The sequence below is a fragment of the Rhinatrema bivittatum genome, chromosome 18 (genome assembly GCF_901001135.1).
Source record: "Rhinatrema bivittatum chromosome 18, aRhiBiv1.1, whole genome shotgun sequence".
Classification (NCBI taxonomy): Eukaryota; Metazoa; Chordata; class Amphibia; order Gymnophiona; family Rhinatrematidae; genus Rhinatrema; species Rhinatrema bivittatum.
This window is the reverse complement of record NC_042632.1, coordinates 39977823-41044557: the sequence shown is the minus strand read 5'-3', so window position 1 is coordinate 41044557 and position 1066735 is coordinate 39977823. Positions and strand designations below refer to the sequence as shown.

The 1066735-nt window shown below is 42.3% G+C and overlaps 8 protein-coding genes and 1 long non-coding RNA gene across 22 annotated transcripts; 5 read left to right on the top strand and 4 right to left on the bottom strand.

Annotated features, from left to right (window-relative positions):
• Positions 1 to 5647: 5647 nt before the first annotated feature.
• On the bottom strand, positions 5648 to 47810 carry NIPAL4 (NIPA like domain containing 4). Of its 3 annotated transcripts, none has more exons than XM_029583696.1 (6): positions 47705 to 47810; positions 23750 to 23998; positions 21850 to 21906; positions 18957 to 19047; positions 9735 to 9895; positions 5648 to 8509 (listed from the first exon to the last, which is right to left on the bottom strand). In XM_029583696.1, exons 1-6 carry the CDS (start codon positions 47748 to 47750, stop codon positions 7890 to 7892), a joined length of 1224 nt encoding a protein of 407 aa, XP_029439556.1. In that variant the 5' UTR covers positions 47751 to 47810; the 3' UTR covers positions 5648 to 7889. The 3 variants fall into 3 exon arrangements, with proteins under 3 accessions (XP_029439556.1, XP_029439558.1, XP_029439557.1); XM_029583698.1 differs by lacking the exon at positions 47705 to 47810 and adding an exon at positions 47584 to 47606; XM_029583697.1 differs by lacking the exon at positions 47705 to 47810 and adding an exon at positions 47117 to 47398.
• A 31307-nt stretch (positions 47811 to 79117) lies between these two features.
• On the bottom strand, positions 79118 to 156734 carry CYFIP2 (cytoplasmic FMR1 interacting protein 2). 4 transcript variants are annotated; one of them, XM_029583618.1, is made up of 31 exons: positions 156610 to 156733; positions 141097 to 141262; positions 139538 to 139627; positions 138885 to 138962; positions 136443 to 136544; positions 135895 to 136076; positions 133782 to 133878; positions 132210 to 132338; positions 131150 to 131254; positions 125495 to 125586; positions 122952 to 123069; positions 121408 to 121527; positions 120733 to 120858; positions 119472 to 119638; positions 118633 to 118780; positions 117240 to 117393; positions 116484 to 116640; positions 116077 to 116173; positions 114232 to 114308; positions 112412 to 112520; positions 110897 to 111016; positions 109976 to 110175; positions 108046 to 108133; positions 95943 to 96086; positions 95671 to 95761; positions 95303 to 95433; positions 90266 to 90338; positions 89721 to 89815; positions 85718 to 85956; positions 83687 to 83834; positions 79118 to 79572 (listed from the first exon to the last, which is right to left on the bottom strand). In XM_029583618.1, exons 2-31 carry the CDS (start codon positions 141211 to 141213, stop codon positions 79405 to 79407), a joined length of 3762 nt encoding a protein of 1253 aa, XP_029439478.1. In that variant the 5' UTR covers positions 141214 to 141262; positions 156610 to 156733; the 3' UTR covers positions 79118 to 79404. The 4 variants fall into 4 exon arrangements, with proteins under 4 accessions (XP_029439478.1, XP_029439477.1, XP_029439479.1 ...); XM_029583617.1 differs by lacking the exon at positions 156610 to 156733 and adding an exon at positions 156215 to 156357 and having other exon boundaries at positions 79405 to 79572; XM_029583619.1 differs by lacking the exons at positions 121408 to 121527; positions 122952 to 123069; positions 125495 to 125586 and having other exon boundaries at positions 79405 to 79572; positions 156610 to 156734.
• On the top strand, positions 105146 to 105818 carry FNDC9 (fibronectin type III domain containing 9). The gene has a single exon (XM_029583622.1). The coding sequence runs from the start codon at positions 105146 to 105148 to the stop codon at positions 105800 to 105802; it is 657 nt and encodes a 218-aa protein (XP_029439482.1). The 3' UTR covers positions 105803 to 105818.
• A 4097-nt stretch (positions 156735 to 160831) lies between the features above and the next one.
• On the bottom strand, positions 160832 to 212245 carry ITK (IL2 inducible T cell kinase). The gene is made up of 17 exons (XM_029583610.1): positions 212050 to 212245; positions 208947 to 209051; positions 199374 to 199455; positions 195436 to 195564; positions 195047 to 195087; positions 192779 to 192930; positions 189670 to 189735; positions 185662 to 185716; positions 183089 to 183168; positions 180382 to 180515; positions 178996 to 179070; positions 176098 to 176269; positions 172954 to 173170; positions 171188 to 171252; positions 170975 to 171093; positions 167961 to 168118; positions 160832 to 161597 (listed from the first exon to the last, which is right to left on the bottom strand). The coding sequence occupies exons 1-17, from the start codon at positions 212221 to 212223 to the stop codon at positions 161526 to 161528; spliced, it is 1896 nt and encodes a 631-aa protein (XP_029439470.1). The 5' UTR covers positions 212224 to 212245; the 3' UTR covers positions 160832 to 161525.
• A 10721-nt stretch (positions 212246 to 222966) lies between these two features.
• Positions 222967 to 224785, top strand: MED7 (mediator complex subunit 7). The gene is made up of 2 exons (XM_029583615.1): positions 222967 to 223268; positions 223957 to 224785. The coding sequence occupies exon 2, from the start codon at positions 223967 to 223969 to the stop codon at positions 224657 to 224659; it is 693 nt and encodes a 230-aa protein (XP_029439475.1). The 5' UTR covers positions 222967 to 223268; positions 223957 to 223966; the 3' UTR covers positions 224660 to 224785.
• Positions 224786 to 234760: 9975 nt separating this feature from the next.
• LOC115079770 (hepatitis A virus cellular receptor 1 homolog) lies at positions 234761 to 250315 on the top strand. 2 transcript variants are annotated; one of them, XM_029583614.1, is made up of 7 exons: positions 234761 to 234864; positions 235813 to 236154; positions 241608 to 241664; positions 243859 to 243938; positions 244531 to 244651; positions 246818 to 246857; positions 249225 to 250315. In XM_029583614.1, the coding sequence occupies exons 1-7, from the start codon at positions 234813 to 234815 to the stop codon at positions 249313 to 249315; spliced, it is 783 nt and encodes a 260-aa protein (XP_029439474.1). In that variant the 5' UTR covers positions 234761 to 234812; the 3' UTR covers positions 249316 to 250315. The 2 variants fall into 2 exon arrangements, with proteins under 2 accessions (XP_029439474.1, XP_029439472.1); XM_029583612.1 differs by having other exon boundaries at positions 235810 to 236154.
• A 10820-nt stretch (positions 250316 to 261135) lies between these two features.
• On the top strand, positions 261136 to 284289 carry LOC115079769 (T-cell immunoglobulin and mucin domain-containing protein 4-like). Its single transcript, XM_029583611.1, has 8 exons — positions 261136 to 261224; positions 272673 to 273017; positions 274082 to 274300; positions 275322 to 275495; positions 277586 to 277671; positions 278986 to 279085; positions 280602 to 280641; positions 282888 to 284289. The coding sequence occupies exons 1-8, from the start codon at positions 261176 to 261178 to the stop codon at positions 282970 to 282972; spliced, it is 1098 nt and encodes a 365-aa protein (XP_029439471.1). The 5' UTR covers positions 261136 to 261175; the 3' UTR covers positions 282973 to 284289.
• Positions 284290 to 356562: 72273 nt separating this feature from the next.
• On the bottom strand, positions 356563 to 1023875 carry SGCD (sarcoglycan delta). 8 transcript variants are annotated; one of them, XM_029584037.1, is made up of 10 exons: positions 991327 to 991830; positions 848769 to 848827; positions 799901 to 800047; positions 592693 to 592878; positions 510985 to 511086; positions 473217 to 473304; positions 469239 to 469358; positions 435838 to 435910; positions 373711 to 373834; positions 356563 to 367172 (listed from the first exon to the last, which is right to left on the bottom strand). In XM_029584037.1, exons 2-10 carry the CDS (start codon positions 848769 to 848771, stop codon positions 366999 to 367001), a joined length of 1017 nt encoding a protein of 338 aa, XP_029439897.1. In that variant the 5' UTR covers positions 848772 to 848827; positions 991327 to 991830; the 3' UTR covers positions 356563 to 366998. The 8 variants fall into 8 exon arrangements, with proteins under 8 accessions (XP_029439897.1, XP_029439898.1, XP_029439899.1 ...); XM_029584038.1 differs by lacking the exon at positions 799901 to 800047 and adding an exon at positions 601375 to 601562 and having other exon boundaries at positions 991327 to 991829; XM_029584039.1 differs by lacking the exons at positions 799901 to 800047; positions 991327 to 991830 and adding exons at positions 601375 to 601562; positions 940414 to 940433.
• On the top strand, positions 1022926 to 1030781 carry LOC115080029. The gene is made up of 3 exons (XR_003853490.1): positions 1022926 to 1023127; positions 1028585 to 1028613; positions 1030628 to 1030781. It is a non-coding gene; the product is annotated as an uncharacterized LOC115080029 (long non-coding RNA).
• The last annotated feature ends 35954 nt before the right edge of the window (positions 1030782 to 1066735 follow it).

Sequence of the window (1066735 nt, the reverse complement as noted above, 5' to 3'; positions counted from 1 at the left end):
GCGTATGTGTGGATGAGCATGTGTGGATGTGGATGAGCGTATGTGGATGTGTGGATGAGCGTATGTGTGGATGAGCATGTGTGGATGTGGATGAGCGTATGGATGAGCATATGTGGATGTGGATGAGCGTATGTGGATGTGTGGATGAGCGTATGTGGATGTGTGGATGAGCGTATGTGGATGTGTGGATGAGCATATGTGGATGAGCGTATGTGGATGAGCATATGTGGATGTGTGGATGAGCATATGTGGATGAGCGTATGTGTGGATGAGCATGTGTGGATGTGGATGAGCGTATGTGGATGAGCATATGTGGATGTGTGGATGAGCATATGTGGATGTGTGGATGAGCATATGTGGATGTGTGGATGAGCATGTGTGGATGTGGATGAGCGTATGTGGATGAGCATATGTGGATGTGTGGATGAGCGTATGTGGATGTGTGGATGAGCGTATGTGTGGATGAGCATATGTGGATGTGTGGATGAGCGTATGTGGATGTGTGGATGAGCGTATGTGTGGATGAGCGTATGTGGATGTGTGGATGAGCGTATGTGTGGATGAGCATGTGTGGATGTGGATGAGCATATGTGGATGTGTGGATGAGCGTATGTGGATGTGTGGATGAGCGTATGTGTGGATGAGCATGTGGATGTGTGGATGAGCGTATGTGGATGTGTGGATGAGCGTATGTGTGGATGAGCATGTGTGGATGTGGATGAGCGTATGTGGATGAGCATATGTGGATGTGTGGATGAGCATATGTGGATGTGTGGATGAGCGTATGTGGATGTGTGGATGAGCGTATGTGTGGATGAGCGTATGTGGATGTGTGGATGAGCGTATGTGTGGATGAGCGTATGTGGATGTGTGGATGAGCGTATGTGTGGATGAGCATGTGTGGATGTGGATGAGCGTATGTGTGGATGAGCGTATGTGTGGATGAGCGTATGTGGATGTGTGGATGAGCGTATGTGGATGTGTGGATGAGCGTATGTGTGGATGAGCGTATGTGGATGTGTGGATGAGCGTATGTGTGGATGAGCATGTGTGGATGTGGATGAGCATATGTGGATGTGTGGATGAGCATATGTGGATGTGTGGATGAGCGTATGTGGATGTGTGGATGAGCGTATGTGTGGATGAGCGTATGTGGATGTGTGGATGAGCGTATGTGTGGATGAGCATGTGTGGATGTGGATGAGCGTATGTGGATGTGTGGATGAGCGTATGTGTGGATGAGCATGTGTGGATGTGGATGAGCGTATGTGGATGTGTGGATGAGCGTATGTGGATGTGTGGATGAGCGTATGTGTGGATGAGCATATGTGGATGTGTGGATGAGCGTATGTGGATGTGTGGATGAGCGTATGTGTGGATGAGCATGTGTGGATGTGGATGAGCGTATGTGGATGAGCATATGTGGATGTGTGGATGAGCATATGTGGATGTGTGGATGAGCGTATGTGATGTGGATGAGCGTATGTGTGGATGAGCGTATGTGGATGTGTGGATGAGCGTATGTGTGGATGAGCGTATGTGGATGTGTGGATGAGCGTATGTGGATGTGTGGATGAGCATGTGTGGATGTGGATGAGCGTATGTGGATGTGTGGATGAGCGTATGTGTGGATGAGCGTATGTGGATGTGTGGATGAGCGTATGTGGATGTGTGGATGAGCGTATGTGTGGATGAGCGTATGTGGATGTGTGGATGAGCGTATGTGTGGATGAGCATGTGGATGTGGATGAGCATATGTGGATGTGTGGATGAGCATATGTGTGTGTGGATGAGCGTATGTGGATGTGTGGATGAGCGTATGTGTGGATGAGCGTATGTGGATGTGTGGATGAGCGTATGTGTGGATGAGCATGTGTGTGGATGTGGATGAGCGTATGTGGATGTGTGGATGAGCGTATGTGTGGATGAGCATGTGTGGATGTGGATGAGCGTATGTGGATGAGCATATGTGGATGTGTGGATGAGCATATGTGGATAAGCGTATGTGGATGTGTGGATGAGCGTATGAGCGTATGTGGATGTGTGGATGAGGATGTGTGGATGAGGATGTGTGGATGTGGATGTCTGGATGAGCATGTGTGGATAAGCGTATGTGGATGTGTGGATGAGCGTATGTGGATGTGTGGATGAGCGTATGTGTGGATGAGGATGTGTGGATGAGGATGTGTGGATGTGGATGTCTGGATGAGCATGTGTGGATAAGCGTATGTGGATGTGTGGATGAGCGTATGTGTGGATGAGGATGTGTGGATGAGGATGTGTGGATGAGGATGTGTGGATGTGGATGTCTGGATGAGCATGTGTGGATAAGCGTATGTGGATGTGTGGATGAGCGTATGAGCGTATGTGGATGTGTGGATGAGCGTATGTGTGGATGAGCATGTGTGGATGTGGATGAGCGTATGTGGATGAGCATATGTGGATGTGTGGATGAGCATATGTGGATGTGTGGATGAGCGTATGTGGATGTGTGGATGAGCGTATGTGGATGTGTGGATGAGCGTATGTGTGGATGAGGATGTGTGGATGAGGATGTGTGGATGAGGATGTGTGGATGTGGATGTCTGGATGAGCATGTGTGGATAAGCGTATGTGGATGTGTGGATGAGCGTATGAGCGTATGTGGATGAGCGTATGAGCGTATGTGGATGTGTGGATGAGCGTATGTGTGGATGTGGATGTCTGGATGAGCATGTGTGGATGAGCGTATGTGGATGTGTGGATGAGGATGTGTGGATGAGGATGTGTGGATGTGGATGAGCGGATGTGGATGAGCGGATGTGGATGAGCGGATGTGGATGTGTGGATGAGCGTGAGACAGATACACACATACACGCAGATACACAGAAATACAGATACAAATAGAATGTTTATGAACAAGCTTTCTTTATTGACAGAAAAACAGACTTGCAGAGTCTGCCCAATGGATTAAGTGAAACGTCTGAACTCCTGCCTGGGACAAAACTCTATATGAAGCCCACATGAAGTTGAGATGCGTTTACACCCATCTGTGAATTCTATTCCTATGGATTCTGGAGTGCACGTTGGATATTTTGATACTGCAAGGGCTGAAGGAGCCTGTGCTAACGACCTGATTATAACTAGACTAACTTGTCTGAGCCGGTGGCACTTTCCATTTTCTCCACATTTCTGAATTTGTCCCAGGAATGAGAGAAGCTCAGGAGCAGTCACATTTCTTGTTTTTAAAAGCCATTAAAATGTGCAATATATGATGCTGGAGACAATAGGAGCGTGAAAGAGACTGTGCAAAACAGAGACAGCAATGTGATCTGGTGCTTTTTTTTCTAAACAGATAGACTTAAACCTTCTCATGTTATCCCAGTATACAGGACAGCTGGAGATCCCGCAGGGCACTTAAACTTGGGATGCAACGTGCTATGGATAATCTCAATGACCGATTGTGCCCATCCGTCATACTGTAAGGTGGAGCTAACTTAAGACAAAAAGGTTAACCTGAGATGTTCAGGGGAACCTCTCATTAAGTTAAGACATTACCGTGTAACATGCTTGACCGTCAGTAATTGTTTACAAAATACGAACAGAGTTAGCGATACCCGAGCGTACGCATCTTGCATGTGACAACTTGAATAATCGAAAGACATTTGGGGAGTTCCTATTGCTGTACAGGAAGAGTCTTCAGTGATGTTTGGGACTTACCTGTAGCTTTACCGGAGCGTGCCCTGAACGGATCCCCGTGAACGGGACAGAGATGTCGCTGCGGGAAACGATCCGAGAGCGATCCTGACGGTTCCTGTGGTACGATCCAGAAAATCGACCAGGGCTCCTTTAGATTGGAGGTCTCTGAAACAGCTCCCGGTTGCTGGTTTTGCATATACAGAGGAGAATGACCTGCAAACAACCGGTGCGAAATCTTCACGCGTGGCATAGCTACACGGTAGTCGTCACGTTCGGTGCTCTTACGATAGTGTTTCCTTCGGCACCTCGACACGTACTCGAAGAATGCGATTCATTGTGCCTTTTTGCTTAGTTTTGTTTATTTAAGAATATATTGCTTTTGTCACTGAGATACTGAAACCAGATACCTGGCGGTTCCCGGGGCACCACACGCCGTACGCTGGATGTCTGGCACGAGCTGCACCGACCGAGGACAGAGCGGTTTGGTTGCACCGAGGGCATGGGTGCGGGTTGGAGATGTTAGTTTCCACACCCGAGATCTTCATAGCCACTGACTCCTAAGCCGAGTTGGAGAAAAGAACGTTCACCGCCTGGGCTGAAGCTGGAATTGCTATTTTGTGCACAGAAAGCTTTTTTTTGCTTATAAATTATGTTTTGCTGTGTGCTAAGCCTTCTCTTTGTCCACATTTTCAAACACATGATGCATTAGTATAGCATTAGCTTTTGCATTAGGAACTCTGCTGAATTTTAGCACACTCACACACAGCTTTTTGTAGAGGCCCATGATGTATTTTTGCTATTTTGGTTTTCATACACATGACATGTTCTAAAAGTGACTTATTCCAGCAGAGGGCTCCATTACTCCAATCGGTACATAGTCTCCCTCGTTTTTTCAAACACCTCAGTTCCCATCTCACCTGCCCATTGCTGGAAGACAAAGTGGACCGCATGCCCTCCTCTTACCCAGCAGCTTGTTAATAAAATACTCATTATTAGAGAGAGTCATTTATTTTATTAAATTAATCCAAATGCCCCCTTCCAATGGAGGGTGATCAAATGTATAGCCTGAATTGCATCCCTTCAAGAAATACAAACCGTGAAAAACAGAAGCATGGTTTCGTTGGCAGGAACGCAATCATTAATGACCTTGGATTTTACAAACTCTATCGGACCCTGCACCGTGAGGCTCGGTGAAAAGTTTTTCTCTAGCTACACGGTCGCGTCACAGCTAGATGAAGTGAGCGCACGATACTCGTGTACACCCTGCCGTCAGACTGTTTTGTGTAGTAGATGTGTAAATACCAAAATTAAACTGTTTTATAGTAAGCACTCCTGTCCAGGACATGTTAGAACAGCAATTCAGGTTAAGCAAATGTGTGCTTAGTTCCTCATTAACCAGGACAGACAGCTCTGGAAAGAGTTTGGAAGATTCCAGATTCAGGTATTTTGAAATTAGTTCAAGTGAAGAGTTGTGGGGCAAGGAGAAAAAAAAACAAACAAAACACACAGGTTTTAGAACAAATAGGCAAAGAAGTGGCTGGAATGAGAGAGGGGGCTGGCTAATCGTTTTCTTAGAACTCACCATTGATTGGCCGCTGCCCTGGTTGTGCGGGATGCGGTAAGTCAGCCCAGGTTTTAACCGCTCACCTCGGAGGATTCTGGGAATTATAGCGCTAAGATAACATATCCCAAAATGGCCTAGAAAGGAGCATAAACATCAAAGCCGGTTGCGTAGCTTAGCCTTCGGGAGGCAGAAACATGAGAGCTTTCAAATGTAACATTTATGGAGGCCACGGACTGTTAGGCAGGTGACCGAGGATGGTGTGTCCGATAGGAGCAGCAACATCTCTCCACCGATCTTACCCAACCTTACAAATGACTCCAACAACTGAAAGACAATGCTTTCATATTTAACAACAAACATTTTATTTTTATTTATTTATGTATTTAAATTCTTTTAATATACCGATGCTCAAGACCATCTTTATTTTCTAGTTTTTATTTTTTTATGCCATTTACCCCAGTTCACAGTCAAGAGTAACATGGTCACCTTGTAAAATAAACATCAAAATTAGTCACAAGGAACATCACTTCATTTCTTTTTGGTTTTTACATATGGAACTGAAAAATGCACACATTGACAAGGCTCTCGGTTTTTTCCAACACTTGTTACCTCTGGCTTCTTTGACAAACAAGTAAAACAGAGTCACCGTCTTCAGGGAAAGCTGCGCTTCGGAAGCTGACGGCGTGTGTATAGCGGCCAGTGGAAGGTTTCCAGCTCTTGGGCTGTGTCGTTCAGTGGTTTCCAGTAAGCGTCAATAAAGATGCACAAGGAATGCTTGGCAACACGGTCAGTGGTGCAGAAGGAGGAATGTAACCAGGCTGCATGCTTTAAGAGCACAGGGTAAGCATGGGGAAAAACATGAAAAAAAAAAAGGTGTACAATATTCTTCCACATAACAGTGTAAACCACCCCTAGCGCGGCGGCCGAATGCGAGTCGTGTCAATCCCGCATTTCAGACTCCCGGGTCACACGGGATTCCGAGAACGGCGGTCCTGCTTTCTGACTTGGCAAAAACCCAGAAGCCTCCCCTTAACGTGTTTGGAAATGGGATATGAACACCCCCAACCCTAGTATTAGCTGAAATTTGTTTTGCTGGCTTGTGAGTGATCCGGCTGATCTAGCATGGGTCTTTCATGTGATTTCACACATTGGGGGGGGGGGGGGGGGGATTTCCCTTTGACACCAAGAATGAAATTCTAACTGGAAAGCTAGTACAGAAAGCAGGGCACACACCCCAAGTCAATTAACTCCCCCCCCCCCCCAAACACATCAGCAATGAAATGTCCACAGTCAGATTCCCTTTTACAACTTTAAAAAAGAAAAAAGGGGGAAAGGAGGTGGAAGCACGGCACAGTCCCACTCCCGAGTGGTTATCTAGACCAAAATGGGTCTGCCATCTACCAGAGAAAGGGGACACCTCTAGGGACCCAGCGACTTCATCGCGGCGAGGCTTAACGTGAAGCAAATCAACCCAGAAAGCCTGCTCTCTGCAGTCAGACACCAGATCAAAACTAAATTAGATAAATAGAAAAAAAAAAACCAAAACAAAACACGGTCACTAAAAAGCGTGTTTCGTGTGGCATAAAAATACACATTCTGCTACAGCTTACAAAATATATTTTTTAAAATATGTCCCATATTTATATTAGCATAAGCCAAGCTGCCTTAAAAAATAAGGTTGTAAGAGACTGCCTTCACTTTTAATAGATATGAAAACGAATTTTAAATCCAGAGCTTCCAAACCATAGAATCTAAGAAAACATGCAAAGGATACTTGAATAGAAGTAGAAAAACCTGCATCACTCACCAGGAAGAACAGATACAAACAGCCCTTAAAAACGTCTAAAATACTGTTTCCTCGCCCCTTCTTCCACCCCCCCCAGTGATCGTAATCTATGGGCCTCATTTACTAAGTCTTCTCCGCCAGAAACACAAGGAGAGGAAAAAAAAACCCCCATAGAAAATCAGGGCCCGTGTGTCTCGTAGAAGAATTATTGCCACACGCGTTAGTCGGTTACCACGTGGGCTTTTCAGCTTTAAACCGCAGCGTCGGCATTAAGACAATTACATTTTCCAGATATCAAAGTACGAGCAGTCAATTGGCTTATATGTATGGGCACGATCTGGCAAGGAAGGGCCTATCAAATAGCCTTGAAGGATTCCAGCTCCACAGAGTTGATGGCAAGCTGAATAAATCCCCCCCCCAATTTCTACAAAAGTCAAGCAGGCCAACAGCTGTTTGTCATCCAGCAGTGTGGAAAAGCAAAAATGTACATCACTCAAAAGGTTCCTAGTACATGTACTACATAACATCACACAATCTGTGTTCCTATCGAGTATATAATACAGTACTCACACATCCAGGAACATGATAATATAGCAGGCACTCGGCATGCCAGGTAACCTTTTATCGGTTGCGGTTCTCCACCGTGAGACTGAACGGTTCTCGGTGCGCACGGAATGACGACCCACGGAGCCACACGCGCGGTAGGATCAGGCGGCGGTCGTCACGTGTGGAGACTGAGCGGAGCAAAATGATTTGCAGGGCCCTCTGCAAATATTTGAAGAAGCACGGTAACATAGGTTTGTCCAAATTATCTGGAATCACAGTAGTCTTTTCAGAAGGCAGCAAAGTTATCTAAAAGCTCTATGAATAGATCACAAATACTTTAGGTTTTTCATCCATGTAAACTCCAGAGTTTTCCATATTATCTAAGAGAATGCTTTTGTCCTCTAGTTGAATGACTTTAGAGTCCGACGTACGGTCCTTATTTTGAATGGCACGTGGCAGGTTCTCCCAGCTCAAGTCCAAATCCTTGAAGGCGTGGAGTAAGAAGACCCCCAAAATGATGATGAGAAACCCACAAACGGTTCCCACGATATCCAGGGCAGACATGGCAAACCATTCTTTGAAGAGTATGATGGAAGTAGTGATGACGACGGTTGTGAAGAAAACATAGTAGATCGGGAATACCAAGGAGGTGTTGAAGACATCTAATGACTTATTGAGGTAGTTCACTTGAGTAGCAACAGAAATGATCAATGTGATGAGGAGAATCCAGGTAAGTGGGTTTTGCACCACAGGCTGATGAGTGAAAAGGCCCTTTATAGCGATACCCAGGCCTTTGACGGAAGACACGGAGAATGCGCCGATCAGGGAGCAGATGGAAATGTAAATCGAGATGTTGCTGTGGCCGTAACAAGGCGACAGGTAGAATATCAGAACCAAGCATGCGATGAAGATGATGGAAGCAAAAACTATAAAACCTGTGGGGAAAAGAAGGAAAACACATCAGAAGGTGGTAATGCAGCCTTCTATATAATACATAAGTTTATCAATAAACAAAAACGGTACAGACGTAAAGAACCGAAAAGTCATTGTCAATCAAATGAAGAGTAAAGAATGTAACGGCCGGTGGGGAAAATAAGGAAACAAAAAGAATAACATGCTTAGAGAAGCAGACGTGCTTTGTCATTACATGTTTTTAACCCGTCGTGGCAGGCCTCGTTTACCCCATACGTGTGCTCTGCGCTTATAGGTCAATGCTTCAAAGTTTAGAAAACAACAGATACGTACTCTACGGCAATCGTGTTTGCACCGCTTAGCCATGGTTTTCAAAATCTAATTTAGCTGCTAATATCCCCGAGAGCGGTTCTACTAGAACTGTCACAACCGTCCTCATCCAGGGAGATCGGATTGGTTCATACCATATAAGGGATGTCGTTTGTGATAACACGGCCCATACTGACAGTTCTGATCTATTAAGAGGAGTGCTGCCCTTTACTAGAGATTTTGGCAGGTCAAAGTACATCAGGCCAAAATCAGGAACCATTGTCTCTTGCCATCTGACAGCCATTCATTAACAGCAGCACCTGCTGCTGCATTGCACTGGGATCTGGGGAGTGCAAAGTTTATTGGTTTCTGGCCGACAACTGTTCTGGTGATGGCTGGGCTATGGGTGAGGGAGGGAGGAACTCAGAGTTGCACAGGAAGGCACATAGTATTGTATTTCTAGCAGAGATTGGTTGTGACTAACTGGTGCCCAAAAGGGAGCAGGAACCTGCCGGGTTAAAAAAAAATTGCTGTCAAACTGCTCCCAGCATTAATGCACCTAACAAATCAGAACAAAAATCAATAAGAGACCTTAATGTGGCATAATTACAACTGTCTGGAGTCAACCGACAGTAGTGGAATTAAACTAACGTTACCAAATATGCTTACTGCACCACACAAACAGGATAACAAGATTCCCATCGAGGAATCTTTGTTGATGCTAGTAATTGCATGATTTCCATCAACTATGTTAATCCTGCGGTAGTCAAGAGTAACAAAGGGATCGGCTAGTAAAGTATCAAAGGGGACAACAGATGAAGGAAATGCTTACGCAATTCCAAAGCCTCACTTTTCACGGGAAACTTTCTTCAAAAGGATAATCTTCTACAAAGTAAACCACCGCTAGAAGACAATTTTGGACAAGGGGGGACAACTCACCTGGCTCTTTTAATTTTGAACACATTTCATCCAAGGTAGTGACCTCCTCTTCCTCGGGAGCGTGGATCACCATCACCGTGCTTCCCAGAATGCTCAGCATGCATCCCAGCTTCCCCAGCAGATTCAGCCGTTCTCCCAGCAGATAGGACGACAGCACGGCACTGTGGCATTGGGTGACGAGACGGAAAACGGACATGAAAAAGGGAACTCGTGATGTCCAAGAAATGTGCAAAAAAACAAGCCAAACGTTTTTGTTCTTTGCCACATTAACATCTAAAAGGACATTTGAACCACCGAACACAATTACAAATGGACGCAAAGACTGGACCCGCAAGAGTAGAATAAATTAGTGGCATGGTTCGGACGAAGCTGGTCGGCATAGTGCTTGTAGTACAGGGGACGAGAGCCTGCACAGCCGCAAGCCATAACAGCACTTTTAATGCGCTTACTCTAAACAAATTCCCAAAAGGGAAACCACCCGCCTTGTTTGAAAATGAGAACGTGCAAAGCATGTTCCGTCTGGAAAAAGCGAGCGATGGTTCTTTGGCATAGATTACAGACGAATCACCCACTATCGACAACTTATGTTTCAACTGTAAATTAACTACATATTCAGCTAATTGTACTCTGACGTCATGGAACCAGGCAGGTGATATAAGACAAACAAAAAAAAAAAACCCAGGAAGAAACTTTAGCACTAAAGATTCCACAGATGAAAACTCAAATCAAGCACTGTACAAACAGCAATTTCTCATGTCCAAAAAGCATACTATCACCTTGACCATGGGATTGAGGCCACTGTAAATAAGAATACCCCAGAGGACAATGTTGGTACGAGAAATATGATCATGTAGCCAAGATTCAGTTATCACCAATAAATCCAGGCTGGATTGCTAGATAATATCTTAATGATATTATACATCATGTCAGTAAGTAACGTTTTCCAGTTGCTGCAAACTCCCACTCATAGGCCACATTATAGACTTAATATTTGGTCATGAAAAATGGTTCAAAGATATTTCGCCTGCAATTTATAAAATAACTGGTCAGACAATTCCTTGATTTTTTTTTTTTTATTTCAAACCAAAAGATTCCACTGTGCAAAAATTGTCACCACCAGGGGTATAGAAAAAAAATAAAAAAATTCGGACAACTGACGGATATACAAGAATTTAAAGAGTCAAAAGAAGGGATTTAACTTTAACACCGATTGTGTACATAGTGCTGAAGACCTGGCAAAGGAACGGCATGCTTCTTTTATACTAAGCGAGTGCCACAAAAAGAAGTACACGTAGGATGTCCATGTAAACATGTTGCCTGGTACTCTTAGGAATTAGTTATTCAGAGGAGGAGAAGGCTGCGACAGCTTGAGACAAAAAGAGCGAAAAAATCCAGACGCGGTGACTGAAGAGTTTTGTTTAAGTTCCTTGAGAGACTATAGAAGAAGTTGTTTAGATAAGAAACAAATTAAATAACTGTCAAGATTCAACGTTCAATTATCCAACTCTGGGAACTTTTTTTTGGAATCTGATTGTGAAACCTCTTGCTCATATCGACTCCTATCCTAGCTGCGGACTATTTGCTAATTAATTTTTAAGATAAAGTCCTCCAGCTTCAATCTAAAAATGAGTAATAGGACTGATGGGCCTATGGAAAGTGTAGCTGAATTAGGATCTTCCAAGAAGGGGCCTGTTTTGGCTCATGTCTCACTTTCAGTTACCAAACCCCAGGGCTGGTAGTCTTAGATCCAAACCTTCTCAATTAGAGCATCATCCTTTTGGCTATGTTAGGTGTCAGTTGAATGTTAACAAGTCTTTATCTGAGGGTTATGTGCCAATAGAATTGAAGCTGTAGTTGGGACTGTCCAAAAAAAAAAAAAAAGTCCCTGCCTTACTCCTGGCCAAATTAACTCTCATCCTATTTCCAATTTACCTACTTTGGGAAAGATACTTGAGAAGTGTGTGCTCCAGAATTTGGATGATTAGATGTTGGAAAACGGAATATTACACAGTCAATGTGGACTTAAGAAGGCCCACAGCATGGAGATGTTACTAGCAGTAGGTAGCAGTATGTAGGCAGTGAATAAACAAGTTAGACTGTTTGTATTTAGTCAGTCAATAAGGTAGCAGTAGGTAGTGTGTTTATTTTTTAAAAGTCTGCAGAACTAAGTGTTCTCCAGACTTTTAAAGAGCTGAGTGTTTTATTTAATAATAACTGAGTGCATTGTATTGAAAAACAAAAACAAAAAAAAAAAAGCCACCCCACAAAAAAGTAGCCAGAAGCTAGAAATAAGCTAGGAGCAGTATATAACAAAGTAAAAAAGTTCAGTTACTCACCTTGGAAAGGTGTTGAGGTAGTGTGATTAGGTTTGAATAGGGAACAACATTTGTTAATCAAGGGAGCTGTGAGTCACTCAGGCTGACTAACTAAAGTTAGAATGTTTGTATTTCCCAACCCACCCACCCCAAGCTCATCCCTTAATTTATAGGCAGGTGCCACTTGCACAAAAAAAACCAAAAACCATCAACAAAAACTTTATTGAGAATTCGATCAGACCCCAGTAGGCCACTACCAGACATATAGTGAATTCACAAAAACATTTAAAGGAACTTAGACACATTCCTACTCCCATAGCAACCTAAAACTTAACTAGGAACTGATCAAAATTGGGATGAGGGCAGCAGTCCAGCAGCAAGAGGGGGGCTTCCCAGTCTTTTGCATCGAGTGTCACATGTATGATTTTTTACCCACCGGTGAGAAGTTGTACATGTGCATGCGATGCAAAGACCTCCTGGCTCTCAGAGAATGAGTCCGATCTCTGGAGGCTAGAGTGGCAAACCTGGAGGAGCTGAGGGAGACAGAGAGGTATATAGATGAGACCTTCAGGGACATAGTAGTCAAGTCCCAACTTCAGACTGGCAGCCCTGGTGCTGCCTTGGAGGAAGGTGGTCTCATAATGGGAAAGCACCAACCAGGTGTAGCAGGAAAGGATCCTGTAGCAAGGACCTGCTCTCTAGGTGATGCATTGTCCTTTCGCACTGAGGATATCTCCCCGAGGCCTACTGCCCAGGAGGGAAGGGTTACGTCGGCCGTCATAGTTGGTGATTCGATTATTAGGAATGTAGATAGCTGAGTGGCGGGTGGGCGTGAGGATCGCCCGGTAACACGCCTACCTGGTGCGAAGGTGGTGGACCTCACGCGTCACCTAGATAGGATTTTAGACGGTGCTGGAGAGGAGCCGGCTGTCGTGGTACACGTGGGCACCGACGACATAGGAAAATGTGGGAGGGAGGTTCTGGAAGCCAAATTTAGGCTCTTAGGTAGAAAGATTAGATCCAGAACCTCCAAGGTAGCATTCTCTGAAATGCTCCCCGTTCCACGCGCAGGTCACCAGAGGCAGGCAGAGCTCCGGAGTCTCAACGCGTGGATGAGACGATGGTGCGAGGAAGAGGGATTCAGTTTTGTTAGGAACTGGGGAACCTTTTGGGGAAGGGGGAGTCTCTTCCGAAGGGATGGGCTCCACCTTACCCAGGGTGGAACCAGACTGCTGGCGCTAACCTTTAAAAAGGAGATAGAGCAGCTTTTAAACTAGAACAAAGGGGAAAGCCGACAGTTGCCCAGCAGCGCGTGGTTCGGAGAGAGGTATCTTTAAAGGATACTAATGATGCATTAGAATTAGGGCATCCCGACAGTGAGGTTCCAATAATTAGAAAAGTACTCCAAGTGCCTGTAACTAAAAACTCACCTGAGCTAAAAAATTCTAACTTATCCCTATCAATTAAAAAGCAGAATAAAAATACAAACAAAAAACAAACTTTGAAATGTTTGTATGCTAATGCCAGAAGTCTAAGAAGTGAGATGGGAGAATTAGAATGTATAGCAGTAAATGATGACATAGACTTAATTGGCATCTCAGAGACATGGTGGAAAGAGGATAACCAATGGGACAGTGCTATACCGGGGTACAAATTATATCGCAATGACAGAGAGGAGCACTCGGGAGGAGGTGTGGCGCTTTATGTCCGGGATGGCATAGAGTCCAACAGGATAAACATCCTGCATGAGACTAAATACAAAATTGAATCTTTATGGGTAGAAATCCCTTGTGTGTCAGGGAAGACTACAGTGATAGGGGTATACTACCGTCCACCTGGTCAAGATGGTGAGATGGACAGTGAAATGCTAAGAGAAATTAGGGAAGCTAACCAAATTGGTAGAGCAGTAATAATGGGAGACTTCAATTATCCCAATATAGACTGGGTAAATGTATCATCGGGTCACGCTAGAGAGAACATTCCTGGATGGAATAAATGATAGCTTTATGGAGCAATTGGTTCAGGAACCGACGAGAGAGGGAGCAATTTTAGATGTAATTCTCAGTGGAGCACAGGACTTGGTGAGAGAGGTTACGGTGGTGGGGCCGCTTGGCAATAGTGATCATAATATGATCAAATTTGATTTAATGACTGGAAAAGGAACAGTGTGCAAATCCAAGGCTCTCGTGCTAAACTTTCAAAAGGGAAACTTTGATAAAATGAGAAAAAGTTTTGGAAAAAAACTGAAAGGAGCAGCTACAAAAGTAAAAAATGTCCAAGAGGCGTGGTCATTGTTAAAAAATACCATTCTAGAAGCACAGTCCAGATGTATTCCACACATTAAGAAAGGTGGAAAGAAGGCAAAACAATTACCGGCATGGAGGTGAAAGAAGCTATTTTAGCCAAAAGATCTTCATTCAAAAATTGGAAGAAGGATCCAACAGAAGAAAATAGGATAAAGCATAAACATTGGCAAGCTAAATGTAAGACATTGATAAGACAGGCTAAGAGAGAATTTGAAAAGAAGTTGGCTGTAGAGGCAAAAACTCACAGTAAAAACTTTTTTAAATATATCTGAAGCAGAAAGCCTGTGAGGGAGACAGTTGGACCGTTAGATGATCGAGGGGTTAAAGGGGCACTTAGAGAAGATAAGGCCATCGCGGAAAGATTAAATGATTTCTTTGCTTCGGTGTTTACTGAAGAGGATGTTGGGGAAGTACCCGTAATGGAGAAGGTTTTCATGGGTAGTGATTCAGATGGACTGAATCAAATCACGGTGAACCTAGAAGATGCGGTAGGCCTGATTGACAAACTGAAGAGTAGTAAATCACCTGGACCGGATGGTATACACCCCAGAGTTCTGAAGGAACTAAAAAATGAAATTTCAGACCTATTAGTAAAAATTTGCAAGTTATTAAAATCATCCATTGTACCTGAAGACTGGAGGATAGCAAATGTAACCCCAAGATTTAAAAAGGGCTCAAGGGGCGATCCGGGAAACTACAGACCGGTTAGCCTGACTTCGGTGCCAGGAAAAATAATGGAAAGTGTTCTAAACATCAAAATCACAGAACATATAGAAAGACATGGTTTAATGGAACAAAGTCACCATGGCTTTACCCAGGGCAAGTCTTGCCTCACAAATCTGCTTCACTTTTTTGAAGGAGTTAATAAACATGTGGATAAGGGTGAACCGGTAGATATAGTATACTTGGATTTTCAGAAGGCGTTTGACAAAGTTCCTCATGAGAGGCTTCTAGGAAAAGTAAAAAGTCATGGGATAGGTGGTGATGTCCTTTCGTGGATTGCAAACTGGCTAAAAGACAGGAAACAGAGAGTAGGATTAAATGGGCAATTTTCTCAGTGGAATGCCTCAGGGATCTGTATTGGGACCCTTACTGTTCAATATATTTATATATGATTTGGAAAGAAATACGACGAGTGAGATAATCAAATTTGCAGATGACACAAAATTATTCAGAGTAGTTAAATCACAAGCAGATTGTGATAAATTGCAGGAAGACCTCGTGAGACTGGAAAATTGGGCATCCAAATGGCAGATGAAATTTAATGTGGATAAGTGCAAGGTGATGCATATAGGGAAAAATAACCCGTGCTATAATTACACAATGTTGGGTTCCATATTAGGTGCTACAACCCAAGAAAGATCTAGGTGTCATAGTGGATAACACACTGAAATCGTCGGTGCAGTGTGCTGCGGCACTCAAAAAAGCAAACAGAATGTTGGGAATTATTAGAAAAGGAATGGTGAATAAAACAGAAAATGTCATAATGCCTCCGTATCGCTCCATGGTGAGACCGCACCTTGAATACCGTGTACAATTCTGGTCGCCGCATCTCAAAAACGATATAATTGCGATGGAGAAGGTACAGAGAAGGGCTACCAAAATGATAAGGGGAATGGAACAACTCCCCTATGAAGAAAGACTAAAAAGGTTAGGACTTTTCAGCTTGGAGAAGAGTCGACTGAGGGGGGATATGATAGAGGTGTTTAAAATCATGAGAGGTCTAGAACGGGTAGATGTGAATCGGTTATTTACTCTTTCGGATAGTAGAAACACTAGGGGACACTCCATGAAGTTAGCACGGGGCACATTTAAAACTAATCGGAGAAAGTTCTTTTTTACTCAACGCACAATTAAACTCTGGAATTTGTTGCCAGTGAATGTGGTTAGTGCAGTTAGTATAGCTGTGTTTAAAAAAGGATTGGATAAGTTCTTGGAGGAGAAGTCCATTACCTGCTATTAAGTTCACATAGAGAATAGCCACTGCCATTAGCAATGGTTACATGGAATGGACTTAGTTTTTGGGTACTTGCCAGGTTCTTATGGCCTGGATTGGCCACTGTTGGAAACAGGATGCTGGGCTTGATGGACCCTTGATCTGACCCAGTATGGCATTTTCTTATGTTCTTCTTATGTTCTTATGCTCTTATGGCTACTCTTTATAAGAAGTTAGAGCATGGTAAGGGGTAGGATTTTGGTCAAGCTAGATTTATCATTAATACAGTCCCAGTCATTAAAAACCAATAGCTCGCGCCACATGTATTCGGTTAGGTGGGGGTAGTACTTCTCTGGTTAAAATCTATTTTTACAGGACTGATGGCAGCGTATTTCATTGGGCAATAATTGCTTGAGATGCTTCTCATGGATCACTGCTGTCCGCAGCTGTACTTAATATATCTGTATCCATTAGAAGAACTTCTTAGATTATTAAATCTGATTTATTTCATCCAATTTTTTATTCTGCATATTGCAACTGGGAATCTTCCAGTTTTGTATTTTGTTAAGTATATCAAAGTCATTAGTGCTTGGCTTAATGATAACGCCTTGCTAAAAGCATCTTGCTTGCGGGTGGCTCAACAGTCCCCAAAAAATGACTGCTGAGAGCTCTAACCACTCCAGCCAGTCCTGTTGCTTCAATTTGCATATCTTTGCTGCTTCCCCACAGAGAATGAAAATTAATTTATTTTTTTTTTACAAAAATGATCCAAACATGTAATGCCCCTAATTACAATTTAAATATAACTGGACCAGGCTAGTAGCAAGCGCTGGTTCAGTTCCCAGGCCAGGACTCTGTTCCCCGGGCCACCAATGCTGTGACTGCTTTCATAGCCCCGGGGGGGGGGGGGGGGGGGGGGGGGGAGTCCCAGCTACTGCTCAATAGCGACACCTAGTGGCACGTCAGCTGGGATCCAGAGGAAGCCATGACCTGCAGCCCCCTGGACAAAGGACCACAGCTGCAACAGCTGGGTGGGGAGGATATAAAAACAGGAGAAAAGTCCCCAGACAGTTGGGAATGAAGCTGCTTGGTGCCGTAGCCCACGAGAGGTATATTTTATTGGAGCTGGAAGCCCAGGAGGAAGAGGAGGAAACTAGTGGCCCCAAACAAAGTCACTAAATTTTGGTTCAAACTAAAAAAAACAAAAAAAAACAAAAAAAAAAACACCCAACTACCGACAATACTAAGTCTTCCCAAAAGCATCCAAGTGACCCCACAGCCAGTTAGCTTTTCCTGATATCTACAGTGAATCTGCATGTGCTGAGAACCAAGCATACATACATTGATTTTATGCTCAGTTGGCTTTAAGATCCCCAGAACAGGCTTGCAAAACCCTACATAAGAACATTTCTTTTCATAATCCAAGGAAATAAAATAAAATAGAACTTATGCTACATCTTTGCTTTGATCTTTTTACCTTTCATTTTTCTCCCTCTGTGGTGAGGTAGCTAAGATACACAAATTGAAGCTGCAAGACCAATTCAATAGGGCTTTTAATAGGATTTTCTGCTGCTGCTCCATGGTAGCAAACGGGGCCAGCATTAGGAGCTTGCATCCTGTGCAGCTACACAAGGTGCTGCCAATTCAGGGGCACGGTGATGATTTTGAAGGGGTACCACCACTTCAGCCGTGGAAAGCAGTATGGTACCGAGGCACCGCTCCTGGTGTCCGCACAGGGTGAGATGCTGGTGCTAAAGCTTGTCCAGGTATTAAATTATAGTCACTGACATTTTGCTGGCTTGGACTATATCCTTTTCATTTATAAAACATTTGAACATAAGAACATGCCATGCTGGGTCAGACCAAGGGTCCATCCAGCCCAGCATCCTGTTTACAACAGAGGCCAAAACCAGGCCACAAGAACCTGGCAATTACCCAAACACTAAGATGATCCCAAGCTACTGATGCAATTAATAGCAGAGACCATTCCCTAAGTAAAATTGATTAATAGCCATTAATGGACATCTCCTCCAAGAACTTATCCAAACCTTTTTTGAACCCAGCTACACTAACTGCACTAACCACATCCTCTGGCAACAAATTCCAGAGCTTTATTGTGCTATGAATGATAAAGAATTTGCTCTGATGAGCGTAATCAGAATGCTGGGAATGGCACACAATTTGTTCTTTATTTATTTTATTTATTTAAATGATTTTATATACCGACAACCGTTTGCACATCGTGTCGGTTTATAAGTAACTTACAACCAAAGTATATATAGGCATAGCCTTTACAAAGAACAGTATGCAAAAGAACACAGTAACAGAACAATAACTAGATAAATTGAAGAGGGAGGGATTCAGATTAGGAGTGACAAGGGAGGGGGCTGGGGGAGGGTGTAAACTATGACACAAAGGGATAGGTTATGTACAGGGTTTAGAGAAACATTCATTATGTACACTGGAAAATGTAAAACAGTACCCTTGATTATTGGGCAGTATGCTGACAACTTTCCTACCTGTTCCGGCTCCGGTTACCTCACACCCTCCCCCCCCCCCCCCCCCTCATTTCTGGGATGTCATATTCCTCAAGATGTTCTGCTGACCTCAGCATGCAACAGAGCTAAACAACAACAAAAATATACAAGAATGGCAGCTACTGTACCCAATAAGCACGCTGAGGGCTCCGAGCGGGGTGACCACCGTTGCGGGAGCAAACGCGTAGGCAGCAAAGTTGGCAGCTTCACCGCCACCCACTAAAAAAGGAAAATGGAGAGAAAGATGGATTAATGCATTGCAAGCTAAACATAAGCATATCGTCATTCATCGCACGATAAAGCCATGCCGGATCGGTACCCGGCTCATTGAGCCCAGCATCCCGTCTCCCACAGTGCCCAGTAGATCTATTTCTCGTTACCCGCAGGGATAAGCGATGGCTCTCCCCAAGTCTACCTGGCTAGCGATTCATGGACTTCTCCTCCAGAACCCTCTTAAAACCCGGCTATGCTGGATGCTCTGGCCATGCCCTTTGGCTGCCGACTCCATAGCTTGACTGTGCAGAAATAAAATACTTCCTCCACTTTGTTTTAAATCTGCTGGCTGTTAGAAATCGGGCGCCAGCGAGCGGGGAGGCCACCCTCCATCCTGGGCCCCCGCGGGAAGTGAACACCATCTTAAATAATAAAAAAAGAAACGGAACTATCATCAGGAGGTGAGGGGAAATGGGTGACTGCGCTGTGTGACCGTGCCCCTCCCCCGACATCAACTCTTTGTGCTTCATTTACTATTTTTTCTTTTACGTTTTCTGTTAAGTAACCTTTTTTCAAGTTCCTACCTTATGCCTTTGTTAACAATTTTATTATAAATGTTCTCTGTATTTGACTATGGAAATATTTTTTCCTGCTTTTTCTGTTTTATGTAAACCGGTATGATTTGCATTTTAATGTAAGAATGTCGGTATATAAAAATTATAAATAAATAAATAAGTTATTCCATGGACTGTGCAGCAAAGAAGAGAGACTTAAGCAGCCCCGAGTTCTCCCCCCCCCCCCAAGCAATGGACGTGTACTCCGGGGTAACCCGAACCCTCTAGGGTTCGGGTTACCCCGGAGTACACGTCCCGACCCATTGCAGATTGTGATCAAAAGTACCAGCGTGCACTCCAGTATAGAATGCCTCCCTCACGCAGCCAGAAGGTCAGTTCAGATTTAAGTATCTGACAACCAGTGAATAAAAAGTTTGTACTTCTGCCAATCGGTCCGCTTTCATTTGTGGAAATCCATAAAAGTCACTAAACAAGTTACACATGGTACTTTATACAGGGACAATTTTCTTAAAAATAGAACAAGAAGTACTGGGTCAGAGCCAGCAGCAGCCTCCACCTTCTAACCTGGCTGCAGAGGGGAAAAGGGTACAATTTAGTGCTGTTCACAAAAAAAACCCCCACCCCAGCACTGCCTTTTTCCCCTCTGCAGCCAGCTGTGATGAGCTTCTGAGAGTTAAACTTCCTTTGTCAGCTCAGTGCAATCCATAGCACATGTGATGAAGGGAATAACAAAATCTAGTCCTAATTTATTTAGTCCAAGTAAAAAAAAAAAAAAAGTTATCACCTACAACTCATTTCCAGGTAATAAAGTAAACATGTTTTGCGTTTTCAATAGATTTTGTGTGTTTAAATGGCAACATTTTCTCTGTTGGCTGAATCATTCCACCACAAGTAGTAAATTCTTTAGAGTGGAAAGTTTGAGGCCCAAATCGCATATAATCTCAAGTCCCAACGCGCTTCCATCACTGCTACCAGAGCAGCGGGGGTCCCTGGAGCGATCTCCCACCCTAGGGCCATCAGCTGCCACTAATCAAAATGGCACCCATGGCCCTTTGCCCTTACCACGTGACAGGGGCCTGCCACATGGTAAGAGCAATGGACGGCCGGCGCCATCTTTAAAAATGGGTTTTCCTATCGGGTTCGGGGGCCCCCCAAATTTTGACGAGTTTGATATTTTCAATCGTCAGAAAGACTATTCACATCCCTAATGGAGGGTAGGGTCAAAGAGCTGCATTCACTATTTAGAGCAAGGGGTGTCAAACTGCATTTCTGGAAGACTGCAATCCAGTCTGCTCTTCAGGTTATCTGCGACGAATACGCAGACCACATCTGCGTGCGGTGCCTCCATCCTATGCACGTTTCTCTCTTGCGTAATCATTAGGGACATCCTGAAAACCAGACTGGATTGCAGTTTGATACCACCGATTTAGATCTTGCGTCTGCCTCACAGATGATAAATATGCTACACAGATGCTATTCAAACACATCCATTGTATTCCAAGGCACCTGGTGCAGACTATAGTTCTTCTGAAAAGCACCTTAGAAAAGATGTCTTGCTTGGGAAGGATTACTCGTGTCTATAGCTCTACTAGATATACCCAGCACTGTATAGATACACATAAGCGAGGGTGGCCCCTGCTGCATGGAGCTTACAATCTAGTCACAGAGAAGAGTCAAATAAGAGGCTTCAGGAAATTTATTACAGTAAAACACTAATGCCATCGGGAGCTGCCAGCGTTTAAGATTTAACAGCAACCTGAAAAATCAAGGTGGATTCTTGGACATTTGAACGGGGCCATGAGGACTAGCCAAGCAGAACAGCAACCAGATGTTTTCTGGCTGCGGACAGCTCGTTGAAACCTGTTTGACAAGTTGCCGCAGGGAATGGGAGGGCTCTACACGAGTGAACTGCAAACCCATTGTGTGCTAGTCAGTCCCCACCTTAAAATGTTCAACGGCAGTGTCTGCAGAGTCCTGGAGGTCTGCTACCTTTGCTTCAGATAGCAAAAACAGCCATTTAAGCCTTCGGAGACAAATGCCTGCTGTAACTTTAAAGCAGGCTACAAACCACCAACCTGACTTCCAAACCATAAAAACGGCAAGCAGACCTTTGCAAGTTCACTAGAGAATTGCGATGAAGTATCAGTCTGGATGGTTAAAGAGAACTGGAAAAAAAAAAACAATGGTTCACAAATAGGAGCTCTCCATGTAACAGATTCGATTTCTTGCTTACTTGTCAATAAGCCAGCCCACCACAACCAGTCCTTAAGGTACCCGTGCCCTCCATCACCTAGGAAAGAAGGTAAAAAGGAGTTAAATCAAGCAAAAATAAAACCTAAGCGCACATTTTTGTAAGGACACGGAGAGGATGGAAATGGGTTCGGATAAGAACTGTCAGACTAGCTCTGGCTCTGCATCATATACACAGAAAGGCAAGAGAAGGGAATCTAGATGTACAGGTCGGAAAGCGGTAGCAGCTAAAGCAGCGCGGGTATTCAGTCACCACCGTACTTCTCTGCCTAAGTGGCCCTGAATACTTATCAGATTGGAAAAAATGTGAAATCGGTAGCCAACTTTTGAATGCATTATCAGCAATTTCACGTCATCGAGCTGCGCTATAAAAAATAGGGTCCACGGTGAACATGCAGGCTTCCATCGCAGGCGAACTTTTATCCAGATTCGAGGGGGGGGGGGGGCCAGAACACCATCAGCACCACACAGAAATTGGATTTTCAAGTCTACATGAGCTTTCCAGCAAAAATTCTGCCCACAGAGAAAACAGGTGCAAAGTCCACGGGTCCTTTATACCTGCAGGCAGCTTTTGAAAAAAAGAGAAATCATGCGTGTACTTTTCTTTTGAAGATCAGCTACAAAGTCTGCAGATCCCCTATGTCACCATTTCCAAAACAAGAGGATTTGTTACATCTTCCTAACCACTGTGGTTATGCTAAGCTGTAGCAAAAAAAAAAAAAAGTTACCATAATTCTTTACCAGAACTGCTGGTGTGCTGTGTAATAGTTATCTGGGACTGGGAGGGAAGAAAATCCCAGAGAGCACACACATTCCTATTTGGAAAGGATGACCTTCAGCTGGAAGCAAAGGGCCTTTGCTAACCAAACATGCAATAGTAGTGGTTGATTAATCCCATCAGACAACATTTACAGAGGGTCAGGTCACTGGGGTCCTGTAACCAAAACATCCCTCCCTCCCTCCAGCTCTCTACTTAGCAGCAAATGCCCCAGTGTAGTTTATATTCAGTGCATGGTGCCCAACGGAGGGAAACTCAAGGGACCAGGGCGAATGCTTTGGTGCCCTCCCCCTACCCGATCCACACTCCTCTCTTTACCTAGAGAAGTACAAGAGAAGCTTCCTGGCTTTTCATCCACTGCTGGCCCGCACTTGCATTTCAGTCATTTTTCTACTCCCTACCCTCTCTCCCCCACTCCCAGTTAAGTTCTCCGACTGAAGCAGTCACCAAAAGGCGAGGTCCCAAAGCTTTTACAGAAACTATGGGAGCAATTCTGGTGCTGGGGAAGAGAAGAGGGCCAGGGGGGTCATTGCTACTTCTCCTCCCCCCCCCCCACGCACACACACAAACACACACTGCCGCCCATCCCAGAGCGGCCACAGGAAACCAGTCCTGCAGGAGGAGTCACAAAGCCAGGAAAGCAACACCAAAAGCAACCAAGCTCTAAGAGGAAAACCAAAACTCACACAGCTCATTCCCTCAGTCTGTGCAGACAGACAGCACACTAAGGGCCTTCCTGCCGCGGCAGCATCGTTTACTTTTAATCACCCAAACCCGATTCGATGGAACATCACACATCTGGGTGGCCTCCTTCTCCAGAGCACTTGAATAGGTTCTGGCAGCGCGTCACGGACTCGAGAAGCCTGTGCCCATGGCGAGAGAGGGATGGGAAAGTCGGGACTCGTTACGGGAGATGGGTCACAAGCTTTGCATGGAACTGGAAGAGGTCCTTTTCACAGAGCCCACCATGTTTCAGCACTGATTTTTTTTTTTTTTTTTTTATTTGGGGGGGCTGGTCCTGGCATTTCCCACTCTCCATTGCCATACCGATCAACCTTTCCTCTCCATCCCCGTTGGCACCTGGGACACCCTCCCCCCTTCGTACCTGCTCTGGTGCCGCCCTGCTCCGCCAGACGCAGCAGACCCTTCTTTTTCAGGATGACGCTGCTTCCGATGAGGAAACTGGAGAAGACGGCCAGCGCTAGGCCGATGAAGAAGTCATAGCTCCTCGTCTCCTGCTCCTGGCTGGCCCAACCGGTGCCCATGGTGAGGTTCTCGTAGACGGTCAGGCCAAGCTCATGGATGACGCGACACACGACCTGACGGGAAGGGCAGGTGAGGGTGACCAGAGAACCTAGGCAAGACGAGGGATGGTTAGTGAGCTCTTTGCAACAGGGGAGCCTTGAAGTTTTACAATTTTCAAGGACAAAAACACAATAAAGGCAGAGAGCACTTTTATACAGCAACTTCGGCATTTACCACATCAAGCATTTATAGACGACCATCTCTGCGCAGAAGAGAATAGTTTGCATCTAAGGGCGATCGTTTCAATTCACCAGAGAGCTGTTGTGTTGACATGGGAATCAAAAATGTTACAAACATGGGTTCAGACTGGTCCAATGCATATGATGTCTGCTAAAAACGGTCTTTCCATCCCAATAGCTTGCAAGGATTCTCCACATGCTGCAGCAGCTGAGCACACATCCTCTGACTTTAAACAGGGATCTACAATGAGCTGATATATCTTAGCTGGGCTAGGAAGCTGCTGTTATCTGACACCACTTCGATATTTTCTCCCTAGACTGCCCTTATATGCTTTGGGAGATATGGCCTTCAGATGAGGTCTTACCGGCCATTTGTACACACAGACATCACCTCCTTTTCATTCCCGGCCATGCCTCTCCCTACGCAGCCCTAGTATTCCTCCAGCTCTTGCCACCGCCTTATGGCATTGCTTTGTTACCATCACCTTAGAGGTCTCACTGCCATCTGATGCAGACCAGTTCCTCGTGCATCATCATGTACTATTCCCTGGGATTTCGGCAGTCCAAAATGTTGAACTCTACCTTTTTTCTTTTTTGCATTACTTGCAAAAAGAAAATTTCTTCTACCAACCCCTCTATACCATTTTTATAACAGCACCGAACCCAGGATTGATCTAGGAGCCACTCCACTTACAGGCTTTTTCCCCTTGGCGTGAATGCCATTTACTGCTCTCCCCTGTTGCTTAACACTCAACCAATTCCCAACCCACACTGGAGAACTCACTCCTGGGCTACGCTGCTTACTTTAAGAGCATTCTGTGTGCAACAGGTTTTAGAAAATCTGGAAGCAAAACCAGCCAAAGATATTGATCAGATTTGTTTCTCATCACCGTCCTCTGGTGAAAACCATGCTGCCTTCTCCCCTTATAGCCCATTCAGTACTCATCTGCATGCCTGAGAACAGCATAAACAGAGCATGCAGAATTAACACACAATCTCAAAAAAAAAAAAAAAAAAAAATTATGTCCAACACCTTCCTCTTATTCCTATGCACTTCCAGCTCAATCAGAACCAGGGGTAGGATCTTTTTAGTTTATTGGATTTTCATCTTTTTCACAAAATCAAAGCAACCTGGCGCCATAAGTCATCATTCCTAACTACCTGGGAATTCACCCCACCCCCCGTTTTAGCAACAGTCCCCAGCCAATATCCACATACCAAGGCTCCTTCCAGCACCCTGCCATCAAGTCCCGCTAAATCCAGCCACTAGGTGTCACCGTCGTATGATGGCCAACTTTCTACACTCAGAGGGAGTGTAGAATGTTGGCCATCCCTCCCCTCCACCCAGGAACTGTGAAAGCTATCATTGCAGCATTCCCAGCTGGCCGGATCCCTCTCTGCATGGCAAACGTGCAGGACTTCCAGCAAGCCAGCCACTCAAAGTAAAGTTTACAAAAAGGGGTGCCATGAATACTTATCTAACCTAGCAAGGATAACCATGTGCAAAAAGGTCTCACAACCAAGTCAATCCCTCTGGGGAGTCACAAACTCAGATTAAGGATCAGAAGTAAACAAAAGCCTTCCACCTGAGCACGAGCAGTAAAAGGGAGTGCAAGGTGCTTGGTGTGTTCACCAGAATTGATAGGGATTCCTGGAACCTACTCTCTGCTTCCAGTACTTAACGTCTGCATGCCCTGCTCTGCCAGCTAGAACAGAATGATTTGCCATCAGCCCTTGGAAAAATAACCTCTGCAGGTTTTAAGCAGCAGGGGGATTTTTAACTAGTTATCAATCCACAATGGGACACTGCCTCCTTACTCCATTACTTTGTAACTTCCTGAGGAGTCTCATTTGGGGGGGGGGGGGGGGGGGGGAGAAAGGACTTTGTCAAATGTTTTCTGAAAATCCAAGCACTACCAATCAACTGGCTCACCTTTATTTACATCTTCAAAACACATTTGAAAATAAAATCAATAAGACAAGACTTCCCCTTGCCAAAACCATACAGAGACTTCTCCATTTATCTATGGATATCTATATAGCAAATGATTTTGTTTTTAAGAATGGCTTCTACCATTTTGCACAGCACCAACATCAGGCTCAATGATCTAATACTTTCCTAGATCATCCCTAGAGCCCTTTAAAAAAAATCAGCATCATATTGGCCATCATTCAGTCTTCCGGGACCATGGCTGTTTTAAACAATGTTGCAGATTACTACTAATAGGTTAGCGGTTTGTTTTAGTTCTTTTAGAATTCTGGGGTGGAAACCATCAGGTCCCAATGATTTGTTACTCTTTAGTTTTACTTGATGCACTTCCTCCAGCAATTGCCAAATTTGATTGCATTATGACCCTTATTGCTTAGTGGCTCCACCAAAGTAACCCCTCGTACCAGGTCATGCCCTCCACTGAGAACTTGATCTGAAGTAGTTGTCCCTCTTGTTGATTTTAGGACCAGGTGCTCCATGATGCAGTCATTTATGGATTCTACAGACAACCTCTTTAGCACATCCGATGAACCTCTGACCCAATCAATAAAATGGAGAAACTGAAAATCTCCCATTATTATGTTGTTGCCAAGTGTATTTGCTTTTTTGATTTCAGCTAAGATTTCAAAGACTGCTTCTTAATTTTGGCCAGGTGGCTGGTAGTATACTCACTGCTATACTCTCACTCACCACACATGGAATTTCTATCCATAAGGATTTCACAGTGCATTTTGTTTCCTGCTCGACTCTCTACCATCTTTTCCATATAGTGCCACCCCTCTACCACTTCGATCTGCCCTATCACATCATAAGTTTATACCCTGGTATCAGTGTCCCATTGGTTATCCTATCACATCTCTGAAATGTCTACATCTATATCCACCCATGCCGCCATACATTCTAACTCACCAATCTTACTGTTCAGGCTTCTGGCATTCGCATACAGACATTTTAAATTACAATTGTAATTTGTGCTTCAATTTCTCTTTGTATTCACAACCTGCTTGATAACAAATGGTGCAGGCAGATAGTCATTCACTTCTGGGTGCTTTTTGATTATATCCACAAGGGTTACTCTAGCCCTAAACAAACTTCTTTATAGGGATATTTTAACTTCCTTGTTTTAAAATTATCTTTGGAAGATAATTGTTGGCTTTGCTCCATGGTCTATTTATAAAGGACATAAAGCCGCTTTTCAATGTTACCACCAGCAGCCTGGATCCACTCTGGTTAAGGTGGCGCCCATCGCAGTGGAATAGGTTCCTCCTTCCCCAGAATGCCCTCCCCCTTCTTAAATCTAAACCTCTCTTTCCTGCACCATTGTCTCATCCATGCATTAAGACTGACGCTCTGCCTGCCTCCGGGATCCTGCGCACAAAGCTTTTCTGAGAATGTAAACCTGGAGGTTCTGAATTTCAGTTTCCTACTTAAGAGCCTAAATTTATCCCCTAGGATCTACTTCCTGCACCTTCCTATGCCATTGTAATGGTAAAGGTGAGGACCAATCTGCTCCTCCCCAGCCCTCTCAAATATTAACTAAGTGATGTGTAAGGTCCATTGCCTATGCACCAGGCAAGCAAGTTGCTAAGCGATCCTCATGCACACCAGCTACCTACAGTCCTAATGATCAAATCACCCACTATAACAGCCAACCTAACCATTCCCTCCTGGGCACATGGCCCTGGAGACACATCCTCCTTGCAAGAGGATAAAATATCACCTAGAGTGCAGGTCCTAGCTACAGAATCACTTATCATAGCAAGTAATTGACTCCTGACAGATGACCTTGATCCTCCAAAGCAGCACAAGGCCTACTTCACTGGAGATGGGACTGCTCTATAATGCCCATATTTCTCTTTCTGCCTGAGCAAATCCAGGTCTGCCACTCTGATTGCCAGAGATCAGACTTGTTCTCCAACAGCCAGGAGCTCTTATCACCGGGTACATGCATACAACCTACCACTAACAGGTAGATAATCATACGTGTAATACTCTATGCAAAAGGATGGATAGCCCCCAACTCTGATGGATTTCTGTCTGCGATTATATTGAGTTGATGATTAAAGATTAGGTATGTCTCAATGTAAGGGCTTTACAATTATTTTTAGATATCTTAAATCTAAGGTTTTTAAATTTAATAACTAGGAGGTCCATATTCAGACAGTCTGGATAGAAACGTTATCCAGATAAGCTTATCTGGCTAACTTTGGATATATATTGACTAGTGTAGCCACACTATTGAATATAGCCAGCTACATTAAAGTTAACCAGCTAACTTTAGGTCAGCTTTTTGGCCCAAACTGAGTTAGTCAGTTAACTTAGCTGGCTAATAACTTCTTCTATTTACGCCCCTAACTTATTCTGCTAAAAATTCTAACCTAACTTGTTAGCCAGCTAAAATGTAGTCTGATATATGTTCAAATATTCATTTACTGGGTGAAATGAACTATTTTCTCTATTAGATCTCACCTCACACAAAATAAGAGAAAAGAATACAATTTTATTAACATAATTTCAATATGATTTCAGGAATGTGTCCAACACATGTAAAAATATTACACACTCATTCATTCATTAAAAACAACCAGAGAGTACACAATTGAGACCAGCTAGTACAATTGTGAAATATGGTACATTACAATTTTGTGCTCACTTTCCCCGTGGAAACATCCACTTACAATCTTTTCAAAAAACCACCTCGCTCTATACACTGCCTTGCAGTCTGGTCCCTCTTGCGTAGTCCCTGTCTCTGAAAATCTCCGTGTTTGTGCTCGATTACATCCACGTGGTCTGACCCCAAGTGGCCCTTGTTTCACACCCATTTGCTTCCTCAGGGGGACTGCAACCACTAAGGAAACCAAACGAACAATGTAAACCCTAACCCTTAAGACACATTCATTGCAAATATTTAATAATCATACGTTTTTACCTGAAAAAGATTTTACTTGAATAATTCACCAGGCAACACCTTAACCTTAAATTTTTCCATATCGATTATCCAACCACATGCTCACGGGATTCCCAAAGAAGACCAATTTTACTGAAATGGCACAGAGTCTATAAAACATCAAAGTTAATGATTTCACACAATCAATGGCTATGCCTCCACCATGATCCCGAACACATCTTCAGAATTTAAACGTTACCTTTACACACCGAAACACCATTACAACATCTCTTCTCATACCAGCTTCTCACTCCAACTGATTCCAACTTGTCTTCTTACACCGAGTTTGTAACTGCGCCAAAGAACTTCTTTAATCAAACCACCCCGACTCTCCTCTAAATAGAGCAACATGGGACCCCCACCCTTCTACGTCTCCTCACGCTCTGCCACGTCAAAATGTCATGACCTCATCGCAATACAAACGTGATACAAAACACCCTCTCCTCAATACCGCACCTTCTACGTCTCCTCACGCTCTATCACCACGTGGTAAAACGAAACGTCATAACCTCATCACGATACCAACATAGTACTAGACTCCCTCTTCTCAATGCCACAATGAAATACTTCACAACCAACCCATTCACCCAACAATTCAACCAAAGGACCAGCCACTCAGCTACACCCACTCTCGTAACCACACACAAAACCCCAGAATAGCTGAAACAATTTGTGCATTAACTCAAGATCCCGTTCATTTATAAAGCTCTCACGATACCACCACACCGAACTCCACCGCCACTATCTTACCACAACCCTGTCATATGTCCGATACCTCCTTTTACATAACCAACAAATCCGACCGTTTAACAACCCTATTAATACTTATACATCAAATAATTACTGTCTGGACCTAGAAACAAGCATTCCATTCGATTCCCACGTTCAAACCTTGAGGCATAAGGATCTGCCACTCAAAAATACACTGTTGTTCCCATCGCGTCAATAATCGTTGGGTATCCCCCTTCAGCATTACTGCACTGCCTCACCACAAAGAATTTTACATCATTAACAGTATGGGACTGTTGTAACCAATGATTAACCAACAGAGCGGATTCCTTCTTAGTTCTAACACAGCTCTTATGTTCAATTATCATCTGCCTGATTGTTCTATTTGTATGGCCTATGTAAACCAAGGCACATGGGCAAACTATAGCATATACCACTCGCTCAGATGAGCAGGTATAATGACCTAACAACATATATGGCCGCCTGGACCTCCGAAACTGATATTGATTTATAGGTAACACATTGGTACACACGGAGCAGTGCCCACACTGAAATTGTCCCCAAACTAACGCATCTTCATCTGCCTTCTCCCTTCTCTTTAATCTCTGTCTTAAAATTCTACCTCTTTTAGTGGCAAAAATAGGAGGTTCAGAAAAGTTGGGTAAAGATGAAATAATTTTCCACTGTCTCATTATGCTTTGTTTAATAGCTGTGGTTTTAGAGGAAAATGGTAGAGTGCATACAATCCTGGAAATTGTTTCTTTTGATTGTACTCTCAACAAATTCTCCCGATTGGCATAAAGCCCTCGCTTATATGCTTTTTTGATCAAACGTTTATTATACCCCCTCTCCACAAACCTCTCTGATAGCTCTTGAGCCTTAAATTTATATTCCTCAGAGGAACACAGCCTTCTGTATCTGAGGAATTGACCACACGGTATGTTCTCCTTTAATTTTCTAGGGTGAAAACTGGTGGCATGGAGCAATGTGTTCCTGTCCGTGGGTTTCCTAAATACTGTTGTTTCGAAATGATCACTATTTTTGGTTACCAACATGTCCAAAAAAGCAACCGAGGAAAAATCCTTAACAAATGTGAACTGTAAATTGCAGTCACACTGATTCATGTATGACTGGAATCATAATAATGTGTCCTCATCACCCTTCCACACAAAAAACAGGTTGTCAATATATCGCTTCCAAATTGTGATGTCATCAAAAATATTCATTTAGCCAGCTAAATTCTGAGTTAGATGACTAAATACTTTTGAATATGGACCTCTAGGTGACTTATGTTTATTTAATAACCAGCAATACTAAATTAGTCAAATTATTAAAATCAAGATTAATTGTATGTTTTTCTGAATCATTAATTTTGAAGACTTTCCTCATACCTGGGGAGGGGTGGAGTGTTATCTGTTACAAAATAAGTGAGTGGAGTAGATTGGAGATGAGGATGGGACTAAAACTGGTGACTAGTTGCCCAGGAACCAATAACTTGATCTGAAGAAATAAAAGTAAGTGCCCTTTGCAAACTCACAGTTCTAATACTTAGAAAATGAATCCAAAGTCATTAGAACATAACATAAAATATGCCATACTGGGTCAGACCAAGAGTCCATCAAGCCCAGTATCCTGTTTCCAGCAGTGACCAATCCGAGTCACAAGTATCTGGCTAGTACCCAAACATTAAAAAGATCACAAGCTACTAATGCTGGTAACAAGCAGTGGCTATTCCTTATTGATTAATAGTAGTTTATGGACTTCTCCTCCAGGAACTTATCCAAATCTTTTCTAAACCCAGCTATACTAATTGCCTTAGCCACATCCTCTGGCATTGAATTCCAGAGCTTAACTGTGTGTTGAGTGAAAAATAATTTTCTCCAATTTGTTTTAAAATGTGCTGCTTGCTGACTTCATAAAATGCCCCTAATCCTATTATCTGATAAATAAAATCTGAAAGAGTAAACAGATTCACATGTATCTGTTCAAGTCTTTCACGATTTTGTAGACCTCTTATCATATCCCCCCTCAGCCATCTTTTTTCCAAGCTAAACAGCACTAAGCTCCAAGTCTATTTTCCCCACACAATTCTTAACATTTCAAACAAATACAAGAAATAGCTTTAAAAACTAACTCACAATATACATAGCCAGTAATATTTTAACCCTTTCAATCATTTAAAAAAAATGGATTTTAAAAATGTTCTTTCCCAGCAACTCCAACTTATCACCAGCAGATGAAAGTTCTGTAGTCAGCACTCTATTTGCATGTGAGGTGCTAAACAGGAAGTACAGTGACTTTTATGCAAAACATTCTTTGCTGCTATATCAGGAGTAATATTTGCACACAAAATGTGTGCGTACAACAGAGGGTAAAATGGTGCATTCTGAACGCACCTTATTGCATTGGGCCTCTAGTAGTAAGATTCTTTTGATCCATTTCAATGCAAATGGCCTGTTGGGTATTCTCACCAGAGGCACCAAACCACAAGTATGTGAAGCAAAAAAACAAAAAAAAAAAAAACACACCAGACACGAGCAGGTGAAGCAACAGAGAAGACAAATCCTGCCATTTACCAACCAGCAGCAGTAAACAGACCCAGAGAACCAAGGCAGCCAGTTCTTATTTAAGTTTGTGTTAGAAAGATGAGATTTTTGCACATATCAGCCAAACAGCCCATATAACTGAGTCAGTAATTAGTGCAGTCAACCAACCACCATTTAAGATTCCAGGCTCTTTAGGGAAAGGCAAGGCCTTCAGTATTGATTTTGTTCACCTTGTGAGGAAACGCCTCAGCTGGGACTAAGTGCCAGTAACCTTTTGTTCTAAAAGGCAGCGGTTCCAGCAAACACCCTCTTTACATGTTGACCAAACAGGTGGTCTCCTCACTCCTCCTTAGAGAGTGATTGTTAGAAGTATTAACCCAAAATTCAGCTGATATTTGTCTTCTAACTTTATCTGGCCTTCAGATCATGCAGCACAAACTGAAGTGCTGTGTGCAATTATGGAGCTGAGGAGATGAAGGTGGCACACATTGCACGCCATGTCCACCAGCAACCAGGAAGGGTGACCCGGATACAACTTACAATAACTACTCAGAGTTCCAAATTCCTGTCTTCAGCTTGACGCAGCGCAGCATTTCTGCACAGCACTCAAGTCACAGAGTTTCAAGACGTTTCAGAAATGAAGCTCAGACATGAAAGATTTTTGGGCCTGCATTGTGTTCTGGCCAACATGAGCCTGTGTTTGCAATTGCCCAGGGTTTGGCCCTGCTGTTTATATTCTCCCAGCATTCCCCAGCCAGGGGCCACAGACCATACATAGCTCTCCTGGGAACCCTGTAAGCATGCAGCCCAAGTCTGGCCACCAGGTCTCACCATTGAGAAAGCTAAGATCACCCCCCTCACTTCCCTACCGTCCCTACCAGGAGTGGAAAATGCCTCTCCATGGCATCCCTAGTCCCTCTGATCTTCTGCATGATAATACGCAATATAAGTCAGCAGCATTAACTCAGTCCAAAAGCTCTTAATTTTCAAGAGATTCTTCAAATCAACTCTGTACCTCTAGTTTCATTTTTTTTTTTTAAATGTTCAGAATCGCAATGACATTTTCTTTAAAAAAGAAAAAAAAAGAAGTGTCAAGATTACTCAGGCCTCCTGAAAGCAATTCTGGATTTCAACCAGAGCTTTATTCAAGGCAGAAGTTTCAAAAAATATAAAGAGATGTCCTGGCATACGCCAGGTCCTCAGGGGCGGGGATGCAAGTCCAGGCTTCAGTCTGTAAGCAGCTCATGCTTGCTTCTCAGAGCCACCCAGTGGCTCCCGGGCAAAGCTCCAGCCACTTGTCCCAGCCATCGCCAGTTCGAGGTTCGCCTTTTTTGCCCATAGGAAAAGAAGAGTCCCACATCAATTAGGGTTGCTAACTTTCCGGTTTTTAATCACGGCATGGAGGAGCAACATAGTAAATGTCAGCAGAAAAAGACCCAAATGGTCCATCCAGTCTGCCCAGCAAGTTTTACTTATTCCTTTGAATTTGTGTATTCTGTGCAGACTACCCCTTATCTTCAATTCCAGTAGCCTAGTGCCAATGAACCAGGTAAACGAGAGTTCAAATCCCACTGCCACTCTTCACCCTCCATTGCTTTTGGTACAGGCAGACTGTGGGCCCTCTATGGACAGGGAAATATCTACAGTACCTGAATGTAATCCACTTTGAGAGGCAAAAGTGCCTGGTCAGAAGTGCTGACCAGATACTGAAAATCTGTTCAGTGAAGGAGGTAGCTCCTGTCCCCCTCAGCACTTCCTGGTTAGAGGGCGGGCAGATCTGGACAGCGCTCAGCAGAGAGCAGTGCTGTGTCCCCGCCCCCTTTCCCCTGCTGTGATTGGATGCCATGGGGCAAAAGAGGCGGGGCACGGCCCAACCCCAGTCAGCTCCCAGTGGCTCTGCAGGTCTCCGCAGCAACGGCCCTCTGGGACCCGCCCCTTCTCTCAACTGTGCCGGGCCCAGCCCCAGACCTGAGAGAGGGGATGCAGTGAGCCAGGGGCGAGGGATGCAGGAGGAGAGGGCGAAACTGAGGGTACAGGGTGGGGAAAGGAGGTGGGGAGAGACCACACAGAGGGGAACAGAAGGAAGAAATAGATGAGGCATACTGGAGGAAGAAAATAGCAGGAGGGAAGCATAGGAGAGGGGAAAGAAGGACATACTGAGAGAGGTGAGACAGAGGGAATGAGGGAGAAGGGAAAGAGAAGGAGGGATGAGGTGATGGAAGATACAGGGATGAAATACAACAGAATGAGAAAACTGAAGTAAAGAATGGAAGAGGACGAGATGGGGGGGGGGGAATGACATGGAGGGGAAACAATGTCAGCTGAAGGAGGGGGGAGAATCATAGAAGGGAAAGTGAAAAAATGAAAAGGAATCCAGAAGATGAAAGTAGAGAATATTTGGGGGGGGGGGGGGGGGGGGGGGGGGGAGAATAGGTTAAAAAAAAAAAAGTCTCTTATTTTCAAATTATCCAGTTCTGTGACTGGAAAATTGAATGATTTTAGCTGTCTCTCTTCAGATTCTAGCTGCAGTGTCCAACATTCACCATTAGCAGTAGTCTACTCTTTTAGCTTTATGTCCTGCCATTTGGGTGAAGGGTGTTTTACACATTAACTGTTGCTCTTCCCCCCCACCCTAACTCCCTGAAGTCTTATAATCCAACCTTGGGCTGTCTGTCGAGGGGAGATTTGGAAGGGAGAGAGAGAGAGAGAGAGAGAGAGAGAGAGAGTGAGAGAGAGAGAGAACCTGGATGTGCATTTGGGTAGGAGAGTGGAGGCTGCATGTTTGTGAGTGTGCTGGGTGTTTGGGAGCGTGCGTGTATGAGAAAGGTGGTTGTGTGTTTGGGAAGGTGTATGGGTGTGGCTGTGTATCTGTATTACAGGTGGTTTAGTTAGTAGCAAAACTGTGTGTGTGTGTGGGGCTGTGGTTTATGCATTTATGAGAATAATTAACAGCATGAGGGGGGAGTACTTAGAGCCCAAGTGAGGAGATGATCCCCAGTCCTCAGAAGAAACTATGGTCCATGGAAAAGTTTGGCCACCTTAATATCAACTGAAAACCTGGAGAGCACGATAGGGAAAGCCACAGATGAACTGGAATCCATGGCATTGCAGCGGGAAGTAGACTAGAAGGGGCCTAACAGATCTTATCTCTTGTCTTGCTCTGCATTTCTATGCCAGTTTAGATTCCATTAGACTGCATGAGATGCAGTACTGACAGAGGATAGCACAGATAGTACAAAACTTGAGGCCGTCTTCTGTGACTTGAAGACAGAGCTTAATAAACTAACGGACTTTGATTATTCTGTTGTGCACAAAGTTTGTGACAACACCTGGAGGCACGAGCTCTAAGATAAGATAAGCTATTCCATACCCCCCCACTGTTACTCAATTTAGGCTATTGTATGCAATGTGACATTGGTCTCGCTGCTGACAGTTAATTTGCTCCTGCGAATACATGGTTATTTATATTTTGTTTGATATTTAATGATGTATGCATATTATCTTTAAAACCCTTGTTTCTGTAAAGCCTGTTGCTGTCAAATGTTTTACTGTTTTTTTTAAACTGTTACATGTAAAGCCTGTTGCTAATTTATTGTTTCACTGTAAACCGTGGTGATGTATGTCTATACGTACTGCGGTATAAAAGAATCTATAAATAAATAAATAAATAAGTGCAGTCTTTCATATTACATTAAGTCTGCAGCGATACTTAACTTTAAATACAAGTGAAAAATATGCATCTCCTACAAAGAGAGGCCAGAGTGTTTGACCAATGATTATAATTTGAGCACACATTCGGGATTTGGAACTAGAACCATCCCCGTGCTCCATGATGCAGCCAGCAGCTACCTTCAGTGGGTCCACTTCCGCATGCTGATAAGCTCTCTGAACAGTTTCACAGCAGCAGGACATTTCCTGCGACACTTAACAGTTAGCAGCTACATCAGGCTTAAATGGTTCTTGCCATTCACTAGGTTTCCAGCATCAAAGGGCTCAGACTCCAGCAATTTGGGAGCACTGTGTTATCAACCCCACCCCCCAGGTAACACTCCCTCCCCCCTCCCACCCTATTATCAGGGGCTGAGTAGCTGAAGCTCAGCGGCCTTATGCCTGCCATTTTCACTCATTGCCAGGGGTCATTCAAATGGTAATCTTTGAAAAAAAAGTGGGACGCAGCCACGCTGGGAGTATTTGTCAGTCAGGATATAATAGTACCATACCATTTTTTGTTTGATTTAAAAAACTTAAGATTCTTGTCATTTAGCTGTAGGCTAAGGGCAATTGAAACCTTAAAAAACTTTCTTCTTTTTTCAGCTCAGACTCAGACCTTGGACTAAATCAAATCTTCCAATTTGCCGATTCATTAAGGGTGGCATACTTAGCAACAAACTGGCCGATGCAATATCGGCTCGTGTAAACAAAAACGGGCACCAAGCCACCTCTTCTGGGTGTGCGATGCATTATTTAAATGAGGGGGGGGGGGTGTCATGCTAAAAAGGATGGGGTATGGATAAATTGTGCATCCGTGGCATCGGGCGCCCAGGAGAAGTGGGCCTGTGGCCGTTTCCCAAACCTGACCGCAGGCAAGAGTTGTTTTTTTTCATGCTGCTTCCTGTGGCTCCTCCTACATCGTCCCGATACTAAGGAACCACAGAAAAGAAGTATTTTGGGCTATTTTGTAGCTTTGTGGCGTTTGGGGTTTTTTTTTTTTCCCCCTCCCAGACAGCCCTGGCATTTACGTTTTCCATGTTAAAACGTGCGCACCGTGATTTTTTTGCATCGGGGGCACTAGTTAATAGCCTCAACTACATGCATTTACATGTGATGAGCACTATTAGCTACGCACTGGTTTGGACGCGCTGAACCCCTTATTGCATCGGGTGCTAGCCTAGCGCGTCCAAGAGCTGGTTTATAGCCTATGCGCTAGGCTGGGCGCACGATATTGCATCATCCTGAAAATGACAACAGATGTTGGCAGAGGAGGAGTCATTCGAGCCACCCAGTCTGCCTAATAATCTAGCAGAGTCTTGGTACAATTTGGATTCCAAACCCGAGCTGAGTTACAATCCAGGTTACAGTAGGTGTTTTATGCTGGCTCCTCCTCTTGGAATCTGGATGCTGCCAGCTTGTCCCTCTGTACATGGACTTGGCTCCTCTAATGTTGTGTGGGATTGGGCATATAGGATTCTAGAACTATTCCAACAGCGGGCCCCTCCTCCCGAGCGTCTCCCACCACGCGCCGTATATTTCTTAGGTATTTGATAATGTGTTAAGCTCAGTCAACACAGGCCGATATTAAATCAACAGTCCAAGTTTGTTTCTTTAAAATAGCAACCTACCTGCCTTTTTCTTCCTATTACTGCCTCCTTGGTCTAATTATTTGACCACGGTTGTTGGCTCCCTTTTTAACCTACATTACTTTTTATATCACCAGAAAGGGCACAGCTACTGTTCTTAAAATGAACACCCACCCTCCTTTTTGCTTGAAAGGTATGGCCAGCCATGGGCCCCACAGACCCAGCAGCCCAAGACATTTATTTGAACAAGAGCCAGGATAAGTGAAATCTACTGCTTTAGTCACTCCCACCCAAAATATCTTTGTAAAATTATATAGTTGTCTTTACAACAAAGGAACCTCGGCGGAGCAGGGGTGGAGGGTTGGTTAGTTTAGCCAGACAGGTTTAGATCAGGTTTCCTAATACTGCATAACAGGGGTGTAGTGAGGTTTAAGGTATGCAGCCTGTTCCCAGCTGAAGAAATTAGGATCAGAAGAAGGGCAGGTGGAATGTGCAGGCATTTCAGGCACAGAACGGAGCTGTTACGATTCCATTTGGGTTCTGGATCAGCACTTCAACGAAAGGGGAGCTGTATTCCCAGATCCTTTTTGGGGGGTTTGGGGTGTGTGTCTCCCAGTAGTTTTCTCTTCCAGCTTAATCAGATCCAAGGCTAGCAACCAGTAACATGAGCTTTTCATTTGCAACTACCCATGATGCCCTGTTATTTATCCCCCAAAATAATTGGGGGTTGAGGACCATCACGGCAAGGATGGTCCTCAACCCCCAATTATTTTAGGGTACCCAATTGTGGTCCCCAAGTCTAGCATAAGGTGGCATTGATGAGAGAATGTTTCCCTTCCATGCAGCATTCTCAGCCAACTCAGGGGCTGAAGCAATAAGGCATGTTCAGAGCGCGGTTGTGCTCACATTTTTGGTGTGCAAATGTTAAACTCCCGATACAGCAAGGAGTTCTGCACACGGAAACTGTGCATCCTGCTTAGTGCCCTCGCATGGAAATCCCATTCAAACAAAGGCATTAACTATCAACCTCCAATGCAGAGAGGTGTGCTGGCTTTCCTTAGCACTGGAAGTTGTACTTCTGCTCAGAGGTGGAATAAAGTTTCCAGTGCTTTGTCAGTCTACAGCCAGAAACTGAAATTCTGACATCAGAACCCGTAGTCAGGATTTATGTGCAGAAAACACGCTTTGTGCATATAAGGCATGTTTTCTGTGCATAAATTCTCGCAACAACCCCAGTCAATTACACCACAAAGATGCATAGCTACTCTATATCCACAATCTGGAACAAACTCAGATCACACACAAAACCTACATATCAGCACATTGTACGACAACAAAGGCTTATCCCAATAATGATATCACCAATTTCACAAATCCTAGGATTCTCTCTATTTACTCTAACCCTATTCAACGCTCAGTCTCTCTCCAAGAAAACGCACATCCTCAATGATTATCTTATAGAAGTCAACCCAGATATCTGTGCCATCACAGAGACATGGCTAAAACAGACAGATACCGTACTAACAAATCAGCTTCCCACACAATCTTATGACTTCTTCTCAGTCCCCAGACCCAGAAAAAGGGGTGGAGGGCTCCTTCTGGCAGTAAAAAAAGGTCTAAACATATCTTTACAATATACAAACACATCCTCTAAACTGGAATTCTCCCTCTTCAAATCTGAACAAATCCAAGTAGCTCTCGTCTACGCCCCACCAGGGAACTTGGAATCGGATCCCTCTCTCCTTATCGAGCTTGTAGCCAAACACATTAACGCTGACAAACCCGCTATAATACTGGGAGACTTTAATTTGCATGTGGACGCTTCCCCACAATCCATCAACTGCGTAACAGTCCTCTCATCACTCAGTCACTTGGGTTTTACTCAAATCGTCAATAGTCCCACCCACAAGGCAGGCCATACACTGGACCTCATCTTCATTAACAACAGCTTTACCATCCACTCTAACCCCACGTGCTCACCAGTTCCCTGGTCAGACCATAGGGTCATCTACACGATACTTAAGATCAACAATCCACCACCTAAAGACTCTACCAAATCCACCATCCATTTCAGGAAACCATGTTCGCTAGATCTCCTTAGTGAAAAGATATCAGAATCACTAAATCAACTAGATTTCACAGACGCAACCACAGCAACTACCTCATGGATCAATCTCAACAATAAAATTACAGATCAAATCTGCCCAACGTCAACCAAAACCATACATCCCACATCAGACAACAGAAAACCCTGGTTTACCCCGGAACTTAAATCTCTCAAGCAAACACTAAGGAATAAAGAACAATGCTGGAGAAAAAACCCCACCACTTCGACACACGCAATATACAAATCCCTCCTCAACACTTACAGGAACGCTATACTCAGGACAAAGAAAGACTTTTATGCAAAAAAAATTCACAACTTCATTTTTGACTCAAAGGCACTTTTCTCATACGTCTCCTCATTAACTAAACCATCTCCTCCCTCCATCCCAGACCACCAAGCACTCAATAAAGCCAACAAACTCGCCAATTATTTCAAGACAAAAATCACCAACCTCACCTACTCTCTCACAACCAACAATATTCCCCCAACCTACCATCTCATATCCCCACCTCAACAAAACGCTAGTCTTGTTTCTTTTGAACCTACCTCTTCACTGGAGATAGAAATTACCCTCAAGAAAATCAAACCATCATCCCACCCATCGGATCCATTACCAACAAACCTGCTCATCTCCATACCGAACACAATCTCAAAACCAATTTCTGATATAATTAACACATCACTCTCTCAAGGCCAAGTCCCCAACCAGTTAAAATTGGCCATTCTCAAACCACTACTAAAAAAACCAAACGCCTCTCCATCAGACCCAGCGAACTTTCGACCAATCGCAAACCTACCTCTCATAGCCAAATTAATGGAGAAAACTGTTAACAAGCAACTGTCAGATTATCTGGAAGATCATAACATTCTGTCCCCGGCACAATACGGATTCAGAAAACTCTTAAACACCAAATCTCTCTTACTATCACTTACGGACACAATCCTCGTCAACCTAGAGAAAAAACAATCCTACCTCCTTATTCTTCTAGATCTATCCGCTGCCTTTGATACGGTAAAACACACCATACTTATAGACCAACTAGCCAACATAGGTATCAAAGGCTCAGCTCTCAGCTGGTTTCAGTCCTTCCTAAGCAACAGATTCTATAAAGTCAGGATAAACAACAAGGAATCGCTTCCAGTTCTTTCAGATCAAGGAGTCCCTCAAGGATCTTCACTCTCACCCACCCTCTTTAATATCTATCTCCTCCCTCTTTGCCACCTGCTCTCAAACCTCAAGCTTATCCATTACCTCTACGCAGATGACATCCAAATCCTTATCCAGATTTCAGAATCCCTTCAAAAAACGATCAGCTACTGGAATGACTGTCTACAGCCAATTAAAGACTTGCTCTCAAGCCTCAATTTAGTATCGAATGCCAACAAAACCGAAATGCTCATTATCTCCCAAGATCCCCTCACCATCTCTTCAAGCTCCTCTCAACCAAACTCAATTAGCAAGTTCTCACCAGACGTCAGGGATCTTGGAGCCTGGCTAGACAACAATCTAAACCTAAAAAAGTTTGTAAACAATACCGCAAAGGACTGCTTTTACAAACTGCAAGTCCTCAGAAAGCTAAAACCCCTCCTTCACTTCTCTGACTTCCGGCTAGAACTTCAATCCATCATACTATCTAAGCTCGATTATTGCAACTCCCTCCTTCTCGCTCTACCCTCAAATACCATCAAACCCTTACAAATGGTTCAAAACGCCGCTGCCAGAATACTTACAAACTCTAATAAAAGAGATCACATCACTCCAATCCTTCGTAACCTACATTGGCTTCCTATTAACCACAGGATCCTCTATAAAGTGCTCACAATTATTCACAAAGCAACATACAATCTTGCTCCGATCATGTTAAGCACCCAACTCCAACCTCATACTTCATCCAGACCAATTAGAAGCGCATACAAAGGCACATTGCAAGCCCCACAGGTAAAATCATCACTGAGCAAAAGAGCACTATCTTCAGGAGGCTCCCACCAATGGAATGCGCTCCCCCCAGATCTAAGACTAGAACCAAGTCATCAGGAGTTCAAAAAAAAGCTAAAAACATGGCTTTTCCGTCAAGCCTTCCCAGACATCTAATGCTACCTAATCAAGTCTTTTAACCCAAATCATGGGTTATCTCACTGTTTTTCCTATTACGATTTTTTTCAACTGTACCTTAATTTTTGAGCTCTTTCATCTTTTGTATTTATACTGTACTCACACTCCATTTACTCTATCTCTTTTATATTTATTTTCTATATAATATTTATTACTATATTACTATGTTTAATTGGTTATCTATTCTATTTGTTCCATCATGAATGCCGGTATATAAAAATTTTAAATAAATAAATAAAAAATAAATAAATTATTGTTAGTTCTATTGTTACCTGTTTTATTGTTCAACTGTTCTATGTAAAGCCCACTACTCTTTTTGGGCATTTAAAAGTTGTATGTAAACCGGATTGATTTGTAGTTCCTACAAGAACTTCGGTCTATAAAAATTAAAAATAAATAAATAAATTACTTTGTATGCACAAAAAATATTTCTGTGCTGAACACATTTAGTGTGCACATAAACATTTTATGCATGTAAATGTGTTGTGCTCACAAAAGATATTTTGTGCATATAAATCACTTAGGCTCCCCCACCCTTGAGTTTAAAATGTGCGATCAGTCTGTGATCAGTGTGCATTTTAACTCGGGTTTGTGCACACATTTTTCAGTCTGTGCATTTTTTAACTCCCAATGTATTAGCATACTGCACTCGGAGTTAAAAAAAAAAAAGGTTTTAACATCCACGTCAAGAAAGTGCATGCTGAATTTCAGTGCACAGATTTAACCCCCACATTACTGCAGCAGCCTGGTGGATAGCAGAGTCCTAGTCTTGGACTCAAACTCAGGTTCCCTCTGCATGGTAGAAAATGCAGAACTGCTGCCGAGTCACTTGTCCAGGTTCCCAATTCTTTAGCGGAACCAAAATATTATAAGGCCAGCCTCAGACAGCATGCTTTGGGTGCCTGGCATGCCACAAAGTTTTTTTCTGAATACGGCAAGAACGTAAATATGTAAACTAAAAAAATTCATAAAATAGTCAAAATATGAGTGCACAAAAAAAAAAATCTGGATGAGAACATCAGAGTTACGAGAGGCACCAGCTGACAAAGCAAGGCCTGATTTTGCTATAGGTTTGCAGTTCGTTTCCCTTAGGAAAGCTTGACTACAAGGCAAGACCAGCAATGAACCATCACTGTACCCATGACGTGGCATGAGCGATACCCTTGATTGACGATTAAACTGTACTAATATTTACTCATACAGAATGGCATCATCCTAACACTGATGAGTGACAGTTCCATTCATCCCATGCAGAAAAAAGTCAACACAGCAAGTCATTACCAGGCCAATGCAATACTGTACGCTGGCTCAACCCGTGACTGGACGTGCATTTTGGACACGTGCCCATACCCCCCTGATGCAAAACAGGGGTTAACGGGTCCAAAACGCTTGTCCGATTGCACGCTTAGGTAATAGCGTTCATCACATGCAAATTCATGTTGATGAGGCTATTATCTATTCCCCCGACGAAAGGAAAAAAAAAAAAAGTGTGCCTTCCCCGAGCAGGCATTAATTATGGAGGAGCCCCAAATGTGTAGAGAAAAGCAGAAAATACTGCTTTTCTGTACTTCCTCCGACTTAATATCATGGCAATATTATTTATTTATTGGTTTTTTATATACCGCCGCTCATCAAAGATATCACGTCGGTGTACATAGAACAAAAATACGCAGTTGCGTGTACATATAACAGTATAATAGCTGAATTCCACTATACATTAAAACAGTAAAATAGCTGAAAATAGTAAAATAGCTGAATTCCACTATACATTAAAACAGTAAAACAGTAAAATATTAAGTCAGAGGAACTAAAAAATTAGAATCCAAGTGAATCCAAGACAAGAAATCTCACTCAAGGAGTTCCCCAAGGATCATCTCTTTCATCTACATTATTTAATATTTACCTTACACCACTATGCCGGCTACTATCAAAACTGAATCTTCAATACTTCATCTACGCGGATGATATTCAGATACTCATACCAATCACCAGTACTATCACAAATGCCTTGATCGCTTGGAATGCATCCTTATTAGAAACTAAAACAATTCTCATGGACAATCAATTGGCTATTAATACCAATAAAACCGAGCTTATCATTATTTCACCTCCAAAAAACGCATCCCTGAGCTATGATAATCTTTCAAATAACATGCCTACTATTACTCAGCAAGTACGCAGCCTTGGCGTCATCATTGACAGCAATTTCACATTTAAGAAATTCATCGCGGATACAGTTAAAAGTGGTTTCTTTAAGTTACATACACTAAAACGTATTAAACCTCTTTTATACCAATACAACTTTCGCACTGTACTACAGGCGACTATATTATCAAAGATTGATTACTGCAATGCTTTGCTACTTGGGCTTCCTAAAACTACAATTCAACCCTTGCAATTTTTACAAAACGCAGCTGCCCACATCATCACCGACACAAGCCGCCATGAGCACATCACTCCAGCGCTTCAATCATTACACTGGCTACCCGTGGCATCCAGAATATATAAATCCTTGACGCTGATTCATAAAGCCACCCACAACAGAGATATGAACTGGTTCTCTGATCACCTTCAATTCAAAACATCAATCCGCCCAACCAGATTCCAGCATTTAGCTAAACTGAAGATCCCTGCACCCAACCTGACTAATCTGTCCACTACAAAAGAACGTTCTTTCATCATTGCTGGATCCAGTCTATGGAACACCATGCCATCAGAATTACGACAGGAATATTGCTACAAAAAATTTAAACAAAACTTAAAAACCTGGCTATACAAAAAAGCCTACTATTCTTGATCTGAGTCCTTTGCGTTCTAGTTTAATCCTACAGACACTCATATTCTGATATTTATTCTCATTATACAAAGTTTTTACATGGATTTGTATTCCTTCAGTTTTTTTTTTTTTTTTGAAATTTGACTTTTATTGAAATTCAAGTTACAATATTCAACAACAGGCGAAAATTCTTGTGACATACATGGATAAAGAAACAATGCGCATTACAAAAAAGAAAGCAAACAAATGCAGTACAAATATCAGTCCTTGGTGAGCGAGCAAGTAAGCAAATATAGTTAAATGAGTAAGAAATAGCACCATGGACGAGCATACCTCTGAGTGTTGTGTGTGGGAATTTTCGAATCAGGTTGTGAACGAGTCGTAGTCTTTCACCCCCCCCCCCCCACCCCCCCTTCCCTTTAACCCTTCGGATAACTGTGGCAAAATGGGTGAAGTAAACACACTATATAGTAAAAGGAATAGCCGAACAAGGATTCCTGGAAGAGTAGCAGAAAGATGCACAAAAGGAAAAGGAAAATTACCAGTCTGGACCATGGAGGCAAGTGCGAACGCCAACATATGGCATCGGCCAATAAGTATTCAATGTCATCCTAACAGAAAGCGTATGAATCAATAGGGAACCGACATAAGTAAATATCAAAGCAGTAATTGCAGCCTCAGGAGCGCCCCTGCACACCCAGCAAATCCCCAGTCTGGAAGCATTTTCTCATATTGGACAAAGGAGCCTAAAGACTTGGCGGTTTGTATAGTTTCCAGATTTTATTATGTGAGGCCACCCGATTATGTATAATAGCAGTCAAGAAATCAAGCCTTTTATACTTAGTTATTCTACCTGCTACTTCCCCCATGGTGGGAATGTAGTTTGATTTCCAATGCTGAGCAATTGACAGCCTGGCCGCCATCAAAATATACAGGCAAAGCCGTTGCTGTGAGGAATCCAGGCCCTCGATAGGTACATTTAACAGCGCAGTTTTCGGGGTTAATGTGACTGGAGTCTCCAGAATCTTAGTTAGCCAATCATTTATCCCCTGCCAGAAATGTGCTATTGGATCGCAATGCCACCAAATATGCACGTAAGAGCCTGCCTGTCCACAATGTCGCCAACAATCGGGGGGTAGAGTAGGGCATATTTTATGCAACCTTGTGGGGCAAAGGTGCCAACGGTATAGCATCTTATAATTGTGCTCTTGCAACCCAGCGGAGACCAAATTTCTGCTAGCCCTCATAAAGACTATGCTGCGTAGAGAGTCGGGTATAGTTTCCCCAAGCTCAGCTTCCCACTGATCAAAATGAGGCAGTTTTAATGTTATAATGTAAAGCAATATGCTGAATTAATGTTTGAATGTAAACCGAGGTGATGTTTCTTATGTGCCCCGGTATATAAAAAACCCGTAAATAAATAAATAGAATGTCCCAAAAAATGTTTTTAAAAGGGTGTCAGCAGTCAGGTTAGGAAAAGGGACGCTCAATTAACAAGCGTCCATTTTCCTAACCTGTGGCTGTGTACAGGAGCGCCTGTATTGCATCGGCCTGTTCATGTTGTGTTAATAAAATGCATTTAGGGCTATTTCAGGCTCTCTCTTCAGACGAGCGTCTCCACCTAGAAGATGATGCACGTACCGGGAAAAGCAGACTTCCCATTTCCCGCACCTGCAGCCAGCAAGACACCACAGGAGCACACTAGCAAGACAGATTATGAGGCCAGCCAGCTTTTTTTCCAACTGTATTATTTATTTATCTATCTAACATTTTTTTTTATATACCGAGGTTCTAGAGACAAAATCACTAAGTACCATTACTGGTATAACACGGCAGCAAAGAAGAGATGGAGTGTTATCTGAAGACAGGGCAGTTATCTAATCTGCACAGAAAGCATTTCTTTTGTGCGCATACCTTATTTTGGGTAAGGAAAAGTCCACTTTTGTGTACAGAGCAGGTTTTCTACATATAAACTACAGACCAACACCAGAACTCCAGCTTCCACCCCTAGGCTTGCATTAGCCATGTTCAATTTTACGTCACTTTGGACCAGGAGCTAAGTTTCCAGTGCTAAGAAAACATGGGGTAGGCTAGGGCACCTCTAAGCCCTGGGAGTAATGACTAATGCCTCCATTAGCATGGCAGGGCCATGTGAGGGGGCAGACTGAAATGCATATTGCTGTTGTTATTAAAGGCCTTGCTGCCCTGGCAGTAACATTTGCACAGAAAATAAAATGTGCACATAATTGAGGATGGCACTGACCCAAGGTCGCCTTCTTGCATCGGCCTCAGAGTCATCACCATCAGCGCCAAACAAACAAAACACAAAACCCCTCCACGTCTGGATTGCTACAGCCAGGGGGATAAGGGGCCGCTAGCCTTTTCTTCCCGGGGTGAAGCCGATTAAAAGGAAACTCATACTCCTGGATAATAATTCAAGACATTTAAAACAGTGTTTTTATCTAATATATTTCGCTAGTTACCTGTTTGTTTAAAAAGTTCTTCGTAATATGTAATTGCCTTCAAGCAAGCTTCTCAACAGTTCTCTGTAAACCGATTTGATTTGCATATTATGTAAGAAGACCGGTATATATAAAAAAACATAAATACATAAGAACATGGGCTGGGAGAAAGCCAGGTCTCCACGACCGCAGGGCAGCGTTTACCGAGATTGGGTCATGTGCGGTTCACAGGCGCAGCCTCTCTCCTGTCCCCCCTGTAATTACCCTGCCCGGGGAGATTGAGAGGCTCGGCCAAACTTCCCAAACTCACAGCCACCTGCAGGCTCCTCCACCCCTTTCTAGCACAATGGACCCGAGTCTCTCCAATGAGTTCCCCCCCTTTTTGCATTTCAAAAAAGTTAATTACTGCATGAGAATGGGTTGAACTTTACGTAAAACCAAACCCCCCCCCCTTCCAACGCCAGAATCCCACGCGTAAAATGCAGCACCTGAAGCTCCAAGCGGCCCCGGGCGGGAAGGGCGGGAGAGCCGGCTCCCTTAGCAGGCGCCTTGCCTGGAGGAGCACCTGCGACTCAGCAGACGAGAAACAAATTCGTACCCCCCCCTTACCGTTCGCACAGCTGTGACCGGCGAGAAGCAGCGCCGCCGACTCCATCCCTTCCTTCCTTCCGTCTGCCCGTCCCGCTCACCGGCGGCTTTGGACGATGATTCCCCCCTCCCCACCCAGCAGAGCCGGGCTCCTCCCTAAGCAGCGTGCCCCGCCCCCAACTCCGGCTCCTCCCCCTTCCTCCTCTGCAAGCAGCAGGTGAGCGGAGTCCCCGCCCCCACCGAAACTTGCAGGTTACGTCACCAAGGTGGGAAAGGGGCAGGTAGGTTCCGTCTTCAGGGGCTGCGGGAGAACGGGGGGAGGGGGAGAGAAACTGGCATGCCGGCCCCCTGCCACACCTTCCAGTCCGGGGCCTTGGACCGTCACCTTTTCTGCCTTACCCGCACTGCTACTAATTATTAGACCATTGGCTGGTGTAGCACTAGGTGTATGCAGCGCTACACATACAAATGTACACGAGAGAGAGAGTCCCTGTGGCTTACAAGCTGGTCAAGAATGGCAGCCAGACACAGGCAAGACGACGAGAGGCTGCTGGTCAAATGATTATGGAGAACCAGGACCAGGTAGAGTTTTAGAGGAAAGGACTATTTATTTAGCCGAGAAAAGCTGCAGGAAATTAGTTCTCTGCAAACGTCTATACCAGAAAAGCAGGAAATGAGAATCCTAAAACAGGCTTGTTCTTTGGAAGAAAACACCCTTAACTGCTAGCTAAGGCACATAAGCTTCCCTTAAACAGGACTAGAAAAAGTGACCCATCAGTTAAGACAGTAATATTAGGAAGCTGAATCCCTGGTAGCAGAGAGGGTACGTGCCTTGTTCTTAAAGCTCAGAACCAACCCTGCCAAATGAAGGAGTAAAAAGTAACCCAAATTATAGTTACAAAATGCAAGGATCCACATTAAGAATCAACACTCAGGAAAAGGATCTAGGTGTCATTGTTGAAAATACCTTGAAGTCTTCTGCTCAGTGTGCAGTAGCAGAAGCCAAGAAAGCAAATAGAATGCTGGGAATTATTAGGAAAGGAATAGAGAATAAAACAGAGAAAATCATACTGCCTCTGTATCGCTCTATGGTTCAGTTCTGGTCACCACCTCTCAAGAAAGATATAGCAGAATTAGAAAAGGTACAAAGAAGGGTGACCTAGATGATAAAAGGGATGGAACAATTTCCCTATGAAGAAAGGCTAAAGAAGTTAGGACTCCAGCTTGGAAAAGAGACGGCTGAGAGGAGATATAATAGAGGTCTATAAAATCATGAGTGGAACGAAACAAGTAAACGCTAATCAGTTGTTTACACTTTTGAAAATTACAAAGACCAGGGGACACACAATTAAGTTACTGGGTGATACATTTAAAACTAATAAGAGAAAATATTTTTTTACTCAAAGCATAATTAAGTTCTGGAATTCACTGCCAGAGTGTATGGTGAAAGCGATTAGTGTAGCTGCATTTAAAAAAAGGTTTGGACAAGGTCCTTGAGGAAAAGTCCATTAACATTAAGGTAGAGTTGCAAAAATCCACTGTTTATTCTTGGGATAAGCAGCTTGGAATCTATCTACCCCTCGGAATCCTGCCAGGTACTTGTGACCTGGCTTGGCCATTGTTGGAAACAGGATGCTGGTCTTGATGGGCCCTTGGACTGACCCAGTTTGTCAAACCTTATGTTCACTCTCAATCTCTCCCATTCTATCACTTCCTCTCACTCTCTATCTGCCATCTTTATCTTTTTCCAGCTCTCACTCTTCATCTTCCATGAGCCATCACTACTACCCTTGTCCTCCATATCTATTTTCCCACTCCTTTTACATCCTGCCTACAAATTCTTCCATTTCCACCTTTTCCAAAAGGCTGCTATGGACAGAATCCATGCCAATGCCAGCAGCAGGAGAAGAAAACCCTAAAGGTGCAAGAAGAAGCGGAACAGGTCCTCTACCAATACTGGCAAAGAGGGTAGGAAAAGAGGTTCTGTGAGTAGAAATCGACTAAGCTCCCTCTCCTCCTGTCTGATGCAGGAAACACCATAGAGAGAAGGAGAAGGGACAGATGTAGGATCCTAGTGTATGTACTCCCTTGCTTTCTTCCCAATGTCTATATATACCATATTGGAAGCCCAGATGAAAATTGGATGACCATTAAAAAAATGTCAAAGAAAGACCAATCAACTGCAAATATGATTAAATGGGGAGGTGAAAGAGAGAGTTATATGCAGACCCGTTTACAGAAGAGAATGTATGGGAAGAGCTAGGAAAACTGAAAATGGATGCGGTAAATCCCAGGATACTGAGGGAGCCCAGAGATGTGCTGGCAGGTCCGCTGCAAGACCTGTTCAAAGATCCTTGGAAATGGGAGTGGTGAAGCAAGACTGGAGAAGAGCGGTGGAGATCCTGATTCACAAGAGTGGGAGCAGAGAGTAGGCTGGAAACTACAGGCCAGTTAGCCTCACATTAGCGGTGGGAAAATTAATGGAGACTCTGCTGAAGGAAAGGATATTTTATTCATTTATTTATTTATTAGTTTTTATATACCGGCGTTCAATTTGGAATATCACATCGGTTTACATTGTAACTGTGTTCAAGAAGTAGAGACTTCCTGTTTTACATTATAACATCAGTATAGTCTTATTTAACATTGTAAATGATTCTTATTTAACATTGTAATTAACTTTTATTTAACATTGTAACTTTACATTTTCTTAAATTCTTACTAGGAGATTAAACTTGAAACAGTGACGGCAGTATGTCCTATGTAGAGTCTTGTTATTATGACTTTAACATTAATTCTTGGAAAGGATGTTGTATGGATCATTTACGACAATACGTCTTGTTGAGTGTCTTGTCGTATAATAACGTGAATATTGACTTGTAACTTATATGTCCTTACTTAATGTCTTTTCGTATGGTAGCATCAGAAGTGGGTAGTGAACTATTTACAATCCACTGAGTTGCTGGATCCCAGGCAGCATGGATTCACCAGGGGGAAAGTCCTGTCAGACAAATCTGATTTTTGATTGGGTGACTAGAGAATTGGGTCAAAGAAGAGTACTCAATATCATTTACTTGTATTTCACCAGAGCTTTTAATATGGTCCTGCATAGGAGTCTTGTAAATAAAATGAGAAGCTGGGAATGGTGCAATGGATTACAAACTGGTTGACTGACACGAGACAGAGTGTAATAGTAAGTGGAACCTATTCTGAAGAGAAAATGGTGTTAAGTGGAGTTCCATAGAGATCGGTTTTGGGACCAGTTCTGTTCAATATGTTTGTGAGCAATATTGTGGAAGGGATAGAAGGTAAAGTTTGTCTATTTGCGGATGAGACTAAGATCTGCAACAGAATGGGCATACTTGAAGGAGTAGAGAGAATGAAAAGTGATTTAAGAAAGCTTGAAGAGTGGTCAAAGACTTGGTAGCTAGGATTCAGTGCCAAGAAGTGCAGAGTCATGCATCTGGTGTGCAGTAATCCAAAAGAGCAGTATGTGATGGTGGGTGAACGGTTAATATGCACAGACCAGGAGGACGTTCTACCATAAGAAACTTCCTGGGCAGACTGGATGGACTATTTGGTCTTTTTCTGCCATTATTACTATGTAGAGTTAAAGAAAACAGAAAGCAGATCCCGATGAGGAAAATAGGACAAATTGAATTTGCACTTCTAAAATGTCTCAATACATTGTTGTTTTTTGTACTTGATAAGTTTTCTATTCGTAAATATATTAAATATTCGTAAAGTTTTCTATTTGTAACTAGTTTCAATAAAAAACAAATTGACTTTTTTGTACAGTCATAGGTATGATCTTGATGCAAATTTGCCACAGAATTTTGAAAAAGCTGCCCCAAGAAACCGGGGACTCTGCATCTGACGAGCACTTCTACTGCTGAGAGGTTGTTAATGTTCATGCATACAAAAGAAGCTGGAAACTGTGTCTGTATTTAAATGCCCGAGGAATTACTTGGGAAATGAAGAGTACACATTTCCATTACTCACACAGGCGAGTCTCTTTTTATTTTAATTTTTTTTACTTTTTGCTAACGCGAGGGGCATAGCCGGCCTGACTAGGCAGTTTCAGCAATGTTTTCTTTTAGCTGCATTTAAATATTGACATGATAGCATTGGGCGTAGACTCTAAATACCAATATAGCAACATGCTGTCCTGCTCTTCTAAAAATTGCTTCAGATATGAGGAAAAGCAGGATGTTGCATCCCTGTGAGGCCTGGAAACGCTCAAACGAGGTGCTTGCTCCATTAAGCCAGCATTCCAATGCCTGCCGTGTCTCACCACCATTTTATCTCCTACATTAAAGCAGCAGAAGAGATTCCCCCTTAGCTGTTTTGATGGAGGGAAATTACCTTGCACCGGTGTTTTTGCTTTAGAGGACACTAGAATGATTGTGTTAAAGCTTCGTTCAGGGAACCAACAAAACGAATGGTAACAATGCCAAAAAATAAGGAATAATAAAACCACATAATTCTTGGAGACCAAAAGTCACCCAAATAGACTGATATTTTATTATAGCTGCTACAAATACATGCTATAATCTGATTAGTATTGTATTTAATAAATATACAATATTTTCCTGGAAAGCTTTAGAAAAAACAGACCACCAGAATCTTCCTTTTGACGCCGCATGATCGGAAGGGATAAAGGCCTCAATAACTACGAAACACACCAGTAATAATAATTTAATCTAAAAATGGCTTCCACTAACACAGGCTGGGGTGAAAAGGAGTGGGGGGGAGAGGGGGGGTTAGCTGAGAAGATTAGAACAAGAGCCCTGCAGGGGCAGGCGAAAGCAAACTCTGTGGGGGTTTGCAGCCAGCAGTGGGGGGGGTGCGCTGGGAGCACGAGGGTGCTCGTAGCTGGTCCTGGAGTAAGTGGAAAAGTGGGCCGCTGCTGAGTAGCGGAAGGACTGGGTGCACAGCTGCACTAACTGGGCCAATGCCCGCGCATTTTAATCTGTGCCCCCAGCTGTGCTGCCACGCTGGCCTGCCCCTCGGCCTTGCTGTGTTCTTGCTGCTCCTGCTGCCTTGCCTCTTTTCTCGTTCGGTGCCTTGCCCTAGCGTTTACCCTTCCTGTTGCCTCACCTGCTCCCACTACCCTTCCATTCTCTCGATTCCACTGGGATGTTTTGCCCTCCCCAACCCTAAAGAAAGTTCTGAAACTCTGACATTCACTTACTTAAGATAAATTTCTAGTGCGTTTCACTCTAATACATTTATCGGGGACTTTAGACAAACCTTGCTATCAACGTAATCAAAATACCAAAGCAGATTTGCAATACTAAATACAATTTTATTATGTTCAATAAATGCGGACTTAGTGCATGGCAGTTCCACTCTTTCACTGTAATGTTCTCTGGGGATTTGCTCACTGTTTAAATGCAAAGCAAAATACCTATATCTCCCAGGAAGCTTCTCCACTTAATACACATCAACAGAAGTGACATCAAATATAACAATTTATAGCGGGAAATTGCTCTCTCTCTAAAAGTAATACAATGAATTCTTACTGGCTTAAAGCCTGCGGCTTTTATTCAAGATTGAGTGAAGTGTACAGTATTTTTCTGACTGTGTTTCGAGTTCCTTGTGGACCTTAACGCATGGCCGGTCAGTTTCTCAGAAGTGCTAATTTGCCAATCTCTGGGTACATGCTTCTTTTATTTTTCTTGCCTTGGTAGCTATCTGTTTAAGAAAGAGAGAGTTTGGGCCAAAGATGCAGGCTGGTGGGGAATACAAAAAAAAAGCATTGTTGATTTATAATATATTATGTATGTTTTCATTCTGTGCCCTGCCCTGAACCATATACACGTGCGGGTAACGTGTTTTTTAAATAAATATAAATGTCTTGGAGATAAGGGAAGGAGAGAGAGAAGGAAGGAAAACAAATTCTGTAGGCTGAGGAGAAAATCTCTGGAATGTTTTTCAGACTTGCCAGGCACAGAAAGTGACAAATTAGTGTTTAAAGCCTAATTTTTTTGACTATCAACTGGGATATTTTCACTCAGGGGTAGGGGGACGGGACTGTTTGCACAGTTCTCCTTTTGAGGAGTTAAAAATTAGAGCTATTTCTCTTATTTGGTCGGAAAAATCCTTGAATGCCGAGCAGAGGTGAATAACAGGGGTCAGAGGTTTTTTATTTATTTATTACACAAAGAACAAACTGACCGGGCAGGCTTAAACCTCACCCCCCATAATCCTCAACGAAACCTACGATCAAACAACAAAGGCCTACTAGCAGTCCCCTCCATCAAAACTGCACAACTCACCACAACCCGAGAAAGAGCATCCTCCATCGCTAGCCCCAAAATCTGGAACACCCTCCCGACGGAACTAAGACTGCAACCCAACTTAAAAACATTCAAAAAAAGATCTGAAAACTTGGCTTTTCTCCAAAGCCTACCAAGGAAAACTCAGCAACCTACTAACAACAGGCCTTCCAACTGAACCGAAACAGACCCATATCCCTCAATCAACTGACACCCAAGATCACCTAATATTGCCAAACATTAACAAACCTGATATACCTCTGGGACCCAACCATCTATATATACCTGATTATTCTCACCGCCTATTGTACAAATACCATTAACTAATTGCACATGTATCTTACTCTGTTTATGATCCATGCACTTCATATGTAAATTGTCATACACTGATTAATCCATGTAAACTGTTGTGATGGCGAACGACGGTATATAAAACTCGACAAATAAATAAATATATACATTTAAACGGAGACAAACCTGAGGGGGGGAAAGGTGCTGGCAAGGTGACTAATCCATATAGAATCTCTGTCCACTTAATGAAACCTGAACACGGGTACCGGTGGACATTCTTTTTTCTTTAAGAGAGCCTTGCAGTGCTCCAGCCATAACAGGTGTTACAGGTGTGGCAGAATAAATAATGAACAAGTTAAACCTAATACCACTGTAATAACCGCAGCCTGCTATTTGTAGAACGACTGAACTCTGAATGCACTGCCAGCTCTGTTGCACTTTCACAGCAGGGCTATTAAGGAAAACAGGAGCGTTGCACGTTGAAGCTGAACCCTGAAATTATCGCCCATGCAGCTGCATTTACCAGGGCAGGATACGTGAGAACAACAAAGCTTTGCAGTGCCATTCTGCTAACCAGCCGAACATCTCAATCTCAAGTTCTTACAGAACTGAACTGAATTTCTGAATCTGACAATTCAATCTGGATCCCGTAAGAGTACGTGAGAGAAACCCACTTACTGTTCAATGTTCCTAATAATTCCTATGCAATGGAATAAATAGTACTAAAAGACAATTTTTGAATATTCCTTCTGCCATGTTTCCACCATTCTCTTAAAATTTGTTTTAGGAATTAGCAAGAAGAATAGTAAGAATGCCAAAAATAAGGAATAATAAAACCAAATAATTCTTGGAGTCTAATATTAAATTATAATGACTACAAATACAATAACAATCAGATTAAACTGTGCATTTATACAGAGATTTAGATATTTGCATTCATATGGGATCTTGGAGAGCATTTCCAAACAGGAAGTAAGATTCTGCTAAGTGTCTTTGCAATTGGGATACAATAGGACTCACTCTGGCAGTTTGGCCAAAACTGTCTCTTGCAGATTTCAGATGATCAGTCAGTGCCCAAAACTTGCTTCATGAGAACGATGATAACTCTGAAGTTTCTTAATCTTGGAACAGTCTTATACCTTTTCAGTAGCATGTCTCTGTCAGTCACGGGTGATGTCACTCCTGTCAATCATGGGTCACGTTGCGTGCACAGTGAACCTTCTACTTAGGTGTTGTGTCTTCACTAACAACACATCTCCAGTGATTTTTGGAAGACCAGGAGAACAAGAGTGGTCTTGCAAGCCTGCACATACTTGTCAATGCTTCAGTTATTCAGAGATATTGTTGGTTTTTGCTGTCTCACTGGTGCCAGCATTTTTCCGTTCCCATCCCCTGTTCACAGGCGTTAGCATGAGTCTCGTCTTTGGCCTGTACAATTGTACCTGGAACCTTGTGCCATGTGTGTTAGATGCAATCTATGATACAGCAAAACCAAATTGACTGCCACAATTCCTCTCGTGATGCTGTGTAATCAAAAGAGGCTTCACAACAAGTATGAAAAACAGTAATATTTTTAATCAAAATGACTATTAATAATCTAAAAATATATGCTAAATATATCTCCATAAAGTGAAAGCATGTAATATATTGAAAAACAAGCACACTATGGGAAATTTTGTTAAAAAAAATAGAAATGAATGAAAAATGAACCAAATTTTGTTTGTTTCCCTTGATTTCATTTTTTCTGTAGCAACTAAGAGTACACAGCATCCCATGCTACTACCACTGCCATCATTAAAATCGTCTTTCACTACATCTGGCCCCCCACCCCCAGACCCCTCTTAGCCCATTTGTAGTGTAAAAAGGAGGGTAGAAGTGATTTCCAGTCGCTTCTGCCCCACCGGTGCTTAACTCAGAATAGCACCAGCTGGCCTAAGGCGGGTGCCATTGTTAATATTTTCCAATCAAGAAAATGCGGCCCAAGAGGGGCCATTCGGCAATAACCACCATTGGGGCAGGAATGATCGGGGATCGTTCTTGCTCACTTTTTCACACTAGAGGTAGGGTGAGAGGATCTGAAGTGTTGTTCAGAGTGTCCAGGAGAGATTGTTTTGTGGTTTTTTTTTTTTACGGAAGCACATGAACCAGAAATATATTTTTGCTTTGGTTTGCATGTTGTGTAGGGTTGGATGCCAAATTGCCCGCATGTGTATGATTGCACATCCAGTGGATTTGCTATATGCAGGAGACTTTTGGTGCAAAATGTTTCAATTTCTGCTCCTTCATGCCAGACGTTCAGTTAAAATGACTTATTGGCATCTGCTATGAGTCACTCATATGTCAACACTAATTTAATTATGACTGAATGTTCCTTATCCCAGCCCATGCATAATTAAAATATCTAATACATAGTAATTTCAGCTCTAGACAAAGTATAAAAAATAATTAATAGTACAATCTATGCAATAAAGATTCACTGCTTTTGTGTAAAATGCTGAAATACTAGGGGGTTTGTTGACCTGGCAATTAACGTTTGCTCCTTTGGGCATCCAGCTTAATCGTTACCAGGGTTAGGATCTGGCACCATGAGCCTTCATTCACAACTACCCAGGGATTTCTTTTTACCCTATGTTATTATATTCCTTCGAAACTTACTTTAGTCCAGTTACTGATCGGGAGCCATGCATTAGGGCTCCTTGAGGAACTGTAGATACAAGCCAGTCACTCTAAAAAAGTTTGCCACTGAACCAAACTTTGACAGGCCTGAGCTAGACAAGATGGAAGCCCAGTCATGTAATGGACACTGCGGTTTTAACGGGAATACCTGTGAGAACTATCCTGAGGAGAAGCTGCTATTGTTCTTCATATCGAGCTATCAGTCTTCACCTTATAATTTTGCTGGTACTACTGGACACAACTTGCAAGCTGTGGCCTTGACAAACTTTCTATCCAGAAATGAGGCTCAGTATCGTTTGACAGATTGCCTCTGACTCATGCCAGCATCTTTGTGAGGATATGCATAAATGTACCAGCTAAGATGAAGTCATATTGGAAGTACAATGGATTGTGGCAACATCCAATAAATATTAACTTTTGGATCATATGCATAAAGTCCGGAGATGAAAAAAAACAACTTTGGGCTTACATTATTATCATTATTTAATTATGTTGGATTGTAAAGCTTGTTGCTAATTTAATGTTCATTGTAAACCGAGGTGATGTTTGCTAACGAACCGTGGTATATAAAAAGCCTTAAATAAATAATAAATAAATAAATACAGATTTGGGACCGCAATGCACTACAGTGTAGCACTGCACTGCACTACTTGCTGCTGTTCATGCAAACTCCACATCCGTGAACCTAGCATCCAAGACTTTTCATGAAGCTCAAGCTAAGCTTTAAGACTGGGCTCTCAGCTTAGCCAAGCCCTGCTCCATTAAGTTTGGAGTACTTGCCGCCCTCATTCTTACCTAAACCCTGTCAAGCCAAGCCAAGCCATCTTTGCCCCGTCCTTATCTGCATAACTTAGAGAAGGTATCTGTAAGCACTCTGGGTCTACCAACCTGAAACTGTGGTATTAACTTGTCAATGGTCCACCAGAGGTCTAGCTGGCTACTCTGCATGTTGAGACAGGACCCTGATTCTCCAGAAGGATGACCCAACTGCAGCGGAATCAGTGTAAGATAACTAGTTAAATTACTACTTTAAGCTAGCATAGTTTAATTGGCATTGCATTTGATGAGTGCAAGTTAATTTTGAATAAAACTTTGCAGTTTTTATAACAAGAATGATTTATTCTATTGAAGCCGAACACTAAACAATATCTACTGTATATAAAACAAATGTATATTTGATTCTGCTACAATAAAAATCTCATTATCTACCTCTAAAAGGTGTAGATATTCTGCTTCCTTTTACATGAACTTGAGATGCATAGTATCTGATTTTAATGTCAAATAATCCATAGCTATAGAATCCCTTACAGAAGCCTGCAATCATGAGCCCTAAATCCAGGCACTAGGGATCACCATGGCACAATGCTTATGGCTCCCTTCTTCTAAGAGCTGTGAAGCCTTAAGCCAGGATCTGAACTCAGGTCCCTACACATGATGGTAGCTATGCAGCATTTCCACCGGGCTGGCCCAGACTCATGTGTCTAACAGGCACCATAAAGCAAAGATCTAGAGCAGTGTTTCCCTCATGACACTGCCCATACTGAACACAGAATCGTAGCAATAGTTTCACCCACTTTCAGAAGGAAGAAAATTAAATGTTTTCCTGATGTCATTTTTTTTTTAGCCCAGCCTTACACGTGTCTGTGGCATGATGCAGTGGGCTGCTTATTTGAATAGTTATGTCATTAAGGGCCGGATTTACTAAAGCTCTTTTCCTATTTTATGTCTATGGGACAAAAATCATATTACATCGGGCCCTTAAGTTCCACTGCATCTCAACCACAAGTGTGTATGTAAATTAATTTTTAAAGCGCTTCATGTTACTTCCCCAAATCCAAGATCCAGCGCAGCTGTAATTAGTGCAGGCCGGCAGCCGAAGACGCTTTGGCTCGAGATCACATCACCCGGGCTACTTAAGCTTAAGAGGCAGGAGTAGCAATCCAGCGGAAACACGGAGGATGCGTGGTGCGTTACCGCAGGACCCGTGCCTGCCGCCGCCGCTGCAGAGCTTCCGTCTGGTTTCTGAGCAGCAGGTTTTGCTTTGGGAACTGGGCTTTCCCACCTTGGTTTCCAAACGCCCTGGGGCAGTGCGACATTATACGTGAGCTGTGACCACGCCAAGCTGCCCATTAAAAAAATAAATAAATAAAATAAAAGTGAAGATTTTTAAGACTTTTTTTTTTTAATGGGGTTTGTGAGCTGAGAGACGTATGAGCTTATGCTTGAAAACCAGCTATGGGAAAGCTTCCAGGCAGAGATGTCTAACCAGTTAGACTTCCTGCTTTCTAGAAAGCCTCTCCGCCGTGCAACGGCATGGCGGGTCTGTTGGATTGTGAGCGAGGAGGGTGGGCCCAATTACCAGAAACACAGAATGCAAGATCCATGGGCGCCTGACTTTTATAAAAGACACAAAGCTGGATGGGCCAGGCAGTAGCAATTCCTGATAAATCAGGCCCTAACTGTGTCTTGCTGGTTTTATTTTCTGTTAGTAGATGGAAACATTCTTAGGGCAAGGTTACACCTTAAAACTACCTGGGCCCAGTAACTTTCTTTCACAGCTTGGGTCCTGATTCTCTCCTTCATGTGACTAGGCCATTTTCACTCTTCTGGATTACTGTGGCCTCACATCAGTTTCCTTCTAACCTCCCCATGACCGAAAACCCATTGCCCACCCCCATGACTAACACAACACCATAGGGATCCTCTCAAGATTTAAACTCAAATTGTCCTCCATCCCACGACCGTGCCTCCTACGGTTGAGCAAAGAAAATGAAACATCAAATAAACTGAAACCCGAATAAAAATAAAACAAAATTAAAATTTAAAAAAAAACTAATTTTTTTTTTTACTGCACATCCTTATGTCTTACCGGCAAGTTTTTTCATCTAAACAGCTGAAGGCACTGTCCAAACATCCATCGGCCTACGGGCACTGACCTAGTTGTTTTGTGGGGAGCTGTAGCCCATTGGTAACAACCTGGCTACTGCATGGCCTGCAGTATCACTAGGCCAGGCTTCCATTCTCTGTTTCATCCTTAACACTTCTTGCCTTGCCTCTGCTCTTGAGGGAGTGGAGGCAGGCCCTGCGCTAGTGGGTATGTAAACCATGCAATTCATGGGATTGCACGCCCTGGGGAAAGGGAAGGACCCCCTTACAACAGTGGCTGAAGAAAGGAAGGCAAGAGACAGGATCCCTCAGGCCCTGGCTGCAGCCCATACTTTGCATGTTTGTGAATTATTTGCACTCTGCCTGGAGCCTTTCATTGGATGGATGGAATTCTAAATCCAAGTGATAAATAAATTAATCGCCTTGAGGTCTCTCTCCCTGTCAGTGTGCATCCGTTTTTTTCCTGCCATTCAGTACAGCATTCTCAGATTTCTAGACCCCCCCCTCCCCCACACACCCCCGCTGCCAAATGCATGACTGCACTTTTTCTGGTCCTCCACATGACAATGCACAGCACTTCTGCCTGAGACAGTGAGCAGGCCTGACTTATGGCATTTTAATGGGACGCAGTAGGGATTCCAAGAGTAACCCATGTCCAGCAAAACCGCTCTGTTTATGCCGCTTCTGAATTCAATTTCACCTACCTCTTTGGAACACACATCTTACCTTATCAACTCTGACTCCCAATGTAAATGAATACAACCAGCAAAGCACCTAACTGTGCCCCCATTCATCCCTTTTCTTAAAGGAAGAGCCATGCAGCCCTCCTGTGCTTTGTAATGTGGTGAGACCTGAAATACAAGTCTGGTGCCTAGGGAAGAACTGAGTGAGCTCATAGCAGGAATTTCGGCCATGGGACAGGTTTCTGCAGTGATTCATACTCAACAGCATGACACATCCCTCCGTTTAAGTCTATTTTTCTCCTTCTTATCCCATCAGTCAAAGCCTGAAGCAAGAAGGTAGTAATCAAGGCATTTGTTATGCAAAAACAAGAAACCTTTCTTAGAATAAAGGTGGTGATTGAGTTCCTGGTATCTTTTATGAGGAGTTACTGTACTGTGGAATATATATACATATGCTTACGTTTTTCTACTCAGTTTAGTGATCGTGATTTATATATCAGTCTTCCCGGACAGCTTGTGTTCTCTATTCGCAGAGTAGCACAACCATAGGTGGAGATATTGCAAGGTCCTTCTACTTTTCTCTTATTAACACACATCATCTTCATTTTTTTTTTCCTGGCCCGTGGGATGGTTCTCTTTTCGGATTGCTCAGTCCTTGACCTCATTAAGGAAAGTCCCAGGGATGCCAGTGCATTATGTAAGGATACTGGCTCTGCTGATGGACGGGGCAAAGATGACTCATTTCGCCTAATCCATTCCCATCCAAAACATGCTGTGCTAACGCCATAGCTTTTCATTAGCAGTCCATTTTTTTTCTAATTTGTTTGTTTTTATTTTGGTTTCTTTCATCTAGTTGAATAAAAGCAAACAATAACAAAAAAAAAAATAGAAAAAAACCCATAAAAAGAGGAAGGGGCGAGCTTCCCTCTTCCTGCCCCTAAAAATCCAAAGCTCCTCTGGTGGGGGAGGGGGTTCGATTTTTTTAAAATTTAGGCAGCAAATTTTTTTTTTTTTTTTACAAGAAAAACAAAGGTTTTTGTTATTTTCATTTCCTTAGAAAATGAATGCATAGCGCGCTCCTTATCATGTGACCTTCAGCAACGGGCTATGGTGGAAACAGACTGGCATTCTTCTTTTAATGGAGTTCATCTGCATACAAATTAGGTTGTGGTAACTTGGGCGGTGGTCACGGCTTGGGAAACAGCCAGTGGGATAAAGGAGGCAGACCGGATGTTTCCTTGCGTGCAATTTTATTTACAGTGAAAAGCAAAACAGAAAATAATGCAACTCGCCTTGCATCCTGGTAGCACTCAAACATTAAAACCTAGCAGGTCTTCGCCTGCTCCCCAGGGCCTCTCTATACCTTCTGGGCCCTGACTCCCTAGAGCAGCAGTTCTCTACTGGTGTGTCGCAACACAGCGGTGTGTCGCCAAGCACCGGCAGGTGTGTCGCAGCTCCCCGGTGTCCCACTGCCCTGCTTGAGTGTCCCTTCTCCCCAGGGGTGGGGCTGAAGAGTGGAGAGACGCTGCGCCCCCGCTGGAGCCAAGGCCGAAGAATGGAGGGACACTGCGCCACCGCCGGAGCCAAAGGCTGGTGGGATCAAAGAGTGGAGGTGCTGAGCGCCACCACTGGAGGCCAGGCCGGCGGGGCCAAAGAGCGGAGAGACTTGTGCGCCGCCACCGGCGGCCAGGCTGGCGGGGGGTGAAGAGCGGAGAGACCCTGCGCACCGCCGGAGGCCAGGCCGTCGGGGGCTGGAGAGACGTTGCACGCCACCGGAGCTCACGTCAGCGGAGGCCAGGCATATTGGGCCAAACAATAAGAAGAGGTTCCATGTGAGCTTGTATGTGTGTGTGTGTGTGTGTGTGTGGTAGAATGGGTGCCTGGGTACGTGAGTGGCAGCTTTGTGTGTGTGGTAGAATGGGTGCCTGGGTGTGTGAGTGGCAGCTTTGTGTGTATGTGGTAGAATGGGTGCCTGGGTGCGTGAGTGGCAGCTTTGTGTGTGTGTGTGTGTGGTAGAATGGGTGCCTGGGTGCATGAGTGGCAGCTTTGTGTGTGTGTGTGTGTGTGTGTGTGGTAGAATGGGTGCCTGGGTGCATGAGTGGCAGCTTTGTGGGTTGTGGTAGAATGGGAACAAGAGCATTTGTGTGTGATTGAGAGCTTGTATGTAAGTCACAGAGCATGTGTGTGATTGAGAGAGAGGCTGACTAGAGGTGATGTGTTTTTGTGAGAGAGAGAGACAGACTGGTCAGGAAGATGACTGGTGTGTGTGTGTGTGTGTGTGTGGTAGAATGGGTACCTGGGTGTGTGAGTGGCAGCTTTGTGTGTATGTGGTAGAATGGGTGCCTGGGTGCATGAGTGGCAGCTTTGTGTGTGTGTGTGGTAGAATGGGTGCCTGGGTGCATGAGTGGCAGCTTTGTGTGTGTGTGTGTGTGGTAGAATGGGTGCCTGGGTGCATGAGTGGCAGCTTTGTGTGTGTGTGTGTGGTAGAATGGGTGCCTGGGTGCATGAGTGGCAGCTTTGTGGGTTGTGGTAGAATGGGAACAAGAGCATTTGTGTGTGATTGAGAGCTTGTATGTAAGTCACAGAGCATGTGTGTGATTGAGAGAGAGGCTGACTAGAGGTGATGTGTTTTTGTGAGAGAGAGAGACAGACTGGTCAGGAAGATGACTGGTGTGTGTGTGTGTGTGAGACAGAGACTGGTCAGGGAGGTGACTGTGTGTGAGAGAGAGACATAGACTGGTCAGGGAGGTGACTGGTATGGTGAGGAAGAAAGAGTTAGGGAGGTTACTGGTCTGTGTGAGACAGAGACTGGTTGTGGGCCCTAAGGAAGAGGACTGTGAAGACAGAGCTTCAGCAGCCACTGCTGCTTCTGGTAAGGAGGAAAAGGAGTAGGAGGGTTGCTGAAGAGGATAAGTAAAGGCTGCATTTTAAATTTATTTTTCTTGATTGACTTCCATTTTAATTATTGGGTATTATGTGATGCGTCTGCTGTTTTGAAATATTTTATTGATATTTGGACAATTTTTAATAATTGTTATGAGTTTTAAATTGTTGGATGTTATTCTTTTTATCAGCTGTTTTGTAACATTTATTAGTATAGTTTTACAATTATTTCTGAGTGGGGATCTATCTATAGCAGCTTGGCTTGCTCTGTTTTCCTAATAGGAGGTGTATTAGTGTTTAGGGCCTGGTTAAATATTTGTAGTGGTAAATTACTGTCTTTTCATAAGGAGGGGTATTGTGCCTGCCAGTAAAGAGAGTTTGTTTTGCTTTTACTGAGATGTCATCTGAACCAGAATATCTTTTTTTGTATGGTGAGTTCTATGGGTAATGCCCTAGTTCTGCTCTGCACCCATTTTTGAGGGTCGAGGGGGGTTCCTGAGGATGCAGAATGTATATTTACATTTTGCCCCATGATGGTCACATGTTCAATGCTTCACGCATGTGAGAACCATCTGTCAGGTGTGTCCCGGCCGAAAAAAGGTTGAGAACCACTGCCCTAGAGTAAGGTTTTAAGGTTTAAGGTTTATTTATTATTTATATAGCGCTGTCTCAGCATAGCCTTCACAGCGGTTAACATTTCAATAAATACATAAAAGCAATGAAATTACAATCAGTCATAAAAGAATTAACAGCTAAAAGAATTAAAAGAATAGATAATTAAAAATGAAAAGAATAGAATAATTAAAAGCATTAGCTGTTAAAATAAAGATTAAAAGTAAAGTATAGTAAAACAGGTATTAAATCAATAAAAATTCTAAAAGCACAAATTTAGCATTTCTAGCATTTTTAAAGAAGAAAAGAAAAAGAAAACAGCTGTAGATATTAAGCTTGTGTGCATGCCTATTCCTCATTTTCAATGTAAGCAGCGTTAAACAGCCATGTCTTAAGTTCAGCTTTAAACTTGTTTCTATCCTGCTGCAGCCTTAATGGAGTTGGGTAGGGTATTCCACAGTTTTGATCCTGCAATTAAGGGTGAGGCGATCCTCCCTTCTTCTAGAATCCCATGCGGGGCTGATCCTTAAGGAGGACCGGGCCAGATAGCTGTGGCCTGTCCCTTAAGGCAGTTCGAGGGAGTTTCCTGTACACTCCCTAACATAGATAAATAACATGACAAAAATAGTGCTTCTGTGTGGTTGGATTTTACAAATTCTTATTCTTTGGTTCTGTTAAATATAATTTAGGAATTCATAAAACAAAGAAAACTAAAAGGGCATGGACTGTTAGGCTAGGATTGTCTTCCCTTCGCACTTCCCTCTCTGACGCCTGACTCAGACTCTAGGCCAAGGGGTGGCCAACTCCAGTCCTCGAGAGCCAAAAACAGGCCTAGTTTTTAGGATAGCCACACACAATATGCATGAGGTAGATTCGCACGCGCTCTCTCTATTGAATGCAAATTATCTCATTCATATTAATTGTGAGTATCCTGATAACCTGGCCTGCTTGTGGCCCTTGAGGACCGAAGTTGTCCACCCCTGCTCTTGGCAGCTGTACTGGAGCCTCTTTCATGCAATCCTACCGCACGATGTGCCTTTCTGTTACAGATATGCAAACCTACTGCAGCCAGGCTTCTAGCGTGTGGTGCGCTGGTCTTAGATTTTACTGAAACTTGACTGGATTCTCATTTGGAGCTATTTATTTATTTAGTTAAAAGCTTTTCTATACCGTCGTTAAGTTAAATACCATCACAACGATTTACAGGAAGGCACATAAAATAATGATGATAAATGTATAGGAACATACATTCTAGACAGGTGCCATTAAGATTCGGTTACATAGTTTTATGATCAGTACTATTTGGTGAATGTGGTAAATCTTGTCCTTTTATACAGGTATCATTTTATTTACAAGTATAATTTTATAAGTTGTATATTTTATGTTAGCAGTAAGGTAAAATAATAAAATGCGCACAAATTAGGTGTGTGCAGATGTTCTACTGCCTGTCCCCTTCTAGAGTTGCAAATGAATTTTGGATAAATGCATGGCGGTCAGGCCCATTACTTATGGCTTGTAAGCTGTAGGAAGAAGACCAACTACTAAAGTGAAAATGTTTGACACACGTACTAGCACCACCACTATTCCTTTGCTAAAGTCTTCCAGCCTCCCTGTGCCGGGAGGTTGGATAAAGGTTCTCTTTCAGTATAATTTGTTTACTTCTGGGCTGTTTCTGGTCCCATCAGTGTCCTGAACAGTTGTAGCTCATAATTTCTTGCCTGATTGCATTGGAAACAGATAAATAAACAGTGCGCTGGTAAAGCAGGTGCTCTGTGGTTGAGATTCAATAGCTATTTATCACCTCTAATTATGCTTAATGAGACTTACTGTTGTGACAACTGAGGACTAAACTTCTCTGAATACTTTCAGTACAATTCTCAGCACATTGGAAAACCAACGCATGGGCCAGATGTGCTTTTTTTTCCCCCGCCCATTCGTGTCAATATGGGAAAAACCCTTTACTGTATCTGGCCCATAGTTCTTGCGAATAAGTAACATGATATTGATTTGCTGACCGACCAGGCTAAAATCAACAAGAAACAAATTGCAGGAAGACTGCTTTCACTGATGAAATGTCAAAGGAATACTCCCATTTGCAGGAGGGTGGGGAGGCCACAGGTTTTTTTTCTCTTTGCGGTTTATGTAAGGAGGGATGCTCGGCCGAGCGCACACTTTTACCGGCAGAAATGTGCGTTTTTTTTTTTTTTTTTGTGGGCAAACATTACTCCCAATGCAGCATTGCACATAAAAACCGTGTGCACAACAGTGCGTGTGCGGCTTCGCGCCCTCTCATGTACATCTGATGGCAAGGAAGCATTAGCTGTTAACCCCCCCCCGTTGCAGGGAAGTGAGCAGGCTTAACTCGCGTTCTCTTTACCCTGGAAAATTTTCTCATGCTTAAGCCGTGGAGTCAAGTTCCTGGGGCTGGTGTGAGCATGCGAGGCCGGGGATCTGCTCTCATAGCCACGTGGTAAATGACAGAAGACGAAGACCCAAACTGATCCATCCAGTCTGCCCAGCAGGCTTGGGGATCAATTGCCACTCCGTGAAGTTTAAATGCCCACCGCCCCTTTAGTAGTAACTGCTGCTCCATGCAGGTTAACCCCTAGTCAGAAAGGTTACGTCCTTTTCTTCACTTTTTCTCCTCTAGCCACTAGGGATCCTCTGTTTATCCCATGCCCTTTTGAATTCCATTGCCGTTCTTGCCTTCACCACCTCTTCTGATTTAAGTGCACATAAATCTTCCCTTCCTGCCTCTCTTTCCTTAAAATATTTTTAAAAAAATGCCTACACGCGACTCCGTTCTCCTTCTGATTTCTCTTTATCTCGTGGCATCTTTGCTCGGTGCCTGCAGACGTTGCTTGCCCCTCTGCTGGTTCTTTCCAGGGAAACATCCTAACTGCCTGCTTTACCCTCCCTTTGCCCCCAGGAGCGGCCGCAGTGCAGGCCTGGATGCTACTTGCAGAGCACTTCTCTTGCCAGCACCGAGGACATCTGCAGCCAAGAGAGAACTGGAGCCTTTCCACAGGTTCACTTCTTCCCTCCCCCATCTCTTGGCTTCTGCTCGCAAAGCAAGTACAAATGGAATCCTTGTCAAATATTTTGTATTTCATTAACTAAACAAGCAAAAGCAAGCATTCTTTGTTTCAATACCCAATGACGGTAACTTTCAAACCAGCGCACGGGGGGCACCTTGGTGCTCGCCCAGAAATGCAGCCATTTTATAACTTGTGCGCCTTGTGCATGTTATATAAAATAGCTTGATGTGCGCCCAATTTTAAGCGGACGAAGTGCCTATGTGCATAAATCCTGCTTCTACCGCACAGGTCGGGGAATTTTAAAGGGGGCGCATGTCTACACCATTGCCAGTTTCACCAGTTCATCCAGTTAATAGCAAGGTCCTCCAAAAAACCCTCCTTGTTTGATAGTCTGCAGTCGCTCCAGTTACCCCAAACCCTTTAAACCCCTGAGAAATGGCTCTGTTTATTTTTCTATATTTAAATCTTTTTATTGAGAATGAGCAAACAACCAACTCCTGGTGAGCAGTGGCTCTTATGCCCACTAGGGAACAATAAAAGTCATACATAAAGTTTACCGAAGTCTTCCTCCAGAGAGACCCTACACTGCCACCCCCTCCTAACCCATGAACCAGCATAAAGTGTCATGGGTGCTCGTCGTCAATCAGAACAATAAGAGAAAAACAGAGAAAAAGCCTCAAGGGTAGTTAAGCACTAGAGGGATCGTATGTTCTTGTCCCAAACTGCCAGAAAGCGCTGTTTAGATTTAAAAGGCCTAGTACCATCAACATTTTCCATGTGCATCAGCACATGCAGGCTATTCTTCCATGCCCAATATGCCGGAGCAGCATTCTTGCACCACACCCACAATATCTTTTTTTTTTCCCCAAAAGAGAAGATTTCTGGAAGAATAAATTGTCCCCTTTAGCCACTGTCGGGAAAGCGTCCCGATAATCAAAAAGCACTCCCCCCGGAGTAAAAGAAAAGCCACAGTTAAGAGTCCCCTGGAGATACTGTTCCACCTTGGCTCAAAAATCTTGCATTACCGAACAAAACCAACAATAGGTTCCCAACATGCCCCAATCCCTGCCTTAAACAACCGGATCGGGAGCAAATATGTGCGCATCATAAATTTGCATTGTTTCTCCCTCCAAAAGGCATTGCCCACCGGATCTGGGATTCGTGACAAATAAGACTTTACACGTTCCTCCTCAAGAGAATTTTAACTTACTCTCGTCCCTAGCAGGAATAAACTTTGTGGCAGGAGATCATTTACGTGCACATGTCTTGGCCATGCCTCGATATGCCTATGTCCATGCCCTTCCCAGACCACGCTCACCCCCCACCCCCTTTCTGAGAACTTTTGAGACGTGCGCGCAGCAGGAGAGACACGCACATCTGGGCGGCTTTCAAAATTCGATGGGCGTGCACGAGCCCGACTCCTGCGTGTATCTCCTGATTCTGCACGCGCCCACCTCTACAGCTTTATAACCGAAGGGTCATATTCTACAGGAGTTTTCCCTGTAAAGCAGAGAATGGAAGACGCCGTTTGGAAAATTTGCTTATATTTAATTTTCCAAACGTCACAATTATGAGTTATGGGTAAGGAGCTGCACGGTTCCGAAATCTCATTGTTTTATTCCTGGGCAGTCTGTGCTGGTTGGGCAATCCTAGCCCTCGATCAATTTAAACCAAATTAGCAGACATTCTGAATGAGATAATAACCAATACATGAAAACATGCTGTGAAAATAATAGCCTAGGTCAATTGTTCCCCTTCCGATGATCAAGTCTTGGCTTTCCGGCTCTTTACCACCGTTTAAGCTGCTTCATGTTTCTGGGATGCTGGAATTGCCCTAAATTGCAGGCAGGGCTGGTGCTTTCATTAGGAATACGAGTCGGTTGCTTAGAGCACCAAACGTTGGGGGGGGGGGGGGGGGGAGAGGAATAGCCCACCCTAGCCAAAGTCCAAAAGCCAATATAGCTAAAGGAGAAGCCACAGTCACCAATAGATAAGGAAGGGGGGGGGGGGGGGGGGGTGTTTGCATGACCAAAGTTTCACCTACAGGCCCATACAGTAAAAGTTGCAGGCCGATTTTAAGTCGGAGGGCACACAGAAAAGCAGTTTTTACTGCTTTTCTGTGCACTTTCCCGGTGCTGGCAGAAATTAACGCCTACCTTTGGGTAGGCGCTAATTTCTGAAAGTAAAATGTGCGGCTTGGCTGCACATTCTACTTTCTGTATCGCGCAGGAATAACTAATAGGGCCATCAACATACATTTGCATGTTGCGGGCACTATTAGTTTTGGGGGGGTTGGACGCGCATTTTCGACGCGCTATTACCCCTTACTGAATAAGGGGTAAAGCTATTGCATCGAAAACGCGCGTACTGTATCGGCCTGCTAGAGCGTTAAATAGTCTTGCACGGACCCGGATTGCGCATGTGAAACAGATACTGTAAGTTTTGAACTGTTTTCAGGATCGTGGGATAAAGTGTGTGTGTGTGTGTAATCGAAACACACACAGTTCTAGTTCTCCTAACCGGGCATTCTGATAACAAGGCACTGAACGTCCACGCTCCCCATGCCAGCGTCAGCTGTTAGCTCAGTTAGTAAATAATTAACGTGGCTTATCATTTATCATAAGTGCCTGCCTCCCTCGTCCCCTTGTACCAAGTCAGTACAGATTGTCAGCAAGGCACAGCTTCTGATAAAACTCTACAGAAAACCCTTGCCCCCCCCCCCACCCCTTCAGTCCTTGTTTATTTTATATGCCTTTGACCGAAGGAAAATGAATGTCACGCCAAGAGAGCCCTGCTTAAAGCAGAAACTTGTTACAGGAGACAAAATAGTTGTGCTCATTGTTTCTTTTACCAAAGAGAAGTGCCAGAGAGCAGAGAAGCCCCTTTCTTAACAAATAAATGCAGGCTGAAGTTCTCCACCTTTAAAGCATCATCCCTGCACACCTACAGAAATGCTACCTGTGATAAGGACAAGATGGGCCATGGACAAAGCTGCGCCACAACTAGGGGCACATTTCAAAATCTTAGGCTGCGTACACGTAAAATAAGGTTTTGCACGTGTAGACTGGCTGATGAATATATATTTACGCACCTAATTTTAGGTGACCAAAGAGCTAAGTAAGTCTAACATCATCGTTTTATCATGGGTTAGGCAACAGTACCTGATCAACCTCATTATAGATCACCGGAGGTCTGTCTTTTCCTAGGTCTGCCTGCATTTCTTTTTCCTGTTCGTCAATATTGACGAGCTCCTTTCAGGAATCTTCCATGTTCCTTTCCCCTGTCGTGGCCATCGGTCTTTACGTTATTTGAATTTCTCATGCACGGAATACATTTGGGGAGGGCTATTTTTCAAAGCGTTTTGCCCGCCACGTAAACTGGCTGTCTGAAAAAAAAAAGAATCACTCAGCCTCGATGCGGCTAAAAGTCTGCACATTGTTCCAGCCACGTAGGTGCTTTTAGCCAGACTGAAAGGAGGTGGGCCCGCCGGCGTGCATAGATCGGTGGAGGAAAAGTGCACGCGTCGGTGGCATTTTCGGATCTACGCACGCACCTATCGAGCAGAATTCCACCTGCACGAAAAGTTAGGTGCAAGCGAACGCGTTTACTTTGTGCCCCTGGAAGTTTTCAAAGTGAAAGCCCCCGCACAACTTTTCCCTTTGAAAACTGGCCTGCAGCCCCAGGGGTGAGAAGTAGGGACGGACTTTGCACCAATGCAGGCAGTTTTATAAGTTACCCTGTTAGTTCTTTTCTTATATCTTCCCTGCTAATAATCCTTTCCTGTCTGTTACATTCGGTAATCAGTCTTACACATTTCATTCCTGCTGCCTGAATTCTGCTAACTTTTAAAATCATGCTTAATCCATGCTTTGGATGCACTGGAAAAGTGCTAGTGCTGCCATAACTTTCTAATATTTTACTTGTGTTTCTCTGCTAAGTTTTCCATGTCGTTGTTCCGTGGAATCACTGTCATAAATAAGCGTAATGTTACAGCCAAGGTCGTTAAAATCTGAAACCCGTTCAAGAAGTCAATCTTAGTTTTAATAGTCCATTTTCCTTTAAACCCTATTGTCTTTGTTTTTCTTAAGGATATTTTGAGGTTATAATTCTTACAGACATGATGTAATTGATAAATGGATTCTGAAGTCACTTTTCTATTATATTACTTGGTAATTAGCAAAAACAAATATTGTAGTGTATTAATGTATTGCAATGCAATGGAATTCCAGGGTCAGCTAAATTCTTCCATTCTCAGAGATGATCATCAATATAAATATGATGAGGAAGAGCCTTGTCCTGCTCCATGATTTATTTCAGTCTGCTTTGTACTTTTTTTTTTTCTATAATCAATAGATATCATGTTTTTGTGAGGCCTTTGGTTAAGCATTAAGTAAGGGTATCTCCTCTTTTCCAAGATTTACCACAATTTGGTGCAGCCAACCCTGTGAACTACTTTTTCAAAATCCATGAAGACTAAATGCATTTCCAAGTTAAATTTTCTTTTATTTTTCTATTATTTGATAGTAAAAGCACTGGGGTTTATTTTCAAAGACCCGCTGAGCTAGATAAGATATTCGGTAAGTTTAAGCCTGTAGAAATGTTTTTTGTTTTTAAGTTACACCTCCTCTATAGGAGAAGCAAACGTCTGCGGCACTGTGCATAAGTATTTACATTCACTCGCCCATGTCCTATCCGGACCATGCCCCTCTTTGAAACCAAGTGAGATGTACGCACAGCGGGAGATGCACGTGCATGTTGGTGGTATTTACAACACGGCAGGTGATTGTAAGCCCTACATCTGCGCACATCTCCTGATTTTGGTCTGTGGTGGGCTTTTAAAATTTACCTGTAAATACTTATAGTGTTTGATCTATTAATCATCTATTTCTTCATCTCTTTCAGTACTATTTAGATGTGTTATACATGTGTTTTGTCATAAGTCATGGTCTATCTACTACCTTATAAATCCATTCCAAGAGTTATTTATTTGCTTACAAGATTTAGACCCACCTATCCTCACTTCTAAGCAGTTCACATCATACATACATAACTGAACTAGAAATATAAAATATAGACACCATACATAAATACTAACATTAATCCATGCTGTTGTATTATTTTAACATTTAATAAAAACAAAAAAATCAGTGTCTAAAATCATCATAACAAAGTCCACCACCAAAAGTAACATTGAACATTAGGTCCACACTCTGCCCATAAACAGGATAGTTCTACTCTCAAATTACAAAAAAACAAAGTCAGGCTTGCCATATAACACCTTCTGTTACTGGTTCACTGACACAAGTATTATTTACTATAGGCCTGTGTAAATAAGAACGTCTTTAATGACTTCCTGAAGCCCAACAATGATGGAACACTTATCTCCTCAGGTAATAAATTCCAGGATTCTGGCCTAGCCACTTCAAACAGATCCTCACGAGATTCTGCCAGATGCACCATTTTAACAAGAAGGAACATCTAGCAGATTCCGAACAGAAGAGCACAACAACCTGTTAGGACGATACAGCTTCAAAACAGTTTTAAAATATTGTGGTACCAGATTTCCAGTGATGAGGTCAGAAGGCGCAGACGTCCAGGGTCCATGCTCCTTGGGGATCGGCATCGATCCTAGTAATTCTGACAACAATCCCACAAATCCGTACAATCATCTAAACTCTTGCATTTCTCGCTGTCAGAAATGTCTCTAGCGGAGAGAAGACAGAGGGGATGTCTGCTGCTGCGAGAGCTGACTAATGTGGTTTCAGCCGTGGCAAAAGGTCAGCTGCAGAAGCTGAAATCTTCCCTTGATGAGTTAAAAGAAAAGGTGGAAAATCAACACCACACAGTGATTAGGGCGATCGACCATAAACTCGGGAGGCATGATGACATTGAAACGAAATAGGAATATAACTCCCCCGAAACGAGAGAGGCACAGGTGGCTCAACAGGTTGATGGTGTGCAAGAAACAGACTCTCTGTCTTCTTTAAGTTCAGAGAGAATTTATTGGCAGAAAGCCAATTCACGACTAAGGGGGTCATTTTCTAAAGAGATCGCACGTGGAAAGGGACTTTTCGCGTGCGATAGCTAAATCTGGGCGGAGTTGGGGCGGACTCCGCGATGACAAAAAGATAGGACACCTTATCGCGGCCAGTAGCGTGCTCAATAGCACCAGCTTTCAAGGTGACGCTATTGGGTGCGAAAGCCGGCAGCGATAACACCGCAGTGGTGTGATCGCTGCTGGCTTTCGCAGGCCCATACCCCGCTTCGCCCGCCCCCCCGGTACCACAAAATTCACAGAACCACGATAGTTTAGAAAATCCAGCCCTAAGAGGCAAGATGTGCTTTCCTTACTATATTGTTTGCGATGTTCGTTTTCATTGTATATATATATATACATATATATCATTTCATATTTATTTCTATCCATAATTATATGCTATTTGCTCTTCTTTTACAAGTTTTTTTTGTAATTTCAGTCTAGATTTTTAAATCTATAAGCTGTCTTCTTTATTGCTGCCTTTATATTTTTCCATTCTTCATCTAATCATTATTAAAGGTGAGCTGTTCTAAATACTTTATTCTTTTTAAACAAACATACTTTAGAAACTTTTCTTCCATGTTAGCTGTTTTTGGCCCATTTTATCAGTATTCCACAAACAGAGGTCAGAACAGAGGGCCATTGGCTTTGCTCCCCAAGCCACAGGAGGATTCTGCTGGAAACCAGTTCCCTCCATACTAATCTCCCTGCTAGTGGAGCCTCTTGCTAGCAAACTTACCATTGCAGGATTGATGCAATTTCCTCCTGCATATGGATTTTAAGCACCCTGTTCCGTCGAGCTGCCCACTGTTGCAGGGGATGCATTGTCACGAAAGCAGCCCTGCTCTTGAAGAGAGGGGATTGGTCAAAGCCAGGCTGACAGGGATTGCTGAGAAGAGTTAAGTCATTCACAGCCATCGGAAGGTGCACCCCTGCTCTCGTGAGAGTGAACTCGCCCTGCTGCAGTGAAGCTCCTGCCTTGATCCTGGCCTTTCTAGCATTATTCCAGTGCCTTGCCTTGTCTCCTCAAATTCCTACCAGCGAGTACTGGCGTTGCGGGGGAACCTGATAGTCCCTCTCTCTCTATATATATCTAGCCTGGGATGATAGTTTCTTATTGACAATAAATATAGTCAATGAGCAGTCAATCTTCTTGCACCCCAAGTAAATTTATGCATGTATGGATTAATTGACAAAATATTTAAGATAACTAAATGTTGTAAATTCCCTTATTTTATTTTATTCAATTAAAATATTTCATAACCATTCCTACTCACGATTTTCACTAAATGTTCCTATTACACAGAGTACTAACATCTCCAGGTATAATTCAGTAATTGCTTTTTACCATATTTATTCACTTGTTCTTTTAAAGCTTCATAAAATATTTTTTTTTTGTTTGTTTCTTTATCAGTCCTTTCATCAGGGGCATAAACTTTAATTACAGCTAAGTGGCTCCTAGTGATGATCATTCCTAGGATAACAATTGTATGGTTTAGAAAAGCGTAACTTTTTATTCCAGTTTTTCCATTTCTGGTCTATTAAGACATTTTGAATTTCCTCCAGTGCTAGAAAATGGTATAATCCCCTCCCTCTTTTGTACCTTTATGTTTATTCTCAGTCCCCTGTAATCACTGCTAAGTTTTTCTTTCCAAACATCTTTGCAAGCTTAAATTCTTTTAGTTAAGACTTCTGATGGTCCACGATACAATTCTCAATAAATCTTATTATCCCAATTTTTTTTATCCTTTCCTTTCCAAGGTTTACATCCAGAAGGCTCTGCCAGTTTATTTACACTTTGAAATGAGTACTTTTTTTTTAAAATTATGATGAACAGGTTACCAAACTGTAGCACAGCCCGGATTTCAAGACCTCTGGTCCACTATTCAAATAGTCTCTCGAGACCTGCTTGGCAACTCTTTTTGCCAGAGCATGCGTGCCTCCTCGCCCCCATCAAAGATGGTGGTCCCCTGGGGCTGTAAGCGCTGCCCCCGCAGATTTGCCACTCCTGCCCCATCTCAAGATGCTGGATCTGCACTCGGGAAGCGAACCCCGATCACCCACCTAGCAGCAGGCAGCACTACCACAGGCCCGGTTTGTCCCCCTTCTATTTTTTTTTTTTTTAACCATCTGGCCAGCAGTCTAGGCCGGTCATCAGTTTTACAGTTTTCCTTACAGTAGAAGATTCACAATGAGATTACTCTAATGATGTTTCTACTTTATATACTGTGCTTTTAAAAATGCATATAATTCTACTACTTAAGTTATATTCTGCATAAGAAGTTGCCAAAATCTTGGCCCAAAAGCAGATCGATTGATGCAAAATACTTAAGAAAAACATTCAGGCTCAGAGAAACCAGCAAACAAAACACCCAAAGTGTCAATTGACTTTGTCAACAGCTGAAGGTATTAGTGATGCTGCGTGCTCTGACAGCTGGAGCTTGCGACGTTTCCGCGTCTGTGACATCGCAGTCAAGTGCCATGGAAAGCACTGTGGTGACATATTCAGTATTGAGAGTTCACTGGAAAAATGAAACAGGACTGAAAGGGGGAGGGCTGTAAATGAAATAAATAAAGCACTTGCAAAAAAAAAAAAAAAAAAAATCATGGGGGCCTGGTCAAATTTACAATGCCGATATTGGCTAAAAATCCTTAGTGGAAGCACAGGAAGTTTGGCGGCATGCCTTGAAACGTCTTCTGCTCGATTCATTGTTATTGCTGTTTCTGTATATGGATTTACATTTTTTCTTTTTACTGTCATAACAAGTATGTAAGAAGGGTGTGGAGGCAATTCAGATATATCTCTTTTTTTTTCTTTCAATTAACCTTTATTTTATTTTTTCCATTTGAAAGGGACAACTGTCCATTTTCAAAAAAAACTTTACAATCACAGTACGATAAAAAAACCCCCAAAATCCCAATACTGCGAGAGATGGAAGCGCCACCCGACAACGACACAGAAGGTGGATTTCGCAAAATCACAACTGGTCACACTTTACAAGACAGGCAACTTGCCTTTGATATCCGTAGTTGTATTTACAGGTCCTGTAATCAAGAATATAGGACGGGGTGGTACTAAAATGCATGCAGACCTTCTTCCATCACATCACATGTGGCCCATGCCTGGGTAAGTCCTGATAAAATTATAACAGTGCAGTACGTAAGAAATGCATAGGTATACCGGGTCTGCAACACAGTATATCACAACTTTACCAAACGCACATCCTACCTGCACCATGTTTCATCTGATTGCCTTTAAAATATAAATACACTAGGATTGACCTTCAGTACAGCAGGGTTATAACATATATATATATTCCACAACAGATATGCAAGTATATTACAAGGACTTATCAGGATAGCATTAACATATGATAACTGTATCATGGATAAACAGATATAATACCTGCATTGTTGGTAAAAGTTGTCTTTTTTTCTATTTTTTCATATTACATACTGGTTCTGCATTCAGAATTTTCTTCCATCCCTCGTGTTGACATTTGGCGTGAATCTATGCAATTATCCATCTCTGAAGACCAAACGTGCCTCTGAATGTGAATTGGGTAGGAAGAGGATACTAAAGCAGATCCACTGGACAGGCAAGAATCATGGGCAGAACAGAAATACACATCAGTTTTTACAGCATGGGGATTGTTCTGGGACTTTTTAACACCTCAGATGTTCAGCAGAATACATCACCACCAATAAATATAAAACTCATTACAGATAATAAAAAATATACCCTTTGTACAGATAATGAACATTACACAATTTACTTTCCTTCTAACATCCAACAATCTGTGCTGAGTATTGAATATGCATTAAGAAATGCAGACTTCGGGCCCTGTTAACTGATAATTTTGCCTTAGGAACTAAACAGAAGAAACACAGAGTAGAACGAAACCTTAAATAATACTGAGGGAAATAAATAGTGACTCCCAATGCTATTAAGAAATACTGCTTAAAAGGAGGAAGGAAAACATTAAAACCCGTAGAAACGTACTCTTAGGCCTGTTCTCACACACGGCTGGGAAATACATCCTGCAGTTGCAGAGAATTCCAATGGCATTTAATCAGCAAAGCAATGAGCAGGATGGTTTGCCTTCCCGCTGCTTGCAATCCGAGGGAAACCCCTTCAGGGGCACCTAAATCTTCTTGCGGAGCAAGGGAGATCAGTCAGTTGGTGCCGAGGACCTAATGGTTATCTTGGAGATGCCCATAGGGCATGCAGCAGAAATGCATGAAAACCTGTCACGCCCAAGCATACACTACTGACAATAATGCAAACCGAGCAGAGAAGAATGCGTCAGGCTGGTGAACACCTCAACCGGAAATCTTCACAGGTCTCCTGCCAAACATCAATCATCCAAATCATGCACACTTCCAGCATGACAGGAGAGCACTGCAGAGCGGCTTTCACCCAACACCTGAGGTTTCCATGGAAACAGAAGAATAAATAGGCCTCTCTCATATCAATGGTCAATGTGTAAGATAAGAGTTGGCTTTTTGGTACAATAGTTACTGTGAATCTATTTTTTTTAGAAAAAAAATAAATATTAATATTGTTTTTCCTCTTATCCATGTATCTTCTGTCCAGCAGAAAAAAAAAATCTCTATCTTGCTTTTCTCATTGTTTGCTTTGTTTCTTGATGTGGTGCAATCTGGGGGTTTTTTTTTAATGTTTTGAATAAAAGATAAAATTCATGACAAAAAGCTGAACTCATGAGTGGGCTAAGCTCGCTCTGCTTTCCAAGAAGAGACAATGTAATTCTGGTTTATTTTTATATAAAACTTTTGACACCAGCGGAGACAAACAGATCATTCCTTAGAAAGCAAAGAGACCTGAGCCCATTGGCTCAAGAGCTGCTGTCAGCAATGTTGAGTTTCTTTCCAGTCATTTAAGGGCTGCTTTTACCATAAGAAGCCAGAGTCCTCCAGCACGGTATCACTGTCAGTGTTAACTCATTCACTGCACATGGTGGGCACAGCCAGCTTGAGAGAAACACCAGAGAGGTGACTGCAGAGAGGTACTGAGTTCATATTACAGGACAAGCAGCCCAGATTGCTTAGGACTGCGAGGATAAAACATGTGAAATCTCGTAATTCGTTTGCATGCTAAAATATCCAGAAATTTAGCCAACCTGCCATATCAAGCAATCCGGTGTTTTGTTTAATTTTTGTTCTATCAAAAATGCAGTCTACAGCTAAAATGCAGATGCAGTGTCAGCCAAGGTACAATGTGGCTATCTTGCTGCACACATATCAGTCTTGACTCTCCTGCCCCTCTGTTCTCAGTTCTAGTAGAAGAGACAAGGTCACTACCTGACCTTATCCTCAACCTCAAATACAGACTTCTTCAGATGCAGACTTAAGTCATGTTCCCCCCTTAAAAAAATGTCCATGCCCTACTTCCAAGCAATTCTTACCTATGATTAGAGGTCAAAGATTCACACGTACAGTGAAGAACCTAAGAAATATTGTGCTTATGAAGAACTCATTCATTGCATTATAGTCTCAGAAAATGGATGTGGAGATCATATCAAAGTTGTGTTTAGGTCAATTGTACTACAGGATATAAGAGGGTCCCATATTTGCATACCCAGAGAGGGCAGGTGCTATGGTTATTACAGGGATACCTGGAAAAAAAACCACAGAAGCACCACAAAGAGCCACAGGGAACACATACTAGAAGGTGGGCCATGCATTCATCAGAGAAGACTGTTATGTCTTACCTATACAATAGACACAGGGCACCCTTCAGTCTATATGGACAGAAGAGAAACAATTTTGTCTCACTGGAGAGACAGACAGCTAAGACTGGGAAATTCTAATTTTAGGCTGGATTTAACTCACTATTCTATTACTGTACTTAAACCTGTCCTATGCAGAATTAACTCATTTCTTCTAATTCCATCTCCAATGCTGTCACAGTGCCAGGGTTTCTAGGTTGCTGTGGAAAACCACTTTTTGTATTGTGCTCTAATATTTATCCATGTTGCACTATGGGTATGTGGTGCACAACAGGAAATTATAGACCTAGTACCCTCAACTTTGCATGTTTTAATACTAGCTGTCAGTCTGTAAGCTTCACCATGGGCTATGGAAATTATTTTTGACATCACAAAGAAAGTACTACAAACTTTTTTTTTTTCAAAAATTGGATGACACCACCAATAGCTGAACAATGTAGAGGCACATACTCTCAAACGTGACATGCTAGGATATCTCTGCATCTCCATTTCGTTCATTTCATTACTGTTCCAGGATCCACTCTTCCTAAGAGTTGGTCCAAGTTCCACTCCATTACAAGGGGGATTAACGCGCATTCTGCTCATTAGCAGGTAGTAGCCAGAGACTGGTGAATGGGAGGCTGGAAACATCGCACATGTTCCACAGTGGAGCTATCCGTTTCCACCGACTTCATGTATTTATTCAAAATGGCAAAGATCTCATTGTTCAATATCTGATACTTCCTGATACGGTCAGCCATTTTCTTCAAAGGCTGGAAAGAGGTAAAACATAAGACAATTACTATTAGGTGTATTTTGAATAGCCTTGATTGTGGACACTCTACAGGAATTCACAGGTAATACACTAGTCTTCAAAACATAGAAACATGATGGAAGAGAAAGACCATATGGCCCATCTAGTCTGCCTATCTGTCCAATTTATTAGGCCCTTACAATTCCCATCATCCCTCAGAGATTCCCTGCATTTATCCCATGCTTTCTTGAATTCAGATACCATTTTTGCCTCCATCCATGCATCCACTACAATGTCAGTGTGAATCAACCAGCTGAGGATTCTGGGACTGGCTAAATGAGCCAAAGTTCTGAACCAAAGTTCTGAATTATATCACTACCCTCATTGTAAAGAAAGATTTCCTACGATTATTCCCATCCCATGTCATCTTCTGTGCATGGAAACCATTTGAAATATTTAAATGTCTCTATCATATTTCCCCTATTTTGCCTTTCCTCTAGGGTGTACATGTTTAGATTTTTGAGAACAAAGACCACTGATCAATTTAAAAGCCACCCTCCAACTGGTTTATATTCTTTTGAAGGTGTGGTCTCCAGAATTATAAAGAGTATTTCAAATGAGGACTCACCAGGGACCTTTACAGGGGCAATATCTCCTCCCTTTTTCTGCTGATCATACCTCTCCCTATGCAGTCAAGCATCTTTCTGGTTTTTTTTGCCGTCACTTTATCCATCTGTTTGGCCCCCTTAAGTTCATCAGATACAATCACCATCAGATCCTCCTCTTTTGTGTTTAGAAGAATTTTGCCTCCAATTCTGTACCTCTCCCTTGGGTTTTTGCAGCCCAAATGCATTACTTTTCATGTTTTCAGCTTCAACAGATCCCTCCTCATGTTTTCCTGATTGATTAGGGGACCCTCAAAGACCTGAGCACTCCCCACTGGTGTAGTGGGATGGGGCACAATATGCGAGGTCTGATGCAACTTTAATTGTAGTTGTGTTACAACTTTTAAAAAGCTATAGTTACCTTGTTTTTGGTGGGGAGGGTGGAAGAGGGAGTGTGGGGAAGTGGCCTAGAAGTGTTACATGAAGAAAACAGAAGTGTGCCCTCAAATGTTTTGAGAAAGACTGCTGTAAGGGAAGGACAGAGGCCTAGCACTCTGGTGTCCTTTAGATCTTTAAAAAGTCTTCTCTTAGCTTCTGAATTTCCTTTCGTGAGTCATGTGTAGTGCAAGCATCTTGGAGAAAAGTTGTAGCCTCATGCTGTATTTTGCAGTATGTGGATGAGACGCCAGCAGTAAAGCTCTTTCAGTCAGGAAGGGAAGGGCAAAGCCTGGGTGAACTCAGGTTCATGCCTCCCGGCAGGTACTTTGAGAGGCTGCTGATTTCACAAGGAGATTGGACCCAGCCCCTAGCTGCAGGGCTAAAAGGCAGAGCTGGGTTGGTGCGACAAATGATAAGGAAATGGATAAAGGTGCAATCACAAAGACCTTGCCTGGGAAAGGTCTCAAACTCCCTCCATTAATTGTGATTTTAATTTCCTGATCCCTGGCTGAGCTCTTAATCCACATCAAGGCTCCACCTTACAGAAGACCACAAAATAATTTGGCAAGACCAGCCCAGTCCCCTAAGCTTTTATTCTGCTTGTCAAAATATTCCACCGTATGGCCTTTTCTGATCACTGATGAGAATTTAATCATATTAAAATGACAAAGAGGCTGGTGGCACCTTATCGACAAAATGATTTATTGAGACGCAAACCTTTGAGGACAACAATCTATGTCATCATGATTCATAAGTCTCCCAGCTCCCCGGCCCGCCCTGGACAATCACATCCCCCTTCAAACCTACTCCTCCATTGATATTTACATTTCTGAAGGAAATGCTTAAGAGTTTGCAGCCTTAATACCCAATCATTTCTGATCCAAGCATGAGGTAAGTAAATAAACTCTCCACTTTAGATACATTTTGTAAAAAATAACTGAACTACGAATGTATGTCAAAGACATATGAATGGACAATAGTTACGACTGAAGCCTTGCCAACTGGTGCTACTGCTCTCAAGTTACAAATCTGTGCTAATTCAACGTTTTGTAAATTGTTTAGCATAGCACTGGGAGGCAATTCACTAAGCTCCGTCCTGCTTCACTGTGCTCCTGGAAAAGCCATAATCGAATGTCATTTTGGTTTACTCATGCCTTTATATGGGACTAACCCATACCCAACATGCGTTACAACCGGCCTACTATCAGAAATATAGAATGTAAATCATCAATACATCACCATAAAACCATAAATCAATATAAAATCCCTACTACAAGATGGCGAAAGGCTCTGCAACACTAGGGAAGGAAGAGTTCTTAAGAGCAAGGAGAAAGTCTTTGCCCATTATTGTTTGAGAGCGCATGGAGCTGTAAAAAAGCAGCCTGTCCAGTTTGAAGATGATTAACCTTGGATAGGATTTGCTTGGCTAAAGCACAAATACAGGAGGAGCATATGGCAACCCCCAGTTTTAAAAGACCCTTTTTTAAACTAGTCAAATCATACAGAGGAATAAACAGATATTAACCATATACACCTGACTTTGTATCACCTGACTTTGCATTACCCATGTAGTTTTGGTCAAGTTTTTATTTATTTTAAACTCTTAGCTCAGTGCATGATGGGATTTGTAGTCCTATCAAAAATACAAGCCCATGAGACCAAAACACCTTCAAAAAGAGAGTTAAAAAAAGAGAAGTGGACTAAAACTATAAAGGTAAGCTGCTGTCAATCAATGGGCATGTAGCCGATTGCCTCCTTCAAAGTGCCTGCAAATGACAGGCAATATTCCTATAAACATTTCAATAGCACTACAAGGTGTACACAATACTGTGCAAATACAAATAAGACTGTCCCTGCACCAAGAAGCTTACAATCTAGTCAAGACACACAGGTAAGACAAACAGACTGTAACTTTAAAATGAGCTTGCATGCACCCATATACGTGCATCTGCACGTGCGAGCGCACATACGCAGGAATTTTAAATAATTCGTGCAACTGTGCGCACACTATGCCTGGCACGCGTATGTATGCTCCTAATTTTAAGTGATCACACGAGCAAACATTAATCATGTATCTTTCTTAGGAATTTGTCGGCTTTAAGGCGTGCAGCTAAGCAGATTTTAAAACATGCGTGCGTGAAAGAAACAGCCAGTCTGACCAATCAGCACACTAATCGACCCAGTCTATCTCAAGGTCATCCAGACCCTTCTGGTTCTTCAGCCTGCACTCCTGCCATTTTACCCAGACCATTTTACCCAGTCATTTAAGGCCTAAAAAGAGATTTATGCAGATTTATACCTCATCAAGAGCAGAAAAAAATATGCACAGCTGCCAGCCCGCTGTGCGCTGCGGCCGCCGGATTTAAAATACAGATTTATGTGCGCAAATGTCGGCCCCGCCCAAGAATGCCCCTGACATGCCCTAACTCTGCCCCTTCTTTCCAGGCATTTGGTTGCTCGCGCAAGCATACACAGGCAAGTAATTGGGCCGTTTAAAAATACAAGTCGCTCGCCCTCGGCCCAGATGCGTATGTGCGTCTTTTAACGCGAGCAACTCTTTTAAAATTCATCCCAGAATTTTTAGTCATCGTTTAAGCATAAGAATAAAACAACGTGAGGGAGTCAAGATCAGGAACAGTCGGGGTTTTGGATGGTAAGGCAATCTTGGAGAGGCGAGACTTTGACTATGGCTGGAGAGGAAGCAAGATGAACCAACTCAGGGACATGATTGTCTTGCTTAAATGCTACTTCTTTAATCACCCTGTGAACTTTTAACACCCGTGAGCTGCCATGAGGACAGGATGGCCACATGCCTCTTGGTTAAATGGAAGAGAGGAGTCAAGTCCAAGTTTCCGGCTCCTGCATTTTTTAAAAACTCACCTGCTCCTCCTAACCTGGAGCCAGTGGTCATCCTCTGTATTCTCCTATACAATTACAGACATTACTGATTAGCTACATTGGTCTTAAACATTGCATTGCATGGACAGAGAGCACCCTGGCATGCTGCTGGTTTTAGGGCTCCCCAAATCACGGATGCAGATCTCTGGTACGGTCCTCCGGGAAAGTGAGCAGTGTAAAAATAATGCTTACCACGTTCTTTATGATCTCGTCTTTCCCATCCTGCCTCTGCACCTTCAGCAAGTGGTAGCAGAAATCAAACAGGTCGAAGCGACGCTGCTGGCCCAGAAGAACAATAACTGCACAGCCGGCCCAGTTCAGGCCATCTCCAAAGCACTGCCTGCAGAGCAAGGGGATAGAAATGGGAGAAGATGGCAGAGGGATAAGTGTAGAGGAGAAGGGAAAACAGATACAGAGGGAGAGGACAGAACGACAGAGGCAGAAGAGAAGGGAGGAAGAACCGTGTTTTAAGAAGAAGGTTCATATGTTTTCCGTAGCTGCTTGGTCTTTGGCTCTTCAGCGTCACTGGGACAGAGCTGGAAGAGGAGGGGGGGGGCACATGCCAATACGACATCCCAGCAGGTCTCTCCCTGGCGATTTCTCCCCCTTCCTTCTGAGTGTGATACTAGCACCAAGAACCCCCCACACACACTATGGTAAACTGAGCTATGCAGACTGGGAAATAGGGGGCATGAGATAGGCCAAGGGAAGGAAAGAGAGAGCGAGAGAGAAGCAAGCTGAGCCACAGAAGAAGGGGGAGAGAGAGAGATAGAGAGAACGATGTGGGGCTGTGGCGAGAGAGAAAAGGGGAAGACAGAAGATGCTATGGAGGTAACACCCATAAATAAATAATTAACTTGCTGGGCGGACTGGACGGACCACTCGGGTCTTTTTCCGCTGTCATTTACCGTGCGACTATGAAAGGCTGAGAGAAAAGGAGAAGAAAAGACAGATGGTACAGGAGAGAAACGGGCTGTGCTGGAGAAAGACCTGGCTCCCGTGCTTGAGATGGGAATAGAAAAGCTGGGCATGGGGAAAGCATGAGAGGAGGAGGGGAGGGGGGAGGGGAGGGGGGAACTCCCCCCCACAGTCCAGGGTGCAAGACAGGGGCCACCAGGAAGGAGAGCGGTCACCCCCACTTTTTCCCCACACATTGACACTTGCCCCAGGGTCGGTGGAAACATTTGCAATGAAAAGATTTCGAATTGTCAGGGGTCAAGAATCACTGAAGCACGGAGCTATCAAGAACAAGTGGAAAACACAGACTTTTTAAAAAGGAGAAACGGAAAAGGATCTTGGAAAGCACCCATTAGTGGTTGTGCAGTTCTCATAAACTTTTAAACATGAAATCCTCTGCCCGTCCTGAGCTGGGAGTCGGACAGGTTTGGCACATCAGCAGGTTCGGTGAAAACGTTATCCTGATGCGGCCAAAGACATGGCAGGTTCCCACGACAGGAGAATGTGTCAGGCGAAACAGTTTGTTTCGATGTCCTGTGCTGATCTATCCAGCCTCCGTTCAGGAGACAGGTTAGATCTCAGCTGTTGTTGCAGGGCATAAAAAAAAAAAGGATTACATTTCTCCTAAAAAAAAAAGATACGCCGGTGAGACATGCTGACCAAGTTGCTTCTCCCTGATTTGTGATGGCAGCATCTAAACATCGGTCAGAAAAAAAATGGCTCCAAATAAAACATTAGGAGGCGATAACTAAATTATAGTTGAGTAAACTGAAGCACAGAGAGACAAAGTTACTTGCCTGATCTTGGACAAGGGAAAAGCTCAAATTCGCATCCCCTGATTTGGCCAGTGTTCTCCCTGTGGGATACTGTTCGTATTTTTAATATTAGCTTTAACAGCACTGTCTCTCTAGCCCTCTGGAAGCTTACATGCAGCTGAAATTACCTGCGTTATTAGAATGCAGGATACATGCACTTTTTTTTTTTTTTTTTTAAATTAGTGTTGCACATGGCTAGATCCCTATGAATTCTGGGGCAGGCTTTTGGAAGTTACTGATTGGTTTATTTTGCATTACGTTTCACGTGCCTTGTTATTGCCGCTTTATAGATTCCATAGCTTTTTTTTTTTTTTTTGTTCTTAAACGGATCAGTCGGAGCACCCAACTTGCCCCAAATTTTTATTTATTTTGCGTTCCAATGGTTTCTATGCCTAAGCTCATCTGGCCTGAACGGGTTTCGGCATCTGTCCCCGGGCTGGCAAGTACTCACTCTGCAGTAAATTCATTTGTGCCCACGGGGATGCAGTACACAAACTGCATGGCGCTCCAGAGCCGGTGGAACTCCATGCACTCGTCCACGTGCATGACCCCGTTCGTCGGGGGAGGGCCTCGCCAGATGGCATCCTGCAAGTAGCTCCGTATCCGCGTCAGGATCACCTCAAACATGGACAGCCCGCAGCACAGTCGCTCCTTGGTCAATAGGTCTCCCTCCCGGGCAATGGCTATTTGCTGAAATCGAAGGATGTGGAAACGTTGAAGTTAACGCAAAAAAAAACATAGAAGGGTCGGGTTTGATGGGAGTGGAGGAAAAGAACCTCCGTCTACCTGAAGCCCAAATGCAACACTGCCCGGCCCACTATATCACAAACCGGATTTCAAAAGGACCCGTCTTGCTAACTCGGTCCTTGCTATTTCAAAAGGGCAACATTTTAAATCCTGCATTCAAAATCAGAAGTTTCTTTTCCATCTTATTTCATTTCTGGGTGATCTCTCTTTCAAGTGGGAATGCAAGCAGCGTATCTGTCAAGCCTGGATGCAGACGCGGCAATCACCTCGGGCTTGACTCATCCAAAATCAGGACTCAGAAAAAAAAACAAACAAAAAAAAAACAAAACATACAACAAAAGGATATTTGGCACGTTTGACAAATAATCGCTTCCTGTGCGGAAGAAAAAAAAATCTGTCATCGGCCCCGTGTCTCTCAAAGGCTGTGCAAAGCCCGGATGTCCGGAATCTCGTACCAGCCTCATTCCAATATGCACAGATCTCCTTCTGCCTTTTCAGATGGGCAGAGCCCAGGCTCGTGATGCCACCAAAATCTGGAACTGGGTGACGAAAGCTACTGCCATGACTTCAGCTCAGCCTAACTGGCCACTTACCCGGAAATCGTCAGACTTTAAAAAAAAAAAAAATAAAATAAAAACACCAACCTTGCATGCTCTCCCCCCACCAAATGTCTCTATCCCCCCCTCCCCCCACTGATCCAGGAAGCTGGCACAACCTGAAAAATTGCATTTAAAGTAGCAAAAGGATCGCTGCCGACCCAGGCCTGCAGGCCTCTCCGCTAAAAATTATTTACAAGACCCCTTCCCCCCCCCCCCCCAACCAGCCACACAACCCCCCCCCCCCCCCCTCCCAGGCGTACACCCTCCCCACGCGTTACCTTTACAATGATCCCCCTCATCCTGACAGTACGCTTCTGGCACTATTACCTAAGCAGCGCTGGACGTCCGGCGGCCGGGGGTCACAGGGCAGAGTGACTGAGGCAGGATGGGGGGGAGGGTGGGAGGCTGCCAGTCTGTCTGGCGGAGTGGAGGGGGGGTCATGTAAAGAAGTTTTAGCAGGGAGGGAGGGGGGAAGGCCTGCAGGCCCGGACCAGTGGTGATCCTCTTCCTTCTTTAAATGTTAAATTTTTCAGGTTGCGCCAGCCTTCTTGGTCTGCAGGGGGAGGGGGGGAAGAGACATTTGGTGGTGGTGGGGCATCGGGCGGGGAGCCATGCGACTTGGTGTTTTTTTTTTAGTTGCGCCACTTAGCTGGATATCTCTGGAGATATGCGGGTACGTAGAAAGTCACCTGGCCACACGAGGCTGCATAACTTAGCCGGATATACCTGGTATCCGAACACCTCCCCGGAACACCCCTTTTATATCCAGCTAAATTATAGCCGGATAACTATTTATCCTGCTTTAATCTAGCCGGATAACTGGCTGAAATTTGGCAAATTAGCTATTTAGAAGGATAACTTTTCAGTATTCCATCTAAATGGCTTTTGAATATCTATCCCATTATGTCACTATAATAAGTAAAAGATTTTGTATTAAATGAACAAAAGTGTGCTTAGGCCATTTTTATTCTTTCAATTTTAGCTTTGTTTTCTTTAGCAGTTGATGAAGGTATGGCCTTCAAAAACTCAATAGTAATGGGGTTTTTGGTTTTTTTTTTTTTTGCGTACAGTTCTTTAAGATTGATTTAGAAGACTGTCTCAGGGGCCCAAGTGCTTTACATTGCCATAAAGAGGACTCCCCTGGCCGGCCGGGGATGCCGCAGAAGCAGATTCACAGCCCCTTCAGGCAGGAAGTTTTGGCCATGGCTCAACGGCAAAACCTAATAGCCAGAGTTAGGGGTCCATGTTTGCCAGGAGCCACTGTGGTCGCTCACCGAGGCCTGTGGCCGCAATGCTTAAGCTCCAGCCAGACACACCCCGGTCTGACGCAGGAGTGACTTGGTCTTTATGGGTTCATCTGAAGGTGCAGCGGTGCCTCCTCCTGTGCGCCCCAAATATCCTTCTGGGCCACGACAAATATCTTTTATTGTGCTAAATATCTCCTTTTACAATAGTTGCTATTTCGCAACGCTTTAATATATTTTCGGCATTCGGCCTCCAGGGGCCAAAATAATTTTAGAGGAATCAAGCCTCAAGAGCGTGCATGAAATGATCGGCCCTTTGCGTTTGTCGGACTTGAGGGTACAGTGGGAGAGGATATGAAAGTGACAGTCAGGACAGGAGCAGCAAGTTATTCACATAGATAAAGTGAACCCAGGGATGGAGGTGTTTCAATATAGATAGTGAAAAAAGAGGTAAAGAGACCTTCATATGGACACAGCAATTCGGGACATTAAACCAATGTAGCGTTTGCTTAATAGTCACGTTTGCCGCTGTAATGCTGTAATGCTATGATGTATTTTCTAATTATCGACCTCCTGAAGCTTTTTAAATAATTTTTTGTTTTAGAATTGCAAGAAAAATGAGCATGAATAGCCTTGTAGTGCATATGAATGTGGGGAAACTTACCTTCTATAAATCTCGCACAGAAATCCGCAGCGTTCTTTCATGTTGAGCACAGCCCCGTAGCGGTGCACGTTTCCATTTCTGGTTTTCCTGTGCCTGTTTCTGCCTGTCTGACAATCATTTTTCCTGACTCTCTCTTTATTTGCTAGTTTGCCTGTCTATCTGCTTCCCTGGCCATTTCCCTGCCAATCAACTCGTCTATCTGCATGTCTGTCTGTCTGTCTGTCTGTCTCCTTCTCTGTCTATTCATAGGATGAGGTAGAGGAGAGGCACAGCCTAGTTCAGGGGTGTCAAACTCATTTCAATATCAGGCCAGATTTGGGAAAAAAAAAAAGATTTGAAAGGGGCTGACCAGTTTGAGGGGGTGGGCAGTGGTCATCCTCCTACGATGTTGTGACTGTCCCCTCCTCCTCCATTGTCCATTGATCTGGTGTCTCCTTCTCTGCCTCTTCCTCTTTGGTTCCCATTTGGCTGGAGGCATTGGGGGGGAGGGATAAGAAATCTGTGCACGGGAGGATGTAAGCCGGTCCCCCCCCCCCCCCCCATGCAGCCAATCACTCCCCTCAACTCCCCCCACCCCCCAACCATGCCAGCTGGTCCTAGACCCCTTCCTTAGTGTCAACCTCCAACTCAGCTGGTGCCCACTTCCACTGCGGCTCAGATGCATGTGAAGGTGCACTTCCCCTTTAAGAGGGAGGCGTCAGGTCTGCACTAGGTTCAGCCCACATCAAAGAAAAAGTGGCCTTCCCCTTTAATCTGCAGCTGGGGCTGGAAATGAAGGGCTACACCCGTGGGGCTGCCTCTCTCTCTCTCTCTCTCTCACACAGCCCCACGGGCTGGTCTCCACTCCGCTTCTTATACTGGTACCGGACCTCTGACGTCCGTTCCTGTGCAGCCACTGCAGCTTGGTCTCATCCCCGAATGCTGCTGCAGGCTTCTGATGTCATTTTCCAGGCTACAGCATTGGCGGACGGTCTCACCTTCCTTCCGCGACCTCAGATGAAAAGCGGGATGGCGCCAGGCACTGGCCACCCCTCCTGGACGATGGGCACGTGCACAGGGAATCGGAGGCTGAGCCACAGGGGAGACGTAAGCTGCTTGCGGCCGCACACGTTCGCATGTTACAGGCCCACGGGCCTTATGTTTGACATCCCTGGCCTAGCCACTCCTATTACATGAGACTGTATGCAATGTAATTCTTACTTGCGGGGTTCCCAATCTCTCGATTAAGGGTACAAGGTGCAAGGGGGCATACTTTGCTTCCAGACGTTTCATCCGGACCTCGAGGCGTTCTCCTTCTGTGAAGATAAAAGCAAAATAGTGACACTAGAGCCAGGTTTCGGCAAGGCCGGCCCCGGCTGTTGGCCTCCAAGTGGGTGTTTTGGTTTCCGATACATAAAATCTACGCTTGAGCGAATATCCTTGCATGAACATATTCTCATGGAGACAAAACAGATCTTTTACTCAGCAGGTTAAATAGCAGTCTTCCCACCAAAGAAGTGAAAGAACACAGCTGAAGGATCAATGTGAAAGAATTCTAAAACGAATGCACGCGCGTAAGAAATAAAATATCTGAAAAACACAGAAGATGCTCGTACGTTAATACAAAGAGGGAATAAGAAGAGAAATCTGGATTTGTTGGGTACCACTGATATAAGTGGTAAATAATAATGCTACAGATAATTCGCCGGGGCATTCAAGGACCTGCCCGAGACACAGAAGCAGCCTTCGACGTCTGGACATCTTACCTTTGATGTAGACTCTGGGTAAGATATTCTGGAAGGGCGCAGCATGCAGCAAATCGCAGACTTCTTCCTGGGACTGAAGGAGGCAAGGGAGAGAGATGTTATTCGAACGAGCGCCTCCTGGATTATTCCTCCCTCACCCAAGAAAACCTTGCTCCGTGTGCCCTTTCAGACCTACCCGGGGGCAAGCAGTCATCCTCATTCTGCCGGTTAGATATTTTACTTTTAAGCTGTTCATTTTTCCCCTCTATTTCTCTTTGAAAATTTGGAGCCAGAGGGGAAATGTGCATACTTTGTGCCTGTGCACTTGGCACCTACTTTCTCTCCCCTCCCTCTGACCTTATCCTAGCCCTTTTACCTCCCAGATAAAGGTAGGCATTGCTGTTTTAGCTGCTGGGGGTGGGGGGGCGGAGGTGTGGGGAGGGGGGAGAGGGAATTTTCAAACTGCACTTTTACACGGGCAAACGTGTTTGGCCGTGCAAAAACAACTGAAAATTATCCTCTTGAAGAGGACATTGTAAGGAGCTCATGATACCGCTGTACTTCGCTCCATTAAGATCTCAGAACCTACCGAAAATAAAAAGCCCACTATGCTGCCACGGTTTGTGGGCTCCTACAGTCAATATTTTCTCTCTCCTAAACTGAAGTTAAGCACAAAAAGCTTGAGGGGATAAACCAGGACACAGAACTGGAAGAGGCAGGGGTGCAAAGGTCCACAAATTGTGTCTGGGATCTTAGATCCCCCCGCACCCCCCAGCACCATGACGCGCTGATAACGATGAACCCCCTTCTGCAAACGAACCGGGGAGACCAGGGTTCAAATCCCACTCTCACTCCTCGTGACCTTGGGCAAGTCACTTTACCCTCCGTTGCCTCTGGGGACAGAGAAATGACTAAGGTACCTGTCACGTAATCCGCTTTCAGGTGCCGAAAAAAGCAGAATATAAAAAAAAATTAAAAAATTAATTCATTAGATGGAACCTCACGAGAAAAGACGAGCAGCACTGTAGGAGATTTGGGGGTGGGTGGTTAACGAAGACCGCGACTGCCGGCCGCACGCGCGCACAGAATTATAGCTGTGCAGATGTGGCTGCACCGCCTACGCGGCAGAACGACTTAAACGGCCAGCACTCTCCACTGCCTACAGGAATAACCTGCTGATCCTAATGACTGTCTCTTCTTTCAGCAGTTTAAGGCCAAAGTCATTAACCGGTGAATTCAGGCCAGGAGGGCATGCGGGGGAGGTCCTAAGGAAGCATTTTCTAATTATATTGCGAGGTACAGGACAAGCTGAACCCACACCTTGCTCCAGTACAGCACAGAATACTGAATGGTAATGAGAGCTCTTACTCCAAGCGGGATCCTGTGCCCACCGCCCCACGTGCTGAAGAGGCTTGTTAGATTACGCTCCGATCGTTAAGAGCGCCTCGCCGAAGCAGAGCTGCTGAGAGTCCCTTGAGGGAGAATGGACGGCGCACCTCGCCAATGCAAGGCTGCCGAGCAAACGCTGCCGTCTGAGGGGCATTCGCCGACACGCCTGCCGGCGCAGCACAGAATGTCTGGCTTCAACGTGTATTCAAGGGCCGGTCCCCAGGATTCGGCCCCGAGGCTGTGCGCCGGAGCAAAGGGTGTAGGTTTGTCCATAGTGTCTCCCCCTCCCCCCCCCACACACACGGGAGGGGGCTGAAGGCAGACAACTGCTAACCTGAACACTACAAACCTTTAATACCGAGGGGCGGCTTGAGAGAAGCAGGAGAGAAAAGTATTAAGACGTGAAAGCCCTAATGCCCTCTTTCCAGGGGGCAGGGATGACGTCGGTGGAGTGGCAAACCATCATCTCAAAGCTAGGCCGCAATATCAGAAACGTGAGATTTCCTGATCTGAGACTTTGGCTGGCACTTGTGAGCTACATCCATCGTAGCGTAGAGAGGGATGGAGCAGACAAATATTTCATAAAAATCAATGATATACCGTCACTTATAAACTGACGTTTTGGAGAAGTATTGACGAATATTTTGCTCTGGCGAATGAGGACCACCAACAATGGCTGCTTGAGGCTGCCTCTCTCTTTGCTCTGGCGGCTGGCAGTCTGGACAGGTGGTTTCTCAGGATGCACTTCCCGCTGCTCCTGCGATCCCCAGTGGATTTAGCTGGTTCAGTCACATCCTCCCGCACTGAGACCGGGAACACAGGAGGAAGGCTGGTGCTGGCGGTAACCCTGAACCCCTGGGACTGAGAGCCAGAGAGGACGGCAGACCCTCTCAGTGTCTCTCTCTCTCTGTACTGGGACTGGCGTACCCAGAGTTTTGTTTGCAACTCAGAAGGAGGCTCGGAAAATAGCACGTTTGTCCTCTCACTCCCCTTAGCGCTAGCACATGGTCCCACCAAGGTTAGAGCTCTGATCACAGGAGGAAGGCAGGATCAGTCTCTCTTGTGTTCCTATGCCTCAATACGCCGCGTCACTACTCGGCACAACTTGTGTGTCTTTCACTAGTCCATTTTTAACTGGAAATCGCAAAATATGAGAACGATTAAATAAAAATAAATAAGAAATGAGCAATACTGGGGGTAAAGCTAATGATGGCTGGAAAGGAACATGATGTGGATAAGAGGGTGACCGTCTTCTTATAAGAATAGCACCAGCACAGTGAGGGTGAATTGGGAAGCAGAACAGCCCTTTAGGACACTGACTGCTCCTGAATATACTCTTCATTGTGGTTGGGAGCATGGATCACACTTATCAAAGCAAAGGGATAAAGCCCTAATAAATTCTGCAGGGTAAGGCACGACGTGACCCTGCTAGTGCTGCACTCCTTTGTGCTGTTTGTCCGTCACTGCTGAATGGACTGGGGCAGAGAAAATCAGGCGGAGGGGGCTGGGCCGAGCTGCTGGGTTAAAGATGGAAGGTCCTGCTCGCTGCACGCTGGCCTCGCAGGGGTCCCCTCTCCCGGCAGAGGACGACCTGTGCCGCTGCTGCAGTCCTCGTCACTGTGGAAACACAGGACCGCGGGGAAGGCCTAATTACCTCTCATTTCCTGAAGGGACCATTATCTACCACAAGTGTCCATTAGAGGATGCACAGAAATGAAGGTTAACAAAACCAAAAAACAAAAAAGCAGAATAAATAACTTAATACATCTTTTGACTGCTACTTCCTCAGGTCAGAAGAGAATGAGCACAGGATTAAAATGGTGAGGCAGGCCAGGCCAGGCGTTAAATGCAAGAATCAACTCACATGGACACTAAACAAGTCCTCCGTGGGGGAGCACTTTCAAACAACAGACCACTGCATCAATGACCTTACGATCATGAGAACATGCTGGGTCAGACCAAGGTCCATCAAATCCAGTATCCTATCTCCAACAGTGCCAACCTGAGGACACAAATACCCGGTAGATCTACTTCTTGCTGCTCAGTCCCAGGCAGAAGTGATAAGCTCTCCCTTACTTACCCGGCTAATAATTTATATAATGTATATAATCAGTTATATACTTTTCCTCAGAAATTGTCCAGGCCCCTTTTAAATCCAGCCGTGCTAGATGCCTTGACCAAATTCTCTGGAAATAAGTGCCACATCTCGATCGTGCGCCGATTGAAAAAAAAAAAAAACCCAACACTTTCTCCGATTAGATTTAAATCTGCAACCCGCTGAGTTTCATGGCGCGTCCTCTTGTTTTCTTATTATTTGAAAGGGTAAATGGTTGTCAACCATTTACAGGTTCCAGCCCACTCATGTCCCCAACCATCTTTTATCATCTCCCCTCTCAAGTCATCTCTTTTCCAAGCAGAGGAGCCCTCCCTGCTGGTCCCGGGGATAAAGAGAGGAATCGAACAACGCATGCAGTCTTAATTACTGCCTGCAAAAGTTGACTTGCGGAGAAAACATGCGCGAATCTCTGCGGGCAATTTTTTGAGAGGGCAATAAGCAAAAAAATTGCACACAATCTTTTGCATTCTTTATTGCTGGACCTTCCGTTCCCTCCAGGGCAAAAATTCCCCACAGGGTTTGCCTCCCCCATATATTTGCCCCCATCCTGTGCATATAATTTTTAAGATCTTCTGAATTTCACAGACTGGACGCTGTTTGCATATTCGTTCCCGGCACAGATCTCCAATGCAAGTTCCACTCTATGTGCTAAAGGGAGTGGCCCTTGGGTGCTCTCTTAAGATTTTTCTTCACCTCAAAGAGCTTCTGACTGAATGAAGCAAAGCAGCCGGGAGCCCCATGAGGAGAAATTGATGGCGCAGCAGCAGCTGAACCAAAGAGAGCGAAGACCGCGGGAAGTGACGAAGTACACGGAAAAGAAAGAAAGCCAAATCAAAATGGCCCTTCTGATAAAAAAAAAAAAAAAAAGACAGTTACACGTGCGTAACAGGACAGGCGAAACAGTTCATTCCATTACTCCATAAAATGATTAAGAACATAAGAAAATGCCATACTGGGTCAGACCAAGGGTCCATCAAGCCCAGCATCCTGTTTCCAACAGTGGCCAATCCAGGCCATAAGAACCTGGCAAGTACCCAAAAACTAAGTCTATTCCATGTAACCATTGCTAATGGCAGTGGCTATTCCCTAAGTGAACTTAATAGCAGGTAATGGACTTCTCCTCCAAGAACTTATCCAATCCTTTTTTAAACACAGCTATACTAACTGCATGAACCACATCCTCTGGCAACAAATTCCAGAGTTTAATTGTGCGTTGAGTAAAAAAGAACTTTCTCCGATTACTGATACTGATGCTTGTAAAAACAAGAATTTCCAACACAGAGAGAGTAAAATAGCTTCACAAATGTGGTTAGGGCTCTGCGCCGAAAGCGGTGAGGAGACCTGGGACAGATTCTTAGCTCCTGGCAGTAATGAGGCCAAAAGAGATACCAGGGTGAGGAAGGAGAGCCAAGCGGACTACAGGGACGTTTCTCTGCAGCCGCAGGCCTGTAAGCCTGCGGGGGAGTGTACAATGGAAGGCAGACAATGGAGGCTGGGCAGGAAGGAAAGCGTTTTGCTCAGCGGAGAAGCCGGTTGCTTTCTGGTGCTCTTACCAAGGCTTGCTCTATGAGGAGACAGAAGAGAACGGCGTTCCCCACTTCCCTCAGGCTCTGGAATACATCGGTCTTCAGCTCTGCGTATTCTATGATATCTTTCAGCTGGTGATGGAAGAACTCCAAGATACCTAGAGGGAGGAAAAAAGGAACGAATGGTCACCGCTAAACGAAAACTCCTACACAACGTCTTGCAGTCACTACAGGCATGACCAGGGGACAGGGAAAGAACCTACAGTCATGACAATAGAGCCCTGTGTGCGTAATAGTCCCCCCCCCCCCCCCCAACCCCACCGGGGTAAGACCCATGCGTGTCTTTCTCCCATGGCGCCCCCTTCCCCCGAAGAGCCCTTGCCTGCGTCTCTCACCTGGAGACCCGTACTCGTGTCTTGGCAGGCGGCAGATTTTCGGCATCACCTCGATCAGAGTTTTCACGTATTGCAGGATGGTCCCTTGCAGCTGTTAAGGGAACGTGAGAAAATTCAGGATTATCCACATAAGCCTAGAGAGTGGCACAAGTTTTCCCTTCATCCCTAGCCTTTCTTTCCTTCAACTTATTCCGCCAGGTCATTCCGGGACCCAAGCTGACGAAGGAACTCTGCTGGAGCCCAGCGACGTGGAGAGGACCAGCAGTGCTCACCAGGCTTTTGACGATTTTCAGCAGCTCTTCCATCACCACGGCAATGCCTTGGTACCCCAGCAGCCGGCAAATGGTCTTGAAGTGCGGCGGCCCCACGAAGTTCCGGTAGGAGCTGTAGATGTGGCTGTAAGCAATGTTGAGTGGCTGCAGAAGACAGACACAGGAGGTGAAAGTCTGCAAACGAGGGAATGGACCTAGGCTGGGCTGGGCCTGCTGCGGTCGGGAAAAAGGATAGGAAAGTGCATGAGAAAAGCAGAAAGATCAGCAGGTGTGGGGGGGGGGGGGGAGGGGTGTTTCTCTCGGTTAACAGTGACTCAAGAGTGACGTGCCCATGTCTCTGAGTGGCGCGTAAGCGTAGGATTGTCTTTAACCGGAGTAACAGCACTTGACAATCTGCTAAATCCTAGTGATGGCCTTTTTTAAAATTTTAGGTGCTTGACAAGTGGAAGCTGACCCTTGTGTGAAAGTTCCCAGTAACGAGATCTACCATCTTAACACAATATTTTCCTCTCTAAAGCCTCATCCTCAACTATCTTAGCAGGGGGGAGTCTGCTTGGCAGAAAGATATGTAAGCTAGAATACACTGGGTGGGGGTCAAATCTGGTTTGGAACTCACAAAACTCTCATCCCCTTTGTTTCCCGATGTTCGCCCTTTACAGAGAGGACAACTTCTAAAACTAGTAGAGGAGGGAGGACCATGAGGAAGAGGTTGGAGCAGGGCAAACTATGCAAAATTGCTGTTCCATTTCCGACGCACTTAGAGTAAACATTTACGATAATGTGTGCCTGGCTTTAAAATAGCACACATTTTGCATTGCTTCCAAGAATTCAGAGGCATTGTTTGTTTTTTCTCACCACTTTCAATTTGAATGCTCACCGAGGCAAAAAAAAGTGACTAGCAATCTGCTCTCAGTGCCGTATTATCTTTAGTTCTTTCCCAGCAGCACTCTGGAAACATTTGTGCGCACTCGGACGGGGCATCGTCAATTCTGTCGTGCAGGAGAAGAACGGACAGGTCTGGTCAATGGGACCTCAGTGTTGTTCTTTCTCCCCCCCCCCCCCCGACCCCCTAAGGGATGCAGGGAACCTTTTACTGCTCTGCACCCAGGAAATGTTCAGCCGAGCTCCGCACAGTGCGTAGGGTGCTCTGCATGGAAAGGCAGATTTCTGGCTACAGGACGGCAGGATGTCATGTATCGGAGAGCAGGGTGCTCTGTATGGATGGGCAGAGTTCTGGGTTCAGGACAGGGATAGTGGGACTCTGGAAGCAATACTGAATGAAGGGCAAAGAACGTAGGGGAGTAGGGTGCTATATACAGAACAGTAGATGGGTGGGACTTTGCGTGCGGGAGAGCGGCAGTATTTATGGCAGATGGTATGGGGTTTTGGGAGCAAACACCATTTCATCAGTTACTGGTTTTGGATTTACTTTTTTGCATGGGAGAAGTCAATGGAGGTTACAATGTGGGCCACTCAGCCCAGGCCCAGACTGTCCGTTAGAAGCTCATCAATCTCCTCTATGAGAAAGTACACCTGTGAAAACATCGCTGTCACCTTCAGAGCTCCCATCCGTTCAACTTCAAAGAAAATTACTCAGTACCAGCTTTAACGTGAAAAGATACCAGATTCCTGCGGTTCTGTTTCCGACAGGTCTGCAGGCTTTCATCGGTAGCCCAAGCTCAAGTAGCAGAGGTTTCCTTTAACGGCCACCACCACATCTGCCGAAGGTCATGCCCTCCAGCCACCAGACACTGCTCCAGAGCAGCAATCACAAAGCCACAGACCCTGGCACGGCAGCAGCCCTTACACAACCACTGCAGCTCATTGTCAAAATGTGTGCGAGGCAGGAATGCTGGGCAATTTGTGCACCTGGCCCTGGTTGCTATGCCAACCCTTTGTATTCCACCCCCCCCATTCCCGTTTTCTCTCTTTATAATCGTTTGTAATAGAGGCCCTTCTCTGAGACGTGCCGAGCCTCGGTGCCTTTTCAGCTTCCAAAAATCTATCATTTTAAAACAAAACTGCTCGTGGTAAAGTACTCTCCATGATTTCACTCTAAACACCTGCATATTGCCCTTCCCAAAATATCATTTTTCCACCATTTAAACATGTACAGACACGCCAGGGACAACTCACGGCAGGGCATAAGTGGGGTACTTTGTAATGAACAATCACCCCATATTGAATCCGGAACCAGCAACCATACAGAAAGAAATCTGCTGCCAGCTGCAGTGCAAAAGAAATAGAATACCACAGTTTATAATTTGCTGTTATGTACTATAGATATTATACCGTGTCTTGTAAAAGAAAAAAACAAACTTCACATTTTTGCGCATTTTACATATTCTGTGTAAAAAAATATAAATCAATATGCATTAAAGCAGGAGTTTGTTTCACTGATCTACACAAACATACTTTACACTTTCATCATGAAAGAAAAATTACATAAATATTCCAAAAGTAATTAAGAAGAAAAAAACCCCCAAAAGCCTTTTGCATAAATCTTGATATCCCTTGGTGGAAGCCCCTTTTGTACCAACAACCACCATTAGTCATTCACGAGAACTTGGCATGGCAGGATGGTGCAGTATTTGCTCATTCCCCGCAATAAAGCATGGGCATGGCAGAATTGTGTTGTGGGGATGCTCTGAAGCAGTGCAGACAGGGAGGCTTGTGAAGATCGAGGGAAAAATGGGTGGTATAAACACAGGCAGATCCCAGAGGCAAACCTGTTTCCGTCTGCCATAGACCCGGGACTGGGCGGAGGAGTCACCTTTCAGCAGGGCAATGATCCCAAGCACAAAGCAAAAAAGCAACAATGGAGTCGCTCAGCAAGAAGAATGTGAAAGTCCTTGGGTGGGCCCAGACAAAGCCCGGGCCTGAATCCAATATAAAATGTGTGGCCAGACTTGAAGACTGCAGTCCACAGACGATCACCCAGTCACCATGAAAGATCTTGAGGTCCTGCCAAGAAGAACGGGCAAAAACTGTACCAGCCCAGCGTGCAGTTGATAGACACGTCTTCTAAATGACTCACGACTGTTATAGCTGCAAAGGGGCTTTCACCAAGTATTGAGGCAAGAGGTGTGAAGACATGCAATGAAGATTGTGGTTGTTTATTCTTAATTACTTTTGGAATATTTCTATAGTTGTTCTTTCACGATGAATGTGTAGAGCATGTCGCGTAGATCAGTGAAACAAACTCTTCTTTAATGCATTTTGATTTGGATTTTTTAGACATCAGAATGTGAACCATGTACAAGGGTGTGAAGACTTTTACATGACACTGTACTTTATGGGGGCAATTTTCAAATAGTCCATGCAAACTAGATGCAAACTAGGCGGGAGCTTTTTAACGTGCACACTGTTACTCAAACGGTCAAAGAAAAACTACCAGGTCATTTCTCTCTGAAGATCAGAATAAATGTTAAACATGCTAAAAGCAACTTTGAACTTTGTGCCTGCTCTTTTGTGTGCGTGGTCACGATGGGGGGGGGGGGGGGGGGGGGGGGGGTGTTGAAATAGCACTTCTAAAAATGCCACCTAAGCTCGCTATCCCCTGACCTGAACCCACCTCTGAGAATGCCTCCTTGGAGACCAGCTATGGGTACAAGTGCTACAGATGCAGCCATCCAGAGGAGGGAAAATTTTCAGCCAAACCATTTCATCTGGGTAAATGACTCGTAAAATTGTTCTGTCTAGGGTGTACTAAATTACAGAGTACAACAACATACAGTATATGATGTATGCCAACTTCTGGAGTATTCTGACCTAGACTGTATAGGCACATAACTTGCCCAGAAGACATGTGTCTATATGGTGCACTAACACTGAATGTGTTTTATCTCCTGTACACTAGCCTATACTGCTTTAGAACATAAGAAATGCCATACTGGGTCAGACCAAGGGTCTATCAAGCCCAGTATCCTATGTCAACAGTGGCCAATCCAGACTACAAGTACCTGGCAAGCACCCAAACATTAAATGAATAGATCCCAGGCTACTAATCCTTATTGATTAATAGCAGTTTAAGGACTTCTGCTCTTGGAACTTATCCAAACCTTTTTTAAACCCAGTTATACCAACTGCTGTAACCACATCCTCTGGCAATAAATTCCAGAGATTAATAATGCATTGAGTGAAAAAGAATTTTCTCCGTTTTAAATGTTAACTTTATGGAGTGCCCCCTAGTCCTTCTATTATCCGAAAGTGTAAATAACCGATTCACATCTACTTGTTCAAGACCTCTCATGATTTTAAAGACTTCTATCATATCCTCCCTCAGCCATCTCTTCTCCAAGTTGAACAGCCCTAACCTCTTTAGCCTTTCTTCATAGGGGAGCTGTTCCATCCCCTTTATCATTTTGGTCACCCTTCTCTGTACCTTCTCCATCGCAACTATATATTTTTTGAGATGTGGTGACCAAAATTGTACACAGTATTGTGTACATGGTCTCACCATGTACAGAGGCATTGTGACATTTTCCGTTTTATTAACCATTCCCTTTCTAATAATTCCTAACATTCTGTTTACTTTTTGGACTGCCGCAGTACACTGAGTCAATGATTTCAAAGTATTATCCACTATGATGCCTAGATCTTTTTCCTGGGCGGGGGTAGCTCCTAATATGGAACCTAACATCGTGTAATTACAGCAAGGATTATTTTTCCCTATATGCAACACCTTGCACTTGTCCACATTAAATTTCATCTGCCATTTGGATGCCCAATCTTTCAGCCTCGCAAGGTCCTCCTGCAATGTATCACAATACACTTGTGATTTGACTACTCTGAATAATTTTGTATCATCCGCAAATTTGATAACCTCATTCGTCGTATTCCACTGGGTGGTATTTTGTCCAAAAAGGCTCTTTTTCTGAAGGAGAAAACAGACATACAATTCAAACAAATGCTCAAGTCTAACCATTTCGATGTCCTGAATGTGATAACTTTGAGAGATTTCATACAAAACCAGAAAATCAGGAAGTGGAACAGCCTGTGGTCAGCTAAATAATATGGGAAACGGTTTCTAAATAAAGCAGCCCTCACCACTTTCCAGGAAAACCACACTGCAATCACTAGAGAAACCACTGCCATGTACTGAACGTAATATAATTTTTCATTTGGAAAGCCCATTCTACAAGAAAATGTAAATTCCACCCTGTACCTTGAGGGTCTTTATACCACTCAGCCTTGCTTCCGTGCCTATATCTTACAACGTATTCTCTTTGCCACACAGCCTTGCTGTCGGACCCCAAACCTAACACCTTGCCAGATTGGAGGATGTTTTGGGGTCTTCAAGCCACTGTTTGGGCTGCTTGGCCCCTTTATCAGTGCCTGTCTTGCAGGCTTCTCTGAAACGTCTGCTGCTTTGTTCAGTCTTCATGCTGCCTTAGGATATCAATGCCACATTAGGTGCCGGTTTGCCACTTGAGATGCCATTAAGGGTTCATGGCACTGTTGCTGGTGCCTTCTTTTAGAGCTTTGGGGTATTCTTCCTACTTTCTCTGCTTCTTTGCTTATCTCACAGTGACTTGGTGAAATTCTGCCAATGCTGCTACTCCTTTGCCCCTTTACAGAGTTGTAGGATCGTCAGGCCACTTTTTGTGCCACTATCCAGTCTCACCAGTCTTTATTGGTACCTTGGAGTTCTTTTCCCCTTCTTTTGATTTCTTCACACAAGTTTTAAGACAATTGATTGGAAAACCCATATTCCGGAGCCCAATATGGGCTGGAAATTACCTGTAAATACTTCCCCCATTGACTTTAATAGCAAATGAAAACAAATCAAACTAAAAAATGATTTTTTTTTATTTTGAAATTAAAGATACGAATTAGAGTCCCCACGAAATGAATTTTCAAATGAAACAAATTTTTTCCTGCTGCACACCCCTAGGCCCACTATAGAGTCGGATGACATATACAGATCTACACAATACATCAAGGTATGATTTCAGCCCATTCTTCAGGGAAGCAGAAGAGACACAGATAAAATGTAAGGTGCTTCCAGAGGAGAAGATGATAAAGAGCAAGGAGAATACAGTGGTGACCACTTAATTAAACAGAACCAGACACGAAAAGCAATAAATGCACTGTGATTTGTACAAGAAAATGTATACGCCTTTGTCTTTGTCAAGCAGTAAGATCAAGTGACTATACAGTCCTGATTTTGTATAGAATGTAATCCTGTTTTTTTTTTGTTTTCTTTTGGGGTGGGTGGGGGAATGGCTTGGTGGTTATATAGTCCACATCTTGCGCAATCTTGGCCCCTTTGCCTTGCCTTCGTAGTAACGAATCTCTCAGTCTTAACATTAGGGGCAGACTCTTGCAGATCAAAGCTGACAGGATCATGCAGAATTGCCCAATTACAGCTTTCTATTGGTTGCTATAGTGATGATGCAGGCCTAGAAATGTATAAAACAAGTCTGAGGAGTGGGAAGGAGGCGGAGGAGAAGGTGGATCAATTTCAGCAGAAAACAGAGGGTGAGATAAATCCAACATCTTGAGCAGCGAGAAGAGAGGAAAGCACTGCCTGTAGCCCTGGGGAAAAGGAATCATTCAGCCTCTGGCGTTACCCCCCCTCCCTCTCCCCCCCCAAACTGTGACTTCTCGCATATGCTACAGCTTCAGGGAGCAGGTCCCAGGCACCTCGCAGGTAAAGCAGCATTCTCTTTCCATGCATTGACTTGATTGTATTATTGCTACACTTTCATGTACGCATTTTCTATGTTCATTAAGCCTCTGTTCTGCTTAAGGCAGGATCTGTCCTCCTTTCCTCTGAGTATTGGGCTTTCACAGTCCACATGCCATGTAGGGAAACAAAATACACAATCTCTGTCCCTTGCATATTATCTTTGTGTGTGTGTGTTACTTTTATCTGTAATATTTTGTTAATTTTTAATGTTATTTTTTTGTTGTTTTAATGTAGTATGTATTGATTTTATGGTTTTTAAATTGTAATCCGCACTGAATGAATTGGTTTGGCATATTGCGGAATATAAGACTTTGAATAATAAAATAAATAAATACGAGATACGAGGAGACAGACACACGAAAGGACAGAGTGACTCAGTCTCCTCACTTTGCCAGTGTAGAATATTTTTTTTTACTTGCCCCAGGGAGAAGAAAAGCCCAGCACCCCCAGCTTTACCAAGAGGGCAGGAATAAAAGGAAACCTTGCCCTAATTGCTTTCCAGTTTCCCTCTGGGGCTTCAGGGCATACAAATGGCTGAGGGCGAGACAAAGTCTGGTGATGGGAGAGATCACTTCCTGCTGTGCTAAAATATTTTATCAGAAGGCCACAAAGCTGTTTGCAAACCAAACCAAACCAAAATAAGCTCAAAGTGTGATTCTAAAATACAAAGCCCTTCCCTCAACCAACTTGACATTTTGCAATGCTAACAGAATAGCATTTCACAGAGGATGAATAGGCTGGGTTTAAGCTGCATCATCCTCATCCTCATGTGTTCTTTTTAATCACAGCCTGGCAAACGGATATTTCATGTTCTTGATTTTAACCTCTCCTACTGACAGCAATTTCATTTTATGGCGTATACTAATTCATCAAATCCCTGGGTAGCCTCGAATGAAGGCTCGTGGGGCTGGATCCCAGCCCTGGTTCTGACAGAGCTGAAAGAATAAAAGGAGCAGGAGGATACTGCTGGGTCAAAAATAAAATCCTCCTAATGAATTAGTTCCATTATCTCCTTTCACAAGCTGAATGGGCAGTCATGCATTGTCATCAAAGTCACCCACTCTGTTACCCAGAGGGCAGTTCAACACTGATTAGATATTCTATAGACATTTTAATATAGACGGACACTTAAGACAGACATGCACCTTCAAGTCCTTGAAAACGTAGCCAAGAACAGTTTGGGGAGACAAACCCAGCTCTGCAGACCTGATGCCGTTAATGTAAATACGAAACTGAAGAATGCAACGTCAGACAGCACAAACCGCGCTGCACGGAGGGGGGCACAAAGTCTGCCGGCATTTTTTTTAAGCATCTGTGCTGCCAATTGAAATCACCTGTCTTAAAAAAACCAAAAAAACACACCGCAAATGTGCAATTTTAGGCCCCCCAAGTGAAAACCGCAAGCTGCTCCTATGCCTGCCTCCCTGTGCCTGTCTGACTGCCGCCTACCTCTTATACTTGCCCTTGACTTTTTCCCCTCACTGTGTGTGTTTGTCCGACTATTCATGCAAAATTCTAGTAGCCCTACTGGTCCTCGGCAAAACTGGATGCTTTGCACGCTGCAATCCTTTTTTGCAGGACCAACATAAACACGTAACGTGGTGCAGGGACATGAGTTTTCCAGGCCACAGAATTCTGTTCTGCTTTCCCTGCATGCATTTTGGACTGAGTATTTATTTGCATTGATTGACTGCCTAACTGCATGTGACTGCCTCCCTAGGTCTCCATGTCATATACCTGGATCCAATTGCCTATGTTTCTGTATTTAATCTGTTACTACCACAAATGCTGAGATAACCCAATGATCACTTAGGGTCTCTACAACAACTTGCACAGAATACTTTGAGCAGAACAACGGATGAAAGCAGAAATCATTTAAGCGACAAAGCTAGAAATCTCTCACTGATAAACATATTTCCTGGTAAAGTTAAATCAGACTACAGATTGACAATAACAATAACATTCAGTGCCACTGATTTTGTTTTTTTATTGCAAATAAATTCTATATGAAATAACTAAGGGGGGTAATTTTTCAAATCGCGATGGGCCGTTATCGCGATCTGGAAATTCAAATTAGGGAAAGGGGAGGAGTTTGGGCGGGGTTTAGGTGTGGCTATGGAAATTTAGGGGCCTGCAGCGCTGCAGTTGATAATGTGTCGCACATTTTCGCCCGCATTAGCGCCGGCAATAGCAACAACTATTTCACTGGCACTACGGGGGTGATAGTGTGCAGTGTGGCTGCAACTGCAGTGGGCGAAAATGGCACCCCCCACTCCTTTTTTTCCCACGGGCGATCATTTCGCTATAATTATAGCGAAATAATAAATCTAGGCCTAAAAAAGATAGGTTACAGCCATGAAAGGTAACTTACACTATTTCTATTTGAATTTCTGTGTCGTTCCTCACCAAAGATTCCAAAATTGTTATTGTAAGTTCTAGTGTGGTAAGTACATCTAGTACTTACAAAATGAAAATTTAGACTGTCTTTGCTTCTGTCCTTAGGAGTACAATGAACATTCAAGTCAAAAACATTACATATTCGAGTGCCACCATCACCTGGTCCCCCACTGTGCAGTGCCCTGAGAAACATTACCAAGTCATGTATCGGCCCAGCTGGAACGGCATCTTCTCGGGCTATCTACGGCAGAATTTTCACCGGGAGGAGAGGATACCACGCTCTCTCAGCTCCGTCGCCCTGCGCAGACTCACTCCAGCTACCGTTTACATCCTGTGCGTCGCCTGCAAAAGTTCCTACCCCTCCAGCGACTACTGCACAACCTTCCAGACTCTGGACAAGACCCAACAGGCCTTAGGCGGCTCTGGGCTGGATTCTAGCACCTCTCTCTGGGTAGTGGGCTGCCTCCTACTTGTCTGCTTTGTAGCGATTTTGATCTACGGCTGCCTGCAGTTCTGCTGCACAAGGTGCCAACCTGGGCCCCAGCAGTACAGTACCAGCTCTGAAAGGCACGTGTCCAATCACCAAGCATGGCCTGAAAGCCACCTGGCTTCAGGACTCGGGGAGCAGACCATAGAGGTGCCCATCATGACAGTAGTGCTCAGGAACCCCAACTTCCAGACGGGGAGTGCTCAGAGGCCTCCTTATTGCTCCTTCTCCTATAAAAATGTCGATGAGAAGAAAGCCATTTTGCCAACACAATGCACTTGAATGAAATAAAAGTGAAGAAGGCCAAGCTAAGGTAAAGCTGAGAAATGCAATACCTTAGGTGAATTTTTCAGATTTAAATCTGTGTTAAGGTAACAAGTTAACTTGGGGTGGGGGCCGGGGAGTGTGTTTCAGCTTTGTTAAGCTCTGCTGCTGTATTTATTCAGTTACATTAACTTTGTGGGTCAACCTGTCTATATAAACACATTGCTCAGGGCGGAGGTTTGTTTAAATAAGACTACCACATAATCTGCTGAGAAGAGGGAAGTACAGGACCAGTACACCACAGGTTGTCAATTTAATTATAATCATCATGCACATTACTATCATCATATCAGAAGGCAAGCTACAATAAAACCAAAAAATTAAAAAATGAGGATGGCATTAAAAAGGTGCAAAATGAGCTTAACACGTTTTTCTCCCTGACCACCTCCAAGATTCTCTAACAGGTCCTGATATATGTTCCCTTGGGTGGTTACCAGACATGGAAACTGTTTCTCTTAATGTTGGCAGCAGTGGGGTTATGAGACTCACTGTGGCTCAGTGACGTCTGGAAGAGACCATGATTTGGAAGTGGACACAACAAGCAGCCAGTTGTGCACAGACTCAGCCATGCACAGGAGACCCAGGTCCCCCTGGAAACAATGCTAACGAAGTGAACACAGTTAACAATGCTTCTTTGCTCAGCATCCATAAGTCCGCTAGCAGCTTTCTATATTTAAGAAATAAACCCTAAACACCACCTATTTCCTTAGCATCTCACATTCCATTCAGATCTATATCAGCCATCAGGTTATCTTTATCAGAAGTTTGTGTATTATCTAACGCACTAGGCGAGCTGCAATAGCATATTTACAATAAATATCGCAAAATAAAAGAACAATAAAAACACATCATAGCATAATCAACATGATAATCAGATGATGGTGATAAAATAATAAAACAAAACTAAAAATAAGCCATGACATGAACAAATAAAACTGAGATATACATGCAAAACTCCGTACGGCCTTTGCAACTAAATCAAAATGCAGCAGCGCGTATCTTGTTCAATTCTAACTGCCGAGAACATATAACACTCATCCTTTACGCCCTACATTGGTTACCCGTGTCTTTTCAGTGTAAAATTCTTACGATGATCCATAATTTACTCTGTAACTCCTCCTCCCATCTGGTTATGTATTTATAAACCTAGAAGGCATCTCCACTCTGCAAACAAAAACCATTTGGATATTCCCACTGCTAAAATAACCAGACTGGATCTCACCAGAAAGCATGCTTTTTCAATTGCCGGTCCCACTCTCTGAAACGCACTACCTGACTCACTACACTTAATATCCAACACTAAAGAGTTTAAGAAAAGTTTTAAAAGTTTACCTCTTTAAAAAAAACTTTTGGCAACACAGGCTAGTGCATTTTATTCTTATGTTATCAATAGAATGGAACCATCCCTTATACCTAACTACGCACAGCTACTGTTGTTGAACCTGCTTATAAATGTAAAACTCTTACTCATTTTTAAAAAAGAAAAATAAAACAACATAGTTATCAATGCTTTGAATTGATTTTATGCTGTTATACTGTGAATGTGGCGATCTGTAAACCGCAATGATCAATACTTCTTGAAGGGTGCGGTATATAAAACTTTTAAATAGATAAATAAATTTAAATAGCAAACTGCCCAACAAAATATGCGTTGGTTTAAAATTCAAAAGTAAAGCTACCCATAAGCCACCTTAAATAAGGTCTTCATTAGGGACTTGAATGCTTTGGGCATGTCAGCAACCTCAGTTCAAAAGATAAGCTGTGCCAAAATTCAGGGACAGCAACAGAGAATGCTCTTTCCGAGTTATAGCTAGTCGTGCCAGCTTATGATTGGGAATGTCTTAAAGGCCGATCAAAGAGTGCGTGTAGGAACGTAAATTCTTAATAGGGCAATTGCTCAAGGAAACAAATCAAGTTTTACAAGATGATGCACCATAACGGCAATTTTATATAATACACCCTGCTGGATAGGTAGTCAGTGCAGTTTCCTTAAAACGGGAGAAATATGCTCTCGAATATTTGTACCAGTAAGACGACAGGCTGTCAAGATTTGTAGTAATTGTAAGTATCTTGGGCACGGGACGTGTTCCCTTTCAATAAATCAATCATTCCAAACACTGACGTGTCCCTTGTCGTCCCAGGTTTTTCTCAAAATTACCTTCACCTTTCTGACTGTATTGGCAAACACCAGCACTACTGACCTTGGACCCGTAGAGGTAATAGGGCTGCACGTTGGCAGGCTTGTCCCTCTGCGGCTCCTGCGTGAACGGAATAGCAGTGCGGACAAATCTAGACATAAAAAGAAGTATCATTACTTGTGCCTTGACATTGCTGTGAAAGCTCTACATCCTTCCAAATTTTGCTCTTTCCGCTTAGACCCTCTATCCCCGATCCCAAACACCTTGAACCCTTGCCAGTCCCCAGCAGTAGAGGGATGTCGCCTCCTAGACGATCCCCTCAGCACTGGGCCAGCATGGGAGTGGCAGCCATCTTCACTCCCTCTCCAGGACAGATGGCACCTGAGTCTGCTGCACCAAATCCTGATGAACCCTTCGTTAGAGCGCCAAGAGCGTTGAAAGTTACCTGGGATTCTGAGCAATCTACATACTGTTACTGCAAAGAAAGTCGATGGCCCTTACTGCGGAAAAGGACCTAGGAGCCTCTCCAGGGCAATTTCTCAGTGGAGATGTACAGAAAATAAATTTGGATTTTACATTTTAATTATTCATCTTTCCGAATCAAAGCTCAAGGCAAGCTATAAACAGGACTTACGGTCGAAGTTCTGTACCTGAGGCAATGGAGAGGAACGTGACCTGCGCAAGGTCACAAGCAGCATCAATGGGAGAAGCAGGATTTGAACTCTGGTTTTCCTGCTGCTCTAACCACTCAATTACTTCTCTACTCTAAAGAAACCATCCCCTTAATTGCTGAGAACTTGATGTACTTCATTACACATAAAAAAAAATAAAAAATCAGCTGAGAAGCAAATGACTGCTGTAGGTGCCTGTGCATTCTGGCAGCATAACGCTGCAATACTTTCCATCAAGGAGCAGATGATGTGTCCCCTTTAAAGAGCTCCTTGACTGCTCAACACACACTGTGTAGTAATTATACCCCTGGGACGTATGTACTGTATGCCCGGCATCTGTTCCAGGGTTCTCAAGTCAGAGTTGCTTAGTTTGGGATATTTAAACAAGCAAACAACTGGGCAATCACAAAACACAAATATGCAAATTTAAGAGGCAATTTTACAAAGGTATTTCTGTGAGCAAAGTACTGCTTTTATAAAACTGCCCGCTCAACACGCGGATAAAGGTGCACGCGTACAACCTGTCCAGGCGCACTTTTGGGAGACATATTCTGGGGATGGAGCAAAAGATTGCTCATACGTTTCCTTCGAAAATTGGTGCAGAGTCTGCAGGTTAAACCCCCCCACAAAAGGCACACAGTTTGAAAATTGCTGTCCTGGTTCCAGCCGGAGAGCGCGCACACTAAAGTTTCATTAGTTTGGAGCTTACAAATCAGAAAATGAGGGGAACAGAGGACCTACATATATGCAAGTCATCACTTCCCATGCTCAATTTTCAAAGCAACTGAACAGGTAAAAAAAAAAAAAAAGTGTTTCACCCGCGTTAATCAACTCTCTGAAAAACTCCCTGAAAGTATCAAACAGCTTGGTGCATTGTTCCAGAACCTATGCCAGGGGTAGCCCATTCTGGTTTTCGAGAGCCACAAACTGGCCTGGTTTTTAGGATACCTACAATGAATAATGCAAGAGATACATTTGTATACAATGGAGGCAGGGCATGTAAATCTAATCTCATGCATATTCATTGTGGATATCCCTAAAACGTGGCCTGTTTGTTGCCACCCTGACCAAGAGGAGGCGTTTCTGGGGACGTGTCTCGGTCAAGAGAGGAAAAGTACACGCGTAGACGACTTATGCTTTATACCCGTGGCAATTCTCAAAGCCAAAGTAGGTGCGTGCTTTCTCTTTGAGCACCGGTACAAATCATGCAGGCAAAAAAGTAGGCATGGTCTTCGTTCCAGTTGAATAGCTTGAAAATTGCCCAATCTTGAATACAAACCTCCATCTGCAGGTTTGTCTTTCATAGAAAGTTTTGTGCTCACCTGTTGGTGGAGCCATTGTAGCAGTAGTTGGGCAGGAAGTCAAAGTTGAGCTCCCAAAAAACGTGGAGGGTGTTGCGTCCATAGGGTGCGGACACATTATGGTTAGCCTCTCGGAACATGGCATCAAAGCTGTCCAGAGTCAGATGCTTACAGAGCAGACGATGAGTCAGACGGTTGATCTCCAGTAACCATTCCAGTTCCTGCACAGGGGGAGAGAAAGGCATGGGCAGTTCTTCAGAAGCAGTAAAACCCAGGCGTGCGGCCTTGCAAACAGGGACAAAAACGACAGCAAGAGGGAACTCGAATTTGCACTTCGAAATGTGAAGTGGTTTAAATAAAGTTGTTTGAATGGGTGTTCGATATGCAGCAATATGCAAAAAGCACTATTTTTCAATCTTGATGATGCAAAGTGACAACTAGAATGAGTGATACTTTCAAGCCAGTGCTGGTTTGCGATCTCACTTGTCTAGGCATTTGTACTGACAAAACCAAGAGAAATTCCAGAAGACCTAGTGCATGGAGATTTAAAAAAAGATTTAGAAAAAAATAGGACTGGCTGAGTGAGACCTGGACTAAGCTACTACTGCTCCAGTTCTGACTGAAAAAGGTGGGACTTCCTGGGAGTATCAGCATACCTTGAACTCTTTATTGATATAGTATTAGTTAATGAGACAATCAGATGCATCGATTTGTCAACACATCTATCCCTAGAATAGTAACATGTAAATTATGGTAGATAAAGACTAAAATGGTCCATCTAGTCTGCCCAGTAAGGGCTAATCCAATATAGGCCTATGCACACACAAAATCCCTTATGCAACCCACACCAATCCCCTCCTCCTCCCTTGTCCTCGCAACCCCATTTCCACCACTGTCCTGAGCAAGCCCCAAATCTGCTAAAGTGATGGCTGATGCTCTTACCACAATTGATGTCAGGTCCTCACTCTCAAAGCGGCTGATGGCCTGGTCTAGGGATTTGTACATCGCAGCGGAGATGCGCTGGGTGATAAGCCTGTTCAAGTCAATGGACCTGCCCAGTAACTGAGAGAGAGAGAGAGAGAGAGAGAGAGAGACAGGCAAAGAGCTGCTTTAGGTCCTATTACCAAGGAAGGAAGAACGTTCACGTCAGATCTGTGACTCCAGCAGCAGGTCAATCCGGTCATCACCACTCGGGAGGTTTTCCATCACTTCGTTCTTCCACATCACAAGATCCATCTCCCTTTGGTTTGCACTGAAAGGGCAGTTTTAAAAGTGCCCACCTTGGTGCACAAGTCTGCGGGTATTTCCCACTTGTGATCCTTGTACCGATTTTCAAAGAGAAAGCGTAAGTGTACTTTCCCCTTTGAAAAAAAAATGCCCTAGGTACAACCTGCCCTGTGGACGTTTGCACCTTTCGCGCATTATTTTCAGAACCTGCCCAAAACACGCCCCTGGAACACCTCCCCCCAAACTTGTAAAAAGCACGCACATATTGCGAAACCTCGTGCTTGCTTCTAGCCATATTTGAGGGAGAGCAATTTTCAGCGATAAACATCTCTTTCTGTTCTGCAAGACTTATCCCTAACATTGCTACCATTACAGTCAACTACCATTACGGTAACACCTGAAAAACTCAGGTAAAGCCAAGCCAAGAAATAAGTACAGAAGCAAATATTCAGTGCCAAGAGCTCCGCCTGTAGAGCAAAAGAATCACGGCACTCACGGATTCCCACTTTTAATAGTTGAGGGATTGCTCTTGGATGGTTCAAACAAATACTTGCTGCTTTTAGCAGAGGTGACTCACACTTTAAAATGAGAAGACAGGGGCTGAACCCTGGGATTCAGCTCTAATGGAGAACCTGGTGAACGTGTAGATAAGATTATGAATATTAGTTTATTTTACATGGGGATATATGTTTCTTGTATTGGTTGATGGTGAAATAACTGGATCGAGATGGTACATTTCATGCATGTAATATGATATTTTAATTTTGCTTGAACTGTTTACATGTGGAATGAAAATAAACTGATAAATAACCTTGTTCGGGTATCCTGCGCAGTAAGATTTGGGAGCATCACAGAGGAGTAGTGCTCCATCCCCCCCCCCCCTTTTCCCGGTTGGAAATGGGAGATAACACAGACACCACGTTGGGGGGGGGGGCGCGGGGGTGATCAAAAAACTGACCCAAGATCAACAATGAAGCAAGTTCAAAGATTTCCCCTTCCTTCCCTCTACCAGGCTATAATGATCACCCATGCATTTGTCCTGGGAACTCGGAGGGATATGAAGAGAAAAAAATGGCATAAGGGCAAAAAAAGAAAAAAAGTCAGAGGTAGAAATGACAGGAGCATGACAGCTGGCGTTACTCTGCTCGAAACACAGGCCTTTAACAAAAACAAAAAACATCAGTCGGCTTTGCCAAAAGAGTTACAGAGTTCCGCAAAAGTCCTTTATACCTGGACGTGTCTCTGCTTCAGTAAAGTCTCGTAGCGATTGGAGGGTGGATATGGAATGATCACGCCATAGTTCTTACATTCTGCACGGAAGCGTTTGTCCAGCAAGACACTAGAGAAGAAAAGCCGTCAATAAACACCTCATTGCTACCTGGTTCAGCGCCTACGGGTCACGGTAACACACTTCTTTTCACAGGCTATACCTCGTCCTCTCCTCCGTGACCACCTTAAGGATTCTTGACATGAATATTAATCAGCTGGCCCTACCATCTGTTGTTGTCTTTGTTTTGTTTGCATTGATTTTCGTTATGAATGTGGTGTTGTAAGCCGCTTAGAGCTGTACTTATGGGGCAGCATAAAAATACATTAAATAAATAAATAAAAGGCACATCTCACAAAGTCAGCTTAATCCCATGTCGGCAGTCCCCGTGTCTATCCTCAAAGCAGATACCCTACTGCCAACACCAGCAAGACATTTACTCAAATGGTCAGAAATTTGAGTCTCGTTACTACACACATTGACCCCCTAACTCTTAATGTTTGCATACATTTTGCCAGTCCGGTAGCTTCTTTCTGCGCTTTTCACCTTCCAGATAAACAGGAGATAGCTCTTACTGGGCAGACCTTTAGTATTTCTAGCTATGCTATGACCGGTGTTGTATATTTGATTTAACATAAGAAAATGAAGACCTTTAGGGTTTCAAAATGCCTTGCATTCTTTCAGACTCTGGATCACCTCTGACATGCCTAGTCACATTGCTTATTAAAATCAGTTGTTTCATTAGTATTCTCTGTAGGTCAAACCTGACCCTAGCAGCTCCCTCCTGCCAACCACCATCCCACCCGGAAGAGCAGGGCATCTTGGCCATTGCTCAACAATGACACCTAGTGCCCAGAGACTTGGGGGTGTGCCCATACAGAGCTGAGGTCTGTGGCCCTTGGCTGAGATCTGTTGCAGCAATGGTTAGGCCACACCAGGGGTAGGGTGGGGGTGGTTATTTTATGCATTATTTGAGTATGTTATCAAGCTACCTTCATTCTAACTACCTGGGGTTTCCCCTTATTTTATAACCCCGGGTAGTTAGGAAAGGATGGATCCAACTGAACAAGAATTCCAAAAGAGCAGGAGAAAACTGCAGGGCCAGAATAAATACAACAAAAACGTATACAAAAATAACCCCTACGATTTTGAACCTTTATTTTATAATTATATTCTGTAAAAGTGGCCACAGGCTGCACCAAACCCTTTCCCGGGCTCTTTCGCCCAACGTCTGGCCTAGACATTAGCTACGAAGACTATTGGAGGAGCTAGTCTGGCTTACTGCCGGTGACTGCTCTGACAAGATATTTTTATTTTTTTACCAGCACGCCTTTAAACGGAACGCAAGTCTTGAAACCCATGGCAACTGCCTTTGGAAATGTCAGTGAGGTGCACACCTCGGAGGCTTTTGAATCCACATACTTTGCACTTGGCGTTTGCCCCTGCTGAAAGTTCACACCCGATAGCGCACCCAGCGATTTGAAAATGCAAACCACCCGCAGAATCATTCCTTTCCCTTCCCGCACCTTGGTCACAGGGTGGAGAGGAGTGGGGCAAATTTCCAACCGCGTTTTTACACAGGGAACAGCGTTTCCTCAGGCAAAAATATTATGTGCCCCTAATATTGCCCGATGCTCCTCTTAATGCATGTGACTGTATTTACTGTTCTGCATTTTTCTCACTCGCTACTGGTGTGGTCTTTGGGCCACGACAGAGGACTCGAGAGCGTCTGATGAAAGGGACGTGGACCTTCTAGCAATTCTGAGATGTCCGCTTGACTTACCTGCCAGCCATAGCTTTGTAGTAAGCAAAGATCTGATCGGCCAACTTGTACACGAACTGATCAAAACACAGGTTCACCTAGGAGGCAGCCAATCAGTAAATCAATAAACACGGACAACGTTCGGTCTTCAGGTTACTAAACACTGCAGGCACACATTGGCTTCTCTGACCAGAGCGTTCACATTGCAACTGAACGAAAGAGAACTTGAGCGCTGGGGGAAGAAACCGTATCTAGCTAGACAAATCTATCAGACATGGAAAACAGGTGTGAAACAACAGGACAGTCCACCAGAACAGACTAAAGCAAATGGAAAATTATATGGGTTTATATTCAGAGAGCCGGCGAGTGAGTATCCGGGTACCCAAATAACTTTACCCACATGTTTGGAGGAAGGCAGCTGGGTATGCGTTCTGCTAAATATAGCTGGACATAAGTATACGTTTTCTAGATAACCTTAGACTGATGTCCAGTATGACCAGACTTACTCAGGCAATGCTAGATATTGGCGTTATCTGGCTAACGTTATCCAAGTCAGTCAGTCCTGCTCTGGAACATCTCCAACTTATCTAAATAAGTCTGATGCAGTCAGAATAGGAACATTGGTTTTTACCTGCTAATTTTCATTCCAGCTCTCAATATTCTTTTTTTTTTTTTTTAACCCTAGGATTGGTTCAGAACTGCTAGGTTTTGCATCATTTCCATCTGCTGGAGACCGAAATACTGAAGGGATGCAGGTGGCACACTGGATAAGAGGGGGTGTCTTTGAAGTTTTTATCTGTCTCCATTTGCTGGAAGGGAGGCAAAACCCAGCTGTCTGGACTGATCCAGGTACATACAGGGAATGATTTTTACCTGCTAATTTTCATTCCTGGAGTACCACAGATTAGTCTAGACTCCTGAGTTTTGCCTCCCTGCCAGCAGATGGAGACAGAGCTACTTAACTTAGTGAGCCACTTAACCTAATGTGCCACTATAATTATAACTGAGACTCCCAACCACCTTCAACGAGCAGAAGGAAGGAGAAGCCTTAAATCGGAACCCCATTCCAACAACACATATTTGGATAATAACTACCAAGATGCTCTAGAGCAGGGGTATCCTCAGATCTGGTCCTAGAGAGCCACAAACCGGTCTGGCTGAACAGATTTCCACAATTAACATGCATGCCTTGCCTCCACTGTATGTAAAATTCCCCAAATAGCGGTACAGTCTGTGTGTACAACGTGCATAAGGTTCACTTCGAAAATCCTTCCTTAATTCACCAGGTATGCGAGGGATTGTCCTGGCACACGGGTTCACCTGCCTCAAGCATGGCATAATGTATGCACGATAACTTATGTGCACATTTTTTTGAAAATACAAGAAAAAGTCTGTGCATAAGTTGTAAGCACATCCCAGTTCCCTCCTCTGGAATGCCTACTCGCAGTTCGTATGAAAGCACGCAGGAAAACAGGTTGCATGCGCACTCTTACGTGCACCCCGGCTCTGGGGCTATTCTGAAACAGCCATTTAGATGCATAAAAGGCTTTGAAAATCAGGCCCATAAAGCACTGTGTGCACCTCTGTTACCTATGAAATTACACCACAAGAGAAATTACACGTCCAAGAGAAATGCAACAACGCAGAACGTGCGAGGGTGACGGAGGAACGCTGCCATTCCAGCAGTCTTGTGTGGGTTTCAGGCAAAAAAAACCCCATCACAAATAATCTGGAGGCCTTTTACCATTTTACTGTGCTCTCCTGCCCGCTCAATATAAAGAGTGTATTTTTAAGTGAATTGATGCCACTTGGCACAGACACAGGATCTTGGAATGGCCTTCCGATACCATTTGAAGCAAGACTTACCTCTGCTTCAATTTCATCATAGAGGAACTGCTTTTTAAACTTCGTTAAGGCATAATATGCACTGTCGTTGTACAGATCCAAGGGATATAACACATACCTGAGGATAAAAGAAATGACTGTCAAACCACATCAGTGGATAATGCTTTCCTGTTAGCCAGGGATGAGAAAGAGGAAAAAATAATAATTCTTTTTCCAAGAAAGACTGTTACAAAAAGGTTTGAGCTGCACATTTTTCAACAAGACCACGCCGGGCGGTCCCCCAACAAGGCATGAATGCCAAGTGGTATGGATATGTAAATCAATATACGCATATACAATTAAAAGAAACATCTGCCTATCTATCAATTTGATGCCTTTGCTTCTGTAACCCCATTGCTAACTATCTCCCAATGCCACGAGTCTCTTACTCCATCATAGAAGGTTCCTTGGTTTCTAGGATGTGATCTGTTAGGATCCAGGGCATGGACATCTCAATCGGAAACTGGATGCGTCGGCCCATGGTCAGTTCTAGAAAGAATTCTCGGAACCAGAGCTGGGACAAGTCACAGCACTGCTGCAGGGCTTCTGAAACACAGAGCGGAAGACGAACCTCATCCATCTGTAACGAGGGCGGCGCCAGGTGAGGTCACTTATGTCATGGAGGCTGTGTCAGGTGCTACAGGCCTCCCACGAAAAGAGACCCCCCCCCCCGACCACAAAAGAGAGGTCGTGCTGCCACACCACAGTTTCATATTGCTATAATTAGTGCGGTCCGTATTCAAAGGCATTGAGCTGGATAACTACATGAAGATTTGGGCAATTATCAGGCTCAGTTCCGGTCAGTAAATAAGTTAGCCGGGATCCTGAGAGGCGAGAGGGAGTTTCAGCCATTGCAGAAATGGCCACACCTATGTCATCGGACTTGTATGCCTACCGGACTCCACAGGAAGCCACGGGCTCTGGGCCAAGGCTCTCAACACGACATCTCCTAGGCTAGATGGAAAGGGAGGGGAGGGGGGGAAGGAGGTTAGAAATGGCCCTATAGCAATGGCAACTCAAACAGAGGCTGCTTCCGACTAAACTGGAAGCTGAAATAAATAAACCCTCGACTATTACAGGTGAACATTTCAGTCGATCGGACCTGTTTCTCTTCTCTAAAACTCGCGCAGAGCGCGCTCGCTCACCGCTACAGTTCAGAAGGTGCGTGAAGAAGAAGGACTGTTTATGAAACTCCTCGATGGCGAGGACGATCGGCCCATCCAAGCTGCTCCGCAGGGTTTTCTTCGAGCCACTTTTGTCTGCGATGAGGGATTCCAGCATTGTTCTTACCATGTACAGCTTCGGGAAAGAGAACATTGCAATGGGTGGCAGAAAGAAGAAATAGATTTAAATATTTGTTGCGCCCTCCTCCCCCCCCCCCCACACACATTCCTCATTTCTGCCAAATTGTTCTCTGGTCCAATGTATTCTCGATGGCAGCTGCCTTCAATCATCCACGTCCGCATGTGGCCCGGACTCAGCCGGTTCCAGGCGACTTGACAGCCTGACCTGCACCCGGAAGCTCATTGATTGCCTTCTAGCTATGGTTTTACGTGTTTAAAATCCTGTTTGAGAAGCAGAAGAGGATCTCTGGAAGGGGCGGGGAATAGTAGAAGCTACCAGGATGGGTGGGAGATCTGGAGGGCCAGGAGCAGTCCAGGAAGGGCTCCCGGGGGCCAGGGAGCAGCGGCAGGTCAGATCCGCTAGGCCCTGCATTGTGTAGGAGAGAATTTCAAGCAGGGCCGCTGGATGGGGTGAGTGAAACGGGCACCAGACTGGGGGGAGGCCAGAGCACCAAAAGCAAGCTCCTCTGTAACCGCTTCTGGGTGATCTCATTTTCAAAAGGAGGTTGCATGATCAGAGCCCTTCCCTGCCCCTTCCTCTGCCGTTTAGTCCGAATGTCCTAGTTACAAGCATAGAGTCCTCACGGAGCTAGCTTTTTGTTTACATATATTTTACCTTCTTTAAAAAGGATCACTGTCCCTTATGTAAGCCCAGGAAATGCTTGCAAATTACTAAACTCCTAGCTGTGTGAAGTTCCCTGGCCACCTCGAATGCCTCCAGTGACCAGAGAAAGAAGGATTTAGAGTGGCCATGAAGGACCCCATTACATGTATTATGTGCCACATTCCAGTAAAACGAATGGCACTAATCTACCCAGTGCAATAGGCAGCCCATACCTTCTTGCCTCTCTTAATATCTGACAAGCAAAATGCTACCTCTCCATCTTCCTTCACACAGTACTGGTGTCAGGCAAGATTATAGCTTTGGTTTGTGCCACCTTCTCCCAACAGCTGTCAACAGTCGTGTGACCAATAGAACAGAAAGAGATTTATACATGAAACGAAGTGGCAAGTGCAACTGAAATGAACCAGCCCCACCGAACCCTCACAAGGTTTGCAAACCAAAGCCAGTGGAAAATCAGTGTAACTTGAGAATCTTAAAAACTAGAATCGCTTGCTAATAATTAGATATGTCACTCAAGTGAATACCATATGGGGTGGAATATTTACCAAGTGGCTGTGGGGTCAGACATACCTGTGTGCTTGAGGGTCCAACTGCTCGTCGTGGGACTTTAATATCAAATCCCCCTTTGGGATCTTTCTCGCCCCTCAGGCAGGGATCATTTGGAGGCTCCCGTCCCCCATCCCAGTCACAGATTGTCTTTCGGATTGCCTGTAGGACACTGAAATAATGAAAAAAAGAAAACAAAACCCTTTAGAACTATGTTTCAGGAGAGGAAAATAAATGAGGCCCTAAACCCAAAGATACAAAATGAAGAAAAAGTTATGAAAAGCCCCCTTATTCTTCATCAGTAATGTGCCTGGGCAAAATTCACCAGCTGGGTGGGGGAAATTTTTACAAAAAGAAAACAGATCTGTCCGGGTAACTTCTGAAGTTACCCAGAGACATCTTTTGAATATTGATCTTAGCCCTTAATTTCTACATTCCAGCAAGTCCCTACTCTCCCTCCCTGATCTGCCTCTCACCACTACCAAACACTGTAGCTTTTCACTTCTGTATCAGAGGGCAGGACATGTGCACCTCATAGTGGCATGAACTGAAAGGGCATGAACCCTATGTTTTCTCACTCGATTTGCTGTCTCACCTTGATGAGATCAATGCCGTATACTCCCCCTGTCCTTTTCTTTTGGGTTCCAATGATTGATACAAGTATTGGTCCTATGCTTCCCTTTGGCTTGGATTTGAGCATTCCTATGGTATTTGTCCTATATTCCCTTTCTCATTACTCTCTATCACTCAGGCTCCCTGCATTCATACAGCACTGATCCTATGCTCCCCTCCCATCTGATCACTCTCTCTCTCTCTCCTGGGCTCCATGCACTGAAAGCACGTTGATCTCACGGGTCTCTCACCTAATCAGGACATTTTTCTTCTTTCTAACGGCTTGCCGCAGGGGCTCTCTCAGGGTCACCTGGGCGAAGTCTTGCAGGGCAGCATAGATGGTATTCCTGATAGCCTGGTTGAAGACGCTCTCCATTCTGCCCATGAGCACCTGCAGACCTTTAATCATAGCAATCACCTAAGAGCAAAAAGGAGGACGGTCAAAATGAGGGAATACGCGCTAGATGCCACCTCTGCCACCACCAACAGCAAGAATCTCCTACACTGGTCAAGAAAATAAAGACCACCCACAACATCTCACAGGAAATGACGACGACAGATCTGTTATTCCTCGCCCCCTCAGTTATGAAATGCAAGGAACCAACCTGAGGTCATGGACAATCCACTCTCAGGTCACTTTCGTCGCAACCACGTCTTGCTATTACAAAAGAAGAACCACAGAAGCAGGCAGAAATATTCTGTGATTTTTATTCACAAATAAAATATTTTTAGGTGGAAATTTTTTTTCCCCAAAACGTTGTAGGAGTTGAAATTGAAAACCACTGGGATTTGTTGAGAACAGCAGCATGTAAAATTTTATTAAAATTATTAATGTAAAGGCGTTGGTCAAAAGATGCGCCATTTCAAAACTGTGCAACGTAAACGGGCATGCAAGGCCTCTTGCCCGATTTTTTTCCAGTCCCTTAATCTTGCCCTTATTTCTCAGCTGTTGTCCCCCCCTGTCTTCAGGAGTATTCAACCGACTGCTGTCCTCACATCCTGTCCATCTGTTGTTAAATTTCCAGTTAAGGAAGCTATTTTCAAAAGGATTTCTGTGGTAAATGGGTGTTTGCCCATGGGGGAAAAAAAACCCCCCTTTGACAATTGACCACCTCTTGCAGGGAAAAAGGTCAGTGAATTATGTGCAGAGATTTCATTTTGTGTCAGCCAAACACCCAGAGTAAAGACTCCCTCTGGTACCGGCCTGCCACAGTATTTTCAAAAGGAAACTCCACAGGGAGCTTCCTTTTGAAAATTGGCTTGCAGGCTTATGGATACAAAGTAGTCTCAGGCCTGCTGGCACCATGGGGAATCTGTAAATGAATTTTGATCCGAATGGACAGTACTGGATAACATAATCCGAGGAGGTTCGAGGCCTGTTTTCTGTCCAGTGGCTATAGAGCCATGTGCACACTCAGATGCTCAGAAGCAGGGCCCACCTGGTACTTTTCATTTTCTTTCAGGTTACATTAGAACGTTACTTATCTTGCTGACGTAGGCTGCGATACAAACCTCCACGAAGGCAAACTTTTCTTCACTGGTGTAATTGTAACGCGTTGCCCGCTCGTATTCCTCAGCTGTGCCCGGGCAGTCCTTGTTGCAGAACTTATCCGTGGGGTGCACAAGCTTCCAGGAGTACTGCGGAAATGAGTTACAGAGGAAATGAACAGGGAAGAGAGAGACTGAGTTAACAGCATACAATGAAGATTCAAAGCTGATGGACCTAGCATCTGGACTTCAGTTAACCTTAATTCATTACTAAAACATGCAAATATATAAAAAAAATAAATAAAAAGAATCTGTACTCGGGGGGGCCAGAAAGACGTTGAAACACATTCACTTCTGGATTGAAGGACAGAGGAAGAGGGGGAACAATGATGAATGTTTCCAGATGCTTACCGGGGTTCACCTGAAAGCCTCGCCAGAAAAGAATGGACACACCCAGTTTGGAGGGCGGGAGGAGAAAAGTTGGGGAAAGACCTTTCTACTACTGGGTCTCTGTCACCCGCGTAACGTGAGAGCGGCGAGTCCTCAGCGCTTGAAAGGGAAGAGCAGCGAGAGTCCTCACCACCCGCATGACGCGAGCAGCAAAAGGGGGGGGAGGGGGGGACTGGCTGCTTGCGCGAGGGGGAGCTCCGAGCGGGGTTCTCCCACCCGACGGACGCGCGCGGCACACAGGGCACTCACCACCTCCATGACGTGCGCGCTCCACTTGGAAAGGAGCTGAAGCCCCCGCAGAGCCAGGTCGAAGAGCTCCCGGTATTCTTCGTCCGACTTCTGGCTGTCCAGGCCCGAGCCCGTCACTACCTGCACAAAGCCACAGAGCGCGTGAAACTGAGCGGAGGACCAGGGACTCTGAAAATTATTAGCCATTACGTGCGCGCGGGCTGCTACGGTGGGACGCGCGGCAGCACTGGCGATCCCAACGCAAACGCTTCCGATCGCAGCTGCGGAATCCCACGGTCTGGTGGCATCGCAATTAATGCCTTTTTTTTTTCCCCTGCAGTGCAAAGCTCTGGTGGTTACAATGGCCCTTGCAGAAAACTGGAATCTTTACAGGTTGCGATAAAGTTCATTGGGCCAACATAAAAAGTTGTAGAACGTAACATTTTAAAGACCGCGCAGGACCTCTCTTGAGATGACTTTTTTGGGTTTTGTTTTGTTTTTTTAACATGCAATTGCAAAGAAAGATATAAATGCATTGTGCAGCTCGTCTGATTTGACTTTGACCCTGTGGGGGTTACAAGATATCTGCTCCCCCGAACTGCCTGATGTTAAGTTGCCTTGTACCATATATAATGTAACAAGTGCTTGTCAATTATTCGGAGGTCAATATTTAGCAATCTGGCAAAATGTTATTTATTTGTTTGGTTTATATTCCGCTTTCTAGCCAGATAAAGGCATCTGGATGACTTTATCTGGGACATTCAGCAGGGCTCAGCTTGGCAAGTCTTCTGAATACAAATCAGAAGATGTAAATTTATTTAAGTCACCGTTTTCCTTGACCAGACTCACCTGGCTGAGTTTGTCCGGCTGCCGCTCGAAAACGTCAACACCACCTTCGGAGTGCCCCCTCCCACCTTTTTTTTTTTTTTTTATCTGTCTACATTTTAGCCGGGTGATAACGCGTCCAGGTAAAAGTCTGCCGGTGAAAGGGGCAGGAATTTCAAAATCTTGGGATCTGTCTGGAGATCGCCAGGAGAGGTGCCTGGGCGCGCGCTTTTATTGAGTCGGCCTGGTTAGTTGGTGCTACGTAGAACAAGGTTGATCATGAAAACAAACAATGACAAAGCAGGAAAAGGGACCTGACGGTCCGAGCAGCAAGCTAAGAATCGGGGAAATCAAATCCTGCTTCTCCCGCTCCTCGTGACCTTGACCAAGTGACTTCACCCTCTATTGCCTCAACTCAGATTGTAGACCCTCTGTGGCAGGGACCTTACCTAACATACCTGAATTTTAACTCTTCTTGACCATGGGTTTGGAAAGGCAAATAAATGAGTCCAAATCTAATTTCAACAAGTCAGGTAACTGACCAAACCCCACGATCTTGGAGCAGGTGCCGCCAACAGATATTAAAAAAAAAAAGAAGGGAAGGGAAGCATGCTAAACTTTCTCCAGCTGTGCACTGAATATTCTCGGGGACTTCCGGCGATTCTTCCTGGCGTTATGAGCTGCTCTCCGGGACAAGGCATTCTCCCCCCTTTGCCTGCACCCGGCTTCGCCGCACTCACCTCGCTGTTGCTGTAGCGCGCCAGTTCCGAGATGAAACGGATGTGGTCGTCTCGGATCTGGACCATCTGCTCACAGATGTTGTACTGAGGACTGATGCTGCTCTGGGTACAGGTCCACCTGGGCAGAAAACCGATGCCTTTACAATGAGGTACGGGGGAGACTCGCACCGCGTCATCTGTTAAAACCATTTACCTTGAAGACGAGGTGCACAGAGCTCCGTGCCACCCGCCTGAAGCGCTGCATTACAGACCTGACACTGTACAGAAAAAGGTGTAGAGAGCTCGCACTGAGTCATCTGTCAGCAGCAACGTCTTTAGAAAATCCAAAAAAAAAAAAAAAAAGTACAAAGAGCTCACACTGTACCACCTGTCAAAAGCACTGACTTTATAACGTGGTGTGGAGGGCGTGCACTGCACCTTCCCACCTCCAAACTCATCGCATTTGTGAGCACAGATTTGAACCCTGGTCTCCAACGCTGAAAGGGTCCTGACTGAACCTTCTAAGGCATGGGACCCCAGGAAAGAGAGAAACACACTTAAGTTCCCATCTTCATACAAAAACAGAGCTCACGTTAAGAGAGAAGAATTGCACGTTGGGACAGCACTGCAAGGCTTGCGCGGAAGCCCATGGAAAGCTGCGGGCTTAACCTGAGGCAGAACCATCTCCTGTCACAGATAGAGACAAGACTGCCCTTCATGCCCTGAGCTGGTTTTGGACCCTGGAAAAAAGTTGGGTAAAAAAACACCCCAGAGCAGAAACGCAGGAAGATGCATGCACTGTATTCACACACGTGACCCGAAACACAAACGCACGTGTGTGCACACAGCCATGTGCGCTGCAAACAGGCACGCTCGTAGATACACACCCACATCACACATTTATAAATGCACACAGAGTAGCTGCATGCATGCTCAGTCTCTCTTCATGTATGCATATACGTGAACACAAATGTGGGGAAACATACACAGCCACATACAGACCCTGCTTGTAAGCACTTAATTGTTTGCACATTATATATAAATATACACGTAAACACACACACACACAGACTACGAGATCCATATTCAAAAAGATTTATGCAGGTGAAAATTAGCTTTTAAATCTGGCCCCTTAAAATGATACCCCCTTTGTCTGGGTAACTTTTGTTCCGACAAAGGCGAGGCTGGCACGGGCAGGATGCTTCATCCGCTCCCCGGCTTCCTGAACATGGACTTCTCAGGAAGCAGCCGTGAGTAAAGCCACCTAGAGGCAAGGTACACGAGTCCTTTTGCACGCAGGTAGTTTCTCTTTCAGAATGACCTCAGGGTGTGCAGGTACAGAAGCACCCATGCACTTTTGCTCCTGTTAGTTCAGCAGCCGAGGTTCGAACGGGAGGACCTATCCACATATAAATTTGAAAATCAAATTACACATATGTACTTCCCCTCCCAACCACGGCCCCCAGCCCATCAACATTATTTTATTTATTTTAAAATATTTCTAACCCGCATTCCCTATCGTTACGCGGGGTTGACTTACGCGGGGTTGACTTGCGCTCAGCCTTTATACCACCTCCCTGTCCTCCCCCTCTCCTTCCCACCACCCCTCCTGCTCCCTTCCTGCACTCCTAGCCCCCCAATACCCCTCCCTCTCACCCCTTAGCAACCCCTCCCTCAAAGTACCCGTGCCTTAATGTACCCCTTTCACTCTACCCTACCCGCCCCTCTCCCCCTGCTCCCTCCCTCCTTTCTCCCCCCCCACTAGCTTTTAACTATACATATGTGCACTTGCCTCCTCATACTGTAAATAAGCCCTCAGATGCTAATTTCTCAAGTGTACATGCCTCGTTTAATTTGTTTATAAGTTCTTTTGCATATTTAACCCTAACTTGAATGCAAAAAGTTGTAATTCTGCTGTTGACTCTCTTCCTTTGTATTTTGCATATTACCCAGTTAGCCCCTCCCTTGTTCATTGTAATTTCCTTTCTCAGTTACTTGTAAACCGACATGATGTGTCCTACGAATGCCAGTATAAAAAAAGTGTTAAATAAATAAATAAATATTTAAAAACATTACACAAATAGCCAAATACTGTAAAAGTGTAAAAAAAAAAAAAAATTCAAACTATAGTTCAACTAGGCAGCTATCTGTAGATGCCCAAGGATGAGGCAACTTTCAAAAGCAAGGACCTAGCTGGCTTACTCCCTAATCAGTTGGCTAGATCTCTTTCGGGATTGTCCTCTTTATACTCAGAACGGCACACGTATGCGCACTCGCAGTTACACGTAGTCTGGCATGCACACAGTAACACGTTTGTACACCAAGGACTTCAGAGGGATCCTCGCCATGTCCTCAGTCCCCACACATACTCACACAATGGAGAGGAGCCACACTGCAGCAGGCACCGACAGACACAGGAACACAGAGCCCCGGGCGCACAGGGAGAGAGAGAGTGGCCCCCACTCCACAAACAGAGAAGCAGAAGCCGGGAGAGAGGTTTCTGACAGCAGGTGCTCGCACACTCGCACACTCAGGAGCCGAGAGACATTACGGCAGGCACTCACTTGGACTTGTTCTCCTCATAGTGAGCACTGGTCTTAATGTATCTGGCCAGCTCTATCTGCATATCACCGAATAGGGGCACCACCTGCAGCTGCTGCAAAAGAGAACACACAACACTCGTTGAAGGGACGGGCCCACTAGCCGGGTCTCACCAAACTGGAAATCGCCACGGCGCCGTCGAAAAAGACAAGGGGGTGGGGGAGGGGAGGGACCCATACATCCATGGGAAAACCAAAACCTCCAGGGCAAGGTGGCAGAGGGGGACAGACAAACCCAAGGATCTCAGCTGGTTTGAGCACCCAACGACCTTCAGCCCTGCGCGTTCCACTTTAACGCCGCTGCCGAACTGACCGACGAAGCCAGGACTTCCTTCAAAGATATCAGACAGTCTGAGCAGGAGGAGAGGAACGGTGAAAAGGAAATACTACAGCCAGGGTACTAGCAAATCTTTTTTTTTTTTTTTAAATCCACTTCAAATAATCCAAATCATCAAGAGACACCTTTTGTAATTCCCATTTTTAAATTTTATTTCTGAGGAAAATAGAGCATTTATAATTTTTGAACGGTCCACTCTGAATTTAAGTATCAGGACCCCATGCAAGTAAAAAGAGAGAGACATTTACCATGGGTGGTCGGGCCAAAGGGATGGGAAACGTAGCCGTAATCGCAAGCCAATGCAAAAACGTGCAAAATAAAATGAATTAGAGGGCCAGTCCAGTGGTAGCACTGTGGAACCCCATAAAAGGGACCTGGGTTTGACTCCCAACTCAGGACTTCTGTTCCCTGGGATGGGGAGAGGGCTGGTGATATAGAAGTGGCAGTGTTTACAGACCCTGGGAGGGACGGAGTCACAGTCAGTGCACAATGGTGACATCTAGTGGCCAAATTTAGAGCACATGATGTTGTTGCAGTGACTAGAATAAAGTTAGAAGGGGATAAAAAATGGCAGGGCGGATGGGGGTGGGGGAATAGCAGGGGGAGAATCCTTGGGTAGTTGTGAACGAAGGATCATGGCACTGGATATTAGCCCTGGACAAAAATAAAGAAACTTTGCAATATGTACAGAAAAGAAATGCAAGATATCCAACAAATGCTCAAGTTGATGGTTTGAAGATGTTCACTAGCATCACTGCAGTAACAAAGAGCATGAAGCATCCTGAAACAAGAAGAAAGGAAAACTGGCTCTTACCTGTTAATTTTTGTTCCTGTAGTGCCACAGATCAGTCCAGACTCCTGGGTTTTGCCTCCCTGCCAGCAGATGGAGACAGAGAAAGTTCCATTGACACCATACATAACCCGGTGTGCCACCTGCAGTCCCTCAGTATTGACCTGTACCCCAGCCAAGATGACAGCAACAACCATAAATTTCTAAGCAAACTCGCTCCCCTCCAACGAGCTGGAAGAAGGTGAAGTTGTCCAAAAAGACAATGGAAAACTAATTTCCCAAATGTAACATAAGCGATCAGCATTGAAAAACCTCCAACAACTCTGCACTATAACAAAGCAACAGTACGAGCGGCGGACTCCCCCCCTCCCCCCAGTAAATGGGTGGGTTTCTGGGCTGATCTGTGGTACTATAGGAACGAAAATTAGCAGGTAAGAACCAATTTTCCTCTTCAAGTACGTACCCAGATCAGCCCAGAATCCTGGGATGTACCTAAGAGGTGGGATTTAGAGTTCCGCTCGTAGAACACTCTCACTAAAGCACATGGAAGACGGAGCCCCGACATCCAAGCTATAATGCCTAGCAAAAGTGGGCACGATTTCCCAGTAGCCACCCAGCAAATTTCATGCGGAGACGCCTGATGTAACTCAGCGCAGGAAGTCGCCTGAGAACGCATCAAGTGCGCCCCTAACCCTTCTGGCAGCAGGCACCCTTTAGAAATGGAAGTCAACTCGACCACTTCCTTCAGCCACCGCACAATTGTAGCCTCAGATGACTTATTTCCCTTCTCTGGACCACTCCACAGCATAAAGAGGCGATATGGTCTGCAAAGAGGAGATGTGTTCTATGGAAATCATAAGTGACCCTTAGATACCTCAATAATGCATGCCTTCAATCTAAGAGCCTAAGCTCCTCCACATGAGGCGTAGAGGAATCCAAATCCATAAAAGCTGGAAACTCCACTGTCTAACTAAGATGGAACACAGACACTACCTCAGGCAGAAAAGAAGGCACCATGCATAAAAATACCCCCGAATCAGACATCAGTAGGAAGGGATCTGAGCACAACAGCGCCTGCAGCTCCGAAATTCTCCTGGCTAAACAGCCAGCAACCAAGAAAACCACTTTAACTATAGCTCTCTTTAGTGGTTCAAACAGAACCTCACACAATCCTCTAAGGACTAGATTCAGATTCCAAGATGGACAAATGTTCCCACCTGAGGACACAAGTTCTTAGCTCCCTGAAGGAACCATAGAACATCTGGATATGCGGACAGAGGATACCCTTGCACCTTACCCTGGAAACAACTCTATGTCGCTACCTGGACACTCAAGAGAGTTAAATGCCAGTCTCTTGACCAGAACCTTTCTGTAGAAAATCCCTTAAGAACATAAGAAATTGCCATGCTGGGTCAGACCAAGGGTCCATCAAGCCCAGCATCCTGTTTCCAACAGAGGCCAAACCAGGCCACATGAACCTGCCAATTACCCAAACACTAAGAAGATCCCATGCTACTGAAGCAATTAATAGCAGTGGCTATTCCCTAAGTAAACTTGATTAATAGCCATTAATGGACTTATCCTCCAAGAACTTATCCAAACCTTTTTTGAATCCAGCTACACTAACTGCACTAACCACATCCTCTGGCAACAAATTCCAGAGCTTTATTGTGCGTTGAGTGAAAAATAATTTTCTCCGATTAGTCTTAAATGTGCTACTTGCTAACTTCATGGAATGCCCCCTAGTCCTTCTATTATTCGAAAGTGTAAATAACCGAGTCACATCTACTCATTCAAGACCTCTCATGATCTTAAAGACCTCTATCATATCCCCCCTCAGCCGTCTCTTCTCCAAGCTGAACAGCCCTAACCTCTTCAGCCTTTCCTCATTGGGGAGCTGTTCCATTCCCTTTATCATTTTGGTCTGAGCCAACAAACTCAGCAAGACATGTCTGTGAAACAAGAAAAAATCTGAGCAGTCCAAAGTGGCTCTCAATCATATGCAATTTCTCCCTCTTCTAGAAGTGAGAAAGTCAAATCCCCATGAGAATCCTCCAACGTCTCATGATCCACACCCCCTTGAACATTACCAGGGACAGCCTCCCTGTGGCATTTGCCTGCCATGACTGACACATGGGAGGCCCAAGTATGTGATCCCTACTTAGTAGGTTGCTTTGCCTTTGCTGGGCCCCCCCCCCCTGCAGAAAGGTCTGTAGGCCCTGGAAACATTCCAGCCAGGAGGAGGAGGAGGATGGATCTATACCAGAGTCCATAGGCCCAACCTTGCTCTCTCCAACCTCTCGGGGAAGCACCTGCCCTCGGTAACAAGGGAGACCTGTCTATCGCCTCGCCTCCCCCTCCACACCCCCCTCCAGAGACACCATAGGCTGAGGGGATGTCCCAACATGGGCAAAAGTTGTAGTAGTCAAATCGCTTTGAGAGTCTAAACAGCACTTACACAAAACGGAGAAACAGTGAGGACAGAACGGCTATCAGACGACACGCCTCACAGACAGCAAGATGCTTGGACCTGTTTGTCCCCGGCACTTAGCTCTCCTGAACTTCGGCTTTAGGCGGCCTCCCGTGAACCCACCAATGCCACCTGGGCGTTCACGCAGGATGCATGCAAATACGAGCTCGGGACTAGGTCGCGGTCGTTCGCGCACAAGCACATGCGCAAATACACGCTCGTTATAGGCCATGATCGCATGCGCACAAATTAGCTGAGCAAAAAATACGCGCTGAAGGTTAGGTTGCGGTCTTACGCAAACAAGTACCTGCCCACGTACGCTCTCGAGTACCTGCGCAAATATGCGTTCGAGTCTAGGTCGCACACGCACACGCTCAAATCTGGGTCGTGGCCTTACGCGAGCACAGGTCCCAGCACATGCAACCGCCATGCGTTGAGAATGCGTGCGCGCGCGCCTGTGCACGCGAGAAAAGAACCGCTGCAGTGACCTACCACACGGCTAAGTAAGACCTGCCTGCACCTTCAGTGCATTTAGGCCTGGATCCGTTTAACTTCCGGCACTAAAAAAAATCATCGGCTTGAAGAGCTTCTCAACAGCTCAGTCATCTTGACTGGCCAAGAATCCAATGAGACTGGGGCCAAGAGCCAGCATCCCACTACACACGCTTTGCGCATAAGCGAATTAAAACCAGCAGAAGACCTCTACCAGAACCGGAGACTCCTCCTCAGTGCAAGTGCCTCTCTGCGGGACAGGGAACTGCTGGCGATAGCGGAGGAAGGGGGGATTCCCCCGCCTCTCCCGCCGACGCCGCTAGGGAATCGAAAATGGCAGTCGTTTCTGCACCGAGGGGGAAAGCCTCAGCGTTAGACCCCCGTCACCCGTGAGGCTTGTTCTACCGAATGCTTTCGCTGCACACGCACACGCCGTTCCTCTCCGCACCCGCGGCACCACCAGCAGCACCTCAAAGGCAAGCAGGGGAACAGTCCCCTCAGAGCCACGGAGCCAACACCCGGTCTTCCTCTGTGGTCAGAGAAGCTGCTGAAAACCCCCCATCGCTGAGCTCCCCGAGCTGCTGAGGTAGCTTCCCCCCTGGAACCTCGCTGCTGCACAGATTCCTCCCATTCTCTGAGAACAAATAAAGATACATAGTAACCAATACTTTGGTGCAGAGGTTCGGGTTCCAGATCAGAAGAGAGCCAGACTTACAATACCTACTTATTCCCTAGAATAGAACACAGAGCCGCTAACAGAAAAAAAAAAGAAAAATCAGCCAAAGTGAAAAAAAGGGACCGACGAAAAGAAAACAGCCACCCTGAGCCCGTAGCTGCCTCAGCAGCCTCGTGGAGGGGAGGGATCTGGACCACCAGATTTACACCCCACGGAAGAAAGAAGCAATCCTAGAAAAGAGTCCCCAAACCCCAGCTCGTCCGCCTCGAGCAGACAGGGAAGGACCCACTAGGACTCAAAAAACCCCCTGGGAGGAAGGCTCATAAATCCAAAACAGTCTCCTGACTGCAGAACTGCAGATTTTGCACCATCTACCACCTGCTGGAGACAGATAAATACTGAGGGACTGCAGGTGGCATGCTGGGTTATGTACAGAATCAGTGAAACGTTCTCTGTCTCCTTCTGTTGGCAGGGAGGCAAAATCCAGGTGTCTGGAATGACCTGGGTACATACAGGGAAATGCAAAGCGCCAAGTTTTACGCAAGACTGTTCATCTTCTGCTTTCCCCGAGAACGGCTGGACCCGGCTTCCTTAACTGAGGGCCAAAAGGAAGAGAGTGCCTGAGAGGGGCCCTTGAAAAAGTCACCGGGAAGTGAACTTTCACGAACTCTGAGAGTGGCTAGTCCACAGCTCTGTTCAGTTCCAGAAAAATGGCAGAGCTTGCTGTACCAGTCAGAGACAGGGCCGTGGATGTAGAAGTAAAGCGTGAAAGTTAAGAGCTGGAAAGATAACCTGAAGTAAAAAAAAAAAAAAAAAAAGATGGACCAAGTGATTTTGCACATCCGGTCACCAACCTTGAAGAATTTGTCTATCTTACTGAGATTGATTCTCTTCTTGGCATCCAGTTTGTAGATGTTACTGACATTTCCATCCATCAGATAGAGACCGAAACCCATTACCTGGAAAGGAAAAAAAAGGGACACGCCGCTCAGGAACAAGCGTGTGCATGCAGCTGGGGGTGTTAGCTGGCAGCCCACCCCGAACAGAAAGAGGATGACATTCAAACTTCAGGAGTAAGCCAACTAGATCTAGCAAAACTGAAACATTTTCCTATCTGAGTGCCTAAACCTTAGGTGCTATTTCCACTAGGCACCTACATTTATGTCCCTAAAATATTGGCGGGCCAGGGGAGGGGGGGTGTCAAATTGAAGGAGCAATGAAGTTGGGGACTCAGCATGCTATTCACTTCCCTGCCTAAAGTTAGGGAAGTGAATAGCAGACCTCTGCTTAGGTGCCTCAGTTTTAGAATCCTATTTTCAGCCAGCTTAGCCCCCTAAATTCAGCTGAAAATAGGGACCTAACTTTAGGAGTTCGGCATTTGTTTTGCGTGTCAGCCACAAAGTGCTTTGGGGTGGTGTTTACGAGGCTTGTGTCAACAACAAGCTTCTGAAATAATTTTTTCTACAAAATACCCCCCCAAAAAACCTGAGGAGAAGACTGAACTGTAAGCTCAGCATGGTATTTTACTCATTTTTCACACAAACATAAAAATAAAACACATCTCAGCAACCCATAACATAAACAAAAATGACCAGCGCTGGACAGCAGAGATAGAGTTACGATAGCTGCAAGCCAAGAACTGTAGATAAACCAAATGTCAGTAGTGGTTTACCAAATAGTGCAGAGGCGGCACATCCAATGGTTGTCGGAGAATAAGGGAGGGGGGGGGGGGGGGTGCTTCTGATCCCACAGGGATCAGGTGGCAGCATCAGGGCCAGAGGGATAAGCAGTATCGGGTACTGTACAAAGCAGCACCATCCAGCCTCGTCTCGTAATGACAGAAGCGTCACCTGCCAGCTGAAGGACGCAACGCACGCGCTCTTCACAGCCTGAAAGGGAAAGGAATATACTTACTTTCAGTAACATGTGCTTCTCGCTGGGGGTGAGGTACATCTTATTCTCATAGTAATCCACACAGATATTGACGATGTCAGCCAGGAGCTCCTCGTAGCCGGGGATAACCTCTAACTGCTGGTGCAGACACTACAGGACAAGCAGACGCACAAACTGAGCAGGGCACGCGCTGGCCCGCCCACGTTACCCAAACTGTGCCCATCTCGGCAGGAGCTGTTTGGCCATCGCACGTTGTACAAACTGGACTTCACCAATTTTGATGGCAGAGAAATAAGGGGAAAACGGGGAAAATCCCTTGACCAAGATCAGGCCCAGTACAGTGTTGCTCTCGTGGGTCATATTTCCTTCCCAATGTTTCAACAGGCAAACGTTTGCTTTCTGAAATATCTCCGAACAAACCGGAAAATAACGTTCGCTAATGCTACATCTGCCACAAAGCTCCATAACGGCAGACAAACACATTTGAGTGAGTCATGCTTTGTTATGGATTTTCACTTATACGAAGTGGTGTACGACTATAGAATAAGATTACTTGCACGGTACTTCTTTTACATATTTTGAGAGAGAATTTTCACATTTAAGATTTTACTGGGTAAGGTCAAACCGTATGTTGGTTTTGATTCTTTTTATTGGTTGAACTGCTGACCTTGATAAGATGAATTATTTGATTGCTAATATTTTCTGATGTGTTCTTTTATGTAATAATGCATTTTTGTTTTTCACTGCAATTATGTGTCTTGCTCTCAGCAAGTAGTTTTCACAAAGAGGCAAACTAGAAATATCCACAATATTAGAAAGATCACTCAGCTGGCTCAAGCACAACAATCACTATTGGTGACATACACAGATTAAATAAATTCACGTTTCTTCATCAGGGGTGCGAATGATGGCTTCAACCGTTCCAATGTTCACCGTTAACTCATTTAAATAAAATCCAGCTCTTCCTGCAGTATTGACAAAAACCAATGTGCCAGCAAACAGAAATAAGGAGGGGCACTAGAGATAAAAAAAAGTTTATTTTCATCAAAAACCTGTGCCAGTGTCGGGGAAATTCCACGTAACCTGCATCCAGTGACATCGTACCTAGGATAAACCACAACTTCTTTCAGGTAAGTCTTTTTTCTATAACGTCAAGTTTCATTTTGGAAATAAAGTTCAATCTTCCTGCTTTAGAAAAAAAAATCACTTTTACCTGCAAATTTGCAAAACTATTAAAAACATTTTTTTGTTGTTGTCTGCTGAATGTTATTGAAACCGAATGATTATATCTGCCTGCCATGCATTAGACATAAGACACAGAAAAATGAGTGCAGCCCGGGGCAAAATTATGGCGGTCTTTATTTAATACATGTTTTGTGCTTGATCCAGCTGAGTGATTTTTCCTGATTTTGTGGATATTGCTCCCTGCAGCCAGGGCAGTAAAAGTGTGTGATCTGGCTGGATTCTGGAGCAGGGAGCAGACTGAAAAAAAAAAAAAAAAAGAGAGAGAGAGAGAGAGAGAGAGAGAGAGACAGTATCACATGCACACGCGACCCTGGGTTCGGGAAGGAGAGGGGTGAGCGTGCAACACACCTGCGTGATCCTGTTGTGGTTAGCCAGGAACATGGAAAGGTTCTGGGACTCCTGAATGGACTGCGGATCTGCCATCTTCCTCAGAAACTGAGCAGCTCTGGCAGGAGGAGAAAGACAACACATTTCACACTGTGAACAAGCGGTCTCCTAGCGCATCCTCTGCGATGGCCCGCGAGCAGGGTCACAGCCTCCTTTGGGTCACGGGGCGGGTTTCTCGAAAGCACGCGCCGGCTTCTTCAGTCGCTCAATGCGCCTGGCGCTTGGGTGTGGCCGGTAACACATCGAGGTCTTATAAAAAAAAAACTCAGAACCCAGAGGCAGCAAGCGCGATGACCTGTGCTTGAAAACGAAAATCTGAAGGTAACGCTGGGAAGCCTCTTCCCCGAATAATTTCCATCCGGCAAATAACCCAAACCTCAAGCCCACTGACAAATTAGGAATACCATGAAAGATCCCCACTACAACTCAAAAGCTTCTGGTGGGGGGTCCTTAACCCTGTACCACTGCAAAGCATACGGCATCTAGGCAAGCGCTGTGCTTTCTTCTCTAAAGCCAACGGCCTGGACACAGAGCTATCGATGTGTCCTCCAGTGCCTCAGCTTCAGACTGCAGCTAAACAAATCCCAAAGCCTTTCCTCACAGGCTGCTCATCTAGAACCTTCACCAATTAGGTTTACTACAAACGAGCAATGACAAATTAACTCAGCATAATGAGGGTTTTTTTGGTTTGTTTGGCTCGGCAGTTTCTCCCCCCTGCTCCTTTACAACTTTCACATCAATCAGAACCAGCTTCAACCGGGCCAGGGTACTACCATGAACCTTCATCTACATCCACCTAGGGATTCCACACCCCCCCTCCATTTTATAACTCCCCAGTCCCATCTAGCTCAGCCACTGCAGTGATTGTCCTAGGTCAGGGGGCCACAGGGGGCGGATTCTTCTTAGAACCCTTTATCCCCCAAATCTGGCCACTAGAAGTCGCTACAGGGACTCCCTTCCCAGCAGGGGCTGTGAATGCTACCTCCGCAGCATCCCCAGTCCTGGCAAAGCCTGGGGAGCAGAAGCCGGGCAACTCTCCCACCAGGCCCCGAGCAACCGGATCAGCCATCAGCAGATCGATTTAGGCCAGTTCTGGCCAGTGAGCAACAGCATTGACGTGACAGGATCTCGATTAGATGCGCCGCGAGCCCATTCTGTGTCTACAGGGTCTCACAGATGGGTTTTCAAAGGTGATGAGAGAGATACAGAGCCTCGTGGAATTGACACAAGGTTACGTCTTATCAGCATAAGAGGTTCTCACGCACTATCATTAATATATTACAGGTCTATAGGGTAAAACAAATAGTCATAAAAAATAACTTTTGCAGCAATTTACTTCCTACGTCCGTCAGCGACATGGAGGGAAAATATGCAAAGACATTTCTGCAGGTAAAACCACGTTTAACCCACAGAAATGACCTCTTTGATTGCTGCCCGCCCTCAAGGCAGACAGAATCAGGTGCAGTATTCAACCCACATGGTTTGGAGACGTTCCCATGGGCACAGAGTTAAGGTCAGGGGAGGCAACATGTGTGCTTTTTATATTTTCAAAACCAAGCTCATTGCATTGCTCGGAAAAAGTACCTGCAAAACAAACCAAAAAAAAAACCAAAACAAAACCAGGCACTATTCCCAGGGCAATAATCAAAGCAAAACTACCTGCACAATTCTGCTTTATTGCTGCAAACCCCACAGAGCTTTGACCGGTGTGGGGATTTGATTATTGCCCCTGTTATGATGGAGTTGCCAAATATGAGGATCTAAAGCACAAAGTAGTGATTAGAGTCTCTGAAGCATTCCCTAAAATGTCCAGTTACATATATTAATTAATAATAAATAGCGCCATTGGTGCGCTCAGCGTTGCACAAGCATAGTTTAAGGTGCTCGTTGTACGTAACTTAACAATCAACTGCAGCGCAAGAAGGTTACATGGCTTGCTCAAGATCAAACTGGGCAAGCAGACTGGGGCCCTCCAGCCTGTTCTGTCCTCTTCCCGCCATGCTACATTGCTATGCGGTGCTGGTCCGAACAGGAGGAAGGGCCAGGCAGCAGCGACGCCATTCCCGCTCCTCACCTTTTGTAAGCGGAATGGTCGTTTTTGACGCTGCACTTCATGTTCTTCAGCTCATCCAGGACAGCAAACATGTTGATGAACTTCCCCAGGGTCAGGAGGTAAGCCTCGGAGACGAAGTCCTTCCTGCGCTCGGCGTGGCACAGACGCTTCACCTCGTTGCAGAAGCGCTCGATCGCCTTGCGCTGTAGGCCGCCCAACAAACGAACAGGCAAGCAATGAGAACCAGGCTCCCGGGGCATCCGCGGCAAGAGTCAGCAAAAAACACTCCCCAAAAAACCCAGGGTCTGTATCTGTCACCCATTCCCAAGTCTGGCTACTTTCAAACAGCAGCTCTGTGAATCCACTAAAATGAATGGACAGAGCAGCCGACGCTGGCAGACCAAGGCCATTTTTCTTTTTAGTAAAGAAAGAGAAGTATAATCAAATATCAAGCCTAGAGAATGATAACTTATGTATCCTGTCCAATCTGTGCCCTTCCTTCCTGAGGACTTGCTTCCTTAAGAGCTGTCAGCCCTCCCCCGCCTCTTCGCTTGACTTGCCCTCGTTACCTGGAAGTACATAAACTTCATAAGCTTGGTGACCTCTGGCTCCAACACCTCCACTGTCTTCTCGTAAATCTCAACGCGATTTGGTTGTTCGTTGCATTTCACCTGCAATAAAAAGCAAACACACATCTTCCTCAGAAGCTGAAGAGATCCAAGGTCTCTGCAAACGGCGGTGTTCAGAAGCACCGTATAAGGGTTCTCGTCTCACTCCAGATCAACAGAATAGGAGGATCCACACCTGGATTTGCCCCATTGCATGCATGGAGTTCTACTCCTTATTTTCTTAGGGAAATCAATGGGAAAAGCAGAATGACAAATCTATGTATGGAATAGCACAAAACTAAGACTTTTTCCGGCTGACCTGAGGACTTGTGAACCAGCAGCCGAGTTATACCCAAATTCAAGACAAATTACAGCGCTACCAAATGACTCCATGGAAGGAGGGATGATATTTTACGTCAATTTCAAATGGTAGACACGGGGAACTACAAATACCACAATGCATTGGGATGCAAGTTAAAAAACCAGGGCTGGACTAAAGTCTCCCTCCTTGAACTGGGTGACTTGGCAGTTCATCAACCCCTTTCAGACATATCCTACATCGGAGCTGGAGAAAACAAAATGCAACCAATCCTCTTCTACTGCCTATGGCAGGTTTTCTGCTTGAAAAGTGCCACACGCCTATGCTGCTTGTGATTCCCGTTTCAGCCTAAAGTTTGCAAGAAAAGGCTTGGTGATTTAATTAAAGCTGCCACCTCACTCAAGTCAATCCAAAAAAGGCAGAGCCAGGCCTGGTTTTATAGTTCCGATTTCATGAGGAAAAGTAGGACTACAACTCTATATATCAATGGATCGGACTATATGGGCTGAACTGGGTAAAGTGGCAACCTAGATTTGATGCACGAAATAATGCCCTCTGATATTCTGGATACTACATTCTTATGTCTGTCGGGTGACCACAGCAAGAATTCAAAGCGTGTAAGTAGCTGAATGGCATTTTAACGCGTGAAGCATTTGCTAGTGTTTTGCTGACTTTTTTTTTAAAACTTCCTGGGCGGCAAACAGAGATGGCCTTTATTTTCAGAAGAAAGCCCCAGTTTATTTGGATAGAACATTTTAAGAATTTAGATCTTGAATCAAATCAAAGAAATGACTTCCTTTTATAATCAAATTCTGTTAAACTTTGCATGTGTGCTATCAGAAGGCAAGTTAGTGCTGTGCTGGAAGTCATTTTGTTAATTTATAGGAAGCTGCTAAAAGCTTATTAAGATGTTTTTTTCTTCTTACATAGTATTTTTTTTACATTTATAATATACTTCTACTTTCTCTAATTTTGATTGTATGGTGTTATATAGTTATTTTAGGTTGTATAAACTGTGTCGTATTTACTATTTTTAAATGTTCTTATATTTTGATACTTTTATAATAATGGGCTGTATTATGTTTTTACTTATTTTTTTGACATTGTTATTGATATTTTGCCAACCTTTAAGTACCCGATGTACCAATGCCCTCAGGAACTTGTTTAAAGATTTCACGAGGCATCTGCGTTTCACTAGTGCTATGGTTTTTGGGATAAGGTGGAATGAGAAAAAGGGATTTTTACATTTCAAAATGTAACACTGAAGGGTAACTTTCAAAAACACTTACGTGCATAAATGATCATTTTGAAAATTACCTCAGGGGTTGTACATGTAGAAGTACACACGGAAGAGATTTCGTGTTGACTTTTACGCATACTTGAAGGAGGAGTTCCTGTGGGCAGGGGAATCCTTTAGGTGCACACTTCCGAGGTTCAGAAGTATGCACATAAATTGCACGTGGGCACTTTTGTGCTTGCTCCCAAGCGGACATAAATGCGTGCGTATATGTCGTGCAAGGGCATGTGCTAATTTTCAAAGCAGACTTACACGTGTAACTAAGCATTGAAAATAAGGACTGAAGTCTGCATGTATCTGCAAGCCGTGAGCTGTTATACAAATTACCCTCATTGTCTACTATAATAACATTAGAATTTTTGGGAGTCACATAAGGCAGCGCATTTTCCCTCCGTTAATACTACTGTGGTGAAAGACAAACTTCACCTTGAGAAACAAGGATGCTTCTTTAGAAATAATATTTCATTGTCACAATTATCACAGAAGGGTTCTCTAGTTTACTAACTGACTGAAGTCATGGATTGTAACAGGGGCTGGGTTCCTGCACTACTTTTTCTGACATACCTGATGCCCCTGACATTTGTCATTTTGACTTTCCTTGCTTCGGAGTCTAATTTACAGAAAACAAAAAAAACAACTGCTACTGATAGGCTGAATAGAGGAACATAGATTCTCCTTTGTGGATCTTGAGGACAAGTCTGCTACTGGCACTCTAGGAGGATATAGCGTACATCAGTTAAGAGCGACATGGGGCCCATGGACATGATGCCAGGCTCCTCCCTCTCACCTGTGGAATGGCTCGGGAGCAGCTTCTCCAGGTGTACAGCATGACGGCATACTCATGGCCTTCCTCCAACATTTCATTCTGAAACAGATATCACACGCACAGTGACGAGGCGAATTACGCGACACGATGCATTCGTGAGCTAGAACATGGACCTGCATGTTACCAGGCAGAAAATGTGGAAATGAAAAAGCTCAGGAAAAAAAAAACGAAAAAAGATAAGATAAGGGGATCCTGCAGTTATAACGCATCCAGATTCTCCTCTAAATTCTCCCTACTTAATGGTTTATGGAGCTGGGGACTTCTTAACAAACTTACAATGGGGCAAGTTGAGAATGAGAGGGCAATGTAGTCTGAAAAATATGTCTGGTTTTCTTTTTTGATGTTTAATCTAAGGCAAGATCCAGCATTCATATTATTTAAGGTGTATTAGTTTCATTCTTCCTATGGGGCGGCGGTGGAGGGAGATGAGGCAGTGGGGGATACATTAAATCTTTTTCGTTATAGTCTGGTTCTCAGGGGTTTGAGTTACTATTGGAAAAGTGAGACAAAAATCAAATGAATAAAAAAAAACCCTAACAAAACAACAAAATAATAACTCCCGGGAAGCTGGGAACGCAGAAGATTAATTACTGGAGGAGCTGGGAAGTGCTTACCATGCTGGAGTGTACTGTTGCCTGTTCTATGTATCTGGCAATTCCCGTCACAAAGGCATTCCTGTCTTCAAAGTTAGTGTCAAAATTAGCCTGAAAAGAAACAATTGTTCAAATGTTGGAATCTCATCTTTATAAATAAGGATAAGTACTGAATGCCGATTCCAACCCCCAGACTAAGAGAGACTTGCGCTGCCCCTCCATGAAAGAGTAATTCTTAAGCACTGACAGACATCGTTCTGATGTCTGAGACACTCTCGAGTCTCGCTTTGATAAATTGAGAATAGTCCGACTTGCTAGAACTGGCCCTCTGTACATAAGAGCACTGCAAAGTCCGCCACGCTGAAGCAATACAACAGAACCGAACTCTTGGACAGCCTGTGACGAAAGGCTGCGTTCCAACTACCTATTATTGTGAGTTGTGAGAATTAAAGAGACTCATTGCCAAGCCTAAAGTCTGGATCCCTGATCAAATCGGAGAATCCTAAAAGGAAAAAGTGGGACACAGGAACACAGACGGCAGAGCCAGAGAGTGTAACCACCAAATGCATTCATCAAGCCAACGCAGATGGCTTACAGAGCCACATAAACGCAAACTTGTCAGTGAGCTTGGACTAAGTGATCTTATGCAAATGTAACAAAATTAGACCCCGGTATTGCACTAGTACAGTCTCTCCGCTCACTCATTTGATATTGAGAAATTGTACTTCTATTAGTCTCAAGACATGTATTTGTATATCAGTGCCACCTTCAATTTACCAGAATCAGAATTTAACTTTTTCCTCTGCCTGACTGCGTAGGAACGAAAAAATAAAGTGGCTTTTTTTTTTTTTTGGTCAGTTAGGTTCACTCTGCAGTAACTGAGGCTTACAAAAACATACTTGCAAAAATAATTTCCCACTGGATCTGCGATAAGGTACCAGTCTGTGATGCACTAAAATTCCATAGGCCCAAGAAGCAACAAAGCAGACTCTGCTCCCAAACCATCAGGCCAAGAACCATCTATATTTAAAAGTATTTAATGATCCATTCCTTTGGCAGTTTTTATTCTTTCTTTGTGATACACAGCATGTGAGTAAAGGAACCAGCACTTCACATTTGGACACAAAAATCTCCTAATATTGCAAACCTTTCTAACACAAAGTCTGCTTAATTAACACGTCAATCAGCTGTCTCTGGTTAGCAGTACTTTAGAGATGTAACTTAGAAACAGGGAAAAGAAGGCCAAAGAGACATTATCCAGGTGGCATGTGTCAGTACTATGGAATTAACCTGCAAACAATACAGTTCAGGATCTGCAAATAAAACTATGTTGAATCAATAGTAAATACCATTTTAAGGTCAATAATCTTCTCATTTGTGTATCATGATACATTCTACAAGTAGAATGCACTCAGCTGACAACACACACATCAAAAACGTTTTTGTATCACTCTCCCAAGACAAGGTTTGTGACTGATGGTTTGAGCTTCAAGGTATACTGAGGAACTAACATATGATATTCAAGAGGAAGGAGATTATAAGTGGAAGAATCTTCATGGCTCCTTTAAGTTCTATCATACCTGATACATGATGGAGGATGGCGGAGGCTCAATGCATGGCTGCTGGTCAGGTAGTGGCAACTCCTCCAACAAGTCCACATTGGACAGGGCATCTTCAAGCGTCACGTGAGTCGTCATGGCTTCTGATCTTCCTTACTGCCCGTCACACTTATCTAGAAAAAAGAAACTGAAATGCAAGAGAAAGCATTTAATGGCTTTCATGTAGAATCTAGACAACTAAATTAAATTTAAAATTGGAATGAACATTTTAAAATTAATTAACAATCAGTCCTGCCCATGGGCTATCGCCATCTTGAAATTTTACCAACCCTCAACATCTCTGCGCTCATCTCAGCGGGCCCTACTAGACGTTCCATCCCCTCGAGTTGCACGTTTACATCTTACTCAAGAGTGCTCATGCTCAATTGCTGGCCCGGTATCCTGGAATACCCTTCCTTTTGAGATTCGTCAATGTGACTCAGTTAAGAGCTTTAGAGGGCTCCTTAAGACATTTTTTGTTTAAGCTTTGTTATTAATGACTCACATTTTATTGTAAATTGTTTTATATTATTTTACTGTTTTATTTGGAATTTTATTATGCTCTTATGTATTGATTTCTATTTATTCTATTTTTAGTCAAGATTTGTTTTATCTTTATTATGTCTATTATGTTCATCGCCTAGACCAATTTTTGAGTTAGGAGATTCATAAATTTAATAAATGTAACTAGAAATTACTGGGAGCCCTACAGACTAACTGGTCCACATGTGGTACTTATTGGAGAAGTCCTTCAGGAGAGGAGGGAAAAGGGAATTACAACACAAATATTCAGACATCTCAAAAGGTATAAAGAACACAAATTACTACCAGCACTTTTGAGTGGAAAGCATGTTCTGTAATGCAGTTTCTTTCAACCACTGAGCATGGCAGACTGGTGGGCAATCAGACCCAATCAAGTGTGTCACAGATAGGCCACCACTGTCTGATATTCGGGTTGAGACCAGCGGCTGGACTCTGCTCCCAGCACCATACAGCAAAAAAAAAAAAAAAAAGACTCCTGCAGTCGTTTTTAAACGTGCAGGAGCTACCTACGGAGCACACGTGTAAACCGGCATCCCTCTTCCATCTAGCAACACGAGCCCCAATGTGGGAATGAACAGTCAGCATGCAGGGCACAGATAGCCAGGCCCTGCTTGGTCCAGCACACGCACACTGCAAATAGCACCTTTTCGTCTTCCCCCCTCCCACTCTCTGTCTTATTCCTCAGACTGAGTGAGACGGGGAGTGGGTGAAGTGAGCATTGGATGTGACTCACTAAGTGCTGGGCGCAGCAGTTACAGAGGAGCTCCAACGGTCCAGGTCTGGCACATTATAATGCAGCTTTTGTCCTGATGACTTTTATGTATTGTTTCTTGGGGTTTTTTTGTACGTAATCATGTTCCCCGCCCCAAACCTTGGAGGGTTACAAATAATTTTAAATAAATAAGTAAATAAATAAATAACTGAACCAGCTGCATTCACCGAATGGTTTCTGCTTTTTCCTGCACATAGAGGGAGAAAGGATGAGTTCACATGTGTGGCGAGGAGGAAGAGGAGTCCACAGGCAGCGAGGAGCAGAAGAAGCAAAAAGCAAAAATGATTGAGGAGGGGGGCTCCAGGGCGAGACTCCTCCATGTGCAACAAGAGAGTCAAATTGTGGCTGCAGCCCAAGGAAACTGTTACTGAAAAACTCAGACTTAGAGATGGTGAAAGAAATTCATTGGTGATGACAGAAGGAAGAGAACCAGCAGCAGTTCTCTGCACACTGTGTGCATGCATCTCTGTCTCTCTCTGCATGGATATAAATAAATGAGAGCGCATCCGCTTAAAGCTGGTCACGTAGGGGGGTCCACCAGAGTCTTCTGCCGGGACACGGATGTGTCAGTTAACTTCGAACGCCACCGGAAAGCTGCTTCACTGTGATGGATCCATGTATGTCTCTGTTCTCCCCTCTCCCATTGCTTTCCAAAATCTGGAAGACAGACTGATGGGGCTTTCAGTGCTCCCATAGCTTTTCTTCTGGCAATATAAGTCCTCTCCACGTTCACCCTGCATGCTGGTGGGCCACACAACATTTTTGACAACGGAGGCATGTCTTAGGCTTGAAAAGGTTGGGAAACGCTGCTATAAATCGCAAAAAAAGTGCAATCACATTTCACTGGAAAGGAAGTTCCAGCACAAGCAGACTCAGGAGTCACATAAGGAAACATTTTCTTCACAGAAAGGGTGGTAGATGCACAAAAACCTCCCAGTGGAGGTGGTTTTTGCATTCAGAAAAGCTTGGAATGAGCACAGGGCATTCTCATTTGTTGGGAAGGTAAGGACAGCGCTCAAACAGGGTCTGCGGTATCGCAATAGGGAGGAAAAATGCAGACTAGATGAGTATTTCCTGTCATCGTCTACTCTTCCATACAGTCTCCTGGTTCTGAGCCTTCCAAGAAAGCGAGGGACCGAGATATAACATCCTGCGAACCTCTGTAACCCACGGTTGTTTGCCAGGCAGTATCCAAGCCTCCTCTACAGACTGAGACATATTAAGCCATATCTAAGGAATTAACGGATGCAGTAACTATGGAAGAGATGGGAAAAGCAAAGCAAGCCAAGAGGAATACAGGGAAGGAAAATAATTTCCAGCGCACCAGCTCAAATGGGAAGGTGAAACGCATACAATAAGCAAGGAAGCAAAAACCATGCTCTTCAATCCTACCAAAACTCTTCTCTCCTCCTTATCTGATCAAGGTCGTTTTCAATAGGGTAGGCACCAGGCCCTTGCTCCATCTTTCCTCAAAGTATTGACCCGATTGGTAAATTTTGATGGAAGCTATCATGCCTCTGGACCGGCAGCGAATTGAACGAGCCTCTAGGTAATATTTTGCACGAGTTGAAGAGCGCTAAAAAAAACCCCCCAAACCCAAAACAATAATATGGCTGAGCAAAGATGAAACGTTTATTAGGCTAACAAATATTTTAGGAGGCAAACTTTCCAGACTTCTGAAGCCCTTTTGCTAAGATACTAAGTTTTAGGACATTTCCTTTTGAAGGTGCCTTAGAAGTCAGGAAAGACTACAGCTTAAAATATTTGTTGGCCTATATACTCTATTTTTTTTAACATTTTATTTTTGGTGGGCTTTCTACAGGAGGTCTAATGTCTGGCCTCTAGGTTTTACATTTCTGTATCCCGGCTTTGGACACACTCCACGAGCCATAAACCACAGAAAAGCCACGTACAACTCCAGCATCCCTCGACTCTTGAACCCTAGACTTCCACACAGCCCAACTGCTTACGTCTCTCTGACTTTAGGAACAAAACGGCAACACAAGAAAGCGTCTTACCTGCCTACAACTTCTGCAGCCGTTAGTCCATTAAAGCTCACTGGCTCGTTAGTTAACAAAACCCCCTTCCTGTTACACTGCAGTCACAAACCACCACTCCGTAAACCAGACAGACGGCTGCAAGGAGAGCAGACTTTTTTCTGTCGCAAGATGATCAACAGGTGACATCTGGTACAAGCACAGCAGGGGGCCCCGGCTACGATGTCCTTCTCCACTCCTTTCCTCTTTTGACGCATACAACAGCAGGCCCACCCTCCTCGGCATCTCTTCTGACTTTTGCAAACTCTTTCCCACGAGCACCAACAGCTTTTGTCACAAGCAACAACTTACTACTAAGTCCCCTCCCTCTCAATCTAACTTCACGCGGGGAAATATGGGAACAGCCCACGACATCTAAAACGGGGTTCTGCAAAAAGACTGTGTCCTGAAGCCTCTTCTCTCTAAGTGTGCAGAATTTCAGGTTATCACATCCGAGCAGGGGCGAGTACCTGCAAAACCGCGGGGATGTGAAATATACTCTAAACCCTGATCTCAGACGTGCTGCTGGCAAATCTGTGAAGTTTTCTAGTGTAAACCTAACTTGGGCAACTTTCAAAGGCATTTAGCAGAGTGTTTTCCATTTAGGGTCCTATTTACTAAGCATTTTTCCCATAGAAACAAAATGAAAGAAAACCTTTGGCCGATAGGCTCCTTAAACAGGTATTTACCCCGGTATAATGGCCTGGCTGAAAAGTGTTCCCCTCCGAGTGGGTCTCTATACCTGTCTAGTTTGACCAGATAGGTATATTTACTCTTCACAAAAAAGGGGCCAACCAAGGGGTGAGAATTGGTTGGGGGAGGAACGCAAATCATGTAGATTTAATTAAATAATCTATGTTCAGCTGTCCGCAGCACAAGGAAGTGCAAAACATATGGAGAGTTTTGTACCCTGCATATTTTTAAGAAATGTTCAAGGAGAATTTGGCTACTTTCCCTTTAAAAAATTAACTACCAGGTCTGCAGGTGCAAAGGGACCTATAAACCTTGCACCCCCCATGGGCTGTCGATATGAACAAGTTTCCACAGAGCTGGCCGCATTTTTCTCTCCTAAGCACGAATTCCCCCACTGCTCACATTACTCCAGCTGACCTGAGAGCGGAGCGCAGTTAATGTTTACAACATTCCACCAGCGCCAAACAGAACCGACCCCCCCCCCCCCCCCCTCTGGGAAGTGCAGATGGCGGCCACTGTTGAACATTAACCTATGGCCCTGTGCCCGCTAGCCGGTGAACCGAACCCGCTGCCCTGAGACCAGAGTCGGAAGGCTACATGGAAACTCCACTCATACCGCCTTTTGATCTGAGCTTGAGGGAAAACCTGACGAGTCAGGGTTTCCTGTCAGACAACGCTACTGTTGAAGAATTGGTTAACAATGCAATAAGTTTTCACCGTCATCCCTGACTGGCCATATAAAGGCAGCGCAACATAAGAACATAAGAAATTGCCATACTGCGTCAGACCAAGGGTCCATCAAGCCCAGCATCCTGTTTCCAACAGTGCCCAATCCAGGCCACAAGTACCTGGCAAGTACCCAAACATTAAATAGACCTCAAGCCACTACTGCTTATTAATTAATAGCAGTTTATGGATTTTTCCTCTAGGAACTTATCCAAACTTTTTTTAATCCCAGTTACACTAACTGCTGAAACCACATTCCCTTGGCAATGAATTCCAGAGTTTAACTGTGCTCTGAGTGAAAAGAATATTCTTTGATTTGTTTTAAATGAGCTACTTGCTAACTTCATGAAGTGCTCCCTTGTCCTTCTATTATCTGAGAGAGTAAATAACCGACTAACATTAACCCGTTCAAGTCCTTTCATGATTTTGTAGACCTCTTTTATATCCCCCCTCAGCTGTCTCTTCTCCAAACTGAACAGCCTTAATATGTTTAGCCTTTCCTCATAGGGGAGCCGTTCCATCCCCTTTAGCATTTTGGTCACCCTTCTCTGCATTTTCTGCAGTACAACTCTATCTTTTTTGAGATGCGGCGACCAGAATTGCACACAGTATTCAAGGTGCGGTCTCTCTCTGGAGCAATACAGAGGCATTATGACATCCATCATTCATTCATTTTCTCCTACCTGTTCTCTTTGATGATGTCATAACTAGGAGACTGTATCACCATGGAAACAAGTGATGTCAGGCACTGAACTATGACCACATTAAATTTTCATCTTTTTTGAATTATAGGCTCAGATGTTCTCATCATTTTTCCCCAGAGACACAAAATAGGGAAAAACCCCTTAAGTACATCTGACCCTGTGTTGTAGAACAACTGTGGGCCTTAAAAATAATTTTACCTTTGCAAATGGATAAAAGCACTATACATACAACAATGCTCAATCTATTTTCCAGAACACCTTAATATGCACTTGAATAATTACCATTTTTAGACATTTGAATTGTTAAGGGAAGGTTGTGTTCTATCATTTATCGCAAGCCGATTGATCAACAATAATTTGCTGAGATTTGATTTCATTCACGTAAACTTGAGATGGGGTTCCCGATTAGTCTATTTTTGAGACTTGGACAATTAGTTTCAGATCCTAAGGAATTCAAAGTCCAGGCGAAAACATTGGTACAAAAGGTTTTTGGACAGAGGAGATCCCACAACACCTGTAACAGGAGCTTTTAAGTGGGCCCTTTTCCTGCAAAAAGCAAGTCACTATTAGCATGCAAATAACCCCAAGAGATGCAACGTGTCAACAGCAGCAACAGCGGCTGTCATCCATAAACGTTTGGCCCATCCTGCCTCTCCTGGCAACATTTAAAAAAGATGCCATGCTTTGCATATACAAGGGGACACAAAATTAAGGACTACATTACCAGTTTGGGTTCCCCCTGTTGCATGGTTACAAGCAAGACAAAACACAAAGGCCATAATATATGTGGCCATTGTTCCCACTGCATCCTTGCAGTGTGTAGTGCAGGGTTCAAATTAAAGGGACACACAGACTGTGTGTCTATACTCCCACCCCCTCCCCAACCTGAGCTATATATCATGACCCCTAGTTCTACAGCTTCCTTACTATTGAAAAAAGGCTCATTTCTCATGTTTTTTAAATACCTATCAAGTATGTAAAAGTCTAAATCATCTCCTTGGTCTCTCCTCTCCTCTGGGGTATACATATTTAGGTCCTGAAGTCTCATCTGCTGTGTATTTTGGTGTAGACCCGGTACCATTTCAGTTGCCTGTCTCAGGACTGCTTCTATCCCTCTTTTTGTTTTTTTTTTGAGACGCAGCCTCCAGAATCGAACCGAGAAGTCCAAGTGAAGCCTCACTAGTGACCTGTACAGGGGGCATCATCACTTCCTCTTTCCCGCTGGTTATGCCTTTCTCCGCGCGGCCCGGCATCTCTCCGCCCCCCCCCCCCGGTGAGCGCCTTCGGATCAGACGCAAAACAATCTGCGGCTCATCCTTCAGCCCTGCACTTTAAAACGAGTTGAAATGCAGCTCGAATTGCTACCGGGGGGGGGGTCAAAAGAACCGGCAGTTCCCTTTCCGAAACGTAAATAAGCCCACACAGGGAGCCATCTCCAGGGCCAGATTCACACAACAGCACAAGCAGGGAGAAAACCCTAAAGCCTCTATTAGTCCACATCAGCAAGCAATTCTCAGGTCTCCTCGAGGCTGAAGGCACGGAAGGTGAACCGCACCGTGCTTCTTAACCGTGAAGGGGAAACATTGCACATCGAGACAGGAAATGCATCCGGTAGGTACCTCACATGAACACAATCTAATGCACGAAGCATTTTTTTTCTTTAACTCCTTGTCCTCCCTCTGAGCTTATCATTCGTAACTTTTATTAATGCCTTTTTGTTCTTTTCCGAGGCCCAGTCAGAGACTTGCCCAGCAAAGTTGTGCATTCCCTCAACAGTAATGCCCCCTCTTCTCTTCTGTATTTGCCATCCGCCGAGACCTAAAAAAAATATCTCTCCAAATGTTTGAAACTTATTTCTAGACGTCTGCCATGAAAATAACTGTGGGGCCTGCTGGAGAATTTTCTCAGCTGATTCCGTATTTCTAGACGGCCCAGAAAACGATTCCTTCCGCGTGCGCCGGGGGTGTGCACCAAGCAGACGGCCAACTCCAACGCACGCCTACATTGTATAATGTGTACGCAGCCAAGCCTGTTCATCATTACTGCTTATATCCAATGAAGATCACAGTTGGTGCAAATGCCTCAAATGATAGAGAGTGGTGCGTGTTAGGGCCGAAATCTGGTTATGGAAAGATGATTCTCAATCCAGTTTAATCCTCAAAGGAAATAACAATATTGTTTTAAAGGTCTTATGCACCCTGCCGCTACTGAAAGAATTGGTAATGGACTGTTTAGCATCCTGATCCATAAGGCCTCTGTTTTGGAAGGGCTGAGTTATGGTTTTGTTAACCATAAGAACATAAGAATTGCTGGGCTGGGCCAGAGCAAGGTCCAACAAGCCCAGCATCCACAGTGGCCTATCCAGGTCGCAAGTACCTGGCAGATCCCACAAAGCACATCCGATGCCTGATACTCCCAGGGATAGCAATCAGAAGCTGCTGAAATTAAACCAATGGCTAGCATTGTAAGGTCTCATGTAAGCTGCTAGCAGAATATTATCTGCATTCACCCCAGCCACGTATCTATGGCTGTTCTATGCATGGTTTCATTTCATCCAGTGCTCTCTATTTCTATATCTGTTCTTGGTCTGGATTTAGTTTTATTCTGCAATTAACTCACAGAATCTTCTCACTTCTGCATTTTTGCCAGACAGATGAATATCCATTCTAAAAAAAAAAAAAGTGTGAATGAACTGAAACATGGAGGTATACTTCCTGCTTTTTTAAAAAATTATTATTATTTCCTAGTTCATTTTGGGCTGAACACTGTTTTCCATCATCTACTACCTACTCCAAAAGAGAGTAAAACTAGGCTAAAATTAAATGACACTTATTGCTTTCCAATATCCCGACAAAGTCATCGGAATATTTCTACATATTTGGGGGGGGGGGGTTCCCCTTGTATCACAAAATTAAAAGCCTGCTAAATTCCCCATGAGTTGGGCGATGCTGCCTGAACTTTTATGTAATTCTCTTTACCTAGGCAGTTCTATTTCATTGGCAAAAAGAATAGAGTTAATCCCATGAAAAAAATATCGCAAGTAGAATATTCTTCTCAAGCAAATCAAAATAACTTTTTTGTGTTTAGTGTCCTATCCACACAAAATATTCAGAGCATCCTGACAGGAATATATATTTTTCTGGATCAATATATATATACCCAGGATTAACAATGTTGGGTGCCATTGTGGAATCCATGGAGGAGTAGCCTAGTGGTTAAAGAAGTGGGATGGGAATCAGGGTTCAAATCCCAGAAATGCCTCTTGTGACCTTGGACAAGTCCTTTCACCTTCTATTGCCTCTGGCACTAACTTAGATTGTGAGCCCTCTGTATATAGGGAAATAGCTACAGTTCCTGGATTTAATCTACTCTGAAGTGTCCTGAAAAATGAATATAAAAAAATAAATATACATTACATGATTCCTCCACCTGTACCTCTCTAAATATACATTACATGATTCCTCCACCTGTACCTCTCTAAATATACATTACATGATTCCTCCACCTGTACCTCTCTAAATATACATTACATGATTCCTCCACCTGTACCTCTATAAATATACATTACATGATTCCTCCACCTGTACCTCTATATACAAAAAATGACATCGCCTTGTACCCGTACAAATGGAGTCTGGAAAAGCTCAGTGACACACAGCGTTGGGGGCAGACACTCTGTTAGGAACTGGTCCTTTCTGCAACTGTTGTATCTTATTTTATTGAAAAGAATCATAGTCGAAGACATTTGGGGGTTTTTTGTTTTTTTTTTGTTATTGACCATGCTCAATACGACTCCAGGGGCAGAAACAGAGACTGTGTGGATTCCTGACTTAATATAGTAGGAGGATCAATGTACTGCATGTAAGAATCACTATTCAGAAAAAGACAAGACCCATTATGATAGTAACATCATTGTTCATTTATAATACTTGTTTTCTGGACTTAGCATTTGATATTCACTTTGTAATTCTAAATCACATATTTACACATAATTTGCCAGTGTATTGTTCTCTTTTTTCTTCACTTGTAGATAAGTCACTTTTTTGAAATGGTTACATATCATTTGGCTATATTTATTCTTTTTAATACACTTTTATAGCTTTCATATAGTTTCTGTACTATTGATTGGGCAATGTAACTCCAAAAAATTGAAAGGGAGTTGGTGATTTGCTTTGACATGTACCTGATCTGACTTTATGTGGATCTTCCATACACATGCACGTTTTTTGAAGAAACTCCCCTGTAAAAAATATTTTTGCTTTTTGAAATATGGCTGCATTGACGCTTCACTGAAATGTCTGTCATTCTTTTTGTCTATTTTTATTGTTTCTATGGTTGCGAGGTAGTGAGTGCTGCCAGTTTAATACTGGCCAGTTAATTTATGATGTTCTCTCGTAAATGTAAAAGGTGGTTGCCCGATTTAATAGTTTTCTTCCTTCAGCCTCTTATAGGCATTGTCATCTGATTCAAAAACAGAACAGGAGACTTCTTAATATAACGACTGAGTCTCCTGCAGTAATTTCACACTGACAGGAAATTCAGTCTGCCTGACAGCTTATTATTATTATTATTTTTATTTTTTTTACTGAACAGACAGAGGAAATGTGCATTAGCCATGGGTTCATGAGAGCAGGGTCCTGTTATATGAAGGTGATCAGATACCTCCATATCAGAAGGGACAGGCAGAGTCAGTCCTTAGGACTATCCCAGAAGATCTTATGGACTTGTTAATCCAATTTCTGTAAGAAAATCTAAGGCATGACTAGTCTGCAGATGTAATGCGGCAGAACCCAAGCTGTGTTAGCTTGTCACCATGACAGAAAGCTACTTCTTCAACTTATGTTACCTTAGTAGAGTTGTTTAAGATGTAAAATAAATCAGGTTTTGTGGATATAGATCCTGCTCTTTGGTTTCTGGTTTCGTGTATGCTTCCTAATGCAGCTTTGTAAACAAATACTATCACCACCCCCCTCCCTTTGACACTATTCAAAAAAATATATTTGAACCAATATAAGAAAAATAACATAACAATTAACCGAAACATGTATAATCTATCCTACAAACTAACAGGCCGAAACAGTAAAATCACGGGAGAGCGCACAGGCCACTCTCCTGTGTGCGCGATACAGTATTTTAATTTATTAAAATTAGGGCCGGCGGTAAAAAAAAGTGCTAGGGACACTAGTGTGTCCCTAGCGCCTCTTTTTGGACAGGAGCGGCGGCTGTCAGCGGGTTTGACAGCCGATGCTCAATTTTGCTGGTGTCGGTTCTCAAGCCCGCTGACAGCCACGGGTTCAGAAACCGGACGCCGACAAAATTGAGCGTCTGGTTTTCAACCCACAAGCTGAGGGCTGCTTTAAAATTTATTTTTTTTTACCTTTTTTTTAACTTTCGGGACCTCCGACTTAATATCGCCATGATATTAAGTCGGAGGGTGCACTTCCCCGGCACCGGCAGAAATTAGCGCCTACCTTTGTGTAGGCGCTAATTTCTTAAAGTAAAATGTGTGGCTTGGCTGCACATTTTACTTACTGTATCGCACGGGAATACTTAATAGGGCCATCAACATGTTGCGGGCGCTATTAGGTTCGGGGGGTTGGACGCGCTATTACCCCTTACTGAATAAGGGGTAAAGCTAGCGCGTCCAAAACGCGCATCCAATCGCGGGTTAACAGTGCACTCCAACGGAGCGCACTGTACTGTATCGGCCTGTGAGTTCTTAAAACATTAATAACTCTGAAAAAACTATAATTCTATGTTAACCATTTAAATGAACCTTTTTTGAAAAACTCTGTTAAACTTCGAAACTTTGTAAACCGTTGTGATGGCGAAACCAAACGACGGTATATAAAACTTGACAAATAAATAAATAAATAAATAAAGATGTGTCAGGAATCAGCAAATTCATCAGCTAGGCCAGGCATCTGCTGTTCATAGTTAAGGTTTCTCCCTTACTCATAGTGGGAAGCTGCCCATGCGACTTCTGCAGGTCCCTTTCTCAAGAAAAGCAAAAATAAGCTGTTTGCTGTTTCTTCCTTAAAAACAGTAACATAGCAATGACGACAGAAAAAGACCAAATGGACCATCCAGTCTGCCCAGCAAGCTTCTTATGGCAGTATCCGCCGCGCCATGCAGTTAAACCTATTTCTCCAGCAAACAGCACAAGCACTCACTATTTTGTTTCCATTTAATAAGAGATCAATATGGCTACACATCATTTATCTGACATTAAAGACCAAGGAAACAGACCTTCCTGAATTGGTGAAGGATCTAGATCTGTTTTCCTACACCAAGAGTGAATCCCAGCAGCCCCCACCATCACTTTCCATTTGCCTAGAAGGTAGACGTTAGTAACCTCAAACCAAAGCTGAACAGAAAAATATCTACATCACTAAAAGCAGCACTATATCCAGACTACTATGGTACAAAACCAAGGAAATAATAGCTTGAGAGAAAAATAGAGCATCCTAATCAGTGGCAAAAGCACAAGTAAAGAGCCTAGTCTTAAAGATAGATTACCAGAGGTGCTTAGACTTTAGTGAATTGGTCTGAAGGTCAGTAAAATGCATTAACATTGTCCATTAACACATGCTGATTAGCTCACATTAATGACATGCAAATGAGGTTTGTGTTAATTTACTAATATTACATTTATTGTATTAATAAGCGCATTATTGCAATTTCGCTGCAGCTGCCCAGAGATGAACCGGGTTGGTGCTGTCCAGCAGGGCCACGGGGATTCAGGGGGCCAGATGTTTGGGGATTATCTGGCTTGTTGGTTCGACAGGGGAGCCACCTGGGTGTTAGAATAGGCATGGGATCTTGTAGGGTCATCTATCCAGATTGGCAGGGATCCAATAAGGAAGCAAACAAAAAACTAACTTGGAGAAGTGATATCCTGCAAGTGCTCAAGCTTCTGCGGTAGGCAGCTGGATATATCTTTAAAAATATGGTCAGGAAAAACTGGGCAGACTTGATAAGTCAACTATTTTTTTTCTGCTGTCTGTCATCGACTACGTATGGAACAGTAAAAGGCTCTATGTCAAAGATGGCTTACATCTGTCTGTGGCAGGATAAAAGATCCTAAGTGATAAATTCAAATCCTATGCCATAAGGCATTTAAACTAGAGGATGACGGGTGGCAGAAGGAAATTGGAATGTCACCTCCCCAAATCTCAAAGAAATGGGTGAAGAGGATAACAAAGGTCGGCTGAATAAGGTACAAAAGAAGTCCAAGAAGAGCAGTAACCTGAAGGAGAGAAGCCGGAAAGCTATGAGCACAAATGCTCGTAGACTGGGCAATAAAACCCCAGTCCTGCAGGCTCAAATGGTGGAAGCAGGTCTGGAAATCGTTGCTGTTATAGAGTCATGGTTCACAGAGTCACATGGGATACGGCCATCCCTGGCTATAACTTACTAAGGAAGGACAGAGAGGACAGGAAAGGGGGAGGAGTAGCGCTTTACGTCAGAAGCGGTACGCAAGCAATTGAAATGCAAAGGGACATGGGGTAAGGAAGAAGCATTATGGGCCAGCCTAAAAAAAAAAAATAAAAAAGGTGATGATGATGCTGCTGCTGCTTCCATTTACATCGGTGTGGTCATTCGAAGAACCGAGTTTTGAATTTCAAATTAAAAGGAGCTATTACGAAGGCAACAAATCTATATATTAGAAAAGTAAACAAAAGTACAAGGAAAAGAAACCAATTTGGTTCTCAAAGGAGGTGGCTTCAAAAATAAAGGCAGAAAGAACAGCGTTCAGGAAGTGTAAAGGATCCCAAAAAGAGCAACACGGGGAACAGCATCTGGTGAAAACGAGGGAGACGAAGAAAGAAGTCAGAGAAGCAAAAGGTCAAGCAGAAGAAAGGATTGCCCAGGAGATAAAGAGAGGTAACAACCCATTTTCCAGATATATCAGAGAAAGAAGGAAGGTCCGAAGTGGTATAATGAAACTGAAAAGTGACAAGGAGGCAAGGTATAGAGACCGAGAAAGAACTGGCAGAAATATTAAACAAATTCTTCAATGCTAGAGGATGGAACTGAAGAAAAGAGTGCATGGGGGAAACTTGCTGGTGCAACTGTTACTAACCTTAACCAACAAGTCTTCATACTCTTGATGCAACTCCATCACTGCTTTCTGCTTTAACGGCAGGGGGGAAAGGGGAATTGGATTCAAAACAGCAACCAACCAGGGCCCTGACGTTTATGGTGTGGGAAACTGATAAGCATGGGGGTAACCTGCACGGCACAGCAGACCCTGGCATAAGCTTAGTGGGCAGAGTGGATGGAACCATTTGGCCCTTTTCTGCCGTCATTTCCTTGTTTCTAAGTTATGTCGACAATAAAGATCAGATGATACGCAAAGCCTGAAAACAAAGTGGCTAATGCAACTTCCTCTGCAGTTACTATAAAAGTACTAATGACCAATCGTGCCATGTCAAGCTTTGGATGGTATTGATCAGTTTCACTGATTCCCAAAAATACACTCTACTGTGTTCAATATTGGGCCTGAACCAGCATCTACAGGCCTGGCAGTAACATAACATAACATACAATTCAATGTAAAGGCTTTGCCTAAAAATTATTAAGTTACTTCTAAACCGATGCGATGTGCAAACGGATGTCGGTATATAAAAGATTTTAAATAAATAAATAAGACCAATACCAGGGTCTGCTGTCCCTTGTTTTTTTTTTTCACTGAAACTAATGCAAGCAAGTAACTGCTACAGCTTTAAAAACTAAAAGAAAAACAGAAATTCAAAACATTTACTGAAACCCTCCAAATGTTTACTCGTAACAAACAAGATTCATTGTGGGTTCTGAGGGATTCAGCAGTGCTCAGCGTCCGTCCGGTCTCTCTGGCTGCCGCCTGCCCCCTGGATTCTGCAGCACTGCACAGAAACAGGCCTCAGACCCCACAGACAGCAATGTACCAGGAAGAGGAGGGGAAGCCACTGGCACTCTGCAGAGCGGCACCGGGCACCTGCCCTCTCCTAAGGGCCACTGCCTAAAACTTCCGGACGCAGGGAGCGCCTAAGTGGCAAACGGGCAGCGCCGGTAAACGCCGCGTCCATTTCCCGCGGGACTCCTGGGGGGAGCATCCCGCCAGGCGGACGGAAAACAGCAGCGCCCGCTCACATCGCGCAGGGCCCAACACACGGGGCACTGAGCTTATTTTGCCCGCCGGGTGCAGAATAAAATCGCCGCCCTTTCCCCAGGATGTGCTCCTCCTGAAGCCTCCATCAGGCTGCCTTGTCACTTAGCATCCCCAGAGGTCCCACATCCGCTTGGGATGGGAAAAGCAGATTCTGGGTCGGTTGCATCCTGTGCCACTGCAGGAGGGGCTCCCCAAAAGCCCTGCTCTTTGCAAGCTCCTGATCCCGCGGCAGGTGCCCGGGCGAGGTGAGGCCTCTGCCTGGAGCCCTCCCTCCCAAGAAGAACCCTTCCATTATAAGGCAAACAAAATAATAATAATAATAATAATAATATCCAGGCGTCCCCAGCCCAGCCGGGGAATGCGTCTGATGCTGCTGCTGCAGCAGCCCTCCCCGCCCCCACCCCCATCTCCTCCTCCTCCCCCGGCCCCCTTCCTTTCGGGATCGGTCGGGCAGAGCCCACTCCCCCGTTACCTGAGGCTGGGGGAAGGGGGGGGGGGACCGTGTCTCTCCAGCAGTGCTGCCTGCAGCCGGTTTGCAGCAGAGATGCTCTCTCCTCTCCTCCTCCTCCTCCAGTCTCTCCTCCCCCTGCCGGCTCTCGCACACACAAAGAGCAGAAAATGGCTGCAAGTGCACCCCCCCCCCCCCCCTCCCTCAATCCCCGGCTGCACACCCGGTCTCTGCGGCTTCTGACAGCGCCTGAGCCTCTCCCCACCCTCCACCAGCTGAGATACGGACAGGGCGAGGGGAAGGGGGGGGGCAGGGGTCGTCTCCCCGCTCCTCAGCAGCACGGTCCCCTCCCCCACCCCTCAGCATTCCCGGAGCGACCTTAAAAGAGGGAGGGGGAGCCCGGTCCAGCCGCTTCTTACCTGCTGCTGCCGCCTCCCGCGACGTCTGAACCTCGCAGGGCCCCGTAGTAGGACCGGGACCCTCTCTCCCCCCCCGGCCCGCGCAGTTCAAACGTCCCCCAGGGCAGACAGCGCCACCTCCCACCCATAAGCCCAGGCTGCAGCGCTGCTCAGATTCCAGAGGACGCTCAGGGCTTTCCCGCTCCGCTGTCTTAATTGATAACAATGGATGTGGAATGTTTACACGACGGCTCTTCGAATGCTAACGTAATTGTTAATCTTAAACCACAGGACAGGCAATGCACGATGCTCAGGAAACCGAAGTCTTTCAGGTGTGCAGGAGACTGGAAACACAAACTAGAACCCAGTAACACAAATTCGGCAGCTGTTGGATACGATTTGCTGCACAATTTTTTTTTTTTTAACCGATTGACATTTAAATCTATGTAACAACATTTCTGAGATACCTTCATGCCATTTCAATGATGTGAAACTGATCAAGATCGACCCAGTTCTGACCTGGAATGTTATTTGAAGGGTAACCAATTAGATGAGGTCTTTCAAGTTAGCATTTGACTGTAATTTTAAGTTTCAAAAGTGTGAGTGTGCACCAGTAATGGTCAATAGACAAGCTGTAGGTGAGACCTTTCTATTGGACCCAACTAAATACATTTGTTACTAACTTTGGAGAGCCTTCCAGTCGGGTCGGCACAGAAAGCGGTCGCTTACCTGTAACAAAGTGTTCTCCGTGGACAGCAGAACAAACAGCCACACACATGGGTGACGTCACCCGACGACGCCAAATCAGCTCTTACTCTCTCCTATCCCAGAAATAATCTTTTTGTCTCATGGAAGGTCCAGTGCTTGTGTCGCCATGTGTCCTTTCGGTTTATTCACTAGCAATATTCAGCTTCCTGGAAATGAGGGAGGGAATGTGTGGCTGTTGGTTCCGATGTCCATGGAGAACACCTGTTATAGGTAAGCAACAGAGCTGTAGCCAGGCAGTTTGATGCCTATTGCCAAGTGAAAAGTTGCGCCCTCACCCATTCAACAAAACATGACCGTACGAATTAGGAGACTCTGTCAAATGCTTGTATAGTAAGTCCATGTTATGGTGGTGAGACGGTGGACCCTTGGGCCGGCCTGGCGAAGGAGGATTCCTTAGGGCAGACCGGTAGGCGGAGTCTAGTGCGGCCTGGGGATGGCTTCACCCCGAAGCTCCTGGATCCCCCCAGGAGGAGCCCGTAGGGATCCGGGCCCTTGGGACTTACGAGCTGGAGGCAGCCGGTGGAAGAGGCAAGCAGGAAGCATCAGAGGCAGGTCCGGGGTCGAGGCAGGCAGCAAGCAGGAAGCTTCAGAGGCAGGTCCGGGGTCGAGGCAGGCAGCAAGCAGGGAGAGTCAAAGGCAGGCCGAGATCAGGAACCAGGGAGACAACAGAAGAAGGATAGCTGAAGCAGGAACTGGAACAGGCACCGGAGAACCAGGAACCAGCGGCAAGCAGAAACAGGACGGCAACTAGAACACAGGGAACCTCGTTGCAAGGCACTCTCTCCAGGTCTGGACGCCGGTTATATGCAGAGCTAGCGTCTGACATCAGCCAGGGGGCTATCCAGCACTTCCGGGTGCTGGATCTTCAAAAGGACTGCCCTCGCGCGCGCGAGGCAGAGATGAGGGGTGGAGCTTCTGCCGGCCTGGACGGCGTTCTCCACGTGGAGATGCCGCGGCCATGCGGCCCACCGAGTCGGGACCTCAGCGCGTCTCTCCACGATCCGGAGCGGAGGTAAGTGGCCCTGACCCCGATCGTGGGTGAGGCGGTCAGGGCCGCAACAGTCCAAGGCCAGTACAGCCTTTCACTCCCATCCCACCTTGACACATCCTCCCTATAAACAATTAAAAATTATATATTTATAAGGAGAAATTATTACTTACCTGATAATTTCCTTTCCTCTAATGATGGCAGGTCAATCCCCACCAGTGGGTTATGCCCAGAGCCGGTGCATCCCAATAGGCGAACTAGGCGGTCACCTATGACACCAGCCATTAGGGGGCAGCAAAGAGCAGAGGTGCATAAGCCATTTCTTGTGTCGATTTTTCTATCTTTCCCTTATGCTCCGTTTCAGATGTCCGCACTCAAGAACTAGAGTGGTCAGAATCGTCTTCGTCAATTATTATTAGTGCCAGTGTGTATTTGCACTGATGGTGTTCGGCTTCACTGATTCTGTCAGCGCTGGCTTTTTTGTGCTGTTTGTCACCTTTTTTCTGGTGCGCCAACAAGTCATTTCTAGATTTTTTTCCTGAGGATTCTGTCAACTGAGATCGGTGCTGCTTCTTCTGATGGGTGTTTAGAAGGACCTCGATTTGATGAACTTTTCAGCTCATACTGTAAACTTTAGGACATTATAAATATGCCCTATGGGCCAGTCTGCCTTAAGGGCATCAAGTGGAGCTGTTGTGCTCTGGTCCAAGATATCAGAGGCACAGTGTGTGATGTCCTCTGTTGATATCTGATTTTTCACATTTTTGAAAGGGGATTTTCTTTTTCCATGCCAATGATGATGAAGCCATTTCTCTATTTCAGTTTTGCCAAATTTGTTATTTGTTTTTTGTTTGTTTTTGCTTTTTAATCATGGTGATGTGGAGAGAGATTTTGTGGCCATTCGCGATGCAAATATGGGAAGTTCCGCCCATGCCCAATAAAGGCAAAAAGAGAGAGCATAAGAACCGATTTGGTGGCGTGCCGTCACCCATCTGTCTGGCAGTCATGCTATGCTTGTCCACAGAGAATGAATGAATGATTGAAATCTGGAGCCAAGGCATTGCAGGAGACAAAGCAGACCTGTGTGAGAGAGGCCCCTGGCAAATATAAAAAGAAGCTTGTAAATAAGTTTTGTTAAATATCACATTTGGATTTTAGCGCGCATGGAGAAAATGAAAAAAAATCCAAACCCCAAAACAAAACATTAAAAACAGAATTTATTAAATTCTTTGAGCCACTGATGTATTTGGTGCCAGTTGTTGCTTTTGGGGCTCCGAGAATCTTTGCTCGATAGCCATTCACCCAATATTTTGACTTAAGATATATTTCCAGCACAAACATTTTCAGTATCTTTGGCTAAACCCCCCCCCCCCCCCCCCAAAAAAAAAAACAGCTCAGAGATCCTGCAAATCTTTGCAAAAATAACACCTTCACATGCCTTTGTAAATTGATATCTACTCTGAACATTGTAATAGAGGGGATCTGCATTCTGTTTTGGATGAATACCAAAAAAAGCTGCAGTGCAGCTATTAGCAAAGTTGCCATGTTCTGAGAGGCGGGAGACCCACCTCTGACCTCTCTTTGATGAGGTGAGGCCAAAGTGCAGGCTCCACAATGCGGGTGGAAGGCATTATAGCAGGCTCTTTAGTGGTACCACATCAGGGATTTATCTTTTCGGGGCCATTTCAAATATATATAATCTCTGTACATAGTTCTGCTGTATATATTCTCCCCAGTTGCCATTTATGATATCTATTTACTCATGCCTGTTCTTTGTCAAACGCTTTACACGCGTATGTTTTTTGTTATTCTGTAAACCGATGTGATATCATTGATGAATATTGGTATATAAAAACCAATAAATAAAATAAAATAAATAAATACATATACATATATATTTATTTATTTATTTATTTATTTATGGTTTTTTTATATACCGGAGCTCCTGTATACAATACATATCGCTCCGGTTCACAGAGAACAGTAATAATTACTGCCGGGTGGCAGTTTATATATATGTGTATATATATATGTGTATATATATATATATATATATATATATATACACATATATACATATACACACACACAAACAGTCATATCTTTTTCCCAAATATCTAATTTCATGACGATTACTTTCTGGTTCTTTTCGATTATTTACCCAAGAAAGACCACATTTTGAAGCTCAGAAGAGAAGCCTGTTTCCACTTGTCTTTGAGACATGCAACTGATGCCGCTTCAAAGGGGCACCACTGTGACATTTTGGCTCCCTCCCGCCTGGGCACCAAGATCTTGAGCCCAGCCCTGCCACAGCTGCAAACAAATATCTGAACTTTTCAAATTTCCATTTTACGAAATCCTAAAGTGTGCTTTTAACGTTGCCGAAAACTTACCCGTAAAACCTGACTGTGACTCTCCGCTCTAAAGCAAATTTAAACGGAAGACCTCTACCTATTATACAACAAAGTCCACTTTGTTTTTCAGCAGTATTTTTTATAATAGAAATTGCAGAAAATACATAAATAGTTTGAAATCTGGCTTTCGTAGTCTGTCCATTTGCAGACACAGAGTTTTTGTTCAGAAGGCTGCCAGCAGCTATCTAACACCTTAGGTTTTAAGCAAAACAAGTCATTCCCATAACATGTTTTGAGTTCTGTCACACGAGTTTATATAGCGGGAATTATGATTTAAAAAGCATAATTCACATAAAAGTGTATTGATATCATTTTGCACGGTGTTTGAAATAATCTTCCAAATACAAAGGATTTGCAGGTGAGTTGTAGATGCATACTGAGGAATTGTCTCTATCCTGAGCTTGGAAGATTTGAGAGTCAAAGCCTACAATAGTAAAAAGCTTATAGATGACACAGGTAAATGCACAGATATCCAGCCCTGAGATTGGTGTGCAAGCCACTGAGTTGGCTATTGAGTAGAGGCAGTTATAAGCATCGAGCAGCCAGGAATGTCCATTAAGCTTGTAGCCAAGTTCCTGAAGCCTCTCTCCTGGCTAATCAATACCGGCGAATACATTTTCAAAATAGTTTGTTCCTTTGTGGTGTTAATCTTTCTCTTCCCAGTACATCCACCAGTTCAGCCCTATGCTTTGTGTAAGGAAAGCTCTGCGACAATCCCATCTGTGCTCTGCCACCTGCAGCGATGGTGGGTCATCCATGGAGCTCTTTTAACCTTCATATTCTGCAATTTCACTCAGGTGGCCTAGCAGATCAGCGAAGGGAGGCCTGTCTTCAGGTTTCTGAGATCAAAGTTGAAAACAGTGTTACATTTATGAAGAGAATGTTTGGTCATAAACAGGAGTCTGACACAGACAAGATGTGAATTCCTACACCCTTCTCTTGTGCCAAAGGAATAAAAATCCAGGACTGGATTTAGGATTTGGATACCCATAGGCAGGACTGGCATGTTGGGGGTGGGAGACCCTGTGGATCAGAGAGTAGATGAAGTTCCTCTATCCCCACCTGCCTCTAGAGTGTCCTTTGAAATAGATGACTGGAGCAGGTTCCTCTTTAGACTGGGTATCTGGTGCCTTTAAAATCTGGCACCTTAGACAACTGCCTATTTTGCCTATGCCTAGATCTAGGCCTGAGTAAAACTGTTGGGAACAAAGTGAGACTTGGTGAGTTTGAGGTGAAACAGCAAATATTTAATAAACTAGCATGGGAATAAGAGAGACTCAGTGATGGGATACAATTTTTATTAAGGTGTGACACACTCTGCTTTCTTTTATTCTCATCTTAATTATTTGTTATCTTATATGGTTTTGTTGATTATTTATTGTCTGTGAAAATGATGTACTTTTTTTTCTTAATTATGTATTTTCTTTTTATTTGTACATTTTGATGATTTTTAATGGAACTGTGATATATCAAACATATAAATAAGTAATAATAAACAATAACCCAAGGATCCCCAAGGATCCTCCCTTTCTTCCACCCTATTTAACATCTACATGCTCCCCCTCACAAACCTCCTCTCCAACCTGGGTATTACACACTTCATCTACGCTGATGATGTGCAAATCCTCATACCCTTCACAAATTCTGTACTCACTGCTCTCCAAAAATGGAACACTATCCTCACCTCCATAAACCAACTCCTCACTGACATGCACCTAGCCCTTAATCAGCAAAAAACAGAACTCCTCCTTATCTCCTCAAAACATGCATCCATACTCTCTCCCTCCACCCCCCCCAATTTTCTCTCAGACACAAGAAACCTGGGGGTTATTCTCGATAACCAACTAACCTTCAAACCATACATCAAAACTATCCTTAGCAGCTGTTACTTCAAACTACAAACCCTCAAAAAACTCAAACCCCTTCTCTACTTCTCTGATTTCCACACAGTACTTCAATCCATAATCTTCTCAAAAATTGATTACTGTAATGCGCTCCTACTTGGTCTCCCTGCTACCCACATAAAACCTCTACAACTCCTCCAAAACGCTACTGCACGCATCCTAACCAATGCCAATAAAAAAGACCATATTACTCCCACCCTCGTTAATCTTCATTGGCTTCCCATTCACTCACGAATTATTTACAAGACCCTTACCCTCATCCACAAAAGTATTGCTAACGAACATTTCAATTGGCTAAACCCACCTTTCCTCCCTCGTATCTCCACGAGACCCACCCGCTCCTCTCTCCGTGGAACCCTTATTCCCCCTTCCATAAAATCCACAAGACTCATCTCCACCACCAATAGGGCCCTCTCTCTCGCAGGCCCTTCCCTCTGGAACTCCATGCCTCCTGACCTACGCACCGAAACCTCCACACCCACTTTCAAAAAGAAACTCAAAACCTGGCTCTTCCTCCAAGCATACCCGCAATCATCTTCATCCCTTACCAACACCCTAACCCGACCACCACCCCTCACCAACACTCCCCCTCAGGACCTACACCTGACACCCACCCCCTCCAAGAAGCTTCAAACCTAAACAAAAACAAAAACTTTGTATATAACCTATGTACATATTAATTGTTCCTCGAACCCCTGTACATATCTTTTCCCTATGTTCTTCCATTTTCACCCTTCCCCCTCCCCCCTCCCTTTGTCTCGTATATCCCTACCCTTCCCTCCCTACTTATTTATCTAGTTAATTGCCATGTTACTGCATTTATGTTACAAACCGTTCCTTGTAAAGGCTTTGCCTATATATTATTTGTTATAAGTTATCTGTAAACCGGCACGATGTGCAAACGGTTGTCGGTATATAAAATCAAATAAATAAATAAAATAAATAAATAACAGAATTTAACAAAAGGCTCCTAGCATATCACAGATAAGAATGCCTTAAAAATGTAAGACTTCTGCTCAGATTAGTGAAAACTAAAAGAAGTGAAAGTGAAGGGGAGGCCAGGTGACCATTTGAGATCCCAGCTGAGAAAGGTACATTTTAAAGTGGTGAAGAGGCAGTAATACAACTTTATTAGGCATGCCATATATGCCATTATCTTTAAGTTTTTAATTATTCACTTTTGATTACTCAGAAATATATTGCATTTTTGCTTAGTGTTATACACAGTATGTGCAAGACACGAGCTGCATGAAAAGAATGTGCTGGAAAACTGCTAGTGCACTGGAAAATGACTATGATATGTTTAAATATACCAAGGGTCAATTCCAACATTCCAGCCTAGCTGTAAGCGTATCTTACACATTGATAACATTTGCATAATGAAAGACAAATTTACATATAGCCACTTAGAGTAAATATTTTCTTGTTATATTCAGTTAAAGAAATATTTTGCCAACTATGGAACTTAGTCATTGGTGAAGAGGTTAGAGGTGTTACCCTATGTAGATTCTGGTATCAGTGAACAATCTTTGAGAGAGCTGAACTTGGTCCACTGCATTGTAACTGGTTGCTCTCTCCATAAGATATATTTTATTAGATGATATGCTATTTGAATAAAAAGGACTATTCTCCTCAAGCTGCTGGTTCTAAGCATTTATTCAGTCCACAACAAAAGAAATGCTGATGTTCTATGATGGAGGGATGTGATAGTCATTAAAAAGACTTGCTGACCTTTTTTTTTTTTTTTGCCCATCTTGTAGAATGAGCTCAGAGTGCTTTGGTCTAACTTTCCTCTAAACTTCACTACCTTTTTGCTACTTTTAGTCTTGAAAAAATTATTCTTTTGAGTTTATAATCTAAAAATTTGCTCTTTCTGCTTCAGAGGTGTCATCAGGTGGAAAATGTTACAAATCTTTTGCTTATTTAACTGTCAATTGGCACATTTTTTGAAACATGCAATAAAAACATGCACAAAAACATGTTTGCCGAGCTGCATGCATCAGGATTAAATCTCATTAAAAATATATTTTCTTTGGATTTAAAGTTAATGAAGACAAACTAATTTGACAGATCTTCTGAGAGGTCAACTTTCCTTCAAATGGGCCAAGGATTGGGTAAAGTATTTGGGCATTCGCATAAGGATTCACCTTGGGCATATAATTCACCTGGTTGAATTATATGCCCAAGGTCATTTATCAGGATCTGGAGTGGTGGAACAGACTTAGTCTATCATGGCAGGGAAGGGTGGCACTTGTTAAAATGAACCTCCTGCTCCACTTCTGTTATTTTTTTCCAGACTTTGCCAGTGGCTATTTCAGAACAGCTCCTTAAGGCATGGCAGAGAAGGATTCACAGCTTCATCTGGAAGCGGAAACCTCCCAGGTTTGCAAAGGGAGTACTATACTAGCCCAAATCCCGGGAAGGTCTGGCAATAGCAGACCTGGTGTGTATTATGCAGCTTTACAACTGCGTGCAGTGATAGACTGGCACAGGATTAATGAGATGAAGCCTTGGGTGAGGCTGGAACAGGATGTGGTGGGGGAAGTACCTTTAGAAATGTGGGACTGGATGTCACAGTAACTGATTAGTTTTCTGGGTGTGGTTTCTCCATTTATTAGACTGACATTAGATACCTGGAGTAGATGGAGGCAGGCATTGGTGGGAGACAGGGTATGTAATTATCGGTCCACCTTCTTATTTCATAAGGCATTCCCGCCAGAAAATATACTGGCTGCAGGCAGACAATGGCAAGCCCTAGGGCTGACCAGATTGGAACAGGTGTGGGATGGACAGGGAGGGATGCAGTTTGACACTTTGCAGCAGCCATATTCTTTGATTGATAGGGACAGATTCCTGTATATACAACTGGCGCATTTTGTTTGGCAGAAAGCGATTGTAGATGATTCAAAAAGAGGTAAGACGCTATTTGAGGGTTATTGCGAACAAGCCGAAAAGATCATACAATCCATCTCTAAGATATATGTTTTGCTTAATGCAGATCTGAAGGCTAAACCTTCCCTGGCTGTAACCTGGGAGAAAGATTTGGGGGAGGTATTGGATGAGACTGCCTGGGACCATTGTTTTCTGGTCACAGGCAAAACCTTTTTTTTTTTTTTCTGATAGTGGAAAACAGCTACAAGGTTTTATTTGTTCTTCCTTGACCATGGAAAGAGAACCCCCCCTGCAATGGATGATAAATCCTGGAGGGGACGTAGAAATGTGGAATCATCTGGTGGGAATGTCCAGGAGTCAATAAATATTGGAATACAATTACTACCTCATTTCTGGACATGACTGGGTTCGCTATTTCGAAGGATCCGAAAGTTTTCTTTCTAAATTTACCAGCAGCAAAGTTGCCAGACGTAAGCCATCGGCAGATCGCATCAGCGGCCCAATGTGAGCTGGCGCTCTGGTCGTACAGGTCAGCTCTTCCATCATTTTCTCAGATATGCACTCGCATTGAGGGAGTTTATTGTATGGGGAGAAGCTTACGGCCTATAAACAGGATGATCTGCACAAGTTTAGGAAAATTAGAAATTGTTTTGTCATGCTTCAAATTTTCTCTTTTAATATTGTTACTTTGGATTAATGACCGGGAAATACATTTTTTTTGGGCACTCTCTATTTCTGGGGAATTTATTTTTATAAAGGTCTACGTGTCACCTTGTCAAAATGTTTGCGTGTACGAGTTTATGGAGGCGGGGGGAGGCTGTTGGGTGGGGAAGAAAAATTGAAAGGTCTGATTTGATCAGCGCCAGCCCACAGTTTACTTCAGTTTTCTTATGTTTAGTGTAATGTTCAGATAAGGAGATGCTTTAAGTCTCTGTGCTACCATGATGTTGTCGATGTGGTTGCATCGGGTCACGGACCTGAGAGTCATGGTTGCTGTGCTGATTTGTTTCTTCAATAAAATTAGAATTATAAATAAATATATATATTTATTTTCTTCAGAGGCCTCAGTTTGATTCCCAAGCAACTAGGGCTAGGGATGCCGTGGAGGAAGTGTTTGCAATGAAGGCAATCCCAGCTGCTGTATAATGATAACACCTAGTGGGACGATTCAGGCTACGCACAAAAGGGGCTTCCAGAGGGCTCAGCCAGGATCTCTAGCACATGGTTCCCGATCAATGACTGTCACTGTAATGGCTGGGCTAGATGGAGGAGGGTAAACAAAAAAAAAAAATGGAGGAACTCCTGAGTGATTGTGAATGAAGGCTTGTGGAGCTATAGCTTTGATTGAGACAGGGGCTCAAAGAAGAAAGAGGAACTGGTCAGACTTGAAAACCCCCATTTTCTAAAGCAAAACTGAGAGAGGATATGTTTTATTGTACCCATGCTCTGAACATATAGGGGCAGATTTTAATACCTACACGCCGGCGTAGATTTGTGCGTGCACAAATCTACGCCTGCACAAATCTATGTCTGATTTTATAACATTTGTGTGCAGCCGCGCACATGTTATAAAATCCGGGGTCGGCACGTGCAAGGGGGTGCACACTTGTGCACCTTGCACGCGCCAAGCCCTAGGGGAGCCCCGATGGCTTTCCCCTGTTCCTTCCGAGGCCGCTCCAAAATCGAAGCGGCCTCGGAGGGAACTTTCCTTCTGCCCCCCACCTTCCCCTCCCTAACCTGCCCCCCAGCCCTACCTAAACCACCCCCATACCTTTCTTTTGCAAGTTGCGCCCGCCTCTTGGCAGGCGTAGGTTGTGCGCGCAGGCCAAGTGCCGGAGCGCGATCCCCCAGCCTAGAGGCCGTACGGAGGCCTCTGGCCCCGCCCCTTTTTTCAAGCCCCGAGGCTTACACGTGTCTGGGGGCTTGCGCGCGTCGTCAGGCCTATGCAAAATAGGCTCGTGCACGTAGGGCTTTTAAAATCTGCCCCATAATCGCAGGGAACCGCAAACTCTGTCCTCGAAGCCTGCAACCCAACTGGGTTTCCAGGATATTCCACAATGAATATGCATGAGATCTATTTGCATGCTACGGTGGAGGCAGTGTAACCTCCAGGACCTAATTTGGGACACCCCCTCCCCCCCCTGAAATAATGGAAAAGCATGCATTCAAAGCATTATTTACCTACTGCTTAACTATTTCACCTTAAAATAATTATGCAAATTGTCAAACAACTTAAACTGCCCTGCCCCCAAAGTCCCCCCCACCCCCCGAAAATCGGTTTGCACAATTTTTAAGATCACACTTTTATCCTAAGCCAGAAGCACAAGCTGCACAAGGGAAAATGTGCACAAACAGCTAGGTGAGTCTTCTGGCCCTGGATATCTGAGGCCTCGGTAACTCGCTCACCTCCATCCAGCAGTAGTTCATGAGCTGGTAAATGCTGTTAGAGGCCAGTCTGGGTTTAAACAAGCGCAGCCCGGCTGAGATTTCCTCCACCACCTCTGCATTGCTTCGGTTCTCATAAGGGATTTTTCCCTCGCTGAACACTTCCCACATCAGCACTCCTAAAAAAAATAAAAAAATAGGAAGAAAAGTAACCATGACAACCGCCATGCAGAGAAAACCCCCGTACCGCACAGACAGCAGGCGCTCTCCTAACACGGACTACTGCTGCCATAAATCCGCGCGCTCGCATGTTAGATGCACGCTAACAACATCACGGGCTGAGCTACTGAGCGCCTGGCGCTGCGCCAGCCGCCACAGTTACCAGAACAGGACGGCCTGCAGAATCAGTGGATGTAATCCTGAGTCTGAAATCCACTAGTAATATTACAGTCGGCAAGCATTTTAAAACCAATACATATTGAACCACCATACTGCATCCAGGTTAATGCCAGCAGAGGCAGAATGTCCCGGCCTGAGACATCACACGTCACATTCCAGGTAATACCCAGCAACCATACAAACGGCTACAAAAGTATCGCTGTAAATGGGGTTTTAAGAAGCCTGATGGGTCAATAGTCAATAAGCCAGTGAGGAGAACCTATCTGGATAAAGATACCTGGATAACTTTAGCTGAATTTCCAGAAGAACTTATCCGGATAAGTGTTCTGGTGAATATACTCGCCTAATATTACCCAAATAAAGTTATCCAACGTTGTTGCTCACCAGCTTGTTTATTTATTTAAAGACTTTTCTATACCGATATTAGTGGGGACATCATATCGGTTTACAGCAGAACTAAAGAATGGAAAAGCTTACTGAATAATAAAAAAAAATAAAATTAAAAAGTACTATTATTTGGGTAGTGGATGGCATCCCCAATTCCTAATACTGACCATAATAGGGTCCTCTGCAGAATTAGTAGTCTCAGCTTTCTTACCCTCAGAAATATTTAGTGTATGCAAGGACCGAGAAACCAAAGCTGCAAGTTCTTCCTTAGGGGACTGGCCCAGCATAAAAGCACCATCCTCGCCTTCAGGAGGAAATTCCCCCTTCTTTCAGGGCTACCTCACTGTCTCCCTGCTGCCTGCTTTCAACATCCAAAAAGAGTCTCTTCTGAACTAGAAACGTCCTCTCTCCTCATCATCATCTCTGGGCATTTGTCTTCCCCAGGCGGGAGGAAGCACGGAAGCAGCTCCAGAGACGACACCCTGAGCCGCCCACTTCCGGGAGGAAGGGGGTAGGGTGGTGGTGGGGGGGGTGGGGGGGGGGGGAGCAGCGCCTGCACTAGTAGAGGTTGTGGACAGAAGGTTTCCCGCGGAAGCTGAGAATGGACGGCCTCGGCTCAGCCACGACCGCCGGTCCCGATTCAGAACCTGTGTAAGTGGGCTTTTGAAAATTGCTACAATTCATGCCATTGAATTGTGCATAGGATTTACCCGCATGGAGTAGTATTGTTTTTTTTTTTGTGGGACTGCAAGCGGTATATGAAATAAATAATAATAGCTCATGGCGATCCTCCTCCTTGCATGAAATAGCAGATCCGGAATTTTCACCATTCTAAATTATATCTGTGCGTGGCCCTTTTTGATGAGTAGGTTGGCTTTTCTATGTGAACTATTTCAGACACTTCTGTCTTTCTAGTCTATCTGAAGATGCTACTACCTAACAGGCCGATACAGAACCGTGCCGGTGGAGCGTACTGTTAACCTGCATTTGGACGCGCTAGCTTTACCCCTTATTCAGTAAGGGGTAATAGCACGTCGAAAACGGGCATCCAACCCCCCCCTCCCCGAGACTAATAGCGCCCGCAACATACAAATGCATGTTGATGGCCCTATTAGTCATTCCCGCGCGATACAGAAAGTAGAATGTGCAGCCAAGCTGAACATTTTACTTTCAGAAATTAGCGCCTACCCAAAGGTAGGCGTTAATTTCTGCCAGCGCCGGGAAAGTGCACAGAAAAGCAGTAAAAACTGCTTTTCTGTGCACCCTCCAACTTAATATCATGGCGATATTAAGTCGGAGGTCCCGAAAGTTAAAAAAAAAAAATTTGAAATCGGCCCGCAGCTTGAAAACCGGACGCTCAATTTTGCCGGCGTCCTGTTTCCGAACCCGTGGCTGTCAGCGAGCTCGAGAACTGACGCTGGCAAAATTGAGAGTTGGCTGTCAAACCCGCTGACAGCCGCCGCTCCTGTCCAAAAAGGAGGCGCTAGGGACGCGCCGGCCCTAATTTACTGAATCGCACGACCAGGACACTGGCCTGTGCGCTCGCCCGCTCTCCCACGAACTTTACTGTATCAGCCTGTAAGGCAGCACTGTTGGGGGTAAACATAATAACTCAAGCTACTTTCCTCTGTAATTCATGGACTATGGAGCTGCTGGTTTCCTTCCAAGCTTTCGCTGAATCCTCTCAATGTGTCAGCACCCCATTAGCTGCTTCCAAATATAGGAGGTAGGCAGCTCTGGTCCTATCAAGTGCCACAGACAGGGATATCCACAATGAATATGTATGAGGTGTATTTGCATGCACTGCCTCCATTGTATGCAAATGGGAAGGGACAGTGTTGGGGGAAGATACAGCTGATGTGCTGGGAGGGAATTCTGCTTTTTTTTGGGGGGGAGGGAGTGACACAGCTGTGGGGTTTCATCTGCGACAGGGGTGGGGGGAGGGGCAGGCCAAGTCACGTGGGGCTTGCTGCTCCATTAAGGATCTGGGGAGAGGGTCCCCTGAGAACTGCAGGTGTTGTCACCGTTCAGGGGGTTCATTGTGCATTACAAAGTTTTTCATGATCCCTGTGAAGTCCTTGTAATATTAATGAGCTGCTTTGTATGCATTTGCATGAGTGTGGCTGATATCACTTGTTAACACAGTTTTAATGTGCATTCAGTGCCAAATTCATTGTTTAACATGCATTGTCCTATTATTGTGGCTTAATAAATAGGCCCAACTAAGTTATTAAAACAAAGATTCTTACCAAAAGCCCAGATATCGGATTTGCTACTGTACCGAGAGTACCGGAAAACCTCTGGGGATGACCATTTGACAGGGAACTTAGTGCCCGTGGAGCTGGTGTACTGATCATCGAGGACAAACCTATGAAAGCAGACACCAAACATGGTCACCAAGGTCTCAGGCTATGTTTACGACCATGCCTATTACATTACACACACACATGCATAAAACATACCTCGTCATCCCAAAGTCCGACACTTTCACCACTTGTGATTCTCCCACCAAACAGTTACGGGCTGCCTGCAGGGGAAAGATGGCGCTATGTAAACAGAAGGTGATTTTAATCAAGGGGACATGCTGTGGGCAAGGGGCGCCAGTGTTAGTCTGTGCCTTGCTCATTCCATCTTCCCCCCCCCCAGATTCTAGCTCCAGAAATTTATAACACCGTCCAAGCTCCTTCAGCAGCTGCCATATTTCTCTGCTCAGCCTCCAAGCTCTAGAGGATTCTTCCTGCCTTGAACCAAGCCAAGAGTGTGAGATAAGGGAAGAGGAAGAGACGGCCGAAATGGACGGAGCAGGAATTCTGGCAGCAGGACCAGTAACGGAGCAGAAAATCAGAGACTCCTGGGGGAGGTGGCATATCAGGAGATGAAACAAGAACTTCAAAGGAAAGAAAAATATTTGCCAGCAAAGCTGAAACCTGAAGTTGCACTCACCATGCATGTAAATTTTCACCCCTTCCCCTTATCAACATCATAATTAAGTCCTGCTACCAGCCATTACAGGCTAGAGATTTGAGGGCAAAAAAGGTAATATTTTGTTTCAAATTGTTTTCTTTTTTTTGTATTGTTTTACATTTTTGTTTTGTTTTGTTTCGTGTGTTTTTGCTTTGTTTTTTTAGTGCATGCTATTTCCTAATAGCACACTAAGGCAAAACAAACAAAAAATTGGCCTTACCTTTTAATAGTTTTTCTTTCATTTTAGAAAATGGCTGATGTAACATCAGAGCATTAAAAACGTGAGTTCAAACTGGGCACGTGTTTTTTTGCACGCACGCACGCACGCACATCCACCTCTCCTGGGCACTCGATGCAATAGGCAAATAAGCTGCTGGGCTAAAAGGGACGCACAGTGGGTAATTTGTGCGTCTCTACCGCTCTACATTGGATGCCCAGAAATGGCTGTGCATCCAGAGCATCCTGGTCAGAGCTCCCTCCACACCACCCACAGGGCTATTCCTGAATGGTCTTTTTCACTGACACTGTCAATGGACAAATTAGCAGGAAGTGAAGCAGTGAATAAATTAAATCAAATGCCCGACAATAAATGTTAATGTATTCACTCCCTCACTCGCTGCTTTCTGGGGTTCGCCCGATGAGGAAGCACAAAAGACAGGATTTTTTTTTTTTTTTGGTTCTTCCTATTTATTTAGTATCGCTAGGATACTAATAGGAGGAATCACAGAAAGCAAGATTTATGTTTTTTTTTGTCAGCCCTCGAGCACGCATGCTTTAACGCCAGCTTCCGGGCAGGCGTTAAATTTGCAGCGTTAAAATGGGCGCCGTGGCCGCGTGACAATTTTTTACAGCGGGGGGGGGGGGGGGGGGTTGGTAATAGCTAATAGCTTCATCAACATTAATTTACATGTGATGAGTGCTATTAGCTAAGTGCTCGTTTGAACGTGCGTTTTGGACGCGCTCATCCCCTTATTGCATGAGGGTTTTGGACGCGCGTCCGAAGCCGTGCGCTCGGCCGAGTGTACCATATTGCATCGGCCTGATTGTTGGTATTCCCGTTTGAAGTGACCGCACACCCCCATAACAGGTACAGGCCAAAGTGCCCCACCCAGCCTCTTCCTCTTTCTCGCCTTATGGCGGCTGAACTCTACATCTTCTTGAAGTCAACATTTACTACGTCTGCAGTGACCCACAGGATTCGGGATGACAAAACCCCCCCACAGGGAAACACTCATTTAATCAAAAAAAAGACTGAGAAACGTACCAGGTCTCTGTGAATAAAATTGGCGTGCTCCAGGTAGGCCATTCCCTCGCAGACATCTTGGCACATGCCCAGGAGGGCCTCCCTAGAGAAGCTGCCTCTCTGGCTTCGGAGGTAGTCGTACAAACAGCCGTGCTCCAGGAACTCGAAAACCAGGCAGATTGGAGCTTGCTGCGTACACACCCCAAGCAACTGGACCAGTTTAGGATGGGACAGCTTCCTGCGTGCAGCCAGGAGGGGAGAGAGAAAAACAAAAAAAAAACCAAATCAGAACTCTGTAGTAATTTGTGGCAATCCCAAGGCAACCTTAGAAAGGCCTGCGTACGAGGGTCACGAGATTACCGATAGGAAAGTGGCAGCGATTCTAGCATGTGGCGGCAGGTTACGCGGCCGCATTTCCCATACTTTCGGCTCTTTTAAACATTTTGTTGAAGTTTTATGGGGAGCAGAAGGAGCAACTCTTCCCTCCCCTTTGGCGGCTCTGACGGATATTTCGTGCTGCAAGGTCTGGGGGGGGGTGAAAGAGGCGGCGTCCCCCGCATCAGCTTCTGAGCTGGGTGAGGTGTCACTTAGTATCATTTACCCACTGCAAAAAAACAAACAAACAAACCACACCCCATTCATCACAGAAAAGTGTGAATCCAAGGGTCTCCATTTGTGCAGGGCCCTTGGACTCCATGCAAATCCCTCAGTCGGGGTGCAGAGGAGCTGAGGGGAGCTGAGGGGAGCTGCTTAAGTCCCGCAGCTGAAGTGAAACGCCACCGAAAGCAGAAACAAGGGCTTCCAGACCTATGGAGGAGAAATCTCCTGCAAGGGAAGGGAATTCAGCAGCTTGTTACCTTCCAGGTGGCAAACTGCAAGCATCCCTTCCGTCCCTGACTGTCTTCTCTACCTCTATAGACCTTAACGCTACTGCAGGAAGTCACCCTGCAGGGTGTGGGCTGCTGTTTCTTAAGTGCAAACTTTTTTCTGGATGATATGAACACATCTCACTCACAAACTCACGGTTTTAGATCATGACTGGCAGTACAGGAGGCTCTTTGCCAAGACTCGGAGAGCAATTTTCAAAAGGACTCTCTATGGGTAAACGGGGTTTGACCAGCAAAATTTAAAAAAAAACCTCTTTTGAAAATTGCCTCCATCCCTTCGGTGGGTAACAGTGCAGACACTCTTCATAGCAAAACGGTGCAGAGGGAAGGAAGGGGCTAGGGGAGGTATGTGCTGGGCTTTCATTTTGAAAGCCCCGTGCAAACTTTAACCACATCGATTTGCAGCTGCTTCAGAACAAATGTTCGTGTCTCAAAGTGGGAGCTCCTTTCCCACAGCCGGTTGCATATTCAAAGGGAAACTCTGTGCAGGCTTTCACTTTCAATATGGGCCTGCCGGCCCAGTGGCCTGCCTGAACATTGCCCCGTAAGTGGCCCAGGGTTTCTGGAGCTGAACAAGCTTTGGTGAAGGCTTGCAAGCTTTATGAGTCTAGGAGAAAAGACAATGCATTTTCATCATCAGCTTGAATTTTTTGGAAGACAAAATTAGGGGTGAAAATGTAAGACTGAAGCCTTCTCAAGTTGGCATCGTCCTCTGCATGAGGATTTGTTTCGTCGATTTTCAGTGGAAGCTTTAACATTTTTCTGAGAGCTCTTTATTCCACTTTTCCCAGAGTGTTTTACATGCTTGGGGATAAAAAGAAAAATAAAATCCTGTTTCTCAGGAGAAGGGGGAATAATAAAAATTCCCCAAAAGAATGAACTAGTGGAGAATGATTTTGAATTAACTACATCCAGCTTGCCTAGAAGGTTTCTGTCAAGATCTCCAGACAGGGAGATCTTTTCCTTAGAAAACAATTTGGTATTCAGACCCTTCCTGTCTCTTAACAGAGGTACATTTCCTGATGTTTCAAAGCCCCTCACAAGCACATAAGATCAAATTCCTGCAACCACAAGCTGAGCTGCAGGCTCTGGAGTTCCCGGCCTAACAGAAGGTGACTCTCAGGGTACGGCGCACGAGTTTTCAGGAGCCTGATCAGTAAAGTTACATTAGCTCACAAAAAGTGGAAGCAGTTAACGAAGCCGGGTCTGATTTTAATTCCCCCCTCTGAGAACCTTTTTTGAAGTCTCACAGGTTTCTACTCTGCTGGTCATGATGACATTTTTATTTATTTACTCTCAGTGGCTTATCCATGTTTAAATATTCTGAATTTAGATTTTTTTTGGCTTTTGTATTTTTGATTCATCATCTTTGATCTGCTAACGTTTTTTGTGGGGAGGACTGAAAATGCCTGACACAGCCAGGGTCATTTTAAAAGCTATGTCCACAGCAGGAAAACGAGTGCTTTACCTGCAAAGACGGGCCTTTTAAAGATTGCCTGCCCGATAGGGCTGATGTGCGTGCTCTTTTACCCACACTGGCCTTCCAAGGTTTGGGGTGAGGGAGACGTTCGGAGCTGTGGGCTTACTTTTTGCATTTTCAAAAGTATGCGCTGGGTGCATTGTTTTCCTTCAGAAATTTACCCATGCAGATCAGTGGATAATTTTCAAAATGAAAGCACCTGCGAAGAAGACTGGTGCAAAATCTGGGGGTAAAAATTACCTGCTACCTTTCCACCAGTGTGGGTAGTCTTAAAAATTATCCCCTGAATGCATCTGTTTAGCAATTCTTTTGAATACTGTTTGCATCTTGCAAAACTTATATCTTTTCTTGATATGTATTTTTGAATGTAATTAAAAAAGAGATTACTGATGCAAATTACCATTACTACATTGGCTTTGCATTACCAGGATTCCTAAATACCCTCTCTTATGGGAGTGTGTGTGCCAGCCTACCCCTCCCTGCTATATGACTAATAGCTACCTGCTCGCAAAACCTTCATGCTCCAATCACTTACTGTGGGGTAGAATGAAATTTGGAATACCATGGCTTTGGAAGCCATGAGCAGCAATAGAAACAACAGAGATGGATCACAAAATAGCCCACATGACTACAACACACACGGCCTCCGCAATATCCCCAGCCACAAGAACCGGGCTAAGAATAGACCCAGAGATCCTCTGCATGAGCCACGGGGCCTGCCGGGGTTGGGCTTTTCTAGTGTGGATACCCCCAATGCATCCCACCCTCATAAAGGCCCACAAATGAACTGCCACTCACATTACAACCTGGGCCTCCTCTATAAAGTCTTCTTCTGACATCGCCCCTTCTCGGATCATCTTCACAGCCACTTTGGTCAGCTCAAGCCAGTATCCGAGCTGAACGACGCCAAACTGCCCACTGCCAATCTCCTGTACCAAGGTGAGCTCAGCAGGATTGATCTCCCATTTACCTGTGTATGGGTGCACATAGTCTCTCAGAACATTAGCAAGTAGAACACTGGGAGAGCCCAACAAAAATAAAATGCGCTAGAAGAAAACTAATAACGTAGCTGGTGAAGATGATTACTTCATTAAGCTAGCAAATGCTTAAGATCAACACGTCCCTTTTTCAGGCCTGTAAAGATATGACGGGGATCAGTCGAAGGCAATCTAGAAGCTCATCCCAATGCCAGGAAACTTCCAACTCGGTACCCCAGTTCAGCATGACTGGATTTAGGCAACGGCCTAGGGCATCAGATTTTGAAGGTGGCAAAGATCCAAGCCAAGGAGCCGCCTTCTTCTGCTTGCTTTAGGGCAGCTTCAAAGAGGCACTGCCGCGTCACTCTGCTTATGGGGACGCCCTAATCTTAAATCCGGCCCTGCAGTTCAGTTCTAGTTTCACTGAGCTCAGGACACAGGCCTCCCCCAGTACTTCCTACAATAGGGGTAGACAACATGCAGGCCAAGTTGAATGTGGATGCATTTCTGATGCAAATGGATTTTGCAAACGGCGATCATTCTGGTTAGCATGAGGATATCCTCTCATCACAAAGATGAGGCCACTGACTTGGGCATGGCAAAATGTGCCAGGAACTACTGAAAGCTTTTCCTTCTCCGTCCAATTTGTAAAATCAGTAAGTTCTTCCATAGATTGTGTTAAAATAATTAACTACTTGCTCTTTAAATATTGATACATGTTTAAGAAATAAAACATCTGGTTCATTTCCCTTTTTTTTTTGTGCCATTTTTCAGAGGTGTTTAAGAAAGTCTCTCTTAAAAAGATACAACTATTTTCTTGCATTTTCAGCAGGGCTTTAAGTCTGAGGCTCAATCCCTGTAGAATCTGCGTGAAGACGCTGCTGGCAGGAAAGAAACTTGCAGTGGAGGAAGATTCATTTGCTTCCATATTGTCCTTTTCTACCTGACGATCCACATGATGAATACTATAAACCAGTTTGAGCTAGGAAATTGCATGCACTTTAATTCAATACATGGCATCTGGGCATGAGGAAAATTAAAGTTCCCCGTACGTACCAGGATCAGTCCAGACTGCTGGGTTATGCCTCCTCTCCAGCAGATGGAGTCAGAGACTGATCCTAGGTACTACAGGAACGAAAATTATCAGGTAAGAAACTAAATTTTCTAATTTTTTTTTTCAAAAGTAATTCGCACGAAGGGTTCAAAGTACTAAAGTGCGTTAACGCTATTGCAAATGGTTAGCGAGCGTTAACAGCATTGGAAACGTGTATAAACCAGATTGTGACAGTGTTAACATGAAATCTATGCTAATGATATGCAAATTATATAAAATAGCTCATTACCTATTAACTCAGAGTGAAAGTATGCGTGCAATATGCTTGGCAAACTTTACATCTTCAGGAGGTGCAGTTAGTTTTTTTGAAATACCGTCTGCATGTATGCGCAGACATTAGTGTCTGTGGTATTGCGTGCCTCATTTGCATCTCATTAACCTCAGCAGTTAATTCACGCGATAAAACACCACACTCACGTGCATTAATGAGCACTTTAGTCCACTGGCCCCATAGCCTCAAGGGCGGCACGTTTTATGCCTTATGATGTCCTTTTATCAACCTCTAAAGGTTTTGGTAACAAATCAGTGAACATGGTCAAGTTGTGTCACCAAGTGATTCTTCACCCTAAGAGGAAAAGGTAGTTACTTGTTTGTCTGATGGGGGGGTTTTTGTAGCCTTTTTCGAGATATTTCATAAGCGGTTCAATCCAGCTGTCTGTCCAGAGAACCAATAAGTTCTGCTAAATTACCCCAATTGGGTTAAACCTGGTGGGCAACGTTCAGCAGGATCCTGTTTCCCTGTTTTTATTTACCGACATTTGATCTGAGATAGCACATCAGTTTACATTCAGGTACTGTAGGTACCCAGAGGGCTTATGTTTGTACCTGAGGCAACGGAGGATAAAGTGACTTGCCTAAGGTCACAAGGAGCAACAGCAGGACTTGAACACTGGTCACCTGGTTCATAGCCACTGCTCTAACCACTAGGCTACTCCTCCTCCCTCTAATGCAATTGAAAATGACCGGAAGCTGATGAAATGGAATAGGACAATGGAGTAAAAGGACTAGAAAATCCTGGTTTTATCTCCCTTCCTTGTCTTTCATATCATTCAGCTTGTGACTGAGAAATCTGGCTAATAATAATTAGGGTGATCCTTAGCTATGCGGTAATAATATATTGAACGGCTGTCCGGGGCACCTTCGTACTCCCGGGCGCTACAAACAAAAAACAGAGGGCACCCTTTCAGGTTAAGAGGAAAGAGATTTCATGACTTTAAGAGGAAGGTGATTCTTTGCACAAGGAGAGATGAAATTAAAGAATGTTTTGCCAACACAGGCAGTCATGGCTTCAGCGCTAAATCAATTTAAAATTGAATTGAACAGGGTTTTAAACAAACAAAAAAAATTATTAGTGGATGATTCTGGGTGGGATCTTTTCACTCCTGCAGAATTCGCTACAGATGCTCGGTGCACTTTTCACTTTCCCTTGGATGGCCCATGTAGAGGTAACTGTAAGGTAATCACTAAGCCTAACCAGCCTAAAAAAATGAATTTATAGGTGCTGGAAACAAAATACATTAATGCAAACATTCAGTTTTGTCGCTGCAGAAGTTTTGCCTTTCTGATTTAACGCTGTGGCCCAAGGCTGAGCTCCTCGACACTCACCATAGCTCAGCCCAGCTGTTGTTGGTGCCTTTTCCCTCCACGAACACACAGGATAACGTAAACGAGTCACAAGGCCTGGAAGAACAAGGACAAGACTTTCAATTGTTGTTATTAAATTATCACTCTGACCCAGGCCTAGGGACCCCTTGATTCCCAACTAACTAAAAAGGTGTCCCCCCATTACAAAGGATATATTTTTTGGCTGGAAGGTGGTGGCATGGTCCATTTGTAACAGCCCCCCCTTTCAGAAGCTGACCAAATGGATTGTCTCTGTGAGGGAATAGGGAGGACCCGCAGAGTTTCTAGAGAGCTCAGTGAGTGAATACTGCTCTCTCCTTTTAGTGACAGAGAGCATGGGAGCTGCTGTGTGCATGGAGCTGCAGGCTCCGAGGAAGCAGCCGAGTTTCGCTCATACAGTGTGGGCTGCTTCAGGGGCTACGTGCATACAAGAACAGCGTGAAATAGAAGACGATCATTCAAATAATGCTAAAAACAGAAAAGCCTCCACAGTAACTAGTGGTGCAGCTATAGACATCAGCTTGAGCACGAAGGCTCAGCTCCCAGCTTGTGAACCGATTGGCGTCTCAGCAGACCGGGAATCTACTGTGCTTATCCCCCGCTGAAGTCTTATTCAAACTTTACAGTGCTGAAGAGCACGAATGCACAGGTCGGGGTCTCGGCATACTGGAAGGGTGAGGTGAAACTCGGCCCGAGTCGGGCATCGGCTTTTACTATTTATAATGAAAGCATTTCTTGACACCGATCCCATTTCGTTTTGGTCGCATTGCTGCTGCTGCGTTGGATCGGCTTCCGTGTTGTTTTCTGAGGAAATGCCATGGGTCTGAATGTTTATGGTGCCACCGTTTCAAAAGAAATTCTAAAATCTCGTCTGAAACTGGAACCTGTCTCAGAGCAAGCACCGCCACCCCTCTCCCCTCCCACTCTATCGGATCTGAAACAGAAACAATTCCTTCCGGATTTTTGAAGCAGCTCAGGACTTCCGATTTAGTTTTTAAAATTCTTGCTCCCTGTAAATTGTAAGGCACTCCTGCCCCTTTGGCACATCTGAGTCACAGAGGGCTCAGTTTTCCAAGGGTTTTAGGGTCCAACTGACTAGGGCTGCGCGCCTACATTTTGGAACCAAAAAAACAGTGGATGTCTACAGGGGCGGAGTCTGTGTGGGGAAAAGGTGCACAGCACTGATTTCCAGCAAGACTCTGAACTTCGCTTCCCAAATTTGGCGTCTTGATGCAGGCACGGAGAATTTTTTTTTTGGAATTGGAGTCCTTAAGCCTCCACTCCTGCTCTTGTTACTCTCATTCATTCTCAGTTGCCCCATCCTGCTTGCTAGCTGGCGGGAGGCGGGGGGGGGGGGGGGGAGCTCACCTGCTGCATTGTGCTGATGGTACTTGATGAGCTCTGGAATGCAGCCGAAGACGTGCTTCTCTGCCAGGTAAAACCTCTTAGGGTTCTCGTTCGTTTCCTTGATGTGGTAATGTTTAATGGACGGATTGTTTTCGCTGTGGAGAAAAGAAGAAAAAAAAAAGAAGAGTTTTCAGGCTTAATAGCCGGCGGTTCAGAGCACTAGCGATAAAGAGGAGCGCCGATATTCCGGACAAATCCTTACGGCGAAGGAGGCGGCAGCGCAGAACCGAAGCCGCGTGCAGCGAGGGAGGCGCGCAAGAACTGGAAACTCCACTGGCGCTCTGCTTTTCGAGGATTGCCTAAGGGAAAAGGGGACCCAAGCTATGCCGGACGTTTCCGAGATCCGAGAAAACATCCGTCGGGAAGCCGCAACCTCTTTCAATCCAGGGCCGGCTGCAGCGCCAGCTGCACCCCATGGGGGCCGATGCGATAAAAGCGTGTACAAAACGGGCGCGGGTACTGAGCGCCTGGTTTCCTAATGCCACCTTTCCTGGCCGCGCGATTCAATATGTTAATGAGGCGCCACCCTAAAAAGGCCACGTTAGGGATCAATTGTGCGTCCCAAGCATCGGGTGCCCAGGAGATGTGGCTGTGCGCGGGTTAGGAAAACGTTCGCTCGTAAATAAAAGTGTCTTGAAATAGTTTGCACCGACTGTTAATTTTTTAATAAAACTCATGTGACCACCTGGGAGCCAATCTGAGTGGCTGATCACATCTGTCAATTGCACACTCGCTGCTAGACAAAACCTAGAATTTTGATCAAGAGCAGCAACCTATAAAAGTTACGGAGGAGAAAGTTTCTCGTGGCATATAAACCTACCCTAGCTAAGTTTTTATACCACAACAAACTTTCTGCTTCTGCCTTTCCTCCCAATCTCCATAGGCCATGTGTGTGTTTCCATATAAAAATTACAACACAACAGGAAGCTGGGTTTGTGGACAGGTAGGCCCCTCCGTAACAGCCCTGTTAGGTCACTGCAAAAATTGGTGGCTCGTAGGGGTGTGCATGGAAAAGAAAATTGTGTTTTGTGTCCTTACATCATTTTCCTTTTCCACGTCTAATCCATTGACAAGTAAATAAAATGTAAGAGATGTCTGATGCCTGCTACGGAGCCAAGCACACGTCTCTCGGTGGATTCACTTAAAAAATGATCAAACAGATGGTGGTGTAGTGGACCTGGTACAGAGGAAAAGGCCATGTCTTCCAAGCTGGAGAGAGAAAACTGACCACAACTGTTTCCCCTCTGTCACCTTATACCAGCCTCTAAATGGACCCACACCTTGGGGAAAAAGTAGGGTCTCACACACCAAGGTATCATCAAACAGAAATGTTATTTTTGGGGATGCCAGCAGCCAGGACATACAAAATATCGAGAGATATTAAAAGTTGCTGATTTGATCAGGGGCTGAAGGGTATCCACAGCAAGACTGAGGCATTAGGAATATCACAATAAACATTAATAAACTGTTTTTTCTATCAACTGGGTTCTTCTTATCTTTTTATGGAGAAATACTCAAAAGTACTCGCCAACTCTTCTCTCCAGTAGAATATGCTACTCTCGTTCCTTTCAGTGTTCACATCAAGCTCAGTCACTCACTCACTGGACACAGTGCAATTCTTCTCCTTACATCAGGTAATGCTGTATCCTCCCCATACTGTCTCCAGACCTCTCCTTCAGGCATTTGCATGGGACTTGCCGACTACCCATACTCACACCTCTCCAAACCTCTTCAACTCCCATCCACTCTTCCCCCAGGTCTTCCAAGGACTGAGGGACCTAAGATAGTCTTCCATCTTTGGGACCAAAGTCTGATGCTTTAAGTCATTTCCCCATATGGGGGAAAGCCCCTGCAGAGCTCTTTTCTTGAGAAGAGGCACACTGGGCACTCCAGTCTTCTGATGGGTCCCTCCAATCTCCAAGCCTACCAAATCCCCTGAGCATAGGTTTATATACTCGTAAGAATACTCCCTCTCTAGTGTTCTCTTCCCCAGAGCTCTTAAAGGAGACGCATCATAAGAACACCCAACAGAAACTCCATCCTTAACCTTCCCATTAGTTAATACACCTTGTTCTTTTACCATACACTCTGTCACCTAGTGGTGGGTTCAGTGTAATTTCTTATCAGTTCTTTTTCCCTAAGGTTTAACTTTCGTCCTCAACGTTCAGTAACGTCAACAATCAATTGCAACAACCCCCAGGGAAAAGATCATAGGTATCCCCCCACCCAGACTCTCTCCAAGGCCATACTCAGGTGACATAGGGCCCAGTTTGGAGGCCCACCACACACCTATATCGTTTATGTCATCTCAGCGCATGCTATATTTTTACAATGTACATAAATTTACCGAACGTTATGAATCACCCATGCTAAAATGACAGACAACAAAATATTTCATTAACATTTTGAATCAATATGAATGTGAAATGACACAAAATGATATAACAAATATTACTGATGTTTTCACTTCACTTATAAAAATGGCAGCACATGCCTCGTTAACCACTCAGATGCTGAACAGCAGAAAAACTTGATATGGCTACTGTGGATGAAGAGCTGCAGGTGTGTGACTTATGAACCCTCAGTGAGGGGGGAAGTGGTTTGTAAAAAGGCTTAAACATTTCCCATCGACTGAAGGGGGAAATGAAGTGCAGCAGGCGCTTGGTACCTTAAAGCTTTGGTGAAGACAGAGACCGTGTAGGTGCCAGGCTGCCTGGAATCCCGCACCATGAAGGCTCCTTCCTTACCCTGCAACGGAAGGTGAGAGCACATGGATGAAGTGAGGCGAATCCTAAGCCTGCTGCAGAATAGTCACCAGATTCAAACAAAAGGCCATTTAAGGTTAGTTTTTTTTTTTTATTGATTTTTAACTTGTTTTAAAAATTCAGGTTCTTTACACTTTTTTTCCTGCTTTGCTGTGTCTTCTTACAGGACTGAGCGCAAACCAACATCCGAGAGAGTCGGTTCTTAAAAATCAGGGCAGCAAGGTTAAATCCTTTTTAAATCCTCCCCCCCCCCCCACACACAGAAAGTTCTACAGGCAAATGTCTCCTAGCAAACAGTGCATCTAATGGGGAGAGGATGGATAATCAGGACTGACCCTGTGGGATGCAGGGCCTGGGGCAATTCGGCTCCATAAGATGGAAGAGCAGGGGGGTGGGGAGGCCATGTACCTCCTGGCTCACCGGTGCTCCAGAGTCAGGTCAGACATCAGGAGTGGGGGCTACCACGGCAGCCCGGAGCCCCTGGAAGGCAGTTACCCCAATTCCTTCCCACTCCCAGGCAGAGCCCTGGTCTAGAGTCTTTGTGGTGTAGTCAGGGTACGGCCACAGTAGCATGAGGCAGCTATGGCTAAGCTTCTTCCCATCAACAGATAGTAACATAGTAAACGTCAACAGAAAAAGACCCAAGAGGTCTGCCAGTCTGCCCAACCATCTTTTTATTATTATTATTATTATTTATTTTATTCGTCGGGTAATTCCTGCTCTCGGCGATTTACTCCCGTCAACACGGGTTCTCCTTTTCTTCGTCTCCATCATTTATCCCCTAGGAGTCCTCTGTATTTATCCCATGTCCTTTTGAATTTCATTACTGCCCTTGCCCTCATGCATCCACCGCCCTTTCCATGAATACTTCCTGACATTGGTCCAGGCTTGATCCCCCTTGGAGCTTCGTTTTATGACCCCCCCTTGCTCTCTACAGTTTTCTTTCCATCAAAAAAAAAAAGGTTTGATACCTGTGGATTATTAATACCTTTCAGGTGTTTCCTGTCAGCCCTGTCTCTCCTCTCCTCCAGTGCTTACATATTTAAGTCCTTCAAACTCATCTCATGACTCTTTTGACCCCTCACCATTTTGGACCGCTTCCATCCGGTCTCTATCCCTTCTGAGATGCGGTCTCCAGAACTGGACGGGCAGGCGCAGGTCTGCAAGCTCATTCTCAAAGAGAAACTCCCCATGGATTTTCCCTTCCAAAACTGGGGCTGGTGGGGAAATGTGGGGCAGCTTAGCTCTGAAGCACGCACAAAGTGCGCACATGACGGAGCAGGAAGGGTTTTCCCTCCCCTCCTTACGTTCTTTTTCCCCTGCATTGTTCACGGCGCGCCTGCTTTTGCCTGCTCGAGGGGAGGGGATGCAATTTTCAAGCACGTTTTTTTTTTTTTTTTACGCGGCAAGCAGCAGTTTGCCTGTGCAAAAAGTTCTAAAAATGACCTCCTTTATTGGAAAAGAGAACGTTAACGATATTCAGCTAGACTGCAAATTCGTTAGGAAATTTTAAGAAAGAACATTAAATAAAATCCAGTGCTTCGTGCGGCAGATTTTCACAATACTGACTTTGAAGATAAGTGCGCACACTAACGGTAAATGAACCAGCAACAGCTTTCAGACGCTGGAGCTGATGAGTGCCTTTTTTTTTTTTTTTTTTTTTTTAAATAAGGTCCCAATACTTTCTTTCTACAGCTTTGCCCGAGCACCCTGCTATAATAGCCTCATCTTTGGCAGTTCTGCCAGTCTGGGTGGTGTGTGCATGTGTGCACCTGCAAGAGGCTGGGAGGAGAGGTTTTTTTGCTTTGCTCCCTTGCACAGCGGTTTAGCAGAAATCAGCAGTTAACCCTGGTGCTTCTCTTTGGTTTGTAAAGTGACAGGATAATTCCATCTCTGCTAGGCTCACTCTGCAACCCTGAGCAAGTCAAAAACCTCACTTGCCGCACCTCTTCCTCTCTGATCTCTCTCGAGTCCTCCAGAAGCTAAAATATATAGTAGCATAAATAAAAAAAAAAGTTTAGCTCCCTGCGATAAAAGGGATGCATCCCCCTTTCCCTGCCTGCAGGGTCGGATTGAGACATACACAGGCTCCAAGCTATGTTAAGTATAAAAGACACTGCAGATTTACCAAAAAATAAAACCTGATCCTTCATAATCCAAGGCCCCTAAACTGTAGTTTGTGCCTAAATCCAGCATGGCCTGCACCTCACGACAGCAAACTGCTGTTTTCTTGCCGACCCCCCCCCCCCCCCCCCCCCCCCGAACGTAGCTGCAAATCTCACTGGTCAGGTACAGCTTTCCTATTCTGCATAATCTGCCGTCTCACTCCGGACAACACCGGCCACACAATGTCCTGACGCTGCTGTCCAGGGACGAGCCGGACCAACGGAGTGCTGACCGGAGCATCTGCCTATTTCATACCGGGAGACGGCATCCAGTCGCAGCAGGTCTTTCAGAATTAAACACTTCCTCTTACCTCATCCAGGAGGAATCTTTCGGCCTTGTTTCTGTTCATATTCATGTTGTACCATCTAAAATCAAAGCAGGACTTTTCCATCAGCAAACAAAGCATTTGCAGTAAGCTCGTATTAATTAATCTTTTAATGTATATTCTGCCTTTGGTGACACTTCAAAGCAGACTACATTCAGGTACTGTAAATATTTCCCTGTTCCCAATCTAAGGGCCTCATCTGCTAAACATTTTTCCCCATAGACACAGAATGGGAGTAAAGCCTTAGCAAATCAGTCCCTAAGTTTGTACCTGAGGCAATGGACGATGAAGTGACTTCCTCAAGGTCACAAGAGGCATCCGTGGCTTCCGCCTGCAGTTCTAACTTCTAGGCTAGAGAGCTAAGGTCAGGGGCGGATTGGCCCACGGGCATCCCCCGGTGGGCCGGTCGCTCTAGTCACGTGGTCTGCCGAGCTCGGCCGTGACAGAGCCACGCTCGGCAGACCACGTGGTATCTCCTGGGCCGGCCAGGGCGGCGAATCCCCGGGCCGGTCCGTCATCGGGAATCCGCTGCTGGCTAAGGTGACTATTTGTCTTTTTTGCTTCTATCCAAAATGCATTCTGGTATTTTCAGTCCCACTGGAAAAACAGGGCCGGTGCCACGGTATTTTGTGATGGAGATAAAGCGGAATATTGGCTCAAGCCTTAGTGAAAATATCAAATTATTTAACATTACACAGAAGATCACCTCGAACTCTGGCTTTTGTTTTTTCTTCTTTCTATAAGAGCCTGGGCAAGGGGGCGCTACTGCCTGAGGCCCCACCATAATAAGGTGCGCCGGGCTGTACACACATTTATGTGTGTGCAGACTTTACGCTCTATGCCACTCAAAAAATGTGCGCACAAACCAGCGTCAAACTGTCAGAAATTAGCATTTCTCCATTTAAAACCCATGTCAACGAGGCATTCCCTGTTACTCCCCAAGACACAGAGGCGCGTAGGCTTAACTCATGGTTTCTTAATGCCGCAAACGTTAACTCCAGGTCAGAAGCAGAGTAAAATAATTTCCAGCTGATGTTAGCCTGTGAGGCTGAACCTAGAGTTCGTAGCGTGGGGGTTCTGCACTTAGGGCCCTGATTTTAAAAAGCACTTACAGGCTTAAAATTGGGCAAATGCACTTTACTCACGTAAGTGAGCTTTTGAAAATTGCTACAAGATATGCCGTTGAATTGTCCATAGGATGTACCTGCATAAGTGCACTTTACTCACGTAAATGACTTTTGAAAATTTCTTTGATAGCTGGGGACATTTACGAGCGTAACTCCTTTTAAAACTACCTCCTTAGAGTTTTATGTGCATAAATTCTATCGCTACAATATATGCCGCTGAATTGTCAATAGGTTATTCACGTGTAAGTGCACTTAACAGGTAAATGGGCTTTTGAAAATTGCTTCGATAGTATGTCACATGGACATTTTCCTTTGAAAATTACCCTGAATTTGCGCACAAATCCAGTTTTCTGAAGATAAAATATATTTTTGTACACAAATGATGTTTTATGTGCAGAGGAGACTATTTGTGTGCACAAAATGTGCATGAGTCATATTTTATCGCACAAATTATATTTTATGCATGCCAAATATGTCTTCTGCGACCATTTTCAGGTTAGCGTGCTTTTATTTATTTTATTCTGCGATTCTAAAACAATTAATCAGAGCGGTTTACATAGTTGCAGTCATTAAAGTAACATAAAATCAAAGACACTGCATACACACCAACATAAAACAGAGAATCAAAACCAGGGTACAAATATGCTAATTCAGCGGCAACCCTGAACTGCTGTACTTAACGTTAGTTAAAAGCTTGTCTAAAAAGACCACTTTCGAGTGCCTCCTAAAACTCTAATACTCCCCCCATTCTCTCCAAGTTAACCCAAATTTGAGAGTACAGAAAACATTATTGCACACTTTAGTACATCGGGCCCTCAGTGCTGGTCTTACGCTGTACCGTTAAAGTCCGACGCTGTCTCTGAAATAAATTGCCCCTCCCCCTTTCCCAGCTTATTTCAACTCTTTCTGGTATCAGCAGGCAAGAACCAGCAGCACTGGGGTAAGTGAGTGGGGGTGGGGGGGGGGGGGAGGGAGGGAGCCGAGGGTGTAAGTGAGCCTGGGGCCTGGGACTCCTGCATAGGATGACAGGTGCTCCACCCCCATTACAAATAAGACAGACAAAAGGGGGTTGAATTAGCACAGGTTTGAAACTTGAGAGCACTAGCGCCAAGCGTTAGGAACTTGCCGGATGGGACCGCACCTGCACTCTCACACACACACCCCTGCTGCTGCTGCTGCCACTAAGAAGATGGGCGTGGGAGGAGGTATAGCAGAATCAGAGGTGAGTCAGTGCCCTCAGCCTTTCAGGAAGGCGAGTGGATTGTCAACCTGGCAACCTTACTTCCACCGTCACACGGAACAGTACAAGCCACGCCTCCTCACCAGACTAACCAAACGCTGAGGGCGACCCACTCCACCCACCTGCACATGGTTCAACAACCCTCACCCTATCCCCATCCTTATTGCATCATGCCTCCCCCCACCCCCCAGCTAGCCACTCCCCCCTTCACCCTTCCAAGCCTTCTCCCGCTCATCACCTCTCCTCCCCAACATTCACCCGCTCCTTGCCCTAGCTTTCACCACCCCCTCCCCAACAGTGACAAAGCTAAACTGCTTAATTTAGGAGACAAGCTCTGCACCAGGCCAGAGATCGAGTTAGCAGGGGGTAGGGAGCAAAAACTTTCTCCCTCCCCCCCCCCAAATCAAATCACTCTGACACATTCATTCTCCCCTCTTACCCAGGCCCGATCCCAGCGTCCTCTTCCTCCACCCAACACCAAGGCTCTCTCCCTTCCCTCCCCACCCAAGATGGATCCCACCAGCTTCTAACCCACCCACTTGTTAAACTCATTGGTTTTTCTCCTCTGTGCTGGCCGACATGAGCACAGCTTCCTCCTCCTCCTCCTCCATCTTCTGGCCCATATGATGCTGATGCAAACAGGCCTTTCCTCTGCCTTCCAGCCAGCACAAACACCCTATTCCTCCTCCTGGTCTGCGCAAGCTAGTTTTGCTGGTTTTGGGAAGGTGGGGGCGTCCAATACTTCTTACCCGTTTTTACTACTGAAATCCTGCCCCTCCCTGCTTCATTAATTTTGCCTGCTAATGTGCCTCCTCCAGCAGAGAAGAAGTGTGGCTACGCCTGCAGCCCCCTTCTCTTTCTGTTCTCAAGGCAACAACACGCAGCAGGTGCACGGGCAGGAAGGGAAAGGGAACCACAGAGGCTTAGCCTCTCGCTAGACCACCGGCAGCTTCCTCTGCCTCCAGTCTGAGCCGCTGCTGCAGCCCTGCCGCGCGCCGGCCCTGTGTCGATTAACAGTCAGCAAACAGTGAGAGAGGCTGTTCGAACCCAGCATTTAACTTGCTGATTTTGAACTTGTGCCGGCCGCCGGCTCGGCCAGATAAAAAAAAAATCCTGCCAGGCCGGCTGAGAACTGGACAGTCGACAAAATCTGTGCCTGCTTATTGTGGGCTCTGAGATCTTCGGAAGTCATAAGAGGCTAACGTTGTATGGGGCAATGCAGTGGCTTGATGGCAATGCTGGGCTGTGCCAGGTGGGAGACCTGGGTTTAATTCTCAAGCATGGCTTCCATTTCTTGGGCCCAGGATAGATACTGTGAAGTCATGTCCGCAGAGGCAGAGAGAGGCCCAGCCATTGAAGAGCCAAGTCACCCAGTGGCCAGATACAAAGAGTGCGTATGTATCGGGTTCTGCGGCCATGGACCCTGGCGGAGGACCATCACTGCAATAACTGTGCTAGATGGGAGAGAGTTAAAAACTAGGGAGAAACCCACCTGGCTAGTTCTGCATAAAAGGCGCATTATGCACAGACTCCAGTGGAGGCCGGTTCCGATTGGGCTAGAATTGCAAAGTTTGCACACGCCAACAAACATAAGCCAAGACACGGCAGGAAGAAGCAATCACTTACTCGTATGTCTGGAGATTATTGGGTGTTTTCACCACGAGGTAGCTGCTTGGTACATATCCCTCATGCCTGTGAATATGAGAGTGCATGTCCTTTAATTGATAATACTTAAAAGTGTTTAATTGCAAGTCCGAAAGCAAGGCTCTTGTGTGTGTAAAACTGGACTAATGCAAACCAAACTAAGACCGAATTAAATGTTATAAAGTTTCCCTCAAAGAATTATGGATAAAGTAATTATATATTATTAGTATATATATTATTCAATGCATAAAATATGAACATGCATGCTACACTGGCGAGACAGTCCAGACAGCAAAGGCAAGAGTCAATTCACGCAGGCACAAGATCAAATGTCACAGGGAAGACCAGGCTGAGTACTTTTTGGAACCAGATCACTGCATTAATGACCTTATGATCAGGATAATCGAAGGAACATTTAAAACAATCTAGGATGGCAAGACTTTTGAAGTTAAAATGATCAGACACTTTGGAACTGACCAAAAAAGGTCTCAAAGACCCGGATTTCCCTTCACATTGTCGGCCATGTCACTTTCTGATCAACCATCAAACCCCTCTCATCCCTTCACCCTGACACTGGAAAGGCTTTCATGGTTCATTTATGGCAGCCACACTATTTTATATTTTCTGGTAATATCATCTTTTCTTCATTTGAATTCTGACCTAAAGAGAGTTTTAGCTCTCAAAAGCTAATCAAGCAATGTGTTAAGTCCAATAAAAAGGTATCACCTGATGTATATTTTTGTTAAACTTTATTTCTGTGCAGAAAATTATGGGGTCACCGACCAACTGGTGCTACTGCTAATAGCCAAGATCTTTGCTTAAAGCCATCTAAAAAGGAGAAATACATCTCTTAAATGGACATGATAAATTCACTACCTAAATGTAAAGAAATGCAACCCAAGATCCCTGAAAATTACTGGGGCCCAGGAACTGCAGCAACCAGGATCTCTCCTACGAATGGGAAGTGGTGCAATCTGTGACTTTTCAGACCAAGTCTGCCTTTCTTTTTGAGTACTAACATTGACTAGCATGCTCCCTTGTGCATCAGCAAGCTGCTTAAAAATCTATCATGCCCCTCGAACCTTGGCTGGGCTGTGATCTGTAAGATGTCCCTCCCCCATAAAATCTCTCTTTTTTTTATCTAGATGAAACACATGAAAGGACTCTTATCGATCGCTAGTCCAAAAATGTGGAATTCACTCCCAGATGAGTTATGGAGCAATTCTGTTTTGCGTTCCTTCAAAAAGAAGCTGAAAACTTTATTGTTTAAAGAGGCCTTTGATGGAATGTTAATAGGCCTTTGTGTTTGATATAATTATACGTTATTTTGGTCCTCAGTTAGGGGCTCAAGATCTGATGCAGCTGGTGCATCGTTGTGGTATCACTTTGTCTATTATGTTTTTATTATGTTTTATTGTTGTCTTATTTGATTTGCTTTTGTACCTTGCCTAGTATCTCAGGATAACGTGAGTAATAAATTGTTTTAAATAAATACATACAGAACTGGTAGAGAATGGGACAGTTACAGGCCTCTGCTAATTGGAGGGAAATGCTCTAACTTTGGAGACGTAGAACGGGGGGGGGGGGGGGGGGGGAAGTATCTTGCTTTAGTACAAGATAAGGACATCTGAGAAATCAGAATAAGTCCCAGCATGCAATGGGTTAAAACCAGTACGGGATTAACCTGCCCTGAAAATCAGAAGCCAGTTGGCAACCCTAATGCAAATCCATCTCATGATGTTACTTGCTTCTCTTTATCTGCACGGAATTTATTGCAATTTATCCCGTTTCCTATGATCTCGGTCTCCTGGTAAATGAAACATTATTAACGTACAGAAGGCAGGAAGGGATTGGGTGTTCAAGTCTCAGACTTGGCATTTCGTTTGCTTGGCATGGTGATATGCTCTAATCCAAGGGTCAGCAACATTTGATTTTTGGTCACGTGCCAGAAAACCTGCAACATTTTTCCTGGTGCCCACTACTCCATGAAATCTGCCGGCTGGTGGTGGTGGGGGGAGACCAATCCGAAACCCAGCTTCAGTCTGCTCAGCATGCCTCTCGCTCTCCAATCCTAACGCTGTAAGCACTTCCGACTGGTGACAAAAAAACTAAGTAATGGATTAGCCAAAAGCGAGCTCAACACGGGGGATTCTTGGACGTCAGGAAAGAGCTTGTCCCAGAGGTGAGCTGCAAGGACACAGATGGTCTGAAACCCAAGATTAAATCTGCTTTTAGCATGAGGTACGCGGAGAAGAGCTCAGAGAGATATCGCGTGGGGCAACAGAGAGAGAGACAAGTTTAGAAGGCAGAGAAGAGCTGAACCCTGGATAACTCTATAAGCAAAAACAAGCCCCTTGAACTGACAAAAAAATTTAATTGGAATCCAATGCAAGTCTAATATGATGCCTACAAACCTTATAGAGAGGCAGGAAGTAATATGCTCATGAGCAGGGAGATAGTCTGCACAACAAAATAAACCGGGCATTATGCTTTTATAAGGAGATTGAAAACAATAATGAATAATTTGCTGGGAATGCACATTTATTCTGATTGACATCACAGTCTTCAAGCAAAGCTCCCCCAGGTACCTTGAACAATACAATAAATGATAATTTTTTAGCTAAAGGACTCCATGTCTAGGTTCATTCTCTACAGGAAGACGAGTTCTGCAGGCTTCTGGCAGTGTCTACATAATATTAATCCTAAAAAAACTGGTGGACAAGCTGTTTTCTTGTCAGTTTGAGTTATTTCACTCCCCAACCTGAACCACTGATGCATTTAGGCCTTAATTTTAAAAGTTGCAGAATAAAAGGAACCTCAGATAAGGGCCATTCTGTAGGCTGAACATGCGCTAAGCTTTAAAATTCTGTGATCTGCAGTGTGAAAAAAAAAAAAAGTACTGATTGTAACAACAGCTTGGAAATAACGTTATTTATTGTAATCCTTTAAAAATGTCACCTTTGAGAGTACAAAACCGGGGACAGTTAACAGATTGTTCTGGGTTTCATCTACTTTTAGAAAAATAAGTTGAAAAATCATGAAAAACACAGCTACAAGGCTCAAGTGAGTGCATTTTAGGACGCTCCCTTACCCGTTCCCGTCTTGTACTTTCCACCAGTGTGGTTCGGATCTGTCCACCAGGAGGTACTCGTCATTCCGTCGTAACATCAGCTCCTGAGGATCCTGGGCAAGGTAATCATACGCGGCTATGACCCACGTTTGGTCAGCTTCCAGAAGAGACCTCTGCAAGAAAGAGAGACAGCCCTTGCTCGTCTTTCTCCACCGAATTAAACAAATTAAAAAAATGAAAAAAAAAAAAAATCCAAGATTGAAGGAACTGAAGTCTAAAAGCCCTGTTTGGAAAAGTTTACTTTTTGCTGTAGACACAGATCCGAAGAAAAAAAGGGCCATATGTCTACACCAAGCCTTGGGATAAAAGGAGCTTTCAAGCCACCTTCCCACAACTGGATTTCATTAGAAATCCGTTCCTGCTCAGCTGATCAATCCCCACGGGGCTGGAGAGGTGGTCCAAGGCAGCTGCTGAGCTTCCCTCACTGCCTGTAAAATAGCTCTTCAAAATGATTGATCTGAAAGAGGCTAATACAATCTAAAGTTCTGATTTGGTGGTTCAGTATGGCAGACGGAAAGCTGAAGGTGGCTCCCCCATCAACAGTACCCATCAGCTCAAATGTTACCCTCAGGAGTTACAATAATAGCAAAGCAAAGGACAATTCATTATCCTGTGAGAGGTGAACGTGCCCGCTTGTTTAAAGAGTTATGTTTTGAACTCTGTCAGTGCTCCAGCAGAAAGCTGAAAAGGCCACTGGCAGAATCCATTCTGTCCTAGAAGGGACAGCGAAGTTGACATCACCGCTCCTCTCGCGCTAGCACAGAATGGACGTCTGCAACAGCAGAAAGAGCCTCCGATTCACAGTTGTTGGAGGACCGTAAAGGTTCTAAGGTCATTAACTAGTTATGGAGGCCTTTTCGGATAGCCGGACAAGAAGCTGGCCTCCATTTTTTTTACCATAAAAGTTCTCCTTTTAAGCCAAACATCTTACAGCAGCACATGATGTGAAGAAGACTGTATAAATATTTCTCAGGAGCATGAATTTCCAATTGGAAGGTCCTAATGCAATAAAGAGTCAAAATATTGCTAAAAGGATGTTTTCAATCAGGCCAATACAGTAAAATCCGCGGAAGAGCGGGCAAACGCCCGCTCTCCCGGCGCGCGCACAGGCCACTCTCCTGTGCGCGCGATTCAGCATGCAAATTAGGTCCGGCTGTAGAAACAGGTTAAAAGAGGCGCTAGGGACACTAGCGCATCCCTAGCACCTCTTTAGGGACAGGAGCGGCGGCTGTCAGCAGGTTTGACAGCTGACGCTCAATTTTGCCGGCGTTGGTTCTTGAACCCACTGACAGCCATGGGTTCGGAAACCGGACGCTGGCAAATTTGAGCATCCAGTTTTCAACCCACAAGCTGCAGGCCTACTTCAAAATTTTTTTTCTTTATTTTTTACTTTTTTTACCCTTCAGGTCCTCCGACTTAATATCGCCATGATATTAGGTTGGAGGGTGCACAGAAAAGCAGTTTTTACTGGTTTCTGTGCACTTCCCCGGCAGAAATTAGCGCCTACCTTTGTGTAGGCGCTAATTTCTTAAAGTAAAATGTGCGGCTTGGCTGCACATTTTACTTACTGAATCGCGCGGGAATACCTAATAGGGCCATCAACATGCATTTGTATGTTGCGGGCGTTATTAGGTTCGGGGGGGGGGGGTTGGATGCGCATCAAGGGTTAACAGTGCGCTTCCGTTGGAGCGCACTGTACTGTATCGGCCCCTATGATAGCTCCTTATCTCTGGAACAAATTGCCAGTCACTGTCAGAGCTGAGACTAATTATCTTAACTTTCGTAAATTGATAAAAACCTTTCTGTTCCCAGAAGATTCTGTAGGCGTTAGTTGAGGGACGTTTTTATAAAGAGGTTTGTAGTGACAGGATTATGATGACTACCAAATTGTGTTGAACTTGGCTGCCTTTTATGCGTTTATTTTTCGTTTATTTTTAATGTCATGTAGGTACCTCCTGTAACTTTTAATGTTATGTATGTAGTTCCCGTAATTTTGATATTATGGACGTATTTGCTGTAAACTGCCTTGGCTGAGTTGCATGGTCTATAAAATTTTAAAGGAATAAATTTCAAATAGTGACGTTCTGAAGTGTACAAAGAAGTGTGAGGAAGGAGCTGCTTTTCTTTTCATAGTGTGACAAATTACAGTCATCCAGGGAGCACTGAACACTAAGACTACCACAGTTAGGGCATGCAAAGCCGCTGCTGAGGCCTGAATGTTGCACTCACCCTGTTATCTTCAGGAGTGGGAGGAAGAGGCTTTTTTGAGGCTGCAACATGAGATAAAGAACAGAAAGAGTAAGTGAGAGATGGCAGTGACAGCAAACAGCACACAATCCGAGAGACAACATCTGAACAGGGCATGCTTGGGTCTTCCAGAGATGTAACATTTACGAAAGTGCAATATCCAGGTGCACGCTGGAGGCCTGCATAAAAATACATTTTTTTCAGCAGCGTTTTGATTGCGAATGGGGATGGTAAAACTCGGGGCTCAATTAAAAAAAATAAACTTAATGTTCCTTTAAATACTGTGCTTAGAAATTTCGCTCTGTTTTGTGGCAATGTTTTGCATCTAGGGGGGGGGGGGTCTCTTCACACGTTTGGAAGATAATTCTTACCATCCTTGGTTGGATCATACACTGCACAGCCAGCTGCCAGCTTCTCCGTCTGGGCACAGCAGCGCCATCTCCCATCCAGCCAGAAGTTGGGGTGATACTTGAGCATTAAGCTATTGTTGGTTCTGGTTTCTGCGGAGAAATGGCACATTTGCAAGCAAAAGGCACGGTAACTCTTTAATACTAGTAGCTGCTGAGCAGAGCATTTTATGGGCATATAGTGTTGGATCTGCAGGCCTTTACTACAGGCCACCTATTATGAAGGCTTTCAAAAAAAAAACCAAGGGAACCATTTTCCACAACCTCCCCCCTCCCCCCACCACTGAAAAAAAAAAATTAGCACTGACCATGGTTTTGAAACTGCATATAAAAGATTTATGGCGTATTGCATTTGAAGGCTGAAATCCTTCTTTGTGTTGACTTGTTTTGTCTCTGGGAATTCAATCCATTCCAGCAAGGGCGCTGGAGCCGAGATAAAGCTTAAGCTACAGAAATGCCTGGAGTGCAAGCGAGAATCAGGGCCCTACTGCACAGCACCTCCGTACCTGGGAGCTGGTGCGGCTCAGCTCGAAGGTGGTGGTGGTGGTGGGGGGAGGGGAGGGCGGGCTGCGGCCTACCCACATGCCGTCCACCCTGGAGCGTATACCAGAGCAGCCTGTACGGTGAAGGTTAGCAGACAGCTCGGGTCGGAGGGATGGCACTGTGGGCTTTACTGTTTCCCTTGCTTTTTTCTTAATTGTTGTTGAGATGCTCCACCGTGCCATCGCTCGGGTCGCTGGTTACGGGCCCAACGACAGTAAGGCCGAGCATACTTTCACCCGCAGGACCCCTCCGAGCTTTTGAACCGGACCAGGCAGAGCCCAGCTGGAGGCTGAAATCAGCCGCAGGTCTCGGGAAGCGGATCCGCAGCAGACCCGCGGGAATCTGATGGGGGTCTGCGGCAGATTTCTGAGTGGATCCGATGTGGATGCCACCAGAACGGTCCCATTTCTTAACAAAAGAAATAGGTAAAGGCTTGTGAAGCAGTTGATTTCCTGTGGGTTTGAGGACTCGGCTGGCGAACCTATTTTTTTTTTTTAAAGAATTTCATGTGGCCCTAATGGTAGCTCCTTTCTCGCTTTCAGCCTGCCTGTGTTAAACAAAATCCCTCTCCCCCGCCTTCAGTATTAATTTAGAGTGGCACAGTATTACCAGTAAATGGAAGATGGTTCAGGCCATGCTGGACTCTGAGGATTTTTAATTTTATGGCAGCAGGCACTGAAAATGGTAAATTCAGATTCTCACGCATGCCTTCTCCCTCTCCCTTCTCTCTGAACTTTCAGCTTTACCGGGGAGGCAACTATCAGCGAAGCTGGCTGGCTGAACGCTTCTGTACGTTGCCCTTTGAAATTTGCTTAACGCGGGTAACAAAAGAGCCTGCGCATTCCGCACCTGCTGTCGGCGTGGCCGAAGCAAGGGAGGGAAAAATTACAGGCGCACATTTGAGAATGCAGTTTTACGTGGACTTGTTTACTCTTCTGGCCTAACCACCACCCCCTCTCTCTTTAATGAGGCTAAAAATACACCTGCTAGGAAAGGTACAAGGCTTACTCCAGAGGATCTAGCCATCCTCCAGGGGAATAAAAACAAACGGATTATATAGAACATTAGCAAAATAAAAAAAATAAAAAAAAAACCAAGCACAGCTGATAAAACATTAGGACAGTGGTATTCACTCCCAGCCCTCAAGTGGCAGGTCAGTTCACAGAAGAACATAAGGTCCATCCAGCCCAGCATCCTGTCTCCAGCAGTTGATCTGTTTCTTGTATCTCACTCCCAGCAATAAGCGCTGGCTTTCCCGGGTCTAGCTGCCTAATGACTGATCACGGACTTTTCCTTCAGGAGCTGGTCTAGTCCTATTTTGAGCCTTCCAGCAACAGATTCCGTAGCTTGATTGTGCGCCGAGTGAAAATTGCTTCCTGTGATTTCTTTTAAATCTGCCAGTTGCCAGTTTCATTGAGTGCCCTCTAGATTAGTTGAAAGGGTAAATAATTGTTCCTAATTTACCCGTTCCACCCCACTCATGATTTTATACATCTCAATGCTATCCCCTCTCAGTCGTCTCTTTTCCAAACTAAAGAGCCCTAATCTGTTTAGCCTTTCTCTGTGAGGGAGCTTTTCCATCCCTTTATCATTTATGTCACTTTTCTCTGTCTTTTTTGACTTGGGTGACCAGACCTGCATACAAGGTGCAGGGGTACCATGGATCTATACCAAGGCATTATGATTGTCAGGGTTACGCCTCCTGTGCAGCCTCCCTGCCAACAGAGGTGATCAGCGAGCCTCGCTACTGCTGCCTTAGACACCTCCTCGCTGATCACCTGATGTGGCAGTTCCACCCAGTCTGTCTGTTCCCTCGGTGCCTCTTCACTGAGACGCCTTGGTTCCTTGACCTGGCCTGCCTTGCCTTGTTATCCTGCCTTGGCCTTCTGCCTTGCTTTGTTGCCCTGCCTTGCCTTGTGGCCTACCCAGGCCTTCTGCCTTGCAGCCTCTCTCAGCCTCCTGCCTTGCTCTTTGCCTTTTCAAGGCTGCTGGCCTCACTTTGCGGCCTTTCCTGCCTACCTGCAATGCTCAGTGCCCACTTCGGCTTTCCTGTCCTACCCTGCGGCCTTCTAAGTTCACCTAACCAGCCTTGTGCCTTGTTGGACCTTCCTGTCTATTGTTGCCTGTTCTGTCTAGTCCTTGCCTAGTTCGGTCCTTGCCTAGTTCTGTCCTTTCCCCTGCCCAGTCTCTTATTGGAAATCCCAAGCCCTGCCCTTATCTTTTGGTCCTAGCCTTGATCCCAGTCCTTGTCCCAGCTCTCAGCCTGTACTGTGTTCCAGCCCTGCCTATATCCAGCTCCTGCCTGCCATTAGTACCAGCCTTGCCTCCAGCCCAGCCTGTGCCTGAATCCAGCACCAGCCATGATGTTCCCGAGAAGGCAAGTCCTACTGGACCCCAGAATCCAAGGGCTCAACATAGGAGAGGGACTGGCTAGGCAGAAGACCATTTCTAGTCCTGCCCTGCAGCCCTGTGCCACTTCTGTGGGGATGATCTCTGACTCCAGCCGGCCAGACCTGACAATGATATCCTCAGGTTTGTTCTCTATTCCTTTTCAAATAATTACTAACATTTTATTTGCTTTTTGACTGCTGCCCCCGCACCCTGTGCCGAAGATTTCAAGGTTTTGTCCACAAGGACTCCGAGGTCCTTTCCCTGGGTAGAGACTCCTATCACGGAAGCCAGCATCGCCATTTAGATGCCCAATCTCCTAGTCTCACAAAGTTCTGCAGTTCCTTCACAAGCCACTACTGTTTTAATGATGCAAAACAATTTTGTGTCATCTGCAAACTTGATCACCTCACTAGGAGCTATTCCTCTCCAGATCATTTATGAATATGCTAAATAGTACAGGTCCCAGTACATACCCCTGGGGCACTCCACTAATGAACATTCTCCATTTGGAAAACTGCTCTGCATGGACTGTCACACACCCCCACCCAGAGAGATGGTTGCATTTATATTTCAAATGTATTACTATATGGGGCAGCTTGCCAAAAAAAAAAAAAAGAGAATATCCAATAAACCAGCAAAGCAGCTGTAATGTGGGTTTACCACCCAACGGAGGCAGTGCAGCACATAAACGATTAGATCTGGTTTTGCTGTTTACTGATGGCAGAAAAAAGATGAATCAGCCGATCCAGTCGGCCCAGTTATCTCTGTCCACACTATTAAGAATAAGTCTCATCTGACTGCCACAGAGTGTAAGATATTGCTCACTATCCACAACCCTTTCTGCTGTCTTCCCCCTTAGCCCCTCCCATCATCTCAGGTAGGTGGGCGCACAAGATCCCCTTGTTAATTCACACTCAGCATTCCCACGTCAAACCGTGTCCTTAGATAAGTAAACTTTGATTTGTTACCTTCCTTCAGTGTCAGTACCCATCTCTGCCGACTGTGTCCGTCCGGGGCGAAAACATACAGCAGATAGTTATCATGAAGGACCTAAAAGAACAGCAAGAGTAATACATATCTTTCATTCTGGGTCAATCCACCCCTCATCTTAAAATGGCAGTCACCGCCCTTCCCACCAGCATCAGCCTATCTGCCCCTCTGAGCAAAATATAGTAACACGGTAAATGTTGGTTAGAAAAAGACCCAAATGGTCCATCCAGTCTGCCCAGCAATCTTTTGCTTTGGGGGGGAGGGGATGGTGGTTTTATTTTTAGGGTAATCTTTGCTCTCTGCAGGTTACCCCGATCAACGTGGGTTACTGATTCTTTGTCTCCATCGTTTAGCCCTAGGAATCCTTTGTGTTTATCCCGTGCCCTTTTGAATTCCATTACCGTCCTTGACCTCGCTACCTCTTCTGCGAGGTCATTCCATGCATCCACCACCCTTTCCCTGAAGAAATACCTCCTCACATTGGTCCTAACTCGACCCCCTTGGAGATTCATATTATGACCCCTTTGTTCTACAGTTTTCTTTTCATCGAAAAGGTTTGATTCCTGTGTATTATTAATACCTTTCAGGAATTTAAAAATCTGTATCACATCCACCCCTGTCTCTCCTCTCCTCCAGTATACACATATTCGAGTCTTTCAGCCTCATCTCATCACTCTTTTAGTGCTGACCCCACATCATGTTGGTAATTTTTTCTCTAGACTGCTCCCATTCTGTCTCTGTCCTTTCTCAGATACGGTCTCCAGAACTGAACACAATACTTCAGATGAGCCCTCACCAATGACCTCTACAGGGGCATTACCACCTCCGTTTTCCTGCTGGTTATTCCTCTCTCTGTGCAGCCCAGCATCCCTCTGACCTTACCGCCTGGTCACACTGCTCCATTGCCTTCAGATCATCAGACGCTATCATCCCAAGGTCCCTCTCAGTCCATTCACATCAGACCTCCGATAATAGATCACAGTCACTTCCAATACAGCCTGTTTGTATGTCCTCCATCCAAATATAAACCCTCACTTTATTTATTTATTTGGTTTTTATAGATCGCCAATAAGAAAGTCATAGGCTTTGAACAATACATCATTCAAACAAAAATACAACCCACAAAACAAACTCAGCGGCGCAACAGTTATACATCAGTCAAAGCTCACATGAATGCTTTCATTTAATATCTTATAGACCATTAAATCGAATCAAAGATTCCCCAGAGCGGTGTACAGTAAGCACTACTGAAGCAGTGTAAAACGCTTAAATACAAAATCAGTGCTATCTGATAAAAACCATACTAGCTAGCTGTGGACATAACACACTTAACATGCCAGACAGACAAAACATAGAACCACATCCTCTGTTCAGTAAAGCCCTTGCGAATGCTGAACACAGCCACCCAAGCTAAATTTAAGCTTTAAAATACTCCGTACCCCAGTAATAAGAATCTGCAGCCTCACGCCAGCATTCTTACAATCATGGTCCCTCCTATCAATGTCTGTTTCCTACCTAAAAGGGCAAATATACACCTGGCTACCCGCTGAGGTCAGGGACAGCGTGACAGGATGTTATTTTACTTATAGTGAGTGTAAACCCTCCATGGAAAGCCATGTGATCTGCCCGTGGCTTGGCAAAAAGGCTGCCAGAGGTCAAAGGAGTCCGGACTCCGGCTGTCCTGTGGGCTGTTCTGTGGGCCACACACAAGCGAGAAGGATTTTATAAAAGCAGCGAAGTACACTTGCATATACCCGTGCACGCGTCAAAAATAAAAGGTGGAAAGGGGCGGGGGAATGGGTGGACCATGGTTACGCGTGTAACTCCGTAATTTAAAACCGGAGACCGCAGTCCATGTCAGCTTGCTACCCAGGTAATTTTCCTGCTGCTCCAGATGAGGAGCAGCTCTGTAGACCTTGTGGCTTGCAGGACAGGGTGAAGGGTCTGGGTCGACTGGGGGGGGGGGGGGAGCGTCCAGGATGAAGATCCAGAGGGGTCTTGAAGACTTCGAAATGAACCAGGCAAACTGGTGGACTAACTGGAAAAACTGGATTGTTCTTCGAGCATGTTTTAAAATCCGCACGCAAACGCGCGTAAATGCCGGCAAAGTCCGAGGAAAGCTATACGAAGAACGTTCTCTCGAGCGATCTCCTAAGATTAGGATACGCTGCTACATGCGTGTATGGGTGCTCACGCATTCGGTTTAAAATCAGCCTGATAGATTTTACTCAAGTAACTTAAGACACATTTACCTGCCCTCCCCCCGTTAAGTCGGCTTGTCAGAGGATTTTATAATGTGCATGCAGCAATGCAAAAACCAGTTTAACCATTTAGTCTACCAGTTTGCCCAGTCCATCTGCAGCTTATGAAGACCCTCCTGGCTCTTCAGCCTGAAGTCACCCCCCCATGTTCTCCAGACCCTCCCCCACCAGTCATTTTTTCACTTTTTAGATGCTCACCAATCACTTACACCAGATATTGAGCAGGAGTAAATATACGCAGGTAACAGACCTACGCGCGTCACTTCGGTAAGATAGCAATTTCTGCACGTAATTATTGTCTCCTCCCCGGGCTACCCCAGGCCAGCCCCTCTTCTACACGTGCAAGTTTACTCGCGGCCCCTGACATGCACGCATACGTCGCGGTTTTCAAAATAGCCTATTCTTGCACGCACGCTGGGTGCACACGTGCTATTTCTTACGCGTGCATCGTCTGAAAATTCACCTCTGAGTGCCTTGCTTTTAATTATTACCAGGAACGTACTGCAAATGTTAGTTTTCATTCACGTACAGTAGGGATCTTGCTGTCTTTCCTTCTTAAAGAGGAAGAGGACTCTTACCCTGTATTATTAGCATAAATGATCTACACCGAGATTACGGTCGGTGTCAGATTCCGGAGGGGGAAATACTATACTGCAAATGTACTGAAGAAAAAAACCCCCCAGATACTACTGCAGCACGCACTGCTTCAGCGGCTGCAGGGAGATCTGTCCAGTGTTTGAAGCTGGTGCAAGCCCACGTTTCTCCGATAGTTAAAGAAATTCCTATCAGGCTCACAGCTTGCATTTTCCTGCTGCGCTGTTCAATAAATGTACAGTTCAGGAAAATACTTTCCCAGCAGTTCTGCGCTTATTGCATTTTCTGAACTGTTAAGTTTTCCTGCCGGGCTGCTCTTCCGACAGTTATTCTCTGAACGTGGATTATGACTCAAAACTATTTTCAAAAGATTTTTTGCAAAGCGTATGGGGGAAATTTTTCTGTTCTTTTTTTTTACTCACCAGATTTCTTAAAGGTTTCCTGTCATTTTGTGGTTATGAGAGTGGGGGGAGGGGGGAGGAACTTTAAAAAAATTAAAAAAAAAATGCATTCCCCACTACTAGATATTGAAAGCTTCCTTCTTGCAAGTCCTGCAGTCACATGTGAAGCAGAGCCCCATGGGGGTCTGAGAAGCTTTAAAAGGTCTTACAACCTACAAAAATCGAACCTTTCTCAGGCACGTTGAAATATAGCTGATAATATAGGGGGGGTGGGGGGGGGGGCATTTTAAGACCTTGGGCAATTTCTACCTACAGGCCGCGCGTACTTTTAATTTGAAATCTGTTGCTGGTACAAAGTACACGCAGTCGCTTGGGCCTGCCTTCTTTTATGGATTTATCGAGTATGCTTTTCCCACGATTATTAGGCTACGTAGTACGTTGTGCTCTGTCCAGATCTTGCCAATGGATCGGCAGAATACAAAAGTTAAAAAAAATAAAAAAAATAATGAAAACGGATTTTTGCTGGAAAATTTCTCGACGCAGATCTGAAAATGCCGTCGACATGCGCATTTTTTTTTCTTTCTGGACCTAAACATGCGTTCCCCAAAGGAACGCAACTGCACAGACTTTCAGCCACATTGAGGGAAAATCACGTTTAGACAGCGGCTTTGAAAACAGCCCCCCCCCCCGCCCCCCCATGCTTTCCGGGAACCTATAGATGTAGTGTATTTGAATTTTCAGAAAGTGTTTGACAAAGTCCCTCATGAGAGGCTTCTAAGAAAACTAAAATGTCATGGGATAGGAGGCGATGTCCTTTCGTGGATTACAAACTGGTTAAAAGACAGGAAACAGAGAGTAGGATTAAATGGTCAATTTTCTCAGTGGAAAAGGGTAAACAGTGGAATGCCTCAGGGATCTGTACTTGGATCAGTGCTTTTCAATATATTTATAAATGATCTGGAAAGGAATACCACGAGTGAGGTTATCAAATTTGCGGATGATACAAAATTATTCAGAGTAGTTAAATCACAAGCAGACTGTGATACATTACAGGAGGACCTTGCAAGACTGGAAGATTGGGCATCCAAATGGCAGATGAAATTTAATGTGGACAAGTGCAAGGTGATGCATATAGGGAAAAATAACCCATGCTATAGTTACACAATGTTAGGTTCCATATTAGGAGTGACCACCCAGGAAAGAGATCTAGGCATCACAGTGGACAATACATTGAAATCGTCGGGTCAGTGTGCTGTGGCAGTCAAAAAAACAAACAATGTTAGGAATTATTAGGAAGGGAATGGTGAACAAAAAATGTCTTAATGCCTATGTATCGCTCCATGGACACCTTGAGTACTGTCTACAATTCTGGTTGCCGCATCTCAAAAAAAGATATAGTTGCACTAGAGAAGGTACAGAGAAGGGCGACCAAAATGATAGAGGATTTAATGGCTCCCCTATGAGGAAAGGCTAAAGAGATTAGGGCTATTCAGTTTGGAGAAGAAACAGTTGAGGGGAGATATGATAGAAGTCTTTAAAATTAAGAGAGGTCTAGAACAGTGAATGTGAATCGGTTATTTACTCTTTCAGATAATAGAAGGACTAGGGGGCACTCCATGAAGTTAGCAAGTAGCACATTTAAAACTAATTGGAGAAAATTCTTTTTCACTCACTGCACAATTAAGCTCTGGAATTTGTTGCCAGAGGGTTAGTGCTATTAGTGTAGATGGGTTTAAAAAAAGTTTAGATAGTTTCTTGGAGGAGAAGTCCATTAACTGCCATTAATCAAGTTGACTTAGGGAATAGCCACTGCTATTATTGGCATTAGAGGATAGGATCTACTTAATATTTTGGGTACTTGCCAGGTACATGTAACCTTGACTGACCACTGTTGGAAACAGGATGTTGGGCTTGATGCACTCTTGGTCTGACCCAGAATGGCAACTTCTTATGAGCAGTGAGTGCAGACACTGGACATATGAGCCTAGGATGTGTAGCATCATCCTTGGATAAATCTGACATAGCTCCAATAAACGTCAGCACGACCTGCCAAGGATGCACCAACAGGAGGACTGGGTATCATCCAAGGCAGGGTACAACAAATCAGAGTGGTAACATTCAGTCAAAGACTCGTAGGTGGAGCATCTTAATAATTCTAATCTGAAGGAGCGGTTGATGGAAGGACTAAACTCGCCTGGCTCTTTCCTCTGGTGTAGTCTTAGAAGAAGAGCTCATGGTCTCCTTGCACAACGGCGTTCCAGATGTTTTGCCATTGTCTGATAACCTGAGCCTTGCCCCATTAAATGTCCAAGAAAAGAATCACAAAACTGCAGGTAATTCAGCTTAGATATCCTTGTGATAGCAGCATAATGCAGTACATAAGCCATCCAGTTTATGTAATGATTACTCCTCCAAAACTGTCCGGAAATTCAATCATTTCCAATCATTCGCCTTCGGTTCATGCTTCATCCCCTCTTTTTGGCTGTGCATTGAATCTCATTCCTTTTCATGCTAAATGCAGACTCCTTATGCTCTCTTTTACTGCTTGTTATGTGTAATAAAACTACCGGTGTAAGTACCTTGGTACAATTGGTCATGAACTACTTCGCTAAATGACTATGTCTAATGATATATTGTAACCGAACCTTTGACAGCACCTGTTAGAATGTACTATTGTACACTTTTACCTACATTAAATATGTGCCTACATGTATACCGTTGCGACGGTATTTAACTTAGTAACGATATAGAAAAGTTTTTAAATAAATTAAATAGATAAATTAAACTGCCCTTTCTATCTTCAGGTCCCAATTACTCAGGGATGATCTATTTTTCGGTGCGGGGGATGCTAAGTGGCCTCTCCCTCCAAAGGTAGAAATACAGGGGAGAGGCAGTCTTCATGCCCAGAGGTTAAGGAACCTGGGGTGTGGGCAACCCTCTAGACACTGCCCCTTTAAAAAGCATGGATATTTTGGCAGTGACCATGGCTGCAACACTAGCCAGCCCATTTTATTTTTTCCTGTTTCATTGTAGGAGGCGCGACTTTAAGAGCTAGCAGTCATAGAGAGCAAGGCCCTCCTGGCTCCAAAGCTTATTTCTAGCTAGCAGCTAGAGGGGATCGACAAGGAGGAGAAGGAACGGTAGCTGCTGATCGTTAGTGGCTGCGAACCCAGAGGCTTTGACTGGCCTGCGGCACTGCAAAGAATAGCCTTGGGAGAAGAGGGAGAGAGGTAGTGGCATAAGGCCGTGGAGCTATCTAGTGCACAAGGAAGTAGGGATCGTCCCTAACTCCACTACTTTTAATTATGTTTTTGATGCCCATTGGGAATCTTATTAGATCATTCGGGTTCATCCCATTAATTTATGCAGATGATATCCAACTTTTATCCCCCCACCCTGGGAAAAACGGAAGGTGAAGTAGTGGTACAACTGAATGAATGTTTATCATCTGTTGTGAGATGGTTAAAAAGAAATGGGTTGGTGTTAAATCCATGAAAAACAGATTAGGATTAGGTGGTGGGATCTTATCCCCTAAATTGGAAGGTATGGTGTTCTCTCCCTTAGAAGTAGTAACATCTTTAGGAGTAAATTTGGATCCATTTTTGTCTCCGGAAAAGCATATTGCTTCTGTGGCAAGAATGGCATTTCAAAGAGTGAAATGGGTTCAACTACTGCAACCAGTTTTGGAATCCAGGGCACTGAAAAAGGCTACATATGCACTGGTTCTGTCACATTTGGAATACTGTAATGCTCCATTCAGGTTATCGAAAATGCGGCAGCTCAGGTGATTTGGAGCTGCTGATATCCTTGGAGGATATCAGCAGCTCCAATGTTTCTAAAATTCCATTGATTGCCAGTAGCCCAAGGGTGTAAATTTAAATGCTTGCTGCTGGCTAAGACTTTGCATGGAGTTGGCCCTTCACATTTAAGAGGTCAGAACCAATAGTATAGAAGGGAGCGGGAGTTAAGATCCAGTTTACAATCACAGCTTCAATTGCCTTCTCTGAAAGCATTCAGGCTTGTTCATCTGCAAAATAGGGCTCTCTCTACAACAATCCCTTAACTTTAGAATTAACTTCCTAACTTGTTGAGAAAAGAGAAAGATATTCTGAAATTTTGTAAAGGCCTAAAAACTTGGCTCATGAGTAATGGGGCTAGTTGTATTTGAAGAAGGGCTATGGTAATAGCAGGTACAGCTGGTTTTATTGTCTGTTTTATTTTATTAGTTAAGTTATTATTATGTTTTAAATGTTTTTTTGATTGTTTTAAAGATATGCTTGTTTGATTTATTTGTATTATTTTTGTTTGATTTATATTTTGTATTATTGTTGAAATTTGTACATCGCTTTGAGTGAGTTTTAATCTGGAAGAGAATTGCAGAAATATTTTTTAAAGAAATAAGTAGCAACGGGAGCATGGTAGTCAGCTCCTGTTGCTGTGATCAGCCCCACCCTGCTGGCTCTCTGGAAGCGAGGTCAGGGATGGAAACACTTTGGCGGCGTGGGATCCTGTAAAGTAGGGAGCTCTGGACAATCACAGCAATTCGCCCACTGTAAGGACAGACCTGTTCTTTCCTCGTGTTCATTTTCTTGCTCTTTTTAGAGGATAATTCTTAATAGTATTTACCTGGGTGAAGAAGCCTGATTAAAAATTGCTCTCCTGAAATGCAGTTAATAGGGCATGCAGGTATCACAGTGCTTTGTACTTTCAACTGAACTTAAAAGAAGCATTCCTGCGGGAGTTTAGCAGAGCTGCCAAATTACCCAGGGAGATTTCAGGCCAGTCCTGGATTTCTGTTAACCCCCATCCTGAAGCATTCTGGTACCTGCAGTGCTGAGGTGAATGGGAAGAATCAGGGACTACAAAGACCAGGATGTAAGTTCAAAACCAGGGGTGGCCAGAAAAACTCCCTCCTGGGAGACTGGGTGGCTTGGCAGCTCTGCTTTAGGCTGGAGGAGGAGGAAAACAGCATGTATACATTTGATTTTCAACTCTGCCTGTGCTAGCTCTCCTCTCCTCCACCACCCACACACAGAGCAGGTAAAATGTATGCGGGCGCTTTTAACTCGCCTTCTGTGCACTTGCTAATTTTCAAAGAGAAATAACGCCAGTGGTTTCTTTTTGAAAACTTGCATAAAGTGCACATGTTAAAACTGCCTGCAGAGTTTGCGATGAAGTGGGCTGTTTGACATTTTCTCCCTACAATCTCATTTCCTCCATGTGTTCCCCTCCTCCCCTCTGATTTGTTCTCCACCTCATGTTCCTGTCTCTGGGTCTATCTCTTCACTGTGCTGCTCCTCAGGCTCGATTCAAACCCATTGCATGCTCCACACTTACTCCATTCTGTGAGGAAACAGTGGGAAGGGAGTTCCACCCCAAATTTACTGATCTCATCTAAAGCTTAAAGTGAGCCTTCGGTAATAAATGTAACGCCCCATACCTCTAATCTGAAGCACCTCTAGTGTCATGCGGCATCTCAGGAACATGGCTGAACTTCCTGCCATTCCTGAGCCCTTCATGTAAGCCCTGCTGTTTGGACTTCCTGTAACATGCCCTGATGACATCACATCCTGTCTAGTATAAAGGATGCTCAGACCTAACACTCAGTGTCTTTGTAATAGGTCTCCTGCTTTAGCAATACTAGTTGCTCAGTGTCTTCAGTGTTTCTGTGGGTCTGATTCCTGCTTATTTTGTGGTTCTCTTCTGTTCCTGGTTCCTGTCTCCTGAATTGGTCCTGACCATCCATGTCTATTGGTGTCTGTTCCCCTATGTCTTGATCTTCCTGGCCTGACGCCTCATGCTTGACCTCAGAACGGACATGGACTTTGCCTTTGACTTCTGCCGGCCTTGACCTTGGAAGGGACCCGGACTTTGCCTTGCCTTCAGCCTGCCTAGACCTCAGACCGGACCCCGACGTCACTCTGCTCAACTACCAATTCTACCTTTTGCATCTACCTTCAGATCAAATCAGGGAAGTCCTGCTGGCCACCAGAACCCTCAGTCTCAACCCAAGGGGGGGGGGGGCAGGGTTGGCTAGGAGGAAGACCTATGGTACATCAACTACTGCCTATTAAGGCCTATCTTGCACTTGTGCAAAATAGACTGCGCAAACTTAACAGAGGCCCAAGGGCTCACTACCTCACACTGTGACAATAAAATGCACTTTGCATAAAGGAACAATCTGGGATGCATCCACTCTACAAGTCTGTTAGCTACAAGAAATGACTTCTTTATCTCCTAGTCTACTGTACAGTGAATAAAAGGTACGAAGTGTTATTTTATGCATGCTGCTCACCTGGAATGGGTACTTGTAGCTGCACGGAATGCTCAGCTCGCTTTTCACAATTTCAACACACTTTATTCGGGACAGTTCGATGGACCCTTTAAGATTTTTTTTTTTCTGAGGACAAAAACAACCTTGTTAATATCAGGCACATTTGCATCTTTATCCCCAATTCCAACCCTGCTCAAAAAAAACAGAAAAGCCTATTTCTTGAAGGGTCTGAAAGGCGGAATATAAATAATAAACAAATAAATAAATACATAGATGGAACTAAAGTTTACTAAAGGGGTTCTTCATAGCTGATGAAGCAATAATAGTCTACAATCAGGTGTGAAAATGGCGCAGGTACGTCAGTCGGTAGAACAATATTAATCAGCATAAAGCAAACAGCTTGCTGCTGTCTCGAGGTCCCCACAATGCAGTGAGAGGTCATGGGGGTAAATAATTTAGTTCACAAAATGGCTCGTGCCCTGGCAGTGGGACTGTTTAGTACAGTACATCATACAGTCTTCGAAAAAAACAGAAATTGTGTTTAATTGGACTGCATAATTGTTCTGCCAGTGCTCTCCACAATCCGGACAATTACAAACTGAAGTAGATGATACATGCGCCCTGCAAAATGGTCAAGCCGTCAGCTTTTCAAAGGGTGAAAGTCTATGAAATCTTGGGCAGTGAGAGAAATATTTTCCAGTTAAGAATGCGTTAACGTGGAAGCATGGGTCAATAATCATCTGCACAGTGGGGCTGAATGGAAACGTTGACTAGAAACACTGGTTATCACTCATTCATTAGGCATACACCTATCCTAGCCTGAGTATTCTTTGTGCTGAATGTGGCAGTCGGTGCGTTTTGGTTGATTATTTTGGTGTGTAGATTTAAGGCGCACCAATTTATGTTTGTGTGGTTTTGTGATGTTCAATGTTTTTGCTCTTGGGATTTTTATGTATTGTTACGTTATTTTATGTCGCCTTAGTAATCCGAGAGCAAGGCATTCAGATTAGCGGAATATAAATGATCTTAAATAAATGTTAGTGTTCAGTCTATTAGTCCATTTCCTACTCCTCTCCCCACCCCCATATTTTCTATAAGGATCATGGCTACGATTTGTGCCTGTGACTGACCGAAAAATGATGTGCTGTCTGAGAACGGCTTGGCAGGACCCTGCTGAAAAGGATTACGTGCTGCTGAATGGTTTTGTCCTACATGAGAAATTGTGACCTGCACCAGGTCTTTTGTTTTTTTTGTTTGTTTGTTCACTCTGGTGATGACATCTTTGTCCAGTCAGAAGTCAGCACTTTAAATAACATAAACTGCTAGGGCCCGGTGGGTTGGTGGCAGTGACTGCCATTCAGAAGACACTGGTTTTATTTCAGGCCGCATTGTGCTCCCCAGGGCTGGCTGGAGCTGGGGGACGTTGCACAATCATCATTCACAACCCCTGTGGTGAGAGGTGTGTGTGTGTGTGTGTGTGTGTGGGGTGGGGGGGGGGGGGTTCACAGTAATTGCTCAATAGCCAGGTTTCGGGTATGCGCATAGCAGCAGTGGTGATTTTCTACCAGGTCTCGGCAGGTCGCCAAACTGCAACATTACATTTTGCCTTTGACCCGAATCCTTTTTGAACTTGCTTCATTGGAGGCCACTGCTGGACCTAACCAGGCACATTTTTCTTTTCCTTTTTTTTTTTTTTTTTTTAAGAAAATTACCCTGCATACGAGGTTCTTGAGTGAGCTGCAGTCCGAGGTCCCTGGGCCATGAACTGTCTCTGTAATGGCTTGGCCTAATGGGGGAGAGGTTATAAAACAGGGGATAAAAATTCAGACAGTTTTTTTTTTTGGGGGGGGGGGGGGGGGAGAAATGCTCAGGGCGCCGTAGCCCATAGTGAGCTGGAAGCCCAATGCAGGAGGAGGAAATGGCTGTGCTGAACGCAAATAAAACAAGCATGAACTGGAAGGGTTTTTAATCAACCTTGTTGGACGAAATACCGGCCCAACTGGCCGGCGATCAAGTCTGTGGATTCTGTATTCTGCCCAGGAATGAATGAATGAATGATTTGAGGTGGACCCCTCTGACAAGAGGGCCCTCAGTGCTTCCATGTGTACTATCCAGACTCGGAAAGAAAGGCAAAGTGGTGCGCGCTGCTGTTATGGTGCGTTCTACGGAAGTTTAGCATTAATTCACGAACCACAGGACCTTCACACATGCATTAACATTCTACAAAAATAAAGATTAAGTTATCTGATTTTCAGTCAGGAAGCTATGCGTAATCATGACACATTTCATAAAATGACCTGGCAGTATGTGATAACGTCACAAAAATGAAAATCACAACCCCTCCCCCCCAAAAAAAAACAAACCCTAGGACCACAAACTTTTCTTCAACGTTATCCACTGTTACAGCACCAGGGGTAAAAGAGAGGGAGGAAGGAGGACAATTCCGGCATTGCGGGATGGGAATATTTATTATAATCACTTTAAATTGTTTCTGAACCCATCATTTTAGTTGCAAAAGAATATGAGAAATCCCCTAGAAATATCCCATCAATTGCCTTATTCAACCTAGACAGCTTCTGACAACAAGTTAAGTGAAGTGTTCTTTTCCTGTGTTCTAGGTGTCCAGAAGAGCAGGAAATGCTGGGAAAAATATATCGAAAGTATCTGCACCACAGAGGACTGAGATAACACCAAACAGTTAGGCCGAGAAGAGTACACGTCATGTCAATGGACTAACCAATGCGCCATGCTTAATTACGTGCACCTACATAGTTGATCTGTTAACTTGCATGAAAGATGTGCTCCCTTTAAGTGATGCTTCTTGGCACCTTGCTTAAGATCTGAAGTGAGGAAGATCTTTTCTTGGCATTTAGGCTGAGACTGGGGTGGGGTGGGGTGGGGTAGGGGGGATTAATCCTTATGCAACCCAACCCCACTGGCGACATGAAAATGTTATGGACATCGACAATGCAGGCTTAAACTCCCTATTTAAAAAAAAAAAAAAAAAGAATTTTACGATTTGGGGATGGAACAAGTGAATAATCATTTCCATTTCGCTGCCGGTTTTCCCAATCTGACACCTGTTTAAAACATAAAAGACTAGCACGGAAAGTGTCCCACATACCCCATGGCGATGCTCAAAGTAACTCAGCTTGGTTTTAGTTAAGACGAACAGGCGCACTTTGAAGTTTGAGGGAGAGGTCCGTCGCTTTTGCTGGGACTTCTTGATCATCTGCTGCTCCAGGAGGATGCAGTTGTTCATCTTGGAGCGCGATGTCCGGCCGCTCCGGGGCAGCATACGCGACACATGAGTCCGCAGGCAGGCGTCTGGAGTGGAGAGAGAGCTGGCTTTCTGAGGGTGTCAGGGGGGGGGGGGGGGGGGGGGGGGGGGGACAGAGGGGCTGTGGGGGATTGAGAGGCAGCGTAGGTGCTGCTGCTTAAACCAGCCTTATCACTCCATCAGAAAGGCAGGCAGTGACATACAAGCCTTCTACAGATGACAAACCCATAACCACATCCTTTAAAAAGAGTCACTGCATTAACTGTGCGCTTACACACACACACACTCAAAAAAAAAAACAAAAAAAAAAACCCCAGGTACTTGTTTTGGAAAAAGAAATCTTCAAGGGTTCGAGTTTAATAAGTGCAACAGAGAAATACAGGTATCGGTGCTGGGGAAAAGGAGGATAATTTGATCCACCAGATAAGCCATGGAGATCAGTATGGAGGCTGTTAGACCCAATAGGAGAGAAGCAAAAGGGACACTGCGTACAGTCTGCCCCCCAAATTAAAAATATAAGAAAATTTAGAAAAGCATATGCTAAATAGGGAAGCAGGAAGATAAGCTGAGCACAGCACTACCATGCCTCAGTTATTAAACCTAGACTTTTAAAACACATTATACAATATATAATTTCAGCTTTCAGAAGTCACATAATATGATTTTTAATTTAAAAATAAATGTTTCCACCTTTGCTGGCTTTCTTCTTCACACTATCTTCCCCTTTCATCTGTTTGTCTTCCCCATTAATTTTTTTCTTGCTTCTCCTCTTCATTGCCCCCACCCTCCACATGTCTATCTTCCCTGTCACTTCTCTCCACTTCACTCTTTTCTCTATCACCGCCTGTTCCCTTTTGTTTCTCCTCTGTCTCTCTCAACAGCTTTCACATTTCACAGGTTCCTATTCCTCCATGTCCTTCCTGTGACTGTATCCCACCACTCCCCCAGCCCTCCATCTCTCCTTCTGTCTCTGCTCCACAGCCCTCACATGCTCCTTCTTTCTCCTTCCTATTCACCCCCAGAACTCCCTCTTCCCCTTCTCTAGTCTACCTCAACCAAGCTATCTCCAGTTCCAGCACTGGGCCATTGAGAACATGGGCCTAATTGAGGGGGCTGCTGCCAGGTTACAGGAGAAGCCATTGCCATAGGACGGAACCAAGAGGAGCTGCTGTGTCCCCCTTGGCCTCACCCACTGTCTCCTGGAATGAGCGCAGCAGTGCTCTCTCTCTCTCCCCTTCATTCCCTCCCAATCCCAGGTCCGAAAAATAAAATAAAAAAGCTAGCTCCCAGGAAGTCTGCACGAAACATTGCTGGGTTCCACTGAGGAGGGATCATGGCAGTGGCAAGAGCAGCTTGTTGTGGAGCACTGGGCGGAGACTGTAGCCTGCCGACACCGCCAGACCTCATGGAGGCCAAATCCTGTCCCCTTCCCCCTACTGTGCAATTTCCTGCTAAAGGAGGTAAACTCAGGCTACCATAAGGGATTATGAAGGGGGTGCAGGTTACAGTCCCCATCCCATGACAGGAGTTTGTTTAAGGAGCGAGTTCAGGTATGCAGGGAGGGGGCAGGGGAAGGGAGTAAAGGGAGCAAAGACAGTACCAGGACCCTACACCCTATAGGATCCATAGTTTTGAATGAGAGATGGGTTGCTGAAACCCAGGTCAGGTCAAATCAGGGTGAGGTGACAATCCTACATGTGAATGGACCTGGTGTTGGTATCATTTTTTTGTTACTTTTGCTGAGAATGTATATAGAGGGTAGGCTGTATGAATTCAGAGTTTTCACCCAGATAATGACTAGTTTGAAGGCCACAGGCCAACCTCTGAGTGAGCTCCTATTTACAGTCTTGCACTGTGATATGTTTATGAACAGGCAAGAGTCTGTTTATTTAGTTATTCCACTAGGTCTATGATGAGAAGCAGTTGTTATTAACTTATACTAAAGCCTGCGAGAGTAAGTGAAGGCCACACAGCTGTGCCTGAAATTTGATAAGAAATCAGAGGGAGGGAACATCACTGCTTTCACAAACAATTTTAGTGTATAAGGAGAAACAGCAGAGATAGAGGGGGGAAAGAGCTCTGGATGTGATGGTACAAGCTGATCTTTTGGAAATGTAAACTTTTTATATCTATGTAGCAATTGTTATTATCTACCATTATTTCTTCTGTGTAATCTGATTTTATTTGTTCTATCCTCCTATTGCTCAAATAAACTCACTTTCCTAAATGCCTGGAACCGTGATGTACTGAATCAAAGTTTGTGTATGGCTTTTTGTGTTGGGAATTAGCTCCTGGGTTCAAGCCCCAGGTATGATCCCAATAATTGTGTGTGTTTATATGGGATAAGCCCCTCAGGTGTCCCCCAGTATAGGCCTCAGTGAGATTAGCCCCCCCCAGGTCACAGCCCCTGGGCAGAATACCAATGTGCACGTACGGTCTGAACCTGTAACACCTGGAAACTCAACTTTTGTTCTGCTGCAATTTGCATCCTTCAACTTTATGTAGCATCCACCTATTAACTAATTAAACAGTATTTTTGAGGATAAAAAAGTAAATCATGCAAACATGACATCAGAAGCCCACAGCATCCTTAGTTCTAAGGTGGAACCTGGACTTAAGAAGTTTATTTACTTTACATAACAGCATAACTTTCTTCCAGTATTTGGGAAAATCTTGGATAAATCAGGCCCTAAGTGTCCTAGATTCGGTTTTGCTCATAATTTGTTACAAAAGTTTAAATTGTGATTTATGGTTTTATTTGTTTATATTTAAACTTGTTTATTAGAAGGACAGACTGATATAATATAAAGCAAATCACATTTGGATTCCGAAATGCATTTTACTTAATAGAACAAGTTAAAGAATATAGCATTCCCCCGCCCCTAATTTTGTCAATAAGAATTGCTTGACATATTTAGGAATAATTTTCTCACCCCACCTGGAAACCCTCTGCCCCCACACCTCTGCCCATTTTAAAAATTCACTTTCTTTCTTAAAGTCAGTACAAATCCCATGCCTTGCCATGATGTTTAAGTTGAAATACAGAAATGTGACAGCAGAAAAAGACCATAAGGGCCTATCTAATCTGCCCATTCACAACTACTCAGCTCTACAATCTCTAGCAATCACTTGGAGATCTCCTGTGCTTATTCCATGCTTTCTTGAATTCAGGTTCTGTCCTTGTCTCCTCCACTTCTACAACCCTTTCTGTAAAGAAATGTTTCCTTAGATTACTCCTGAGTCTATCCCCTTTCAGCCTAATCTCATGGCTCTTTGTTCCAGAGCATCCTTTCCATTGAAAGAGGCCAGCCTCCTGAGTATTCCTATCGTGGAGGTATCATATCTCAAGTCCTCCGTTCAGACTGTAAGACAGTTGAGACGCCGGTCCAGATGAGAATGATGCGTTAAAAATTTCGTTTAAATGCCCCTGAGGAAGCACTATGTGTGTGAAACACGGCCATGTTGGGCGCTTAAAAATTCCTGGACTGTGACAATTTTACAAAAAACCTATAGAGAAAATTTTTTTAAAAAGCATTTAGAATAAATTTGATTGAAGGTGAATGATCGAGAAGACCGGTTGGTTTCGATAGAAATACAACGACAGGCTTGCTGACAACTTCATTGAGGCTCTTTGAAAAAACTGATTTTTGTGTTCCCCATTTTTTGGATTGTTATATTATTGCTTGGGTAACCTTGATGACTCTATTGACTATTGTTGTAGGTATCATATCTCCCCATCCCACCTTTCCTCTAGGGTATACATGTTTAGATCATAAGTTTGTCCTCATAAGCTTTAGAATGAAGATCACCTACCATTTTAGTAACAATCTGGTTTATTTCCTTTTGAAGGCATGAGCTCCAAAATTATATACAGTATTCCAAATGAGGTCTCACCAAGGATTTATACAGGGGCACTACTATCACCTCCTTTTTTCTGCTGATCATTCCTCTCCCGATGCATTAAAGCATATTTCTAACTTTTGCCATTGCCTTCTCAACTTGCTTGGCCACCTTAATATCATCAGATACAATTACTTACAGATCCCACTCTTGTTTTGTGCATAAAAGAATTTCAACCCCTATACTGTACTGCTCCTGTAGGTTTTTGCAGCCCAAATGCATTAACTCTGCATTTTTTTACATTAAATCTTAGCTGCTAGACTATACATTATTCCTCAAGCCTTGCTAGATCCCTCCTACTTCTTCACCTTCCTGGGTATCTACTCTGTTGCAGATTTTGGTATCATCAGCATAAAGATAGGTTCCTGATAGCCCCAGTGGTTAAGATTTGTTCCTCATGGATAACTAAGGATATCACTAGGCAGGAGCTTTTGAAGGTAAGGTTCCCAAATTTATAGGAATGCTCTGTTTCACTGGAAGGTATGTCCAGTTGCTATATTCTCCAACTGCATCATACTGTGGAGGAAGTTTCACCATTGCTAGTAAAATAGAGGTTTGGTATCTCGCCATCCATGCTACAAAGATCAACTGTTTTGCAATTAGGGTGGCCTTCCATTAAAAAAAAGTTATATCTTTACCTTTGATTTTCAATAATGATTCGGCATCTGCAATAAACTGCACATTCTGCCTATTATCAAACCCAGATATCCTGTTACATTCAACCAAAATGTCTTCAGTAATGAGCACAAACAAAAATAGTGCAATAGTGTTCCTAACGCCATTTAACATGTTATGCCTCTATCAGATTGTGCTATCTTGGCTCTGTAGGCCCTTACTCAGAGATATAAATGCCCAATGCAAAATAGTGATTTTGCATTGCCCTTAAAAGTAGATACCTCTCATCTAGTGCAGGGGTGGCCAACTCTGATCCTCATGAGCCACAAAAACAGGTTAGGTTTTCAGGATAGCTACAATGAAAATGCATGGGATAGATTTGCATTCAATGGAGGGAGTGCATGCAAATCTATCTCATGCATATTCATTGTGGACCTGGCCTGTTTATGGCTCTGAAGGACTGGAGTTGGCCACCCCTGATTTACTGTTTTCACCTTGGGTTCTTTGAATCCAGCCCACTGATCACTAAATACCCAGCAGACGCCTGGTTTTATGGGGTAATATTCCTTAAATATGTCCTTGTATCTGGACATAGAGCAAGATCACCAGTCAGCTTTGCATATAATCTTTCTCATCTGTTTGTGGGTTTTATACTCAACCCTTTCTCTACCTGTAAAATTGACTTTCCCTTTCCTGCTTCCTTTCTTTCTCCAGACAGAGATGTAGTTTCCTCTTTGAAAACAGGGCATTTTGGGATATGGTTATTCTCAGGGGATTTACCAGTAAACCGATTGTGAAAATCTCCCCACCCTCGCATCCTGCCTCGTAGACAACACTGTCTGAAATGTGTTAAGAATAATATACTAAATTTAGTTACCAGCTTCAAAGATGAAAAAAAAAGAGACAGGAAAGAGAAAACAAGCATTTGCTGGAACATGACCACTGCTTGTTTCAAAAATCGCAGGTAGGGAATGAGTTGCTTTTAGGTATCACTTACGGTCAGGCAGAGGAGACAGAGGCAGGACACTCCCTTGCTAGGACTTTTAACAGTACTGGAAAATTATCTTTACTTATGTATTATTAATGCAAAGCTATGTTAGTCTTATCACAGCGTGATGGGTCCATGCCATCATCTGACCTCTGAGGTTCGTGGACTGTTCCTTAGGTGGTTGGCCCATAGACACACAACATGAGGAATACCACTCGGCAATTTAAGAAACTTGAGGAACTTGCAAAGTTTGCTCCCATTATAACCATTCAGTCTAAAATGACAAATTCACCTTCACACTAACCGAAATCCGTCTTTGTACTTCTGGAGTCCCTGCGTTATGCTCCCTCTCTGGCCATATTCAAATCCAGTTTTAAACTAAACCCTTTGAAAATTCTTTTAAATCCTAAGTACTTCTCTACAATAAATATACTTCTCATAGACTCTTGCGTGTCATGTATGCTTGTCTTGACTAGATTGTAATTTCCATGGAGCATGGAAATGTCCAAGGCAAGTTCTGTTTGGAATCCTAGAGTGTGGAGTTATTAAAAAATGAGTTTCTTTTTGCTTCTACTTCATGACCATAATCCACTTCTAAAGCTATACAGGCCTGTAATACCAAAGTGGGGTCTGTCCTCAAAAGCTGATAGCTAGATTGATATTTTAATTGGGAGCATACCTCGTTAATATATTGTGTACTTGATTGTACCACTATAGCTCCCCTTTTATCTGCTGGCTTGATGACCAAAACAAAACATTGAGACAGGGTCATCAACGCTGTGTAATTCAGCACGTGGAATGTTATAATGACGTGTATTTTGCTCACATTCCAAGACTGCTAAATCATATAAAACTAAATCCATAAATATCTTTATATGGGGGTTCACTGCCCCCGGCACTATCCAATTAGATTTGGGGCTCACTACTGATGTAGCCACAGCTGAGGGATATCTTGAAAAAAATAGCCTTAGTTGCAATTTCCTGAAAAAATGAAAAAGATCAATTCTGCACTGGAACGGGTCGTGTTTCTATGCTAAAACTAAAGATAATCCTTTGTTCAATATTCCAGGTATATGATATGATCAAAGGAGGAAGAAGACGCTGGTATGATTTGGGGTGAGGATTAGGCGTGGCTATACCCATTCACTTCTATCGGAGTGGAAGGAGTGTGGGTACAGTTTGGGTGGGGGGTGGGTGGGGCTTAGACTGGAAGTGAACGCTGATTGACTGATATTAATTTTGATTGACAGTGTACCCATTATACTATTGATACCAATACAAAATGTGAGGGGTTCCCGAGGATTTGGCAAATGTATATATAAAACTTTTTGATACGCTTTTTAAGATATTTACTTCTAGTCACAAGCATACAATGGTGACTGAATCCTGATGAAGGACGAGTGTGCCTGAAACATATTCGTGTTGGATTGGATTGCAGGCAATTATCACCGACGGTTCTAAAAATATTGGTGATAAATTCACTATGGTGACTTACCAATAAGATAAGTTATATAAATATATTGAGACATGGGATTGAATTGATTTTATTTGCTTAAAAATGTTTTAAAAAATTGCGATAGTTACAAGAGCCCAATGATTATATATAAGGCAAAAAACAGATAGTAATGAAAGCACATTTTTGATGACGCCTATTATTATGATGGTCATACAGTGAACTGTGCTTGGTGGAGATAGGGAGGATTACATAGTTGGTAATATTTATTTAGTTCCATTTCTCACAGATAATTATGCAAAAAACTGACTGGTTCAGCACTGAAAATATTTGAAAATGTTTGTTTTTTTTTTTAAATTCTGTTTCACAATGAAAATACAAAGAGCAGACTTAGCAGTGAACAGCTTTGTGGATCAACTTCGGCTGCCGTATCATAGATAAATATTTGCCCAAAATGATCTGTGGTGGCTTCCAATCTGGCTGCCAAATGCCAAACTTGAATCATAAAGTCATTTATGTTCAGCATGCAGTTGCAGTGGAGCCTGACAAAAGTGCATTTTTGTACAAACTGCAAGGGCTGAGATGAAATATACAAAAGGGAGTCATAACAACTCTTTGCCTCATTTCTGAGGGATGCTCTCATTTGTAAGGCAGTTCTTCCCTTTTCCTATCACTGGCTATTTCATTGGGATCCAAGCCAAGAATTTCTGATTCTGAAACTTTAAATCCCCTTCATTTTGGGTAATGGACTTTGGGAAACTGAGATACTCATTTGACAAAAACTGGAAGATAAATATTTTGGAACGCTGACTTAGCCTCTAAGTTTGGGGATCTAACTATAGTCCTTTAAGCATGTTTACATTCATGTAATACCTATCAGGCTAATATCAAATGCTGTATATTTTTAAAATACTTTAATATTTAACATTTTACAATGTTTACAGTTACAGCACAATTTTTATTTGTTCTTTTTCCTGATGTTAGAACAAGATCAGGAGAATAAGTTGAGCCTGTACACCTGGTCTCGTGTCCCCGGCCCTGCTTCTTGTGGAAGTAATACTGCAATATGAAAAGCTGCAGTTCATCCGCAATTGAAGAAATATTAGTTATTTAGTGTACTTTACAGGCTTTTTCAAGATAGTGCATGTAGAATAATTTTCAGATTTCTCAATATTTTACATGCATGACGATCATGTGCAGGGAAAAAATGAAAGGGTCCCTCTCCTGATCAAAAATAAAAAGCTGCAAACCCATTTTGGTGAAGGAAATGCCGGGTTACCTAATTTTCTTGGAAACTCTCCCCATTCATCAGAGCTAAGTGAAGAATATTATCAAATTAAAGTATTTTATAGTGCATTATATTTACATTATGTTCACAGTGGTATTTTCTCAATGGTGGCAAAGTTGCCAGCCTTTGAAAGCTCTCAGTGGACATTTAAAGGAGGAAATAAGGAACACCCCTTAACTTTCCAGTGAGATGCTCTGGAATAAACATAGTTTTTGATGGACAGAGCAGAAAAATGGCCGGCCTTTCTTATGTAAAATGATCGTCCATGTCTATTGAGGGTCAGCTGGCTGCTCAAAGGACCAGAGTTTTATGTTTTGCCTACAACGCAGGCTTCTTCAATTACATGTCACTGGTACAATTCATGGGCTAAAAAACCCTTTCTATTGGTGGAGAGATCTAAAACAGTGGGGCAAGCCTTAACTTGGGGGTGGAAAAATGACTGAAATACAAGCATAAGCATTGGACAAAGTCAGGCAGAATGCTACACTCATCTCATCTGAATTGGTGGGGAAGAGGAAAAAAGGACAGTAGAGGGAGAGAGATGTAGGGATAACCGTGGGGGGGGGGGGGGGGGGGGATGCGGAAGTGCAAATATATCTTCTTGACCTGGGCGCTAAAATGCCTTTTTATGGTTCTACACTGCTATTCCAGTATCCCGATCCAATATATTTCCTAGCCCACAAGTGCTGCAGCCAGTTAAATTCTTGTGCCTGGTCTTGGTTCCCTCTTGCTCTGCGGTGGAGAACCTGGTGACTGGCAGCTCAGTAGATTCTACACAGCACTGGAAGGACTTTCCATCGTGGCTACTGATGCGTTAGCAAGAATTGCCTTGGACCAAGTGGCAGGAGGTGGAGGACTATAAAAGGTGATCTCACTTCCAGTGGTGAGAACTCCAGGCCCTTTTACCCCACCAAAGGTGGGGAGAGAGGAAGAGAAGGCTGCAGCTAAGATGAAAGTGTTCCAGGCACCCTCTTCACTGAGAGCATTTTAAACTTCTTCAGGTTTGGGCAAATGCTTTCATACTTAGTTTTGTGCCATTTCAAGAATTTTCTAAGGGCATGAAGGCCTGAGTGCAAACTCTACCACTTAACGAGATTATGCTGGAGATTTTATGGCTTGTGATTTCATATTTGGAAGCTGCAATAAGCTAATGATATGCTAATGCATTGGGAATTTAAAAAAAACACATAAAATCTGTGTGTTGGGCACAGGTCGAATGCACATTTAACTAGGGAAGGTGGTGAAGGCTTCCACCATAGGCTGATTTATCCATCTGGCAGCGGGAAGCACAGCTCCAATGCACCTTTTACAGATTTTATGCTTTTTTAAAATTCCTGATGCATTAGCATATCATTAGCTTATTGAACCGGGAGTTAAAACAAATAATCTTGGCATTAAAAATGTGTGATGAGGGACTGGAGGGGAAGGGGGGGGGGGGGGGTTTGTTGCCTGTATCAAGGTTTTCCTTTACTTGTTTATTCATGGATATATTCATGTTTATGATAAGTTTTGTATAAAATATTTAAAAGTAAATGCTTGCTGAAAAGCAGCACACATTTTATTAGTGCCAAGATTATGGCATCAACTTGAAAGAGTGCTGCTTTCTATTATATCCAGGGTTTAAGGCTCACCCCCACTCCCAAAACATAGAACAAGTTCCACTCAGAACTACTATTGGATCAAAAAAGTCCCCTCACACACATCCCATAAACCCTGCTCCCTTCCGACAGCAGGCTAAAAGGATCCTTAAAAAGAATATTGAGGTCGAATATGTGGACCTTTTTCTTTTGTTAATTTTAAGTTGATTTTGGAATAAATTTTCTAAATTTATTAAGCCTTCACTTAAATTCCTATGCTACCAATAAAGCACCACACTACCTATACTGCACCATACATATTGTTTTTACTTGCATAATACGCCATATTCAATGTACAACTTATTAATTGTTTACCGTTCAAATTTAACGTTTTTTAATGCGTAATACTCCATGTTTAATGTATTCCTTATTTATTAATTGTGCACTGTTGATTGTTCATTGTTCTATGTACACCATGTATATGGTAATTCTAATGCTGGTTATCTGTAAACCGAAGCGATATGTACGAGAACATGATCTTCGGTATTTAAAAGTCAATCAATCAATCAATCAATCAATAAATAAATAAATAAATAAAAAAATAAAAAAGAGAAAACATTCAATAGCGCCCTTGTCAAGAGGTGTGTGAAATCTCAGGTCACTCTCTCTGTAATGAAAACCTTTTCACAGGCTTCACTGTGAGAGAAAAAAAAAAAGGTTTATCACCAAGTCTCACTTTTTTCTCTTAAATAGCCCGCCACCCTCCCACCACCCCTAAACCGCAATCGCCTCTCGCGCTGACGCAACACGCAGGCGCCGGGGAGCTTTTAAAGCCTCGCCCCCTGGCGTCATAACCGACGATAGAATTGTCCAATCAAGTCTCAAACCTCCACCAAGCTAAGGCGGGAGAGGGGGGGGGGGGGGGTGTCAGGTTGCTTTCAGTAGCCAATGAGTGTTTCCGAGGGTGGCGCGCGCACTACGGCTCCGGATTGATCGCGAGGGGCTGGTTGGCGGAGCGCGCGAGACGTCGCCAGGCGGCGGTCGGGGCCGGCCCTTCTCTTCCTCCTGGGCCTTTGTTTTCCGGGGAATAGTACAGGAAGCGAGGCGCCAGGCGGCGGGATTTAAAGCCCTGGACGTGTTCGCTCGGGAAAGAGGGACCGTTCTTTTCTTTTCTTTTTTTTTTTTTGAGCAGTTGTGTGGCAGATTCGTTCAGGGCCGAAGTAGGAAGACTGCTGACAACCGGTAAGGAAGGGGAGGGGGTCGCCTCGCCGCTGCTAATGAGCTGCCTCCACCCTGTCCTCCTGCTTCAGGATGCAGGTTTTCTGCCTGTGTTTCCTTTATGGGTGCTGTGGCGAGGAAGAAGAGCCGGGCAGAAAATATGCGTTGGCGAAAGTTCTTTTAAACTCGCTTTCTGGCCGAGGACTTGGCAGGGCACTGATGGAGATTTTCAAAAGTTTTGCTAGTCATGTGCATCACTTGAACTGGTAGTTAAGCGCTTGTGCCGCCTATAAAAATGCATTGCTGTGTAGATTTTTATTTCTGTAAACTGCCCTGATGGTCCCAGGAAGAATAGGATATAAACAAATGTCAAATAAACCATAGGGGCTGGAAATGCTGGTAGCTTGGCATGAACGTACACTGTCAATAGAATATTTTCCTGTGTAGTTCATAATACTGTATATTACTCATCCTACATCCAAAAAGGAAACACTCAAAAGACACCTCTGTCTCTTGTCAACACACACAATATAGGCTGTGGTTCATAATACTGTAACATGTCACCAGCTGGGTAGGTAATGTATGCTAGAATTTCATTTTGGGGGTAGCAATTCATATTTTTTTGTGGTAAACTCTTATCTTTGTATTCTATGCTGTCTTATTTTGTTTGCAGTTAAAGACTAACTTATATTATTACTCGATTTGGTCACAGGTCTGTTACCATGGCTGAACCTCAGCAAGTGAGTGCCCTGCCTCTGCCTCCAATGCAGTACATCAAGGAGTACACAGATGAGAACATTCGGAAGGGCTTAGCTCCCAAACCCCCACTACCTGTAAAGGACAGTTACATGATGTTTGGCAACCAGTTCCAGTGTGATGATCTCATCATCCGCCCCTTGGAAAGTCAGGGCATTGAGCGACTATATCCTTTACAGTTTGACCACAAGAAAGAATTACGAAAACTTAATATGTCTATCCTAGTGAACTTCTTGGATCTTTTAGACATCTTGATAAGGAGTCCAGGAAGCATAAGAAGAGAAGAGAAGTTGGAGGACCTCAAATTACTCTTTGTCCACATGCATCACCTTATCAATGAGTATCGACCTCACCAAGCTCGGGAGACACTGAGGGTTATGATGGAGGTGCAGAAGCGTCAGCGGCTTGAGACTGCTGAGAGGTTCCAGAAGCATTTGGAACGTGTGGTGGAGATGATCCAGAGCTCCCTGGGTGCTCTGCCGGATGATCTGCCTCTCCCAGAGGGAGTAGCACGTGTAAAAACTGAACCAGTGGATGCTGAAGAAAGCAACAGCTGTGTTGGACAGAATGAACAGCACAGGGAAAGCACTGTTTGTAAGAGAGAACCCACAGTGGACAAAGATGCTGCTATGTGTGTCATAATTGATGAGATGACCTAGTTATTTTATGTATATATTTTTTTAAACTGCAGTATGTTTTTGTGTTAAAGAGAGAATTGAATCTGAAGATCCTATGTATTTTTTTCTTCCAAAGTTTGTACAAATAAATTGAATCATAGAATTTACTATACATTGGACCTAGAAATCTTTCTTTAAGTTCCATGGGGTGGCATTTGCCAGTTCAAATTTATGGTAGACTTAATTTACTTTTTCAATTACGGTAAGTTCTTTCTGGCAGTGAAAAGTGTATTTGGCTATGGAAGACTGATCAGAAAGTTGATTTGTTTCTCCTTTGTATGGTGGATTCTTCAAAAATATAAGGAAAAACTGAATCTCAAGAGTGCTATCAATCACTAGAAATGGAGGTGAAGATAAGTAATTGACAAACACATTTCAATATCTTGTAAATGACTGGCCTGAAATAGTTTCTGCTTTCCTCTGCCAAGATCAAACGAAGCTGAAGTCTTGCCAGTTTTCAGAAGTATAGTGAGTCTACGTATATCAAATACATGCTTTTTATTTATAATTTAACCTGGTCTGTTGCACATGTATTAATTATTTGTAAGAAACATTGCTGAAAAAGGTTAACCAGAAATAGTTCCCATAAGTTATGGCCTAAAGCCCCAAACTCAAAAGCTGACAAGGTAGAAAGGTTGCTCACTAGTTACAGTGCTAAATGTTTTTTGTATCCCCACTTGAACACAGCTAATGTAGAAGACAGAGGAACTCATCAACATAAGTCTCTTAATCTTGGTACATTATATTCTGGGAATTTTTTTCAATTGTTTTAAAATGATTGGATGAAGCAGCAATACATAAAATCTAACTGCAGCAGTGTAGACCACCTTTGACCTCTGGCTTTATTCTTGTTTTCCATGAACTAAGACTCCTTGGTGATTGAACTGTGAATTTTTTTTTTTTTTTTTGCATCCACTGAAAGATTGTATTGACTACCCTTTCTGTAAAGAAATAACATCCTAAAATTACTACAGAGTCCTATTCTCTCCTCATGCATTGACCCCTTGTTCTAGAATTTCCTTTTCACTACACTATTTCTTCAATGACCTGATGGAGGATAAATCTTAAAAGGTCATCACAGATATATTAAGTTAGTCCAATAAAAAGGTGTCATCTAAACTCTGTTTTCTTTCAATGCCACCTTTTCATCAGAAAATATTCCTTGTGCATTAATTACACTTTTTAGGTATTTGCCTCTGTTTTTTGTTTTTTTAAGTATATGTACTGCATTTCTTTGTTACATGAGACTTCAAGACAGTGCTTCAAAGTAGCTTGAAACTTGAGAAAAATCAAACAGAAAACATGGAATTTGCTGGATTTTTTTTTTTTTTTTACTCTGATCTCAGCTCTTCAGGGATGGGAGAGTACCAATCAACCAGCAACTGCCTACTTTGGTATCAGCTTTCTGATTGGTAAGTGCAACTGTTTTTCACTTGGTTTAAAACTTTAGAAATGAGTTTGAAGCAAGAGAAATTGAGATCTAACATACAAATTCTTTATTTCTCAGATTGAACTATACAGAACTACTCTGGAGTATTATACAGCCTTTTGAAGGGGATAATGTGACTGGAAGAAAAGCCAGCTCATATGCAGTGAGGCTTACTCCTACTACTTAACATTTCTATAGCACTACACGACATACGCAGCGCTGTACAAATATACAAAAAGACAGTCCTTTCCCACTAGAGCTTACACTCTCTAATAAGACAACACATACAGGACAAGAGACTTGGGGTTTTTCATAAGTAAGACAATGGTTGAAAAGAAAGTTAAGACTAAAAGTTAAAGATTCCATTGAATGAGGCTCATTTACAGAGAGGGCTTTCTCATACATGACCATTGTTTTGTGAACTCCCTCTGACCATTTGAGGACTCTAGAATCAATTTTATCTTTTGTTCTGTGGCGCCTTTGAGTGATGGCTATTGTTTTTGTTGTATGCATTTGGTTTTTTTTATAATGTTATCTTTTAGGGTTGTTTAAGTGTTACGATCCACACTGAGAGAAGGGCGTGGAATAAGAGCCTTTGCCTTTTTTTTTAAATTTTATTTATTTATACAATCTGGCCTAAGACTTAAAAGGTGGGTTGAGATGGGATTTAAACATGGCAAGAGGAGGGAGTGTAACCCACCAGTTCATGAAGCCTTTTCCAAGCACATGGTGCAGCCAGGGGGAAAGTAAAGAGTCTGAACTGGCAGTAGAGAAGAGGCACATGAGCAACTTATCCCATGAGTGGAGTGCATGAGGAGGGGGATAGAGGGAGTGGAAGGAATTTGTAAGTGTGAGAGAATGGATATAGATTCAATGCAGTGACTACAGGAATGGACTTGTGTGCACAATTTTTGCGAAAGATAAGTTGTGCACCTGCAGTTAAGACAAATTGCAGTGGAGAGAGATGGCTCGCACACACAATGACAGGAACTGACTTGCCTCACACTAGAAGACAGGTTTCTAGTGTGAGGCAAGTCAGTTCCTGTCATTGTGTGTGCGCTTTCTCTTACAAAGACAAAACTCATAGTATTTGCCCTCCTTATGATTGCCAGTGTTTCTTTAATGGTACAAGGCCAATGAATTTAGACATGGCTGCTGGATTGGTGGATTTCTCATTCAAGGAATTGCAAATGTCAGTACTTTTTTATATCTAACAAAAAGATGTGTGTATATTGGGGCAGCATCCCACCCTCTGTCTTTTCCTCTCATCCTTAAACCACTTTCTAAATAGAGAACATGTTGTATTCTCTAGATTTGTAATCTCTATCTTAGATGTGACGTGCCCCCCTATCAGTAGCACCAGTATGCAAGATTGTCTGTCTGTCCCCCTCACTTTCCTTTCTATGGAAACAGACCACCTCCACTAATTCTTTCAGCTAATGCTTTCCCTACTCATTACTGTCCATCTGTCACTGCTTGAGCTACTCAAAGAAAAAGGACACAATCCAAACAGCTATAATCTGTCCTGAGAGGGATTACATCTCCCCATGTCCTCCTGAAATATTTTGCCTTCCACTCCTGCTTAATGGTGTGGAATGATTTTCAGGGGCAGGTTGGTGGGGCAGGTACTCACACTTGGGCTTCTGTGAAAAGTCCTAACAATGTTCCTCTCTCCTATTTTAAGCTGACAGCTCTAGCAAGTGATGCCGAAAGAACTATCATTTTATTTTTCTATTTCTTTTTAAGCTACAGTTCAGATGAAGAAAACTGATAAGTAGGCTCAGGTCATACAGGCTGTTTTAAATTGTGATTTTTTTTTTTTATGGTGTGTGTACACACACACACACACACACACCCCCACCCGCTGGCTGAAGGTGGTCTGGTGCAAAACAAAATACAAGGGCTTGCGCCCCGTGTGTGAGCCCACTGCTAATGGCGGCACCGGGAGCGCACCCTGCTCCCCTAGCGCAGCAAGGAGGTTTCTGGGGGCATGTTGGCCGGGGCCTATCGCGAGAGAACGGGAACTGGCAGACGTGCCCCAGCGATGTCATCGGACTGTGACCTGTGCATGGGGGGGGGGGGCTGCCGCCATCGCTCTCTTTGGTGGCGGCAACAAGCAAACCCGCCCACCCCCCCTTCCAATGGAACAGTTGCGATTTAGCCGTAAGACAGCGAGAACAGCATTTACGACTAGAATGTGGAGTTAACGGGTTATAAGAATAATGTGCAGTAATCTGTTTTTTGTGTATTTTGTTATGTGAATATTTTGTTCATTACTTACTATCTTTGTTAATCATTGCATTATTCGGGTGCACAAGTTGGGGCCGGAGTTGGTAGGCCTGGATGGGGGGTCCCCTTGCTAGGAGAAGCACGGCAGGGGGCCGGAGGGAGGGACCACCCTGCTAGGAGACACGGCAGCTGGTACCCTGGGCTGGTGATTATACGCAGATAAGAAGGGCGACTCGTGCATCTCAATGTTATTGTCAAATAATAAAGCTGTGGCCTTCCCACCACAAGAAGACGCAGTCTCGTATGTTTTGAATAACTTGTAAGCAAGATGCAGGTGGTGTAGGCGAGCGGAGGTGCGCGTAGTGCGCCTGCGGTCATGAGGTTAATGGAATAAATGTTTTGGCATTTATTGTAAAGCTGCTCTCATGGAGATGTGCTTTAGGAGTCGCACCCCTGCTATTATTGTAAAATCTGTTACAAGGGAAATATCTTTATCTCTCACCATGAATAGTTAGTTATAGTAGTTTTAGAGGGTTGGCAACTGCTTTTTCTCCAAGGAACTGACCTTTCCTTACTAAAGAGCTGTGCTAGAGGAATGTAATGGAAGAGAGATTTCTGCAGTGAGGACTCCTGCCAACCAGCGCTAAACCTAGTCTTCTACAGGTAAAGTTTAGCAGAATTCGGCTTTGTGTGAGGTAAGGTCCCATTCCATTCCAAATTACTTTGCTTCCCTTGCAGTTTATTTGTTGATTTTGACTTATCAGATGTGCCTAGCTTTAGGTATCATTCTGTGCAATATAAAACTCAGAAAAAAAAAACTCTTCAACGCTAGAGGGCAGCAAATCCTAACTTCATCCGAAACAGGAATATATTGCATCCAGAATCTTTTAAGTGTCACAAGTTTTGCTGCCTTCTAACCAGTGCTGTCCCCTTGGAGGCTGAGGATATTATATACTCATCTCAGCCTTTTTTTTCAAGAAAAAGGGATAATAGGAGAAGGATTCACATCTGGGCAGGGTGCCCCTACTGGATTTCAAGTCCAATGTCTTAACCACTCCGTCATCCCACCAATAAAATTGATTGGTAATGAAGGCTTAAAATTAAACATTGGTGCAGAGTAGGGTGCTCTGAACTGACAGACACCCAGCAGCAGCATGTGCCACCCTTACTCCAAGAGTCGTGTGGCAAGGCAGCAAAGCCCGTGGGGAGAGCAGATTGCCTGCTCATACTCTGCATGGAACCAATCAACTCGCATTGGTGCTGGCGGTGGCATCATTCACCATTGCTTGAAAGGGAAAATGCACTCCGAGTCGTGCCAGTTCATTTGGTGCAAAAGGAGTCATGGTTGGGTCTGAGAGCGGAGCACGCGTCCTTCCTCTGTCCCCTTTCCTGGCGGAGAGTGTGCGGCCTTTCACGGGGCTTCGTGGGTCCCGAAAGAGGAGCAGAAAAGGAGCCTGCTCTGGTTCCTTTGGGAGGTGCCCCTTCCACACTCATACCACTACCCACCCCAATCTTTCTGAGCCACTGATCTCTCTAGGCTTTTAAGTTGATAAAGCTTTCTACCTTAGTCTAGTTTTTAACTTTCTACATGCAAGAGGAGAGAATGTTTACATCTGGTTAAAATGGTCATGGCTGGTGTGCTTATTAGAGGTAATGTTGAACATAGAAATGACTGCAGCAAAGGACGAGATGGTCCATCCCATCTATCAAGCAAGCTTATGGCAGTATCTGCTGCGCAGTGCAGGTTACCCCCAAGCTTATCAATTTCCCAGACTGTAAAAGGGTCCTCATTGGTTACTGTTTGAATCCAATTCCCTGTTTACCCCTTGCCGTTGAAGCAGAGAACAATGTTGCGGTTGCATTAACAATATGAAGGCTTATTGGGTAAGGGTAGTATCTGCCGCACGAGCACGTTATCCCCCATGTATTCTTTTCTTCATTTCCATCCTCTAGCCCACAGGTGCTCAAAGCAGTCCGATGGAGCCCTCATTCCCCCCCCCCCCCCCAGCCAGTTTTTTTCAGGATATCCCTAATTAATATGCATGAGATTTATTTGCATGCACTAACCTGTGTATGCAAATATTTATCTTGCATACTCAGGAGTGATATCCTAAAAACCCGACTGGCTGGGGGGTGGGGGACGGACGGACTGATTTGAGCACCCCTGCTCTAGCCTTTAGGAATCCATGATGTTCATCCCATGCCCCTTTGAAAAGTTTAATGTTTTCAGCTTCACCACCTCCTCTGGAAGGACATTCCAGGCATCCACCCACCCTCTCTATGAAGAAATATTTCCTGTCTTTGGTTCTGAGTCATCCTGCCTAGAGCTTCATTGTGTGACCCTAACAGAAAAGGTTTTTCGAATGTGCATCATTAAACCTTTCAAGTATCTGAAGGTCTCTATCATATCTCCCCTGCACCTCCTTTCCTCCAGGGTATACATATTCAGGTCCTTCAGCCTCTCCGCATAGATCTTCTCATACACACCTCACACCATTTTGGTTGCTCGTCTCTGGACCACCTCCAGCCTGTCTTTGTCCCTTTTGAGATATGAACTCCAGAACTGAACCCAGTACTCCAGGTGAGGTCTCACAAAGGACCTATGCAAGGGCATTATCACCTTTTACTTACTGGTTATTCCTCTCTCGATGCAGCCCAGAATTCTTCTGGCTTTAGCTATTGCCTTGTCACATGGCTATGCAGTCTTCAGATCTCCAGCCACTATTACCCTAAGATCCCTCTCTTGGTTCATGGACATCAGTCTTTCACCCCCCATCTCGTACAGCTCTTTTGGATTACTGGACCCCAGATGCACCTCTTGGCATTGAATCCCAGCTGCCAAATCTTCAACCACTCTTCAGGCTTTCATAAATCTCTTTTTATTCTCTACTTCGGGCGTGACCACTCTATTGCAGATCTTAGTATCATCTACAAACAGATACATTTTAGCTTATATCTCTTCTACAGTGTTGCTCACAGAGATATTAAACAGAACCAAATCCTGTGGCACTCCACTTAACATGGTTTTCTCTTCAGAGAGGATTTAATGGTAAATGGAATCTAGTCTGCTATAAGTCAACCATGTCACCACCTTTGTGCTCGCTCCCAAGCTTCTCAATTTATTCAGAAGCTTCTTATGTGGAACCGTAGCAAAAGCTTTGCTGAAATCCAAGTAGTTCACATTGAGCGCTCTTCCTAGATCTATTTCTCTAGTTACCTAACCAAATCATATTTGTTGGACAGGACCTTCCCCTGTTGAATCTATGCTGCCTCAGGTCCAGGAACTGAGCGGATTGTAGATCGTTCACGATCCTTTCCTTCAGCAGAGTTTCCATTAAATTTCCTGAAAGTAGTCTCTAAAATGGATGAAATCATTTTGCCAGAAATCAAACTTTTTGATTTTGAACTATTTCCATCCTTTTCTAAGTTAGAAATATAAGATGCTGAAGGGCATTATCAATAGGAAAAAGCTTTACTGAATAAGGCCCTTAAGAGTTAGCTTAAAATTTTGTGCAAAAGTAGGGCTTAAAAAGTGCAAAAAGCTGCAAATCAGTTGGATAGCCCATCTTTTGTTATAGGATATCATTCTCAATCTTAGCCATGCTCCCCCTTCTAATGCAGTATATATTATTCAATGCAGAAAATGTGACAAAGGATGCTACACGGGCGAAACCCAGACCCAAAAGTACTCATGAAGGGGAAGAGCCACACAAATCTCTGGCAGGAACATTTTTCAGAACCAAGCCACTGCATCAACGACCTTGTGATGGTAAATTCAGAACAATCCAGGAGCCTCCGGTGTTTGAAACGGGACGTGAACTTGCACCAGCTTTCGGGGCCCCTTGTTGAATTTCCCCTCCTAGTGTAGCTGCCTCCGGCCAGGACCAGCCCAGGAAGGTAAGTTTGGGGAGACGAAAAGGACTGAAGATGAGGGGGGAAGGACCCGGGAAGAAGCCATGGGGAAGGAGAAGGACCTGGGAAGGATTGATGAAGCAGGGGAGAGGGAGGTGGGAACGTGCTACGGGAGTGATAAGACGACTCTGCATCCAGATTTGTTTTATAGGAATCTTTCATTAAAACAGGGGCGTCCGATACAAAGCTGACACAGGTCAGAGTATTGGGCAAGGCTGACCCTATGCCTGAAAACACCACACTTAAGAATCTAGCAAATCCTCTTCACAAGCTTTGGCAGATTTTTCCTCTGGAATTGGGGTCCTTTCCTGGAGTTGCCCTGGACCCCAAAAGTCACTGACTTCAAAAATGGACACATTCAAAAACACTTCCCCCTCTGAAATCTCTGCTATACTTAAGAAAATGCGCCCCTCTACCCATCCCTATGATTTGATCCCCTCCAAAATGCTCTTGACCATCCCTGACAGCATTTCCCTACCTCTAGCTGATATCATCAACACTTCCATTTCCTCTGGGGATGTTCCTACACAGCTTAAATTAGCCGTTGTCAAACCCATTCTTAAGAAACCTAAACTTGACCCTTCCGACCTGTCCAACTACCGCCCTATCTCCAACCTTCCATTCGTCGCCAAAATCCTTGAAAAAACTGTTAATACCCAACTCTCAAACTACTTAGACCAACACCAAATACTCTATCCATCACAACACGGCTTTAGAAAGCGTTTCAGCACTGAAACTCTTCTTCTCTCCCTCACTGACTTCATCATCAGAGGCTTTGACAAAGGTCACACATTCATCCTAGTTCTATTAGACATCTTAGCAGCTTTCGATACCATCAACTATTCTATTCTATTCAACAGGCTAGCTGACATTGGCATCTCTGGGACTCCACTACGCTGGTTCAAATCATACATAAGTGACAGACAATTCAAGGTAAAAATAGAAAACCATGAATCCGAACCAATCGACATCACAAGGGGCGTACCTCAAGGCTCCTCATTATCATCCACCCTCTTTAACATATACCTCCTCCCCCTTTGCCAGCTGATCTCAAATCTCAGTCTTCCACACTTTGTCTATGCAGATGACGTACAGGATCTTATACCTATTTCCGATTCCATCTCCAATGCTCTAAAAAGATGGGATAGTGCCCTCACATCCATCAACTGTCTCCTCACTCAGCTCTACCTAGCCCTAAACCCCAATAAAACCGAACTCATGATCATCTCTCCTCAATCCATCAATTCTTTACCTACACTTGCAGCCAATTCACCCCCTCTCTCCCTACATTCTCCCAAACTGTAAGAGACCTAGGTGTCACCCTTGACCCCCAATTCAGCCTTCAGAAATTTATCTCCTCCACCATCAAAGACTGTTACTACAAACTACACACTCTCAAAAAACTTAAACCCCTTCTGCATTTTAACGACTTTAGAACTGCCCTACAAGCCCTTATATTATCCAAAATAGACTACTCAAACACTTTGCTCCTAGGTCTCCCGAAGAACAGCCTTGCCCCTCTTCAACTACTTCAAAATGCAGCTGCACGTGTATTAACCGGCTCCCGTAGAAAAGAACACATCACACCTGTTCTCAAACAACTTCATTGGCTTCCCATCACTGCCAGAATCCAGTTTAAAACTCTCACCCTCATACATAAAGCAATCCACAATCCTGACATGCTCTGGTTCTCACACAGTTTACACATCTGTTTCTCCTCCAGACCTACTAGAACACCCTACACAGCAAATATTCACACTCCATCTCCCAAACTTTACCACCTAACAACCACCAAACAACGTGCGCTATCCCTAGCTGGACCCTCCCTATGGAACTCTATTCCCACCCACCTACGCCATGAGACCTGCGCCAAAAAATTTAGACAAGATCTCAAGACTTGGCTTTTCACACGAGCCTACACATGAACCCCCCTGCTTGTTACTCCTTCTCCCACACCCCTCCCCCCGCCCCTCAAGCACACTACCTATCTCCCCCCGCCCCCAAGCATACCACCTATTCCCCCTTTCCCCCTCCAAACTCCCCCCCCAGAACTTTTTATTGTAAATAATTTACTTGTATATAATTTTTCATTGCTTATATTTAACCATTTTATTACGCTTATATATTTGTACAGTATTTTCCATCCGTTTTCCCCCTTCTTCCCACTACCCAATTCTCTTATCTGTTTCATTGTAAAGCCCTGTTGGCCAGTTTATGTTACATGGAAACCGATGTGATGTTTGCTTAACAAATGTCGGTATACAAAAATTTTAAATAAATAAAAAAATAAATAACTCATTTGTACTGTTTTGGTTTTTTTTTTGTTTTCCTTTTGCCCCATTTTTGCCCCAAACTTACATCTGGCCCTAAATCTAACAAAGCTAGAAAGGTTTAATACTTGAAAAGTTTAGTGGCCCTAAGTTGCTATTTAGATAGTTTCGTTTCTGCTGTGGTGAATAAAAGTGCTGATGAGAAGGAAGTGATAAAGAAATTGCTCTGACTCACACTTCTTGACCCTCAGTTCATCACAGAAAAAGTCCAGGTTGATACTGCAGTCAAGAAACCATGTCCGCCTCCTGTTTCTTCCAGATGTGCGTTCCAGTGCTGCTTCTAACAGGTGAATAGCAAGATATGATCAGCGTAAAAGGTTGGGAGAGTTAGAGGGAGGGGGTCGAATGGGGACAATGCAATAATTTGACCCTGAATCTGTTCACAATACCTTCTTTTACCAACACGTTAGATGTCAGATCATAAATATTAGTATTTGACTTTTACAATGTTTTTATACTCATGTCCTTTAAAAAAAAATGCACTATTTTACTAGACAAAGAGAATTCAACTACGATTTAAGAAACAATTGATAGAAGTTTTGTTAATGAAGCAGAGATAAACCCGTGGTGTCTTCCCTTTATGCAGCATTAAGACAAAGAGACAAATTGCAGCGTCAAAATTTTATTAAACAAGTGGAAACACTGTAGTTTGCCTCTTTGTTATCTTTATTGCTGCTTTATAGCTGAATAAAGAAATTTACAGTAATACACTTGTATTCAGAAATTGTAACAGGAAGCAAGTTATAACTTCTGTGCCATACATAACACGTGTATGCCCAAGGCAAGGGAGAGGAGGAGCAGTTTAACTCTGTGTAGAGTTTTAGGAGAGAAAACTTAAGTTATTAAAATGTTTCTATGCCAGGCCTACAGCTATGATAACTGTAGTATGAAAAAGGAACAATTAGGGAGAGATTGTAGCTTAACAATAGATCCTGTCTTCAGAGCTGGCATGAGCTTCCTCTTTCATGGTGCTCTGCAGACCCGGAGGGCTGATGGGGGCCTGATGTTCTAGGGGTGTCTCTAATGGAGCTGGTGAGATCGGTAATTCCGCTTGCTTGCACCATACTATGGAATGCTTCAATATGCAAACATTTCGACAGGCGCAACACCGTGGATTTCTGCTCTGCTTCGCACAAACTGGGATAATGCCTGCATTGTTTTTTGTTTTTTTTTTGTTTTGTTTTTTTTTTACTCTGTGACCCCCTATGTGCTCCTGTTTTTAATTTATTCAGCAGGTTCCCCAGTATCTGGGCTGGAAGTGAGAGGGCTGGCGGGCCAGTCCCTAACTTTACCCTGCAATTACACTGTTGCTAATAAAGAAATGAGCACCGTGTGTTGGGGACGGAAAGTCTGCCCTATTAGCGGATGCAATGATGAAATTCTCAGGATGGATGGACGGAGGATAACAAGCTTAAAAGGAAGCCGGTACCAGTTCCACGGGAATCTCTCTGAAGGGAATGTATCCCTCACCATAGAAGACATAAGCGAGGCAGACAGCGGAGAGTACTGCTGCCGTGTGGAGATCCCTGGCTGGTTTAATGATCTGAAACAAAGTTATGTCTTGATAATAGACAGAGGTGAGCAGAGCTACCGCTTTATCTTCCTTGCAAGTTCAGTGTGAAATGCCCCTGTTTAAGAGGGGCAGGATCTGTAAAGATAAATGTCAAATGTTGATGTAGAAAAACTGAAAATGCCAACACCAGGCCTGGATTTCGCAGCAGCCACACTAGGGCTCTTCCTAAGTGGGCAAAACTCTGAGGGCAGCAGCAGGAGGTGCAAAGGATTTACCAGTGGCTGCCTCCTTTTAATGAGGCCCTTGGGATCAAAGTGAGGGCAGCTCACCAGGGCCGATGGGGAAGGCTGCCACCGTCGCCTCCTTTCTGATGCAGCCCTCAGTCTCCCTCCAATAGAAGAGTGGCGCCAGCACCCATCTAACCTATTCCTCCTAGCACTGGGGCTTCTCTCATGGGTGGTTCAAACAGCTGAGCTGTGAACCGTGCAGGAAGAACAGGTTAGAAATGCCAGAACATCAGTGCTGCTCTCCTGCTGGGGCCATAGAGATAGAAGGACGGGAGATGAGGGAGGGAGGGAGGGATGGAAGCTGCAGAAGACAGGAGGAGAAACTTTGAAGCTCTGGTGGGAAGGGGTGGGGAACTATGCGAGTGGGTAGGGGATATGAGCAAGAGAAGGGGGGCAGGGTGCGATAAAGAGGAGGCTGAAGGGTGGGTAGGGGTTAAGAGATGGTGTGAAGAACCTGGAGGTCTGGGGAGGGAGTGAGAAGATAGAAATGGGAGGTAGGTGGTGGTGGGGGAGATGACAGGGAAGGAGCTGGCACTGGTGAGGGGATGGGTGGCAGATGAAAGTAGATGAGGGCTGGGGAGGAGTGAAATGGGGGGGGGGGAATGGGAGGATAGTGAAGAGGGTGAGATGGAAAGTTGTTAGGCAAGAAGTGAAAAGGAGAGGAGATTGAGGACTGGGAAAAACAATGGGGATAAGAGACTGAGGTGGGATGGGGTGGTGGAGGAGTAAAACCAAAGCTGAGGGAGGGGGTGGGGGTGAAAGTCCTATAGATGACACAATAGAGAAAACATTAAATCTAGCTAACATGTACCTAAGCATTATAAAACAACTACAGACACAAATGGAACTTGTTATTAATATTGATAAAACAGAATTTCTTCACCTAGAATGGAAAAAATACTGAGATCAGCCAAACCTCAATAATCCTCAAAGACAACCAGAAAATTGAACTAGCTGGAAAAGTCCGTAACCTTGGAATAATAATGGACCCTGAAATCAATCTAAAACAGCACATATCACTAAAAGTAAAGGAAGGAAATGCAAAACTCATGGTACTCAGAAAACTAAAACCACTACTAACTCAAAATGATTTCCGAACAATTCTACAGGCACTAATTTTCTCCAGCACGGATTACTATAATGCCCTGCTGCTAGGACTACCAAATACTACGTTAAGACCACTTCAAATACTTCAGAACACAGCAGCTAGAATACCAACCGGAAAAAGGAGGAGGGACCACATAACCGAAACCCTAGCAGAACTACATTGGTTACCGATTGAACACAGAATTAAATACAAAACCCTATGTACCATCCATAAACTAATTCATGATGAGAAATCAGACTGGCTAAACACAGCATTACGGGTACACGTCCCACACAGAAATCTTCGATCAGCAAATAAAGCACTCTTAACCATTCCATCAGTTAAAACAGCAAGACTAACCCAAGTGAGGGAAAGGGCCTTATCATTAACAGGACCCACAATTTAGAACACAATGCCTCCAGAGATCAGATTACAAAGTGATCTCAAGGCATTTAAGAAAAGTTTAAAAACATGGCTTTTTAAACAGGCATTTTACAAGGAGACGGGAGAATATAAATTACTCAGGAATAAGCAGATAAGCACCAACACACAGTAATTAGGACAATACAGTAGAGTAGTCTATGAACCCCACATCACAACTAGCATATTGATAACACTAGTATGATAAATTTACCTGTAAAAGTACTTTCAGTACACTCTGTCATGACCCACTTCTCTAAAAATTATTTTGTCTAATGATATATTGTAACCGGATCTTTGACGGCACCTGTTAGAATGTACTATAGTACACTTTCACCTACATTAATTTATGTGCCTACATGTAAACCGTTGCGATGGTATTTAACTTAGCGACGGTATAGAAAAGATTTTAAATAAATAAATAAATAAATAAATAAATGCAAGAGAAAACATTTGGAAAGATGGCAAGGAGAGAAGCGGGGTAAAGGGATGGGAGCATATGAAAGGCAGGGGTAACTAGAGGGGATGAGAGGGTGGAAGGGAGTGAGAGATAAAAGGTATGATCAGGAGAAGAGAAAGAAGACTGAGCAGGAGGGACAAAGCAAGAAAGACTGCAGTTGGGAGGGAGAATAAGGGAGCCAGATAGCTAGAAATTGGTGAGGGGAGCTTAAAATCTAGCTATGAGTGGATAAAGAGGCAAAGAAAAGAGAAATGGAGAAAAACAAGGGAAAGATTAAATCACAGACAGAAATATGGGAGGAGAGTGAAGAAATGGAAAGGAGACCCTGGAAAAAGAATTAGGTGAAAAGACCAACAAGAGAAAAGCAGAAATAAGGACTGAGAAAAATAAAACACAATTCGAAAATAACAAAGGTAGCAAAAAGCATTATATTTTCAGTTTAGTGACTGTGCATCTCTTGTACTTTGCACAGTACAGGAGGAAATGTGTTTTTGTTTCTGAGTCTCCAGCGCTGCACTGCATGCAGAGTGTGGTTTATTGGCGTTTCCTTTTCAGAATTTGTCTGCATATTTTTACATTTCTAATGTGTAGTCACTTATTCCGTATTTGGTATCTGCTTGTGTCCTGTGTGTGTGACCAAGACGAGGGATTCTGCTGGTGTGTAGGTTCTATAAAGGGAGCTATAGCAGTCCAACTTGTTGTCTTTTTCCAGTAGGAGGTGTCAAGACCAACCCAACAGGGGGTGCATGGCCCAGAGCAAAGCAGTCCAGCAGAGGGTGGGGGGTGGGTCTCTCTGAACCATCTGACACTAGCCCACTATTAATCCCCAGCCAGCACGCTCCCCCCTCCCCTCCAAGACCTCAGGAAGCATACCTACTACTCCCCCTCCAGCCTCTAACCCCTAATCCTCCCAGAGACCTGGGTGACCTTGATTGCTTAGTGCTTCCTGTGTCTTCTGGACTTCAAAGGCTAGTGACACTGCCTCCCCCCCCTCCATGTTATCAGGCGCTGCTTCCGTGGCTGACTCCTCCTCTTTCCACCGGTACAGCACTTCCTATGTGTGAGCCAATGCATAGTTGATGATGCCACACCTTCCCCTTCCGCGGACTAACGGGGGGGGGGGGGGGGGGGGGGAGGGCTGCCAGCGCAGCATGGCCTGCTTCTTCCTGCACCGGCTGAAATGCATAAGACAGCCCTGGGAGCTGTTATTTATTTATTTATTTATTTATTTCAAATTTTTATATACCGGCATTCGAGACAGCAGTCACATCATGCTGTCTCGTTATGTTATGTTATGTCTCGTTATGTTATGTTATGTTATGTTATGTTATGGCCTGCTGTAATATTTGCTGTGTTGCCTTTTGTAGAAGGAGGGTTCCTGCTTAAGTGTCCTGGCAGTCTGTGCTCTCGTGGTGTGACAGGACTGCTATATAGGTTCCGAGTGTCTTGTCTTTTTTTGCTGGGTTTTATATTACCTCACAATCAGGCCGATACAGTAAAAGTTGCAGGAGAGCGGGTGAGTCGCTCAGGCGACTCGCCTGTGCACGCGCGATTTAGTATTCAAATGAGGGCCTGCGGTAAAAAGAGGCGCTAGGGACACTAGTGCGTCCCTAGTGCCTCTTTTTTGACAGGAGCAGCGGCTGTCAGCGGGTTTGACAGCTGATGCTCAATTTTGCCGGCATTGATTCTCAAACCCGCTAACAGCCATGGGTTCGGAAACCGGCAAAATTGAGTGTCTGGTTTTCAACCCTCGAGCTGATTTTAAATTTTTATTTTTTTTTAATTATTTTTTACTTTTGGGACCTCCAACTTAATATCGCCATGTTATTAAGTCGGAGGGTGTACAGAAAAGCAGTTTTTACTGCTTTTCTGTACACTTTCCTGGTGCCGGCAGAAATTAACGCCTACCTTTGGGCAGGCGTTAATTTCTGAAAATAAAATGTGCGGCTTGGCTGGAGTCGCACGGGAATAACTAATAGGGGCATCAACATGCATTTGCATGTTGTGGGCACTATTAGTTTCGGGGGGTTGGCCGCGCGTTTGACGCGCTATTACCCCCTTATTGAATAAAGAGTAAAGCTAGCGCGTCCAAACGCGGGTTAACAGTGCGCTCCACCGGAGCGCCCTGTACTGTATCAGCCTGAATGTGCCTGGTAATGGAGGAAGTCTGTGTTGCTATTACTTAGGTGGCACAAGAATTTGAATATACCTTTATTTTATTTGGTGAGGTGTAAGGGGAAACCTTTAAATTGTGCTCTGCACCCATTATAGGGGGAGAGTTTCTGTGGATGCACAGTATCTGTTTACAGAGCAGGAGCTGCAGCGTTTATATGGACCCCATACTTCATTTGTGTTGTCTGACATTCCAGGAAGGAGATGGTACCAATAGAGCCTAGGGGTGTCTAAAACCTCAATCCGCCCCTGGTTAACACCATCAGAAAAAGGAGCTGCCGACACAGCACGACAAATGCTGTAATTCATTTGAAATCTTCAGCCACAAATCATTATCCAGCGTAGGAGGAGGGGGGTGAACTGAGCCAGAGCAGATCTGAAATTCAGGGGTCTGACTTATTTTGTACTTTGTGACTTGCTTCAGCCTTTGATCTGGCTAAAGGAGGTGCAACAGATTCCTGTTATTTGATCCTGCATAGGGCATTAGAAATTCATGAGGCAGGTTCCTACTTTCTGGGTGTATGCTGAAAAATCTGGGCAGCAGCTGTACAGCAGGAGATACATAAAAAATTCACCATCAGCCATGAATTTCATGACAGCAGAGACTCAAGACGGATGCTGTGACAAATAGTGATTCAAAATACTTGTGTATTACGAAGTCAATGGCTAATTTTGCAGGACTTTCCCAACTCGCTGCCAGTATGCACGGCGCGGTGCTAGAGCAGGGGTTCTCTCCCTCCACTCTGGTTTTCAGGATAGTCCCAATGAATATGCATGAGAGGTCTGTATGCAAATCTCTCTCATGCATCTTCATTCTGGGTATCCTGACAACCCCCAGTGCCAAGGACGGGGTTGAGGACCTCTGCGCCAGAGGATTCCAAGGACCTGCACTGCCCAGCACGGGGGCTTGAAGACGACCCAGGGGTTACCCAGAAAAGGTGGAGTCTGATGAGCAGAGAATAACTTTTCGCTTTCAATTAATATTTCTCATAGAATGCGAGCTAGAGAACAGGAACATTTAAAAGCGCATGATTTGATTTTCCACAGACGCAGGCTTATTTCTCTTTTTTTTTTGGCGTTTCCGATTCTAGCCCCAAACAAGAATTCGACCCCAGATCCTGGAAAGAAGACATGCGAACACTGTACAGGTAAAGATGCTGGAGAGTGGTACGCTGGAGCCATCAATCAACAGTTAAAAGATAATCAGTTTAAGGCTCCACCCCCGCAATTAGCAGAATTCCTTTTCTAGTCCATGCCACAAATCTACTGCGTGCAAAAATGACCATGACTGTAGGAAAGATCAAACCTTGTACTTTGGACCAGTCCAGTAGCAGTGCTGCTCACCGCCATGCAAGGGGGGGGGGGACGGGGGACGACCTGGGTTCAATTCCCCAGCCCGGCTCGATCTGGGGATGCTGAGGAGGCGGCGGCGTGCATGGCCCCGGCGGAGGTGGTGGAGGGGATCCCAGCCATTGTTGCAATGACAAACACGCGAGGGGCTGGATTCAGGTTCCGCAGTCACCGGGTTACTCGGGGAGCCTCGGCTCCTGGCCCCAGGACCATCGCCACCGTGACCCGTGCTAGGTAAGTTGGGAAGGGATCGAGGGACAAATTCGATGGGTAGCTGCAATTGAAGGTTCAGCTCTGGTTCCCATCTCAGCCAAAACCCCACCAAAAAAAAAAAAAAAAAAGACTTTTGAGGAAAGTAGGGGTTTCTCCCCCGCCCCCTTTTCCGTCAGCCTTGGTTTCCAACTTCCATGCATGCAAAACACAACCCATGCAAGCTTAGCTTGGAAGGTGACCCGAGCTGAATAAGGTCTAATCCTGCAGCCATCTTCAGTGCCTGCTCATTAATTCATACCGAGAACTCGGCTTTTAAGGTCAGGATATTCTGTGCCAGTTTTTGAATGGGGGGAAAAGGGAGGACAAGGTTCCAGCAAAAGGAAATTATAATGCGGCAAAAAACTGACCAGCAAAAGAAAATAAAGAGGTGGTAGTGGATGGTGGGACATGCAGATAGACTTTCAAAGCCGTTTGATACTGCCCTTCTGACATATATATATGCAGTATTTTTTTTTTAATGTGTGACTGTGGTCAGCAGTGATAAATATATGGATAAGCATTCTTTGTAGAGATGTGAATCGTGTCCTCGATCGTCTTAACGATCGATTTCGGCTGGGAGGGGGAGGGAATCGTATTGTTGCCGTTTGGGTTTTAAAAATATCGTGAAAAATCATTAAAATCGTGAGCCAACCCCCTAAAACCCACCCCCGACCCTTTAAATTAAATCCCCCACCCTCCCGAAACCCCCCCCCCCCCCAATGCTTTAAATGACCTGGGGATCCAGCGGTGGTCCAGAACGGCGGCGGTCCGGAACGGCCCCCTCAATTGAATCCTTTTGTCTTCAGCCGGCGCCATTTTGCAAAATGGCCACCGCAAAATGGCGGCGGCCATAGACAAAAACGATTCGACGCAGGAGGTCGTTCCGGACCCCCGCTGGACTTTTGGCAAGTCTTGTGGGGGTCAGGAGGCCCCCCCAAGCTGGCCAAAAGTTTCTGGGAGTCCAGCGGGGTTCAGGAAGCGATTTCTTGCCGCGAATCGTTTTCCGTACGGAAAATGGCGCCGGCAGGAGATCGACTGCAGGAGGTCGTTCAGCAGGGGTTCCGGACCGCCGCTGAACGACCTCCTGCAGTCGATCTCCTGCCGGCGCCATTTTCCGTACGGAAAACGATTCACGGCAAGAAATCGCTTCCTGAACCCCGCTGGACTCCCAGAAACTTTTGGCCAGCTTGGGGGGGCCTCCTGACCCCCACAAGACTTGCCAAAAGTCCAGCGGGGGACCGGAACGACCTCCTGCGTCGAATCGTTTTTGTCTATGGCCGCCGCATTTTGCGGCGGCCATTTTGCAAAATGGCGCCAGCTGAAGACAAAAGGATTCAATTGAGGGGGCCGATCCGGACCGCCGCCGTTCTGGACCACCGCTGGATCCCCAGGTAATTTAAAGCATTTGGGGGGGGGGTTCGGGAGGGTGGGGGATTTAATTTAAAGGGTCGGGGTGGGTTTTAGGGGGTTTTAGTGTGCCGGTTTTCCTGCCCTCCCCCTTCCCCCGATTTACGATTTTTTAACGATAAATCGGGGGAATTGGTATTGTATCGTGGCCCCTAACGATTTTTGACGATTTAAAATATATCGGACGATATTTTAAATCGTCAAAAAACGATTCACATCCCTAATGATCACTATACAGACACAAATCCCACTGTAAATAGGATAACGTTCATGCCTTTGTGTTTTTTTTTTGCTGTTTTAAATATCTTATTCTTCACTATTCCCTTTAAACAGGTGCTGGGGATTTCATCTCAACCTCTCCCACAGTCTCTCCATGGAGGATTTCAGATCCTGGCCAAAACTCCCTCAATCCTGTAAGCATCCTTCTCTCTGCATTTTCCCTGCAGTATTCCATGAGCCATGAGTGTCGCTGCTACTTCAGAGTTTAGGCCCTTGCTCTAATGTTAATATTAAAGAAAGGTGAGAAAGCCATCGTTACCCTGCTGTTAGATAATGCTAATACCTACGCGTATGATGGTTAGATGCCTGACATGTTTCTGTAAATATAAAAAAAAACCCCACTCTTTTTCCTCTTTTCTGCATCTTCAAATTATTATCTTAACTATACATGCCTGGCTTCTCTTGGGTTAATGAGTTTAACAATTAATGATCAGCCAGTAAAAATGAAGAGGATAAAGTATGATCCATACTAGGTATAATATAGAGAATTTATTGCCCTTGCCTGCATCAGGAATAGATATATAACATGTTATTACCCTGCTACTAACATTAGGAATCTACGGCACAAGGCAAGCTCTCTTTCATGTCCCGTATACTACTTTGAAAGGAAACCTATAAACAGCTCTTCAGATCCGTTCTATGTAGAGGAAGCATTGCGTGAGGGCTGAGCAATTATTTTCTTATTTCTGTCTCTTCCTAATCCCATTCCTCATTATGCTGCCACAGCACGTGATCCTCGAAAGCTCCCATCCTCCACCGGCCCAGTCCCAGAGGTTGAATGTGGCTCTATTTCTCTGTGTGGCAGGACTGCTTGTTCTGCTCCCGCTGAACCTGCTCTTCCTCAGAAGTAAGTACTGTGTAGAAGCAGTGTTGCACCGAGAGACAGCTGCTCTACCATTGCTTTGGATTGTGCTTGGTGCAGAACCTTTCCAGGGATTGTACGAAGTTCATTAATCTCTCTCTCCCCCCCCCCCCCCCCACTCACACACATAATAGGAAATCCTTTAACCCCCTCCATACTTGTCTGTCGTGTCTTTTTATTTTGTGGGTTGGTTTGGTTGGCAGTGGTTCCCTCCTGCTCAGTCGCACATAGTATTGGAATCTGGTGCTGTGAGCCTTCAAATTCAACTACTCGGGGATACGTCCCCGATTTTAAATCCCCTCCCAACTTAGTCGCGTCATTGCAGTGACGGGCCTTGTCTGGGGCACCGTGCACCAGGGTCTGCAAGCTAGAAGGACATCGCCTACAAGACAAGCCCCTCTTTGCTGCGTTATGGACGGCAGGTGCCCCCGCAGTAGTGGCAGCCATCTTTCCTTCTTCCCTGGGCTTGAATGCTCTTGATTCCAGCCAGCCCCACCCTAATGAGGGGATTCAAATCCAAGTCTTCCATGCCGCACCGCATAACGTGATTTTCTAGGCATTGATGGCCCAAAATTGATCTTCAAGTTTGTGCTTCAAAAAAAAAAAAAAAAAAAAATTAGGCAATGGCTAGACTTGTGCCAGAGCAGTGACGAGAGTCAGCTGCCTCCCCAGAATCCCAACACCAGCATCCATCTCTGGTGCCACTTCCCAGACCTCTAACGCAAGCTCCACCCGAACCGCCACTGCCTTTTCCCGTTTGGACCTCATGGCTGCCGGCAGCTCTAAACGCGACGGTGACTCATGACCGTGGGTCCCAGCAATGACTTGCAGTGGTCCCCGACAACAGTGGTAGCAGCTTGTTACCCCCACAGAATTTTGCTGCCAAAGGCACAGGCCTAGCAGCCTTGTGCAGAAATCCAGGCCTGCTGTTGCTTAAAAACTCCTCTCACTAAAGGGTAGTTCATGAACTGGATACCAAGCGACAAGGTGTACAGCATAAGTCACAGATTCGCAGGAATCTGACAGGAGCCACATTGCGAACACTTCTGTTGCACTTCTGGAGCTGGTCTGCAGCCGCCAACTTATTTAGCATAGGCCATCTATGCTGGGATTTGAACCAGTGGCCTAGTGATGAGCCTGCAAATAGTCTTCCTGACCTCCTTCCTCCCTCCCACCGTGGGACCTAGGCAACTCTGAGCCAACTTGGCAGTGAAAGGGCATGCCAAGGTGCTCTAGTCAAACACCAGCCAGCCCCTACAATTTGGGCTTCAATGGGATGGAGCGCCAGAGAGAAATCATTGCATTATCCCTACTTGGCAGAATCCCTTTAAAACCAAGACCAAGGAAACACTACGTTTTGGCTCTCAGTATGACATATGGACAGCTACTGTGCAGGATTTACTATGTAGGAGTATTCAAGGCCCTAATTAACTGCCAGGGTAATTATAATAATTCTAGTAACAATTTTTTATCTTACTAGTACTAAGTGCAATCATCAGAAATGAAGAGTGATCACTTATTTATCCTGAGGACTGGCCATGTAGCAGGAAAATGAAAGCAGCACAGCATTAAAGCAGGATAATAAAAACATTATTTAAAGCAGTCACTGATGGTTTAACACTATTTTAATCTTAATTTGTAATTGTCTGATGATATTGAAGCGGCTGGTTTCAGCCGCCTCTGAGAATTTCCGTCTGCTGCCAGGCTGAGCGCTGAAGGGGGAGGGGAGGAGGCCCTGCTATTGAATCGGCCGGGACAGTGCCTGACCCCGATTACCTGTCCCAGATATGGCCCTTTGAAGCCCGGCAATGAATGACAGAGGGAACAGGCTGGGAGGCCGAGTTGGCCCAAAGAATGCGCAGTTAAAAATTAAATTTAGAGCAGGCAGGATTACACCTCGAATCCCTTGAATCTCCCAAGGAAGATGGTTTATAGATTGAATTTCTGAGCGAGAGAGAGGAGAAGATCAGACACTGAATAACTAAAAGGGGACGGGATTAAAGATTGGGTAATCAAACAAGGGTGAGGTTTAACACTAATCCCCTTCTGGAACAATCTGTCATTTCCCATTGTCAAGGGTTTTTATAACAGTTTCTGCTTTCCCCCTCCCCATGATTTAAGAAATGTACTTTCTGTTTGAATAATCCTTAGGATGTAACAAGAAGAAAGAGAAGACAGAAGAGAAGGCAAGGTACAGAGGGACTGGGGGGGGGGGGGGGGGCTGCTTTCTGCACTGAAATAGGTCCCACCGTGGGGAACTAATTTTGGGGACACTTCCCACATGCTCGTCAACATTTCTTTAGATTTTGATTCAGCAGGGCCTTTTCCCAGCCACACACAGAACTGGAGAGCATGCTTAGGGAATCAGGCTCTACGTGTTGTTCTTTCCTTTATAAGGCTGGCCGAGTGGGTGATCCCTTGGTGTCTGCCTTAATGCATGGGGCGATCTGTCTACTTCTCTGCTGTCTCAGACCATTGCCATTAATCTGATTGGTTTAAATATTGTTTCAGCTTTGGAGTGCACAGAATTGTGCAGGCAGCTGTTCTTGCACACCTTGCGTTACATGCTTATGGTTTTTTGTTTTTTAGAAAGGAAAATTATATTTTTGGCACAAAATTAATCTGTGTGTGCTACTAGAAAAATAATGAAAAAGCCTGTTTATTGTTCAATGGTGCGAAACCACACAAAGAGAAGAAATATTCCCTATCAATTAAAAACAAATATTACCAAATTATTTTTGATCAGTGACTCCATTCTATTTTGCTGAGCCTCTAGGGGCGATCATGTTTGAAGCAATGTCACAAATGAGCTGAGCAGCTGAAACCCAATTGGTTTAGGGGTGGGCACTTCCGGTCCTCGAGGGCCACAAACCAGACTGGTTTTCAGGATATCCCTAATGAATATGCATGACATAGATTTGCATACAACTGAGGCAGAGTGCATGCAAATCTCTCTCATGCATATTCATTAGGGATATCCTGAAAACCAGTCTGGTTTGTGGCCCTCGAGGACCGGAAGTGCCCACCCCTGGTTTAGGCGGTGAGTAACTGATGTCCTTTGTGACATCACAGCTACAATAAACCAATCAGAGATGGCAGGTAAATTGTTAGTCCCTTGCTGTCATGGCTGCCCTTCTGTCTCTGCCCGAGGAGAACTACAGGGGAGCAACAAAACTTACAACATTATTTAAATGCTAAAGGGTTGGTATTATGGTTTGCTGCATGCACTTTTGAAATATTCCGCAGTACACAGAAGGTACGAACTTCTTTTAAGTGACGTCAGCTCAGTGGAGGTAGCAAACTGAGATTCAAGGTCAGGTGAGCAAGGGTCATAATGGTCAGGTTTTAATTTCTGGAAATAATTTCAGACTGTATTGAAACTTCAAAGCTGTGGAGAGAGAGGGATGAAATTGGTGGAAATAATAAATTTTCTTTTCTGCACAAAATCACAGACAGTAATGACCAAAGCAAACAACTGGTTGCATAAAAGAGCCATGTTGGCCTGCTCTGTTTTGCTAACTTTCCTGGTCATGCACGTCTTACCCTTTGCTTTCCTTTTTGAAGGGCATTTCCAAGCACTCAAGTTAATTTTGCATCCATATGCACATTTACATGACGGATGTACTTTGTTGCAACTTGCTGAGTTCAACACTGGTTACTTAACTTTTGCATAAGCAACTCGTGAGGAAGCAGCTTTGTTCTTCCAACAGGATGGCCTTGGCAGCCTGTTAATCTATTCTGGTCTAAATTTAAAAGAAAAAAAAAAAAAAAGACCCCTTTTGCTCTGGTTGCTGAGTTTCTTTCCCTGCTAGGCCTGGTCCATCTCCGTCCCCTGGCGTGCCAGCTGCATGCCTAGTCCCGTAATTGGGGGATCTGCAGCGCCTGCCTTCCCCTTCTCCCCAACGCCCATTACCGCATAAAACATGAATTTACCCCTTCCTAAACGGTTCCAAGGATGGGATCGTCCCCACCCTCTCGGAGCCGCAACGAAGCTAAAGTGGGAGTGTTAGATTCAGGCTTTGCCTGCCAAGGACCGTATGGCGGCTCGCACACAAGTTAATGGAAATGCTCCGATGGTAGCACCGGGCTTTGGAATGTGCTCAGGAGCCGGGCGATAAAAACACCAGGGGAACTATCGGGGCGCCTGGGTAAAAACAGAAAGTGAAGGCGCTCACCTGCGAGGTGCATGCCAAGCATCAGCGTTGGAAGTGTGCACGTGCACGCGGGAGCAGTCATTGCTTGCTCTTTCCTTCTGTGCAGAAAGTAAAGGCGTTTTGCACTTTTTTTTTTTTTTGGCCAGTCCTTAGATCTGGACCTTAATATCCCTATGTCTCTTTAGATCAGGCTTCATTCCTCCTCTAACCCATCTCTGACCTTCTTGCTCATGTCATGCGCTTGAAATTGTGACTTAAGTTGCAGATGTGCACCTTTGTTACAGTGCTACAGGAATGTTGGATTTTGCTTTCTGAATATGTTTAAGACGATTCTCTTCGGAGTTTTACTCAATGCCTTGGTGCTTAAACTTTTCATACTAACCATTAAATCAATCTCTCCACAGTCCCCTGTTTGCATTAAACAGGGAATCTGAGCATATATCAGCACTGCAAGCTGGAAACCAAACAGAAGATAACATCTATATAATGGAATAATCAAATGATTTGATCAGCTGGTTAAAAAAACCCCCAAACATTTCTGTAATGTCCGTGCAGAGGTTATGGATGGATCTTCTATACAGAGGTTTCTACATCTCTTCCTTTGCACCTTTCGGTTTCCTGCCCTATCTTTTTTGAACTATCTCAGAGTAAATTGGTTTCTTGGACGCTAAAGGCACCAACTCATGCATCAACTTCCCTGGATACGGAACATACAAAATCAGTGATCAAGTCAACCTCTGCAGCTATGAATTAACAACAATGCCAGTCTCTCCTTATGTTGCTCTGCACCCTGAACCCCAAGTTCTCAAAATGCAGGAACAATACCTTATACTGAAGTGCGAGAGGGAAATGCTTTGCTTTGAGAGTTTTAAATTGGAAAGGACTGGAGTGAAGGTTTTGTTCTAATGCATTCCCCCCCCCCCCCCTCAAAATGATAAATCTGGATAAAGCAGGCTAAAATATTGGGCTACAGCAGTTCTTCTCAATGCTTCAGTAGGAGTCAAGACTATTTCAACTAGACAACATTAAGAGGATACCTGAATCGTGGGGTTTTTTTTTTGTTTTTTTTTGGGGGGGGGGGGGTTGGATCTTTCTTGAAATAAAACAAGACTGGCAACTGAGCTTGGGCAAATATTGGATGTAGCACATAGGGGATCCTCTGTTTCTCATTTCCAGAGGTCTCTGTATCTTCTTGTGGTTTCTCTCTGTCTCTAGAACCGGCTGTTCTGACCTGGGAATGCAGGGCCAGGAGGCGTTGGGCAGAAGTGCCATCCTGGGCCCCTCACAACCCACTCTTGTAGGGGAGAGGGTGGAGCTGTAAAAGGGTTTGATGTTCGGGAGCCCTCTCTCTCCTTCCCTTCTGCGTTTTACTAACATCACCTTTATTATTAGGTGCTCTGATCACTGCATAGACCCAAGAAAATCGTGCATTTGCCTGTATGATTTGTTCTTAATTTCTAATTGTTTTGTATGGAAACTAATAAAAATAAGTATAAAAAAATAAGACTCTGAAATCTCCTTTTAATTATTAGATCTGGCTGGCTGCTGCTGGGTGCCTTATCTGGTTGTTGTAGGTCACTAAAATAACAGAGATAACAAAGGTGCAATGGACATGCTGAACATTTACCCAGAGACCACAAACTGCAGAAACCACACTTAGGGCCTGACTCACTAAGCTGTCTTTTCACAGAATCGTGAACTCAGGCCTGCCGTGCATCTGCTCTCTGAACTATCTCACTTGTCCCTTGAAACTGAAAGTCACTTGACAGCTGTAGTCCACGGGGATTTGCCACCTCTTTCCACATATTGTGGTAGGAGTAAACTCATTTGGGGGGGGGGGGGGGGGGGTGTGCTGGATGGTAATGAAGTGTGGGGCATTTATGGGGTACTTTCTGAAAAACATCCTCTGGAAATCTCAGCAACAGCCAATCAGAATTGCTGGTTAGTGATGTTACTTTCATACATAGAATAACCGGATCACCCTTGTATCACTTTTGCCACATACAGGATTACCAAGATACAGTTGACGAACCATGTTGCAACTGCTATTGTACACAAAAACATAACACACTACAACTTGTTCAAAAAAGTATATCTTGTAAACAATTAAAAAATGTATTTTGAAATGGAATCTTAGCATCTCACTTCTGGAAGGGTTGACCATGTGCAGAAAGTAGTTCCTTGTCTTCGTGTTTTACATGGAAGAGTGTAGTAACCCAAGATATCCTAGTGGCCTAGTGTGTCTGCTTAGTTTGGAAGTGGTGGTGAGGGTAAGGAGTAGGGAGGTTACATTGGTTGGGAAGGGGTAGAAGGGGCCCAATACAGCACTAACATGTGGAGGGGCACTGCACCTACATCTCCCCCCCCTAAAAAAAAACCAAAAACTATGCCTATGCTTACCAACTCACCTTTTCTTTTTATAACTGAAAGCAAACCAAAGCCTCTTGGTGGTCCAGCCCTTGTGTCACACCTGCTGCACAGTGAAAGCTGTAAAGGCAGCAGTCTAGCAATACTTTCAAAAAATGTAGAAGGGCCGATAATCACTAAAAACACAAAACTCTGCTTTCCTCAATGGGATGTAAAACAATTTACTGTCTAATGGAGTAGGCAATTGGGTGCTGAGGCCTTGATCTACTGTAGCAGTTTCTAAACCTCAGAACTTTGCCGCCTCTAGAGTTTTGTCACTCTGGGCACAGGTCAAGTAGGCTTCTATTGAAGTCCCTACCCATTGTCTCTTAACCCCCTATTCCTGCTGGCAGCCTTATATAATGGGAGAGCTTTGGCTACTCTTCTAGGAAGAGAAATGTGGAAGAAGGTTGAGACCATTGAGGACAAGTCTCCCAGGGCTACTGCCCAGGAGAGAAGGGTTACGGTGGCCATCACAGTTGGTGATTTGATTATTAGAAATGTAGATAACTGGGTGGCTGGTGGACATGAGGACCACCTCATAACTTGCCTGCCTGGTAAGAAAGTGGTGGACTTCATGTATCACCTAGATAGGATTATAGACAGTGCTGGGGAGGAGCTAGCTGTCGTGGTACATGTGGGCACCAACGACATAGGAAAATGTGGGAGGGAGGTTCTGGAAGCCAAATTTAGGATCATAGGTAGAAAGCTTAAATCCAGAACCTTCAGGGTGGCATTCTCTGAAATGCTCCTTGTTCCATGTGCAAGTCCCCAGAGGCAGGCAGAGCTCCAGAGTCTCAATGCATGGATAAAACAATGGTATAGGGAAGAGGGATTCTGTTTTGTAAGGAACTGAACAACCTTTTGGAGAAGGGGGAGACTTTTCCAAAAGGATGGGCTCCACCTTAACCAGAATGGAACCAAGCTGCTGGCACTAACTTTTAAAAAGGAGATAGAGCAGCTTTTAAACTAGAACAAGGGGGAAAGCAGACAGTTACTCAGCAGTGCATGGTACAGAGGAATGTATCTTTGAAGGATACTAAATTAATGAAACAGGAGAGTTAGAGCATCCCAACAGAGATTCCAATAAAAGCAAACGTAATCCATGTGCCTACAAGTAAAGAATAATCAGAGCTAAATAATTCTAAATTATCCCTATCAACTGAAAAGCAGGGTGTTAATATAAACAAAAAACACACTTTGAAATGTCTCTATGTCAATGTCAGAAATCGAAGAAGTAAGATGGGAGAGTTAGAGTGTATGGCAGTGAATGATGAGATGGACATAATTGGATCTCAGAGGCTTGGTGGAAGGAGGATAACCAATGAGACAATGCTATAAAAGGGTACAAATTACATCGCAATAATAGGGAGGATCAACTTGGTGGGGGTGTGGCACTTTATGTCCAGGAGGGTATCTGGGTAGAAATCCCATGTGTGTTGGGTAGATTATAGTGATAGGTCTATACTACCGTCCACCTGGCCAAAATGATCAGACAGATGATGAAATGCTAAGAGAAATCAGGGAAGCTAACGAATTTGGCAGTGCAGTAATAATGGGTGATTTTAATTACCCCAGTATTGACTGGGTAAATGTAACATCAGGACATGCTAGAGACAAAGTTCAAAGGATGGAATAAACAACTGCTTCATGGAGCAATTGGTTCAGGAACCAAATGAGAGAGGGAGCTATTTTAGATTTCATTCTTAGTGGAATGCAGGATTTGGTGTGAGAGATAATGGTGGTGGGGCCACTTAGCAATAGTGATCATAACATGATCAAATCTGAACTAATGACTGGAAGGGGGACAATATGTAAATCTACAGCTCTAACACTAAATTTTTAAAAGAGTAACTTTGATAAAATGAGGAAAATATTTATTTATTTAACAGGTTATCTAGACTTGTTTAGTTAAAACTTTCACAATGGTTTACAATTTTAAGAAAAATAAATACAGAAATACTGAAATAAAAAAGGAAAGATGCAGCTGCACATGTTAAAAATGTACAACAGGCATAGACATTGTTTAAAAATACAGTCTTAGAAGTGCAGTCCAGATATATTCCACACATTAAGGAAGGCAATACTATTACTGGCATGGTTAAAAGGTGAGGTGAAAGAAGCTATTTTAGCCAAAAAAAAATAATTCAAAAATTAGAATAATCCATCTGAAGAAAATAGGAAAAAGTATAAGCATTGTCAAGTTAAGTGTAAAACATTGATAAGGTAGGCTAGAGAAAATTTGAAATGAACTTGGCCATAGCAAGAAACCTGTGAGGAAGTTGGATGGACTGTTACATGACCAAGGGGTTAAAGGGGATCATAATGAAGATAAGGCCATTACAAAAAGACTAAATTAATTCTTTGCTTCTATGTTTACTAATATGGATGTGAGGAGATACTGGTTAAGGAGATGGTTTTCAAGGGTGATGAGTCAGATGAACTGAACCAAATCACTGTGAACCTAGAAGATGTAGTAGGCCAGATTAACAAACTAAAGAGTAGCAAATCACCTGGACCAGATGGGTATGCACCCCAGGGTTCTGAAAGAACTAAAAAATGAAATTTCAGATCTATTAGTTAAAATTTGTAATCTATCATTAAAATCATCCATTGTACCTGAAGACTGGAGGGTGGCCAATGTAGCCCCAATATTTAAAAAGGGCTCCAGGGGCGATCCGGGAAATTATAGACAAGTGAGCCTGACTTCAGTGCCAGGAAAAATAGTGGAAACTATTCTAAAGATCAAAATCACAAAGCATATAGAAAGACATGGTTTAATGGAACACAGCATGGATCTACCCAAGGGAAGTCCATCCTCACAAATCTGCTTCAATTTTTTTGAAGGGGGTTAATAAACATGTGGATAAAGGTGAACCTGTAGATGTAGTGTATTTGTATTTTCAGAAAGCATTGACAGAGTCTCTCATGAGAGGTTTTTAAGAAAACTAAAAAGTCATGGGGATAGGAGGCGATGTCCTTTCGTGGATTACAAGCTGGTTAAAAGACAGGAAACAGAGAATAGGATTAAATGGTCAATTTTCTCAGTGGAAAAGGGTAAACAGCGGTGTGCCTCAGATCTGTCCGTGGATCAGTGCTTTTCAATATATTTATAAATGATCTGGAAAGGAATACGACGAGTGAGGTAATCAAATTTGCAGATGATACAAAATTAAATCTTAAGTAGTTAAATCTTAAGTGGATTGTGATACATTACAGGAGCACCTTGCAAGACTGGAAAATTGGGCATTCAAATGGCAGATGAAATTTAATGTGGACAAGTGCAAGGTTTTGCATATAGGAAAAAATAACCCATGCTATAATTACACAATGTTAGGTTCTATATTAGGAGCTACCACCCAGGAAACATTTCTAAGCATCATAGTAGATAATACATTGAAATTGTCGGCTCAGTGTGCTGCGGCAATCAAAAAAGCAAACAGAATGTTGGGAATTATTAGGAAGGGAATGGTTAATAGAATGGAAAATGTCATAATGCCTCTGTTTCGCTCCATGGTGAGACAGCACCTCGAGTACTATGTACAATTCTGGTCACCACATCTCAAAAAAAGATATAGTTGCACTAGAGAAGATACAGAGAAGGGTGACTAAAATGATAAAGAGATGGAACAGCTCCCTTGTGAGGAAAGGCTAAAGAAGTTAGGGCTGTTCAGTTTGGAGAAGAGACAACTGAGGTGGGGGGGGGGGCATGATAGAGTTCTATAAAATCATGAAAGGATTAGAACGAGTCAATGTGAATCGGTTATTTACTCTTTTGGATAATAGAATGACTAGGGGGGGACTCTATGAAGTTAGCAAGTAGCACATTTAAAACTAATCTGAGAAAATTATTTTTCGCTCAATGCACAATTAAGCTCTGGAATTTGTTGCCAGAGGATGTGGTTAGTGGAGTTAGTGTAGCTGGGTTTAAAAAAAGGTTTGGATAAGTTCTTGAAGGAGAAGTCTATTAGCTCCTATTAGTCAAGCTGACTTAGGGAATAGTCACTGCTATTACTGGCATCAGTAGCATGGGATCTTCTTAGTGTTTGGGTACTTGCCAGGTACTTGTAGCCTGGATTGGCCACTGTTGGAAACAGGATGCTGGGCTGGATGAACCCTTGGTCTGACCTTAGTATGGTATGTTCTTATGTAATATCATAGAGCAGGGGTCAGCAAACCGTGGCACTGAATCACTCCTGTGGGAACTCTGCACAATATATAATTTGCATGGAATTCCCCTCCCATGCAGAATTTGGCTTGGAGACCTGGAAGCAGCAGCAAAAGCAGTGGTGGCCTGCACAGATTGGAAGAGAAAATGATACAATGTCGATGTCAGCCCACGCAGGCCACTGAAGAGGAAGGAATAGCAGCGAGTTAGCCTATGCAGGCCGGGAGAGAATGAGCTCTGGCCCAAGCAAGCTAGAAAGGAGGATTCTGCAATATTGACCTGAGTCTGTGTGGCCCAAAGAGAAGAGGGAACAGTAGGGAAGGGTCCGGTAGAGCCTGAAAAGAGACAGATAGATAATGAGCTGCGGGGAGGGAAGAGATGAAGAGAACAATAGGGATTAAATCTGGTGGGGCAGAAAGAGAAAGCTGGGGAGAGGGAGGGAAAGGGGCAGAGATGGGAATGGTACTGACCCTGTGGGAAGGTGGAGATCAGTCCTGGGAGTTCAAGTCAAAAGTGGGGAGGAGAGCCAGAGGAGAGCGAGCTGGAGAAGGTGAGAGCAGTGGGGTAGGGGTGGGAGGGGGCAGGCCTTATTATGGGGAAACTCCGCATACATAATTAAAAATTATGCATCTGGGTAATAATTAATTTAGAATGCCATACAGGAAAAAAAAAAGTTATTACTGAGACAGTGATTATATTGTGTTACTTGAACAAATAAAGTCTGCAGAATTGTTAATGCTTTTGTGTAGAATTTTAATGTGTGTGTGTGTGTGTGTGTCTGTGCGCCCAGAATTCTGCCACAAGTTCCCTGGCATGCATGCCACGGTGTGGCACACAGACATCCCGGCCAGCGTGCCAGCTGATGGCCCTGCAGATTACACTACAGTGCCGGCATGTTCAGTGAACGACTCCCCAAGGGTTGAAAGGGCTCACGATACGGGTGGTGCAATATGCAGTCAGTAGAGAGCAAGCAGCATCCGGGCAGCAGGAGAAGCACTTCATTGAGCAGGAACCCCTCTCTCACAAAAGTTTGCAAACCCCTGCAGTAGATTATGAGCAAGCCATGGCCCCTACGGAGAGTCAGTTTGGGATGGGGGAGCTGGGAGCAGCCAGGAACAATCTTGATCATTTTAGGTAAGCAGAATTATAGCTCCCTGGCCTTTTTTTTTTTTTTTAAGTAACTTACTATCCTGTGGGGAGGGGTGAGTGGAATGCTGTAACCTTCACAGTGCCCTCTGTGTTACACCATAAATAAACCCAAATGAATGTTCTATTTCCTCTGCTACACTGTGATCTTTACTTGCTGACCACATGCTAAGAGCAAGATAGCAGAACTGCGCTCATTCAGAGGAAGCATGAGAAGATGGAGCCCAGCAGCAAGGAATGTAGAAGTTCTCCAGAAAATGTTTCCCAATCACGTGCTGTAACAGAGATTTGTGGTAAGTCAGTGGTGAAACATTTTGAAAGAGTATAAGAGGCCTTTGCATTTTGTTTTGATGGATAAAGAGCAAAACACACAGGCTTTTGCAATAGATCTGAAGAATGTGCTCGGTGGCTTCTGCTTTGTGGAATTTCTGACCCCTTTTCTCATTTCGTTTCAGACTTCTGCCATTGGTGGTTGCATGGGAACGAAATAGCCCTCGCAAACGATGACTCAAGGAGATCATATTCTAAAAATTGGACCAACTCTGAACTGAATCTGCTCTAAAAATCTCGACTGAAGTTTAATGCAAAAAACCCAAAAAAACAAACTGTAGGGTTATTTTCAAAAGCTATTTAGCCAGGAAAAAGGGATATTTGAAAATTGCCAACCCTGTATCTAGCTAAGATGTGTTGTGGAACAACTTTGCAATTTCATGAAGGCTTTCCTGGGGCAAGGATTAGGCTGTGGGAGGCAACAATGTATATGCTTTTGGCCAGAAAAAAGTACCTGAAGAAAAGCAGGTGCAAATCTCTGTGGGTACTTTTTCCTTGGGCAGTTTTGCAAGGGAAGGTATGCTCGTAATTTCCCTCTGAGAACTGACACAAGATCCAGAGGTAAAAGTACCCTCAGACGTTGCACCTAACTGTACAGTTTTGAAAATTGCTCCTAATATTTTTCTATCTAAAGAAAAACAAAAGGAATATGTCTATCTATCTTGATTTCAGCAAAATTAACATTTTATTTCATTTGATCCTTTTTTTTGCCTATAATGTGTTTTTTTTCTTGTTTCCTTTTTATTTACTTTACTGATTTTGCCAGAGGTTAATAATAATCATTAATTTTTTTATGGGGGGATGTCCTACACAAAAGGATCTTCTGTTATGCCACCTTGAAAAAAAGAGGCATTCCCAATACAGAAATGGGCCAACCAAAACAGCTTGTCAATGGGAAGAGAGAGATGAGAAGGGGGGAGTCTTTCTTGAATCCTTTCATATAAATCCTGTTTTCTCCATTTAGAGAGTCATAATGAAACAATGGAGGAGGAGGAGGAGTTTTGACATTTGGGGAGGAGGGATGGATGGAATGTTCCCACCCTCACAGTCCTTACTGGATTAACACCATGAGCAATAAGGAATATTCTACGGCTGCCACATGGTGATTCTCGCTTGCTAAAACCTTGCAGAGCCAGAACAGAGCTTTGTCCATCTGACCATGGGCTGAGACCAAATGGCGGAACTACCCATAACTAGCAAGTACAGTATCTTTATAAGTGACATCGTGGAAGGGCCAGACTGGAAAGTTTGTAGATGATATGAACATCTGTAGCAGAGTAAAACATGCCAGAGGTTCAGAGAAGATGAAAAATAACAGATGACTTAACAAAAACCTGCAGGAAGATTGGTATAGGGTTTGGCAACTACACTCTAATTAAAAATAAAAAAAGTAAAATCATGCATTTGTGAGGTAGAAATCCAAGTGCCAAATGTCATTTTAGAGGGAAAGAATTAGCCATCACCAAACAGGAAAGAGATCGACCCCAATGTACCCTGGCTCACGAGCGAGGTTCATGCTTGTCATGGTGTGTGCACAACAAACCCACCTGGAGATATTACCCAAAGAAAGACACCTTGGGGTTAAACATTTCTGATGACCTCAAGGCACCGTGACAAAGCAGTTGGAAAATAATCTGTTTCTATCAGGGACGGGGAACACTTGGAAAAGTTTAAAAAGCGGTATCCCTAGTAGAAAGTAACATAACCTCTGGAGAGGTCTCTGGTAGGATCTCAGATCTCGTGTACCGTGTGCAATTCTGGAGACCACATCTACAAAAGGAAATTGTTCAAAGCATGGCCACCAAAATGGTGCATGGTCGGCACTATAAGCAGAGAGACTTAAAGAACTAAAGATTTACTTGTTAGAAAGAAGAGGGGAAAGGGGAGAGACTGTGTGATACAAGCACCCAAATGTCCAGAAAGCTTCAATAAGGTATCAGAAAGTTACATTTCCATAAAACGAAAAAGTCAAAGACAAGGCAGCTTCAGATGAAGCTGAAAGTGGGGAGGGAGGGGCTCAAAAGAAATGTGAGAAAATGCTTTTTCACTGAGATAGTGGAGAACACCTGGAACAGACTTTCAGCGGTCAAAAAAAAGTGGCGGAATTTGAGCATGCATAGGATTGACAAGTCCTTAGTGGTAGGGGGAGGGAGAAGATCACAGATCACGTAAGATCTGTGATGGTAGTAGAGTAGGCAGGCACAAATGGGCAGACTGGGTGGGGCCAATTGGTCCTTATCTGCCAGCATCCTCCTTGTTTCGGTGCATTAGCATTTCACTAAGCTTTATCCCTTTCTCAGGAATGCAAAAGTTACCTTGGGTGACATTGGTCCCCTACAGAAAATGGTGGAGAAAATATATCAAGCATGCTTGGTTCATGACATGAGCAAATTATGAGCAAGAAGCCAAAAATGCCTGCTCACATGTTTTTCTCCACACTACCTCATTTGTATACTTTGAAACACTTATTTGCCCCAGCTCCATAGGAATCAATGGGGAAAAAAGCAGCACTCACACACACACTAAACCACTTGATATATTTTTTTTTTTAAATGTAAAGTATGAAGCACTGTTGATATTCAAGGCCAGCATATGCCCAAGTCTTTCCCATCTACACAATCTTTGTTCTGTATCATTCACTCCATGAAGAGACAAGTCACAAGGTATTAGCTGCACACCATGTAATCCTCAACTCTTACATTTCTGTCATGCCTTACACCCCCCTTTTACACGTGATTTCTAAAATAAATATGTAATATAAAACTCTTTAAGTCCATATACAGACAATGCTTTGCAGATGTTTGAAAAGTTCTGCATATGCATTATCTATATATGGACTTAATCTAATATAAAACTATTTTGTTAATCGTGAAATAAACTGAAAAACCATTATATATCATCTGATCATTGAATCCTTAAATGGGTATTAATTACAATATATCAAACATACCATCTTAGTGAAGTGGAGAAAATACCAAAAGCAGATCCACTAGGATTATCTTATCTGGATTTGACGTGCAAGTTAAGACGAAGATCTTGGGGTGTGAAGAGCAGAGTCCATATTGCATTCCTGTTTATTTTCATTTTGATTTATATTCTGCCTTTCAGCCGCTTCGAAGCGGATTACATTCAGATATCACGGATTTCAGGATCATTCATTGGCTGTTCAGTGTTGGTGCTGAAGGGTTTGGCACTCAGGGGCGGTGTATCGGATTCTGGTGCCCATGCCCGGTGCTTGCATTCATGTCCAGCCCTGAAAAGGTCCTGGAGAGAATGAGGGGTTCTTTGACCCTTGACACTGATGGACCAGAGGATGAACTTTGGGTGTATGATGGTTACCAAATCTCTTTCTTAAAATCCGTGGCTAGCTGCGGCTGCTGAGGAGCACTTAAGGTTTAACAAAATGTCGGCTGCGACATAGTCTCTCCGTGTCAGAGATCCTGACGCCCATTGCCAGTGTGTGAACCAGTGCTACCCGGATTGCTGAACGCTGGGCCCTACATGTCTTATTGACCATGCCTTATAAATATTAGCTTAGCCTCAGCTGCCCCACCCAGTTTTATCACTATCATCGATGTAATTTCCAGAAATATTTGCAGGGGAGAACCACGGTGCCCATTTAATACGACAACTGAATTGCTGCAGGTTTGAAACTGGTAAGGGCGAAGATCAGGCCCAAGGCTTCAACAGGAGGCAGACAGAAAGCCCTAAAGTAGGTGGATTGCCTTTTACTGCCCCACTGCACCGAGATAAAGGTACGGTGAGGTGTCCGATAGGGGCGGTCCTCTCTCTTTTGGGGAAAGGTGTATCTGTAGTACTTCTTTGATGCATGAGAACAGATCACTAAAGTTGAGCAAGACTGTTCTTTGGGAGAGAAATCGTACCTACTGAAAACTAAACCGGAGGATGCTCTTTATTAGGCAAATTTTAAAAGAAAAAAAAAAAGTTTCTTTTGCAGCCTCTCTCACTGCAAAATTCTAGATCCACAATTGAGCATGAGAGGATTAATTCGGGGCTTTGAGAGGTCCTTTCCTAAACATTTTTAGCAGGCATTGCGATGATGCAACAGACAGACAGACAGACAGGATTTGTGATGGCATTAATAGGCAGTGATAATGGATCAGTTAAGGATATCTGTTTCAGTTCCACCAGGCATTGTATGCTGCAGTGGAAGGGTGGAGGGACCAGGAGGAGTGTCTTGCAGCTTTGCACACACCAAGGCTAGGTCAGCACAATGTTGCCCAGTATAAAATGTGTCAGTGACTTGCCAGTGTGGATCATTCCTGACTTTCCCTACCAGCAAACATGTCTCACTCTGCGTTGCTGCTCTGGATTTGGATCCAGCTCTGCGCAGGTAAGGGTTCAGGTCTATGGGGGCACCTTCATATTAAGGAATTCATGAACAGGGTTGGGTAGGTAGTGAATATCTTGACCTTAGTTTGCTTCTGAAACTGTTACCAGCTGGGACCACCTTATGCTCGCAGTCCAGCTGGCATCCCCAGTGGCAGCTCTGTCTCGACACTGGTGGTATTTATTAGGGGGAGCAAGACAGAAAGAGAAATGTCAGGTTGACGACAAAATTCTTTTCTAAACATTGTCACGTTATTGCAGCAGTGGGTCTCTCTTTCTAGCAAATTATCCCAAAACGACATTAAAAAAAAATGTTACACAGAGAATTTGGTAAAGCAGAACGGGACAGCAATAACAAACCATGTATGGAAGAATTAGTTTTAGGATCAAAGGTTCCATTCTTACACTCAAGACCAGGTGTATTGCTTTCCATCTGTTTTGATTTGGAGAGTCACAAATAATGACAAATCAAGAGTGCTGACTGCTGAAAATGTTTTTTCTTACGCCAAAGTTGTGTTTGTATTTATTTCCCTCTCTGCAAATTATTTGTATTCCACTTTTTGGGCACTTCAAAGTGGACTCCAGGCAGGTGCTTCCCTCTTCCCACAGGGCTCACTATCTAAGTTCATACTTGAGGCAATGGAGGGTGAAGTCACCGGGATTTGAACGCTGATTTCCCTGGTTTGTAGGGGGCTGCTCTAACCCCCATGCTACTCCTCCACTCATAATCCTGTAGGCAGATGGACCCTAGCGGACTTGCAATGGTGACGTGCTCCACCTGTCTTCTCAAAAATGTCACACAGCGACAACTTCAGAGCTGTACTCAGTTTGTGGGGCACATACAGTAGCAGAGGGGCTCCACTGCTTATGGAGCCCCTCCATAAGCAGTGGAGCATGGCTTCTCCTGAAATGGGCCTCGAGTTACATCTTAACTGGGCAGACCAATTAAAATGATTCCTCATTCCTCGTGGGGGACTGGTATTCTGACTACAAGCTCACTTCATTTTGGAAGAGATCAATTTGTTTGCTATTTTAAATTCTGTTTTCATTACTAGGATTTTCTCTGCTGTGCTGGTCTCTGCTTTCCCTCCCCCCTCACCAATTAAGTTTTTCTTCCATACTTGGACCCTCGTTTCTTGCTCCATGTGGTCATTATTTTCACCCCTTCTGGTTCACTGACAGGCATTTTGCATTATTACAGTGGAATTCCAATATCTACAAGGGGAATGGATTTAGGTTCTGACCCGTCTTCCAAGATGAGTGTCAGCCCCAATGGTGAGGATAAGTTCAGTGTTGGCTATGACTTTTATTCTTCTTCTGCTACCGCTTGTGGGTTTAATTCTGCTTTCCAGTAAACTCTGGTTTTCCCCTGGTTATGCGCTGCCCAAAACAACACAAACTGCAGACAAAGCTCTGGGTTGTGGAATGCGAAACTGACCAGCACAGTTCTATGTAAGATAAGATAAACAGGTCATAGAAAGGTGAATTAAAACAGGCCGGCATCATACAGAACACTCTGTGTTATTCTTTTTTTAAGTGCTCGACTCCCGTGGCAGAAAATGCACAGGCAGTATTTCCTGTTTTGTATAAGGGCAGAGTATTCACGAGGAGCCACGTGCATCAGCTTTATTGAGGGAAGCCTGGTGGGATAACTGTGTGATCTCTTACCGGATACAGTAATTTGCTACATTAGTGTGTTGATCGCCCTGGATTTGGATTCAGTTACTTCCCTTTCCAAATCTGTGTTCAAGGAGCGACACTAGGCAGGCCCCTGTCCCAAAGAGCTTACACTCTAATTTGGCACCCGAGGCAGTAGAGGGAAAAGTGACTTGCCCAAGGGTCAAGGAGCATCAGTGGAAGAAGCTGGATTTGCACATTGGTTTCCTTGGTGCTCAGCCTGCTGTTCTCAAGCCGCTCCTCTGCTCTGCAGCAGTCATAATAAAAAAAAAATATATGTGCCAACTTTTCAGGACATTTACTGATTGATTTCCTTGCTTTAGGGTCTACTTTCAGTATCCCATGAAAAGCTGGCCTGAAACAACCTTAACTGAGCAAAAAATGCAATAAGAATTATATTTCTCTGGCTGCTGGGCAGGCGCTAATTTCTGAACGTAAAATGTGCGGATTGGCTGCACATTTTTTTTCCAGTATCCCGGGCGAATGAGTAAATAGCCTCATCAACATGCATTTGCATGTGATGGATGCTATTAGTTTCGGCAGGGGTTGGACGCGCGTTTGACGCGCTAAACCCCTTACAGTATAAGGGGTAGTGGACACTCATCAAAAATGCGCGTCAAACAGTGGGTTAAACAGTGTGCTCAGCTGAGCACACTTTACAGTATGGGCCTGACAGTATGCTTACCTTGAACTACTGAGAAGAGGCATTCCTGGCGAGAGGGGGAGATTGGGGAACTGATTGTTCTCCTGAAAATGCCTTTTTTTCCTGTAATTTTTGTCTCCGTCTTAAACTAGCTGGAATATAACTTGCCTTGTGGTAGTTTTTTTTTTTGAGTACAAAACAAATAAAACTGGTGAGCACCCATCCAGACGTCTAGAATACAGTTGGGGGTCACACATTTTGAGTGTCAAGCCAGTCACAGTTAGTCCAATAAAACAGATTCCACCTACAACTTGGTTCGACGACACTTGTTAAGGCATGTATAAAAGGCTGGCTAGTGCGTTGGATGTTTACAAATTAATGCACCCATCCACTGCATGGAAAAGCTGGCACTGCTGTGAGCCCTCCTGAAGACGTACTGACAGAAGTGGTTTGTGGCTAGCAGCGGAATAGAATGATTTGTTGTAGCTGCAGTTAGAGACGTAATGGTAGATACTGTGGGGCTATGAACTGCAAAGGGAAGGGTAACTCTAGGGACAGGCTGGAGTACACGAGAGCAGTGCTGCAACAGCCAGGGGAGCTGTACATGAGGATTGCGGTGCACAGTGGGGATACATTACAGGTTCTGAATGGGGTTATGAAAGCTTGCACAGCACTGTGTGTGGTATACGCCACTCACTACTGTGTCTCCTTCTTTAGTACAACCATTCTGTAAATCAAGAGAGAAAGAGATGGCTTTCCTTCCAGGAATCCTCCTTGTTTACGGTCATGTAGATAAGAGAGATAGGTTTTAATTTATCAAAAAGAGCTCTCTCATAGGCACAGAATGCATTGGGAATTTCCGGGCCGGCAGGACTCAGGACCCCGTTTCCCTGCCTCACCTTGCTGCCACACCGCCCCCCGGGCTTTAAAACGGCGGATCGTTTCCATACCCCTGGCCCTGCATTGCTCTCACGTGAGGTGCACGGCGCCTCTACATGCACACAAGCACATTTCCCCTATGCTGGCCTCATGACGCTGATCACCTGTTAAGTGGCAAATCCAATTTCTAAACGGTGAATCTAATCCACAAATTAAATTTTTGAGGAAGGCAAGTGTTGGATGAACAACATGCATACGCTTGCGCACACAAAGATCAGCTGGGAAATATCAGCTGGAGATTCCATCAATAATTGTAATCATGATTGGACATAGCCAGGGAAAAATGATTTTCTGCAGCAGGTCCCCCGAGTTTGGAACTCCCTACCAGATGACCTAAGATCTAGTGCCTGCAATAAATCATTCCTAAGAGTGCTAAAACCACAGCTGTACAGGAAAACATTTGTATATATCTGTTTTGTATTTTATTTTATTCTGTACCTTTGATGCTGTAATTTTGAGATTGTTTTTATGGCATCTGCCTTGAAATCGCTTGCCGAGATATGTGCAGAATATGAGTTTTAATAAATTCAAATTCTGAACTCCCATGTCGTGTTAGCTCAAAAACGTGCACATGAAAACAGGAGCCGTGTGCATAAAACCAAAAAGCGTGCCAGGCAATTAAGAGAAAAAAAAAAAAGCTTCCCTTTGGGGTCAGGTGCAAATGTCAGCATGGTATAATGCATTGCAAGGCTAACTTTCAGATCTATTCGCGGTAGAGCATTTGCGCGCCTAAGTGATCGTGTGGAGATTGACCCGTATATTTTATGATGGGTGGGAGCTGCATTTACAAAATGTTTATCACCGTCGCATCACGCTTCTCCGAATTCCTCACATTTCAGCTTGTGTCAGGCCCAGCTTCCTCCCCTCACCCTGCAAGTCTTGCAGCTCCTCCCTGGCCAGCAGTTCTGCTGCCTGCTGTTCCTCCAAGTCTTTTGAAAGGAGAAATGAAACAAATCCAGAGAAGCATGAGGCAACAGCTGCACGCTGGTGACAAATCTGCTACTGTATGTGCCTACCTTAAAAAGCATAGGTAACGGTAGTTAGATATAACACAATTCTGTGACTAACCCAGGGGTTCCCAGACAGAGTCTCTGGGTTGGTGGTCTCAAACTGGGGTACCCCGATGCCTAGAATGAGTTTTTTAGGCTTGGAAATTTAATTCCTGGGTCAGAGGGGGAGTTAAGTTAACTCACAGTTCTGGGGCTAGAGTTGTGCCCCAATGTAATCTGGGCCTAGAACCTCCACACCCAGGAACTCCAGGGCCCTCCCCCCGCAGCCCTTTCCCCCGTAAGCTTGGACAATAGGGAGCAGAAGTTCTGAGGCACAGCCCCACAGTTTCCTGCAGAAGGCTCAGGGGTAGATTATGTGGCAAGAATTAGAAATTTGCGCGTTGGCAAACATTTAAATCTTTTATTTTATAAAAATGAAGTAGTTTTCATCCTTGCTGGTGTCTGTATGGAGAGGAGATCTTGTGGAGGGGGAGAAGAGAAGGAGAGAGAGTGAGGACCAGGGATGAGGAGAGGAGGAGGACGATGTCTACCAGGAACAGGAATAGGGTGAGGAAAAGATGAGAGGACCAGGAATGGGGAGGATCTGGAATCTGGGATGGGGAAAGAGGAGTGAGAGAGAGCAGGAGGGGGATCAGAGCAGGGATTGGGAGGAGTAGGGGTTGAGAGTGCAAGTGGGGGGTCTAAGATCTGGGGAGAGGAAGTGAGAGGTAGGAATCTCTATGGTGCGTTCATATTTTATGATTGTGTATTTTATGTATATTTAATTCTGTATGTTAGGATATGCCTTGCGAGGAGCAAGCATTTCTGCACCTGTGGGTTAAAAATATTCCCATGTAAATAAATAAATAAAATGAAGTAAAGGTTCCAGGATCTGGTGGATAGAATCCAAGAACAAGTGAGGGAGCAGTAGCCATATCCATTGCACCCAACTTGTTTGGATTGTGATGTGTTTCTCTCTCCATCTTGTCCCCAGCTCCGAAATGTTGACCATGTTTTTGGTATCTTCCTTTATTTTTTTTACTGCCACATTGATGAGGCTATTAGTTAGTACCCTCAATATAAGAAAAAATATGCACTCAACATGCACATTTTAACTCTCAAAAATTAACATCAGCCCAGAGTTGGTGTTAAGTTTTGAGGCACCCCAAGCCATGCTCAGAAAAGCAAAAAAAAAATACAGCTTTTCTGTGGGTCCTCCTACTTAATATTGTTGCAACACTAAGCAGAAGGAACCACAGAAAGCTGCAACATGGAAAAAAAAATTCTTGATAGCGGTCAGGTAGGGAAAGGAAAGCTCAAATTTACGAGCGTCCATTTTCCTAACCCGTGGTTGTGCGTGGGTTAGGAAAATGGACGCATGGAAAACCGAGCGTCCATTTCCCTTACCTGCGCACAGCGTCCATTTCCCTTACCTCCTGGGCGCTCGATGCCATGGACGCGTAATTTATCCATTGCACGTCCCTTTTAGCACATCAGCTCATTTGAGTATGACATTGAACGTCCAAGAGAGGGGATGTGCGCGAGTTAAAAAAAAATGTGTTTCCAGGTTGGATGCTCGTATTTTACGCACAATGTTATTGCATCGGCCCCAATGAGGTTTTTTTCCTACTTTTCATTCGTGTCTGTTTCCTCTCCCTGCCCATTCTTCTTCTGGTGATCGCCTTAGTAAGGCGCTGTGAATTGGTGATCAGCGGGTTACGAATCAATAAATAAACCCAGCTCACTCCCTGAGCACCAGAGTTGGGTCGTACAACCATTCTAATTCCTCTTAATATACTGTCATTCCGTTATAAACACTGTTTATAGGAACTCCCCACAAACTGTCCGAGAGGCATTCTGGTAGACATACAGTGAATTCTTGGGGGTTCCTGACTACTTTTTCCTGGCATTGGCTGGCCGGTAACCCGTCTTACCCTTGCTCTGGTCATGTTCTGACCAGGAATAGCACAAGCCTGCCAGAAAGCCCCCGTTTCATGGAAAGTGAAAGTGGAGGAGCAGGAGCTCAGAGAAGCAAAGGGGAAATAAAAACTGCAAGCAGTGCAGGTCCTGAGGGAGGACAGACTTTTAGGTGCCCGAACATTGTGTCAGGAAACCGGGACCTGGGAAAGGTCATGATGGACAGAGCCATCCTTTGCCCTCATGTGGCAAAGAAAGGGCACAGTGCTAATTCAAGAACGGGTGAAATAGCTCATATTTAGAAAAAAAAACCAACATTCATTTTTAGATTGAAACTTTCTTTTTTAAAGTAGAACTTTGACACCCCCCTAGCTATGCTGCAAATTACTTTGTCAGGTTTTCCTGCCCAGGTATCCATCTCTCTGCATATATAGTATTATTAAACATCCTTGTCAAGAAAGCGATAAATCTAGCAATGAAAATGAGTTGCAATTGGATGATGGCCTTTAAGCCACTGCAAGTTAAGCTTTATATCTTCATTTTCTCTTTGCTTTTGGCACCACCTGTTCGGTATACAGGGCTGTGTTCACAAGTCTTGCACGGCTATTAATCCTGTCACCTGGCTGACCAGTTTGGGTCATGCTCATGGTGACCATTAGGCATATGCACAATTTTTTTTCATTTCGTTTTGTTTGACACAAAATAAACAACCGAATGAATAAAAAGAAAACAAAGGAAAAAACACAAAACAAAAAAATTAAATGTCAAGTCCAGGCCCCTCTGTGTGTCTCAGCCTTCCTCCCTGAATATTGTGCCTTCTGCGGGGTCCACAGTTCAAAGGGGGCAGGAGGTTCCCAAGTCTGCTGGCACCGTTTTAGAATACAGCACCAGTGGAGCAGGAGGAACGACTGGGGATCCCCTCCTGCCCATCGTGGACCCAGGATGGGGTAAGATTGTGGAGGACAGGTCCATGGAAATTTATTAGCTGGGCAGGCACGGGACCACTGCCTCCCTACATCTGGTAATGAGCCACAGGAACCTGAAGCGTCCACTATCAGAGAAAGGGATGCTGGGTTTGACGGACCACTGGTCTGACCCAGCACAGCACTTCTTATGTTCTTAAGATGTGGCCGGAGTGGGAGGAGGACGGGGGCTGGGGACACTTTTTTTTTTTTTTTAATTTATCGGTGCAGGAGGTTGGTTTTGTGTTTTTTTTTTGTCAGGGGAGAAGGGAGCTAGCTACTTGCAATTATTGAAAACAAAATGAGAAATAAACAAAATTTCTTCATTTGTTTTACTTTTGATTTAAGCAAAATGAAACAAAAAATAGGAAATCTAAAAAAAAAGCTTCCTTTTTGTTTAAAACGAGAGCAGATCCCCACTGAGCAGAGGCCTTAGCCTTCCTTTGGGATCCCTGAGCATAGGCTAAGTGATTGCAGGTTCATTGCTGTCTTTTTCAGTCTGGGCCTCTGCTTTGCTATTTGGGTGCAGAATTGTGACGCTCGTCGAGAAATTGACTTATTTGGTCCTATAGAAGGGCAAAGCCTACCTTCAACAGATAAGGACAAGCAAACCAAGCCCACCAGATTTAAAAGAAGAAGAATACATAATTGGAGACCCTGGTAAACCAGGGATGGAAAAATATTTAGAAAATGTGGGTGCCAGTTAAAAATTTTTTAGGAGGAGCCATGTCAGCCATTTTGTTTTTCCTGGTAGCCTTTGTTTTAAATGTTTTTTTCTATTTCATTTGCCTTTCCCTCTTCTCCAGCCTATCATTCCCCTCCCTCCAATCCCTCTTTCCACTTTTACTCTCTTTAGCCTCTTTTGGTCCTCTCCATCCCTTCCAGCCTCATCTTTTGTGTGCAGGCAGGGAGTGGGGCAGCCTGAGCCGTAGGTGGTCTTTTCGGGCCCAGGCCGATTTCAGTGACAGCAGCTCCTCTTGGACCCAGATCCAGGCCGGCATCAGGCGCTAATCATTAGGCACCTGGGGGATTTTCCACCCCTGCCTCTCATCCTCTGTAGAAGCCAAAACGTGAATGGCTGATACTGAAGTCTCTTCAGTATTGGGGTGTGCTCCCCCTCTCCCCCCCCCAATTTAATTCCTGAACACGATAGGCCTTATTCATCAATGGATTCCTTTCCTCCTATCTATGTTAAAAGCGTTCATAAATCAGAGACTTGCCTCAGAAAGATGGCCATAGAAGACAGAAAGTGGTAATAAGAACATGCCATACTGGGTCAGACCAAGGGTCCATCAAGCCCAGCATCCTGTTTCCAACAGTGGCCAATCCAGGCTACAAGTACCTGGCAAGTACCCAAAAACTAAGTCTATTCCATCTTACCATTGCTAGTAATAGCGGTGGTTATTATCTAAGTCAACTTAATTAATAGCAGGTAATGGACTTCTCCTCCAAGAACTTATCCAATCCTTTTTTAAACACAGCTATACAAACTGCACTAACCACATCCTCTGGCAACAAATTCCAGAGTTTAATTGTGCATTCAGTGAAAAAGAACTTTCTCCGATTAGTTTTAAATATGCCACATGCTAATTTCATGGAGTGCCCCATAGTCTTTCTATTATCCGAAAGAGTAAATATCCGATTCACATTAACCCGTGATCAAAATGTACACAAGCTATTTATTTACTAGGGGGACAGGAGGAATGGCCTGGGTAATCTGTCAGAAATATGCCGTATTCTCCTGCACCATCAGGTTGATGCTATATCGTGTGCTGAGCCTAGCGCACAGGCTAATGAGCTCTTGGATGCGCTGGCTAACACCCCTTGCAATAAGGGGATTAGCGCATCCAAAACATGTGTCCAAACCAGTGTGTAGCTAATAGTGCTCATCACATGTAAATGCATGTAATGATGCTATTAGCTATTGCCCCCGATGCAGAAAATCACCACGCGCCCAATACACACGTTTTAACACGGAAAACAATGCCACCCCAGGGCTGGTGTTGTCTTTACACGCTCCGAGTCATCTGACCCCCCCCCCAAAAAGCCCCAAAAACCCAAAATACTGCTTTTCTGTGGTTCCTTAGTATCGGGATGATACAAAGTAGGAAGAACCACAGGAAGCAGCATGAAAAAAAAATCTTGCTGGCAGTCAGGTTAGGAAAACAGACGCCCATTAATTGAACATCCATTTTCCTAACTGGTGCACGCCTCTTCTGGGCACCGAATGCCATGGACGCGCTAGAGATGCACAATTTATCCCTAGCGCAACCTTTTTAGCTTGACCCCTCATTTAAATAATGGATTGCATGCCTAGGAGAGGTGGCTGGGCACACGTTAGGAGAGCGGGCGCTGGTTATGCTGAGTGGACACACTGGAAGGAGTAGCGAGAATGAGACATGATTTAAGGAAGCTTTAATGATGGTCGAAGATATAGCAGCTAGGATTCAATGCCAAGAAATGCAGAGTCATGCATCTGGGGTGTGGTGATCCAAAAGAGATGTATGTGATGGGTGGTGAAGGGCTGCTGTGCATGGAGCAAGAGAGGGATCTTGGGGTGATAGTGGTTAGCAATCTGCAGACGGCGAAGTAATGTGACAAGGTGATAGCAAAAAGCCAGAATAATGCTGGGCTGCATAGAGAGACAAATAACCAGTAAGAAAGAGGTGATAATGCTCTTGTACAGGTCCTTGGTGAGGCCTCACCTGGAGTACTGTGTTCAGTTCTGGAGACCGTATCTCAACAGGGAGAGACACAGGATGGAGGCGGTCCAGAGAAGGGCGACCAAAATGGTGGGAGGTCTCCATTAAATGACTTATGAGGAGAGGTTGAAGGACCTTAATATGTATCCCCTGGAGGAGAGGAGGTGCATGGAAGATATGATACAGACCTTCAGATACCTGAAAGGATTAATGATATATCAGGCAATCTTTTTCCGTTGGAAAGAAATTAGTAGAACTAGGGGTCACGAAATGAAACTCCAGGGAGGAAGACTCAGAACCAACGTCAGGAAATATTTCTTCATGGAGAAAGAGGGTGGTGAATGCCTGGAATGCCCTTCCAGAGGAGGTGGTGAAGACAAAATCGATGAAAGATTTCAAAGAGGCATGGGATAAACACTGTGGATTCCTAAAGGCTAGAGTATGGAAATGAAGAAAAAAAGAGTGCATGGGGGTAACTTGCTGGTGTGGTGGTTACTACCCTTAACCAATAAGCTTCATGCTGTTGATACCACTCCAATATTGCTCTCTGCTTTAAACGGTAGGAAGAAAAGAAAAAAAAAAGGGGGGGAATCAGATTCAGATGGCAACCAACAAGAACACTGAATTGTACAGTCTGGGAAAATAAGATTGGGGGAAACTTGCTGATGCGGCTGTTACTACCTTTGATGCTACCATAAGCTTGCCGCGCAGACTGGATGGACCGTTTGGTCCTTTTCTGCCGTCATTTCTATGTATGTTTCTATGTTTTAGGCGAGCTGATATTGCATGGGCCTGCATGAGCATAAGCAATATTATTAGACTCATCAGTGGTGTGATTGTCTTCATGATCACGGCTTGTAATTGTTGTCCCAGTTTAAATCACCATCCATCCCTAGTTGAATCAAAATAAGCTCTCTGAATGCTCCCACTTTTGGGACATCATAATTCCTCTGGGGATTGAAGGACTGCAGCCTTTTTGCCTTGTGCCTGGGGAGAGGATCATGGGAGAGAGTACACATAGCTCTCACCTTTTCCCCCAACCAATCTGCACACATCTCAGATGAGCAGAACTCACAAGATCCCAGGTATGGCCATGCTTTATTTTTTAAAGTAAAAGAGTGTCACCCTTTTTAACAAGGCAGTAGTAATACCAAATTACCTCAATGCCTTTTTTCTAATTTGTTGGATATAATGTGGAGAACGTTCTGAAAGCCTGCACAATTATTTTTCCCCACAGGAAGGTCATGTCCTAAGATCCAAGAGGGCATTAGATATTGTTGGTGACATTTAACTGTTGCACAGTCATTATTGTAGTTGCCAATTGATGAAGTGACCTTCCCTTTGATATTTAATGAACTCCATTTCTGTGATTAGAAAACGAAGAACTCAATGAAAACTAAGATTCTGAGAGGCTCCAATTGCTCTATACCAGTTAAAGTTTACCTTTAAGGGACAAAATGCATCCCACAAGTGGTCCTTATTTAAGACTGAGAAATCTTAAAATGCAGCGTAGTTTTGCACATCACAACTCAGAGTAAATACAAAATATCCTTTCAAGCGTTGTAGCTATTTGTTTTGTCTTAATGTGTCTCTTTTTTTTTTTTAATTTTTTTAATTTGACAGTGCAGACCGTGTTTACATTGACTGTGAGAGGAGGGGTGGGTCACTCCGTCACGCTACCATGCAGATACACAGTTAGCAGCGAAAGCGACATCACCACAATGTGCTGGGGGCGAGGCAACTGCCCCAACTCTAAATGCAATGACGAAATTCTTCAGACAGATGGCAGGAAGGTGATCTCGAAAACATCCAGCAGGTACCAGCTAAGGGGAGCTATCCCCCAGGGAGACGTGTCATTGACAATACAGAATGCAAATGAGAAAGATGGAGGGACATACTGCTGCCGAGTGGAGATCCACGGTTGGTTTAACGATCTGAAACTTCAGATTCGGCTGCAGATGTACAGAGGTAAGCAGTCCTTTGCCCCTGGTCAGGGTGCTATGCATGCCTATGGGAGGCAATTTTCAAAACTGTATGTGCAAGTGCAAAGTCCGTAGGTATCATACCTATGGATTTCATCCTAACTCTAGAGAAAGTATGTATGTACTTTTCCTTCAGTGAGACATCCATTGGACAAGAAAGATGCGCCAGTTAGGGCTATAGTTAATTTAGAGGGGTGGAGAGATGTCAGTTTAGATTATAGAATAGCTGGTGGAAGATGGGATGTCACTTCAGGAGATAGCCCAGGGTGGGTATCATATTAAGATACATGGCCCAACAGATGGCAAATGAAGATGTCATTTAAGGGTGTTCCTTGTTCTCTAGAGCACTGATTCCCAACCCGGTCCTCAAAGATCACCCTACCAGTCTGGTTTTCAGGATATAATTTAATTTGTTTGTGTAAATAAATAAAAAATATAAGAACATAAGAAATGCCAGACCAGATCAGACCATTAGTTCATTAAGCCCAGCAGCTTATATCTGACAGTGGGCGGCTTGAAAGAAGTACTCGACAGATCCTAATGGGAAAATCCATTCTCTTGTATTCACTCCAGCACCAAAAGGCAGCGTTCCTCAGAACTCCCTAGCTTATACTCATTAATAGGCCCATCCTCTAGAAATCTGTCCAAACCTCTTTTAACCAGAGCTACACTTTTGGCCTTCACCACAGTCCCTGGGAGCAAATTTCGCAGCTTAATTGTGCGATGACTGAAAAAATACTTTCTTAAATTTATTTTACATCTGCGACCAGTTAGTTTCATGGTATGTCTCTTAATCCTAGTATTATTTAAAAGGGTAAATAAATATTCCCTATTTGTCTCACACCAGCCATGGTTCATAAACTTTTATCATATCTCTTCTCAGTCATCTCTTCTCCAAGCTGAAGAGTTTTTAGCCTGTTTAGTCCTACTCTTTATCATTTTGCTCTCCTTCTCTGTACCTTTTCTGGTTCTGCTATATATTTGCTGACATGGGGCAATCATGCTGCTTTGAGATTTTTAAATCTTTTTTTTTTTATGTTCCTCTGTTAGTACCTACAACCCCACCAACCACGACTAGAGCTACCACTCCAACAACTACAACTGCCATTCCAATAACTACAACTATGACTGAAGCTACATTTACTACCTTGCCTGTTCAGACATGCACGGAAGAAGTAATAACAGATTTGTTTTCTACTGCAAAAGAAACAGTTACTGCAATTATGGAAAATAACTTTATGTCCACTGCCACAGATACCCTAACTGAAGGTATGGGAATGTTCAGAGCAACTTTCAGGTTAGATATGTGATATAAAGTTAAGGTGGCACTGGATCTAAGAAGACACTACAGTGTGCAATGCTTCAGACCTGTCTACCTTCAGGAGGTACCCGAGTGGTACCCTTCTTATATTCACCCTATAATCATTAAAGCATGAGAGTGTCAGAAGTGGCTCTTGATATAATAGGACGAGCACCCAACTTCTGTCAGGAAATGCCCCTCTGGATCCCTGGAGATCTTCATAATTCTCTCTCAGGGCTCTCTTGTTAAGTCCATTTCAAGAGGCAGTGGGAATAGTTGAATAGAATCTAAAAATTAGCTTTGTATAGACATAGACATTGCAGATGTCTGAGTGTCTGTCTTACAGAAGCTGTATATATGGAATGATCCTAGCAGAGAGTGTGTGCCTATGTGGATGTATCTTGTCCCCTTCTCTCATTGTTTCTTTTACAAAACAGTTAGCTAATTTTTAAAAAAGTGTCATTTAGGTTTATTACTCAATAATATAAACGTACTCTTAGCAAGGCACAACAGCAAAAAGAATATATACATCTGCCTGTTTACTAAGGCCTGTCCCTTTTGATGTGTAGATAGCTCATTGAATACCTAGGTGCTACTACCTTCCTAAAAGGAGCCAAATTATCATTCTTTTCCAAGTTCAGGATATCCCAGCAAACCGTAGACATTTATTCTACACACTGACCACTCAGGTTTAGCTCTGCTCTTCTGCAGTGTGCAATATTACCCGGAGAGCCATAGTTCAGGCCTGGGACAACTTCAGGCCAAGCACTCTTGTTGAGTTGCATTGTGGGATGCTGACCACATGCCCTTCCTCCATGCTATGAAAGTATTATATGGCATCTGTTTTCACTGTAGATAGGCGTCTTGACAACCAGACTGGCCGGGGGGGGGGGGGGGGGGGGGGGCTGTTCTCGAGGACCACGGTTTAGAACCAACTATTGCAGAGTGCAGCTTTTTAGAATTTTTAATCTTTTTATGTTGCTCTTGTAGCACCTTCTACCCCTCCAACCACCAGAGCTGTGACTGAAGCTACACTTACGACCTTGCCTGTTCAGATGTCCACGGAAACAGGAACAGCAAATCTATTTTCTGCTGCAACCGAAACAGTTACTACAGTTATGGAGAATAACTTTACATCCCCTGCAACAGATGCCCTCACTACAGGTATGAAAGTATTCAGAGCTACTTTCAGATTAATTTGTGATAATGATGGGAATTACACTTTATACCAGCTGTCAGATTTTTCATCCATTACTGAAAGTTCACCATTAGGATATGACTTAGATCCATCTACTTTAAAATGACTTTAGGAAAATCATTTTTTAATTAATGCACACCAAGGCCTTCCAGAATGTGTGTTGCCTGTCAGCTGTCAGCTCTTCTCAGGTGGGTAAAGATAACACACCCCAGGTGTGCTGATAACCAGCAGCAACATATGCTCTGTGAGGCCCTATTTGCTCAAATAACATACAAAAAAGGAAACCAATCAGATTGCAGGGCATCTTTGGCTGCGTGATTATAATTCAGAAACGTAAAAGCGTCTGCATGAACTTCAGCTTTGTGTCGTTCATTATGTCCCCCTTTCATCATTCTTTTTAACTCTTTCAACACCACAAGCCCAAATGATGGGACTTGATTGATCAAAATTTCAGTGGCCCGGTGAGGGGGAGGCAGACTTTTGAAAAATGAAGACCTGCCTGTATAATTTATGAATGCCTTCTCAGCATATCCCTCTCTGGGCATTGAGAATATACCTGACCCAGAAGCTGCTGCTTTCTACCGAACAGAAAAGGTTTTCAGGGATTAGAGGATGTGCTAGCTTGGTACAGTTATTTTTGGCTCTTGCTATTAATAGTTGAGGCTAAACTCTATTGTGTTGCAGAGAAGGTAAAAGCTGCTTATGAATGCCAATTTTTGGACCTGCCTTATTCCCTCCCTATCTTCCCCTTGTCCATTCTCTCTTTAGTTTTTCAACTCTAGATTAGTTTGGGGGGAGGAGCAAATATTTAATTTCTTGCTCTTTTACTTACTAATTTAAATGAATTTCCTCCTATTAACCTCTGATATACCCTTTGGCTGTTCTTAAACAGAATCTTAAGATGCCTAATTCCTCACAGCTTTACTCAACTTACCCTTTCCTCACTTAATCTCATCCATAATACCTACTTTAATTCTTCTTTGCCATGGTCTTGCTATCTTAACTCTAAGCCATTTCTTTCTTTGATGTTATGCATCTTGTCTAATTGCGTTCACTAGATTGTAAGCTCCAAGTAGCAGGGACTGTCCATGAGAGTCTGAAAAGCACCGTGTGCATCTGGTATGTGCTATACAAATCATGACGACAATAACAATAGCCCACCTGGAGCCTCTAGCTGGCATAGAAATTAAAGAGATAAATGACTAGACGATATTTTACAGCCTTGATCACAACTTTACTCATCTCAGCCATCATGTTCTTCTTCTTAAACGTCTTTATTCTTTCATTTCCGCACAATCTTTTAAAAAACATTTTTTAGCATCCTCATAAAAGGAAAATAAAGCTCTCAACATCTTCTTCTTGCATGGGAAATAGCTCATGAGACGAGAGTAGATTTCCCCCCCCCCCCCCCAAGAATGGAGAATGGAGCTGCCTGACTGTGATGCCCGGTGGTGCTAAGGTAGCCTCTCATAAGAACATAAGAAAATGCCATACTGGGTCAGACCAAGGGTCCATCAAGCCCAGCATCCTGTTTCCAACAGTGGCCAATCCAGGCCATAAGAACCTGGCAAGTACCCAAAAACTAAGTCTATTCCATGTAACCATTGCTAATGGCAGTGGCTATTCTCTAAGTGAACTTAATAGCAGGTAATGGACTTCTCCTCCAAGAACTTATCCAATCCTTTTTTAAACACAGCTATACTAACTGCACGAACCACATTCTCTGGCAACAAATTCCAGAGTTTAATTGTGCGTTGAGTAAAAAAGAACTTTCTCCGATTAGTTTTAAATGTGCCCCATGCTAACTTCATGGAGTGTCCCCTAGTCTTTCTACTATCCGAAAGAGTAAATAACCGATTCACATCTACCCGTTCTAGACCTCTCATGATTTTAAACACCTCTATCATATCCCCCCTCAGTTGTCTCTTCTCCAAGCTGAAAAGTCCTAACCTCTTTAGTCTTTCCTCATAGGGGAGTTGTTCCATTCCCCTTATCATTTTGGTAGCCCTTCTCTGTACCTTCTCCATCGCAATTATATTTTTTGTTCTTGTGATAGGTTTTCCATCAGAAATCCCGACTGTGATAACACAAAATCCAAAATCATCCATCGAGAAAACAGAAAATCTATCAATGCATGAACAGGTGAGAAATACGATGTTTCAGGATTACCTGAACCAGAAGCCACGAGATTGCTGGAAGACATTGTTGGGTGACATTTTACACGTAGGTCTGTCCTCGTGACGGCAGGATTCTTCTGCTTACTGGTTAAACTCCTCATGGTTTGCTCTTTTGTACTACTTAGTGAAGATGGATTATAGAAGTTTAAGTTTTCCTTTCTCTGCAATGTCAACAGACAAGTCTCAATGGTGGTCATTGAGGTCATGAGCAAGATGACAGCTTGGACTTTACAAACCCCTGTACTGCAATTAAGTGATATTGTACTTGCTATATGTGGTTTACATGAGAAAACAGAATATCAAATCTAAGGAAATAAATACTTAAATACTAACAAAAGATAACACAGTGTTTTTTTTAGGGGGGGGGAGAGAGAGAGAGAGAGGAAGGGGCTTTGGACTTAGTTTCCTCCTTTCTTGGGCTTCTGGCCCATGAATGGCCCAGCAACCTTCATTTGCATCTACCTGATAATTTATTTCTTCTATTTTATATACTCCCTTCCTTTCCCTCACCCCAGTCATCACCAACAATTCTTGGACAGGGACCATGCAACAGGGCTCCTTCCAGCACTCTGCAATTATGGGCTCTAAATCCGGCCACTTGGTGTCCCGGTGCAGGATAAATGGGACTCCCTTCTCCCCTGAGTCAGGTCTTCTGCATCTCCAGTCAAAGACCTGACCGAGGAATCAAATGCAGGTTCTGCTCATGTCGGTATGCAGCATTGCCACTTAGTTACTGGGTTGCTCCAAGTCAGAACTGTGGTTCTTTCTACAGCTATGGCTTGTAGCCAGATCACATTTGAGAACTGAGCCATAATCCTGCACTAATGCATCAAGTCACCAGTGGCCTCATCACTGGTGATGAAGTGGAACAGTGCGTTCTAAGTGAGCAGAGAAAGGGGCAAGAGACTAGAGGGGGGAAAGATGAACTAACCAGGATAAAAGCCTTAGAAAATTATAAAACAAAGGGATAATAATAGGAAAATATATAAGGAGGAGACAAGAAGATATTATATATTTCCTTCTAAGCATTTGCCATTCTGCCTTTCCCTAAAAAGGTAGCCCAAGGAGGATTACCTAATGTTCAGTTTTGGAAAGATGCTAAAAAGTGTTATTTATTTGTGGGTCCTGTTTAGAATGCACCTTGGCCAAAGCTCAATGTGCAGCATATAAAGGATTTTTAAAAAAATTCAGGAGTGCAGGGGAAATTCAGAACTGAGATAATGAAGATTTCATATCGCTGTAGCTTACCACAAACAAGCGGTTTCTCAATTTCCTGTAGAACGCAGCACCTGCCGTTTCAGACCCTATGCTGATAACCATCGTCTGCACCACTCTCCTGTTTTGCTTTCTCGGTCTGCTGCTGGCATTCATAGTAAAAGGTAAGAGTTCCTCTGCTAACATATCGGGGGAGAGGGGGGGGAACTGGCAGGGAGAAGAGATGAATTCTATAGCACCGTTCCCAGTGAGGACAACAGAGAACAACAACAGATTTCTAAACCCCTGCCTGTCAAATACAGTGAAATTTGACAATGCAGACAAACATTGGGCCACATTCTCCCGGCGTTCATGGATAGTTGATATTATACCAATCAGGGGAAATCATTTGACACAATCGAGCCAGCTACCCTTTACGGATAAGCAATTCAGAGGGTCATTTTCAGTAGCCCTTCTTTTCAAAGCAGATCTACATCAATTAACCCACTCTGAAAACTCGTGGGCGCGGGCGGAAACCGGCGCAGCGCAGGTGCACCAAAGGCGCAGGACAGCTGCTGTGACTTCGTGCCTGTGGGTCCGCATGCGTGCTTTTGAAAATCTAAAGCGTGCGCAGAAATCCTTTTCCTGCCCTCCCCCTCCCCACGCCTGCTTGCTGTGCACACCAAAGCCAGCGCGAAATCGTGTTCTGCATCTGCTTCCACGCGCAGAGACCGTGAATCGATTTTCAAATGAGGATTTCCACACAGGAAATTTCCCTGGTCTAGTTTTCTCTAGCTATCAGTCAGAAACTTTACCTGTGCTAGATTAGTTCTCTCTCTGTGTACTTCTAGTACCGCAAAGGAGAATGAGGGAGGCGGAAAGCCTCGATAGAATTATTTTGTACGAACCCTTTAGTCCTTTACTGTTAAATCGATTACTGTAAAATGACAAAATGATCTGTATGCATAGAAAGAAGCAGCAGGCGATAATTTTGTTAGTGCACACTGCCCGAGTGTTTGTCATAAATACTTCTGGATTTCCCTATCATGCTCTGCCTGCTCGGCTCCTAAAAGTAAGTGCCAGCCACCGAGTTGCTTGACCAAATTGTGTGAGTCGATAATAGCCCGGGGATCTTTCTTTGTTAGACTGCAGATACACGTCACTAACACTGTTACATTGATCACACACGTTCACTAGCCAGCATTTCACTTTTCACATTTCTAATCACTGACTGTTATAGGGGGCATTTTTTATGCAGGTACACGGGTTTTTACCCACATAAAAACTGGGTTTAAAAATTGTTGTTCCCCCCTCCCCCCTCAATTCTGTGAGCACAGCTAAAAGTGCAAATGCTGGCGGTGCTAGGGGTGGGGTTGAAGGCTGGAGCAGGAAAGCACAAGGGGGATTTCATCTTGGAAATCCCTGTACGTACTTTCAGGCTCGTAGCTTGCACCTGCTTCATTGTGTGCACACTTAGCCCCTGTGGTGTGAGAGCCGGCCTGAATTTACACAAGAAAAAAAAAACTCTATAGGGGAGTTTAGCCTTTACAAATTAGCTTGCAGGCCTGCAAGTTTTCCCATGGGGGATTCATTATTGCTCTCTTAAAATTGCATATTCCTGCTCAGCGTTGTTTAGTAGAATTTCACTGTTTTTGCCTCTTTATCTCTCAGTCATTAATCACCACCTATACTTACTTATAGGCAAAATTCTAAAGAAATATCACTTGGACAAAGTTAGAAGGTAAATGCATTTTGTACTTTTCTGATTGGTTGTTCAGGTTCTAATCCATGGGTCAGGTGCACTATGCATTTTCCCCATAGACATAACATTGGAGAAACCCATTAATATATCTGACCCTATTATAACAGAAATGTGTACTGTTCCCACAGTGTAAGTACTAGGACTAGGTTAAGTCATGTCAAGAAATCTTAATTAAAGAAAGGAACTACTACTGCTAGTGTAAAGGTCTGTCAACAATGATGGGAATGATGGAGGGGGGGAAGGCATTTCTGTGCATACTTTCACTCCCCAACCTCCCTCGCCACCAAAAACGGGGTGTTTTTTCTCAGTGGTGAAAAGTGCAACGTATATTTGTACCAGTAAGGAGTCTTGCAGCCGTAATTTGTGTTATCTGGAGAGCACGAATTGAGTTTTGAGGAAGGCCGGTGTACAGAGAGAGTTACAATGGTCAGGGGAAGAGAAAATAAAGAACTGGAGCACAGTTCTGAAGCGATTGTGGTTTAAAAAAAGGCTTCAGATGTCACAGAAGCTTCAGTTTAGCAAATGAACTCTGGACAGTAGAAGAGATGTGAGGTTTCATTGATAGTTGGGAATGGAGTGTTACACCTGAGTTATGGACATTCTTTGAAATGGAGAGCGTCTGATTATCAAACACAAAGGAGTCAGCAATATCATATTTAATGTAGTGGCCCAAGAAGATAATCTCAGTCTTGTTTAGATTTAAAGGCGAGGCGGTTGTGAGACAACCAGCTTATAATAATTGAAAGACAGAGGGAAGCATATTGAGTAGTAGTGGTCCATGAAGATCATAGAGGTAAGAAAAACTAAATGTCATCAGCATTTTACATGTGCTAACACAGTTTTACCCACGTCCCATGTTAAGATTGTTAACTTGTGATTTCTTTGGTGATTTACTGAGAGTAGACGCTAAGGAAACAAAGTCAGTAAATGTCAAGAAAAATCAACAAAAATATGGGGTTTTGGAGCATTACAGTTACCAACCCACAAATGCAGCAAATTATATCTACAGAGAGAGAAGACAGCAATTTTCAAAGCCCTTCATCAGAGTAAATTGACCTGTGTCATGAATAGGGGAGAGTGAGCCCAAGGTCGCTGCTGAGTTGTAACAGCCTGAGACTTGGAGCCATGTCAGACATCGGCCAGGAAGACCAGAGTTTTCACCTGTACAAACCACCTTCCCTACAGGTTGACCCCCTTGGGTTCTGGGGGCCAGCAGAACTTCGAGAGCAGGCCGAGGTAGAAGCAGACAATCGTAGCAGCGACAAAGTCCAGGCAATGGTCAGGACAGCCATTAGGTAGCAGAGGCAAGGCCCCAAGCAATGGTCTAGAACAGAAGAGACAGTCTGCAGGAGGAAGGAGAAGAAGGCTGGGCAAGGTGAAGAGCAATGGAGCAGGAGGCAGGAATTGGAGAGAGAGGGCAGGGAACAGACACAGCTAGGACAGGCAGGGAACACAGAGATACAGCAAGGCAGGACAGGGACCACAGAACATGGCAAGGCAGAGAGGCAGGAACACAGCAACTAGAACCAACGAAGAATCACAGGAAGACCTGTTGCCTAGGCATTGGCTTGGAGCGAAGCTGACCTTTAAATATGGTGGGGCTGCGATGTCCTCCAGATGCGCCTGTGGTGATTTCCCACTGGTGACCCTTTAAATCGGGGGGGGGGGGGGGGGGGGGAAGTGTGCACGCACCTAAGAAGGGGCACACTCACATTGGATGCTAGCGCCGGCAGTGCAGCTTATCAGGCCTGGAGCCTGCATGGAGGTGAGGGGGCACCAGCCATGGGATGGGTACTGCAGCCAGTGAAAAATTATAAATTATCTCCGAATTGCCTTCCCTTAATCTACCTAAAAGCATGGGTGGGTTTCCATGGTGCTGGTCCTCCACTGAGGTCGGGGAAGGAAAGTAATGCTCATAGATTGTACTTTCAATTGCATGCCTGGTTATTTTCCATTTGAAAATTCATCCACACAAAAGGCAGGTTCAAAGTCTGTGGGTACCCATGGACAATTTTCAAAGGGAAAGGTGTGTGTTTCCTCTCTCTTTGAAAATGAGGAAGTAAGGGACAAAGCACGTAGGGAGAACATACACACAAACTTTGCCTTTGGGTGAGAAGTTTTGAAAATGAATCCCTAACAATAGCATGAAAACTGTGCACACAGACTTCTCTCCGTGGCTGGAAAATTTTCATGTGACGCCGATGTTGTTTCACATCCTTTCGCAGTTTGGACTCACTTGAACTCCCCGAGAACCTCCTCAATGAGATGCCGACAGGAAGAGGAGTAGAGGAAAACCTTTATACGCTGTAAGAGCCAAATCCCGACTTCAGGCCGAAAACCTGCCACTGTCTGATGATGTGTAAAAACACAAGGCACTCAAAGTGGTTCAGTGTCGATTCAAATACAGCAGCGCCTCCTGCCCAAAGAGCGGTATACCATGAAATGATTAGGGAATCTTGGGCAGATCTTAAGCCAAACTCCCGTGCCCCATAAATATTTTGGATCCCGCAACACATCTCACCAAAGTGCCAGAGCGGAATGGATTCCATCTCTACCCGTCTTCTTCTACCCTACAGCTGACTGCTTTTTCTGCTTATGGGATGGAAAATTAACATAATTTAAAACTGGACATGAGGAGATTTAGTATTGGTGATTTTGACTGGATTAAAGTGATCTAGTAAAATGAGGGTATAAATAAGTAAAGCCCTTGAAAGTGAAGAAGGAAGAGTTAGAAAGCAGGTAAGAAGGGAAGAAAGTGGGAGCGAGAAAAACTCTGATCACACTCCAATAAACCCATTCTAAGGGAAAGTGGGATTTTGTAACTGAAGATTTTTTTTTGGCCCATTTCTAAGTTCCAGAATATAAAATACAAAAGCTCTGATTATTGTTCGATTTATGCAATCCTAACCATGAGGCAATACAAAAAACACAAAACACCACTCACTAGCAGGGCTGGTTTTAGGGAAAGGCAACACAGGCATGTGCCTAGGGTGGCAAATGTTGCAGGTGCCTAAAAAAAACTAGAACCCCTCTCCTCGGCTCCCCAGTCTTTGATGGGGGACCACCCCCCCGGGCCTCCCTCCCGAGTGCCTGCAATCTTAAATCCGGCCCTGCTCCCTCCTAGAAGGTCTAGGAAAGCGAGACCCAGCTAGGGCCGGCTCAGGGACTCCGTTCCGGTCTCCTGTGTGGCCCCGGTGGTCAAACGCACGAGCCCAAAGAGGGAGGGGAGGTGGCTTCTGCGGTTGACCGAAAAAGGGAGAAATGGAGTACAAAGAATTAGGATTTATTCTAAGTCTGCTCCCAAGTCGTTCACTGTACACTTTATAACCTATTGCGAACGACACCACTGCTGTCTTACCAAAGGCAGCCTGCTGTAATGTGCCTATGGAGTTAGATATTCTGTGATTTTCCTGTTAATACTAAAAATAAGAATTTTTTTTATGTTAATACTAAAAATAAGAATTGTTTGGGGGTTTTTTTTTTTTACATGCTATGTCTTGGGAAATTAAAGAATGGGATCAACAAGTATTTTGTATGATAACTGGTGATTCTTAAACAGAAGCACTGCACTGTGGGAATAAAATGTTTTGCAGGGAATGAAACCTCTATTAAACAGAAGTTGTGATTTGCTGTTGTAAATATCCCATTGTGCTCTAACACTGATAGGGCTCTATCAGAAAGCAACTCCAACCTAACAGGTGCTCTGTTGGAAACCTGCTGGATAATAGGAAGGAAGCAGAGCGTGCCAAAAAAATATTTACTTTGCTTTGCAGACTAAGACAGATTTGTTAAGTGGCCGTAACAGAAGCTGTGCTCCAGGAGCATGGCACTGAGTGAAACAGGTTATAGAACGAGCGCCATTTTGCCAGCCAAGCTTAGCTCAAGCATTAATGACAAGAGTGTTATAATCTGCTGGACTTTGTGGCAATTTAGGATGTGACCCCCCCCCCCCCAGTGCCACCGGGGTGCATGTCATCAGCCGTGGAGAACACAATGCTTGAGCCGGTGATGAGAGCTCACGTCGAGACCGCTTTCCAATTATTCCTAAAATCCAATTGAGATGGCGCAGAGGGAAGCTGTAGTGGGAGACGGGACTGGATCTTCAGTGAGGCCGGCTGGAGCGCATTTACATGGAAACAAGGGGGCCTCATTAAGATGGGAGCCGATACATCAAAAGAGGTCAGAGAACTGAATGTTGGGTTGAATGAAGCTGCCTTAGAGGTTGCTGCTGTGTTCGCCCTCTTTATGCCTTGCCCTGCAGAGAAGGGCAGTACCTAGGACATTCAGGATGCACACAGTGAAGCGGAAAAATCATCTTTCAAAAAATGAGAGGGTAGGGTATTAACTTATTAAGGTCTGCTCAGTGGTAGTTGAGGTTTTTTGCATTTGCAGCACAGCACTGCTATAACTTTTAGGGGACAATATCCAGAAGCTATTTACTCAGGTAAATTCCAATTACCCTGGGTAAAATTAGTATCTGAAAAGCATTTGCTGGCTAAAAGTACATGCAGTGATCAACAATGCATTCACTTCTGATGGGGTAAGAAGCAGGCAGGCTCGGGGTGGGGAATAAGGTGCATAGATTACCTCTTCAAATCTGCATGCATGGTTTTTTTTTTTTTTTAAGGGAAAAAGATCCCGCAGAAGAAAAAAAACAGGTGCAAATCTCTACAGCCTCTTAGTACCAGGGCAAAAATAGGCGCTTACTTTCCCTTTTGAGAACGGATGTAAAGTCCAGGGGTATAAGTGCTTGCAGGCTTTCCAACAACATGGGTGCTTTTGAAACTTGTCCCTTTTGCTGTATCAAAGTTTATCAGATGAATTGGTTTCCTTGAGAAAACTACATCCAGATCGCTCCTATACTGCATAGCTAAGTAACTTTCTCAGCGGATATGCAGCAAGTAATTCATTGTAAATCAAATAATTCTTGTAATGCACCCTGTCATATTTCGGTTAATATACTATGTTAAACTTCCTTTCATTTTCCTCTTGCTCCCAGTTTTACTCATCCCTGTTTTATTGTAACTGTAACTATTTTATGTTTAGCACCTATTATTTATCCCGTTCATTGTTCCTTTTTTCACTCCACTGTTTATTGTAAACCGGCATGATGTGATACCCTCACGAATGCCGGTATAGAAAAAACTAAAATAAATAAATAAATAAGTATTACTGCATGCCCTGTGGACTTGTGGAGGTCCATTACAAAAATGCATGAGTGCTTCGTGGATGTGTACGCACGATCATAATGTTATTTATAAATTTATGTATCACTAACATTTCTAAGGGATTTACAAGGTACATTCATAAATTAGTAAACAAACATAATAAATCAAATTCAATCAAATCACAACAATAAACTTAAAGACCTACTAAAACAGTCATAAAATAATGAAGCATAATAAAAACATAATAAAACAATGAAATGCAATAAAACATAATAAAAACATAGTAACATATAATAAAACAATTCATCTAGCGCTTCATTGAGGCTAAGAAAATAAAATGTTCAAATAGGAATGCCTTCACCATTTTCCTACAAGTTATTACTTCACTCTTTACTTGTAACAGAAAAGTGTTCCAAAGGATTGGCCCCCGTATGTAAAACAGACTTAAATGAAGACTTAAAACTTGCTTAAATGAAGGAATGTCTAGTAGCATTTGAGAGGCTGAGCATAGGGTTTATACTGGGCAATATAGTTTCAAAGCCACATTACCATTATGAGAGGTAAGACCTTTGATTCCTTTAAACACTAGTGTCAGTATCTTATTTATTTATTTAAAGGTTTTTTATATACCGCGGAACGTTTCAAACATCACCTCGGTTTACAATGAACAATAATTTAGCAACAGGCTTTACAATCAATTCAGAGAGAACAAGCAAATATCAATAAACAAGGCAATGAATCAGCATATGGTACAATTAAATCCCATCTAATCTTATGGGAGAAACTATGTATATTTACCAACGGTATATACTTTGGTAAATTATGTACAAATAAAATATACAATCTATGTATAATTAGATACATTCAGGCAGAAGAAGGCAGAAAGTAGTAAGAGGGAAGGGGGGAGGGAGAGAGGCTGGCTGATAGAGTGGAGATAGAATGGTAGGAGAGGGAGGCTGTTAAAGATAGGAAGGCTGTTTGAGGAGTCTAAGGGCATTATGTATAAGCTTCTCTGAAGAGCCAAGTTTTTAAGTTTTGTTTGAATTTCTTGATACAAGGCTCCAGGCGCAAGTCTGTAGGCATTTTATTCCAGATGTTTGTTCTTAAATTTTATTCTTGAGGAAATCGGTAGCCAGTGATGTTTAGCTAGATAGGGGGTGATGTGGTGAAAGGTTGGAATTTGCTCGATTATTTTCATTGCTCAGTTCTGAATATTTGCAGTGCTCTCATGGTATTTTGTGGTAAAGTGTATTACAGTAGTCTCCTGCTGATATAACAAGAGACTGAATGACATTTTAAGGCTACATTATTAAGATAAGGTCATATTTTTCTTAACATTTGTAACTTAAAATAAGAATGTCGGACTACTTTTTTAATGTGTGGTCTTGTATCCATAATTATACCTAGGTTTCTTACTTCAGAAATGTTACTAGAAATTCCTTCCTCATATAAGGTCCTTGGGATAGCATTCGTAGGTTATCTAGCTAAGTAAAGAATTTTAGTTTTTGACAAGTTTAAGACTAGTTTGTTGTTATTTAGCCATTGGCAAAGCCATTTGACTAAACAACAAGCTCATCTTAAACTTGTCAAAAAACCGAAATTCTTTACTTAGCTAGTATGCAACAGTTTGTTTTTGGTTAGGGGGGCAGAAATAGAGATTCTGGTGGCATAGTTTTTGAATTCTTGTCAAATTAAAATTGTTTTTAGTACTATCCAAAGATATACTGTAAGTAATCTTTGCCATGCATACTAGACATTTGTCATGCACATTGCCAAAAATTTAGTGCTTGAGCTGAAGTAGCTCATGCATGCTGAGCTAGTTATGACCTGTGAGCTATTCCAGGCAGGTGCAGTATGTCTCCTAGCTCCTTCTCCTTTTTGCATATAAAAGGGAGGCTAGTGTAACCCCTGATCGCTGCATGGTATTCCAGTTTCCCTAGCCCTCGTATTTTTCCTATTATATAAATATGAGCATGCTCCTGCATTGGTGACCTCACTCTATGCAGGCTTTGGAACCAGCATCTGTTTTCCTTAAAGTGCAGCTGTAGAGGAACTCAGCTCCCTGTAGAGCAATTTGGAGGCTCCAGGGAGGATAATGTGAGCAACTTTTCTGGGAAACCTCTGTCTGAGTCATTGGCCATGTACCTGTGCGTGAGTACCATGGGGTTATAGCGGTTCCACAGTTATTATAAGTGAATTCTCAGTTATGAGTAGCATTGCCTGATGTGGGACTGGGCAGACTGCATCAGCTAATAAAGTCATCTACTGATGTGCTGACATTTAGAGATTTTATTGAATGTATTACGGGAGCTCCTGGTGGAACCTGCATCTTCTGTGTCTTGAGTGTCAGAATATAAATGAGATGGCTGGACTCAGAGTGGATTCTACAGTTTTATTTGGATTCACAAGAGTGCATGGAGGGTAGAGGGACTGGACAGAGTGTGCCCCTTGGATAAAATCTTGCTGAATTGGCAGGACAGTGAGAGGCAGATTGCACTAGCATCTGCTTTGCTTGGCATTGCTGCAGGGTGGACCGAGGGGGACAGCAACTAGACCCAGGCATAGAGGCAGAGAATCAGGTGACAGAGGAGGATGCTTTGGAAGAATGCCGCATGCAGTGTCTTGTGTTCATGTTTCTTTTCCTGCCACCGATTCCCTTCCTAGTGTTTGGCCAGTCTCTGCGCTGGCGAGAGTCGCATGAAAGTGGAGGGAACGGCACATGACAGAGGGGCATGTGGCTTTCTGGGTGTAAGGGCATGAAGGAGTAAAAGTGCTGAGCTGAGGGGAAAAGGCAGGAGGAGCACGAGGTGACTGCGAGGAAGGAGGAGTGAAATGCAGGTCATGTAAACATTTAAAAAAGAAAAAAATAACCCATGATCTCTACTGAATGATTCTGCTGGAAGTTTTCTTTTTTAATGTGGGGGGGGGGGGGGGGGGGGGGGGGGTGGGGGATTTTCTTAAGTGCAGCGCAGAACTCACTTGAAATCTGCCATGTTCTATGGGGCGAGAGGTGTGCACAGACATTTTATGCATTTTCTTTTGCTATTTCTCTGGAAAGGAATATATGTTGGAAGGGGGTGTGACAAGTGTCAGCCAAAAATATGTAATGCATGCGATACAACACTTACCAGTTAGGTGTTACTGGTGTCAAGAGCACACACACAACTCCAGGCAGAAGCAAGATGCAAGTACAGAAGATCAAAAACAGCCACCCTGGGGAACAAGAAGAGAGAGAGTCTTATATTTCTAAAATGGTGCCACCAAGGCCAATATTTTCCATGTCAGGCCTACGCCAGTAGATAACTTTGAGCGAGAGTTGACAGCAAAGCTTCTGCTATCAGAGGTGCCCTAAACAGGTCCCTATGGCTAACTCCATTGATATCTGGTGCAGGATCGTCCAGCATTGGTCATGGGAGGCCAAACCAGCACATCTTCTCTACTTTTTGACCACTAGCACATGGGCAAACATAAGGCCTCAAGAGGAACTGCTTTTGCAGACCCATCGGATGGGGGCATTGTAGAAAAACAACACAATTAGCTATCACCTACTTGCTGCAGGAGCCTACGTATCACAGGGTGGAAGGCCTGGAGCTGGACAGCTATTAAAGGGAGGCACGCTGTGGCTGAAGAGTCACTGGGGCATGAGGGTGTTCGTGATGCTTAAGAACATGCCATACTGGGTCAGACCAAGGGTCCATCAAGCCCAGCATCCTGTTTCCAACAGTGGCCAAACCAGGCCATAAGAACCTGGCAAGTACCCAAAAACTAAGTCTATTCCATGTTACTGTTGCTAGTAATAGCGATGGTTATTATCTAAGTCAACTTAATTAATAGCAGGTAATGGACTTCTCCTCCAAGAACTTATCAAATCCTTTTTTAAACACAGCTACATTAACTGCACTAACCACATCCTCTGGCAACAAATTCACTTCACTGCAGAAGGACTGTGTCTTTTGCACCTACTGCCAGGTCCCACCAAAGGCCTGCTTGTTTTGTAACTCTCTTCCAAAAGGATAGTAATGTTATGCTGTTTTATACTTACTGTTGCTTTTTGGGGTGTCTAGAATATTTATTATTATATGGTTTGTCTTGGATGAAATTTTGTGTTGGTTTCTATTGAGTGATTTTGGTTGTTTAAGTAAGGGACCTTTCTTACACATTGCCCGTTCTCTCAGAGGTGTCTGAGGGTAGATAATAGATGAGGTGAAACTTAAGCGAGATACAGGGAGGAGGGGGGGGGGGGGGGGGGAAGAGGTTCCTTCCCTTCTCTTGTACCTTGCCATATCTCTTTTCAATCTCCTCAGTATTCGGTATCCTTCCACCATCTGCTATCCACTTCCTCCATCCTCCCAACCCAGTACTGGCCTCCTCTCCTTCCACTCAGAGTTTGACCCTTGACTCCGTCTTGCCACCCCACAAAGACCTGATGAGTTAGCAAGGGCCAATGCAAAGTGTGCAGCTAGGGCTAGCATTCAAAAGTGGCATTGTTGCCAGTAGCAGCTTGCCATGGGATGCAGCCTTCTTGTCACCCTCCCCGTTGTCCGTCTCTATCCGCTTTCCCATACTGAGCTATGGTTGAGAGACCCTACCCCAGGGGGGTGTGAACATTGCCTCCACAGTAACTCCCAACAAACTTGGGGAACGGAAGACTGGAACTGGGAATTGAATACACTTTAGCTTTGCAGTTAGGGCGCACCTCTGAAAATCTATCCCATACTGCAAGCTTATAATGCAAAATAATAGCAGGGCTCATGGTCCAGGGAGAGAAAGCATCAGATAGAGATAGCACCCATTAGCATTCTCTTAGTAAACTATGAATAAACTCATAACCATATGATTAGAGAGTGTAGGATAGCAGATGAGGAATGAAAGGTAAAAAGAGGATAGTCTACAGTGGTCTTTTCAGACTAAAGTTGGAATGATGTATTATTTCAGATACGGAATGCTTTTTGTACTTATTCCATTAGTATATAATTAAATTACAAATTAACGTGAGCACAAAAAAAGCTCATTATGTCCAATTTGACCAATAAAAGAAAGATCAAGAGAAGGGTTTTTCCATTTTTAGTACTGATAATGCTCTGGGGTTGCCTGCATTCTAGTTTCATCAAGGCAACTTCAAGAATCGTCTTCTAGAACATTCAGGACATGTACCTAACTGTACCCAGGACCAAAAGCATGTTTGAACATGAAATTCAATGCCAGGTGAGTGGAACCTGATGAGATGGGGATGAAGACAATTGAGAAATATCTTTTATTAGTTCAAAATAGTTTCACAAACACATTCACAATTGGTGAATTTCTCATCTACAGAGAAGATTTATGTGCCATTCATAAAGAACAATGTGATTGGCTGATCCTGGCTTTTCAGGCATCTCTGCTGGGAATACATGCCAGCCTTTAGTGACTGATGTAAGGCCCATACTACTATATACTATGGCAGTGGTTCTTAACCTATGCTAGGGACACACTTAACTGGTCTGGTTTTCAGGACACCATAATGAATAGGCACGAGATAGATTTCCATACACTGGGTCTTCAGTGTAGGTGAACGATTCATTTTTTCCCCCCACTTATTTTCTTCTGTGTTTTGCTGGTTACAATAAACACTGATAGATTCCTGGGAAAAATAAAATAAAAACTGAAAAACAAAGGTCCTTACTTTTATTCCATGAACTTGTAACCTTGATTTTTATACAAACTTCTTTAATCGCTTATGATCGATTAGGGCTCCTCACTTTAGGTGTTTTATAAAAATGTTAAAATTTTGGAGGATAAATTTTCAAGCCATTCCTGCGCATAAAAAGGTGTTTGACGTGGATTTTATGGGGTCTTTGAGAGGTGTTCCCGGGGCGAAGTTGGGGGAAAGAGTTCAGATGTGTGGAATTTTGAGATTTCAAAAGTTATGCGTGCACATTGTGCAGGAAAAAGTACCCTAAGAGGTCTGTGTGCATACTTTCTCCAACATGGTTCGAAAACTGGTATTAAAGTCAGTGGGTGAGCAAAACGTACCTGCAGACTTTACACTTGTATGCACAGTTTGAAAAGTTGCCCCCTTGATGTTTATTTTCCAGCTAATTACGAGATTTTTGTGGGCGCCTAAATTCAGTGGGTTTTCTTTTTGGTGCTTTTGCGTTTCAGACACGATAGCGAGATTGCTTTTTTTTTTTTCTGCTCAGTAAGCAACATTTGGAAAGCAGTGAGAGAGACAATTGGTTCTGTATGGTTTTTGATACATTCTACATTGCATGTGTTCTCTGTTCTGTAATTCCAGTTGAAGAAGTTTCTCCTGGCACAACGTATACAGGAACTAGCAGTACTGGTACACACAGGCAGTGTTTTTTCTTGTAATGTCTTCCACAATGAAACCTTTGTGAACATAAGCACACTCTCTTCTGGGGATTTTAGGAGACCCTAGGTAAATTGTGTCTCCCCAATATAAAATAATTTGGCACACAATATTTTGGAATTCTGCAGTTCAGCAGCTCTTCTTGACCATACCCCCGCAGACCTTGGCTCAGCACTCTGCCCACCCACAACCTGTTCTCAGCGTGCTTTCTTTCCCACATCTGACTCCCAGCACTCTCATCACCCCCCCAACCAACAGTTTTATTGCCAGCCGCCATCATAAATGCTTTTCACGCCACCCACAGGCATGCTGTGCTAATAATGACCTGCTTACCCATATGTACTTTTTATTCCATTAACATATCTTATATATATATATACATACCGTATATATATATATATATATATATACACACACACACACATACATATATATATACACACACACACACATACATATATATATATATACACACACACACATACATATATATATATATACACACACACACACATACATATATATACACACACACACATATACATATATATATATACACACACACACATATACATATATATATATACACACACACACATACATATATATATATATACACACACACACACATACACACACACACCTAATGAATAACTATCGCCTACCTTCTCTATTTCTCTATGTATTGGATATAGGAATTGTAATAGAAACATATTTCTCCAAGAGAGTGTATACTTGTACCAAGATTGGATTTTTTTTTAACTTTGGAGAGTGTTGCTTCTGCAGGTCATTATTATTGCTATTTCAAGGAAGCCAAACAATTTGTAAAAGAGAACAAGCATAAGCTTTTATTTGTGCTTTGTGCAACACTCCTGAATGTTTCCCTTAAGCATCTGTTTGCTACACAGAAAGCAGTAACTGGAGGGCACTCTTGTTGTTCCATTGCCCACTTTCAGCCATGTGACCACTTCTTTTTTAACCATTCGCAAGCCCTGCTACAAATCTATGACTTTATAATAAAGTATATGTACTGTATGATGCCATTCCGTGCTCAGTAACCCTCACACTGGAATGCAGTTATCGCTTGCATCCAGAGAGGGCATTTAGAATTATATACCCAGGAACCTATTACATACTGTAAGTTCACGTAAAAGATATACAACACCTTGTAAATTGTTCCAGTGTTTGTTTGACAGCACACATCAAACTAAATCCATTAGGAACCATTCATTTTCTCAGCTGTCCAGAATTATAATGCACTACATGACACAATAATGTATTTACATGACAGATCTAGTGTCTGATTGAGTGCAGGAGGCACCACTGAGCCTAAGAAGATAAGAGGAGGAGAAAAAAAAAAAAAAAGAGAATACGGTACTTCCAGTGTCTATTGGTTCTTCACTAATAATACATTTCGGCAAAACGTTGATGGAAATAGAAGGAAGATGCACATCAACAGGGAGTGAATTCATGGCCATCAGTGACACTGTAATGAATACTAAACACAGGTTTTATTACCATGCAAATGGGGCTTTATGAATTCTGTTCTGAAAGATCATTAGTCACTAAAGGTATCCTCACTGCTGTCTGATTGAAAAGGAGAAAAACAACAATATTCTAAAACACCCCTTGGTATTACCTCTGAGACAAGCGGACAGCACACAAAGTTGTTGTCATTGCCTGAATTGCATCTAACTAGGGGTAAGCCAGGATCTATGGGATGGCACGGAGCCTGTCATCATAAGGTTGCCAGCTCAAAAGGGCATCCATTTCCTGCTCATTGGCTTGTGTAAAATAAATCTTTTGCCTCAGTAGATAAATGTCCATAACACAATAGGCTACATGGAAGTTAGAGAACTGGTGCTGGATCCAATAAGGTCCAAGAAGCGAGCTAGCCTGAGCTCCTTTCCCAGTGCCAGGAGGTACAAGTAGGCCCTCCAGAATGGCCATTAGACCCAACGACTGAGCAATGTGGAGGAGCAGCCTTGTGATTGGAGCAGCAGGCAGGAAACCAGGGTTCAAATCCCGCTGCCGCTCCTCGTGATCTCGGGCAAGTCCCTTCACCCTCCATTGCCTCAGGTGGAAACCCAGGGCCTGATTTGCTAAGGCTTTTCTCCCATTCTGGGTCAATGGGAAAAATGCTTAGGAAACGAGGCCCTTAAGAGATTGCACGCAAGCCGTCTGGAGACAGATAAATACCTACAGTAACTGAATGCAATCCACTTTTAAGTGCCCGAAAAAAGCAGACCATAAATCAAATAAATAATAATAATAAATGCTCACACCGCTTCTGTGCCTGCATATTATCTATGTACCAATACATCCGTAGTAGAATAATTAAGTGTAAAGACGTGAATGCCTGTGGTGAGATTCCATATAATCCACCCTCAGAAGGATTTGCTTGCTGTCTATAAAGCCTCGCTTTGTGAATTATTTAACATTATTATGCCGCAGTACAAAAGGATTAGAATTGCCGAGCACTGTGAATCAACACAACTGATCGGACCGACGTACAGTACAGATGTTATACACCAGTGAGGGGGTGGGGGGGGTGAAGAAAGCTTTCCTTATGGGACAGGCAAGTTCCACTGGAAACCTTTCAAATTACATTTAGCAGGAGTCCAAAAGATGTAAGCGCTGCCCCTGGCTTGTTCCTCACCCTCCCTCTTTTCACCTGGCTAAATATTTCCTGGGAAATAAAGTTACGGGGTGGACGTTTGACGGTTGCAAGACCGGAAATTGAAGTCTTGGGGGGTTCGTCCAGCTAACTTAAAAGTCACATAGACAAAACCTAATATTTATCTCAAAGTCTTTGCAGCTTTATAAAAACAAAAAAAAAAAAAAAGATTACAGTATATAAGCCTGGCCTGTTTCGATTATTATCCTTCCTGACGCTGTCCATTAGTCTTGTTCTGTTAATAAATTTCCATCTTAATCCAGTCATAAGCAATGCTATTTTTGCAGGGACTTAATTTCTTCTGCAAATATCCTGCAATCCTCAATAGGCAGTCAGAAACTGAAAAGTTCCAGAGGCTTCTGGAGGAGTAACCAAGTTGGGATCAGAGAGAAAAGAGGAAAAAAAAAAAAGGGGGGAGAGAATCTCTCTCTCTCCTGCAGAGACACCGTGAGCTACAAAAGTTGAGCAGGACTCCAGTGGAGCACATTGTTAACCGGCATTTGGACGCATGTTTTCAACCCACTAGCTTTACCCCTTATTCAGTAAGGGGTAATAGCGCGTTGAAAATGCACGTCCAACCCCCCCCCCCCCCCCGAACCTAATAGCACCCGCAACATGCAAATGCATGTTGATGGCCCTATTAGGTATTCCCACGCGACACAGTAAGTAAAATGTGCAGCCAAGCCGCACATTTTACTTTAAGAAATTAGCGCCTACCCAAAGGTAGGCGCTAATTTCTGCCGGCGCCGGGGAAGTGCACAGAAAAGCAGTAAAAACTGCTTTTCTGTGCACCCTCTGACTTAATATCATGGCGATATTAAGTCGGAGGTCCCAAAAGTTAAAAAAAGTTAAAAATTAAAAAAAAATTAAAATGTAAAATGGGCCTGCGGCTCGCAGGTTGAAAACCGGACGCTCAATTTTGCCAGCGTCCGGTTTCTGAACCCGTGGCTGTCAGCGGGTTTGAGAACCGATGCCGGCAAAATTGAGCGTCGACTGTCAAACTCGCTGACAGCCACCGCTCCTGTCCAAAAAGAGGCGCTAGGGACGCACTAGTGTCCCTAGTGCCTCTTTTTACTGCGGGCCCTAATTTAAATAAATTAACTTACTGAATCACGCGCACAGGAGAGTGGCCTGTGTGTGCGCCGGGAGAGTGGGCGCTAGCCCGCTCTCCCGCGAATTTTACTGTATCGGCCTGTTTGTAAGCTGACTAAAAGTGCACGCGTTAAGAAGGCCCTGGGGAAATCTAGCCAAAGGATGTGTAAAATTGTCCTCATAATGCACATCTGGCCACTCGAGGGCAGTCTTGTCTTGCCATCTACCTTTCTAAGCCTTTGTACAACAACTAATTTCTCTTTCTAAGTTTATGCTAAATGTCACTGCCACCTCTAATGAATTTTCAATTGGAAGATCTTGCAGCTGCTATGTTTGTCCACTTGAAGGGAATGCAGCTCTCCAAATCTAGTCACAGATACAGTATGTTAAGTTAGTCCAATAAAAAGGTATTATCAGCACCTTATTAGTCCTTATTTCTACCGTCTAGGAAGATAATATTCACCAATATTAGGTTTATCAAACTTGCATATCTTGCCCTCATACGACAACACAATTGCACAATTTCTCCTCTGCAGGTGCATCATTATAGTTATTAATCTAATTCTAACATATTGTATGATAATAAATGTATGGCTCATTGTAGGGGTTTTTAAATTTCATTCTATGCTCTCCAGACATCTTGTTTTTTGCTTAAAAATTGGTCTAAGAGGGCAATGACAACTTCATGGACTCACATCAGGTTATAGGATCTTTCACTGGTTCAAACACATCAACAGTCGGCAGTAATCTAAACATTGCTACAATTTAATGCTTGCGATAAGATGGTGGTTTCAGTCCAGTGCGGGAAGAACAGGCATCCGCATCGTTAAGAATCAGAAGACTGGTATAAGAATTAGACAGAAAGGCAAAAGACTGAATAAATTGCACTGTCCTCGCATTCCTAGAGCAGCACCTCCCTGAATCAGGTTTTTGGCACACAGGTTGTAGCCTTGACAAATTGGTACACTGCCATACTCACAAGTTTCCAGCATGTGCTAACTAAGCCTTTTTTTTTTTTTAATGTATTTTATGTGTGCATGATAGGCAGATAGGTAGAACACGTGAAGCAGGCTGCATGACTACCCACTCTTTACCCTGTTATCTGCTTTGTGTCCGAATATCGAATGTCTTTCCCACTGAGAAGAAACTGACTTTCACACCCGTAAGATTTCATAGAGTACTCCCACAAAAGTATTCATAAGGCCACACATCTTATCAGCAGAGTAAGTTGCCTCAGTGGATTTACGACTATACAGGTTTTCATGTAAAACATGTAGCATATAGATTTATCACATGGCTTGACAACTTTTTGTATCTCAGGTTTTCCATATCACTATTCTGAAAGCCATTTTAGGCTATTTTTAATTCCTCCAGTAACAGTCCAATGCATTCCAAAATAAAAGGCTCTCCACAGGAACCAGAAGATGTGAAGTCGCTTCATAGTTCAATCCCAGGAACAGAATAGATTAGTACTAATTAGAGAACGGGGCTCAGGTTTGCAAACACGGAGTCATTTCGGCATCTTTTCTTATTCCAGGAGGCTTTTTTATTCTGAGTCAACAAATGGAAAATCTCAGCTTCTGTCCCATACCTTGCTGGGAAGAAAATTGTCAGTGTGCACAGAAGAGTGGCCTTCCGCAGGTGAAGGTAAAATGCAGTGCGCCAAGCAGCATACGATAGAGCTGCAGACCCATGCTGTCTAAGGGCCTTGACTGAAACCCATTCACTTATTTATGTTATTAGTTTATTCGGGAACCCACCTTCCCTTGAATAATATTTTAAAAAAAAAACCGCGTCCTGGGACTCATGAGCCCTTTTTAATTAGCCGCAAAGCCTGAGTGGGCTCAGATAGAACCATCAGTTCCAGGCTGCTGATCTGTGGAGCAGAGGGTGTGCACGTCTGCCATATGACTGGGCAGTTGGGCATGTTCAATTTAATAACGCGATTCTACTCCCAGCAGTCTAAACTCATCATTCCCGCCATCTATCTGATGACTAAGCTAGGAAATGAAAGCAACTTGGCTTATATGGAGCTTGGACCCCTTTCAAAGCCTAGGAATGGAGGCACCTATTGAGAGACCTAATGTACACATAGGAAGATAATGAGGTTCATATTCAAATGTTACTTAGCCGGATAGTCAGTGGATGGGTAGTGGGCATAACAGGGCAGTGCAACCTCTCTGGCTAATGTAGCCGGATAAGTAGCAATATTCAGCCCTGTCTGGTTAAGTTAACTGGATAAGTTAGATGTGGCCCATAGCAGGTCTAAAGTTAGCTGTGTAAGCTTATTTGACTAACTTTAATATTTATCCAGGTATATTTAATGACAACATCCCAAGTAAGTTACCTGGATAACACTTACCTGGCTAACTTACATAGCCAGATATATTTTAATATTGGCCCCTCCATTGAGATATAGTGCAGGATTGGTTGACTGGACATCTTTGTCCATGGTAGATCCCCTCCCCCCACCAAAAAATATAGGACTTTTATGGAAATATTTTTGAAAGTATGGCCCATAGATTCCAGTCTGAGGGATGCAATAGTAGGAGTACAGGGACAGAATGACAGAATTTAAAAACAGTTGCCTTTGAACCAATAAAGAAAAAAGAAAAATCACAATCTATTTTGCTCTGGGGTTTTTGGATATTTGCAAACTGTTTATCATTCACTTGTCCCAAACTGCATCGTAAAAGGGCATGAAAGAGGGAGGGAGAGAGAAGTGCTTCCAGCATGTCGGGTGTGTAAGTGTCTCTCTACATGCTAGTCCCCAGCCATTACTCAAATGGTAACATCTACTGACTGGAAGGATGGTGCACGCATTTTGGGGTTCCAGGAGAGAATCGTGATCTGTGGCTCCTGGCTGAGGACCATTACTGAAATGGCTTAACTAGGGAAGGTCATAAAAAAAAAAAAAATAGGGATCCTAACTCCAGGTAGTTGCAAATCAAGAGGCCATGGTGGGCTTATAACAAGGCTGGCACTTCTTCATGAAGTCCCCAGCTCTTGTAACCATGTCAGTCTGTACGCGTAGCTCTAGGATTAGGCTATTCTCTAATTCATGCTCCTGGGAGCATTATGGGATGAATATATGTTACTGTGTATCATGCTTAGAGATTATTATGATTGAAATAGTCTGACCCACCTAATAATGGGGGGTAATATCTGTCTCTCTCTTAAAAACTTCTCTTTTTCTGACTCCACATACTCAAATAATATGCCTCGCAATCTTCAGCTTTATAAAAATGCTTTTGTCTTGCTAGCAAACTATTAGATGGCATTATTTTTAGTCACATGCCATCCCTATAGACTTTTTCTGCAAAGTTTGCTGCCAAGGCAGAAGTTTACATTTTTGAGTGCACAAAACACAGACTGAGAAACAAATCATTGAGCTAAGGCAGAGTAAAAAATGAAAATGACTTTGCACAGGAGCTTTAGCTTTGAGGAGGATGGAATACGTTGCTAGTAAAGAGACTGGCTCACTGCACAGAGGACTTGGGATTATTTGCGACAAAAATGGATTTGTTATAATGGGCTGGGATGTCCACAGATCTGTAGGATGAGACTGTAGGTCCTTCTCAGCGTCAGGAATTTACCCGCTTAGCGGGGGTAACCCGTCCTTCTCAGATAGATCCCAAGGTAAGCAAACTCAGCGGCTTGTAATCCTCTGGTGAAGGCCACGAGGTATCCGAGTCCCTTCCCCTTCGGGCTGTAGTGGCTCCAAGAGGTTCAGCAGACGCACAAAACAGAAACTGATTATTGGATTTGCAGACTAGAGACTTTAGTAATCTTTCATCTGCAATACTCCTGCATCTAAGCCTTTACCCCAGGTAGTGCAACGGATGGGGGAGGGATTTGGATTCAGACGACCGCCAGTGCTGGGCCCTGACTTTTACGGGTCGACATTAGGGGAAAAAAAAACTGCTTCTGCGGCCAAGGCCAAAAGCAAAGCAGATTCAAGCGGCACTGTCTGAGTTATCAAGAAGGCTGCTCACCCCCCTAAAAGTGTCGCTAGTAGTAATTTTGCTATGGGCTGGAGAGCTGTTTGATTTTGATTGTAAATATTTACCATCCTCGATGCAAGACTCGGGGAAACCTGCACGGGGCGGCGGTTACTGCCGTAAGAAACGTGGTCTTTTTCTGCCGTCATTACTATGCCGCTATGTCTGTGTAAATAAGTCCAGTAAAGATGCCGCACCGTACACGTAAGTGGAGAAGAAAAGAAAAGGAGAAAAGAAAAAAAAAACCAGTTTTTTTTTTTTTTCCTTTTTCAAGCAACTGCAGGCTTTCCCAGCACAAACACACAAGGCCAGTCCAGGTAAAAAAAAATAAAAAAAAAATAATAATAATAATACAAAGCAGTTTTCTTCCCTCACATAAACTTCAGGCCTTCCCAGCACAATCAAGCACTGCACATTCCAGGGTTTTCAAAAGAAATAAAGCGGTTTATTATTAATAAATGAATAAATAAATAGAATACCATGACTTCCCAGCAAAAACAAGTGAATCACAGTACAGGGTTTCCCCCCCTCTCTTTTGGGTAGAGCTGAGGGGGTTTGTCACCTCCCACCTGTGGCAGAGCCCTGACTTAAAGACAGGCTTTTCCTTACGTTTTCTTTTAAATTCAGCTCTGTTACAACCTCCCACACAAACAACCTCCCCCTTCTTGTAGGTTGTGCTGTACCTGCATGTTGGCTTTCTCTTTCCCTTCCTCTCTCTCTCCTTTGGACTCTTCTGGAAAGCTTCCTTCCCAGGTCTGCATCCTCCTCTGGGCTTTTGCTCCTGCTGGGATGAATTCCATATCCTCTCTACTTCCTCTTCCTGTTCCTCTTTGACTGCCTCCTGCCCTGTGTCCACTCCCTGTGTCCTCCTCTCCAGTGTGGATCCACCCCTGCCTTGCCATTGGCCCTTCCAGCCTGTCTTTCTTGTCTGAGGCGGCCCTAGCCACCTGACCAGCCCCTCCCTCTTAGGGCTAGTTACTCCGCTCCTGCTGAGAGCTCCAGATGAGTTCTCTTTCAGGCTATGCTCGTCTGCCTTGTGACACCAGGGTTTGACAGTCCTTTCCGTTCCCTTTTAGCTGACATTTGAGACTGGGGGTGGGGAGAACCTCTCACTCCTTCACACGGGCAAATAAAAATAATCATATCCTGATTTTGAAAGATGTTGCCGATAGGCCCCATACATTTCAGCAAGCTTGAATAAGAAACAGAGAAACATGACAGCAGAAAAAGACCATATGGCCTGTCTAGTGTTCCAATCCACACCAACTACTCAGCTCTACAATTCTTACTACGTCCTCAGAGATCTCCCTTATGTTTATCCTATGCTTTCTTGAATTTAGATACTGACTTTGTCTCCACCACTTCCATTATGAGGCTGTTCCATGCATCCACCATCCTCTTTGTAAAGAAATATTTGTTAGATTACTCTTTTCACTCTCATCCCATGAACCCTTCATTCCAGAACTTCCTTTTTATTGAAAGAGGTCCAGCTCCTGTGCATTGATACCTTGGAGGTATTTCAATATCTCTATCACAGCGATTCTCAACCAGTGTGTCGCCAAGCACCGGCAGGTGTGTCATGGCTCCTGGTGTCCCACTGCCCCGGTTGTGCTTCCCTTCTCTCTTCTTCCTGCCCCCATTGGCCAATGGGAAGCCTCCTCCTTTCTTCCTGCCAGTGGAAGTAGGAAGAAGGGAGGAAGCCTCCAATTGGCCAATGGGGGCAGAAAGAAGGGGCATCCCATAGCGAAGAAGCCTGACTCCATCGAAGCAAGACCACCACGGGAGCTCATCCCCGAGGCAGTGAAGAGGAAGCCCAACCCTGCAAAGCAAGGCCGCCACGGGAGCTCATCCTCATGGTGGCGAAGAGGAAGCCCGACCCTGCGAAATAAGGCCACAACAAGAGCCCATCCCTGTGGCAGCGAAAATGAAGGCCTGCTGAAGTAAAGGCATGGCACAACTGGATCCCATCCTTGTCTTTTCATAAGAAGGGCTATTGTGCCTGGTAGTAAAGGGAGTTTGTTTTTCTTTTACTGAGATGTCATCTGAACCAGAATATCTTTTTTTGTATGGTGAGTTGTACAGGGTAATGCCCTAGATCTGCTCTGCACCCATTGCTGGGGGTCGAGGGGGTTCCTGTGGATGCAGAGCGCATGTTTACTTTTAGCCCCACGCTGGTCACATGTTCAGCGTGTCACGCAGCATGTGAGAACCATCTGTCAGGTGTGCCCCGGCCTGTAAAAAGGTTGAGAACCACTTTGCTAAACCATATAACGTATTCCCACAGCAGTGGTACTCAAACTAGTTCACGTGCCCCCCCCACCCCCAACCTCATCCAGTCAGGTTTTCAGAATATCCCTAATGATGAACAGCATGAGATATATATCTGCAAACATTGCAGAAAGCACATACAAAGATATCTGCTGCATTTTGATTAGGGATATACTAAAAACCCAAAGGCTGGAGGGAGAGGTGCTCCGAATATGGATTAGAGTACTACTGCCCTACAGCTGATATTATAAAGTAATTATGCATTTAATAGATGTATAATGTATGATCAGATAAACGTGGGAACACAGTAGCTGTTTATAATTTATTTATTTGTTTGTTTTTATATACCAACGTTCGTAGGAAACCACATCGGTTTACAATTTAAGTCAAATACACAATTAAAATACAAATAGAATACAATATTATAATCATTAATCATAAAATACCTAAAATTAATAGTAAAACATCTAAATCACAATAAAAGTACAATAAAAGTACAGATATATACAGAATATACAGACAAACACAGAGATCAGTGAATAATATACAGACATACACATGAGCACACTATAATACGGAGACTATAACAGAAATCTCTTTTAAATGTTTAAAGTCATCAAAATAATTTTTATAGTGAAGAACTCTACTCCATGACATCATATGCCAGTCTTTTTTCCTTTTTAACAAAACGTGATAAAGAAAGAGCTTCCAACAGAATTTTTAAAAATATTAAAAAAAAATAAATAATAATAATTTGATGCCCCCAATGTCAGTCACAGCAATGTATGTCACAGCAATATTTAAACTTCTCCCAGAGGTTGTGTCACTTGACATAGGTGAAGCTTTCACGAGGCTGCAAATGCCGACATTGACGTTTCGAAGGAATCCTTCATCAGGAGACCTGCACCAAAAGACTGACAGTTGAACTATCACGGCATCCTAGTCAATCAAAACGTTACAGAGCTGATGACATGTTATTGTAGTTTGGCTTTTCAAAGTATTTGGTTACACATTCAGATTGTGATGCTATCGGAAATGCAGCTGGTGGTTCCTGTTTTCAGCACTGAGGTTCGATGATGCAGTTGCAGAAATACAGTTAGAGAAAGCAACAAATGTTCTCCTTTTAAAGCTTTTTCTTTCCTTCAGCATTCTTTCTCTCACCAACTACTGTGAATATTAACATATGAGCTATTCATATATTGGCAATCATTTTCAACCAGTTTTAAGTTATCTCTACATAGCTATTAAATGCTAATATATATTTTAAACAAAAGCACCTTGAGCAGCAGAAGATCTTTCAAAAGATGAAAAGCCAGCCTGAGGCACCCTGATTAACAAAACTATTACATTTTATTAAAAGTATATAAACAAGATGAGTCACATTAGCATGAATTCATAGTGTCGATGATGGTTCTTTTCAGGGGGAATTAAGGGAAAAATCCCCAGGTGGTGGCTAATGAAGGATCATAGCTATGGAATAGAATCTTAACCCTGATGGCAACAGAGCTAGAAGAGAAAAAAAAAAACCAAAATGAGAAAGGAGGAAATTACTGGGGGCCACACTCTCTCCCTCCCCCTCAAAAATATACAAGCAAGCACACCCCGCAGGACTTCCTCAAACCGCACTGCATGGGAAGCCCTGAATCTAAAGAATGATTTTACCGTTAAGTCCAGGTCAACTAGAAACCCAAGTCCACGATTCAATACCGATCTTCAGTATTATCCAGCTAACATACCGAAGAGCAGCCCTAAAGTCAGATGGATAAACGTATCCAGCTGATTTTGACATAGTTGGCTTCATTTGGCAGTGCGGGTGCCACCGAGTACCCCTGCAAAGTTTGCCGGATAAATTTATCCGGCTAACTTTTCTAGGTGGCCACCATCTGAATATGGACCTCTTAGTTCTTTCTAGCTGATTCCGATCTAGGAGCACTGAAGTAATTTTCCTTGGTACGTTTCAACTTACTCTTCCAAACGAGGTTTCAAAAGGTATTGAATACATTCCGGAGAGTCTGCATCTCTTGACACGTCTTCCCATCCTGCGGCTGGCATCTTGACACAGATGTGCTCCGTTGTTTGTCTTTCTCTGAGCAGGACTCTTTCTGCAAGTTGCCACCCTACTAGGAAGATGTGATGAACACTCACTCCCTCCCCCCCCCCTCAACACAAGTCCTAAAGGGCAGCAAAGCAGGTCAGAAGTTGAGCTAACTCCCCAAAACTCCCCAAATCTCACTTAAAACACTTTGGCCAGACTAATACCTGCTATAAACACTGTGATTTGGGTGTGCGATTGCTCTCACGGAAGTGCTCAAATAAAGTTTTGTTGAAGATTTCCTGTTAACCTTTGGAACTGGGGGCTGTGCTGTAGATAGTTTTTATTATACAGTTGTTTGCCTTATGATGGTCTGCATTTCTGCGAGTTCTTGATTAGGCCAGACTAAGCATGACAGTAAAAACAGTGACTCGATTAAAAAAAAAAAAAAAAAAAAAGGACAAAACTAATTTTAGTGAAAAAGTAACACGCATGCATAAATATCTCAGCACTGAAGTTCCCTCAGAGCTGCACGGAGAACCACTGACACCTTTCTCCCTGCCAGGCGTGCCCCCAGCTGTTTTGAGGTCTGAAATGCACAGGGGACCCACAACCTGCTGGCCCCATCCATTTCAAACTGCGAAAATGGCAGAAGCACACCTGGCAGGGAGAAAGCTGTCAGCAAGTTCCCCCGTACTTAGTGCTATTATAATAGAAGATAAACCTCCGAAAAAGTGCATGCCAGCTTAACAGGGGTTTAAGCACAGCTTATTTTTTTTTTTTCTGTTTGTCTGAAGATGGTAGGAGGTCCTTTAACGCAAAAAGGTTTAGTGCAAGGGATTGTTTAACATTTTTTTTTTCAAGTGTGCATTTGTCTAAGGCTGCCGAGCTTGTCATATTTATGCAGCCTGCACTGGAGAAGGCCATGGCTTCTGGTGCCTTCCCGACCCGACAGAAATGGAAACAAGGCCCCCCACTTAAATATAATTAAGAATTCCGTTCCAGTGGGTTATGCTTGTACTGCTCAATCGCTCCTTGTACCATGGCAACAAGGGAAGCAATCCATGCCAGGCCATGCAAGCAGCATGCCAAGCTGCCAGGTCCCCGGTATCGCTCGCACTATAGACACCGTGCATTATAAAATGAGCAACATCCTTCCTATCTTAGCATATCCACATGGAGATTCTCCAGTCCGTAGGACCATGCTGCGGCGTGACTGGCAAACTTCGAACCCTGGCTGCTCACTCCTTAAAGTATTTATTGACATCATAATTGGGGACCAGAAGTTTGGGGCAAATACAGGTTAAAAAAAAAAAAAAAAAAGTGCCACAAGCTTGGATGTCAGCTTGCATATCTGAGAAATTGTTTATCCTTTGCCCCAGGATTTCACTTCATGCAACATCTGGAAAAGAAAAATTAAATTCACAGAAAATATCATGCAATTAAAATTTGCTGCAAAAAGCGCGGAGGATTTTTTTGGGATCATAGTCTTGAACTTTCTTTATTATTTTAGAGACGTTTATATACTGCTTGACCGCTCTATAAAAGAGTTTGCCCAAAGTGGTATACACCATAAAATAATCTTTTTTGTAGAAGTCCCACAGTACTTTTTCTTTTAAACTACTTTCTGTGCCCCTTGATTTCTGGGTAGAACTTCTCAGGGACGCTACAAGAGTATTTGACACCTTAGGCAAACGTTGGTCATGCACCTCCTGCAGCTTAACTTTTGGCAGTAGTTCCAGCACAGCACTTCCTCCTGCCAGCGGCAGAGACCCCCAGCACGGCGCTCCCTTCCTTGGCGGTTTTCGCTCTGGCATTGCATCCTTCTGGGCCTTATGCTGTGGGATTTTGGCTACCCCCAAAATGTTGGCGCTCTAGGCAACCACCTATTTTGCCTGCTGGAAACATCAGCCTCGGAACTTCTTGTTTGCAGATTCTTTTGCGAGCACAGTTTTATTTTTTCTGTACATTATATTCCCATCTAGAAGTAGCAGGCAATTAAATTCATGAACAAAAGATAACCTGTTTCAAAATTGTGTAAAACAAAGTAATTGACCGGGGGGGGGGGGGGGGGGGAATTTATAGGGATTTTTTTTTCTTTGCCTGAAATTTAAAATCTCTCTCTAAATGCTAAAAAAGTATTTTAAGGATAACTTTACTTAGGGCAGTGGGGATTTTCTGTTAGGTCAACACAGGTCACTGGCCTGGGGGAACCTTTGTGAAGATTTTATTTTCTCCATTGTAGCTGGAGTGGAAGGTGGAGCCACTGTTGGCCCTGACCTGGTACCTTTAAAAAATATATATTTTTTAAAAACTGCTATTAACTTAGGGCTTCCTCCCTTTGTTTACCTATGGAAAAATGCTTAGTAAATTAAGCTTCTAGTGCTTTATAATTGGAGGCTGATTTTAGGAAAAAAAAATAAAGCTGAGCACCTAAATGTAGACACCTAGATTTGTCTAAAGATAGGTGCTTAACTTTAGCCATCTAAAACTGAGGTTTGCTATTCACATGCCTAACTTTGGATGCCTATGTTAAGTTCCTAGTGATGGAAATCAGCCCTCAGCATCTAACTTCATTTCCCCAATTTGGCCTCCTCACCCCCTCCCATACCTGCATACTTTTTAGGATCCTAGTTAAAATTAGGCCCCTGAATTTTGGCGCTCAGGGTAAAATGTCTCCCTTTGCCAGATCTACCTGCCTGACTTCTTAAATCAGGAGCCTAAATCTTTGGAATATTTGCCTCACAATCAAGATCACCCACTCGTTAGCTTCACCATGGCTCAGGTGGTAGAAAAGCTCCGGTTAAGGCCAACTTCATCCCGGGGGCTTCTTGATGCTTCAGCCCCCAGCATTCCAAAACAATAAGAACATAAGAACATGCCATACTGGGTCAGACCAAGGGTCCATCAAGCCCAGCATCCTGTTTCCAACAGTGGCCAATCCAGGCCATAAGAACCTGGCAAGTACCCAAAAACTAAGTCTATTCCATGTAACCATTGCTAATGGCAGTGGCTATTCTCTAAGGGGCGGATTTTAAAAGGAGCGCAAATAGCCTACTTTTGTTTGCGCTCCAGGCGCAAACAAAAGTACGCTGGATTTTAGTAGATACGCGCGGAGCCGCGCGTATCTGCTAAAAACCTGGATCGGCGCGCGCAAGGCTATAGATTTGTATAGCCGGCGCGCGCCGAGCCGCGCAGCCTACCCCCGTTCCCTCCAAGGCCGCTCCGAAATCGGAGCGGCCTCGGAGGGAACTTTCCTTTGCCCTCCCCTCACCTTCCCCTCCCTTACCCACCCGCCCGGCCCTGTCTAAACCCCCCCTTACCTTTGTCGGGGGATTTACGCCTCCCGGAGAGAGGCGTAAATCCCCGCGCGTCAGCGGGCCTCCTGCGCGCCGGGACGCGACCTGGGGGCGGGTCCGGAGGGCGCGGCCACGCCCCCGGGCCGCCCCGGGCCGTAGCCACGCCCCCGGGCCCGCCCCCGGAACGCTCCCGACATGCCCCGAAAACGCCGCGCGGTTCGGGCCCGCCCCCGACACGCCCCCTCCGAAAACCCCGGGACTTACGCGAGTCCCGGGGCTCTGCGCGCGCCGGTAGGCCTATGTAAAATAGGCTTACCGGCGCGCAGGGCCCTGCTCGCGTAAATCCGCCCGGTTTTGGGCGGATTTATGCGAGCAGGGCTCTGAAAATCCGCCCCTAAGTGAACTTAATAGCAGGTAATGGACTTCTCCTCCAAGAACTTATCCAATCCTTTTTTAAACACAGCTATACTAACTGCACTAACCACATCCTCTGGCAACAAATTCCAGAGTTTAATTGTGCGCTGAGTAAAAAAGAACTTTCTCTGATTAGTTTTAAATGTGCCCCATGTTAACTTCATGGAGTGCCCCCTAGTGTTTCTACTATCCGAAAGAGTAAATAAAGTCTCCAAACCAAAGCGACTAACTTGCTCGAGCAGTAACTGTTCTAGTCCCGGGCTTTTGCTGTAGTCTTGGGAGCAGCGAGGTAACACCATGATCTCAGCAAACAGTGGAAAAGTTATCTTGCCATGGGATTAAATATTAGCTGATACCCCAACAGAAGACTGATAACCTCACAGATTTTCCTGTTGAGTAAGCAAGTAAGAATCAGAAAAATTCCCATGAATTATTTTGTTATAGGGAACTTGATTACAGTTCACTTATAGACTGGTTCTTCATCAGGAAAGCACCTATTATTAGCACCGCCTTATCTGTCTGCACATAGATAAAAGGGGTGATTTCTGTGGATAGATGTGGGTACATTTTAGTAGGAGACGCTTATAAGAAAACCAAAAAGTCATAGGATAGGTGGTGATGTCCTTTCGTGGATTACAAACTGGTTAAAGGACAGGAAACAGAGAGTAGGATTAAATGGTCAATTTTATCAATGGAAAAGGGTAAACAGTGGAGTGCCTCAGGGATCTGTACTTGGACCGGTGCTTTTCAATATATTTATATAAATGATCTGGAAAGGAATACAAAGAGTGAGGTAATCACATTTGCAGATGATACAAAATTATTCAGAGTAGTTAAATCACAAGCAGTCTGTGATACATTACAGGAGCACCTTGCAAGTCTTGAAGATTGGGCATCCAAATGGCAGATGAAATTTAATGTGGACAAGTACGAGGTGATGCATATAGAGAAAAATAACCCTTGCTGTAGTTACACAATGTTGGGTTCCATATTAGAAGCTACAAACACAGGAAAAAGATCTAGGCATCATAGTGGATAATACATTGAAATCGTCGGCTCAGTGTGCTGCAGCAGTCAAAAAAGCAAACAGAATGTTAGGAATTATTAGAAAGGGAATGGCGAATAAAACAGAAAATGTCATAATGCCTCTGTATCGCTCCATGGTGAGATTGCACATTGAGTACTGTGTATTCTGATTCTGGTAGTCACTTCTCAAAAAGATATAGTTGGCACTGTGGAAGGGCAACCAAAATGATAAAGTTTAGGTCTGTTCAGCTTGAAGAAGAAACGGCTGAGGGGGGATATGATAGAGGTCTAAACTGAAAACCTGGCTGTTCGCTCAAGCTTACCGCTGAAGGAACATTCGACCAACCAGTACCAACCCTTTCACCTCCCCCCTTTTACCTTGCCACCCATTCCCTTCTTCCCCGTCCCTCCGCACTGGTCTCTGCTCTTCCCCTGCCCCCCCCCCCCCCCTCCCCGGTTTACCTCCTCTGATACGTCACCCACAGAATTTTTTATGCTAGAAACGGCTTAGGACAATTCTACCCGTCAAAAATTCAGATACTCTACATGCAATCAATTGCTCGCTGACTATTTTGTTACATGGCTCTCCAATTGTACTCGTCTGATCTTCTCCTTCTCTTCTAACGCCCATGTTTATGCTCCCTGTTTTTTGTAACTTTGCCTTCTATATCATTGTTAATTGTTTTTTCCCCCCTAGTTATACTGTAAACCGGTACGATAAGACTTGGTCTTGAGCATCGGTATATTAAAAGAATTTAAATAAATAAATAAATAAATAAATAAATAAGGAAGGTCTATAAAATCATGAGAGGTCTAGAACAGGTAAAAGTGAATTGGTTATTTACTCTTTCGGATAATAGAAGGACTAGGGGGCACTCCATGAAGTTAGCAAGTATTGCATTTAAAACACATCAGAGAAAAATCTTTTGTCACTCAACGCACAATAAAGCTCTGGAATTTGTTGCCAGAGGATGTGGTTAGGGCAGTTAGTGTAGCTGGATTTAAAAAAGGATTGGATAAGTTCCTGGAAAATAAGTCCATTAACTGCTATGAATCAAGTTGACTTAGGGAATAGACACAGTTATTACTGGCATCAGTAGCATGGGATCTACTTAATGTTTGGGTACTTGCCAGGTAATTGTAACCTGGATTGGTCACTGTTGGAAACAGGATGCTGGGCTTGATGGACCCTCGGTCTGACCCAGTTTGGCAATTTCATATGTTCTTACTGAGATTCCAATTCTCCTACCAAATTTGATCCAAATCCATTTACTGCAAGCAGCCCCATTATGTGCGATGGGAGAGCAGAGCTGACTAGAGGATGTGACTCAGACATGGAGACTTTGATAGCATTCTTAAGCTGCAGCCAGACCCTGCTGTGGCTGCATTCCCCACTCCTGAGCAGGGAGTGGGGAATGACAAGGAGAGCACTGTCCACAGCCGAAGACATCCTGTCAACCTTCCGTCTTCTTCCTACTCTGTGTTCAAATATGCAGTCCCTGAGCTTGATCTGCTCAATGGTGCCCCTGAGATGCTCGCAAACTGAACTACCCAAATTGAAGGTGAAACAGAGAGCAGGGCGGGGTTGGGCCAACTAGGAGGTACTGACTCAGGCACGGAGAGCTGTGCCTGTAGCACTATGCTGGTACCAGACCCCATGAATCCTTATCTGCCCCAAAATAGACATCATGGAGCAATTCGTCTTCTGGTGGAGTGATCAGGGACAAAATTAAGTGGTGCTTGTGAGGCTGGAGATGCAAGCAGAAGTAGCAGGAGCTCTGAGCCTCAGGTGCCCATACAAGAAATCTAAGCAGACTTGTGACTTGCACCCAATCTGTATGACACAAGAGTGTGCATTTCTCCAACTTGTTAAAATAAAATGAAGCCCTAATTCCTACAAAGCTTCTTTGTTTGGGCTAACATGGCTTGATAAGAATGTAGACGGCCCTTTTTTAATCCACTCTTTTCGCTCTCTTTCCCCTGCACCACTTATTAGAACATCAGAACACCATAAAGAGGCAGAATCAGCTCACCGGCAATCCAATGGATCCCACAAATGGCCCGGAGCTCTTAATTACTCCTACGAAAGTTTTCATAGTAAGCCTCCAGAATCCAATCTGCTTTGGAAGCCATGACTCATCCTCTGCAGGGAGGCCGAGAGCTCGGGCTGGTTGCTGGTTTATTTATGGAGCACTTGCTCTAAGCTGCGTAAAACACACCAAACTTCATGACGGCCGGACTTGCACAAAGCCTGTTTTATGACGAGCAGGATTTTATTCTCCCTGAGCTGCCATGAGAAGTTCTTTAATGAGTTTCCTTGAAGGCAGCTCCTTTTCTCCCAAGTGACTGTTTTTCAGGGCTTTACTTCATTTCCCTATGTTTTAGAGCAGGAAAATTAACAAATACTTTGCAGATAGCATCTCACGGAGGCCAGCTGTCACATTTGCTCTGTATTCTGCAAGACGACTATTTGCTTCACTGCCTTTCTGACCCCAATGAATTGCGTTATCAGCGGCTGCACATTTTGCAGTAACTGATTGTCATATTCCAGTGATCCTAATGTGCTTTGCACCTCCACACAGGCTTCTCAGCCGCAGATGTCACAGCGCTGAAGCACACAGATAGACAGCAAAGGACAACTCATACTCAAAGAGAGGGAGAAAGCGAATACATAAAACTGCAGTGCACCAAAGGTAACTTACACATGCTTTGGCATTTTATATTCATCTTGCGGACTGCTAATTTTTCCTATTCAAGGGGTTCTGTCATCTCCTGTTCCTCTAGTTTCACCCATATTCCATAAGTCGCTATTCTAGATGCTAAAGAATAATGTCCTGCTGGGGCTCAGTTGACTGAAATTTAGGATTCTGTGTAATGACGTGGTGGCTAGGCGCCGATCGTGGAGTAGCAACACATTTCTTTCGGGTCAGGGTTTTTTGGGCCCTGGAGTCCGGGAAACCCACCTGAGGAGTGGCCATGGGACTGTAAGGCAGGACCCAGGACAAGACAAGGACTGGTCTTCTGCCTAGCCAGCCCCCTACCCTGCAGGTTGAGCCCTGGTTCTGGGGGCCAGTAGGTCTCTGTGGCGGCAGTACATCATAGTGGTGAGTCCATACAGGCAGGAACACGAGCAGGCACTGGAAGGCTGGACAGGCAAGGAAGGCTGGAGACAAGGCTTGGACAAGGCAGGCAGAATGCTAAGCAGGACCTGGTACTAGACAAAACACAGGTAAGGCAAAGCAAGATCAAGATTCTGGTAGAGGGAGGACAAGACCAACAAGGCAGACAAGGGAAACACCGAACACAGAAGCCCAAAGGCAATAAGGCTTAGAACAGGTAAAATAAGCTCAAAGGTCTCAAGGCAAGATATACAAGAAAGAATAGGCCAAATGGCTTTAAGACAGGAAACGAGGCAGGATAGGCCCGAGGGCCTCAAGGCAAGTCAGAAGGCCCATAGACCACAAGGCAAGAACATGGGTCAGGTCACGGAGCCAGACATAACACCATGAGAAGACAAGGAGCTTCTGGCAAGGCAGGGTTACATAAGGCTGGGACTTGGGCATGGCAAGGGTAGTGAGGAGGAGCTCGGCAAGACTAGTGATGAGGCATAATGAGAACCTATACTGGTGGGGAGGCATCATGAAGGTAGGATAAGGATGTGTAGCATGTGAAATCATGACAGTACCCCCCCCTTTTAAGACTCCCTCCTCCAGGGCCCCAATTTTCATGGAGGCTATGGTCAGGCACACAAGGCGAGACTTGGCTGGATAAACAAGGCAAGGCTTGAACACGGCTGGAAGGCTGGACCTCTGAAATAGCATCAGGAGAGTCGCCATCTTTTGGGCGCATCATGACTGGAATTCTGCCCCCCTTCTTCACAATGCAGGCTGTGAAAGCGTGCCCTCTGCTGAGCGATCAGGCTGTGAAAGAGCGCCTCCTTCTGGGCAGTCCGGGTACTTGGATAAGAGCACTGATAATCTGTAGTGTCCGAAAAGCAGAACCTCTTGCACAGGGTGACTGGAATGTAAGACCACTGGCTCAGGATCATTGGAAAACTGGTTCACTGGAGAGTGGAACCACTAGCACATTAAGTCCTCTCTGAAAATTGCTGTTGTTGATGCGTGTTTTTGCTGGCATTCTTGTGCAGACTGTTTAGGAAAAACTTCCCTTGTAGGGGGTAATTTTCAAAGATTTTTTTTTACCAGGTAACTGATTAGTTATCCAGCTAAAAACAGGGGCTGGGAAGTACCCTCCCCACTCTGCAAGCAAAGGTATCCTACACTGTTTCTCAGTGGTACTGCCGTGATCTGGTGGGGCTCAAGAGTTCAGTGGAAAGCACTGCATGCAAGCTGGTGAGCAGAATATGCATGGCTGAAATTCAAACTGATGCTGCCCTACTAGAAAGAGCAGGAAATGAATGTATTTGGAAGCTGATATGCAATGTAAACAGACCGGTTTCAGCTTATTTGATGAAATATGGAACAGCTGCACAGAGCAACAGACTAGGTGCTTTTGTCCTTTCTATAAAAGGTTATAGACAAGGATGATATAATGCATACAAAATATATAAGAACAAGAATTATTAGCATTTATATGGCGCTTTTAATCCAAACATGATCCCACTAAGCTTTAGAATTTAATGTTTCAGAAGCATGCGAAGAGCAATTTTTGAAATGGAAAATACGACTGCTAATTTTAATGCCTAATCTGCATGGCAGCTTCCAAAGGGTCGTGCCCAGAGAGAATAATGTTATTATTATATTTTTACCCAAATCCCATTGACTAAACCGAAGCACAGGGAGATAAACAGAAATACTTAAGGCCACAGAGAGGTCCAAATGTACGAAACATTTACTCTAGAGACAGCAAATGGGAGAAAATCCTTCGTACATTTGGCCCAGAGAATCAAAGGGAGAGTGGGGGTGAAATCCACATGCCCCAGGAGCACTGCTCAAATGGCCCAGGGATAATGCAGAAGGGTTTCTAAGCGCAGACGATCTGGCTCAGATAATCCACTGCTCAGTACCTGCTAATGCGGCAAAAAAAAAATCAAGTTCACCTAAAATTTGGGGTTTGAAAACCGTCTCCTAGCTGGTTAGTCTGAAGGAAGACCACGAGTCACTAGTCACCGAGTCTTCTGGTGGTCTAATAGCTCACTCTGAAGCAATAACCTGTGCATTAAAACTGTGCGCTGAAATCCAGTGCACAGTTTCCTAACGCACAGGATTCTTTAAAACAAAATCCCAGTGCAGTAAGCTAATGCTATGCTAATGCATCAAGAGTTAAAAAGTGCGCTCACCAAGTTAAAATGTGCACTCAGAGCAGGCCGACCAAGGGGGGGGGGGGGGGGTGTGTGTGGAGCTGCCGGTCACAGTCTTGCTTTCCCATGTTCCAAGGGTGCGAGGGGGAAAGGGAGGAGTGCAGCTCTGTTTCTTTTATGCACTGAAGAAAACAACTTTTGCAACTGTAGGGGTGGGGGCGCGGGAGAAGGATGGGTTCATTTGGTTTGTATTTAAAAAAACAAGCAAACAAACAAACAGAAAAGCTTCTTCCAGTTTGGACTGAACTTCTGCGAGGTGACTGCATCGCTGGAAACTCGGCTCCATCTCTAACCCCGGAATTAAGTTTCCTGCACTTAAGGCACCGCAGCTCTCTGCATTGGGAGGGAATGCCTAATGCTCGCGTTTGCACAGAATTTCCATGCAAGGGTGCTAAGCTGGCCGCACATCTTCCAACACACATTTTCTGCACCCAAGTCTCCTTGCTGCACGGGCAGTAAGTCTTGCGCACAGCAAACGTGCATTCAAGAGCATTCAAGTGCATTCGGCTGAATGCACCTTTCTGCATCGGCCTGTCTACGCGGTAATCTAAGAGAAGGTAAACTCCTCTCCTCTCCCCCCCCCCCCCCCCCCACACTTGTTATCAATCTCGTGCTTTGTAAGACATGAGAAACAGAGGGGCTAAAGAAATGCATGATGGGATGCTGTCACTAAGGCAATGGGAATTACTATACCCTATTTATCCAAAACTAATTTCCTTTAAGCAATGTTATCAGTCCTTGGCAAAAGGGAGCTTAGTGTTAATAATACTAACAGTCCAGTTTGGGAGGGAGGGAGGGAGGGGGGAATTATGGGACAGCAGCAGCCAGACCCATACATAACCAAGCTACTGCTATTACAATGCTACCTGGCATGTTAAAAGTCAATAATACTTAGAAAATTTGCTTGTGTAGTCCAGGAAATGAAAGCGAATGTCATGCCTAAACTTCCTGGAAAGAGACAGGCGGGTTTATCACAAGACTGCCAGCATGAAAAATGCAAAGTCATCTATGCAGGAGGTGAAAGCAGCAGGAAGGGCATTTATTTTATTTATTTATTTAAAACATTTTATATACCGATTTTCACGGAGAGTATCCGACCAAAACGGTTCACAACTTCAAATTATAAAGATAAAAATAATAATACTAAAGAAAGAGGCATGTCTTAGGTCAGATCAAAGAGCAGTGGCAGATCGCACTTCAGCTAAATCTTCCGATTACCTTCTTGTATTTGTCCTAGATTTAGTGGACTGACTCCTGGTCTTCCTTGGCACTAGGCATCCAATGATTTAGGGGGATCATTTTCTATCCCTATCGCACGTGAAAAGGGACTTTTCGCACTCAAAAAGTCCCTTTTTGCGTGCGATAGCTAGATAGGGGCGGAGTCGGGGTGGCGTCGGGACCGGAAGGAGGAGGAGTCAGGATGGCGTCGGGGCGAACGCAGCAGAAACTTTGCTGGCGGCGATAAGGTAAGACCCGTTATCGCCGTCAGTAGCGCGCCCAATAGCACCACCTTTCACGGTGGCGCTATTGGGTGTGAAAGCCGGCAGCGATAACACCGCGGTGGTGCGATCACTGCAGGCTTTCGCAGGCCCGGCCCCGTTTCTCCCCCCCCCCCGCTCCCTGTTACCACGGGATTCAATAAGAGGTGCAATCTTAGAAATTCCAGCCCTTAGCAAGATTAGGTTTACATTTTTTTTCCCCTTTTCTATTTGATGATGGGTTTTTAAATGATATCTACAATGTTAGGTGTTATTTATTTTGGATTATCAATTTTTAATCTATATTGTTCTTTATTTGATATTTATTTAAAAAATAAAAAGGTAATTTTCCAAAGGTTTTACATGTATAAATGTCCTTTATCCATGTAAGTGGGCTTTTTAAAATTGCTACAATATTTGCCAGTGCATTGGCCATAGGATATTCACGTGTAAGTACACTTTACATGCATTAATAGGTTTTGAAAATTGCTAAGATAGTACGTTACATTTACAAGCACAACTCCTTTGAAAGTTATGCTTTGTATGTTTAAATATGCTGTTTTTTTTAATTGCAACTGTCGTTTTTTTAAAATGCTGTGCCCCACTTTGAGTTACTTGAGAAAGTGAAATATAAAGACGTTATGAAGTTTACTATACTACCATGGTTACTCTGAAAGAAAAAAAAAGCATTAAAGCTGAACGGTAAACCTCATAGCAATTGAATGGTACAAATATCTGCACCAAATGAATTGCAGAGTGAAATTAGGAGTGAAGGATATGGAAGGCAACGAACTACAGACTGAGGAGGAAATTAAAGAAAGACAATGATAATACTGGGTTGTTTTGAGGAATATCCAAAATCTTGTATGCCCACTGTTAATGAAAGCATAAGTAAGATCATGGAAGAGTAAGTAAAATATGTGATAAAGAATGTACAAAAAAAAAAAAGGTGTGCAGAGATGAACAGTCTAGCTGTGGACTTTCAGCAGAATACAGGTGAAGGAAGAGTTAAATCTCTCACAACACAGGAGAATTCCCAGAAGTCATCCTTGTCAGTACCATTATTCCAGTTCCCAAAATGGAAGCACTGGAGGGCAGAGATCATAGGACAATAAGTGTGATATCATGCATGCATCAAAGATTCTTTTATGGATCATTAAAAACAGAATCACAACTAATTGTTGAGCTGCAACTAGATAAGACAGCCAGCATTTAGAAGAGGGAAAAGAAACAAGAGATAATATTTATATCTTACAAACAAATGATATCTGAGGAAATGAGTCAAAAGAAGAACGATCTGTTTCTTTGCTTTGTTGATTATGCCAGAGCTTTTGATAGATTGAATCATAGTAAAGTGGTAGAAATAATGGTTAAAGCTAATATATCAAAACATTAGGTTAGGCTAATCACTAATCTATAATTGGAGTCAAACTAATTTTTAACTGAGTCAGAATAACAGCAGGTAACTCAAAGGATGTGGGAACAAAGAGAGGAGTAAGACAAGGATGCACTCTTCCTATTTTTATTCAGTGTATATAGGGAATCCAATCTCAGGGGAAATAGAAGCTGTAAATATCAATAGTATAAATCTGGCCAGTGGAAGGTCTCCTGTGTGTGTTTCCCCCTTGGCTCCTGATTGGGAGAACCTTAAAGAAGATAGAAAACACCCAATGCTAACAATCCTAATTCACCAGACTGGCCAAGGAGACCATGATACGGAGATCTTCAAAGATTACTGGTAGATATACCACTACATCTCCCATTGAATCAAGGCCTGTTACATCAAGACCCAGTAGTAATAGATGAGCTCTTTCAAAGGCCATGCTGTAAGACAGAATAGAGATGGATTTTCTAAGCCATAAAGGTTACTCACCGGTAGTAATATCCACTGTACTAAGGGCCCGAAAAACCTCATCACTGGCATATATTGAATATGGCATCTATTTGAAAGCTTCTTTTGCCAAGAGGGGTTTTCACCCTAGAAAATGGACATAGCTCAATTTCTGGACTTCCTTCAATGAGGTCTAGATAAGGGTCAGGGTAGGTACGTAGCAAATGTAGGATGCTTCTTGAAAGGGGTAAAGCACATCAAGCCACTCTTTCACCCTCTGGTCCCCTCATAGGACCTTAATTTGGTCCTTAGAGCACTAACAAGGCCACCTTTTGAACTGCTAAAGCAAGCCTCTGTCAAATATCTTTCCCTCGTGACGGCATTCCTGGTGGCCATGTGTTCAGCTAGGTGAATCTCTGAGCTACAGGCACTCTCCTGTAGAGATCCTTTCTTGATCATCTCCGAAAAGGCTTGTTCCCTCCTCTGTACCAAAGATGGTGTTCGGGTTTCATTTGAACCAGACCATTACCTTACCAGCCTTTGAGAAAGACGGGACAGGAAAGGAAGCAGGAAGCTACACTACCTGGATGTCAGATGAACTTTACTAAGATACTTGAAAGACACAAATGCGTTCAGAAAGTCAGACAGGCTCTTCATACTGTTCGCCGGTCCATAGAGAGGAGAAGCAGCTTCCAAAGCAAGTTTAGACAGACGGATCAAAGAAGCCATCGATTCAGCATACATGCTGAGAGGTAAACCAATTCCACCAGGGATACAGGCACACTCAACGAGAGCCCAAGCAGCCTCTTCGGCAGATGTGTCAAAGGTGTCCCCGGAAGAAATTTGCAAGGCAGCCACTTGGTCATCCTTGCACTCATTTACAAAATACTATAGACTATGGGGCAGATTTAAAAAAAATACACGTGCGCGAACAAAAGTACGTCGGATTTTAAAAGATACGCGTGGCTAAGCACGTATCTTTTAAAATCCGGGGTCGGCACGTGCAAGGCTGTGCAAAATCGGCAGCCTGCGCGTGCCGAGCCACGCAGCCTGCCTCCTTTCCTCTCCGAGGGCCGCTCCGTAATCGGAGCGGCCTCGGAGGGAACTTTTTTTTTTGTCCCCCCCCCCCACCTTTCCCTCCCTTCCCCTATCTAACCCACCCCCTGGCCCTACCTAAATCCCCCCCCCCCTACCTTGTTCAATGGAGTTACGCCTGCCGCTGGCCAGGCCTCGACACAGGCCACTGTGTCGGGGCACTCGGCCACGCCCCGGACCGCCCCGGATGGCAGACACGCCCCAGGATACACCCCCAGACCGCAGACCACGCCCCCTGGACCCGCCCATTTTAGCAAGCCCGGGACTTGCGCGCGCCGGCAGCCTATGCAAAATAGGTGCGCTGGCGCAGGGCTTTTAAAATCTACCTCCATGTGTACTGGCAAACACGGACACAACATTTGGTGCTGGGATATTTAAGGCTGCGCTCGTAATCTCCCACCCAACAGATTAATGGCTTTGTTACATCCTAAGAATGGTGACTGGTCTAGCAGTAGGATAAGGAATGTTAAATTATATCTTACCTGATAATTTTCTTTCCTTGATTACTGCTAGACCAGTCTAGTTCCACTCGACCAGCCGATCAAGTGTTCACTAGTATAGAAATTCCTTGTTGTCCGCCCACCCTAAGGGGGAAGGTGGGATCCTGAGCTCCTTCAGGAGGTTGCATTTAAAAAAAAAAAAAAAAAAAAGGGGGAAATGGTAATACATGTAAATTATTGGTTTGTTCATTTTAAGTATTTGACGGGCTCATCCAAGAGGAAACTTGAGAGAATCTGGAGAGTTGAATTAAGTCCTCTCACTGCGATGTTTCATTCACTTATTTATGTTTCACTTATTTACTGGTCTGCGAGCTCCAAGATGGCCGGGCATGGATCAGCTCTGGCAATAGACTACTGGAGGCCATCCCCAACCACACCCCCCTCTTATGGTGGACCTTTCGTCACATGCAAGTCTGAGGGTGTGTGGTCTCTGTCTCCACTGGAAGCGGAAGGAAATATACCCAAGAGTGGTGACTGGTCTAGTAGTAGTCAAGGAAAGAAAATGATCAGGTATAAGATATAATTTAACATTGCCAGTTCAAATTCAAGAGGGTTTGCTGTTTTGTTGTTTGTTTATTTGTTAGCTTTGATGTGAAAAACTAGGATGTATCTGGGGGTCAGAAACATTGGTTAAATTATGTGAACTATGGATGCATGGTTTATCCTAAAAAGAGTTGCTTTTTCCAGCAAACTAAATCACTGCAGAGAATAAATTTGGCAATTAGACCTGTTAATATTATGCAAACAATGTCACAGCCAGGATACTATGCTGTTGCCATCCTATTTAGCAAAAAGCAGAGTGAAAATATTATTAAAAACAAAGCAAAGCAAACCATTTGGAAAAACTAGAACTGATGCCACAGGCAATATGAATTTAATAGCAATAATGTTTAAAATAGTTAAAGTTTATTGATGTGAAACATTGTGCAAAGTTACCGACCAGCAAAAGAAACTTTTAACTGCATGTTTGCTGTTTCAACGGTAAACACTTCTGTTTCTGGATTGATTCTAAATGCAGAAAACATTTAGTACAGAGGCCCCCAGATACCCTGAGATATACAGATGAGCCACTCCAATGTTCTGGATTTGCGATCAAGGATTTGTCATTTGATTGCCTCGTGATTTGAGAATTCATTTTCATTTTTTTTTATTATTATACCCCTAAGATGCAATTTGGGACTGTTAAACACGAACTGTGATTTACATTTGCGGAGAAGGAAAAATAATATATTTTTTTTTTTGGCTTTAGAGAAGGATATCCCTTTTGCCACTCTGTTGGACTTTAAAATAATACAAGTATGTAGAATAAAAATAAAGAGTGATTGGAATCCCCTCTACCAACCCTTGACAAGAATCGTAGCTTGCACGAAGGAGCAACTTTTACAGTTTCTCCTCCCCATAATGTGACATAATGTGTCAAGGACTCTCTAGTAAAAGCAGTGAAAAATCAGACTGCCTCTAATAAAAACAGTCACGAAATAGGACTGTAATTTGCAACCAAGGCATAATATGGACTAAGAAGAAGGAGTGAACTTAGCCTAATAATTAAGACAGGGTGGGGGGAAGAGTGCCATTTCCTCATCATCAGCCACAGCACAAGGAGCGCAGGAAGACATGAATAATACAAAGCACTGAGAATGATAATCCATAGTTGTATGGTCCTCTGCCTTCATTATTGTTATTATAGTGTTACTGTCCTGTTTGTCATCGTAAAACAACTATAAGCACAGGAAGACTCTGAATAAACTTTCCAAACAAATGTTCGACCTTCACTCAGATGATAATCCGATGAGCATAGAAAAGCTGACCGGTCAATTTTTTTGGTTGACGATATCCTTCATAGAGTATGAATACTATTAAGTTCTTAAGACAGTTCGCTGGTAGTGCCAAGACTCGCTCTATTTTGAGCCTTTGCTGCAGACCTCACCACACAACCGCATGCAAGCTGGCAGGCATCTGTGGTGCACGTTTAGAAAAGGTTGCAGCAATCAGAGATGTGCTTTTTCAGTTTGTTCATTCTTCCCTCTAACTCTCCACCCTCCTGCCTCATTTCTGGACCTGGTATCCCATTCCCCACCAGGAAACCTAGCTTTGTTCCCATAATCAGCAGTAGTAACACCAGCTTTAGCATCACCCATGTTATTCTCATTAGCTAAGGAGAGCCTGAAACATATAGAAACATAGAAATGTCAGCAGAAAAGGACCACATGGTCCATCCAGTCTGCCCAGCAAGCTCGTGGTAGCATCAAAAGTATCAGGCTTATTGGTTAAGGATAGTAATAGCTGCATCAGCAAGATACCCCGATTCTTATCTGTTTTCCCAGACCTTACAATTTAGTGTCCTTGTTGGATGCTGTCTGAGTGTTATTCCCCCTCCCCCCTCCACCGTTAAGCAAAGAGTAATATTGGAGCAGAAAGCAATATTGGAGTTATATCAACAGTATGAAGGCTTATTGGTTAAGGGTAGTAACCGCCACACAGCAAGTTACCCCCATGCACTTGCTGTGTGGCTGAAGAGGTTAGGGCTGTTCAGCTTGAAGTAAGGTCGGCTGAGGGGGGATATGATAGAGGTCTTTAAAATCATGAGAGGTCTTGAACGAGTAGATGTGAATCGGTTATTTACACTTTCGGATAATAGAAGGACTAGGGGACACTCCATGAAGTTAGCAAGTAGCAAATTTAAGACTAATCAGAGAAAATTCCTTTTCACTCAACGCACAATAAAGCTCTGCAATTTGTTGCCAGAGGATGTGGTTAGTGCAGTTAGTGTAGCTGGGTTCAAAAAAGGTTTGGATAAGTTCTTGGAGGAAAAGTCCATTAACTGATATTAATCAAGTTGACTTAGGGATTGGCCTCTGCTATTACTGGCATCAGTAGCATTGGATCTTCTTGGTGTTTGGGTACGTTCCAGGTACTTGTGGCCTGGTTTGGCCTCTGTTGGAAACAGGATGCTGGGCTTGATGGACCCTTGGTCTGACCCAGCATGGCATGTTCTTATGTTCTTAGGGATCCACAGTGTTTGAAATCTTTCATTGTTTTTGTCTTCACCACCTCTTCCGGAAGGGCATTCCAGGCATCCACCACCCTCTCCGTGAAGAAATATTTCCTGACCTTGGTTCTGAATCTTCCTCCCTGGAGTTTTATTTCGTGACCCCTAGTTCTACTGATTTCTTTCCAATGGAGAAGGTTTGCCAATTGTGCACCACTAAAACCTTTTGGGTATCTGAAGGTCTGTATCTTATCTCCTGGACCCCACAAACAGGCCGATCTAATAAAGCAGTGCGGAAAATGGGTGCTCAATAGAATATTTAAACGTGGGGTCTCGCGAAAAAGGAGGCGCCAGGGACAAATTCGTGCCCTTAGCGCCTCCCTGGCAGCGGGTGCCCAGGAGAGGTCGGCTGTCAGCAGGTTAGGAGAATGGACGCTCAATTTTATGAGCATAACCTCTGCACAGCCACGGGATAGGAAATTGGATACTCGTTAATTGAGCGTCCCTTTTCCTAATCTGACCGCCGGCACACTTTTTTTTTTTTTACTTTCTGTCCTTTTTGTTCCTCGGACTTAATATCGCCACGATATTAAGCTGGAGGAAGTACGGAAAAACAGTATTTTCTGCTTTTCTGTACACTTTTTTTGGGGCAGGCTTTAATTTCTGAGGATAAAAATGTGCGGATCGGGCGCACATTTTTTTTTTTGATTGAAGGAGAATAGCTAATAGCCTGAACAACGTGCATTTGCATGCGATGTGCGCTGTTAGTTTCGCGGGTTTTGGACGCGCGTTTTGGACGTGCTAATCCCCTTAAGGAATGAGGTTTCGTGGACGTGCGTCCAAAACCACGAGCAAAGCGTGGGTTAAAATGTGCGCTCGGCTGAGCGCGCTGCATTGGATCGGCCTGAAAAGAGATTTCCTTCCTTTCTTCTCTTCCCCACCCCCCTTCTCCCCCTGTGTGGCTGGGCAGAGAGTCACTGACATTAATTTTCCTAGGTATCTCACCAATGGCACTATTTAAGCAATACTTATTGGAGATTTCATTAATCCCTAAGGAGGCTTTGCCTCCAGGAAGCTTATTTTTTATCTCCTGGGCAAGGGAATGTAAGAGGTAGAAACGCATGTGTTGATGAAAATTTGAATGTTATGCAATTAATTGAGGCTTTCCAAGTAGCTGGTAAAGCTGCTTTAATGGTGCTATTTGTTTGGTAACAGACTGTGACTGGATATTAAAAATATTCTTACAGAAGCGGGATTTGTCTTTTTTTGAGATTTGCAATTGGTATTTTTTTTCCAGATATTACCTTTGCAAAACAGGCTTGCAGAAAAGAATTCTTGAGCTAAGGAGATGCTGTCATAAGAATTTTTTTTTTTTTTAAATAGCCATCAAAGTGTATTATTAAATATCTGGGGAGTACATACTGTTTATGTTCATTGTTCCTGATCATCTATCTGTTTTTCTTCAGGGGCAGAAGATTCAGTCTATTACAGATTCCTGATCTGATGTGTCTAATAGCGACATTGCTTTAATCATTTCATATTTTGTGAGTTTGTGTTTCGTTCTCCTGTGGCATTGTTTGCCCTGTCACGAGAAATTAATGAATGATATTGTTGTTCCATGATATTGGTTTTTAGAGCCTCCCCGTCCACTGAAATTTTTACGTTTTCTTTCTGTTTTTCTAAGAGACTTCTAGGTCTGTAAATTGTAATAAAAATAAAATGTTTTGTCTATATCTGTCAGCGCCGGCGAGTGGGCTGTACAGAGCAAGAAGACTCACTATCACAAAGTAAAACCCAGAGCTGAGGATCAATTTGCCTTGATGCAGACGGGTGTTTTATCACGGCGCACAGAGCTGCTCATTCATATCACACACTGACAGGGGAAATATTTTGCGATATTACAGGATTTCTCAGCTTCGCACGCTCCTTGTTTTCTCTGCAGACGCTCACAGTTATCGGTTTCCAAGTTTTCAAGCTGTATTCCCTCAATTACTGCACTCAAACAATGGGTATCTCCAGTTTTCTCACTCCTAAATGTTCATTTGTGCTTCCTCCATCCCTGTCCTGCATCGCCTCCCCACATGTACAGCCTCATGGGTATTTCAGGTTCTCCGAGAATGAGATGTCCCACCCTCATTCTATCTCCATTTTTACTCTTCCTTTGCACTGAGATATTCTAAAAAGAAGTTGGGAATGTTGTCCTTTACAGCCATTAATTAACACCCAAGTTGCTCTGCCCCCCAGGTGCTTCATAGTGGCATAAGAGCTACATCCACAAGCACCTACAACACACACCTTACCCCAACATAGAGCCACATCCTCCCACACATCCCACATATTCCTACATCCTCCACACAACCCACCCCGCTCAAACAAGCACTCCACTACACTTCCATCACAAATACACACACCTGCTCCCAGCACACCCACTCCTACACTCCCAACAGAAACAGGGATAATAAATGACGCAGCTTCTCGATTCACCCCCACATACCCTCAAAGACACATATTTGCCCCAACCACATCCACATTTATGCATACAGTCCTTCCCCCAAAATATCCATATCCCACAAATGCCCTTACACACACATAACCCTGCCATACCCCCCCCAAACAAATATACCCAAACATACATCTATCTCCCAAAACCTGCCAACACCCTCACATATACACTCATTCCTCATTCCTCCAAACACCCAGTGCATACAATCCCTCCTCACACATCCAACTTGCACACAACCTCCAAACATTCACACCCATAAAAGGCCCACTCACACACCCAACTAACCTTCAGTCACACAGCCATACTAAAACACACAGCCACATCAAAACACAACCCAAATATACATACACAAACTCTTCACAATCTCTCTGACTCACTAAACCCCTTCCCAATCATATCCCAAACACACACACTATCCCCACACACAACCCCAAGCATCCGTCCACATGCTACCTATACCCCATTAATACACCCACACCCTCCATTCCTCACAAATGAAGCTCCACATCCATTCTACAAATCAGTGTTGGAAATCCTTCCTGAAGCCATGACTCTGCATTCTTTCCCTACTAGTTTAAATAAAGATATGTACTGCAACTTGGGCCTGTCTCAAATAATCCAGTTGAAAAACTAAACCCAGAAAATAAATGCCATGCTTTTTTTTTATTCCCAGCCCAAGATGGAACTTTGAGCCAGTAGATAGACGGTGTTAGTCCTCTCAATGATAGTCATGTTTTGCCAAAACTGTCCTGGTGACCTCACAGCCAGTTGGGTTTTAAGGATATTCACAATGAATATGCATGAGATCAGTTTCCATATGTTGGGTCTCCAGTGCCTGCAGATTTCTCTCATGCATATTCATTATGGATATGCTGAAAAGCCATGGGGTCCTCAGGACAGGTTTAGCTAGCCCTGGTCCTGTGGCAGACCTAATGCCATATGAGTTCCAAGTGTCTTTTGTGTTTTGGGGAGAGGGGGGTTGAGGGAGTGAGACCTGGAGGAGGGGGAGGGAGGTATTGAAGGCAAGATGGGACTGAGGGAATGAGACTGAATCCCCTGCTATAAATGTCACTGCATGCCACTGGTCAGCAGAAAACTGGCACTTACATTGACTGGTTTAATGGTCTGCTGACTGCCGGCCTGCCTTTACAAAAACCGGCCATGTTGGCCAAAAACCAACCTTCGAGTGGATTCTCCAAAAGCATATATTGGAGGGGGGTGGGGGGCGGGGGGGGAGGAAGAGATTATTTACCCTCCAGTACTCAAAGCATATTGATACAATAAATCCAAAGAGATACAGGGAACAAGCTATGGTGCTCCAAATGAAAAGTCTTTACCAAGAATATATCAAAAGTAGAAAATAGCAATTTGTACAGTCTTGGCATGGAAAGTCTAATGACAAGTATTGAAATGAATCAAGAGGGCTTACTTAGTCTGGCTTTTACATGCTGCTGGGATCCCCTCACTCTTGTGCTTGATCTCTGAGGCTCCCAGGAGTGGATAATGGGCTCCTGGCCACAAGGATCCTCGTTGGAACATGCTTTTTCTAATGCTTGAATCTCTCATGTCCATAACTTCTCCTTCACCCCTCCTGGAATCCTTTGGACTCCTGGAATACGAGACCCAAGACACTGGATGGGCAGCTTTCTTCTCCCTGCTGGATTTTTCCCACACATCTGGTCACGTCTGGACAGGCACCTGACTCTTCCTTCTTGCTGATCCTGTGAAGATCTTTGCTTGCCTTAACTTGGATTAGGGTCCTCTTTCCCCCTTGGAAGAGTGAACCCAGGGTGAGAGGTTTACTGCCTCAGAACAGGGCTACCTTTCACCCCACTGCTATATAATACAGTATCAGCACCACCACCACCCCAGTGAATTATCTGTGTGGTGCTCTTTACTATGGAGCAGCAGGGACAAAAGTGGGTGCAACCTCTTCCCAAAACTCCACAGCTCTTACAAAAGACCAGAATCTTGCTTCCTCTCAGTCTCCTGACTCCTAACCCTTCTGACCAAAATGTTCTTGGCCTGCTCTGTCCCAACCTAAGACTGCACCACTATAGCCAGCCCTAGAGGGAAGCACCATAGCAAACAATTTAATCCAAAGTGCTACTCTGACTTGCACAATATGTTCTCCCCCGGGAGGAGCATAGTCCTAGTGAAAGGACTATACGCCCCTCCCCTTTACATGCGCATGATGTTTTCCTCCCCCAATCTAAATGCCCTCGTGGGAAGCGTCTTTTTTAAATATGGCTAAAAGTGCTCATGCATACTTTTAGCCATTCTGAGTGAGGTAATTTCCATGCCAGGCAATCTACCCGGGTAAACCTCTCTGAAAATTGTCCTCAACATATACTCAGAGTCTGCATGATATGCAAGTTTATCTCATGCATATTCATTGTGGATATCCTGAAAACCCAATTGACTGTGGGGTCCCCAGGACAGATTTGGGAAGCCCTGATGTAAACATTAGCTCCAGTCAGTAGGTGGCGGCCAAGTGCAGTATATTTCAGTTGTTGTCTACGCATCCTCTCCCTGCTCAGCTCTTGAAGAAGTGCTTTAATCATTCCTGCATCTCTCCTCACTCACTCTAGCAGTGACAACAGGGATCCAAATCCCCCCCCCGAACGTACAGGACAAAAGATTAAAGGGAGGGCTCTCTTACTTACCTGGCTGAATTGGCAGACTGTGCGCCACAGCTTTGGTGCCTTTTATTCTGTAGTGTAGTGTTCTTCTGACCATATTGGCCCCGAGATAATTCTTACATGAGCAGTCAGGAGTACACAGGCCTCTTCTTCAAGCATCTTCTTACGATGACCCCTGAAGGTGGGACCTGTGGGGTGACAGAAACTCATGTATCACAACCTGCCAAGAACCCAGATTTCTGTTGGACAAATATGGTTTCTGGAAGGCTGCGCCACATCTAAAAAGCAAACACTGTGGGCTTTTTTTGAACAAAGGACACTCGACACAGCAATAACAAATGCCAGAGTGTGCATTAAAGCATTTTGATGCAGTTCCTGAATGCTGAAGGCACTTTTTTTTTTTTTTTGTCCCTGTGCCAACATTGGACCTGAGAGTGCATCAAGATCCCTCAGCGCGTGGCTGGGAGTGCGTTCCTGCCCACTTCACCACTATAGGGAAACTGTTTTCCACATTTTCCACTCCCTCGGCAGCTGCCAGAATGTGTTTTCTGGTGACAGCTGATCCAAGCCTTAAATGTCCCTGGATACAAAAATGACTGAAACGGCACTTTCCCCCTCATTTGGGTCAGCACAATAGGAAAAAGCAAATTCATTTGTGCGACGGCTTAATGGGCATGACTGCTGCATGATTACATTAAAGCGACACAAATGGCCTGCTGCCTGTGCCGGGAAAATGCCAGGCTTTGCTCTCGCATTCCAGCACAGAGCGAAAGGAGGGAAACGGGGAAAGAGCACCAAGGAGAGCCAAAAAAACAAAACAAAAAACCCATGAGTGCTGACATCCCTGCTCACACTCAACCTGCCCTTTGACCTCCCAGTAAACACAGTGAGCAAGTAGCTATTCAAAATGACATTATAAAAACAGCATATCAAAATATCACCCGTAGGATTACATGATCACAGTCTTTGGATAAAAAATCTTTTATGTGGGATCAGCCTTGTACCTTTATACCCTTAGATTGCAGATTCACATGAATGATTGATATGTGTTTATATTTGTTACAGGGAACAATGTATGCCATTCCCTGGCGTCAGATATGCATCAAAGACATTCCCATTATTGCAGCATCCTTCACGGAGTAACCATAAGGTAATCGATGAGTGGTCTGGTTCTGAGGTGTCCTGTTGGTCTTCTCCATGGTGATTGACCATGTACCTGTGTGAGTTGACTCTTGCCCTTAGTGTCAGGCCTGTCTCACCAGGGTAGACTACTTCTTCTCATTTTATGCATTGAATAACATATGCTATGTTTCAGGAGAAGCATGAGGAGGATCCCATTATGTTGAATATCTTCCTCATATGGGTGATTGTAGGGGTCCTGTGATATGTGCTGACATTGCCTGCGATGTGGTACACTGCAGGAATATATGCCATTTTTTCTTTCTGAGTTTCTGCCTAGGGGCAGGCAGCGGGTTAAATTTACTGCTGCTCTACTTGATGATATTGGATCATTTATTTATCTAGCAATGAGCGGCTAAGTGTTTTCCTTCTTTGAACCTTGCTATTGTATAATCCAGGATTAGCCTTGTATGTATAGAGAACACATCTGGCATGGTCTTCACTCCAGAACTCTTCATTTCTTTGACTAGAATAAAACAAACCCACATGCATGACCACCTTTTTGATTCTACATTTGGGAGGTCAGGGGAGCCAGCTTCCTAGCAATGAGCAGCTAAGTGTTTTCCTTCTTTGAACCTTGCTATTGTATAATGTGTCAACAATGTGGGGGTTTTTTTTCTTTTTCTTTTTCCCATTGTGACCGTTCAGCCATGAAAATGAAAAGTGCAAAGCAGGACACTTGCAAATAATTCCAAGCCTACAGCATGGTGCTTAGAGCATCACATCTTTTGAGAAACACCATAGTTTGTTGTAGGCTAGAAGCTCCTAGCTCCATCAATGCTTCATGGTCATCAAAGCGAGAGATAATTCAAGGTATACCCATCCCACTGTCTGCAGACTGAATAATGGATGTGCTTCCTTTGTCCCATGTCTTATCTCTTAGTTTTCCTTTACAGATGATTGGCTGGTGCTGCCTCCTATCCAGATAATTCCTTTGAATGTAATTTATTCCTCACCGCAGATATGACCAATTTGAAATTTAAAATTGAATCAGATGGATTACAGCTTTGGTCCAGTTTGATGGAATTTTTGGATTTCTCCCCCAGATTTGCTGGGGACTGGTAGATTTAGAGAAATAATAATATAAAAAAAAACCACCCCACAAAATCAGAATGCGTTAAGAAAACTGCTTCGGTATTAAAAAAAAAAAAAAATCCAAAGCAGGCCCAGAATCTGATGAAATCTACTTAAGGTTTTTTGCTACCTTTTCATCAATAGTTTGATTGCCCAGATACAATTACTGACAGGTTGTCAGTCAACAAACAAAATCAAAGCCAGGATACCAGAAGTAAGCAACAAACCTGGAAGACCATTAGTCAATGTTTTTCTTGACGTCTTTTCTACCTTGCTCCTTTTGAAGGAAGCTTGCATATTACTTCTCCAAACTGGCTAATTCAAAGCAGGCTTTAAGAGACTGATGCCTCAGACAATAGAGCTTATTTACATTCTCCCCAAAGATCTGATTGACCTGTTGTTACATTAACATATCACTGGCATTTAAGCTGGAAATTACTGTATGTTTTAAAACCTAATGCTGTTAAACTGCCTGGCTGCTCATCTAGAAACCCCAGGAGAAAGACTGATTTTGTTTAGAGATTCTGCAGAGTTCTTTCTGCTTACAAGGAGACAAGAATGCACTAAGAAAACAGAACTGTGGAGGACCACTGAATTAAATCCCTTTGGAAGAGTTTCTTTCCTGGTGACATAAAAGCTGTAGGTTTATAAGACAATGATCACCCTGACAGTCCACTGAAGGCTAAGACCACTGGTAGGGGGGAGGCCAAGTGTAACAGCTGCATGCTACTCCTCCCAGCGCTTGTCTTAATGCGTGTTTCCATCCTTCCTTGCTCTCCCCCACAGCTAATTATTCCACAAGATAAACTGCAAATTGCTTTCATTTTAAAACTGCAATTAGCAAACTGAAGAATGAAAGAGGCCAAGGTTTTCTGGCTGGCACTGCATTAAAAATCCAAGCTGGTGAAGCACATTCCTCCTTGCTGGCTCATAGGATTGCATCGCCATCTGTTTCCTTTAAGAAAGGGTCCTATGAGGATATTTCCATCCGTAGGTGAAGATGCTATGATATCATTTAGTCTCTTTCTCGCTTTTTCATTTTAGGCTGCCTTGCCCTCTCCATCCCTTTCGCTCATTTTCTCTCATTTACTTATTATATTTGACCTAGTGCGTTGGAATCAACCACATGGTCCATGGCATCAAATAACAAAAATACATCGCCTTTCGGTGATCACAGAGGAACTGAACAGATTCAACTGATATCACATCTGGCAGAAAGCCCTGGAGTCTATTCTAATGTAAGACCATGGAGAGTATTTCCATCTAGAAATCAGACAAAAGGTAACCTGTTTAAAGTTTAAGCTTAAATACTTAAAAATAAAGACCCACCACAAGTCATTCCTTATTGTGGGATATTGTATGTGACTGGGAGTAGAGCTGGAATATTTAACATCAAGTACAAGAAATCATGCTCCCCCCCACCCACAAAAAAAAAAATTAAAGTCATGGTAAAATAAGAATCCCTTTCCATTATCCACTGATAAGTGCTCACATTACTAATCAGACAAACACAAAGCCTTGTATTAGTCATTCTGCAAGTTTAGAATTCTAGCGGGAGCAGATCTGAGGATGTTCTAGTATTCATTACTCACATCCAAACAATGGGTTAACATTTTATGATTGTAGCTACAGGCATCTCTAGGGTGGGAAGTCTGGCAGCATATTCCATGGGACCTGAATTGCACAGAAGTTTCCAATGAAAAAAAAAAAGAAAGAGCAGATGAAAAATATTAATGTCGCTCAGCCGCAGTTGGGTAAAAACCAACTGCTCTTCCCAGGGCCTCCGAGTCAGGGCAGTAGATCGAGATTCATGTCCCAGGAAATTCTCTTGACTGCTCTATGCTTTAATCGGTAGATCACGGCTCCACCCGAAAACTGGAATATGGCATAAGCCAAAGACATCAACGGGGAAGGAATACATTGAATTTGTGTTTTTCAAAGTTACACACATTTTCCCTTTTTAGCCAACGAGGCTGTTCATTTAGAAATCATATAATTCATATGTGTAAACCCCTGTCACTGTTTCTTATAGTGTTATTGCTATGTTTAATAGGGATGTGCATTGGGTGCCCGATCGTTTGCGCTTTCGGGTTCGTGTGGCCGCAGGAAAATCTCGTTTTCCCACGGGTCGGCATTTTTTTTTTTTTAGTGAAAAATTGTTAGCACGCACTAACAAAAACTAACAAAAATAAACATTTTTTTTGTTAGTGCGCACTTACTCCCGTACGACATTTTAATTCATTATAAAAACGATTCACATCCCTAATGTTTAATGAAGAGAACTTTCCAGCAATGGGAGGTTCAGCGGGTGTTCATGGGATTGTGATTGATATGATAGTTCTTCCCCCGAAGGGGATGGCACGTTGAGGTGGTCTGTATGGTGCTAAGAGGAATTCTGGAGTAAAACTTCTTGTTAGGAGCTCAGGGAGGGTAGAAGCCCCAGTAGGGTGCTCAGTCTTCAGCTCCAGAAATCTGCTGGAGAGAGCAGATTCCGCCTGGCATGGAGTAGATGTATGAGGAGGGGATACCATTTCAACTGGGAAAGTCTGAAGCCAGTGGTTTGGATAAAGGAGAAAAAGGCTTCCTGACTGTTTTTGAGTCCTGAGAAACAAAGAGGTGTGGTGGAAAAATCTTCTATTTGGTGACTCAAGCTGCATGCGAGAAGAGCGAGCAACCACTTTGAGGATTGTGAACCCTCTAAGAAGTTGTTTTTCCTTGCTCTTCTGTGTTAGAGACTATTTGCTGAAAATTTTTTTTATTTTAAATAAATGCTTTTTCTTGTTTTGGAACACAATTTTGTTGGGGACTACATTTGTTTGGGGCACCCGTAAGTCCGACAGGCGAATCCTGCTCCCCACTGCACAAATCCGTGCATTTTTCCAGAGGCTGCAATAGGGTTGCCAACTTTTCCATAGACCAGGACTGGACACTTGAGGACCAGGGGGTAGGGGAATTTTCATAAATTTTATATCTTGGCCAGTGAACTGCCTAAACAGTGTATCTATGTATCTGCAGAACCACTGGGAGCTGAGGGCTGTGCTATGCACCACCTCCTCTTCCTATGCTGTCCAATCACAGCATGGGAAAGGAGGCAGGGATACAGCACAGCTCTCCTCCGATAGGCTCTGACCTGCCTTTCTCTTCCTCTAATTAAGAGGCTGTGAGGAAAAAGGAGGATCCACCTGCAAAACTGGACATTTAGCATCCAGTTGGTACTTCTGACTGGACACTGTACAGAATGCCTGAAAACCTGGCTGTCCAGTCCAAAACTGGACAGTTGGCAACCCTAGGCTCCAATGAGCTGGCTAGTGCTCAGCATTCTCTGAAGGTGACCCCCCAATGAAAGGGGGGATATACATGCATTCACTTGCTGGCAGTGATTACCCCTGTCGTCATCAGGGACCTATCCATTTCTCCCCATCCTGATCTGCTGCATTTATAATATTGTGATTCAATAAACACCTGGCTCAAGCAGTTGCCCCAACCAAAGGCCTGACAATTTTCCCAAACCCACATTACGGCAATCTATATAAATCCCTTAAGAGTAGAATGGTTAATTTTATATATCTGTAATTGCCTTCTGACAAACCCATTGTCCTCATGATTTGTCTTCCTCTGTTACAGAATTTTGGCCATAACATTTAGTCCTGCAGATTCCCGCTAAACAATTCATCCAGATGTAGATGCCATTACCATATTGGGACTGATGCTTCTTTCTGTGTGTACTGTCACATGCAAAACGTTCAACTCAACAACATTCACTGGAGACAGCCTAAGCTGCTTTGTAGCCTCATGGGAGGTGCGGTCAGTACTTTCAAAGATAAATCAAAACTAGTCAATCAGATTTACTGCTTAGACCATAACTGATCAACAAATTATATAAACACAGACTTCATAGCTTTTAAGTGTTCCCACTTTACACCCTCAAAAAAACCCAAGCAAATCCAAAACATACCATTTATTCCAAATAACAATTTCACCCTTTGCAGTCTAGATGGTGTAATGCAGAAATCGTAAACAAAATACTTGAAAATTGAGTTAGATTTAAGGTACTAGACATTGTGAGATATTCTAGGGGGTCAAATAATGACTTCATTTTCACTATATTTAGTATTCTACTATTTCCATACTAAACTGATGGGGAAACTTCTCTATCTGGAGAAGATTTCAATTGCTTTTTTGGGTTTTTTTTTTTGCAAAATTTCTAAATTAAACATAAGAACTTCACAATGATTTGCAGATGCAGTACTACTGCAGGTGTTCCCACTTCCCCTCTGCTAAATAATAAGATACGTGCTGACCTAGCAGTTCCATCCAGAGCACTTCACATACAAATTATGCAATTTGGTTTGTTTTTTTTTTTTTTGACAGCTTCAGTCGGTGCTGGTGATCATTTTATGTGATGGGCGCAGGAAGGATGAAAAGCTGACTCAGCAGTGCTAAGACCTGAAGTTCTGCACAACTTTCAGGTTTACACAGATGCTACACAGCTGACGCACAGCATCCCTCCAGCTAAACAGCCCATGCACTATATGGCCCCGTGGAGGGTATTTAATGCTGCTGTGCTTAATGAGGAGACATTGCTTTAGCCAATGTTTGTGCATTTAGTCTTGAGATCCTGCTACGCTCAAGATGGATGGGGAGAATTTACAGCATCTTCAAATGGCATGCTGATATACCTCGCTGAATCCTTTTACCTTCAATAAAGTCTGACTGCCTTTAAGTGTCTGTGCCCGGGGATTTAGAAATAGCCTGCTGCTTTCTTTACCGTGCAAGCCATGAAGCAGCTCGCTGCAAAGGTGGTGCTTCAAGTTCTAAGTCACCGCTCTGGCTTTGCTGCAAGGTTAAAATTCGTACACTTTTTTTTTTTTTTTTGTAGGCCAGCAAGATTTTACCTGTGAGCTGACCCAAGCCCCCTAAAGGTCTCAAAGAGCACTGCAGTTACAGCACAGACTGTGCAATAATCAGGCCGATACAGAAAAACGCGTGGGGGAGCCGGTGAGCGCCCGCTCTCCCGGCGCATGCACAGGCCACTCTCCCGGGTGCGCGATTCAGGAGGGTGGCCTATGCAAATTAGGGCCCGCGGTAAAAAGAGGCACTAGGGACACTAGCGCGTCCCTAGCGCCTCCTTTTTGACAGGAGCGGCAGCTGTCAACGGGTTTGACAGCCCACACTCAATTTTGCCGGCGTCGGTTCTCAAACCTGCTGACAGCCACGGGTTCGGAAAATGGACCCCAGCATAATTGAGCGCCCGTCCTCCAACCCGCGAGCCGATTAAAAAAAATTTTTTTTTAATTTAAAATTTTTATTTTTGAGGCCTCCGACTTAATATCGCTATGATATTAAGTCGGAGGTTGTACAGAAAAGCAGTTTTTTCTGCTTTTCTGTACACTTCCCCGGTGCCAGCAGAAATTAACGCCAGCCTTTGGGCAGGCGTTAATTTTTGAAAGTAAAATGTGCGGCTTCGCTGCACATTTTGCTTTCTGGATCGCACGGGACGCGCTATTACCCCTTATTGAATAAGGGGTAAAGCTAGAGTGTCGAAAACGCGCGGCCAAACCCGGCCTAACAGTGCGCTCCACTGGAGAAATAGCTTAAACAGAAAATAAAAACCCACTGCCACAGCATGGTTACATAAAAGCCAAGGCGAAGAATATTTTGCACAAAATTCTCTTGGGAGGAACGGTAAGATCGGTATCATGACTCAGGAACCTGTTTCACTCTGCATCCGCCTGCAGACTCAGTACTGTACCGTACGTCAGCCTGATATATGGAAAGTGAGTTACTACAGCACAGGGCAGGCTTTACTCCTAAGTTTCCCAAACAGAGGGCTTGAAGAGCACCGGTCCTTGAGAGACAAAAGGACACGCAAACACCTGCAAGGTATTAATGATGCACGGGAGGGACAACTTTTTCAATGGAAGTGACGTCTAGAACAAGAGCTCCACGAGGACAGGATCAGGAGCAACGCTGGGAAATAATATTTTCATGGAAAGGGGGTGGCAGATGTGTGGAATGTCCTTCAGGTTAAAACAGTAACAGACTTTCTCAAAAGAAAATATGAATAGTCTTGTTGAACTGTATTTGAAAATCAAAGTGACATTTCACAGTTAAAAGTTTGTAACATATGTCCTGATAAATAGTTGATTTTTTGTACATGGTAAAGGTTGTATTTGTATGTAGATTAAATATTATTAAAAAAAAACCCAATGTGAATTGTTTTCAATTTTAAAAAAATGACTTTTTTTTTTTGGACAGAGGTGTGAATCTTTATGCAAAATTATGCAAATTTGCCAGATAATTGGTGCCGAATTTTGAAAAATCTGCCACAGAATTTGCTAACTCTTGCCACAGAATCTTGAAAAATCTGCTGCAGGAAACTGAGCGCTCTGTCATACCCACTTGAAGCAGACTATAAGTCATACCCGTCTCCAGACTATAAATCCAGTCAAATAATGGGTTTCAGCCTGATCCAGTGGTCATGACTTTCTGCAGAGGACTGCTTTCAGCTTGCTGGGTCTGGTGTAGTCACTTGGATCAGTGTTGGATTTTCCCCTCCATTCCAATTAGTTGTTCGAGGAATTCCATCTGACCTGGCATTTTTCTTTATTTAATTTCAATCCTGAGGCCACTCTTATCTCAAGTACCTTTTCCAATCGGTTAGTCACATGTGGTCCCATGGACTAACACATCATCCATTATAGGCCACAACGGCCTTCAAGAAGTTTGGCTATCATGGGCTGGAATATTTTTGTGGGCTGACGAAGCCAAATGGAAGAACATTCCCATGGCGTTATGAATATAGCCAGTTTGGCCCTTTTCCCCCACTAATGGGATCTGCTAAAATTCACTAGCTGTGGCAAGTTCGGAGAATAAGTCTCCTCCTGCCAGGACCTTATCTCTCTTAGAAGGGTAGGATGAATTTCTCCCATCTGACATTTTTATTGAGTTTCGTCAGATCACACACAGCTGGATGCTCCCATTTCATTTGGTCACTGGAACCACAAGTGCACCCTACTCAGCGGGTTCAGTTACTTTTTCAATCAGACCAGCCCTTCCCTATGTTTCAGCTCCATCTTGACCTTCAGAGATAATAGTATCAGAATATGACAGAGGGTGCTATCCTGTAAGGTTCTCCTCCTTTTTTTTTTTTTTTTTTAAAGAGAATTTTGACTGGCTTTCCCTTTAAGGGTTCCATCTCACCAAAGATATTTATGATCTCAACTCAAGTGAATAATCCCCATTGCCACCCCTGCTCGTCTAATCAGTAGATTTTCTCCTGTGGAATCCGCCACATCTGATTGGAAGAAATATTCTCTGGCTCCATTACAGAGTACGTTCTATGAACTGACCTCTTGGGCTCATCAGAGTCAAGTTAACTGGCTTCAAGAGAGGTTTCTTAAACAGTCGCTCATAAGCAATTGCAGTTATAACTCCCCGCCTCTGATTACCTGGACGGCATGGATACCGACTCTAACATGTGGACTAACTCTAGTCTGGACTAACTCTAGTCTGGAATGTGTTATGTCTTCCTCTAACTTAACTTAATCTTTTTCTTCCAGCTACCTAAGCTTCCAAGTTCACGGTCCTCGTTTAATGTAACTTTGTTTTCCTTTACCTTAATTATTTACCCCTGTTCGATGTAAACCGACCTGATATGGTATTTAACCATGAAGGTCGGTATAGAAAAATGTTAAATAAAATAAATAAATAAATAAATAACGGAGGTCTCTGCTTCAGTATTCAACCTGACCTGCAGCGGAGTGGCTGAAGTTTGCAGCGTTTTGTTCCATGCTGATTCCTGATCCAATGCTAAATTCTTCACAGAGCTGCACCCAAGAAAGCAGGAGCCAGGGGAAGTACCCAGAAGGAGAGGGTTCCTGACCAAGAGAGCGTACTTGCCCAGGATATGCAGTATTGCCTAATCTGAAAGACCGAGTTTATTTTTATGTTTCTGGATTTACTTTTTTCTATATTGAATGTGTATTAAGTTGTGGACTTTTCTTTTCCTGAAACCAGTGTTATGCAAAGGATTTTAATTTTGAACAATAGTAACTATATGAAGTCTCTCTTTTGTTTTTTTAATCCTGATTGGACTGGTTACAGAAGAGATCCAGGTGAGAAAATATCCCTAAGGGCCTTCTGGGATCACCTCTTTTCCCCCCATTGGTCCAGTTCTGAGCCCCTGCAGGCCAGAAAGAGCCAGGGGTAGGGTCTACATTTAAGCAGAAGTAACCAATACCATATTTGAGGCTGAGTGCGCCTTTGCTAATTGCTGTCTTCTCCTTTTCAGTTCACCGCATGGAACCCAAATTATAGTCCAGCTCCATTCACACTCTGTTCAGCTAATTAGTTTTATGCATTGGAAGGTTAAAAAAAAAAAGGTGTTTCATCTTGCATATGCAATTAGGGGTCACTTTTTATGGCTTTGCAACCTTAACTACATTTAACAGGTCATAAATGTTTTTTAATTGCAAATAATTTATTGTGCTTTTTATATTTTTTAGGGAAAAAAAAATCCTTACAGAAGCAAGTCCATCACAGTCCCCATTATTCCTGGCTCTCTCTGAAATATTTCTCAGCGCAGTTCCAGTGCAGCGGTGATTGGTGAAAGCTGTCTTTATTCCAGTCTGGCCTGACCTGGTGAGCAGGGTACCTTGTCCTTAGGGGCACACTATTTTCCAGTCCGGGCTCTCTCTTGGATAGTCTTCTCCTGATTGGCAGTGGCATCCCTCTTTTTTTTTGGTTTTTTTTTAAGTGCTAGAAACCAATTGTGCTTTCTTTTATAGAGAGGCTGCAGACAAATCTGGATGACATCTTTTAAGCTACAAGAAAATATGATTCCCCCATCGTAAAAATGCCAGAAACCAGTAAAACAAATGTATAATTCACACAAGCACAGAACACAAAGCATAGTGACAGTGAATGAGTGTATGCTCGAAAGGCAAGCAACCACTGGCTGCCCCCACCCCCGATGTTCCTTAAAGGCCCCAGTTATCTGAAAGCAAGAGCAGAAACAATTCTCCCCCCACTCCACCCCACCCCCCCAAGACCTTCAGCAGGGGAGCAAAGGATAAGCAGTAGTAGCTATAGGTCAATTGGGACAATCTATTCCATGGCATATCTGTACTTTTAGTACCGATCTTCCAAAATAAATAAATAAATAAATAAAAATGCAGGACTTTCCTTGCATGCTGTGGGGGCAAAAGCAGGAGTGGAGCAGCCTGTTCCAGTTCACAGCCTGTCCCAGGAGTGGAGCAGCCTGTTCCAGTTCACAGCCTGTCCCAGGAGTGGAGCAGCCTGTCCCAGTTCACAGCCTGTCCCAGGAGTGGAACAGCCTGTCCCAGTTCACAGCCTGTCCCAGGAGTGGAGCAGCCTGTCCCAGTTCACAGCCTGTCCCAGGAGTGGAGCAGCCTGTCCCAGTTCACAGCCTGTCCCAGGAGTGGAGCAGCCTGTCCCAGTTCACAGCCTGTCCCAGGAGTGGAACAGCCTGTCCCAGTTCACAGCCTGTCCCAGGAGTGGAGCAGCCTGTCCCAGTTCACAGCCTGTCCCAGGAGTGGAACAGCCTGTCCCAGGAGTGGAGCAGCCTGTCCCAGTTCACAGCCTGTCCCAGGAGTGGAACAGCCTGTCCCAGTTCACAGCCTGTCCCAGGAGTGGAGCAGCCTGTCCCAGTTCACAGCCTGTCCCAGGAGTGGAGCAGCCTGTCCCAGTTCACAGCCTGTCCCAGGAGTGGAGCAGCCTGTCCCAGTTCACAGCCTGTCCCAGGAGTGGAGCAGCCTGTCCCAGTTCACAGCCTGTCCCAGGAGTGGAGCAGCCTGTCCCAGGAGTGGAACAGCCTGTCCCAGTTCACATCTGTCCCAGGAGTGGAGCAGCCTGTCCCAGGAGTGGAGCAGCCTGTCCCAGTTCACATCTGTCCCAGGAGTGGAGCAGCCTGTCCCAGTTCACAGCCTGTCCCAGGAGTGGAGCAGCCTGTCCCAGTTCACAGCCTGTCCCAGTTCACAGCCTGTCCCAGGAGTGGAGCAGCCTGTTCCAGGAGTGGAACAGCCTGTCCCAGTTCACAGCCTGTCCCAGGAGTGGAGCAGCCTGTCCCAGTTCACAGCCTGTCCCAGGAGTGGAACAGCCTGTCCCAGTTCACAGCCTGTCCCAGGAGTGGAGCAGCCTGTCCCAGTTCACAGCCTGTCCCAGGAGTGGAGCAGCCTGTCCCAGGAGTGGAACAGCCTGTCCCAGGAGTGGAGCAGCCTGTTCCAGTTCACAGCCTGTCCCAGGAGTGGAGCAGCCTGTCCCAGTTCACAGCCTGTCCCAGGAGTGGAGCAGCCTGTCCCAGTTCACAGCCTGTCCCAGTTCACAGCCTGTCCCAGGAGTGGAGCAGCCTGTTCCAGGAGTGGAACAGCCTGTCCCAGTTCACAGCCTGTCCCAGGAGTGGAGCAGCCTGTCCCAGTTCACAGCCTGTCCCAGGAGTGGAGCAGCCTGTCCCAGTTCACAGCCTGTCCCAGGAGTGGAGCAGCCTGTTCCAGTTCACAGCCTGTCCCAGGAGTGGAGCAGCCTGTCCCAGTGGCAACCCTGAGCAGCTATGTCATTACCCTGACTTGGAACGCCACATGTGGCCCAGTGGCAATAGTAACATCAGGAAAGCAAAGAGAGGGACCAGCTGGCAGGGCAAGGAGGGCAGCAGTAGCAACTCTGGTCCTTCCTTAGTGCCACCAAGCCAGGCAGGTTTTCAGGACATCCACAATGAATATATAGGTGATGCATGTGCATGCAGTGGAGGCAGTGCAAACGTATCTTGAGACTCTCGCCTGGCTTGCATCGTTCGAGGACTGGAGTTGCCTGCCTCCGAGATGTCTCCAGAACATTAAGATCATCAAAATGATCAGAGGTACATATACGTTAAAATAACATTTATTTCCACAGTATGTTATTTTAACATATATGTACCTCTGATCATTTTGATGATGTTTATGTGAGGGTCTGCACTCATTTTGTATTGTCCAGAACATTAAGGACATATTGAGTCAGTCCTGGTTTTATCCTCCATGCAATGCAGTTGGGGTAAAACCAAGACTGGGTGAACCTGTCCCTGGCGACCTGGAGCTATCTGGTGTCCCTGATCTCGAGGACTGGCATTTTAGGCTTTTAATGCCCAAGATCACCTTGTGAGACCCCAGGAGCTAAGGAAGAATGACACGGGGCTGGGGGGAATTCATGGGGATATCAAGACCCTTGAAACCCAATGGTTTTCATTCTGGAACCCAGATTCATTCTTCCGGTTCTAGAATGATCCAGAGGAAGCCTCCTTACACAGACCATCAGCCGGGTCCTGCAGGCTCTGCTAACAGTTTTCTGGAACACATTCTCAGAGCTAACTACTTGCAGCCAAAACAGCTTTATTCTATGGATCAGTGTTCACTTGACGCAAACTTGCTGAGACACTAGGATCCCTCCTTATCCGGCACATTTATAGTTAGGTGTAGGCTAGCCCAAATTCCTAGGATCATACAGCGCTTACTGTATATCCCAACTGAACCTTTTGCGGTTTTAAAAGCTCTAACCACAGACCGCTGGCACCTCTGCTTCTGGGTCCAAGTAAGCCCTCTCTCTCCAGCCTTCCCCTCTGGTTCTGTTAGTTCCTCTCTCCTCCCAGTCTGTCTTCAACTGCAAGGGACAGGGCTCTCCCGATGAGTCAACAGGTTTCTGAAATTGTTTGTAAGGTGGTCTGTTCTAATTCCGCTTGAGAGTTTTAAGATAAGAGAATCTTCCCCTACCCTTTGTCCCTTACAGCTCCACTAACATTTCCAGGAAGGGTTACCAACTCATTCAAATTTATTTTTCCATTGCCTAAATGGATTTCTAATCCCATTTTCCATTTTGTTCATTTTTAGAAGTGATAGCCGTTATACAGTAATGAAGTAATAAGTGAAACAGACAAAACAAACACTTCACTCAGCGACTGGTCAATTGGCGGAGGAGGATCCCTAATGCAAGGTGAGAACAGTGACACCTTCTGAGGTACTTTAAAAAAAAACCAAACCCAAAACAAAGGGGCACAAAAGAAAATATTCAGGCTGTTCATCAAGTTGTACTCACAAGAGGTCATTTTTAAAAGGTTTGACGCGCATAAATAGATTTTACATATGTAAATGGTTTTGAAAATTGCTAATTTTACACACATATAAGTACATTTTCAAAGGGCTACCCGCGTAAATTTTGGGGTTTACGTGCGTGGCTGTGGACATTTTACAATAGGCCTGGCCGTGCATGTAAACCCCGGTACGCGCAGAAGTGCCAGCCAAGGGAAAAGGGGTGGGCCGGGGGCGTGGTCTAGGTGGGGCGTGGCTGAGCAGGGAGAGGAGGGGCAGGGGGGCGGGCCAGACCAGCACCATTAGCTGCTGTTCCGGGGAAGTGCGCGCTAGCAGCCGGCTGGCACGTGCAGATTACTTCTACTCCAGAGGAGCGGTAAGTATTAAAATAAAAAAAGTTAGGGATAGTTAGGGGAGGTAAGATAGAGTTAGGTGTAGGAAAGATCCCTCCCAGTCCGCTCCTTAATTGGAGCAGACTGGGAGGGAACTGGGGGAGGCTGATTGTGTCGCCGCATGTTGTACGCGAGTCGCAGGCCACCCGCATAGATTTTAAAATCGACCCCATAAATCCTTTGAAAATTCACTCCATAGGGATGAATTTTCAAAACATTTCACACGCTTAAATGGGCCTTTGAAAATTGATGCGATAGTATGCTACTTTCACCGATGCAACTCCTTTGAAAATTCTTTCCTTAGCTATTTGGACACATATTGTTGCTAAGTACACAATGAAAGTAGGGTGTACCGCTGTCTCAATTATGAAACTGCACATTCAGCAAAAAAAAAATAGGCACACCAAGTTCTCTGGAAATGGTGCCACTCAGCACTTTTGTTCAAAAGATTTTGCACGTTTTTGAAAAAGAAAATGGGTCCCCCTAACAGTATCTCACTTTTATTAGCTTTATAGAGCCATGAAAAACAATTTCTGTACACTGTACACACAGGTGAGGCTCAAGTCCTGCATGCATTCCTCTGGGCCATGGATGCTGTTGGCGTTAATGGAAACAGACACTGACTGCCGCACTGGAGGGAAAAAAAACCCAAAACGACTGCAGCTAAATGAAGACACTTGTTTGATGGAATAGAGGTCTTCATTTGTAAGAGATCTGAGATTTATTTTATTTATTTATTTATAGATTTTTTATATACCGGGGCACGTAGATAACATCACCTCGGTTTACATACAAACATTAATTCAGCATAGCGCTTTACAATATAACATAATAACTGAAAAAATACAGTACCATGAATAACTATGTATTAAGAGAATAAAAATCAATGTATGAGTGTCTGTGTAGATAAACTAGGAAGAATAGAATATTTATTTATTTATTTAGGGTTTTTATATACCGACTTTCTTGATATATATATATCAAATCAAGTCGGTTTCCATTTAACACAACTGTCGCCGGGGGGCGTTACATTAAACAATAAACATAGTATTGAACGGAGAACGTGTAGCGTTACATTTAACAAACAATAAGAATAGGACTTAGTTCATTAATAGTAGGCTTTTTTGAATAACCAGGTTTTTAAGTTTAGTTTAAATTTTTTGTGGCAAAGTTCCTGGCGTAATTCAGAGGGCATGGTGTTCCATATTGTGGATCCAGCAATGATGAATGAACGTTCTTTTGTAGAAGAAAGATTGGTCGGATTAGGCGCGGGGGATCTTCAGTTTAGCTAAATGCTGGAATCTAGTTGGGCGGATTGATGTTTTGAATTGTAGATGATCGGGGAACCAGAGCATATCTCTGTTGTGAATGGCTTTATGTATAAGCGTCATGGATTTATATATTATCCTGGAAGCCACAGGTAGCCAGTGCAAAGACTGAAGTGCTGGAGTAATATGCTCATGGCGGCTTGTGTCGGTGATGATGCGGGCAGCTGCATTTTGCAACATTTGCAAAGGTTGAATTGTAGTTTTAGGTAAACCTAGAAGCAGTGCACTGCAGTAATCAATCTTAGATAAAATTGTTGCTTGTAGGACTGTGCGGAAGTCATATGGGTATAAAAGAGGTTTAATACGTTTTAGGGTGTGTAGCTTAAAGAATCCATTTTTAACCGTTTCCGCGATTAATTTTTTAAACGTGAGATTGCTGTCAATGATGATGCCAAGGCTGCGTACTTGCTGATTCATAGTGGAGATGTCTTGTGTAAGATCATTGTTGCTCAGTGATGCATTTTTTGGAGGTGAAATAGATAAGCTCCGTTTTATTGGATGTCACATTAATGTCACATTGTCACATTAATCAGAGCAGAAAGAAGTCAGCCATGTTCTGTAGCCACACATCTCTGAAACGCGCTTTTCCACTCACTCTCACCCCGTTAACATTATTTTACATCTTCCCCATGGCGCAAGAAGTCCATGCATTGAAATGCTTTGCACTAATGAATCTGCTGAGGAGAGAAAACATGAAATCCTCTTGACCCAGAATGTGAAAGGAACACATTAGCCATAAGAGTCAAAATAAAAATACGTTGGTGCTGTGGCTCGTGTTCAGATTTTGTCAGGCTTCTGGTTGGTAGGTAAGGTGAGAGTGTTAAAAAAAAAATAAAAAAAAGAAGACGACGACAACAGTGGAAATTCCCCCTCCCATTCCCACCTCCGCTCTCTTCCTCCTTTATATGGGATCTTGGTGGTGGTTCCTCCACCTGATCTACCACCCCCGCCATCCTTCACAGGTCTGTATCAATGAGGTGATACTGTACCATCAATTCTGTCCTTTCTACAGAGTCACTGCAGCAATGTACAAAATCTACCAAAAAAAATCTGCCATCAGCCCAGTACCCTACCCTCTGCCAGAGGATGCAGTTAGGAGGTGGTGCAGCACCGGTAGCGAATCAATGAGGGACAACCCATGCTGGAGAGGCTTTTACTATAAATATTAATCGCTTTCTGCACACAATTCTATTTGGGTTTTTTTTTGTTTACAAGTAAATCTAGACCGATTAATTTCTGCAGTGGAGCTTAATGCAACATCTAAGCAATGTTTCAAAGAAATCTTTGGATGCAACATATATGCAGTGGTTGCAAAGGAATTTAAAGAGCCAAGATGCAGACATCGTTATACTGAAATGCATAGAATCTATAAGGGTGCAAACTTTCCTCAGGAAAGATGGTCAATTGGCTGACTAACCCAGGGGCCAGCAGGCAAGTACCTGACTAGAAGTTTCACACAAAATTAATGGAGCCTACTTTCCAGAATGCACCCACACATTTACCTGGAAGTGTCCAATTGCTCTTGGGCCACGGACAAAGCCTGAAAATGTGGTTTGGAACAGAAGCAAAACTGAAAAGTTATTAAGTGGCCTAATTGCATGTGTGTATTCATGGAAAACATGGATTCTTTCTTAAAAAAAAAATTCTCTTTCATGATCTTTGTCAACCCCTCACATCTACTGAAAATTTGCTGTACATTGTTTGCAAAACCCAAAAGATATTAGTGGTGACATTAGCATGCACATATTCATGGAATATGTGGATCTAAAAAAAAAAAAGAACCCAACAAAATCCTCATTTTCCCCTGACATGTCTCAATAATTTGATGTTATTGATCAGATGGAAAAGAAAAAGATTATTAGCCATGTGTTCCATGTAACTGCACATGCATCTTTATGGAATACATAGATCCCCCACAAATAATCCTTCACGATTTTCATGCACCCTCTGACATGTAAACATTTGGTGTGAATCAGATGCAAAATACAGATAAGACACAAAAATTTATTAGGGGTTGACAATTTAAGGGATGGAGTTACTCGGTGGCATTATTTGTGAAGATTGGACTACGATTTATCTTGTGTTTTATTTTGCTTTCTATGATATTTTGTATTATGGATGTATTATTGTACCCCACCTAGGACTGTGAATGGCACGGGCTGGAAATTTTTAAAAATAAAATAAATAAATTGGAATAAGTGAATTAAAAAAATAATTCCCTTGTCAGACTCTTCAAGTGTGACACACACACAATTTTCAGACATGGTCTGAAAATTGTGTGTGGAGAGGCCAACAAGGACTGAGGCAAGATGGAAACGGTCCAGAAGGCGATTAAAATGGTGTGAGGTCTGTTTCAGAAGACCTATGCAGAGAGGCTAAAAGATCTAAATATGTATACCATGGAGGAAAGGAGGTGCAGGGGAGAGATAATACAGAGTTACAGACCTTCAGATACCTGAAAGGTTTTAATGATGCATGATCTTCAAACCTTTTCCATTGAAAGGAAAGAGTAGAACTAGGAGGTCATGATACCAAACTCCAGTGGGGATGATTCAGAACCAATGTCAGGAAATATTTCTTCATGAATAGGGTGGTGGATGCCTGGCATGTTCTCCCAGAAGAGGAGGGAGAAAAGTTAATCAGTTCAAAAGGGCATAGGACAAACAGTGCAGATCCCTAAGGGCTTATAGAAAGAGATGGTGTAACATTTATGCATGGGGTAACCTGCACGTAGTGGCAGTTACTACCCTTAATAGAATGAATGGAGGTAATCTGCACGGAACGGTAGTTACTGACCTTAACCAAACCCTCCAAGGAATGCATGGGGATAACCTGCATGGAGCGGCAGTTACTACCCTCACAAAATGCATGGGGGTAACTCGCACGGAACAGCAGTTACTACCCTTGACAGAATGTTAGTTAACCTGCACGTAGTGGGAGTTACTACCCTTAATAGAATGAATGGAGGTATGGAACGGTAGTTTCTGACCTTAACCAAACCCTCCAAGCAATGCATGGGGATAACTTGTTAACCATCCTTAACAGAACTCTTGGGGGGGGGGGGGGGGGGGGGGGTTAACCTGCATGGCGCTGCAGTTACTACCATAAGCAAATTGTTGGGCAGACTAGATAGACCATTTGGTTTTTATCTACTGTCATTGCTATGTTATTATTAGTGGGAAACAGAGATGGCGATTCTCTAAGCCTCCTCTTTGGAAAGTAGGCTGAACATGCAGGTTTGAGTGGAGTGTGTGTGTGTGTGTGTGTGGGGGGGGGGGGTTATTTTCATTATTTGAATCAAATCTAATAATTTCACCATAACAACTGCCTTTCAATTTCAGGCGCACTTCACCATCCTCTCCCGTTTTGTGTGGAAGTAAAGGCCATACATAGGGCTGAAACAGCCCAACAGCTAGGCAATGCTAGATGGGGAAGGAGAAGGGATTGAATAAAGAAGGGGAGATGAACTGAAAAGGAGCGATAAAGGCAAGGGGCTGAGAGGCAGCGATTGGAGGTTAAAGGGAAACCACGAGGCTGGAGAGGACAGCCGGAGAGCGAGATGAAGATGGAGGAGGGAGTCAAAGTAGGATAGAGAGTGGAAATGGGGAAGAGAGCAAGAAGGAGAGAGGGAGAGGTAATAGAGATGTGCTACTTGACTTTGAAGCCTGTAATTCTAATTTTTGTACCTTGGTACTGCACATAATATTAATGGCACCATGGTTTCAGTGAAGAGTGAAGAGTTTTTTTTTTTTTTTTATTAAAGAGCCTTGGGAAAGCAATAATTATAGTCATAACCATTTATTCCTACTCGGTCCAATAAGTGTTTACATTTGCATAACTGGGGACTTTGCTTAACTCCAATTTAGTTAAAATAACTAAAGTGATATTGAAATAATTACATACCAGACTAGAAATTACAACAGACCAATTAGAGAAAGAACACTGATTTCTTCATAAGGAGCCACTCATTGTACTTGCAAATGAGTTGGTGAGAAAAGAGGGGTAGGCACCTCAGCGTTTACATTTGAACGGAAATGAGAACATCTTTGGCTGTTACAGTAAGTAGGGATTACACATACTCTGGGACCATTATGTTATTCTTGTGCTATTATTTCCTTTATCTCTTTCATTTCTCTGTGTGTTGAGGAGTGCACCTCATCAAGAACATGAGATGTGACATGTTTGGGTCAGAACAAAGGTCCACCAAGCCCAGTACCCTGTCTCTCGTAGTGGCCAATCCAGGTCTCTAGGTCATACCTGGCAGATCTCAAAGCAATGATTCATTCCTCGTTGCTCACTCCAAGGGATAAGTGATGGCTTTCCCAAGTCTACCTTCCTATTAAGGATTTATGGACTTTTCCAATGCACAAAATATACAAATGATAAAATGCTCAGTATACACCCCTACCAAAAATGTTTTTAGAAACTTTTAAGGAAAGTTTTTTGAGAAAGAGAGGGGTAGAATGATGGAATACTCATACCAAATGCTGCACTAAGCAGAAAGCGATCACCTCAACTATCCTGATGACCTTTAGCCGATCATCGTATTCCTATCCACCTACCCTCCACCTATTTTATTACTAATTCAAATTAAAATAAATCTAGTCTCAGATGAATTCACTTCCCTTCCATATGGAATATATTTGCCACTATTCAATATAAACCCATATTCACTACCTATTGGACTATATATCCTTATTCGATATAGTCCCAACAAGGGGCCCTCTGTTTCACCTTGTTGGCTTTTTCAGGGACTTTTCCTCCAGGAACTTGTCCAAAATCCTTTTAGTTGCAGCTATGCTAGATGCCTTGACCACATCCTCTGGCAACAAATGTATTTATTTATTTATTCATTGTGTATTTAACTCATGCTTTTTCATTGGAGACTCAAGGCGAGTTACATTCAGGTACTGTATTTTCTCCATCTCCAGAGGCCTTACATTCTACATTTGTGCCTGAGGCAATGGCGTGTGAAGAAACTTCCCCAAGGTGACAAGGATCGGCAGTGGGATTTGAACCATAACTTCCTTGATTTTCAGTCCACTGCTGTAGCTACTAGGCATGATTGCGAGTTGAATGAAAAAAAAATAACTTTCTCCAATTTGACTTAAATCTGATACTTGTTAGTTTCATGGCATGTTCCCTAGTCTTGATACTGTTTGAAAAGGTAAATAACCATTCCCTATTTATCTATTCCATTCCATTCATGATTTTATATACTTATATCATATTCCCTCTGTCACCTCTTCTCCAAGCTGAGGAACCCTAACTAATTTAAACTTTCTTCAATTTGGAAATCGTATAAACCTATAAAATCATGAGTGGGGTCAAACAGCTAAATAGGGAATGGTTTTCACTCAAAGTGCAGTTGCAACAGGGATTAATATAGAGGTATTATGATGTTCTCAATTTTATTTTCCATTTTGTTTCCAAATAATAATTAACATTCACTTAGGTTTTTTGATCACCTCCACACACCGAGCTGAATAAGTTAATGTTTTGGCCACAATGACCCCAGATGTGACTCTTAATATGGAATTCAAGATTGTGTACATCTACATAGGGAAAAATAATCCTATGTGCATTAATTTGCACTTGCCTGCATTAAATTTCATGTCCAGTCCCCAAGACTGGCAAAGTCCTTCTGCAGTTCCTCACAATATGCTCATGTTTTAACAACTCTGAATAATTTTGTGTCATCTACAAAGTTGATCCCCTTTACAGATCATGTTTGTATATGTTAAACAGCATCAGTCCCAGTTAGAGTTGCCAACTGTCCAGATTTTTTCTGGATTGCCCAAATTTATGCTTTTATGTCTGGAAGCCGGAGACAGCCCTGAAACACCGGAAATTGCCTGAAGTTTTGTCCACCATGTCCTACTCTGCCTGCAGAGTGCAGCGTGCATCTTACCCAATCCCCGTGAGCAGGGGCTCGCCAACCGGGCAATCGCCCGGGGCGACAGCCAATAGGGCACTGGCGGCCTCCCTAGCAAATCAGATGGCGAAAGACGGAGCAGGCTGCAGGGGTCGCTTGCTGGTGGAGCCCAAACCGCCAGCGGCTGGAGGCGGCACGGTGGCCATCGGTGGAACCCAAACCGCCAACGGCTGAAGATGCAAGATGCCGCATCTTTACCCCTCGTACCAGGTCCTGTCGTCCATGAGCGCTAGCGCTAAAGTATTACAAGAGTAGTTCCACTCTCGTCGGTTCCAAGAGCAGCTGTTCCATGAAGCAGTCATTTATGGCATCTGGATGCTTCACATCCCTAACCTGTCCAGATGATACATTTAGTCAGTAAATACTGGAATCATTTAAATCTCCCATTATTATTATTGTGTTTGCCAGTTTTATTAGCCTGTGTTAGCATTTCGCAGTCTGTCTCTTCATCCCGGCCAACAGATCCTTAACTACTCATTTTTAATATGCGTGGAGTGCTTTGCTTACACCCATTTCTGCCAAGGAGAAGGATTGTCATCACTTGCACAGTGCTACCGGCTCCCAAACCCCTTTCAGATTTCAGTCAACCCTGGTATCAGGAATTTCCTTTTAAACGCTCCTGTCTACAGTTCTATCCTGCTTTCTACAGTAAACAATCCAGGTGGTTACCCTCTGTCACACTCTTCTGGTTTTATTTGAAGTCAGCCTTTTCTCCCATCTTTTTCAGTGCTAATATTAATTTGTCTTAACAGAACTGTACTGAAATTTGCAATGTCTTTATTAATTATTGCACTATAGTTTGGATATATTTTTTTAATGAAATTTGCTTTATAAAACTAGGGTATTGCAGATAACAGATATTTAAACACATTATATATATTTTTAGTTACTTATAATATCTGTGAGTAGAGATAAATATGAAGAGAAAGTCATACAGCGAGAGTGTTTGGAGGAAGTGTAAGCATGATTGCACAGCCTAAACATTATATAAGTGAGTTTAAGTACATTTAAAAGTTCACTGCAGAAGTCAAAGGAATTTCCATTGGGAGATTTGGAAAATATTTGACTCAGTATCAAAGGCTAACATCCTTATTGCTATAATGGAGTGGGAGATCTAGATTTCACATTTAGTCCAATTTTACTTCTGCTGATCAGACAAGTTAGGTCTGTCTGAGGCATTTACAGACAGGGTTGAACTCAGGTGTAAGTTTCGGGGGAGGGGCAGGGCTTCATCCTGCACCCCTGAAGATGCAATGTTTCCATTTTATTTGGAAAATAGGGATTTAATTTGTAAGATATGAATATTACGTTTTTTTTTTTTAAAGTGGCCCCCATCATTTTGATTTGCCTCCCACCAGGACCAGATTTCTGAATGCCACACTGTTGGGGGAGGGGGGGGGGGGGGTAAGGCAGTGCATTAGCTTTGAAGTGGCACCCAGAAGCAATAGGAGGCAGTTGCATTAAGCCCTCTTGGCCACTAGAGGTCACTACAGTTCTCAGAGTTCATGTGAGATGGCAGGAAAGAAAACGTTTAAAAGTGTTTCTGTATACGAACAAGACATTGTACAACAATGTTGGAGATCGTGAAATATAGAATTTTAAATTAAAAAAAAATAAAAGGAACCACTTGGGTCATATATTTTTAGATCAAAACAGCTTAGTTTTCTAGCCGAGCTGGAATTTTTTTTTTTAACCTTCGCAGTTACTCCTCAGTGAAACCATTGCTCTGTTGCTGTTATGTCCAGGAAAACGATCAGCCCCATCTGCTGATGAGTGGAGAGATCACAGCTGGATCTTCAGTTTAACGGTGCTGAAGGGTAAAGATGCAATTCTAAATGAAAAGCTCATCAGTTAATTATTTAAGAGACCAGGGCTTTCCAAACCTGCCCAGGGCACCCCCTCCCCCACAGTCAGTCAGGATTTCTGAATATCCATAAGGAATACGCATGAGATAAATCTGCAGACACTGAGTCTCCATGATATGCAAATTTATCTCATGTTTATTCATTGTGGAGCTCCTAAAAACCTGACAGGCTGTGGGGACCCCAAGACAGGTGTGGGAAGCCCTGACCTAGATGTACACCAGGTTCATACGCGCCATCTAAGCAGCAGTTCTATTTCAGACATTCAATTTTAACAGTGTAAAAACTGTCAAGGCACAGGGGCCTCTGCCTCGTAACTATACTTCTGCTATGGATGACGTGTAATAAAAAAAAAATTCTAGGCAGATCAGTGGGGTTTTAAGTGTTGGGGCTAATAGGTGGGATAGACTAGTATTAAACGAAGGGGGTTTGGAAGATGTTTTATTTAACTTGGTGAACGGGAAATGAACTTGGAAAACTGGCAATGGTGTTGGCACATGTCCCTATTAAAATATCCCCACTTATGCGGTAGAAGTGGGATTTGTGCACACAAGACTGCACCCACTTAAAATTGAGCACACATGTGCGTGCGACCAGGCTATAACATGTGCGCATATACGCACTTAAGTTATAAAATAGCCACATCCCTGGGCATGGGCCGATGACTGCATGCACCAGTATGAACCTTGTCATCCCAATGTGTTAGAATTCAGCCATCTTCCCAGATGCCTCAGCTTCAGACACTCATTGCGCAGCAGGGAGCCGCCCTTGCACTCTGTGACATGCGTATTACTAGGACCCGGCGAAGAGATGCATAGGGTGTGCATGCGCATCTCTGTGCACGATTCTGTGCACTCTGGCAGGAACCTTGGGTAGTCACCCCATTGGTTATGGTACACACTCAAGACTACTTAGTCTGCCTGGACGTGGACTCATTGCCTTGACAGTAGGTTCCTCTGGCTGTTCCTGCCTTGCTTGCTGCCCATCTTGATCTTGGACCATTCTGGATGCTGCCTGCTTGCGGCCCATCTTGATGATGGACCCGTTCTGGATTCTGCTTGCCCACTGCCTGCCTCAGCCCCAGACTGGTTACTGGATTCTGCTTGCCTGCCTTGACCCTGGCCCAGTTACTGGAGTCTGCTGCCTGCCTCGACCCTGGACTGGTTACTGGATTCTGCTTGCCCGCTGCCTGCCTGGACCTCGGACCAGTTACTGAATTCTGCTTGCCTGCTGCCTGCCTCCTGCCTGCGCCTGATTGTGTCTTGGGATCTGCCTAAGTCCTGCTGGCCATCCACACTAAGGGTTCATCCTGAGGGAACGACGGTTAGTATAGGTGTAGCCTTCTCAGGTCTCTCTTTGGCACTTCTGCCTGTGGTCAGGCTCATTGGTGGTGCTTCTTGCTGCCTCACCGCACAGGGATCCACCTCATCGCCTGCAGTCTGAAAGGGCTTATGGAGTGTCTGGCGGGCTACTTCCCTGGCACCAGCAAGGGCTGCCGCCCTAACACAATGTTTACAAAGTAGCATCTATGCTATTTTCATGTGTGGAACTCCCTTGAAAAACTCACCTTTGCTTGCACTGAAGCAATGGAGCATGAAGTGACTTGCACAAAGTCATAAGAAGCATCAGCAGGATTTGAACCCTAAGCTTTCCTGGTTCACAGCTGCCGCTCTAACCTTAGGTTATGCCTCCATATTTATGGTACTAGAAAACAATCCAGCTGGCTGTTAAATATAATCAAAAAGATCTCCCTTTTTAAATTTGGATTTTCATTTCCTTTGTAGGGTGAATATAGGCTTACAGATTTTGGAAATTCTTCTTTCTTCACTGCTTTCCCCATTATGAATTCAGGTAAAAATCAAAGCAGCGCGCTGTGTTGATCCTCACCAAAACGCATTTCTAAGAGTGAATAAAAGACAAGCAACTGAAGAATAAACTCAACTGAAGATATTTTTAGTCTGTGTCAAAAATGTGAAAAGTGAATACCCCCAGGGCTTCTCTGCTGGTGATTTTTGCTCTTCAGCCAGATAAAATTTGGACCCTAAAGATGTTTATTCGTGCTAAACAGAATACGTTTTTGGGCCACAGGCTAGCTATGTTTTCTGATGTACCTGCGTCCACTCAGCCAAGGAACAAGTTATTCTTGAGCAGGAAACGGATGGTGTCAGTGGGTGCAACTTTTATGTTAAGATTTCCTTGCAAGTGTGAAATAAAGTTTGCAAGTAAGAAATACAATTTTTCTTTTTTAATGAACCTGACCAGGTAAATTTGTTTTGACAGGCCAGGGCTAAGTCCGACAAAGGTGGAAGATGCATAGAATTAATTTGAGTTAGTTGGGGATAATCTTGAGGGTTATTGTTTTTGATTTATTGTGTGTTATTTGGAGTTGTACTGGTCTATGCATTTTGTGGTCTAATTAAGAGGTTACGGAGAGAGGTGTTTATTATATTTCCTGGATGAGGACTTTCTTCTTGATTTGTAAACACCCCCCCCCCCACACCCACACCCCCTGTAATTTTCCTTCAGAAACCATTTTTTTTTTAATTTATGGAAATTAAATAAAAGGAAAAGATGCAAAAAGTGGCATCAGGTTTTGATGTGGGCATCATCTAGCGGTCAGAGGAGCTGTCCAGGCTGAGGTGCTGAACAGCAGGGAAATGCATTTTAAATGAAACCCTCAAGGTCTGTGGATCATCCTTGTTAATAGAAAGGGGCATGGCCTTAGTTAAAAAGTCTGCACCTTCTATTCTCTCCCCAAATTGCAGAAATATAAGAATTAGCATTTATAGGAAAAGAAATGAGACCAAATAACAGAATGCTAAAATAATGCAAATGAGTCAACACATGCAAAAGTTATTTTAAGAATCTAGCTAGTTCCCCCCCCCCCCCCCCCCTTAATAACTCACCTTTGTTTTCACTTAGCCTAGGTTTGGTTATTTGTTTCTTTTGAAAATTTGAGTCACATCACAATCATTTTCATCTGTGTTGAGAAAGCCTATTCTATGGGCACAGAACCAGACTTCTCTGATTTTATCTCTGTACTTAGGCCTAGCCAACACTAGTTGGTTTTGTTTTTTTTTTCTTGGTGCGGTCAATTAATTTGTCATCAGTGCTCTTGGAGGGAAACGATGCCCTCCCCCCCCCCTCCCCCCCCAAAGACAGCCTGCTAGAAAGCAGCTTGATCCCAACAGATTCCCCACAGTGACTCTGCAGTCATCACAGCAGGACTTGGCACAAGGAGAAGACAGGGCACCAGCGGGGAGCAAGCTGTATGCCTTAGCTGCGACTGCTGCTTGGGCTTATTATATATTGCTGTATGGGTTACCATCTGGGTCCTACAGCTGCCTGAAATCCACCCCGTTTGTAGCCACAATTGTTAGCACTGTAGGGAAGCAGAAAGAAAACAAAAAAAAAAGGGGAGGGGGAAGGGGAGAAATCGCTTCAGAAGTAAACCGCAACCAATACCCACCTCAAATTATACTTCATAGGAGTCCATCAGCTCTCAAATGGTAGGTTCCTTTTGCACACTTCAGGTCTTACATGTGTTCTTGGCACTAAGTGCCTACAGGAAGTTTGTAGCGCAGTTCGTTTAGTGCATCTAGCTCATATGATTAGCAGACAAGAAAACATGGTGTAATATGTTAAGAGGTTTTAGGTCAGGAGGGAAAGGTGGAAAATAATTCTGCCCTGCCTGCCACCAATGTCTAGAATTGTTAAATATGTTATCATTATTTTGAATGCATTGTGCAAGTTGCTATTACTCCTTCATCCTTTCTTGATTTGCAGTTTAGCATGGCGCATAAAAACAGGTCGCTGAAAACAAGATGTCAAGCTGGACCATCATCCAGACCTAATTTATAGGAAAGTTAAGGACGGCATTCATTTCGGAGACCTTGCTATGCGTTGCCGTGTCAATTAGAATATTTGGAGGAACAATTTTGGTAAACAATGGCAGCCATTCCATCAGAGCCAATTTCAATGTACCAGCAATTATTCATAGTATGAAACTTAATTGTACATCTAGAGCTTTGATAAGGCAACTTGTAGACCCTTATAGAGGTGCAGTAGAGTAGTCTAAAAAAATATTGCTAAATATGAGAACAGAGAAATGACAGCAAGTACTTAGGCACCACAGGCTTATTATGCAATTTCCTTATAGTAAGTTTCTATTGGACAAGGGCAAGCCATCCACAGTGTCTAATTTAATTACTTGCCTTTTTCCAAATCTACGCCCAGGGTAAATTACAATCATGTACAGCATTTCCAAGCCCTAGAAAGCTTAAACTCTAACCACTAGGCTACTCCTCAATCTGGTTATTACTGATTTATTGCTGACCCCCTTGGGGAAACACACAAACATCTCTTTCCCTTCTTAACAATTATTTTATTAATATTTTACAAGATTGCAATTGAAATCATTTAAATACAAATTTTTTTTTTATACAGAAAGTGTAATAAAGTTAAAATAGGTCCTTGTGTAATTCATAGCATTATTGCAATGCTTACAAAATTTTGCATAGAGTGTGCAAGGACTGATGTTATTCAGTACAAAAAAAGCTATATATTCCTCACACAAACACACACGCGCACACAGATATGTAAAATTAAAACCAATCTAATCAAGTCGCATTATAAAAAAAAACTTTGCAGTTTTCTTGTTTTGTCTTGTTTGCACTATTAAACTCATTGGCAAAGAATTGAATTAAAAAAAAAAACCACAACCAAACTGCGGAACTTACATGGAAAAATAATCGATGGCTGACCGTGTAGGAAATGGGAGAACCAAGTGACATGACTGGTTGTGGAAGTTCTAATATCAAAGAATTACCACCCAGAATGGTAAAGATATTAAATGTTGATCTGCTTCAGTCTTGAAACTCATCATTACAATCAAACCAGTATTAAAATATTTTAAATCCCACATCCTATATCTATCTACCTTTTATGTTAATCATTTCAGAAATCCATTTGATAATTAAGCAATAAGGCACTCCAGTACAGTAGTTTGTTAATGATTATTGTTACTTCTCAGGTGGATGAAGACACTTGGTCGTTGGCCAAATGCTACTCAGCCTACCAAAAACAGAAGGGCTGCTCCACTTATGGCCATAATTAAGACACTAGCCAATAAGATACTTTCATTGCTTGGAATCCTTTTTTTTTCTTTTCTGTATAAAAGGGACCTGATGTACAATTGCCAACACAAAAGCCACGGAACTTAAGTACACCTCAGGGAGGTGCAGTTTGACCTTTTTTTGTGGAAAAAGTCTGCAAATTTGCATAGACCTTTTCACAAAAGTTACAGTATATTTGAAAGCAATTGGCAAAATATTAAAATGAGCCAGCACTGCAAGGAAAAACTTCCCACGGTGCTGGCATGCAAACAGCTTTTTTTTTTTTTTTAACTTTTTTCCTTCCTAAAGCATATTATTAATATTGCATGCAACCTGTCCTACGTATATCAAAAACATTGTCAATAGTTTCTTTTGGCATCAGAACTGCGCATGTCCATGCCTTATTGCTTAAGCCAAATATGTTACGCTTTGAAATGAATGACATTGTGATGTGTGGCAACACTAAAGGTGGATGGAGTGAAGAGGCTGTCCTATTTTTTTGAAACCTACGCTACCTTTTGGACTGGGACGCTCGGGATACTTCTGCAAGGATATCTGTCAACCCTCCAGCCTCAGTGGCAGTGCCATGCAATATTGCTAAGTTCCAGTTAATTGTTGGACATGGCTTACAATTGGCAACTAACTACTTTTCTAGCAGTAGAAAACCTTGTACTGTGTTGCTTTTCACACTGCCTGCAGGTTCATCAACAATGCTATTAGGATTTAATGTGAAATGCAATAGCCCAACATTGAAATTTGACAAACAACTACTTTCACATGGACGCTGAGCACAGCCGTAGACAAAACAATTAGCATGTTTCATGTGGTCGGGAATACCTGAAATATCAAACCTAAGTTATGATGGTTTATTGAAATCTAAACACGAAAACCTATCCATCTGTAATTCATAGAAATGTAAACACTGGGATAGTTGTAGGTTGCGATTCCTTTAAAAGGACCAAGAAGATGGTGTAGTAGATTAGCTTTTGATGTGAGCTCCTGCAGAGAATTTTTTTTTTTTATCAGGGAGAGGAAGCATAAAAAAAAGAAATAGGGATGCACAAAGACAAAATCTTACAAATAGTCAAAAAGACAGCCATTAAAATTCAGAGGTTGGGGAAAGAGGGGCAAATGACCCCCTCTCCTTCACCTCTCCCTCCCCAGGCACCCATGGCTTTTGAGGCCCCTTCTTCCTTTAAAAAAAAAAAAAAAGCTTGCATCCTCTGAGACCAAAAAGGGATATTAGAACTTTGCACTACCCTAAGTGAAATATGCAAATTCTTTTCCTAGGGAGTGATGTGTTCCATCACTTTCCATACTTTGCCCAGTCCAGTACAAGATTCATATAAAGGCAATCTTGATACTCCTCACCTAGCTGGGTATGTTTTACCTGTGGTCTTTGCACCAATTTATAAAACTAAAATTACATTTGTATTTTTATTTTTTAAAATTCTCCAAGGAACGTGCACCTACCTGCTTTTTCTGTGGATACCTTTTCTGGGACCAAAGCTACATGCATAGTTTTGAAAATCTAAAACTATGCACTTAGTTTTCTCCTCCCACCCTTCCTCGAGCTAACCCCACCCCGGGCATGCCTCCACTACAGTGCAGGTAAAAATGCATGAGTCGTGGACCTACATGTATACTGTTACCCGCCTACAGGGTGCGTGATTTTCAGACAGTTGATTTACCTGGGGTAAAAAAACCACGTTTACCTGCCCTCATAAATAGCACATATCAAATGAGTGGTAACGGCAGCTTCTGTTCTCCGTCTTCAAGCCTAGCTGCCACAGTTTGATGCCTGTAAGTTCAGTAGATATAAGACTCTAATGCTGCTATTTATCCTGGCACACCTACGGGTACAAGTCATCTGTACATATTAAGGTACGACAGCAATACTGCCTAAGCATTAAGGGCTTGACTTTCAAAGCAACTTGCTGACATAAAACCCTTTTTATGCATAACTGACAATTTCAAAATCAATCAGGGGGTTATACATGCAAATCCGTATTTCACCAGTCCTTTTACTTGCACTAGCGAGAAACGCTCCAGGGGAGGGGAAAAGGGATGAAGTGAGAGCAGAGGAAGCATTTTTTGCGCACATTTTCCATTTTCAATGGCAGGTATGTAAGGTATACGCACATTACACAGAAAGTTACCACCCTGCTGTGCACACATGTACGTGCATGGGGGGACAGCCTGCAAATTTTCAAAGTGGATTTAGGCGCAGAAATCCTACTTTGAAAATTACGGCTTCAGTCTGCAGGCATAAAGGTCCCGCAATCTTTAGCCCTGTGCAGGCTCCTATCAAATTAACCTCTAAATGATTGGCTGGGTCAAACCCCCGTCATATCATCGATGCCAGCCAACTGTAATATCAGGCTTTGTACAGATGATGTTACTTGGCAAAGTCACAAGGACTAGATAGAGTAAAACACTATAGGAAAAAAAAAATCACATGTAAATATAGCAAAGAACCAGGGTAAAAATCTATCCATACATGTTTAGAGGGCATTCAAAAGAAAATAATATTTAGATTAGGATATTTTAATGCTGTATCTTCAGGGAATTTCCTACTGTGGGACTTCCTCTCTCTGAGTACAAGAAAATTTGTTAAAGGAAAACCTCTAAGAGCTAGGAGCAAATAATGAAGCTGTAGACAGAAGCACAGTAACTTTTAACATAAGTGTAAAAGTGGTTATTAGTGGGTTTTTCTATTTCACAAGTTTTGCACTTGGATATTTATCATAAGAAAGGGAAAATTCAAAGTAGAATAAACAGTCATTTTTGTCAAATGTATAAAAACCCAATACGCAGCATGAAACAACCAAATGAGTGATTTGCATGGTGATCAAAATCTGCTAACTGGTAAATACTCTGGAATTAACAGGGTTCATGCTAGTAATGACATGGGAACAACACTGCTTTGAAACATATCATGCATATTAATGCGGTTGCACTGTGGTTTGAAATACAAGTCAACAACATGGACACAATGGTGACAGCATGTCATTTTTTGTGGTTATTGTCAAGGAGTTGGATTTCTATACACTGGTACAGTATTTCTAAGACATAAATATAGTAGATCTGCATACATTTTGGTTAGGATAGACTGTTCTGTAGGAAGCCCTTGAGCTGGAACACACAGACATTCAATGAGAGAATAAGCATTTTACTTAACAATCCAGGGTTGGCCTGGCTAAGTGTTCAGATGTATTATTTTTAAGCAGATGATATTTTCATTGACAGCAAACAGTCATACTGTGGTTAGCTTTATGAAACATGGGCAGCAATCCAACATAAATAGGTCAAACTTCTAGCTACAGTGTACAGTCATGGATTAAAAAAAAAAAATTAATAGCAAATTGCAATATAAGTGAAGCAAATAGCATTTTTTCCCAAACTGCTGAAAGATGTATTTTTAGGCACCAGTACAAATCTTGTAGTTTGCCTCCCCTTCGATGGATCAGAATTTGATAGATATGTGCACACAAGTGTGCTGAAAAAATGCAACCTTGGTGGAACTGTTTATCTGCTGGGAAGCATGGATAACAGGATAGAAGAGCCGATTAAAATGGCCATGGGTCTAACCCATTTGCAACACTGAAGGGCCTCGATCTGCCAAGGCCGCAAGCAGGCCACATCTGCGACACTCTTAACCAATTCTCTTTACCTTGCTAACTGTGCTCACCAGTTCATGAGACATCTCCACGGTTTTTTCTGGCACGCTCATGTGCTCTAGGACACACTAATTGGGACACCCTCCTGGGAGGCAGGAGGATTCACTTAATTAACTTATTTAACATGTTTTGTAACTTAATTTTAGAAAAATATCCTGCTCGATGATATATATTTCTTCCCCATTTGAAATTACAACACATTGCCATTCTTGGCAATGCCAGGGATTACAAACATTTGTTTTGCCATACTAAAATGCTCACAAGAAAGTTTTATGCAATAATTTCAAGAGAGGAGGCCCTATCTACCTCTCACTATTCCTCAGGTTGGTGAGTGGGAAAATTCCCAGGGGAATTTTATCCGGATTCCTGAAGGCAGTTACTAAGGTTGCTGGTTAAATATACCCAGCCAACTTTAGAACACTTATTTTTCCAACCAGACCTACCTGGGTAGTGCTGAATATCAGTGCTCACTGGCTAAATCTTAGCCCTCCCGAATGCCTTCATCATATCTGATTATATCTTTGTATGGGTAATGAGTTATCTAGATAAATGCAGCTGGAAAAAGATGGCTTGGGGGGGGGGGGGGGGGAGAGGAGTGGATTTTGAAATTGTGATTTTTGATTTCATAGCATTTAAATATTGACCTGTATATGTATACAAACTTCCATTTTCCCCAATGGTTTGAGTTACAGATGGGTATTGTTATGCAAATACCGATACACCTTTAATAATAATAGCACTAGAATTCTCCATTTCTAATACGAATGACCTTCCAACCCATCTTTGGTCTCAAACTCTTTCTTTTATGATGTGAAACTTAAAAGTCGCTAAAGGATAAAATTTAATTTAAAAAAAAAACCCAAAAACAACCCAACCCCAAAAACCCAAAGTTCTAACAAAACTCAAAAGGTCACTTTCAAACCAATGCTGCTGGGCACTAACACAGGATTGCCAAAGAGGCCTGATGTACAACTATCGTTCTGCGTAACCTGTTTCTGAATTATAAGCCAGTCTCCATAATTCTGAGAGAGATTCTAAGACCAATTCAACGGTTTTCATGATAAATGAAAACCGAAATTATTCAAGCAACTATACCAACAAGTTCATGCATCACTCATTGTGGATCTACTATCATCAGTTCCTTCGGCTCTCACAATATGGATGTGTTTACAGTAATTAAACAAAGCTTTGCACAGGGGATGCCCTCTCCTCCACGTTCTCCATGCTCGCCAGTGCACGTGTCTAACAAAAATGCTGGAAAACTGAGAAAGCCAAACAGGAATTTTATCAGCTTGTTCAGGGAGGAACTGAAGAGTGTAACATAAAATTGGCTGATGCAGGCAATTCCTGAGGAAACAACGGATGAAAAAATATTCTAGTGTCCACCTTATGGTGTTGGTGTTTTAAAGAAACGGCCATGGTCAGCATACTAGCAACATTTTAACATGATGAAAGTTAATAATGCAAATCATTTTCGGTATTGTTAAAAGAAATCAGTATTCACTGTATCATGTACAATACTGCAAAATACACATGGCAACTGCTATTACTTTTATATCTGTGGGCTGCAAATGCGGGCTAGCTGGGGAATGAGGGTACTTTTGTAGCAGGTGCAAAGTGACGGAGTTAAAGTACATTCAGAGATTTAAAAATGAAACTCTCAGGCATATTTACCTACCCCTCCCACCCACCAACCTAACTCAGTGCACTTTTTAGCAGAGGTAAAACTGCATGTGCGATTTCACAGACTGTATATGTTTACCAGCACTAGGGATGAAGGATTATTTTCAGACATTGATTTTATGCAGGTAAACACTTGTTATCCCCATGAGAAAATCTTTTGAATATTGCCCCCATATTATACATATAAGGATTTGATTGGGTCATGCATAACAATGCATCAATCAGATTATTGCATCCAGGAGATCATTTGTGACTCTTGCAATTATGGTAGCTCTCAGGAATGCAGGGGAATTTCAGAGAAGCAACTTAATGAATTTTGAAAATACTGACAGTGTTGCCATAAGTACTTGAAATATTGTACAATGCACAGTCAAGTTTTCTTTAAAAGAACCCCCCAAATAAACCACAAACCAAAATAAACCCTTTTGACAATGAATCGGATCTATCCATGGATCCCTACATCTTGCATGCTTTGTGCTCAGTTTTAATCTTACTTCTGCCCACAACAACAATTTTGCACTCTGTGGTTTTTTTCATGGAGAGTCACTCAAAACTTTTAGAATTTATATAAGGTTTTACCTTTCAGTCCAGAATGTCCAAATCAAATTAGCTTTGGGCCTTGGCTCTCTTTAATATTATATACCCTGGAAAAACTTTATTCTGGAGATAGCTGGATCTTTCAAAAGTCCTCTGAAACAAGTGCAAAATCGGTGCCTTCCTAAGGAGGTAAAGTTCGGGATCATCAAAATCAATTTCTAGCAAATTCCGTCAGCTGACTTTCAGGTAGATTTATGAAAAATTAATATGAAACCCAATTTCCTCTCCTTTTGCCAGCTCTATTCCCCAGAGTTTAATGGCGCCATTTACTTCCTCTGGCACTAGGCATACTGCTAGCAAGTCAGCAGGAGATGCATTGACATTTATAGGATACAGAATTCCTCAACACACTGGCTGAGGCGGACCCAATTTATTTCATATAGGAAGTTCACGTTGTCTCTTTAGGACGAGACGGCTGTGGATTGTTGTCTATTAGGAGGCAAATTTGGGTAAACAGAGATCTAAGAGGTTTTACATGACTTGTGAAAACTCAGGTAAGTTACAATAATTTGGTTTCACGTAAGACACTTTATCCAAATGGTGGCTAGGCCTAAGTGTACCTTGCTCTGAGGAAGTTGAAAATTGTTCTTTTAAACATTTGGACATTGCACGACCAACTCGGATGTAGAAGTAGGAAAAGGGAAATTTCCATGTAATGATTATTGCTTGGCTAACACCCTAGATTTATAAGTTTTAGTTTTACAATTTAATCCTCTTATATAGAGGAGTATTCTAAGTGTGTGTGTGTGCGCATGTGTGCATGCACATAGCCACACACAATGTTATGATCTCATTCCAAGCTAAATACATTTTGAGGTATTAACTTACTGCCAAAGAGGTACAGAGTAACTAAAAAAAAAAAGGCAATAAACTATGGTAATTATATTATTTAACTATTTAATTGCAACTATTCTCCTTAAGTGTTGGTTTTAGCACTGCAAATAGATAAGATTATGTCTTGTTTTGATGATCCCTTTGTATATCGAGATGCATAAGAGTTTTCTGACACCATACCAACTCTTTAGGAAGCTTGATGGATAAGGTACATTTAGAGGATCTATGACATTCTGTAAACCCAAGAGTTACAAGACCTACTGTAAGTTACGCAATGATCTTTAATGCTTTTAAAGAAAATATCTGTATTTATAAATACTGAAGAACTCTATTGGATCAGAGTTGAGTCTTTCCTCTTTTCAATGGGCCATTTCAAATTTAGGGCCTGGTTCATGAGAGCCTTTTTTTCCTCCAGAGACAAATAATGGGAGAAAAACCCTAGTGACATCAGGCTCTTGGGTAGGTAGGGATACTCTGCACTGCTAGTGTGCTCAGCCTTGGCCTACCAAGGGCACCATGTCCATCGGAGAGAGGTAATTTCACTCCGTGCTACATAACAATCGCTTCCCTTTGGCAAATACCACTGACACTAAACCCTAGGGGACTGACTCATGGCTGGTAGAAGGAAGTGTTAAGCACAAAGAACGGCCATATTTAATTAAATCCTACATTCCTATTAAGACAAAAATAATCCCAAAGAAATTCTCAGAGGAGATTTGAATAAAAAAACTAAAATAGTGGCCCACAGGCTTTATGGCTAAAATAACAAAGAAGAAATGTAATCTTGTTCTTAGATTTGTAGAGTTTTAAGAATCAAGTGTAAATTGCTGCCAAATATTTTTTTAACTAGACTCTTAGAAGGTAATTTTCAAAGGAGTTGTGCACGTAATAGTAGCATATAGAATAGCAATTTTCAGAAGTACATTTACATGCGTAAAACCTTTAGACAATTCAGCCCTATGGAGTGACTTTTCAAAGGAGTTATGCACGTAAACGTAGCAATTTTCAGAAGTGCATGTATGCTCGTAAAACCCAGTTTTGTGTGCAGAAATCCTTTTGAAAATTACCTCAACATGATCATTTTATGATAAAGAAAGGCCATGCATTGCAGAGTAAAATGACAAGCTTATAAACGCTGAGACCACTCAGACCAGGTCACGCACAACTCAATCTCTCAGTCAGGTAAGGGAAAGCACAATTGTCTCACTTCCAGGTGCATGAAACACAACTCTGCCGGTCACACCTGAGCACGGAGTATGCACAGCTTTCTCAATCTTCTCCACGGTTTCTCAATCTGGGCAGAGCACACAGAACTCAACCCACTTCTAGGTCTAGGGCACATCCCAGTGCTGTTACAGTTGAAAGGTAAGTTCTGCATATTTATCTCGCTTCCAGCTGTAGGGCATACAGTTTCCTCTCAGTCCAACTTGTACGGCACATGCTGTTCCTTGTTCTCAGGTGCAGGGTACATAAGCTCTGCCACATTCCCAGGGATAAGGGATCGCCATCTGATTCCCGGGCGCAGAGCAGTCACCCTCTCTAGGTGCAGTGCATGCAAACCTCTAGCTCAGCTTTACGCAATTCGTTAACATTTACGTTTTGATTCACTACCCGCTTTCTTGGCTGACGTCCAATAATCACCGCAAAACACACCTCCACCCGCCTCTCCTTTTCCCCTTACCACTCCTAAAACAAAAAGAATAAGCACAAACAAATCAGTTTTAACGACAAAATAAATATCATGTGCTTCTCCTTGCAGAGTGCATTGAATTAAGGCATAGGCACATTCTCCCTCTTTGAACAGAGATGGTATATTCCGGTGTCCCAATACAAAGATTATCCTGGGTGATCCCATTTCCATTAAAGTGTAAACTAAAGAAAAAGGTATTGTTTGGAATTGTTAATTAGCAAATAACTAGGAGATAGCTGTTCAATGTCCCTAAAAGATAGACAAGTATAACCATTTCTAATCTCATTAGCATTAACAGTTTATCGGTATCTTCGCAGTTGTCTCGTTAGGAAAACGGAGCATGTCTGGCTTTCTTTAGCTAATGCAAGTACCAAGAAAGATGCCATATGCTGTCTAGAACACCAGAATTGGTAAAAGTGGTTATAATTTGGTTTTTTTTGCAGCATTTTTCCTTCAAACAGAATCCGCACATGCAATCAACTTTATAGTGCGCGTTTCTGCAAGTGATTACTCTGCGTGCTTGCTACGCCGCATTTTCTGAAATGGGGAGAGAAAGAATATTGTCATCACCCAATTAGTGGGATAAAACTAAGAAACAGCTATAAGCTACTGTTTGCGCTAAGCTTCTGTAAGTCCATGCTGGTGCTGTGGAGTCAATGTGGGTTGCTGCGGCCTACTAAGGTGGCCACTGATTTCAATGAAGCTCATGGGTTGCCATGGTAGCCCACAATAAAATGATAAAATGCCACAGACCGCAAGAAACTCGCAACGGATTGTATTGGTAAACTGACATGGTCCGGTCACACAGAGTATCAGCGACAGGACTGTAACTGGAATTCAGTCCTGAATCCAAAATGCTCTGCTCTATTCACCAGGCCAGAAGCTTGAACACATTTTTAACAAAAGTAGGAAGGTAAACAAGCATATTCTCTCTCTTGTTTACTCCAATGATGCACGTTGACCTTTAGCAACATAAGCCAAAAATTAAAAAATAAAGGTTCGCACATAGCTTAGCCACGGACTGCCTCAAAGGTCAACATCCCACCAAACTGTAGAATTCATGGACCTTAAGTTTTTTGTGGAAAGAGGGATTAGAATGGACAGAATCCAATAGAAAATTTATAAACCCGGAATTAGTTAACATATATCCTTGGTGACCTGGCCATTGCTCAGTATGCAGAGAAACTCTTGTTTAATTTAATAGCCAATTGCCTACAGGAGTTTTTGATGCCACCTAGTATTTGGACAGTAAAGGGTGGTGGTGGTGGGAGGGTTTGAAATATTCAAAGAACATGGGTATTTGAAAAACACGTTTTTGGTTTTTTTTTTTTTTTTTTTTTTTACCACACATACCTTGTAGATAATTTTCCTAAAATAAACTACCCCCATGGTTTCTTTTTGGAAATTAGCTCAAAGTGCATGCACCATTAGTGCTTGGGCACTTTGCATGTGGGCAGCAGAGGGCAGAGGCGTGGTGCAAAATATCGCATGTATTGAAAATTCCATGTATACCACCTTTCTTCCTATCACCTACGTCACCTCCCACCCCGGGCAAAAGTACACTTGCTTTGGAAGCCCAGGCATACTCCTAGCTGCTCCAGGAAGAAAATTATCCTGCTAAATGGCATTGAACATTGTCCTTCATATTAACAGGTACTAGCCATTGTGTTAATGGGCATTAGAATTTTTTTTTCCCCTTTTACCAGTATGAAAATTTCAGTGGCTATCCAATTAGTTTAGGGTACAAAATACTATTTTGCCCTTTTTTTTTTTTTGTTAACACGTTCTTATGTACCCTGATTTATCTTCCATAACCATATCATTTTGTTTCCATTAGGAGACAGAAAACAGCTTTTGACTATCAATCCATACTCATTTAGAGTAGATTTGGAAATGCTAAAATGTAATTTTCTTCTTTGTCAGTTTTAGTTTGAGAGGAAAAAAATGGAATCATACACAAATGTAATAGGGTCACCCTAGGATTCCTTGTACTGAAACATCAATTTACACAGAGGATATATATATATATCTATATATATATTTATGTATATATATATACGTATACTGTATATATATTCACACACGCACACAAAAACGTCTTTGATAGGCTTTCTGTGTTCTAGTAAAAATAGTTGGCAGCCACAATCCATGAAACCAGAGAAGGTCTTCATGCTGCCTTTTTTTTTTTTTTGCTCTGTTGCAGTTTCTCAGTTGCAGACACTTGTGTTTATCTGGCAGGTGGAGCCGGCTCCCGCCTGGGACAGGAAAAGTCTCCCATTGGGACAGACGCAGATCTCGTAGACTTTCTGCCGGGATCCTGTAGAGGAGTATGAACCACGGGGAAGTCTAGGCAGCTTGATTTTTGCAGCGTCCAACTTAATCTAAAAAAAAGAGGGAAGGAAACAAAGAATACATTCTGTTGGCATACACCGGTGGTGTTTATTTCCCGCTGGCGGATATGGAAGGCAAACGAGTACCCCCCCCCTCACCCTCCACCTATCTCACTCACCCCACTGCCTTCTCCTCTCAGACGTTTTCCTTCCTATAGCAAGTCTAAGTGATATTTTTTTTCCTTGTTCACATTCTTGGGAGGTGAATTTCAAAGGCATTTAACATACTATTATAGCAAGTTTTAAAAGCCCATTTGCCCAAATTAGAAGTACTTAATGTAGGTAACAGCTGACAATTCAATGGCATATATTGTCGCATTTTTCAAATGCAACGAATTTCATAGTTCATTTGTGCGCTGAGTGATTTCTTTTAAATCTGCTGGTTGTTAATTTCATGCAGTATCCACTTGTTTTTATTATTTGACAAGCTGAAGAGCCCTAAATCAGCACCTCCCAACCCTGTCCTGGGGACCCCCACAGCCAGTCGGGTTTTCAGGATATCCATAAGGAATATGCATGAGATACATTTGCATATAAGGAGTCTCTATATCATATGCAAACTTATCTCATGCATATTCCTTGTGAATATCCTGAAAACCTGACTGGCTGTGGGGTTCCCAGGACAGGGTTGGGAAGCCCTAACCTTCTTGTAAGAAAGCTTTTCCATCCCTTTTCTCATTTTTGCTTCCCTTTCTACACTTTTTCCAGTTCTGCTATGCGTTTTTGGGAAGGGGGCAACCAGAACTGCACACAGTATTCAAGTTGTGATGCGCCAAGGATCAGTATAGAGGCAATATATTTATTTATTTTTCATTTAAAAATGTGTACCTGTTCAGTCCACTACTCTTGGCGGTTTACAATAAAACATGCATAATAATAAACCATAAATAATTATCTAAAAACAAATTTAAAATATAACCACACATCATACTGTAATACATTAACAGAATTAACACTATAAAACAATAACACAAAAACAAGACATGGGTGACATCATCCTATATTTTCAGCTTTCCTGAATTAGAATTCCCAAACACATTTTGATGGTTCGATGGGGTAGGATTTCTTAAACATCATTAATCATTATGCACTGTGTCAAAGATTAAAAGTTTGATTAAATAGATACACGTTTAGTTGCTTCCTAAACTTCACCAATGATGTCCTATTCTTGATCTCATCTGGTAAAAAGTTCCATAGCACAGACCCAGCCATCCCAAACATTCGCTCTTGTAATTCTAATAAGCAGACTAACTTAATAGAAGATACATCCAAAAGTTTACAAAACCATGACTCTGGAAGGAGTGCCAATCCAATCAGTGCTTTACAGATTACAGTCAAAATCTTAAATTTAATCCTTCACTCAACTGGTAACCAATGTAAATTTGTGAGAACTGGAACAAAATGTTCTCTAAGTGAAGCTTCGATAATTAAGCAAGCTACTGCATTCAAATGGAGGGCTTTTAAGGTGGAATATTGCGAAACTAAGAAAAGGGCATTACAGTAAACCATCAGCGTAATCACTAATAACAGTTCTGAGATCTGTGTCAGCAAGGAAAGGCTTCAAATTTCAGAGTAGACAAAGCTTCCAGAAAGAGTTTCTTACAATGTCCCAAATGTATGGTCTTAAGGAGAGTAAGGAATCAAAGATGTCCCCCATATTACAACCCTTATATTTTAAAAGACAGGCCAGTAGGCATTTCTATAATAGGAAAATGAGAGAGTAGCATTATATTGTTAATCGTCTTACTGCAATATATTTTAAAAATAATTTTTCAAAAATTGTTTAGTGTTCGCTTACGCGGACACAAGGGAAAAAACACAGATTGCTTTTATGGCCAAGTCCTAAAGGAAATGAAGAAAGCAAACATGGGGTTAACTTGCTGGTGTAGCGGTTACTATCATTAATCAAAAAGCCTTGATACTTTTGATGCAACTCCAGCATCTACAGTAAGGGGAAAAGGGGAACTGGATTTAGACAGCAACCAACAAGGCTCTGACTTTTAAGGTCTGCAGAACTGTTGAGCATGGGGGTAACCTGCACAGAAGAGCAGTTACTACTTTTAACAGAAGCATGGGATTACTACCCTTAACCAATAAGCCTTGATGCTTTTGATGCAACTGCAACATCAATCTCTACTTCAAAGAAGGGGTGTGGGGGATGAAAGGAAAGAGAAATTTAGATTCAGAGGCAACCAACACGAGCCAAGACTTTTATACAGTCGGGGGTACTGATGTGCAGATATTAAGGAAATAACAAAGGACTGCTTCTACATCCAAGTCCATAAGCAAAGCACGTCAAGCAGCACTGACTGATATATGGGGGTAACCTACCCGGTGTGGCAGATACTACCATGGGAAGCTTGCTGAGCAGACTGAATGGACTATTAGTCCTTTTATACTATCATTTCTATGTTTCAAAATAAAGTTTTGTGCCATGAGAGTTATCACCCTAAATAGGGGCTGCCTATCAGTCAGATCCTATGAATTCGTAGAGTTTGCTCTTCACTGGAGGAATTTAAGACACAATTGATTGAACTCGACAGGTTCTTGGCTCAGCGTTGCCTGTTTAGCTTAAAGAGTTTTGTATTCCAAACAGGATCTGTTAGTTCATCAAACCTCGTGTGTGTTTTGCAGTATTCTGATAGGTCATCTGTTCTGGCTTCTATCATTCTTAAACATTGGGACATCCTCTCTCTTTATAAGACACCAACTGAATAGCGTATACCGGGGCAGAAATATATGTGATTACATTGTGAGAACTGAATTGCCATCTAGCTCCCTTAAGGTAATCAGTAGTGGTCATCAAGCATGCAGTTCTAGAGATTTTTGTGCCACCACCACCATTTGTGGTACTTCATAGACTCATCCTAAAGCTTCCCAATGTTCTAAATTGAAATCCAGTATGGATTGTTTTTTCTAATTTTATGGTTTATGTTATACAATGTACTTCTAACCTCATCTATGTTGGCTGTACTAAATGTAATATATGTACTAGGCTCATCAAGCATTGTAATTGCTTATGCTCTGTGAAGCTTACAGCATCTATGGCTGAGCACTATACACAAAAAACCCATGCTTTTGACTACCTGCAATGGAGCAAGTCTCTGAGCATACAGCATTTCTTGAGAGGACTCGTACTCTGTGAGCAAGTTTGAATTTTCATGTTAGAAGCCGCGCACCTGTGAGACATGAATAACATGGCTGCACAGTATTCTTTATTATGACACACTGATTTTTTAAAAAATCTTCATGGTTATACTTTGTCAAATTTTATAACTGAATATTTTTCCTGGATGCCACTGGCTGCAGCATTTTAAAATAGTATGATGTAATTTCCTGTGTGACATCATAGTTGGTAGATAATGCTATTTATTGTTTTTTTGCATTTCAGTGCACGTCAGCACTGTGTGCACCCATAAATGCGCGAGTATCTTTATCAAGCTATGTTTCATTTTCTCAATGTAGACCAAGATTCCTGGTAGAAATTTTTCCTCATTAGGTGATCAATTGTTGGCGATCCATTGCTTCTTGAAGCAGAGCACGTCTCAAAACCTGGGCCATGTTGGAGGTTAATTCAGTATTCAGCTAGCCTGCACTGAGAATTTTTTGGGGGATATAGTCTGTCTACAGCTTCCCTTCCCATGGTGAATCCAGCTGCAAATTCAGCTCGCAGTCCTGTTTATCTGGACGCTTTTCAGATAAGCTCCAATTCCTTTTTGAGAAAATGTGTATTATCTAGAAAACATTTTTTTTTCTCTTTGAAAAGAAAAACGAACAAATGTGTTTATTGAAAATGTTAAAAAAAAATATATATGGATGCATAGATGGTAACCATCAAACCGTCACACATACACCATCCTGCATCTTGGGACATAGCCATTTTATAGCATACGCATGCATAGGCGCTGAATTTTAAGTGGGCATGCATGTGAATGCAAATCCCATTTGTACTGCTTAAATTGGGGGATTTTAAAAAGGGCACATGCTGATGCCACTCAGTTTTACCAGTTGATTCCCAGTTCACCCAGTTAAAAAATAGGTCCTCCACCCCCCCCCCCCCCTAGTTTAATAGCCTTCACTCCCCCCGGTCAGCCCTGACCCTGAAAACCCCGCAGATCTGCCTAGTATTCTTTAATTATTAACTTACACGTCACCCATAGTAGAAGTAAAGTTACGCAGCAGGACACCCTGGCACGCACCTGAGCGTGTAAGTATTTGCACACGCATCTCTGGTTCACGCTGTCCTAAAGTTAGCTGGCTATAGCTAGCCAGCTAACTAAGGGGGTTATTTTCCAAGCCACGTTATGGGCTTTTTGCATGCAAAAAAACACCTTAACGCATGGTGCGATGCTAATTTGGAAAAGGGGGAGTACAGTACACTCTTGTGAAGATTTGAGGTCCTTCAGAGTGAGGAAGCACACAAAGATGAGATTTGTACAATGTTCTCATCAAGCTAGGTTGAAAGAACATTGTACAAATCTCATCTTTCTGCGAGTTTCCTCACTCCAAAGGACCTCAAATCTTCACAAGTGTACTGTTCTGTTCGTACGCCTCACTCTGAATGTCAAAGTGGCCCCTAATCCCTACACTACTTAAACCTCACCTCGAGTAACTAGGTGGGCCTCATATTTATTTATTTATTTATTTGAGTTTTTTCTATACCGGCATTCACGGAGATTCGTATCATGTCGGTTTACGTAAAACAGGGGGTGATCAATACATTATAAACGTGCATAAATATAACATGAGTATACATTTTATACAATTACAAATTATAACAAGTTATAAAAGTGCGCAGAAAAATCAGTTACAATAAAACAAGGATGGTTCTAACTGGGAGAGGAAGAAGAAGATGATAGAAATTTAACAAGAATAAGAACGTGCAGTTTTTGGTATGTCAGTATAGAGGTATAAATACCTAACTACTATAAGGGCCTTATACCTAAGTCTCTCTTTCTCTCTCTCTCTCCCCCCAGTGGTTGTAGATAGGAATTGCATTTTATTTTTCCAAGCAGGCCCTGTTTGAGCTTCTTTGACAGATTTTTACTGGTGTAGATATAGACTTCCAAAAGAGAAAGAATCATAAATGACAGCAGAAAAGCTGAAATGGTCCATCCAGTCTTCCCAGCAAGGTGTTTAGGGTTGTACATGCTACTCTGTGCAGATTACCCCCACGCCTTTCTTGGAAGCACAATACAATAATTTTAGTGTGGTTTCGGGTTGAACCGCTGCTCCATGCATTTTACCCCGGTATTTGGTTTCCATCCTCTTGCCAATAAGTCTGTCCTGGAAAGTATCCATGGCGATTTCAAAATGAAATACCTTTGCATTCTATGCTAGCCCTGCTTTAACTTCAGACCCTGCTCCTTTCCAGTGCCTGCATCTGATCCCTGGACCTTACCCTTAGTCACATGGCTGGGACTGGGGCAAGGTGAGGTTGGTGCCATTTTGAAAAATGGTGCCGATCGGGGACGGGTGCACCTGTCCCTGACATGGGATCCAGGTTAAAGTAAGGTGGGCTTTTGGAAGGGGTGGGGAGGTTGGGGGTTTGGACATTTTGGGGAGGCCAGTGGGGCTGGACTAGGTTTTGGACACTTCAGGGGCTGAGGAGCTTAGACTTAGGGGGCTGTGTGCATTATTGAAACTTTATTTACACTTTTGGGGGAGTCGGGTGAGCACTGACCTCTGCTCAACCTCCCCTTTTAACCACTTTTTTTTTTTTTTTTGGAGGGGGCCAGCGCTCCTTTAAGATGATGACGGTCCCGTGAGGTAGGGGCCACCATTGTGTTTAAGGTCAGCTCGTTGCGTTCTTTTATGTCACGGTATTTGGCTGCAATACAAAAGAACACGCCATACAGCTGTGATGTTTTCTTGGGGGAGGGGCCCCTGTATTGCAGCAGTAGTGAGTCCCCCTCCTATGAAAACTCATCGCAACTTGATGAATCTAGGTGTAAGTCTGGCATCTCCTCCATCAGGGCTAATCAAACCTTTAAACCTACTGGACCGTATCATTGGAATCTTCTTCCCCCAGAACTTCGGCAGGAACAATGTCCTTTTTCCTTCAGAAGAAACTAAAAACTTGGCTGTTCATTCAAGCCCTCCCTTGATGGGTCACTCACCGCATTTTCACAGTTCCCCCCCCTCCCCTTCCCCTGGATCGCTCCTACAGTTTGATTTACAGAGCAGGACATTGTATAAGCCTGTACCTTACCTCGATTGTTACGTTCGTCTCTCTTTTAAAACCTTGTTGTGTTAAACTAATATCTTTCGCTCTTAACTCTCCCGTACTGTAAATCCCCGTTCATTGTAACTTTATCTTCCAGTTAATTGGTTACCCCTAGTTACACTGTAAACCGGTACGATAAGACTTTCGTCTTGAGCATCGGTATATCAAAAGAATTTAAATAAATAAATAAAATCCCAATAAGAACTGTCTGCAAGCAACTACAGTAATTAACTTAAAAAAAATGCAATCCATCAATAAGCAATCTACTACTTTTTAAAAAAAAAACATTTTGCCAAGCTCTACCTCTCCATCTTTGGATTCCAGTCTAAGGTCTGTCCGACACATGGCTTCAAGGCTGCCGGCCTCTGCATTGATTTCCACTCCTTTCGGCGCTTCCATCACCAAAGATCGGGTGGGTGACTCCAGCCTGTCATAAAGAGAGAGGGAGACATGATAATGCAGCCTGCTGGGGACGATCTGTCTGCTTGCAATGAAGCCGAAGTCTGGGGCATTCCAACTAAATATCCTGCTGAATTAGTGGATGGCAGGACGCTGACAATAAGATGTTACAAATACTTATCCAAGGAAGTTAAACCATCATGACTTTATGTTGCAAGTATCAGCTGGCCCAGAGATATATAAGAATACAAATCAGACATCTATATTGTAAGCATTTTTCACAGTTTCCTCTCCAAAACAGTGAATTTTTGTCTTATTAGAAATGGACTGGCTGCTGGCTCAGTGGAAGAAGACCTGGCTTTGATTCCAGGCTCAGGGCTAGCTGGGGACAGGAAGGCTGAGGAAGCAGCATTCACAGCTCCAGAACTGGGTGGAGGGGATCCAGAGTCAATGCACAATGGTGACACCTAGTGGCTGGATTCAGGGCAAATGGTCACAGGGGTGCTGAAAGGACCTCCTGGTGCACGGCCCTGCCATGGCCCAAGACTGTCACTGCAATGACTGGAGAAGGTGCGATGGGGAAGGTGAGATAAAAGAGGGGGAAAAAAAAAATCCTGCTGGTAGTTGTGAATGAAGACTCGTTCCCAAGATAGCCGCGCACACAGGCTCGCAGCGCCAGGTTCCGGTGCTGGTTCCGAGTGAGCTGATAGCCCAAAGGAGCAAAAGGAAACTATTGGGTCAAAAAGAAAAGGAAAAAATAGCAGCAGAGTAAAAAGAATAATATGTTAAATGCATGCAGATGTGAGAGATATGCCATACTGTGGGACCTCAGCTATGGACAAAGAATCCTAATGTTGACTGGACTCCTGTTACCAGTAGGCTTGCATGTGTAACACACACTAGATTAAGCCCTAGTAAAACCTTATTTCAGCTAGTGCAGTTAGTGAGGGATAATTAGGGGAGGATGCATTCATTGCAGCTCCTCCCTTTGCATAATAGAGCATCATAAAAGAGTGAGCCGGCCCATTTTAAATTTTTTTTTCTTTTTTTTTCTTTTTTAAACTTTTTTTTACTCTTCGGGACCTCTGACTTAATATCGCCATGATATGAAGTTGGAGGGTGCACAGAAAAGCTTTGGCTGTACATTTTACTTACTGTATCGCGCGGGCATACCTAATAGCGTCCTCAACATGCATTTGCATGTTGAGGGCGCTATTAGGTGCTGTGGGTTGGACGCGTGTTTTCCTCCCCTTACTGAATAAGGGGTAAGGGAAAACGCGCGTCCAAGGGCAGGTTACCTGTACTGTATCGGCCTGATAGTTTGGGAATTGAAAATTGAATTGAATATTGAAATATAGATTTATCTACACATATTTACCATCAATAAATTACATTATATACATTATCTCAGAGTCTTGGAATCTGTGCCAGAGCGAGTGTCAGAATGGACGTATGTGGCATGGTTGCTGATGTACATCACCCATTATCACATTCTCCAACTGGGCTCATATCACATGAACTATACAATAAGCACACAAACATTCCATCATTAAAACTTCCTTAACATAGTTTGCTGGTTTGGAGGAAGGTTGGAGATTTTTTTTTTCCTGATTTGGATTTTGTGGCCTGCCTTCTGTATCCCATGTCATAGGTGCAGAGCGGTTGTCCTGGGTTAAGTTCTGGGACTTTGAAACATTTTTTTTCCAAAGTGGTAGGAGCCTTGTGAGACACCTGGGCCTCACCTGGACATGGGGAATCCTGTGTTTGGGATGCCCAGGGATAGAGAGAAGACCTGCCCCTTAGAGGTGGTGACCCGAAGAAAGGAGAACGCCAGGGTTGATATCATTTTTTTGGGGGAAATAAGATTTTTGATGAAGATACCTCGGCAGAAGTTCTAACTTCTTTGTGCCCCTCTTCCTAGCCATCAGAGGCACACAGCAGGAACTCCTGTTTCCAGGAGGATCTCACCCATCTGTGATCCCCCAAGGGACAAAGATTATGAGAGAAGGAAAAAGATCAAGGAAGAGAGAGAGAGAGAGAACGGTTGTGAGTAAGAACAAGTTAAAACCATTGAGGACACCCAAACGGAGTCTTCAGTCCTGGAGAGAGAGAAGGGGACTCTATAGAGATCCTGTGTTTAACCTTTTTATTTTTATCTATTTATTAATTTTTTTACCACTGCTGGAGGGGTGTTTCCTGCCCACACCCCTGTCCACCTGGGAACTTCACTTTCCCGTGCCCTGGAGGGTGGATGTTTCCCTGACCCTGCTATAAGAGACCCATGTACAGAGAGAGGGAAAGAGACCGTAATGCAAAAGAAATTCTCTGGTGCTGAAGACAGGGACGGTGACTTTGAAACAGTCGTGCGGGTGCACCTGTACGTGCACAGCCACGGGTTGGGAAAACGGACGCTCGCTAATTGAGCACCCCTTTTCCTAACCTGACTGCCGGCACCCCCTTTTTTTTTTTTTTTTCCAGGACATTACAATTTTTGTGGTTTCCTCAGACTTAATATCACCACAAAATTGAGAGAAGTACAGAAAAACAGTTTTACATCGGGTGTGTGTGTGTGTGTGTGTGTGTGTGTCATGGACGCGCATCCAATGGCAGGTTGAGCCGTGCGCTGCAGTCAGCCAACGGTAAAGCATCAGCCTGCGTGCGTCTGAATTCCCTTCTCCAAAATAAACCAATCTGATGCACCTTTTCAACTCTACAAGTGCTAGGCCAGAAAACATCTGTTCAGACAGTGACTTTAGATATGGAACATGCTGGGATGTTAATTAGAATCTGGAAATCCAATATAAGCAAAGGGATCATTTTTAGATACAATAAACCAATATCTCAAAATCTCCTAACCCTACAGGAGCACATTCTTGGTAGCACCTGTACAGTTGTTTTCTATTCTTACATGGTCTCACTCCTTTGCTCCTATCCATGTTAATGCTGTGAGAAGCGTCATGCTTTGCAAGCGTATAGATTATCCAACAGCTTCATTATTTGTCTTCTTACATCTTTTTAAAGTTATGGAAATTGCAAACCACTTGCACAAGACTGATTCACCTTTGAATTTACAAGGTTGGTAAATGAACACACAAAGGAGGTAATTTTCAAAAGAGCTACGCCTGTAAATGTAAAATATTATCGTAGCAATTTTCAAAAGACCACTTACACACGTACAGTGAATTTACACACGTAAATAAAAAATCAATTTTTTAAACATGTAAATACTTTTGAAAATCAGGCCCAAAGGGTGTGAAACACCAGAAAAAAAGCCTGAATCGTTCAATCTCGTGTGTTAATGTCGTCTTTTCCTGTGAACAAAAAGACCAACATGTCAATCAGTGGTGATTATCTGCCAGGTCATCGACCTGGAACTTTTTTTTATTTTTTTTAAACTTTCTTTCTTTACCCTATTTCCATTGGAATGAAAGCTAGAAGGCCCTCGTTGGCCCTGACCCATAATTTTCTTTTTGTATGAAAATCACCACCGATATTGATGAATACGATTGTAAATAGTCACACATTCTTACATAGGGCTATTTGGAAGTGCTGATCATCTTTCAAATCCTATAATCTACAGGTTGGAGACTGAAGAGCCACTGGTCTCACAAATTAAGTCATAGGACGCTGCTGAAAACGTGCTCGATTAGTAAGGCCCCTAAACAACAGGATAATTGTTCTACAAATGACACATTAGTAATTAAACAGATTCCATCTGCACTTTCATTCATTTTCTACCTGTACATTTATTTTATTAAGATTTGGCAATTCATCTCACATATGTCTCACGGATTTTCATTAGCTCTGGTGGTATGACCTGCATCATTATCCCTAGGTGGAGCACAAAGCTATTGCGATTAACTGGAATGAATAAGCAACTTGGCTGCCTGACTAGACAACCGCCTACAGAGAAGATCTGATCTCATTCACTACCGAACATAAAATAGCTGCCAACTCACATGGTTTTGCTATGTGATCACATGGTCACAATATGAGGCAGCAGTTTCATGTAACATGGACCTCACTAAAATTAGTAAAAAAAAAAAAAAATAAAAATAAAAAAAATCAGCCAGCTTGTAGTGTAGGCTGTAGAGACTCTGGAGTTTATTTCCGGGCATTGGAGGTGAAATATCATCAAACTGCATTGGACATGATGACACTTCTCACTGTCATCAGCTGGGCTAGCTCTGGAGAGAGAGCTGGGAACTGTGAGCTTATGTAGGAGAAAGAAGAAAAACTAGCAACTTTGAACTCTGCAGGGCTGGTGGAATGACCCCATGGCAGCACACCGTGCCAACGTGTGGGATACCTAGGGTCTAATCTCAGCACTGTGTCTGGCCTCTTTGGGTTGGCAGAGACAGGGAATGCTGTGGATGGACACAGCATTTGCTGAGGTAGAGACCCCCCCAGCTATTGCTTACATCAAATGCTGGTTAACCAGAGAGTGCTCTTCTCCTGAGCAGTCCATGACAGAAACAGCTAGATTTGAGGTGGGGGGGGCAGGGAAAGGAATAAAAGTAGAGGGTAAAAAACCCAAGTTGCTAACGAAGGCACAGCAGCCATTGAAAATATATTACGGTGTTAGAGAGCAAATATTTGATTTAAGCCGAATCTCAAAAAAGATATAATTGCGATGGAGAAGGTACAGAGAAGTGTGACCAAAATGATAAGGGGAATGGAACAGCTCCCCTATGAGGAAAGACTAAAGAGGTTAGGACTTTTCAGCTTGGAGAAGAGACGGCTGAGGGGGGATATGATAGAGGTGTTTAAAATCATGAGAGGTCTAGACCGGGTAGATGTGAATCAGTTATTTACTCTTTCGGATAATAGAAAGACTAGGGGGCACTCCATGAAGTTAGCATGTGGCACATTTAAAACTAATCGGAGAAAGTTCTTTTTCACTCAACGCACAATTAAACTCTGGAATTTGTTGCCAGAGGATGGGGTCAGTGCAGTTAGTATAGCTGTGTTTAAAAAAGGATTGGATAAGTTCTTGGAGGAGAAGTCCATTACCTGCTATTAATTAAGTTGACTTAGAAAATAGCCACTGCTATTACTAGCAATGGTAACATGAAATACTTAGTTTTTGGGTACTTGCCAGGTTCTTATGGCCTGGATTGGCCACGGTTGGAAACAGGATGCTGGGCTTGATGGACTCTTGGTCTGACCCAGTATGGCATGTTCTTATGTAAGCTAAATTAGAGCTACACAAGTGCATTTTTTGTTTTTGATGTAACTCAAATGTGCTTATGTTCTCCCAGTGAGGGGGAAAAGCCTGTTTTAGTGTGCTGAATGTGTTGCTGCTCAAAATGTGTGGGAGAAGAGCGATAAATTAAAAAGAAAATTCATGCATATGAGATAGCAGAGAAAATGAAATGTACAATTTGCAGTCAGGGGAAAGGTTTGCTTTAGAGACAGCGTGCATTCTGATCTCAGTCAAACAGAATTACCTAGAAATTTAAGCAACTCAGGACTGCAGAGCTGATTTTATTTTTGCCTTCCTGAATCCCTCAGATACCTGTCAAACAGGCCGATACTTGAAAGTGTGCTCAGCTGAGCGTACTGCTTAACCAGCTGTTGGATGCACGTTTTCGACGTGCGTCCACTACCCTTACACAGTAAGGGGTTTAGCGCATCGAAAAAGTGCGTCCAACCCTCCCTCCCCAAAACGAATAGTACTCATCACATGCAAATGCATGTGGGTATTAGTCATTCGCCTGGGATACTGAAATAAAAATGTGCGAACGATCCGCACATTTTACCCTCAGAAATTAGTGCCTGCCCAAGGGCAGCCATTAATTTCTGAGCGGCCCGAAAAAGTGTACAGAAAAGCAGAAAATATTGCTTTTGTGTACATGCTCCGACTTAATATCGTAGCGATATTAAGTCAGAGGAACCAAAAGGTAAAAAAAAAAGTGCCGGCGGGTCAGGTTAGGAAAATGGACGCTCAATTCACGGGTTAGGAAAACGGACGCTCCTCATTTGCATTGTGTATCGCATGCCCAGGAGAGGGGCTCGTGTGCGCGTTCTGAGAGTGGGTGCCAAAACAGACAATTTTTTTTAGCGTGTCCGTGCTGTATCAGCCTGTAAGTCATGAGCTGAAAACTCTACGTGCAAGACAGGAAGGGAGCAGTGAGAAGGCCTTTTGCTCCAGGGGTTTTCAACCTATTTTCATTTGAAGAGATCATTTAAGCCGCACTGCTTTTCCTCCTGCTTGCAGTCTCCCAGAGCAGAGCTCATTTGAATTCTACAAATAAACGATGTTAAAATGAGCCTATCATTTCTTGAAAATCATTTTAGCATTCCAGAGTGGCTTTGTGTGCTGCTTTGAGCAGAGCTCACAACTCTGGGCCTCAACATCCTCATAGTGTGCCTGGATCTAGCTGAGGGTTTCAGCAGGGTGAAGGAGATGGCTTTACGTTAATGGTATCTCATCACTGCAGAAGCTGAAACTCATGCCCCTCTACCCCCCCTCTGACCTTAGTGAGATCCATGCAAAAGCTGAATTAGCATGCACATTGTAAATTGTATTAAACAACTGTACATAGGAGCCTGGAACTCCAAGTCCAAAGAGACAGTGTGAGTAAAGCCAGACCTAGGTCATCCTTTCTTTTTCACGTTGGGCAGAAAGAAGGTCTGAGGTCTGTCGAGCTGAGCCTTCTTCTACCAGTTTACATGGTAATCCAGTAGAAGGTGGGAAAAAAAAAATCTGCATGCAGTGAATCTGTAGCCAGGGTCATTAGGCGAACTAGGCGGGTGCCTCAGGTGCCAACCATTGGGGGGGTGAGGTGCCGAAAAGCAGCCATGTGTGGCCAAGAGTGGAGCCTATCCTGCTCGCGGAAAAGAGGAGTAAAGCACGGGGCTGGCTTGGACATACAGAGAGGAGCCGGGAGAGGTGGACGGGCGGTCCCCAGGAATAAGATTCCGGATACAGTGGCGCGATGGGGGAGGGGGGGGGGAGAAGGTTCACCTAGGGTGCCTAATACCCTTGCACCGGCCCTGTCTGTAGCCAGTTCTGCAGCTGTGAAACAATGCCTTCCTGATCCCGGAATCAGTCAGAGCTATATGGTCACTCTAGCATAGCGAATCATGATAGAAAAGGATGTGTGTCTATCCCAGGGGCATAGCTGCTGGGGTGTCTGTGCCCTCTCAAATTTGGCTCAGGCTCCCCCAGCAGCAGGATCATATCACCTCTGAGTCAGTCCTGGTGAGGTTGGAAAACCTTTTTACATAATTGCACTGCAGCAGCCAGAGAGATTAACACTTGCATAAAGTAGTTGCTATAACGGCAGAGGAAGAGTGAGACGCAGCCAGAGCAAGGAGAGGTAAAAGGACAGACAATGCAGAGTGTAGCCAGAAATTAAAGGGCTTTGTAGCCACTGCCATGAAGACACATGGAATGGGACAAGGGATGGGGGTGGGAGGCTAGCACAGTGCACCCTCCTATTAACCTTAGCCCCCCCCCCCAAAAAAAAATAAATTCAGTTCTGGCCATACCTCCGGCCTATCCAAAAGGTTAATCGCATTCTGAATACTACAGTATATTAATTATTCTGCTATGCTCCCCTGTCACCATCCATACATTAATTTATGCAGTTCCACCACACTGCACAAGCTCTGATTCCAAGCTACTTCCTAAGAAACCACGTGTCACTGTTTGAAACCAGTTAATGCACACAGCTGGGAAGTTTTGATGTCCAGCAAATTGAGATGACCTGGATTAGCTGGGAATGGTGAGGCTGCATGCACACAGACTTTTCACTTCATTCATATGCACCCAGCTATATGCTCCTCCTCACTCACACATGCACTCATACTCTCATTCTCCCATACTCTCACACACATGCCCACTCACACTCACTTTTCTCCCTGTAACATCCATGCTCATTCGCCCACTCCCCCCTTCACACTCTTGCACATGCTCACTCATTCTTCCTGCCCCAAACCCATCATTGGCAGCAACCTCCTCCTCCTTTTTCTGGCCATGTGGGCTGACTGGACTCTTCTTCTTTCATTCTGCCTGCATGGGTCCAGGTAATTTCCAGGGCACCTGGAGTTTTCCAATGTTTGCCTGAGGACCTGGCAATTCCTTTAGAATTCCTGAGTCTCCAGGCCAAATCCAGAGAGTTCCCAGGTGTGCTAATGCAGTAAGGTATCCTTGAATTTAAGTACTTACAATATTTCAAGTGGTCATAAAAAAAAGAAGAGGACCTTTGATATGGTCTTCTCTACTTCTCTACCTAATTCTACGGAGGGAATGCCTACATTCCTCGAATGAAAAAAGTATAGCGTGGAAGATCAGCCCCTGATTGTAGATGACCTCCAGGAATGTATTTCTTAAATTTTCCTGCCAAATAGTTGGAACCGATTCCATGAAAACAGGGCAGATAATCTTAAATTGGGTTCTATATGATACTGGGAGCCAATAGATAAAATAGGCACGATACGGTACTTGATGCGGTAGCCAGAAATTATTCTTGCAGCTGCCTTTTGTATTATCTGCAAACTGTAAAATCCTTAAAGAAAGGCCATCAAGGAGGGAACTTCAACAGTCTACTGAAACATTATAATGCATGCTCTCCTTTCCCCCTGAGCATAATCATTCTGTATGGACCATGAGGTTAAGGAGAGGAGAAGACAGTCCAGCTGTGGTAGAAACCTATGGAGAGATGGGAAGTGGGGGTTTCAGGAGGAGGCTGGGGGTGAGGAAGGCTAACTAAGCTGCAGAAGTGGGTGAGGGAGAGGTGGGCTAGCACAGAAAGCCAGCTGCATCCAGCAGTGAGATAGTGGGGAAAAAACCAAACCAAAACAAATCAGGCAGTTAGAGGAAATTGGCTACTTGCGGTGTTTGGGAAGCCAAGGAGAAGTAAGCCGGTGGCGACAGGGAAAGGTGAACTGGTTGCTAGAGGTGGGGCTGGCGGCAGCAGTGGGAAGGTGGGAACATTGGCTAGTGCTGGCGGCAACAGTGGGAAGGTGGGAACGTTGGCTAGTGCTGGCAGCAGCAGTGGGAAGGTGGGAAGGTTGGCTAGTGCTGGAGGCACGGGTGTAGAATGGACCAGCCAATAGGCAGAGTCCCAGAATTCCACAGTGAGGGGTAAATTTTGCAGTGATTGCAAAACACTGCCAGTCTCTGTTGGTTTTGCGAAAGACTGATTGGTTTTCCAGCTGTATCTTACATCCTCCACTTCATCCTTACTCACTATCAAATCGATGCTTAGCTATTTTGCTTTAAAATTGTTTTCTGGATAGTAAAGGCAAAGTGCAATCTAATTTCCCACATTTCCAATTCAAAGCCCTGATAGTGGGACGCCAATGAATTTGTATTGTGATACACATTAGGATATTAACTATGGAAGCAGGATGGGCAGTGCTGGAGGAGCAGCCTCATTGTCATCAATAGCACTTCTCCGTTTCTCATCAAATGGCTGGCAAATTTATTCCAGTGAAATAATTAGCAAGTTGCATTCATTTGTTAGCACGGAGTCTACTAGAAATTTCATCTCTCTTCGATTTCATTTGTTCCCTATTGAATCAGCCTATGCGTAGCACAATCATTACTTTAAGAGGATTGCCCATTTAGAATGACCTGCCTCTGGGATACATTGCTACCGTTACGAGACATAATGGCTGTAGACGAGCCCCCCTGCTCTTAGAATAAATGGGAAGCCTGTTGGTGATTCTACACCAAGCCCAATTAATTAGTGCTTCTTGGGTCTGCAAGTGTCCGTGTGTTAATTTCGCTTGCAAGAAGCCTTGCTAATTTTTCCTTACAATTTCATGCGTGTGTGTTATTCAGCCTTACGACAGCGCAGAAAAGCCACTAGCATCACTTGGAAGCCAAAGTGCTTCCACTGCTCCTGAAAGTGCTATCTAAATAAGCATCATCTTGAGGTAGACATGGAAGATTAAATTGAAAATAGATGCTTGCCAGCAGTTGCAGGCATGTTATTCTTAAAATAGCCTATTTCTGAAAATAAGTCATATTTTCTAACTGTATAATTGGATGAGTGTTATTTTTCCCCTGGCAATATACTCCTCCTTTTGGGCTTCCAGCTTATTTTTAACCGGCTTCTACTAAGATAAGGAACCATTTGCAAATATCCAGAGATTTTTTTTCCCTATTTAATACTCCTATCCCAACTCAGCTCAGCTGAGGGCCATGTACTGGAGCTGCCTCCAGAATCTTCCAACTATGGGGATTTAAGTCTGGTCACTAGGTGTCACCATTGCACAATGACTGGGATTCTCAGGGCCTATGGACTCTCCCTCTGGCTGGCCTGGGAAGTAGAAGCTAGGACCTGGAATCAAATTGATGTTTTCTGTATGGCAGCATGGAAGCACCATGGTAAAAACCAAAACTTCAGTGAGCACAGGAAGGTTGGATATTTTTGGACACCAGCATCACTAATTTTGGTAACTGTGGGAGATTACAAAACTTAGTAATAAGACACAGAAGGGGGCCTGGGTGTTGGATTAACTATTAATCTTGTAAAAATAAAAGCTGAAGACAAGGCATGAAATGGCCAGCCGCTATTTATCCCTGGGTGTTAGCATCATTTATCTTATATACCTTTGTTCCAAGTGAAGATTACAACGGTTTACTTATATTTATTTATTTATTTAAATTCTTTTAATATACCGATGCTCAAGACGAAGTCTTATCGTACCGGTTTACAATAGAACTAGGGGAAACCAATTAACAACTATATAGAAGATAAAGTTACATTAAACAGGGAGCATAAACATGGGCTTTGGAAGAAAGGAAAGATTTCAAACTAATACAACTAGAGAGTACTGAAAATAGTCAGCGAAAAACAATTAAGTAGCGAGACATATAAAGGTTAACATAAGGTTGCTGAATTCGGCTGGAGATTTATCATAGGCAGGTATTAGCATAACATTTCCTGAGGAAGGAGGAACAGGGGAGGTAAACGGGGGGGGGGGGGGGGGGTGGCAGGAGATAGGGAATGGGTAGGAAGGTGAGAGAGTCAATATTGGTTGATAGAGGATCCTTCAACGGTAAGCTTGGGCGAACAGCTAGGTTTTCAGTTTCTTTCTGAAGGTATATAAGTCATTCCATAAGACTTATATACCTTTCTGAAGGTATATAAGTTATAAGACTTATATATAAGTCTTATATATAAGGTATATAAGTTATATATATATATATATATATATATATATATACTTATATACCTTTCTGAAGGTATATAAGTCATAAGGTATATAAGTATATAAGGTATATAAGTCATTGGAATGACGGTATATAAGTCATTCTTTCTGAATGACTTATCATTCCAAGTGAAGATCACAACGGGTTCTCTATCTACTGTTTGGGATCTTGCCAGGTTCTTGTGAGCTAAATTAACTATTGCTGGAAATGGGATATTAGCTTAGATGGACACTCAGTGTGACCCAGTATAGGAATTATGTTCCTATATACATATATAACTCCTTTGAAATTTCACTCTTTAGATTATAGGATTTTTGGAAATACGGAAATACCTATAGTACCTGAGTGTAATCTGGTTTGAAGTGTACCAAAAGGCAGAATATAAATCAAATAAAAAAAAAACCCAAACCTGATAAACACTGGAGCCAGTGATTTTTCATGCATAGCATTTACGTTCTGAAATTTACTTCAGAAGGATGACTGTATAGAAAAGGTGTATTTGAATTTTAGACACCTTAGAAAAACATGGCTTATTAAAATGGCATTTGATATTTAATTCATTTTACTGGAATTTATTTTAGACAGCTTGTGATAACTTAAGATTTTTTAGAAGTGATTTTTTTAAACTGAATTTTATGTTTATTATGGAGGTTTTACAAGTTTTTTTTATGCTATTACAGAAGTTAAGGTTTGTGTGTTTTTATAGACAGTGCTGGTGAGGAGCCAGCTGTTGTGGTACATGTGGGCACCAACGACATAGGAAAATGTGGGAGAGAGGTTCTGGAAGCCAAATTTAGGATTTTAGGTAGGAAGCTGAAATCCAGAACCTCCAGGGTGGCATTCTCTGAAATGCTTCCTGTTCCACGTGCAGGTCCCCAGAGACAGGCAAAGCTCCAGAGTTTCAATGTGTGGATGAGACGATGGTGCAGGGAAGAGGGATTCAGCTTTGTAAGGAACTGGGGAAACTTTGGGGGAAAGGGGAGACTTTTCCAAAAGGATGGGCTCCACCTTAACCAGAGTGGAACCAAGCTACTGGCACTAACTTTCAAAAAGGAGATAGAGCATCTTTTAAACTAGAACAAGGGGGAAAGCTGACAGTCACTCAGCAGTGCATGGTTCGGAGAAATGTATCCTTGAAGGATACTAATGAAACAGGAGAGTTAGGGCATCCCAACAGAGAGGTTCCATTAAAAGCAAACATAGTCCATATGGTATATGTAAAAAATCACTGAAGCTAATGACTTCCGAATTATCCCTAACAACTGAAAAGCAGGTTGTTAATACAAACAAAAAACACACTTTGAAATGTCTGTATGCCAATGCCAGATGTCTAAGAAGTAAGATGGGAGAGTTAGAATGTATAGCAGCAAATGATGAGATTGACATAATTGGCATCACAGAGACTTGGTGGAAGGAGGATAACCAATGGGACAGTACTATATCAGGGTACAAATTATATCGCAATGATAGGGAGGATCTACTTGGTGGGGGTGTAGCACTTTATGTCCGGGAGGGTATAGAGTCCAACAGGATAAAGATCATACAAGAGACTAAATGCTCAGTAGAATCTATATGGGTAGAAATCCCATTTGTGTTGGGTAAGAGTATAGTGATAGGAGTATACTACCGTCCACCTGGACAAAATGGTCAGACAGATGATGAAATGCTAAGAGAAATCGGGGAAGCTAACGAAATTGGCAGTGCAATAATAATGGGAGATTTCAATTACCTCAATATTGACTGGGTAAATGTAACATCAGGACTTGCTAGAGACAAAGTTCCTGGATGTAATAAATGACTGCTTCATGGAGCAATTGGTTCAGGAACCAACAAGAGAGGGAGCTATTTTAGATTTAATTCTTAGTGGAACGCAGGATTTGGTGAGAGAGGTAACGGTGGTGGGGCCACTTGGCAACAGTGATCAAATTTAAACTAATAACTGGCAGAGGGACAATAAGTAAATCTGCAGCTCTAACACTAAACTTTCAAAAGAGAAACTTTGATAAAATGAGGAAAATTGAAAAAAACTGAAAGGTGCAGCTGCAAAGGTTAAAAGTGTTCAACAGGCATGAACACTGTTTAAAAATACAATCCTAGAGGCATAGTCCATATGTATTCCACACATTAAGAAAGGTGGAAGGAAGGCAAAACGATTACCGTTCATGGTTAAAAGGTGAGGTGAAAGAGGCTATTTTAACCAAAAAAAATCCTTCAAAAATTGGAAGAAGGATCCATCTGAAGAAAATAGGATAAAACATAAGCATTGTCAAGTTAAGTGTAAAACATTGATAAGACAGGCTAAGAGAGAATTTGAAATGAAGTTGGCTGTAGAGGCAAAATCTCATAATAAAAACTTTAAAAAATATATCCAAAGCAAGAAACCTATGAGGGAGTCAGTTGGACCATTAGATAACCGAGGGGTTAAAGGGGCTCTTAGGGAAGATAAGGCCATTGCAGAAAGACTAAATGAATTCTTTGCTTCCATGTTTACTAATGAGGATGTTGGGGAATACCAGTTCTGGAGATGGTTTTCAGGGGTGATGAGTCAGACGAACTGAATGAAATCACTGTGAACCTGGAAGATGTAGTAGGCCAGATTGACAAACTAAAGAGTATTAAATCACCTGGACCGGATGGTATGCATCCTAGGGTACTGAAGGAACTAAAAAATGAAATTTCTGATCTATTAGTTAAAATTTGTAACCCATCATTAAAATCATCCATTGTACCTGAAAACTGGAGGGTGGCCAATGTAACCCCAATATTTAAAAAAGGCTCCAGGGGCATTTTGGGAACTATAGACTAGTGAGCCTGACTTCAGTGCTGGGAAAAATAGTGGAAACTATTCTCAAGATAAAAATCGTAGAGCATATTGAAAGACATGGTTTAATGGAACACAGTCAACATGGATTTACCCAAGGGAAGTCTTGCCTAACAAATCTGCTTCTTTTTTTTGAAGGGGTTAATAAACATGTGGATAAAGGTGAACTGGTAGATGTAGTATATTTGGATTTTCAGAAGGCGTTTGACAAAGTCCCTCATGAGAGGCTTCTAAGAAAACTAAAAATTCATGGGATAGGAGGCAATGTCCTTTCGTGAATTACAAACTGGTTAAAAGACAGGAAACAGAGAGTAGGATTAAATGGTCAATTTTCTCAGTGGAAAAGGGTAAACAGTGGAGTGCCTCAGGGATCTGTACTTGGACCAGTGCTTTTCAATATATATATATATAAATGATCTGGAAAGGAATATGATAAGTGAGATATCAAATTTGCGAATGATACAAAATTATTCAGAGTAGTTAAATCACATTATAGGAGGACCTTGCAAGACTGGAAGACTGGGCATCCAAATGGCAGATGGTGTTGCATATAGGGAAAAATAACCCTTGCTGTAGTTACACGATGTTAGGTTACATATTAGGAGCTACCACCCAGGAAAAAGATCTATGCATCATAGTGCATAATACTTTAGCATGTGGCACATTTAAAACTAATCAGAGAAAGTTCTTTTTTACTCAATGCACAATTAAACTCTGGAATTTGTTGCCAGAAGATGTGGTTAGTGCAGTTAGTATAGCTGTGTTTAAAAAAGGATTGGATAAGTTCTTGGAGGAGAAGTCCATTACCTGCTATTAAGTTGACTTAGAAAATAGCCACTGCTATTACTAGCAACGGTAACATGGAATAGATGTAGTTTTTGGGTACTTGCCAGGTACTTGTAGCCTGGATTAGCCACTGTTGGAAACAGGATGCGGGCTTGATAGTCCCTTGGTCTGACCCAGTATGGCATGTTCTTATGTTAAAATTGTCGATTCAGTGTGCTGCAGCAGTCAAAAAAGCAAACAGAATGTTAGGAATTATTAGGAAGGGAATGGTGAATAAAACGGAAAATGTCATAATGCCTCTATATTGCTCCATGGTGAGACCGCACCTTGAATACTGTGTAAAATTCTGGTAGCCGCATCTCAAAAAAGATTATAGTTGTGATGGAGAAGGTACAGAGAAGGGCAACCAAAATGCCCTTCTTCAGCCTTTCCTATGAGGGGGGATATGAAAGAGGTCTTTAAGATCATGAGAGGTCTTGAAAGAGTAGATGTGAATCGGTTATTTACACTTCCGAATAATAGAAGGACTAGGGGCATTCCATGAAGTTAGCAAGTAGCACATTTAAGACTAATCGGAGAAAATTCTTTTTCACTCAACGCACAATAAAGCTCTGGAATTTGTTGCCAGATAATGTGGTTAGTGCAGTTAGTGTAGCTGAGTTCAAAAAAGGTTTGGATAAGTTCTTGGAGGAGAAGTTCATTAACGGCTATTAATCAAGTTTACTTAGGGAATAGCCACTGCTATTATTTGCATCAGTAGCACGGGATCTTCTTAGTGTTTGGGTAATTGCCAGGTTCTTGTGGCCTGGTTTGGCCTCTGTTGGAAACAGGATGCTGGGCTTGATGGACCCTTGGTCTGACCCAGCATGGCAATTTCTTATGTTCTTATATCGAGAGTGTTTTATACACTTGCATCAGTGCTGACTGCCAACGCCAAACACCAAAATCCCATTGCTTCAACAGATGCCAGTTTTTTGTTGGAAGAAGAGGTGAGGTAAGCTTGTCTGGAGCACACTGGTAAATTACATTGGCAGTTTGTGTTGTGGGTCTAGAAATCATTAACTTGATTAGTGAGCTATTTTTCAATTCTCGTTTTAAAGTGAACATTTGCTGGAAGCAATAGGTGTTTGGTGTTGGCAGTCAGCGCCAATACAATAAAACAGTCTAGATATAAAAAGTGTTGAAGCAGCCTTGTGTAGGAGGCAAAACCTGGGCCCTTGTTGGGATTTGAATGGGCATTTCTGCCTAAATTTGAAGTTGAATCAAGATGAATGAGAATTTAGTGAAGTCTCATCTATAACATTGGATTAATGTCTTAGATCGTAAAATTGGCTCAGACCCATTGTTCAAAATATTTAACCTCTTTTTCTGTCGCATTGTAATACATTTCAAATACATTGTATGTGTGATCTGGAATGGTATATATGATGTGTATAGTTTTGGTGAGATGATCAAATTGATGAACATAGGAGTACTTTATGTATGTGTGTGTGTGTGTTTATGTGTGTGAGTGTTGATTTTGTTATGGGGAGGGTTTATATGTATATGAACAAATTTTTGTATTGCTGTATTTAAGATGACCGATGAAAAGTATTTAAGAACTAATTTATAAGTTATTCTATGTAATATGAGTACATTGTGTTAGACTGGAAAATTATATTTACAGCTATTTGAATTAAATATCTCTCTGGCGAATTTTTAAAAAAAAGTAGTATTGTGTAGAAAATTAAAAATAAAAAGTAGTATTGTATACAGACTCCTATTTTTCGCATTACTTTTTTTTGTGTATACCACTTTTAGTTTCATTGGAAAGGCATTTTGAAATAATAATAAAGACATACATAGACAGACCTACAGCAGGAATGTATGAACAAAGTCTTATTTGAACTAGGCAATTCTGAGTTTGATGGGAAACTTGTTTCCCTCCAATTTAATGGGGGAAATCCATTGACTCCCCCCTGCCTGGGGGAAAAGTCTGAAGTTAAAAAAAAAAAAAAATCCAAACCCCACACCCACTTCCGCCAAGCTGTGGAAATCTGTTTTGGATTTGCTGAAGACTTGAAGTAAAATCCTCTGAATCCCTCACCGTATTTTTCTTTACAGAGTTTTGCCGAGCCGAATTGCAATTACTGTTTTACAATGTCTCTCCTGGCTTCTCCCTAATCATAGGTTACAGTAAATATTCCTTCACAGTCCCCGAGAGTCAGGCTTCAGAGACCAATGGTACCCTGTGATGGTATTTCCATATTTTTTATGATTACTGTCAGCCCACTCGTGCTAGGGCAGCTTTGTTACTAATGCCTGGAGTGACTATGCACTTTCCTTTTCATTGTAAACCCTGCTGCATTTATAAGTCAAAGACGGATTTAGCAGTGTGCTTGCTGCGAATGCCTCCACTGACAGCACATTCAATAATTTTACTCTTATTCATGTGAAATAATCCCCTCTCATATGGTGAAACCATCTGTTCAGTTTTCTATTATGGTCTCTAGTGCTAGTTGCTTTGCTTAAATTATTGACTACATCCCTATAAGTGCTCTTCTTGCTCTTATACAGAGCAAGTTAAGCCTAACCCAATTCTCGTCAACACAGAGTAACTTCAGTTTTGACATGCCTTGCTCGTAATTTTTTTATCCCATTGGAAGAGAGCATTGTTCTTGGATTTTTTTTTTTTTTGAGACATTTCATTCAGATGAAGGCTCTTTGTAATGTTTCCAGAGACGCCGCTGAACTAAAATTTATTCCCCCTCTCCACACACACACACACATGGTTTATGCTCTGCTTTGCATATTAGCCCGCAATGCATATCAGAAAGGGACATTTCAATATCAGCCCAGAATCAAAGACTCTTATTAGGGTTTCTGCTACGAAACTGCTTAACCACAAGTCCACTTTCAGAAACAAACAGAAGCTGTGGATGTTTCTAATTAAATGTTAAAAGATTTTAGTTTAAAAAAAACCCCCAAAAAAATCATAAATCATGGAAGGCCATTTAAATCATGAGAAATGGAGACTTTGCCAGTAGGACTTAGGAGTCGCAACAGGAAAGGGATTATCCTCATTAGGATCTGCTGAGTACTTCCAAGTGGCCACCATCACAGACAGGAGGCCGGGGTTGATGGGCCAGTGGTCTGATCCAGCAGAGCACTTCTTATGAGAAGTAACTGAACTGCTGCAGTTCCTAAAGCAATGGTCTGAAGACAGAGTGACAAAGGCAGCTGCGGAGAGACAGCATCTTTAGCAGTGAGAGTGGCAGGCTAAAGAAACATAGAAACATAGAAATGACGGCAGAAGAAGACCAAACGGCCCATCCAGTCTGCCCAGCAAGCCACGCAGTTCATCCATTTATTTATTTTTTTTTCCCACCCTTTTTCTCCCTCCCATCCATCACTATTGGCTTCCAGCACCCTCCGGCCCCAACTCCCTTCCACCCCTCCACCATGCAGAGAGCAGCGCCGTATCCGCATCCCAGTGAACATCCAGCTCAATCAGGGGTAGCAACTGCTGCAACAAGCAGGACACACCCCTGCCCCATACTCTTACCCACCCCTGCTTTGTTTGTTTGTTTCTTGTTTTTGTTTTTTTGGAGATGGCAGCCCTCCGTGAAGGCGGAACACCAACCACTGGCCACTGGCATCCCGCTCTGTGAATGCCTCTGTGGGAGATACAGATTTCCCATTAGTTGGGAGATAGATTTCCCATTAGTTGGGTGAAGAGAAGGTGCTTTTACTCTTACCTCATTCCTATGGCAGCCCCACTCATTAAGATCCCACAAGATATCAATCCTTAGCAAGTCATGAATCGGCATGAGTGAGATTTGCAAACAATGGAGGCAGCACATGCACATCCATCTCATGGTGGATATCCTGAAAACCAGGCTGGTGTTAAGGGCTAAGGCTCTGCTGGGCCTACAACCAAGGGCCTGGCTGGTAGAAGGGCTGGAGCTCTGTCTGCTGAGCCACTGAAGGTGGGTGGCAGTAGGTAGTTAATGTAGGAGAGGAGATGCTGAATTAGGGACTAAGGCAAAGTGAAGGTCCCACCCCCAAGGAATGCAATTGGCTCCAGGGATTAGAAAAAGGGTTGCTTGGGAACAGAAAAGTTGTTTATAGCAACTTTGCTATTGAGTTGTGCTGGCGGGACCGGAGGCAGAACTCTTAATGCCTGGTGAGAAAGAAAGGCCTGGGAATGCGAATCGAGAGTTAGTACTGTGTACCATTAAGAGAACTGTGAGTTATCATGGTGTGGGTTCTAAAGGAGTTATATCCAACTGCAGTGCAGTGCCTTGCTTGTGGGGAAATAGAACCTGTATTTTTCTATTTATACTTCCTGTGCAGATAAAGCTAAGTCTGGAACCTGAGGTGACTTGAGCTATGGTACTTTTATGCTCTCTAACCTGACAACTGGTAAGGGGGGGGGGGGGGGTGGTGTTGGAGGACTGCTTTGAGAATCATCCATCTAAAACTTGCAGTAGTGACACAACTCGCCCAGATCAGAGTACTGATCCTAAGTGGAAAAGAGCACTCGTCTGCCGTTGCAGAGATGGCTTGGTTACATCTATTAACAGCAACAAAAAGCACAAGTCGAAATGGACCTTTGGCTCATCCAGCCGAGATGCAGTTTATGTGGAAACTATGTCTCTGGGAGCTGCGTGAAATGTCTGTGGCTACCGTGTGCTGCACGGAAGGGGGACAGCTGTAATTTCAATACGCCGACGCTCTTGATGAAATGAAGACAATGCCTAATCGTTGTCTTTTCAGTGTTGTCAATGCAATGTCTGCTGCTTAGTATGCCAACTGCCGGCTTATGCGATGTGTGCCAACGTAGCATGTATTCACTGCCAATTTACTGTTATTTTGGTCCATCCTAAACAGGATAAATTTGCAATTAGGAGTAAATAAGCTTTCATTGAATTAGCACAAAATTATATCTTCTAGTGAGGTGTGGAGTCTGAGAGATACACACTGAACATACAGCAGTACAGAAAAAAATTGAATCATTCATCATTTTTCATTTTGGCTTGATATTAACTCTGTCACTATATATTATGTTGTCTTTGTACTAACCATAGTAATTTTTCCATTGACATTTTGGACAAAGTGCTACAAACAAATTGAAAAAAACCTCCCAAAAAACAGAGTAATGTAGGAAAGAAGAAAAGCCCTTAGTCTCCTCAGAACTTGTGCTGCTGAATTGTGGCGATGTTAACAGTGTAAATGCCATAGGAAGTGTTCAGAATAACTTGTGTATGTAAGGCCGAATTTAAGGATTAAGTAGTCCCGGTAACATGGAAAAAGTCAACAATTCAGTTGCTTGCTATAGTTCTGAATTAACATCTTTTGTGCAAGGAATTAGTTTCCTGCACTGGAAGACCATACAACGTACCATGCTGGGTCAGAACAAAATCAATCAAGCCTCATGCCGCCTCGGAGAGTGGCCGATCCAGGTCACAAGTATTCAAGAGATCCCATAAAGTAGATAAAACTTCTTCTTAGATACTCCCAGGGATAGCGATGGCTTTCCCTAATCTACCTGGCTATTAATGCTCTATAGATTTTTCCTCCAGGAACTTGTCCACACCTCTTTTAAACCCTGCTATGTTAGTCACCTTGACCATGTCTTCTGGCAACATATTCTATAGCTTGATTGTGAATCGCGTGAAAAAGTATTTTCTACGATTTGTTTTAAATCTGCTGGCTGTTAGTTTGAGGGTCCCCTTGTTTCATTATTATTTGAAAGGGTAAATAACGATCCTTTATTTACCTGTTCAGCCCACTCATGATTTTATAAACTTCTGCCATATCGCCTCTAAGTCATCTCTTTCACAAGCTGAAGAGCCCTAACCTGTGTAGCCTCTCATCATAGGGGACCATTCCATCTCCTGATTCATTTTTGTCACCCGTCTCTGTACCTTTTCTAGTTTTGCTATGAATTTTTTGAGATGGAGCGACCAGGACTGGTTACAATATTCTGTGATCACACTATGGGCTATACACAGAAGCAATATATATTCTCTATTTTATTCTCCATTCCTTTCTTTGCCACACACTGAGCTGAGGATTTCAATGAGGATTTCCATGAGGACTCCAAAGTCCTTTTCCAGGGTGATGATTCCTAATTTGGAACCCAGCACTGTAAACCTGTAGTTGGGATTATTTTTCTCTTAGGTGCATCACTTTTGCACTTACCCACATTAAATTTCACCTGTCACTCAGGTGAACAGTTTCCTAATCAGTAGGCACACAGAATAAATTGGGAATTAAAGCTTTGATGTCCAACATACAGGGAAGAAAGCACAATAAACCAGCATGGCCGACCTTAGCATCCTTTTTAGTACCTAGACCCCCCTAAATCTTTGTTAACTATCTTAATGGATTTCTAGTTTGCAATATTTTCCTGTTTAATTAACTTTTGAAATGAGACAAGTAGCTTCCAATACCCCAGACAACCAGACAATTTGTCTGTGAAGCCTACAAATAATGTCATTATGTCGTGAAGTTACACTAAAATGAAGAAATAAAGTTACAACTGCCATGAACCAAATGTCAATTTTCACAGCTCAGTGAGCCACTTCCAAAGTTTGTCAACAGCAAATATGTACGAAATAAAATGAACATTTTCTTCCAATTAGAAATAGGGTCATAAAAGCGTTTCCATTACCTCTAGGTTTCATAAGCCAAGAAGTGAATATTAACACAAAATAACGTGCATTACAGGTAGAAAAGGGATCATATTTTTACTTGACCGGTGACAGATGCCCAAGGCTTTTGGCACCACTGTTACATCAAACGACTCCCAATCTTAAATCACTCATTGTAGGTGTGATTGCTGTAAAAGATGTTAAAAAAAAATAAATCTAAAAGGGGTAATTTTTTTTAGAATTATTTTACAAGCAGAGCTGACCATTTCCCTCCCTGTGGTCAATTTCTTTTTTGGTTGTTCTGCTCGAGTGTACCCTATTGTTTTTTTCTTCTTGTAACACAGCTGCAAGCCTTCCAGGATGTGCAGTTTTTGAGAATATTGGAGTTAAAACACCAAGGCCCAGTTTAAGATTTTCACCGTATTCTTGCAGTCCAACCTGTTTGCTATGAAACTTTCAATTGCAGGTGCAATTTTTTTTTCCTTCATGGAAAATTAAAGGGTTCTGAAAGAAAACAAAACTTCACAGGAGCACTAAATATTGCACTATAACATTATGGGTGAAGAAGTGCGAGACTGCGATATGAAGAGCAAGACTTCAGTAAATGCCTCCTCCCCTGCTGGTAGCTTGCAAGGAATTTGCTGATATTTAAAAGCCCTAGTTTAGGGTATTTAAAACAAACCTCTTTTACAGAAAGGTATGTAACCTTGGTGTTCCCAAGTCCCTAAAATGGATATGACGGTTCATGGTATATTCAGTCAAGCACCTGGTGTAGTGGACCAAAGATGGCATAGAAAAAGAAATTATACAATACTCAGGACAAAACTTTACTCTGTGCTGTTATTCTCAGGACCACACAGCTGTTGCATTCCCAGCTTGGCTGACTTATTAACAAAGCTCATTAAACATGATTTAAATGGGGTTTGTTATTTTACTATTCTTCAAACAGGAATTCCATTTGAACAATGCACACTGTTCACACAATAGGTCTTCCTTCCTCGCCTGCAAGTGGTGTTGGACTTCATAACATCAGGGATGGTTATGTATCTACCCTGTCTGACCAGCGAGTGTCACCGCTGAACAATGGCCACGATTATATCCCTCTTAGTGGCCATGACTGCTGCCTCCAGAGCATCCCTAGCTGAGTCAGGGAGCAGAAGCTAGGCCTTGGTAGTGCCACGGGATCAACTAATTTTCATTTTTACTGTACACTGCTTTGGGACGGCAGTACAGAAATATTTAATCTCAAATAAATACATTTTTCTAACCTCCCAGAAGGGATATTTTGAATTTTTTTTTATACATTCCTCCTTTATAGATATCCTCATCACAATTAGTGCGCTATGCTCTGGATACTAGTGTGATTAGAAATCTGAGTGAATAATATGTATCAAGACAGAACACTGCTCACCAGACTGCATGGCTCTATGTAGAAACAGAGGGTATGTTTGTAATTAAGATTACACATCTTTCATTCTCAGAAAGCATTAAAGCTTACATGAGAGCAGTAATGAAATTACACTTGGCAGTAAAAGCAATGGAAAAACATGGATAAGGTAAGTCATTTTGAAGGACTGAGCTTCTGGTCCTTGAGGGCTGCAAACAGGCTGGGTTTCCAGGGAACTCCACCTATGAAACGTAAGCTAGCTTTCAGATCAATTGCATGCAGATGTGGCTGCTGAATATTCACCGTGGCTGTCCCACAAACCAGAAATGTTTGCAGCCATTAAGGAGCAAGGCTGTGCATTTCTGTTTTAAAACTTATGCTTAACTATCAACATTTTTAAGTTCACTACAGCCATTGTTTTGTAGGCATCGCCCTCCCTGAAGTCGTATTAAAATTGAATAAAGTGTCTGTTTCCTTGTTACAAGGCCAACTGATTTGTTTCACATGGAAAATCCCTTATTTTTATTTGGTAGCCATCTAGTTTCACCATGCTTTCAAAAGTGAAAGAAAAAAAAATGCAACCTGCAGATCACTGAGGACACTGCTCCAGGCTTAAATCTCATTTAAATATGCTCCGACAAAATGTAAAAAAATATCCAAAACCAAAACAATTCCAAGACAGACAAAGTTAAAATCTTAATTAAAAAATGGGTGTAGGAAAATTACCATACTATTTAATGCAAATTGCATCAAAAGGATGTGTGTGCATAAATCTTGGGGGAAAAGTAATTCTCCCTGCACTGGTGGTTGGCACGAGGAAAGCATTTTCGCATCTACTTTCAAAAGCATGCGTGTAAATCTATGCACAGAAAGCTGTGCATGCGCGGGAGCAGTGGTAACTTCCTGCGTGCAGGTGTCTGCGTGTACTGGGAGCGCCTGCGTATTTTCAAGGCACAACTTATGCGCCCAGGTCTGCTTTAGAAAATTCCGGATGAAAGCCAACTTCAGCCTCATGTGGGTTTTGCTGAAAATTGCTCTCCTGGAAACCATTTAACCAAGGCAGTTTTGGGGGGCTCTGTTTTAGGTGACACCTTTTTGCTGGACAGGCATAAAATATTCTCGCTAGCTTCCAAGAACTACACTGTCTTCCATCAGGCCAGAAAAATAAAATAAAATAAAATAAACAAACAGGTTTATGCAAAGGATGAGGCTGCCAAACTAAACAAGCAATTCCTGGGCTGCATTATCACCGCGGTGCAAATGAAAAAGGAGAGGATGAATTAAGGGGGTGATGTGTTTAGCAGAGAGATGAGAAGACAGAGAGAGAGAGAACAAGATTGTGTTAGCGCAATAAAAAGGTATTGCCTACAACTTACTGTGAATTCCCTCTCTGTGTGACAGTAGGAAAAGTGAGGTCCCTTTAAGGCTTCGACCAATCCTGCAGGGATGTCCTGCCAACGTGCCAGCTGAGAACAGCAGGAAAAGGAAGAGGCTCTGGAGGCACCCACATCACTTTATAAAGTACATTATCTTCACTGTAAGGAGGCCCATCGTTGAAAGGATCTGGAGTAGGTGATTTGAAAACGAAGCTTCTGCTTTCAACGTGAGAAATTTTAGAATATGTTTAATTCAAAACCTATTAGGCATCTTTTATGACTCAATTGCCTGCACATGTTCAGCACCGGAACAGCAGCTCTCTTTTGTTGTATTACATTGATCCTTGGCTTGAGGAGGAAGAGAACGATTGAAAACATTCAAGTCCATTCAGTGGTTCTGGCTAAGTGAAGGCATGAAAGCATTACTCTGAACTAAGCCACTTTAATAAAAGGCCTAGTGAACTAGTTATTACTACATGGTCCAAACAAAGCAATGGAAGGGCAGAGGAGAAGCCAAGACAAGCCTTTTCCTTCAGTGTTTTCTTGGCCGATGATTAAGATTGTGTTGCTTCTGGTAATTCACTCCTGTCAAACCAATGCTCAGGCATCCCGCAAAGCTGCCATTTCTACTTCCGCCGAAGTGAGCAAACAGAGCTGAAATCCAACAGCCCTTTATATGTTGGATCCAAGAATTGCGGGCATATTTAAGCAGGGCATCTACAATGATTCTGGAGTTTTGAGATGTCTCATTTTGAAGCTCAGTAATTAATCAATGCAACACAATGCAACAACTGGATAAAAGATCGGAAACGCACTATGTTTGAGAAACTTTATAGGAAAAAGAACTAACATAGTAGCCGTTGTGATGTAATAAGAAATTCCATTCTTATTGCGAAACAGAAGGACTAAGTAGATTTTAGTCGTTGGCTAAACTATGTGCTGTTGCATACTAAGTAGAAAAGTGCCCATCACATCTAGAAGAACAGCTTTAGCAGCACTCAGACATGAAAAATGATCTGAACTCTAACTCAAACTCAGAATATATGTAGACTAAGCATGCGCAAACCAGCCAGTCAGGTTTTCAGGATCTTGCTAGTGAATATGCATATTTGTTTGCATGGATTACTTCCTATGTATGCAAATCTTTCTCATGCATATTCATTAGGGATGTCCTGAAAGCCCAACTGGCTGGGGGCAGCCAGGCCTAGGACCAGTTTGATATAGACAAGTACATGGTAACAACTGTCTAAATATTTTAGAAATCTTGGTTTTCAACCAATTTCACCTCTCTGCTCCCAGCAGTATACATTGAACAATATGTATAAGATGATCAGAGATGTAGTGAAACAATGTAATGCCGGCATTTATTTTCTTCTTGCCTAGATACACCTTGATGTGGAGTTGTACTGTTAAGTCTCACTGTTATTCACTGCACTTATTAAAAAAAAAACCCCAACACTTTAAGGTAACTATTGCCATGAGCTACATCTTCTAAGAAATTCATGGAAATATTAGAGTGAGATTACCTGTGCACTCAGGGTCCTAAGGGTTTATTATCTACTAAGCATGTATTGTAAATGCCAGGCAGTGATTACTATCACTTGAAATAGTCCATTCCATGCAATTAGCCTTAAGGGTCTATCCTGATAAGAACTAAACAATTTCCTTTCCAGATAAAATAAAAATTGCTAAAACACCTACTCCATAACCTGCAGTGAAAGTTACAACATGAGAGGTTTTTCCATGTTTTATAAAACATCGGTCAATACTGCATTCAAAAATGTATTATAGCTTAGGGAATAAATGGAATATAAAGACATTCACTAGGAATACATCTACAGTTGTGCTCATCAAGTTTTCATACCCCTGGCAGAATTTATAAGGCGTAGAATTTTAAGAAAACATGAGTGATCAGACAAAACACTTGTCTGTTATTTTTAATGTTTCAAATTAAACTAGTATGCATCATAGAACAGCACAATCATTAAACAAACCACAGCAATAAGGAGAATGATAAAATGCTCCAAGTGTTTGCATACCCTCAGTTCTTAATATCGTGTCTTGCCTCCTTTTGCATCTGTGAGAATTTGCAGTCTTGTGATACTTGTGAATGAGGCCCTCTATTTTCCCATGGGGTAAAGCTACCTATTCCTCTTTGCAAAAACCCTTCAGATCCTGTAAATCCTTTGGCTGTCTAGCATGAACTGCTTGATGAATTCTCCCCAAAGTGGCTCAATGATGCTGAGGTCAGGAGTCTGTGAGGGCGCTGTCTTATCACACCACATTTGTAATACGGTTTCACTGGGCAATAATGAAAGTGTTACTGACCTAAAAAGGTCCTACTCTGTAGTATCTTGATGTGCTGAACACGAATATGACCATGAAAAGTTTTTATTGGCTCTCGTTTTGAAGATATTTAATATAGTTCACTTTCTATGTTTAGTCATGTAAATTTATCCAGTAGGACTGTAAATAAAGCCTAGAATGATGTAATATTGCATCATATTGCATAATACCATCATGCACACATCATCCAGAGTTTATTACATCATTTTCTGATGCAATGCAGTTCTACTGCCATGCTGCTGCTGAGTAAGCTGACGTCAGCAATGTACTATATGAAGCCCAGTCAGAAAGGGTGAGCACTTGAAATATTCATGCTGGCTGACTACTGCTGGACACTCCTCAGAGATGCTCCCGAACAGGTGTACAAGGGACAAGCAAAGAAATCTAAGACGTAGTCTATGACTTCATTTTTCAAACGGTATTAACCGTAGGTCTCCTACTATTGGCATACAATTCAATATGTAAATATATTATTGCATATTACAAAAAAACTAGAGCCAATTTTGCATTTTCACAGTCACATTCGTGTTTAGCACATGGAAATTTATAAGAATTGACTAATTTCATTTCCGTAACATGACTTTTGTGAAAATTTGTTGCCCAGTGTTTTCTTCCCAATTTAAACATGCCTTGCTAATGAAAGAGAGTAATTCCCTTCTCTTCACATCTAATTACATCAAATAATATTCCCTCCACTATGAACTCCACACAACTACCCAACTAAGGAAACCAAGTACCTGAAAATTCTATCCCAAAAATGTTGGATAGCTGGGCATTGCCAAAAGAAATGGGCCAATGTACATCTTTCATTGGTCTGACATTTGCCACACATTTCTGACTCTACGAATCCTGTTTTTAAAAAGCCAGGAAGGGGTAAATGACCAATCCGAATTTCATTTCTCTAAGGCCTACCTCTCCTGTCACCCCAGACATCCTGGTGAAGCACTTAGACATTAATAATGGAGTCAGAGTGCAACTGTATTTCATTTTACATTTAGTTCCACAAAATATTTTAAAAAAATTAATGCATAGGTCCCATCAAAGACAAGTGCAAGGTGTTGCATATAGGGAAAAATAGCCCATGCACTAGTTACATTATGTTAGGTTCCATACTTTAGGAGCTACCACCCAGGAAAAAGATCTAGGCATCATAGTGGATAATACATTGAAATTGTCAGCTCAGTGTGCTATGGCAGTAAAAGATCAAACAGAATATTATGAATTATTAGAAAAGGAATGGTTAATAAAACGGAAAATGTCATAATGCCTCTGTATCGCTCCATGGTGAGACCGCACCTTGAATACTGTGTACAATTCTGGTCGCCACATCTCAAAAAAGATATAGTTGCGATGGAGAAGGTACAGAGAAGGGCTACCAAAATGATAAAGGGGTTAGAACAGCTCTCCTATGAGGAAAGGCTGAAGAGGTTAGGGCTGTTCAGCTTGGAGAAGAGAAGGCTGAGGGCGGATATGATAGAGATCTTTAAGATCATGAGAGGTCTAGAATGGGTAAATGTGAATCAGTTATTTACTCTTTCGGATAATAGAAGGACTAGGGGGCACTCCATTAAGTTAGCAAGTAGCACACTTAAGACTAATCAGAGAAAAATCTTTTTCACTCAACACAATTCAGTTCTGGAATTTGTTGGCAGATGATGTGGTTAGTGCAGTAAGTGTAGCTGGGTTTAAAAAAGGTTTGGATAAGGTCTTGGAGGAGAAGTCCATTATCTGCTACTAATCAAGTTGACTTAGGGAATGGTCTCTGCTATTACTGGCATCAGTAGCAAGGGATCTTCTTAGGGGCGGATTTTCAGAGCCCTGCTCGCGTAAATCCGCCCAAAACCGGGCGGATTTACGCGAGCAGGGCCCTGCGCGCCGGGAAGCCTATTTTACATAGGCCTCCCGGCGCGCGCAGAGCCCCGGGACTCGCGTAAGTCCCGGGGTTCTCGGAGGGGGGCGTGTCGGGGGGCGGGCCCGGTCGTCGCGGCGTTCCGGGGGCGTGTCGGCAGCGTTTTGGGGGCGGGTACGGGGCGTGGCTACGGCCCGGGGGCGTGGCCGCGCCCTCCGTACCCGCCCCCAGGTCGCGGCCCGGCGCGCAGCAGGCCCGCTGGCGCGCGGGGATTTACGTCTCCCTCCGGGAGGCGTAAATCCCCCGACAAAGGTAAGGGGGGGGTGTAGACAGGGCCGGGTGGGTGGGTTAGGTAGGGGAAGGGAGGGTAAGGTGAGGGGAGGGCAAAGGAAAGTTCCCTCCGAGGCCGCTCCGATTTCGGAGCGGCCTTGGAGGGAACGGGGGGAGGCAGCGCGGCTCGGCGCGCGCAGGCTATACAAAATCGATAGCCTTGCGCGCGCCGATCCAGGATTTTAGTGGATACGCGCGGCTCCGCGCGTATCTACTAAAATCCAGCGTACTTTTGCTTGAGTCTGATGCGCAAGCAAAAGTAGGCTGATCGCGCTTCTTTTAAAATCTACCCCTTAGTGTTTGGGTACTTGCCAGGTACTTGTTGTAGCCTGGATTGGCCACTGTTGGAAACAGGATGCTGGGCTTGATGGATCCTTGGTCTGACCCAGCATGTCAATTTCTTATATTCTTACAGTTTACTTATAAAAGCCAACAGCATTTAAAAAACAAACCTAACCGAAAAGCAAACAAAAACAGAACAGACTACTCTTTAGTCTTAACTACAAAAAACCCCCAAAGATACGATGAGAGCAGGCTGCTACTCGTCTCACTCATTCCCCTTCCTGCCCATAAGATTTTCAATATTCAGATTTACTCAATCCAATTAACTTTGTTTTTTTTTTTTTTTTTACAGCTATGGCTTATATTATTCGCTTGGTCAGTTTCCTCATTCCTGTATGCTGACACTTGGTTTGCCCACAGACGTTTGGCACAATTCACACTTACTTACTCTAGCCTGTCATTCTCAGCCTATCAGGCAAAACACTATTTTCCTGTTTGTCTCTCTGAAAGCATGTTTAATGCTCAGACTGAGAGCAAGTAATGGGGACATTACAAGATTCTGTTCAGGAACAGAGTGGCGGCTGCATCCGGGCTGTACCGTGGATATGGTTTATTGGTTCTTAATTATTCGTTTCTTCATGGGTCTTAGAATTTGCTAATAAAAATGCAGATTCAGGGGCTGGCCTGGTGGCTCATTGACAGTACTGCACACTGGCTGCAATTCTCAGGTCAAGTCTTCTGCTTCCCGAGACGGCTGGGGGTGGGGGGCCAGGAATGCTGCGGTGGTAGCACTCGTGGCCCACGGGGAGAGGTTGCTCCTCCCCTTCGTCGCGTAATGGCGATACCTGGTGGCTGGATTTAGGAGCCACAATTGCAGGGCCCTGGAAGGAGCTCTGGTGCCTGCCCGCATGCGTTTCTCTCTCTGAACTTTGAAAGGGGCAGTCCCTGATGCTTCTGAATTTGTGATTGCTGTGCAGCTGGATGACAATTTACAAACAGGTTAAATTTTACAGATAGCACGGTGCCATGGTGGCTTGTAATTCTCACGCCCCCTTCCCTTCAGGATCCAAACACATCACGTTTTCTTAACACAGGAAGGGCTGGCAACTTCCTGAAGCTACTAAATGTCATTTAAGAGAAATGAACAGGTTTAAAATACTCCATGATTGAAGAGATTTGGCTACAGAATGATGCTTATCCCACTAGGAGTCTTTGAGTGGTTGAGCGAAGCTTTCTGACTGCCTATCTGACTTATGCTTAAACCTACCCCAGGAGACCACGTCAGATTGAGCTTCCCCTGATTATGCACCCTCAGTAATATACTATATATATATATATATATATATATATATATATATATATAGGTTGTTGTTTTCTTGGAAATTAATTCAGTCTTTTTTGCTCTGCTTTGCAACATTCAAAGGGCCTTTCCAATAAAGTTTTTCCCCCATTGGTATAGAACAGTGACGCTTCCTACATGAACTGGACCCCAGATATGTAAGGGATTGAAAAATATGGTGACAGAAAAACTCCTTCCCGTTTTTCCCCACCTCACTGTTGATCTGATGTCTTACTTGTATAAATCCATTATTCTAAAAAAAAAAAAAAAAAAAAAAAAAAAGGGCCTGAAATCTAAGCTTCTGCGTTTCAGGAAGACAACCAGAGCTAGCTTTGGCTGCTGGTTGCTAGAGCAGGAGACTCTGATGGATTGCCGGTGAGCTGGGGGCTGCTGGAGGAAAATTTATCTCTGGGAAGCAGGGGGAGGCGGCAGGAGCAGATTTGATACATTAATAAATCACTGTCACGGCTCTTAATTCACGGGAGTTCCTTGAAGTCCAAGGGAGGGGAAGGGTCAAGTTTTAAGGACAGGGCTCTCAGTGCAGCTCTCATAATCAAACTCTTCCCAGCATCATGAAGCTGTTAATAGTCAAATTCTTTCAAGCAAAGCTTGGTAATAAAAAAAAAAAATCCTCAGAGCTCCAGTGATTGTGTCAAACCCATGATTGATTGATAAAAATTAAAATGTTAAAAGAAAGACAAAAAAAAAAGACAAAGGAAGACTGCCTCTTGGTGATGATGGCCTAAGTTCAATTGTCAGGGGGCAGTTATTATTTTGCTCACTAAAATGTCACGTAGCTCAAGCTGCCAGTCCCGCATGGGCAGCCTGTGGCGGACTTGAACAGGCCTGGGGGACGGAGCTGATTTCTAACTGGTAGACAGGGCCTTTTAGTAACGGGCTGCTCATTGACAGACGAGAGACAAATTTTTTCTAGCTCTCTGCTTTACTGATACTCATAACTCCTAATTTTAAACAAGGTGTAGGCGGTGCATGCAAGTAGGCTAACAGGTGAAGGGCTTCTCGTTTCACACACCCCCCCCCCCCCCCCCGCTCATGCAGAAATGACAGCTAGGCTCGCTCTCCAGACATGTTGGTGACCCCCTCCTTCCACTGGATGGATGTGGCTGAGGTTTGACTCTGCTACCAAGTTTCAGCAAACTCCATGCATGGAGAAAACCCTTGAAACAAGCGTAAGGATGGACGGACAGATGCTTGTGCCCTTGACGACAGTCGCTCTCAGTCTAGCGAAACGTGTCAAAAACGATCTTGAAATATTAGAAGCAATTTTCAAATGCACTGTCAAGCGTTTTACTTGCAGAAATGGGTTTTTATTATATAATAGCCCATTCTCAGGCACAAGTTTTCCCAGACAGTGCAGAGGTGCTCCTGGGAGTGGAACTGGATGGAGTTTTCACTTCCGCACATACTTTTCAATTGAAAAACGTGGGAAAGTTTCACTGGGAAAATTGTACACTCTGGATAGAAGGTATAACTTATTAGGGGACTTTCGAAGGGATATTTCCAAAAGGAACGTATAGGTGTAAGCTCCCTTTGAAAACTGGTGTAACTTAGGCATGTATTTGCTGCATAAGTTACCCACAATGTTGCAAAATTATTCTCCCCATAACTAAATAAATAAATAATTTAATATATCAGTTTATTTATTAAACTTGTTCTGTGGCTTATCGCGTGAATGCTCCAGGAGCAGTACAATATAAAAATGTCTTTCCAGGAATTTATTAACATAAAACGGTATATTGGGAATCTAAGAAACATGATTCAAAGAATAAAAAATAAAAATGATCAGTACATTGTAGAAGTACTTTATATGGGGGGAATTACAAAAAGAAAGACAGTACTAAAGAAACAGCCACTTTAATCAGTTTTGGTGACGTTCAACTTTTTTTTTTTAAATGTTATTTGAAATCATATAAATACAGATTAAAAAACAAAACAAAACAGTATATTCAAATTCCTTTCCATTGGAACTTCAGTGGGAGAAGGATATTAAAGCTTTTAGAAAGTAGGTAAAGGTGCAGCTATTTTCTGAAGCATTATTTTAAATTAATGTTGTTGTAATGTGTTCTTATGTGTTTTATTGTTATTGGTATTTTTTTTGCTTGTTTGTTGAGTTACGAAAATTGTGTATGTTATTTTTTACAACCCGCAGTGGACATTAGTTGGAAGTGGTGGGCAATGGGACTTATTTTAATATTCTTTATTGGGATTTTACATAATGAATACATATGTAAATAGCAGAAAAACAGAACTTTCATGTAAAAGAGAATATACTAATAGATCAAAATAGATCTAACACTGCAGACTTTTAAATAAAAATAAAATATAAATGAAACATATTACACTCTGCAATACAGACAACCTATCTCCTAAATTGTTTCTAGCATCACAGACAGGAAGAAAGACCATGGAGATGCTGGAGATCTCAGAGACTAAGTAGAGATGATCCAAAAACTTTATATTCGCATAAAATAATTAAATACTGCCAAATTCGGCAAATGAATGTACAAAAGACCAAAGCCTGCCTTGGCTTTCTGAGTCAATAGCAAGGCAGTTAATCCCTTTCAGAAAGAAAGGGTATGAATCTAGATTCCTCAGCTCCATCTTCTAAAATCATGGAGCAGCTACATTAAAGCCTCTGCCACATGTCTCACTTCCTTAATTTGATGGTTCCAATAAAAGATTTCCTTGTGAGGATCACAAGGGTCGCGCACAGGAATGTATGCTTGTAACCGGTATTTTAAATACAATGATCCCTGGCCTTGAAAAATGTTACACACAAGGTTCATAAGTAAACTGAATGCTATTTTCTATAGGAAACCAATATAAACTGTAAGGGACTGAAGTTATACCATCCTTTAAGGAACAATCTAAGCTGGAAAAAATACAGGTGTTTTCTTTGGAATTGCTATTAACTGGGCAGAACCTAATGGGGTGTGAGACCCAGGACAAATTGATTTGAGCAAGATGTTCTCCTATGAGAAAAGACTTTATTTATTTATTTAAAATCTTTTCTATACTGTCGTTAAGTTATATACCATCACAACGGTTTACAGAAAGGCACATATAAAATTATAGAGGCTGTGTATATTAATACTATCTATAAAAGTGCCATTAAAGTTCAGTAACAGTTTCATAATAAAGACTAGTTGATGAAAGTTATATTTTCCTTTTTCTTGTCTATGCATAATTCTATTGAACTGTTTATTTTTACTTATGTTAAAAGTGCAATAAAATAACAAAGATGCACATATTGAGTTAAGTGCTGTGTGCTGGTGTTCTGCTGCCTGTATTCATTACTCTCCTAAACTTCATTTTCTCTAACAAATGCTTCTTTAAAAAGCCAGGTTTTTAAACTTTTTAAAAAGTTTAAAATCTCTCTGTAGTCTAATCTCCAGAGGCATGGTGTTCCATAATATGGGTCCGGCCAAAGATAGTGCCGCTCTCTGACCTGGGTCAGTCTTGCCGATTTAACTAAAGGGATGGTTAGGAGGGCTTTCTATGTGGGACATGTATACATAGTGCTGTGTTCAGCCATTCTGCTTTTTTGTCGTGAATTAATTTATGTATAGTGCATAGTGTTTTGTATTGTACTCTGTGTTCAATGGGCAGCCAGTGTAATTCAGCTAGAGTTTCAGTGATGTGATCTCTTTTTCTTTTACCGGTAAGTATTCTTGCGCAGAGTTTTGCAGTATTTGGAGTAGTCTTAATGTGGTGTATGGTAATCCTAAGAGAAGGGCGTTATAGTAGTCAGTGCTCGCAAATATTAATGTTAGGTCTCTTCAGCTTGGTGAAGCGACAGCAAAGGGAAGATATGATAGAGGTCTATAAAATCATGAGTGGAGTGGAATGAGTAAATTCAAATTGATTGTTGACTCTTTCAAAAAATAAAAAGACTAAGGGAAACTCCATGAAGTTTCTAAGTAGCACTTTTAAAACAAATCAGTGAAAATATTTTATCACTCAACACACAGTTGAACTTTGGAATTCATTGCCAGAGGATGTGGTAAAGGCAGTTAGCGTAGCTAGGTTTAAAAAAGTTTGGACAGGCTCCTGGAGGAAAGGTTCATAAACTATTAGCCAGGAAGATTTGGGGAAGTCACTGCTTATCCCTGGGCGTAAGCAGCATGGAGCTATCTATATTTGGGATCCTATGTGTACTGATGACCTGGATTGGCCACATTTGGAAAGATGATACTGGGACGGACCCTTGTTCTGACCCAGCATGGCAGGTTTTGTTAAAGTCTAAAACAGATTGACAATCATTCACAACAATTTTTGTTATCTCAGAGTTTTCATGCAGGAAAAATAACAAGACATTCACTCAAGCAAAGAATTTAACTGTTGAAAGGTTAGCAGAGTATTTTAATTAAAAAAAATGGATTATTCAGGCTGAGTTTACCTCAGTTCCTGCTTCTAAATAATTTACCTTTGAATATCTGTACTCATTAGAGCCCAATTCCTTATCCTTAGGGAGTGAGTTTTCCCAATTAAACAAAATATCAGAAGTGGGCATTCAAAAGATCTTAAAAACTATTTGTTCTTCAACATCTGAATTACATCCTAACTCCTCTAGATTAAACAGATTTAACTTAACCATGTTCCTTATTCTATAGTTAATTCTAGTTAGAGCAAGGTCAAGAGTCATCTGTGTGGTCCATATTAAAGGGAAGCAAGCTTGATCCTGCTATACCCAATAATTACAGATTGATTTCTAACTTTTCTTTTTGCTCAAAACTCCTGGAGAAAGTTTTTCATAATTAGAAGATTTTGTTACCAAACCTTACACTCTTCATCCAAGACAATTGGGATTTAGATCCAGTTGTAATATGGAATTTGCTTTAATGGCACTAAAGGAATGAAAACAAGATTGAACACTGACTTAGGAAAGGATGCGATTGTTATATCTTTAGACATGAGCGCAGCATTTCATTCAATTAATCAAAATTTTAAGATATAGCATGTGTGAGACTTGTGTTGTGGTGGAATGGTTTTAAAGATGGTTTTATTCCTATCGGACTGGTCTGGAAGGATTCTAAATCCTCCCCATGACCACTGCTTTCTGGAATACCTCAAGGCTCCATTTTGGCACCCATTTTATTTAATTTATACTTGATACCCATAGCCACTTTAAGACAGAGCCACGGTTTTAGTTGCTATCTCTATTGCAGATGATATCCAGTTGATCACTTTTGCCAATTCCTCGAATGCAGAGGACTAGACTCAGTTAAATTTATGTTTGTTTGCCATTGCAAACCGAAAGAACAAAAATTAATGCTTAATCTTACCCAGACCAAGGCTCTGTGCATCAGTAAATGTATTCATCCTTTAAACGGTTTTCCTGTTTTATCTGGTGTAATGATTCGATTCAATATTTGGCATTAAATTTGATTGTAAACTTACAATGAATGAACAATTGCAACTTCAACTGACATTAAACCCTAAAAAGACTGAAATCATTTGGCTGAGTAGAAAGTCAGTGATAGTTAAACCACCAACCTTAGACCTGGGTAATTTTCAAATTATTCCCTCAAATCAAGTATGGGATTTAGGTGTACAGACAGATGAGAACCTCACAATGGAAATGCACATCAGTAAATTAATTAAGATAGGTTACGCCAAGTTGCGTATACTACATTGGTTGAAACCATTAACTCTTGTGGACTTCCATACTGTACTGCAAACTCTAATCTTCTCAAACCTTGACTACTGTAACTCCTTACTACTAGGTCTTCCAGCAAGTCACTTAAAACCACTATAACTATTACAAAATGCTGCAGAAAGACTATTATTAGGATCTAGAAAATATGATCACATCACACCCTCGCTGATGTTACTGCATTGGTTACTAGTACAATCCAGAATCTACTATAAAGTATTAATGATAATATACATCATTCATTCCAATAATATCAGCTTGTTAGGAATAACACTACACCCTTACAATACTCAGCGAACACTAAGATCTCAAAATAAAGGACTATTGATCATTCCCACAATACGGAGCACACAGCTGATGCAAATAAGAGATCACGTGTTTTCCATAGCAGGTCCAAAGCTCTTGAACTCTCTGCCCGAGATGTTACATATTTTACAAGATAGAAAGAGATTTAAATGTGAATTAAAAGCATGGCTATTCAAAAACGTATATCATTTAACTTAAAAAATCAGAATATACAGAGCCACAAAGACAAGAAGGACAAAAGATAAGAATCATGAAGAATAAGTCAAACAAGAGAATTCAAGATTTTCAAAACATCTCCCTAAGATGTGAAAACTATCATTTCGTTTTAATCATACATACTCTTTGCCATATGTACAAGATGATAACTATCAATATGTATGAGAAATTTAATTGATAGATACTAATGTCTGCCTATGAATACTACCTCTATAACCAATATTTGTTGTTTGTTGAATGTCACTTTGTAAACTGTTGTGATCTATACATGAAACAATGGTATATAACAATTTTCTAGTATCGCTTGCTCTTGATTTTAGTTTTTGCATTTCATAGATGAACACTGAAATTCTGGTACTGAGTTGAATGCTCTCTTGCACTGCTTTACATCAAGGATGTTTTGCAGGCAACTCAGATGTCTAACTAGTTCAAAATACTGCTGCTAAGCTACTTTTTTGGAATAAAAAAAAAATATGATTCAGTTCACCATTCCTGATTAAACTCCACTGGTTGCCCATAGTCCAGAGAATTAAATTTAAAATCCTCTCTCTAGTAGGCATAGGGGTGTCCCTCAATAACTAGCTAATTACTTGGAACCTCATGAACCAACTCGTCTTTTATGATCCTCCCAGCAAGACCTTCTTACGATACCTCCTCCCACACTTCTGAGATTGTGAACAGACCTGCAGACTGGCCTTTAGCTACATAGCTCCTTTTATGTGGAACAATGTTCCATTAAGCATTAGGAAAGAAACTCATTTAAAGTTCAGGGAAAGTCTTAAAGCAAGGCTTTAAATCTCTATGGCAGTTTTTCTAGGGATTTTACTTGCTTTTATTGTTTTCTTGTTATTACTGTATGATATGAATTGACATTCATAAATGCAAATTTTATTTTTTGGTGATGTTAGTTCACATTAGGAATTAAGGATTATTTTTTTAATGCAATTTTATTGTATTGTTTCTTTTATTTGTTCTTTGCTATTATTCTAGGTATACTTTTAATCCTGTGAACATTATATTTTGTCCTTTCTCTATGGACGAGCAGTATAAAGTCAGCTATATATGTAGGATGACATCATCCAAAAGCAGAGTGATGGAAAAATCTCTTAGAGCTCAGAAAGACTGAGGTCTTCTAAGCATGTTTGGACCTTCACATGCAGTTGCCCATTGTGTGAGTCTCCTCAGTCTTTTTCCTTCTGCTCATGCATCATCACTCACCAAAACCTTTTCCTGTTTTTTGTGTGTGTAGTGTTCTATTTTCCTTAGGTTTTTTTTTCTCTTATTCAGTCATGAGTCTCAAAAAAAAAAAAAAAAAAAGAATAGCATAGTTAAAATTTTTATTGTTCAAAATTGAGTTTGAGTTTGACATGGCTTTGGTTCTCTTCAAAATGTCAGAAAAACCGAGCTTCATGAAATGTCTTCACTGCACCTGGAAAATGTCCTTAACTGGTGTTGGTAACTGGTATGCCTGCACTCTGCTCACCATGTGTCAAACTGCATTGCATGTATTTGCGTGTCTCCCAGGGCCAAGGAGCCATATGCTTTCACAATTTTTGGAGTCCCTTCAGGGCTCTACCGCAAGAATGAAGAGAGAACCTTCATCACAAGGTCCGGGTCCCACATCAATCAGTAGTAGGAGAGTTGGCCTTGAAGAAAGCAAAGCATATTCGGAATGAACAAAATCCCACAGGAAGTGCTAACAACTGTTCACTTCTTTTAACTCAGTTAAACAGGGTTTTCCAGTTACAAAAGCGGGTTCTCAGCTTGGATCTCTGATTGCATCTCTTGCTGCTACAGTCAGGTCAGCATCTTCAAAGTAAGGTGAAATCCCATCAAGTTAGGGCTACAACAGCTTCCTTAATATCTCTTCACTGTGCTTCCATAGAAAATATCTGAAAGGCTGCTACTTAATCATCCATCCATACTTTCACTGCTATTACCGCCCAGAAAAAAACCTTCCCATCAGGACAGCAGTTTTGAACAAGCAGTTTCATGAAATGTATTTTACTAATTCCATAAACTCTACATCGTCTGGCTTAAAAATGGGTTGATTTGATCTGAAATGTGAACAAATTAATCATATGCAACCTTCAGTTTGGGAGTCCCGCTTATGTAGCTGACATTATCCTGTTTGTCCGCAGAGAAAGCCAAATTGCTCACCTGTAACTGGTGTTCTCCATAGAGAGCAAAATATCAGCCACATAAAATCTTTCCCACCTCCCCTTAGAACTGAAGCTTGCTAGTAAGACTGAGGAGGCTTGTGGGAAGGTCCATGCATGGTTGGAAAGATCTTTTTGATCCTTCTGAGCTCCGAGATGTTTTATGCCTGCTTGGGAGGTGTAAATGTGTACATGTACATTTACGCTCATAGTCGTAAATCCGAAAGTAAAGCAAATAAATGGTTTTCCCCATCTCAACCCCACCCCTGGGAATGCCTTTTTCAGCAATACGCAAAAGCAACCATGAACACTTCTGCACGCACTTTTTCACGCGCAACCCCCCCTCCCCCCCCCCCCGGAGTGATTTTGAAAAAGTCCATTTACGTGCAGAAAATCGCGTTTTAGTCACACAAATGCTTTTTGAAAATTACCCCCCCTGGAGATCACCTCTCAGAGATGTTAAAGCCGTTTGTGTTCTATGTCCTTCTCTGACCAGTAACTGTTCCAAAGTCCCTTCTCTAAGAGAGAATCCCGGAGCTGGAGAAACACACACCCTTCTCTAACACCTTGCTTGAAAAAGGCAAATTTTATTTACCAGGGAACAGCTGTTACAGTTATCAGGATCGGAGCGCATTTTTTTTATTTGTGCTAGAATCATCTTCAACACCTCTGAAATTCCACCTGCTCTCCGAGAGTCGCTGATGATAATTCTTGTTGAGATCCACGGCTTCCACCTCTAAATTATGTGCCTATCACGCTACATAAAAATAAGAACGCCGGAGAAGAAAAAAAAAAGCACAAGTTGTTCCTCCTCCAAACTCCAAGTAAAGATCCCGAGCCAGTGAGTGAAGAGGGCAACGCTTGAAGCCATTTACCCGGGTAAACACTGAGCTACCCTCTTGCTGCCTGGATAAAGTATGCGCGGGCTCACATAGCAGCATATAAAGAGAGACATCCCTGGGGGGGGGGGGAGGGGGATGTTTTCAGGATAGGGAAAGTAGAGGATCGCGTGTACATGAGATAAAAAAATTTCTATTTTACCCCTCCTCAGCGACCCAAGCAAAGAGCAGGCACAGCGAACATGGGCACTTTTAGCGAGCGTTCATTGTTCTGGCTAATTTTCAAAAGACCCAGGAACTTTTGAGAATTGTGCCCCCAGTCCCTACAATTGGATAGAGAAATGATCAGACATTCTTTACTTCTACACCCTCCTGGAATTGCACGTCTAATTCATTTTGGATTTTCTCCCATTCCATCTTTAGGTAATGAGGCCTGAGATCTATAAACTTATGCACAAATCGCAGCATTTTTACAGTACTTAATAAATCAGACCTCATTGCTTTCTTCTACATTTTTCAGGAGCCTGAGGATGTAGTGCCAGGTATAATAGAAAAGGCAATGGGGCAAATGATCTATCTCTATTCCACCTGAATTCTGTTTTACGGTGCTGTTTTACAGTGCTAGATTAAACGCAAAGTAAAATGAATGCTTTCCTTTCGTAAAAAAAAAAAAAAAAGATGCGAGAAATGAACAGCATTCTCTCTCTCTTTTTTTTTTTTGAAACAACAGGACTTACTGCTCAGAGTAGACAGAGCAGATCCAGCTTGCATCGTGTACATGGTCAAATCAATTCAGTGTGCCCAAAGCAATATTACCGAATAAAATGTTTCTATTAAAAGGCTGGCAGGTATGATGTATGCCCTTCTCCATATCAAACCCCAGCTGAGCTAAGCCTACGCTAACAAATGTGTCCCCTTGTCACACATACTGCCTTTATTAATTTAAGTATCTTTTATGACTTGGAGGTTTTCTTTAGCTGCAGCTAGTGTCCAAGAGGGTTTGCTCCATATGGCCTCTCACTCATTAAGCAGGGGGTCCGAGATATACCTGCGTACAATACAAAATTTACAGAATTATACAACAGCCTGGTGCAACCTGGTGAGATCAAATAGGATCTCACCAGGTTGCGCCATTATATCATACCATTACCTGACTATATTTGAGCAACCTGAAGTGCAGGGAGATGTCAAGCTGATTCCGAAGCTAATTTAACTAGCAGTCGCTGGCTTCATGTTCTAATTAGGGTTAACAATAGGCTCCATTTTGTCTTCAGGATAGCCTGATCCACTTCTGATCAGTGAATACCCAGATTGGTACTTCTGATCTGAACAATAAAGGTCCATGTAAGTAATGAGCTACAGCAGCCTCTCCTGAAATAAATGAAGCCAGTTAAGAGCCTTAGTTATAACTACTGGGAGATTCTTATGTATACTTATGTAGCATTTCTCCCTCTCCCCCCCAGAAATTACCAATAATGCATAAATTGTGAGAAAATTCTATAGTAATCATTTTGGTCCATAATTTAAACAGCTCTCTTTCTCTTCGTCTCATTTTGTGCCTATGGAAAAACTGTTCTGAAATGGAGCTCTCCATATTTGGCTTTAAGGAACATTATAAACTCTAATTCAGGTATGGGGAATTCCAGTCCTTGAGTGCCACACTAACCAATCAGGTTTTGTCAGGTAGCTGGCCTGGATGCCTTGTCCTGAATGTGGGCTCTAGAGATAGTTCTAGGCCTTTCACAGTTCAAATTCAGCTGAGGGCTGGTCTAGAAATATTACGTTCCTGAATTTACCATCAGCAATCCAGTCCAAATCATGGGATCTGTAGTTAAATATTTTGCTCCAATTTCAAAATAAGCCACCTCTGTGCAGAGGAAAGGTCTGGGTTCCAAACATAGGGCCAAGTAGCCTTCACCAAGAATGGTTTCTGGATTCTCAGTCACCCCTTTTCAAGAGCAAAAACCAAATCAGATTCCTTGAGGGGTGTGGTTTTGGCCACAGTGTCAGACTCATTCCCTTCAGCATCTCAGCTTTCTCTGTTCTGAATGTTTAGCATGAATGTGATTCCCCAAATAGTCCTTGATTCAAAACCTACTCAGCATCCAAATCTAACAAGTGTTTAAGATATCCTTAATGAATATATATGAGGGAGATTTGCATGCACACTGTATTCAAATATGTCTCTTGCATATTCAGTAGGAATATCCTGAAAACCTGACTGGTTGATGGCCCTTGAGAACCAGAATTGCCCACCCAATAAAGGATCAATTTTCAAAGAAGGCTGGCACCTAGATGGGCACCTCTGAAAACCAACTAAGGCTGAATGGTAAATTTAGCTTCTTATTTTCACTAGGTGCCTAAAAGGTGGGTGAGCCCAGGTCAAAAGAGTAAGTTAGGTGCCTAGCACCGATTTACTTCAGTGGACACTTACATTAGGTCCTTAAATGTAGGTGAATGAATAGCAAGCCTCAATTTAGGAACCTCTGTTTTAAGTTCCTAAAGTTAGATGAATTTCTCGACCAAAAATATAGGCAACCTAAGTATGACTGAAAAATTTCCTAACCAGGTGCTCATCTTTCTATAAACAACATTGGCCTCAAAGGCATTATCCAGTTTGCAACAGTCAAGCAACAAACACTTATGAATATGATACAAAGTTGACAGAATTAGTTGGCCACTGCATTGGATTTACTTAATTCCTTTTCTTTTATATTGTCGGTATAGAACTGGTACAACCATTAAGTGAACTAGGCAGTTACCAAGAGCACCAAAATTGGGGTGTGTGTGTGTGTGTGTGGGGGGGGGGGGGGGGATGGTGGAGAATACTCTACTGAAACCTGGCCAGCCATGAAATGATGGCGGAGCAGGACCACAGAAATGTGGCTTTTAGAGCATGCCACCAGCAGAAGTGGGAGAAGAGGACCGGGTCCCACCAGTCAAAGATAATGAGGAGTCACCAGCAAGAGGAGCAGCGGAAGCCTCTGTTGCCACTCCTCATTGCTTTGCCTCTTCTTTCCTGCCACCTTAAGCACGTTCACAGTTTGTGGGTCAGCACATTCTGCTGCATACCGTGCATCGAGAGATTGGCAGCTGGCCCACGAGCTCTGAATGTGTTGGTGGTGCAAGCACAAAGGAGGCAGAATGGTGAGGAGCAGCAGCAGCAGAAGCTCCCACCTCTCAGCCCAAGGGAGGAACGGACAGATGCTGGGGTGAGGAGGCAAGAGGGACGGATGCTGGGAACAGGGGGAGAGGCAAGGGAAGGGGGGGGGGATGAGGGGGGGGATGATGTACCAGATCCACAGCCATTGAAGGAGGGAGCACTGAGTCAGATCCACTGAGGGATGGGGGAGAGAAAGAGAGGGATGCTAGAAATGGGGGGGGGGGGAGGCAAAGACAGGGAGGGATGTTGTAACTAAAGGAGAAAATGCTGATCTAGAACGGCTGTTGCTGCTAGTAGAAGGAAGCACTGCGCTGGAGCTCTCACCAGCAGATAAGTCAGGGGTGGGTAGCGCGTGGCTGAGGATTCGCCGGCAAACTGGAATACCAGAAGAATGTTTTTACAGCAAGGTATTTCACCTCCCATCAACCGGGAGTTCACAGCATTCACTGTTCAAAGACCACCTACATTTCGTATTGCCAAAGAATGAAATAGCTAAACAGCTTTAGTTGATTTACAAAGAAATCCCCAGCACACCGGGATCCTGGAAACCGCTCAAGCACGGCGCTCAGGCAAGTGCAGAACAGCGTACAAGAAACACAAACACGGCTATACAAAAGGAAGAAGAAAAGGTCCTCCCTCATCCTACGCACAAGTTTCTACGTGTAGGCTCCTGCAAAGGTTGTATGTTTGATCTTATTCACAAGCAGATAAATATGAATACATTTTTCATTATCTGTGCGAAAGGAACGAGAAATGTCATCCAAGGAAAATGTGCAGCCTGGTGAGCAGAATCTATTAGCAGCATCCAGTGAAGCAGGGGCAAAGGGCAGCCTTAGTTGACAAATAGCTTCTTTGATGTAAGGAACAAGACAAGATAGGTTAGTGGTTGTACTCTTAATAACCACATGCCCTGCGTCTGTACCTCATATCGCTTCAATTACCTAAAAAGTAAACAAGTCACACATACTCTGCAACTTCCGATAAAGCACTGCAATACCAAAACACAAAACAATGGGGCGCTGTTCCCTGTAAGGTGCACACATGGCAAAAACAGAGGATAACTTTAAAACATGCTCCAAAGTGCCCATTTACGCAGGTATATGGATGCACATGCATTTTACATCATACGCGCAAACTATTTAAAATACACATAAATCTACTCAACGACATGTTCAACGCGGCATCTATTTTCAACATTGCTGGATAAGTTTTGACATATGACTAAGTGGCCGCAAAACACAGAAAAGTCTCAAAAAACGCTACTTATTCAGCTAAGAAGTGCCTTTTAAGACTTATCTGGCTAAGTAAGCTAGCCGGATAACTAGCGTTTGAAGACTTATCTGTCTAAGAAGTGCTTATTAAGACTTATCGGGATCCGTGGTAGCAAAGTTACCACTTAGTTGGATAAGTCACAATATCTCTGGATAAGTGGCACACAATCTGCTATGCGTGCATATTTATTTATTTTATTTATTTATTTTTAATTTTTATATACCGAAGTTCTTGTAGGGACTACAAATCACTCCGGTTTACATAAAACGAAGAACTGCTCAACAGAGAGCGGAGCTTTACATGGAACCGTAGAACATATGGAACAGTATAACTGGTTGACAATTTAACATAATACTAAATAAAGTGATAATAGTTTAACTGGAAATAAATAAAGAAATATAATATTTTATATATAAGAAGTATAACTATTTAACGTAGCAATAAATATAAAAATAAGCAATGCCAAATAAATATATGAAATAAAGTGAATTTTTGAGCTCCAAGATAATTGTCCAGTTGCAGATTCTTAATAGTAGTATTTGATACAGTGTCCATAATAAGGGATACCTAGTAATTAGGAAGTCTGTCAGTCACAGTAAGATTTATGCTCCTAATTTTAATAATCTACATGAGGACATTTGGGGATAGATTTTTTAAAACGGCGCGTTTGCGTACTTTTGTTGGCGCACCAGTCGCAAACAAAAGTACGCTGGATTTTAGTAGATACGCGCGTAGCCGCGCGTATCTGCTAAAATCCAGGATCGGCGTGCGCAAGGCTGCCGATTTTGTGCAGCCGGCACACGCCGAGCCGCGCAGCCTGCCTTCATTTCCTCCAAGGCCGCTCCAAAATCGGAGCGGCCTCGGAGGGAACTCGCTTTCGCCCTCCCCTCACCTTCCCCTCCCTTCCTCTATCTAACCCACCCCCCCGGCCCTATCTAAACCCCCCTCCTACCTTTCTCCGGGGATTTACGCCTCCCGGAGGGGAGAAGTAAATCCCCACGCGCCAGCGGGCCGCTAGCGCGCCGAGACGCGACCTGGGGGCGGTTCCGGAGGGTGCGGCCACGCCCCCGGACCGAAACCAAGCCCCCGGCCCGCCCCCGAAACGCCACGCTGATCGGCCCCGCCCCCAACACGCCCCCTCGAAAACCCCGGGACTTACGCGAGTCCCGGGGCTCTGCGCGCGCCGGCAGGCCTATGGAAAATAGGCGCGCTGGCGCACAAGGCCCTGCTCACGTAAATCCGGGCGGATTTACGCGAGCAGGGCTCTTAAAATCCGCCCCTTAACTCGCACATTTCCCTTATTACTTGGCAGCCTTTATGCATGTAAATCATCCAATCTTATAACATACACATGAAGGAAATTACCAGTTTTACCAATTAGTCCACCAGTTTGCTCATTCTGACTCTTTAGATCATTAAAACCTTCCTGGTTCTTCAGCCTGAACTCCCCCCAGTTTACACTGACCCCTCACGCAGTCAGTATTAGGCTATATAAAATCTGATTCTGACTTACTCCAAATAATTATCAGGTGCAAATAAGCACAGGTAATCTCTGTACGTGCGTTGTGTTCTCAAGTTTTAAAATAGAACCTTATACGTGTAAATGTTGGCCTCACTCCTGATTGCCCCTGGCTTTCCCCCGGCCTACTTCTAATATGAGTAAAGTTATTCACACAGCATTACTTGAGCGTGTATGTTTGAGGTTTATAAAACTAGTACTTACATGAATATGTACTATTTCTGCATGCAACTCTTAAAATTCGCTTTTTAATGTGCACAAGAAATCCTGATATTTGCATTTTACTGGCTCGTAGTGCACAAATTTGAACTCAGCTTTATAAAGAATTGCACAAAAATTTCTGGCATGCAGCCTTTCAAAAATTAGAGGTAGCATTGCTATGGGGCCCATGTACTAATCGTGTTATGATTAGCTTGTGTCATTTGTTTCAGATCTGTGCTATTTTTCATTTGAATAGTGCAGACTGGTTTAATATTGTTGTGGTTTTATTTGTTTCATTATAAACTGCTCTGAGCTGCTGCTGGAAATACAATAGTAAAATGTAAATTAGTAAATATGTTAAGAGCGGGTTTAAGATGTGTGCAAAGCAGTGTCCAGTTTAGCAAGGCTTGACCATGGACCCAAAACAGCTGCTGGTAAGGCATGTGGAAGTATATTAAAAGCATAGTAATTACTTAATTCATCATTATCATTAAATGCAAATACAATACTCAATCCCCCCTGGCTGGCAGGAGGTGTGCCATCTTACAGTCTCCTGGTTTAGCTTCCAACATCAATCTGATGACACCCAGCAGCACTTTGCATTCTGAATATCACAAATTCCCTTTGAGTGCAAAGGTGCTCTGCATGACATCATTTTCATATATTGAGAACTAAAGACAGATGTACCAGATTTTAGCATCTTTTCACTACATAGACCCTTATATTTTCTTCTTTAGACCTGAATGTGGTGACCCCTAGGGATCACCACTAAACGTCCCTAGTTCCCATCCTTTGAGCTACGAGTAGGATTTAGGACGTAGAGGGAGGTGTGCACCATTTTCAGAGCAGCACCTCCATTGAGATTGCTGGAGTGGTCAGCACCCCAGCCTGTAGAAAAGCAGGTCGCATCATAGATAAGTGTGGCAGTGTTGATTTGGTTTAGAGTTGGGTGGAAGTAAGAGCTTTTTATCATTTGAAGCATTTCTCATGGTCTGTGATCCAGGAAAGGAAAGAGAGACTTACATCTTCCAGTACACAACCTGCCTGGTTGGGTTGTCTCCAGTTTTGTGTTTCTGAGATTCTGCAGAGTTTTGTTTTTTTTTGAGCTTCTTGTGAGACCACTAGTTAGTGCCCTCTTCTTGGGGTGGCCAGGGTAGGGAATACTCTAAAGTTGGTGACTGATGATGATCTGCTGCAAGAGGATTCCAGTTTTGGACTTTTGTATAAGGACTTGGTTTTGTGGATCTGGGAGGAAGATTTTTGCTTCCACCCTTCCTGCTCTAGCGTGGGGAAGCTAGAAGAGCTGATCATTCCCTGCTGCCTTGACCTCCGTGTCATCTGAAGAACAAGAACTGTGAATAAGATCATTTTATACTCCATTTGGAGTCTTCACCCTGGGGAGAATCATGAAGTGTTGAGGTTCTTTTTGTTTGCCAGTATTTTGGAAGGGGATTCTGCTCATAACTAGATTACCCCTGTCCACCTGGGAAGTCATGCTTTTCCATGCCCTGGAGGGCAAATTCTCTCCTGGCTCTCCTGCAGAGGGAAACTTACACAGATAAAGGAAAGTGGGAGAACCGCGATAACAACTGGCTGTGTCCAGAACGAGTCTTTATAGTGCCACAATTTGCTTTTGAAGAATTGCTACAGTTAGGTTTGGTCACCCATCCTGAGAGTCCAGGGTATTTTGTTGGAACTCACATCCTTTGAACATTCATTGAAGAGAGATCTCCCCAGGAAAGAAATAGTCACCCTTTACCATGGGCCTTGAAGAAGTATTTCTCCTTCTCTGATGCGGAAGTGGACCATAAGGCCAAGGTGGAGTTGGCGCAACCTGCAGGGCAGAGCCCTGCAGGTCCCCATCATCAGCAGTGTTGGCCGGAGCAGAGGCTCAACTGGAGCTTCACCAATACCAGCCCTTGTTCCCCCTTAGGTTGATCCCTCGGGTGCCGGAGCCAGCTGGACTTAGGCACAAGGCCTCTGTGGAGGTGAAGATCCAAAGCTTGGTAGATGATACAGGCAAGCCCAGTGGGAAGCAGAGTTGAGTCAGGCCACAATCTGGACAGGTGACATGCAGTAGAGTCTGGATGAGGCAGAGGTTGGAGGCAGGCAGATTTCAATCAAAGACGACGAACAGGCTGAGGTCAGTGGCAGGCAGAGGTCAAGCAGCGTCGATATCCAGTCCAAAGTCAAAGCCAGAAGATAAATCCAAGGAAGATGACAAAGAGGAGGAAGACAAGGGGCCACAGGAACATGAGGAGATATTGAAGACAAAACGGGAGGAAGACTGGATCTCCTCATCTGTGATCAGAGACAAACCAGATGGCAGGAACCAAGGTCAGAAGACATGACCTCAGGAACACCACAGCAGACAGGAAGCAGGATGTGGGAATCAGGAATGCTGGCAAAGCACTACTCCAGTAGGAGTCAACCTATTGCTGAAGCATTGGAGGGGTGTCTGCAGAAGCTTTATATATGAGCCAGCCAGTGATGTCAGAGGACGCCACATAGCCGTTCCCGCCACTGGCCCTTTAAATGTGGGGGAATTGGCTGCACGCGCCTAGGAGGGACTAGGGAGGAAGAGTCCCTGCAGGTAGGCTTCAACAGTGTGCTGCCACATAGGAGAACAGACAGCTGGAGCAGCACGGCATCCTGTGGGGAACGCCCGTCAGGGCCTGGAGAGAGTCCGGGGACTAGCACAGGGGGTGGCTGTGTCTTGAGGAATGGGCCGAGTCTGAAAGTAAGGGCAGTGGGCCTTGGGATGGATCCGCGGTCCACTGAATGCATCATCCTCCCCCCCCCCCCCCAGCAGAAGAATCTTGACCCTGGGGCTGATGGACTGAGTGTGGTATTAGCTCTAGGACCCTGTGTGATCCCTGCCTTCTAGGATAACCACTGGAAGAGGGGCTACATGCACTTCCCCTTTTTCTCAACTAGATGCTTAACTGTTTCCCTAGAATTTTAATGCTATCATCAAGCATTATTAAACAGCTCTGACACTGAGTTGGGGCCACCAGAGTCATGCAAAACACATTACCAATGTTTGTACCATGCTCATACATTCATATGGATATGTCAACGCAATTCTTTTATGGATCAAACAGTTCCAACTCCCCAGTTCTTCAAACTCTGCTATATCCTTCAGCACTAGCCAATTATTGAACCTGTGCAAATACCAACAAAAGAAACAGGTTTGATGAAAAAATATTACCCAGCTCTTCTGAATTCATGGTGCTTTCATTTGGTTTTGTTTTGGGTGGGTGGGGGATTTTCAAAGCCACATAAACCCTGGTTTTAGGTGCATAAACGGCGGTTACAAAATTGGCTGGGACTTTGGTCACGTAAAAAGTATGCGCATGTAGCCCGGCTTCACTGGACTTTTATGCATACTAATCAGAGCGGGGCCGGGGCTGGCGCTAGTGTGCATGCATTTTTATTTTGAAGAGAGCATGCAGGGAAGCGGCAGGTGTTTCACCCTGTGAAGAAGAGCTGCAACTTTAGGTGAGTGAATCTCCGCACGCGCCTGGCCACTTTGTGACAAATTTCCAAAGCAAACAAATGTGTGTAATCCTGGCCAAAGGTGTAAATAAAATGTCTGTGGGGAGTAAATAAAAAATTACCCTCCCCGTGACTAAATACACTAAGAGCTGAGTTAATGCAAACTGGAAATCCAAGATCGGACATAGCCAATTGCCGTCCTTTGCATGATTTGACATCCCCGACAGGGAAGGTGGCGTTATTAATTGCAGAAGTCTTATGGAGCAGGAATAATCCTTGTGATGAAATGCTATTTTATTTAAAGTAATGTATTCTAACAACCCCCCTATGAATAATCAATTACATTAAGTTACTCCTCCGCTAAGCTCGGACATGAGATTCTGAGAAAAATAAATGGGCATGGACTTCTTACGGGCCCTTCTCTTTCTGCCTCCGAAAAAGGTTAATCCAAAAGGAACCAAACAGGACTTGCAACGTTTTCTCCTGCCAGCGCAAAGTCCTACACTCCAGGTATAAAACTGTTCTTTCGTATGTCTGCCCCCATTATATAAAATGTAAGCAGATTTTCATTAAGTTTATTGGCAGGGAACATTTCCTTTCGGCGAACCCTTCATTACCTGAGCCCCTCAGTGCTACTAAAACCTGCTGGGATTCCATTTTTCAACTTTATGAACTCATCCGATTCTCGGCTTGACAACATAAGACTTTCTTTATTTTGGCTTACTTTTGTGACCTCATCCAAAACATAGCTGCTGTAGCAAATACAATGCATGCCAAAAGGCAGACTATAGCAGAGAGAGAGAGAGAGAGAGCGAGAGAGAGAGACACAGGGGGAGAGGGAAAGAGAGAGAAGACCCTTCAGAGGTCCTCAGTTCTGATCCTCAAGCTCTTCTGACAGATTTGGTTTTCAAGAAAACCCACAAGGTGCACATTCAGAATCAAGTGTATGCAAAAAGATATATTTATGCTAAAATGCACATTGCAATATTCAAATAACCTCAACATACATTTCACCCTCTTCAATTAAGTTTAAAATGTGGAGAAATAAAAAAAAAAAACAACCCCCTGCCATTATCAGTTTCAGCAAAACATAGCTATTTTAAGCAACATGAGTGAGGGATGTTCCGTTAATATTCAATCTATTCAGTAAAGTGCAAACATCAAGCTTACACCATCCATTTTATCTGTAAGGCTGTTACAATCATTCAGAACCTAAAATGGCAAAAACGTAACATCATAATTCTAGAACAGTTATATAAAGATCTTTTCTTTCATATTCATCCAGAGAGTGAAAAATGAGGACTGCATGACATGTATTGTTGCCAATTTTTTCACTGGAGCTACGTCCCATAATTTTGGCTAGCCACTTGGATTTGCCTTTTACATTCCAATCGCTAGCCAAGGCAGAGTACATAATGCATCCCAGCCTAGACAAAATTTGATACAACGGGATGGAAGGCATGACTTAGTGATCAGAGTTCAAGACTGAAATTGGCTTTTCAAGGATCTAATCCCGCATTTTAACTCTTCCAAGGTCCTGAATCCTCTTTTTAAATGTCATGAAAATAAGGAAGAGACGGATCATGTTATGCAGGAGCAGTCAGGAGGGAAAGTGCTCCCTCAAAGGAAGGAAGGGCAGAAACAAGTCCAGGTTTAGCTTTAAGTATATATGTAGTCGACTGCCTCTGGTGCCAAACTGACCAACACTGAGCCATGAGGCCACCTCTGTGCCTGTACTGTCCTTCTTCAGAGGGGTCGCCGAAACAAGCAGAGCAAAAATCAGCCCGGGGTCTGTGAGCCAGTGCACATACTCACAAAGGCCCTGCAGCCGTCCCCACCCTCCTCCCGCGAGGTTTTCTGTTACTAGAGAGGCCTGCACGAGGGTCGGCATTGCCGCAGGCCTGCGAGCACACCGGCTCCCAGGCCCTGCACGGATTTGTTTCTTGAAGTCGTTACAGTGCCCTTCCGAAGATGACAAAAGCAGGGCCCGGATGATCGCAGACGGGGGGCCTCCGGAAGCACGAAAGAGAGGAAGATCAAGGTGGGGGGGGCTCCACAACACCGATGATTTCTGAGTGCAGTGGTAATGGGGGGGGAGGGAGAGTGAAGGGGACTCATCCCCTCCCTCCCTTGCATCATCTGATGATTTTGAAGGCAAGGGGGGAAGAACTCCCCACCCCTCTTTTGAGTGCCTATAGCACCCAAACTTTAAATCCAGTCCCAGATGCAAAGCCAGGAAACTTAATTCCAATGACAGTTCTCTGTGGGAAGAGTTGTGCTCCTGACGTCCCTTAAAGAGGTAACTACTTTATCTTAAAGTTTTATATTTCCCCTCTAGAACCTCTTTTGAGCCAGTCTGTGGCTTTCAGCAGATTGCTTGAGTAAAATCATATTTCCATTTTCTAAACTCTCTCTGTTATGTGGCGTCACATGGCATAAAACGCACTGCTATAATAATCACTTGGGCTTACTTCATCCAAGGGCACATCCTCCTCACGTGCTGCGACTGAAAATAAAATGCATTAAATTATTTTTACTTGCCAACTAGGCATCCAATATTTCTAATGCCCAGTTTGCAGCAATCCACACAAGGGCAAGGTTAAACATTTGCTTTCAAAGGCTTGTTTAGAAGATGAACCGCATTGTTCTTTACAGGCAGAGTCCAACGCCTCAAGTGGAGCTGGTTACTGATTTTAAAGAGGCTTGGCGTTACATGCCTTCTTACAACGAACAAAGCCTTGTGAAAAGACTACCTGTAAATACATATTGTGTGTAAACAGGGGATGAACATTTGCTTTTAATCCGTGCCTAGTCAAAATTCAGGATTATAGAAACCAGAAATTAATTTCTTGACTTCTTTCTAAGATGTCATTGTGGAAGCTGCCAAAGGAATCTCATCTGCACTTGAGAAAAGTGCAAGCATTCTAATGAAGTATTATGTTATCTCACCGGCACGAAGCTGCTATATAGTGTGGCATGGTTATAATTCACATTTTAAGACTTTGCGTTTATTAGCACGTGTTTCCTATTCAAGGTTATTTGTATATAACCTAGATAATAAAAAGCATGTCTATTTATTTTTACCATAAACAGGTATCCATACTTAGACTGGATAAGTGTGTATATATATATATATGATGTTGTATACGTTACAGTAGTCTTTTGCAACTGACAGGCTGGGAATCAACATATTTTGTTTGGTTCAAAGTAATATTGTTTTTGTAACCTTGACTTGGGCGACCCTAAATGAGCCACAGGGCACACTCAAACCAGGACTTAGGCTTTCATATCACTATATTTTCCCCTTTTTTTCCCTGGCTGAAGGGTCCTCCAAAGGTGTGTGTGTGGGGGGAGGGGGCTGATAGGTAGAAGGGAACATCTCCAAGGCCCCAGGCATTGGTTGTATGGGCCATTAGCGAGTGCCGATAATGAAGCTGGACATGGTAATGGAGTTTCAACATAGACTTTACTGCGGCAGATGTTCAATACTGATAATTTGACACATAACATAGGTTTACACTTTCTCCTTGGTAAATCCATAGTCCAAAAACAAATAATTCAATTATCAACTATGTAGTCCCTCTTTTTTTTTTTTAACTGAAGTCCTAGCTAGTTCCCTTTTAAAAATAGGGCCCCCCTGAACCATGAACCATGTAGCTATAAGACTTCCTGTACTGTATTTTGAAAAACCCTGAGAGTGAAAAAGTGTCTAAAATGATCCCAACATCAAAATATTTCACTCTATATCTTACTGAAATAAAATCCTATACATTTCTGTGGCCTCCATATCATTATCTGACCTTCATATCTCCAAGGACGCTGACAACACACTTTGAAGTGAGACTAATGTCTGTTATAATCATAGGTCATGCATTATATATATTTTTATAATGCCAATAAAATCATTAGCACTTTTCTATGTCTTCTCAGCAGTTTAAAATAAGGAGCCCGGACTTCCTCCAATTTAGGGCTCCCATGCATGGTATCAGATTATTATGGACATTTTTCACTGATCATTTCCGATGCTTTCACTCCCCTCTTGGTATCTTTGTTGTACCAGATCTGTAGCTCCTGCTGTAGACCGAGCACCTACAAAGTGCCACTTCTCTTCTCAAACAATGGATCCCGGATGGATGTCCTTTCCTCAGCCGTTTCCCTTTCTCAAGAAGGGGACTGAAGTGGAAAGAGTTCGCGTCCCTTAAGAAAAATGGGAAAGGAAGGTGGGAAAAAAATCTCTCTTTCAAATAAAGTTCTAAAACGAAGAAGAATCTTCTCCTTCTCAGAAAGATAATTTAAAAGTCTCTCAAATCTCTAAAAATCCTTACCCACTGAGTTGGACCTAAAGTTTCTCCAGAAAGATCCAGAAGTGAAAAAAACCCCCCAAAAAACCCCCCCCACTCCAGTCCTTTAGACTTTCAATATAGATAAGCACAGCTCCTGCAAGAGGTCCTCTGCATAATGCAGACACAGGAAACAACCATTTCAGAGCCTGACACGAAGGTGTTGGAGCACACGTGCCAAGTTCCTTTCTCCTGATCTACCTGCACAGCCCAGGGACGGCCAGCTCCAGTCCTCAAGAGCCCAAAACAGGTCTGGTTTTCAGAATATCCTCGGTGATTACGGACGAGATAGATTACGCATACACCGCCTCCCATTATATGCAGATATACCTCATGCATATTCATTATGAATATCCTGAAAACGGGGAGCTTCATTTTCAGTTTGTATTTTATTTTGCCTAGGAATTTCAATTTTATAATAAATAAAATCAGTGGGAAATGACTAATAACACATAGGAGAAAAATCAGTGGAAAAGTCATTTTTCCCCACTAATTTTACTTTTGGTTATAACATTGAGATTCCCAGGAAAAATAAAATAAAAATTGAAAACAAAAGTCATTGCCTGAAAACCAGCTCTGTTTACGGCTCTTGATGACCAGAGTTGGCAAACACCAACACATAGCCCTTCTACAAGCCCATGCCTTTGTAGAGATATTATGGCAGAATTTTACTGGTATACCAATATTTGTATGCATATTTGAAATCTAGGCAGTACTTACTGAATATTTAATTGTGTTTCTGTTTACAGAGAGTTTAGATAATGTGTATGGAGATTGGGGAGATGGAAAAGATGCCATTGACAACAGTGGTGAATATAAATAAAAACTCTGGAATCCCAATGGGTTGAAACTCACATCACTTTGTGAGTGATACTGTACTGCGAGATTAGAAGCATGGCTTGACTAAGAAGCAGCTGTAGCATCCTACTTTCAAGGGCCAGGAAAACAAGTATACAATGAGACAGCGCCCCAGTGCACAAAATCCAAGAGGTTGTTGCACCAGTAACCTTTGGGCCCAACTGGAGAGAGTTCATCATTTTCAACCAAATCAAGAAAAGTATTATAGACTATCTAACGCTTACTTCTCCCGCTCAAGGGATGAAAAGGTTTTCTCATAGATTAAGGAAATTAGACAAATGCATATGCATTAGGCAATGTTTATGCCTTCAAACAGAAAAGAAAATTAGTGATCCATATTGCTACTAGTATTGTTGTCAGAGCAACGCTGGATGCCAAACCAGTAGGAGAGAATAGTGAGCCCTCCTGCTGCCTTAGCTGGGAAGCAAAATGGGTCAAGCTTCTGGGGCTTCTAAGAGAGGCACATGGCGATTGTGGAGGTGCAATGGGAGAGTGAGGTGAACCTCCAAACATTTATATAAGGGCTGCACGGAGGAAGGATTGCAGGAGGGAGATGTTGGGGCCTCAACAACAAACCATTTCTATTGGGCAGGATGGAGGATGGTGGGGAACTAGTAGTACTCCTGCCAGATTTTTCCTATTGGATGAGAAGGAGGAGGGGGGGGGGGGGGGGGAAGAGTCATTTTGCCCACCCTTGCCTGCTTAACTTTGGGCCCCAATGAAGGGGGGTGGGAATCTGCAATAGCCAGATTCAAGCCTGCTATTGCAGCACCTAGACTTGGTCGCCTAACTTTCTCCTCTCAAATTCACTCTGCCTCCTGGACTGCCCAGAATTTGAATGATTAATGTTAGCCAATCACCATTCAAAGGTTTTGATCTAGCCACTAAGGACTAGCTAGCTGAATTCCTTTGAAAACTGACCCCTGTCTTTTGTTTTTCACTCAGAACCAGAGTTTACCAACATTCTGGGGCGGATTTTCAGAGCCCTGCTCGCGTAAATCCGCCCAAAACCGGGCGGATTTACGCGAGCAGGGCCCTGCGCGCCGGGAAGCCTATTTTACATAGGCCTCCCGGCGCGCGCAGAGCCCCGGGACTCGCGTAAGTCCCGGGGTTTTCGGAGGGGGCGTGTCGGGGGGGCGTGCCCGAACCGCGCGGCGTTTTCGGGGCGTGTCGGGAGCGTTCCGGGGGCGTGGCTACGGCCCGGGGGCATGGCCGCGCCCTCCGGACCCGCCCCCAGGTCGCGTCCCGGCGCGCAGGAGGCCCGCTGACACGCGGGGATTTACGCCTCCCAGAGGGAGGCGTAAATCCCCCGACAAAGGTAAGGGGGGGGGTTTTAGACAGGGCCGGGCGGGGGGGTTAGGTAGGGGAAGGGAGGGGAAGGTGAGGGGAGGGCAAAGGAAAGTTCCCTCCGAGGCCGCTCCGATTTCGGAGCGGCCTTGGAGGGAACGGGGGTAGGCTGCGCGGCTCGGCGCGCGCCGGCTATACGAAATCGATAGCCTTGCGCGCGCCGATCCAGGATTTTAGCGGATACGCGCGGCTCCGCGCGTATCTACTAAAATCCAGCGTACTTTTGTTTGCGCCTGGAGCGCAAACAAAAGTAGGCTATTCGCGCTCCGTTTAAAATCCGCCCCTCTATGTCTCATAAGATTGGGCAAATAGCAGGCTTTAGTTTAATTCCAAGAACTTGAGGGGCACGGGAAAAATGAATTTTCATCTTTCCTCTATATCGCTGAGATACACGGGTGGAGAAAAAGTGTGGAAGCTGGTATTGCCAGTATACTTCTTTTACTATTACTTATTCTTTGGATAACTGAAGACCTTCAGTGATGCTAAAGTAACCCCTTTGGCTAACAGTAAATTCACTAGAAATACTGAATTTAAATAAACCCCACACTCCTCCTCCTATACCCAAACAGCTGTCTACTGCTTTCAACCATTGCTCGGGTGCTAAACTGTCCCATCACTTTGATAAGCAGGTCAATGTGCTATGAATAGAATGGTGATAAGCAAGAAGTACTCAAGGTTTATAATTGTTAACCAAATTGTAAGAAGGGTATAACAAATTTGATGGACCTCCTGCAGTCAAGGTCTTCAGACTGATGAAACATGTTAGAACTGTAAGAGGTAAGAGCATAGAGCCTGCAGACTCCAAACAGCAAGCAGAGTTTTCACAGAACCATTGTAACAAGGTCCATAACTTCAGAATAAACAAGATAGGCAAAAGTATGCATATGCATGGACTCTATAGCGCTTTTCAATTTTATTTCATGGTGTCTCAGCCATTGATCAGTTTCCAATACTGTAAATTCCAGGCCCCTGGTTGGCCCTCGCATGAAGTTTGAGGCTGATGATTCCATATTAAGAAAAGCTACCAGTGTCTCTGGAGAGAGAGAGAGACTGCGCACCACTGCATAAGTACTTTTCAAGACATGTTGAAAAAAACCCCCAAAAAACAAACCGCCAATATCATAACTGCTATTACAAACAAGTGTTACTACTACAAACAATCTCTTAATAAATATATGTAAAAAGAGCAATGGATCAGTGCAACAATGTCTTTTCAATACATGACTGTAACATAGCCTATTACATACTGTCCTTTTCTGACAAAGGACTCTGCTCCTAGTCATTATCTTTCTTGTCTAGTTTAATTTATTTTTGCCCATTTCCTCTCATCTTTCTCTTTCTTGTAAATACTGTATGTAAATGGCTTTGTAGAAAACTATTATCCATTTCCCATTTATGGAACTCATCTGCCTACATCCCACAGCACACACAGAAATATTCATTTGCAAAAAAAACCAAAAAAAAACCATAATAATAATAATAAAACTAAAGTTGTATGTTTTACGATACATTATCTGAACATGGATCTGTGATGCTAGCACCACGAGGATAACAGGGACCCATCTTCCTTTCGTTAATAAAGTAATAGTTATGGGTTAGCAGTTCCATCTCATTGCTATTCATGCAAGATGGTCTACTGCTCTGGGAAATAGGATTGGACTCAGTGTGTGTGGTATGTGGAAAATATATTTGCTATATTCCTCTTTTAGGAGCTCAGTTATCTGTTATATCCCGATTGTGTTGAGCCCCCATGTCGGCCTAATCTTAAAATAGGGTTACTGCATGGTTTTAAGCAGCTATGCTCTTTCAGGGGATCAATTTTTATTTGTGGCAATTTTAACAAATACAGAGTGAAATGAACTATCACATCATGTATAGTTACAACGTGATGAGAACAAACAAAATCAATTGATTACACAACCTCAAGTCACAATTGGGAGGAGAACATGACGAGGAAAACGTTGATCAGTATATTATATTAGGTCTTGGAAACGTTTATCAGGCTCATGAGGAGGAGCCTGGTTTCAACGTTTAGTTTAGATATCACTGTGCTACTGAATTACCACAGGAGGACAAAAAATAGCTAGGGGACTCGGATAGTCTCTTCTGCATTAGAATTTTGGTCTTGAAACATTTCTTTAAGTATAGATCTTCCTTGTTTTTGGATGAGAGGGTTAGTGTGTTTCCTGATTTTAATAAATCAAACCAAGGAAGACCTTTTTGGAGCTTGAAACGCAAGTGTTGGGAGGGCTGGGAGCGTCTTTTTTTCTAAATCTCCTTGGAAATGTGTTATAGTATAATCAAGGGAATAAGCTTGTTTTCTATGATATATCTTTAGTTAAAACAATTTCTTAGTGATAAAATACATGTGTAGGATAGTTTCCAGAAGAAAAAAAAAAAAAAGAGTATTTGTTAGTGCCATAGAATATATTTTTTTCTATTTTGTGCTTTTTTTTTTTTATTTTTATTGTTATTGCATAGGGGATCGTTTTTCAAAGAGCTATGCAGGGGCTGGGAATATAGAACCTGGATATGCACACATAGGTAGCCCTTGTGCGTGGTAAGCAAACTTTTAGAAGGTCGGAAGTAAATGTGTAATTACCATTTTGTGTGTAATTCTATGTAAGCAAAAAAATAAAATAAAAATAAAATGGCGTTTCAAAGACACACTTCGGCAGTTCTTGTAAGCACGTAAACAGGTGTATGCGCAATTTCCAGGCAGGCTTTTACACCTGCTATTCGAGTACAGAAATGAAACTTGACTTGTCTTTGCAATCTTTGGATAGGAAGTTTAGGTTAAGTGGTGGTGATGGTGGCGAGGCTTTGGTCAGGATGAAGTGGTGGAGGGTCTAGATGAACCGGCGACTAAAGGTATGTGCACAAGCATTTTCACAAGCAGCGTATGCGTATACATTATAAAATACTTGCATTTGCACACAGACTGAGGGCTGTTCCATGCACTGGTAATTGTTTCCTCGTGTACAATATATACGCCTGCTTGTATAAAATGGGTGCACAAACTAGGTGGACCCCTGAAGTAAAATAAATGTGTACACACTGACACACATGTGCATACTACACAATTAAAAAGAACTGTGAAAGGTTTACAGATGATAATTATGGTGTACTTTCATGCAGCTTAATTTAATCATGTTTCCTTCCATTCTGTGCCTGCAGGGAAATAGTTTGTCAGGCCCAGGCTGATTCATCTATGCTGTGCCATATAAATGCCACTCTCTTTTTCTGAACTGAGGAAAGATATTGAAATCTTCCCTGTAAGTTCTCTAGACTCTAGAGAATAGCCAGGCCTGTAGGTTAAATGTAAAAAGTGGTAAGGCCAATTGATGAACTGCTGAATGGTTTTGCATTAGTAAAATTAGCTTTTTGCTTTCATTAGAATTTTAAAATGTAATTATGATTGAAATAGTCAACAAAGAAAATATAGGCAGCGATTTTCAAATGGATTTTCACACATAGAGGTAGCATACAGTGCAGTGCAGTAGTTTTTTGAAGACTTTCAGATACTTGAAAGGTTTTAATGATCCAAAGACAACGACAAACCTTTTCCATAGGAAAAAAATCAGCAGAACCAGGGGTCACGATTTGAAGCTCCAGGGAGGAAGATTCAGAACCAATGTCAGGAAGTATTTCTTCATGGAGAGGGTGGTGGATGCCTGGAATGCCCTTCCGAAGGAAGTGGTGAAGACCAGAACTGTGAAGGACTTCAAAGGGGCGTGGGATAAACACTGTGGATCCATAAAATCAAGAGGCCGTCAATAAAGAGTGGGTGGCTCGCCAGAATGACGGCTACTGCCTGGAGATAATACCCTTATTCAATAAACATACACATGGTTACTGTGACTCCAACATCGCTCTAAGCTACAACAGCAAGAGGAAATGTGGAAAAAAGGATTCACACTCACAAAGTGGGGAGTAGCTGGCTTGTTATGGCGGTTACTACCCCAAACCAAAAAGCCTGATACTTCACTTTCAATGCATATCCTGCTTCAACGGCAGGGGAGAAGAAAAACTGATACTTCACGCATATCCAGCATAGCTCTCTGCTTCAACGGCAGGGGAGAAGAAAAACTGATACTACACGCATATCCAGCATAGCTCCCTGCTTCAACGGCAGGGGAGAAGAAAAACAACCAATAAGGGCTGAATAACACAGTCTGGGTAAAACAAATAAGCATGGGTGTAGCTTGCTTATTGCGGCGGTTACTTCCCCTACTACCCATAACTAATCAAGCTTGATATTTCACTTGGTTGCAGCCTCATCACTGCTCTCTACATTAATGGTGGGGGTGGAAGGGAAATAGAACCAAAGAGCTAAGAGAAACAGATAAGTATGAGAAAAAAATGTGAAGCTTGCTGGGCAGACTGGATGGGCCGTTTGGTCTTCTTCTGCCGTCATTTCTATGTTTCTATGAAGCCCCATTTACATGCGTAAATGGGGCTTTGAAAAAATTATCTCCATTTGGTTTTAGGTGCAAGCACCCCTGTGAATCTGAGTGTCAGGTCTCAAGTGAGGACCCCTGTGTAGGAAGACAGGCAGATTTAATTGCTTCTGTTTGGTCGGCTTATTGTGCAGACTAAGGCACACTAGCTTGAGTGTGCCAGAGAGAATGAGGCCTACATGGGACCCTCTCCAACTCAAGTTAAAGGAACACTGGAAACTGCATGATCACCAAGCTTGTATATTGCTCGATTCAACCTTTTGTAGTAGTTACTTGTCTGTTGATGGCATGAGGGCTGGGGGATATAATTGTTGGGAAAGGCTTGGCCTTTTTCAAGTTCATATATTCCCACTACACCAGAAGTGGGTAAACTATGGCCCAAAGGCCAAATCTGCCTTTTGTGTGGCTGGCAGTGGCAACTACATATTTTCACCTGGGGGCCCTACACTCACCAGAGAGCGGCTGCAATGTTCACTGGAGCCCATCTTCCAGAAAGGTAGGAGGGAACGGGGCAGCTTGCTCTCTCTTGTGGGAGGTGGGGCAGAGAATGGTTGGGGGAACAACCCCCCCCCCAATTTTCTCAATTGCTTTCTCTGTAGGATTCACCCCCAGCCCATTGCCCAGGCAAGAGCCACTAATGCAGACCTGGGACAAAAATGTTTGCCCACTCCTGTTTTATGCACACAGATTGCCAATAATGCGTCATTTGGGTAAACATGTTCACTGTTATATACATTACCATTTTCTCCATTTTAATTTATTAAATTTATATCACGAAATCCAAAATAATCATCAAATTAGGCAAATTCGAACACATTCCCAATAAGGTAAAAAAAAAAAAGTATTTATTCATTGGAATAAAATGTCCTACTTGTTTACAAATAGAGGGGGAGAGCAAGAACAAACGAAAAAGAAAATAAAGCACAAAGGCACGGCAAAAGGGACCTATTGTATTGGATCTATATAAATCCAAAGTAATCTCCTGAAACATGTAATCATGTAAAATTTAGTATATTTGTAAATTATGTTCCATCTCTTTCTTTTCACTCCTTATTAGTTTCAATTTGCTAGGCCCACTGTTTCTGAGCCTCCTACTTCTTATTTATCGGTTGTCCGCTTCCCCCCCTCCCCTGTTCATTGTACTTTCCACCTTTTTGTTAAAATGTAAACCGATATGATGTGTATTTTAATGTCGGTATAAAAAAAAGCTGTTAAATAAAATAAATAAATAAGTATTGCACTCTTCTTTAGCCATCAGTACTAGATGTCGCACTTCCTTCACTGAAGCTGTAGCATTAGCAGCATTATCATAGCAGACTTCGCTTGCAAAAATAGCTATCACTGATCTAGGTCAACAAAACTACCGTATATGCGCTATCTGCATACTGAGCAATAAAATTACAGGGAAATGTTACAGACATAGGAGCTCCCAAGCAAAGCACCTGCGGGTGCAAGTCTCAGGAAATTTTCAGCTAAAATTAGGCATTTATGTTTTCAGCTGAAAATTCACCGACATTTAGATGCCTCAAAGTTAAGTGCTAAATCTAGTCCAGCAATTCATGTCCCTAGGTTTAAGTGCCAAAAATCAATGCTAAACACCTAATCTTTTATCTCCACCCGCTGTGGCCGTCCACGGTTTAAGGCATCTACATTAGAGTACCTAATGAAATCGGGTGCTCAGCCCTAGTCACATTTCAAAGGGGCCAATTTAAGCTCCTTACTCCCTAAAATTAGGCACCCAAGGCCTCTGAAATTTTAAGTACGAGAATTGTCACTAATCGGAGTCAGGAATCCAGGAAAAATGCCGCCGTGTGGTTTGCGTTTCTGAAACGAGGGTTGCTCCATTTACCTTAGTTCCTTGAAGGGGTCTGCCCTGACGTGGGGAGTTTCTATAGATTTGGGGAACACTGTGCCTTCCGCACCTGGAACAACAAACAGACAGAACAGAAGTGTTAGGGGCGTCTCATGACAACAGCAAAAGCAGCGAACACTTCAGGAGAAGCTGGTAATAAAATAAAACCTCACACAGTACCTGGTTCATGATTTATTTATTTATTTTTTTTTTGGAAGAAGAAATGGGCAAAAAATGAAATGTTTTAAAGCAAACAAAATATCAAACAGTCATCCAGCCCTACTGAAACAATCAATAGCTGATTGATAAAACGTCATATCTGTCAAGCAGGACAATGATTTACACACAGTTTTCAGGCTGCCAGTCTGTAAACTAACAAAAGGACGGAAGGCAAAGTGTTCTTTTAAGAACTATGTTTAAAATGGGTTTGAAACGAGAGGCAGAGCCATTTACACAACATGAGAGCAGGGATCTGTGAAATACAAAAACCCTGGTGCACAGACAATGTATCGCTGTGTTAATATGCTTATCCTTTCAGCAGCTCTACGGCTCCTTGGTGATATAAACCTTGATTTAGTTTGATATACTAAAAGCTTTTCATTTAACACTTCTATTCAGCAATCAATATTCTGTTATAATTTACCTTTTGGTGGTGAGGTTTAATTTTTTTCTAGTATTTTTTTTTTTTTTTTTTAAACTCAGCATTCATTTAAAATGGATTCCACCCATACTTTTGCCTGTTTTATTTTATCCTGTTATTTCTTCCAACTCAAATGGAATCAGCCCCGGGATTCTGGCACTATGGGCCTTTTATTCCTACCAACCAGGGATTTTTTTTTTTCTTCTGTTTTGATTGAGCCTTTCAGTATTCGCAGGCTGATCACCGTAGAAGTGTTCCTGAGCACGGGAGAGCTGTGCACCAAGGCTCCTTCCGGGATTCTGGATCCTGGGCTCCAAATCCGTCCGCGAGGTGTCGCCCTCACAATGACTACAACCCCCCTTCTCCCCCAGGAGTTAAGAACAATACCCTCTACCAATTTTAACTTCGTGCACAGATAGCACACATTCTGGTCACAGCTTTCGTTTGCGCGCTTCTTCTTAGGGATGGCGGTGAGCAAATTGTTGAAGATTTCTGCAGGCAATCTGCAGTTCCTCCATGATGGGTTATAAGAAACTTGCAGCTTCTGACTCCTTCCTCGATGTGTGGTTTTCCCGGGGCCAGCCTTGACAGATTTCCGTGGCCACACAAGAAAATGATGCCAGCAGGCCACGAGACCAGCGCCATTTTGACGTCGGTGCAACAGATGTAGCAGGACAGGAGCAAATTGGGATTATGTCTGCCCTTTTCTTCTGCCAAGACCCCCATGAAAGGGGTAGGTGAGAGGATCGAAGGGGGCCCGGAGAGGTCCTGGCTGGGCTTGGTTCAACCCAATCTGTTAGACCTGGGCCTTTGCATCTTGGCAGGGGTGAGGGCGTCAGAAGAGATCCTGTTTCAATTAGGGCTTTTATTTTTTTTTTTAAATGCATATTTCAGTTTGGCAACTGAAGCAAAATAAACATTAAAACAACCAAAAAAAATTAATCCTCCCCAAAACAAAAATAACTCCCAAAATTTGGTTTGCACATCCCTAATGGATACTGTGATTTAGCTTTGTGTCTGTATACTTTCCCTGTTTAGTCCTACGGGGGGAAATTTTTATAGGAGCCTTTTATGCAGGTAAAAATAGGGTTAACCCACCTAAATTGGCTATATCTAGTTAAGTGGGCTTTTATAGTTGCCAGACTGAATGTGCATACTTTCAGCCACCTAGAAAGGAGGCATTCCGAAGATATGGATGGAATCTGTGCGCTTGTATTTCAATTTAAAAAATGTACGTATGCTGTAGACTTGCCACTAATGCACCTACTCTATGCCATCATTTAGCACCATGTAGGTGGTGTACATGCATGATTTTAACAGCATATGATGTTGATGTTCAAACAATGTACGAAGGCACCTTTTGTTTGAAAATCTATTGCAGACTGAAAACTGTTGAATACGGTACATTTTCAAAAAGGTTTTGCGCATAAAAGTAGCATGTACTTGTGTATATGCTATTTTTTAAACATTTGAGAATTCCCACATATTTTCTATTTTGCGCATACATTTTACTGGCAGATAAAAGGACGGGCTAGGGGTTCAGAAGTATGCATGATGGTTGTTATTTTGCAAGAGATATACATGCATATATTACCAAATTATTTGTACATTTTTCTACCTGCTAATTGACTTGCACAAGTGAAACTGGACTTGTCTGAAGTGCCGGCTGACTTAATATTAGTCCTAGGCTGCTGATCAGTTCACAAGGTGCCTATAAGGCCCAAAGGGAACCTTATAAGGCAGACGCAGCAGAATAATGGAGATAAGTTCTGTCTTCCTGATGGTGGCCTTCTGACCCTTCCTCCTTCCCCACTCTGTCCAGATTTTCTCTCTCTCTCAAGTTGCTCACCACAGATGGCACTCAGTCTTTTTGTTTTTGGGGTGAGAGGTTTGGGTGAACTGGGGGAGGGAGTTCAGGGTGATGTGCTAGAGAATCTAAGTGAACTGGAGAAGGACTGGGTGAACTGGCGAATCCAAGTGCGTGTACAAGTATTTTAAAAATGGTGTACGCACATACTTTAAAAATTATCTGCCGCCGCATATAAATCAGCTATTATCCATAGGTTATATTCTTTATGTACCCAAAGTACACGTGTATGTTTATAAAATAGCTGAAGTATGCATTTTCTTTCACTGGAGATTTTCGCATGGACTGAAACATATGGGCATATTTTTGGAGCAGAAATGTACATTATTTATGAACTGTGTAGCTCCCGACACACACTTTATAAAATGATAGTGTTAATCAGCGCTTCCACTTAGGCTCCCTGTGCGTAGACCACCAGTGAGGTGCCCTATTAAATATCTCTCTCATAATTCTTCCCTTGCTCTTCATTTCAGATATCCTGTTTCCCCCAAAAGTACATAAGGATGTCAATGTCCTTTATGAGGCATTTAGATCAGATGCTGCTTCTCCAGTATCACCTCTCCTTCCCCAATTAAAAAGGTTTTCATAACAGAAATAAGCTAGTATGGGGCTTTCATGAAACAACACTTAATGACATTTATACATATTTACAAAAGCTAAGCTTCCTATTAACCTAGAAAACAAACAGTATTCCCAGGCTGAAAAAAATGAAGTTTCAGGGCTTCTATTTTTCAGTATTGGGATGGATTCTCAGCCCAACCATGACACTTAGTTCTTGGATTTTCCAGAAATATTTGTCATTTACAAGTTGTCAGAAGCTGCCAAAACTTACCATCCTTCAAGGTCTCCAATATCTGACTATACTTCCCTGTATGCATTTCCAAACAATTTGGGACTAAGTTTATTCCAGGTAATTAGACTGGTTATTTGCTTTCCAATGAAATTAGCCAAAGGAGCTTGATGCACAAACAAGAGTGCACCCACCTGACTAATCCAATGGAAATTATTGTGATAACTTGGAGGAGAGGTGGAGTGCTTGAGGTAGCAGAACCGAATGGTGCAGGTGTGGAAATAATGCCTCTAATTACAGCTAACAGAGTGGGACTGCATCAGTTTAATAACATCTGCAGCTGGGTTGCAGTACATGCCCAAGCCAGTGACGAGGACATGCGATGTAATGCAAAGTCAGACCACTGCCTCCTCGGTAAGCGTTCCCTTCCAGAGTTTCATTGCAAATGCCTCCCTCTTCATTTAAACAGGGAGGTGATTCGGAGTCCCAAAAATTGCACCATCACGTTAACCCTCATGGAGCCCCAATTCAGATCGTTTGGCAGCAGTCAAAGTCCAAGCAAGTTCTGGTCCATTGGAGACCTATAAACAAGCAGCAGCCCCAAGACTAAAGCAAATCCAGCTGACTCCAGCTACCAAGGGTTTCCACACAGTGCCAGAAAAGCTGGGATGGTTTATCTCATCTCTGGTTGGTGCTTTAAAAAGAACCAAAAACAAAACCTAAATTATGTTAATGGTTAGGGGAAGGTGGGTGGCCTGATGAGTATAATGCACATTTCTTTTATCTCAGGAAAGCAGCCTCTCTGCGTGTAAAACAAGGGCCAGCTCTTGCATTGCTTTCTGAACTGTGCTAGTATATGGATAGTGAGTTAGCTCTGACTTTCTCATCCTTTCAATTCTTAGGGGGTTGTGGGTGGGTGGGTGGGGGGAGGGGAGGGCAGATGGTTTAATTTTTCAGGGTCACGGTTGATGCAGCTGGCAGAGGCACCTTCTGGTTTTCCAGTGCCTGCTCTGTAAAGCAAATGAGACCAGAGATGTAACACAGCGCGCCCTCACAAACTGGAAAGCACTGGCTGGCAGGGGTGCTCCAGCGACATAGAAAAATTGCTTTGTCTTTTCAGCACATAACTTTAATTGGTTACATGTGCATGACAGGAGCTAGTAAATATAGTTAATTACTTCTCTGAGAACGCTGCTGCTGCTGTATATATATAGCCATTGTTATTAGTATTATTGATAACAGAGAGACTGTAAAAATGGGATGAGAAATCAAAGGGGGCAATTTCTCTACAGTACTGCCAGGCCGGTTCAGGTTCTCCTATTTCATTGGCAGGGCCCCATATTTATGATTGTGGTGTCTATAGGAAAGACTGGGAGGGGAGGAAGGAAGTCCCTTTTGGAGATTGTAGGGCGGGGTCAGGAGGAAGGAAGTCCCTTTTGGAGATTACAGAGCGGGGTCGGGGGGGGGGGGTGTCCCAGTGTTCTAATTTTTGGCCTCCTTCAGAATTTGTCATCTTAGGCACAAGTGCTGTTACAGTCCCCCTCCCCTCCCACACATAAGTCAACATTTTGGGGGACAAATAGTTCTCTTTTTCAAGGAAAACAGGCGCCCAGAAAGTAGGAACACACTTGAGTGCTCAGGTATTTATACAACCACCCGACTCCATTCATCACCACTGATGTAATTATATATATATATATATATTATACACACAGACACAGCAGCATCCACCAGGTAATAAATAAATACTTTTCATTTTTATTCCAAGACAGACTCCTATTAAAACTATACTGCTGATTCCCCCTTTGACACTTTGTAATTTACTGACGATAAATGTTCATAAACAGTTTGAGTGAAAAATCCATAAAGCCATTCCGGCCTTATTTTAAGTTCCATTTAATGTCCCTCAAAAATGATTTCATCAATGTGTTTCCATTAGATGGTCCTCTGCCCAATAACTTAATTCCTTGCAATCCATCAGGAAGTTATAAAGCATGAGACGGAGTTGTGAAGTGCAGTAAAGATCCGCTGGGTAAGCTCTCCTCTCCCCTACCCTACTGGAACAAGGTCTGGTGAGGATGGGGGGTTAGGGTAACCGAACCGGCAAGGAAAACCCCGGGCCGTGCACTGTCCTCGTGTCATTCAGTCCAGTAGCTTGAGCAATGAGTTGCATCATGTGGCCCAGGACTGAAGCTCTTCTCGCCCAGGGTTCTGTTTCGGTTCATTAAATTCCCTCCCTTAGGTTTACTGCTATTTGTTGTTAAACGCTTCTACTGCACATGCACCTCTGCTGGAAGGAATCGCTTTTCCCGGCATCGCGGTGGGAAGACAGCTCCTATTAAACTTAAGAGAGCGAAAGTGGGGGGAAAAATACTGTAAAAGGCAAGAGGCAAAGTCAGCCGCCCGGAGTCTTGTCACTAGGGATGCGTGTTCGTTTCGTTACGCGCATACATTTTTTTTTAATGCGCGTAAAATCATATTTACGTGCGTAACATCAACCACGGTTTGTGCATGTAATGAAAGAAAATTAATGCACTGAAATTAACAACTGCCATTGGGGATGGGGAGTTGTAAAAAAAAAAAGAAAAATGAAACAAATTCCTTTTTTCCCCATGCACACGCCTATCTATTACATTATTTATGAGGGCGACGGGTCCCAGGGCTCATATCGGAAAAGCGATGTTAGTTACAGAACCTTACTGGACAGAGAAATATCAGAACGGCAACAAACAAGTCAATTAACTACTCAGCTGTTTCCTGGATGCAGGGTTAACTTGTTTCCCTCTGTCTCTATTTCCTAACTCACGAGAGAGCACCTCAGAAATGTGACTGTCACTAGGTCCTTTTGCGACGCTTTCGTCCCCAGCTTCCCTCTGTGGATGACATGCTGATTGATCCTCCTTTGCCAGGATGCACCACCGCTTTCACCTACCTGGGCTGAGGTGCCAACTGGTTTAACATAACAAAACAAACAAACAAACCCCCCCCCCCCCCCAGTCCTAGGCTACTGATCACAGGTTTAAGACCCAAAGGGAACCTCAACAGGCAGAAGCAGGAATATAATGGAGAGAAGACCCTTCAGTTCTGCCTTCCTGATGGTGGTCTCTGCCTCTAACCCTTCCTGCTTCCCCAGCCTGTCCAGATTCTCTCTCTCGTGGCTCGCCACGGTTGGCATTCAGTCCAGCAGCTTTTTCCCACCTGTTCTGGCTCCCTTCCTTTAATCGGAGTGATCAGCTATGCCAGCTTCCCAGACTGTTATTGCTCTTCTGCCCTCAGCTACCCCAGCTGACCAGCCACCCAACCAGACTCAACAGCCAGACACTAACTGCTACGCTGTCACTAAGCCCCACAGCCTACACTCGAGTCCTCGCCTCATTAGTCGGCGTCAGACTCCCGGGCGGTAGGAGAGAAAGGCACCAGTGGATTGGCCCATGCCCATGCACACCGGATTCCGTGGTTAGCTGTCTGTTTTAAAAAAATCAAACCCTGAAGGGGAGGGAGACCTGACCTGGCAAGTGCATGGGGTTAGTGACCTTCAGACCTCTTTGTTGGTTTAACAAGAAGTTTGCTGTGTGCACATTCCTCCGTATTTATTTTTTTTGATCAATAAGAAATGTAAACTAAAAGAAAAGATAAATATTAATCATCGTTCTGTTATAGAAGAATGAGTTGCCAGTTTAACTTGCGTTACACTACCATGAAACGTATATGGATCCCTTTGCCTTAGGATGAGAGAAAGCCACGCTGACTCAATTACTTTAAAGGTAGATAATCATGGCTGGCTATGAGGGAGTCACAGAATTCTGGGGTAAGGGTGGAATAGGGTACACAAACTATAAATTTAATACTGAGCACTATATGCTGCACCATCTTGTCTTAAAATTTCATGGCGATCTAAACTTAGAAAGGACAGGAATTCAAAACGATGTTCTTTCTTCCCTTCCTCTCCCAAATCTACAATTTCATGAACTGGATAAAAGCAGAAAAGTCAATTTTTCAAAACAATTGGGGATGCTAAACTCATCACAAATTACCTCTCCCTGGACATAATTAGTTTACTTAACTTTATACCCACAGAGTTGGCACCTACTGTAAAGTACCGCTGACTGCGCCTCACTGCGGTGCGTGTGCCTCTTCATATCTTCCCTTTGTTCAGCAGCATCCTGTGGCCACGAGGTTCTCAGACATACTCCCAGCGTCCTCCTGCATTCGAGTGTCTCTTACTGGTGCAAATCCCACCCCTGAGATTTTATTGGTCCTGCATTCAGAACTTCCTGTGGACGCCCACTGAGGACATCAGCGCTGTCCCTGGATTTAAGGGAGTTCAATGCACTTAGACATTGTCTTAGCAACAGGTCCTTTTGGGGATTTCCTCTGCCTAGGTGTTGTCACTTGTGATCCTGATTCCTGTTCGCTGTATTCCTGCCTCCCTTCCAGGCCTTGTCTGCTTCCCACTTTGCTCTGCTTTTGTTTCCTTGCCTGCCCTGGTTTCTGCCTGCCCTGCTTTTCCTCCACCTTGGACTGAACCGGCCTGATGTTGTTTCGCTTGCTGCCTGCCCTGACCTCAGCTCATCTCTACTTGAATTATGCCAGTCCTGACCTTAACCTGCCTCAGCTCTGCTTGAACTCTACCAGCCATGACCCATTGCCTGCCTTTCGTCTCTGCTAACCCTGACGTTTTGCCTGCCATCTCGACTTGGATGCTGGCAGTCCTGACTATAGCCTGTGCTCAAAAACTAGGATGCATCAATCCAACAGTGGTCCAAGGGCTCACCATCCTGAAATGCAACATCTATGGATGGAAATGTTTAAATACTTTGGTGCCTCAGTGACTTGGATTTACTGGTGTACGTAAAGCTGACATTCTTCAGTTTCCCAATGTTGGTGTGGCTTTGAGCTAACGACAAGCAGGCTAGAAGACATACTGCCGATAATGATGATGGCAGCTCACCTCAAATTCTGCAAGTGCTATAAATGTCTTGTTCTATTTATTTCTAGACCTAACAGACTGAGGTGCAAATTTATGCTCATGTCAATGTCTTGAACTTAACTGTTGAGAAAAGGTGCCACCCAGTCAAATCTGCTAAACGTTTTAAGGGACATTGGTGCAAGTTTGCTTGGTATTATGAAGAAAATCTACAACAAAAGTATAAAAATTAAAAAAAAAAAAAGAGCTGCCCAGGTGGTGGTTTAAAAAAACAAAAATAAAAAAAACAGGTTTTACTTCCAGAATTCTCTTGATTATGACTGTTTTTGTGACCTGCTTAATATCATGGATATGCAGCATATAAATCTTTTAAATAAATATATACATCATCAGGTTGCCACTCTGTGACGGTAAGTACACCCTATAACCCAGACCCTCTACAATGCCTTATCAAGCATTCATAGCCATCTCCATTACCAGAAGGATTACTGCTATAGCGATAGATATTCGATTTTAGCGATGAGTCTAACCATGCAGAATAGCAAATATAAGCATGCACGCAATTACACTCGCACTTCTTGAGCAAATTTCAGGCCCATTCATTTTCACTATTATTGAGAAAATACGGACCAGCTTTGCATCGAGCTATGACCATATCAATTGTGGAACGCAATATTAAGAGCCACTGTCAAAGGGAAGCAGGTACTAGTGCAGGGTCAATACAGTAAGTAGCTGCTCTTCATAGAAAATTATTCACCCTAGCTTCCATGTGTTAATCACCGTCATCTGACAGGCCATGCAAGTTTCTTCACATCATACAGTGGTCTTCACTGACACATATCTTTTATAAATAACAAATTTGACAAGTTTAGGAGCACAGTTACAGAGGTTACAATTGATTTACATTCCATTGAAAGATTTTTTCCAGGGGCTATAGGAGCACCACAATAGGAGTGTGAGAGGGTATATGTCTGTATGAGTGTATATATCTGTCATTTATATTATACTGGCAAGCACAAATGTGTAACTGTGTATTTTTCTTATATTAATACTCTTAGGACCTTGAAAGAATATGAATGCTCCTGAAGTTGCACACAATTGAAATATACAGTAAAAACACAGAATATGATGGCAGCTAGACCCATCCCACCGGCCTAGCCTCATCTCCTGTTTAGCTTTATAAGTCCCTACCTCTCCCATAGAAATTCCCCCTGTGGTTATCCTATGCTTTCTTAAATTCTGCAACACTGCCCTCATTTCTACTACCTCCACAGGGAGACTCTTCCGTGAGTCCACCAACAACTCATGAATACAGGACAGCAAGGGGGTAGTGGGAAATGGCCACCTCATCTGCCCCACATAAGGACTCCATCCGTGAACAAGGATTTTGTGCAAGGCATAACTGCACACACAGACAGGAGGCTTTTCCTTCATCTATACCACATCCATTACCCACATTAGGAAAGCGAATTACATGATGGAACGCTTCTCTCATTTCCCATTTTCTCATCTCTGCAGGGAAGACACTGCATGTTGTTTGACAATTAAAGCATTACAGCTAATGCAGAATGCTGCGGTCCTAGACTCGAGCGCCAATATTCTTGAGCCAATACCCCCAACGCTTTCAGATTTGCACTGGCTTCCAATTTCATGGAGGGTTACGTTTAAAACTGCACTATTGATATAGGCCATTAATAACTCAGCCCCGCCTTGTTTTAGCTCCCTTTTATTTACTGTCCAATTAGCACCCTACGATCCTTATCTCAAAATTTGCTTTCAATTCCTTCAGTCTGCCAGGTCCGTCTTGAGGGGAGTAGGGAAGCAGGGCCATATTTATGGAACTCACTACTACAGCCAGCCAAAAATGCACACACTCACAGCAGACATCCCTGCAAAGTGGTAAAGACTCACTTTTTCCGACAGGCATTTTAATGAGTTTTATCATTTTATTATTGTAAACATATGCACGAGATTTTTAAGTCATGTTCTTATGCTATAAACAAATGACCAAGTTTTTTTTTTGTTTTTTTTTAAACTGTTATGCGATTGGCTTTAAGTTCTGCTTTAAGATTACAAACGAGCTCTCCACAGGCACTTGTAATGAAATATTTTATATTTTATTTTGTATTTTAATCTTTCTATATTACCATATCCAGGTTTATGTTTGTATTTTTTTCATTTAGTGCCTAATTTACAGAGTCTACTCTTATTATTTGACGTATTTAATGTGGACGTATACATGTAATCTGCCTAGTATTGAAGATAGAATGGCTAAAACTTTCTAATTAAATAGAGGTAACTCTGCCATGCATAAATAAGTGGCACACATTGGGAGCTGGAAAAGTGAGTACTGACATTCAGTCTTCCTGTCCTTTCATGAGAAAAAAAAAGTGCAAGATGCATTTTCAGCCATACTTGGCGAGGACAAATAGATGCGGTGCCTTTAAATCACTGATGTGCCACCCAAGCATGAAAATAGGGTTGAGGGATGCAGTTACGTATTCCGACTTCCCTAGACATGAAATGTCTGATTGAGGAACATCCCTCACCCACCCACCAAAACTGTAACCCAACTTTGCCTCTTTATTTTATTTCAACACAAACTTCAGTATTTCTCATTAAGGAGGTAATTTTCAAAAAGGTACGTGGGGGTTGACTACAAAAGGTTAGCTACAGTAGGGTTCCTTACATTCATTCATGCTCCTGTTTGACAGCAACATTGCTCCAGCTCTAGGCTCTATCATTTCATGAATTATTTTACACGCTCTTGTTCCAAAATGAAACTTCCCATAGAACACTACCAGTGAAGTCACGGAATAACCTGGGCCATCATGAACAGTTTGCGTTGACTTGGAGACAAGGGACGCAAAGACGGCTTCGTCTCATTCCTCTCTGAATGTAGCAAGGGATTACAAATCGATCGGGACTCGCACAGCGGTCGCTCCTCACAATGTCGTCATAAAAAAGCTTCTTTTCTTGCTATTTATGATGTTCTTGAAGCAAGGGCCAAAGTTGCATGAAAATGAAGGAGTGTTACTTCAAAGTCTGAATATTCCGTTCAAAAATTAAACAAAGGGAAAAATTCTGCCTTCCTATATGGGGGAGGGAGGGGGAGTGGCAGTTGGACGAAATTAAGTGCAGGCTAAGCATAGGTCTGAAATGTTTTTAAACTTGAACTGTTCCGGATCATAATACAACTGTGCTTCACTGGTAATCCCTGTGGCATTTAATCAATACTAATCAGAATGACGAATTGACTGACCTTTTCCTAAACAGGATTAAGATACATATACAATATCAACTCAAACTGCAAAAATGTACTGTAAATCTATGTCTCTTTCTTGTGCAACTTTTGCATTCTTCTTCCTTCCTCCCTCCAATCTACTAGATAAACTCAGAACCTGGTGTGACCTTTCATACTGTGAAAATAAAATGGCTCACCTGTCTATGCAGAAGACATTTTTGAATTATTTTTATGATTTTTATATAATTATCAAAAGTTAATTATATGATTTACATCTACTATCTTATCTTATTGATACATACAAACCGGAAGTCCAATTTATAGTCCATTATTATAGACAAAGAGGTGTGAGGGAAATGATGTTAAACTAATATAATAAGGGTGAAAAAACCGCAGACAACACACCCTATTGAATGTCACACAAAGACCATTTCTAGCGGTGCATAAAGCCACTTGACTTCCATCACTGAAAACAAAATAAAGGGGTTTTTTTCCCCCCAAACACCACCTTAATTTTCACCTTCCCAGTCCCAAACACTTTTTTGTTTTGAATATAGTCTTGAGTGTCAAGTTCATTTAAACTCAGTACTTATCTTTATATGCGGGTTTGTATAGACTTCTAGAAACAAACCAATAACGCCAATGAAGTAACATCCAATGTCACAAAAACATCTGTGTTAGAGGTGCCCTGAATGGAATTCAAAACTGACAAAAAATGTGAAGAATCCTTTAAATAAGACAGCAACCAGTGGGCTCCAAAACATGTCTACATATTGAGATAATGGTTCCAATAATGAATCGTTAGAGGAGTTAATGGGTCGACCAGGGGGATTCACCTCTCAGGAGTTGTGTAGAATACAGGTATTCGAGGATGTGCTTAATTGACATATAAATACTACTTTTTATAAACGTATCCTTGTTCTAATGCCTCAACTGTTAATAGTTTTATCTGTCATTGCAACTCTACAGTAGGATACAATGTTAATCAATGGTAACAAGTTTCATCTTCAAGCTGATGTCTATATTCTCATTCATAATCTTCCCACTTCTGAATAACAATCCCGCCACCTTTATCAGCTGGCTTTACAATGATAGAGGTATCCATTTCTAAAGATCTCAATGCGGCTCACTGATTTGTAATTAGATTATCTTGAAAATGTTGCGAAGTTCACTCTAATGCCACTACCTTTATAAAAAGGAGTATTTATATCAATAATGCACATCCTTGAATACCTGTATTCTACATACTTCCTAAGATACATCGGATGTTACTTCATTGACGTTGCACGCACACACACATATTTCTAGCAATACTATAAATTTTATTTTAAGGTGTTGGATAAATAATTCTAACTTCCTCCTGGGCCCTTCCTAAGGCAAGGGGGCTCGTGCTCAATATGGGGATGAGTCAAGCCTTACAAACCTTGGTGTGAATTCTCCTATTCGGGGAGTGGGGGGGGGGGGGGGGTGGCAATGGGGGATTTACCTCCAGGGCCCAAGGTGTTGACAGGCTCCTTAATTCTTTTATTTCATAATTAAGCTGCACACAAATGTGGTGTTCTAACATAGCAAACTTTTCCTTGAAGCTGTACCTCAGTAAACAAAACTTCACATCTGCTCCATTTCTTTGGAGTGGCAACCATATTACATAACTGAAACATTCAATTGGTGAATCCGTGCTTCCTGGGGTCCCCTCTGTTGCCTGCTGTATATTAGGGCTTCTCTGGGGCAAATGGTAAGGTTTTTATTAAACTATGAAAACATTCTTTCATTTTCACATTTCTACCTTCATGACTGCTTTGCAGGCTCCAACTAGAGACCATTTTTTTCTGAAAGCTTCCAAGACCATCGCATGGCAGCAGAGAAAGAGAGTAATGTCCATTTGACATACAATAATTTCTCCAATATTTTAAAATAAATCTAAGCTCTGCAATGGGAAAGGGAAATTTAACACAGCTAGAGCACGGAATAATACATACAAATGAAATAAACTTAACTGCAAGAAGGTCAGTTGTGCATTCTTGAATTCTGTGGCTTGAGGATGATATCTTCAGTCAACAGTACAAAGGTGACCAATTTAGGTTCTGAAGAGCCACAAACAGGTCTGGGTTTCATGATATTCATAATGAATATGCATGAGATAAACAGTATTTCCCTATAATGGAGGCAATGCATGCAAATCTAACTCATGCATATTCATTGTGGATATCCTGAAAACCAGATCTGTTTGTGGCTCTTGAGGAATGGAGTTGGCCACCCCTGCAATCGTGTAACAACTTTCTGTTGGGTAAGCTTCTGTATTCCATAGTCTAGATCATTAACCATTTTTACCCTCTTGAGTTGCATCATAGCCTAAGCTATTTCTTTCCCTTGCATGGTTTCATAAGGCCATTATCAGCAGATTGTCTTATGATTAGGGGGGATGGGGGGGGGGGGGGGAAGCACATCTGGTGCCACAGCTTCACTGGCTACATAGCATGGCAGTGCAGCGAGGGCCGCAGCAAAATCCTAACTGCGTTAAAGTGCACCCGGAATTGTGAACTGCCCCCCTGCCGCACTCCCTGCAGAGTCCACAATCTCTACAATTAAAAGTCCTGCCTGAACTAGGAACTTCACTCTGCCTTACTTCTCTCTTGCCTGCTGAAGCTGTGCAAATAAAAAGTTGTTTTTTTTAAGGGAGGATTGTGCAAGTAGGATTCCTGTAGAACAGACACATTCATTCACCAAAAATGGTTCATTTTTCTAAAGGGATTTTGATCACGAGAAAGACACTGAGAATGCAGTCTCATCCAGTCTCTCTCTCTCTCTCTTCCTGTGGCCAAAGATAAGACAGTAAATCAAAATGCAGACTGGGATGACTTTTGATGTATTACTTCAAGGATGGCGTTCATTGCACTTCATGCAAGGCTAAAAGAATTACAAATCTTTTACAGTTTGTGATGAAGGAGAAAAATGTTCTTGGCATAAAAAATGAGACTGATGTATATTGCATAAAGCATTTTTTTTTTTTAAACTTAGGAAAAGCAGGCAAGCCGTCAGAGAAGGCATGCAGTTCACAGACTGGATAAAGCATCATCGGTCAAACTGGCCCTCAAAGAAATCCATTCCCTTATAAACTTGCGACAACAGTCAAACTCCTGTTTTCATGGTCCTTAAGATACCGCTAACCTGAGGAGAGGGCTATCTTAATTGTGTGCATCATCAGTGAAGGCAGAAATAGGGACAAAAGGACAACACAGAAGCTGCATGAACTGCTAATGGAAGAGAAACTGGAGAGGTCGAAGTAATGGGGGAGGAAGTTGCTAATGAGGAAACGCTGGAAGGATGGCATGGGGGAAAAGTTGCCATTAATGAAAACCTGGAATAGAGTGGCAGATGAGAACCTTAAAGCCCATCTAGCATCTGCCCAAGTTGATTCCTGTTGAAATTCCACAGACCCCAGTTGATATCTGTCTTTTGCTTCACTTTTTCCCTGCTAGAGATCTTCTGTGCCTATCCCAGACTTTCTTGAATTCCTTCCCTGTTTTTGTCTCCACCAAAGGGCGGTTGCATGCATTCGCCTTTCTTTCTGTGAAGAAATAGTTTCTGAGGTTACTTCCAAGTCTACCTTCTCTGGAGGCTTATAATGTGAGCTCTTGCTTTATAGTTTCCTTTCCATTGAAAAAGGGTTGCTTTTGATGCACTTTTTATACTTTTCAGATGTCGGACTGTTTGATGCATATAACACAGGATAATAAGTGAACCTTAAGACTCATCTCATAGAGCTTTAGGTGTATACCCTGCACCATTTTGGTAGCCCTTCTCTGGCCAGCCTCTAATTTGTTTATTTCCTTTCAGAGGTAGGGCCTCCAGAAGTTGAATTTTGGATTTAAATGCATGCTTTTCCAAACTCAAGGTGAGTTACGATACAGAAAGTAGGGCCCTGCCCCAGAGGGCTTACAATCTGTTGGTACATGAGGCAATGGGGCTGGGTATGGGGAGGGGGAAGGTCAGTGGGAGAAGCATAATTTGAACCCTGCCTTGGCCCTGGCTCTCTGACCACTAGGCCACTCCTCCACTCCAAATGGACACACTACTGCAGGTAAGGTCTCCATCCCAGCAACAACCTACATAAAAGCATTATCTTCTTTTTTTTTTTCTATTGGCTATGTCTCTCCCTATGCACCCTAGCATTTCTCTGGCTCTGATCATTGTCTTGTGTGATCAAAGGTTTGGCAGTTGGGATTCAATGCCAAGAAGTGCAGAGTGATGCATTTGGGGGTGTAGAAATCCAAAGGCGCTGAAGGTGATAGGGCACAAAAGTCTAATGTGAACGGACTGAGGGCGAGAGATCTCAGGGTGATAGCGTCTGATCCACTGGTGCTGGTGAATCAATGTGAACAGGCAGTGGCTAAAGCCTGAGGGCTGCACAGAGAGAGGAATAACCAGCAGGAAAATGGAGGTGATAACGTCCCAGTACAGGTCATTGGTGAGGCCTCACCTGCAGTACTGTGTTCAGTTCTGGAGATCGTATCGCAAAAAGAATAGAGAAAGGCAACCAAAATGGCGTGGGGGCCTGCAGCAAAAGAGTTATGAGGTTAAAGAAGCAAAATATATATACATTGCAGGAAAGGAAAGACAGGGAACACAAGAACACAAAAAATTGCCATGCTGGGTCAGACCAAGGGTCCATCAAGTCCAGCATCCTGTTTCCAACAGAGGCCAAACCAGGCCACAAGAACCTGGCAACTACCCAAACACTAAGAGTATTCTCTTGTTCCAGGGTATTCAGCACCACTCATGACTGGTCCCACACTTCCCACCCCTAGATCCTATGATAAGGGCAGTCACTTCACTCAGCAACAAGAGTAAATCTTCACCCTGCCCGCTACTTAAGGAAACAGGAGCTCAATTGTACATCTAGGCCTCACTTGCTGTGGATTGGAAGAAAGGATCCTGTGCAATGTTGCTTGCCCTCACAGTTCATCCACTCTTCCTTCTCCCATTGGTGTCCTTCCACCCAAATCCCCTCGCTCATCTGAAAGGTATTAATAATGTACAGCAATTGACTCTTTTTCTATGGAAAGAAAACTGTAGAACAAGAGGTCATGATATGAAGTTCCAAAGGGGTCGAGTCAGGGCCAACAATGGGAAGTATTTCTTAATAGAAAGGGTGGTGGATGCAAGGAATGAACTCTCAGAAGAGGTAGTGAGGACAAGGATGGTAATGGAATTCAAAAGGGCATGGGAAAAACACAGAGGATTCCTAGTGGCTGAATAATGGAAACAAAGAAAAGGGTGCCACATGTTGACTCAGATAATCTGCACAGAGCAATAGCTACCCTAAGAATAAAATAAAATTTAGAAAAAGCTTGGACAGACTGGATGGATCACTTGGGTTTTTTTTTCTTCCGATATTTAGTATGTTACTATGGCCTGGATTTATCATTTCTCGCAGAATGATGAATCCTGTGAAAACGGGGGGCAGGCCTGCAAAAGCCCACAGCCTTCGCACCACGGTGGTGCGCCGGCTGCCGGCTTTTGTACCGAATAGCGCCACCGTGAAAGGTGGTGCTATTTGGCGCACTACTGCCTACAATAATGTTAGTAACATTATCGCCGGCAGCGAAGACACTGACGACTCTGCCCCTCCCCAACTCCTCCCCTCCCCCTAATTTGCGTTCTATCACATGCGAAAGGCCCTTTTCGCATGCAATAAGCCTTCGATAAATAACCCCCTATGTTTGTTAAACTTTTCACTACCTTAAAATCATTGGATATGATCACCAAGAGGTATCTTTGATTGGCTACATCAGCATCTCCCCCTCCCCATCTTTCTTCCTATCACATGCTGCTTCCTCAGATTTCTACACCCCAAAAACATGACACTGTATTTTTGTTTTGCATTGAAACTTAATATGATGGTGTAGTCTGCTGGGAGTGTGACTGAGGCCAGATAGCCGGTATACTGGCAAGACGAGTCAAACAGCTTCCAATTGATATAAAGACTGGGCATCTTCTGCCTGTGATGATCACCTTCTTTTCGGATTGAGCCCTAATATACTGGTGGCCAGCAGAATTTTATGCAGTAGGCTCCCAAACCAGGTCTCAGCAGGAATAGTATGAAGCACACGTGAACTAGAAACAGGAGGACCAGATGAGATAGGGCAGCAGAAGAATATGCTGGAGTCACTACGGTGAGATGAACTCTGGAAGCAGGACTCCAATAAGGGGGGCCGGCAAATGGGAACCAAGTTCTGGCAACCTGCTGACTGGAAAACAAGATGGCTACCAGCAGGAAGTGCAGGCCAAGGAGTTGGGAGAAGAGATCAAAGTGTCCCCAAAGCTCACAAGGGCTCCTGCTGGCATGTGGAGAGAACTGCCTATTGGGGCCTCACACTTAGCTGCCAAGCACTTAGCCAATTCTCATGTCTGCTCCCCCAGAAGTATCCACCCTATAGCAGATCTTGGTGTCACCATCAAAAAGGCAAACCTTTCCTCTTAAACCCTCAGCAAGATCACTGATGAAAATACCAAACAGACCAATCTGTGAGGCATTCCACCCAATCGCCATTCTTTCTTTACAATTAATTCCATTGACCACCAAGCTCTACCTCCCATCACGCATCCATTTCTAACCATCCACCACATTGATGCCCAGTCTAGTTGTGAGCCTCCTGTGCTAGACAGTGTCAAAACCTTTGCTGAAATCCAAGTATCTTGGCATGCTTTTCTTGACGTGAATTCCCTTGGTAGGCTAGGCAGCATCTTAAAGCACTGCTAGAAGAAAGATTCCTTACATGCTGTAGAATCATGTGCTACAGAACCAAAAAAAGTACCTTAAGTGTTTTCCCTCCTGCGATACATAACATCACTCTGCATAACATGACTTTAGAGCAGGGGTGGGCAATTCCGGTCCTCGAGGGCTGCAAACCAGTCGGGTTTTCAGGATATCCTTAATGAATATGCATGAGAGAGACCTGCATACACACTGCCTCAGTTGTATGCAAATCTATTTCATGCATATTCATTAGGGGTATCCTGAAAACCCAACTGGTTTGCAGCCCTCAAGGACCGGACTTGCCCACCCCTGCTTTAGAGTGCCCCTTCAGTTATGTTAAAATGCTGCTTTATTATAACCAAGAAACATTTTGATTACATGGCACGGCTGCAGTTTAATCTGTTTGCACACGGCCCCTTAATATGAGAAAGGACGATCTGAACATGTACATTCCAATCACTGACTCCGCTACAGTTCCGAGAGAGTTTGGTGTCTCTGCTCCTCTGAGATGGAAAACATCAGTTTGACAAGCTATAGTATGTATCGGGCAGAATATCTGCTCTTCATTAAACTTGCTGTATCTCATATGCCCACAGCGAGATAAAAAAAAATTAGCTTTGGAACATTTTTAGGCAGAAGCTCGAGCTTTGCTTCTTAATCACTGTCACATGCTATTCTCTGCCAGCCTTCGGAGCTTCCAATTTGCTCACGTTTGCCTCTGCCTTCACTTCCAGAGGTGCGAGAGATGCTCAGACTATTTTATCAACAAGACAAAGTGTAATTATATTTTCATTCTTGCTTACATGCAGTCCCTTTTTGTCTCCTCGGAATTTTACACCCACCAATTTTAAATGATTCATGGAGTCAAATTGTGATGCGTAAGAAAAGCTGGAAGCAAGATTTCCACATAGCAAGTTGTCAAGTGCCCTAAAATGCCACAGCAAGGCAGAAAATAACTTTCAATAGGAAATTTATCTTCCCTGTAGTTTTTAAGACTGTATTTCTGGCTGGTCTTATTGTCACTGAGCATCTCACAAAATCCAATACCCAGCAAGAGTCGAGCAGGGGCAAGAAACCCATTGCTCAGAGTGGAGACTGCTATAAGCACGTGCCAGGTCTACAGTTATAGCTGAAATGGCTTTTCAATCAAAAGTTATTTTTTTTCATTCCAAACGTGCAAGTCAAATGGCATATGAGGTAAGAGATATAAAGATGCAGAAGAGCATTTTAACACTGTCAACCTATAGCCAAAATGGCACCAGCCTCAGGAATGGCTAGGGCGATTTACAAACCAGGAGCTGGCGGGGCAGCATTGGCTGGGGATGCCGAGGCTTGGCAGGGTTGGGGCATGGGGGATGGGGAGAGGGAAGGGCATCGGTGAGGAGTGACACTGCACCTTCTTCCTCGTTCCCTCTTCAGCAGGAACATTTGCAAAAAGACAAAAAAGAAAAAAAGCTGCCATTATCTGAAAATAGTCCCATGAAAAAGAAAACAAGTTAGTTATTCTGAGCATGGACAGATGTCAGAAGAACATAAGAAGTTGCCATATTTGGGTCAGACCAATGGTCCATCAAGCCCAGCATCCTGTTTCCAACAGGGGCCAATCCAGGTTACAAGTACCTGGCAAGTACTCAAATCAGATCCCATGCTACTGAGGCCACTAATAGCAGTGGCTTCCCTAAGTCAACTTGATTAAAAGCAGTTAATGGACTTCTCCAAACCTTTTTTTAAACCCAGCTACACTAACTGCCTTAACCACATCCTCTGGCAACAAATTCCAGCACTCAAATTGTGCATTCACAGCACTGTTACAAATGTGCATAAGGGACCATCCCTGCTCCTCCTGAAACTTTCAAATGCAAACATGAGGTACCAAATTGATCCCTAGGAACATTGCCAGGAAAAAAGACGATGCCTTCACTGTCCTACAGTAGACTTAGGACCTGATTTGCTGACTTCCTCCAAATCTGTGTCTACAGGATAAAAGCTTAGTGAATCACTCTTGGCTTTGCTTCCCCTGAAGAAAGCCTGTGGGACTATTGAGATGTCTCTGGGTGCAGTCCTCAAAGACAGAGATATAATCATTTGATTGCACTTGGAGATCCCTGGAAGCACGTGCTAATTTCAGCGGCTCTAGATTTAATTATAAATGCTATTGTCGAAAGATAATACTGTAACTCTGGTAATTGCCATCGAGTGGCACCTAGAGGGCATATTTAAAAAGTAATCTAAAAAATAATTAAGAGTTATAAGAAACACTTTATGATTATCTTTTGTTTATCAATGCCAGATTGTTTAATTTTAATTAAATCAAACTGATGATTAAACTACATAGCCGTTATGTTTCCCTTTGGTGCATTTTCCATTGATTTGTTTTTTGCTTGCGGTAAATACTTTCTCATTTCAGCTGACTCTGATCTTTCGTGTTTGCAGTGGACAAGGAGGAGAGAAAGGGAGCTAAAGCCAGAGGAGATGAGGTGAGATCACTGGAGATAGAAAGAGGGAGAAAAGAGAGAGAGAGAGAGAAGAGAGGGAGGAAGCTGCATGTACGAAAGGGATTGAATAAAGCTTCCCTGGCTGGTGAGGATGCCCTGCACAGAGAGAGGTAGAAAAGTCCAACCGGCTAATCTGATTGGTCAGTTCAGCTACTTTACGGCACACATCTTCCCACAATGCAAGAGGCGGGGAGCTGCAGGAGTCTGAAGCAACTCACGTGTTACTAGCTGGCAGCCGGGTAACAATCTTTTCTTAAGAGGGGGAAAAAAATGGAAGGGGGAAGGCGAGCCAGAACACCACGATTATGAGTTCCCCTCTGCTTCGGGATGCTTAGTAATACAGGAGACTTTTTATTGAAGTGTGTGAAGACATAAGGTGAGAGCTATGCGCGCACACAGGATCGCCTCACCAAATTCCTATAATGAAGTGTACTTATTTACTAAAAGGTGATGAACACACAAGATCTGTGTACAATAAAAAAAAAAAAGTCCCTCTTCATACGCATAAGTTGAATTAAGAAGCAAATACAATGCAACCTTCTGCTGCCTCCTACCCTTTTTACCCTTCAGTTTCTAAAGAAAAATTTAGAACATAAAAACAAAAATGTATCTGTTTTAGGGGGCAATTGTCTAATAGCCCTTGCAGACTATGCAGGCCCATTTAGGAGGTCATTTTCAAAAGGTTTTACAGGTGTAAATGGGTTTTTGAAATTTGCTATTTTCATGCACCTCGTTCCTTTGAAAATTAATGCCTTAGAGCTGAATTGTCAAAAAAACGCTATGTGCATAAATGGGCTTTTGAACTCATTTAACTCCTTTGAAAAGTATCTCCTAGAAGCATGGACTTTTTTTTTTTTGCAGATTTTCAGTGAAGAACTACCTGTGTTTTTCTCTTTAAAAATTAGCAACCGAAAAGTATGCACATTACAAGCACCCATGGACCTTGCTCCTGCTATCTTTGCATGCAGTGGGGGTTGGGAAAGGGGGGGGGGTGGTGCAAAGTAGCCCACGATTTGACAATCAAATGTATATGTGCCGTTTTTCCTTCTGTGACTTCAACACCTTCACAGGAATGCCTTTTTTTCCTGCTGCCGAAGTTAGGTGGAAGGATACCACTCACAGAGACGCACAGCGATGAGGTCGGAGGAGGAAGTAGTACTGTCCAGACGCACCCCAGCGGATGGTGCCCGACGTAGGTGATACAACATTAAGAGCGTAGACGTTTCTGGGTTCTTCCTCTCTTCTCTTCTATAATGGTGCCAGGCTCGAGGCAGGTGCCCCTGGCTCTAGAGAGGGAGGGAGTATTTGAAAGAGCCACAAGAATCTAGATAGGATTCCTATTGAGAGGGAGGAAGTATTAGTAGAAATTCAGTGGTCATGCTGAGCAACAGGGAAGGTTCCAGTCTGCTCACAGCAGGAGAATCAGAAGTGTCAACAGGCGAAGAGAAAGGAGAAAAAGCACAAAGAATACATGGGTATTAACAAAAGAGATCTTAAATCCTGGCTGAGGAAATCATGGGATTCAAGGAGCAGCCTTGCTTGCATCTAGATCTTGTATTTGATGGTGGAGATTTCTTTTATGGATGCTAGCTGGAGAAAGTGTACTTTTTGCCAACTGACTACCATTCATCAAGTTCTCCAATAAGCGTGTGTGAGTGTGTCAGGGGGTGGAGGGGGAATCTTGAATGGTGTGCAAGTCTTTCTGTTCTGAGCTATAAAGGAGAGTCCCGACTCCTAACAGCCTTGGAAAGCAAGCATTAACCCCGGTTGGAAGAAGCCCAGGGAGCTCTGTAGGTTGCATGGTAGCCCAGCAGCTACCTGATGTGCCCCTATCCAGTTCATGTGGCAGGGCAGTTGCATATGTGCATTATGGATGCAGGCAAATGTCTGTGAGACTTGCCCTCCCCGATGGTAGATGTTTCTATAAAAGTCTGACTAATCTGTGCTGATTCGGGCTGTGCTTTTTCTGGGCTGAGTCATTGCTGCCTTTCACCGGCATCAGACTCTTGCTTTGGACCATGGAGATACCAGGAATCATTCAGTGGGGGGGGGGGGGGGGGGGGGGGGAAGGAGCAGGCCCAGATGCTGTCAAGCCAGGCTTACCCTGTTTAGCGTATCAGAATAATTTCCACCAGGCGCTGCCATGGCATCAGCACATGCAAAGCTGCTTTCTGCATAAGCATGCATTCTTGCCTCAGGATCCTTCAAAGACAAGGCAGCAACATCTGGGCCACTTCACAAGTCACCCTCTCCAGGTGTTTGTACTAGATACTACAGCAGGTAACCTTCTTCAGAGACTGAGAAACTTATTTTTTCCATAATCATCTGTAATATTTAATGACTTCTAAGTAAACAAGATTTTTTTCTTTTTTTTAAACATGTATCACACGGGCTTCCTGGGTTGCTTGATCATTATGGTGACATGCTGAGCTAGACAAGTCTCCAAGGCAAACATTTTAACTGGCTCTCCCGAGTACGTTCTTTGGGATTTTGCCTGATCCTGACTAACCACAGGCTTAATTTTGTTTGCTCCCCCCCACCACTGGTGTTTGTGGAGTTGCTTTTTTTTTTTTTTTGGTAGCCCAAGTGACTTGTATTTTTAGCAAGGCACGTTACATTTTCAGACATCTTGTCCCTATGACACGACCATCTGCTATCCAGTAGTCAGACTCTCACGTGGCACTATTCTCGTTAGTCCAATAAAAGTCACTTAGCAAGGCTAATAAGTGCCTATCGTGCAGCTGCTGCTGTGCCGGGAGATCATGGGCTAATCCTGTAAAAAAAAAAAAAAAAAAAGGCTTTTGGGGTTTCACTGGGTGCTTAGGCCATTCATTCCCACTGTACAGGAATGGGCTCCAAATTTAAGGCAGCAATCCCTAAAGGGCGAACTTTCAGCAAGGCACTCGGCCGTGACACAGCCAGCTAATTTTGTGACTTTGCATCCTCAACCTAGCTGGCTAGGCTGCGGCCAGAAAAGTTTTCCTAAATCTGGCCAGATGGAAGCCTGTATCCATGCCCCATGGACAGAGTCAGCTAATCTTAGCTGGCTAGCGCTGAAATTTCGTTCTGGCCAGCTTTCCCTCCCCTCCCCTCCTGGTTCACTTACATTTTGAGCAGTTGGGTCTAGCTGCTTAACATCGATAGTCAGGAGGTTAGAACCTTTCACAAATTTACTCTAAAAATGTTCCACCGCGGCCTGACCCCTGTCTGCAATTTTTTTTCAATATTTTTAACATTTAGGAAATTTTAAAAATTAAGGAGCAATTTTCAAACCGTCCAATCCGGGGGACAAAGCCTGCACATACTTTTTAACTGCGGGCACTGCAACCGATTTTCAAAGGGAATGCGCTCTTGTGCATGCTTTCCCTTCCAGCATTACAGCAGGGGCAAACTAAGCCCAGCCACTTGCACCTCTGGTCTCCGCAGGACGGATCTTTGCTGGCAAAGGAGGTGTGCAAATTTGAAAATGCAAATCTGCCTGTCCTCCCCCCGACCCAAGCACACGCCCGGGAAACAGCTCATCCAAACGTGGCTCAAAGTCCGCGCGAGGTGGAACGACGTCACGCGGTTCTAGAGACGAGAAACTCTTAGGTAGCCGATTAACGTGGGCAGGACAGTTTTATAGTCTCCTTAAATCACTTTCAAAATTGCCCTTCCCCCTAACCACATTCAAGAACTTGAATGCGGAAAAAGGAGTGCAATGGGAAGAAAATATATACAAACACCCCCCCCCCCCCACCGAAAGTGCATGATAATATCCTCCTGCTATTCCATATCCAGCCCACCAATTTAGGGGCGACTTGCTGCAGAGAAATCAGAAAGGAGCAGTATCAGACAAGAAATGATGATAGAAAGAGTGAGAAATGATTCCATTTGCAAGGAAATGCAAGTGTCAAATAAACCACCGCTATCAAATCCAAGCATCCTGATCTCCAGGCCAATACAAAAGACTAGACATTACTCACGACCAATGAAGCGCACATTCTATTATTCAGGAAAACTCTCAATTGCGTTGGGTCTAAAAGAGACATAGATATATCTATATCTATATATTATATACTGTATATAATGACAATGTTTTATCAAACATTTGCAAGGATATCTAGGGAAAAATTCAGCGCTAAGAGAGAAAGCTTCTTGGTGCACTGAGAAAAATTACTTCCTCCTAGCTTGTGTTGTTTTACTTACATCAGGAAATATCCAGATTTTTTGACCCATAAATCCCTTAGCTTTATTTATTTATTTATTTATTTACGTTTTAGAGGTCAATTTTTAAACATGTGTGTGTGTGTGTGTATGTATGGAGGGGAGAGTTATGCACGTTAAATCAGGATATATACACACAGGTAGCCCTTGCATGTATGTAGTAAGCAAAATTTTCAGACGGCCAGCAGTAAGCACCTCTTGCCATTTCAGGCACAGTTCTATGCAATTTAAAAAAACAGATGGGGACTTCTGGGATGCGGTCTGAAAGTACATGCACAAATGACTGTTTAGCAAGGGGTGTATGCACAACTAACATGTAGGCTTTTGCGCCTGCTATCCGAGTAGCGGAAATGAAATCACACTTGCCTTTTGTCTGCATTTTTTTTTTTTTGGATAGGAAGCATGGGTCAGGGTGAACTGGTGCTTAAAAGTACATGCCCGAGCACGTTCATAAGCGGAGCACGTGTATACAGCCTGTGTGCATGAACTGAGGGTCAGTACACTGGCAGGTTACAATCATTTCCTGTATAATGCATGTACACATACCTTTATAAAATGGGTGCACACACCATGTGGATCTCTGCATTACAAAAAAATGTGCGCCTACTGACACATGCATTTCTGCTTTTGGGGGTGGAGATACTGTTGCCACACAGTTCATAAAATACAGCCTTAACTTTTAAACAAACTGACGTTTGCACTATTTTATTTGCACTACTGAAAATTACCCTCCGGTTTGCCCTTGCCAGGACTCTTCGTCCTGTAAATACTACTCCAAAAATTTGCATTCGGTTAGCTTGGACAATTCACATTCTGGTAGGATCTCCCCCCTGTGATGCAGTACACTTTGCTGCTGCTCTGCCCAAAATTTCAAGAAGATACTTTTCAACAGCAGACAGCGTGGGTGATCCTAGAAAGTATAGAAATCTTAAACTAAGACATCTAAACTGCTTCTTTTTAATGACAGCCACGCTAGTAGTTTGGAAAGCACAGGCGGTTCTCGGCGTGGTCCTTCAGCCCTTCTTCCCTGACCCTGGGCTTTAGAATGCCTGACCGAGGGCAAAAACTTCCAGATCCTGCATAAAACTGGTGACGGACCTCTCCCAAAGCAGTGACGGCCATTTATGTAGCCTCGAGCGCGATGGCCTCTGGTTTCTGAAGGATGCCGCCCCATGCGGATGTGGGAGGGAGGGCGCTACATCTCCTCCCAGGCAAAGTCTGAACTCAACTACAGCCAGTTCACTTCCCGCCATGGGCCCTGGAACTCGCCTCACTCACCCCAGGGTCCATGGGCGAGTCCACAAGGACTGATCCTAATGTCGCTTCCTCGGCAGCTCCTCCATGAGCGTGGGGCAAAGCCACTAAACGTTTCCTCTCTATAAGGTGTGCCAGCCAATACTGCTTCTGAGGCAGCCACAATCTGGCCCTATAAGAGGTCCATATTCAGTAAGCCGGTGAGTGAACAAGTTATCCGGCTAAAAGGTTAACTGGATAGCTTGCCCTGTAAATTCAGCAGGATAAAGTTTCCGATGAATACATTCGCTCAAAGGTATCCGCCTTTTTTGCCCCCTATATTGCCGGATAACTTTAAAACCCAACCGGCTATATTTGAATATATCAGGATAGGGTTTTTTTGGATTTTTTTAGCGCTGGAGGGCCAGGAGCAGGTGAATTTATACCTTCCTCCTCATGGCAGGTTTTTGTTTTTTTTTGTGTATGGGAGAGAAGGAATGGATGGATCGGGGTGGGGGGGAGGCCATTGGGTGGGTGGGTGGTATCTGGATTTAAATAAGAACACAGAAATGAGGAAAGGGTGGGGGGTGACTTGTAGATCGTAACACTTATGGCAATATTTGGAGGGTTTTGGGGATGGGGGGGGGGTTACACAGCCTGATGGGGAGATACATTTGGTGGGGGAAGGGAGAAAATTGGGCAGCAGGCTTCTTTAATTCCTTTCTTTTTTTCACATAAGGCTGGATAAACTTTAGTCTTGCTCTGAAGTAGGTCTGGTTATCTGGATAACTTAAGCCAGACAGAAGTGAAACTCTGCTAAGTTAAGCCGGATAACTAAACTCCCACTCCAAAAAGCTCCCAGAACACCTTGGGTTTTTGTTTTTTTTATCTGGCTAAAATGTAGCCAGATAAGTGGCTCAATTGCCATTTGGTTGGCTAACTTGTGGCTTTGAACACTGACCTCATAGAGCACTGGTAACCAGTGCAGAGGTTGCAGAACAGGGGTGATTGGATCCTAACATCTGTGCATCTCCCCCTCTCCCCCCTCCAAGGAACATGAGCAGCTTTGCATGAACGACTTCCAAAACGTAAAAGAATAGAACTGCACTGGTCTGGACATGCATCTAAGGTGGTAGTGGATGCATGGGAGCTCATCTTTGAAAAAAAAATAATGGTATACGTGGAGAACACTGTCTGAAGATTAATGTGAAACAGAGTCAAAGATCTGAGCTCGTGCGAAAACTGGCATGCTCTGATGGGAATATTTATTAAAATATGCTGCAAATTGTCAGGGCAACTAGAGCATGAACATACAACTAGGACCTGTGGCTGAGATACACACCACACACACACACACACACAGTGGGGGGAGGAGAGTGCGCTTTTATAGCTGGAATTTTCTTGCCTGTAGCAGAGCAGTGAGACACAGGAACAGGCAGGGGCATTCATCCAGATACTGAAAGCATAAAGAAAGATACTTAAAGCAAAAGAAGTGCATTATTTTACAGACCTTGGTAGTTTTCAGGGTAAGACTGAATCACGCATTTGTCCCACAACACTGGTGGGGACAAATAGGTAGAAATGCACCCTGACTGAGGACGAGGGAGGCCGACTTGATCCAGGGTTTCAAAGACTAAATGCAAAGAAAGCTAATCACTCGTACAAACATCTGATGTCCTCACAACCTTTTGATGCCGGAATCATGAAATGGAAATGTCCAGTTGTGAGAGACATTGCATGCTGGGCACTTTAGAAAGTAACCTTCCTTGTGTGGCGGGAGCCCTAAATCAGGTCCTGGTTGTTAAAGGACCTGATTTAGGGCACCTGCCACATAAACAACTTAAAAGTTAAAATTTAAAGGAGGTCACTTAACCTCTACTTTTGGGGTATGGTGACGTGCGTTATGGCACAGGTTTATTAAGGGAATACGCGCCGTGCCTCTAATGGTGTCAGGGGTTTCTACTTGGGGGAGGTAGGGCTCAGAGTGGGTTCTTTTTGCAGGTTTCCCTCCCCCCCTCCAGGAGAGGGAATGAGAGTGGGGAACTTTCCTTGGAGGTCCGCTGGTCTACTCCATGGAGAGAGGCCAAAAGCATGGGAAGGCAGTGAACTATTACTGGGTGGCCTAGGCACTTGTGGAAATCCTTTGGGAGAAGTGGTTACTGATGGGACATGGTTAAGAAGAATTCTGTGAAGGAACGGGAGTAACCCCAGGAGGAGAAGGATGCATTTTTGATACCAGGCGATCCTGCTAAAGATTTGGAGGTTGAGTGTTTTGTTGTTGCTGCTGCTGCTACACCAATGCTGTGAATCTCTAAACTCCGGATCTACTCTGCGCATTTTAATATTTTTAATCTCTGTCTGCCGGCAACCTCAGGAAATGAAAGCTGTTCTAGTGGAAGATACCTTTCGAGAGAGACCTTCCTAATTTATCGTAAGGTGTGGGCTGCAGAGAGGCACCCCCTCAGTCCTCGGGAGAAGCAGAGTGCAGGCAGAAGGGGGTCACACAGAGAGGGAGGAGAGTTCTATGGAGTTTTCCCCCCTATCTGCCTTGAGAAATACAGCCCGCGCTTCTGTGACGGTCCACGATACCATCTACACTGACCACGGATTTTGGTTCTGAACCCACACGGAGGCTGGTACTTAACTCCCAAACAGGATGTGCCCCAAAATAGGGTTACACCTGTTATCATGCCAGGATAGAGTGGTCATGGGAATCTGAGCTGTAGGCTGGAGAATCTGCTTATGGCCCTGTACCTATTTTTAGCTCCATTCTTGAATCCTTCCTATTCTTTCGTCTGAGGAGAGGTATGAGCGGGCCTGGATTTACACACAAGTCTACCAGGCCTGTGCGGCAAAGATTTGGGGGCAGCAAATTTCCTGCCCTCACAGACCATCAAGTCCTGCCCCAGACCTCCGAAACCACCCCGGCTCCTATTACTGTCACAAGTCCCTCTGCTCCAGAACCACAATCCTCAGGTCACGGTGAGGATGGAGAGACTAAATGTGCACTGACGGGCCTCGCACCTTCTGGATTTCCCTGATGGGGAGGGACTCCATGAGCAGCATAGGCTTAATAGTTGCCCCAATCACTGCGATCTGAGGATTGTGCAGCTGGTGTGAATATATCTGGCTGCAGGGCAAGGGCTTGGAGATTCAAAAGAGTTTGGGGCAGGGGGAGAATCTGTGTAGCACCAGCTCTGGCGGTCTCTTAGAGCAGCATCTGCCCAAATCTGTCACTATATCAGAGTTTGCAATGTTACAGTCCCGTGCACCCCTGTAAGTGTGCAGGATTCTGCCAGAGAGGAACTGCAGAGACCTTTGGTGTATATTCTGAGGCTTTTCATTCCCACCCCCCGAGATGGCGGTGAGGGGGAGTTGGTGTGCATGTCTAAGAGATATGGGAATGTAGCCGGTGGAGGCCGTTATGTTAGCGCTGATGCTTCTGGGGTTGAAAGTGATAAAGACTTTGAACCAGCCTTGCCTGGCGCTCATGAACAGACGTCACGTTGAAAGGTCTATGCTTAGCTATTCGAGGAATGGTGCTGGTATATGAAAGAGTTGGTGGGCCGAAGAAATAAGTTTATCTGAGGTGACTCTGAGGAAATTTGTATTTATGTTTTTATTTATTCATCTCATATTCCCGCCAATCCTTAACACGGGAACCTTTCACAAGAGAAAGCAATTGTATCAGTTTGACTAATTTACCACTGATTACATCCAAACAAGTAGGATTCTATTGAAATATAGTGTCATGAACAGGCAGCAGTACAGTTCTCTGCTGCAACTGTGTAACCTTGCTCCAGGGTGCATAAAATAATGAGAGGATCTGACTTATTTTACTAGCTGCCAGACTCTCTGATTTATGGGGTAGGTTCACACAAAGGGTCATGTGGCTTGAGAAGTGGACCCGGCTAGAGGCAGTGGGGGGTAGGTGGCTTTGGTTCAGGGAGCTCTACAATACCCTCCCCTCCATGAACTTGGCTCTCTTTGACCATTAGGTGCTTGACCATCAGGCCCTGATCCCTCCTCACACAGGGGGTCTCCTGTTACCGCAGCAGCTCATGGGGACTACAGCAGGGCCTGTGAGCGCATGCTAACTCACTAGCCCCCCCATGCCGACTTCTGCTATTAATGCTGCTGCCTGAAGAGCTCTGCCGTTTGAGGCAACGGTGACCTCAGTTGAACTTTATGCGACCCCCCCCATTTAGGGTCCTGACTCACAGTTTAGGAAGACCCGGCCTTAGACAGACCTAACATCTTGCCCTTATACTGAGGAAGATGCCATACTTTTGAAGAAATATTCATGATTTTTTTTTTAGTAATGTAAAATTAGATAAATCCCCGTGAAACAATGATAATTATACTTTCCTTGCAGTGATTTAAAAAAAAAAAAAAAAAAAAGCTACTAGGTTAAGGTCAGTAGTGTCTTTCATCTTCTACGCCAGGAAAAAACTTGCCACAGTTCATAAAAAGGTTCCAGGTTTGTGACCTGGCAGAAAACCAGCACAGTTTCCATGCTAAATCGTGCCTCTCATCCAAGCAGGATCCTGATGTGCTGTGCAGTTACAATGCTTTATAGACACGTGCACAGCCGTCTCTGGGGCTGGAAAGCCTAGCTAACAAATATATTGCCTCTTCTGCATGACAGTTTCAATGGAGGGAGAGAGAAGTAACAATATTACTCCAATATTACTTGATAAAACCATCAACATTTTCCCACTTGCATTGATAGATTTCAATGGCATCAGAGATTCATATCATAAAGTGTCCATTATAACTATATTATTTGATCTCTGTGCCTGTTAAAAGGCTCACTAAATCACCTTGTGCAGTGAACTTAGCAAGTGGAACCAATCCACTGTGTACAGAAGGTGAAAAGAGTTAATTACCATGAATTAACCACAAAACTGTCCACGTGAAGAATAACTGCTTGCCTGGACTCTACACCAAGACGCTCAGGGTGATTTCCAGGCCGCGTGCACCTTTCCTCTGAAACAGGGGTGCCGCCGGGTCAGAATCACTAATACTGATAAATTTCAGCTGACACCAGCACCTGTGACACCAATAAAAGGACCTTAAAGGACATAATTATTGGTGGAACCTATTACTCGTTTGACCAGCCTGAGGCCCAAGAGTGATCGCCAAGAAAAATATGAACACATAAAAGCTCCTAGTGCACCGGGAAACCACTCTGACAAAGGCTTTTTCTGAACCCATGCCATAAGTCATAATAATGAGAAAAGAGACAGAGAAAGGAAAGAAAAAAACCCCAAACAAACAACTTTTTATAAACGCTACAAGGTTACTGAAATATAACATCCGAGAGCATCTTTCTCTTGATGTCGCTGCTCAAGCCCGAGCATGCCTTGAGAAACTCATTCGGGGGAAACCAGTGAAATCTATCATCTTCCTCTAGCTTTCTTTCGCATGCACCCCCGATCGCTCTCAGACTAGCTCGGCAGCATCTCGCTCCGCTAAAAAGAGGAAACTGGGTTAGGGGTTTACTGGTGGCTGGGAGAGGATGTCCTGGCTCCCAAACGTGGGTATGAAATTTGGGAGCTGCAAGACAAAATAGGACATCACGGTAGAAGAATACCCTGGAGATCCCCAAATGAGACAAAACTGATATCCCTAAATCATGAGTACTCATTTGCAAATTACTCCTCCTCGTTCCTCAGATGAAGATATTAATCCAGTTCTGCCGTGAATCAGCAGATCCACAACTGAAGCAGCTGAAACGTCTGAACTGCCCAGCATAACAGAAACCATTTCAGTGAAAAGAGAATGAGGAATATTTACCCCAACACAGGACCACGAGGTCAATATTTAGCTCGTTGGTCCGGCTAAGTTTGGGACTCAGCTAGGCAAATGGTGGTATGTAATAACTGCCGCTTGCTGAATGCCTCCGGGTGGCAAAATAATTAGCCAGGTAACCCAGGGTATTCCAGGGGGCAGAGTTGAGTTATCCGGCTAATTTCCTGATAGGTGGGTGTATTCATAGCGTGCCTGTGCCGCTGAATAACTGGTATAAGTTAGCTGCATAAGTTTATCCTGCTAACAGTGTCCACTCCCTGTCTAGCTGACCTCCATATTTCAGAGACATCTCAGATTAAGGATGCATATTTTTGTTTTTTAAATTTAAACATGGAACAAGCAACTATTGTACAGCACCCTGAGTGACCAGGAAAGACACTAAAAAATTAAATCTAAATATAAAATTAAATCTAAATCAAATCTAAAAAATAAATACATAAAATAAACAAACCCTCAAATTTAATTAAAAATAAAGATAACTGCAGTGTCTGTTAGACAGAGTAGATCACAAATTTGAGTCCAAATTGTCTTCTGACTGCCTTACAGCTTTCTTTTATGCAGCAATCCAGGCAACGTTAAGCAGCACACACTCTCTACCCCTCTAGTCAAGGAAAAAAACCCCTCCAAAACCACTGCATGGCTTCTGCCAGTTCACTTTTACTGTGAAAAAAACAAACCCCTTCCTGGTGAGAAGTTGAAGTCTGTGTCATTGTACTGACCACTCTCTAAGTCAACAAAAATACTTGTCCAATTGTGCTTTTCCATCTATTTTGCCTTTCTCCATCAAATCATAGGGCTGATGGGTCAGTTCTCCAGCAGAATCACTTCACTTCACATCTGTTTATCTAATTTTTCCTTAAAGTGAGCTCAGGTGAAACAATCATGTAACCATAAAATATTTCATAAATTTCAAGTACAACTGTAGAGTAACAGAAAAATAACAAAAAAAAACTCCATGACTACTTTTACCTGTGGGATTTGCACCAATAATCAAAAGCAGAACGTGCCAGTAGTTTTGTTTCAGTTATTTCCTACAGAAAAACTTTGCACTTGCTCTCTCTGTGTCTAATTTTTTCGGAACAAAATGCAAATAGTCTTGTATAATCAAAATGATGTGCATTCCCATTCTCTGCCCTTCCCCGCAACTCCAGGAACATCTCCGCAGCAGGTGGATAAAAGTATGCGCACTGTTGAAAAATGCGAACACTTTTACATGCATATGGGCTGGGCAATAATCAATGAGGCAATATCCATAGGTAAGTCGCTTTTTTATCTGCAGAAATGTCTTGTATTAATATCTTCTCTATCCAGTCTAAATATCAGACTAGCCATTGAACTTCTCATTTGATCTTGTTGTGGACCTTGAAATAATTTTCCGAAAAACAGCTCAGTGTAACAAGGACAAACATCAGACTTTATTACCTAAAACTCTCAGTCTTTCTGCTCCAACGACCACCTCGTTGTCATCTGCAGAAAAGAGCAATTTTCCGGAAGTTGATTTCACCTCAAATTTTTTCCCGTATGCTTCTATCGCCTGTGGTCCTGTGAGAAGAGAAATGTTGAGGACAGACCGTGTCACAAATCTGTTTTAATACATTTCCAGCATACCTCTTAATGCTTAAGCATTTACGGGGTGATGATCTATTCCTGGTGATTGGGAAGGTTTTTGACCTTTTAGGCTTTCGGCTCAATTGGAACTGGCCTCTGTTGGACAATGGCATCATAAACCTTCATTCACAACTACCTGGGGTTTTCTCCTTTTCAAAAAAAAAAAAAAAAAATCCTATGGCCATTTGGTTCCTCTTAGCCCAGTCACTGCAGCAACAGTTCTCAGCCAGGGGCCATGCAACTGGGCTCCTTCTGGAAGCCTGCAACCCCAGGCCCTAGATCTTGCCACTAGGTGTTGCTATTGCATGACGACCAGGGGATTCCCTCCCTCCCTGGATCTGTGAATGCTGCCTCTCCATCATTCTCCAGCCCTAACTGCCTCTGGAAAAGGAAGACCCTACCCAGGTACTGAACCTAGGTCCTTCTCCTGACAGTGAGCAGTAATACCACTGAGCTGGCCCTTGCTCCTATGTATAATCTACTCCACACAGTACCTTCTGGCAGCTCATGAGCTACACTGCCTGCTCAGCAATGTTTCTTAGGATTTACTGTAGCTTCAGTGATAACCGGGCTCTCTCTGCTTCCCTAGTGCTTGAAACAGATTTCAAATCCTTCCTAAATATATTTCAAGATAGTTGGTCTGAAACCTGTTTCCATGCTTATGAGATAAGAAAGGTAAGATGAGTGTACAGTATAGTTCTGCAGGTGAAAAATGTGGCCAAGGTAATTGATGGTAGCATGGTGAGCCAAAATACATTGTGAGCCAGCCCCTGTGAAGCAGATGCTGTTAGAAGTGAGAGGGTGTGCCTCAGGCCCTGCTACAATATACGCTTAAAGCAGAATTACCATGAAGTGAGCAAGAAAGGACAGTGCCCTGTGATAATGTAATCCCAAACCATATAACACAGTCTGCATTCCTTTTCAGTATATGCCTTGCAGGGTATCTGTCACTGTATAAAAGTTGTCTGAGGTCTCCAGTTCTGTCAAGAGAGAATCATTCAAGCTAGCCGAGCATTCTACCACAAATAAATAGTCAATGATCAACAAAGCTCAATAAGTTCCTTTTGAATGTGAAAGTATGGAAGCTTATAGTTGAATTTATTTCCCACCTCAAGGCAATTTTCCCACTTGCAGCGTAAATCATTACTTACTGAGGCCATTTATTTAATTATTTAGTGCTGTGACTGCAGGCCAGATGTTCCATAAGCAAGTCAGACAATCCAATCTAATGCAGAAACAAGATGTTTATGGATTATAGTACCCACACTCTGCCGCTCAGCAATTCTTCCCTTCATCTCTAGACTACACTCTTTATAGAAGAAAAAAAATGTTAAAGAATGTCCTATCTAATCACACATTTCCAAACTGGGATATCCAGCCTGCATTCCAGGAGAAAGATTCTGGGTTCATTTAGGACTGTGTGAATCCTTAACACTGGACCAGGTATCTGGCCCAGTCCACCTTAACAGTCAGGCAAGCAGGTAGCTCTGTGGGCAGGTCCCCTGAGAGCAGGAATAAGGGCATAGGCCCAGAGATGAGCAGACAGACCCTGGACTCCAGGAGAAGGCAGCTCCTGAAACATTGCTGCCCTGAATGAGAATGTTGTATTGTTGTGCTGCTGAAGTTAAGCAGACTAAACACTGTTTTTATGTTATAAATAAACCACTGCTTAAGGATAAAGTTGAGTAAGTGTATGATGTCTCCAGCCTAAGACTGCTCGGTTATGTCACAGACTGCTCGGGTCAAATGAACTATGGTTCCCCCCCCCCCCCCCCCCCAATAGACAAAAACACGGGGGAAAAAAAACCCCAAACAAAACTTTTAGCACATCTGGCCATGATTATGTTGAGAGGCATGAAGGATGTAATTATCAGTACCCAAAATCCACAACAATACAGTGAAGATAAAAAAAAAAAATGCAATAGTGGAGTATGGCCAATGACTTTGTCTCAAGCTGAGTTGAGCATGATCCTGGCTCAGAATCCAGTTACAAGGGCAGGAAGAAGCCGATTGTGCTGCTGATGAATTGTTCACAGCTTGTGCTGATGTAGGGAGGTCCAACTGCAGTTTTATGGTAACATCTGCTCTTCTGAAAAATGACTGCACTGGAAGAGAATCTAAAGAGAGTGCCATCCTGCCCCCTTAGCTGCCACTGTTTGCCACACTATTTGGAGCGTATATGAAACACATGGAAGTAAAATGATGCTGGCTGGTTTCTAGAGCTCTGCTTTTTCCACCCCCTCATTGGCCTGAGTCAAAGAGGGGTCTATTTAAGAAGGCAGGATGAGCGGTAATGCGCTTGATTGGTAAATTAGCCTCGGCTGCAAATCATAGGAGTTGCAGTAAATATAATGCACGCCAATATGCCCCGAGAAATAGACCCTAAAATTTGGTAGCATCATGCATGTGGACTGCTGCTAAAATTTAACTATTTCTTTTCTATATACTGAAAGTCTTTTCTTGCCATTCTGAAGACCTTTTTTTTCCTCCAGAACTAGTCAAGTAGTATTTGAAGCCCCTTGAGTATAATAGTTTTTGCCGCCTTCTGAATGGTACATTGGTTATTCGTCAACACTAATGTTTCATTCTGGCATGAGTCAATAGTTATTTGTGATTCTTAAATTAGAATTTTATAACCAACACTATTAAGAGCTAATTTATATGAACAGACTGACCATTTACATCTGCAGAAAACAACCCAGCTGCTCCACTATCCAATGCTCAGGATGACAGATCTATTAGTGTATTTTTCAGTTGTGTGTCCTACACATTTCACTCTCATGCCAACCCTGTGACATGGCCCTTTGATAAATAACAGTTTTATTAGCTTTTATTATTCAAAGAGAACTAATGTCTTACCATGTCAATGTCAAACCATACCAAGCTACTTTTTTTTTTTTTGCACCTTGAAAGTCCGAGGCAGAGTTTGAGCTCAGCATAAAATATAACCACAACATTATAGCCTGGGGGGGGGGGCGGGGGGGCATAATTTTGGATCAATAGACTTTGTAGAGAATGTACCCCTGTTATTTATTTATTTTTAAAATTCCCAGCTACCTTGCACCTCTTTTTCTGAGGGTGGAGGAACAGGAAAAAAAAAAAAGGTAAGGATGTGGATTTGGACAATTCAATCCTGAGCACCTGCTTTGCTCCACCAATTATATACCACATACATTTAAAACAAATCATTAAACTACATTAAAATGATTATTACTGAAAAATATACCAGTCCACCTCCTTTTATTCCATTTAGCCACTGCTAAAAAATTTCCCTGTGTAAACAAGACCCTCTCCTGCCCACTCCACCCCCTTCCAGGAATCCCCCTAACACAGTAAGCCTGTGCATCGAGAAACCCCTATGCATACTTTTCAGGTGCTATGGGGGTAGGGTGGGAAGGAGATGGGGCAACTTTCACACAAGTCAGTTCACTAAAGTAAATAGCTATTTACCCAGGTAGATAAGTGGGTTTGAAAACTGCCGTGTTTCAGAAGAATTTTCATTCCATACACTTCTCTGTAAAATCCGCTCTGCTGCTATTTGCATTCTGCTGCGTCGCCGTCTGATGGTGCCTGACTCTGAAAAGTCAACATCAGCACAGGCTGATACCATCACAAGGCCCGATGATTTCCACTCCTAGAAAAATTAATTTTCCTTGGGCCTTGCATTTCACGACAGTGAATTTTCAGCCCTGAAGGGCTACTTTGAAAACAGAACTCTAAATGACTCCCTCACCTCCCTTTACAACTGGGTCCGTGCCATCGTTTCCTTCTGCTTTTTTCTTATTCTCTTACCTGTTATAAGTTGGGTCAGAACTTTCGTCTCATCATTAAGAATATTCACCGTCACGTTTCTGGCAGATTGGAGGTATAGTGGATTCCTCTGCAAAAAAGGGTAGGAGAGAAAGCTAATGAGATTCAGGTCATACTCCAACACAAGAAATGAAATGCCCTTACAACGTGCAGTATGGGTCAACCAAAGGAGGAGATTGGATTACAGCAAGGGCCATCGCCTGTTCAGGTTTGATAATCTCTCTTGACGACTCATCCAGGTGTCATGGGGTTAAGATATTATGAAGTTTTAACAGATGAAGGTGCTAGCCTAATTTCATAGAACCAAAAGGGGTACCAGATGGCTCTAAATCTTCAGACGCACTCCAAGCCAGTCCTGGTTTTGCCCAGGTGCATCTATGAACTTGTAGCTCTGTTTTCATTTTTTTTTTTTATATATATATATAGAAAAATTGAAACTATAAATCCATAGATGCAAGAAGCCATTGCCTCAGCCTATCCCTGATGACCTGGAGCCATTTGGTAAATCTTAACTGTAGAACGTCTCAAATCTATCCTCAACTCCCTTCTCCCCCACTAGTGGAGTGTTTAGGCTATCTGCAATGAATGTATGCAAAATAAAAGTGTACATACCGGGGGGTCCATCGTATGGCACATTTGTCCCGCACACATTCACGGGGGTTAACTTGAAAACCCAACCAGTTGGGGGTAGGGTGGGATGGGGGTGAGGCAAAAGTCCCAGATCCAGGTTTGAGAGTCCCTGATATTAAAAAGGGTGCTGCATGCAAACCATCTCATCTCAAAGTAACTCATCTGAAGCCCAAACGGCAGCAGCGTAACATCACCAAGAGATGCCAACGCTGCCTGACAATTTGTTAGAGCCTCTGCATCAGTGATTCTCAACTCTGTCATGGGGGGGGGGGGGGGGACGACGACACCTAAACCAGTCTGGTTTTCACGATATCCAAAATGAATATGCCCAGGATGGATTTGCATCTCCGATGTATGCAAATCGGTCTCATGCATATTCATTGCGGGTATTCTGAAAAACCAGACTGGTTAGGTGTGACTGTAAGACAGGGTTGAGAATCATCACTCTTACATGTGGAATTAGACTGCGAAAGAGCTCAGGGCGCTGGTGGTGCTGCTGCAGAGGCAGTGCACAGAGGTGTCTAGCAAGGGTCTCCAGCACCCGGGGGCCAATGCAATCGGGTTGCCTCCCCTGCACACACACTCCCTCCCCCCATTATCCCCCTCGTAGAAATGCCTGCTGTCAGAGAAAGTCAGACTAATACAAACCCCCAGAACAGAAAAGAACTGACAGACTACTGTCAGCCGCCTATGGGGAAAACGCTTCCCTGCCCGCAGACAGGTCCCGTCAATAGGGTTTCCCCTCACCCTTTCCCTCTGTGCGACTGCTAGCAAACAAGAACAGTCTCTCATAAAAAGAATGAGACAGAGGCAAGGTCCGTGATGTAACATTTCTAAATTCTTCCACAAAATTTCCACTTCTGACCATCGGGAGGGGGGGGGGGGGGGTAAGGGAAGGAAAAACCATTCCAAATGTGTCCTTCATTCCAGACCCGCACACGTGACTGCAGCCTCATTACAGCCCTCACCAAACCCAGAATAACTGACCACAAATTAGAGAGAAAAGCATGGCGAGAAAAGCTGAACTGGAACCCCCCCAAAAACCAAATTCTGCCTGCAGTAAAACCCCAGAGAAATAAATTTAAAAAAAATGGCTTTTTCCCAGCACTTAAAAAAAAGAAACATTCAGATGCACATTTCCCAAAAATGACAGAGAAAATCAAATTCTTCCCATTTCCCATTATCAGAGAAACAGAAGCAATAGCAGTCATATTCTCCCAGTGCTCAGCAGTCTTACTCCCTCTCCCCTCCCAGTCACCAGCAGTCTTGCTTTCTCTCCCCTCCCATTCCCCAGCAGTCTTGCTCCCCAACTCCCTCTCCCCTCACAGTCTCCAGCAAGCGTGCTCCCCAACCTCCTTTCTCCTCCCCCTCCCAGGCATCCTAGACTCATATGCAGTGCAATAATGCAAAGACAAAAACATCACCATTGCTCATAAAACAAAATCAAGAAATATAAATCAATTATAATAGTAAATCATACTAATAAAAACAGAATTTCAAAGCAAGTAACAAACAGAGCATCTGAAAACAATAAGGAAAAAAAAACCATTTCCCAAAAAAATCAATAAAATATTTCAATATAATAAAACTACTAAGGATAAAAATTTTTCCCCCTCTCCATACCTGGGAACTTTCGATTTTGTCACTCTGAGATTGTTGTGGCTTGGGGGAACACACACACACACACACACACACACACACACCACCCTAGCTTTTCTGCTGCCCTGTGAAAACAATTATTGTGCTGACTTCTCCTCATTTATTTTTAAACATTTAATTTGTTTTCTTTTTCTAATCAGGCCCAGTGCAAGGCTATTAGGAACCCTAAGTAAATCTTACAGCTTTGTATCTGGCCCTCTCCACACACCACTTAAAATTATGCAATTACAATTCAAGATTTTACATAAAAAAGGACACCCAAAAGTATAGTCTTTTGAAGTAAAAGCATCACAACAGCATGTTTATTATAAAGCATTGCTGGGGTGTCAACCAAAAATCCCAGCATAAAGGCTAAAAAGACACTTGGAACAAATATGGTATTAGGAATATTGTAACGCATGCTAGATGTGGGATTGGTCATCAGAAAGCCATGAGCAAATTAAATTTCAATTACAATATAATAAACCTCCCATTCCTAAATAACGCTAACTGTAAACATTACACCAGGCTCTAAAACACCAATACACCTCCTATTAGGAAAACAGAACATGCCAAGCTGCTATAGATCCCTATATAGAAACGACACATTAGCAGAATACTTAACCTTAGTCACACATGCAGAACAAAGACAGGCTCTCACTAAATACAAAATAAAGTGACTATAAAGTAAAAATGGAAAAATGCAGACAAAAACTTAACTAGAAACTATAACAAGCCAGACTCTGTATGCAGTGCAACAATGGAAAAAGAGAAACATCACCATTCCTCTGAAAACATCAAACAAGAAAATCAAGAAATATAAAGTATAAATCATTATTGCTCTCATTAAGTTATTTTATTTATTTCCAAGTTAAATCTTCCCTGTTCTCTGTAAGACATTATTCTACATTCTGTCAATTTATTGTTACAATGTAAACCGAATTGATTAGCAACTTTGTTGATAGAACTTCGGTATATAAAACTGTTAAATAAAATAAATAAATAATAGTAAAACCATACTAATAATAATTAATATTTCAAAACAGCTGATGAATAGAACATCCAATAATTAAAAACTCATTTTTGTAATTTCCCAAACACCAATATTTTAAAACATCATACAGATCAAACACCCAATTAATTAAAATCAATAATAATAATAAAAAAATAAAATTACTCACTCTCCATGCCTGGGAACTTGATTTCTGGTCTCTGAGATTATCGTGGATTAATGGGAGGGGAAGGGAGGTGCACAAACTTTGTCCTCTGTCATGTACACACCTTTCATCCTCTTGCTCACACAGATATACACAAACGCTCTTTCAAAACTCAAATGTTCAAATACACACTGGGCCGGATTTTAAAAGGGTTACGCGCATAAGGTACGCGCGTAACCCTTTTAAAAAACCCCTGCGTGCACCGAGCCTATTTTGCATAGGCTCGGCGGCACGCGCAAGCCCCGGACACGTGTAAGCCCCGGGGCTTGCAAAAAGGGGCAGTTGGGGGTGTGGTTTCAGATCGGGGGCGTGTGCGCGGTCCGGGGGCGTGGCCGAGTGCCCCGCCGGTGCGCGTAAGTTACTACTGCCTGATTTCGGAGCGGCCTCGGAGGGAATGGGCAACGTGCGCAGGGCTCGGCGCGTGCAAGTTGCACAAATGTGTACCCCCCTTGCGCGCACCGACCCCGGATTTTATAAGATCTTATAAAATCCAGTGTACTTTTGTATGCGCGCGCTCTCTTTTAAAATGTACCCCACTGGTTCCCTCCCTCTCTCTCAGGCATACGCATACACACACACACACACACACACACACACACTCTGACTCCCTCTCTGGCAGGCATATAGATACGCTGGCTTCCTCTCTCTCATGCACACAGGCTCCTTCCCTCTTTCTCAGGCACACACATAACATGCTGGTTCCCTCTCAGTGACACACACACACATATACATGTGCACCCTCTCTCTCAAGCAAACACACACACACACGGGCTCTCTTTCTCTCAGACAGAATTGCTTACACACAAACACACAGATATTCATACACACGCTTCCTCTGAGCACACATGCTTGATAACAAAAATATGATTCTTTTTTGCTATTTCCTTTCACAGGTGTTTCAGCCGACCTCCTACTACACAACAATGGCAAGTATGCTCTGTATATATGTTACCATCTTTTATTTGTGCTTCCTCCAGTTGGTCAAAGTGTTGTAATGCTGTCACTGTGTATTTTTCCTTTCCTTTTCCTCTTGCTGTGTGTGTGTGTGTCTTGCTCTTTCAATCTGTCGCTATGGTCTAGCTACCCAATTAAGTGTTTTTTTTTAGATTGGTGTATGCACTTAGTGGATCCGTGGCAATTTCAGTGTCGTCTCTCCTTTTCAGACCGCAAGCCCTGGTGACGTCTTCTCCGGCTCTGGATTCTGGGGGTGCGCAATCTGCCTCTCTCTTCTCTCCGTTGTCCAGTATTTATATTACCTTAATACTCTATTGCATCCCCCTCTCCCGATGATGTATTAAATATGTTGCTACAACATATAAAAAAAAAAAAAAAAAAAGCAATCTACCCTATTCTAACTCAGGGGAATATGAGATGTCCCTTTCCTCTCTGAAGTTTTTCACACTCACCCACAAACATTCTCTTCTCCTCTCACACTTGATCACTATCTAGTTCCTCTCCTTGTGTTTGCACTTGCACTCCCTTTCACCGATTCAGGATTTTACTTATTCGGAGATATCTGGTGCCAACTATTTTATTAAAAATAGAAGGATTCTTAAATCACGTCCACAGACTTATTAACAATACACATCCTGTAAATTGAAAGAGTGTCTCACAGACTGTACAGCTTTTACAGAAATTATGTGGGACACTTTCTCTTCCCCTATACCAACTCCTGTTTTAATTTAAACAGTGACTGCTCGGTTTCTCAGATAAGGTCAATAATGGTATCAGTAACCTGCTTAAAACGTCCTCTCTCACACTCTTTTGGTGAATTCTCTCTTTGTACCCCCCTTCAGTATTCAAGCAGACTTAAACAGTAGCACTGAGCACTGCAGGTGCACAGAGAGTTTGTATGCACTGTCCCAAAAAGAGTGACAAATTGTACCAAAGAATGAAACTTTACTTATTTCTACTGCATTCAACAACTCCTTCCAACAATTCTAATTCAATTAAGCCAAAAAAAAATCCCGTGATTTGTCTATGTTTAAACAAGTGTCTAACTCTTAGCTGAGAAAACTAGAAGTAAAACAATTTAAATCTTTCATCACTGCTACACTTCATACATCCTCTTCATTCAAACATGAATGTGTTTTAGACGCGTTCCCTCTGGGTTGGACACCAAAAAACAGGCCCCGTGACAGAGCTATGCAATAACAGGCCTGCTTGCTTGCCTGGGTGTCCACCGGCTCTTCCGAGGTGCTAAACTCTCACAAAATGGTGTGGGACGGCCAAATTGCATAACATTCAGTATGGAGTCCCCATCAGCACCTTAACTGTGCTGCCTTTGCAAATGCCAAGTAAAATCTGCAGCCCTGCTCCTCCCCTCTCACAGCTCACTCTCTTCAGTCTTGCCCCCCCCCCTTAACTGCATGGGGGGGGGGGGAGAAGAGCTCTGGCAGCTGCCCGCACACCTCCCCTGAGTTCTTTGTCTCTCCCAGCACTGATAACACCAAGCTGTTATTTTATTTTATGCAGCTTGTAACTGTCTGCACTTAAAAGAAGCTCGTCATACAGATTCAGGGTCTCCTCCAAGTTGGGCCACAAGAGCCTCCACCTCCTCGCCACCTCAGGCAGTAACATACTCATTGAGAGAAATGGAAAAGCATGCCACATCCCAGCAATGCTTTCTTACACAGCCCCCAGGACTCAGGTCAGTAAAAAAAAAAAAAAAAAAATAAATCTTAACCCCCCCCCCCTTATTTTCACATTTTAACCCCTGGGGTTACACGGGAGACAGGCATTTTATACAGTACCCACATGTACCGTTTTGAAAATACTTGCATGGGCACTTGAAGTCACCAGTTTGCTGATAATTCCGCCAGTTCACCCAGTTGTCGTCCGTTCACTTAGACCCTCGGGCAGTTCACCCAGATCTCCCACCCAAAAATAGCAGACAACAGACAACTTGTGCAACTCAATTAGCAGTTGTAAAAGGCCAGGAATAAGTTTGGTAATGTATTCGCGTAAATCTCTTATAAAATAGCAACTACCGGACCCCACCCAGGGACGCTCCTAAACCACCCCTTTTTTTGCGCCAGTAAAATGTACACGTGAAACTGAACACACACACATCCGTTTGAAGTTTATAAAAGAGCACAGACATGAATAAATGCAAATTACGCACTTAGACGCTATTTTTTTCTGCACGAAACCCCTTTGAAAATATACTCATTGAGAAGAATTTTGGTCTGCCTTAGTAATTAGTATGTACACATAGATGCATATATATTGAATCAGTATTCCATGCACCAGCCTATGGAGAATAAAACTTCATTTCACCCCAAAATATGCACCAATCAATTGATTGTTTTTTTTTAGAATATTTAATAAACTACCGTAAATCACTCATAAAAGAAGAGGTATAGCGTTTCATTCCAAACCCCCAGAACAGGAAGACAAAGACTTCATTGCAACGTGAAAGGGGAAAGGAAAACAGAGTGCTTGAACAGAAAAGTAAGCAGGCGCAGGAATATTTATAGCACTTTGTGGAATATCTATTCAGGATTTCCCAGCAGCCTCTCCATCAAGAAATCAATATTAGAGGCTCATAAAACCGTTCTTAGAGTTGACTTTTTTTTTTCCGCGAGGTGTTTGAAATGTGCTCAAGCAAAACACAAACTAATGAGAACACATTGTAAAAGCTATTTGTCCCCCATAAGGATTCATATAAGACAAAGGCAAGACGAACAGAAAAGGCATTGCTTCAGCCAGAGGTGAATACAATGTCAGTGTATTAATCTTGCAAAATAAATTGATTCAGAAGCAGAGGTTTTTTGTTGTTTTTTTAAAATTCAATCTCGAGTGTTAACTAAAAGTGGACAAGTTGTTACTTTTTATTGAATATTAGCAGTGGACTTGGTCAAATACTGTCTGAAGTACTTAATTCATGAAGTGTTTGACTGGACAAAACTGAAGCGTGTTTTTTTTTTCTTTTAATCAACCAGATCCATGGAGCATACTTCAGTCTTTGTTTTCCCAAAAGCCTCTGTTTACTGAAATAACAACAACGTTTCTGGTGCTGCTGTCTTGCTTTAGATTACACCTGTCCTTTATGGAATTTCCAGACAAATTCGTACATCACGGCAACGACGGGTCCTGGGATGGGATCTGGAGAGGAAGTTGCGCTGGTGAGGCAAAGGGACGCTGACAGCTTATTCTAAGGCAGAATGTGCAAAAATAGTAAATAGTCCTTTAACTGTGACCAGGTTACGCATTGGGACATGGGAACAAACGAGTATGGAGTAGGAGAAGAAGCAGGGATGGTCCCAAGCAGAGAAGACAGGAGCAGGTCCCACCACCTTTAACAGAATGCATGGGGGGGGGGGGGGGGGGAGAGGAGGGGTGTTTAACCTGCACAGAGCTGCAGTTACTACCAAAAGCAATTTGTCAGGCAGGCTGGATGAACCATTTGGTCTTTCTTTGCCATCATTTACTGTTAACCCATGTTTCTTTGCCATCAAACACTGTTAACCCGTGTTTGGATGCGCGTTTTCGACGTGCTAGCTTTACCCCTTATTCAGTAAGGGATAATAGTGCGTCGAAAATGCGCGGCCAACCCCTGAAACTAATAGCGCCCACAACATGCAAATGCATGTTGATGGCCCTATTAGTTATTCCCACGCGATTCAGTAAGTAAAATGTGCAGCCAAGTCACACATTTTTCTTTCAGAAATTAGCGCCTACCCAAAGGTAGGCGTTAGTTTCTGCCGGCACCGGCTTTTCTGTACACCCTCCGACTTAATATCATGGCGATATTAAGTCGGAGGTCCCAAAAGTAAAAAATAATTAAAAATAAAAAAATAAAACATTTAAAATCAGCCCAAGGCTTGAAAACCGGACTCTCAATTTTGCCGGCATCCGGTTTCCGAACTCATGGTTGTCAGCAGGTTTGAGAACCGTCGCCGGCAAAATTTAGCGTTGGCTGTCAAACCCGCTGAGAGCCGCCACTCCTGTCAAAAAAGAGGCTTCCCTAGCCCTCTTTTTACCGTGGGCCCTCATTTGAATACTGAATCGCGCGCACAGGAGAGTGGCCTGTGCGCGCGCCGGGAGAGTGGGCACTCGCCTGCTCTCCCGCGACTTTTACTGTATTGGCCTGTATGTTACCAAGCCTGTGAAAAAGGAAGTTCATTGTTAAACTGAACTCAAAGATGGAGAGTGTCAAACTAATGGAGTTCTTTGAGGCCTGGAGCAATTTGGCCCAGATCGCAGAATGGCTAAGAAACTCTGCCGCAGTTTGCTGGGTTTAGAAAAAGGGTTAGAAAATAGCAAATATAATTGAGGTATGAAGGAATGAAAGCATACATTAAATTAAATTTCCAATTTGCATTTTGATTTCCATAGTCATTGACCCCTGTCAAAGTGGATTGCAAACAACATTTTTCAGCATGTTAAAATACATTAATAAAAAAAAAAAAAGCTGGACTGGATGGAAGACATGGAATATAAGCCTATTTAAAATAAATATATAAATGAAAATCCCTTGCGATAAAAATAAACATAAAAATATAAAATCATCAGCATACAAATGACAATATATAAAACATTCTTAAACAAAATAACATATCTTATAATTCCCTAAAATTCTCTAAGCAGAAGTTAAGAAAGTGACTAGCATGAGAAACACTGAAGAGCTGATAAAAAGCAGATTTACAGATGTTAGTGAGACATAAAAGAAAATTCTGGCTCAAGGATAAACGCCAGAGGGGGCAAATCTGACAGAGCCAGAAGGGAGATAGAATTGAAATCAATGAGAAATGTCTTGCCCAGGAGGAGGTCTTTGACCTTAGATTCATTCAGTTTCAGAAAGCTGAGGTGTCATGGGTTCACTTGCTCAAGGCTATGAAATGCAGGATTACCACACGAATCAAGAGAGATAGCGGGCTGAGTATAGTCAGCATGAAAACGGGGCCCCGGAGTTAAAGAATGCCATTGAATTTTGCAAGGGGAAAAAATTATCCATAGGCAATCACTATGACCCATAGCACGAGGCCCTGTTTTTGGTCCGGTGCTCTTCTTCCCGGGCCAGGAACAGAGACTCTTATGCTGTTGCCAGAGTGAGTTGTGCGTGGATAGGCGAGAGCTCGCTACAAGAAAGAAAATAAGGAATGGTAAAACAGGTAAGGGGAATCAAATACAGGAGGAGATGGGACCTCAGCATAATGTTAATGGTAACCTAGATTGAGTTAGATGGCCTGTGTCTGAAGAACTAGCAGAGTTAGAACTACATCCAGGTACAAAGCAAAAGAAAATTAACTCATCAAAAAGCTTTTTCAGTGCTGTGTGTTGTGTGGATGCCTGACTGAAACATTCAAAATTCTTTTCATTCATGGGAAGGGATAAGATCACCTTATCCAGTCTTTACTGAAAAAGTAAAAAGTTAGGCATGGGGTACTAATTATTCTGAGTGGAGAAGTTTTGGTTTTTTTTTTTAAAGAAAGAGTGATAGCTCCAGTTGTCTAGGAATCAGGGAGAGAGTCAAATCCTTAACAAGAGCATCGAGGTAGCAGGGAAATAAATGCAGGAAGACAGGAGGAAACACTGATGCGGAGAATGGGCACAGGGAAGAGAATGCTTTTTTCGGGAATGGCATAATCTTTGCAAGTGTTAATGGCAACGATGAGGAAAAAAGTTAAGAAGAAAGGAGATAATGTCCGAGACGCGTGCTACTGTATTTTTTTAAATAAGATGCAAACTCCTTCTGTTTAATAACAGAAGAATGCAAAGAAACAGAATATGGGTCTCACATCCTCTTGCAATTATGGAAACAAAATTTAGTTTTGGCCTTGAACTCTTTGCTCTTGGGGTTCTGATGGGATTTCCGTGTCTCACAATATAGTATGCCACGAATGCCACGCTGTTTCTCCCTCTTTCCAACTACCCCCACCATATCTACTCCAAGCTTTTGAGATCTCAGAACTCATTAGTGCACCAGGCAGACTAGGAGGATGGAGAAACACAACTCAAAAGAAATTGACAAAACCAGAAAGTATCAAAAGAAGAGACCACCGAGCGTTACCTGAGAAAGTGAGGTCTAGAGTGCATATTATAATGCATAACTGAGAACAGTCCCGATATTTAAGAGCAATTTAAGAGATTAGTAGGGTAGATTGTAAATCAACTAATAGGATATCTTGTGCAATTTCCCACAGTGAAAGGGGAAAATAATACGTTTCAGCTGTAAAATATTAATTCAAATGATATTAAACAATTTAATTTCAATTATCCTTGATTATAGTTGGAATTATAGTAACTAATTAATAACCTAGAAAATGCAAGACCCAGTTATAATTTAGATGCTTCCCCACAATGATTGTGCCGCATAGTTAAGGACATTTTAGGCAAATGACAACTGGAAAAAAATTATTAGATTGAATTTTAAATATCCAATGATGACCTACTTCAGCAATGATAAAATTACAGCTGCTGTTGGACAAATTCAGAACTGAAAAGCAAATTCAGGAGCTCTGCTCATTTTCAAAATTAACATGGCAAAGATCAGCTTTTATGGAAGCTACTGAACCTCATTTATCTTGGATTCATTTGGAAATACACTGGCGTCAATTCAAATCTTTGTTGCAAAGCTGCATTATCCTAGCCTGATATTAAGTTACCTGTAATAGGACACTGAATCAAGGATGGCTACTAATAGGTCTGATTTCTGGATATATATATTTGTTTATGAGATATTTGTATGTATTTAGGCTAAGGACCAGTCTAGTTTGTACATTTGGTTATTCTTACAACTCTCAAAGACCAGTGCGCTGCCCATCACCCCAAATAACATAGGTTTGGATTTGTGGATTGTAAGTTGTTTTGAGTTGCATCTGTAGCATTGGAGGTCTGGTAGAGTTTGCATTATCTGAGTGGCACTTACCTCTGATTCAATTCGATAAGAACTACATCTGAATAATCTCTACTGAACCCATTTAATTTTTGATACTACACCATGTTTTATGTTCTGATAATATGGACTTAACTGAAAAGGAAAAGCTTAATGTAACATTTTCCAGTCATGGGGTCATCCCGTGACCGGTAGCAATCACCTCAGGACACCGATGGCCTCTGAAGAGGCAGGAACACCGCCATGATGCCATCTGCGTCACTGCTCCCCAGGCTCCCCTAGGCGACCATGCGTAGCACCTTATGAAGTCTCTGCAGCAGGAAACCTGGCTGCCAGCGGGGGCCTAGTAGGTTTGTCTACTGAGCAGAGTCACCATCATCGCCACTGCAGCACAAGGGCCCATTGTTCTTACACTTAAAGAGACTTCTGTAGTAATTAATGGATCCCTAAACTTGAATGGCACACACTTTGGACTCAAATGATAGAACCTTGAGGGTGAATATCCTTAAACTCATCTGAAAAGGAGAGATCTTACCATTCCATTCAGCAGACATTTTTAAAAATGAAACGCATCATTCTGTAAATATGATTCTAGATGAATAGCCCATATTTATAGCAGTACTCAAACAGAAGCAAGTTTACCATTTAGTAATTCTCCAGTTACAGCACTGTCCTATAATCTCACCTGGCCAATTCAATTTCCTCTGTGATAACTACATTTTTATTTTATATGTTTTTTTGTTGTTTTGGGGAGAATTTTAGAGCTGCTTTCTTTGATGTATGGTATTTTATTTAATGCGGCTGATTTTATTTATACTGATTACTAGGCCTTTAGGTCATTTTTATTTATTTCTTCTACCCCTTATGTGATAGTGGGATTCTTAATATTGCACTAGGCTGATGTTGCAGTTATGCTTTTTGGAGATTTAAGATTATGTTATTTATTGAATACTGTAAAGACTTTTTTTTTTTTTACATTTTATTGCTGTACAACACTCTGAGGGAGAATTTTCTAGGGAAAAGTGGTTTACATCAACTTGTAAAATAAGTAAATAAATGTCTGCCTGCACTCTATCATGATTTGGTGTTATTTCCATAGCACCTTGTTTCCATGTCAAATATTTGATATGCACGATAGAACTCTTCAGAAGGAGAAAAAAACCCCCACACTCTCTGATCTCGTCATTGGTTCTGGAGTACCAGAATAAACTTTTCTAATATAATATTAGGTGACACTGATAGAAGTGGAAGGGCAGCAGTGAAATGGCAGAGACAGGTTACATTACAAGTCCTGTTCAGGTCAGAGAAGGAAATATTTAAAGACACAAGTCCCTAACATTATATCGGTTGTATCACTGCAGTTCCTAGAAGACAGGTACAGATCCATCCGAATCCCGGTTCAAGCAGCATTTAGAGGGTAATTTCCAATCTGCGCACGCCCCCCTTCCACTCATACTTTTCAAAAATCCAAAAATACACGCAGAAGTGCTGACTCTGAAATGCTTACGCTCAAATCCTCGGACAAGTGCGCACGTGACAGAGTTGTGCCTAGACCTCTCCATGCCCAGAGCCTTGGACCATTGTCTAACAGGTTTTTACAAGCGTGAATGGCTTTGAAAATTCATCCCTTTAATGTCATCTGCATTCATCTCAGGGAAACATCTGAGGACTTAAATGGGCTCGGTTTGGACTTTATTTTCTTGACTAAGACTGAAAGACATTTGCAGAGAAATGCATGGAAACATGCACCGATGATATCTGAGAACTGCACCCTCTCTGTCTGCAGACAAATGTGAAAAGTCCCTTTTCAGGGTGGACTATGACACCTTTCATGGGCACCAACTTAACTACTCAAAGGGGACTATTACTTTTAAACATAACTGACGATACAAACTAATATTTACAGCTTATGACCATCTCTATTTTTTTTTTGCTGAATATCTCACAAATATCTCCTTTTTCTGCACCACAGAGGCCAAAGAGATTGCGGGGGAATTGAGCCCCTCACACATACCCATCCAGAGAGGCAGTGAGGCACTAGCAGGGGAAACCAGTTAGATTTCGAAATCTGGCTACTTTAACCTGAGGTACATCAGTTAATGGGAAACTTTTACCTCTTACCAATTTGAAGATGGTGCACAGGAAGTTTAGCGCAATCTCTATAAGATGAAATTGAAATTCATAACATATGTATCGTACAGCATTGTTACATATAGTATCAAAGGACAACGTGTCGGACAGTATGCTACAGCCTAAGTGAACATATCAAAGGGGACAGGCTACGCTAGGCCCGATTTTGCCCCATTGCATGCAGAAACTTGTGGTTCAGATCTCCCAAATATTTCTGTGTGTGTGGAAAAAAACCCAAACAAACCCCCACAGATCTACCTCCCCTTGCATGCAATGGAGGTAAAACCAGCTCAGCTTGTCCCCACTTGACATGGAGTTACATGGTCCCCTTAACTAAAAACCTTCCCGAGAACAAGCAATGGCTTTGGATAAATGAGGGCTACTGTATTCCTTTTCTCCTGACAGCATAACTTTGCAGACTTTGAATTTGATTTCCCAGTAGCGATGGAGATGAGAGACCTGCCACTTTCCTGAGGTCACTTGCTATTTTCATTGGTAGTACTTAGAGAGCTGGAAGGCATTTCTTCCCTGCAAAGTAATAATGGAACCACTTAAAAGACCAGAAAAAAAAAAAAGGGAAAGGAAGATTAAGATTATAGAGGCATGTGGAGATGGGGGGGGAAGGGGATGACTGTCGTTCATTAACTTGGTTCTCAACAGCAATCAGGACTGAATTGCTGAATCTATTTACCGTGTTGCAAAAAATAGACGTTCCAAGATTTATGAACTGTGATGATGATGCGCCGTCACCCTACCCATCATTCGATCTACTGTACCTCTTGCTATGCTTGGCTCGCAGTAGTGCTTTTTTTTCCCATTATCTGAAAAGGGCTCTTGGTCATGTCACTCGCCCTCTGCATCGAGGGAGGATTACCATGTGTTCTTTTTCAGTCTGCCGAGGTTATCACATTAATATAATCTTGAGCAGGTATTGAGCAGTATAACATTCCAAGTAGTAATAAGATGATGGTTTAATCAGACTCGCTCTGTCAAGAGGCAAATATTATACATGATCATCTGCACTGCTTCCCAATCTCTCAGGAAAAAAAAAATGTTAGTGTCTGCCAACATGAATGCATCTTCCTTTTCTTTCTGTAATTAATTAAAAAAAAAGTTTTGAATGTGGATTCACGTTAAGTAGTCCTCCCTACATGTTAACATCTTAAACTACCTTCAGTCTGAAACTCCCATTTTTAGTGTCATAGGTAAGGGTGAGTGACTGTATAGCCCCCATGCCAAGGTGGAGAAGCTGAGCCAGGCTTGATTTTACCCCACTGCATACAGGGAGATGTAGTTATTTATTTATTTACTTAATTTTCTATACAGATGTTGGTATTTACCTTCACACCGGTTTCAATGTTTCGTAACTAAAAGTCATAAAATACTATTAAAATTTTAAACCAATCAAACAAGTAACTATACATCAGAATCATTCTTAACTTAATATAAAAGAAATAAGTCATGAAGTAAAATGATAAACTTAAAATTAAATAATCACATTAAAACATGCCCATTAACATAAAATAATTTTAAAAAAGCATCAAAATATATAAAACAGAGAATTACTGGCTGACTTCTACTTGAAATGCTTGTACAAAAAGCCGCTTTTTATAGTGCTTTCTTAAATTCTTTTAAATCTTTCTGGAGCCTTAATTCTACGGGTAACATATTCCATAGACCTGGACTGGCTAATGAAACAGCTCTTTCCCTTACAGAGGTAAGTTTAGCAGTGGCAATAGAAGGAATTGTAAGAAGACCTTTACCCGGTGAACGCAGATTTCGTTGAGGTGTGTGAATGCGTATAACTGCATTCATCCAGTCTACTTGTTCTGCATAGATTGCTTTATGTATCAAAGTTTTAAATTTAATTCTATACTCAATTGGTAGCCAGTGTAATGCAGAAAGAACAGGGGCAATGCTGAAAGAACAGGGGTAATATGGAGCCTAGCAGCGGAATTCTGTAAAACTTGCCATGGTCTAAGTGATGAAACAAGTAGATGGATCGGTGTAAACAGGATTTTATTGAAGCTTGCCCGACTCTGGCCAAGTTTCGCTCAAAGAGCTGCCTCAGGGGCTTACTAGCCACATGAATTGGCTCAAAACATCGCAAGGTGAACAGGAAGAATCAGCACAGGAGGTTTTTGTTGAAATAAAATGCAAAACAATTTCCTTTAAAACAGAGCTTTGAAAGTATCGGTATTGTATACCAAATAAGTTGAAAAATCTAGACGAGAAAGATCACCAAATCAGCGCTCTACAGCAGATTCTTCCTGATTTCACCTTGCGATGTTTTGAGCCAATTCATGTGGCTAGTAAGCCCCTGAGGCAGCTCTTTGAGAGAAACTCGGCCAGAATCAGGCAAGCTTCAATAAAATCCTGTTTACACCGATCCATCTACTTGTTTCATTGCTGACAGCCATCTTGGATCGGCTATCGGTTTGCTTTCTTGGACCATGGTCTAAGTGATGACTGTGGTACACCAAGGAATAAGGAATTGCAATAATCTATATTGGTAAATAGCAAAGCTTGAAGAACAGTTCTAAATTCGTCATGATTCAATAAGGGTTTTAAGCGCCTAAGAATTAACAATTTATGGTATCCTTCCTGTATCTTTGTAGAAGTGTGTTTTTTTTTAGTGTAAATTCAGGGTCAAGCCACACGCCTAAGTCTCTAATTTTATTCCCTAAGGAAATGGTAACATTTTCCATGTTGAAAACTTCACATTGATCTGATGGAGTTAGTTTACGTTCTAACAACATAATTTCTGTTTTTTCACAATTGAGACTCAGTTTCATTTGTTTTAGTAATTGTCTAACAATATTTAGATAAATATTAGCAATTTTGAAGGTTTTTTCAATATAGTCATTTATTGGTATAATGATTTGTATATCATCTGCATAGATAAAATAGTTGAGCTGCAGACCCGAAAGTAGTTGACAAAGAGGCAACATGTATACATTGAATAAAGTAGCCGATAGGGCGGAGTCCTGGGGTACTCCAGTTTCGAGTGGATAAATTTTAGAGTATGAATTGTTGATAAAAACCTGGTATGATCTATTAGTTAGATATGAGGAGAACCATTCTAATATTTTATCCTTACTCCCAATTTCTGACAGTCTATTTAGCAAGATGTTATGGTTTACTGTATCATATACTGCTGACAGGTCGAGAAGAATTAATAAATAACGTTGTCTTTGAGCAAAACCTTTTAATATTGTATCAGATAAAGGTAAAAGAAAAGTTTCGGTGATAAAATTTTTTCGAAATCCAAACTGAGTCGGGTATAATATGTCATTTGTTTCTATATGTTCATTAAATTGTTTTAATACCACTTTTTCTATTACTTTAGCTATAAATGAAAAATTGGAAATTGGCCAATAGTTATTCAAAACCTCTGGATCTAGGTTATTCTTTTTAGGAATAGGTTTAATGATCGCCTGTTTGAGTTGATCAGGTAAGATACCTTCATGCAGGGATTTATTAGTTATATCAGCTATATACGGAGCTATTAATGCAGATATTTGTTTCAGAGACAGAATGGGAAAGGAATCATTTGGATGATTGGCAGGATTAAGTTTGTTGATTAATGTTTCAATTTCAAGTGAAGATACGTCCTCGAAGCAAGACCAGACCGTATCTTTTGGTATTAATTTGATTTCTTGAGTAGTTCTGATCTCACCGATTTTTCTAGGAAAAGCTGAACTACAAGTCTGTGCATCCAACAGAGCAAAACCAGGGTGGGCTCAGCATGTCCTGTTTGATATGGAGCTATATTGTCACCCTAGTCATAAGTAATCTTATAGACCTTCTTACAGCCCCAGTGCTGGCCTCCCTAACAGAAATATTTGGACCTAAATAAGAAATATAATTCATGGTAAGAATGAATAAAAGTCACTACATGTGAAATAAATGACATGTTCTCAGAAGACAGAAATTACTTCACACTCACTGGAGCAAACAAGTCCTTATGGGCCATGATGTCACAGATCTCACACTCACACACACACAGCAATAAAAGTTGCCACAGTGAAAGGGGGTAGGAGAAATCTAAGGAAATGTTTCTTTACAGAGAGTGTGGTGAATGCATGGAACGGCCTTCCCTGTGGAAGTGGTGGAGACAAAAACAGTATCTGAATTCAAGAAAATATGGGGACAAGCACAGAGGACAAGCAGTGGATTTCCCCCAAGTCCACCTTAATAATGGTTTATGGATTTTTCTTCCAGCAACTTGTCCAAACATTTTTAAACCCAGCAACACTAATACCTTTCACCACATCCTCCAGCAACAAATTCCAGAGTTTATGTGGTTGAGTAAAAATATATTTTCTCCTATTTGTCTTAAATGCATCACCTAGCAACTTCATTGTGTGTCCCCTAGGTTTTGTACATTTTGAAAGACTAAATACCCAATTTGCGTTTACCCGTTCCACTCCACTCATTTTATAGACCTGTACCATATTTATTTATTTATTTATTTATTTAAGTGATTTTATATACCGACAACCGTTTGCACATCGTGCCGGTTTACAAGTAACTTACAACCAATAGATATATAGGCAATGCCTTCACAAAAAACAGTATGCAGCATAAACGCAGTAACAGAGAAAGTAACTAAATAACTTGGGGAGGGAGGGATAGTGGGTAGTCGAGACAAGGGAGGGGGCAGGGGGAGTGTGAAACAGAGACACATAAGGATAAGATATGTACAGGGAATGGAGGAACAATTGGTATGTACACTGGTTATATACAAAATTGTATAAGCGCGAAAATAACAGTCGTTGAAGTGAGGTTATATGTGAGGTTGTAGAAAGTAACATTCTTTATATGCAAAAGGTTAAGTGAGACATTTGTAATTCCTTAGAGGGGTTAGAGGGGGTAGGTGTTGGGTGTAGATCCACTCAGCCGTCTTTTCTCCAAGCTTAAAAGTCCTACCCTCTTTAGCTTTTCCTCATAGCAGAATCGTTCTTTCCCCTTTATTATTTTGGTCAGCCTACCCTGTATCTTTTCTAACTCTGCTAAATTATTGAGATTTGGTGCCTAGAATTCCACACAGTACCCAAGGTGCAGTTGCACCATGGAGTGATACAGAGCCATTATGATATTCTCTGCTTTATTCTCCATTCCTTTCCTAATAATTCCTAGCATTCTGTTAGCTTTGGCCGCTGCTGCTCACTGAGCAGAGAATTTCAACAAATTATCCACAATGATGCCTAGAACCATTTCCTGGGTGGAGACTCCCAATAAGGAACCTTACATTGTGTAGCTATAATTTGGGTTGCTCTTCCCTATGCGCGTCACTTTGCCCTTGTCCACATTAAATTTAATTTGCCATTTGGAAGCTTAGTCTCCCAGTCTGCAATTTATCACAATCCTCTTGTGATTTAACAATTTTGAATAATTTTCTGTCCTTAGCCAATATGATCACCTCACCAGTTCTCATCTCTAGGTCATTGATAAACACGTTAAAAAGCAGTGGTGGTTTCGAAGGTTACTATGTATCTGCTGTAAAGGAGGTGGATTTGGGAAGTGTTGATGTTTCTCTCACTTGTATGTTATGATTATAACTGTGGTGGTTGTTGAAAAATTAAAATAAACAGAAAAAAAAAAAACAACAACAGGGCACTCTACTATTCTGTGTGTCAAGTTTCCATTCAAACTAAAATGAAGATACAGGTTCTTCAAGGCTTTTTCTCTCATTCAGCAGCAAAGAAAAAAATTCAGTCAATGAATCTGGCATGTAGTATTTTAATACCATCAAAAGCAGACATAAGGAAAAAACACAGGACTGCTTCTAAGGCCAAGTCCATAAGCAAAGCACATCAAGCAGCACTAACTGATACATGGGGGTAACCTGCACAGCACGGCAGATACTACCATGGGAAGCTTGCTGGGCAGACTGGATGGACCACTGATCTTTTCTGCCATCATGTCTATGTTTCTGTGTATTCCTGGTTTAAGATCTCCACCCATCATGGATCTGGGTAAATCTGGGAACGGCCATGCTGTTTGTTAGAGTCCCTGCTGGCTTCATTCCCTCTTCCCCCACAAAACATAATTATCTCTGCATTACAGTTCACTATGAGAACCTAAAGTGTGACCTTCAGGAAGGATGGGAAAAAAAAGCCTAAATACAAAGCTATAGCAAAAAGGTATGCCTTTCATATGAAAAGTTAATGAAATAGACACAAATGAAGAGAAACTGGGTACTCAGAACCAGAACTAAAATGATAACTTTCAAACGGGAGCACATGTGATGAGCAAATTGCGGTAGACTGAGCAGAAGGTGATGGAGTCCATGAATGTTTTGGAGGCATGCTCCATAAGGAAAGGGCAGATTTTAGCAATGTTATAGAGGAAGCAGTGCTTTAGACATGCAGAGAAGGAGAGAGAGGCATGAAAGATAACGCCAAGGTTAGAGGATGAGGGGATTGAGAGGATGAGTGTCAGCCACAGAGACAGAAAAAAGAGGGAAGAGGGGACGTGGTCTTGGGGGAAAAGACAAGAAATTCTGTCTTGGCCACGTTGGGGCAGATAAAAAAAAAAGAAAAAAGCTGAGCCCCTAAATTTCGGCCTCTGAGTGCCTAAGGGAGCCATTCTATATAAAGCATTGGGCCGTTATGTGCACGCGATAACTACCCGCATCGCGATAGTAAGATTTAAATTAGGGAAAGGGACAGGGTGAGGGTGGGGGTTAGAAATATTTTGATTCCGGTAGCGCTCCGTGCGATAATGTTTTAGACATTATCACCAGCAGTAGCGCCAGAAATAACACCACCTTTCCCACTGGCGGTACGGAGGCGATTGTGTGTGCCGCGGCCGCAACTGCGATGGGCGAAAACGCACTGTTGCGATGCGGCCGGGTGTACACTATCACCCCCCACCTCATTTTTTTCCGCGACTATAATTAGAGAGGAATGATGAATCTCGGGGTCAGTTAGGCACCTATTTTCAGCCGAACGTAGGTATCTAAATTTTCAGCTGAAACATCACAAATTTAGGATCCGATAAGTTAGGTTCTTAAATTTAGGCCTGCTATTTATTTTCCTAGATTTTGGCATCTAAATTAGGTGCCAAGTTCTGAAAATCAGTGCTAAGCTCCTAACTTTGTTTCCCCACCCTAATTCCACTTCTGTAACCACTCACTTTTTAAGCTCCTAAATTTGAAGCCTAATGAAACTAGAAACCTAACTTTAGGCATGCAAATTTTTGAAAGGGCTAATTTAAGAGCCTATCTCCAAAAGTAAGGAGCCCAAACTCTTTGAAAATTGGCCCCGTTAAATTTAAAGTGGGAGTGGGATATCCAGGTGATGATGTCAGACAAGCAGGCTAAAATTTGCGCCATTCTATTTGTCAGAAGCATAAAAAGGTATCATCCAAAACTTGTTTGTTACCCTTTATTCCTACACATCCAAGTAGACGAACATGGCAACCACATTACTTTAATTAAATATAATATGTAAGTTTCATGTATAATTGATACAGAGTTAGTATTACTGTTTCTCATGCATTCTTTTGAAATACTCGCCAGCTTAGAGGCGTAATGCTTTTTTATTCTTTTAATGAGCTCCCAGATGAGCAGGGGATGGATGGGATGGCAGAAGAGCACTTTAACAAATTTCAAACCTAATAAGCTAAACATTTCAGTTTTAAGAAGACTAAAATATGTGATTAGATGCCATATAATGTTTTGAAATTCTGCCCAATGCAAGGTAAGTCGGATTTCCTTCTAAAAAGAAAGCATTAGACTAAATGCCAACAAAATGTAATTTAAATTATTTCACAGATATAGATATCCTCATGGTCAGAATAGTGATCTCTGTGTCCTGGCCATATGCCATCCTGCTTATATCCACAGTGATGCTGTGTACAGGTACAGTAAAAAAAAAAAAAAAGATCTTCATATGTCACAGAAATAGCTATTGAACATTAGTAATTGTGCTTGTAGAGCATTCTGTCATTGATATTTTAGTGGGAGGAATGAAAACATATACATGCTAATCCATTACCGTGCACTAGCCACTGTGCATGGCTTAACACAGTGGTCCCCAACCCTGTCCTGAGGGCCCACCAGCCAGTTGGGTTTTCAGCATATCCACAATGAATATGCATGAGAGAAAATTTGAATGGCATGGGGGGGCAGTGCGTGCAAATTTTCTCTCATGCATATTCATTGTGCATGCAAATTTTCTCATGCATATTCATTGTGGATATCATGAAAACCCGACTGGGCTGGTGGCCCCCAGGACAGGGTTGGGGACCACTGGCTTAACACACGATTGGACATGCGTTTTGAACTCGCGTCCATAACTCCCAATCCAATATGGGGATTAGTGCCTCCAAAACGCATGTCCAAATCACCGTGTAGCTAATTGCACTCATTCACATGGAAATTCATATAGATGAGGTTATTAGCTAATCCCTGCAATCCAATAAATTTTCCGTGCGGCCACTGGGCTCTTGCAACATGGCAAATTTTAGGCCAGCCCAGGGCTGGCGTAAAGGTATGCCACACTCAAGGGGCATAAAAAACCCCCCCAAAAAAACCATTTCCCTGATTTCTCCTAATAGTATCATTGCGATACTAATTAGGAGGCACCAAATAAAGCAGTATTTATTTAAAAAAAAAAAAAATTCTGGATGTCCAATACACATCCATGACACACGGTCCAGGCCGTGCATCTTGGGCATGTCTATGCCGGGAGCGGGAGAAAACAGATGTTCTTAGACTGAGCATCTGTTTTCCCAACCCATCGGACAGCCACCTCTCCTGTGCGCCCGATGCAGAGGCGGCACCGGGGACACACATTTTTCTCGAGCGCCTCCTTTTTTTTAGTGCGACCCCTCATTTAAATATTCGATCGCGTGCCCAGGAGAGGTGGCTGGGTGTGCGTTAGGAAAGCAGGCGCTCAACACTGAGCACCCGTTTTCTGTGCACATCTATTGAGTTGGCCTGATAGTCAAGTATATTATCATCGAGGAGAGGCATAACAACAACGGCGACAGCTGGCGTGAAAAAAAAAAAAAAGCGAGATTACAGGATTTCTTGAGATTCGTCGCTAAAGCGACTACAATGGCTTTTTGTTAATTTTTTAAAAATTCTTTTTGCTTCTTGCCTGCACATTTTGTTCCTGGCTCCTGCTTCCAAACTCGTCCTCTAATCCTGGGCAGGTTTCCCCCCCCCCAATCTCAGCTCCGCAGAGTGGAACCCAAGCAGAGCACGGCAGTCTGCTCACGTATAATGAGACAGCTAACTCAAAACTTGGCACAACCCTTGTCAGCGCCTCGTGCTGGGAACCATTTACTCGGGATCCCTCCAAGGCCCTGTACTTCAAGCGTGACATCATTTGAGGAGGTGAAACCTCGCTGGAACAGACAGGCCAGGAGTGCACTTCCTGAACAAGTCTTTTAAGTTTGCATTTCAAGAGGAAAACTGCACTGAGGCGGCCTATGGCATTCAGAATTTCATTAAATGTTGCTAACATGTCATAAGCTCCTTTTAATGGAAGGGTAATGGCTCATAACATTTGTAAGCTTTTTAATTTCATGCGATATGAGCAGCATAATCAGAACCTATTAAAGTCAATCAACTGTACCAAGTTGGGCTACCTGCCTTTGTTTTTTGTCTCCGTTTTCATGGTGGGTGCACCTTTTCAAGTTGCTCAGTGAACAAGTCCCTGCACCTTTCCATACTAACATCAGTCTGAAACACACTAGGAGATCTCCTATGGTGCTCAGCTTTTGAAATATCTGCATTTATTACAATAAATATAATAGTTATTCCCCCTATCCCACCCCCACCCAAGGGCATCCAAGGACAGCATTCCCTGGGCCTTGTAGCTGGTTTTGTGAATAGTTTACAGATTAATAATTTGAAATATCAGAAACAACTTTTAAAAAGTACATATGTACACAGAAGAATCCCGTGACTACAGACTTTTATAATGTATCATTCTCTATACTGTTATTAATGAATCCTTAGCTACTGTAGACCCCATTATAATGCATCCTCTACCAAAACAATATTTCCCAAAGTCCCTTTCCTTTAAAATGTATTCAGTGCTACAAAAGAACTAAACTCCCTTTGCCTGGAGTTATTAATGAATAGCGTAGGTGAATTTTATAGAGATGTAACCTTTGCTGGATGGGTGAGCCTGGAAGATGTAGTAGGCCAGCTTGACAAACTGAAGAGTAGTAAATCACCTGGACCAGATGGTATACACCCCAGGGTTCTGAAAGAACTAAAACATGACATTTCAGACCTATTACAATTTGTAACTTATTATTAAAATCATCCATTGTACCTGAAGATGGGAAGGTGGCCAATGTAACCCTGATATTTTAAAAGGGCTCCGGGGCAATCCAGGAAACTATAGACCAGTGAGCCTAACTTCAGTGCTGGGAAAAATTGTGGAAACTGTTATAAAGAATAAAATCACAGAACATTTAGATAGAAACGGTTCAATGGGACACAGCCAGCATGCATTTTCCCAAAGAAAGTCTTGCCTGACAAATCTCTGGGTTTTTTTTTTTTTTGAAAGATTGAATAAACATGTGGACAATGGTGAACTGGTAGATGTGGTATATTTGGATTTTCAGAAGGCGTTTGACAAAGTCTCTCATGAGAAGCTTCCAAGAAAATGTGGAAGTCATGGGATAGGAGGCAATGTCCTTTTGTGGATTACAAACTGGTTAAAAGACAGGAAATAGAGTAGGATTAAATAGTCAGTTTTCACAATGGAAAAAGGTGAACAGTGGAGTGCCTCAGGGATCTGTACTTGGACCGGTGCTTTTTAATATGTTTATAAATTATCTGGAAAGGGGAACAGTAAGTGAGGTGATCAAATTTGTGGATGACACAAAATTATGCAGAGTAGTTAAATCTCTAGCGGATTGGGATAACCTGCAGGAAGGACCTTTTGAGGCTGGAAGATTGAGCTTCCAAATGGCAGATGAAGTTTAATGTGGACAAGTGCAAGGTGTTGCATATAGGGAAAAATAATCCTTGCTGTAGTTACATAATGTTAAGTTCCATATTAGGATTTACCACCTAGAAAAGAGATTGGCATCATAGTGGATAATACTTTGAAATTGTCAGCTCAGTGTGCTATGGTGGTCAAAAAAGCAAACAGAATATTAGGAATTATTAGGAAGGAAATGGCGAATAAAACGGTGGATGTCATAATGCCTCTGTATCGCTCCATGGTGAGACTGCACCTTGAATACTGTGTGCATTTCTGGTCGCTGCATATAGTTACACTGAAGAAAGCACAGAGAAGGATGACCAAAATGATAAAGGGGATGGAACGGTTCCCCTATGAGGAAAGGCTAAAGAGTTTATGGCTTTCAGCTTGGAGAAGAAATGGATGAGGGAGGATATGATTGAGATCTACAAAATCATGAAAGGACTTGAACAGGTAAATGTAAATCTGTAATTTACTCTCTCAGACAATAAAAGGACTAGGGGGCACTCCATGAAGTTAGCAAGTAGTTTTTTTTTAATTATTATTATTTTTTTGGGGGGGGGGGGGTTTAAACAAATCAGAGAAAATTCTTTTTCACTCAATGCATAATTAAACTCTGGAATTCATTGCCAGAGGATGAGGTTATGGCTGTTAGTGTAACTGTGTTTAAAAAACGATTGGATAAGTTCCTAGAGGAGAAGTCCATAAACTACTATTACTCAATAAAGAATACTAGCTTAGGATCTATTTAATGTTTGGGTACTTGCGACTTGGATTGGCCACTGATGGAAACAGGATACTGGGCTTGATGGACCTTTGGTATGACCTAGTATGGCAAGTGTTATGTTCAGGTTCTGGTTCCAGCAGTTCTTGTAGTGGAGTAGGCCCAAGGTGGACAGAGATATTTCTCTCTGTGGCTGAACAGCTTCTCCCCATAATCATCAAGTGGTTAGCACATTTCACCTCTCTGGAAATGAATTCAGTTCAAACCTGGAATGCTGCTTCTAATTTGCCAGGTTTTATTCAACAAAGAAATTGGGGTTTCTTGACCAAGTCAAATCAACAGGCTCTACAGTAAAAAAGCTCACAGCAAGCAGCGGCACCTTACAGCACCAATAAGATCTCCTTACGGACAGAATTCATGCTCTGTCTATCCAGTGCAATTCACCCTCAACCCAGATAATCCACTTACTCATTTCTAAAGGTTGAAATAAAAGCTGAGATTTCCAGCATCACAACTTCCTTTTGCACCCATGATCCTCCCAAGGGCTCTTCAGGATAGAGACTTTGGCCTAGGAGTAGTTTATTTCCTCCCGTCCATGAGAAAAACTGCTTTGGCATGCTTCCGCATATGCAGTTATTGCAGACCTCTTTCTCACCTCTGCAAGGATGTGTTAGCAATCTCAGAACTCTAGAAATAGCTGCAGGTCTCAATCTTTTATATCCACAAGGTATCTCTGGTGACATCATCACTTCTTAAAGGCTCAATCTCTTTCCAATCCCTTCTGCACACTAAGGTATGAGATCAAGGTTTGATAGCGGTTAACGATCACGTTTGTTTTTGGACCAAGGTCGTAGATAAACTCCAAACCACGATTAAAAGCACAAACGATCAGAGCAATTCACAAGCACCTCATTCGGCAATAACAAGTGCATCATACAACAGGAGCTGTATCATTGTTGCTTCTACATCTCTCCGAATAATTAAGCCGTGGCGCTTTTTGCCCCTCCTGACACAGCCTACAACTGAAATATGGAAACGTGTCGGCAGATGCACAAATCTTTTACCTGTTTAAAAAGTTTGAGAAAAGGGGCCTTCTGATTGTTACTGTGATAAAACTTTACTTTATTCGAGTGAACCACCCAGTCTATCACCATGCCTCCTTACATCCAAAGGAAAAAGAAATGAAACAGTCTGTGCTTAAGCATTCTAAGGCACAATGCAATAGAACAAAACTGGCCACTGTGCTTTCTCAACAGTTATAATTAATGCCATAACATTAGTTAAACATACAGGCCTCAATATTCAAAGGTAAGACTTATCCAGCTAACTTACATGGGATATTCAGCAACATGGCAATGCTGCTCAATATTCTCGCATTTGGCGCCACTTAGCTGGATATTGCTACTTATCGAGCTAACTTAGACGGATAAGTAGCTCCACCCTGGTCCGCCCACTGCCCGCCCACAACCTATCCAGCTATCTACTTACCCGGAGAAGTGACTTATCTGGCTAAGTGGCAGCTGCTGAAAATAACCAGATATCCAGCAGCCAACACTTAGTCAGCTAAGTAGCGTTTGAATAGTCGGGCTCCCAATCTTTTGTGACAAATGAAAAGAAATCAAAGTATGTATATTTGAAACATCAAAACTATTAACACTCTGAAATTAGTTTTTCTATGTCAAAATCTCTTTCTATTTCTATTTCTTCAAAGCCATTTTCCATGAAGTTATTCAATCCAAGTTATCTGAAGCCTGCATCATTACTATTAAAGCAGCCCTGTCTGAATTCCTCCTAGGTGCAAGCTCTGGTATGAAAGAAGAAGTAAACAGAGCGCATGCCAAGCTTCCTGTCTTTTTTCTTCTCTAAGCTGTCCGCAGACTTGGATTTGCTAAGAAAAGCAGGCTGTCTTAGGAAGCGCTGCACATTTAATCCACATGCATCCCGGAGAGTCTGCATATTCACCCAACCCTCTCGAAACAAGCGTGGAATCTTATTTTAGAAACTCTGCAATATTCTGGTCCCCATTGAGTTCGGCAGATTAGAAATGGCAAAGCTGTTATCACCGTCTGCCAGCAGGTCCAAAGAACAAAATATACTGCTTGGCGCTACTTTCAGGCAAAGTTTGCCCTATAGTGAAAAAAAAAAAACCCCAAACAAAACAGCAAGTAGCAGACTGTGGTGCATAATAAAAAGCCACATTTATAAAGACAAGTTCTGTTTTGAGAATGGCGACACGCTTGTGTTACAGGTGGATTGCTAGATGACCCGTTGGTTTTTTTTTTTTAAATAATCTCCATAATTTATGTGCAAGTGAAGAAAATGGAAAGATACCCAACGCATCTTTCCAACTCAATACAAATCACTTTGCATTTACTCAGGCAATATGTCATGGTCCAGTTAACTTCTTAATTAAAGACAGCACGATGCTCATGTTCCCATGCAAGTGGCAGGGAGAATAATGTTTTGTGTACAATATGTTCAACTGGGAGGCGCAATATGCTCCCTTCCCCTTCCTCGAAAACTTCACGCTTCTCTCGGTTTTCTTGTGAAATAGTCTTGGACACTTTGGCACAACCGGCCTTATTAAAAGGAAGGACATTTTCCTAGCTTGTGCATATGGGAAAACAATTATTATTGAATTATTACTCAATGCTGAATGACTGGAATATGGTCCTGATCACAACGGCTTAGACACCGTCATTTTTGTAGCGTTAGCAGCTCAATGCCACTCTCATACAAGTGAAAAAATTACATAAATGTTCCATTAGCCCAGATATGAGAGAAAAATCACATCACTAGTGCCTCATGCTGAGTTTCCATTAGTCTAGTGATGGTAAAGTTTTTCCATTAGCGAGTGGCAAAAACTGAGCTTACCAAAATAAAGGCAAAATTGAACATCAAAAAAAGCAAAGTGGTCAATAATACAGAATTTTTAAATTTGAACTTACATACATTTTAAACACCTTTTACCAAGAAATCAATAAATCAATTACAATGAGGAAAAGAACATGATACACACTTAAAAATATTCAAAAATAAACCAAACACAAAAAAGCAACAAACCAGAGATAATACAAAAGGGCCCAAAAAACCAACTACACATACACCAAACTCACAACACTATAAGAAGTCTCAAATTTCCTTCTTGCCAAACAGATCGATAAAGATGAAAACGCAGAACACAAAATGTCCACCTCAGAATCAGTAGCGACTAAGAGATCCAACATAAGAACAAAAGAACATAAGGCTTGCCATACTGGGTCAGTACTGGCCCAGTATCCTGTTTCCAACAGTGGCTAAGCCAGGTCACAAGTACTTGGCAGGATCCCAAGGGGTAGACAGATTCCAAGCTGTTTGTCCCAAGAATAAGCAGTGGATTTCTGCAACTCTCCCTTAATAATTGTTAATTAACTTCTCCTCCAGGAACTTATCCAAACCTTTTTTAAACGTAACTACACTAATAGCTTTCACCACATCCTCTGGGAGTTCACTACTACTGTTAATCAGGACTATTATTCACAAAAGTCCACGGAAAAACTGTGTAAATGAGCTTACCTTGAAGTGGCATGCTGTATGAGTTTGTTAATTTTGCTTTCTAGTCTTCTTTTCTCTGTTTTCCTAAATCAACCTTCCTCCATTTTATCTTCCTTCTTCTTAACCCTGCTCTTCCTCACAGAGTCTGTTTCTCTTCATTCCCTCCCTCCCTGCAAAAACATTTTGTTCATGCTTTCTCTGTATTATAGTCCCCCATGCACTCTCTCCAACCTTTTTGTCCACTACCCTTTCCTCCGGCAGTTGGCATCTCCCACTCTTTAATAAACATTTTCTCTGTACTGCTCACTCCATAATCTTCTCTGCCTCTTCACCCGTCCCTATACAAACGCCTTAACTTCTCCCAAGTCTTTTTATTTTCACCCTTCCCCTTCACAACTTTCTCTTTTCTTCACCCTGTCTTCCTTCCCTATCTCTCCCATTTCCCATAGCTTCTCCCTTCTCCCCATCTCTTTCTAGCGTGCAGTCTCTCTCCTTTTCTATCAGAGATCACCTGGTGCTCTCTCACCTGTTTCCTCCCTCAAACCTATTTCTCTTCCCCCTCCCATGCAGCCACTCACCCACCTTCCTACTCTCAACCCCCCTTCTCTCCCTGCAAGCTCAAATTCCTCTCTCTTCCCTCATGACCTCTTCATCCTGCCATCTCCACCAGCTCTAACTGGGGGAAGATCTCTGGCTTTTTATTTTTACGTTTTTCTGTAACTCTCACACTGGCACGGACCTCTAAGCTGCACTTCTTATGGCGGGTATCTGATGGTCAGCTTGGATGAATCTTGACTTGGCAGATTCAGAGGTGCTGGTGCTCCTGCTGCTGTGTTTTTATACAGCCTCGACGACAGTGAAATGCAAGAGGGCATAATGTGGACAGTGGATGAATTCATCTATTGCACGTGTTACCTCATGTTAGGGACTCTGGGAAGTCTCCTGGGACAAGTAAGGAGGTAAAGTGCTTATCCTAGTATTTTGTCCATGGTTTATTGAGCACCTTTTGGTTAAGTGAGGAGGATGTTTTTTTTTTTCTTTCCATCTTTCCCTCCCCTTTTGAGTGAACTTTTGCATTTTGTGTTTCTGAAGACCCAAGGGCCTGGGGACAGAGTTGGGGGATCTGGAGGTGCCCTTCTGCCTAGAAAGGACATGAAAAGAGGCGTCAGCGATGAAGGTTCTCATCCATTGTCAGAGAGGAGGATTTGGGGGGAGAGTATGGTGCGAGATGTTGTTCCCCGAATGCAGGTGAGAGTCATCCAGGGAGTTAAGATTCCAGTGCCCCACTGGTACCACTGGAACAGAGGTATGAGAACTGGGACTTTCATGGCAGAAGTAAATTGGGATGCATTTTCTTCCTATTTCCATGGGAAGAACTGGGAGATTAAATTGCAAAGTGAGAAGTGAGGGGCCAGATTGCCTGAGGAACTGGCTGAGATAATTGGAGGATTTTTGTTTGAAAAGAAAAAAAAACGTTCACCAATTTATTAAATCTCATTTTCTCGTTGTTTTTATCAATTTGAACTGTAAAGGATCATCAAATCATTTTTACCACCTTACATTTTCCAGTGTGATTACTGCTGCTATTGCTGTTGAGAGATAATCTGTGCTGTTTACAGAGGACTGGCAGGGTTGTTTTGGGGTGAACAGCATAAAAGGGCCTTGGAGCTGAGCTACTGCCCCCAGGGGATCCTGGACTCTCAGAGCAGGATAGCGGCATGATTAGAACTGGTCAAATGGGGTCCAAAACTGAGATGTTAAGCCTTGGGTCTGTGATCAGGGGTTTTCCCCATCCAGGAGTCACACTACAGCCTATACAGTTAATTATTTGATGCAACTCAATGTCATTTAAAACCTTTTGCAAGAATAGTGTAATAATTATTCTATAAAATATTTTCACACTCACGATACCCGAGAGGAAATCAAAAGCTGGTTAGTAGTTTTAGGTGCTTCGGATGCATTCCTGAAAAGCTGCAAGTGTCAGCACCAATGTGCCTCACACATCAGCACAGTGTTGTTCACAGCAATGCTCAGCAAAAACAAAGGGGATGAGGCCTGTCCCCGGCTAATAGCAGTGCGGCACGAAACTTGGGCTATTCCCATTCCAGTCATTAAAAATCCTTTGACAGGATGACATGCTGCAGATCAATACTGCTCGACTCAGGCACCCACTGCCCGACACTGCAATGAGTATCAAACAGAGGGGAGGGCGGCCGAGGAATAGAGTCTTCATTCAGCACACGGGAAATCATTTATTTCACTGCCAGTTAAATCAAGCCGAGCAGGGAACATTCTTAGCCAGTCTCCTGGTCTCCGACAACTCCGACTTCAGCAAGGCCCATTAGGATTAAATGCGGCAAAAAATTTTCACATCAAAAGCAGCAAAACCTAGCATTGTCGCCCTGGCAAATTGAAAATGTTCCTTCCCCCCCCCCCCCCCCCAACATCCACAGACATATGTAGGCATTATGTTTCAATATAATTCACCATCAGTTATGTGAGAATTCCAGTGGTGTGACTGCGCTACAGGAAAAAAAAAATACTTTAAGTGACCAGAGATGCTGAAAAGTAATGGAGAAAAGATGGGGTTGTCTTTGCTGCGAAGTGTCTGGGAAATGAACGTTGGTTGGTGTAATACTGAGCAACTGGTGTTTTCTGTTTCTTCAGTTGTGTTAACCCGTCTGTGTGTTAAGGGGTATGGTGGGGTATCCCCCCTTAAGGGAGACGAGGATGTGGTTGGTTGGGGAATAGTCTGGGAAGGAATACATTCTGGGTCAGTTCAGCCGGAATGATCCTTTTATGAGTGTGGGGTGGAGGAAAAGAGAGAGCAGCAAGGCTGGCTTGCTTGGGGGGGGGGGGGGGGTCTGACGCATGAAACTGACTTGGTGGGGAGTGGGGTTGACTGGATGAGATGGAGTCAGGGGAAAGAGAGGGAATCAGGGATATTTGGTGCTGGGCTGGTGGAAGCAAAGTACCACAAAGTGGAGGGAGGGCCACGGAAATTGTTATGTTGGGGGTCACAAAGCCATTGTTGTTGCTGTGCGGGGTGGGGGTGAGTGTTATGTAAGACCCACCATTCTCCCTAAGAACAAGGGCGGGACCTCGGCAGCTCCAACATAATGCCACCCATTCCCCACAAGAATGCCAGTGAGGGTTGGCATAAGTGTAGGAGGAAACATTTTTGTTTCTAGCTTTCCAGATTTGTACTGAATGCTTCTTGGGAAGTTTTTGCCTGCACATTTGTACTTTGTGGTCAGATGTTCTGTATTTGGTGAAGGTCTTTTGGTGCTCTGTAAGTCTGACCAAGCTGAGCTGTTTTACTAGAATGTAGGGGCTTGTAGCAGTCTTGTTCATTGTATTTTCCCAACAGGAGGTGCACTGGTGTTGTAAGGCCTGGTGCAATATTTGCGGAGCTGCCTTTTCCTAGGTAGGGCTGTTGCTGTAGTAGTCCTATGAGTTTGTGTTGCTATGGTATGGCAGTTTTGATACATCTGTCCTGAGCATTTTTTGCAGGATTTTCTTTTTTACAATGTGCTTAGTTGTGGAGGAAGTTTGTGTAATTGTTACCTAGATATCACTAGAACTTATTTTTTTTGTAAGGTGAGAGGTGCACAGGGGAAATATTTTGCTTTGCCCCCTTGTTGGAGGTATGTAATACATACAGCCAATATATCGAGGTGAGCATGGAAGTTTTTTATTCAGGCAAGCAGTGCCGAAACAGTTAGAACTGTATCTATCTTTATACTTTCTTGGTACCTGATAATCTTTTCTCTTCATACATAGTACAAATTAGTTATTTAGTAGTGACATTTCTATTAATAATGCTGTTTTTGTCATTTTCTCCTTCACCACTATGTATGGTTTTCTAGCATCAAGCTTTTTATTGGCTGGTCTGGGATGTATGGAAGGAAAAAAAAATACATTAACTGTAAATTTAAAGTAAGAAACTAGCAGTGGGAGTTGGAGGCGGAAAAGGCATTAAGCTGTCCCTATGCACATTATTATCTCTAGGGAGAAACCATCAATGAAAACCAGAGCGAGTCGGAAATTAAACCCTAGCAACTGGCTCATTTTTCCTGCAAAAAAGGCAGGCAATTAATTGAAAGAGCTAAACCCATCTTTTTCTGGCTGTAGGAAACAGGCCCAGTAGCAATATGGGGGGTTAGGACAAAGCAGCACGGGAGACTCAGCCATAAAAGTGGTGCTGCAAAAGAAGGCTGAATGATGATATCATTAACCTTGACAGATCCGTGCCTTCTTTACCAAGCACCAAGACTGAGAACCATAAGCCGCTCATTATCCTCGGACAACAGTTCGAGTTTTGCCGTCAAGATGAACTCCTGAAGTATTTCCTAATTGTGATAAACTATGTTGTAAAGCGATGTAGGAACCAATTGGCAGGACATGGCTGTCACCTCAGGAGCCTGAAGTGGGATAAACTGTACCTTTGGTATCGAGGTTTAGATCCTAGCTGGAGTTTGCTAGGCAACTGTAATGTGAATTATTTGCTCTTGATTTGTGTGTCAGCTTTAAGATTCCCAGAGGACGGAAGACAGACCTGAAGTTGCCAAAAGTCCGGCACTTATACTCCTATATTCGGTTTACCCAGTAAACATCCAGCTATTGTTACTGAAAATTTTAGGAGGGGTTAGATAGTTAACTTCTTCGTTGCTTGGTTTACATTCACTGGAATTGAGTTCAGAAAATTGTAACCCACTTGTACTGAAGTGGAAAAGAAGCTTGTGTTATAAGCCTCTTAACAATGCATGTTACTCTTGGGTTGTGTGACCGATTGATTTTATAGCTTTTTCCGAACAACAGATTAAAATGTAAACAAGGAACTAAGCTTTATTTAATAATTTCCAGGTGATTTTTCTCAAACAGGCCTTCTAAAGCTGGTAATAAATAATGCCCCTCTAAAGGGTTGGATATAACTTATATCATGGCACATTGTTCTCCTTTATGCTGGAAACACAGACTGGGTACTAGTCTATGAATCAGGCCCAGATTGTAAATCAGAAAGCATCCATAAATCATATACCTAGAAAAACCTGTGAGCTTCAGAATTATATTTAAGGAACCTAAATACTAGATTTTTTTTTTTAATAGCTCCAGGGATAATTCTCTGTTACTTAATTATTCTGGTGATGCACAGTTCTAGACGTGTGAAGGTCAATAATGCTTTCAAGATTCTAGTTTGTTTGTAAAATGAAAAACAAAAAAAAAGGTTTTAATTTTAAAAGGAGAGCTGATTTTTAAAGAAGAGAAACTCTAGCGTCAAGGAATCAACTTGACTGAAAAAAAAAAATTTAAAAAAAGAGGAGCCGCCATATCAGGAACCCTGTAACAAGTTGATTCGCACATTGGGAGGATAACTGTCAAGCAACTCCACGCGGCTCCATACATGTGCGAATGTGACTGTGTGGCAATATACTGCAGGTTTTCTATAACCTGTGCGTATGCACAGATTATTAACATGGCTTCTGTTTACTTATCCCGACATAACCACGAATGCATGCAATGCTTTGAAAATGCGTATTTCAATGCACTGAAAGTGCACACTTTTCCTACCTATTTCATAAAAATATGGGAGTATGTTTTACATGCGAGAAATGCAACTTGCTTATGTAATTTATGTGCGCAAGTCGGTATATTTTAAAATATGCATGCGTGATTGAAATTACCAGTTTGCCAATTCCTCTACCAGTTCACCCAGTCTAAGCCATCGAGGTCTTCCCGGTTCTTCAGCCCGAACTCCCCTCATTTCATCCAGAACTCCCCCCAATCAATACTTGACCAGTCTGATATCAATTGCGCGAGATAATTAGTAGGTGTAAAACTGTACAAATAAATCTCTTACAAGACAATGGACATGCTACCCCTTAGCACCACCTGAGAACGCTCCTAGACCACCCCTTTTTTGCTCAGGTAAATGTGCACGTGAAAGCAAAAATATGCACATATGTTTCATGTTTATAAAATAGCTTATACATGAGAACAAGCTATTTACGTGCGTATAGGCTAATTTTATGCACATAACTCCTTTGAACATTCGTCCCCTAATTTTTCACTATGGGGTTAGTGGAAAGTGGAGGGAAGATGCACTGGCACAAATCTTTGACACACTGGAGAATAACTTGACTACTAAAAGAACTTGCACATTAATATTACAATCAACCATGAGTTATGTCACTAGAATCGCTAGCACCACCCTATGCAGAGACTCCTACATTGTTACGATGTTTGTTTTGGGTTTTTTTTTCTTAATTTTCACTTTTCAGCGAATTAAAAAAATGTGCCACCATCCCCTCTTCAGATTCAGATGAAGCAAACACAGAGCTTTATAATTTCTCCAACATTTACAGTATCACTGGTTGCTTTTCTATACTTCCATTAAGTTCCCAGAGGGGAAAATATATATATATATAGATAATTTTTTCCCATTCAGTTTCCAAACAACTGTCATCATACAAAAGCAACTGTCATCATACAAAGCAGAGGCTTTTGACTTCACTAGTGCAAAAAGCTTCAATAGGATAATCACAGGTGGTATTGAGCATGGTATTGATTACTCTACAAATTCCAATGCCCACAATACAATGGACATGTGGAGCTGATGCGCTGGTAATGCAGAATAATTATTTGTTTCCTATCATCTTCAAAGCAACCAGTTTACCTCCAACCCTAATGATGTCCAAGGGGAGAGCAATTTGGGTGAAAAAATAATCTTAACTACTTTACTTCTCATTGCTGCAAGACTATAACGCAAAGATGTTACCCTGAACACTATTTTGAACAGCAAAGGAAAAGCTCTTAGTGTTTGCAGCAAGGACGTGGGGATTAACATATAATCTGTGAATGACATATGGCAAGTCACTTAATTTTCTTGTGCTTTACAGAACCAAATGATTAGATATAGTAATAACTAATATTCTCTCCTACATATGGAGCAAGTTTATGCTTGTACAGAGCAATCTTCATTGAACTTTCTCCAAAATGCATCTGAAACGGATTTCAATGTTTGAAAATATTTTTCAGTTTTAAATCAACTTCTATGCTAATGAAGAAAGATAAATGAAGCCTGTACTGTAAATCGTGTTGGGATCCAGTTCTGTATGGTTTCCATAACAAAAAAAAAAAAAGTACCCATGCAGGACAGATCCAGAGGCTCAGCCAAGCGCATACCCAAAAGATACATGCAAAATATAAAATGAAGTATCTACAGAACAGCAGCCAAGGGCTACATAGTATAGAAAGTCTTGACATAAGCTACAGGAAGAGAAAAGGTTTAGGGAGCAGCCTGTCATTTTAAACCCTCAACATATCTAATATATATATATTAAAAAAAACAAAAAAACAACCCCCAACTATCTGTCTTGACTGAATTCCAGGGGGTTTAAACAGAGAAACATAGAACATGACAGCGTTAAAGATCACATGGTTCATCCAGTATGAGCACATTCTTTTAACATCCAGCCTGTATTTATAAAGTTTGAGTGCATACTCAGTCAGTACAGATTTTGGGGAAGCACTGATGTTTGTGTGTGTGGTTTTTATATTTTTACATTTGTTTTGCCTTGAAACAACCTGTTCACGAGCTGAAACACAATCATTTTGGGACTTTTTTGATAGGGTTTTGTTTTTTTTTTTTACTATTTTTCCCCCACTAAAATTGCTGGTCAGAGGTTAAATTGTTGAGTTACAAGCTTGCATCTAAACTTAACAAAGGAACATGCTAGCAGTCAGACGAGAACCTCTCGGCAGACCACTGTGCCCAGCAGGCTTCTGGTTACAAATATTCAGCTCCTACCTTGTCCTTATCATCTTTGGTTTCCACTCTTAGCATGCTTGCACTCTGTCACGGTTTTCTCTACTAACATCTCTTATGGTAGGCTATTTCAGATAACTACATGCTTAGTAAAACAGTATTTTGTCACATTTTCTCCAAGCCTCCTTTCCTTTCAACTTCACATCATGACTTTGCCCTGGAGGTTCTTTCTGATGGAAAATACTAACTTCTACTTTATTGAGGCCTGATAAATGTTTCTATCATTTCCCCGTTTCCCTTTCTATTTCTGTTGAGATATATGAAGGCTCCATCACTGTGGGGTGCATTTTATAATACTATAAAAGGATGACTACATCCAGGTAGTCATCCTTGGAAGCCAAATTAGCAATATGAAGGTAGATATTAAAAAAAAATAAAAATCCATCTAAGTGATTTAGTCAGAATAGTCTTATCCAGCTAACTCACAAGAGATATTCAGTGGCATGGCTATGCCACGGACTATACCCGATCAAGTTGCTAGTTAGCTGGATAATTCTTATGCAGCTAACGTTAGACTTGCTATTGAGCGGGTCTAACTTACCCGGTTAACTTAAAGCTTCTCTCTAACATCTCTTAACTTAACCAGATAAGTTTGAATATTGGCACTTATCTGGCTATCTGAATAAGTAACTCCTCCCTGTTCCATCCACATCCCGCCCACTACCTATCTGGCTTAAGTACTTATCCGGCTAAGTGGCGGCCATTGAACGGGAGTGGATATTCTGCTGCCGCCACTTCGCTGAATAAGTCCCTACTTATCTGGTTAAGTAATGCTGAACATCGGCCTCATGATTTCTAGGTATATGCACGCTTTCATCCTTTACCCATCACAGAAGGATTTCATCACAGACAAAGTTTGGATGTTAGATTTGTTCAGCAGCAGACTGTTTGTGACCCAGCACCCACAACATTTAAACCTGGATCATTTTTGGACACGACTCATTTATTGACTCCATCCGTGAATCTCAAGGGTTTTGTATTACACCTCTTTCACGTCTAAGAGTTGTTTTCGGAACAGACAGATGGAAAGATACAGCTTTTATGATATAAGGCTCAGTAGACTGGACGGGGCAATTGGTTTTTATTTGCTGTCATCTACTATGTTACTATGTTGATGGCAGCTTGGCAGATAAACTGTGGCCACTGCAAAGCGATTAACATTTGCAATAGGTTTTGATGAAACATCTTCAAGTCTGCGTCACAAGTTGCAGAAATACATCATCATTCCCTCCCTTTTCAAGAACTTACCGGTCTGGACCGGATTTCTTTGGCATAGAGAGGTTTCAAAAATTCAGAATCTCCTTCTAACCTTAGCCCCTTCTCGGTGATTCTTAGGTTTCCCATTCCATCCTGAAAAGAGAGAGAGAGAGAGACAATAAAAAAAAACTATTGGTCATGATGTCCAAATAACCCAGGGCTGACAAAAATTGGAACATATTTTTGCCGTATGCCTTGGCTTTGTTTTTGCAGAAAAGAAGAAATAAAATCACCGGCAGGCAATATACAACACAATTACTTGTTCTTTTATCCTTTTAGTTGAGTTTCTCTGAGAGAATTCCATTGCAAGCAATCTGTAGTGCCCTCCAGTAACCCATTCACACAGGTGACAGATTTTTTTTTTTTTTTAAAGTCATCAAAGTCTGCTCAGAAAGGAAGAGAAAAGGTGCAGAGAAAGGGAAAAAAATCAGAGGCAGAAAGATAAAGACGAAAGGAAGAGAAAAGGAGAATATGAGTAAGAGAGAGTAGAACTAACCAAGAGAGATAGAAAGGAGGAGGAAGAAATAAGAAGATCTAGGGGGGAAAAAACCTAAGGAAAAAGAATGAACTGAGGAGAGAGTACATTGGAGCTTTCCTTCAGTGTTTGGTATCATCTGTGCGACCATAACCAGGATACATAAATAGAAAGCTTGCATTTTAGACTAATTGTCATCTGCAGATAAAGCGGTATACACAGAAAGGTAAAACACAAAACAATTTGTAATTACCAAACCAAAATGTTCACTAGATTACTGCAAGCCAGCTTCCAGGCCCAACCAGTCAGAATAAAGGATCACTGTTCCAGTGCTATGTTGCCCACTTGCTATTCTCATAACTCCCAAATTTTAATCTTGCTTTTGATCTAAATGGTAGCTCTGAGACTTATATCTCCCTGATCAAATAACATTCCAAAACTAAATACAATCCTACTATATTAAAATACTGGTCAAGCAAATGTGCCCTCTCTTCTCTTCCATTCATTTCATATGTGTTCACTGCAGATATCACTCCTCCTCTTCTTTCCTGTCCTGGCAAGGTAATGCTCTCCCATTTTTCTTCTACAGCTTAGATGCAAAATAAAAATCTCTTTTGATAGATGCTGCAAAACACTGGCCACACAGGCCTCCAAGCACACAAAAAAAATCGAAATAGCCTGTTTCCTTTAGACCTCACTTAGCGGCATGCATTTATGGGACATAATGAAATGTCTGACAAACCATAGCAGTTAATCAAATATGCCAACATTGCGTACCCGTTTCCCCATATAGATTTTTATGCAGGAGGACAGGCGGGTGCAATCATTTGTACATTCCGCATGGAGGATGCCCTGGCTTAAAATATGTTTCACCTCTAGCTGTGCAGCAAAAAAGTAGGATCCTTTATGAATTCAGCGCGCTTCAGGTTTGTTTAAGCATTAGGAGAGTAATTACCTGCAAAGTGATGGAATAAATTGAAAGGACAATTTGAAAGCAAATTTATGGTAAGAGGGCAGAAGAGCAAAATGCTATTTCAAACGTTCAGAATTGACTCAGTCATTAGTCATTACAGGTAGCTTTCCCCAAACAGGCGTACTTCTCAGACTTTCACCCTTTTTCCTTCTGTATCAAGAAAACTGCCTGAAGCCACTCTGCAACATCCTCATGACAACAGAGGTAATCACCACCACTTCTGAGATTGCCCGTTGGGACATGAGGCAGGTGCGACATGGAGATCCTGCCACTAGGGTAATAGATTGCTCAGTTGCTCTGATAACAGGAGGAGGAGGTGTGGATTACTTAGAAGGCCTAACTCAACTCCATACACAAGTTAGGAAGTCAAGAGCTGATACGGTGAAACTGGGTCACTCTACCAGACTTGAGACTTTCAATTGTGGTGACAAGCAGACCTTGCAACCAGTCGTAAGGGATGGGCGGGGCAGGCGACCTATTGGAGTAAGCCAATGCTTCATGCTTCAGCAGCAGGCACACTCCTTAACTTAGGAGATTCCTGCAAGCTAGACATGTATTTGGTGGGTGAGCCATTTCCCATGGCTAGCCATATTCTCCCCTGCCTGCCCAGGGCATTGGTTGGCCCAGGGATGGGCCTGCCTTTTGATCTGCCTATTACTTCAAAATAGGCTCAGCATGGTGCAGGATCTTGGTGAGGCCATCTTAAATTGTTCATCAGTGGAAAGAAGCATGATTTTGGTGGATAGACACAAGAGAAGCTACTTGTCTTTAGCCCTAGAAATCAGTAGATCTAAGAACTTCAGGATAAGCCAGATTGGCATGGGACAATTTCAAAGTTACTGAAGTCATATTTTGTGGCACATCACCATATTGTACATGGTAGTGCAAAAGGTTGCTTTGAAAATTGGTGTAATTTTTGCATGCAGCTGCTTCTTAAGTTGACTCACTGTTAACAAAATTACCCTCCCTAATTCACTATTGCCCTCATTCTATATTGAAAAGAAATGCATTGTCACATTTTAAGCTGAAACATTAATACCTGATCGAGGGGGGCGAAACTAGTTTCCGCAGAAGAAGACTTGTGATTTTGCACTGTTCTAAACCATTTTCTGTTTTGCTCCATTTTTATTGTAAAGTTTTTTTTTAAATGTAAACATTTGAAAGAAGAGATTCTGTGACAGAAAGCAGATTCCACAAGAGTTTCAGCAAATGAAAATAACAAAAAAATCAATGCAAGTGATTGTGGCATTTGACAAAGGAGCACATCACTTTACAACTGTCAACAGTCTTAGGAGGGGTTTACAGGAACACCACTTCTGAACTAAAACACAATTAACTCAAAGTGGTAGTAAGAAAACAAAACTCAGTTTAAGGTTATTTCTTAGCCCTCTTTGATTCATCTGCGAGTACTGTGAGATCGCCTTTTTTTTTTTTTTTAATAATCATCATAATCCTATTTTTTTTTTCAGACAAATTTTGTAGGGGCAGACATAAAGCACACAGATGTAATGTTAGCTATTAACAACTGACATACATTTATTTAGTTTTATTTTTAAATGTTCATATTCCGCCTATATTGCGATTTTCTTGCTAAACGGATTACAACTTTAACATAAAATGCATTAACAACAAGTAAATACAAGTGCAATGAACAAAAATAAAAATTACAATAAAACAAGCAGTTGTAAATTTAAACATACTTCACAGTAATAACAAAACACCACAAGGACCGTCTTGCACATTACTTGCTTTGTAAATGTTTAAATGCTTGGGTAGCCATGACTTTAAACCTTCAAATGGCAAAAAAGTAATTTTACAACTGCTGACCGACAAGAGGTCTTAACTTAAAGGGGAAAAGTTTAACAACCAATTACAAAATGAGTGTTCCTGTAAATAGCCATTTAATGGCTCCTTAGAGTAAGTACTTGATTTACTTATTTTTAAACAAAGCTTTGTGTCCACTCACTAAAAATTATTGAGAAGAAAGATAAAGCATTCATTTAGACTTGAAGAAATTTCCCTTAAGAAAAGGCGCTCCCGGTGATGAAACATGCCATTTTATTAATGCAGCCATGTACCAGGTTCTGAGGTTTGTTATTTGGATTTGTTATGCGTCTTTTTGAGTAAGAAATTCATCAGAGGCTTATTAGAATGGCAGCGCAAAAAAATCATAAATCGGTAGCAGCTTAACAATTCCAGTCTGAGGGAGATGCACAATAAGGATTAAAACTGAACTAAATCAACAGTAAATGGCTAAACACGGCGAACCCTCAGCAAAAACAACAGGCTGTAGCGGCTGTTCATGGCACCCAAAATGGTGTCAGCAGCTTATTGATGTTAATTTTATCGTATTCATTTTCACTTCTCGATCCCAGCTCTATTTCAGATAAAAGCAATGTTTATTTTTTTAAATTAAAAAAACTGGTGCTTGCATTAAAAAACAAACAAACCCCATACTTTGCAATGATCAATTCAGGATACATCTCTATATATTTATATAAGAGATTTTTCTCCCTCTATATATATTTTCCCTGTCTATATTGCTGCGTAGAGTTACACTGAAGAACAGAGCTGATCCAGCAGCTTTAAGATGATAGCCATATACGAAGTAGAAAAATGTTTTTTTGATTGCACAGAATTGGTTCCAGATGCTGTGTGGTTTTTCACCTTCCCCTGATTACCACAGAGAGCGATCTGTTAGGCAATTAGAAGGCGGCTGGATTCAATGGGCATCTGATCTTCTTTTCAACCTCATCAGCTGTGTAACTATGCAACACAGAGGCCTTATTCAATAAAGCTTTTTTTTTTCTTTTTTTACACTCCTGTCTCCTTCATAGGCACAGAATGTGGAAAAGTCTTTTTCGAAAAAGGCCCAGTGAGTCTAAGACCTGACCGTTTCAAGCTACAGTTATTACTGGGACTCTGAATGGTCTTCCCCTTTGAGAATGGCTGTGATGAGCTACACTAGAGATGGGGTGAGATTTGGGAAAAGATAAGGTATTACATCTCATAATTCACTGATTACCAAAACCCAAAAACTTATAGCAAGCACCTTGCTTAAACATGTATTTTTCAAAATGTGCTGACGCACTGATGAAACTGAGGCAGTACATTCTGTATCTCGTAAATCAGAATAGGAGTAGCTACTTTGAAAACTGAAATTTTTGCTATATTTACAATAATTTATACTCTACTTATCACGAGATCCTGTTCTAAGCGGATTCCAAAAAGAAAGAATATCTGAAAACACACATTGACAAAAACCATCAATAAAACAAAAAATAAATCAAATCCTTAATACACCCATACAATACTAAAAAAGTAAAAATCATAACACTCTAGCAAATGCCTCTCTGAATAAATGCAATTTTAGCAACCTTCTAAATGCCTTATAGTCACCTTTCTGATCTAAAAGCAAGGGCAGACTATTCCAAAGACTAGGAGCAGCACTGGAAAAGGCACAATCACATGTCTCCTTTAAATGAACCTCTCTTTTATCAGAGACTTCCAGTAAAGATAAATTTTGAGAATGCAACAACCTAGGTGGTCAGTACCATACCAGAAAATCTTTCAAATAAGAGGGATAGCCTTCATGCAAAACTTTCAAAGTTAAAATCATAACATAAGAACATAAGATATGTCATACTGGGTTAGTCCAAGGGTCCATCAAGCCCAGCATCCTGTTTCCAACAGTGGTCAATCCAAGTTACAAGTACCTGGCAAGTACCCAAACATTAAATAAATCTCAACTACTATTGCTTATTAATTTATAGCAGTTTATGGATTTTTCCTCTAGGAACTTATTCAAACCTTTTTTAAACCCAGTTACACTAACTGCCGTAACCACATCCTCTGGCAATGAATTCCAGAGCTCAACTATGCGCTGAGTGAAAAATAATTTTCTTTGATTTGTTTTAAATAAGCTACTTGCTAACTTCATGGAGTGCCCCCTGGTCCTTCTATTATCTGAGAGAGTAAATAACCGATTTACATTAAATTGCTCAAGTCCTTTCATGATTTTGTAGACCTCTATCATATCCCCCTCAGTCGTCTCTTCTCCAACTTGAACAGCCCTAACTTCTTTAGCCTTTCCTCATATGGGAGCCATTTCATGCCCCTTATCATTTTGGTCGCCCTTCTATTCTTTGAGCAATGGGAAGCCAGTGTAAGGATTTCAACACTGGAGTAATATGGTCTCAAAGGACCATCATTAACCAGTTGTGCGGTAGCATTCAGAAGGAGCTGTAAAGCTGTCAGATGGCAACTGGAAGACCCATATATATATAAAGCATTATGATAATCAATGTTTGATAAAACAAGAGATTGAACCGCTGCTCTAAAATCACTGGTATCCAAAATACACTTTAAACATCTTATTTTTCTTAATTAAAAATTTTTAAAATAAATTCCATATTCAGCTTAGATCTAAATAAGGGATCAAACAAAACTCTTAAATTACAAACTGTACTCGAAAGTCTTGGGGAAAGAGTGAAAGAGGAAAGAAACCGGAAATTATTTGGGTCAAAATGAAGCTTTTATTAGGCTTACACATGTTCAAAGATGCAAGGTTTTTGGGATTCCATCTTTAAACAAGGGGGGATATGTAAAATTGGTGTTTTTTGTTTTTTTTTAATATTAGATGCAGTTTGTACGCTGGTTGAATACTAGGGGTGGTAAAATGCGGCAGCAGATTGACATTGTTAAATTCTCTCTTTCAGGGCTTATGAGGGATGTTATCTTTGGATTTTATTTATTTGTGATTGCCTATGTTGGGATTGTTAATGTTGCTTGGCGTTTATGTTGGGATTGTGTTGTTTTTTTTAATTTTGTCTCCATATTTATAGGTCTAATTATTTTATTGTTATTTGCTCAGAAGGGCTTTCATTATTAGGTGAATAATAAATTTAATAATAATAATTCCTATGATTTCTAAGATATCCTAAGGAATGGACATCTTGTGGGAAATTTTCAAAGCTATGAGGATAGGCATGAAATCCATGGAACTTTTCCCTGTGGATTTTGCCCCAATTTTCAAAGAAAAAATAAGCATGCACTTTCCCTTTGAAAATTGCCTAGGGCAATTTGCACCTGCTTTCTCTGTAGATACTTTTTCTCTGAAATACAGTACGTATAGTTTTGAAAATACAAAAGTATGGAGCTCGTTGCTTCACCAGATATAGCTCTGCCTCTGATATCACCTACTTTTCCCCATGGGTAAAAGTCAGCGTGAGGTTAATCCTTGGACTTGTTTCTACCTATATACAGAGTGGAAAATCTTTAGACAGCCTTTTACCCTCTAATAGTCATGAAAACTTGAATTGCCAACATTTGTTAACATAATAAAGCTGATAACTACTTTGTTGGACCATTTTGGGTTGTGCACACCAAGCAATTATTCAGGAGGATGGCTTTGCTGTATTCCTGCTCTTTATCAAAAATCACTGCCAGAAAATATTACCTCTCAGGGTTCACACCGGCTGCCAGCTCCAGTGTCTGGCATTGCTTCAAATATTTTCTCTAAGGGCCAGCATATGCGTCATTAAAGGTTAGTACCGCCAGATCTTTCTCTTTGCCAGCTAGGATTTCCTCTCCCAGCTTCTGTCATGAACTACAGCATGGCGAAACACTAATTAATGTTGACATGCAGTGACTGGCGCAGCCCTGCGAGTGCTTTTATAATGGCATCCTGGTCATGAGGATAAGCCCAGGTCTTTCCAGCTGGAAACACAGATTTAAAAAGATTAAGGATTAATAGTAGGGAGACCAATTTTATGCATACAATATTTCTATATTCAGTTTTTACTCTTTTTATTTACAAATATTTGTATGCCACATTCATTACCAAATACTATTCAAAGCGGATTTGAGTCACTAATTATTTAAATTATCGTATTACTAAAAGCATTCCGTTATCAGTAAAGAACCCTCTCTCTACAGTGTATAGGCAGGTTGCATGAACATTCTTGTATAAAGATGAGCATAAACCTATCTAGAGATGTGAATCGGAACCGGAATCACTTCGGATTCCGGTTCCGATTCACATGTGGGTTTTTTTTGCATCGGGCTCGATCGCGGTTTTGTTTATCGGCTGAGCCTGAGCCGATAAACAAAAAACCCAGCCTGACCCTTTAAAACTAACCCCTTAGCTTCACCCACCCTCCTGACCCCCCCCCAAAAAACATTTTACAGGTACCTGGTGGTCCAGTGGGGGTCCCGGGAGCGATCTCCCGCTCCGGGCCATCCTCCCGCTTCGTCGGTTGCCACTAATCAAAATGGCGCCGATGGCCCTTTGCCCTTACCATGTGACAGGGTATCCGTGCCATTGGCCGGACCCTGTCACATGGTAGGAGCACTGGATGGCCGGCACCATCTTGTGCTCCTACCATGTAACAGGGGCTGACCAATAGGGGTCCCCGGAGCGGGAGATCGCTCCCGGGACCCCCACTGGACCACCAGGTACCTGTAAAAAGCTTTTGGGGGCGTCAGGAGGGTGGGAGAAGCAAAGGGGTTAGTTTTAAAGGGTCGGGGTGGGTTTAGGGGTTATTTTTGTATGCCGTTTTTCCCACCCTCCCCCAAAACGATGAGGGAACCCCCACAATCAATATCATGGGGTTTTCCTATCGTTTTGGGGGAGCCCCCGATTTCTGACGATTTTGAAAATATCAACGATATTTTCAATCGTCCGAAGCCCGATTCACATCCCTAAACCTATCACCAAATTTTCTCCTATGTGGAGGAAAATTGTGAAGTGGGCCGCAATACAAAACGTAGGGGTAGATTTTCAAAACATATGCGCGTCCATGTGCCTGTGCTACCCGGCGCGCACACATGGACGCGCAATTTTATAACATGCGCGTGCATGTTATAAAATTTCGGGTTGGCGCAAGCAACGGGGGCTATAAATTTGCAAATACGCGCGACGACGCATCGGGGCCTTCCCCGGTTCCCTCCCAGTCCATTCCTTGGAGCAGGGACTGGGAGGGAACTCCCCTACCCTAACCTCCCTTCCCCTTCTCCCTATCCTAACTACCCCTAATTTTTTAAACTAATCTTTTGCTCCTGCAAAGGAGCAGGAGCAAGTTTCATGCGCTGGCACCCTGTCGGCACGCGATTCCTCGGCACAGCGGCAAATGGCCCCGCCCCTATACTCCACCGCCCTGAAAACGCGCCCCGGCCTGCCCCTTTCAGAAAGGCCTGCGCTTATGCATGTACCGGCCTTTACGCACAAGGCTGGGCCTTTTTGAAAAGAGGCTCGGCGCGTAAAGGCCAGATTTTACGCGCGTAGCCTTCTGAAAATCCACCCTTTATTTTGTTTCAATTGTTCATGTTTTTATGATGATCTATAGTTAACTGTGGGCTTTCGATCAGAGTTCTATCACAAATAGAATTTCAGACAATGGGCTGCTGCTTTCTGGAAAAAAAAAAGAATTCTATTTAGATTATGTCAACAATTACATAACAAGCAATAAAAAATCGAAACAAACTCAATTGCTGTTGCATTTGAGAAACCTCATTCACAATCGTAAAAGGTGGAAAATATAATGTTCATTTTAAAATTATTTTAAATGAAAATTGAATATATAGGGGCAGATTTTTAAAGTTATGTGCACGGGGTACATTTGTGCGCACTATCCGACGCACACAAATGTACACCTGATTTTATAACATGCGTGCGCTACCGCATGCATGTTACAAAATCCGGGGTCGGTGCGCAAGGGGATCCACACATGTGCACCTTGCGTGCGCCGAGCCCGAGGGGAGCCCCGATGGCTTTCCCCGTTCCCTCCAAGGCAGCTCTGAAATCAAGAGTGGCCTTGGAGGGAACTTTTTCTCGGCCCCCCCCACCTTCCCCCTCCCTTCTCCTATCTAACGCACCCCCCAGCCTTAACTAAATCCCCCCCTACCTTTGTTCCAAAAGTTATGCCTGCCTGAGGCAGGTGTAACTTGCATGCACTGGCCAGCTGCCGGAGCACTCGGCCCCCACCCCCGGACCGCCACCACACCCCCTGCCCCACCCCCGGACCGTCCATTTTGAAAAGCCCCCAGACATATGCACATCCCGGGGCTTGTGCGCACCACTGAGCCTATGCAAAATAGGCTTGGGGTGCGCAGGGGTAGGTTTTCAGGGGTTATGCGTGTAACCCTTTGAAAATCTATCCCATAATATTTATTTTTTTTCTGAGAAGTTCAGCACTCCTTCAGAGCTCAGGAAAAAGGAACTATGTAAAACTTGCAGGAATTATTTTTATCTATATGCACGCTATTTTTCCGCCCTCTCAGTTGGCCAAACCAATAGCAGATGCCAAGTATGTGGGGCTACTCAAAATTTCCCCCATTGGATGTTGAATAGATGTTCATGAATTCCTATAAGATGTCCTCCACTGGAAAGATGCAGGCATGATATGTAGACATACTGCATTGATGCAAATTGGCATAGCAAAATGTCCAAATCCAGCATGGCCCTCCGAAATGTTCTTGCTACAGCTATAACCTAAGATGACTTTGGAATGGATGGCAGAGGAAATACGACTGAGGCTACAAGGCAGCTCTCTTTATCATCCTGCCACTGTATACAGGGAAATATCTTCTGTAGATTTCCCTTGGAAGACAAGAATAAATAGCACAATAATATTTATATAGTATGTCTGTAAAGTACATTGGACAAATACACATTATAACAGCCTTATAGTCCCTGTTGATCTCAATCTTGGCCAAACCAAAGAATGAAATCTCCAGAGTAATTTCCAAATCCTGGGTCATCCTGAGATACCATGGAATGCTAACTTCTAGACTACAGAATGGGCTCTTTTGCCACAATTTGTCTATGCCATGCTTCCTTCCATATGTTGAATAAGTTATTAGAAAAGTTAATAAAAATATAACTGTTAAAAGGAAAAGGACAGATGGAAACCCTGGAAGAGGTTTTGATCAAGCTCTTGTTTCTCTAAAATCAGAACATCTGGTCTGGGCAGATTTCTTTACATGAATAAGAAGAAAAACAAAAAAAATAGACAGAAGACCACATAATACATAACACGATGCTCTCGTAAACAGATTTTTTTCAATAAATTTACTATTCACAAATGTAAACTTTTTATATTTCTTGGCTAACACTCATGATTATCTCCTTTGTTTTGAAAAATAAGCAGCCTTGAAATGTGAGTACATTGTTCTGTAAGTTTGTTTTTCTACAGTTTAATAGGTTTGTATTCTCTACTGCAAAACATTCCTGTAGAGATTTTAGAAATGAGGTAAAATTACCCTGCGATAAAAGATATTGCCTGGTGTTTAAAAAATAGGACTGAGAATCAAGAAACTTGTTTTTATGCTAGATATTGAACTGTCTCTTCCCATCATGTTGGCCAGAACACTTTTATGGTTGCTGGGAACTAAACACATGGATGCGCTGTACAAAATAATTAAATCATAGTCCAGAGAAGGCAAAATTCAACTCCATAAACTATAATGAAAACAACATAGTGGTATATAATCTGAGAAAAATTACAACCCCCCCCCCCCAAAAAAAATGCAATTCAACCAAGGAAAATCTTCAAAGGAATGTCAAAGATGGATAAATATGGAGGAGTGGGTAAGCTATCTGAACTCATATCAAAATGTATATTTTTTCACTTTTAATGTTTTTAGTCTTGCAAGTAAAACCAAGTCTGATGTGTAAAAACTTACTAAAATATATTACTAACATAAAAATCCAAATACTTTTTGACAAATATAGAGCAAAGTTCCAATAATCCAAACACAATGAAGCTGCTTGTTTTAACAAAGTACTTCTTTTTTGAGCAGACAAAATTATCCCAGGTGAGACAGTGCAGTATCTCCAGAGAACTTCTTTCACTGAGCTTCACCTCCAACACTCCCAGCAGGAAGACGAAGAGCCCTACACAAGTTACAAAATAAATCTTCATCAGAGGCAAAGAGCAGCTCTATGCTGGAACTCCTTATAAATCTCTCTTTATCCATACGTGGCCATGAACAGGCTATAAGTAATGGCAGTCTTCGCAACAAACAGCAAATACCCCAACAAATTTTAAAATGTATTCAGCCAACAATGAAATTCACAAGGAAGCAAAACTGTAAAATTTTTTGATTGAGAATCAAAGGCAAATCAGTAAATTACTCCTCTTGCCCGCCATAAAACATTAGGAGGGAAGAGTTATAACAGTCAGTATCAATGGAAACAAAGATACAATCTCTGTCATGCAAGATGTCAAACCAATATCTGACCACCACCAAACTGTGAAAGAATCCTCTACCATGCCAGTTTTGTAGACCATCATAGCAGCACTTTATGGATAAAGAAAGACTCATGTTACAAGGAATTCCATGCATAAAACTTCTTTGGCCTTGAAGCAGATTTTCTTCGAAACACAGGTCTGTGACAGGTATTTATTTGACTGCTCATCTTTTTGCGAGGTGAAGCTTGGTGGAAGAAATTCTCTGGAGGTACTGTACTGTCTTACCTGGGATGATCAACTCATGTCTGCTCAAAGAGAAGTATTTGATTAAAATGAGCATCTTTATGGTTTTTATTTGGATTGAGACTTTGCTCTAGATTTTTCAAAAACTTGGATATTGATGCTACCAATAAATTATTATTATTATTATTTTTGTCTTTGCACATTGGACTTGGTTTTACTTACAATAGCAAAAATGCTGAAAAATGAAAAAGTGCTAGTTTAAGTGGAGTTCGATGATGGTGCGACCTCTTCTTGAGTACTGTGTGCAGTTCTGGTCACCACATCTCAAAAAAAGGATAGCAGAATTAGAAAAGGCACAGATAAAGGCAACCAAAATGATAAAGGGGTTGAAACAATGAGTAAAGACTAAAGTTAGGACTCTTCAGCTTGAAGAAGAGATGGCTGAGGGGAGATATGATAGAGATCTCTAAAATAATGAGTGGAATTGAACGAGTAAACGTTAATCAGTTGTTTACTCTTTTGAAAAGTACAAAGACCAGGGGATACACAATGAAGTTACTGGGTGACACATTTAAAACTAATAAGAGAACTTTTTTTTTTTTTTTTACTCAACGCATAATTAAGCTCTGGAATTCATTGCCAGAGGATGGGGTGAAAGCTATTAATGTAGGTGCATTTTAAAAAGTTTAGACAAGTTCCTGGGAAAAAAGTCCATAAACCTATTAAGGTGGAGTTGTAGAAATTAGGGATGTGCAGCAGGGATGGATTCGTCCCATTTGGTATTCGTATTTGTTGGGACCCAAATCCGTTGCATCCGTTCTCAAGGGACCCTGATCCGTTCATTAGTTATATATGTATTCGTTTCCCAAAAAAACTCCCATCCCAACCCTATAAATTTAATTAACTACAAACCCCCACCCTCCTGACCCCCCCCTCCAAGACTTGCCAAAAGTCCCTGGTGGTCCAGTGGGGGTCCTGGAGCGATCTCCTGAATACCGTCGGCTGCCGGTATTCAAAATGGCGCCGATAGCCTTTGCCCTTACTATGTCACAGGGGCTACTGGTGCCATTGGTCGGCCCCTGACACATGGTAGGACCATGTACAAGAAGTGGATTTCTACTAGGGGTGTGCATTCGTTTGCAATCCGCAACGTATATGCCATATTCGTTGTATTCGTGGGGGTCACGAAACGTATGGCGAACCCCCACGAATACAACATATCACTAACGAATAAACCACCACCCTCCTGACCCCCCCCCAAGACTTGCCAAAAGTTCCTGGTGGTCCAGCGGGGGTCCTGGAGCGATCTCCTGCACTCAGGCTGTAAGCTGCCGGTATGCAAAATGGTGCAGATAGCCTTTGCCCTTACTATGTCACGGGGCTATTGGTGCCATTGGTCGGCCCCTGTCACATTTATTTATTTATTTATTTATTTAAGTTTTTTATATACCAACATTCAAGACAATAGTCCCATCATGCTGGTTCACATGAAACAGGAGTGCAAAATAAACTTAAACTTGAACAATAGTGCGGAAATAGCAGTTACATGTAACAAGGAAAATTGAACTTGGAATGAGAAGGAAAAAGGAAAAAGGAAAACCAGCTAATTACATATAATTACATTGTAAGAGGTAGCTAATAGTGATGTTGATGGTGATGTGATGATTGTTAGGAGTTAAATGATATTGGAGTTAGGAAAAGCCTGCCTGAACAGCCAGGTCTTGAGTCTTTTCTTGAAGGTTGAGAGGCTGGGTTCCATTCTAAGATCTGGGGGGATCTGGGGGGATACATGGTAGCAAAGGCTATCGGCGCCATTTTGAATACCAGCAGCTGACAGCCCGAGTGCAGGAGATCACTCCAGGACCCCCGCTGGACCACCAGGAACTTTTGGCAAGTCTTGGGGGAGGGGGGGGGTTAGGAGGATGGGGGTTTATTTGTTAGTGATACGTTGTATTCATGGGGGTTCGCCATGCGTTTCGTGACTCCCACACATACAGCATATATGTTGTGGATTGCCAATATGTTGCAAACAAATGCACACCCCTAGTAGAAATCCACTTCTTATACCTTGGAATAAGCAGCATGGAATCTCTCTACCCTTTGGGATCTTGCCAGGTACTTGTGACCTGGATTAGCCACTGTTGGAAACAGGAGACAGGGCTTGATGGACCTGTGATCTGACCCAGTATGGTGAATCTTATGTACTTATGATTAAAGCATTGATATATTTTTTTGTTTTTGCAGTTTTTCTTAAATTATACATAACTGTTTTGTGTACCGTATAAAATGTCGTGCAGATTTTTTGCCAGCCTTTCCTCTGTGTAAGTTGTTATAAGAATAATGCATCAAAACTGGAAACCTTTCATTACGACCCAGAAAAGTTTGTAGGCAGAATAATAATTGCAGAAGATGAGGTCCTGTTTTTATGGTGTGCACTATATAAGTACAAACTATTGTCAAGACTATTGCCTTTATTAATCGTCTTCTGAAACAAGTAAGGTACAGTCAAGGCTGTAGGTTATGGGCCTCTGGTGCTGTCATATTCATTGTACTTTTGCCATATATTATACATTAGTGTAACAAAAAATGCATTACTCCTATGTTCCGTTGATGAAATATTAATACATTAGTACATTCAAATTCTCCACAGGTACACATACTGCACAAAAACCAAACATTTTTCATGAAAAGAAAGTTCTAGAACAATAAGTCATGATATGAGGCTCAAAGGGAACATCATCAGAAAATACTGCTTCACAGAAAGGATGGTAGATGCATGGAGCCACCTCCCAGCGATAGAGACGAAAACAGTAACAGAATTCAAGAACGCGCAGGACAGGCACAGAGGATCCCTGGTGGTGAAGAAGTGACAGGACAGCCAGAGATAAATGGGGGTCTATGGCATTGTAACAGAAAGCAAATCTGGCAGACTAGATAGGCCTTACAGTCCTTATCTGCTGTCAATCTATATTTCTATTTGTTTCTACATACTCAGGTGGCTAAGATAATACATACACTAAATCAAAAAGAGAACCAACAGCTTCATTCACTGTAAGGATCTATTTTTCTATTATATTAAATGTTATTATACTCTCCTTTTTTCGTATTTCACATACTAATTTTGATAACCTACACATCAAATGGGGTTCAATTATCTCAACACTCAAAAAATTTTTTTTAGGGTGATAGGTTGGGGTTTCATATAATCGTGTAGGCAACCCTGCCTCTTTCGAGCATGTTATAATCATAAACCTGCCAACCTCCTCCCGAAGTTTTATGTATGTGTGTTCATGCAAACAAAAATTTTTTTGTGTATTTTTTGTGTGTTAAACACTTTCTTAATTCATTCTTAATTCAATACATTCATTCTTAATTAATACATAGGCATAACATTGAATTTTGATGGTTTGCTACTGTACTTTATTGTAATACTATGCTTCTTACGGTTTCTCTTCCATGTTATCGGGTCAAATATATCCTTCAAGCTGGCATAGGATAACTGACAGTGTCCTGTGAAAATTTACTTCAGATCATAATTTTTATTTTGTATCATCTCTGGACAGTTAGTGGAATTTGTTAACATTGTGCTAACAGGTTTGAGAAAGGAACCCCTCCCAACCAAGCATCTTCAAGAATGACCAGGTGAACGCATGAGCAAAACTGAACGCGTGACCCTTCTCACCTCATTTTTCTGAAATGACACGCCTCAATCTGCCAGATTCAACTGCCTCCACTAATTTGCTCTTGCACTACAGACTTGTGTTGAAATGCTACAGTGCAGTCATGTGCTACCTCCTGCCTCCCCTCCCTTGCATGCCCCTTGGGTCCATAAGTGATAAAAGCCAATGCCTATCTGATCAACGTTTGCATCCATAAGTAGCGAGTAATGTAAGCTATGCTGCACAATCTGTAAGGCAGATCTCCACCAGAATACAATTGACTTCTACCAGTTAATTAAATTGAACGGCATCCTCTACTTACAGATGCGTTCCATAAACATATTAAAAACCTAAGGCCTGTTAAAGCTATTTAATGTTTAGGTTATTTCTAAAAAAAATTCTGCTGTGATAGGCATTTTGAATTGTAATTTTCCCATACAATAAATCAGCCATTGTACTCATTATGATCCTGTAGCTCACAGAGCACCTGCCGTGCACTATCACAGTCTTCTTTGAGACTCATTTTATTCAACAAATTGGCTAACGCAGCAAAATTTTTGACCCGTGTGCATGCGCCTTAAGTTTGGAGAACACAGATGTACGCATTTGCCGGGCCGTGCTCCTGCTTCCTTGCCTTATTATGGATAATATTTCATGTTGTCGGAGGTTTATCCTCAGCCACTCTAGTCGAGGGATCAAATAAGCTCTTTCTTGTTTCTCAGTAGCTTTGATTATATGGTTCCCAATTGACTGAAAAGAAAAAGGCAATCCGATGAAAGGCTGCTCTTTCTCCTAAGCACTGCAATTTTGATAAACAGCTACCAGGAGAAACAGTCGTAAATCTGAGATGGTCCTCAGGAGGAGGAGGAGGAAAAGTGTTTGTTAATAGAAAAGCCTCCCCTGAGGTTGCATTCTGTAATTTACTGCCTCCCTAAGGAATTTTTAGATCATCCCTAACCCTTCTGATCTGTGAATCAAAGGGCATTGATGTGTTAATTAGATTTTTTTTTTTTTTAAACTCCACATCCACAACACAGAATCAGTGCCCACTATGTGGAATACTCTCTGTGCATTGGAAAAGAATAAATAATGACTTTTCTAATTGAGGGAAGTCTGCTGTACCCTTCAGTCTACCAACAGATCTAATGAGCAATCACAGGGAAAGCTTAAAATGTAATTACAGGAAGTCCTCACATTTCTGTCACAATTGGTTCCTGAAAACTGTGTCTTAATTCAAAATGACTTAAGTCAAAACTGATTTTCCCATAGGAAACAATAGAGAATTGGTTCCAACACCAAGGCAGTGACCCCCATTTTTTTTTTCCGAAATCCCCTCCCCTCAGAATTTATTACTGAACATAAAAGCATGAAATTTTATGGCCGAGACAGAAAGACTGGTTTAGAGGATTGCTGGTATTTTCACAGAAGAGATTTAGCTTTGAGAAGTACACTGGAAATTTCGCAGGAGACGGTGACACAGGGCCCGGACATTCGCTGACGCTTTCAAAGGAGAAACAGGCTTTGAGAACTGCTGGTTAACTCACAGGAGGCAGACACAGGCATTTTCACAGAAAAGAGAGAGAGAGAGAGAAAAGAAAGCAGCCAGGTAAATTTATCTTTTCAAAAGACCTGCGTTTTCCAGCTAGCTTGTACTGAATTTTGCTCTCCGAGAAATGGCTCTTTATGTACAGGCTTGGAGAGCTGATGTCAGTGCTCGGCCTTCTCCAGGGCAAGGATATTAGGCATCCTAGGTGAATCTTCAGCCTTCTACTCCCCTCCTTCCCCTGTTACCTTTCAGACTCTTAGGCCATTTCCTCCTCTGCAATTTTGATAATTAATCTCAACAATCGTAACGACCACACAAGAACATAAGAAACTGCCACCACCATCCCTCCCAGAGCAATCCTGTAAAAACACATAATTGGAACATAAAGAGAGGACAATTTTTAAAAGCCATTTACATGGGTAAATACCAATTTACTCAGCTAAAAGGAGTTTTTGAAAAATGCCTACCCTAAAAGCAACTACAAGTATGCACAGCTCAAAGGGAACGTATGCTGATATTGGATTAGGGAGCAGAATGTCACTTCCTTGATCTGCTCTGTTAGGTCTTCTCCTCCTCCTATCCCCTGCAGCTGCTTCTCTGCTGCCCCAGATTCAGGCACTGACCAATACAGCCATACAGCAGAGCCTCTTTGCGCCAACGCATAGAAACCCCTGGTTCCACCCCCAAAACTGCTGTGCTCTAGGTGACTGCCTTGTATGTCTGATGGATAAAAAAAAAAAAAAAAATTTCTGTTTTGGGCGCCTTGTGCACACTTAGCAGCAGGTGCTGGGTTTGGACACACTGATGCCAGCACCTGGCATCAGTGTGAAGCATCGGCCGCAGGTCTGGAGCAGGGCCTGCAGTCTTCAAATGACAAGCACGGAACGTCACAGGCCTGGCGACATGAGAGCGAGGACTTGCTTTATATACTGCACAGCTGTCAGCTGCATCTCGGGCGCCTTCGTCATCCTCTTTTTCATTGGGGATGAAAATCAGAGGAGGAGAAAACAAACAAAAAAAAAAGCAATAATTCATATTTTCCCAAGTAAAGCTTGAGCAAAATTATTCAGACATCCATCCGCAGCAGCAGCAGCAGCTTTCTCCTTTGCAAGTTGGTTGGCTTCTGAAAATGCTGCACTGTCCTGTGTTTGAATGTGCAGTGAGCAGTTTTCCGTCTCCAGAAAAGCAAATTACATGACCCCAATCTTCTTAGATACGGCCCTTGTCAATCAGCCCTTCTATTAATGGACTAAGCCTGTCTTGCAGGGAGTGAAATGTTGGGTAATTTTTGATTCAAACAGGCATCACTATAATTGTAGCTACTTGTCAAGAAGCAAGTAGTGAATATATATAAAAAAGCATGTAGGCCTCAGTGACAGGGCTTTCCAGTGATGCACTGAGATGGAGTTTATGTCTAAACCTTGTCTCCAATTGCTATCTATCACGCTCCGTTAAGAAGTCACCTGGGAACAAAAAAAAAAGTAAATCCTTCTTTCTGATCTGCTTTTGCCTAATATTTTCAAGGTAAAAAAGTAAAATTGCCCACTCGCACAGATCGCTACTGAAATGTACGGTGGAGGAGCAGCTCTTATGTTCTGCTCCCACCTTGGGACATTTTTTTACTTCCAAAGTAAAGGGAGAAATGAAAAAGGTGAATTTTCAAAATGTAAATTAGCATGTACGTGCGTAAGTAGCTGCTACTCACTTATTCGATATTTTACAAACATCCTTAATATGCACGCATTTTAACTTTTGTGCAGTCTGGGGCTGCACTGGGCAGAGCCAACACTTTTGAGCACAAGTTGCCATTTTAAGAAGACATTCACCGGTATACATTTTTCAGCTTACTTGCATATTTTTACACTTGCTAATTATCTGGCATAAGTGATAATAAGAACATAAGAACATGCCATACTGGGTCAGACCAAGGGTCCATCAAGCCCAGCATCCAACAGTGGTCAATCCAGGCCATAAGAACCTCACAAGTACCCAAAAACTAAGTCTATTCCATGTTACCGTTGCTAGTAATAGCAGTGGCTATTTTCTAAGTCAACTCAATTAATAGCAGGTAATGGACTTCTCCAACAAGAACTTATCCAATCCTTTTTTAAACACAGCTACACTAACTGCACTAACCACATCCTCTGGCAACAAATTCCAGAGTTTAATTGTGCGTTGGCTGAAAAAGAACTTTCTCCGATTAGTTTTAAATGTGCCACATGCTAACTTCATGGAGTGCCCCCTAGTCTTTCTATTATCTGAAAGAGTAAATAACCAATTCAAATCTACCCGTTCTAGCCCTCTCATGATTTTAAACACCTCTATCATATCCCCCCCAAAGCCGTCTCTTCTCCAAGCTGAAAAGTCCTAACCTCTTTAGTCTTTCCTCATAGGGGAGCTGTTCCATTCCCCTTATCATTTTGGTTGCCCTTCTCTGTACCTTCTCCATTGCAATTATATCTTTTTTGAGATGCGGCGACCAGAATTGTACACAGTATTCGAGGTGCGGTCTCACCATGGAGCGATACAGAGGCATTATGACATTTTCCGTTTTATTCACCATTCCCTTTCTAATAATTCCCAACATTCTGTTTGCTTTTTTGACTGCCGCAGCACCCTGAACAGACAATTAATGTGTTATCCACTATAGTGCCTAGATCTCTTTCTTGGGTGGTAGCACCTAATATGGAACCTAACATTGTGTAACTATAGCATGGGTTATTTTTCCCTATATGCATCACCTTGCACTTATCCACATTAAATTTCATCTGCCATTTCGATGCCCAATTTTCCAGTCTCACAAGGTCTTCCTGCAATTTATCACAATCTGCTTATGATTTAACTACTCTGAACAATTTTGTGTCATCTGCAAATTTGATTACCTCACTTGTCGTATTTCTTTCCAGATCATTTATAAATATATTGAAAAGTAAGGGTCCCAATGCAGAACCCTGAGACACTCCACTGTCCACTCCCTTCCACTGAGAAAATTGTCCATTTAATCCTGCTCTCTGTTTCCTGTCTTTTAGCCAGTTTGCAATCCACGAAAGGACATCACCACCTATCCCATGACTTTTTACTTTTTCTAGAAGCCTCACAGTACTGACTGGATTAGAGGTCTGAATGAACTGGGGGAGGGGGGAGATCAGGCTGAAGAACCAGGAGGGTCTCAATGCCCTAGGGAAGGACTGGGCAAACCGATGGACTAATTATTTAAAGTGGTAACTTCACTCACACGCGTATGTTTTCAAATACACTGATTTACGTGCATAAATCTAGACTCGAGCGAGTAAGTCGTGCTTTATTTTCACACATAAAATATATGCGTGTATATTTAAAAACATAGGTGGGTGAAGTATGTGCATTCAATGCATTGAAATACATGGTTTCAGTGCATTGCAAGCAATCGTGCGTTTTATTTTATTTTTTTTATTTAAAAATTTTTCTATACCGTCGTTAAGTTAAATACCATCACAACGGTTTACAGAAGGGCACGATAAAGAGAAATACGGGTGGTATAGATTACAAATTACTCGTGTGCCATCATAATATGGTAACAATGTAAAATAATAAACTAGGTGTGTAAATTAAACCTGATTGTTAGGAACAAATTAGGCAGTTTGATTTTAACCTTAATATGCGCTTATGTAGGTTACTAAAAACTTCTAGCTTGGTGCATCCTTATCGCTCAACTATTTTTCTCCTTTTCTTTGGAAGGCTTGTGTTAGGCAAGGAGAAAGTAGTTATACCTGACAAGTCTCTTGATAGTTTTACAACCTGGCCAGCTATATAATTATCAAGCTCCTTCTCTTCTAAACATAATACTTCACATCTGTTTCTTAAAAATAACCCCCCCCCCCCAAAAAAACAAAACAAAAAACCCAACAGTTTTTTAGGATAAAGAAAGCAGGAGTTGCTATCCTGTGACTCTTCCTTGTGCATTTCTCTCCTAATAATTACATTATCTTATTAACTGGAGAAAGGCAGTACAAAATGTGTACATTTCTAAGCTTTGGTAGCATCAAACATCCATAGATGTTTTAACTTGTCCCACATACAGCACATTTGACATGTCACTGGGATCCCCAGTGCATAACTACTGAAAATATCCTTTTTAGACTACCAAAAAACTCCATAGGGCAGCAAGGTTCTGGCTTTGCCATCTGACTTCAGCTTTAAGGTCTGTAATGCATTAGGAGTGTGCAGGGAATTTCTTGTTTTCATTTTGTCCTTTGTTTCGGGTTTTTGTGCTAGCACTAAAATCATTTAAAGTGCACTAAAATGAAAAAATTAAACAAATGTTTTTGTGTTCATCCCTATAACATGTGACACTCGTTTCTCTGAATGCCCTTTCCATTCCTTCCTCACCTGTTGGAAATAAGAGTCTATTATACACGTGTAGATGCCCGGTAGGTGGGAGAAGCCTGCATTCCCTAATAGGATAAATTCCACTTGAAACATGAATTACACCATGGGACATTTTCTAGCTCAATTCATAAATACCAGGACATTTTTGTGAATTTGCCCATTGGAAAAACATATATCGGGTATTCCTCATGATGTCTGTTGGGTACTGAGCAGCCTTCTATTTGTAAAGTGATAGCTCAAACACATATTAAATGACCCAAAGTCATTACCATACTATTTCTACCCAGAAGCATTTGCGAAATCAATTGGTGGCTTTAGTTCAATTTCTCAATTTTATTCCATTAAAACAAAAACAAAACACCTCCATACCATTGGCACCACTTCACAGTCACCCCAAATGGGCAGTTGGCAGAGAGGCCGGAAATGGAATGAGTGCAAAGATGGAACTGCCTCGTGTGTCCCGTTTGGCATATTTGGCGGGGTGAAGAAATTGGCAGGGTTAGTAGCCTTGCTATCAATATGCACTGAATAAACGGGAACACTTCTCCCAAAGGTGCCATCCAATACAGGCTCTCCAACAAATATTACACATCAAAAGCAAGTCCCACATAATGGATCTAGTGTATTGCCTCATGGGGGTACCCTCATTACTCAGGCTACAGCTCTGCTTTTGCCTCTTCAATAACCAAGCTCATTTTCTACTTCAGCTCTTGCACACCTTCTTTAATGAATGCATGTTCCTTTGATTAAATTAACATTTTTTTTGTCTACCTAATTAGCCTGAAAAGCCTAGGCTGAACTGATCGGGTAGTGCCTTCATTACTGCTCATTGGTGTATGTTTGCTACCAATCACTGTCAGCTCGATAGGCTAATGACTAGTAGAACATTAGGTTTTGGCTAATTTGGCTTACCATGGCAGTGGTACCAAACAAGCAATCCAGGGTCTGAACCGACCCCTCTTGGACAACGACTGAAGTTTTAAATCTGACAGTTTCAGTTATCATCATTCATCGGCGGCTGGTTAGCCCAGTTTGGGGAGATGAAATTATTTTAAGCAAAACAAAAACTAATTAAACCTTGCACTCATTATTACTTTCTGCATTCATTTGTCTATAAATACTGATGAGTAATGGAAAATGAAAAACAGAAACACAGCACATTTTTTTTTTCCATAAGAATGAATTAATAAGTGTGACAAGTCATGGCAGATTGCAATAATGCTTGTTTGAAGTTATCAGCAAAAGTTGCATAATCTCCAATTAATTTGTACTACAATTAAACGCATATTGCTCGGTAATGAATCCATCCGCGGCAGAGCAGACAGCCACTGTTTCTGTATATAGCCACCTGGAGTCAGGTATATAAGTGATGGAAACCACGGTGCATGCATGCAGTGAGGTGTGCGGCTGGGTGTGTGTCCCAGCCGCACACCTCACTGCAATAGACAATGCACATTGACATACTGCCGATTTTTATTTTGTCAAACAAACATGCATGGGGCGTACATTCAGTTCATGTGTGTGCCAGGTCTAAAACGGGACAATGAGCATCTGCTCTGGACTGAATAATGCACTTAGGTGATGACCTGCACACACGGCAAGTACTTAAAAGCGTCTAGCTGAATCAAAGGCAAGCTTTGCGTGTATCAGCTCTAAATCTTACAAGTTAGAATTGTACATTGGGAACTCCAACAGCATGGAGAGAATGATGTTCAAAGGAATCTAGCGAGACCGGATGTATGGGGCTACTGAGGCAAGGGGCTAAATATAATTGCCTAACAAAATATTCGGCTTGGGACGTGGGAGGCCACAACCATGCAAATATGTTTGATTTTCAACACATATGCACACAGAGGTCAATATTCAAAGGGTTTGTCTGGGAAAGTTTTGGAGTTAGCAGGAAAAACCTCAAAATTTTAAAATTTGCCACCCCCGTGACCTAATTTGGTCTGGATGAACTTTATACAAAAGAACCCAAATACCCACAGTGCACAGGAAGTCAACATATAAATTCCAAAGGGAACTAGTGGGAAAGCTTGATCATTAAACTGGTATCAAAACCAACTTTGTAATGACACTATGGCAAGCTTATCGCTTCAAACTAGTGCACCAATAGGAGTGGGTATCATCATTTACCAGTAATTGTCCAATACATGCAGCCGAGTTTTTCAATTGCACATAATATTTTGAGTAGCTTCAAAGTTAGTTTAAATTATATCAATCTTCAACATGCAAAACTTAAACAGGCTTCACCTCGTGGTACTTATTTTAAACTTCAGATGTTAAGACCATTACACCCATTTCTAAATATTGTAAATCTAAAAACTGTAATCCATTCCCTAGTAAAATCATCAATTGACTATTGCAACGTTCTCTAGCTAAGACTGCCACAAAACGCAATGAGAACTTTGCAGTATATCCAAAACTCTGCAGTCAGAATTATTGAAGGAGTACCAATTCAACAGCATCTCACTTGATAAAACATCATTGGCTATCAATCCAATGGCAGGTAAAGTTCAAAATGCTCATGCTAGTTTTTAAGGGGAAGCAAGGCAATTGCCCCACAAAGTGTCAATGCGGCCTTGAAATTATACTGTCCTGAAAGACCTTTAGGATCAGCCTCACAGTTGCTATTAGATATTCCTTCTTTTAAAATTGTTCGTTTAGATGACTCTTGAAAGCATATTTTTTATGTACAGGGCCCAACCCTGTAGAATATACTGCCATAACAGTTAAAAGGAGAAAATGTCCTAACAAAATTCAGAAAGATATTAAAAGCTTGTTGAAGCAGAAAAGGTTTTCATGTTCAATAGTTCAGTAGGGTTTTCCAGACAGAGTAAACTTTAGCTTAACAGCAGGAGTTTTAGGAATTTTATTTTCCTATAATATATGTTTTAATATTTTAATTTTTATTATGTTCTCACATTTATATGTTTATTATGTTTTGTCCATTTTGTCTATATTTTAACATTGTTTTTATTGCATTATGGATATTTCATTGTAAACTGCCTAGGAATGTTGACGGGTGGTCTCTAAATTTTACATAAATAAATAAATAAAACACGCCACTTAATACTGTTTTAACATAGAACTTAGCTTAAGCATAGCAGACCTGCACCAACTGGAAACGCTGATCTAGGCCATTCAGAGGGAACAAAAGACTGCCTGATCCAAGGGAGTTGCTGACACTGGCAGTGGCTTGCCTTCATCAGGAGTTGTGTAAGAAGCTTTGGCCTGTATCTGCCTGTATCCACTTATAGCAGGATAAACTTTTCACCTGCATAAAATTTACCTGGACACAAAGCAGCGGAACCGGGCATGTTCCAAAGACGATGTTTCACTATAAGGCTGATGCAATAAAGTGCCCAGGTGCGCGTCCAAAACTCCTGATGCAATAAGGGGGGATCAGCGCCTCCAAAGGCGTAGCTAATAGCGCTCGTCACATGTAAATGCCATGTAGATGATGTTATTAGCTATTACCTGGTGATGCAAAACATCATCGTGTGCCCAAGGAGCTCTTTTTTAACCCATCAAATTTTACATCTGCCCCTGAGCAGGCGTAAAGTCTTGCCATGCGTCGAGGGGTCTACTTAAAAACAAAAAATACTGCTTTTTCATGGTTCCTCCTACCTAGGATTGTCATGATACAAGTAGGAGGAACTACAGAAAGCAGCAACCTGGAGAAAAAAAAAAAAAGGCTTGAGGGAAAAAAATTTCTGGGCACACAATACACAAAAGCACAATTTATTTTCTCTAGGCCGTATATATTGTTCGTGAATACTGTGCCGGTAAATTCACTGCTGCGGGATAAAACAGACGCTCGTAAATTGAGCTTCAGTTTTGGTAACCCACACACAGCCACGTCTCCTGAGCGCCCGATGCCAAGGGCACGCTACAGACGCAAAATTTATTCCCAGCACGTCCATTTTAATGCGGCAGCTCATTTACATATTGCATCGGGCGCCCAAGAGAGATGAATCTGCGCGCGTTAAAAAAAAAACCGGGCACCTAGTTTGGACGCATGTTCTTTAGGCGCACTTTATTGCATCGGTCTCAAAGTTAAGCTAGATAAGTCTGGTTGGAAAAACACCTGCTACCAGGATAACTTTTTCTGGGTATATTTGACGGAAGGCTTATCCGAGTGTATTCTACTGAATATCCAGGAAAGGTTATCTAGATATGTTTACCAGGATAACTTTCCAGGTTGGATTATTCAACGGTCACCTCAAGGTTTACATGCATAGATCAGCACCATCCTTTAAGGTGGAGCAAACCTATCCTCTGGTTTTCGGAGCCCACCACCCACCTCCCCAAATCTGAAGTATAGTCAGACCTCCCTCCCTCCCCTACCCGCTGGCCATTCCCACCCCTCTCAACACTAGAGGTATCATTGGAAACCCCCCCCCCCCCGGTCTTCTCCCCATCTCTCTGACCCTTGATGCGCCACTGGGAAACAAAAGGGATCTCTCTCCCTTCACTCCTTTGCTCCACTTTCCTCCCTAGAGGCAGGAGGAGATAAGCTTGCCTCCTCCCTCCTCCAGCACAGACGCGTGCCTCCTACTGACGGCGCTCAGAACCTGGTGCTGGAGCAGGGGAGGAAGAAAGCTTTCTCCATCCTGCTACCTGGGGGGGAGGGGGAGCATCGGACTAGACTGGACTGGAGGGAGACAGAGGGACATTACCAGTCGGGGGGGGGGGGGGGGGGAGCTCGTGACCATGACATTTCAGGATTCAGGGAGGTGGAGGAAGGATGCTGAGGGTGGGGAGGGGAAGTGATGACACTTTGGGTAATAAGGGATGTAGGGAGGGATGTAGGGAGGGATGCACCAGTAATAAGGGATGTAGGGAGGGATGCACCAGTGACACCAGAGTCTGGGACAGGGGATGGAAGAAGAGTCACGGCAAACTTTGCAGGCTAGGCTGCAGCCGAAAATTAATTTAAACCCAGCAGGCTACAAAAGCCTTTGCAAGGATATTAGGCACCCGAGAAGGCCCATCAAATCTTGCCCCCTCCCCCTTACACACCTGCCCATCGGCAGCAGCTCTGACTCAGCATCCCCCCCGCCCCCATCTCTCCACCCTCTCTGTAAATTTCTCACCCTCTGCCAAGACCTACGGCCTGCTTGCTTTGCCCCCGTCCACTGTGCCCAGCAAACCTTCTCTCTATCCCCCGGGTCCAGCACCTCTCTTCTGGTTTTGTTCCCCCCAGCATCCTCTGCTTTCTCCACTTTACTCCCTGCTCAGTTCGCCGGCTTCATCCCAATCTCTCTAGCCCCTTTCTGCAGTGCTCAGTATCCTCTCCCTCTCTCTCCACGACTCCCCCACTCAGCCAGCTTCCTCTCCTTCTCCACCCTTCACATCTACCCAGCATCCATCTCTTCCTCCCCCCCTTGTGATAAAATGCCTTAAAACTGCACAGTTGGCAAAGGACGTTTCTGAGGGTTTTGCCTCCCCTCCTCTCCAAAAAAAATAAATAATTTTGCCACTCTAGGCAGCTGCCAAGTTTGCCTAATGAAAGAACCGGCCCTTGCTGGCTATAGCACTGCCAGGTACATCAGGGGCTACCCTGGGGTACTGAAAATTGCTTCCAAGTTATGATTAGCAGCTCAGTTTGGTGGTGGTAAATTTAATTAGGACAATGACAATCGGCGCTTGAGCCTGCTCTTCCAAGCTGTTCCCCCATCCCGCGTGTGCTTCCGCATAAGCAAATACACTTTACTCTTCTTCACTCGTGCCAATCTCTGGATAAATAAATTTCATCCTTTACACAACGCTTTCCTGCTTTCCCCTCCCCACACACACACACAGCTTTCTTGCCAAGATGCCCCACCGGGACCATTCAGCGGTTGCTTTTTTTTTTTTTTCATTTGTTTTTTAGGCTCTGCTGGACCCCACTCATTCTATTCCAGAGAAACGAGTCCAAAAAGCAAGGCAAGGCAAAGTCAGAATAGTACAGACATTCTCTCCCTGTAGAAACCACTGAGCTGAAAATTCTGGCCTGGATAAATCTTGACAGCTGTGAAGAGTCATCCAAAACAGAAACATTAAATCTAGACACCGTGAAGTCCATATTCAAAGGGATTTCTCCGGGTAGATTTTGAGTTTCCCGGACAAACCATGAAGTTTTAAATTTGCAGCCCCTGCAACCGAATACGTTTTATCCAGATGTCATTACCCGGGTAATATTTATCCCCATAGGTTGGAGGCGTTCCAGGGTGGAGTTGTCTTAGCTGGATAACTTACCTGGCTGATACTCACAGTTAGCTGGATAAGTTACTTGGCTGAGTCTGGACGTGTACCCGGATAACTTTTACCTTAACCAGCTTTGTTCAAACTGTAGCCAGTTAAGTGATGGGAAAACCAAAGATTTAAAAAAATATATATATATATATTCTCGCGGAGCTGCAGGCCAAATTATTCAAGCTGATGTCTCGCATGGTGCCTGAACCTCCCCCCCCCTCCCTAAAAAATATTGTTTAAAAAATTAGCAGGCTTATCAGCCTAGACAGCTACCCCCTGAATTCTGAAAATATAAGAACATAAGATTTGCCGTACTGGGTCAGACCAAAGGTCCATCAAGTCCAGCATCCTGTTTACAGGCTCTGAGTCCCATCAATCTTCACGTTCTCTCCCCCTTCCACCTGCATCCCCCAACCCGTCACGGTGCCCACGTTTATTGCAAATAGCACGGGTTATTGAGCATTGCACCTCATTGGCAAAAAGCCTAGGGTCGACATTACGGAAAGATTTTCACAGTTAAAAGTCGGATTTTAACTACATAAATTGTACTGGTTAAAAGTCCCTTCCCCCTCCTCCCTGCAAAAATTTCCTGTGCAAAAATTGCCAGGTGCACAGACAAAACTGTATAGAAATAAAGGGACCGGGAGTGAAGTTTCACATTTTTCCAGTGAGCGCCATATTCAGTTAAGCTGCCTTAAGTTTAATCACACAAGTTTTGTGCAGCGAGTTTGAGCAGTCCATTCAGTCGCAACCTTAGCCATTAATCAGTTAATTCTGTCATTCAACAGCTCCTTGAATACTGACCACACAAAGTGGAGCTCTATGGATTAACATCTGACCTCTTAGTTGCCCCTGGTGTTTCCCGGACAGAACCCCACCAACCTGCCATACTGACTCAGTTGACATGAGGATTACATGACCTGCCAGACAGTAAGGGATGTGCTTTCATTTGCAAACGACGTAAAAATATCAATGAAACATTTTATGTTTGCATCCAAAATGGCAGATTTACTTGCTTACTTATATATTTAGCTCACAGCTTTTCACTGGTGGCTCAAGGTGAATTGCATTCAGGAACAGTGGGAAGATCCCTGTCCCCAGAGGGTTCACGATCAGGGAGGATAACTTACAAACAACTGCGCGCGGCAGCATATACGCATATACCGTAGTTACAACAGTATTTCATGCTCCATCCAAGGAATGACTAGAGGTATGCAAACTTTTTTTTGTGTGTGAGCAACAATTTTTTTAAACCAGCAATTTTTGAGCACCAGTATTAGCACCATATTAATTCTGTATATGGCACCAAGAAAAATTTATGTGAGCGACCTTGTAAAACCTGCGAGTGATGCTCCGAAATGTACGAAGAATTGCTCACGTGCTCAGCTTAGAGGGAACTATGTTCATAACCCGTGCGTATCAGATAGACATGTATTACAAAATGCATTAAACATGAGTAACTTTTCCTATTTTAAAAATATTCATGCATATATTTTACATGTGAAAGTAAAATAGGACTCACATATATATCGGGATTTACATGGGTAAATCTACTATGTTCTCTCACCCTAGCTTGATGGACTCTATAACAGGGTACAATCATGCTAGGGCAAGATAACATCGTACAAAATTTCATCTTTGTGAGACTTTCCTCACTCCAAATGACGTTAAATCTTCACCAAGGTGTACTGTGCTGTTCGTACGTCTCACTCTACATGAGAAACTGGCCCCTAAACCATAAACCAACAGCTCACCTCAACCTATTAGAAGGCCCTCCTGTTGAGATATAAATAGTTGCACACTGTGAGGGCCTCCTCAGAGGCGCTCTCTCTCCACCCCCCTCCCCCACCCCCAAAGCCCAGAAATTACCGAAATGCAATTCTAAAAATGTATCGCAAATTGTGTTACAGCCATTTCGGGCATATTGCACAGCTTAACGCCAGGAAAAAAGGTGTAGTTATTTCCAGCATTAAATCTGTGCAACAGCATGTGTTATACTATCGCATGGTGCAATACTGCCTCTCATTTTCATAAATCCCGCCCAAGCTCCTCCCTGATCCCACCCCTTCCAAAATTTGCATTTGTGCCATGCGCTAGCATTATTATCACATGAATTATGTTAACGCATGTGACAACGCACACAATAATGCCATAACGCATTTTGATGAATGGCCCTACAAGTTTGCACCTGAGGCAAACTTGACTTGCCCAAGGTCACAAGGAGCTTCAGTAGGATTTGAACCATGGCTTCTCTGTTTCTCAGACTGGCCAGTGCTTCCCAACCTTTTCAAGCCCAAGGCACAACTTTGTTAACAAAAATATTGCGTGGCACACCAACCTCCATGGAGCAGGCAGCACAGACATGGAGAAGACTCATATGGTCAAAATAGGAACTAGGGAAGCACTGAAAGTCCCACCAGTCTCTCTTCCAAATTTTAAAACATGGAAGAGTTGGAATTTATCACAATGGACGAGCTCCTTCTAGTCATAGGTGCAGGAGACGGGAGAAGTTGGTGTGGTGTGGGAGGCTGGCTAGTGCATGGGGCTGCCAGAATGTCTTCACTGCTGGTAATCCCAACACCCAGAGTGAATCACATCCAGTGCTCGGAGCCTGCTCTCCCCATTTCACTGAGCCTCGAGATACGACAGAGGGGGAAGATGTGTGCGCCGAACCAAGCGGTGCCCTGCCACACATCATGGCTCATGCCATACCTAGGAAGAAGCAGCAGGCATAATTACACACGTTTTCAGAAAGGAGCTCTTGTGAAGTTTAAGCGCCACTGCAAGTGTCTCTTGTGGCAGTGAAGTGCTAAGAATAGAGCAAAGGTGCTGGCACAGATCTGAGTATCAGGCAGTGGTGATTTTTCTGTGGCACACCCGATCAGATCTGAAGGTACACTGGCTTGGAAACACTGCACTCCTCCACTCCCAATGCCCTGCTTCAAAAACACTACTGTATGGATTGGGTCCCCACTTCTCACCCGCAAATCCCCTCCCCCAGCTAGCATTGTTGCCAAAGCTTGTGGGAGGGAAGAGCAAATCCTCTTGTCAGCTCGGCTGGAGAGCCTGGTGGCAATTTGTGTGCGTGGCAGGGGGTGGGCGAGGGTTGTAAGGGATACAGGTGGGGATTGCTGAGGGTATGGTGTTGGCTTCCCCAGAAGACTATTTCTATCGGGTGAGACAGAGGAGGTATCTATCCAGCCAGATTTAGGATGGCTAAAGCAGTGCCTAGATTTGTCCAGTGAAATTAGGTGGCTAGCACTAAATTCAGTAATAGTTACCTTTCTCCCCCAACTCTAGGCTGGCCCAGAATTTGGCCAGTTGAAGGTAACCTCCTGGTGAAATGTAGCCAATTTTCAGACTCTGATCTAGCTGTCTAGGTCGTTACTTAGCTAGCTAGATCTTGTTGAAAATTGACCTGCTAGACTTTAATTAGCACTTACTTTACAGTCGTCATTTTACCATGTCTGCTGTTTTCATGACCACGAGATGGCTCGGGCTCATGAAGACAGGATAACAGGTGGTGCACGAGTGTGCGTGAAAAAGAAACGGATTGCCATGTTTGCAGAGAAGCAGCCAAAAAAAGTTCCCTAAATCACTGTGGTAATGAGAGAGAAAGGAAACAATATCTGGAAAAAGGCAAGGGAGCTCACAAATACATCTGCAGCCCTGTTTTCTCCATAATACTGTTGCAACAATTCTTAGCGTCGCACCTTTCTCAAATAATGCAGCATCCTGTCTAATTACATGATCACAAATCAGAAACACTGGCATTTATGAAATATAGAAATCAATTCCAGAAACTCATTTTAAAAGGACTGTCTCTTCTCACTTGCTACAGTAATTAATCCTTGGAAGAAGCACCCAACAAAGTAGAAGTGACCGAGATATAATTGACATTAGCTAGGAAGAGACAAAACTAGATGATTAAAGAGGAGCAGGAAGACGGAGGATAATTGTGATTTGCTAGGATTAGATGCTGAGGTTTCTTTGATGAGATGCGAGGCAAATTAAATTGACATAATATCTCTCTTATCCCTGAATCAAGGGTTTTGCGGCTCCTGCTACTGTCTGAAATGCATTTATTTTGTTAAATGTTCTTCCTTCAAAGGATGCACAGAGCCAGGAGTTATGCAGGCAAAAATGTTTCATTTTCCTTTGCTTTTGTGTGGTTTTCAGACTCCCCCCCCCCCCTTTTTAACGTGATTATCATCTGTCAATAGCGCACAAGGAAAAGTTGTTCGTGCACACTATTGCCCCCACCACCCAAACTTTTAACAAGAACCCCTCTGGGTTTCCCCCTTCATGCCTCCACCTCCTTGGCCTACCCCCTTCATCTCACCTGAGCTCCAACTTCCCGCTCACTCCAACTTCAAAATGGACCCATTTCTCTTTTAAATAAAAATCTAAAAATGAAAGAAAACATGTACAATAGCTCCCACCAGAAGAGTTTATTTCAGTAGAGAAACTGCACCAGTGCAATTATGGAGGCACATTTCAAAGTCTCCAGAGAAGGAAAAAAATTGTACCAAGGTACAACGGGGCAGATCAAGTCCGAGGTCTTCAAGTCTCGGGAGACCCCAACAGCTCAGGACCCTTTGCCTTTGGCGTAAACATGATGCTCCACTTTAGGAAAGCAGACTCTCCCAGTCACAGGTAGTTCCAAACAGGGGATGTGCATTTGCTTTGAAACGACGTGAAAAACGCAATGAAAAACACTTTATTTTGCTTTGCGTCATTTCCAAAATGAAAAGAAAACTCCAATAAAATGTATTTTTTTTCCTTTCGTTTCAGAACGTACCCACCACTCCCAAACCACAAAAGCAACCTTCCCCTGGCCCTGTCCTATCCTCCCACACTCCCTGGATGGGTGATTTCCCCACATCGGTGGAGGTCAAATAAGTCGAAACGGAACGGAAATGATTTTCAGTTCCTCCTGCTCCCTTTCAACTTATTTGACCCCCATGAATGCGGAAAGGTCCATGCATCCAGGGAAGGCAGGAAGACAGAGGAACGACCGGGGTTGGGGGGGAGGGGAGTCAACTTTTTTCGGTGGCACTGTGGGGATGACAGAAACCAGGGCCTGCCCCTGCTTTTTATTTTATTTTTTTTAAATTCAAAATGCTAAATTAATACAAAATACAAATGAAACAAAGCAAGACAATTTTTTCCATACATCTTGTTCCAAACTGGTCTGGTTTATTTTCTGGGAAATGTTCAACATGGGATGCACACCGTATGAACAATGAGTTTCACAGCCCTGATCATCACTCTAACCAGTTTCTTACTATCGCCAATACCAACAGATTTCTCAGAGGAAAGTTAGCTCAGTTTCCTTAGAGCACAGCTTCACAAACCTGTCCTGGGACCCCGCCGAGAGTCAGGTTTTCAGGATATCCACAAGGAATGTGCATTAGATAGATCTGCATGCACTGGAGATTCAGCATACGCAAATTTGTCTCATGAATATTCATTGTGTGTATTCTGAAAACTAGACTGGCTGGGTGGTCTCCAGAAGTATGGGAAGCCCTGCTATAGAAGGAAAGCACCCAAAAAGGTACATCAGTAGAGGCTATTTTAGATGTCAGGAATAGCTAGCCTTCTGGCTATCACAGTTCCAGATTCAGGCATGGGTTTCAGAAACAAAATTTCTAGGACCATGGGGTTTCATAACCCTCCAAGCTATCAGACAGCCTAGGGAGCTAGTGGGCTTCCGCCTGGCACATGATACTTTCTGGTTCTGGTGGTCACTATTCACTCCTGGGGCTCTCGCTCTCTCCAGCATGTCCATCTCTGGGGAAAAAAATATTCTTCTGAAAGACCCATGCTTATTACATACATACCCATGTATCTTTTGAGCACCACAGGTGTCCCTTAGACTACACGAATACCACAGGGGCTTCATTACAAAAACAAAAAAAAAAACTTTTAGACATCCAAGTAGATGCCTATAATGTGATGATAATGCCTGAACTTCTTTTTTTTTTTACCCTTTCATTTTCCAGAAAGGAAATATATGTATGTATGTCATGCTTTTCTATTTACATCTCACATACCTTCTTCTGTGTTCTGACCACCTGCTGATGAAGGTACTGGATGCTGTCAGATAGGCACCAGGTAGCAGGCAATGGCAGACAGATATGCCCACAGAAACAATTGCTTGTCAGCTTTTCCAACTTAGTGGTCCTGAAGGGCTTCGTGTATGTGTCTATCCTTTCCTGAACAGTACAATGCAGTGCACATAATAGCTGTTCCAGCACTTAAGTTCTTTGGCATCCATGATGTGTACAAAAGCCACTGCTGTGCATTTAAACCAAATTCTTTCCTTTCAAACTGTCTAAAGAATAATATATCACGCGGAGAAAAAAAAATAACCCCAATGCAAAGGTCTTGCTTTCCGACTCTTGGAAAGGAAAAACTGCAGCGAGAGATACTCTGCATGACCTTGTCAACTGTGGTGGTGACTATAAAGTCCCATTTCTAGCAAGCGAGTGGACAGATTTGCACATGTTTTAGGCCAGGGATCACCATCACGTCGACTTCCAGCCAGATCTGCTGAACTCTGTACATGTGTCATGCTATCCTTAGTCGCGTCATTACATAAACAGCAAACCTGTCTTGGAAAGCTGCTCCGATATTATAACAGTAACCTGGGACTTGGTGTGTCTAAAGACATCAAACAAAATGCCAATTGAACTTTTTAGAAATCGGAGGTCACTGCCTAATGCATCTGTCACAGAGAAGAGGAGATATCTGCAGTTGTGGAAGGAACTTAAAAAAAAAACCAAAAAAAAAAAACCCACCCCAAAACCTCAACAGTTCAAGGCAGACTGCATTCTGAAATGTACCTTATTTATGATTACAGAATAACTGCCATTACCATAATGATTTTTAGCTATACAGCAGTTCAGTCTTTGGGGTATTTTTTTAGGGGGTTTTTTTGGGGTTTTTTTTTAGAGAGTCAAACTTGCCTCTGGAATGACTACCAATTTTGGTGCCTGAACTGTCGTGAGACGTTCCAAAAGATCAGAGAAAATAAAGTTGTCATCGTTACTCATCTACAATTTGATAGATGAGGCAGAATTTACCGGAGGTCACACTATTTGAGCTCCTGTGCTGTCAACTACTAGATCGCCCCTCCTCACCTATAGAAACATGATACCCTACCATTTCTCTCCAAAAACCCTGCCACCTTGATCTCTTGCATGGTGGACTGGTTGGAAGCTTTAATAAATCAATGTTCTTAGCAGCTATGGGGCTGGAACAAAATGGCTGCATTGTTCCACAGCCTGCTTCAGGTTACTAGGAGAGGAAGTTGGGGGAGGGGGGGGGAAGAGAAGCGAGTATAATCAGCCATGTTCCTTGTGCTCTGTTGACCCTCTAAAATATTGCCCCGGCTGGTATGCGTGACAAAGTGCACGCAGTGCAAGATTTTGCACATGCTTTTATGTACGTACTAAATAGGCGATCCAGTAGGGGTGAATTGGGGGTTGGGATTAGGATTTACATGCATGCTTTTGATTCTAGAAAGTCTGTGTGCAAATCCATGCATGGGAATTTACACTTGCTCTCGACCAAGTGAAACTATGTGCATATATAGGGTCCGTGGGATTGGCCACATTATGTTGTTGATCTGCTTTGAAGATTCCAGCTACAGTCTGTGGGTAAAATGCTACCCACAGACTGTAGTCTGTCTGAAAATTACCCTCTTCATGCATTAAAATGACATAATATGCATTTAATATACGTTAACAGGAATGGCATAAGCCAATATCCTCAACAAGTTTTATAAAATATTATTTTCTTGGTCAAGGGAAATTCTCCTTCCCACCATCAAACAACTTGGAAACAGTAAATGATTTAGTGTTCTTATCTGCTTTTTCCTTAGCTACCCTCTATTTTGGTAGAGGCAAAAATACATTTATCAATATGTTTCAAAATCTATACATAGATGGGCTGATTTTCCGACAGCCTGCATTGTTCCAAAACCCAGGAATTCTTGTTACGTGTGGCCTTGACACCAGTTTGCTCCTGCTTTTCCTGCAGGTACTTTTTATCCATGAAAAATAATGTGCACAGATTTGAAACTGCAATCAATGCATATTATCCTCCCCTGAGCACACCCCTTGTGAATGCCTCCTCATAAAATTGAAAGTATTTGCGCTTTGGGACCCCTCCCATGCATCCTTTTAGTCGGGTAAAGGATAGGCAATTTTCAGAGAGCCCTTTTACTGGGGTAAATAGTTTTTGAAAATCACACAGTACTATTTGCAGTTTATAACAAAAACAAAAAAAAAACCCCTATTATAACCAAACTTTCTGGTTATCCTTTTCTCCCCATATAGAGAGTTTTGGATCATCAAAAATAACTCATTCCTTGGATCTAGATGTAGCTCTAGTATTCATCACTGCTGAGAGTAGAGGAAGGTTGAAAAATTCAGCATAAAGTATTGAGAGAAAAGATTACCAAACATTAATGCAGGAGACTGAAACCAATATTGAAAAGTACTTTATTAGCACGGAATAAGATACAAGCTATTAATCAGTTTGCAATCCCTACACTCTCATTCAGCTTTGGAATAGCAGACTGGCCCCATGAAGGTCTTGAGATGTGAACAGGAAAACTCCTTCTTGGCCATGATATAATCTATAAGAATCAGTGTATGCCAAGACTGTATATCCCTGGAGCTGAAGGTGGTATGGGTCTTAGAAAAAGAGATTACACCTACAGAGCTACCAAAGGCCTTCGTTCTGGCAAACAAAAGGAATGACTGAGAATCCACCAGTGCACAAGGGGAAAGAGGCAACAGAATGTGCAAAAGAAGAGAACAAACTCTTAAAGAATCAGACCTGCAAATAAGGAGAAATAAATGGTAGAAGCATAAATCCAGTGTAATTTGCAAACAGTTGTTACTTCAACAACCCCACACAGATTAAAATTTGATGTAGAGAGGTGAATTTAAACCTAGGGATGAGAGACTGATAACTGCAGCACAGGATAGTGAACTACCAACAAGATGGCTCCCTGCCAGCGTAGAAAAGAAAATGATAAAACAGAACTGGAAACTGTTGCACATCTCCTCACTGGATGCGACGTGCTGATGTCGGAAGGCCTGCATACAGAAAGGCACAATAAGCCGGTGCCACGGCTTATTCATTGGAAACTGTGTAAACACTATCGATGTGCCAAAAAAAACCATTGGGAGCACAACCTCAATAGAATAGAAGGGAATGAAGAAGCTGTGATCACCTGGGACATTCCCATTTCAACCGACAAGAAGATCGATGCTAGAAAATGAGATACTGTGGTAAAGGAGAAAAACACCTTTGCTGATAAAGGTGTCTGTCAGCATCCAATGACTATTCTGTGGGTTGTATGGAGAAAGCAAAGAACCTTAAGAGATGCAATCAGAGACCAAGAAAATGTGTCAGAAAGATACAGAAATAGTCCCCCCTTGTATTAGGTGCCATTGACCTGATTAAGAATAATGCAGATTTTACCCTATGAACTCCAGGAGGCAGAACTCTTTGGTACAATGCAAGTATTCAGAATGGTGTTAGCAGTAAACACAAGAGATCTAGATCACTCTCAACATACCCTGCTATCAAATGAGGTTCATTCCCGTTAAGGTATGTGCATAGCAAACCCATTTGGAGACACTGCCCCAGAGAGATACGTTAACCCTCTTTTACTGTGTTGTACTGCTGCTTCATTGAACTGTGAGAGATACAGAAGACAGAGAATGGAAGGAAAGAGAACATGCAACAGAGTGAGAGAATCAATGATTGGATCTGAATGAGAATGCACTGCAACACTAACGTGTTCATAGTCCCCAAAGCTTTCAGCATAAATTAAAAGATGAAGACTAATTAACTGATACATGCTCTTGTCTGTATTTTAACGTTGTAAGCTCATCGATTTTGGCAGATCTTTTTCTCAAAGCTGCCAAAATCTGAAATCAATTTGTAGAACAAACTATCATCAGTCATTAATTGCTTATTCCGATTTCTCTACTGAATACAATATCCTTCAGATATGCTGATCACTGCTGCCATATAGTTTACAGTTTTATAGCCGTTAGGCAACATAAGAATCCTTTGAGGAACTGGCCAAAGCAACCGCAATGCGGTTGGGTGCAACCATGATAGCCTCAAACAAAACCGCTTAGGAAGACCTTGGCTCCATTGTGCAGTTCATAAGATAACAGCACACTTCGGGGAAAGAGGCAACAAAATTTGCGTAACAAGGGGGAAAAAATACTCTTTAAAGAACTGGACTAGCAATCAAAGAAAAACAATTGATTAAAACAAAAATACTTGTGGGAAACACAGCCAGTTATTCCTGCAACCACAAGTAGATCAAGACCTGACAGAAAAATGGTTGAGGAGCAGTAAACTGAAACCTAAAGATAAGAGACTGATAACTGTGACACAGGATAGAGGACTATGGACAACGTGGATTACAGTCAGCACTGAATCTCCCCCCCCCCCCCCCCAGGTAAAACAGATAGACAGATTCTATAAAACGGAACTGGAAACAGTTATGCCCTCTCAGAAAGGCACTGGGATCACAACCTGAAAAAAATGTAGAGAATGAAGAAGATGTGATCATCTGCGACATTCCTATTCCAACTGACAAAAAGCTTGATGCAAGAAAATCGGACATCGTGACAGAGGAGAAAAATGAAAGAGCAGCATTGCTACTAGGAGTATCAGTACTGACTTTTCTGTCTAATGTATAGAAAGAGAGAAGATCCTCAAGTATCAAAAGATGCACTCAATGAGAGACAGAGAAATGTGACAGAAATGGTCCCTATTGTATTAGACTCCTCTAGACTGATTAAAAGGAACTTTCAGATGCATCTTGATATGCTGTTATATATATATATATATATATATATATATTTCACATCTCAATAAATACAGAAGGAAGCACTTTCTGGCACAATCCAAGTATTGAGGTGAACACTAGCAGTAAATCTGAGAAAGTGAGGTGATATTCAACATAGCCTGATTTATGAGTTCTTGGAGAAGAAGTCCATTAACTGCTATTAATCAAGTTGACTTAGGGAACAGCCACTTCTATTACTGGTATTAATAGCATGGGATCTACTTAATGTTTTGGGTACTTGCCAAGTACTTATAACCTGGACTGGCTACTGTTGGAAACGGGATGCTGGGCTTGATGGACCCTTGGTCTGACCCAGTATGGCAACTTCTTATGTTCATTCTTGTCATCCTGTGTGCAAAACACCAACCCATTTAAAGACACTGCCCCCGAGGGAAAAATAAATATAGATTCTGCAGACACTAAGAAACATCTGATCTGCTTAAAAACAAGGACAGTTTAGTTATTACCTCCGCTTGATGTACAGCTTTCTGATCCACTGAAGTTGGCCTTAAATCCTGCATTATTCTCAACTACTGCATTTCCCCAAAGTTGGTCTCAAGGCAGATTACAATAGATTTAAATGAACCAAGGCGTTAGAACAACTTACAATCAAATCAGAATTTGCAATTAACGTAGCACTGAGATCCAGCATAGGAAATCCCATTTGTGAAGAGATAGCCCTGGGCCATCACAACAGGCACTACATGGGCTAAGTGCATAATTTACATAAGATCTATGAGTCATGCAGTCTGAGCTTTTCAGTATGAATGTATCCCACTATGTATATGTCTTCTTTATACACATTTAAAAGTAATTTTCTTTCAGTAAGTAATAAAAAATCAGCAGGTATGTAGTTGCACCTTTTAGCTTATTAAATAGAATAGTTTGAGGCAGTAGAAAATTACATTTCCTCACTCTGTTAAATAAAGGGAAAATAAATCCACGCATAAGGAAATATTTGTCACAAACCCATATATTGCCTTCAGGGTTTACATTTGCATATTTCTCTCTCAACAAACATGTTCTATTTAAAAGAAAAAAATCCTATCAATCAGGAAATCAAACAATTAGCCAATTAAAATCAATTACTTAACGATGCAACTAATAAGTTCCACAAAATTATTTTTAATCAGCTATACAATACCATCTGTGTATGTAGCACTCTCTCACCTAAATCACATTCTGCTCAATTCATCCACTTTTTTTTTTTTTGCCTCTGGAGGATGAATAACTCTTAAATCTCTGATTTTGCAAGACATTTTTGGCAACAAATTATTTGAAAGAATCAGAAAAAATTCAAAGTATGCAGGAGGAGCCGCCTCCACAGATGCTTCTGCCACCCTCATTATCCAGATGCTCCCTGGAGGCCTCCCTTCCCACGGACATCCACACCTGCTTGAGGTGCCCGGGGAGTTTTTCTTCATTTGTTTCCACGAGAGAAAAAGAGATGGGCCCAGCTTCTGTTCCCTTATCTGGATTTTACACCCACCACACCTACTGATGTTACTGCAAGCCATCCTGAAGTGGCGGCAGTAGGGGGTGGGACATCTCAGAAGGGCGCATCCCAAAAGGCACCACTTGGAAGCTCCTTAGGGAACATTTAGGGGGCCATCTGTGCCATCCCTTTCAAGGATATAGCGGAGTGCTCTGGAGGCTGAGGATTTATTTAGCTGTGTTTATTGGCTCAAGATATTTAAGCTTATCTTTTTGGCTTTGTTAAATTTTATGTTATGTTCATAAATTGCGTCCTAGCTGCCCCATTACCTAGTGAGAGCAAGAAGTGTAATTCAATTGTTTGGAATTTTTTGTTGAATATTATTTTAAGTTGTGTGTTATATACTTAAATTATTTTTTAAATATTGTATTAATTGTTATGATTATATTTATTGAAACTGTATTTATGAAATGTATATTCAAATGTTTTAAGCTGCCTTGGGATGAATGAAATGACCTCTGATATATCCCAAATGGCCCTCATTGCTTTATCTTTTAGTTTTGCAAGCTTCTCACAAACACAGTCTTCGAGAAAATTGATCGAGGTCTATCTTACTTGCATTTCCTTTGGTGGCAGTCTTCTGTGGTCCTCTTCCAAGCCTTTCCTCAATAGGACACTGAACAGAAATATTTCTTAAGCAACTCCGCTTTCTCCTTGTCAGTCTCTACTGAGTCATCACCTTGGTGCTCACAAACAGCAAACAAACCCCCTCATTTATCAAAATGCGTTAAGGGGTTTTCACATGTGTTAAGGGCTTATCGCATGCGAAAAGCCCTGTTAATGCATGCGATAGCACCATATCATATGGTGCGATGCAAATCCGAAAAAGAGGAGGAGTTAGGGGCAGGAGTGGGCTGGGTTTACTGTTCTGCGAAGCCCTATCACACAGCTTTAATGCCGATTTTAGCTACAATGTTTTCAGGAGCGTTAAGCTGTGCGATAACTTGTGTTATGGCTGTATCATCCATTGTGGGTGATGTTTTTTACAGATGCTGGTTTTGGTAGTTTGAAGCTCCCAGAGCGTCCATGTAGCAGAGAGAGAGAGAGAAAGAAAGAGAGAGTGCGCCTAGCCATAGTGCCATCACCCTAGATACATATTTATATCTCTATGGGAGGCCCACCTAGTAACTCGAGGTGAGGTTTAGGTATTAGTGTAGGGGGTTAGGGGCTACTTTGACATTCAAAGTGAGACATTCGAACAGAACAGTGCTCTCTTGTGAAGATTTGATGACCCTTGGAGTGAGGAAACTCACCAAAAGATGAGACATGCAATGTTCTCTCAACCTAGCTTGATGTTACCCAGGTAGAGAGTCCATCAAGCTAGGTTGAGAGGATATTGCACAAATCTCATCTTTGGGTGCATTTCCTCACTCCGAGGGTCATCAAATGTTCACAAGAGAGCATTGTTCTGTTCGTACGTCTCACATTGAATGTCAAAGTGGCCCCTAACCCCCTACACTAATACCTAAACCTCACCTCGAGTTACTAGGTGGGCCTCCCATAGAGATATAAATACATATCTAAGGTCATTGCACTATGGCTAGTCTCTCTCTCTCCCTCCCTCCCCCCCAAGTGATGATCACAATTTGCAGTATCTTAGCTCTTTGCATAGGTATTAGCACAAATTGCGATAAACTCCCTATTACCATAAAACACACCCCTTTTCCCATCGCATGCGATATTTACCACATTTTGATAAACCCAGGCCAAGGTGCCCACACGGTACAGGAAGGAAGGAGAAAAAAAATTGGATAGTTCATGAGGAAGCAATGTATGCTAGGTATTTGAAAAGAAGACCTTGGGAGAGAGGCAAACCCATTCCACTGTACCCAGTGAGGCCTCATGCTCTATTCAAGGACAAAAAAGGGATTCTAAGGTATAGATCAAGGATCATAGAGTCACAGATTTACTATTTTGAATTGCAATATGGAAATGATGTGCAAGAGGCTTGTATCGAGTGCCATATTTTCCTGTTCAATTACTTTTGCAATAAAGTTTAGAATACTATCACAGTGTCCAGTTTGTTTATTGGTACTCAAAGGAATGGAATACAGTTAATGTCTGGGCTCTAGGATGTCTAACCTTTCTCCCTGATGAGAACCCACCAAGTGGAGAGGAAAAAAGAGAATGAGTGTTATCAAAGACTTAGCCCCGATACTGAGTGGGAGCTCTGTCTCTCTTGGAAGCTTATCTGAATCAGGGTTATCGCCTGAAAGAGTACACAATGGAAGAAAAATAAAGATGCTGCTGCTGGCCAGGGTTTAGCCAACCTGTTGTTTTGGGAACTGGCCACAGGCAGCATCCTGTGACGAGCTTTTTTAAAACATAGAATGTGATTACTTTCATTTGCTCAACTCAACAAATAAATGCAGCCCCTGTCCCGATCCATTCTAGGCACAGGGGCTCACGAGGAAGCTCATGGCCTAGTGCAGGTCCCATGACTTCCTGAGGTTCCCACAAAAGTGGGGGAGGGGAAGAAGATTTAACTCGTCAAGGCCCTTAGAGTTTTTCCTCACAGGGGCTCTTCCGCCCATCAGCTCAGTCAAAAGCACAACATATACCACATGGACTCCAAAACTCTGTTCAAAATATAAGTTGTTTTCTGACACTGAGAGCAGGTAAAACAATGTCCAAAACGTAATGACACAACAGTGGCTAGTGCACAGCAACGCAACATCTAAAAAATGGTACAAGAATAAATCTCAGTCACTTTCAGCAGCAGCAACAACCGCCCTATCAGCAGGTCAGCTCTTTGGATAGGAACCCAACTGCCTTGGTCCTTTCCAGGTATCTGCTTTGAATGAAGCTCTCTTTCTTCTCTCAGCAGCTTCTCAAACTCTGGGGAGCTTCTGGGTGACTTCTTTAACCAGCAACTCCTTAGGCCTCCTTCCTCGAGTGGCTAGCTTCTTTTCTCAAAAAGTCCCACCGAAGACACAATCCTCACTTCACCAAAAGTCTCACAAGACAGATGAGGACTTTCAAACATCTCTGCTTTCTTGCCAGTCCCTTCTCTTCAGATCCCGAAGGATTCTCCCTGTTGAACCCCAGGAGCCTTTTAACTTCCTGGAAGTACTGGGTACCCCATATCCCTTGAGTCTCAGTCCCCATCGCTGAACAGCAATTCTCATATCTGGGACCTCTCCAGCCTTAAGGAATTGCCAGATCTCCAGGCAAACACTGGATGACTCCGGGTGTGGCAGTGAAGTGCCCATGCGGGCACTGGAAGAAAGAATCGTCGTCCCTGGGCCTGCCTGGGCCGGCTGATGCTGCTACAGGTCCTTGGACCATAACCTGGGGATGACGACTCCTGCTCCATCTGCCACCATGCTAGAAAGACGCAGTGACCGCACGGACCCATGCAACATAACTTCTTTTTCTAGAGCCCACGCAGGCTCTTCAGGTCAGTCCAGAGTTTTCCTGTGTTTGCCCAGAGATGCAGCAATTAGTTTAGGTTTCTGGAGTTTCCGGGTCAAGCCTGGAGAACTCTCAGGTATGCAGCTGAGAGATACAGCAGTGTAAGCAGGAACAATCAGGCAGACTGGATGAACCAAACAAGCTTTATATGCAGACTTCTGCAATGCCAGGGGTGGCCAACTCCAGACCTAAAGAGCCACAAACAGGATTGTGCTTTTCAGGATATCCTGAATGTATATGGCATGAGAAAGATGTGCATGCACTGCATCCATTACACATAAATATATCTCATGTGCATTTATTATGATTATTCTGAAAACCTGGCCTGTTTGTGGCTCTTCAGGATAGGGTTGGCTAATCCATGCTAGGCTACTCTTATTTCTGATGCACACAAATTCATAATTGATGTTCATTAGACACAGGAATAGACCATATAAAGTGTGTTTTCTAAGCTAAGTTGTGAGTTTTAGAAATGTAAAGTATCGTGATCAGTTTTTATAAAATATTTATTTAGGGCCTTATGCTGAAAAGCACTTACATACTTAAAACTCTGTTTTACATGCGTAAATGCACTTTATGCATGTATATGAGCTTTTGAAAATTGCTACAATATATGTTATTGAATTGTCCATAGGATTTACTCTCATTAAGTGCATTTAATGCGGGTAAATGTGTTTTGAATATTGCTATGATAGTATGTTACATTTTCATGCGTAACTCCTTTAAAATTTACCTCTTAATCAGCAAACATTCTGTATTCCAGGGATTCTAAATCCAGCCCTCTGGGCATACCTAGCCAGTCAGATTTTCAGGATAACTGCAATGAATATGCATGAGCTAGATTTAGATTTTCATGTACTGAAATCTAGCTCATGCATATCATCCATTGCAATTATCCTGAAAATCTGACTAGCTAGGTGTGCCCAGAGGGCTGATCTAAGAACCACGGCTGTTTTCTTTCACCTCTCATGCACAACTTCTTATATGTCTGTTCTATTCATGCCTCTTGATATGAAGACTTTCGTAGTTTCCAAAAAAACCCGAACTTAATCGAAATCCTGTGTTCATATCAATTTTTGGACTTCTGTCCTTTCCTCTGGTATGCAGCAGTATTAATTTGTAACGTTCAGCCTAGACCAAGAAAGGGTTCTGCTTTGATAAGACAGTATCATGGTCTGGCAGCTAATTCTTCTCCTGCTAATATAGATCTAGCAGAAAGAATATTTTATCACACGAGAGGCTCCGTTCATGCTTCACATCCACTTACAGGTGCCATACATCAGGGCTGCGAGCCTGCCAGCGTCACGCAACCTCCCGAGCAGAGCCTGAACTGGAGAGGAACTGACATCTTTACACTGCAATTAAAAATATGTTTACCGTGGCCTCAGGAGCCACCCTCCGTGGTTCTTTTAGGCAGGGAAATATTAATCTTTCACTGGGGCAGAAGCGCAGCCCGAGACAATAGTTGTTCCTTGTGCTAAAGTTCAGTTCCACTTGCAGGAGCAGGATCCGGATTTCTGCAGCCTTGAAATACCAGCACGCCTTGATGCAGACGCTCTGAAATACGGCATGCTCTGCCAAACAAAACCTTTAGAAGTCTTCCCCGTCTGAGAAAACAAAACACAGCTCCGTGCACCTTAGTCTCAACATAATACTTTTCATAATAAAGTGGAAGAAATCATTTACTGAGCTAGACAAGAAGTGATGGGTGTGCAACAGTACGGCCTGCAAGCAATTTAGCATGCGGCTACCGAGCTTCTCCCATCGCAGCGTACAACACGCTTGGCATGCTTAACTTTTAAAATTACCCTTTCAGAGGAAATTGTGCTGTTTCAAGATAGGCTAACACCTTGTGCTAGGATGGTTTGTGCCGGCACATCCCCGGCTCTCTCTCTCTTTCTCTCTCAGGGTCAGTGTAGGTGAGTATATCTCCCCGTAAAGACAACAGAATCAGTAACTAGGGGGTTATTTTCACTGCTACTGCGATGGGGGTTGGGAGGAGGCGGCTGGTGGGAGGCACAGGAGAAGAGAGGGAGGCTCAGTCCTCAGTCGCCATGAAACAGCAGCACCTAGTGGCCAGACTTGGGGTTCACATTAGTCAGGATCTGGGAGGCGCTGTGGTTTCTGGCCCCCTGGCCAAGGAATGTTATTGCCATAGTTGGACTAAGTGTAGAAGTGGGGTGGGGTGGGGTGGGGTGGGGGAGTGTGGTAATGAGAGAATTAAAAAAAAAACCAGGTAGTTGTGAATAAAGGTTCTTGGTGCCAAAAGCCCTACAGAAGCCAATTCTGATTCAGTTAGAAGCTTAAAAGGAGGAGGAGGAAATTGCCAGAATAATAAAAAAGAAACGTGAATGTAGGGGAGCCCCTGACTGCACCCCATTCTCATTTAACAGTACAAGATATTTTAGGTGGGGGAGAACCCGGGATTTGTCATTACTTGAAATGCTATGGAAAATGTTGAATTCTTGAACCTAAGTGTCCTCTGGAAGGCATTTGGTGTCATATGTCATATGTCATATGTCATCCCAATACCCACCCTCTTGACAGTCCAACGCCATTGTTTAGTGCCTCTACCCACCTTTAGGCTTTGTATATATTTGTATATAGTACTATTTGTATATAGTACTTTTTATGTAATCAACCCACATATTTATTTCCAAGTTATTTTCTTCCTGTTCCTTGTAAGACATTTACTTGTCACTGTTGTTATTGTTCAAATTGTAAACCGAATTGATCAGTAATTCTGTTACTGGAAAGTCGGTATAGAAAAGTTCTAAATAAATAAATAAATATGGCATCCAGGTGCTGTGGTTTCTGAGACATTTCAAGGCAACATCAGTTAAGGCAGGGTTTCCCAAACTTTTAGCCAATGTGACCCCGTTTTAGCACTTGAAAATTCACATGACCAGAGAGAATGATGAAAAATTAGCAAGGCTACAGTCCCCCTCCAACAACCACTCCACTCGCCTCTCTCCCGTTTCTCACAACTTCTATCCCCTCCAGAAGACCTCTCCTCTCTCAGCCTCTGCCATCTAGCTGAGCAGCTCTTACATTCCCCCCAGAGCCTCTCACCTTCTCAGCGCATCCTCTCTCTCACCCCATCCAACCCTTTTCATATTGTCCCAGCTGATCCTCTCTCACCTCCCAGCCATTTTTTTTTATAACTCCCGGCTGATCTTCAGTCATCCATTTCCTCTCACCACTATAGCCCCCAACTGATGCTGTCACCCGTTCCTTCTCACTCCATCACTCATCCCTTCTCTCACCTTGAGCCTTACTACCTTTCCTCCAATCCTTCCCTCACATCCCTCCCAATTGATTCTCTCTCGAACCCCGGCTCCTAACTTACATTTATTTATTTATTTAAAGAATTTATATACCGGGGTTCCTGTATAGTGTACATATCACCCCGGTTTACAAGGAACCAAAACTATCGCTAAGGAACCGTAACTATCGCTTCATTTAGCGGTTTACATTGAACATTTAGCGGTTTACATTGAACATTTAGCGGTTTACATTGAACATAGTTAATTTGAGAAAACATAATAAAACATAAATAAACATAAATAAACATAAAATAGTTAATTTGAGAAAAGGTATATAATATGGTTAACCAGTTAATAACTAAAAGGCAGGTTAATAAGTACATAAGTAAGTAAATAACATTGAACCTCAGTTGATCTTCTGTTATTTCCACACCACCTCCATCTTCCAGTGTCAACCTCTCTCCAGATGATCTCTTGAATCCCTCCTATATTTGATCTCCCCCTTTAAACAACCCCACTTCTAAACACCCCACCCCCACCAAATCAGGGTCAGCAGCAACATTTTCCTTGTGACCCTGGGCCAAACGAGGATGACAACTGGTGGCAAGGCTCTTGGGTAGATTCAGTGGCAGGTGAAGATGGAGGAACAGCAGCAATCTCCCTGAGCACATTCAGCCCACTTCCCCTCATGGCTGGTCTCAAACCTGGCGCGAACAAATCTATGCCCGATTTTATAACATGCGCATGCTGCCGCGCACATGTAATAAAATCCAGGGTCGGCGCGCGCAAAGGGGTGCACAATTGTGCAACTTGCGTGCACCGAGCCGCACAGCCTTCCTCCGTTCCCTCTGAGGCCGTCTGAAATCGGAGTGGCCTTGGAGGAAACTTTCCTTCTGCCCCCCCACACCTTCCCCTCCCTTCCCCTATCTAACCCGCCCCCCAGCCCTATCTAAAATCCCCTCCTAACCTTTATTGTAGAAGTTACGCCTGCCTCTGGGCAGGCGTAACTTGCGTGTGCCGGCTCTCCATCCCCTAGTCTGGCCCCCAGCACACCCCCGGGCCGGTGCCCCGCCCCTGGAATGCCCCTTTTTGCAAGCCCAAGGACATATGTGCCATTTTGAATACTGGCAGCCGATAGTCTTTGCCCTCACTATGTCACAGGGGCCGACGGTTGGCCCCTGTGATATAGTGAGGGCAAAGGCTATCGGTGCCATTTTGAATACTGGCAGCTGATGGCCGGAGTGCAGGGGATGGCTCCCAGACCCCCCGCTGGACCACCAGGGAGTTTTGGTAAGTCTTGGGGGGGTCAGGAGGGTAGGGGGTTGTAGTTAATTTAATTTTAGAGGGGAAACGAATAGGAATTAACGTATAAATGTATCGGGGGGGCCCCCCTTGCAGAATGCAATGTATCTGCCCCCCGACGAATACGAATCCCGAATGCAACGTATGGTGTCCCTCTGCACATCCCAAGTTATTATCTAGGTGTTCAGCTAGCTGTTTCTGTACTGTTTTTTCTATTAGTTTAGCAATTAAGGGAAGATTTGAGATTGGTCGGTAGTTGTTCAGGATCATGGGGTCACTGTTTTTTTTCTTTATGATTGGTTTTATAATTGCCCCTTTTAGCATATCTGGCATAGTTCCTTCTTCAAGGGATAGATTTATGATCTTAGCTAATGTAGGGGAGACCGTGTTAGCTGTTTTCTTAAGGTCCCTCCTCTGAGATCTCTTCTCTTCCCATTCCCAGCTCCATTCCGCTCCTTCCATCCCAGCCCCAACCACTAAAATCCCTTTCCCTCTAATAAAGAACTAAATAAATTAACCGGACACAGAAATGTCAGAAAGCCACTTTTTTATAATGCACCCCCCCCCCCCCCAAAAATAAAACCACAAAACATGATTTAAATTGTAGATATATGCAAAATTATGCAAATTTTCCGAATAATTGCCAAATAATTTTGAAAAACCTGCCATGGAATTTGACAACTCTTGCCACCGAACCTTGAAAAATCTGCCACAGGAAACCGGGAGCTCAGACTGTCACCTCCTTTTGTTTGCTTGTTATGCCTCTCTCCCTTTGGAGCCTAGCACCCCCCTCTGGCCCTAGTCACTGCCTTATTATGCGCTGCTTTGCTAGCTTCACATCATCAGATACTAACGCCCTGAGGTCTCTCTCCTGATCCGTGCTACTCATCAGTCTCTCGCCCCCACTGAATACAGTTCCGGGTGAGCTTGATTATTAGAAAAAAAAAATAAAAAGAGAGATAAGAATGGTAGGTCTCTCTCTCTCTCTCTCTATATATATATATATATATAAAGTAATATCCGTTGCTCTTAGTTAAACAATTACAAATGAAACTAAAATTTGATTCTGATTCACTCTGGGTATCCAAGGACCTGGTCTCCGGTTATGTCATTAATCTCAGGTTTCCTTTTATCTGTGTGATCCCTCTGCAGAGATTATATAACGGCAAATGCACTATTCGGTTCAGTTGGTGTTCTCTGTGAGAAAGGTAGATTGCTGGTAACCACGGTTTACTCTGCAAACACCCCTCATCACTTTTATCTCAAGCTTGCAGTTTTGAATGCTGGGGGGACAACAGGATTTGATGAAATCATCACTGTCTCCCACCACCCCCCCCCCCCCCTTTCAGATTGTGCTAGCGAGGATACCTGCTCAACTGGGTGCTCCACATGTGCTGCAAAATGCTCAGTTTCTTCTTGCAACTGAAATGGGCTTATAAATAAAGATAAGACAAAGAATTGTTTTAAGACGGCAGCATCAACACTACTACAAAGGCCAGAAGCTGAGAAAAAGCCAAGGTTGTACTTGAGTTGCATTTCATATGTAAAGCCATACATTCATTAAGTCATTTTTAAATTGGCTCACATTGATGAAAAGGCTGTGGGTAGTTTTTAACCCACAAACGTTCCACTAATTTTCAAATAGAAAAGTCTATAAACAAGCATTAGTCAGGTAGACTTGGGGAAGCCATCTCTTATCTGTGGGAGTGAGCAACATGAAACAGGGTAATTGTGACCCAAACTGGTCAATGGCAGAGATAGGATGCCAGGCTCAGCATGGCATGTCTTATCTTTTTTTTTTTTTTTTTTTTTAATTTTCCCAGAAAAATGACCCGCTTGCATTTATACTTCCTAATTTGTGCGAGAAGTTTTTCAGGGAAAAGCTATGTGCATAATTTGGAAGATTCAAAAGTCCGTGCGTTTAGTGCAAGCCCCTCCCCAGCTCCATCCCTGGGAATGCCTCCCCCCTGACGCAGGCACAAGGAAGCCCTAGTTTTATGTGCATATAAGGATAGTTTTCTAAAAAAAAAAAATCCTTTTTTTTTTTTTGCAGCTAAAGGAAATTGAGCAGATTAGATGGGATTTGTGGTTCTTATCTGCAGTCGGGGTACTGTTTTGTCCAGTGACTGGCTCCCAATTCTGTGTAACCCAGCGCAACTGGATATCCTGAAAATATCTGTGTTTATAAAGCAGATAAACACAAGGTCTTGAAGGGGGGGGGGAATAAAAATAGAAGCAATATCCTAAAGATTGTTAATGTGAAAAATCAGAAAAATAATCAACTATTATTTCATTCTCCTCACGCCAACGGGTATTTTTAGTTGAATAAGGTCCAACGTGATGAAAAATTGCCTTGCTCAAAGTTGTAACAACGTGCCGACGTTATCGGTGCAACTCGCTACTTAAAGACGGCTTCTGGAAAGCCGCTGAGAGGCTCATGCAATTTTATTTTTCCAGAACAAAAATGCAATCTGCTTCACAAAGTCAATTTAAAAACAAGGACTAAATGAAAGTGCCAGCGCCAGGCGTATACACAATTTTATACACTAAGGTACGCAGCCTCCCGGTAGACGCTGGTAACCGCCTGTTTATTTTTAGCATCATGCCATAACATCTTTATTTTGCTCCCCGCCAGCAAGAGGGTGGACTAAGATCATGAACAAGTTTGCCCGGGCGTCTGCCGCTCTCTCTCTCGGAGGATGATTGAGAATGCTGTATAGACCAATCAGGCAGCCCATTAATATTTCACAGACAGGCTAGAGCCGACTGCCAGTAATTACGGAACAGATTACTTTTTTTCGTTGGTGGTACAGCTGGTCATCCATTACCTTCTCCACGGCTTTGAAGGTCCAATAATTCCAATTAACGTTATCAACAGGGGACAGGGTAAGCTGGCTCTGTAGAAATGTTCACTGACATGGGCTTTGAGGTTTGGGATCTAACAGCCCCCATCCCCCCCCTCCCCTTCATTCCGTTGCTCTGCAAAGCTAAAGATTTGTTTTTCTTCTGTATCTACTTTCCCCCTTCCCCAAGGGCCTTTAATTTCTTCTATACTGCATTACAAATACGCAGTGTTCACTTGGTTGGGGCTGCTGTATTCTGATGGTTCCCTTTCTCACACTTCCTTGCAGCAGGTACCACCTTATGACTTGGCATTCAATCATAAGCTTTCATGGTTATTAAGTGCACCCAATTATTATCCTACTGGATAGTATTTTAATTGAAGGTAATTGTGCTATTTTAACAAATGCTTTCATTGCTCCAAAGAATTTAGTCCTTCCTCGTGCTCCCTCTTTTTCCTGATCCTGTGGTAGTGTCGAGTTAAATGCTGGCAAGGAATAAAATGCAGCCTAATGCCAGTAATGTGTGCAGTCCACTGGGATGCTTTGCACTTCGTGTACTTGAATGTTTGGCTTTGATTGCCTCATGATGGAAACTCAAACAAGTCCTGAGATGTTTGTTGGGTGCACGGGCATAGGATCCATTGTACACAGTGGTACACAGGCACCACCAGCTTAAAAATGGGGTGTACCATGCACCACCAATTTGGGAAGCTATCACGTCTTCTCTGGTTGTGGGCAGCAGCACAGAACCTGGCCAGCATCCATCTCTCACAATATTAGCAATATAACTGGGTTTTGCTTAGATTAAAGTCCTGTTGAACCCTACTTTTAAAGGTGTTTGTTGCAGAGAGAAGCAGAATGGGAACAACCTTTGGTATCTACATTTCAGAAACAGATGTCAATTTACAGCTGATTCACCCCATGCATTGGTTAAAAGCAGAGGTTCAATTGCTTGCAATGCATGGACTGAAAGGTTGGCTTCCTAGGTGCTGTTCCCTCTAAGCTGCACGAATGCGCAGAAAAGCTCTGTGCTCACGCACGTATGCAGCTCTAAGCTGCACATGTTCACTTGTGCACAATTTTTCCTGTGGGCGTGCAGAGATCGCACCCCTCCCAGTGCAGGAAGTCTGGGGGGCCCGTGGCGGAGCCCATCCCGCCATGGCTCGAAGAGAAGAGGCCGGCGGCGGGGCCATGCCACCACAGCCCAAAGTGAAGAAGAGGCCATATGTGTGTGTGTGTGTGTGTGTCTGTCTGTCTGTACGAGAGCCTCTCTGTGTGAGAGCCTGTGTGAGATCTTGTGTGCCTGCGTGTGTATGACTGTGTGAGAGCCTATGGGAGTGTGTATATGTCTGTTCAAGAGCCTGTCTGTGTGAGAGCCTAGTGCATGCGTGTCTGTGTTTAGAGACTGCGTATGTATATTGTATGTCTCAGAGCCTGTGTGCATGTGTGAGTGAGGTCACACACACAATGTGTATGCGAGGAAGAGGGAAGCCTGTGTGTGAGAGAGAGGGAGTGTGTGTGAAAGTATTAGCATGTATATGAGAGAGGGAGTATCTAAAACAATGAATGTGAGTATGTGTTTGAGTGAGGGAGAGAGAGTTTGTGTGGCTTTACCTTCTCTAATGCTGCACGGAAATCAAAACATCCCAGGTATGGAGAGCAAGAGATTTTAAATCCTTATTACTTTTAATTATTGTTTGTAATTTGATGTTTCTATTGTTTTTAAATAGATATATGTTTAATATTAGAACATTAATTATTGGATGTTTTATACATCAGATGTTTTGAAATATTTTCTTTGTGTTTTGGGAAATTTATAACATTTTTTAATTATTGATTCATCAGAGGTTTTAACATTTTTTATTTGTGTTTGGGAAATATCAGAACAAATTTATGCAAGTTTTTATTTTAACTATTGGATGTTCATCAGCTGTTTTGACATTTAATTTTATTAGCATGGTTTTAATATTATGAATGATATTTTATATCTCCAATTTTATTGCTTGATGTTTTGTGAGGAATGATGATGTTTCTGTTTTTCTGTTGTTGCACCGCATAACCCAGTTGGGTGTGTGGTTTCCAGTTTTTGTTGGCACATTTCTATTTTGCATTTGATGAGGGTCTGTTTTAAAGGTCCAGTTCTTGTGTAACAATTCTTGTTGTGAAAATGAAGGCACTTATCACTGGCTTTTACGGCATTATGGTTATCTCTTCCTCATTTCTATTTTAAACAGAAGTTTGCTCTTCATTAATTTCACTTGCATACAGAAAGCAGTTTTGAATGATCTTGCAGAAAATATTTTTTCATTCACGTATTTTATTGTAACTGCTGTTAGTAGATTAGGTGATTATTTTAAGGGATTAGCTCATTTTCCCTCTAAGGACTGGGTTGCTGTGAGCATAAATTTGATAGGCTTTCTGTATCAAAGACAGTAGTGTTCACAGGGTAATGTAGGTGGGTGGACTGTATTCTAGGGCACCCGGCAGCAGCACATTTTCTGCTGTACTACCAATTTCAGCACTCACCCTATGCCCCTGGTTGGGCAGATGGGGGTTTGATTATGCTTTAATACATGTTATGTAATTATGCCATGTATTAGGATTTGATTATGTATTATTTATAATTTAGATTGCATTTCATTATGTATGATGTATTTGATTATGTATTATATATTTTTTTTAAATTATTGTAAGCTACTTTTGGTGGTCCTTTGATGGACAGCAATGCAGTATATATGCTCAAATTAGAAATTAGACTATTGTTAATACTGAGCTACCAGAGGACAGAAACTTCCTGTGCTGCTCCGATAGTGACCATGATATTGACCTTGAGTGTCATCATCTTTCAGTAAGATGTGCATTTGCATGTCAGCCTCTCCACAGAACCAGCACAAATAAGTCATTGAGATTGCCAGTTACTGTGTTGTCTGTCTTCTCGGATGCTCTACCCACTTCTTAATGGATCATTGACTCCATCACTGTCCTCTTCCAGCTAGTGAAACTGTATGTTTAAAAAGCCCTGCCATATTCATTTACAGACATCCCTGACGACATACACAAAGTCTATAAATCATTTCTAAACAACAGTTTATTACAAACTTATATTGTGCAGCCATGAGAGTTCAAAACTATCTATGCTACTCTAAGTATGTGTGCTGTAAATTGTTCATTTGAAATAATTTGAAGACTGCATGCTTCATTTGGAATCACTACAGATATGTAGAAGCATTTTCTGAAGATAGATTACTATGGTGCAGTATATGGCTAAGCACTTCCATTCAGAGCAACACCTATCATTCTTAGTACAGAAATAAATACAATCTTAAACCAAACATGAACAAAGATACTGCAGATGATACTTATTAATGCCAGAAGTTTTATGGAGGTCCTTTGTAAGGTTTTAAGCGGGTAGGGGATGGGAGTTATGCCCCCCTTGAAATGTGCTTTGTCTCTAAAATGATTGCTTCTGGCATTCGTTGGCTTCAACTGAAGTTACTGGCGTCAATGTTTCTTCTTCTTCTTTCACCTTGCATTATACCTGATCACCCAGTCAATAACTAATGAATACAGTGCTGGAAGAGTTTCAGTATTATCATTTACCAATGCTGCACAGTATGGTAAAATATTAATATCTAATTTGCTTATGCTGTGAATAACAGACTTTATTTTGATCCTGTAAGATCTAGAAAGCAATTTTCAAAGCCATTTATGCAGGGCCCAATATTCAGCACCACTCAGCCAGATAAGTTCAGAGGCATTTTGAATATTCGGCCGCAGTCAGTGGCCGCTATTTAGCTATTTATCTGGCTAAATAGTTAATCTAAATGGTGGGCTATAGCCCACCTGTGACTATTCCTCTGCAGACACAGAGTGCAGTCCAGCTTTTCTCTTTCTCTCCTGCCCCCTTCCTCTGCTGGCATAAGGAGCGGGCAGCATTTAAAAGAACAGACTTAACTATCTGTGGAAGCTAGTCTCACACTATGAGCCAGATCTCATGGATCATACTGCGAAGACTGGACCAGCAGGCAGGAAGCTGACAGCCTGTTCTATTAAGCACTGCCTGCTCCTCTTCCTGAGGGAGGCAGTGGGATAGAAGGGGAGAAGCTGGGCTCTGCTTTGTATTAGCTCCTTCTGCTGAGTTGGTGAAAAGAGGAACAGGAGTGAAGAAAAGCCAGGTTCCATAGCTGTTCACCCACCACAGGGTAGCTCACTGTGCAATGCCACCTCATGCAAATGCACGGTTTGCACAGTGAATCACACTGGCCCTGGGAATCTGGTTGTGACCCAACTTAGATGCTAAGATTAAGGCCATCCTGCCAAGTTAAAAGCCAGTTAACCTGACTTTTCTACATTTTCTGGGCCATCTGGCTTGCCTACGCTCTCATTTTCAATCCTATTTAATTTTTAATGATCAGATTGATTAGCTAGGTCTTCTCCAGTGGATACAATCCTAATGCGAGATCATCAGCTGGACACATGAGCTGTTCGAACTGGATCCAAACCATTATGGACAGTGTCTTAATTTTACCAGCTCAGCAATCCTAGGTCATTGGACACAATAAGTTCCCTTGCTTACGTGCTTATTTTAAAGCCTGAATGTATAATTTTCCTTTAAGAAAATCTATCTTATAAGCAACCATCAATTTAACTGTAGAATACTTAATCATTAAAGATTTAAAGCAGAGGAGAATTTAACTGAGTTGGACAATTTGTAATAGCTTATTTGACTAGGGCCATTAGGAACATTTTGGTTCAGTTCAGAAGTAATTAATCATTGAGTGCAATTCATCTGAAAATCAACCACTCACATTCTGCGTCGTTTCCTGTTTTATTCTTTAGCATTTATTTTTAATTCATCATGTTTAAAAAACGGGGTTTTGCCTTAGGTGCAGAATAGGCCATATACAGTTTCTCTAGGGCGTATGCCGCCACAGTCTTGCCACTGTTGCAGTGAGTTGGTCAAGGATACTATTTGAATTTTATTGTTACTGTGTTTTACACTTCAAGTTTTAGCACCGTTGACAAACACTAAATTTACAGGACTGGAAACTGAAAGCCTTGCACTGACTGATGGTCATGAGGAGGTATATATATATATATATATATATATATATATATATATTTAATGCCTTCTATTAAAACAAAGCCTCAATGAGCTTTACAACCTCAGCTCTTCAGGGAATCATCCGCTCTGGAAACCATTTTGGTGATTGGCAAGATTGACTTCTCTCACCTTCAACAAACCGTTGGCAGTATTAGAATGTGAGGTCGGGTAGGCTTCATGCCTGCCCAGCCGTGGTAATATGGTGCCAGATTTGCTTATGCAAGCCTGGCATGCCGGATCGGGGGGGGGGGGGGGGGGGTGGGGGGGGGGAGGCTTCTGGCAGCCGGCCTGCCACACGGGCTTTGTGAGCTCAGTAGGGCAGGGATTGGGTGGTTTGAATCAAATCACCCCCTGGGAGGGAGCCGATTGGTTCCCGTGTTGGATTGGCTGAGGGAGGGAGGAGTCAGGGTGGGGGATTATCCATTGTGTCGTGGGGCAGTTTCCTGTTCTCGGCTGGGTCAGAACTCCCTGAGCAAAGAATCTAAATCTGAAGCTGGACTTGGATGTGTTAACAAAAAAAACCCCAAACAAACCTTTTTTTTTTTTTTTTTTGTCTGTCCTTTCCTCAAGAAGTTAGAGACTCTCACCATATACGGAGATCCTGGTCCCTGGTTTAAAGAGTTCCTTTCATTCAGTGATCGGCACCTATGAGAACAGCCTTTTAAAAACAGGTCCACTTTCTTTAATTTGAAGCAACACTGCAGAGATTACACTGGAGTGCTCCATTTTCATTAAACACCATTGTAGGCAAGAGGAGTGAAGAGATCCATTGCCCAGTAATGAATAGATTCATCTGAAATCTGGTATTTTTGATTGTGAGCTCTATCTAGTAGGGAACCCAGTAAGGCAATACGCAGGTCAGTCTCAGATAGTACTATACAAATTCAAGTGATAATAATGTTTGACTTTATATTGCCTTTAGCACTCTTCTAAACAGGCTACAAAGTAGGCTTTACCATTCAACTATGCACAATCATGATAAATAGATCTGAAAGAGACTTTGTAGAAGAAGCAATGTGCTATTATTACTACCAGTTAATTATACCTGGCTAAAATGAGGCAATTGTCAATGAGATGACTTGTCCAAGGTTATGCAAAAAGTTAGAACTGTAATCACCTATCTCCTAGTATCATGTATTGATCACAGGGAAGGCAATTTTCAAAATGTTTTCATTGCATAAAACAGTGTTTTACATGCAGAAATGGGATCTCACTTTGCTCCCCCCTACAGGGGTCTGGGCACTGCTTTCAACTCTCCTATGTTTCTCTGTCTCCAGCAGGTGGTGCAGGGGTGTAGACTGATGCTGCAGCTAGGTATAGGCCATGCCCAGGTTCCTGATGGAGTGTAGGCTGTGTCTTAGGGACACTTTGGGTGATGGTCCTGGTGGGATTCATTCTTCCTTGGAACTCAGTTGGGGTCTGTTCCCACACTGATGGGTGAATGTTGAATAGTGAATAGTAGAATACTCCAGAGATCTGTTCTGGGACCACTGCTTTTTAACATATTTCTAAATGACCTGGAAATGGGAACAGTGAGGTGATCAAATTTGCAGATGATACAAAATTATTCTAAGTTGTTAATTCACAAGAGGATTGTGAGAAATTGCAAGAGGTCCGAGGAAGATAGGGAAATCGGGTGTGCAAATAGCAGCTGACACTTAATGCGGCAAGAGCAAAGTGATGCAAATAGGGAAGAGCAGTCTAAAATATAGCATACAATGCAAGGTTCCACATTAGGAGTTACCACTCAGGAAAAGGATCTAGGCATTATCATGGATAATATGTTGAAATCTTCTGCTCAGTGTGTGGCAACAGCCAAGGAAGCAAATAGAATGCTAGGAATTATTAGGAAAGGAATGGATAATAAAACAGTATCATAATGCCTCTGTTTCACTCCATGGTGCGACTGCATCTTGTGCGCAATTTTGGTCACTCTATTTCAAAACATATATAGCAGAACTAGAAAAGGTACAGAGAAGGGTGAACAAAATAAGAGATGGAATGATTCCCCTATGAAGAAAGGCTAAAAAGGTTAGGACTCTTCAGCCTGGAGATAAAATAATGAGCGGAATGGAACGGGTGAACGCCAATTGGTTGTTTATGCTTTCAAAAAGTACAAAAACTAGGGGATACACAATGAGGTTACTAAGTAGTGCATTTAAAACAAATAGGAGAAATTTTTTTTTAACTTAAATGTATAATTAAGCTCTGGAATTGAGTGCCAGAGGATGTGGTGAAAGCTGTTAGTGTAGCTGGGTTTAAAAAGGGTTTGGACAAGTTCCTGTAGGAAAAGTCCATTAACCATTATTAAAGTAGACTTGGGGAAGTCCACTACTTATCTCTGAGATAAGCAGAATGGAATGAAATTTAACGTGGACAAGTGCAAAGTGATGCATATAGGGAAAAATAACCTTTGCTGTAGTTACACAATGTTAGGTTCTATCTTAGGAGTTTCCACCCAGGAAAGAGATCTAGGCATCATAATGGAGAATACATTGAAATAGTCGGCTCAGTGTGCTGTGAAGATAAAAAAAAAAGTGAACAGAATGTTAGGAATTATTAGGATGGGAATGTCAAATAAAACGGAGGATGTCATAATGCCTCTGTATTGCTCCATGGTGAGACCACACCTTGAATACTGTGTGCAGTTCTGGTCACCGCATCTCAAAAAGGATATAGCTGCACTGGAGAAAGTGCAGAGAAGAGTGACCAAAATGATAAGGGGCACGTAACGGCTACCCTATGAGGAAATGCTAAAGAAGTTAGGGCTATTCAATTTGGAGAAGAGACAACCGAGGAGGGATATGATCGAAGTCTACAAAATCATGAAAGGACTTGAACAAGTTAATGTAAATCGGTTATTTACTCTCTCAGATAATAGAAGGACTGGGGGCACTCCATGAAATTAGCAAGTAGCTCATTTAAAACAAATCGAAGAAAATTATTTCACTCAGTGCATAGTTAAGCTCTGGAATTCATTGCTAGAGGATATGGTTACAGCAGTTAGTGTAACTGGGTTTAAAAAAGGTTTGGATAAGTTCCTAGAGGAAAATTCCATAAACTGCTATTATGGTAATTAGTAAGCAATAGTAGCTTGTGATTTATCTAATGTTTGAGTACTTGCCAAGCACTTATGACTTGGATTGGCCATTGTTGGAAACAGGATACTGGGCTTGATGGACTTTTGGTCTGACCCAGTATGACAAATCTTATGTTTTTATATGTTCTTATGCCTAACCTATCTGCACCTAACTTTATGCACAGATAGAATAGGTGTTTCCAGTGGAGACACTGGGAGAAGAGCTGGCACTATGTGCATATTTTTGAAGTTTCAAAATTGTGTACATATATTTTCCTGGAGAAAGTACCCACACTAAGAGCAGGTGCAGGTCTGTGCATTGAATTTTTCTGAGTCAAATTTCCAGGTGGAGCTTCATCCCTTGGTGAACTGACATTAGATCTGTGGGAAAAAATGTAGCTGTAGACTTTTACACTTCTGAGCACAGTTGGAAAGTTTCCCCATAAGACCACCACTATTATCTACACCTACAGAAAAATAATCACTAGCCATTGTCTTGGAAATGACTAGCGTGGACTGAAAGCATTCCCTTGGACTCTTTATGTACCAGGAGCAGCTGCCCAAGCTTAAAATGTACCAGTTCCTATTCTCTTATACACAACCAACCGAGCTGCAGAAAATACTCAAGAAATCTTCACTCATGAGGAAGCATCCGCTCTGGTTGCCTGCCAGCAATAGGATTACGGAACATTCTAGATGGGATTATAAATTTGTGTACTTTTTTTTTTTTTTAAAGTATTATATATTTAGCTAATCTGCTTTGTGCTGACGTTGGTAAAGTGGAATTTGAAATCAAATTAAATAAATGAATAAAGCTGTTCATAATGTTTTATTGTCTTTATGACGACTGCCTTTTATACTCTCCCCATAACAGTACTGCGGGGGCTAGCAGCAGTCATGCCAGTACTGAAAAGATCAGTTTGCAGCATTTTCCTTTCCTTAATTTCATGGATTTTGCTTTGCTCCATCACTTTCTGAAAGGAAAAGATGGCCGAATTAAACAGAAATCTGAAACTTGTGAGTTGCGCTATCTTCTCAAATGCTTCGGCTTTCACGAATATATATATGATATAATATATTAAGATATATATTAAATTTACAGACCTCCTTCCTTGGAAAAAAAGTTCAATCCAAAGGGGTTTATAGAACAAAGTAATGCTATAAATACAGTTGGCACATATACAATAATATAATAAATATGTCATAATGTAATACATATTTAAGAATACAATCGATAAAAAAACAAAATACATTACCATTCTAGAAATATAACTCTGTTCACTCCACTCTCATTAGGGAAGCCAAGCTATTAAATGATTAATAATAAAGCAACCCACCTATAGTGTCATACTATCCAAGACACGCCCCCATCCCCAGGTCCACAGTATCCTTCTGAACAATCTTCTTAGGTTTGCCTCTTTGGGAGTGACCCGCCCTCACTGTAAGTGGCCCTTCAGGACAGCCTGCAATGACATCAGCGGGAGGGGTGGTGCCTCATCACCATCAGTATCCTACCAGCCTATCACAGGGATCTCTCTCTTTTCTGGGTGGGGGAAAGAGATGGAAAAGTCCTCCTCTAGGCAGATCAGGCAGGTTTCAGTGAGGCAGGAACGTATCACGCATCCTTCATCCTTCCCATTTGATTCACAAATTTAAAGGTTGTGCCAAATTTTTTTTTTTTTTAAATCTTCCTGTGTGCCACCAGGTGTCCAATTTATGTTCTGTGCTTTTTGTGCACTTCTGAGAGAGGACAGATTTTAACAAAGAATAAAACAACAGACTAAGGATTTATGTATCAGGTTAGTCTGAACTGCAACAATGCTGAAAGGCTAGAAGCGGTCCAAAGAAAGGCTACCAAATACTGCAGGGTATAAACCAAAAGGTATATGAGATGAAGAAGGACCTTAAATATCAGGGGTGGCCAACACTGGTCCTCAAGAGCCAAAATGAATATGCATGAGGCAGATTTCTATGCACAGTCTCCACTGCATGCAAATCTATCAGATGCATATTCACTGTGGATATCCTGAAAACCAGACAGCTTGGAGTTGGCCATCCCTGATCTAGATCCTAGAGGAGAGGACAGACTGGAGATGAGGAGATGAAAGACATTCAAATACCTTAAAAAGCAAAAACTTAAAAAAAAAAAAATATGGACAAAACTTTTAGGAGACAGTAATGCAGAAATTACCCATGCGGGTGGTGGGGGATGATGTTCTAAAAGTGTTTTGCAGTTCTGCGTTCAGTCATTATTGCTGAATGGGACTGGACCAGCAGAGAGATTAGGAAAGGAACTTATCAAAGAAAACAGAGATGAGATAAATGTTGTGATTAGAGAGAGAGTGTGAGAGTGTGTGTGCGCAGTATACTTGGGATGTCTAAATTGAAAATGGAAAACAATCCTTGAACGGTACACGACGAGTGACACGGACGCCTTTGAATATATTTTTATTTCAAAACGAAAAGGAATGTAAGCCTTTAAGTGAGGACCCCACCACCACCACCACCTTTCCCCTCTCCCTCAGTTTAATGTATTTCTTGCCACCCAGCGGGAAAAAGTAATTTTTCTAAGAGGGCACATCTGGCTCGCAACTCACTGTGGAGTTATTTCATGGTAATACATCCTAGTTATCATGAGCTGACAATCAGGAATCCTTTCCAGCCTCCCTCCTCACCCCTTCCCACCCACAAATAACTTGAAAGTGAACACCAAGGCTCTCTAATGCACCCAACTCCTGCACATGCTCAATGAATACAGCAGAAATCATTTGCTCTTTTATACTCCCTGATTATATTTTTCTGTCTGAAAATAGATGGAGGGATCCTCTATCTACTATAATATAATATAAAAGTACAAACAAAACATGGTTTGGTTTTTTTTTAAACATAATTTAGTTTCCAGTGTAACCAGTGGTTACTAAAGATTTCTAATATTGAGGTGGAGGCAGCTCCAGCTGCTAATGAAATAGTGTTGGCTGTTTTTGTTGCATGTTAAACACAATTAATGCCCAGCAGGGGGAGTTTTCTATGAGGATTTGCTCCAGAAATTGTGGTGGTATGATTGCTATGACTCAAAAGAACTGCCTGAAGGGATGCTGGAGTTGACAGGGTCCTACAGAGGGAGAAAGGACGTTCTTGGAGTTGTGTGAGGTCTTCTGAGAGATAGAGAGGAAAAGAGATCAGGTGGAACTGTGTGACAAGCAGCGCTCGGGCTCAAGAACATAGTGCCATTCAGTGCAGGGTTGCCACAAGGGGTGTGCAAGCAGGGTGAACGCCCCTGGGCTCCACCTGGAGGGGGTGGGGGGGGGGGGGTTGTCCCATGACACCCTCGAGTTAGATTGAGCCTGAGCATGCAATCCTGAAAAGAAATATCCACTGACCATTGTGCTTGTTTGAGCTGGTCACACTTTAAACTGCATGTTGCCTCTATAATACAAATATAAACATTGTTTCACCCATACAACTAACTTCATATTTTATTATATATCTCTACTCCTTATAAATGTTTTTAAACCATGTGAAAATAGCATGCGTAGCATTTCAGGCTCAGACTTCTCACAATAATACTAATGGCATTCCTGTAGCTTTTCATATACATACATTAATGCTCCCAACGCAATCTCAATGCATCCCATTCAATGCTTTTGTTTTTATCCCCCAACCAGACTACATAAGATCTTACCTTGCAAATAAGGGACACTCATTTCACTAACACACCCCTCTCTAACACAGTGCAGCTTGCCGGAACAACTGGTGGCAGGGACATCCGGGTCGCTAAACCAGCATTTTGAACTGAGGAACTTTATGGTAATATTCCCCTTATAAAGCCATAATGAGGTGAAACTTAGGCCTACGTTGGGTTGGACCTTAGAATACCTAAAAATATTAAGTGTACACAAGAAAATTTTTGTAGTAACTTGATTAAGGCAATATCAAAGTGCTAAGTGTAATATATTGGAACGATATCATTGTAATTATAAAGTGTGGACATGTTGATTTTTATTGTTGGATGTAGTATGAGTGGGAAGTGTGAGCTGTGAATGTTGCTAGTCTAACGGCATGTGCAATATATTTGAATACGATTTAATACATTAATGTTGAAGTGTTACCTATTGAGCTGTGGATATGCAATTTAGATAATGTTTCTACTTTGTATTCTTTTGAGCATATTCCTTAAAGGTAGGAAGGTGCCAGTTTGCTGTGTCTGCTATATTAGTGTTCTAATTTAAGACATCAAACATGAGCCATCTCTGTTTAGCTATACAGAGCAGGAAGCAGACCGTATTGTCAGGCATGTTTGATAGCAATTCAGAGGATGTACAAATGATGTTGATTGGTTGTCAATTGGGAGGTTTCATAAGCAACTAATAAGAGCAGAGCTTCATTCGGCCACTCAATGAATATTGCAGAATCAAGAGGGTGCCCAGAGAATTACGCATGTACAAAGAAACATTTTTACACTTATCAAATGTACTACTTGTAACTAAGTGGAATGCTATTCTTCTTAATAAGTGCTCGTACAATCTGATGATACTGATTATAGCTACCACTAATGAACAAATTGGAAAGATGCGGTCCAATTTAGAAGCACAAGTTGAACACTTGAAAGCTAAATCCCCAGTTGACAACTATACACAAAAATTAAGCCAAATCCAGGTAGAAATGGATTCATTTCGTAAAGAGGTAAAAGCGTTGAAAATTAGAAAATTCAAAAGAGATTAGGCTGATTAAATTCATGGTCAGGTATACTTGTGGATGCATCATAATAAGAGAGCAGTAAAATAGAGATCTTTTGATACATCATCTAGCGAGTCTTCAGAGGAGGAAGGGCCAACGAAACACAAAGATAAGATAAAAACAGTTAGTTTTGGAACACCATCTGAGTTTAGTTGTACTAATGATGGCGATCGGTCTTTTTTAGGCAGACGTCTTCAATCCAGGACCATCCACAGTCAGGGTACATGACTAGGTGGGTGGGGTCCCAGTCTGCAATATCAGGATCTGATAGGATGGATTACCTGGTCACAACGGTAAAACATTTGTAAGCAGTTGTCCTTAGAAGAGATTTCTGTTTTAAAGAAAGGACTATCCTTTGTGCCTACCAACCATTATAATGCTTTCAATACATGCACTTTTGTTTATAAATTTTTGTGTAAACTTAAAGTAACATTACATTTTGCTGATAGCCCCTCTGTTTTGAATAAGTATAGTTTGAATGTGAAGCGGGATGGGTTCCTCCGGGCCCCCCATTTGAAACATTTGTCATGGATGATTTGCAGCATATGGAGCATTTCCAATTTCATGGCCATAATAATCTCACCAGAAAAGAAAAGGAAGATTGTCATTAAGATCTGATCAGTCTATAATAAATCGGCCTGCAGACAAAGGAGGAGGGGGGTGGTGGTTATGGATGTTGATAAGTACAATGTAGAGGCACTGCATCAACTTCAGGATGCTGAATTTTTACAAGTGGTTAGAATTAGATCCAACTTAACCAGCTCCAGAAGGAAATCAGTCTTATTTTAGATATTGTGAAGACAGCACGGTTAATTTCCCCAAAATATCTGGTGATCCCAAATTTTTATTTGGTACCAAAGATCCATAAATCTTTACAAAACCCGCAGGCCACCTGATTGTCTCTGGTATGGGATCTCTTTCAGAACCACTGTCAAAATACATTGATTCTTTTTTTTTGAGACCTCTTGTCCCACTGAGCAGATTGTATATACGTGATATGACTCATTTGCTTCAGATCTTTAGTTCAGTCACTGAAGTACAAGATTCTTGGGTATTGGTAACAGAGGATATTACCACTTTGTACACCAATATACCTCAACTAGCACCAGTGTATCACAGAACAAGCCCTGAGCACCACACTTTTACCCACTAAATGCCAAAAGTTCATTATAGATCTAGCATTTGAAGCCATAACATTTTTTTTGTTTGTTTTTCAAGAAAATATTTACCATCAGATAAAAGGCACAGCTATCAGGGCCACTATGGCCCCCCTCAATAGCCTGTCTATATGTATCTTCATTTGAAGGACAGGCTATTTATCCTTCTGAATTTTGGCAGTACATTAAAGTATAGGTAAGATTTATTGATGATATCTTTTTCATTTGATGTCTTCTGAGGCCAATTTAAGTTTCAGGATTGGTTGAACACACAGGATCAAAATCTCCATTTTTCTTTTTTTAGTGATATGATGAAGGTACTGTTTCTGGATACTATAGTTTATAAGGAAGCACAAAGTTTGAATACTTCCATTTTTCATAAACAACTAACACCTTGCTTGCATTCACTAGCCATCATCCATGGAAACTTAAATATTCCAATTGGGCCATTTCTTAGACTAAGGAGGATATGCATTACAGTGGAACATAAGAACATAAGAAATTGCCATGCTGGGTCAGACCAAGGGTCCATCAAGCCCAGCATCCTGTTTCCAACAGAGGCCAAACCAAGTAACAAGAACCTGGCAAGTACCCAAACACCAAGAAGATCCCATGCTACTGATGCAATTAATAGCAGTGGCTATTAGCTAAGTAAACTTGATTAATAGCAGTTAATGGACGTCTCCTGCAAGAACTTATCCAAACCTTTTTTGAACTCAGCTACACTAACTGCACTAACCATGTCCTCTGGCAACAAATTCCAGAGCTTAATTGTGCATTGAGTGAAAAATTATTTTCACCGATTAGTTTTAAATGTGCTACTTGCTAATTTCATGGAATGCCCCCCTGGTCCTTCTATTATCTGAAAGTGTAAATAACCGATTCACAGCTACTCATTCAAGACCTCTCATGATCTTAAAGACCTTTATCATATCCCCCCTCAGCCGTCTCTTCTCCAAGCTGAACAGCCCCAACGTCTTCATCAACAATATACGCAAACACGTTTTAGTCAGCGAGGATATTTAGATCTGTAATTAAAAGAGCGTATAAACGTGTGCTATATGCAAATAGAGAGTTGCTTCACCAACCAGCTACCAAAGATATTCCAGACGTACAAAAGAGGCCCAAGGAATTATTTCGAAATATTGGCATCTGCTATCCTTATATGACATTTTTAAGGAGAAACCTATTTTTGCAAACACCCGAAGTCACAATCTAAGGGACTCCTTGGTTAAAACTACTCCACATGCCCTAAGTGAGGATTCATCAACATGGGGCCAGTACCCTTGTGGCAAAAGTGTGGTTTGTGCCAACAATCTTCTAATAAAGGTTTTTCAGCACCCTGATTTGCCTATCAACCATCAACTGAGATCACTTTAGATGTAACTCAGCACAGGTTATATATAATATTCTGTGTCCATGTTGCAAGGTGTATATTGGTCATACTAAAAGGACAGTAAAGACGAGAATCATACAGCATTAAAGTTGCATCTGCACTAAGAAGGTGGATGCACCATTAGTACAACATTGGGTGGATTTGGGACACACAGCACATGAACTATGGTTCTTTATTATTTATATTTAACAGTTGTAGTTCAATAGAGGTGGTAATGTGTTGCTTGCCTTGCACAGTCAAGACCAAAGACACAAATATAATTGGCAAACGATAACCCCCAAAGGTTTAAACATGGCTATTGAGTGGGAAGTCTTATTAGTCCTTTGGATATGCTGTTTATAAAACATGGTGTTCCTGTAAGGTAGAACAATAAAGTTGTAGTAATCCACACTTACAATTGCTCATTCATAATCCTTTCAATGCAGGGAGGTTGTATCAATAAGAGAAGGAATGAGGATTCTTAACAGAAATGTTTAAGAATTTAATAAGGTTGGTGATTTTGATAAATCAAAGGATGGGGTTGCTTCTTGTACACACATTTTGTACAATTAACAGCGGGAAGCATGACCAGACCGATTACAATAAAGCTTGACCAGACCGATTACAATAAAGTTCCACAGTTCAAAATGCTGGTTTAGAGACCCAGATGTCCAAATAGGTAAAGTCACTGGTTGTTCCTTTGAGCCGTGCCGTGTTAGAGAGGGGTGCGTTTGTAAAACGAGTGTCCCTTATTTGTAAGATAAGATCTCATGTAGTCTGATTGGGGGATAAAAACATAGACATTGCGTTGTGATTGGTTTTATAACTAATTATGAAAAGCTACAGGAATGCCATTTCACCCTCCCCACGCGACAAAATACTCCCCAGATTTCAACCACAGCCCTCTCTCAGCCCCAGTCTGTAAGAGACCTAGGCGTCTTCATAGATCAGCACCTAAGTTTTAAACCCCACATCAAAGTTCTCCTAAAGGGAGGTTTCTATAAGCAAAACATCCTAAAAAAACTCAAACCCTTCTCCACACACACGATTTCCGCACAGTCATACAGACCACTATGCTCACAAAACTAGATTATTGTAACTCCCTGCTACTAGGACTCCCTGCCACCACCATCAAACCCCTGCAGATTCTACAAAATTCCATGGCGAGAATCATAACCGGTACACGTAAAAGGGACCACATTACCCCCATACTAAAGGACCTACATTGGCTGCCCATTTCCTTCCGCTCACAATACAAAACCCTCACCATCCTTCACAACTCCCTACATAAATACAATCACACCTGGCTCGATGAAATGCCTCGTTTCCGCGTTTCTGACCGCCCTACAAGAACAACCCAGACAGGCACTCTCCACAACCCGTCCCTCAAATCAGCACATTCAACTTATACCAGAGGAAGAGCTTTCTCCATCGCTGGCCCCACCCTCTGGAACTCCCTCCCCACCTTCCTACGCCAAGAGACATCCCTCCACATGTTCAAGAAAGGAGTCAAGACATGGCTTTTCCGACAGGCCTACCCCGACACTAACCAAACTTAATTTCTCCCCCCAGCTCCACCCGCCCGACCTTTCTCCCCCTGCTCCCACTCCTCTCAGCCCCCCCCTGCCCAGTCATCCATCCTTACTCCCCTTCCGCCCGACCCATCCCCATCCCCTCTCCCCCCCCAGCCATCCCTAGATCCCTGGGCCTCCCAGCCGCCACCTTCTCCCCTAGTACTCCTCTCTCCATTTACACCTCCAGTTTCCCATTAAATAAACTATATCCTAGTGAATACCGTCGCCCAATTGATACGGCCGGTTCTCCAACACTTCCGTAGGACTACTTAAGTTAATAGTACCTGTACATACTTCAACTGTACATAGTCTCCCTCTTTTCTATTTTCTATTTGCTTTATACTTCATCTAGCTATGCCTTTCCCCCTCCCGCTCCCGCTCCCCATCCCCTTTTCCCACACCCCCCTACCCCTACCCTCCCTCCCCCCCATGCCCTGCCCCCCTGCCTATCCTCCCCCACCTCTCCCTCCCCCTTCCTCCCCCCTTTTTTGTTATCGCTCCTTTGGTTCATTTTGTATTCTGAATTTTTGTTTCTGTTATTAATGTTATATTGTTATATTGTTTTATTGTATTTCCCGCCTGAGTTCTTTGTAAACCGGCATGATGTGTTTCACGAATGTCGGTAAATAAAAAGTTAATAAGTAAATAAATAAATAAATAAATTACTAGTATCGTGAGTAAGTCTGAGCCTCAAATGCTATGCTCACATTGTCCGGTGGTTTAAAAACTTTTATAAGGGGTGGAGGTATATAATGAAATATAAAGTTAGTTTTATAACTGGGTGAAATAATGTTTATATTTGCATTATAAAGGCAGCATGCAGTTTAACATGTGACCATCTCAAACAAGCACAATTGTCAGTGGATATTTCCTGTGGAAAATGCTATGCTGTGAATTGACAGCGTCAATAATGGTCGTATAACATCTCAGAAGATAGGAGCATTGAGCAAGAGCAGCAGGAATGTTGGCAGGAACACTTTTGTACAAGCAAGATCAGCTAAATTTTTTTTTTTTTAAATAAAGAATATAAGCACACCCAACAAATAGCAAGAACCTTTTACGATATTCCCCTGATGAAGTCGTAATGAGGTGAAACTTAGGCCTACGTTGGGATGGACCTTAGAATACCTAGAAATATTAAGTGTACACAAGAAAATCTTTGCATTAACTTTATTGAGGATAATATCATAAAGAGCTAAGTGTAATATATTGAAACAATATCATTGTAACTATGAGGTGTGGACATGCTGATTTTTAATGCTGGATGCAGTATGAGTGAGAAGTGTGTGCTGTCAATGTTTTTTTAAGAGATGCTGGTCTAATGGCATGTGCAATATATTTGTATAAGATTTAATAAATTAATGTTGAAGTGTTATCTATTGTACTGTGGATAGGCAATTTACAATACTTTGTATTTTTTGAGCATATTCCTTAAAGGTAAGAAGCTGCCCGTTTGTTATGTTTGCTATGTATATATGTATGTATGTACGTATGTATATGACCCTCCTCCCCAGCTGCTTTATAAAGAGAAAAATCTAGCAACCCTCCCCCCCCCATAAAAAAAACAAACCACATGCACTTCAACACAAAAGGTTTCTATGGTGAGGACCATGAGCTTGGTCCACCACTTTCTTTAGACACTCTTTCAATGGGATCTAACTTGATGATACCTTAATGATTTCTCATCTAAACAAAGGACGAATTATTTATATTTGCATACAGAAAGAATAGACAATTGACTTCTGTGGTTTTTGGGTCTTATCAATATTGAATGACTTGAGCGGTTTAGTTAATTAACCCAAATCTCTTAAGTCACTGAATCTTAATGCCATCTTACACAGAAGATAAAGTTAGCTTTAATATTTGCTGTTTCACTAAGTAACTAATAGTGTTTCATTTCCATAAGCGTTATATGTAATGTACATTATGCCCCTATGCAATAAATAACCCTATAGTACATATAATTCTTTTTGCCACAGGAGTAAACCTGTGAAAATTCATGGGCAGAGGCTAGTTTTTCTCTGCCTTTTTGGGGATCTATGGGTCATCTCTTTCCTATCAGTGCTGACATCACATGCACAGCAATCATTTTTATTGGCACCATCCGTAAAATCTCCCCTGGAGACAATGTCTATCTTTTTTTAAAACTCTGTGTATATATATATATATATATATATATATATATATATATATATATATATATATTTTTTTTTTTTTTTTTTTTTTTTTTTTTTTTTTTTAAAGATGGCAATTGTTTGACAAACTACACTGTTTTGTCTTTTAAGAGAGTCCTCAATTTTGGCAGGTAACAGGAAGCATCTGAAGATCACTTCTGCATAAAAGGTGTGAGTGCTTTATTGGTATATTCAATTCCTTCCTTATTTATTTACATTTATTTGAAAACTGCATCCCTGCTTACCCATGCATTTTGCTTTAGTAGAGAAACCCTGTTTGATGTATTGCATGAACATGTTTGGGAGCAATTTTCCAACAGATTTCTGCCGGTAAAGGGGTAATAGTGGATGCATACTGTGCAGGCGCCTACAGAATTTTTGGGGCAGCAGGAAGGGGGTGACTATTTTCTTAGGCAGTAGAAAGCAGATCTTCTGCTTTTTGGGTCAGTCCCTCTCCTCCCAGGCTATAAGCAGGAAAAAAAAAAAAAGGAGGTAAGGAAATGAGGCTGGAGAACACAGAGCACAGCAAAGAAGAGACAATCTGCTCTTTAATCCAGCTTCTCCTTTCCTGTTGTTCCCCACCTGACCTCCTCATCTTGAGCAGGCAGGGCTGGTGCTGCCCTGTGCGGACAATTACAGCGCTGCCCCTTCTCATTCTGTTTCTCTAAACATTCAATTTGTATTGCGTTTCCCATATCCAACACACAACAGATACAGCCTCTGTCTCAGTCTCTCTGTCAGCTCCCTCTGGCAATCCAAACTTGAACCCAGGGCAGGCACACGGGTATCACGCAATCTAGGTAAACCTTATAGTCTTGTGCCATTGCCCCTCTCTCCTCAGGGCCCTCTAAGTTCATGTGAATCATCTTTGTGGCAAACTATGCAAGTACTGAAGAGATCCTTTTTGGGATATTTGATAAGGACTATCGGTCAGTTTACATTTTCTGGAACTCATATTTTGTATAACCTTATGTTATTTTATATATATTTGTAAAACCTTCATTTAAAGATATTGACAATGTATTTAATAAAACAGTTTGATTTTAGTGATTATAAAGTATTGCATTAGTGTTTGTTTTTGGTTTCATGGAATTTATATATATGCATCTATCTATCTATGCAGAGGCCCTCAGCGAGCCACAGTCTGAGCTATTCCGACTTCTGCCTTAAAGACTTCTTGACTCAGCACTACCACCCCTTTAAGCCTGCTCACCTGTTACTCCCTGCCTCATCTTGAAGTCTCCTTGCTCTGTCCTGGATTTTGGCCTTCTCTGTTAGGAGTCCTTCTTGCTCTCTGTATTGTTATTAGCTCCTGCCTTTTATTTATTCATCTATTTATTTTTTTATTTTTTTTATTTAGGCATTTTTATATACCGAACTTATTGTGTACACCTCATGTCAGTTTACATAGTTTAATGGACAGTCTTTAACGACATGTCCTAAAATCACTCAATAGAGTAAAATAACAATAAATAAAATAGAGATAAAATAATAAACTAAAAATACAATCACCTTATGAGAGCATATAAAATTATATCCTAATCATTCTAAAATAACACAATACATAAAATTCAATCAAAATCAGACTAAAATAGGGTCTGTCTGTTTCTGTTTGTGGCCTTAGTTGTGTCCTTCCAGTTTTTGTTTGTTTGCCTTGTGTCTCCCTGACTTGGCTTGTTTGTATTGTATTATCTGTCTGATTCTTGTGGGCACTTGCTCTGTGTGTATAAATTCCTGCAGTTAGCCCTGCCCTTGTGGGTGCCCTTAAGTCCATGTCCTTGGACCATCGGGCTCGAGCCTGTCCTATCCCTGAAGCCAGCTGCTCCCATCCTGCTTTGCATCTGGACATACAGTTGCCCAATAGGCCTGCAAACATTGCAAGGGGCGGGGCTTAAAATTGGCCTCCCAACCAGGCCGTTACAGTACAGTGCGCTCTGGTGGAGCGCACTGTTAACCCGCATTTGGATGCGCGTTTTCGACGCGCTAGCTTTACCCCTTATTCAGTAAGGGGTAATAGCACGTCGAAAACGCACATCCAACCCCCCCGAAACTAATAGCGCCCGCAACATGCAAATGCATGTTGATGGCCCTATTATTCCCGCGCGATACAGAAAGTAAAATGTGCAGCCAAGCTGCACATTTTAATTTCTGCCGGCACCGGGGAAGGGCACAGAAAAGCTTTTCTGTGCATCCTCCGACTTAATATCATGGCGATATTAAGTCGGAGGCCCCAAAAGTAAAAAACAAAAAGTAAAAATAAATAAATAAAAAATCGGCCCGCGGGTCGGAAGACGGACGCTCAATTATGCTGGCGTCCGTTTTCCGAACCCGTGGCCGTCAGCGGGTTTGAGAACAGATGCCGGCAAAATTGAGCGAAGGCTGTCAAACCCGCTGACAGCTGCCGCTCCTGTCAAAAAGGAGGCACTAGGGACGTGCTAGTGTCCCTAGCGCCTCCTTTTACCGTGGGCCCTAATTTGCATAGGCCACCCTCCTGAATCGCATGCCCAGGAGAGTGGCCTGTGCGCTCGCCAGCTCTCCCATGCATTTTTCTGAATCGGCCTGAATGTGATATACCTATTATGTATATACATCATTTTTATACTGGATTGTATTTTATGTTTTGGTGCAGTGCAAGTTTCTAATTCTTAACCAATTGTTGATTTGAAATGACTATTGTATACTAAGATAGTTTAAATGTTTTTTTTATATTCCTGTAAATAAATCGCATATTATAATTGATTTATTATTTATGTCATTACTTATTGCATGTGATATTTTCACAAGTGCTTTGTAAGGCAAAAAAGACAAAAGAGGTAAATTGTTGATGTGTTGCATAAAGACAGGATGTAAGTGTTATGTACACATGAGATAGAGAACTGATTGTATGTGGCGGTGCTACGTACATAGTGCTATCTAATCAGTTGTGAGTGACTGCCAATGTGGCAGTGCTTTATAAAAGTATCTACATCTTCCTACTTTGCTTGGTATCCCTTGTGCCACAGACATGTTCCATATGCTAGAGAAGATAACATTTATTTTAAAACATTTATTACCCGCACCTCCTACGTTCAGGGCGGAGTACAAGGTACATGCATAATTAAAAACATCAATAATACAATAAGACCTACATACAGTCATGTCACTAAAAACGCAAAAGGACAACCAGATATTTCTTTTCTTTTTCAATTAACCCATGAGTAAATAGTATCAAGGACTTTATCATATCCTGTAGCCAAACATGCAACAATCTAAATCTTATGACCTTGTTACAATACAAACCCGTTGAAGAACAATCACGCCTTGTTTGCATACCGAAGCAAACCACAGTCACAACTAGGATAGCTGCAGCTAAAATAAAACATCGGCACGTTTTAACTTTACACAATGTGTTTCAGGACCCTCAATTGATTGCCACATCTTAAGATGGAATACTTATCAAGAGTAGGATTTTAGGCATAGGAATGTTTTAAAAGAATTTGGGCTCTTTTAATAACCTGACTTCCAGGCCATAGCAAATATTTTCCGTTTTTTTGCATGCATGAGATATCTTTTGAATGTCTTTTTTTTTTTTTTTTTAATGAGGGTTGCTGTTTGGCAAAACCTGCATATTTCCTGCTATTCAGGCTCCAGAGAACTAATCATCCGAGGGACTTGAGCGCAGAATGAGCGCGCATCTTTTTTTTGGCAACAGAGCCAAATATAAAATTATACAGCCGTGTTCTGTTTGTGTTGGAGCTAATTTTATGAAGGATGAACATAACATTTGGCAGATTTTGCACATCTATTTGTGCTACATAGGAGCTCCAACTCGAATCCTAAAATGCTGCAGAGAGAGGTTGACATCCCTTAAATATTATATATCTAATTAAATATGTTTCTGCTAAGTCCTTCAAGCTTTCTACAGGCACATTTTATAAAAGGATGAAAAGTGAAGACCTGTTGCCAAACTTCTTAAGCCTTGTCCATCCAAAGGATGACAGCAAATCATATGGATATCTTTTCATGTGTTTTATGGCAACAGCAAAATTTTCCAGTGTTTTCATAGCAAGCAATTTACAAGCATGCAGACTTTCAAATACAATCCCCCCTGTAGCCCTCAATAAGCTCAACATGAGTGGAAACAAAATCCGTACTAAATACTTTTGGATTCAGTGAAAACCAATCTAAAGACAGGAAAAAAAAAAAGGCTTTTCTCTTATTCATTGTGGGCTATCAGTTCTCAAGGATACCTGGAGGAATCCAACATTTAAGCCTCATTATCCGGTAGGCCAATGTGAGCAGGTTAAGTGTTGAGTGGAAAGAAAGTGAGGTCTCTACCATTGGTCAAAGTCAATCATTTCTATTCTGGAATGTCTCCACTGAAGATACTACCACAATACTGTACAAGAGCAATCAATAGAAACCATTTTAAAACCAGTTGGGTTTTATTGTTTAAGTATCATCAGGCTTCAGGAGTGCATTTGCATTCCATTCATTTGAAAATAAATAGGTATGATTTTTTCCACATGACTTAGCACTGGAAACGATACGATGGCTCTTTGATTTTTCCACTTCTGTAAACTCTGTTTAATCATTCAAACAATTTTGCTTGTTTGCTCTAAGCTTCATTAAAGCATAATGGCTAAACTGTCAGGAATAACTGTGAACATATTAAAAAATCTATTTGTAAAGAAATAACTATTAGAAGAGATTTAGCTCCTAAAAGTACCCAGTTATAACCCAGATAAATCCCAAAGTCTCTGTAGTTCTGTCAAGGTTACCTTTTACGTGCAATGGCCTTTTATGCAATTAAAAAAGATTAACTCTGCTCACATAAATTTGGTAAATACCTAGTGGATCTGGCCCATAATTAATTAATCTTTAATTTGACTGCTAGCCTGATAAGACATCTTTTATCAGTTACTATAGCTGCACACTTAAGACAGAGGGAAAAAGTGTTTATTTATTGAGCTCTCTACCCAGATAGGTAAAGTCTCCAAGGTTTAAACTGAAAGCAATTATTGCAGATTGAAAAGCATGCACAAAGGTTAAGTCATCTTTTCTTTTTTTTGGGAGTAATTTTAAGATGCAAATAGCAGCACATTTCATAAGCATTAACAGACTGTCATAATTTTTTTTTGATCAGACACTGTATCACATTTAAAAAGGAAAGACATGGGTAAGTAGCTTGGGGCACTGCGTCCATTACCATATAAGAAGCAGAGCTTGACAGGCCTGGCATTTTCAGCATTCCCTATTTTGATGTTTATGTTGCATCTTCTTGAGGTCAGCACGTCAGTGAAAGTAAAATATGAACACGTAAACTAAAATACAGGAACTAGGTACAGAAGGCAGGGGATGGTTTATTGTTATGACTGTGCAGGAAACGGCCATGAGCGACATGTGGCCTGGGGTGTATGTGTGTGGGAGGGGGGAGGGGGAGGGTGTATGTGGTACTAATCACCACAAAATACAAATAATAAAAAAGGCAAAGACGAAGAATTCTCTCTAACTCAACCCAACTTCCTCAGCAACCAACTGAGTTGATGCAAAAGGTAGGTGGTGGTAGGGAGCTGCCCGAGAGCAGAAGGCTGAGCCCAAGCAGGACACAGCAGCCAATGGAAGATAGTTTGCATCTACGGCCACTCCACGTTTTAGGCCAAGAAGCGAACTGTCGAGAGGAGACGGTGACAATAAGCACCAAAAGGGGTACATGCACACTGGATGGGATCATGTGGAATGAAATGGGATCAATTTCTAACAGCTTTAATGTACAAGACAAGAACTGCAACCCCTGTACAAGAATATCAGTAAGATGAAAAGTCATCTGATGTGTGCATCCATAACCCATGACAAGGCTATTCTGCCAAATATTTCATGACATCATAACCTACTATAGTATACGCAGTGGGGTACATTCAAGATGAAGTGGCTGCATATAGCTTGAGGGGGACAATCCAAGCAGAAAAGATGTCGTCACAATCAAAACACTGGGGGGCAAACTGTCATGGATTTGTGTGTCAACTTGACCATAAACCTAGAGGGATAGACATGTACATTTGACTCCATCTCAGCAACTATCTTGAAACATGTAAGCAAGGGAGGGGTTTTGATACGTACCATGAAATTCATGTTTTCTGACTAGATGGCTGATTATAGGCCAATTGTTTGGTTAATCCAAATTTAACAGGCCAAATGGTGCTGAATAATGGCCGAAAATTAACTCAACTGAAACTAAATGGACATGAGAATTTTTTTTTTAAAAGAATGTTTTGCTTTAATTTTTATTACTACTACCTTCAGGAGGCACAAAATCTTTTTTTTTTAAAGAATGTTTTGCTTTAATTTTTTTTTTTAATTACTACTACTTCAGGAGGCACAAAATCTTCCATCAAGGTAAAAATGAGAAGTAGTATATTACAATGCTACAGTTCAAGATAATATATGCACCAGGCAATGTCTTATTTTATAAGCATCACCACAGGCAGGCTTAGTGCAAAGTCAGTGAGCTAAATAGTCCCTGCAGCAGAATAGTGCTGGTAAGTACGTCCCCGCGAGCCGATGCACTCACCCTGGGAACCCGCTAATGCTGCGCTCCTCTTTGCGAGAGGCAAAAATGCTGCCACCATTTATTTATTTATTTAAAAGTATTTCTATACCGTCTTTACAAACAATGTTTAGTCAGCTATGTTTAGTCACCATGCTATCTCCAGAATTCCTCACAGAGGCCCGCAGTGGGAACCCTCTTCAATTGGCGCTCACAGATGAAGTCCCCAAGGAACAGACGCCTCCAGCCAGGGATCACCTACATCATGTGTGTGGTGTGAGTTGCTGCTTCTTCCTTCATTCCTGATCCTGTCCCTGGCCTTGTCTCTCCAGCCCAGCCTGCCTCGTCTTATCCAGCCTTGCCTTCTTTTCCTGCCCTTCCGTGTTGGCCCTTCTTCTTGTCTCCTGAATCTGACCCTAGCCTGTTCTTCGACCATTATTACCTGCAGTCTGCCTCTGACCTTGCTCAGATCCTGACCATTCTTCCTCCTGCCACTGACTGCTGCCTGGATATTGACTCTGCTAGTGTGCCACCTGCCTCTCACCTTAGCCTGATACTGGACCTATGCCTACACCATCTCCTTAGAGACTCCCATCTAAGACCTGCCGGCCCCCGGAACCCAAGGGGAAAGGGATTGGTATAGGTGAAGCTTCTGATCAGTCTCTTCCCAGTGTAGCTCCACCAGCTGTCTGTGAGGACCTAAGGGACCTTCCCTGTTGATTGAGTCAACGTTACCACAAGGGTCTACAAATGTTACAAGTGATGTATCAATAATGGCTGCTAGGCAGCCTCCCTGTCTGCAGGGGTTCTCAGTGGGCTGCACTCACTCCTGCTCTAGCCTTCACCATGAAGGCTGCAAGACACAGCAAAGACAGCTCTGTAAAACCCTCCCTCACTCTTAAGCTTCAGGCCACATCATCAAGTCACCCTGGCTCCTTGCTTTGGCCATCCTTGCTCCGTTTTTATCTCCCGGTGGCCCCTTCTTGCCTGTGTGTTCTGTGCCTTGTTCTCGTCTGTCTGGGCCTCTCGGTGGCCCTCCTTGTCTGTCTATTCCTTGTCCTTTCTTCTGGTGGCCTATCCAGCCTGTCTGTTGCCTGTCTTGCCCTTGCCCTGTTTAGATCTTCTGGTGACCCACCCTGTCTGCTTCCTACTTTGCCTTTGTCCTATTTAGGCCTCCCAATGGCCTATTCTGTCTGTTTGTGCCTTGCACCCAGTTTCACCCTTGATTTACCTTGTTCCTGCCTATTCCTTGTTTTACCTAGGTCCCCCAGTAGCCACCCTGCCAGTGCTGCGCATCTCGTTCCTCCCTGCCTTGCTCTTTCCTCTATGTTTGGTTGAAATTCTTGCCACAGACCCTTGCCTGTTCTACAGTTCTGCCAGCCCTGATCCTTGTCTGTTCTACGACTCTGCCTGAATGCTGCCTGCCCTGACTATGGCCTGCCTTGTCCCTGCCAGAGAAGTCCTGCCAGCCATTAGAATTTATGGACCCAACCCAAGGGGGAGATGACTGGTCATGCAGAAGACCCTTGAGTCCTGTGCCACTCCTGTTCGAGGATTACCTGCAACCGGCCTGACCAGCCCTGACAAGTGGAATGCTGACTTGGATTTAGAAGTAGGGAGTATGTCAGTCAATTGAGAAATCTGATGGTAAGAATACCGCCTGGTGCAAGACTGAAACCAGTCTTCTTTTAGCTTAATCTTCCCCTACCTCCCATCATCTTGTTCACAGCCAAGGTGGAAACTTTGAAGACTGTCTGGGCCCTATTGCTCGTGTTTCAAACTTATTTTTCCATTTTGAATCCTTAAATCCATACATTTTCAGGGAAATACAGATGCAGCCCTAATGTAATGAGGTCCCCTGGTTTCCTGGGCTGTAAAATACCACTCAGAGTAGCTGAAGGCAATGTGCATGTACCAGAGTGAACATTTACAGCACATCTTAGTAAGATATCCTTCCTTACGAGTTTTGCTCTAGAGTAGACTTCTTACTGAAACGAATCCTTACTGCCGGGAATGGCCGATTTCTTAGGGACTGCTACGCAACTCCTTCATATTATATTGCTCCCCGCAGACACAGAGGGAAGTATTGCAATTCACTGTGCAATTACATCCCAATATTTAAAGCTGTCAGAAGAGCATATTCTCCGAGTTCTGCTGATATAATGGAGTCAAGATGTTGCTGATATATTTTATTATCTGCATGCATTCTGCATAAAATTTAAACCTTTTCAGGGAATACTTTGGACGTTACCATACAGTTCTATTAAAAGTGTATCATACACTCTCAGAATTTATAGCATGCCTTAGCTCTTTATTTTTAAGCACAATTATAGGCAAAGATTTTATATCTCTTAAAAGTTCATCTATCCATACCCCAAATCTCTTTTGCTTGTTATGGCACAATAATTTTCACAGCAAGAAATTGTGAAGACAGAGCTATCATACGCAGCCAAGCAGCAGAAGCAAGCAGTAACTCAAGAGCTTTAGGTTCTCAACTCAGATGTAGCAGGTAACACCTTTCTTTGTTTTTTACTGCTTTTAAGTAAATCCAAGGCTTTTTTCCCCTCCCAAGAAAAATAAAATCATATTTTCAATTATGGACCATTCAGTGTGTGTACAGTTTATCCCACTGAAAAATGACTGGGTACCTCGAAGCAACAGCTTTTGCGAACAGAATTTTGAGGAGTGTGTGTGTGCGGGGGGGGGGGGGGGGGGGGGGTTTGGCTTCACTTTCCTTCATACTTAGCCCAAACAAAAAACTTTCTCCAAACTCACTCAACAGCATTTATGAGGAGGGGAGGGCTCCAAAGTGGAAGAACCAAGAGCCTTCATTTACCACCACCACCAGTATTTTCTTCTAAGATTAGGCCCTCCTATAACCCTGTTATCACTGCAGCAGCTGCTGGTAAGGAGTTGCAGGCCCGGTCTCCCTTCATCCCCTGGTGCACTTCAAATTTCACCCATTGGTGGCGCTGTTGTGCAATGCCAGGGATTCCCTCGCTTTCAGGGGTTGCCTCTGCAGCATTCTCAGCCCTTGCTGACCCAAGAAGCAGAAGTTCACCCCAGAGTTGCTGCTGCTGGACTTAAGTCAGGTAAGGAAATATATTTCTAACTCTTCATCATTGTGTATAAAGGAAGCTGGAAGGTCCATACAATATCCTAAAAATTAAGTGCACTCTCTTCTGAAGACAGAGGAGATAATACATTTTTAAGGGGGGGAATATTTAGATAACGTAGACCAAATAGGATTCACTTTTCATGCATTTCCATAATTAATCTAAACTGCTAAAGTTTTACATTGTTAGAAGATTAAGTACAATAACATTTATGAGAGAAAGAGAGAGAGACTCTTTATAAGGCTTTCATAATAGTCAATTATTTATATCACTATAGGAGGGTCATCTAGTAACTCAAGACGAGGTTTTGGTGGTAGTCTAGAGTTTTGGCGCCAGTTTTACATGCACAGAGGTACGAACAGCACAGTACACATCAGTGAAGATTTGATGTGATTTGGAATGAGGAAAGGTACAGAAAGATGAGATTTCTACAATGTACTCTCGACCTAGCTTGATGCACTCTCTACCTGGGTGCTATCAAGCTGGGGTGAGAGTACGTTGTAGAAATCTCATCTTTCTGTACCTTTCCTCATTCCAAATCACATCAAATCTTCACTGATGGTGTACTGTGCTGGTAAAACTGGCCCCAAAACTCTAGGCTACCACCAAAACCTCACCTCAGATTACTAGACGACCCATATGTGTGCCATCCCAGAGTCTCTCTCTCTCTCTCCCCCCCCCCCCACACCCAAAAATGCCCAAAACGTAATTTGCATACATATTGCAAATTCCATTTCAGGCATATCACCCAGCTTAACGACAGGAAAAAAGGTGCAATAAGTTTTACACTTGTTGCATTAAAATACCTATGCAAAGCAGTACCAGGAAAATTACCCTAAGCACGCCCCCCCCCTTTTTTTTTTTTTTTTTTTTTTTAAATCATGGGGTATTTTTGCTATATTTATCAGAAAATGATGAAGCTAGGCCTAAGTTAGGTACCTAGTTCTGAAAATCAGTGCTGTTCCTAACTTTGCTTCCCCTGCACCCACGTTTTAGGATTCAAGCTTTAGGTCCCTAATGAAACTAGGAGCCTAAATGTAAGCACTCAACCCTCACACATTTTCAAAAAGGCCCATTTAGGAGATTAACTACAAAAGTTTGGTACCTAAACCCTTTGAAAATCAGTTCCTGAATTATTAAATTCAGATTCAGGCTTACTCATTACAAAATACCTCTATATAAAGGACAAAATTCATAGTATCCTCAGGGTATACAATACACAAGTTGCTATTCTGTGCTCTATATTCATGTTTACATGAATCCTAATCATGTTTACCTTCTGTCATGGTTAGTCCCACAATATCTCAGATGACGAAACTTATTTTCCCCTGGGAAGTAGTAAAGGATGCGGTAATTAACTGGGATGGACAATGTAGTTGGCTGGAGATGAAGGAATCCTCAGAACAATGGGTTAATCTAGATTGGCAACTGCCTTTAGAATCTTCCCTTGTTATCCTATGTCAGTCACAAAAATGTTCTAATTTCCTCATCTCCAGTGCTTAAAATGGGTATAAAATTGTTGAGTAAACCTTTTGACTTGAATGTACAAGTATGACACAGATAAGGGATCCTAAAGGATCGTAAAGTGCATTATTTTCATGTGCTCCTTCACTATTTTTGGTTTTCCCCCCTCCCTGTACCTAATTCCATATACTTTATATATGTTTTAACAAAAAAACCCAAATATATTTAAACACACTAATGCTAAAACATACAACTCAGATTCTGCTGTATAATAAGCGTAGGTATGTTCACGTAGGAATATATTAGATAACCCGTGCAGCGATTCAGTTTGTAAACATCTCCATAACAAATGCAAAAAGCCGCCGCCTCTTTGGCGAATCCACTCAATATGAACATGTCGCGCCTCCTCCTCCTCCCAAAACATTAACCATTTTGAAAAAAATAATTATTAGATTTAATCCCCAGCTCTTTGCCACTTTACTTACAATTGTGAAGTTCATAACCTTCAGGATCCAGATGGTCATAGCTAGGTTCACCAAGATTAAAATCATAAGGAGAAGCACAAAGAAATACAGGCATCTCTTCCGCCAGCCATAAATCCCAACTTTATAGATATGGGGTCCTTCCGAGCTGTGCATGTTGCTCCTGTTTGTGTACTGTTCCTGAGGCATCTGAAAGCAAATGCACAAAAAGAAAAAAAAAAACAACTAAATCATGGACACAGAGGACCCGCCGTGATAAGGCCAGAAAGGCCAGATGAAGTCCTCCATATCCCGAGCGAGGGAATGATGCTGAAATTCGCATGCAAGAAAATAACGCAAGGGTCAGTCTCTTTCTACACTTTTATTGTACCATAGCTGTGCTATTGCACTTTATTTTGCAAAGCAACGACCCACTAGAGCACTGTTACACATAACCTTTTTTCTTTTCTTTTCTTTTTTTTTTTAATCAGCATCCCAGGGAGCCCTCTTGGAAATGACTCTCTTGTCAGCTTGGAAGATTTTTTTTGCAAGGCAGGCACTACAGGGTCCCTAAAATAAATTGTGCATAAGTTTCAGTAAAAGAAGTTAAGATCAGCAGTTTGTTTTGAGGATGTCGCATTATGTCTCAGGATATTTTAAATGAGAAAAAAAACCAACAAAAACACAAAACTATAATCTGACATTAAAAAAAAAAATTAAATTCTGCCTTGTTGCCAGGAAGAAGAAAGGGGGAAATTACTTGTGCTGTTTTTCCTCCTCTCTTCCTCTGTATTTTTCTCTCTTTTTTCCTGACTACATCTCAATGTCAAATGAGAGAAAGAAGATCAATGTAGCTTGTTACTGTTTCTTTGTCACCTTTTTTTATAAAATGGAAAGAGAAGGTGCATTAGCTCCACAGATCACTGACAGGAAGAACTAGGAACAACCTGAGACATAGGCAAAGCATCCAAGACAGATTCACAGCTGACATTACTCCTCGGATTTACTTGTGAAGACCCAGACTGGAAGAGACCAGCAGAGCACGCTGCACATTTCCATCGGCTAAATCTTGTGCCTTTTGAGGAAGGGGATTGGGGAGAGGAAGCTACAGGGGACTGGATTGATGCTGTCTAGGCTCCACTGCTCCCGTTGCAACCCGGCTGGCCTTCCCGAATCTTCAATGCACTTTTTTTTTTTTTTCACATTAATCAAAACTCGGTGGCTCGCTTTCCTCGTTTTGCACCAGGCCCTTCTCCAACCCCCCCCCCCCCCCCCCCGTTCCTCAGGTAAATTGCGCTGGCTTCCCGTCAAACATGAAACCATTTTCAGATACCTCGCTTTCATAGCCCAACACGACCTTGCCGCTCCCCCCCCCCCCCCCCCGCCAGACACACACAGACACATTTTTATCTGGCTAGTGTTACTATGTGTGCTTACTCACAAGCAAGTTCCATCATTCCCTCCGAAAAAAAAAAACCAAAACCAAAACAACCCACCTCACTCACGTTCCCCCAAATCCTCCTCAGGTTTACCATGCATAATCCTGGTACGGCACTGTCTCTCGGTTCTTTTCCCTTGAGTAAACTTCCCTAAGCCCATTCACAATCTGCACCCCACACTTCCCAAGCTAGTCCTTGGGAAGTGTGGGGGAGCAGGGCCGGGCCTTCCTCTAGCATTTAATTCTTATGTTTCTACTATTTTGTTCGTGGCTTAGCACACATCTTTTTAATGAGACCTTTTAAAAAGCTTAATTTATCTTGAAACTAATTTATGGTAATTATTTCACTCTCCTTCATCGTCTTTGTATTTTTATACCATCATTACCTTGTCTTTGTGCCAGTTGTGAATACAATTTAGAAGAGTACTCTGGCTAAGGGAGCCTTAGCAATGTCAACTTGAATTCAAACAGGGGAAATATGACAGATGACAAATTCATATGGGTCCTTGCTTTTTTTTTTTTTTTTTTTTGCAGGGTTATGTATCTTGGGGGCAGTGCTGGAAGGGGGTGGGTATGCGGAGACACGCCATACTCATTTTTCCTCTTCTGAGCTTTACCACAATTATCCCCCCCCCTCCCCTTTTATTTATTTATTTTTTTGGTTTTTCTTATTTGTTGCATTCAGGATGGTCACTCTTCTTTCTCTATTTGTGGGTTTGGTGGATTCAAAAGAATCTAGAGGTTGCTGGGTGGGAGAGGAGACACTGAATCATGGGTAATCTTCGCATTGTGTACGCTGCTACAGGTGCCAGCGGGGCAAAGCTGATAAGCCGGGAGAGGGCGAGGTCTGCCCTCCCCCTGGACTTTCAGGTCATACCTTGGGTACGTACGAGAAACCCTTAACCCTCCTTTGCAAGAGTCAGGCCTGGATTTCTCAATAGGCACACTAGGCCTGTGCCTAGGGCAGCAGGCTAGCTGAAGATTTGCTGCCTTCCAATAAAAATAATATAAATTATACTAATAAATATAGTGTAAAAACTACTTTAGTTTCATAATATAATATAAAAGATGGAAATGTTTGCCAGTTTGCTTCAGAATTTTTAAATTTTTGCTACAGGCTCTACTCCTGAGCTGCTACAGGAAACTAAGGGACGGACGGGGACGGACAACCTTCTGCCCCCTGTTGTTCAACCTTGAGGGGGGGGGGGAGGGAAGAGAGGGATGACAGGGGGGGCAATAGCACCAACAGTGACTAGGAGCGCCAAAATCCTCAATCTGTCACCGGCAAGAGTTATGGAAAAACCTTCATATTGCATTTGGTTTCTGTCTTATTTAATATGAATCCAGGTTCATTTTTCATTGATGTACACATCTATCTAACAGCTAGCTGAAAAGGTGGCCATGGCGTTTAAAATGTACTCAATTCCTTCCAGCGGGTTATTATTATGAATGCATTCTTCATTAGTATATGGGAACTAGGTGCTGTGAAAGGCTTTTGAAAATTGCTACAATATACAATATACTATTGAATTGTCCATAGGTTTTACTCACATTAAGTGCACTTAACATGGGTAAATGGGCTTTTGAAAATTGTTACAATAATTGTGTTACGTTTATGTTGGGTTATTCTTTATTTCTATGCCGCTTATATCAAGGACCCTAAGCGGCTCACAAAAGAACATACATAAATGAACACAAACACTTAAAATCAAGCATTTAAGCAGTCTGTTTTTTGGGGGTTTTTTTAGCAAAGGAAATAAATAATGCTAATACAATTAAAACAATAACTATAGTAAAAACATAAACATTAAAATTCTCATTAATTCAGATAAAACAAACAGCCAGCTATAAATAAATGTTGAGAAAGACTATTGGTGTTTTAGAAAAAGCCTGGGTAAAAAGAAAGGTTTTTAATTGTTTTCTAAATCACATGGAACATTGAGTTATGTGTAGTTTTTTGTGTAAATGATTCCAATAATGTGTCGCTACAACAGAAAAAGCATATTTACTGAATTCACTAAGTCGTGCTTGATTGCAATGACAGAACATCCAATAGGATGTTTAGACATTTATTTATTTATTGAGTTTTATATACCATCGTAACGGTTTACAAGGTTTTGATGTTTAACAGAGTTTCCAAAAGGTTCTTGTGATTGTTAACATAGATATTGTTGGTTTTATAAACATATTTTGGATGTCAAGCTATACAGGTTTCAGTTATGTGTTATATTACTTTCTTGCATTGGTTCCACATGTTTGCATAGGATCCATAGGAGGGAAGTGGTGTTTTAGAGTCATTGGGTAAATTGGTAGGCTTTGGTAAACATCCAGGTTTTTAGATCTTTTTTGAAAGTAAAAACTTTCATGTTTTGTTGTGTTCTGAGTTCGATTGGGAGGGCTTCCTAGTGAAATGGTTCTCTTGAGTTGAGGTGAGTTGTTTGGACATCATCTTAAAGCTCTTGCAGAGCAATAAGGCTTCAAATGGCAGCGATCCAAGGAACAGTAAGGCATTTGAGGAATCCTTGGACTAGGCTAGTGATTTTATAATTGATCTTTGACTGAACGGGGAGCTACTGGAGATCTTGTTAATGGTATTTGTTTCCAGTGATCCTGAGGCTCAAATTTTTATGTTGTTTTCTGGATCATCTGACGTCTTCCAAGAGCGTGCCAAGGAAGCCCCAAGCAGCAGACTACACACGCTCAGGGCTGCCATGATCAGCCACAGACCCTGCTGCTACTACTTTGAAAATTGCCCTGATAGACTGCATTTTTTCTGTTTGCATTTTCCAAAATTAACAGAAGCAAAAAGCTCAAGAAAATATTGCAAAATACAAGAAACTGATAAGAAATAGACATCAAAATAAGAATTAGTGGACATTAGTCCACAAATATAGAAGGAGATCCACTTTGGAGACAAAGGGATAATATATCAGCTTATTATATCAATTGTGGACATGAAGCACGATAAAGGCTAGTTTACTTTTTACTGGTTTTTTCTCACATCATCCAGAATGATATATGGGGAGGCTATATTTTTTTAATTAAATCAATATACTAAGGACATAAGAGACCTGACTCACAGGAGTAGACATCGTCTTGTTTTCCAAAAAAAGCAGCCAAACTGTGGGGGTTCGAAAAAATATATAGCGTATACCCTAAACCTAACACACTTACACAGAAAACATAAAATAAAGGAGGCTCTTAGCTGCAGTAATTGGGGTTGCATTAATAAAAAAGTGTTTGTTTGTTTTTTTTTGGGGGGGGGGGAGGTGCGTCGAGCTACATCCAGATACATTTGAATCATAAAACTCAAAAAGAAATGTTTTGTGGTCACTCTCTATCTGAATCAAGTGCCAACTTAAATTAACAAAGTTGCTGGGACTGGTGCATCCAAATCTATCCTCTCAAACAGGCCGAGCACACCATTAGCCGCCATTTGGACGTTTTTGACGCGCTATTATTACCCCTTATACAGTAAGGGGTAATAGTTAATGGAAAATGCTGTGGGTTTAGAAGGGAAGACACAGTGTTTGCCCTTGTACTTCACCATATCTAGTGGAGCCATTGACCTTGATCAGATGCCGAACTAGGCACAGCTCCTCTTACAGCACCATCTTAACTTTAAGAGATTGCATTTTCAACTCTAGCTATATTATTTTCTATGGAAAAAGTACCCACATGAAAGTACCCACATGAAAAGCAAGCGCAAATGTGACTCACGTGTCAAGTTTTAAAGTGAAAATAAGTGTGCACTCTCTCTTTGAAAGTTTAGGCAAAGTCTGTGGATGAAAAGCTCCCACGGATTTTGTCCCAGTTTGGTCAGTTTGTAAAATGGTCCCTTAAACAGAGTAGTTCAAACTAATGAGCCATATTTTCTGAGACTCCGGCATGTGATATTCAGTTCCTAGTTCACTTTGAAAGTTTTTAGTAAATTACAAAGCAGTATGCCCTGGACGTGAGAAGAGACAAGATGCAGGATAAAAACACCCCAAGGGTATAAATAATGCACAAGTAAATACCACCCAACCCCAGAGAAAAGCAGGAATTGTCCCAAAACATGAGGGAAGGCAATAGTACTCGAGAGAGAGACCAGGATGCAACCCAGAAAATCTCTTCATGTGTGTGTATATATATATATATATATATATATATATATATATATATATATATACACACACACACACTTATTAACTTGAGGGATCAATGTCTAAGAGGTGAATGCAGGGCTCCACTGTGATCCCTACGAAGGTGTGTCTTTGTAGAATAGTCATTCACTTAGAGAAGGAGAGAGGAATGCGCTGTCGGATTAATTTTAAAAGCCCTATGTGCGCCACAGCCGGGAGATACGCGCGTGTATCGGCCCAGCACGCGCCACGTGGATTTCAAGAGGCGCCCGGGTATGCGCGAATCTTCTGATACACGAGTAGATTTTTTTTTTTCCATAAAAGGTGTGGTATGGCATGGGCCTTCCAGGAATTATGAATGAAGCTAGCGTGTAAGTATTTACGCACACCAGCACGCATCAGGGTCCCTTATCCTCGTAACTTTACTTCTGCTATGGATGGTGTGCAAGTCATGAAACAAAAAAAAAATCTAGGCTAGTCGGTGGAGTTTTAAGGGTCGGGGCTAAAAAGGTAAAAGGGAGGCAAGTTAGCTAGGGGGTTTAGGAAGTATTTTCCTTTACTGGGGTGAACTGGGAAAACAGGTATCGAGGAGGCATGTGTGTGCAGATGCACGCGTCAGTGTAACATTGTGCGCACATGTACGTGTGTATAGCCAGTTTTATAGTAGCCATGCATACATGCACGTATGTTATAAAATCGCCGCATATAGGTACGTGAACCTGCAAACGTGCACACAGGTCTTAAAATTCACCTTTATATGTCTGTTACAGCACATCCAGGAGAGGCTGCTGCTGCCATGGGCTGATCCCTCCTGGTATAAAAGCAGGTGTCGCCCCGCCCGCCCGCAGTGATCTGTACAGATTTTGAGTTTGCTTTTGAGAAGGAAGGAGCTTTGCTGTTCAGCTCTTGTTAATTTATAAGAGTAAGGCTCTTAGCCTTAGGCTAAAGAGTCCTAGGAAAAGTAAGGTTTTTAATTTTAAACTCACACCCGGTGGGTAACAGATTTAATCCTACGTGAATTCCGAGTATCTTTTCTGACTTTGTTTTGGAGAAAGTTGCCAGCCATCCTTCCTCCCCGGTTGGAATAAGAGAGGAGGCTATTGTTTAACTGTGATTGCCCTAATCCACAGGATCAAAGTGCTCAATCAGCCAGTAAAAGAAAAGGGGGATACATAAGTGGTACCCAAGTCTGGGAGGAAAAGAGGAAAAGCAGGTCACCCACCAGGTTTCTTGTCATCAGCTACTTTTGGTGACGGTGCCCAGCCAGTACCAGAGGAAAAAGAAGAGTAGGGTTGCCAACCAGCTCCAGATTCTCAGGACAGGTTGATCCAGTCCTGGTTTTACCCCATTGCATGCTGGGACTTGGTCTGATTTCCCTATTGCCTTCCCTCATAAAATCAAGACTATAAGTACCTGCATGCAGGAGAGTAAAACCAGGACTGGATCAGCCTGTCCTGAGAATCTGGATGTGGTTGACAAACCTGGAGGAGAATTCCAGGAGTGGCTGTGGATCCCACATACTTCAAGAGGAGCTTGTAAGGGGAAGGAATTAACCCTCATCCAAGTTACCTAAGGGATCTTCCTGTCCGGTACCAGGATTTGGAAGGGACCCGATGAGATGCACCAAAAGATCACAGGCACAGATCCACAGACTTCATAGACCTGGATATATAATTCTAAGAGAGACTAGTGGAAAACGCCATTTTTCATGTTTGAAAGATTTCCCCAGTAAAGTCATGTCGGGACACCAGCTCCGTGGCCTAGCTTCATCGCTGGTATCCACTAAGGAACAGTTAACTAATGCCTCTAGGGTCCAGGAGCTGATCCTTCCCCTCCGCTCCCTACTGGAGGACCCTGCATGGGGGGTGGACAGCAATGAAGGATGTTGTAGAAACAGATTAACCCCTCTATGTCTTGTTGAAGAGTCCCCTTGCACAGGACCTACACGAATATACAAAGCAAGTAAATAAAAACTGCACCCCCCCCCCCCCCCCACACACTCCCGATTTCTAGATACCTTTTTCTACTGCACTCCCTTTTCTAAGTTGTGTTTACTGATTGCATCTTTAAGCAGAACAAGATTGTGCTGCTGCTTTCGGAAGCTCACAGTATTATTTTTAGTAGCTCATGTACAAAAATAACAATATGAACGAAGACTCAGAATGGAGCATGTGCAGAACTGCTATGACATACACACCAGGAATTTAATATCCCACACTTCTCCTTTCATAAAGCTTAGGCATTCTACTGCAGAAAAGGTGCAGGATAATTAATTCCACACTGCAAACAGATTTTTTTTTTTTTAACAATAGGAAATACTTTTTCTGGTCATTTTCTCCTCTTTCAAATTTCAGGTTAGGCTCTCTTTCCTTCTTAATAGTTTCTTTTTTAATTTGCTTTTTGAAATGTGGGCTGCTGATGGCAAAAAAAAAACATTCAGGATGCATCTGATTGAGCCCCAGATGAACCAGCATTAGGGCTCAGACTGAGCCAGCATTAGCGCCCAGGCTGAGCTAGTTAATCGAGCTGGAGGCCTCAGCAGTTTCAGACACTATAAAAATTGAAGAGAACCAAGAAACAGAAGGGGCTCAGATTTCAAGTCATTTTGACGAACGGACAAACATGGAAGTCATTATTGGCATTCCAACAGCATAACCAAATTGTAATTTTAATTTTTAGAAACCAGAATTTCTATGCATCTTCAGAGAACAAGCAGTAGTTTTCCTGTACATTCCCAACCTCTGTAGCTCTTCACTGCAACAGACAGCTTGCCTTGCATAAAAGTGCAATCAAAAGGCATTTAATGCGGAAATTACCTAAGGGTCCCTTACCTTTCTTCTCAGCAGCTGCCGCTAAACATTATACTCCCAAGATGGGGAGAGGACTTAAGGTATGAAGAGAGACAAGAGCTGTTCCTGCTTCCCCATGCAGTACTGCACAGGCCTATCCTGGTCTGCTGAATCTGCTTCCTATCACATTTCCCCAATAACAGACTTGCAGAGCCCAAAGAATTTCCTGGACAGCGTTCCCGCTGCCTTGTTTTGCAGGGCTCTGAAGCCTCGCAGAATTTCTTGGAAGCAGCTACTGGTCTGGCTCCAGCTATCAAATGAAAACACATGTTGTGCATTAAAAGCTTTTACCCACCCTGCTCATTCCACAAAGTCTGTGCCTGCCTTGCTTTCACAGAGCGAGCGTTTCTGTAAGAGGTCCTCCCAACTCGACAGCCTTCCTCCGCGTGCACACGGTTTTCTGTACGGCGCTACTGCAGCACACGACGAACGCCAACTTTGTCATATTTTCCTAATGCAGGCACCACAAACAGGGTCCCCTCCCTGGAGGGAAAAAAAAAAAAAAAGTAGTTCTAAACCACCATAAGAAGCATCCGATATTAGAGAGGGCAGAGTGGAAGCAAACTTAAACTCCTTACATTTACACCGCTACCCATCTAGCTCTCTCTGCTGTTGTCTCTACTTTTCAGCTCTTTGGAGGACATAGAAAATGGTGTTTCCGTCAAGTAGAGCTCTCCATTCTAGACATGGCTGCTTATTCCAGAAAATGAATAAGTCAATCAATTTTATCACTTTTTAAAAAAACTTTTTGGCATGCTTCAGCTGTAGTATCACATGTTCCCAGAGTCTTTCACATTACAGCATGACTGTGAACATGATGCTCTTTTGCTTTGTTCTGCCTGGGACTAGACTGTGCCCAGCCCTGGAGTAGCAGATTCCACTTCATCTTGAAATGCAGCTCCAAGGCCCATTACTGCAGTCCCTTCAGCTGCTCGGATATTAGTCAAGGCGCCTATGAATATTAGGGATGTGCATTAATTTGAAATGAAATAGGAAATGTCAACATTTCCTATTTCAGTTCATGACGTTTTCAATACAAAATGGAAGAAAAACCAATACAATTTTGTTTAAAAGCAAAAAGATGGGATTTTAGATGAGATTTATACAAGGTGAGAGAGAGAGAGAGAGAGCATGATACACCAACTCAGGAAGTCTACTCCAAGTACATGTTGCAGCCAGGTGAAAAGCACAGAGTCGGGAATTGGCAGTAGAGGAGAAGGGCATAGATATAGGCGTGACTTGTCTGAAGAGCAGAGTACATGAGGAAGGGCATAAAGAGAGATAAAAGAGGAGAGCTGGTGAGGAGCTGCAGAACGAAGACACTTAAGTGAGTAAGAAGAGTTTGAACTATACAGGAATGGATACATAGGGAGCCAATGCAGTGATAGGTAATATGGGTGTAGCGACACTGGTGAAAGGTAAGTCACATAACTGAATTTAGGACAGAATGTAATGGAGAGAGATGGCTTGCTGGGAGACCTGTGAGGAGCAGGAAGGAGATGAGAGATTGGATAAGAGCTCTAGTAGTGTGTTCAGAAAGGGGATAGATTTTGGTGATGTTATAGAGAAAAACAACATGTTTTAGCAGAGTTTTGGATATGCAGAGAAGGAAAGAGGAGTTGAAGATGACTCCTAGGTTATGAGCTGAGGGGACTGGCAGGATGACTCTTATCCACAGAAATAGAGAAAGGAGGAAGAGGGGAAGTGGGCTCATGGGGGAAAGATAAGGAGCTCTGTCTTGGTCATGTTGAGTTTAAGGTGGTGGTGGGACATCCAGGCAGCATGGTCAGACAAGCAGGCTGAGATCCGGGACTGGATTTCTGGTATGGAGGTAAATCTGGGTGTCATCAGCATAAAATTGGTATTGAAGGCTCTGAGAAGAAATCAGTAATAAGGAGAAAAGAAGAGGGCCCAGGACAGAACCCTGAGGCACACCAATTGATAACAGGATGGCAGAAGAGGTGGATCCTGCCAGAGGAAACATTAAAAGTGCAATGGGAGAGGTAAAAAGAGAACCAGGATAAGAAGGAGAGAGAGAGAGAGTCCTGACATCCAAGTGAGGACAAAGCATCAAGAAGTAGGTGGTGTTCAACTGTCAAAACCAGCCAATAAGTCAAGGAGGATAAGGACCAAATAAAGGCCTTTGGCTAGGGACTAGGGAGATCTCGTCTTGGGATTCAAGAGGGATTCCTGAGATTTGCCGAGGATCCAAGAGGAAGGAAGCGAAGCTTAATCTGCCTTATTCTAAGAGGGATTTCTTCAGAGGCTGGAGAAAGAGGATTTTCCTTTGTGGGAGTTACTGTCTGAAAAAAGGAAATGGCTAGAAACTCATCTGCTTTTGTCTACTGGAAGAGAGAGAGAGAGAGAGAGAAAGCCGCATCCAGATGAGCAGGATACCAGGGGAAATGGAGGGAGGGTATTTCTGACCCAGAGTACCTAATTGCCAGGCTGTGCTACCTTGCTATTGACTAAGACTGTGATTCTTAATGGTCTTTATTTTTCTGTACTGACTGTTTTTGGTTTTTTGTTTCCTGCAAATCAAGTTCACCAGTAAAACATTTTGAGGTCTAACAACAGCTACAGTGCAGGGCGTGTTTCCCCCCCCCCCGTGCAGGAAGAACTCAGCAGCAGCCCTGGCCCATGACCTCTCAGGTGCGTTCCTGTGCACCAGAAGAACGTGGGGGGCAGGGGTTACATATTTTTAAACTCTCTTCTTAAATTAGATGGATTTTGCACACCTTCCTTACAGAGCTGCTCCCAGGCCTTTCAGAATATAAAACTATGAGCTTTACTGTGCTGCAGACAATTTAACATGAACTGCACACGAGCCAGTAACTAAAATAGTGTTTTCTGGTACGCCTGCTCCCTGCACTATCAAGGAAGGAGATTTCAGCCACCTCCTTGCTAGAGTAGGGAGTGGAAAAAAATACCAGAACACATTTTTTGGGCTTTTTTTTTTAGTTTCTGGCTTGTGTGAAAATTCTTGATACAGCATCTATTTGCCTGCTCCTGATTATAGGCACAATGGGATATTCAGCAGGTTAAGCAGCTGGTTGGAGAACACAGTGCTCTACAACCACCCTGTTTTACTGGAGGGTTTTTTTTTAAATCAGGCAATTTTCTCCTGCCCTCTTTGAGCTCCCAGCTTAATCTGAACCACAGCAGGGAACCGGTAACCACATTCACAAGTTCCCGAAGAAATTTCCCCCTCTATTTTATAGCCCGGTCACTGTGGCGGCGATGGGTCCTCAGCCGGGGGGGTCATGCGGCAGGGGCTGCTTCCGGAACCCTGCGGACCCCGGGGCCTAATTTCAGCTACAGGCTGTTGCTATTGCATGCTGACCGGCACGCCCTCCCCCCACAGCCACACACACTGCTGACTGGAGGAGTGAAACACCTGAGCCAGGAATTGGTCCTTCATATTACAGAACATAGAACAAAACCTTAAAATGTTAGCTTGCAATAGCCATAACCTTCTCTGGACAGGGAATTAACAGTTAATGCCCTTTCTGAAAGAAAAGCCCTCAGTTTCTCCTTGAACCTTCAATCCGTCTGGAAGGGGCACAAGCCACCAGTAGATGCCTTTTGCATGGAGCTGGCATACCCCAAGCTATGGCGGCATATTATTTTGTCTGCTGTTTTAAGACTTTGGTAGTTTTGACTTCTAGGAGTCAATATTCAGAACAGTTTGTCTGGCTACGTTTGGACCTTAGCTGGAAAAAACTAGGATTTTGAATTTCCTGCCCCACTTAATGGCTATGTCTTAGCAAGGTATATCATTACCAGGCTAAAACTTAGCCAGATAAAAATGAGTCAGGGCAGAGGAGCTCTGGGAGCATGGGTTAAATTCACTCAGATAGCTCTGATATTCAGCACTAGCCGGGTAAAAATATCTGGCTGACTCTGGTCGAACAATTACAAGACTAAGGTTAGCTGGATAATACATTTAAAAATAAATTAAAAAAAAAAAAAAAGAATAGCAGTCTAGCCTGGTCAATTCCCCTCCTCTCCACTCCCACCTGAGTTAGAAAAAAATAGCTGGGATTGAGCTGGGAATCTCCCCACATCGCCAGAGTGAAAAATAGTGGGCACCAAATTTCCACATTCCCATCCCTCTAACCTCCCTTCCAACCCTCCGATCCCCAACTCTCCAACCTCCCTCCCCTACAGGAGGAGAAGTTTTAACTCCTCCCACTGGGCTGCCATGTAAATGAAGGTACAACTCTCAGCTGTACTGACATTTAACATTTATTTTAAAATTCTTATATTCCGCTACTTCCAAACAATTTGCCCAGAGTGGATAACAAAGAAAACATAACATAAGAACATAAGAAATTACCATGCTGGGTCAGACCAAGGGTCCATCAAGCCCAGCATCCTGTTTCCAACAGTGGCCAAACCAGGCCACAAGAACCTGGCAATTACCCAAACACTAAGAAGATTCCATGCTACTGATGCAATTAATAGCAGTGGCTATTCCCTAAGTAAACTTGATTAATAGCCATTAATGGACTTCTCCTCCAAGAACTTATCCAAACCTTTTTTGAACCCAGCCACACTAACTGCACTAACCACGTCCTCAGGCAACAAATTCCAGAGTTTAATTGTGCGTTGAGTGAAAAAGAATTTTCTCCGATTAGTCTTAAATGTGCTACTTGCTAATTATAATATATGAAGTACATACACCATAAATTAAAAAAATAAATAAAATCTATGTATTTTGTTCCCAACAGCTCTCATTATTTGAACAGTCAGCTTCTTGTGTGTGCACAAGGCAGGACATTTGTGCACTATTCTGAAAATGAAGGGCCCTTAACATTGTAACTTTTGTAAAAGCTGAGCTGGTCATCGAAGGTGAAGACGTTATTAGAGCCAATCACATTGCTTCGCTCCATGAAGGGGATAAAACGATTCCTCTGCAAAGCAGGTGTGTTGAAAATTTGTGCGAAACTCCACTGAAACAGGTCGGCATTTTATGCACCGAAGGCAGTCTGCTTTCAAAGGTCTGATTAGTAGTCTGGAGAAGTGGGGTTAGTGTCTCTATCTGTAGCCATCACACCAGGATCCAGATTTATTGAATTTGGCAGGTAAGTCATGACTCAATCAGTAGCAGCTGCTGGATAAGTGCGAAGTAATGCACGTAGGGAAAAATAATCCCAATTACAGGTAGTGTACAATGCTGGGTTCCTTGTTAGAAGTCACCACCCAGGAAAAGGACCTCCGAGTCCTTGCGAGCAAGCCTTGAAATCTTCAGCTCAGTATGCGGCGGTGTTCAGAAAGGCAAATAGAATGTTGAGGAATTCTTTGGAAAAGAACCGAGAACACCACTGGGAATATCATAACGCCTTTAACAAAGAGCCATGGTCCTACCGCAACTTGAGTATTATGTGCAGTTCTGGTCGCTCCATCTCAAGAGAGACATAGTGGACATGGAAAAGGTACGGGGAAAAGTTTCAACAATGATAAAAGGGATGGAAAAGGTCCTTAATGGACACAGGCTAAACAGATCAGCTTGGAAAAGAGATGACTGAGGGGGGGGATGGATACGATGGAGAGTTATAAAATCACGAGTGGGGTGGAACAGGTACACGGGGAACAGTTATTTACCCTTTCAGGTGACACTGTATGAAACTGGCAACCAGCAGATTTATAACAAATCGCAGGAAGTATTTTATTCAATTCAGCCCACAATAAAGCTACGGAATCTGTTGCCAGAGGACGCGGCCAAGGCAAGAAACAGAAGTGGAGTTCAAAAGAATATTTGGACAAGTGCTTGAAGGAAAAGTCCATGAGCAGTTACGGGCCAGGTAGATGTGGGAAAGCCAGCGCTTATCCCTGGGGAGTGAGATACAAGAAACGGATCAGCTCCTGGGGATCTAATGGGTATTGTGACCCAGAACGACCACTGTTGGAGACAGGATGATGCTGGGCTCGATGGACCCAGCATGGCACTTTTTGTGTTATGTAATCAGAAGTTTTGGGGTTTTTTTTTTTTAATCTTGTTCACCTCTGACTGCTGGAAACTTCAGAAAATAAAAGTATTGTTTGGTTAAAGATATCTTTTCTCGTGAGACCCCCAAGCCACCTCCCTTTACCTCCAGGAGTGGGTTTGAAAGAGGCATTGGTCAGTCTGTGGAAGAAGCAGGGGTACAGTCAGAGGGGTCACAGAGGGGCAAGATGTGTGATGTGATGCTTTCCCTATGGTCCCTGCCTCTGGGCCAGGGTCACTACACCATTTGTTTGACCATTTTTACATTTTGTGAATCCACAGACAGAGACTGGTGCTCAGCTCTCAAACAGGCATCGGGCACCTCTCATTCTATGAGTGAAAGAGGGAAGCATGCAGGCCCATTCCCACTTTCCTCAACTAACATACAACCCCACACTTCCACCTTTCTACCCCCCCCCCCCCCCCCCCCAATGCCTCTGCTCCCTTGTAATTAGATTAATGGTTTCTACCATTTGTGGCCTACTCTGCTGTGAAACGTGTTCTTTTCCATTTTTTTTTTTTGGTAACAGTAATACAATCACCCAGAATCATTTTCAGATGTCGTGGACAGTAATTCTCAGGCACTGCTATTATCCGGGCCTGTCATTCAGCTACCTCGGCTCCTTTTCCCCTCTGGAGTCAACATTTACCAATATTATAAACCATCTCATTACCTTGAAAGGAAGAATCTCGCTGATCCCTGTCCCATGCATTATATAAAATAAACTTGTTTGCATAAATAAATATTCAGCAATTCCATGCTTCAGTAAAGGTGGCAGAAGAAATACAGAAGAAATCTTTTAAACGATAGGAAATGGAAAAATATCTTAGTAGGAGTAAAGTGCAACAGACTTGTCATCTGGTTAGCCCTGCATCTTCACTCAGATAATTAATATAAAACAAAGAAAGCATCAGTCAGATCCTCAACTAATATCCCTCTGATCCATGAGGGATCTTTCCGTTGATTTAGCAGTAAGCCTCTTCACAGTACTTTTGTGTCAAATCACCTGGATTTAGCATAGGTAACCACATTGACAGAAAACGAAGCCTAGCAATGCACCTCCAGTGATCTGTTCCTCTGGGTCAAGCTTAGCTATCTGAGATGGAATGACCAGAACTGTATACAAAGCAGTTGCACCTTGAATTGACACAGAAATATTATGATATTCTCTATTTTATTTTCTATTCCTCACATTCCATTTGCTTTCTTGACTGCTGCCACACACTGAGCTAAGAATTTAAACATATTGTCCACAATGATTCCAAAATCCTTTTTCTGGGTGGTGACTCCTAATATAGAATGCTGCATTGCTTACCTATAGTTACGATTAGTTTTTGCCATATATTACTTTGCATTAGTCCACATCAAATTTCATCTGCCATTTAGATATCTAGTTCCCCAGTCTTGCCAGGTCCTTCTGCAGTTCCTCACAGTCCACTTGTATTTTAAAAATTTAGAATAATTTTGTATTATTTGCAAATCTGATCACCTCACCCATAGCTCCCTTTTCCAGATATTTATGCAAATGTTAAACACCACCAATTCCAGTACAGATCCTTGGGGCACTCTACTATTCAACTTTCTCCCTTGGGAAAACTGACCATTTAAACCAAATCTATTGCATACACAACAATTATCTGCCTGGGAGAGTTATTAGAAGGAAACCTTTTCTATAACCTCATCAAAAATGTAATTATCTAAAGAATGCAAAACAAAATCTTAAGCCTGAAACTTTTTGGAATAAAATGCTTTGGTTGATAAAATGAAAATGTAACTGTTTGGCCATAGCTATAAAAGATACTGTAACACTATTTAAATGCCAAAAAGTAGAATATAAATAAAATAAATAAATACAATGGACCTGTGGACACCTATGCCAGTGTCAGCTAAACTTTTCAGCAGGTGGTTTGCAGTGATCTGTGGGTTCTGTTTTTGATATCTGACAAGTTCTATTGAGATTTTTTTCTTGGCCTCCATATTTTGCATTGACTTCAAATTTAACTACCATTTTTTCTTAACAATGTTTCTAACAGTTGAAATTGCTAGCTGAAAGCATTTAATGATTTTTTTTTTTATAGCCTTCCCCTGCTTTGTAAGAGTGAATTATTTTCATTTTCAAATGCTTACACAGATGCTGCTTAAAGGAACCCATAGCTGTTGAAAGTAGACAGGACAACATTCACAACCTAATATGTTAGAAGGGTTAGAATATTTGGCCTTATTAATTTTTTTTTTTTTTAAAGTAGTAATGATTTAACTGGAACAGTGTCCAAACTTTAGCATAGGCCATATTCACTATTTTATTATTTTCAATCCATTAAAATCAGCAAATAGTAATTTGTATTGGCTTTGGTTCATTTAGTGATTCATTGCAACATACAGTTTGACCAGGGGTACCTAGAATTTTGCATACAACTGTACATATTTATTTAAACCTTCAAAAATTCTAATAAATTCTTCTCCATTAAGCCATATGACTAATAATTTTGTTTCTTAAGAATAGTTTCTACTATTTTGTCCAGTACCAATTTCAGACTCACTGGGTCTATGGTTTCCAAGATCATCTCTGGAGCCCTTTTTAAAAATAGGTGTTACAAGGTCACCCCCTCCAGTCTTCAGGCCCAGTGTCTGATTTTAATCTAGCAAGTAACAGGTCTGAAATTTGAGTTCCTTTACAACTCTGGTGTGAATACCATCCAGCCTTGGTGATTTGTTAAACTTTAGTTTGTCAAGTAGCTCTATTACATATACTAGTTTCAGAATTATTTTTTCAGTTCTTCTGGATCATCAACTTCAAAGGTAGTTGTTACCAGTGTGGGTATCTCCACAACATCTTCCTTAATAAAGATCAAAGCAAAGAACAAATGTAGTTTTTCTGCTATGGATCTGACCTCCCTGAACACCCTTTTCTCCTGGTCATCTAGTAGTTCAACTGACTCCCTCACAGGCTTCTTGCTTTTGATGTACTTGTTATTCATTTTTCCTTTATGGTAAGTATCTTTATAAATTCTCTTTCTTGGCATCTCTTAATAATGTTTTACAACTAACTTGTCAGAGCTTATCTTCTTTCCTATCCTCATTTAGATCTGTGTTCTATATTTGAAAGATAGATTTTTTTAATAGCCTTTCATCTCATAATTTAACCATATTGACAGTTGTTTGGTCTCTCTTTTACCTTTTTTAATGCATGGAGTACATTTTATCTGTGCTCTTAAGGACTGTTGCGACATCACCCAATAGGCCTGCATATTGGTGCGACAGCTCACTTCACATATGTCAGCTGTCCAAATGCAAATCAGAAAGTGTTTCCACTTAACAATGAACTGATAGGAGAAGGAGAAACCATGGCGGGGGTGGGTGGGAGACATTAACATACCGTAGTAGATGCTGGCAGACAAAGGCCAACAGGTCTATTCAGTCTGCTCAATTATTCATGTCCATGCTGCTAAAGATATATCCCAGTTGCCAGCTATGGAGGATGACTACTTGTAAGATATAACTTCTTATCCAAGTCAGTTTTTGTCACCTTCCTCCCTTGTACTCCATTTTGAATGAATTAATTAATATACAAAATACCATCTTTAATTCATATCAAGTACCCCTTTCTCATGCCTAACCACAACACTGTGAAATACACTAATCAGCTACCACTAACAGTGTGGCTGTAGGCTTCCCATGGCTTTACTGGATGGTGCCCCACCACCACAATCTGCTGCTCTAACCTGGCCAGTTTGTGTAGTTGTACTTTGCTGGCTACTTCCATGTCACTCGGTCATCCACCATGCTTTCCACGAAAAAATATTTCTTGACATTGCTTCCAAATCAATCCTCCACCCCCAGTTCTTGGATCCTCATATTCATGACCCTTCCCATTGAAAAAGGTTTATGTCTTGTATGTTGTTGATGCATTTCATGAATCTGAAATTCACTATTGCAAGATTGGGAAGACCTATGAGATAAGAGAAAAGGGGTAGACATATAAGACATATAGGTAGAATAGTGAGGTGAGCCCAGTGAAAGACATAGGGAGAGATAGCAAAGAGGGATAGAGAAGTGTCAGGGAACAAATAAGATGTCAGAAAGACATTAAGGAGAAGGCTTGCTGGAGAAAGAAAGACAGATGACAGCAGGCAATGAATGCAAAGAGTAGCATGAGAACAGTATGTCTACAATAGAAGGTTGAAGAGACGGATTTCTCAGAAGACGGAACATTAACTGAGCAACTAATATCATGGCCCCATGAAGAAGGTGGAGAACCGAAACACGGACCGTGTTACTATTATGAAAAAGTAATAATATAAGAAGTTTTATGATGATGAAATGAGCACAAACAATGGTGAAACTAGCACAGAAAAAAATCAAAAAATTGACGTTAGATGACCTATGATTATATATTGAGTGGTAGTGCGAAATATACTACTTGCTATGCAGCACACTCATTCAAATTGGCTCCAAAAAATGCCTATATGAGGTCATATCAGTGGATAAATTCAAAAAGAATTTTTTGTATAACCAAAAAAAAGAGAGGTGCTTTTGGTCCTTTTTAGTCTGTAATTGTGTATTGGCTGAACCCTCCAAAGAAAAAATTAGAGAACCTTTTGTTATCTATACAATAGAAGAAAAACATTTTTCAATTTGAATACTGGATCATGCAAGTAATTATTTTAAATTATATATTGTACTAGCGGAAATATCCATTCTTTGCCAGGGTTAAAGGACATTCCAAAAGTCCCAAAGATTAAATCATTCCATGTGTACATAATGTGAACAGCAGTAGCCTGCAATTAGTTTTATATACCTGTTCATTATATACAGGAATATAACATTTCTGTTTAAATGATTAAAGCTTCGTAGTATATAAAACTGGAAAAGGCCCACTTTTCTCCCCACCACCCTAAGGATCTGCAGAAAAGCCTGCTTTCTTCTCTGATGCACTCCAGCTGGGAACCCATCCAACAGAACAGTTCTAGTTTGTTATTTGAACAATGGAGTTCCATGTGCACATGTATATGCTATTTTATAAACCTCGTGAGCATGCACATATATGCAGTACGGCATGCACATTTTGCCATTGGGGGGGGGGGGGGGGGGGAAGGGGCGATTTAGAGGTGTTTCAGAGCAGGGTTAACAAGTACACTAGCAAGTTGCTAATTTGTTAAGAGGTGTACGCGCATACATTACAAAACTTGACCAAACATTTTTACGTCTTTTAACGGACTTGCGCCATGGAAATCAGACTTGTCTTTTGTCTGCAGGTTTTGGGATGGAAGTCTGGGTGAACCTGGTTGGGGGTTCAAGATGAAGTCCTAGAGGGTCTAGATGAAATGGAGGAGGACTGGGTAAACCGGTGGAGGTGTCGGCAAACTGGTGAGTCCAAGAACATGCACAAGTATCTTCAGAAGGGTATGCGCATGCGCTTTATAAAATACCTGCCTCCGTGTTTATTTCATTGTTAATAGGCAGACATGTTATATATTTTTATACTCCTAAAATATACATGCATACTTTTATAAAACAGGCAGAAAAAAAAAGTATTTTCTGGCATTGGAAAGATATACGCTTACTGTAACGTATGCGCATACATTCAGGGCAGAAATATGAAGCATTTTATAAGCTGTGTGTCAACTGTCACACAGTTTATAAAATACTTATATAAATCTCTGTGCATCCATGTGATTGCACAAATTGTGTACCATGGACGCGTGTGTACGTGTGTGTGTAAAGGTAGATAGAAACATTTTTCTAGGTATAATTACTAGCAAGTGCTACTGCCTCATGAACTATTTAGCAAATACTATTTCTATTTTTGGCATTTTTATTTTTTTTAGGAGTGATGTAGGGCTGTGCTGTGTATAACCTTAGCTTCCTCCTCCCTGGTTCTCCTTGAAGCTCACAATCTAAACCTCAGCCTTCTGAGCAGCTTCTGCTACCCACTGATGCCCATCCATTTGCTTTTCTCAATTCCACCATCTTGAATAAATGAACATACAAAATCCCCAAATTAATTCTTAGCCAGCACGCCTCCCTCCCCATGCCTAACCACAATATTTTGTAATAATCTAAACAGCCACCAATACAAGTGTAGCTAGATATTTATATTTTATAAGTGAAAAAAATCATGATTGAGCACTAATGATAATTCTTGCTTATTAATTAATTGATCACAAGAAAAAATCTACATTTCCCAGAGTGTTAAAAACATGATAAACTCATTTGCATATCTGTTGAACTACTAAACAATGGCAAAGATATTTGCTTTCGGGCCATTCTGAAAGCACAAATGCCCTCCAGAATTTCTAATTTGAGCACCTCCAAGGTCCTGAAAACACAAAGCAGACTCAGGACCTGCAGCAAATTAACATTTTTATTTTAACCTGCTCCTGTCTGGCTCTAGAGGTTCACTTAATGAACTCTGGGCCGGAGGAATGGTTCCCCCTTGGTGCCCTCCCCCCCCCCCCCCCCCACATTCTTTGTCACCCCCTTCTCCGCCCGGATAATTTCAGTCCTGCAGTCACCATCCCTTCCAACCACGCCTGCACATGCCAGCTACAGAGCAGGCCCAGGCCATACCAGCTTCAAACACGATATCAGAGTTTATTTATTTATTTATTTATTTAATAGTTTTTTATATACCGGGGCACGTTAAAAACATCACCCCGGTTCACAATGTAACATAACGTAGCAACAGGCTTTACAATGATTTAGGATAGAAAACATATACATTATTTAGCTTTACAAACAATTAGAATATATAAACATTATGACAATTAATTCAACTTGAGACAGGTGGTTATATGATAAACTCTTAAGGAGAGTAAAACAGAATAGGTTCATTAACTATTCACAAGGCAACTATTCACAAGGCAACAGAGTATATGGGCGGTAATGGAAAGGTAGAAGGATGTTGGGGAAGGTTGGGACGAGAGGGGAGGAGGAAGAGGGGAGGTGGAAGGAAGGGCAAGGGTGGAGGGTGGAAGGAAGGGGAGCAGGGAAGTAGGGGGGGGCGGGGATGAGGGGGGTCGCTAAGCTTAGTAGAGGCGTGTCAGTCAGGAGGGGTGTGAGGGTCGGGTATGTATCTTTGGGCGTGGTTGGTTAGTCGGGGTATGCTAATTTGAAGAGCCAGGTTGCCTTAACGAATACCCCACCGTATCGAAACACAGAAGATCCATTACTTATTCAGCAGTCGTTTTATTCAGGGACCTGACCTGGCTAACTGGATGCATAACCAGAGCTCGTTGTCTACTATTTAATTAATTGATCTATTCAAATTTCATTTGGATTTCTAGAGCGTCTTTCCAAATAATGCTTAAGGCAGCTTACAGCATTATCAGAATTATGTATGCACAAGGTGTGATTATAGTAATGGACCAAGAACCAGGGAACCAGGATTCAAATCTCACCTTGCCCCACTCATGCTCCTTGTGACCTTGGGCAAGTCACTTTATTTCTTCTTGCCTCAGGTACCGACTGATTGTAAGCTCTTATTCTCCCTATGCCATCATGTTTCTGGTTTGGTCTGTCAGATGACCCACATGCTGAAACACTAGCCGCTAATTATTATTTTCTCATAAGCTATCAAAAAGGCCATCCACAATTTTCTTAGTGCAAATTCAAAGACTTCATTTGTTTTCTACTGGAAGTAAACAGACAATTCAGAATATAGCCCTAGAGAACTGAGACCTATAATTTTATCAATATCTTTTTACCTTAAATAGCCTGCCACTGCCCTGCCAGCATATACATATCTATTAAGATTACTAACAGAATACAGAACCATGTTCCTTGTGTAACCTCCCAACTTATCAGTGACACAAAAATAATTTATAGTTTAATTTAATTTTCAGTATAAAATGTATATTCCGTTCTCTCTCTCCAAAGCTACTTCAAGATGGATTACAAGAATTATAAGTACATATAACAAGTTAAAAGTGAACAATTATTACCAATATCCCAAACTGTATAGCCATAGCCCTCCTCCAGATAGATCAAATCAGTCCTTTTTCAAATTATATAACATACTACCAAGCAAAAAAAAATAAGGGTAATAAACCAATTAGCATTCCTATAGGCTACACATCCTCAGCCAACGCAATTGTTAAGGCTGGTATAACTTAAATGGTATATCTACACCACCCACTCCAGAATATCATCAATCAACAAAACAACAAAAGCATCACAACACAGTAATGATACAAAAATTAATATCCCACACCTACCCACTCCAACTGTAGTCAGGTCTGTAATCAGCACCATGTGTATATGATCCCATTCTAAAAATCAAAAGTTTAGGAACTGACATCTGCGGGCAGCTAAGAAATATTCTATATTGTGGAATGGTGTGTTCTCGTGATGATGGGGCAAGTTTAGTCTGCTTTTGTTATGGAGTATGTGGTTGTCACCTGCAGTGACTAGCAGTTGATAGCACCAGAAGCTGTGGATTTATTTTACTTGTCTAGGATTCTTGATGAGCATAGAACTCTTCAGGGCTCCCTAAGAACATGTCAGACCAAGCCCAGCATCCTGTTTCCAACAGTGGCCAATCCAGGTTACAGGTACCTGGTGAAACACAAGACTTTAGTTTAATTAAATTTATTAAGACTCTTTATAAACCACAATCTCCAAATTAATTTCAAAGTGGTTTACAATAAAAGAAACATTATTACATCATTTTAGTTGTATGCATTAAATGTAACAATAAAATTATGCAATCCCTTAATGTAAAATAACTCCTTATACACAATACTAAAAGATCAATATCATCACATAATACCTAGTTATCATAAAAGGCTTTGCCAAAACATGACACAAAACACAGTGTATGGGGTGCCCCAAATTAGTCTCCCTACTTGTGGAAAAATAAGAAAACGGTTGTTACCTGTCTGCATTTTCTTGGGCTCAGAGATGACAATTTAACATGCAGGAAAATTTATGTTAGAAAACAAGTTATTCCTTTTCTCCTTTGTTAGACAGAGCAAGAGCTAAGCTTGCTTGGCTAGGACTAGTTCCAGCTTCTTCCTTTACTTTACCTAGCCTTGGTTCCTGTTTTGCCTACCAAGGGAAAGCTTAAAACTAAAATTTCCTTGGTAAGGGTTTGTGCTACCACTGGTAGAAAAACTCTATACCTGTAGTGTAATATTCCCCACACCAGGGAATGTAACTGCCCTTTACCAAGGAACACCACTGTATGTAATCCCGTCACTTTCAATTCTAGTTCCACGAAAACTGGCACCAACTGCCCTGGACCTATCTCTGGTTCCAGAAAAGACTTCCTAGAAATTTTCTACAGGTCTTTTGCACTTAGCGTTTGAGCTGTGTGCGCTTCCGACCTTTAAGCTGCAAAAGCATAAGGGAATAGTGCAGTATAGGGATGAACTTCTTCTGTGCATGCAACAGAAGCAGGTTCTGGGGATGATCATTTCTGTTGATCTTGAGGTGGCCAAACAGGCAGTTAAGGCAAAAAAACCCAGCTTGGATGCACAAGGAGAGGGAATAGCCAGCTGGAAAGGGGAGGTGACACTGCCTCTCTGTGTAAGTCCTTGGTGAGACCTCATTTGGATTACTGTGCACATCTCTGGAAGCCATACCTTCAAAAGGATATAAACCAAATAGAGCTGGTCCAGAGGACAGCTATTAAAATGGTCAAAGAGCTTCATAATAAAGGTGTCTGATTTTAGATTTTAACCAAGAGTACTATTAAAACACCACTGATACAAGAAACATTTAACACATGTTTATCCAATAAACACTGGAAAAATACCACTTCCTCTAATGCTCTCACCCTCCCCTTGCTTGTTTTGGATCCTCCACTCTGTTTTTGTAACTTTTCTGCATTAACAATTCCTCAGTTGCACAAATATATATATTTAATTCAATCAGAATTGACACTCAGCAATAGTACCTGTGAAAACACCTATAAACACTGATTTTTTTTGTGTGCTCTCAAAGAACTCTTAATTAGCTGGAAAATAAACACCTAAATTTATAATTTGTAAACACCTAAGATTAGAAGCCTTATTTCTATATCTATAAAAGGATTTTGTTGGTCGGTCATGTCAGTCACACTGTCATGTCTATGTCCACCAGGTGCCATCCAGAACAGTGGAAGGTGCAATGTACAAAGATAATATGCTTTGTTTGCAGTGCCCTATTACACATACACGCACACAGGCAAGCACACACATACCTACACAAATGCACAGGCACCCCCACATACACTGTACATCTGCAGAGTGAGAGACAGCTCTAGCAGACAGTGTACATACACAGAACTGCAGCTGTGGTGCTCATTATCCATATCAGAAAAAGAAACATTACCAGTGGGGAGATCTAACAACCAGACAAAAGGGATGCATGAAAAAAAGACTCATGATGCCAAAACCACTATCACCTGGTAAGGCTTAACTCAGATAGAAGGGAGATAGCTTGTGGGAACAGGAACGATATAATGTTGGAGCAATAATAGTGGGCTAAGATGAAATGAAACAGATCAAACTGTCATGATGCTTAGATATGAGGAAACTGGTAAAGAAAGAAACAAATTTTATATATAAAAACAAATACATCAAATAAAAAAGTAAATAAATAAATAAACAATCCAATAATCCAAGTTATTGTTTTCCTGTTACATGTAACTGCTTTTCTGCACTATTGTTCAAATTGTAAAGTTTATTATATTGTGCACCCCTGTTCCTTGTGAACCAGCATGATGGGACTTCTGTCTTGAATGTTGGTATATAAAAAAAAAACTTAAAAAAAAACAAATAATATAAGCAGTAAGGGCCAGATTTTCTAACCTACGCACGGGCATAGATTTGTGCGCGCAACCTGGCGTGCACAACTTTACACACATTTTTAAAACATGTGTGCGCAGCCATGCACATGTTATAAAATATGGGGTCGGCGCATACAAGGGGGTGCACACTTGTGCACCTTGCACGCGCTGAGCTCTAGGGGAGCCCCTATGGCTTTCCCCGTTCCCTCTGCGGGAACGGCCTCGGAGGGAACTTTCCTTTCGCCCCCCCACACCTTCCCCTCCCTTCCCCTATCTAACCCATCCCCCAGCCCTACCTAAATCCCCCCTACCTTTATTATTTAAGTTGTGTCTGCCTCTGGGCAGGCGTAGGTTGCGCGTGCCGGCTGAGTGCCAGCGTGTGATTCCCCGGCCTAGCAGGCCTTCAGAGGCCTCTGGCCATGCCCCCACCCCACCCTGCCCCTTTTTTCAAGCCCCGGGACATACGCGCATCCCGGGGCTTGCGCGTGTCGCCGAGCTTATGCAAAATAGGCTGGGCGCGCGCAGGAGCAGGTTTTTGGGGTTATGCGCGTAACCCTTTGAAAATCCGCCCCTTAGTGTGCAAGCAGAAAACTGAAGGAGCTCAGACAGTGACTGTTAGGTCATTTGTCTCTCCTTCCCAATACTCTGTCTTATTTTGCATACGAATAAGTGCCTCTAAGCTGACTTACAGAGTTTGTTTATCTGTAAACACAGGGATAAGCACTGTAAGAAGCCTTCATTCTGGTATTCCTGACATGATTTCCAGGTGTGGCCTAGAAGACAGCAATTGTTTTCCTCCACAGGATGGAGAGATATAACCTTGGCAGAGACGGCCAAGAGAAATCCGTGAACAGAGTAGCCTCAGCAGACAGACATCCGAGAAGAGAATATAACAATAAGTAAAGTCGTACAATGACAAACACCATAAGGATGTTGTAAGTATAAAATCTATTTCCATTGTATAGTTTAGTTTTTTCTGTTATGGGGATGCCCATTGAGTTTAAGAAAAATTTTGTTATTGCAATATAAGCTTTAGTATGTCTGATTCTGCTTTAATATTGCCAGTATATGAAGTATGTACAGCATTTCCTTTAAACAAAAAACTTGTACTGAAGCACAACAACAAAAGGCAGCAATTTAAAGAATTTGTTAATGCTATGACAAAATTGTTACTTGCCTTTTCCAGTGAAGGTTGGCAAGTGTCAGTAAATGTTTGGAATCTGGTCTTAAGATTACGTCAGATTACAGCTTCAGTGTAACAAAGTTACCGCAGCTGTCTGTCCAAATCCCAGAGTGGGGATCCACTCCAGGAATCACAGCCCAGCCTCAATTTACACTTGCCGTGGACACAATTGTGTAGGGATTCAGAATTGGTTCATGGGAATACACAGGGGCTCCTCTAATGAGATTGACAATTCAGTTGATGTAAAAGAAATTGCTAATACTAAAATTTTAGAACTTGAAAGGCCACAGGGAGCTGAAGATGACTTTGCAGATAAGAGGAACATAACTAGAGAGAAGGAGGGGAAATGGGATATGTAAAACAAAGTGTTTCGCAAATACAAATGGATGAGAAAACATTTAAATTAATTGATTTTTCAGTTCAAAAGTTAAACAGACTGAAGGGGAAATAAAGATGTGGAGAAATAATTTGATTTTTCAGAAAAATTAATTTTAGTAAGAAGGTTTAGTTTTGTTTGCACTGAAGTGTGATCTGTAATTTCTCAAAGTGACAGCAGAGAATGTATACCTCTCTTAATGGCTAGCATTGAATTTCTACAGAAACTAATAATGCTGGGTAAATAAATACTTATATGTGAGATAGATAAGGAATGGCTCTGATCAGGAAATAGAGAGAGCAGCTGTCTATTTTCTCTGAATATAATATATGTTTAGTTTACACTTTGTTTTTATTTCTGTTTTAAGAAGAATTGTTTATTAGTTTGTATGTCTGGCAATGAATCGCCTTTACTGTTGGCATCCTGCTACAAAAGAAAAAAGTGCATCCTTCTGGTCTTGAATCAACAGACCAGAATGCTTGTTGGGTCTGATTGCCTGCCTGTTTGTCATCAGGAATGAATTCACAAGCCCTCATGCAAGCAGAGATGCAAAAGATCATCTATGCTGCATATTCTTGTTTCATCTCTATTTCTTGAACCACCTTTATGAACATTCTATACAAAAGACTTTGCTTTGATTGTTTTAATTTTGGATTGTTTTATATTAGATTTTTCATGCTTAGAATCATTTACAAATACCACATAAATTATGGTAACATACGTAAACATAGTAAGCACACCACCCTAGCAGAAGCAATTTCATGGGATCCTTTAACCCTGACAGAAAGAGATAGCCTTATTGCAGCTACATTATTTATATTTGGTGCTAGCCATGGTACAGCCAGATTGCCAATGAGCATTTTGCATCTACAAGCTATTGTTGAAATCTTTAAAAATTTTACTGAAATTCAAGAGCACACTGTTACCCAAATTAGAGAAATTACTGAAACCCTATGGGACCACTGCTTAGTATTAGATTTGTTATTGGCACAAGGAGGCTTGTGTCATACTTTAAAAACAAAATTTGGCTGTCAATGTTGTGTTGAAGTTACTGTTAGAACCCATATTTTTAATCTTACTAAGCATTTACGTGAAAATTATAATTTACCATCTGATTGGTTAGCTGAACATGAGTGGTGTAGCCCTTCCTATCACTTTGGGAATAAATATGAGAATATTTGTACCCCAACTTGTATCTTGCCAATGGGCTCAGTGGCTGTATAATTAGTTTTGATCATAGTATGTATTAAATATGCTTTAAACCAGATGATTACTCAATGTTTGCCAGTAGCTTTGCTAGTTGCACCCCCTAATTTGAGTACCTGGTTTAGAGATGAAAGATTGCCTATAATGCTTTTTTAAATCTGATACCATATTCTTCTTCTCTCAGCTAAACAGGCAGCTTGATAACTCCTTCCGTTGAGGTTTTCGGAAGATACAAACCTAAAACTTGGATTCTAGTTTAAATTGGGGTAGTGATAGCATTATGTATCTTTCCTACTGTTCTTCAGATGCCCATAAGGTTCTCTCTCAGCACCTCAATGAGATGATCTCTCACACAAAAGCACCCACATAGACAGGCAGAGGCCCTCACACCCACAGACTGTTATAGACCAGACTACCCGATCAACACTGGGCACTTTTTTTCAGTCTACTATAAAGCATATGGGAACAAAGATCTAAACATGTATAGCCTAGAGGAAAGAAAGGAAAAAGGAGATATGATAGGGACATTTAAATACTTTCAAGGAATAAATGCATAGAAAGAAGCCTCTCGAACATCAGGTCATGAGATGAGGGTGAAAGGGGGTAGACTGAGGAGTAATCTATGGAAGCATTTCTTTATAGAAAGGATGGTGGATGCATGGAACTGCCTCCCAATGCAGGTGGATGAGGCAAGGAAGGCATCAGAATTCAAGAGAGTACAGGACAAGCACAGTAGATCTTTGAGAGAGTGGAAAATACTACAAAGTTGAGCAGAACAGGTGGATGGGCAGACTGGAGGTGCTGTGTGGTCTTTATATGCTGTCATGTTCTATAGTATGTTTCTATCTTCTAGCTCAACAGACCACAGTCCATGAACACTGATCCTCTCAGGAGCAAGGAATATGATGGTTGGTACCTAAACAGAGGAGCTATTGCCCATTTTCATTCTTCTCCAATACAGCAATCCCTACTTAGTCTCTGGCTTCCCAACCACAAAGGATGATGACCATCATAATGAAGAGGAAATGTCACCAGTTTGAACCAATAGTATTGATTTGGGAATGGGTGTAAAAAAGTGAGAGACTGTTTGGTATTATGCTCATTGGCCTCATCCCAACAGCAAACATCTCCTGCAGCAACCAATGAGATCCTGCTAATTGCAGCCATTCAGAACTATGATTACGATTATGCAATGTAGTGGAAACTGTTTATTCTTGTCCCCTGAGCAATTAAGGCAGGACAGTGTAGCCATACAGCAAGTGTTTTATAAACAAATTCCAGCCATTTCTTTCTGTATGTTGACATTCACTTTTTTTTTTTTTTTTTAGTAACAGTATATTTTTTCTGTGTTTTTTTGCCAATAACCTTTCTTAATTTTCAGCAACACTTCTTTAGGGAATATAGGAACATAGCCAGCTGAAAATTCATCGGGCTTGAATGGCTAAAGGTAACCAGTCAAATTCTGGGATGGGGCAGGGTTAGCTTTGGTGGTGGGAAGGGACAAGCTAGACGGCTAGTGCTGATTTTAGATCACATCCACCTGCAAACTTGTTCCTCTATTGATATGTAAATTTCCCAAGAAAACTCCTTAAGCATTTGCAGCCTGAATGCTCAGGTAAATCCTAATCCAAATATGAGGCAAGTAAATGTGAGATATACTCTCCACATTTTTGGTTTAAGATAAATGAATTATGAACGTACATAAAAGATGCCCATAAGGACAGTAGCTTGGTTTGAAGCCTTAACAACAGGCACTACTGCTCACAAGTTTCAACAACAGCATTTTGTCACTATTACAACATGTGCAAATAGCAAAATCTTCAGTGATTCTTGTAGAGAAATATCATACAGCATAACCAGAGCCCCAAACCAGGTATATTTATAACACTGCAATTCCAAAAATAAACCCACATACATTTTAATCACCTTTTTGTAATTAAAAAGTGTTGAGAAAACCATCCAAAAACCAATGAAACAGCCTTCACATACTCTGTGAACTGCACGATTGTGCTACTTTTATACTGCTTGCAGGCTGTAATTAACAATATCCTTGAATTGGTATAAAATATGACAGAGGCAAAGGAAAGGGGGAAATCCAGTGCAGTCTACCATTAATAACAGCAGAATTCAGCAACAACAAACGGGGAAAAGAGCAAAGAAACTGTTCCATTAGAAGCTGAAAACAAGGACATCTTTATCCAATATCAGCCACATCCCTGAAGCTGAAGGCCTGCTTAGGGGAAGTGAGCTAAAAGACAAAACGTCTTTTGAAAATCTGGATGTTCACAATTTTTCTTTTTTATTAATTTAAGGAAATCATAAAATAGTTGCATTATTACATGGTTTACGTCTAAGAGAGTGACAATGTGATTTTTGTGTTTTATACAGAACGTAGAAAAACAATGTTTTAAAAAATGCTATCAAAATTAGAAAAATATAAAAAATTTGTTGCAGATTTTTTTTTTGTCTTTTCTATATTTTATCAGTGATAGTCCGTTATTTGGCTGTGTATAACACTGTACTTTTCCCCCTAGGAAGGCATTTTCCAGCTAGATGCAAGATCAGATGCTCAAGTCAGGACCAACTGGAAACAGCCCTGCCAGGGGTGAGGAGGGAGGTCTGGCCAGGCTGTGGTGGATGAACAGCCATTCTCCTGGGCACCTGAATCAGAGTGCCAGGGATGCACTAATTTTCCATTGCATGTCCCTTTTAGTGCAGCAGCTCATTTCTCAATGTCATTGAGCGCCCAGAGAGGTGGACGTGTTAAAAAAAACATGCGCCCGGTTTGGGCGCACATTTTTTTATGTGATATTGCATTGGCCTGTCAAAGTTTTCTTTTCAATTGACATAAATCTGACAACCCCCCAACTATCAAATATATATAGAAGGGAAGGCGGAGGTTTCATATATCAGCTCAAACATGACCCAACGGCCTTGGTAGCTTGTTATTTTTCAAAATTTATAATCATTAACACACCACCTACCCAACCTTTATTTTTTTCAATTTAATTTGTATGTGCTATGTAATCAGTCATTCAAACTGAATTTTCTTCCCTCTCTGTTCATTCTTTTTGTCTCTTTATAAATTATTTTAAAATCTTCAAACCAATGCCATTATCACTAACTCTCAACTTAGAACTTTAGACGGAAAAGTCTCCTTCTTGATAACTTTCATCGACTTCTTAGCTGTATCCTGCTCCCTTTTTTTTTTTTTTTTTACAGTTATCTGTCTAAATGGCTTTTGAATATCGACCTCCATGAGTTCAGGCTTTCTTAACAGCTCTTCAGTTTTATTTCCATAAGTGAAATGTTGTCTAATTTCCCTTATAAACCTGTGTGCATGCGCCTGTGTGAGATTTACAAAGAATCTGAAATCATAAAGCAATCCTGTGGTGTGCAGGTCCTGTGTATGATTACAGGATGTAGACTAAGATTATTTCATGCACCAATAGGATAAATCCTAGCTGGGGTGTAAAATAACCCTTAGGGTTGAACTGTTGGAGAGTCTGCTCTCCTCCCTGATATCTCTACAGTTTCTCAACATTCTGCTCCCAAACGCATTTAGATGCATTCTTATTGGTTAAATTTAGTCATTTAAATTTCTTATTCACGTTGTGAAACCAGTCATTGAAGCAAAGAACAAAAAACCATTTACTATAGCACATTTAACAATAATAAATTTAACACATAGCTTGAACAAACAAAACAAATAGTAACCACACATCTGGTAAACAAAAGATAGAAATATCAAACTCAGTACATTAATTTAACACTGTTCACAGGTAAGGACACCAGCAAATCTGAACAATCAGCTGTGAGCTATCACCTAAATCTATAAGTATTAACTATTTTCTGTTCTTATGCAGTCAACAGTGCACATTTTTGACACTGTGCATGCAAATGTCAGAACTGGGATTGCTAACATGGGAAACGAAGACAAAAATATAAAAACAGTGGCTGTGTGATGGCTGGGTGGACAGCTTAATTTCTGGTTCAGGCTCCAGAAGCTCACTGCCCTCAAGGGTGTCACTGAGCTAGTACATACCTAGGGACCTTCATTTTCAGTTTTTATTTTATGTTCTTCCTGGGAATTTCAATGTTATAACAAAAAAAAAAAAAAAACTGGAAAAATATTTCCACTGCTTTTTCTTCTATTTGCTATAACATTTTTCACAGCTTTTTTTTTTAAATATTGACATTCCCAGGATAAATAAAATTAAAACTTAAAATGAAGATCCCTACACATATCTTACTAGAGAGGAGCCAAGACCATGCTGCCATGCCCTCCCACTCTCCCCCAAGTCCAGCCCTGTCTTGTAGCAACATCTAGGGGACAGTCAAGCAGCATCCAAAGCAACCAAAGGAACTTACATCCTGCAGCCTCCACTAAAGAAAATCAATCTGGTAGATGTATATTCCAAAAATCGCCACATGCATATGTGTATCTGGAAGGCCTATCTTCAAAGGACAAGGGAGAGTAAGACATGAAAACAGACTTTGTGTGTTGATTCGTGTGTTGATTTGTGGGTTGATATATTGCAACCATCCCTTCCCGACAGCTTCACTCCACCTACCTTTCTTTGCTCCTCCTCTTGCTGCGGATGGACACCTGGCTAATGTGGCGTCTGTCTGCCACCCTCTCCGGCGTTCCCGGACCGGCTTGGGCGCTGCCTCCCGCCATGCTCCATTAGTACCTTAGGGCGCGCGCGCCGCGTGGCCCTCTCTCTTATTTCCTACTCGGCGCGATCCTTAGGGGCGTCCCCCTGTGATGACATCACGCTGCCTGGATATTTAAAGCCTACATTGTTTGCTAGCCTTTGAGTTAGCAAGGGGAATTCTTACGGATGGGATTCGTTCTCCGTACCCAGCTACTCTGCCTCCAATTCCATTGGACTCTTAACACTAACGGGGTACCCGCTCTTCGGGGGCCTCACTTGCTTTTCAGGTCGCTATCAGGAAACCAGTACTCACTCCTCGAAGGCCCATGTTCCCTGACTTGCTGCCTGCTCCTACCTTCTCTTCTGCCTGGAAGGATTCGCTACCTTCAACACCAGTGAATACTACCATCTTCACCTCAGAGATGTTCCCTGGAACCAGGTGCTCGCTCCTCGAGGGCTTGCCTCCGTTCCAGCCCTGGTGCCATCTCCTACGTGGAACCGCTGTGTGAGTACATTACCTTCAAGCCTCTCAGCTCTCAGGGATCAGGTACTCGCTTCTCGAAGGCCTGTTCTCCCTATCCTGGGGTTCTCCATACTGGAGCTTGTGCATATTCCACTGTACTCATTCTCAGTTCCTTCCACTACAGCACTGCTACCGGAGGAGTTGCTGTTCCAGTGCCTGAGGGATACTAGCTCAGCAGGGCTACTTCCACTGTTCACCACTGCCATCTCTGGTGGCTTCATCACATTGTGTGTCCTAAGCTGAGCCTGACCTGTGGCCCCTCACAGGACTTCCTCCCGTGGACGTGGTCAGCTGCCAGTGTCCAAGGGTCCACCCAAACCTCACTAATTATAACAGGATAAAAGTCACTTGAGAGACGATAAGGGTACAAATGAATAGGCAAGAACAGAACAAAGATGACTTTTGAGGAGGTACTGTCCAGTCTACTCACAAGGAGTAAAGCAAGCCTGCTGTGCTTTTGCTAATGTTACAATCTGGTTTTGTCATCTGGAAAACTTTACTTAGTTTTGAGACAGTTCCCCGTCATTAAATTGTTCTCAGAGACGGGGGAATTACTCCATCCCCTATGCCCTGTATATAATCATTAATTCTACCCATATACTGACATATGCATCATACTGCACATCATACCCGGTTAGGATTACCTCATAAAAATGAAGATGGGGCCTTAGGGATCCTGTGTAACTTGAATTAGACAGCTTGGTGATTTGCACTCAGAAAGCCTTTTCACTCACTCCCAGGGGGTGGGGGTGCCTGGTTTTCTATTAGGGAAAGAAATAACCTTTACAAGCTAAAGTGCCGAGACAGCATAAGGAAAGAGTATTTTCTTATGACTGTTGCTGTTCAGGAGATCAATTAAAGCACGGTGGCAGTGCACTCCTGTCTGAAAACTTTTATGACCGCCGGTCAGTGAGCTCCAATCCTAACCTGGACTGATTAGGTTGTAATCAGAGCGAAGGCCAACACGCTGACACATAACGCACTTCCAAATTACTGGCAGGACATAGGGATTTCTCTCCTCTGTTAATGAAATCCTGTACGTAATGGCTTATGTCTGGAGGGAGATAGGAGACAAACCGCAGCTAGCTGATGTCAGACCATTTAAGATTGCTCTTCATTACTAGTTTAAGATTGGTAGTCATGGAGCTCGTATCTATTTATGTCCTAACACTGCCTGCTGAAGCCACGGGGGTGGTGAAGAGAGCGAGCTTTTAATGGGCATTCAAAGGCGTACAGGGCAGAACAGCAAATGGCAAGCCAGCAGCTATTTAAAAAAAAAAAACCAAAAAACAATGAGAAAGCATTTCACTGTATATTTGGAAAGAGGACATGGTTCAGAGAAATTTTTAATTATGCCCTCGTCGTCTCCCTCGCTTCTAGCAGCAGGAGAACTTTTAACAAAAACCCATCAGAGCTTTGCTAAGAACGGGCAGTCACAATGCAGGGTGGGGGCGGCTCTGGGTGGATTACAGGCTCTCCTGTAATCCACCCAGAGCCGCCCCCACCATTGCATGCTTCCCCATCTGCAGATCGGGGAAGCATGCAATGGGTGCCCTCCCAAGGGATTTTACTTCGACGGAAGGGGAGAAAGTGTGCATGAGAGAAATGCTACTCTTTATCCAAAAGACTTGTTAGCTCTTTCCTACTCCCCTCCTTACGGTGGTGGGCTCCCATGATTGGTTTCCTGAGGGCTGAACCTTCAATATAGCTATGAATTTAACTTCCCCTCCCCCCCCCCCCCACCTCACCCTCAAACCGCCTATCCTGTTTCTTGCAAGCCTTCAGTATGGAAGTCACGCATCTGATTTTCTTTCACCTACTGTATGTCCTCTTCTCACACATGGAATTATTCGGAACTGGAAAATATTCACACTGTAGGACAAACAATCAGTGAGAAAGCTGACTCCTGCTGGGTAAAGAGCCACTCTGCACAGTTTGAGTGACCTTTAAAAACAGAGTTGTTCCTGCTGCCCGATGTTGTTATATGAGGTAAATGTGCTATCAGTGATGCTGCTCCTCTCCTTCCATCCCAGATAGGCAGCGCCAGCAGCAACCCTAAAGGGAGAGTGTTACTGCACAGAGAAAGCAAAAGTTTTTTTTTCCAGAATTTCCCTAATAGAGGAATAATGCTGTGTAGCATCAAGACAAGACTCTTATGAAAATCAGTCTAGTGTACCAGTAGGCAGGTGGTGTCCCAAGGCATGAAGGCCCGAAACCTTGGCTTTAATCTGCACATCAGGGTACAGCAAGAGCCTTAGCAAATAGTTACCTTGGCACGCTGAGAAGCTCACCCATCTCAATCCTGTTACCTCTTTCCTTAAAGCAAATCATGCAGCTCATTCAAAATTTATGACTGGGAAAATGTGAGGAGAAATAACACAAAGCACTAGATTTCGGGATTGCAAATAATGGAACAAACTCTGAAAATTAATTGTCCCATCTTTAATCCCAATTGCAAATGACCGAAGGAAGGAGGAGCTCCAGCCAGGAATCTAATGTGGCTCTTCTGTAAGGCAGCAGACAGCACTACACGATTACAGCCCAAATTTCAACCCATATGAAGTACAGCATTCACATGTAAGCGAACGTTCAAAGATTAATGCTAATATTTTTATAAACTGTGTGTTGGGAGCTACCCAGTTTATAAAAAGTGTGTATATCTGCCTCAAAAGTACACATGTATGTTTCAGTACGTGCAAATATTTCCAATGCAAAACACATTCACTATGCATTTTATAAACGTGTATTTTATGCATAAAATAATCATGACATTGCATGAATATACAGAGGTGAATTTCAAAAACCCTACATGCACCAAAGTCAGGAGATACATGTGTGTATTGGCCAGCACGCACTGTAGGGAGATATCCCATGTTTTACAACTGAAAGCACCAAATATGAATCATAATAGCCAAAGAAGTATGCAGACAAATACAGACAGGCTCCCAAAACACTGTCACAGCTGAAAAAGAAGAAACTTTGGCCAAATGAAGACTGTAAACCAGAACTGAAGGATGCTATCAAGATCTGCTTGTTTGTATGCTCCTATGTAAATAAAACCAAGGCAGAGACACAATGCAGCCACTTAAGCTCATAAGCAGGAGTCATGGACTGGCCAAGGAAGTCCAGAGGTCAGAAGGACCCTAACCTTAGAAGAAGGGGGGAGCAGTCTGAGACAGAGAAAATGCTGTCACTGGCATAACAGCTGGCTATCCAGCCTTAGTCCAAGATGTGGCAGGATCCCACCTTCCTGAAGAAATGGGGTGGGGGGAAAGACCTGTAATGTGCAAAGACACTCCACCAACCACGTGATTATGCATGAGATTATGTATATTTATCAGATGGAAAGTACAAGGAGAAGGGAGCAAAACCAGAGGAGCGACTCTGAAAGCAAACCAGTAGGGCGAACCTGAAGTAGCCCAGCACACCCTGCTATTGAGGAGGGAGAATACTAAGGTGTGGCCAGGGGACCAGAGAGAGGAGAGGCCCTGTCCAGGGACTGACTGTGTATGGATCCTGAGGCAATGGGAAGCTGAGAGCAGCCAGACAGCTCTGCTAGTACGGGACCCAGAAGCAAGCCCCCAGACAGCTGGTAGCTCTGCTAGTACCAGACCAGAAGCAAGTCTCCTCACCTGCCCACATTCTCCAGCTCTTCAGCCAGAGCCTGCTTCAGAGGTAAACAGAGGGAAATCACCTGAAGTTGGGACCAGGGGTAAGTAAGTTAGCCATACGTATTAATATATTAAGCAGGCTAAGGTTTATGGCATGTTTGAAACCACCCATGGTACAGAACTTTCTTTAGGGTAAATTGGTGCTTAGTAGCCAGGATGTTAGAGACAAGTATTGTTATCTTCTAAATGCTAAATCCTGCCAAATCTAATAAATAAAAATCTATTTCTGAGGAGAACACATTGTCTTTTTCCTGAACTTAGGATCATGAACGGAAGTGAGAGGGTAGCTAGAAGTGTCCTGTAGCAGACAGGTCCCTGCACCCCTAATCTTGCTTACAGTGCCTTGTGGATTTTAAGAGGTGCCCGTGTATGCGCATATCTCCTGGTACGCGAGTAAAAATTTGTTTTCATAAAAGGAGTGGGGACTGGGTGAGGCATGGGTGCTCCAGGAAATATGAATGAAAGCAGCACGTAAGCATTTACGTACACCGGCACACCAGGGACCCTACCCATATAAAACTTTACTTCTGCTATGGATGGCATGTAAGTGTCAAAACAAAAATATTAGGCTAGTCAACAAGGTTTTAAAGGTCGGGGCTAATAGGGTAAAAGGAAGGCAAGATAGCTAGGGGTTTATGAAGTTCGCTCCTTTACTGAGATGAACTGGGAATTAACGGGGAAACAGGTAATTGTATCAGCATATCTACTAAAATTCTCCCCCACTTATGCGATTGAGACGGCATTTGCGTGATTCAATGTAAAATCGTGTGCACATGTATACGCATATAGCTGATTTTATAACAGGTGTGCATATACATGCATGCTATAAAATTGCTGCGACCATGTGCATGAGCTGGCAAATGCATGCACATGTGCTCCTGTGTGCAGGTCTTAAATTCACCTTACAGAATTAAACACGGATGCAGGTATTTTATAAATTATGCACGTGTACGGTTTTAAAAATACTTGCATATGTACTTGGTGTGACCTGTTCGCCGAACCCTCTACCTGTTCACCCAGACCCTCTAGCACTTCACCCTGAACCTCCACCAGTTCAGTCAAATCTCCCACCTAAAAACGGCAGACAACAGACAAGTCCAATTTCACTTGCCCAAGTTAATTAGCAGGTGTAAAAGCATACAAATAAGTTTTGTAACATATCTCTTACAAAATAGCAACTACCCTGCGTACTTGTGAACTCCACTCCAGAATATTCCTAGACCACCCTCTAACACCAATAAAATATATATGCAAAAATGAAAATACGTGCATACTCTCAACATTTCTAAAATAGCATATATGCATGTCATGCTGCTTATGTTCATATTTGCTATTTTAATGATCAGAACCCCATTGAAATTTCACCTTTAAGAAACGGACTCATCATGGACTGATTTATCACTGCTATTAGTATGTCAAGTGACAGGGTATTATTAATTGGTGATTTCAACGTTCATGGTGCTTGCAAAACTATAGGCACGGTACAGGCCATATTAACTTTGTCTGCACTTCATATGGCACAAACAATTGATGTTTCCACCCATTGTGCAGTGCACTCAATTGATCTTGTGTCTATGTGTGGACCTTCTCCTTTTGGTTTGATTACCATCTGAATACATTTAAGTTTTGTTCTGTAATGAATGAGCCTGGAAATAGATTTGGTATGATTAAGACGTTACCGTCATGAGATGGTCACTATTTTAATTTAGTGAGACATGGTGTAGAGCACAAACTGAATTAAACATCACATCTGTCACTGCCCTTTATCACTTCTTTTTCGACAGCATTGGCTGGTGTACTGCATAAAATTGTTCCAATAATAGAAAAAGTTATACGCGCATGTGCCCTCCTGTGCCTTGGTTTAATACTGATCTATTGGGGGGGAAAAATACAGCTAATGAACCAAGCTGAAAGGCGATGGCATAACTTCTTATGCATTCACCATAAAGCTCCTTTATTACAGGCAAGGACTGATTATAGATTAGCATTTATGACCAGAGGCAGAACTATTTCCAGACTTAGGTTCAGTCCTCTCTTAATCGTCTGCTTGATTTATTCTCAATTATCAATGGTCTTCTTAGACCCTCAAGAGTTCTCAATCATAATGAGGCCATTGATTGTTAAGTTTTGCTGATTATTGTGCACATAAGGTGCAAAACCTTACTGGTTCTGGCAACTGCAGGGCTCAATACGATTTACTTTCACAGTCAGCAGATGCCACAGCAACTTGGGGGGGAGTTTCAATATGTCTCAAAGGTCGAGCTTGTTAATAATATGAAGAGGGTTAAATTATCTGATCTTCACTAGAGATTGTTCGTTTTGGAATGGACACAGTCTTAAAGATATTTTTGGGGAGATTTTGTGTAGGATTGTTAATTTTTCACTGCATGAAGTGCTGTTACCAGACATCTTAAAAAGTGCTGAAGTGCATCTTGTTCTTAACAGAGATAACCTTCCAGTAGATTGTCTGGCCACAGGACCATTTCTAACTTATGTTCCATAGGAAAACATAGAAAAGGCTGTTTTGGTTCAGTTAGATGACTTTCTGGAAGATCATAAGATCAATGTTTCTGAAGGACAGACTATGGAAACTCCTCTGTTGTCCTTAGGTGATTCTTTACTCAGAGAAATGGATTGGGAGGCTCGGTTATTCTGATCCTCCTCAATATTTTGACTGTGTTTGATACTGTATGTCATTCAATTCCACTTAGCAGGTTGTCAGGTCTTCACACTGGCAGTACTGTTCTGTGTTGGTTTCACTCTTTTCTCTCTGGAAACCACAGAGTTAGTGAAAATCAATTGACCTTACAATCCAACAATATTGGTGTTCTCCAGGGGTCAGCCTTATCTTCATCATTATTTAACATCTACTTGCAGCCCTGTCAGGACATGGGGAATCTTGGGGTGGCTTTTAAAATATATGCAAACCAAATAATGTATAATTTTCCAGTCCAAGAGAATTTGAAGATGGTGTTAGATCATGTAACCCAGTCTCTGCAAGCAGTTAGCTCTTGGATGGGGAAGAAGCAATATGAGCCAGTGGCTGCACTCTTCTTGATGTTTAAGGAATGATCATGGAAGGGGTGCCAATGACCTTTTTAGACAGTGTTAGGGATTTGGGAATTTTTATTGATGCTTATTTATCCCTTAGGCCACAGAGTTGAGCTGTTTTAGGGTCTGGTTTTGAGAAACAGACGTCTGGGCCAAGTCAGATATAATTTCACCAGGGATGATTTTTGGTCTGTGGTTCAGGTGTTTGTCTTAAAGGGAATTGCTATAGTCAACAGAAGTTATGTGGGATTGTTGTCATGTTGGATTAGAGCTTTTGCAGAATTGCAGAATGCAGCTGTGTGCCTGGTTTTGGGTAGACCAACAAGAAAACATGTGACTCCTATGTTAAAAGATCTTCAATGACTTCCTATTGGACAAATTCAAGGTACTTTGACTTTTAAAGCCATCAATTGGGAAGGGCTAGATTATCTTACTGGAATATTGGCCTGTTAATGCCATACAGTCCCCCTTTGGGCCTGCGTTCTGCAGACATTCATGCACCATTCCATCTGTGAAATAGACTCATCTACAGGCTACTTGACACTGTGACTTTTCTGTAGCTGCTTCTGTCATGTGAAACTATCTTCCAATTGAGCTTCAATCTATAACTAATTATGTTCAACTTTTGGAAAATGCTGAAGACTTTGTTGTTTCTCAAAAGTTTTCCATAAGGTCAGTCCACTTATGGTGCTTATGGCAGAGGTTGAATTTGTGATATCAAACACCAATCACGTTTTTATGAGCTGTTAAGTTTTGTTGTTGTTCATCATTATATTTACATTTTTATGTTATCCACCTAGCATAGCTGGTCTGCTATAGGACGACTATAAGTGTTTTAAATAAAGTATTACCCCATAGTCACAGAATGGGAGAAAAGCCTTAGTGAGTTAGGCCTTATGTCAAGTCCTCCCAAACCTATCCTGGTGAACCCTGTAGCCAGTAAAATTTTTAGGATATTCACAATGAATATGCATGTGATTATCCTGCATATGCTGGGTCTCCAATGTATGCAAATTCATACCATGGATACTCTGAGAACTCAACTGGCTTTTGGGTTACCAGGGCAAGTTTGAGAAGCCTAACCTTAGGTTACCATACTCAATACTCATGCATTATGGAAAATGTTTTAATGCATAGGCAGTCAACATATTGACAGGTGTTTTCAGGTGTAGATTTTAGAGTGTGTGTGATAGAAAGGCAATTATCCCTGGAATAAGTTTAACACTATACTCTTTAAGCACTTATAATGATATCAGGTGGACAAGCCACAAAGTATTTCATTTTGCAGCGATTGAGTTCTCAGGCTCAATGTAATTTCCATTTTCTGAAGTTTATAAATAAATGTATTTATGGGATGCTACCAAATGACCTTAAAGCTTTTTTTCAGCATTGACCCTAATGACTTACAGTTTACAATCTGCCCATGCCATCAATTCTGCAGTCCCTAAGGCAAAAATAAACCTTGGTAAAGAAGCACTTGAAGCAATTCAGCTTATGGCACATAAAAGTATTTTGTGCTTTGCAAAACTACTCTAGGTACAATAAAGGTATTAGACAACTGTATTCATCCCTATACAGTAGCTTTATAAACATATACAATATATATTAAAAAAAAACCCAACTCTGAATTTACTCTTCAGTTGTCTGGGTGAAATTCATGCTTTAAACTTGTCAGCATGATGCCAGTGTGAGGGTCTGCATATCAATGCCCCACTTTACACACATTATCATCAGCATTTGTTCAGTGCACACCAGATGTACACAATAGTACAGAGACCCACAAAGCACAGTCATTCATTAAGGTGGCCATGCCTGAGCAGCAGGTGTTTTCAAGAACTTTATATGCGTGTGGTTTTGCTTAGACCATATGTTTGCAATGGCTTCCTGAGTTTTTCGGTCATGTCACCTCTTTGGCCATATTCAAATCCCATCTAAATCTCTACTTTGCTGTGGTTCCTTTTAAATCTTAAACCCTGGCTCTTCCAGATTATAGCTGTCCCGATTTTAAACAGTGTGCAGCGGCAATAAGAAAAAAAAAGCAAACATAATGTTAGAAATTAGGAAAGGAATGGAGAATGAAATAGAGAATGTGATAAGACCTCTGTATCTTTCCATGGTGAGTCCGAACCTAGAGTAGTGTGTGGTCACTGCATCTCTAAAAAGATACAGCTGAAGTGGAAAAGGTACAGAGAAGGGTGACCAAGGGGATGTAATGATTCCCCTATGAGGAAAGGCTAAAGAGGTTAGGGCTGATCAGCTTGGAGAAGGGATGGCTGAGGGGGACTATGATAGAGATCTATATAATTATAAGTGGAATAGAATGGGTAAATGTATATCAGTTATTTACTCTTTAAAAAAAATATAAAAACTAGTTGATACCCCATGAAATTAGCAAGTAACACATTTAAAACAATTTAGGGAAAATTCTCTCACACTCAATTCACATTAAGGTCTGGAATTAATTGCCGGAGAATACGGTAAAGGCAGCTAGCATAGCTAGGTTGAAAAAGGGTTTGGACAAGTTCCTGGAGGAGAAGCCCATAAACTGTTATTAACCGGATAGACTTAGAGAAAGCCACTACTTATTCTTGGGTGATAGCAGCATGGGATCTATCTATTGTTTGGGATCTTGCCAGGTACTGGTGACCTGGATCGGCCGCTGTCGGAAACAGGATACTAGGATTAGAGGACTCTTGGTCTGACCCAATATGGCAATTCTTATGTTCATAAACATGTTTACTATAATAGGAAGTTTCAGGAAATTTAGCTATTTGTATTGTCTGTGTGTCTGACTAGTGTAAGCTCCATGTAGCAGGGATTGTCTTTTGTGTGTAACAGCACTGCGCTGTGTATGCTATAGAAATAATGAGCACTGTTATTAATGTGTGTCTCCTATTCAGCCAGTACTGCTGCTATAGGAATCTCTCCGGCATGGGCCATAGGCATGACTTCCTTGTATGGCCTTCTGCATCCCCCTGGGTCTAGCTGCATTTTATTTTATTTACTTATATTTAGCTCTATGCCTTTTCCTTGGTAGCTCGAGAGTTACATTCAGGTATGGTAGGTATTTCCCTGTCCCCAAACTAAGGGATCGATGTAATAAGCCACTCTGAGCCTAGCAAGGCTTTCTATTCCTGTTGTAGTGCTGGTTTGTCAGTGCTCACCTAATCCCGGTATGTAATAGGGACTTTAGCGCTGAAAAAAAACACAACCACACGGCAAAGCAAGAATTAAAACCCATGCTAGCATTAGCACAAGAATGTGCAAACGGCAGGGTAATGAGCAAATTGTCTATTACCCTGCAATGCAAGGAGGCATGCTAGTGAGGAGGCTTCCTCTCATGCCTTCTTTTACTGCAGGAAATTTAACTCCTGATCTGAAGCAAGAGTTAGACTTCCGCCAAGAGAAAGCTGGAACAAAACGGGGCAGGTCTAGGCCCGGCCAAATTCCCTCCTACTTACCCACATTCAAACGTTAGCCAAGTGGGCTGAACCCCCCCCCCCTTTCAAAATTAGCTATTGGGCCTGGCCGAGAACCCACCTGCCTTGAAAAATTAAAGTAGTGACCAGCCCTCTAAATCCTCCACACCCCCAGGGAACCCCAGCCTAAAGAGACCTTACCTCCTCAGATGAGGCTGCTCATTCAATATCTGCTGATTGGTCCCTCCACGGTCAGCTGTCAATAAAAGGACCAATCCCCTTTCAGAATTCTAAAAGGACAGCCTTCTGCGAGGGGATTGGCCCTTTCACCGACAGCTGACATTGGAGTGATCAATTAGCAGACAGTGAAGGAGCAGCTCTGTGCGCAGAGGTAAAGTCATCTTGGGCTGGTTTTTCCTGGGAATGGGGGAGAATTTGGAGGACTGGTGGCTACTTTAATTTTTGAAGGCAGGTGGGTGGTAGGGAGGGGGGCTCGGTCTGCCTGGCCCACCTAGTTTCCTAAGTGGGCTGGGGGGGGGGGGGGGGATCTGGCCCATTTAGCCCATCTCGTTTCGCAGGTAGGTGGGGTGGGAGGGAGGGAGGTGGTTCGCCTACTCGGCCCAACTAATTTGAAGGTGGGAGAGGGAGGGAGGTCGACTTCTCTAGCCTGGCTAATTTTGAAAATGGCAGGGAGAGTGCTCGGCCACCCAGTAATTTTTTTTTTTTTTAGTTTGGGTGGGGGGGGGGGGGGGGGGGGGTAGCATGGATTTTCTCTAAATGGCTGATAAGTTAAAAAGAACCATTTAAGTGTGCTTTTTTTTTTTTAATCCTGGTCATTAGTTCCCCTGAGGGGGGGGGGGGGCCTGCTTTTACTGCACACATTAAATAAAACCCATGCTAACATTTTAGGTTCTACCAGAGGCAATAAGAGGGGTGAAGTGACTCGCCTACGGTCACAAGCCTCATCAGCAGGATTTGAACACTGCCCTCTGAGGTTTCAGCCTGCAGCTCTGACCACTAGGCTACTCCCCCTCCACTCCGCTTGTACTCTGTGGGCAGCCTCATCAGATGATGTACAGTGCAGGTGACGGAAGGGGTGGGAGTAGTCGGCAGGTAATAAGTATGACAGAGAAATATAGATTTAGTCAGTTTTGCAGAGATTCTTACAAAGCTATGTAGTGCCCCCCGCAGGTTCTACAGTGTAACTGGCACTAAGGGAGGGGGGAAACTGGCACACAAGAAATCAGAGTCCCAGCAGTTTGTGGATTTGTGATTGACTTGGATAAACAGTGGCCCCTGTGCCCACGCTCTTCCAGCCTAGGGTATTCCCATTTTATCCCTGGACCACACCCACATGGTTATCCAGGACGCACAGGAGTCGGGAAAACACACAATAAATACCATAAGAACAGAGTGCGTTAGTCCTACCACATGAGATAACTGAGAACCAACATGTAACCTGTAGCTTTCCTCTTAATAATCTCTCTAAATTAATGTAATCTACTTGTTTTTGCTGCTGGTTTAGTCCAACGCTCATGCTATAATTTTTCCTTGTTAATGTGTCCTGAGGTCATATATTAACTCCTACAGGGATGCGATGGAGCAGAAACTTCCCAAGGAACTATAATGAGGAATGTTACTTTTTTTGCTAAGTGATCATATCCCGTGCAAATGATGCAAAGTTAACTTTTAGATCTCTTAGAGTTCATCTAAACTGACCTACTTTCTGGTGCGTCTGCATCCCAGAAAACTCCCATTTAACTCAGAGCAGGGCGTGATTGCTATAAATTAACATGAACAGCACCTGGATCCAACAGGACTGGAGGCAGGTTTCCTCTCTCATTAGTAGACAATGTTACACACAACATGGTACAGTTAGCAGTCAAAAACATTAACACACTTCTGATACATAATTCTAGGTTGTTGCGACCGGTCTGCGATGGCTTCGCCCCGCCTACCTTACTATTCTTGTGGCTCCTATCGCTCACCTCGGACTACTGGCTGCCGTGGCGTCTGTCTGCCGACCTCTCCGGTGTCCCCGGACCGGCTTTGGTGCTGCTTCCCGCCATGCTCCTCCAAGGTACAATAGGGTGTGTGCGTGCACGCCACCCTCATCTTTATTTCCTCATTGGCGCGAACCTCAGGGGCATCCCCCTGAGATGACGTCACACTGCCCAGATATTTAAGCCTAACTCCTTTGCTAGCTCATCGAATTAGCAACTACTCTGATTACTACGGATGGGATTCGCTCTCCGTACCGAAGCTACTCTGCCACTCCAGCGTTCTCTGGAACTCTTACTGGTAACGGGATACCCGCTCCTCGGGGGGGGGTCTCTTCTGCTTCTTTCAGGTGCTATCAGGAACCGGTACTCGCTCCTCGAGGGCCCATGTTCCCTGAGTCGCTGCCTGCATCTACAGTCTTCTTTACTTGGAAGACTTCACTAACAATTTCCATCTGTGAGTACAACTACCATCTATTCCACAGTACTGCTTCACTGGAACCAGGTACTCGCTCCTCGAGGGCCTGCCCTCTGTTTCAGTGCCAGACCTCTCATCTAGTGGAACCGCTGTGTGAGTACAATACCACTGAGTCTCCCTGCTCTAAGGGATCAGGTACTCGCTCCTCGAGGGCCTGCCCTCTGTTCCAGTGCCAGACCTCTAGTCTAGTGGAACCGCTGTGTGAGTACCATACCACTGAGTCTCCCTGCTCTAAGGGATCGGGTACTCGCTCCTCGAGGGCCTGCCCTCTGTTCCAGTGCCAGACCTCTCATCTAGTGGAACCGCTGTGTGAGTACAATACCACTGAGTCTCCCTGCTCTAAGGGATCAGGTACTCGTTCCTCGAGGGCCTGCCCACTGTTCCAGTGCCAGACCTCTCGTCTAGTGGAACCGCTGTGTGAGTACAATACCACTGAGTCTCCCTGCTCTAAGGGATCAGGTACTCGCTCCTCGAGGGCCTGCTCTCCCTGTCTCAGAGCTTTACCAATTCTACCTGGGACTCTGTTTATTTCTCACTGTGTACTCATTACTCTCAGTCTCTTTCCACTACAGCACAGCCAAGCAGAGGATTCACTGTTCTAGCGTCCTGTGGGAGACCTGACCAGCCGGGCTCAACATCTACTACTCACTACTGCCACCTCTGGTGGTTTCCAATATTTTAAAATAAAGATTCAATCTGTGTTTGTGTGTGCAGAGTCTAGCCTGACACCGTGGTCCCTCACGGGACTGCCCCCATAGGCGTGGTCTGTTGCCACAGTGTCCATGGATCCATTCCAAACACCAATAACCATAACATAGGTGGAGCAATTTTTCATATTTTAAACAGCCAGTTAAATTATATCTTATGTAGATTACAAATACTCTAGCAATATGCAACATTTCCAAGCTTCCTCCATGTCATCATGAGGCACAAATCCAGTCCTTAGTTTAATGACACTCATCCCAGTGCCTTTTGCAAAGCCATAGGGACTGGACTTTACTGGGATGTCAAATAGAAGACCAGGACTAAGCTCACAGAGTTATTTTAACTCTATGTCTTAGATGATGTAAGACTAGTCTTGGGGGGGCATTTTAAAATTAATATTTTATATTTACTGACATTTTAAAGTTTATACCAAGTAATTAAAACTTGTATAGATAACAGAACAAATTCAGAAAATATTCAACTTAAAATAGCAACTACTAGCTGAAAAATACTGCAAACAATATTAGAATTCAAGATGACCAGTCTAGAATTATAAGGAAGGTCCAAGTCAAACAATTTAATAAAGGGGAAAGCAAAAGGCATTCAACCTTAACCTTAATATTAAGGAAAAAACCTAGAGAGCAGGGGACAGAGTAAATCATATTATTAATATTGAAGTTCAATACCATGAACCAGATTAGGAAGGATCTAAAGACTTCATCTCCGGGGGCCTGTTTGTTCCTCAAAAATAATGCTACTGTGAGAGTTCATAAAATATACAACTAATTTCATGATATCTTGCACAGCATTTACAAGGGAATTTTGATAAGCATGAGGCTCACAGCTATAATTATTCTCAACCGAAAGAAAAAAAACCTTTTCCTCTGTGTGGTTTTAGCCCCATCTGGGAAACCCCTTCTCGGCAAATGAAAGAAAAGAATCTCCTGCTTTCTAAAGAGCTGTTTCAAAAATTCAGTGCCCTGCTGCTACAGGCTAGTTTATGCAGGGACGCATAAGAGATTTTGTCTGCAAAATAAGCAGTTGTCCATGTGGGATTAGTAGAAAGCCATAACTTGGATGCTGAGAGATGTAATGGCGTGAATGTGGGTATATGGATGATGATAGAGGTGCCAAGAGAAGAAAAACAAGATCCCTAATATCTGGTCTTCGGAAAAAAAAAAAATTATCTACAAGATGTTGCATACCCAGATCGGGGTGTAACGCAGTAAGGACGACACATTTACCTAATTCACCTACAGCTGACTGTCGTGTGCTTATTAAAAGAGCATCAAAGCAACATAAACAACATAAAATATTTATATCATAAGAAAATGCCAAACAGAATTTGTATAGCTTGCATAAATATCCTGTGTGCGATTTATGCTTCACAGTTTCTCTCCTGGAACTTCAAGCAGCTGTTCATATTTAACAGAAATACATTTTCACCAGGGCTTAAAATGCTGCATTAGTAATACAAATCTCTTTCTTCTAAAAGAGGTATCACAATGTACAATACTGCCCCTTTAAAACATGAACAGAAATTTATATATTATATATATATATATAATTTTTTTTTCCAGTAAGTTCAGGCATGCCACAAACTTTTCCATTGAAATCCATGGCAAACATCTGGAAGATTTGTGGCTTACCGCAAAACATCATGTGGCATGATCACAGATAGTCATCCAGCTTCAAGGACTGGCCAGCTTCCAAAGGCATTTAGCTGGGGAACTAAGCAGATACCCGGCTGGATTTCTCTGGTAGAAAACCATCTCTCTCACGCAGCGCCTAAATGTAAGTGCAGGCTTTCACGCCATGAGTGCTTTTAGCCAGATTTAAAAAAAATACGGAAAAGAGGCATACTCGGATGTATGTTTAAATTAGGGGATTATACGAGGTATGCACATTTACATTTTCAAATGCAAGCATGCTGTCTTATTCTGTTCCTCTACTGCAGAAGCAGCAGGTGCAAAGCACACAGGGTGCTCTGTACACATACAGCTTGTCGATGATAAGTCAAATCCCCAGCGAGCTTTCCTTTGAAAATTCCCTACAAGGTATGCATGTATTCCTTTGCCCCCTAGGCAGGCTACATAAAAATTGCCCCTGTATGTTTACAATGAAAACCTAAAGTTATAGACGTCACACATAGACCTACCTGTAGGTTCTCTTTTTATCTCAGTCAAAATTGGATGATAGCAGGAACTGGAAAATATGCAATTGGGTGGTCAACTGACTTTTGCAGGACCCTCCCAAACTCCTCATTCCATATCCCCAATGAGGACTTGGATTCTAGCACCACCCATCACCAGTATAATTACAACAATGAAGCTGAGGCCACGTGAAGCTACATAGTAAATGACAGCAGAAAAAGACCATCTGATCCATCCAGTCTGCCCAGCAAGTTTAAGATAGTAACTGTTGTACCATGCAGGTTAGCCCCAAGCCATATGTTAAGGGGGTAATGTTTATTTAAAAAGCATTTATTGCCCGCCCTTCCTACGTTCAGGGTGGGGTACATTATGAACACACATAGATGAGAAGAACCAGATCATATAACACATTACAAATTCTTGAATTAGGGAACATAGCCTATCATATGACAACATATTAAAAGCATGGGTGTTAATTTCAACAACAGAAGAGCTAATTGGGGGCCTATCGAGGATTCGCTGAGATATTGAGATGCCGGGGGCTATCCACTGCACAAAGTGCTCATGCGCCATCCATGCTCTGTTGTTGCAGACACGGAATAAGTCAGAGCCTCGGTGAGAAATGTACGCAAATTGCGACAAGCATCTTGTCAGGCCAGTGGCCCTAAAGGCGTAGCAAGGCATGAGAAAAGGGGGACAGAGAGACCAAGGACAGACCGGTCACTAGGAGAGAGAAAACCCAGAGCAGGAGACCAAGTCATGGTGCAGGTGGAGATGGGGATGGGGAAGAGGAAGGAGGCCGAGGAGACTGCAAGGAAAACGAAGATGGGCAGGGAGAGGCAGGCAGGTTTGGAGACCGGGGAAACCAATGAATGGAGATTGGTGGAGGAGACAATTTTGGTGAAAGGAAAAACAGGTAGGGGGCAGAGAATCTGAAGGAAGATGCTAGAAAATGAGTTTATTTTCTAAATTGTTTATTTTACTGTTTATATTAAAATATTTTGTGAAATTTTATGCTATGCAGTTTTAAAGTAAATGTTCTTTTTGTGTAGCCCCTTTTTTGGTTCTTGCCTAAATAGAGGGCACTGCTGAACCCAGGCAAACTCGCTGCAGTCCTGGTATTTCTTCCAGGTGTGGGTGGAGGTCAGGGGGGGAGGCAATTGCTTCTAGTCCCAAAAGGATCAGCATCACAGTTATTCACACTTTAAAGAGTTGTTCCAATAAATACAAGGGTTTGGGTTTTTTTGTAACAAAATCTTCTTCCACAATTACAGTCAACTCAAGAATACAATCCATCAAAATCAGACAAAAATCCATCAGTAGTGAATATTTCAAGTATCCCCTCTGGCCTGAATTGCCTCCAAGACCTTCCCAGAAAAAAACCAGACTCCTCTGTTACTGATCCCAACTGTCCTTTGATACCTGTGACCTCCGCTATCTCTCAGAGTAGCTCTGAGTTTATTGGAATGGATACCCTTCATCTATTGTAGACTCCTCCGAAAATGCAGATAGAAAAATACTCCTTCTCCTGAAAAACTGGGAGGCAGTCAACAGCTATGGGCTTCCAGTACCCGACTGGATACCCTTAACCACAAAAGTAATGTCCAGGGAGCTCAGCTTTTGTCCTTCTGGGAAGAACTTTAGTAGAACCAAAATCCCAACAAAAGAATAGGCCCATGAGGTTTGTGTAGAGAGACAAGCGGCCTTCCCATGAGAGAAGCAGGAGAACCCTCCAAAATGCAAGCTAGCATGCTTGCTACCCCCCCCCCCTCTACATCTTCTCTCCCAAAATCCGCCTACTGCTGTTACTCCCCCAGGGTGTTGCTCATCTTAAAAAGGCTGATGAAAACCTTTCCCACGTGGGGTGGAACAGGTAAATGAAACCCTTTTTCATAAGGACTTGGAGGCCCTTATGTAAGAGCAGAATCAGGAAAGCCAGTGATGCAGGAAAAGGAGCTCAGCATCCCCGATGCTGGGCTAATGGATTAAGAGATACGTGTGGAAAACAAGTTCTGTTTTTTAAATACATAAAAAGAATATATATATATATATATATATATATATATATATATATATATATATATAAAACGATTATGAACTTTCCAGATTTGCAGCAGCTGTTGCCTTATCTGTGAAGGTCCCTTTCAGCAGCAAAGAGACATTAAGCCACTCTGATAGTTAGGTTGAGACATTTTGGAATTGAGGCAATTGCTGGCTGGGGACAAAAAAAAAATCTTTTATGAAATGAATCAAGACTATATCTTTGTGATTGATGGCCTTTACATAAGAAACATGATACTTTGAGGCTACATTAAAAGAAAAAAAAAAGTTTCCAGGGACAGCCTCCAGATCCCAGAAAGACATTTGCGTGCTTTGCTCACTTGCCTAACACTGGTTTCTTGCATAGCTGCACTAATTGGGAGATGAAAGAAAATGTAAAGTTACATTCAATCTGTCTCCTCCTAATTTATCAAGGTTCACCATGTCCCCTTCCTACACATGTACTTCCAGGTACCCAGTGTTATTATACAGCATATACATACTAAGATGGAAAAACACGTTTTTTAAAATGAGGTGGTTTGCATCATACTCTTTGACAATCTTCCAGATTGCCGTAGCCCTTGGTCAGCCTCTGGTCTCCTCTGTGAGCTTTTATCTCAAAGGACATTTAGAGGTGAATTGTTAAAGCCACTGGATAAGATAATGCAAATTTATACACATAACATAACTGTTATGAACCGGAGAGTGGACCCTTGTTCTGAGGTAGAGTCTGCGCTGCCGAGAAGGAAGTAAACCCTCGTCGGTCTCTACCGTCAGATGGCAAGGCCTGTTGAAGATGTTGATAAGACGACTTCACCCTGGAAGCTTGTGATCTCCCCAGGAGGAGCCCGTAGGGACACGGCCGCTGGGACTTAGGAGACTCCCTGAAGAATGAAGATGGTCTGGATGCAGGCGCCTCCTGCAGGTCGTGGGTTCCAGGCGGCTGGTGCCTCCAGCAGGTCGTGAGAAGTCCGGGAGTATAGTAGAAGAATAGTCCCAATCCAGTCCAAGGGTCGAAGTCCAGAGGAGGGTCGAAAGCTGGTCCAGGAGCAGACGGGAGAATGGTCCGAAGCCGATCCAGGAGCAGAGAAGGAGAAGGGTCCAGAGCCAGTCCAAGTCAATACCAGAATACACCACCACCAGTCCCGAAGGTCAGGAGCCAGAGAATCAGTCCAACAAGGAGAAGAGCAGGAACGGAGCAAGGAGAGGATCCGGAACACCAAAACAGGAACCAAGCACAGAGCCTCAATACCAAGGCAAGGTCTGGGTGTCAGACCTTGCCTTAAATACAGGAGCCAGGAGGCGGAGTCTCAGGAGGAGCCATGACAATATCCGGTCATGGCTCCTTTAAATCTTTACTGCAGCTGCGCGCGCGGCCTCTAGGGGCTGAGGGGGAGGAGCCGGACTGCCGAGAACCAAGCAGCCGGGCGAGACAGCAGCAGCCGCCGCGAAGAAAATAAAGTAGGTCGGCCTTCCACCGCGGGAGCCTCCAGTGCTCCCGGTGAGTCGACTACTTTTGAGAACGCCGACCCGACTCTGGCCGCGGCCCGCCATGACCGGCGGCCATAACACCCGGTCGCAGGGCACTGCGGCCGGCGTCCCTAACAATAACCTGGGGCTCAGTAGCCGTAACAGAATGAGTGTAACCTGACTTTGCACACACTGAGAATAGACATTGGGGAAGCAAAGCTGGGGCTTATGCGGAGACTTCTGGATTTTTTTTTTTTTAAAGTACGCATTTAAGATTATCTGCACAAGTTACGCCCTTGATAGCACAGGTGTAACTTGCTGCGGGAGAGTCTGTGCTCATTTCAGGCCACTTGCATGCAAATTTTCACAGCAAATTTATGTGAGTATGTTCACTTTGCAACTCTGGATGCATCTGTGCTTAAAAGGTACCTACATACTTTACTGCAAAGAGCACAGATATTGAATTATCCTCACTGAGGACAGGGCTGGTTGGCAGACTAGGAATCACTTAGAGCAAAGCTTCATAAACTGTGGGTCAGCATCCCAAATAAGCTCACAAAACCTTCAGCTGGGGACACAAGTACCACAAACTTGGTCACGGGCCCTTTGCTTTCTTCCATTATTTCTTCTGCTACCTGCTAAGCTCCATTGGTCTTGGGATCAGCCATCAAGGGAGGGCAGGGATGAGCGTGCACTGGCAATTGCCATTGCTTTCCTCTCCTCTCCTCACCCATCATTGAACCTACTCAAGAGGACGATGTTGCCCCTGTCATCAGTCTGCTCTCTTCCCACCAGCTTTCATGTACTTTTAGCTCAGGTCCAATGAGAAATGTAGCCACTGATCCTAGTTAGATGAGTATTTGGAGGACGGGGTGTTTGAAGGGAGGGATCAGATGCAGGAGAGGTTTGAGGGATTAGCTGGCAGAGAGTTTCAGAAGGGGGACAGACTGGAGCTGAAAGGGGTTGGGATAGGATTGGCTATAGAGCGTGAATGGAGGGATGACAGAGGATGTAAGAGGAGCTGGAGATTAGAGATGATCAGATGTGGGGGGGAAGGGGGAGGCAAAGGAGAAGGGGTTATGAGTAGGAGATGAGGCTAGAAAGTGAAAGAGGAGATGGGGTGAAGAAGTGTGTGTGATGAGTAGCGTTGAGTGTGAGCCCTTAGTGCTGTGGCATAGGTTATGCAGCCTCGTAATTGAAACTACGAGGTCTATGCCAACAGATGGTAAACGTGCCCTGGAGCAGGAGAGGCTGGAGCTTCACCTATACCAGTTGCCTCCCCCTCAGGTTGAGCCCTTGGGTTCTGGCAGGACTTAGGTGGGTCACAAGGGTGGTTGAACAATCAAGAGTCCAAGAACAAGCTAAAGTCTGGGCAGGCAGTTTGCAGGAGATCCCAGAACAAGCTGAGAGTTGGGGGCAGGTGGCAAGCAAGCATGGTCAGGTCAAAGGCTGAGGTCAGGTCTAGGTGGCAAGCAAGGGAGGTCAATAAGTGAGGTAAGATGTCAGAATATCAGGTTGAAGGAAGAACAAGGATAGACAAAGACGATGGATGAGGCAGGCTGGAAGGCAAGGCAAGGATGTAGGTACAAGATCGCTAGAGGCAGAGAAGGGGATTCCAAGGAGTCCTTAAATAAGCCAGGCCAGGCGATGTCATCAAAGGGTGCTGTAGGGCTTTTCTTGCCGTGGGTCCTTTAAGAAGTGCTGCGTACCTAGAGAAGCCCCGAAAAGATGCAGGAACATGGTGGTGTCAGAGCGGCATTGGAGCCACGTGGAGAGTTGGACCCTGTCACTGTGTGCAGCCAGTTGTGGGCCTAACCTGTGACTAGCCAAATGCAACAAAGTGAATGAGAGAGGATTAATTGGGGGTTTTAAGAATGGCTTGGTGGGATGTGAAAGGTAGAAGCTGAGCAAGAGAAGTGAGGAAGTTGGAAAGAAGAAAGTTAGCAAGGAAGGCGAGGAAGTTAGGAAACGAGGTCATCTAGAGAGGGTGGTGGTTAAGATCAGCTGGATTGTGATAATTGTGAAAGTGAAGTGACTTTTGGATGGAGCCACAAACCTATTAATATGTTTTGGTTGTCCTCTGGAGGTCACGTGAATGTTCAAGTGCTAAATTGAGGTCACATTGGATAAAGGTTTCGGAAGCCCTGGCCTAGAGTGCAATTACCTTGAAGAAAGTTCCTGGGGCTTTGCTATGCATGAGCACACAAGGCTCTGCCGTAAAGACTCTATTGGCCAGTGCCTCAAATCTCAGCCAGCAGAATCAGCCTTCTGCTTCATGCTCCAGCGCCTTCCTTCACACGCAATTTCTGTAGTTGGTGAATGTTTTTCTTTGTTCTGAGTGTGTGGCCAGTGGGCGATAGTCTGCTAACATGTAGTTTACGTGTCTTCCTGCCTGTACTGTTTTCCCAGTTGGAGGCGGATTGCTAATAATAAACTTGAATTTTTAGTCTGCCTTTCCAAATAATGCTCAAGGTGACTTACAGCACTTTTAGAATTCTGGAACAATAAGTCCCTGTCCTTAACAGCTTACAGTCTAAGTGGGTATCTGAGAAACCAAGAGATAAAGCAACTTGCCCAAGGTCACAAGGAATGTTATTGGGGAAAGTGGGATTTTAATTCTGGTTTCCCTGGATGTCAGCCTATTCCTGTTTACCACACTAACTTCTAGTCCATCCAATTTCCCTGCTGGAAAGAACAGTATTACGGTTCTAGACCTTGGTGCACTAGTGCTACCTTTTCCTAGGGAGGGTTGTTGCTGATTGAGTTTTGGGAGTTAGTGCTGTTTGTGTTTGGCAGGTTTTGAGTGACTTCACAATATGCCTAGTAATGGATGGAGTTTGTGTTATTGTTACTGAGGTGACAAAAGAATTTTAAATTGCTTGTAGTAGTAGTAGTAGTAGTAGTAGTAGTAGTAGTAGTAGTAAGTGGAAACATCCTAATTCAGCACAGTGGGCCATTTCAGAGACTTACCTTTATTTTATTTCATATATTTTAAAAATTCTTTTGCATTCTACCACCAAAATCACAGATACTGACAATTTTTTTAAACATCTGTGTGTGTGTCTGTGCACGTAAATTATGCCGACCCGCCATGTGACCTTGAGGAAGTCACTTCACTTACCATTGCCTCAGGTACAAACTTGGAGCTGGATTTTCTAATGTCACAGACCTTAGAGAATCCGGCGGTAATGGAGGGCGGGGGGGCAAGCCTGTGAAAGCCAGCAGCCATCGCACCACTAGGGTGCACTGGCTGCCGGCTTTCGCACCGAATAACTACACCATAAAAGGTGTATTTATTCAGCACGATACTGGCGGTGATAAGGGTCCTTACCTTTCTCCACCAGCGATGTCTCCGCAGCGTCGGCCCCGGTGCCACTCCGACTCCTCCTCTTCCGGGGCCCCCTTAGGTCACTATTTACTAAGCTTTTTTTTCTTTTTTTTTTTTACACCATAGATGGGAGAAACCTTTTCTAAAATAGGCTATTTAGGTTGTAAGCCCCCCTGAAGATAAATAAATATTTCTCCATTTATAGACATTCGATATTCTGCCTTTTACCAAGAATGGCTTCAAGGCAGATTACAATCAAATTTTGAAACAGACAAATTGCAATCAAGATGCAATGGTCAATTCAGCAGGTGATTACTACATGGATTACAGTGGCAAGACTATTTCTCAGGATTGTAGCACAGTTAGTGGATCCTCAACATAATCCACTTTGAATTTGCTGACCAGTCACACAAGACTGAATATAAATTAAAAAAAAAAAAGTGTTTATATATAGAAAGAAATTTTAATGTTTAAAAACATGAGGGTAAATTTTCAAAACTATATTTTGGCGCAAAATCCGTGGGCATTTTACCATGGATTTTGCACCTATTCTCAAAGGGAACGTGTGTGTATATTTTTTCCTTTTGAACCGTGTGCAATTTGATGCGCTTTTAGGGCAGGCAATTTTCATAAAGCCATTTTGCCCGGGTAAAGTGATAGTTACCGACCTAAATGGATTTTGAAAACGGTCCTCCCTATATCCAGTTATGTGGGGTTTTCCTTTTACAGGATTGTTCTGAGAATGGTGGTGGTGAAGTGATTACGATTGTTGAGTTTAATTATCAAAATCGGGGGGAGGGGGGGGAGGTGGTCTATGTGCCTGAAAGTTAATGGTGGGTGGAGGAAGATGCAAGGCTGAAAGTTCACCTGGCACCTGCCCTGACTATTAGCTTGAGAACCATCAAGTCTCTGACAAGCAGTGGTTATAGCACAGAATTAACAACAGTAGTTTGGGCATTTATCGGCAGTGCAGCAACTAGGCCCTATTGTGCCAAACAAATTCAGCTCTGACAGACAGGAGAAATGGGTAGGGCACAAGGGGCGTGTATATCATGACCCCCTTAAAAGACCAGGACCAGGCATTTAACCTGGCCCTCCTTAAGGCACACCCGGAAGGGAATTCTGGTCCCAGGATGTTTCTATAATCAGGGGAATAAGAGGGCAGGGCCATGAGGAAACAGTGAGACCCTGGAGATGAGGAGAAGGAAGCTCCTGTGACAAGACTACCTATTGATTTAGAACTGCTGAGGTAAGCAGACCTTTTTACCTGTTTTCTGTTAAGCTGTAGATAATAAAGCTGATTCTGTGCAGAAAAGGCCGGCGTCCAGGCTATTTTGCTCTCCAGCACCCTTATAAAGCCAAACACCGCTAGAAAGTCATCACATATGCACTAAAGGTAAAATATGGAAACATTACATTTAATAAAAACCATTTACACCTCTAAAGAGAGTTCACTTACTTTTCTAGTTTACTATTTACCAATTTACCAAAGGCATTCTTAGTGAGGCACATCAAGTTAAAACAGCCAAAGCACTCTCTAGCCTGCAAAGGAGCATTTAATTCCCTTTTTCACAATCACTGCCTCCGTTCTACCTGGTAAGGCGGGATACGGGAATCATAGTGCTCTCTATAATAACCTGCACGTGCTCTGCCTTCCTCGAAGGCAACTCTCCTTCTCCCCCCCCCCTCCCCCCACGCCAACAAAACAAAAACAGAGTATGACAACAGACTATCAGTGACAGCCTTAGGCATACAGCGTTTACAGTAAACCAACAGGTGGCGCTGCAATCAGTTCCCAACCCAAATTTGAATCTTTTCATTTAAATGGTGGCACTTTCATGTGTACGCGTCTGTGATTCTATATGGTGATTTGTTCCCCAATATTCGTGTTCCTACAGGAACAAGCCACTGCGTGCACCTGCTGTAAGGGGATAACACTGTGCTGTCACATATCTGCTTGGCACGGTTGATCGCTTGAAATACAATTAATCTGTGATTATCTTATTTAAGAGACAGCTTGTCAGCCAAACATCATTTAATGTGTAACATCGTCTCTGTCATTACTGAAATAGCTCGGTACAAAATGTATCTACAGCATGAAGTGGGCGGCACATGCATTAGTCTTTGATCTAATGTTCAAGAACTATTTGTAAGGCAAAACAAACATTCTTTTACCATGTTTTTTCAGATGAATTATTATTTAAATTCCAACAGAACTGTATGTCTTGGTAGTGGCTTCATATTGCAGACACCATGATGTTTATAGTCTCAATATTTATATATCTTTGTAGTGCAGTAAATTCATATTTAGACCATCTGTCACAATTCTGCCTGTTACGCAGCCCCCCCCATCAGCAGAGATCATCGAATGAGCCTCACAGCTGCTCTAGCTGCCTTCATGCTGATCTCATGAGGTATTGACTCCAGCCGTAGTTAACCCAACTGTCCATTCTCTCCTTGCATCTTTATCAAGTCACCTTGGCCCCTTGACCTGGCCATCCTTGCCATATGGTCTACCTCGGCTTCCTGCTTCCCTTACTCTGAGGCCTTCCAGACCTCCCTGCCTTGCCTTGTATCCTTCAAGGCCTATCTGCCTTGTTCAGTGGCATCTTGGGCCTTCCTGTTCCACCTTGAGGCCTTTGGACTTTCTAGGTTTGCCTAGCCATGCCTTGTGCCCTGTTTAGTCCTTCTTGTTTATTATTTGCTTGTTTTTGTCCTGTCCCTTTCCTGTCCTGCCTTTGTTTTCTCCCCCGTCTCCAGACCAGACCCTCACCTTTGATTCCAGCCCATGTCTCCAGCCTGTGCCTTGTTCCAGCTCCAGCCCTGCTTCTAGACTCAGCTTGTCCAGTTCCAGCTGATAGCTACCAGAACCCAAGGGCTCAACCTGTGGGGGAGATGGCTGGTACAGGCAGAAGATCCAGTCTGGCCTTGCCCCAGAGCTAGCCCTGCTCCTGTAGGGATAATCCCGGATCCCGGCCTGCCTGCTTGTGACACTTTCCCATTCGTCTGGCTTATTCAATGAAGCCTAACAAGCGGATGCTGTGGGTCTGATCCCATCTGGGATGAGTTGGGGTCAAACGGAGGGAGGGCAAAGGAAAGAGGAAGAATCTGGTATTAAAGCAAAACTGCATCAGCTTACACAGGAAGACTCAGAACCAATGTCAGGAAGTATTTCTTCATGGAGAGGGTGGTGGATGCCTGGAATGCCCTTCCGGAGGAAGTGGTGAAGACCAAAACTGTGAAGGATTTCAAAGAGGCGTGGGATAAACACTGTGGATCCATAAAGTCTAGAGGATGTGAATGAAGTGAAGAGGCATGGGGGTGGCTTGCGGGAATGACGGCTACTACCTGGAGATTAATATCCTTATTCAATAAACATACACATGGTTAATGCGACTCCAACATTGCTCTATGCTTCAACGACAAGAGGAAATGCGAAAAAAAGGATTTGCATCCACAAAAAAGCAGGGGTTGCTTGATATGGCGGTTACTACCTCAAACCAAATAAGCCTGATACTTCACTTTCAATGATATCCAGCATAGTTCTCTGCTTCAAAGGCAGGGGGAATGTTGAAAAGATGATTTATATTCAGACAACTACCAACAAGGACTGAGTTGCACAGGCTGGATAAACATGCGTGGGAATAGCTTGCTATGACGGCGGTTACTACTCCTAAACAATTAGCTAGATACTTCACTTAGATGCAGCTCCAGCACTGATACCCCTAACTAATTAGCTAGATACTTCACTTAGATGCAGCTCCAGCACTGCTAACTACATCGATGGCAGGGGTGGAAGGGAAATAGAACAAAAAAAATCACTTACAAGGGACAAGAGTAACAAATAAGTATGGGGGGGGGGGGAGAAAGTTAAAGCTTGCTGGACAGAATGGATGGACCGTTTGGTCTTCTTCTGCCGTCATTTCTATATTTCTATGTTAAGGAAAATGCACCATAACCTCTTTAATGAAGGAATGGACTCAATTTATGATTAATAAAAGAAAAAAAAAATCTCAGTCTCCGTCAGTGGCTTAGAATTATCCTGCTGTCCCATCATGATATATGCCTTTCTGGCATCGTTGGGACTTCTGTCAGGGTTCACATGTTTCTTTTCAGTCATCATAGATTTTTGTCTCACACATTCAATTACTGTGTTGAGTGACAGGTTAAGAATACAAGAATGAAAGAATGTAAATCATTAATGCCTTTTGGAGAATGTGTACATCTCCATGCCCATTTTGTCTCTGTACAGGCTATAAAAGAAAATGTTTGACCCAAATGGATGAATCTGCAGCCCGAACAAAACGTGTCAACCTTGGGAGATTGTGCATGTCTGCAGCAATCCAGACTGAGAGCAAAATTATTCTCATCTTAAATACTAGTTTCCTTTCTTGTATCAATTACAGTGCACTGTTATAATGAGCATTCATACCACCTGTACAGACACATTGATGGAAATGATCAGCCCTTATCTGCCATCTACTAGTTTTTGGGGTTGCGTTTCTCCTGTTCATAATGTGGTTTTTACAATTTATTTTTCAAAACAGATTATATCTGGTGTTTACTTCTGTTGAAATTAAAAAAAAAAAAAATACATTAATGTCAGCCCTCTCTTTTTCAGCTCCAGAAAAATGATTTTTTTTTTTTTTTTTTTTTAGAATGAATCGTGTCGGGTTTATAAAGTCATAAAAGGGGAGATTATCCAGAGACAGACTGCGTTTAACCTGAAAAAAACCCCCCAATAAAACCTATGAGGCATTAATTTATACAGACTGTAAGCATGAGCCCCCAAAATAAATGTTAGGAACTGTTCTGTAAAATAATGCACTCCCCACTCCCCTCCCCATCCTGCAACTCTTATGTCCTCTGCACAAATCTTCTCTCCTCCCCTAGATTCACTCCTTGCACTTTTACCCAGCTTTTTAGTTCTTTCCTCCCTGCAGTCATCATCTGTCACATCCTCAACCTATGGACTTTCCCGCTGCAACTTTTCATGCTGCCTTCAAACAAGCTGTGATCACACCACTTCTCGAAAAACACTCTAGTAGACCCACTCTCCCTGTTATCTATCGTCCCATCTCCCTCCTCCCCTTTGCATCCAAACATCCAATATGAACATGGCATGCACCTTTGCTGCCTTGAGTTTTTTGTATATCAAACCATTTTTGATCCAATATATTTGGCTTCTGCACTATAAATTTCAGGGAGACATAAGAGCATAAGAGGTGCCATGCTGGGTCAAAGGGTCCATCAAGCTCAGCTTTGACAGTGGCCAAACTAGATCTCTAGGAAGTACCTAGCAGGTCCCAAAGAATAAATCAATTTCTTGTTGCCCACTTCCAGAGATAAGCAGTGGATTTCTCCAAGTCTACCTGGCTGATAATTGTTTATGGACTTTTCTTCCAGGAACTTGTCTGAACCTTTTTTAAACCCAGCTATGCTACATGCCTTGACCTCAGGTTTTAGCAACAAATTCAATAGCTTAATTGTGTGTTGAGTGAAAAAATACTCTAACATGTTTTAAATCTGCATCCCGTTAGTTTAGGGGTAGGCAATTCCAATCCTGGAGTACCACAAATAAGACTCATGAATGTATGAGATATTTGCATGCATTGCCTCCATTGTATGCAAATCTATCTCATGCATATTCATTGTGGATGTCCTGAAAACCAGGCCTGTTTGGGGCTCTTCATGGCCAAGAGTTCCTTATCCCTACTCTATCATATTCCTGTTCAGTTGTCTCGTTTCAAAACTCTAGCTTTTCTTCTTAAGGAAGCCATTTCATCCTCTTGATCATTATTGTCACTCTTCTCCATACTTTATTTATACTTATAATCTTCCACTTCCAAAATAAAGTTCTGCTATGTCTTTTTTGAGATGGGGCAACCAGAACTATACTCTAGGTGCCATTGTATCATAGATCTATACAGAGGAATTGCATTCTCAGCTTTGCTCTCTTTTCCTTTCCAAAGGATTCCTAACATATTTGCTATTTTGACACTGCTGCATACTAAGCTGACCTTTTCAAATGTATTGTCCATGTCGTCACCAAGATCCTTTTCCTGGGTGATGACTCCTAATGCAGAATGCAGCATAGTGCACCTATAGCTAGGATCATTTTTTCCCATAGGACCCTACCCTATCTTAATTCTACTCTTACATCTCCCATTTCACTTTCAGTATAACCTCTGGAGACAACTCTTCCACTGCTAGCCCATTATCAGAGTGTGTCTGGGCTCTGTCTTGGGCCCTTTTCTCTCTATATATTCATTTGCTTGGTGCTCTGACTTCCTACCATGTCTTTCAGTGCCATCTTTTATACTGATAACGCACAAATTTAACTCTTCCTCAACTGTCACTAAGAATCCCATTCCAAATCTCAGCCTGCTTGTCTGACATCGCTGCATGGACATCCCACCACTACCTTAAAGTGAGCAGGAAATACAGAACACTCCTTTTCTTTTCTCCCAAACTTACCTCCCACTTTCCTCCTCTTTTTATCTTTATGAATGTTGTCATCATTCATACACACCCCCCAGCACACAAGCTTCAAGTCACCCTTGATCCCTCTCTCTGCATACAGCATACACACTGCCAAAACATGTTGCTCCTTTTACTGTAATCAAAAGAAAAGAAGCAGACAAAATCAACCACCCTACCAAAGCCAGAAATAGTAATTATGATGATACCTCTCTGATATACAGAAAATGGAACTTCATAGACTATCAATTTCTGATTCAGTTCTTCCCTATTGTTGGTTAAAAAAAACAAAACAAAAAAAAAACCCAAAATAAAAAGGAACTAAAACACCAGATTTCAGTAATGGATCTCATCTCCAAAGCTTCAACTAGTGGCCTTGTTCTTTCATTCCTTGTTTAACTAAGTAATGTTTAATAAGCCAGCAAACTCGGAGGGGACTAAAGCTTTTTCAGTTTCAAACATACATTAATTACCTCACCAAACCTTTTTTCCCCAACAACACTTGCAATTGATCAAACCTTTGCCAATGTCATACAGGCATTCTCATTTATCAACTGACCTAGATACAGTAAAAGAAGCCAAACCACCTTTCATATGTTCATACATTATCACTTTGGCTTCCTAGGATACATTATGCCCTTGTTCCCATATTTTAAGATGAAGGTTTTACTGATGCTTTGCCAGACTAAATGCCAACATTATTTTGTACACTGTATAAAAATTGATATTGAGGGTGCAAAGTCTTACGAGTAGGTATGGAAGCTTAGGAGATCACTTTTTTTCCCATCTGGTGAAGGATACCTTGATTGTTCAGAAATATCTTGAATGAGGCTGAACATAAAGGTGTATCATAACAAGCTTTGGAGTCTGAACACCCTTGAAGGTTTGTGTATTGAGTAGAAGCCAGTTGGCTGGACTCCAAGAATGGCAATTTTTTTTTTTTAACTCAGAAGGTGCTGTATGGTAAAAAGGAAGCTTGCAAACATTTCAAGTAAGTCATTTAAGTACATATAATACCAAATAAACACAGTCCAGTCTATATTCCTCCCTAAATATCCTCAGGATCTATGCAGGCCACCCCGCAGAGTTGGCAAAAAAATGTCTTCGCCAATCAAATTGCTTCTCTGGCATCCTACAATGGATATTAAAGAACTTGAGTAGCATCTTGCATCCTGTAGCTTCTCTCTACTTCCTTTGCGAGGATGCATGGCACCATATTTCTCATGTACTGATCTACCTCACAAGCTACTCTTTCTTTGCCTGACAATCAGCACATGGCCATGGTGAAATACTTTTCCTGTTGCATTAGTGGCATATCTAATAAGCACATTTTAATTACAGTACTTTCTTCACGTCACTGGTTCATATATTTGGATGTTCCAAATGATAGTAATAAGTCATTTGTCTGAAAGATAAGGTGCCATCTTTACAGATCAACCCCCTCAGGTGCAGGATATCCTATTGGGGTTTAAACCACATCTGTCACACTTACGGCATTAATGTTATGTGAGGCAGATGCTGCCTGTTCAACATTATGCAAACTGCAAGACGCCCTGAGGGGGTTTACCATCTGACATCTTGTTTCTGAATCTACCTATACACCATGTTTTCTTATGGACAACTGTACCCATAGTAGGTTCACACCTTCTCTGTTGTAGTTTTAAATCATGTTGCTCTGGAAACCAAGACTATGGTATGGCATATGTATTTTACCAACAATAGAAAAGGAAATATCAATCTACATGCCGTTTCCCAGTTAAGCTGGTTGTCAATTTTTGATTTTCAGTTTTTCTGTTTTTTATTTTTTATTTTTTATCTTTTATCTTTAGCCGCATCAGCAAGCCTGTCGGCGTGCTTTCTTATGGTATTTCAAACGAAAGCCGCCCGGACTTCTAATCATTTGCGGCAGTCTTTGATAGTCTTGTTGTTATATTCTTATATTGTTATAACTGTTCATTAAATCTTCACTAGTTTTACAAGAGTAAAATGTGCTAATGCAACAGAGCTCGATCCTCGTCGGGCGTATTTTGACAAAGTCAGATGTTACTTCAATGTTAGCTCAACAACCGGCCGAAGTTTCGCAGCTTATGCTGCTTCATCAGGAGCTTGGAATATAACGTTCTTTGTCAAAAGGCAAATGTCTCTATTGAAAAATAATACATACATAGTGATTTAAATGTTTAAAAATAAGATAAATCAACCACTTATCTGGTATCGGCAACAGCTCAGACCTTCAAACAGGACGACTTCGTCTCATGACATCTTAGAATGAACAGAGACCATTTTGGCCTCAGACGCAGATATTTAAGTCAACACTAACCAATCAGGACTACATACGTCAGCACCATGAGTGACATCACTATCAAGTTTGTTCTAAACGAGAACTGAGGTAATGTGACGTCAGTATCAAGGTAGCGTTCACAAAAAAACATTGAGTTCTGTTTCAGAATTCAGACCATTCGGATGTAGGGTGTCCAAATAATGGATCCAACGTTGTTCGGCTCGCAAAAGCTGTTTGTTGAGATCACCGCCGCGCCAGTGGGGGAATATCTGCTCTAAGACACAGACCTGTAAATCTTCAAAGCTATGTTTTTTGTTAAGACAATGTGATACAATTGGTGCCGTTTCACGTTGTGTAACCAAACTTGAGCGATGCTCAATAATGCGGGTCCGGAGTTGTCTAATCGTTTTGCCAATGTATGTCATCTTGCAGGGGCATTGTATTGTATAAATAACACCTGCAGATCTACATGTGGTATTGTATTTTAATGGAACTGACAATGGTGGATTCTGAAATTCAATAGCAGTAGTCACCAGCATGTTTGCACAGACAGAGCAAGTTCCACAAGTGGTATGTGAACCAGTAGTAGATCGTTGTAAAGGGATAGTCGAATCTGAGTGTACAAGTTGATCCTTAAGATTGGAACCACGTGTGTATGTAAATCTTGGTCGAGACTGGAGTTCACCATGATGTTGCAAAATTTGCCAGTTTTGATGAATCAGGTTCTTGAAAATCGGTGCCATTGGTGAAAAAGGTACCACACATGTGAGTACATCATCTTCAATTTGTCTGTCTTTGGGAAGAAACAACCAGTCTCTGTTGGTATATTTAGCTCTGAGAAAGGCCCGCCGCACACACCTCTTAGGGTAACCCCTCTGTATAAACCGATCACTCAAGATTTTGGCTTGTTTAATAAAATCTTCTTGAGAAGAGCATAGACGACGAATTCTGAAAAATTGTCCAACTGGTAAATTTTCTTTAAGCCGTCTCGGATGGGCACTACTAAAGTGTAGGAACGTGTTGCTACTAACTGGTTTCCTATATACTGAAGTGTTAAAACCACTCGATGTCTTCACAATAGTGATATCCAAAAATGTAATGCTCTCTTCTTGAAAACAAGCTGTAAAATGTAAACAGTGATTACATGAATTTAACCAAATCAAAAAATCTGCAAATAATTCTCTTGTCCCCCGCCATAGAATAAAGATGTCGTCTATATATCGACGCCACGTGAAAATATTTTGAAAGAATGGTTGATTTTCAGAGATCCATTTCTGTTCAAAGACACCCATGTATAGGTTAGCTAAATCCGGGGCCATGGTGGCACCCATCGCGGTTCCACACACCTGTTGAAAAAAATTTTTTTCATAGGCAAAGTAGTTTTTAGTTAAAGCAATTGTTAGCAGAGATTTCAAAAAATGAGACGGTATACGCTGAGGGCGACTTCTAGATTCAAAATGCAACATTGCAATCTCAATCATCTCATCCTGTGGTATAGATGTGTAAAGGGACTCGACGTCTAAAGTGACCAAATAAAGGTCACTAGTGTCACACTGAAGATTTTCCAAGAAAGTAATCATGTATTGGGAGTCTCGAACGAAGGAAGGTAGATTTGGTACATGGGGGGCTAAAAATGCATCTATAAACTGGGATAGAGGTTCCAGGAGCGAATTCCTACTGGACACAATTGGTCTCCCTGGAGGGTTGTCCACATTTTTGTGGATCTTGGGTAAAAGATAGAACAATGGAACCATCGAGTGTTTTTTTATCAGAAAGTTTTTTTCTTTCGCAGTAAGGAAACCAGCATTTTCACCTTCTAATACTAGCTCCTCAATTTCTTGTAAAAGAGCCTGAGTCGGATCCTCTTGCAAGGGATGATAAAATGTTCTGTTAGAACAATACCACATGTAGATCTGCAGGTGTTATTTATACAATACAATGCCCCTGCAAGATGACATACATTGGCAAAACGATTAGACAACTCCGGACCCGCATTATTGAGCATCGCTCAAGTTTGGTTACACAACGTGAAACGGCACCAATTGTATCACATTGTCTTAACAAAAAACATAGCTTTGAAGATTTACAGGTCTGTGTCTTAGAGCAGATATTCCCCCACTGGCGCGGCGGTGATCTCAACAAACAGCTTTTGCGAGCCGAACAACGTTGGATCCATTATTTGGACACCCTACATCCGAATGGTCTGAATTCTGAAACAGAACTCAATGTTTTTTTGTGAACGCTACCTTGATACTGACGTCACATTACCTCAGTTCTCATTTAGAACAAACTTGATAGTGATGTCACTCATGGTGCTGACGTATGTAGTCCTGATTGGTTAGTGTTGACTTAAATATCTGCGTCTGAGGCCAAAATGGTCTCTGTTCATTCTAAGATGTCATGAGACGAAGTCGTCCTGTTTGAAGGTCTGAGCTGTTGCCGATACCAGATAAGTGGTTGATTTATCTTATTTTTAAACATTTAAATCACTATGTATGTATTATTTTTCAATAGAGACATTTGCCTTTTGACAAAGAACGTTATATTCCAAGCTCCTGATGAAGCAGCATAAGCTGCGAAACTTCGGCCGGTTGTTGAGCTAACATTGAAGTAACATCTGACTTTGTCAAAATACGCCCGACGAGGATCGAGCTCTGTTGCATTAGCACATTTTACTCTTGTAAAACTAGTGAAGATTTAATGAACAGTTATAATAATATAAGAATATAACAACAAGACTATCAAAGACTGCCGCAAATGATTAGAAGTCCGGGCGGCTTTCGTTTGAAATACCATAAGAAAGCACGCCGACAGGCTTGCTGATGCGGCTAAAGATAAAAGATAAAAAATAAAAAATAAAAAACAGAAAAACTGAAAATCAAAAATTGACAACCAGCTTAACTGGGAAACGGCATGTAGATTGATATTTCCTTTTCTATTGTTGATTTGGTTGTGGTGGAAATTATTTTTGTTCTTTTTTTGAGATATGTGTTTTACCACCATGGCTTTCAGTTTCACGTTTGTTTGTCCTGTAACTCACTCAATGTATATGCCTGGCAGTGTGATACTATTCAGCCAATCTAGGACAGACATGCTCTGCTCTTCTCCCTTCACACAGCATCAAATAGAGGGGAAAACACTTTCTGGTTGTGGAACGCTAACCGTGCCATCTGTGATGTTGTATTAAAGGGGAAAAGCACAGTCTCCCTCAGTATTCCCTCAGCTAGATTGATTTGTGGTATTGGAGACAAATAAAATACGCACTTTGTAAAGAGAGCAAACATGACATGAACATTATGGAGAGAGCATATTGATGAAGTACCATGTGGTATTGTGTTTTTACAGCATGACATAATTTCCCAGATGGGCGCTTTAATATGCCATCTGAGTCTGCTTCTTTACACAGTAGGATTCATAGAATAAAACTTAAATCTCCTTAATTTGCTTTTTCATTAAAATCACAATTTTTTTTACATACATAATTAAACCATCAACAACTATGAAACTTCTGCCAAGATTGATTTTTTTTTTTTTTCCACAAATTTCTTATCTCCTTGGAATTAAAAACAGACTTTTTCCCTCTCCATTCCTAAACACAATTTATTTTAATTTGACCATTAGTATTCTCTTTCTTCAGATCTAGCCACAGAATTAATATTTGCATAGCGTTTTGCTCCCTGTGATCATCCACAATTTTCGCTTCTAATAATGGAAGAACAAAGTGCTTTCTTTTTTTTTTTTTTTTGTTTGATCCACCCACTTCTCAGATCCTGATCATAGTTACTCCTTGCTGCTAGCCATAATTAAAAATCTTACTGTTATTCCTTTGGATCAGGGTCAGAAGTACATATCCCTTCTGTAATGTAGGCTTTCAACTCTATGGACTTGCTCAGTGAGATAACTAAGCAAATCTGCCTAATGAAAAGTACGTCAGCGCATCAGAAGCTAGAAATAGTGGTCCTTGAGTCTACAGATGATGAAGTACATTAAAGAACGGGAGGGGGGGGGGGGGGAGTTGCAAATACTTTAAAACCACAAACGTATTTTGAATCTCTTCCAAATTTAATGTTCATGCAAAAAAACAATCACCCACTCACCACCACTATACAGTATAAGGAGATGTGCAAAACATTGAAAGAAATGCTGCAAATTGCCAGTACAATATGCAAATGATATGTCTTACCAGAGGCAAAGATCTGAAAGTAGGCAAAAAAACAGAGAAAAGGCACAGAAAATTATGCATGCTTACCAGATGGTAAAATAGCACCATGGGACTGTTACCCATTGTGAGGGAGTGTATTAAAGCCTCCTTCAAACTACCTTTGAATGCAGGCTAAAGCCATCTACCCTGGTCTTCCTTAAGATGCAGACCTGCAAAGGATTCTGGATCCCGTGAGGATCCCTAACAGTATAAAGGATCAGAGCCCAGAAGGGAGCTGTTTCGAGCCTATGATATGCATCTATGGTGTAAGTATAACTGCTCTGGATGTTTAAAGTGAGATGAGCTACTGTTTTGTTTTGCTGTTTCTCTGACTCTTGTAAATAAACCTTTGTTCCTGAACAGAACAGTCAAGTCTTGCTATCTTCCTTGGCTGTTCCAGATGCCATGGCCAGCCCAAAATGTTACACCCAGTTCTTAAATATTCTCTATCAATGAAACAGACTATTACTTATTTAATTATTTTATTTACTTATTTATAAACATTTAATACTCTGCTTTTTTCCAAGAATTGCCTCAAGGCAGATTACAATAAATTTTAAATCAGATACAGTACATTGGTTGAGGATCACTTACAATCATGGTTGTAATCAAGATTACAGAATAGCACTGAGATCCCAGGGTGCATAATTTGAAGTTCTTACTTGAAAGTTCAGATAAAGTCAGAAAAATTGAGCATCAAGAGAACTGTAGAGTTTCAAATCATCAACAAATACTAACAGGCCGATACAGTACAGTGCGCTCCGGAAACACGCGTCCAACCCCCCCGAAACTAATAGCGCCTGCAACATGCAAATGCATATTGATGGCCTTATTAGTTATTCCCACGCGATTCAGTAAGTAAAATGTGCAGCCAAGCCGCATATTTTACTTTCAGAAATTATCGGCCCTCAGTCATCAATATACATGTACACAGTGTGCACCCCCTTGCATGCACCGACCCTGGATTTTATAACATGCGCACAGCAGCGCATGCATGTTATAAAATCGGGTGTACATTTGTGCGCACCGGGTAGCACGCACAAATGTACCCCGCGCACGTAACATTTAAAATTGGCCCCATTGTGAACATTTAGATGGTTTGCCTAATTGGGAAGAGAAAAGATTTATATTCAGACTTTGTCATTTCAAAATGGATTACACTCAGTTACTGTAAGTATTTCCCTGTCCCCAGAGAGCTCACAATCTGAGGGTAAAGTCAGTCGCCCAAGGTCACAAGTAGCAGCAATGGGATTTGAATCCTGACTTCTCTGGTTCACAACCCACTGCTCTAATCACTAAGCTACTCCTATTAATATAATAAATGCAGTTTACTCTGATGCAGGTAATGATGCATGTTTTATGTAATTTAACACATTAAATTATATATATTTATATTATTTTTTTGGAGTGTTTATTTCTACTGATTTTGTTAATATTGATATTTTATATTGTACCTCAATAAATGATTAAGATATTTAGTCTTGCTCTCATCTGTCCTGGTTGTTTCTTCTCTATTAAATATGTATTCATTATATTATTTGTATTCATTATATTAATTATTTTTATACATTTATTTATCCATCTTTCCCCTCTGCTCCTTTCTGTTTGTCGTCATCTGGGAAATAACATTAAACATTTCATTTAGTGAAGAACAAAATGTTTTTCCAAAATTACTTTGTACTATTTATTGAGTATTTGGGTCAGGGTCCACAAGGACCCCAGAATTATTTATGGGGTCCTAATGTCCCCCAGTGTTAATATTTTTTATTTTTCTACCAAACAGTGGGTTAAGAAAATGGCCTTTTAGAAATGGAGAATATTTTGAGTCTTAATTGTAGAGACGTTTGCACCTCATGTACATAATACGCCAGAGAATATGACAAAGGCGCTGCTCTACACATCTTTGAAACTCCCTCTAGCAACAGTTCTAAAGAATATTCAAGACTTGCCATCATCAAAACCATTTTTATCATCGGCTATTTTCCCCAAGAATAAACCAGCCGAGATTAATTTTACGCTGCTTTTAAACATAACAGATAAAAACCAGGCATACTGAATATAATTTGTCTCTGAAAACCCTTCTGTCATTTGCAGGCACACACCAGTAATTTAATGGCAAATAATACTTAACTGCTGCTTAATCTTAATGTCTTTCCCAGCTGACAAATATATGGAGCTGATTTCCAGGGACAGAAAAATCCTGATCACTGAAAACTTTACACCTAGTGCTTTGAAATATTTGGTAAGAAACAGCAACGGCCTACACAGGGCCAGTGAGAGGCAGCAACGACAGCAACAGTGGCCTGTGGAGGGTCACAGAGGAGAGCCTGCGTCTGAGGCGGGGAGGGCTAAGAAGAGGTGACTGTGGTCGGCATGGGGCAGAGGAGAAAGGGCTGCCTCACCTGGGTCCTGAGAAGCAGCAGCAACAGTGGTGATAGCAATTGCGCCATGACAGAAAGAGAGGAACGCCTACAGTAGCCCACAGAAAACAAACAAACAAAAAAAAAAACCAAAGGAGAAGTCAAAGGAAGGATAGAGAAGATGGGACTAGGCAGAGGAACCAAAGGAAGAGGAGCAGCAAGAAGGGAAGAGGAGGGAGAGTGAAATATGGAAAAAAATATTAATAAAAACTGTATTTATAATTTCACAAAAGCACCACTGCAGTTATTAATTGACTGCATACAAATACGCTTGTCAAGATCAGCATAACAAGGAAGACCCTGCTCTATGGAATAATATCCAGGCTCTCTCATTAAATACTTCAAAAATCATACTCTGCTGGTTTCTCATTTTAAATCCATAAATCAGCTGTTCACTGGGTGATCATTGTATTAAAAACCATTTTGTTTACCTCCGCCACCCTCCGAAGTTAATTCTCGTAACAATGCTTCTGAGAGATATGCTTTACGCCGTGTTTCCAATGATTCCATTTCCTGACAGGCAGCCCAAATTATATCACCAGACCCGGGCCCTTATGTGCACCTTCATGGTGACCCAGCATGTCCCGACTGACATGCCCTTCCTATGCTTTATATCCCAGTGCTACAAATCGTCCTTTACTTCTATTTTCGGGTGATCTTGTAGAAACCTCTTCTGGGGCTCTACCCCATTAGTACTGCACCACGGTCTAATGCAGACCAGATTCAATGAATCCCCAGATTAAGGGATTTAAATAGGCCTGGGATATTTATATCCTTTCCAGTGTTGAATGTGATCCATGTGGGGTAAAGTAGAAGGTGTAGTCTGCCCTTTTGTGGTATAGATGCCGTAAAACAACATCTCTCAATTCATTATTTTAATGGTAGCTTTCCATTTAACCACTTATCTAAGCACACAAATAAAATCACCTTGCACTATAATGCACAACCTTTGTGCTGCACACATCTGAAAAGAAACAGTGAAGAAGGCAGGACAATTGCTGGAGGCAGTATAGACAATCGATCGCTCGTTTGGCATAGCACATCTTCCTTTGGTCTCCACCTCCCGCTGTAATAACTAACCAAAATATTCACACACAAACCTCCGCCTACCTTTTCCTACTGTAAGAGTATTGATACACTTGTAGGTTTCAAACAGTGAGAGCAACCCCCCCCCCCCCCAAAAAAAAAAGGAGCACCAATCCCCACAACCATTTTTCCTTACTCAGAAAAGTACTACTCAATCCCCTTCCTCACACTCAGGCCCCTTCACCTTTTATGCCACTTCCAAATCCCTCCTATTCCAACAACGTCATATAGAAATCAAGCCATGGGAAGATATTATAGAAACAGAGAGATATTTTAGAATTTTAGCTCAATATCCCCTCTCTTCCTTTCATGGAACCTTTTGTTCCAACATTTCATGAAGGTGACTGCCAATCACCTGGATCCCTAGGTGGGTAATGCTCTGATCCCCTGTATAAGTTACGGGAAGGTTATAATTTTGCACACTGTTAGTTCTTCTCTTGACTGCTGTTCCCCTTCCTGGATTCTCACAGGTGGAGGCAGGGTCCCATGGTCATGACTCTCACTCCATCTCTAAACCTTTCCTCCTCTAGCACTTTTTTTTTTTTTTTTAACTTTAGTTGGACATCCTAGATGCCTCTTTTTCCCTGCTTTCAAATCTAAGCTTAACCCCTTCCCGAACTTCTTCACCTTACATTTTCCTAATCCAATACAATGCATACTATTTTGTCTCAGAGTCATATACCTTTCTTTCTGTTTAAAAAAAAAAAATAAAATAAGGGTACCATGTAAAAATGCTGAAAATAAATAAATACACAAGAAATTAATATTTACCTAGGCTGCCAACACATCTGATTGCAGAAGAGCAGTAATCTTGCTATCAGATATCCCCAGAATGTCATCTGTATTAGAAGAAAAAGATCTACACTAAAACTCTTTGTTACACATTAGGACATTAGGACCTGGGGCTGTGCTTAAACCGAGGTTGCCTGAGAAATATTCTGTTTATCATTCAGGCTTGCACTGAGTGTTTTTCTTCCCTCTTTCATAAAAGCTAGATTTGCTGTTCTGTGAACAGCTGATGGACCAGCTTCAGCTTCTGATGGATTTAATCGACAGTAACAGCTTTTGTTTTGTTGCATTTCAGCAATTAGAACAGAAATAAAAGACAGGATTTTTTTTTTTTAAGGTTAAGATACAATCCCTAGGGCAAGCCATATAATACATTAAAATTTGCAGTCTAGTTGAAGGATATCTGTTAGGTAAACTGTAGAAAATGAGGAGAAAGCCATAGATGCTACATATGCTATGCCTCGATTTGTCCAGCACGTCTCCTGTTTTATGCCCCTGGATAAAGCAGTGATAGATGTGCTCTCTCAAGACCATAAAGAAAAGAGATACGATAGAAAAGGGTAACTGAACTCAAAGAAATATGTTCATGTTGATGTCATCAATACACAATATATATCTCTACCAAGTTGTGACATTTTGTTTTCCAGAAGGTATACCATTTCTACTTGTTAATTTTAATTTAAAATTTTCTTCTTCTTTGTGTGAAAAAAATGTGTAAGGCCCTATTGGCCTACCAAATGTCTAAGACCTCATTCTTTAGAACAAAGAATGGTACGGCCCTGCATGCAACAGGCATTTTGGAATCTGCCAGGAGAAGGCATGCAGAAAGCCCTGTAAGAAATGAGGCAGGAAGAGTTTGGAGCCTGTCCTAAAAGAGGAGGGCTCCGTTCTGACTCTTTCTGCCATAAGGAGGGTTTCCAAGGAGGCATTGCATTCTTCTCTTGAAGCAGTTTATTGTGACTACTTGCCAACACTGAATAAAAGAGCGAGCAGCGTCTCTACCAGAGAACATATTTGACGGGTTTAGATGTGGCAACCAGAAGTTGCGGGCAGAGTTAATAGAACATCCGGAGTCATCTTCAGTCATCAATATACATACATTACATTTAGGGTGGCATGATGCTGGGCAGCCAATCATCACTGTAGTTTGGAGGCACAGTTACCAGCCCAGAGCATTCCAGCCATGGGTTGAAATAACTTGATGGGCAGGAAATAGTTGAAAACTGTGTAGGAAGCAAGGAAGGATCTCCCTACTCATGTGGTTTCTGCTATAGGGACTACAAATAGGGGCTATAACAGTCTTAAAGTGCAGTCTTCTGGCATCTTGAGCTGAAAGGCAAATTGAAGAGGACAAGGGCCTCGATGGACCTAGATGTCAACCACACCTTAAGGATCTCATTATTTCCAAAAGGCTACAAAGCGATGTACAATAAAACACAAATTATTAAAATCTTAAATTCAAACACAGCACAATACAAAGAAACATGCAACATAACATTGCAGATCACAGCATTCATTAGGGATATTCTGAAACTTGTGGTGGTGTGGTGGTCCATGGGAATGGAAGAGATTCAGCCCCTGGATCCTTTGGCAGTCAGGAGGCAGTTAGCTATGGGAAAGCTGAAGTGCGAGGCACAAGCTGAAGTGCAGAAGCCGAGCTCTGCAGTATGAAGAGTCAGACTGACTTTAATTTTCTGTTAAAAGGATCCTGATGCGTTAAGTCACAGACAGGGTAGGTAGGCAAAGACCCTGACAGGAAGCAAGCTGTCCACCAGAGCTAAATAGAAAAATAACTGGAATTATAAATGGAATAGCCAGGACAAATTATGTGGAGAAGCCAAACATTAAAGTACAGGGGGCTGACTCAAGGTCGTACCTCCAACCGCATTTGGAGCAGCACTCTCTCCTTTGGCTGCAGTGGTGCCTCTAGTACAGTATATCTATCTCTGCCCCCCACTCCCCAACCCTCTCTGCCTTGCTCTCTCTTTTCCCCCTGCATCCTTTTCTCTCTCCTCCCTCTCCTATCCAGAAGCGTTCCTTTCCTCCTTGCAGATTATAAACGAATTTGCTTCAGTTTCAGGGTGACTCGGGTCACTCTGACGGGAGTCTAAAACTTTATGTCCATAAATACAATTGCTAAAGAAGTTGCAAGTTTGCAATGTAAGACAGTTGGCTAGTTTGCAGCAGACGTGTGTACTAGCTATCAGTCTTCTAATTGGGCTATGTGGTCACCATCTTAGAAGACTGTACAAGATAAACCCAAGCACGATAGAGACGTGGACAGGGGTGTATTGTAGGAAAATATTGGCCTGGGGGATTTTTTTCAAAACAGGTCCACGGATAATGTGTCTGACACCTTTATGAGTTTTCTGTGCAGCACATGTTTCAACAACTCCCAAAAGCACACCAAGCCAACCCTTGAGAGGTCCATCGTATGACCTGGAACCAAAATATCTTTATTGTAAATTTCACATTTTTACCTAAATAGCTGAGAAGACCAGCATACTGTAGACCAAACTGATCTTCAGTCTCCCTTCAATCCATCAATTGGTGGCCCCATACCCAATTGGTTAAATCTTTGTGTGTATATATATATCCTTTCTGACCTGGTATCAACCAACCTGCTCTTAAATTAGTTGCCAAGTAATAAGGCAATTACACTGCCAACCAATGGCTCAGACACACACACACACAAACATATACACATATTCTGCTGTTGTGCTGCTGCGTATGTGCTCACTTAGTGAATGCCTCCTGCATCGCTATACGGGAGACAATTTTGCTTACTGCCAGTCTTTCCCCAGCCTGCAGCACCCCTTCCTTTTCCCTTTCCCACCCCTTCTCTGCACCCTGTCTCTCCAGGAGACTCACTGGTTCCCTCAGCCATCTCAGAGCTCAACCAAGCCACCTCAGATAGAATCCTCACTAACAGTGCAAGGCATTTCCTCCTGGCTCACCCCTTCCCTTTCTGTGACTGTAGCTTGCCTCTGGCCCCCTCAACAGTGCATTCTCATTGACCGTGTGCTACAGAGTCTGCTGCTTTTATAGTTATGGTTCTCCAGACTCTGCTCTGCCTACCTGCTTTAGGGGAGGGAGGACCAGAAGTAATTCATTCTGCTGGCTTCTTCTGGGGTTAAAAAAAGAGAAAATTTGGTCATGGCTGAGACTGCTGCAGCTAAGACAGGGGACATCCACTGGCCCCAAAACAGCACAGTTTGAGATGGAATCCTGCTTTCCCACACGAAGCCAGCGCAGTCAGGGCTGCTGCATGAGTATAAGGCACCCTAGGTAAGCCTTCCAGCCTTGCACCCTCCCCACACACAATTATACATTATGGGGCGGATTTTCAGACTCCGCGAATAGGCCTACTTTTGTTTGCGCTCCAGGCACAAACAAAAGTACGCTGGATTTTAGTAGATACGCGCAGAGCCGCGCGTATCTGCTAAAAACCTGGATCGGCGCGCGCAAGGCTATTGATTTTGTATAGCCGGCGTGCGCCGAGCCGCGCAGCCTACCCCCGTTCCCTCCAAGGCCGCTCCGAAATCGGAGCGGCCTCGGAGGGAACTTCCTTTTGCCCTCCCCTCCCCTCACCTTCCCTCCCTAACCCACCCACCCGGCCCTGTCTAAGCCCCCCCCTTACCTTTGTCGGGGGATTTACGCCTCCCAGAGGGAGGCGTAAATCCCCGCGCGTCAGCGGGCCTCCTGCGCGCCGGGACGCGACCTGGGGGCGGGTCCGGAGGGTGCAGCCATGCCCCCGGGCCGCCCCGGGCCATAGCCATGCCCCCGGGCCCGCCCCCGGAACGCTCCCGACACGCCCCGAAAACGCTGTGCGGTTCGGACACGCCCCCCGATACGCCCTCTCCGAAAACCCCGGGACTTACGCGAGTCCCGGGGCTCTGCGCGCGCCGGTAGGCCTATGTAAAATAGGCTTACCGGCGCGCAGGGCCCTGCTCGCCTAAATCCGCCCGGTTTTGGGCGGATTTATGCAAGCAGGGCTCTGAAAATCCGCCCCTATGTTTAGTAGATTCTACATGAAAGATATATTCAAAGTAGAGTCTTCTGAGGTAAAAATATCATTTACAGCAACATGTATATTATATTTACAAGCACTGCAGTGGTGCCAACCAGAAAACCCTGAAAAAAAAAAAGACACTAATACCATATGAGATCCATCGTTATGCATGTTGGGTATGTGTTTGGCCCTCAGAAAGCCTTGAGTCAACTGAATTACAATTACAATATAGCAAACTTCCCATATCAAAATAGCACTAACTGCTAGCACTCAAACAGTAACAATCCTACCTATGAAAAGGCAACACTGCAATAATTACACCAGACCCTAAAATACCAATACATCTCCTATTAGGAAAACAAAAGGGATCTATGGCAGTCTACACAAACTACAAGCTAGAAGACTACCTCATATCGGTCAATGTGCAGAACACAGAAAGCCTCTCACTAAACACAGAATAAAGAGACTATAAATGTACAGTCCAAAACTGAACTGGAAACCTCAACAAGCCATACTCTGTATGCTGTGCATCAGTGGAAAAAGACTAGCCACCATTTGTCATACATCAAAATAAAATCAAGAAATATAAATCAATCATAACAGTAAAATCAAATTAATAAAAATAATATATATTTCAATACAAATGAATAAAATATCCAATAATTTAAAAACTTTTAAAAACTTTTTCCAAACCATAATAAAATATTTCAAAACAGCAGACACAAACACCCAATAATTAAAACCAATAAGGATAAAAAATCCCCTGCTCTCCCTAGGAACTTTTGATTCCAAACACCTTGAAATTGTTGGGGGTGTGCAAAGGCTTTTTGCTTTCATATATATGCATTATCTAATCTACATATGCACAGACTCCCTGACACTCAGTCACACATACACTCACATGCTGATACAATAAGGATTACATGCACACATTTGCACATACTTGCTGACACACAGTCACACGTACTTCACATGCTGACAGACAATAAATCACATAAGGATTCCCTCGCACAGACACACACTCAGATGCTGACACATTCATTCACACATACACTCACACACTGATACATACACAATCACACACACACATACTGAAACATGATCAGTAACACACACTCCTGTTTATTTATAGGCTTTTCTATACCGATATTAGTGGCGACATCATATCTGTTTACAGCAAAACTATAGCGAGGAAATTACAGAGAACAGGTATGAGGGAAGGATTACATAGGAACAAAGATAGCAATGAAGTAATTGAGAACAAATGCTTGGGGCTTCTTGGGATAACAATCACTTACATGAACACACATATACTCTCAGATGCTGACACATATAATCGGTCACACACACACTATCACATCTACATGATGACACACATGACCAGTCACACACACTCCTACACATGAAGTCACTCATACACTTACATGATCACACATATACTCTCAGATGCTGACACATATAATCGGTCACACACACACTATCACATCTACATGATGACACACATGACCAGTCACACACACTCCTACACATGAAATCACTCATACACTTACATGATCACACATATACTCTCAGATGCTGACACATATGATCGGTCACACATACACTATCACATCTACATGCTGACACACATGATCAGTCACACACACTCCTACACATGAAATCACTCATACACTTACATGATCACACATATACTCTCAGATGCTGACACATATGATCGGTCACACATACACTATCACATCTACATGCTGACACACATGATCAGTCACACAACACTCCTACACATGAAGTCACTCATACACTTACATGATCACACATATACTCTCAGATGCTGACACATATGATCGGTCACACATACACTATCACATCTACATGCTGACACACATGAACAGTCACACAACACTCATATGCTCACTGGCACACACAAATGATCAGTCCCACATACACGCTTACACATTCTGACTGCTGACTCTCTTCTCTTCTCCAGAGTTTAAAAGCTGCAGCAGCTGCTGTAATTAATCAAAATAACTTTATACTCACTTATTGGTGGTTAGGGGCTCCAGGCAAAGCCCTGGGATAACGGTATCTCTGTGGGCCTCCTGTTGCTATGGGAAATTGTGCCTCTTGCTGTGGGAATCGCAGGTTGCAAGCCTCAGTATTCTACTTAGTGTTTTTTGTTTTGCCAGGGCCCACAGCAGAGATTGAGTCAGAGGAGACATGAGGCGCAGTTTCCTAAACTCTCGTGGCTCTCTTGGATCCTCTCCCCCACTTTCAGCCGCGTCTTGACTGCTTCCCGCTAAGGTAGAGCAGCAGAGGAGGGCTGAAGGAGGGGGGGGAGAGGATCCAAGAGAGCCGCGAGAGGATAGGGAACTGTGTGAAAAACGCGCAGACAGCGGAAGGGGACTTAAGTGCCACTCACCCCGCTATAATCACGTTTCTTGCCACCTACAAGAGGGCCATGGCATCCACCGTGAACGTAGCAGAACAGGCCAAATATGGGGGCTCCTACTGCACAAGGAGTGATGGGGACCTGGTGCTGGTTGCTGTGGCTCTGCAGGCATGAAGCCGCCGTGACCCCAACAGCAACCACGTGATTGGGTGGACCAACCCCACCGGGGCACGCCCGAGGTCCCGATAGGCCAATCTGCCCCTGGACATGGAAACAAAAAGTAGAAAAGAAGACAGAAATCCCTGATGGTGAGACGAGCAGCAAGAGACACCAGTATAGTCATGCAATTATTGAGCAGACTCTCCATCTGTGCTGGTCTCCAGTGCAAAGATGCTGGATCCCATCTAGACTAGCCTATAGCAATCAATATATTCTAAACACAGTAGAGGAAGCAGTGACACTGCTTGCCTGATGGGAATAGTTCAGGAGAAAAATCTGTTGCCATCCTACATACGCAACACGGAGGTAAAGGGAAAAGAAGTGGTATTACAACTAAGATTAGAACGTGTGGTGCAAGAGATAGGGAAAGCCATACAGAAGCAAAGGAAACCGCCACAATTAATACTGCCTGTACTTCCGACTGGTGCCTAAGCATCCTGCCTCATCTCTGGAAAGATGGAGGCTCTTCCTCTTACATGCGGATGAAAAACCCGTCTTTGTTCACCTCAAACATTCATTATTATTTTACTTACTTTACTACCTTACTTGTTCAGTACAATTAAAACCGATATGGCTTGTTTTCATCAGTAGGTAGGACCAAGTTCCAGAGGATTTTCTGCCATGCAGCTGTTGCTGCTTCTGCCTTTAGTACAATATAGCAGGAAATGGTACAGAAATAAGCGAGGCGGCAACGGGCATGGCTAGTCATACCCAGAAATCATCCCCCCCCCCCCCACACTTCTTTTCTCTACTAATTCTGTAATAGATACAAGAAGAGGGGTGGTAGCAATAGTCATAAAGCAGACAACAGTGCTCAAGCAATAGAATTTATCAGAAGACGCGAACAGGCAACTTATGCTGTGTGGATTCCAACGCCAAGATAGCATCAGAGCCCATAAGGTGACTTCGAGGAGAATATATCCAGTCCCATTTCTGAGTCAGAATCCCGTAAAAGTGAAGGCAGCTCAGCTCAGAATGGCATAGTCAAACACAGGCCACAAAGAGGATGACTATCTACCCCCTTGTGACAGGTTTGTGTCCTATTCAGCGATGGGTCATTTCTGTATCCCACTTCTAAATGGTTCTTTTTTTCCCCACACAATTTACGATTACACACAACTCAAGTAAACTCATAACCCTACTGTAGTTGGTCTTGATTCGTTTCACCCTCATGAATTGTTTTTAGAACTTTTCCCTGAGAATCTGTGCCTTCTTTGACTTCCAAGGCCAGGTTGGTTCTGCTTTTTATTTATTTATTTTTTTCAGTAAACAATCTTACTGAGGAAAACTAAGCTGCACTCTTTCTCAATCATAAATCATTTGCTTCAGAAACTTAATCCAATCAGACCCTTGTTTCCCATTGTTTGATGACGATGCCCAGAGAGAAATGAAGACGGATTGATTTTGCCCCATCAGATTCTCCCTGCACTACCTCCGACTTGAAAAGCTCCAACTAGTAAGCTGACAAGATAATATGTTCAGTTCACAATGGTCAGGTTATGTATGCAATAACAAATTTTCCCATTTTACTTATTTTGTTGCAGTGCCGCTTTTATTTTGGACAAAGAAAGACAAGTCAGGAGAATGGCCTATTTTCACTAAAATCTACGAGATGATCCAGATGGCAGAGATAAGCTACAGACTGTATTACTGAACAGCACGCTTTCACGACAAGGCAGTTTGTTTGCATTTTTATTTCTTAAAAGCATAAATTCATCATTTCTGTGAGGAGCACAGACGTATGGTGCGCTCCCAGCTGGGGTCACCGCGCTAGGGCTGTGCGGCAGGCTGCTCTCCCGTGGCCTCATTAGCCGATCTCTCAAGCTCGGCAGCAGAAGCCGTGTCCCAGATTTCTGCACACTAATTCTGACATTTATAAAGCACTTTCAGCCCTGACAAGATCAAAAAAAAAAAAAAGCAGCATTCTTTCAAATCTCACAAGGACATGAAATACCCCAGTTTGGGCTGAGAAAAATGCAAAAACGATAATGCTTTTATTAGATTAAAAAACAGGGGAATTATGGAATTTCTTTTATGATTTTTTTCAGTGCATTTTGAGGCCAGAAAATAGCTCTATTTTACCTCCAGAACTCTCAGCGAGAATCACTTTTTTTTTTTTTTTGCATCAGATGATCTAGTGAGAACTCTCTCAGCAGCTTGGGCCTATCTTGTGTCAACGGAGAAACCCCCTCGGCTTGAGCAAGCCTGATGTAGAGTATAGTTACTGTGATCAAGGACCTAAAAGGTGGCAATGTGCTGGAGGTAAAGGCAAAGATCATTAACGGTTTCAAATCCTTACTCAACTGGCCATCACATGATGCATTGGTCAGCAACCAGAAATCCTCACTTAATTGCAAGGACACAAATGAAATAATCCTTCTAACATGCATATGTCCATGTAGTCCAGCAACTACTCAACTAGATTTACAAACCTGTCTTTCCAATTGTAGCTGTTTTCTCACAGCAATAAAATACTCCAGGATCCTGGATACAGGAATATTGTAAAATAGGCAGGATGGAGGTGATCCAGAGAAAGGCGATAAAAATGGTGTGGGGTCTGTATCGAAGACCTATGAGGAGAGGCTGAAGGTTCTGAAAATGTATACCCTGGAAGAGAGGAGATACGATACAGACTTTCAGATACCTAAAAGGTTTCAATGATGAATGGACTTCGAACCTTTTCCATTGGAAAGAAAACAATAGAACTAGGGGTCTTTTCTGTAAATGGAACTTCATCTACTCTATCCCCATCTATGGTCTTTATCTACCTAGTCCTTCTTCAGGGTTTTCTTCTGTGAACATAGAACTGAAGTATTTGTTTAATATTTCTGCATTTTCCATCTCTCTCCACATATTTTTCTTCATCACTTTTCATTTTCACTATACCACTTTGGACCTTTCTTCTTTCTCTGACATATCTGAAAAATGTTTTGTCACCTCATTTTAACCTCTTTGGCAACCAACGTCAGGAAATATTTCTTCATGGAGAGGGTGGTGGAGGCCTGGAATGCCCTTCTGAAGGAGGTGGTGAAGAAGAGAACAGTCAAAGAATTCAAAGGGGCATGGGATAAACACTATGGATCTCTAAAGGTTAGAGATAAGCGTGCAGGGGGGTAACTTGCTGGTATGGCAATTACTACCCTTACAGAAGGCATGAGGACTACTACCCTTAACCAATATGCTTTGATGCTTTTAATGCAACTGCAACATTGCTCCCCACTTAGACGGTGGGCGAAAGGAGGAATTGGATTCAGAAGACAACCAAGGGCCCCAACTTCCATGGTCTAGGATATTGATATGCAGGCATAAGGGAAAAAGCACAGGACTGCTTCTATGGCCAAGTCCATAAGCAAAGCACGTCAAGCAAAACTGATGTATGGAGGTAGCCTGCACGGCGTGGCAGATACTACCATGGGATGCTTGCTGGGCAGACTGGATGGACCATTTTTCCTTTTCTACCATCATTTCTATGTTTCTGTGTTTCTAGATAGAGCAGGAGTAACTTTGTGAGAATAACTCTATGCATGTACCAGAACACTAAGTAAGTAAATTTACATATACAAGTTTGGTTTGAAAACAGATTTTACCCCACTCACATAGTTATAACAATACGCTCATTATGTTTAACTAATGAGCCTTGTCCAACATCAAAATTTACCAGCCCTAACAAACAGGTGTGTAAACTCGTCAAGAAACAAGTTATTCTAGTACTAAACAGAAGAAATATCCTTATTAAAGCAGATAGATGTTATTGAAGGAACTGCCTGACACTTTGCTGTGGGGAGCCTCAGGTGTGTTTGTATGACTTATTAAAATGAAATCATTCTCTCACCACAACCTAAGCATTATATAAAGAATCTGATGTGGTTTCTTGTTGTTTACTCAGTTTAATAGTGATTAATGTGCAGCATATGGAACTCTGCAATAGCAGTAATGAATAACCTAAGTCTTGTAGAGCAACTGGAAATAAATTTAGAGAAGAGACAACCTTGAACTAAGCTTGGGGAGAGGCTCAAATATAAGAGCAACAACTGGGGAGTGCAGTGGTGACCTGACCATAACAAAAAGGCAAATGAAAAGTCATTATATGCTAATTTAGCACTACTTTTATGTGGATGGACTTACAAAAATGTGATTGCTGAGAGAGAGGGGGGGGGGGAAAGAGAGAGACAGGGGGGGGGAGAGAGAGAACCTCTGTATATAGTCAGTCTGATACTATATATATGTATCAAAGTAGAGGGGCACTTAGAATCGGGGCTGGTGTTACAGAATCATTGAGATATTCATAGTAAAACAACGCAAATCATCTCCTCTAGTTAGACTTCTTATCCATTATGACGACTACAAATCTGTAGTGATGTCAATTTTACTATGAATATCTCAGAATGTTTCTGTAAACACCAACCCCTTCTCCCGTAACCCACCCCGATTGAACATGGTTGCGGAAAATACCTGACTATAATCTGCTTTGAAGTGCTCGAAATTTGATCAAACTTAATTTATTTATTTATATTATTGTTTACATTATTCCAGTGATCTTTGATAGGTCTGGAAGGGAAAATCCTCTCATTAGTCACAAAACAGGTATAGCATGTGCAACAGCAGTGCATGGCGCCCTATACTCCTACACTTTCACGACTTCAGAACAGTCCTGCAATCAGTAATATTCTCCAAAATAGATTATTGCAACTCTATCTTACTAGGCCTCCCGTCCTCATCCATCAAACCACTTCAGATGCTCCAGAATGCGGCAGCCAGAATCTTGACCAATTCCAGAAGAAGAGACCACATCTCTCCCATTCTTATAAATCTACACTGGCTGCCAATACACTACAGAATCCTACACAAGTCCTTCACCATTATCCATAAATCCATCCACTCCCTAGCCCCCCTCAACCTCCAAATCCCCCTCAGACTTCATTCATCATCAAGACCCATCAGAGAAGCATACAAAGGATGAAAACCTTCCACTCATCCTCTGGACCAAATACCGACCAAACTACTTCTCACCATCCCTAACACCATTGCTAAACCGCTGGCAGACATCATAAATTGCTCCCTCAATCAAGGATCGGTTCCGGACTCCTTAAAAATTGCTTCACTTAAACCCTTACTTAAAAAACCCAACCTGGACCCAGCCGACCCTGCAAACTTCCGCCCCATTGCAAACCTACCTTTTATAGCCAAGCTAATGGAAAAGCTTGTCAACATCCGACTCACAGACTACCTGGACTCCCACAATATTCTCTACCCCTCTCAATTCGGATTCAGGAAACGCCTAAACACAGAATCCCTCCTTCTTTCTCTAACGGACAACATCCTGATGGGCCTTGACAAGGGACAATCTTACCTGCTAGCCCTTCTCGACATCTCTGCCGCGTTCGACACGGTAAACCACAATATCCTCCTTAACCGCTTAATGGAAATAGGCATATCCGGCTCTGCACTGCTCTGGTTCACATCCTTTCTGAACAACAGACACTACAAAGTCAAAATAAATGACAAAGAATCTCACTCCATTCCATCAAACCAAGGTGTACCTCAGGGTTCGTCTCTTTCCCCTACCCTGTTCAATATATATCTACTCCCTTTATGCCAGCTACTCAATAGTCTCAATCTCACCCACTTTATATACGCGGACGATGTACAAATCATAATCCCCATCTCAGACCCAATCTCTACTCTAAATTTCTGGAACAACTGCTTACACGCCATCAACCTTCTGCTCTCGAGTCTCAATTTGGTCCTAAATACTTCCAAAACGGAACTACTGGTTATCTCCCCTTGTGACAACAACCCCCTTGCAAATAATGCTAGCATCCCATTAGCAAACCAGGTCAGAGATCTTGGGGCCACCCTTGACTCTAGAATGAATTTCAAAAAATTCATTAACGCCACAACCAAAGAATGCTTCTTCAAGCTACAGGTCCTGAAGCAACTTAGACCGCTCTTACACTTCAAGGATTTCCGTTCGGTGCTTCAAACCATACTGTTTTCAAAGATCGACTATTGTAATGCTCTATTACTTGGTCTGCCCGCTTCGTCCACCAAACCTCTTCAGATGCTGCAAAACGCAGCGGCCAGGATCCTTACAAACACTCGTCGCAAGGACCATATCACACCAATACTAAAAATTCTACACTGGCTGCCCATCCAATATAGAATACTTTTCAAGGCTCTCACCATCATCCACAAATCAGTCTACCAGCAATCCACTCTCCAACTCACCTTCCCACTTGAATTACATACTTCCGCAAGACCGATCAGAACCGCCTACAAAGGTTCGCTCAAGGCCCCCCCCAACAAATCATCGGTCCACAACACTATTCACAAGCGAGCTCTTTCAACAGCAGGTCCACTACATTGGAATTCACTTCCACAAGACTTACGCCAAGAACAATGCCATTCAACTTTCAGAAAGAAATTGAAAACCTGGCTTTTCGCAGAAGCCTACCGCTGAAGGATCTCCTCAACCATCACTGACTCTCACTCCCCCACCCCTCCCCAATCCCTTCCCCCCACCCAACCTCACCCTTTCCTTCTCCCTCTGGACATACCAGGCTAATAACTGCCTAGGATAAACCTATGTTTTTGTATCTTACAGTTTTTGTTGATTTATATATTTTTCTCTCTCTAATTGTTTCTTAGTTTAAACTCTGTACTGTCTTCCATTGCCCAGGTTTTATGCTCCCTGTTTAATGTAACTTTACTTTCTACCTTGATGTTAATTGGTTTCCCCTCAGTTACATTGTAAACCGGTACGATAAGACCTAGTCTTGAGCATCGGTATAGGAAAAGAAATTAAATAAAATAAATAAATAAATCACTGACTGTTCTCCCTATTAAATCTACTCACCATATTACACTCAGAGACCGGGCCTTCTCTTCAGCGGGACCCGCTCTTTGGAACTCCTTACCTCCTGATCTCAGACTTGAACCTTGCCTGCTAACTTTCAGAAAAAGGCTTAAGACTTGGCTATTTAAACAAGCCTTTCCCGAATCTAATATCAAAGGAGAAACTCCACGGCAAGCGAGCCCTACAGAATCCACCATCCATTGAAAGACCTTCGGTACTGTGTAAATAATTTGTGGTAAATAATTACCACAAAGAGACATTACTACAAAATGTAAATAATCTACCTCTGTAAAGTTTATATTTATTCCTTGCTATTCTTGTCTCCTTCATCTCCCAGTTTCAATGACCTTGTTATATTGTAACTTTTTGCCTCTTCTGCACTGGTTAAAGGAACAAAGTTATTACACATCCCTGTTATTTGTAAACCGGCATGATATGATTGTATCATGAATGCCGGTATAGAAAAGCCTTAAATAAATAAATATACTGCCCATGCCAACATGATCCAACTTTGGTCTGTGGAGAAAACTTCCAGAGATCCAGTAGGTAATCAATTTCTGAGTCATTCAAGTGCACTGTATAACAGTAATGTCCATGTGTGTGCGCGTGCGAATAAAAAATAAAAAAGAGCTCTAAGGAAGGTGAATGGAGAGAGATAGCAAATGCAGATTGTTAGTGACTGTTAATAGTGTTCTCTGAAATACAGGATGATTAAATACTACCTAGGTACAATCCCCGCTGACGAGCAGAGCTGCAGGAGAGATATCGGTTGATTAATTAGAAAGAAAAAAGGCAATGACATCTGCACATGCCACAGGGGCTCCAAAAGGTGTGGAAAAGGAGGAGGAGATTCAGCACTACAGCAAAACTCCTTATAATGAAATCTTAACAAGAAACTCCATGCAAGAGGGGGAGAGCATCTTCCCTCAACCCTAAGTTTGAAGCATAAGAAAAACTTAACAGATGGTCACTGCGTGAAATAAAACACGTGTTTGAAGGACCTATTCCTTTATCATGCTGCAATTTTGTATTTCCAAGGTTTTTACATCAGAAAACAAACACATTCATGACAACAAGATTTCTTAAGGGCTAATGCAAATTTTTTGTGGTCTGGCCATATATTACTACGTAGATCTGAGCTTAACCTGGTTCATAGTACCAAGATAAGCTGATAAGGACTGTGATTGTTGTGAATGAATGCTGAATGCCTTGAGGAGGGTACAATACCTAGCCAGTTCAAGAGCAATACTGAGGGGGCCTATGTACTAACCTACACTAAATGCAGCTGTAAATGCAGCCTTTAATGCATTAGCAGCTCATTTAACTGCCCATGTACATCAAAAAATAAAAGTGGATTTGTAATGGTAGTTAATGCTGCTGTTAACACAAGGACTCAACTACTGCCACTACATTTATACCAAACATAGGCGACAACTTCATGTTCCTTCTGAGAATAGCCATGTCTTAACTATCTTCTAGATTTTAAGAGGAATACAGGCTGTCCACACTGATATTAATAATCTAAGTTTCTATAATATGTTAATAGATCATCACTCTTAAGAGGAAAGGAGGAGTTTGGGACCAGCACCCATAGTAAAATGTGCCCAGGGATCTTTACTGAGCAGCTTCTATACAGGACCAGTGTTTCACATCAAAAGATGTCACTGCTTTGTTCCTATCAACTTCTCTGAAAATCCATTTGTGGTGGCAAAATATACTCTTTTGTGTCATCTGAGTTTCCCTCCAGGTTCATGTGATGACCCCCCCTCATTAAGCTTCTCATTTCATGGAAAATGTACATTTCTGGCACTAAGTCTGCCAGAAATCAGAAAGTTGTATTGTATATTCACCTTCCTCCTTTCTTCTAGGAGAGTGCATCTTTAGATCCTTAAATCTCTATACGCAAGCCATTCAACATTTTGGTGGCCCTTCTTTGAACCATCTCCACCTTTATCAATGTCCTTTTTTAGATGTGGTCTCCAGAACCGGATAAAACAGTCAAGGTGAGGTCTCGCCAGAGATCTGTACAGAGGTAATGTGACATTTTTCTTCCATCTGGTGATACTTCTCTTCATACGGTAGATGCGTCATTGTTAGAGCAGCAGGCTGCAAACCAGGGAAGGCAGAGTTCAAATCCCACTGCTGCTGCTCCTTGTGATTCTGGGCAAGTCACTTCATCCTCTATTGCCTCAGGTACAAACTCAGGGCCCGATTCACTTAAGCATTTTTCCCATAGATACAGAATGGGAGACAGGTAGCGAGTCAGGGAACATGGGCCCTCGAGGAGCGAGTACCGGTTCCTGATAGTGACCTGAAAGAAGCAGAGAGGCCCCCGAGGAGCAGGTATCCCGTTAGCAGAAAAGAGTCCAATAGAAGTTGGAGCCAGAGTAGCTGGGTACGGAGAGCGAATCCCATCCGTAGGAAATCCCTTGCTAACTCAATGGCTAGCAATATAAACTGTAGGCTTAAATATCCAGGCAGCGTGACGTCATCACAGGGGGACGCCCCTGATGTTCGCGCCACAGAGGATATGAGGGCTGCGCAGCGCGTGCGCCCTAAGATACCTGAGGAGCATGGCGGGAGGCAGCGCCCAAGCCGGAATGGGGACACCAGAGAGGACGGCGGGCAGACGCCACGGCAGCCAGACGTCCACAGGGAGCAGGAGTCACCGCAGAAAAAGAAAGGTAGGCGGAGTGAAGCCATCGGGCAGCGACAGTTGCAACACTACCCCTCTCTTCTTACTCCCTTCCCTCTGTCACTCACCCTTTTCCTAAGCTTCACTCTCTTCCTCCCATTTCCTACCTTCCTTCCTTCACTCACCCCCATTTATTCCCTTCTCTGTTCTGTCACTCACCCTCCCACTCAGTCCCCTTCCCTGTCAGTCACTCACCCCTCACTCCCACTCATCCTCTGTTTCTCTCTCTCACCCCTTCCCACTCAGTCACCTACTCATCCCTCCCACTCATTCCCTTCCCTCTGTCACTCACAGCCTTCCCCCACCCTGTCACTCATCCTTTCCCTCCTACTCATTCACATCCCTTCCCTTTCAGTCACTCACCACCCTCGCCCCTTTCCCTTCCTTCCCATGCCTCACTCTCATGACATTTCATTCCCAGACCCTTTCTTTTTTAGTTAGAACCCATTATTACTCACCCTTCCTGCCCAGAATGTTGCACTCAGCCTGCCATCAAGTTACCTATGGACCTACAGCAGCATGGGGCCTCTCCTGGCTGGCGGGGAATTGGAACCCTCACAGTACACTGTCGCACTGGTTCTCTCCTCACTGATGGGGGATGGGAACCCCCACCAGCGCGCCATCACATGTGGTCTCTCCTCCTCACTGACATGAGATGAGAACCCTGCCAGCACACCATCGCATGATAAGGCAGTGACCACAGTCAGAGGGATGTTAGGGTGCACAGGGAGAAGCATAACTAGTAGAAAAGACAGGCCTCTGTACAGGTCATTGGTGACACCTCACCTAGAATAGTGTGTCCAGTTTTGGAGGTCATATCTCCAAAACATGAGATGAGGCTGAAGGAGTTAAATGCATACACCCTAGAAGAGACAGGACAAGGGGAAGCTATAAGACATGTAAATGCCTCAACAATATAAATGCATAAGAAGCAAACATTTTTCACAAGAAAAAAAAAATTTCTAGAGCAAGAGGTCATGATATGAGAGGGCAGACTCAGGAACAATATTAGAGAATATTTCTTCACAGAAAGAGTGAAGAAATACCTGGAGTGGAGGAATATCCTAGTGGTTACAGCAGCAGGCTGTGAACCAAGGAAATCAGGATTCAAAATCCACTGCTGCTCCTTGTGACCTTGGACAAGTCACTTTACCCTCCATTGCCTCAGGTACAAACAGATTACCTTCAGTACACAAATGTAATCCAAATAGCAGAATATCAATCAAATAAATTAAAAATAAAATGGATATATGGAACGGCTTTCCAGTTGAGGTAGAGCAGATACAATCAGTAATGAAATTCAAGGAAGCATATGGTTTGCTTGTGGAGAAGTCAACTGTATGGCACTGCACCAGGCGTGAAATCAGGCAGAATATTTATCATATTCTATATTTAAGTCCTTTGGGACCTGTAATTTTCTTGTATATTGGGGCAACGCCATCCTTTGCATTAACCTGCTCATTTTGCTTTGACGGATTAAGGCGGTATAGCTTTCAAAAGCTGGTCAGAAACATATTAGGTTACCAGTACCGGGGGGGACAATTTTCCATCTGTCCATATTAGAACGAAGATCGCGCCTACTTTTTATCTGCAGGTTTTGCACCATTTCTGAATGTGATGGCAACTTTTCAAAAACTGCTGTGGATAGAAAATACGCAAAGTCACGTATTTTCCTGGGAGTTTTTTTTTTTTTTTTATTGTTTTTTGTTTTCCCCGAGAGCAGATTTTAGCTGGAAAAGTACATGCAAAGATTTGAAAATGCAACTCCTGCAAGTACTTTTCCTACTCCGACCTAAACAGGCCACCAGGAATGCCCTCTCTCAGTGCATCTAGAAAGTACTCGTCCTGTGGAACAACTTTAACCATATTAAAGTTGCACAATTTTTGATAAGTCGACTTACAGGGGTAAAATACTGTTTACCTATGGAAATCCCTATGAAAATTGCCCCCCACACTACCATTTTTTTTATATAATGATACATGATGTATGTAGCACTATAGAAACTCATATATGAGACAATCCCTAATCTGTGAAGCTACACAGACAGCACATAAGAGAAACCTGATTTAACCGTTCTGTAATAAACAAAGGCAGCCATGATCAGGCAGAACAGAGGTTTAAGTTCTAAAAGCAGCCTCAAAAAGGCAAGATGTGAACAGGGTAAGAGAGAGAGAAGCTTTATGTACCCACTCAGGAAGGCAATTTCAGACCCATGGGTGCAGCAAGGTGGAAAGCACAGAGTGCAGATTTGGTGAATGAGATGAAGGGTACACGCTAATAAAAAGATATCACTTGCATTTTTGTTGACATCTATTGCTTTATTTCCATGTGGACTAACACAGCAGCCACTAGGGATGTGCATTCCATTTTTCCAAAAGAAAAAAAAAACCATAATGAATGAATTGATTCTCAGTTTGGTTGATTGCAACCAAACTGAAACATCAAGTCATTCAAACAATCAAAAAAATAATAAAATTTTCGGATCAATCAAGGGGTTTGAAAACTTTGTGCAATCCCAGACACAGGAAGGCTTGATAGTGCTCCCCCCACCTCAGGCGCTGCCATCTTTTATTGGGTTCCCAAGTCCCCAGAAATGCACACCCTACCCTTGTGTGCTAAAAGTCCCTGGAGGTGTAGTAGAATGCTTCTTCCCAACCTCCCTCCCATACTTTGACCCAATAAAAAAATAAAGTCACCTCCAGCCCACCCCCATTTATAAGCCATGCCCCCATACCCTGGTCCCCTCCTCCAAAGCTTGTTTGGCATCCTGGTGGTCTAGTGAGGCATGAGTGTCTCTTACTGGCTCCTGCCCCGTTAGCTCCATTTTACAAAATGGCACCAGCTGACCCCAGGCATTCCTTTGCCCCTCTCAGGTGGCGGCTGGGGTCTTGGTTGGAATAGAGGTGATGCCGATTCTGAATACGCTGCAATAGTTCCCAGTGGTTTGGAGGATAACGTTTAAGATCTATAAAGGCACAACTCCGATAGAGCGGTTGTACCTTCAGGAGTTTTTGCTCCCTTATATACTGTCTTGTACGTCAATGTCACTGCAACAAATGCAATCATCTTCGCAGATTAGACTTGAGATTACTCACTCAATAGCATTTGGTAATGTTGCCCCAGTACTGTGTAGAATTAAGGGTCAACAAATGAGCTGTAAATGATACTTTTTCTTAGACTAACTTAATGTATCTGACTAGTGCAGTTATACTAGGTTTAAATAGTACAGAATAATAGAGGTCTACAGCATATGCCATTACAGCTCCGTAAAGAGAAGTGGATAGAGAGGGAGTAGCAGATGTGCTGTGGCATTTGGAAGTTCAGTGTACGGGTTACAGGAAGAGAGTAAAAGCTTGGTTAAATAAACAAGCATTCTCTGAATGGTAGGTTCAGGATTGGCGGCTGTGTAATTGAGGATGACAGGAAACAGTGATTGGTAGATGCAGATAGCGGAGGTAAGGGGAAATTTTAGGGACGAGGCTTTTGAACAGGATTGGGTCGATTTAGGCTATGAAGTTATATTGGGAGGCAGGGTGTTTTCACTTTGTAAATACAAATGTAAATTTTGGTATAAAGATTTTCCACAAAATCAAAACGGGCGTAGAATAAAATATTTTGGACTTTTGGATTATTGCAAAGCGCACGGAAATGCCGATGGAGCCGTTTGCATTATTTGCAAATAAATAAATATGGGGTGAAATGCTGTAGAGTGGTGCCGTTAAGCGGGATAACCAATCACAATAAGTTAACGAAAAGCAAGAGATTACCTGGATCTAGGCTTAATTCATGCCGTTCTCAGCGTGGCGGCAATGCTGCCCGGCCAGTGTGTTTCACCCCTTTCCGCACAGTCTTTAAATGAGCACACACAAGAATCAAAGGCAGAATCTTTTAGTGGCACGGCTTCCTGTTCTTTGAGGCAAGAATCAACATTTGGCTAGTGGAACTTCAGTACCCAGATCTCCGAAAGCCGTACTCTCATATGGCATTCCCTTTATTGGAGGGCTGATTAATTAAAAGAGCTCATGAAAGTTTTTGTAATTCCCTAAGCAGCAGCCCTTTAAAAAGTGATGACATGTGAAGCGTAATAAAGCCATTGCGACAGTTATCTCTTCCATTACCGTTCAAATGGATGCATGAAACTAGGACATCTCCTAGATTTTAATGAACTGGCATTTTTATTTTAGTCAATTAAATATTTTCTTCAAACAAGCTTCTAGTGATTTTTTTTTTTTTTTTAAGAAATGTTTTGATCCAGTCTCCTGAATTTTGCTAATAGTCAGACTGCATGCTAGACCTTGCAGTCCTGAAGAGTTTTCCTGGCTCTAAAATGTCAGTACAGTGCGGACATGACACCAAGCCTGTCACCTCCATGAACCTCACATGATACCAACCCCAGATTACTAGTTAGTGGTCTCACGTGCTAAACTGTGGAAAATCAAGCCGTTTCCTTTTCATAAAATAAATATTTATAGAGTTCTGTCTGTGCACACAGTAACATAGTACATGATGGCAAAAAAAAAAACCCCAAACTGGTCCATCCAGTCTGCCCAGTTATTCCTGTCCATACTGCCTAGGACGTATCCCAACTGCCAACCACAGAGCCTGACCCCCCTGTAGGATATCACTCCTTATCCATATCTGTTATGTCATCTTCTTCCATTGGGTCACTGAGCATGCAAGGTAGACAACTGTACATAAAATAATTGGTTCTGATTACGATTAGCACCTATATCCATTTTTTTTTTCAAGGCAAAGTCTTCCAGCCTCAGTTTGATCCCACCACATGCACGGACGTGTAACTCTGCTTCTCTTCAGGAAGACTAGGCACACGATATCCGGTCCGTCCACAAAAAAATGAAAAAAACTATCTGCAACATTCCTTTCCCCAAAACCTCACACACTAAATATCTTAGTTATGTTAAGGAGGTTAGGACTGGTTTTCTATTTTCTTTCCAAAGTACAGTTACCATCTTGAACATGAGAGAGGGCTTTCGAGAAGGTTTGGCACTCGCTGAACTCGGCAAACGATCGCTCGGCAGCCTTATCTCCTGCTCACACAGGCCCGGTTCTCCTCGCGTTTATAGCCGGCTGCGTATTTCAGGTGCACAAGGGGGGGGGGGGGGGGGGCAAATGTGTTATCTAATCCATTCCCTTCCCCCGGTTTGAGTACCTCGGGGATCGGGTTCTCAGTCCTCTTTTCACTACCTTCCTCTACGAAGTGTCCACTCATGTTTATGCTACTCACACCCAACCTCCTTTCTCTCCTTTCCGATTTATCTGCTCAGTCGCTTCCCGGGGTATCTGTCAAACATCTGTTGATGCATGGACAGCAAGTTGCTGGCTCAGTCTTGAAAAGGTCAGGAATATCATTTTTCTATGCTTTTCTCCTTTCCCCTGTTTCCTTTCCTCCGACTCTCAATTATCTTTTCCCGTTTCTCTACAGAAAGAAAATGTTTCAATTTATCCTTCTCTTTAGAGCTCACACAGCTCCACTAAAAAAAAAAAAAAAAAGCCTTGCCCTTTGCACTCATTTTACATAAATCCTTTACTTTCCATTTCATCTACTAAGTCATCCATCCACAGTCTCTCACTTTGCTTTTTGAAGTGCCTTAATCTCTGGTCGCCTGCCCTTTCCAGGTCACTCAGAATTTAGCAGTTCATTTGGTTAACCATTCCCCAAATTATACTCACATTTCACAAATGCCTGTCCTACTATGCTGGCTTTCCCTCTGCTTAATCAGTTCAGATTGCTGGCCTTATGTAACCTCCCCGCCTCCCTTCCATATTTGATAGGAAATGGGGTAACAGTGAGTAGCTGCTGCTGGCCCCTAGGGGTCTCCCTAGGATTCATTCAGCAGAAGAGAAGACATGCTTCAGGGTCATTGGGTCTTGGGGCTCTCTTGAGATCCAGAAGGAAAGGCACAGCCACAACAGTTTGAGCGGGTGCGAAAATAAACAGCTTTAATGGGGCACCTGTGAAATGGCAATAAGTTGACAGAAAATACATTTCCTATGAGTTGCATATGCGAAAACAAAAATCCGGTCACTCTGCAGACCAGGGGAATCTTCTGCCTCTAACCCCCCTTCAGGCTGCTTCCTGGGAATTCCCTATTCCTTATGGGTATCCGAGGATGGGTGATGAAGACCCTTCTCTTCCGAAATCCTTTGAATAAACAGAGTAGATTCCCTGAAAACTCTAGTGACTTTACACTGAAACGCCTATGGTTTGGCACAGTGTAAGACATTCTCGCCGACAGTCTTCCTGGGGGTACAACCTCTTCAGCTGCTGATCACCTAAAGGCACATCCACTTCTTAATCTTCACCAAGCTCAGATCTGAGTGGCTCCAAAAGAGTGAGCAACCTGGGGAAGGTTTTCCTCTCGCTATGGATCTTAACTAAGGGGGTCATTTATCAAAATGCGCTAAGGCGCATGCAAAAATGTCTTTAACGCATGTGATAGCACCATATCGCTTGGTGCGATGCAAATTTGGAAAAGAGGAGGAGGTAGGGGAGTGGGCTGGATATGCCAGTGTGCAAAATGCTATCACACAGACGTAATGCTGATTTTAACTACACCTTGCTGAATAGCATTAAGAGCTAAGTTAGTGCACATTGCACTAACCTTTTCAGACTTTGCGATAAGTGCCAGACCTGATGTATTTCCTGCATTCAACCACTGGGTGGGTGGGTAGGGGGGGAGGGGGAGAGAGAGAGAGAGACTTGCCATAGTATCCTCTCCCTAGATAGGAATTTGTATCCTTATGGTAGGCCCACCTAATAACTCGAGGTGAGGGTTAGGTATTGGTGTAGGGGGTTAGGGGCCACTTTGACATTCAATGTGAGACGTACGAACAGAACAGTGGTCTCTTGTGAAGATCTGGGGACCGATGGAGAGAGGAAACTCACTCCAAGATGAGATGTGGGCAATGTTCTCTCAACCTAGCTTGATGGACTCTCTACCTGGGTAACATCTCTTTCTCTCCAGTGGTTGAATGCAGGAAATACATCAGGTCTGGCACTTATCGCAAAGTCTGAAAAGGTTAGTGCTATGTGCACTAACTTAGCTCTTCGCATAGGTAAATAGCACAAATTGTGATAAACTGTAAATTAGCATGAACCATGCCCCTTTTGCTATCGCATGCGATACTTATCGCATTTTGATAAATCCAGGCCTAAGATTCCTGCTTAGAGTCCCTCATGGCTGCTCCAAGTACCAAACCCTCACTGGGGATCCAAGGACTCCGACCTTGAGCCCTAGATGCCATTGCCAGAGACAGCGGCAGAAATGTTTAACCTAATCTTCAGACACTTTCCCGATTTGGGGGGGGGGGGGGGGGGGGGGGGCGAAATATCAGAAAAACACTAAATCTCCTCTGACCTCACTGCCGTGCAAAGCTGCAGAAACCCATACCTCACTAATAAAGGATATTTGGACCCTCGTACTCTTACCTTTATAAACTCATACTTGGTGATCTACGTAAGGGGGGCGGGCAGAGTGGAAGAGATATTAAAATGGCAACATGCTTGGCCCCTGTGTGAGGCTGCTCCTCTATATATGGTTGGGGGGGGGCACTAGTCCTAAGAATTCCCCCTTTCCCCAACATTTAACTATCAGGCAAATTGAAATATTTATGAGATCAACTGCTAGGGTTCTGGATCATAGGCATTGTGCAAGGCTGGGCAATGGGCGGGGCCAGGGCAACTTTATGCAACCTGTGACATTCACACTTATTTCCAGCTTACGGGAGATGAAAATTATATCAATGAGCCATTTTATAATTTAAGATTTTTTTCAACTTTCTTCATTTGCTGTCACTTCACTTGGTTAATTTTATCTCTAAAATCATTTTCTCCAAGTAAAAATAGCAAATTTGTAAGCTTTCCGATCGCTAAGGGGTCATTTACTAAGCTGCGATATGAGCATAACATGTGATATAGCCCTATGGCAGTGATCTCAAGCATTATTTTGGGCCAAAACATGCCTCTATTGCAATGAGCTGCTTCGCGTGCAATTTGCATACATACATTTTGCAAAATCACGCAAAAGCAGCTAATGCAATAAATAAATAAATAACGCAGCTGGCCAAAGCCTTGTTATTTTCCAAACAGTTAGCTACCAATCAAAAGCTGTAGTTAACTATTCTCTAGAGTATTGGGGCATAAAGGCATATCTCGATGCTTTGGGGCTACTATTTAAAGGTCCACCCTGAAGTGAAACACCACCCACCCCCCCCCCACGCCGAAATCATGGAAGATAACTGCCCACCTCACCACTTGCTAAGGCAGCTTAGAAGTAAAAAAATAAATAAATAAATAAAAAATGATCGTTGTGTTGCGTGGTGATGCCCCATCCTACCCCACCCCAAACCTCTCTCCTTTGCAAAAAAGCATAACCTCCTGGTTAAGCCCCCATTCCACACACACCCCCACCACAGATTAAATCCCTGGTGTCTGGTGGGCCCCCTGGACCCTCCCAGACCTCCCCGTACCTTTGAAAGACTCCCTGGTGGTCCAATAGAAGACCAGAGTGGCCCCTAGCTCTGGGTCAGTCATTGCTGTCTTTCACAATGCAGCTTACTGCTTTCTATAGGTAGAGGTTAAACACAGGCTATTGGGACTAAAGTCATAGGAACAAGTGGTATTGCTTGAATGTAAAAATCTGACAAATTTTATTTTTAAATGTTCTCATTAGCAACTAAGTATGTAACTGTAAAACAGAAAAGCAGCATTTAAACTTCTGAAGTGCTATAAATGCAAACTTTATCAGCAATCCATTTGGATGAAAGTCATATGAAATGCAAATAGCTGCAATAATTATAATAAAATTCCATAGGGATAGCTGTGCATCTGATGAAGTGTACGCTACACCTCAAAATTGTTAGTCTATAAGGTATCCATACTCTGTGTGATAACTGTGCCTTGATTGTGAGCGTTATGAAATGTGTGTGTATCGTTCTTTTAAGAAAGCCTTAGCAGCTACCCTGAAATTCCTGGGCAAAAAAAAAAAAAAAGGAAAGATTATATCAATCACCAATTGCATGAATATTCATAATAATTTCGCCATTGCTGTGGTTTCATTGTTAAGGTGCAGTGATTCATGGTTTATTTGCGTAGGGTGAGTAATTGAAATGAGGAAAGGAAACTTACACTTGCTAAGTATTTAAAAAAGAAAAACAATAAGACCTTGAATAAATCAGAATTTGAATCATTCTGTTTTGTAGGACATTTCTATTACATTAATGTTGGAGAAAAGGACTAAGTCTAGAGAGCAACCAGGACTCATGGGTCCAAATTACTGCTCTTTCACCAATTTTCTCCATGAATGAAAAGTCACTTTAGAGGACATAAGTCACTTTATAGATATACCCAGTTAGATAATAATAGTCAAAAAGTAATAGCAAATCATTTTTAGAACATGCTAATAAACCCTTTAAAAGCTATCAGAAGACATTTATTTCTGCAGAATCCCAAAACAAGAGCTGCATCGGAGGACAAATGCAAAATATATTGTCCAAATAGTGACAAGGAGATGATGGGGGTGACTTAAGCAGGCATGGGGACTGTCACCAGATGCACTGTCCAGAGCCTCCCTGGGCTGGATGCCAGATGGGAGGTGTAAAAGGCACCATCCCAAGGAGACATAGTCAACAACAGTAGAGAGCGAGATGGTATAGTGAAGGCTCGTGGCTTGACTTTGGACACCATCAGCAAGGAGACTGCAAATTGGCAGCAGGGGCACTTGTCCGTGGAAGTCTTATATTCTGAGGCATGAAGAGGTCAGACTGACTGAATGAACATAGTACTGAATACAATGCCTAAACATTGCCTGTGTTACTATTACACCCGTGAGTTTGAATATATTAGCACAGCTAAAAACCTGCCTTGTCTGACTTCTTCCATCCACAAATGTTTGCATAAATGTAATGTTCCAGAGAGTGTGCGTGGCCATCCTTGCAAAAAAAAAAAAAAAAAAGAAGTTACACTGTATAATATTTGTTTACTGCCTTCCTTAAATATAGTCCAACTCAAAATGGTTCACAAAAATGATCTCTATGTATACCCATGAAGTGACAGATTGGCTTTCCTGGTGGATGAAGAGAGCTACATAATGTAAAAACCTTTATTGCCACCTCAGTCATTGTATAGTAGTGATATCAAAGGGAAATATTAGCTTTTCATGCATAATCTGTTATCCATGAAAGGCAGTGGCTACATTATTTAACAGGAGTCTCCAGCCCTCCAACTGAGTTTTCGGTATAATAAGAAACCTATTGATTGTAAGGTGCTTTTCCCCATATTTTACTACATATATTTCTGGCTGCATGATGCAGATTATTTTCATTTTGTAGATAATATTGCATTTGAATATATTGTATTGTGTAGGTACGCACACAGATTTATTTTGTTTAGTTCAAGAACAACACTCCAAAACATAATATATAGCTCACACAAATGATTAACAATGCCATGATAAAATCACCCCTGTAGAGATGCAACTATTATGCTGATTGGAAGAGATAATATATGGTTTATTTAGCTGTAAAAATTTGTCATTACTGTTGTATTGTTACAGGAATGTCTTTGTTTTCTGAAATTGTCTGCTCTTATTTTGTAGCAAGGACTAAAATTCACCACACTGAGGTATTCTTGTAAAGAGTAAGACACTTGAATGCTCATGTTTACTGAAGCGATCAAAAATCCATTAAAATGTTATCACACTACCAAAAAGAATGAGTCAAGAATAAGTAGCACTATTTTATGATTATTCCCACACTCTTCCATTAGCATAAACGCTACACCCAAAATGTGCTTGTAAAAGGTAAGCATAAAACGCGACTGCAGCTATAAAAGAGAGAATATCAATGTGTATTCTGAGGTTATATGTGGGAAGGAGTGTGTATGGCAAAGAGTGTGGACTGCTCTGTGAGAATCTGTCTCTGCTGTACAATCTCTGCAACGAAAGGCTATCATTTCTGAGTGTGTGCTGCATCTCTCCCAGCCTGCTGAGCCACCAATGACCTTGTTTTGTGGCTTTCAGTTATTACAACCGAGTTAATTCCAACATTAGAAAGATGATACCAGTGAAGTCTAAGGAGGTGAATGATGTGATTAAGCAGATGGCTGTCTTTTTTTTTTTTTTTTGGTGAGCATGTCAACCTCCCAGTAAGGGTGACTTGAAAGGCATGATGGCGTCTCAGGCAATAGAGATAATCAAAAACCTTGAGAAGTTATGCTTCAGTGTTTCTACACAATAAAGTAGATCTAGTATTTTCATTGACAATTAGCATGGTGCCCTACTTTAAGTGAAGAGTGGGAGGAGGCAACGCTTAGAAGGATAATCCTCAAAAGGAATAATGAGCTGTGTGTGTTCTAGTGAGAGGTAAATCAAACTAATGTGGGTGGAATTGTTTTTAGTGAAGACAATCATTTCCATACATTGGGAAGACGAGGAAGATCGTGCTCTTGTGACGTCATTGGGAGGAGAAAGGGGAGATTTTTAATTTTTATTTAAGTTGCTTTGATGTTTTTGGAATACGATTTGTAAGATATGCTATAAACATTTGGAAAATTACCTAAGAGATGTCATAGAAGCGAGGAAGAATTAAATATATGCCTTTGCATAGGCATTTAGAATATCATTTTGAAGATATATGTTACAGTACTGATGTGTGTGAATAAATGTTTGGAACATCATCTGTAAGACATCATAAAAGTGAGGAGGAATTAAATATATTCCTTTTATATAGGTATTTAAAATATTTTTTGAAGACATGTTATGGTTTTTGATGTATGTTATCTATAAATACACTGGTATTTTTATATTATATATAATAAAAATGTTGTGTATTTTAGTTTAAGGTATGAATGTGGTATGACTGGGAAGTTTTAGATACAGGGTATATACATTGTATTGATCCATGAAGCTTTTACAATAATAAAAAAATTTTGTATATGTATTGTATTAGTTTTTTTGACTCATCAATTGTTCTACTGAGAGCACATTTAGGTATTGTGGGGTGAGGTACAAGGGACCAAAGAAGGTGCAGAATGAGGAAGTGAGGCATGCAAGTGGGTGCTTTTAAAGGAGTTGTATCTTCCTAAAATGAGATAGGTAGTTTGTAGCTGGAGCAGAATTTGACAGTTTTTTGTTTTTTTTTAAATCTATTGTGCAGATTTCTTGCTTAGATTTTTGGAGAGAAGTTGAGTGAATGTGTAGTGTTTCAGGGGCACATTCCATGTAAAGGGGTTGTTATGTGGGTGTATGTGTGCAAAAAAATGGGGAATCTTTTTCTATGCTCTATACCATGCATGGATTAGGGATCTCTTTGTAGTGCCCAACACTGTTGACCATGAAATCGTAATCACTCGCCTAAAAGATCCTGGCCTCTCAGGCCCAATGCTAGTCTGAATCAAATCCTTCCTCCATGTAGCCTTTGTCCTATCTCAGCTCCCATGTCAGCCTTTGCCCTATCTCAGCTCCATTTCAGCTCCCACACTCCTGGGTTATTCCCACACAGTGGGGAAAAGATAAGTCTTTCAAGGCCCTTAAGGAACGTTTTGGAGGTGTTCTCCAACAAATCAGTGAAAATAAACACACACCCTACTATTGTACATGAACCTCTCTACTGGTAAACTTGACTGCAGCTGAAAAATGACACTGAGTTCACTTTTGCTTAGTGCACATTCAATACAGAAAAATAAAGTTCCCAGAAATCACAGTCTCAATCAATAGATGATCTGCACATCCTGGCAGTAGCTACTTTTCTTCCAAGGAATCCTCCCTGGGCATTTCCATTAGTGGAACCTACACATTTGGATGCAGCTCTTTGGAATCTAGTAGATTCTAACTGGATGCCTCTCTTTGGACAGAAACAGATGCATCTGACTGATGATTTCCTCAGATAGCAACTCTAGAATGAATCTCCCCTAACGTGAGTTTTCCTCCTGACTCCAGCTATGGAATGCCACTCTCTTTACATCCTTGAAGCAATCTTCCTGAACAGCTGAGAAGTAGGGAAATATCCCTCTCTTCTTTGAAACCATCTCTAGTTCTTCAATAAGTCTCAGTGGTCTCCTTGGACCCAAAGACAGCAAAATCTCCAAAATCCTGAAAGATTGGGCATCCCAACCTTGGATCTGAGTCATCTTCCCAGAACGGCAGACAGGACAAAAGAGACCTGAAAAAGAAGGAACCACTAGGGCTCAGTATTATTGTTAAACTCAAGACACCTCCTACTGGGGAGTGTCAAACACCTTCACCACACCTACTCTCTCTGCTGAGACTGAGACCTACTAGTAAGGGTGAGTTTTGTGACCCCCTTAACATTCAGAATTGCTCCCAAACTATATCTTTGGGATCAGCATCATCATATCCCCACACCCTCTCTTGCAGAGAGCCACTGGGATCTTTCCTACCCTATTGAATATCAGATCATGTACTACTCCCTATGCTGATATACAACTACTGGTCCCTTTTGGCTTGAATCTTGATAAAAAAAAAAAGGTTACCACTTTGAATGAATACTTGGGGAAGATCTCCAGCTACCTGTCCAAAAATAAATTGATGCTAAATCCACAAAAAAAAACCCCAGATGTTTTGTGAATATATAAAATGACCCTGGTTACCTAAACTCCAACATGACCCTCAAAGGGACAACTCTACCCTTCAGCTATCAAGTTCACAGCTTGGGATTTGCTCTGGACTCCAAGCTTACTATGGAAGCTGAAGTCCACGCCATATCTCAATCCACTTTCTTTCAGTTACATCAACGTTCTCATATTTGTCCCTTCTTTGATAGTCTTGCCTATGCTGTAGTCATCCAGGCTTGTGTGATATCCTACCTGGATTACCGCAACTCACATTACATTGGGATTCAAAAAAATGTCAATCATTGCCTGTCTCCTATCCTATTGTTTTGTTTTTTTTATTGGTTTGAGTCCAGGATTATTGTGATTTTGGTTTCTTGGTTGTGGTCTTCTAACTATCGTAGAAACTGCCAAGACAGCTCTATTGTGCGATTTTTAGAGCATTATGTTATGTCCTGTTTGATGGTTACTGATATTCTGTTTTATGTGCATTTTGTAATCCACCAAGTATAAAATGCGCATATATATGGGATATAAATTATTTTAAAATAAATAAATAAAGCTGTAATGCCATGATTTTTTTCCTCTTATGCCTAGAATTTACTAGACTTTACTAATCTACCTCACACCTTACCTAATCAAAAAGACAACTCTTGATATACTCCAAAACTGTCTCGGTCCTTAAAGCCCATATTCCATAAGAACATAAGAAATTGCCATGCTGGGTCAGACCAAGGGTCCATCAAGCCCAGCATCCTGTTTCCAACAGAGGCCAAACCAGGCTACAAGTACCTGGCAAGTAATCAAACACTAAGAAGATCCCATGCTACTGAAGCAATTAATAGCAGTGGCTATTCCCTAAGTAAACTTGATTAATGCTTTATTTTGATACCTCCATCATTATGTCTCTCCAGCTGTTTCTCTGAATTATCTTTTTATCTTGACCTATTGTGCTTTATCTCAATTATCTGAGGGATTATCTCATCCAGGGGTAGGCAACTCTGGTCCTCCAGTGCCACAAACAAGTCTGGTTTTCAGGATCTCTCCAATGTATGCAAATATACCTCATGCACATTCAGTGGGGATAGCCTGAAAACCAGAACTGTTTGTGGCACTCCAGGACCAGAGTTGCCTACCTTTGGTCTAGTCTATCCACATCAATGAAAATTTTAAACTGTCGATGTAGATTCTAATATGTTGTAAACTGTTTAGTTAGAAAAGTGTACAAGAAATAAACAAAACACTCGAGGCAATAAAAATGATCCTTGTTTGAGCAAGCATTTTTTTTGTTTCCCGCCTTTGCTCCACACTGAAATTTTAGTTTCTGGCAAGCTCAGCAGTGGGTCTGCACCCTTGTTCCAAATGTGCATGATACCGTAAACCAGGTGCATATCCCAAAATCAAATGATGAAAGGAGGCGAGAGTAAGACCAGGTGAGCAATGAGTTTCCATGGCCGAGAGCAAGGACCGACCTTGCATACTAAACAAATCCCAGTTACACGAGACGGTTAAGCTGTGCGGCACCTTTCCACTTCCATTTTTTAACTCATAAATGCTTTTTTTTTTTAACACTGTATATTCAGTGGTCACGCCAAGTATCTTTGCTTTGTTTTTCCATACACTGCCAAATTTGGCAGACTTGATTATACTGCTTTTTTGCCTGGTTGCCTCAGGCTTTACGGCATTATGTCAGAGATCCTTGCAGAGAACTCAGAATTGTACTAAACCGGCAGTTTTCAAGGACACTGTGAAGCTGACCGAGCCCTTTATTTTTAAAATTAATCTTCTCCACATACTGACAATTTTACAGACTGTAGAGAGCAAGACCTCACAAACAAGCTAGAAAGAGGTCTGGCCACGCATTTTCTTGAAATTTACAATTGTGCTTTCTTTTTTATTTCATTTTATTCAGCATGATGGACCTACCTATGGCAAAGCACCTACTGTGAGAGGAGCCACAACCATAAGAATCAAACACAGGCAAACCCTTGAATTTCTATTCTTTGCCAACTGAGCTCGTGACAAAAAGTCTAGGATTCTAGCAGCACTGTTAATCTAGGATCGCTTAATAGGGACAAGTCCACCTGAGTTCCCTATTTCCTGCTGCAGGGGTCAGGGTGCGGCCAAGCCCAAGCACTAGAAGAAATAGAGAGATACTTAGAGCAGCACAATTTCGGGGGCAGTGCTGCAGCACTGCAAACGGGCCAATGGTGGCAGACTTGCTGCCCGTGACTGGTCCGCCCATCCAGGGCCAACTCTGCTGACTGCACCCGGGAAGGCAAGACAAGGTATGGGGTGAGAATGGAAGGTGTGCCTGCCAGGTGGCACCCTCACTCCAGCGTCACCTGTCATGCTCACACTATCACCACTGCCGGGCACCTGAACTGGAAGTTCCTGTCCTGGGAAGGGGCAGAGATGTAGGTCAGGAAGTGACATGCATGCAGCACGGGCAGCAGGGGAGCGCGGGAGTCTCGTGCATGCTGCATGTTTGCAAGAGACTGAGCCATGGCCGGAGGGAGGGGGTGAGATGAGTCTGCAGAGCCGGGTGTTGCTGATTTTGTGCCGAATCAGGGCTTGGAACCCCTAATGCAGCTAATAGGTAGGAAGTAAGGAGAGAGAAAGGGCGGGAGGGGGGGAGATGGGGAAGATCCTTGGATAGGCTGGAAGGTGGGAAGGAGGGGCAGCTGAGGCTGAAGGTGGAGAGAGAGAGAGAGAGAGGACTGCTGGGAGGGGAAGAGAGATGGGGAGTGGGAAAGAGGAATTGCTGGGGCTGAGGTGAATGGGAGGGGGTGCAAGGGATGGGGGCTGGGTGCAGTTGCTGTGAAGGTGGCTGGGGAGGGGTAGAAGGGGGAGAGGTCATGATGGGATGGGAATGTGCCGCTGGGGCTGGTAGGAGAAGGTGGCAGTTTTTGAGTGGAGGGGGATGCTGTGCCAGACCCGCTGTTGGTAGGTGGGTGCGTAATGGAGGTGGGAAAGAGACTGAAGGTTCGCCTAATATGGCATCTGGTGTGCTTGCCCTGGCCCCCTGCTGCTAGTGATTCAGGCACCGCGGTGAAGAAAGGTCTAGTTAAGTACACAAAGATAGATCTAGAGGAAACTCGAGTCAAGGACGACGACATGAAAACCAGCCACTCTTAAGAAAGGAAGGAACGTGGGGAGATAAAGCCCAGCAACCATTCAGCAGAGGATGCAGACAGAGGGACACAGCGCATCGGAACGTCTGGACAGAGCTCCCCAAGGAGACAGACGATAAGATCTAGAATACCGACCAGACACAAGAGAAAGGCCGAGGGCAGAAGGGCAGATCTGAAATGCACGCTTCTTAGGATAAAGGGAGGCAATACGCATCCTCCCCTGCAATTACACAAAGACACAAAAATCACTTTGGTATTTCCATTACGCTTCTCTCACAACTCTACACACAGGGACTCGCTCTCTTCAACAGAGGAGGAGGTTCACCATATATGCATTCATGCAGGGGGACTCAGGAAATAACTACCAGCTTAGTCACCAGGTGTTGTGTGCATGGCTTGAAGAAAGGCCATACACAAGTTTATGCATGTGTACTACAGTAGTTTGTGAGACTAAGACATGACTACATGGTTGTAGCAGCACTCAAGGGCAAGATTACTGGCTTCTGAGAGGTGCGGGAGACCAAAAACACATATGTATTTGGGTAAATTGGGGTCCGTAGGCATGTCTTTGGGTGGCATGCATGGTGTTAATGGAAAACATCTCTCTTCCTCCTGTGTTCTCTGAATACCTTTATTCACACCCTGACATTTTAATTTCTTTACCAAACCTCTTTTAATACTTTATTTGAAGACAGCTGGAGGAAACACTTCAATGTGCATAGAGAGAGAGGTCACAATTTTCTTTTTTTCCTCTAATTAGTATAACCTTGACTTTGAAACTTCATTTGTACAATGCCCAGAGCGATTACGTGAATCACCGAGATGATGATCCCAAAATGAGGTTATGTAAAGCCTGCAGAGTGAAAGAACTTGCCAGTGATGATCTGTAGAAAGGGAAGTAATGTTTGTACATATTTAAGGTACAACTCAAGAGTATATTAAAGCTTCAACCAAGCAAATGATCATGGGCAAGCAATGGTGATTAAGATTTATCTTTATCTTGCATCCTTTAAAAAAGTCCAGTGGATGGGTATCAGGAAATGGGACTTTTTCTTGTATTGCTCCTCATGTCTAGGCCAATTTGCCTCTTGAAGCTCATTTGGCCCACAAATATTTGCAGTTTAGGAAAGTGATTAAAAGACATTCTGAGGCCTCCCTAGAATTGTGTGTCTTTTTCTGCTTCTTCTGTGTTTTATGATTATTATTTTTGTTTGTTTGTTTTTATTTATTCATTTGTTTTATTTAATTTGCTGATGTTACTTTATACTTTGACCAGAGTGTCTTCGGATCATTTACCCTCAATATAGTGCAAAACAAATGGAATTACCAGTGTGATTAATACTAACAGAGACCAAGTGGCTATTACAATTCAGAAATATGGTGCCAAATTTCTAGCCTTTCAAAAATCTATAAGGTGAATGTTAAAACCGGCGCATGGGCATGCATGTTATAAAATAGCCTGGTTGTGCACAGGGGCCCTCACAGTGCGCGTTGGATCATGTAAGCATTTATGCGCTAATTTCTGGTTCAAGTCTCCAAATGCCCATGCACTACCCATGCTCTGCCCTGGCATTGAGAAGTTCTGAGATATGCTCGCAGTGGCATTTACATGCGGCTTTTAAAATCTGCTCGGCGTGTGTGAGCCTGACATTCGCGCATCCCCTAATTTCGGCATGCGTCAGGCTTTTGAAATTCACCTTTATATATTCTAGTTTGAACTTGATGGTTCTTATTCTTACATGAAGATATTTCTGCCTTATTCTGACTATTGTTCAGTTTAAATGATTGGCCTGGGGGGGGGGGGGGGGCTTGTGTTTGTTTTATGTAAAATTGAAATAAAGAGAAAGTTATAAAAACTAAAGATATATGTTAGTATGAAAAAAAAGGGGGGTTAGGTAGGGATAGGGGAAGAGGGAGGAAAGATAGGGTTAGGGAACTGGGAAAGGCCTACTTGTGTCGCTGCGTGTATATATATATTTTTTAAGATCCCCTCCCGTTGAATGCATGACAGACATCCGCTCGCACAGGCGCGTGCCGATTATAAAATTGGGCGCGCACATGCGTGCGGATATTGCATTTTATAACACACACGCACTGATGTGTGTGTTACAAAATAGCGGCGTCCATAGTAACATAGTAATGACGGCAGAAAAAGACCAAAATGGTCCATCTAGTCTGCCCAGCAAGCTTCCAGAGGTAGTAACTGCTGCTCTGTGCAGGTTACCCCATGTTTCTGTAAAGGGTAGTAACTGCCGCTCCGTGCAGGTTACCCCCATGTTTCCCTTAAGGGTAGTAACTGCCACTCCGTGCAGGTTACCCCATGTTTCTGTAAAGGGTAGTAACTGCCGCTCCATGCAGCTTACCCCCATGTTTCCCTTAAGGGTAGTAACTGCCACTCTGTGCAGGTTACCCCCATGTTTCCCTTAAGGGTAGTAACTGCAGCTCTGTGCCGGTTAAGCTTTTCTATTTATTCCCATCCTCCAGTCTTTTAGGGATCCACACTGTTTATCCCATGCCCCTTTGAAATCCTTCACAGTTTTAGTCTTTACCACTTCCTTCAGAAGGGCATTCCAAGCATCCACCACCCTTCTCAGTGAAGAAATATTTGCCCGCAAGTTTTTTTGTTTGTTTTTTGTTTTTGGTTTTTTTTTAATAAAGTTGACTCCATAGCAGACATCCACACAGTGGAGGGTTTTAAATACACATCAATCTCATGAGGACCATTTTAAAAAAATGATTTGCAAACTGCACAATCAGTGCTAAGAAAAGCACATGACGGCATTATGCACAAAATATTACCAGCTCCAAAAGCGTGCAAAAACTGCCCTCAATTCAACTGAAAGCTTCTGAAATTGCCTGTTGCTATAGGTGCCAGTTCTGTGTGTGTAGTGGTTGCCTGAGCACCCTCATTATTGAACAATAATGAGACAAGGGGTCATTTTCATTACCACCCCCAATCATTTTGAAAAATGTGCGCCTGTTGCACATTTTTTGGCTCAGATGTTGAAGTTTTCCAGAAAAGGGTAGGAAGCAGACCTCAAATAAACACAACGCATATAGCAAAATAAAACAGAATAAAAGTCTAACATTTGTCTGCATTTGCGAAACTAGATATTTCTACTGAAACCTTTTCCCCTTTTGTTAAAACATTTTTTGAATTGGTGTGTTTATGTACCCAAATTTTGTTTTACTGTTTTTAAAACATTTCACTTATGGTGACGATGACTATGTGCTTTACATATTTTATGGTAATTTTATTGCTGTAGGCCTCTGCTGAAGGGGTAAGTTACCAGCTGGTTATATCACAGGACTATTTTATATGTATGCTACGTTTTGTAGTACCTTATAGAGTTGATTATCAGAGTAAATATCACTGTTCTATAAGGACATAGAGGTTTGAATGGAACAACGTAACCCAGAGGTTACCAGATTTGTATCTTCTGGACCTTTGGTCATCCTGATCTCAGTTTTTTGTTTTATTTGATAAGAGTCTGGGTGATCAGAGCAAGCTCCTGTGTTGAGTCACTAGGTGGTGTGTGTGAGCTGCTAGCAGTGGAAATTGAGGCAGCTGATCAGAAATTGGGATTTGGCTGTCTTCTTGCCAGGCCCCCACAGTTAATCAAGGAAATATTTGTGTTTCATTTCATCAAGACTTTCCTGATGCTGCTGCCTGTTATCAGCTACTGGGGTGAGCACCGCAATGCTCCTAAGGAGGATCATGACAGAAGCTGTCACTGAAACTCCATTCCTAAGGATGCCACCACCATATTAACGAATGTGTGACTTTACCATGATGTGAACCAATGCTGGGAAAACTAGCCAGAGTGCCCATGAGTAGGGATTAAGCACCAGGGCAAAAGACATTTTCAGAATTAAGTAAAGATTGGGTCAACCTGCAGTTGTCCTGTTAATGCAAGTAGTGTGGCTGCCGGGTCACTCTACTTGAAAGCAAGAAAGAAAAAAAAGAGTTTTGGACCTTAATCCAGCATCATATCTTTATTTGAGATTTTCACATACATTGGACATGGAAGAGACAGCATAGTATAGCTGAGAAGCTGCACCTCAAGATTCATTTAATAAATATTTTTATAACAGGTCAAAATAACCCATTCCAGCCTCCAGCAAGCTAGAGGACAGAGCAGGCCTGGATTTGCCAATAGGGGTCTGTGCCTAGAGCGGCAAAAACGTGGGGGGTGGCAGGCCGGCTGAACATTTGCCGCCATCCAGCTGTGCTGAATCTCAACTTAGCAGAAAACAGCCTTCTGCTTCCAGCTCCTCCCCCTTCCCAGTGCAGAGAAATGGGAGTGGAGACAGGTGATGCTGGAAGGGACAGAGCAAAGAAACTGCTCTGCTCTCTATTCCAACCCCTCCTCTTCTGTTCAGTGCAGGTAGCAGGAGGAGAGAAGTAAGGCCAGAGCTGCACAGGAGGGAGCAAAGAAAAGCCACTCTGCTCCCCCCTAATCCAGCCTCCCTCCTCATTTCATTCAGGGACAGGAAAGGAGGATGTGAGCTTGGAGCAAACAGAGCAAAGACCTTCTGCTCTATTGTCCCTTATATTATTATTATTTATTTATAATTTTTATATACCGACATTCTTACATTAAAATGCAAATCATACCGGTTTACATAAAACAGAAAAAGCAGGAAAAAATATTTCCATAGTCAAATACAGAGAACATTTATAATAAAATTGTTAAAAAAGGCATAAGGTAGGAACTTGAAAAAAAGGTTACTTAACAGAAAACGTAAAAGAAAAAATATTAAATGAAGCACAAAGAGTTGCACAAAGGGGTGCACAAAGGGGAGAATTATCTGGGAATTTGGGGGGGGTGGGGGGGGACACAGTATCAACAGTGCTTAGAGGTGGCAAAATCCTAAATCTGTCACTGAGACCGGGTACTCGGGTGACAGGCTGACCATAAATCTTTAGGTCACCAGAGACTTGAAAGTGTCCAGCCTTGCTTTTTAGGTCAAATTCAAAACACACCCGAAATGTGTAACACTTACCCTATCCATGAGAATACTGGTGTGTAAAACCTGGAATGCTTTATGGCTTATCGTTGCCATGGCAAATCCCAGGACCTAGCTGTGATAAGGTAGTATGGCTGCCACGCTCGCAATGTCCGACTCTAATGAATAAAGCTATGACAAGATTCTCGTAACAAGAAACAGGAGTTAATTCTGAATGCTAGTTTTTGTACTGGATTGAAATGCTTGTGGATTCAGCTAATACATAAACTTCCCCTGCTTCTGTCTGTCAACAAATGTATTTATTTATTTATTCATATGTTTGTTAGCCTTCCTTACCCAGCATTCAATTGGCCTAGGCACGGTGACCAGACTAATTTCTGGTACGTGAGCTGAACAGATGGGGGGACAAGAGGCTGGGTGAGGTCTCAGAAGTCCAATGGTTTTATGTAGCAACAAATATCTATTTGGGAGTATGAAAGCTTCTCTGCCTTTGGGTGGTTGGATGATTCTACCCTTTCTTTTGGACGATGCTTGATTTTAATTTTTGTACCTTTACTTTGAGTATCTGGATCTCCTTTACGCCCGGGGATGTGAGCCCATCTCCCATCTATTTGGTTTCGGTGTGAAAACCAGGGAGTGGTGTGTGTGTGTGGGGGGGATTTAACAGGTTTACCTGTGCTTATGTGAGATAAAGGATATGCAGATGAGGAGGGTCTGGCAGATGGGCTGCAGTTCCCTAAGCATGGTCACCATGGGAAAACTTGTAAGGATTTCTAACTGGTCATGTGCGGAAAATTCAATGTCCTTAAGGTGGGACACACTTAAGGAGAAAATGGTGATGGCTGTTTCATGGTAGAAGAAACATGCAAAGGGTCCATATGGTACATTTAGGTGAGCCAGAGTGCTGGAAGGAGATGGGAATCTTCAGTTCTGCACCCTCTATGCCTCTGAGCGATTCTTCTGTTCCAGACCGGAAGAAGAGTTCAAAAGTACATAGCCAGGGAGCTGGCATATTACTCTGATAACGCACCAGGCTAGAGTTTTTGCTTTTTGTTTACAATCAAGCTTTCATTCACTTGCTTTTGACCTATTATAGATTTTTCATGTAATTTCTGGATAAGCTTCTGCTGCTGTGCTTTAGTTAAGATTAAATATTTATAAATCAATCAGCCTGTTCTCTGGTTTATCTCATGAGAAGATAAGAATTGCCATATGGGTAAGACTGAGGGTGCATTAAAGCCCAATATCCTCTTTCCAATAGTGCTCATTGCAGGTCACAAATACCTGGCAAGATCCCAAACAGTAGATACAGTCCATGCTGCTAATGCCTAGGGATACACAGTGGCTTTTCCCAAGTCTGTCTGGATACTAACAGTTTATGGATTTCTCCAAGAACTGGTCCAAATCTTTATTAAACACAGCTAAGATAGTTGCCTTTACCACATCATCTGATAATAGAAACATAGAAACATAGAAATGACGGCAGAAGAAGACCAAACGGCCCATCCAGTCTGCCCAGCAAGCTTCACATTTTTTTCTCATACTTATCTGTTTCTCTTAGCTCTTTGGTTCTATTTCTCTTCCACCCCCACCATTAATGTAGAGAGCAGTGATGGAGCTGCAACCAAGTGAAATATCAAGCTTGATTAGTTAGGGGTAGTAGGGGTAGTAACCGCCGCAATAAGCAAGCTACACCCATGTTTATTTGTTTTACCCAGACTGTGTTATTCAGCCCTTATTGGTTGTTTTTCTTCTCCCCTGCCGTTGAAGCAGGGAGCTATGCTGGATATGCGTGTAGTATCAGTTTTTCTTCTCCCCTGCCGTTGAAGCAGAGAGCTATGCTGGATATGCGTGAAGTATCAGTTTTTCTTCTCCCCTGCGGTTGAAGCAGGATATGCATTGAAAGTGAAGTATCAGGCTTATTTGGTTTGGGGTAGTAACCGCCGTAACAAGCCAGCTACTCCCCGCTTTGTGAGTGCGAATCCTTTTTTCTTCTCCCCTGCCGTTGAAGCAGAGAGCTATGCTGGATATGCGTGAAAATGAACTCCAGAGCTTAATTGTTTTTTGAGCAAAAAGAATGTTCTTGGATTTGTTTTAAATGTGCTAATTACTGACTTTATAGGTGTGCCTAGTTTTTGTATTATTTGAAAAAGTAAATAACCAAATCACATTTACCCATTCTATTCCACTCATTTTATAGTCCTCTATTGTACCCCTCCTCAGCTGTCCCATCTCCAAGCTGAACACCCCTAGCCTCTTTGGCTTTTTCTCTTAGGGGAGCCATTCTATCCCCTTTATCAATTTTGTGTCACTTCTAATATAAGGACTTATATGTATACAATCACTATATCTTGATTTAGTGATTGCATACATACCAGAAGCTTGTGAACATTAACTGTACTAAAATTAACTGGTGGGTGTCAGATCCTTCTAGAAGGGCTGACAAGGAGTGTTCTTTGGGTTTGTTCTGATTTAATCAGTCCTACAACGACAAAACCAAGTGCTGTGTCTGGATTATGGTTTGGAGCAAATATTGAATTTTTCTCATCCTTGGAAGCTGCTAGAAGAAAAAAAAAAAACAAGGAGCTGGCTTTTTACTGTGTGTAGGTAACTTGGAAAAAGGTAAAAATAAAAACCCCTTTGTGGCCACCAAAATGGTGTGGGATCAGTACTGAAAGACTTATGAGGAGAGGCTGAAGGATCTGAACACGTATACCCTGGAAGAGAGGAGCTGCAGGGGAGATATGATACAGACCTTCAGATACCTGAAAGGTTTTAGTGATGCAGCAACTCCAAACCTTTTCTATTGGAAAGCATAAAGTAGAAGTAGGGGTAACGAAATGAAACTCCAGGAGGGATGACTCAGAACCAACATCAGGAAATATTTCTTCACAGAGAGAGTGGTGGATGCCTGGAATGCCCTTCTGGAGGAGGTGCCGAGGACTGAAAACTGTAAAAGAATTCAAAAGGGGCATGGGATAAACACTGGATCCCTAAAGGTTAGAGATTGGAAATGAAGAAAAAGGTGCATGGGAATAACCTGCACAGAGCAACAGTTACTACCCTTAACAGAAACACAGGGGTAACCTGCACGGAGCGGCAGTTACTCCCATAAGAAACGTACTGGTCAGACTGGATGGACCATTTGGTCTTTTTCTGCTGTCGGTACTATGTTACTAAGTGGACAAAGAGCAACAGGATTTTGTGTGCAGAATAGTTAGTGTTCCCCTGGCTGCGGGCTGTTGGGGGAATTTACTAATGGTCACAACCTCACAAACTGATAACTGCATGTGAGATTCTGAATCAATTGATTTTTAAAACGAATATGTAAAGAAGAGCAATCACAGAACCTGAGTCAAATTTTTGTATCTGTTTTCAGTCAGATTTTAAGTCAGTTGTGGGGGCAGCAAAATTAAAATAAAAGTCCAGTTAGAGACAAAATCATATTAAAGAGATACATCATGACTTCCCAGGTCTCCTCTTATTAGAGGGGTTCAGTGTCCAGACTGGATTCAGTGTCTGAATTCTTGCAAGCAAAGACTAGGAAGGGGAATGTTGACGTGCGATGCGTGTAAGAAAGTGAACTTATTTGATATAGCTATATGCTATGTGATTTTTTGCTTTAGAATAAGTTTCATTTATTGCGGTGAGGGAGATATCTGAAACACTGTTTTTTTCCGATTCACCATTGCAGGGAAAAAAACTAGTTCCCCCTTAGTTCTGTGCCAAAGTACACTGCTCTTCAGACCTTGTGCATTGCTATGCATCCTGTGCTCTAGAGCTGGGTTATATTAATCCCATGGCAAATTTTTGAAAAATGGGGTAAGGAAACCATGCTGACAGGAGAAAATGAGTAGAAAAATACCAAGGCAAAACCATGTCTCTGTTTATTAGAATAAAATGGGAAAATGCTATTTGGCTTATATTGAACATTCACAGAGCAGTTTTTGCCTCTGCGTGAATGTACAATAGGTGAATGCATACCCATAAAGACTACATATGAACAGGCACAGCACACAAATACATCAGTGTACTAGGTATAAAGAAAGAAGAGCAAAGATGCACATATATACTGCAATATAGGAGCAAGTATGGATACATATTTGAATCATATTTTGCACACAAAAAACCTGCAGGACTGTAGACTCATTTTTTCCTATGCTATCAAAATTTATTGAGTTTTCCCTTCTACAGGATTCCTTGGAGGCAGGAGGCATACAGACGTGCAGGTAATGTAAAACATCCCTTTTGGATGTGCCAACAGCATCCAAGGAACGGGCTCCCAGGAAAAACTGGCTCCAGATTATTTTCAAGAGGCCGGCATGAAGCTCTCTGTTTTGGCTTTACGTCAGGAAGGGTGCAACATGCTTCCACTAGCTAGTTTTTGGGAAAGCGAGTCCCAGGGCTAGGAGGAGAGAACTCACTGAATGATCAACCTAGCTCCCACACCAAACACGTATGTAACAGAAGAACTTACCCAAGGCCGATTTAAAAAAAAAAAAAGAGAGAGAGAAACAAGTGTAAGAATTTTCTGTTTTTATAGTCCAAGCAATGCGAGGCTAATGCAGTGACTTGTGGAAGTTTCTGAAATGTGTTGAACCCGTTAGAATAGAGCTATGTATGACGTTTTATATCTGGCAGGGACTGCGGGTACTCACAGCCTCCCCCCATCCCCCAAAGAGAGGAACAGCAAGACTTGTGGTGGGATTCAGGCTGCGCACATACTGGGGGGGGGTCCATGCCTCTTTACTGGGATACAGAGGGAGAAAGACGAGGGAATAAAAATCAGGGGAAATACGAATAAAGCTTCTTGGAACCAGAGCCCCAGCCGAGGCAGGTTCCAGTTCAGCCGGAGGCCCAGAGGAGCAGGAAAAAGCTGCTCCCCTCCCCCCGCGCTCAATATTTGCATGGATACAGAGATTCTTTCAAGGCATTTTAAGTGAAAGTCAAAGTTTTCAGGAAGTTCACTGAATATTAAACAATTCCTGAATAAACCCCTTTTATGATAATTCCTGGGGTAATGGATCCGTGCTCTTGGGGCTCTGTATTCCTGCGGTAATGGATCCGTGCTCTTGTGGCTCTGTATTCCTGCGGTAATGGATCCGTGCTCTTTTGGCTCTGTATTCCTGCTGTAATGGATCAATGCTCTTGTGGCTTTGTATTCCTGCGGTAATGGATCCGTGCTCTTGTGGCTCTGTATTCCTGCGGTAATGGATCCGTGTTCTTGTGGCTCTGTACTCCTGCGGTAATGGATCCGTGCTCTTGTGGCTCTGTATTCCTGCGGTAATGGATCCGTGCTCTTGTGGCTCTGTATTCCTGCTGTAATGGATCCATGTTCTTGTGGCTCTGTATTCCTGCGGTAATGGATCCGTGCTCTTGTGGCTCTGTATTCCTGCGGTAATGGATCCGTGCTCTTGTGGCTCTGTATTCCTGCTGTAATGGATCCGTGCTCTTGTGGCTCTGTATTCCTGCGGTAATGGATCCGTGTTCTTGTGGCTCTGTATTCCTGCGGTAATGGATCCGTGCTCTTTTGGCTCTGTATTCCTGCTGTAATGGATCAGTGTTCTTGTGGCTTTGTATTCCTGCGGTAATGGATCCGTGCTCTTGTGGCTCTGTATTCCTGCGGTAATGGATCCGTGCTCTTGTGGCTCTGTATTCCTGCTGTAATGGATCCATGTTCTTGTGGCTCTGAATTCCTGCAGGTGTTCAGTTCCAATTAGAACCAATTATAAAGAACCCTATTAAATATCCCAAAAATAACCAAATTTCATTTTCTTTTTACTCAGATGCCCTTTCCCATAGTACAGGCTCCTGTGGGTCACTAGAGTAAAGTAAAATGTATAATGGAAAGTTAGGAAGTATGTTTTTTTGGTAGCTATTTTATTTTTTATTATGTCTATGTCTTAAATTTAAAAAATATTTTAATTTGGGCTTTGTTGTCTACTGCTTTGAATATTCTACCTAAACTAGCAATATTTAAACTTTTACACCAAAAATATGCATGACAGCCCATGTGCTAAAATGTCTGAACATGAACTGGGGAAAGAGGGCAGGGGGAGTCCATTCAGAAAAAAACTTGGAAAAATTTACAACAAAAATGATTGCATCCAGAGGGCCTGAATTAAGGATTTTCTCCCATTCAGCCTGAATTTGAAAAATGTTCCAAGAGGCCCATGCATACGGCAAAACCAAATGAACTCTCTACATGCAGGGTTTAGGAGTTCCCTCTCTTTCTAGTACATACCTCCTTATTGGCATTCTCACAATGTGAATATTTATTTAAAATCATGTTATCCACCTATAGCAGAACCACTGTGCTAACAGGGGTACTGCAATGAGCTATAACTAAATCACATCATAATACAAAAACTTTATCATACATAAAAGCACTTAAAACGTATACAAATTCTGCATAAAATCTGATCCAAGTGTCTCTTGAAAGAGATGAGCTTTCAAGTGTTTTTGAAGCATACAGGATCATCCACGGGGCGCAATGATTCTGGCAGCTGGTTCCGCAGACTTGGCCCTATCATGGAAAATATTCTTTACCTGGTAACTTGCAAGCGACCATTTTTAAATGGGCAGAATAGCGCGTAGGCCTTTTCTCTAGGAAAGAAGAGGCCTCGAAGGTGAATATAACATCTAATTTGTCAGATAATATGGACCATTTATTTGAACTGATTTATAGACTAAAGATAAGGTCTTTAACGTAATACGTTGGCTCCAGTGAGAGCCAATGCACATCCCAATGCACATTTTTCATCACCAAGCAAGCAGCAGAACTTTGTAAAATCTGTAATGCATAGACATGTGAGCCCTAAGAGACTCATATACAATACATCACAGTAATCTACAACAGATATCAATGACTGTGCTCCAAAATGGCGTATTATCCACTACTTAAAATGACCAGATTTTAAGACAGAATGAATCTGTGGTTTGAAACTAAGGTGTGTGTCAGAAAGAAACCAGAGGTTGCTTACAACTCCTTTGAACTGAATAGCAGTTCCATTTACAATCAGTGGGGAAATTATTCACATCAGGAGGAATAATGTCAGTGTGATCTAAAAGCATGAAGCCAAAAATGCTTGCCCACACTTCATTCATTCCTTGGATTCATTTAACTATGCTCTCAAAGCAATACTACAACCTTGCTTCATAGGAAATATGGGCGAAAATGCTAGATTCAAATATACATAGAAAATATACTATTGTAAACCTCCCCACCCTTGTCCACAAGCAATACCTTAAGAAGTCTTGAAAGGCATGGTCATCCCAATGTAATAAATATTAAAAAACAAATATTATATTTTTAATCTATTAGAAATAAAAGATATATTTTTAATTGCACAGAGTCTAGTACAAATCTGAACTGTTTCAGCCAAAGCAAAGGATTCACAAGGAAGTTGTGTTTCTCAGCCTAAAACACGCTGCTGGCAGGAGCTCGTTATTTTACATTCATTAGCCAGTTGGTTTTTCTTGATCTTGTATAGTATTCCTCTGCATTATGAGCCTTCTAATCCCAATTTACCAAAGAAACACAGAAATAGAATTCCAGGAATTTATTACTATGGGGCTATTTCATTTAATGAGTGCTTCTGGTCAGAGCACAAACTTAAATGGTAACAATTTGTAAGAATGCCAGTGCATATTTTTGGGATGATTATAGCAGTTTTACACTATGATACTGGAAAGCGTGCTCTAGCTGTACAGTCACTCAAGGGCAGCTTTGATGAAGTATCTGTATTGCAAAGGCTTTGCCCACACACTCTGGTGGCTTGGTGGGACCACCAACTGACAATATCAGAGCAAAAGTACTGTTTTAGATGATACATTATTACTGGACTTAACATGCTTGTGACAAGCTTTAAAAGAACTATGCTCCCTTCATTAGGGCACTGAAGGGGCCAAAAAACTAATTGCTAATGTATTAATTCAATAAAATGCTATCTCCTACTACTTGTTTGTTGACCCTTATTTCTATGTATCCAAGTAGACTAACATGGCAACTGAATTATTTAATTGAAGAGCAAAACTAAAATATTACAAGCTGTCATATATATGCTAGCGAAAACTGCCCAGGGTTGCATGGGTTGTCTGGTCCATGAGAGCTATAAATTTTAAAACTAAACAAAAATAGTATTTATCATTTTCAGTTTATTTTGTTAAATAATTAACAGCAAGAATATAGAAAGTTATGGAACCTCTCCATAAACTACATTGACAGTATACAAGACATCTTTCATTGCCCAACACTAGACAGCGCTAAACAGCGATTGTTATAGAAGATTAAAAAGCACCTATTCCAGAATGGATCCTTGGGTCATTGCATTATTTACCATCCTCCATTGAGACAAGTGACCAGTCTTACTCTGTTTCCTGTCTTTTAACCAGTTCAGAATCCACAACAGTGGCAAAGTCATGGTTCACTTACTTAGGACTCAAGCTTATGCAATCAGGACTGCCTGACACCAGAAGAGGCGGCCTGCAGGATGGCTGCTGCAGTTGCCATCCCACGGTGGCCAAAGAAGGAGAGGTCCACCATGGACCTCATTCTGCCGTAGCTAAATAAGGGGTCTGAAGAAGATGCCCTGCATGTTTGTGAGTTGGAGCCTGTGTGTGTGTATGGTAGCCTGTTTGTGAATGCATAAGTGGGAGCCTGTGTATGTGTATGTGTGTGGGAGACGTTTTGTGGGGGAGTCCATGTGCATGTATGTGTGTGAGCCTATGTGCATGTATGTGAGTATGCGTGTGCTTATGTGTATATGTCTACATGGGTGTGTGTACCTGCCTGTGTCTGTTTGTGGGAGCCTGAGACACAAGGATTTGCAGAGTATATTAGTGAAAAGGTCAGGTTCTCTGGTTCAAAACTGAAGTAAATTTTCAAAATGAAACAAAAGTGGAAAAGATAAATATTTTTTTTTAATGTATTACATTAAGAGAAGAGTTATGTGTGCATGTGTATGCGTGAGAAAGCCTGTGTGTCTGAATGGATGCCTGAGAGCCAGGACTTTGCAGACAAAGCATATTGTCTTTGCACAGTGCAGTCTCTACTGTTTAGGTCACCACAGATGCACAACAGTGTGACCGACCAGTATAGGCCTTTTACATATAGATATATCCTGTTGCTTACACACATGCACATGAACAGAATTTCCAGTAGCTAGAGAAGGGGTAGGCAACTCTGGTCCTCGAATGTAACAGGTCTAGTTTTCAGAATAGCCACAATGAATATGCATGAGACAGATTGTCATACAAAGATTTGCATGCACTGCCTCCAATCTCATGCTTATTAATTGTGGATATCCTAAAGAACTAGACCAGTTTGTGGTACTCGAGGACTGGAGTTGCCTGCTTTTGAGCTAGTCTGCAATGGATGAAGGTAATCATTTTTCGAGAATTTGGTGCAAAACTGACATGTAAACTGAGCACTGTGAAGAAAAGGAAACAGAATTGCAGCAGAAGAAGAAAGTAATAATCCTTGCCATCCAGGGCTACAACTGCAATGAAGATTCATCAAGAGCCAGTCAAGGGTTTTTCCTGCTATCAATGAATGTCCAGCTTGCATGGTGCTACAAGCACTTACAACAGCAATCACAAGATTTGTATTCTCTCTCTTCATTAAGAAAGCAATCAAAGCCATATTTATCAAAATGATAGGGCCTACATGCTTGAAAATATTTGTTTACTTGCTAAAGCAAAATCAATAGGTTTGGATTCAGAATCTACAATTTTAGTCGAGAGTAATTCATTTAATGATCAACACTAATAACTGGAAGAAACACTTTGAACCAAGGATGGTTAATTTTGACTGAGTGCTGCAAACAAGTCCTTCTTTCAGGTTAAGCAGAGCAGGCAAATTAAGCCAAGTCCTAGTTAAATTAAAAACATTGCAAGCAGTCTTGTCACATGGATGGATATTTCTTTTGAAACCCCTGAAAATCAGATCCATTTGTAGCCTTTGAGGACCAGAATTTAAACCATCTTTGCTTTATACTAATCTAGTACCCAAATCAGACCTGCTCACCCCATTGCACAGTAAAACATGCACCCCTGCATATAAGCAGACATAATTGTGCAATAACATAGTTCACTTGTTAGAAAGATGGTGCTTGGGCCAGCCTGGTGACTCAGTGGCAGCACTGTGAGCTGCCTTGAGGAGAGAACCTGGATTTGATTCTCACCTCAGTAATGCAATTTAGAAAAACATGCTCCATGGATGCTCTCAGCAACACGCTCACCAAGGAACTAACTAACCTGGACCTCACAAATGCGGACACCGCCATGAACTCCTGGTTAACTATCACCCACGCAGCAGCTGATAAATTATGCCCCTTGACATCCAAACATATTAATCCTGCCCGTACTAACAAAAAACCCTGGTTCTCATCAGAATTAAGAACACTTAAGCAAAGCCTTCAACACAAAGAACAACAATGGCGGAAGAATCCCACCACCACTGCACGGGCCTCCTACAAAACCACAATGAGCTACTATAGGGCCACTATTCTTCGTACCAAAAGGGACTTCTACGCCAAAAAAATACACGGCTTCCTGTATGACCCAAAAACTCTCTTCTCATATGTTGCCACACTCACCACCCCTATTCCTCCAGCCATCCCGGAAGAAGAAGCACAAAACAAATCCTCCGAGCTGGCAGTCTTCTTCGACAACAAAATAAAAAATTTACTTATCCCGCTACTATCTTCCAACCCCATTCCCAACTCCCAGCCTCCTCCTGACCAAAACCATGCCCCACTGACACACAAACGGTCTCTAGAATCTTTTGATACTACATCATCCCTGGAAATAGAATCTATCATCAAGAAAATGAAGCCCTCTTCGCACCCTATAGACCAAATCCCGACCAAACTCCTTCTCACAATCCCTAACATCATCGCCAAACCTTTGGCCGACATCATAAACTGTTCACTCTCAAACGGTACTGTCCCGGATGCTTTAAAAACAGCCTCGCTGAAACCATTACTAAAAAACCCCAACTTGGACCCATCTAACCCCACAAATTTTCGCCCTATCGCTAACCTACCTTTCATAGCCAAGCTAATGGAGAAGCTGGTCAATACCAGACTCACTGACTACCTCGAATCACACAACATACTATATCCATCGCAATTCGGTTTCAGGAAATGCAGAAATACAGAATCTCTCCTTCTCTCATTAACGGACAACATCCTGTTGGGTCTCGACAAAGGTCAATCATACTTACTAGCCCTGCTAGACATCTCGGCAGCGTTCGACACAGTTAACCACACAATCCTCATCAACCGTCTGATGGAAATAGGCATTTCAGGGGCTGCACTCCTCTGGTTAAAATCCTTTCTAAGCGACAGATACTATAAAGTTAAAATAATCAACAAAGAGTCTCACCCTGTAGCTGCCAAACAAGGAGTTCCCCAGGGTTCCTCTCTCTCGCCGACCCTATTCAACATATATCTTCTCCCCCTATGCCAACTCCTCAATAATCTCAACCTCACATACTTCATCTATGCAGACGATGTGCAGATCCTAATCCCCATCAAGGATCCAGTTTCAGACACCCTAAACTACTGGAATAGCTGCCTCCACACCATCAACCTCCTTCTCACAAGTCTCTGCCTCGTACTCAATACGTCCAAGACCGAACTGCTAATCATTTCCCCCAATGATAATAACCCGCTAGCCTTCAATACCAACACACCACTAACAAGTCAAGTGAGAAACCTGGGGGCATTCCTAGACTCCAGAATGAACCTCAAAAAATTCATCAACAACACCACCAAAGAAGGTTTTTATAAACTACAGGTACTAAAACAGTTAAGACCTCTTCTACACTTCCACGACTACCGTTCGGTCCTTCAAGCCATACTATTCTCAAAGATTGACTATTGTAATGCTTTGTTGCTAGGTCTCCCGGCCTCTTCTACCAAACCTCTTCAAATGCTGCAAAACGCTGCAGCCAGGATCCTCACAAACTCTCGCCGCATGGACCACATCACCCCGATTCTAAAAATACTCCACTGGCTACCCATTCGCTACAGAATTCTCTTCAAGACACTTACTATTATCCACAAAACCTTATTTCAGGAATCCTCGCTCCAGCTTACCATACCCCTCAAACCACACGCCTCTGCAAGACCCACCAGATCTGCATACAGAGATTCCCTCCAGGTTCCCCCAAAAAAGTCCGTTCTCCACAACACCATTGAAAAACGTGCTCTATCAACTGCCGGTCCGCATCACTGGAACTCTCTTCCGCCAGATCTCCGCCAGGAACATTGCCATATCACTTTCAGAAAAAAATTAAAAACTTGGCTGTTCGCCCAAGCATACCCCTGAAGAAACCGCAGGATCACCCCCACAGTTACATACCCCGCGGTTGCGTCCTCCTTCAGCAACTCAAAAAAGGAACTATTTCTCGGCTAACTGCACTTTAATATAACTTGCCTTATATTACACACGACGTAATTTTGTATATAATGCTTACCATGTAAGCACTCACGTTTCTGCTTATTTGCTTTGTTCTCCAGTTAGAAATTGTTTAACCTATCCTTTTTCTCTAACAACCAAGTTCCACATTCCCTGTTATAATGTAATTTCTTGCTTCCATTGTTAACTGGTTTTTTTCCCCTAGTTCATTGTAAACCGGTACGATAAGACCTGGTCTTGAGCATCGGTATATTAAAAGAATTTAAATAAAATAAATAAATAAATAATGGCAAGTGTGCCCCTAAGAATAAAGTAAATACTGTTCCACTGACAGAAAAAAAAGTATTTTTGGGAGGAACTAGCAAAACGAAGTGGACAAAGTCATGGGGCTAGATAGCATACATCCTAGTATATTAAGGGAGTCAGAGAGGTTCTGGCGGATTCATTAAAGGACATGTTCAATAGATCTTGGGGGAGAGGAAGTGGAGAACTGTGAATGCTCTCTCTCTTTATAAAAGTGGCAACAGAGAAGAGGATGAAAACCACAGGCTGGTTAGTATTACGTCAGTGGATGGAAGATTAATGGAGATTGTACTGAAGGAAAAGTTTTAGAATCCAGTAGGTTTAACCGAAAACAGATTGCGTCAGACAAATCTGACCGAGTTCTTTAATTATAAAAAAAAATATATGGAGGGCATGGGCTGAATATGGTTTACATGGATTTAAAGAAAAGCTTTTGACACTGTCCCTTACTGGAGGCAAAGGTGGGGGAACTGGACTAGTTAACTGGTTGAGTGATAGAGGTAACGCATTACATGAACTGGCATGTGGATTTTAAGGGACCATGCAACCTGTCGCCCCTTTTCCCACCCCTCCAATAACAAGAACGCCGTGGTGGTGCTACCATCCCCAACCCTGAACCTGCAGCTTGGCGGCAAGATAAGAAAGTTAAAAGCTATGAGGCTGGGGGTGAAGGGTGTCTTCTCTGGGAAGCAGTGATGCCCATTCGGTCCTCCCCGGTTGGTACCATTTTCAAAAACAACTGACCGGCTAACCCCATGCAGTCCTTTGACAGGTGAAAAAAAAAACAAAACAGCAAGAGAAATGTTTTGCGAAATTCCTGGCTGTGGCAATGCGTGGAACATTTTGGGAAAAGTTGAATTGCTGATGCAAACGAGTTCATTTGCATCTGCAGTAAATGCTTGGAAAATGGTTGGTAAATTGTGGAAAACACCATGGCTTAGTACATAGGGTCTCTGTGTTACCGTGATACTACTTAGCTAGATGAGTGTTAGAAATATTTAATCTCTCCCCAAGTGCATGCTACCATAGGTGTAGCAGAGAATGATGCTTTACTTTTGTGGAATGCAGAGATGTGGTGTTTGTGAAGGAAATGCGCTTGTCTTTGATGTCCATAGCTGTTCATAGGAGTTATTTATTTATTTATTTATTTATTTTTGGTTTTTATATACTGGAAGTTCCTGTATACAATACATATCACTCCGGTTCACAGGTAACAAGATAACTATCGCCGGGATGGCGGTTTACATGGAACAAGTCAAACGATTAATCAATTATAGAGTAAAATACAACTAGGATCAACTTAAAAACATATAAATAAGGCAAATGAACTTTTCAAAGGCTAAGGCAAAGTGTGCCAGAAGAACAGAGACAAAAAAAAATTGAAAAATGTCCTCGTTAACTCCTGGCATGCTCTCTAACTTCTAATTATGGTCTTTTTTTTGCACAAGGAACAAAAATGGTTTCCATTTTTCTTTTTTTCCTTTTGTTTCCTAAGGAGTACAGCTATGTAAGAGATTCTGAGCACACTGAAATGAAGCTACATAGGGGCACATAGTGTGGGGGCAAGCATTTTTGGCTTCTTGTCCTTAATTTGAGCTGACATTACAGTGCAATCCTGCTTAAATGGCTTCCTCCACCCTAAAAAGAGACAATGAATCTCTAAATAGCATGCAAGAAACAAAGGAAAAAGACATTATGGTTTTTCACAAAGGCAGACTTATGAAGAGTGTCCAAACTTATATCAAGGTGTCAACAAGCCAGTGGTATGTCTGTAAAAATTTATCATTGGCCACCTGGTCAACTCATTCATCTACCTTGTGACTTGTGGGATGTCTGTTCGTTCAGATTAAATTTTAGACAAAAGTCATATCGATTCTTGGCATACACGGATTATGAATTGGTCCCCTGAAGCAGCACTGCTGTGTGGAACATTGGCCGTGTTGGGCTCCTGTCTTATAAAATAAGACTAGTTGTCTAAGGACACAATTTTTAGATGCAAGTTTAAAAATTAACAAAAATTGTTACTTTCGCAAGGTGGATGAATGATTTGACCGCGTGGCCTTTGATATATTTCTGCAGACACACCACCGGCTTGTTGACACCTTGATATAAGTTTGGACACTCTTCGTCAGTCTGTCTTTGTGAAAAGACATGGTGGGTTGTTGGTTTTTTTTGTTTCTTCCTCTAGCCTCAAACAGATGTTGGTGATGTCAGGAAAATGACCCTGCAAAATGAAGGTCAGGTATATCATAAGGAAGCTAAAAATGTATTATGTGATTCTATGTGGGAGCAATCAGAAAAAGCCATGAAAAGCAAGAGGGGGGAGTTATTTTCTTTTCTGAAGATGGCACCAGACTTCTGGGACACATCTTGGTGTAGTGAGATGAAATAAATCACATCTGCCAAAGCCATCAAATATCTTTCCATTGGCAATTTTTGTAAGACTCAAATTCTGATTCGGTTTGTTTTATTTATCCTGTTTTATATTTTGATTTTATTATGTATGAGGATTTTATATGTCACCCAGATCCTGGCACCAGGCGACTTATAAAAAAATAAATAAAGAAAGAAAGAAAGAAAGTACCATATTCCTAGCGAGTAACCCTTCAAAAGTAGGCTCCAAAGAAAGTTATCAGTAGCTTGCCTTAAATACCCTTTCCACATCTTCTGTAGTTTACTTTCAGAAGACAAAAATTCCCAAGGATGAGTTTCAAAGGTTATTTGCCCCCTTTTATTTTTAGTGGTAAATATATTTTCTTCGCCTGTGTCAGTCTAGATCAGTAAAGGGCACACTGATGGATCTGCTAACACCAAGTTTAGAGCAGTAATTTGCAGGTAGACCTATGAGGTTTGTTTGTTTTTTAATCTCTCTCATTTCCCTTCAGTAAGCAGTTTTACTGACAAAACATGAAAAATCTCAGAATGCTTACCAAAGAGCTTAAAAATACAACAGGCATGACATGGAGTTAATTGCAAACCCCAACATTGTTATCCTGAGTAATAAAATAGTTTCCCAACCAGACAAGACTGTGACTGCTAAAATATGGAAACAAAGAAATGACAGCAGAAAAAGACCAATCGGCCCATCCAGTCTGCCCAGCAAGCTCCCACACTTATCTGTTTCACCAACCACCAAGTTCAGGGCCCCTGTTGGTAACTGTTTGATTCAAATTTCCTGCCACCCCCTGCCATTGATGCAGAGAGTAATGTTGGAGTTGCATCAAAGGTGAGCATAAGGCTTAATGGTTAAGAGTAGTAACCGCCGCATCAAGCAAGTTACCCTGATGCTTGTTTACCCAGACTGCACAGATCAATGTCTTGTTGGATGTTGTCTGAATGTACATCCTCTTTTCCACATTTTTCACATTTTCCACAGAAGAGAAGAAAATAATATCACCTGAAACTGAAAAAGGAAAAAAAAACACAGAACTGCAATGTGAGGGAGAGACCCTATTGGAAGCCCCGCCCTCCCCCCCGACATCACCAGGGGTAGCTCCGACTGTTGAAAGGCACCCTGCCACCAGGCGTTGCACGCCGAAGGGGCGCAACAAAGGGGCCCTCCCCTTTGTGCACCCCTTAGTGCAACTTGTAGTGCAAATGCCAGTTAATATCTTTGCAATTGAATATCTCTCCTTTGTTTAGTATAGTTCCTGTTATCCCTTTTTGCTCAATTGTTAAAAATCCTGCATTTTGAGCTTTTGTAAACCGTTGTGATGGCTTTACCGAATGACTGTATATAAAACTCATTAAATAAATAAATACATTTCTCCCTGCCGTTGAAGCAGAGAGCAACACTATATATGCATTCAAGGTGATGTATCAGGCTTAATTGGTTTAGGGTAGTAACCGCCGTAATAAGCAAGCTACCCCCATGCTTATTTGTTTACCCAGATTGTGAATTTCAGTCCTTGTTGGTTGTTGTCTGAATGGAAATCCTCTGTTCAACATTTCCCCTTGCCATTGAAGCTGCATTAACCATGTGAAGGCTTATAAAGTAAGGGTAATAATCACCAGGAAGTAGCCTCCATTCCAGCAAGCCACCCCCCATGGCTCTTCTCTTCATTCCCATCCTCTAGCCTTTATGGATCCACAGTGTTTATCCCATGCCCAATAAGCAGAACATTTCTCTCACTCAATTTTAAAGTCACATTTTCTTACTTTTTTTTTTTTTTTTTTTTTTTTAAAGCCCATGTCCCTTCCATTCAATGTATGTTTGTAACCGATATTCCTACTTAGATGTATACAAGCAAAAAAACCCGCTCACTTTGTTGCTACATGATGAAAGTAAAATATTTGAAATTATCTCTCCATGAGCACTGCCTGTGTTATTCAGTGAATATAATTAGTAAGTATTACTTTTAGGGAGTCTACCCTATGCCCCTGTGCTACATAGTGCATGAGCAATACTGTAGGCTCAGCCACACAAATAGATCACAGCATCCTACACTTGAGTGGCTAAATTTTGAAAGGATAAAAAAAAAAAAAAGACAATTGCCTTACCCTGCACTAAAGCTACTATAAAGAATAAGCTTCATTTTGGAATATTAAGGGGACAATTTTCCAACTGTCCAGATAGCCACCAAGTTTGCAGGTGTGTTTTACTCACAGTCTTTGTACCAGGTTTTGAAGGAAAAGTATGCAGGCACATTAACTTTGAAAACGGCTTAAGGGAAAAAGTACCTGAAGAGATTTGCACCTTTTTTTTTCCACCCTGTGGATGCTTTTTCCGACCAAAACTACACACACAGTTTTCTCCCCCCCCCCCCCCTCCCAACCTAACCCCACTCGTGGAACACCCCCACTACAGTGCACTTAAAAGTACAGGTCTCGTGGAACTCTGCTCCCACTTATCGGCACATAGGGTGGGCAGTTTTCAGAAAGTCGATTCACGTGACTAAAAACGCTTTCTACCCGTGGACATTCCTTTGAAACCTGCCCTCACAGAAACCCTCTAAATCTCCTCCTTCTCTGGTATCTACTAGAATCTGCAACTCTAAACAGGAAATTCTGAGAGTGACAGAAATAAAACATAGAATGTAACAGCGGATAACGATCATAAGGCCCCTCTGATCTGCCCAAGTGCCTTCCTGGTGCAGTATCATAGACCACCATTCGATCTCTGGCTTTCCCCCTAACTTCTAAATACCTAGAGATCTTGGGTGCTTATCCCATGCTTTCTTGAATTCCATTACTGGTTTGGTCTGAAAGGTGGTTCCCATGCCTCCAACACCCCTGACAAAATATATTTTTTTCTGTTGTTGCGCTCTTCTCTTTAAAACGTGCAGTACATAAACAAGGAGTGTAATGTTTGATTTAACTTATAAACAGACTTGACAAGCCTACAGTCTGACCTACCGTTCCTCTCGGTCCCTCGCATTCGCACGTAACTGTTAAATCTCATCAAATACCGTGCCATGTCGGGGGGGGGGGGGGGAGAGAAATAATGTTTCTAAGTTGTGCTGCCAGTGGGGGTAGAGGGACGGGGGAATGGAGGAGGAACTTTCCAGCGGTTGCTGTAGAAAAAGTTCCTCAAAAGAACAGTTTTGAAATACGCACACTTGTCTAGGATTTGCTACCGTACAAGTTTAAACAGCACTGAACATAAAAGTAAATCCTGTCATAAATCTAAGGCTGAAGTGGAAATAACACCTTTGCACATTCATATTATTTTTTTTATTTCTTTAAAAGATCTATAACTCAGACGAGCCCACAATTCATGGAGGGATACAAAATAATCATAAAAACACATCCACAGACTAACGATTCACAGGCAAAGCACAAACCTATGGTAGCCTGCTGCATCCAATCTAAAGAAAAATCAACAGGTAGCCAAAGACGTTACATAAATAAAAATGTCAAAACCTGCCTGCATGCCAGATTCTGACACTTCTCAACAGAATGGTTTTAAATTATAACCTGTAATACTGACCATAAATCAATATGAAGGAAAAATGTCACCAAAACATTGGCTGTCAACTGATGGCTAGCCATTACACTCAAATGCTTGTTTGAACGGAAAAATTTGTTTTAAGTGCTTCCGAAAAGTCTGAATGCAGGACATCATACACAGTTGCTGAAGCAGTGTATTCCAAAGAATAGGTCCTGTGCCAGTAAAGGCTCAGTCACAAGTTTTGGACAGGTGTTCCAGACAGAAAGATGGTACATCAAGAAGACCACAATGGGCAAAGTTTAGAGACCAGGGAGGGTTCTGGATGTTTAACAGTGCACATCCAAGGTGAAACGTTATGGTTTAATTTGTGAATTCATATCAAGGCCTTGTAATGAAGCCTAGATTGAATAGGAAGGTAATGAAGAACGCGGAGAACAAATGCAATATGATCTCTGCACTCAAACCAGTAAGGATATGCGTGCCTGCGTTTTCCACGTTTGCAATGCTCTGGGTAGCCATTGCTGGCAACCCTACATATTTTGAGTTACAATAGTTCAGACTAGGGAGTACTACAGCCTGACGTACTGGGCAGAAATTTCGAGGACCTAACACTGGCTTTACTCTGCTTAGTATCTGAAGTTTGAAAAAGGAAGTCTTTACCACTGATTTGGATTGGGTGCGTAGGGATAAATCAGATTTCAGGAGGATGCCCAAACTTTTGACCTGCATTTCAAGGGCTATTAATTAGCCCTCAAAGCCGAAAACAGGGGGGGGGGGAACATAATATGATGGAAATCTCTAGGATGATAACCAGTATTGTGTTCCACATTGATGGCTAAGTAAACCTTTGAATTTTACTTACAAGAACTTGCTACATTTTTAATTCTAAATAGGAATAATATGACTTGTATAAATTATTCAGTACAGTGACTGGCTTTTTGTTTTTGGTGTGTTGAGATTAGATAATTTCCGTTCCAATCCTGCTTCCATCTTGGGATTTGAGATCTCTAGCGGTAACTATCGAATAGGCACGTGGGTGCACATGTGTGCGTGTTCATTGGAAACCCCACCCCAGCCCACGGTCGTGGCCATTTTCTAGCACGCATATATGTGCGCGTTACAAAATATAGTCTGGACACGCGTACATGTACAGGAGGTCATCTAGCGTGTAAGTGGGGAGTTTTACAAGGGACGTGTGCCAGTGCAGTTAGCCATTTTCCCAGTTTGCCCAGTTAAGGGATAGGACTTCCAAAGCCCCCTATTTTAATAGCCTCCCCTCCCCCCTGTTAGCCCCCTTCCTTAAAACTCCAATGAATTGCCTAAAGTTGTGTGTTTTAAAACTTATGTCATCCAAAGCAGAAGTGAAGTTACGCGGTGGGGGATCCAAGGTGTGTGCCAGAGCACGTACATATGTACCTGCAAATTTGAATCCCAGAACTCCCATGGCCTGCCCAGGTTACACTCACACCCCGCCTCTTTCTCTAAACTATTTAAAATTCACCTATGAACATACTTTTAAAATCTGTTAAAGACCGTATTAGCTCTTTTTTTCAAACCTTTGAGCCCTGTTAAGAATTTTTTGATATCTCATGTGGATTTGGAATTTAACTGGAGGATCCCCTTTTTCCTCTTCATGTCATGGGTATTTTTTTTTTTACTGCCCTTTTTTTTTATATGCAGATGTTTCACATAGCCTGGAGAGATCTTCTAAAAAGATCCTTGCTAAGTTTAAATCAAAATATTTTCGATGCTTTGCATGGTTGCACCATCTTTATCCTGTGAATTTCAACATTTTCTGCGATTCTCCCCAATGCTGAACGAGGATCTTGAAAGCTTATGCATATCGCTCATCACCTCTGGATAATTCTTGCGTTAGAGTCCAGGCATCCACCACCCTTTCCCTGAAGAAATATTTCCTGAAACTGTAGAGCAGCCCAGTAGTTGAATATACCCAGATAGCCAGAAATAAAAAAAAAAGAATAATAAAGTTAAGTTTACATGTATAACTGCATGGCTAGCATCTAGTTATTATCTAAATATTTTTTTCCTTACTGCATAATTAAGCTCTGGAATTCGTTGCCAGAGGATGTGGTGGAAGCTATTAATGTAGCTGCATTTAAAAAAGATTTGAACAGATTCCTGGAGGAAAACTCCATTAACCATTATTAAGGTAGAGTGGCAGAGATCCACTGTTTATTCTTGGTATAAGCAGCTTGGAATCTCTCTACCCCTTGGGATCCTGCCAGGTACTTGTGACCTGGCTTGGCCACTGTTGGAAACAGGATACTGGGCTTGATGGACCTGTGGTCTGATCCAGTATGGCAAGTCTTATATTCTTAAGTTTTAAGGAGGTATCACAACCTGCGAAAGAATCCTGTGCTTCTCCATTAATGCTGGTTTTATTCAGCGATTTTATCTTCGGAAATAAGTTTTCAAAATGGGGACAAATGGGTAAGATTTGTTTCTGTATATAAAGGAAAGCACCCAAGTAAGCAATAAGTACAGGACCGTAACCTATGTCTCTCGGTCTCACTGTGCTTAGTCCATTAGACTATGTTGCTAGTATTCAATAATAATCCTTTAGCTTTCCGCAGACCCTAAAAATTCATAGAGAAGCTTGATGTAGCACTTAAAATAATTGAATGTTTTAAATTAATTTTTCTTGTTAAATAAAATATTTGTTTATGACCTCACCTTAACCTTTGCTTTCCCAGCCCTCTCTTAACACTCCCTCCATTCTACCACAATATTAGTATAGTATAAATGCCACTGAAGAAAGCAGTTTCTGGATTCAGTAGCCCACCTGAATAAAAGACTAATCAAATAGACCAGACACCAGCATATTTCATCACGTGAAAGAGTAAAGTTCATGATGTTAAACTCATACAGCTACTGTACAACAGCTTCATGGACCTACCCATGGGCTCACATTTTCTAAATTCTGTTGCATCACTTCCATTTAGACATGAGCTACCATCCTCGTTATGGGTCAACTGTGAGCAGAGGACCAACAGTTGATGTTCTCCGAAAGCAAAAGCTATGCCTTGCTTAAGCATCTTCAAAAGGAAACCAAAACAGTCACGGTGCTGGAAGGGTGAAGGCAGCCCAGAAATTCATTTCAGGAGATGGATATTTGCTTCGTAAATATACCAGGGAAGTACAATAAGTTAAGAGCCTCCCAATCCCATTAGAGACAGCTGCCGTGTCCTTTCCTCTGAGGCTCCTTGCCGTCAGATTCAAGCTATTCCTAGAACATCAAGATTTGATCTGGCATCTAGATATAAGAGAAAAACTTAAATATAACAGTGCTGTCAGGGAATGAAAAGAAAACTGCTGCAATTACTGCTTCCATTTTTGTTCATTTTTACTCAGCTGAACTTTTTGAATCATGGAATTCTGAAGGCTATTTCAGTCACCTTCATGTGCTGAAGTCCATCACATAGATTTTCTTACCTTTTTACTCTTGATCAGATGTATTTGGTTATCTACTATCATGGTGCTTTTTCAAAATTCGATGCAGAACAAGAGTTTTAGTCCACTATCCCTGACAGATCAGGCAGGTTTTAATTAGGAATGGGGTATTCTGAAACTAAACCAGACTTTAATATTTAATTGAAATTGAAGTGGAATAAAAATGCCATCGAGCAGGCACACTGTGCCAGGATGCTGCTATCTTCCTGCTTCCTCCTCAGGCCTTCTTGCGCACACAGAGACTTAAAGGGCCCATGGTGGGAAAGTCTACCGCAGTGCCCCAGGATGACATCACCGGCTCTCCCTATAAAAGGATGCCCAGAATGATCCCATGATGCCTCTGCAATGGGCTCCGGCCTTGTGCAGTGCTTGTTGCTTCTGCGTTCAGCTATTCCTGTATTCTGCTTCCTCTGTTCTTGTGTTCCAGTGTGTCCACCTTGTCCAGCCTTGCCTTGATCAGCCTGTCTCATCCAGCCTTATCTTCTCATCCCAGTCTTGTCCAGTGTCTCTTCGTTCACCCCTGGCCTGATCTCCTACACTGACCTCTTGCATTGGATTGACCATGCTTGCCACCCACCTAGACCTGACCTCTTGCATTGGACTGACCATGCCTGCCTGCTGCCTGGACCTGACCTCTTGCATTGGATTGACCATGCTTTCCTGCTGCCTGGACCTGACCTCTTGCATTGGACCTGACCATGCTTGCCTGCAGCCTGGACCTGACCTCTTGCATGGGATTGACCATGCTTGCCTGCCGCCTGGACCTGACCTCTTGCATGGGATTGACCATGCTTGCCTGCCGCCTGGACCTGATCTCTTGCGCGTTGGATTGACCATGCTTGCCTGTCACTTGGACCTGACGTCTTGCATTGGACCTGTCTGCTCATCTGCCACCTGCCCTGATACTTGGTCTGTCTCCAGTATCTCCAAGTCTGCTGCCTGTCCTGACCCCCAGCTCTCTCTACTGCCCTAGGGACCCACCTAAGCCCTGCCGACCACCAGAACCCAAGGGTTCAACCTGCAGGGCAGGCAGTTGGTATAGGTGAAGCTCAAACCCGTCCCATTTTAGGGTGTATTTGCCAGCTGGCGGCGTCAACTATGCTATAGCACCAAGGGCTCACTCCCACGCCACTCATCACATGGGATTGATCATCTTGCATATAGCTCTGTCTTACAATTAAAAATTTTATTTCTTTCAGAAGTCATGCTTGGCTTGTGTGGGCAAACTTGTTTTAAATATTAAGATATGGTTAACTATAGACTTATATTCCAGCAGCACACTGTAGCATAGATTGAGTAAAAACTTTCTGGAAAGGAAGAAAAGGAAGGGGGCTGCAAAACTAATATTATAAGAATTGGCATGTTAGCATTCATTCCACTGATCTTGCAATCAAGCACACAAAAATATAAAAGATTACAATTTAACATCAGTTACATAAACTAGAGAAGGAAGGGAGTTATATGAACATCATTTCAACCGACACAGAAAATGAGAGAGTATGAAATCTCCTCTCTTGTAAAAACCTGCTTTATATGCTATAACTGTCAAGGGGAAGGACAAAAATGGACCATCAAAATAAATCTTAACATGTGAATGTATTTATTGCATTCGTTACCGTAAAAATAAAAAAGGGGTGAATATTCAAATATGGGTGAATATTCATGTGCATGCATGCGTGCAGGTAGCACCCACTCGCCTGCCTTCTATTTTTATAAATGTCAAACACGAGCACATATACGCACATAAAAAAAGGAGGCAGTTCCAAGGCAGGGGTTTGAAAGTTATCCTTAAAAAGCACTGCATCATCAAGTAGCATCCCAGTTATTTAATACCCAAGGTGAATACGCAATGCTTTACAGAAAATATATGGTCATTCTATGTCAGTCACCTAAATAGGTGCGCACACAGGTTACTGAACTTTGATCCATGTGAACTCAAGGAGTCTAACTTTCAAACCTACTCACTGTAGAACATTTGCACATGTAAGTGAATGTGTGGAGATTTATTATATTGTTTTATAAACTGTTTCTCTGATTTCTAAGATTTGATTTCATGTCATGATGACTTTATTGTGAGCATATGTTAGTTTTTATTTTTATTATTATAATCTTAATTTTTGTTTGACTAGTTTTTATGGTTTTTACAAGCACTGTTTGAAGGATCTTTATTTATAGTCAGCAGAGTATTTCTATCCCTGAAGCAGGCAATTAGCTGAAAACATGGCCATGCCAGGTAAATGCATATATGCAGAGCTTATTATTAAATTGATTTACCTCTGTATAATAAGATGTTCTAGTTTTTTAAATAAAATTTGCATGCTTATTTTTGCTATTTTATTTTTGCTATTATTTTTATTACTTATAATTTTATCATTTCTATTTTTTACATTTGTTTATGAAATAATTGTTCAATTATTATTCTTATATTTATATGTATATAGACTTTTCACTGCCATAGGTGTATTGTTCTGTATTCTAATTTTGCACCACTTATTTTTGGTTTCTACATGCAAAAGTTACAACATGCCTATAGCAGGTATAACTTTGTGCACGTACTTTCCAGGAATTTTCAAAGCAAAAGTATGCATATACTTTGAAACATTTGTGGAAAGTCTGCAGATAAATACCCACAGGCTTTTCTGTCTTTGAAAATTGCCCTTCCGGTGTCTAGAAGAAAAATGTTTGGTATACATGGCCTTTTATAAAACCAATTACGATCTTGCATAATTACAACTTAAAAAAAAAAAGTTAACATATAGCAATCCCTTGATTCACCATTCCAAAGACAATTAACCCCCATAAGACCAATAAAATATACCCCTGGAACACAGATTCCCCTAATTAGACTAGGGAGATAAAATTTAATAACTGTATTTAATGGGTCTCTCTAAAAACTTATTTCATGTGTATTTTAATGCATTATGCCTCATTAGTAATCAGTATTAAAAAAACAAGATTCAAGACTAACAACCAAGTTAAGAATACAACAACATTTTATGTGAAATGTTTTAAATTCAAGCTTTGTACATTTACACAAATAGTTTGCCCTCTGTTGCAGGGAAGCAAGGACTATTAAAAATCCCTTCTCATCTCAGCCTACTAATCTTTTCAGTATACCCTCTTGTACTGAAGAGATATTGGAATCTCAACTTAGGCCAGGCAAGTATAAATTTAAGTTTCCAATATAAGGATTTTTTACCACTTTTATTTCTAAAATAAACAATTGCTTGTGTCTTTGCTTTGCCTGTCTGTGTACAGATTATCTTCCAAAGCATTCAACTAACAGCAACCACATTTTCAAGACTGGAATATCTTTGTAAAACAGTCATTTTGATTATAAACAAAGAAATACAGTAGACAGAGAAACAATGAGGAACCGAGAGATATTAGGGATTTAATGCTTGGTAGTTAAATTTTTGTTCCAAAGAGCGCTCACCCTTAAAGGTGAATTTTCAAAACATTACATGAGTAAAAATGAGCATGTACACATGTAAGTAGCCATTATGTGCTTATTTCGTATTTTATTGGTCCTAAATACAAAATTAGTATTTTCACTTTTGTGCACATATATATGTATGCAAAACAATGAGCAGTCGAAGAGCATTCTTCGGCAGGGCCAACAGTTACGCGTGAAGTTGCTATTTTAAAAGACACTTACCCATATACATTTTCCAACCTACCTATTTTTGCACCTACTAATTATCTGGTATGATTGACTGGATGGAAGATGGTGAACTGCAGGAGTTCAGACAGAAGAACCAGGTCGGTCTCAATGATCTGGAAGACTGAGTGAACTGATGGACTAAACTAGTAATTTCACTCATGTGTATATATTTTAAAATACACTGATTCGTGCATATAAATCCCGACCGCGAGTAAGTCTTGTTTTATTTTCACATGTAAAATATACGTGTGTATATTTTAAAGGTAGGTGGGTAAAATACATGCATTCAATACATTGAAATACATGGTTTCAATGCATTGCATGTATTCACTCATTGGCCTACACAGAGAGATATGTTTTGGGGTAAATATATGCGTATTTTATTATATGCGCGTATGTGACATGCGCATGTTCTAAAAATACTATAAAAATTACATGCTGCCACACACTTGTTTCGAAAGCTATCCTCAGGGACGATAACTTTTAAACAGGCGCACAAGCATGCAAGTTCATCTGCCCATGTCCAGGGATGCAGCCATTTTTATGAAAAACACACATATAGTATATTTGCACGTTATAGCAGACCTGCCGCGAGCTCACGAGTGCACAATTTTAAGTGGGCGTGTGCCTATGCCCGCAAATGTGGCTTCTACTGTGTAAGTGGGGGGGGGAGATTTTAGAAGACATGGGTGCTGATGCCATTCCCAGTTTTCCCAGTTCATTCCCAGTTCGCCCAGGTAAAGGAATAGGACTTCCAAACCCCCCTACTTTAATAGCCTCCTGTTTCCCCTGTAAGCCCCAACTCTTAAGACCCTGCCAATCTACTTTTCTTTATTACTTACACATCCTTCATAGCAGAAATAAAAAGTTATGCAGCAGGGGACCCCCGACGCCCGCCCGCGCGCACAAATTTGAAGTTGAAATCCAGGCACGCTCGTGCCCCGCCCCTTTTTCAGAACTTTTCATTTGTGTGCGTAGTGGAAGACACACGCGTAGGTGGATGCCTTTTAAAATCCGCTTGGCGTGTGCCGGCCCAACCTACTCTCATATCTCCTGGTTCTGGCGTGTGCTAGGCTTTAAAAATTCACCTTTTCTTGTTTATTTAAACCTGATAAGTGACTTATCTGGCTATCGAGCGCTGAACACGCTTTCAATATCGGGAGCTGTGCAGGGAGGAAGGTATGCAGGATGGTCGCTGGAGCTCAGATGCATTGTCCATGCTATTTTTATTTTGTTCTTTTCATCTTTTTGTTCCCTTACCTGCATTCAGTAGGGCTCAGAGGAAGAAGATTAGGATCTTTCCTCAGGAGATCTCTCAGACAAGAGCGAGACTTCCATTGCTCATTCCAGCTGACAGTCAAATCTGGCTCACTATCCATTGGGTTTTTCCCCACCGTCTGTGGCTCCAAGGCTGACATGGACAATTGGCTTACCCTGAATGACATTCACCTGTCCGAGGAAACCAGGGGGACATGATAGGAAGCGCCAAGGAGGCAGGACTCAGAAACAAGGTCAGAAAGTATTTTTTCATGAAGAGGGTGGTGGATGCTTGGAATGCCCTTCTGGAGGAGGTGGTGGGGAAAAACATGGTAACAGAATTCAAGAAAGAATGGTCTAAACACAGATGATCCCTAGAGACAGAGGATTTATTTATTTTAAATAATTTGTATGCCATCCACTGACAGACAACTGTGCTGGTAGGATCACAAAAAATCATAAAAAAAAGATAACCCAAAACATTTAAAACAAGTAGCATAAAAATAGATATAATTAAACAATACTCTCATCCTGCTGAAATGCAACTGCAACTTCCATCGTCCAAATACTTCCTGGAACAAATATGCTTTAAGTTCTTTACGGAATGCTGCTAAATCGGAAACAGAATGCAAGTCTGATGGCAAAGCACTCCATAACGCTGGCCCAGCAATTGACAAACCTCTTCATCGAGTTTCTTTTTAATAAGCCTGCTGTAATGAAGGAATCTTAATAAAACTCTGGTTTTCAGAACAAAGAAAAATCTGAGGACCATAAGAGGTAAACAGTTTAGCTGAAAGGCTGTGGGGAAGGAAGGCGTTGGTGCTGGATTGCATAGCAGATCTTCTGTGTGCATAAACCCAAACTGGATGAATCTCTACTGAGCAGAGTGGATTGACCATTTTGGTCGATATCTGCCATCATTTATTATACCACCATGATATCCAAAACCACTCTGAAGACTAGAAGAGCCAGTTCCTCAGACATTTCCTTCTGGCCTAGAGTCTGCTGTGAAGATCAATGCCCCCAGGTCCATTGAAGGGGGTGCCTTCCTATGTTATTGATTTGGCTGCAAGAGCAGAGTGTTCAAAAAAAGACTGCTGTGGAGGCTCAGTCAGGTATGGCAGCAGCAGGTCCCTTGCAGGGCCATTGGACAGGCCGGAAGCAGCATCGTTTTCCTCTGACCTGGAAAATACGGGGACTGGAGTGGCACTGGCAAGATTTGCTGGTCTCTGGCAGCTGCTTAACTACAGACCAGGGGCATGGAGTATTATAGTCTCCCATTCTGCTGTTAATGCCAGACTTTAGGATCTAAATCACTTTTGAAGGCCACCTTTGACTATGTTATGGTCTGTAATAAACTGCTTAGAAGTGACTAATAAAATGGATTCTTTCCAGCTTTCTGTTTCTAAAGTGCAGTCTGAGGGACTTGTACAAAATGACCAGGAGGAACTGTGAAGAAAACAGGATTTCGAGGGCAAAAATTGTGAAGTTGCAAGCACTGTCCTCTACAATTATGAATGACTGTGTGTTTCTAAGATGTAAAGTGGAACATTTGGTGAAACTTAACATTTCTGATCCTCTTCCCAGGTCGGTGATTTGACAGCACTGGGCTTGGTGAACAGATGAGGGACTGAGGTTGTGCACATCCCTAACTAATCTATTCTTACGGGACCTGGTGACAATAGCGTGAATACTGCATCTACCCCTGTGAGTCTGCCAGGAACTGAAAGCTAAAAATGTAAATATTTCCAGCCAGGAGAATAAGAATGTCAGTTAAATCTGTTCTAGAACCTGATTGTAACTGGGTTCTTAAACGCGCTATCCAAAATATTTGACTTATACTCTGCTTTTTTCAGGCACTTCAAAGCAGATTATGCTCAAGTCCGTAGATATTTCCCAATCCCCCCAGAGGGTTTGCAATCTAATTAAATGTCAATAAATAAATAAATAAATAACTGCGTACAAAGTAAACATATTTAACACAACAACAAATTAATTAAAAGAACAAACATTCAAAATTACAGAGATACTTTTCCCAAACCCACCAGGGGACCACGGAGGGGCAAACCCCCATTGGTTCACCCTTCGGTAGTGACCTGCTAGCTGATTTCCATCACCTTAAGATGATGTTATGTTCAAGAGGTTTTGTATGGAACTTATGCAGTTTCTGTGTTTATGCCATGGGCTCCTGTGCTGTGCTACTGGACTAATTGTCTTAAGTAATTTGTTTTCCTGCCATTTTGCTTCCCCTTTCCAACTCTTAGGCTTTATTCATATTTGGAGTCTATATTAGGAGAAATCATTAGTTTAAGATCTATGTTTGCATTCCACTTTTCATGATTATTACAAGGGAATGTATTTCCAATATGTATAATATATATTTATTTATTTATTTAAAGGAATTTATATACCACTTTATAAAATTAGATTTTGTCAAAGTGGTTTACATTAGAGAAAAATAATAAAATAAAAGAATAAAAAGAAAAAGGTAGTAATTAAATAAAATTAAAAATACATAAAATTGCTTAATAGCCGGAACGAATTCCGGCTAAAAATAAACACGTGTTTAATAAAGTAAATAAAAATATAAAAACTGTTGCCAAGGGACTTTTCTAATAATATAGGGAGGGGGGGAGGGGGGAAGGGAAGGGGGTAGAGAAATGACAGAGTGTGTCCGAAACGTAGGGAACAGATGGGAAACAAAGGAAGGGAGGGGAAACGAAATGAAGACGAGTTGAGAAGTATGATGGTGACTGTAAATGAAGGAGTGAATGCGACTTTATGTTTATTCTGGAGTGGGTGTTTTAAATGCTAATTGAAAAAGATAAGTTTTGAGTGATTTCTTGAAATGGGAAGGATTTGAGATTGAACGAAGAGGGTTGGGAAGGGAATTCCATAAAATGGGTCCCGCAACTGAGAAGGCTCGTTTTCGGGTGACTTCTAGCCTTGCTAATTTAGGAGAGGGGATATCTAGAAGATTTTGGGTAAGAGAACGTAGATGACGGGTAGGTTTGTAGATCCGTAACGATGAGCAAAGCCAGATGGAGGTTGGGTTATGGATCAGACCATGTATAATAGACATAATTTTGAATTGTATCCTACATTTTACTGGGAGCCAATGTAACGAATGGAGGATTGGGGTGATATGACTATGTAGAGGGGTACCGCCTTCCTAAAATATCTTGCAATTTCAATCAAATAAGGATGACCATGTGATGGGGGTATGTGCACAGATTAGTGAGGAATAAAAAAAAAATTAAAAATCACAGAGGCCACAGGAAAAGCTCAAAGCATTAAAATCAGCAGGATGGTGCCCCCAAGTGCCTCAGGCTGCATTCTGTGAAGGCTGCAAACGGAGAGGGTCCCCTTTGGGGAGTTGTGGCGAGAGGCTGGGCCAGAACTGCAACCTGGACTGGAAGACTCAAGGTAGAGACTAAGAAAAAAACCATCTGGGCTTACGAGGTGGCTGCCAATGAAAAGCAGGAGGCACTAAACCAAGTGGTCTCCTGATGGAGCAAGAAAAGGTTCAGAGCCCAAAAAGGTGAAAACAGCTTCCCTTTCTCCTGAGGCACCACATAGCGCTGGTGTTATTTATTTTGTACAATTCATTTTCTCATGGGGTATTTTCTTTTTGGGGGGTGGGCCGTGAGCTTCAAGATTTGTGGTTTGCCCTGCCCTACCCACACGTTCATTGTATCCGCCCCACAGCAACAGTTCAGTTTCTATGTAAACCGGTGCGATATGTATCCTATACGTGAACATCGGTATATAAAAGTTAAAAATAAATAAATAAATACGCAGATTATAAAATACAGCAGTAGATCTTTGCACGGCCAAATACATGTGTATATGAGGCTGTGAGGAGCTTTTTAAAATTACCCTCACAGCATTTTCAAAAATCAAGCCCTGAAAGTGTAAGTTCTAAGCTATTTCAATTATTTATTTATTTTAAATTTGCTCCTGGTAAACATGCTTCACCTCTGCAGAAAATATTTTGAGCAGTGCTTCCAACTGCACACACAGTCTGGTTGGCCCTGCATTGCACAGATGTCATCTCACACAGCATAAACCAATCAGATGCCCTTCTATCTGATGAGGTCATTTGAATCTTGAATACCTCAGGGGAACATCAAGGCAGCTGTATAGAGGCAATTAAAAAAAAATAGTAAAGTTGTCACTACAGTGCTTATTTTAAAATGACTGATTATACCGATGTCTACAGAACAATTTACGTTGTACACTGTCTTATTTATTCTCCATTAGCTGCTGTTTTCCCTCATCTAAATTAGTTGTTATAATTTAATGAGGCCGTCTCAGCTGCCTTTATTCTAATAAGTCAATACATTAAACCCCCCCCCCCCCAAATATCTGATCTGTTTACATGAGCAAGCAACAATTTGCTTGTGATGTTTGCACTATGAAGTGCCTAGCTGTGTGTCACACCAACTTCCGTCGCACACACTCCCCCCTTTTCTGAGCTTCTGCTGCAAGCAGGAGCAAAAGATCAATCTTCCATTAAAGTCAAATAAGCTAAGACTCGCCTCCCAACAGGCCGAGCAAAAGATTTAAAGACTGCGCATGGTGGCTGGCACGGTGCTGAAATAGTGCATCCATAGCCCTAGGATTTAAATTACTTGCAACTTCCGCGAAGGGCTAGAGGGACTTTCACCAGGCAGCGGGGTCCACAGTGCTTTTCGCACAAGTTTTCACTTAAGCCCTTTTAATTTGAGTTTGTCACCCTTCCAGAAGTTGCAGGAAAGCCGCAAAGCCTTGGGTGAACTAAACAGCATCATAAGATGATGCCAGCAAACTAACTTCCTTAACTTTCATGGATCCTAAAAACATGGCCCTTACTCTCCAGGGGTGAAGGACCGGCATTTCATCCAGCCCCGGGGAGTGGCAGCAGAGCTCTAGAAGTCATATTAGGACACGTTTTATCGTACTTTCTTCTTCCAGTGTTAAAAGGAGCATTTTTCATATTTTTACGCTTATTTTTTATTTATTTTTTTTTACACTTCCAACACACGACAACTCCTCCCCAGCCTCTACTGCTGCAGCCTCCGCCTCCTCCCTCGCTCCCAGGGTCTGATTTGCTGCTGCACCCACCACTGCCTCCTCCTTCCCGGGGCCCTGCTCTGCTGATTCTCTCTCCCCTTCTTCCCTCTCCTACCATGCTGCTAGGGCCACCTCCTCCACCCTTACCTTAAAAAATGATCTGCCACTGCTGCCTCCTCCTCTGCCCTCCTTCCTGGTCCCCGTCACCAACCTCCTCCTTCCTCCATGATGGACACAACTTACCACAGCTGACTCCTCCTCCTCCTCCTTTTCCTCCCTCCCAGCCCATCACTACCTCTTCCACCCTACTTTGCTCCCTCCTGGCCCCTGTCACCACTAGGGATGTGCAGGCAGATAACTATCATTTCAATTTGCAAATTTTTATTATGTTTTAGTGCGCGCACAATTTTGTGTCTGAGTGTACAAGCACACATTGTGCACACTAAAACATTTTATGTGCACTACAATGAAATGAAAGTACGCATCCCTAGTTACCACCTCCCGCTATGTCCCAATCTGAGGCTGCAGCCTCCTCCTCCTCCATCCCAGATCTGATTTGACACTGTCACCACATCCTCCTCCCTCTCAACCCCCGTCACTCCCTCCCCTCCTGGCCTCAATCTACTGCTGGAGCTGCCATCATATCCTCCCCTCCTGGATCTCATCTGATACTCTCACCTTCTCCTTTCTCCTTCCCTCAATCTGCTGCTGCTGCGACTTTATCCTCCCCTCCCAGGGCCCAATCTGCCAAGAATTCTGTATTTTAGCAGCCGAGGTTGGCAATTTTGCAACTGTGTTGCAAATTGTCACCCTCACAATGAAATTGGGTCCCTGGCATATTGGTCCTTAAGAAAACCGGAATCTCTGAAGGCTGCAATACTTTTAATTGGGCCAACAAAAAGATGCTATACGTGAACTTTCAAACCAACACACAGATCCCTTCTTCAGATAAAAGGGGGCGTGAGGACAGTTTTATTATTTGCGATGCCATAGATGAAAAAAGAAAAAAAAAAAGATTTGTAGAAAGCTGCATAAATATATTTGATCTAAATCTGAATATATTACAGACGCAGTGTGAGCACAATTGAGCTTAAAAAAAGTGAAATGTCACAAAAAGCCCCAATAAGACTTTCATCTCCATGGTTTTCCAGACAAATAAATACTTTAATTTCTGTTTAGGCTCATACAAAGGCATGTGCATTAAGTTAGATGTACCGCTGCACTGGCTTTGTACGATGTGCAGAACAACAGTACAACTTGTTCAAAACATTAAAGATAATGGAACACCTGCTTTGCTATTTTTTGTTTTATCAGTTTAACATTTGATAAAATACCACAGAAACCTGGGAACAGCAGTTTTCATATTAACGCTTAGAAGAAAAAAAAAAAAAGGCATTTGAAAAAAAACCCTCCTTTAAGTTGATCAGTGCTGAAATAAAAATGCTATTTTCTGCATGGAAATAACTTTGCCCGAACTGCTGTCAAGATAAACATTCCACATTATTATTTTAATAATATGAATTTAGCACTTGTGAAAGGCAGAAAAAAAAAAAAAAAGTAAATTTCTCCATTTATCCTCATAGCTGTCACAGCATGAGAAGCCAAGAGATCTTCCCCCATGCAGCTTCTATCCAGTGATTCAGTTAAAATTAAATTAAGAAGAGCAGAAATGTTATACATATAAATAGGGAGGTCAAATTAATCACACTATCCCGTTTTAAGATAGGAAGCAATTTTTTTTTAAATAAAGAAAACCATCAGCACACCACTTATGCTCAATGTCTTCCCAATCAACGTGTCAACGGTTAGTGCTCCAGGTGTGGCCTGTGTCCAGTTATGGAATCCATATCTCCAAAAGCAGAGGCAGTGCTGAGAAAGGCTGCAAAAATATTGCAACCTGTACCAGATTTCCTAGCGGGATGTGCATTTGTTTCACATGAATGTGCATTTCATACCAAGGAGGTCAATTTTTGGTTCATTATGAATGGAACAAACTGGAAACTGACCTAACTGCAAACATCTGAAAATGTTCAGATATTATTGGCTAAAACCAAAGGGAACCTCTGCAGTCATCCTGACTCCCCTGGAGCTGATACAGGGCCTCCCCAGCTCCCCACTTACTGTGGAAAGGGGCAGGAGCAATTCCTACTCATTCTTGCCCTGCCAGCTCCTGATGCACACTAGCATCGGCTGATCCTGAGGCATAAGACTCAGGGCTGGCTGGGTACCATTCAGGGATAGGGAGCTGGTGAGGAAGGAGCAACTGGAGAATGCTCCTGCCCCTTTCTACACTGAAGCCCCCCTGGGAAGGGGAAGTAGGTCTGGGGAGGCCCCAGCTCCAGCTCATTTGTGGGTGGGGGGGGCCCCAGTTTGGCTCTGCCCCACTTAGATTGTTGGAGAGGGAATAGAGGGGGCACCAAGTATGCAGCAGTAGGCCCAGGGAGGGCCCCATTTCAGGGCCTTTGTTTTTGGCTGTTTTTACATTTAAAGTTTTTTTTGATTTGGCAAGCAAATAATAATAATTAAAAAAAAAAGACACAAAACAAAAAATGAACCAAAATGAAAATGTTCACTCTATCCATCCCGAATGCCCTATGAGTCGAGACTTAAGGAGATAAATAAGCATATTCTAGAGGAGCGCTGGGGAAAATGATGGAGGCATTCAAATATTTCCAGCAAAGAAATTTGTTTTACGTGGAAAGGAAGTCTTAGAACAGGAGGTCACGGGATGCGGCTACAAGGGGGGAGGCTCAGCAGTAGCATTGGAAAACAATTTATCCATAGATGGGGGGATAAAGGTATGGAACCACCATCCCGTTGAGGGGGTAAAACAGTAACAATTCAAAAAAGCATGAGATGAGCACAAAGGATCCTTAGTTACAAAAAAAAAAAAGGGATGGGAAAGGCAGAGCAATTGTGGTTTAAGACCTTCTAACAGTAAGTTAAAGGGGAGGAACTAGATAGGCCTTGCAGCATCCGGGGAGTGCCAAAGAGCAGCTGCAAATCACAGCAAAACAATAGTGCAGTTTTGGTATGGCAAGTTTGCTATATAGGTCCTGAGTAATTTTTTTTTTTTTTTTTGCAGAGCTTTAAGTTATTTCTGGTAATAGAGGGAGCTTGTGTCACTATTACTGAGGCAACACCAGAATTTGACTTTTGTTTTTGATATAGTGAATAGTAAGGGGAAGTCTAGTTCAGCCCAGTCAGCCATTTCAGAGATTGTCTTTAGCCAAGTGGTATGGATTTCTTTTAATGTATATATTTATGAATTTCTTGATTTTATTTGCAGTCTAAAGATCAAAATCATAGAACATATAGATAGACATGGTTTAATGGAACAAAGTCAACATGGCTTTACCCAAGGCAAGTCTTGCCTCACAAATCTGCTTCACTTTTTTGAAGGGGTTAATAAACATGTAGATATAGGTGAACCGGTAGATGTAGTGTATTTGGATTTTCAGAAGACATTTGACAAAGTTCCTCATGAGAGGCTTCTAGGAAAAGTAAAAAGTCATGGGATAGGTGGCGATGTCCTTTCGTGGATTACAAACTGGCTAAAAGACAGAAAACAGAGAGAGTAGGATTAAATGGACAATTTTCTCAGTGGAAGTGAGTGGGCAGTGGAATGCCTCAGGGATCTGTATTGGCACCCTTACTTTTCAATATATTTATAAATGATCTGGAAAGAAATACGAGTGAGGTAATCAAATTTGTAGATGATACAAAATTATTCGGAGTAGTTAAATCACAAGCGGATTGTGATAAATTGCAAGAGGACCTTGTGAAACTGGAAAATTGGGCATCGAAATGGCAGATAAAATTTAATGTGGATAAGTGCAAAGTGATGCATATAGGGAAAAATAACCCATGCTGTAGTTACACGATGTTAGGTTCCGTATTAGGTGCTACCACCCAGGAAAGAGATCTAGGCGTCATAGTGGATCATACTTTGAAATAGTCGGCTCAGTGTGCTGCGGCAGTCAATAAAGCAAACAGAATGTTAGGAATTATTAGGAAGGAAAAAGTGAATAAAATGGAGGATGTCATCATGCCTCTGTATCGCTCCATGGTGAGACTACACCTTGAATACTGTGTACAATTCTGGTCGCCACATCTCAAGAAAGATATAGGTGTGATGGAGAAGGTACAGAGAAGGGCAACCAAGAACATAAGAAAATGCCATACTGGGTCAGACCAAGGGTCCATCAAGCCCAGCATCCTGTTTCCAACAGTGGCCAATCCAGGCCATAAGAACCTGGCAAGTACCCAAAAACTAAGTCTATTCCATGTAACCATAACTAATGGCAGTGGCTATTCTCTAAGTGAACTTAATAGCAGTTAATTGACTTCTCCTCCAAGAACTTATCCAATCCTTTTTTAAACACAGCTATACTAACTGCACTAATCACATTCTCTGGCAACAAATTCCAGAGTTTAATGATAAAAGGGATGGAACTGCTCCCCTATGAGGAAAGACTAAAGAGATTAAGGCTGTTCAGTTTGGAGAAGAGACGGCTGAGGTGGGATATGATAGAGGTTTTTAAAATCATGAGAGATCTAGAACGAGTAAATGTGAATCAGTTATTTACTCTTTCGGATAATAGAAGGACTAGGGGGCATTTCATGAAGTTAGCATGGAACACATTTAAAACTAATCGGAGAACATTCTTTTTCACTTAACACACAATTAAACTGGCATTTGTTGCCAGGGGATGTGGTAAGTGCAGTTAGTGTAGCTGGGTTTAAAAAAGGTTTGGATAAGTTCTTGGAGGAGAAGTCCATTACCTATTAATCAAGTTGACTTAGAAAATGGCCACTGCTATTACTAGCATCAGTATTCACTATTCACCAACCAACCTCTTTCCTTATACAAAATATACTCCAACACCCACTGTTCAAGGGAAACCCTTGCTAGGTGGATTTGTGCGGTGGCTATGCTAAAAGACAACCACTTTGTAATTGTCCCCGTTTATAGCCCCATATTTTACTCTTATTATTCACTCTTTATGTCCATTTTTTCTTTTTTTCTTTTTTATTTCTTTTTATGGTTGCACTTCTCCCTGGCTGCTTATCCAACCCAATTATCAGTTTTTCCTTTTATCATGTACTTATCAAGGCTGCTGCCCTTGTTGCTTCTCACGGGTTTGGATCCGTCTGCCCAACATTGGCCATGTTTGGCAAGACGTTGCCTGCTTCAGGGACTGCGGGAGAAAATTCTGCTGCGTCCGTACCGGGTTCACAGATTTTAGTTGTCTTTTAGCATAGCCACCGTACAAAACCACCGAGCAAGGGTTTCCCTTGAACAGTGGGTGTTGGAGTATATTACTAGCATCAGTAACATGGAATAGACTTAGGGGTAGATTTTACAAATCTACGTGCGCGCGAACAAAAGTACGCGGGATTTTATAAGATACGCGCGTAGCTGTGCTTATCTTATAAAATCCGGGGTCGGCGCGCGCAAGGGGGTGCACATTTGTGCGCCTTGCACACGCTGAGCCCTGCGCGCGCTGCCCGTTCCCTCCGAGGCCGCTCCGAAATCGCAGCGACCTCGGAGGGAACTTTCCATTCACCCCCCCCCCCCAACACCTTCCCCTCCCTTCACCTACCTAACCCCCCCCCCCCCGGCCTTATCTAAACCCCCTCCCTACCTTTATCTTAAAAATTACTACTGCATCCGGGCAGTAGTAACTTACGTGCGCCTGTGTGGCAGGCCCCAACACAGGCCGCTGTGTCGGGGCACTCGGCCATGCCCTCGAAATGCCCCTGAGCCGGAAACATGCCCCGGACACACCCCAAAAATGCCACGTCACTCCCAACACGCCCCCCCCAGGCAAGCCCCGGGACTTACGCGTGTCCCGGGGCTTGCGTGTGCTGCCGAGCCTATGCAAAATAGGCTCGGCAGCGCACGCAGGGGGGTTTTTAAAAGGGTTACGCGCGTACCTTATGCGTGTAACCCTTTTAAAATCCGGCCCTTACTTTTTGGGTACTTGCCAGGTTCTTATGGCCTGGATTGGCCACTGTTGGAAACAGGATGCTGGGCTTCATGGACCCTTGGTCTGACCCAATATGGCAATTTCTTATGTTCTTATGTCTACAACCAAATATCACAGATGAATCATTCAACAGACACTGACATGGTTTCTGAAATATATTTCTTTAGTAAAACTACATTGGTTACCAATTCAATAAAAAATAAAATTTAAAGTTTCAGTATTGGTATTTAAAGCTATTTTTGTAAAGGTCCTTCTTATCTGAGTTATTCACATGGTGCATTCCAGCTAGAAGTTTAAGATCCAAAGATGTTTTTTTTTAATTGAATATAACAGCTTTAAAAGTGCCCAGATTAGTAAGGATACACTCGTGATCCTTGTCCATTATTGGCCCTAGCCTTTGGAATTCTCTGCCGAAAGATGTGATCTAGAACTGAATTTTCACAAGCAGCTTAAAGCTTTTTGATTCATTGAAGCCTTTGGTAACATCTGATGTATTAATTAATTTTATTGAGCTGATAACGATATTTATAATATATTTTAGTCAATTTTATTTTTTTGTTTTATATTATTTTAATTTGATTTGAATTATTAAATTATGATATTTTGTAATTTGATGATATATGTGTTTATGTAAAAAGCATAGAACTATGTATTTGGATCATGCGGTCTAAAATTCTTTTTTAAATAAAATATATACCCACACAAATTTAATATTTTAAGTCTGATGTCTAATTGTGTTTTTACAGGTGCATTCTGGGAGAAGTGGTAGCAGGGTGATTATGATTGTTAAGTTTAATTATGAAAATCTCAGGGGGAAGGAGGGTGCCTAAGGTCCTGAAAGTTAATTGGGTGAGGGGGGAGCATGGAAGGCCACCTTGGGCACCTAATATATTTGCACCGGTCCTGCTTGTAGTTCTTATTTGTCATCATATTTGATGTTTATATGATCGATACTGATTTCTATCAAACAAGAGCGATCTCAGGATGACCAAATTTACAAAGCACTGTGACAAGGCATTGAGCAGAGCCAGAGGAATGCCAAGGACCGCAGACAGAGGAATAAACAGTATAAATTATTAGGTAATAATGCCTCCATGCAAATCTTTCGGAAGACTTCATCTGCAGTAGGATGTCCAGTTCTAGAGGCCATGCCTCCAAAAGGATAGAGAAGGCAGAGGCAGTCCAGAGTCAGGCTATGAAAATGGAGCAGAGCCTGCAGCTAAATCTGTATGAAGTGAGATTAAAGAGATGGGCAAGGAGGCGGATATGGCAGAAACAAGGTATAAATAATGCAAAAGAAGAAAATATTTTTCTGTGGAAAGGAAGTTCTCAAACAAACAAGAGGTCATGCTATGAGGTTCAAAGGAAGTCAATATCAGAAAATATTCCTTCACAGATAGGGTGGTTGATTTGTGGGACAGTCTCCCACAGTATAAAGTAGTATCCAAAACTAAACAGCTTCTAGTTTACTTCCTAAGGGTGAGGTCTGTTACTTTTGGTCCCTGCTGAGAATATACGAAGCGAAGAATGCATGAAGGTTCAAAAGATGGTCGCTGCAGAATCTGCCCATAACAATAGAAAAATCTCATACCTACTAAGACTAACAATTGCTGGATCTCAACAGATATGGCACTTTTGTATTATGGGCAGGTTCTACAGCACTGTGCTATTATGCTAGGGAGGGAGGGCAGTTTCAGCCTGGGATGGAGTGCCATCAGCGTCACCATTATTTAAAATAAAGCATGCATCTATTAGCTGCTGATAGAACCGGGGCCCTGCCAAAGCATGTGCCGTGTAAACATGGAAGGAAATTAATTTAGAGGATGCCTAGGCCAGCACATATTTTAACACAATTTAGTAAAAAAAAAAAAACAAAAAAAAAAACGAACACTTTCCAATGCGAAGGCTGAGCCAAAGGAGACTTTAGGCTGGACTATTGTTTTTCTTCAAGCTTCAGTGCAATTGTGGACACTTGCAACTAACAGATGTGAATAGTAATGGACGCTCCAAACAATTCTCTGAGTAATCAGCAGTCTCCAATAATTTTCTGCCTAATCCTGGTGCTACTAATTTCACTGGAATCACTCAGGTAATAAACATGTCTCATTTAGCAAGAAATCAAATTACTCCCTAATCCATATGAATGAAGTTTATTCATTTTATGAGAATATCCTCGGGAGCCAAAAATCCTCAGCGCTGATACTATAACAGGAATGAAGAAAACATCTGAAGGAAAGCACGTAGGTGGACCTCCACAGCAACCACACTTGCTCATTTAGAATGAAAGCGTGCATCATAAGTATTTCCTGATGGTACATATTAATTGCTTCCTATGAACTTAAAAAAAACCAGGGATGATAACTTTGAAACAGGTACGCAGGCATACGCACACTCGCGTGTGTGCTCGCGCACACAGACACACAGCAGTTTTATAACAAACAGGCCCCTACACGTGCATGTTATAAAATAGCCAAGGCACGCATGTACGTGCGCCTAGTTCTAAGCTTCCGTGTGCCCAGCAGCACAAGTCGGCTTACGGATGCACAACTGAAGGTGTTTTAGAACAGACACGCGTCCAGCCGATGACCAGTTTCAGCCGTTCATCCACCACTTTGCCCGGCTAGCTCCTCCCAACCCCACCTGGTTCCTTAGCCTGTACTTCCCCAGACCCTTAAAACACTTCAAGACGCCTATAACCCTCTTTTGAGACTTACACCTCCCCCTCCATAGCAGCAGTAAAGTAACTTGGCACTGGACCTGGACACGTAGGTAACCTGCACACGCACATATTTTGGCCCTGCCCTGGAATGCTCACGCCCACTCACACCAGGCCCACATTCTGCCCCTTTTTTTTTTCTCTGATGCGAGATATTTGTACATCAGGACTTGTGCGCGCACGTGGTTGGCTCTCGGTTGGACATGAGCATGTCCTACATGCATGCCATCTTCAGATTTTGGCACGCGCCTAGCTTTTTAAAATTCACCTTTTAAGTGTAGGCTCGTTGGAGTCCAGGATTGCTATGCCAAAAATCAGGTTTAATTCCCTTGCCTGACTACTTCTCTTTGGGCAAGATGGTCTTAACAGTGTTCTCCAAGATATTTAAATGTGGTTCAGCTATGAAAATTAGCCACTGAATTAATGGAACATTGTGCCATCCTCTAGAAGGCAGCCATGGTGCAGCTCTCTTGCCAGTGGATTGCTGTTGAGATACATGGCCATCAAAAAGTTTTTCTTTCAGGTGGGAAGGCATGGCAAGCCACAAATGAACTGTTCATGGTGCCTCTGCTTCCATGGCCTTTCCATCCACTCTACTGGAAGAAGTTTGCAACTGGGCTTGGAGCCCTGGAGTCAGAGAAGTTTAACCAGTTCAAAACACATCCAAAGCTAAATGTTCCTGTTCTGCAAGTAGAATTTTTTGTCATACATCAGTGTATAAAGTGAAAGTGCTCAATCGCTGCAAACCACTAACCAATTCCAAGTGAGCCTTTGTCTATAGTCCAGTCTAAAAGGTCTTGTACAAAGCCGTTATAGCCTCACCTTATTTTAACCTTGCTCTGCTCCTATGAAAATAGACTTCAGAACCACAGGGTTTACAGTGTATATATCCTCCTTCACTTTTGGTGAGGAGCATTAATCTAAGTCACAATTTGCAGAATATACATTTGCAATCCCCTCTCTCTCTCTCTCTCTCTGAAAAATCTCCATGGCCTAACAGTGTGCATGCAAATGTTCAGAGTCATTCCCTATTCTGCAGTGAAGTTTTACTTCAAAAGAATAGCTAGGCGCATTGCAAATGCATTGCCTTGTTAATTAAGGAGATATAATAGCAATCAGTGTAAGGGGCAGGTAGCTTCTCATCTGCGGCTTTATTTGGTTTTCTCTGACCCCAGAAGATTTCCTCTGCCTCTTTGTACTTCAGTCGGAAACAGGGCTGGGATTCTGCTGCCAGGAGCTTTCATTCACAACTGCCCAGGGATTTCTTTTCTCTCCTGTTTTATATCCCAACAATTTATGTTTACTCCCAGTCATTGCAGCGATGATCTTGAGCCAGGGACCCATGCACCAGGGCTCTCTCCGGAACTGTGCAATCATAGGCCCCGAATCTGGCCACTAGATGTCACCCTTGAGCAATGATCGTAACTCCCCTCTCTCCCACCAACCCTGTGGGCTGTGAATGCTGCCTCCGCAGCACCCCCCCCCCCCCCCCCCACCTGACCCAAAAAGCAGAAAACCTGACCCAAGGATCGATCCAGGGACTTTCCACATGACAGTACACAACATTATTGCTGAGCTGCCAGGCTGGCCGAGCTGTGGCTTTATAATGAAACTTTGCAAAGGTGCAAGCAGTTCATTAATAACTTAGTCGACATGCTCCTCACGTGCAAGAAACAAACCGGAAACGCGTTAACCCTTCAAAGGCCAGACTTGCTTTTGATCAGGAGTAGGGCACATCCATTTGCTTGCTCAGTTTGAAAGGACGCATCTTATGCTCACAGCTTTAACTTCCTGGAGGGTTCATCGGGAGTGATAAAGTCAACAGAAAAATTTGTGCCCGCAACATCTACAGAACGCTTGCCTAATTCTTAAATTCTGCATTTTTGGCAAAAGTTCCAGAATTCATTTTGCACAAATGTTTGCTTGCACAGATTTTATTGGGGGTTTCCCTCCCCGATTTTTATATTGCAGGAAGTTAAATCATTGGTCAAAAGATGTGGTATTTCAATACCGTACATACAAACTGACCCACAGACTTGTTTTAAGTTTTTTAATTTTTGCCCTCCATTTTGCTTGAAACTTAAATCTGGTTCACTATTCCTGAAATTCATTTTGGAGAAATTAGTGCAGATGATATTATACAGTCTGTATATTGCCCTTCTCCTTGTAAATATAATTTCCTAAGGCAGAACTATGTGGTTTCATAGCGGAGAAGCACCTCCATCCTCTCACCAGGCCCCACTCCAGCAAGAGCATCTAAAGGTTCGGGGACCACTGCTCTAGAGGATAAATCCCAGGAGTGCAGAAGACTTCTAATGGTTTTACCTGTGATTGTATGGATGACTGTGCATTTCTGGCTTTTTACTTTCTGTACTGATGCTACCAGATCAAAGTGTATTGCAAGACGATTTGCCTGCACCAAATATGCCAGTCAAGGATTAATTTTCCTTTTAACAACAGTTGTGTTCAGAATGTGTTGGGGTTTTTTTTAAGAACATAAGAACATGCCATACTGAGTCAGACCAAGGGTCCATCAAGCCCAGCATCCTGTTTCCAACAGTGGCCAATCCAAGCCATAAGAACCTGGCAAGTACCCAAAAACTAAAGTCTATTCCATGTTACCATTGCTAATGGCAGTGGCTATTCTCTAAGTGAACTTAATAGCAGGTAATGGACTTCTGGAAGGTGCGAGGAAACCTCTTAATGCCCAGATCCTTGAGAATGACTCCTTCCCCCTGCTCATGAAAGAGCCTCAGAAACCCTGTGAGCCCCTAGTAGAAAGTGAATCCAAGAAAGTGTGTATATAGAGGCTGAAGGATATGTTTTAACTCAGTGCCTCATTTGTTTTTTGCCTACATCTTGGTCTTGATTGTTAGCTCCAAGGAGCAGATGCTGTCCCTTCTGTGCGACCACTGCATACGTCTGGTAGAGCCGTACAAATAACCAATACTCTGTCAATGACACCATCATCCCCTCCCCCATGGATTTTCCTAATGCCTCCTACTGGTCGTATACATAACACCATCTTAAGGTGCACAGGGCTATAACTCTTTTGCTATTAAATGAAAAATTCCTGTTGATAACGAGAACTGGATTCCAACTTCTGGAGCTAGTGGATGGAACATCCCCAGGAGATAAACACTTTGTTCTTCGAGATTAACTACCTTAGACTGGTTCCCTACCCTTCAGCATTTTAAATATCTTCAAGGCAAACCTTAAAATAATTGGGGTAGATTTTTATTTTTTTTATTGACACTTCATGCAGATCATTTTCGAAGATTATGGATGAAGATGTGCTCTCATGTTTTACCAGTTCTCTTACGAATGCAATTAGCATAATAGTGTCCTATCCCCTCCAGGGAAACGTCAAAATTATTTTCCATCGCAGGTTTAAAACAAAAAAAAACCTGGTGTCCCGGCTATGTTGCTTAAATGGCTTAGATGGTTTAACCAAATACTGTGAAGCAACTACCTCTCCTGAATTAATCACAAACCAAGGAGAGAGGAGATTCAACTCACTCACCAAATCTAAAAAACGAATCTTAATATTTATTTATTTATTTTTAGATTTTTATATACCGGTGTTCCTATATGAAATAAAGATCACATCGGTTTACATTGAAACAGAACATGAAAATTGCCAAAAGGCATTACATAGAACAAGGTTATGAAACTTGGAACAGTGTACTAAACTTGTTGTCAAACAACTAATTACCCAGCAAATGACAATATCATAAAGCTTGTTGCTCTAGTGTTGTAATCTGCAGCCTCTCACCACACAATGGGTCGCAGGCTGTTATCAGCTTACAGAGCTTAGTTTGATGTAATCATTACTGTCATTTGTCCACCCACCAAATACCTTTATTCAATAACCCATCCTATAGACCTATTACTATTTTCTCAAAATGTAAACTTTGAATGAACGAAAACGTTCTTTGAAAGTCAAGTTCATCACAAAATTGAATACTTAGCCATAAATTTTCCATCGAGCAGCAAAGTATTGTAGCTGCTCGATGGAAAATGGAAAATGGAAAATGATTACATCAAACTAAGCTCTGTAAGCTGATAACAGCCTGCGACCCATTGTGTGGTGAGAGGCTGCAGATTACAACACTAGAGCAACAAGCTTTATGATATTGTCATTTGCCGGGTAATTAGTTGTTTGACAACAAGTTTATTAAGATTGGTTTTTTAGATTTGGTGAGTGAGTTGAATCTCCTCTCTCCTTGGTTTGTGATTAGATGGTTTAACAGCATATTCTTTACTGGGATTTATAAACTAGATACATTCCCTCAGTCTTAGTGCAGGTTTTCCATGTTAAAAAGAAAATTACAGCAATGACTCATCCAGATAATTTATTATCATAGCTTAAAAGAAGAGTTTTCAAAGTCTTGACGTACTTTTCAGAGACAAAATGCAAGCCAAAAAGAAATCAGTGCCACCACAACTTGAACATTTCTGCTGGAGTCATTGAGTCCTTGTGTAAAAAAAGATTTTCAGGATGCCCGAGTGCGTCATCTGGATTACTTCTGAGGTCTGTGGGCTGGACATGGGCAGTATATCTTGATAACTCTTCCCAGCAACTTCAGTAACGGCCAAATTCTTCACGTCTGTTAACAAAAGCAGTTACTCGGTGGTCTTAGAAGCATTCCCCAGCTGAGTAATGGGTTATCTTACACTTATTTCGGAAAGTAACAACATTAAGGTTATCATGAAAGCTTGTTTTCTCATTCCTATGCTCAGATGGTCATTTGGAGCTGCTGTTCTTGCTAAAGTCGGATCTGGTGAGGGGATGGCGGAACTTCACCACTATATAACCACGTATTTCTGCCTTAGGATACGCTACTAACAGTCTATATAATGTCTGCACTAATTTCTCCAAAATTAATTTCAAGATAGTGACAGGATAGAGACAAGTCAGAGGCGGTCCAGAGAAGGCCGCCCAAAATGGTGTGGGGTCTATACCTGAAGACTTATGAGGAGAGGCTGAAGGATATGAATATGTATACCCTGCAAGAGAAGAGGTGCAGGAGAGATATGATACATAGAACCAACACCGGGGAAATATTTCTTCACAGAAAGGGTGGTGGGATGCCCTTCCAGAAGAGGTGGGGAAGGCAAAAGCAGTAAAGGAATTAAAAAAGGTATGGGATAAACACTGGTGGATCCCTAACCTCCCACACAGGCTACTCCTGATCACTGTCCCCTCCGGGCTCCCCATGTAGCAGTACCTGTCTCCATGCAGACTCTTGCACTCCAGCAGTAGTACACTGGAAATTTCTCTTTCAAAAGCAAGGATTAACACCTACTGAAGACATCCCCACCTCCCACCAAAAAAATGTTACTTGTCTTCAGCTCAGTATTGCATATATTATAAAGCCCCAATGTGCATCACCAGGGGGATTTTATGAACCATACAGAAAGGCTGAACTTACCTTTATACTCTCCACGAATGCAAATCCCATGGGGACATTGAAAAACCCACTAAGAGTGGAAAATACTCATATCAAACCATACTAGCTTACATACGTATAACAACACAAGTAACAAAACCTGCTGCAGCAAAACGCTCTAAATGCAGTGATCAAGCTTGTATAAAAGGCTTTTTTTAGAATAAAAAATATCACTTTTTCACACACAGTATAATTTGAAAGGGGGTGTTTTTCCTTCCAGAAATGATCGATGCTGTGTGGTCATACAATGGCTGACACCAGTAGGCAGTTAATACTGATCTGGCTTTTTCATCCCGTATTACATATTTATATACACTCCTTTTTTGACTTTTTTTGAAATATTCTAGGAGTTAATTGTTTTCAGACACAATTAGACAGTAACTTTTGAACAGGTGCGCAGGCACGCAGGTGAGCGCGTTTGTCAACTCGCGCCCAGGGACGCAGGCATTTTATAACATACATGTGTACACACGGGAATGTTATACAATAGCCTGACCGTGTGCACGCGCCTATGCACGCAAATGCCACTTCTACCACGTATGTGGGGGGGGGGGGATTTTAAAAGGGACGCACGCCAATGCCATTGCCACTAAAACCAGTTCATTCCCAGTTCGCCCAGGTAAGGAATAGGATTTCCGAATCCCACGAGTTTAATTGCCTCCCTTTTCCCCCGATAGCCCTGACCCTTAAAACCCTGCGGATCTGCCCATTTGTCTTTTATTTTATAACTTGCACGTCATACACGGCAGAAGTAAAGTTACGAGGCGGAGGATCCTGGCGCGCGCCTGTGCACGTAAGTATTTAAATGCACATTTCTATTTTAAATTCAGGAATGCCCATGCCCCGCCCGTTCATTTGTGCGCGTGGCTACAGCTGCATGCTGCGTGGGCGGCTTTTAAAATCTGCTCAACAGGCACACAAGTCCGGCTGGTACGCTCATCTCCCTCATTTTGGCACACGGCAGACTTTTAAAATTCACCTTTAAGTGTTCTGTTTTTCATACGTATGTTTCTTTTTTGAGAGCGCTGCTTAGTTCTATTAAGCCATTTGCGGGATATAGACAGACACGCATGTTCATTTCCCAGTTCTTGGCCCAAATACATTTTCTCCTTTCTGGCATTTTTGTCTATTCCCGTCAAGAGAGGTTAAGTCAAGTCTGAAGTAGCTATGCAGAGGTACATAGGCTCCAGCAAAAATCTAACCCAAATGAAAAGCAGCGGTAGGAAGAGGTGCAAACTGCATTAGGAGCACGTTACTCCTGATAACTCACAAAGACTCCAATGTGAAAATTCACATGGTCTTCAACGCACTGTATGTGAATGCTTGGTGCCTGCATTCACTCACGTTCTGTAGCTGGGCATAATTGGCAAGGTAAAAGCTGTAAGGAGAATGTGTAAGGCATTGAACTGTAACCAAACAGTGCTGTAAGTGCTCTGTGAACTACAGATGCATGAAAACCTAAGCAGGTCTCTCTTCACCTCAGATAATGATCTCATCAGAAAACTGAAAAAGAAGAAAACCACAAGACACAGAAGCAAATGCAGAAAATTTGTGACCGGTATTTCAAAGTCAAAACTATTAAGAAAAAAAAAAAAAGACTTCCTGGAATGCACATCAGCAAACTGCTGGAATCCCTGGCAGTCGCTAGAGGGAAAGACGAAAGAACTAAATCTAGAAAGCTAAAGTGAAAATAAAAGCATGTGCTATTAACATCTACAATGGAATGGGCATCTCTCCAGGAACAAACTAAAGGATGCTCCAGCCCAAGGTCAACTCATCAAAGAGCAAGTCTACAAAATTCAAAACACAAAGCAATACTTACTAAAATACATGGCAACTTAGCAAATGATGGCAGAAAAATAATACTAAACAGTCCATCCAGTCTGCCAAGAGAGACTCAGCCACATTAGGCAGATGCGCACACGCAATCTCTCATACATCCCAACACCAACTCCCGATTCCTGCGAATCATTTACTAGTCCTCTACATCTGTCCCAAGAATGCCCAAAATCCTCTAAAGTGATAGCCTCTACGTTATTATTATTATTATTTATTGTATTTGATATATTACTATCCTCAACTTTGCTTCTCACAAAATTAATACCAAGCCAACACCACCCAGATCCCTATTCCCATTATCAAATTATCCCCATAGGTACAAACGTCAGTGAGGCTGTGATAAATACAATCTCAGGTACCACTGGTAAAAAATAAATAAATAAATAAATAAATAAAAGGGTAGATGTGGTGGGGGGATGATTCAAAACTGTAAGATCCTAGTACAAAAGAACATCGAGGCTACAGCATCTCATTCAGTGCCGACCTATTCAATCCATCCTGCAAATGATGTACTAAGGCATTTCCAGTGACCAACAGGATTCAGAGACTTTTTTTTTTTTTTTTTTTAAGGACCTGGCTACTAAGCAGAGGCCCATAATTGCAGCACGAGAGTCATTTTGTAACATTGCACACAAGTTAAGCCAGCAAACGTGCATATATTACACTAATTCTCACAACAAAGATGCACATAAGTCTGCTTTGAAGTTTATCCTGGCAAAAATACGCTCACACAGTTACGCCTGCTTTTTGCTGTGTATAATTCTGGCAAGAGAAGTTATATGCATTTTTTTTTTTAAATCAGAAAGTAGACATGCAATTCCCTACCCTGACCAATTTCACCCCCTGGAACACCTATTTGCATGTGAATAATTTTATGGGCGTTAAAGTTGCGACGTTTCCTTAAGGCCCATTTCTGTGGGTAAAGCACTCGCCTTGAGCTATCAGTAAAGAGGCAAGAGCTAAATATGAGCAAGTAAATAAACACTTTACCCGCAAAATCCATTTGAAAATGATCCTCTTTCTCCAACTACAATTTAACAGCATAAATTACATTTTTGATTAAAATTTGTCATTTTGGTTGTGCCTTCGTAATTCAGTTTGTTCTGCTTAATCTATATATTTTTGTTTTTACATATATAATAGGGATAAGCATTTGGGAGAAAAGAAATAGAAAATTAGATGTATTTTCAATCATTTTGCTTTGAGAACAAAATGAAAGGAAATGTTAGTGGTTTTCAAGTTTGTTTGAAAATCTAAAAAAAAAAAAAGCCACCTGTCAGGGCTAGGCCTAGGTCTGAAGCCAGGGTCTTGCCTAGGAAGTAGGCTGAAACCCACAACAATGGCCCTAGCTTTCGCCCAAGTGTGAATCAGGGCCCTCGACCTAGGACTAAGACAGAGGCTGGAAAATCGCCTAGGTATAGCCCACAACCAGATGAAGGGGCCTTGGCTTGCGCCCAAGCATGATGCCAGGGCCTCAGCCGAGACCCAAGCAAAGGCTGAGGCCAAAAAATATTAAAGGACCTATTTGATCCAACATCCCATATGTCTGGGTCTCGGCCAATGGCAGTGTACATCAAAATGGCAGCCTCTGCTAGGGAGGATGAGCCAGAATCAACTCCGCAGTGATCTCAATGGATGGCGTCAGTTCCACAAGAAAGAAGAAAGTAAAAGACGCATCCACTGAAGCTCTGAGGCCTGGGCTCCAGGCCTGCGCCTGAGGCCGGAGCTGGGCCCCAGCATCGGGACCTAGCTTCCAGGCCCTGGCTTAGATTGAGGCCCAGATGTCAATACTCAGTCTCCAGGCCGGGCCCAGCCCCAGTATTGTGTCTCGATCCAGGCTGAGGCCCAGACGTCAGGACCAGGTCTCCAGACCGGGCCCTGGCTCCTAGTCTGAGGCCAAGGCCTATTCCTCATGACCTGGTCTCTGGATCAGGCCCTTGCGTAAGCTGAGGTCCAGGCATCAGGACCTGGCCTCCAGGGAAAGCTGGGCCCCAGTGTTTGGACCTGGCTTTCAGGCCAGGTTGCAGTGTCGGACCTGGGCCCAGGCCAAGACCAAGGCCCAAGCATCTGGACCCAGTCTCTGGGTCAGGCCCTGGTCTCCAGACCAGACCCCCCAGAGTCAGAGGGACCTGGCCTAAGCTGTTTCAGGCCTTCATGCCTGGGCCTTACGTAGGGCTTAAGCTGATGTCACGGTGATTTACTGTGATCTAGGCCTATGCAAGGCCAAGGCTTTGGCCTGGGCCTAGGCTTCGGAACAGGCTTCAAGGTCTAGTCCCAATACTTAGGCTTAGGCCAAAGCCTTGACCTTGCATAGGCCTAGGCTGTGGAAGAGGTCTCTGTGACCTCTGCTATCCCCCCAGACTGAGTAAGTGGAGGGACAGGAAGGATTTTGGCCCCAGCGTTTTTGCAGGTTGGGGGGGGGACGGGGGGGACACGGAAGGCCTCAGAAGACCCCATTTCTTTTTTGTAGGGGGTGTTTCAATTATTTCATTTTTTTGAAAAGTAAAGAAACGAAATAAACATTTCACGAAATGAAATTCGTGGGAAAACAACCCCCCTAAACAAATCTATTTAAGATAAATCTTAATGGTTTCCTACTTTTCATATTGTTACTGAACATCTAATTGTTTCTGGAACAAACCATTATAGTAATTCAGCCACCTCATAAACCATTTTAAATCGTTTCTATGTTGTAAATATATTTATGGTATTGAATGGCCTAGAACTGAACTTTATGGAGCTGAGTTACTAAGGGCCATTATCACAGTGTGGATGCCAAATAGCAACCCAATTACTAATGATTAAGCATGAGTGCTAAAATTAGCATGGATGCAAAATATGCAAATAGGGTAGTAATAAGTTAATTAACTCTTACCACCTTAATCATAAACTTCCACTACATTGATTAGGGCGTTGGTAAATTTAGCACCTCCTCATGTATTGGTGTAAATATTAGCATTTTCCAAAATTGGTTCCCCTCAAACAGCATGGGTTCTACCCCCACCTGACACTGAACCAAGTGGGTTTCAACCCCCACTACTTCTTCACCTCCAATATCACCAACTGTCCTCTGGGGCCTTTCCAAACCCTCCTCTCCCCCCTTTTCATTCCACTCCTGAAGTCAACTGGTCTCTTCGTAGCAGGTAGGAATACCGGCATTGCCACTGCTGTCCAAATGGCACACCTAGTGGTGCTTCATGGTTCTTCAAGCTACATGATGATTTATGGTGACAAACCCACCACCAGAATACTTCATTTAAATGTTTAGCTGCAGGTGCTAGTGAGGAATCCTTTGAGGGAAAGGAAGTATTTGATTGTAAAATGATCCTCTAATAGAAAATGCAGTCTATAACAAAAAAAAAAAAAAAAGCCATTTTATCTGGCCATTAATGTGTACCAGAAGTCTCTTTACATTCTGCTTGGTTAAGTCTGCACATGCATACCTCATCCATTGAAAGGGAGCGGAAGTCATAAGAACATAAGAAATTGCCATGCTGGGTCAGACCAAGGGTCCATCAAGCCCAGCATCTTGTTTCCAACAGAGGCCAAACCAGGCCACAAGAACCTGGCAATTACCCAAACACTAAGAAGATCCCATGCTACTGATGCAATTAATAGCAGTGGCTATTCCCTAAGTAAACTTGATTAATAGCCATTAATGGACTTCTCCTCCAAGAACTTATCCAAACGTTTTTTGAACCCAGCGACACTAATTGCACTAACCGCATCCTCTGGCAACAAATTCCAGAGCTTTATTGTGCATTGAGTGAAAAAGAATTTTCTCTGATTAGTCTTAAATGTGCTACTTGCTAACTTCATGGAATGCCCCCTAGTCCTTCTATTCGAAAGTGTAAATAACTGATTCACATCTACTCGGTCAAGACCTCTCATGATCTTAAAGACCTCTATCATTATCCTCCTTCAGCCATCTCTTCTCCAAGCTGAACAGCCCTAACCTCTTCCGCCTTTCCTCATAGGGGAGCTGTTCCATCCCCTTTATCATTTTGGTTGCCCTTCTCTGTACCTTCTCCATCGCAACTATATCTTTTTTGAGATGCGGCGACCAGAAATGTATACAGTATTCAAGGTGCGGTCTCACCATGGAGCGATATAGAGGCATTATGACATTTTCCGTTCTATTAACCATTGCCTTCCTAATAATTCCTAACATTCTATTTGCTTTTTTGTCTGCTGCAGCACACTGAGCCGACAATTTTAAAGTATTATCCACTATGATGCCTAGATCTTTTTCCTGGGTGGTAGCTCCTAATATGGAACCTAAAATCGTGTAACTACAGCAAAGGTTATTTTTCCCTATATGCAACACCTTGCACTAGTCCACATTTAATTTAATCTGCCATTTGGATGCCCAATCTTCCAGTCTTGCAAGGTCCTCCTGTAATGTATCACAGTCTGCTTGTGATTTAACTACTCTGAATAATTTTGTATCATCCGCAAATTTGATAACCTCACTCGTCGTATTCCTTTCCAGATCATATATATATATATATTTAAAAGCACCAGTCCAAGTACAGCTCCCTGAAGCACTCCACTGTTTACCCTTTTCCACTGAGAAAATTGTCCATTTAATCCTACTCTCTGTTTCCTGTCTTTAATCAGTTTGTAATCCACGAAAGGACATCGCCTCCTATCCCATGACATTTTAGTTTTCTTAGAAGCCTCATGAGGGACTTTGTCAAACGCCTTCTGAAAATCCAAATACACTACATCTACCGGTTCACCTTTATCCACATGTTTATTAACCCCTTCAAAAAAATGAAGCAGATTTGTTAGTCAAGACTTCCCTTGGGTAAATCCATGTTGACTGTGTTCCATTAAATCATGTCTTTCTATATGCTCTACTATTTTGATCTTGAGAATAGTTTCCACTATTTTTCCCGGCACTGAAGTCAGGCTCACTGGTCTATAGTTACCTGGATCGCCCCTGGAGCCTTTTTTTAAATATTGGGGTTACATTGGCCACCCTCCAGTCTTCAGGTACAATGGATGATTTTAATGATAGGTTACAAATTTTAACTAATAGATCAGAAATTTCATTTTTTAGTTCCTTCAGTACCCTAGGATGCATACCATCCGGTCCAGGTGATTTGCTACTCTTTAGTTTGTCAATAGGAGGTCCATAGGAAGGAATGGGAGGGATGGAGAAGAGAGCAATTCAGACTTTTATGAAATCTCAGACTTTTCTCTGTTTGCGTGATGTGATGCAGTGGTGGGGGTGGAGGGGGTGTTGATTTACCTGCAAGTCCTTTTACATTATCTGACAACCTGTTGATTTGCTAACGGGAGTACAAATGAATTAGAAATATATTCCATTCAAGCTGCAGCTGCATTTCAAACTCATTGGAAGTGTACTGTAGTTCTGTGCTTTTGGTAGACAGGGAAGATTAAATTAATTGTACCAGTTAATTGTTTTTCCATGAAGGCAGTGGCTCTGAAATAATCTGTCATTGGAAGCTATCAAGGGAGCCTTAATAAAAATATGCATACAAAAAAAAAAAAATAGATAGGCACAAATAGTGATGGAGACATAAATGGAAGTAAATCAGAAGAGTATCTGAAACATAAAAGGATGAATAGCTTCTCTGTCATCAGCCTCCCATTATGGTAAGGCAGAATAAATGTTAGACATGGGTCACACTTAACTGTATATTTGGTGCAATACTGACTAAGCTGTCACTGTACCAAGCCTCCCACCCACCACACTATTGCTGTTACTACAAGCAACATGAGAGCATACTAGTGATGTTGCTCAATCAAAAACGGTTTATTGTAAAACAATACAAAAATATGCCTGCTTTGGTTTATCCTGCCGTTTAGACAAACAAAAAAAAATGCTTGTGGCGACTATACCTCTAAATTTAACAAGCACAAAAGGTGCACATCCAGAGGTTGCCCACAGGTATGGGAGCGGCATTCTTCTGTGGATGTGATTTCATTTTCTTTTGAGTGCCTGTACTCCCGGAGGTCAGTGCTTCTGAATAAAGCCACGCTACCCGTTTCCTCTCCGCGCACGTCTGTCCCCCACCCAGTATTCTCTCGGATGCAGTTCCACCTAAGGCCCACTTCAATCTCATTCCATTAGACAAACAGCCCACCTGACTTACAGCAGAGCAGAACAGGCGAGAACACTAGGCACAGACAGACGGACCAAAGCATAAGGCATTCTTTGTTACTTTGTAGAAGAATGCTAGATAATAAAAATCAAGTTTATACCTATCTAGATCAGAATGCAACGGTAAAAGTTATGTTTAATTCAAGCTCGGGCAGTTAATCAATACTAAAGTTATTTGGTAAGAAAGAGTCAGCGTGCTGTTCCCATCCTGTGGCTTCTTGATGCGTACTCTGGGCTTTGCTGGTGCATAAACCATCTGCGAGGCTGAACAGATCATAAATCGCAGCACAGGGAGCGGCGTATTGTGCCTTTCAGTTCTTGGCAAAAGGGCTGTGGGGTTTCCCCCACCACGAATGCAAAGGGCAGAGAAGCGGAGCTGGCCGTGAACTCCAGCACACTGCAGGACAACAGGCAACCCCCTGCCGCTGCATTCGTGGAAAACTGAGCCACCGAAACCTCTGAAACAGGGCTGAGAAAATAATGCCAGCTGACATAGCCAGGAAGAGGCATCTCGGGGGTTCCTTAACATCTGGACACTTAAGCTGAACTCAGTAGCAATAAAACTGATCTTCAGTCCTCCACTTCTATTAAAATATGGACTACTATTTTATGTTTTTTTATTTTATTTTTCGTGCAGCACATCAGATGGCCCATCTGCATAGGATATACGATGTCCTGCAGTTAGGATGTCCAAAGCATTCATTTTTCTACTTTGTGCCTTTCCCTCAATGATAAGAAATTTTCACTGCTCTGCTCTTTCCTTCAAAAAAGGAATAGGGAACTTTGTTATTGTGTGTTGACCTCTAAGGATCTCTACATGATGACCCTAGTCAGGAACTTGGGTAGAGCGTGTAGGAAGGGAGCATTCCACTTTGCTGCTCCATCGGTAGGCAGCATAGCCGTGCTGCTAAATATCTCATCTAAGTTAACTGGATATCTCTATCTGGCTAACTTAGCTGAATGGCTAGTTTTTTTTCAATTTTGGCCTCTAGGTATACTTTGGGATTGGATTTTCACTTACATTTTGGATATCCCTGCCCACTAGGGATGAGCAATCATTAGAAATGAATGGGCAAAATGGGACAAATGAGTCTATTTCTGTTTCATTTCAAATAAAGCAAAACGGAGGGGAAAACCAAAACCTTTTGTGTTTTTTAGATTTCGACAAATAGCACACACTATTTACTGAAAATGAAAAAATGAAAAATAAAATAAAAAACCACTACCACTACAAAAATAGAAAAAAAAAAACTAACCTGTGTTATACCAGTGCCTGCTGGGGTTTTGGTGGAATAAGTTGAAACAGCCAGTAAGGGGGAAGGAAGTTAGGGACACGTAATTTCCATGGAGGGAACTCCCACTGTGTGGCTCACGTTTTAGTGCCACAGCAAAGGAGGATTGGGTAGGTCTGCTGATTCTTTTTGGTGGGCATGTAAAATGAAAGACCAGAACCTGAAAAAATGAATTAAATGAAAAAAAAAAAAATTCAAGTATCCACATCCCTACTGTGATTTTCTCTTTTCCATGCCCTTGAGAGTGAGACTTTCAGGACACCAAATACTGAGGGATGTCTGCATACAGAGAAGTTTAAGAAACAGAGTTGAGAAATGGATGTATCAAAGAACAAGCATGTATGCTGTCAAATTACTACTGAAGAGCTGCAGCAGTAGAAGTACATTGGAACACCTCACCAGAGCATGCCATCTGGTTCTTAGGCTTTTACCTGCATTCCTGCTACACCTACAGAGAATGATACCCACAGAAGAGGTTTACCCCTTGCATCTTGGCCTCTGGAGATTTAGCCACTCCCTCCATCAGAGAATCCATGTCCCGCAGCTGTTGGCAATGTGTGAAGACTTAGCCACAGGACCTGGAGTGATCCCCACCTTCACACACCAGAAGTAGAGATACATTCTATTTGTGGAAGGCACTCAGAACTTGGAGGTTATGCACAATATTTTGCAGATTGCAATCCCCCCCTTCTTAAATTCTAAAAAAGTAAGAGTGGCTGTGGGTAAGACTGTCAGGGCCAATCAGGAAGAAAAGTTGCTTCCCCAGGGCAACATGGATGAAGAGAGCAGAGATTATTTTCCAGCTCTCCCAGCTTTTGGTGACATGTTTTATGGTTCGGGCTTGGTTTGAGCTCACTAAAGCACTGTATGCAGAATTTGAGACTGTGTGGTCCTTCCTCCAGTACAGACTGCAGCACCAAGCTATAAGCACGGCTTACCTCTACAGTAGGTATCTCAACATTCCTGGCTCAGGTCACAGTGTAAATGTTTGCATTAGTAATGGGATTCCCTTCTTAAAATATTAAGTCTCTCTCATCAAACCGCAATAGGGAGAAATTACGCATCGATTTGAAAAGGTTAAATACTTGTGGGATCTAGGACGTGTGCATAACTGGAAGAAGCTACTTATCCTCTGGTTAAATATTCAAATACTTTCTCTTTCTTTATTCCCAACCTGGATGTTAAGCAATTCATGCACGTTTATGTGCTGGGGGACAGGGTGCAGGAAGGGGTCTGCGAGAGCATTTTCATCACTGTCCACTCCCTAATGCTTCTCTAAATGGTTTGCTACAGCAACAGTACTAATGCAGTCTCAACTCCTGAGGAAGCTAATTTATATCCTAACAGTCTTGACTAGCACAGTCCTTTTAGTTAAAATGTGTGAGTTAACAACCTAAGCTGGCAACTTGTTCCTGCTATAAGCAAAAAATCTCTCACCAGAAAACATCAAGAGCTGAGTAGCTTGGTCATAAAATTAAGGTAGCCCAGGCTTGACCACTTTCTTCACCTCAGCCAAACAGTATCAACATTAGGTTTGTCAGAAAGTGCTGCACATGTTCTAACGAAATTATCAGGGTTTTAACCAATTTTACAAAACACCTACAGCATTCCATGTTACCGCTACTAACGTAGCACAGTAAAATCTGCACTTACTGCACACCTGGAACATAAATGCATTATACTCCATGGGCCTGTGATCGCATTTACTAGTGCTTGGGTTTCATGTGTTCTGAATACATTTGAAGAATTCTCAGAGTATTACAAGCACATTACATGACATCAGGATAGTGTCAAGCAAAAGGAAAACTACAGTGAACTGAAGCAGAAAGAGAAGGAGGAGGAAAATACAATGAGGTCAGCTCAAACCTGCTCCCACATCAACATCCACTTAAATACGCTGCTCTTATTTAAAAATTAATTTACTCTTATATTGGAAAGCTCATCCAGAAGGCTTCTTCTAGAGAATTATGGCCTGGCTTTTTGCAATATATTTTCAACCAACTACAAAGGAATTTTAGCTAAAAAAAAAAATACTTTGTTCAAACTGCTGCTGCAATAGAAATTCTGAGCATTTGCCTAAAAAAAAAAATAAAAAATGTCAATCTGTACAAAATACATGAGAACAATGGCACATTTGGGCGTAAGTGGAGGAATGCTGTGATATGCAAGGGATCTGGTCTTTCATTTTACATGCCCACCAAAAAGAATCAGCAGACCTACCCGATCCTCCTTTGCTGTGGCACTAAAACGTGAGCCACACAGTGGGAGTTCCCTCCACGGAAATTACGTGTCCCTAACTTCCTTCCCCCTTACTGGCTGTTTCAACTTATTCCACCAAAACCCCAGCAGGCACTGGTATAACACGTAGCGGCCGTTCCAGTGAAAATATTTATCCTTGCCTGGGACAAAGATATTAAAATGAAACCAATAATGCATTCCATAGTCTAGAGCAAGAGTTGGTCATAGAAGTCACGAGAAACCCCACATCCCACGAACCCTATTCTAGACGTTAGGCTACAAATCTATTTTGATGCCCCCAACCCCCAAATATCCCTGTAAAAGATTTGTCACACTCTTCCAGCATTAGCAAAAACAAGCTCATGATTCTTACTCTGAAGAGCAACAGGTAACGAGAATACTTTAATACTATAAATTTACAAGCTATTTAATAGCACCATGATGGAAATCAACTGATCAAAAAATCTAATAAGAAGTTAAATTACAATGCAAGAAGTAAAACTGAACCATAGACTATTTCTGCAGCTTGGAATAAATACATACATCTTCTGAAGCAAGTTGCATCACCATGGTCTCCTTTTGTAGTTTTAAGTGAGAACCCAAAAGAAGAACATGAATTCAGCAGTTACGATATTGTTTGGATATGAGACAATAGCAGTAATCCCCCAGGCCTGGAGACACAAATGCTGTCTGACTCCAGCCTTTCTTAAAACATGTATCTAATACAGCTTCACAATAACACAACAGTAGATTGTCTTCCCTTCAGAACAGTGTACTCAATTACTCACAGTTCAGCTTTGCCACCGCTCATTGTTTGGACAGCATTTTTCTACAGGAGCTGCCTTCCTCCTGGAGACCTGGCTCTGGTCCGACTATCCCCACCTGGGTCCCAACTCTTATTCCTTCCCTACTGAGCCCTGCCCACAGAGCTCTCTCTCACAAGGGAAATTAAAGGGGACCAGTTACCTAGCCTGGTCCTGCAACGGTTTAAGGGGGAACATAGGGGCACTGCCTCACAGGTAGACACACAGCTTCGGAAGAGTCCAGCAGGAAAAAGTACAAATGGAGTATTCATATAAAAAATACTGCATCAGAACTGCTCAAGAAAGCAAGCAAATCATAAAAACAAGAGAGGTACATTCTGTAATTTATTTAGCCCACTATAACACATTGTATGCTGGTCCTAATGACATAACTAATACACAGGTGATAAGTCATTCAGAATAGAGTGGCTAGACATTTTTTTGAATATGAAGGTTTATGATCACATTTCTTCTGCATTGAAATTTTTGCATTGGCTCCCTATAACTTTTAGGATCCAATTCAAGATTCTTTCACTGATTATTTTAATCTTTACCTGGTTTAGAACCAGGATATTTAACAAAGCAGTTATCTATTTGCCATAAAGAAACTGGCAATCATCACAGGATGCACGCTTACAAATTCCATCTCTAAAAGGAAGTGAATGGTGACGTGTAAAAAGTCATTTTCATATGCAGGCTCCTCTCTTTGGAACTCTGTTTACAGGGAGATTTGATTACTGACTGGATTATTTAACTTTTTGCAAACAAAGTAAAGCTTTTTTTGTTTTTACTTTTGATTTTAAGTGATTTGTCTTGCAAATTATTTGTTGCTGTCTGGTTTAGTTTTTGGTCAATTTTAGAAGCCTTACGTGCGCCAAAACTGGGAGATATGTGCATTTTGGACCGGCACGCACTGTGCAGATTTTTAAAAGCCCATACCACACGCATATCTCCCATTCCACACAACTTTTTTTTTCTGAAAAAAGGGGTGGGATGTTGGCAGGATCTTGGCGGGCCAGATCTGAAGCATGAATTCATCAGGTATTTACGCACACAAGTGCATGCCGGGTTCCCCTACTGTGTAACTTTACTTCTTCTATGGATGGCATGTAAGTTGTGAAATACAAAAAAATAGGGTAGTCAGCAGGGCTTTAAGGGTCAGGGCTAATAGAATAAAAGGGAGTTCGCTGGGGGGGGGGGGGGGGGTGTTAGGAAGTCCTCTCCTTTACTGTGGCAAACTGAGAACTAACTAGGAAAAGAGGTAATAGTGTCGGCTTGCATCTAGTAAAATCTCCGACTTGCGCGAGCGAGGCAGCATTTGTGCGCACATGTGCATGTCAATATGAAATCGTGTGCACAAGTACGTGTGAATAGCCAATTTTAAAACTCGTGCACATATAGGTGCATATGTTTTAAAATCGCTGCGTTCATGTGCACGAGCCGGAAAACATGCGCACATGTGCACCACATGCAGGATTTAATATTTAACTCTTAGGGTGATGATTTTATTTTTTATTGTGTTTTGAATACTGCTATAGTTTTATTTTCTGTGTTTGTATTATCTGTTTACATATTGAACTACATATTTGGATCTAATTACTGGAAATGAGATATATCCATCTAAATAAATGAGGATTGGAAGAGTCTTGAATATGTAACTTTAATAAATGCATGTCACGGAGTTTTTCTGTTTGCAGGGAAATGAATATTTCACACTATTTCTATGTATAGTAAATGCCTCATTTATCATAATAATCAAATCTCCGCCCTGGGGGAGGTTATTGCTTTGCAATAACCAATTTGTAGAATAATGCACACATCAAAGGATACCAAGTCAGATCTACCCAGGAATTTCTTCCTTTGCTATTCTTACTGCCGGTGCCTTTAAAAAAAAACAAAACGGAAGGCTAGGTTACGAAAGTAGTCCAATGGCAACACCTTATATAATGGCAGGGATCCCTTTCTGAGGAGAAAGTGATTCCTCAGACAATAGCCAAGGGTATCCATCTTTCAAGCAACAATAAAAACTGAACCCAAATTATCTCTTGCATTAAAATCATGGATTTCAGGGGGTTTCAGTAGCACAATGAACGTATCCAAGCGCTGCTTGTCTGAACCCATAAATGATGCAGTCAAGATGGATTGCTGGTGTAAGAGGGCATTAACCAATACCTCTGGGGTTTTGTTTTTTTTTTCACATCATACACATATGAACGACAAATAATCTGCAAAACAGAGGTGGGGTTCTAGTGTATGGCTGTGTATGGCTGTATTTAAAGTGGTATTTAAAATGCTTTAGTTTAAATTTTATGTGTTGTAAAATGTGTAAGGATTGTTTTAAATGTATTTGAGTGTTGCTACTGCAACTTAATTTATTGTAAACCGCCTTGAAATGAATTTGAAAGTCGGTATATAAAGTGAAATAAATAAATAAATAAATAGTAAAACCACTCTGCAATTCTGTCTAAGTTAAAAATAGCCCATTCTGTAATTAATTACATGCTAAAAGATGGATACAGAAAATGCCTACACTTCTATTGTTCCAGTGAAAGCACACCACTTCCTTTCAGCTACACATCAATTTAATACATGAAACTTTGGAATTAAATAGTCTTCTCCAAAGCATGCATACATATACTATGAATATTAGTTATTGCAGATATAATTTCCATTTTTCATTCCATTGTAAATGTGACAAACATCACTTTCTGCTGTTTTTTTTTCCCCCTATCTGGGCAATCTGGTTCTAAAAATAATAATCACCTTCACATATGTCTCTCATGAAAGCGGGATGCTAATGCATATCTACAGCTTCATATAAGAAATTCCATGGTGAGTCAAAGGGTCCATCAAACCCAACATCCTGACTCCAACAGTGGTCAGCCCAAGTCACAGTTATCCTAATGATTGATCTATTTCTTGTACCTCATTCACAGGGATAAGCGCTGGCTTTCCCGTCTACCTGGCTATGCCTATGGACTTTTCCTTCAGGAGCTTGTCCAATCCTCTTGCACCCCACTATCAGGCCGATACAGTAAAGCGCGTGAGAGAGCCAGCGCTCCGAGGCGAGAGCTCGCTCTCCCGACGCGCGCCCAGGCACTTCTCATGGGCACGTGATTTTGTATTCAAATTAGGGCCCGCTCTAGTAATGAGGCGCTAGGGTCACTAGCGCTTCCCTAGCGCCTCCTTATTGGTAGAAGCGGCGGCTGTCAGCAGGTTTGACAGCCGATGCTTAATTTTACCGATGTCTGTTGTCGAACCCGCTGACAGGCACAGGTTCGGAAAACGGACGCCGGCAAAATTGAGTGTCCATTTTCCAACCCGCGAGCAGATTTTTTTTTTTTTTTTTTAAGAAGTTTTTTTTTTATTTTCTATTTTTGTGGCCTCCGACTTAATATCACTATGATATTAAGTCGGAGGGTATACAAAAAACCATTTTTTTCTGCTTTTCTGTACACTTGCCCGGTACCATTAAAAATTAACTCCTGCCTTTGGCAGGAGTTCATTTCTGAAAGTAAAATGTGCAGCTTGGCTGCACATTTTGCTTTCTGTATTGCGGGTGAATAGTTGGTAGGCTCATCAACATGCATTTGCATGTGATGAGCGCTATTAGTTTTTTTTTGGGGGGGGGGTGGGGGGGGTTTGGACGCGTGTTGTCCACGTGCTATTACTCCTTACTGTATAAGCGGTAAAAATAGCACATCTAAAAACGTGTGGCCAAACGGGGGCTAAAGGTGCGCTCGGCCGAGCGCACCATACTGTATTGGCCTGTATGTTACTTGCCTTGACCACATCCTCTGGCAACAGATTCCATAGTCTGATTGTGCGCGGAGTAGAAAAAAATATTTCCTACAATTTGTTTTAAATCTGCCCATGGCTAGTTTCATGAGGTGGAAGGCCTGGCAGCACATCCTTGGTATCTGAACTGCGGGTAAGCTTCCGAAGGGAATTAAGGAGAAAGAACAATGTTGATTTAACAGTCAAGTTAACTGAGGCCCAGAGATGAAGTGCCTTGCCCAGGATCAGAGTACCATAGAAAAATCCAGGTGGATGGTCTGGTAGGACATCAATCACAAAAGGAATTTTCTTCCATCAAAAGGTGCATATAAATATCAGTAGTTCACAGTTACATTCAAGGACCTGGCTATTTTTTTTTTTTTTTTTTATAAGACCAAAATTCACTGCTTGTTTGACAAAGATAACCATAAAAATAGTGCTGGCAGACTTCCATATTGCTCCTCCTGATATGTGAGCTTGAATACCTGCCAATAATTTGTATTTCAATTCCAACGAAACAAAATTGTTATTGGTAGGCTCGCAAGACTCACTCCCCGAACTATTAACAGCTATTATTCTGGACTCTGTGGATATGGAATTAAAATCTGTCTTCTGTAACCTTGGAACATTATCAACTAATGTTAACTTTTCAATGACATACCTAATACCATCCAGTGTCTGAGATCCTGCCAATGCAATGATCCCCTCTCTGATGAAAACAGAGATCTCATCATGAAAATAAGTATTTATTACTACTGCTTATCATTTCTATTGCACCACTAGACATATACAGCGCTGTACAGACACACATAACAGACACCCTCTGCTCCCTGAAGTTTAAATCTAGTCAAGACACACAGACAAGGCAGATAAGAGACTTAGGGGAATGTATTTATTAGATAAACTATGATTGAAATATTAAAAAGGGCTACGGTCAGGGGGAGCTAGGCTTTAATATTTAAAAGCAACCTCAACAAGGTGGGTTTTGTAGCAGGATCTGGAGATAGGTAGCAAGACGTAGCAGCTCAGGAAGGCTATTCCAGACCCCTGGTGCAGCAAGGTGGACGTCACAGAGGCGGGAGCTGGCTACGGAGAAAGACGACACAGAAACGAATAGAGGGCGATGAGAGGTCATTTAGAGTTGACCATGGAGTAGGAGGAGGAGAAGGGGAGCCCAATGGAGTAACGACAAGAGGGTTTACATGGTTGCAATGACATTGGCAGGAGGGAAGTCATGTAGGTACATTTTGAGCAGACTGTAGTGGAGGGAGTTGGTTCGCTGGGAAACCTGTGAAAAGCAGGTTGCAACAATCTGAACAGAAGGTGATGAGAGGGTGTATAAACATTTTGGTAGTATATTTCAGAAAGGGGATGGATTTTGACGATGTTCCACAGAAAGAAATGGCAATTTAGGAGGACAGAGAGAGAGAGGGATAGCGGAGTCAAAGATTGAAGGCTGAAGGACTGGGAGATAATGGGGACAGAAAAAGGGGAAATTGGGTTTGAGAAGAAAGACTGAAAACTTCTTTGGCTATGGTAAGGTGGTGGTGGGACATCCGGGTGGCAGAGCTTCCAAAGGGGGGGGGCAATTTTTAAGAGTGAGGTTTTCAGCACACTCTCACCGCACCCCCATCCCCATCTTATTTACACCAGTGACAACACGGCTGGCTGGGAAAGTCAGATCACCAGCATCTCCCCTACCTCTGGGGACCACTTGCCTTACACTGGCTAACTAGCACAGGAAGGAAAAAGCAGGGAATCCTCGTCAAAATTAAGATAAACAATTTTCCAACCTGCGTGCCTGCAGTTTGAGTTCTGTCCTCGTTTCCCATCATCTCTTGGTTTCCAGCTCAGCCTCTCTATTCTCTTTGTCATAACTTTTTTTTTCCCTTTTCCCTCTCCATTCAGGCTTTTCCAGCCCTCTGCTTCCCGCTCCTATCCTCCCCCTCCCGGACAGTGTACAGGGACCAGAAGAGGTTAAGCTGAGGCTGGAGCAGACAGAGAAGGGGAGGATCACTCTGTGCCCTACTCCAGCCTCTCCTCTCTTGCAAGGAACAAAGCACAGGAGGGGACTGGAACCCAGAAATTAAAATTCCTTAATCTCTGGCGAGTTCCCAAGTATGCAGACACCCCCAACCCCCCCTCCCCTGAGCAACCGATACACATGCACACACTGGTGAAACAAAATGAGTCAGTGGTAACATCTTCTCCACCGGCAATTCACATACACACACCCCCCAGGACTAAATGACACAGCTTCTTCCTCCACCCCAACAGCATATACCCCCCCCCCCCCCCAGAGCAACTTACACCCTACCAAGAAACACACACAGACATATCTCCCTGGATCATCTGACACCCACTTCCCCCACACACAACACACACACATATGCACCCTTGAACTAACCAGCACACCCCCCAAGAGCAATTCACAAACATACACCCCCCTCCTCCATCCCTGGAGCAACCGACATCCCCCAGCAACTCACACCATACCTGGCAACTCCTCTTTCTACCTGGAGCAACTGACTCACACCCCCACCCCAGGGATCCATCCATTCACAGCTTCCAAAACCAGTTCTGGGGACCCCACAGCCAGTCAAGTTTTCAGGATATCCACAATGAATTATGCATGAGATGCATTTGCATACACTATGCAAATATTCTGAAAACCCGACTGGCTGTGGGGTCCCTAAGACAAATTTAGAAAGCCCTGGACTAATTCAACCCTCCCATCTTCTCCCCCAGCAACTCCTCCCTCTCCCTTGTCCCCTCAATCCCTTGCAGCAACTGACACTGCATACCTGTCCCTAGAGCAACATTTACCCTACCCCCCCTCTTCCCCGGAAGTTAATTTAAGTTTAAGCATCCCTGTTTTTTGTAACTGCTGTTTGTATTTTTTATGCACCACTGTTTTACTGTAAACCAGCATGATGTGATTTTATCATGAATGCCGGTATATAAAAACCTTAAATAAATAAAATAAATAAATAATTCTTTCTCCTCTTCCTCCTCCTCCAAAGCAAATCATTCCACACCCCTGGCCTCCTCAGCAATTCATCCTCCATGGCTTATCATGCCCCATTCCCCTTCCAGAGTCTCTCTCACAGTCAGCAGCACCATCTCTCTCTCTCTCCAACATCCGGACAGTAGCATGACCACGCCCTTACACAGAGGGATGGGAAGCAGTAAAACACAGTGGCTTTGCTAGGCCTGAAGATGGAAGAGTCCTCCTCTGGCTTTCCTGGGAAACAAAATTTATTTACTTCCACACTTCTGCCTCAGCGCTGGTTTTAGTTTCTCTAGCTTTGCCAGATCTTCCAGGAGCCCTGCAACTCTGAGGGAGCTGTTTGGAGGGTGACGCTGTCTCCGCTGGTTCTTACACTTCCTTGTCCCCGCATCCCACGGCTTGCAGACACAGCTGCACAGTACAGCAGAGCAGCAAACCAGACAGTGCTGTAAAAAAAAAAGCAATGCTTGGGAAGAAAAGAGGGACAAGAAATGTGAGTAGGTGTCTGCCACTGAGTGGGCTGCCGCAGCGGGATTGCGAGGGATGACCTGCCTAGGCAGGAGTCTCCGAAAGAATATGGGAGACTTGGCGGCTTCAGACAAGCAGGCTGACATTTAGAACTGGATTCCGGGTGAAAATTCTGATGAAGACAGATAGATCTGAGAGTCATCAGCATAAAGACTGTACTGAAAGCCTTGGGAGGAGATCAGAGCAACAAGTGAATGAGTGTAGAGAAAGAAGAGGACCCAAAACAGAGCTCTGAGGCGAATTAGAAAGATAGGTTTTTTTGGGGGGGTGGGGGGAATTTTATTTTATATTAAGGGAAGGTGGATAAAGGGGTTAATATTTTATTATATGATATCTATTTGATGTACAACTTCATGAACAATGGCTCTATGTACTACCTTTAAGGACTTAATTAACTACTTCTGATTCATCTATTGTTTATACTCTTTATTTATTGCCTCCCTAGGCCTTTTTTTCCAGCGGTCTACGCTTCCAAGTTTACTATCCTTGTTGAATGTAACTTTGCTCTTCCTGTTCAAACGATTTTTTGTTACAGTTCCCCAATTCGATGTAAACCGATCTGATATGGTCATCAACCATGAAGGTCGGTATAGAAAAGTGTTAAATAAATAAAATAAAAATGTTTGTATTTGATAACCATATTGTAGTATTTTATCTTTGCTGTAAATTGCTTTGAGTGGTAGTTAGAAGCGATAAATGTAAACTGTAAACTAAGTACAGATAGTGGTAGAGGAAGCTTCCTTAAAGAATGCCCTTAAAGTGCAATGGGAGAGAGAAAAGGAAGTTAGAACAGTGCCCTAAAATCCAAGTGAGCACAGACCGTGGAGGGGTAGATGGTGAACAACTGATTTATGCCCCCAATTTGCAGGATACAGCTTAAGCCACACCACGTGCCAATACTTCCAGTTTCAGTTCTTAAGAAATGTAGTCACTGGTTAGCATTGAAACAGTTTTATAAGTCCTAATTGTCATGCACCAACAGCGCTGGTCTATGCATTCATCTTTAGAATATAGTTTAAAGGGTTATGATCGATTCTAAGAACTCTCGGTGCTGCAAATGCAGCAGGAAGTCTTCCATCAAACACTTGAAAGGGGAACTATGGCTACCACTAATACTATCAATAATAATTTCTAGAGCACTACTGGTTCTATGCAGCGCTGTGCAGCTACACATAAGAGACATTGAATTACAACTAACACATTCTGCATTGAATACATTTTAATGTAATTTCCTGACTCATTTTGTTTCGTTCTATTTCAAGGGAAATAATTGATGATTATAGCCCCAGTCATTCCACTCGCTTCAAAGTCTCTCTTGGCAACCACCTCAACTTTGCTGAGCCAAATATTGCTCTGCCTTATTGCCCCCAAGATATCGAACATCCCTTCCCCATTAGCTTTAAAAAGTCAATGTCATCAATGATAGAAATGAAACCAAAACTGATTTCTTGCAAGTCAAATGACTATTAAGAGCAATGAAGCTATATATGAAATAACCATTAATTTAAGAGTGAAAATGTTTTCCATATGCAATGTCAACATAAAAAAACAAAACAAACCCCCCCCCCCCAACACATACTATATGTGGTATACTCATTCAGCACTGCAACCAATAAGGTAGAAAGAGAGGAGGTATATAAATGGCATTCCATATTCTGCATATAAAATCATTTCATTATAGGGAGGATGACTTTAAAACATGCCTTTACACGGGTATTTATGGGCAGGAATGCTTATGCACATGTTTTATATTGTGCATGCAAATTCGCATGCACAATGTAAAACACATGTAAATCTACCCTACAACATGCTTGCGTATCTAAAAGATATGCAGCGTGAGCCACCACTTAGCCAGAGAAGTAGAAGCTTATCCGGATAAGTGAAGCGCATCTCCTTTGCACGTGTATTTGTGATCCTAATTTTAAACGTTTACAAGCAGATTTCACAGACTTATTTTCCTTAGCATTTGTCGGCTTTTACATGCACAAGTCAATGGATTTTTCAAAACATGCGCGCGTGAAGGAAATTAATAATTTTACCAATTTGCCCACCAGTTTGCCCAGTTCACCTCTAGGTCATCGATACCCTCCTGGTTCTTCAGCCTGAACTCCCCCCTCCAGTTTGCCCACACCTCCTACCCAACCAGTATTTAGCAACAAACACGGTTATTCTCATACCAGATAATTAGCAGGTGCAAACATATGCAAGTAACAGACTTACGCACATTGCTTTGGCATGGTTTTAATATGCCTGGACTGCCCCTTTTTACATGTGCTTTTTTGCTCATGCATGCACATATGGATGCGTATGCAAACCCTTTATAAAACGCATGGTATTTGTGCATGGACCACACACACATACGTGGCCCTTTCTGCACAAATGTCTCTTAAAATGCACCTTAATGAGAACATAGAAGGTATGCTGTACATAAAGTATAATGCTAAAAATAAATAAATACATAAATTAAATAAATCAAAGATTTCTGCAATGACAATATGCTTAATGGTAACAGAGGTAGCAAAGCCTGGCATAAGTGGCAAGGTTGTAATCTGGTTCAGTTCCTTTCTGTCATACAGGCAATATTTCACTGACACTACACCAGCACCTTGAATTTGTGGGGGTCCCCCAAGGTTCCATACTGTCACCTCATTTAACATATACCTCAGGCCACGAGCACAGCTGATCAAAACCTTTAATATAAAAGCATACATCTATGCGGATGATGTCTAATTCGTGCTACCAACGAACCCAAACACACCAACAGTTATAAATAAACTAAGCACATTGGTCAGTTCGGAGTTAACAGTCTGCTTAGGAGTTAGCAATCTGTTGTTATTTAGGAGAGTTGTGGGTGGATCCTTGGACCTGTGGCAGATGACCACGCCCCCAGGGGAAGATCCAGAGAGGGACCACCAGTCAGGCTCAGAGTATGGAGACAGACACACACTAGTTCTTTTATTAGACAGTATCCTGAACCACCAGAGGTGGCAGTAGTGAGCTGGAATGCCCGGCTGGGCTGTAGTCCCTCAGATACTGGAACAGCGATCCCTGGAGGCTGAGCTGTAGAGAAACTGAAATATAGTGAGTAGGCAGGGTATGCAGTGTTTGTTACTAGATGGTAACACTCACACAATGTCTCATAGAAGCCCAGGAGCTGGAATATATAGGCCCTCGAGGAGCGAGTATCTGGTTCCAGGGAAAGCTCTGAGAGAGCGATGGTAACGCACTGATGTAGTTGGCAGTGATGACTTCCAGGCAGAAGAGAGTACCGAGTAAGTCTGGGAACGAGGGCCCTCGAGGAGCAAGTACCAGTTCCAGACTGTCACCTGAAAAACACTCACACAATGTCTCATAGAAGCCCAGGAGCTGGAATATATAGGCCCTCGAGGAGCGAGTATCTGGTTCCAGGGAAAGCTCTGAGAGAGCGATGGTAACGCACTGATGTAGTTGGCAGTGATGACTTCCAGGCAGAAGAGAGTACCGAGTAAGTCTGGGAACGAGGGCCCTCGAGGAGCAAGTACCAGTTCCAGACTGCCACCTGAAAAACAAAGGATAGCGCGAGGCCCCCCGAGGAGCGGGTACCCCTAGTAAGTCCGAGGAGGCAGAGTAGCTTAGGTAGAGTAACCCTTGCTAACTCGATGTGTTAGCAATTTCTAAGACCTTATATATCCGTCGCGGGTGATGTCATCTTCGGGGGACGCCCCCGAGGTTCGCGCCATCGCTGGTACTTCAGTCGGGGCCACGCTGTGCGCGCGCCCCAGGCCTCCAGGAAGCATGGCAGTTTGCAGCGTCTAGCCGGTCTGGGGATGCCGGAGGACTTCGGCAGAAGAATGCCGTGGCAGCCAATCTTCCCATGGACGAAGAGGGAGGCGCCAAAGAGATAAGGAGGGCGGAGAGAGGGAGTCGGGAACCGACGGACACAACACACATATCTTACAGCCATCCAATAATGGACAAACCCCCCCCCCCCCAAACAAACCAATAAAACTCCATCCGAATCCCCAAAAGAGATTCTATGGACACAAAACATGCACAGATAAGCCCAGATCAGAAAATCTCATTCAGAAGCTATGAGCTCCCACTAAAAGCACAGGTAAAAAGCCTTGGAGTCCTACTAAACTCGAAGCTCACCGTGTTCCCACAAAGTCAGGCAACAGTAATGAGCTGCCACTTTCAATTACATAATCTACGAAGACTGTGTCCACTCATCGAGAAGTCAAATCTACTCACAATTGCTCTTGCCACGGAAACCATGTGGCTGGAATATTGCCATGCTCTGTGCACAAGTCTAACAGACAAAGCCCTCCACAAATTCCAGATAATACAAAAAAAACTCTATTGCACGACTGCTAGATGGATGGAAGCCACTCAACTTATCACAACCTTCCTACACAAAACTACAGTGGTTATGGAACCAAACTGAAAACCCTGGACACTGATGTTTAGGGCTATGAGGAGACAATCCTATCTACTTAAGTGAAAGACTGCCCTTGCACATGCTCTCTAAAGCACTAAGATCCTTACTTGGATCCTCCCTAAGAATTCCATCGACAAAAGAAATCAAAAGAATTAATACCCAGTATCTGCTCTGTGGAACTCCCTCCTAGAAGAAAACTCTAACAAATACACAGCTTTTCTGTCAGGCCTTTAACGCCAAACCTAGGAAAGCTGCTGAACCAACCAGTGCCTGACATCACCTCAAGTGCTTTCAGCGTGTTGCTACAACCTACTGTTTTCAAAAAGTGCTATTTACCTTTTGAGTTAGTTACTAGTATTCTACTGTGCCACTGTTAAGAGCTTAGGCATTGCTATTGATTTATTTAAAGTTTAGTCCTGAGGTGCACTTTTACATTGTAAAGCTGCTTATGACATCTGATTGTCTGCTGCTGCTCTAATGTATTATAAGCTGCAAATGACCTTTGATTGTATGCTCCTACTCTAATATGTTGTACCCAGCCTTTGGGGGAATTTTGTATTGAAAAACAAGAAGTTTCACATAGAAATAAGGACTCTACTTTCCGGAGCACATGTATGTGGATGAAAAATAAAAATTCCCCCCCCCCCCCCCGGGAACCCCTGAAATGTACTGAAAATTCAGTGTGGAATGGATAGTAAAGATAAAAGTTATTGCAGAGGGAAGGGTACAGGGGTTGGTGGAATAAGACTCATAAGCTTTCTTACCTTTGGAAAAGATAATTTTTAACAATATTTTATTGTTCTTACAGCGAGTTAGGTTTATATACATTCATGGTTTATGTAAATTTATGGCGTTTTTTTTTTTTTTTAACTGATGGAACACAAGGCAATGGGCACTGGGCAGGTTTAAAATTCACTCATCTCATTAGTAGATATCGCATGGTGTGGTAAATTTATGGTAATGAGGTTTGGGTTTGACAAATTGAAGCATGACGTTACGTTGTTTGTGTGTAGAAAAATACACCATCGCCGCCAAGGTCTGCTGGCCAACATGAGTGAGATTAATAGGCTTCCCGACCAGCGAGCGAAAGTACAGTATGATGAACTAATATCTTTAGAGCAGATGAGGTTCCACTGAAGTCTACGGAAAATGAGGTGGGAATAATGGGAAAAGCTGACTTGAAAGGAAATCAAACATGGTAGCGTTAAATCATTTAGCAGTTCTTCTAAAATTTGAGGAAACATTGTTTCACTGAGTTAATTGATGAATGATTACAGTAAAACGTTTATTAAAAAAAAAAAAAAAAAAGGCTTGTGGAATAATTGACTTGACTTGTACTCTGGAGATTATCATCCTTCTCACAATCGGCTTGACCATGATGAGCAAATTTATACCTCCAGTTCATTTTATTACAAGCCCAGCTCATCTGAAGCAGAAAAACCTGCAATGGGTTGTTTGTTTTTTTGGGTTTTTTTTATTTTTGCAACCACAGAAAACATTTGTCATAATTAGAAAAAATAGGGTACTTTCACCATATTTGAGTCTGTATTCTATTTGTGCTATTGCAGAATTTGATCCCCTTTTATATCCCCCCAAAAAAACAAATTAAAAAAGAAATCCTTCCATCCCACCTCTCCCGCCTTTAGTCCTCCTCCACACACACATACATTCAACCCTCTTACAGTTTCCTTACATCCAACTCGCCGTTCCAGTCTATCAGATTGTTTTCCTTTCCTCTTTCACCGTATCCTAGAAGCCTTTCCATGCTGTCACATATTCTTCCTCTATTTCGCGGTTGGACAATTTTGCTTCCAATCTCTCCAGCTGCAATAATTCTACCATTTTGCCTTGCCAAATGGTCAGTACTGGTGGTGCCTCTTCTATCCATTCTAACAGCACACATGTATGTGCAATTTGTAGCACCAAATTGATAATTTTTTTCTGTCCCTTTTTCAAAACCCACATTGATGGCAGATCTCCTATCAGTAATATTTCTTCTTTGATTAGTATGCGGACTCTTGCACACTTATGAATTTCCCATATTGCTCATCCCTAAAAATCTGTTACACTATTACGAAGTAAAAATTTGTGTGCTAGGCTTCTTTGCTCAGCCTTACATTTATTACAGTTTGCTGTTTTATCTACTCCCATTTGATGTCTTTTAACACTGTCAATATAGACGTTAGTTACATTGCTTCATTTCAACTTCGCTCCTAAAAGGTAGAGTGACATACTACTCTTAATTATGTGAATTATATACTTTTCCATTAAAACTGAATATACATAACTATTAATTAGCTTCAAAAACAGACAATATTTCTCTTTAAATAAGCTAATATGCTGATTCCTATTAGGACATTCTGGCTTACCTCTCTCTCAATAGGCTACTGAGGTTTAATGGGTTACACAAAATATTTAATCAGAAGTTTCTATCTAGCCAAATATTCAGTCTTTGCGGCCAATGTACTGAGCTGCAAAATGTTTTCAGAGAAGCGTTCACGCAAAAAAAGCACGCAAAACGCATGGACATGCACAAATGTCAATTTCAGCATTTTACACAATTTTTTTCTTGTTAAGACTCCATCTGCAAAAAATTCCCAATTTTAGGCCAGTTTCTGTAGTAGTGGACTATGTGTGAAAGTGTATTTAAATTCATAAATAATGAGCTGCTACAATGTAAAAACATAAATGGCTTATTTATGAATTTTTTGAAACATCTTCACACACCAGTTTTCATTAAAAAAAAAAAAAAATGATAACTACACCTCAATGTGGTGTAGTCAGGGCTTTCTTCTCTGCCAGGTCATGACTGATGGCACTGCCAGGACCTTTTTCCTCCACTGTATCAGTTCCTGGGAAAGGACAGGAGGGGAGGGGAGGGGCTGGATTATGGAGCAGAGTAGCTGTTCTTTACTGCATTCTGCCTACTCCAGTCTCACCCCTCCCCTCCTGATCTCTGCAGGCTCTTGCCTGGGAGGGGAGGGGCTGGATTATGGAGCAGAGTAGCTCTTCTTTACTGCATTCTGCCTACTCCAGTCTCACCCCTCCCCTCCTGATCTCTGCAGGCTCTTGCCTGGGAGGGGAGGGGCTGGATTATGGAGCAGAGTAGCTCTTCTTTACTGCATTCTGCCTACTCCAGTCTCACCCCTCCCCTCCTGATCTCTGCAGGCTGTTGCCTGGGAGGGGAGGGGCTGCACAGAGCTGGAAGCAGAGGGTTGGGGCAGCAGCCCTGTATGCTATGGACATGGATAATACAGGACAGCACCAGAACCTGCCAATTGTCTAATCTATTAACCATTGCATACCCCTGTAATTTTAATTACTGCTATTAGCACTCTTAAATATTTTTCTCCTTTTAACCGCTTTATATATTAAATTTGGAAACATATGTTCAGATTTTGCTAGAACAAAGTTTCCTGACTCTGATCGAAGCACCAGCAGGGGAGGAAAGGTGGTGAGAGGGAGAAAGATAGGAAAGCCCCGGGTAGTCTCTCTGTCTCTTAACTTCCTTTCTCTATTGGTGCTTTTTCCTAAGCCACAGAAGTGCCAGCAGGAAGGAGGGTGAGAAGGGGAGAGGATCATGCTGAGACCGAACCCTTCAGCCAGTTGCAGGGAGCAGGGGCAGTTGCCCCAATTTACCCTGCCCATGCCCCCATCAAGGATGGCCATGCAACATAGAACCTGCACCTTTCTTTCTAGAGAAAAAACACTAGGTGCAGTTATCTTAATTCTGCCATCCTGGGAGCTCGGGTTTGCCTGCAAGTTTTCTATCCAGTTCATTTGCATGGGTAGAAAACTCGCGTGCAAACGAGGCTACCAATCCCCAGAAAATTCCATGAGTTAATACATCACCCTCCTTGCCAGAGACTCAGAATAAGGGCTTCTAAAGTCAGAAAGAGGAAGATTAATTCTGTGACTGCCTAATACAGTGAACTGACGGATATAAAGGAAAAGGAAGTTGCCTAATATCACATCATGAGAATGGAAGACTGTGAATAATGGTAAATAATAATAATATAATAAATCTTTATGTACCTTTGCCAGTGCACACAATGACATACAGGATAAATGACATGGGCTACAAGGTCACCTCTCTAAAGGGATTTCAATTCAAGCCTGACACACAGAGAGCGAATAACTTATGTTCTAACTTGATGTTTCATAGTAAGACTGGAAAAGACCTTAGCTTGGTATCCTGAAGCACCATGGGGGTCATGATAAGATATGTCTGATGAACAGAAAGGAAATGGAGTAAACTAAGATCAGAGGAGAACCCAAAATCTTGTAAGGAATCCATTAGAAAATACAGGTGCGCAGTGAAGCAGGCCATGAAATCTTGTGTTTTGAAAAGCTGTCATTAGCACATCCTCATCCTAAGATGCTACTCTCTATTGTCAATTCTTTTGTTGGAATTACACACACACACGGAAGCTTTTTTGGAATGATTTGTCTGGTGAATATTTTGCTAGCAGTTTTACACAAAAAACTGGGAAAATTCAGGCAGCGTTGCTGTCTTGCTCCACGGGTTCTATGCAGTCTATCAGGAAGCTGTTTTGATCTGGCACATGGCAGTTCCTAATACATAGGATTATAGAGAGCTGGAACTAGAGTCTCTACTATTGGTATGGAGATTGATGGACGTAAGGAAAAGGGTATTTCGGGTGGCGTACCTACAGGTCTTTGGAATAGACTTTAGGAGAGTCGGGAGCATGGAAGTGGGGATGATTGTACAATCCTTGAATGTACATCCAAGATTCAATACCCTTCAGATCTCTGATACTGGTAAAGGGAAAGACTGAGTCATGGCTTGAATCTATTATAAATTCCAATCTCCAGGAAGAAAATTTTCAACTAGTCCTTAAGCAAGTGGTTATGCAGCCAACTTTTAAAAAGCAAAGACTAGATGCAAGGACACTGGATAGTTATAGACCTATCTCTAACTTCTTATTTTTTAGTAAAATCATAGAAAATGCCATGTTTTGGTAGCTTACAGAATTTTTGACAAGTTGGTAATTCATCTTTATTGATCTGAGCATGAGAGAAAGATTGAAATAAAACATTCAGAATCGCTTCCTTCCTCCAGAAAAATCTCTGATCTCAAAAGTTTAGGGAATACAAAGTTCAAACCTTTCAATTGAAACAGTAATACTAGGTATAAATCAGCAAAATATCAGCTTAGTGTTTTCACTTTATTTTCAGGTCTTACTTCTCTTATCCAAATGTTGTATTTGTTAGCATTTGAATACATTTTTATAACAGGTGTGCACTTTGGGGTAGATTTTCAGACGAGCGCGAACAGCCTACTTTTGTTTGCGCTCCAGGCGCAAACAAAAGTACGCTGGATTTTAGTAGATACGCGCGTAGTCGCGCGTATCGGCTAAAATCCTGGATCGGCGCGCGCAAGGCTATCGATTTCGTATAGCCTGCGCGCGCCGAGCCGCGCAGCCTACCCCCGTTCCCTCCTAGGCCGCTCCGAAATCGGAGCGGCCTAGAAGGGAACTTTCCTTTGCCCTCCCCTCACCTTCCCCTCCCCTTCCCCTACCTAACCCACCCGCCCGGCCCTGTCTAAACCCCCATCCTACCTTTGTCGGGGGATTTACGCCTCCCGGAGGGTGGCGTAAATCCCCGCGCGCCAGCGGGCCTCCTGCGCGCCGGGCCGCGACCTGGGGGCGGGTACGGAGGGCGCGGCCACGCCCCCGGGCCGTAGCCACGCCCCCGTACCCACCCCCAAAACGCTGCCGACACTCCTCCGCAACGCCGCGCGCTCCGGCCCCGCCCCCCGACACGCCTCCCGACACGCCCACTCCGAAAACCCCGGGACTTACGCGAGTCCCGGGGTTCTGCGCGCGCCGGTGAGCCTATGTAAAATAGGCTCACCGGCGCGCAGGGCCCTGCTCGCGTAAATCCGCCCGGTTTTGGGCGGATTTACGCGAGCAGGGCTCTGAAAATCCGCCCCTTTATGTAGTAGTCCTGCCCCATTTCTAGGTTGGTGGCAAGTTACACCAAAGTCTGCTCTGTCCTCCTGGATACTACACCTTAGGTCTCTTTACCCCATTTGGTGAACGTACAAAAAATATAAGCAAGTGATCCCATCCTTGAATGTTGGTATGAACTTTGAAGCTCCACTGAATTTCCTAATAAATACCTCACATGGAGCATCCTACAAGAGCTCAGTATGATTTTGACCACCCAAGAAAGATTTGGTACTCCATAAATTGCTTTACTGCCTCAGCTGGACATTCCACGCATCTTCACCACAAACAGAAAATCAAGGACAATCCAAAAGGTCCAAATAAGACAACTGACCACATCACAAACAACTATAGTTTACATCTACTTGTAGGCAGACTAGACTCTATAAATCATGCTACTACTGAAGCTAACCAATGGCTTACGGATTTCACCTTGCATGTGATTTGGCATATTTATTTTATTTATTTAAAAACGTATATATCAGTTGACACAATGGAGGTAGACCGAAGCCATTTACAATGTTACACATGCATAATAAAAATACAATATAACAATAAAAACATTACACAAGTTGAAAAGCAAAGTAATCATAAGAGTGTGAGAAACAGAATGTTAAAATAAAGAGATTAAGTAAAAGCAAGTTTAAATAAATAAGTTTTTAAAAGTTTCTTAAGGTCTTTGCTGGAGGGAGTTAATCTGAGATTGTCTGGAAGGGAGCTCCATAGAGATGGGCCTGCAACTGAAAAGGCTCAGCGTCAAGTAAGATCTAGTCTGGCAAGACCAATGGTGGGAATATTATCTAGTAAACATTTGTCAGAACGACGTAATTTTCTTGATGGCTGGTAAATCCTAAGTATCAAGCACTGCCATAGAGTAGATGGATTGGGAATCAGATTATGGATGATACATAGAATTTTGTATTGAATGCAAAATGAAACAGGGAACCAATGAAGTGCAGATAATACTGGTGACTCCATAAGAGTCATGCAGCAGCATTTCGAACAAGCTGTAAAGGGCGGAAAGTATACTCCAGAAGGCCTAAGAATAGACCATTACAGTAATCAAGACTAGAGAATATAAAGGTTTGAAAAACTAAATGGAACTCATTATGAAATAGTAGAGGTTTTAAGTTTCTTTTAAAATGCAGAGTTTGTAAAAGGAATTTTTGACAACATTAGACACTGGAAGCTCAAAGTCAAGTATAACACCAAGGTATAGTGCTTTGGAAGAAATTAGAACAGCGCAGTTGTCAATGTTAAGGTGTATTAGGGAACAACAGAGAGAAAGAGGGATTGAGGACAGGTGGACTATTTCTGTTTTTGAGGTAATTGAGTCTGTTTTGTCATAGCCAAGTTTTGATCGACAATGCACAGAGATACAAGAGTGAGTTGTGGACCAAAAATTGTTATATGGGACAAAAAACTGAATATCATCTGCAGAAATTTTGAAAGATAACCCTAGTCATCCAAAAGACAGCAAAGAGGTAACAAGTAACTATTGAAAAGGATGGCATATAGGGCAGAACCTTGAGGGACACCCGCGTTGACAGTGAACCATTTGGAATGATGTTGGGAGATATCAATTCTTTGGGAACAATTGGAGATGAATTAGATAAACCAGTTAAGGACTGTATCAGATATGCAAATTGATTTTAGCCCATTAATAAGAATCTAGTGGTCTATGGTGTCAAAAGCTGCAGAGATGTCAAGAACCACCAAAATGTAATCTATGTTTGTGTCAAATCCTTAAATTACAGTATCAAAGGTAGAAAGGAGAAGGGTTTTGGTGCTGTGTCCCTTTCAGAAGCCATATTGATTAGAGTGAAAAATAGAATTATCAGAGATATAGTCTGATAGTTGATGAAGGACCACGGCTTCAATGATTTTTGCCAAAGATGTTAGGGAGGCAATATTGCGGAGATTATTTAAATCAGAAGCATCTATGCTGGGTTTCTTAGGAATTGGAAAAATTGAAGTACATTTTAGGAGTCTGGAAAAGAATTAGAGGAGAGAGAAAGATTAACCAACACAGTTAGGTGAGCAGATACTCATGAGAAGCTTGTAGGAGATATCCAGAGCAGGGGTTAAATGGGCTGTGAGAAATTTTGAGTTTGGATAGAATTCATACAGTAGAAGAGTCAACATTGTCAAAGCTGGACCATGTACTCAAAACTGGGGGTAAATTGGAGTTTAGTATAGATGTGATGAATTGATAGCAATATTAGTTACTTTAGAGCTAAAGCAGGGGTGGCGAACTCCAGTCCTCGAGGGCCACAAACAGGCCAGGTTTTCAGGATAGCCACAATAAATATGCATAAGATAGTTTTGCATACATTGGAGGCAGAGCATGCAGATCTATCGCATGTATATTCATTGTGGATATCCTGAAAACCTGGCCTGTTTGTGGCTCTCGAGGACTGGAGTTTGCCACCTGTGAGCTAAAGTGACAAGCAATTTTGTTGCATAAGGCAAAGTCAATGAAGTCGAAAGGTTTTTTTTTTGGGGGGGGGGGGGCGGATTTGGTAATAGATTTTACAATGTTAAAAAATGTAGTGGAATTACCATTAGCCTGTTGGGTTTTTTTTGGCACAGTAATATTTTTTAGCTGAGAAAATGTGCTTCTTATAAAAACGCATGCATGCATAGAACACACCTCTGTTGCCTTGACTAGGGGCTTTGTACTATGTCTAGTTGTCGTAGTTTAGATTTAAGAGCTCTTAATTCAGGAGAAAACCATGACACAGATGGTGAAGGTGAGCGTGGTGGCATTTAAGTGGAGCTGTAGAGTCTAAAGCCATAGAAATAGCAGTGTTCCAGTTGGGAGACCGCATGCTGAATATCTATGAGAGGAGTAGTAGGAAGATTAGAGAGAAGTGAATTATAGATCATTTCAGGGGATACAGGTTTTTGAGGTTGTTGGAAAGATGTACTTTTCAGAGTTCCAAAAAAAGACAGAATGATGTGGTCTAACCAAGGAACAGGTTGGCAAGTTATTTTGATAGAAGAGTTGAGGATAAGAGATGGGTTATAGAATAGCAAATCTAAAGCGTGCTGCATGTTTGAAAAGGTTGATCAATTAATTGCTCCCAACTCAGTCCAGACGTAGCATCAAGAAAGTGGAAAGCAGAAAGAGGGAGAGGAGTAGTGTCAACATGAATATTAAAGCCTCCAGCTATCAAGGTTCGGGTAAGAGAGAAACTTTATCCTCTTTACCCGTCTTAATGGAGATATGTCTGAACTTAACAGTTTAGGTGGACAATACATCACACAGAAGTTAGCCACTGTAGTGGAAATAAGTAAGATTTCGTAAGGAATAGGGGTTTTTTGGTTTTTTTTTTTTACGAGGGAAGAGGGAGGATTTAATAATGGTAAGAAGTCCCCCTCCTCTATGGTTAAGCCTGGGTTCAGAAACAGCAGTGTAGTCAGGTGGGCATAGATTATTAATAGTATTAGTATCATAGTCGGCCAAGATTCAGAGATTAGCACCACATCAGGTTTTTGATAAGAGATTAAGTCATGTATGGTTGGAACTTTTTTTTTTCTAATTGATTGTGCATTGAAAGTTAGTAAAGAAATGGTTAAGGAAAACAGTCAGGAAGAAGCTGGTGGCATGCTGGAATCCCTCTGTATTATAGATATTTATCAATATAATTAGGAAATGAATGCTGTTGAAATAAAAAGATTCTAGTGTTTATTTGTAAAAATATAGGCTGGATTCCACCACTGACATAAGGATGTGGGATGGGATGTTTCCAGGGACTGTCTTCTACTTTGATAGCCTTCTGTTACAGTAACCTCAAAATATAAAACAATTATACAATAAAATGAGCTCAACATGTACATTCTTTCAACAAAACTGCATTCATATTGGACTATGAAAAGGAGGTAAGAGGCAAAACCTGTATATTTGCCATTTATATATGCTGTAGACACAATGCTTAAATTTTTAAATATGCTTGGATGAGTATCTCCATGAATATTTTAGCTGGTTGTCACATATTTACCCAGAAAATATTCAACATTTGTTTATGCAGGCATACCCCAAATAATACAATCAAATAGATATACTAGCTCCAGAGTAATTAGCATGAGTATTTCATTAATGCATAATGAAAACCTGAGTCCTGTATTGCTTGCAAAAGATAGTTAAAATCCCATTTGCTGATGTCAGCAAATGTGTCATAATATAGAACAGGCTTACCCCCACATTCATTTATTTTTCATAAAATGAATCCAAAATGTTAAGAGGCAAATTAGAAAGATGAAGCCACTTTGCAACTAGAAAAATGTAATGAAAACACGATCATTTCCACTGGGTACAATATTTCCATCTGTTCCTGTAGTTACAATGGTATTTGCTCTTTAGGCACGTGCTAATAATGTATCTGACTGAGCTCTCAGGACAAATTTAATAGGCACAAGGAAGTTACACTGAAGGTACATATGAGAGAAAGGAACAAGTTAACCTTTAGAACAGGCTGCTATGGAGAATGTGATTGAGACAACGGAGTTAAACACAGATCCGAGCTATGCTGGTAAATTTTATGGAAGAGGTGAAGAAAGACTAGCTGGTGCTAAAGTCGTTCAGTTGGATTATTCCCACTGGCCCGTGCAATCTTTTGAAAGGACATGAATAAAAACAAAAATTAAAACACAACTCCCCCAAATTGTGTTTTCATGTGTGTTGTTTTAACATATAGTGTTTGCAAGTAGCGCACACAAACATTTTAACACACACTATGTGCAAATAATTTGCACTAAAAAGCTCTCTTGGAGTCAGGAAGAAATTTAACCCTTTAATTCTGAGAAATGAGGAAGATGGGGGAAAATAAAGTGAGAGCACTTTTTCCCTGCTTTCTGCCTCTCCAATCGCTTTGGCCTGTCCCTCCTTCTCTGTCACCCTTCCAAAGCCATAGCAATACCTCGAACCAGCTTTTTACTTTCTTCTCTTCCACCCATCACCTATTTAATTCTCTTTCCCATCTCCATCACCTTTGTTTTCCCCCCCAAATATCACCCTCAACTTTTGCCACATGTCCATCTCCAAGTTTTTCTTTCCCAGATTTTCTTTCATTCCCCCCTCCTCCTCCAGTATTTTTTTTTAACCTTCCCCTGCCCACTTCATAATCTTTCTTCCCATCTGCTATAGGGGTTACAGAAGTGAAAGAAATGGTAGCAGAAGATTGGATGTGCAGTAGGGAAGTGCAAAGGAAACATTTTTATTTGGTTCATTCATTCGTTTCCTAGGGCACTTACAAATGTATCATTAGTTTCACTCGTTTTTTGTTTCCCATTAAAGTCAATAGGGGAAGCAACACAACCTATTTTGGATTCCCAAATTAGAATTTTCCAATCATTTTTTTTTTATTATTTTTATTTTTTTCTAATCATTTTTAATTAAACTTATGGGTGGACATTATCAGAAGGGTGAAGGCATGCCAACGCATCAAGGCTATGTCAATGTGGCATAATTAGCCTAAGGACCTGCAATAGGGCAGGAGTTCTCTAAGGCATTGTCAGAGCAGCAAACAAGTGGCAAGAGGAGGAAGAATAACCCAAGGCTTCAAAAGAAGGCATCAACAACAGTGGCATATACTCTCGAAGGCAGCATGAGAGGCAAAATGGTAGTGAGTGGAATTAACGTCCTAAGGCACCATGAAAGGCGAATAAAGCAGGAAAGGTGTCAGAAAAATCCAATGATAAAGGGACAAAGCAGAACAAGAGGTAGCATCAACTCACCAAGGTACCACGAGAGGTGAAAAGCAGCCCCCCATAGTGGCAAGAATACCTCAAAGTGTACAGGTTGGGGTAAGACAGTAAAAAAAAAGAGTGACTGCAAGACTCTCAAGGTACAGTCTGGATATGGCAGCAATGCTAAATGGAAGAAAAACTCCTAAGATGTAGGATAAGAGGTATAACAGCAAGGCAGAATGACATGGGAGATGTCTGCCTCCTGTTGAAGCACTTGCCACTTATCAGATATAGTACAACCGAATGATCTGTCATTATTTTGACATATGCTTTTATTACGTTCCCTACTTGAACCTGATCCTGCTAATGGGTAGAATTCTGGGCTTCTTGTAAAATTTGCTTTCCAATGGAAACTTTGGTCACAGTCAGAACATAACAATGGTCTCTCTTCTTTGTTGTTTCCCTGGTAATTTGTAAGGTTTGTTTTAAGAAAAAATTTCTCATATTCGGTACCTGAACACAATTTCTTACCTTTGTTGATTTTCTAGTGTTGCATTAGTTCTCGCTTCCTACTGAAACCTCCACTACATTCAGAACATGTAAAAGATGTAGTGCCTGCATGTCTTCCTTCTGACTGAGGGTTTTTGAGGACAAAACATTGCACTATAACCAAGAAAGAAGGGTGGGAGAACTAGGCTGGGAACCTAGAGATGTACAACAAAATAGTGAGCGCAAAAACAAAAAAAGAGAGATGGTGTGGGAGGATTAATTTTTTTTTCAAATTTCTGGGGACAAAACATCTCCATATAGCCAACAAATAGGGTAGGAGAACTAGGCTGGGATTGTAGCGTTGAAGAATCAAATCCAAGGCTGGTATTAGCCATTGCAGGGGTAGCAGGAGTGCAACACCAAAAACCAGCAGCATATTCCTTTTTGGTTCCTGCTTCTGAGGCAGGGAAGGCAGTAATTGAACCAACTAATTCAGTCCTAAGGCCAGAATCCATGCATCAAGGCTCCTTCCATAACACTATCATGGGCTCTGTATCCAGTCACCAGGTGTTCTAAACGCTGCCTCTACGGCATCCGCAGTCCCAAGGACCTGGGAGATGATAGATACAACCTTGGAATCAAACGAGGGGACCTTCCTCACAGCTGTGCACATCCCTGCCACTGGATGTGCTCATATGTTTCTTTTCAAAACAGGGCCTCAGGGAGATGTTCACTGTGTCCCATGATGCCTTCTATCTCATTGTCAGGGAGAGTGGGGGTAGGGGGAGTAGCCACCACTTGAGGTATGCTGTCTTTGATCTTTGGTTGGATTGGGGAGTGTAAAAGTGTGGATACAACGTACGAGCACATACTGTAAGATCAACCGGGAAAGTTTCCAGCTCATTCCCCTACCTCTCAAGACAATCCGAGGGATAAAAATTTAAACATATGGAGATCACATTGAATTTTGTAATATCTTTTACACAACAGAGTTGTGTCACAGAAGGGCCTGTATAATGGGAAGGAAATAACACGTATCATACCTTTATACTGGCAGGTTAGCTATACATTAGGGAGGTGTATTCATTTTCAAATAATAAAAATGCAACAAAAAAACCTATTTCATAAAGTGTTCTTTCACAACAACACACAAACCCTAATGAATCTTATTGGGTTTTTCCATTGTGTTTGAAAAATAGCAAGCAACTGCCTGAGTCCAATCTCCCACCACCACCGAAATTAAAAAGCATTGAATCCCCTGGATGCCTCTTACTCCTGTAGGGTCTGCAACGTCCAAATGAGACAGGAGTAATCGCCAGTCATTTCTGCCCTGCTGAGTCCCAGTTTGAACATTGCATCACTCCTTCCTGTGCTCCACCCTCTTGGACAACTTAAGCATCCAAGGTCCCCCCTATTCAGTTTACAACCAGTAACCCTCCCCTCCCATTTCCAACCACAAGGGTCCCACAATGTTCCCAACGGCTGCCAACACCAGCACGACTACTGCACGGACATCCAGCCTCCTAGGTCCCTGTGGGTCATTCTGAATAGCTGCAAGCCACCACCAGCCTGCTGCATCAATACAGTCAATACAAGCATCTATTCGAAAAATTTAAGACCGATATATACTGGGAAAGTGTTTTCCATCAGTAAATGAACCTTGCCAGCAGATTGAGCTTCACTGCCAAATGCAAGGACTTTGTGTGCTTGGCTGGCCTTTGGGCTTCTCTCCAAATAGCTGCTAAATATTTGCTAATATTGTGTCTTTATGAATTAGTCAATTTTTATGTCCTATATGTTGCTTTCTTTTTACTAATTACTGTATGTATTGCTAGATTACCTTCCAGTACATATCTTCCTATGGCAGAGACTATAGCTGGAGGAGACAGAGCTCAAGAAGAATTTACTGAGGAGACCAAGGGGAGATGATGAGCAGGATCAAACAATTTATTACAAGAAGTTACTAGCTGCCCGGGCAAGATTATCCTGGCAGGAGCAGGGGAGGCAGAGACAGCTGTTACACCTAGTAATGTGCATGTACTTTTAGCTGGAGAAAGGGGAGACCTTCTCTGAGGACGGTGTTGAGAGGGGGGGGCATGCTTTGGATGGTATTGGAAAATAACACACAGAAGAGGTAATTTTCCAAAAGGTTTTATGCACCTAAGTGGGCTTTTGAAAATGTTTATTTTTACGCATGTACATAAGATAAGCCATACTGGATCAGACCAAGGCTCCAAACCCAGCATCTTGTGTCCAACGGTGGCCAACCAAGACACAAGTACCTGACGAGTACCCAAACATTAAGGGGTAGATTTTAAAAAGCCTATGCGTGTAAATCCATCGGATTTACGTGCCTAGGTGGGGTTACGCGTGCAGGGTCTATTTTAGAAAGGCCCGGCAACGCGCGTAAAACCCCAGGACGTGCGTATGTCCCAGGGCTTCGAAAAAGGTGTGGGAAGGGGAAGGGAGGTTTAGTTAAGGGGTTGGGAAGGCCGCGGGTGTCAGCGCATGCAAGTTGCACAATTGTGCACCCCGTTGCGCGTGCTGACCCCTGATTTTATAACATGCGCACACATGTTATAAAATCAGGCGTCCATGTGCGCGTGCAAGGTAGCGAGCGCATATGGACGCGCATGCGCAACCTTTTAAAATCTACCCCTAAATGAATAGATCCCAAGCTACTAATACTTATTGATTAATAGCAGTTTATGGACTTCTGCTTTAGGAACTTATCCAAACCTTTTTTAAACCCAGTTACACTAACTGTCATAACCACATCCTCTGGCAATGAATTCCAGAGCTTAATTATGCGTTGCGTGAAAAAGAATTTTCTCCGATTATTTTTAAATGAGCTACTTGCTAACTTCATGGAATGCCCCCTAGTTCTTGCATTATCCAAAAGAGTAAAATAACCGATTCACATATACCTGTTCAAGTGCTTTGAAAATTCACTCCATAGGTCTGAATTGTTTTGTGCAAGTAAATGGGCTTTTGAAAATTGCTATGATACATATGCACTACTTTTACACACGCAACTCCTTTGAAAATTACATCCATAGAATAATTTTCAAATCTACATGCTTTATTTCCCAACCAAAGAAATTGGGCCTGTACAAAAAGCAGGTGCAAACATCCTTATAGGTACTCTTCTCTCTGAAAATTAGGTGCAAGATCCATGAATACTTTATACCCATGGACCTTGCACCTATTTTAAAGTTCAAGTAAAGTGAGATTTAACAATGTAACTTTGCTTGCCTCACACTCTGGGCCAGATCTCATGTGGCATTTGTGAAGCTGCAATTCAAAGTAATGTTATTTGCAACACACTTCATTTTTTTAATTTATTTTTTCTAGAGAATATTTTCGGCATTTATTACAACAGCAACAAAAACTGGACACAAATCAGTGCAAAAAAAAAAAAAAGACATTTTCAGGATAAATTCCAGGGTTTATTTTGGCGAGCAGAAGTATGAAGCGCCGCTCAGCCTTTGCTCATGTGCTGGTGTGAAACTAGGACTGGGAGAGGGTCACATTAGGGTGTGCAGACAAATGACTTCGTATGGGGTGGCGCCTATCACACATGTCACAGGACCAACACAGAATTCCACACCTTAACAGGCCCATGCAATATCAGCGCATAAAAAAACCATGCATCCAAACTGGGAACACATCCACCTCTCCTGGGCGCTCGATGCAATAGTCAAATGAGCTGCTGTGCTAACAGGGACGCACAATGGGTAATTTGTGCGTCCCTAGCGCTCAACGTTGGGCACCCAGATGTGGCTGTGCGCCCACAACAGCCTGGCCAGAGCTCCCTCCCCCACCCCCGGCAGGGTTGTTCCCAATTGGTCCTTTTCACTGACATTTGACAGTGAAAAGGACCAATCGGCAGTAAGTGAAGGAGTGAATAAATTAATATTAAGCACTTGACACTTAATATTAATTTATTCACTCCTTCACTTACTGCTGGCAGGGGTTCCTGGCTGGAGGGGGCAGGGATTTCGAGTCTGGAGGGGGCAGGGATTTCGCGTGTGGACATTGGGGATGCTTTCTGTGGTTCTCCCATATGAGGAGCCACAGAATGCAGGTTTTGTTGTGGTTGAGCCCTTGAGCTCAACCACAACTACTTAGGATCGTGATGATACTAATAGGAGTAATCACAAAAAGTAGGGTTTTTTGATTTTTTTTCTGTGAGCTCCTGGGCAGGCCTTAAATTTGCCACGTTAAAATGTGTGCCTTTAGTCACGTGGCAATTGGCATCACAGGGCAAAAGCTAATAGCCTCATCTACGTGAATTTGTATGTGTTGAGCCCTATCAGCTATACGTGCATTTTGGATGCGCCGCTAATTCCCGTATTGTATCGGGGGTTATTTTAGCGCCTCCAAAACGCACATCCAATAGAGTGTTACCCAGTGCGCTAGCCTGAGCGCAATGTATTGCATCAGCCTGCAAGTGTTTTGAAATTGGGTTGAAAAATCTGTGAGATGGAGCTAATGGAACCTACTTTCCCCGGACACTTGCATAAGCACATATAAGTGGATCGAGAAAAAAACAAATAAAAAAATTTTAAAAATCCACCAGTCAGAATCCTCATGCATGCACCCTTCTGACATGTCCTGAAAAGCTATTAAGCAGATACCCACACAGACATTGCGATCTTATAAGACTTCTTTTGGAAGGAAGGCTAAAACACTAACAGGTTTTGTAAAAAGGAGTAAAAATTTATCTCCAGTAAAAATCGGATTCTACCTATTTGTAAAGACAAACAGATAGAAAAATGTCTCAAGAAACAAATCTTTTCCCTAGCATCCATTTTACAAAAGGGTTCAACTGCAATTTTGGAATTATCCGTGTGTCATCAGATCTGTAGGCAAACAGGCTTTTTTTTTTTTAAACACAAAATCTGAAAACCCTCAGCCTTTAAACTTGAAGTTAAAAGATTAGATTTAAAGGAGGTCATATGAACATAAGACTTGCTATACTGGGTCTGATCAAGGTTCCAACAATCCCAGTATCCTGTTTCCAACAGTGCCCAATCCAGGTCACCAGTACTTGGCAGGATCTCAAGAGGTAGATAGCTTCCAGGCTGCTTACACTCAGGGATAAGCAGTGGTTTTCCTCAAATCTACCTGATTAATAATGGTTTATGGACTCGTCCAAACCATTTTTTAACCCAACTACACTAACTGCCTTTATCACATTCTCAGGCAATGAATTCCATAGCTTAAGTTCACTGAGTTAAAAATATTTCCCCTGATTTGTTTTAAATGTGCTACTTAACTTCATGGAGTGTCCTCTAGTCTTTGTATTTTTTGAAAGAATTAACAGGTCAATTAAAACTTGTAAAATAGATTGCTAAAAAAAAACAACCAGTAGTATATGGGATTATGAGAAAGAAAATCCATATACGAGAACAATCAAATGAAACAAGCAATAAAGCATCTATTATATTTAATGCAAATCTGCACAGGATTGAAGCCTTCAGTCTCCTTGCAAGGCTTCAAAAGCCAAGGGCAGGAATGACTTGCCATATGCTGCCTGAAAGATTAAAATCTATAGCACAGTAATGGGGGAAGATGCTGCAGGATGGTGGTGGCTGGGGAAGACGTGATATGCTGGGCCTACCGCTTTCTCCTTGTACTCTCCCATCTGTTACCTGCAACTGATTTTTATTAACAGATCAAAATTGCAAAGGGGGGAAAAGTAAACATGTAAGGCACCAGGGGCCGTAACCAGCTTCTGTTTTTGTTTTACAGGAAACAATTCATTTTTTCATTAATTGAAAAAGGACAACCCCTTCCCAAAAAAAAAAAAAAGGGTTTTCCTCCATTAAAAATCAACAAATCCAACATAAAAGACGATTAAAAGCAGCCATGCTGTCACCGTACTAGCAAAAGTTACATTAAACAGAAAGATCTCAGAGCACTGCAAAATCCGGGCCAGTGGTTCTCAACCCGTTCCTTGGAACGCACCACAATTAATATACACGAGATAAATTTACTCCCAGATACCCATCCACTAATTTTTCTTCTTAAATAAAATCAGGGATGGGTTTAGCTTTCAGTCTCCTCACGCACTATTGGCGTCATCTGTGTCCCCCATCACTACCTCCGATTTCTCCCTACCCTCCCAGCTTTAAGTGTTCTTCCTACAGTGCTGCCAGCCCCCCTTCTCAGATCTCTGGTGCGGTCTCCTCCCGACCCCTTCCCCAGATCTCAAAGCCTTCCTGGTGGTACAGCTTCTCAGTAACAACACAGGGGACTCCTGGCAACTGCCAGCAAGAGTGGCACTGGCCTAGTAGGGCTGCATAGAAGCCACACTTCAAATGCAAATTCAGAAACTGCACAAAGACGACAGTGACCTGATTGTAAACATGCTAATATATTTTGGAAAATATATGCCATTGTTACTGTAAAAAATTGTATTTTGGGATCGGATACAAATTTTAGCAAAACTATTCTCCTTTTGTATGTAATCGATGGCATTAAAGCTAACATCCACTGATGAAAGAAATCCTAACCTGCATTTACCTATAAGCACTGCTTCCCAAATAATACATTTGTATAATAAAAAGCTCAGGTACAAGGTGCTCAGATAGGGAAATTCTGGAGTAGCAATTAGCATACCAAGCTCAAAGCAAAGGCAACCTCAGAGCAAGTAGTCGGGGAGTATAAAGCACAAAAGTTTAAATATTAAGGGATGAGTTATATGGAATACAAAAGCTAACTTCCTAAGGTAATAGATTGAGGGCTGCCTAAGCACATTCCATGTGTCAGTCATATTTTATCATCAATTACATTATGACATCTACATCAAGGCAAACTTACTTATGAATGTAAAATCGTAGCTAGGTATATTCTTATAGAAAAATGCTCTCACGTCTGTCAGCATCTTCTGTTGAATAGCTCTATCTTTTGACTAGCAGCCGAATGGTTAGAGCACGGGCTACGAATCAGGGAAGCCAGGGGTAAAAATCTTGCTGCTATTCCTTAGGACCTTGGGTAAATCACTTCACCCTCCATAGCCTCAGGTATAAACTTTGGTGTGAATATTCAAAGGGGTTCTGGGCATAGATGCCATTAAAATGTTGAGAGGATGCATGCAGTGTTGGTTTCACTTGTGCACTTTACCAGGAGAAGGAAGGAAGGGGCTAGGAGCATTCCAGGGCAGGGGTCAGAAGTACACGAGGTAGTTGCTATTTTGCAAGAAATATAATGTGTGTACATTACCAAAGTGATTCTTGCACTTTTCCACCTGCTGATTCACACAAGTGAACTTGGACTTTTCTGTTTACAGCGTCGGGTGGGAGGCCAGTGTGAATTTCTGGGGGGGCTCAGGATGGCGAACTCCAGTCCTCGAGGGCCGCAAACAGGCCAGGTTTTCAGGATATCCCGCAATGAGCGTGCATGAGAAAGATTTGCATCCAAAGGAGGCAGCGCATGCAGATCTTTCTCATGCAGATTCATTGTGGATATCCTGAAAACCTGGCCTGTTGGCGGCCCTCGAGTACTGGAGTACGCCATCCCTGGTCTAGGTGAATTGACGGAGGTATCGGCAAACTGGTGATTTCAAGTGTGCTCACAGCCAAGTACTTTCAAAATGGTACATGCATATAGTTTATAAAATGCCTGCCTCCGTCTTTAATTCTGGGTCTTTATTCATGGAGTGTCATGATTTTTTTCCCCCGAGCATAAAATATGCCTATGCATGTTTATAAAATACAGAGCTGGCAAGTAATGAGACAATGGCCAATCAGTTGGCATCAAGACAAAAAGTATTTCTTTAGTCGGTGGGTAGTTAAACTATGGAATCAGCTGCAGCCAAATGTAGTCAACACTAAGCAGCATATCAGGTTCAAGAGGGTTGTGGATGCATTCCTGGAAGACAATGACAAATGGATATTAGGGACTGGGTGGAGGCCAAGTGGCTTCACGCCTTTATAGATTTTACAGGGAGCATTTAGATGAACTCTGGACAGAATGCTGGGCTAGGTGAACCACTAGCTGATCCAGCTTCACCATTCTTATGTTCTTACGCCCTCCAACCTACTGCACACTGTGCAAACAAAATACAGATTTTACAATGAAAATCAAACATTTCCCACAAAAGAATGAGCAGGAAAAACTCTCTATAATCCTAGGAGAAGCAGCAGCAATAGCAGCAAAGTATGTTGCATCATGCCTCCAGGCCAGAAAGGTAATCTGACCAGGGACTATACAGACCAGCATCTGAAACTGGGAATTATCCTCACTATTGTTCCTTCTGTATCCTCTGTTTTTATCTTATCACTATTTTGTAAATTTCTACCCTTTTATTTGAAACCAGTTTATTATTTTGGCAACTTTATTGTACTCACTGTACAATAAAGTTATCTGAATCTGCTCTGCCCACTCTAGCCTCATTCCCATCCCTCCTCCTCTTGTTTCCTACAACACAGGAAATGGGGGGGGGGGGGGATGAGGAGGGAAAGGACTAAATTAGGGAGCAGAGTGGCTCATTTATTCTGTTCTGTCATCCTCCTGTTCCTCGCATGATGCCTGGGAGAGGAAGAACTGTTTCAGGATGCAGAGAGCTATTCTCTGCTGCCTGAGCTTCAGAGCACCAGCCGCAGCCGTGTGTGTTCACGCATAACTAAGGCCCTGGTGCCGCTCTCAAAACTGTTCTGCTCTAGGTGATGGCCCAGTTTGCCTAAAGGCCCTGATTTGATACCCTACAGATGTGAAATCTACAGTGATCCATACAAACACAGAAGCATGACGGCAGAAAAAGACAATAGGGCTTAACTAGTCTGCCCATTCACACTTTACACCACTCCCTCAGAGATCCCCCTGTGCTTCGGCCCCATGCTATCGAATTCAGGTACAGTCCTGATCTCCCACCTCCACTAGGAGGCCTTTCCACCCTCTCTGTAAAGAAATACTTCCTTAGATTACTCATCAGTCTAGCCCCTTTCATCCTCAAACCCATGATCCCTCGTTCTAGAATCTCCTGTCCATTGAAAGCGACTAACCTCCTGTAAAACTGATATCTCTTGAGGTATTTAAATGTCTCTAGCAAATTAAGTTTTTGCTACTCTTCAACATAACCTGCTGGTGAAAAAAAACAAAACATCCTTCATGCTCAAAGTGAGTAATGTCAGCAGTAGCATAATCAAGGCGGTCAATCCAGAGTGTGCAACAATGCACAAGGCCTGGGCCTAAGGTTCAAGCAGCCAAGAAGGAAGTCAGGCGCATATCCAGTGAGCAGAAACACCAAGGGGTGAATCGAGCAGTGGCATGACAGTTTGGGAAGGCCCTGAACCAGCTTGGTGCTGTTTCACCCAGTTGCTGGATAGGAGGCCAAAAAGGAAGGAGTAAATATATCCAGTTTCATAACAGCAGAAAATTTCTTGCAGCAGGATGACCTACCAACTCTGCAAATGGGTCTGATTCTCTATTGAAGCTGGCATTAACATTGAGGAGATTCAAGTGCCATGGATGCCACTAGGTGCATTATCTTAGGACAGTGGCCAGCCAGTTTGCTTACTGCCTGGAGTCACTGTATGAGCCAGAGAGATATGTTCTGCGTTGCTCCTACCATCCACCTTTGGAACGGTTCATGAGTTGCAGGCTAGATTAATGCAGCTACCAGGTACTGTACCGGAGGGTCTGCCCAGTACTCCGTCCAGAGTTGAAGGAGGCCATAAATCACCCTTGCTATCTGGAGGAGGCAGTGGAGCAAGTGGAAGGTTGCAATGCAACGGTGATAACAACCAAGGCAGCAGGGCGAGCACTAACAAAGTCAGCCCACATCCTCCCCAAAATATCCCATTGTGTCCCAAAGAGGCATTTGTAGCAGAGCACCAGCCTAGAGAAGGTAGTGCTAAGGGAGGAGTATCTATCCCAGCATAGCATAGTGAACTTCCGTGACCATGAGACTAGAGAGGCATGAGTCACACTACTCACTGGTTAGTGAAGTACATGAAATGCTGGGGGTCCCAGTTCTGAAGAAGGGGGCTATGGGCCGGTTATTAGATGACTTCATGAAGACGCTCTGTCTTCTTCCATTCGGGAACTATCCAATCCTAACTGGGCTGAGCAAGTTGGTGCTTGGGAGACCCAAAGCACTACAGGGACCAAAATAGTGTCCATCACAAGTACCTGTTTGCAGATCAGCCGGTGCTATTTTGAAACACAGCATCAGTGGAGCAGGAGCGAATGGGGATTGCTCCTGCCCCATTCTGACCCCGAGGATGAGGTAAAATATTGAAAGGAGGAAGGTATCCAAGAAGGGATCTGAGGGAGGGAGGTGAACCCTGGAGTGTTTTCCTGTATAAACGTTTTAGGGCACATTTACTCTGTCTTGGTAAAGGGATGGGGCAAGCTGGGAGGGGGAGGGCCTTTTTGGTAAGTTTTGCAGTGCACAGAGTCAGCCGGAGGTGGGGGGGGGGTCTGTATTTAAATGAAATTTGGCTAATTTTTCTCTCATTTCGTTTATAAAACAAAATGAAATGAAAGCACATCCCACTGTTTCTCATATTCCTTGTGAGGTGATAAGATCAAGTGCAACTGGGGGGAAAAAAAAGCAGTACAATTAAACACACAAAAACAGAAGCATGTCAATTATTTTTTAACATATCATCACAGTTATAATTACTAAAAGCCAAAGAAAATAATATCCCCTATGAATCAGATTTTCAAGCCATTTTCATGACAAGGCAAGACTCATGGCATTATTTAAATATTTGAAAGTGAATTAAAAAGTGGAAAAGTTTGAGAATCTCTCTTGTATGATGGGAAAAGCACTGTGGACTGGGAGGAATATATTTTGGCAAGCACAATAAAGGGGCTAGAGAGAGCCTTAAAGCATGATAATGGCATAAACGTATGAAGCAGCACTGTAACTGTCTTCATAAAATCAATTGCTTTCTCCCCTGAAACTGACACATTCTCTTCATTAATTTTTTTTTTTTTTAATGAAAAAATGAAGTTATTAATGAGTGAAGAAATCACAGCTTCGTGCAAGTTCAGAGAGCTAAGAAATAAATCTTGGTGGAACGAGGTAGAGAGTCTATTTTGATTGCTTATAAAGCAGAAGTACAAGTAAATTGCCTGAAAGCTCAGCTGGCTGTTAAAATCATTTTGATTCAATTTTTTTTTTTTATTACAATCTTTTATTTCATTCTGAAGCAGCCAATGCATAAAGTTTCAAAACTTCCTACACCTAAGCATGTCTACATTGTGAATTCTAGCAAGTCAGGGTGCTGACATGCTGCTCCTTATCATAACCCAGTTATTGCAACGGGAGATATATATCATATATCCGTCCAAATCCGGGCGGATTTAGGCGAGCAGGGCCCTGCGCGCTGGTGCGCCTATGTTCAATAGGCCTACCGGCGCGCGCAGACCCCGGGACTCGCGTAAGTCCCGGGGTTTGGCGAGGGGGGCGTGTCGGGGGCGGGCCCGAGCTGCGCGGCGTTTAGGGGGGCGTGTCGGCAGCGTTTTGGGGACGGGCCCGGGGGCGTGGTTACGGCCCGGGGCAGTCCGGGGGCATGGGCGCGCCCTCCGGACCCGCCCCCAGGTCGCGTCCTGGCACGCTAGCGGCCCGCTGGCGTGCGGGGATTTACGCCTCCCAAAGGGAGGCGTAAATCCCCCGACAAAGGTAAGGAGGGGGTTTAGACAGGGCCGGGCGGGTGGGTTAGGTAGAGGAAGGGAGGGGAAGGTGAGGGGAGGGCGTTAGAGGATTCCCTCCGAGGCCGCTCCGATTTCGGAGCGGCCTCGGAGGGAATGGGGGTAGGCTGCGCGGCTCGGCGCACGCCAGCTATACAGAATCGATAGCCTTGCGCGCGCCGATCCAGGATTTTAGCGGCTACGCGCGTATCTACTAAAATCCCGCATACTTTTGCTTGCGCCTGATGCGCCAGCAAAAGTACGCCTATTCGCGCGGTCTGAAAATCTACCCCAATATGAGTAACTTAAAAGTAGACTCTGAAGGGGATATATATATAAATTCTATACAGCTAAGTTTCGTGAAAAACTATTTGTATTATATCTAATATTGTAAAGAATATAAACCACATCCTAAGTATTTACATCACTAATAGGCATCTGAAAACTTATCAATACAGTAATATTAAAAAAAAATATCCATACATCCCACTCAAAATCCATGACCACATTTAAAATCTAAATTATGAAAAAAATAATGGAAAAAAACACTCATTAAAGAAATGCTCTCAAAATGCTTGTAGGGCTTACACAATTTGTAGGGCTTACACAATTTGTCACAATCCTATCATATCCAATAGATTAAAATGGAGATCATGAAAAGATGCAAAGTCCACAACTAAATGACAAACTATTGGCTTCAGTCTATCAATACTTAGAGAATATTTAAATCTGCTGTGGATTTAAACCATTTCGTGGGGAGTGCACGAAATGGTTTCCGCTCATGCTAACACACAAACAAAAAAAAAAACCCCCAAAAACGAAATAAAATTAGAATTTTTTTCCCATACACACTCTGTCCTGAAGGCACAGCAAATTGGTCTGGTTTTCAGGAGACCTGCAGTTAATATGCATATACTGGAAACCCAGTGTAGAGAAATATATCCCATGCATATTTATTACAGGCATCCCGGAAACTAATCTGGTTAGGTGTGCTTCCAGGACAGGGTTAAGAGTCACTGCCAAATCCTACAGTTCTATGAATTTAATGTACATCGCAATTACCGGTATCAGCTAGGGGGTAGGCATTACAGCTATTTATTATTTCTGCATTAGCAACCATATTTTTAGTTTCTAAATTTGCTTATTCAATCAATCATATTTAACACACGCCCATTTGTCTGAAGACATGCTGGGTGAGGTACAAAGCAGTATCGGCAATTAAAAAAAAAAAACCCAAAATGAAAAGAATTGATACATCATAGAACGCTGAAAACCAACAGGAACAAAAGCAACAAAAAACAAATGAGCCAGACTTCCAGAAAGGCCTCAGGGAAACAGGTCTTCACCACTTTCCTAAAGGGGAAAAGACTGATGGACAGATGAGCCTCGAGATGCAAGTTGCAATACAAGGAAAAGCACATTTCTTAGTACACACCAGCTGAATCTTTTTACAGGAGGGATTTGCTAAAAGAGCACCCTGTGATGAAGGAAGTAAAAGTGTAGGAGTGCAAAATGCAAGCTAGCTTTGTATAAAAAAAAAAATGGCACCACCTGCCCATGTCTAATTATATTAAAACAGCAGGAACATTATCTTGGACCTACCAGGCAGTTCTTTGACTGTCACACTGCAGTCATTTTCATAGCTTTCTGTGTGTTTTATTTACCATGCCTTGCAGTTGAATTGTCAGATAGAGCGATCAAATTTAATATGATTGTGACAAACAACGTAGGCATTGCCGCCTCTACAACACTAAATGATTAATTCCCAATATGTGGGCAATGAAGATGAAAAAAAAAGTATGCCACTTAGTCAGCAAGTTATATACTTTTATGTTCTATTGGGGGTTTTTGTTTTTTTTTTAATTGCTCTGAATTAGTTCTTAAAAGGTAAGTTTAATATAATGAATTGTTGTATATGGGCACTACTCAGCAAAGTGAATAGGGTCATTGTATATATAAACAAAAATAAGCCTAACATATATCTGTTGGCTAAACGAGTCTCTGGTTGAGTAGTTCACCATGGTCTATATAAAAATGGTAATACAATACAAAGAATGGTAGAAAAATAAACCTGAATTATGGATTCTGTATGCCTGTATAAATATAAAACTATATTTGGGACTGTGGAAAAAATAAGGCAGCCCTTGATTTGTGGTCCATACAGTACCTATTTAATGGACAGTTAGGCCCAGATTTAGGCATAGGCAATGTAGACAACTACTTCCAGCACCAAAATATTCAGAGGCGCTGGAACAGTTCCTGTTCCCATGCCTTCATCTGGGCCTCCTAGAGGCATCAACCCAACAGCAGCAAAAATCAATGAAGTGGTCAAATGGTTGGTAGCTAGGATTCAGTGCCAAGAAGTGCAAAGTCCTGCATCTGGAATGCGGTAATCCAAAAGAGCAGTATGTGATGGTGGGTGAACGGTTAATGTGCACAGACTAGGAGAAGGACCTTGGGGTGATGGTTTCTGGCGATCTGAAGGCGGGGAAGCAATGTGACAAGGCAATAGCTAAAGCAAGAAGAATGCTGGGCTGCATAGAGAGGAATAAACAGTAAGGGAAAAAAAAAAAAAAAGATAATGTCCTTTTACAGGTCCTTGGTGAGGCCTCACCTGGAATACTGTGTTCAGTTCTGGAGACTGTATATCAAAAAGGATAAAAACAGGACGGAGTCTGTTCAGAGAAGAGTGATGAAAATGGCGTGAGGTCTGTATCGGAAGACTTATGAGGAGAGGCTGAAGGATCTGAATATGTAAACCCTGGAAGAGAGGAGATGCAGGAGAGATATGATACAGACCTTCAGATACCTGAAAATTTTTAAATAATGCATGTTCCTCGAACCTTTTCCATAGGAAAACACACACTAGAACTAGGGGTCACAATATGAAACTTCAGGGAGGATGACTCAGAACCCAAGACCAGGAAATATTTATTCATGGAGAGGGTGGTGGATGCCTGGAATCCCCTTCCAGAAGAGGTGAAGATGAAAACAGTAAATGAATTAAAGAAGGCATGGGCTAAACACTGTGGATCCCTAAAGACTAGAGTTGTAAATTAAGAAAAGGTTGCATGGGGGTAACCAGCATGGAGCAGCAGCTGCTACCTTCGACAGAAAGCATGGGTGATTACCTTCCTTAACCAATTAGCCTCCATGATTCTGACAACTGCAGTATCGCTCTCTGCTTCGAAGGCAGGGGTGAATAAAGGGAACTGGATTCAGATGACAGCCAACACCGGGCCTTAACTTTTACGGTCTAGGGTACAGATACACAGACAGAGAAAAAGCACAGGACTGCTTCTACGGCCAAGTTCAAAAGCAAAGCACGTTCAAGCAGCAGAATTATATGAATTACCAAGGCGACGGCTCACCCTGTAATTGTTATGGGTTTGAAACTTACTTGGTTCTAATTGTTAATATTACTATCCTTAACATAAGGCTTGAGGGTAACCTACAACGGAGTGGCAGTTACAACCAACAGATTGAGTTTCTACTTGCTGGGCAGACTGGATGGACTATTTGGTCTTTTTCTGCCGTCATTACTATGCTACTATGTAAGTAACTTTTACTGCAGGGCCTGCACGAGCCCTGACAGGCCCTGCGTGTGACTCCGTCTCCTCCTCCAGCGTGAGGTTTCCTGTTCCATTGGAAACCAGTGTGAGGGGGGGGCGGGGCACCACAGGACTTGCCAGAGCACGAGGCCTTGCGCAGGCTCCACTCTGCGAACCCTTGATGGAGCTGTTATGGGGACGGGCCTCTCTACGAGACCAGAGGCAGAGGTGAAAGGGAGGAGGAACTGGATAGGGACGATGACGCAGGAGCTATTCTCTCACCTCTGATGACTTCTTGGAGGAGTCACCCCCCCACCCCCTAACCATTGCCTGTGGGCACTCCAGTTTTAAATCCGGCTCTGGGTAACATGCGAGTGATTTTCCCTCTCTGTGGAAGAGCAAGAAGTAGAGGGAAAAGGAATGTGATGGCTGTCCTTCAAATTTAAACCACAAGGTGACAATCAAATTACCAGCTTATGACAAACACAATTCATAATTTAGTTTTTACAATGTATGGAGCTATCCTTTAACAATTTTCTACTGAGAAATTATGGGCAAAAGATAGTTTACTTTTATTTATAATTCTAAGTGGCATCTTGGTTTAATTGGCTTAATGAGCACACCATTCCTCACTGCATAATTAAATATAGCAGCTGCTGAAAAATATATTTGCAGCTCTGGCCTCAGATGTCAGGCAGAAAAAACACTCGGAAGTCCAGAGAAATACCAGGTGATTATAAATTAAAGGATTGGCAGTATATCTATATTTAACAGCAAAACCATCAAATTGTTTTTTTCGTGTTTACCAAGGAATGTGGTATTTACTAGCATGCTTGGGCCTGATTACACAGCAATTTCTAGCAAGTTCAAACTACTTGATGTTAAAAGGACTCACATGGACTGTATATTTCATTTTTTTATGTGACAGCAGACTGATTGGAAAATTCACTCCTTTTTTTTTTTTTTTTTTTTGCTGCCGTATCACATTATTTACCATTTTGACTTTCTCCACTCATTTGTCATAATTTTAATCTCCTCTCTCTCTCTCATCTACCTACCCTGCTGCACTTAGTAGCTTGGAAATTTAGGTTTCAGTGCGGCAGAGTGCAACACTAGTCACCAAACTGTGGGGCCAGTTCCTTTAAATACTGCAGCTGGCCAAGGGGATCTTAGGACAGGATTATGAGAAACCATATCATTTTGAAGAACGGCAGCATGCTAAGCTATATTAGTATTCCTAATCTACTCATCTAACCCAACCAATGTACTGACCTACTACAGCACTTCTAGAACATTTTGGTTTTAGATGATACCGTTTTATAATCTCATTGAGAAATCATAATATTAAGAACTAGAAACTATATTTGTTTTTGATTTTTGGATTGTTTTCTTTCTGGTCTAAGTCTATCCCAGAGTCCAGATGGATTTACTGTATTCAGGTGTCAAGGCCAAGGACTTCTTGTATGGACTAGGATAATACCTTGGTAGTAAGGCCATAAGCAGACGGAAGTTGTAATATAGTAATAAATGAGGGTAACTCTAGGCAATATTGTAAAATGCCATTTGGGGACAGTGTGTTTTCCTTTTGTGATAGACAAGATTTCCTAGAGGAAGAAATGTACATATTGTAATAGTAATGGGCAATAGGCATTGGGTATGTTATACTCTCTTGGGGTGGGGGGAAAGGGGGTGTAGTAACTTGGCAATAACTTGGGAAACAGTCAAAAGGAATAAGGAGGCAGACTCTGGATGTTGCCTTTGTGTGCAATTTATTTACCGTGAAAGAAAAGTCAAGCAAACAAATGCAGCTCACCTTAAGTTCAGGTAGTACACAGACATCACATATAGCAGGTCTTTGCATAGAACGGATTCCTGTCTGCGCCGCAGGACCTCCTTAACCCGTCTAAACCCTGAGTTCTTATACATTGGTGCACGGCTCCTCCCTTCACTCAGGATTCCTTGCAGGTCTGATCTTAAGGAAGACTGGGTGAGACAGCTATGCCCAGTCCCTTAAGATGGTCTGAGGGAGTTTCCTATAGACTTCCTCACAGAGGGATTTCTGAGGAGTTCACATTAGAGAGGGCAGTAGTGCCTGATAAACTGCACCCACATAGAAGACTTGGAATTTGCCTACCCTTAGAGGGAGCACTGACAGAACTCAGCATGCCTGATGCATTCTCTGAACTTGATTTGGTAGAAGACCAGAAGAATGAGATTTCCATTTACACAAACATATTAAATGGTGGCAGATAAAGAACAAAATGGCCTAATCCAGTCCACCCATTGAGTTTCATCCAGTTTTGGTAAATGCATCAATAAATTCCCATATACAGTCCAAAACAAACTCCTCCCCCTTTCCCCATGTTTTTAACCTGACCTCTCAACTTTTTTTTTTAACCACTGCCTTACATATCTGTCCCAAGCATGCCCACAATCTGTTACAGTGATGTTCTCCATCACCACTGCTAGTAGGCCATTTCCGTCCTTGCTATCTTCAGCTTTGCTTCATACAAGACCAATATTCATGACATCACCCAGGCCTCCTCTTATATCTTATCAACAAGTTTTGTCCTAATCCCCACAGCCACCAAGATTAGTGACACTTGAGATTTGCTGGAGTGAGAAACCAAAGAGGAAAATGAATATATTTCCCATAGACTTGTTTGTCTTGACTGGATTGTAAGCTCTGTGGAACAAGGACTGTCTACTATGTGTATCTGTACAGCACAACATATGTCTAATAGCTGTCTACTAAACACTACATATATTAGACACCTGGGATGAAATCACAACATTCCTAAAAGATTGCCTAAAGGAGATAAAACCCTAGTTATAGACGAAACTGCAAAATTAGCTTGTTGCTGCATAATTGACAACCTGCTGCATATTCAACGTTCCTGAAAACTTTCACCTCTCAATTCAAAGAAAGTTAAAGGGTGCCTGCCTTTCTTCATTCTCCATTCTCTCTGCTCCTGCTCCTCCCTCTTACAAAACAGTATGCAGGGAACCTGTTTCTCCTACCCCTCCTGAATGCTGATTGGGGGGGGGGGGGGTGATGGTAGAGTGGACAGAGAAAGCAGTCAGAATGCTTGATCACTCAAAGATCTCTTAAATCCTTACCAAAATTAAAGATGACTGATATACTTCCTGGATGGCATGATGTTCCTTTAGAAGAATTTCATCTTTATAGAAAAAGATTCTTGCACTTGCATATGTGGTCAACCAAAGATTAGGATGTGCTTTTAATTTTTTTTTTTTTTTTAAATAAGTCTGCAACTGATGGTGTCCCACATTAAGTAGAAAGGGCATTAAATTTCAATTCATAGAAGCCTTGACGACTGGCACTGCTGCTGACAAGTTTCAAACTTTTGCTAATTCAAACTCCTTTTTGTGTCAATTATGTGCCAAATACATGTGCACAGAGCTGCCCTGCCTGCTGCTGGAACCGGCCCCGAGGAGGAGCACAATAGGGGTGTGCATTCGTTTTGAACGCATATGTAAAACGCAACTTTTTTTTTTTTTTAAACTTAAAAAAGTGATGAGGCGCAACGATCGCGATTTCCAACTTATTCAACATAGCTATGTTGAATACATCGAACCTAAATAAACACTTAAACCTCCTGACCCCCCAAGCTGGCCAAAAGTTCCGGTTGGGTCCAACGGGGGTCCCGGAGCGGAGGCACGGTGAATCACGTGACGTCCGCGTCACTCCGACGTGACGCCGACGTCACGTGCTCCTCGCAAAGGAATACAGGAATGGCTTCCTGACTCCCCGCTGGACCACCAGGGAGTTTTGGTAAGTCTTGGGGGGGGGGGGATTAAGGAGGGTGAGGGGTTTAAATTTTTATTTAGGGAACCGGTGAACGTATGGACATAGCCTCAACTTATGGAATTCTCCATATGTCCATATTGACCAAAATTGACCCTCACCTTCAACTTATGGACTTATCAACATAAACTTTTTGTCTGCACATCCCTAGAGCACAACATCGAGGCCACCCGATGGAGACGTCATCGGAGCCTATTAGAGGCGGCACGCCAAAGCCAAAGAGGCGTGCCCCTTTTGACGTAGTTTTTATTCCCCCCCCCCCCCCCCCAAGGTCCTTTCTGTTTGAGAAAAGGAAAGAAAAAGGGGAAGCCCTCCAGCTCAAATCCCATTAGTGGTCCCATGGATCGTCACACTGTTTCCAGCTCAACACTGCACGATAATGCGAGTACTCCAAAACTGGAAAGTCTCTCCTTAAAGAGATCTCCTCCTATTCCATCTGGTTCAATCTTGCAACAAGAGGCTATTACAGATCAACTTCGTAGTTTTTCTTCTCAGTTACCAGACACTGATGGGCTATTAGATTTAAAATATGGGACAGGCAGACAAAGGGAAGTCAATCCTTCCAATCCTGACCCCAGTCCAACTTTTATCTGGAGCTGGAATGAAAGAGTCAAATTCCCTGTCTGTTTCAGGGAAAATATCTGTTAAAGATATCTGGAAGGACGTTGTGGGAACAGACTCTAAACTTTCAAATTCTGTTACTCAGTTGTGTCAATTTTCTAAAGATATCATTAGTAAATTAAAGGAAGCTGATACTAGGCTTTCAACTTTAGAATTAGCAATGTCTGCCCAATCTTCCTCTATTTCTAATTTGCAGTCAGTGTCCACAGTCTGAATTAAAGATAGAATTCTTCTTTACTCTAAATGTGAATTATTGGAATACAAGCTTAGGTCTAATAATGTTTGCTTGTTGACCTTTCCTACTTCCAGTTTGATTTCAGGTGAAGAGTACTTTAAGAAATATGTGGTCGAAGTATTGCAATTCCTCCCTGAGAAGAGATTTTTGATGAATGATTCCTATTATATACTTCATAAAAAGGTAGTTTCAAGGCAGTGGGACAGAGGAGGTAGATGTTCTGCTCTCTGGACCCAGTCTGAATCGCTCTTCATTTTTTCAGACTTCTGACGACACTGTCCCCACTAAAGCTACTTTTGTAGTTCTTTTGCTTAGTGTTTGGGTACTTGCAGCCTGGATTGGCCACTATTAGACACAGGACGCTGGGCTTCATGGACCCTTGGTCTGACCCAGTATGGCAATTTCTTATGTTCTTAACCAGTGATAGAGAAATGTTTTTCAAGCAATATTTCAAATATAAGGTGTCTATTTTGTGGTCATAAGGTATCTGTTTTTCCCCAATGTCTCTAGGGAGACATAGATCAGAAGAAAGCAAATTCTCCAATTAAAACAGAGTTCTCTCTATTGGAGCCTTGTTTTAAGATTTTCATGCAAATGTATCATTAAGTATCAGAGGAATATGTTTGTATTTGTAGATCCATTACATTTGGAAACTTTTTTTTATTCGATAAATCTGTTGGATAATAATGTTTGTTGGATATTGGTAGAGAGTTTGTATTTGCAGCTCCAATAATGTGGACTATATTGGTTTAATGTGATTTCAGTTTATATCCTTGATGTTTATACAAAGAGTTTATGTTATGTCCTTGATGTTTATACAAAGAGTATATATATATATATAGATAGATAGATAGATATAGATATAGTATTTATTTTTCTATTTCTGATTATTTCTTATAAATATGAATTAAATTAATAAAGATTTATAAAAAAAATTAATATGCATATTTTTCTGTGTAACTAAGCATGACAAACTGCTGACAATGAAGGCATTTTCACGATTCATAAGCTCATATACTCAAAGACATGGACTTAAGAAAATATAAAAAGGATGGTTACATTGTATTTCAATTCAAAGCAAGTGATATTTCACAGTTAAAAGTTTGTAATATGTCTTTACTTGATAAATAGTCTATTTATACTTGGTACACTTTGTATTTGTATATAGTTTAAATACTATTTTAAAAAACAATGAATAGTTTGTTTTTTATGAATAGTGAGAGATCTGAATCTTTATGGAAAATTATTCAAATTTGCCACAAAAATTGCTGCAGAATTTTGAAAAATCTGCCGCTGAATTTGTTAACTCTTGCCACAGAATCTTTAAAATATACCACAAGAAACAGGGGGCTCTGCTTAAAAACCTTCTGATAAAACAGGGACAAAACAGAGATCCTAAGGGTGAGCAATTCACCAATTCACAGCAATGCTGCTGCCACTTCCATCTCCCTTTCATAATCACCCTATACCTACAACAGAAGATAAAAAGTCTAGGAGTCATCCTAGACTTTCAACTGACCATGGACAGCCAAATAACAGTGGTGACAAAAAAAAGCATTCTGTCACCTCTGAATGGTGAAGCAACTGCTACAGACTGTCTTCAAAACAGTAATTCAAGCACACTTACCATTGCAACCCTATCTACAGAGGATTACCAAAAAAGAAATCCAAAAAAACCATGAGGTACTCCAAAATGCTGCCACCAGAACAACTACAGGCAGAAAAATATAGCAACATGCCTCCCCCTCTTAATCTCCCTACACGGACTGCCCACTGCTATATGTCAAATTTAAGATCCTATCACTCACATTGAAGGCATTGAAAAATATCGGGTCCATCATTTCAATCCAAATGGTAAAAGGATGTCGCTCAAGAAGCCTTGACTCATACCAACAAAAACATTTGCCTCGCCCATTAAAACAATCTGACTGAAGAAAGCCAAGACCACAGCCTTCAAAGGTGCAGCACCAGATCTATGGGATGCACTCCCCCCTACTTGCAAGGAATCAATGACTACAATTTCCAGTGCCCAACTAAAAACTCATAGGAGCATAAGAAACAAATGTCATAGTGGGTCAGATAAAAAGTCCATTGAGACCACTGACAGTGGCCAATCTAAGTCACAAAAACCCGGAAGGATCCCAAAGAATAGGTCCAAATCCTTCTTGCTCATATCCAGGATAAGCAGTGACTTCCCCATTAATAGTGGTTTATATGGACTTTTACTCCAGGAAGACCAACTATGCTAACTGCTTTCACCACATCATCTGGCAATAGATTCCACAATTTAATTGTATGCTGATTGAAAAATACTTTCTTCAATTTGTTTTAAAAGTGCTATCCATTAGCTTCATGGGGTTCCCCCTAGTCCTATTGACAAGGATAAATAACCATTCCCTATTTTCTCATTTAATACCACTTGTGATTTTATAGACCTCTATCTTTTCTCCTTTGCAGCCATCTCTTCTCCAGATCAAACAGCCCTAACCTGTTTAGTCTTTCCTCATGGAGGAGCCATTCCATCCCCTTTATCATTTTGGTCACCCTTCTCTGAACCTTTTCAACTTCTGTTAAATCTTTTCAAAGACAGGTGACCAGTATAGCACACAATATGCAAGGTACAGTCGCACCATGGATTGATGCAGAGGCATTATGATATCTTCCATTTTATTTTTCATTCCTTTGCTTATAGTACTTAACATTCTATTTGTTTTTTTTGATCACCACTGCACAATGAGCCAGGGATTTCAAAATATTGTCTACCGTGACTCCAAGATCCTTTTCCTGGGCAGTAACACCTAATATGAAACCCAGCGTCATGTAACAATAGTTTGGATTATTATTCGTTGTATACATCTCTTTGTATTTGTCCACATTAAATTTCAACTGCCATTTAGATACCCAATCCCCCAGTCTTGCAAGGTCCTCTGGCAATTCCTCACAATCAGTTTGCGATGTAAATACTTTGAACAATTTTGTGTCATCTGTAAATTTGATAACCTCACTCATCAATTCCATTTTCAGATTGTTTACTAATATACTAAGAGGCACCAGTCCCCACTACAGATCTCTGAAGCACTCCACTATTTACCTTTCTCCAGTGAAAAAAAAAAAAGAGGACCATTCAGTCCTATTCTCCATTTCCATTTTTTAACCAGTTCACAAAAGGACATTAACTCCTATCCAATGACTCTTTAATTTCCTGATGAGCAACTCATGAGAGACTTTGTCAAATACTTGATACACTATGTCAACCAGTTCACCCTTGTCCTCATGTTTAGTAAAGGCTTTTAAAAAAAAATCCATCAGATTTGTAAGACACGGCTTCCCTTTACTAAAGCCATGTTGGCTTTGCCCCATTAATCTATATGTATGCAGATAGCCAGTAATTTTGTTCTTCAGAATAGTTTCTACAATTTGGCCTGATACTGATGTCAAGTTCACCAGTCTCTAGTTTCCTTGATCACCCCTGTACCCTTTATAAAAATGGGCATTACATTGGCCACCCTCCAATCCTCTGGTACCATTGCTGATTTGAATGAGAAGTTAGAGATTACTTTTTAATTTGTCAGATTGCTTTATTTTATCTTCCCGGTTCATCTTGATTTGCTTTATTTCAGGGGTGGTGAATTCTTGTCCTCAAAAGCCACAAACAGGCCTGGTTTTCAGGATATTCATAATGAATTCACATGAGATTTATCTGCAAACAATCAAACAGTTCATTCAAATAAATCTCTCTTGTGCATATTCATAGTGGATATCCTGAACACCAGGCCTCTTTGTGGCTCTTAAGGACTGGAGTTGGCCACCCATGCGTTAGTTCCTCTGAATCATTGCCCTCAAAGAATGTATCTGGCGTACATTTCTTCCCTACATCTAACTTGCCAATGATTATGCTCTATCCTGTTTTCTTCATTTGGATCAACTTTCCAGATTTTGAAAGTAGTTTTTTGGCTTTAATAGCATCTTTCACCTCACCGTTTAACCATACTGGAGGTTGCTTGATTTTCATCCTATCTTTTCAAATGCATGGAATACATCTTGTCTGGGCTTCCAAGATGGTGTTTTTAAACAGCATCCACACCTTATGCAAACTTAACTTTTGTAACTGCTCCTTTTTTGTTTTTTTTCTAAATTTCCTCATTTCCGCAGTCTATTTTTTTGTTAATTAAATGCTACTGCAGTTTTCCTTAATAGCTTCTCTTCAGTGGGAATCAGTCAACAGACTGATGCCCGCTATTTCCTACTCCTCTATTTAATATCTGACTAATCAGAAAGAAACTGTTACTCTTAAAACTAATAGGCAGAGAGATTTGAGAAACTGACCTATATTAAAAAAAAAAACAACACTTTGATATAAACTATACACTGCATGCAAATTTTCCAGGAATGTTATGCATCACTATTTGATTTATAATGTAATGCCCCCAACTCTAGACCTTTTCTACCACACTGTAATGTATCTCTGAATATACTACCTCACTATAATGTAACCCCCTAACTTGGATCTAACCTACTACTACAATATGATTCCTAAGTTTGATCTAACCTACTGCACTGTAATCCACCTTGAAGCATCCTTGTGATGTAACCCTAACCATTGACCTAATATACTATACTGTAATTCAGTTTAAAGCAGCGGCCAGCTGTGAAAGGCAGAATAGAAATATTAAATTAAATGATAGAAATGATAAGTAGCAGCACCGTGATAGGAAAAAGGAATATCTACATGAATCCCTAGATAGAAATAAAATTGAAAGGCATGACAGAGGATTTTGAGAAATCGCCTAGATTTCCTAGCGGATTAATGACTTAATTTATTTGCCCTTTAATGGTGTTCACTCTAGAGGATTACTAAGTACAGAATAAAGCAATGATTACCCAAAACTGCTTGCCCAAGGACTGAATATTTGGAGGATTACAAATCTAAAGTTTTGACAGACTCACACTTCACAGGCCCTGCTCTCTGGACCAGCCTTCCTGTAGCTATTAGAGCAGAGAGTGATCTTTCTCAGTTTAGGAAAAACGTAGACATCTCTCTTTTCTCTAGCCTTCCCAGACTGAATATTTTTCGATCTTGTTAAGCTGTGGTTTTTGGTTTTCTTTTTTTTTTTTCTAAGAGATGTATAGAATTGTTGCTTTGGCATGATTATGTTTTGTGTTACATAAGGTTTTGTTATGCTTTACTGTGTATGTTAGCTGAGTCCCCTGAGCCTGGTGGATCAGGGGAATAGAAATTGCAAAAATAAATTAAAAAGTCTGTTATCACTGGCTGTGTTAACTTTGGCTCACTTGCTTTAACCAGTGTGCATTTGTAAATCCGGCCCGTAAAAAAATGTTTTTATAGTTAAAAAATGAATTCCAGACTCTTGTAATTTTTATTTGATTTATCGACCCATTTAAAGAGAAGCTTTCGCTACCCCAGAACCAAACTTCCATCCATTCATACATAGGGAGAGATGAAGCTATTGAGGCCCTAAGCTATATCTAGTTTAAGAGGGCCCATACTATTCCACCTCAAAAATTGTAAAACTTTAAATTCAGTAACTTTTTTTTGTTTAGAAGCCCCCTTAAGCTAAAACCCTAAACTGAAGTTTATGTAGCTTATGACTATTCCACCAAGCCTTTGATGAGCCTCCAGACAACCCTTAGTCTTCTTTTTCCTCACTTGGATTTAGAAGATGAAAGCCCTACAACCTTTCAGACGAAGAACTCTGGCACTCACCGATTAAAGCATCTTTTTGCTCTATTCCAAATTCCTTTGGATAATGCTTCTTCAATTATTTTTGACCTTTAACTTCCTTCCAGCTCTTAAGCTTCCCAAGTTTTTACTCCTTGTTAAATGTAACTTTTATCTTATTCTCTTCTCTTGTTAATTACTTTTATTTATTGCTTCTGTTATACCCCTGTTTTATGTAAACCGATCCGATATGGTTTAATTTACTATGAAGGTCGGTATAAAAAACTGTTAAATAAATAAATAAATCTGGCATGGCTTCAACATATCCACAATGAATATGTAATTTGCATATGTTGAAAATTTGGCTACTCACAGGATTAATCGGACTGGTCTAGAAACCACTGCTGTAGGGAACTATGTGCCACGCCACACTGGACAGTTATGGGGTAAATCCCTGGAATGATGCAGTGCTGGACTCAGGGAAACTGGCTAAAGCAGGAACAGAGGGTGCCGGGTCTTCTGCCTGGTACCGGCCACCTCCCCCTTGGGATGAGCCCCACAGGTTCTGGTGGCCAGTAGGACTTAAGGTGGCGGTGCACTAGAAGCAGCGGTATGGAAGGTCACCCACTGAGGCAGAGCTGGCTACAGGGTACAAAAAAGGTGCCTACAAATCAAAGAAGAGGGAGTGTACCGGACAGATAAACAGGCAAGACAAGACCAAGACTAAACAAACCACAGAGTGAGACAAGAACAGGACAAACAAGACTCCAAAGGCTAGGAACTAAGGTCAAAGCAGCAAACACAGAAAGGTCATATTTATTTAGCACAGACAAGGATACAAACAAGGACCAGGAAGGCCACTACAATGGAGCCAGCACTAAAAGCTAAGGAGAATCTGAGGCCATAACTAGGAAACAAGGCTCCAAGATGACACACAGAGCAGCAAGTGAGGCAGGATTATATGAGTGTGGCTGCCAGCAGAACCTCCAAGCCATAGGAGGTTCTGCTGGCAGCCCTGCTGGCAGTGCTGTCCTCCTGCCAGCAGGGGCTTGGGGGCCCCTGCTGGCAGGAGGACAGCACCGCAGTCAGTCCTTACACTATGAAAGGCTGGAGGAATTAGGAGCCAGCATATTAAAAAAAAAAAAAAAAAGCCAACAATTGGTCTAAAGAAACTCAGCTCATTTACGTGCGAAAATGGGCTTTTTGAAAATCACTCTAGGAGTTGTATACATAAAACAATTTGCGGAAGTAATTTTGTGTACACTTTTATCGCAAAGAGGCATTCCTGGGGATGGGGTTGGGGGACGGGAAATCATTTATACGAGTACTTTCGATTTGCTAAAATACGCGCATAAATATTTGCATGGACATTTACATTTGTTCTCTAGCAGATGCAAACATGCATGTTTATGTTACACTAAGATGCTTGCAGTCCCATTCATTCTGAAAGCAGACTTATGCCAAACAGGCGGACTTTTGCCCTACATAGGCTGTTATAAAATTACCCCTCCCTATGTTCTCAGAGTGTTTTTTCACATTAAGTTCATGATTTACAGCAGTAGATCAACAAAGAAAAAAGAAAAAAAGTAAAGAATGTAAAAATGTAAAAATGAAAAAATGATTAATGGACTTTTTTGAAATGATTATTTTAGCTAGTCCCCCCAAAAATGAATTAATTTTGGTGGAGTGCTATTCATATGTTGATATATGACTGCTCCCATTTTGTCTCTTTTTTTACATTTAAATTAAATCTTGAAAGTATCTTAATAAGATTTAATGCCTTTTTCTGGGAGGCATATTTTTTCATCTTACTTGGCTGGTTTGTATTTAGTGATGATTTATCTAGGTTAGTTTAATTTTTAGTTAAAAAAAAAAAACATACATTTTCTTCAAACATCCTTACTGGATGCATCTCTGGTCTTGTCTGTGCCTTTCCTCTTAGGTGCAAGGTAGAGGAGGAGGAGAAGGAGGAAGAAGAGAAGAGGTTGTTGGGAGAGAAGGAAGAAGCTTTAATCATCTTCATTTCTATTAATTATCCTCCCCTAAATACAAATGAAAAATCAATTACAAGTAAATATAAAACCTGTATGCAGAAAAGCATTAACAAATATTGCTCAGAAGAAGGGATTCTCTTCTGAAAGTTCAGCAATTAGCAATCATCTCAAAACCACAATGACATTGGGATTACCTTGCAGCCTATAACTTATTATTAATAGCCCAGGCAGTAAGTAATTTAATTTTATGGGTATTTTACGTCTCAAAAAAATGCAAAAATAGATAAATTAAAATAGCTAAAATATGACGTCTAAATATTTTGTTTTTTGCTATGTTGACTTCATTATTATGAGGACAAATAATGAACGTGGATGACTGGAATTCGTCAACTTCCCAAATTAACCGAAATTCTGTTTCTACTTACTTTTGTTGCCCTGAAGTCATTAGGGGAACTTTAATCTTTACTCAGAATCCACAGTTCTTACTTGGTTAAATATTTAGAGACAGACTATAGTCCTGTTTAGGGCCACTGAGGGTCTTACATCTATAAGGTGTACTGAAAGAGTTGCACACTGCAGAATAATATAAAGTTAGTTTAGTGTCCTATTTTCTGCATGTCCTTAAGTCTTCTGATTTGATATTGCAATCAGCTTGCTGGAATAGGAGTAAAATTAGACTAGCACCTGGGCCACAGTCATGAAGAAACTGCAAGGCTTGCTATTTGTGGGGATGAAGAAATGTCACAAGTTTGAGATTAAAAAAAAAACATCCCAAGCTGCCTTTCCAAAATGGAGGCTTAAGGGATATGTGGACTTAGGTCTAAGATGGTGGACAAAGGGCCATGCTATGGCATTATAATTTATTGTTGATGAATTAGTAAATGATTGGTTGGGTGTTGTAGACCTGACCCTTGATTGGCTCTGGGGTATAGCAACAGACATGAGGATGAAAGTCAGGGAAGTGTGTATGCAAAATATAACTTTTTTGAGTGGTTTTGCATGCTTTCAGTGATAAACGAGAATTATATTATTGCCTGTCTGGGTTTACAGCAGACAGAGCAGCTTTGATATTCCTAACTTGTCCTGTGATTCTTTCAATAAAAACCACAGAAGTCAGACAGTAAAAAGGTGTTATAACTCAGAACTATATAACACAACAGGACTACAACCCACGACCTGTACTTCAGAAGACCTCCTTCATCCCATCTGGTATCCCCAACCCCTCCACCTGTTTAAGAGGTACCTCTTATAAAATCCAATAAAAATGTATATTTAAAAAAAACAAACCACAAAAAGGAAGCTTTGGTATGATGTAAAATATCTCTGTTAAAGCCACTTTTAATTCCTTAAGAGCTGCTACTGGGGGTTAAAATGTTGGGGGGTTCATCCTGTGACCTAACACAGGTGGCCCCTTTTGATAACCAGAGACCAGAGGAACCTGTGCCCAGGCTCTCCCCTCCACATCTATTAGGCATGTGTGTCCTTTAAAAGCAAAATAAAAACACATTGGGATTTCCTGCTCATTTCTTTTGCTTTTAATACAAAATGCAAAACACAACAAAAACGCATTTTTATCTCCTTTTTCGTTTTAGCTGGTGCAAACTATTTGCTGCATAAATCAAGGGTTTTCTCCTCCTCACCCTTCCCTCCTTAGTCCTCTCCATCATCTCACCTCCTAGTCCCACTCTCTCTCCCCCCCCCCCCCCCCTCTTCTGGTCCTTTCTTTTTCTCCCTCCACACAGCACTCAGCCCTTCTACACTCGTCACTCCATCAGGGGTAGATTAGCATGCCCCCCCCCCCCCACTCCAAGGGCCTGCCTGGAAGTCTGGCCTCTATGTGTGTAGGCTGTCTGGGAGAAACAGGAGGGGAGGGGTTGGATTAGGGAGTGAAAAAGCTATTTATTGGTCTGCTCTGTCCCCTTAAAAAATTCATCCCTCCACTCCTATTCCCTACAAGAGAGGGGCAGGGGCTGAATTAAGGAGTAGAGTGACTGTTTTCTTCTTTGCTCCATCCTCTGCAAGCTGCCTGGGAAGAGAGAGAGAGAGAGAGACTGCAGCAGGAAGCGGAGGGCTATTCGCTGCAGGCACAGCCGTGTGTGCCTGCAAACAGTGTGCGCCTGTGTTTAGGAAGGGGGAGAATAGTAAATAAGAATAGTAAATGACAATTAAATACTGAGAATGAACCGCATGTACTCACCCAAGCGACATGTATAAAAGGACAATTTATGTCAGAAATCAAATAGTCTATAATGAATTATTTACCACCGTTATTAATGGCACCTTTTGTAAAATTTAAGCTATTTATTACTATATGTGCCTTTTTGTAAACCGTTATGATGGTAAACAACTTAATGACGTTATGGAAAAACTTTAAATAAATAGTGATGTTAGTCCTGTGAATGGCCAGGGAAGACAGGGAGAGTGCTGGGGTTATTTCCAGTGATGGAGGAGAAAGATTGTAAGGGAAGCGAGAATATTGGTGCATGCACAATCCCTCCACAAACCACATTATATCGCAGGATGAACGCAACTGAAAAGTTTCCAGGTCATGGCGTTTGCAGAGACGTGCCCAATCCAGCCTGTGCCCCTTCACTCTGGGTGGCAGGAAGATCCTTGTTCAATACCTCATCAGTTTTCCTCTACTATGTGGGACAAATCTTGTGCATGTACTATGAGGATCCCTATAGATCTTTTGGCTTATGCTGCAGAAATGGCCCCAAATCACAGAGGAAGTGGATGCAATATTAGGCGCTACTCGTCCTGCCAGCTAGGGATGGGAGAGACTCCACTGGGGAATGGAAGAGGGAGGCTTGGAAAGGTGAGGCTGTACCTGGGAGGGCAGTGTGAGTTGAATAATCAGGAAGCCTGTACCAGGGATAGGGAGAGGGCATGAAGACTGGAGATTTTCACCTCACTGGAATCAAGGACAGGATGTTGGTACCTGGATTTGGAGCACTGTTGGTGGGAATCAGGACATAGAGCCTATGTGCCCATGCCTCCTCACAGCCCAGATTTGCATTGGTGAGTTCAGCAAGAAGACCATTTATTAAACGTATATTAAAAGCTTAAAATAAATTGTGCATACAATATAGAATTTAAAGATTAGAAAGTCAATAAAACTGTTTTCTTTCCTTTGTTGGAATGTTTGCAATCTGTCTTCTCCATTCATTTTATGTCTTTTCCCAATTCTCCTTTCCATATTACATTTCTATTTATCTCTTTCCATCTTTCTCCATCTCTCCAAATCACACTCTCTCTCTCCACTCTAACATCAACCATTAATCACTTCTCTCCAGCTCTCTCTCAACATCTTTAGTCCATACTTTCCTACGTCTCCACCTCCCTAGTCCCACTATCTGCCCTTCTTCTCTCCCTCAGTATTCAATTGTCTCCCTTTTGCAACCCGCCATCTCTGGTGCTTACTCCACTTCCTAGCCCATCACCCTCTCTCCAGCTTGTCCTTCCCCCTCCTCTATCCTGATGTTCTCTCAACCTATATCCACCTTCTCTGTCTTCCATCCAGCCCATGTCTGCCTCATCCAAGGGCAGCATCCTGCCAAGGAAAGTGAGATGAACATGAGGAGGGGAGCCTAGCAGCACGCCAGCTGGCACACACATTCACAGTTTCCATGGTCCTGTAGGGAGATATCCCATGTTTTACCATGAAAGCACCAAATATCAATCATAATAGCCAAGAAGTATGCAGAGTAGTATACTGACAGGCCAAAAACACTGTCACAGCTAAAGAAAATAAACTTTGCCCAGAGAAGAAATGTAATCACAACTGAAGGATTTATCAAGATCTGCCTGTTTGCAAGAGCCTGAGTAAATAAAACCAAGGCAGAGGGACAATGCAGTCACTTAAGCTCATAAGCAAGAGTCACAGACAGGCCAAAGGATGTTCAGAAGTCAGAAGGACCCCACCCTTGGATGAAGGCGGAGCATTCTGAAATGAAGAAAAACACTGATTCTGGTATACTGACGTGGCAGGACCCCCCTCCCAAAGAAAAGGGCACGAGCTTATGCATATTCATAACTGGAAAGTATAAGATAAGGGCAAGAAGAAGAAAGCAAACCCGAAGCAGCCCAACACCCCCTATTGAGAAGGGAGAAGACTGGGTATGGCTAGAGAGAGAAGACCAGAGAAAGGAGATGCCATGCTTAGGGTTGGACAGGGATATGCAGTCTGAGGTGGTTAGGAGCAGAGAGCAGCCCGGTAGCTCTGCCAGTACCATGCTCGGAAGCCCCCAGACATCCCACCAGCTCTGCCAGTACCAGACCCAGAAGCTAGCCTTCTCCCTTGCCCACATTCTCCAGCCAGCATCTGCTTCAGAGGTGAACAGAGGGATATCGCCTGACTTTGGGAGCAGGGGTAAGTTAGCTATATGTATTAATACATTAAGCAGGATAAGGTTTCTGGCATGTTAGAAATCACCCATGGCACACAAGTTTCTTTAGGGTAAATAGATGCTTAGTGGCCAGGATGTTAGAGGCAGGAATTGTTGTCTTCTAAATGAGACTTTATCAGATTTGGCAGAATTTCTAACTCTGAGGAGAACACATTGTCTTTTTCTGGACTTAGGATCACAAAGTAAAGTGGGAGGGGAACTGGAAGTGTCCTATAGCAGACAGGTCCCTGCACCCCGAAACTTCCTTACCATCCCTCCTCTCCCATATATTTCCTCTGATAGCAGAAAGGATAGGGAAGGAGTAATGGGAGCATTTATAGGACCCAGAAGCCTCATTGCATGCCTGTGCTAAACCTATTGTGGCCCAACAGAAGAATAGAAGTGCAAGTCACAAGTCAGCCAGGACATCTATGTGACCACTCTTCCTCCCATTCTCTTTTGAGTGGAAGTAGGGTGGAGAGAAGGGCTTACCCCCACGTATACCGTCCTCACTGCAAGCTCTGTATGCAACTACCAGAGCTCATGTATGTAGAAAATGATTACCTAAAACACAACTAAAATACCAATACCATAAATTCCTAGTAATTCAGTGAAAGTGAATTAAGTGTCTCACAGTACAGTGGAGACACAATACCTACATCTCTGGTATTGTGAATGCTCTCTCCAACACATGTGCAGAGGGGCTCTCTGCAGAGGTGCCTGGACCCAGCGACATTGCACCAGGATCGGGTGCCATAACCTGGCAAAACTGAAAGTTATAAAAATGGTAGGAGGTTGCTGGAAGATTTAGGGGGAGCCTTACAGCTGCTGCAGCAAAGATTCAGTTTGTAGGGAGGTGGAGAGAGAGCTTTAAAGATTTTACACATTCCCTCCCCTCAGATATGCTTTACTTTATAAGTGGATGGGGAACTTTAAAGAACACAATGTTGATGAAATCTGCTAGGCTCACAGAAAAACACTTACTGGTCACCCAGCCTCCTTCTTCCTTCTTAATCTGTCTGTGTGGGCTCACCAAGCAAGCAGCCACCCAAGTCTAGTTGCAAAAAAGATCCAACCAAGGGCAGACTAGAACACCACTGAATTTTTAAAAGTTTAGTGAATGTAACGAATTATTTATTTATTTGTTTATAAATTTTTCTATGCCGATATTCGTAGCAACATCATATCTGTTTACAATATAACAGCAGTTGGAAAATACATTGAACAGGAGTGGGTAAAAAGGGATACAAGGAACAGTAAACTTAGCAAGCGAAAGACAGGAAAAATCAATCAAGGCTAACAGTTACTTTGATATCTAATGATGTTCTGACGAATGTCGGTATATAAAAATCAACAAATCAATAAATAAATAAAGCTGCATTTTTGTAACTAAATCCATTTCTATACCATTTTTCTCTATGTAGTTTCATTCTCTGCATACATTCCCTACAGACCTTCTATGATACTCTACATTTCAGGTATAAAATTCTACTAAAATTCTCTCCATATTTGAGGTTTATATTGCTGGCCCCTACAAAACTGTAAATATTAACAAATAAAAGCAAGGCTAGCAATAAAGTAGAAGAAAACAACTACTGTAGGAAATAAATGTCTATCTTTTTTTTTAAAGAAGGAACTAGCCTATTTGAATAGCACTTCAAAGATGCCCATCTGAATAGCCTTTCAAAGCATGCTATTTTTAAAACTTCATTTTCACAAGCTGATTAAATCTAATTATAGCTGGCTCTTTATTACCATTGTACAGCAGAGATTAAAGGCTGAGGTTCTTCTTCTGATGTGGGTAGGTAATCATATGCCAGGGTGTTTCCAGGAAATTCTCTCATTTTCCTATTTTTTTTGTCTTGTTTTCAGCAATTCTGCAGACCAGATGGAGCTAGCATGGCACACTTCAGCAAGGGGGGGGGAGCGAGAGAGGGGTCTAATAGAGCCGGTTAGTCTCAACAGACTTACGGTCATATTGCTAATACTGCCAAACAGGTTAACGCTCAGAGTCAAGGTAAATAAGCAATGGGGGTCTCCAGGGAGTACAATACCCCATTAGCAACTTGCTGCTGCAGAACAAGTAACAGTAATGATCCTATGCAGAGATAATGGGTTAGCTACATTACAGAAGGTGCATAAGGTAACTTTGGGCTCATTAGCGAGACATGGTATGCCTGCTAAGAATTATACAAACACCTGCGATCATGCAGAGGTGCAAAGTTGGTAGGATTCCATGTGCTGGGATTTCTGTGATATTCCAGGAAAGGGGCTCATGGTCTATTGTGCCTTTTTTTTTTTTTGCGTGTCCACTATACCAAAGGTATACAATATGTGGTATGTTTATGTGTTTAATATACCACAATATGTGATATATTAAACAAGCATACCCTGACTAGTCCGCCTCCTCCATCTCCCTTTTCTTCCTCCCATATCAACTGAGCCTGTATAAAGTCGTACTGTTTACTGTGTAAAATTTTACTGTTTTTATCCTGTTTATCTTGTTCCATTTTTGTTACATAATTTATCATCATGTAGTATATATTCCATATGCCTTGTTGCTCATTTTCCGGCCCCTTCGGCCTCTTTGTCTGTTCTCTCCCCCTCCCCCGTTTTTTGTAATTTCCACCTGCTCTCAGTTTTTATGTAAACTGGCATGATGTTCCCCCCCTAATGTCGGTATATAAAATCTTTAAATAAATAAATAAATAGATGTTAAATTACAGTGTATTGTTGTACTACGTGCCCAAAACATTTCCTAGTTAGCACAGAATAGTAACAATTGGTGATGGCAGAAAAAGACTAAATTGACTTATCTAGTCTGCCCAGTATCTTTGGGAAGCTTGACTGGATGGACCATTTTGGCCGTTTTCTGCCATCATTACTATGATGCAAGGCAAGACAGGTGCCATTCGCTGCCATGCAAGAGACCTGGTCTCAGTTCGCAAGTTCAATTTCTGTTCCTCAAACCAGAAGGAGATGCCGCTGGGGTGGCAGCATCCCCCGTGGCTGGGGAAGGGAAGGAGGTGGGGGGAGGGATTCCCAGCCATCGTGCATTTGAATAAAATTACCAGACCTCGTTCCCCTGCCACCCAGTATCTATTTTTACAAGTGAAATTATCCTTCTCTGGGGGTTTTGCTTCTTGCTGGTAGCTGGAGATGAACTTGGGAAAAAAAAAAAAAAGCAGCCAGACTTCCTCAGTGCAACCTCTTTCTGTGGATGACTGCAACAGAGTGGCCACCAAAGAAGAAGCAAAGAGAATGAGAAGTGATCTAAGAAAACTCAAGGAGTCGTCGAAAGGTTTGGCAGCTGGGATTCCATGCCAAGAAATATAGTAACACAAGACTTTCAAAGTCAAAATGATCAGACACTGTGGAACTGTCAGAAAAGGACTCAGATCTAGGTTCCCCATACCATTATGTACTATAAAGTTATATTACTTATCACCTTCTGATCACCTATCAAACCTTCCTCGTCCTTTTGCCTTTACCCTGTCACTGGAATGACTTTTATGATTCACTTATGGCAGCCACACTACTCTGTATTTCCTGGTAAATGTCATCTTTTGCTCATCCGAATTCTGACCTGAAGAAAAGGTCATTAGCTCATGAAAGCTAGCCAAGAAATATAAATAAGCAAATAAAAAAGGTATCATCTTATTTTTATTTTAGTGTTTGCTTTGTTAATCTTGAATTTTTGATCAAGTGCAGTCATGCATTTGGGGGTACAGAAATCCAAAAAAGCTGTACGTGATGAAGGGCAAAATCCTGACTTGCAGGGACCAGGAGACCTTAGGGGGGTGGGGGGGGGATCGTGTCTGATGATATGAAGATGGTGAAGCTACGTGACAAGGCACTGACTAAGGCCAGAGGGATGCTGGGCTGCACAGACAGCGGCATAACCAGCAGGAAAAAAAAAAAAAGAGCTAATACAGGGCCATGATGAGACCTCAAATTGACATACCGTGTTCAGTTCTGGAGACCACATGTCAAAAAGGATTGAGACAGGATGGAAACAGTCCAGAGAAAGGCAACCAAAATGGTGTGAGGTCTACATCTAAGTCATACGAAATGAGACTGAAGGATCTGAATTTGTGTACCCTGGAAGAGAGGAGAGATGTGATACAGACCTTCAGTACCTGAAACGAATTTAATGATGCACAAGAATCAGACCTCTTCGATGGAAAGAAAACCGTAGAACTAGGAGTCATGATAAACTCCAGGAGGGTAGAATCAGGAACAATGTCAGGAAATATTTCTTCACAAGAAGGGTGGTGGATGCATTCTGTGCTCTTCCAGAAAACATGGTGAAAACAGAATAATACAACTCAAAAGGGAGTGGGATAAGCATGGAGGATCCCTAGTGAATAAAGGATGGCAATGGCCAGACTCGGGGTGCATTTCTATCTGATTCCAAAGGGAACAGCAATCTGAGCCCCCAGATAAGGACCATCACTGTAGTAGCCAGGGTAGAGAGTGAGGGGGGGGGGGGGAAGGAAGGGTTACACAAAGGAACAGGAGGGAAAATTGCCAAACCACAAAGGAACAGGAGGGAAAATTGCCAAACCAAGAAAAAACAAACACACACACCACCCTAAGGTACAGACCCATTTTACCCTAATGAAATATAAGTAGGTTCTCATCTATCAGTATAATTGCACTGAAACTTCTGCTCTCATACTGCAAGTCTTTTTAATTAATTGCATTTAATTAGCTCTAAGGAGGTCAATAATGCCTGCTTTGAAACTTAAGAGTTTCAAATGTCATTAACCTCAGTAATATTCCAATTATAGATCAAAATAACTAAACTCCAAATTAATTTTCCTCTAGAAAAATGTGCACCTATTTAGCAAGTATTTTGAAAGTTGTCTGACTGAGATGGGAACTGTTATAATTACATCAGTTCAGAGAGTTAAATGTGTATCAAAACCTTTTCTCCACTCCTGTCCCGTGGCTCGGAGGCGGTGCAGTGCAGGGCCATACACAGATTCCTGGTTCCATTCCCAGATTGGAGGAGTCAGCCAAGGCTAGGGATGTTGTGGAGGAAGATGTTGCAGCTCCCAGAGGTTGGGAAAGTAATCATGATCATTGCCTGGAGGGCTGGATTTGAAACCCATGATACAGGGTGGCAGAAGGAGCTCTCTGGTACATGGCTCCCAGCTTTAGAAAAGCTGTTGCAGTAACCAGAATAGAAACAGTGGGAGGGATGGATCTATTAAAACAGGGTAAGAATCCCATGAGAATGAAGGCCCGTGAAGCCAGGATCCCAGCCCTGGTTCCTTAAAGGAGAAATTAGGAACTACAGGGCCAAACACACCACCAGAAACTCCTTCCGTATCTGCGTATCTCACTGTTCATCACAGCAGCCAAATATTTGATTTTTTTTTAGATACTGAGATTGCTATGGAACAGATTTAAATTTCTTGTGAAAACATGGCCGTGCCCCTCCCCTCGAAAGACTGAGTAACTGTGTTTGCAGAGTTTTGAAACAGCAGGGCTGGATTTACATCCAACAGGTCTCTGGATCCTCCTCCTCCCCCACCACGCCTGTTGCGATTCTCACCCTCTTCCCCCAGCATGATCCACATGACTACTGTGGCCAATGGAAAATTCTGGCGCTGTCTATAGCCAAATTAGGTAGTTGCCTAGTGCACCAATATTTGGGGGGTGGCAAATTCCTACCAGTGTGAGGCATAGAGGGGGTGGTGTGCCAGATCTAAAACTGTTGGGAAAGGCGTGCATGACTGAAGGTTCGCCTATGGCATCAAAAGACTCTTGCACCAGCCCTGGTCTTCAGCAGAAAAACATGATTTCACAGCAGAATCAGTATAAGCAAAAACTTGTCTTAAAAAAAAAAAAAATACTGCAGAACACATGCCCCAAAATACCAAAACAGAAGAACTGGGCAAAAATGTTAATGTTCTTCCTTTTACATTTTGTCCTGTCTTTTGCCAACCTCCTTTTCTCACAGATAAAATGTTCAGGCATTCTCCAGCGACCTCCGTGCTGCCCCTTTGGTCGCCCTGATAGAGGCCACTCAACTCTCTTCCTTCCTCAAGGTGAAGCGTATCATTTCTGTAGTGTGCCGGCACCCATTGGACAGGCTCCCGAGCTGCAGGCCAGGCATGATTACACCTGTTCTCAAGCAGGAGCTCCTAACATGTTTAAGAGCCACCGCTGGTGTGGTTGCTGCGAAGCAAATCTAGGTGCATCAGCCAGTGTGGACTTTTCTGTGGCACACCTAATCAAGTCTGAAGGCACATCAGTGTGTGCCATGGTGCACTGGTTGGGACGCATGGCTCTACTGGAAAATAGCACCAAGTGCCCTCATTTACAGCTGCCTCAGTTTTGGGGGGTTTTTTCACCCCTTGTTTTATAACCCTTGCTTAGCACTTGGCCAGATGTCACAAACCATGGCTTCCTCTGGAATTCACTACATGTGCACACTAAGTCTGGCATGGTAGGTGTCACCATTGATCCTTCTCCCCCCTCCGGAGCCAGTGCATGCAAATTTACTTCATGCATATTCATTGTGGATATCCTGAAAACCTGACTGGCTGGGATTCCTCCAGGATAGGTTTGGGAACCACTTCTCCAAGTCCACACTGAAACCCTCATCTGGGAATCCACACATGGTAATGTTCTGCATTGCAAGTGAGACACTGGGTTTTTTCCTAAGACAAATCAGAAAGTCCAAGCTTCCAACCAACCTGTCCCACTTGTATGTGCTACCAGAAGGATACAGCTGCCAGTACTAAGGTTCCTCATGTATAACCATTTGCAATATTAATTTTAAGAAATGTCTCTACTCCCAATCTGCAGGTCTGCTGCTTCAATGATTGCCTGGAATAAATTAGGGAGTTACTTGAGTTTTTCTTAATAGGATTGTCTGCTGGTGCCCATACTACAGTTTTACAGAGGGCACCTGTTAATTTCTGGCTGATGGCACTGTGAGCATTCAGAATTCATTCAAAGAGTGAAAGGAGACGACAACAGGAGGAAAAACACAAAAGAGAATAATTGGAGAATGAGAAATGGAATAGGAAGCTGCATTTTAAAGCCTTTTTGAGTTCTTTATGCTCTGTCAAAAAGAACTCAATGAGGGAACGCTGTAAATGCATTTTTAGGAAAAAGGTGCTGCAATATTCTTTTCGTCCTTGGTGGAATTTGATTTTTATCATTTCATGTTGTGCCTGATCGCTCTTAGTGAAACATGACATCACATGTTAGCCAGTCTCCCTTAGAAAAGTTGGTGAATGGAGTGACTTCCTCTTCCATTAGCTGAAAGAGCTCACAACTCTGGAGGAATCATCAGAATGATGGGAATGGGATAAAAACCAGAGGTCATACAGTTTCCATGATGAATCCAGTTACTGGTTCACAGTACATTGCCGACCTAACTTGATGCACTCTCTACCTAGCTGCTATCAAGCTAGGTCAAGAGTACAATGTACAAATCTCATCTTTGTCTATCTTTCATTATTCTAAATTAAATCTTCACCGTTGACTAGTGTGCTGTTTGTCCCTGACTGTGCATGTAAAACTGTACCCCAAACCCTCGGCCACCACCAAAACCTCACCCCAAGTTCAGAATGGCTCCTTTTACAGTGGTAAGAAGAGTTGACTACTATGTGTGCCTCCCCAGAGGCCCTCTTCTCTCCCCTCCCTTCTCCCTGCCCGAAATGGGATTTACGATTTTTATTGCAAATCCCATTTTGGGCATAATGCACAGTACAACGCCAGGAAAAAAGGTGTAGTTATTTCTGGTGTTAAATTGTCAGATGGTGTGCGTTACAGTATCGAACGCAACATTAAACACCCCTCATTTTCATAAACTCTGCCCAAACTCCTCCCTTTAGACTAAATTTTGAAGGCTTACATATGCATCTTGTGATGCGTTATTTATCGAATGCATTATAGTGGTATCACGGGCATGAGGGCTCGCGATAAGGCCCTAATGCGATTTGATGAATGATCCGGAGAGAAAGATTGTAAAATAAAACCACCAAAATAAAAATCACTCTCTGTGAGTGGCTAAATAATTCATGCAAGGACTACTGTCATGCTAGACCAGGGCTTTCCAAACCTGTCCCAGTGACCACACAGTCAGTTGGATTTTCACAATATTCACATTGAACTTGCATAAGAGAAAATGTTCTCATAGTCTCTCCAATGCATGCAAATTTCTCCCATGCATATTCATTGTGGACATCCTGAAAACTGACTGGCTGGGGTCACCAAGGCACGTTTGGGAAGCCCCAAGGTAGACAATTTAATAAAGAGTTCTAATAGGCATACTGGTTCTGGAGAAAATGGAATTCCTTGTGTTGGATCAACATAAAAAATAATCAAAAGATGAAGTACATTAGGGTTTTTCTTCAGATGGATCCCATCTTTAAAAACAAAAAAAACCCCCCAAAACTCATGTGCTACAACATATTTTGATGATTCTTACATTGATCTAATAAAAAGGCATCACAACCCTACCAAGCTAGCCCAGCGCCAAAGATATCAAGACTCATCCAATAGCAACAGTGTTTGAGGTTATTAAAACACAGTTGTAAATGTAAACCACCACCAATTTTATACACTAGGGTTGTGTTTAAGGTGTTTGCAAGTATTCTTTCGTACACTAAAATGCCAAACTGAACAGTAAAAACCTTGGAGCTGTACTTGTTTTTACGGTGGTATTGCTATCACCACATCATCTAGAGCTGATTAGATATATCCACAACTTTGGTTTTCTCCCCTAATCTGCTTCAAATAACTGTTTTCATGCAGTGGGCCCCCCCCATCCACACTGAATTCAAGCTTCTTCTCTCTTTCCAAAGTTGTATAATTCTCTATTCCCCTCTGCATTTATCAACCATCTTTTCCTCATCACAAACCCTGCCCTTTCTTTATGGTGCATTCTGAAAATAAATCAATAAAAATCACTCTCTTTCTTATAGTGCAACAGCCAATGTCTAATATTATACAGCACTTAAGCAGGTCAATTTTTTTTTATTGCAGGGTCTTCTTCCAGTTCTGGCCATAAAAATGGTGATTTTTTTTTTTGGGGGGGGGGGGGGAGGGGAGGAAGAAAAGGATCACAGAATTATCATCCACAATTCTTGTGATGTTTCCCTCTTCAGAGTCCAAATCTTAATATTTTCCAGTCGGGGGTCAGGAACCTGGAGCTCAGGAGGATTCTTTATTTACAGAATGTCCTCCTCAAGCCTGCAGGATTCCATCAGAAACTTTTTTTTTTACTCAAACTGCAGCGTGTCAGCTAGTAGGGCCTCCCTAGAGAGGGACAACCTGAGCCTCCCTCACGCTCTGCGGAGTTTGGCTCTGTAAGTGCAGCTTCCGCAGTATTCCCTTGTACATGTGAGTCAGAGACTAAATACGGCTTACTATTTTGAACCCAGACCTCTCACTTAGTAGTGCACACCACCAGCCTTGAGCAACCAGCCTGGCACTCTTACTCATTTTTCACCAATAAAAAATAATCCTATGTGGAATTTTAATGTTCTTTGTATATTGTTTCTTTTGGTTTTCCTCCCCCAGTCATGTGGATTTGTTAAAAAGAGATGTATATGTATTATTTTTTTTTATTATTTTTTATTTTTATTGTTATTTTGCTGTCTAGATTGTGTTTCCTACAGCTTACTTTACAAAATCTTTACAATTTTGAGAAATAAAAAATTTGCATAAAACTTTTCCAACGAGAATATTTATAGTATTCTTTTTTATCCCGTTTTGTCCACCAAATCCAAAGACTGGGTGGCTTAAATTACCTCATCTTCCAAAAAACATTAACATCCCATTTTTATGGATTTGCCTCTATACTTTATTTATTATTCCTAGTCCATCTGAACTTTGCTAGCATTTGTGCCAAGATCTTGTCTCAGCTAGTTCTACAGCTCTCTTTTAAGGCTTGCACTTATTTCATCATTAAAAACCTCAATGAAGTCTCAAAAGCTTGACCTCTTAAGAATTCCATAGGAGGCTAAATTGTGCTACATGTAGCCTTGCAAATAAGCAATATTCACATTACTTAATCTTGCTATAAGATTGGCTGATTTGGTTGTTTCTGCCAAATATCACAGGATGAACATTCACTATGTGGCCACTTAATATGATTCGGTCCTTGGACATCTAAATTATGTTGAATTTATATTTATTGAAATATATTATTCATAATACTCAACTGTTCCATCATTCATACATGAGTGCAAATCATTTCATTAAGAAAATAAGATTTACACGGATGATAATGAACAGAATAATTTATTTAGCAAATGCAAATTCATGGAGTCAAGCAATAGTCTCCTTATTAGCCGATTTCAAAGTTAATAACCCCACCTTTTAGGGATACTTATCTTACAATAGGTGACATTTTCTCTTTCTACAAGTGCACAATTGGTTGATTCTCAGGCCACATCAGTGAAGACTGGCTGTGCAGTAACCTTTGCTTCTCCTGAAACTATTTAGCAGGTACCATTCTTGTGTTAATTCAAAGTCAGAAAGATGATGAGTGTGATTGGACACAAGGTACTTTATGATTTCCTGGGATTTCTATTCATTGATTCAAAGGGTAAATGTACAGGAACAACTTCACTGATAGATGTCAATGCCTATTTATGAATACTACTTCCTTAATCCTTCATTATTTGCCAATTTACAGCTGTGAATGTTACTTTTGTAAATTGTCGTGATCTTACATGGAATGACAGTATAAAATGTCTAAATAAAAATAAATATCTGAAGACAAGTCCTGTTCAGGAAGGTGTCATGAGGAAAGGCAGGTCTTAGGTAGACTAACCAATCGGTAGGTAAGGTGCAGCATGATTGATTTAGATCAGCTTATAGGGCACTAGCCAACAGATATGCAGGGGAGTGATATTTGTACAAACAAAGCCCGGGAAGAGAAATTGCATGCAGAGTGCCATGTATAATACACATACAGTTGAATTCAGCTGGGTGCCAACAAGATGTGTATACTATGTGATGATCTTTGCCAGATAGGTACACATTCTGCTGCTGAGTGCAATAATGTATGAGCTGAGATTAATAATAGAAAATAGGACCAGCTGGTGAAAAGACAGTATTAGATCTTTTCACTGGAAAACACTTCAGCCTTGAAATACTTCTGTAATGACAAATTTTCTTTAAACCAGCATATCTCCAAAGGATCTATAAGATACCATCCCCACTATAGTTTGTGAGGCATAATCTTTTGCAGAATGCTGTAGATGCTGCCTACTCCCCATGGTTCATACTTTAAGCCCGTAAACCTCTTGATCTCATTTCCTGTCCGGTAGAATGACTGGTGCAACACCTCTGGGATCACATTCCCACATAGAACATCCACCCTTCTGTTGCCTGCAGTTTAGATGCATCAAGGATATTTAGGTTGAATTTTCATCTCATTCTGTGCTCTATATAGAAAAGCAATATAAATCTGCAAAAGATTAAACTGTCAATCAGATATATACTCCTTATTTCCTTGGAAAGCACCATGCAGAGAAATCTCTTTTCTGAAAACCCTGAAGAACCTCTAACATGTTGTTGATCCGTTTCCCTTTACACCTAATCTGACTGCCTGCTAAACCTCTGTCCTCTTCTATAAAAGCAGAGTTACCAGACTTACAAGGTAGTAGTGCAGTCTCCTACCCTGACAAAAAATAATTTGTTCCTCCAACATATACCAATATCTATTGGTATACATGGATGACTGGATTGACAATTTATCTTTCACCCGTATATGTGTTGCAATACGAGGAAAAGTCCATGTTCATTTTTTTTCTCAAATCTAAAACTTTACAACTTTACATGGTTGACAGTGAATGGGCCAAAATCTCTCCTGAGAAAGACCATCAATGCTCATCGGGAAGGGAAGGGTGAAACATGCTTTATTGACACAGAGGTTTGAATTTATCATGCTGGGTAGCAGATACCAAAAATCTATTTTTCTAAACTGTTCCTTCTTGTGTTTTAAAAACTCGAGTGAAAGGATTTCCCAGGTCATTCCTGGCAATTAGATGAAGACCCTTGAACCCTTGAATCTTGGGAATCTATACTAAACCGCACATCTCTGCATTTCAATACTAGTATTTTTCATGATTTTAATACAATATAATAATATAAAGATGCTTATGAATATTCTTCCATTACAGTTGCAGTGGTTTTAATGACAAATTACTTTGATTTTCCTCAGATATTTCAGTTTTATCTCATTGTCTTTTTTGGCAACATTTTAAAATTGTATTCCATGCTATCAGCCTCTTGTTTACGTTTGCTACTGTGTTACCAAAAATTCTCCAAATTGTAAAGAGTTTGTGTCCTTTTGCTTTGATCCAATGAATGAAATGTTTCCCTGTGACCATGCCTGCCTAGGAACGCACTGAAAATCTAGGGCCACAGTATGCCATACTCACTGGGACCTCATCCCCTTCAAGTAATTCAGTTGATCATTGCCCCAACAGATACAAAGATGCTATCAATGGCTCCCACCTTAGCATTCAAATACCTCTCAATGTATACATAATCCTTACAAGCAAACATTTTTCAGTGGAGAGAAATTACTAGGTCTTGATGTAAGGTTTAAAATGGGATAGGCACAGAAGTAACAATAGAGAATATTTCTTCACCAAAGAAGTGGTGCATATCTAGAATAGCTTCTCTGGGTAGGGGGGAAAAGGTAAAAAATTCAGGAAGGCACGGGATAAACACAAACTGGTGGATTTTAAAAGTGCTTTGGACATCCTGAATCTCACTGATTTGGAAGGTTTTGTTTCAGAAGGTATAGCTCCTTCAACATCAGTTGCAACTTTTGTTGTGGACTAAGAGAGATTTGATCATGAAATGATTGACCATTTTTAGAGTGTCTGATTAATATTATTCCAGATGTTGCAGAGATAACGCAGCAGAGAAGGAAGAGATTCCTTCTCCCGAGACCTGCAGTATTGCAACTTGGAGCACTTTTTTGGTTCAATTTTTCTTGCAAATGTGTGGTCTAACTATAAGGGGTCAAATATATATTTTTTGACCCTCAACATTTGACTACCTTTATATCCCAGAGGCAATTGCTTAATGCTCCACTGAGTTTTTCTTCCCCGGATCCAGCAGTTTCTCCTAGAGACTGACCCTTTAAGTGTGATTGTAACTATGCATAGATACCAAGGTAGGCTGTTATTTCCTTAAATTTGTTTCCTTTATCTATGTAGCTCCCAGATGTAATAGGATAATAATATGTGGATTTTCCTCAGAATTATTACTTTAAAGTTTTCTGATGTATTTCATTACAAAAAATCTTGAAAAATCTTGAAAATCTATAAGTAAATAGACAGATAAATTTCAGATGTTGGAAAGCATAAAAATGAGAGAGACAAAACTCAGGATAATAATGTCCCCTAAACAGAGTCAACAAAAGAAAAAGTGGTTCATATTTCTGCCCTCTCTACATTCTTAGTGGGTAATTTTGTTTATTGTTTATTTCACCTCATAGTAGCATAGTTAACATAGTACTGATGGCTGAAAAGAACCAGATGGCCCATTCAGTCTGCCCAGCAAGCTTCTTATGGTAGCATCTGCCACTCCGTGCAGTTACCCCCAAGCTTTATGATAAAGAGTAGTAATATTTACAATGAATCAAAACCAAGCAACTCTCAAACCCATAAATTACTGCTGGCAATATTTTTACTGGGTGAGGAGCCTTCTTGATAATTCAGGCAATGCTGCTTGATATTCTTTACTTTGGGGCTTGGCCGTAGAAGCCGTCCTGTGCTTGTCCCTTTATGTCTGTGTGTCAGTAGCCCAGACCGTAAACGTCAGGGCCCAGGCTGTTATCTGTATCCAATTCCCCTCCCTCCTGCCCCCTCAGGTACTAATTACCGGGACCCTCAGTGTATTTGAATACTGATCTACAGCAACCTTTACTACTTTATACTGCTTTGCTTTGTTTTCTCATCTAGGTTTTCTACACCCCCTCCGTACTCATTGATACTGAATTCTGTGCAACGTTATGGTGCTATAAATAAATGAGTCTAACAATAAATGTCTCAGTATGTAGGCTGCTGATTAAAACTTTTGGAAATAAAGGTCAACAAATAAACAAAACAGAAAATAAAACAAAAAATAAAGGTTATACCATTTTATTTGACAAATTATATATATATATATATTTTTTTTTTTTTTTTATTTTATTTTATTAGCTTTCAGAAGCTATTACTCACTTCCTCAGGTCAAAAGTTATCACATTACAATAAGGCCCAATTCCTTGACCAAGCCTAGAGTACAGCATTCTACTAAACTAGCTTTAGAGCCAAAAAAAAAAAAATTACATACATTTCTAGTGGGTGCCTAAATGGTGCTGCACATGCATTTCCATGCCCAGGAGGCAAGCATCTTTCAACGGAATGGAGGATCTAGAACAAGGGGTTGTGGGATGCGGGTGAAAGAGGGTAGACTCAGGCGTAATCTTAGGAAATGTTTCTTTACAGAGAATTCAAGAAAGCATGGGATAAGTACAGGGGATCTCAGAGGGAGTAACGGAAATTGTTAAAGCTAAATTAGTTGGGTGAATGCGCAGATTACGTAGGCCATATGGTCTTTTTGTGCGGTTGAACCCAATTGATTACCCAACAAGGTACCCATGAAAAAGAAAACTACCCATGTATATAGTATTCAGCAATGACATAGTGCAGCGTTTCCTAACCAGTGGGCCACACTGCTATGCGTTCAGACTAGATCAGATGTGCCACAGAAAAGTCACTATTGTCTAGTGCTCAGATCCAGGCTAGCCCCTGTGCTCTGCTCTTAGCACCTCCTAGCAACGAGAGACACCAGCGTTAGCCTAAACATGTAGGAGTTCTTTTTCTGAGCACATGTTTCATCATGCATGCCTCCTCTTCCTGGCTACAGCATGAGCCTTGGAGTATGCACACGTTTCAAACAGCACCGCCTTATCTTGCCCCTTCTGAGCAGACTCCTTAGAGTCCTTCCAGCCTATGTTTTATCCCCAGTTTGAGGTCGGGTCAGCATGCAACTCAGCACTAGATGTGACTTTCTCTGAGTTGTAGGCATCAGTTCAGGAGCTCTGGCAGCCACATGCAGCAACCAAGGCAACGAACCAAGCCAGTTACCTGCATCATACCAACTTCTCCCTTTTCCTGCACTTGTACATCAAGGGAGCTGGTCCACTCTGATGAGCTCATGTGTGTCTTTGCCACCTCTCACCCTTTGTTTTAAAATTTGGATGAGAGACTGATGGGACTTTCAGTGCTTTTGGGTCTTAATGTCTGCACTGCATGAACAGTGGAGTTTGCTGTTGCCACGCAAATGTTTTGTTAATGTAGATGTGCCTTGTGCTTGAAAAGGTTGGGAAACACTGATGTAAGGTTTGTATGTACTTTTCTCAAAATGAAAAATTTACATATGTAGGTTTACAAACATGCATCCAAAATGTCCCACAAAATACCCCTTTTCTTATGCACTCACCAAAAGTACTCGGGTACTTTCTGCTGGCTAAAAATCTATTTAACCCAGATGTGGCTGATTAAAGATGGGGTTAATTCTAATTTTACCCATTATCTATACTCACAAACTTATCAAATAAATCCATTACAATTCACCTGTGCCTGCTTCCATCAGTTCAGTGATGCCACTCAGCTCAACTCACTCTGACCGCATCTACACGGTTCGAAAAAAAAATATAAAGACATTAAAAAAAAAAAAAGTGGACAGCTGTGTCAGACTTGCTGGCTGCTAGCACAAAACAGATTTTCCTACCCAGTGTACTTGGTGAATAAGATTGAAACTGAACTTCCTGCTCCTCTGGGAACTGGTAAGATAGCGTGAACCGCTACCACTCAAAAGTAATGCTATGAAATTGCTCATGCCCTCACACTAAATGGTTAGAGGCTACAAAGTTCCCAGTTTCAAAGTCCCATTTATATGAAACCACTAACAATTCAGGACTTCCACACTGTATTACAAACACTAATAGTTTCAAACCTTAGATTACTGCAACTCACTTTTACTAGAACTTCCTGCAGGGTTACTAAAACCACTACAATTAATGGCTTCCAGTATAATCCAGAATTCATTACAAAGTATTAACTCTAATCTTTAATATCAACGACATTAACCCATGTTTAATAGGAGTGACACTTCAACCGCACATGCCAAAGAGAGCACTAAGATCGCAAAACAAAGGACACAACACGGAACACACACCTAACACAAATAAGAGACCAAATGTTTTCCATAGCAGATCCTAAGCTGTGGAATTCCCTTCCAGAGTCATTACGTCTGATAACAGAAAGAAAGAGTTTCAAACGAGAAGTGAAAATGTGGCTCTTTAGAAATTAAGACTTAACATAAAACACCAATAAGCCAATAAATTCACTGTCAGGACCAGTGATATTATTAGTATAACTAGCAATAGTATAGTACAAAGCTATATAAAGTATAACATAAGGAGAATTAGAAGTTGTACACAAGGTTAGGTTGACCTAGGAAACAAATGAATGAATATGACCTAGAATCCAATTACTGATAAATTGCTGGCTCAAAATATGAATGTTAACCCAGATTGTGAAAATTGAACAAGGATATGATTATTGATGTTTAAACCGTTTTAATCTCCTTTTGGAATGATGGTGTAAAAAAAAAAAAAAACCAAAACACCTAAATAAATAAATAAATAAGGCCCTTTACAAATTGATGCTGCAGAATCTAAGGGGTGTGCAGATAGTTTAAGTGCTATATGCCATCCCAATAATTAAAGAGCTAATAATTTTCCAGCCCTTGTACTTAAAAGAAATCAAAAGTTAAAGAGATGAGGCTTCTAATCATCAAAGTATTGTTTTTGAAAACAACAAGACCTGCTTTCCTCAGAGTGTCTATAGAACAGAAAGCTAAAAAAGTATGTCTATTTGTCATTTCCTCCCCTCCTGTTGTATATAAGTAAGCGATGTCACAGTCTGGTAGGGATGTGCAGCCGGAAAGCATTCGTTGGGGCCCAGATACGTTGCATTCGTTCAATGGCACCCCCGATACGTTGATACGTGTATTCGTTTTCCGGTTCCCATTAAAGTCAATGGGGGAAGTATTTGCAGCCTATTTTTGGCTGCAGAATTGGGGTTATCATCATCAATTTTGATGAAACTTCTGGGGAGCAATCATCAGAACAACAAAACAGCTCCAAGGTACTTAGACTGTGGCAAAGTGGCACCAAAGTGGCATGAATAGCCTAAGGCACTTTAAAGGGGCAAAGGGGTACCAGGAGTGGCAAGAAGAGTGTTTTAATAGAGGTGCAAAGCAGCAGCGAGAGTGTCAAAAACACACCACAGCTTCAAAAGGGAGCACCGATAACAGATGCATGAACCCTCGAAGGCAGCACGACAGGCAAAGTGGTAAGACAAGGGGCATAAACATCCTACAGCACAATGAAAGGGGAACATAGCAAGCAGAAAGACTAGCACCAACACATTGAGCAACCATGATAGTGGCCAGAACATCACAAGGAGTTGAGTGAGTCATCTGGTGTATGGCAGCAAGGCACAGAGGCAGAGGGTAGATACAGGCTGGCTAAACCCGGGGAGAGTTCCCTTTCCTTTGTGCAGGAAAGGGCTCCCTAGAATGGGTTCGCCCCTGGAGTGGGGTGTTTCCACTGGCATCTAGTGAGCTCTCGCTGGTCTTTTAAAATCTGGTAGAGTTAGCAGATATACAAACGAGAATTTTCAAGACCGCGGCAGAGGAGGTTACCATGTAAACAGCGGTTCAACATGGGTCAGAGGCTTCACCCGGGGAGAGTTCCCTTTCCTTTGATTCTAGGCAAAAGCCTTAAGTATAAAAAAAAAAAAAAAAAAAAAAAAAGAATCTCCATCTAGGGGACAACAACTATTGGAGGTCGATCCTTCCGTGAGATCAGTTCCTGAGACTGCAATGGAAGACTGAAATAAAAGGAACAGAACCATAAGAGAGCAAAAACTGAGAATAAAGGGGAGGGGCCCTGTGATAGGCAGCAATGCCAGGGATCCTCAAACCAGTCCCCGGGCACCCCATCTGGCTTTCAAAATATCCATAATGAATATGCATGAGATAAATGCATATACTTGGCTGCAATATATACACAATTGTACCTCATGCATATTTATTAGGGATACCCTGAAAAACCAGAATGCCCAGAGAGAGGGAGGGCCCCCAAGGACCAGTTTGAGCACTAAGCAATAGAATAAGAAAAATGGCACATTAACTCCAGCAAGAAAAAAAAAAAAGAATGCAGAGGTAAAGTGCTTGAGACAATAAATATGATGTATTACCATGAGAAAAAAAATACTGAAGCACATAAAAAGCCATGGTGCAGCTACTGTTAAAGAAATAAAAACACAGGGAATGATTTAAAAGCATTACAATGGTTCCCTTTTATTACTCTTACGAACCTTCTTCCAAATCGGCAAATGCTTCATTATTAAAGAGTTTCACGTTAACTTTTAACATCTGCTACACATCGCTTTCAACATGTTAACTTCAAAATGTCCTCAGGTACATACAAGAATTCTAAGCATCCCGCTTCCAGACAAATCCAAGAAAAACATGACAGAGCAGGGTCTTAGCAGATAATTTTGGACAGGACTAGATTTCGGTCAGAAACAGAAAACCCAGTTTCATTAACAGGCTGCCTACTGCTGGATCATGGGGCCGAATTTCCAGCTGTTGCCTGTTGTGACTGTGCAAATCAGTGTCAGGTCCTAAGCCTATACAGATGTGCACAGAGGGTCTTATGAAGATAAATTACTCCTGTTCACACCACCCCTTGAGAAGCATCTTTATTGCTCTCACTAGAGTTCAAAAGATCAGAGGTGCAGAAACATTGCAGAACATCAGATATTGACAGAAGGGCTATTTAGCAGATTTGCATCTTGTCCTCAAATGTTTATGCCTCAATAAGCCTGTTAGTCTATAAAGTGCTGCCAGACTGTGATTTTATATTTGAATAAAAACACTCTACAAGAACTCAAGATGCATTTGCTGTTGTACAGCCTCCTGCATGATCATATATAGACATGGAAAATTAACATCAGAACAGTGCAAAAATGATCCAGTAGACAGATCTAAATTGTTAATGGAAATATTATAGGTTTTGGAACAACTTGGTTTTATTCTAAACACAAATCTATCATTTCTTTTCACAAATTCACTCACTAGATTTCAAATAGGGATTAATCACCCAATCAAAAAAATCATGAAGATTGATCTGACAGGACCTTCCCCTTGGCGAGTCCATGTGGCCTCGGATCCTTTCCTTCAGCAGAGTCTCCATTAAATTTTCCCACATCCAAGGTGAGGCTAACCAGCAGGTGGTTTCCAGCCTTCTCTCTTGCCTACCACCCTTGTGAAAAAGGGAGACCTCAACCACACTTCTCCAATCTCACAGCACCACTTCGGTTTCCAGGGATCTATTGAACAGGTCCTTTCAGTGGATCTACCAGCACATCTGTGAGTTCCTTCAGTATCTATCTTGGGATATACCTCACCCAGCCCCATGGCCTTGTACACTTTCATATTTTACTTACGGTAGTTCATGCTATACATTCTCTTCTGTAAACGGAGTTTCATCTATCACACCCACATCTATGGTCTTGTCAACCAGCAATGATCCTTCTCCAGGGTCTTCTTTAGCGAACACTGAACTGAAGTATTTGTTTAATATTTCTGCCATTTCTTCATCTCTCTCTCTCTCTCCACACAGTGCTCCTCGTCATCTTTTAATTTCTCTATACCACTTCGGGCCTCCCTTCTTTCTCTGATATACCTGAAAAATGTTTTATCACTTTGCTTTACCTCTTTGGCAATTCTTTCTTCCGCTTGAATTTTCGCTTTCCTGATTTATTTCTTCATCTCCCTCAGCTTCACAAGATATTCTTCCCTATGCTCCTCTTCTTGGGATCATTTATACTTCCTGAATGCTGGGAGGGAGGGGGGTTGCCTGCTATTAATTGCTTCAGTAGCATGGGATCTTCTTAGTGTTTGGGTAATTGCCAGGTTCTTGTGGCCTGGTTTGGCCTCTGCTGGAAACAGGATGCTGGGCTTGATGGACCCTTGGTCTGACCCAGCATGGCAATTTCTTATGTTCTTATTTTGTCAGCCACCTCCTTAAGAGAACCAGATCAGTTTCTTTTTCCTCTTACTTTTGTTTGCTTTTCTAACATAAAAGATTTGTTGTCTTTGTAATAGCTCCTTTTAATTTGGCCCACTATTTTCACCTCACCCATTTTCTCCCAGTCTTCCAGGTACATCCCCCATTTTGATAAAGTCTGTATTTGTGAAATTCAAAACTCAGGTCTTTGTGTGACTTCTCTGTATCTTGTTTGCGATATCAAACCATACCATCTGAGGATCACCATTAATGAGCACAAGGTTGAGTATACTAACTTCCCTCATGGGTTCCATTACCATTTATTTGAGCAGAGCTCCTTGAAGGACATCCACTCTCTCTCTAAAGCGGAGGGATTAGTTATACCGTCATGTATAGTCTCCAAAAATACAGTTTTTCTTCCCCCTAGCAAAGACTCCTAAATACTGTGTTATTAGTTCCCCTCCTCCACCCTTAGCTTATCCTTCCCTGTCCCTCCCCTCCCTCTATCCCTTTCACTGATATCAATGGTCTGGTACCCACCAGCCCACCTGTACATATATTGTCTATTGTTAATTTATATTTCGAATGTTCCTATAAAATCTCTCTCTATCCTTCCTACTGCTGTCCTCTCTCCTCCTTCATTGCTGCTCCCCCTTCCCTGTTTATTGTATTTCACTCTCTTGTTAATTTATTACAATGTAAACCGGCACGAAGTTCCGACGAATGTCGGTATATAAAAACCAACAAATAAATAAATAAATGTAAAACTTTCTTTTGCACTGCTAACTTATAAACTATTACAGCAGACAAACCAGAAACATAAGTTAATGCAATTTTTTTTTTAACTCTGTACTCAAAACATATGAAATTGGCATTGCAATACAGAAAGATGCAACAACTGAACAAGCAAGAGTAAATTGCTATAGAAAAACATAAGGCATGAGAGCAGATAAGAACCCTAAGGCCTATCCAGCCTACCCTGTTCACTTCTACGTGCATATCCTAGAACCTACTTGAATTCTGACTTTCCTCTTCACTTATTTTGCCACTAGGGATCCACTATGCTTACCTCCTTGACTTCTTGAATTCTGTAACTTTTTTCCTCCACTATCTCCCTTGGAAGGCCACTCCATACATCCATCACTCTCCCTATGAAAAAATTATTTTCTGATGTTACTCCTGAATTTGCTCCCTCACATCATGTCTTCTTATTCTAGAACCCGGATGTCTCAAAGGGATTAAGAATCAAACCATTTTCGGTGGAAAAGCAGTTCTAGAACAACAGGACATGGTACGTAAATCAGGTAATACAAATAAAAGAAATTAGACAGCCAGCCTGACTTTTAAAGAAAATGCAAATCTTCCAATGGTTGAAATATCAGAGACCAGATATCTCCAGGCCCTCAGCTTAGTCTGCAACTTCCACAATAAAGATATGGTGCATTTTCTTGCATGAACCAGCCAGATGTGATCAAGTATAGTCCTCCTATCTGCCCAGAAGACAAACTGCTGCATCCATGGAGATTGGTAAATCACTGCAGTCTTTGGTGGCTGGTTCTTTCTACAAACCTGACTAGTCAGCAATTTGAGTTTCTCTCTTGTATCATGATTTAAACAATATTTTGGTCTAGACCAGGGAATAGACCATATGCGCATATCCTTGGATATTTTAAAAGTACACTTTTTCCCTGTTTAAAAGTTCAAAAGCAGAATATTTAGAGGGGCTAATCAGGATGCTGTTCCATTCATATCATCACAAGAACCTCTGTTAATTTGATATCTGAGGTTTTATTTGTAGCATAAAGCTATATAAATAGCTGGATCTGCTCTGAAGAAAACCAAGTTCTTTACAGATTATACTAGCTTTTATTGGGCCAACGTAAGAATTATTGTATTCTCTTAATTACTACATTTTCCCAGTACACTGCATGTGTTTGCAGTGGGTGACGCTAACAGAAACCAAATCTTAACATGGAGTCCCTTGTGGACAATTAAATCAGGAAGGTTTCTGTCTGGATTTGACCCCCATGGGGAGCAAACAGAATGGGATTTTAGGAGCTATTAATTTCACATTACTGAGAACTGTACCTAGAGTGAAGACTAAAATAATTATTTTAAACATATTACTCAAGTGGTTTTCCAAACCCCTCCAGGTCTCATCTTATTCATGATATGCAGGGGAAAAAAAATTATTCCAGGTATTTATAAAAAATAGTCTACTTGCAGCAAATCTTACAAATAATCTGCACACACATTTTATGCATCTGTCAAATGACAATTCCGATATCTTTTCTGTAGATATTCTCTGTCCATTTTTATTCTGTAGTGGTGGTGGGGGAGGGGTTCTTTTCCTAGCAGGCCTAAACTCTGATGAAACTCAATCCCACTCAAATGGTCTTCGCAACATTTTTTTATAACGAAACTGAACCCCCCCCCTCCCAATGAGGACTGATACTTTTCAGAGAAACCGAGACCAAATTATCATTGTGTGAAAGCAATGAACAGTTGTAACATTAAAAATCATACAGAGAGGAGGTGCTCCTGGGGGAGGGGGCGGCATTGTGAACGCAAATTGCAGTTTCAAATCTTTGCATGCGGGCATTCCAGGGCAATTCTATCCATAGAGGAAAAAAAAAAAAAGCAGGTGGAAAAGGCCATGCACATTGCCCACCGTGGCGAGTCCGCAAAGCGAAAATCTGCACACGCTTTTCACTTCGAAAGCCTCTGCGCAGAGCCCATGGGTAGAAAGCGCTCGTGGTCTTTTTGTCTTGATGCAGACAGATAGAAAGTTATCCCTCAGTGCTCTTTCATGCTCCAACCTGAATCCTCCAGCTTCACTCTCAATTCTTCACCCTTTCAGGAGGGGGGAGGGGGAGGGCAGAAGTGAGGGGAAGGTCATTTTAAGATCGGCCGCACAAGCGCAAAGCCCGCAGTCACTTTTTACTCCCGGGTTTAGTGCTCATTTTCAAACTGAAAGTGTACGTATTTGTGCGCTTTGAAAATGATGCCAAGACAACTGCTTGCATGCATTCACCTCCGCTGTTCTGCAGGTAGTGTTTCCGAGAAAACTTCTGCGCGCGCTTTTGAAACTGCAAACGCGTGCACAAAAAGGGCCCCTCCCCAGGCCTAATCCACTCCGGGGATTGCCTCTTCACAGCGTGGAGAGAACCGCAAGTGTACTGGCACGACGAAGTGCCTAACTTCACCCACCCACAAGAAGGGTAACTTTCTAATGGCAGATAGAGCACTTTTTCACCCATGCAAATGGCTTTGAACGTTTACCCTCTAAAACAATCTCTCAGTCAGATGGCGAAGGCGCAGCAATGCCGCAGAGAAAGCTGGCCAGGAACATTCAGCACTCGCTGGCCCAATGCTAGCTTTATGTTTGGGTTGAGAATCAACTGTATTCACTTCTTTGCCAATTCTCCCCTGTAGGAATGACGGGTCTGCCCTGCATTCCTGCTCCATTCTGCAGTGCAGAGTCATGGTTCACTTATCTATGCATTTTGTACTAAAAGCCATCCTAAGGACCAACAGAGACGCTTCTGTGCAGAAGTTTTACATCGAAATGGGCTGCCCAAGCAGATCAGTGTCACAGCTGTCTCATTACAACCAGCCAAACCAAGCAACAGTCGCTGACAAGTGCAGCTAGATGCTTGGTTTTCTTCTGCTTGAGAGACCGTGAAGAGAGCTGCATGCGCGCGAAACACATAAGTCAGTCTTGTTCAGGCTCTAGTGAATATGGTGGTGAGTGTTGATCTAAAGTTGTGCTTAAAATAAAGCCTTTGCTGGACTCTTTAAAATAAAATCATTTAAACATTGCTGCTTGCTAAGTAATTGACATCCCTTTGAATGCTACTTCAACAAGCTCCAAATCTTCTTCAACAAATTAAAGACCGATGACAAGGAGCGGGAGAATCAATGAGAGGAAACCAAATTGATCCTTCATTAGTAACCACAAGAGGAGTGATTGCTGTGTTTCCTGCAACCTGACAGATAACACACTGTGGGTATGCACTATTCTGAAAGAATTCAAAAAAAGATGGAAAGCTGTCTTAAAGAAGCCTTTTAAGTTGCCAATGCAATAACCTGCGCGTTAAAACTGTGCACTGCAAATCAGCATAGTTTCTTAATGCACAGGTTACTTTTTTTGTTTTTTTTTATTCTCAAGGCAGTAAGTTAATGGTATGCTAACTTATCAGGAGTTTACGAAGGGCACAGACTTGAAAATGTACATTCATCACAGGTTGAACGTACATTTTAGTTGGGGGGGGGGGGGGAGGGAAGGGGGGGAGCCACCGCCAAGCGCGGAGTCTTCTCACTTGCCCAGAATAGCTGCATCAAGGAAAATTGGAGGTGCCAGAGAAAGGAAAAAACACTTGGCATGCACCGAGGAAATCTCAGGATCACATGGCAGAAAAACTATCCCACTGGGGTCTCTACCTAGCCCCAAACCGAAGACAAGTGTCCTTTTAAAAGCAAAATATTTAGAAATACCAAAACTGAAAGCAAAGATGGTTCCTGCTACAGTGTGGTTGATTTGAGGAACAGCACCACTATACAAACTAGTAATTAAAAGAAAATTTAAAAAAAGCTTTTACATTGCATCTCTTTGAAATTATAGAAATAGTTACTCCAGTGCCTTATAGCTCTGTTGCTGTCACATCATGCAAACCAGTGGAAAACTCAAGAGTATGGGCCAAGACCAGGTGTGCTGGAAACTTTAGTCCATCTCTGACCAGGAGTACAATTTCCAGTGCTATAAATCCCTGAGCTAAGGCTGCTGCACATCTCTCTGCATCGGGGAGGGGGAGGGAGGAAACACATGCGAGGGTGCTGACAAGTGCACAGTTTCACCCCCACCGTTTAGGAGACGAAACCTCTTTGCTGCATTGGCAGTAAGGTTTACGCTCACAAATGCGCGCTCAAGTGTGGGCAAGACTCGACTGAACACACGTTACTGCACAGGCAGATGAAAATAAATTTAATGAAACAGCGATGCTACCCACCGGCGCTCTGAAGTAGTCCTATAGACTACCAACATTCAGGGGGTCTTCTGTGCATGTATGAATGCTAGTATGTGTGTGTGATGTTATTCCGATCATACACTGTGTGTAATTTGGGAATGTAACACTTTGAAGCAGTGACATGTAAGCACAAATAATTATGTACATTTGTTAATTTACTATACTGTAACCATGTGTACTATATAATACAGTTTACTACTTATTTGTGTAATTTCAGATGAGAGAGAGGTTTAATGTTATGTTAGAATCTAGTAATGTTGTAGACTGAATTTATGTAGAGCTTGATACAACAAGCATTGCGCATTTATTTCTTTTAATAAAGTTTTTTTGGGGTTTGGTTTTTTTTTTATATTTTCACATTAGTGCATCTTTTCCTTTTTGGGCATTTTTTTTTTTTTGTTATTGCACATATATACATAAATATATATACACGCACACACACCATATTAAAATGTTATTGCCTTCTTCTGCATGACTACAGTTTCATATTTTGGGGACTACCCACCCCCCAGGGAGCATTCCCAGTCAGTCAACTTTGGGTAAGCTGATGCAAATTGAAATCTTTTAAACATGAGAAAGAAAAGAATAATACGTGCCACCTGCACCAGTCCTTCCAAGCTGAAGTGGGCATCACGGAGAAGAAAACCTGACTTCAGCAGGAAAGGGGGTAATTTTCTGTTAGGAAAACATTGAAAATGTCCCTAAGTGCCTCAGCTCTCATCTCCTGGGATTCAAGCAAATTGCAGTTATTTGCTGGAAACAATCTTCAAGGCCCATCCTGTAATAGCTCCGTTTAAACACTGAAGAATACAACACCTGTAATTCAATTTGATGGGAGTTGGTTTTGCACTCTGATCCTATTTTGCCCAGGTAACTTCTCTCACACTTTAAATAGATGTCTCTGTTACTGATCTGATCTCGCTCTGCAGGGGTGTTTGGGTTGTTTTTTGTTTTGTTTTGTTTTTTTGAGGCAAGTAGACTTTAAAGTTGACAAATCCTGTCAAACCAAATTGTATCTCAGGGCACCTTCTTTCCAGAGCTATAGCTCAAGACATCAGGCCAACTTGATGACAAAATATTTCCATTTCTGTTTCCTACTTAAGGGTTTATTAAACATGGTGTTAAAGTTGTTGGAGTAGGCCTCAAGTTCTGCCCTCACAAATTCTTCTAAAAAGCACCTCGCATAACGAGTATTTGATAAGTTACATTTCTTGTCATTAGGTAAGTGGCAGTGAAGATTCCTACTCTTGGGAGTCCACGGCTGGGAAATAGATTTATTGATTATTTTGAAATGGTGCCATTGTGGTTTAGTGGTTTCTACTACCTATTTAAGATTATGACAAATATGAGCTATATGAATTGCTAATTTAAAAAAAAAAAAAAAAGCTTGCCATGGTTTGGAAAAAAAATTATGTTGGGGGGTAAAAGAGGCCACCATAAACACTAATCAACACCACCCACATGAGCCCTTTTCCCAGGACCAATCACTAAATACATAATATCATCTCCACTACTAAACACATAATACTATCTCCACCACTCCCAGAGCACAGAGAGCCAGATTTACTAAATCCAGATCAGATGACTGCACAGTCATGCATCCCATTCACTTTAATTCATCCTTTGACTGAAGTTGCTGTATAAAAGTAATGGAACTGTTATTAAAGTGTCATGATACACAATGACCAAACAATATCCTACTCACTCACACTTTATACTGACATACCAATGCAGTGTTGAAGGCACTTTCACACCAACCATTACTCCCATGACTTTCACAATAACAAGAATCTATTTGCTCAATTAATTACATAACTTCTCTATGACAGACGAGATAAAATAATTAGTAATATCTTAAGGATTGCATATGAATGGGGTTTTCTAGACATTTTTTCTTAATAGTGCCCATGGCATGTTACAGTTTAACAATACTATACCATCATCGAACAAATTAAAAAAAAAAAAAGTTTACATAAGTCCCAACCAATACATAATCAACCAACCTCACAACATAACCCTAGCTGTAGTTACACGATGTTAGGTTCCATATTAGGAGCTACCACCCAAGAAAGAGATCTAGGCGTCATAGTAGATAATACATTGAAATCGTCAGCTCAGTGTGCTGCAGCAGTCAAAAAAGCAAATAAAATGTTAGGAATTATTAGGAAGGGAATGGTTAATAAAACGGAAAATGTCATAATGCCTCTATATCGCTCCATGGTGAGACCACACCTTGAATACTGTGTACAATTCTGGTCGCCGTATCTCAAAAAAGATATAGTTGCAATGGAGAAGGTACAGAGAAGGGCAACCAAAATGATAAAGGGGATGGAACAGCTCCCCTATGAGGAAAGGCTGAAGAGGTTAGGGCTGTTCAGCTTGGAGAAGAGACGGCTGAGGGGGGATATCATAGAGGTCTTTAAGATCATGAGAGGTCTTGAACGAGTAGATGTGACTCGGTTATTTACACTTTCGAATAATAGAAGGACTAGGGGGCATTCCATGAAGTTAGCAAGTAGCACATTTAAGACTAATCGGAGAAAATTCTTTTTCACTCAACGCACAATAAATCTCTGGAATTTGTTGCCAGAGGATGTGGTTAGTGCAGTTAGTGTAGCTGGGTTCAAAAAAGGTTTGGATAAGTTCTTGGAAGAGAAGTCCATTAACTGCTATTAATCAAGTTTACTTAGGGAATAGTCACTGCTATTAATTGCATCAGTAGCATGGGATCTTCTAGGTGTTTGGGTAATTGCCAGGTTCTTGTGGCCTGGTTTGGCCTCTGTTGGAAACAGGATGCTGGGCTTGATGGACCCTTGGTCTGACCCAGCATGGCAATTTCTTATGTTCTTATGTTCTTATATAATGTAAACCAAAATGTAAAGAAATGCAATCAAGACACGAAATGAAACAGGAAATATTGCTGGTGTTCCCTTGCCATTTAACAGCAACAAATCTCTAGTCTAAAGATGACAGTACATCGTACCACTGGTGAGCAGGAATAGAGAACACAGCTTCAGATTTGTGTGGTGTGTGTGATGGAAATGATCATATTCAGCTTGCTTTCCTTTTCACAAAACAGGCAAACCAAAGTGTCCTTCGAGGGCAATGTAATAAGTTGAATCCAACGTAATAAATAACTTTAAATTTCATGCCTTAAGGCATTAACCTACCAACAAACCTAGACCTTGCATTATAATGTAGGATTTGTGATAGGCAAGTCATCAGTTGTCAAGAGCTCCAATTTCCCAATAATTTCTATAGCACTTCCTGTCTGAAAAAAGATTTTATTTGTTTTCTTAAGGGCATGCTTAGGGCTGGAGAATGGGTACAGTTCCTGGCTTCATGCCCTTCCTTCACGCTGACAGAGTGCAAGTGTGTACAGACCCTTATCTAAAAAACAAAATCAGATGTGTATAAGTGATGGACAGTAGCTTTCAGACAGGCACACGGGAGCACATATACGCTTGTGTATTAGCACGCGCCCAGAGACTCAGTACACACACACACGCATGTTATTAAACAGCCTAGGTGCGCATATACGTGCCACAAATTTTAAGCTTGTGTGCACCCAGCAGCGTAAGTCAGGTCTGAGCCACATAAATGAGGGAATTTTATAACAGGTGCCACGACCAGTTTCACCAGTTTGTCCACCCAGTTCGCCCATTCTAGAGCTAGGTCATCCAGAACCCCCAGGTTCTTTAGCCTGCACGTCGACCCAGTTACCCCAGATTCCTTAAACCCCCCCACAAAAGCCCGGAAAATAGTTTTATTGAGACTTCTAGAAGTAAAAGTTGTGTGGCACTAGATTTGGGCGCGCAAACGGGCACGAAGGCACTTGCGTGCACATCTCCTGCCCCAGCCCCAGAATGCCCATGCCCTGCTCACACTACACTCACATTGCACCCCTTTTTTTGGTCTGATGCAAAACATTCGCACATCAGGACTTGTGCACTCATGTGGGTGGCTTTTAAAAATCAGGTGGGCGCTTGTCCTACATGCAGGTACAACTCCCGATTTCGGCGCACACCCGGCTTTTAAAATTCACCTTTAAGCATGTTCATCTTGGGGGCGCTTCTCTTGTTCCAGACAGGCAAGAGGATATCAGGTGATGATGCAAATTGGAAAAAGATAAAGGAAGTTCATGTGCATCCAAATGAGGTTGGTAATGCATTTTTGTAAATCAGAGTGGTGCTATCTTACAATGTTGTAACACTGCAGAGATGAACTCCCTGCCAAAACAGTAAATTATTTTTTTAAATGTAGGATTTTTATTTGTTTAGCTTGGCAAGTAATCTTTCAGCCTGAAATGTTTCTAAATCCTGAATAAGGGGTAAATCAATTCCTAAATGAAAAGAAGGAGAGGAAAAATTAGGAGTACGACATAGCTCAATTCTTGAAAGTGGTCAGTTGGGAGGACCAGGGCATGGAATCAGTTAGGGGATCTGTTTGAATCTGGTTTAGATCACCAATGCTTAAAATGGCCTTTAGGAAGCTTAAGGGAATTAGAATGGGAGGTTTCAATCCAGTTTCCAGGACAGATATCTGCATCATCAATTCCACAGTCTTAAATGGCATCCAGTAGACACTCATCACAAGCAGAATGGATTGGAAAACTGAACAGGCTTCCTTGCAAGGTTTATGGTCATCCCTGTGGCAGCTGGAACTAACTGGAGAACGTCAGCTTTTCATTGGTGTTTACTTGACTCATTTGATAAGCAGTAAATACACAAGGAAAAAAAAACCCAGTGACGCGTGTCTTCCTTATAACCTTGAATTGCTAAGAATTACCTAGCGCTCTTCAGCTTAAGTTGAACATTTGATAAATTATACCAAGTGCCAATGTAACAGTGTTGAAAGAAAAAAATATATAGAAAACCATAAATTTCTTCTGCACATTTCCAACTTTTAAAACATACAAAATGTTCTCTTACTCTGAAAGGGAAAAAAATAAATCTCTTCAAATTTATGGACAAAGTGTGATATTTTTACTACCAGTTATAGTACTGTCTAGGATTACTGTATCCCAAAAATTCAGAGTAACCAATCAAAATGAATCTCAGGAAAATAAATGCATGTAACCATTCAGAAGCAGTCTCAAGGCATCCTATAAATAAATACAAATTTACCAGTATCTATATCCAATATTTCCTTATTTTTGGATGATTTTTTTCTTTACAGAATAATGAGACCATTCGTTTGGAAAATGCAATATCATTTTGTGCATCATCCTTCACAGATAGGTACCCAAAAATGCTTTAAAAGTAACAAAACAGGAAATAAGTAAAATACTGATAAAATGGATGTATGAGGCCGAGTACAAAAGATGGGTTTTCAGGACTGGCAATGCTGCCCACTGCCATGCAGGAGACCTCCTGATTCCTGGGCTTGGCATTTACTCCTTGGGCCAGTCAGAGCTGGGGATGCTGTGAAAGCAGCATTCATAGCTTCAGGATCTGCCCCAGGTCAAATAGAACCCTGTGCCTGAGCCCCCACCCCGGAATTTCATCTTCGGGATGGTGTGGGAGGATCTTACCCTCGGAACTTGCAAACTGGCACCCCCCTTGAGCGCGCCACCACCCTGTGCAGAAGCATGCTACAACAGTGACACCTAGTGGCCAGATTTAGGATGCCTGCATGCTGTGTTCCAGAAGAGGCTGCAGTCTGCGGCCCCTGGCCAAGGACTTTCAGCACAATGGCTAGGGGGTGTCACAGACGCGTTGGGTAGCTGTAAAGGAAGGCTCATGACACCTTATCTCAGAAAATGCTGGTTCTACACAAATTGCAAGTTCAAAAGGCAGCAAGAGAAAACAGATTTTTTTTTTTTTTTTAAAGAAGGGAAAAAACACTTTATCGCTAGCAGCGATAATTTCTGGATGAAATAAAAAGCAGGACATGCTTAGTGAGCAAACAGTAGGAGAGGAATAGGAAGAGAGAAAGATGGAGTGATGCTTATGGGCCAGACCACAGAAGATTTATGATCAGCAGCCAATTGTTCAAAAAGAAATATTTAGAAGACAAAATCTACTTACCATGTACTGGGCTGCATTTCAGAAGTTTGTATAATCAGCAGAGATACCCAGTCTGCGCTCTACGGAAACAACGACAAAAGGGTTAGTTTTGCCTTAGTATTTCAGAAAGCCTTTCCATAGAAAAAACACTGAGAAGGATGCAATCTGTCCAATTTCCTTCCTGCTGCAATACCATAGACCTACTTGATCTCCAGCTCTCTCTCTTCGCTGCTAGCTTATGGATCTTTGATGCTTATCCCAGGCTTTTTGTTTTTTGTTTTTTTTTTAATTCGGTTACTGTTTTGTCTCTGCCACCTCCACTCAAAAGCTGTTCCATGCATCCGCTGACCTTTCTGTGAACAAATATTTCCCTATGTTATTCCTGAATCTACTCATACCTTAGAACACTCTCTCATAAAAAAAAAAAAAAAAAAGAAAGAAAAAAACCCGCTTCTTCCTTGCGAATACTTTTTTGGTATTTGAATACCTTTACCATACCCACTCTCTCTCTCCTCCCATACACAGGCCCTTAAACATCTCATATCATAGTGCTTTCGGTACAGCCTAAGCATCATTTTGCTAGCCCTCCTCTGCACCGTCCCTGCTCTGCATGGATCCTTTTGGAAGTACGGCCTCCAGAAAAAACATTGAGAATAAAAAGGAGCCGATTTACTAAAGCTGCTTTAAAACATGCCCAGCGACAAGCTGATTCTAATGCCGCTTTCATTTAACTGCACTAGGGCCCTATTTACTAACAATGTGCCAGGGTGTTTCGGTAAATAGGCCCCCATCTTCAGGATTTCCAGTTTGTACTCTGATGCACAAGAAGAGGGACTGAGAAGCACTACAACAGGCATAGATGCAAGATTGCTGGCAATCGAAGCACACACACACACACACACACACACAAACTACATGGGGCAAATCAGAAAACTCTATGACTTGATCAAGACGTACCAGAGGGAAATTCGGAAGTTTTCTTCAGAAGCTATGCCACCGTTGAATAGGATTTATTATCTCCCTCAGAAAAAAAACATGCTACTAGTTCCGGAGTTCAAGATTGCACTGTACAAGATCAATTAAATAGAGACACTGCTGTTTTTTGTTTGTTTTGGTTTTAAGAGAATTCAAGATGAAATATCTTCGAAAGCCATCCTATTAGTGTCCTTTGTCTTTGAACCAGATAAAGATTGTTATGCATTTTTCTTTAGAAATAAGGAGCGTTTGTTTGTGGGACACAAAAATGTGGGTTTTTTTTCCTGATCTACCTTATAAAACACAGATCGGGCATAAGCAATTCCTCCAAATGAGGCAGGAAGTACTTTGAGGGGGTTTCCCCCCCTGTTTTCTGGGTAAATGTCTAATCAAATTTGAAAACATTCACTATATATTCTTTGATCCAGCACAACTTAAAAATTTTTCTTGAGGCAAAAAATTGCTGTACCTACTATTAATGCTATCAATTGGTATTCATTAGTTCTGCTTTGACACCGAGGAAGACCTCTAGTTTTGCCTTTTCTTTCTTATTTGATTTCTTTAATACCTGTTGTCTTTCTTGCTTGCTATTCTCTCTCATCATTCTCCCTTCATTTACAGTGGGATATTTAGAGGTTCATCTGAGAAATTACTGTTTTCTTTTAAAGTTTGATTTTTTTTTTTTTGTTTTCTGTAACCTAATTTCTGTGCAAAGTATACTTTGTTGTTATTTTCTGGAATATATATAAAGTTTTAAAAAAAAACAAAAAAAAAAAAGCAACTTTATGATGGTATAAATAAGTATCATAAAAACCAAAACAAGCAGGTCATTTTTCAGACGAAAATACCATAAATCTGGTCTTCATGACAGAAAGAAATGCTCGAACCAATATATGTCCATAGTGGGATAAACTTCTAGAGAGCAAACAAGTGCTTCAGGGTCGTAGGATAACACTGTCAGACTTAACGGCCTGAATCTCATGATACCGTAAGTTCAGCCTTTTCAGACAGAAGTCCATGTGTATAAAATGCATGTTGCAATCCTTCAAAGTGCACAGCATGTATGCTGCATATTAGGTAGGTGCTTTCTTTTGAAATAGACAATGTCAACATTGTCTGTGTTTAGTGATGCTTTCAAACAAAACAATAGAAAAAAACATGAGATTTCGTGTTTTATTTTCTGTTGTTTTTAGTGCGCACTATTTGCAAATAGGGTGCGCTAGTTCTCCCAGCAAACATTCAAACCCAGGGCTCTCTATCCCATCCCTCAACCACCCCTGGAATTAGCCAAAGTTCCTTCAGAAAAGTTTATTGCTGTGAAAGCCTGGTCACAGGTCTTGTCCCCAACTCCTCGCCTTTGTTAAAAAAAAAAAAAAAAAAAAGGCCCCCCCTTCCAAACTTTCCAAATCTGCCCTAATGGTCTAATGGGGGCCGGAGTGATCCCTAAGCTCTGGACTCAGCCCACCACCATTTTCCAAAATGGCGCTAGCCGGCTCTTTGCCACTATCAAGTGACAAGGGCTGTCAGCACCATTAGAGTTTGGGACACTTGGTGTGGGATATTTATCTAGGCGATCAGGTTTTTTCCATTTTTTGTTTTTAACAACTCTTTAGGTATTGGGAAAAAGCACGCACTATTTTCCAAAACAAAAAATAAACAAACACCCTGAGTGACAAACAAATTGGCCCCTAAATTAAACAAAACGACAGATTTTTTTTTGGCTTGCACTCTATAATGTCTTTACAGCCTACTGACATGCGAGACTGGAAGAGTTTTTCAAGGAAGCATGTCTTAGTTCTTGCCCCTCACTGTACAAAGTGCTATGTACAAGTGGCCTATGCCTCACAGAAATGGAATGAAGGTTCTCTTTTAATAAGCAAACATCAAAAGGGGTTAGACAGCCCTAAAAGCATCAGCTAGTGTCATATAGTGCAAGTTGAGTTTTCACTTAAGGCTTGAGTGACAGTAGTAAAGCCGCTTTCTCAGCTCAGTGCCCTTTGAGAACTGGAATGGCCGACACTTATCAGCGGTTCCATCACCTATTACTTGGTTTTGTAAGTACTGTAGCCCATTAGATACATGACAGTCTATTAATGCTAGTTACAAGACTTTCAGTTACTCCAGAATCTATACACAGTAAAACATCCATCGTGTGTTCCATTTCTGTAAATAAAAGAGAACATTTTCTAAAAAGTTGATGAGCAATGAAGCAACAGCTAAAAATTATTGTGCTGTTTAGAATAAAGCATTACCAACAAAAAAACCCATATCTAGACCTTCACGCTACAATAATCCAATAAATTATTGGAATACTATAGCCCTAGCAGGTCTCAATAAGGAGATAGAATGGAGCTCTTTGTTATAAGGGTTCTGTTCTGCAAGTTTCTTCCTGTGATAAAAGACCCGATGTTTGTTCTTTTATATGTATGTATATATTGATAAAGTTTTCAGTTCAAAATTGTAAGTCTGTGAAACCAGAAGGTGAGGTGTGGGGTTAAGGGGGGTTTTTTTGTTTTGTTTTATTAAACAGCATGAGCATGCTCACACTCACCCAGTTTCAAACATTATTACAGATGAGAGGATTGGAATTGTGACTGTGGGCGAGTTCTTTTGATTGATGCAGTAGTTTAAGGTATTGTAGGATATTTTGTTGTGGGTCTGATTTTTTCTGGGTTTGTTTGTTTTTTGTTTTTAGAATAATTGTCATGGTCCCCTGATTCAGGCAGTTGGGTGCTGCCGAAATGCTGCAGAGTCTAGCATTTTTTGGAGAAACATTATACCATCGGGGTCTGAAATGAGTCCAATACTCTGATACCTTGGAGCCATTTTTTAAATAAATCTGGTGTAATGTGGTGATTCCGTAAGAATTGGATGTGTTTGGGATATAGCACACCATCATTGCTACCTTTGCTTTGAAACATCAGGCATTATTTAAAGAAACTGATTGTTGGGTGGGACTAGTAACCTTTGAGCTATTTGCAGCACAGAAAGCTTCGGAAATAAAGCACATATTTTGAGTGCTATAGAAACATCATCTGCATTATATATCGAATGAGGATCATTCCCCAGGAGAGCTTTATAATTTTTTGAACTGTTAGGGATGAACCTTGAATTTCCAGACTGTTTGTAAACTGAACTTTGAATTTTCAGACTGCTTGAAAATTGAGAATTTTGGAACATAATAAGCAGTCTTCAAGATGAATCATGCTTGTTTTGAGCAGCGGGTGTAGCCAATATTGGTAATTCTGGGATGTAAAATTTTGGGGAAGGAGGTCTGTAGTTTGGGAAGAGTTGTGCGGGATATGATATTGTGTGAATTTTGAGAGGGGCTGTATGACTTTTTATTAATGTATTGAAAGAAAAAAATTAAATGTTTCTTATAGAATTTAGATAATTGTCAAAGAACAGTAGGCTGTGAATTTGGATTTCTAATGTTTGGATAAATAATAAAAAAAACTTTGTTAAATGGACACTTGTGAGCTACTGTCAGGGACTGTTACTTTGGGATTTTTTGATTAGAATAAAGCACTGACAGGACTCAAGGAAACTAACAGGTAAGATTCTAATTTCACCTTCCTCATCGTTCTGTCAGACCAGTCCAGACTTGTGGAATGTACCTAAGCAAAGACCATCCCGGATGAGAGTACACCAGAGCTGTTCCAAAGGCCATGTCTCCCTTTATCTGGTTTAGCCTGAAGTGTTTAATAAATGACTGTAACGAGGCACATTCTGCCTTGCAAATATCTACCGGAGAAACTCATTTGCACTTTATGCTCTAGCACAGTATGTTTCCAATCTCTCTGGAACTGGCTTTCCTTTTCCTTTATAGGTTGAAGCTATTACCTCCTGAATCTATCTGGCAATGGACACTTGATGATGCTTCTCCCTTCTGGACCCCACCACATCACAATAAAAAAAAAAAAAAAAAGCATCTGACTTCCGAAATAAATTTGCAGTTTTTAGGTAACACCACAATGCTCTTCATACATCCAGGAAATGTAAGCCTTTCTTTCTACCAATGCATTCTGACTTCATAAAGCAGGGAGGAAGACCTCCTGGCTTAGATGTAATTCCAACACCACTTTAGGCAAAAAGGATGGTATCAGCCTAATACTGACATTTTCTTTTGCAAACGTCAAGAAGGGATCCCCAGCAGGACAGTGCCTAGAACTTGGAGATTCTTCTTGCTGAATAGATGGCTACCAAAATCACCTCTTCAGGGTAAGATCTTCAGTGGCTCAAATGGGGCTCCCATCAAGGTTTTCACTACAAGGTTCGGGTCCCATGGCGGGATTAATGGCCATACTGATGGGTATTCAAGCTTCACTCCCCTAAATAAGAGCATATCATCTGTATGCGCCACCAGTGAGCCAGGTCTAACCTGCCCCCATAACATGCTATGGCTGCAACTTGCACGCCAGACAAGTTTAGAGCTAGCCCTCTTGTAAACACTGCAGAATCAAGGCCAATTGTTATTTACACAAAGCCTCAAAAATTCTCCATATCCTGACATAAGCCAGGGACGTTGACTTCTTCCTTGCTTTCATTGGTGTCAATATCATCTCGCTTGAATATCCTCACTTGTTCAATCACGTCCTCTCAAGAGGAAGGGAGAAAAAAAAAACAGGAGTGGAGGGGCTGAATTAGGAAGCAGAATGTATATTCCTTCATCTGCTCCATATCCTGTTTGTTCCAGGCTCTCCTCCTCCCCTCATGTTCCCAATATTGCTGAGCTCTCGCTGATCACCTAATATGCCCGATGGAAGAACCGGCTCTGTAAACAACCTAATGCCGGCTTCCACCCTCTTGCACATCTCTTATCTGATCTTGCAACCCTTTTCCTACTCTTGTCCTCCATGTGTGTCCCAAGCATGCTGAAAATCTGTTAACAGGGCTGGTCTTCACCACCTCTGCTGGTAGGTCATATAAAGCCTTGTCATTTATCTATAAAATTTATAGCCACAGATCTCAGCAGCTTACAATAAACTGCACAGTATTAAAAAAAATAAAAACCCCACAACAATAGAATATTGAGATGTAACATTTAAACAGACAGGATAAAAACATACATATAAGGTGCGGTAGCTTATTCTCAACCAGGTGTATCACAGAGGCCATGGAAGGGATTTCTGCAGACTTTTAGCATTCTACTATCAACCCAGCTATCTCATGGCCTGCAGCATCACTAGGTTGGGCTTCCATTCTCTGCCCTTCTGTTTTGTGCTTATCTCTTCTTCCCTTGCCTCTGCACTTGAGAGAATGAAGGATTTGTTTGCAACACTGCAGCCTTCTAACCATAATCCTACCAATAGCGCAGAGTGTGTCGGCAGATAAGGATCATTTAGGCCAGTACCATCCCTGGCACAATACCATAGACCCTGGCCACCTTCAACTTTCTCTCACTTCTATCACTAGGGATTCTCTATGCTTATCCTACACATTTTTTTTTAAATTCCATTACCATTTGACTGTTCCACCCTTTCCATGAAGAAATATTTTTGGATATTGCTCCCAATTCTACCCCAAGAGCAATTATATGAGCACGATACTGTGACCTCTTATTCTAAACTCCTCTAGTTCAGACTTTATTCAGATTTTTGTTTTGACTATTTTAGTAGATTATTTGACTCAAAGACCTGAGGCAGTTTTGTCAATCATTCTAATTTAGGATAGTAGTTAGACTAAATTACAGTTTGCCAGCATGGCCTTCAATGCTCTCTCTCTCATTTTTTCTCAAGAAGAACAGATGGCGACTCGTTTTGTAGAGGTTAGGGTGTAATTAAAACAAATTTAAAGACTTCATCCCACAAAGTGAGTTACTTGAGCCTTATTCCGTCTGGCTGCATAATCCCAACAGCCACAGTGTGCTGGAAGACAGTGGTATAAGTTCACAGAAAGAGAGAGTAATTTTTTTTCATTTGGCAAGTTCTATCAAGAAAAACTGAAATACTGGCAAAAGCAAATCAATCGTCATGAAATGTCTTAGTTTGACTTACCTGCATTTTTTTTTTTTAACTCAAAAAGTAAGGATTCTTTTCCCTACCAAAAAACGTTACATGACTAAGTGTGTCTGAATTGCTTTGGCATGCATGAAAGACAAGCATAGCATCAAGAAGGCTTCCTTCACCGGAAGGGCCATGCATCACCTCATGCAGTGTAACGTCTGCTGCCTTTTGTCCTGGTTATTAAACATTTCATCAAAGGGCAACGGTATTTGCTGACATAAGACATCATGCTGGCAATTGTCTGATTATGTCCTAGAGAGGAAAATCACAGCTTGATTTTCCTTTGTAATGTTTAACTCTAAAGAGAGAGTTACAATAATTTGAAGGTAAACGCATAGGAGTGAAAAGTTACAAAGCAGGCACATTTGCAATGCAATAGGTTCTTCTTTTTTACAATCTTTGTGATGAAGCAATGTTTTTTTTACTAAATAATTAAAAAAATACCAAGAGTTTCAGAATATTTATCACTGAAGACAAAAAAAAGAGTAGATGTGTGAAAAAGAACAAAAAGCTCCATAATGAATTCTGTATCAATATTTTGAGTTAGCTAATCTGTCCTAGGTTTCCCACACCTACAAATTAAACAACTACAGAAAGCTTATTTTGTCATTGTCTACAGCATCCAAATATAAATGCTCCTGGATGCGTATGTTCTTAGAATAAAAAAAGGAATAAATCCCTTATAAATAAGAGCTTTAAGTGCATCCATTACTGGTTTGCTTGACTGTGTAAGAAGGGAGTGAGGTGTCATTTGTCTATAATTCCTGTTCAATAATTTGTGTCACTTTTCTACATAAATGATGTATCTTTGTGGAGCTGCATACCAGATATTTGTATTTGGTGCTTCTTGTACATATAATAAAAGCACCATCCTCTGATATAATCCTAAACCATCACCTTCATCTTTCAGGACTAGGATGTGTTGCCCCAAAGGTAATTTACATTTTATCAGAGGTATTTTTTTTTTTTATTCATTCATTGGTTCACTGGCTGCAAATGTCTCGAGTGTTGACAGTAATCTAAGCTTCAAGCCAGCTTCAGCATACAAAATCATCTTTAGCAAGCTACTAATCGAATAGCTTTACCATGAGGAATAAGAATGATATGAGCCAGATACATTAATACTTTGATATTCTGGAAGACCAACAATTGATGAACCATGAACTAAAGATGCTGGAAATGGGTAAGCAGCAAAAAAAAAAACCACAATTGGACATTGGTTGAACCCCATTACAATTTGACTGATGTGTCCAGAAGACTCTTGTACAATAAACCAGAGGTTGGGGGTTCTCCAGGACAGGTTTGGGAACCACTGCAGTAAACCATTAAAAAATAAATACTAAACAAACAAGAATATATGCATTCAGGGCCAACATGATGGCTCAGGTGGCAAATGTTATGTACTGTCATACAGAAGGTCCCCCAGTTTGATCTCTGAGTCTGGTCTTCGCAGCTGGGGATGCTGCAATCAGCATTTACAACCCGCCGGTGCAAGTCAGAGTTATCATCATTGCTTATAGTTAACATCAAAAGGTTAGATTCAAGGTCCATGATTGAACGGTTCTGAAAGGAGACCTGAAGCACAGCCTCTGGCCCAGGACTGTCACTGCAACGATCAGACTATGAATGTTGGTTGAAGAGTATGGATAATCAAACTATTCATAAAATGTAAGCACCCTCATCAAGTTGAAGAGGAGCTATCTGTGAATGCAAATTAATAAAAGATGTATCAATGGCATTCAAGTGGAGTTCATGTTGATGTAGTTTAGACCTAGTGTCCACAGTGATCTTACTCAATTGTTGTACAGTAGAAAATAGTGTCTTATCAACTTTTGATTCTAAACACCAAATATCAATCATGGTAATATTAGAGGAGTCCTCAATATCACCTGGATCAACATTGAGGGCCAACGTAGATGGGTAAAGGTACCCTCAAAACTCAACTCTCAGTTTCCATAGTGGTATTGCCAGGCAGCTGGTGTATGTACTGATCCATTGGATCTCTGATAGAAGCAGAAGAAAAACAGGGGTCTTGCCCTTTCTTTTCTTGCCATTAAGATTCACTGTGAAATGTAAAATTGGACAAAGGGTCATGCCCCTTTGGCGTGCAGCTTCGGCAGTGCGCAGACAGCTGTGCGCCGTAGCCATATAGATCTTAAAGGCCCAGAATCGCAAGAAATGATGCAGTCACCTGCACTCCTCTGATGAGGAAGGGGGGGGAAGGGCAGTCACACCTCCAAGATCTCACCAGCTTTCCCCCCTCCTCGCAAACCCCATAGCTGCAGAGATTTTATAGGACCAAAGTCACAGAAAACTGATGCGGTCACTCGTACTCCTCTGATGAGGAGAGGGAAGGGAAGTCGCACTTCCAAGATCTCACAGCTCGCCTCCTCACAACCAACGACCCCCCCACTTTTCAATTTTCAAAAGTGCATGTATAATTATTCTTGGAAAATCTACCTGCACAAATTAGCAGGTGTAAACGTGATGCGTGTGGATGGTTCTTCTGGGAAATTTTTCAGAGGGGAAGCACACACACACACACATGCCTTCACTCGGAATGTTAGTGTGAAGTCCATGGGCAAAAGATACCTGCAAACTTTCCGCCAAAGCCAGCGGCTACAAGATTTACCCCTCTATGACTACACCATGACAACTGTTTGTGAAGACAGAGCTGCATTCCAAACACTTGCAGTACCAATTAAATCCTCAAAAAGACTATCCCATGAAATCACCAGAAGGTAGGGCATGAGTTAATACTCCTAATTAATTTTATTCTGTACATAAAAAAAAAATAATAAAGGTTTAAAAAAGTGCCCAAAAAATTCTTGATATTTTCATTTGAAAAAAGTAAAAAAGTATCCTTAGTAAAGCTCACTTTTTAGATTTTTCTTGTTCTAGCATAAATGTTAAATAACTTAATCCTCTTTCCTATACCAATTTGCAGTCAGTCTTAAATGTCATAGCCTGATGGATAAACCTATCGCTAGCATACTGATGCTGACTGCGCATACACAGTTAGAAGCCCAGCTTAATACGTCTAGGAAAGAATGATACTTAGCAAAGTCAACGTGACAGGATAAAACGTAAATACTAAATTACAGAGAAAACTATTTCGACTGAAACCCCTCTGCTGACTTGAAAAATAATAATCTCAAATCCAAATCACTTATTTACAGTTACTCATACGGCATCCAACCCAAAGTGTTTTACAACAGCACAAAAAAATCTCAGAGTACCAAGCATGATGCTTAACGAAGGCAAAATACGTCGTGGAAGTAGGCAATAAGCGAGTGGGATTTCCTTCGGAATGAGGGGGCCCTCTTGGACATCATGCAGGAAGTCGCTCCCTAGAAGCGGTGCGAGGTGATGTAGCAGCGGACGTAAGCTGCGGTGCGGATCGTGCCTTTTTTGGCGCCCCAGCAGCGCACAGCGGATGTAGAGGAGGTGGCATTCGTAGCTTCCGGAAGGGAAGGAGAGCTGTGGTTAAGAAAGGAGGCTGCTGGGGTCTGGATTTTAGGGCCTATGAAAGGGGGGGGTTCCAGAAGGGGCTCTTCTGGTGCATGGCTCCAGCACTGCTGCTGCTGCAATGACAGACTAGGAGCTCAATGTGTGTGGGGAAAGGGGTGGGCGGTGCTGTGAATTATAAAAAAAAAATAATTTTAAATTTAAAAAAAAAAAAATCTCAAGGAAGGTTCATGGTGCCAGAACCCCAGCACTGGTTCTAACAGAATCAAAAAATAAAAGAGAAAGGAGGTACTACCAGCTCAAAAAATAAAAATACAGCATGAGAGAGAGAAAGGCTGCCTGCTTAATACAGGCTACACAGAAAAGTTAGTAGGCATACAAGTATGTCCTAGTGGAAGTACTTTCCATTGTGGGAAAGCTTTTACAGATTAATTTTGGAAGGTGATAATATGTATGCATTAGAATCTCTTCTTTACTGTACAGTTCTTATTCCTCGTTTAGAGGTCCTGGCAATGGAAGTAGTATTGTAATTTGATTTTATTTTTATCTTCTGTACTTCTCTCTAGCTTCTAAACTGAGAGTCAAATTTTAAAATCTTCATTGGTAAACTGATGGTTTCTTTTTTTAACTTCTGTCCTTTGAAGGTGTGTGTTTGTCTTCAGAATCTTTTAAAAAAATAAAAGAAAATATAAGTGATTTAGATTTGAGATTATTATATTGTCTTTTACTGTTTTTTTTTTAAAGATTCTGAAGACAAACACACACCTTCAAAGGACAGAAATTCAAAAGAGAAAAAAAAAAACATGAGAAACAATCAGTTTTGTATACAGCACTGATTTCCTTAGGGAAATCAGGATATCTTCATCATCCTCAAATTATATAAATGCCTTTATTTATTTATTTTTTTCCAGCCAGGGATCTCAAGGCACTTACAGACAGTACTAATACAAAGTAGGTATGATTACATGTTATAATACTGCAGTGTTAGAGGGAGCACATTGTTTTAAAAGAGGAACTGTAGTACATGAGAAAATGTATATGGGTTACAATATGCTAGAGGCACAAGGGGTTACTATGGTTATAGGAAGGATTGCTACGGGTATATGATTTGCGTATACAGTTGTCATGACTCAGAGGCAAATGGGTATAATACTGTTCATGTTATCGCAGGCAATGGGGTAGAATCAGACCTGGCTAAACTTGTCCGTCCCCCCTCCCCCACCTTGACATGGAGCTATATGAATACACTTGCAAGTAATAAGCAGTTTGAAAATTGCCTGATACTTATTTGGAAACCAGCACAAAGAACAGAACAGCGGTGTAACATGAGACTGGCAAGGCAGCAAGCATTTTCACGAATGCAAAATATAAGGCTGTAGAGATTTCACATCTCAGAAGTGGCATACATTATCTTTCGGGGGAGGGAGAACCTCAACCAATTTTATGTTGAAACCCTTTCGTGCTTTAGAGTCAATAGCATGAATTTCTTACTACCTTACTCTAATTAAAAAAAAAAAAAAAAAGCTTTCTGCCATTATGTAAAATTGTACCTCTGTTATGGTTTGCAACTATTGCCCCTAGTTTTTCTTTCAACGGTTCTGCTTTTCAACAGGTAATCAGGCTCATGAATTAGTACTTTAAAGAATGCAGTCAGAATTGTGGGGGATAATGTTTTGAACCTGAAAGTAGCAATATGGCCAAGAAATAAGGCTCATCTGTAGAATACGATTATAAAGAACATATTTTAGAGAACAGTCTAAAATATGATGTAATTTTAATTGAAGAGACATACAATCATGCAATAAGATGATACGGGAGAAGATCTCATACCAAGTCATGTCTGTCTACCTTCAACTGCAACCCCCCTGGATGTGGTAACTTTTTTTCCATCCCTTTTCTCACTTGCCTATTTCAGTTTCTCCGCATCTTCCTAACCTATACATCTGCCACTACAGATAATACTCATGCAGAAACTTTCCACTTCGGGAAAGACCATGTCATCCTAGAAAAAAAGCACATTTTCTTACTGTAAACTGTGTTTTCTCTGGATAGCATGAATTAGCCATTACATTTGGGTAACATCCAGCAGCACAGAACAGACTTGTCTGTCCAAGATAGTAGAACTTAGAGCTCTACTGAGCAGGTGCAGGAGTTCCTGTGTGGACATTGCCCATGAGCCTCCTCAGTCTGTTTCAGAACTACACTAGTTATGAAGTTGATTCTCCAGGAAGGAGGGCTGGCATTCCATTGCCATATCAATTTATCTACCAAAAAAACACTGTTTACTGTAAGCAAACTTTTTTTTTCTCATTGATAAGAAGGCTGAATTAGCCATTACATGTGGGGAGTCCCAATCTGAGGGTTTCAGCAGAATGCTACTTAGTAAGCAATCCAGAATCCACTGTGGAGAGTAGACTACTGTGAGATTAGGTTATCAATACTGCCTGCCCAAAATTACTGTCTACTTGTGAAAAATTGTCCAGACAGTAATGAGAAGTAAATATGTGTACAGACAACCACATGGTAGCTTTGCAGATTTCTTCCAAAGGAACCTCTCGCAAGTGGGCATTGGAAGAAGCCATTGTGAATTCAAGGTCAGCTGAAGTGAAACAATATTGAATGCATGCTGCTATCCAATTAGACAAAGTGCATTTGGAGACTGCTCTACCCAGCCTGTTCAGGTCATACAAGACAAAAAGCTGAGAGACTTGTCAATGCAGCCAAGTCCTTTTTTTGTAATAGGCTAGAGCCCTTTTGCAGTTCGAAGTGTAAAAATGCTTTTCACCATCATGAGCATATGGTCAAGGAAAGAAGGTGGGCAATACAATGGACTGACCTTTGTGCAAGGCCGAAACCACCTTCAGAAGGAACTCTGGGTTACCCTGAAGTACCACTTTGTTATAAAAGAATTGTATGTAAGGCTTGCTAACTTCTGAAAATAACTGCAACCAGGAAGACCACTTACCATATTAGGTACTTTAGTAACACCTTTCCCAATGATTCAAAAGGAGGTTTCATAAGATGTGTAAAAACCACTTTCAAATGCCTAGGTAGAAGAGGTTTATACAGTAGAGGCCTTAAGTGCCACAGGCCTTTTATAAATTTTGGGATGTTAATGTTGAGCGTACCACCCATCTTTTTGATACACCTTGAATAGGAAAGGTCTTCCAGAGGGGAAGTATGATCCAAGAGCTCTGGAAGTAAATCAGAGGGGGATCCCTGTCAAATCCTCATCAGAATCCCTTTGTGTTAGGCCAAGGCTTGTAAAGATAACTCCAGGGACAGAGTCGGCACCTCTGAGAATCTTCAGGGAGAAAGATTCTAACCAGCAAGTTCTGACTGAGAGAACATAACATCATGCCATACAAGGGTCCATCAAGCCCAGTATCCTGTTTCCAACAGTGGCCAATCCACGCCATAAGAACCTGGCTGCAATCAATGAAAAAGACCTGTGACATGGATCCTAAGAGCCTGCGATAACGGAAGGCAAGGATACAGAAGCTGCAACTTGGGAAAGCACTGTATTGAATGTGGAGGGCAAAGTTCTTCCTGGCTCCCCGGGCAGTGAAACAAAGAGTCCACGCACTCTCTCAGTTACTTGTTTGATAGACTGTTGAGCTCTTTGTGCTGGCATGAGAGAGGGAGCTCCCTCCTCTAACACCAGGATAGGTTCCTGCAGCCTATTGGATGAAATAGGCATTCCTTGGGCCAACATGTGTGCTACAGAAAGAGGCTTCGTTATTGGAGGAAGCAGGGGAAGAAAATGTCCAGTTGATCCTAATTGGGCAGTACAGGATAGCATTGAATGGGCAAGGTTGCCTGCAGAGTTTGAGGCTCAAGGTACCCAGACAGCATAGAGTGCTTGATCAAGAAGATTGCTTGTGGGACTGTGTACAGGGATCCTTGGAAGTGGAAGATTTGGAATGTCCTGAAGCTGTGATGAGAGGATATCCCTAAGTATGTAGACATAGCCCATGGAACCTTGGATAAAGGTTGGAATTCAAGTTGCACAGAGTGCATCAGAATGGAATGCATCATTGGAGAGTGTTGCAGCATCAAAACACGGTGCACCAAATGCACAGAGACCGTGTATCATGTGTATCGGTGCAATGGAGTGCGTCAAGTGTGTCAATGTACTGTGAATCAGGTTTCTGATGCATCAGAACTGCATGCATTGATGCACCATGTGTCAAGGAGGCTGCCAATGCTCCCTACATCAATGGTGCCAATGTATTATGCCTCTTATGCTTCCCTTGATGCATGTAGCAACTCTTCTGAATGGCACTGCTTCATCTTCGATGCATACCAGTCAGTTTCACTAGACCCAGAGTTACAGTATGCATGGATTGGGGAGTTTTCAAAGAGTTTTATTCCACTCTATCCAGGGAGGTTATGGATCTGTGCTCCAGGAGGAAGACCTGCTGAGGCTCTAGACAGACTAACAATCCTATCTCATCTGCTCTGCAGCACTGTGACTGCGGGGACATATGACCACAGGCTTGGCAGTTCACCTGATCGTGGTTGGGCCCCAAACACTACTAGTAGCACAGTTGGTGCCCATCAGTGATGGACATAATCTGGCTGCAAATGCAGCTTTTAAAGCCACTGATTGTTTTTTTTTGTTTCTCACCTGAAATTTTTTTGTTGTTGTGGTAGCACTGAAAAGTGCTGTTTGTTGGCATTGCTGAAGCAGCAAGGCAATAAAAATGAGACGGAAAAAAATGAATTTAAAGAAGGTATAAAGAAAAATTTTAAGGAGAGAGAGTACATGTCCCTGCTTTAACTCATACAAAACTGACTGAAAAGTCTCATGAGGCAACATGCATGCATGAACTCCCGCACATGCTCAGTAGAGCTCAAAGCTCTACTAGCTAGGAGAGACAAGTCTGTTCGGTAGCACTGGGTAACATAACCCACAAGTAATGACTAATTCAGCCTGCTTATTGATGGGAAAAAAAAAAGAAGAAGAATATACCACTGCAGTGCTTGGCAGAGGATATATTCATTTCCATAATGATCTTGATGCCATTAGTCTTGTATTTCCATTGCAATACTTATAGCATCAAGATCATTATGACCCTCTCCAGACATCAACTAGAAGATCGCTATTTTATCACTATCCCTAGAGAGATCCTAGCTAGCTTTCATTATGTAAAAGATGAGAATCTTTACAGTTTATTTATGTGCTAATGGCTATGTTTCTAATATATTTCTCTTAAAATAAAATAAACTTTCCACTGAATAAGTCTCCAAGATCAATTTTCATAACCTTGCAAGTTGCATTAAGGGAATATAAGATTCAATCAGTCCTTTTTAGAGTTGTACTCAGTGGCTTTGATAATGTATTCATTGTCTAGTTAGTTTAGTAGAAGCTCATAGATGTGTTTTCCCAGCTTGAACTGAGCTCAGATACACTAAATATACACAGTTCAGGTAAAAGGAAATATGATTCTGATTACAATAGTGCTCTGCTTTTGTTCTTCCCATAATATCCTCAACTTCTGATATGCCTTATGTAATTATACTAGGTCTCCTGAATGCTTCTCAACAGTTACTGCTCTCCCTTTCTGCTTAGCTACTTTCTATCATCACCACAGACTCTGAATGCTGAAGATCAAACAGCATAGATTGTTGTTACAAGATCCATATAAAGTCAAGTTGTATGCCTTTGCTAGTTTGTCCTCAGAGCCTTTTTATTTCATGTAAAAGCCATTTTCAGGCAAGACTATGAAACCATAGAAGGCTGTTGTGATACAAAATCCCACATAATGCCATTAAGATGAAAAACAAGTATCGAAGACCTTTCAGTACTGGAGAGTAGTCCCATTCATGTACAATATATTTTTATATGCGCTTACTCTTTCAGCTTTCACGCTCTACAGTCCAAAGAAGAAATGTGTGAATAATTTGCAATCAAGCTCAAACCAAAAGAATTTCATACTAGCTCAAGTCTGTCAGATTTCTGGAATTTCCCCAGGTTTGCATCAGATTTTCACACAAACTTAATAAAATCAGATGGTATTCTGACACCTCAAGACAGAAGCTCAACATTGAAGAAAATAATTTTTCACTCACTGTAAATCATTCTTTGCCAATGGCAAATCTTCTAAATCAGTTGTTGGCCACTCCTGAGAGTATAAATAAAGTGTGATTTAGCTTACTTGGTGTCAATGTACTGGAAAGGAGAGGGAGAAGGAACACATTTTTCAGCCATGATTAAGCACAGGCCTTGGGGGTTAGACTAGGTCAGTAGACCCAGCTCTACCATGCCCTGTATGGTGATCTGATCACTAGTCAGTAAGACAGAAACTTGCATTTTTTAGTGTGTCACACAGTCAACACACACACTGAGTGATTAAGTTAAATTACCATCACTGTGTCCTAGTGTAGTAAGTCCTAATCAGCAGTTATATAATTTACCTTCATGTTCTGTAAATTACATAAATATCAAGTGGTCTTGTAGCACCTTGCTTGTCTTGTATGAACTATTGGATTTCTCAGAACTTCCAAAGCTTTTCCATTGAACAGATTTTTGGAAGATTCTAACATCTCTAGTGTAAAGATCTAGTTGCCATACTGGTCTTGGATACATTTTGCAGAATGACAATTAAAAAAAAAAAAAAAAGCTATTCAAAAACAATGTTTTGCCTGAGCTTAGCAGACTACAAAGCTTCCTTTTCTGCACCTAAAGAAGGGAACTTTGTGATTTTGAAAGGAAGAAACAATGTACTCTGGATTATTCTTATATTGGATTAGTGAAAAGAAATCACAACTTTCAAAAGAACCCCAGTATTCATATTCAAAGAATAAAAGGGAGAACACTTACCAGGAAAAGGATTTTGCACAAAGCCTTTATTTAATCAAAACAAGCTCAAATGCAAGATTTAGCATTTATCCAAAAATTAGTATAAACACCTGTCAGTACTGATTTGGTAAAATGACATGTAACATGTACCCTCATTCACTCAACCGCTCCCTTACCTTCCTCCATCAACACCCTTCTCTCTCCAACCCTATTAAACCTACCCTACAGAACCCCCAACACCTAATATTTTTGCACTGTAGGCTTAGTGGGTGGATAGATCGCATTGTAGGGGAATTGTGTTGGGTGGGGTTTATAAGGTAGTGAGAGAGTGGGTGGGGTATCTATATGAGGCCTAGGGTGTGAGTGAGTAGCATGTCTGTGGGTGTGTGTGTAGGGGGGTGAAGGTGGTATGAATATGGGTGATGGAAGGGTGTTGGGTTGGCGTGTTTGTATTTGTGTGTGTATACAGGAGGAGGACTGTGTGAGGGAGGGAGGGAGGGGAGGGGAACTCCCATCTGCACTCGCCATACCGCCATGATCTTGTTGCTCCACCTTTCGCCTCTTTACATAAGAACAGAGGAAGTGCCTTGCTGTATCAGACACAGGTTCATCGAGCCCAGCATCCTGTCTCTGACAGTGGACAATCCAGGTCACAAGTACCCATTAGATACCCAAACAGTTGAATTATTACTTACATCTCGCTCGTGGGGATAAGAGCTGGTTTTCCCAAGTCTACCTAGCTAATAACTGGTTAAAGATAGACTTTTCCTTCAGGAACTTGTCCAACCCTCTTTCAAAAGCCAGTTGCCTCGACCACATGCTCTGGCCACAGATTTCATAGATTGATTGCACGCTGAATGAAAAAAAAAAAATACTTCCTTTAATTTGATTTAGATCTGCTGGTTGGAGTGTCCCTTAATCCTAATGTTATTTGAAACGGTAAATAACCATTCCCTATTTAACCATTCACCCCACTTAAAGATTTTATAAATTTCAATCAAATCCCCTCTCAGCCATCTATTTTTTAAGATGAAGAGCCATAATCTGTTTAGCCTTTCTTCAGAAGGGAAATTCTTCATCCTTTTAATCATTTTTGTCACCCTTTTCAGGACATTTTCTGTGTCTGCTGTCTTTTTTGAGATGGGACTAACAGAACTGCATACAATTCTCAAGGTGCAGTTGCACCAGGGATCCATATAGCCTCACAGTTCCCCATTTCGGCCACTGGCAGCTACTCTGTTTCTTCAGCTGGCAAGGCCTAGCTTCCCATCAGCCATACACTGCTCACTGCCTCTGATGCTGCTGTGTTTGATTTGCAGACTGCCCTTAGCTCTGTATGCAACATGTAGTCTTGTGCTTGTTCAGACTGTGACCGGTGCAAAAAAACAACAACATCTACCCCCCCCCCCCCCCCCAGGTAAGAAAGGATCACTAAAGGGAAAAATCAATATATTAGTCCTGCTTCACTAGGACCAGTGCAGGTACTTTTGGAATTGGAAAAACAAGATACAAATTTCAGCCGCCTAGCTCTTACACTGTTTGCATAGGCGGTATATAAAAACTTTTAAATAAATAAAAATAAATAAATAAAATGCTGTCCCAATACTTTGTGCTCACTTTACACACAAACAAATCTTTCAGCACCTAACAAGGGTACAAGTTAAATGCTTAAACCCTGTATTTCCTGTAGATGGATTCTGAAACACCCCTCTCCCCCCTCAGATGATAAGAAACAAACACAGGGACGGTAACCTTAACACAAGCGTGCAGGCACCCACGCACGTGTATGAGGCGCGAGCGGACATACGCTGGAATTTTACATCGTGGGCGCAGTTGCAGCCATATGATTTTTAAATGCGTCTAACCGCGCATGTGTGCGCTCCTAATTTTAAGCAGTTACTCGAGGAAAAGGACTCCGCTTATCTTCCTTAAGGACTCTGTCGGCTTTGACGCGCACAGGGTAGGCCGATTTTAGAACGCGTGCTCGCGCGAAAGACATTCCCAGTTTTACCGCGTGGTGCACCAGTTTGCCAGGTTTATCTCTAGATCATCCAGACCCTTCTGGTTCTTCAGCCTGCACCTCCCCCCTCAGTTGACCTGGACACCCTCGCCCTTGTTGCATTAGGCCTAAAAAGCGATTGCTGCAGACTCATACCTCATCAGGAGCAGCAGTAAATATTCGCAGCGAACAAGCCGTGGCGTAGGCTGCGGCTTCCGATTTTAAAATACAGATTTACACCTGTAACTGTTGGCCCTATTCCTTTACTGCCCTTCATTTTTGCTCACGTACAGGCATATATGCTCGTAATTAAAAAGAAACAAAACACATTAAAGTCTGCATCGCTCACCATACTCGCGGATTCGGGCCTTTCTGCGCAAGCAACACTTAAAATTCGGCCCAAAAGAATATAGTTAAGAACATAAGAAATTGCCATGCTGGGTCAGACCAAGGGTCCATCAAGCCCAGCATCCTGTTTCCAACAGAGGCCAAAACCAGGCCACAAGAACCTGGCAATTACTGAACAACTTTACTGAAAAAATTTAACGAACTTAGAGAAAGTAAAAATATACTTTGCATATGTGGAGGCAAATAAGTATGGAACCAACAGGGTTATGAACTCTGTTTGCATCGCAAAGGTTTTGGTGGAAAAATACATAAAATATATTAAATAAACTCCCAAAAATGAGCATAACTGAAGATCAAGATAAACAAAACGAGATCTCCAGGTGGCACACTTTGTTTTGGCAACTGTCTTTTCTAATTTAAGTTCTCTCATGGGGAAATTGGTACCTTTATTCTTTAAAAACAACTACTCTCCCCCCACACACACACAGGCTTCTGGAGGAAACCCACAACTCATGATTTTCCAGTCGTTTGGAGGCTTGCATGCTGGAAACTCTCCATTCAACAACAGACTATTCAGAGGCAGGCAGCTCGGCCCGGTCTTCCTTGCTAGGGACCATGGCCCTTCAATCCACTTCTGAACACTGCGGCTCCCACTTCACACTGGCATCGGTCTGACAGACAAGGGAATTCCACAGGTGGTCTGATTTCAGCGGCCTAACTCAGGCTTTTAGGTCTTTTTGTGTCCTTTCTCCAACTCCTCCGCTGCTTGGACGGCAGCTGTGTACACCTCTGTCTCTCTGCAGCTCTCTCTGCCTTCCCATGGTGGCACTGCCACATAGTCACACTCCTCAGATATGAACTCATTCTTTACAGGATGAGAATACTTGCAAGTTTTGACTGCTATGGATTTTAACTGGATTGTATGGTTTTGTCTAATACTAAGGTGTGGTTTTTATGTATGTCTTGTTTTTTTTTAACCCACTTAGAATTTTAGATATAAACATTAAGCATTGTGGATCCTCATTCAATCCCAGAAACAGGACAATCTCAGAGACTGCCGACTGGATGCCAACCAGCAAACAGCTCAACAGAGGATTAACCCTAGATGTGCTGGATAAAGACAGTCAAACTCTTTCCTGCCTTTGGATCCAAAGGAAGCCAAAAAGGGCCACAACACACTATAATCACATGAGAACTGGGTTGAGGGGCCTACACACAAAATTTAAGCTGGAAATCCCAAATTGCCTTTCATATAAATTGAGTCCTGTGACATTCATTGCAACGTACCACTATAAAACAAAGCAGCCTCCTTCTGGGTATTTTCCATTGGGTGGGGTTATTAGATCACAATCCCACAAAGCAAGAACCTTTTCAATTGGGAACTTTGCTGATTTTTGCCAGCGTAAGAATCATCATATGCAACTTCCTCTCACAGGGAATTCCATGTAGAAGGCAAGGGACCATCTTCAAGTGCTACAGAGTCTCGGCAAACTCACTACAGTCCTGAGACGACACACCACAGTCTCAACAGAAGTTCCCAAACACTGAGATGTTTCAAAACATTGCTGAAGACAAAAAATTATAGCATTCAACAATTTAAGAAAAAAAAAATGAACCAGAAAAAACAGCTTGTAAAGTTTTAAAAATCCACAAACACAAAAAAAATGCTGCCTCTCCCTTGCTCCTGTCCATCAATCCCCCAATTCTCTTAGGTGCTCTTTGAACACTTATAACATTTGGAAAATGGACATATTCTGTGGGGGATGGACCATTGGTTGCACACGCTCCCACTGCTGCTGCTGCAAATTTTCACATTATCCCCTGCGTGAAGGCCCAGCAAGCCTTACACATACTGCTGTCTTTTTAGTTTTTTTCCTATCTGTCCATTTCAATTCGCCTCAGCAACCATATTTGGACCCACAGACAGAACAATCCCAGAAAAAGCAATCATCCTCAACTACAAAGGATTGCCGAAGAATTTGGTATATTTTATTTTTTGCTTCCAGAGTGGCACGTAAGAGATTCTTGGACAAGTAACTCAATCTTTAAGTGGTTCCCGTAGATACAACTGTCTCCCGGGACAAGCCCGGTGCTTATTTCTGTCTGATAGCTGGCACCTGTGGCCTTCACTGAAAGACTCTCTGACACAGATGAAGTAGGACAGGTGGCTGGCTTTGCAGAATGTGCCATGTTTGATTGATAAAGTGATCTAAGTGTCACAGGCTTGTAGGCTATCATTAACATTCAACACTGGAGAAAAGCATTTGAGCCTGCCTTACACCTCAGGTAACTCTGAATGGATGGACAGTCCCAAAGCCATCAAAATCTTCAAATATTGTTTACAGTTTTCCAAGACCATGAATTCCTTTTCAAAAGTTGTCCAAAATCAGAAAAAAAAATAAATCACTCTTTATGAGACTCCAGTACATTAATGTCCCCTAAAAACTGCTATTTTTACATTTTAACTCTTTTTATTGGGTTCCAGACATTGAAACTGATAAATGACATTTCAGACAAATCCCGGGAACCAGGTCACCATGGCACCCTGGATTACTGTGACCTGCTCCAGCTACCACTACGAGGGAACATCTGCCAGCTGGCACTGAGTGACTCTCAAAGTAAGTCCGAACTCCTGTTCTGGTTTCACACTTGCAAGACATAAGACCATGAGCTCAGTGCTGGCGTTCCAGCCGTGTTGTGTCGACCAGCAGTCAGAGGCAGTAAATGTTTTTTTCATCTGCTTTTAACTTTTTTTTTTTTTTGTATCTCTTCTTAATAGAAAAATGTGAATTTTAAAAATAAAGCTTAAAATGGTGGCCAATGGAGAAAAGCAGCAGAAATGATAGCCCTACTCAAGGCACATAAAATAAGCAGAATCAGATGCTGTGTTTTTGAGGTCCTGGCATCAGCCTCTGTGGATACAAAAGTAAATGGCCAGATACAGGATGGACTGAGCATGACCCGGAGGCTAAGGGCAATATTCCATCATGCTGGACAGGGTAAAATATAAAAAAAAAAACCTCCTCTCCCCTCTGTGACCTTCCGACTCCACCAGATCTTCACTTCCTTAATTAAGCAGACTCACACATCGAACTCACAACCCTGGATTTAAACAGTCCCACTCCATAGGTACTTTGCAATGTTATAACTTTTATTCTTCTGGGGAAGCCAGCAGTCCATTCCCAAATTTAAAAAAAAAAAAAAAAAAAAAAAACAAACGCACCAAAAAATAGATGAGACATAGGATTTACAGCAGAGCTATGATGCAGCAACAAAATAAAATATTTTACATTTCCATAGCAAACTGATCTTAATCTGGTTCTTAAACATCCCTGTTGTCTTAGCCGTTCTTCCTGCATAATCTCCTTAGTACTCACATTCCATCAAAGAACTCTTCTCAGCTGGAATGCTCTAGATACAATTCTCTAATTCAGCCACAGGATTTTCTATCAGTAACCCCCCCCCCCCCCCCCAACACACACACACACACACACAAAAGTGTCTCATGGCAATGCTTAGGGGCTTCCCATAGGCACTCCCAGCTTCCATACTGGCAGGGTGCTGCTGGGTGAACCAGCAGGACCCTGGGCTCAGACTGAATATCTCAGATTCTCAATCAGAAAAAGAAAAACAGAAAGTTACCCATTCGTTTTCACATGGTCAAGAACTATGACACACTCACTATATGCCACACTCATTTGTAACAGCAAAAATCACAAACTAACCAAAAAGGTTAAGTGTCAAAATTGGACTCAGCTGAAAGGACAGATGTAATTAGTGGCACAAAAGCAGAATTTGCCATGTTGGGGTCAGACCAAAAGTCCATTAAGCCCGTCACCCTGCCTCCAACTGTGGCCAATCTGGGCTACTAGGAAGCACCCAACAGCTCTCACAGTAGATCCATTCCTTGTTGCTCACGCCCAGGGTTTTACGCACGTAGGTGGCCTTACGCGCGCCGGGCCTATTTTCAAAGGCCCGGCCATGCGGATAAACCCCCAGGATGCATGTAAATCCCAGGGTTGCTTAAAGGTGCGGTATGGGGGGGCGGGGCTAGAGGCGCCCAGCACAGTGGCCATTTATCGCTGTGCCGGGGGATCGCGTGCCAGCAGGGTGCCTGTTCGAAGCAGGTAAGACAAGGATTTTGGGGGGGTTTAGGATAGGGCTAGGGGGCTTAGTATAGGGGGTAGGGAAGTTCCATCCCAGGCCACTCCTAAATTGGAGCAGTCTGGGAGGGAACCGCGGAAGGCCGCGAGCGTCTGCGAGTGCAGGTTGCACAAATGTGCACCCCCTTGCGCGCGCCGACCCCCGATTTTATAACGTGTGCACTGGCGCGCGCATGTTATAAAATCGCGCGCACACATGGATGCGCGATTATAAGTATCAGGAAAGGCAAAATAGAGCCTTTTCTATTAAAGGACCAAAGATATGCAATAAAATTACAAACGACTTAAGGAAAATGGAGGAGTTAAAAATTGTTTAGAAAATGTTTTTAAAACTGATCTTTTTAAACAAGCATATGCAGTATGATTTTAAATTTGTATAAAAATTGCACAACTGTCTGTGATATGATAAAGATTGTGTATGTTTATGCTTGTAAGCCGCACAGATCAATGCCATTGGATGTTGCCGATTATAAGTGTATCAAATACTCAATAAGGCAATTGCAGCAACATAAAACAGGGACATCTCATATCAAATGAGGGAGCATTCAGAATATTTACCATCTACAGCCATATAGCAAAATGGCACTGGCTGCACCAGTGGAAGGCACAGGAAAGGGGTAAGTGAGGGTCAGGGTGAGAGCTCCCTGGCCCCAGCAACTTTACAGGGCCCATCCCTGGCCCCAGCCCAGGGCAAACAGAGGCCACTATTTTTTGTTCTTTTCTATTGGTTAGTGGGGTTTTTTGGTTTAATATTTTTCTTTTATTTGGCAAATGAACAGAACCAAAAACAGTAAACCAATTGAATTACACCACCTCCTCCCCCCCCCCCCGAAATGAAAAAATTAATTGAATAAAATCTTTGGGCTGCACATCCCTAATAAGCAGAGAGGATCCCCTGTTGTAAAGAGTAGAAGGAAAAGAGATAAACTAAGGTCTATATCTTTTTACCAAAACTGGGCCTTATGACCCATATCTGCCATCATCCATGTTACAGTATTTAAGGTTTAAGCAATGACAACTCGTGCTAATTTAACCTTTTTTCTATGATAACTATGCCATATGGAAATTACTGATGTCTTGCTAATTATTGATCCTTATATTGCTTATTGATCCTTAGATTTTTAACTTGGACAAAATTGCCTACTTCAGAAAGATGTCTGGAAACCTCCCTCAGTAAATACCAAAAATATTTAGCATGTTAAATCTGCACCGTGTTTCAGGGATTCTCAGCCCAGCCCTCGAGACACACTTAGCCTGTCAGGTTTTCAGGTTGTCCACAATGAAGATGCATATTTGCATGTACTGCCTCACTGTATGCAAATCTCTCTCATGCATATTCATTGTGGATATGCTGAAAACCTGACTGGCTAGATATGTCCCAAGGATTGGGGTGAGAACCCCTGCTCTAGCTAAAAGACAGATAATTTGCAAAAATTAAAAAAAATGTCTGTGGGGCTTCAAAAAAAAAATTTTTTTTTAAGTCTTCTACGGTCTTTCAATGAGTGCATCATTCTGAAAGATTACTACAAGCCAAAGAATAATTTAAGAAACAAATTCTTCCAGGCAGCATAATAAAAATAGGGAAAAATCAGGAGTCCTGCCTCCTCCTCCGGTAGATGATCACATTTTCCAGACAATTATTCCATCACCGCGTGAAATTTATCATGGAATTATTCTACCACAAATTTAATCAACTCTAACAGTTTGAGCAGTGGAAGATGAAAACAGATGAAATATTTATCTGCATCAAAGCTCAAAGAAATCAAAAGAATAGATACAGTGCAAAGCAGAAGGTACAGTACAGGCCTAGCGCTTCTCAGCATTATCTAAGCACTAACCTTGATTATATTGGTTCTAATTAAAATTCGTGCGTGCCCTTCGAAAAAAAAAAAAGAAGATCTTAAGCTCTTACTATAGCTTACTCCTTGTATTGGCACAGGCAATTTTAAAAATAAATAAGTGCCGTAGACTACTAGCTACTCAAGCCAAACCGCTGCCTAATAAACAACAAGCAGAAGAAAATTTGGCTGAATAATTTAAAGGGACACCATCAGGACTGGAATAAAGAGCAAGAAGTAGGGTGGTTACTGGGCTAGTCCTGCCTGGGAATGAGATTTAGTATAGTACATCGTATTCCTGCTCCACTAATGAGGGTTTTACATTGTCTAATGCTGGAAATGTGAAAAGCGGTGCTGCAGAAGTCAAAGACAACAAGAATGAAATCTCCATAGATATAGGAGACCATGACCCAAGGTGCAACACACACCCCTGTGAGGGAACGCTTATCTAGGCCAGAGCTTTTCCTCTAGTAACGTTCTGATCAGGAGACTAAAAATAAGTTTCAAAACATGCACCCAGGAATTTAAAATTAAACAGAAAGAAACATAGAGGGACTTACTGCAGGCGTGGCTGCCTTCTCTCATAAGCCGGGATGCCAGTGTATTAAAGTATACCAATGCTTTCATTCACACGTCTTAATTGGTGCTGTTGGCACAAAATCTAGTTTACCAGCGCTAAACAGTGCTTTCATGCATGTTAATTAGCTCATGACAGTTAAAACAAAATGTTATGCTAATGAGGTAAAAATGTAAAACTATGCAAAACAGCTCATTACCAATAAGCAAACAGAAAAACAGCCTGTGTTAAAATGCACAGGAGTGAACACAAGCCCATCAATACAATAAAATTAAGTAAACCTCAGGGAGGCATGGTTGTCATTAGCACACTAACCTTGGTGCTAGTAAATTTGCGTGTGTCATTAATATGGTCCATTAGCATGAATACTGGGGGGACAGGGACGGGGGGGGGGGGGTGTGTCAGTAGTTCGTGTTTGGTTATCAATGTAACTAACAGAGCTTAGATAAAACTTAAGATCGTGAACCCTCTGGGGAAGGAGATACATCTACAGTACCTTGAAGTAACACAAATGGCAGAATATAAATTAGAAAATAAATAGCTTGCAGCCATGTATATTCCACTCTATCTTCAATGCTGGCACGTTTGTTGTATAATTGAAGTGGAAGGCCACTTCACCTCTTTGCCAGGTTGGTCACAGTTACGCTGGTTAGGCAGTTTAGTATACAGGCCCAGGAGCCGATTCCCGATGACGACCGGCCCAGGGATTCGCCTCCCAGGCCAGCCCAGGAGATACCACGTGGTCTGCCGAGCGTGGCTCTGTCACGGCCGCGTGACTAGAGCGACCGGCCCACCGGGGGATGCCCGATCCCAAAGTAGGCCAATCCGCCCCTGTACAGGCCTCAGTCTTCCTGTAATTGCAAACTCAGCTGTCTGCACCCTTCCCTCACCTTTCTTATCCCCTCTCTAAATGTATTACACATCTAAGCACAGACAGACAAACTAATATATCAGCTAGAAACATACCCAGACACGTCCACTCCAGCACCTTCAAAATCTCCCCCTACTCCCCCATCACGCCTTTTATTTACAGCTTTCAAAACCCTATCATCCTAAACCCATTTGGCACTGACCAGATGAAAACAGTGTAACCCAAAAAACTAGAAGAAATGCATCATTAATCCAATGCAAAAATGTCACAAACATCTGTTGACTTTTATTTCTAAGTATAAAGGGAAAGAGAAAAATGTAAAAAGGAAACAACCATGGGTACTGTTCTGTTCTTTATTTTGCACTATTTTCATGATGCTTTGCATGCTCTCGCTTTTTGCTCATTAATAAAATGCATGAGAAGAGTCGGGGGTATCGCTGTCTCACACAGGCATGTCCGTGATTTGTTTAGACACGTGCTGCATGGGATTGGCCAATCCTGCTGCTTCAGTACAGATATCTATTGATCTCTCTGTACGTATCTTTGCTACATCATGGGTGAGGAGGATGAAGTAAAAATAAAAAGCTGTTACTAACCAAGGCTGCAAACAACATTACAGGCTGATACAGTAAAGCGCGGCCGCGGTTACCCTGTTTCTAACATGCTTTCTACCCACAATTTGGCCGCGTAAGTCTAACCCGCGATTCACTATCCATTTTTACCAATCTTTAAATCGACGCTTCTTTAAATAGACGCCTATCCCTTTCCACCCGCGGCATGTATATGAGATGTAAACGATCGGATTAGCTATTCCCTCCCATATAGTAACGTGCGGCCCGATTATCGCCTTTTTAACCAACTGTTTTGCCACGTCTTTAACCCGCTAATTTACCGCCTACCCTGACCCTGGCGTTAGAGGGATGTGACAGCAATAGGCAGGGTTGGAGCAAGCGAGTAACATGGTATGGTCTGGTTCTCCTACGCTCGGGCATCGGGGATTGCCAGTCCTCTCTCTCCCCCCCCCCCCTCCCGAAGCAAGGCGCAGGGCAAAAATCGACTCGACACGTTATGAAAGCAAATAGAAATTGTAACAAAAGTAAACTTACTATATGCTTCCAGCAGCCCCAGTCCTCTCTCCCCTCCTCCCGAGGCGCCCACCACGGCTCCCCTGCCTCCCGGGGGCGGCCGGCGGCAAAAGCGGCATCTAGCAGCCCTGCTGGCGAAGGTGCATGAACGCACGTCCAATTTGGGTGCTCAAGCATCAAAGGCGCATGAGCGCCCGGATGGAAGGAAGTCCCTCCCGACCCTGGTCAGGACCAACAGCTTGGCTTAGCCTGCCTTCACTGACTGGGCCTGAAAAACAACAAAAGATAATCTCCTAACACCTTTACGCTAACAGAAAGGGACTGCCTCTCATGCTCACTGTGGAGAGCTCCTAAATAGACTTCCAGGAGGACGGCCATTCCAGACTCCACAGGAGGAGGAGGAGGAGCCTGTTTGAATGGTACCTCCCTCCACTCTAACCTTCTCTCTCTAGCTAAGACAGGAACTCAACCAGGTCTTAATGGTGACGTGACAGAAGGGTCCATCACATGCCAATACCTTGCACCGCAGATCTTCTCAGTACTCACAGCTCTGCTCTTAGAGATTTCTCCCAGCTGAGAATTTCACTAGGCCCTATGCAGTGTTCTCTCCAGGAGCTCTGCTAGAGAGCTGGCTACTTGTTTACTTTTGCCACACTCTGCACTTGCCGACTACAAGGGCTACAAGGCAATGCACATTTTAAAACAAACTTGTTATGACTGTTCCTCTCAACAACATGCAGCCTGGAGCATGCTCAGTGCACTCTAATACTATGTAAGATTACACAAAAGCTGAATTCAGCTTTCTATTAATAAATTTCAAACTAGTTTTGCATTAAATTTGATACTCATTCTACAAATACCTATGACAATACTTGCAGTGTGCAACTGCTTTGAAGTCTTATTTTTAACTCATTGGATAAAAAGTTAAACAAAGACTGTGTATTGCAGAATAGCAATCCACAAGGTATTTCCAATGACCCATCTTCTCTCCCAAGAAATACTTATATTAAATTGAGAAGTTGTCCAGATCATTTCCTTGAGGGGAAAAAAAAAAATACTTGCACGCAATTCCTTTTTCCGGGAAACATCAAAGCTGGATATAAACAGCCGATAGACAAATCTGCCCAGTTCTATCTACTGCAATGCTGCTGAACCTACTTGATCATTAGCGTTACCTTCACAATTTCACCAGCCACCAAGGATGTGTTCTTAAATTTGTTTGATTTATATTCTGCCTTTCAGTCTCTTCAAAGAATCTACTGTTGCTTTGCTTCCTCCCCCATTCACCACTGCCCTTTCCACTGAGAAATTGTTACAAGCATTCAACACCCTTCCCTACTTTAAGAGAAAATGCAAACAGGGCACGGAACTGCATGTCAAACCTTTTTTTTTTTTTTTTTTTTTTTTTAAAGCTACTTATGTTGCACATCACTTTCATGACCAAAGTCTTGCATAATCAGCTAACGGAAGGACTGAGAATTAACTAGTTTTAATGGGATAAAATGACTCCAGGGATAAAGTTAGCCAAGTGAAAGTAATAGAAAATGAAGAAAAAGCTGAATGTCGCACAGAAAAATTTTTTTTTTTATCTTTGCTCATTGATATTTTTTCTGCCGTTCCTTGGAAATATTTTGCTTGATACAGGATGAAATGTTGCAGAAAGCCGCTAGCGTAATGTATAATGTCGCCCTGACCCATGTATTGCCTAGTCGTTGTTCAATTGATGCAGTACTCTAGCAGCTGACCTCATCTATATTTCAATTTCCCTGATTGGTAAATGGTGGGGGGGATCTGGTGAACAAATGTTGACTATTCAATCAGATAGATATCCCATGATTTGGTACAGGTTTTTGCAGCTGATAGAGATTAGTATTGCATCAAAGGCTTTGAGAATACTTTGATGCTCCCTTCACTTAAACAACTGTAGTTTCAACAGAACCCCACAGAAAAATGAGGCTGCAGTCTTGCAAATTTTTAGGAGTTTTTGAAGGGGATTTGCATGATCATAACTGATACACTTTTGTAAGTACACTCTACCCTGATTACAGGGGCAGAGGGGGCCTGAGTCTTGGTTTAGGCATCATGAAGGTGTTGAATTACACCAACACCAGGACAATTTGTAGGGGGGGGGGGGGGGGGGGAGGAAGTGAACTGTGGAGCAAGGTGAGGCCAGGGCCAGGTGTGACCCATGGGGGGTGTGGTCATGGGTGAATTATCTTTCCCCTAAACATACATGCAAACACTCAATAGCAGCAGCAATAGCAGGGCCATTCCCCCTCATGGCCTCACTTCTTTATGTAATTTGCTGGCACATCAAGGCCATGTGGCTGCTGCTGCCTCAGGGTAAGCAGCTAAAACACACTTTACTTTGCTTCCACTGGGGCCAGAAATGGTCTGTGCCACTATTGACTCTTCAAGGAGCTGGAACTTGGATTTGCACCATCAGCTCTGCTCTGTGTCTGTGGGGTGGAGCAAGAACCGGATTTCCACTGGCAGCTCTACTCTGCCTCCCTGGATCCCCCCCCCTCCCCCTCCCAAAACAAAAGGTAGAAGACAGCTTATTCTGTCAGAAATCAGTCCATGGATAATAGACAAAAAGGGGTTGAATTAGTACAAAAGATTGGAACTCGTGAGCAGGATGTACTAAGCAAGGCCAGAATTGAAGCCATGACGACTGGCCAGGGCCAGTGGAAGCAACAGGCAAACTATGCGGCCACCTAGAGTGCCACAGGTTTTGGGGGATGACAACCTATTGCTTCCATCGACCCACAACGAATGGGCCTCCTTCTTCCCTGGCCCCAGCACATAAAATACAGATTCTCGAGCCTCTTGGGTCAGTTAGTGGCACAACTGGGGCCTCTTCCTTTTCCCAGTAGGACCCTTTCTCCCTTCAATTCCCACAGGATCCTGAGAATTCTCCTCTCCTGCTTGCAAAGCAGAAGCACCTGGCTGAATCAGCAGATTCCTGGATAAGTCTCCTGTAGTGGATGACTGGCCGAGCCCCTCCTGGATCCATTGGTAGGAAGAGCAGCCCACTCTCCCCATCGAGAAGTAAGACAAGCTGCCCTCCTCGCTCCCAGGAACCTGGAGAGGTAGAGCCCTTGCTGATTCTCCCTTGCTCCTGTGAATGAGGTCATCACTAGTGACTTGTGGGGCCCATTTTATAAATTTGAACAAAATCGCCCACTCTATAGGGGACAAGCTATCATTCAAAGCCAAACTATATCTCATGGAACCTCAGCCTTACGCTATATTGATAGGATACACATTATACTCTGTTTTGAATGTAACAAAAATTAGACTTGTACTAGCAATGCAGTCACTAGGTCACATTTGATGAGTGTGCTTGGTTACTGTTAATATTAAAATTACAATGCATTATCACTGCTGCCAACCCCATCATTACTACTGTTATGATGATAGTCTCCACAGTCAAATGCAACTATGCTAAATATTGGTTGCATGGTTTTCCAAACTTAAAAATATTAAAAAAGCAGTTTTAAGGAAATCAGTAGTAGCTGAGGGGAATACCACGAATAGTTGCCGATACAGCCTTTATGCATTTATATAATGCACCCTCTAATGCAAGCAAACTCTTTCTTCACGCTGATTTCATCTCATTAACACTGACCAAGTGCCACCTTAGAAAGGAAAGAGTCTATACCATATCCTGCATTAGGCCTAACATGCATGTTTTAGTAGGTTCAACAAAACTTAAGCACCACAATGCAACAGAAGGTGCGATACAGACCTTCGCTCTTATGAGCTTGGGGTATGGCATCTGTTTTGTGCTCGTTAGTGAGTTAATTTACCTCTATATATCGGGGACTATTCTCTTTTTGCATAATAGATTTGATTGATCTTTGTTTTGCTTCTACATTTAGTTAGATGATTATTCTTCATATCCAAAAAGAAACTGTATTGCTTATCTTTTACATCCAAATTGCTATAAATAGGGGGAAAAAAAAAAGGTGCAGGACAACCACTTTGGTTCTCTCAGCGATCAATCTGACTACACACATTTACAAATACTTCAGTTCACAGATTGTGTTATTCATAACCTAGTACAGAGGTTCCCACCCAGTGTGCCATGCAAGAACCCCAATTTTTGCCAGACAGAAGACAATGGTGGATCACAGTCACTGCTGCTAGATGGATTTCAATGCAGCACCACACTTTTCCTGTTCCCACTACTTCCAGGTTCACAATGGGAGTAACTACCCCCGTCCCCCCCCCCCCCCACCTCATAGCAATGGCAAAGGCTGGCCAAAATGCTCCCCTTCATTTTCTGCTCTCTCCCCCTTATCAAGCCTCCCCCCTCTTGTGGTGACAGCGTACAGGAAGTGCCACAACCGGGTTCACGGTGAAGCCTCTGTAGCCGCAGCAGTCCTCATTCTCCAGGTCCCCTGGGTCATGGCCGGCAGCGGAAAGCTGAATGAAATTGCTCCCACTGCTTTTCCTGCTCTTCCTCGTGTTGCTCAAACAGCAGCCCCCACCGACTCCTGCTGCTTCTGCCTCTCTCCACATGGCACCAGCACACAAAAAAACAAAACATTGGGACAGCTCCTCCAGCTCCCTACACAGAGGGTAAATTTAATTCTTTTTCTACTTTCATTTCTAAAGTCTGAACTGTGCTGGGCCAGTTGGTCTTGCCAGACTCCAGGGCCCAATGTATTTCCAGAGAAAATGACAGACAAATAGGCAGCGGTAGCAGGAAAGAAATACTGCTCACTTGACCCTTCTTATTGGCTGGAGGTGATCCTGAGGGGGAGGAAGGTACAGTGATGTCAGGAGGATAGGGGAGGGGGAAGGAAAGACGGTGATGCCAGGGGGAGGAGGGAGGACAGGGAAGGCGAATGTGAGCCGCGACACAATGAACCCAGTACTGTGACATATAAAAAAAAGGTAGGGAACCACTGACATAGTGCACACTACTTTGCGACACTATGGGCAAGGTGTTTCTTGCTCATTTTAAAGTACTTTTAAACTTTCACTTTAAAAAAAACAAAACAAAAAAACTTTAACAAGGCAATTACGAATGCATTCACAATCTGAATGTACATACCCTTCTTGAGGCCAATGCAATAAAATGCGCCCAGCCTAGCACACAGGTTTACACGTTGCAGCGGGTACTAGTCTAGCATGTCCAATGAGGAGATTGGGCATGCGTTTTGGATGCACTAAACAAATGTGTAGCCAATCACATGTAAATTCCAAGTCGATGAGGCTATTTGCTATTATCTCAGATGCAGAAAAATCGCTGGGCACCAACACACACTTTTTAACAGGACATCTTGCTTTATTTTGTTATTTTGTATTATGTTGGTCATACATTATTTTATGCTTTTATTGTATTATGATTCTGCTTTTTTATGCTTTTATTGTATTATTTTTACACTTTTATTGTTCCAGATTGACGGTATATAAAACAAATAAATAAATATTTAACTCTAGCCCCGGAGCGGGCATTAAGTCATTCTGAGAGCCAAGGGCTCAGGAGAAATGTACTCTGTGCATCCTCCTAACAGTATCATTGCGATACTTAAATCTACTGCTTGCGGTGTTTAAGAATAACGATATAATGTAATGGCTTCATGAAAAAAAATTTAAAAACATTTGGATGCACAATATACATGCTCCAGGCCAATTTTGCCCCTTGCTATTGTGCATGTATATTGGATGAAATAGACCTGAAGCGAGATAAAACACTCATATTGAGCGCCCATTTCAACTGTGGGCGCCCGATGCATTTGAGCGCTAGGGATACACAATTCTTCCCTAGTGCGTCCTATTCAACTGTTATAATTAGTGAGGTTTAGGTGGACTCTTGGACACTGTGGCAGCTGACCACGCCCACGGGGGAAGTCCCGTGAGGGGCCACAGGTCAGGCTCAGCTCAGGACACACAAACACAGAGATTGATCTTTTATTAGACAATGTGGTGGAGCCCCCAGAGGTGGCAGTAGTGAGCAGCAGAAGTAGCCCAGCTGGGCTAGTATCCCTCAGGCGCTGGAACAGCGACTCCTCCGGTAGCAGTGCTGTAGTGGAAAGAACCGAGAATAATGAGTACAGTGGAATATGCACAAAGCCCCAGTATGGAGAACCCCAGGATAGGGAGAGCAGGCCCTCGAGGAGCGAGTACCTGATCCCTGAGAGCTGAGAGGCTTGAAGGAGATGTACTCACACAGCGGTTCCACGTAGGAGATGGCACTAGGGCTGGAACTGAGGCAGGACCTCGAGGAGCGAGTACCTAGTTCCAGGGAACAGCTCTGAGGTGAAGATGGTAGTACTCACTGGTGTTTGAAGATAGCAAGTCCTTCCAGGCAGAAGAGAAGGTAGGAGCAGGCAGTGAGTCAGGGAACATGGGCCCTCAAGGAGCGAGTACCAGTCTCCTGATAGCGACCTGAAAGGCAAGTGAGGCCCCCAAGGAGCGTGTACCCCGTTAAGAGTCCAATGGAAAATTGGAGAGGCAGAGTAGCTGGGTACGGAGAGCGAATCCCATCCATAAGATTCCCCTTGCTAACTCAAAGGCTAGCGAACATCGTAGCTTTAAATATCCAGGCAGCATGACGTCATCACAGGGGGACGCCCCTGAGGTTCGCGCCAAGTAGGAAATGAGCGAGGGCCGCGCGGTGTGCAAGCCCTAAGGTAACAGCGCTCAAGCCAGTCTGGGGACGCCGGAGAGGATGGCAGGCAGATGCCATGGCAGCCAGGCGTCCATCCAAAGCGAAAGGAGGCGCAAAGAAAGAAAGGTAGGCGGAGTGAAGCCGTCGGGAAGGGACGGTTGCAACATTAACGCAGCAGCTCATTTAAATATTGCATTGGGTACCCAGGAGACGTGGCTGTGCGTGCGATATAAAAACGGGCACTCAATACGAGCACCTGCTTTAACACACGTCTTATTGCATCAGCCTGTCAAGTCAGGGGAAGGTGCTGTGGAAATGACGACTCTTTTGTGCTTTTAAGTTGGTGACGTACGGCAAACTGGACCTGAGTTTTACAACGTTGCAAGCCCACCTAAACAAAAAGCAGTTGATAACGCTATTCTGCTGGACAAACAAAAAAACAAAACAAGGCAGCATCCACAAATCTTGGCAATAATCTGGGTTTCCATATCCAATACACATTCTTATTTTGTTCAGCCATATGCAGAAGTTAGACTTACTCAAGATTCATTTCTTTCATCCCATAAATGGTGGGATAGTAATTACCCAGAAAGCAAAAAAGGAGCGTTCTGCACGTATTAAATCCCAGTAAACCACAGGAAAAATGTGCAGAAAAATTTGAATGTCCACACTTCTTAATGCAAAAATGAATTTTTAAGGTTTATTTCGGCAACTCCACAGTGTAATGCAAAGGTTTGTATAACAGGTCCCCCGACACGGACCCGTGTTTCGCCACCAGGCTGCGTCGGGAGGGACGGGAAAAACAAAGGCTTTTTTATTCTGGCTCTCTCAGTGACATTTTTGTTGAAAAAAATTTCAGAATAAAAAAGCCTTTGTTTTTCCCGTCCCTCCCGACGCAGCCTGGTGGCGAAACACGGGTCCGTGTCGGGGGACCTGTTATACAAACCTTTGCATTACACTGTGGAGTTGCCGAAATAAACCTTAAAAATTCATTTTTGCATTAAGAAGTGTGGACATTCAAATTTTTCTGCACATTTTTCCTGTGGTTTACTGGGATAGTAATTACCCCACAGATTGAAATTAAGCCTTGATTTGTAGCAAAGGGTTTTGAAAGGGGTTCATGAGCTTAAGCAAAGTCTAAGCAACACCACATACTTCTCATCGTGGAATTGGACCAATTTCAGTACCTAACTCCGCCTAAGCTTTCTCCATAGGACTTTTCTTTTCAGCTCCATTGATTTCAGTCCCCTACACTGGAAAATCAAACTAGCCATGGCATCCTGCTTCAACACAAAGTCCAAGAAATTCCCTACAACTAAAGATACGCTTTCCCTATTCTAGGGGAAGGAGGAGGAGAAGAAGTGAGAGAGGAAGGGAATAGGGAAGCTTTTCAGATAAACTTCAAAGAGCTGTCCCTGTACCACAGAGACAAAAATACAGAAAAAAAAAAAGTTAATCCTTCAAGCTAAAAAAAAGATTGGCTCACCGTACATCCATTCGCTCACATATTTCCTTTACAGTGTAATCCTGACAAAAAGATTCTGGGATTTGACTTTGTCAAATCTTGAATGTCTATGTTCCTAGTGGGTAGAGCTTTTAGCATTCCTTTTCTTTTTTTTTTTTATTCATGGTTAGTGTAGTTTTTATTGATTATTTTATGTTCATGATTGTCTAAAGTGTACGGACTACAATGTTTATATTTTATTATGTATTTTATATACATTATGATGTACCTCACAGGGAGCAAGCCCACGTGGACCTGCAGATTAAAAATGTTCCTAAAATAAAATCAATAAAAAACAAACAAACAAACAAACATGATAAATGGTAGACATTGCACTTCAGCATTGAAACAGTACAATATACACATTCTAGGGGTTAAGATCCACAGGACCTGAAAATTAACCCAGGGTTTATGTAATAAAGTCACCAGGCAGAGAAAACTACAAAATAATGTTTGTTACTGCTGAGTACAAATGGATATACAGTGCCAGTTTTAAAATCCTTGAAACGATCTTCATGTCCTGAAATCCCATCTACTTCCTATGTAACTGATCAAAGCAAGGACTGAACTGATAAAAGACGTTTTAGCAGTAATTACAAAGTTACTATGTCTGAAGTCTATCGTTTTTGAGAGAGAGAGAGAGAAAAAAAAAAGAAAAATAGTTCTCTGCCAAACAAACCATTGCATTAGGTATTGATCTGTTAGCAACCAGGACCTTTAATGTAGAGACTTAAACGGAATACATTTGCTGAAGCATATGTGGGGGGGGGGGGGGGGGGGGGGGGGGGAGGTTGCCTTTTCATTATTCGTAAGCCCTTTCTGAAATCTTCCACTGTGCACTGACTTTAAAGTAACCCTTAACCAGGGACCCCAGCCTTCTGCAATTCTGCAGCAACTGCCTTTCCATGCCCTGTGAGGCCTTCATCCGCCAGCCCTTCTAGCCATTTCCCCCACTCCGGCCACTGCTGCTCTCCCTCGCCAATGCTGAGCTCCATGAGAAAAGGAAATACTGCCAGCCCCATTCAGCCCAGTGGAAACGAACGGGGCAGTGTAGTTTTGGCACGAGGATGAGTTGGCACACTGGCAGCAAGTACGCGAAGGAAATAGTACAAAAGAAAGGAGAGTATGGGGCAGTGTGGCAAGGAGTAGATGGAGGAATGAGAAAAGATGCATGATGAGAGAGAAACAGATGGAGGGAGGGAGAATGAGGAGGAGAAAGGCCAAGGAAAGCGGCAAGGGCAGACTTTCCAATAGGCAGTGTAGGCAACTACCTGGGGGAGGGGAAGGGGGCAGCTGCCCAGCCATCGAAACTATGCTTCAGCAGCCATCGTTGCACGGCCTCGTCACTACATACAGCCAGTCAGCATATCATCATGCGTGGTCTTCCCTGGACTTGTGTCTTCGAAGGGGTACACACCCCTCCCAGCCATGACTTCAGAAGGAGATGGCCAGCTGCCTAAACGCAAAAAGGCATGGGGGGGGGGGGGGGGGGGTAAATCTGCAGCTTGAAAGAGGAAGATGTGCAGAGGAAAGGACATGGTATGGAGAGAGTGGGAGTCACCATGGTGATAGAGAGTAGTGATGATTGTAAGAAAGGTGTGGAGAGTCAAATGGAAATAGCCCACTGGGGAACTTAAACAGAGATGGCTTTTGACTAAATAATTTACTATTAAAGTTTCTTTAAAACGTCCAGTATATTCTTCACATCACTAACACTAAGATATCCATATTCCTTGGCAAACTTTCAGAAGACATGACAATAGCCTTGAATCTTAATCTAACTACATATTTGAAAGGTGTAACCTAAGTCGTTTGGAGAGGAATCCTGCATGCTTTTTGCTGAGATCAAATCAATATCAGTGAGTATTAACAGTTATGAAATACACATTGATTCTTGCATGTCAGCTTGAATTTATGCTTTGGTAGTTAAAAATCATAATAATGACCTCTCTGTCAGCTGTTTACCATCTTTTTATGCTAGAGTGGGCTAAAAGTATGCACTTGGCTTCTTCCAGCAAAGCATCAACTGCCAGGAAATACACTCTCTGTTGGCAACACTGCTTAAGTATGGATTAAGCATTATGATAGAATTAAAAATTCTATTAACTACAATTACATGTCGCACAGACTGCTAAAAAGCTGCAGATCTCTATGGCCAATCTCTGACCGCGCTACAAGACCCATGGGAATCCAAAGGCAGCTCCACTGCTTTACACGGAACCACCTGTGGGCTACTTACCAATTCCCATCAAAACATTTAAGTCCAAGTTGTTAGCAGTCTGAAAGGTATCATTTTAAGTCATCCAGCTAATCTAACATTGGCATGCATGAAAGGTTTTTCTATTTCTGCCAAATTTGCTCTTTTTCTGCATTAGATACCAATGTTATGTAGAGATAGACAATTAAGACATGACTTAAAATTTTGACCTAATATTAAGAGCTTGGACTATATTAAAGTAATAATGATGGATAAAAAGGATCCCGTGTATTGGCTGAATAAAAGATTTAGAAAGGATAAACACAATGGGGAGAAAGGGTGTAAAAGATATTTTCCATGAAATTAAAAGCTAAAAAGAAACATGACACAAATATGGTTGCAAACTACTATTAAAGCTCCTATATCGTCCGCTTATGGCAGTCAACATATTAAAGATAATATCTATCTACCAAGTATGAATTAAAACTGTGTAGACAGTAGCTGAAACTGTATCACAAAGAATGACATGGTTTCTATAGAGAAGAAAACAGACTGATGCAGTAATGTCTTATGATTAATTTAGGTAAGGGTTTGTTTCATCCAAATTATGGACTCAAAACTTTCCATTGTAAAGTTACCATCAAATTTCAATTAATAATTACTTTCTAGGTGAAAAAAATTGCAATTCAGAAATCTACAGATCTTGGAAAAGCTACATAAAACCCTCTTCTCACACCCCCGCTTTTAGGTTGGTCTCAGGACTGCATAACGAATTATCAGTTTTATTACAATATGTAAGGCACTCGTCAAACCTTTCCCTGAACAAAAGGAAGCCCGCTTGCCAACTCCTACTGTGATGTCACCGTGAGGTAGGGGTAAAAAGCAAAAAATGCGTGACCAAAATAGTCACCAAATTACATCATTTAAACGTTGGAAACAGGGCTTAATTTGTGTGTGTGTTGGGGGGGGGGGGAATGGCCTGGAATGCAGTTCCACCACTTCTTGTCAGGGGTGCGAGTGTCCTGCTCCAGCCCCTGCCCTCCAGGCAGCCTGCAGGCAAGAGAGGGAGGGATAAGCATCAGTGGGCAGAAGGCTGGGAATGGAGGATCACTGGGAAAAGGAGGTTTAAGTGTGTGAAGACAATGTTTGGGTAGTTGTGTGGGACAGCGTTCACAACCAGAGACTTAGCCCTACCCCCCCACCCCCTGACTGCTCCATAGTTCCACTTTCTTTTTTGTCTACAAATTAAGCCCAGGCTCCCAGACTCTGGCAGGCAGAGGCAGGGCAGGGCTGAAATTTCTTTTCTGCCTATGCAACCCCCTTCCCCCGCAGGTTGAGCCCTTGAGTTCTGTGGGCCAATAGGCCTTCTCTCCGGCTGCATATCATGGTGCAGGCTGTGGAGCTGGAGACAGACACAGACTGAATGCAGGGCCTGGCTGGGGCTGGGTAAAGACACAGCTGAACCAGGGACAAAGGCAAGTACTGGGAAACAGACGAGGAACTGGACAGGGCAGTGCAAGACAGAACAAGGGCCGGCCTAGACAAGGACAGGCAGCAACAAACAGGGAAGCCCCAGTAGGGCACAAGGCTGGCTAGGAGAACCTAGTAGGCCCAGAAGCCATAAGATAAGGCAGAGAGGCCCAGAGGGCCACAGAGGAAGGCAAGAAGGCCTTGGAGGCCAAAAGGCAAGGCTAGAGGCAAAGAGGCCACAAGGCCTACCTGGAGGGCTTTTAAAGACCTTTTTATATAGGCACGATGTTCTGCACCTTCAGCTTACAACTGCTCATCTATAAGGACTAACTGCTGGGCTCAGGACTCCTTTTCACAGGTATCTTCCCAGGGCTGATTAAGGATCAGAAACTCAATTTTCCAGCATTTGTTTTTTGCAATGTCTTTGTTTCAATTTGAATGTTTTTATTGTACATCACTTAGGCCATCTTGTGTTAAGTGATTACATTTTACATTTATTAAAATCTGTTAAACGTAAAGCAAGGCACGAGGTCCGGATAGGCCACAAGGCAAAATAGGATAGCAAGGAAAGGGTGGGGTCAGGTCGGGGAGCCAAGGAAACTCGATGGAGATGCACTGAGGCATCGAGCAGGCTGGGTTAAGTAGGGCTGAGGCTTGGGCATAGTAGGATCAGTGAGAAGGTAACTGGCAAGGTAATGAGCAAGGCTCGCTGAGGACATCTGGTGTAAGGAAGACTGCACAGCAGGCAAAACTGTGACAGAACGCACATATTCATTCTTACTCCACAGCATTTAATGGAGAGAAAGGAAAAGGAACATTTTTTTAAAAATTCATGGTATAAAGTACTTTGATATTTACATTGAACTTACAGAGGATAGTAAACAATCTGTGATAGCTTACATATACATACAAGTCTATAAAAAAAACCAAAAATAGTTTCATTTCCACTGCACACTTTGCTTTTCCTTCACTGCCTTGTGACTGCACTGCATATGAAAGAAGATTTTGAAAAAAAACCCACACACTGCATTAGATCTTTCCACATCTATGACATGTCATTATCCACTCAACTCCTCCTAAGATAAGATGGCCTGACATCTGTAAGCTATACAATAAAGCATGGGACTTGTTTGGGGACTAATGCAGGAATGGCTATATCTGGCTAGGATATTAATTCATCCTTAAGATGACATCAACACGGATGATGTGTGATCTCATAAAAGCTCATCTCTAGTCTCATGTATAGCACTGGTATATGGCTATACTGGGCAAAGGTAGGCAGCTATGTCATTCAATAAGGAATGGATAGATTTGCATGCAGAGGACTTCTCTTGATGCAAAGCAAGTCAAGACATAATAGGAGGAGAGGGACAGCTGGAGGGAGGGAGAGGAGAAGAAAGGGTGAAGAAACAGGAAGACTTCCAGAGGAAAGGACAGTGAGGAGAGGCAAATGTATGGAGGAAAGAATGGTGGAAGGGAGTGGTGAGGACAGTGTGAGGAGCCAGATGAAACGGTTCCATTGGGAAACAGACACAGATGAGTTTTTGGTAATGAATGAGAGGAATAACAAGGTTTCATCTTTTAAATATATTTGGTTTTGTTTACCTTTTATTTCCCTGCATCCCTCTCTCAACATTCTGCTTCCTAATTAACCAGGCAACCATACAAGAAAAAAGTAACTTTGAAGCCTTGGTAGCCTTTCAGGGCTGAAAAACCTGACCCTGCTGTAAAGCTGAAAAAAAGAATTAAGTTAAATAAAAGGGCTTGATGACATTGCTGTCTGGTTAATAAAAAAAGTCACTCAAATATTAGGATGGCAAAAGTGGATAATAGTGATAACAGAAGCCTTCCAGTTACCGGCAGCAATTTCATCTGCCAGATGCTTGTCTCCCAAAAAGAGGAGTAAAGCAGAGTAAAAAACTGCACACCTAATGAATGGCTGGGCCTCCCGACACCGTTTCTTCCTAGGACTTTCAGGCTGTATCATATTTTCAGAGTTTAGTATCGTTCCAGGACACCATTAACAGCACAGCTCACCTAAGCCTTTGCTGCAGGAAATTCAAAGCCTTTAAAAGAATGGGGGGGGGGGAGAAAAACGCTTGATCTCAAACCTTAATCACAATAGCAGCCTCGGCTGACAGACTGGATGGCTGAACTGTAACTTGTTTTTTTTTTTGTTTTTAATGCGGCCATGAATTACTAAAGGTAGTTAAAATCCACATCCTGGAAATAACACTTAATACCATCTTCTGATTTAGCCTCCAGCGTTCAAAATGTCAAAAAGTCACATCTCTCTCTCCTTAAATACTGCAATTTCTCAGGCTCAAACTTTTTTTTTTTTTTAAGAGGGCTTTTTATTTTCTAAAAGTAATAACTACAGAACAGAGTGCACAGCAAAGTTTGGTGAGGTGCCAATGCCACAATCTGTGAGAAATAAATTTCTAAGATATAATGTCCTGACCCACAGAGTCAGGCCTGTCCACAAAATTCTCCATTTGGATCTGAACTCACTGCAACCCTTCCAATTACCACCCGAGGAAGAAATAACTTAATTACAATTCCCTGGGGGGATTTTTTTTTTTTTTTTTTAACTGGAGGATGCTCTATTTTCATAAGTTAATATGGTTTATAAGTTATTTTATTAATGCATATTTCTTCAGCCTTGACAGATTCAAGGCTAGTGAATTTCAAGCATCAACTTTCTATTCCTTTATAGCTAATTAGGTTGTGTTTGTTGGGGGGGGAGGGGTGGGATATCTGTGCATCACAAATTGGTTATTTGTTTATTTTTAGATAGATTTGTTAGCTATCAAGTTATATGGGTCTAGGCTATCTTGCCTGACACCACTCTGCCTACTTACTACAATCCAATTTGGTCTTTTTGCTTTCTAATGATTTCCCCTTTCACAGATCGCTGGGAGATTGTTTTGGCCTGGGTGTTCATTTCTTCCAGATCAGATCACAACTGCTCAGGGATTATTCCTCTACTGTAATAAACCCACCTCCCCCCACCACTGGGCATTACCGTAATGGCCATGCTTAACCTTTATCCAGAGGAAACAATAGGTTGTATTGGTTTCAACAGTAGAGGGTGTATACGGCATTTGTGCCTTTAAGCCTGGATGCTGTTAGTGGTGACATCTAGTGGTATAATGGGTGAGACTTCCAGTGAGTGTGTGTGTTTTGATTTTTGCTCTCCCTTTTGCTTCCAATTTTTGCCTGCTTGTGTTAACGGCTTCAAACAAAAACTGGAAAAAGGGCCATTTGTCACATATGGAAAAGAAAGAGAGAAGGGAGAGGAAAGTAAGAGGAGGGAGAAAATTGATCATGTGACAGAAGGACAGAGGTATAGAGATAGGAAAGAATGAAAGATAAATGTATATACGAGTGTGGGATAAAAGAATTGTAAAGAGAGAGACAAGAAAGGTTAGAAGACTTGATTGAAGGGAGAATACCCCCCCCCACACACACACACAATTCCTCCCCCCACCATCCATCTTCAAACCCTGAGTAAAAGTGATGAGAATGAACTTCAGCATCAAATTTCTGAATGATTGTTTAACAACTCTGTGGCACTCTCATATTGCTTATTATGCCATTAAAATAGGAAAACTGCATGAGAGTTGGAGACAGATGGGAGAAAGCCCGTACAGATTCTTAACTAAATTTTTGTGACATTTTTGGTTCATATACAAACAGATCAAAAAATGTTCTGCTACAACTGAGAACAAAGGAACACAAAGGAAAAGATAGGAATAAAAATCAAAGAGCATGACAGAAATGGACACGCCAATAATATTTATTAAAAAAACAAAACAAAACAAAAACGGTCAGTAATTGTGTTTTTCTAATACAAAAAAAATTATAAAAATGGGAGGTAGCTATTGCCAATTAGCTGGATAAGTTCAGACTAATCTGGTTAAGGGGGTGCCATTTCAATATTTGGCCATGTTCAGCCACTGCCAGTTAGCTGGATAACTATTCCACTGGATAAGTCGTGGGCAGGACGGGGGTGTTCTGGAGAGAAGCTAGTAAGCCAGGTAAATGTGGCTACTCAGACCTGCCACTGAGCGGATCTAAAGTCGGCCAGATAAACTTATCCAGCTAACTACTGTTGACGGGTATACTCAGCGGCATGTCCATGCCATTGAGCATCCCAGCCAAGATAGCCAGATATGTTTATCTAGCTAACTAGCTCAGCTGGATAGAGGCTATATATCTACCCCAAATGCCATTTACCATGTCATTTTAAATGTCTTTGCTGGTACAGCCTTTATTTTTGGAGACTGGGAGCTAAGAGATATAAGCAAGAATGTGTGGGATGGGTAGGGTATGCAATATCAGGATCGGGAGTGAACGTGTGAAATGGACTGGAGGATTTTAGCTGGGGATGTGAGATGGGCTAAAAAGAGTGGTGACGGGTGAGAGAGGATGTGAAGGACATGGAGAACTGGGTAGTAGATGAAAGGCAGTGGAAAGGAAGGTGTAATGGAAGGTATATAAAAAAAGGAAAAAAAAAAAAAAAGAAAGGGACTGGAGCCAGGAGAGAGGGCGAGCAACAGGGAAGGTGCTAGGATAGTAAGGGGATGAGAGTAAATGAGAAGAAGGGGTACAGATTTAGATCATTTGGGGATAGGGAAATACCCACTTGAATGTTATCTACTTTGAAGGGGTTGAAAGGCAGAATATAAATCCTAAATCAAGTAGACAGGAAATTGGGAACATCAGATGATCAAGAGCTGCTTTTCTATTATGAAAATACTATGAGTTTTGCAAGAAGATTTTATGGTGTTTTATTTATGTTTGTACTGGTTAACACTTTAGACAAACATGAATCCTGAACACACAGACACCCTTCTTGCAGGCAAAAAACAACACATGTAATAGCTGTGATGGATGATGTTTTCCTTCCTTTCCTATAAACATTGAATTGAAAATAAATAAACCCCTGCATTATAAAAAGGGGATACTGCACATTAGGGTTGTGTATTTGCTTTAAAACAAATGGCACATATGAACTGAAAAAAAAAAAAAGCAGCCATTTTCAATTTGTTCTGAATGGAATGAACCAAATAATAGCCTTGCCCAAAAATACCCAAAAAATTCTGGATAGTTTCAGTTCAAAAAAGAAAAATTTTAAATATTTAGGTATTTGGATCCCAGCAGATCCTTCCTCACTCTCCGATATCAATATTACAAGTTTACAAAACGCCACTAAAGCTAGTTTGCGGAAGTGGACACCACTGGCTCTGTCACTTGGGGGATGGATTCAATTGTAGAAAATGACCATTTTCCCTAAATGGCTGTACACTTTACGTATCCTACCTTTAATCCTTACTGGAAAAGATATTTGTAAATTACATAGGGAACTCAGATATTATTTATGGAGGGGGAAGAAATCTAGGATACCCCTGACTCAATTGATGGCTACTAGCAAACAGGAAGGGATAGGCCTCCCCAATATTAGACTATATAACCTATGGAGCTTACCACCATCATATAAGCAATTGGCTTATGGCAACGTCTTTTTACTGTGATTATGCTTATGAAGTGGCCATTATTTTCCCTTTTTAGCTGCACTTTGTATTACAAGCTAAGGATCACAGATTTCTACATATTTGAAGACTCATACTTTTGGCGCCTGCTAGAACACAGCATTGGATTACTTCCGAGATGGGTCTAACATGTACGGTCTCTCCATTCTTACCCATTCTTGGCAATTTGGCCTTTCAAACAGGATTAGAGTTTTTTTTCCACATGGGGGTTTTTCTATTGTCTCATATTTTTGATGAACAAGGATGAATGCTTGCTTTGGACTCTGTGTGTCAAACGTTTCCTAATATTAATATCCCGACATTCAATTACTTTCAATTGAGACATTATGTGAGGTCTTTAGATATGAATGTCCTTGCAACCAAAGGATGGGAGGTATTCCAAGACTGGTGATCCGACCAGACATTCGATATCCTTTTTTCATGGATCTTTGAAATTCTCTTTTGGTAACATCTCCTTAGAATCTTTATGGACTAAATGGAATCATGAATTACATACCTCTTTTCCTTTGTCTGATTTTAAGGCTTGCTTTCGATGCATTTCTAATATTATGCAAAATGCGCAATTGCGTGAAATGCAATTTAAATTATCATCTAGAGCACACATATCACAAAGGCAAACCTTTCCAATGGGTTTAATGGATTCTGATTTATTTTTATTAGATTTCCAATAATTAGACAACTATCCAGCTTGACACTGAAATAAGGGTCATGAAAACAAAACCAAATTACATGATACAACAAGAATAAGAAAAACAAACAATTTACCTACAACCCAAGTACATTGTAACAGGAGAGATCAAAGGGTCTATGAGCATAAATATAACAAGCAGAAATGATCAAAAGAAATTAAAAAAAAAAAAAGAGTAAAAAAAGACTTTCATCAAATTCAGTAACATCAGCAAGCAGCATCTCCAACAGTATTATGAGAATCCAAACATACCCTCAATTCTGATGGTTCAAAAAACACATCTTGCATTACTAAATTTCATAATATATTTACAAGGATAACTGATTACTATCTGTGCCCACAGCTGTCTAACTTCTTGACTCAACGGATTCTGATTTATGTATTAAATGTACAGTTGAAGTGGGAACCTTGGAACACTTTTTGGTATTGTACTATTGTTCAAGTATTTGGTTGTTTGGATACTAGTCTGTCAATACATTTACCTTTTTCTATACAACTTGCTATATTTGGGTTCATCCCTTTGGCAAGAACTTACACTGATTAGCAAAGGATGTGGGATTCTAAGGTTTTGATGGTTGCCCATACCTACTGTTTTGCATTTCTGGGGACAAGAAGTAGATCCTTCTTATGATTTTTGGAGAAATGCTACCCATCGTCTGTTAATTATGGAACCGATTGTGGGCCGAGGGAGTCATCCTACTACATTCAATATCTTGTTTGAATATATCTATACCAGTTCTGGAAGAGGACTAGAAATAGAGAGGGAAACTGTCAAATAACTCCGTGCAGACCCATATATGTGCATATAAAGCCATGCAGAATTCTGTGATAGTATTTCAAAACCGAAGTGTAGCAAATACACATGTATTAAGAAATACATGGATTTCTACTCCGCAACATAAGCACATATGAATGTTTATGCAGGAATACATGCAATATATTGAGAGCAGATCTTTCAATGCATTGAATGCATGCACTTTTCCTACAGATTAAAAAAAAAAAAAATATATATATATATGCATTTATATATTTTACAGACAAAAATAAAAGTATGACTTGCTCACATAAAAAAATTATTTTCACACAGAAGTCAGTATTTTTTTTTTTTAAATATGCTCATAATTGAAGTTACCAGTTTTCCCAATTCCTCTCCCAGTTCTCCCTGGCCTTCTCCAGGTCACAGACTCTCCTGGTTCTTCAGCCTGAACTCCCCCCAAGCAAATAGTAGATAAGCGTATAATATCAATTATGCAAGATAATTAGCAGATGTAAAATTACATGACTATGGATGCCAAAGGTATGCACATCTCTTGCAAAATAGCAACTTCTGTGCCTGTCTCAGAATGCCCCCCTAAACTGACCCATGTTTTTGCCCCTATACGTGCCCGTGAAACCAAAAAAGTGTGGACTCCAAAAACATCTAGAAGTAGCACTTACACAAGTGCAGGCTACTTAAACACGTATACACTAATTTTTACGTTCATAACTCTTTGAAAATTCACCCTTTAATACCTTTCTGGAAATTAGATACTTTGAAAGAATAACCTTTAAATCTGGCCTTCTCTCTCAAAATGTTTCATCAGTAAAATATCAAAGATGCCAGCTCTCCATTTACTTTCTCAAGAAGGAGTTAGTTTGCATCGATACGGAAAAACAAAATGATCGTCACTCTACATGTCAATATTTCTTTCAAAATAAATTTTGCATGCTTTGTCACTATATTACAGTGTTTAAGGATTTGTATCTTTTAAAATGAACAGGAAAGGCACAAATTTTTAAGATGTTTAAATGTCAGTGTTTGTACTGTACGTCCATTAGTTTCACTCTGAGCTGAAGCTGCGGTTTTATTTTGTGACATGTGAAAATGCTAAGGCTTTCTTGAGACTGAATATTGGTAGTAGTAAAGAACACGCTTTAAAATAATACATTAAAACAAATAAATAAATTCAATGATGTTACTGGGTCAGCCACAGAGGGTGGCCACCTGCACAGCCTGATCTGAAAAGCTGCCATTACTAAGACAGCCTCCCAGCTCCTTACACATTCATCCCATAATGCTTAGAGTGCTCATTATAAAGGTAAAGAATTGCCCAATCCTAGAGGAATATTTTACAAATTATGACTGTCTCCTGACCTTGAATGATATGATACTAAACAATATTGTGGCTTTTTCATGGCTAATTATTATTTTAAATGTAATATCTAAACAGCAAAATTACATTACCCATATATTATTGCTATACAGTTGCCAGAGCACTACACGCAGCTGATTTGGGAAAGGAGCTAGGATATAAATACATTAGTGTAACTCTGCAGCATAGGTGACAGTATCTTACTTGAAGCAACTTTAGCCATTTTAACATATTGGAAAAATAATTAGTCATATAATTTAAATTAAAAATCTCAAAAGATAACAACTCAAGGAAATGTTAATTTGCCCTACAAGAAAATATTAATCATAGTACAACAGGCAAACACAGTGCTTGTTTCCTTCGTAATCTTTCAACCCTTTATTCAATTACTTTATTACACTAATTGGTATTAATTCTCAAAGCTGCAGAAATGGGGCTAGGCAGGCACTAGCAAGGCTTCAGAGAGAAGACGCGTTTCCTTACTGACTCTATGGAAATGTGACTGTGTACGTTCCAGCATGCTGAGATCATTATCTACAAATTTACCATAACATATTGCTAATGCATCTGTGAAGAAAACCCAGGGCCCGTGCAAGAGGATTAGGCACTTCAGGTCAGCTGTTAATCCTCTGCCCCCTCCCTCCCTGTTCTAGGACAGCGCTCCAGCTTGCTGTCAGCAGCTCTGGTATAACACTCAATTCTTGGGCGGAAGTTGCACCCGCACAGAATCCCACCCCTCTTTTTCCACCCACCCTCTTCTCCTCATGAGCAGTATCTGCCCTCTTGTCTCCTTTCCCAGCATTCACTCATCTTCCTCCACCTACTTTCCCAGTATCCACCCTCCCTTTTCTCTCTCTCTCCCCCCCCCCCCATCATCTGATCCCAGAGCCTCTCCTTCCTCTATCAAATAAGCAATGGGAGCTTTGCCCCTGCTCTGGACCAGCACCACAAGAATCCTCACAGTTGCAGGTCTGTACGTCCTGTTGATATCATAAACGCACAAGACTGGGAGCAGGCAGGGCAGGCCTATGAGTTCTGAACAGTCTTCTGGTGCTGGTACAGACAGGCAAGGACCAACGGCAAGGCTCCTGATGCTCCAGCTGCTGGAAGCTTCTCCAACTCCTCTAACCCAACACTTGACAAATTCCTTCACGGAGAGAAAGTAAAACTGACAGAATCCAGAAACAGGAGGTTCAAAATAGCAGGGCTACACCTTGGAACAACCTGCCCGAGGATATCAGGGGAGAGAAGGTGACATTGGTGGCCACTGTTCAACTTCTGGCATTTTATTTGTGTGCGTGCCTGTTGATCTATGATTGCGTATGCAGAATTGTAATCCACCAAGATCCATGAATTGGTGAAATACAGACTGCTTAAATAAATAAAAAACAAACTCACTCACTCTTCGGCTGCCAGGGCCTAGAGATCCCACCAGCTATACTGTTCGGCCTGGCAGCTCCTCCATTTCTTTCAGCTGGTAAGGCCTGAAGATCCCTGCCAGCTGTGCAGCTTGGCTCCTGGCTGTTTCCGCAACGCTTCTGCTGGCAGCCCCCATGCAGCAATTTTGCCCACCCCCTCCAATGGTCCTGTTTGCCAAATGGTAGACTAGGCCCTATAAAAATCTGACCTGATCTGGGATAAATGCTACGATATGGCGGTTCACTTTTAATTTAACATGTCTGTTCTGGGTTTTGGACTTGTCTTGCTTCTTGCGTTTCAGATCTGTCTGTTTATTCAAGGTTAATATATGGCATGTTAACTGGTATTTATTCCTACTTATGTGCTATGGTTGACATGTGGGGAGTTTCTGTTTTCTTTTAAATTAATTTCCTGTTTGTCGAGAGGTGTTTTAAATGGTTTTTATTCTTCTGTTTTATATTGCCTTGTGTTAGTATTTTAAATAATAAAAATTAAATATCTTGTGTTTTACCTTTATTGTGCTTCACCATAAGCCTTAGGGAAAAGGAGCAAATTCATTTTTAGCAAATAAAATCAACAGAAGTTATGAACAGTTTGATACGACTATAGGGCAACTTTGCTTTACAACAAAGCTAAATCAGTATCACAAAATGTTAAGTCTAACTAAAGACAAAAAGATGCAAATAAAATCAGATGATGAAGATGAGATGGTAGTGGTGAAGGAGTACAAAAATCATGGAACCAAACATCACAAAACCAGATCCCTTATATTGCATAAAATCTCAGCAGACCAGCAGAATATAAATTGTTTAAATAAATAAATTATAGCATGTTTTCAATGAGCTGAAAGCAAATTCTAGGCCATGTATGACAAAGCTGACGAAACAAACGCTTTCAAAAGCATGTGGATAGCTATTATGAAACAGCAACTTAGAAAGGCTAAAAAATATTTGACAAGTTTAACCAGTTTGTAGAAATAAGCCATGTGAGTTGTCCGAATGCATTTCTGATCTAGAATTTCCAGGGTATACAGTGCTTCCTTTGGAGTCAATATAACCAACATACAGCATACTCTCATTTAGGACCCACCAAAAATAGCTCATGAAATTCCAGTTGTGTTTTCAGTTTGAAGTCATCAGTCAAGTCAATCTCAAGTACTATTTTTCTCATTAAACATATACCCAAGGCATTTGGTAATCAAAGCATGAAAACCTAATACAGATGCACAGATCAAACAAGGATTCTCATTTTTCTGATCAATTTTTTTTTTTTAATCACCAGAGGTGATAGTTTACAGGATAACCTTAAACATTTTTAATCACCACCTCCCCATCTAGTCAGGGTTCACACTGACCAAAAGTCAATAGATCTGATGATCATTCATCGTTCAATTTGAAATTAATGTTTTTGACCTTAGTCTGCTTCTAAGTGAACAGGTATTCCGGTCAATGAATTGCACCATCACTGCTGGCATTACCTGACAGTTTCAAAAGATGTCTATGGATTGAATGGACAGAGAGATTGAACTAATCTATCACCTCTACAACTGGTTGTTACATAAAAAGGCTGAAGTACATTTTGAACTCAATCTGCAATACTGCTGAGATTCATGCTATAATCACTTCAGTTGACAAACGAAGACCCTTAAGCTTCTATTGCTATCAATCCAGTATCATACAAATTAAAATTCACTTACGAAAACAGAGAAATATCCTTACAGCAGAAAACCATAATAAGGGATAATAGAATCAAAGGATTTAAAGACAGCAATCAAGCTATCAAGTTTTTTTCTAGGAAAGTTTCTCTTAATTTCCTTGAAGAAAAAAAGGAGTCATCAATTAAAGTATGAGTATACTAAATGCACAACTTCCGTACGTGAGCTTTGACTTGGTTAGGACAAGGAGAATGCGGACAACACTAGCATAATCAATGCATGCTTCATATTTCCTTCTTAACCGCCAAAACCACATCTATGGAAACAGGAAAGCTACACTGTAGTAGCCGCACGTCTCCAGCATGCAGTTGTGAGAAAAACACCGTGAAATGATGACTATTGGACCAATCAAGGGTGAAAAGTCGCATCCATGAAATATTGGCCCATTAAAAATATAAACTGCAACATCACCAGAAGTAGTTATGAATAACTATAATCGGGCATCATTTTTATTGGTGCTATAATAGAAAAGTGCAGTGTTTGATGTACGGAGCTGTCTGCTTCAGCAGTGTACTTATCGCTAATGAAGCTGGGCACTAAGGTTTGAAGTCAGATATGGAAGAGTGCACACTAAGCTGAATCTCTGTATAATATGCAGTATATGGGATAGGTGGGATGAATCAGTTCCAGAAGACTGAGGTAAATGTTGTAGGGTCTAACCTGTTTTATTTATATGTAATTATAACAGTACTAAATATTTTGTTGATGTTGTACATTATATTGTAATGCTTGTGATTTTAAATTATGTTGTGATCCATCTTGTATGGGTTTGTACCTGAAACAGTGAAATACAAGAAAATTAAAGATATACTGTATCATTGATTTGCATTGAATCTCTACATAGAAACATAGAAATGACAGCAGAAGAAGACCAAACGGCCCATCCAGTCTGCCCAGCAAGCTTCACATTTTTTTCTCATACTTATCTGTTTCTCTTAGCTCTTTGGTTCTATTTCCCTTCCACCCCCACCATTAATGTAGAGAGCAGTGATGGAGCTGCAACCAAGTGAAATATCAAGCTTGATTAGTTAGGGGTAGTAGGGGTAGTAACCGCCGCAATAAGCAAGCTACACCCATGTTTATTTGTTTTACCCAGACTGTGTTATTCAGCCCTTATTGGTTGTTTTTCTTCTCCCCTGCCGTTGAAGCAGGGAGCTATGCTGGATATGCGTGTAGTATCAGTTTTTCTTCTCCCCTGCCGTTGAAGTAGAGAGCTATGCTGGATATGCGTGAAGTATCAGTTTTTCTTCTCCCCTGCGGTTGAAGCAGGATATGCATTGAAAGTGAAGTATCAGGCTTATTTGGTTTGGGGTAGTAACCGCCGTAACAAGCCAGCTACTCCCCGCTTTGTGAGTGCAAATCCTTTTTTCTTCTCCCCTGCCGTTGAAGCAGAGAGCTATGCTGGATATGCGTGAAGTATCAGTTTTTCTTCTCCCCTGCCGTTGAAGCAGAGAGCTATGCGTGAAGTATCAGGTTTTCTTCTCCCCTGCCGTTGAAGCAGAGAGCTATGCTGGATATGTATTGAAAGTGAAGTATCAGGCTTATTTGGTTTGGGGTAGTAACCGCCGTAACAAGCCAGCTACTCCCCACTTTGTGAGTGCGAATCCTTTTTTCCACATTTCCTCTTGCTGTTGTAGCTTAGAGTGATGTTGGAGTCACAGTAACCATGTGTATGTTTATTGAATAAGGGTATTATCTCCAGGCAGTAGCCGTCATTCTGGCGAGCCACCCACTCTTTATTGACGGCCTCTTGATTTTATGGATCCACAGTGTTTATCCCACGCCCCTTTGAAGTCCTTCACAGTTCTGGTCTTCACCACTTCCTTCGGAAGGGCATTCCAGGCATCCACCACCCTCTCCGTGAAGAAATACTTCCTGACATTGGTTCTGAATCTTCCTCCCTGGAGCTTCAAATCGTGACCCCTGGTTCTGCTGATTTTTTTCCTATGGAAAAGGTTTGTCGTTGTCATTGGATCATTAAAACCTTTCAAGTATCTGAAAGTCTGTATCATATCACCTCTGCTCCTCCTTTCCTCCAGGGTGTACATATTTAGATTCTTCAATCTCTCCTCATAAGTCATTTGATGAAGACCTTCCACCTTTTTGGTCACCCTTCTCTGGACCGCCTCCATCTTGTCTCTGTACCTTTTTGTATTTGTACTTGCACTAATTAGTTTATACCGTTTATATCATAAAATTACTCCATTGTACACTAATGCATTTTTATTTCCTTAAAACCAATTTAATTTTTGTACTTTATACCTATTGTAAATTTAAATTTTCTGTTGTAAAATTCTGAATCTACATTGTAAAACACTTTGAGCTCTATTGCTGGAAAGCATGGAAGAGATTAATGATGATGAATTTAGATTCAAATACAAAGTCTGCTTGCTAAATCCATATTGGAGAGAAGGGACACCAAGCTTTCGTACAGCACAAGTCAACCAAAGAACGCCAACCCTACTGTGAAGCATAGTGGTGGCAACAACATGTTATGGGGATGCTTTGCTTTGGCAGGGACTGCGATACTTGTCAGGCTAGAAGGGGCAATAAATGGAGCAAAGTACAGAAAAGTCCTTAAGGAAAATCCGCTGCCCTCCGCAAGAAATCTGATACTAGGATGGAAGTTTACCTTTCAGCAGGATGATGATCCAAAGCCTGCAGCCAAAGACTCACTGGATTAGCCAAGGAACAAAAAAGATAAACATTCTGTTATGGACTGGCCAGAGCCCCAAACCTCAATCCAACTGGAATCTTTGGCACGACTTGAAGATTGCTAGCCATTAGTGCTCCCCAAGGAACTTTACAGAGCTTCAACAGTCTTATAAAGAAGAATGGTCAAATATTAATAAATCTAGGTATGCAACATAGGTGGAAATTGACTCCAACAGACTTACAGATGGGCTAGTCTGATGTAGGAGAAAATAAATGCAACAAAACAAATAACTGCTGCCAAAGGTACCAAGTATTAGGGGGTGAAGACATCAACTGTTAGATTTCAGTTTTGTGTTTTTTTGGAGACATGTATACTTTATCTCCCAATGCAAGATTTTTGGTCCTGAAAGATGCATGGTGTGCCGATAAGTGAAAAAAAATGTGCAAAATATTCAAGAGGGTATAGACTTCTGATAGCCACTGTATGTTAATAGATCACATATGCTGGAATCACAAACAGCCATAACAGGTTGTGATGCTGAAAACTGTGTTAAAGAGTATTTGTAGAAACCCTCTATAAAGTGATTGCACATATACAGTACATTGTGATAGAGTACTTGAGAACTGCCGTGTGAACAAGAGCAGCAACATCTGAGGAACATAAATGAGAGCATCGATAATAAACACAAAATAAGCTGGAAGGGCCCAGAAACCATGAGAAGCATTTGTAGCTTTATTCTTGCAATAACAGCTGTTTGCGAACTACATTGCTCAAGCTATCCCCTGGCGTTAGAACCGGTGACATGCCAGTCTTGAGCCAGGAGCCTGACCTGGTGCTTTGCCCTCTGAGCCACTTAAGAACGTTGATGAAATGAAGAAGCCTTTGTGCTGGGCCTGCTGGCAGTCAAAGACCCCCACCCTCTGAGACTCTAGGAGTTGCTTGGCGTTAAAGTGAATGACTTCATTCAGGAGCCGTTTGCGAGTACTTGGATATTTCTAGCCTGTTTGTAAGTACCGAGAATTAAATCCTCTTATGCCAGGCGGGAACACCTGACCTGCTGTGAGTCCTCTGAGGTAAGTGGGTTTAGATCCTGAACTGTTCCTGCTCCATGTCCTGTTGGAGCTTTCATTTGATTTTTCAGAACCTGTGATTCTGTTGCAGTTAACCCTCTTGTTTAAAATTAATCCTACTTGGAGCCTGAAAAAACAAAAACAAAAAAATTCAAAAAAACATGGTTTAAATATACTTGGCCTCAGAACCTAAAAACTGGATGGCCAATGCCCTTGTCTTGAAAAACAACAAAAATTAAACATCCATGCACGGTCGCTGTGACCTGCATGTCTGAAATTGTCACCTTCCAGTACCGAAATGTTAAGGCATGGCGCCAGAGTGATGACAGATCACTTTTTTCTCAACACGAAAGAGAAAGTGCGTGTGTGACAGAGTACGAGGCAGAGATAAGATTTGGTGTTTCTCCGCATGGCTAATACTGCAACGTTTGATTTGTTTCAATTCCCACCAGCCGTCCTCCTAGAATCCCATTTCAATTTCTAAACTTGAGATCTCAAGTATGATTCCCACTAAGACATTTCAAGAAAGCTGATTTTTCGCTCAGTATTAAAATTTAGAAGAAATAAAACAACAATATGCCTTGATACCTGATCAATCAGCTCAGACAGAATGAGCAAATAAGTGTAAAAGAATCTACTGGATGCTGTTTTCTGTCCCAGTGGGACATCTGGGCAAAATATATAAATAAATAAATAAAGTATATATATATATATATATATATATATATATATATATATATATATATATATATATATATATATGTGTGTGTGTGTGTGTGTGTACTGTATGTTCTTAGTGCATCGGGATTTGGCTAGCCCTACCTAATTTTAATTTTGGATTTCTATTCTGCCTTTCATGCTAGACTGCCTCTTCAAAGTGGCTCTTAAAGTAGAATGCCAGCCAAACTAAAGTAAAACAATGCAACTAGAAAAGCTAGTCTACCTCCCACAGCCATCAACCGAAGACTGAGGGCAAGGTCCATTGCACTGACTGCTTCTGAACATAGTCATAGTGGTCATTTTTCAAAAGTGCACTACTTGCAACTGAAAAAAAAACAAGCCTCAAAAATTCTACATATGGAATATAAATAATTACCAACAAGGAATCAGAGTATAACAAAAACAGGGTGATTTATTTTCGCCTTTATGCACGTAGCTCCATGCCAGCATAATATCCGTTGGGAGGGATGGGGGGGGGGGGGGGGGGGGGGGATAATACTGAAATCTGATTTGTGAGTAACTAGTAAAAGGGCAGTGCAAATGGAGGGAAGGAATGTTCCCTGTGCTAACTCATATTTTAATTTTGCACATAAAAACAAATGTGTAGCCCCTGTCCTGCCAGCTAGTGGGTATCGTAGGGGTTCACTTGGGAGTACTCGGACCCAGCTGTGACCCATGTTCCCTGATTCTTTCCTGACATGGGGGAAAGGCTAAGTCTCTCAAGGCCCTGAGGCTTTACAATGTGGTCTTCTGGAACTCACGGGAAGAATACAATTACACTACACACACCAGACAGCTGCTGACCAAAAATGAATCCTTCGGCTGTGCGGATCTCTATGGTCCAAGTAAATGAATTAGACACTCTCGAGATAATCTGTTGAGCAGCAACTCAGAAGTAAATACTCCAACCAGAAATCTACTTTCTAAGAGTCAAGGCAAATCTTCAGACATGCAAGGAATATGGGACTACTCCCCCCCCCACCCTTTTTTTTATTTTTAAACTTTATTTATATAACCAGCCTTCAGTACCCAAAGAAAAAATGCAAGTAACAAAGCATCACTACAGAAAAGAGAACGCTCTTCACCTCTTCTTGTTCTTTCAATGTCAGGATCCTATTCGAACCCCAGGAAGGTACCCTCTTGCTGGAAGACCCAAGACTTGGCAAAAGAACATGAACCAATGTGGGCTCATAAGCTGTGATAAACTTTCTACTTTACAAGGCACCTTCCAGTGGGGAGTGTCAGGGAACACACTCACTCTGACCTTATACATCCAAAATCTGTGAAGACACCGATACATGTAGTGAGGGTCTCTGGTGACATCCTTATACTTACAATACTTTTAAACCTACAGAATCCACCACCACCACCACCACCAAGCAGCGATGTGCATACTAATGGTTTTGGTCTTCATTTCACAATTTTTGTTTTTTTTAGATTTTTTTCGTGTTCTTTCATTTTCAGGAAATAATGCACACTATTAGCAAATAAGGCAGCCTATTTGCTAGTTGGTCACACTATATCCTGAAAATGTCAATTTTTTTTTTTCAGTTCATTTAAAATGAAACAAAACCAGGCTCATTTGTCACATTTTACAAACAAACAATGTAAAACAAATGCACATCACTACAACATAGTAATAAAGTCACTTCAAGAAAGCAAGGCTTAAGTCTCAAAATTATTTTTTCTCCATTTCAATTCCCCTTTACCCCCAAGCAAATAAAAAATGCTCCAAGATACAGAGACAAAATAAGTCAATCCTACACAAATATCAAATTTGCAATGTACAAAAAGGCTTCATATGAAAAATATGATTTTATTCATATAAACCTAGTCTTGAAAAGTTCCCCCCTATACAAATGATGGAAAAAAAAATCATCTGTACAACAATTATTGGCCATTTCTTGATCATTACCAACTATATAAATGAGTACCCTTTGTATGGGAAATAGAAAATTTGCAGATGGCCACAATTACACACAGAAAAGTATGCATGGAGAAAGAGTGTGTTCTAAGGACATGATGGGGCATTTTATAAGCAGAGTTCATGCATATATTGTCAAACATGCATGCAATCAGGTCAGGGAAATTAAATCTAACTGCTTTTCTTCTCTGCAGATTTTGGGTGAGAGATCTAGGGCAAATGGTGGAGGGTGTGGATGGTGATCCTGGGTCAACTGATGGAAGTCTTGGTGAACTGGTGCTTGGAAGAAGACACAGAAGTATTTTCAAAGGCGATGTATGTGCATACATCAGCCAACTTTATAAAATACCCAAGTGTGTGCATGAACTGAAGGTAATTACACCCACACTGCAATTATTTTATGTATAATATATATGTGCATACTTTATAAAGCAGGTATACAGACTATGTAGATCCTTGCATAAAAAATACGGGCCTGTTTTAAAAACATTTATACACTTAAAATTGGGTTTTACACATGCAAATGCACTTTACTCATGTCAGTGGGCTTTTGAAAATTGCTACACTATATGCCATTGTCCATAAGACATTCATGTGCAAGTGCACTTTACGCACGTAAATGGCTTTTTAAAAATGCTACGATTGTATGTTACGCAACTCCTTTTAAAATTACCTCCTATCGGCATGTACTGACACACATGCATGCACAATATTTTATTAACTATGTGGCTCCCAGTGCAGTACAAAGACGCATGAATATGACACAGGTAGTACAGAAGGAAATCAGAGTCCTGGTTTTGAACTTACAACTCAAAAGAAATTTACTTGATTCTACTCATTGAAATAAGTGCTGCAGGTCCCATCATACATTTTGATAGGGTTATCAGAAATCTATTACTGCCCTAAAATCTCCCTCCTGGGACTGGGTAATTTGGCACCTCTGCAACTGTGCACCCCTTGCACAGTGAGTGCTTTTTCCTACTAAATATATGAGCTGCTGGGCTCAAAACGTTGCCGCACTGAACCAAATAAACTTTTTTGGATCAAATAGGAGGTGGCTGCTTTGCTCTTCCATTCCTCTTAATTTACCTATTTCACTCCATCACAAAATCAGAGTTCAACACTTGCTTTAAGACATGCTAAACAGATTAAAATAATACATGCAGCTTTTTATTTTACAATATAAAAGACTTGCTTAAAACTGTTAGATTTATTTCCAGTGGTCCTGATCTCAGAGCCCACAGTGACATGGGTTTCCTATACATACATAGGGGAGACCTAACTCTCCCTGCAAGTGCAGAAGGCACCCACATTACAGTTGCCTTTTCTTTCAACAGTCCTGCCAGCACAGTGCTTTGAGACTATGCAGCCGTGTGAACTATAAAGGATTCAAAATGTCTGAAATGCACAAACTTGACATTGGTTAAGAAAGGAAGAGTTATTGCATGTTATAGTCCAAAACGCCAGGATGCAGTCAAACAGGGAGAGCCACGGAGTATTAACTTGTGACAATATTCCACTTCCTGAAAGTAACAAATTCAGAACTGGATTGCACAGATACACCCCATAAACCTTTCCGAATCTCCAGGAAATACTATAATGAGTGCATGCTTTTCAGACCTATGATGAAATTAGAAAAAAAAATTTAAAAAAAGCTATATTGGCTTTTCATACCCACAAATGAGTGCAATTGAGTCAACTGCACGTTTTATGAATGTCACCCAAACCAAAAAAAAAATAAACTTTTCCTTATGGTGCATCTCAAAAGATAAAATGGCATTTATAATAGTGTTGAAATCCTATGGATATAATACACAGTCTGAATTAGGGACTTGGGTCTCTGCACTGGCATTTGATTTTGCAGAATAACTATGTCCTATCTATAATTTATTGTACTGTATATGCCCCCTTACATCATATAATAACACAAGCTACTGCCATTGAATTTTTCCAGTAAAAAAAAAAAAACTGCTTTATAGTATCCTCACATTCCATGTGATGTAAGAAATACGTGAAATATACGTATCACTCAAGAAGAAAAACAAAAACAAAAAACACAGCTTTGCCCTGAATAGTCTTTTTAATAAAGCATAATGCATTCCAGTTGCTTCCTTTTCAAGCATAGCATAGAAACACTCAGCTTTAATTAACAATCCTTGGTTTCACCTGATTACTCAGACAATAGCAGCCTAATATTCAAAGATTGCTCGGTCTCTTTCATCATCATTAATTCTACCTGTATGCATTAGTGTGAAAAAAGAGATCATCAATATTCGAGTCAGGCAAAGCACACTTATAGAGAATACATCTGCGGGATGATGCAGAGTGAGCCATCCAGGGACACTCTACCTCTGTCTAAAGTGAGGATCTGCAATTTGCATTTCTACAGCCGTACAACAGTTGACACTTAAAGCAGATAGTTGGATCCCATATGGCATAAACTGCATTTGCAGGAGGTCAAAGGAGTTTAAAAGCCCTGAGGCAACGCTAGCAAAACACTTGATGGGTCCTTAAGAAACGTATGTTTCATGCCTATTCACTGCAAAACAAAACAATTGGTGCAGGATAGGGACAGCGAGGAGGAACTCAGATAATGGGCTCTTGGAGGACCCCTTCTACGGAATACCTAGCTTAGAAAGGTAAATACTGAAGACACAAGAGTGAATAGTATAATACAGCTAAAATACAATTTTCTATTAGCCTCTTTCCCACTGTATGGGATGAAAATGAAAGGGCAGATGAAGCCATACCACCACAGACTTGGTCCCCCAGAAAGCTGCCAATAGCTAAGCTTTTCCTTCCTGCACTCTGGGCTCTGGGCTCTGAAGTGCTGCAAATTGGCCAAGTTTTTTGGATCTCCACAATGGATATGGGCAAGATGTACTTGCATGCACTGGAGATATTGCAAGCATCTGCATCTCCTGTGTGGAGATCTTGAAAACCCAACTGGCATGAGGTATGTGAGAGCAGGAGTTGCCAACATCTGTGCTAGGATACAGTTTCAGCTCTAGAATTCAGGTCAGCCTGAGAAAGCAATCGCTTAGTGCAATCATCTGTTAGATAAGGACTTCGTAGAGTTTAACCAAGGCAAAAAAGTACAGTCTGATGTTGGACTTACTTTGAAATCCTGTACACCAGTGTTTCCCAAATCTGTCCTGGAGGTACACCTAGCTGGTCAGGTTTGCAGAACTGATAATGAAAATGCATGAGAGAGATTTGCATGCACTGAGTCTTCAATGTATACAAGTCTCTCACATGGCAGAAGCTATTCTTAAAAATAAAGTTACTGGCTATAGAGACAGACATAGCTTAATGGAGGAAGAATCAACATGGTTCTAGCAAATGGAAGTCGTGCCTATTAGATTTTGTTTTGAAGATGCAAGTAAACATGTAGATAAAGGTGAGTCGGCTGGATTTTCAGAAGGTATTGACAAAGTCCTTCATGAGGGACTCCTCAGGAAGTAATAAATAAAAGTCATGGACAGAAGGCAGCGTCCTCTTGTGGATTGGGAACTGGTTAAAAGACAGTAAATGGAGGGTAGGGCTAAATAATCAGTTTTCCAAATGAAGAAAGGCCATTAGTAGAGTACCACAGGGACTGGTGCTGGGGCCTGTGTTTATCATATTCATTAATGATCTGGAAAAGGGAGCAACTGAGGGGATCCTATTTAGACATGACAAGAAATTATTCGAAGTTGTTAAAACAGCAGCAGATTGTGAAGAACTGCATTTCCTGGAGTCCTTGTGAATACACGAAAATCTTCAGTTCAGTGTGCAGTAGCAGTCAAAGCAAATAGAATGTTAGGAATGATCCGAAAAGGAACGGAGAATAAAACGGAAATACATTGCCTCTGTATTGATCCATTTTGTGACCCCCATCCTGAGAATTGTACGTGGTTCTTGTCGCCCCATCTCAATAAAGACCTAGCAGCACTAGAAAAGGTGCAGAAGAGGGCAAACAAATGATAAGAGGATGGAACACCTCTCCAATGACAACAGCTATGTAGGTTAGGTCTTTTCAGTTTAGAAAAGAGATGGCCAAAAGGGGAATGATAAATTCATAAAATGATGAGCGGGTTGCAACAGGTAAATAAAGGATGGTTATTTACCCTTTCAAATATTAAAACAAATCATACCAAGTACTTGTTTATTCAGCACACAATCAAGCTGTAGAATCTGTTGCCAGTGGATGTGTCAAAGCAACTAACAGTGGGGTTTTAAAGATTTTGTAGGAAAAGTCTACAGACTAGACTAGAGAAAACTTTTAGCCAGGTAGACTAGAGAAAACTATTGCTATGCCCGAGAGTGAGTAATAAGAAAAAGATCTACTTTTTGGGATCTGAGGGAGAGAGAGAAAGGGAGACAGAGAATATATGCTGGGCTCAATGGAGCTAGGTCAGACCCAGCATGACATTTCAGTCTCCTTATGTTTCTTCATAAATTCACTTTTCAAGAAGACTGCAACATGGATGCTTTGGTAAGGAGATTGAAAGAAATTTGATTATCAGCTGCCAGCTGGAAATATGAGATGATATATTGAGTTCATAGATTTATTTGCGTTGTCTATATTTATTTATTTATTTATTTCGGGTTTTTATATACCGGCATTCGAGAACGCAGTCCCATCATGCTGGTTCACATAAAACAAGGGTGTATCGTAAACATAAACTAAAACAATGGTGCAGAAAAAGGCAGTTACATATAACAGGGTGATTAGAACTTGGCAGAGGAAGAAGAGAAAGGACAGGTCATTAATTCAAACATATAAACGATAGCGGAGATGGTTAATCATGGTGTAGGTGAAGGTAGGGATTGGTATGGATGAAATAGATCAGTTTGAGTCCGGGAATGCTTGTGTGAATATCCATGTCTTTAGTCTTTTTTTGAAGGTTGAGATGCATGTTTCCAGTCTGAGGTTTGAGGGGATGGAGTTCCTTAACGGTGGAATGGCTGTCGAGAATGCCCGATCTCTTAGTGTGATGTGTCTGGTAGATTTGGGCGGTGGTACCTGTAGCGTTCCTTTGTATGCATCTCTTGTTGGTCTTGATGAATTATGTAGTTGGAGAGGGATCTGTAGGTCGATGGGAGCCAATAGGTGGATATTTTTGTATGTGGTAAGGATGGCCTTGTATATTATTCTAAAGTGTATAGGTAACCATGGAGGCTCTTTAGGATGGGGGTTATGTGATCCCTTCTCCTGGAATTGGTCAGTATTCGTGCAGCTGCATTTTGTACCATCTGAAGTGGTTTGGTATAAGAAGCGGGAAGACCAAGTAGGATGGTGTTACAATAGTCTAATTTTGAAAAAATGATTGCTTGCAGGATGGTTCTGAAATCTTGGGCATGGAAAAGCGGTCTAATTCTTTTCAGCACTTGTAGTTGGTAGAAACAGTCTTTAGTTGTTTTGTTGATAGTGGCTTTGAAATTCAGGCGATTGTCAATTAGGACTCCTAGGTCTCTCACTTGTGTGATTGTTGGTGTGTCTTGTTGTGTCGAGGTGATGGTGCTGTTCTCAGAGGTGATGAGCAGGAGTTCAGTTTTGCCGGAATTTAGTACCAGGTTGAGGCTGGTGAGGAGGAGTTGAATTTTTTGAAGGCATGTGTTCCAGTAAGTCAGCGTTTTTGCAAGGGAATCCTTAATGGGGATCAGGACCTGGATATCATCAGTGTACAGGAAATGTTTGAGGTTGAGGTCGGTGAGAAGTTGGCATAACGGTATGAGGTAAATATTAAATAAAGTAGGAGACAGGGAAGAGCCCTGTGGGACTCCTACTGATGAAGGGTGTTGTGCGGATTCTTTGTTCTGTAGCTTGACCTTAAATCTTCTGTTGCTGAGAAATGATATGAACCAGGAGAGTGCTGTGCCTGAGATACCTAAGGAGGCTAGTTGGTTAATGAGTAGGGAATGGTTAACGGTGTCAAAGGCTGATGAAAGGTCCAGTAGGATCAGTAAGAAGGCTTGTCCTTTATCAAGGCCCAGGATGAGGTGATCTGTCAAGGAGATGAGGAGGGACTCCGTGCTAAGTGTTTTGCGGAATCCGTATTGTGATGGGAATAGGAGGTTGTTTTCTTCTAAGTAGTTTGAGAGTTGGGTGTTTACCAATTTCTCCATGATCTTGGCTATGAAGGGGAGGTTGGCGATTGGTCGGTAGTTGTTTGGGTCATTAGGATCTAGGTTTGGTTTCTTGAGTAGTGGTTTGAGCGAGGCCAATTTGAGGTCATCTGGGTAAGATCCTTGTGTTATTGAGCAGTTTATGATGTCTGACAGGGATTTGGAGATAGTGTCCGGAATTGATAGAAGCAGTTTCAAGGGGATGTGATCTGATGGGTGTGAGGATGGTTTCATTTTCCGTAGAATATCTTGGATCTCGATGGAGGAAGTGAGTTCCAGTTCAACTAAGCGGGTATTGTTGACGGCGGTCTGAGGTGAGGTAGATGTAGAAACTGTGTTAGTGGGAAGCTGCTTTAGAAGTTTGCTGATTTTGTTGTTGAAAAATATTGCTAGTTCTTCCGCTTTAGATTTAGCTTGGGTGAGAGCGATTTCTGGAGGGCTTGTTTGTGTGAGATTAGAAACGTAGCTAAAGAGGGCTTTAGCGTCAAAGACTAGGTGGTGGATCTTGGATGCGTAATAGTTCCTCTTGGATCTTAATGTATTGGATTTATATTGGTGAAGAGTTGATTTATAGGTAGATAGGGTGATAACAGGACTGATTTTAGAAATATTTGGTAGCCTTTGACACCAGTCCCTTACAACTATATATAAAATGTGCTTATATGCATGGTATTAGGCTTTCGATGTAGTCTCTGATGATATAATTAAAGCAGATATTAAAAAGTTATAAAAGGGTTTAACAAGCCTTAGATATTTTTTTTTTTTGTGGTTGTTAAAACCCTTTTATATACACACACTTTGAATATAATTCTGCTTTTGGTTACTAGTTTATATACAATTTGAACATATCTCATCATCATATTGTACAACAGTTTCTGTACAGACCATCATTATTGTATCGGCAATCAACATACACTAAACCTTTGGAAATTTTCTGCAATGGAATCCTCCTACATCCATTTATAAAGGTGTCTATGCCTTACTATTGAGTATCACCAGGAATGTTCCAGTAATGGGAGGTTATTGGCCAACATCATAACCAAGACTGACAGGGTAGTTTCCTCCCCTAAAGGGTGGGTCTGAAGTGAGAGGACTATAAAGATGGTGATGCCCACGAATCCCTGGGAGGATCTGTAAAGAGTCCTGGAGTCCAGGAGTTTGCAGCTACGAGGCCGAGAGGACAGAAAGCTTTGCATCTAAAATGAAAGAATATGCTTTGCTGGTGCAATTATATTATTACAGGAACATTCACAAAGACAAGTGACACGGGCACAAGCCCTCCACTGGGGATATGTACTAAGTAGGGCCAGTGCATAGGTCAGTGCTATGCAACGCTAATTTCAGCTTCTAAATTTGATTTTCTTGATGAAGTATGAAGCTAGCAGTGCTTGTTTGCCCAAACACACTGTTGAGTTGACAGAACATATGAGCTAATGGGTGGTGCATAGAACATCTTTTATGATCACCTGCCATCTCTTACGCTAGCTACGCAAGAAACCATTACATTAATTTTGACGGTCTCTGCCGCCAACAGCATGATAGCTTTCTGGTCTTACACGATGGCAGGTATCACTTTCAGCAGTTATTAGAGAATAAAATGTCTATGTATTTTGAAGGTGCATTTTTCCCCTCTCCAAACCTTCCCCTTCAACCTATCCATAGGATATTTGCATTCCATTCCATTCCTATGCACAAGACCACAACATACTACAGAAAATGTAAGACGGGGCCTATTACGCTCGCTGGCATTTTAAAATTCTGTACAGTGTGGCAGCATCAAGCCATTCCAATGGCTATAGTGGTAACTTTTTCCTTTAATAGTATTTCATTCAAATTATAACAAGAAATATAACTAGATTTACTAGACAGCAGTGAAGTTTTCTTACAATTCTGTATTGCACAGTATGTTAACATCAGCGGTTTATGACATTCTCTATGCTTTAAATTACTGCTGTCCATATTTATCTATTTTATAGGTTAGGTTTGGTGAGAAATGTTAAGGAACACACTATGCCAGTGGTCACTGTATGCACCTCTACCAATCTTAAAATACTTGTGCTAGGAGCACCTGTACTAAGAAATGTTCCCAATTTACGTCTATCGCAAAAAATACATTTAACAGATCCGGCCTTCTGATGCTACCACTGCACATATCAAACTGGATATATTTAACCAGGATGTAATGGCTGCTTGCAAAGTCTGTGTTACATGCTTGAATACTAGATATATATAAAAAAGTCTTTTATCATCCCTAAGCCATATACAACGGATGGACCAAGATGACATGGCCATTTGCACTTTACTTCCTGTCAAAACCAGGTACTAAGTGACATTAGTTCCTCAATCACTGTAAAAAGAGTTAAAGGCATGAATTCTAAATCTCAACAGCAGCCATTATGTTGCTTAATTTGTTTCCAGGATCAAGCAAATTCTCTCATTAGAAAGATCACAATCTAGTTCCAAGGTCCTATCATTGGTGACTACTGCTCTAGAATCAATCTTTGTTTCCGAGGGGGCTCTGTTTCCTTTTTCTTTCCAAAATAAGAAAGCAAGGAATCTCAGTATCCAGATTTGGACTCATACTCATTTTCACATAACACCTTAGTGCTATCCTTAATGTGCAGGGTTATTAACCCTGTGCCTACGTGGAGGGTCCTTCCAAGCACTGCTCAAGCCCATCTGCACTGGCAAACTTCTGATGCTACCACTGCACATATCAAACTGGATATATTTAACCAGGATGTAATGGCTGCTTGCAAAGTCTGTGTTACATGCTTGAATACTAGATATATATAAAAAAGTCTTTTATCATCCCTAAGCCATATACAACGGATGGACCAAGATGACATGGCCATTTGCACTTTACTTCCTGTCAAAACCAGGTACTAAGTGACATTAGTTCCTCAATCACTGTAAAAAGAGTTAAAGGCATGAATTCTAAATCTCAACAGCAGCCATTATGTTGCTTAATTTGTTTCCAGGATCAAGCAAATTCTCTCATTAGAAAGATCACAATCTAGTTCCAAGGTCCTATCATTGGTGACTACTGCTCTAGAATCAATCTTTGTTTCCGAGGGGGCTCGGTTTCCTTTTTCTTTCCAAAATAAGAACGCAAGGAATCTCAGTATCCAGATTTGGACTCATACTCATTTTCACATAACGCCTTAGTGCTATCCTTAATGTGCAGGGTTATTAACCCTGTGCCTACGTGGAGGGTCCTTCCAAGCACTGCTCAAGCCCATCTGCACTGGCAAACTTCCACCCACCAACTGGATTCCCTCTTGCCTCTGGGCAGGTACTCTGCCTGAAAGCTATCCCTCCTGGTGATTTCTAGCCACACGGAGACCCCACACAACCCAATGCTTGCCCAGTTCAAAAAATACACCTACAGAACAAATACAAAAAAAAATAAAATACTGGGATCACTGATCAGCCACAGATATAGGAATATATTTATTAGAATAAAGGAGATATAGTAAGCTGTAAACGTTCTATAACAGCAAACAATGAAGGATTACACAATGAACACTATCTAATCGAGATTCAGGGAAGCTTCAGAAACAGTCTGTCCACAGGATACTGGTTAAAAGAAGTGGGATAAGGTCCTGAGGCAGCTCAGGTCATCTGTACTCCTCAGTAGGGACTGAGATTTCTAGCAAATTCTGGACTAGGTCTCTCTGGAGATGGTGTTGCAGAACCAATCCAAATTCAGGACACTTGCTCCCTGTCCAATTACATTACTTAACCTTAACACAAAAAGAACATTGTAATATTATAACTTCCTGGGGAAATGCAGAAAATGCTTCCTTTTTTAATCAATAAGGCACAAGTAACCACTTCAATCTTGGCTGAAATAAAGGAGAGCCATTCTAGTTGTCAGGAATTGCAGAAAACTGCACTTGTAAGGGGAGGTAGCCCACACTGGAGAAAACCAGGTCCCAGGGGAAAACAAGGTTTCATAACAGATACAAAGATCCCTATTTTACCACACTCATGCATATGGAAGTCAATTAACAGCTTATGAACATATGGGGCATGGGATAAACACTGTGGATCTCTAAAGGCTAGGGAATGGAAATGAAGAAAAGAGTGCATAGGGGTAATTTGCTTGTGCGATGGTTACCACCCTTAACCAATAAGCCTTCATACTGTTGATGCAACGCCATTATTGCTCTCTGCTTCAGCGGCAAGAGGTAACAGGGAATTGGACTCAGACAGCAACCAGCAAGGCTCCTGACTTTGACAGTTTGGGAAACTAAGGGGGTGACTTGTATGGCACGGCAGATGCTACCATAAGCTTGCTGGGCAGACTGGATGGACCGTTTGGTCCTCTTCTGCTGTCATTTCTATGTTTCTATTTACTTCTACACTTTAGGAATGGATTTTCAAAGGGGTTATGGGTGTAAAAATAGCATGTACACACATATAAGCTGTTTTAAAAAGCATCAATAGTATTTTCAATTTCACTGATACATTTTTCTGGGCGGGGAGGGGCTCAGAAATACATGCATTTGCTATTTTGTAAGGGATACATGTCCTTACATTAATGAACTTGTTCCTAGACTTTTATACCTGCCAATGGGATTAATCTGTAGTCGGCAGATTTGGGGTGATAGATCTGGGAGAAGTGGTGGGGATTCAAGGTGAAGTGCCATAGGGTTTAGGTGAACTGGAGGATTGGGTGAACTGGTTGAGGTATCAAGAAACTAATGGTTTCCAAGTAAGTGCACAAACTTTATAAAATACCTGCATCTAAGTTTAATGCTGGGTGTTTATTCATGCAGTCACAACTGGAATGGAGGAGGAGCGTAATGGTTAGAGCAGGGGCCTACAATCCTGCTAACTTTCCTTGTGATCTTGAGTAAGTCATTCTACCCTTCTTTGCCTTACATTAAAAAAAAAAGGGACTGTAAGCCATCTGGGGTCAGGGAAGTGCCCACAGTAGCACTTGTGTGTCCAAATGCGGTACCACAGATAGGTTTGAGGGCTTTTAGTTTTGAATGCATTGTACTTTTCCTTTTAAATAAAAAAAAAAAAAAAAGTTTCAGGCATTGCTCAGCTGAAATCCTGGCTGCCATATTTCTAAAACAAAATATAAGATTTGTGTTTGTCAGGTATGAATTTGAAATGGAGGTCAAAACTACATGTCCTGAACTCCTGCAATGATATTTTGACTTGGTAGCTTGAGGTTTGGGTTTTTTTTTAGTTTATCTAGTACTGGATGAAGATTTAAGCTCTAATGCCTAGTCCACAGGACTCATTCTCCATCTCAACCTAATTTTAAAGGGTGAATACAGCTGCTAGAGATAATACAGAGCTAATCTTTCTATAGAGCAGGAAGAAATGAGCATCATGCAAGATAAAAATCTAGCCTACCACCAAATAAACATCAGTCCTATTGACCACATGGTGGAATATCTGACACAGTGGACTCTGTCCTTGAAAGCTCAAGCCTCAATAAACTGGTTAGTCTCTTAAGGTGCCACCTGCCTCTCAGCATTTTTGCTATATCAGACTAACACAGCTATGCCTCTGAATATCTCCTTTGGATGCAGTTCTTTCCTTTTACCACAAAAGGGGTTTTACCAAATAATTTATATATTGAAGATAACCAGGTTATGTTCTTCAAATCAATTAATATTTTAAGTACCTTGCTTTTAATATTGGCCTTTTCTGGTGTGTCTCTCTTTTTGTTAGCCATGAACAAAAAGCAAAGTCACAGATATAAATAGGAAAGTAGATTCTTTCTATAAATATAGCACACAGGTAAACTAATGCCCACAGTAGACAACCACAAAGTAAACCCAAGACGAAACATGATGAAAATCCTTAAATCTTGTTGTAAAGTATTCGCCTTTGAACTAGATAAAAATGGTCTTACTGTGCTATAAAAGGTGTCTTAGCCTCTTGGTCAAAGAGAAATGTACAGCCTGCCAACATCCTACGGTACTCTGCATCTGCTATAATAGGGGTACTCACGAGGCACAGTTGCAAAACTGAACTTTGATAACTGGTGTTCTTTGGCTGACTGCCAAATGCTGCTTCATCGGTGTGAGTGTGGGGGGTTTTTTTTCCACAAATTCTGCAGAACAAATTGTTTTAAGTCTTATTTTTGTGATTATTCAGAAACTTAGTTGAACTTCTCACCTTACTTCTTTTTTAGATACCATGTGTGGGTAGAATTTGTGCTTATTTTTGTCGCTATAAAATGAACATGCAGTTTAACTAGGTTCTTATGCTATACAAGGGCAAATAGGGATAAACAAATATTCATTGCAGATATCTTGAAAACCCAGACTGTTGGGTGGGGGTTTCTCAAGGATCAGATTCCACGAACCGCTGGTCTAAAGGAAAGCAATTTCGCTTCAATCCAAGCCCAACCGAACCAATGCTGAATTGGACAACACGGAAATTTACTAAAATTGAAATGTTGTAATCTTTAATAAAGTAACAAATACAGGCCATATACCTACTATACAGAGCTGTAGCTATAGACCTTCCGTACACAGAGGTTCATGATACAAGCTCACTCTTGAGCATAGATTGAAATGATCAGTGCTGTACACTGGAATATAACTAAGCAGAAGCCAGATCACCATAAATTTCATTTTATATTATTCAAACACAGTAGTGAAGTTTTAAGACAGCAAGTGGGAACCAAAGCTTTTTGTCAATTGCTCAAGACAAAACACTTTTTATGGAGGAATAAGTCTATTGGTCATTTGGGGGGAGCGGGGGGAGGAGGAGTAAAGAGTTTGCATATTGTAGTTATGCTGTGTGGAGGATGGGTGGGTCATATATATGTACAGCACAGGGAGAGATGTTGATATGCAGAGTTCCCTGGGATGGTCTGGTTGGAAGGGGAGCTAGGTGGCAGAATTTGGGGTTTTGTTTTGGGTTGGGTTTTTTTAATGTATTGGTTGTCACCCCCTCTGGGCTATTATGTTTTTATGACCATAGAAATAAAATCAAATAACAAATACATGATGCTTTAAAGTCTAATTTATAAAAGCAGTTTACAAACAAAATGAAATGTAAAGGGTCCGAAAAAGAAAGCAGGGGTTTTTATATCATGGTAATCAATAAGGCTTCTCCTTCTGCTTTAAACAGCAGACACATGACTTCTAAAGACAGAAGCTGCAAGTTCTAGCTCTAGTCGGAGCCCATGTTCCCTTGTTCATTGTAAGACATATGTTGTCATTGCTTTCTACTTGTTATAATGTAAACCGGAGTGATAAGTAATTCTGTTACCTGAACTTCGGTATAAAAAAAAGTTATAAATAAATAAATAAATAAATAAATAAATAAATGTTCTTGTGCACGTGGCATGAGAGAAGTCCCATAATGCCAGAAGAACTAAACAGTGGTGTTCATTGTTTCTCTGTTCTACTACTTCCCAGTTGTACTATAAAATACCTTTGTTTTCTTACGATTAAAGGTTTTATTTTTTTTATATACTTTTGCAATCGTTAATATTTATTATGTGCACCTTTTATTATAGCTTGCTTTAGAAATCTCCTTCCATGGAGCATGCCTCAGAGTTTGTCATGCTACACTTGCGTTTTCACACGAGTGAGATGTCCGCATGGAATTCTGATGAGTGGCAACACAGCAATACCCTGATTAACTTACACTTTTAACGGTGATACAAATAAAATCTCAAAACTAATTATCTCCTCCGTCACCATTAAGAAGATCCTTATGGGTTTAATCTCATGCATACCTTGCTTTGGCTCCTGCAACCTCCACTGGAAGTATGTTCCAGGTGTCCACCGTGCTCTCACTGTAAAAGCATTTTCTCACATCCTTTTCAACTTATTTATTTAGATTCTTATATTCTGCATTTGGCACATCAAGTGTACATCAAAGCAGTTTACATGTCTACAACCTAATCAGCTTACAGCCTTTCTGGTTGGTAAAAATTCCTTACCGGGTAGTTCTTCTCCTATTGAGTGCAAAGTATGATATATAGTCCACCTTGGGAAATAATGTACTTAATATAAAAGCTTCTTTTTTTTTTTTACCTAAATGTAAATTGTAAAGATACAATTTCTTTTCCTTAGGTTCATCTCTTGAGATCTCAGACTGTGGGACTTTGATTTGAGATACTAACACTTTAAGAAGTATAAATTAATGATATATGTTGGATATAAATTACTATGGTGTATCTGTTTTCAATCAAGATTTGTATTTTCTTGAAATTAATTTGTTAAAATTTAATAAAACATTAAAAAAAAAAGCAGATTACATGCAGGTACTATAGGTATTTCCTTATCCCCACAGGGCTTAAATCTAACTCCCATCCTCTCAGTTTCATTCTATGGAACACACTTCCCTCTAGAGCTTTATGGAAGTCCATTTCAATATTTCCTACTCTCTCCTCTGTTTCTACAGCATTTGTAGCTCCTTTGTGCAGGTCACGTATCAGCTTTGGTGCTTCTTCTTTGAACAGGCTGCAGTGCTGCTTTCCAAAACTGACTGGCTACAAACGACATCTAACCACCAAATAAAATTCTGAGAAGACAACTTTTCTTTTGTATTTGAGGCATTCGGCAATTGTTCCTGGAGCTTTTTGTTTCTCTTATCCAGCATAATTTTTATTTATCCAGCCCAGATGTATGTAGTATGCACAGATGTTCATAGCACAAGGAGGGAGCACAACTAGAAAACCTTTTTTCTTTTTTTTTTCGGAACAATGCAGGCAATCATGAATCTTATACACCATAAATCCTGGAAGAAAAAAAAAAAAAGATCCTCCCTTGTCCTTAGTAAGGAACTCACGTTTCACAAAAGCATCTCCCACTCAAGCCATAGGGCACGGTGGCAACCTTTGGGTAAACAAAATAATCAAGACCAGAATGATTAAAGAGAAGCATAAAAGAAAAAAAGATTAAACACAGCAGGGGCGCCGAGACAAGTTATAATGTGAGGGTGCAGAAAGCGGTTTTGAATCCTGTCTAATGGAAGCCTACCCACGCACATGGCTCTGCAGCTTCCCCAACACTCCTAATTCCATTATCTATGAAGCACAGGAAGCATCAGCGAAACTGCACATTGTGAGTGGTAGAGTAGTATCCAACTTTTCCTGGCTCTGTATACTAAACACTAGGGTATATGAGTTCAAATTGCTCTAAACTATCCCTGTACCCCTCAAAAAAAAACAAAAAAAACCCCCCAAAACATGCTACACAGTCAAGAAAACTTACTATACAAATCTATTTTTAATAAAGTCCTCATAGAATTAAAAAGCAGCAATCACATGCACATTACATATTCAATACTGCAAATATGTTTCAATTTTAGAATTACAACTCATGAATGCAGTGAAAGCCAATTTCCTGTTTAACTGCTTATATAATTTGCATTCTTCACAGTTTCTGAGCAGCGGTCAAGAAAAAAAAAAAGTTCAGAGGCTGCTTTCCCAATAAACAAGGCACAGAAGTCTGTCCATCTACTGAGTGGATAGAATTCTTTTCCAAGCTCGAATTGCCTGATCTGTGTTATGAGCAATATATATAGTGCAATCAATAAATACTTCGGTTATATGGACAGGGGATTAAACTATAACCTGCAAAACTGCTCTTCTAATGCTTGGTAAAATATTAATGCAAATATTCTGACCTATTCACCAGAAGCCTTATGTCACCAATTATGATGTCACTGTACACCACCACTACTATTATTCTTGGCCATGAATTTGCCACCTAAACTGAGAAAGAAAGGAAGGGAGATATTACTTGACATTAGATTTAACTAGAAAGGAATAGATCCACTGCCCAACCACTAGGGGACAGAGGAGAGAAGAACTGGTAATTTTCAGTATTGGGGGAAAAAAAAAAAAGTGTTGTATTTTTATGTATTGATTATAATGGAGTGAATTTTCTAAGGAGTTACAAGCGTAAAAGTAGCATGTGTCATAGCAATTTTCAAAAAGCCCATTTACACGCTTAAAACCTTTTGAAAATTCAGTCCTATGGAGCGAATTTGCAAAGGAGTTATATGTGTAAAAATACATGTATACATATACACACACATGTACAAAGAGAAAGTATTACACTGTGATTTTCTTTGTTTTTATGTTTTAAAGTCTGTCTATATAGCTTCTCAATTTTTAACAATTTTTTCAGTCCCTTAGTTAATACACATTGTCAAGACTCTCACAAATGACATCATGAAACGAGTCTAATTGGAAGACTGGCGTGATTGGCAGAAGTGATAAATGAGGCACGACACATGCAACCTGCCCCGATCAGAGGAGGCAAGCAGAGAACCTTGCACTTCCAAAAAATACTAACCCACTGCTCACTGTGTCAGCTTCTGCATCATCTCGCACATTGTTTTATGACTGGAGTTTTAACTAGTTGAAGTCATGCCAAAGGACTTTCCCCTCCCCCCCCCCCCCCCAAGAGAGTAAAAAGAAATCTGTACATCTTGCCAGAATTAATTGCTGTGCTTCTACTCTGCCTAGCAACATGAACAAAAGCAGGACAGTGAGGAGACCACATTATCGACAAGTATATAATTGTACAAAATGAAGAGGGAATGCTTACCAGAAAATATGACTCAAGCAGACAGTAACCAGAACTGTAGTGTAAAGAAACAAATGCTTCAGAGTCCAAAAGGGAGAAAATAGCTGAAGTAGTATAACCACCAATACAGTAGTAACAAGGGGGAGGGGATTTTTTTGTTTTGCTTTTTTTTTTTTTTTTAAACTGATATAGGTGGGAATTTTCAATGAGTTACATGGTAGTTGTGCACATAAAGAAAAACAAAAAAACAAAACAAATGCATGTATGTGCATATATATTTTATGGCATGCAAATTTTAATGGGGAGGTCTAAAGGCTTTCTGAGGTGGGGTACATGCACCAGTTGCTATTTTGCAAGCAGTAACATGTATATTACCCAGTTTGTCCAAATACTTTTACATCTGCTAATTGACTCGTGCAATTCAAATAGGATGTGGGTTTGTTTTTTTTGGGGGGTTGTCTGCAGTTTTTGGGTGGGAGGTCTGGGTAAACTGATGGCGGGGGGGGGGGGCTCAGGGTGAAGTACTACAGGGTATAGGTGAACTGATGAAGGTCTGGGTGAATGGTGGGGGATATTGGCAAACTGGTGATTCCAAGTAAGCACGCAGCTGAATATTTTCAGAACATTGTACACTCATACTTTAAATGTGCCTGCTTCCACTTTCAAGTCTGTGTTGTGCTTGAACTGCTACAATTAGTTTTACACAAAATATATACGTGTGGTTATTTTTATATAGGTGGAGAAAGTATTCTTGTTCCTGTATTACGACTATAAGCATGTACTACAACATTTCAAGGCAGTTTATAGAATGCCAGTGTCCACTTACCCATGCAAAGGGTGTGCTGTGAACTGTATTGAAAGTTGAGCTCATAAAATAAGTTTTGCATCACGTAATAGGTGAAGAATGTGAAGACAATTTAAACTGCTTATTAATTTGAAACACAGGGTTTCGTTATGGTTTTAAAATGACATGAAGTCATTGATATTTGCTACATCATCATGTAGTTTCCTATCTGAAAAAAATATTTAACAAAACATCCTTTATGCCATTTCAGCACGCGCTATTCATAAAAGTTAGTAAAAGTACATGTGCTGTAAAAATATAGCATACATCCTAAAACGAAAAAAAGGACAATGAAATGATTAAATGACATAAGATGAAAAAATACCAAAAAGGAACCAAAACAATACAAAACAATAAAAAATACAATATTTTATTAATACAAAAACATACAATTTAATCACATAAGCACATACATATATATAAAACAGTATTATAATGCTAGATATCACATATATAAAAACACTTATCCATATACTAATTTATATTTTTACACAAATGTAAATACAAATAGCTATGTGTCATATAACTACTAATACCCCAACAAACAGGGCCCACTTGTTTCTCCTAACAAGGCTTCTTCAAGGGGAAAAGTCCAATCTGAAAGACTTCTGCTGTTCCAGAAATCTTCACATAACAGTTAAAATTTACCAATGACACTAGCTATTCTTTCAAAGGAATGCTGGGAACCACAATTGAATTCAGCAAAACTCCTCTTCAACAGGCATTCTACTAAAGTGCAGATCATCAATTTCTCGTAGTCCCTAAAAGATGTGTACGGTTTTAATAGTATTCACATCCTTATTTTATGCAATTCAAACAACAAACCTTCAACCAACACACTCCTGCTTACATAGAAACATATAGAAACATAGAAATGACGGCAGAAGAAGACCAACCGGTCCATCCAGTCTGCCCAGCAAGCTTCACACATTTGTTCTCATACTTAACTGTTTCTCTTGGCTCTTAGTAACCTTATGTTCTAATTCCCTTTTCACCCCCACCATTAATGTAGAGAGCAGTGCTGGAGCTGCTTCCAAGTGAAATATTAAGTTTGATTAGTTGGGTAAGCGGCAGCATAGCTCTCTGCCATGAAGCAGAGGGCAATGCTGGAAATGTGTGAAGTATCAGTTTTTCTTTTCCCCTGTCATTGAAGCAAGGAGTCATGCCGGACATGCACCGAAAGTGAAGAATGCCTTGAAAGTCACATTAACTATCATCAAATATTGAAAAGCCTAATAATTGGTAATACCTATAAGCCCATGAACCCATCCCTGTTTTTTTTTCTTTTTTTTCTTTTCTTTTTTTAATTGGGAGATGGATGCCCTTCATCCTTCTACTCTGTGAAGGTGGACACCTACCACCGGCCACTGGCATCCCGCTCCGTTAATGCCTCTGTGGCTACTGCCGCTCCATGCAGTGTTTTACTACCTGCTCTTTATATGCGTCCTCTAGAACTGATGGATCCCATCCCTGGGTTTTTTTATTATTGATTTAATTGGGAGATGACAGCCCTCCATCCTTCCGCTCCGTGAAGGTGGACACCTACCACTGGCCACTGGCATCCCGCTCCGTGAATGCCTCTGTGGCTACTGCCGCTCTGTGCAGTATTTTACTACCTGCTCTTTATATGGACACCTACCACTTACCAGACGATTATTCAAACGCTCTTGTGCTTTCATATCACACCATAGCCAACGTATCTAACACAATTCACCTAAAATAAAATCTAAACAAAATTTTCAAATTCCAGCATAACCCTCATGAACCGAATCACCTACATCAATATACGGCTAACCTCCCGCCATAGGATCTTTGCAGTTTTTGTGAAGTCTCAATTGACATACCTTCATGTGATTGTTGACTCAACTGTCTCACATTAACTAATGGGGAACATAATGCAGTGAAATGCTTCATGGAAACTGCCGTCATACATTGTCAGAGCGCCTTGCTCTCATTACCCGTATTGAGCGATTTCAGATGCAGTTAGTGCGTGTTTTAGTGCCTTGGCTAATATTGTTACTGCAGAGAATATTCCATGACCTATTATGGCACCAGAAATGTACTCTTCCTTACTGTCAGATCGATACTCTAAGGCCGCGGTAGAAACAGTGCGGCAGTGTCAGGCGCACCCTCGCTCCCCGCACGCACAGTTCTCTTCACCTACCGCTCGATACTCTCTTCAAATTGCATGCAAATGCATGCCGCGGCTGCGAAGCCTTAGGCAAGCGTTAGGCCCGCGCAACCCATTTTACTGTATAGAGTGCCTATACAGTATCCTGGGTTCGCGGGTCTAACGCTTCACGGCCGCGCTGGTATCTGTTATTTCAAATGTCATTTCAAATGACATTTGAAATGACAGGTACCAGGAAGTGGACAGTTATGTCCCCCGATGCTCAGCAAACTTTCCCCCAGCCCCCGCTTACCTGCCCTGGCCCCGTCCGGTCTCCGGTGCAGCCCCAGTCCGGTCCCCTCCTCCCGAAGCAAAAAAAAAATGAAAAAGTAGCAAGGCTCGGGCCTACTACGGTAGTCCCTTCTCCCTTTCTCCTTTCCTCCCGATTTCGGTGCTCAAGGCGGCCGGGTGGGCGTGCATTCATCCAGGCAGAGGGAGCCGGCGGCGAAAGCGGCCACCGGCTCCCTCTGCCTGGATGAATGCACGGCCCCCGCTGGCAGTGAATGAATGCCCGTGCGGTTTCCGCGCTCAAGGCGGCCGTGCATTCATCCAGGCAGAGGCCGTTTTCGCCGCCGGCTCCCTCTGCCTGGATGAATGCACGGCCCCCGCCGGCAGTGAATGAATGCCCGTGCGATTTTGGCGCTCAAGGCAGTCACATGCCGTGACGTGGTGACGTCACGGCATGTGACGTCACGGGCATTCATTCACTGCCGGCGGGGGCCGTGCATTCATCCAGGCAGAGGGAGCCGGAGGCCGTTTTCGCCGCCGGCTCCCTCTGCCTGGATGAATGCACGCCCACCCGGCTGCCTTGAGCGCCGAAATCGGGAGGAAGGGAGAAGGGACTACCGTAGCAGGCCCGAGCCTTGCTACTTTTTTTTTTTTTTTTTTGCTTCAGGAGGAGGGGACAGGACTGGGGCTGCACCGGAGACCGGACGGGGCCTTGAGCGCCGAAATCGGGAGGAGAGGAGAAGGGAGAAGGGACTACCGTAGCAGGCCCGAGCCTTGCTACTTTTTCGGTTTTTGGGTTTTTTTTGCTTCGGGAGGAGGGGACAGGACTGGGGCTGCACCGGAGACCGGACGGGGCCAGGGCAGGTAAGCAATGTTTTTACACTTTTTTAACACCATTTTTTACACTTTATTCCCGTTTTAATTTTCGAACACCACACTAACACCAAGTAGAGGGTGGCGGTAAACTAACACGTTAAGGCCGCGGCAAAATAGTGGGTTACAAAGGAGATAATCTGAGCGCGCGCGTCACAGTATCGTAGGGGAATAGCTAATTCCTTCATTATACAGCTAATTCGTTCATTTACATATCATATACATGCTGCGTGCGGAAAGGGTTATGCGTCTGTTTTAAGAAGCACTAAGGACGCGTGAAACTGGAGACTATCGCTGGATCGCCTTACGCGTCCGAATTGTGAGCTCCCAGCACGTTACAGACGGGAAATCTTCAACCGCATGTTACAGTATCGACCTGTGTATGGGGCAAATATGCTGTGTATGTGTGTACACTGGGGAGTGTTTTGGGGCCTTCTGCACAGAGAGCAGCTTGCCTTCTGCTAGAGGCTGGAAGAAAGTCGCTGTGATTTCAGCCATCAGATATTTGGGGGATAGTTAAGGAGACAAAATAATGGTTCACCGATATGAACACCTGCTTGTTGCATGATAAATCACAAACATAATGCATTCTCTAAAAGAAAAAAAAAAACACACACACACATTACTGCTTCATCTAAACACACCATTAAAGCCAGTAATGCACATTGTAGACAAAATAAGATAGTGTGGGACATGGTATTTCTTATGTTATGCCATGCCTTCAGCCAATTTTATATTAAGCATTAGTCAACTTCATCCAATTAACTTGTAACTGAGCTACAGAGTGGAATAATCCCTTTCGGATCAGTTGGACTGCTCCCCTGTATAATTTAAGATAAGAATTCCAGTGATTAAAAACAAAAAACTGTTTAGTGGCAAACAATACTTAGAATTGTACGGCTGTGCTTGATTTTACTGTTTTGATTGCCAACCTACCAGTTGACTGAAAGACTATAAATGATAATGCCTGCATTTAAGAGGCTTCTTTAATCCGCATTTAAGATGTTTGTGCAGCACAATGAGGTAATGCTGCGATTGTGGGTGAATGGCGAGGAAAGCAATGCTTCCCAATTAGCTGAATTGCTAGTGCTACAGTTGGTGGGACTAACGTGATGTGCTTTAAGGGAAAGTCTTTTATAATTGGTTGTCAAAGTCCAAAAAGGATTATGCTAACCTCCGGTAACCTTGCCAACACTGGATCTCAACTCCAGTGTTCGGTTAGGGAGGTTTATGGAAAAAAGTTTATTTGCCGTTATTTACTGTATTATGAAACTAAAGACCAAAATGACCCATCAGGTCTACCCAGCAAGGTGTAGCCCGCTCTGTGCAGGTTACGCCTCTTGTCTGCCATATAGGGTTGTAGCTGCCGCTTCATACAGGTTAGTCCATGCCTTCTGTTTAGGGTTGTGTTATTTTGTTTAGGTTTTATCACAAGGTATAAATATACAATTTGAAAGTACACTACAGGTTCCTTATATTACATGTGTATAAAAAATACCAAAAAGGAACCAAAACATTTTGATATAAAAGCATATGTACAATATAAATCACAAGCACATACATGCACATATAAAAAAAAACACAATGTTGGATAACACAAACAAAATTGGGGGTGTAGTAGTGATGAATAGGGAACAGTATATTGGTGAAGCTTTGCATCAATGGGGAGATAGTATAAATTACTGATTATCATCATAGGATCAGTCTCTAAGGGGTTATAAAAACTATTTTGAAAGGGGCATTATGGCAGGAACTCATTAATGAGAAATAATTTGCTTATTAATATCAAGAATATTCGGTAGCACCAATTTTGTACCTTCTTCCAAAAATTCATAAGTCATTAGAAGTTACACCAGGTCAACCCATAGATTCAAACACAGATCCCCCGCCAGAAACTATTTCCAAATATCCTGACAATTTGTTTCAACGCATGTTGCAGGTACTTCCTATATAAGAGATTCAGCTCATTTTATTAAACATTTGGATAATATTACACAAGTTCAGAAGGATTGGTGGTTGGTTATAGCAGATCACCTCTTTATATACAAACCTCAACAGTAAGTTCTAACAATTATAGAGGACATTTTGGATAGTTACCAAATTTGGAGAACACAAACTGATATGTGCTCAATTGGCATCCATAGTTCTTAAGAGGAGTTTCTTTCAATTTGACAAGGATTTGTTTCCACAAATTAAAGGCATACAGATGTGGGCAGTTTTGAAACTGTGTATGATTCGGTATAAACAGAGCACATTTTTATATGGAAGTGTTTTATAGACTAATGTCTTCATTTGGTCAGGATCAAGGCAGTCTTTAGAAGAATTTATGGGATGGTTGAATGGCAAAGATATTAATTTGAAATTCGAATTTAATTGTCAACAAGATCAAATTTCTATTTTATATTTAGTGATATGCAAAGAGAATGGTCAATTTAAGACTACAATAAGGAAACAGACAAAAAAAATGCATAATGCAATACTGTAAGTTTCTATCCAAGGAAAGTACAAGGTAATGCAGATGAGAATGAATTTAATCAATCCTACTTTTAAGAAGTAATATTTCAAAGCGATAGTAACTCAATAATATACCTGGACTTGACCAACATTACTCAAATAATGATTTTATTTATGAAATTGTAACCAAACTTTATTGGCACCTGTTAGAATGTAAGATATCCTACATTTACTTACCTTAGTCTATGTGCCTATTTGTAAACCGTTGCAATGGTATATAACTTAGCGACGGTATAGAAAAGTTTTTAAATAAATAAACAAACAAACTTGAAGGATGATATACTGATAGGATAGTTCCTACGGCTTCGAAGGTTATATTCATCCACCGAGGAACATAAACAGGCAATAGAGTTGTCCGTGCGTTTTAGGGATCGAAAGTATACCAATAAATCAATATGGAAAGCATATAACCATACATTATACGCAAATAGGGAGAATTTTTTGGTCACTGGAGATGAATGCGAGTCCATTCTCGTCACTCCTCACAAATTAAAATCATAATACGCAGGCACTGGCTTATTCTTATGGGTAATCAATTATTTGCAGAATATCCCATCTTTGCACTACAGAAAAATAGGTCTTTATGAGAACAGTTGGTCACCTTGTGTTTGCCTATAATCCAGAGGAAGCAGTGACAGTGAATGGTCAATATGTACGCAGTTCAAGGTCCATATGTTTTGCAGATTTCTAGTTTTTACTATTCAACATTCACACATGATTTTAAGTTACAGGGATATTTTTCATGCATAACATCAAATAGTTCACACTATACGTCCCTCTAACTTAATTTATATTGTTCAGACAAAACGTCCCATAAACATTCAAATTAGGAAGCATAAGAACATAAGGTATGCCATACTGAGTCAGACCAAGGGTCCATCAACCCCAGTATCCTGTCTCCAACAGTGGCCAATCCAAGACACAAGTACCTGACAAGTACCCAAACATTAAATAGATCCCAAGATATTAATGCTGGCAACAAGCAGTGGCTATTCCTTATTCATTAAGGGGCAGATTTTGAATCTTATGCACGCAGGGTACATTTGTGCTCACTACCCGACGCACACAAATGTACACCCGATTTTATAACATGAATGCGCTGCCGTGCACGTTATAAATCTGGGGTCAGCACGCGCAAGGGGATGCACACTTGTGCGCGCCGAGCCCTAGGGGAGGCCCGATGGCTTCCCCGTTCCCTCCGAGGCCACTCCAAAATCGGAGAGGCCTCGGAGGGAACTTTCCTTTCACTCCCCCCCACCTTCCCCTATCTAAATCCCCCCTACTTTTATTGCAGGAGTTACGCCAGGCGTAACTTGCGCGCGCGCCAGCCAGCTGCCGGTGCACCACCCCCGGACCGCTGCCCCGTCCCCGGCCCCACCCCAGGACATATGCGCGCCACCAAGCCTATGCAAAATAGGCTCTGCGCGCGCAGGGGTAGGTTTTAAAGGGTTACACGCGTAACCCTTTGAAAATCTACCTCTAATAGTTTTTTTACTTCTCATCCAGGAACTTATCCAAACTTTTTTTAAACTCAGTTACTTTGTTTTAAATGAGCTACTTGCTAACTTAATAGAGAGCCCCCTAGCCCTTGTATTATCTGAAAGAGTAAATAACCATTCCACATTTACCCGAAGTCCTTTGATAATTTTGTAGACCAGTTTGGAGAAGAGATGGCTGAGGGGGCTCAGCCATCTCTTCTCCAAACTGAACAGCCCTAACCTCTAACTTTTCCTCATTGGAACATTTAAGTTGATTTCACACTGGTATAATAAAGCTCTGTTAGTAGAGCATCGAATAGCTCTGCAGCACCTCATTGAAGTTTTAAAGTTTTTTGTTATCAGTCAGGTGGACATTAAACATGAGGGTGATATTTCAAAGTTGTTTTTTGTACTAATAACAGCAATTTATTTTTAATTGGGATACTTTGAAACCTAAGGGGTTGAATTGTAAGGTAGAATGGGCCATGTTCCTGTAGATGAATGACAGCTGAAGTGTGATTTATTAGTGATTTTAATTCTAGTGGGACAGTGATGTGCATGCACCATGTTTTGTTTCATTTATTTATTTATTTATTTATTTAAAGGCTTTTATATACCGGAGTTCATGCACTTGTGCATACCACTTCGGTTTACACAGAACAAGGAACAGAAAATTACATCAAACAGATTGAACAATTAAACAAATATACAATTACATCCAACAATTGGGTATAAATAACATGGCTAACTTAGTAGGAACTTAGAGTTTGAGGTAAAGGAGAGAAATAGTACCAAGTGGTAACAGAACAATGTTAATGGCTAAATAATAAATATAAATAGTAAATACAAATTCTTATAATAAATACAGGTGTTTACAGATTACAGTCTTCATGATATGCGAGGTAAGAATGTAAGAGGTAAGATTACAGTCTTCATGGTATGCGAGGTAAGAATGCTCTTACCATCATTATACAAGTTTCTTGTGAGCGTACAAAATGTATGCTAATATTCACTACTTGCATGCCTCTGAAAAGCAGCTGGTGAAATGATTTTGAGGATTCTGTATTTGCAGCCCTACAAGATATCTAAAGTGGGCTTTTTAAAAGTAAGCCATTTCTGCAAGTCTTGGCTTTGGCTGTCCTTATTTTAGATAGAAATATATCTTAGCATCTTAGATGATAACAAGCAAAGACGAATTGGCTCAGTTTGCCCAGTTATTACTATGCACAATGCAAGGAGAAGCTTCTTATCCAAGTCAGTTTTAGTTCTTCAACTCACCGATTGTCTACCATCCTGGATAAATGAACATACAAGTTTCCATGCTTAATCAATGTCTTATGTCTGAATAATGTAGCTTGGTGGCTATAGATGTGCTTTATTTAAAGAACAGCATTGGTCTTGCCATTTTCCAATCCTTGAGTGATCTATTCTGTGAAATCTGAGCAGAACTGTGGAGCTATCTACTTGAGACTACTAAAATACCACATTCCCTGGTGCATGACGAAATCAATCAGTACCCATTATTTTCTTGTTCTCCATCTATAATTCTCAAGGATTTTGAAAAGCTCAGCACTTGGCTAATTATTGCCCATTCAGCTTGAGACAGAATTGTAACAAATTATGGAAAGGAGTAAATCTCCACGGGGGAAAGAGCTCTCTGTATACCCCAAATCAGACCCAAGTATTTTTATTGCAGCATGACAGAACACACTATGGACATTTATTGAGCTCAGGAATTTTGCAAACAAAATCCCACAGTGAGCGGGAGTCAAGAGAGACTAAGCTAGTTCTCACCATATTGTGGATGGGTGAGCTATGAAGATGCATAGCATACTTTCCAACCTTTTTGTGAGAAGTTTACACACGGAACAAATGCAGACCTGATCACGTCTGCATGAAGTATCCGGCTTATTTACATGCTTTACTTTGCCGAAACCTCTCGACTATGCTCATGTTCCTCCTCTGTTCTGAGCTGCTCTATGTATCGGGTGTAGCAAGAAAAAGATTAATAGATTAAAGGCCAGAGTTGGCATGGTGCCCCAGGAAGTGCTGTCCTGTGCACCTCTCTCACGTATTCTTCTACCAACTATTTTCGGCCCTTTCACAGAACGTGAATCCCGAAATGTCCTGAATGGAGCACAGCTTACTCAAATTTGGCTTACACGTTCCTAAAAGGGAAATCCTAAGACAAAGGAAAACCCATAGAGTATTAATACCCTACCTAACAACCAAAGTCAGGCTATCGTCATTTCCATTTGTAATAATTGCCAAGGCTCCCATTACCTATTTATTGACTATCATACTTTATTTTGGGCAAGATATAGTAGAAGTTAATTTTGTTCTATGATACAAAATTTCTGCAACCTGGCTCATTAGAAAGACAGGAATCTCCACTACAATACTGTTTAGTGTATTTCAATTCTACAGTTTATTTTAGGTTTTACACTGGAGAATTGAAACTAAAGAAGCTGAAGCTATACGTAAGATTCCTAATTAGACACAGAATTCCATCCATGCAAATGAGCTTTAATCTGTGTAGTACCCAGATTTCTATTTTCACTTTCTAATTGTATCCTTATTTCACCATATCCAGACTATATTTTGATTCCTTTAGAGCACCTGCTTCTATGTGTCTTTGTGCATACTTGCTTTACACAGAGACTTCAGGGGTGTTTCTAATCTGCTTCACCACCAGATACCCACCAAGTGCATTCCAGGGCGGGACCTATATTTATGCACATAAGTTGCTATTTAAAAAAAAAAAAAAGACACTTGCATCCATTGGTTTGCCAATCTACTCGCATAGTTTTACACCAGTTAATTATCTTTATTGTGTATTAATGGCCAGGTGGGAGGTCAGGAATTTAAACTGAAGAACCAGGAGGGTCTCAATGACCTGGAGAAGAACTGCATGAATTGGGGGACTTCTTGGTAAAACTGGTAACTTCCTTGATGCATGCATGTTTTAACACACACCAATTTGCACACAGGGACGGTAACTTTTAAAGAAGCATGCAGGTGGACATGTGCACGTGTTCGAAAAAACACGCCCAGGGATATGGTCATTTTACAACATAGGTGCATGTATGTGTGCATATTATAAAATAGCCTGGACATGCATAAATGCAAATCCTACATCTACCACATAAGTGGGGAAATTTTACAAGAGACGCACGCCAACACCATTGCTGCTTTTCCCAGTTCTCACACTTAAGGGATAGACTTCCAAACCCACCTAGTTTAGCAGCCTCCCTTCCCCTGTTAGCCCCAAGACTTAAAACCCCGCTGACTTGCTCAGATTTTTTTCATCCGTAGCAGGTCAAGTTACACAGCAGGGGGACCTCGGTGCGTGCCAGTGCATGTACATACGTACGCACAAATTTCAAGCGTGAATCCCAGAATGCCCAGTCCATCACATGCCCCGCCCCTTTTCCAAAACGTTTTACTTGTGCGTGCAGTGGGAGATACGCGCGTACATGGGTGGCTTATAAAAATCCGCTTGGCGCACATCTCCCAGTTTTGGCGTGTGCCAGGCTTTTAAAATTCATCTAAAATTATAATAGATGTAAACCCTACTGTATTTTCACACTAAAAATATACAGGCGCATATTTTTAAAATAGGTAGGAAAAGTACACAGGTTTGGTGCGCTGATCTGTGTTCTTTCAATGACTGCATATATTTGGGCATATGGTGCAGGATAGAGATATATATGCATGGGTTATAAAATACTAGCATAGATCTGCTCACAGCAATATATGTGGGTAATATGCTGCCACATGTATTTTTTTTTTTTAAAGTTATCCTTCATGGGTAAAACTCAACATCCTCCATCCTATCCTTGTGCTGTTCATTGTTTGAAAACCAAAGGACTGAAAAACTAGGACTTTCCTATCTAATGAAATATAAAAGCTGCCTTCTGAGATTGTTACTGTTATCCCAGTCCATGGCAGGGTAAATGAAATACCCTCCTGATGAATTTCAAGTCCTTACACTAGACCTAACACAACAGCATAAGTATATCTATACCTATCTTCTCCATCTTGTCCTCAAGGTTCATAAGATAATATAAATTAGGTGGGTGTGTGTGAGGGGGTTAATTTTTTTTTTATTTCATTATTGGGAACAGTTTAGTTTTCTTTTTTTTAAGTGTGTATTAACAGAAATGGCACACATCAAAATGTTTTAGCATGCGCTATTGGCAACAAATACTAAATGCTAATCAACAGCCCTGCCCACGAAACCTACTCAACTTTTACAAAAAGCCTTCTAGGCTTGCTTCCATCCCTCTAACTCCTACCCTGTTTCCCCGAAAATAAGACATCCCCAGAAAATAAGACCTAGTAGAGGTTTTGCTGAATTGCTAAATATAAGACCTCCCCCGAAAGTAAGACCTAGCAAAGTTTTTATTTGGGAGCATGCCCGTCGCACAGAACACCAGAGCATGCAGCTGTGATTTTTTTACCCTGCAGGATTCACAGTTAGTTGTCATCACAAACCAGCATAACCAGACAACTATTCAGAATATAATAAATGTTCATTTTTTTGTTCAACAATATACGTGAATTCTTCTTCATGGAAAAATAAGTCATCCCCTGAAAATAAGGCCCAGTGCATCTTTGGTAGCAAAAATTAATATAAGACACTGTCTTATTTTCGGGGAAACAGGGTATGGACCTAACGTATACTCCCCCACCCTCCATATTGTACCTGTGGGGTCCCAAGGGGACAGCAGTGTTCTCCTGCCCCGTCAGTGCCATACTTCAGAATGAAGCTAGCTTACCCAAAGATGGTGCCATCCTGCAGTATGGGCTGTACTCCAAAAAATGGTGCCCCCTTTGCACCTCATTCCTATGGAGTAAAATGCAGGGTTGTTTGGAGGCAAGCCCGAGGTTAGGGGAGCTTTTATTTATTTATTTATTTATTTTTAAGTTTGACAGTAGGTTTAATCAGTGGTGGGGGATGGCTACACTATTGTAAATAAAATGAAGAGAAAACTAAAAATGTCACTTTTTTATTTCTTCTTGTTTAAAAAAAAACAAAAAACAGTCAGTTTCTATTTCATTATAAACAAAAGCATATCCCTATGAAAAATGTTTTAAAAACATTTCTATTTCCAAGTTCCTATCAAAGTGACCATGTTAGCCAAGAAGAGACTGTATATTGTACTGTTAGAAAGATCTTTCCCTCCCCCCTCCCCCACCCCAATAATAATGTGTTTCCAACCCTCTAACCTCCTGAGTCTCATTTCCTCTTTCCCAGCCTAATCAGAACCACCTGGCTAATTCCTTTTCCACCCAGATGTGCTACTCAGTTCTTTTGTAAGAAGATGGATCTAAAACAGTGACCAACAAATCTCTCTACCATACCCCTGGCATGTCCTCCTAGCTTAGCCATGCATTGAGTATGCTCTTACAAAGAAGCGAAAAATGTCAAGTCTGGAAGAATTCCAGACATTCAGCACCTGGTACCAAACCAGGAAGATTCTGTGGCTGTTTGACCCCGGGCCTGGGATACTGCTGCTAACTCTGCCACTGGTAGGGCCTGGGAAGAGATAAGTTAAGTTAATGATGCTGAAGTCCTCCTCAATCACAACCTCCATAGCAACTTGAAAAAAGTCAACATTTTTGGAGACCTGCCTAATAATCTTGGCAACTGTAAGCGAAATTGCCATTTCGCTTGCCCATGCCATGTCTGGTGTCTCCTGGGCTTTTAAATTATTTTTCCCCCTTTCCTCTGTTGTATAGCTATTCACCCCCATCTATCAAGAAATCCGTACTTGAATCCTTTGAACAAACTTCTTCCCTTGAAATTGAATCCTTACTCAAGAAAATGAAGCCCTCGTCCCATCCATCAGACCAACTACAGACTAAACTCTTACTCACCATCCCAAACACCATTGCCAAGCATCTGGCTGATATAATCAATTTTTCCCTCTCCCAAGGAAAGGTTCCCGACTCCTTGAAATTCGCATCACTAAAACCTTTAATTAAGAAACCTAACCTGGATCAATCTAACCCCGCAAACTTTCGTCCTATCGCCAAGTTACCATTTATAGCCAAACTAATGGAAAAATTAGTCAACCACCAACTCTCCGACTACCAAGACCTCCACAACATTCTCTACCCTTCCCAGTTCGGATTCTGAAAACACCTAAACACTGAATCCCTCTTAATCTCTTTAACAGATAACATCCTAATGGGCCTAGACAAAGGCCAATCCTTTCTACTGGCTCTACTCGACATTTCAGCAGCGTTTGACACAGTGAACCATTCAATCCTCATCAACCGACTTTCGGACATCGGCATCGCTGGCACCGCCCTCAATTGGTTTAAATCCTTCCTTAATAATAGGATCTACAAGGTCAGAATAAATAATAATGAATCCCACCCCATATCTTCCACTTACAGAGTACCCCAGGGTTAGTCTATATCCCCTACACTGTTTAATATTAATCTGCTACCCCTATGCCAGCTTCTAGAAAGTCTCAACCTGACTCACTTCATTTACACTGACGACGTACAGATCTTGATCCCCATCACAGATCCCATCTCCAAAACCTTAAATTTCTGGAACAGCTGCCTTCAATCCATCAATCTTTTCCTCTCTAGTCTCAACCTTGTCCTCAACACTTCAAAAACGGAGATCCTTGTCATCTCACCCAATGATTCCAACCCTCTCGTCAACAACCACTTCACACCACCAGTAAACCATGTGAGAGACCTTGGAGCTATTCTAGACTCCCGCATGAACGTCAAAAAGTTCATAACCACCACCACTTCCACAAGCTACATGTTTTAAAACAGCTCAGACCCCTCCTACACCTTCATGATTACCGATCAGTCCTTCAGGCCATACTGTTTTCAAAAATTGATTATTGTAACGCATTACTCCTAGGCCTTCCTGCCGCCACAACAAAACCATTACAGATGCTTCAAAATGCTGCAGCCAGGATCCTAACCAATTCAAGGAGAAGAAACCATATCACACCTTTACTCAAAAATTTACACTGGCTTCCCATCAACTTTACAATATTGTTTAAGGCTCTGACCATTATCCATAAAAACATCTACCTGCATTCCACACTCCAACTCAAAATCCCACTCAACCTGTTCGCATCTACAAGACCAATCAGAACGGCTTATAAAGGATCGCTTCATGCACCCCCTACTAAAGCCTCACTTCACCCCTCCATTCGGAAACGGGCCTTTTCAACTGCCGGACCCTCTCAATGGAACTCATTACCACCAGAGCTTCGCCAGGAACAATGCCCTGTGTCCTTCAGAAAGAAACTGAAAACCTGGCTTTTCAAACAAGCCTTCCCTGATTGAACATTCCACAAATCCACAAATTGGGATTGTACATAATATTCCTTCATAGCATGTACTTAAATACTGTTTCATAGCTCCCATCTAAACTACTCTGTTTCCATCTACAATTTCAAGCTCAGACTGCTCTCCTGCTCCCTACCAGTAACTATACAAGCCTCCCTGCTAGATTCTCAACCCACCTTTCCCCCCCCCACCCTTTGATCTTTCCTCCCCTCTGATCCCCCGCCCCCCTCCTCCAAGCCTCTAGCCCCTCGACCACCCCCTCCCTTTTAGCATCAACCCCATCCTCATTAATCAGTTGCCCTGTTCAGACAGTACCACCCCTTAAAACACTGCTTTGGTTTGATCACCTACTAATTGATTTAAAAACTGCTTGTTCTTCGTTTGTTTGTTTGCTGATCACCTACCAAGTCATTCACCTAGTCATTATTTTACTTTGCTAGTTTTCTACTCTATAGTAGCGCTATGTTAAGCTATTTCCATTTCTTACAATTGTCCTGAATTCATCACCTTGTTTTATGTAACTTTTTCTCCTATATGGTTGGTTTCCCTTGTTTTGCTGTAAACCGGTACGATAAGATATTTATCTTGAGTATCGGTATATTAAAAGATTCTAAATAAATAAATAAATAAATATTGTGCAGAGAGTCTTGTGCAGAATCTATCAAAAATGTCCAATAATAACTTTTTTAAATCAGATCTCCAATAAAATGTATTATCGTGGCTACAATGCATCCTACCAATCTACATCATAACTATAGTTCTCATCCACATTAATAAGAAAACAAAACCTACAGGTTTAGAAAGGTTCAAATGCATTATAAAATCGTGATTAATTGTTTTAAAATTACCCAACCTAGGGGAGCAGCATTTGGATCAGCGTTCTCGTTGTACTCCCTCTAAGTACTTGGCTAAGCAACATTGGACCCGCTAATACCTGTATGGATGACTGCCAAGGAATACTAGGCATCCCGCCAGGCAGCCATCGGAGGAACCAAGCAGTATACACACAAAATGAAAACCCAAACAAGACATTTTTGTGTTAATATAAATATGTATCAAAATATATGATTTGAGAAATAATTCTAAGGTTTTCATTACAATAAAATGGGGACTAATTGATAAATTTCTTTGATGCATGCATGTTTTAAAATTGGCCGACATACCAAATGTCAAGCGAAACTTACACGAATAAGTCCTAGTATACTTTCATGCATGTATATTTTTATAATAGGTGGGTAAAGTACATGCTTTCAATCCATTGATGTATGTGGTTTCAATGCATTGCATGTATTCGCACAAAAGCTTATGTACACATGTATGTTGCATGGTAGTGTTACATGCAATGGGCACATATGTGCATACTATAAAATAGTATAGCAAATGTGTGGGCCCTTTTTACACATACATGGGCATGCAAGCAGCTGTTTCAAAGTTATCCTCCCCATCTGATACATTTTTATATTTTAATTTAAGATTGTACTAAGATCACAGTACAGAAAGGAGACAATAATGCAAGACAACATTTTCAAATTACACAAAACGGGAAAACCAAACTAATACAAATATTGTAACTTTACTATATACAACTGCACTGACCAACTCACACACATTTTTAAATAAAATCAAATGAAAATCAAGATTGTTCCCCATTCACAGTTACTAATGGTGCTTATTAATCCATCTTTGCTGGTTATAGCATTGCTCTTTCCAGTTAAGGTGCTAGGTATTTAAAAATAAAAAAAAGCATATCCAAAGAGTATGTAAAAGCTTAAATGTGACCTGCTGTGGACAGTAGCGTTGGTCTCAGTTCAATAGCAGATTGTATTTTTTCCCCACCATAATCCTAGGAAAAAACAAATCACTCCATTAAGGCTGTGTCTGCTCCATGCCTCTACTCCCTTCTATTGACTCTATATGAATTTATCAAGGGGTATAAGGGGTCTGGGGGGAGTGCCAGCTAAAGAACCAGCGGGGGTTTGGAAGACCTAGCTCTAGACTGGGTGAACTGGTGGATGTACTGGTGAAACTGGCCATGTCCTGAACATGTGCCTATTATAAATTCCCTCACTTACACTGCTCAAACCAGATTTATGATGCTGGGCATGCACAAGCTTAAAACTAGGTGCACATATATGCATGCATGCCAGGGCTATTTTATAACATGCTTCTGTATGTGCGTGCATGTTATAAAACAGCCGCCATCTCTGGGTGTGTATTGATGCTCACACATATGTGTGCCCACACCTGTTTAATAAGTGTAATTAAATGATTGAAGACAATTATGGAAATAGTATAAGAAACTATTCCATTCTTTTCCAAATTCTCACAATTGAACACTGTTTTGCCCTTTTGTCCCATGTCTGTATTGCTCGCTAAATTCAAGCTTATGCTAATTCCACCCCTTTGCGTACATGCTACCATGTGTTCAGTAGCTGCGCACGTATTCTCCTCCAGAAATTGATGAAATCTTCATAGACTTGCAAATAAGAGTTGGTCATTTGATTAAGGATGTGCAAGTCGTTTAAAAATGGTCACAAGACAGCGGTATTTCTGGTTTCGGTTTGTCTCATTTCCCATCCGAAACAGCACATTAAAAACTAGTAGTGTTCCACTGATGTCATTTTAGCACATACTAAAGCATTTCAGGGCAAGCTAAACACAACATTCACCCAAATATATGTGCTGTAAGCAGAAAAAAAAAAGTGTGTGCATCGTAAAAAAAAAAAAAAAAAGTCACACTAAAACAAAAGAAAAATAAATACACATGGGAAGTCAAAACAAACATACAACCAAAATGACACAATGATATGAAAAAATATATACGTTTTGTTATGCACACCCCTATCATTTGAATGGGGGGAAATAAAGTTAAAGCAATTTACAACCTGAGTGTAGCAGCTTGCAAATCAGCTTATTTATATTTTGCCATTAATTGCTCTGCTTTCCAAAAAAGTTTTTATTAGATTAGCGGCACGTGCTCTACTCCCTTTATAAAATTTTTATAGCCCCTTGCTAATTTTCAGGGGCTTGTTTTATAGGCACAATTTGCTGCTTTAATCTCGCCCAATTGCCATGTTTTAAATCAAGATGTATAAAAACGTCTTAAAAGGAGATGTAAGCTGAAGGGTAGTACTTAATTACACTAGCTGCCTGATGGAAATGTTATCTGAGCTTTGCCAAGTTCTAGACGCACAGCAGCACAAATCTGCATAAAGTGATACAAGTCATTATTTGTGCTTTCAGTCACCGCCCATCAGCACTTGGGTAGCATTTTGATGAACACAAGCTTCTTTCACCTTCCCTACACCCAATGTCTATGTGAAGATTAGAGGGACTTAATAAATCAGGTCTTCCTCCTCCATTTTAATATCTTAAAAACAAAGGAATTAATTTTCAATCTGGTCTCTTTTGCCCTTGCTCCAAGAGGTAGTGTAGTTGATCCCCAATGTCAGATTTTGAAATGTTCTGCTCCCTCCTCGGTGTGAATGAGGATACATGGATTGTGTAGCAATTATATTGTTTACCTGGTGATCACCAAAAATATATATATACACACACACCGGTATATTGGGGTTTTTTTTTTTACCACGACTAAATTTAGCAGATTTATACCCCTGGTTCTCCACAGCCATGTGGACAGCTGGCTGTGCTCCCCATCCCCCAATCGCCAAGAGAGAGCAAACATCACAGCTCATGAGGTAAAACTCAAGCAGCAGGGCAGCTGCCCCAGAGCATTTGAATACTCTGCCTATCAGTAAATCGCTCCCCCCCCCCGATAAAATTTAGGAAGATCAGCAATACTTGACATGACGGGTACATCCATCGGATTTTATGGATTACTCCAGAACCATTGCTTTTGCACGCATGCAACAATTTATAAAACTTAGATAATTCGGCAGTCTTGAATGTGGGTCAGTTAAGATTTGAATTTTAAAAAAAAAAACAAAAAACAAAGACCAACTTACCATATGCAAAGAGGATATATTTTGGCAACTGCAATATCTATTGATCTAGTACAGAATTTTTAAATGTAGATGTTACTGTGCATCACAAAGTTTTCGGTATTTTCCAGGTCCCTTTTTCAGACGTAAAACAAACATTTTCAGCATCTACGAACACACACACACACACCACCGTGCTAAAACAGGGGGTGCGGTACTCACCTATATTTCACTGTTGATTGCTAGCAGAATGCTATGACTGTTTATAACCTACGTACCCAACTCCGAACAAACCTGATCTGAAAGAATGGGAGAAAAATCTGTCCTTGCATTAAAATCTGGCAAAGTCATATCTTGAAAAATGGAGAGGACACACCTACAGGAGGCTTCTATATTCCTTCCATTAGCTCCACCAATGCTTTCATGTTCTGAGATTATTGTATGGAGTTAACATTAGGAATAAAAAAAACCCAAAAAGAACAAGATGGGAACAGAGGAGAAATCAATGGATGGCTAATGGATATTTTTCTCTCTTAAGATTGTGCATTAGATGTTTTTCAGTCTTGTACTACATTTGCCAATGTAACGCGACAAGAAGCATAGTGTAACTTTCAGAATCTTTTTAAAGCATTTGAGGAGCAGGAAAGGCAGATGGAGTCAAATATAAACTTGGATCCAGCCATTTAAATTGTTTTCTTTTGAGCCACCTAAATGGTTCATAATAGGTCTCATGACCAGACACAGAAAGAAATATATGTTTCCACTAGTGTATCTTGTGGTTATAAAAGCAGTAGCCTGCCTAGCAGTCCCCGGGAAGGGATCTCCAGAGGTTGCTGTGAGCAAATCCAGGCTTCAGGCTCCACAGCCCCTGCACCCCAAAACTTGCTAAAGACCGCCTATATCCTGTCTGTAAACTCTATGGGATTTGGCCTGCCTCTCGTGTATATTTCTACAGCATTGCATGTGTCTAGAAAATGATCAGTAGCAGTGACGGTAAACAATATACTTTAAAAAGAAGAGAGTCTAGTTCTTATGAAAATATTCACAGCACGGCTTGAGATGATGGTGAAACAAATATGTCAAGGGCTGGCCAAACAAGAAATATGAGCAAAAAGATAAACATTCTTTCAACATCCACAGAACCTGAGGAAAAAAAATGCAAGAAGCATAAATGAACGGAGTGGAAGAATAGTTCATAAATGAATAAGCATAAATGAACGGAGTGGAAAAATAGTTTAGTGGTCAGAGCAGCAAAGTGAGAACCAGAGAAACCAAGGTTCAAATCCAGACGACGCTCTTTCTGACCTTGGGTAAAAATTCACTTCACTCTCCATTGTCTCAAGTACAAACTTGGGGCCCTGATTTACTAATTCTGTCTCTATTGGAAAAATGCTTATTAACGAGGCCCCTTAGGTTGTAAGCCCTCTTGGGCAGGAACTAAACTGCAGTACCTGAACGTAACTCACCTTGAGATTCCAATGAAAAGGCGCAACTTTAAAACCTAAAATAGAGTCGGGGTTTAGCTGACACACTCACTGCGCTAATGCTTCTTGATGCAGAGAGCTGGTTGCGCTGGTACATACATAACCTTGTCTTCTCTCAGATTTTCTATATGGGCAGCCACTGGCTTATTGCCCCCCCCCCCCCCACTACCTGTAAAGCCAGGAGTGGGTAGGTGTCTTCCTGGATAGGAGAGATCTTCCCATTCAGCCATCATTTTCAAAAATGACCGACCAGCTCATCGCGTTCACTCCCTTGACAGGTGCCGATGTCCCACCCAGGAGGAGGGTTTTTTTTTTTTTAAATAAACAGTTTATTGTTGTTCAGATATACAAGCGTAATTTAAAAAAAAAAATTTAACTTTGGGGGAGGGAGCCTCACATGGGCTAAGTGGTCCCTTTGAGAGCACATACTGCTTTATGCAAATCCCCGCCCCCCCCCCCCTCCTCCAACCACTGGGACCACAAAAAATAAATTAATTCTGCGAGATGTAGTTTGGTTTTCATTTTTTTTTGTGTGTGCAAAATGGGCCCACATAATCCATTTTCATTTGCCCGTTTTTGCACATTCCCCTCCTAATGAGCTTTTTTGCATGATATTGCATCACAGCAACTCATGGGGAGGGGGGGCATTTATGCACAAAAGTTTACTATTGCTATGTGGTCTTTTGCAAAACACCAACTGGTCAATTTTAACTGGGAACAAACTGGGAAAATGAGCTCTAGCATCGGCTCACGTATCTACCGAAATCTCCCCCACTTTCACGATCCAGGCGGCATATGTGCACACAGGCATGCATCCATATAAACTGGGGCACACATGTATGCGCATCCAGGCTATTACATAACATGCGTGCAAATACGTGCATATATTATAAAATGGCCGCATCCACTGCCACGCGTGGCAAACACGCACACAAGTGTGCCCGCACGCGGCTCTTAAAACCTACCTTCACGCTTTTAAACATTTTTGTCCATTGTTGGTGTTTTGCAAAACATTTCACACAAAATGCTGTTTTGCAAAAAAAAAAAAAAAAAAAGTACACTTTAGTATATCAACCTCTTTAGCAGGTCAATGCAGAACAGAAGCATAATGTTGCTTGAATATGCAAGCAATTTGCAGACTGCATTGAAAGTTTGTGAAGAGTTGCAAGGTAGAAGGATGAGGGGTGTTTAAATAAAAATCAGAATTAATTTTGAATCTCTTGTTTCTCGCTGGAATGATGCTTGTATGGAGATGAATTTTTATGGCGTTAAGACTGTATATCTATTTACTACGTTGTATGGAAAGCTTCCCTGAGCTACAACTGGAAAGGCAGCTGATAAATCTAAGAAATAATTAAGTATGATACAATGGGAATCTTAAGGATCTGTGTGTGTTATATCAGTCAACTGATTTATATGAAAAAGGTTCTTTACTGCAGCTGCCTTAAGAGCCCAGGTATGTACATGCCCCTAAGCTATAATGTGCAAGCTACAATGTAATTGAAGGTAATCACCACTTGATTGCAAATGCTGCAAAACTAGGAAACAGATGAATTCTGAATGTTAGAGTCTGGGGGTGAAAATGTTCTTTTCGCAAAAGTAATGGCTTAAAGAAATCTACAGCTCTAACATTAGCCTACAATTTAAGCATTTTCCTATAGACAACAAAATGGGGGGGGGAAAAAACCCTTCAGCCCCAAATTATTCAAGACTGAAGTGAAAGGAACAAGTTATTTTTCCAATATTTAGTTAGGAAAAAATCTACTGTCCTTAATGAAATCAAGCCTTATAAAAAAGAATAAAATAAAAGAAGAAGAAGAAATAAAAAAGGTCCGAGCTCTTGAATACAGAAACTCAGTCGGAGTTGCATCAGAGCTATGTAAGAAGACCATCAGGGCTACTAAGGCTATTGTAAGGGGAGAACAGTAGGCAGAGTTCCTTTAGCGGGATCACCACACAGCTGGTCAACAGCTGTGCAAAGCCTTCTCCCAACCTAGCATTTGCAATAAAGGCCTTCTCCTCCCCGATCGTTCATTATTATTAGCAGCATATGGGAGTCTTAGGTCTAAGGATGTAATTTAAGATGCCTGAATTGTTAACCTCTTACTGTGGTATCTCATGCAGGCAGTTCCTTACAGTTAAAAACAGTCTAGTTTTCTTTAGATAGTTATGTCCATTTGGACAGCGGATGGTTTCAAAATGCTTGATAATACTCCAGATCAAAATGGCAATGAAGAAAGGCCTTCATAGTGCAATAATTGCAATTAGATTCATTCTGGCGTCACCTTCGGCGCTTGGCGAATTACCAGTCTACACTTACAGCATTCCCAAACGTGGAGAGTAATAAACTCAGCTGACAGAAAAACGTGTACGCGGTGTGGTAGTGTCATAAGATTATAATAAAAGTAACAAAAAAACCAGGTCCTTGTAAGAAGATCATCATTGTCCTATTAAAGTTTTATATAGAGTTCTTGGTGCCATCTCTGCTGGTTGAGAAGACTGATGGAAGTTGTAGTTGTGAAGATTAATGCTATTGAAGCCCTCACCTCCTGTGTCTTCACTGAGCATGGGGGAGGGGGGTGTCTTACTCCACAATATGACTGGCTAAATCCTCTCACTTTCACCCTCCCCAAGGGTCTTCTGATAGGGGTGAGGGTAGGGAGGGCAGCAATGCTTCGAAGTCCCTGGGCATTTACCACTTTCTCCCTTCAATAAAAAGACTCCACGCCCAGCAGTGGTGTCCCAATGCAACCTTACTGGGAAATGCTTCTTCGGTGGAAATAACTTGACATCTGACAACTTGGCAGTCCTTTGTTGTGACATCTGTAATGCACATTTAAACATTGCACTAAACAGTAAGGGGCAATTTTGAAAAGCCATTTGCCATGTAAACGGCAACTGACTCAGGTAAAAGGGCTATTTGAAAACTGCCCACCAGGTATATGGGTAAAAACATAAGAACATGCCATACTGGGTCAGACCAAGTGTCCATCAAGCCCAGCATCCTGTTTCCAACAGAGGCCAATCCAGGTTACAAGTATCTGGCAAGCACCCAAACACTAAGTATATCCCACGCTACTGATGCTAGTAATAGCAGTGGCTATTTTCTAAGTCAACTTGATTAATAGCAGGTAATTGACTTCCCCTCCAAGAACTTAACCAAACCTTTTTTAAACCCAGCTACATTAACTGAACTAACCACAATCCCTGGCAACAAATTCCAGAGTTTAATTGTGCGTTGAGTGAAAAAGAAATTTCTCCGATTAGTTTTAAATGTGCCACATGCTAACTTCATGGAGTGCATCCTAGTCCTTCTATTATCTGAAAGAGTAAATAACCGATTCACATTTACCCATTCTAGACCTCTCATGATTTTAAACACCTCTATCATAACCCCCCCTCAGCTGTCTCTTCTCCAAGCTGAACAGCCCTAACCTTTAGTCTTTCCTCATAGGGGAGCATTTTGGTCACCCTTCTCTGTCGTAACTATCTTTCTTGAAATACGGCGACCAGAATGCACACAGTATTCAAGGTGCGGTCTCACCATGGAGCGATACAGAGACATTATGACATACTCCATTTAATTCATCATTCCTTTCCTAATAATTCATAACATTGTTTGCTATTTTGACTGCTGCAGCACACTGAGCCGACGATTTCAAAGTATTATCCACTATGACACCTAGAGTTGCATGGCTCAAAATATATCCTTTTACCCATATCCTCATGAAGATGTACCAAGCTTAGCTTAGAGGAGGAAACATGCGGAGTTTTGCATTTTCAAAACTGTGTGTGCATTGGGGAAAAAAAAATATCTGTAAGTGTAACATTTCTAAGAATACATTTCCCTTTTGAAATTTCTCCAAGGAAAACTGGTACAAATTCCTCAGATAGACGCACGACAGGCTTTGCTCCTGCCCTCACGGTTTTGAAAACTGCCCTTGGTAAATCTGTTTTTCCCTTGAACAGTTTCTGGGTTTTCCCTCTAGTCCTTTGTAGATTTGGGGGCTCTCCTCCTTTATACACATCTGGAATCCACTGCTTGGTACCGGCTTATCTCCACTCCTCGATATTCTGGTTAGGCATGGACTCTGCCGACCCCTCTGGGTGAGCATGGGGGGTTTACTCTCTCTTCCCAGGTGGTGCTGACTAGGAAAACATGGATCAAAGTTCATCAGGTCACTACAGAGTCCCTCAAGTTAAGACTACTGGGCAGCCTCCAGCCAAAACTAAATAAATAAAATCTTGGCTTTATTTATTTAACATTTTTCTATACCGACCTTCAAGGAAGAATACCATATCAGGTGGGTTTACATCGAACAGGGGTTAGATAAATATAACATAGTAACAACTCTTTATAATCAGAGGAAGCAAAAAAGTAAAAAAAGTACCAAAGTGAAAAAGTAAAAGTTACATAAAACAAGGACCATGAACTTGGAAGCTTTCAAAAATTCAGTCACTAGGCTCCCTTCCAAATGGGACAAGAACCTTGAAGGAATAAGACTTTCATCTAGTGCTTGGGAAACTTATTTCCTCTTCATTAGGAAAGACAAAAAAAAAAAAAAAAGGAGCAACATCTCATCATCTTCCTGAAGCGGGCTAGCAGCTGTTAGACCTTTGTCATTCAGACAGCTAACACCAAGGCACCAAGGGGATGGCTCACCACTGCAACACTGTAAAACGATGGTGCATTCCTCTACCTAGCATGCCCTGTCTACGGGGACTCAGTGCTTTGTAAGGTGCCCTTGGAGTTTTATTACTATGAAACCCCCGAGGGTCGGGCTTATGGTAACTTTCATTTATAACGAAATGGGACCGCGTTGGGGTAAGGAGTGGCCTCCATCTTCCATTAGGAAAACAGAAGCAAGTTGAAAAAGGGTCCCCGGTAGGTGACCTAACAGGACATCATCACTAATACTAGGGAGGAGGGGTGATCCTAGTCTATATGCTGGTGCTGCGTACTTCCTATAATGCAGTTCCTGTGATATTTCATTGGGTGTACTTCATCTTAAATTTTCTACAGCTATGAATAATGTTGGCCAAGAATTATAATTTTTTTAAAAATATTTTTGTCTTTGCTTGGACAGTATATACACACACATACATTCAAACTATACTTGTTTAAATACATGTTTTGGGAACTTGCATACACCCCAACACTTCTATACCATCACCTGTTCCCCTTAAAATGAGACATCCCCCTCCCCCCCCAAGACTCAGCCCATAACCTATGGTGTGGAGAAGCAATTCATTAAACATGTAAAATATGTACAAAGGTATACGCATATTTTCTTATTTTGCTTCTAACTGTTCTTTGACCAAAAAATGTGTATCTATCAGTCAAATTTACTCACTGCCAGAAATGGTTTCCAATTTAATGAGCGTGAGTGAAAGTGAGTGAGTGTGTACAGGGGCCATTAAATCACTCCACATTTCAGCACATTGAACTAATTAATTAAAAAGGTGCTTGAAACAATGAAGCTTTTTATACAGGTGGACAAGGGAGTGCCCATGTGGTTAGTACAGGGCTAGGAACCAAGAGATCAAGATTCAAATCTCTACTCACACTGACTGGCCCTGGGTCCTTCATCTTCCTTTACATCAAGTATTCACCTGGACAGCGATTTTTTATTTTATTTATTTATTTATTTTAACAGAGCACATACAAACATTTCAGAGTATGCACGTGTTACCAAAAATCAGAACTTTTATAATCATGGAATCTTTTGTTCAGAATCATAGATTCTAACATTTTGCAATTCTTTACAGTATTTACATACTATGCATATGAAACTTTTCAAACAATTAAGTATTTATTGCCCTTAAATGTAAACATGGAGTTAAGAAAATGATTTCTTAGATGCAGATGAGCATGAAATATTTTACAGAAGAATTTTCAAAGTATATTAGATATGAAAAAATTAAACCTGCATTAATTTTAAAAAGTACTAAAAAAACTTAGTTATACAGAATGTACTCAATTCACTCAAATTCTCTCTGGCCTCTGAAGGGCAAATGGTGGGGAAAAACTGTCAGAAAAGCAGGTATTTGTCTTTATCTATATATATTTTATGACTCAAACAAAAAGGATTTTGAGCTTACAGCAGCAGAAGCCACCATAGACACTCCATTAACACCCACAGACACCCATTTGGCTTTTAATTTGCCTCTGGGAGCCTCTGGGCATTGGATGCCAGCACAAATGGAAGTTAGCAGAATTTTATTCTCAGGAACTAGATGAATCTGCCAAATAGACTGACCAGCTGCTCATTTTCAGCAAGGTCTGAACATGTGGCAAACATGCATCGTCATCCAAGGTTTGCAAAGGATTCTTTACGCTGGCATGGACGGACACTTTGAATACCGTTAACGTCCACTGCAGGAGGACCATGCATGTTTAGAAGGTTTCAAAGAACAATGAATGACAGAAGATGCATAGTTCATAATCTGATAATATTAATATGCCTTCTCATTAGGGATATGCTTTCACTTGAAGTCAGAGGGGAAATCAAGGACATTTTCCATTTTGTTTCTTTTTATTTTGAAAACAAGAAATATGAAATTGGTTTTTTCATTTCCAAAATGTAGGAACAGCCACCCAGGCTTGTTTCCACCCCTATAGCCCCTCCCCCCGAAATGTTTCCCTCAATCACACAGACCCAAGTGGACTGGAGTGATCCCCAATTGCTCCTGCTCCACCAGTACCATTTTGCAAAATGACTTGACCACAGAAGATACAGAAGTGGCAGAACTAAGACTAGTATCAAGCACAAGGAATTAATCCAAACCACAATAAGAAAAATAAAATTTCCTAGGTAGGTAATGAACTAGGCGCCCCTTAACAAAATTCATGATGCCAAACCTAAGTATCAAAACCCTAGACCACTCCAAAAAAATAAACAAAAAAACCCATTTGTTCCCAGCCATTCTCTATTGCCCATACACATATAGTCACCAGAAACAGCCACTGCCTCAGGTCTCACAGAGTGTTTCTATTCCTCCTGAATAAAGAAAGAAATCATTGCCTTGGTTTTTCACCCGGCAAGCCCTGTATTAGCAGTGGCACCTTGTTAAAATAAAGAACTGTCTTTCTTATTGCAGATAATGCGAGACAAACTACATTTTCTGCTTCCCAGTGCTGCATTCTGCGAAAGATAAGGTCCTGAGAGAGATGCTGGATGTGAGAGAGTTCAGTCGCTCTCCTATTGTTTTCCAAAAGGATGTTTTTAAAGACAGATAATTTCCACCACCTGGCATGCAGCGCCTTAGTAAAAAATCATAGCAGCAGATTCGATCCTGTGTGGAATGTAGAAAGGCATCCCATGGAACTACCTACAAACTTTTGCATGGTAATTTGAGTAAACAGATGTGTTTAAAGAACGTTTGTTCAATGGATTTAAAGCGGTGGGACGACAAAATTGTGGCATGGATGTATTTTTGGCAAGGGGGGTAGTGGGGACTGGCCCAGCAGTACTATCCTGCTCCTTTGGACTTCCATCTCAAATCAGAACTGTCCCGTGCTAGGCTCTGGCACCATGTGCCTCCATTTGCAGCCACCCAAGTGATTTCCAGTCCTTTCTATCCCCTCCCAACTCGTCTAGCCCAGTCACTGCCGCAAGATTCCTTGGCAGGGGTCACATACCAGGGGCTCCTTTCAGAACCCTGCAATCATGGGCCCCGGATGTCGTATACTGTCAATTTAAGAGTAGTCACTCAGGTCTCTGGAGGACCGAGGGTCTATAAGTTGTTATTCAGCCTGCTTTCTTTTGCATGAAAAAAAATTGTGACTTAATTGCATAAAACCTGTTTATGCGCAGAAGTTGGTATATTTTAACACGTGGCAAAACTTCCACCAGTTTACCCAGTCCTTCTCCAGGTCATTGTGTTCCTCTTATTTCTTCATTCTGAACTCCCCCAGTTCACCCAGACCTCCCACTCCTGCCAGCAGTATACAACAGATGAGTCCAATATCAATTGCGCAAGATTAGCAGGTATAAAATTATGTGAATAAATGGACAAATGTAAATAGCAACTTGCACATGTACCTCATGGTCCTGCCCCCAAACTCTCCTAGACAACCCCTTTTTTCACATAAGAACATAAGAAATTGCCATGCTGGGTCAGACCAAGGGTCCATCAAGCCCAGCATCCTGTTTCCAACAGAGGCCAAACCAAGCCACAACAACCTGGCAATTACCCAAACACTAAGAAGATCCCATGCTACTGATGCAATTAATAGCAATGGCTATTCCCTAAGTAAACTTGATTAATAGTCCTTAATGGACTTCTCCTCCAAGAACGTATCCAAATCTTTTTTGAACCCACTACACTAACTGCACTAACCACATCCTCTGGCAACAAATTCCAGAGCTTTATTGTGCGTTGAGTAAAAAAGCTTTTTCTCCGATTAGTCTTAAAATGTACTACTTGCTAACTTCATGGAATGCCCCCTAGTCCTTCTATTATTCGAAAGTGTAAATAACAGAGTCACATCTACTCGTTCAAGACCTCTCATGATCTTAAAGACCTCTATCATATCCCCCCTCAGCCGTCTCTTCTCCAAGCTGAAGCCCTAACCTCTTCAGCCTTTCCTCATAGAGGAGCTGTTCCATCCCCTTTATCATTTGGTTGCCCTTCTCTGTACCTTCTCCATCGCAACTATATCTTTTTTGAGATGCGGCGACCAGAATTGTACACAGTATTCAAGGTGCACGAAAACCCAAGTGTACTTTTGATATTTACGTGCAGAAATTCACCTTCTGTGTTATCCCACTTTAAAAAAAAAAAAAAAAAGTCTGTCACTGTTCCTCCTCCGGAAGGCATCCACCATGCACTATGCCTCCTGTCATTGCTCCTAAATAATTACTTTGATTTGCAAAGTCTGCTACTTTATTTATGGACATTTGTAACCTTCTGGTCCAAAAAGCTTGCTCCCAGCATATAACAAAAGCAGAAATACAATAAAAACAAAAACTTGACATAAAATCGACATAGTAAAATAGATTAAAAACTGAAAATGAAGGTCCTAATTTTATTTTGCCTGGGAATTTCTATGTTAGAACAAAAAAAGATACAGTGGAAAAAAAAGTGACATTACCCCCCGATTTTTCTCCTGTTATATCAAAGTCATCTTTCCACTAACATCTGTTAAAATATTGAAATTCCCAGGCAAAATAAAATAAAAACTGAAAACAAAAAGGTCCCTGATTATATAAATCAATTTAGAATGCATTATCCAAAAGACTACTAAAATAGAAATCTTTAGCATTTTTTCATAAAGACACATTAATCCCCCTCCAACCAAAGATCCAAAGAAAAAGAATTCCATCGGATCAGCCCTCACCACTGAGGAAACTCGTGATCTCATTTTCCTTACGCGTGTAAGTCATAGAGTTGGAACCTATCTTTATCTTTGAATGCAAACTTCTACCAAGCACACAGTGCTGAATCAACCTCTTTAAAAATATTCAGGTCCTAACCCATGTACAGCATGAAAGACCCAATTAGGTACCTTAACAGTTCCATCCATCAATAAATTGTGTTCAAGAGAAACCAAAGGGGGTTCTCAGTTGCTGCTCCTGTTATTTGGAACATTTTTTCCACAGGAATTTTGAGAGGAAGGGAGTTCTCATCTTCCATAAGAAACTAAAAGCTTTACTCTTGTTAATGGTTTTCTTAATGTTTAACTCCTTCACCTCTAATCTTTAATGCCTTTGTCATAGGCTCCAGCATCATACTGCAAAGAACATGGCTGAATTTCCTAGAGCTCTGAACGCCTTTCATAGGTCCACCAGTTGGGACTTCCCATGGCGCTGGCTGACGACATCACATCATGCATGAGAATATGAGGAAGTCCGTCATGACCAGCCAGTGCCTCAGCAACAGGTCTCCCTGCCCTGCAGTGCATGTTGCTACATCTATTATCTCCATCCTGTTTGGGCCTCATTCTTGTTCCTGCATATATGCCTGTGTTCCTGATCCTGCCTGCGATTCCAGTCCTTGACTCTGTCTGTGTCTCTTGTTCCTTCCCTTTCTGAGGCCCCCCCCCTTGCTGTGTTCTTTCCTGCCTCCTCCCATTACCCATACCCTTGTCTTCCTCTATATGTCCTCCAGTGCTTGATTTATGCTTGATATCTGACTCCGCCTGAATGCCACCTGCCCCAACTACCACACTCTGCCAACCCTGAATGTTGGCCTGTTGTCAGATCCTCCTTGGGACCTCACCTAAGTCTCACTAGCGCCCCCCCCCCCCAAGCCAAGGGCTTAACCTGTGAGAAGATGAGTTGGTAAGGGTGAACTAGACCCAGTCCCTGAGCACGTCTACCTACTGTTGGTATGGGCCTAGTGGGTTTGCTACTAGGTTGAGTCAATAATGCCTCAGTCCAAAGGCTCACTGACCGTGACAGAGTGATGTTTAGTTTTGTTATTAAGTTATATTCCACTGAGATCTATTTGGACTGGTGGAATATAATCCTGAGAAAATGAAAAGGACTTTAACCATTTTTATGGCATAAGGCTTAAATAAGCATCAGGTTTGAACTCAGGTGTTCACATTTCACAACAGCAGCAATCCCAGGGTACCACAGCACACCCAAACTTTTTCTTTGTGAAGTTACAAACTACAGAGAACACAATTCCTACCTATGAAATCATAGATGAGTCGGGAAGGAAGAAGTTGTTAAATCTCTAAAGGAATTGGAAACATGTTAGAAAAAAAAATCGCTACATTTAGGGTCATATTAATTTTTATTTATTTTTTTTTTTTAATTAAGAAAGCCCCTAATCTCATCTGATAAATAAGATAACAGCAATGAGGCAGCCAAGTTATGGACAAAGGATTTTCCAGCGTAGTTCCCTTTAAAACGGAGAAAACAGCTGGCCCTATACTATTAAAGAAAAAACAGCTTACACGTTTATAATTAATGGTCTGTTAATTCAGCCCCACCATGGAGTGCTCAAAGTAAAACGTTTTGCAAGAGTACTTTCACTGCTTCGAGGATTTGTGGTACAAACATATCGAAATTTTCCTTCTCTTCCTCTGAAAGAAGTGATTCAGCGATTCGTTGTGATTCAGACTGCTTTAGATGGATGGTCTGGCGGCTCTGCTGGTCTCCTTAGACCATCGAAAGTCTCAAGGCATCCTGTGAAAGCCTGTTGCAAAGTTATGAGTTTCAGTAATAGCTACCCCCCAAACAAACAAACCCTACAACTCTAAGGGGATTAATACCCTGATGAAATCGATTAGACTGTAATCATGCCATTCTTTTTAATACCTTGTATTCTAAAACCGAAACCTCTTGATTTGCTGCCTCTTCTGATAATCGCTCTTAATTCCACTAATGGAATTGTTTATCCTCTTTGACTTGAGAAGAAACAAATAGGGGAAGCATGAACTGAAACAAGAAGGGCCCCTCCTATCTGCATGTGTAATGAGTTCATCTGAATATAAAAATCAGCATATTAAAATTTAAATATGGTTTTTTGCATGATAGCCCATAAATTCATGCTGCAGTTTCCGCCATAGGGATGACCACATACGGCGAACTACAGCAGAGAGATCAAGCACACCAAGGTCAAGTGTTCTCCATTGTGCTGTGTTGGATGGGTCTCGTTGGTAGAAATCGTTAATTTATTTTATGAAAACAAAGAATGCTTAGCAAAATGGAGCAGAGCTGGAGAATCGGGCTTCAGAGAAAGCTGTGATGCTCCTGCTCCTTACCTGGCTTTCTATTTTAAATTTGTTCCCTTTTAAGCAAATCTTCGATAGCAGAGATGTCCAAGGACACATGCAAAGTTCAGTAACTTCCATGTGGGCGTACCATGCAATTTGCTCCAAGGTCAGGGGTAGAAAAACAGTGGCAAAAAAAAAAAAAAAACAAACACCCAGCAAGGGCTGCCATTAACCCAAGCCTCTACGGAAGATGGGCCAAAATGTCTAGATCTGCCAACGTGGCCAAGTCAATTAGAGATACCATGGGCAAACTGTCAACTAAGATTTCTAATAGCCTGGACTCAAAGCTTGAAGAGTTACTAAAAGTATGGCAAGGTTGGTAGCCAAAGGACAGCAGCAAGTAAACAGGATAGACAAGACAAAAAAAAAAAATCCAGGGACAGTAAATAGTATGAAGCTAGAATCCCTGGAGAGGAAAGCCAGTCATTTAGCATGATGTCATATACAAGTCAGTCAAGGCAGAACAATTCGCTGTTGACAGTTTCAGAGAACCTAGAGGGTACTAACCCCAGTGTCTTTTTTTCTGAATGGATCCCACAAGTACATAATATGGAGGTTAAAACAGTCCAAATTAAATTGGATTGTACACACAAAGCACTAATACCTTTTCTGATAGTTAAGGGCAGCCCTTGTCTGAATATTTTAAGGATTGATTAACTTTCAAGATGAGGTTTAGATTCTGCACACAACTTGGTAAATAGGCAATTCAATATAGAAAAATCTTGTAAATCAGGATTTCTTTTTTGAACTATAAAAAACAAAACTAGATAAGGCAGAGTTTCACTGATATTTAAAAGATCATTGTAAATTTGGTGCTTACTTAGCATATGCCAGGTTATATCCTGCATGGCTCAGTCTCCCTTATTGGCAGCTCTAAAGTGCCAACTTTGCTGAAGGCTAAAAGAAGTTTACTGAAAGCCTGCATGCAGAGAAAATGCCCGAAGTTAACTCTTCAAAAGATTTGATGTTTAATTGTTTAAGAATGTTTTTTTGTTTCGTTTTATTATATTTGCTAGAAAATATACATCTGCATTATTTGACATTTCCTGAAGATTTACACTTATATCATGGCTTTTGTAACATTTGTACTGTAATCCACTTTGGGATATTTTGATGGGACACAAACTATCACATTTGGCATTAAAGATTTGATTGATTGTATTCTCTTCTGTTTTGGATGGTTCTTGATATCCATTTTCAATCCTTCAGACGGTGAAGGAGTATCCCTGAAAACCCTCCTTGGCAAGTGCTGGACCAGGCATCTACCTTAAAGGCTGGAGAAACAGCTGTGTGTGCAGGCCCTGGGAGGAGTAAGTTTAGGAGCAGGCAGGCTTCAGGTCCCCAAGAGAAGGAATATCCTGCGAGGATATGAAGACTGAAGGTAAATGCTTTGATGTGAAGCCTAAAGATTTTGAATATGGCTGAAGGTAAGTCACTAATTTCGGTTAATGTGCTTGTGGAAAATAAGGTTTATGTAAGAAGAGTCAGAGCCCAGCATGCGTCTGTCCTCTGGGAAGTTATAGACCACTTGTTCTGTCTCGGACAAGATACAGGGGTTCCGTTTTATTTCTTGTAAAATTTTAGGGATGTTTTATTTCTTGCTATCTTCCCCCACTATGGTGCACTTTTTCATATTAGGCAAAAGGGCAGAATGGGTAGCTCCACATGGCCATTTGGTGTTCTGCATCAGAACAGCAGTTCTCTCTCACTGCTTCAATTTTGCTCCACCTCTTCAGGTTAACAGACCTTTTCAGGCTATTTGTCCTTCCCTGTGCTGATCACTAGATTTGCTTTAATACAGGATCTCAAAACACCATGTGTGTATTCTTAGGAGTGAGTTTTCAAAGAGATTGCGTGCAGAAAAATAGCACACATGCGCGGAAGTAGCAGGTAATCGTGCACATGCTGTTTCATAAACTTCCAAGTTTGCACATATTTTTGGTTTTGAGTTCACATTTACTGGCACAGAAAAGGGGCAGTCTAGAGCCATTCCAGGGCAGAGCAAAGCGCTACAAATAGAAGTTGCTATTTGAACTTAATTCGTACAGTTGTACACCTGCTAAATTGATTTGCACAAGTGTAATCAGACTTGTCTGATGTCTGCAAATTTTGGCCTGGATTTATCAAAATGCGATAGCAAAAAGGGAGGTGGTTTATGCTAATAGGCAGATTATTGCAATTTGTGCTAATTACCTATGTGAAGAGCTAAGTTAGTGCAATGATAAGTGGCAGACCTGTTGTATTTCCTGCATACAACCATGGGGAGGGGGAGGGAGACTAGCCATAATTGTCCTCTCCCTAGATAGGTATTTGTATCCCTATGGGAGGCCCACCTAGTAACTCGAGGTGAGATTTAGGTATTAGTGTAGGGGGTTAGGGGCCACTTTGACATTCAACGTGAGACATATGAAAAGAACAGTGGTCTCTTGTGAAGATCTGATGACCTTCGGAGTGAGGAAACTCACTCCAAGATGATATTTGTGCAAGGTTCTCTCAACCTAGCTTGATGGACACTCTACCTGGGTAACATCAAGCTAGGTGGAGAGAACATTGCACAAATCTCATCTTTGGGTGAGTTTCCTCTCTCCTTAGGTCATCAAATTTTCACAAGAGACTTGTTCGTGCGTCTCTCGTTGAATGTCAAAGTGGCTCCTAACCCCCTTCACTAATACCTAAACCTCACCTCGAGTTACTAGGTGGGCCTCCCATAGGGATACAAATACCTATCTAGGGAGAGGACATTATGGCTAGGCAGGCAGGCAGTCTCTTTCTCTTCCCTCCTCCCTCCCCCCCCACCCCAATGGCTAGGCTGATGCTCCGGGAGCTTCAAACCTAAAACAGGCCTTTCAGGAGACATCACAAAATGCACTAACACCTTACCACCCCATAATGCAAGCTATCACACAGCTTAACGCTACTGAAAAAGATGTAGTTAATATCAGCATTAAGCCTGTGCAATAGCACTTCACAGACTGGCAAACCCAGCCCACTCCCACCCCTAACTCCTCCTCTTTTTCAAATTTGCATCGCACCATACGATATGGTGCTATCGCACGCGTTAAGGGCTTATCGCATGCAAAAAGCCCTTAACGCATGCGAAAACGCCTTAGCGCATTTTGATAAATGACCCCCTTTGGTTGGGAGGCCTTGGTGAATTGGAGTTTGACTGGGTGAACTGGTGACGGCATGGGCAAACTGCACACTTTATAAAATACCTGCTTCCATGTTGTTTCCCCCCCCCCCCCCCCATGTGCAACATGTACACCTCTATATTTATAGAACTGCTAGAGAAAGTAAGTGCTTTCATTACATTGCTATTTATATATTGCATTGCATTTGTTATATATACAAAACCAAAATAAACACTTTTTTTTGCTACCCTCCCAGGGGAAACCTTGCCTGTGCAATGGAAGATAATGTGGGACTTTAGTCCTGACAGCACAGGGAGCCTAACTTTCAACCCTATTTATGGTACTGGATTCGTGTGTGTAAATAAACGTATGGTGATTCATCCTAGTATATATTCACACACATATATACACACACACACACACACCCCCCCCAGAGGTTTATGCTCTAATAGGACTTGAAGACTTGCTCCCACTACCCCAAGGAGAATTTCAGGTTTTAGTATTAATGTTTAATGGTTTGTGCTGAATGGAAAAGAAAACAAAAAAAACTCTGGCTGTGGAGCTGTGAACTTGTGTTCATGGAGCTGTACTCAGCTGTTTGGAGGACACACGATTGCTGCTATTAACCCAGAGCTGTAACACCTATTACTTACTTTCCTTCGTTTTGTTATGTGAATCACAGCTCCAGAAATATAGTGACCCCACTTAATGCAGTTTCTCGACGCATAAGGAGGAACAGGGATTTTACAGTCTTATAAAAAGGGCAAAAGTACTGATGCTTATGTTTGTCTGTTGAATTTATAGCTATGAATGTCATCTTGTAAATCATGATCTATTCATGGAACGACAGCATAAAAAATGTCTAAATAAGTATAGCTTTCCTATAGGAGACCAGTTTGAGTAAGAATGAACATCTTGAGTAGAGAATGGGTGGGCCCAGACTGTGCAGACTGAGCTTCCACTAATAGCATGAAATGTTTCCTTAAAACTGCATATTAAACTGTGAAAGAGGAAACTAAAGGCTATTCATCTCCACAGATGCAGATAAAGACTTTGACAGGCTACTCTTTTGTGCTCCCATAGAGTCTGGCTTTCCTCCTAACTTTGACCAGTCAGAGTTATTTGTCTCCATTCTTCTGCTATGTAGAGGGACTCCTCAGGGTTGTCCCTTCTTCATTGTTTAATCTAGCTAGATAATCCTTAGCTCATCATCACACTCTTATATCATTGGATGCAATTATTGTGCTGTTAAATAACAGTGCTTTCCTTTCTGGGGGAAAAAAAAAAAAAGGTGCCAGTACTCAAAAATCTGCAAATATCCCCTAAGAAAAGGACCAGGTTAAATATAAACTCTCTTTATGTGAAAGAGGTTCTGTTTATTGACTAATCCTGGCACTGCTCAACATCTTATCTGGTTATAGTGCTGTATCTGGATATATTATTGTTTTACTAATTCTAAGGCTATGATCCTCCAGATAACAGGCCAATTTTAACACCCCTACTCAGATTTCAAAAACGGTTTCCCACAATGGATTTATCTACTTAGGTATCCCTGTCACTTTGAAACTTCAAGACATTATCAAATGTAGCTCTGGCACAGTTATTTAGAAAATTAAGTGTAATTTGTCAGAGAGGATATCGTGGCTTGACAGAATGAATTTAATGGGGAAAAAAACAGGGGGGGGGGGGAGCATGCTCCCTTGCCTTATATATTTGTGCTAGCATATCCTCTCACAGGCCTGCAAAGGATTTTTCTAAACTTCATAGTTGTCTCTAAAATGAAACAGGAAGTTGCTCACAATTAAATCATATGTGCTTTGCCTTCCAACGAGCATGGAGACGTGTTCTTTCCTAATCTAAGACTGTACTACTGGGCAGCCAGACTCAGTTACGTGAAGGCATGGTTGGACACTCTCACTATTGTGGATGTCATTAGAGCAAAGGACAGACAGACAGACCGTCTTGAACTCAGTATCTTCCTTAACAACCCATTGCAACCTAGTATTTGGCTTATCTGTGAAAATAGCCCTATACTCGTGCATACACACACACAATCTGGGACTGCAGTACAAACATTTCTAAAAATACAGTAAATCTGTTTGTCTTTCCTCATCATGGAGTCATTTCATATAATACCTATGATACCAGAATGTAATTCGCTTTGAAGTGCCAAAAGGCAGAATATAAATCGAATAAGGTGTCTGCAGATTCATGCAAAATGTCACTTTCAAAATTATCCTATTAAATCTATGGACATACCATTATACTTGCTAAAACATCTTGTACAGATATCCACCATGTTTTACAAAATGTACTCCCTCCACTAGTTCTCTATGTTGGAGGAAACTGCAGGGGACAAAGGTCACACTTGCATATGTGATGGTCCTCTTGCTTAGCTCAGTGCTTCTGGCAGAGGATGGAGGCTGAAATTGGGTTGGTCACTGGGGCTCACCTTGTCTTGACATCTGCGTTGTGTCTTCCTCGGCTGTGGGAGAGGAACACCAATGTCACCTAACACTAATGCGTTGAGGTTCCAGTTTATTCATGCTGCTAGGGTTTCTGTTATGAAGATGATCCTGGAATTTAGAACCTGGCCATGTCAAATCCATGCACTAGGGACCATCTGACATCTTAGCTATGCCCTCAGAGGTAGGATTGAAAGAGTATATGGGACTTTTACTGGAACTTTTAAGATGTTTATCTTCATTTTTATGGTCGTCTTCCTTCGGTATATTTTCTACCTTTTTGGTGCGATTGAATTTCGTGCATGGTTGATCATGGTGTAAGATGTTTCTTTCTACTATGGGCTGTGCTTATTATAATGCTTTTTATTATCTTTATTAGTTGATAAAAAGAAATGTGGAGAAGAACTGGTGAGAGCCCTATGATAGGAAAGTAGTAGCATATCACTGGTTCAATGTCTATTTTGCTAATCAGCTATTTTAAGTCTCTATTCTGATAAATTACACTGCAGGTACTAACTAATTTTAAAATAGAACTCATAAGATAGAAGCCACAAGGTAATCACGAGAATTTCAGATTGTGCATCTGAGATTACAACCTGTAAAACGAATAGCAAAGTCCCAGTTTTCTGTCTAAAATAAATATATATTTTTATATACAAAATTACTGCAAAGTATCATCCTATCAGAAACTGGAATCACAAAAATGACATCCTTTGTTATGAGAGCTCCTGAATGCCTCATCCTGAGCTTTACTTTCCAGTACAGTGACTATTTTCACCTGTGGGACATTTTAAGGTGGCCCTACAATTATAAAACATGGTGGCAGAAAAAGACCATATAACCCATCCAGTCTGCCCATCCATCTAATTTATTTAGCCCTTACCAGTTCCCATCACTTCCTTAGAGAACCCCTGTACTTATCTCCCATGCTTTCTTGAATTCAGATACAATTTTTGTCTCCACCACTTCTACTGGGAGGCTGTTCCACACATCCACCACCCTCTCTGAAAAAAAGAAATATTTCCTAATATTACTCAGAGTCTACCCCCCTTTCACTCTCATTCCATGACCCATTGTCCTAGAGCCTCCTTTCCATTGAAAAAAAAAGTTCACCTCCTGTGCATGGAAACCTTTCAGATATTTGAATGTCTCAATCATATTTCCCCTATCTTGTCTTCCATGTTTAGATCTTTAAGTCTATCCCCATATGATTTAGAATGAAGACCACTGATCATTTAATTAGCCAGCATCTGGACCAATTTATATCCTTTTGAAGGTGCATTCTCCAGAATTGTAGAAAGTATTCCAAGTGAGTTCTCACCAGGGACCTATACATGGGCAATATTGCCTCCCTTTTTCTGCTTACCATTCTTCTCGCTATGTAGTCAAGCATCTTTCTGGCTTTTGCCATCACTTTATCCACTTGTTTGGCCAACGTAAGATCATCAGAAACAGTCACCTGCAGAACCCGCTCTTTTGTGCTTAGAAGAATTTCACCTCCAATACTGTAGCTTTTGCTTGGGTTTTTGCAGCTTAAAATGCAATACTCTGCATTTTTGGCATTAAATCTCAACTACCAGTCAATCTAGAACATTCCTCAAGCTTTACTAGATTCCTCCTGTTTTCCAAACCTTTCTGGCTGTTGCAGATTTTGGTATCAGCAAAGACATTCCCAACAATCCTTCTGCTATGTCACTCACGAAAATAACTGAAAATGTGACTGTTCCCCCGAGGTACACCACTAGTATTGTCTCCCCTCAGAATAAAATTTACTACTATCCTTTGTCACCTCCCAATCAGTTTCTAACCCGCTCAGTCACTCTAGGTTCCTTATCAAGGGCATGCAATTTATTTATAAGTCTCCTGAACAGAATCGTATCAAAGACCTTACTGAAATCCAAGTACAACATGTCTAGCGCTGACCCTCGATCAGATCCATCTGACAAGATTTCTCTAGTAAAACCATGCTGCCTCAGATCTTGCAATCCATTGGATTCCAAAAGTTGCACTGTCCTCTGTTTTAGCAGCAATTCCATTAGTTTGCTCACCACAGAGGTCAGACTAACCGGCCTGTAGTTCTCAATCTTCTCCTTACTTCCACTTTTATGTAGAGGAAGCACATCTGCCCCTCTTCAAACCTCCAGAACTATTCCAGACTCTAAAGAAGCATTGAAAAAGGTTAGGAGCCTTGGCAGCTCCACTGGCTATAGGGAAAAAACCCATGAAACCTCAAGATGCTGCTGTCAAGAACAGACAAACAATACGACGTCATTGTCTTATGATGTAAATGCTTAAAAGGAAACCAACTAGGCCCAAATGCAAGAAAATTTTAAATCAGTAAAAAGGACACATTTGGTCTGCAAACTGGAGAAAAAAAAACTTCATGTAGGCCACTTGATAATATCAGTCTTACAAAGTAAAGTGTACCATCTGAGGCTTAAGAAACTTTTTTTTTTTTTTTTTAAATAAGTCTTCAGTTTATGTTTTCCCAATTACTTCATTATACTGCTGTGACTGGACATATACCATTCATATTGCATGGATTTTCAGAAATTTCGTTTTACGTGTGTAACCACTTCCTATTATCCCAGTGCAAACATACAAAAGGTTCTTTTGCTTCCAAATCAATTCTTGCTCTTCTCGCCTCAGTTCTTTAATTCCCCCATGAGCCAAAACAGATCAAACATGCTGCGAGGCTAGCTCTCCTTAAGCTGGGGGCCGGGCTGTATTGGCGAGGCACGGCAACGCTTTCCACGAATTACAGTGCAAACCCTACCGAGTACGCTGCTATACAGCAACATATCCCGAGAGGCGCAATGCTTATTACTGTCAGTCACTTGCCATGCTCTGCACCTCCTTACTCGTTTTGCTCGGCAGTTCTAGAGAATCCAGATTCCTGCACTTATAAGGACAAAGAGAGGTCAGAATGAGCAAAGCAGAAATAACAGTCCCAAAATACAGCTCTTGAGATTTTGCCAGTGATTTTCTATATTCAACCCAATGACCAAACTTGGAAGACCTCTACCAGACAGCGTCACAAGCTGCTATAAAACGAGGACCAACTGAAATGAATGTTTAGCGGTAAAAACTAAAAACAGGAGATGATTCCAAGAGTCTGCATTACCAAGGTATCAGTGATTACAAGCTGCACTCAGTGCTGCTAACTGTACAGAAACTGAAATATGCTGCCCGCAAGGAGAAAGGAAAGTGGAGAAGGGAAAAGTGTAAAACAAATGACTACTCCAAAAGCTCACTGCATATTGCATAATAATCTCTCTGAGAACGTATCAAGTGTCCTAACGTGCACTATAATCAAGTACTACTGTCAGATGTAGAGATGCTAAAAACACATACATGCGAATTTTCAAAGGCGATATGCATGTAATGTAACATAGTATAGTAGCAATTTTCAAAAGCCCATTTACCTGCGTTAAGTGCATTTCTCGTGGGTAAAACCTATTGACAATTCAATGGCATATTGTAACAATTTCCAAAAGCCCACTTATGCATATAAAATGCATTTACACATGCAAAACCCAGTTTTAAGTGTGTAAATGCTTTTGAAAACTACTCCCTCTGAGAACAGTTGCTCTGGCTAGCAGAACCAGATTCACTAAGACTTTTTTACGCCGAATAAAAAAAAAACACCTAACCTGAACAACATTACTTTGTTTCTATCTGTCGTGGATGCCAAGTCCTTGACAAGGAGAAGAGCTCAAGACGGCGCCAGGTCTTCAAAATAGAAACTGCAAGCATCGTTTTGAGACTGAAGACATTTCCCCATCATATTCAGCTTTTTTGAGTCTCTTCAAGCATCCGTTATGTTCTTGATTTATTTTTCAATGTTAATAAAAAATGAATTCCCAGTACCATGGAAAGCATACATTTCAGTAATAAGCTGCCTCACTTGCCTGATACATTGGTAAACCAGACAGAAGTTTTGGTACACAATACCCTAACCTGGCTGTAATAAAAAAAAAAAATGTATATAATTAAAGAGAAAAAATTAAACAAACACTCAAAACACACAACTCTGCAGAGAGCATGGATTTCTGATCATAATAGTGTGTGTTGGTAGGGATGGGGGGGGGGGGGGTGAGAGATTGTGTCTTGTGCTGGCTGTGAAAGGCAAAAAGACCATTTATAAATCCATATTATCAGGCTGCCAACAATGGGCCACATTAATTTTTGGCTGGCACTTCACAAGTAAAATGGCATCAGGTGGCTTGCAATCGACACATCAGAAACTAAGGTTGTTCCAATAAAATAAAATGTTTTGTTTATTTTGAGTCCGGGTGCATGTGTGTGCACTATTTACCAATAGCATGCACTAAAAAAAAAATGGCAGCCAGCTCTGCAGCCACTTCCTAATTACCCACTCCTCCAAACAGGACAGGAGTGATCCCTAGGCACTCCTGCCCTGGTGTACTGCTCTCCAAAACTGGCAGCAGCCTCAGGTCAGCGGGTGCCAAACTGTAGCATAGGATTGGTGCAGCACAGGCGATCGCTCCTGCTTCCTGTGAACCCCCACCAGTTCATGCAGGCTGAAGTGGGGACAAGCCCAGAGAAGCCCGAAATGACAAAAAAAAAAAAAAAAAGTTTTGATGTCATTTCATTTACAAAACATAAAATGACATAGGAAATATATGTTGGGCATTTGCAACCTATCCCTCGCAGAGACTCAAGACTTCCCTGAATTTGGCTAACCCTTCTGCTTGCCACCTATAGAAGTTTCTTGTACCTTTGGACACGTCTGATGCCTGAACAGAAAAACTTCTTTTTGTATCTCCGGGGTATCCAAAGCTGAGTGATTAGTGTACTGCCACTTCGTCACAGATAATAATCCCGTATGAAAGCTATTAATTCATTAAAGGAGTCAAGACACACAGTGGCTATTTAATGCTACACGACCTTATATTTCAGGGTAATCTGACCAAGGCAAGCACAGTTGAGCTGTAGTCCAATGAAAACATTTTCTAGATAAATGGCATCCATGCACCATATCTGTCCATCTTCCCGTTAAAGCACTAGTCCTAGCTAGATTCTTCAAATATCAACCTGACTGCTTTTTGGCTCGGCTATTTTAGATTTTAGCCCTACATTTCCCCTTTATTTTTGTCTGAACATATTTTCTGTTATTATTTTCATAAGTTTCTAGAATTAAAAAAAAAATAAAAACCACACACACAAAAATACCGTACAGCACTACAGGAACCTATTTGCCAGAACTCGCACATGTAAAGCCAACCTACTTCTGCTGCCTGCTGACCCATAGCCACTTGGGCCCAAAGAAGACAGGACACACTGGATAAAGTGATCTGTTCATTGTCACACCACAGCATTAATCAGCAAAAAAAACAAACAAACAGTAGAAAAGAAGCAGTGGGAAACCGTGCCCTTGCATGTCAAGTAGCTGAAATACAGCAAACAAAATAATCCTGTACCTTCTATGCTGTGTTATGGTCTGAATATATTATTCAGTTTCAAAACTCCAAAGTGAACAACACATTTTCATTATAAGACTAGCCCCCCCCCAAACAAAGCTAATGCCACAAAACTGGAGAGCAAAAGAATGGAGCTGACGTAACGTTTATCCGCCACGAGAACTATCCAGAGATTCAGAGTGTCTGCTTACCCCTCTATATCCTCCTGGACTCTGAGCTCCCCATGCAGGCAGCTTTCATGTTAAAGGACAAAGGAGGGGAGGGCCAGCGAGAACCATTTTCCTTACTAAAACACCCCTCTTCCTTTCCCCTCCACTGGAAGCTTCTTCTCCCCATTCTCTGAGGTACAGAACCCTGGACTTAACCCTCGCTGTCCTGTATTACTTAGCAAAATCAGAACATTTTGATGGAATTCTATTTGCATTTCATACTTATTACAGATGCATCTGCACATATATGTGGATTAAAAATAAGAAATACCCCTATTAGGATTCACTCAACATGGGGGAGAGGGGGAGAAGCAAAGATATGGAAATCTCATAAGCCTTCTTCCCTTTGGGAGGTAAGCTAAAAAGAGAAACGTATACACTTTTCATAGTCAGATGGCCTGTTTTAAGTAACTCCTTTTCCTTATGTATGTACAGTTACTTTTTTTTTTAATCTTTTTCCTTGTTTTTTTGTGATTTTGTTTCATTTGAAACAAAGAAAAAATTCATAAAACAAAGAGGAAGGGGGCCAGGGTCCTCGCTGCCCCCACCGAACACAGAAGAAGCACCGGCAAAACTTAAAAACTGAAACTCTCCAAGTATTCCCCTATCCCACACTCAGGACCCACCTTAACCTATCTACAGGATATGGACATCCAAATGGGACAAGAGCGAGCGCCATTCATGCCTGCCCTGCCGGGTCGATATTTTTAAAAATCACCCCATTTGGATATAGTTGGTGCAAGGGGGTAGGGACAGGATACTGGAAGTTCTGAGGAGCATTAGTTTTGGTTTTTTATGGCACCAGCGCTTATGATTTTCAAGGCAGCGAGGAGGGCCAGTGCTTTATTGCAAACAAAACTGTGTTTTCATTTTGCTGAAGTTTCCTGTTTCAAAATAAAACGCACACAACCCTATCATCCCGAATCCACACTCCAGCTGTTTGTTCTCTATTCATCATTTGTAAGCTGTAAGGATTTTGGTGAGAATCTGCACAGCCGTAACCCAATTTAGTTAGACTTTTAAAATGTTAAGAACGGTCAAGTAATGTACAAAATCTTCAAACAATTAATTTATCTTCACAAATTAAAACAGAGAACACAAAATAAACAAACAATCTCTGGAACAAAAACATTTCAAAATGAAATACAAAAAAAAAAAAAGAAAAACGCATTAGTCTGAATTAAACCTGTGAGTTTGTATTTTCTGATCTCTCATTGGACCAGCTTAACAGCGGCAGCATTGTGCCAGCCATCTTCTAAGCTCTCTGGCTTCTCACATTTCACATATGGCCTTTTACCACTTCAGTCAAGTTGACCCTTACTCACAAGTCCTCTCAGACAGCCATTACAAATGGAACCAGGCTCTCCCTTTTAATGGCATCACCCAGCAACTGGATTCTGGAAGGAGTGGCAGGGAGGGGGGAGGAAGCAGCTTTTAGCATAACTCAACACAAATTTTCAAGGCAAGAAGATGAGAAAAATAAAAGTTAAAGGCTTTCTCCTAACCACTTCCAGTACCAAATGCATCACCAGACACACAAACATGTTTCTGCCTAAAAACAAATTCACTTTAGTGCTTTCAGCCTTACAATCATTGCCACATGTCCACTCAGTCATTTGTTGGTACAGGAGAAAATGAGAAATATATTTTCTTATTTTATTTTCCCTGGGAATGTAGCAGTGTTTATTTTATTTTCCCTGGGAATGTAGTAGTGTTTATTTTAACAATTAAAAACAGGGGAAAAAGTCAGTAGGAGGGGAAGAGACTCACTCGTTTCCATTGATTTATTCCCATTTTCGTTCATTTAAACAAAGACCAATCCGTTCTTGAGGAAAATAAAAACTGAAAACGAAGGCCCTTAAAGATATACTAGATTCCAGAGCTCCCTCTTCCTCAAAACCAATTTTTCATTATTCTGGGGAAGGATGGACTCATTTTTAACCCTCTCTCTATCCCCCCATCCCCACCCCCACCCCAAAAAAAAAAAAATGCAAGGAACTGTCCTAGTACAATTAGCAGCTTCCAGAACCTTGCAATTGTCTCACCATGGAATACATTTTATTTGTATTTTCTTTAATTTGCCAAATTTACATAAACTTAGGGGGAAAACAAAATAAAAAAACAAAACAAGAGTCCTAACCGGATGGGGCACAACCTGCAGAAGATAATCAGAGCAGGATAAACAAATACTTAATCAAATGGCTGCCAGTCAGCACTGAAATCTGAAAAACCAAAACATAACACCACCCAGTGCTAAATTATCCAAGGGGCATCTGCCTAGGGAAGCCAGATCAGAGGGGCTCCCTCCCCATAGGTCAACTGTTCTAAATAACCTATAGAGCAGTCAACCTACTGGGGCGGGGAGGGTTCTCCAACCATTTGTACCTAGAGGCTCCAGAGGGACTTAAAATCTACCACCGACAACACCAATGACTAAAGACAATTTACATCCCTCCTTCAGACACCTCCATTTCTCCGAACCATTACCAAATTCTTTTCTAATTAAACATTAGAACTCCCCTTGAATGGACAGTGGTTAAGAGAAACTAGATTATGTAAAGACTCAGCACTCATGAACCAAACTGGCATGCAATAAGAACCAAATGAAAAACCCTGTACAAAGAAAATGCATGTTAAAAAAAAAAAATCAACATCCCACAAACAAAATCCTCTTCCATAAAGGAAAGTATTAACGATATAAAACTGTTACACAGTGTTCTTTGCCCACCAAGGTTTGTTTGTTTGCTTTCTACTGTGTATGTAAACGCTCTTAATCTCATCTACAATCAGCAATCTGTAGCATGATAACAATTTTGATTACAGCATCTTGTTGATTTGGTACTGTGATACCAGGTGGCACATAACATTTGGTACATGTTTACCTTAAAATACCACCGAGACTGGTGTGAAAGGATCATTCCAGTTCCCATTTCGAAATAAAAGTAATAAAGCATTACAATGAGACAAGGAGGCAGATAATGGGCAATGATGCTTAAATCACTCAGCTCTGACCTTGCTAATTTCCATAAAGGCCAGCAACAAAAGTATCTCGAATGAAGATTCATTAGTGTATGTTTCATTAGTTTTTATTTTACACTCAGTCTTCCTTTTTCCCTTGCTCGGACAGTTTGAGGTCCATACTTAATAGATGTTTCTGTCCTGTAGAGATTTACTCTTCTGCATTAGAGGGTTTCTCATGCACCTTTGAATTTTGTTGAATAAAAGCATAGGTACAAAAAGAAAAAAAGCATCTGAGTTTTATAAACACATTGAACTGATATTTAATATGATACATAAGGTGAAATGTAGGCGTACCTGTTAATTTCCTTTTGCATCCTGCTACACCAGTCCAGACTAACGGGTTATCTCTGCCTACTAGTAAATGGAGATGCCCTTTTTCAGTGACATCACTTAGTGTATCTAGGCTGGTGCTGCACCAGCAATAGCCAGTATTCTTAAGTCAAAGCAATGGAAATTACCAACTACCCCTAAAACACAACTTTAGGAACAGAGACCATAAACAGGCAGAACAGAGGAGACGCTAGTGTCTGTTCAGCTTAGAAAGCAAATTCTGCTTAGCAGGGACCATATCCTACATATCTCTGTACAGCACACTGTATAAGCCAAGCAGTGCCACAGGAGAGATAACAGCACAGAATCAACAACTTGCCAAACCCAAATCCTGGACTGGAGTAGCAGGACTCAAGGAAAGGAAATTAACTGGGAAGACTAAACTTTCACCTTCCTTATCCTAATGCACCAGTCCAAATTAGGAGTGGGGCGGGGGGGGGGGCGCGGGGAGATGTACCCAAACCCTTTCAACACAGATGGGAAGAAGATGGGGCAGGCATTCTCGGAGTAGCCCTAAGGCAATATCTTCCTTGGTTTCACATCTAATGCCTTACAAATGTCCTCTGGAGCAGGCACTGTAGACTCTACTCAAGAAGAAGCCTGAGCCATCGTAGAATAAGCACAAAGCACCTTCAGAACCTGTTGACCCCTTCAACATAGGCTGAGGGAATCATCTGTTTGATTCAGATGGACAATGAGGATTGTGAAGCTGCCTCTCCCCCCGATGCCCACTGAATAAAGGCCCATTAGCCAAAAGGGATTAGCCATCTTTTAAATACCTGAGAAAGGTTCAAAGAAGTTTTAATAAAGAAAGACTACCCCTACCATCACATTCCCCTTTATAGGTCACTGGATGCGATACTTGCCTATTTAACTAAAGGCAAAAACAACTTTGGATAAGAAGGATGGTATTGGTTAAAAGTGACCATCTCTGTGGAAAGACCAGGGAGGAAATCACTGACAAAGTCTGTAAATATGGGCATGGGGCACTGGGGATACCACCTTTAAGGAATATCCTTCAAGAATGCATGACTAAGCATCTCGAAAGGAAGAGACAAGCGTTCTAATAACCAGATCCAGATTTATGTTAAGGCACCAAAACCCCAAGGGAAGGCAAATACACTTAGCACCAAACCTCCAGTACCATGAAATAGCTGCAAGCACAGCCTCCATCAAAAATTCTTTTGCAGAAAGATCAGCATGGACGTCTACCCGCCAGAGTGAAATGGCTAGAGATTTGAAGGAAGCCTCAGGTCTAAAGAGACTCCAGTAGAAAAAGAGTCTTTGCTAGATATATAGATAGATATATCTATCTATATATATATATTCCTCTCTGAGCTAACTCACTACTCAAGGGTTAGGCTGATGACAAAATACAAAGCCGGTTCCTGGAGTACCAGGACGTGAGCAGTTGCTGAACCTAAAAGTAAGGATCCGGGCCCTTTGCTCAACCAGGCCCCGAAGGGATTTCTGGGAGCCATGATCCAGGCTCTGTACAACTAGAAGAGAACCCTGCAAGCTATGATATGGGCCTGCTCTACTAGGGAAGCTCTCACAAAAATTACTGCCCTAGGAGCTGAGATTCTGCTCCACCAAGGAAAACAGCATGCAAGTTGTAGCCCTGGAAGCAGGCTCCACCAAGGAGCAGGCCTAAAGACCAGGAACCTGGGAGCCAAGAAACTCTACTGCACTAGTCCTTCATGTGTCCACCACCTGCTATTGCCGGTGCAGTACCAGTCTAACTTCAAAGTGATGTCATTGAAAATTGGGGTGTCCTCTGTCTTCATCTGCTAGTAAGCAGAGAGATACCCCACTAGTCTGGACTGGTGTAGCAGGATAAGCAAAGATTACATTAGAATATCCAAGATAATTCAGGCATACTAGACCCTGTGCAGAGGCAGAGGATATACTACATGGCCTCTTGATATGCCTTCCAACTTCATATATCTATGATTCAATCTCATAGCATCATAAATTTTCAGTTCTTTGAGGCTATTCCCACAGACAAAAACAGACTCATATCAAAAGCCAGTCCGAGAAATCCAGCTTGCATGCAATTCAATCTGCAATGAAAATTTGTATCAAGGTAAAAAATTTAAAGAAAGAAAGAAAGAAAATTCATATCATCTTAGTCTATGCTAGACAATTTTTTTCCTTTTTCAGGGAACAGCTACTCTTCAGCAGCACAGTATGTCAGACATTGGGATTTTATTCCATTTGGGAGATTGAGATTGTGAAGATTAACACATTGTAGCCAGTAGCATGTTTGACTATTTCAAATTTTCTGCTTAAAATCAGCTTATTCAGACTGACTTTTTGCATTAATCTATATGCATTGAACTGTGTTCAAGATTAATTATGACATTTATATAAAAGTACAACTGTGCCATATTACTCCTATATGATATCCCTGTTCTCAAGTTTTCAGCTCTGTTTTTGCTGATTTGATTGATTGAATTAGCTAATGCGTTTTGAGAGTTACTTAATTTTTCTTGCAAACTTTTCTGTTGAGTTATACAAAAACCCTCATGTAGTTTGCTAGAATTTTAAAAAAGTACAATAAATCATTATCAGGTACCATATGGCAATCAAACATTTCAGACTAGAATTAGCAATTTGAAATGGCAGGGGGAATTAAATGGCAGGGAATTAAAATATAATTCTTTGCCCAAACAATAGTTTAAGGATTACATTTGAGAGCAGGGTTTCCCAAACTTTTAGCCAATGTGATCCCATTTTAGCACTTAAAAAAAATCACATGACCCCAAAGTATGGCCAAAACAAGTTAGTAGGTGTTACGGATGACAGCCCTTGGGCAGCGACGTGGTTGACGCAGTCTAGTAGGCGAACCTGCTAGGCCCACGCAGACAGCAGGCACGGAGGTTTTGTTAGGTCTTTGGGTTCAAAAGGACGGGATAGGGGGTCAGCCCACTGATACCGGAGCCCAAAGCAGGTACAAAAAATAAAGACCATCGGGCCTGCCATAGATTTAGCAATTGGGCTTGCTGGAGATATTGCAGGTTTTTATGGTCCGTGAAGATAGGCTGATGACAGGGACACCATACTTCTCTTTTGTGGGTTCAATGTGGGAAAGAGCTTATTTATATCATTTATAATCCGCTAATCCAGAGATGTCATCAGAACCAAGCTATAATTTTACAGAGATTAGAACCAGAGAACACTGAAGACAACATCAGAACAGACAAAGCCAGTCTTCGTGAAGGGATGAAAAATACTGGCAAGGTCTGGAGGAGGAGGAGGAGGAGGAAGGGATTACAGAGCTATCCCAATAACTCACCTGAGGAGGAAATTAAAAGGCAGAATATTTAATCTGTCGGTGCTCTTTGATTTGATTACTTCACTGCAAATTGCAGCAGCCTTTGGTTTCAAAACAATCTTTAATTTCTTTTCCTGAAAGCTTGATAACACATAATAGCAGGATTGGAAATAAAAGCAATCCTCCTGCTGCCATTTCCTCCAACCCCCATAACCTCAAAGTTTTGCTTGTTGCCAGAAGTGGAATGAACAGTTTAGAAAGCAGAGTAAATAAATCTTAGGTCCTAAAAAAAAAAAAAAAAAAGCTTTATGTTAACTATAATGATGTCAGAGTTTGAACTGCTACGGAAATACTAAGAAATACTTCCTTATCTGTGATTTGGTGAGATCCCAATAACTGCTCATCCCTCTCATCTGTGGTTATCCCCTCCCCTCCCCCCATTAATCTCTCTCTCTTCCACACCCTCTCAGAAATAAAAATAGGTTAACAAAAACAACAAATATACACAAAATCATTGGCAAAAAAAACCCCCACACTTTTCCCTCTCTCCTTTTTTGTTCATTTAAACAAACACTGATAAATTCACAAGGAAAATAAAATAAGGACTGAAAACAAAGATCCCTAAAGACAACAAAATTCCAGAACTCTCCCTTCCTTAAAAGTGATTATTAAACAAAATAAAAACTGAACTCATTTTGGGGAAAGATGGATTCCTTATTCCTAACCCTTCTCCACCCGCCGCCCATCAAAATAAGTACAAGGAAGTTTTTATTGGTGTAACGATACATTTTTTGACTAGCTTTTGAAAAGGTAATACTCTTTTCCTCAGGTCAGAATAAAATGAGCATAACTCATTACTAGGAAACATAAGTGAATCATAAAAGGTATTCAGAAATAGGGTGAAAGGGTGGTAATATTTTATGACTCATAATGCGAAGAGAGACCTAAGTCTTTGTGGAGTTCTCCTGTCCATTCTGATCATTTTCACTTCAAACGTTTTGCCTTCCTGAATTTGTTTTTAAAATTTTTCCTCTCATTATCCTGATCACAAGGCCACTTATGTAGTGATTTGGTTCTGAAAGGTAACTCCGCTACAAAGCGCCATCATCTTCCCTGAAGCATTTGATCTTGGGTCTGGGTAAATTGACTCTTGCCTTTAACGTCTGGCCTGACTCACCAACGTAGCACACCTTCATATTTCTGCTTTGAATATAGTAGCATGGTAAGTGATGGTGGATAAAGACCAAATTGACCATCCAGTCTGCCCAGCAAGTTGGTTACAGTAGTAGTCGTAGTAACAACTCAAGTTAACCTGTTACCCCATTTCTTCGTTTCCATCCTCTAGCCTCTAAGAATCCACCATGTTTAATCTCATGATTTTTAGAATTCAATTACTGTTCCAGTCTTTACCACCTCTTACGGGAGGGCACACCAAGGATCCAGCACCCTCTCTGTAAAGTAGTATTTCCTGATGTTGGTTCTGAGTTGTGCCCCCAAGAGTTTCATATCATGACCCCTAGTTTCACAGTTCCTTGAGGCACTCCTCTTAACATGGGACCTACTCTGAAGAGAGAACAATTTACCATTGTACACTGTTTCTTGTCAGTCAACCAATTAATAATCCATCCCTCCACCATGATAACCATTCCCAAACTTCTCATTATATTCATGAGCTTCCTATGTGAGACTAAACTAAATTTTAAAAAAAAAATTTGTGTTAAAATCCAAGAATAACTTAACATTGTGTAACTACAGCAAGGGTTATTTTTCCCTATATGCATCACTTCACACTTGTCTGTGTTACATTTTATCTGCCATTGGAAGCCCTATCTTCCAGTCTCACACGGTCCCTTCTGCAATTTATCACAATGCGCTCGAGATTTAGCTACTCTGCATAATTTTGTGTCATCCACAAAGTTGATGACCTCACTCATCATACCCCTTTCCAGATCATTTATAAACATATTAAAAAAACACCAGTCCCAGTACAGATCCCTGAGGCACTCCACTGTTTACCTTTTTCCACAGTAAAAACAGACCATTTAACCCTAATCTCTGTTTCCTGTCTTTTAAACATCTTGCAATCCACAAAAGGAAAATCGCTGCTATCCCATGACTTTTTCGTTTTATTAAAAGTCTCTCATGCAGGACTTTGTTGAATGCCTTCTGAAAATCCAAACACACCACATACAGATTCACCTTTGTCCACATGTTTATTCAATCCTTCAAAAAAATGTAGGAGATTTGTGAGGCAAGACTTCCCTTGGGTAAATCCACACTGGCTGTGTCCCAATAAACCAAGTCTAAATTTTTTGTGATTTTATTCTTTATAACAGTTTCCACGATTTTTCCCAGCACTCATGTCAGGCTCACCAGTCTATAGTTTCCCAGATCACCCATGGAGCCCTTTTTAAATACCGGGATTACACTGGCCACCTTCCAATCTTCAGGTACAATGGATGATTTTAATAATAATTTACAAATTAATTGTAATAAATCTGAAATTTCATGTTTGAGTTCTTTCAGAATCCTGGGGTGTAAGCCAATTGGTCCAGGTGATTTATTACTCTTCAGTTTGTCAATCTGGCCTACCACATCTTCCAGGCTCACTGTGCATTTGATTCAGTTCATCTGAATCATCACCCCTGAAAACCATTTCCAGAACGGGTATCTCCCGCGCGTATCCACTAAAATCCTGGATCGGCGCGCGCAAGGCTATCAATTCTGTATAGCCGGCGCGCACCGAGCCGCGCAGCCTACCCCCGTTCCCTCCGAGGCCGCTCCGAAATCGGAGCGGCCTCGGAGGGAACTTCCTTTTGCCCTCCCCTCACCTTCCCCTCCCTTCCCCTACCTAACCCACCCGGCCCTGTCTAAGCCCCCCCCTTACCTTTGTCGGGGGATTTACATCTCCCAGAGGGAGGCGTAAATCCCCGCGCGTCAGCGGGCCTCCTGCGCACCGGGACCGACCTGGGGGCGGGTCCGGAGGGCGCGGCCATGCCCCCGGGCCGCCCCGGGCCGTAACCACGCCTCCGGGCCCGCCCCCAAAACGCTCCCGGCACGCCCCCTAAACGCCATGCGATTCGGGCCCGCCCCCGACACGCCCCCCTCGGAGAACTCCGGGACTTACGCGAGTCCCGGGGTCTGCGCGCGCCGGTGAGCCTATGTAAAATAGGCTCACCGGCGCGCAGGGCCCTGCTCGCCTAAATCCGCCCGGATTTGGGCGGATTTAGGCGAGCAGGGCTTTGAAAATCCGCCCCTAAGTGTTCTTTTAAGCCCTTGATCATCTAACAGAATCAACTCCATTGCAGGCTTTCTGCTTCGGATATATTTTTTAAAGTTTTTATTGAGAGTTTTTCGTCTCTATGGCAAACTTATTTTCAAATTCTCTCTTAGCCAGCCTTATCAATATCTTACATTTAATTTGTCAATGCTTATGCTTTATCCTGTTTTCTTCTGATTATGTATACAGATGGTCATAATGGCTTATCCAGATAAAATCTGTAGAAAATTATTCTTTCAAAGAGAAGATCTTGAGGAGTGCAACCCTATAATGTTCTTGAGTTCTTTTTTTTTTTTATTATGGTCATGTTCCCATTATCCTCACCCAACTTTTTTTTTTTTTTTTTTTTTAAATCTCACTCTAAATTTATTTTCCACTGTCTGTGCTGCACTTTTACTTTAGTCGTCCACGTCCTTGCACTGCACTGTAGTGAATTCAAGACTTTGCTATGCTTTATGTCAATCATAAGACTTAAGCCGGGCACCGTGAAATAAACACACTACACAGTCTTTGTCTTTTTCCTATTTATTTCCCCTCACCTCTGTCTCCAGCATGGTAAACCTTGACAGCTCTAAGAACCTTTGCTGACCGGTGGCCTGCAGGAGCATTTTCCTCAAGCGGTGCCTTCAGCAATCTGGAAATAAGCTCAGCACCTCTATGTCCAAAAAAAAAAAAAGTAATATTATCCAAACCTGAAAGTGTTCTAAAGTCAGGATGATGATAAAAACCATTTTTGAAAAAAATATATTTGGAAGTAAATACTTCCAAAAAAAAAGATAAAAACTCCAAGTGACGCCTTACCAAAGCTTTGCATGCAGCGCGCATGGAATATTGTGTACAGTGCTTGAAAGTCTGAAGTCTTATTTATTATGAGAGGCTGGACAAAATAATTCAGATGTCCCACAGATACATTTGTAAATTCCTCTCATCCTAGATCTCTGCATTCTGAAGATATATCATCTCTCTCTCTCTATATATATATCTATATATATAATATCTATCTCTATCTCTGTCTATAAAATTATACCACTTTCATTCACATAAATCTAAATACAGAATTAAAAAACAAACTACAGTACTCTGCTGCAGCACAACCAAGACAAGTTTTATACAGTAAACTGTAATAACTTATTCTTGGGGAAACAAGTTATGGTCTTGAAGGCAGAGATGAAGATGAGCAGTCATACGACACCTTTATGGTGAAGATCGTAGCTCTCCCTATAGATGAAATGGGGAGAGGCAGAAACTGAGGTGGGAGTCAGTGTAAGAGGAAAAGTGTAACAAAGGTGTTCTGCTCAAGAAACCATCAGCGTCTGATAGTTATGATTCATCTCTGTGAACATTCAGGTCTTCGCCAAAACCATCCTCCTGACCCCACAGCAAACTGAGTTTTCAGAAATGTCCATAATGAATATGCATAAAAGATTTGCATGCACTAGGTCACTAATGTGTGCAAATGTATTCATTCATATTCACTGTCGATACCCTGAAAATCTGATGAACTGAAGGGGTCATGAGAACCAGGTGTGTGAAGATTCCGTAGTAAAAACAGGGAAGAGCTTCAGAAGATCTACGATTTTTATTATTCTTAGAGTCTGGCTTATATTTGGAATGGGAAAAACTAAAAAAAAAAAAAAATATTACAAAAATAAAATAAAAACGAACTAGCAAGACAGGAAAAACAGTAAAGATGCAGGTCAAGTCACATATTGAGGGTAACAGGAAAAACAACATAAAAGGAACACAATATATATTGGCAAGGCCAGTGCAAGGCTAGTAGGTGTACTGGGCAATAGGCAAACCTTACAGCCTTGGGCAGCCCCCAACCCCACCCTCCTCAAAACATCTGTTATGCTTTATAACAGATGTTACGTGAAAAAAAAAGACATTCAAAAGTTGTCAGAGGTAAAAAAAAAAAAAATACTGCTTCCATCGTGTATATTATATTTACATGCACTGCTGTGCTACCAACCAGAAAACTCTGCACAAAAGAACCCCAGATATCAGACTTATTGTAAGACATGTTGGGTGTGGGCTTGGCCCTCAGAAAGCCATGAGTAAACTGAATTACAGTTACAACATAGTAAGCCTCCCACATCAGAACAGCAATAACTGCCAGCTCTCAAACAGTAACAACCCCCCTCGCGGGGAAAAAGGCAACACCAGGAAAAGGCAACACCAAGCCCTAGAACAAAACAGAGGAGAATGCTGGGTAATGTCAGAACACTGCTACAGTTGTCGGGCGGTTGTCGTAGGGAACCTAAACATTGGCATTCTTCTCTATCAGATAAGCTGTTTTACTTGCAATACAAAAATCCAAGAAAAGCAAAAACATACTTGACCAATGATTATAATATATGATGCAATGAATCAGGACATCAATCACTCCGATTGAGTGCATTCAGGGGCCCTGATTACAGGATGATCACTATCTGTAGAGTTGGTTTCTTTATTCCATTGGTTTAAAAGACATTGCGGTGTCTTTTTGAGGTGAATTCACAGTTGTAAATACCTGCTCCCAAAAATGGGACATTCTAGATAGCTGCCAAGTCCGCCTACCAGCACTGCACATTGGACTCAATTCCACCCAATATAGGAGCAAAACATGATATTCTAGGATTTGCATCTTTTTGCCAACTCCACCCCCTCCCCAGGAATTTTTGAAGCTATTCTGCTATATTCCCAGGAGATATTTATAGGCCACGTGGCAGCCTCACCACCATCTGATGTTCCCTGAAGTGGAGAAATGGTTGGAGTGTGTGTACGATAGGAATCGTAGAGACTTACTTTAGTGTAAAACAAAAGGTGTGTGTGTGTGGGCGGGGGGGGGGGGGGGAACATCCAGTCTTCAAGAACCACAAACTGGTAGGGTTTCTAAGATAGCCATAATGAATATGGAGCAATTACAGCAAGTGCTAGGTGATGCATATACGGAAAAATATCCCATGCTGTAGTTAAACGATGTTAGATCCCATATTAGGAGCTACCACTCAGGAAAGAGATCTAGGCATCATAGTGGATAACACATTGAAATCGTCGGCTCAGTGTGTTGCGGCAGTCAAAAAAGCAAACAAAATTTTAGGAATTATTAGAAAGGGAATGGTGAATAAAATGGAAAATGTCATAATGCCTCTGTTTCGCTCCATGATGAGACCGCACCTTGAATACTGTGTACAGTTTTGGTCGCTGCAACTCAAAAAGGATATAGTTGCGATGGAGAAGGTACAGAGAAGGCTGACCAAAATGATAAAGGGGATTGAACAGCTCCCCTATTAGGAAAGGCTAAAGAGATTAGGCCTGTTTAGCTTGGAGAAGAGACGGCTGAGGGAGGATATGATTGAGGTCTTTAAAAATCATGAGAGTTCTAGAATGGGTAAGTGTGAATCGGTTATTTACTCTTTTGGATAATAGAAGGACTAGGGGACACTCCATGAGGTTAGCAAGTAGCACGTTTATAAGTAATTGGAAAAGATTCTCTCACTCAACGCACAATTAAGCTCTGGAATTCATTGCCAGAGGATGTGATTACAGCAGTAAGTGTAGCTGGTGTTAAAAAAGGTTTGGATAAGTTCCTAGAGCAGATTAATCAATAAGTATTAGTAGTTTAGGATCTATTCATTTAAATATTTGGGTACTTGAGACTTGGTTGGCCACTGTTGGTCACAGGATACTGAGTTTGATGGACCCTTGGTCTGACCCAGTATGGCATCTCTTATGTTCTTTTGATTAGGAACACCTTGACCCAGAGACCAACTGCATCAAGAGCCAGCAGGTATGATCCAGCAAGGCCATGGTGACCTAGAAGACAGGATGTTCAGGTAAACATTACCTTACTAGATTTGACAGCTGATTAGATTACTACAAAATGTAGTGCAAAGTAGTGAAGGTGGGGAATCTAAGTGCTGGATTGAGTATAGGACCTTGTAAGCTTATCATGCCAGCGTGATGGGAGAATCAAAGAAGAAAAAAAAATGTTGTTTGGGATAAAATGAGTGATGTTCTACAAACAACAGCAAAGATACATTTTTATAGTATAGACAGAACATAAGAACATAAGAAAATGCCATACTGGGTCAGACCAAGGGTCCATCAAGCCCAGCATCCTGTTTCCAACAGTGGCCAATCCAGGCCATAAGAACCTGGCAAGTACCCAAAAACTAAGTCTATTCCATGTAACCATTGCTAATGGCAGTGGCTATTCCCTAAGTAACTGGCCAGACTGTTTAAGCCAGTTGGTCTTTTTCTGACATCTATTACATTACTATACTACCGCACTGTCCTTAGAGGCCATGCAAAGCCTATGTAAAGTTCATGTACAGAAAAAGCGTCAGGATGAGCAGTCTGCCTCCTGACCTTTGTTTAAGGATATGAGATGTGCCCTGTTGGGCAAGACAAGATCTGCTGAGCTCAGCATCCTGTCTCCAACACTCGTTAATACCAGGCCAGTCCTTGTTGCTCATTCTCAGGTGTGAGTGCTTGCTTTCTCAGTTCTACCTGGCTAATTGTTTATGGACTTTTCCCTTAGGAATGTGTCCAAACCACTTTTTTTTTTTTTTATCCGGCTATGCTAGATGCCTTGACCACATCCTCCGGCAACAAATTCTACAGCTTGATTGTGCATTGAGTGGAAAAAAAAAATGTTTTCTTCCATTTGTTTTAAATCTGCTACTTGTTTCATGGACTCTCCCCTAGTCTTAGTATTATTTGAAAGGATATAATTGTTTCCTATTTACCTGGACCACCCCCACTCATGGTTTTATTTTAAAAATAAAAAAAGTATGTTGTCTTGGTCTTCTCTTTTGCAAGCTAAAGAGCCCCAGCCTGTTTAGCTTTTCTTCATAAGGGAGCAGTTCCATCCCCTTAATCACTTCTATTGTCCTTTTCTGTATCTTTTCTATTTCTGCTATATCTTTTATGAGATGGGGCAAACAGCGCACAGATGCAAAATTTGACTCTTTGTAGCCTTGCACATTGTTTTTCCACAGACCAGACTACTGAAGCTGAAAGCGCAATATAAAGAATGGAGACCCCCCCATCCAGCTAACTGCAATTCTGCATACAATCTTGGAATTTGGAAAACGGCCCGTTTGCTATACGCACATCCATCTGTCACTTCCTGTGCAGCCAGCTGCACAACTCCATGTTTACAACGTGAAGGGTAAACTGCAGGAACACAGTTTCTTCAGGCACCAGGGGTAGGATGGGAGATGGTTGTTGTATGGACAGAGGGAGAAAGAGAATGAACAGAAGGGAGAGAAAAAACTGAAGGAGAAGAGACAATTGGGAGGATAGGCTGACAGTAAAAAAAAAAAAAAAGAAAAACAGAACAAAATTCTAATAAGGAAAAAAACTGAAATGGAGAAAGTAAAGAATTGTAAGTTTCTTTTTTTTCACATTTTTTGTTAAACTATTTTATTTTCACGGCCTATAGATATTCAAAAACAACCAGCCCGCATTTCAACGATCAAATAATATCTCTGAACTCGGAAAACCACTTGAGTGTTCCAAATGAACAGACTTTATGGATGATAAGTCAACTGATAGTGGATTTGTGCCATGTTCTCAAATCATTACAAATAATCCAATAAAATGTATTTTGCTGTCAAATTTCTTAGCAGGCAAGCTGGCACTAAATTCCAAGTTACAAACAAGAGGTCAGCATGAAGGTCAACGATTAAGGGCATCAAAGTAAACTGCAGTAAAGATTTTTAAACAATAAAATGGTCTCGTAGGAAATAAGCTCTTTTAAGACTTGCAGCAAACATGTAATAAAACCATTTCTGCTGTTTCACAGTTTAAAAAATCCAACCAGCTGCTGTTCAGGTAAACACTTGTGATACCATTGGGGGAAAAAAAAACAAACCCCCAAAATTCCATGTTATTGCCCAAAATTAACAGATAAAACTGAATTTAGAAAAAGTTATATAATGCATAGTAAGTTAAATGCAACAGCTAAACTGACAAAATTCTTAGCCTTTTAAAAACAGCAAATGAGGATGGATACTGCCAATGTGACTAATTGTAGCCTTGAGCATTGCGTGTTGGTAATACAAGAGGCACGAAGCAGAGGTGCCCCTCTAATCTTAATTTGCCTTGTCATTATTCTGAGCCTCAACCTCTCCCATCACCACCATCACCTCTTTCCCCAGACACACCTATGTAGAGCTCCCTGGAATTATAAACAAGTGCCTGGCTTTTATCCCAAGACTTCAGCTAGCATTACTGAGGAATCAAGGATGCCTGTTCATCGGTGTGATCAGCGCTTCGTTGTGCTATAGGGTTTGTCAAGTACGGAGACATTAAGAAAGAAATATATACCTTGAACGTGGTCCTCACTTCTGTGGGCAATGTTAAATGAGCAGAGGGTACAATTGTGCATTGTCTCTCTTGGGACCTTTTTCCAATCCACACAACTCCTCCACCCAAAGCTAACTCACAGAGAGACTTTAGTGGAGCCATGGTTCACCAAGACATTGCTAGACAAGTTTTGCAAATGACAAATGTGAGCACTGCATCAAATGACACTAAGGTCTGAGAGGGCTTTCCAAAAGTGCACACTCCTCTAATGCCCTTCACCACACACATTCTCACACCCTATTAGGGGAGAATTATAAAAAATTATTCACAGTAAGGAAGGACACCGACAAGCTGGCAATAGCTATTCTCTGAATTTTTAACTGCATAAGAAAAAAATAAATCTCCAAAACATATACTGAGCAGACAGAGAGCAGGCCAAAGATATTACACATTCATGTCTAATACATTTTAGACATTTACTCATTTTTGCTGTGCAGAAGTTCCCATGAAAGAAATTCAAATGATGCTCCGCCCTAGTTCTTGCCAGAAGAACCTTCCATTGGCTTTCAAAGCAAAGCAAGGCTTTTAACCTAGCATGAGAATACCCTACTTTGCATGCAATTAAAATGTATCTTAGAAAAAAAGAAATGGTCAATATGAAATTTAGGGCAAGCTACTTAAAGACTCAGCAGCCCTATGCTAATATTAGTATTAAAATGAAGCATCATCACTGCTATTGCAAGAAGCACTGTGATAAGTGGATTATTTTGATTTTAAATGTTGATTTTTTTTCTCTCTCTTTTATAAATGTACACTGCTTTGGACGGCTCTTTAGAGGAGGGAAGGCAGTTAAATATTGGTAAATACATAAATATTAATCATGTAAGAATGATGCTATATAGCACAACTCCCTAGTAGAAATGAAGAATGTGATGCCGTTATTTGCATACGTGAAACCACACAATTACCGAAGAGCGACTCTCACAAAGGAACATCAGGTTCAAGAATATTTAGGATGGGAGGAGAGAGAAGGCAACGGAGACTTAAATAATCATAACTAGTGTAACTACCCAGACACAGCAACTCTGCATCTTGTTCATTAAACCACTTATTTCTCATCTGGTCTTCCCTACTTTCAGAACAAAAAGAACAAGTGGATACCTCAACTACAGTATATAAAATAAAGGGGCTCTTTAAACAAAAAAAAAAAGCATGCAAAGGTGGAATACAGTGAAATTCTATAATCCCCAATAACCATGGCATCCATGGGACGCGTGGGCCCACATGTATTTGAATACTCAGACAGTTATAAGAGTGGAATAATGAAGACCACAGCTTTATTCCTGCATACCCAAGCCCTTGTTTCAAGCAGCCCACCCTGGACCAGGCGTTTCCCAGTCATAAGAAGCAAGTCCGGGCCTTCTGGACAGCCCACCTCTTGCAAGCAAGACTGACGTCTCCTCAGACCTGTGACACGACGATCTGGGGTCACCGGTCTGACACCACACCAGAGCCTAGATTCCAGCCATTCTAGCAGGAGTCTATTGCAAATGGCACTGCTCAACTTTAACCCCCCTCCCCCCCCAACCCTACTCCTGGGGCTCAGGTACCCCACCACAGGACCCAGGTAGCTCACAAGGCTTGCCCATGGTCACCCAAACACCAAGCTGCAGCCTTGCTGTAATTACATTTACCCTGCTCGCTGCATAGATCCTTTGTCCCTCCTACAAGCAGATCCTGTCCACGTAGGTGGGCAGATGCCAATGGTCTAAACCAATGCATCATGAGATCTTGACCCAATCTTATACAGGTTTGGGCCATTGGGTGAGAATAGTTCCTTGTGAGGGATGCCCATTCCAGGCCACCCAAACTACCGTAGCAACGTGGATTTTACAGTGTCTCCTGCAGTGGCATCAACGTATGCGATTCCTACCTAAGCCTACTGGCCCAAGTCATGAGATAATGAAATATTTTAGCAAGAAGACCGTTAGTCTGCTGGGCCTGTGACATGGCTGAATCCAGGGTCACCAGTCTGATGCCACACCAGAGCCTAGAGCCCAGGCATCAGACAACCCTAGCCATTTTCGCATGAGCCTTATTGCAGTTGACACTCAGGGGCTCAGGTACCATACCCATAGGACCTGTGCTGTTGACAGAGCTTACCTCACCGTTGCACCTCCCCTGAGCCCCATCTCTCTCATGTGTATTCATTGAGGATATCGTTAAAACCTGGCCTGTTTGTGGCTCTCAAGGACCAGAGTTTGCCATCGCTGCCATATGTTCTAATGAGATGCCACCTCACTGGAAGGAGGTGAAGGGGGGGGGGGGGGGCAGGCATTTTGTCCAAATGAAAGCAGAACATTCTTTGTGCCATGACTACGAACTGCACCACAGGGCCAAGACTTTCGTTCTCTGGTAGCCCCTCCCATACTGAGATAATGGGCTCTTCAGTACTGCAGATTACCTTCCGGAGGAGGACTGGACCCAGCAGCCTTCACTAACCCGTAAGAATGCCTTGCACATGATCTCTAACAGAGCTAATACGGGTGGCCCCTAATTTCACTAGGTGACCACTCACCCAAATGTCCTGAGCTGATTGATTCTCTACCTGCAATACTGAAAACATACTCCTATGTCAGGAACTAGAAACAAGAAACACTCAGGAAGACGTTAAAGGATTAAGGAATTGAAGTAAAGCACCAATAGTTGGTGCAGTGAACCCATCTGGTACCAATAACCTGCCATGTCATATAATCTGTGACCAGAAAACCCATGCATATGATGCCATCAGGAACAGATTACACGGACAGTTGTAACGGGAGAGATCTGCAATGTATTTCAAAAGAAGAACATAACAGGCAAGTCTGAAGCCATTCACCTATTCGACCCTAAATGACTGTCTACTTCTGAGCTTCCTAAACTTGTCCTGGGGACCCCACAGCCAGTCGGGTTTTCAGGATATCCACAATGAATATGCATGAGATATTCAAATTTATCTCATGCGTATTCGTTGTGGGGTCCCCAGGACAGGTTTGGTCTACTTAGTGCCATGCCTGCCTGGCAACACAATGCTAATTTGGTTACAAGGTATTTGCCTGCGAGGTGATCGATTAGTTGCCCACATACACAGCACGACAACCATTTCCCAAGCACAAGGCAGATCAACAGCAGCATAATGAGTAAAGGATGCCTCCAGATGAACAAATTAACTCCTGGGTGGTGCATTGCTCAGAGTACGAAGGGTTGTAATCAACTGGCCTGGCAAGCCATGTGCAATGCCCTAACCAGTCTGCCCCAAGTATGCCCCACTGGTGATGCTAGCACCAACCCTATCCCCACCCCCACCGGCGGATATCGCTGCTAGCATTTTTGTCATTGGCTTGGGGCCCACAGGTATCCCGAGTGTCCAGAAAGGTGCCAACTCTGACCATCCCCACTCCACACAACACACTCTTGCATGATGAAGGATGAGTTTCAGGCTTGCGGTTGAAGCAGCATACAACATTCTCCAAACTGAAGGCCATGACAACACAGCTGGGATTATGTCCCAAGCCCCACACCACTAGATGAGATCACATCCTGCTGTAAAATGCTGAAGTGGCTAAACTAGGCATGCACGTGCCAAGAAAAGAGAAATCACCTGTGGCAAACCCTTCATAAGCAACCTGCAAGAATGGGGAGTGGGGGAGCTACCAGTCCTGCAAAACCCATTCAGCAACCCCATCTGCACGACTGTACCATTTACTTTTGCATTCACACCGCTAGCTCATAGCAGCGACGCCTCCGCCTTGATGCATCTGCATGGCGCCGTGCATATCCGGGAATGTCATGTAAGAGATAAGCCGAAGCAGATCACTCCCTACATACCTAAGCCTGACTTTGTTTTCCTCCCGCTGGCCAACGACCTCTTCTGTGACAGATTCATCTCTTCACAGAGGCCCAAGCCTAAGTCCAGCTGGCCCTGGAACCCGAGGGCTCAACCTTCTCCACGAGAGCTGTGAACAGACAGGATACTTCTAGGCCCAATGGAACAAGTGGCCTATCCTGGTAGCCCAGTCACCCCAAACCATCCAGCTTTAACAATCCCTACCATCACCTCAGAAATCCTCTGGCCAACATTATCTGAATTCAAAAAAAGCATTAATAGTTCCACCTGTTCCATGTATCCTCTACTCCAATGGTTCTCAACCCTGACCTGGGGACCCCCCCAGCCAGTCGGGTTTTCAGGATATCCACAATGAATATGCATGAGAGAAAATTTGCATGTTTATGCAAATTTGCATGTTTATGCAAATTTTCTCTCATGCATATTCATTGTGGATATCCTGAAAACCCGACTGGCTGGGGGGGTCCCCAGGACAGGGTTGAGAACCACTGCTCTACTCCCTCTGTAAAGAAACAGGTCCATAAATTGCTCCTGATTCTGTCCTCTTTCACTCTCAATCCAAACCCTTTATTCTAGAGCCACCTTGCCTTTGAAAGAGGCATGCTCCTGTACAAGGATATCTTTCCCACTACCTAGGCAGAGGGTTCACCAGAATGGATAAATTATAACCCTACAAGGGGCCAAACTCTCTCTGCCTGGGCTGGAGCACTAATAGCCCTTCTGTCTCAATGCTTTTACAAAATATGGACACCAGCATGAAGTGGTCTACCTCAGTTATTCATATAAGGCTGCTGCCAGAGCAGAAGGAGAAATAAGGGATGCAGGGGTTGAAGTTTCACCTCTGCCTCAAATTTAGCAAGGCAGATAGCAACTCAACTAGATTTTTATGTTTAAAATTACAATATGCCTGGTCCACCCACTTGACAGACCACTCAGCAATGCTACAAATATACTCCTCCCCAGTGTTTTCACTGTAGGTGGTATGAAAGGCATGGGATAGAGATGCAGCATAGGCGTGCCAGAAGCGAACAACATAGCTCCTTTCAGCCACATCTATGTGAAGGGAGCCAATATCTACATACAAAGGCTCAAATCCCCCAGCATTCTTCCAAATTAGTAGAAAACAAAGGGAAGAATCACACAACAGGCTACCACTTGCTGAACTGGGATGGGATGTACTAGAAGGGAGGGGGTTGGCCTCGTGCTGAGACAGAATGGGATGTACTCTACGGGAGGAGGGTTGGGGGCTGGAGGCAACTCGTCCCTCCCTCAGTGCCCTGGACACTTCCCAACTGTTCTATCCATCAACTTGACAGGCAACACAGCAATATTGTGGATATAAGCCCATCCACATGACCTACTGCTGGTGCTGCTACTTTTAAGTGATCTACAGAAGATAAGAACACTTGCAGGATAGTGTTTTGTTGTTTTGTATTATTGGTATTGTTTTTTTGTCTTAAATGTTTATTGTTTGTTTTACTTGTGCTATTGGATTTATCGTATATTTTATGTTTGTATGGATGCATCATTGGAAACCGCCTAGAAATCTAGAGGCGATTAATAAAATAAATTTAAAAAATAGTAATGCAAGAAGCAAATGAGTAACATCGCTCCTTTTAATTAACATCTATCGGAGGGGGAGGAAGTTGATACCTCAACACTTGAAGACCTCATGCTGGGAACTGTAGGCTCTTAAAATTCCCCAAGGATTGTTCCAAATTAAGGAGGGAACAAAGGGAAAAGTTTTCCCACAGTGGCAATTCCTTGCTGAGCTCGTGATGGGAGGGCAGCATCAAGAAGCCCCCACAAATCATTGCTCTATTAAGGAACCATGGGGGGGGGGGCAATAAGCTGAGACAATTAGAGGACCTGGGAAAGTGTTCCAGGAGGAAAACTTCATGCTCTCAAAGGCTCATGCCTGTTGGAGACTCCCATTCCAGGAAAAGTGGAAGGAGGACAGCTTTCCTAACCTCACGGTTAATTGCAGAGAGAAACTCTAGGAACATGATCTCTCTGCAGAAAAACACCCAGAGGCAGATAACCATGCCCCATTTGGGATCTCCCATGAGCCCTTTGTTTGAAATAAGAGGTGTACCTCCCTGGTGCCCCCTTCTTGTAGCTCTACCACCACCCCAGGCTCCAGACGGTCACAAAAGCAAAGTAAAACAGGCTGCCATCCCTTATTAAAGGCTAACCATGCCACATAAATACTTGCAGCTCTCCGAACAAGCCCCAGGCTCTAGCTTGCACACCTCGGAGAGAGAAAGAAAGCAGGCTTCCAGCCCAGACCCCTGGATAAACCAAGCCACGTGGAGCAGGAAGCTGCTGCTTTAAAGATAAATGACAAGCTGGGAGCCACAAAAGCTGCTTTCCAAAAGCCCGCTCCCTGCGACCCCCCCTCACAGCCCCAAACCAGGACCGGAGACAGAGCCTACAAGAGCACCACAAGCCCCTGCTCCCGAGAACCCCCCCCCCCCCCCCCATGCACGCCTGCCGACCTTTAGCTGCAAATCCCAGGCACCACGGGATCCTTGGGGTTGGCAGTCTTAATTAGCACAGGGAGCCCAAGAGCTTGCACTCTGGAGTGAGCATATCTTCCAGGGGAGGAGATGAGGCAGCCGAGGAGGTGGAAGGCAAGCCCTGTAGCTCATCAAAACAGAGCGATGCTGCTGCACCTACCACACCTGGCCCGGGCAGAAGAAAGGGGATGGGGGGGGGGCAGCTACTGCCTGTCCTCTTATCCTAAACCCTGGCTCCCCTCCCCACTGATCCCTAATCGGATGGGTGCTGGCCCAGGACACATGGAATTGAACCCTCCCCTCCCTGAGCCCGATGTCACCAGTTCACCACCCCCTAGTTAACAGGATGGGACTGGTGCGGCACGGGCTTCCTGGTTAGTGTCCGTGCAGGTTGCTCGGCACAGGGCATTTAGAATGACTGCATTTTCCCTGGCAGATGCTTGACAGGATGTTTCTTTACAGAGAAAACATTCTGTAGTATAAACACAGTGCCACCATTTATGGTTTTAACAGCATTAAAGTTAATACAATCCCTGGCAAGCATGCAGCAACAATAAATCAAAGTACTCTGTTTAGTAACAAAACATTAGTATTCTGAAAGGTGTGCCCAGCACTGACCTTCACAAGGGATGAAAGAGAAATAGCCAGGGTTCACTTGGCCAGCTTGCAGATGAAATAAAAGCAATGATACCATAAGGACATGAACCTCTGATGTCATAAATCGCACACAGCTCACTTGGAGACGGCGACAGCCCCGAGTAGAAAGTGTACTGTCAAAATAACTACCTGTGGCTGATGACTTTCAGTGCCAACCAGAAGCTCCAACGCCCCCCACCCCCCAACACACAAAAAAGTTGCCCCATCCTGATCCCATCTCACCACGACTGAGGATTATTTATAGCACCGCGCTGTGTAATATCCAGGAATAACATTATCCTTATTGCATTGCCCTTCTCCCAAACACATTTAATATTCATCTAGCACGGTAAAGCTTTAATGAACCAATTTCTTCTCATCCAGTGCTGTCACTGATCACTAAGCACATCTGCCTCTGACCTGTTAACATTTCTGTCTTACCCCCCTTGCCATAAATAATTCTCCAAAAAGGACCAGTGGCGATGATACCCTTCAGCTCTACTTATGGAACTGTCTTTTCGCACAATTATTAATCCATCTCAGTTTGCTTTCTCTGTTAGGGGGGGGGGCTCTCTCCCACCCACTAAGAGGTGCAGTGTGAGCCCATCACTGGGCAGAACAGAACGGGGGGGGGGGGGGAAATGCTATTAAAGAAGCCACCCTCCAAAAATGAAGCCGTGCAGAGAATGAATGCACTGCTCCTGCCCTGCCAGCGAGCTCGTACAACTAAAACATTTTGCTTTCAAACCCACTGAGCTATGGTAGCTGCCTCCCAGCACCTCGCACAGTATATACTGCATGCAGGAAAACTTCACAAGTATCTGTCAAACCCTCTCACAGCGCGCATCCGCTATGGATCAAAGGGACCGATTGAAAAATGGGCATCGCGTGGCATCGCCTCCCCACAACATCCAAGAGCAAAAAAAAACTGAATAGCGGCAGTGACAGCGGAGCCAGCATTTTTTCTTTTTTTTTTACAAGAGAACCAACAAGCAAGAAACAAGCAAACAAAAAATAAAATCACATTTATCAATGACTCACCCAGCTGCCTTCGGGCCACCCCCAGCGCTGGGGCTGGGACTCTCCGGTCGGCGGCTCTAGTAGCCCGGAGCCCGGCAGCGGCTGCCCGCTGCAGCGGGGGGAGGGAAGCCGCGAAATCCCATCGGAAATGGAGGAGAGAACGCGCGAAGAGTGCGGGGGGAGCGCCGGGAGATTAGCGCTTCCTTCGCTCTGCAGGTCGGACGGAGTGAAAGCAGATTGGGGTGGGGGGGGGACCCGCACCCCGGCAGCGGTAATCTAAGAGCCCCGGCAAGGGAAGCAGCAGCCCTCCCTGCTCCTCCTAAGACATCCTCCCGGGCTGCCAAGACAGGAGGGAGCCGGCTCCTACATCCTGGCCTGAGCCGACGGAGGGAGCGAGCGCGAAGAGGCGCGGGGGGAAGGAGGCTGGAGCTCCTCGCTGCTCCACACTGCCTCTGCCTCTCCGAGCGGCGCCAGCGCTTTCCATTTGCCCTTCCCCCTCCCCCGGGCTCCCCCTCCCCCTCTCTCTCTGCGCGCAGTCCTACTCCAGTTCTTCCTGCTGGATTTACTCGAGAAAACCGAGGCGTTCTCCTAGCGCGCTCCCTGCATTACCGCACGTTCCGGGGGGGGGGGGGGTTGCGTGTTTTTAACCCCTTGCGATCCCACTCGTTCTACGGGGTGGGGACCCCTTGACTAATCGCCGCTGGAGTTAGCGCGTGGGAGGCTCCGCCCCCTCCCACTCGCTTGCACGCGCGCCTCGGTGTAAACATTTAACTCTTTCCTGCTGCCTGACCCGCTGCCCGGCGGTGGCGCTGGGGGGCGCCTGCTTTTCTCTCCTCCCACGTTCCGGAACATCGCCCCTTTGGTGGAATTCCCCCTAGAGGAGAATCTGCGCTCCTCTTCACTCCGGCAGAGGAAGCGGGCCAAGTTGGGGGGGGGGGGGGGGGGGTTGTTTTTTTTTTTTGTGCGTGCAGAAAGAGAGGCACCAAGCAGCTGAATTCGCACACAGCTTTGAAAATCGGGCGTTAGCAGTGTCCGTCACCAAGGGTTCACTTCCTGCTAATTCAGTGCCATTGTGTTTCTGCCAGCAGGTGCCCACTTCTATGCCTCCGTTTTGAACAATATATTTTATGGCATATGTAGATCGGGGTAGCTCCCTCTCTTCTTCTCGGTGCTAGCCAAATAATTAACATTTTGAGTCTGTCCCATGCCCTTTAGTAAGATTGAGTGACCTAGAGGTGGTTGTACTTTTTCCATTTACACTGCAGTACTTAAAAACATTTTCAAGAAGGAGCGTTAAAAGTCATTCATTACCTGTAGTTTGACGTAACATCAATAAAGGGAGCATTTTACCAGGAACAGGACTGGCAAAGGTAAATGCACAGCGCATGAATTCTTCCTTTCAAAAGTTTGCTTGAAAGCTGGAGGAGGAACAAGCCAGCCCACGCAGGCGGTGACCTTGTTTGTATTCTCTTTTCTTAGTATTTTTGGCGCTCTGCAGGAGGCCATTTTAAAAAAAAAAAAAGTGCACATTAGGAGATGGAGGAGCATCAGCTTCCCTGACAAATAAATTTGTACATCTCGACAAGGCCGTCACTCAACGTCTTCGACAGAGCCCTCTTGACACCGGGATAATTGCATAAACTATAAACAGGGAAAGACCTTGCCAGATATCCTTGTCTGCCATGACATAGCAGTGACTTTGTAGAGGATGGGCCCTGGCTACCATTTGGGGGCAAGGCTGGTTTTTTATTAAGACTCTTAGTTTATAGTTTGGCAGAAAAGATCTTCCTCTCATCCTATTGCAAAGATTTTGAATATAATCTGATAATTACTAAGTATGAAATTATGTACTATAACCTGTACTACTCAATGACTAACATTTTAACATTGATAATATGAATAAGTTGATGCTATTATACATTTACAGCCCAATTTTAAAAGGACCACGCTCGGGCAGAGCAGTAAGTAGTAAAATAAAAAAATTAGGAGCTAGGCAGGGTTAGGCTAGGGATCAGGGAGGAGAGGGGAAAAGGTAGGAAGGGTAAGGTTAGGGTTAGGGAAGTTCCCTCCCAGTCCGTTCCTTAATTGGAGCAGACTGGGAGGAATCTGGGGACCGGCCGATCGCATCGCTGCATGTAGGTTATAAAATTACCCCCAGCGCACGCCACAGGCGCATGCATGTAATAAAATTGGCGCATCCATGTGTGAATACCAGGAATCGTGCGCGGGTCTTAAAATCGACCCCTGTGCGAGCCGCGTAACTTGAGCCAGATATTCAGCAGGATAAAATTAAAAACTATAAATAAATAAATAAGCATTCCACTCCCTCTCTCTCACTGTGTAAATTCCATCTGAGAACCTGCCTTTTTGAGGCCGCTTTTAAATCTTAAACTGTTGCTTGGCCTTCATTAACTAATTTTAACAATTGGCTGTTGACCTGCATGCTTAATTAGGTTGTAAACTCAGCTGAGCAAGGATTATCTCTTGTGTGGTGTTGTTTGTACAGCGCCGCACATAGAAATGTTAAGTAGTAGCAGCACTAGTACTATCCTAGATTAAAGTTATCTGGCTACCTGTATCCAGATATCTTTTGAAGTGCGACAGTTAGGTTTAAAGTTATCCGGCCTCGTATGGCTGGATAACTTTCACCATAACTAGTTACATTTAAAAGAAGTGAAAGTAGCTACAGTAGCCATGACATTGGGCTGCAGAATATGTTGAATCACTATTTATAATTATTGTTTATTTTTCTCCTCAATTTTTAACTTTATATTATATATTTTTTGTAATTTTTAATATTGTTTTTATTTATTATTTTATACTTATATTTCTATGTTTTTTCAATGATATTGTACACCGTTTTGACTAAACTCTGTAAAGGCAGTATATAAACTTTTTTAAATAAATAAATAAATTCCAGTGGTCACACAAAGGTCTCAGACTTTCAGGAAAAATGGGGTCAAGCAGCAAACAGCAAAGCAGATATGGAACAGTTAGCATTGACCCTTTTCAAAAAGCAGATGACGACGGCTTAGCTAATGGACAAGGAATGCCCCCTGAAGAGTCACGCCCAATCAGCAGCAAGTGGACACTGGCCAACTAAGGCCGGACAGTGACTGACCATCTGTAAGGCTCGGTGACCACCCACAATGATGGGACTGTCCTACTGTGGGGTAACCCCCCCAAAACATGAACTTACAAAACATTAAGTGCGGAAGGGATGGGATATCAACGAGTGGCACCGTGACAGCATCGACACCAGGCACCTCCTGAGGAACTCAACCCCGGCACCGGATGCCTTTTGCAGCGCAAGCCTTGGGGTGAAATCAGGCCTTTGGGGGTAGCTGCTAGTGTATCTTTGCTTACAGCAGTGTTCCCCCAACCATTTCCTGGAGGCTTGCCTGACCAGTCTTGATTTCAGGGTATCTGTAATTAATATGCACGAGATAGCTTTGCAGACCCGGTGCATGCAAATTTGTCTCGTGCATATTCATTGTGGCTATCCAGAAAGCCAGACCAGGTAGATGCGACTCTGGGGCAGGGTTGGGAAGCACTGGCTTGGAGCCACTCACAAGGGAAGCAAGGAGGCCTGAGAGCTTTGCTAATTAATCCTTATTTTGTCTCTTTATTAATTTGAATATAGTGAAGGCATCCCATGACTGGGAGGTGCCTGTCTTGGGGCTTGCTTTACTGATTCAGGCTAACTAGAACATACATGGAGAGTAACAATCTATTCTATCTATGACCATGGTGGTAATTTATGATGACTTCCGATGCTTAAAATAGCATAATTATGATTTTTTTTTTTTTTTGAGGACTAGGCAATTTCTTTTCACTCTTTTGGGCTTCCAGTTCCTATTGGAGCCAGGGCTCAGATCTGCCACCATGATTCTTCATTCACAACTATCTGGAGCTTTTTCTCTCTCTCTCTCTCTCTTTTTATACCCCCCTCCCTTCTTGCTTTTAGTTCAGTCATTGCAGCAATAGTCCCGGCCAAGGGGGCCGTGCACCAGGGCTCCTTTCCATAACCCTGGGGTCACGGCCTTCAGCCAGGCTACCAGGTATTGCCACTGCACGATGACCTGTGTCTCTCCCCCACCGAGGGTTCTGTACACCACCTCTACAGCACCCTGAGCCTGGGCTGAGGCAGGCAGGCAGGCGCTAGGCCAGAGATGGAAATCAAACCCAGGTCTTTCCACTGAACCACTGAGCTGGCCCAGCTTTGGACTTTCCTGGGGGAGAGAGGAACCTGTCAGAGCAGTTAACGTCCTACAAGGGTTAGATCAGTGAAGACTGTCTGTGGGCACAGGCTCTTGCACAGTTAGTAACTTTTGTGTTTCAGTTGTCAGCTGTGCACAGCTCCCCTAACAAATAATAAATGAAGATGAGATGAGATATTTATTTACAATTGTCTGTGCTGTAACTCTGTATATTCTATTAAATCTACAAAATGTTACATTGAATTTGAAGGGTTTTTAATTGAATTACAGTAAATTATGCACAATTAATCTTACATCCACCATAAATTCTTGTAATTCACTCAGAGGAATATTAAAATAACACAGACCGAGTAATTTCTAGCACTCTGTTTAGAGAGTGTGCTGGGCACCTCTTGACAGTGCTCTAAGGAGCGGGAGACAGCGGCAGCCACTGAAGCCCAGCTTGTACCAACACTGTGGCAAGCCACCAGCATCCTCCTCTGGCTGCTTGCCAGCCTTCCAACCCAGACACAAGCTCCCCCCCTCTGCCAGTCTTGCATGCATGTGCCTAGGCTTAGGCTAGGACAGGACCAGTGTCAGAGTCACGCAAGGATTCAGCTGCACCTCAGCACAGAACATAGAAACACACGCCACGGGATCTGTTTTCCGCCATCGGATTTCTATCCAGTCTACCCATTCACACAACTTCTCTGCTTTGCTCTCCTGACTGCTTTCCCCAGCCTCGGCTGATGGCTCACTCTACATCCCTGGCTACAGCAGTAGGATGAGTTTGTCAAATCCTGACAGTCATGAGTTTTCATCCCACCACTTCAACCCACCCCCCTCTCCCCAAAAATTAATTGACAGCAGTCTGCCTCCTGTTCCTCCTCACCTCATCCTGAGGGAGTGGGGGATTCTGTTTCAGCCTGCTACATTTTCTCTACTAATTGTGAGAAACAACTCAGTAGACAGATTTGAAACCTCGATGATTGATACTACTGCTCAGAAGTTTCAAAACTAATTCAACCCCTTTTTGTGTCTATTCTCGTGTGTCCAATATACTGTAAGGACACATATATTTCCTCTATATTTCACAACTACTTAGGACTTCTGCAAACCAGATGGACTGATTGTTGGAACCTTGAAAATACCTAAGGAGTTAGATCAAGGGTAACCCTCTCCATTCCTGGTGAGAGGGGGAGTGACTGAATGGGGTGACGGGTGGGAGAGAGTTTGGTTGAGGTGGTGACTGGTGAGAGAGGCAGCCTGGTATGTGGGGGGTGAATGGTGTGAGGGGGAGTGACTGGGGTGGTTGTATGGGATGACAGGTAGAAGAAAGACTGATTGCGTTGTGACTGGTGAGAGAGAGGAGCCTAGTGTATGTGGAGGTGACTGGTAAAAGGAGGAGTGACTGGGGTGACATGTGGGAGACAGAGGCAACCTGGTAAGTGTGGGGGTAACTGGGGTAACTATGGGTTGACAGATCACCCGCCACACACACACCAGGCTGCCTCTCTCTCACCAGTCACCACCCCATCCAGTCTCTATCTCACCTACCACACCATACATTCACCTCAGTCTCTTCCCCTCTCTCCAGTCAGCCCCATACCCAAACACACGTACACCACCAGAAGAATTCAAAGTATGCATGTCCTAAAATGCCAAGGCCCTTTCCTAAAGTACAAAGGGGTTGGCGAATTCAAAATATGCATTTGCATTACATGCTTTTGCTGACTAGAACTCATTACTATTATTACATCACTTGTTTGTTTACATTTGTTACCAGGCACTGGCCATCCCCTCACAAGCACCACCTTGCAATCTCAGCAGCACAAACAAGTAACTGAGGAGACAGCCAATGGGAATGCAGAACCATACCTCTAGCTAACGAAGTGCTCCCTAATGGACACTTTTTAACACTGGTAACATTTTCAATTAGCACTTACTAACTATAGTCTTGTTAGTGCACGCTAACTCTGAAATTAGGGATACCCGAAATAAACACCCCTGAACCATTTTACAAATGAAATCAAACAGATAGCACAAAACGAAAACGACATGAAAAAAAAAAAAAAATCAGTGCACATCCCTATTTACAAACATCCCGATTTTAAAAAGACCACATGCATACATTTCAAGGGTTACGCGTGTGCCCGGGCCTTGAATACGCTGCGCGCATTTTATAACGGGCCCAGACACACGCGCATCCCCTGATACGCGCCGAAGTGCCGGCCTGTCTGAAAGGGGCAGGCCGGGGGCGTGGTCTGGACAGGGAGGAGTAGCGTGGGGGGGGGGGGCAGGACGGGACACCGTTATTAGCTGCTTTTCTGGGGAAGCGCGTGCTGGCTGGCAGCCAACGGAGTCTACTGCTGCTCCAAAGGAGCAGCAAGGTAAATAACAAAAAAATAATATAATAGTTAGGAAGGGGGTTAGGGGTCAGGGAGGAGAGGGGAAAGGATAGGAAGGTTAGGTAGGGTTATAGGGAAGTTCCCTCCCAGTCCGCTTCTTAATTGGAGCACACTAGGAGGGAACTCGAGAAGCCCTACTCTCATTGCCACGTGTAGTTTATTAAATTCCCCCCCCCCCCACGTGTGCAGGTCCAGACTCACCCAAGATTTAAAAATCCAACGTGCATGTGCGCGTGGGAACCGTATTTTATAAAATATTCGCGTCCCTGTGCGCGCACCAGGAACCGCGCACACCTGGATGAGCGCGTGCATGTTTTAAAATCTACCCCTATATGTCTATGATTTCTCCAGTGAATCGGGGGGAGGGGGTGGGGGGGAAATCTACATTTCCCATCAAACTCCAACCAGACTGAAATCTACTTTTCTACTTTGAATTGTTGGCCAATTCCTAGCACTAAAATTTACCAAAAAAATCTCTAAAAATGCCTTAAGAAAGAAATCAGTAAACTCCACCTCATTCACAGCTTGTCATGTTTTCTTTTCTTATCTTTCAGCCTTTTTCTCTCCCTTATAGATCCCTTCCCCTTCGGGGAGTTCACATTCCTACGATACGGAAGTTATAAATCATTCTTACAAAAAATACATATTTACATCTGTATGCTATTCTGCATGGAAATGAAAATATAAAGACCTTTTAAAAATACGGTCTACATTGCAAATGGTTACCCAGAATGGAATGAAAATACGATTGCTTTGTGTTAGCTTAATGCCTATAGCGTAACTATGAAATATTTACATGGAGTATTTACCAAATGTGGATAACGTATACATGGATAATAATCCCACTTCATGAAGTCATCTGCTCAGTAATTTTCACCCTATGGCTTACACCAAAAGCACACACCAAAAATACTGAATCCAGAACTCGTTGCTCGGAAGAGCAGAAAGTATCTCCAAATCTGCATTGTAAATAGACTGCAAACATCACTTGGAGACTGACTTGGTCTGTGATGTGCTAATCCACCATTCCACTACTAGTGCATGGCCTTTCGATAAATATTTTATAACTTTTCCATATGGAGTCTAAATTGGCAGCTTCTTCAGTGATGTTTGTAATGGCCAACATAATCTCCCTACAGCCAAAGAAAGAACAGATAGATGCCTTGTTTTAAAGGGTACAATCAGCCCCAGCAAGATGTATTTGGGGAGAACACAAAAGACAGCAAACCTTAAACTCTCAGCTGTGCAATCTACCTATTATTATGAAGAAGGTTTATGGAGAAGCTAAGTAATATTGCTAGTTATGAGAGATGTGCTATAATATTAATTTAGTTTTATATGGCACCATAAAATCTTTGCAGTACTGTGTTTTAAAACATTTACATTCTTTTTTTTTTTTCCCAAGTCAACGAAGGTACTTTTGTAAGCACTCAAAATATTGGTCAGTTTAAATCGCGGAACTCGCAAAGTGGCAGGAAAATTCCAGCTTAGGGCTTTCTGCCATGTTAGCGTTATCACACTGCACAGAATTCATTTGGTAAAACAGCCAAAATGGAGGAGATTAGGCACGCCACGTAGAACATGAGACCATGCAGATCCAGAACATCAAGCCAGGTTTGTAATTGTTCTGAACAGCTGGTACATTTTTTTCTCTCCAAGAAATATATATTTTTTAAAAAAAAAGTAATTTGTTTTAAAGCACAGAATGAAAACTATGCTACTAAAATGTGTGTGTGGGTGGGAAGAGGATGGTAACGTTTGTTCCAGGTTTAGTGCCATTTACTTAGCGCCTTCTAAGATTTTTGTAATTGCCCCACAGGGACCGTTTCCAGCAACACAGCAAAACAATGTTGTCATGGCCTGCCAGTTGTGTCACATCAAGGTAGAGGTTTTTCCTCTCAAAATTCACTGCATAGAACTGTGATCAGACAGAGCAGAGAGGATCTCTGAAATAAGTCGGGTGTTTCTAGCAAACTGACTCAACTGTAAGTCTCCTGATGACTGGTGGTTGATACAGATGCCAGGAGATACTCTGAATTGCAATGCAATATAAATGACTCTTATAAAAGAACACTCAAAACCAGCAGTACTAGCTTGATTCCTCAAATATAGATATTTCCCTAATTTGGTGTATGTTTACAGCCCCTTCCACGGAATTAAAAAAAATCCCCTTCCCTGGAATTTACTTTTCATTTTACCAATTTATTGCATCCCCTTCGCATCTCATTTTGATTCGCCAAGGAGGGAACAACCTTGCAGGCTTCAACGTTGTTGAGCTCATAAGTAAGAATTAGGAAAGACTTAGATCAGGGGTTCTCAACCCAGTCCTTGGGACGGATCCAGCCAGTCAGATTTGCTGGAGACTCACAATGAGCATACACGAGAGCTTAATACCTAAAGCATACAGGGCCAGATTTTAAAACTTAGGCGCGGGTGTAGATTTGTGCACGCAACCCGGCACGCAAAAATCTACGCCCGATTTTATAACATGCTATTTTTAGGTGGGAGGTCTGTGTGAACTGAGGTAATTCAGTATGCGGTACTAGAAAGGTCTCGATGAACTGAAGACAGCAGGGCTAGCGCGACCTATTTGGTGAACTAGGCGGTCGCCTATGGCGCTGACCATTAGGGGGTGCCGAAGAGCAGCTGTGTGGGGCCGTGAGTGGAGCCTATCCCATTCGCGGCAAAGAGCAGTAGAGATTCGGCGGGCCATGAATGAGGTAGGAATCGGGCAGTGATCAGATGGTGGTGCGACTGGGTGGGGGGGGCAAGTGCTAAGCAGCAGGCTCGCCTAAGGCGCCTATCACCCTTGCACCAGCCCTGGGAGACAGACTGGGTGAACTGGTAGAGGTATCTGCAAACTAGTGATTTCAAATATGCACACGTTTTAAAATTTACTGATTTCGTATATAAATCTGGATTTTATGCGAGAAGTTATTTTCTTTTGCGTATAAAATATATGTGTGTACGTTTATAAAATAGGTAGGAAAAGAACGTGCTTTCAATGCATTGCAGGTATTTGCATGTAACCAAACATACACGCACATGTTGGGGAGTAGAAATACGTCTTACTATAATAAAGATGAAAGCTGCCCTGTGCCTGCATCACCGGCAAGGGTAAGTTCTTGTCCCTCTCCCTCACCGTACTCTCCAACTCCCTGTATGGAAATTGAGCTCTGCCCCTCCCTCTCTATACTCTCTAGCTCTACCCTCTCTCTGTATTATCCAATCTACTCTCTACTCCCAGATATGGAAATTGAGCTCCGCCCCTCTTGCTGTACTCTCCAACTCTGCCCCCTCTCTCAGGATCGTGGAATCCACTCTCTACTACCACACATTTCAGTTACACAATTCCTACACCTCACAGTGGGCCAGATTTTCAAAGGGATACGCGCGTACCCCCCGAAAACCTGGCCCAAACACCCCCTGCGCGCGCCACGCCTATGTTGCATAGGCTTCCGGCGCGCGCAAAGCCCCGGGACGTGCGTAAATCCCGGGGGTTTCCTGGAGGGGGGGGGATGGCGCCGCGGGCGTGGTTTTGGCCTGGGGCGTTCCGGGGGCATGGCCGCGGCCTCCGGACCGGCCCCCGGACCGGAACATGGAGCGCAGCAGCCGGCCCGGTGCGCACAAAGTTACGCCTGCTTCGAGTAGGCGTAACTTTCGTGATAGAGGTAGGGGGGGTGGGTTAGGTAGGGGAAGGGAGGGGAAGGTGGGGGGATGGTGGAGGGAACGGAGGCAGGCTGTGCGGCTCGGCGTGCGCAGGCTGCCGATTTTTGGCAGCCTTGCGTGCGCCGGCTACGCGCGTATCTATTGAAATCCCGTGAACAAAAGTACGCGTGTGCGCAGATTTATAAAATCTGCCCCAGTATGTCCTCATCTTTGGGCAAGCTTTTACTATTAGCATTTTATGATCTGCACATACCTGATTCATGCAGATTATAAGATACTGTAGTGGATCCCCATGCACGCCATATAAACACGTATATGGGGCAGCACAGAGTTGGTTGAAAGTTATCCTCCCTATGTATTGGAACATTCATGTTGTCAGAGCAACAACCAAAGGCGATCTTTGGTTGTTAGTTGCTTGATGATTATTATACATCGACATCATTGGTTTACTAGAACCTTAAAGAAGACAAAACTGCTGATGTGATTTTTCAGGATAGTAAATGTATATCTTTTCCAACCATTCCTCTGGTGTGCTTATAAGAATGTTTCCTACAGATTGCATAACACATTTTGACAATTATCCCACTCTTTCAGCCAGTGCCCAATATACATTGCACTGTGGGGCCTTTTAGGTCTGGGTTTTAGATTTTTACAGATTTTAATATAGATAATAATAATAATTATTGCATCACTTATTATAATATAGAATTATCTCACAAAAAAAAAAGCGGCAGGCCAGCATTAGTTCCAGCATGGAAGGCGAGTAAGTCTGAAACATTAAAAAATGAACAGCGCGCAAAGCGTCTCTAAAAATAAGCACAGAGAGCAAAAGTAACAAAAGAGGCCTGTGTTAACATATAAACACATCTCTTCATTTTCTGTGTGGATGCCCAGCATCCCAATCTCTATACCCAAGTAAAGAATGCAAGCATGGGAGTTCACATTCTTCCCTCATCCTCTGCCACTCTGTATTGAACCAACTATGCCGCCAACACTGTTTTTTTTTTTAATTCGCTCAGCAACCTCACAAGCTACAGAATGAGCATAAACACTTCCTATGGATTCCGAAGACAGGAAAAAGAATGGGAACGTGTGCTGTGAACATGGTAGCGCACACAGGAAAAAAATAAAAATTCACATTGTAAGCAACGGAGTGTTCAGCCATTGAGGTTTCAAGCTTCCAGGGAGCCAGCACTAATCTCAACTTTCAAGCAGGTGCTAATTCAGTCTCTTGTTGTTCCCCCCCCCCCCGTGTATACCAAAAAGAAATTAAATGCTTGAAGTATTTACTGCTTCAGCTAGGTGGTCACTCTTAGCAGTAGCAGATCAAAACAAAAGTGGTGGTGCTACACTGTTTGTCATCAGCAACAAATGGATGCTACAGCCGATGCCTCTGACGCAGGGTCAGTAGATTCAATCTGTCCTCAAGGATGGAGATGGTGGGATTTATAAGCACACAGGAAAAAAAAAAGGGGGGGGGCAGTTTATTTTATTTAAAGCAAACTTGTATACAAATATAGAAGAAACAAAAAAAAAATGTGGTTAATTTATGGAACCAGAGTAAAGCTCTATAAAGAATGGAGCTTAGAAACAGGCAATTTCATATTATAAAGAAAATAGATAGTCTTGGGGGGAGCACTGAATGACTCAAGACAATTGATGCAGTGTGAGTGTGATGGAGTCTGTCACTTTCAGGTCACCAAGCTCAAACTTGGATCAGATCCGCGGTCTGTGTCAAAGTCAGTTCCCAAAACCCACCGTGGCAATTTGATAGGATTTGGCACCACCGTTGGCATTCTCAGAAAAGCACCCGAGGACTGCACGGCCGCGGAGAGGCTGAATTACCCCTTTCAGTCCCTCCGGAGCAGGGTAGAGGCAGACTGGCATGAGGGAAGGTCCTCCTGCCACTGCCACTGGATAAATGGAGTAGAACTTCCTGTTCCAGCGATGTGAATCATGCACCTTCCCACAAGCACACGATTCACTAAAAAAATAATATTAAGAAGAAAGAGAAAACGCTAGTTCTTTAAAATAGAACTGTGAAAAAAAGGAAGCTCTAACTGCAAATAGTGAGTGCTATGTAGTATTTTTAGGGCTGGGGGTGGGACTTGCATTGTATAGAATGAATTGTGTTCTGTGGGAACATATTTTTACGCCTAGTAATCTGCATATGATTTTGGATGACTCATGCTTGTACACCTCAGATAATGGAGTCCCCTGACTATATCCCTCCTCATTAATAGACACTCTTTAAGAGACCTTGTTTCAAAAATAGCCATGTTCTAGCTGGTCTACAGCAGGTGGGTGCAAAGAAACATTTTTTTATAGCTGTCTTTCTTTAAAAAAAATATATAAACCATAGCAACATGCAGTAGTTTGATGGAAGGTGCTCATCAGCTTTTTAAATAATATATTTTTCTCTGTTGCTTTCTTGCGGGAATAGAATTCGCACAGCTATTATTTTAGAACTGTGATGAGGGTCAATTAGTTGGTGAGGATTTAAAAATAATGTGAAAATGCTTTACAGCAGGTCTTCATTCAAAAAGTAAGGGGAGATACAGTCCAGTAAGCCATCAGCATCACAGAGTTGTCTGAACTACATTGCCCATGATGCTTAGCTCCTTTTTCCTCCATAAACAGCTGAGGCCCATGGAGATCAGCATCTCCTGCTGGTTGGGATAATCCTGTGATTTCTCCTCTTCCCCCACCCCTGTCAACCTGATAAGTGATCACAGGGCCAAGAAAGTCTGGGTTAGCATGTCAGAGCAGACAGGGTTGCCAGCCAGATCCAGTTCTGATTTTATGGCCCTGTCTTTTCCAAGAGAATTGAAACTACATGTTCATAAATGCTAGAGGCGTAAACCAGAATGGGATCAGCCGTTCAGGTTTGACCTGGGTTAGGTGGAAGCCCAAAGTATAGGACTGGTGCAGATCGTGGCTGATGGGGGTTCCCTAACTTCCTGCTGGATCAACGAGATGATGTCTCTGATAGGACTGGATCATCCCATGGTCAGTGAATTCCCTCTAGCCCATAGGCAGAAGGAAAGGCAAGTGAGGAGGGGGATCTGGGATTAGAGAAGAAAGATGCTGATGAATGGAGGAAATGAGCTGGTGATGGAAGAGCTAGAAGACAGGTGAAAGGTGTGGATAAGGTACCAGGTAAAGGAAGGAGAAGAGCTGGGAGAAGAAGAAAAGGGAGCCAGAATGTGGAAAAAAGCTGAGAATGAAGAGGTCTGTGGTGTGGAAGCCATTGAGGCTAGGCTGGTGCATGTATGTGGCAGAGTGCATGTAGATATGATTGCCACCTTGCACGGAGAGGCTGATCTAGTCCTGAATTAGCTCCAGGGTGTGAATGGAGATGTGGTCCTACTTTCCTTAGGGAAACAAGAGCTACAGTTCCGTGCGTGTAAACAAAGTTCAAATAGGTAGCTGTGTGACAAGAGCCGGAGGAGTGCTGGAGATTCTCTGAGTGTGAAAGGAAAGCTGTGCGAGACAGACACAAATATTATAGCCTCTCACCATTTATAGGCAACAGAGTCAAAGCTGTGGGAATTACTCACAAATTGTGAAATGACATAGTCTCTTGTTGATACATTATTTTCGTATTCTCAGCTATCAAAATTGTAAATGCAGGCTGCAGTGCATTGGTAATGGAGGTGGTTAAAAACAATTTGTTTTTGCATTAATTTGCAGTGTTTTTTTTAAAACTGTACCAAGAGATTTCAAAAACAAGGAGTTTGATTACTCATGTCAGCAGAAGTAAGTCAAGTCCAACTGGCTAATTCTGACTGATTTGTGTATGGGTGGTCCTTCTCATGCCATATTTTCCAGGTCTCAGCTTTAATATTTAATTCAGTGCACCTCTTGGGAAAGATGTTATTGGTCTTCATGATAACTCAATCATGTCTGGCACATCCTGAGATATAAAGCCCCAAATTCCCTCACCCTTACCCCCACACCATCTGTGGTTGCTATGACCATTCATTCCCTTAAATTCCAATAGCTCTCCCATGTCATCTTTTTCACTCATTTAGAACATTTTGCTTTTTTGAGAAGCCCAATAACTTTGCTTTCACACAAAGAAATGAAACATATGCATGCTATTTATTTGCAAACTTTTGTATACCACACAATCAGAAATACTGGCCAGAGTGGTTTACAATGTAATAAAAACAAACATAAAATAATCATAAAACAATAAAATAGTCACAAAACTACATTAAAACACCTTAGGCTGATATTGGATCAATCTTAATGCCCAACAGGGAACTCAGATACAGACATGCTTTCACCTTCTTTCTGAATGACAGATAGATGTTACACAGGGAGGATAACTGTAAAAGACATGTGTGCATGCCCATATATGCGTATATATGGGTGCACGCAGATCTGCTCCAATATTTTATAACCAGCACATTTCATATACATTTCAAATTCCTGTCACAAGGCTGAATGTGTCAATCTGCCTTAAACATCAGATGATAACATTTCTCTTATTCACATGAAACATCACTCACAGTACCCGCCAACGTTTTATAGAGCACCCACATATTTAAAACTGTATATAAGGGAATTTGAAATAGTCCTTTGAGAAAATACGGTCACGCATATTAGACAACTAACATGGTCTTTTGGCACTCCCTGCATAGGAAGATACAAATCCAATATATGTCCAGGATGGCATAGAGTCCAACAGGATAAAGATCCTGCAAGAAACATTGGGGTCGATTTTAAAAATCTGTGCGCGCAGCTCCTGTCGCGCGCACATGGATACACCAATTTTATAACATGCATCCGCCAGCGCTAGCATGTTATACAATCCAATGACCATGCACACATGTGCGCTGGATTTTAAAATCCATGCGGGCAGCCTGCAGCTCGCATGCATGGGGGGGGGGAGGGGGAGATTTTATAAGCAACATGCGGAGACGTAATTGGGCTTCCCCCAGTTCCCTCCCAATCTGCTCCAATTAAGGGGAAGGGAACTGGGAGGGAACTTTCCTATCCCTAACCCTACCCTTCCTCCCTCCCTTTTCCCCTCTCCTCCCCACCCCCCTAAACGTTACCTAACTAACCCCCAATTTTTTATTTTACTGCTTACTGCTCCTCTGGAGCACAAATAATTTCCGCGTGCCGGCCACCTGCCAGCACGTGCGTCCCCGGGACTAATGACACTGTCCTGGCCCACCCCCACCCCGCCCTTGGCATGTCCCTTTCTTTCGGCCTGGCAATTTGGCGCGTAAAATGCATGCAGGCTTTTATTCATGCATATATGGGCATGCTCACAGGTCTCTTAAAGTTAACTTCCCTTTTTAAAATTTATTTGTAAATGCACAATCGAATCTTTGTGGATAGAAATCCCTTGTGTGTTGGGGAAGAGTATAGTGATAGGGGTATACTACTGTCCACCTGGCCAAGATGGGGAGACAGCGAGTGAAATGCTAAGAGAATTTAGGGAAGCTAACCAAACTAATAGTGCAGTAATAATGGGAGATTTCAATTACCCCAATATTGACTGGGGTAAATATAACATCAGGACATTCTGAAAGAACTCAAAAATAAAATTTCAGAACTATTACAATTAATTTGTAACCTATCATTAAAAATCCATTGTACCTGAAGTCTGGAAGATGGCCAATGTATCCCTGATAGTTAAAAAGGGCTCCAGAGAAGATCCGGGAAACGATAGACCAGTGAGCCTGACTTCAGTGCCAGGAAAAAACATGGCAACTGTTACAGAACATATGTTATACTTACCCCAGTCAATACTGGGGTAATTGAAATCTCTCATTATTACTGCAGTATTAGTTTGGTTAGCTTCCCTAATTTCTCTTAGCATTTCACTGTCTGGCTCACATCTTTGCCAGGTGGACAGTAGTATACACCTATCACTATACTCTTCCCCAAAACACAAGGGATTTCTACCCACAAAGATTCGAAAGATTTATGAAATTACATCTCCGCATGTAGCTTATAAAATCTCCCCCCCCCCCCCCCACCCATGCATGTGAGCCGCTGGCTGCCCGCATGGATTTTAAAATCAGGCGCACATGTGTGCATGGTCATTGGATTGTATAACATGCTAGCGCTGGCGGATGCATGTTATAAAATTGGTGTATCCATGTGCGCGCGACAGGAGCTGCGCGCACAGATTTTTAAAATCGACCCCAATGTTTCTTGCAGGATCTTTATCCTGTTGGACTCTATGCCATCCTGGACATATATTGGATTTGTATCTTCCTATGCAGGGAGTGCCAAAAGACCATGTTAGTTGTCTAATATGCGTGACCGTATTTTCTCAAAGGACTATTTCAAATTCCCTTATATACAGTTTTAAATATGTGGGTGCTCTATAAAACGTTGGCGGGTACTGTGAGTGATGTCTCATGTGAATATGAATAAGAGAGATGTTATCATCTGATGTTTAAGGCAGATTGACACATTCAGCCTTGTGTCAGGAGTTTGAAATGTATATGAAATGTGCTGGTTATAAAATATTGGAGCAGATCTGCGTGCACCCATATATACACATATATGGGCATGCACACAGATCTTTTAAAGTTATCCTCCCTGTGTAACATCTATCTGCCATTCTGAAAGAAGGTGAAAGCATGTCTGTATCTGAGTGCTCTGTTGGGCATTAAGATTGATCCAATATCAGCCTAAGGTGTTTTAATGTAGTTTTGTGACTGTTTTTATATAGTTTTATGACTGTTTTATTGTTTTATGATTATTTTTTGTTTATGGTTTTATGGTTTATGGTTTAGTGGGACAGAACCAGCATGGATTTACCCAAGGGAAGTATTGCCTCACAAATTTAAATTTTTTGAAGGGGTAAACAAACATGTGGATAAAGGTGAAAAGGTAGATGTGGTGTATTTTCAGAAGGCGTTCGACAAAGTCCTGCATGAGAGGCATCTAAGAAAACTAAAATATCATGGTATAGGAGGTGATGTCCTTTCGTGGATTGCAAACTGGTTAAAGACAGGAAACAGAGAATAGGATTAAATGGTTTGTTTTCACAGTGGAAAAATGTAAACGGTGGAGTGCCTCAGGCCAATGCTTTTTTATAAATGATCTGGAAAGGGATACAATGAGCGAGGTGATCAAATTTGCGGATGACACAAAATTATGCAGAGTAGTTAAATCTCAAGCAGATTATGATAAACTGCTGGAGGATCTTGTGAGACTGGAAGATTGGGCTTCCAAATGGTAAATGAAATTTAATGTGGACAAGTGCAAGGTGAAGCATATAAGGAAAAATAACCCTTGCTGTAGTTACATGATGTTAGGTTCCATCTTAAAAATTACCACCCAGGAAAAAGATCTAGGCATCATAGTGGATAATACATTGAAATGGTCAGCTTAGTGTGCTGTGGTGGTCATAAAAGCAAACAGAATGTTGGGAATTATTAGGAAGCAAATATTGAAAGTGGAAATTGTCATAATGCCTCTGTACCGCTCCATGGTGAGACCGCACCTTGAATACTGTGTGCAGTTCAGGTCGCTGCATCTCAAAAAATGATATATATTTGCACTGGAGAAAGTGCAGAGAAGGGTGACCAAAATGATATGGGGCTTGGAATGGCTCCCCTTTGAGAAAAGGCTAAAGAGGTTAGGGCTCTTCAGCTTGGAGAAGAGACAGATGATGGAAGTCTACAAAATCATGAAAGGACTTGAACAGGTTAATATAAATCAGTTATTTACTCTATCAAATAATAGAAGAAGGACTAGGGGGCGCTCCATGAAGTTAGCAAGTAGTTCATTTAAATCACATTGGAGAAAATTATTTTTCACTCAACGTGTAGTTAAACTCTGGAATTCATTGCCAGAAGATGTGGTTATGGTAGTTAATATAATTGGGTTTTTAAAAAGTTTGGATAAGTTCCTAGTGGAGAAGTCCATAAACTGCTATTAATCAATAAGAAATGGTAGCTTGGGATTTATTTAATGTTTGGGTTCTTGCCAGGTACTGGTGACTTGGATTGGCCACTGTTGGACATAGGATGCTGGGCTTGATGGACCCTTGGTCTGACCCAGTATGGAATATCTTAAGTTCTTATATTCCTGTATTTGGATTTTTACAAAGACTGGGTCAACTTGCTAACAGACAGGGATAGTACAGCACAAGGTAAGTTTCAGTAAAAAAAACCCAAAACAATCCTGAATCAAATTCTTTGTTTCAGGATGCAAAGCAAACACACAAACTTACATTAGAAGAAACAAAATGTTTATTAATTATCTGAAAGTTTTCAAAGAAGCTTTTCTTCAGGGCTAATCTTTTTTTTTTTTTAGCTATGTACAGCAGCCATTCACAAAACTTTGCATTAAAAATGTCTCTCTTCTTCTACCTCAGGAGAACACAATGAACTTTTACGAATGGCAGCTGTGTGAATAAAATGGGTCAGGAACAGCAAATATGATTCTGATATCATTCATTGAGCAAGCATAGGACAGAAAGGGCAACTAGACTGGAGACTTTCAGCTGCACGCTGTTGTTACCACAGAGATTTTATACTTGCCTCTGGGCAGTCTATAGATCAAATCTGAGCCCTGCTCCTCCAGTGATCATAGCCACTATAAGACCCTTCTACTTCAATTGTTCAGAAGATCATTTATGATCATTAGCTTTCAGAAGAACAAGTTGCTGACAAGAACCTATTTGGATAGTCCTAAGGAACTTCGTGAATGAGCAGTAGAATCGTTAAGACTCAGCACAGTAAAATTGAATCTTCAATTAAATGTTCTACTATGGGTACCAGTGGGGCTTGTGACGTGCTGTTTCCACGCCTTTTTTTTTTTTTTTGGTTAAGTGGGCATTTTCTAATCCGGGCAGATACGCACGCTAGTAAAATCATGTACTCTACAAATAAAGGTCTATGAATGGCTAGCACAAGTGCGCCTCTCAGCCAGTTTACTTGGAGTTTGTTTTTGTCCCCTTTCGAAAACAGACGACAATAAGTAAACTGACCTGAACTCCTATGGCACCTACCCTTCTTTTCTCATTACCAAAACAAAGGCTTGGAGTCCCTTTCAAGCCAGAGTCTACTGAAAACCCTCAGAGATCCCTTTCCATGATCATGAACAAGTCCTCCTCCCACTGTTATATCTCATTCTGTACAACAATTCTCCCTTTTAGTGGTTTTTCAGACAGAGATACTATTGATTTGTGTCCTCAAGTGGAATTGATTATTCAGTATGCCACTATTAAAATGTTCACTCCTTGGCTAACCCTAGTTTCCTTCGTACTAGAATGCTGTCTTGTTGACAGCTTGCATCAAGAAATTGCAAAGATTTGATCTCTGCGCCAAAGGGATGGGTCTAGATCCCTGGAAATGCTCTCACTGTGATTTTAAGAAGTCAGCTCACCAGTGATGCTCTGCCAATTTCTCATCAAGGGGCTCTAGTCAGCTCTGCTCCGCTTGGCGAGGCATTCTCTGCTTTCATAAAATAATTTAGCAAGAGGATTCCGGGAGCCCCTGAGAACTCCCCCTCCAGCATATTCACTGCAACTTGCAAAGAGAAAAGAAAACCTCACAAACCAGAAGACTGTACAGATTTAACATTCTACTGCACCTACTATATTTATGTCTTCCCCAGTCCACCAAACAAACAAAAAAGCACTTGATGAAATAAATACTACATTTTGCATGCAGCATTTAAGAATGCATTGGTGATACATCACCAAGATACAGTAGTGATAGCAGTTTTGCATTTAATGTCAATGTTAAGAAAGAGAGAGGAGGACAAGGGAGCAGGGAGAGAAAACTCTGAACACTGTTTATAAAGAAAGAAAACTGTGTCCTCTGAGGGCTTAAAGATTTAGTTGGAACTCTTATGGCCTTGAGTCTTTGATAGTGTGTGTAATCTTATTGGCATGCATGACTACTGTAACTGCACCCACATTAACTGAATTGTGACTGGGCAAAAGGACTAAGAAATATATAGGGGGGTAATTTTAAAACTAAGTGCAAATTCTGCAGGCACTTTGTACTCCTAGACCTCTGATCTAAGTTTCAAAAGGAAAACGTGTGAAATGTCCTTGGGTACAAAGTACGCACAGACTTTTGAACCTGCTCCTTCTGTAAAATTTCTGGATGGAGAAATTATATTACAAGTATTTGAGCATTTTGATCTGAGCCTCATCAGTTTTAGAATGCAGCCAGAAATTCTGACCTATAGTCTTTTCACTAATTAACCTGATTAACAAGTTAGAGGTGGGGGGGGGGGTGTCATTTGCTATAGTGCTATGCTTTATCGGAGCATGGAGAAATATCGCAGGAAGGAGAGGGGTGACAATCACATGATATTTGCCCACATGATTTTAAACTTGCAATTTGTGAATTTTTTTTACTTCTAGGCCACCTGTACGGGGGGGGGGGGGGGGAGGGGGATGAGATGGGGACTTTTCCACTTTGGCAGGGGGTGGGATCAATTTAGGACTGCTGTGGGCCCTTTAAGAAGCATTCTGGGTCTTCAAGATGTGCATTAATGTCCCGATGCCCCAAGGTCAGTTATTTATAACTCCTGAGTTTTTGTTAAAATAACGTGATTTGCTTTTTTTGTAGAAAGCCACATTATTTTATATGCATAAGATTATCTATACATTAGCTGCTTTGCATGCACTAGGCCGACGATATCAGCCTAGTGCATGCACTACGCCGACGATATCCAGCTAATCATACCTGTAACAAACACTCTTGAAAACGCAATGAAACTCTTGGCCACATACCTCAATGCCATAAAAAACATGCTAAACCAAATTAAACTCTGCCTTAATATGGAAAAAACTGAATGTATACTGCTTGAAAGAAAAAGCGCCGGAGATCACCAGAGCCATACCATCCAAATTGACAACACATTCATCAAATTAAAAGAAAAGGTGAAAGATCTAGGAATATGGATTGACCCAGAGCTGAATTTCAAAAAGCACATTGCAATGAAAATCAAAGAAGGTTTCACAAATTACTAATTCTCAAACACCTTAAACCACTCCTGAACCAACCTGAATTCAGAACCATTCTCCAATTACTAAGTTTTACAAGCTTCGATTATTGCAACTCACTCCTGATAGGCCTACCCAAATCAACCATCCGACCACTACAAATACTACAGAATGCCACAGCCATAATCCTCACTGGCCACAAAAAAACAGACCACATCACCCCTGTTCTAAAAGGACTACACTAGCGACCTGTAGAAAAAAGAATCGAATACAAAATACTAACCATTTTCCACAATGCAATACACAACAGTGAAAGCACATGTCTAAACACCATTATACAATGACTCAATTCTCAACGCAAAACTAGATCAACAAACAAAGCACAGCTAGACATCCCATCAGTCACAACTGCCAAACTCACTACCGTAAGAAAAAGAGCTATCTCAATAGCAGGACCTTGCCTCTGGAACTCCCTACCGGAAAACCTAAGACTACAGAACACCACAAAAATATTTAGAAAACTTCTCAAAACCTGGCTTTTCAGACAAGCCAACAAAGAAGGGATAGGCTAATTGATTACTCCACCATACCCAAGAATCTTAATTCCCCGTTAAGCACTTTATTACCCACAAACACCACCCAACATGTATACCAGCATCATACCCAGTTGAACCAATTACGTCCAATTGCTGTTACTCTATTGTAAATTATAAAAAAACACGAGACATCACCATACGGTGACAATATAAACATCCACAGTCTGATGGTTCATTTTTTCTCTTGTTTTATCACCTCCTACAGTTAATTTCGAATCCTCATGTCTGTTCTTATAAACCTATGTTTTTTAATTGTTTTTCGGAGTGAAGGCCTGCGCCACCTCCCACAGTTATGAATGTAAACGCTGATCTTTTTTGTAAACTGGTGTTATACCTGTCGTTGTTACACCTGTAAACTGTTGTTATACCTGTAAACCGGAGTGAAGGCCATTCGTTAAACTTCAGTATATAAAAGCATACAAATAAAATAAATAAATAAATTGTATGCATGCAAATTAGCTAATTTCAATAGGGTGTGGTGTTTAGGACAAAATATCACTCATGATCTAACAACTTTGAATAATGTTGACTCATCTGCAAACTTGATCACCTCACTCATCACTCCCTTTTCCAGATCATTTATAAATTTTAAAAAGCATCGGACCCTGTACAGATCCCTGGGACACTTCAATATACCTTTCTTCACTAAGAGAAATGACCATTCAGTCCTACTCTCTATGTCCTATCCTTTAGCCAGTTACCAATCCACAATAGGACACTGCCTCCTATCCATTGACTTTTTAAGTTGCTGATGAGCTCTTCATAAGGGACTTTATCTAACACCTTCTAAAAATCCAGATTCGCTGTAGTGCCCTCCTCAGGTAATTCAAGTAAACTGCTGCCAAGGGTAAAGGCAGACAGAGTAGGGGGTTGCAGGTTATCTTATAGCCACTAGGATAGATGAACCTTGCACCCGTCTATTCCACCTCCCCCTTTTCTTACCAGGACCCCTTCTTCCACCCTATTCCTTGTAAAAGGTACCATATACAATCACCACACACTTGGAGAGTTTTATGGGGGCGGGGGTTCTGATAACTTAATTTAGGTATAAATAAGGGGATGGGGATAACAGAGCATAAGACAGCAGAAAGAAACAACAGTAGGGAACAAATACTGAAGTGAAATGCATAAATATCAGTGCCAGTAATATAGCATGCAAATTATGTCATGCAACTGAATAAAGTTGCAAATCTTCAGCAAACAGTAACTAGTACTTGACTACTGGTGCCCAGGAAATAAATGCACTTTATAGATACAGCCCTGTCTGTGAACAAATAAAACAAATAAACAAACCAGCGGGGCCCAGACTGTTCTAAGAAGGTAGGTAGCAGAAAACCGGATTATCAATTCAGGTTAAAACAGAGTGTCTTTTTTCCACTGAAATACATGTTATCTCCACTTTCCTCTTTAATTTGTTTTTTTTTTAATGCAAAATAAAAACAAGAAACACAGATGTGAGGTTACACTTGTTCCTTGAAGTTCCCCTGTTATGGGGTCTTTGCCACCAAAACCCTGACTTTCAGCTGTGCTGACAACAGGCTGGAGTGACAACAAGTCTAAACTGTTCTCCAAGATAAAGTCCCCTTCTGAATTTCTTTATCATTTAATCTTATTAGACACATGACAAGAAATCCTGGACTGCAATTCTAAATCCAGACCTAAAGCTGTGAGTCTATCTTTTGCTGCGAGTCTATCTTTTGCTGCAAGACCCCGCAGACCACGTGGGTCTTGCAGCAGTCCCACCGTCCCTGCCTTGCCCCAATCAGAAGCCAGCAGGCAGAAAACCAGCCTAAACGGAACCCAAACGCAAACGCCAAACAAATGAGGTGATTTGTAACTTGTTACAGGAATATCGGTATATAAAATTGCTAAATAAATAAATAAATATCTGCAAGCTGAAACTCCAGTGATATCAGTTCCCAGCTTCAGTGGGCTGGTGTGCTTCTCTTCCACTGCTGCACAGCTCCCCAGAAAAACCCAGAAAAATGCACCTTTTTTTTTTTCCTCTCTCTCTCTCTCTTTTATTCCCAATAGGTATAACAGTTTATCTTTCCTTCCTGGTTGCTAGCCAGCTCTCATAGGCTCATCAGGGAAGGTGGTCTCCTCTCTCTGTAGGTTGTCAGGTTAACCATATAGCTGCGGGTTCTGCAGCAGAGGCATAAACCATGCAGAAATAAGTAAAACCTGTGTCTAACATGCAAAACAGCTTCTTTGCAACCTCTCTTCTTGCAGTTGTGGGACACTAGTGGGCTTGTCAGTGGTTAAAGCCCCTTCGGAAGATCTGATACATTGTTTTGTCCATTCAATCTTAAACAATTTCCCCAATGTGTGATGCCAACATAATGCAAGCTCAGGGGGGTATGTACCCAAATTATGGAACCCTGTCATGATACTATCGGCTGTTTCAACCATGTCCATGTTTGAAATCCTTTCAAAAAAAAAATCTAAGAGATTTGTAAGGCAATACTCACCTTTGGTAAATCTATGTTGGCTATGCTCCAATAGCCTGTGTCTATCCAGACAGTCAATAATTTTGACCTTCAGAATAGCTTCTACCATTTTGCCAAGCACCAAAATCAGGCTCAATGGTCTGTAGTTTTCTGGATCACTCTGGAGCCCTTTTTAAAAATGGGTGTTACAGTGGCCGCCCTCCAATCCTCAGTACTATAGCTGATTTAAATGAGAACTTAGAGATTACTACTACTAAGTCTGTAATTTCATTTTTCAGTTCTTTCAGAACTCTATGGTGTATACCAGGGGTCAGGAACCTTTTTGGCTGAGAGAGCCATAAACGCCACATATTTTAAAATGTAATTCCATGAGAGCCATACAATATGTTTAAAACTAAATACAAGTAAATGTGTGCATTTTATGTAAGATCACACTTTTAAAGTACAATAAGTCTCTGAAAATATTACACCAGGCCTTAAGACACCAATACATCTCCTATTAGGAAAACGGACCAAGTCAGGCTGCTATAGAGTCCTACACAGAAACTACACGCCAGCAGAAAACCTCACCTGAATCACGTGCTGTCCCTCACCTAACAGAATAAAGAGACCAAAATGCATAACAAGAAGCATGCAGAAAAAACTGAATTGGAAACTGCAACAAGCCAGAGTCTCTGTATGCAGTGTAACAAAGGAAAAAAGAAACATCACCCATCCTTATAAAACAAATCAGAAATATAAAATCATCAGCAGTAAAACTGTACTAACAAAAAGAACATATTTCGAAACAGCTGATGAGTGGAATATCCAATAATTAAAAACTCATATAAAACATTTCCAGATACCAACAAAATATTTCAAAATAGCAGACACAAAGACCCAGTAATGAAAAATAAGGATACAAATTTTTTTTTGCTCTGCATACCTGGGAACGTTTGATATCCAGGTGTCCTGAGATTGTTCTGAATTAGCAGGAGGCGGGGTGGTTTGCTTGGAACTTTCTCCTCTCTGTCACATACCAGCGCTCTCTCTCACACTGGCTCTCAATGACACACCTATACACACATGCTCTCAGTACTCACATATACCCATGTTTTTTCTCTCTCACTTATATAGGCTCTTAATTACGCATTTACACACATGCTATCTTTTCACGCTTACACACACACACAGGCTTTCAATCACATAAATACATGCTGTCTTTTTCTCTCACACAGACTCTCATTCACATGCTTACAAACATGTCCTCTTTCTCTCATTTACACACAGGCTCTCAATCACATACTCACATGCTCCCTCACCTAAATCAGCTCTCAATCACACACAGACACACATGATCTCTCTCTTACTTATACACACAGGCTCTTAATCATACATACACATGATTTCTCTCACACACAAAGGATCTCAATCATACACACATACTCTTTCACACAAACAGGTTTTCAATCACAAACTTACACATACAGGTTCCCAATGGTAAACTTACATTCATGCTCTCTTTCTCTCTCTCACAGGCAGGCTCTCAATCACAGACATACTCTCTTTCACATGTACAGGCTCTCAATCATTCACATACATGCATCTCTCTCACACACACACACACACACACAGGGCCCCCCCCCGCGGCCCGGAATAGGAAGTGGAGAGTATCGGGTGCCTGCACGGCAAGAAGAGGCCACGCTAGTGCGCTCGGCATCGGCCCGAAGAAAAGAAGACTGCAGCGCGGCTCGGAGGAAAATGAAGAGGTTCAACCGTGGCCGATGGGACTCCGCCTCCGCGAGGGCTGAAAATGAAGAGGTTAGCGTTGGGAGGAGGCTGCTGCTGCCACGAGTTCCCGGGGTGGGGGAGAGAGAGAGTGAATGAACGAGCAAGCTTGCTCGCTCATTCACTCTCTCTCACCCCCACCCCCACCCCGGGAACTCGTGGCAGCAGCAGCCTCCTCCCAACGCTAACCTCTTCATTTTCAGCCCTCGCGGAGGCGGAGTCCCATCGGCCGCGGTTGAACCTCTTCATTTTCCTCCGAGCCGCGCTGCAGTCTTCTTTTCTTCGGGCCGATGCCGAGCGCACTAGCGGGGCCTCTTCTTGCCGCGCACGCACCCGATACTCTCCATTTCCTCTTCCGGGCCGGGGGGGGGGGGGGAGAAGAGAGCACGCCGGTGCCGCTGACTCCAGCTGTCCTGCCGCATTCCGCCCGAGCTGACAGCATTTTAAGCCCGGGCGGAGGAGGACCGGGGAGCAGCTGGGTCAGCGGGAAAGTGTGGCGACTGTCTGCGAGCCAGATGCAGCCCTCAAAAGAGCCATATCTGGCTCGCGAGCCATGGGTTCCCGACCCCTGGTGTATACTATCCCATCCCAATGATTTGTTAATCTTTAGATTAGCAGTTTGCTTTATTACATCATTCCAGTTCACTGTGATTTCATTTACTGAATCATCATCTTAAAAGAATGTTTGAAGTATCAATATCTGCTCAACATCATTTTCAGTAAAGACCAAAGAATTAATTTAAAGGTGAATTTTAAAAGCCCGACGACACGTGCATTAATTAGGGAATGCACGAATGCGTCAGGCTCGTTCACAGTGAGCGGATTTTAAAAGCCACCCAGATGGGCACTTAAATGCTGCAGTGCATACATCTTGGAAGTTTTCAGAAAGGGGCAGGGAGTGAGCTTGGTCTGGGCGGGGCATGAGCGTTTCAGGGCATGAAGCTGAGATGTGCGCGAAAATAACTTATGCGATCCTGTGCAGGCCAATGCCCCCTGCCTCGTAACTTTACTTCTGCTGTGGATACCATGTACGTTATAAAATAAAGATAAATCAGCAGAGCAGCAGGTTTTCAAGGGTCAGAGATAACTTAGGGGAGTGAAGGTTATTAAACCTAGGGGGTTTTGGAAGACCTGTTAACTGGGCGAATTGGAGATGAACTGGTAGAATGGGAAATGGTGTTGGCACATGCTCCTTTTAAAATCCCCCGATGTATGCGGTAGAAGTGGCATTTGTGTGCACTTGCACATGTCCACTTAAAATTTGGTACACATGTATGCACGGCCAGCCTATTTTATAACATGCACGTATATAAGCATGCAAATTATAAAACAGCTGCTTCCCTGGGCAAGGGCTGATGAACGCATGCACATGTGCATCTGTTTGAAAGTTACTGTCGTAATTTTTTTGCTATGACCTTTTTTCCCCCAGAATGCCCCCTTTACCACTTGGTCATCCTGTGGTCTATCTCCCTCACAGACTTCATGCTTCAAAAGTAATTAAAGAAGTTTTTATTTTAAATGTTTGCCTCTATGATAAGTTTCTTTATAAATTCTCTTTTGGCCTCCCTTATTAATGTGTTACATCTAATTTGCCAGGGCTTATGCTCTTTCCTATTTTCTTTATATGGATTCACCTTCCAGTTTTTGAAGGACATCCTTTTGGCTTTAATAACCTCTTTCACCTCACCATGTAACCATGCTAGCAGTCATTTGGTTTTATTATTAACTTTTTGAATGCATAGAATACATCTAGTCTGAGCTTCCAAGATGGTGTTTTTACACAGCGTCCACACCATATGCAAATGTTTATTCTTTACAATTACTCCTTTTAGTTTTTTTCTAATTTCCTCATTTTATCATAGTTTCCCTTTTTAAAGTTAAATGCTACTGCAGAAGTTTTCCTTAATATCCTTTCCTTCAGTGATTATGTTAAATTCAATTATGTTATGATCACTGTTGCCAATTGGCCCCACCACTGTTACCTCTCACACAAGATCCTGCATTTCAGTGATAATTAGATGTAGAATAGTCTCCCCCCCTCTCCCCACCTCGTTGATTCCAGGACCAGCTGTTCCATGAATCAGTCATTGCATATAGAAATGTAACCTCTCTAGCATGTCCTGAAAAGACATTTGTCCAGTGAATACTGGGCTAATTAAAATTTTCCATTATTATTGTGTTGCTTTCCTAATTTGCTAGCATTTCACTCGGTCTCTTTATTCTGGCTAGACAGACAGTAGTATACCCTCACTACTATACTCTTCCCCATCACACATGGAATTTATATTCATAGAGATTCCACAGTGCATTTTGTCTCCTGTAGCACATTTATCCTCATGACTCTAAGGCATACTTAACATATAGTGCTACCACTCCACTAATATGACCTAGCCTATCATTTCAATACAATTTGTACCCTGGTATCACAGTGTCCATTTGTATATCCTTCTTCCACCAGGTGTCTGAGATGCCTATTTTGTCTACATCTGCGTGTAGTATAATACATTCCAAATCTCCAATTTTATTTTTTTAGGCTTCTGGCATTTGCCTGCAGACAATTCAAAGTATGTTTTTTAAAATTACAACTTGCCTAGCAGTTGAAATGGGTAGTGTGGAATCATTTATCTCTATCTGCTCTTTATTTAGATGCACCTGAGTTACTGCTGCCTCTATCATAGCCTCTCTAGTGGGATATTTTAACTTCCCTATTATCCCACTATCTTTGGAGATACCTTATTCCAAACCATGCACTCCTAAGCGACTGTCAGATTTCCCCCGTAATCTAGTTTAATGGTGCTCTATCTTCTTTTTAAAAAAAGTTAGCACCAGCAGCCAGGCTCTACCTGGTTAAGGAGCCCATTTTTCAGAATAGGTTCCCTCTACCCCAATTCTGAACAAATCTAAAGCCCTCTTCTGTGGACCATTGTGTCATCCTCTCATTGAGTCTCTGGAGCTCTGCCTCCCTCTGGGATCCAATGGTATAATCACACAAGGGTCAACACGAAAATAGAACCTCTTCACCACAGTACTACACAACATACATAAGAAGAGGAATACAATAAATTGCATCAATATTTTATTTGCATTTTATAAGCCTGTCTAACATTAAAAAACTATCTAACACACTCATACTATACTCATGCACTCACATTTAAAAACAAACATCTTCAAAAAACATGAAAATCAGAAATATTGTCAAATAATTCACTTATAATATAAAGTGCAAATGCTCACATCATATTTTAAACATTACACATTTAATCAACCAATGGAGTCAGTCCTCAACATGTCCAACAAAGATCTTCGTTTCGCCAAGCTTATCTTAATGGCTTCATCAGGGATAGGACTGGTTTGGATGAATAACAGCTATCATCTCAAAATATTAATGAGTGACACAACTGTAGAACCTCGAAATTCCAATTCTTAACAAGTCTTCCAACATGCGATCAAAACTTCAAAATGTGTTCAATACGAAGTCCCTTCAAGGAAGATTCAAAAATCATTCATCTCTCAACCCACTCTAAAATTCAACCCGTTCTTTAACGGGGACACTTCCAAGTGACACTTAAATTTAATGTGTCACCATTCATAAACCTCTTAGAAATTATAACACCGGAAATGACGTCTATTCCATGTTTGAAATAGGAATAGACGTCATTTCCGGTGTTATAATTTCTAAGAGGTTTATGAATGGTGACACATTAAATTTAAGTGTCACTTGGAAGTGTCCCCGTTAAAGAACGGGTTGAATTTTAGAGTGGGTTGAGAGATGAATGATTTTTGAATCTTCCTTGAAGGGACTTCGTATTGAACACATTTTGAAGTTTTGATCGCATGTTGGAAGACTTGTTAAGAATTGGAATTTCGAGGTTCTACAGTTGTGTCACTCATTAATATTTTGAGATGATAGCTGTTATTCATCCAAACCAGTCCTATCCCTGATGAAGCCATTAAGATAAGCTTGGCGAAACGAAGATCTTTGTTGGACATGTTGAGGACTGACTCCATTGGTTGATTAAATGTGTAATGTTTAAAATATGATGTGAGCATTTGCACTTTATATTATAAGTGAATTATTTGACAATATTTCTGATTTTCATGTTTTTTGAAGATGTTTGTTTTTAAATGTGAGTGCATGAGTATAGTATGAGTGTGTTAGATAGTTTTTTAATGTTAGACAGGCTTATAAAATGCAAATAAAATATTGATGCAATTTATTGTATTCCTCTTCTTATGTATGTTGTGTCCCTCTGGGATCCAGCATATGGAATGGGGAGATCGTTACCCATGGGTTATACATCTAAGGGGCCTATTTTCAAACAAGCTTTGCCACAGCAGTCACAGACTGAGAAGAATCCTTTTCAATATAAGGCCATAAAAAAGGGGTGTTTCTTTATAGAAAAAAAATGTTTAAATTCATATCATTCCACACTTTAGAATATCAGCAGGTACAGCTTGCTCTAATGCTATTAAATATTTTTAGCAAGGTCCAATCAGGGATCAGTGGCCCCTTGGTCTTGTTTTCTGGCAAAGTATGGGTTTATATCAGAGATCAACTGAGGTGGCAGCAGAAATATTAGTAGAAAAAAAAGGTTTGCTTTTAATAAACGCATTCAGTTCTACATAACAGTGCCATGCACAGATAAAGACAGTTTTGCCTAATCAATTTCATAGAAATAAAGATTGGCTTGTACTGTATTCAGAAGAAATTGATCATGTTTAAAAATATCACTGTGCCACAGTACGGCATTAATAAGTCTACTGCATTACTTCCTTTTCATACATGTCATCTACTAATGCATGCATTTGAAAATGAAGTTACAATCCCAAGATCTTTCATCACAAGCCTGCATTGGAAGGGTTATGGTACACCGGAGACCCATTCACCGGCACTAACAGTAAAACACATATCTCACTGTAAATGCCTCAATTTTCAGGGATGTTCCCGATAATGGCTTGACAATAATCCTCGTATAACCTAGCGTTTTCACTCAGGTACCAGAGATTCTAACAGAAAAGAAAAATGCCAAACTAGAAAGCTTAACGGTTTTCAAAGTTACCCCCCCCCCCTTCCCATAAATAAATACATATTTCTGGCTTTCCCAGGGTTTCCTTATTTCTCAGAGAGGAGTGCCCTTTATTTTAAATCCTTGCCTTGGGGTGGCGCCCCTAAGCATTCCAGTTGCAACAGGAGGAAAATGCAAACTTCATTATATAGTGCACCCCTTTTTTTTTTTTTTTTTTTATAATGGGTGGGTTGGCCAATGCAGAAATTAAAGTCTTTACAAACCTACAGGAATTACTTTGGGTGAACATACTGCCAGCTGATTGCAGCCTAGGCTCATTAGATAGGGATCCAAAGACGCCATTCTACAAGGCATCCACCAAGATGACATCACGTTTCGTGCACTAGTTTTGTGGGGGAGAACACATCCACGAGTTCCATAGCAGGCAATAAGCCTCTCCTTTATCCGCGCACATCTGCAGTAGGTTCGGTTTGCTGCAAATTCTCTTGCACAATGTAGCTGTCATAGCCCTGGTACCATGTATCTGCTTTCACGGGAGGCAAAGAGCTTCTCTAAACTAACAAGAAAAGCCTTGTTGCTTACAGTTAGCAGGCAGGCTAAGCCAAATGCATTTCTGAATCTATTAAAGGGACCATGTGCAGCAAATAGCAGGATTATTACGCAATTCGCTCCCTAAAGAAGCTGGCTCATGTCCCTCCCGATCTCTCTGTGCTAAACTTGATGCATTCACGGGTTTTATCAGCGTCTTACTTATTATTAAGGTAAGCACCCTCTGCAAAGAAGGGGAAAGAGTCTCGATTTCGCAAACTTCTCCTTAGAGCGCACATTTCCTCCCATGCTATTGAACGGAAAGCCGCGCGATAAAGTAAACTTTTGGACATGACTTTCTGGGTTGGCAGGTCCGTATAGACCTATGCTCTAGAAAAACAGATTTCTCTCTTGCAACCAGAATCTAGGCATGTGTGGGATTTCGTTTGGTGTTGATTAGTGCATGCTTATATTTTTTTTAGTGAGGTTTTTTTTTTTTTTTTTTTTTAATGTGCACTAAATCCAATGAGCGAGCAAGCTAAAACGCAAGGACCTAAAATCAAATGGGAAAATGAACATTTTTTTTTGGACTGCCCGCCTCTAGGAGAATCATCTTAGCAACTTTTGGGTCTTCCCTAGGAAAGGCACGCAGACAGCCATTCATTCCTGCTTTTTTTTTTGGGGGGGGGGGGGAGTCATTTTGATTAGGGAGACCCTCAGCCTGGCGGCTGCCATTCCCCAACAGACCGCCCCAGACCTCCAGTAGCCGAGGAGATGCCAACAAGCTTGAGACTACACCACAGAGCAATTCAAATTTCTGCTCGCTGCTGGCAATGATCAATATTGCACTACAAACAGTAAAAGGTCCGCCTCCCACAGATTAGTTAAAAAAGAAAAACAAGATGAACTTTGTTTCCTACCTAGAAGTTGCTGCCTCTGCAGTTCTCCCCAGTAATGCACGAGCCCTAACTTATTTTTAGCTTTCTCCACGGCTGCCATATATGGCGAGACCTGCCTGCCATGGCTGATCCGCCTCTCTGCTGGCTGCCAGCCGTGCTTTGTGCACTGCAAACACGTACAGTAGTGCAGCTCCAGAACCCCAAGTGTTTCTTTTCCTCTCGTTCTCCCACCCCGCCATCGTTTTGGCTCTTCCTTCTCCGGGAAGGCAGCCCAGAAAGAAGCATGCAAAGCATATATTTAGCTGGTTCCTGCCTCGAGGTCGTGTCACTACTAAAATAGCTAGGCTTTGTTGTTTTTTTTTTTTACCTATGAATAAGAATATTAATCACACGTTTATTTTTACGTGCCTGCTGCTTCCAGGAGAAACGCAGGTCGCCCTGGTGTAAAACCTGGTTGCTGAAGGGCACCCTGGCTTTTGATCCATCGGTTTCCTTCTGTCTAATCTCCCACACTATTTAAAGGGGTAGGTGCTGCCTCATGGGGCATTTTGTCAATTGGCTATTTTGATATGTTGAAATGCTGCTTGATAATACCTGAACCAGGCAATTTCTTTGATCATTTGTTCCTTTTTTTTTTTTTTTCCTCGGGGAGGGGGAGAAAGAGGGTGGCCTGGGCAAGCAGGGGCATTTTAGTTTTAACCACTAGCGCCCAAATGATTCTGCAACTTGCTTTGACATCCTTCAAATTGTTATAAACAAAGTATCCAAGGTGGAGATTGATAGAAAACATCATCTATCCCACGATCTGGACATCCCACTGTGTTTTCTCTTGTCATTAATTTGACATTCGAGATACAAGAACAATTGGAAAGCAAACTCACCAGCCTTGTTAAGTTTGATGGAATTTTCAAAAGTTTCGCCTTTATCTGCTGGGGAATTCTAAATACCTACAGTACCTGAATGTAAACCGATGTGATATCTCAGATCGAATGTGGGTATATAAAAATAATAAATAATAATAATACTGGATTTATGCTGGCTGATTTGGAGGAAATTCAGAGGATTGAATTACCAATTTACATGAAAGATGCATGAACGAACAGAGGCTACAAAGTTGAGGCCTTGACCATTAGCTGCTGTTCACAAGTTTCAAACTTGCGCTAATTCATCCCCATTTTGTGGCTAATATATGTGCATGCATTTTTCAAAGGATATTTAAAAAAAAAAGTTTAAATTGGTTAGATAAATGTTCTTTGGGCTTTTGAAAGTCTGCTTCAGATTTCTTCAAGAAGGGTTGGTGAGCCCATTCAACAGGGGCGTGCATTCGTTTTGAAATGACATGAAAAATGCAGCAACGCACTTTTTTTTTTTCTGTTCTTACAGAAAGAAAAGAAAAATTCAATGAAATTTGATGTTTTGTCTTCCATTTTTGGAATGCACCTGCCACCACTACCAAAATGCTCCAGTGCCACCGAAGTACAGATGTTAACCCCTTCCTGCTCTTGCCGTATTCCTCTCACCCTCCTGGACACAAGGTCTTATCCCATCCAGGGGGTTGAATTAGTCACTCCATGGCCCCCAGGTCCCATTGACAAAATGGTGCCAGCCTTTTCTGAGGCTGGCATCGTTCTGTTATACAGCCAGATGTTTTACAGCTGTTTAACAAAATGGCACCAGCAAGCGACATTTCCACAATGGACCTTGAGTGGCAGGGGTGACATCTACTCCATTTTGATTTATTTGACCCTATGGATGGGATAAGGTCATGCATCCGGGGAGGGCGGACGGATAAGAGAAGGGCGGGGGGTTAACTTCTATATTTCAGCAGCACTGGAGGGGTTTGCAGCAGGGAGAAGGGAAACCCGACCCTTCCTTTCTTTTTTTTTTTTCTTTTTGATATTTTTCTGTTTATTTCATTTCAATTAAACAAAATAAACATCAAACTAAATGAAAAATGAATTGAAAAAAACAAAACTAAACAAAATTAAATGATTTTTTTTTCTTCCCATACACATCCCTACAATTCCAGCAACTTTTGAAAGTTTTCCAGGTTTGCTGAATTATTCGGTGGATCTGTTTTGAAGAAGTTTGCACATTTTTTGATACACTATGCGAAGTTACTCCTTTTTCTGTGCAGAACCTTTTCAAGGAGAATGGTTTGGGACTGCACGGCGGTCAGGGTTTGATTGAAATACCATTCGCCTTTCAGTAAAACTTAAAATGAAAAGCAACACGTGTTCAAAACATAACATGGGTTCCTTGACTTACAGGTTGCAGAACAGAAGAAGGTAGCCCGGCAGTGTGGATTCTCTTACCGGATAAGCAAGGGGGGGAAGGTCCAGCAGAGTCCTGCATGTTCAGCATGACCCGGCTCACACCCCCATACTCTTAGAAACAATGACGTTGTGCCAGCAGGGAACCCCCTACTGGCTAGCACTTAAAAGCAGTTCAGAGACCCGAAAGGGTCTACCTGCTTAGCCAATGACTACCTGATTTGGCATAGCTCATCCCAAGAATGCCCAAGACCAATTGCTTTAGCAGTTCCCACAAACCGGGTTTGTGGGAACTGCTAACTTCAGCCCCATCCCTCTTGGACCAAGGGTTCAGAACCTTTCCAAAGCTCTTATAACAACAACTGCCAAAACTTCACCAGTGGGAAGTCTGTTTCATGTATGCCAGGGGCCAGCTAGCTACATCTACCGTCTGCAGTACTGATGAGCAAAGGAAGGGGATGGGCCGCCCAGAAAATTAAAGAGCTGGGCAGGGGAGGATGTACTGAATTTCCTTCCCCACTAGTCCTTAATCTCACGAGTCAGTCTTTCAGCTGGTCTGTGTCATTTTAAGAAGGTAACTTGCCACTTTAAGAATATTCTTTTCTTAAAAAAAAGAAAAGTTGCTGTTATGAAGAAAAAAAAAAGTCCTGTCTCTTTCTCCCCCTTTACCTTTCCTAGCCTGCCAGTAGTATTGTCCTAAAAAAAAAACAACCCTCCCTTTCCCTCCAGCCAGCCACCAGTTGATCATTGAATAGAAATCCCTACTTCTCTCTTTCACTCCCCTATTCAATCAGTTACCAGTTGTCATTTATAAAAATATAAGAAAAAAAACACACACCCCTCTACTATTTCCCTCCCCGAAATCAACCACCAGCTCTTCATTAAAAAACGATAAGAAATCTCTATCTCTCTCTCTTTCTTCCCCTGCCAACAAAAAACTCTACTACAATTAATATCCCTGCCCCATGGACGTTTTTTCTAGTTGGGGCCAGTCCAAGGCCTGATCTCTGGGAAGGAACAACTGTAGCCGAATGTTGGCGAGCTGGCATGAGACTGAGTCAGTCTCTGCTCTGCTGAGGCCTCAGATTGTTCTGTCCCCTTCCTAGGTTCTGTACAGGAGATGTGGCCTAAAAGCAGAGAAATCCCGGGTTTAGTCTTTCCCTGGCTCATGAACATTCAGCTGCAGCTGCTCCCGACCCAGAGATTGGGAATCTAAGGGGTATAATTTCGAATCCGTAATTGGAGTTAGGCTAGGGGAATGGGGCCTTTGCGAGGAAGGCTAAAAAGCCAGGCTTTAGCTTTTCTCCTGACAATAAGGTAGCAAATCATAGGAATAGTGGGACCTTGGTTCCATATGTTTGGTGCATAACAGCTAAAAACACAAAGTCTCAATCTGGGAGGACGAGAGGAGATAAGAGACATTTGTGGGTGTATGGGGGGGGAGAAGTTGGCAGAGGTAAATGGGTGCTTGCTTATGCATTGTAAACAAAAGCAGAATGTTTTCGACTGGGAGCTAGCGCAACTGGTATACTGTAGGTTTTGGGGTAGATTTTTAAAAAAGCACGCGCGGGGTACATTTGTGCGCGCTGTCCGGCGCGCACAAATGTACACCCGATTTTATAACATACGTGCGCTGCTGCGCGCATGTTATAAAATCCAGGGTCGGCGCACGCAAGGGGCTGCACACTTGTGTTACTTATTTACGCCTTCCTCTGGCAGGCGTATCTTGTGCGCGCTGGCCGGCTGCTGGCGCGCCATCCCCCGGCACAGCCGCTGTGCCGGAGGCCTCGGTCCTGCCCCCGGATCAGCACCACGCCCCTGACCCTGCACCTTTCCCGCCCCTTTTTCAAAGCCCCGGGACATACGCGCAGGGCTATGCAAAATAGGCTCAGCGGGTGCAGGGACAGGTTTTCGGGGTTACGCGTGTAACCCTTTGAAAATCTGCCCCTTTATGTGGCTGGTTGCTTTGTCTCCTACCTTAAACTGATATCTTGCAATGGTGGTGTAACCACCTCGGGCACCAAACTATCTTGGGCACTGTCACATATGTAGCCAGATGGTAAGGCTATTGGAGTTTCTGCTTTTAAAAATGTTATAAAGATAATTTGCACACCTAGAATATCTTCACCAGAAAATAAATCAAAATAGAAAATTATTTCAGAAGCACTTTTATAACTAAATGAAAGGATTTTATTGTGCTGGCAAGTGGATAATTTTCTAGGTTCTTCACCTCTAGAAACAAGTGTAATTATTGAACAAACAAATCTTTCAATAATGTCAATAATTTCAATGAGAAATAATTTACTTCTGATGCACACAAAAAAGCAATTTAGCATATGTGACTCTCACTCTAATTCTTAACACAATTTGGAATAGAAACTGGTTCCTGTACAAGGATTACTTCTTACCAAGATACTATCAGATAAGTATTTTCTCAGTTACTTCTTAATGAGAACAAATGTTGAATTCCAACTTTAATTCAAGAAATCTGATTCTTTGTGTTAACTTGTTATTACAGGCTCTTCAAGCAATTCTGGAAGTCTCCAGGTAAGTGTTAACAACTTTTATCTTTAACCAGATTTAACTCAATGACTTTGACCTCTTGTATGTCCTTGAGTGTTACACAAGTGCAATTTACCAAAATTGTATCACAGTTTGTTGGTGTGCACTTATCTTTGATTTCTGGGTAATAATTTTTGAGAGTGCTGACCCAGGAATGATGTGAAGTTTTGGTGGCTTGTGATTGAGGAAAAGCTCACGCTGCTTGATGGGGCAGACTGGAACTGATCTACCACTCTTGACCACGAAGTCTCAGGATACAGTGGTTCACCTACTATGCTATCTCAAACCAAATCAATAATAAAGACTGACTGCCTTACATCGCCAATCTTCTATAAGTCTACAATATTGCTAGTGTATGTATATAAATGGGACTGGAGTTCTTGCTAACAAATTAAAAAAATAATTATTTCAACCCTGTCTAAGGATGTTAGCTTTGAGAGAACTCACAAAGTAAAGAAAATATTTAATCATCTCTCTCTCACATTCCACACTTATTTGCCAATAAAGACAGGAACAAGTTGTAGGACTTCTATATTCCAAGTTATTTCAAAGATTTTTTTTCTCTAAGGAAACACAGAGATACCTTTATCTATACGTCCTGTGATTAAACACTGTAGCACCTTTATCTATAGGTGGAGTGTACACAATCTGAAGTCTGTGGGATAATGAAACATTTTTCTGAGGTAGTATGTACTTCAATTAAATCTGCTCAGCATCAGCCATCAATCATGCACTTTTCTCACATCCACATCTATCAAAGCTGGCAAAACATCGCGGACCAGCTATAGAAAGTTAGCCTTAATTTTAACTAATTCCTTACCTCAGAAAGGGTTAGTTACAATAAGCACCACTTTCAAACACTGTCACATACACAACTAGTGTTTTCTAAGGTAGTTGGGTGCTCTTCCACTTAGCCTAGGCCTCTGTGACAGGAACCTGCAACTGGGTCTCTCCCCTGCAGTCTCTAGCATAGCTTTGCCTCAGATTCCAACACAGCTCTCCCTGCAGCCTCCAGAAAAGCTCTCTCCGCAGTTTCCACGTGCTCTCTGAAAAAATCCTCAGAAGAGATCCTTGATTCTCTGAAGTCTTTTCAAGAAATAGTTCTCATCTACTTAAAAAAACACACCTTCTTATCCACCAAGAAACCATTTAAAACTCCTTGACTAAGGAACACAGCATTCAAAAATTTTTTTAGTATGTTCAAAATATTCTTTAAAGGCAAATTACTTCTCAAATCTTTCTGTGCTTTGCTTCAACTTTGTGTTGCTATGCAGAACTGATCACCCAGCTGCTTTACATAGACACTGGGATGGGCTAGCATTACTATGGCATTACCATGGCATTGTCTATGGGATGGCAAAGAGGCTCTCAGAGCTGCACAGAACTTGTTTTTACCACTTTTTAGATTGCCCATTAAAATGAATGTGAACATGAAACCATAAAAGAAAATCCACTTTCACAGTTTAAAATCACACCAAATGTTCAGGTTAGCTTCTAAATAAATGTAACAGTTGTCCTGTGTCTTTTCATGACCATATTAGCTATTTTAACATTTTTACAGCTAATTAAATTTTTACCTTAGATAATAAACTTTTTTTCCCCAAACCAAGTGTTAAATCCATATTTACATGATCTCACCTGGTTACTACCACCACTAAACCTCAGTTTCTGTCAGGGTTTAATCACCTGTGAATCACAGGGAACCCTCTGGGAAAACGGGTGGGATAACAATTAATATTCACTTCTGACCCCAAACTCCAGATGTAGACAGGTCACAAGAACCCCTAAATCATACCAACATTTGCAAAATGTTAATTTTTATTAATAGGAACAATTAAATTATTAAATGTATTGGTGCTGAGTTTGCTAGGGTGCTTCCCAGGGGCTGATACTAAGGTTGGAGCCTCTCTACATGCTCCCCTTTGAAATGTCACCTTTTTACACTCTTAAGATCATTAGTTTAAGTTTTATTAACTTTTAAACTTTAATTTTCCTACAGGCACTGTGAACGCAGCCTCTCACTCTAGTCACTGCCCCATGTCTATGAGGACCCCTTGGCCTACACTGTAATTGCATCAGGGCTTTGATTACAGCCCTGACGCTGTCTGCTGGCTTAAGATGGAGCTCCCCAGGCTCTTGTGGCCCCAGCATCAATCGGGCAAGTATTTATTTTAATTTTATTTACCCCATTTACAGTGGGTTGGAGGATAGACCCTTGGCTATGGTAGAGCTTCATATTTTGTAACAGCCTGCCATAATATGAGCAAATGTAGAGGATGATGTGGGATGGGATTGGGAGGTGGCACTTGAGAACCCACACTGATGCCTGCAGCCAAAACAAAGAAAAAGAAGGAACATAAGAACATGTCATACTGGGTCAGACCAAGAGACCATCAAGCCCAGCATCCTGTCTCCAACAGTGGCCAATCCAGGCCACAAGAACCTGGCAAGTACCAAAACTACGTCTATTCCATGTTACTGTTGCTGGTAAGAGCAGTGGCTATTTTCTAAGTCAACTTAATTAATAGCAGGTAATGGACTTCTCCTCCTAGAACTTATCCTAACCTTTTTCAAACACAGCTAAACTAACTGCACTAACCACATCCTCTGGTAACAAATTCCAGAGTTTAATTGTGCGTTGAGTGAAAAAGAACTTTCTCTGATTAGTTTTAAATGTGCCACATGCTAACTTCATGGAGTGCCCCTAGTCTTTCTATTATCCAAAAGAGTAAATAACCGATTCACATTTACCTGTTCTAGACCTCTCATGATTTTAAACACCTCTATCATATTCCCCCCTCAGCCATCTCTTCTCCAAGCTGAAAAGTCCTAACCTCTTTAGTCTTTCCTCATAGGGGAGCTGTTCCATTCCCGTTATCATTTTGGTTGCCCTTCTCTGTACCTTCTCCATCGCAACTATATCTTTTTTGAGATGCGGCGATCAGAATTGTACACAGTATTCAAGGTGCGGTCTCACCATGGAGCGATACAGAGGCATTATGACATTTTCTGTTTTATTCACCATTCCCTTCCTAATAATTCCCAAAATTCTGTTTGCTTTTTTGACTGCCACAGCACACTGAACCGATGATTTCAATGTGTTATCCACTATGACGCCTAGATCTCTTTCTTAGGTGATAGCTCCTAATATGGAACCTAACATTGTGTAACTATAGCATGGGTTATTTTTCTCTACATGCATCACTTTGCACTTATCCACATTAAATTTCATCTGCCATTTCGATGCCCAGTTTTCCAGTCTCATAAGGTCTTCCTGCAATTTATCACAATCTGCTTGTGATTTAACTACTCTGAACAATTTTGCATCATCTGCAAATTTGATTACATCACTCATCGTATTTCTTTCTAGATCCTTTATAAATATATTGAAAAATATGGGTCCCAATACAGATCCCTGAGGCAATCCACTGCCCACTCCCTTCCACTGAGAAAATTGTCCATTTAATCCTACTCTCTGTTTCCTGTCTTTTAGCCAGTTTGTAATCCATGAAAGGACATTGCCACCCATCCCATGACTTTTTACTTTTCCTAGAAGCCTCTCATGAGGAACTTTGTCAAACACCTTCTGAAAATCCAAATACATTACATCTACTGGTTCATCTTTATCTACATGTTTATTAACTCCTTCAAAAAAGTGAAGCAGATTTGTGAGGCAAGACCTACCTTGGGTAAAGCCATGTTGACTTTGTTCCATTAAACCATGTCTTTCTATATGTTCTATGATTTTGATATTTAGAACACTTTCCACTATTTTTCCTGGCACTGAAGTCAGGCTAACAGGTCTGTAGTTTCCCAGATCATCCCTGGAGCCCTTTTTAAATATTGGGGTTACATTAACCACAATAAAATAAATACATATCACAACCCTACCCACCCCAAAACTAAATTGCAAATATTTTCTGGATGCAATATATTTTTCCATTGGTGCCATATTTAAGGTTTGCATTAAAAAAATATGTCCTTATGAATTGCAGTGCACCAGAATATTCCACAAAAATAATCCACAACTATTTTATTTAGCATTCGTTTATATACCGAGGTATAGCAGACATTGCCTTCACTCCGGTTTACATCATAACAAACCAGTTACATTTAAATCCATAACAGTATAACAGTAAAAAATGTTAGTAAAAAAACTATGGTGCAAAACATTTGACGAGAGGAATTCTCAAATAAGCATGCTTCGTTTAAGGCATAATTTTGATGCAGGGCAAATAGAATTGCACATGCTTGCCCAAGTCTTAATATGACCCCTAATTACCTGGTCTTACAGAAGGTTTTAGTTTGTTTTTGTGGTTGCGCTACAGTGTAGTCAGAAGCATCCACTGTAACCTGGAGCCAATGCTGCCTGAACATTGTTTAAACATAAAAGATAGTCTTCTATTCACTACTTTGATTACTAGAAAGAAAAGGTATTGAATGCACATTAGAAATTCATTAGAAACAACTCAGAGAAAAGCAAAACAAAAGCCCATTGTCTCTTTTGGTGCAATTTACTGCATTATAAACCTCAGTGCCAGCTGTCAATGGGCTTTTGTTATCAATGTTTTAAACTTTTGGGACAATTTAGGATTTACACATAAATAAATACTACCTTTTTAGCAAGCGTTCAGTGAAAACAAAGACAGTTTGTCTTCAAGCGTTTTTAGTTGCATACAAAAAATGTCCTAATTGCTATATTGTGATACCATTACTGCTGATTACTTTACCACCACCACTGGTGAAGAACTGAGAAAGCCTGATTGTGGCATGGACCTGTTTTCTGCCTTGTGATTTTGTAACAGAGACACAGTTTTCAGAGTGGCAGACATCATAGTGTCAAGACAATGCTCAAATGATAAGGAGGCAGGAGATCCCAGCAACACAATTCACACTGGTTGAGTCTGGCATAGGCTTCATTTGGTACAACAGGCCAGTTTTAGTCTTAACCTATACTGGCTGTACTGGGAATGGTGAAGTGGAATAAAAAGTTCCGCTAATTTCTGAACTGTATTATTTTCATTGCAATGAAAATTGTATAGAATGGAAGAGCAAAAAACATTGTTTTCCCCTCCATCGACCCCCACCCATTCACACTCTTTACTCAGATTGGGGGGGGGGGGGGGCTGAGCGTCAGCAATTTAACTCGTTTTATTGCAGATTAATGGCACGGAATGTGTGCCTGTGAAGACAAAAAGAAATTTAGGAGTAAAGATGGAAGAGTCTTTTGATGTGGAAGCCCAGAGGCAGTGGAAAATGGGCTCTCTTTAACCTACAATTAGTATGGACAGCGGTGGTGGCCTCATTTGGATTTTAAGACATTGTAAATGGTGGCTCTGTCTCTGGTAGTCACCTATTTAGACTAATGAATTATTGGAGGGGGTGCCATCTAAGCCAGGGGTTGCTAACTCGAGTACTCAAGAGCCACAAACAGGATATCCACAATAAATATGCATGAGATAGATCTGCATGCATTGCTACTAGTATGGCTCAAATTTTAGATAATCCCAGGGCTGGCATGAGATTATGGCACTTGCCCTGGGCAGCAGCTCCAAGGGAGTGACATCAAATGGCTGAACCAGCCCACGTAAACTAAGCAGCACAGAGAACCTGGGCTTATCCTCTCTACTCCCCACAGCACCCACTAGCTTTCAGTAGTAGTGGCTCTTCACAAAGCATCAGCTTCTTGTGCTCATACCATTAGAGTGGATTCACACAGCACGGGAAGTTGACATTGTTAAGTGCCATTCTTTCTGCCGAGTGAGTAGGATCTGGAGGAAACCAGGCTACACTGGGAAGACAGGGGATGTGCGAGAGCTTTTTGGGGGAGGAATGCAAGGAAAGCTTTCATGGAAAGGAGGAGAGCCCTCTAGGGGCGGGATGGGGTCCATAGGTATAGCCTTCTAAAGGTGGGAGGGCATGCAAGAGTTTTCCAAGTTTGAGAGGGGGATGTAGGAAGAGCTTTTGTGGTCAAAAGAAGGGAATGTAGGGAGAGCATTCTGGGAATTCAGGAGAGTGATGGCTGAACCTGGGATGGGTGGGCAGAGAGAAAGACATGGGGATTAAGGAAAGGGAAAAGGACCCAGGACAGAGGGGGAAGGAGAGATAGAGAGGATTAGTGACTGAGGGAGAGAGGACTGGGGATGGGGGTCAGGGGCCAGACAGAATTGGGGACTGAAGGAGCAAGTACCCTGACTAGAGGGGAATGTGAGAGAGAAAGGAAATGAGGATGGAGGCCAGGGAGGAAAGGGGATTTCTTACTGAGGGAGGGAGAAAGGCCATGGGGGGGGGGGGGGGGGGGGGAAGGACTGGGGTGGGCTGATAATGTGGGGAGATGAATGGAGGAAAGAGTCTATGAGAAAAGAGAAAGGAAGAGGAATGGGGAAAAGCAGGCAGGAAGAATCTGAAGACAAGAAGGAGAAAAGAAAGGAGAGAAAAAGAGTAGAAGGAAGAGAACGCATTAAAATATCCACTTTGAAGGAAAAGCACAAAGAAGGGACAGAATTTAAAAACAGAAAAGAAAAAAGGACACTAGACAGAGAGAGAGAGAGAGAGAGAGAGAGAGAATAAGAACAAAAAACAGAGAAAAAACAAGAACAGAGAAATTTAAAAAGTCACGCAGAGACAGAAAATTTAAGCTAGAGACACCAAAGGTTGGGATATATTATTATCTGATGGAGAATATTAATAACATCAGTTTAAAATATCCCGGGACCTAGTTCAAAGTCTGACCTGGACGTGACTCTCATGTAGAATTTAAATGTTGAGAACAGCTGGATTTTGCTGCCTGATTTGATATTTTTTTTTCTGGCGCATAATTAATTCTTTTGAATGCAGGACATACCCACCAGCCCTGAGGCTTTTGTACTGGGTTCTATTCTCTGGTGACAAACTTAAAGAGTGTGCTTTTAGGTATATTTTGAGAGTAGATTACTGCAATTTTTTCATAGGGATAATCCACCAGACAATATCTCTTTCAGTCCCCAGCCCCCAAATGAACTGCTTGATCACTATTGGCACTATGGAGAACAAGTATCCCAGATTCGCCATTAGAAATGTAACCCCAACTATAGACGATTTCCAGACTCTCATAAAATTATTGTTGGGAGAAGGATATGATGGACTCCATTAGAATCTGCGATTGTTTGCACAGGACGGCAGAACAGGTAGCACTGGCCGTTTGTAACATACATCCTGTAGGGCTACAAGGTGTATGTTACACAGACACTTAAAATAGACAGTCCCCTAAGTTCTTCACTAAGGCACCATGCAGGAGGGCGGGCACCACCATTTTTAAAGAGCTCCAGACTGGGCATCATTCCTACTTTTTTGAACCACTGGATTACCAGTGAGGGCTGGGGAGGTCCCTGGACTGGCCCCGCTGTACTTTTTAGGAGGAGCGAGAAGTTGGAGGAGCCTGGGCAGGCCTGGCTAGGTCCAGCTGAGTAGGCTGAGGCCTGGACCTATTTTGCAGGAGGGAAGCAGATTGGAGAGGCCTGGAGGGGGACCCAAATGGCTTCAATTGGGGTGGAAGGGGTTTGGAGGGGTTCTGGGAGGCTGTTTTTGTTTAATTTTGCCCCTCCCCCTTCATACACACCAAAATGAAAATACCTGAAAGTGTTTTGGTATTTTCATGAGATGTCATTTTTGGTTTGTATCATTCAGAATGAAACAAAAATGGCCTTATTTGTACCATTTTACCCATTCATGTAAAACAAGTGTACATCCCTATTAGATGAGCTGGCTCCATTAAAATTTGATGTCAGCTGTTGAATCAATAATGCACCATAATTTACCACTGGTCTGCAAGTGATTAAAAAGTACCTTAGACGAGATGATCGAAAATGGTACAAACCTAAATCACCTGCTGACCAAGGTTCTTACATTATCTATTTTAGAGAATTATAGACTCATGACGGATAACTGCCAAGAAGGACTATATTGCAGCTCAGATAGATCAGGCTGGGGATCAGCTTGCTGAACGTTTTTGTATTGTGAAGAATCTTTTTCAGACAAGTAGTTCTACGATTGGTCATATATACCTTTGACAAGTGAGGAATTTGCTAGGGTTTTTTTCTCTGATAAAATGAAAATAACCGAAATATTTTTTACAAATGTGGACAATACTATATGACCCTCTGCCCTGTGTGAATGTTGATGCACTAAAATGGATACATTTTAAGTTAGTAAGTTTGTTTGAAATAGCTCCGAATATTACTGGCATGAGCCCTCTGAATTTGTGTTTCATCGATTTGCTGAAAGCTTCGTGCAATATAGAAACACTTACTTTTCAGTTTTGAGGTGTTTTGTAGGAGTTTCGATACGGGTGGTAAATTTTTGCTAATAATGCTTGATAGCATTCGAAACCCAGTGAATCATTTGATTTTGTCACGCTTAGCTAAACTTGGCATTACATCAACTGCATTTAGGTCCTATTTATTAGATTGGAGCCAGTGGATAAATTCATTAGAAACAACTCAGGGAAAAGCAAAACAAAAGCCCATTGTCTTTTTTGGTGCAATGTATTGCATTACAAACTTCAGAACCGGCTGACAATGGGCTCGGCCCTATCTGCATCTGATTTACAAACTACTGGCTGAATTAGGAGTGGGTTATCACCTTTATGTGGATGACATTCAGGTTCTTTTTTGTGCCAGTGTTATCTTCTTTGGATGAAGCTTTTGAGAGGGTAGCTAAATGCCTGGTAGCTATCAGTTTCCATATGATCATCAATAAATGGACTTTAAATATGGAAAAAAAACAGAGCTTTTTTTTTTTTTTTTTTTTTGGAAAGATTCCCATCTGTTAATATCCCATCAATTTTAGTAGTTGAAGGGATAACCATCCCAATTTCTTGGCAGGCCAAGAACCTAGGAGTCATGATTGACTCTTCCTTTACTCTTTGACCGCATATTATTAGCTCACTGATAAAGGGAGTTTTCATTAAGTTGTGCCTGTTACACAAACTGAAGCCTGTTTTCTCTGCTGCTTCTCTCTCTGAATGGTTCTCATGGCTTGTGCTTATCGGCTTGGATTATTGTAATTCGCTATATCTTGGGCTGCCTGCATCAGCCTTGAAGGCCTTGGAGAATGCAGCTGCCCATATAGTGACAGACACCCAGTTCTGACTATGTCGCATTGCTTGCCAGTGTTGGTTTTAGATAAACTAAAGATTTTACTTTGATTCATAGAACATTAAGTAATGATACTCTGGTGTGTCTGAATGCAGTGTTGAAAATTTATAAACTTTATTGCACTCTTAGATCTTCTGGATTCAGCTTGCTTAATATTTCTTCCATTCACTCAGTCCGTTTTATCCGAATCTCATGGCAGAATGTTTTCAGATGGCGGACCACTTCCTTGAAATTTTTTATCTGATGAATTAAGATATGAATTATGTATTCAAACTTTGGGGAAGAAGCTAATGACTTTTTAATTTACACAAGCTTTTGATGGGAAGGAAATCTAAATGCATATGTCTATAGAGTGCTTTTGGTGACCCGAAATTCCAGTCAGAAATACTGAGCAACTTTTAGCAACTGGTATAAAATGTTTCTATTATTGTTTTATGCATATTTTTTATTATGAGTGGGACCTTGTTGTCTGGTTAGAATTGTATATAAATGGACTACAACTCTTTCAATTACAATGGGTGTTGTTGCTATGGGCACCAGAATAAACCAACTTTGTCGTGGCAGAACTATGTCTGACTAGAATGGAAGTCGGACTAGACTTTTCAGATGTTACCGGTATATCAATGACATTTCTATAGGGGGAAGTGCATAGAAAAAATGTTCAGTTTGGTTTGGATTTTCGGTTCAGTTTCCTGTTGCACAGCAGCTGACCCTTGCCAGGGTCGGGGAGTTCATACAGGTGAAGCTTGTGGTCCTCAGACTTGCAGCACTGATAACATCTTTTGATTGTTTATTTGGAACATCCACTCATGGGGCATTGGACCATGAACTAAGTCTTTTGGGGGTTTTTTTAATGTATTTATTTAATAAAAAATGTTTCTTTGATGTAGTTCATGTTTTATGTGCTGTTAAAACACTTAAAAAAGAAGCAGCCTTTTTGACAAATGTGGCAGATGAGGTGATGCCTGGATAGTTCACTATGGCTCTTTCCTGGTACAATAAAATAGAGGATTATTTGCTTTTGACCAAAAACGTAGCCACATTTTCTGATATCACTTCTGTCCTTGTCACCAAGTTTTTACTGTGCCTCTATCATATCTCCTCTTCTTCTAGAGTGCACATGTTTTTATTTAAGTCCATCCCCATATGTTTTAGAACAAAGACGATTGATTGTTTTAGTAGCCACCTTCTGACCATCTCCATCTTGTTTATATCCTATTGAAGGTGCAGTCTCCAGAAATGTACACCGTATTGCAAGTGAGGTCTCACCAGGGACCTATACGGTGCAATATCAACTCTCTTTTTCTGCTGACCATTCCTTTCCCTATGCAGCCAAGCATCTGTCTGACTTTTACCATCACTTTATCCATCTGTTTTTCCACCTTAAGACATCAGATACAATCACCCGCAGATCCTGCTCTTCTTTTATTTATTTTTATTTTTATTTAACACTTTTCTATACCGACCTTCATGGTAGAGACCATATCAGGTCGGTTCACATCGAATAGGGGAACTGAACCAAGAACAGTAACCAAAAACAAAAGGTTGAACATGAAAAAGCAAAGTTACATTTAACAGGGAAATTAAACTTGGAGGCATAGACTGCTGGAAGGAAGGAAAGGCTAGAGATAGCGGAGACATTATTAGTATAAACAGAGCAGTCAGGAGGCTCTTATTCTGGTCTTAGGGGTAAAATGGAAATCCATTGCTCCTAAAGGAAGTTCTGTCGACTATTGTGTGTCATGGGTATCTGAGAAGGCTTGGCGGAAAAGCCAGGTCTTAAGTTTTTTCTTGAATGTTGGTAGGCAGGGCTCCATTCTGAGGTCAGCTGGGATGTCGTTCCAGATAGTTGGGCCTGCTGTTGAAAAGGATCGGTCTTTAGTTGAGATGAGGCGTGTAGCTTTTGTAGGTGGGGTCTGTAGGGTTCCTTTATATATTTCTCTAGTCGGTCTGTTGGTGAGGTGGAGATTGAGGGGGAATTCGAGGTCCAGATGCAAGTGATTGTAGATGACTTTGTGGATTAAAGTGAGTGATTTGTGGAGGATTCTGTACTTCACTGGGAGCCAGTGTAGGTTACGTAGGATGGGAGATATGTGTTCTCCCCAGTTGGTGTTAGTCAAGATTCTTGCGGCAGCGTTCTGTATCAACTGTAGCGGCTTGGTGGTAGAGCTGGGGAGTCCCAAGAGGAGTGCACTGCAGTAGTCGATTTTAGCAAATATCAAGGCTTGCAGAACTGTTCTGAAGTCGTGGAAAAAAAGTAGGGGTTTGAGTCTTTTTAGGACTTGAAGCCTGTAGAAACAATCTTTGGTTGTGGTGTTGATCATTTTCTTGAGGTTTAAGCGGTTGTCTAGTAACACCCCGAGATCTCGTACGTGGGTATGCATGAGCTGGGTGTTAAGGATGGTCTGTGGGAGTGGGTTGTCTTGGTTAGAGGAGATGAGGAGGAGTTCGGTCTTGGATGCGTTAAGGACCAAGTTGAGGCTGTTAAGAAGGCTGGTGATCCGATTTAGGCAGTTGTTCCAGAGTGAGAGTGATTTTGCGATGGATTCTGTTATCGGAATCAAAATCTGCACGTCATCTGCATACAGAAAATGAATAAGGTTAAGGTCTGTTAGAAGCTGACAGAGTGGGAGGAGGTATATATTAAAGAGAGTGGGTGATAACGATGATCCTTGGGGTACTCCGAGTGAGGACCTTGTTGAAGGAGATTCTTTATTATTTATTTTAACTTTGTAACTTCTGTTACTAAGGAAAGACGTGAACCAACTGAGGGCTGAACCTGATATACCTATTTCTGCTAGGAGAGTCAGAAGGATGGTGTGGTTGACGGTGTCGAAGGCTGCTGAGATGTCCAATAGAACTAGGAGGAAGGAATGGCCCTTGTCTAATCCCAGAATGATATGGTCTGTTAAGGAAATGAGGAGTGTTTCTGTATTGCGAGATTTGCGGAATCCGTATTGGGAGGGGAATAGGATGTTGTGATCCTCTAGATATTCTGATAGCTGAGTGTTAACCAGTTTCTCTGTAAGTTTGGCTAAGAACGGTAGATTTGAGATGGGGCGGAAGTTAGCAGGTTCTTTGGGGTCTAAGTTATGCTTCTTGAGGAGGGGTTTAAGGGAAGCGGATTTTAAGCTATCTGGGTATCTCCCTTGAGCTAATGAGCAGTTTATAATATTAGCTAGAGGTCCTGCAATCATGTTTGGAATCAGTAGCAGGAGTTTGGATGGTATCTTGTCTGCTGGATGGCTAGATGGTTTCTGTTTCTTAAGGAGATATTCAATCTCCCCGGGAGATGTCAGATCGAAGTTGTCGAGCTTGATTCCAGTATGGGAGTGAGTGGTGGAGAATGTAGAGTATGTGGTGGTGTTGGTTGGTAGGAGAGCCAGGGTATTTGTGATCTTCTGTTGAAAGAAAGAAGCAAGTTCATTGGCCTTGGATTGTGCTATATCATCAGGTATCGTTGGTGGGGATGACTTTGTGATTTGTGACACATAAGAGAAAAGTGCCTTGTTTAGAAGAATTTCACCTCCAATACTGTAACGCTCCCTTGGGTTTTTGCATCTTAAATGCATTACTCTGCATTTCTTAGCATTAAATCTTGGCTGCCAGACCTTAGATTATTCCGCAAGTTTTGCTAGATCCCTTTTCATGTTTTCCATACCTTCTTGGTTGTCTACCCTCTTGTAGATTTTTGTGTCATCAGCAAAAGACAAAACTTTCCCGACAATACTTTCAGTATGGTGCTCACAAAAATGTTGAAAAGAACCGATCCAAGGACTAATCCCTGAGAACAATGCTATTAACTCCTCCCTCCTCAGAGGAAACCACTACACTTTGTCTCTTCCCATTCAGCCAGTTTGTAACCTAGCCAGTCCCTCTAGGGTCCATACCAAGGGTGCTCAATTTATTTATACGTTACCTAAATGGAACCATGTCAAAACCCTTACTGATCACGCTCTCTCTTGATTCAGCTTTCTGGTCACCCAATGAAAGAAATTGATCAGATTCATCTGACAAAATCTACCTCTGACTGCACTACTCTCTGTTTTAGCAGCTATTCTATTAATTTGCTCATCACAGAGGTCAGACTAACCAGCCTTCAACTTGCTTCCACTTTTATGAATAGGAACCATATTCGCCCATCTCCAGTTGCCTGGAACTACTCCAGACACTAAAGAAGCATTGAAAAGGTCAACCAGTGGAGCTGCCAAGGCTTCTTTTTCCCTAAGTACCCTCAGATGTATCCAATCTGGCCCCCACTGCCTTGCCTAGTTTGATCCTCACAAACACACACTTCTGAAAAGCAAAGTTTTTCCTCACTGTCAGTCTTATTTGTGTTCTTTTCATGTCGTCCTGTTCCTGGCCCTTCCACGGGCAACACCAACAGAAATATTTGTTAAGCAATTTCGCTTTGGCCTTGTCTACATATTCCTCCCCATCACCTCTGAATCTCACAATGCAACCCTTGCACTTCCTTTAATCACTAACATATTAAAAAAAAATTTGTCTTGTCCCCTATGTTTAGCATATTTGCTATTTTTTCTTTCATTTGAATATTTGCATTCCTGAATACTTTCCCAGCTTCTCTTAACTTTTCTAGTTATTGCCTTCCCTTTTCTGTGATCTCTTGTAAGTTTATGAACACTAACCTTTTCTCCCTTACATTTTCAGCTACTTCTCTAGTAGTAGCCTCTTTTAGGTATGTGCAGAGGGACGGTATACATTGCATTTGGGATTCGTATTCGTCGGGGGGCAGATACATTGCATTCAGCAAGGGGGGCCCCCCCGATAAGTTCATGCGTTCATTCTTATTCGTTTCCCGGCTAAAATCGAATTAACTACAACTCTCCACCCTCCTGACCCCCCCCCCCCCCCCCAAGACTTAGCAAAACTTCCTGGTGGTCCAGCAGAAGGTCCGGGAGCCTTCTCCTGCACTCATGCTGTCGGCTGCCGGTATTCAAAATGGCACTGATAGCCTTTGACCTTACTATGTCACAGGGGCTACCCAGTGCCATTGGTTGGCCCCTGTGACATAGTGAGGGCAAAGGCTATCAGTGCCATTTTGATTACTGGCAGCCGACGGCCCGAGGGCAGGAGATCGCTCCTGGACCCTCGCTGGACCACCAGGGACTTTTGTCAAGTCTTGTGGGGGGTCAGGAGGATCCCCCAAGACTTGTCAAAAGTCCCTGGTGGTCCAGCGAGGGTCCAGGAGCGATCTCCTGCACTCGGGCCATTGGCTGCCAGTATTCAAAATGGCGCCGATAGCCTTTGTCCCTTACTATGACACAGGGGCTACCGGTGCCATTGGTCGGCCCCTGTCAAATGGTAGGAGCACAAGATGGTGCCGGCCAGCCATTGCTCCTATCATGTGACAGGGGCCGACCAATGGCACCGGTAGCCCCTGTGACATAGTAAGGGCAAAGGCTATTGGCGCCATTTTGAATACCAGCAGCTGACGGCATGAGTGCAGTAGATGTCGCCAGGACCCCCCGCTGGACCACCAGGGAGTTTTGGTAAGTCTTGGGGGGGGGGTCAGGAGGGTGGGGAGTTTGTTTAAATTCGCTCCTTCAGATGGCCGAATAATTTGGTGAAGATTCATTGTATTTGTGGGGAATCATGATACGCTTCACTTCTCCACGAATACAGTGAATATGGCCCTATACATTGCAGATTACCAATATGTTGCAAATGAATGCACACCCCTAGCCTCTTTTTCCTTTAATTTTACTAACAGAAAAGTCAGCTGCCCTATGTATGCAATAGATTCCTGTAATTCTCTCACTTAGTTTTCCCTTGCCTCTTCTTTTATTTACTTCAAGTGTAATATTTAAGTTGTTAAAGGTAGAATGGTAAATATTTTTGTTTCCTTTATTCTTTTTCAAAAGTGTCCTTTTGTTAAGGTGGTATAGTTTGGATATAGTTAACTATTTTTCAGGATTAATACTGCTGTCATAATTAGAGGCTTCTGTTATATCCAACTGTGATAATTCTACCTATATAAAATTGTTTTCTTTGTAAATTATAAAAATGATAAATAAAGAATTGAAAAAAAAAAAGTCAGTTGCCCTAATAACATCTCCTTTTAGTTTTCACAATGCTCTCCTACTTCCCCTATATTTTCTCATCCAGTTAATGACTCCTTGAGGAACTCCCCCATTTTCCTGAAGTTTAGGACCTCTTGCCTTAGAATGAACCTGCTTCACCTGTGCTCTAATATTGAACCCAACCCATCCGGTAATCACTGGATCCCAGATGATCGTCAACTACACATCAGAGATACAGTCCCCGTTGGTAAATGTCAGGTCCAGTATTGCCCTCTCCCATGCGGGTTCTGGTACCGGTTGTTCTCCTTGCAGACATCAGATACAATCACCAAATCACCAGGATCTCCCTGCTTCTAGAAGACACCGCAGCCCAAACAGTCAGCAGACTGAAATTCTCTAGCAAAAGCACAATTTTACCAAACCCATTTTTTTGTTTATAAAATGGTGTTTTTGTATCTATTAAGTGTATGTTCTATAAAGAATCCTGTTCCCTTAGTTACTAAAGCTCAGACCAACTAAAAATAAATTACCTGACAAATATACTATGGTATTGCTAATCAAGCTCCCCCTGAACTTTACTGGTGTGTTTTGATTCCACAAATGACTAAATTTATCCAAATTACTTCCTTGTGTTACTCTGCCAACCAATGTCAAATTATTCTCTGTAGTCTACACCCTACACCCTGGCCCTACTCACCTTGGATGCCACTAGAGCCCCTTCGCAGCAAGAATGCCATTTCCTGTCTCCTTCTGGCCCACCAGTGCTCCGCCTAGGCATGCACGTGCACCTTGCATTGGCCTATGAGTGCCCCCGCGGCAGGAAAGCCCTGTGACAGTGCCTCCTGATGACATCACGCACTTGGGTATTTAAACCCCAGCTGTGCTGCACACGATGCCTCAGCAATAGATCCTAATGCACTTATCTGCAGTGCGTGTTACCAGTGTTCCTACCTTGGCTGTTTCAGTTTCTGCATTGCCTGTTCCAGTCCGTTCCCTGCCTTGTTTCTGCCTTGGTCCTGATAAGACAGGCTAAGAGAGAATTTGAAAAGAAGTTGGCCATAGAGGCAAAGCTCATAATAAAAACTTTTAAAAATATATCCAAAGCAGAAAGCCTGTGAGGGAATCAGTTGGACCATTCAATGATCAAGGGGTTAACTTTTATTTCGAAAGCAGCCTTAGTTGGTAAAAAGATAATCTTAACTGACTGGATGTCAGAGCGCCTTCCTCACCTAGATCATTGGTTCCAGAGAATGCTGAACTTGGGAACACATGAATTTCAAATTGCCAACAACTCCACAGCTAGATGTAGAATGACAATGCACGAGATCTGGGATCCTTTCTTCTCATACTTAAGGCCCAAAACAAATGTGATATAGTTCCCTCAAGTATCTTACACACAAAAATGCCTCCATGCTCTGCTATGACATTATGTCTTCTTCCCACTAGTACAGGCACTAGACCCGGTTGGGGGGGGGAGGGGGTAGGGAGGAAAAAGGGAATAGGGTATAGCGACTGACTAATATATGATTACTAGCCGGTGCATTACTGAACAGACCGGTTAGATCTCAGGTTTACACCCTCTCTATGAAGTGTCTACTGGACTGTCGTGATATTGAACCTTCATGTTTGTGGCTTTTAGCCCCCATGTTTCTATGTTAATTCGTGTTTATACCTGTTGAGACTCATACCGTGTATACTGTGTTATGTTTTGTTGGCTTTGATATACCATTATTATATCTGTACGGTTTATCTGCTGTACCACTATTTCACAATAAAAATATATATCAAAAAAAAAAAAAGGGGCATTTAGAGAAGATAAGGCCATCGTGGAAAGACTAAACAAATTTTATGCTTCGGTGTTTACTAAAGAGGATTTTGGGGAGATACCAGTTTTGGAGAGTTTTCAAGGGTGAAGATTCAGATGAATTGAACCAAATCACAGTGAACCTGATTTCTGTCTTGTTACACAGTCACTAACTCTTACTTCATTAGACTGCTGTAAGTCTCTCTATTTAGGTCTCCCTCAGTCTACTCTGACAGCTCTACAAGTCATTCAAAATTCAGCCTCATACCCTCTAACTGTCCCACCAGAGCAACCTATAAAGGAACCCTCCCATGTGCCATCCCTCAAGAAGGCATTTCCACAAGGGATCGAGCCCTCTCCATTGCTGGTCCTACCCGCTGGAACTCACTTCCCACATACCTCCGACTTGAGCCTTGCACCATCAAATTCAAAAATAAATTAAAGACCTGGCTCTTCAAGCAGGCTTACCCAGATTAGATCCCCTGCACCTTTGACCCTTTGCTGCATCAGTAACTGACCTGAACCTGTGTACAAAGTTATTACACTGCTCATCCGTTTACTGTTCAATGTAAAGCGCCATGCCGTGTGTTTGTTTTGCGTTACAATGTGAACCGATATGATATCCTGGATGAATGTTGGTATATAAAAATTTTAAATAAATAAATAAATAAATAAATCTTTTACAGTTTGCTGCTTTTGTTTGCCAGTTTTCGGCTACTTCTCTCCCTTTTTCTCTGTAGTCCCATCCCCAGTACCTGTTTGATGTATTTTCTACCTGCCGTTCTGATGTAAACCCGGTATGATGTTAACTACTAATACCGGTATTAAAAAAGCTTCAAATAAAGCAGCTCGTTATGTTTCAGGAATGCCTCTACATTCTCACATATCTCCAACTCTAGTCCATCTGCACTGGCTCCCCATAACGTGGCATTACACAACAAAGAATCTAAACGCTACCCTTCATCTCTAGGAGTCCCCCAAGGCTCATCCCTCTCACCTACCCTCTTTAACATCTACCTCCTCCCTCTCTGCCAGCTTTTAACCAACTTGAACCTAAAACACTACCTATATGCCGACGATGTTCAGATCGTGATACCAATCAAAGAATCCATTTAAAAAACCCTAGATATTTGGGAATCTTGCCTGCAAGAAATCAACTCCCTCCTCTCCAGTATGAATTTAATCCTAAATTCCTCAAAAACGGAACGCCTTCTCATATCCACTGAGAACTGCCACACCCCCACAAATCCTCCAGCTAACTTACAAACAACCCAAGTAAGAGATTTGGGAGCAATCATCGATAATCGGCTTAACTTAAAAGCTTTCATAAACCAAACCACTAAAGACTGCTTTCATAAACTGCATGTTCTAAAAAGAATAAGACCACTGGTTCCACAACCATGACTACAGGACTATCTTACAAGCAATAATCTTCTCCAAGTTAGACTATTGCAATTCTTTATTATTAGGTATCCCATCAGCACATACGAAACCGCTTCAAATGGTTCAAAATACGGCAGCCAGATTTCTAACAAACACAAGGAGAAGAGAGCACATCTCCCCAATCCTTAAAGACTTACACTGGCTGCCAATCCATTTCAGAATACTATATAAGTCAATCACCATAATTTACAAAGCTATCCAACAAATTGCTCCTCTCAACCTACAAATCCCTTTCATAAAGCATACATCCTCCAGACCCATAAGAGAGTACTACAAAGATTCTCTTCAGGTACCTCATTCCAAAACTTCCCTCCACATAACTTACAGAGACAGGGCTTTCTCCACAGCAGGACCCACTCTCTGGAACTCCATACCAACGGAGCTAAGACAGGAACCCTGCTTACCGACATTCAGGAAAAGACTCAAAACATGGCTTTTCAAACAAGCCTTCCCAGACTCAGATTAAACCCAATATTTTCCGGCAAACAACCTCCAAGCAACAACTTTCTTTTTACAACCAATTTTGCAACCAACCCTAAGCATGACCAACATCCAGAATTTCATTACTTCTGATCTCTTCCTTCTTGTTAAAAACCACATCTATGTGAACTGAACAATTCATTGTAAATCACCCACTTCCCTGCTTGGTAATTCTACCATTTTCGGGTTAATATACTATATTAAAGTTACTATCTTCTCTTCTTCTTGCTCCTAGTTGTAAGCCTCCTTGTTTTGTTGTAACTGCATCTATTGTATGTTTAGTACATATTATCTCGTTCTCTGTTCCGGTTATCACCCCACTGTTTATTGTAAACCGGCTTGATGTGATATTTTCACGAATGCCGGTATAGAAAAAATCTAAATAAATAAAAGAAATATACAATTCAAAGTTCTCATGCAAAGCAGTTAATGATCCTGCTCTCAATAGTCTACCTAATCCTGGCCCAGTCCCATGAGCGAATGGTTCACCATCGCAGGCTTTCAGTTGTGGAAGGAGCTCCCTGCCTTTCTCAAGGCAGAGAAGGACCTACTAGGCTTTAGGAAACTTCTGAAAACCCACCTGTTCCAATCCGCTTTTCCACCCTAGTTCTTGCGATATGTGGGGATGTAATATTTCAGGTTAAATGAAGGGCTTTTATGTATTTTCACTATGTTTTGTTATGTTGGTTTTATTTGAATTGTTTTATTTTACATCTGTTATGTACATTTACCATAACCTGCTGAGCTCTGTGGATCAGCGGACTATCGATTTTATAAATAACAAAAATAAAAAATAAAACTATTGCAATATAGGCAGCGCTGGATTCACCATCTGAACACTGTTTTTCTAGCAGTTTAAATAAAGATATTGAATGGCACCCTTTTTCCTAGCTTTTTTTTCTGAAGATAACTAACTCTAACCGGCCAGGATTTGAATATGGCCATTAGGCCTAAAGATATCCGGCCTTGTGTGGCCAGATAATCTGCCACTTAAATTGATATCTTCAAAAGATATCCGGATAAGTAGTGAGTTTAAAAAAAAAAAAAAAAAAAAAATTATAAAACACCACACAACAGCAGGCCTCCCAGCCTGATTTCCAACCCCCACATTCGTGGTTGGCCAGGACCCCACCACAGCCCCTGAAATTTAAAAATAAATCAGATATTGGTGCACTGCCTACACTGTATGCAAGTCAATCTCATGCATATTTATTGTGAATATCCTGAAAACCTAGCCTGTTTGTGACTCTCGAGGACCGGAGCTGGTCACCCCTGCCATACTTTTTTTTTCCCTGTTGTCATGTTTCTATGTTGGGTGATAGAAAACATTGAGACCTTTGAGGATCAGGTGCAGGTCAGTGGTGGTGGGACTTAAGAGAGATATAGTGAAGTGAGGCCAGCAGTGGCGCAGTCGAATTCAGGAATTCTCTAAAATTACAGATGACAGAATGCACACACATACAAAAAAAGAAATAACTACAAAAAAAAATCAAATTATTTCATGAAAACCACTGGAAGGCCTCAAAAAGATATTACACACAGTTCCTCGAGAGAGGCACAGAACATCAGAAATGCAGTGTCAAGGGGTCATTATTTATAGCTTCAATATCTTATGTAAGTGAACAGGAGGGGAGGGGGGAGGATACATTAACTGATTTAAAAGCAAACTCATTGCACTGAATTATTGCCATGCCAGTCTGTTATACTGCACATGCGTAAGAGAAAAATGAGAGGAAATGTGGTACTTCAACCTTGACTTCTAATTAGCAAAATACTGTCTTCCCTTCTCGATGAATTCAGAATACTGTACAGAGTACAGCTCTCTCAAGAAAGTTTTTTTTTTTTGTATTTACAGCATGTCTGTCTAGTTATACTGCTGCAATATAATTGTTTTCCTGCTGAGAATTATAGCAGTGAAGTTACTCTGGGTACTATTACAGCTAATTATAGTCTTGCTAAGGAATTTAAGAGCACCCCTGCAAGGCTCCCTCCTCAGCATTTATACATAATGGACCTGGAGTGCATTTTCCGACTGCACAATGTAATTGTGACAATTGAGGATTTTCAATGCCTCTATCAGAAATATGACATTTGAATGTTATTGTGTGTGTGCATGTGTGTGTATGTGTGTGTGAATTGCCAGAAATTAGCTAACGCTGATTAGAATTCTGACTTCCAATTAGATGACAAATATCATATAATTATAACAAGTCACTCTTTCAGGATGAAAAACTTTGAAGAAATGCATACATCAGGAGCTGCTTTGAATGGCAGATGAAAAAAAGAAAATTTGTATCTTGGTTTATTACACTCTGATTGTAGAAAGGGAGCCATAACAAGACTAGTACTTTATAATTAACATAGAGGGCCCTCGTCACAAATTATGAATTATGTATGCAGAGCTGTATGCGAGGAAAATGATAATGCTTACAAGAAAAAGCACACCCTGCCAAAAGCAAATAGTTAGCTCTGTATATTTATGGGGTTGTTGCATACCTACTTATGGTGATAAGTGGCTGGCAGAGCAGCAAGAACGTCAAAGGTAAACAAGTGACCCTTTCTTGGCAGCTGCGGAAGGGCCGTCTTAGCCTCACAGTGCAACCTGTCTGATCTCAATTCAGCAATATTAATGCTGTTGCTTTATTTCCTGTTTTACAGAACATTCCTGACGTGCAACTGGGACATTAATTTGTAGTGAAGGCCAATAGGTGCTGTTTCTGGCTCTGGCTGCTAACACCTGAGAGAGCTGGACGAGACATGCCCGCTCCAGCAGCGCTACAGTGTACACACGACCCCCATGCCTGGACTTGCAGGGTCAAGCAACGATCCCTGGCCATCTCTACCAATTGCTTGCCAAGCCACATTCTTTTGAGGGAAGGAGGGAGGTTAAGGCAAATATCTTTTTGTAGGGACCATGGGTAGAGTGAATAAACCTGACTATAAACCAGCGAAGAAATGACGTTGTCTGACTCTCTCTTAGTGACCATACATTTGTAGTCTTCTGGAATTATTACCCAACAGCGAATCAGGAAAGCTTAACTAGTGATGTCAGCAGGTCCTACAATCAGACTCACAAAATCTGTCCCAGTGCTCCCTGCAGATGCTGCCAGAGACCAGCAAAAGAATTGAAGTTGTTCCTGATCTCAGAGACCATCCCGGTAACAATAATATCATGAAATGATACAGAAATGGTTAATGTCAGAGATGTCTCTCACTTGCATGTTGGGAAGCATTTAGCTAGCGGAACCTGGATCTGGTATTTCTGCTATGAAGCAAATGTCAGATTTCTTGCCAATCATTTCCTATGTTTACTCTTAGATTACTCCAGAAGAAGTTTTCAGACTGTATCTGAGCTTTTTCTTCAAAATGATAGATGGCAGTTTTCATTGGGGACAGATTGAGGGAGGTTCAGGGTTTGTTTGTTTTGTGTGTGTGTGTGTGTGTGTGTGTGTGTTTAATCCTATTTTTCAGGTTCTTCTTTTTTTTTTATTGCTGCTTGTCACAGCAGCAGCCACAGGTTCACTCAGAGCAAAAAAAAAAAAACCGAAACCATATGGAAGTCACCAAGTGCACTGATGCCTGAAGAGTTTTCGTGCAACACCCAATAAGTTCTCGGCAGTTCAAGCGATCACTCAGGAAGTCACGCACAATTAGGCAGAAGCAGCAAGCAAGAAAAGGTACATGCAAGAAGCCTTCATACACAGACAGTCCTCATTTGCTCTGCTGTCACACACAAGAAATGCTGAGAAAGAGAAGCTGGCCATACTGTGCACACCGATCATCCCAAATTAACAGGCCGATACAATACGGTGCGCTTGGCCTAGCGCACCGTTTAACACCCGTTTGGACACGCATTTTCCACGCGCTCCTATTACCCCTTACACTGTAAGGTGTAATAGCGCGTGGAAAACGTGCAGCCAACCCCCCCCCCCCTCCCGAAACTAATAGCGCTCATCTCATGCAAATGCATGTTGATGGGCTTATTAATTATTTGCCCGGAATACGGAAAGTATGTTACTCTCAGAAATTAATGCCTGCCTGCAGGCGTTAACTTAGAAAGCACCAGGAAAGGTGAACAGAAAAGCAGAAAGACTGCTTTTCTGTACACTCTCTCACTTAATATCATAGCAATATTAAGTCGGAAGGCCCCCCCCCAAAAAAAAATCTGCCCGCAGATGGTGGGTTCGAAAACGGACACTCAATTTTGACGGCGTCCGTTTTTATAACCTGTGGCTGTCAGCGGGTTTGACAACCGATGCCGCTAAAATTAAGTGTCGGTTGTCGGACCTGCTGACAGCAGACTCTCCCGCTAATAAGAAGGCGCTAGGGACGCGTTATTGTGCCTAGTGCCTCCTTATTAGCGCCCGGCCTAATTTAAATACAGAATCTCGCGCCCAGGAGAGATGCCTGGGTGCGCATCGGGAGAGCAGGCGCTGAACTCGGAGCACCAGCTCTCCCACACCTTTTATTAAATCGGTCTGTAAGTATTTAACTTTTGCTAAGCTGCTAATGATAGTATTTAATCTCTAGCAAAACTGTTATTTTTAGCCAACCCCTCCCCTCTCACCTTTCCAAATAATAATCCAAGGTATCTTACAGCATTTTTAGAATCCAGGTATCTTCCTGCCTCAAACAACTTATTATCTAAGCAGGTACTCGAGGCAAAAGGCAGAGGACATTTTCTAAAAGAAAAAAGGTATTGTTTGGTGTTATGGTTATGAGGTGTTGGAGTGGATTCTTGGGTACTGCGGTGATGGCCACTCCCACGGGAAGGAGCCCCGTGAGGAACCGCAGTAGTAGCCTAGACTCTATACACACAGACACAGAGAAGTTGTATTTATTGTACAGCTTGATGGTACTGCCTGGGGAGCGGGCAGCAGTGGAGGTAACCCAGTGAAGTAGTCCATGGGTCTTCAGCAGAGGAGACCAGTCTCACACTCGAGTAGGTGATAGGCAGCACGGCGTAGCAGGGACAGGTCCCGGATGCAGACACAGAGCACTGAAGCTGAAAGGGTTAGTACTCACTGAAGCAGAAAGCTGTATTGTAGAAGGTCCTGGCAGGCAGAAGTTGTTCAGCGGCAGGAACCAGATTAGGGAGAGCAGAAACTCGAGGAGCGAGTACCCGGTATCCCAAGATAGGTACCTGAAATAGAGCAGAAGGGCCCCCGAGGAGCGGGTACCCAGGTTAGTGAAGAAATACCCCAAAGGGCAGAGAGAGCTTCCTGCGGCAGCTGGGAAGCAGCAGAGCAGCTTAGACCGGAGACAATCCAATCCTTGCTAACTCCGTTTGTTAGCAAACGAAGGGCAGGCTAAATACAAGGATGTGATGATATCACTCTGAGGGGACACCCCCGAGGTTCCCGCCATGACGTGGATAAAGACGTGGGTGGCGTGCGCGCACCCTAGTAGGCCCTCAGAAAAATCATGGCGAACACCGTCGCTGTTGCCGACGCCGGAGAGAGCAGCATGAAGATGCGGCAGCAGCTATCTTCCTAAGGCTTGTGGAGAGAGAAGGAAGAAAGGTGAGGCACAGAGGTCGAAGCCGTCTGAGACCAACGGACGCAACATTTGGGGGTTTCTCCCAATTACAACAAGGAAGAGAAAGCAAGTTCAAAAAAAGTTCCAGGTTGGCAAGGCGTCACCACTGTCAGTGGAGAACATGAGATCTCCACTCTGTTGCCCGTTGCTCTAACCACTAAGCCACGCCTCCTCCCTTCTGCCGCTGCCCTGGTACTGTGGGCGGGACCAAGCCACCTGTCTCCAGCAGGACGTACCCTGCAGAGGCTGCTGGTAAGACCCATCCCCTCCTTGCTCGCTCCCAGTGGTGAGAGGTGGAAACCCCCAAGTCTGCCTGGCCTTTAACTGTTAATGGACTTGACTTCCAGAAATTAGTCCAAACATTTTTAAATCCAGCCTTGGCTTCCTCCTCTGGCAACAAATTCCACAGTTTAACTGTGTTCTCATATACTTTCTTAAATTGGTTTTAGTATGATCTCTGTTAGTTTCATGGGATGTACTGTTTGAAAAGGTAAATAACTGTGACCTATTAACTTCTTCCACACTATCATTGTATAAACCTCTATCACATCCCCTGCCAGTTGCCTCGTCTGTAAATAGATCTGTAGAGTAGGTGACTGCTTGCAATCACGCCATCTTTGCCTCTTATTTCATGAGGCCTAATGTTGTGAGAACTTGATTTTTCCAAAATCATGATTTAATGGACCATTGATTCCCATTAGCGGGCCTACAATCAGCTGTTTCCCCACAGTTTTGTCCACCTTGCCCGATACTCTTTGAGGTTCATCCTGAAATTTAGGTAGGACCCTACACTGAATCCATGAAACAAGCTTCAGACGATGCAAGGATTTGAACAGTAACTTAGAGGTGAAAGGTTTTCTAAACCTGTGCCTTATCCACTGAACTCTCTATTCTGAATTCATTTCCATTTCTGTCGTCATATTTGGGGGATGGGGGAGGGAGGGCGGAATTTTCAAATTGTCCGCATCAGATCCAAGTCCACGGGTATTCTCCTGCACCAGTTCTCAAAGTGAAAGCGCGCGTGTGCTTTCACCTTGAAACTTTCCACAGGTACAAATGTTTCCGTACGGTCTTATAGGAAAAAAAACCATGCATGGAGTTGAAAATGCAAATCCACGCACGATATTTATTTATTTATTTATTTGTTGAGTTTTATATACCGTCATTCAGTAGAGCCATCATAACGGTTTACAAAGTATGCATTTTTTCTTAGCAGTTGTGCAACAGTAAAACAATGTGAACATTTTCAGAAATAAACATATCAAGTCCAGAAAGCATTATTAGATTGGATGAGGGGGGGTATGTAGGTTCAGGATGGATAGAAGGTATTAAAGGCTTATAGCTGAGAGTTCAGTTGAGAGTTGGGATGATCAGACGTCTGAGGGTCAATGTAGAATTTGCGGAACATTAGTGTTTTTAGGTCCTTTTTGAGTATTTTTAGGTCGTGTTGGGTTCTCAGGAATTTAGGTAGGGTGTTCCAAAGTTTAGGGGAGGCAATTGAAAAGGCTCTTTCTCTTGTGGTTGCCAGATGCGCATCTTTGATAGGGGGGATGTTTAGGTAACCTGAGTTATTAGAGCGTAGGTTTCTTGGAGGATTTTGAGGAATTATGTTTAGGGTGTTAAGACCTTGATGATCATGTTTAGAATTTTGTGAATGATGGTCATTGATTTGTAAGCAATACGTGCAGTAATAGGGAGCCAGTGAAGTGAGGTTGAACTCCACGCACGTTCTTTTCCTCCCCCCCCCCCCCCCCCAACCCACCTATGGCCCCCGGGAATGCTTCCTCTAACTGTGGCTAAAAGAACCGTGGAACCCCCGTGGATACTTCTGACCATATTAAGGGAGGGCAATTTTGAGATAATAAATTTAAGTTCGCAAACCGCTATTTACATATGTAAACGGCTTTAAAAGCCGACCTTCCCATTAGCGCTTATGTTTCCTAGAAAATCCAAAGCAGTAATCTGGAGAGACACAACGAACTAGAAAAGGTGCAGAGCAGGGCGATAGGAGGATGGAACAACTTTTCCCCTGTGATGAGAGGCTCGGCCGCCCTCTTTTCCAGGCTGAAAGGCCCTAGCCTGTTAGTGAAGGGACAGGACACATATACCAAAGACTTGGCCCAAACCTCTATCACTTACATGTTGTCACCGAGAGTGGGCACTTAAAAAAAAAACCAAAAAAAACCCCAGCTCTCCAGTTCAGTTTGGTGACAAGGGACCAAAGAGAGAAATTAGAATTCCAAACACTGCCAGTCTTAGGGCTCCAAAACAGAAGCAAAGACTTGGCCTTTAGCTCTCTGCAGTCTGTAGGAGGAGCTGGCATACACTGCTGCGTTCACAAAGCAATAATAGTAATCCATTATGGGAGCTGAAGACGAGAGTTGTCTTCCTGGTGTAGGCTAGAAAGACCCCTGAAAGCCTAAGGCTGACCTTGTGCTTTCTTTCACGCCCCTCACTTTGGGTTCGATGTAATAAGACCTACGGTGAAATCTGCGCTAGTTGTCTGCGTGTATTTTTTTTTTTTATTTGTGCCCACGGGAAAAGCAGGCACCTCCACGGGATGCAATAAGGGATGGGTATGCAAATGAGATGCATGCAGAAAATCCGCACTAAAGTAAAACATGGGCGAAACCGTGCGTGAATGCGCGCGCTCAAGGCCCTAATGTAATAAACCATGCATAAATCCACATTAATGGGGTGACCCATGAATGATTCTCATGATGAAAGCCTTTCCCTTTCATAAAACAGTGAAGAAATTAGTGGTCCAAGAGTGATTCTGTAGGTGGGTAGAGTCATGTCTAACCCGTTCCATTTTCCGTCTCTGACCACGTGGCAGCTATATCAGCAGATACCAGTAAGCACAGGAAATGCAGCAGAGATTTATTCAGTCGACCCGCAAAATGTACCATAACATCCGGAGAACGTAAAAGCAACCTATGATTACTGCAGAGCTGCACGGACCCACAACCACACTAATGCCAGCAATGGAGTAAACCGTCCTCCAGCCACACACTGTAACTTAACTCCTGCCCTGATCCAGGTGCTAAAAAACCCAGTACAAAAACCCAAACTAACTGATGCGTGTCTCTCTGCATAGCCTGTGAATAATTCATTGCCTCCTTTGCATGCCATTTGCATGCACTCGCTCAAAACCAGCCACAGGTTTTTAAGTAGGTTTGTGTGCACATTTTTCCTGTGCTAAACATATTACATACACGCGGTAAAACTAGTGCGGGAAAAATGTGCGCGGACACATGTGCAAGCTTATTACATTGGCCCCTTTGCTTCTCCCGTATCCTCATTTTCTGTTCCCTATTTCATTTCCGTTCATAACTCAACTTGGTAAGAGCATGCCACTTCAATACGGAGAGGAGGGGAACATTTGATTTTCAATATTGTGACAGGAGCTGCAATCTTTCTATTGTTAGTTATGGTGCTGTGGTGGCAAGGAGCAAAATGGTGTCATGATCTCCGCCTGGTGGAGAGGAAGGAGTAAAAGTAATGACAACATGGCTTCTTCTGACAGTACTAGCTGGAAAAGGCTAAGAAGGACTCTTTCTAGGCAAACATGGCTGCCTGTAAAGGCATCGGTAAGATTCAGGGGCACTCAGGGATGGCAGAAATTGTTGGAAGCAGCAGATAAACCTGAGGAGCTTGCCTAGCGACAGCCGTCCCATCCTAAGGGGACCTGCCTATCAATGACACCCATTAAGCACAAGGAAACGTGCAAGACATAGAACGTTAGCAGCCTCACTTTCTGCACACCAGCCATATTCGTCTGCAGCTCATCTCTAGGGTTTGACCATGTCATTCCCTTTTCCTAGATGACTCAGGATATGGATATTGATTTTTACAAATCCGCTTTGGATTTCCCATATCCGCTGGGAAATTTCCAACAGATTAAGACCAGTGGATCTGTGGAAAATGTGATTTTTTTCCCCCCGATGAACTTGAAAGTAGGAATTTGCCAGGTTTAAGCTTGACCTCCAGTAGTTCACACATTTCTAAAGACGAGGTCACAGGTAAACTTGGAGTAGCGCATGGGGCAATAAGATGGCAAATTAGCTTCAATATACACATTAAGGCAAGCTGAGGAAAATGAAGGAAACTCTCTGTAATAGTAGAAATAAAGGATCCAGGTAGCCTTTGAAAAATAGCGAGCTATAAATATTCACACAGTGCCAAGCCACAGCAAGTCACCGTAGAATGCCACATACTCAGTTCTATAAAGAGAGGAGATATACAAACAAGTATCATGCTGTTATTCTACAACTGCATAAGATTCTATGAAGAGGACTCAGAGGTTGGCATACAGCTTTTGTTTCCTTGGTATAAGAATGGCATAGAGCTGGACAAAGTACAATGAAGAACACTTATAATCAATCAGAGGATGGGAACATCTACCGTGAACGGGAGCCTAGGGGGCAGGGTGGGAAAGCTGAACTATGACATGATTATTTCTTATAAATACTTGAAAAATCAATATGCATGTCACTTAGACAATATCGTAATAACGAGTCAGCTTGCTATGCTGGCTCCTGATGGTGCTGATACTAATTATGTAAATAGCTGCACTGGAAATTGTTGGAACATTTGTTTGGGCACTTATCTTGGCTATGTTGTATTTTTATTTCTGCTTTGGTCAATTATCTGGGCCCATTTGTCTTACCTTATTGTTTTGCAGTATTCCAGTCACCACTGACTGTACTGTTTACTCTGAATGGAAGAGCGGAGAAATGAGAGGATGGCTACATGAGCTGCAAAGAGTGCCTTCTCTCGTTTTCCCCTTTCCGCAGGGAGCCGTGGAATGGTTTATAAAGGGGGCATCGCCAGCCACGAGATGCTGTAGTTGGAAGGCGTAAGTTGGCTTCTAAAGAAAATGAGCTGTGTTCTTATTGGGTTTTTTTTTTCTTTTCACCTGAATTCTGCAAAAGCACGATTGAATATTACGGTGGCATTCAGAACGAGATAAAAAAAATACTGCACATAGAGCAAGGAAACACTAATGAGAGCAGCAGGAGGAAGCTTCACATCTTGCAGAGGCTGAGAAGCTGACCCAAGAGCTAGATAGGGGCTTGAAGACCCTGCAGAGCAGGCCGAAGAGGAGCCAAGAGGAAACAGACAGTGAACTGGGAGCACTCTAGTGTGTTATTCCTGTAGTGATTATATAGATTTTATATTTATTTCTACAGCAATTCTGTTGCTTTTTGAGGCTGTTGGAAGTAAAATCAGGATCCTGGCGATAAATAGGTCACTGGAAAGGAAAATCAGTAATTATAAAAATCAAGTGTATAACCACTCACTTCATTGCTCTTAGCAAGAGATAAGCTCCATCACACAGAGAGCAATTCCTCCAAGAAGGGAAACAATGCAGATGAGGAAAGCAAAAGTGAGCCCTATTTTGTTAACAGTTTTTCACATAATCCTCTCCTGTACTTGCCGCAGGAATCAAAAAACAATGAAATGGATACCATGATCTGCAATGAGAATTTTGTGTTATGATGATGTCCAGTGTTCAAAGCTAATGAATTTACCATCTTTTGGAAATTGGTGCACCAGAATCTCTCCTCCCACACCTCTGAGTATTACATTTCCACAAGGACTCTCTGCAGATAGATAAATTGATATCGCAGTATACATACAGTACAGTGCGCATATAACATTTACCTACAGTAAGTTTAGAAACTAGTTTCAAGTAGTTTTAAACTGAAACATGAATTTTTATCTAGCTAACATGAATGGCACTTAAATCTGGTGTAAAACTGGTTTTATGCAAAAGGTAAAGAAGCCCTATAGAGTAGTTAAGGATATTGCTTGCCCTGCAGTGACCCAGACAGCCTTAGCAGATCTGAAGAACCTCAGCTCCCCTGTGCCCACCATGGACCTCCTTTTTTCCCTCCCTCCCCCCCATGTTTGCTGCTTCACTTCCTGTGACAAGAATTTATCTGTGTCTGGGAGGACAGGGGGAAAGGGAGCCTGTAAGCTGTAAGTGCCACTGCTAAAATACATGCATGACTACCTTCTAAAAAGAGAACTGCAACAACCTACAAACATAACAACAATAACAAAATAAACATAAACAACGGCAGAAAAAAAAAAAAGACAATCTGGCCCATCCAGTTTGCCCATTTCTTCTGTCCAAACTGCTAGGAATACATCCCAGCTGCCTGCTATTGAGTGAGACCAACTGCATGATTTCTTCTTATCCAACAGGCTTTTTGCTTTCTTGCTCTGTACACCAGCATCGAGTAGAAGAGCATACAAGAGCCCCCCCCCCCCCCCCCCCCCGAATTCACCTTTCCCATGCCTAATCACAAAGCTCTGTAATGTTAGCCAGCATGGCCTATCCTAACATCCAGCCTCCTGTATCTCCTAGAGATGTGCATTTGTTTGAAATGAAATAGCAAGTGTCAATGACAATTTCTATTTTGTTTCATTGCATTTTCAAAATGGAACAAAAGAAAAAAAAAAAACAATGAAAATTTTGTTGGTTTTCTTTGTTTCTTTTTGAAAAAAAAAAAAAAATCCAAAAAAACCCAAATCTCTGTGCCCCACAGACCCATGGTCTGACCCGTGGCCTGACTTGTGGTCTGCCTCAGAACCTGCCCAAGAGCCTCATCTGACCTCTCCTACCCCCTTCCCTGAAAGCTACTGGGGCCAAGAACCATTCTGGCCCCCACTTACCCCTCTCATTGGAACAACTGCAAACCAAAAGTTTTTAAAACGGTGCCGGTCTCAGGGATGGCCAGTGCCATTTTTGTGGTGGTGCCAGACCTGAGACTGTCACCATTTGACGTCACTATGGCGCAGGTCTCAAGGGCTTACCAGCGCCATTTTGAAGACTACACGGACAGGGCAGGAGGCGAGTGGGCATCCCGCCTGCCGCTTTTGCTCTGCAGTTGATACCATAAGAGAGGTAAGTGGGGGCTGGGGTGGTTCCCGGCCCTAGCATTATTTCAGGGATGGGATGCAAGGTTCTGGAGGCTCCCGGGGCCTCCCCTAGAGTTTCTTTTTTTTTTTTTTTCTTTTTTGGGGTTTTTAAATGTTTATTTTGTTTTGATAAAGATACCAAAACAAAATAAACATTAAACAAAATGTTTTTTCAGATTTAAACCCTCCAAAAATGAAAACAAAACCCAAAACAAAATTTTTGAGCCTGTAAATCCTTAATATCTACTGAATAGCCTTCCATATCTACTGTATAGACTCTGCATTTCCACTGGGACTCCTAGGGGCTGATATTCAGTTGCAGAGCAGCTAATTTTTTTAGCCAGGTACACATCTGGCTAACTTAACTGGGATCTGCGCCGCTCAGTGAATATACCTGCTTATCTTAAAGTTAGCCAGATAAATATATCCGACTAACTTTAGGAAGTCCTATGGTGCAACCAGAGTTAGCCGCATAAGTTAAGCGGCTAACTCCGAATATCAGAGTTAGCTGCATAACTTCTGCGGCTAACTCTGCTCATCCTGGAAACGCCTCCCACCCGCCCATGGCCCACCCCCAATTTATACGGCGGCAGTTATCCGTCTAAATGGCTTTTGAATACCAACCTCCTAGTTTTTAAAGAACTTGCAGCCTGCAAGACAGACCCTGCTGCTAACCGATTCTACTATCACAGCCTGCCTGACAGACAGACGTAGCCATATGGATGCCTGCGTTACCATTAGGACTTTTAACCTTTAAAGAGCTTGATTTGTATTGACTTTCTGTCTCCCTTCCCACTTCTGCAAGGTGAGGTTTGAACCGGTGATCCTGGGATTCGGAGCTGCCACTTCTGATTGGCAAAGAGAGATGGATGGTCAGACAGATTTCCTAATAGTTTCAGGGGAAAAAACCCCCACACAAAACACTTTTTGGAATTCCTAGCAAAGCAAAAGTTGGCAGGGTTTTATTGCGGATGTCATTTCCCAGGTGGTTTAATATTTGAAAGACGCTCACCAGAGCAAATATGTCATTCCTAACTAAATACTGTCTATCTTGGCTTTCTACTTTGCCCAGCTAGTTCCTTTTTATCGCCCACACTATCTAAAGTACAAAAGCCATCCCTCTGCCTCCCAGTAGGATTCAAAAGCTCTGGTTCATCCTTCTCACTTTAATAAAACAAGAATTTTGCTACTTTTGTTACTCGTATTTGAGTCTGCACTGCAAGAACATAATTGTTCTCCTCCAGTGGAACGTTAGGGCTCAGAAGCCGCTTGTCCTGCAAGGTTTTCACTATTTTATTTCAGAATTGACTAGCAAATTGCAGGCATAAAGAAGTTTAGGATTAACTGGCCTCAAAGCTCAGGACATAGCGCCACAAGAAGAATTGCCATTCGAAAACCCTAGTAAACTGTAAGAAATGATGAAAATACATGGTTTACTTATAGAGACACTGGCCTTTATCATGGTGGCGTGTCTTAGGTGTAGATTCCTGCTGGTTCCAGCCGGCAAGTAAAGGTATTGGGATACATTTTCAAAGGAGTTACACGTGTGAAATTAGCATGCATGTACGTGAGTAGATTGTACTCGTTTTTACACAGATCTGAATGCATATAAAAAAACAAAACAGAGCGATCTGGGGCATTCTGGGGGCAGGGCTAAGAGGTGCACATGAAAATTGCTATTTTATAAGACATGTGGGTACGTGTGGTTAACTTATTCCTGCAATTTTACACCTGCTAATTATTTTGGCTTCTCTGTTGTCGAGTATGGGTTGGAGTGGGAAGTCTGGGTGAAGGGAGAAAGATCAGACTGAAGAAGCAAGAGGTTCTCAGAGATCTGGACAAGGGCTGGGATAACTGGTGGGAAAACTGGTGATTTCAATTATGCACACATTTTATTTTATTTATTTATTATTTTTATATACAGACATTCGATCTCAATCGAGATATCACACCGGTTTACATTCAGGTACTGTAGGGTATTTCCCTATCCCCAGAGGGCTCACAATCTGAGTTTTGTACCTGAGGCAATGGAGGGTAAAGTGACTTGCCCAAGGTCACAAGGAGTGACAGCAGGACTTGAACACTGGTCTCCTGGTTTGTAGCCCACTGCTCTAACCACTAGGCTATTTCTCCTCCCTTGTTTTAAAATATACCAACTTACATGAATAATCAGGGTTTTATACAAGCAAGTTCTATTTTTTTCATGCTTAAAATATATGCATATATGTTTCTAAAATGGATAGGAAAAGTATGTGCAATCAATGCATTGAAATACCAGGTTTCAATGCATTGCAGGTGTGCACGCACAAGTAGACATACATGTATTTTATAATCTGCGCAGACCTGATATGTGCAGGCTATAAAATACTGTAGTAGCTCTCTGTGTGGCCTCATATATGAGGCTGCATGGGTTTGTATTTTCTTTATATGTACTGTGTGGGCTCATACTGAGAGGATGATTAGGAGTAAAATATGAGTAAAAAAATACAAAAATTGAAGAATATCTTTTTTTTTTAATTGGTCTTTTAAAAGCTAACATGACCTACAAAGATTTTTGTTTTCTCCACAACTGATACGATTACTAGAACGCCGTACTGATTTTTTTTTCATCATTATAAATTGTATTTTATGTCTTAGGTGTTATATTAGACTTGAGGGGTTTCTGCCTCTGCATAAACTCAACTAGATTTTTACTATGATGAAAGATTTTTTTTTTAAAAACGGTGACAAATTCCCAATTCTTAAAAAGTCAGCACAGCAAGAAAGTTACTTTTGGAGTGAAGGCCAGTGGGGAAGGTTTTACTAGTATTAAACTTTCTAATTCTTGGTATCAGTGCACACTTTATTATGTACACCACGTGATAACTTTTTATTTAAATGTTGCACACCGCTTTGAACAACCTCGAAGCTGGAAAGGGAATCTATAAATGAGTTACATAAAATTAAACATATTGCATCTAGCTACCACATGAGCCAACTCTGATAAGATGAGAAGGGAAGCTTCCATTACTTCTCTCCTCTGATTTATCATTTAATTGCATCCTATCATTTTCTTCATCTCTATAGGAGGAACAGGCAAATTAGATCTTGGTTGGGGGGGTTCAATTAGTTTTAACCTATTGATCAGAAGTGAGATGAATTGGATTTGGCCATTTCTGATCTAGTACTACCGTGTTCAGGGGATGAAGGTTTAATTTTGTTCAAATGGTGTTCAAAACTGTCCACATATTCCTATCCTATACAACATTGCACATTTCATTTGCTACCACAGAAACAAAAAGTTGAATGTATCTTTCTACAGCTAACGCCCCCTGTATATTAATCATGCCAGAGTGTGATGGGTTAGCTATTCTCCAGCAAGCATCTTATTAGGGCTAGACAGATTATTTCATTGCTTTGGATCCAAGCATATTCCCCTGAATCAGATACATAAACATTTCGGCCATAGAGGAAAATGTACTAAGATGTGGCTGGTGCAGATGTGGTTTTGTGCATTTTTGCAGGTATAATTTTGCTATGTGAACATAGGTAATGAGCTGCTTTGAATAATTATGCTGCTTATTAAACTATTTTGAGTAGCAATTGAAGCTGAATTCACAATTGCTAAATTTTATGTATTAAAATTATTGATAGCATGCAATAATGCAAGCTATGGACAATTTTAGCACACAGAATCACATTTGCCAATTCAGCTGTTTCTTAATACATCAATTTCTTAGGAAGTCCAGGTTCTGAAGAACTTCCAGAAAGGCAGATGAAAAATATTAGTGATTAGTCTGTTATATAAAGGAGGCCTTAGGAAGGCCTTGCATTCTGTTATGAGAGGGAACACTAGGAGAGTGATCCCAACTTGAGGGGATAGTGTGCCCTTGGGCCTCAGCACGACCCCAGATGAATCCAAGACAGCACTGAGGGTTGGCGAGGCGTGTCCCAGCATGGGAGAAGACAAAGTCTGACCCTCTGCTGGACCTACATGCTTCTGGAAGCCAACAACATTATGTTGGTTATTGAACAGTCCTCCAACCGTTCTCAGCCCTTTCGGACCTGCCGCTAGGAATCGGCAAGAAGCAGCAGGCCGGACTGAGGATGAGGGCAGATGGAGACCTTGTGACACAGGAGACTCGAGACGAGATGAAGACTCTGGATGTGGACCAGGAACTTGGAAGACTCTAGATGAGACTAGGAACTTGGAAGAGTCTAGACGAGACGAGAAGCTTGGAAGGTTCAGACATTGGCACTGTCTCTCAGGGCGCCCTACACAGCCCACCTCCACGGGTGGACCCAATGGGCTGGTCGCGGACCACCCTGTCCTACTGCATGCCCTACACAACCTGGACCATGCAGAGAGCGGGATAAGTGCAGGAAGGGAATCCAGCTGAGACGAAACTCCAATGAGGAGGCAAGGTGTCATCTGGAGAACCACAAGAGCTGGAGGATCCAGAGGACTCGAAACAGGCGAAGGAGGAGCAGAAACCTCGAAACATCAGGAAGTGAAACATCAGGAAGCCTGGAACATCAGAAAGTGGAACATCAGGAAGCCTGGACTAGGAATCTCGAAACATGAAGACATGGATCATCAGGAAACCACAGGAAGCAACGAAGACTCAGGAAGCAAAACGAGACATGGAGCTCCAACGAAGACCAAAGATCTGACCAAGTGCTGAAAGATGAGACTTCCAGAGACAGGAAACTCCAATGCAAGGCAACACAGGAGTGCAGGAGAAGCCCTTAAATAGGGCTGGCACAGGAAACCAGATGGAGCTGCCTTCCGGTGGGGCCAGGAGGACCCCCACCTACACTGCCCCTTTAAGAAGGGGAAAAAGACACTGTGCCTGCCCCTTACGAAGGGGGCAGGACCTTGGAGAGCGGCCATGCTGCCGCTGAGACACTGAAGGCAGGAGCTGGAGAAGCTGGGCCTGCACGTAGGCAGGCCCCGACGTTGGCAGCGGCTCCTACCGCTGCTGGAGGACTGCGGCCTCCCCGGCCTCCCCGGCCGCAGTGTGGCAAGGATGTCGGCAGCATGCCGCGAAGAAGGCACTGAAGTCTGTGGCTCCTGCCGCGGCGAAAAGGAGTCTGATGGGCGGCCAGCGAGCTGTGAGAGGCAAGCAGAGTCCGCGGCTTCTGCCATGATGAAGGCCCAGCATTGGTGACATCCGACCGCATCAGGGAACAAGCAGTACGGGACGTAAGAGGCCTGCTCACGGGGAGTAGCTCCGCGGGCAGGAATCATAACATAGTCAGATTGACTGATGTAAACTTATTCTGACTTGTAGTGTGTGTGTGTGTGTGTGTGTGTGTGTGTGTGTATTTACAAATCCACAAAACTAGTGATTGAGCCCCAATATAAATTATCATACAATTTTTCTATATTGAGACATTTCTTAAATATAATTTCAAAAACAGATCGGAAATCAAAATCAAACAAGCAATTCATTCTTCATTCATGTCCCATTTATACAATTTTTCAATCATATCTAATACCATAAAGCCACATCCATTTATATGAACAATACAAATAATGGACATTAACATTACTAATGATGCATTAAATAAATATCCAGAATGTAAGCAAAAATCATTTTAATGCCTTATTTTTCAAAAGGAATATAAAACTCAATGATATACTGCAGTATTCTTTTCAAGCGGCTCTGCCCATATCTACAGAAGCTATTTCATGACGTGAAAGTCAAAAAAACCAATAGTGCAGTACAGCATCTTTTTCCAAACAACTCTGTGAAATATCACTTCCCTTAGGTCTCAAAAAGAGACTACAAGCCACCAACTTATTTACTAAACTCTGTACAGAACTCAGTCTCTTCAAATTTCACAGAGGTGAATTTTAAGACCCACACACATGCGCACGTGTTTGCCAGCTCAGACACATGAATGCAGCAATTTTATAACATAGTGCATATATATGCATGCATACGTGTGCCTATTATAAAATCGGCTCTACATACGTACATGTGCGCGTGACTTTATATTGACGCGTGCATGTGCATGCAAATGCTGCCTCGATCGCTAAGTGGGGGAGATTTACTACACACAGGTGCCAATGCAATTACCTGTTTCCCCAGTTCATTCCCAGTGTGCCCCAGTAAAGGAGAGGGCTCCCTAAACCCCCTAGCTAACTTGCCTTCCCCTTTTATCCTTTAAGCCCTGACCCTTAAAACCCCGCTGACTAACGGTTTCTTTTATTTTATTTCTTACACGCTGTCCATAGCAGAAGTAAAGTTACGCTATAGGGGAGCCCCGGTGCACCAGACTTCTTGTTACAGAGACAGCCCCTGCTCACGCCTTGCCCCCCCTTTTTTTTTTTTTCAACTTTATGATTTGTGTGCATGCCAGAAGTTACATGTATACTTGCGCGGTTTTTAAAATCCATGTGGCGCATGCTGGGCCAAGTCACGCATGTATCTCCTGGCTTTGGTGCACATAAGGTCTTTTAAATCCACCAGACAGTATATAGGTTAACGTGATATAGCCTATTTCATAGCATGGTGCGGGAGAACTTCTGCCGGTGACATTGCCTGAATCTATGGGTTGAAAGTGCAAGGGCCATCAGAGAGTCTAAACCATCGGTTCTTCCATCGGCTGTTCTGGGGCCCAAGTTATTTTATGTCTTGGATTGCAAGGGCAGGAGGAGGCCTGGAAGCAACCCTGGACCCTGACAGCTTGAGCCTGGAGCAGCAGTTTCTCCCTATGGTGCCATCACTTCCTAGTATGGATGAGGC

What these genes read in the sequence shown, in the direction of transcription:
- NIPAL4 (XM_029583696.1), bottom strand. Translation starts at nt 47,750, where the DNA reads ATGGAGTCGGCGGCGCTGCTTCTCGCCGGTCACAGCTGTGCGAACG. An exon ending in GCAGGGCGGCACCAGAGCAG is followed by an intron (nt 21,907 to 23,749) that starts GTACGAAGGGGG and finishes CTTCTTTCCTAG; the next exon opens with GTGATGGAGGGCACGGGTAC. An exon ending in TTCAAAATTAAAAGAGCCAG is followed by an intron (nt 8,510 to 9,734) that starts GTGAGTTGTCCC and finishes TTTTCCCCACAG; the next exon opens with GTTTTATAGTTTTTGCTTCC.
- FNDC9 (XM_029583622.1), top strand. Translation starts at nt 105,146, where the DNA reads ATGAACATTCAAGTCAAAAACATTACATATTCGAGTGCCACCATCACC.
- CYFIP2 (XM_029583618.1), bottom strand. Translation starts at nt 141,213, where the DNA reads ATGACGACTCACGTGACGCTTGAAGATGCCCTGTCCAATGTGGACTTG. An exon ending in GCGCGCACGTCATGGAGGTG is followed by an intron (nt 120,859 to 121,407) that starts GTGAGTGCCCTG and finishes TCATTTCCGCAG; the next exon opens with TACTCCTGGAAGCTTGTGCA. An exon ending in TCCTCATAGAGCAAGCCTTG is followed by an intron (nt 90,339 to 95,302) that starts GTAAGAGCACCA and finishes TGCCTCCTTCAG; the next exon opens with TCCCAGGAAGAAGTCTGCGA.
- ITK (XM_029583610.1), bottom strand. Translation starts at nt 212,223, where the DNA reads ATGCTGCCCCGGAGCGGCCGGACATCGCGCTCCAAGATGAACAACTGC. An exon ending in GGTACTGACACTGAAGGAAG is followed by an intron (nt 195,565 to 199,373) that starts GTAACAAATCAA and finishes ATTTCTCCGCAG; the next exon opens with AAACCAGAACCAACAATAGC. An exon ending in ATTTTATTCACAGAGACCTG is followed by an intron (nt 171,253 to 172,953) that starts GTACGTTTCTCA and finishes TTTCCCCTGCAG; the next exon opens with GCAGCCCGTAACTGTTTGGT.
- MED7 (XM_029583615.1), top strand. Translation starts at nt 223,967, where the DNA reads ATGGCTGAACCTCAGCAAGTGAGTGCCCTGCCTCTGCCTCCAATGCAG.
- LOC115079770 (XM_029583612.1), top strand. Translation starts at nt 234,813, where the DNA reads ATGTCCGCCTCCTGTTTCTTCCAGATGTGCGTTCCAGTGCTGCTTCTA. An exon ending in TGTCTTGATAATAGACAGAG is followed by an intron (nt 236,155 to 241,607) that starts GTGAGCAGAGCT and finishes TTCCGATTCTAG; the next exon opens with CCCCAAACAAGAATTCGACC. An exon ending in GACATGCGAACACTGTACAG is followed by an intron (nt 241,665 to 243,858) that starts GTAAAGATGCTG and finishes CCCTTTAAACAG; the next exon opens with GTGCTGGGGATTTCATCTCA.
- LOC115079769 (XM_029583611.1), top strand. Translation starts at nt 261,176, where the DNA reads ATGTCTCACTCTGCGTTGCTGCTCTGGATTTGGATCCAGCTCTGCGCA. An exon ending in TCGGCTGCAGATGTACAGAG is followed by an intron (nt 273,018 to 274,081) that starts GTAAGCAGTCCT and finishes TTCCTCTGTTAG; the next exon opens with TACCTACAACCCCACCAACC. An exon ending in GCTGGCATTCATAGTAAAAG is followed by an intron (nt 279,086 to 280,601) that starts GTAAGAGTTCCT and finishes ACTTACTTATAG; the next exon opens with GCAAAATTCTAAAGAAATAT.
- SGCD (XM_029584037.1), bottom strand. An exon ending in AACTGAACACAGTATTCCAG is followed by an intron (nt 592,879 to 799,900) that starts GTGAGGCCTCAC and finishes ATTTGCTTTCAG; the next exon opens with ATGCCTCAGGAACAGTACAC. An exon ending in AAGAAATCCGGTCCAGACCG is followed by an intron (nt 473,305 to 510,984) that starts GTAAGTTCTTGA and finishes CCTTTTTTGCAG; the next exon opens with AGGAATCCACTATACCTCCA.